This window comes from Andrena cerasifolii, chromosome 11 (assembly GCF_050908995.1).
Source record: "Andrena cerasifolii isolate SP2316 chromosome 11, iyAndCera1_principal, whole genome shotgun sequence".
NCBI classification, from domain to species: domain Eukaryota; kingdom Metazoa; phylum Arthropoda; class Insecta; order Hymenoptera; family Andrenidae; genus Andrena; species Andrena cerasifolii.
Window position 1 is genome coordinate 492,307 of NC_135128.1, and position 953,357 is coordinate 1,445,663.

Consider the following 953,357-nt stretch of genomic DNA (forward strand, 5'->3'; position numbering starts at 1 on the left):
GATATCAAATCCCTAAATAAGCTAAATGTAGTTAATACTCTGCGATGAGGCTGACACGCAAAGCACTGTGCCATGCAAAATGTATTTAAAAATATTCAACTGGTGGTCTAAACGCCAGAGGGAAATACACAAATAAAATATAATAAATTTTTAATGCATAACTGTTTTGCTTCACCCTCCTCAACCACCAACCTCCTGCATGCACGCTAGATTAAGAAGATAGTTGTAATTATTATGTAGAAGTAGTACGATTCATGATCAAAGCGGTAACCATCCACGTATGATAGACGTTTGATAGATGTTCAGAGTGGTACGTTAGGCGTTGAAAGTGGTACGATAGACGTTCGATACACGTTCAGAGTGGTACGTTAGGCGTTGAAAGTGGTACGATAGATGTTGAAAGTGGTACAATAGACGTTTGATAGACATTCAGAGTGGTACGTTAGGCGTTGAAAGTGGTACGATAGACGTTGAAAGTGGTCCAATACACGTTTGATAGACGTCCGTTCGATTCACGTTGAAAACCGTTCAGTACCCGTTCGATTCACGTTGAAAGCCGTTCAAAACCCGTTCGATACCAGTTCAATACCCGTTCGATACCCGTTCGGTACACGTTGAAAGCCGTTCAAAACCGTTCAATACCCGTTCAGGACCCGTTTGATACCCGTTCGGCACATGTTGCAAGCCGTTCAGTACCCGTTCGATTCACGTTGAAAGCCGTTCAAAACCGTTCAAAACCCGTTGGATATCCATTCAAAGCCGTTCGATACCCGTTCGATTCAAGTTGAAAGCCGTTCAAAACCCGTTCGATACCAGTTCAATACCCGTTTGATACCCGTTCGGCACATGTTGAAAGCCGTTCAGTACCCGTTCGATTCACGTTGAAAGCCGTTCAAAACCCGTTCGATACCAGTTCAATACCCGTTCGATACCCGTTCGATTCACGTTGAAAGCCGTTCAAAACCCGTTCGATACCAGTTCAATACCCGTTCGATACCCGTTCGGTACACGTTGAAAGCCGTTCAAAACCGTTCAATACCCGTTCAGGACCCGTTTGATACCCGTTCGGCACATGTTGCAAGCCGTTCAGTACCCGTTCGATTCACGTTGAAAGCCGTTCAAAACCCGTTGGATATCCATTCAAAGCCGTTCGATACCCGTTCGATTCAAGTTGAAAGCCGTTCAAAACCCGTTCGATACCAGTTCAATACCCGTTTGATACCCGTTCGGCACATGTTGAAAGCCGTTCAGTACCCGTTCGATTCACGTTGAAAGCCGTTCAAAACCCGTTCGATACCAGTTCAATACCCGTTCGATACCCGTTCGATTCACGTTGAAAGCCGTTCAAAACCCGTTCGATACCAGTTCAATACCCGTTCGATACCCGTTCGGTACACGTTGAAAGCCGTTCAAAACCGTTCAATACCCGTTCAGGACCCGTTTGATACCCGTTCGGCACATGTTGAAAGCCGTTCAGTACCCGTTCGATTCACGTTGAAAGCCGTTCAAAACCGTTCAAAACCCGTTGGATATCCATTCAAAGCCGTTCGATACATGTTCAGAGTGGTACGATAGACGTTGAAAGTGGTCCAATACACGTTTGATACACGTTTAGAGTGGTACGAATGACGTTGAAAGTGGTACGATAGACGTTGAAAGTGGTACGTTAGGCGTTGAAAGTGGTTCAATAGACGTCCAAGACACGTTCGATACGCGATCAAAAGTGGTGTGACCTAATCGAATGATGTGTCCAAAGAAGAAGGGAGAAGAATTCGAAGGATATGATAAGTGCACTCTGAGGATGGTCAGTGAATAATTCGAATATGTATAGAAGGTGAGGATGGTCAGCGAAAATGCAGGTGGCCTGTGATGAAGATGGCGAAGAACAAAGGCATCCTACTTTGCAAAGCTATGCAACTTTAGGCATGGGCCCACATGTGGCAGCTTGGAGATGCAGCGAGACCAGTTGTCTTCAAATCGTGGTCAACGTGCAGTCTCTTTGACAGTTCTTTGAAACACTTTTTGCATTTTTTGTGTTACGTGAAATTGCTTTGAAGAAGATTGCTTTTGAAGGATATTATCAATCGTTCAACGCATGGAAATGCAATCGATTAATACCGTAAGTTTCCATTATCATATTTTAGTGAATCGTTGTGTTAGTAACTTTGAGAATTATAAGAAAACTCGGTTTCAGATTATGTCATTGCCCATGAATTTGAAACGTCCGGCTACCGCTACGATCACCGCTGCTGCGGCAGTTATCCATTCATCCAGCCCGAAAATGTATGTGGCCTGTCGAAATGTTGCGGTTCAAACCGAAGAAATTCGATGTGCAGAACTTTATGAGGCGGAAGCTAATCAGGATGGCGACATTTTTTTAAAAGTTTTTAAAAAATGCGATAATCCAATACACGACTACTTCGAGGATGATGAGGAATATTGGATGCATCGATATGAAGAACAAACGTTTTTACGCGATTTCGATGATGATGATAATGTACAAATAACTATATCTCGGAATAATCATGAGTATCATCCAAAGAATGTGGTTTGGCGAAACGTCAAAGCGGAAAATATTGATTTTGATACGTATAGGAATAAAGTATCGGGGCTTCGGGCTAGTGTTGTTGCAGTTCAAACTGACCCTGTGCAAGTTCCTATGGATTTACCATTAACTAATCTATTTGCTGATGATGTGATCGAATGGGATAATTAAGCCAAATAAATTTTATTCTATATTATTCTTTCATATTATTATTTGTAACAATATATATATTTCTTAAACATATATTATTTCTCAATTTTATTTACCCGTGTTCCTCCTCCCACGGCCTAATTTTTAAGATTCGCCGTTTCAATAATTATTATTTCTCTGCGTCAGCAGAAATCGGGGCGTGATTATCCACTGACTGCAACAGCTTATAAACGTCTAACTATAGGAATTCGCATTGGTATGGATTTGTGTCACGTTGAGATCGCCATAGCCGACAATAAAGGCAGCGAGTTAAGCTTTTCAATGTCTACGTGGAAGCTCCTGCTACAAAACGAGGTGGACATACTCCAACGATTACGCAGCAACGCAACATCGCCCCAAACTTACATTATAATTGATCATTTACGACTAGAGTTCACGCGTATGCATGATGATCAACTTATTAAAATCACCGATAATCGCGTTGTCATATATATGACTGAAGCCACGATGTGTAAATTATTCGCGTACAATCATTGCATTGAACATATGTATACGTGGCTAACTGAAAATATGTACTCTGTAAGCAGTAAATATGCCACTTTCGTAGACGTTCTACGTAGCGCTACCGCGCCAACAGATTATGTAAAATTAATTTCTGAAAGCGAACACTTCGAACAGCATTCATTGATTGATTGTGAATTGTTAGCATGTGCAATCAATCATATTGTGCATGATGCTCGTAGTAAAAAATGTTAAATTATATTCTTTTATGATTTGTATCATTTCATTCATCCATCATTCTCCCCGTCATCTAATTTTAAGATTCCGCGTTTCTGTGTTACATTTCATTCTTCGCGCCGCCAAGTGACATCACCCTGCACGGCTGCTCCAGAGGAGTCGAATTATGCGAGATCGCGCGACACGCAGCGACGTTAAATCGGAACGCTTTGAAATACTGTTAGCTTTAGAATGCATACGATTCTATCCCCTATGTAGTGGTGTCTCTTTCCCTCCTAGAATTTTAACTTTAAAGTAATGCTCCGTCTCTTTCCCTCGAAGACGCGGTGTCGAGAAACGCCGATCTTTCCCGACATCGTCCGAAACAATTTCTGATAAAATTTCTCATAAAAATAAATTATTATACGCCGACGTTGTGTGTGTGTGTGTGTGTGTGCGCGTGTGCGTGTGTGTGTGTGTGTGTGTGTGTGTCACATATGTGACGCTCCGTTGGTTTCGCTATATGTACCATTCGGAGAAGACTAATGTCAGAGACGGCGTTTGGGGGAGTTGGTTAGGCGGCTGACTCGTACCGCGGAGGTCTTGGGTTCGAGCCCCGTCGCCCCGAGAAGTTTTTTCATTTATATTAATATCATAAAATTAATATTTCCTTCCTTACCGACAGTCTGTTGTACCACGCTCCAGAGTAGCACCTTCCTTACCGACAGTTTGTACCACGCTCCAGAGTAGCGCACCGTCACCCCGCGGTTCCTCCTCCTCCTCCTCCTCGATGATACCCCCGCACCGTCACCCCGCGGTTCCTCGTCCTCCTCGTCGATGATACCCCCCACCACTCCGCCATCTCTATGACGTCATCCGCCGCCAGCCCGCCGACAAAAAAACAAATTTTCAAATTTGAGTTTCATGACCTTGAAACTCAAATTTGAATTAGAATCCCCCTTGTCTTACTACTCACATTCGTGATAAAATTCAATTTTGTATATACATATTTCTTAAAACTCTAAAATTATAAAATTATACATGAAAATGTGCTTATTGCATTTGCTCGTGCAGCAGGGTACTTTCTCTTTCTCTTCTGCTTCGATTATCTGTAAATATATGAAAACCACATTTTGGTTACAACTTAAAGTAGAATTTATATAGAAGTAGAGTGGCATTTTGCTATAGTAAGTGTAGAGACTACAAAATGTATCCGAAGAAGGTGAGAGCGTATGGCAGAAAGTCTTGTTGAAAGCAATTTAAATGCTAATGGTAATAATTCAGCAAAAATGAACGAAGAGATCCAATATTTTTAACGCACAATTTATTGGTGTTGGAATAAAATTAATTTAGTATGTTTATTGGTGAATTGAAATATTGTTAATGGGAAACTAGTAAAATTAATGAATAGAGTAGCAACTGCTGTGGATTTTATATTAAAGTATTACGAATGTCTTTCACAAAGGATTGAAAAGTACCAAGGGAGATGCGTTTGCAGCGTACTTTCTTCACTAATGTGACCTGCTCTACATTGCAAACAGCCCAGTCAGCCACGTCCGTTTTGCAGATTTTGGGCAACTTCTGAGTACAAATGTTTGTGACAGAATGACTACATTTGATACAGGATTTGTTATATTCGATGATGAAAACAGACTGACAGCAGAAAGCCAACAGGTTGTGCTGCCTTAACCTGGGAGAAGATTGGTGGAAGGGTCTGCTGATACAATTTAATGGCAGAAATACAGGGTGTCCCACTAAGGAATGGACAGCGCGATATCTCTTAAAGTATTGTCGATAAAAATATAAAAAAATAGGGAATTGCATGGTTCGAGGGGGCCCATTTATTAGCGCGAACGAATTTTGTTTTCGATTATTATTTTAAAAGATACGATGGTCAAGTTCGGTTTGTCAAATGGAACTATTTTTTCTGAAGACTTGAGTTGATAGTGCGTTCCAAGACAAATTCAATAAGCTTTAATGTATACACTTTATTTCCACTGGCTTTTAAGATATTGCGCTTGCAAATTTACTGATTTTCACTGCAAGAAACCCCTCTGGAATGGCAAAAACCGGGGGCGGTCTTACTGGCCCCACGGGTGGCACTGCGTGTTGAAATGGATACTTACCTGCCAAAGGTCTACGCCAGAAATGGCAGGCCCAAAGGCTGGACAATTCTTTTCCGTCAGAAATGCTACTTAGGTAGGTACATCTGCGGTGTCGAGAAGCGCATCGTTACTTTTATTTCGCACTTGCTTCTACGCTCGGATGGCCGGTTCTTTTGGGAGGGATGCAAGTTGGATTGGTTAGGTTAGGAGGAGTGAAAGTTGCTAGACTAAATTTCAACCATAGGGAGCAGATTGTATCAGAACCAATCCCACTTGCATCCCTCCCAAAAGAACCGGCCATCCGAGCGTAGAAGCAAGTGCGAAATAAAAGTAACGATGCGCTTCTCGATACCGCGGATGTACCTACCTAAGTAGCATTTCTGACGGAAAAGAATTGTCCAGCCTTTGGGCCTGCCATTTCTGGCGTAGACCTTTGGCAGGTAAGTATCCATTTCAACAGGCAGTGCCACCCGTGGCGCCAGTAAGACCGCCCCCGGTTTTTGCCATTCCAGAGGGGTTTCTTGCAGTGAAAATCAGTAAATTTGCAAGCGCAATATCTTAAAAACCAGTGGAAATAAAGTGTATACATTAAAGCTTATTGAATTTGTCTTGGAACGCACTATCAACTCAGGTCTTCAAAAAAAAATAGTTCCATTTGAAAAACCGAACTTGACCATCGTATCTTTTAAAATAATAATCGAAAACAAAATTCGTTCGCGCTAATAAATGGGCCCCCTCGAACCATGCAATTCCCTATTTTTTTATATTTTTATCGACAATACTTTAAGAGATATCGTGCTGTCCATTCCTTAGTGGGACACCCTGTAGATCAGATTCTGTGCAAAGCGATTTGGGGGCAGTTAGACAGCAGAAATCAATCAGATCTTGTTGACATAGCCTGCGAGCAGTTTGGCGGCAAACACTGCGGAGAATCTGCTGATAAAATTTAATGGCATTTTTTAATAATAGTAATTAACGACGCGACCGCCAGGCGGCGACAGGGCGAGCGCTTCTCGCTTGCGAAATAGCACCGCGGCGGGAATAAGTGGCCGAGGGCTCGATCATTCAGAGCTCTCGAGTACCGCTCGCATTTGCCGGCATTTCACTAAGGAGTATATATTTGGTATACCCGTCTCTAAGGGCGGTATTATCAGTCGTTGCTTAAGACTATGATCGTGTTAAGCATCCGACATCCTTTGCTAATCTACTAGACTAGTGAAGAAGTAAGATGACTGAATGAGAATAGTTTATCATTAATTCTTTTATATTTGGAAACTGTCTTTAAAAGTTTAAATAATTATTTTGAAGCTTCCTTGGCATTCAATTGACTAACAACCTGCTAAGTAAAAATATGAAAAATATTAATTATAATATTTTTAACCCGTCTAAATACATGGTTTTCCAACTTTCTTTTCTTCCATAGATATGGTAAGAATCAGATCTTTCAAGTCGGTCTTATAAACGTGTTCTATATATTATTTACGCTTAAGACTTTCGGACTGTTTTTAAATCTATAATATCATATAAAATTGCCTATTATGTCCGCCTTAAACTATGGTTTTGCGGTCAGATCCTGACATCAGGAACTGCTTGATTTCTGCCGCCAATCTGCGGTCGGTTTTTGTAAGCAAGATCTGATAGAAATAAGATATCAATCTGTAGTCAGATCCTGACATCAGTTTAATGCGGCATAGTAGGCCCTGAATCTGACGTCAGGATCAGCTCGCTATTTGCCGCCAATCTGCCGTCAGATCGCGCTGCGCAGGATCTGCTCGGTATCTGCCGTCAATCTGATTTCAGATCCTGACATCAGGCTCTGACCACAAAACCATAGTTAACCCTCTAGTGCATACGCCTGCCTTAAGGCGGGCACCTGTGTAATCTAGGAGCTGGGCTCCTATAATTTGTTTTCAAAATTTTCAGTTGCCAGCCTTAAAAGTATTGCCACACCGCACACATTAGAATAAGAAACATGTCAATCTGACGTTTCGATTTGACAGAAATCTAGTTTGAAGTGCATTTTTGAGCTAAACATACTGCCAAAATTATTTGTGAAAGTAAAAAAATCAAATAAAATACTTCCCGACACCGTACAGCTAAGAGAAAATTATTGGTAAGTAGTTTGTGTAGTGATCTATCGAATGGAATAAAGATTTGAAAGCAAAAAATAATTTACATCTGTGAAGTGAGGCTTGGCCGGTAGCCGTCTTAAGGCGGTATCATGTTAGTGGATCATCCTAAGTCAATTAAGGTGTTAGTTTAGCACCCTAATAATTGATGCGTGAAAATTTTACTTGTGCACCATTTAGCTATTTGCTCATGAAATTTGGTACCTATATACATGTAAAGAGAAAATATCCTCTCTAATTGAATCTGAGCGCGCTTCGGATACTCGGCGCACGCTTCGGAGTATGATTGACAGGTGGCGCATAGATTACGACGGAATAGAGAGAATTGGAGGGAGATAGGGAAGCAGAGCACATGTGCAATTATCCGTAAATAGATAAAAGACTACAAAATTATTAAATAGATAAACTGACAGGGAAGAGGAGAAAATTAACCTTTATTGCCGTTTCTCTGTTTTTCAGGTAAAACCATGGTACAAACTGTAAATATTATGTAAATAGTTTAAATAATATTTAACTCTGTTTTTCAGTGAAACAATTATTGGTTAATTTCATAACCTGCTCGAGAAAAGAAGAAAGAAATAGTGATTAACATTATAAAACGGCAATTTTTGTCTGAAAATGAAATTGAAGTTCAATTTTGAGGCGGTGGCTTGTCCCACAGAACCGAAAACAACGGTAATAGCCTTAACCTCACTTACGACGGTGCACGGAAAAACATATGCTATACCTGAGGATGTGGCATATATGGATCACCATGACAAATTGAAGAATACAGAAGTATTTAAAAAGATAAAAAAATCATTTGAAAGAAGAGGTGAAAAGATAAGTATATGGATAAAATTGTCAAAAGAAGTGCAGGAAATATACACAGACGAAGATGAAAACTTGCAATTTAATGGAAAATTTTTAAAAGAAATACAAAGAGAAGAACAAACTGAATTAACGAGAATATTAGAAAAATTGATTGACAAATCTGAAAAGAAAGAGGAAGAAGTTAATCTGAAGCATGTGGTGGACAAGTTTGTATTAGAAAAATTGCAAAGTAAGAAAAGTAATGCCAAACAATGGATACAGATATTTGAAAAAGAATGTGCTAGAATAAAAATACAGAAAGATGAAACTAAGATCGAACTACTAAGATTATTTCTGGATGGTGCTTGTCAGGAGTGGTATAACTCTATCATAATAAAAGGACAACATGGAGAGAATTGGTTAAGTTGGAAAAACACATTTTTAGAAACATTTACAAACAGAGGCTGGGCTAATAGAATGTACGCTTACAACTATAAATACAAGGACGGCTCGTTAGTAGACTACAGCATAAAAAAAGAAAAGCTACTGCTGGAAATAAATAAAAATATTGATGAGGACACGATGATAGATCTTCTTGCTTTAGGTTTACCACAGCCCATAAGAGAAAAAATTGACAGGGACAAATTAAAAGACACAAAAGATTTAATCAACGAATTGCGAAAGCATGAAAGTGAAATGGAAAAAAGGAAATACCCTAGATCAAATGATGGTAAGCTAGAAAATAAAATAAAAATAAAAGAAAGGAAGCCATGCAGCATATGTGAAAAACTAGGAAAAAATAACAGATACCACCCTGAAGAGAAATGCTGGTTTGAAAAAGGACAGAAAGATAAACCGAAGACGATAGGTAATAACTCTGTAATAGAAGTCGATTTGAACATGGAGAAAAAAAACGAATAACGACGCCGTTGATCAGAGTCAAAATGTTATTAGAAGAGAAATTGGAACTAGAAGGTATCTATGATCCGGGATCTCAAGTGTCCCTAATAAACGCAAAATGGATAAAAATAAAGAATAAAGAAGCTGATATGAATAAAATACTTCTAAAAACGGTCAACGGTGTCAATAAAACGAATGGCTTAGTAACCATTAAGATAAAAATTTTTGAGATAGAAAGAAATATAGATGTGTATATAGTGGAAAGAAATGATTTTGAAGACTTCATCATAGGGCTAGATATGATAACAATATTTAAGCTAAGATTAGATGAAAGACTGGAAATTTCACAAAATATAAAAATAGAAAGATCAGAAATTAAATTAAATAAAGAAGAAAACGAAATCACACAATGCTCGGTAAATTTCAACGAACATATGGAGACAGATGAATTTGAAATGAAAATAGAACACCTAGACAAAGATAAAAAGAAAAAAATAGAAAAACTAGTAGATAATCACAAATCAATATTTGCAAAAGACAAATACGACATTGGAATGGTAAAGGACTACGAAGCTAGAATTGATCTACAAGTGGATAAATATTGTAATAAGAGGCCGTACAGATGTAATATAAATGATAAAAAGGAAATAGAAGAACAAGTAGCTAAATTATTAGAAAGAAATCTGATAGAAGAGTCATACAGTCCGTTTGGAGCTCCGGTTACATTAGCATATAAGAAAGGTGAAGGGAAAAAGCGGTTATGTATAGATTTTCGCGATTTAAACAAGATTATTATTCCACAAGCACAGCCTTTTCCACTAATTGACGACATTATAATACGAGCCAGAAACTGTAAGTATTATACAACGTTAGACATAAATTCAGCTTTTTGGTCTATACCACTGAGAATTGAAGATCGAAGAAAAACTGGATTCGTAACACAAGAAGGACATTTTCAATGGACGTGTCTACCATTTGGCCTAAAGACGTCTCCAGCTATATTTCAGAGAATCCTAAGCAATATATTAAGAAAACACGAACTGACTGAATTCGCAGTGAATTATATTGATGATATTTTGATACATTCAGAAACATTCGAAGACCACTTGGAGCATATAAGAAAAGTACTAGAAGCAATCATGAAAGAAGGATTCAGGTTGAAACTCAGGAAATGCACGTTCGCAGCTAATTCGGTTAGATACTTGGGACACGTGATAGGAGAGAACACAGTTAGACCACTAAAAGACAATATAATATCAATTCAGAAGTTCCCGACTCCCACCACACAAAAACAAATCAGACAATTCTTAGGAAAGATAAATTTTTACCACGAATACATACAGAATAGTTCAATCTTACTAGATCCACTACACCGGCTATTGAGGAAGAATCAGAAATTTTTATGGACAGAGAAACGGCAATAAAGGTTAATTTTCTCCTCTTCCCTGTCAGTTTATCTATTTAATAATTTTGTAGTCTTTTATCTATTTACGGATAATTGCACATGTGCTCTGCTTCCCTATCTCTCTCCAATTCTCTCTACTCCGTCGTAATCTATGCGCCACCTGTCAATCATACTCCGAAGCGTGCGCCGAGTATCCGAAGCGCGCTCAGATTCAATTAGAGAGGATATTTTCTCTTTACATCTCCCCTTCTACGGATAAAAATTTAAAGAATTTTTAAAAGAACAGGAGATTAAATTAATTTTTACCGCTGTGAATTCCCCATTTTCAAATGGATTAAATGAAAGATTAAACCAGACCTTAGTGAACAAAATAAGATGCAAAATAAACGAGAAGAAAGAGAAGCTAGCATGGACATCGATCGCTAGGATATGTGTGGAAAGATATAACAACACAGAACATACAGTCACAGGATTTGCACCACAATATCTGCTAGATGGAACCAAATCGAATATTTTACCAAAAGAATTAAACGAAAGGAAAAAAGAAAAAGAAGATTGGTCAGAAGATAGAAAACTAGCCGTATTAAGAACAAAAAAATCACATGACTACAATAAGAAAATTTTCGATAAAAACAGAAAACCGTATGAATTCAAGGAAGGAGATATGGTATATATAGAAAACGGAAATAGATTGAACAGAACAAAATTAGAAGAATTAAGAATAGGACCATACAAGATAGAAGAGAAACTATCGGATTCGACTTATAAAATTAATACAGGACGACGAAATCAAGAAACTACGTTATTCCATATAACGAAGTTAATCCCTGTGCCTAAAGATGATTAAAAATTCTGAAATTTTTATCCGTAGAAGGGGAGATGTAAAGAGAAAATATCCTCTCTAATTGAATCTGAGCGCGCTTCGGATACTCGGCGCACGCTTCGGAGTATGATTGACAGGTGGCGCATAGATTACGACGGAGTAGAGAGAATTGGAGAGAGATAGGGAAGCAGAGCACATGTGCAATTATCCGTAAATAGATAAAAGACTACAAAATTATTAAATAGATAAACTGACAGGGAAGAGGAGAAAATTAACCTTTATTGCCGTTTCTCTGTTTTTCAGGTAAAACCATGGTACAAACTGTAAATATTATGTAAATAGTTTAAATAAAATTTAACTCTGTTTTTCAGTGAAACAATTATTGGTTAATTTCATAACCTGCTCGAGAAAAGAAGAAAGAAATAATGATTAACATTATATACATACACAGATCGTATCATATTATAATAAACCCACAGCATTTGTTTGTATGCTCACAAAAATCTCTAAAAGTACTGAACAAATCATTACCAAATTTGAACTACAGTATCCTTGAACAACAAGAAGGGAGGTAGGCTATGTTTTATGATGTAAAATATAATTAATCTGTAGAAAATGGTATGTACATAAAGAAGTCACGACTAAGGTCGGTATCAGATACATTGGCCGGTGCGTTTCGTGAAGGGTATTTTCCCACCATACCGCTTACCTGCCTCGGTGCTCCTTTTCTCAATGTTTTCTGACTCGCTCACGTTCCATCTCGCTCTCGTCGTCGCAGAACAAGAGTGAATCAGAAGTGGTGGGGATAGCACTAAGCTCCTGAAGTGTAGGACACACCGAGTTTTTAGCGTAGAAATACATACATCAGAATAGGTGTGCATAAGTTCCGAAAAAATTCAGGAGTTTTATTCAGCAGATTGGTTCTTTTTCGATATTTTCATCTCCTATTGGTTTACACATAGCTTCGTAAGGCACATAACTACTACGCTCAGAATAAATCTAGAGACGCGGTAGCGTCTCGACGTCAAGTACATGACAGACTCCTGTATATATGTCGACTGTCGCTACCGCCATTATTTACTCGTCGCAAGGCTATTCCAACCTAACCTGAAACTTATTTCATTAATATCTCATCACGCCTGCAATATTTTCTAAATTTAAAGGCATTTTTCTCATGTAAACCACATATAAGCTTTTGAATAAGACCGAATTCAATAAAATCGGTCCTCGCATGACAGATATATCGTAATATCGTCTCATGAATCAGTTGGAAACGGTGCTTTTTCTTCTGATTCTGATTCTTCAAGTCAAATTTTCGTCAACATAATACGTATACGCGTTACACGCACACATTCAGTCAAAAGAAAGACTAATACATGTCCCTTTCGTCGATTCGCTGACTCTCGGGACCATTCGGCAGGGATCGTCGTCAGTCGTTACACATATACAGGGTGTCCCAGAATTGAGGGACATCCCGGAACATGCAATGTCCTGAAGCAAAAAGAAATCGAAAAGTCCTAAACCGTTTTGGGATATGGAGTTTCGTTTTCGAGATATTAAGAAAAAAGCCCGACCAATAAGAGCGCGAGCCTTCCTCTGGAGCTCCCGCGCTAGCGTGGCCGCGTGCCGCGCCACGCTGCGACTACTAACAAGCAAGGCGGCATGCATCGAAGGAAATTGCGTAGAATGACAAATGAAAAAGACGTAACAAAAAATTTTAACCTTTTGCCATGGTTTGTTTGCCATTTAAAGTGAATAATGAATAAAGGATATATGGATGAAAATCATGCGTAACGTAAAACGACGAATACACAGTTAATTTTTTTTTAGAAGAATCGAAAATAATAATTATTTGGAGTGAGAGGATAAGGAACACGTAAATTTCCTTTTTTAATAACGTACAAACGAAAAGGTATGCAACAGGGAACGAACGAAAAGTGATCGTAGTTGGTTATTATGATAAAAATCCGTAGTTCAATAACGGCCAACACTGTTGTTGATAATGAACAAGTTCGTTTAAAAACTGCGACGAAAAATTTACGTACGGAAATTTGGAGCATTATCGCCTGCGTTAAATTTAAAAAATAATAGTCGCCAATAATATAACTGAAATTCACCCTTTCGGAAATTCACCTACAGCTTGACAACCTGTGTCGCTAGGTCACAGAACCGATCCTGGTCATCGACAGACGCGCCGAGTGCACAGCTGATCTCAGGTACACGACACAATCCAAAGTTAAGGGTCGCAACGTCAAGTGCGTTCGGGTTAATATACCGAATATTCACTTCACTGCACGCCTACTAAAACTCATCACTTAATTTATTTTTCATGGGACGTGTTGTTCCTACGTTATAAAAATTGGTAGAAATGAATTTTTACTTGGCGTTCGGAGCCGTGGGTATTCCCGCGCAAATTCTCACGCTGCAGCACTTGTGTCCTCGTTGTTCGGGATTACACCCAGAACATCGCGAAAAAACTCTTGAGCAGAGAATATTTCTGCGACGTGATTGCTTGCTGACTGACAAGATTTTTTCCAAGCGAGTTCTTCTACCCCCAAATAGTTTCTCTCATTCTATTATGAGTTGACCCCCACCAGGTCAAGAGGCTTCAGGTAAAAAGAACCCAGCCCTTTTTCGAAACACACGTGCTTCGCAGAAGTGCAACGAACGGACTATCGTGCACTTTCACGAAAGTCCGCGTTCCGTCCTTTTACTTCCAATGAACCCATTACTGCGAGGTAGGCAGCAGACACCACGTGTTTCGATTCGAAAGGGTCCGAAGAGAAGAGAAACAGAAAGTCTTCGAGTTGCTATAAAGAAAAAATCCTGTTTCCCTTTACCGATGCCCTGAGTTCACGTCTGCTAATCTAACCAATCTGTCCTGCATTCCTTCCACACGGCCACTGTCCTGAAAAGGCCCTCTTCAGAGCAATATCTCCTCCCCAAGGCCCACCTTCTCTCGCACGGAATACGTCGACGCATGCTTTTGTTTTGAAATTCAAGCGCGTGTTTAGACACGAGAGATAAGCAGGCCCGATTAGGACCAATCGAACTTCAAGCCCACCTTCTCTCGCACGGAATACGTCAACGCGTGTTTGTGTTTCGAAATTCGGGCGCGTGTTTAAACTCGAGAGATAAGGGATCCTTCTTTAATTTGAAGGTAGGACGAAGCAGGCGAGACTACGCGCAGTTTTGGGTAATTTATGGCTTACTTGGTTCCGCCTCGTAGCAGACGTGAACTCAGGGTATTCGAAAACGGAAACAGGAATGGTATGCCTCTTCTTCTTTATAGCAACCCGAAGACTTTCGGTTTCTCTTCTTTTCGGACCATTTTGAACCGAAATATGTGGTGTCTGCTGCCTACCTCGAAGCAATGGGTACATTGACAGTAAAAGGACGGAGCGCGGGCTTTTATGAAAGTGTAAGATCGTTCGTTCGTTGCACTTCTGCCAGGCACGTGTGTTTCGAAAATGTGCTGGGTTCTTTTTACCTGAAACCTCTTGACCTGGTGGGGGTCAACTCATAATAGAATGAGAGAAACTATTTGGAGGTAGAAGAAGTCGCTTGGAAAAAATCTTGCCAGTCAGCAAGCAATCACGTCGCAGAAATGTTCTCTGCTCAAGAGTTTTTTCGCGATGTTCTGGGTGTACCCCCCGAACAACGAGGACGCAAGTGCTGCAGCGTGAGAATTTGCGCGGGAATACCCACGGCTCCGAACGCCAAGTAAAAATTCATTTCCACCAATTTGTATAACGTAGGAACAACACGTCCCATGAAAAATAAATTAAGTGATCAGTGTTAGTAGGCGTGCAATGAAGTGAATATTCGGTACATTAACCCGGACGCACTTGACGTTGCGACCCTTAACATTGGATGGTGTCGTGTACCTGAGATCAGCTGTGCACTCGGCGTGTTTGTCGATCACCAGGATCGGTTCAGTGACCTAGTGACTCAGGTTTTCAAGCTGTAGGTGAATTTCTGAAAGGGTGAGTTTTAGTTACATTATTGGCGACTACTATTTTTTTAAATTTAACGCAGGCTATGGCTTATTTCCGGCGATAATTCTCCAAATTTCCGTACGTAAATTTTTCCTCGCTGTTTTTAAACGGCCTTATTGATTATCAACAACAGTGTTGGCCGTTATTGAGCTACGGATTTTTATCATAATAACCAACTACGATCACTTTTCGTTCGTTCCGTGTTGCATACCTTTTCGTTTGTACGTTAATAAAAAAGGAAATTTACGTGTTCCTTATCCTCTCACTCCAAATTATTATTATTTTCGATTCCATTTATCCTTTATTCATTATTCACTTTAAATGGCAAACAAACCATGGCAAGAGGTTAGATTTTTTTGTTACGTCTTTTTCATTTGTCATTCTACGCAATTTCCTTCGATGCATGCCGCCTTGCTCGGTTGTAGTCGCAGCGTGGCCCGGCGCGCGGCCACGCTGGCGCGGGATCTCCAGCGGAAGGCTCGCGCTCTGATTGGTCGGGCTTTTTTCTTAATATCTCGAAAACGAAACCCCAGATCCCAAAACGGTTAAAGACTTTTCGATTTCTTTTTGCATCAGGATATTGCATGTTCCGGGAAGTCCCTCAATTCTGGGACACCCTGTTATCTATATGTATACCAAGTGTCAATCCATCATAACCTGTCAAATGTCAAATAAGGCAAGTTGTCCAAATTGGAAATATCACGAGTTTTTACACTACATAAGCGACTGAATTATTGTGTCAATTAACAAGGTAAATCGCCAAAAGTTGTTAATAGACATAGCATTACGGGGGGCAACTACTTTAGATGCTTCAAAAAACAATTTTTTTTATTTCATAAATCATTAGCAAAATATCTGAAGAATATACCCTGAAAATTTCAAAACGATATTCGGATTCCTTCTAACGGTATGTATATAAATGATAAAGACTCTCCGCTCGACTCCCAAGCGCGCCCAGGTATCCACGAGCGCTGAGTCAGGTAGTCCCTTTTTATGACTCACCTGGTGACGTAGAGCATAGTACCTTTGCTTTGGGGTGGAACACATAAGTCAGAAGAATAGAATAGAAGCTACTATAGAAGCGTCACTGTCATTCTGGATTCAGTTTAACGTCGGCTTTTGCCTAGGACGCATCGTGAATATTCTACAGTTGCATAATGTCATCTTACCCAAAAGGTGATCATAACACATCTGTAAGACGCCTAAAGCCACTGAAGAGATCTTTCCATGGGAATCAGTTTACTAACAAAGATGCAAGTGAAACCGCGGGTCCGAGTGCTAGCGCGAAAAAACTTAGTACTGCTACGAGTGAAAACGTTCGTGTGAATCCGTTACACTCTTATCGTTTCATTGAATTTTTCACTGTGTTCACGGCGTTGTCTGATATCCTTATTTGTGGGAGTTGCAAGAAGAACATAAAATTTGAGAAACTGGAATCAGAGGCCTTGGATTTAAGATTGTTGTCAATCGCCGATGTGGACGAAGAGAAATAAATTCAGGTCCCTTCATCAATACTGGTTTTGAAATCAATCGTAGAATTGTATTCGTCATGCGTCTCTTAGGCATAGGTAGACAGGGGTTAAATACATTCTGTAATTATATGGACATCGGTAGCGGTTTGGCTGAAGAAAGTTACAATAAAATTTACAGTCATATCCATGTGGCTTCGAAGAAAGTGTTTGAATTTTGCTGTAGAAAAGCTGTAGAGGAGGAAAAGACAGAAAATGAGCAACGTGAGAGACCACTACTGGATTTAAAAGTATCTGGTGACGGTAGTTGGAAAAAACGTGGCATTAAATCGTTGTTTGGCATAACAACTCTCATAGGGTATTATTGTGGAAAAGTCGTCGATATGATGGTAAAAAGTAGTTATTGTCAAGCGTGTATATATTGGAAAAATAAGCCTCAAAATACAGTAGCATATCAAAAGTGGAAAGAAGAACATGATGAAGAAAACTGTGCATAAAATCACCATGGCTCTTCGGGAAGCATGGAGGTAGAATCAATGAAAGGGATGTTTTCGAGATCAGAAGAACTCTATGGGGTGAAATATGGAAATTACATTGGTGATGGTGATTCCAAAACTTTCAATGCAATCCTGAAACTCAATCCTTACGGCGATGAGTTTCCAGTTTGCAAGAGCGAATGTATTTGCCACGTTCAGAAATATCAGGAAAAAAGAGAAACTAAGTGGCAAAGGAAAATTGACCGAGGCTTTGTTGAAGAAACTTGCTACTTATTACGGATTGGCAATTCGGAGAAATATTAACAGCGTGGAGGACATGAAAAAGGCTATAATGACCACATTCCATTATCTGCAGTCTACAGACGAAAATCCGCGACATGAAAACTGCCCGGAGGGAGTCGACAGCTGGTGCAATTGGCAGCAGGCTACAGCTCTCGGAACGGAGCCTGAGCCACATCCACCCCCATTACACCCGGATGTACAAGAGCATATTCGTCCTATATATGAAGATCTATCAAGAGAGGATTTATTGCAGAGATGTTTAGGCGGTCATACCCAGAATTCAAACGAAAGTTTTAACTTCACCGTTTGGCTATTAGCTCCAAAACATCTCCATTCTGGGTACAAAGTAATCGATGTAGCGGCAGTTTTTGCTGCTATTTTATTCAACGAAGGAAATTCATGCCTACTCATGGTCATGAATGAATTACAAATCGTAGTTGGCAGGTAGAGCTACGGATATGCTGAGCAAATGGATCAGATGCGCGTGGTTCGGCAAAATAGAAGAAGTTCATTAGAGACAAAAGAAGCTCGAACAGCTCGTAAAGGGGAAATGCAAGCTGCAAATGAGTTCCATGAGTAAGAGGAAGGACTGCTGTATGGTGCTGGAATCGCTGATTAATCGGTAAGACACTTTATCATTTGATTAAACACATTTGAGTTTGAGTTTTTCGTTTGTGAAACTTTAAACGTGTTTTTCTCGAAACGACATTTTTTTCAATTTGCGGGAATCATAACTCAAAAACTAATTGATGGATCATCTTCAAATTTGGAACACGTTTACATTATATAATTTATTAAAACATAAACCTAAAGTTGGAAAGCTTAGATTGTTTAAAACATATTTATTATTGCAAAATGCCGGGAAACAAAATGGTAAAAATCGATCATTTTCTTTTCCAACACGTTCCAACATTAAATTCTCGATTTCTTTTCAAAAATTTAAGTTCATGTTCTTAAAAAACATCTCAAGAATGTATCCAAATTTTTTCGACTATTTCAGATGCTAATTGCGAGCTGCACGATTCCCGCAAGTCGACAACGACGATGAGGACACGCCAAGGGACATAGCGGATTATACCTTAATACAATGGATGAAACAACTTGAAAAAATTACCAGAGATATATGAAAACATGAAAAAATTATTGTTAGAGTTGCGGAAATTTCCGTTTTTTTTTTCGCAATAAAAAAATCCCAAAAATCATCTAATTTTCGGTCTCCTAAAGTGGTTGCCCCCCTTAAGAATTAAGAAAATAGATTATGGTTGACTGCTTGCAATGCAGAGCAAGTCACATTAGTGAAGAAAGTACGCTGAAAACACATCTTCCTTGATGCTTTTCAATTTTTTGTGAAAGACATTTGTAATTGTTATGAGTGTTTTGTCGGAAGGGCGCAAGGGATTTGAAGTCGCGAAGAACAGAGAAGGCACTCTCGAAGTGGTTTTAAACGCGAGGCGATAGCTGAGCTCTAAAGTATCTACGATAGCTTATTTAACTTAATTTACAGAGAATTATCTTATTAGCACACAGAGACGTTTATTGGTGTATTAAACAAGCACAGATTTAAGCTAGAATTATGAGAAGAACGAACACTGTATATTTAACACTTTATAAGAGAGTCGCAAATATCGTTATAATTTGAATATGTACAAGGTCAACAAGAATAAATTACACAAATTTTACACGCACTTAACTGTTACTAATTACAAGGACTACTGGTCCTTAAACTACTGATTAAGCAAAGCAAATAACAATTTATAATGCGAAGCAAATTCGCGTTAAGCGTTTCGAGGCAAGTTCGAAATCGCGATCGATTTCCTGGAAGGAAGAGCCTCCCCCTTCCATAGATCGCGAGTTGATGGAAGGGGACGTGTTCAGCTCCCCACATGAGCGAGCAGGCCGTTGCCACCTGCCTAATTATCGAGGCGATTTCAGAGATGACGTAACGATGCTTATTTTCATGTACAGTAATACTTTAATAAAATCCACAGTAGTTACCACGCTATTCATTAATTCATTAATTTTTTAGGTTCCCATTAACAATATTTCAATTCACCAATAAACAGACTAAACTAATTTTATTCCAAAACCAATAAATTGTGTGTTGAATATATTGGATACCTTCGTTCATTTTCGCTGAATTATTACCATTAGCATTTAAATTTTCTGCAACAAGACTTTCTGCCATACGCTCTCACCTCCTTCGGACACATTATGTAGTCTCTACACTCACTATAGCAAAAGGCCACTCTATTTCTATATAAGTTCTACGTTAAGTTGTATCCCCATAAAAACTTAAAAAAAGTAAAAAAATTACGGCAAGTACATGAAAAAGTCGTGGACAGAAAAGATTATCACAAAAAATAGAAGGTAATTATAATTACAACATAAAAAATGATGTGAAATCAAAATGAGCTGCAAGTACATATTAATCATACATTCCATTACTCATAACACGGATATTTTAATCCCATAAAAAAAAATCCGATTTAAAAACATTGTCGATAATTAATATCTTTACAAAACTAATGATGTACAAAAATGGCGCCAATTATCACAATGGCTATTTATACATAGAAAAAAAATGTATTAAATAATATTAAACAGATATATTTTTATACAAATAAATATTTTAATACGAATAAATATTTTATTCAAAATACTTGGCGCTGCGAAACCGAACAAATGATAATTGTCTTATTATGAATAATTTAAAATGACTCCCTTCCAATCTAAAATACTCAAATTGGAATGAAAATCAACGAAACCTGGTATACTGAGGTATTAGGTACCGCTGATAACGAATCCGTTTCAGATTTTTTGAAAAAGAAGATGGCGGATCCAATATAGCCGCCCAAACTCGACAAAAACTAGTAAAAAAGGGATCATACGAACGAAAAACTTTGTTTATTGAAATTCTAAAGCTATAAATTTATAGTTTATGAATGTAGAAAGTTGCATTATACTGTATAGAATGCTATACTAAAAAATAGTTGTTAGAAAATGGTAGATAACGATAGGAAAACCAACATTATTTACTAATTTTATCATTTCCACGGCAAATACTGCAAATACATGATTAATCTAAACATTGAATATCTATCCGAGATGAAAATAAAGATTATTGACATAAAAAAATGTTAGTAGAATTGTTTATTAATAATTTATTTAAACAATTTTTAACAAAGTGACAGTGAAACCCATTGCATACAATCAAATTAAACATATTTTGCTGTAACATTACTATAAACAATTGATTGTTATTAAACAATTTGTTAACATAATAGATTTCGGTAATATTCAATAACAATAAGTGCAATTTGGAAGGTACATTGTTTTTATGACGTAGGTACCCACTAAGTAAGGATTCTTGGAAATCTCATTATCTCTTAGGTTCGATTATATATCACCTTGGTTTTCACTTACAACGGTTGCCCACACAAATGTGTAAAACTCCATTTCAGGATTTTGCCATAACCAACCCCTAAGGGGGTGAAATGTGTTTTCACGTATTCTTCAAAATCTCTTGGGCCCGATTAGATATTAACTTGGTTTTTAGTTACAAAGATTACCCCCACAAATGTCTATCAACAAATTTCAGGATATTGCCCTAATCAACCCCTAAGGTGGAAAAAGTGGAACAATTTGTTGTCACGGATCCGTCAAAAACTCTTCGGTTCGATTCGATATCGATACTTGATTTAAGCCTAGCAACACAAATGCCTAAAAACAAATTTCAAAATTATACCATAATCAACCCTTAAAGGGTTAATTCTGGATCTGGTGTATTAAGTGTGCATTGAATTGGGGCGTCTTAAGTTTTGAATAGTAGGTGTGAACGAACATATACCTACATATGAGTCATTCCACGTCAACCGTATCACCTTCGAGTCCAAAATTTGGGGAAACGTAGATGAACGTGTGAGGACTTAAATTGTTCGCCTGCACATGTACTTTCGAAAGGAAGTTGGCATTTTGAAATATTCAATATGGCGGCTATAATCTGCGAAATTGGGAGATAGTTTAGTAATACTATTAATAAAAATCAGAAAATGACTCGAGCGGTTTGAAAATGAAGTGATTACAAATCGACATGAGTTGCTGATTACGAATTTGAAGTGAGAATTGACGAATTCAAAATGGCGGATTCAATATGGCGGCTATACACCCAAGATCTTGTTCCAGGGGAATGTAAGTTACCTGAAATGATTATAAAATAATTAGTCGGGGTTTTTCAGGCCATTGATCACGTATCTGAAGCTAGATTTTCAAAATTCGAAATGGCGGATGTAACATGGCGGAACAAAATTATTCAGCTTTTCAATTTTCATGAAAATTTGCATGTAGGGGTTTTTTGGGTCTCTCGTTACGAATCCGCGGTTAGATTTCCAAAATTCAAAATGGCGGATCCGATACCAACACGACGGCCGGGAATGTAAGGGTCTGTTGTGACCTAACCGACACCCAAGCGTAACGACACCGCGCGCATTTTGATTGCCACAATCGAGCGGCCGAAATTCGGCACAAACACGTAAGGGATCTCGAAAACGCACCGAGAACCGTCAGCATATGCTGAAACACCCAAAAGCGAGCCATAGTCGGAGACCCCGATGGTCGTCCCCGCTTCACCCCGATTAGAGTATAAGAACCATGTACGAGCAATGACAGCTCAGACTCTATAAGCTGGATGATCTTCAAGCGACTGGACTCAAAGAGATGCCGCACGGCATCCAGATGTCGAGCCCCCCCCCCCCCCCGCCACCTACCCCGGAATGCTTCACCGAGGGTTCCGACTTTTAACCCTCCAAAGGGTTAGAATACCCATTAAGAAGTGAGAAATGTCGTGGTTCCGCATTTCGCAACAGATGTGTGCGAAAACGATGCCAATAAATTCCTTATGTTTCGCCGATGAAGTTAACACCAAAAACGACGTAATTCGGAGCACAATGAAGGAAATTAGATGAAAAACGTAAGGAATTCATAGGTATCACTTCCATATCGATACGATAAGGAATAAAGAATGTAGTTTTTCTGAAACGGGTTTGATTCTCGGCTGACCGCAGCGACTCGAGGTCAGCGCCCCGTAGTCAGGGTGAAATATTCATTTTAGCGTATTAAGAACTTCTTTATTCTTCATCGTGTCGATATGGAGTGACACCAGTGGATTCCTGGCGAACTGCTTGAAACTCATAAGAAAGACTGGCATTTGAATGCTCATCACTAGTCAATGCACCTTGCTAGGTCTACTGTCCCTTCAAACGTCGTATTGTATTTATTTAGGTGTATGCATACTGTGTCAGGCCCCACCATTCGTGTTAGGCTTCTCAATGTTATCGCAATGTCAAACAAATACCAGCATGATGTGTCCCCCTCGATTCCTACAAATTTCGTCTAAACGATTTTTCCATATTATTCACATCTTTCGAGATATTTACCTGGGGAGATTAAAATGGAACACCCTTGTATATCTTATATTTTATAGATTAGAACTGTCCCAGATTTTGGGAATGAATAAGTTCGGAAGTCAAAAAATAAGAATCACCGTAGTAGACATGCAGGTACGATAAACATGGGTCGACCTTGAATATTCTGCAATGGGAAAGCCGTTCTTACCTAGTTCATGTTGCGTTCAGAATATGTTTATAACTTTGTAACAGAGCGTTTATTGTCGACCTTCATATAACATTCTTCCCTTATTTCGACTTGCAATATGTACATCTAGAGCAGGCCTGGCCGATAAGGCGCAAATACCTCCTTAAGTTCTAAGACCCGGGTAATAACCGAGCGTGGAACTGTTACGTTGCTAACGACAGCATGGGTTGTGGGAGAATCGCAAGACTGTGCTTGCGCCAATGCTGGCTCGTACCACGAGTCTATAGCTGGTCTGGGTTAAGACGTACACACACTCTTGCAGTTCTCCCAAAACCCACGCAACGGTTAGCAAGGTAACTGGTTAGCCCTCAGCTGTTTCCCGGGTCCCAGAACTAAAGGAGGTATTTACTCCTTACCGGGCAGGTCTGATCTACAGTTTGGTGGGAAAACTGGTAACATCCTGTAGACATCGTTCTGACATATTTGACGATCAAAGCTCATGATCTAATTATAAGATATGATCTTCAAATGACCTTCAGTACAAAAATTTACATTTACTCTAAGGTAAAAGCTATTTCATTATCTATTCTAGAGGTGCGCACAGAGCCGCTGTTGTGTTGCTAACCACAGCATGGGTCGGGGAAACTTCAGTAGTGTGCATTAGGGTGGACCTTATTTTTCAACCTTACAATTTTTGCACGCCCTCTCCCCCATTGTTTTTCCATTTCATGAAAAAGTAATTTGTGCAAAATTTGAGATCGATTGAACATCGAGAAGACGTGATGCATCGCAGGCGAAGTTTTGAAATAGAAATAACTGCGCGCTAAGCGTAAAGGGTAGCGTGTTTCTGAAAATTTCAATGAAATATTTTATATTTTCAGGACTATAAGATAATTCTTTACTTATTTCAAGTTTCATTTGTACGAAATAAGACTATTTTACACTAAGACTAACTGACTCCTAACAGCACGGAAATGTGAAATACAACGTCCAACACTGAATAGACATTGAAACACCCTTCGCCTTGAAAATGCAATCACAGCTGCCCAGAGATGTTCGTATCATTAATGGGTAAATAACCAGTAGATTGATTACCTATAATAATAACTTTCAATGGAAATGAAAAGTTGCTTGGACTTCAAGAGATTTCTTTAGGCCCTGGAAAAAAACAGGCTAAAGGTCGATTTATACACCCACCGAGCCGGGCCGCCCGTGTCGTGCCAAGCCTCTATGGTAAGCTTATGGAGGTGAGGAGCCATCGAACTCGGTGGGAACTTGGTGCCCTGTCAAAGTGCAGCATTGCTGGATTTTATGCTCTCAACACGTAGGGTAAATCCCGGAGACGCGGTCGACCTAATATAATATGGCTATTAAAACTAATATAGTGTTATGATTTCGGCTCGGCATAGCAGAAGTTTAATGAGAAAGTACAACAGAAGCAACAGAACATTAACAAGAACAGGGTAACAGATATAACCGTTTACAATCACAAACGCGCGAGAAATATGTAAGTGTCGATGCGTCTGCACGTAATGGCTTCTGGCTATCGAAAGACAGCTTGACAGGCGATCGATCCGATCGCCTTCATCTCGCTGTACTCTTGTTCCTGTCACGAGCATCAGCAGGCCCTGGATTCCAACCAAAGGGTGCTCGCAACACTGCCTCCCCCTCCGAAAGAGTGGTCGTCCCGACCGCTGCAGTCTCTTTGTTGCTGACAGCCGTACCCTGGTCCGAAAGAGTGGAAAAACGCTGCGTGGCCTCTTCCGTCCGGCGCCTCGGCAGTCGCCTTCACGCCCAAGAGGAAAACCACCCAAAAACTCTGGGCAAAGCGTGGGTACGGCGGATTCTCCCGAAGAATTTTCCCGTCCTTACCCTCCACTTGCGTCTTCTTTCTTGGGCGCTTCTCTCTTGAAAAAGGCTTCTCTTCTTCGGCGACACGTCCTCTTCTTGGGCAAAAACGGGTGGAGGAGTCCTGTCGTCCGGCGGTCGGTACTGCCATTCTTTTTCCTCGTCTCCTTTCTCTTCCGTTTATTTCCTCTCCTGCTCCTGGGTCCCTCGCGTGCGAAAGTGTGAAAACCGTCCCCTCACTAGCGCATGGTTGCTGGGACTGCTCCGGCTCGCGGCCGCGCCTCCGGCTGACGCAATGTCCTGTGCTCCCTCGGATGACGCCATTCCAAATTCCTTCTGGTACTTCTCCAAGCAGCTATCTGCAGGGTTGCCTAATAAACGGGCGACAACACTTTAGCCGATCCATCGTGGTATTGGAAGACGTTGGAGTCGAGAGAATCTGGAGGACGGAAAGGCGAGCCGAGCACGAAAGCAGAGGCTCTCACCTAAACAATGAGCTTGCTATCGGCCCGTTCCCCGATCAATCCGCCCAGTACTCCCAGCTCGTGAAGTCTTCTTTCTTCTTTCTTCCATACTCCTCCAGTACTCCAATCCTTGGCATCCTGATGGCCCCATTCCTCTCCTAGGCCTCTGGTGCCAGGGGACCGTCCTGTGCGTGCTGTTAACGCTCCAGTCTCCGCGACATCCCCTCCAGCCGGTCCAAGCACCGCTTGTCCGCCTGGTGGTTGGGGATGCCATTTCCCGTCCGCTGTCCACCATTCTCCTTCTTTGACCTGGGTACCTCACGAGATCCTCCATCCCGGCCGTCCCGGGGGCTCGTGGGGTCTCTTCCAGGGGGCTAGCGGGGCGCTTTCACGTATGTCCGCACCCCTGCTGCGGACCGCCACGCTATTGTGGCACATTCGGGGAATTCGGGAGCGCGTATCCCGGCCGCGGTGGCAGTCCCCCGACACCTTGTCCCTCGTCGTGGGGTATCGAGAACCTGTAACAACTCAAGAAAAGGGGGCTGGGCTACGAAGGTAGCTTCCGGAACCCAGTCCACTGAGATCTTCTACCAGTCCTCGAGCAAGAGACTCCCTTGATCTTCGGTCGACGAACGGCTCATCTCGACTAAACGACTCCACTCTTCGGGGCTCTCTCTCAGGGGTTTGGCGTTCCTGCGACGGTATTCGACCTCGAACTCCCTTCGTCGCAGCTTAGCAACTCCGCGCACTCCAGGCGCCTCCGCGTTGCTTCGATGGTGTCCGCGCTCCTGGGGACGCCGCTCGCCAGCAACTCAACTGCATGGATCCCTGACTGCCACCCAGAGCCGTACACCCACAATCCTTGGTGTGGTCCGTGCACTCCCGGACGTCCGTGCGTCCCTGTCGAAGTCGCACCTCCACCACCAACACTCCGACGCTCCCTCTATAGCGTCCTAACTCGGCCTCTTCTGATGACGATTCCCCGAACCCGACGAGCCCCTCGATTCTTCTTGCAGCTCCAAGTCGAATCGGCATTGCTGAACGTTGTACCGGAATGACGTTCGTCAACTCACGCCGTCCCCGCAGAAAACCGTTTTTTTTTTTCGTCACAGGAAAAGTCAAAACGTCAAAGTGTCAAAACGTCAATCTTGCTCGATACTCGCGAAAGAGCCAACTTCAATGCGTACTCATTTGACGTACGCTCGCATTACTTTTAACGGAAACCGTTCCTTGCCATTTTGTACGTTATACAATGAGAACGATACAACCAGAATTTAGATTCCTTTTCGTGGGTCGGTTTCCCGAGCTTCCAGAGCCGACCCAGCAATGTCCTCCTAGACTCCTTTTTCGGCAGCATCCTCGCCGAAGCCTCGAACCTGCTCCGATATCGACGGTCCTCGACCGCCGTCGCCGCTCCCGCTGCTCCTGTGTTCGTCCCTCGATGTCGGCGGGCCTCCACCGCCGCCGCCGCTGTCCTTCGTTGCTGCTGCCGCTTCTGTGGCTGTCCCTCATTGTTCAGCTGCAGGCTGAATCGCACGCAACGGCTCCTTGCGTATCGCACGCAACGGCTCCTTGCGTATCGCACGCAACAGCTCCTTGCGTATTTTCGGGATCCGTGGCTACGGATCCCACTTCTGACACCAATGTTATGATTTCGGCTCGGCATAGCAGAAGTTTAATGAGAAAGTACAACAGAAGCAACAGAACATTAACAAGAACAGGGTAACAGATATAACCGTTTACAATCACAAACGCGCGAGAAATATGTAAGTGTCGATGCGTCTGCACGTAATGGCGTCTGGCTATCGAATGACAGCTTGACAGGCGATCGATCCGATCGCCTTCTTCTCACTGTCCTCTTGTTCCTGTCACGAGCACTAGCAGGCCCTGGATTCCAACCAAAGGGTGCTCGCAACAATAGATATTACTTCTGAACATATAGGTTTGTTCTGATAAAATAAGTAATATCTATATTAGTTTTAATAGCCATTTTATATTAGGTAGATCGCGTCTCCGGGATTTACCCTACGTGTCCGGCCCGTCGTCTCAACGAGTGCAGCCACTGAGCCCGTGCCCAGTGGGCAACGCGGAGCCGCCGAGTTTCCACCGAGCTCGGTGGCTCCTCGCCTCCATAAGCTTACCGTAGAGGCTCGACACGGCACGGACGGCCCGGTTCGGTGGCTGTATAAACCGACCTTAATGCGGTCTATGATTCACTTGCTAAATGGGAACTTGTTAATAAAATAGAAGCACTTTTTTGCGATACCACAGCGTCAAATATGAGAAGATTATAAAGCGCATGCGTACTTTTGAAGCAAAAAATCGAGCGGGATTATTTATATTTACCTTGCCGACACCATATTTACGAGATAGTTTTGCGGGGCGTTTTTTGAGGAAACATTGTCTAAATCTACTGCACCTAATATTCCCTTGAAATTAAAAGAATGGTCACTTTCCATAAAATATGTAAAATTTAATATACATAATTAAAAAGTTATAAATATTAATTAGTTATTATGTTGGAAGAATCATACTGTAGCACTATTATCGTAAATACTTGTGCACAGAAAGTAAATTTTAAAAAAAATAAATTGTTTCTTCATACCTTTCCGTTCGTACAAAATTTCATATTTATTGCAACTTTAACGCGAATGCGCCACGTCTTCCTCTTATCCGATCAACTTCATCTTTTACGGGAATTATATTCTTTCCCAATAGAACAATTTTAGGGGGTGGCGTGGAAAAAATCTTGCAAAAACATTTTCACCAAGAGTACCTAAGGTCTACCTGTGCATGATATGAGTCTCCACACACATACCACAGACGAGGTATAGAATAGACCTATCAAGCAATGTATTTTTGTGTCGCCGGTTTGGGAGGTCCTATGTCCCCCTTACCATTTTAGTGTCGCATGCAACGTTACCGGTGAAGTCTCAAACAGATTGTAACGCTACGCGTGGTAGGAACTAGAATTAAGCACGAGTAAAACTAGGTTATGTTTTGAGAGTCAAAGCCCGCGATTTACAAATATTTCTGTTAGAGTAACAATTTAAAAATCGTCTTATGGACATATTCCGTTCATAGGAAGAGAACGGAGGAAGAAAATAAAACGGTATCGCATTCATCTTTTAACCTTACTGTCCTATTCCGGTTTATTTAACGCAAAACAAATTTCATTCCCTTGCAATATCGTAATTTTTAAAAACAGGACTTTAATGTTTTTTAAGAGCACCTGTTGCTGAACCCCACCCATGTGTCATGTGTTTCCGCATACATTAATGATGGTCTATACGATATAATACAGACATATAATAATAAAAAAAAATAATAATTATATCCTTCTACTGTACTATATTATTTAAATGTCGTAACCCATGTTTTTCAACGTTCGCCGTTAAAAAGTATCGAGGCAATTTTGAGGTACATATAACTTGCAGCGACAAAGTTTTTCCTTAATACACACAAGGAAGATTTTCACCATTTTTCAAACTGATTAATAAATAATTGTAGAAGATATGACGATACATATATTTCTCGCACGGCGCCAACTGTCAACGCGAGTGATAAAAATGCTAAATAGCGCATTATACGCGGCTGTTGACTGTTGGCGGCGTGAAGAGATTTATAAATATCGTCATATCATCTACAATTATTTATTAATCAATGTGAAAATTGGTGAAAATCTTCCTTGTATATTAAGGAAAAACTTTGTCGCTGCAAATTATATGTACCACAAAATTACCAGGATGGGCAAAAAATTAATTGAAATCAAAATTTAATCTACGACAACCAATTTTTTTAAGTCGGCGCCAGATTTACACAGTGCAAATGATGAGGCGCCGATATAAAAAAATTAAGTGTCGTAGATTAAATAAGGAACAAAATTACTTGTTACTTTTTAGCGCATTTCATATTTTTTTGAAGTCGGCTTTAATTATGATTTTCCATTTTTTGGAACGATGCACCAGTATTGTGACTTTTACACGCTGGTCGCGAAAAATCTCTCCGTACAGAGGTATAGCGCCGCGGTCAACCCTGTCTTAGCTGAAAATTTTGAAATTGAGACGGGTACGAGACCAGTCGACATTGTTTGCAAACCTAATTACAGTGATCTGGGGTGTGAGTGGTAAACCGATCATAAAAGCGGAGCGCGCGGCTCGCTTATCTGAGCCGGGAAATTCCCAATAGCTCTTTGCCATGTTCATTTGAAAGAGACCATCCGAAAATTTTCGAAGCTCGGGGCTCACCGCTGTCCAGCGGACGCTGACAGCCAGGGGCGTGCCGGTACCCGACGTTTCCGGCTCGGGACGGGCCGGAAACTTTCGGGCGAGATCGGGCGGGATCCCGTTACTTTCGTAATGCTCGAGAACCCGAAGTTTTCGGGATCCCGAGACTCGTTTCGGGCTGCAAGCATAGCCGCCATGAGCGGGCAACTTGATTTCAGATCGGCTCGGCAAAACTCGGACGCGATCGACTCGAAACACTATTATATCGGCTCACAGACTATTTGATAGCAATGAAAATACATATATATGTACTTAAATGAATAATAAGATACTAATTATGATTCAACAGAAATCCCAAAGAAATATAACTCCTGAATACTTCAGATGCATGTAGTAATCCGCAGCGTTTCAAGACCATTATACTCATTTATCTTTTTCCTTCAGTGGCGGATCTGTATTCATATTCAGAAAGTTAAAATTGGATGGCCACGATATTATGGCCTTTCTCTGGAAATCGGTTGAACGGTAACGCGTACCTTTTTTTACGACCCTGATGGGTTCTTAGGTAAAAGCTTTCGAACGACGCGGCTCGGAGGTCATAAACGCTAGACTAGTGGCATAAGGACAAAGTCAGTAATAGGCCATTCAGTAATGATTATGCCAATTTCTATCATAGACGTATCACTAATAGATTACTAGTGTTTTTCTGATAAAAATAACACCAAACATCATATAATTCTGATTATTTTTAATGACTGTAATAGAAAGTACTTGGAGTAAAGTAATTGAGGAAAGTAATGAAGAGTACTAGAATTCTACGTGAACTAACACCACGGGTGTCTGTAGACTTTTTTCCACGGGGTGAAAATTATAGTAATGAAAAAACGTGTAGCCCGCTTGCTTTTTTTAACTCATTTTGTATTGCCAATTTAATTAAAATTTTAAATCCGAAATTGTCGGATTTAGTATTATTCACTTTCAGAATTTTAGAATTCTAAATTTCGAGTTATTCACTTTTTTAGTATAAACTTAATAGAGACAAGTTCTTAAAAATAGGCGATTTTTTCTCAAAAGTCAGGGGGGACAACTGCCCCTTTTGCACCCCACTCCGGACGTCCATGACTGACACGGAACTGATATGTGTACCCAGATCTTAACGTAAGCGCTACCTACGCTCGTGTATTTACATCGTAGATGTTTTTTTTATAATTTTTAAATAATTAATTTTCAGTAGTTAATAAGGACAGAACCAATCAATTTGTAACGACACGTAGGGATTTTGGGGCTTCGGGTCCAAAAGACTACGAATATAAATTTTACAAAAACGTTTAAATTCATTATTTTCAGTTACTTTTACGTGTCGTATGATGGGCACCGTCTATTTAGACACGCGCGAAGTGCAGAAATTTGCGGGAATGTCAGTAGCAGCGTCAATTTTTAATATTTTTCCGTGTACGACAAGTGAAAATATTAATTAAATGTTCCACTTCACGAACAATACTAACAATCAATTTCATCTGGCAATGTATAGCTTGTATAAGCTCTCAAGAAGTGCCATATTTCAGCGCCATATAGGTTCCTGATCCCCGAAATAGGATTTCAGAAAGAAATCCGGCGTGAGTCGTTGACAAACCGAGCCAAAGCATAGCTTAGCGAAAGCCCACCCTCTATGTTAAACTCTCACTCTAAACAAGTCACACGTATACAAGCACGCACACATATTTAAGTATTTCAACACATTTCAGAGTAGTTCTTGAGTTGGCCGCTGTTCATGAACAGAGGTCGCTAAATTCAGTCCTCAAATTATGGGTCGGCAACATAGATTTTGTGGCGACACGAAGTCCCATAAGGTGATAGGTCTATTCTATACCTCGTCTGTGCACATACAGTTCCGCGCTCGGTTCTGATCCGGATCTCAGAACTTAAGGGGGTAGACACGTCACGTGACCTGGCCGATTCGGCAGGTCGGTATTACAGCATTTTTTCTGCACAGAAATGGTAATACCGATAGATCGACGATTTCCCGGTGAACGCGAGAGGGAGCTGTTTGCTTTTTCTGTATTCTATTCTGAATAAGCAAAGAAATTCACAGCTGTTGCGTTCTAATTATAACAATTTAAACGGATAGTCGGCTGGTACTGCAGACGTAGAAAATTCATTGTACATTTTAATTACTTGAAATGTGCTTATGCTACAATATTCTACGTTAGCAGTAAGGAATTCTAAGTGAAAAGGGAAAATAGATGAGGGAATGTCCCCAGAAAATGAAATATGTTAGGTTAGACATTTTTTTACTAGCAAAGCACCGAAACAGAACATGAAATACACTTATTACACGTCCTCTGCAGAAAGCAGTTATCAACAAACATTATATATACAAAATTGTATTGAAGGTTGAATTGGGCTAGTGAAAATGCGCAGGCTGGATGCGCGTGATTTTGTGGTCGGCTCCTCGAAGTGACAGAAAATATAACCTAATTGCTATACCCGATTTCCTAAAGATACTGTTGTGACGTAATAATAATATTTTGAAAGGATGATAAAAAGTTCACAAATGTTTCGTAAAAGAACGAAATGGCCACTAAACATTTGTTGTCATATACCATATACTTAGGTTATATTTTCTGTCACTTCGAGGAGCCGACCATAGCCATATATAGACGGAGCAGAAGCTGGGACTATAGGCGAGGAGAACGGTAGGCTTGGAGGGGAAAAGGCAGAAGTCAGATACAGGCACGTCGGCCCGACGTCGGGTTAGCTTCGGAAGCATTCGGTATACATAACCACTGCGTTACCCGATTTGCCTGCATCGCTCCCATTACCACGAATCTTACACCCCCCTCAGCTTACGCTCTGTCTATACATGTCTATGGAGCCGACCACATATTAATCACGCGCATCCAGCCTGCGCATTTTCAGTAGCGGATTTCATGAACGAATTCTGAAATGGAATAATTATGACTACAGACTAACCCAATTTTTTTTCAAAAGTGAGTTAGTAGCAATAACGTATTCCAATAGGCTCTAGTAATCATATCGATGGCTTAGTGCACACATATTGTATGTCCACTTTTTATGAAATGTGAGTTTTTAGATGCAAGAAATAGTGCTTGACTGTTTCTTTATGCTGCATAAAATTACATTTTTATCTTTTTTATAAATTCATCAAAAATGATACTTTTGTTTATTGCATGTCCCTGAATTTATTTTGCTGAGTGCATAAATGTTGTGTGTCCATGCCAGAGGATGAAAATAGTCTTGGAAAAATGTGACAATAAATAAAAAAAATTTAAAGTCTTCCTATATCTACCGCGAATTACTTTTTTATTCCTGTTACTTTAAAAATAAATATAATATTGAAGTGAGATTATTTCCAGTATTATTCCTTTCATTCATTTTTATATAATATCATTCAGTATAGTATGTCCTCCTCTGTACTTGGTTACAATAGCATGTCCAACTTCCAAGCATTATTGTCGAGTTATTATTATAATTTTGCAGATTCTAACTTATACTACTAATTACATACTTTCTGTGATACCTATGTTACAATAATGCAAAAAGTAATTATGTAATTATAAAGTACCATTGAATGTTTGAACCTGTTTTTCTCAAAAATGCTAGAAGTGGACATACAATATGTGTGCACTAATTGTAAGCCATCGATGTATAATAGGAAATTTTTTTTAATGTAGGTTAGTCCGTTGTTGTTCTAACTGCCTGAATTACTATGACATAAATACGACAGCGATTTCAAGTGATGTATATGTAACGGTAAAAGCGTTAATTTAGTAAATGTATACAATTCCCAGCAGTTCCTATGTCAATTTATGCATAAAATGAATATAACCTAACCTACAATCGTCCGAAAATCCATACATTGACTCCATCATGCTTTTATTTTGGCTGGTATATCCAGCTATCGCTTCAGTTTTGCTATGAATGCACGTTGGCAGTCCTCCCGAGTAGGCGCCATCTCGTATCTGCTACCTCAACTAAATTTGTCACGTGATTTGCTCTGTATTATCGCCAATATGACCGAACTCTGATTTGGGAATGCAGTCACGATTTTTCGTTTCTCGTTCTTATATGAGCAGATTTTGGCCTGGGAGAGGTCTCGTTCGAAAGAAGAAGGTTCAATGCGGAGCGCACTGCTCACCGTTTGAGTCTCAAAACTCTTTTAGAGACCTAAAAATGCTTGGATTCTGCGGGTATATTTTGTCGACTTTTGCTTTACTTTGGACACTGATATTATTACATATCAACACAATCTCGTTGAACCATGAGCATAGCGCACCGCATTGAACCTTCCTCTTTCGAATGAGACCTCGCCCAGCCCAAAATCTGCTCATATAAGGACGAAAAACGAAAAATCCCGAACCCATGTTTCGGGCCAGATTGTGTCGGTATACAGCGCGCTGCATTACCTGTGTCTACCCCCTTAAAGGTCGGTTTATACATCGACCGAGCCGAGCCTTCCGAGCCTTCCGAGCCTCTATAGTATGCTTATGGACGGCGCCGGCAAGTTTCCGCCGAGTTCGGTGGAAGCTTGGAGGCTTCCCGCTGGGCCCGGGCTCGGATGCCACTTGTTGAGACGACTAGACGGACTTGCGATTAGTAAGGCAAATAAATACAAAAGTGAATAAATAAACTAAATAAAAAAAAATAATAAAAAAAAATAAAAAAAATCCTAACTTAAGCATCTCACCTCTCTGCAGCGACAGATGCTCTTCTCGTTAGCTTTCAGAGGAAGATTTAATATGGCCAAATACTGCATTGTCCCTCAATATCTCTACTATCTTATTATCCCAAATATTAAACGAAAATAAACTTAGACGTATATTTTAAAATACGATTCTGTACACCACTGGTTGAGAAAAGAGGTTAAATGTAACCTCAATTTATCTTTTATAACCTATAAATAAAAAAAATCACAGAAGGAAGCGAAATGACGCTATTCATTCAACTGTTTGGCTTCTGGAGAAGTAATTCAAAAACTGCACTTTAGGCAGTGCTAATACATACCAGTTATTAAAGTACATGTTTGTCATTGCGAAGAGATTGGATAACAATGTCGGTGCATACGTTCCAACTATATAGATACAAAGTTTATTTATTATTATTATTTTTTTTATTTAGTTTATTTATTCACTTCTGTATTTATTTGCCTTACTAATCGCCAGTAGGTAGATCGACCGCGGCTCTCACATTTACCCTACGTGTTCGGAGCATAAAATCCAGCAACGTTGCACTTCGACAGGGCACGGACTCGGTCCGTCCGTCTAGTCGTCTCAACGAGTGCCCTCCGAGCCCGGGCCCAGCGGGGAGCCTCCGAGCTTCCACCGAGCTCGGCGGAAACTTGCCGGCGCCGTCCATAAGCATACTATAGAGGCTCGGAAGGCTCGGAAGGCTCGGCTCGGTCGCTGTATAAACCGACCTTAAGGAGGTCTTGTGCTCCTGACAGAACGACCCTACTTTACATAAACCAATGCAGAATCTATGTTTTAGTATGCTTGCAAGAATACGCGCATGCAATCTTTCCTTTAGTATTACAATAGTTGCTCGACGTTGTTACTCTCTAGAATCGCGGTAATATTTACTCGTCACCAGAAATTCTTCACTGTGATGAATATACTACTGATCGATTAACGGTTCGTAATCGGTTCCTCTCGACCATAGAGCAGGGTAGCGAATCTATCAAAACTTGACTGAGATTGACAGCGACTGGGAATGAATCATGATCTACTGAAATTTTCAAGTTCCTGTTTGCATTGTATCTTCATGAAGGTGATACCAATTGATGTTTGATTCTTCCGCTATTTGGACTATTTTTAATGCGGCTGGTTGAAAAATTGATTTATAGAATGTAAAAGCATTCTACTCCAGACTAATTAAAAATAGTCTGAATAACCTCATATTTGGACTCATTTTGATTATGAAAGTCTTAAGTATCCTTTCGTACCACTTTCATCAAGATGCAACGATAAATAAATAACATATTGCTGTCGGTTCTCGAGCGTGAAGATTTTGAATGTAATGTGTCGCTGGCCTGTGAAAACGAAAAACGTGGCGTGAATGATCCACGAGTCCATAACAGGACAGGAAGCGCGAGCTACTAACTAGGCAGTACTGATTTAGTTATTAATAATAGGTCACTAGTATTTTATTTCTTAAAATATATTTCTGCTTTGCATCGGTCCCTACCTCGCTGCTTCCCAAAACGTTTTTCAACCCAGAACAACAATTTCAAGCACCTATTGTAATACACTCCTCACATTAATTAAAGGATCACCTCTAGGAGCCCGAAAATAGGGGCAAGTTCACATGGTCATAACTCCGGTAAAAATAGTCGTATCGATATTTTGAATATATGGTTTGAAAGCATGGAATCTCTACTTTCAGCTGTTTTTCCCAAATTTTAGGTGCATTGCGTTTCGGCAAAGTTATAGCAATATAAAAAGCACTTGGTCAATTTTAAAAATTTTCTTCACCTTTGCGATGTTCCACGGGGAATATGATTTTTTTTTACACAAATTCCATTACACCAGTCGAAAGCGGCTACTTTCCTATGTAAGAAAAGAGTAACAAATTTCTTGTGCGATTTTTTTTGGCCGAATTATTCAACTTTGAAGTAAAACCCGTCTTTTTTACTTTAATTGTTTCTAGTAAGCGAACGAATCATCATAGAACGTTTATGAAAAAAAAACCAGAAAGATTAGTCTTTTCTCTTTAAGACGCATCTTCGACTTTTGCGATTCGGTTAAAATTTCGGCCTCTGATATCCTTTCCCAAATATGCTAAAAAAGCACAAATTCCATTTTCTGTTCATCTCGCTGTATCTTCGCGACAGATGATCGGAACATCAATGTCTTAAGTTCATTTTAAAGCGGAGAGTCTGCCGATTCATTTGAGTGCCACCGGAACCCGCTGCGATAATTTATCTTACCTGTGGCCTTTAAGTTCGAATTTACCGTATCGGAAAAATAAGACTACAAAATGTGTCGCACTGTCAGTCGTCCCCACGGAAGCGAGCGCTGTTGTTCGTATCCCCACCCGTCGACATAAGTGACGATAGCAACCGGAAGCGAGCCGAGTTACGCCGACGCTACCGAAGGTTTCCGTGTGTGCACACACTTATGACACATACCTCCACGCGATATGCCATCGGTGGTGCCAATGCCGGCAGTAGGGCACCCACGCGCCCGCTGAAGCCACCGCTTAAGTTGTTCCGAAACAGTAAATTCGAACTTAAAGGCCGCAGGTAAGATAAATTATCGCAGCGAGTTGCGGTGGCACTCAAATGAATCGGCAGACTCTCCGCTTAAAAATGAACTTAAGGGGGTAGACACGTCACGTGACCTGGCCGATTCGGCAGATCGGTATTACAGAATTTTTTCTGCACAGAAATGGTAATACCGATAGATCCACGATTTCCCGGTGAACGCGAGAGGGAGCTAGTAGTATTACAAGGCGGGTTCTAATTCAAATTTGAGTTTCAAGGTCGGTTATCGACCTTGAAACTCAAATTTGAATTAGAAAATTTGTTTTTTGCCGGCGGGCTGGCGGCGGATGACGTCATAGCGATGGCGGAGTGGTGGGGGTATAGCGCGAGGAGCAGATAGATATCGATATCGAACCGATCTCGGACCGATACACCGAAGTGCATCGAGGAGGAGGAGGAACCGCGGGTGAAGGTGCTACTCTGGAGCGTGGTACAGACTGTCGGTACGGAAGGAAATATTAATTTTATGATATTAATATAAATGAAAAAACTTCTCGGGGCGACGAGGCTCGAACCCAAGACCTCCGCGGTACGAGTCAGCCGCCTAACCAACTCCCCCAAACGCCGTCTCTGACATTAGTCTTTTCCGAATGGTACATATAGCGAAATCAATGGAGCGTCACATATGTGACACACACACACACACACACACACACACACACACGCGCGCGCGCGCGCGCGCGCACGCACGCACACACACACACCATGAGCCGTTGCCAAACGTCGGCGTATAATAATAATTTATTTTTATTGTATCAGAAATTGTTTCGGACGATGTCGGGATCGCACGTCAAAACCCCCTCCTATGATGAAATCGAGAAATGCATAGCTTTGCAAAGTAGGATGCCTTTGTTCTGCGCCATCTTCATCACAGGCCACCTGCATTTTCGCTGACCATCCTCCTCCATGTACTTATCTTCTTCTTCACTGACCATCCTCAGAATGCACTTATCATGTTCTTCGAATTCTTCTCCCTTCTTCTTTGGACACATCATTCGACTAGACCATACCACTCTGATCACGTATTGAACATCTATCGTACCACTTTCAACGTCTACCGTACCACTCTGAACGTGTATCGAACGTGTATTGGACCACTTTCAACGTCTATCGCACCCCTCTGAACGTGTATTAAACGTGTATTGGGCCACTTTCAACGTCTATCGTACCACTTTGAACATCTATCGTACCACTTTGAACATCTATCGAACGTCTATCATACCACTTTGAACATCTATCATACCACTCTGAACATCAATCGAACGTCTATCAGACCACTTGAACATCTATCGAACGTCTATCATACCGCGTTGATCATGAATCGTACTACTTCTACATAATAATTACAACTATCGTCTTAATCTAGCGTACATGCAGAAGGTTGGAGGTTGAGGAGGGTGAAGAAAAAACAATTATACATTAAAAATTGATTATATTTTATTTGTGTATTTCCCTCTGGCGTTTAGACCACCAGTTGAATATTTTAAATACATTTTGCATGGCACAGTGCTTTGCGTGTCTGCCACATCGCAGAGTATTAACTACGTTTAGCTTATTTAGGGATTTGATATCCTCGTAGTCAATGTCTAGCGTCTCGATGATCACGTCCGCTCTCGTATTTTCATCGAGGAAATCCACGAGCCAATCGCGTTTCTGCAGCCCTTTAACATATACGACATGGGGTGTGTCATCTTCCTCGTCGATCGCATCGGCTACAGCTTTCATAATTAGCTGTTTAGCCATACTGTACGGAACGTCTCCATCTTCCCAACGTAGACCATGATGTTTTGCCACCAACCACCGGATGCTCGATTTGTCGGATTTTGTAAGAAGGTATTGTTGCATCGAACTCCCAAAAATATAGTGCGAGAGAATTGTTCCATTTCGTAGGATAGCCACTTCCTTCGCGACAAATCTTCCATCGACGATGAACCCTTGCAGGTCAACGAATGTTGGTACGACCATTATCGATACAATTTAGAGGTTCATTCGCTTCCAAGACAGACTGGAGAATGCTGTATTTCTCGTAAAGCATCTCGATTTTCACGATGAAATTTTGTATGAATTTGGTACAGAAGAGGGCGGGCAAGTAGCGCAGTAATTTAATTGATTTTGCGCACCACATTTGTCAGCGGATTGTATTCAACTACCCGATCGTGCAGAATCAGACAGTAGGCCGTAGTATTTGCAGGTACGTTTTCTTTACAATCAAATTCTATGCGCACGTCCACGGTGCTATTCTTGATCGACTCATTTTGTCGCGAGCAATCAATCACCACGAGGGGGCCAAATTGCAAAAATTGGGCCACGGTGAATTAGACTTCGTTGCAACTATGTCCGTAATATGATTTACGAAAATGCGTATACATGTTAAATAAGATGGCGTGCCTATTCTTGTCAAAGTCGATGTACATGTCATCGTACGGGTAAAATTCCGAGTTGAGAAAAAGTTTTACATTGGTCAATTTGCAGTGGTCGAATCGAGTAACATCTTCAGTCATCACATTCTTTCGAGCAGTCTGTAGACCAAAGATAATGTATCGCGGCTTCTCCAACTGTGCAGCTGCCTTCACGGCCCACGAATGCTTGGTCGTGCTCTGTAAGAGAGGATACTCGTACAAATCCCACGAGCGAAATCTAATGCTCAGGTTTTGTCCACTTTCCAAAGCATGTAGCAACGACAGCTTATTAACGTCGTTCAGCGTCACGTGAGGCATCCGCCATTGCACTTTAAGTAATTCAATTTCTGGTTCCAACGTCGGCGATCCTATTAGAGAATTGTTATCGTTGCGCGATCGTATTAAAATCAATTCGTGACGTGCATTAATAACCATGCGTTTGTAGTCCTCGCAAAATCCCAACAAATATTTAAGCGGGATGCAAAAATTGAAATGATTTTTCACTATTAGCTCATCGTGCCGTTTCAAGCCCCATCCCGCATTCTCCACATTTTGGCTTCATCAGATGTCATCGATACATAGTTTTTAAGCGTGCTAGTTACTCCAACGTTTCTGTTGCGATCAATCTCCACACCATTCAGTTCGTATCGAATCTCATCAAATATGAATGCCATGCAATTATTTCCCAACATCACCGTTGATACATCATTCGGCTTACTTATCGTCAATTTGCCCTCCAGGTAGAGGAAACTTTCACACGGTAATGTGTATAAATCCTGTTGCTGTATAGGTGTTCTTATCTCATCGCTGTATCCAAACGTCGTGTTGACGCAAAGGTTGTATGTGTGAGTCTCAAGCTTGACGATGCGATCATCAAACGTCGGCTTCGCGCCAATGCTTAGAATGTCGGTCATTTTTCAACTTAATTGCGTACAATGAATCCCAGCGATTTCAAAAATGCAATGTTCGCAGCACTGAGCCTCTTCTTTTTAGCGTAATCAGAGCTGTTGCAGTTGTTATTGTTGTTCTTGTTGCTGTTGTTGTTGCAAACAATTTCGTTTGGAAGAAACGTGTTTCTGGAGTCGTTCAACACAAGCATCTCATTCGACCGCACCACATGTATTATCATCGACGTCGTCGTACGTGCAGTCTGATGGTAATCTCTTCACCTCGAAAATCAAGCAACCGTCCGTCTTGATCCACAACGCGTATCGTTAGATCCGAAATGACCTGTGCGGTGATTGGAAGGTAAATGATCTGCGCGGGCGTTTCCGATATCTTATATCCCGGCGGTACTCTGGGAGAAAATTCATGTATGGTATGTACGCGCTTCCCATTGCTGTACGCACCAGTGGTCACGCTACATTGTACGCGAATAATGTTCACATTCATGATATTAATCGGATCGTCCGATTCGTGCCACTGTCCCGGTTCTAATACGCGATTCGTCGAGAATCCCAGTAACGATCCAATGTTATTGGGCTTCGTAAAATCTACAATGAACGAGCAGTACAGCTCACTTTTCATGGTGTTGTTGTTGGGGCGCAACACTATAGGATACTCATCGTTGTCGTTGCCATCGTTGGCATTGGTGCCATCGAGTTTTCGAGGATACCGCTCGAGTAATCGCTGTTTCAAATACTTGGCAATGGCGTCTAATTCGTATGAACCGTGGGGAATCGTAATGTATTCATGGCTGGTGTCGACGCTGCTGTTGGTCTCATAGTTTGTGGTGAAGTAGAATTTATCGTTGCTCGAGTCGATGTTGGGTATTGTATGGTAAGTTTCAAGGGTTGTTAGGCCAAGCTCGTAATCATCGTCGCTCAAATCTATGGGTGGAAAGTAGCTCACCGCGAGGGTGCTACTCTTGCCGGTTAGAGTGAATGTTAACGACATATTCCAAGCTGTACGACTGGACCCGTACTGAATCAAAGTGGTGAGAAGTCAATCCTTAAATTTGCAGCCAATCGTTTGTAGAAAGCGTAGACATAGTTGGCCACAATTGCTCTGATTGTACTCCTGATAAGGCGCGTGATTGTATTCGATTTTCACGATATCTTTATCCAGATATTGTACCAATTCCTTAGGCGGTCGAAGATTGCCAAAGCTGTCGAAGTATACAGCTCGACGCCCCCTCTTCGCATACGCCACCCAATGAGTCCCCGGTCCCTCGACATTATCCAAATTCACGATACCGCTCTCGTTTCGACGTACTCCTTCAACAGGTAGTGCATTACGCAAAAAACACCTCTAAAATATGGAATACGCATACGTTTTGCCAACTCCCCCAATTGCGCATCTGTAGTTACGCCCTCGGGCATTTTTATTGTCTTTTCGGCTTTTTTTTGTTTCGATATTCCCTGTCCGCGCTTGTATGGTGCGAGATAAAGTCCGCGACCTTCCATGGTGCGATTATGACGCTGCATTTCCTGCAGCTGATGTTGCGCCGTCTTATTATCGTTTACCGCCTTGGCGATCCCCGCTGCTCCACCGGCTAATGATCCGAGAACACCTAGCAGCGGGAGAAGTGGTAATATGCCACCTCGTTTTGCCACCGGAAGAATCCGCTTTTGCGATGCTCTCCTTACAGTTCTTTTGCGGGTTTTTATTTTCATCCCCATTCCGATTTTCTTCTTAGCTTTCATAGGTACCCAAACAGCTGTAGCAGCACCTCTTTCACCCAGAGTCGAGTCTCTCGCAACGATGCGTTTTCGCGCTTTGTCAGCACGAACCTTATCTGCCACGTGCCTCTCACCGAGGTCGTTGCTACGCGAATATGCAATATCGTGTTCGCGACACGCTGCGTCCAACGGATTGATGCCTCGATCGCCTCTAGCCAATCGTTTTGCCAGATGAGTTCCTGGACCACAAAACTGATATCCCGGAATATGTAATTCGATAGGTAACGCGTTTATCGCCCGATTTAACAGACCACAACCTTTCTTTACTCTCTTCGGCGACATTCGCTGCAGTTTTTAATCAATGGTGCTGGACCGTCGATATGCGTTCGCGGCCAAGGGCGATTATAATGTTCCAAGCACCGACGATACTGCTGAACCTCAGAATCGGCTTTTATATGCTCGGGGAGTCTGTCCCACAACTGATCGATGTGTCTGCCAAACTCTCGCAGTAGAATAATCTTTGGTATATATTTCAACTGCTCAGCGGTTAGGTCTCGAATATCACAATTATCCGACAGGATCAGAAGCATTTTGAATAATGAGCTGTTTTGCTTCGGCGCGAGCCTATAAATAGAGCGCACCACAGCTTCGACGTATCAAAATCATTTTTCGCAGTTCACGGAGAGGATACGATTCGTGCGACAACCTGTGGCGATACGCGTGACTAATTTTGACGATAAATCGCAAAAGATGTCTCAAAAAACGAGACGCAGACACGGTAGCATGCTACCAAACACTATACGCTGCCTCATTTGTGGCCCATCAAATTGTGGAAAGACCAACGTGCTGGTCAGCTTGTTGGAAAGTCCTCACGGCGTGTGCTTCGAGAACGTGTACGTGTATTCCAAGTCGTTGTAACAGCCAAAATATAAGTATTTGGAGAATTTATTGACTCCGATAGATGAAATTGGCTACTTTACGTTTTCGAATAACAGTGACGTCATCCCACCGAGCGAATAGCTTTCGAATTCCATTTTTATCTGTGATGACGTGGCATGCGACAAGCAAGATACGATAAGGGAATACTTTGCAATGGGGCGCCACTCGAACGCTGACTGCTTCTATCTCTCTCAGACGTATGCAAAGATTCCCAAACATCTTATACGCGACAATGCGAATCTGTTGATATTGTTTAAGCAGGATGATACCAACTTGAAACATGTGTACAACGATCATGTAAACACTGATATGTCTTACGAGGATTTCTGCGCTTTGTGTCGTAATTGTTGGCAGCGGGAGTATGGTTTCATGGTGATAGATAAAGATAGCGCGATGTCCAATGGACGTTATAGAAAGGGATTTAACGAGTTTGCGGTACCGTGAGATGCTCAATCGTCGTCAACACGTCGGTGGGAAAGCAACGTCTGCGATACAATGATGATTAGTAGTCAGGAGATTAAGGATCGTGAGAGAATAGCGATGGAAATTGCAAAAACCAGCGAATCCATTCGCAGGAAACATCAGTCTTTGAAGACTGACAAGATGGATGAAGATATCGCGCTGGAAAGATACTTTAAACCTATTACCGAGCCCTTGAAACATATTGTGGAAAATACTGCTGAGATAGAAGCTGACATATCACCTGCGACGAGTATGAGCATTGAAACATTAACGCCTAAAACAAAAATCCGGCCGAAATGGAACGCATCGCGTAAAAGAAATAGTAAACAGTCATACATGTCATTGGAAAATTCGCTCGTAACCTCCACACCAGTTCAATCGAAGTGGAAACGGTTGAATGTCACATCAAACGATTCCACGGTTCCTCCTGCGTCAATAAATACATTTCCAGATGTACAGTCGCTCACAACCAATGATGACGAAGACGTGTATGAAACTTCTGCCGATGAGTCGCTTGCAGCATCTATTAGAGAGCAACTCCAAACATCCGAGGGGCAAGAAACGTTTCGCAACCATTTCGGTCCGCTGGGACAAAAATACATGAGCGCAATTCTAAGTGGTGATAGGGATACGACCATAGATTATGTGTACGGTGTACACTTTGGTGGTAGTGGAATGATGCTGGGGGATAAGGCTATCAATATGGACAAGGATGATAATATAATCATAGACGGTATAAGATATGGAGGAACGCCCGGTCTGTACGAACTGATTTTCAAGAGAATTCCCGATGATGCTATATACACAGATGCTGATAAACAAAAATACAAAAGTATACTGCTGATGACGAATGCTCACAGACGTGGCCATAGCGCACAAAACCCCATATTGGGTATCAAGGGATACAAGTACAAACATGTAATTGCGCCACTACTACCCCGTGTATTGACCAGTAAAGCGGGGAAAAGGTCTAAGGACACCGCGAGTCATGGTGGTAAACGATAACAAGATCGATTATGTGCACTGGGATGATCCCAACGAGCTGGTGGATCGATTGCGTTTGCTGGAAGCGTCGCGTCAGGCGGGTAACAACTCGCACGACAACGAAATTCTATCGATTATCGAGGAACTCCGCGAGGCAGGCCTCATTATAAATTAAACCACACGCCGATGAAGTGCACTGTATGCGTCGAGATGTCGATCAACAAATTTGGGGTATCGTTAGAGAAGAGTGGAGCAGCTACAATGGACTATTACAAATGGAACGGCATGCTTCGAATTTATATGCGTGATAACGCTCTTTGCGTGACCGGTGCCGACTTTGATGCAAAATCGCGCAAGATACGACGCATAGCTCAGCCGGTGGCCGACACAGATGCCGTTAATAAATTATATGTGGAAAAGAGCATTAAACTTTTGAGAGAGCAGCAGGAAGAATTAGAGATGAAGCTGGTCGCGTTTCAGAGAGATATGCTGACGTTGCAAAACAGCGTTCAAAAGATATCGCAAGCACTGAATCCTATCCCGCAGCAACAATGCGAAGGAGAATCATGCGAGACGGTTGAACTTGTCCAGAATTTCCTTGGGGCGGTGGAGAGCACATAATGCACGTACACGATAATTATCACATCATTCGTGACAAAGATACATCTGCGATCAAACATGCAGCCATTATCGAAATCCATGAGTGAAGAAAACCATGGCCACAAGAAGCTACAACTTGTGGAGGAATTGCACGCTCCAGCTCGAAGACATTTTCCTCGGAGGCGCATCATAGTGCGTGGATACGACGATCTGTGGCAAGCTGACATTGTAGAAATGCATCCATATTCGCGATTCAACCAGGGTCACCACTACATACTCACCATCATCGATGTGTTGAGCAAGTATGCATGGGCGTTGCCGCTCAAGACTAAAAGTGGCGCTGTGACTAAAGCGTTTGCAAAGATATTTAGAGATCGATATTCGAAAAATTTGCAAACCGATCAAGGAAAAGAATTTTACAACACCGATGTGCAGAAACTCTTGAAAAAGCACGACATTAATCATTATTCAACGTATTCGGTGATGAAGGCCTCCGTCGTAGAACGTTTCAATCGAACTTTGAAGAACAATATGTGGAAACTGTTTACGCTGAATGGAACCTATAGATGGACCGATTCGCTATCGCGTCTACTTGCAGAATCTAACGCGCGAAAACATAGAACCATCGGAATGCGTCCTTGCGATGTTACCCCTGTGATCGCCGACAAGCTGCTAGCCACCGTATACAGCAACATAAAGATCGCTGCTCCAGCGAGATTCGAGTTGGGTGAGTTTGTGCGCGAGAGTAAATTTAAAACCATCTTCGATAAAGGTTATAAGCCGAATTAGACAACGGAGGTGTTCGAGATAGCCAAAGTACAGACAACTAATCCCGCGACGTATCTGCTCGTCGATTCCTGTGGAAAACCCGTTGCCGGAGGATTCTATGAACACGAGCTGCAACGCGTCACCGATCCTGATGTGTATCTAGTGGAAAAAGTGCTGCGTAGAAAGGGGGATAAGGTATATGTCAAGTGGCTGGGGTTTGATAAATCGCACAATTCATGGATAAATAAAAATAATGTATTGTAAAATAATAATAATACATGATTCAATAAAATACAATGATATATATGTGTGAGCAATTTTATTTTACATAATTCCACTATTTTATAAGAACGAGATAATAAATATAATAATTTCTATACATGTGCAAAGAATTTTATTTTATTTTTATGCAATAATTCCGCTATTTATAAGAACGAGTTAATAAATACAATAATTTTTTATTTTACAATGGTATTCTATAATGTCCCCAGGGCAGCGTGTCAGTTGAATCGGGTACGATATACCGCTTGTCGTCGTATGAACTTAGAGCGATTTTGGATTCCGAAATTGTGTACACTTTGTGCAATTTCGACCGCATGCATGATTGCCTGCGAACCATTTCGATCTCCTTTTGCAAACACTGCGCGTAGTCGTCGAAAGTTATCGTTCTGGCTATGACGTTGGTCTTGACGCCTTTCGCCTTTTTCGTAACTTTTTTGCCATCTACGCGGAGTGCATACATTTTCGCTCTAAGACCTACGAATTCGGTCAATATCATCCCATTATTTTCGTCCTTCATCAGCCCCGGAACCTTCTTATTTAAGCGGGACATATTATATGGATTGTCAGTAGCATAATCGCTTGCGTCGAATCTATTGATATTGCGTTTCATGGACTCGTAGATATCATCGCATCGAATGTGATAGATGAGGCTGTCTGTGTCTGTGTATAGAATTTTACATTTTTGACCATGCAGTGGAGACATGTACTCGTGATGAAATTCGTACAAACAAATTTTTTATATGTCTAGAATGCACATACCCACGTATATCGGTTTGTTGAATTTCACCTCGAGTTTTCGCAATTCAACAGCTATTAAATTTTCCGAAAAAACACTTCTGCTGTGGAAATTCGGTTTCGCGATCAGTGCCTCCGCACCATATCGCCCTTCCAGTGTGTTAAAAGTTTTACATCTACATGATTTCGCACATTTTCCATAGTTTTGCCAAATACCGCGTTGTTCATCAATTTGTACAATTTTTTTTCAAAGTCGTTTGTCGCGCATGTTCTAAACCGTGTATTGAGTTCGATGTAATCGCGGAGCCAGGGAGATTGAGCGAATTAAAGCGCGCGGTGTATCTTTGTAATACGAAGACCGTGACTCGTGCACTGCTGCAGGTTGCGATAATGGATAACGTAACGCTGCTTATCATATAATGTTGCGAGTAGCTTGTCCTGTCTGCTGCCAGGTGGTTTGGCACGCGTCGGGCAGAACGGTAGATAGGCGTGAGCGTCGTGCAGACGTTGCGGATATTTCAGATCTACCTCGAGAATGTATCCCGTGGGCGAATCGACAGCGATCGAAGACACGTCAAAATTTGCGACATCTTCGACCCATTGAAATTTGGCGTATGGTAAGGGCTGGCACATTGCCCATCCGTACAAATTGTTCACGTCAAAGTACATCAAGTACGATGACTGTTCCGATGCGTCGTAAGATGGCATGTACTTGTTATTGGCTTGTGCGTATCTTCCGGGACATTGGCTTAAACCGCCACGTATACCGCGTTCGATAAACATGACCATATCAACGTCTGTGAGCAATTCGAACGTAATTTTGGTATGTTTTAGCATGGCATCCCACGTAAAGCCAGATAGAGTATAATAATGCGCGGAATCTAATCCATAACTCTTGATACAACTTTCACGAAAATTTTCAAAAATATCTGCCAATAACAAGACATCTGTTTTCAAATACAAATCGCTGTATTCGCCCAAGGTTCTAATCCCGAAACGCTGCCAGACAGTCTCGGCGTGTGCGTAATCGCTCTCGGATACAGTCTCACCCGTTAACGAACTGTAGAATGATTCGCGCGGTGGTAAGCATGGATCCTGCAGCTTGTTCGCGCAATCAAGGTATTCGTACGGAAATACACCCTTTCGCGTCAATAAATTGAAATCTTCGATGGATAATGTTTCAAATTGGGATCGTAAAATTTTTAATTTATCCGCGTTAAGAAAAGATGCTAATTTGTCGAGACTGGTATTTAGAAATTTGTACGAATCGATGAATCGCAATTTAATACAATTTCGCGAGTCTGATTCTTCAGCCGTATCTTCGACATTTTTCGTGAATGAAATATATTTTTCTTTAGTTATGGGCAATACGTCAACGCTGCCTTCGAAAGCGGTAGCTATTTCCTCGATAATAAAATGCGAATCATAGCCGGATAAATTATGGAAAACTATTGGGATGTAAAACGCGTTTTTATAATTTAAATTGCACTTCGAATGTGCGGGGCCTCTAAACCGTCCGGATAGATGGCAATGATCATGCACTCGTTTATCATCAGCCTCGAATGGCTTTTCACAAATGTGGCAATGCTTCGCGCTGTGAAATGCGCTCCACTGGTCTTTCGTCAACTTTTCCATGGGAACATTATTGGCCAGGATGGGTTTAGCAAAATCCGCAAAATTTTTCAGCTCTTTCACGAACCAAGAAACGCAATCCACATCGCGATGATATCGATATGCTGATAACTATATATGTGCACAATTTGTGCTCCCCCGCATCCTTCTGGACATTCTCCGTTTTCTCTAGGATGCACTCTAGATCGGCGTACACCACGAAGGGAAGTCGTTCCTTCCTGTCGTAGCCATCGCTAATTGTCGCTTTCTTCATCAATATTTCCCGCGGCAACTTGAAGTGGCACCCTGCGCGCAGCGGATTGTACTTATTCACGTTGACAATCAAATTGAGGATTTGTAATAGTGCCCATCCGCTGTCGCGTTCCTGGAACTCTTCCAACGATGCCAGGGTGGGTTCGATGACACATCGTTGGTACCACTCCTGTAGATCGGATGTACCGAAGAGTTCGCAGTTTCGGGTATTGATGCTTTTACAAGCATGCTTGTCCCCCGGCACAAATTCGCCGTTGAACACAGTGTTCACTTTGAGGTTCTGATGTTTCCTCAAGGCGCATCGTACATGCTCCAGCACAATGGTCTCCGCATCCTGGAGGAAGTTGCGCGGCTCGATATAATTCGAATTTAACACTGCACCAGTTAATACGCGACTATCGAACGCAGTGCCTATTTCGCGCGACAAAAGTCCTGTGCTCGAATGTCCGGCACCTTCATGCACGAAACGTCTGCGCAACGAATATTTTAGTCCTTCGAGCTGCGCGATTCGAGCAACCAGCGATTGCTGAACACCGATCGATAATCGCGGGCGTTTCACTCGGCTGTGTTCTTCCAACGATTCGATGCACTCGTTGCACCGTTCTTCCCACGCGAGGTACTCTTCGCGTGAAATTAATCGCGCAGATTGATCCAACAATTGACGTTCTACTTGCGCGAATTCTCCCATGGTTGTAAATGGAATATGTTTTTCCGCGCAACACGTTGCAGCGATTTGAGACTTTGTGCAGTTTAGAGTGCGCTTTTAAGGCTGATACCATGGTTTGGTATCTCTGCCTAACTCTTTTGGCGTACCCCCTCCCTCGAATGCACCGCATGCAAACACGGCGATCCATCCCAGCATGGTTCTGTGCAGTTTCTGCCGATACAGCATAATTCTTTCTATGATTCGCGCGTATGACGAATTAGCGCGCAAAATCATCCGACACAGTTTCTGCTGACGCCGCATAATTCTAAGATTCGGCGCTTTCACAGATATTATATTACATTCAACACGTGTCGAGACTTTTATCGTTGAAGGTGGGGCTCAAATTACATACAATCGCGCGATATGCTGCGATGTTAAGATTGGAAAACATTATGGAAAAATTGGTACCTTTAAAATAAAATGCTGTGGTGGGGGAGGCAATTGCACCTCTATTTAAGCCGAGCTCTTGGACGCTATTCCATCAATCGCTCAGTAGCCTCAGTGACTTTGACGGAACAGACGGTACTCCGTAAAAAATATAGTGCACATCAAAATGTACAAACACAGCTTAAACGAATCATCCTGCGCAGCCGGCAACGATGGTGGGTTTCCAAATAAGTGCCAACAACAGCAGCAACAACAACATCATCAACAATCCAATATGAGGTATGTACGCGTTACTATACACTTTTCATTTACTTCATTCACTGTAAACGCAAGCGACCGAAGTATCAATTTCATGTACTTGTTTCTTACAGTTCTGGATCCATATCGCTAAAAACGATGAAAACATTGAAACCATCAATCGTACGGATCCTGGGGCGTGATTATCCACTGACTGGAACAGCTTATAAACGTCTAACTATAGGAATTCGCATTGGTATGGATTTGTGTCACGTCGAGATCGCCATAGCCGACAATAAAGGCAGCGAGTTAAGCTTTTCAATGTCTACGTGGAAGCTCCTGCTACAAAACGAGGTGGACGTACTCCAACGATTGCGCAGCAACGCAACATCACCCCAAACTCACATTATAATTTATCATTTACGACTAGAGTTCACGCGTTGTCATATATATGACTGAAGCCACGATGTGTAAACTATTCGCGTACAATCACTGCATTGAACATATGTATACGTGGCTAACTGAAAATATGTACGCTGTAAGCAGTAAATATGCCACTTTCGTAGACGTTCTACGTAGCGCTACCGCGCCAACAGATTATGTAAAATTAATTTCTGAAAGGGAATACTTCGAACAGCATTCATTGATCGATTGTGAATTGTTAGCATGTGCAATCAATCATATTGTGGATGATGCTCGTAGTAAAAAATGTTAAATTATATTCTTTTAATTATATTCTTTTTATTTTATGATTTGTACCATTTCATTCGCCCATCATCCTCCTCGTCACGTAACTTTTAAGATTTGCTGACGCTGCATAACTGTATCTATGATTCTCACGTACGACGTTTCCAAAAGTAGCATATTACATTCGCGCCGCCAAGTGACATCACCCTGCGCGGCTGCTCCAGAGGAGTCGAATTACGCGAGATCGCGCGATACGTAGCGACGTTAAATCGGAACGCATTGAAATACTGTTAGCTTTAGAATGCATGCGATTCTATCCCCTATGTAGTGGCGTCTCTTTCCCTCCTAGAATTAACTTTAAAGTAATGCTCCGTCTCTTTCCCTCGAAGACGCGGTGTCGAGAAACGTCGATCTTTCCCGACATCGTCCGAAACAATGTCTGATACAATAAAAATAAATTATTATTATTATAAATTATTATTGTGTGTGTGTGTGTGTGTGTGTGTGTGCGCGCGCGCGTGTGTGCGCGTGTGTGTGTGTGCGCGTGTGTGCGCGTGTGTGTGTGCGTGTGTGCGTGTGCGTGTGCGTGTGCGTGTGCGTGTGCGTGTGTGTGTGTGTGTGTGTGTGTGTGTGTGTGTGTGTGTGTGTTAAATTTGAATTAGAACCCGCCTTGTAATACTACTGGAGCTGTTTGCTATTTCTGTATTCTATTCTGAATAAGCAAAGAAATTCTCAGCTGTTGCGTTCTAATTATAAAAATTTAAACGGATAGTCGGCTGGTACTGCAAACGTAGAAAATTCATTGTACATTTTAATTACTTGAAATGTGCTTATGGTAAAATATTCTACGTTAGCAGTAAGGAATTCTAAGTGAAATGGGAAAATAGATGAGGGAATGTCCCCAGAAAATGAAATATGTTAGGTTAGACATTTTTTTACTAGCAAAGCACCGAAACAGAACATGAAATACACTTATTACACGTCCTCTGCAGAAAGCAGTTATCAACAAACATTATATATACAAAATTGTATTGAAGGTTGAATTGGGCTAGTGAAAATGCGCAGGCTGGATGCGCGTGATTTTGTGGTCGGCTCCTCGAAGTGACAGAAAATATAACCTAATTGCTATACCCGATTTCCTAAAGATACTGTTGTGACGTAATAATAATATTTTGAAAGGATGATAAAAAGTTCACAAATGTTTCGTAAAAGAACGAAATGGCCACTAAACATTTGTTGTCATATACCATATACTTAGGTTATATTTTCTGTCACTTCGAGGAGCCGACCATAGCCATATATAGACGGAGCAGAAGCTGGGACTATAGGCGAGGAGAACGGTAGGCTTGGAGGGGAAAAGGCAGAAGTCAGATACAGGCACGTCGGCCCGACGTCGGGTTAGCTTCGGAAGCATTCGGTATACATAACCACTGCGTTACCCGATTTGCCTGCATCGCTCCCATTACCACGAATCTTATACCCCCCTCAGCTTACGCTCTGTCTATACATGTCTATGGAGCCGACCACATATTAATCACGCGCATCCAGCCTGCGCATTTTCAGTAGCGGATTTCATGAACGAATTCTGAAATGGAATAATTATGACTACAGACTAACCCACTTTTTTTTTTCAAAAGTGAGTTAGTAGCAATAACGTGTTCCAATAGGCTCTAGTAATCATATCAATGGCGTAGTGCACACATATTGTATGTCTACTTTTTATGAAATTTGAGTTTTTAGATGCAAGAAATAGTGCTTGACTGTTTCTTTATGCTGCATAAAATTACATTTTTATCTTTTTTATAAATTCATCAAAAATGATATTTTTGTTTATTGCATGTCCCTGAATTTATTTTGCTGAGTGCACAAATGTTGTGTGTCCATGCCAGAGGATGAAAATAGTCTTGGAAAAATGTGACAGTAAATAAAAAAAATTTAAAGTCTTCCTATATCTACCGCGAATTACTTTTTTATTCCTGTTACTTTAAAAATAAATATAATATTGAAGTGAGATTAATTCCAGTATTATTCCTTTCATTCATTTTTATATAATATCATTCAGTATAGTATGTCCTCCTCTGTACTTGGTTACAATAGCATGTCTAACTTCCAAGCATTATTGTCGAGTTATTATTATAATTTTGCAGATTCTAACTTATACTACTAATTACATACTTTCTGTGATACCTATGTTACAATAACGCAAAAAGTATTTATGTAATTATAAAGTACCATTGAATGTTTGAACCTGTTTTTCTCAAAAATGCTAGAAGTGGACATACAATATGTGTGCACTAATTGTAAGCCATCGATGTATAATAGGAAATTTTTTTTAATGTAGGTTAGTCCGTTGTTGTTCTAACTGCCTGAATTACTATGACATAAATACGACAGCGATTTCAAGTGATGTATATGTAACGGTAAAAGCGTTAATTTAGTAAATGTATACAATTTCCAGCAGTTCCTATGTCAATTTATGCCTAAAATGAATATAATCTAACCTACAATCGTCCGAAAATCCATACATTGACTCCATCATGCTTTTATTTTGGCTCGTGTATCCAGCTATCGCTTCAGTTTTGCTATGAATGCACGTTGGTAGTCCTCCCGAGTAGGCGCCATCTCGTATCTGCTGCCTCAACTAAATTTGTCACGTGATTTGCTCTGTATTATCGCCAATATGGCCGAACTCTGATTTGGGAATGCAGTCACGATTTTTCGTTTTTCGTTCTTATGTGAGCAGATTTTGGCCTGGCAGAGGTCTCGTTCGAAAGAAGAAGGTTCACGGAGCGCTCTGCTCACCGTTTGAGTCTCGAAACTCTTTTAGAGATCTAAAAATGCTTGGATTCTGCAGGTATATTTTGTCGACTTTTGCTTTACTTTGGACACTGATATTATTACATATCAACACAATCTCGTTGAACCATGAGCAGAGCGCTCCGCATTGAACCTTCCTCTTTCGAATGAGACCTCGCCCAGCCCAAAATCTGCTCATATAAGGACGAAAAACGAAAAATCCCGAACCCATGTTTCGGGCCAGATTGTGTTGGTATACAGCGCGCTGCATTACCCGTGTCTACACCCTTAAAACATTGATGTTCCGATCATCCGTCGCGAAAATACAGCGAGATGAAGAGAAAATGGAATTTATGCTTTTTTTAGCATGTTTTGGAAAGGACATAAGAGAGCGAAATTTTACCCGAATCGCAAAAGTCGAAGATGCGTCTTAAAGAGAAAAGACTAATATTTCTGTTTTTTTTTCATAAACGTTCTATGATGATTTTTTCGCTTACTAGAAACAATTAAAGTAAAAAAGACGGGTTTTACTTCAAAGTTGAATAATTCGGCCAAAAAAAATCGCACAAGAAATTTGTTACTCTTTTCTTACATAGGAAAGTAGCCGATTTCGACTGGTGTAATGGAATTTGTGTTAAAAAAAATCATATTCCCCGTGGAACATCGCAAAGGTGAAGAAAAATTTTAAAATTGACCAAGTGCTTTTTATATTGCTATAACTTTGCCGAAACGCAATGCACCTAAAATTTGGGGAAAACAGCTGAAAGTGGAGATTCCACGCTTTCAAACCATATATTCAAAATATTGATACGGCTATTTTTACCGGAGTTATGACCATGTGAACTTGCCCCTACTTTCGGGCTCCTAGAGGTGATCCTTTAATTATTGTGAAGAGTGTAGTACGAAAGGCATCAATTAATTACTGCAGAAAAATTGACTCATTAAGTCTTCATCAAATGTGTAATAAACCGTAATCATCTGTTTAATTTGAATTTATTATTTTATACTTACTTGGCGAAACATTTGCTTTTGATTTTTCTTTCTTTGTAACTTTCTCTTTTGGCTGACCGTGATCCATATCTGGCGTATTCTCCGTTTGCGTCTCATACTGATTATGTACATAACTACTGTCAGACCAAACACTATGATGACGAGAAAGAGTTCTTCGTTGATCATTTCGATTATTTTCTGATGTTTCTGTGCAAGTAATGCAAACAGCAGGATGCAAAGACGATCCGACATGTGGTAAGAGAGAACTCACGTAATAAAGATGTCTCTGACCTGGGTGCGTGGATGGTATACCTATAAAATATCTATATAAAAGAAGTAGGTTAGTTTTATGGAATAGTACTGGTATTATGCATACTAAATGGTTTAGAACAGAATTTTGGGTAATTAAATAAGTTATTACTGAATAAGAAATTTTTGTAAATCAGGCGGTGGTACGACCCTCAATGCCTAGCATTGAAGATGTAGCGGAACACGGTTTATTGCCTTTCGAACGTAGAGAAATAAGATTGTAGCAATTAATGCTTAAGCCGTAAAACTTTCTTCGAGTTCTACAAGTTATTTTCCGGATGTTTTCTTAATTAGTTTGTAGCGCGTAGGAAGCCAAATATCTTCAGTTATCAACCTGCAGTAAACCGTGGCCCGCTAACAGCCCGGTTAGGGTATCATACAGATGCCCACATCATCAGTCTCGACTGATTTTCGGAAAGCATTTTTTAATTTCTTCCTCTAAGAGCTACGAAGAAGGAGTTATGTTGCGAGCAATAGTATATAGTCCGTTGCACAAAACTCTACCTTCAAAAGGTACACGACCTTAAAAGAACCCAATATGCTCAATGTTGATTGAGCCGTCAGTTTTGACCGTCGAACTACGCCTTGCAAATCGAAGAGTTGAAATCAGCTAGTCGAGTATGGTTTCAAAGCGCTTTTTTAAATTTGTTATAATCAACATAGGTATGTAATAAGAAATGTAGCTTACATAATTTTTACATATAATGTTGGATATATTTCACAAGCACAACACAAAGTAAATCGATACACGAAGTACCCAACGGGATGCTCTGCGTGGGTTCGGTTACAACATCCACGCCGAGATCTCGGAACATAAATTCTTTCGATCTCTCGTAATTGGCTCTGTCTTTGATGTTCAAATTGAAATCGCCCATCATAATCGAAGATGTTCAGCCCCGAGACCCCTATATGTTGGCCTTAAGTCACTGGATATGGTCATCAGCGTTTTAAGAGGCAAGTCTCGCTATTCGGGACCTTGCAAAATCACTGACGACAGGACGAGGACTCAGCGCCAGGCACCGGATCAGCTCAGGGGTAGACTGAAGGAACTTCATGAGCGGGGCAAGATGAACTGGACCATCCGTTATAACCATGGTGTGCCGTCCATCGTTGCGATTAATAGAACACGGGATCCTACCTAAAAAAACCAGTAAGCTTCCCCATGGTGTATTATCAGAATGTGCGTGGTTTGAGAACTAAACTAGATGATCTGAAATTTGCTCTATTGTGTTCTGCCGTCCAATATGATATTCTAGTCTTTGTCGAAACCTGACTAAATTCGTCTATTTCATCGTCTGAGCTGGGCCTTACTAATTTTAACATCTACCAGTCTGATAGATCCTCCAGTACGAGTTCTTGTTTGCGAGGTGGGGGTGTCCTTATTGCAATCAGGAATTCGTTGTCCTGCTCGGTGATTACCCCCATACGTGATGATCTGGAACAGGTCTTCGTTCGTGTTCGCCTTCATAATAAATATGTCACCTTTGGCGTCTTATATCTCCCGCCTGCCTCTCAGCCGGATCTCTATGACAGATATGTCTGCTGCGTATCAGAGATGTTTCATAATTATAGTGATGATGCTTTCTGTATCTTGGGTGATTTCAACCTCCTCCGTGTAGTTTGGCCTACTGGACCTGGCTCGTTTTGCTCTAAGAAACCGGGTATCCCATCATTGGAGTCGTCGGCCATTGACCTCCTTCTCGAGGGTTATAGCTACTGCGGCCTAGCTCAGGTGAATAGTATTGGTAACTCCTACGGTAGTTTATTAGATTTAATCTTTGTCAAAGATATCGAGCTTTTTGTGGATAATGCCATTGATTTCCTTATTTCCCCTGATTTTTATCATCCGCCGCTGAAAGTGCGTTTGAATGATCTATTTGCGTTTACTAACCAAATCCGCGATAATGTAACTTACGTGGATTTTAAGTACGGCGATTTCCCTAGGATAATTAATCACTTAAATTCTATTGACTGAGATTCTGTGACTCGAGGAATTGATCCGGATATTGCTGTTGATCGTCTATATTCCCATATTGACGAGGTCATTGCTGCCTACGTGCCTGTGAGGGTGTATAGACGATCTTTTTATCCTCGATGGTTCTCGCCACGCTTGAGGTCTCTCATTAGAAATAAGAAGAGGGTGTATAAAGCATTCAAAACTTCCAATTCTCTTGCTGATTACTTGGTATTTTCCGATCTCCGATCTCAGTGTAAATTTCTTACAAAGTGTGACTATTGTGCGTACGTTAGGAGTGTGGAAAACTATATAGAGTATAATATTAGGAATTTCTGGAGCTTCGTTAATGCTAAATGAGGTGACCACGGCCTCTCCAGTTCCATGCACTATGAGGGTTCCACAGCTTCAACGTCTGTGGCTATCGCCGATCTCTTCGCCGCCTACTTTGGCTCGGTATATACATCTCCTGCTGGGCGGTCAACGGCCTTGAATTTAGAGCACACTTCTTTCAATAACGTAAATCTGAAAGATCTTACTATCTCTATTGGTGACATTTTCTTCAAGCTAAACGGTCTTGACTCGAGTAAGGGCCCGGGTGCTGATGACATTCCACCGTTGTTCTTTAAACAGTGTAGTTTTATTTTTTCGAGGCCTCTCTGGAATATTTTTAATACCTCTCTGGCCAGTGGAGTTTTTTCCTTGCGTTGGAAATCTAGCTTCGTTACTCCTGTTTTCAAGACTGGTGATCGCTCAAATATTCGTAACTATCGGCCTATTAGAAAGCTATCAGTACTGCCCAAGGTGTTTGAGGAGATTGTCATCGATATGCTATCCTCGCTGCTGACTAGTTCTTTATGCGTTGAACAGCACGGGTTTGTCCCAAAGCGCTCTACAGCTACTAATCTTGCCGTATACCATAGCTTTGTCTCCAGGGCCCTTGATGAGGGCCTGCAGGTTGATACGGTATATACTGATTTTCGAAAGGCTTTTGATACCGTCGATCACGTGGAGTTGCTCCACAAACTCCTCTCTTGGGGGTTTTGCAGGCCCTTATTAACCTGGCTCGAAAGTTATCTCTCAGGTCGTGTACAGATTGTCAAGGTATCAAATAGTCTTTCGTTTCCGATTAATGTCACCTCGGGCGTTCCTCAGGGGTCGCATCTTGGGCCCCTTCTGTTTAATGTATTTATTAACGAAATCGTTGATGTGCTCATAGATGCCAATTTCCTGTTGTATGCGGATGATTTAAAATTGTCCAGGGTTATACGTGGGGTTGAGGATGCTAAGTGTATACAGCAAGATCTAATGAGGTTGGAGCGTTGGTGTACTGCGAATAGTATGCGGCTGCACTTGGGGAAATGTGTTGTTCTGCGAGCGTTCCCTGCTAGGTTTTGTATGAAATACTCGTATAAATTGAATAACGTTGAACTTAGTGAAGTGTCTGAAGCCGTCGATCTAGGGGTGTGCATAACACCTTGTTTTGACTTTCGGCCTCACTATTTGCGCTGTACTAGTAAGGCTATGAGAGCCTTGGGCTTTATTTCTAGGTTTGCCAGACACTTCAGGAATAGCGAGTCTCTGAAGCTGCTGTATTTTGCCCTTGTCAGACCTCATGTTGAATAGGCCTCAATTATTTGGAGCCCCAAGCATACGAAATTTATAAAATCCATTAAAAGAGTGCAGCATAAGTTTTTCAGGTTTGCATCTCGTATCCTTGGGAATCCAGTGGTTTGGGACGATCATGACTATGACCCTGTACTTGCATCACTTGGGATGGTCACTTTAGAGGAGCGCAGATGTTTTGCGGATATTATTTTTCTGTATAAGGTTATTAGAGGTTATATGGATTGTCCTTACTTGCTTGCACTAGTAGCATTCAATGCTCCGGTTAGGAGCATGCGTTCTAGACCTCTCTTTGCGGCAAGGGTACCGAAATATCGACATTACGCTATTGAGCCTATTAATAGAATCAGAATTTCAATGGCATAGACCCCTTCCAATGCTCCTTGACTTCGGTAAGGACGATTCTTTATAGGACTGTAACTAACTTACATAGGGGTATTTAGTATTTAGTATTTAGTTTTGTGTTCTTAGTTCTTGTTTATCTTTTAGTTCGGTTTAGTTGGCTTTGTTAGCAGTGTATCCTTGGTTTAATTATTGTATAGACTCTCTAGTAAATTTCTCTGCTTTGTCTCTTGTAAACCATGGGTATTCCCCGTATAATTATTTAAATAAATAAATAATGATCGGTATGTTGCCATATCCCTTTCTGGCCAGTTGTGAGAATGCTTTTGAAACCTTTGGTGTGTATAATAAAAGATTACTGAGTATGAACATTTCAAATTTCACATTGAAGGATTCCAAAAAATGGTGGTGATAGCGACGTCCATGCAACGCACGTTCTAGTTTAAACCAGTGTGATATGTTCTTTATACACAGCTGGATATCTCCTAATGTATTGTAGATAAAAGAAATTAAAAAAATATGGCGTTGCATGGTTCAGAAGGGCTAATTTATTAGCGCAGACGATTTTTTTTCGATTATTATTTTAAAAGATACGATGGTCAATTTCAGTTTTTTAAATGGAACTGTTTTTTTTTTCGAAGAGGTGAGTTGCATCGTCCGATGTAAGGCCTTGCCTAATAGGCAGGCGACACCAAGATGCGTCTTCAACGTTCCCAGCAAGCGATCGACTGAGAGCGCTCGATAGCACCCGGTAGCTCGCGATAATGTAAGCGAGCCCGAGCGCGCTAGAGAGAGTCGATTGTCGATCATCAGACGAGTGATACGTTAGCGAGAACGCAGGAAGAAAAGGGGTAGCCCGCTGTCGACGCCTGAATCTCCCCAAAAATTCGAACAAATCCCTTATCTCTCGAGTATAAACACGTGCTCCAATATCAAAACAAAAGCACGCGTTGACGTATTATTCCGTGCGAGAGAAGGTGGGCATTGGGGAGGAGGTATTGCTGCGAAGAGGGTCTCTTCAAGAGAGCAACCGTTTGGGGGGGGGGGTGCAAATCCGATTGTTCCTAATACAATCTGCTCCCTGTAGTTTAGAAATTTGGTCTAGCAACTTTCACACCTCCTAAGCTAACCAATTGACCTTGCATCCCTCCCAAAAAAACCGGCCCATCGAGCGTAGAAGCAAGTGCGAACTAAAAGACTATTGATATTGAAAATTGAGTCTGAATGATGAAATTGAGTAAATGTTATGACATTTTGAAACATTAACATTAGTAAGTAGCATTTCTGACGGAAAAGAATTGTCCTGCCATTCCTAACCCAGACCTTTGGCAGGTAGGTGTCTGTTTCTACAGGCAAGGTAACTCGTGGCGCCAGCAAGACCGTCCCCGGTCTTTGCTATTTCAGCGGGTTTTCTTCCAGTGAAAATCAGTAAATTTGCAAGCGCAATATCTCAAAAACCAGTGGAAATCAAGTTTATACATTAATGCTCATTGAATTTGTCTTGGAACGCACTATCAACTCACCTCTTCAAAAAAAAAATAGTTCCATTCAAAAAACTGAACTTGACCATCATATCTTTTAAAATAATAATCGAAAAAAAATCGTCTGCGCTAATAAATTGGCCCTCCTGAACCATGCAACGCTATATTTTATATATTTTTTTATATCCAATACATTAGGACATATCCAGCTGTTCATTTTTCCCGCGGACACCCTGTATATACGAACAAGAGTGGACGATAGGACTTGGGAGAAGAGCAGACCTCCTAGCGGCGCCGGCGGAGACTAACCGGCGTGATCCATGTGGTGGGGCCGTGGCGTCACACCTCCCCCCCCCCTCAGGGAAGATCCGTCCTCCGATCTCAGCACAAATGCACCGACATCCCACCGCTGCCACTAATTTTATTGCGAGGTTGCCAGGGCTGAGATTCTTCCATAAGAATCTCGTCGGTTGCCGTGGCTGTCCTCGGAAGGATCGTTCTCCGGGCTCCGGTAATTCGGGTGAACGTACCGGGAACGGGGATTCGGTCTGGACCGAAGGTAGAGGATCTTTGCCGGTTTTAAGAGTTGGAACTCACCGTAGAGTGAACAAGGATTTATTGAGCTTTGAACTGACATTGGCGCGACGATCACGGTAGTGATCGCTAATCGATTAGAAAAAGTGAGACAGCCTGCCCTGTTTTGGGCGTCGGTTTATATATGGTCTTTTGGGTCGCGGTGGGGCCTAATGGTCTCCGTCCGATGACCCGTGGCTGTGCAGCGTTCGATGACCCTGCATCGTTTGCACATTCCTTTGCATAGCTGCACATCTTGCTGGCTCGATGTAAATCGGTGGTTGTTTCACAACAGCCGTATTGTCCCGCGAGTCGACGAAAGAGAACGATTTTGAGTAATTGATGGCTTAATTGGTTCCGCCTCGTAACAGACGTGAACTCACGGTATCGGAAAAGGGGAATAGGAATGGTATACATTTTCTTCTTTATAACAACTCGAAAACTTTAAGTTTCTTGTCTCTTTGGAACCTTTCGAACCGAAACACGTGGTGTCAGCTGGATATCTTGAAGCAATAAGTATAGTGCCTCTACGAGCTATAGTGACTTAGGTGTGAGGTCACTCAGTGGGGTCTTAATCGATACCCTGCTGGGTACGGGCCGCCAAACGTGCCCCCTACTCCCTCTTGTAGGACTGTGTTTAGGGAAGACCAGGACAAAACCGGGGTCCTAAAGGGTAAAATCTCCAAAATTACCTGAAGCATGCAGTGATTTTATTTTAAAATAAGTTGTTAATATAAAATAATTTATATTACAACTGTTCTAATGCTGTACATATACCTTACTACAATGGATTTGTATTTAATATGTGCTGACAATGAGACAATTTTTAATAGCCAGTAGTAAAGCTTAATTGATGTCTTTTAATAATGATAATCAATTTCTTTTTTATTTTATTAAAATCGAAATTGTAATACTTAATCTTTAGGGCCCCGGTTTTGTCCTGGTCTTCCCTAAACACAGTCCTGCAAGAGGTCACGTTTAGCGGCCCATACCCAGCAGGATAACGGTTAAGACCCCGCGGAGTGGCCTCACACCTAAGTCACTATAGCTCGTAGAGGCACTATACATTGGCAGTAAAAGGACGGAGCTCGGGCTTCTGTGAAAGTGCACGATGTTTCGTTCATTGCACTTCCGCGAAGTGCGTGTGTTTCGAAACTGTGCTGGCTTCTTTTTACCTGAAGCCTGTTATCCTAGTGGGAGTTAACTCATAATGAAACGAGAGAAACTACTTGCGGATAGAGGAAGCTCCTTGGAAAAATCCTGTCAGTCAGTTAGCAATCGTGTCAGAGAAATCTAGGGACGCGGCAGCGTCTCAACGCCAAGTACATGTTTCGACACCCTGTATATGTCAACTGTCGCTGCCGTGTATCTTTACTCGAAACACGGCTATTCCAACCTTACCTGAAACTTATTTCATTAATATCTCATCACGCCTACAGTATTTTCTAAATTTAAAGGCATTTTTCTCATGTAAACCACATATAAGCTTTTGAATAAGACGAAATTCAATAAAATCGGTCCACGCATGACAGATATATCGTAATATTGTCTGATGAATCAGTCGGAAACGGTGATGTTTCTTCTGATTCTGATTCTTCAATTCAAATTTTCGTCAACATAATACGTATACGCGTTACACGCACACCTTCAGCCAAAAGAAAGACTAACACATGTCCTTTTCGTCGATTCGTCGACTCTCGGGATTATTCGGCAGGGATCGTCGTCCGTCATTGTATATTCCTATATACATGTACTATTGAATTATAACCTACCAAGTGTCAATCCATCATAACCTGCCAAGAGTCAAATAAGATAAGTTATCCAAATATGAAATGTCACGAGTTTTTACACTAAATAGGAGACTGAATTATTGTCTCAATTAACAAGGTAAGCCGCAAAAATTTTTTTAATAGATTTCTTATGTAGATCGCAGACTTGAAAGTTGTCCGGAGAAGGTTCGACAGAGAAACATCTTCTTTCACATCAGTTTCTGGAAATTTGTACCATGCATCTACCAAATAATATATTGTAACAAATTGCATTGCCTTCAAATTGCCAGATATTTTTGTACCAGCAATTTACAGTTTTTATGTAAAGCTTATAGAAACGAAGGGGCGCACAGGCTTGAGGGTTGTTTTTTCGCACAAGTTTCTGGAAATTTTTTCAAATAAGGTAAATCGACAAAATTTATAAATAGACATAGCATTAAGAATTAAGAAAATACATTATGGTTGACTGTTTGCAATGTAAAGCAAGTCACATTAGTGAAGAAGGTACGCTGAAAACACATCTCCCTTGATGCTTTTCAATTTTTTGTGAAAGACATTTGTAATACTTTAATAAAATCCACAGTATTTACCACGCTATTCATTAATTCATTAATTTTTTAGGTTCCCATTAACAATATTTCAATTCACCAATAAACAGACTAAACTAATTTTATTCCAAAACCAATAAATTGTGTGTTGAAAATATTCCATGTCTTCGTTCATTTTCGCTGAATTATTACCATTAGCATTTAAATTTCCTACAACAAGACTTTCTGCCATACGCTCTCACCTCCTTCGGACACATTTTGTAGTCTCTACACTTATAATAGCAAAATGCCACTCCATTTCTATAAAAGTTCTACGTTAAGTTGTAAATAAAATAACTAAAATGTGGATTTTATATATTTACTGGTAATCGAAGCAGAAGATGATGCAGTGTGATCTACGTCAGAGAAAAAATTTATTGAAACATAGTATTATTATTATTATATTAATTAAATGATTTTATTCAGCTTCGATCCTCTGTTTCCTTCTTGTATGCTCGCTTTATATCTAAAAATTCAAATTTACACCAATTCCACCAATCCAATTGTCTTGATGCTTTGCAGGCGTGCGTAGTTTGGATGACAATGCAATATATTTAAAAAAAAAAATAACCCCGAGAGAATAAAAAAATTATCCAGGCATCAATAAATACTACAAAATGTGTGAAATCACCACAAAATTAACTTTGTAATTTTTTCAGAGAAGAAAATGAATTGCCAACAAAGTAACAAGACGATCAATACGGGTTCGCAGCACTAATTTATCCAACAATAAAAAAATGTTCCATTTATTTTCAACTGGTCTACATATTTGCAGTCTCCTTACGATTTGCAAAAAAAATTAAGCTGGTTCAATAGTACAGACACATCGCTGAATTTGTTTCATAAGGCCGTTCTATGTATTTAAATATTTAAATGTACGGAACTCCCCATATTTTAATAAGTTAACAAAGGGTATAGCCGAATAAGGTGTTCAAAATTGCCCCAGAGCCAAATTCGAGTTGCGATGGGTCATTCGATAGCTTATCAAAAAAGAACTATTTTTGGCAATTTTCAAGTTGATATCTTGATCTGGGGGGTAGTAAAGGGCAAAAATTGAAAAACATGTTTTTTCTCAATTTCTGCTATCCTATTGCATGAAAAATATTGAAAAAAATCAGAGATATAGCAGTTATCCAGGCACATATTATAGAATTTTTCAGATTTTTAAATTGAAAATTCACATTATGAAAAATGATAAACTGAAAAAAATGCGGAAAAATGCCGATTTCGTATTCACGCAATCTTGGCACCACTTTTATATTTTTACGGTAAGTAAATATTACTATTACTATTATCTTGGATTTTTTCAGATTTTTTGATTTGGTGCGCCGTAGTTAGAAAAATCAAAAACTGATTCTCGCGGCGTTTTTAACGTGTCAGAGCAACTTGTGCGTCGAACTTTTGTACATTTTTCATAAAATAAATCTTTCGTGTGATGTTCAATGTCTTAGCATGCCGCGAAACAGTATATGAATTAAAGAAACTGAAAAAACCGTATCATTTGAAACTGTTATGCGCCTTACATTGTAAAGTATCTACCATATTTTCCAACGGCGTCGGTGGCGCAGCGGTAGAGTGTCTGAAAAATTGCTTAGCCAAATCTATAAAAGCAAATCAGCTAAAAAACTAAAGCCAACACCGAAATTAACAAAGAATAAATCCCTTCAAGCGAAGTCAATATATAAAGAAAAAACAAATATGGAAAAAAGCCAAAAACCTCACCCTTCAACGAAGATGGACTGGAATGAACAGGAAGCTGACGATAATACAAAACCTTCGTACGAGGACCTGCTCAAAATCATAGTCAATCTACAAGAAACAATTCTTAAACTCTCAAGTAGATTAGAAGAAAACACCAACACAGAAAGCTCACAGGAGAGTAACCCAAAATCACTCCCCAAAATTACAACCAACAACAGATTCCAAGCATTAACAAACACCGAAGACGATGACATAACCAACACACAGATGGAGAAATCTACACATACAGAAGCCCCCTCAAGACCAAGCCACAACACCAATATGAAGAGGAGCATCCCCAATTCCAATCATAGCAATATCAAGGACAACGAGGGAAAAAGACCAAAATTCTCGAGAAACATATCGAAGGGGAACTCAGTGATGAGAACCGCTTCCTTGGACCCATCGCAGCAACAGCCATCAACATCCAACGACAGCTGTGAAACCAAAGCAGCTAAACCTCCTCCCATTAACGTAAGCCATAAGTCCGCTAAAGAAATTATAGAATTAATAAAAAAAAACTCAGGCTCAAACATAAACTTTGTATCAAAGAAAATTAACGAAACAAAAATTTCACTTCAAACTGAAACAGTACCCGAATTCAGGAAATTATGTATCCTTTTAAAAAACAGCAATATTCAGTTCTTTACTTTCACACCTAAAAGTGAAAGAATGCAACATTTTATATTAAAAAACCTCGACGGAAACTTCGAAGCTAATGAGGTTCTAGACGAATTAAAAAAATTAAAAATTGAAGGATTAGGCGAAACTTCCGAAAACCGGTCAAACCCGATTGGGCTGAAATTTTGCAAATAGCTTCATTTTGCATAAAAATAACGTTTGCGAGAAGGATTTTTGGCGACTCGAATTTTTTTTTTACCATTTCAATGCCGTTCCCTACCTTACCGACAGAGTCGAGAATAGGATACAACAGTTATTCAGTGCATTCTCCTTATTATTCTCCTGTATATACATATTTAATATCGTTCAATAATGTTGAGAATGCATTGAAGCTTGGCCCCGTGTAAACTCACATCGGTTCGCTACCATGCTTTACGCGCCCGCGAGCGGGCGCGCGCCCCCCGCCCCAAACTAGCCCAAAACCAATACTAATACCCAGTATCAAGCTGATATCTCTTTCTAAGTTGATCTCTGTTTTATAGATTTTAGGAGATTAATAAGGAGAATGCACTGAATAACTGTTGAATCCGATTCTCCGCTCTGTCGGTAAGATAGAGAATGACATTGAAATGGTAAAAAAAAAATTTTCGAGTCGCCAAAAATCCTTCTCGCAAACGTTATTTTTATGCAAAATGAAGCTATTTGCAAAATTTCAGCCCAATCGGGTTTGACCGGTTTTCGGAAGTATAGCCAAGGATTAAACTTCATTAGTGTAGATAACTTCCAAACAGCTCGATCCAAAAAGGAAAATAAAAAATTATCAGCATTCCTAATTAAACTGTCTCTGCGTAACGCGTGCAAAGTAGAGAGATTAAAAGAAATAAAAATTATTCTATATTCTGCAATTAAGTGGGAAAGGCTTATCAAACAAACACAAATTCAATGCAAAAGATGCCAGAGAATAGGTCATACAGCAAGCAATTGCAACCTCGAATATAGGTGCGTCAAATGTGATAATAAGCATGAACCAGGTAACTGTAAATTACCCCCTCTAAACCACGAAAATAGATCTAATAACTTAGACAAACCTTACTGCATTAATTGCAATAATTACGGGCACCCAGCATCCTATAGAGGATGTCCTAAGTTACAGGAGAACCAATCCAGAATTGACAATAAGAGATCACAAAATCTCCTCCTCAAGGAGAAAAAAATAGAAAGCATAAGCAAAAGAATTAGCAACAATGTTTCTTACAGTCAAGCGTTGTCGGGCAAACGAACCACAGAGACCATTCCAAAAGCATACTTTGAAGTTCCACAGATTAAAATCCATCCCAACCCTCTTCCATCCTCTCCTGAGTGGTTAGACGAAATAAAAAAAGCAATAGAATTATCAATTAACGCAAATATCAGCAAATTAACTGAACAAGTCCAGGAAAACTCCAAAAAAATCAGCGCCATAAGCAAGTTACTAAACCTTGAAATATAAAATTCAATTCCCCACATAACAACAAAATAGAAATAGAGAATCTTAAGATTATATCAATAAACGTAAATTCAATAATATCAAACGAGAGGAGAGCGAATTTAGCAGAGTTCTTGGAACGTCAAAAACCAACAATAGCCTTATTATGTGAGACTAAATTAAACCCATCACACAAAGTCAATTTAAAAAATTATAACTTAATACGCACAGATAGAGCAAACGCGCGTCAGGGTGGGGGAACAGCTGTCCTAATAAGAAGAGAAATAAAATATAAAACTGTAAAGTTAAGCTCTAATCAGCCAAACGAAGTATTAGAAACCACAATTGTGGAAACAAACCTCCCAAATAACATAAAATTTTATTTTATAGCAGCATACGCAGCGTGCAACAGCAAAAAAGAATTTATGATCGAATTCGAACGCCTTTTTGAGGGTCTCGGACTTGACCGAGCAAACGTTTACTATTTGTTGGCAGGAGACCTTAATGCCAAACACGAAGCATGGGGGAACTCCATAAAAAATGCAAGAGGCACCGCGCTACATCTATGGCATAAGCGAAATAGACTACAATATAAAATATCCCTAAGAGGTACAGCCTCGCCGTCGTTCAGTAGGAGTGGAGCTTTTCTGGACCTATGTTTGTCAGACAACCGGATCAAAATTATAAACCTAAAAACAAACAAACTAAGATGCATAGAATTTGACAGCGACCATAAAGCAATTAACATGACAGTACAGATAGAACAAACAACTCTCATGGAATTCGAAAAGAACATCACCAAAGAAAATAAAAACTTCCGAAAGACGAACTGGAACCGTTACAGTAACTCTCTTCTAAACACAGGAGCAGACCTAGAAATACCAAACGACCGTAGCCTCTCTACAACAGAAATAGACACCCTACTAGAAAAAATAAACGAAAACATTTTAAAAGCAATAGACGAATCAGTACCTAGCATCAACTTAAATACGAACTCCACAGACAGATTCATTACAGACGAAATAAAAACTCTCCGCCAAGAAAAAAGTTACATCCTGACACAACTCAAAAATCTAAGTAGACGACCGACCTCCAACATCAGTATACAATCATTAATCAGAAAACTCAAAAAACTACTGAAAAAAATAAGATACTCAATAAAAATAGAATTTCAAAAATCAATCAGTATTCACTGGAAGAACAGAATAAACAAAATAAGCACTAGTAAATCTAGAGAGTTATTCCCTTCAATTAATAGTATATTTAGAAACAAAAACAATAGTAACATAGAATCCCTAAAGATTCCCATCAATACCTCCGATTTATTAAATGAAGCGAACGTTAAAACAAATACTTTAAATAAAGACAGTTTAGACAATTTCATTATAACAGATCCGGTTGATAAGCTAAACACCTTGGGAGCGCATTTCCAGAGGGTCCACACGCAGAACGACGACATGGGCAAGCCACAGTTAAGCAACATAGTTAAGGCTAGAGTAGAGGCTTTAGTGGAGGAAATGAATACAGACAGAGCAAATGATACAAAGGTATGCGTATTTTCGCCTAGCAACAGAGCAGACAACCCCTCACAAACAGACAACCCCGGAAACTATTTCACAAATTTTATAGAAATGACTCATATTTTCAAAAACCTAAATAATAAAAAATCATCTAGCTTCGACGGAATCCCCAACATAATATTAAAAAAATTACCACCAATGTACATATATTACTACACAATTATCTTCAACAACTGCCTAAATAACACATACTTCCCAAATGCCTGGAGAACAGGCATAACTCAATTACACATTTCTGCAAAGAGAACGACATAATACCAAACACCCAATTTGGATTCCGGTTCAAACACTCCACAATCCACGCGTTAACTAAATTTACATCCGATATATGCTGGGCGAGAAACGCGGGTGACTGCGTGGGCGCCTGCTTTGTGGACCTCGAAAAGGCGTTCGACACGGTATGACTTGATGGTCTGATTTTTATTTTGAGCAACAAAGGCTTCCCAAGTCAACTAATAAAGTTATTGTGGAAAATGCTCCACGACAAAAAATTTGTAGTCGTTGATGGGGACGAGAGATCAACAATTAGCTTCAACATAAGAAATGGACTCCAACAAGGAACAGTAAACTCCCCCATCCTATTCAATATTTACACTAGTAATCTGTTGCATATGTACGGTCTGAACAGTGACAAGAATAAATTTGCCATAGCCTTCGCAGATGATCTCCTCATCTATATAAGAGACAACAAACCATCAGAAATAAATAGAGCATTACAAGATATATTTGACAAATTACAAGATTTCTTTCACACATGGAAATTAAAAATAAATACAAACAAATGCGGGACAATCCTGTTCAGGCCGTACATATCAAAGATTTCAAACGCAAATGCTGACGTTCGAAGACACTAAAAAATTCGCATTACACGAGGTTAATGACATTCAAAAAACAATTCCGCATAAAACAGTAGTACGATATTTAGGAATCTTCCTGGACTTTAGACTAAACCACAACACTCACATTATAACGCAAATAGAAAAAGCCGAAAAAGCATTCTTAGCACATAAGAGACTTTTTTATTCAAAAGACCTACATAAAGATGTAAAGGTATTATGCTACAAAGCTCTAATCAGGCCCATACTGTCCTATGGCTGTCAAATATGGTTCAATATTTGCGCGGGAACTATGGAGAAAATGAGACTTTTCGAGAGAAAGTGCTTGAGAGCGTGCTTGAGCAGATATAGATCGCCGGAGAGCGGCTTTACAAAAAGAATAAATAACTACAAAATATACGAAGAAGCAAAACTTCTGCGGATTGACCTGTTTCTGCTCAAGCTTATTAGGGACCATTGGGCAGGGGCCCGCCACGTGACCGAGAATCCCAACATCGCGCATGTATTATACCCAAACCCAATTTATTACGAAAAAGCAAGACTATCTGGCTATACCCCGCCAGAATCGTTTATATACTTTGATTCCAAGGGATACATACAAACGGAAAATAATCTACCTCTGATATACCATATAAATAGGAAAAACTATAACAAAAAATTAGATTATAAGGTAGATTTAATATCAGAAGAAGAAAATCTCAGATTTATGTACAAATTATCAGACATAGACATAAGCGACAAACACAGGAATAATTCCGAGAGATACTGGTGGCTATGACAAACTCCTAAGCGCAAAGTTATATAGTAAGATAAAATAAGACTTATAGCAATCTAGAATTAAGTCTAACATATAAGCCTGACTAACAGGCCATTGCTCAAATTAGGAAAATTAAGAAATGTCTCTCAGACACATCTATACATATCGCTCAATTTAATCTAATTATATATTTTCTATTCTCCCTTACCCCCCCTAATATTAAGGATTTCGTATAGAACTGCCGCCTCTATACCGTTTATAGTACAACACACAAGCGCTTTACAAACTGCTGTGAATAAGACACCAAAAAGGCAATAAGTGCTACTCGTCTAGAATAAGAGAACAAAGACTAAGCGTACTCTATGGTTTAGAGTCTATAGTTTACATAGTGTATATAACAATATACACACACACATAGTTCCTATTTATACGTTTAAGGATATTCTTGTTATATTGTTCACGTTATGTATGAAGCATATAAAATTGTTGGCAAAAATAAACGTATTTAAAAAAAAAAAAAAAAAAAGCGGTAGAGTGTCGAGCTGCTATACCGCTGCAAACTTTTTAAACGTAGGTTCGAGCCTCGAACTACCAAGTTCCTTAGGCTAAGTTTTTTTTTCGTTAATTACATATATTTCCTAACTTTACGACACAACGATCAATATTTATTTTCAAATGTTTTAAGAATATTTGAAAAACATATTAACCTGAAATATACGTAAATATGAGTATGGAGTTTCCGGAAATGACAGAGAAAGATCTCAAAATTCTGTTTACTGGTTTCTATCAATTGTCTCAAGCAATCTCATATTTAGCAGAATTGATGGATGAAGAGAATAATATTAATCTTCGTTGTGTCAAAGAGAGAAAGAATATTATTAAATTCGAAGAAAGATCACGACATATTAACAGCAAAACCTACAGATGTTATATTGATTATGCACCAAACTCAGTAGGCTATTCCGGCATTAAACTCCATACTCATATTTACGTATATTTCAGGTTAATATGTTTTTCAAATATTCTTAAAACATTTGAAAATAAATATTGATCGTTGTGTCGTAAAGTTAGGAAATATATGTAATTAACGAAAAAAAAAACTTAGCCTAAGGAACTTGGTAGTTCGAGGCTCGAACCTACGTTTAAAAAGTTTGCAGCGGTATAGCAGCTCGACACTCTACCGCTGCGCCACCAACGCCGTTGGAAAATATGGTAGATACTTTACAATGTAAGGCGTATAACAGTTTCAAATGATACGGTTTTTTCAGTTTCTTTAATTCATATACTGTTTCGCGGCATGCTAAGACATTGAACATCACACGAAAGATTTATTTTATGAAAAATGTACAAAAGTTCGACGCACAAGTTGCTCTGACACGTTAAAAACGCCGCGAGAATCAGTTTTTGATTTTTCTAACTACGGCGCACCAAATCAAAAAATCTGAAAAAATCCAAGATAATAGTAATAGTAATATGTACTTACCGTAAAAATATAAAAGTGGTGCCAAGATTGCGTGAATACGAAATCGGCATTTTTCCGCATTTTTTTCAGTTTATCATTTTTCATAACGTGAATTTTCAATTTAAAAATCTGAAAAAAATCTATAATATGTGCCTGGATAACTGCTATATCTCTGATTTTAGCAGAAATTGAGAAAAAACATGTTTTTCAATTTTTGCCCTTTACTACCCCCCAGATCAAGAAATCAACTTGAAAATTGCCAAAAATAGTTATTTTTTGATAAGCTATCGAATGACCCATCGCAACTCGAATTTGGCTCTGGGGCAATTTTGAACACCTTATTCGGCTATACCCTTACCAATACTAAATTTAGAGGAAAGTAAATTTGAATACATTGCAAGGAAGCATGTAAAAATTCATCACAGTAGAGTAGCAAAAGCTAAAGAGAGGTAAGATAGGGAAAGAATGCAAAAAATGAGGTGTACAATTGGCGAGTCTCTCTTTATATGTAAAATTACAACTGCAGTTGACTGGGAAAAATTGTAAATTATTTTTCAAATTTATAAGACTATTAAGGATCAGAAAACTAGTAATCATTAATAAATAATGTAAAACGTGTCCATAGTAACGGTTGCGAATATTCTCCAGCCAGTTATTGTTTTCTTTAAATCCTACGCTCTTAATAAATTTTTGAACAAAGTATTTTTCGACGAATACTAACATAACACTCTTTTTATTTTTAGGCATGGGATGTGTTGTAATATTTGTTTAAAAAACAATAAGACCCTGTATAGTATGAATGCTTACTTTTTATTCCTATATATTCATATTAATTTCTTACTATTTTCAGTCTTGTCGCGTCTAGAAAACATTCAAGTAGGATTTGTACATATATTTAACGCAATTTATAAATTTGTCAGCTATAAGGCAGACATTCGTCGTGTAATTTTAATCACGGTAATTCGTATCCCCATAAAAAAACTTCAAAAAGGTAAAAAAAAACGCCAAGTACATGAAATCAAGTAAATCACAAAAAAATAGAAGATAATAATAACTACAAAATAAAAAAAAAGGTGTGAAATCATAATGAGCTGCAAGTACATAAAGGTTCTTTCAGTCAAATACTTGGCACGGCGAAGCAAGGTATTCTCAGATCATCAATACCCATACCTTTTCCTTCACAAGCTTTCAGATAATTTGTCAATTTAAAACTCTGACAATATGAGTACACTTTCATTATTTTGCGTTTTTAAATAATTCTTATTCATCGACACCTTGATCTTGCCTCGCCAGGCCAAGTATTTGACTGAAAGCACCTTTATGTACTTGCAGCTTATTTTGATTTCACTCCTATTTTTGTATTTTATAATTATTATTATCTTCTAGTTTCTGTCATTTATTTGATTTCATGTACTTGGTGTAATTTTTTTACTTTTTTGAAGTTTCTTTTATGGGGATGTTTTCTACACAAGACTATTACGCGATGTTCTGGGTTTATGTCCAGTACAACGGAGACGCAACTACTACTGTACGAGCATTTGCACAGCTGTATGCACGGCTCCGGACGCCCAGTGAAAATTCATTTCCACCAATTTTTATAACGTAGGAACAACACGTTCCATGATAAATAAATAAAGTGATCAGTGTTAGTAACCGCGCAGTGAAGTGAATATTCGGTACATTAACCCGAACGCACTTGACGTTGCGACCCTTTACTTTGAGTGGTGTCGTATACCTGCGATCAGCTGAGCACTGTGCGCTACCCTGCCAGAAATCTTTTCGTTTACCGATGACCAGCATCGGTACAGTGACCTAGTGACACAGGTTTTTGAAATAGAAAGAAAGTATGGAAATTTATGTCCGAAAGGGTGAGTTTTATTTATTGGTCATTATTAGGTATAGAAATAAATTCTTTCCGATTTTTTAGTACAATAACAGTATGATTTTAAAAAAAATATGAAAACAACTCAATTGTTACGTCCCCAAATATAACTTTAATTTTTCTTTGCATTGGTTGTTGGGGCCTGATAAGACTGCAGCGTCAGCTTTTTCGAGCATGCCTCGCGGCCGGACGCTCCCAAGGGCGCGAAGCTGGCTCACTCTTTTGCGCCCTTTATACGGACGTTCTTGCGTGCCACTTTTGCGCGTCAGACGTCAGCGCGGCACGCATTGGGCGTGGCGCGCCGGAACGTCGGATGGAACGCGCTCCTTCTCGCAGGCCAGAAGATCGTACCCGTCACTACTTAGAGACAGCGAGTTCGGGCTCCCATTTATACGTCGACTCCACATGCTTTTTCCAGGAACCAGCGCAGTCTTGTATTTTGTACTACCTGTTCCATGCATATTATTGATCTGGGAAACGATCGGCAAGACACGATCGCGAAAAATATACGAGTTCCTCGATATAAGCCTATATCCTCTATAAGCCAGACCTGGCTTATAGAGGATATCATAAATTCTGTTACTGTGGGGCACACTGAAACATCTGTTTTTACGAAGCTACATTTGATTTACCTGAAGGTGCTATAAATTATGGAAATGGTTTATTACTCAGTTATAACGACTGAGTTTTTGCTCGAATCTTGTGCGTGGTTAGAAGTGTGGCGCGCCGGAATTTCACGTTCTTGCGTGCGCGTAGAACCGTTGTCAAGCGTGTCGCGTCCAAAAGTGTGGCGCGCAAGAATTGTCGCCGCACGTAACACCCGACTCAAGTGGCAACGCTACCAATGAGCCGTGCCTCGATGGGTTTCAAGGACTTCGACCCTCGAGCCCAGGGGGGCCGTACAATGTTGCCCCCTAAGAAGTGACGAATCAAAAATTCTACATTTTTCATCGGATCTTGGCGAAAGTGGTGTGAATCGTTTCCTTATGTTTTCCCGATGAAAATGGTCCAAAAATGACACAAATCGGATTGTAATTAAGCAATCTTCATAATAAATTGATTTCCAAAACTTCCTGCTTTTTTCCTTCTCTTTTCGACCGCGATCGTCAGAGTCTGGTAGGTATGGAGGGGGTCGTGGCAGCAAGGCGTAGGGGCCCCCGGTGGCTCGCTGTTAGTTAACCCTGGTTTACAACTACCGAAGTAGTTAATTGCTTGTTTTCAAAGGTTTCGTCGGGAAGCATTTGTCTGCCAGATGTCGAAAAGGGAAAATCGACATCGTGCCGTTTTTCAGCGATTTCGAATTTCTTTGGTCTGAGTTAATCCGTATATTGCTCCATCGGCGGGTTCCCCCCAAACCTGCGGGACAATACGGTTATAAACCGCGACCCTGGGCGAGACTCTGGCTGATCAATCTGGCTAGTTTTGGTAAGCAGATGTCTACTTTTACACCTCTACATTATCGAGAGGGGGGGGATGGTCTCTCCTACACCATCGAACTTGCAGAGGGAAGGTCCCTCCTCTCCAAGGAAAATTTGACCAATCAACACTGTTCTTTGCTCGTTCTGGTCATCGTTCGGACCACCGAATCCGAGCAGCCCTCATAAAACAAAATTTTCACAACTATTTTGATTACCCTACGGATCACAGAGCCTACATCGATCTAATCATGCTTTCTGATAAGTTACACTCTCGTCGGTCTCCAGGATGAGCCAGGAATCCATTGATGTCACTTCGATATCGATACGATAAGAGAGTGCGTTTAAGAAATGCCTACTTCTTTTATAATTTATATTGCTTGTGTAAAAGTAGTCTGATTTCCATGATATTTGTGATAATTTTAATTGTGAGAACGCCAGAAATCCATTAGTGTTATTTTCATATCGATACGATGACGAATAATGAATCTCTTAATACGCTGTAATGAATATTTCACTCTCGACTGTGGGTCGCCGACCTCGATTCGCTGCGGTCGGCCGGAGATTCATACCTGTTTCAGAAAAACTGTATTCTTTATTCTTTATTTTATCGATATAGAAGTGATACCGATGCATTTCTTATGTTTTTCAAATGAAAATTATACCCATGTAAATCGAACTATTTTTAACGAAGCTAGCGAGTACTTTGGGTATCGAACTGCTTATACTCATGAGAATAGACTCGTATCACCCCCATCACTAATCAATACTCCTCGCGGAGACAGGCCATAGGAAGAAAAGTGGTAATCTGCTGTCCGCGAGTGGTTCCGCCTGCATCATCCTCCCTTAAAACTGAAGACGACTCCCTTATCTCTTGTGTACAAACCCGCGTTAGAATATCATAACAAAAGCTCGCGCGACATATGCGCTGCGAGGGAAGGTAACCAGTAGGAAGGAGATTATATTAGGATTAGGACCAATCGGACCTGCATTCCTTGCAGATGCGAAGTTTACGCATCGTCATAGTAATGTCACCTCCCTATGGCCCATCTTTTCTTGCACCTAATACGTCCCGGGTAATTTTGTTTTGATATGCGAGCGCGTGTATATATATACTCGAGCGATAAGGGATCCGTGTGTAATTTGAAAAGAGGATGGCGCAGCCGAGACCACGCAGGAACTACCCCTTCTGGCCCCGGATGCCTCCGCGAAGTGTTTTGACGCTCATCGCGAGTAATCGCCTGTGACTTTTTAGTATCTACAACAGCGTGGGGGCGGAGCTGTATATGTAGGTCAATTGTTTATAAAAATATATTAGCAGTGGATTGCTGATGAACTCGGCGGATTGATTGCAAGGTGTGCAGTGTAACCACGCGTATTTCCACATACGTATAATGAAATTCAATTTAGTTTATCAATGGCTGAAAAAAATTCTATTTACCCTCCTCCCACGACTACATATTTATCTCCTTTAACCGTTACGGGAAAACACGGAGCAGAGGCAGAATCAAACGAAAAGTCAAAGTGTTCGGACATTAGATAGTGACTTGTGAGTATACTATGCCATTTCAAAAATACAAATCATCACACATAGGAAAATGGCAGATTCCTGGAGCAAAATATTGACAGGTGAATTCATTGATTTATATAGGGAAATGCCTTGCCTGTGGAAATTGAAAACGAAACCGTACTTTAATAGGAATTTAAAAACTCACTCGTACAAAAGGCTCATCGACTTGGTGAAACCACACTTCCCGGAAGCCGATGAGGATTTCATTCGGAAGAGAATACAAAGTCTTCGTGGAGGTTTCCGGAAAGAAATGCATTAGGTGGCGGCCTCCAAACGTTCCGGCAAGGGGACGGAAGATATATATGTGCCTACCTTATGGTATTACGAAAAAAATGTTATTTACGTTAGACCAGGAGACTCCAAGTACAAGTGTCTCGAATATTGACGAAGATCCAGGACCATCTTTCCTGGAGGAATCTTCCGAGGTGGACGCAAACAACATATCAACACCTAATTTAGAAGATGCAGAGACGTCGATAATTGAAAAGGACCCCGCTGTAAATGAAACCCAGCCTGATGATCGAGTAAGTTTATTTGTTTTTTTAATATTATTACTACTGTAAGCGATATTCTAATAACGCGCTGCCTTCCGATCGCGCGGAGCTATGTGAACGCATTCGAACAAAGATTTGCGTCGTAGCGAAGAGGTGGGCAGAATACCCCTAACGTCGAACGTGTGCTAACGTTTCGGGAGAACTCGTATTCTTTCTTTTCTGTATCAAGTGTTTCTTTATAGTTTTTTTTACAAAAGTATTCTCATTAAATTACATATTAATTAAAACCACTGTTCTAAAAAAAACATTTCTACACTACAATAATACGGGCCAAAAGTACTAACTACGTAGAAAAATCATTTGAATGTAGGACTGAAAGTAAAGAAGAAACAAAATTTCTAATGAATAATATTTTATTGACAATTTTGCAATGGGCGCAAGAAAAGGAATGTAAACATTTATGAAATTATAGTTTATTTTCTATTATACCGATTTCACACTCTTAGATTGACTATGTGTTACAATTGTACAGAGTTGTGCAGAATTAAAATTGATTACTCCATAAATTATAATTACAAAATAATTCAATTACATCATATTGAAACAGTAATAATAACGCATGCGCAGATTGATTTAATGTGCAAGGTGTTAAAAAAGGAATGTTCATTGGTTTGGTGGGTGAATGTACAGCTGTGGACTGGTAGAGATTTGTAAACAAATTTTGCTAGGAATGTGTTTATTACATTGGAAATTAATGTTTCAACGATTCGATTATGTAGAGTTGCAGAGACGACGATCATTCATCGCGTTTGCCAAAGCTCGCGGGGAAGGAGTTGCTCGAAACGAATGACGTTGCGCGCATATCACGGATGGGGAAAACTCTATTAGTGGGCGTGTAAGCTCGTACATAAGCCTACGCCTACGGGTCCGAGCCTCACGCACACTAATAGAGTTTTCCCCATCCGTGATATGCGCGCAACGTCATTCGTTTCGAGCAACTCCTTCCACGCGAGCTTTGGAAAACGCGATGAATAATCGTCATTTCGGACCACCCATCGGGGCATCGCTGACGTAGAGGCATGGGCCTACCACTACTCTACCGCTTTGATAGTTTCTATCCGAATGGTGGGGTCTGGCACAGTGGTCTAGTGGGCCTAACAAGGTCAATGCACTTTGCACTATCTTCTGTCCCTTTAAACGTCGTATTGTGCTTGTTTACGTTTGGGGGTACGTACTGTACTCTACGTGCAACTCTAAACAATCGAATCGTTGAAACATTAATTTCCAATGTAATAGACAATTTCGTAGCATAATTTGTTTACAGATCTTTACCGATCCACAGGTATACATTCACCCACCAAACTAGTGCATATTAATTTTTTAACACTCTGTACAGTGTACACAAATGATTATTATATTATTAATATATATATAAATACTATTTAACACATTTAATTCCCTTGTACAACAAGGTACATAAAAGAAAAAGGAGGCGTACAACCTGTATATATATATATATATATATATATATATATATATATATATATATATATATGTATATATATATATATAAAGTGCAGTTCTCTAACTGCACTCTGTTCAAAAGATTGTCACTTCTAAAAACCTTATTTTTCATGTTTTTCTGAAAGTGGACGTGTACTGATACATGGTCGATTACTGGCGCCTTTACCCTACAATGCAAAAAGTCCCATTAAATTATATATAGTAGTTTTCCTTCAATTAATTCCTAAAGATCACCTATTTTTGGGGGCTCTAGACTGGAAGGTCTCCTTAATACAACAAAGACTTACGCTCTACCTGCATTCAACATATCTTCCTGCCACGGAATACTTCCTTCTCCTACAAAATATTCTTTGTACCAATTCCTATTTTGTTTGGCAGAGTTGTTGATATTTCTGGGAACGGCGGGTTGTAAATTATGCATTTGTACTGCATCGTTCTGACAATTTCCCTCCATCTGCATACTCCTGTTGTTCGCAATGAACGCTTTACTTCGTCTTCGCAAAAAATTATGCAAAACGCATGTAGCCAACACCACATAGCAAATATTTTCAACTTTCATATTTATGGGTGTATGCAGCACTCGAAATCGCGAAGATAATATGCCAAATGCATTCTCAACGACATTCCTTGCTCGCGACAATCTATAATTAAAGATTCGTTTGTCGGGGTCTAGTTCTCTTTGACAATAAGGCTTTAAAAAATTGTTCGTTACAGCAAACGCTTCATTGCCTAAAATGGCAAAGTTTAAATTATTCACGGTTTCGTGATTCTCTGGTAAATTCAATTGACCGTTATTTAATCGTCTAAAAAATTCTGTATGTTCAATGACACCCCCATCCGATATTCTACCAGTTTTTCCAACGTCGACAAAAATAAATTCATAATTTGAATCCACTAACGCCGTTAATACAATACTGTAGTAATTCTTATAATTATAATAAAACGCTCCAGATGCCGGTGGTGGAACATTGCGAATGTGCTTTCCATCCACAGCACCTCCGCAGTTTACAAAATCCCATCTGTTTTTAAAACTTTCCGCTATTTTCTTCCACTCGTCCTTCGTATTCGGGAACTATGACAAACAAATACAATACAAAAATAAAAAATTAAATTGGTAGCGCGCACAGAAATGATGTTGACAGGGAAACGTCTGTGGCGTGACCTGCGCACCGCACAAGTTTCATGAACAACAGACAGACACGGACTTATTGTTTTTGAATTTCTTTGCTATTTCTTATTTTATTAATTTTTTTTTTGTTTGAAGGAAGAAGAAGTGCCCATCACAAATTATTGCCCAGATACGGCTACTAGAAAAGGTGGAAAGAAAAGGAAGCCGGAGCAAGATGCAAGTGAATTTTATCGAACGTGCACCGATGCACTGAAGGCGCCATCCACCAGCAAAGTGGATATTAGTGAATTTGAGGCCATTGGAATAAAAGTTGGCAAACAATTGCAGAGAATGGAAACAGATCAGGCAATTTATGCGAAATCAATCATAACTGCCGTTTTAAGACGGGGTCTATTTAAAAGTTTAAACCCGCACACAGACTTGTGCGACAACAATTGTAATGTAATCGCCATGGCGAACTCCAGTGGAAGCACCGCAGGATCAAATTCTTCTAATATAGAAGGAAGCTCGGGGAACTAACTTCTGATAAACGATTTTATATATTAAATTATGAATTTGTGCTAACTTGAGCGTTTAAACTGCAAGGAAAAATGTTAAAATGTTAAAAATAAGTATTATTTAATTATTTATAAGGTACGGAGTAATAACGTGACTAAAGTGGCGGACGAAAGAAAGTTTACAACTTTTAAAATCGCATAACTTCTTTAGAATTAGTCCAAACGACATGATTTTTTTTTTAAATCCACAATGCATAGTTTGCTAAGTGGCGTGTTTCGTCGTTAAAAAAATGCAATTAGTCGGAATAGCAAAAAAAAATAGTAAAAGTTGTTTTTTAAAGTTTTTTTCAATTATAATCAATTATTTCCCGAAATCAACGATTTTCGACTTTATTCTGTGATCTTTAAGCGTTTATAGCTCCGAGCAACGTTAATTGATTTTAATGAAATTTTCAGCATGTATACAACTGACTTCAATCTACAAACGGGTATTTTGAATTTTACATTGCAGACTCAAAAAAAAGTTTAAAAAACAACCTTTACTATTTTTTTTTTGCTATTCCGACTAATTGCATTTTTTTTAAAACGACGAAACACATCACTTATCAAACTAAGCCCTCTAGATTCTCAAAAAAAATTTATGCCGTTTGGACTAATTCTAAAAAAGTTATGCGATTTTAATAGTTGTAAACTTTCTTTCGTCCGCCAATGTATATGGCGTCTCTGTAGAGAAAAACTGTGCCATGTCTTGGTTCTATCATATCTATTATAACATATATATTTTACTTATTCGTTTTCTTATGTAGATAGTTTATTCTAAGGTAAATTGGTGGTGGGTTATTGTAATAAACAAGTGTATTATAATAAATAGAACAGACACTATGGTACACGACGCAGAGAAACTTTTCCAACGCCTCTAATAAAGCATTATTGTTATTCCATGTATACGTATTATTAATTTGTAATCCTTACCTTTAAGAACTCTGTCCGTAGGACCTGATACAGTGCTTTGCAAGTTTCGGGAATTATCTTGGATAATGAAGGAGCTGGTATTCCCGTACTAAATTTTAAGTCTTCGTAAGAACGTCCAGTTGCCAAAAATCGTAAAGTGGCGATAAGACGTTGTTCTGCAGTGATGCTCTGCCTCATGACTGTGTCCTGTTTCGTTATTCTGTTTGCAACTAATTTCAAGAGTTCATCAAACGCTTGAGAATCCATCCTCAAATAATTTTTGTAATCATCTCGGTGATCCTCTCTCAGTTCTCGAACAAGGGTTTGATCGTTAGAATTTGCGCGGTATTGTTTTACCCAAAGGCGCTTCCTTCATCTGTCTCTTCTCCGTTCTGCTTCTGTTAGATATACAGCAGCAGCAGCAATAGCCAAGTTCCGACGGTGATTATCGTTTATCGCAAACATCACACAGTTTTTGTAACAACTGTCATACTTGGCTGCCAACATGCCGAACAGAAATTTGATTACTGCCGGAACCTCCACACACCACGCAGAACTGTGGGTAGTAATGTTCTTTTTTCAGGCACGTCACTGATTCTTCAGGTGGCTCGGTGTAACGAACACACGTAAGCCAACCCAACTTATTAATTAACAGTTAAAAGCAACAACTAAAAGCAACAATTAAAAGTAGCAATTAACAAGAACAATTAACAAGAACAATTAACAAGAATAATTAACAGTACCAATTAATGGTAACAAATAACAGTAAAAATGAAATAATGCGTGCGCGACATGTGAAGTCTGAAAGCCGGTTCGAGAACATGTGACCGTTTCGTAAATTTTTCGTAGGTTAAAAAGGAACGACTAGACAGAGTTAGAGATAGCGAACAAAAAAAAAATAGTGACAGGCCAAAAACGGGGATGAAAGGGGCAAAACAGAGAAAAACATAGACAGGCTGAAGAGAAAGCGTGGGATAAGGAAAGTGTCCTTCGGTTCGTAAACGCCTGGCCGCCAAATGTTTCTGACGATGAGCAGGCCTGTGCGAACCCTTGAAACTAGGTATGTATGTACAGGGTCAACGTTATAAGCTGCAACCCGCGCGCGCGCGAACTTGTAAAATGGCAACACCGCCTCACAGACGCATTCCACTACAACCATGCGCCAATACTTCCGCCATCTATGAGCCAATGATGAAAGTGTAGTTTCTTTTAGGTGCCAGTAGAGGGTGCTTTTGACTTTCGTCAGTGAATATTAAATGTGATGTAGCAGACGGGTAAAAAAAACGGTAGCCATTTTAAGAGTGCGACCGCGCCGATCCCGTTATCTGCGTATGCAATGGTCCAGCAGCGGTATTAGACCACGCTGACGCGTTAGTGGCCCGGGTTGATGAATTTGGAGCATTTTTCGCATAATTTTTGTACTACAAAAGATAATGGAATGCAATTTGCGCCATAAAATGGAGACAAATTATCTCCTTCTAATGATAGAAATTTTACCAAATTTTACGGTTACTTAATTTTTCTTTTTTCAATTATTTAACCATAATTGTTGCGACAAGCCTTTGCAAACTGTTTATTTAAATACTTTATATAATGCTTTTTTTTAAATTCATCATTCTGTCATTTAAGTGACAGCAATGGATTCCTTGTATTCTTACGATTAAATTTACAAAAAAAATTAAATCGGACTACTTTTAACGAAACGGGCTTTCAATCCAGCAAACTAATTTTATGCGTAATATCGTTAATTGAGACAGTGAGAGCAAACAACGGACTAACCCACATTCTTTTCGAAATTGAGGTAGTAGCAATAACGTATTCCAACTTGGAACCATATTCTTGAGCCCAGTGTGCGCCACTATGGGGTGACATACGTTAATATGATCTTTTGAAACGACGCGCCACTTTTGTGTGCTTTGATACGCAGGTGGCGAAAAATCAAGCCAACCCTATCGTAGCTAAAATTATTGAAATTGAGACGGGTACGAGACCAGTAGATACATTGTTTTCAAACTTCGTTACAGTAATCTGGGGTGCGAGTGGTAAACCGGCCATAAAAACGGAGCGCTTGGCTCGCTTACCTGAGTCGGGAAATTTCGAATAGCTCTTTGCGACGTTAATTTGAAAGCGACCATCTTAAAATTCTCGAAGCTCGGGCATCACCGCTGTCCAGCGCTCGCTAGCAGCTTCGAACGCCGGACCGGTGCGAGGAGTGCCTTCTCGCATGTTTCGCGACATTCAATTTCTCTTACAAGCCTATCATTATATTTTCCTTAAATTGATTCCGCCCTTATTGTTGATTTCGTCATATTGTTCACCTACACTACTTTGCTCTAGGTAGTTTTCATATTTATTTATTGCTTGCTCGGCTCGCCCAGGTCGGCTTGGTGAGCTTGAGTCGGCGAGCCATGAGCGTTCTCAACGCACGTGGGTTCGGCGATTCGCGCACAAAGGTCGCTGATTCACGTGCCGTCAGATTACACCTTTAGGCGCGCGTAAATAAATAAATATGAAAACTGAGGAGACTATTCCGTGCGATTGTTTTCAGATCAAATTCTAACACGCAAAGAAGCGGGCGAGTAAACCGATAATACCTAGAGCAAAGTAGTGTAGGTGAACAATAGGACGAAATCAACGATAAGGGCGGAATCAATTTAAGGATAATATAATGATAGGCTTGTAAGAGAAATTGAATGTCGCGAAACATGCGAGAAGGCACTCCTCGCACCGGTCCGGCGTTCGAACCTGCCAGCGAGCGCTGGACAGCGGTGATGCCCGAGCTTCGAGAATTTTAAGATGGTCGCTTTCAAATTAACGTCGCAAAGAACTATTCGAAATTTCCCGACTCAGGTAAGCGAGTCGAGCGCTCCGCTTTTATGGCCGGTTTACCACTCGCACTACAGATTACTGTAACGAAGTTTGAAAACAATGTATCTACTGGTCTCGTACCCGTCTCAATTTCAATAATTTTAGCTACGATAGGGTTGGCTTGATTTTTCGCCACCTGCGTATCAAAGCACACAAAAGTGGCGTATCGTTTCAAAATATGATATTAACGTAAGTTTCGTTAAAAGTAGCCCGATTTAATTTTTTTTTGTCAATTTAATCGGAAGAATGCAAGGAATCCATTGCTGTCATTTTCATATTGATACGATTAAAAATAAAGAAATTCCGTTACGGCGCTTCGTATAATAAATAACTCCGGGTTATTTATATTTGATTGGTTTCGAATAAAATTTCTGCCTATTATTGGGTGCCAATTTTTTATTTAAAATAATTTTATGCCCATCTCTGGTTCCAAATACCACTACTGCAAGGTGGGGAACGTACCCTTCAATGCGGCCGCCCGGTCTAGTCAAACTGCGCAGGCTGGATGCGCGTAATCATTATGTGGACAGAAAATGTAACCTATATGCTACATGACAATGAATGTTTATTGGCTATTTCGTTCTTTTACGCTACATTTGTGAACTTTGTTTGACTTAACATCCTTCCAAAATATTATTATTACGCCGCAACAGTATTTTTATGAAATCAGGTATAGCATATAGGTTATGTTTTCTGTCAGTTTCGAGGAGGGAACCACATAATAATCACGCGCATCCAGCCTGCACATTTTCATGTACCATTCCAAAAGATGATATACACAGAAGTCACTACAGGTGTGGCGTATAATATCTAAAGGGTTAAAACATTCAGACACAAAAATTGTAGAAAAAATTCAAAGAATGCTAGAGAAACAGCGACACACCCCATTAGTTACCCCTTACTTCCGATCTGTGCATGCACTACATTAAGGATAAAATCGCAAAAAAGGAAACCAATTTGTGAAAGTAATGATACAGGGACAACTAGCCTATTGTTTAAACAGTTTGCAAAGGCTTGTCGCAACAATTATGGTTAAATAATTGAAAAAAGAAAAATTAAGTAACCGTAAAATTTGGTAAAATTTCCATCATTAGAAGGGGATAATTTGTCTCCATTTTATGGCGCAAATTGCATTCCATTATCTTTTGTAGTACAAAAATTATACGAAAAATGCTCCAAATTCATCAACCCGGGCCACTAACGCGTCAGCGTGATCTAATACCGCTGCTGGACCATTGCATACGCAGATAACGGGATCGGCGCGGTCGCACTCTTAAAATGGCTACCGTTTTCTTACCCGTCTGCTACGTCAAATTTAATATTCTCTGACGAAAGTCAAAAGCACCCTCTATTGGCACCTAAAAGACCCTGCACTTTCATCATCGGCTCATAGATGGCGGAAGTATCGGCGCATGGTTGTAGTGGAATGCGTCCGTGAGGCGGTGTTGCCATTTTACAAGTTCGCGCGGGCGCGGGTTGCAGCTTATAACGCTGACCCTATAGATGGAAGAAGAAACGGCAGAAAGTAATAAAGAGGTACATACAGGGTGTCTCCGGGAACAGTAAACAGTTGGATATTTCCTAACATATTCGAGATAGAAAAACAATGTTTATATGGGATTGCATGTTTCGATGGGGCAAATTTAATAGGCCAGTCCTGTTTTTTAAATCTGTGGAAATTAACCACCCGCATAATAGTTGTCAGTCAAATCAGTTTGGACCCTTTCTTAAATCGCGTTCACTTCTTACTAGAGATGCGTAGAAAGTGTATTGAAGATACACGTGTACACGTGTATCGAAATTCACGGATCGTGGTATCCGTGTTTCCGTGTACTGAAATTCACGGGTACACGTGTATCGAAATATACGTTCCACGTGTATTAAGATATCCATATTTAATTTTTTAACTAAATATCCGACTGTTTAGATTTTACGCTAATATTTTGCGATAGTAGGTACAGACATAATTTACTAGGTTGCAGATGAAAATCAATAACATCATGATTATGGTCAATAAAGTTTAATCTATTAATCGTTAATTAATCTATTTCAGACAACTACAACATCTATTTGTAACACTATAACTCCGGATATAACCACTATTTTTGCATACAATTTTTTTTCATATTCCCTAAAGATGGACAAATGAAGCCACAAAGCTGGAAGTAAATATATTTAATTCTTTGGTTTTAAAGAATTCGCGTTCACTTCCTACCGATTGTAGCGGCTCGCAAAGTCTTGGCTGCCAGGCGCGGCGCGAGCTTCAGGATTTCCGCACTGTCGGAAAGTCCACGCGCCACGCCGAACCCTTGGTTTCAAGTGCCGCTTTCCTTTTCTAACTACCTTTTCTGTCTCTGATGTAAACTTTTCTGGAGTCTAGGTTTGCGCGCCACACTTTTGGACGCGACACGCCTGACAACGGTTCTACGCGCACGCAAGAACGTGGAATTCCGGCGCACCACACTTCTAACCACGCACAACATGCGAGCAAGAACATCCGATGAGGTGGAAACTTTTCGTCTGCAAGGAGGATGCAGATCGCAATACAGTCGTTATAACTGAGTAATAAACCATTTCCATAATTTATAGCACCTTCAGGTAAACCAAATGTAGCTTCGTAAAAACAGATGTTTCAGTGTGCCCCACAGTAACAGCATTTATGATATCCTCTATAAGCCAGGTATATCGAGGAATTCGTATATTTTTCGCGATCTTTTCGTGTCTTGCCGATCATTTCCCAGATCAATAATATACATGGAACAGGTAGTACACAATACAAGACTGCGCTGGTTCCTGGAAAAAGCATGTGGAGTCGTCGTATAAATGGGAGCCCGAACTCGCTGTCTCTAAGTAGTGACGGGTACGATCTTCTGACCTGCGAGAAGGAGCGCGTTCCTTCCGACGTTCCGGCGCGCCACGCCAAATGCGTGCCGCGCTGGCGTCTGACGCGCAAAAGTGGCACGCAAGAACGTCCGTGTAAAGGGCGCAAATGAAGCGGCGGGCATGCAACGGATAGGGAAAACTGTAATAGTGTGCCCTTAAACCCTAAAGGTGCAGTTCTAGAGCGCGTAGTTCGTCGAATCGGCTCGGTTCGCCCTAGACCGGTATTCACGAACGTGTTTTAAGCAAATGCTTAAGATCATCTTCTAGAAGATGATCTTATTTCACTTAAGACATCAGGTATTCATAGACGTTGCTTAAGACGATCTTAAGCATTTGCTTAGAATAAGCAATTGCTTATATCTTATAAGCACTGTCTTTATAAAGCATTTGCTTAAAATAATGCTTATTCACGTTCGGAAACTTTCGAAATATTTCTGTTAGAACAATCAATGATAGAAGGATATTCCGTTCGTTCCTCAATGGGTGACACACTACTGTGCGGATTTATAATTTGCCGCCTTTTGGGTCTTTTTTTAAGATTGCGGAATGAAATTTGTGCCAAAAAATAGGAAAAAATTATTCCTTACCAATGATGTATAAAATAATATTTTTTACACTTATTTAATTTTTTTTTCAATTTTTTTAACTTATTTGTGATAAAAAAAATTTAATTCAATTTATTTGCTACCTTATTTAATGCCCGTTACAGTGGTTTAAGTAAAATGTTTGGCAAACTTTTCGTTTCCATTTTATAAGGAAAAATAGAATAATAAAGGAAAGTAACAACAAATCGTTTTGTTTAAATTAATGATCAGGCTTTGGCGATAAATATATTCTTTTATTAGTAACTAATATAAACAATTCGTTGAAAAATAATTTTATATGCAGTAACGAAAACAGCGACATTTTTCAAATTTGACAAGGAATATCTTCCAGACGGCAAAAAGTTCCACTTTCGGACCAATTGCAATATTTTCAGCACACTCTCCTGTAAATAATCCTGCCACGATCATTTCCCCCCTCGTCCCACTGTTCAAATTATTAGTGTTTAAAGTTATCATCGTTTGGTCGGTCCGTATAGCTTTACGTACACCTACGATTCGCATCGATAATCCTGTGTCTTTTAAATAGAGGTGTGCATGAACTTCAGATATGAAGGAAAAAAGAAATGAAAAAAGAATATGTACACAGTCAATTTAAAAAAAAAAAGAATGGGTTTATATATAGATTACGTCAAACAGGGATGGGGTTCATCGAACGATGGAAATACAGCTTTTCGATTTTTTCCAGTGCACACGTATCTGCTGAAATCACTGGAATTGATGCAACATTAATTAAAAAAATTTCATATTATACTTCAGGTAATTTTCTTCTCAACAAATAGATGTTGAAAATTGATAACTTTAAACACTAATAATTTGAACAGTGGGCCGCAGGGGGGGGGAATGATCGTTGCGTGATTATTTAGAGGAGAGTGTGCTGAAAATATTTCAATTGGTCTGAAAGGGGAACTTTTTGGCGTTTGGAAGATGTAAACTTGTAAACTTTGAAAAATGTCGCTGTTTTCGTTACTGCGTATACAATTCTTTTTTAATGGATTGTTTATATTAGTTACTAATAAAAGAAGATATTTATCGCAAAAGTCTGGTCTTTATTTTAAACAAACCGATTTGTTGCTACTTTCCTTTATTATTCGACTTTTCCTTATAACATGGAAACGAAAGGTTTGCCAAACATTTTACTTAAACCACTGTAAAGGGCATTAAATAAGGTAGCGAATAAATTGAATTAATTTTTTTTTATCACAAATAAGTTAAAAAAATTGAAAAAAAAATTAAATAAGTGTAAAAAATATTATTTTATACATCATTGGTAAAGAATATTTTTTCCTATTTTTTGGCGCAAATTTCATTTCGATATCTTAAAAACAATACCCAAAAGGAGGCAAATTTTAAATCCGGCCCACTGTGCCGCCAATAAGCCGCGCCTCACTGAGTTGCGTGGATTTCGACGCTCGAGACGAGATTCACTACAGCATAATTAAACAATTTTTAATTCTTCATCGAGTCAATATGGCAGTCCGACCAATGGATTTCTTATGTTTTCTCGATGACAATCATGCTAAATTTCGCAAAGATTCGAAGGTAAATGTAGAACTTGGGATTCGTCATTTTTTAGTGCAATATTATGAGGCAGTGAGAGCTAGAATTCATTGGTGTGATTGCCATATCGATTCGATGAAGAATTATACATTGTTTAATTATGCTGTAGGACTACATTTCACGTTCGACCACGCGGTGTCGTTTCGTTTCTGCCGAGCTTAACCGTCCACGTCAAATCGATCCCTTTCGAAGAGTTTTACCACCTACCGAGGCCTTTCGCTAATTAGGGGGAAATATTTGTAGCCACGTAGCTGCGTTGCGCCGTTTTAAGGTATTATGGCTGTCATCTAGCCGGTTACCGGTCATTCGGTTTCTGCGTTTTCGAGTACCGACCATTACTGTAGCTGTCCTTGACTCGGGCTTTACACCCTCACTCAGGAGGTCACCAACGTACATCCTTGTTCCTTCCCACGAGTTCATCCCTTCCTTGCGACCTAAAGGCCTTTTGGGAATGGACTTGGCGGGCAGTTATATAATTAAGAACCATCACAGTGACAACACCTCAAAACCGTTGCGATAATCGGGACGGAAACCTGTGTATGAGCGGACAGAAGGAGTCGTGTTTGTATTGTGTTTGCGTTGTGTTTGTGTTGTGTTGTGTTTGTTGGAGTAGTGTAAAATGAGTGTCACTGGAAATGTGAACATGCAGGACGTGCAAGAACATATAGACAATAATTTTCCGTTTCGTCCGCGAAAATTACGTGCGTACGCAAAGAGATTATCGAAACGGAAAATATATCGCGGAAAGAGAGTGTATTTAGCCCTTCAGAAGAAGAAACAAGAAAGCGCAAAAATGGCAGAAGACACTGCCGTAGAACAACATCCAGAATAAGTCGCCGAGGAACGTATTGTAGAGGAACCATCAACACCCGATGGAAGAAATCATACACAACAAGAGATAATTTACTCGCCATTCGATGAAGATACTGATACGGCCAGTTCGGGAGAAACTGCAGAGGCGCTGGAAGAATTGTGAACTGAAATACCAGAAGGTAACGAAGAAGACAACTTCGTTATAGAAAAAGTTGCGAAGAGCGAGCCACAAGAACAATCGCGTCTCCTAAATAGCAACGATATAATGAATTTCCAAAATGTGCTTGCTCAATTGCAGAAAATAGGTGGTTTCAAGAGCATCTTCAGCGTAATGTGCACTTTATGCCATTACAAAGCTGAAATCCGTAATCAATCGGAGGAAGCCGAAGAAGTGGATTGCAATCAGGGCGACGTTAACGCAACAATTTTATGTGGAGGCAGTTATGCCCAGTTGGAACACACTTTGGCAGGAGTGAACATACGTTACATGTCGAAGAGAGCCTTTGTGAAGAATGAAGATGAATTCGTCAAGTCTGTAATTGTTGCTGTGATAGAAGAGATGTTAGCTGCGGCTAAAGAAGAAAAACGTTTGGCGATTGAAAGAGGCGACGTTCTTCCCGGATCAGGGACCCCTCATATCCCCGTTGTGGCTGACGGAAGCTGGATGAAGAGATCGTACCGCAGTGGATGTTACGATTCTGCGTCTGGAGTCGGCATGATAGTTGGCTATCATACGAAGAAAGTTTTATTTTACGGCGTTCGAAATAAAGTTTGCAGAATTTGTCGGATTGCTGCGAAAAACAAGAAAGAACCCCGAAAGTACATATGCTTCAAAAACTGGAACACATCTCGAGCATCGACTGCTATGGAAAGCGATGCTATAGTAGAAAGATTCATACTAGCGTAGAAGGGGCTAAAAATCTATAAAAGTCGAGAGAGAGATGATGCGTTTTGAAAAAGAGAAATGGAGCAAAAACTGGTTCAATTTTATTTCGAAAGCATGCTACCCGAGTTAATAGATAGTCGGCACAATAGGTGCATGCCTATTCGGGAGCCTCAATTTATACTAGCAGAAAGAGCGAAAGAAAAAGCGAAAAGCTTGAAAAATTCAACGGACTGTCAAGTAGAATGGACGTGTAACTCAGTGCTCTTGTTTTTGGTGTTCTTTTTCTGGGTTTGAGTTGGTTTGGTCACATCTTGATCTCCTGCAGTGTGTTTCTGTGACATCTCTCGTTCGCCGGTGTTTTTTCTCATTCAATCGGCCGGTGTGATCACTCATAATCACTCAATATAAATACTTTATTCAGTGTTCTACTACTTTAAATCCTACTCCGATTGCTCTTCGGTGTTCGTCTGTCTCTGTTGTCATCGTGGCTCCTGTGTGTTAGTGTATAATTACATCTTACGTTGGAGTGTGGTAACAAGGATATGCCAGTGGTCGTCATTCTATACCACTTCATTCCTACACCATGGGACCTACCAAAAAGTCACTATGCAAAGGCTGTGCGGCTCCGGTCGCTAATCCTGTCATATGTCCCACCTGTGGAATTTCATCGCATCCAGGCACTACATGTCTTGTCCGCTGTTCACATCCTTGGCAAGCAGGTAGGCTCCTCAGTTGCAGTGATCCGACAACCGCTGTCACTCCATTGTCGCCATCGGCCAACACAAACGCGAGCCTACTGAACAATATTAGCGGATTTCTAGATTTAAAGTTGAAGAAGCATGAAATGATTTAATGGTCTTCCAGTCAAGCAGTGAGGCTCTTAACAGCACTCGGAACAATATTAACTTCAAATTTAATGATATCAACGTCAGAGTAAATAATCTTGAGTCGAGCATGTGTAGTATGGAAGAAAATATATTCGAGGAAATTATGGAGAGGAATAGAAGATCGCACAACCTCATCTTCTTTAATTTAAGGGAAAATGCTTCACAATCTGACGTGATCTCAGTCAAAGATATTCTGGACACCATCCTACCAGGTTCCTACAATGCCGACGTCACCATCAGACGGTTTGGCAAGAGAAACACTGATGACAAGCCTAGGCCAGTGTGTGTCACATTTAAATCGCCTGATACACCGCTGTCTATGTATACTGAAGAATAAACATATATACCTGGGACAGGCCAAAATCTCGCAATGCCAAACATCAAAACAGCGTGCTTTCTTGGACAATTTAAGGACTCAACTGCGTGAGATGAATGATAGCACTAAGACAATTAGATATGTTCGTAGTGTACAAAAAATTGTATCGCTTTCTCAAAATCCAAAAAGGCGGCTACTTCCCGTTAGTGTACTATCAAAACGTGAGAGATTTTCGTACTAAGATACAGGACATGTGTCGATCTATTGCTTGTTCGCTCCAGTCGTATGATGTTATAGTTCTTGTCGAAACCTGGCTCCATGTCGGTATTTTCACAGCTGAGCTTTTTCTCTCTCAATTTAGTGTTTACCGCTGTGATAGATCCACACTCTCAAGCACGTACTCGAAAGGCGGCGGTGTCCTTATTGCCGTCAAAAAATCGTTACGCAGCTCAGTTATTAATGCGAAAATCTCACATGTTGAACATCTTCATGTCAGAATATATTTTATGTCTTCAACGGCTATTTTTACAGCTGCATACAGGGTGTCTAAAAAATGTCGGTGTTCTTTGAAAGGGGTGACTCAGGGGGTGATTTGAAACAACTTTTTCCTTAGTGAAAATATTGTTCGAAGCTTCGTTAACGAGATATTAACGAAAACCCCCGACCAATCAGAGCGCGCACCTTCCGCCCGAGTTCCCGCGGTAGCGTTGGATACGCGGTAGGCAGTTGCGCTTGTACTACGAACGTACGAAAAAGCAAGTCGGCATGCATCGAAGGAAACCACGTTACACAGTTTTTTTTAAAGCAGAATCTTAAATAGTAATTGTTTGAAGTGAGGGGACAAGAAATATGTAAATTTCATTTTCAAATAAGGCATAAACGAAAAGGTAATGTAACAGAAAATGTATGACAAGTGATCGTAATTCGTTATTGAGGTGAAAATCCGTAGTTTAATAACGGCCAACATAACTAAAGGGTATAGCCCGTTAAGATGGTCAAATGTGCCCTTGAACCGAATTCGACTCACGATGAATCATTCGAAAGCTTATTAAAAAAGAAACATTTGTGGCAATTTTCAACTTCGTATCTCCACCCGGAGGGTAGTAAAGGGCAAAAATAGGAAATCAGGTTTTTGCCGAATTTCTCCTATACTAGGGGATGAAAAATTTTGAAAAAAATCAGAGGCATTTCTGTTATCGGGGCACATATTAGAGAATTGTTTCAGATTTTTAAATTGAAAAACCAAACTGTGAAAAATAAAAAACGCCAAAAAATGCCGAGTGTGTATCGAAGCAGTCTTGGCACTGTAATTATATTTTTACTGTAAGTACGTATCACTGTTACTATTGTTCTGATTTTTTTTCAGATTTTTCAATATGGTGCGCCGCAGTTAAAAAAATTAAAAACTGATTTTTTCGTCGTTTTTTCCGTGTCAGAGTAACTTATACGTCGAATTGCTTCATGAAATAAGTGTTTTATGCGATCTTCTATGTTTATACGTACAGCAAAACATCATAGGAATTAAAGAAACTGAAAAAACCGAATCATTTGAAACTGTTATGCGCCTTACATTGTAAAGTATCTACCGTATTTTTCACGCTAGCTCCGTGCAGCAGAGACAAAGCACCATAAAAGTACCGCTACGGAACTGCCACGTGCACCCAACGGCAACAGTGCCGCGCTTCTAGGGGTACAGTGGTGATCAACGCAACAGTGTTAACACACCAGTGACACAGTATCCAGGAAAAAATATTTCTTTGAAAAGAATTAAATTCAGAAACAAGCCACGCTCGAGGGCCTCGGCCCACGAGCTGCCTAAGAACCTAATATAGGAGAACAGAATGAAACTCTCACAATGGAAGGATGCAAGCCCTCCTCGTCGCACTCCAGCGGTGGAGCCGTGCCAATCACACTTAACAAACAAGAAATCTACAGCATTATAGACGTTAATAATCAGGACACAGAGAAGTTGCTTAAACAAATTTACAAATGCAAATCAGCAAAAAAACTAAACCCAACACATAAGTTGACAAAGAAAAAAACCTCCCAAGCAGAGTCAAAAGGTAATGAGGATTCAAAGTTATGAAAAAGCGAAAAAACTCTTCCGGAAACGAGGATGAACTGGAATATTCAAGAACAAGACGACATTGCTAAGCCTTCGTATGAGCACCTCCTCAAAACTATAGTCGATCTACGAGAGACTATTATTAAACTCTCTACAAGATTAGAAGAAAATATCAATTCAGAAGTCTCATCAAAGAGAAAACCTAAATCGTCATTCGAAACTACGACCTGCAACAGATACCAAGCTCTTACAGACATCGAAGGTGAAGTCATATCCAACTTGCCGTTGGAGGTATCTACAGATACGGAAGCCGCTTCAAGATCAGGCCCCAGCAGTAGTATGAAGAGAAGCATCCCCATTTCTAATCTCAGCAGTAGCAAGTCGAACGAGGGAAAACACCTAAAAATCTAAAAAAACGTACCAACTGGGAACGCAGAGACGAGATCAGCTTTCTTGAACACCTCGGAGCATCAGCCAACAACTTCCAACGACAGCCTCGAAGTCAAGACAGCCAAACCTCCGCCCATTAACGTAAGCCATAAGTCCGCTAAAGAAATTATAGACTTAATAAAAAACTCAGGTTCAAATATAACCTTCGTTACAAAGAAAATCAATGATAATAAAATCTCGCTTCAAACGAAATCGGTACCTGAATTCAGGAAATTATGTATTCTGCTAAAAAACAGCAACATTCAGTTTTTCACTTTCACTCCCAAAAGCGAAAGAATGCAACACTTTATACTAAAAAACCTCGACGGAGATTTCGAGGCTAAGGAAGTATTAGACGAACTAAAAAATTTAAAAATAGAAGGTTTGGACTTTATTAGCGTAGGTAACTTCCAGACAGCTCGTTCCAAGAAAGAAAATATAAAACTGTCGGCTTTCCTGATTAAACTGTCTCCTGACAGTAAAGTAGAAAGATTAAAAGAAATAAAAGTAGTCCTTTACTCCGCGGTTAAGTGGGAAAAACTTAACCAACAAACTCAAATTCAATGTAAAAGGAGCCAGAGAATAGGTCATACTTCCTCAAATTGTAATCTAGAGTACAGGTGTGTAAAATGCGATAACAAGCACGAGCCAGGGGAATGTAAACTTCCTCCCCTGAATCATGAAAATAGATCGGCCAATATTGAAAAACCTTACTGCATCCACTGCAAAAACTATGGTCACCCTGCTTCCTATAGGGGTTGTCCCAAATTGAAGGAAAACCAAGCAAAAATTGAAGAAAAACGTACTCAAAACCTCCTCCTCAAGGAGAAACGAATAAAAAATATAAATAGCATAATAGACCCAAAAATCTCTTTCACTATAGCAGCAGCTGCCAAGCAAACCTTCCGAACCTACGCTGAAAAAAACTCAGAGTCTGCCCATCCCAAAAAGCTCCCAAATACGTCACCAACTTCCCCCGAATGGCTAGAATTGATAAAAAAAACTATTGAAGATACAATCAAATCAAATATTAATAATTTAACTGAGCAAGTACGAGAAAACGCTAATAGAATAAACGCCATTGCTACAGTATTTAATTTAAATATATAAAATTCAATTTACAAGACAGGAAAAAAATAACAATAGATAATTTCAAAATTATATCAATAAATGTAAATTTTATAATAACAAATGAAAGGAGAGCGAATTTGGCAGAGTTTCTTGAACGCCACGATCCTACAATAGTTCTATTATGTGAAACGAAATTAAACTCTTCTCACAAACTGAGCTTCAAAAACTACAATCTAATCAGAAAAGACCGACCAAACGCTAAACAGGGTGGGGGTACAGCTGTTCTAATAAAAAGGGAAATTAAATAGAGAATAGTAACACTAAACGGAGATCAATCAAATAAAGTCCTTGAAACCACAATTATAGAGACAAAACTAACTAATAATAAAAAACTATTCTTCATAGCTGCCTATGCAAAAAATATATAACTGAAAATATATAACTGCAAAAAAGAATTCATGCAAGAATTCGAGCGCCTTTTCGAGAGTCTTGGTTGTGATAACGCGAACAATTACTATTTGTTGGCGGGCGATCTTAACGCCAAACACGATTCATGGGGTAACTCTATAAATAACAGCAGGGGCACCTCGCTGCACCTATGGTACAGGAGAAGCAAGTTGAAGTTTAGAGCATCGCTTAGAGGCACCTCCTCACCTTCATTCACTAAAAGCGGAGCGTTTTTAGATCTATGCTTAGCTGATGATCGAATAAAAATAAATAACCTAACAGATAATAAAATAAAAGCATCAACTACGATAGTGACCACAAAGCCCTCTGCATATCTATATCCATAGAGCAATCAACTCTCATCGAACTTGAAAGGAACATGCTTAAAGAAAACAAAGATTTTCGCAAAATTAATTGGGAAAAATACAGTAATTCATTACTTGAATCCGGTTCAAATTTAGATATTCCAGAAGACAGAAACCTCTCAATCTCTGAAATAGATTCACTTCTTGAAAAGATAAACAAAAACATTATGAAGGCAATAGAAGATTCTGTCCCTGACATAAACTCGAACCACAACTCCACTGACAAATTCATTACAGCCGAAATAATTGCTCTACGTCAAGAAAAAAGCTACATATTGACTCAACTAAAGAACCTAGCTAGAAGATCATCCACTAACCTCATCATTCAATCTCTAATTTGCAAACTTAAGGATATACTAAAACGGATTAGATATAAAATCAAGAAAGAGTTTCAAAAGTCAATTAGTAATCATTGGAGAAACAAAATAAGTAAAATCTCCACCAAAAATTCAAAAGAGTTATTCCCGTCCATCAATAGTATATTTAGACGAAAAAATAAAAATATCCTAGAAACAATAAAAATCCCATCCAATTCACAAGACTTATTAAAAGAATCAGGAATAGACATGCAGAGGCTTCGCAAGGATGACGAAGAAAATTTTTTAGTCCAGGATCCAGTCGAAAAACTGAATCTTCTAGGAACTCACTTCCAAAAGGTCCACACCCAAAACGACGACTTGGGCAAACCCCGTTTGAATATGATCGTCAGAAATAACGTTGAAGCCTTAATCAACGAAATAAACGAGGAAGACACGCGCTCAAAAGGGGTGTGCGTTTTTTCATCCGACAATCTAGCATCCAACCCCTCCCAGACTAACAATATAGAAAATTATTTCACAGATCTGGCCCAAGTGGCATATATTTTTAGAAATTTAAATAACAAAAAATCCTCTAGCTTCGACGGCATCCCCAATTTTATACTCAAAAAATTACCTCAATTATACATATATTTTTACACAATTATATTTAACAATTGCCTAAATAACACATACTTTCCAACCAAATGGAAAACAGCTAAACTTATCCCTATCCAGAAAAAAGATAAAGACGGGAGTAACCCTTCCAGCTACAGACCGATTAGTTTACTCCCTAACATCAGACAATTTTTTGAAGCAATAATAAATGACGCAATCACCCTCCACTGCAATGAAAATAATATAATTCCTGACACTCAATTCGGCTTCAGACACGGACATTCCACCATACATGCACTTACTAAATTCACTTCTGACATCTGTTGGGCGAGAAATGCGGGCGACTGCGTGGGTGCTTGCTTTATAGACCTCGAAAAGGCATTCGACACTGTATGGTTGGACGGGCTTATATTTAGTCTGTTAAATAAAGGCTTTCCTAAACAACTTATAAAGCTAATTTGGAAAATGCTCCACGATAAAAAGTTTATAGTAGTCGACGGGGACGAAAAATCATCTAAACTTTTCTCTATAAATAATGGCCTTCAGCAAGAAACAGTGAACTCCACATGTATGATCTAAATAAAAATAATAAGAAATCAGCCATAGCATTTGCAGACGATTTACTAATTTATGTTCAGGACAACAAACCTTCTAAAATAAATATTGAACTTTAAACTTTATTTGAGAAAATACAAGACTATTTTCATACCTGGAAATTGAAAATGAATACGCTGAAATGCGAATCAATACTGTTCAGACCTTATATTTCCAAGATATCTGACGCTAATTCTGATGTCCGAAGATACTCAAAAGAATTCGCTCTACACGAAGCTAATAATTTAGATATAGTAATCCCTCACAAAAAAGTGGTGCGTTATTTGGGAGTTTTTCTCGACTTTAGACTTAACAACAATGCCCACATCCTTACCCAAATAACTAAAGCAGAAAGAGCATTCCTAGCTCACAAAAGACTCTTTTATTCAAAAGATTTAAAGTACTTTGAGAAGAAGTTAAGGTACTTAGTTATAAATCACTCATAAGACCGATTCCATCTTACGGCTGTCAAATTTGGTATAATATATGCGCAGGCACGATGGAGAAATTAAGACTTTTCGAAAGATACTGCTTAAGAGCATGTCTAAGCAAATACAGATCCGCCGAAAGCAACTTCACAAAAAGAATTGAGAACTTTAAGCTATACGAAGAGGCAAACATCATAAGAATCGACTTATTCTGCCTTAAGCTAATCAGAGACCATTGGGCATCTATACACTCAGTACCAAATAACTCAATCATATCTCACATATTATACCCCAACCCACTTTACCACGAAAAATCAAGAACCACTGGTTACACCCCTCCAGAAGCTTTCATATATCTAGACGCCAATGGATATATTCAATCTAAGAATAATTTACCTCTGATCTATCATGTAAACAGGAAAAATTATAACAAAAAATTAGAATATAATACAGATTTAGATGTAGAAAATGCTAATCTAAGGTATATGTATAAGTTATCAAAAATAGATATAAAAGACTTTCACAGAAACAATATCCAAAAATATTGGTGGCTGTGAGTTAGTACAAAAGTAATCTGAAGTACAACCTAACATTAAGCAAAATAGTGATAATATGTCCAAGTGATACCTATAACTATAAGAAAAAATTTATTTTTACTCTACATTGGTTAGTTGAGGGCATCTCGCCCTTCCTTGTTATTTCTCTCGCCCTCCCCCCTTTCCTCCTTCCTCCCCCCCCAAAAAAGAAATGAGTGTAGACTCGCCAACTCTATACTATGTAAAATTAAACATAAGTTACTATAAGAAATTACGTGAAATCAAACTATGCGGGCAATAAGTGCTATTACATTTGTAAAAGACAAGACTACGCGTACTCTAGAACTAGAGTCTTTAGTCTATAAGTGATACCTCGCAATCAAATAGTTCCTAATTTATACGTTTTAAGGATATATTTATATATATATTTTTTTGTATTATGTTTCGAAATATTCTCTTTATATATGTTTGGCAAAAATAAACGTATTTTAAAAAAAAAAAAAAAGCGGTGGAGTGTCGGGCTGCTATACCGCTGCAAACTTTTTAAACGTAGGTTCGAGCCTCGAACTTCCAAGTTCCTTAGGCTAAGTTTTTTTTTTCGTTAATTACATATATTTCCTAACTTGACGACACAACGATCAATATTTATTTTCAAATGTTTTAAGTGTATTTGAAAAACATATTGGAAATTCACGACATTAAATCTAAACAGGATCCGACGGACAGAAAAATTCCAATCAAACTCGCGTTAGAAGCAGTTCCTTTCTTCGATGGCTATCGACCATCTGTTTTTCAATTTTTAAAAGCATGTGAACGGGCAAAATTAATGTTAGCCCCTCAGCAAGAAACGCAATTAACGAAATTATTGACGAATAAATTACACGGACATGCTTCAATTGCGATAGGCGATTCCGATCTAAATACTTTAGACGAGTTTGGAAATAAATTGAAACAGTACATCGCGTCGTGTAAAAATGTAAACCAATATAAAGGCGAATTGGGAAATACATTTAAAAAACCAGGAGAAAAAATTCTCGATTACATAACTCGCGTCAAAGATTTGCGTTTAGCTATAACGGACGGAGAAAAACGAAATTATGGGGAAATAACCGCTACGCTCCAGGAAAACATCAATACGGATACACTGGGAGCTTTTATTAAAGGATTACCTCGCGAAATCTCTTTACGCCTGAGACAAGAAAGTCAAGAACTAGGGATGGATGAAATCTATGCTCTAGCCGTAAAGGTCGATAAAGAAGTCAAAATAGAAAACGAAAGAATGAAGACAAGTTCGTATACTCGTCAACAACCCGGGTCCCACGATCAGAGAGTGTATCTGACGGTACCCCAAAATAAATCGAATTTTGGACCCCCTAGATACGAAGGAGCCATACCGAAGTGGCAAAATAACCAACCGCGAAATAGCGGATGGCAAAACAATACTACACGAAATAATGCGTGGGAACCAAATTCATCTCGAAATAACGAAGAAACAACATCGCCACCGAATCAATTAGAAATTTCTTGCAATTATTGTAATAAACCGGGACATTTGATCAAAGATTGTTTCAAGTTCAAGGCTAAGATAGAGTCAGGAGAAATAGTCCCATATTCAAAGATGAACCAGGGAAACGAGCAGGGCCGTCCGGAAACATCTGGCGCAATCCGGAGTGGGAACCCTCCACAGCGCCAGAAAATAATGAAAATAGGAGTCCCAAAAACGGAAGAAGCAAAACAATCCGGAAAATCAACGCCCTTGAAGCCGACATTGAAAATCGAGGAAAAGAAGTCAGCGAAGGAAAAACAAACCAAGAGGGACTCGATGGAGGAAGAAGACGAAGAAATAGACGAACAGTAACTGTTCCGATTAATACCGTACGAAATATCCCAACAATACTAATAACATCTCCTAATCTGGAAGGGAAGGCACGATTAATGGTTGATTCGGGATCCGATGTCAACCTCATCAAGAAATCAATGGTAACAGCATCGACAATCGTCAACACTCAAGAAATCATATATATCCGTAGAATAATCGATTCGAATCAAGCTACCTTAGGGACTGCATCAATAATGATTGCGAATCATCCAGTGAATTTCCACGTGGTAAACGACGCACTGTTTGACGATGAAGACGGAATCTTAGGATCCGAATTTCTGTTACATCAAGAAGCCAGCATAGATTATGCAAAAAGGCAAATCAAGTGGGGAAAAAACTATATTCCCTTTAATACATACGAGGAGATATTCGTGCCGAAAAGAAGTTCAGTCCCTTTCCATATTAATATTGCAAATCCAGAACTGCGTGAAGGATACGTAGGAAAATTGCACATCAAGGAAGGAATCTATTTGGGAGATGCATTAGTAACAAATCGAGAGGGAAAAGCCCATATGAGAATAGTAAATAGTACGGACGAAGATTATCATATTGTAGTACCTACAATCGAAATACTTCCATTTGAAGAACGTTCCCCTAAACGATGTAATATGACAAAGATATCGAAGGAAAATCGATTCGAGGAAGTCTTGAAACTACTGAGGTTGGATCACTTAAACAAGGAAGAAAAAGAAAATGTGATGCAACTGATAAAGGAAAACGAAGATCGATTTCATCTAGCAGGAGAAACTTTGGAAGGAACAGATAGCATACAACATAGAATTCACACTACGGATGATATACCGATAAATACTCGGCAGTTTCGATATCCACCAATTCATAAAGATGAAATAAACCAACAAATAAAAGAACTATTAGAAACTGGTGTGGTAGAATCATCCACATCTCCGTATAGTTCTCCATTATGGATCGTTCCTAAAAAAACCAGATTCAACAGGGAAAAAACGCTGGAGATTAGTAATCGATTATCGCAAATTAAACGAAAAGACGATAGGCGACGCATATCCTCTATCAAATATTACAGAGATATTGGATCAATTAGGAAGCGCAAAATATTTCTCTACATTCGACTTAGCATCAGGGTTTCATCAGATTAAGATGGCACCAGAAGACGCACACAAGACAGCATTTTCTACACCATATGGACATTACCAATTTACAAGAATGCTCTTTTGATTGAAAAATGCTCCTGCAACATTTCAACGCCTTATGAATAGCGTTCTATCAGGACTTCAAGGAACCGAACTCTTTGTTTATCTGGATGACATAGTAATATATTCCAGATCCCTTCGTGAACATGAGATAAAGTTCACAAGATTAATGAAAAGACTACGAGAAGCAAAACTAATGCTTCAACCAGATAAATGCGAATTTTTACGACATGAAGTGATCTATTTAGGACACATAATTGACGAACATGGAGTGAAACCAGATCAAAAAAAGATTGAAGCAGTAGAAAATTTCCCTAGACCTAAAACCCCTAAGAACATTAAACAATTCTTGGGATTAATTGGATACTATAGAAGATTTGTACCTGAATTCTCAAGAAAATCAAAACCACTAACAAACTTATTGAAATAGGGAACGAAATTTATTTGGCACAAAGAAGAAGAAGAAGCATTTCAAACATTAAAGAAAGCTCTAATATCTAAGCCGATACTTCAATACCCAGATTTCTCGCAGCCGTTCAAGGTAACGACGGATGCTTCGAGTTATGCCATAGGAGGAGTGCTTAGTCAGGAAAATTCTGGCGACGATCTTCCTATTGCTTATGCGTCCCGCTTATTAAATCCAGCAGAACAAAAATATTCTACAATTGAAAAGGAATGTTTAGTAATTATTTATTGCGTAATGCATTTTAGACCTTACTTATATGGTCGTAAATTCAAAATAGAAATTGATCACAAACCTCTGGTATGGATGAATTCAATAAAAGATCCAAATTCTCGAATTTGGAAATGGAAACTTAAACTATCCGATTATGAATATGAAATAAGCTATAAAAAAGGAGAAAGTAACCTCAACGCTGATGCGTTATCTCGAAATCCACCAGAAGTATGCCTACCAATAAGAGCAAGGGAGGAAGAGGATCCTCCAGAAGGCGAACCGCCACAAAAGAAAAACTTACGGTCAACTTTACCGAAAGATTTCGAAGGACCAATGACGAGAAGCAGACATTTAGCTTTTCCGAAAAGGGAACTTCAACAACTACCGATGTCGGAAGAATCGGAAGATGAAGATATGGAATCAAATACATTCCTGTCAAAAACACCTCAAAGTTGGGAACAAAAACGAAAAAGAACCTTATCAAGCGATTCGTCAATAGCCGGCCCTTCCTCAAAAAGGAAAACCCAAGAAGAACCAAATGACACCATAGAAACATCACAAGAAGAATCAATGGAAATAATAGATATATCTCCATCACCGCCTCAATTATCACCTAGAACAACAACGAGTAGAAGCAAGGATACAATCCCTCATCAAAACCAATTGGTGATAAGAGAATCTAGAGATTCCTTGGCAAAAATAAAAGATAATAAAGTCATTTTCATCGGATTGGATGGAAATCCAATCGATAGAGGTGCCAAAGAACTAGAAACAGAAAATTTACTACCAATTCATGTAGACCTTACCCTAGAAAGGGCCCGGTCAGTACCAGATGAAGTGAAATATATAATAAGTCTATCGATCAAAGAAGATTCAAGAACCGCTATACGACCTGTTAATATTTTAAACAGTCTCATGTCATTATGGGAGGTAATTACGGAATTCAACTTAAAATCATTCGCTATAAGTAGAACCCATAACATAGAGGATGTACCATGGAAATATATTGTTGCGAGCACCCTTTAGTTGAAATCCAAGGCCTGCTGGTGCTCGTGACAAGAACAAGAGGACAGCGAGAAGAAGGCGATCGGATCGATCGCCTGTCAAGCTGTCATTCGAGAGTCAGACGCCATCGCGAATAGACGTATCGAGATTACTGCATTATCCTTGTATTAGACATTTCTTGTTGTTCACCGTTCTTGTAGTTTCATATTGTATTGTTGTATTAAACCTAATTATGCCAAACCGAGCAACCCCCGTTACACAAAAGTATAACATTGGTGTCAGAAGTGGGATCCGTGGCCACGGATCCCGAAGATTCGCAAGGAGCTGTTGCGTGCGATACGCAAGGAGCCGTTGCGTGCGTTTCAGCCTGCAGCTGAACAACGAGGGACAGCCACTGAATCAGCGACAGCAACGAAGGACAGCGGCGACGGCGGTCGAGGCCCGCCGACATCGAGGGACGAACACAGGAACAGCGGGAGCGGCGACGGCGGTCGAGGATCGCCGACATCGAGGGACGAACACAGGAACAGCGGCAGCAGCGACGGCGGTCGAGGACCGCCGACATCGGAGCAGGTTCGAGGCTTCGGCGAGGATGCTGCCGAAAAAGGAGGACATTGCTGGGTCGGCTCTGGAAGTTCGGGAAGCCGACCCACGAAAAGGAATCCGAATTTTGGTTGTATCGTTCCTGTTGGGTAACGTAGAAAACGGCAGGAGGCCGAATTTTGGTTTATTATTCTCGTTGGGTAATGTAGAGAACTGCGAGGGACAGTTACCCAATTAAACAAAAGAGCGTGTGACAGATGGGAGCGCGCGTCCTGAAGTTGGCTCTCGATGACGAGAAAACATTGACGTTTTGACGTCTTTCAGAGGTTATCATGAAAAGTGGTTTTCTGAAAGGACAGCGTGAGATGTGAGCGCAGGCAGAGATCTGTCAACTTTTCCTGTCGAGGTGCGGACGTGCGGCAGGACGTTTAGGAGTGGTGTCGGCGGCGTTTTTGCGGCGAGAGAGGGACGGGAAGAGCGGAGCAGGGAATTTGCATTCTACGTTTGAGCTGTGAGGTGCTCAATGGATGTGAATCTGTTTCCGAGGTCCCGAGTCGGAAACGGTCGCTAGGGCACACTGGACTACGTGCTTGTCGTCACGAGGTGCCTTTGGAATTGAGGTCCGAGATTGATGCCGCGACTTGGTTTGTCTCGTTATCGCTATCTTTTCTTGTACAAGCATGGTTTTTAAGTAGGAAGAGTTAACTTCTGCTCCCTTCTTCCTTTCCCCACTGTTTTCTTTACTGTCATCCCTTTTGCCACTGGATAATGTCTCTCAGATGATTGCTCGGGCGTGTCCCATATGCTCTCCCATTGTTTCCCCACTGTTTTCTTTATTGTCATCCCTTTTGCCACTGGATAATGTCTCTCAGATGATTGCTCGGGCGTGTCCCATATGTTCTCCCAAATATGTTTTAATGACTTGTCCCGTTCTCTTCATGTGCTTTGATCGCTGTTAACCATCGAGGACTGGTAGAAGATCTTTACGAAGAGTCGGAAGATTAGTGTTTAAGCTAATCAGTGGACTGGGTTCCGGAGGCTACGCAACTGACCCCAGCGATGATCCTGTATGGCCAGCAACTTTGTTTACCCCTACAGTTATGGAGAGGATTACCTCCAGAAATAGAGGAAGACGAAGACATTGAACAAGGATATTCCGAATGGATCCGAGGGAAAATGAAGAAGATCCACGAATTTGTTCGCCGCCGTTTGGATATCTACAGCTCTAAGATGAAGACGTGGTACGACAGGCACGTACACGCAGTGGAGTTCCAGCCAGGAGAACGAGTGTGGTTGTTTCAACCAAGAAGAACGAAAGGGAAATGCCCGAAACTACAAGCTGACTGGGAAGGCCCATACGAAGTAGTGGATCGGATCAACGACCTCGTCTATAGGATACGACGTTCGCCTAGGAAGAAGTGCCAGGTGGTCCACGTACGCCGCCTTGCGAAATACGAAGGACGTTTTGCAGCCTATTGAAGAATCTGCCGAACAAAAGGACTGAAGATAGAAAAAGAATCAAGAGAGAAGATTTGAACTCAATCTGGTGGACTGGACTGCGTACGCAGTCCAGCCCCCCGCTCTCTTATTTTGTTATAGGTTCTCGATACCCCACGACGAGGGACAAGGTGTCGGGGGACTGCCACCGCGGCTGGGATATGCGCTCCCGAATTCCCCGAATGTGCCATAATAGCGTGGCGGTCCGCAGCGGGGGCGCGGACATACGTGAAAGCGCCCCGCTAGCCCCCTGGAGGAGACCTCACGAGCCCCCGGGATGGCCGGGATGGAGGATCTCGTGGGGTACCCAGGAAAAGTAGGAGAAGGGTGGACAGCAGACGGGAAATGGCATCCCCAATCACCAGGCGGACAAGCGGTGCTTGGACCGGCTGGAGGGGATGTCGCGGAGACGGGAGCGCTAACCGGACGCACAGGACGGTCCCCTGGGACAGCACCAGAGGCCTAGAAGAGGAATGGGGCCATCAGGATGCCAAGGAATGGAGTACTGGAGGAGTATTGAAGAAAGAAGAGAGAAGACTCCACGAGTTGGGAGTACCGGGCGGATTGATCGGGGAACGGGCCGATAGCAAGCTCATTGTTTAGGTGTGAGCCTATGCTTTCGTGTTCGGTTCGCCTTTCCGTCCTCCAGGTTCTCTCGACTCCAACGTTTTTCAAAATCAAAATGAATCGGCTAAAGTGTTGTCACTTATTTATTAGGCAACCCTGCAGATAGCCACTTGGAGTAATACCGGAAAGAATTTAGAGTAACGTCATCAGTCGGAGGCACGACCGCGAGCTGGAGCAGTTCCAGCAACCATGCGCTGGAGAGGGGACGGTTTACGCATTTTCACACACAAGGGACCCAGGAGCAGGAGAGGAAAGAAAAAAAAGAACGGAAGAGAGAAAAGACAAGAAAAAGGAATGACAGTACCGACCGCCGGACGAAAGGACTCCCCCACCCGTTTTTGCCCAAGAAGAGGACGCGTCGCCGAAGAAGAGAAGCCTTTTTCAAGAGAGAAGCGTCCAAGAAAGAAGACGCAAGTGGAGGGTAAGGACGGGAAAGTTCTTCGGGGGAATCCGCCGTATCCACGCCTTGCCCAGGGTTTTTGGGTGGTTTTCCCCTTGGGCGTGAAGGCGAATGCCGAGGCGCCGGACGGAAGAGGCCACGCAGTGTTTTTCCACTCTTTCGGACCAGGGTACGGCTGCCAGCAACGAAGAGGCTGCAGCGGTCGGGACGACCACTCTTTCAGAGGGGGAGGCAGTGTTGCGAGCACCCTTTAGTTGAAATCCAAGGCCTGCTGGTGCTCGTGACAAGAACAAGAGGACAGCGAGAAGAAGGCGATCGGATCGATCGCCTGTCAAGCTGTCATTCGAGAGTCAGACGCCATCGCGAATAGACGTATCGAGATTACTGCATTATCCTTGTATTAGACATTTCTTGTTGTTCACCGTTCTTGTAGTTTCATATTGTATTGTTGTATTAAACCTAATTATGCCAAACCGAGCAACCCCCGTTACACAAAAGTGTAACAATATTATAAATAGACTAAAAGACATATTCAGAGAACTACCGATTACAATCACCATTTGCACTGGCGACGTGGTAACACCACCTGAAAATCTGAGAGAATAAATAGTAAGAGAAAAACATACGTCGTCCAGTGGAGGACACAAAGGAGTTACAAAAACCTACCACAGGACACGACAAAATTACTATTGGGAGAATATGAAAAAGGAAATTCAAAAATTCATCAGAGAATGCCAGGATTGCCAAATGAAGAAGTTAACAAGAATAAAAATAAAACAACCTATGGTCTTGACAGACACTCCAGGTAAAGCGTTCGACAAAATCAGCATGGACATCGTTGGACCATTGCCAAAAACCAGAAAAGGAAGAGCACACATACTAACGATACAAGATTTGTTAACGAAATATTCAATAGCGATACCTTTAGCTCGAACCACCTCTGCCGATATAGCAGACGTATTTATAAAACGGTTTATTTGCCGATTCGGATCACTTAAAGCTATTTTAACCGATCAAGGAACGAATTTTACTTCAAATTTGATAAAAATCGTCGCTAAATGATTCAAAATTAAACGCTGTATTATTACAGCTTATCATCCACAGAGTAATGGTTCGATAGAAAGATAGCATCATGTACTAACAGAGTATTTAAAACAATATACGACGAACGACGATAATTGGGATGATTGGATAGATTTAGCAATGTTTTCATATAACACAGCAGTACATGAGGGTACTAAATTTTCACCGCATGAATTAGTTTTCGGATGCATTGCACGAGAACCTTCGAGTGAAAAAACCTATTGGTGAAGATTTGGAACCCACATATGCTGAATACCTGAGAGATTTATTTAACAAGATAACTAATCTGCAAACGGAAGCCCGAGAAACTTTAATAAGGGCAAAAGCCAAATCTAAACAATATTACGATCGGAAAATTAATCCACAAGATTTTAAAGCAGAAGATTTAGTATATCTCTTGAAAGAACCTCGGAGGACAAAGTTCGCAGATCAGTACTCAGGACCGTATAAAGTACTCGAATTGTTGCCTAATCAGAATGTTAAAATATTAGCTGATGGAACAACTCGTACAGTACACATAAATAAACTTAAACTTGCGTATATTAAGTCAAATCCAGGGTGATTAATAAATAAACAAAATTGTATACAAGTAAAGAATAAATCGACAAAATAACTAAGTGATAAAATACTTAGAGTATCGTCTATTACAGACCATGATACTCCCAATCGAAGTTTCCCAAGAGGTAGAAGAAGACTATGGTAGGGCAATAGAGGAGGTGATATCAACCCTCACTCCACCCCTTTACGCTCGAATAGAGCATCTGTACTGCTTGATCAGATGTACGGCAATGATATATACGTACAACCACCAGCGAATTTGTGACCTTTGCTATGAGCAAGCAGATTATAACGAAAGACGTCGATTCGTAGAAACCGCTGGCCATTGCCTATGTAATTACATGGGCTTACTACGAGGATCTATCTGCATCAAATGCGGTACAGGAATGGTGTTCAGACGATCGGTATTAAATTGTACGAAATGTATTAACAGAAGTATGACGTTAAACCCAACAGAAAATACCCTGCTATTACGCGGAAACATAATTGCAGTGGAAAATATTGAATAAAGGTCAGAGGAAAAGGGAAAAATTACAATCGATAGTCTACATATACACTCCACCCCAATGATCTATAGATATACATTATACCCAAAACAAATAAAACAAGGGTAGAAACAGAACAATGAACGGTGAATATAAACTGAGTATAACCTACTTAGATTTGCCGTTATTGCAGATATGAAGCCCCCAGTGGAAGGGTTCCAGGAGGAAGACCTAGAGTACTACGGCCCTATAGATGGAGTCCTCCCCCAAAACCATCCAGAGGCATATATAGAACTGATGTCGATGTATTGCGTTGTAAAATCAATAATAAGGATATATACATGCGATGAATTAAGGATCTGCACAAATTGTTATGACGAGATGCAGGAAGATGCAAAAGAATATTACGAGGAAGGAGGGTGGCACTGCATATGCCAGCATCGAACTACACTCGTAGTGTCAACATGTTTCAAATGCAATAGATCGCTGGCCACCGTAAGGCCTGCGTATCAATGCCAAGAGTGTATTGAAGAATATTTAGAATTAGGCCCCGACCAGTGGGCACACCTTGATAGAGGAGGATGTTTAGATGTTATCACTCGATGGTAAAAAAAAATAAAATAAAAAATAAAAAAAAATAAAAAAAGGGGGATACTACTAAAAACCCTGTATATGTAACCATAGACTAAGGAAATATATATATTTTTTACCCTCCAATTTATCGTGAGCTGTGTTGATTAAACCTCACATAAAATATAATCTAGTAATAGGAACGAATACAAAATGATTACAGATCAGACTTTAAAATGGGAGTATTACATGACCCCCGTCAACCAAAGGGTCGTGGAGAACACCGCGGGCCCATCGACGGAGTAATCCCCTACATTTCCCAGAAACATATCTACCACTATTACTATTAACCTGTGTGCGACAGTGTATATACCAACTTTACGTATCAGATATAAAACACATATGCGCTGAATGTTATGTACAAACAAATGCGGCACCAGAATATGTTATTGAATACCACTTACATGCTATTTGTACCGAACAAGTAGCGGAACAACTCGCCAAATGTGATCAATGCGCTAGAGAAATAGCGGGGATTTCGGAAGCTGCCATTTGTGCTGGATGCACCGAAGAATACTTGGACCTAACCCACGAAGAATACGTAGGGCTAGCGAACGGCAACTACAAGATGGTGTTTAAATGTTAAAACCAATAAAATTTTATTATACAGGGTGTCCCACTAAGGAATGGACAGCGCGATATCTCTTAAAGTATTGTCGATAAAAATATAAAAAAAATAGGGAATTGCATGGTTCGAGGGGGCCCATTTATTAGCGCGAACGAATTTTGTTTTCGATTATTATTTTAAAAGATACGATGGTCAAGTTCGGTTTTTCAAATGAAACTATTTTCTTTGAAGACCTGAGTTGATAGTGCGTTCCAAGACAAATTGAATAAGCTTTAATGTATACACTTTATTTCCACTGGTTTTTAAGATATTGCGCTTGCAAATTTACTGATTTTCACTGCAAGAAACCCCTCTGGAATGGCAAAAACCGAGGGCGGTCTTACTGGCGCCACGGGTGGCACTGCCTGTTGAAATGGATACTTACCTGCCAAAGGTCTACGCCAGAAATGGCAGGCCCAAAGGCTGGACAATTCTTTTCCGTCAGAAATGCTACTTAGGTAGGTACATCTGCGGTATCGAGAAGCGCATCGTTACTTTTATTTCGCATTTGCTTCTACGCTCGGATGGCCGGTTCTTTTGGGAGGGATGCAAGTTGGATTGGTTCTGATACAATCTGCTCCCTATGGTTGAAATTTAGTCTAGCAACTTTCACTCCTCCTAACCTAACCAATCCAACTTGCCCCCTCGAACCATGCAATTCCCTATTTTTTTTATATTTTTATCGACAATACTTTAAGAGATATCGCGCTGTCGATTCCTTAGTGGGACACCCTGTATGTAAAATTATGATATTCAAAATTATAAGTAACATAAAAGAAATAAGTTGTGGTTATACGCTTATTCAAACGGAACATCCAAAATTATTCATTTTGGAAACAACGAAGGAAAGAACATTTGCATCTTTACACAAAATTCCAGTAGAAAATTTGGATATTTTCACGTACGTGAATTTCAAATTTGCCTACGTGGAGAAACATATAAGAACTGAATTGAAAACTCTATACAGAGATATAATTATACAAAAATGCTTATTGAAACAACAAATACTAAACAATGCTCTAATAATTGCTACGCTGAAACCAGACGACTTCGCCAATATAGTCACGAAAACACCGGGACATATGGCACTAGTAGCTGGCGAAGTGATTCACATTGTAAAATGCATTCCTGTTCAAGTTAAAATACGTAAAACAGATGAATGTTATATAGAATTACCTGTGTGGTTAAGAAACAATTCAATGTTCTTAACACCGAAATTGCACATTTTAACCATTCAAGGGACACATAGGGAATGTAGTCCCATTCTACCAGTCATGTACGAAATTGACCAAGCATGGCACAGAATTTCGCCACATCCAATTGAAGTTCGTCCACCTCAAGTACTACATCCAAAAACAAAACTCAACTGGCATTATACATCTCCTTCGGATCTCGCAACCACCGGAATATATACACAGAAGGAATTGGAAAATCTAAGGGACCACATTATGTTCCCTGCAGAAAAAGCAGCTGTATTAAATACACTCGCCAGAGGAATATCAGGGAAAAATATTCCCGCAGGATCAATTTCAATAATGGGAATTTTGGGCAAAGAAACCATCGCCACATTGGCCGAAAATGCAGCAGCCAAATTCTGGAACGGATTCCTTAAATTCGGAACAGTCACCGCAGGACTACTTGGAGTTTTTATCATCATTATAATAATAAAAACAATATTTGATACCATTATATACGGATATCAAATACATGCAGTCTATGGATGCGGACTACACTTGTTAGGAGCAATTTGGAACTTCTTAACAACGTTAATAATACATCTGGCCAACAAAAAACAACCGTCATCGCAGAATGCAGATCAACTAACAACTGACGAGGGGCGACAACCAACTCCAGCAGCAAGAGAATTCAAGGAAGCTATCCAAGAACTAAAACAAATTTCCTCCGGAAATTTGCTTTCTAAGGGGGGAGGTGTCACGTCCCGCGACGTGGAGTCTACTATTAATTAACTCTTTAAATCATATATATTTACTATTTCGTACTTTGGTATATTATAACCACCTCACATAAGTTATCAACATAATATGTAGCCGATAAGGCACTATAATTGAAACTCGCGGTAAGAAGAGCTCGAGTCGTGAATCTACGGACGGCAACAGCGAGCAGGAAAACAGCTGACACGGGAGGTGGCAACCAGCCGTCTACACGCACACCAGAAAGGCCCAACCAACACCAGTTGACGTTCAGCGTGGGACAGAGGCCCCATCCGCCAGTGGAGTCAACACCTTCACGGAGCTGCGCTCCTGATCATCGCTAGCCACTTGCCCTCCCATTATTTCCCGTAAATCGAGCTCCAATACGGATTCGATGTATATTAACTTCAATCCCCAGTACGTAGGCTGTACGGAACCAATCGTACAGAGTACGTCGAGACCCAAAAGCGTAACAATCTAATCCAGGGGTGCACACTTAGTCTGCCCTAGGGCCGTCGGTGAGCCCTCGAGCTCGACCGTGGTATGCTCACCCCCACTCCTCGGTATAATGTCTCGTGGTGGGGAACTCTATGACTGCAAAAGCCGTATGCCTGTTACAACTACAAGCATACTCGCGATAGATATACAAGACCAAACGAAAACGTACAGAATTTTATATTCTATTCAGAAAGTTAATTTTAACAAATTCGCATACGTAAATTTGAATATTTGCATTTGAAGATATCTAATAACATATATGTGATATATACATATACAGTGGGCCACAAAAGTATTCGGATACTTATAAAGTTGGTCCAATATTAGATCCATACGTGAATATACATATATTTCTATGTATAATTTGTTAATATTTATTAATCGTGGATTCATTTTTCTTCAATTTGAAACCTTGAGTACAGAGATTGGAATTATAATACTCAATAATTTCTTTTAAAAATTTCCCAAAGTGTCTCTTACTTTCGGAGCGTCAAACTCTGGAAACCCCTGCGGCAGCCTGTGACGCTCCGTTCCCACTACTCCAACCGCTCCCCACTCCGTTGGCGGACTCGCTTGCTCTTGAACGAGCTCGGAGCTCGAACTCGAGCTCGAATGTGCGCTCGCGCCCGGAATTGGGGGTCCTGTGCACCCCTGATCTAATATATGAATTAAAATAAGAATTTAACTATCGACGCTGCTGAGGGTTTCGTATAACGGCAGGAATCCGTCTTAAGTCACGGAGAAGACACCGAAATAGGTGCGCAATAGCTCAAATCCTGCAGTAAACAAAACTCTCGGATAGCCCGCTGGAACAAATACTTCAGGTGATTCCCACGGTAGATGATTGGGAGATATCATCTCCCACCGTCCTAATTGTCATGTGACAAACCTGGAGAAGGAGTGACCAATAGCCCTATAAAAAGGGACTGATCACCCGCGGAGCTGTTTTTTTTTACCATATTATCGTATCACCGTTATTACCATTGTTTAATACGCATTCAATTATTAAATGACTTAAAGTGTTGAAACCTTGTTACAGTAAAAATAAAGGTAAAATTTTGTGTTAAACCAGTGAGTGAAGTGTTTCCACCGTCAACTCCCCAAATCCAAATCAAGCGTTCGTCTTGTGGAATAGTGAAATCAAATACGAAAATGCATATTGACAGTTCACGGGTTGCGCTGTTTGAAGGTATTACCTATGAGCAGAACGTTGCCCGCGGTTTTACCAGAGATTAAGAGTAACGCGTGATCGACGCGATAGATTTAAATATAAATGAAATTCTAAATAAATGTTGCGAATGAGGGAAAATCACGCTCGCCTCCGCCGCTGGTACCCCCAAAGAGCAGAACGTTGCCCGAGGTGGCGCCTGGTGTGAAAGGTGGAGAGTGATTATCGGTCAATTAACCTATGCCATCGTGAATTCCAAAAGACGAATGCCCCGAAATCACCGTGCGGGTCGCCTAGTGCAGCTACGTAAATTAAAGTGGTTATACAGCGACGCACCAGCTGGTGAACCAAAACTCTTAGGAATTGTCAAGGATCCGACGGTCAGCCGGGAAGAGGTGGCCACCCAGATCGGGATTACTCTGGCGCCCGGAGAGTGGGCGGCTCCAAAACCCGGGACCGCACCCAAAAATTACGAAATTCCACCGGCGCGTATAGCGTGGAGGCTGATCCCGATAGACCAGCCATCACCGCGAGGGCACTGAGGTAATTAAGAAAATGCAAAATCCAATTATAATCTGCTATCGACCAGTTCTCAACTATCCCAGAGCGTCAATGTCCCTGGACTAGCTCGAAAGCGGGTAAAAAAATAAACTCCCTAAAAAACGCGGCCCCAAATAGGAAGTAGGGACGTAACAGCAACTATTTCGATTCTATTATTTGGGACGAAATCTTGAAAGATAAAAATCCTGATGAAGCAGTTTGTCTACTATATGATCATCATTATTATGCGATTTTCCTTTTTGTACCGAAATTCAGACCACATAATATTAAGTTTCCTAAGTGGTTTACACCGCCGCAACTCGTTAATCTTATTCGCCGTAAAAAGCAAGCACATTATGTTTATAAACGCACCAATCTTTATGTCGATTATCTTCTATTCTCTAAAGTTCGCGCTGAGTGCAAGGTATTATCGAGGAAGTGTTATATTCAATATGTAAGAAACATAGAATGTTTTATGCTGAATAGCAATGACATTAATCCTTTCTGGAGTTTCATAAACAGCCAGCGAAAGTCCCGCAAACTACCAAGTATTATGCACTGAGATAACGCTAGTGCAACTGATACCTTATCAATCGCGAATCTATTTGCATCCTTTTTTGGTTCTGTCTATACTTCTCACCCCGCGGTCTTGCCTGATGTCACCTTCGATTAGAGTACACAAATTTCAAATATCAAGATCAATATTGGTGATATATTTAACAAAATCAATAATTTGCGAGTATCCAAGGGTCCAGGCATTGATGGAATCCCGCCAATTCGTCTTAAATCATGTTCCTTCACTCTTTCAAGGGCATTATGGATTATTTTCAATTCCTCTCTGTCTAGTGGGATTTTTCCATCTGCCTGGAAGACTACTTTAATTACACCTGTCTTTAAATCTGGTGACTCTGCTAACGTGAGGAATTATAGGCCGATATGTTTCATAGATACCATACCTAAATTAGGTGAGAGCTTAGTAGTTGACAGTATCAAGCCCTTTATTACGAGTATTGTTTGCAGTGAGCAGCATGGTTTTATGTCTATGCAGTCTACTGCAACGAATCTTTCTATCTGTTGCAACTATGTCACAACTAGTCTTGACCGTTGCAACCAAGTAGATACTATATACACTGATTTTAAGAAGGCATTTGACACTGTTGCTCACCATATTCTATCATCCAAATTGTCGTCGATGGGATTTTGTGACCCCCTACTCTCTTGGCTCTCGAGCTACTTGGTTGATCGGAGACAGATTGTTCGTGAAGCCGGATCGCAGTCGGTCCCGTTTGATGTCACTTCCGGGGTTCCACAAGGATCGCATCTAGGTCCTTTTCTGTTCATCTTATTCATTAATGACTTGGCCAAAGTGATTCGCCATAGCAAAATTTTGCTATTTGCGGATGGTCTAAAGATTTACAAACAGATTTTGTGCCCAGTAGATCGTATTTTATTGCAACGTGACCTATTGAACTTGGAGCATTGGTGTGAATTAAATGGCTTGATACTGAACTACGCAAAATGTTATTTTATGTTTTTTCGCGAAGTACATCATCGGTTGATGTTGAATACATGCTCGGTAATGTTGTTCTCTCACAAGTTTCTGAGATTCGTGAGCAGGGAGTCTACTACACTTCGCGTTTAAATTTTTCTTCGCACTACAGATTGTTAGGGATGCGTATAAAAATCTAGGGTTTATTAAACAATGCACAATTGACTTTACTAATCCCCGAACTTTTAAATTATTGTACTGCGTCCTAGTCAGATCTCACTTAGAATATGCATCTGTTATTTGGTCGCCCTACCAATCAAAATATAAACAGCTCATTGAGAGGGTGCAGCATAGTTTCCTTAGGCCAAAGCATGGCAGTTACTGGCCACGACTAAATCTCAATTCTTAATCGTTTGAACCTACGATCCCTTGAGTTTAGGAGAGCTGAGGCCGACTTGCCTTTCCTTTTTAAGATTATTAACAGCCGTATTAATTGCCCTCAACTCCTTAAGTTTATTAACTTCTATGCTCCTGCGAGATCGTTTAGATTCACACGTACTTTTCTTCCCCAGCAGTATATTTCGTCATTGATCAACTCGGACCCTGTAAACCGCATATGTAGTGTAGCTAATACATATTGTGAAATCATGGACTTATTTGATGTTAACATAAGCAGCTGTAAAAACTCGGTTCATAGTAACTTGCATAATTTGTGATTTGTCCGTCTTAACTGTAATACCAATCATGTACACTAATGGGAACCCTTCCCGGTTTATCAATAAATATATAAATAAATAAAAAAAAGCGATAGAGGTCTCCCTCCGAAAATAGTGAAACTCCGATCTTATCGAACCGGCGTCGACAGCGGTGTAAAGTACAGGACCACTGACTCCGTCACAAATATTAGCAATGGGACTTTTCCTCGCGGATCATACGATCACGCGAGAGGATCGACGCCGCCGTAACTTTCCCAAAAAAGCTACGAAGGAAATAATAAATTTAATTCACCCCTTAATTTTTTCAGACACATTTCTAAGTTCACGGGAGCAGACAGACAGAAGACAGACGCAAGGTAGAAGAAAAGATACAGATGCGGATCTACGTTCCAAATTATTTACGTACGTAAGGGTGCCGAGTCAATTTGGTCAAAAGACGCCATGCTGGTACATACGGGCGTCGCAGGTATGCATGATGTTCGACGAAATATTGAAATAAACTTTCACTTTTATACCCAACTTACCGAAATGTCTGCGATCATTTTTTAGAGACGGACTTTTTATAAAATTACTGCGCACATGGTGTATGGGACAGTAATGCCAGGGCAAATGGAGTGCTACATGAAATAATAAGTACCATATTTCAGGTAATGTTTGACACTTTATAAATCTACGGTAAAATTTGGTACGCTTATAAAACAACAATTAAGTATTTCCATTACATAATGTGTTACAGATCCACACTGCCATACGTCAGATTTCATTATGAGCGATCTGGCAAAATTGTAGGAAGACCACCAATGGAGAAGGGGAATTACCCAGAATGAGAGAAGATAATAAGAGAATATAATACTTTGAAAAATATATGGCACTTTTTTTATCTGTAATCATTCATATCAAGGGGGTGAAAGTTTGAATGTCTTATTTCAATTCCCGAATGAAGTTGGATTGATTTATTGTGATGAGTGTAACTAGATTAGAAACAAAAAAAATATATATACAAAAAGTGTTATGTTAAACGATTTTATCAAAAAGGTACTAAGTACTAAAAAATAATTTTATTCTTGTACTACAATTTCGATGGTGTTTTTTAACTTTGAATAAAAACGTAGAGCAGGATATTTCATAACAGAATATGAATGAATTTAGTACAGCATCAAGTGTCGAAATGAATTTGTTGCGAAATATCCTGCTCCACGATTTTATTTAAAGTGAAAATACGCCATCGAAATTGTAGTATAAGAAAATAATTATTTTTTAGTTTTTAATGCATTTTTAATAAAATCGTTTATTATAATTTTTTATATTTTTTTTATTTTCTAGTTTTTAGTGCTTGTGGATTTACATTTCAGAATTCAAACTTCTTTACAATTATATTTTATTACTGTACGGAGTTTAAAAGTTTGCTTGAACCCCACAGTGCTAAAAGTTCGTAAAGAACGCGAGTGGTTGATTTTTTCGATTGGATTTGTGGTTACGAGTTATTATTTATTGGTGACTGGGTAATTTTTTGCCTGCCTACGAAGTTTTTTTTCATAATTTTGTATTGTCATCCAAACTACGCACATCTGCAAAGTTTCAAGATAATTGGATGGTTGGAAGTGGATTAAAATTGAGTTTCCAGATTGGAATCAAACATACAAACAAACAGGGGATCGTAGCTGAATAAAATCGTTTAATGAGAGATTCCAAAATATACGTATTGTTAGTACTGATCTCTAGTTTATATTGATAAATTTTTACAACCGTGGAATAAAAATTCCGAAGAAAAGCATGTACAAAAGTATTGAAATATACTTTCTATCCAAATTGATGTTTTAAAAAAATGATTACGTTATTAAATTTGTATTTAAACAACAGACAATTCTTGTTGATATAAAAGATAATTTGATGTATAGTTAGATAAAAAACAAAGCTTCATATGTTTTTAGAAGAATTATAGCATTCATAAATTTCATTACGATCGGCGTATTACACTTCGGTGATGTACCTTATTCAAATTGTATGCTTTGATATTGCACATTGATTATAAAAAATATTACATTCTTCTACGTATAAATAAAAACTATTGATACGCAAATTAGTATTGTTTCATTGACATGTTTCCTAACTTCACTACCCAACTTCTCTATCTTTCATTATTGCTATCTTCCTTTACGTTCAGTGAGGCTCTGACGCTAGACGCAGCTCTCGTGCCATATTCCTTCAAGACTTCTCGATAGAAGGAGCTGTGACAACAACGCGGCAGAGACGGAAAGAAAAGAAAATGCGTAACTATGCGTAAAAAATTCGTCTACATAGAGTGTCTGGAGATGTCACCTCCGTAGAAGTTCTTTTTATCGACCGCAGTAGTTTCATTAGGGTCCGTCTGTTTACAAGGGATGCTTCGATTGATTCGGACCATAACAAAAATGAGACGGCAGCCTTAAGTCAAGTTTATGAATCTAGGCGGCATCTTAATCAAATGCTTAAGACGATCTTAATCTTAAGTCACGTTTGTGAATACTGCCCCTAGAGTTTTCCCAATCCGTGACATGCCCGTCGCTTCACTGGCTTCGACCACCCCCTGCCACGCAGCACGTATAAGACGCTATGGATGCTAGCTTCCTCGAACCGCTCACCGGGGTTTCGCTGCTCTAGAAGGTGATTCTACAGGTCAATATAAGATGAAAATGTACATCATTTTTTAATTTCGCGCTTCGTTTTCGAGAAAATTAACTTTGAATTTGAGATAAATACGCGTGCCGCTTGGGCGCCTGAGGGTTACGCAAAGGTAAGGGGAACGCGTCCCGCTGTCCGTAAAACAGTTTGTGGGACGGCAAGATCACCGGGTTAGGGGGGGGGGGGGAGGCCGCACCTACGTACAAAAAAGATCAGAAATAATTAACAATAACTTTTTATTATTATTTCGGAAACTAAAAAATACCTGAAGCTACAATTTTAGATTTATGGTATACCCTCCCCCCTCCCAAATCTCATCTCGATCGGCCACTGGTGCCTTTCGGAATAATATCCGAATTTAATACTTTTGATGAAATGTTGCATCCGTTTCGAGGTCGTTGCACTTTCGCGCAATATATGCCGAGTAAGCCAGCAAAATATGGCATCAAAATTCAAGCTTATACCGACTCTAAGAGTTTCTATACAGGTAATTTAGAAGTGTATTGTGGACAGCAAATTAATGGGTAATATTAAGTGTCTAATTCGTCGGCATGTACAGCCGCTTGAAAATAAAAATCGAAATTTGACAATTGATAACTGGTATGTCAGTTATACAGTAATTAATTATTTACTAACAAAGACAATTACATTCATAGGAACAATGCGTGAAAATAAACAGGAAATCCCCCTGCATTTTTAAGCGAGTAGACTCCTGTTACGTGCCGACCATTATCTTAAAAAAATTTCTTTCTCGATTTTTAAGACATTGACAATTGATATCCCTCGATCAATTGTCAATGATCTACAAACCGAAATTCTACGGAGATAATTAATTCCTAGAAGCCTGATGCGCCACGGCATATTTTTCCCATGTAAGTTTGTCGACAATAATCTCGCAACGCCGTGCGATGTTCTTAGAACGCCGGATGCGATAAGCGTTTTGAAAACCTAAACACTGAGATGCTCGGAACGTTTCGAGGCAACTACGCGCTGGACCCGTGTGCACGAGGTGCGGAGTCAGCAATTTTGGCGCTCTTTGTGCAAAGTCCCAAGTGCTCAGGCCTATCCTGCATTCGTTCGTGGCAGTCGGCTAGCAAGTCGCGTTGTGCGCGGTCGATTCGTCCGAGGGATATGTAGCTATTCATTTAAAATAGTCGTTGAGCTGGAGTTCCACTGTGTCAAAGTGAACGTGGAAAGACTCTGTCCCCGTAGGGATTCGTTATTCAATCTAGAGATGCGGTAGCGTCTCGACGCCAAGTACAGGAAAGACACCCTGTATACAGGGTGTCCCACTAAGGAGTGGACAGCGCGATATCTCTTAAAGTATTGTCGATAAAAATATAAAATATAGGGAATTGCATGGTTCGAGGGGGCCCATTTATTAGCGCGAACGATTTTTGTTTCCGATTATTATTTTAAAAGATACGATGGTCAAGTTCGGTTTTTCAAATGGAACTATTTTTTTTGAAGACCTGAGTTGATAGTGCGTTCCAAGACAAATTCATTAAGCTTTAATGTATACACTTTATTTCCACTGGTTTTTAAGATATTGCGCTTGCAAATTTACTGATTTTCACTGCAAGAAACCCCTCTGGAATGGCAAAAACCGGCTGTGGCACTGCCTGTTGAAATGGATACTTACCTGCCAAAGGTCTACGCCAGAAATGGCAGGCCCAAAGGCTGGACAATTCTTTTCCGTCAGAAATGCTACTTAGGTAGGTACATCTGCGGTATCGAGAAGCGCATCGTTACTTTTATTTCGCACTTGCTTCTACGCTCGGATGGCCGGTTCTTTTGGGAGGGATGCAAGTTGGATTGGTTAGGTTAGGAGGAGTGAAAGTTGCTAGACTAAATTTCAACCATAGGGAGCAGATTGTATCAGAACCAATCCAACTTGCATCCCTCCCATCCTTGCATACCGCAGATGTACCTACCTAAGTAGCATTTCTGACGGAAAAGAATTGTCCAGCCTTTGGGCCTGCCATTTCTGGCGTAGACCTTTGGCAGGTAAGTATCCATTTCAACAGGCAGTGCCACCCGTGGCGTCAGTAAGACCGCCCCCGGTTTTTGCCATTTCAGAGGGGTTTCTTGCAGTGAAAATCAGTAAATTTGCAAGCGCAATATCTTAAAAACCAGTGGAAATAAAGTGTATACATTAAAGCTTATTGAATTTGTCTTGGAACGCACTATCAACTCAGGTCTTCAAAAAAAATAGTTCCATTTGAAAAACCGAACTTGACCATCGTATCTTTTAAAATAATAATCGAAAACAAAATTCATTCGCGCTAATAAATGGGCCACCTCGAACCATGCAATTCCCTATTTTTTTTATATTTTTATCGACAATACTTTAAGAGATATCGCGCTGTCCACTCCTTAGTGGGACACCCTGTATGTCGACTGTCGCTACCGTGTACCTTTACTCGTCGCGGAGCCATTCCAACCTAACCTGAAACTTATTTCCTTAATATCTCATCACGCCTGCAATATTTTCTAAATTTAAAGGCATTTTTCTTGTGTAAACCGCATATAAGCTTTCGAATAAGACCAATTTCAATAAAATCGGTCCGCGCATAACCGAGATATCGTAATATCGTCTCATGAATCTGTCAGATGCGATAAGGTTTTTCTCCTGATTTTCCAACCAAATTTTGTCGACATAATACGTATACGCGTTACACGCACACCTTCAGCCAAAACGGAACTAACACACGTTTCGTTCGTCAATCGCTATCTTCACTATGGAATCTACTCCAAATTTTGACAGCTTACCGTCAAGTTATAACTAAGATATAAACGTGTTTTTACAAATATATACATAAATGAATTTCTTTTTAATTTAAATGATAAAAAACAATTTAAACCAATTCCACCAATCCAATTGTCTTGAAGCTTTGCAGGCGTGCGTAGTTTGGATGACAATACAATATATTTTTAAAAAAACCCGAGAAGATGAAAAAATTATTCAGTCATCAATTAATAATATAATAATAATTTATAATATTGAAAATTATCTGAAGTCATTCTCTATGTAAATTATCTTTGTAAAAAGAAGTGAGATCTCCATAAAAAACTTCAGAAAAGTAAAAAAATTACGCCAAGTACACGAAAGTAAATAAATCACAAAAAATAGAAGATAATAATAATTATAAAATAAAAAAACATGTGAAATTAAAATGAGCTGCACGTACATAAAGGTAATGATAAATACAAATAAATATTTTAATACGAATAAACATTTTATTCAAAATACTTGGCGCTGCGTTCCGAATTGGTGCCGCTAAACTGAATAAATATGTATAAATTTCATTAACTTTCTCTTTCTTTCTTGTGTGTGCGTTCATGAATGTGTGTATGTGTGCGTGCGCATATGCTACGTATGCCATTGGAATTAAATATATGTAGAATAAATCTGACTGCGTTTCTAATATGTATATGTATATGTTTATGTATTTTAGATTGTAAGGGAGTCATTGTAAATTATTAATACGAGGATAATTAACATTTTTTCTGTTTCGCTGCGCCAAGTATTTTGAATAAAATGTTTATTCTTATTAAAATATTTATTTGTATTTATCATTACCTTTATGTACGTGCAGCTCATTTTGGTTTCACATCTTTTTTTATTTTATAATTATTATTATCTTCTATTTTTTGTGATTTATTTACTTTCATGTACTTGACGTAATTTTTTTACTTTTCTGAATATACATATACATTTGCGTTTTTCCTTACTTCATATTAAACCACCGCTACTTAAATCTTACTCTGCTTATATTCTTCGTTAAATATTGAACAATCAAACATTCCAACATCAGTGTACCGTGTGTGTGTGTATCCAACGCGTCACGTCACCCGGCCGTAAGACCGCTCCAGGTCGCCAGAGAGCGATAGAGAGAGAGAGGGGGGGAGGGAGAGAGAGGAAGAGAGAGAGAGGGAGAGAGAGGGAAGAAGAAGAAGAAGAAGAAATATATTTATTACATAATAATAGTTACATAATTGTACATAATCTGTAATCCTTGACGCATGTCTAATCCTATACTTTATGTTACTAAGTCACCTCCCCTCTCTTCCTTGATGTGTTTCGCCAACATCCTCCTGAACCTGCACATCCCATCTTCCCTTCTTAGTTCACTTGGTAATCTATTGTACATTCTTAATCCGTCATTAAATAACATTTTCTGCTCTTCTCTAGTCTTTGCTCTGTCTATGTATATACTTCCTTCCTGTCTTGTACTTCTAACCCCTACATCTTGTACTAGTACGATTTTCTTTTGTAAGTATTTGGGGCACAGTCCATTTAGTATCTTATATCCCTGATAACCAGATCAGGCAGCAGGATCTGCCGGCAGCTGCGATGCAGCCTACGTCCGCATTCAGCTACGGTTCTGCCGGCAGGGTCTGCTTGTCAGGGTCTGCCGGCAGATCGACGGCAGATCGACGGCAGGTCCTGCTACTCGCCTGACACATCCAACAGCGCCATCTGAAGGCCACAATTGCCAAAGAATTTCCTACGCGTGACGTCACATGGACCAACGTGCATCCCTACCCCACATGACCAACAAGCAGATTCTACAGTTTATTAAATAATTAATTCAACTTATTTCAAAAAGTATTTATTCTTTCTTTAATAATATACAGGATCAGTGATTATAATTGTTACAAAATAATATAAGCGCATATAAATCCAAAGAGGGACTTTCAACATTTATATTTACAAATAAACGTCCCGTAACCACTGGTACCTAGTAGAGGCGATATCAGGAAATTTCATTCAGTATTTTCGACTTCTTTTTTGTGTAGAATCATCATGTTCCGCGTTGTGTTAACGCTGAAAACAAATACAATATTAGTATAAAATTAAACGTAACGTATGAATAAACAGAATACATGCGATACTTACTTCAGCTCCATTTCCACACAGTACACACTCTAGGCGATCATGCATGCTCCTGCGAACATTAAAATTTTTAAGAAAATATGTCTTAAATTATTATCTACTAAACAAGACGCTAAACATTCGCACTTCGCGCATAACCCTACTTTTCTGTCTTGCAGATAATGCGAATCTTGATTTCCGCGACGTAGATAATTAGAAATTATTCAATTCCATAATTACGTTTGCCTTCTGGATACGACGAGATGCTTTGTTTGGATATTGATGGATGAAATTACTTGGAATATTCTTCGATTTTGTCGGCACTGACTGCCATCGCCAGTGACTGCCACCTCAGACCTCGAAAACTGGCAGTGGCACCCGTTGCCCGTTGTGCTTGAAGACGTACGCTCAAAGAATATTCTAAGTAATCTCATCCATCAATATCCAAACAAATCATCTCGGCGTATCCAGAAGGCAAACGTAATTATGGAATTGAATAATTTCTAATTATCTACGTCGCAGACATCGAGATTCGCATTATCTGCAAGACAGAAAAGTAGGGTTATGCGCGAAGTGCGAATGTTTAGCGTCTTGTTTAGTAGATAATAATTTAAGACATATTTTCTTATAAATTTTAATGTTCGCAGGAGCATGCATGATCGCCTATACTGTGTACTGTGTGGAGGTGGAGTTGAAGTAAGTATCGCATGTATCCTGTTTATTCATACGTTACGTTTAATTTTATACTAATATTGAATTTGTTTTCAGCGCTAACACAACGGGGAACATGATGATTCTACACAAAAAAGAAGTCGAAAATACTGAATGAAATTTCCTCATATCACCCTTACTAGGTACCAGTGGTTACGGGACGTGGATTTATAAATGTAAATGTTGAAAGTCCCTCTTTGGATTTATATGCGCTTATATTATTTTGTAACAATTGTAATCACTGATCCTGTATATTATTAAAGAAAGAATAAATACTTTTTGAAATAAGTAGAATTAATTATTTAATAAACTGTAGAATCTGCTTGTCGGTCATGTGGGGTAGGGATGCGCGTAGGTCCATATGACGTCACGCGAACGAAATTCTTTGGCAATTGTGGCCTTCAGATGGCGCTGTTGGATGTGTCAGGCGAGCAACAGGACCTGCCGTCGATCTGCCGGCAGACCCTGACAAGCAGACCCTGCCGGCAGAACCGTAGCTGAATGCGGACGTAGGCTGCATCGCAGCTGCCGGCAGATCCTACTCTCTCCTGGCAGACCCTGCTGTCAATCTGCCGGCAGACTGCAGGCAGATGGCTATCAGGGTATACAAGTATGCAGGTATTGTACTTGATGCGCTCTTCTATTGTCATAAAATGTAACACTTCTAACATATCGGCAATCCTTACCCGTCTATTGCACCTCAGTATAATTCTCATACCCTGATTTTGCAGCTTTTGTAAGTGCTGTATATTCGTTTCACTTAACCCTCCCAAGATTGATGCACAATAATAAAATTACGGTGCTACAACGGATTTGTATATTATACACCTCATACTAACAGATATATCCGCCCTGATTCTTCGCATAAGCCCTAATTTCGCTCCTACTTTCTTGCTTATGTAGTCTGCATGTTTCGAAAACTTTAAACTCCGGCGAATTAATACTCCCAGATATCTAATTTCATTTGCAACCTCTAATTCCTTATCCTGCACTTTAACTTTTACATAGTCCTCTGTTAACTTCTTTCTACCTCCCCTGATTAACATAACCTTAGTCTTATCAGTATTTACACACAACGTATTTAGCCTTAACCACTCATCCACTTTCACCATTACCTCATTCAAACTACTTTCTATCACCATTCTTGAATGCCATGTCGTATAAATCAATGCATCATCCGCAAACATCCTTATTTCACATTTATCATTTATAGCCTCTTTGATGTCATTAATAAATATTAAGAATAACAGCGGTCCCAACACTGACCCTTGAGGAACCCCGAAATCTACATTAATGGCATTTGACAGTATCCCATTAAATTTAACTCTTTGAGATCTCCCCTCCAAATAACTAGTCAACCAGCTTAATACGTTCCCTCTTATCCCATACCACATTAGTTTGCATACCAAAATTTCCCTATCAACTAGTTCGAATGCTCTTCTTAGGTCCAAAACACCACTTCTATCATTTACCCTTCCCCTATTGATTTTTTTCAATCCGAGATTATCCATTGCAATGCAGTCTCACACGAATGCTTGGCCCTAAAACCCGATTGACATTCAATCAGCAGTTCATTCTTTTCGAAGTAATCTACTAACTGCTTCTGTACTATGATTTCCAATATTTTTTCGTAAATCGGTAATTTATTTATCGGTCGAAATTCTACGATTTTGTTTGTTCCTCGAATTTTAGGTACTGGGACTACAACCGCTTCCCTCCATTTACTTGGGAACATTCCTTCCTGTAGCGATTTATTAAATATATTGCATATTTTTCCTGCTGCTCCTTCTACCACATATTTCATTATTTCCGTAGTTATTACCTCCTCTGTACCTGCCTTATTTTCCAGTTTTTGTACTATCTTATACAATAATTGCTCTATTTCTACTCCACTAAACACTTCCAGGACACTATCAGTATATATTCTGTCCCTCATACTATTTTCCTCATGCTCCTTATTTCTTAAAATCTTAATACTATCGACAAAATAACAGTTGAAATTATGTGCCATTTCCACAACATTAGTAATTATTCTATTTCCAACTCGCAATTCTTTATATTCTTTACGAATAACTTTACCCTTTATCATCTTTTTTATCACCCCCTACATTTGCTTTGGATTTTTTTTATTTTTATCAAGTTTCTCTTCTGTATAACTTCTTTTAGTTCTCCTACAAATATCTACAATTTTATTTCTTAACAGACGAAATACTTCCCAGTCATTTTTATTTTTACTCACACGCGCCACCTTGTGTGCTGCGGTTCTTTGCTTTATCGTCTGATGTATATTCTCGCAAAACCATTCCTTTCCCTGCCACTTGTCTTTTAATACTACTGTTTTTCGCGGTGCTGTTAAGTCAAGGCATTTTATAATTTCTTTTAACGCCGAGTTTGCTAGCATATCAACGCTCTCCTCTTCAATAGCATCGAAACGCTTAATTATCATTCTTTTAAACTCACCTATATCCATTATTTTATAGTCTCTGTAAGTAATGATTTTTCTCTTGTCTTCCGTCAACTGTACTTTCCAATAAATCACTACTGCAGAATGATCCGTTATTTTGGGTTCATGCCATACTTCTACTTTCATCTCAACATTCGTAAAGATTAAATCAATTATTGTTTCAGAATTTCTTACAATTCTGGTTGCTTCTCTCACCAATTGTTTTAATCCTACAGAGTTCATTACTTTAATTAATTTACTTAGGGTATAATTACTTACTTTTATATCTATGTTGAAGTCCCCAATGATTATAACGTTATCATTCTGCATTCTATCGATACAAGTCTCCTCGAGGAAGTGGATAAAACTAGCGTCTCTGCCATTTGGCGAGTGATAAATTATCATAATTATACCTCTATAGTTCTTATCCTTAATTTGAACTATTATTGACCACCAATTTCTCTCGCATGTTTCTATCGCTACTATATCAAATCTAATTCTCCTATCTATATATAATAATACACCGCCTGTTCTACTAGATTGTGAATCACTCCTCACACACACATATCCGCTAATGCGCAGTTCGTGATCCTCTATTCGTTGCGGAACATGTGTTTCTGTCAATCCCACTAAACTAGGTCTATATTTCCTTATCAATACATTCTCTATTTCATCTTTATGCTTCAAGAATCCCTGTGCATTTAAACAAATAACTCTGTTTTCGCCTTTTTCCGATCCATTGTTGCTACATATTATTATTACATCGAATTCTATCTTTCAGTTTTTCAATTTCTTTCTTAAAACATGGACAGTTCCTATCAAATGCCGAGTGACCTGACTTCAAGTTTTTAACTTTATAGGTCCTTGTTTTTTCTTCACAATTAACACACTTTTTAATTTCACTTCTACATTCTCTTGCTGTATGATGATTAGCACAATTTCCGCACGCTACATTCTTAGTACAATCTTTTGCAAAATGATAAAATACGCAACATTTGAAACACCTTAAAGTCCCTATATAGTCCTGCACTTTACACATTTTCCATCCGATTTTCAGTTTATTCAACTCCATAAATTTTTCACGAGTTTCAGCATTTACTTCCGCTATAATTGTTACTTCTGTTGACTTTGCTCGACTTATGAACTATCTTCCCATTTATTTCATCTTTATTAAAGCTATTTTGATCTTCTATTTTCTCCCAAAACTCCTGTTCCTTTTCACAATCTTCCTTATGAACGTCCAGTATCATAATCTTCAATTTTCTCCTCTTCGGAGTTTCGATTTTCGGACTTTAGATTTTCCGCTTGAGATTTATTCTCACACCCCGCCACGACTGCTCCTCTGGTTACCTTTCTCATCTTCGTAATTCCCAGTCCTAATTTCGAAATATCAATTTTACTTTTAATATCTCTTTTCGTGATTTCACTCGAATTATCTTCCCCTTCTTTTGGCTTAATTATTATTATCGATTCAGACTCTCCTCTAACGACTCTATTGTAACTGTTCCTTACTTTTCCTACTTCTTCACTCGACATTGGAATATTACTTATTATCTTAACAATTTCACTATTTAGTGCTGCTTGTATTGAAGTTTCCAATTCAGCTTTCCAGTCTTGTATCTCCTGCTTTACTTTATCTATCTCTTCTTCAATAACTTCACTTATTGTTCTTCGAAGTAACTCCTTTCCTATCATTTCATCCTTCACCTCCTTAATCATCTTAAACATCACGTCTATTTTCTTCTGTATAATGTCTGTCCCAACAGCTTTTGACAGTTTTCGTTCCCTGCTACCTTCTGCGTTGCCTCCATCACCTTTCACCGTATACTTCTCCACTTTTCCTTCACATACCAACAATTCATTTTCCTTATTATACACCTTGTGTTGTTTATGACAGCTAGGATGGAAGACCTTATCACATGGGATACACTTAATCACTTCGGTTTTAATGTCTTTCATACATTGCCTACACACAACTTGCTCCTCCATTGCTCACTGTTTTATCGACACTATTAATTAGTATCGCCGAAAATATTAATTAGTTGACACATTTGCCACCTGCGTATCGTTTCGTGTATGTTCGATTTACGCTGAATCATCCGATCATGGCGAATCCAGAAACGCAGTTTCAGCACAGTTATTTATTCCATTTGCCTTCGATATATGAAGTCCTCACTTTTGATAACACTGACACAGACTTCGTGCACTACTCATATTGAGAACCCGACAGAGAGAGACAGAGAGAGAGAGGGGGAGAGAGAGGGAGGGAGAGAGGGAGGGAGAGAGGGAGGGTGAGAGGGAGGGGGATAGAGAGGTGGAGAGAGAGGGGGAGAGAGAGGGAGGGAGAGAGGGAGGGAGAGAGGGAGGGGGAGAGGGAGGGGGATAGAGAGGAGGAGAGAGCGAGCGGAGAGAGAGGGGCAGAGAGAGAGGGGCAGAGAGAGGGGCAGAGAGAGAGAGGAGAGAAAGAGGGGGGAGAGAGAGGGAGAGAGAGAGGGGCAGAGATAGAGAGGGGCAGAGTGAGAGAGAGGGAGGGAGGGGAGAGAGAGAGAGGGAGAGAGAGAGAGAAACGCAGCGTAAAAGAAAGTAAGCGTACACATATCTTAACACCCTATGTGTACCAAATTGGTGATATTATACCTGGCTCGAAATTGTGTTTCCCTTCGAGTTATTTTCGTATCGTTAAATTCCGTCTCCTTCGTGAAATAGCAACCGTTAACCGGCTACTAAATTGCTATTTTCTATAATCAATGTGTCAAACTCAAAATTCACTCGATAATTGATCCAACCATCGCGTTAGTTGTGGGATTTTCCCCTCGACCAATTATCGTCTAACGATTTGATACCGTTTAACGGTTGGTTATTGTCCATCGCTTGTATTAAAAGAATTTTATCTTCGAGCTACTGATTACATCGTTATAGTATCGCAAACCCATGTAAGGCACCCTTTGTACCACCTTTCATCTCCTTTTTGCTTATTTTCGTAATACATGGTAATTTATTTATATTAATCCGTCCAACTTTATTTCCAACCAGTCTGTCCAAAGCACCACATCCTGATTGGGCTACCTGTATTGGTAGTAGACAAAAGCCGTCCCCAAAACAATCCCGATATTCGCCTAATAACTCTGATTACGTCAAAATTATAACAATTCTTTTAAATTCGTTAAGTGTTACGTGAGAAAATTAAACTTAACCGCTGGGTCGCTTAAAAATTAACGCCCTCACGTAACACTCCACTGTGTTTGGATTTCAAAAGGACATGATGATTGTCTCATATGTGCCACGTACGAACAAAACCGTTATTTTACCGTCAAGTATGCATGAAACTCCCGATATTGACAACAATAGTCGATGCCAATAAGCCGTATAATATATTAAGTAGTTAGGCTATGCCGATTCTGGCCCAAGTGAGGCGACGGGGTGAGGCGGCGCGAGGGGTTTCGCGATCGCGCTCTTCAACGAGATGGGTGAAGGGGTGAGGCGGGGCAGAGGAACCGCGCTCTTGGGCGAGATGGGGAGGAGGATCCCGAGTTAGTGGGTGAGGGGGTGACATCAGAGGGGAGGGGGTTCTTAGGTGAGGGGGACACGACACAGGGGAGGAGGAAGAGTCGCGGGCGGACCGTCGGCGGTGGTGGGGGTAATTGGTAAACTTTTGCAACGAAAAGTCCCTAGATTCGATGCAGCGATGCCGCCGATCGATGAAAAATCCCTAAAAAAAGTCCCTGGATTTGATGTGGCGACACCGCCGATCGATGAAAAATCCCAAAAGTTCCTACATTCGATGTAGCGACTCCGTCGATCGAAGAAACGTCCCTATAGACCTCATATTCACACCACCTGTTAGATGTTTGAGGTACTTTGTCCACCTGGTGAATGTTTAAGGTAGTTTGGACGCGTGTCGTTGCCACGCAATTCGAAACCCTCTCGCGCTGCACCTATTCGAGATTAATTACCCTAAATAGAGGAACTGCCTCGTGATCCCCACGAAAGAATCTAACGTCGCCTTTGTATAAACATCCGACGACGAAATGTAATTCGAGACTTTCTGGCGATAACTATCCGAGATACAGGGTGTCCCAAAAATGTCGGAGTTCCTTGAAAGGGGTGACTCAGGGGGTGATTTGAAACAACTTTTTCATTAGCGAAAATATTGTCCAAAGCTTCGTTAACGAGATATTAACAAAACCCCCCGACCAATCAGAGCGCGCGCCTTCCGCTCGAGCTCCCGTTGTAGCGTTGCCTACGCGGTAGGCGGCTGCGCTTGTACTAGGCAGGTACGAACAAGCAAGTCGGCATGCATCGAAGGAAACCGCGTTACACATTTTTTTTATAGCAGAATCTTAAATAATAATTGTTTGAAGTGAGAGAACAAGAAATACGTAAATTTCATTTTCAAATAAGGCATAAACGAAAAGGTAATGTAACAAAAAAAGTGTGACAAGTCATCATAATTCGTTATTGAGGTAAAAATCCGTAGTTTAATCACGGCCAACATAACTAAATTTAAAAAATAATAGTATGTGTATGAATAAATTCTTTCAGACTGGATTTACATAATCGGTATAAAGCAACCGAATTTCTATCGCAGTGATATTCGTAAGCTACCAGAAAATTGGCAAAAGGTAATTAACAATAATAGAAATTATTTCGATGATTGAGTTGTTTTTATTTTATTTTTTTTTTAAATCAAACTGTTATTGAACCCTAAAATCGAACAGAATTTATTTCTACACCTAATAATCACTAATAAATTAAATAACACTCACCCCTACGGGCATTCCTTTCCTTCCTTTCCTTCCTTTTCGGAAACCTGTGTCACTAAGTAAGTCACTGTGCCCATCCTGGTCATCGGTGGACGAAAAGATTTATGGTAGGGTTGCGCCCACTGCTCAGCTGATCGCAGGTATAACACCACCCGAAGGTAAGGATCGCAACGTCAAGTGCATCCGGGTTAATGTACCGAATATTCACTTCACTGCACGGCCACTAACACTGATCACTTAATTTACTTTTCATGGAACGTGTTGTTCCTACGTTACAAAATTAGTGGCCCCGAAAGGGGCCAATTACTGTTAGTTGATCAGTTGCTCGGTGTGACCACACTCAGTGTCAATGCACGCCTTGCGGCATCATTGACTCCGTTGAGAATGATCTTGACGCCAAACGCCGAATCGTATCCTCGCTGGGGGTTTGGATGTTTGGGTATTCCCGTTGCACGTGCGTCTCCGTTGTTCCAGGCGTACACCCAGAACATGCCGTAATAATCTTGAGCGGAGAACATTTCTGGGACGAGATTGCTAGCTGACTGACAGGATTTTTTCCAAGCAACTTCCTCTACCCCCAAGTAGTTTCTCTCGTTCCATTATGAGTTAACTCCCACCAGAACAAGAGGCTTTAGGTAAAAAGAAGCCAGCACATTTTCGAAACACACGTTCTTTACGGATGTGCAACGAACGACCCATCCTATACTTTCACCTAAGTCCGCGCTCCGTCCTTTTACTGCCAATGTACCCGTTGCTTCGAGATAGACAGCAGACACCACGTGTTTCGGTTCAAAAGGGCCCGAAGAGAAGAAAAACAGAGAGTCTTCGAGTTGCTATAAAGAAGAAAAGGCATAGCAATCCCTGTTTCCGTTTTCCAATACCCTGAGGTCACGTCAGCTACGAGGCGGAACCACCTAAGCCATAAATTACCAAAAATAAATCGTTCTCTACCGGCAACTCGCAGGACAATATGGTAATAATTCGCGACCCTGGCGAAATGCTTTGGCTGACCAGCCTGCTTAATTTTTGGAAACTAGCAATTAAAAAGTAATACCCAACATCAATACGCCTCGCGGAGAGATACAGGAAGAAAGGGGGTAACTCGTTTACTGCGTGTAGTTCCGCCTGCTTCGTGTTTCCTTCAAATTAAAGACAGATCCCTTATCTCTCGAGTATAAGCACGCGCTAAAATTACCAAACAAAAGCACGCGTTGACGTATTCCGTGCGAGAAAAGGTGGGCATGAATTCCGATTGGTCGTAACCTAACCAATCTGCCCTGCACCTCTCCCAAACGGCCACTGTTTTGAAGGGGCCTTCTTCTCAGCCACGTCTCCTCCTCAAGGCCCACCAGTATAAACACGTGCTTGAATTTCGAAACAAAAGCACGCGTCGACGTATTCCGTGCGAGATAAGGTGGGCTTCAGGGAGGAGATATTGCTGTGAAGAAGGCCTCTTCAAGACAGTGGTCGCTTCAGAGGTATGCAGGGCAGATTGGTTAGATTAGGACCAGTCGGACGCGTGCTTTTGTTTTGAAATTCGAGTGCGTGTTTATACTGGTGGACCTTGTGGAGGAGACATAGCTCTGAAGAAGGCCTCTTCAAAACAGTGGCCGTTTGGGAGGGATGCAGGGCAGATTTTTGTTAGGTTACGACCAATCGGACTTCATGCCCACCTTTTCTCGCACGGAATACGTCAACGCGTGCTTTTGTTTTGAAATTCGAGCGCGTGCTTATACTCGAGAGATAAGGGACCTGCCTATAATTGGAAAGAAGGACGAAGCAGGTGGGACTACGCGCAGTCAGCGAGTTACCCCCTTTCTTCCTGTGTCTCTCCGCGAGACGTATTTAAAATTAATTGGATAACGGAAACAGGGTCGGAATGCCTTTTCTTCTTTATAGCAACTGGAAGACTTTCTGTTTCTCTTCTCTTCGCGCCCCTTTGAATCGAAACACGTGGTGTCTGCTGTCTATCTCGAAGCAACGGGTACATTGGCAGTAAAAGGACGGAGCGCGGACTTAGGTGAAAGTGTAGGATCGGTCGTTCGTTGCACATCTGCAAAGAATGTGTGTTTCAAAAATGTGCTGGCTTCTTTTTACCTAAAGCCTCTTGTTCTGGTGGGAGTTAACTCATAATGGAACGAGAGAAACTACTTGGGGGTAGAGGAAGTTGCTTGGAAAAAATCCTGTCAGTCAGCTAGCAATCTCGTCCCAGAAATGTTCTCCGGTCAAGATTATTACGGCATGTTCTGGGTGTACGCCTGGAACAACGGGGACACACGTGCAACAGGAATACCCGCACATCCAAACCCCCAGCAAGGATACGATTCGGCGTTTGGCGTCAAGATCATTCTCAACGGAGTCAATGATGCTGCAAGGCGTGCATTGACACTGAGGGTGGTCACACCGAGCAACTGCTGAACTAACAGTAATCGACCCCTTTCGGGGCCACCAATTTTATAACGTAGGAACAACACGTTCCATGAAAAGTAAATTAAGTGATCAGTGTTAGTGACCATGCAGTGAAGTGAATATTCGGTACATTAACCCGGACGCACTTGACGTTGCGATCCTTACCTTCGGGTGGTGTTATACCTGCTATCAGCTGAGCAGTGGGCGCAACCCTACCATAAATCTTTTCGTCCACCGATGACCAGGATCGGCACAGTGACCTAGTTAGTGACACAGGTTGCCGAAAAGGAAAGAAAGGAATGCTCGTAGGGGTGAGTGTTATTTAATTTCTTAGTGATTATTAGGTGTAGAAATAAATTCTGTTCGATTTTAGGGTTCAATAACAGTTTGATTTAAAAAGTATGAAAACAACTCAACCATCGAAATAATTTCCATTATTGTTAATTACCTTTTGCCATTTTTCTGGTAGCTTACGAATATTACTGCGATAGAAATTCAGTTGCTTTATACTGATTATGTAAATCCATTCGGAAAGACTTTATTCATACACCTAATATTATTTTTTAAATTTAGTTATGTTGGCCGTAATTAAACTATGGATTTTTACCTCAATAACGAATTACGATCACTTGTCGAACATTTTCTGTTACATTACCTTTTCGTTTATGCCTTATTTGAAAATGCCTTATATAAAAAAAATGTGTAACGCGGTTTCCTTCGATGCATGCCGACTTGCTTGTTCGTACCTTCGTAGTACAAGCGCAGCCGCCTACCGCGTAGCCAACGCTACAACGGGAGCTCGGGCGGAAGGCGCGCGCTCTGATTGGTCGGGGGTTTTTGTTAATATCTCGTTAACGAAGCTTTGGACAATATTTTCGCTAAGGAAAAAGTTGTTTCAAATCACCCCCTGAGTTACCCCTTTCAAGGAACTCCGACATTTTTGGGACACCCTGTATATTAACCTAAGTAGCGAATCGCCTCATGCTCGCAACGAAATAATACAACGTCGCCTACGTATAAACATCTGCCGACAAAAACATAGAACGAAAAATATTCGGGTATAGTTCCAAATATTCCAAAGATTGGGACCACCGCGATGGGTGTGTACATTCTTTTCGCGTCGAGCGCGGATGCTGTAATTCGACACGCTACAGTTGGACGACGAAACGCTTACGATCGAGAAGCATAAGATCCCAGACGCGTTAAGCCCGCCGTCATTATCCGAGTTGTCGTGGATCAGCATCTTTAGACACGGATTTATGCAATTGTCGCATCAGTATCGTAAATTGCTACGCGATACCACGCGATATAGTACTGCGGATAAATGCACATTATATTGCATCGTTGGTGATAAGGATGTGCATCGCAAGCAAGTGAAGTACTTTACCGCGGTTGTGCCTGATAGTGCGTGTCTGGTAATTGAAAGCTGAAGTAGAGGTGTTCGTGGACACGTACGGTGTTCTCTACCAACTGGCAACGCTTTTGGATTTAGAATCCACTTTGTAATGTATGAACTGGTTGCAAAAGTGTGACGCATACTTACGACTCATCATCGAGTATCAGCGTGGCGAGGGAGTGTCGGTTGCAACGAAACAGCGTCTGGTATCGCTAATCGCGCGTATAACAACATTACGTACGATCATAGACGAACGGTTTTCGCGAGTGAGGCTCGGGGTTTCGGGTCAATCGACGACACCCAAGGTCGCATGGGAGAATCTGGAAACCGCGTTTCGGAATCGTATTTCTACTGGTGCGATCATTAACGTGGGTTACATCGATCCGCGTTAATTTTTGGCGGGTGCCCGACGAATGGTGCTCTTGCGCATGACAGACGCTATTAGGAAACATTCTAGTGTCCGTGAATACGATTCTGAACGCGGAGTTTATGTTTAACGATAATACAGATATGAAAAGTTTCGGGACGCAAAATCGCGTACTGTTCAAGACATCGAGCGTGCGGAAGTGGTATTCGAGGTGTGTGGTCGCTCCCACGTTAATGGCGATCGAAGAGTTTCAAGATCGCGATAGTGGATGGGCCCTGAGGACTGTGCTAAACCTCCTAATAAACATTAATAAGCATAACCCTCTTCGCGCCGGCTGCGACGTACCACTTCCGCGAAAGGGCATCCTTAAAAAGGCTGTGGTTAATGTACAGAGCTGAGACAGTGCGTGTTTCTTGTGGTCCATAGTCGCCAGTTTGTATCTTGCGACTAGACATGTGGAGAGGTCCGCGGCGTACCCTCATTACTCGACGGTACTTTCGCACGGATGCTGTGAGTCTCCCCGTACAGTTGAATCAGCTGACGAAGTTCGAGAGGTTGAACGACATGTCGGTGAATGTGCACACCTGGACCGACGGAAGCTGCACGCCGCTGCGTCTGACCGAGGACAAGCGGGAGAAACATGCAAACCTACTACTGATAGAGGATTCCAAGAACCCCCAACGTTAGCATTTCGCGTTCATTCGAAGTATGTCGAGGCTCATATCGAAGCAACTCGGCAATCACAATCAAGTATTCGTTTGTGATAGGTGAGTAAAATGTGGAATATTTCGATCGATATATTATTTATTCTTCTGTTTATTATTAATGCTATTATCGGTGCAGGTGTCTCCAGCTTCGTCCATTCCTCCGAGCGATTGACCAAACACACCGTGGACTGCCAGCGTCTCAACGAGTGTACAATGTGAAAAAATTTCAAAAATAAGGAGCGTGCCCCATTCATCGTGTACACGGACATCGAGTGCATGCTGGAGGACGTCGAGCCTGCGGAGCGGGGTCGTACATACACGTACCAGCAGTACAGAGCGTACAGCGTGGGATATTACATTCATTGTTCCACCGACGCGTCTCTGTGACGTTATCGCACGTATCGTCACGAAACCAAGTGCCTGCAGTGGGTCGTGGAAGAACTGCGTGACTTTGCGCCGGCCCTTCGCCGACGAGGACGAAAAAGTGCGCGATCATTGCCACTCGACGGGCGAGTACCGAGGCGCGGCCAACGTGTCTTGTAACTTACAGTTTCAACGATCGTATACGATACCGGTTGTTTTCCACAATCTATCCGGACACGATGCACATTTCATTATTAAGGAGTTCGCGTTCCAGGGACAGATCGACCTGCTACCGCTGACGAAGGAGCGGTGTATATCATTCACCAAACATGTCAAGGGAATCGACGCCGAGAATAACGATTGGAAGAGAGGATTGAAGTTTCGATTCATTGATTCGCTGAAGTTCTTGGGCGCTAGTCCCGAGAAACTCGCTCCGGACCTTGGCAAAGAACGACTCGTGATTCTACGACGCGAGTTTCAAAATCATCCGGATCATCAATTCAATCTCCTGACCAGGAAAGGCGTCTTCCCGTACGACTATGTGACGTCATACTCCAAGCTGAATGATATGCGTTTACCGTCCCACGAAGCGTTCTAAAACCGGCTGAACGATAGCGTCGTGTCGGAGCTCAATTACGTGCACGCCACGAACATGTGGAACACTTTCCATGTACGGACATTGGGCAAGTACAGTGATTTGTACTTGAAGACGGATGTGTTGTTACTCGCTGACGTATTGGAGAGTTTCCGGACTAACTGTATCGCGAGTTATGACTTAGATCCCGCTCATTACTTTACACTCCCAAGTTTCACGTGGGACGCGATGCTGAAGTACACCGGCGTAAGGTTAGAGCATCTGACGGACGCGAGGGTCTGAGCCAGTGCTCGCACAGGTACGCCCATGCCAACAACAAGCACCTGCCGGCAGAGATGTACGACAAGTCGAAGCCGTCGACGTATCTGATATACTTCGACGTCAACAACTTGTACGGATTGGCGATGTCACAGACTATGCCGCACGGCGGGTTCCAATGGCTGGACGATGTGACAGTGGCCGCGCTCGACGTAACATCTTTGTCCAACGATGATGGATCCGAGGGATACCTGTTGGAGGTGGACATCGAATATCCTAAGGAAATTCATGACGCAAACGTCGACCTACCATTCTGCCCGGTGCGCGAGCACGCGCCACACGGTAAACAGACCATGCTGCTTAACACGCTCGACGACAAGGAGCGATACGTAATCCACTATCGCTACCTGAAACAGTGCGTACGCCACGGATTACGCGTGACGCGAATTCATCGGGTGTTGCGATTCGTTCAGTCGCATTGGTTGCGCGACTACGTCCAATTGAACACCGATTTGAGGACGCGCACCGCGAGTGAATATCAGAAGATTTTATATAATTTAATGAACAATGCGGTGTACGATAAAACGATGGAAAACGTGAAGAATCGCGTAAACGTGTGACTGGTGACTCAGTGGGACGGTCGTTACGGCGCGGAAGCGCTGATCGTGAAGCCGAACGTTCACAGTCGTACGATCTTCTCGGAACAGTTAGTGACCATCGAAATGCGAAAACTAAAAGTGAAGTTCGACAAGCCCTTATAGGTGGGGATGAGTGTGCTCGACGTATCGAAAGAATGCTAGTATGAATTTCACTACGCATATATGCGTGCGAAGTTCTGTGACCACTATAAGGTCCTGCACACCGACACAGATAATTTAATGTATAGTCTAGAATGCGAAGATGCGTATGAAGCGATGAAGTGCGACGTCGACCAATTCGATACGAGTGATTACGCGGTGGACAATCCGTACGGTATGCCCCGCGTAAACAAAAAGGTGCCGGGACTCATCAAAGACGAGAATAACGGCGCCTTGATGACTGAGTTCGTCGGACTACGATCCAAGATATACGCGGCTAGAACGTTTACCGCTGCAGTGGGGTCTACGAGTGAAACTAAGAAAGTGAAAGCTGTCCGGAAACACACGGTTGCGAATGATATACAATTCGACGATTACGTTCGTTGTCTTCGCGATCTCACCGAGAAAGCGGTTCGGCAGAACAATATCCGCTCCAACTGTGACACGAGGTGTTTTCCGTGAGTGGGGAAAAGAACGCGCTGAGTCTGTTCGACGATAAGCGATGCTTCTTAACCGATCGGATCAGTACTAGAGCTGTAATTATTCGACTATTCGCATATTCGAATAATTCGAATAATTTCGAATACGAATAATTTCTTCGAATATTCGAATATTCGAACTTCGAACCTTCGAATATTCGAACTTCGAACTTTCGAATATTCGAACTTCGAACCTTCGAATATTCGAACTTCGAACTTTCGAATATTCGAATATTTGGATCTATCGAATTTATGATTGTATCGCATAGGAATCTGAACATGAAATATTTGTTCACAGTTTATCGTGAAATTCTTTTCATATTGGCCTTTACAATTATTTGTTTTGCAAACGATACATTTTTAACTTTATTAGTCTTTGGTAAATTTATACATTTTAAAACGTAAACAACCATCAGTTATTAGAATTATTATTTTTATAATAATGAGTGGACAATTCCGACGGAATCGGCCAAGGGCCCCCTCCTCTAGGGCCACCCGTGGCCCATCATAAGCGGATGACAAACAGTATAAGCAGATCTTTCTATAGGAAGCTAAAACCCCATAAACGATTTTGAGGAACTATAATATTTTTATTTTTCCCTCGTTACTATAACGTTATTTTTCTAAATTTATAGAGTATTATTCGCTTTATAGACACCATCTTACTCATTAATAGTAATTTTATACTTTGTTTCTGTAACCTACCCCCACACGCGCGAATGTCTCTCCCTTCTCTCAGGGTTGTAAGGCCCGATTAACTCTCGTGGTACGCGATGTAAGTAACTTTGTCACTCGACAAATTAATTTTAAGTGACTGATTGAAAATATCATGATGAAAAAGAACTCATTGGCCCGACGGACAACCAGACAAGGAAAAAACGTTGTTGTCCGTATGGTGATTTTAACGAGAATAATGCGTTGACGATGAACGAACACGACTGTTTTCGAATGATGTCTGCGTCACGAACGTTTGACGAGAAAGGACCCTGTTGTTTACTTAAACATAAATAGTAAATAAATAAATTGTATACAGATATAATGATAAAATTAGTAGTTAATTCATTAAATTTATTTTTATTTAGTAAATAAATTAATGAAACTCGCCAAATTTAATATTCACCTGTTTATCAAAAAAATGTCCTTTTGTTTATAATTTAAGGTCTGCTCTGCCTAATGAATTATTTTTTAAATGGTTGCAGGTGCATTGACTGTACAAGGGTAGCATAATCATTAGTCTTTTCATTGGAGGCTTCTAGGAATGAGTAGATCAAATACTTACTGTCTCTGGTATAAATTGTTAATTTATGTAAATATGAGCCGAAACATAAGCTGAACGATGACTTTAACAAGAGCCCTCGCTAACTTTTCCGACGTTCGGATGGTAGACGAAAGTTCAAACGAAAATTTAAGACGAAATATTAAGGATTCGAAATGTGGCGGGGTTTATGATGCGGGCGTGATTTCTTCGCTATTTTTAAGCTTAAGAATTTAATTTGCGCGATTGCTGCGGCTATTACTCTGGCACCATAACCGGAAAAAAACTCCGTCACTTTAGTGACTCTTGTCGGCCAACGTTAACAGCTACATAGAAATACATTGTTCCGCGATGCTCATATAAAATAGACTCAATAATAAAACATTATGGCCGTCGATATACGAACGACCCGCTAATGTACATAGCTAAAGTTAAGCTCTTAATCTTAAGTAGTTTTTACTAGTATTGTATCCAAATATCTATAGAAATAAGTTTTCTTCGTTTTATATTGCCCAACCTTAACTGCAGCTGTCAAATTCACCATAACGGAACTCTGTCCCTTTTTCAATATCTCCTACAGCAATGTGCGCGTTTATTTTTTATGGCTTCTATCCTTTCAACGTTTTCTACCATTCAAATATTCTCGACACTTTAGACCATAAAGAAAGGTCCCAACTTCTGGTCGACGGTCAATCCATTCGCGCGGCACTACCGAAGCGCAGATCATCAGGATCATAAACCCGCACTGCCGGTAGACGGTCCCAAATTCGGCGCGGTCAAGTCAATCTTTGACCTCGCACCTTTATTGTTTTCACGTGCAAGCATCACCCTACCAAGGGACTTTTCCTCCACCATAAGACCCAAGAAAACTTAAGGGCTGCCCCCTTCTTTGAGGATAAAACCAATAGAAAATCAGAATTTGCAACCGCCCACACGATTGACTCAACCAATCATAGGAAATGCGAGTCTTCATTAACGCTTCAAGACTTTCGAAAGTCAGTGTGAACGGTCTGTCAAACCAGGAAACACCGTCTTAGTTTACGCGCAAAACAGTGAAAACATCAGTATAACATAAAAATGCCGAGTTGGGTTTGGGACCACTGCAAGAAGTCAGCAAATGGACAGATGGCTACATGTTTAGTCTGTGATAGCGTGCTGAAAACGCATGATGCGACGACACCACTTGCACAACATTTGCAGTCACAGCATCAGATATATTGTCCGTCTGAAAAGAGAAGGTAAGTCAATATTTGCAATTTTACAGTTACCAATATAAACTGAAGTATGTGCAAAATTGTAACGACGCAGTCCACTAATCACATTATCTTATGTTTTTCTATTTTTCTATTTTACTAAATGACATTTTCATATCGAGAAGGCAATGTTTGCATTTTTGCACTCGACCATAATTGAGGGCTCGGATGCAATAAGGGGACCAGTGCTGGAAAATGGGAAAAATTATTGTCCAAACGTTAAGAAATATTGGAAAATTAAATGTTGTTAAACTGTATTTTAAAAATATAATGTTGTAAAGCTCGCCACGACACACAGTTTTTCTATTTACAGTATTGTTATCCAATCATTAGTATTCGAGATAAAAATTATAAACAAAAAAAATTTCTTCGACCAAAATCATTATTTCTTTAAACATAAATTGCGATAACTTGAGTAAATATTAACGGATCGTTATGAGACTTGAAACATAAAACTCAGAAAACTCTAGCGAAGTTTTGCACCAATTTTCACACTGATTAATAAATAATTATAGAAGATATGACGATATATATAAATCCCGCGCGGCACCAACAGTCAGCAGCTGCGTATAATCGCGTCACACTGCAAAGACATGACGTTCTCACTATTATATGATTATATGTTACAAAAAAATATTGCGATATTATTTTCGAAATATTTAGTAACATTTTTATTATAGTATTTACACGCAATATTTACAATATTTACACTGTTTTGTTTACAATATTCTGTTCTTTTATAAATTTTTCTTTTTCTCCTTTTTCCTATCTTTCATTTTTCATTTTCTTTTTGCTTATCTTTTCTTCTTTATTTATTATTTTTTTTTTATCGCAATATTTTTTTGTAATATATAATCATATAATAGTGAGAACGTCATGTTTTTGCAGTGTGACGCGATTGTACGCAGCTGCTAACTGTTGGTGCCGCGCGGGATTTATATAAATCGTTATATCTTCTATAATTATTTATTAATCAGTGTGAAAATTGGTGAAAAACTTCCTTGTGTATTAAGAAAAAACTTTGTCGCTGCAAGTTATATGTACCTCAAAATTCCCTCGATACTTTTTAACGGCGAACGTTGAAAGACATGGGTTATGTCCAGTATTACTTTTAAATTAAATATTATTACATTTTTTAACATAAGAGATTTGTGCATACATTTCGCGGCTTCGCTAGAGTTTTCTGAGTTTTATGTTTCAAGTCTCATAATGATCCGTTAATATTTACTCAAATTATCGCAATTTATGTTTAAAGAAATAATGATTTTGATCGAAGAAATTTTTTGTTGATAATTTTTATCTCGAATACTAATGATTGGATAAAAAAACTGTAAATAGAAAAAATTTGTGTCGAGGCGAGCATTACAACACTATATATTTTTTAAAATACAGTTTAACAACATTTAATTTTCCAATATTTCTTAATGTTTGGACAATAATTTTTCCCATTTTCCAGCGCTGGTCCCCTTATTGCATCCGAGCCCTCAATTTATTACGATAACGTTTTACATAAAGTAATATTTTGTCCGTTTCCCCCTTGGTAGCTACTGCTTTTAGCCTTCTTGGTATCATTTCTATTATATTAGTGAGATTAACTTTTGGTTCGATATTATATTGCCATTATTGATAATTCACGAGACCCCGATAAGAGATTTTCATAATTCGTCAGTCTCCTTTTACAACTGGCCATGCTTTTTCAATTGCTATCTTCATTTCTTATTAAGTCTACTTTTTACTAATTTTGTGACATACTTGGAATATTTGTCCACTGAATTATAAATTTCTCGCTGTAGTTCGTAAGTACGTGTTCAACTGCCGATAAATTTTCATTTTCGGGAAATTATAGTGATCCTTTAATTTTGTCCAGTAGTGTACTAATATACTATATATTTTAGTTTTAACAATATCCCAGACATCAAAGAGAAAAGTGATCGATTTGGCGTGGAATGGCCCTAATGTAACATCTCCAATCAAAATAAATAATCGACGAATAATATATCATTATATTTTATTGTAGGAGAAATGAAGACTCAGGATCGAACTCCCATGCTGGTAGCAGTGATGTGACTGCAGATGAGTTGGTCTCAATGCCATCGGTTTTAGGTAATGAAACAGCAGAAACACTCTTAGAAACTCCCCGACCACAACCACGATCGCGGAGACTTGGAGCACCTTTGGAAGATGCCACCGCATTATCGCATCCATGTAGCAGGGACCGCATTGAAGTAATCAATCAAGCGCTCGCAAAAATGATTGCTATCAATATGTTGCCCGCATCGTTCGCTGCTAGTCTTGGTTTCGCGAGGTTTATGCGCGTTGTTGAGCCCGCGTATAAACCTCCTTGCGCCCAAACCATAACCAGGAGGCTGCAAGCACTGCACGACGACATTGCCGTGAAAATCAAAGAGGTACTGGCCTCATTATCAGCTGTTGCCATTTCAGCGGACAACTGGACCTCACGAGCGCAAGATGGATATCTAACTGTACAGGCCAGATTCATTAACAAGGACTGGAAAATTGTAAACGTGACCCTTACAACAGAAGAAATGAGCGAACGCCACACGATAGAAAATCTTGCAGCAAGATTTACACATGTATTTTTGGAGTGGGGGATCGAAAACATTATTAGCGGCATCGTTACAGATAATGCATCGAACATCGTTGGTGCAGTGCTACAGCTACCAAATGTAGCTGAAAAGCAGGACTTAACGTGTAGCGTGCACACTCTACAACTATGTATCAATGTAGGGCTGAGCCAGGGCGAAATAAAACGGGTATGCTCCAAAGCCAGTGCAATTGTTACGCACTTCCGCCACTCAAATGTTGCTACTGCAGCACTTGAGAAAGCACAAATACAACGTAAATTAAAAACTCTTAAATTAATTCAAAGCGTCAAAACACGATGGAATTCCACCTTCTTCATGGCTGAGCGCCTTGTGGAGAATAAAATTCCGGTCGTCAGCGTTTTGGCCGACAAAACTGTAACTAACGAAGCCATAGCTATAAAACTGGAAATGACAGCAACCGAGTGGGGCATATTGAGTGCATTAGTCACAGCGCTTCGCCCAGTGCAGATTGCATGTGAACTTTTGTGTGTAAACACTTCATCTGTGTCAATGGTGCATCCAATATTAAACATGCTAGTTACGCATCACTTATTACCTGGCACTGATGATGCGGTTCCGATACTAGAATTTAAAGACACTGTATTAAATGAATGTAGAACTCGCTTCAACCTCGCCGATAATATAATTTTCGTTTCCGCACGAAGAATTGCATCCTTCCTTGATCCGCGGTATAAAGACTTAATACATGAATCAAATATTGAGACAAGGCTTGCTATTAAGTCAAAGCTATGGACTTCATATTCGGAGATAGCAATAAAACAAATGATGTTACGGCACAATTTCAGAAATACATGTCTGAACCGCAAATTGACCGAAATCTAGACCCATACAATTGTGTATCCACTAATCGCCAAACTTGCGCGGCACTACTTATGTATTCCAGCCACCTCAGCTGCATCAGAACGTACGTTTTCTACTGCAGGAAATATTGTTACGGCAAAGAGAAGCTGCCTTGCACCAGAAAATGTAAATGTTTTCGTATTTCTCCACCAAAATAAATTTTGGTATGAACCCAAACCAAATGAATCAAGCAAATGAAGCTGTTCAATACCTACCTGGACTTGTAACATCGAATACGTATTTCTTATACACTTTTGTGCGCTGAATACGAATCTGTAAATCGTTTTTTTGTCAGCATGTTCATTTTATGAGGAGATTGATTTTGAAAAAAAAAACAATGCAAATTTCAAAGTCACAAAATATTTTGTGTTTAAGGGTGTATTTTAGTGTAAAACGCGTTGTTTTTTAGTTTTTGTGAGGTTTGGATGTTACAAGTCCAAAAAAACGATAAAATATGTAAACATTGTAAATAATTGTAAATAGGATAGTTAACAACTAAGCTAAGTGAGGTGAATGTGGATGTCTAAATGGATATACGTATGTGTATGGACGAATGTGTATATAAGACTGGAAGGGGGGGGGGGTAAAGTAAGATAGATAAGACACCTTAGCGAATAAGGATAAAATGTATGAATGATACAATGTTATCCCGTAAAAAGAAGCAAAGAATAAAATTACTACTATTGATATTAATGAGCATTACGATTCAACATTTTATATTTTAAATACACAAGGTCCCTAAATTTAAATAGAATTTATACTTTTCGTTGCAAAATTCATTAAACCAAAGATTAATAAAATTTCAAATTTATCGTTTGAAAAACAAATAATTGTAAAGGTTAATATGAAAGAAAATTTCACGATAAACTGTGAACAAATATTTCATGTTCAGATTCCTATTCGGTACAATCAGAAATTCGATAGATCCAAATATTCGAAGGTTCGAAGTTCGAATATTCGAATGTTCGAATGTTCGAATGTTCGAATGTTCGAATATTCGAAGAAATTATTCGAATTCTATGGTATTCGAATATTCGAATAGCCGAATACTTCCATTATTCGAATATTCGTTACAGCCCTAATCAGTACCCTTCCGTCGGGACATTATCGAATCCCCGAACTCGGTCCCGACTAACTCCTCCAGCTTGAGCCCGACGAGCCCCTCGAGCCCAACGAATCCCTCGAGCACGGCGAGTCCCTCGAATCCCATGATTCCCTCGGTGTATAGTGTGTAAACCTTACGTTGTAAGCGTTTCTTTCCTTTGTTCATACCCAAAATTGTATTTTATACGCGTCAGTGTATAAAATATATATATATACAGGGTGTCCCAAAAATGTCGGAGTTCCTTGAAAGGGGTGACTCAGGGGGTGATATGAAACAACTTTTTCCTCAGCAAAAATATTGTCCGAAGCTTCGTTAACGAGATATTAACAAAAACCCCCGACCAATCAGAGCGCGCGCCTTCCGCCCGAGCTCCCGTCGTAGCGTTGGCTACGCGGCAGGCGGCTGCGCTTGTACTACGAAGGTATGAACAAGCAAGTCGGCATGCACCGAAGGAAACCGCGTTACAGAGTTTTATTTTAAAGCGGAATCTTAAATAATAATTGTTTGAAGTGAGAGGACAAGAAATACGCAAATTTCGTTTTCAAATAAGGCATAAATGAAAAGGTAATGTAACAAAAAATGTACGACAAGTGATCATAATTCGTTATTCAGGTAAAAATCCGTAGTTTAATTACGGCCAACATAACTAAATTTAAAAAATAATATTAGGTGTATGAATAAATTCTTTCAGACTGGATTTACATAATCGGTATAACCGAATTTCTATCGCAGTGATATTCGTAAGCTACCAGAAAAATGGCAAAAGGTAATTAACAATAATGAAAATTATTTCGATGATTGAGTTGTTTTCATATTTTTTAAATCAAACTGTTATTGAACCCTAAAATCGAACGGAATTTATTTCTACACCTAATAATCACTAATAAATTAAATAACACTCACCCCTACGGGCATTTCTTTCCTTCCTTTCCTTCCTTTTCGGAACCTTTGTCACTAAGTAGGTCACTGTGCCGATCCTGGTCATCGGTGGACGAAAAGATTTATGGTAGGGTTGCGCCGAGTGCACAGCTGATCTCAGGTACACGACACCATGCAAAGTTAAGGGTCGCAACGTCAAGTGCGTCCAGGTTAATGTACCGAATATTCACTTCACTGCACGGCCACTAACACTGATCACTTAATTTACTTTTCATGGAACGTATTGTACCTACGTTATAAAAATTTGTGGAAAAGAATGAGAACTTGGCGTTCGGAGCCGTGGGTATTCCTGCGGAAATTCTCACACTGCAGCACTTGTGTCCCCGTTGTTCGGCGGGTACACTCAGAACCTCGAGTAATACTCTTGAGCAGAGAACATTTCTGGGACGAGATTGCTAGCTGACTGACAGGATTTTTTCCAAGCAACTTCCTCTACCCCCAAGTAGTTTCTCTCGTTCCATTATGAGTTAACTCCCACCAGAACAAGAGGCTTTAGGTAAAAAGAAGCCAGCACATTTTCGAAACACACGTGCTTTGCAGAAGTGCAACGAACGACCCATCCTACACTTTCACCTAAGTCCGCGCTCCGTCCTTTTACTGCCAATGTACCCGTTGCTTCGAGATGGACAGCAGACACCACGTGTTTCGGTTCAAAAGGGCCCGAAGAGAAGAGAAACAGAAAGTCTTCGAGTTGCTATAAAGAAGAAAAGGCATACCAATCCTGTTTCCGTTTTCCAAAACCTGAGTTTACGTCAGCTACGAGGCGGAACCAGCTAAGCCATAAATTACCCAAAACAAATCGTTCTCTACCGCCGACTCGCAGGAAAATATGGTAATAAACCGCGGCCCTGGCGGAATGCTTTGGCCGACCAGCCTGATTAATTTTTGGGAACTAGCAATTAAAAAGTAATATCCAACATCAATACGCCTCGCGGAGAGATACGGGAAGAAAGGGGGTAACTCGTTTACTGCGCGTAGTCCCGGCTGCTTCGTGTTTCCTTCAAATTAAAGACAGATCCCTTATCTCTCGAGTATAAGCACGCGCTAGAATTACCAAACAAAAGCACGCGTTAACGTATTCCGTGCGAGAAAAGGTGGGCATGAATTCCGATTGGTTCTAACCTAACCAATCTGCCCTGCATCTCTCCCAAACGGCCACTGTTTTGAAGAGGCCTTCTTCTCAGCCATGTTTCCTCCCCAAGGCCTACCAGTATAAACACGCGCTTGAATTTCAAAACAAAAGCACGCGTCGACGTATTCCGTGCGAGAGAAGGTGGGCTTCGGGGAGGAGATATTGCTGTGAAGAGGGCCTCTTCAAGACAGTGGCCGCTTCAGAAGGATGCAGGGCAGATTGGTTAGATTAGGACCAATCGGACGCGTGCTTTTGTTTTGAAATTCGAGTGCGTATTTATACTGGTGGGCTTTGTGGAGGAGACATGGCTGTGAAGAAGGCCTCTTCAAAGCAGTGGCCGTTTGGGAGGGATGCAGGGCAGATTTATTTAGGCTACGACCAATCGGACTTCATGCCCACCTTTTCTCGCAAGAAATACGTCAACGCGTGTTTTTGTTTTGAAATTCGAGCGCGTCCTTATACTCGAGAGATAAGGGACCTGCCTTTAATTGGAAGGAAGGACGAAGCAGGTGGGACTACGCGCAGTCACCGAGTTACCCCCTTTCTTCCTGTGTCTTTCCGCGAGACGTACTTAAAATTAATCAGGCTGGTCGGCCAAAGCATTTCGCCAGGGTCGCGGTTTATGACCGTATTGTCCTGCGAGTCGGCGGTAGAGAACGATTTGTTTTGGGTAATTTATGGCTTAGCTGGTTCCGCCTCGTAGCTGACGTGAGCTCAGGGTATTCGAAAACGGAAACAGGAATGGTATGCCTTTTCTTCTTTATAGCAAGTCGAAGACTTTCTGTTTCTCTTGTCTTCGGGCCCTTTCGAACCGAAACACGTGGTGTCTGCTGTCTATCTCGAAGCAACGGGTACATTGGCAATAAAAGAACGGAGCGCGGACTTAGGTGAAAGTGTAGTTTGGGTCGTTCGTTGCACTTCTGCAAAGCACGTGTGTTTCGAAAATGTGCTGGCTTCTTTTTACCTAAAGCCTCTTGTTCTGGTGGCAGTTAACTCATAATGGAACGAGAGAAACTACTTGGGGGTAGAGGAAGTTGCTTGGAAAAAATCCTGTCAGTCAGCTAGCAATCTCGTCCCAGAAATGTTCTCCGCTCAAGAATGTTACGCGATGTTCTGGGTGTACGCCCGGAACAACGGGGAAGCAAGTGATACTGTGCGAGCGTTTGCACGGGAATACCTGCACATCTAAACCCCCAACGAGGGTACGATTTGGCGTTTGGCGTCAAGATTATTCTCAACGGAGTCAATGATGCCACAAGGCATGCATAGACGCTGAGGGTGGTCACATCGAGCAACTGCACAACTAACAGTAATCAGCCCCTTTCAGGGCCACCAATTTTATAACGTAGGAACAACACGCTCCATGAAAAGTAAATTAAGTGATTAGTGTTAGTGGCCGTGCAGTGAAGTGAATATTCGGTACATTAACCCGGACGCACTTGACGTTGCGATCCTTAGCTTCGGGTGGTGTCGTGTACCTGAGATCAGCTGTGCACTCGGCGCAATCCTACCATAAATCTTTTCGTCCACCGATGACCAGGATCGGCACAGTGACCTACTTAGTGACAAAGGTTCCGAAAAGGAAGGAAAGGAAGGAAAGAAATGCCCGTAGGGGTGAGTGTTATTTAATTTATTAGTGATTATTAGGTGTAGAAATAAATTCTGTTCGATTTTAGGGTTCAATAACAGTTTGATTTAAAAAATATGAAAACAACTCAATCATCGAAATAATTTCCATTATTGTTAATTACCTTTTGCCATTTTTCTGGTAGCTTACGAATATCACTGCGATAGAAATTCAGTTGCTTTATACCGATTATGTAAATCCAGTCTGAAAGAATTTATTCATACACCTAATATTATTTTTTAAATTTAGTTATGTTGGCCGGGATTAAACTACGGATTTTTACCTCAATAACGAATTATGATCACTTGTACATTTTTTGTTACATTACCTTTTCGTTTATGCCTTATTTGAAAACGAAATTTGCGTATTTCTTGTCCTCTCACTTCAAACAATTATTATTTAAAAACTGTGTAACACGGTTTCCTTCGATATATGCCGACTTGCTTGTTCGTACCTTCGTAGTACAAGCGCAGCCGCCTGCCGCGTAGCCAACGCTACAACGGGAGCTCGGGCGGAAGGCGCGCGCTCTGATTGGTCGTGGTTTTTTGTTAATATCTCGTTAACGAAGCTTCGGACAATATTTTCGCTAAGGAAAAAGTTGTTTCAAATCACCCCCTGAGTCACCCCTTTCAAGGAACTCCGACATTTTTGGGACACCCTGTATATATATATATATATATATATATAGTGTGCGTGCGTGTGCGCGCGCGGTACCCACGAGTTCCATGACGAATCGATTCCAAGTCACTTAACGTACACCTGGTTTCCCTTCCGTCGAATAATCTTCTCGACCAGATAGACGTCTGAATTCGCGACCGAATGTAGTTCGTACTCGTAGAAACCGTCGGAGATCGGCTCTCCCGCGGAATCGCGCAAAATGTATGTCACCGGACACGTTCGTTGTACGGTTGTGATTTCGAACACCTCGGTCGACGAGTTTGGCGTGTATCCCTTTTCGAAGAGGATATTAAACTTGTTAACGCGCACTTTATCACCGACGTTGAATTTGGCGCATCGTTGAATACCTTTCGAGCCAATTGGTGAGATTGGCTCATTTGCGGCGAACGATAAACGCGTCGCGGAGGTTACATCAACTGGTCTAGCGTTGATCGTTCGATGCTTGCGATGATTGGAGGTGCGGACGAGCGCAGGTAACAGGTCGAACCAACTGAGCGTAAAGTTCTCTAACACCCTTTAAGAGATTGCTCTCGCTGCAATGAAGGAGAGAAAATTGCCGTACACAGTTTTGTGGTTGGATCGAGTCTAGCTTTAATGGCTATCCGCACAGCACGTGGTCGCACAGTTTTGCAAGTCGCGTTTCACGGAACACAGCGGTTAAACGTGTGTCTCACAAGACCAAACTCGCAGGCAGGCGCGAGTCAACGCGTTTTGTACTAAAACTCTTAATTCCGCACGCGAACACTCGCGTGAGAGCACAGGAAGTTTTACAAAACACCGGCACTCATGTGCACATTAGTCAAGCGGCCACCGGTAACGAGAGCGCGAGCACGAAGCACAAAATCGCGAAGAAGGAGGCCCTCGGCGGAATTCGCGAGCCACCGGTCGGATTCGACCGCCCCCCTCGCCGATCCCGCGACCCGAGCCACTCGGTCCACCCGAATTACGGAATCGACGAGAATAGGCAACTAGTCCCCTGGTTGACCCGCGCAGTTCGAACTATTTAGATGAATATGTACAATGCTTAAGACTAAATCGAAATATATATACAACTTATTCTAAGAACATATTTACAGAGCGGACTTCGGAAATCGTTTCGAACACTAACGATACGACGCGTTCAAAGAGAATTGTTCCCACATCAGGTTTTTCAGCGTACGATTGAAGCGTTCTACGTAGAACACCTTTCCCATGTCGGTTTGTAAATTTCGCTGGCATCTATCACTCTGCCGCAACACGGTTACGAACGCCGCGGTCACATCACGTCCGCTTTTCGCTTTCACGGGTACTGCCCAAGCATACTTACTGAACGCGTCAATGATCGTTAGTATGTAGTGATATCCACGATTTTGCTTCGCGTATGGACGCATCTCTACCAAATCGGCCTGCCACAGATCATCGTAACCGCGAATTACGACGCGTCGTTGCGGGAAGTTTCGTCTCGCGGGAACGTGTAATTCATTCACTAATTTTATTCGTTCCTTGCTCATGCTTCGCGGGCGGGTGGGGATGGTCGCGAAGTTCCAAGGGTGTTAGAAGTAGTATCAGTTCTTCATGCGTTCGTAAAATACAATTGGTACACGTATTTCGCAAACGTTCGTCATCATTCAACATTCCGGAGGCACTATCGTCAGGGAAAGGGCCATTAATCATCGTCGTCTTCTATCCGCGCTCGCTTTTCGCTGCTGCTTCCGTTTGTACAGATCCGTGGTTGATATCGCGGTCTGTCCCGTCGCAGTCGTGAACTCTTCGAATACGTCTTTCAAGTGATCGAAGCGTCGTTCCATCGCGGTATTTAAGTCGTCCTCTAGTCGGGATAATTGCACGTTAACGATATCCGACATGGCTCGTTGTACTCGCCTCTCGAGTTGAGATCGTTGATTCTCGGCGTCCAGTCGTGCGTTCGCGATACCCACTTCGACTTTTCGCGTAAAGCGTTCGTCCACCACGGTCAGTAGTCTAGTCTTTGTATCGCCGATTCATTCTTATTGTTTATGTTGTAATTATTGTGTAACGAGGTGCCAAACTTGTTCACCGAAATAACGATGCGTGCGCGCAAATGCTACTGACACGACGATCATCGAAACCTTCAATTTAAGATGAAACCGTCCTCTCGAAGTTTCTCCACGATGGATGCGATTTCGTTATCGTGGCCCGGGTGACCTGTATTGACCAATTCATTCGGATCGTCCCAGTAGACATAATCGATCGCGTTATCCGTGACCGTTATCGATTCGTCGATGGGCAATCCTCGACTTCAACGTGTGTTCGTGGTGCTTCCCCCTAACGCGTCTGAGATCCGATGTTCGGACCCCACCGATCACCAAGAATATGATTTTCTTATACTTGTACCCCTTGTTACCCAACGTACGCTTGTTCGGCAAATGGTTTCGCTTATGTGCGTTCGTCGTTAGCAAGACTCGTCGATACGAGCGAAGATCCGCGTCCGTGTACGCCTGATCGTTGGGGATTCGCATGAATAACAGTCGGACGATGGGTTGCGTGCTCGCCTCCACAGCCGCTACCGTAGCCATTTTACCAATTTTCAAGGCTAAGCACTTTTTACGTATAACGTCGCTGACTTTGACGATTTCCACCTTTGCGTCCACGCCCTGGCGTTTCACCCCTTTTTGATGATGACCTCGACAACGTTTTTGAGTTTGTTTCGCGTCGACTTTACTCGAGGTTATCGGTGTCATCGTCGATTCGTTAGACATTTCGTGTCGCTCGATGAACGACCGTGGTTTACTGACATCCGCGAGCTATGACAAACTTGTTAAATCCTCTTCGATATCGACCTTCGGACATGGAACTATCCTTATCGATCACCACGAAATCGTATCGTCGACGCCAACATTTCGTGCACAAGTCATTGAACGACGTCTTGTTTGAATAGCATGAGAAAATTCGCGTTCTCCCTGATCAAATGTTTAGGTATTCTAGCGTACAACTGACACAAATAAAAACAATCCACGTTCGCGTGACTACCCATGGAGAAGTATTCACGTATCGCGTTCTGCTCGTCGCACGGCACGTCGTCGAACACAAAGATCGAATCGGGCCGAGCGTCTCTCGGTGGAATGATTTCAGCATTGTCCGAGTAGGGAAAGTATTCGATTCTGTCGACGAGCCACAAGACCTGCTCGAGATAACGATACTTCGGCTAATGCAGCGATTTCGAGTACACGTACACGTTCTCGAAACGCAAACCGATCGGACTCCCTAGCATACTTAAAATCATGTTCGTTTTTACACATCCGGACGGACTGCAAATCACACTTCGCACGCTGTTTAGCTGCAATGGGCCGTATCTGTTCGATCGACTCGCATAACTATCATCTTCCAACATTCTGTTCGCGATTACGCGGATAACGTCCGGCTGTTTCACGAATCGCATCTCCGCGCGCACGTCTATGACGATGGACGACTATTTATATTCGTGGCACTTGTCGCGCAGAACAGTATCACAGTGATCGGTGGAGCGTGCGTACACGTGTATTATTGGAGTAGCTATCGTGGTTATTCTAACGTATATGGTCGCATCAACGATTCCGACGTCTCACAGACTAGAAAAGAATCAGAAGAGGAAGAAAAATCTAAAGAAGAATAAGAAGAAGACTGGATCAGGTTTCGTGAATGGTATCATAAACCGGTTGCCGTTCGAACTACATAAGCTCGTGGTGACGAAGGTGTAAATCCCCTAGTCGTGGCGTGTCGAGATCACGATATCGCTTACTCACGTTGAAAGGATTTAGAGGGAAGACACGAAGCTGATCGTTCGTTAGCCGATCAAGCGCGACAACGAATGTTCGCGAACGACCTTTGGTGAAAAAGCAGCAGCGACTGGAGTCTGGGCAACGATGAAGGCTAAGACTAGACTCGGGATGGGCCTAAGAAGGATGAAGCGTAACCATAATAAGTCTAGAAGAAAACATTCGCAACGATGAAGACATCGTAATCTACGGTTGGCGAAATGTGGAGGCTTTCTTCCGTTTCTGCCGTTCGTGCTGCCCGCTTTATCGGCTATCGGAGCATTGGCCGATGGAGCGGCTGGTATAACCAAAGCGGTCAACGATGCGAAGGCATCTCGAAAACAGCTGAATGAGACTTTGCGTCATCATGGGGTAATGGAGGGTCGAGGAATGCATCTGACACCGTACAAGCGAGGCGCGGGCTTGAACTTGAGATGACGGCGCCAACGACTCCAAACGAAGAAGAATTTTTTCAGCTGTTTTCGAGATGCCTTCGCATCATTGACCGCTTTGGTTATACCAGCCGCTCCATCGGCCAATGCTCCGATAGCCGATAAAGCGGGCAGCACGATCGTTTTTTAAACGCCGATCGAGTAGGCGCATGGCGGCGATAACGCAGCAATCTATGACGAACCTGTAATTAGAGCACGAGTGCGCAGACGTACCGTTCTTTCGAGGTGTGTTTATGCACGACACGCTTCCCACGCGCGTCCGAACCAACGAAACCGGTATCTCGAATCTTGACAAGAATCGAGGCGCCGGGACGCATTGGGTCGCGTACGCGAAACGCGGGTCATGAGTACAGTACTTTGATAGTTTTGAGAATCTGCGACCACCCGTGGAATTGATCTACTATTTCGGACGCGGTACAACGGTCACGTACAATCACGATCGTTTTCAACGTTCCGATGAGATGAATTGTGGGCGCTTATGCATGCAATTTTTACAACAAAAGACTATGGAATTATGTCCAGGGTGTTCCAAAAATGCTGTGGTTCCTTGAAGGGGGTGACTCAGGGGGTAATTGCAAGCAACTTTTTCCTTTGCGAAAATGTTCTCTGAGGTTCCGTTAACGAGATATTAACAAAAAGCACCGACCAATCAGAGCGCGAACTTTCCGCTGGAGCTCCCACGCTAGCGTGGCCGCGCGCCGGTCCGCGCTACGACTACGAACAAGCAACTCGGCATGCATCGAAGGAAATTACGTAGAATGGCAAATGAAAAAGACGTAACAAATAAAATCGTACATTTTGTCATGGTTTGTTTGTCATTTAAAGTGAATAATGAATAAAGGATAAATGGATGAAAATCATGTGTAACGTAAAAAGACGAATACAAAGGTCTTTTTTAGAAGAATCGAAAATAATAATTATTTGAAGTGGGAGGATAAGGAATACGTAAATTTCCTTGTGTTAATAACGTAGCCACGAAAAGGTAATATAACAGGAAATGAACGAAAAGTGATCGTAGTTGGTCATTGTGATAAAAATCCATAATTCAATAATGGCCAACACTGTTGCTGATGTAGTAGTTTAATGTTGCGTCTCTAAGGAGTCCGAAGACTCCTCGGACGAATTCGGGGAACCTCGGGCCGCTTCGTGGGCGCTTGGATGGGATCGCGTCGAGCGGATCGGCGGAGCGATTCTTCACGTGGTCGAGAGTACCCGTGTGCCCGGATTAGCGATTAATTCGCGTCGATTATATAGCCAATCTGTATTACTCATTATATCTATTGTTGTTATTAAATCTTACTATAACTTCAGAAGTGGGATTATTATTCACGGTTTTGAGTGAGGCCCAAAGTGGAAAAGAGTGTGAACGTGCTTCAAACGATGAGTCAGAAGATGGCGTCGCAAAGTGTCGGCCGTGCATGTACGTTGGGAGAAATCCCAACCGTGTGTGCGAATCTCAAGATGACATCGGCGACGGTTGTCAGAGCGTTGCATAAACTGATTTTCGGACGGGAAGGTGATCGCCAGAATCGGCAACGGTTGTGCGTATTCTCCGGATTCAAATTCGACCTTGAGTCACCGGAATTTGACAGCACGGTCACGAGTGCCTGTGAGGAACTATCGTTAGGAAAACTAATTGCTGTCTGCCAGCTGTTGACGCTTGATTTTGAGGGTACGGCGGAAGTTCTTGCGAAAAGAATCTGTACTCAACTTACGGATCTGCGTTGTTGACGAGCAGATTCGGCAGCGGACGAGGGCGAGGAAGAGGGCGAGGCCGAACCCGCGAGCGAGGAAGATAGGGAGACGGAGGTAGGAGCAAGTGAGAGATGTTCTCCCCGATTACGACGGTTTCCTCATTTTTCGCTGTGTTTTCGCGATGTGGAGGATACAATCCGCCCTTTTGATGGTGGAGAGGGACAGCAAATCGAGACCTGGATAGCCGATTTGGAAGACACGGCCGCCATCTTCGGATGGTCGGACCTGCAAAAACTATTGTTTGCACGGAAGTCCTTGTCGGGACTCGCAAAGTTGTTTTTTCGAGGAGAACGAGGCATCGCTACGTGGCCGAAATTGAAGGCGAGCCTGTTGGAGGAATTTTCGTCTCGAACTAACACTGCTCAATTACATCAAATGCTGATGAAGCGGAAAATCAAACGTGATGAGTCTGTGCACGAATATCTCCTTGTAATGAAAGAATTGGCGTCGCGCGGAATAATCGAGACTGAAGCTCTCATACAGTACATTGCCGACGGTATAACGGACGACTTCAACTACAGAATGGGATTTTGCGAAGCGCGCACCCTAACTGAGTTGAAAGCCAAACTGAAAGTATACGAAGTTGTGAGGGCCAGGGCACGTCCGGCCATTTTCAAGGAACGGGGACGGGGAGAATCAACCACCAAGCCCCAACATCAACCGACTACGAAGGAAGTGAGGAAACCAGCCATCCGTTGCTTTAACTGCAACGATCTCGGTCATCCCGTGAGCCTCTTCCCGAAGAAGAAGGGCAGCAGCGTTGCCTATCGTCCGGGATAAACGGATGCAGGCAATCCCGCAGGAGTGCAACGTCCGGGGCAACCACCAGCGGCAGCTGGGACCGACAGCAACGCTACCACGCACCTTGTGGATGGAGGAGTTACCGACATCGTCCCTAGCTATACGGTGAACGTTAAATTAGAATTTGCGAATACAGTGGCGATACTGGACACCGGCAGTCCGATTTCGTTATTAAATGAAAATGTACGGCGAGTAGACAGTTCGAAGGGGTAATCGGAGTAAAATAACCGTATTGGGACGTCTCCCGCAACGCGTGACGTTACAGTACTGCGAGACTTATCTTAATTTTTATGTGGTCCCGACGGGGACGATCAGAGGTCTTTCCTTGTTGCGTCGCGATTTCATGGCTAGCAAGGAATTGGAAGTAAATATCGGGGGAACGGTCGTTATTCGTAAGAAAAATCCGAAATCTTGTACGGACCCGCGGATTTTGGAAGTCTTGCGTATATCGTTGATGAGGATTCCGAGATCCCTAAAATCAATATTAATCCAGCGATAAACTGGGACACTCAGGAGCGCGTTCGGTTAGTAATTAATAAGCAATATGTAACGCCAGAGAGGCCGAAGGTGCCCGCCACTGATTTGAAACCGAATCACCAGCCGTTATATCACAATCCGCGGCGATTATCTTTTAGCGAACAGACGGCGGTGAGGGAAATTATTCGAGATTTTTCACAGCGGGGAATCATCCGACCTAGTGTCTCTCAGTCTTGTAGTCCTATCGTTTTAGTAAAAAAGAAGGGCGGTAAGCGTCGTCTGGCCGTAGATTATCGTATATTGAACCAGGTCACGGAACGTGATAATTTCCCAATTCCGTGCATAGACGATCAGTTGGATTCTTTTGCGAAACAAAGTGTATTTCACGCGATTGGACCTGAAGGACGCGTTTCATAATATCCGATTGAAACCCAGTTCTATTCCGTACACTTCGTTCATCACCTTCATGGGGCAATATGAATATGTACGCATGCCATTCGGTCTTTCAAATGGCCCGGTCTTCTTCATGCGTTTTATCAATTTAGTTTTCAGGGAGTAGTTGGATCAACAAAATATATTGATCTATCTTGATGATATATTGATCGCTACCGAGAGCGTCGACGAAAAGGATATAGCCGGTTAAGATGGTCAAATGTGCCTTTGAACCGAATTCGACTCACGATGAATCATTCGAAAGCTTATTAAAAAAGAAACATTTGTGGCAATTTTCAACTTCGTATCTCCACCCGGAGGGTAGTAAAGGGCAAAAATAGGAAATCAGGTTTTTGCCGAATTTCTCCTATACTAGGGGATGACAAATTTTGAAAAAAAAAATCAGAGGCATTTCTGTTATCGGGGCACATATTAGAGAATTGTTTCAGATTTTTAAGTTGAAAAACCAAGCTGTGAAAAATAAAAAACATAAAAAAATGCCGAGTGTGTATCGAAGCAGTCTTGGCACTGTAATTATATTTTTACTGTAAGTACGTATCACTGTTACTATTGTTCTGAATTTTTTTCAGATTTTTCAATATGGTGCGCCGCAGTTAAAAAAATTAAAAACTGATTTTTTCGTCGTTTTTTCCGTGTCAGAGTAACTTATACGTCGAATTGCTTCATGAAATAAGTGTTTTATGCGATCTTCAATGTTTATACGTACAGCAAAACATCATAGAAATTAAAGAAACTGAAAAAACCGAATCATTTGAAACTATGTTATGCGCCTTACAATGTAAAGTAACTACTGTATTTTCCAACGGCGTCGGTGGCGCAGCGGTAGAGTGTCGAGCTGCTCCAGTATTTTCTAATATTTGTGATACATTATCAGTTCAAAGTGCGAACAGTTAAGTAATATCACTAACAATATTGGCAGTGATCTTATCAAAGTGCAATTCGGCCCTGATGAGGCTTTGGGGCCCCCAGGGAGGCGGCGAAAATCATGTCATCCCAGCCTGCACATGGCGTATAGCGTAACCTCTCACCTGACGCTTATAAAGAAAATGTAGGGCCTGAAACGGCTCATATCTTCAATCAGACAAAAACACCCAGGCTACACTCCCTCAATCTAGACAAAATGTACAAGAAGTGAGACCTATCCTCTATGCCGCCCGCAAGTCCGGCACAAAGCGGAAATCTACCATAATGTCGCAAGAGGAAGAAACAGCACATCCCAGTACATCGTCATTGCCAAAATGGGAATCACCAAAGAAAACCAGTAGAATTGGAATATCGGATTCAACACCAAACATTCCAGACCACAACAGATTTCACGTGCTCACTGATCTGACCAATATGGACACTGAAGACAGCGACCTGATATCCACACCATCAGGTATTGAATTAGATTTACTTCAATTTCTTGAAAAATATAATCATGACATAATATTTTTATCGGAAACCAAACTAAATCAATCCCATGTTATATTTTTCAAAAACTATGAAACCGTTAGAAAAGATAGACCCAATGCGAAACAAGGAGGAGGTACTGCTATAATTATCAAAAGAAATATAATATTCGAAGAAACAAAATACCCGTCCTCATCTGAAAACGAGATCTTAGAATACTCAATAATTAGAATCAAGTTGAATAGTAGTAATTGCTTATTCCTAGTCAGCATATACGCAACAAATGATAATAGGAAAAAATTAATCGAAGAACTAAACGATTTGTTTAGTAAAGTTAATCTTAAAGATATCAATAACTATTATATAATAGCGGGCGACCTCAATGCCAGACGTGAGGCATGGGGTGATCGAACAGATAACCAGCGTGGTAAATATGTTAGACAATGGCATACGGACCATAGCATAAACTATAAATTAAGGATAATCACTCCGTCCTTTCTTACTTTTAAGCCGGCGCAGACTTTCCTTGACGTATGTCTGGTGTCTGGTTACGACAGCGACCACGCTGCAATATCTTTTACATTTAAAACACAGAATGATGGCTTCCCATTAACCGGCTCGTCTTCAACAAACCATAGATTCAACTACAAAGCTACAAAATGGGACAGGTTTGCTCGAAAGCTAGCAGAGATACAGGGTGTCCCAAAAATGTCGGAGTTCCTTGAAAGGGGTGATTCAGGGGGTGATTTGAAACAACTTTTTCCTTAGCGAAAATATTGTTCGAAGCTTCGTTAACGAGATATTAACAAAAAACCACGACCAATCAGAGCGCGCGCCTTCCGCCCGAGCTCCCGTTGTAGCGTTGGCTACGCGGCAGGCGGCTGCGCTTGTACTACGAAGGTACGAACAAGCAAGTCGGCATATATCGAAGGAAACCGTGTTACACAGTTTTTAAATAATAATTGTTTGAAGTGAGAGGACAAGAAATACGCAAATTTCGTTTTCAAATAAGGCATAAACGAAAAGGTAATGTAACAAAAAATGTACAAGTGATCATAATTCGTTATTGAGGTAAAAATCCGTAGTTTAATCCCGGCCAACATAACTAAATTTAAAAAATAATATTAGGTGTATGAATAAATTCTTTCAGACTGGATTTACATAATCGGTATAAAGCAACTGAATTTCTATCGCAGTGATATTCGTAAGCTACCAGAAAAATGGCAAAAGGTAATTAACAATAATGGAAATTATTTCGATGATTGAGTTGTTTTCATATTTTTTAAATCAAACTGTTATTGAACCCTAAAATCGAACAGAATTTATTTCTACACCTAATAATCACTAATAAATTAAATAACACTCACCCCTACGGGCATTTCTTTCCTTCCTTTCCTTCCTTTTCGGAACCTTTGTCACTAAGTAGGTCACTGTGCCGATCCTGGTCATCGGTGGACGAAAAGATTTATGGTAGGATTGCGCCGAGTGCACAGCTGATCTCAGGTACACGACACCACCCGAAGCTAAGGATCGCAACGTCAAGTGCGTCCGGGTTAATGTACCGAATATTCACTTCACTGCACGGCCACTAACACTAATCACTTAATTTACTTTTCATGGAGCGTGTTGTTCCTACGTTATAAAATTGGTGGCCCTGAAAGGGGCTGATTACTGTTAGTTGTGCAGTTGCTCGATGTGACCACCCTCAGCGTCTATGCATGCCTTGTGGCATCATTGACTCCGTTGAGAATAATCTTGACGCCAAACGCCAAATCGTACCCTCGTTGGGGGTTTAGATGTGCAGGTATTCCCGTGCAAACGCTCGCACAGTATCACTTGCTTCCCCGTTGTTCCGGGCGTACACCCAGAACATCGCGTAACATTCTTGAGCGGAGAACATTTCTGGGACGAGATTGCTAGCTGACTGACAGGATTTTTTCCAAGCAACTTCCTCTACCCCCAAGTAGTTTCTCTCGTTCCATTATGGGTTAACTCCCACCAGAACAAGCGGCTTTAGGTAAAAAGAAGCCAGCACATTTTCGAAACACACGTTCTTTGCAGATGTGCAACGAACGACCCATCCTACACTTTCACCTAAGTCCGCGCTCCGTCCTTTTACTGCCAATGTACCCGTTGCTTCGAGATAGACAGCAGACACCACGTGTTTCGGGGGTAACTCGTTTACTGCGCGTAGTACCGCCTGCTTCGTGTTTCTTTCAAATTAAAGACATATCCCTTATCTCTCGAGTATAAGCACGCACTAGAATTACAAAGCAAAAGCACGCGTTGACGTATTCCGTGCGAGAAAAGGTGAGCATAAATTCCGATTGGTCGTAACCTAACCAATCTGCCCTGCATCTCTCCTAAACGGCCACTGTTTTGAAGAGGCCTTCTTCTCAGCCATGTCTCCTCCCTAAGGCACACCAGTATAAACACACGCTTGAATTTCAAAACAAAAGCACGCGACGACGTATTCCGTGCGAGAGAAGGTGGGCTTCGGGGAGGAGATATTGCTGTGAAGAGGGCCTCTTCAAGACAGTGGCCGCCTCAGAGGGATGCAGGGCAGATTGGTTATGTTAGGACCAATCGGACGCCTGCTTTTGTTTTGAAATTCCAGCACGTGCTTATACTCGAGAGATAAGGGTCCTGCCTTTATTTGGAAGGAAGGACGAAGCAGGTGGGACTACGCGCAGTCAGCGAGTTACCCCCTTTCTTCCTGTGTCTCTCCGCGAGACGTATTTAAAATTCATCAGGCTGGCCGGCCAAAGCATTTCGCCAAGGCTGCGGTTTATGACCGTATTGTCCTGCGAGTCGCCGGTAGAGAACGATTTGTTTTGGGTAATTTATGGCTTAGCTGGTTCCGCCTCGTAGCAGACGTGAACTCAGGGTATCGGAAAACGGAAACAGGAATGGTATGCCTTTTCTTCTTTATAGCAACTCGAAGACTTTCTGTTTCTCTTCTCTTCGCGCCCTTTTGAACCGAAACATGTGGTGTCTGCTGTCTATCTCGAAGCAACGGGTACATTGGCAGTAAAAGGACGGAGCGCGGACTTAGGTGAAAGTGTAGGATTGGTCGTTCGTTGCACATCTGCAAAGAACGTGTGTTTCGAAAATGTGCTGGCTTCTTTTTACCTAAAGCCGCTTGTTCTGGTGGGAGTTAACCCATAATGGAACGAGAGAAACTACTTGGGGGTAGAGGAAGTTGCTTGGAAAAAATCCTGTCAGTCAGCTAGCAATCTCGTCCCAGAAATGTTCTCCGCTCAAGAATGTTACGCGATGTTCTGGGTGTACGCCCGGAACAACGGGGAAGCAAGTGATACTGTGCGAGCGTTTGCACGGGAATACCTGCACATCTAAACCCCCAACGAGGGTACGATTTGGCGTTTGGCGTCAAGATTATTCTCAACGGAGTCAATGATGCCGCAAGGCATGCATAGACGCTGAGGGTGGTCACATCGAGCAACTGCACAACTAACAGTAATCAGCCCCTTTCAGGGCCACCAATTTTATAACGTAGGAACAACACGCTCCATGAAAAGTAAATTAAGTGATTAGTGTTAGTGGCCGTGCAGTGAAGTGAATATTCGGTACATTAACCCGGACGCACTTGACGTTGCGATCCTTAGCTTCGGGTGGTGTCGTATACCTGCGATCAGCTGAGCACTGGGCGCAACCCTACCATAAATCTTTTCGTCCACCGATGACCAGGATCGACACAGTGACCTACATAGTGACACAGGTTTCCGAAATGGAAGGAAAGGAATGCCCGTAGGGGTGAGTGTTATTTAATTTATTAGTGATTATTAGGTGTAGAAATAAATTCTGTTCGATTTTAGGGTTCAATAACAGTTTGATTTAAAAAATATGAAAACAACTCAATTATCGAAATAATTTCCATTATTGTTAATTACCTTTTGCCATTTTTCTGGTAGCTTACGAATATCACTGCGATAGAAATTCAGTTGCTTTATACCGATTATGTAAATCCAGTCTGAAAGAATTTATTCATACACCTAATATTATTTTTTAAATTTAGTTATGTTGGCCGGGATTAAACTACGGATTTTTACCTGAATAACGAATTATGATCACTTGTACATTTTTTGTTACATTACCTTTTCGTTTAAGCCTTATTTGAAAACGAAATTTGCGTATTTGTTGTCCTCTCACTTCAAACAATTATTATTTAAAAACTGTGTAACGCGGTTTCCTTCGATACATGCCGACTTGGTTGTTCGTACCTTCGTAGTACAAGCGCAGCTGCCTACCGCGTAGCCAACGCTACAACGGGAGCTCGGGCGGAAGGCGCGCGCTCTGATTGGTCGGGGGTTTTTGTTAATATCTCGTTAACGAAGCTTCGGACAATATTTTCGCTAAGGAAAAAGTTGTTTCAAATCACCCCCTGAATCACCCCTTTCAAGGAACTCCGACATTTTTGGGACACCCTGTATATATAAATGACATCCCAGACGATATCAATCTATCATTAATAGAAACTGATAACCACTTGCAACAAATTACCAATGCAATAGTCCAAAACATAAACAATACGATTCCTATATACAAAAACAGCAATAGCGTAGACAAATACATGAACTGCAAACTTACAAAAATGCATAAAAACAAAAGATATATAGTTTCCCTTTTACACAAGATGCATATTGAAGACCCATACGCAATTAGACCATTAACAAAAGCAGCAAAAACCTCCCTGAAAATAATAAACAAATCATTACGTTCAGAATTAAAAAAAGTAATAGAAAAATATTGGTCAAACGCCATTAAAAACATAAACTTTAGGAAAGCGGACTGCTTTTTTCCAAAAATCAATACAATCTTCAGACCCAAACAATTTAGTGACATTGGCAATATCCACATAAAAACAGATAATAACCTCATCCTTACTAGAAGCAACTGTAACCTAAATAACGTCCAAAAACTAGACAACGAATACATCTTCACCGACCCGATAGATAAACTCAATGTAATAGGTGCATACTATGAGTCGATCAATTCACCGCGATGCCTCAATCATGGCACTCGCTTAAAAGAAATAATAGACCGTTCAATCGAGAATACCAAGCAAATTTTCAACAATAACAGAGCCAATAATATAACAATAACCCAATTTAGCAACACCAATAAGGCCATCAGCCCAGTCAACACCGATGATGCAATACAACCTTTCTGCAACCCCATCATAATAGAACGGATATTAAAAAAGCTGCCAAACAAAACATCGTGTGGCTTAGATGGTATTCCACCGATTGCTTTGAAGCATCTACCGCCCAAAATAATAGGAGACCTATCAATAATTTTCAACAATGCAATCAACAGAAATTACTTTCCCAAATGTTGGAAATGCGCCAAAGTCCTACCTATTATGAAAAAAGGCAAAGACCCGAAAGATCCTGCTAGCCACCGTCCGATCAGCCTGACACCCAGCTTGAGCAAAGTATACGAAGCCATCATTAATAATAAAATAACAGATTACTGTAATGAGAACGCTCTGATACCGGCCAGCCAGTTCGGCTTCAAGCACCTTCATTCCACCACCCACGCCATCCACAAACTGCTGTCGGACTTAAATATACAGGCGGCCACACAAGGTCCGGCCGGCCTGTCAGTTTGGCCTGCGCAGGCCGGCCTCTGCAGTTCAGCCGGATGCCCGTAGTGACCCCACACGCTGCGGCCGACCTGACAGTATTTTAATTTTCTAAAATTTTGTTTCCTTTGATAAAACAGTTTTATAATGGATGAAAAAAGGATTTGAGTCCTTGAATCAAAAACTAGAAACTTGAAGCATTAAAATGCTTTTTTCAAATATGTTTTGCAACTATTTTTCGCAGAGATAGTACAACCATTTCAAAATGACCAAATTTTTCAGGAAATTATAGTGTTCCTTTAATTTTGTCAAGCAGTGTATTTCCATTTTCACTTTTAGTGTGCAGTGCGGTGGAAAGAAAGTGGGAGACGACGGTAGGTCATAGTGGGGGTAAGCGTTTGGTCCCGCGTCCCACGATTCTGGCATCACTGCCCTACAGTATTCACAATTTTGTCAGCCGAACATGACATCGACAGACGACGCTTTAGCTGTAGTAGGCTTATTATTAGCTACAAAAAAGTGTTGCAAACGCAAAATTGAACGAAGTGTGTGGTGCAAAGAATGGTTAATAAAGGGGACGCTACTCACATGTAAATTTATTAAAGGAATTGCATTTTGCGCCTAAAGATTGGCACAATTATTTAAGGATGGATGAAGAAACATATTTAAGGCTCCTTTCTTTAGTCACTCCCTTCAAACAAAAGCAAAATACAATTATGAGAGACGCCATCTCACCGCACGAGAGATTAACTGCCACATTGAGATTTCTTGCAACTGGAAGAAGTTACGAAGATCTTAAATTTACAACAATCAAATCACCTCAGGCTCTTTAGCATATTATACGTGAAACATGCGATGCTCTATATAAAGTTCTACATAAGGATTATTTGAAGGTAAGGAAAATGACCATCTTCTACTTTTCAATTTCGATGACGTGGTAATATGTTATGGGGAGCATGATTCTAAGCAACTTTTTCCTAAAAGATTTACACATTTCTTTATCTTATATACGAAAAGTTGGCCAAACCATCTAAATCCAAGGCAACTACCGATCATAACACTTTGCAAATATTTCGAAAACTAAGTGGAGCGACGGCAACATGTTTAGGAAAAAGTTGTTCGGATTCATGCCTCTGACAACATATCCCCTTAAAGCGTAATTCACATAAAAAATACAAATGCATATTATTTAAATAAATGTAAAGTAGTGTTTGTAAGTTAGTTTATATAACTTATTATTGGTTTAGATCAAATTTAGCTACTTGATCAATTACATTTTTCATTCGCATTTTTGTGAACGCATACCAAAGGATCATTTTGTACCTACACCTATGTGTATAAAATGATCACCTATGTCAGGGGTACACAGGGAGCCGTTTTTAGCGCCTATCTGCGAGCAACCCGCCTGTGCAGTTCTCCTTACCGATTCTAACCTTAGCAACGGGACAGGCGGGTTGCTCGCAGCTAGGCGCTAAAACCGGCTCCCTGTGCACCCCTGACCTATGTGTAGGAAAATATCCCCTAGGATCGTTTTACATCTACTGGTAATGAATAAGACGAACATTAAAAAACATTGACTTATTTAAATAGAAACTGAAAGTGAACTGAGTCACAAAATATGCGACCATAATAATTTAACCTTTTTTTTTTTAAATAAAACGTAGATAATTTGTGGTACATAACCAATGAATAGAAATACTTAAAATGAACTAATAAATTAAGAAAGTGAGATCATCTTCACAGACTCAAATTTTTTCGCACACTCCATGGGATTTCTGGAATCATTTTACCGTATTACAGAGGGATCATATGACCCCAAAAATTCAACTCTCATTCAGTGGTTGAATATAACGTCAAATTATCACATTCGATAACGTAACATACATTAATTTATTTTTTAATTGTCATTCAATCCGCGAAAAAACAGATGTCACATTTAAGCCGTTCATGATAAAATTTACGCAGCATTGAAGAAGACCTTACTTAAGATGAAAGACAGTAATTTCTATTTTTTCTTGTTTATAACACATACGGTGCTGATATTTACATGGTAATTCGTGCGACACTTGACGACGTACGGACTGAACTTTGAAACATCGATATTACTAAATAGTACCACTAAATAGCCGTAGAACAGCCAAGAGTCATTTTACCCCGAGGAATCGTCTTACAAACATTTATCCTAATTTATATAATTATACTAATAAAATATTACCTATAATAATAATTATTATTATTATTATTAAAATTTGATGGAAGTGGCGAGTTTTCCGGAATGGGAATGTGAGGTGTCGTGGCGCTGGGAGTTGGTGAATGATATGGAGAAGGTGGTTCGTGATATGGATAATGATACATGGGACTGGAATTAGGAATAGTTGGGTTAGGAGTTAGGTCATAAGGATATGTTGATTGCTGATAGTGGTGACGCAGTGGTGTGTGAGTAGGAGTGTGGATATGGGGGTGGTGTAAATCTTGTTGGGAAATTAATGTGTGGGATATATCTAATTTTCCCATTTCTGCCACAAATAACGCATCAGTAATTATACGTTCCGCCAGCAGCATTTGTTGTTTTGGCAAGTCCCGCAATTTCATGGCGACGTTTTTTCCAAACACGTCGAAATGATCTTCTTGTCTTGCTGGACGTTGGATATGCTGCTGTACGGATAATAATACAGCACGCTGTAATGCAGCTTCTTCAGCTCGCGAACTGACTTGGCTGTCTTGGCCGATTGGTCTGGCATGTCAATGTAGACGGGATTGGAGGTGGATCTACTGAATCCCTTGGATCATCCCTTTCTACGTCACATATTTCATCGCCATCCGCAGTACAGCCATCTGCAGTGTACTCACAAATGTTCACCCCGTATTATCCAGTGCGTGTTCCTGAAACAATATTTTCTGCTTTTAATTTCCACGAACAACAGAAGAATGGAAGAATGTAGCGAAAGTGTTTGAAGAAAGGTGGAACTTTCCACATTGTCTTGGAGCGATTGATGGAAAACATATCGAAATTATTCCTCCAAATGGAAGCGGGACGGAATTTTATAACTACAAAGGTCGACACAGCATGGTTCTATTAGCAATAGTGGATGCAAAATATCAATTTCTCATGTGCGATTTTGGTACAAACGGCAGAGTTTCGGATGGAGGTGTTCTTCAAAACACCAAATTCTTTGAGAAACTTCAAAACAAGCTCTTAAGGATCCCAACTGAAGACAAAATCAGAAACACTACTAGGAGTTTGCCCTACGTTTTTGTAGTCGATGATGCCTTTCCGTTGAGAGTAGATATGATAAAATCGTTTAGACAAGCAGATCTAATTTGTCAAGAGAGAAAAATATATAATTACCGTGTATCGCGAGCGAGACGTATTGTTGAAAACGCGTTTGGCATCATGGCATCACGATTTAGAATTTTTCATACACAAATTAATATAGGACCAGAAAATATTGAATCTGTCGTAATGGCAAGTTGTGCATTACACAATTTTTTAATGAAATCGGTGCCAAATTCTTACTCGCCTCCAGATTGTTTTGATCGAGAAAATACCGAATATGGGACTATTGTGCCGGGGTTTCATACAAACAATTGTAATATGGAAAGTTTGAATCGAAGAAACTCGGGAAATGTGGCTAATGATGTTAAAAAAGCTAGAGAAGATTTTGTAAATTATTTTGTAAATGAAGGTGCAGTTCCGTGGCAGAATAACTTCATTACTTAAATTTAACGCATTTACTACAGTCATTTGCTATTTCATTCCACGCGAAACTGTATCTAAAATTTACACTTGGTTACTTTGTGTACAATCTGCACATTCTTCAAATATAATATGCATAAAAATAATTATTTTATTTAACTTACCTCGATCCCGATTTCGTCGCCGTCGCTTTCAATATTCGATCGAGAGTTCCATGGCGTTTCTTGCTCATTTAAAAAATTTAGGTCGGCGAAGTACCATAATATAGGTACATACACATCGTCCGCACCCGCTCCTGTCCTCGTAGAGGCCTTTATTTTTTTCAGCTCCTTCCGATGGGCGCTGCGCATGTTGTTTATTCTTGCAACTACACTTTTTCTGGTGGTGGATGGCTCGATTTCTTTTAATTTCGCGATTAATAATTAATAAATTATTAAAAACTCCTCAATACATTTTCTCTGCCAAGCAGAAAGTGAAGATGCCATTTTAAATTAATTATTACTTAGATCTAAATTATTATTATTAAGTGGACCACCACACTCTACCAATGTCACGAAGCACTTGGTGTTGTCACTATTGGTAGTTGATGCAGAACTGACGCTCGACAGTCTTCCGATCTTCCGGGAAGACGGCCGCGGTTGAAAATTTGCAGTGATTGGTTAACTTAACGAACGAATGTTGACCAATCATGTAATTTACCGAACACCAATCGCGCCCTCTATTTCTTGCGCCCTTGGCATGATTTCCGGAAACGGGGGTACGACTTTAGCGGGAGCTCCGGTCCCAAGCGCGTGACGTGGCCGGTTGCAGGCCACCAGGCCTGCATCGTCGTGGGCCCATCACAAACTCCAGGTTTATGACACCCGCAATATCTATTCAGGCCATAAACGAACGACTCGAAAGGAAAACATGCTTTGTTCAAAATTTAATTAGGAAGTGAACGGAAAGCGTCTTCCTAAAAAATAATATCACTGCCGCGCGCGTCATAACCCAAACCGAACATCTGTATTCCAAACGTTTTCTATGTACAAACACTTGGAACATCAACACGACAGGGAGTCGGGGAGACCGGGGTTATTAGTCGACTAATTTTTATAAATGGGCCACTGGTATTTTGTTGAGTTCTTGCACACCAAAAGTTTACAAATTTCATTAGGTATAGGAACAGGCTTAATTTTGAAAATTGTTTTAATTGAGTTAGGTTGTAGTGTTTATTATATTTAGAGTAGTGAGACGAATAAGTCAACAAACCCCGGCTGATATATACTAGATGTATACTAATGTAGGAAATAAGTATGATACATTGTAGATATTTTATTAATGAACACTAGAATCATGGTCTTTCTCATGTTAGAGAAACCTGGGACCGTACAATTATTCGCCCGTTAAAAGATACGAGTTTCGAGTACTGTGAGAAAGGAAGTGGCAGAAATATTACGAGACAAGTACGGCAAAATTCATTTCATTGAATTTGTCTCATTTCATGTGGTGGCAATTATGACGAAAACACACGTCTCGTTGTTTGAAATTCTATTTCCAACGGAAGGTCGTGTTTAATAACTTGGGTGAAAAAAATACAAGATACGTACAATTCAGCGGAGGTCCTTAAGAAATAAACGTGGCAAGTCGTTATACTTTGCTTTGGTCGGTACGAAAAGTTTTATTATTTTATTGGTAGTAGCATAGATCCTACGCCATAGGGGCGAAAGGTCTGGGTTACTTACAACTTTTGAAAAGGATCGAGTCCCTGAAGCACCGTCAAAAACGTGCGGAAATAGTAGGCGCAAAAAGACAAACCTACCTCTAGTTACTTAAAAATGGTAACTTCCGCGCGCGGAAAAACCAGACCTCAGCGAGTTTGACTACCAGGACACAGCCAGGAACTCCGGGAAAACCCCGAAGGTATACTTATTTCCGAATCATTCTTCGGGAAACATTTGCCTACCTGATGTCGAAATAGGGGGCAATCGACAACGTGCCGTTTTTGGGGGGGATTTCGACTTTCCTCGCTTCGAGTTGAGCCGTATATTGCTCTGTCGACATTTGGAAACCATCAGTACTCGCGTGTACCGTTGTCCACCGCTGACTCACAGGACAATACCGTCATAAACCGCGACCCTGGCGTGACGCTCTTTCCGATAATCGCGGCTATTTTTTGGGACCAGCTGGCTGTGCTATTCCTCCACGTCGCCAGGACGGTGAGGGTACCTGTTCCATCGACGCAGTCACAGAGGGGAGACACTCCTCTTCCTCCAAAGTGCAACCAATTAGAATTGTCAGCTCTCAAAATTATGGAAATCCCGCCTATTCCGAGTTTAGCTTCTGGACTAGCTTGTGGCTAGCGATCACTCTCTTGCTTAATATTAATTATGGCGGGTGATAAAGCATCGGACAGCACGCGTACCAACACATTAATTGGGTCTTAAATGTGAAATCAGACGGCGTGTGGATCGGCGAGTCGGCGTGCTATGAGCGTTCTCACGGAAAATATGAAAGAAATTCTATGAAAAATTAGTTTCTATAACCTCAAGCTAATTTCGTTAATAATAGTCCGATTTACATGAAATTTTGTATGATTTTCATCGAAAAAACATAATGAATCCATCGGCATCACTTCCATATCGATACGATAAAGGATGAAGAATTTTTTACTACGCTGAAATGGAGAATAGGGAGTCTTAAGTGGCGTTCGGTTCAGATTTGGCCGCGGCCTCAGGCCGACCGAATCGTTTTTCGATTTTGCTCCGGCCGGCCTGCACAGTCGGGATTGCGCTGGAAAAATAAACTTTCTCCTACCGAAATCTACTGAATGTACTACAGGGTGATTCCCCAGCGACGCCTGTCAAAGAGATGCCGCCTGGAACCCTGTGGCGAGGACAGGATCCTCCATTGGCTCACCGAATGTGATGGCTCTCGATCTTCGAAAGGGTTGGAATACCATTAAAAAGTCAGAAATGTCCAGGATTTCTGCATTTCTCATCAGATCTTTGCTAAAACAACGCCTATCGAATCGAATTATATAATTTCAAGCAGAATTTGTTAAAAATAGTCCGATTTACATGAAATTTTGTTTGATTTTCATCGGAAAAACATAAGGAATCCACCGGTATTACTTCCATATCGATACAATAAAGAATAAAGAATTTCTTAATACGCTAAAATGAATAAATCCGTTGAATAAATTAATAACAAATGAATAATAATGTTTAACTAAACTGTAGATTTCGTCACAATTTCTAATAGTACTATATTGGTTTTTCCTTTTAATCGGAAACTAAAAATTTTCCCAACAAGCGATTTAAGCTCTTAAAGAGCATTAAATAAACTACTAAATAAACGTTTTTCAATTTTTTTATAACAATTAAGTTGAAAAAATTAAAAAAAAACATTAAATGGATGTACAATATATTTAATTATGAATCATTAGAAAGGAATCATTTTTTCAATTTATGTTTTTTGGCACCATTTCTATATATTTTATAGTTTAAAAGTTATACAACACGAATGTTACTAACTATCTCTATTACGACCACTGTGAGGCGTCCGGCTGGCCTGCGCAAGCCAAACTGACAGGCCGGCCGGACCGTGTGTGGCCGCCTTACTGGTGTAGAGAAGCCATCTGGTGGGGGCAGCCCTGCTAGACCTAGAGAAGGCCTTTGACTCTGTATGGATCAATGGCCTGATCTACAAACTTACTAGTAAGAAATTCCCACAGTGGCTAGTCCTACTAATTCTTGATATGATCTGTAATAAAACATTCGTTACATGGGACGGCAAAAACCTATCGTCCCTGGAATATAAGATTGAAGAAGGGTTACAACAGGGAACGGTAAATTCCCCAATTCTCTTCTCTTCTTCATCTTCTCTTTATTTATTGGTGATCTCCCTAGATTATTTAATTTTAATGAACCGGGGTGTCCGGCAATATTAACGTTTGCGGATGATATAATAGTATATCTGTCAAGCAATAGAGCGAACTTTATCCGAGACTGTCTGGAGGCAACGGTAGATAAGATAAATAAGTACTTTATGATGTGGAATCTCAGACTTAACTCCGGTAAATGTGAGACAATTTTGTTCCGCAAGTCGCTAGTTCACCTAACTTCGAAAGCTAAAGTTGGCACTAAAGATTTTCAAGTTACAACTTTAAAACCAGGCACCAATGACAGTAGAGATACCGCATAGAAAAACTGTAAAATATCTAGGTGTACACATTGACTACCTCCTACGAGGCAACAAACACATTGACATCCAACTAGAAAAAACGAAAATAGCATTCATAAGTAATAGAAGATTATTCCATAATAAGTATATTTCACCAAAAGCTAAAGTCATATTATATATGCTCCTGATACGTCTCATTATCACATACGCAGCCCCCATATGGTGGAATTTCAACCACACTACCGGGGAAAAGGCTAGATGTGTCGAGAAAAAATGCCTGCGGACCTGCTTGGGTCTATACATATAGATCCCAAGCATCAAATTGGCAGCACTATGTTGGCAATAAGATTCTTTATAATGTGGCTGAGGTTCCACGAATCGATTTATTCACGTTACGATTAACTAGAGACTATCTCAGTAAACTACCGCTAATGGACAATGAGCTAATCAAGGCGGTGATTGAGATTAATGACAACGTTGCCTCCAGGCAAATAGTATCTGGATACGTCACGCCGCAAGCATTCACATTTTGTGACAAAATGGGCCTCCTCCAATACGAATTCAATAAACCCGTAATCTATCATTGGAAACGGATCAAAGGCAATAAGCGCATAACGTCGAACCAAAATGATAATACCTACAACAATGATCGGTTTATGTTTTCCACTAAAATTGCGGAGCGGGACTTTTATGATTTCCACCGCCTGAATTTAAAAAAATATTGGTGGTTAAATGACACTTGTGCCCATATTCAAGAACTTCGTAACCGATGGCAAAACCATACCCAGAGACTATAACCTGATAGTAACGATCCCGAAATCGTAGATAACTACCGGCGTAAAGCCCATTGTAATTAGTCATTAGGAATTTAAGTAAGTTATAAGTCCTAGTTGTAAGTTATTAATAATAAATGAAAGCTTTAGGTGTTTTTTCTATCGGACATTTTTCCCACAAATATAAAATGAAGTCGGCGCATGATAGTCTATTGTAGACCCGCGAGTTTTAAAACACATTGTAATTTATAAGACTGCAAATACCAAAGACTGCATAACTGTAAGCTTCAAGAGCATTTGAACATCCAGTTAATTAGATATAATTGATTGGTAGATTTTCTAATGTTTTTGTTGCCACTAAATAAGATACTTTATTTCTAGTATGTATACCTGTCCTTCAATAAACATCTGTTCAAAAAGGCTAAGTTTTTTTTTCGTTAATTACATATATTTCCTAACTTTACGACACAACGATCAGTATTTATTTTCAAATGTTTTGAGAATATTTGAAAAACATATTAACCTGAAATGTACGTAAATATGAGTTTGGACTGCTTGTTATGTCGCCGTTTATCCTGTCAATTACAGCATTGTTTAACAATTCCTACATTATATTAATATGTGAAATTGGTTTTCAAATCTCCTAACCTTTAACAATTATGGATGGATGGCAACAAAAAGCGTGTTGTTGTTTTTTTCTACTATTTAGCCTTTTTGTCTATTAGAATTAGATCATACAAGTAGTAGGACAAGGGGGATTCTAATTCAAATTTGAGTTTCAAGGTCATAATCATGACCTTGAAACTCAAATTTGAAAATTTGTTTTTTTGTCGGCGGGCTGGCAGCGGATGACGTCATAGAGATGGCGGAGTGGTGGGGGGTATCATCGAGGAGGAGGAGGAACCGCGGTTGAAAGTGCGCTACTCTGGAGCGTGGTACAGACTGTCGGTAAGGAAGGTGCTACTCTGGAGCGTGGTACAGACTGTCGGTAAGGAAGGAAATATTAATTTTATGTTATTAATATAAATGAAAAAACTTCTCGGGGCGACGGGGCTCGAACCCAAGACCTCCGCGGTACGAGTCAGCCGCCTAACCAACTCCCCCAAACGCCGTCTCAGACATTAATCTTTTCCGAATGGTACATGTAGCGAAACCAACGGAGCGTCACATATGTGACACACACACACACACACACACACACACACACACACACACACACACACACACACACACACACACACACACACACACACACACACACACACACACACACACACACACCATGAGCCGTTGCCAAACGTCGGCGTATAATAATAATTTATTTTTATGAGAAATTTTATCAGAAATTGTTTCGGACTATGTCGGGAAAGATCGGCGTTTTTCGACACCGCGTCTTCGAGGGAAAGAGACGGAGCATTACTTTAAAGTTAAAATTCTAGGAGGGAAAGAGACACCACTACATAGGGGATAGAATCGCATGCATTCTAAAGCTAACTGTATTTCAAAGCGTTCCGATTTAACGTCGCTGCGTATCGCGCGATCTCGCGTAATTCGACTCCTCTGGAACGGCCGTGCAGGGTGATGTCACTTGGCGGCGCGAAGAACGAAATAGAATTATGCTGCGTCAGCAGAAATCTTTTTTCCCAACGCAGAGAAATAATAATTATTGAAACGGCGAATCTTAAAAATTAGGCCGTGGGAGGAGGAACACGGGTAAATAAAATTGAGAAATAATATATGTATAAGAAATATATATATTGTTACAAATAATAATATGAAAGAATAATATGAAGGAATAATATAGAATATAAAAAATATAATTAAAATTTATTTGGCTTAATTATCCCACTCGATCACATCATCAGCAAATAGATTAGTTAATGGTAAATCCATAGGAACTTGCACAGGGTCAGTTTGAACTGCAACAACACTAGCCCGAAGCCCCGATACTTTATTCCTATACGTATCAAAATCAATATTTTCCGCTTTGACGTTTCGCCAAACCACACTCTTTGGATGATACTCATGATTATTCCGAGATATAGTTATTTGTACATTATCATCATCATCGAAATCGCGTAAAAACGTTTGTTGTTCATATCGATGCATCCAATATTCCTCATCATCCTCGAAGTAGTCGTGTATTGGATTATCGCATTTTTTAAAAACTTTTAAAAAAATGTCGCCATCCTGATTAGCTTCCGCCTCATAAAGTTCTGCACATCGATTTTCTTCGGTTTGAACCGCAACATTTCGACAGGCCACATACATTTTCGGGCTGGATGAATGGATAACTGCCGCAGCAGCGGTGATCGTAGCGGTAGCCGGACGTTTCAAATTCATGGGCAATGACATAATCTGAAACCGAGTTTTCTTATAATTCTCAAAGTTACTAACACAACGATTCACTAAAATATGATAATGGAAACTTACGGTATTAATCGATTGCATTTCCATGCGTTGAACGATTGATAATATCCTTCAAAAGCAATCTTCTTCAAAGCAATTTCACGTAACACAAAAAATGCAAAAAGTGTTTCAAAGAACTGTCAAAGAGACTGCACGTTGACCACGATTTGAAGACAACTGGTCTCGCTGCATCTCCAAGCTGCCACATGTGGGCCCATGCCTAAAGTTGCATAGCTTTGCAAAGTAGGATGCCTTTGTTCTTCGCCATCTTCATCACAGGCCACCCGCATTTTCGCTGACCATCCTCACCTTCTATACATATTCGAATTATTCACTGACCATCCTCAGAGTGCAATTATCATATCCTTCGAATTCTTCTCCCTTCTTCTTTGGACACATCATTCGATTAGGTCACACCACTTTTGATCGCGTATCGAACGTGTATTGGACGTCTATTGAACCACTTTCAACGTCTATCGTACCACTTTCAACGTCATTCGTACCACTCTAAACGTGTATCAAACGTGTATTGGACCACTTTCAACGTCTATCGTACCACTCTGAACATGTATCGAACGGCTTTGAATGGATATCCAACGGCTTTTGAACGGTTTTGAACGGCTTTCAACGTGAATCGAACGGGTACTGAACGGCTTTCAACATGTGCCGAACGGGTATCAAACGGGTCCTGAACGGGTATTGAACGGTTTTGAACGGCTTTCAACGTGTACCGAACGGGTATCGAACGGGTATTGAACTGGTATCGAACGGGTTTTGAACGGCTTTCAACGTGAATCGAACGGGTACTGAACGGTTGTCAACGTGAATCGAACGGACGTCTATCAAACGTGTATTGGACCACTTTCAACGTCTATCGTACCACTTTCAACGCCTAACGTACCACTCTGAATGTCTATCAAACGTCTATTGTACCACTTTCAACATCTATCGTACCACTTTCAACGCCTAACGTACCACTTTCAACGTCTATCGTACCACTTTCAACGCCTAACGTACCACTCTAAACGTGTATCAAACGTGTATTGGACCACTTTCAACGTCTATCGTACCACTCTGAACATGTATCGAACGGCTTTGAATGGATATCCAACGGCTTTTGAACGGTTTTGAACGGCTTTCAACGTGTACCGAACGGGTATCGAACGGGTATTGAACTGGTATCGAACGGGTTTTGAACGGCTTTCAACGTGAATCGAACGGGTACTGAACGGCTTTCAACATGTGCCGAACGGGTATCAAACGGGTCCTGAACGGGTATTGAACGGTTTTGAACGGCTTTCAACGTGTACCGAACGGGTATCGAACGGGTATTGAACTGGTATCGAACGGGTTTTGAACGGCTTTCAACGTGAATCGAACGGGTACTGAACGGTTTTCAACGTGAATCGAACGGACGTCTATCAAACGTGTATTGGACCACTTTCAACGTCTATCGTACCACTTTCAACGCCTAACGTACCACTCTGAATGTCTATCAAACGTCTATTGTACCACTTTCAACATCTATCGTACCACTTTCAACGCCTAACGTACCACTTTCAACGTCTATCGTACCACTTTCAACGCCTAACGTACCACTCTAAACGTGTATCAAACGTGTATTGGACCACTTTCAACGTCTATCGTACCACTCTGAACATGTATCGAACGGCTTTGAATGGATATCCAACGGCTTTTGAACGGTTTTGAACGGCTTTCAACGTGAATCGAACGGGTACTGAACGGCTTTCAACATGTGCCGAACGGGTATCAAACGGGTCCTGAACGGGTATTGAACGGTTTTGAACGGCTTTCAACGTGTACCGAACGGGTATCGAACGGGTATTGAACTGGTATCGAACGGGTTTTGAACGGCTTTCAACGTGAATCGAACGGGTACTGAACGGTTTTCAACGTGAATCGAACGGACGTCTATCAAACGTCTATTGTACCACTTTCAACGCCTAACGTACCACTTTGAACATCTATCAAACGTCTATCATACGTGTATGGTTACCGCTTTGATCATGAATCGTACTACTTCTACATAATAATTACAACTATCTTCTTAATCTAGCGTGCATGCAGGAGGTTGGTGGTTGAGGAGGGTGAAGCAAAACAGTTATGCATTAAAAATTTATTATATTTTATTTGTGTATTTCCCTCTGGCGTTTAGACCACCAGTTGAATATTTTTAAATACATTTTGCATGGCACAGTGCTTTGCGTGTCAGCCTCATCGCAGAGTATTAACTACATTTAGCTTATTTAGGGATTTGATATCCTCGTAGTCAATGTCCAGCGTCTCGATGATCACGTCCACTCTCGTATTTTCATCGAGGAAATCCACGAGCCACTCGCAGCAATTCCTATTTCAATTGCTCTGCAAATTATGCCATACTATACTATTCTTTGTTATATTATATTAAACTACTTTGATTTATATTTTATTTATTTACATTCTACTTAACCTTAAGAAGGTGACAGGTTCTCAAAACAGTTGACAAACATCATTTGCAATTTAAATTTACGGAACTTAAGAATTCTAATGAAAATAATAAAAATCGTTTTTTTCTATTTCTTGGAATATCATCAAATATTTTACATTAGTTTCCACTTTGCTTACATCTTAAAATTTCAGTACTTATCGTATGGCAAGGAAAGTATTCCTTTTATATAAAATGCAGTTAAAAATACCGTGTATTATTTACATAACAAGTTTCTTGTTTATAAATTATACTTTACACGTCGTCGCAACATTTAAAAGCAACGGAGATTTACTTTCTGAACTTATTTGTAAAGTGCTCCCTGCATTTTATCACAGACATGATTGTGAAATTAATTCATCGTGCACGCGTTGTCGTAGAGTTTACGGCGCAGACACAAAATAATACCAATAATCATCATGTATTTAAGTCTCTTTGAATTTTTACGAACGTTTTACCTTTCGTCTCTGGCGTAATGCGAAACAGAATTAGTGTGCAAGCTGCAACGACTACAGAGTACGCTAAAAATGGTAGTGAGTGACCATAGTTCAAATTTATAGCTACCCATATGTAAAGTTTGGTCGCTATAGTACCTAACACCCCACCAATTACACCTACGAGACACGTGCCCATCGCTTTGACCTCGGTAGCAGAGATTTCTGACATTAGGATGATCTGTAAAGAGACCAATCCGCAATTGAAAGTGAAAATCAATATTATGGAAGCTAGAAGTAGTGCCCAAGTGTACATCTGTACGTTCAAATTCAAGTATTCCTCCGCGTAGAAGAAAACACCAATCATGAGATCACAAATAGCTGCTGTAATACCCGACGCGAGAATAAATGGCTTACGGCCAAGTTTGTCGACCAAAAATGTAGTTAGAAAGGAGGAGACCACTTGCGTTACATCGATAACAATATTCATCGAATATTCAGACATCAAATTGCTGGTTGATTTGAAGATGAGCTGACCGTATATGAGAATTGTAAAGAAACCACCGAAATTGTGCATCACGGTAAACAGCAGTATAATAATGAGGGCATGTAAATTTCCACGCGATGCAAACATGTCCTTCAGAGTTTCACTCTTTACCACGTCTTTCTCTGTTTTCGATAGGGAGTCAACCATCGTTTGCAATTCTTCAGAAACGTCGGCTTTCCCTCTTAGTTTTTCCAAAACGTCTTCCGCTTCGTCCACTCTATTTCTCATTATCAGGAAGTACGGTGACTCGGGCATAAAACAACAGGCGATTGCGAAAGCAATGTTGACGACCAAGAAAATTCCAGCCATCAGAGATAACGAGAGATGCGGGGCAACTATGAACGTCACAAGAATGCCGGTATTGTATATAATGCCTACCAAAGATGATGCAGCACCACGTGTCGCTGGTGACGATATCTCGCCTATGTACATTGGGAGAAAGCAAATAAGTATTCCTAATGCTAGCCCTGCCAGAAGTCTTGCCGCGTACAATTCCTATAAAAAAAACAAGCGTATGAATTAGCGATTGTAGCTGATAAGGAAATTTGGATAAATGAAAGTAATTTATCGAATTGAAATTTAGTTAAAAATTTATATGGTAACTGTAAAAGTAAACTACTATTTGTAAAAATACAATTTTTAGTCTATGGTAAACAAAACATATGGGTCATTCCACGCCAAATTGACCACTTTTTTCCCTTGATATCTGGAAATTTGTTTTAAACGGAATATGATGTAGTCCTCGTTAAGTTATGGGGGATTTAAGTCATTGTTTTGCCGATTTCGAATTTGTTTAAAAATTACAAGGTTTTGAATTTTTCGATTTTTGATTTTGAAGATGACATGACTGTTTTCAGCACAAATCTGATGAAGATTACTGTTTTCAACATGCAACAGTTTCGACCGCTTTCTTACTTGCTACCCTTAACGCCGTCATTCGAAATGATCATATTATCCTCTCCTGTTGAAAGGAGCCCACAACTGACTACGACGTTGAATATGAGCGGTAACACCTAAATGATGCAGTACCACGCCATGTAGCCTTATTTTATAGAGAACACTTCAGCGAATATGATAGTATTTTAGGGGTATTTTAAAAATCGTGTCTACGAGCCGAAATTTGCAAAATAAAACTTTGTTTATAATTCTCATTATTGTGAAAATGATTTTTCAACCTGAAAAAAATTATTCAAGAAGGTCGATTCTTCTCGATTAAAATAAAAAGGAATCGAGTAAATACGATAAATAGTTCCCCAGATAAAAAATCATCTGTAGGGTGACCTGTCCAGTGAATGAACGTTGTTCATGTAATACGAAAAATTAACGCCTATTTTTCTTTTTATTTTCTTTTTACTCATAACTTATACGGCGTTAATTCCGTTTATTCAATATTTGTCCTCACTGCCGTTCATTCATTGGCAAAAGTGTACATTTCTTACGTTACCATTGAATGAACAGCTTACCCGGTCTTTTTTTCTTTTGACACTTTCGCCGCGAGTGTGGAGATTAGGTTAACCCACCCTAAAAACCAAATTATACCAATACGGTGCTCCTCGAGAAATTTTCTGGTCCTCCGAGGGGAGCGCGGGGGAGCGCGGCAGAGAGAAACGTTGGCGCGGGGCCTCCGCGGCGGGTCGGCCCGGACTGATCCCCTCCACGATTACGGCTTCCCCCACTCCGCGACTCGTGCGCGCGCACCCGATCTTCCTCTCCCCGCAGGCCCTGCGCCAACGTTTCTCTCTGCCGCGCTCCCCCGCGCTCCCCTCGGAGGACCAGAAAATTTCTCGAGGAGCACCGTCTGAGCATACGCGTCATCTTTTGTATATAAGTTTACATCTACGGAATAAATCAGTCTTATATTCTTACAACCAATGGGGATGTAGGCCTTCGTGTTACGATCCCTCGATTCGACGCTAATATTTTGTGGGGGCTTTAAAAGTGTATAGTCTTGTTTAATGTTATGTATTGTTTTGTTTGTTAATTAAATAAATTCCCCGCTAGCTGGGTTTTATACAGCTTTCAATTCTCTACCAGAATATATACCTACATAGGGCACATGCTGCAGTTTTGGGTTGATGTTAATAAGTAATAGAAGTAGAGTGGATCGGAAAAGTGGTAACTGTTTTGTCCGCTACTGTATATGAGCCGTTATTACGGGCGGTTGAGTATCTTAATGAAATAGTCTACTAATGAAATAGACAGATTTCATAGCCGTTTACATAGTACCCTTTGATCAGGGCACAGCAATTGTTCATTCTTGTCAACAACCTACCTAATTCTAAGTGTTAAAATGAATGGGGCTCGAGATACAAATATATTTATACAGAATGTTTTCGCACGAATAGGCACACATTGCATAACTTGGGTGTAATATTGTAAAACAAATGTATACTCCTTTTTAACGCGCACTAATATCATGTTTAAATTTCATCAAAATTCATGAGATTAATTTGGTTTGGAGTGTCTCTGTAGTCATTTTATTCTGTATGGGTCATTCCACCCCTAATCGATCATTTTTTTCCGTCGATGGCTGAGACTTTGTTCCAAATGGAATATGATGTAGTCCTTGGGAAATTATGGGTGGTTTAATTTGATTTCACGATTTTTGTCCATTTTCATGAAAATGAGTTGTAGGGTGACCTGCCCAGGTAATTAACACTTAAGCTGCATGTCTTTTAAAATTAGTATTCAAAAGTCGTTATTTAATCCTCTGAATGTTATTGTTATAAGCGAGTTGTTTTATTACTTAAAGTCAGACAATATTTGATAGTTATAACTTTCATTAAAAGTCTGGCAAAGGATTAGACAAAGAGTCGATACGAAGTTGCCGTCGACCCTTTCGTTTCCTCTCGCTCGCTCATTGGGTTTTCTCACTCGCGCCATTGGTCGCGCGGAATAGTGTCCACAACGCGTTAGCAGCCCGCCGCCAGCCCCGTTCGTAGGGCTGGTAACGAGGATTTACTGTAGTTGAAATTTGGTTTTTAGGGTGGGTTAACCTAATCTCCACACTCGCGGCGAAAGTGTCAAAAGAAAAAAAGACCGGGTAAGCTGTTCATTCAATGGTAACGTAAGAAATGTACACTTTTGCCAATGAATGAACGGCAGTGAGGACAAATATTGAATAAACGGAATTAACGCCGTATAAGTTATGAGTAAAAAGAAAATAAAAAGAAAAATAGGCGTTAATTTTTCGTATTACATGAACAACGTTCATTCACTGGACAGGTCACCCTACAGATGATTTTTTATCTGGGGAACTATTTATCGTATTTACTCGATTCCTTTTTATTTTAATCGAGAAGAATCGACCTTCTTGAATAATTTTTTTCAGGTTGAAAAATCATTTTCACAATAATGAGAATTATAAACAAAGTTTTATTTTGCAAATTTCGGCTCGTAGACACGATTTTTAAAATACCCCTAAAATACTATCATATTCGCTGAAGTGTTCTCTATAAAATAAGGCTACATGGCGTGGTACTGCATCATTTAGGTGTTACCGCTCATATTCAACGTCGTAGTCAGTTGTGGGCTCCTTTCAACAGGAGAGGATAATATGATCATTTCGAATGACGGCGTTAAGGGTAGCAAGTAAGAAAGCGGTCGAAACTGTTGCATGTTGAAAACAGTAATCTTCATCAGATTTGTGCTGAAAACAGTCATGTCATCTTCAAAATCAAAAATCGAAAAATTCAAAACCTTGTAATTTTTAAACAAATTCGAAATCGGCAAAACAATGACTTAAATCCCCCATAACTTAACGAGGACTACATCATATTCCGTTTAAAACAAATTTCCAGATATCAAGGGAAAAAAGTGGTCAATTTGGCGTGGAATGACCCATATGTTTTGTTTACCATAGACTAAAAATTGTATTTTTACAAATAGTAGTTTACTTTTACAGTTACCATATAAATTTTTAACTAAATTTCAATTCGATAAATTACTTTCATTTATCCAAATTTCCTTATCAGCTACAATCGCTAATTCATACGCTTGTTTTTTTTATAGGAATTGTACGCGGCAAGACTTCTGGCAGGGCTAGCATTAGGAATATTTATTTGCTTTCTCCCAATGTACATAGGCGAGATATCGTCACCAGCGACACGTGGTGCTGCATCATCTTTGGTAGGCATTATATACAATACCGGCATTCTTGTGACGTTCATAGTTGCCCCGCATCTCTCGTTATCTCTGATGGCTGGAATTTTCTTGGTCGTCAACATTGCTTTCGCAATCGCCTGTTGTTTTATGCCCGAGTCACCGTACTTCCTGATAATGAGAAATAGAGTGGACGAAGCGGAAGACGTTTTGGAAAAACTAAGAGGGAAAGCCGACGTTTCTGAAGAATTGCAAACGATGGTTGACTCCCTATCGAAAACAGAGAAAGACGTGGTAAAGAGTGAAACTCTGAAGGACATGTTTGCATCGCGTGGAAATTTACATGCCCTCATTATTATACTGCTGTTTACCGTGATGCACAATTTCGGTGGTTTCTTTACAATTCTCATATACGGTCAGCTCATCTTCAAATCAACCAGCAATTTGATGTCTGAATATTCGATGAATATTGTTATCGATGTAACGCAAGTGGTCTCCTCCTTTCTAACTACATTTTTGGTCGACAAACTTGGCCGTAAGCCATTTATTCTCGCGTCGGGTATTACAGCAGCTATTTGTGATCTCATGATTGGTGTTTTCTTCTACGCGGAGGAATACTTGAATTTGAACGTACAGATGTACACTTGGGCACTACTTCTAGCTTCCATAATATTGATTTTCACTTTCAATTGCGGATTGGTCTCTTTACAGATCATCCTAATGTCAGAAATCTCTGCTACCGAGGTCAAAGCGATGGGCACGTGTCTCGTAGGTGTAATTGGTGGGGTGTTAGGTACTATAGCGACCAAACTTTACATATGGGTAGCTATAAATTTGAACTATGGTCACTCACTACCATTTTTAGCGTACTCTGTAGTCGTTGCAGCTTGCACACTAATTCTGTTTCGCATTACGCCAGAGACGAAAGGTAAAACGTTCGTAAAAATTCAAAGAGACTTAAATACATGATGATTATTGGTATTATTTTGTGTCTGCGCCGTAAACTCTACGACAACGCGTGCACGATGAATTAATTTCACAATCATGTCTGTGATAAAATGCAGGGAGCACTTTACAAATAAGTTCAGAAAGTAAATCTCCGTTGCTTTTAAATGTTGCGACGACGTGTAAAGTATAATTTATAAACAAGAAACTTGTTATGTAAATAATACACGGTATTTTTAACTGCATTTTATATAAAAGGAATACTTTCCTTGCCATACGATAAGTACTGAAATTTTAAGATGTAAGCAAAGTGGAAACTAATGTAAAATATTTGATGATATTCCAAGAAATAGAAAAAAACGATTTTTATTATTTTCATTAGAATTCTTAAGTTCCGTAAATTTAAATTGCAAATGATGTTTGTCAACTGTTTTGAGAACCTGTCACCTTCTTAAGGTTAAGTAGAATGTAAATAAATAAAATATAAATCAAAGTAGTTTAATATAATATAACAAAGAATAGTATAGTATGGCATAATTTGCAGAGCAATTGAAATAGGAATTGCTGCGAGTGGCTCGTGGATTTCCTCGATGAAAATACGAGAGTGGACGTGATCATCGAGACGCTGGACATTGACTACGAGGATATCAAATCCCTAAATAAGCTAAATGTAGTTAATACTCTGCGATGAGGCTGACACGCAAAGCACTGTGCCATGCAAAATGTATTTAAAAATATTCAACTGGTGGTCTAAACGCCAGAGGGAAATACACAAATAAAATATAATAAATTTTTAATGCATAACTGTTTTGCTTCACCCTCCTCAACCACCAACCTCCTGCATGCACGCTAGATTAAGAAGATAGTTGTAATTATTATGTAGAAGTAGTACGATTCATGATCAAAGCGGTAACCATACACGTATGATAGACGTTTGATAGATGTTCAGAGTGGTACGTTAGGCGTTGAAAGAGGTACGATAGACGTTTGATAGACGTTCAGAGTGGTACGTTAGGCGTTGAAAGTGGTACGATAGACGTTCGATACACGTTCAGAGTGGTACGTTAGGCGTTGAAAGTGGTACGATAGTTGTTGAAAGTGGTACAATAGACGTTTGATAGACATTCAGAGTGGTACGAATGACGTTTAGAGTGGTACGAATGACGTTGAAAGTGGTACGATAGACGTTGAAAGTGGTCCAATACACGTTTGATAGACGTCCGTTCGATTCACGTTGACAACCGTTCAGTACCCGTTCGATTCACGTTGAAAGCCGTTCAAAACCCGTTCGATACCAGTTCAATACCCGTTCGATACCCGTTCGGTACACGTTGAAAGCCGTTCAAAACCGTTCAATACCCGTTCAGGACCCGTTTGATACCCGTTCGGCACATGTTGAAAGCCGTTCAGTACCCGTTCGATTCACGTTGAAAGCCGTTCAAAACCGTTCAAAACCCGTTGGATATCCATTCAAAGCCGTTCGATAGATGTTCAGAGTGGTACGATAGACGTTGAAAGCGGTACGATAGACGTTTGATACACGTTCAGAGTGGTACGTTAGGCGTTGAAAGTGGTACGATAGACGTTGAAGGTGGTACGTTAGGCGTTGAAAGTGGTACGATAAATGTTGAAAGTGGTACAATAGACGTTTGATAGACATTCAGAGTGGTACGTTAGGCGTTGAAAGTGGTACGATAGACGTTGAAAGTGGTCCAATACACGTTTGATAGACGTCCGTTCGATTCACGTTGAAAACCGTTCAGTACCCGTTCGATTCACGTTGAAAGCCGTTCAAAACCCGTTCGATACCAGTTCAATACCCGTTCGATACCCGTTCGGTACACGTTGAAAGCCGTTCAAAACCGTTCAATACCCGTTCAGGACCCGTTTGATACCCGTTCGGCACATGTTGAAAGCCGTTCAGTACCCGTTCGATTCACGTTGAAAGCCGTTCAAAACCGTTCAAAAGCCGTTGGATATCCATTCAAAGCCGTTCGATACATGTTCAGAGTGGTACGATAGACGTTGAAAGTGGTCCAATACACGTTTGATACACGTTTAGAGTGGTACGAATGACGTTTAGAGTGGTACGAATGACGTTGAAAGTGGTACGATAGACGTTGAAAGTGGTCCAATACACGTTTGATAGACGTCCGTTCGATTCACGTTGACAACCGTTCAGTACCCGTTCGATTCACGTTGAAAGCCGTTCAAAACCCGTTCGATACCAGTTCAATACCCGTTCGATACCCGTTCGGTACACGTTGAAAGCCGTTCAAAACCGTTCAATACCCGTTCAGGACCCGTTTGATACCCGTTCGGCACATGTTGAAAGCCGTTCAGTACCCGTTCGATTCACGTTGAAAGCCGTTCAAAACCGTTCAAAACCCGTTGGATATCCATTCAAAGCCGTTCGATAGATGTTCAGAGTGGTACGATAGACGTTGAAAGCGGTACGATAGACGTTTGATACACGTTCAGAGTGGTACGTTAGGCGTTGAAAGTGGTACGATAGACGTTGAAGGTGGTACGTTAGGCGTTGAAAGTGGTACGATAAATGTTGAAAGTGGTACAATAGACGTTTGATAGACATTCAGAGTGGTACGTTAGGCGTTGAAAGTGGTACGATAGACGTTGAAAGTGGTCCAATACACGTTTGATAGACGTCCGTTCGATTCACGTTGAAAACCGTTCAGTACCCGTTCGATTCACGTTGAAAGCCGTTCAAAACCCGTTCGATACCAGTTCAATACCCGTTCGATACCCGTTCGGTACACGTTGAAAGCCGTTCAAAACCGTTCAATACCCGTTCAGGACCCGTTTGATACCCGTTCGGCACATGTTGAAAGCCGTTCAGTACCCGTTCGATTCACGTTGAAAGCCGTTCAAAACCGTTCAAAAGCCGTTGGATATCCATTCAAAGCCGTTCGATACATGTTCAGAGTGGTACGATAGACGTTGAAAGTGGTCCAATACACGTTTGATACACGTTTAGAGTGGTACGAATGACGTTTAGAGTGGTACGAATGACGTTGAAAGTGGTACGATAGACGTTGAAAGTGGTCCAATACACGTTTGATAGACGTCCGTTCGATTCACGTTGACAACCGTTCAGTACCCGTTCGATTCACGTTGAAAGCCGTTCAAAACCCGTTCGATACCAGTTCAATACCCGTTCGATACCCGTTCGGTACACGTTGAAAGCCGTTCAAAACCGTTCAATACCCGTTCAGGACCCGTTTGATACCCGTTCGGCACATGTTGAAAGCCGTTCAGTACCCGTTCGATTCACGTTGAAAGCCGTTCAAAACCGTTCAAAACCCGTTGGATATCCATTCAAAGCCGTTCGATAGATGTTCAGAGTGGTACGATAGACGTTGAAAGCGGTACGATAGACGTTTGATACACGTTCAGAGTGGTACGTTAGGCGTTGAAAGTGGTACGATAGACGTTGAAGGTGGTACGTTAGGCGTTGAAAGTGGTACGATAAATGTTGAAAGTGGTACAATAGACGTTTGATAGACATTCAGAGTGGTACGTTAGGCGTTGAAAGTGGTACGATAGACGTTGAAAGTGGTCCAATACACGTTTGATAGACGTCCGTTCGATTCACGTTGAAAACCGTTCAGTACCCGTTCGATTCACGTTGAAAGCCGTTCAAAACCCGTTCGATACCAGTTCAATACCCGTTCGATACCCGTTCGGTACACGTTGAAAGCCGTTCAAAACCGTTCAATACCCGTTCAGGACCCGTTTGATACCCGTTCGGCACATGTTGAAAGCCGTTCAGTACCCGTTCGATTCACATTGAAAGCCGTTCAAAACCGTTCAAAACCCGTTGGATATCCATTCAAAGCCGTTCGATACACGTTCAGAGTGGTACGTTGGGCGTTGAAAGTGGTACGATAGATGTTGAAAGTGGTACAATAGACGTTTGATAGACATTCAGAGTGGTACGTTAGGCGTTGAAAGTGGTACGATAGACGTTGAAAGTGGTCCAATACACGTTTGATAGACGTCCGTTCGATTCACGTTGACAACCGTTCAGTACCCGTTCGATTCACGTTGAAAGCCGTTCAAAACCCGTTCGATACCAGTTCAATACCCGTTCGATACCCGTTCGGTACACGTTGAAAGCCGTTCAAAACCGTTCAATACCCGTTCAGGACCCGTTTGATACCCGTTCGGCACATGTTGAAAGCCGTTCAGTACCCGTTCGATTCACGTTGAAAGCCGTTCAAAACCGTTCAAAACCCGTTGGATATCCATTCAAAGCCGTTCGATAGATGTTCAGAGTGGTACGATAGACGTTGAAAGCGGTACGATAGACGTTTGATACACGTTCAGAGTGGTACGTTAGGCGTTGAAAGTGGTACGATAGACGTTGAAGGTGGTACGTTAGGCGTTGAAAGTGGTACGATAAATGTTGAAAGTGGTACAATAGACGTTTGATAGACATTCAGAGTGGTACGTTAGGCGTTGAAAGTGGTACGATAGACGTTGAAAGTGGTCCAATACACGTTTGATAGACGTCCGTTCGATTCACGTTGAAAACCGTTCAGTACCCGTTCGATTCACGTTGAAAGCCGTTCAAAACCCGTTCGATACCAGTTCAATACCCGTTCGATACCCGTTCGGTACACGTTGAAAGCCGTTCAAAACCGTTCAATACCCGTTCAGGACCCGTTTGATACCCGTTCGGCACATGTTGAAAGCCGTTCAGTACCCGTTCGATTCACGTTGAAAGCCGTTCAAAACCGTTCAAAACCCGTTGGATATCCATTCAAAGCCGTTCGATACATGTTCAGAGTGGTACGATAGACGTTGAAAGTGGTCCAATACACGTTTGATACACGTTTAGAGTGGTACGAATGGCGTTTGGAGTGGTACGAATGACGTTGAAAGTGGTACGATAGACGTTGAAAGTGGTACGTTAGGCGTTGAAAGTGGTTCAATAGACGTCCATTACACGTTCGATACGCGATCAAAAGTGGTGTGACCTAATCGAATGATGTGTCCAAAGAAGAAGGGAGAAGAATTCGAAGGATATGATAAGTGCACTCTGAGGATGGTCAGTGAATAATTCGAATATGTATAGAAGGTGAGGATGGTCAGCGAAAATGCAGGTGGCCTGTGATGAAGATGGCGAAGAACAAAGGCATCCTACTTTTCAAAGCTATGCAACTTTAGGCATGGGCCCACATGTGGCTGCGTGGAGATGCAGCGAGACCAGTTGTCTTCAAATCGTGGTCAACGTGCAGTCTCTTTGACAGTTCTTTGAAACACTTTTTGCATTTTTTGTGTTACGTGAAATTGCTTTGAAGAAGTTTGCTTTTGAAGGATATTATCAATCGTTCAACGCATGGAAATGCAATCGATTAATACCGTAAGTTTCCATTATCATATTTTAGTGAATCGTTGTGTTAGTAACTTTGAGAATTATAAGAAAACTCGGTTTCAGATTATGTCATTGCCCATGAATTTGAAACGTCCGGCTACCGCTACGATCACCGCTGCTGCGGCAGTTATCCATTCATCCAGCCCGAAAATGTATGTGGCCTGTCGAAATGTTGCGGTTCAAACCGAAGAAATTCGATGTGCAGAACTTTATGAGGCGGAAGCTAATCAGGATGGCGACATTTTTTTAAAAGTTTTTAAAAAATGCGATAATCCAATACACGACTACTTCGAGGATGATGAGGAATATTGGATGCATCGATATGAACAACAAACGTTTTTACGCGATTTCGATGATGATGATAATGTACAAATAACTATATCTCGGAATAATCATGAGTATCATCCAAAGAGTGTGGTTTGGCGAAACGTCAAAGCGGAAAATATTGATTTTGATACGTATAGGAATAAAGTATCGGGGCTTCGGGCTAGTGTTGTTGCAGTTCAAACTGACCCTGTGCAAGTTCCTATGGATTTACCATTAACTAATCTATTTGCTGATGATGTGATCGAGTGGGATAATTAAGCCCAATAAATTTTAATTATATTTTTTATATTCTATATTATTCCTTCATATTATTCTTTCATATTATTATTTGTAGCAATATACAGGGTGTCCCACTAAGGAGTGGACAGCGCGATATCTCTTAAAGTATTGTCGATAAAAATATAAAAAAATAGGGAATTGCATGGTTCGAGGGGGCCCATTTATTAGCGCAAACGAATTTTGTTTTCGATTATTATTTTAAAAGATACGATGGTCAAGTTCGGTTTTTCAAATGGAACTATTTTTTTTGAAGACCTGAGTTGATAGTGCGTTCCAAGACAAATTTAATAAGCTTTAATGTATACACTTTATTTCCACTGGTTTTTAAGATATTGCGCTTGCAAATTTACTGATTTTCACTGCAAGAAACCCCTCTGGAATGGCAAAAACCGGGGGCGGTCTTACTGGCGCCACGGGTGGCACTGCCTGTTGAAATGGATACTTACCTGCCAAAGGTCTACGCCAGAAATGGCAGGCCCAAAGGCTGGACAATTCTTTTCTTTTGACACAATCTGCTCCCTATGGTTGAAATTTAGTCTAGCAACTTTCACTCCTCCTAACCTAACCAATCCAACTTGCATCCATCCCAAAAGAACCGGCCATCCGAGCGTAGAAGCAAGTGCGAAATAAAAGTAACGATGCGCTTCTCGATACCGCAGATGTACCTACCTAAGTAGCATTTCTGACGGAAAAGAATTGTCCAGCCTTTGGGCCTGCCATTTCTGGCGTAGACCTTTGGCAGGTAAGTATCCATTTCAACAGGCAGTGCCACCCGTGGTGCCAGTAAGACCGCCCCCGGTTTTTGCCATTCCAGAGGGGTTTCTTGCAGTGAAAATCAGTAAATTTGCAAGCGCAATATCTTAAAAACCAGTGGAAATAAAGTGTATACATTAAAGCTTATTGAATTTGTCTTGGAACGCACTATCAACTCAGGTCTTCAAAAAAAATAGTTCCATTTGAAAAACCGAACTTGACCATCGTATCTTTTAAATTAATAATCGAAAACAAAATTCGTTCGCGCTAATAAATGGTCCCCCTCGAACCATGCAATTCCCTATTTTTTTTATATTTTTATCGACAATACTTTAAGAGATATCGCGCTGTCCACTCCTTAGTGGGACACCCTGTATATATTTCTTAAACATATATTATTTCTCAATTTTATTTACCCGTGTTCCTCCTCCCACGGCCTAATTTTTAAGATTCGCCGTTTCAATAATTATTATTTCTCTGCGTTGGGAAAAAAGATTTCTGCTGACGCAGCATAATTCTATTTCGTTCTTCGCGCCGCCAAGTGACATCACCCTGCACGGCCGTTCCAGAGGAGTCGAATTACGCGAGATCGCACGAAACGCAGCGACGTTAAATCGGAACGCTTTGAAATACAGTTAGCTTTAGAATGCATGCGATTCTATCCCCTATGTAGTGGTGTCTCTTTCCCTCCTAGAATTTTAACTTTAAAGTAATGCTCCGTCTCTTTCCCTCGAAGACGCGGTGTCGAAAAAAAAAAATTTCTCATAAAAATAAATTATTATTATACGCCGACGTTTGGCAACGGCTCATGGTGTGTGTGTGTGTGTGTGTGTGTGTGTGGTGTGTGTGTGTGTGTGTGTGTGTGTGTGCGTGCGTGCGTGCGTGCGTGCGTGCGTGCGTGCGTGCGTGCGTGCGTGTGCGTGTGTGTGTGTGTGTGTGTGTGTGTGTGTGTGGTGTGTGTGTGTGTGTGTGTGTGTGTGTTTGTGTGTCACATATGTGACGCTCCGTTGGTTTCGCTATATGTACCATTCGGAAAAGACTAATGTCTGAGACGGCGTTTGGGGGAGTTGGTTAGGCGGCTGACTCGTACGGCGGAGGTCTTGGGTTCGAGCCCCGTCGCCCCGAGAAGTTTTTTCATTTATATTAATACCATAAAATTAATATTTCCTTCCTTACCGACAGTCTGTACCACGCTCCAGAGTAGCACCTTCCTTACCGACAGTCTGTACCACGCTCCAGAGTAGCGCACCTTCACCCGCGGTTCCTCCTCCTCCTCGATGATACCCCCCACCACTCCGCCATCTCTATGACGTCATCCGCTGCCAGCCCGCCGACAAAAAAACAAATTTTCAAATTTGAGTTTCAAGGTCATGATCATGACCTTGAAACTCAAATTTGAATTAGAATCCCCCTTGTCCTACTACTCATACAATTCTATTCTCTCTTTTATTCATGATGTATGTTAGAATTTCTGTCACGGGTTCAATGCATGAAAGGAAAAGACAGTCATGACTGTTCGATTGATATCGCATGTTTAGAACAGAGCGATGGGGACCGAGAAGGGATGTTTATGCTGCAGTCTCGAATGTGTCAGGAGTGTGAGGTCTGAAGGGTTTCTCAGAATTCACGTGGAGGATTTAGATAATTGAAGTGTTAGAAGTGGAAGAGGTGCAAATTGTAAAAGGTTTACACAAGGATACTTTCTTTTGACCTGAATATGATTTGCGCTGGTATACATTGTTAGAACTTTTCTGATGCCGAATATAAGTTCCAACGAAAATCAATCAGTGCTAATTGATCTGTTATATTATATAACTTTTTGGCAACAAGTGACGTTTGATCTTCTATTAGGGTTTCCCGGGGAAGTGTTACGAATCCAAAATAACAAGGAAGAATGTCTTTTTCAAAAGAATTTATGACGGACGTACAAAAATCAGACACCTGTTGCTCGCGTTCTAATCCGAGAATTGCAGCTATCATACTGTTTGAATTGCCAGTACGCAATTTGAATAAGAAAACTTGAGTGACATCTCGCTGCTCAGAATTTCTCAAAGAAGTCATCATTCCCCGAAGTTTTATTAAGTTTTCCCACGTTAAATCAGTAAATACTTTCAACCGCTCCTCTGAAAGTGTAAAATCACCTATTGTATCTTTAATATTTGAATTCTTATTAACGGAAAGGTATTCAAAATAATTTCGTAATTCTTTGGTATCGATTATACTGGTATTTGAATGTGTTCTTAAATTCAGAACATCTTCTTGAAACAATCGGTTCTTTAACAAATGACCATGACAGCACCGATTTCCTTTAGGAACATATAATCTTCGCATGATAAATACCTGCTTCCTGGTTTCAGCCGGTACATTCACGATATTTTTCGCAATCCCACAGACGAAACAATACCCATGAGTGGAAATAACTCTAGCAAATGACATCTCTACGTATTCAGTAGCTACGTGTTCCACATTCCTCAAATCCATAAGAAAAGATGGATCTTCTGTTAAGGAACACGATAGAACAACAGATTCAGATTCAGATTTTTCCGGTGATGATTTGTCAGCTGTTTTTTCGGGTGAAAGTATTTCGGTTGAAGGTGTTTTTCGTAAAGGTATTGCGGCTGAAAAAGCGCCGGATGATGAGGAGGATTCCGCTGAAGCGGAGGGTTCATCTGAAGATGAAGGTCGAGCTGAAGAAGAAGGTCCAGCTGAAGAAGAGGACCCGCTGTCAGCCGAAGAAAAAGATCCCAGTACAAAAAAAAACTCTGACACAAGATTCCTAAAGCTGACAAAATTCTTTGTACATGCGAAGACGGTACCTATTGCATAACATGTCACCAATAGTCACCACTTTTTTCAAAAGCGTAGAATATTTCACTGCCTCAACTTCCGTCTTGATTTTCCGTATTTGACCAACCGATTTGCGAACCAAAATATTACACCGAATAAACTTAGTACGCAAGGTTTTCCTTTCAACAACTTGCACTTTCTCATTGTTAGACGACATATTGATCACACAACCACAGATGAACGCACACCGACAAAATAATATTTAAAAACACGTAATGAAGTTACTACTATTGTAGATATACTGGGTGAAAGCAAGTCCAATTCAAAAGTGACTGCAGATTGTAAAGACCAAAGCCAAGACGATTCGAACTCTGTGACACTCTGTGCTAGACTACTCTCGTGCATTCATCTCTTGCGCTCCCCGCGATTCACACCCACAGCATACACTCTTAACATGCACTTCAGTTATCTAAATCCTCCACGTGAATTCTGAGAAACCCTTCAGACCTCACACTCCTGACACATTCGAGACTGCAGCATAAACATCCCTTCTCGGTCCCCATCGCTCTGTTCTAAACATGCGATATCAATCGAACAGTCATGACTGTCTTTTCCTTTCATGCATTGAACCCGTGACAGAAATTCTAACATACATTTTGAATAAAAGAGAGAATAGAATTGTATGATCTAATTCTAATAGACGAAAAGGCTAAATAGTAGAAAAACAACAACACGCTTATTGTTGCCATCCATCCATAATTGTTAAAGGTAAGAGATTTGAAAACCAATTTCACATATTAATATAATGTAAGAATTGTTAAACAATGCCGTAATTGACAGGATAAACGGCAACATAACAAGCAGTCCAAACTCATATTTACGTATATTTCAGGTTAATATGTTTTTCAAAAATTCTTAAAAAAATTTGAAAATAAATATTGATCGTTGTGTCGTAAAGTTAGGAAATATATGTAATTAACGAAAAAAAAACTTAGCCTCAGAGGGACTTGGAAGTTCGAGGTTCGAACCTACGTTTAAAAAGTTTGCAGCGGTATAGCAGCTTTTTTTTTAAATGTGTTTATTTAGCCAAAAACAGAACTATGAGTATATAACATTCTTATATATAGCTACAGGTATAAACACAGCCGATAATGGCACCACGTTACAATATCACAATGTATTAGGCAACAGTCCCAAGAGAGCGCTCGTGCCTAAAATAAACAGGAACTTTTCATACTTAATGTAAATTTGTACTTATTTATAACCCTGAATAACCGGTGGCAGAACATTTGAAAGTAAGATCCTGGAAAAATCGGCTTTAAAACCAGGAAGTTCTCTTTGGGCGTAAGCAACTAGTCTAATGATGTTAACCTACTTAAATGTAAACTAACCTAACTTCACCTAGATTTATGTACATATATATACAAGGGGCCGCAGCCACTCACTTATTTGGTAACCTTAATGTTATCTGTATGGGGCCTGTTCGTTTGCGTGCCTAATCAGTCTGTCTTTAAGCTTTTGGAGGTAGGTGCTGTTTATATCTAGCCACCAATATTTGCTGTTTAGCCTTGCTGGACTGAGAGAGTCCGTTGCAGGTAAACTGGTAGAGTACTTGAAGACATCGGGTGTGTTTGACGGATTTATCAGCGGATCATACATGATTTTCTTTTTTTTTTGTGCCTGGGCCAGTGAAAAATTGTTGGGACATTGCAATCGTCTTGGATATATCCATTTTTGTCCAGGAAAGTGAACGTTTGAGGAGGTAAGTATCCTGACCGCATAGAAATTTCAGCTTGCTCGTCATCAATCTTCATCAGACTCTTGATAATTGTTCTATAATCGACTCTTTATAAAGTTGTCAATTCTATTGATCTTAGTCTCCTTGTAGAGTGAGGCGTTACTAATATATTTAGTAAAATTCGATGATGCGGATCTGTGTTTGTGTTTGCAGTGTCTGAGAATCTGTCTCTTTATTCTTCTAAGTTTCTCCATAGTTGCTGCATTTAAGTTGAACCATTAGAAATAATAGGCCTTATCAGGAGCATATAGTAAATCAATTTGAACTTGTTGCTCAACTGTCTTGAGTAGAATAGTCTACCATGGCTACGAAATGCTCTGAGAGCTTTGTCAGTTTGTATATCAACATGTTTGCACATCCTCATAAGGTTATCAATATGAACTCCCAGATATTTAACCGAGTTATTATGTGGAACATATATGACATCATTTGTGGTAGTGTTCATAATGCTAATACGAAACGTTCTGAGATCCCCTTTTTTCATTTGTGCTCAGGGCTCTGGTAGGTTTCCTAAATACAATAGTTTCACATTTCAGGAGATTGATCTTCAGTTTCCAAATATTGTAATGATTGTTGATGTTGTTTACAGTTTTCTGTAGATCTGTCTGTATTTTTTTGGCTTTTTCCCCTCCACATATATGATTAAGTCATCGGCATATGCGCATGATTTGATTGAACTGTTTGATTGATTTATATTGTAAAGGTTTAATGCGTCGGCAGTGTGTATGTTAAAGAAAATAGGTGCGTTTACGGTGCCTTGTTGCAATCCATCAGTGATAGTGAACTGAAGCGATGATGTGATGCCGCCGGTTTGGATTTTTTTCTGCGTAATTTGTATAGCAAACCATCAATCCACACCGAATCAAATGCTTTTTCAATATCAATTAAGCAAGCTCCGACCATTTTCCTTTCATTGATGCTGGAATTTATATCGTTTATTAGGTTATGTATAGCGTGGGTGGTAGAATGCCTATGCCTAAAGCCGAATTGTCGCGGTGGGATGATTTCATGTCGTTGACAGAGGTGATATAGCGCAGAGTTAACAATCATCTCAAAGATTTTGCTTATATTGGGAAGTAAGCTGATCGGCCTGTAGCTCACAGGTTTCTCTGGGTCCTTGTCCTTCTTTAAAATTGGGATGACTGTTGCAGTCGTCCACCTATCGGGATAGTATATATTATTAATCATATTATTGAAAAGTATGGTGAACTGGATAATGGTTTGTGCAGGCAGATTTTTTAGTGCTATATTGGATATCCCGTCTATTCCGGTTGAGGTTTTACCATTGATCCTCCTAAGTGTCTTTGCAATTTCAGGAACACTTGTGAATAAATTGAAGGCTTCGTCAGCTGCTGTAGGGTTGGCTGCGCTATTGTTTTGCGTAAAATGTGTGAGGTGTCTTTGAGAGGATTTGAAGAGCTGAATTTCGTCCGTGAGCTTACTGCTGTCTACATAAATTAGCTTGTGCAGTCTGTTGTTGACATCACTTGGCTTGGGAGAGTTTACCGCTTGATAATGCCTACCCATTAGGTTGGCCATGTTCTCCTTTCCCGAGATGGTGAGGTAAGTGCCTTCTACAGTGATGTATTCGCTGGGGATGTTAAGCTCCTCGATCCATTGCTGGTTTTGCACTTCTATTTTTAATGGCTCTATGGGTCTATGAGGTTTATTACGGAATAGCTTGTTGATCTTAGGAAAGAAAGTGTCTGTATCCTGATAATTGATTTCCTTTTCCTTGTTCTCCCAATATTTGCTAATGTTCTGTCTCATTTCCGTTTCAATTGAGTTCTTGATGGTTTTTGATAATTCTTTTAGGAAAGCTGACACAGATGTAGTATAGCCAAGTTTGTATGTTTCATAAATTTTAGAGATGATAAATGATTTGTACTTAATGAGTTTTCTAATTTTACCATTTGTGTAAATATCTCTGTAATCACTATTTCTGTGTTTAGGCGTGGATTGGGCAGGTGCTGAGCGAATGTTGGATTCTATTGCTTTTAGATTTTCATCAATTTCGAGGTTAGACAGATTTCTGTCAGCCGGAGGAGAGATGGTGTTATTTTTAGTGACTAGTTTTTTTTAATTTTTTCCAGTTACACTTTTTATATTAGAAATGTGACGGTAGAGAGGAGAGTTGATGAAAAATATCTAGGTCCTTGTCCACCGAGACCTCTGCAATGATGGCTCTGTTGTCGCTGTCATACTGGTGAGTTTTTAGCCTGTTATTCTTCGTTTTAGTGAAAGTTAGTCTGATGTCGGTAATACAAATGTCCAGAAAAGAGCTTGCTGAGGGAAATGTGGGATCTGCTGGAGGAATTATTTTGAACTTGTACTTAATTGAGTAGCTGGCTTCTCAATTACCTAAGTATACCCCTCGGGTATTAGTCGCAGTGTCACCCCACTCTTTCCTACGGGCGTTCAGATCACCAGCAATGATGAAGTAACTGCTGTGTTCTTCCGCTTTGATCCTGTACAGGAGGTCATTCAATTCCATAATGAACGAGGCGTCTAACCCGTTCTTGGCATATACACTCTCACAACGCATAATTTTTTTTGCGCACACTTGATTCTAATAGTGGTGGCTTCTAGAGATGGGTTGACAGCGGTATTCCTAAACAGAAGCTCTTCATATTTAATATAATTTTTAATTAATTTAGCTGTACCGCCACCCCTTTTATTTCCAGGGCGGTCATTGCGTGCAATATCAAAGCCCTCAAAGGACATTCTATGCTTAGAATTCAATTTGGTTTCGCCGAGGAGTAGTATATCCGGATTGGTTAATCCAATGAAATCCTTTAGGTTGGCTCTGCGCGTATGCTTAATAATGGAATTGACATTAAGGGCTATAATCTTGATATGCTTGATTTTTATCTCCATTGCACGTTCAAAGATTTATATAGGTGATAGATTTTGGCTGTATTATTGTTAATTTGAGCTTTGATGTCTGCAAGCTGGGATGTAATTGCGTTTACAATGTCGTTTTTTTTAGAACTATTAGGATGTTATGCATTTCAGAGCTGGAATTGGGTGCAGTAGAGGGTTGAGTAAACTTCGTACCTTGATCGCTAGTAGGGATATGTATGAGAGATGGATACTGAAGGCTGCGGTCTTGCACCATGAAGGATTCAGACTTCTGGGTTGGAGCTTCATTCCTGATAAGCACAGAAGTGCCTTTTTGTGAAGCCTGGAAAAAATTTGGTTAGACGATACCATCTTACTAATCTTGTTTACTCTCTGCATTGTGATGACTTTCGCCTGGTTTTTTTTTGCAGATGCTATATCCTGTGCAATCCTTAAGTATTTACAGCCTCTGTAGTTAGCTGGGTGCCCTGACTCTCCCCAGTTAATGCATGCTGCCTGAGTTGAATTCGCATTCTTCTCCACACTGCATTCACCTGGGCCGTGGTTATTTAGGCATTTAACACACCTGTACCCCAGGCAACAGTTAGCGCTGGAATGCCCCACTCTTTGACAGTTCCTGCATTGGAACACTTTGTTTTTTCTGTAAGGCTCCCGATGTATGCGTGGACAGGCTAGTCTGTTCAGCTTTGTATCTCTCTGGTGAGAGTTGCATCAGGAAGTGAGTTGGGGCATCAGTGCGACGCCCCAGTTTGATTCTTGAAATTTTGCTTGCGTTAACACTTTGGAGCATCAGACCGTTAATTTCATCCGCGATATCTCGTTCGTCAAAATCACCATGAATCCCTTTGAGCACAAATAGTTTGTTTTTGACATGGTTGGGGGTGTATGAGAAGAATTTTACTTGCGTATTAGCAAGAATTGATTTCATTTTGGAGAAATTGTCCATCTGTGTAACACTGATTATTAATGTATCATTTCCTAACCCAGACCTTCTCTGCCGTATTATGTTGGGCGATGTTCAGGATAAATCCAACGATTTTTATACTTCACAGGGAACCACAAGGTCCCGAAGTGTACACACACTGCAACACTGGTAAAGGTGATGCGAGTGATCGCAATGAAAATAAATAAATTAGCGGTATATCAGCGGTGTAGCAGCTCGACCGCGGTATAGCAGCTCGACACTCTACCGCTGCGCCACCGACGCCGTTGGAATATACGGTAGATACTTTACAATGTAAGGCGCATAACATAGTTTAAAATGATTCGATTTTTTCAGTTTCTTTAATTTCTACGATGTTTTGCTGTACGCATAATTATTGAAGATGGCATAAAACACTTATTTCATGAAGCAATTCGACGTATAAGTTACTCTGACACGGAAAAAACGACGAAAAAATCGGTTTTTGATTTTTTTAACTGCGGCGCACCAAATTGAAAAATCTGGAAAAATCAGGACAATAGTAACAATGATACGTACTTACAGTAAAAATATAATTATAGTGCCAAGACTGCTTCGATACACAATCGGCATTTTTCAGCATTTTTTGGCGTTTTTTAATTTTCACAGCTTTGTTTTTCAATTTAAAAATCTGAAACAATTCTCTAATATGTGCCTCGATAACAGAAATGCCTCTGATTTTTTTCAAAAATTTTCATCTCCTAGTATAGGAGAAATTCGGCAATAACCTGATTTCCTATTTTTGCCCTTTACTACCCTCCGGGTGGAGATACGAAGTTGAAATGTTTCTTATTTTTTAATAAGCTTTCGAATGATTCATCGTGAGTCGAATTCGGTTCAAGGGCACATTTGACCATCTTAACCGGCTATACCCTTTAGACGTCTTGAAACAAGTATTGACACTTTTGGTCCAGAATTGCCTAGAATTGAAATTCGAAAAATGTGCTTTCTTACTGCCGGAAGTCGTTTATTTGGGATATCGGGTGGACGCGGCGGGAATTCGTCCAAGTGAGGACAACGGCGAGGCCGTCGTTAAATATCCGATCCCGCGAAATTTTCGAGAATTACACAGTTTTCTCAGACTCATTTCATACTTCCGAAAGTTCATACGAAATTTTGCCCTCATCGCGAAGACCTTGTACAATTTACTAAAATCAAAAACTAAGTTTAAATAAGACCAGGAATGTCTAAATTGTTTCGACACGCTCAAAAACCTGTTAATCACCGAGCCAGTCTTAGCTATATATTCGCCGACCGCGGTGGCCGAATTACATTGTGACGCGAGTTCACACGGATTCGGATAAATATCATCCTATTTACTTTTATAGCCGAAGGACGACGAAGGCCGAAGCTGCCTACCACAGTTTCGAACTAGAAGCATTGGAGCGGTTCCAAATTTATTTGCAGGGAATACATTTCAAAATCCTTTCGGATTGCCACAGTTTGAAACAAACCGTGGAGAGGAAAGACATCAATCCACGAATTATGCGGTGGTCCCTCATATGGCGAAACTACGATTATACTCTAGAGCACTGGTCGGTCGATAGGATGCAGCACGCGGATGCTCTCAGCCGAAATTGTAGCGTTATGGCAATCACGGAAAATAGCTTCGAACGTAATTTAGACTTACTTCAGAATCTTGATTCGGAGATAGCGAAAATCCGAGCGAAATTAAAGCAACAGGAGGATAAGTATCTCGAGCTATGTAACGGCATTGTTTATCGGAAAATTCGAAATAATCTGTCCTATTGCGTCCCATCATCAATGGAAGCGAACGTCATTCATGCGAGCCATGAAGAGATTGGACACCAGGGCGTGTCGAAAACCCTGGAGTATTTGTCTCGGGTGTATTGGTTTCCCGATATGCGTCGTAAGATTCAAAGGTATATCACGAATTGTCTAAAATGCATTTCCTACTCTTCTTTAGCAAATCGCCAGGCGGGCAAATTGCATTGTCCGGATAAGGGTTACGTACCCTTCGAGTGCATACACATTGACCATTACGGTCCCTTGGAGCGAGCGCAGCACCGGCATAAATATGTCTTCGAAGTGATAGATGTTCTTACGAAATTTGTAAAATTTTACACGACTGTCACTACCAACGCCGACGAAGCCATTCGGCATCTGAAATCGTATTTCACTTATTATAGCTGTCCACGTAAACTTATCTCGGATCGGGGAAGCGCTTTTACTTCTAAAAAATTTAAGGAATTTTTAGCGCAATACAACATTTGCCATGTGTTGCTTGCCACGGCCACACCTCACGCGAATGGTCAAATTGAGCGGATCAATTGTAGTCTGACGCCGATGTTGGCAAAAATAACGCCTAGTGCAGCTACCTGGGACTCTGTCCTGCACGAAGTAGAATTCGCGTTGACAATAGTGTAAGTCTTTTTACGTTACACATGATTTTCATCCATTTATCCTTTATTCATTATTCACTTTAAATGACAAACAAACCATGACAAAATGTTCGATTTTATTTGTTACGTCTTTTTCATTTGCCATTCTACGCAATTTCCTTCGATGCATGCCGAGTTGCTTGTTCGTAGTCGCGGCGCGGCCCGGCGCGCGGCCACGCCAGCGCGGGAGCTCCAGCGGAAGGTTCGCGCTCTGATTGGTCGGTGCTTTTTGTTAATATCTCGTTAACGGAACCTCAGAGAACATTTTCGCACAGGAAGATGCTTGCAATTACCCCCTGAGTCACCCCCATCAAGGAACCGCGGCATTTTTAGAACACCCTGTATATTAATCTTCTTCAATAAAGACCCATAATATCGACAAACTGTTAAGTATTCGTTAAGTTTTCGTACGCGCGCGTCACTTTCTCTCTCTCCGTCTCGCGAGCACAATCGATATGTCGTTCACGCTGACGTTAACGGGCCGCAGTAGCATACTGTCGGTAAACTATTTCCCTACGATAGATTTGAGCGATGGTGAGTACGAATTAGGACTCGCGGACATGGAGACGTTTCACATGATACCGAACATCGACTCGAGGAACGATAAATTTTACTTCATCGTGAACTATGACACCAACACCGACTCAATCCTCGACGCCGCTCATAGATGCATTTCGATTCCCCACGGTTCCTACGAATTAGACGCTATCGGCGAGTACCTGAAGCAACGATTACTCGATCGATATCCTCGAAGACGTGGAAACAACGAAAACGACACCAACGACGATGACGGCAAGTACCCTATAATGCTACGAGCTAACAACAATACCATGAAAAGCGAGCTCTACTGCTCGTTCTTTGTAGACTTTACGAAATCGAATAATGGGGGCTCGTTGCTAGGATTTACCCCGAATCATGTCTTATTGCCGAGAATCTGGCATGAGTCTAACGTATCCGTGGATATTATAAACGTCAACGTGATCAGAGTAACGTTCAACGTCACTACCGGCGCGCACAGTAAAGATAAACCTGTACACACGATCCATGAATTTTTGCCTCGCGTTCCGCCGGGATACAAGATATCGGAAACTCTGCGACACGTTTATTACTTGCCGATCGTCGCACGAGCAATACACTGTTACGTTCGGAACGTAAAATTTTTCTTTTTGGTCAGGGTATGCATCAACAACGCTTAGCGTTATGGGAAATTCCTCGTTGATCATACTCCTGCCTACTGGTTAATAATATTTTTGAAAGAACAAGAACCCTTTCTTGGAGCGTCGTCGACTCGACGCATTGCCGTCCCGCTATAGAGATAAAGCGGTGCTGACGCAGCGGCGTTCTCACCAGATAGTCACGTTCGAAAGGACCAGTGGTTCTCCTGTTGTGGCGAATCCGTTCTGTGTAAGGGGCAGGGGGACGTTTCAACAATGCCTTGCAGCATTGTGGGAGAACCCTCGTTGAGAACACCTCTGACCGTCGCGTTAAACATTGTAACATAATCAGTAACGGCTACAGCAGGAAAGTGCAGACTGGATCACTTCTTGGAAGATTGGTGTAATTGTATACCCTACATCCGGTGCAGGGAATCGCGCCTTCTCACGGTTTTGTCGCACGTGTCGGAACACGTGTGGACTATTAATTAATTAGAAATTGTTCTTTAGATTAGACACCTATCACAATTTCTGACAGTCAACCGACTGTGGGATTCCCCTAGTCAGAAATTGTGTATATAAATCTATACATGATGAGAAAAGTCTGTCAGCGCGTGTGGAATTGTATGGTTTTCGAGATGTGGAATTGTATGGTTTCCGAGATGTGGAATGTCATGGTTCCTATGCGTACGAATGTTCCGTAAAAACCGATTATGTATCTGTATCGGGGGTCTAATAGATGAAACGTGAAAACGTGAACACACACACACACCACCTGTTAAGTAGAGGGGCCCATGGTAGCGCAGCCGAGCGATAAAATGCAGCGTAAGCATTTTCGGCGCGGACCCACTCTGGTTGCTGCCGAGAGCGTGAAGCTGCGACACTCTGTAACGGTAAATCGTGAGGTGCGTGTCATTGGGTCCGCGAAGTGATATAGAGATAGAGTTTTCCGGTCTACTGTGTAACCGCGTGAAAGACTCAACTTTGCGAAACAACTTATTGTATCGACTTTGAAACATACATTTTATTAACTTACAAAATAATTTATTCTGTTAAACGATTTATTATAAATTCTCATTGCATTTGCTCAGTTAAATTTAGTATTATTTCAGTTTCATTTTATAATTCAACTAGTGTCTATTCCATCTTATAATCAAGTGTGTACGTGTTTGCGTCTCATCTTTCTTTCTCATTCAGGTTTATCAGCGACTCAGAAGTATCCAAACTCCAAACAGGAAATTCAAATCATATTGTCATTTATATTATTGTGACTGTCTGGTGAGTTGCGCCTTGTTGGAGATCCGTTTGGTTCTTGTCAAAGAGCACGCTCTCTAGCACTTCACCCTGTCTTTCTTCAATAACCATTAGAAAGCGTGAGGCTGACTTCGACCTTCGTTGCCCAAACCCAAGGCGAGTCGATGGGGGGCTCGAAGTGTCTTTTCGGTTTTTCCGCAAGGGCTACCTGCTTGTAGGACCCTTGAGGGCAGTTGGATTCATAGCTTCAGACAGTACACAGCGTCTTAGCAGTTACAAAGCTAAAATTATATTCTCCGTAAACTCCATGTACTGGAAGAGTTTTTACTTTTAAATAAAGTATCGTTTTAAGTTTTTTGGAACGAGTGTTTAATCTCCTGGTACACAACAGCCTATTATCTCTTTATTTGACACTGTTATATTTAATGCGTATTCAACGATAATTTCTGACAGTCAATCGACTGTGGGATTCCCCTAGTCAGGAATTGTTGACCAATTTTACGATAAATCTGTTTTGCAAAATGATTGATTGATATTTTCCATATTTTATTTTATGTTCTCTTGCTTCCATCCACTATTCAACATTAAAGCTTTATTTATCATTAAATTCTACTCGTTAATTACCTATCTGACTCCATTGAAAAGACCCATGTGGGACTAGAGCACCAACAATCCCAAAATCTACCCCTTATCCTTCTGATAATGTACATAGATATTTAAAAATTAAAAGAATTGACGGTTACGAGTGCGGCGAGCCTCCTTGCTTTTTATTTACCCAGTACAGCACTTTCCGATAGTCTAAGGACTGTGGGATACCCATAATCGAAATTTGCGTGTATAAATGTGCCGCTTGAACACTACAGCCCGCAGCACGTAACAACACGATCTAACGTTGTGCATCGTCGATCAATACAGATTTCCGTGGAGAAGAAATAACGATTCGTTTGCACGTTCGACAACGCCCGCACGAAAGGCAAGCGTGATCGCACGTGTATGCGTGTAGTATATTCGTGTTAGATCACGCTTACGAAACATAAATCGTCGCCAGCCCCACCGGAATTGTCCCGCGTCATCGGCGCAACCCTTTATCGGGAAGCGAAAGTAGAAGAATTAAGGCGGGTGAGCGATAAGAAGAGGACCGGTAAGAAGCATAAAAAATCCGTTGACTCGTCGAAATGCGAGTTTTCTGCGATCGTTAGGTTTCATCGTCGCCTATTAGACAAGCGGAGAGAGTGACACGTGACCATGGTGTCTATTATTCTGGACGTGGCGAATACGCCAACCTTCGACAATCGTATCACGAAGATCGAGTTACACACGTATAATCCGTACGTCAATGCGACGTTCGACAATAGCGATGAGATAAGAATCCCCATACAGCAACAAGATCTTTACACGCTTCCCTGTGAAAGTTTCTCTTTACATCGAAGGTCGTGGCACGTTGACGACGCAGGACACGAAAACCCAGGGAATGTCCGCGACCGCCGTTCTCGACAACAATTGCGTCGCGTTCATGTTCGATGAGATTCGATACGAATTGAACGGTTTCGAGATCGATCGCTGCCAGAATCCGGGCTACTGCGTTGAAACATTACGTTTCATTGTCGGTCTAAAGAAGCAAAGCACTTGCGAATGCTGGTTGGGATCATACCATCACGTACGATAAAGACATTTTTCATTCGGGTGCTTTTAATTTTTGCGTACCCCTGAACGTGTTATTAGGATTCTGCGAGGGTTATTTATTTATTTGTTTGTTTGTTTGTTTGTTTGTTTGTTTGTTTGTTTGCTTGTTTGTTTGTTCGTTCGTTCGTTCGTTTGTTCGTTTGTTTGTTTGTTAATAAACGGGAATACCCATAGTATACAACAATATTTAGAATCTGTAGAAATGACAGAGTCTGAGCCATTAATTCGCAAAGTAACGTAGCTCGAAAATTGAGTAAATACTATTAAACTATAAGCTAATTGTCTGCGCAAAAATGCTTAACATGCCTATTTAGCGACGTCAAAAACGAATTTAGGGAGCCAAAGAAAGGGTCAATGCAGTTAAAGTATTGATTCGCCGCACTCATAGCTCGACCAAGAGGGTTTACCGTGTAATACTGGTAATGAGGGACCCTCGAAACAAAAAGGGGCGTAGAACGCATGTGTCTCTGCGGAGCATTGAAAGTAACCGAGGCAAGCAGATCAGAGCAATTAATGTGACCATTGATAACCTTATATAGGAAAATCATATCCGCACGAAATCGGACTATTTTTAACCAAGTCAAGTCAGCTTGAAACGATATAAATCGATTTTCGATGGCATTTCCTTCATTATGGTCCGAATTATGTCGTTCTTGGTGTTACTTTCATCGGCGAAACATAAAGAATCATCAATTGGCCTCGTTTTCGCAAATATCTGATGAGAAATGTGGGAGTCGAAGATTGCTCATTTCTTAATAGGCACTCGAACCCCTTCGCGGGTCGAAAGCCATAAAAATCGGCTGAAGCACTGTGAAGGGCAGCCCTCGCCACGGGGTACTAAGCCGCATCTCCTTGACGAGCGTCGGGCAACTCCTGCCCGAGAGGAATACGATTAACTTTAATTACAGTACATGTGTGTTTTGTCATAAAGTGTTTCTATCGTCTCCTAAATTCGACAACTGGCATCCAAACATCTACGCTCCTACAATCCACCGGCAATACTCCTCGTGGAGAGACACAGGAAGAAAGGGGGTATAAACACGAGCTTCGATATCAAAACAAAAGCATGCGTTGACGTATTCCGTGCGAGAGAAGGTGGGCATTGGGGAGGAGGTATTGCTGTGAAGAGGGCCTCTTCAAGAGAGCAGCCGTTTGTGAGGGATGCAAATCCGATTGGTTCTGATACAATCTGCTCCCTATGGTTGAAATTTAGTCTAGTAACTTTCACTCCTCCTAACCTAACTCATCCAACTTACATCCCTCCCAAAAGAACCGGCCATCCGAGCGTAGATGCAAGTGCGAAATAAAAGTAACGGTGCGCGTCTTGATACCGCAGATGTACCTGCCGAAGTAGCATTTCTGAAGGAAAAGAATTGTCCAGCCTTTGGGCTTGCCATCCCTAACCCAGACCTTTGGCAGGTAGGTATCAGTTTCAACAGGCAATGCCACCCGTGGCGCCAGTAATACCGACCCCAGTCCTTGCTATTTCAGAGGGTTTTCTTCCAGTAAAAATCAGTAATTTTGCAAGCGCAATATCTTAAAAACCAGTGGAAATAAAGTGTATACATTAAAGCTTATTCAATTTGTCCTGGAACGCACTATCAACTCAGGTGTTCAAAAAAAAAATAGTTCCATTTGAATAACCGAACTTGACCATCGTATCTTTTAAAATAATAATAAAAAAAAATCGTCTCGGGTAATAAATTGGCCCTCTCGAACCATTCAATTACATATTTTTTTTTCAATTTTTTATCTCCAATACTTTAGGAGATATCGCGCTGTCCAGTCTAATGTGGGACACCCTGTAGATTGTTCTAGACAGAACGAGTCGTTGAAGAGTGCTACGGTGGACGTACGAATAGATTTCGAATGCAAAGAAAATGTTCCCGCTAATACTACCGCATACTGTATGATTATCCACGATCGTATAGTCGAATACGGTCTTTTGATCGATTACTAAAGGTTGACTTTCCTAGCCGCGTCCGGCGGCGGCGGCGGCCAAATCATAAGCACCGCTCTTATGGAGAAGCATGCAACCGTTTTCCTAGCCGCATTTTCGAGCGGCTGCGGCCGCGCGTCTGCTACAGCAGCAACCTAGGCTACTTGAGACGCAACACAATGAGATAAGTATCTGTTTTCCGCCATGATGGCGGAATCTACTAGCCGCGCGGCTAGCCACGGCGGCAAATCGCTTGACTGCTCCAAAGGGAGTCCAAAAATAAGGAAACATGGCAGAATTCAAAAGTTATGGCATCATGTTTTTTATATATATTTTTTGTAAACTAATGATATGAGTTTCTAAAAAAGGGAAAAATATCGTGGCGGCTACTTCTGATCTGTGTATGGACACGTGTCAAAGTTTGTATGTTTTTTCTTGTGCAAGATTTTGAATCGAGTCTTTTAAGTTTTGATGATATAAATTTGTTGGGAACCGAAATGAGTAGTATCGTTTTTGGTAAGCAATAGCAAATAATTAGTTACATGCAGTTCTTTTCCATAAGAAACCCATTGAAGAAATATCAGCAATTATCGGTTTTTTTGTTGCCCTCCGGGAACTTCATACATTTGACTTCGTAACTGCGAAAACAAGATTTGGCAATATTTGCCAATAATGGAGTAATTACCTGTATTCTATGTCGCACAGCAAGGCTGAATTCCAAGAAATAGGGGAAAATTCAACAACATCACATTTTTCGCACTGAAACTGCGGAATATAATTAAGGAAGTTCATAAAAAAAGTATTAATATACAACTCGTACGGTGGATTGACGTTATTTAAAAAAAGTAATGTGAATAATTCCAATAAAACTAGAACAATTTGATAAATATACCTACATAGTATGGAAAGTGCAGAAATATTTGCAAACCTGTATCCATGTTATCCTATGTACCAAATACTGTTCACAAAGTGTTAATACATTCCTACGAAATTATACAATATTTAGGCAACTTTTCAATCCGCTAATTGGGTGAAGGGACCCAAGATGGCAGAAATAAAAGTTTTAAAAAGTAAAGAAAAGATTGTACGCTCGAAATATTCTCATTGCAATACAAACGAATATGTTTTAATCTTTTTATCGATTTTTTCACATGCAGTACTAGTGTTTTATAAAGTAGTTTCATAAAATTCGACATTTTGAGTGGAAAAAGTGGCATGTTGAATTTTTTCTCTATTCTTGGGATTGACGCCCACTGTGCGTTGGGACAAAAGCGGGAATTCATTCGTTGTTTACGACCTGTTTGCCGATCTGTTTGCCAGCATTTCTAATGGGAAGTCAAGAAGGTAGTGCCGTCTTTAATAATTTTAGGCATTCTTCAGTCTCACAATGAGTTAATCCGTATATTGCTCTGTCGGTGGGTAGTATGTACGATGGGTTCGGACTCGGACGTAGGTACTGCTACTAACCGCCGCGCCGTCTCGTGGGACAATATGGTCATAAACCGTGACTCTGGTCGGACGCTTGGTCTATCAGCCTGATTAACTTTTTGGAATCAGATGTGGCATTTTCGTCCATGAACAAAATAAGCAGATGTTCTTATGTTAGATCGAAAAATGGTTGCCCGACAATGGAGCAGGAAACGAAATCATTCTGAAAAAGTATCAGTACCTACGTCTCGCGGTGAGAAACAAGAAGAAAAGGGGTAGTCGGTCGACTGCGCGTGTTTCCGCCTGCATTGTTCTCCCTACCAAATTTGAGGGAAAGCACTTATCTCTCGAATATAAACACGCGTTGGAATATCAAAACAGAAGCATGCGCTGACGTATTCGGTACGAGAGAAGGTGGGCCATAGGGAGGAGATATTACTGGACAGAGGTGAAAAGCTGCTGTTTCAATGGAATGCGGTACCGATTGGTTATAATATAATCTCCTCCCTATAGCTTACCTTCTCTCGCAACCAATACGTCAGCGCGTGCTTTTGTTTTGATATTCCAACGCGTGTTTATACCCGAGAGATAAGGGATTCGTCTGTAATTTGGAAGGAGGACGACGCAGGCAGCGGACTATCCTTTTCTTCTTGTGTCTCTCCACGAAGCGTGTTGATGGTGGACTTGGTGGATAATAATTTTTAATTGCTATATTGGTGGCATGTCTCTCACGTGCGTCGGGACGAGCCGCCTGAGAAGGAAGTAAAAAATCATTCGCTAACGATCGGTAATTACATATTTTCCAAAGGACGGTTGAATAACATCTGTTTGCCAGATTTCTAAAGGGCAATCAAGACCGTCGTGCCGTCTTTAAGAATTTAATGCATTCTTCAGTCTGAGTTAATCCATATATTGCTCTGTCGGTAGGTAGTAGGTACATGCGATGACTTCAGACCCGCACGTACCGTTGTTAACTGCCGACTCGCGGGACAGTATGATTATAATATAAACCGGACCCTGACGAGGCTCTCTTGCCGATCAGCCACAATAATTTTTGGCAACCAGATGTGAGGGTTTCGCCCTCGATTTCGTCAAGAGGAAGAAGGTTCCTCCTCCGCCGCCAAATTCACGGGGGGCAGGTCCCCCTTCTTTGAGGAAGGGTGTTTCCAATGTGTGTCTCATAATGAAATTACAACAACAATTATCTTCATATTACTTTCTCTTCTGTAGATATTAAAAAGAAAAATATAAAATAGTTGAAAGAAGGAACATTGTACTGTATGAACTCCTGGTATCGGTACATGTACATACCTACATATATATGTGCTTCCGATTCGAGGGGGTTTTCTTCTAGTAAAATTCAGTAAATATGCAAGCGCAATATCTCGAAAATTATTGAATTTGTCTTGGAACGCACTATCAAGTGATCTCTAAAAAAAAATAGTTCCATTTAGAAAACCGAACTTGACCATCCTATCTGTTAAAATAATACGTGAAGAAAAATTGGTCTGCATTAATAAATTTGCCCCCTCGAACCATGCAATTATATATAAACAATTTTTTATATCTCCAATACGTTAGGAAATATCCAGCTGTTTATGTTATCGCGCACACCTGCAGATTAATGAACAGTCGCGCTTTTGTTCACAGCGAACAATCTCTAAATTCTTAAAGACGGCGAAGGTACGTTCTTGATTGCCCTTTGGAAATCTGGCAACCAGATGTTGCTGAAGCCGTCTTCGAAAATACGGAATTGCCGACCATAAACGATAGGTAAATGAATTTTTGCACCGCTCTCAACTGTTACCTCCCAGAGCCCCCTTCGTTTAGTATAATTAAGGACACAACATAAAGGCAAAATACAAAACACAATATAAGTGCCCAAAACATAATAAAATTTAAAAACATAATAAAAAGCGGTCGTTTCGCTAATCCGTATATTGCTCTGTCAGCGGGTGGTAGGTATAGGTACATGGTGAGTTTGCACCCGTACGCACTGTTGGCCGTCGTCGAAGTGCCGAATAATACGATTATAAACCGCGACTCCGATGAGACGCTCTGGCCCATCAACCTGGCTAGTTTTTCGGAAACAACTGGTTCCATTAAGCCCGAAATATACAAAAAGGTTTATACCTGAGGTTCCCGTTCCCCACGCGTAGCGAGTTCAATATACCTGTAGTTTACGTTGATAAATTTACGCCATAATGGATCAACAATTTATAAGAAGAAGGAGTAAAAATTACTACTTTTAAATAAATTGTTTAAACAAATTGACGTAATACGAATCTGATTGCGTTGCTGAATTCGTTTAAAAAAAATACATTAGTTTCGCATAACAGATTATTTTCTATGGTGCATACTTTCCGAGATATTTGGGGCAAACCTGCTTTTCATCCCCAGATATGGATGAATGCCGGTAAAAGAAAATATGTGTCAAATATTTTTTCGAGGACTATTATCTACACGAACCTCATCAAAATCGACAATAATTATCATGGTATTGCTTGTTTTAATATAAAAAGTAATATCTATTGTTGGACAATAAGTACGCATATGCCAGTGATATGTATATGTAAAGAAAACACTTGCGAGGTCGTACAGTGTAGTAACCAGCTGCGGCGCCAATTCCTGTAAACAGGTGACGACCGTTTCATCCTAAAAGAGGCCGAATTCCATGTCTCGTCATATTTGTGTTAATATCGATTTTACGACCACCCTGCTTTGCGAAAGTGGCAACATGTCTTGCAGAGAAACACAGGAATAAAAGGGGTAATCCTGTGACTGCCCGTGGTCCCGCCTGCGTCGTCCTTCCCAAAAATTCGAGAGATTGCTTATCTATCGAGATATACGCACGTTCGAATATCAAAACAAAAGCACGCGCGACGTATTGGGTGTACGGAAAGAAAGGCCACTGAGAATTAAGCCTAAAAAGTAAAAACTGTCGTGCAATTCTACAAATTATTTGGCTAATGTTTTCTCAGTACTTTATAGCGTGTTGGAGACCAAACGTCTAGTGTCATAAAGCGGTAGTAAACCGTGACCCGCTAACAATCCGTTTTAGGACTTCGCGCAGATGGATACATCATGGGACTCACCCGCGGGGAAAACACAGAAAATCACGTTTTTATTGTATACCTATATTTTTCCACCCCTACGCCTACGATTTGCAAAGGTGGAATTTTTCGCGACCAATAATATTTGGAGAGTTGCACAAAACTCCGCCTTCAAAAGGATGTACGCCCTGAAGGAAATACTGTTTAAACTACGACTTGCACAGATAGTTAGTCAGTACAGACAACATTTCTGTATATTACACACGGGAAGTGTTCGACAGTTTTACGTATCAGTGTTGTGCCAGTGCATCTGCAATGCCGATCCCCAAGGTAAAATTTTCAAGTGTGGAGGACGCGACGCTGATACATTGTGTATCCACTTATTCTGTCCTTTATGATGCTGGGGACGAACCTCATAGGGACTATCAGTTGAAAGACAACGTGTGGAAAGACGTGTCCACCACAGTACAGAGAACAGGTAAAGTGTTCATTAATTATATTTATTTGCATCAACTAGGGGCTAATAATACCATCGAAGAGTAATATTTTTTATCACTACGGTGGGGTGGGGCTAAAAGTACCGTTTTTCGTATATACCTATGTAAAATTTAGTACTAACAATCTAGAGATATCTGTTCTTATTTTATATAAAGTATAACTATTAGGCTTTACGTTCACGAAGTTCGGTTGTTGGTACAGTTATTTTCTGTTGAGTTATACTTCCACAAAATGGTGGTGAATGCAAAATGAACTTCTTGCCCCACGCACGGGGTAAAAGTCCATTGCATTGGGTAGAACATACAATCTTAACGTACGTGACTGATACGCATTTAAACTGTGGTTTACTTCGTATAAAAGAATAAAGACGACGTATTTCTTTTAGTTTTCGATACATAAAATAACGAAGGCGTCATGTAATTCGTACGAACGTCCAGGAGCGACTGATGACTCTATGGTCGCTCCCATTTCTTCTCGCCTTTTACATAGTATACTGCGAAACTCAAAACATTCTTTAGGAATAGAGATTTTGAATTAGGGACTTTTTACCCGCCGGGTTTTTATCCCTACCCTACGTATGGTAATTCACTGTTTTGTGGACACAATATTCGAAAATGCTTCCCATCAATCGCTCAAATACAGTTTGAAAAGTTAAATTTCATCATCAAGTCTTTTGCAATTCTTTTGAAATGGGAAAGTGGGTTGTGGTAAAAATATGGGCACTACTACTTTAGTACGTTTGTTACAACAACACTTATGTATCCATATAATATTCTGCATGCAAATGAAAACGATCTCAATGTTTTCATACTCCAGTAGCAATGGACTCCCTAATAAATATATTATTTAATTATTTCAGCTGATGACTGCAAAACGCGCTGGAAGAACATCCGCGACTCCTTCATGAAAAAAAGGAACAATAAGCACGGTACGGGGTCGGCAGCCAAACCGAAAAAAGTATGGCCATTACTGAAAATGCTAGATTTTCTGAACAATGTCGCGTCCGAGGGAAGCAAGTATTTTTTACACACAAGATGAATTCTAAAATACATTTTAAAAATTTATTTTATTTGTTTTATTGTAGCACACAGAGCAATATTGAATTGCCAAATGACGCGGTTCAAACTGGTAGCGGGAGCAGCATTAATGAAAACCCAGCGCCTGAAGAGGTCATTGCCGAAACCGCTGTATCAACACCAGAAACACCCCCAGAGGAAACGATCGCTCCGACCCAAAAAAGAAGACGCGGCACAACCTCTAGTACAGCGCCGAAAAGGCATAAAAATGACCATCTCGATTTCCTGGAGAGCCTCAACAAACGGTCTCACGATAGGGAGCAGCTGCTACACCACTCCATGGAAGACGAGGGTGATGAGACGATGATATTTTTTAAGAGTATAGGAGTAATGGGCTAGAAATTGCCACGTAAACTGCTTGCGGAAGCAAAGATTTCGGTGTTGCAACTAATGCTAGATCTGGAAAGCAGAGCAGCAGAAAGTCAGTGAGCTAGCCTTGTGTGAATCATTGCGTCCCTACGAATCGCGCAGAAGATGGGCACCGCCAGTGTTGCCGGGAATTTTCTTGATGAAGAAGATTGTCAATGAAGTGGGAACTCCTTCCACTGGCAATCTTATCCATCACGTACATTCCCGGCAACGCTGGTCACCGTGGACAGGGATCGGCGGGCTTAAGATACCGCTGATGGAGGGGGAAACACTTGCCGGAGCGGTGGTTATGTGTGCGTGACTGACGTAGGCGCAGTTCATGCACACATAACCACCGCTCCTGTAGGTGTTTCCTCCTCCATCAGCGTAGCTTAAGCCCGCCGATCCTTGACCGTGGGGTTTTAGTCGGTAAGAATCCGACACTGCTTCGATCTCCCACCCCGGCAGTGTCAACATGTTAAGGGTCGTACGTACAAAACCTCCACGCACCGGATAAAATAAAATACCGCAAATTATAGTCAAGGTATCACGTTTCCCCAAAATATTCATGAAAAAACATCAAGCAGTACTTAGTGGACAAAAATTCATAAATAGTCGAAAGAAAAATATTTACTTCCCGTCGACCATTTTAGATTTTTCATTCTCACTGATAGAACACGCAAGTTTTTGTCACAGCGACACATTAAATGGCAAGCTGGTCATTCATATGCTCCAATATTGCAAATCGTAGCATAATTTATTCCAGAATACAACAATTAAAGGGAATTAGTCAACTAACCTCGTTAGTCAACTAGCCCCGGTCTCCCCTTCGTTCTCGTTTGGAATTGTTGTTGCCAATAGCCGCGACCCCGCAAAATAAACACCACTACAATTTTACTTTGCGACTATGTGTCTGGCTACAGTAGCTAACAATCAGTGCGTTTTGGGAGATGATTTTTGAGAGATACTTTCAGTTCGAAGGCAAAATTGCAAGTGTTAGAGAAAATGGGACACATGCATGAAGACACCTGATTTGACACAAGTCCAATACAAGAAATCAGCATCATGGTCCGGCCTGCGTCGTCCTCCCTACAAAATTTGAGAGAGAGCACTTATCTCTTCAATATAAACACGCGTGGGAACATCAAATCAAAAGCACGCGCTGACATATGCGCTGCGAGCGAGAGTTGGCCATTTGAAGGAGGTTACATTATGACCAATCAGTCCTACATTTGCTTCAAACGACAACTTTCCCCCTGTGCACGGTAATAGCATATTTGGAATCAAGGAAAAGAAGTGAAATGCAAACGATGTTCCAAACTGGAAGGACCGAGGCTTATTCTCGAATCTTGATAGCAAATCATTTAGTGGATAACGAGGAAACCTATAGACAATTTTTTAGGCTAAATAAAGAACAGGTTCATTTCGTTTTGAATCTTATTGGAAAAGATTTGGAGAAAAAATCGTATACAAGAGTCCAGAAACCAATTTCACCCGAAGATAAATTGCTCCTGACATTGACGTAAGTTAATTTTCCACAAGAGATATATTTTATTTTTTCGTTGCATAATTTTATTACAGTTGTACATTTTTACTGTAGTTAATGCAAAGTACCTATTGTCTTTTAATAATTACGCCCCGACTACTGATATGCACATGCATTGTACACTCTAGCTTCACTCGCTGCATACTCTGCCGTACATTCTCTCTTCGCTCTCGTACATTCGATTCTCCCTGTTCCGCTCTTTCTGACCTGCGCTATCTCTCTCTCTCTCTCTTGGAAGTTTGGGAAAGGGGGGGAGGGGGAGAGGGGAGTAGAGGAGGAATGGTGTGAGATGCAGGAAAGGATTAAGGGCGCGATGGGTAAGATGGGATGGGGGGGGGGCGACGGCAAAGAAGGGAGGATGGTGGGACAAGGAGTGTAGAGAGGAGTAAGGTAAGGAGAGAGTTGAGAAAATGGAGGAGGGAAGGAGGGGATGGGAGAGAATATAAGGAGTGGAAGAGGGAGTATGCCAGGTTGTGTGAGGAAAAAAGGAAGAAGGAGGTGGAGAGGTGGGTGAGGGAAGTGGAAGGAGTAAGAACGGAGGGACAAGTATGGAAGGTGGTGAATAGAGGAAGGAAAAGGAGGGGGAGCGTTAATGAAGGAATATCAATTGGGGAATGGGACAGGTATTTCAGGGGGTTGCTGGGGGGGTAGAATGGAGGGTGAGAAGGGGTAGGGAGACGAGAAGGAGGGAGGATGTGATAAGAAATTTAAAGGATAGGAAGGCGGGAGGGGGGGTGGGATTCCGAACGAAGTGTGGAAGTATGGAGGCGCGGAAGTGGAGAATTGGCTATGGGGGCTGTGTAAGAGGGTGTGGAGGGGGGAGGCTGACCAGAAGGGTGGAGAGAGGGGGTGGTGGTTCCAGTAGTGAAGGGGTTGGGGAAGAAGGTAGAAGAATATAGGGGGGTAACCCTAACACAGACGGCATACAAGGTGTATGCGTCTGTGTTAGCGGAGAGGTTAAGAGTGGAGGTGGAGGGGAAACATCTTGTAGGGTGCGGGTGGGGGATGAGGAGGGGGAGAGGTTTTGGACGGCGAGAGGGGTGAGGCAGGGGTGCCCGCTGAGCCCGAGCCTCTTCACCCTGCTCATAGATGGATATGGAAGGGGAGTTGAAAAAGGGAGGATGGGGGAGTGAAGCTAGGGGGGGGAAGGTCTACGCGTTGGCATACGCCGACGATGTGTCGGTGTTGGCGGAGGATGGGGAGGGGATGAAGGGGCTGATAGGGAAATTTGAGAAATATGTGGATGGGAAAGGACTGCAGGTCAATGTGGAAAAAACGAAGGTCATGAGGTGTAGGAGGGGAGGGGGGAGATGGAAGAGGGTAACATGGAGATGGAAGGGGAACGAGATTGAGGAGGTGAGGAAATTCAGATGTCTGGGGTACACGGTGATGGGGAAAGGGAGGCAGGAGGAGCATGTGGGGGAAAGGGTGAAAAAAGGGGCGGCGGTGATGGGGAAGGTATGCGGTATTGGGAAAAGGATGTTTGGAAATGATTGGGAAAGGATATTATGGCTCTTTGATAAGTTGGTGTGGCCGGTGGTAGGGTACGGAGCGGAGGTGCGGGGGTGGAGGGAAAGGGAGAAGGTGGAACGCCTACATGACAGGTTTTTGAAGTGGGTGCTCGGGGTGGAAAGAGATACGCCGAGTTATATGGTGAGGGAGGAGGTGCAAAGGGAAATGAAGGGAATGGCAGGGATGAGGGCGTGGGGGTTTGAAAGGAAGCTGGAGGAGGGGCAAGGGGGGAGCTGGCGAGGAGTTGTTGGGAAGAAATGAAGGGGAGGTTCAGGAAAGAAAGGGATTTGGAGGGGTGAAAAGAAGAAAAGAAAGTGTGTTACGAGGAAAGGGGTTGGACCTTGGAAGAGATGGAAGGGATGAGGGAAAGGGGGGGAATAAGAGGAGAGGAGTTAGTGAGCAAGGAAAGGAAACTGCAGGAAGAGGAGAGGTGGAGAAGGATAGGGGAATCAAGATATAACGGTTGGTATGGTAGGGTGAAGGGGGAAGGGTTGCCGGGGTATTTGAAGAAGAGGTGGGGGGAAAGTAGATGGAGAAGGGTCGCGAGGTATAGGTTGGGCAATGAAATGAGGGGGCGAGGTACTGGGAGGAGGAGGAAAAAAGGATATGCAGGGTGTGTAGAGGGGGGGAAGAGACGTGGGAGCACATATGGGAGTTTTGTATGGGGTGGGGAGAAGAGAGGGGGTGGCAGGAGATGGCAGGGGAGGTTCTAGATGATGGGGGGAGGGGGAGGTGTTGATGAGAAGAACTGAGGAGAGGAGAGAGGGAATGGAGCATGGATGAGGAGATGAGAGTGGAAGGGGAGCCGAGCGGAAGCGGAGGTCCGGGAGAGAGAGGGAAGCGTTTTTTTAGGGGGGGGGGTTCCGTATGCGAGCAGCGGGCAGGAGCGTAAAGGGCGAGCGAGCGCAGAGGGGGGAGAGACGGAAGGAGGAAGTAGGTTAAGATAGATTAAGGTAGACATAACGTAGATATAAGGGAAGAAGAGGGTGTGAGAGGCGTAGGTATAAAGAGATTGTAACCTCTAGGGAAGTCAATAAAGACCATACATACATACACTATCGCGCACTCGGTCCTCGTCTACATCGTCACGCTCGCACGCCTTATCATTAACTACCGGTTCTCTTTCTCTCCCGCACTCTCTCTCTCTCTCTCCCTCTTTTGCTGCCGACCCTGTACCGTACCACAGAAATGTATCGCATATGTTTCTCCATCTCTTCTTACAATCACCAGCTGAAATAATTCAAAAATATATTTTTTTTACAGGTTCCTAGCCACTGGAGAATCGTACAAATTCTTATCGTATGCATTTAGAATATCGCCGAGTTATACAGGATGTCCCAAAAATGGTGCGGTTCCTTGAAGGGGGTGACTCAGGGGGTAATTGCAAACAACTTTTCCCTTTGCGAAAATGTTCTCCGAGTTTTCGTTAACGAGATATTAACAAAAAGCACCGACCAACCAGAGCGCGAGCCATCCGCTGGAGGTCTCGCGGTAGCGTGGCCGCGTGCCGGGCCGCGCTGCGAGTACGAACAAGCACGGCCTCATGCATCGAAGGAAATTGCGTAGAATGGCAAATGAAAAAGACGTAACAAAAATCGAACATTTTACCATGGTTTGTTTGCCATTTAAAGTGAATAACGAATGAAGGATAAATGGATGAAAATCATGTGTAACGTAAAAAGACGAATACACAGTTGTTTTTTTTTAGAAGAATCGAGAATAATAATTAATTGGAGTGAGAGAGTAAGGAACAGATAAATTTCCTTTTTTAATAACGTACAAAGAAAAAGGTAATGCAACAGGGAACGAACGAAAAGTGATCGTAGTTCGTTATTGTGATATTCTTTTTTTTTTACTTACATTCTGTATTTGTTGAACAACAATCATTTCAGAATGAGGTGTATCGTCAACCGGTGGACACACCCGAAGAAGCCATTATGCTTATTCACGCAGCAGTGGATAACATTACGCCGCAAACATTGCAGGGCGTACAAAGGGAATTAATTCTCCGGGCTGAGCAATGCAACATCAATGGCGGTGGTCACGTGGAGCCATTCTTACATTAACAACAATCGGCCCCTTTCGGAGCCACCAATTTTTAAGACGTTGGAACAACACGAAAAGTAAAGTAAGAAATGAAAAGTAAATTAAGTGATCAGTGTTAGTAACCGTGCAGTGAAGTGAATATTCGGTACATTAACCTAGACGCACCTGACATTGCGACCCTTAACTTTGGGTAGTGTCGTATACCTGTGACCAGTTGTGCACCGAGCCCGTCCATCGATGACCAAGATCGGTTCAGTGACTCAGTGACACAGGTTTTCAAGCTGCAGGCGAATTTCCAACAAGGGTGAGTTTTAGTTACTTTATTGGTGATCATTCATTTTCAAATTTAACGCAAGCGATGGCTAATTTCCGGCGATAATTCTCCACATTTCCGTACGTAAATTTTTCTTCTGAGTTTTTAAACGGACTTTTATTCATTATCAGCAACAGTGTCGGCCGTTATTGAACTACGCATTTTTATCCCAATAACGAACTACGATCACTTTTCGTTCGTTCCCTGTTGCATTACCTTTTCGTTTGTACGTTATTAAAAAAGGAAATTTACCTGTTCCTTATCCTCTCACTCCAATTAATTATTATTCTCGATTCTTCTAAAAAAAAACAACTGTGAATTCGTCTTTTTACGTTACACATGATTTTCATCCATTTATCCTTCATTCGTTATTCACTTTAAATGGCAAACAAACCATGGTAAAATGTTCGATTTTTGTTACGTCTTTTTCATTTGCCATTCTACGCAATTTCCTTCGATGCATGAGGCCGTGCTTGTTCGTACTCGCAGCGCGGCCCGGCACGCGGCCACGCTACCGCGAGACCTCCAGCGGATGGCTCGCGCTCTGGTTGGTCGGTGCTTTTTGTTAAGATCTCGTTAACGAAAACTCGGAGAACATTTTCGCAAAGGGAAAAGTTGTTTGTAATAACCCCCTGAGTCACCCCCTTCAAGGAACCGCATCATTTTTGGGACACCCTATGTAAGCATAATTGTACGGACAGAATTGCAAGAATTGTGCAATAAATTAGTTGCCATATTTATGCCGCAGCCGAGTGTTGCGGATTTTGAAAGAATCAGCAATAACTTCTTCGTGAAATGGAATTTTCCATATTGTGTCGGAGCTATTGACGGGAAACACATAAGAATCAAATGTCCACGGAATAGTGGTTCCCCGTATTTTAATTACTAAAACTTTTTCTCCATTGTATTATTAGCATTCGTGGATGCCAATTACAAATTTATTATTGTGGACGTTGGGTCGTATGGAAAGGAGGGAGACAGTGGAATATTCCAGAAATCCATAATGGGTCAAGCCATAAATACGGAAAAATTAAAATTTCCCATGGATAAACCACTTCCCGGAACGAACGTTACAACCCCTCACGTAATTGTGGGCGATGAGGCATTCCGATTGACGAAACGTATGTTGAAGTCGTACCCAAAAAACCAGGCGACAGAAGATACAAAAAAAAACAATTTTTAATTATCGGCTGTGCCGAGCCCGTAGGGTGTCGGAGAATGCGTTTGGCATATTCTCTCAAACCTTCAGAATTTTCTATGCACCAATTGCGGTACTTCCGGAAACGACGGATAATATTATTACAGTAACATGTTGCCTCCACAACATGTTGCGTGATGAATTTATAAATAATAGTCACGCGAAACAAACAGATTTCGAGGCAAGCATGGGAAGCAACAATACGATGCCATTGGTTAGAGCAGGAGGATTTGGAAATGCACAGGGGTTCGACGTCCGCAATATGTTTATGACACATTTCAATTCACCGGAGGGGGCCGTGGAATGGCAACACACCTGTGTGGAAAGAGGCGTTAGAACATAAGTAAAAAAATAATTTCACATTTTCAACAATTCACCAAGTACGGCACGCATGACAGATAGGTACATTGAATTTTTTTACATTAGAACTATATATTGTTTGTATATCAAAAATTGATTAATTTAATTGTTTATGCATTGAATAGTTGGGTTAGTTAATATATAATTTGTCCGAAAATCATTTACGTGTCCTATGGAAGATCGATGTCAAAGTATCAAATCAGAATAACTTTGAGAAATAGTTATATTAACGTCACAAGCAAATTGTATATTGAAAAATGATTTTTGAATTTCCATACGTAATTATTCAATTGCAAAATTAGTATTCGTTTATTTTAATAAATTTTGCTTATTTTAAATAATGTTTTAGATTCTGTCCACTATTGTCTTTTCGAGCAATAGCTTCCAGTTTTCGTCTTGGAGAGGAAACTGTAAATAATATCGCCCAACAAATTTTCCACACGATCCGTAATACGCTCATGCCGTCAAAATTTAATAATGAAAAATAAAAAAAAACGAACCCACTGTTATCAAAAAGTCAAATATCCCGAAATGTGTTGGCGCAGTGGATGGCAAACATGTGTATATATTTGCTCCCAAAAACTCTGGATCAGCATTTTACAATTATATAAAGGAACATTTTTCATTATTTTGATGGCAGTTGTAGATGCTAGTCACAAGTATATTACAATAAATGGCAGTTCCTATGGAGGGAAGCTGGGGGAAAAGCTTCGGTTACTGGTGATCCGATCTTGCTCGTGTCACCTACTAAATCTCTCCCATGCACAGACATTTCGATGCCAAATGTTTTAGTAGCAGATGAAGCATTGGCGTTGAAAACAAATAAAACAAGACGCTATGCAAGACTGAATAAACAAACTATGGACATTCGTATCGCTTTCGCAGACTGGTTTCGTTTGCGGGAGAAGTTCCTTGGCAATATGAAACCATAACAAAATAATATTTTATTTTATTATCTTAAATATATATTTATATTATGTTCTGATGTACGTATAATACTTTCTGATTTTATGTCGCTGCTTATTGATTTCCACGAACTTTCGTGTACATTTCGAGTTTTGTAACTGGGTAATTTTTTATCGTACCTATATAATAGAATCCATCTTATGAATTACATGTAGGCGGCAACGTGCCGCATCTGTTTTGCCGTAACGTAACGTATTTGTTTGGAGGAGGTGCATTAGAAACAATGCAAGTTAAATTTTTGGGACAATGCATCGCTGTAATACACTGCGTTTGTTATGAATACCAATATTGATTTAAGATATTATTAAAACTGTATTGAGTTTATCGTCCCTCAACAGATTCAGGGAAATTCTTCGTACTAATATTCGTATTCTCGTTACTAATGGTAATTGGTGATTACACTGAAGCGTATGAGATAATAAATCACTTGCATACCTTTGGCACGAACTTTTTTCAATTATTTGCTTAGCTGTAAATTTTTCTAGCCTCTAAATGATATTTTGATATAACGTTAAATTACTTATATTATTTATAACATTATATTTAACGATTTAACTAACCCTTCCTGCTCTTAACTGAAAAGTTTAAAAAATGTCACTGGCATCTCTTTGGTTCTAAGTGCCTCATACATGTATGATGAAAGAATAAATAAATGTAATTAGCAATAATAAAGCAATAAGTATAATTGAAGAATACTCTACCTGTTCTGTTTAATTTAATTTACACTTCTCTCCGCACACTTTCTTTCGCTCCTTGCAATCATAAAGGACACAATATTAAATTTGATATATCCTCTATCAATGTTTTGTCCTCCGCAGACAAAAACTGTAACTTCGTCGACATTTCAGACACTCGTAACTACACACACGCAAAATGTGACACTGAGAAGGACTTTATTGGTCATAATATAATCTTCTCCCTATGACCCACCTTTCCTTGCACCCATTACGACGCGGGTCATTCTGTTTTGATATTCGAGCGCGGGTACGTTTATACTCGAGAGATAAGGGATCCGCCTTTAATTTCGAAGGAGAACGACGCAGGCGTGACCACGCGCAATCAGCGGACTGCTACCCCTTTTCTTCTTGTGTCTTTCCGCGAGGCGTGTTGATGGTGGACTTAGTGGATAATATTTCTTAATTGGTAAATAAAAACTGAACAGGCTGACTTATGTCCGTAGCACGGCGGAATAGGGTTCGACTAAACCACCACCTTGTTTGTCGTTTGCGTAACTCGTTGGAAGCCTCGGTACTTATATACAGTTAGTGTAAAAAATATTCGTCCAGCGACCAATTTAAAGTAAAAATTTGTATATCCATGTCAGTACTACATTCTAACAAAAAAAGATGATTAATAAATATTCTTAAATGTTTGTAGAATAGATCTTGTATAAACAAATTTTTATTCCCCTTAACATTTAAAAAAAATGAGTAAAAGCAGATAAACGTACAGAAATAGACGTGCAGTAAGTATTCGTACAGTAAAAAAAGGCTCAATAAACCATGGAAATAAACTACCTAAATATTTAATGTTTTAATAATTTGTGGGATTGTGTTTTGATTTTACAATAGCTTCGAGCCTTCTTGGTGTAGAATTTATTTAGTTGGAGCGTCTGTCCTTTGACACATCTTTTTAGATGCCGCATGGTACCCCATGACGAAGTTAAACCCTCGCAGTGCCTCACCGAATGTTATGAGTTTCGACCCTTGAAAGGGTTCGAATATAATTAAAAAGTCAGAAATGTCCAGAATTTCCGCATTTCCCATCAGATCTTTGCAAAAACGACGTCAATGGATTCCTTATGTTTCGCCGATGAAATTGACACCACGAACGACGTCATTCGGATCACATGAAGGAAATTCCATGAAAGTCTTCGTTAATAATAGTCCGATTTACAGGAAATTTCATATGATTTTCATCGGAAAAACATAAGGAATCCATTGGTGTCACTTCCATATCGAAACGATAAAGAAAAAAAATTATTTTATTTCTGAAGCAGGTATAAATCCTCGGCCGTAGACCCTTTCAAGTGCGCTCGAACCAAAGTGGGACTCTGGACGCTGCGCGGCCGAAGTTTGGCCGCCGCCGACCGCGGCCGCTGGACGCGGCTAGGAAACTCAACTTTTATACTACTCCTACTGTGAAAACGTTGATGTCGATGTCGAAGTCCTCAGTTACTATTTCGCAACCGACGCTACTTATACGAATAACGATTATCGTCGTTGTCGATCTACAAGGTTTCAGTAGCGAACGCGAGTTCGTCACTAAGGAGACATAACCAGTAACACTTATAAAGCGCCGACGGTCAGCCATTAAATCATCGAACCGCCATATTTCTGGAATCATCTGAATTCGTTCGAGCAATGTCAAGCGTCCTAGCTCACGAAGCATCATCACGGGCTCTGCTGGTCTGATGGCTGCGTTCCATACTCCAAACTTCCGGCACTGCTCGACAGCACACTCGCGAACATCGACTTCGCCATCGTGAAAGGTGCGGAAAAGAAAACCATGCTGCCACTCCTACCGGACATAATCGTTGAGGATATCTGCGATGTGTACAAGCTGAAAGAGCGAAAGATTGACAACAACGCTCGAACCGTTGAAGACGGCGGTGGCTACGACGTTGACGATGATTATTGCGGGATCACGTCCAACACCGTAAAATATGGAATTATACAGGGTGTCTGCGGGAAGAATGAACAGCTGGATATCTCCTAATGTATTGGAGATAAAAAAATAAAAATATGGCTTGGTTCGAGGGGGCCAATATATTAGCACAGATGATTTTTTTTTCGATTATTATTTTAAAAGATACGATGGTCAAGTTCGGTTTTTTAAATGGAACTATTTTTTTTTTGAAGAAGTGAGTTGATAGTACGTTCCATGGCAAATTCAATAAGCATTAATGTATACACTTGATTTCCACTGGTTTTTGAGATATTGCGCTTGCAAGTTTACTGATTTTCCCTGGAAGAAAACCCGCTGGAATATCAAGCACCGGGGACGGCCTTGCCTGTAGAAACAGACACCTACCTGCCAAAGGTTTGGGTTAGGAATGGCAGGCCCAAAGGCTGGACAATACTTTTCCGTCAGAAATGCTACTTACTAATGTTAATGTTTCAAAACATCATTATATTTACTCAATTTCCTCATTCAGACTCAATTTTCAACTTCAATAGTCTTTTATTTCGCACTTGCTTCTACGCTCGGATGGCCGGTTCTTTTGGGAGGGATGCAAGTTCGATTGGTTAGGTGAGGAGATGTGAAAGTTACTAGACCAAATCTCTAAACTATAGGGAGCAGATTGTATTAGGACCAGTCCGATTGGCAAGGGCACCCGTGACGCCAGCAAGACCGCCCCGGATGCTTGCTATTCCAGCGGGTTTTCTTCGAGTGAAAATCAGTAAATTTGCAAGCCCAATATCTCGAAAACCAGTGGAAATCAAGTATATACATTAAGGCTTATTGAATTTGTCTTGGAACGCACTATCAACTCACCTCTTAAAAAAAAATAGTTCCATTCAAAAAACCGAACTTGACCATCGTATCTTTTAAAATAATAATCGAAAGAAAATTCGTCTGCGCTAATGAATTGCATAAATAATAATTTTTTGATGTGCAATAGATTAGGAGATATCCAGCTGTTCAGTACTAATGTGTGAAAGTATACTCTGTCACTGATGGTGATAATCACCGAATTTTCTCCCCATCCCCCTCCCCCCTCCCCCTACACTGGTCAGGAAAGATCGACCGAGTTCGACGGCGAGTCGGACTCACACGGAGGAATTGGAAGAATACACAATTTCACCAACGGACGAGTCAATGATGACGTTGCAGTTCGCACTATTGCGACGCAAACTAAATTGTCGGGACCTGGATGCACTTTCACTTTCTTCACGCGTGCGAGCGGCAATCGTGCTGGTGGCCCGCGTTCGTCTTTTATGAGCACCATCGTTCCGACCCGGATCGACTCCCGTGCATTACGCCATTTCGACAAGATTTGGAATTTGCTGCAAGTATTCGCGATGCCAGCGATCCCACAAGTGATCGAGTATTTTGGCGCACGAGCTGCCACCGAGAGAGACGAGACGAGGGCATGGGCGACAAGTCGGGCTCCGGAACGACGGTCAGGCTGTCGCCAATGAGAAAGTGGCCCGGTGTCAACGCGGCAAGATCGGACGCGTCGTCGGTGAGTGGACAGAACGGCCGCGAATTCAAGACGGCTTCGACTTGACCGAGCAGCGCAGCGAGCTCTTCAAAGGTGAGAGAATGAGTTCCCACGATGCGTTTGAGATGAAATTTCACGGATTTCACGCACGCTTCCCACCTTCCACCGAAGTTGGTTCCAAGGTTCGCGAGCGCGTCCGCAATTTGTTGAGATTCACGTGAGGCTGGAGAATGCATGGTCCGCAGCAGCGCGTCCGCACCCGTGAGCGTTGTGCCGCAATCACTGGTGATTGTTGCGCAGATGCCGCGGCGGCCAGTGAAGCGTTTGTATGCCGCGATGAACGCGGTGGACGTGTAGTCCGAGACCGGTTCGAGGTGGGCTCCGCCAGTGACGAAGCACACAAATATGGCAATGTACCCTTTGTACAATTTTCCTCCATGTAACGTTCTCGAACGAAACGTTGCCGTTAGTTACAGGAGGTTTCACAAGTAGAGCGCAAGGTGCCTAGTCAAGCTGCCTTAGAGAGAGAGAGGTGAATTTAGACGAGGTCCCGGTTCAAGCGCCTCGAAGAGAAGTTGTGGAATGAGTCGAATGCTGGATGTCTCTCTAGCCAAGGTGCCGGTTCAAGTGCCTCGGAGAGAGTGTGGAAGTTGTCGAATGCTGGATGGTCTCTTGTGTGCTGCTGGCGGGTCTATTTATACCCACCCGTAGAACTTGACCAGCACCAATCACTTGTCGCACTCTACGCGCACCAATTAGCTTTCGTATTTGGTTTTCACCAATCAGGTGTTACACTCGCGTTTCACTAGGTGTTCGGACGATCGTGCGTCTTGTGCATGCGTACTCGATCCATTCGCAGTCCGCAATCGGTTCACTCGCTCGGTTGAATGACGCTGCGCATGCGTTCACTTTGCTCAGTTCCTTCACTGGTTGCTAGATCGCGTTCATTCATACGTGCGCTCGCGTCTTATTGCTAATACAAAATATTTTAGGTATAATATAACATAATATAATGATAAGGAGAATAAGTATATAAAAGAAAAAGAAAAATTTAATGGCGACTCGTCGCGGTACGTTACACCCGCGTCCCCGGATGGTACGAAAGGTGAGAGGTCCCGCGTAGTCGACTTCCGAGTGAAGGAACGACCGCGCGGGTGTGACGCAGCGAGACGGTAACTGACCGATTCGCTGATCGGCCGTGCGGGCTCGGCGTCTAGCGCACGTGACGCATCGGTGGATGAACGCGCGAACAAGCGAGCGTCCGCCGAGAATCCAATAACGTAATCGAATCGTCGCGAGAGTTAGTTGAGGTCCACCATGCAGTGTTAAGCGGTGAGCGTGATCAATGACAAGCGTGGTAAGCGGCAACTCGCGTGGAAGAATGTATGGATGCTTCTGATCGGGGCCGAGTAACGAATGTTGGAGTCGCCCTCCAACACGGAGGAGTTGCTGGTCGTCCACCATCGGCAGGAGACGCGACAAGGCCGTCCCATTCGGGAGGGCCCCCCGGGCGGACAGTGCTTGGATTTCCCTCGCGAAGTGTTCCCTCTGTACGGTTTTAATCCACCACCGTCGAGCGGCCTCGAGTTCGGACGTGGAAAGTTGGGAGGACGCGAACTTGGTGGCAGGATGTTTGAATTTCGCGACCGCGCGAATACACCACGCGGTGATTCGGAGGAGACGATTCAGCGTGGAATACCGGTGAATCAAATTCCAATCCCCCTGAGTCGCGGACTAACCTGCAATTCCTTTCACTGATTTTCGCATTTCCGTTTCTGCCCTATCATCAATGGCAGGAGACATGGAAGGCCAGCACTCGGGTGGCTTCTGCAGTCACGAAGGGCTATTCCACCACAGCGACGATGCGCGAAGCTGCTGAGGAGCCACTCCGCGGGACGCCAGATCTGCAGGATTATTCTGACATGGCGAGTGGTGCCAGTGCCCGTAGGGCACAAGAGAATGAATTTCGAGGACGCGATTTTGCACAAACTCTTTCCATCTGGACGGGTGTCCTCGAATCCAGGTAAGCGCAACAGTGGAATCTGTCCATAAATGCATTGAAACGGTGGTTAACTTTAAAATATGATGGACACGAGAGACTTGGCGAGCTATGATAACCGCGGCAGATATTTCGAGACGCGGAATGGTCATCCGTTTCAGAGGCGCGACTTTGGATTTGGCCGTGACTAAGCGACTTTCAGTTTGACCGTTTGAGTGCCCAATTCGGAGGTAAATCACAGCATCCAGGGCGAGAACAGAGGCATCCGCGAACCCGTGAAGTTCAATGTTATCGTGTGACAGCGGGGTGAGGATCCACCGAGGGACCGACAGAAAGTGAAGGTCGCCCAGGCTTTGATAAAACCGCGTTCAACGAAAAGAGAGATCAGTCGGAATTCTATCGTCCCACTCGAGTTTGATCGCCCAGAGCTTCTGCATAAACGTCTTCCCGAACACCGTAATGGGAGCGAGCCACCCGAGAGGGTTGAACAGTCGCGAGATATGGGACAGCACGGCTCTCTTGGTTGAAATCTAGGAGTCATCGCCGTGAAGAGCAGAGAAGACAAACGTATTGTGGTGCGCGTTCCACGACAGCCCGAGAGTGCTAGAGGCACATTCCGGATTGAGCGCAAGTAACCGCGACGCGAGCTCGCCGCCGTCGGGCTGTCCGAAGAGGAGCTGCACAAGCATGGCGATCCATTTTTTGAGCGTGAACCCGCCCGACTTTAATAATCCGTTGAGATGAGAGATTTTGTTGCGGCCGAAGTCGATGGTGTGCGAGACAGAGAATGTCATCTACGTTAGTTTGATTCAGCGCTGCCTCCACCGCGAGAGGGAAACGCGCGCCCTCATCACTGACAAGCTGCTTGAGGGACCTCATCACAAGTTAAGGAGCGCACGCGAGACCGTATGTCACAGTCGTGAGAGCGTAAGGGAGGATTGCACCGTTCGGTTTCGGACTCCACCAGATCCGTTGCGGATCCTGATCTTCAGGATGCGCCCGCTGCTGACGGTACATCTTTTCGATATCTGTTGCGAAAGCATAAGGGTACTGATGCCACCGCAGCAGCACCGCGAAGATTTCGTTTTGCAATTTCAGATCAGTGAAAAGATGATCATTCAGTGAGAGCCCGGAGTCCGAACGATGCGATCCGTTGAACACAACGCGAATGCGAGTGCCTTCGTTCGATTCGCGGAGTACCGCGTGATGCGAGAGGTAGAAACGACCACGCGCAGACTCATCGGAGTCAGACGTGACTTGCATGTGTCCGAGACTCTCATATTCGTGCATGAACTTAACATATTCGCGTTCGAGATCGCGATTCGCGGCGAAGCGTGCTTCGGTGCGCACGAGAATTTGCAACGCGGCCGCTCCAGAACTACCTCACGCATGGGTCTCACGGGAAAGCGGCATCCGAACTACGTAACGACTGGCCGCATCGCGCGAATGAGTTTTAAAGAAATATTCCTCACACAGCCGGTCGCCTTCCGAGAGGGAGGGTGGAGGCGCCTAGTTCGTTTCCTCCTGGAGAATCGCTCGAGCAGCTCTCGCAACAGTTCTCGATTGATGCCGCTGTTGAAGTACGCGACGTCCCGATTGCTCAAGCGGGCAGTGACAAGGGCCAGAGAGTACCCAGCCGAGATGCATTTCCTGTGCGATTGAGTCATTGGGGCTACCGCGCTGCACCGTGGATTTGATGACCCGACTGTAGAGATCGTCGCCCACGATGAAATCGATGCCTCCAGGGCGGAAGAAGTCTGGATCCGCGCAGGTGGGGAAGCTCTAGATGGCACGGCGCCACGTCTGGAGCATAGTCTGTCAGTTTAAATAATATGTACGGGTTTACCTCAAAACGACTACTTGGCTCGTTAAGCGACTTGATGATGACGAAGGTCACGCCGCGTGACACCGCAATGCGAGCCGATGCCATGAATAGGAAAAGCAGCTCAGTGTCTAATCAGACGGAAATGTTGGACGAGGGCCTCCGTGGCAAAAGACACCTCGAACCCTTGATCGAGAAGAATTCGAACAACGGCTCTTTCTCCACTTGCACCGATGACCTTAACTTGAGCGATGGCGAGCAGGACCCGAGGAGGAGAAGAGGCAGCTTGCGATATCGGCGAAACGTGATGCACTGTTGGCAGGAAGGATGTACCCGAACCCTCCGGAGTGGTGAGCACGTGCACTGAAGGAGGCTCCGTTTCTTGATGGAGGCTCGTGCGATGATGAGCCCTGCATTGTTGGCAGCGCCTCGAGGACCGACACACCTTCCGTTGGTGCTCTCCCAAGCAATTGAAGCAGAGTCGGTTCACCTGCACGAAATGCTTTCGCTGTTCGCGACTTGCCGAGGTACTCAGGACAGGAGGACACATAATGCCCCGAGTTGCACATTGAGCACATTTGGCATCTGCGACTGGCTGGTCTGATGCGGCTTCGCAGAACCGGACGACGGCGGTTGCGCGATATTGGTCGTCCGAGTTTTCAACGCGGTGGTTGCACCCGATTTCGTGAGTCTCTCCATGGCTTCGAATGCGCGGATGCGCCCGGACACAAAGGATGAGAACGCCGAAAAAGTTGGAGGTTTGACGTCGTTGCCGAGGAGAAGCTCCCAGTCGAGGATGGACTTCGCGTCCAGCCGTCGCACAAGCCAGAAAACGAGAAAATGGTCGCAATCTTTGAGGTTGCAGCCCAGATACTTCAATTCACCCATCACATCTAACTTGGTATTAAGAAGCCGCTTCAGTTCATGAGACGATTCCGTGGAAGCTCGCTTCATGGGAACAGACGGTCTTGAGGTTGCTGCGAGTCGATGAGAACTCGTTTGTTTTCAAAGCGATCGTTGAGTGCGAGCCACGCACGTTCGAAATTCTCGTTACTGGTTTTAATGTTGTTGATCACTCGCAGTGCTTCTCCCTGCAGACTCATTTTCAGGTAAAGCAACTTTTCCACCGGCGGCAAGGATTTATTTGAAATAATCATGGATCCGAACAAATCTCGATACGTGATGCATTCCTGGTAATTTCGAGAAAATCCCGGAAGGTCGATGCGAGGAAGAGATTGGTTGTGAGCGTTGGCTTTCGGGACGTCGGCACTGCCGGTACCGGGGAGCTGGTGGCGCTCGAAGATTCTGGAAACTCTCTCAACATGCGGAAAGAATCGCTTTGCAAAAAATGAATATTTCTTCACACTGCGCGCGAATATCGGTCACGAAGCGTTTTTTTCGAGTTCGGCCGATCTCAGGATCGCTGAGTGATTAGTGAGAAAGCTCCGCCAATTTTCAGTAAGCGCGTAGAGGCTTCCCCGAAGGAACGACGCAGTGATATTAGCTGCTACTTTCTTTTGAACATTAATGACCGCTCTGGAGATGAGCCCGAACAGCTCCATTTGACGAGAGATGGTCTGCTCCGCAGACGACATTGTGGCACCGACGTCTGAGTGTTCCACGAAAGTTCGACTTTGCTAGGTCGAATTCGAATCCTCAACGATTATACTGGAGCGTACGACCACGTACGCGAGGGTAGAAGAACGATTGAATTACAATTCACTTGGTTGATAACGCACAGAGAGAGATGTACTTTACTTCGCGTCGGCCACGGTACAAAGGAGAGCGATATCATGGCGCAACTCGGTTTTCTCGTGTGGGTTGGGCAAAAAATCGGAGAGCCCGTGGTTTCGCGGTGAGGAAATCGGTAGCGATCGGACAGGTATGTGCCATCTGCCGATAGCGCGCATCATGAGGTGACAGAGGCCTGTATTATCGGCCTTTGCGCAAACAACTGCAAATAAAAGAAGTTACAAGCCAAAATCTATTGTCGTCTTAGCAGGTACACTAAATTGGACGGAATTAGTGCCAAGGTAACGCCATCTGTGCATTATTGAGAAAAAAAATTGAGAAGTGGCATATTACCTACGGTGGTATATTGCGCCGAGAGACCCTAACCGGAGTTATGTACATATGTTTAGTTATACATTAGTCAGACCACCTTGGTCGAGTCATTTTGTTTAGAGAAAGTTTGTCCCATCTCCAAATCCAATTGAGATGCGGAAACACAAATCTTCATAAACCTAAGGAGTCCCTGACTCACACTGTTTATCCTCGGATCGCCGAGTTTTTTTACGCATCCCAGACCTCGAAGGTCAGGTTCTTGAGGGCACACCATGGGTCCGACCGTTTCAACGGTTTTCGCCAGCTAGCAGGCCGTCGGTGAAATCAAGGCCCGGGGTTTTTCCCACACGTTGCTAAGCTGTTACCACCAAGCGGAGGAGTCTAGCGCCAACGCATCCCACTCCGGAAGACACGCAAAGGGCGCAATGGAAGGGTGTCGCGATGTCGTGAGACGCTGATTGGGCAAGGCCCATTTTTCCAGACCAGGAAGGAGGGATAAGGGACCTGGAGGAAAGCTCAGCGACAAGCCGTGGCCAGATCGCAATAGAGATTCAAACAGAACTCATCGAACCTATCGAACTCGACAGATCTCATTAGTACAGTCATAGACCTTGCGTACGAACAAGTACACTTAGATAGTGAATGTAGTTAAGCTAAGTTTGTTGTTACAATAAATGATTTGGAAATCAATTGCACATTGTCCCTCTACGAGGGTGGTCCTTCATAGTCGGCAAATAGTTTGCAATCTTAACAAACCCTGAACGAGTCCAACTCAACCACGGGGAATCACCAACATATATGGATGATACGGAAGAAGAAGCGTCTTCAAGTTGTAGTTAATTTTTTTATATATCATAATAATACGCATTTATTTATATTTATTACTTAAATATAGATAGGTTCATTGTCCAACACATATGTATTTTGTCATTATCGCCTCAATGTCATCAAGTTTTTTAATGATACATCACCGTGCACGACGCGACTCGATGCACTCAGTGCATGACGCGAGCATTCGTGAGACCCAAGTAGGCGCGTGTACCGAATGGTTAACTAATATTTATTAAATGTATGAATAGATAAATACAAATTTGTAGGGAATTTAGCAAAACTTACATGGTACTGTGTGTTTGATCCCATGCCACTATTCGGGTGACTTCGAATTTGCCATGTGTAAGTGGAACGACCAATTTTCGACCAACATGCACCCAAATGATGTGCTTATAATAACCAGCTGCACCATCCTTAACTGGACTTATAGCAATGTAACTGCTACCGTTTGTTGAGAAAGTCGGTGCTTCAGGGGGGCTGTCTACCCAGCCCCGGTCTTCTGCTTCTATCCTCTGAATTTCCTGTATAGAATGATAAACCAAATAAAAACAATTGTTTTTACGAACATACGGCCAGCTTAGTGATTAAAGTTTACCTGACAGTGCCACATTGGACTTTTACAAATAGTCACAACAGATAGATTTTGAGCCCGTGTTAACCATGTTATGCACACTTCTGTTAAAGATATCCAGGAAGCCGTTGTGAAGTAATGTTCTCTATTGACGGACACAAATATAAATGTTTATAGTTAACATTTCATTACATTTAGTAACGTTTAAATTACTGAATGTTAAATTCATATATAAACACACAAGTGACCTTGAAATCTTGAATATGATATTGTTGAGAAAGGGACTTATTAGACTGCAGAAATCATGCAAATACATATTCTTATAGAAAATTGGTAACAAAGTGAGACTGATAAAAATTTGTTTTGTCTTTAGAGGGTTTCAAATATACACTATTTACTTTGCATGCTTTGCATAATTGCTACGTTTTGCATATTTTTTTAAAGAATTTATGCGAGAGAAAAAAACATAAAATGATTTTCCTACAGCGTTCATGGCGCACCACCGCTCTGACTGATTGTTCCGTCACTGGCGATCGCAGTGCTGGCGCATTCTTTTGTTTCCGGCATTCGCTAAACGAACACGCGTGCGGAAGTCGCGTCACCGTCACTTTTTAACCGACTTCAAAAAGGAGGAGGTTATATTCGACCCGTATGTATTTTTTTTATGTTTGTCACAACATTACTCCTCAGCAAATGGATCGATTTTGATGATCTTCTTTTTTGTTCGAAAGATAGCGGTGTTCCAATCCTACACTGCATCAATATTGACCCAATATTTTGCCAGTTCTGGTTAATAATAAAGACTATTGTGACCTAATTATTATTATGTTATGTACGTACACTCATATTTCCTAAGCATGTTGTGTCAATATATACAGGGTGTGCGCGGGAAGACTGGACAGCTGGATATCTCCTAAAGCACTGAAGATAAAAAATTGAAAAAAAATATAATTGAATGGTTCGAGGGGGCTAATTTATTAGCCGAGACGAATCTTTTTTTTCGATTATTATTTTAAAAGATACGATGGTCAAGTTCGGTTTTTCAAATGGAACTATTTTCTTTGAAGACCTGAGTTGATAGTGCATTCCAAGACAAATTCAATAAGCTTTAATGTATGCACTTTATTTCCACTGGTTTTTAAGATATTGCGCTTGCAAAATTACTGATTTTCACTGGAAGAAAACCCTCTGGAATAGCAAGGACCGGGGACGGTCTTACTGGCGCCACGGGTGGCATTGCCTGTTGAAACTGATACCTACCTGCCAAAGGTCTGGGTTAGGGATGGCAAGCCCAAAGGCTGGACAATTCTTTTCCTTCAGAAATGCTACTTCGGCAGGTACATCTGCGGTATCGAGAAGCGCACCGTTACTTTTATTTCGTACTTGCTTCTACGCTCGGATGGCTGGTTTCACTCCTTTCACTACTTTCACTCCTCCTAATCTAACCAATCCAACTTGCATCCCTCCCAAAAGAACCGGCCATCCGAGCGTAGAAGCAAGTACGAAATAAAAGTAACGGTGCGCTTCTCGATACCGCAGATGTACCTGCCGAAGTAGCATTTCTGAAGGAAAAGAATTGTCCAGCCTTTGGGCTTGCCATCCCTAACCCAGACCTTTGGCAGGTAGGTATCAGTTTCAACAGGCAATGCCACCAGAGGCGCCACTAAGACCGTCCCCTGTCCTTGCTATTCCAGAGGGTTTTCTTCCAGTGAAAATCAGTAATTTTGCAAGCGCAATATTCTAAAAACCAGTGGAAATAAAGTGTATACATTAAAGCTTATTGAATTTGTCTTGGATCGCACTATCAACTCTGGACTTCGAAAAAAATAGTTCCATTTGAAAAACCGTACTTGACCACCGTATCTTTCAAAATAATAATCGAAAAAAAATTCGTCTCGGCTAATAAATTAGCCCCCTCGAACCATTCAATTATATATATTTAAAAAAATTTTACCTCCAGTACTTTAGGAGATATCCAGCTGTTCAGTCTTCCCGCGGACACCCGTTATAAAACTAAAAATTCAGAAATAAAAAATTAAAAAAAAATTAAAACTGACTTGAAAAAAATAAAAATGCGCTAAAAAGTAAAAAATAATTTAATCCCTTATTTAATCTACGACTCTTATATTTTTTAAGTCAGCGCCAGATTTACACAGTGCAAATGATGAGACGCCGACTTAAAAAGTATGAGAGTTGTAGATTTAATAAGGGATTAAATTTTTGTTTACTTTTTCGTGCATTTTTACTTATTCGAAGTCGGTTTTATTTTTTTTATTATATTAACTCATTTTCTCTAGTGCTAGTACATATCCAGTACTATGCTCTTCACATTAATTAAAGGATTACCTCTAGGAACCCGAAAATAGAGGCAAATCCACATGGTCATAACTCCGGCAAAAATAGTCGTATCGATATTTTGAAAATATTGTTTGAAAGCGTGGAATCGCTACTTTCAGCTGCTTTCTCAGATTTTAGCTGCATTGCTTTTCAGCAAAGTTATAGCGATATAAAGAGTACTTGGTCAATTTAAAAAAAAATGTTCTTCAAGTTTGCGATGTTCTACGTCAAGTATGCAATTTTTTACACAGATTCCATTTGCACCACTAGAAAGCGACCACTTTCCTGTGTAAAAACAGAGTAATTAATTTCTTGTGCGATTTTTTTTTTACTGAGTTATTCAACTTTGAAGCAAAAATCGTTTATTTACTTCAGTTGCTTCTATGAGCGAGCGGGCGAGTAATTTTTAAAAGGCGGATAGTTGTAAGGTGCAGATATAAGAGATAGAAGTGTATGTATATGATTGTAATCTCCAAGGGGGCATAAAATAAAGTATATATATACTTTATTAAGGTTGGGTAGCCCCAGCGTGTTACCGTGTTAGGCAGAGTAAATTGATGTTACAAGGATATTTTAACAAGAAACAATGAAAAACTGTATTTCATAAAAAAAATACAGAAAACAGCTAGACGAGTGGAACGATGAACTGTGAGTGACCAGATTGTTTGTGTGAGTCGAGTATGAATACGTATGGTCTTTGCCGAATGATCTGTTAGTCAAGACCTTTTTAGTTTGACTCACTTGTGTTGACTGCTTGACGGACTCGTCTGATTTCTTGAGGCGAGTCCGGCGGGGGCTACATTGACCCGATTGGCTAACGTTGTGTCGATGTCAACCAATCGGGTAATTTCCATAGCGCAAATCGCGCCACCTATTCCCTTTTTCGGGAAAGGGGCTAGATTTGACGCACTGGCCGGAATTTTGGCGGCAATATCTTTCCTACTTGCCCGCGTACAGGGCGGCTCGAAAGAACGGACACCCATATCTGTGTTGCAAATCTGGGCGCGTTAACCAGGGACCCTTCCGGTGGTGCCCATGAGGCTGCGAGTCGCGTTGGCTAACCTTGGCGTTTACGATGACCTTTTAGCTTCATTCCCGCGTAACAAATTGGCCCGTGCAACGGTCAAACCGTTCAATAAAGTGTACAACGCAGATGTGATGCTCCCAGGAATACCTGACAATAAATCATTCCTCCTAAAGCTTAACAAAAGCCAGAGACTCTTTTTCCGCGAGTCAATGCAATGCGGAACAAGCATTGACCGTTTTCCAGTAAATTATAACCGTTGAACTAAGAAACTAATAAAAATGAGCTTTTAGGGCCTTACAGTGGAGATGTAAGAGTACCAAATAAAAGTGGTTTCACTTAAAAAGAAACAAATTTTATACCATTTATTTTGCACTTGTACTAAATAAATGTAATTTTATAATAGCAAGGTACTATTTAAAATTTTGCAAAAAGAATGAGGATATACCCCTATTTGTCCTTTCTATGAGAACGCTTTCAGAAACGCGGACACTTTAAAATTGACAACATGGAAATTAATTGAATGTGACGATTCGTCGCACAGTGGGAGAAAATGGCATAGATGTGGTCAAAAATCGATTCCCGCACCAAATCGAAATGGAAATCAACGAAACTTGGTATACTAGGGTATTAGGTATCGCTGATTACGAATTCGTGGCAGGTATTATGAAAAAAGATGGCGGATGCAGTATGGCCACCCAAACTTATCAAAAACTAATAAAATAGGGATCATACGAATGAAAAACGTTGTTTCTTGAAGTCCAAAAGCTATAACTTTATAGTTGATGAGTCTAGAAAGTTGCATTATATTGTATAGAATGCTATACTAAGAAATAGTTGCTAAATAATGGCGGATAACAATAAAAAAGCCAACATTGTTTACTAATTTTATCATTTCCGCGGTAAATGCGGAAAATGCATAATTCATCTAACCATTGAATATCTATCCGAAACGAAAATAAAGATTATTGCCATAAAATAATGTTACTAAAATTGTTTATCAATAATTTTTTTAAAAAACTTTTAACGAAGGGTCAGTGAAATCCATTCCATACAATCAAATTGATCATATTTTATCGTACCATTACTATAAACAAGTAGTAGGGCTATAACAGTTCAAAGCCAAATTTGGGTTTCAAGGTCAGGGGGAAATCAAAATTTAAGTTAGAAAATTTTCAAAATTTGTTATTTGCGGGTGGGCGGTAGCGGCGGATGACGTCACAGAGATGGAGGAATTTGGCGGAGTGGTGCGGGGTATAGCGCGAGAACTGATACCGAACCGATAAATAATCGATATCGAACCGATGGTGAAGTGCGTGGAGGGAGAACCGCGGGTGAAGTGCAACCACAGACCAGGTATAGATTAGACCTTTCACTCTATTGTCTTCTGTGTCACCGTTCTGATGTACCGATATTCTGAAACAACCACTCGTTTTCGAGCGCCCTCTCCGATTTTCGAGCGGTGGGTGCGGGAAACATAATGTGTTTCTAGCATTAACACAGGTAAAGCTGCTGGTATTACCAAGAAAAGTATAGAAGCTGTGTTATACAGGGTGTCCCGCTAACTCGGTTCACCTCAAATATCTATTATTTCAAGTAATAAGCGAAAATATTGTTTATAGAAGTTGGCTGGTTGTAAGAAACACAAAAAACGGTGAAACTAGTTTCTTTACAGGGATAGATCGGATGTGGAGGTCAATTTTATTTTTTCAAATGGACTGCAAGTTTTTTATCGTCAAATTCAATAGAATATCGAATTCTGAGTATGAAAGTACTAAAGTGCATTAATCCTAAAACTTATTGTTTCTGAGATATTCAACATTGTCCATCCTATTATTTTGATTATAAAACATATTCGAAGCTATGCTCAGTTCATTTCGGATAATTGGCTGTTGAATGCGGAAATAATAAAATAAAACAATAAATACGAACGTGAAAGGGCGCTTTTTTACTCTTGAAAGTATAAACACGCCGTATGAGGCGTGTGTAATAAACCAAACGAACGACACTTTGTTGTGAAACAACCACCGTTTAGCATCGAGCCCGCAAGACGTGTCCCAATGCTAAGGAATTCGCGAACGGTGCGCGGATAACGAACGTTGCACAGCCACGGGTCATCGGACAGCGACCATTAGGCCCCACCGTGACCCAAAATGACCATATATAACCACCGCCCAAACGGGGCTGGCGCTCTCAACTTTTGCGAATCGATTAGCGATCACTACCGTGATCGCCGCGCCATTGTCAGTTCAAGCTCAATAAATCTTTGTTCACTCTACGGTGAGTTCCAACTCTTAAACCGGCTAAAGATCCACTACCTTCGGTTCATACCGAATCCCCGTTCCCGGCATCTACACCCGTACTATCGGAGCCCGGAGGACGACCCTTCAGAGACCAGCCACGGCAACCGACGAGATTCTCAGGGAGAATCTCAGCCCCGGCAACCTCACAACAACTTAATGTACATTCAAACATATTGATATATTTATTAAAACATGATACAGAAATTAAACAAAACAATTTATCACGCAACAGAATATAATGAATATTCCAACCAGTTCAAATAAGTTTTTGGAAGTATTTGAAGCATTCGTAGAGTACATATATTATATCGAACATGATGCGACTTTGTTTTTCAGCTACCTGTCTTGCCTCTTTTAACTATTTCACACCTTCAAGCGGAAGAGCGACAGCAAGTCATAGTAGTGTAAGTGCTAGGGATGCACCACTACAGTGGTTCGCGCTATGTCGGTGTGCCATCCTTTCAATAGGACGGTTAAAGACCACCATCGACTCGAACCAGCGCGAGTGCAGCGAACCTAAATTTTCTTTGTCGGCGGTCCCGTCCCGAGTCCTGAGGTCTCTTCTTGACCTGCAGCAGTATCGTTTACACAACTTGGGTTTTCCCCAACCACTTACCCGATTACCGCCTACCCAGATTATTGTTGCCGCGACGCGACCCCCTGAACCATTCTTTGCACACTGCCTGACAACTGACTCCTGCCACAATCACACACCCCAGAAATCAGTCACACCGAAATCACGTGACACGTCACTCTTTCAAATAGTACTCGCTCTTACAGAACACACCTATCTGCTCAATCTCCACATTCATTGTACAGCGCGTAGAAAAATTATTGGTCGTTGCTCTTAGGGGATAAATCTACATCTCTGAATCGGTGATTTGTAAAAAAGGTGTTAAATTTTAACAACATTAAAATTAACAACATAAATTTTAACAAAATTAAACAACATTTCCATTTAATCTTTTTGGCGTTCGGCTTTGGTTTACAAAATATTCGCAAAAAAGTTTACTTAACACTAGTTCGCTACCATTCTTTACGCGCCATCCGCCCTAATCTAGCCCCAACCAATACTAATATCGTTGGTTATGAAACAGATTTCAATATATTATGCCGAAAAATTTTCATATGTTTTTGATAACAAATGTCAAGGTCATTGAAATCGGTGTGGAGGTAACTTTCAATATATATTGTGCCGAAAGTTTTTCATTAATATCTCAGAATCTAAGGCCGACCGCCAAAAAGTTTGAAGGGAAATGGTGTTCAGAATGGCGACATTGACAACATATGTGAAGGTCATTGAAATCAGCGAGGAAGTAGCTTTGTGCCAAATTTACCAATTCTTTTACATCAACGTATTCTGCTCGTTGGAAAGGGAAAATGTTTGAAAGAAGCCATTTGACGCAAAGGAACCCTTTGGTCAGGAATAATTGTTAAAGATTTCGGAACGACTTGATTGTGTAGAGTTACACGTATACGTAGGCATGGACCCACCACTACTCTGTTGCTTGATACGAGATACACCATAAGATTACGATAATTTATTAAACATTTTTTAATTAGTTATTATAGGAAGTATTCAAAATGATAAATGAAAGTGTGTCTCTGTACACGGAGTATGCCGAGTATATAGTTAAAAAAATTGACAATGTTAAAAGTGTTAATATAAACCTATGGCCGCAAATAATTAGGGAATTATAAGATAACAGACATTTGTTACATCGTAAGCGAAGTTGTACAATGTTTCTCCGTTGTATGGGTCTGTAGAGTTGCTGATTGATAAAGAAATGAAAAAAAATTTATTTGCCTATTAAAAATGGTGTATTAATTTGACATCGGGACACCCTGTATCTAAATTCTCACCGCTATTATAACTTTCATTCCTACCGCTTATAGCGCTGCAGTCTTATTTCATGCTTATCCATTAACGTTGGATGCGACACGGAAATGGTAATGGGGCTCTAGAGCCCCAAAATCGAGTGACACAGAAGACAATTGAGTGAAGGTCTATTCTATACCTAGTCTGTGGTGCAACTGTAGGGCGTGGTACCGACTATCGGTAGGGAGGGAAATATTAATTTTTAAGATTTTAATGTACGCAAAATCAGAATCTCGGGCGACAAAGCTCGAACCCAAGACCTCCGTGTTACTGGTTAGTTGCCTAACCAACTCCCGCAACGCCGGCTCCCTGGCGTTAGTCTTTCCTGAATGGTACATATACTGAAACCAACGGAGCGTCACACGCGCGCGCACACACACACGCACATACCATGAGCCCTTGCCAAACGTCAACGCATAATAATTTATTTTTATGAGCTGAAATTAAGCTAAAATTTTTTCAAAACGTTTTTAATCTTAACGTCGCAGCGCGTCGCGCGATCGTGTGTAATTTGAGTTCTCTGTGATGGGGCAGCTGTGCCAGATGATATCATTTTGGCGACGCGAATGAAATATAATACTTTTGGAAACGCCGTATGCGAGAAACATAGAAAGACTTATGCGGTGCCAGCAGAAACTGTGTTGGATGATGTTCGGAAGTATCGGAGTTTTTTTGCATGCAAGCTTTTATCAAACGTCTATCGAACTACTCTGAACGCCTATGGAACCATTCTGAACGTCGATCGAAGATCTTGAGATGGCAACAATTTTGCGGGTGTAAAGAATTCGCGACTGAAATATTATACTTTATCATTCAAAGAAATACATCCAAATCAGAAGCAGCTCACCGGCTTCGACATCGCCTCACAAGATTTGAAACTTATCAAGGCAGGCGAATATCAAATATATGATGGCGAAGAAAAGAAGAGTCAGCGTAGAAGAACGAAAAGAAATAGGAAAATAAAGGAACAGTTGGTGGAGTAGGTGAAGAACAGAGGCATCCTGCGGAATTGCGGCGGTCGCGTCTAGCTACTGCTACTTTTGCAACGTATGCAACCCTCTGTTTCAAGATAAGGATTGCATATAAGGAACTGGCACGCTGTAAGATTATTACAGTCGTTTGACAGCAACCAACAAAAGTAAAGGGAAGAGATAGCAGCTAGCACAAGTAAAGTGAAGAAATAGCGATTGAAAGTGTGCGAGAGGATACAGAAAGACTAGTGTTCCTAATTTCTCGATATTTTTTTTCCGAAGAAATAAGAAATTAGATCATACTTCTTGAAAATTCTCGAGAATTTTCGAGAAATTGAAAAACACATTACAAAATTTATATTTTTGGAATAATGTTGATATTTGTCACGTCCCGCGACGCGGAGTCTACTATTAATTAACCCATTAAATCATATTATATTTACTATTTCGTACTCTGAGGTATTATAACCATCTCGTTTGAGAAACATTATACAACGTATCACCGATAAGGCAGTATCCCCGTAACCTACGATAAGAAGAGATTGAATCGAGAATACACGGACGGCAACAGCGAGCAGGAGAGCCAGCGCGAGAGCCACATCAGGGAAACATCTACCCCTGCGACCCACGGAATCGTAGTAGATTATGGCGACTGGGCCCCGCCAAAGTCCAACCCCGTAGAGGAGATTGACACAACGCCCAAGGAGCCCATCGTATGGCAACTAATACCGATTGAATATTAAAAAGGTAACCAGCATAATATATCGCGTTAATGACCACACAATCTCTCTCTCGACTAGCCCAGAGCGTAGAATCCCAGGATTTGCTCGAAAGCGGACAAAAATATAAACTCCATAAAATCGCGCCCCCAAATAGGAAGTAGGGACATAACAATAATATTTATCAAAAACACAAGAAAAATTTCACTAATTGTTTATTCCTGTCCAATTTGCACAAAACTTGTATAAATGAAAAACAGATATTAAATATAATTGATTTTTATTTAATAGAAAATTTGTGTAAAGCGAAACATTACTTTTTTGTTGTAAAATCGGTTTTTAATCTATTTCTTTTCTTTTTTTTTGTAATAAAATTGGTAGAAAAATGTCTTCCGTTTTGAGTGGATGTTGGCTTGATCGTACTTAGCACATGCAAAAGTTATGGTAAATTGGGTGTCCTTCTGCCACTGGACTGAAAAATATGAAATTCCATTGTTAAAGTCCGGAATTTATCTTTTTCTTCGTTGATACTAAATTCTTGGAGGCTCCCTGCGATTGCTAAATCTAATTGTTTTCTTAATGGTAATTCTTCATTTTCAGGATCCGTAAGTTTTTTAGTATTTTCAGGAGAACTGTGACTGTTATACTTTCCGAAAAATCTAGCTACTTAGAATTTGTTTTGCCATTTTATACATATCTGTCTTGGAGATTAAATGAAAAACTCGTATTTTGAATCTTTTTGAGGAGATTCTGGATTACGTGTGCACCAATTTTATAAGGGATAAAATAGTTTTATCTCTTCTATTCGATAATTTTTCTTTCATAGGCACAAGAAACTCATTACTTAATTCAGCAGGTATACAATTTTTCTAAATGTTTAACTAAGAATTTAAGAGCACCTTCACTAGTAAATAATGTCGCATCTTCTCGACTAAGATTTTCTATTGTAATTCATATAGGTTCCATTGTTACTAATAAGATTTATTATAAATTGTAGATGTGTTTATACGTTCGCGATTTCCTACACTTAACTCTCAAGCACCACACTGGGTCACCGTGACCCAGGCCGTTTGGAAGATTCGTGGCCATTATTAAACGGTAAATGGTGAGGAGCTGTTGTAGTGGGGGAACAAATTTTAGGTACCCTACTACGGATTCCGCACCATGAGACCCTTAATTGCCTAAAGAAGCCGAATGACATCGTGAAAAATATAGTTTATGGGTCACGCTGACCCAGTGTGGTGTCCACGTCAGTATTTTCGGAAACGTGGAGTTAACAGTTGCTACAGAACATTATTGTTTCTTCAGTGATTTGTTGATCCGATAGTATGTCTACGCTGTGTAAAGTAGAACACATAATTTTCAAACAATAGAAAGTGTTTAAAATGCGATCGGTTGATGTGTAGGGAACATGTGGCGAAAATATGTTAGGACTGCTCTTAGTGTAAATGAATGATTTCATAGTGATTTATATGTATTGTAATAAGACAAATTATTACTCCAACCATTGCATAATTATATTTTCTGGAACCCAGCAGAATGATGTTATGAGCCGGCGCTGCGGCTACGCGAGAGGTCGGCGAGAGGGGTATTTCCCAAGGAATACGGTTTATGAGTTTGTTAGTTAGGTGCGCGGACGAACCTGATGCGAAATCAGGGAGCCTCTAGGAATGGAGTCAAACGCGGACGAACCTGATGCGAAATCAGGGAGCCTCTAGGAATGGAGTCAAGCGCGGACGAACCTGATTGTTAGTCAGGGAGCCGCAGGAGAGTGAGACGTCGTGAACGAACCCGATGCGAAATCGGGGAGTCACTAGGATGAAATTCACAGACGAACTCGACGCGAAGTCGAGGAGCTGTTAGGAGGTTAGATTATTCACAGACGAACCTGGTACGAAACCAGGGAGCTGTTCGGAAGTTGGTATATTTACAGACGAACCTGATGCGAAATCAGGGAGCTGCTCGATATGGACGAACCTCATGCGAAATCAGGGAGCTTTAGGAGTGTGAGTTTTCGTAGACCAACCCGATGCGAAATCGGGGACTCAGTGGGTTGGTGATAATACTATTTTACAGTCATTTCTTGATGTAGACTCCGCTATGAAATTCGTATGTAAGGTGGTCCCTTAAACTCAAAAATCGACACGAGACGAAATCCTATGGATAGTTTTCCGAGATACCGCCCGATGAATATTTTGGTAATTTTTTAAGAAGAAGACCCGACGTTTTTGGCCATATCTCGCGTTAGATTTGACCGATTTGATCGCGACGACTCTTAAATAAAAGGTAATTCAATTGCATACAACTCATCCCTACAGTGTTTTCCAATCAGACCAATAGTTTAAGCGGAATCCAGCGAAACTCAAGAAGAATGTAATGTTTTGGGGCCGAAATTGAAATCGAAAATTCACTACATAGCCTGGAAGACATAGAAATTATCATGTGACGTCCAGTTTCTTAGTTTTTACATAGAGTTTACGAAGGAAACAAGCCCAACCCGAGCAAAATCCATACACAAGAAAGGAAGTTTTGGACGACAGAGCGGAAGTGCCTATTTTCAATTTTTTCTCTTTTTTTGCATTTCTTCCTGTTTCTTGGCGAATTACGTATTTGTCTTGAATGAAAACAAATTTAAATGTATTTTACTTTTTTTTTTTTAAAACTATTTTGCCTCTTTCTGTTTCTTTTGCCCGCATTGAGATCAGTTTTTCTTACAAAGAACCAGTCGTATCCACCCATCATTGACTCATCCCAGAATACTTGGTAGCGTCCCTCAATATTTTTCATCTGCTGATGAAATCTCTCGCCATGTTCATCGCTTACAACACCAAGATTTGGTGGGAAGAAATCCAAATGCGAGTGGAGGAAATAGATCTTCAAAGACAACTTAACGACTATATTGAGAGAATAAAGAAGTAAAAAGCATGTTACAGCAGATGCTCAATGCAAATTAAATTATTACAAATAAGTAATGCATTCATATATTTGAAGACCATTTTCCTGAAAATTTCCGACGCCAAGACCAAGGAAGTCCTTTTCGATGGGCCGTAGATCAAAAAGTTACTGGGAAGTGAGTAATTTGAATGAAAGCTGCCGCATTCAATTCGTTTCGATTGATCGTCGCTGGCTTTCTTGGCAACAATAAAAGTCCAGACTTTGTGAAACTCATCAATAATTTGCTACTATAAGGCCGGGTACAGACTTGAGGCGCGAACGCGAACGTGGCAAGCCGAGGCAGAATGAGCATGCAAGTGTTGCACGTCTGTGAACTTCACGAAGAAAGATCTTCACCTGAAAGTTTCAGGAAAATGGTCTTCAAATATATCAATGCATCACATATTTGTAATAATTTCATTTGCATCGAACATCTGCTGTAACATGCTTTTTACTTCTTTATTCTCTCAATATAGTCGTTAAGTGGTCTTTGAAGATCCATTTCCTCCACTCGCATTTGGATTTCTTCCCAACCAAATCTTGGTGGTGTAAGCGATGAACATGGCGAGAGATTTCATCAGCAGATGAAAAGTATTGAGGGACGCTACCAAGTATTCTGGGATGAGTCAATGATGTGTGGCTACGACTGGTTCTTTGTAAGAAAAACTTATCTCAATGCGGGCAAAAGAAACAGAAAGAGGCAAAATTGTTTTAAAAAAAATAAGTAAAATACATTTAAATTTGTTTTCATTCAAGACAAATACGTAATTCGCCAAGAAACAGGAAGAAATGCAAAAAAAGAGAAAAAATTGAAAATAGGCACTTCCGCTCTGTCGTCCAAAACTTCCTTTCTTGTGTATGGATTTTGCTCGGGTTGGGCTTGTTTCCTTCGTAAACTCTATATAAAAACTAAGAAACTGGAGGTCTCATGATAATTTCTATGTCTTCCAGGCTATGTAGTGAATTTTCGATTTCAATTTCGGCCCCAAAACATTACATTTTTCTTGAGTTTCGCTGGATTCCGCTTAAACTATTGGTCTGACTGGAAAACACTGTAGGGAAGAGTTGTATGCAATTGAATTACCTTTTATTTAAGAGTCGTCGCGATCAAATCGGTCAAATCTAACGCGAGATATGGCCAAAAATGCCGGGTCTTCTTTTTAAAGAATTACCAAAATATTCATTGGGTAACATCCCGAAAACGTATCTATAGGATTTCGTCTCATGTCGGTTTTTGAGTTACGGGAACCGCCTTACATAAGAATTTCATAGTGGAGTCTCGAACAAAAATAATTTTTTGGATTTTGTAAACTAGTGTAATTCATTGTTTTGGTGAGAGGTGCGAACGAACCTGATGCGAAATCAGGGAGTCGCGGGAAATATTAGTGACGCCCCGTAACTCTTAATTAATGTTTGATACAACTCGAGCGGTAAAGTTGAATCAGTGGGTATGTACTACTAGTATTATAAGGATCGCTGAGTAAAAGATGTGTCGCAGTTAATTAATTAAACAAAATCTGTAAGTTACCACTAATTTGCCCGGTGTTGACGCACTGGCGATGCGGGCCGTAAGAGTGGCTATTTCAATGTGCCAAATAGAATATAAACCGGACTGGCGGATTTTATGAAGTTAAGGCTGCCGTCTCATTTTTGTTATGATCCGAATCGATCGAAGCTTCCCTTGTAAACAGACAGACCCTAATGAAACTACTGTGGTCGATAAAAAAAACTTCTACAGAGGTGACATCTCCAGGTACTCTATGTAGACTAATTTTTTACGCATATTTGCCACATTTTCTGTTCTCTCCGTCTCTGTCGCGCTGTTGCCACAGCTCCTTCTATCGAGAAATCTTGAAGGAATACGGCACGAGAGCTGCGGCAGAGCAGGGATCGGCGGACTCCAACTACCGCTGATGGAGGGGGAAACACTTACAGGAGTGGTGGTTATGTGTGCGTGACTCACGCAGGCGCAGTTTATGCACACATTACCACCGCTCCTGTAGGTTTGAAACTCTAAAACGGCGCAACGCAGCTGCGTGGCTACAAATATTTCTCCCTAATTAGCGGAACGCCTCGGTAGGTGATAAAACTCTTCGAAAGGGATCGGTTTGACGTGGACGGCAAAGCCCGGCAGAAACGAAACGACACCGTGTGGTCGAACGTGAAATGTAGTCCTACAGCATAATTAAACAATTTTTAATTCATCATCGAATCGATATGGCAATCACACCACTGAATTGTAGCTCTCACTGCCTCATAATATTGCACTAAAAAATGACGAATCTCAAGTTCTCCAGTTACTTTCGGATCTTTGCGAAATTTAGCATGATTTTCATCGAAAAAATACAAGAAATCCATTGGTGTGACTGCCATATCGATTCGATGAGGAATTAAAAATTGTTTAATTATGCTGTAGTGAATCTCGTCTTGAGCGTCGAAGTCCACGACACTCAGGGAGGCGCGGCTTATTGGCGGCATCGCCTTTGAAGACACTAGCCAGAGAATCATCGGGTATGTCTTACATCATACCAAACAACTTTGTACGAATCGTGGCAATTGTCAGAATGTTATTCCGTTTGGTTCCGAACATGTTTGGGATTCACTATATGTTCTGGTAGAAGTAGAAAATATAATTTTCATTGTACTGTTTCAGATGAAAAGGGAGCTCCGGTGGTTGCTCTGGTAATTATTTAGACGTTTTATGTCCTCACCGATTTCGATGATTTTTGGATATTTTATCAAGATTAAGATTCTGAACAACTTTTTCCCATACATGTTACCGCCGCACCACCTTCGTTTCCGAGATATTTGCGAAAAACTTTTGTTGATTTATTCCGACGCAACGCATTCCATTTTAGAACTTGTCCCGGGTGTTAGTACTGGTTGGGGCTAGATTAGCGCGGGGGGGGGGGGGCGCTCGCGGGCCCGTAAAGCATGGAGGGGAACCGATGTGAGTTTAGAGATTTGAACCAGAAACTTGCGGATGCCGACCTAACTCTGACTCAGTCCGGCAGTGCCGGCGCCGCCGGAAATTATGATGACTCTGGTTCTAAACCGTAATTTTTTTGCAAGGAAGAGTATTTCGGCCGCCAGTCAGCGCGCCGCTGCGTTTTGATTTAAATGTGCGTGCGAGAGCGCATAAACACGATGACTCACCGTCCGCTAAGACGGTATGCGGCTCGCCCGTTTTTGCACGGGCCTCGAGAGTTCTGCTTCCGGGAATTTGACGGTTAGTTCTACGAACACTTTGCCGACATCAACACGTTCTCGCACGCATAGCTGCTCGAGTTCTTTGTCGCCCAGCGACCCCGATTTTGGAACTCCTTTACAACGGCCCTTCGTGCTACCGCGCCCAGCGCACTGTACATAGCGTGTACACATGACTCGTTCCGTGTGCCGTGGTGTTTTGTGAGTCGTGTATGTTCGTGTGTTCTCTTCGTGGCGTGCTCGTCTCCTGTATCGACGACGCCCATTCGGCCAATAAACGTCTCGTCCAGCGAATCTTTGGAACACTTTTGTGGAGTTGCATCCCTTCCCTGGCCCTACCAGTGGCGATCCATCCAGCCTCCCACGGCATTCGATTAAACAAAGAGGGTGCCTTCGAGAGCACCTGTTGGGTGTGTGGTGACTCTTGTAAACCCCCGAACTCACATTGGTTCGCTACCATGTTTTACGCGCCCTCCGCTCTAATCTAGCCCCAACCAATACTAATACCCGTGACAAGTTGAAAAGTGGAATGCGTTGCGTCGAAATAAGTCAAAAAAAGTTTTTCGCAAATATCTCGGAAACAAAGGTCAGCTTCGTCATTTGTTTTGTCTCATGCTGGCGCGTACACTGTCACGGACGCGTACTGTTAGTAGGTATGTATACGGAAAATACATTGTAGTAGTAGCAGCAGTTTTTCGCGAATATCTTGGGAACGAAGGTCGAGCGGTGGTAACATGTACAGGAAGAAGTTATTCAGAATCACGTCCCCGACTACATATCCAAAAATCATTGAAATCGGTGAGGATAGAAAACTTCTAAATAATTACCGAAAATATATATATATATAAAACTATGGTGTCAATATCACTTTAAATAATTCACTTTAAATAAAATCTTGGGGCACGAAATTTCATAACAGGATATGAATCACTTAATACTTCAACTTCCGGTTGCACATGGTGCCCCACTATTTTATTTAAATGGAATTATTTAATGTGATATAAATACCATCAAAATTGCAGTACAAGAAAGAATTATTTTTTAGTTTTTAGTGTATTTTTAATAAAATCGTTTAACATAATTTTTTTTTCTATATTTTTTATTTTCTATTTTTTAGTGTTTGTGGATTCACATTTCGGAGCTCAGACTTTTTTAGGTATATATTTTATTGCTGTATATATAATTTAACAGTTTGCTTAAACGCTATAGTGCTAAAGTCACTAAAAAATAATTATTTTCTTGTACTACAATTTCGATGGTGATATAGGTACTACGAACGCCTGCAAAGATTTAGTTTTACTATTCGTACATAAGTGACGGATCATTTCTCGATAAATTATGGATTTTCGGTAATCGCGATGCGACTGCCGTCCCGAACGCAGAAGCTTTTTGTCGTTTTCGTAAAGAACGCGAGTGGCTGACTTCAACTCGTTTGGATTTGTGGTTATGTTTTATATTTATTGACGACTGTGTCATTTTTTCACCCCTCCGGGTTAATTTTTTTTGAAAAATATTGTATTGTCATCCAAACTACGCACGCCTGCAAAGTTCCATGACAATTGGATAGTCGGAAGTAGATTAGGATCCATTTCGGTTGGAATGGACAATGTCGTATATACGGTTCATTCCATGCCAAGTGGATCACTTTGAACACTCAATGTCTGAGGTTTTGTTCAAATTGAAACATGCCACAGTGCATGTGAAAATAAGATGGGTGTTGTCACATTTTTCCACATTCAAAATTGTTTTATAAATACAGACCCGCAAAGTACATAATTTTCATTGATTTTTTGAAAATTATCTTTCGAATTTGGCAAAATGTTTATTTAAATCCTCCTTATTTTCACATGGACTCTAACATAGTTCAATTTGAACAAAATCCCAGGAGTTAATCCAGATATAATTTTTACCCATCTCTGTTCTCCAGCCGCTTCGCCGTGATTCATGCAAGCCTCCCTGACGACAAAATAGTAATAGGGGCAATGCGGCAACAACGCAATGCGAATCTCCATACGTATGGGCAACTATATCCTTCCTACATTTATCGTCTAGCTTGGACTTTCACCGGTTCTGATGGTACATGGCGTGAATTTACCATCAGCGCCGGTGACGGAGAATATTTGAAGCCTCATTCTGTCATTTCCCGAGTCTGTCTCAGTATACGATTCATAAATTCATTATTATTTCAACGTACGGTGCTTATTAGCGTTCAAACGCACCAGACCACCCTGCACTGATGTCTACTGGAACTATACCCTCAAAAACTTCCTTCTTGCCGATTTTAGGACGAAAGTTGGTTGAAACGGTTTCGCGTATACGTAAACGCTTTTCCTAGCTTTTGTGAGCGTACGCACACATTCAAGGCCCGGTGACACGGCAGCTTTAAGCTCATTTTAAAGCTGCCGATTCTTTTGAGTTTCATCGGAACCCACTGGGATAATTTTTTACATGTGACCTTTAAGTTTGAAGTTACCGTTTCGGAAAAATAAGGTTACAAAATGTGTCGCATTGCCCGTCGTTCTCGCGAAAGCGAACGCTCTTGTTCGTATCTCCACCCGCCGGCATAAGTGACGATAGTAGCCAAAAGCGACCCGTGTTACGCCGACGCTACCGAATGTTCCTGTTTGTACGGCGGTACGGCAGTCACGCGGCCGTTGAAGCCGTCGCGGAACTTGAAAATGTTCGTCGGAAAGGAAGCGGTAACTTCAAAGTTAAAGGATACAGGTAAAAAATTATCGCAGCTTTAAAATGAGCTTAAGAGATTAGTGTTCCGGTCATCCCTCGTGGAGATACAGCGAGTTGAAGAAAAAAATGGAATTTGTGCAATTTTTAAGCATACTTTCGAAAAAACATCGTAGACCGAAATTCAACCATATCGAAAAAGTCAAAGATGCGTCTTAAAGAGGAAAGACTGATCTTTTTATTGTTTTTTTTTGCCAGAAGCAACTAAAGTAAAAAAAACGGCTTTTGCTTCAAAATTGAATTATTCGACCAAAAAAAATCGCACAAGAAATTTATTACACTCTTTTGACACAGGAAGGTAGCCGCTTTCGACTACTTTCGACTACTTTCAGTGTAAATGGAATTTGTGTAAAAAAATTTCATACTCCCCGTGGAACATTCGCAAGTTGAAGAAATTTTTTTAAAATATACCAAGTGCCCTTTATTTTATTACAACTTTGCCGAAAAGCAATACAGCTAAATTTTGAAAGAAGCAGCTGAAACCAGGGAGTCCACGCTTTCAAACCATATTTTCAAAATATCGATATAACTATTTTTGCCGGAGTTATGACCATGTGAACTTGCTCCTATTTTTCGGATTCTTATAGCTGATCCTTGAATTAATGTAAGGAGTGTATTTTGCGATCATCCGTCACATCGAGCAACGGACAACATAATGTTATACGCATCCAGCCTGCGCATCGACTTCAGTCTACTGCCGCCTACAAAGGGATACCTTCGCTGACGTTCATCTGTGGCAATTCCAACAATATTTTTGAGTCGGGTGTATATCTTTGAAGTATAATTTTTTAATATCGTAGAAGAGGTATTGCATCGTGCGGAAGCAATTTGGATGTCACCAGATGGTCATATGATGCTGTATGCCTCTTTTAATGATTCACTCGTTGAGGAAATGCATATATCCTGGTTTGGAGAAGGAAATAAAGCCCTTTATCCTGATATACGGTCGTTGCGCTATCCTAAGGTACGTATTGTACTTCCGTACATTATATACATACTGTTACGGAAATTTTCTAGTAGTGGTCACTTAACGTTCCGGAGATTTTACAGCAATGTTCCCGTAACATTTCGGAGATTTTACAGCAATGATATTTCAGCATAATTTATGTGATATTACAGAAAGACAAAAAAAGAAAGGGAATTAATTAAATTACAATAAATACTGGCAATTAAATATTTATATAGTTTTTCTATACACGACGAAAACAAGAACAATAATAATAACAATAAAAATAATAATAGTATTGGCTCTGATGGAACTTCCCAAGCCCGCGTGGTGTAGCTCCAGGTGATGTGTACCGTCACTCACGTGCGACAAGACAGGTTGCAAAGCCAAAGCACGTAAGAAAGTGCAAGCGTAAATAGTTAGAGCGTGATTACTTTTTAATTGTTTTTAAGTAATAAAAATGGTTAGAACGTGTGTGTTTTGTGGCGCAGGAGACCTCAGTGAATTGGATGAAGGATTGTCATATCACGGGTAAGTAGAGCCCATGTATATACTACTTGTAAGTTAACTCGAACTTCATAAAAAAAATTTTTTTGTTTCATATATATTTCCGTTGGTAATACAACATGGGTCTGGGTCAGAATTTCGTACGTGCAAAGAATGCTTTATTGTGTTATAATCATTTTGAAAGACATTGTTTCCAAGAAGGTGTTTTCTGTCGCGCTATACAGGGTGTCCGTGGGAAGTTGGACAGCTAGATATCTCCTAAAGAATTGGAGATAATTTTTTTTACATGGAATTGCATGGTTCGTGAAGGCCCATTTATTAGAGCAGACGAATTTTGTTTTCGATTATTATTTTAAAAGATACGATGGTCAAGTTCGGTTTTTCAAATGGAACTATTTTTTTTTGAAGACCTGAGTTGATAGTGCGTTCCAAGACAAATTGAATAAGCTTTAATGTATACACTTTATTTCCACTGGTTTTTAAGATATTGCGCTTGCAAATTTACTGATTTTCACTGCAAGAAACCCCTCTGGAATGGCAAAAACCGGGCGCGGTCTTACTGGCGCCACGGGTGGCACTGCCTGTTGAAATGGATACTTACCTGCCAAAGGTCTACGCCAGAAATGGCAGGCCCAAAGGCTGGACAATTCTTTTTCGTCAGAAATGCTACTTAGGTAGGTACAGCTGCGGTATTGAGAAGCGCATCGTTACTTTTATTTCGCACTTGCTTCTACGCTCGGATGGCCGGTTCTTTTGGGAGGGATGCAAGTTGGATTGGTTAGGTTAGGAGGAGTAAAAGTTGCTAGACTAAATTTCAACCATAGGGAGCAGATTGTATCAGAACCAATCCAACTTGCATCCCTCCCAAAAGAACCGGCCATCCGAGCGTAGAAGCAAGTGCGAAATAAAAGTAACGATGCGCTTCTCGATACCGCAGATGTACCTACCTAAGTAGCATTTCTGACGGAAAAGAATTGTCCAGCCTTTGGGCCTGCCATTTCTGGCGTAGACCTTTGGCAGGTAAGTATCCATTTCAACAGGCAGTGCCACCCGTGGCGCCAGTAAGACCGCCCCCGGTTTTTGCCATTCCAGAGTGGTTTCTTGCAGTGAAAATCAGTAAATTTGCAAGCGCAATATCTTAAAAACCAGTGGAAATAAAGTGTATACATTAAAGCGTATTGAATTTGTCTTGGAACGCACTATCAACTCAGATCTTCAAAAAAAATAGTTCCATTTGAAAAACCGAACTTGACCATCGTATCTTTTAAAATAATAATCGAAAACAAAATTCGTTTGCGCTAATAAATGGGCCACCTCGAACCATGCAATTCCCTATTTTTTTTATATTTTTATCGACAATACTTTAAGAGATATCGCGCTGTCCACTCCTTAGTGGGACACCCTGTATATACTTTATTTCCACTGGTTTTTGAGATATTGCGCTTGCAAATTTAATGATTTTCCCCGGAAGAAAACCCGCTGGAATAGCAAGCACCGGGGGCGGTCTTGCTGGCGCCACGGGTGGCATTGCCTGTTGAAACAGATACCTACCTGCTAAAGAACTACGCCAGAAATAGCAGGCCCAAAGGCTGGACAATTCTTTTCCGTCAGAAATACTAGGTAGGTACATCTGCGGTATCGAAAAGCGCACCGTTAATGTTTCAGAACGTCATAAAATTTACTTAGAGTTTGTACAACAAGACAAGTAGGAAAATATGACTCAATTTTTAACTTCAATAGTCTTTTAGTTCGCACATGCTTCTACGCTCGGATGGCCGGTTCTTTTGGGAGGGATGCAAATTCGATTGGGTAGGGTTAGGAGGTGTGAAAGTTGCTAGATCAGATTGTATTAGGACCAAACGGATTTGTATCCCTCCCAAATGGCTACTCTCTTGAAGAGGCCCTCTTCACAGCAATACCTCCTCCCCAATGCTCACCTTCTCTCGCACGGAATATGTCAACGCATGCTTTTGTTTTGATATTGGAGCTCGTGTTTATACTCGAGAGATAAGGGATCTGTGCGAATTTTTAGGGCAGATCACGCTTCAGCGCCGGGATGCCCATTTGTTTCTGTGTCTCTTCAGGAGGCGTATTGACGGTGGATTGTAGGAGCGTAGATATCTGAATGCCAGTTATTGAATTCAGGAGACAATAAAAACACTTTAGTACAAAATTCACATGCACTATAATATTAATCGTATTCCTCTCGGGCAGGAGTACTGATAATGACCGAACTTGTACCCTACTTCGCGCAGACCGATCACACGGAGGGTTGTCGGGTCACACACTGCAAAAATGATACAGGGTGATTCTGGAGCTATGCCCGTTGAAGGATGCGGCCTGGTACCCCGTGGCGAGGACAACCACCCCGCAATGCGTCACTGAATTTTATGGCTTTTCCCGTGAAAAGGGTAAAATATTCATTATAGCGTATTAAGAAATTCTTTTCTTCATCGTATCGAAAAGGAAGTAACGCCAATGGATTCGTTATGTTTTTCTGATGAAAATTATACCAAATATCATGTAAATCGGACTACTTTGACGCAAGCTATTTGTATTTCTTATGTAAAAGTTGTCCGATTTACACGACATTTGGCATGATTTTCATCGAAAAATCCCAAGGAATCCATCTGCGACACTTCCCCTTTGATACGATAAAGAAAGGAAGCAAACATTTGATGAGAAATTCTGAATTCCTGAACATTTCTCACTTCTTAATGGTTCCAAACACTTCGAGGGTCGAAATCCATAAAATTCAATGAGGCACTGCGGGGGTTATCCTCGCCACGGGGTACCAGGCCGCATCCTTCGACGGGCGTAGCTCCAGAATCACTCTATATCATTTGTGCAGTGTGTGACCCGACTACCCTCCGTGTGATCGGTCTACGCGAAGTACGGCTCAAGTTTGGTGATTATCAGTACTCCTGTCCGAGAGGAATACGATTTACTTTAATATTATAGTGCATGTGTGTTTTGTAATAAAGTGTTTCTATCGTCTCCTGAATTCAATAACTGGTATCCAGATATCTACGCTCCCACAATCCACCGTCAATACGCCTGCTGGAGAGGCACAGGAAAGAAATGGGGTAGCCCGCCGTCGACGCGTGGTCTTCCCTAAAAATTCGCACAGATCCCTTATCTCTCGAGTATAAACACGAGCTCCAATATCAAAACTAAAGCATGCGTTGACGTATTCCGTGCGAGAAAAGGTGGGTATTAGGGAGGAGGTATTGCTTTTGAAATCAGGAGATGATAGAAACACTTTGTACTGTAATGTAACAAAACACACATGTACTGTAATTAAAGTAAATCGTATTCCTCATCGGGTCTCTTCAAGAGAGCAGCCGTTTGGGAGGGATACAAATCCGGTTGGTCCTAACACAATCTGGTCTAGCAACTTTCACACCTCCTAATCCTATCCAATTCGAAATTGCATTCCTCCCAAAAGAACCGGCCATCCTAGCGTAGAAGCAAGTGCGAAGTAAAAGACTATTGAAGTTGAAAATTGAGTCATATTTTCCTACTTGTCTTGTTGTACAAACTCTAAGTAAATTTTATGAGGTTTTGAACCATTAACGGTGCGCTTTTCAATACCGCAGATGTACATACCTAGCATTTCTGACGGAAAAGAATTGTCCAGCCTTTGGGCCTGCCATTCCTGGCGTAGACCTTTGGCAGCTAGGTATCTGTTTCAACGGGAAATGCCACCCGTGGCGCCAGCAAGGCTGCCCCCGGCGCTTGCTATTCCAGCGGGTTTTCTTCGAGGAAAAATCAGTAAATTTGTAAGTGCAATATCTCAAAAACCAGTGGAAATAAAGTGTAAACATTAATGCTTATTGAATTAGGCTTGGTACGCACTATCAACTGATCTCTGGAAAAGAAATAGTTCCATTCCAGAAACCGAACTGAACCATCGTATATTTTAAAATAATAATCGAAGAAAAGAATCGTCTGCGCTAGTAAATTGGCCCTCTCAAACCATGCAATTTCATGTAAAAAAAAATTTTTATCTCCAAAACTTTAGGAGATATCCAGTTGTTCAGTCTTCCCGCGGACACCCTGTATAAAGACAGAATAAAAACAGATCGTTTCGCAAGTAATAGATATGAATTATTCAAATTAAGGAGCTTATTTTTAAGTTAAAGTAACTAATATAAAATAGTTGATGCTTACTAACCAACTGCAATTGTTAAATTATTTAAAACACATATATTTCTTTGGTTTCTGTGCTATAAGCTAGTAGTAATACTAAGCGGATTCTAACCCATATTTGAGTTTCAAGCTCAGGGGAAAATCCAAATTTGAGGTTGGAAATTTTCAAAATTTGTTTTACGGGCGGCGGCGGCAGCGGTGGATAACGTCATAGTGATGGCGGAGTAGTGGGGTTATGGCGAGTGAACAGATACCGAACCGATAAGTAATTGATACCGAATTGATATCGAACCCACAGGGTGTCCCAAAAATATCGGAGTTCCTTGAAAGGGGTGACTCAGGGGGGTGATTTGAAACAACTTTTTCCTTAGTGAAAATATTGTCCGAAGCTTCGTTAATGAGATATTAACAAAAACCCCCGACCAAGCAGAGCGCGCGCCTTTCGCCCGAGCTCCCGTTGTAGCGTTGGCTACGCGGTAGGCGGCTGCGCTTGTACTACGAAGGAACGAACAAGCAAGTCGGCATGCATCGAAGGATACCGCGTTACACAGTTTTTTTTAAACCAGAATCTTAAATAGTAATTGTTTGAAGTGAGGGGACAAGAAATACGCCAATTTCGTTTTCAAATAAGGCATAAACGAAAAGGTAATGTAACAGAAAATGTACGACAAGTGATCGTAATTCGTTATTGAGGTAAAAATCCATAGTTTAATTCCGGCCAACATAACTAAATTTAAAAAATAATATTAGGTGTATGAATAAATTCTTTCAGACTGGATTTACATAATCGGTATAAAGCAACCGAATTTCTATCGCAGTGATATTTGTAAGCTACCAGAAAAATGGCAAAAGGTAATTAACAATAATGGAAATTATTTCGATGATTGAGTTGTTTTCATATTTTTTAAATCAAACTGTTATTGAACCCTAAAATCGAACAGAATTTATTTCTACACCTAATAATCACTAATGAATTAAATAACACTCACCCCTACGGGCATTCCTTTCCTTCCGTTCCTTCCTTGTCGGAAACCTGTGTCACTAAGTAGGTCACTGTGCCGATCCTGGTCATCCGTGGACGAAAAGGTTTGTGGTAGGGTTGCGCCCACTGCTCAGCTGATCGCAGGTATACGACACCAGCCGAAGGTAAGGATCGCAACGTCAAGTGCATCCGGGTTAACGTACCGAATATTCACTTCACTGCACGGCCACTAACACTGATCACTAAATTTACTTTTCATGGAACGTGTTGTTCCTACGTTATAAAATTGGTGGCCCCGAAAGGGGCCCATTACTGTTAGTTGAGCAGTTGCTCGATGTGACCACCCTCAGCGTCTATGCACGCCTTGCGGCATCATTGACTCCGTTGAGAATAATCTTGACGCCAAACGCCGAATCGTACCCTCGCTGGGGGTTTGGATGTGCAGGTATTCCCGTGCAAACGCTCGCAGAGTAGCACTTGCGTCCCCGTTGTTCCGGGCGTACACCCACAACATCGACTGACAGGATTTTTTCCAAGCAACTTCCTCTACCCCCAAGTAGTTTCTCTCGTTCCATGGTAAAAAGAAGCCTGCACATTTTCGAAACACACGGGCTTTGCAGAAGTGCAACGAACGACCCATCCTACACTTTCACATAAGTCCGCGCTCCGTCCTTTTACTGACAATGTTGTAACGTCCCACGATTTTTCGCGCACTCTTATTCCAAATTCCACAAGTACACCTCGAAATCACTCCACTAAACTCTATGAAACTCAACTCCTACCCCATCTCCTCAATCGCCGATCACCTTGATGTTGCACCCTAGTGGTCAACAACACAAGATGATCGATACAAAACTCTACCTCGATGATGTATCTTAGAGATCCCCATCACGAGATGAGCGATACAAACCTCCACCTCGCTGATATACCTTAGTGGTCCCCATCACGAGATGGTCGTTTCAAAACCCTCTTCGCCTATTCGTCCTACAAGGCACGAATCATTCTTTTAAAAACGAATTCAAACAAGTCCCTCATTACAAAATCCCTCTTAAATAGAGACCAAGTCTCAATCCCCTCTTTACGACTCATGAAGTCCAAACAATCTATCCCCTATTCCTATCAAACACCCGAAATCCAATCGAAGAGTTGAGTATCTCCAAATACCGTTTATAAAAACCCCAGTAACCCAATTACGACGCAATTGGCGTACGTGACAAAAATATGGCTATTAATAGCCATACAGTTTATAAAAACCCCGGAAGTCATACTGCGTCTTATTCCGAAATGTGTCAAGGTCTTTACCGCGCGTCACCCCCGCAATATTCCTGTGAAAACACATAAATACGAGGTCCTGCGAGACCGCGTCCTCTTTCATCGATATTCTTTTGCCGAAATAGCATCAAAAGTATCAAACGGTGTTAAAGATCTTCAACCTCATTGTTCATTCAATCTTAATCAAAGTGTTAAAGATTTATTATTATACTCATCAGTGAGTCAATATTCATTATTCATTCAAATATTAAAGTGTTAAAGCCAGTGTTCAACGCCATCTACTGTAAGCATTTATTACTATTATTATATCTTATTGTTCATCTCCATACTACCAAATTCATTACTGTTAATATATATATATATTCATATTATTAACGTCTATTATCTACATATATATATATATATATATATATATATATATATATATCTTTTCTTTTATACTTTCTATATGTTTTCATATTACCTTATATTAATAACGCTTATTGCATTAAAAAGCTTATTGCTATTCATCTATTATTTTGTATACCATTTTATATATTGCTAATAGCTATATCATTTTTCTCTATTATTGTATGTCATATTCATATTTTCATATTACAATTTATATACATGTTTTGCGCTAACAAATTCCCACGCTTTGTTAAAACGCATAAACCAGGCTAATAAACCGCTTTGTTATTAACCACGTCTCGAATTATTGTGTATACCCCAGAATCATAAGGATTCCCTACGAAATCAAGCTGCCGCATCAGCTGATTCGCGAGAGCGTGCCCAGTGTTTATAAACACACCGCTGCATGAGCCGTGCAATCTATAGAAGAACTAAACGCGGTTTCTTTTATACTAATGCAACAGTAAATCCTACTTCGTAAACCAAAACAAATACGAAGTACCGTAACGGGTGTGCTCTAAATACACATTTGCCTTCCCTAACCCCTCAGTGTGGCGGATTTAGTATTCGTCGCCTGAGTCCTTCTCAAACCCTCAGTGTGGCGGATTTCATATTCGTCGCCTGAGTCCTCTCTAACCCACAGCGTGGCGGATTTCATATTCGTCGCCTGAGTCCTTCTCAAACCCACAGTGTGGCGGATTTCATATTCGTCGCCTGAGTTCCCTCAAAACCCTCTGTGCGGCGGATTTAGTATTCGTCGCCTGAGATTTTTCCTCCTCCCATTGTCGACGTCCCCAAAAGACCTCACCCGGGACGTGACAATGTACCCATTGCTTCGAGGTAGGCAGCAGACACCACGTGTTTCGGTTCGAATGGGCCCGAAGAGAAGAGAAACAGAAAGTCTTCCAGTTGCTATAAAGAAGAAAAGGTACACCACCCCTGTTTCCGTTTTCCAATATCCTGAGTTTCTCGTCAACTACGAGGCGGAACCAGCTAAGCCATAAATTACCCAAAACAAATCGTTCTCTACCGCCGACTCGCAGGACAATACGGTCATAAACCGCGACCATGGCGAAATGCTTTGGCCCATCAGTCTGATTAATTTTAAATACGTCTCGCGGAGAGACACAGGAAGAAAGTGGGTAACTCCCTGACTGCGCGTAGTCCCGCCTGCTTTGTCCTTCCTTCCAATTAAAGACAGGTCCCTTATCTCTCGAATATAAGGGCGCGCTCGAATTTCAAAACAAAAGCACGCGTTGACGTATTCCGTGCGAGAAAAGGTGGGCATGAAGTCCGATTGGTCGTACCCTAAAAAAAATCTGCCCTGCATCCCTCCCTAACGGTCACTGTTTTGAAGAGGCCTTCTTCACAGCCATGTCTCCTCCCCAAGGCCCACTAATTTGAAGGAAACACGAAGCAGGCGGGACTACGCGCAGTAAACGAGTTACCCCCTTTCTTCCTGTATCTGTCCGCGAGGCGTATTGATGTTGGATATTACTTTTTAATTGCTAGTTCACAAAAATTAATCAGGCTGATCGGCCAAAGCATTTCGCCAGGGTCGCGGTTTATGACCGTATTGTCCTGCGAGTCGGCGATAGAGAACGATTTGTTTTGGGTAATTTATGGCTTTGCTGGTTCCGCCTCGTAGCTGACGTGAACTCAGGGTATTCGAAAACGGAAACAGGAATGGAATGCCTTTTCTTCTTTATAGCAACTCGGAAGACTTTCTGTTTCTCTTGTCTTCGGGCCCTTTCGAACCGAAACACGTAGTGTCTGCTGACTATCTCGAAGCAACCGGTACATTGGCAGTAAAAGGACGGCGCGCGCGCTTTTGTGGAAGTGTACGATGGGTCGTTCGTTGCACTTTTGCAAAGCACGTGTGTTTCGAAAATGTGCTGGCTTCTTTTTACCTAAAGACTCTTGTTCTGGTGGGAGTTAACTCATAATGGAACGCGAGAAACTACTTGGGGGTAGAGGAAGTTGTTTGCAAAAAATCCTGTCAGTCAGCTAGCAATTTCGTCCCAGAAATGTTCTCCGCTCAAGAATATTACGCGATGTTCTGGGTGTACGCCCGGAACAACGGGGACGCAAGTGCTACTCTGCGAGCGTTTGCACGGGAATACATGCACATCCAAACCCCCAGCGAGGGTTCGATTCGGCGTTTGGCGTCAAGATTATTCTCAACGGAGTCAATGATGCCGCAAGGCGTGCATAGACGCTGAGGGTGGTCACATCGAGCAACTGCTCAACTAACAGTAATGGGCCCCTTTCGGGGCCACCAATTTTATAACGTAGGAACAACACGTTCCATGAAAAGTAAATTTAGTGATCAGTGTTAGTGGCGGTGCAGTGAAGTGAATATTCGGTACGTTAACCCGGATGCACTTGACGTTGCGATCCTTACCTTAGAGTGGTGTCGTATACCTGCGATCAGCGGAGCACTAGGCGCAACCCTACCATAAATCTCTTCGTCCACCGATGACCAGGATCGGCACAGTGACCTACTTAGTGACACAGGTTTCCGAAAAGGAAGGAAAGGAAGGAAAGGAATGCCCGTAGGGGTGAGTGTTATTTAATTTATTAGTGATTGTTAGGTGTAGAAATAAATTCTGTTCGATTTTATGGTTCAATAACAGTTTGATTTAAAAAATATGAAAACAACTCAATCATCGAAATAATTTCCATTATTGTTAATTACCTTTTGCCATTTTTCTGGTAGCTTACAAATATCACTGCGATAGAAATTCGGTTGCTTTATACCGATTATGTAAATCCAGTCTGAAAGAATTTATTCATACACCTAATATTATTTTTTAAATTTAGTTATGTTGGCCGGAATTAAACTACGGATTTTTACCTCAATAACGAATTATGATCACTTGTCGTACATTTTTTGTTATATTACCTTTTCGTTTATGCCTTATTTGAAAACGAAATTTGCGTATTTCTTGTCCTTTCACTTGAAACAATTATTATTTAAGATTTTGCTTTAAAAAAAAACTGTGTAAAGCGGTTTCCTTCGATGCATGCCGACTTGCTTGTTTGTACCTTCGTAATACAAGCGCAGCCGCCTACTGCATAACCAACGCTACAACGGGAGCTCGGGCGGAAGGCGCGCTCTCTGATTGGTCGGGGTTTTTTGTTAATATCTCGTTAACGAAGCTTCGGACAATATTTTTGCTAAGGAAAAAGTTGTTTCAAATCACCCCCTGAGTCACCCCTTTCAAGGAACTCCGACATTTTTGGGACACCCTGTATTACTTCGGTGCTGCCAATCTGTCAGCGAGTTGCGACCTTCGATCTTAGCCGCCTGGCGGAGAATGCGGGTACTACGCTTTACAAGGGCTAAAGAAATCAGTTAACCATTTCGGACTTATGGCTTTTCGAAAATGTTTTATTTTGATTCCTTGTTAGAAAGAGTTGTCAGTATTTCTCCGTGATCTTTCTAGTCGCATTTTAAAGCGTAAGGCCTTAGCTTTTACATAGACCATTTCAGGTCCACTTCTGGAAACGAAAAATTCATGCGGGACCTGTAGGAACAAAACGAACAAACTTCTATTTGAGAAAACAACTTTTTTGCAAGTAGAACTCAAGGTATTGAAGTATTTTTACATAGGAAAAAGAAGATAACTTCTTGTAACTGTTTGGTTGACCGGATGATCCGTCCTAAAGACCTCCTATGATTTTAGCAGGTTTTCTTTAAATGGCTGTATCCTTCTTAAAAACCACCCTTTTTCGATGAGGTTCGGCCTATTTTAAAGACAAAGAACCAGACTTTCCGACAGAATACATAGAAACTGCAAAAAATATTGTCTGCACTCCGTAGCACTTGACACATATGACGAAATTTTTGCAGTTTGGCACACTTCTCTTTACGGGCGGATTTTACCCCCTGGATACCGATTAAAGCATTGAAAAAAGTAGAAAGTTCAAACTTTGAAATGTCTTTGTTTCATCTTTGTTCATGTTTGAAAATTGAACAAATTTGAAAATATTTATTTCTGCGTTTGACATACAAACGCCCCGTAGTGGTTTGTGGGGGTATGTGTAAATTCGGTTTTTGGGTTTAGAGGTTTAACGTAATATAGGATTAGATGTTTTGTGGTCTTGGGGTTAGCAGAATAGGGAGTTTGACGTTATAAGTATTGTGGAAATAGGATATGTTGTGTTTATATGGCATTTTTAGGGTTTACAACGGTTTTTTGCAATTTACCAAAAACTAGACGTGATGGGCCAAAACGGGCAACGGATTCGGATTCAGCAACCCAAAATACGTAAAGGACGGGTGGTCGCATTTGTGTCTATTAGAAAAACAATTTTGTGGTCCTGTGTTATTTGTTGAGTTTTACTAAAGATTCTTTCATACTCTGCGAAAGTAGCCGGAATACAGAGATATTTCTTGCATAACTCTGACCACGGTTGAAGTTCTTCATTTACTTAAAAACATTATAATATTTATTATTTTAAAACATGGCTGTCGCTGTATAGAGTGTCGAGCAACGCGGATAGCGTCATGATAATATCGATAGCTTTCGATATTGATATTTATTATAATTATCGATATACTATCGATAAATCTCCCCCACTAGTTAGAACCCGCTTAGTATTACTACTCAAGCTTTTACTTTTCACACAGTTTCCTTGTAAACATGCATATACTGTGTAACTTTCATGTCACTTTCCGTTCAATTATTCAAAGTAATGGTGATTGTCAGTTTTTCATTGCTTCGTTTCAATGTACTCTGTGATTGGCGTTGCATGAATGCTGCTTTTAATGAAGCCATTTTTCATGACTAAAATAATTTATTAATGACCATTTATAGATTCATTTACTACAGAGGAGCTGTGGAAGCAATATTGCGATTATGGCGTTGATGATATTAAATATATTAATAGTTGATTCTGTGTCAGAGAAATATAGTTGGTATGGAAAATAGCAAAATAGTAAAATTAGCAATGAGTAAGTAAATTTATTATTTATCACATTTCAGCACCTAAAATTGTAAAATTGTAAAATGAATGCATATATTATTCCAAGTTCATTACACGCTGCATGCAGTACATTTTAAGTAAAGAAGGCAGAAGAGCCTGGAACTCCACATACGCAGACTTGGCAAATTCCATAAGAGCAAATACTCTTACTTTTTATTAAAATATATGAATATTTAATTGTCAAAATTTATTGTAATTTAATTAACTTCCCTTACTCTTTCTATCTTTTCTGTAATATCACACAAATTTTGCCGAAATATCATTGCTGTAAAATCTGCGAACAGTTACGTGATCATTGTTATAAAATGTCCTTAACGTTGCGGAAGAATTGCTATAAAATGTCCTTATCGTTGCGAGACAAATGCTGTAAAATCTCCCAAACGTTGCGGGAGAATTACCTGTAAAATCTCAAAAACACTGCAGGAATATTTCATGCACTATTGCACAGGGGCGGATACAGGAAGATTCCAGCAACATCTCAGAAATATTACCTGCAACGTTTCAATCTTGCACAGCAACGTACCTGCAACCCTTCTGCAACCTACCTGCAACGCAGTGGGCTGTATGGGTACTGGTATGTAATAACCGAAAGGCTTTTAGGGCGTTTTCCCTTCGCAGACGCGAGCTCGAGAAAATGGCTGAGAGCGGCGTATGGGAAAATTCTACATACGTAACAATGACTTATATATTTCCTTGAAGAGAGAGAGAGAGAGAGAGAGAGAGAGAGAGAGAGAGAGGGAGAGAGAGAGATCGCTCTAGTAGCGCGGGTCAGGAATACGTGGGACCCTAGAACCTTCGCACCTCGTATGGTCCGGTGAACTTGGGCGCGAGTTTAGCATTGAACTTGTCCGCGGCCGAGCTTAGGTGGTGTTCCCGTTTCATGACCGTGTCTTGAACGGCCGGGCGCTAGTTGCGTCGTCGGAGGTCGTACTGCCGCTTCTGCGCTTGGTGGGCGCGAGTGTGATGCCACCTAGCCTCTGCGGTGGCGTCCAGTAGTCTGGCTGGCGCGCCATCTACGCGGGTACCTCGCCTGATCCTGCCCCCCCCCCCCGGGCTCGTTGTTGGGCCGATGGACAACTCCGGGTACTTCGGGCTCGCATCCAAAGTTCAGGAAGGTGGGCTTACTCCCCATGGCCACGTGGTGCGCGGTGTTATGTGCGAAGGCGACCTACGCTATCCAGGTATTCTACGTGGCATGCCTTTCCTACCAGCTGCGCGAGTATGGTTTCAATAACACAGTTGGTACGCTCCACCGGGTTGCACTGCAGGGTGTATGGTAAGGTCTTCCGGTGGTTGGTCCCGTAGTCTCGGAGTAGGGCCACGAACTCCCGGCTCTCAAACTCGTTTGCATTATCCGTGATTATCCGGCGCGGGCACTCGAAGCGCATGATGACCCGTTCGCGCACTGCTCGTGTGTGTCCATATCAAAACTACACAGTACAATATTACACATGCAATTTAGCACACATCAGAATAGTGCACAGAAAATAGTACACATACAATTTAGGCCACATGCAGCTTAACACACATTTTATTTAGTGTACAACAGGATAGCACGGTAAACTTGCCGATGAACTGGGCCCTCGCCGATTTCGAGGACCTCCACATATTTTGTCAAGGTCTTCATTTTGAACAACATTTCCCTTCAAACTTTTTGGGAGCCGGATCTTTAGATTCTTCGTTTAGATCGATCTTAAATTCGGAGATATTAATAAAAAAAACTTTCGGCATAATATATTGAAATCTGTTTCACAGCTGATGGTATTAGTATTGGTTGGGGCTACATTAGGGCAGGGGGCGCACGCCCGTTCGCGGGCGCGTAAAGCGTGGTGTCGAAACGATTTGAGCATGTGTTAACTTCGGTAATTGTAATGTTAAGTAAAGTTTTTGGCGAATATCTCCTAAACCAAAGCCGACCGCCATAAAGTTTAAAGTGAAATGTCCAAAATGATGACCTTGACAACAATAGCGATACTGACCCCATCGCGCGATACTTGTAACCGCAATCTCATTTTGAACATCCCCAAAGTCACATCGGTTCGCTACCATGCTTTACGCCCCTCTCCCCCCCCCCCCCCAATAGCAGCCCCAACCAATACTAATACCATCGGCTGTGAAACAGTCGACGGCGACGAGAAGATGGTTCTGCGTGAAATCTTTCTGTGCGCTATCCTGATGTGCACTAAAAAAAAAAATGTGCGTTAAATTGCATGTGTTCTAAATTGTATGTGCACTATCTTCTGTGCACTATTCTGATGTGTGCTAAATTGCATGTGTAATATTGTACTGTGTAGTTTTGATACGGAGCCGTGCCGTAGCCGGCGAGGAGTACATGAGCCCTGCCGATGCCTGTTGCAATACTTTGAACTCGTTGCATTTTTGGCACCGGCGGAAATAGTGGGTGGCATCGCGGAACATCCTAGGCCAGTAATAACGTTGCGCCAGGCGAGTGCGCGACTTGGTGGTGCCCAGGTGGCCGGCCGTTGGTGCTTCGTGTACAGGGTGTTAAAAAAGTATTGTTCACCGCTTGGAGGGATAAATCTACACCCCCGGCTCGGTGGAGATTTGCAAAAAAAATGCTGCAAAATTGTTTATAACATTGAAAATTAATGTTAAATTTTTTTACATCAACATATTCTGCTTGGTGGAAGGAGACAAAATTTGAAAGGAGCCATATGTCGCAAACGAACCGTTTCGTGGGGAAAAATTGTTAAAGATTTCGCAATGATTTGAATGTGTTGAGTTACACGTAGATGACATGGCCTAACACCACTACTTTGCCGTTTGCCAGTCTCTACTACCTGAAGGGTAGTGACCTGGGGTACGTAGCTTCTGGGTTCTACGCAGACACAACACGGCGTTTAAAGGGACAGAAGACCGTGCAAGGTGCAGTGACCTGGCTAGGCCTGAATTAAGTGGTGTTTTCCCAACAAAAATTCAGAGTTGACAGTAACCAGTTAGAATTTTTACCTATCCTTTGCTTTTTCTTAAAGAGGGGGAAAATGCATTACGCATACCCAGGCAGGGTTGCCTGCATTATGCAGTACTCCCCGCTCATAGCGAGATACTCACTAAAAAACCCCTCTTCCTTGGCCTCCTTCGTTTGGCTCCCTAAGCTACGGCCGGGACTTCACTTATCTTTTGCCTACGGACAGTTGAACGGATAGGGCTCAACAATAGATTCGGCTGGTTGACAGGAGGTGTAAACGGTATACGTAGCAATATTTTAGGGAGTGGTAGGGGAGGTCCAATGGAACATAAAAGTCCTATGACATAGGGTCCGATCTGTCACCATTTTACAGTAATAATGCCCTAAAGTTTGCACCATGCGTTTGAAACGGGTAGTAGCTCGCGCTTATTGGTGAGACTAACATATTGAAACTGGGTGTTGACTTCTGATCTTTCATGTAATTCCCAAAGTGGTGTGTTTTTCGGAAGGAAAAACTCTTAAGAGTGATACTCCAGCGACTCGACACAAGGAGATGCCGCGAGGTATCCCGTGGCGAAGACAACACCCCGCGATGCCTCACCGCATGTTTATAGCTTTCGTCCCTCGAAGGAGTTTCAATACCCATTAATCCGGGAGTAGGCGCATATTGGTTCTTTCGACCGACGATTTCATATGTTTTGAAACATGATCCATAGCGTTCGACCGTTTACTTTTTCCTTTGAAGGAGTTCTTGACTTATTTATGTTACGGAGCGACACTTAAGTGTAGGTTTTAAATCATACATTGTTACGCGCCAGTCTTTTCGACCATAGCGCGCCTGCTAACGTTAGTCTCATTTCGTCTGTCGCATACGACGCGTACTGTGTGGCAATCATGGCTGATACTAATTACCGAGAATTCTTATTGAATGAAAACATTGAAGACGAGATCAGTGATTCCGCAGGAGATTCCGATTATGTTATGCAATCCGATCACGATACAGATTCGGAAATTGATTCTGCGGATATAGAGATATCAGATGTAGAAGAGGTATGTACTTTGAGTGAAGGAAACGTAAGTATTTATTCTTTATTTTCAAGATGCAGTTCCTAATCTCAGGAAAATATAAATATTTAATACGTTTCTGAAACCATAAATTTATAAGTATATTTTTTGAAAAACAAATATAAATATAAAATATATTACATAATTGTTATTATTGAAAATTAAAAATCAAGTGATAAATACAAATTGATAAATAGACAATATAATTTTATATTTTGCATTCGCACAAATTTTTATATAACATTTTATTTTTAAAATCAATTACAATGTATCATTTTTATAAAAATAAATTTTTCACAACTCATAATATTATAATACGATTAATCATTTTATCATAAAAAATGAAAATTATTTACGTATAGCGATTCTGAAATAAGTAAAATACAATGTTATGCATTATTTATATTATTTTAGTCATTTTATTAAGTTATTTCTGATTACATTACCATCGGTCGAAATGATCGACATGCGCCTACTGCGTCGTTTTCGCAGAGGTCTGAGGAGAAATGCGAAGCTGGAAGAGTTAGGTTCTTAACCCGGGAGTAGGCGCGCCAAATAACTTATGTTAGTAGGCGCATGTCGATCATTTCGACTAACGTTAGCAGGCGTGCTATGGTCGAAAAGACCGACGCGTAACAATGTATGATTTAAAACCTACACTTAAGTGTCGCTCCGTAACATAAATAAGTCAAGAACTCCTTCAAAGGGGAATAGCTCCACGGAAAAAGTAAACGGTCGAACGCTATGGATCATGTTTCAAAACATATGAAATCGTCGGTCGAAAGAACCAATATGCGCCTACTCCCGGATTAATGGGTATTGAAACTCCTTCGAGGGACGAAAGCTATAAACATGCGGTGAGGCATCGCGGGGTGTTGTCTTCGCCACGGGATACCTCGCGGCATCTCCTTGTGTCGAGTCGCTGGAGGATCACTCTTAAGAGTTTTTCCTTCCGAAAAACACACCACTTTGGGAATTACATGAAAGATCAGAAGTCAACACCCAGTTTCAATATGTTAGTCTCACCAATAAGCGCGAGCTACTACCCGTTTCAAACGCATGGTGCAAACTTTAGGGCATTATTACTGTAAAATGGTGACAGATCGGACCCTATGTCATAGGACTTTTATGTTCCATTGGACCTCCCCTACCACTCCCTAAAATATTGCTACGTATACCGTTTACACCCTGTATATATATATATATATATACATATATATATCCTGGGCGAGAAACTCTAGCCGATCAGCCGTTTCAGTTTTTACCTAAATATGCCAGCTGTAAGAAAGATGCCACCAACAGAGCATTAAAAAGTATTATCCAACATCAATACGCCTCGCGGAGAGACACAGAAAGAAAAGTGGTAGGCCGCTGACTGTGCGTGGTCCCGCCTGCGTCGTCCTCCCTTCGATTTCAAGATGGATCCCTTATCTTTCAAATATAAACACGTTTTCGAATATCAAAACAAGAGGTGGAGAGAAGGTGGCTCATTGGAAAGAGATTGTACACTCCGCGTCAAACTTGTAGAAACGCTATAATTTCCCGCAAATTTTGGTCATTTTCAAATGGCTATATCTCTGCGAAAAATAGTTGCAGAAAATATTTAAGAAACGCATTTTAACGCTTGAAGTTTCTAGTTTCTGAATCAAGCACTCAACATTTTTTATCCAATATGATACTATTTTAACAAGATGAAGCGCAGTAAATGAAGTATCAGAAATTTTTGCCTAGTTTGAACGTATGCACGGGCCACAAATATTTTTTTCCCGTAAACGCGGGAATAATTGAAGTGGTGAATTGACGAAGCGTTCATAAATATCCGAAATTTGCCGGACATTTTTGAAAAGGTGCGCAGAAACATGCGCACATGACTGCAACAGTGCCTGGATAATGACGGCGGTCATATTCAAGCCACTGGATAGGCACGCATGTTACGCGCCATCGACAACGATGTAAGTGTCCTGTGGCTGAGACGAAGGCGCAGGAGGTGAACCATAGAGAACGTTGGTAAGTTAATAAGTTAATATCGTCTAACCTTCACAATTCAACTTTGTTAATTTTTTTCTCACAAAATGGTGCCTTTGCGACATATGGTTCCTTTTAAACTTTTCCTCCTGTCAACCAGCCGAATCTATTGTTGAGCCCTATCCGTTCAACTGTCCGTAGGCAAAAGATAAGTGAAGTCCCGGCCGTAGCTTAGGGAGCCAAACGAGGGAGGCCAAGAAAGAGGGGTTTTTTAGTGAGTATCTCGCTATGAGCGGGGAGTAATGCATAATGCAGGCAACCCTTCCTGGGTATGCGTAATGCATTTTCCCCCTCTTTAAGAAAAAGCAAAGGATAGGTAAAAATTCTAACTGGTTACTGTCAACTCTGAATTTTTGTTGGGAAAACACCACTTAATTCAGGCCTAGCCAGGTCATTGCACCTTGCACGGTCTTCTGTCCCTTTAAACGCCGTGTTGTGTCTGCGTAGAACCCAGAAGCTACGTACCCCAGGTCACTACCCTTCAGGTAGTAGAGACTGGCAAACGGCAAAGTAGTGGTGGTAGGCCATGTCATCTACGTGTAACTCAACACATTCAAATCATTGCGAAATCTTTAACAATTTTTCCCCACGAAACGGTTCGTTTGCGACATATGGCTCCTTTCAAATTTTGTCTCCTTCCACCAAGCAGAATATGTTGATGTAAAAAAATTTAACATTAATTTTCAATGTTATAAACAATTTTGCAGCATTTTTTTTTGCAAATCTCCACCGAGCCGGGGGTGTAGATTCACCCCTCCAAGCGGTGAACAATACTTTTTTAACTCCCTGTACTTTTCGTAGCACCTGGGCGCGCTGGGGTCAAGGAATGCAGAACTCCCACTCTGCCTTGGGTGTAGGCTAGTCGGATCAGGGATGTACCACTGTAGTTGCTCCTGCTAGATTCGGTACTCTGGGTATCGCGCCGGGTTCTCTGCGTAGGGCCCGGGCCAGTGCATCGTACCAGGAGCACCCGGTCTGGGTCGCCAGGCTGTGTATTTCTTCACTTTGGCGGGAGAAAGTGTCTGCGACAATGCTCAGCCTCCCCCCCCCCCCGGGTACTCGACCCTGAAGTCGAACAGCTGTAGTTCCAGGCTCCAGCGTGCCAGGCGGCCAGAAGGGTCATCCATCGCCTGCAGACACTTGAGCGCTTGGTGGTCGGTGAAGACAGTGAAGACGCATCCCTCCATGTAGGGTCGCATCTTGCGAATCCCTCATGCCACGGTCAGGCATTTCTTTTCGGTGAGGGAGTAGTTGCGTTCGGCCGTGTTGAGGGTGCGCTTGCGTACGCGACTTCCCGCTTCTCCATCCAGTTTTTGTGTGAGGACGGCCCCGAGACCGCCCTGGCTGGCGTCGGTCTGCAGCGTGAACAGTTGCTCAAAGTCGGGGCAGGCGAGTACTGGTGCGGTTGCCAGCTGGTGTCGCAGTATTCAAAACGCCTTGTTCGCTTCGCTGGTCCAGGCCCATTTCGAGCGTTTCTGTAGGAGCCGGGTTAATGGTGCCGCCGTGTCCGAGAACCGTGGGATGAACATCCGGTACCACGAAATCGTCCCCAGGAAGCGCCGGAGTACCTTGAAGTTAGTCGGTGGAGCAATTTCCCTTGATGGCGACTACCTTGTCCAGGTCGGTCTTGATGCCCTGGTTCGTTACAACGTGTCTTATTGTATTGGCATTACACAACACTACAGTTATTGCAGTTCCGAGTGAAAGAAGCAGCATTTGTCCGGGTTGAGCCGGAGCCCCGCATCCCGTAGCCAGCGCAGGACAGCTCGTAGGTTCGCAAGGTGTTCTTCGAACGAGTGGCCGAGCACGATGATGTCCTTCAGATTTGCGAAGGCGTGCGTGTCCAGGCTCGGCCCGATGACCTGGTCGAGAAGGCGTTGAAACGCGTCCGGTGCCGAATGCAAGCCGAACGGCACGATCCGAAACTGGTATAGGCCGCAGCCCGGGAAGATAAACGCTGTGACAGATCGGCTATCCGGTACCAGCGGAACCTGTCAATAACCGTTGACCAGGTCGAGGGTGGAGATGAATCTCGCCTTCCGGAGCTTGTCTAAGGTGGCCTAGACTTGCGATAAAGGGTACGCGTCCTTCCCGGACACCCGATTATCGTGTGGGAAGTCAATGCAGAAACGCCGTTTGCCGTTCTTCTTCCCGACCACCACCACGGGTGAACTCCACGGGCTGTCCGACGGCTCGATGATGCCGTCCGCGAGCATTTTATCCATCTTCTCGTTGATGATTGCCTAGATAGCCGGGTGCCGCAGCGTATAGCGGTGCTTAATTGGCTCGGTACGTTTCAGGCGTATGCGGTGTTCGGCCAGGTGGGTGAGTCCGCGGTTTTGTTGGAAGCGGGGCAGCTCGGTATTCAGTAGCTCATTGAGCTGGGTTTCCTGTGCGGCCGTGCAGTTCTGTAGGCCAGGGGTGTCAGTTGCGGCGGCTTCGGCGTTGAACTGTCACTGGTGGGGTCCCACTCGGAGCGGGAGCCCAAGCTTCCGAAGGATATCCATCCCCAATAGTACTTCCTGAGTGAGGGTAGCCATGATGGCGTGCGTGTGCCGGACCCCCAATCCGGCCGCCGTGGCCTTCACGATAACCTTCCCGTCTAGCGGGACCGTGGTCCCGTCGGCCACGGCGGCCTGGAACGACCTGGCGGCCAGTGTGCCTCCGGCTTGATAGCAGCCTGCCGCAATTTCCTTCCTTGCTTTTCCTTGATATAGGAGCGGGAGGAGCTGGAGTCGGCCAGGGCGGTGTGGTGGAGCCAGCCCATATGAAAGTCCAGGAACAGCCTGGGGTCCTCGCCTAGTTGTTCGATGCAGGCGTCCGTGGTGAAGCCGGCCGGGATGCGCCTCTTGGCCCGGCCCCGGGGCCGTTTGCCGTGTCCGGATACTAGCTCAATGCCGGCCCCTTTAATATTTCGCTGAGGCACGGCAAGATATGTTCGGGGGTAAGCTGGTAGCTGTACTGGGGATCCTCCAATCGCTGGAGAAATTCGGCGGCCCCTTTTTCGCCCTCGTAGTGCCCGCTCCACTTCCGGACTCGGTTCATCGGGGTGTTGTTGTGTGCGGTCGGCGGGGTTGCCGGGTTGGTGCATGGTCCTCTCTCCGTTTACTCGGTTTCGTAGTTAGCAGAGGGGCCTCCATCTACGGTGTCGATTTTGCCCATGGTCCGGATGTGGTTGACAACTCGGCGTCGGAGCTGGTCGATGTTGCCCTCGGAGTTTACTCCGAGTGTGTTCGTGGTTTCTACAAGTGTTATGTTCTGCAGCTGACACACCCAGCCAACGGATGTATTCATTCGACTCCTCTTCCTAAGGTCCCTGTTCGCGCGCCAATTTGTGACCCGCTTATTGCGGGGCATGGTGGAAACAGAGGGGAGTTCCTCGCCGGCTCAGTCGGGAATGTCGCGGGTTCATCGAATAAGTACACGTTGGCTGCTGTTTTGGATAAAAGCACTTTATTCCGCTCGGCGAGCGACGTTGGCGGTGCGGCTGGCGGCAGCCTAGCAGCACGTCTTACAACTAACGAAACGTGAGTTATTATTACGCGGCTTATGGCTACGCTTAATCCTAGGCGGTTTACTGGCTAGACCAGGCATGGAATTTAAGTGAACGAAGTGGCCGATTTTCGAAGGCAACGCCTCCTTTCTCCTGCCGCGCGTCTTGGCCTCCGTGGCGGCCTAGGTTCGTGGAGCACCTCAGGCCCGTATTATATGAACCGCGCGTGGCGCATTGGGGCGACACCGTATCAATAGGTTTCCACAACATCCATGGAGGTACCATCGATGCGTTTTTTTTTGTCAGTGGTATCCCCAGTAGGCCTATTCCACTGTGTCGCGCGATAAAAAATGGATTGGAAAAACGTGTTTTACTATCACAATTTTAAATATATTTGGGGAAACTAAATTCTCGCGCACGTTTAGACGTGCTGGGCAAATCTAAAATATTAACGGGGAAGCTGGACGACGTTGTACGCATCAACGTTGAAAGCGAGGAATCGTTTAGCCGTGTGCGCTGTTCTGTCTTAATGCTACGCATTTTCGAGAACGAACATTCGCACAAATACGTTGATTCGAACATGGAGAAAATTCGGAGCACGAAATTCCTAAATTTGGGGTATGTCGATTCTTCCAGTGTTTTGAAGAATTCGGCTCCTTTTTCTTCCCTCGTCTTCAAAGAAATGTGATGCTGAAGATCGCACAGTTCTTCTTGATGCTCGAGGGCTTGTTCCTCGATTTTTGCGGTGAGGGGATTCTCAAAGAGAATTTGATCATTTCTGAGCGAATCAAAGTCAGTGAAACGCTCATCGAACTGATCTATCACCGAACGAAGAATGTGCAAATGATTATCAAAATCACACTCATTGCCGAATTCTTCGAAAATTAAGCTACACGAGGGAAAAAAGAATTTTTTTTCTTCTAACAGCAGATGATTTTGATAAACTACCAGCCTCCTACGAAAGGAATCGACGTGGCTGCACAACTGCGAAATAGTTTGGCCGGGTTTTTGCAGTTTTAAATTGAAGGTGTTTATACGGTTAGTAAGATCTACTATAAGTGAGAATTCTCAAAGGAAACTCGCATCTGTTAATAAGGGGAAATATTCTTCTGCCTTTGAATTTGGATATTCTTGCAAGAAATGGAAGATCTCATTTCTTATAGCAAAAAATTGACCTCCAATAGTACCCCCATGGGTGATGTGGAAACCTATTAATACGGTTTCGCCCCAATGCGCCACGCGCGGTTCATATACTACGGACCTGAGGTGCTACACGAACCTAGGCCGCCGCGGGGGCCAAGACGCGCGGCGGGAGAAAGGAGACGTTGCCTTCGAAAATCAGCCACTTCGTTCACTTAAATCCCATATCTGGGCTAGACGGCTAGTTCGATTCCCGTGGAATTGTCAGTGCTGGATCGTCAGTGCTCGGATTCCCGAATCGCGATTCCCGCTGATGTAGCGACCAGGGACCGGGCTCACTAGCGGTCAGGCGGTAAGACATTCGGCGCACTAGGATTCCCTTGGAGGAGCAAGAGATACCAAAAAGAGAGCTTCTCGCGCCACGACTAAGCACGTATGGCGAAGCCACTGAGCAAGGTGATTACCGTCGCTCGCAGCCCCGGTTTTATGCCCCGCGGCACGCAAAACTCCCGCGAGAGCGCTTATGAAGGCTGCGGCACGAGTCAGACTCTCCGGCTGTCGAGCGGGGTGGGGGAACTCTCCCGTGCGACGCGGGCTTGCCTCGCGAGTCGGTGCGCGAGGGGGGGGGGGTGTCTTAGTGACGTACGTCACATGCTTATTGCATCTGTATATTAATTTCTATTTCTAATACTCACCTATTTCAACTCCATATATATTGTTCATGCTCATTTTTTATATATACATATACGTGCTAATGCTCAGTTTCCTACGTATTATTATATTAACTCTACCGCTATCGCATTTCACATTAATAGTGCACGGCAGATTCTTCTGCGTTCTACTAAATAAACGCTCTTATCTTGAATAACGTTTCGATTTATTGAGTTGATCCTTCGCTCACGCGGAGATTCCGAATCGTTATAAGCCATTGCAACAGCTGATCACGTTTCGCGAACGCCGAGATTTCTTACAGTGTTTATAAGACTAACTTTTGCATAGGCCTTACGCGACCATACGTCTAGACATACTTCGCAGAAATATTACGTGTGGATATCGTTATAACTTTTTCAAAAAGCAATTCAACCAAAATCTGAAAAAGCAGCTGAAAGCAGGGTTTCCACGTTTGCAAACCATATTTTCAAAATATCGATACGACTATTTTTGCCGGAGTTATGACCATGTGAACTTGCCCCTATTGTTCGGGTTCCTATAGGTGTTCCATTTATTAATGAGAGGAGTGTAATACGTGTTTAGTTGGGGAATTTAGAGAGTCGTTCCCCTAGATTTGGAATGGGTACTGACTTCCAAATGGGAGCTGAGGTGCCGGTGAAATCGGCCACGGTTGTTGATTAGGGTGGAGTGAAAAAACCTTTTTTTTTATAATCAAATTCTAATAGTGCGGAAAAGTTGCCTACTTGGCCCAATAAAACGTGTAAAAAATTCAGCTTGATCGGATAATTTCTTCTGTGTGCACCAAAGGCCTTAACTTTCAAAATTTTAGTACAAAATTTAAGAAAGTTGAACTTTCTTCAGCTGATGGATTCTACCTTTTTTTTACCCAGGACTATATTTGCTGCGTAAATGATGCAAAGAATCATCCGTGGTTGGTTTCGGAACGATAGGCATGGCCTGTCGGCACTGTGAACTATCAAAAAATACAGCTCTTCGCTCACTTTCCTAACGGAAAATAGGACCCAGAACCCACCACTGGAGGTAGCTGTACGTCGGGCTCCTTGTTTTTGTGTTGTTTTTTGTATTTTATATATATATTTTTTAAATAATTTTATTGCTTTTTATAATGTTTTTTCATATTTTTATTTGTCGGAATGAGAAACTGCGCTTTTTATAGCTGTTATTGGTGTGCAAACTTTATAACGAGAACTGATTCTTCGTTTCAAATTTTGGCATTGACTGACGGGATAACAATGTACACCGAATGAAACCATCCCTTGCATCGCTACCGCACACTTGACAAGATGCTTCGGTCACGAGTTTCACCATGCGTTCGACTGCAGTGGTGTGGCAGGGATAATTAAGAAATTCCCAGTCTAGAAACAAGCTGTTGCTCGACAATTTTTCTGATAGCTCCTGATTAGTTACTTTATTCAAAATTGGAGGTGAAGTAATTCGGACAGAGGACCAATCGATTATTTTATAATAGTCGTCTGCGGAGAAGTTGATTTCCGCAACTGCACGAGGTAGTAGTTGTTCATGACTTTCATCTAATTCTCGGGCTTGCAAAATTTTGCGTAACGCATCTAGACGGACTTCACGCCTTTCACCCGTCATCATGGAGATGAGAACATTTTCCGCGAATGCGAAGAAAGCAGTACGGGCAATTGTGGCATCAACCACGAGTAAGTACTTTTTTGGTAAGTACCGTGACTGTTGAATGGTATTGAAAAGGTGCTTCGGCCCGTCTTTAATAGAGCTGTTGCATCTTATCGCAAACCACATCGGGACATAAACCTTATGTATGTACGTGACAATATCTTTCAGCTCTATCGTTGGTTTTTCAGTGGATATGTATAAACGTAGTATTCTATTTGCACAGGTCAGCCAGCGAGCGTGGTTAAGGATACTTGGGTTACGACAGCTGAGGTCAGGCGGGCAACTACCGGATTGAATTGCCTTAGAAATGTTCAGCAAGTACTTCTGGTCCTTACTCAGATCTACAGGTTCCACATTAGGTAAGGAGCATTGAATGGCATTATATGAAACAACTGGGAGGCTTTCAACGTTTTTAAGTCGAACACCTATAGGCCCAGCAAATGACTTTGGCCCAGATGTGCCTCCATCAATAAACTCGAAGAGACTCCGAAATGGAAGCTTGTTAAAGTGAAGAAGGCATATTATCCAATGAAGCGATCGACCAAGCTTGTTTTCAAGGCACCTAATTACACCACCTTTTGCTCCCGTATTCACAACAGTGCCATCACACCCTACGACTACAAGCTCGTTTAAATCTGTTTCCTTCAAGACCAATTCGTAAATGCTATCGCAAATATCCCGTGGACTCCCTGATTTCGGTACTACGTGTCCTAAGTACCTTGATCCAGGTTCAGGTATTATTGAAATGTGCTCCTCTTTTACAGTGCGTCGATAAAGCTTTGCTCCTTGTTTGACCTGAGTGAGTGTGTCGTCTCTTCGACCATCAAAGTATAGTCCTCTAGGTGGGGTAGCATGTTGTTGCGCTTGTAATTTCACCTGTTCCCGAATCTTATACTTTTCCTGCTTATTTTACTTCGATCTGTAACTAGTTCGGAGGCATCTGGAGATACTAGACCAACATCTTTAAGCACTGAAGTAGCTATCATCGTTGTCGCTCTATCACTGACACCATACCTTTGACTAGTAAGTGCCGTCTCTTTCAAATTCACTCTTATTTGAAAAGGCTTTGGTGGTGCTGAGTAAGGGTCATCAAAATCACTCGATTCGCTTTCTGAAATTTCAGATTCAGATAAACATAGTAAAGGTTGTCGACTAGTGGAAGAGGAAGGTTCATATTTTCTTATGACGGTTAGCTCTGTTTATAAGCTTTATTGTTTCAGGAATGTCAACGCCTCCGATGCGACCGACTCGGTCCCCTCGCTGGTCAAGAAGAAAAGATTGTTCCTTCTGAGGAACCTTTCGATTCTTCGGACAAGAACAGGACTGGAAATCACGGCATTTGCAAGCGGCAATGTCAAATAAATAGTTGGCAGTTGCTTTGAAACAATCAATTTTTTTTCTGTAAGGCTGAGCTTTTGCCGGCCTTGTAAGTGTACTTTATGACCTTTCTGTATTTTTTATGGTACTCTGTGATTAGTTGTACGACGCGTGTATACGAAACAGAAGGAATAGATGCCTTTCCATAAAGACTGATAACCTTGTTCGCTACCCTCTCAACAATAATTGAAAAGGACGGTTCTCTGTTTCCACCCGAATCAATACCCAAACTACGTCTCTCATGAGCACAGCATCTGAGTACGTCCTCATACGTGGGGAGTTGAGTGAGCCCTAAATCTTTTGGATTGCCAAAAAGGGGACAGACAAAAGTCTAGCGAAGAGAGAATTTTGATTGAGCCATACTTAAGGGCGGGTGAACAACGCTCGGACAACGCTAAGTTCTGGGGGCTATCGACGCAAGATCAACCTTGTCTGTTGACAAGGCGCGGCAAGTAGTACTGTAATTTCACCGTACCGTAGAGGCAGGCGCGCGGGAGGATGGTGGGGGGAATGCGTGAAGGTGGGAGTAGTACTCAACCCAGGCAGTCACTGTAATCTACGACCACTCAGACGACTTTTAGAAAGTATAGCGAAGGGCTGTATTTTTTGATAGTTCACAGTGCCGACAGGCCATTCCTATCGTTCCGAAACCAGCCACGGATGTTTCTTTGCATCATTTAAGCAGCAAATATAGTCCTGGGTAAAAAAAAGGTAGAATCCATCAGCTGAAGAAAGTTCAACTTTCTTAAGTTTTATACTCAAATTTTGAAAGTTAAGGCCTTTGGTGCACACAGAAGAAATTATCCGATAGAGCTGAAATTTTTTACACGTTTTATTGGGCCAAGTAGGAAACTTTCCCGCACTATTAGAATTTGATTATCGAAAAAAAGTTTTTTTCACTCCACCCTATTGTTGATCCCACATAGCCCAGGTCTTATTCAAGCGGCCACAGATGGAAGCCGGGAAGCCGGTTAAAGCATCCTCAGATGCAAGCCAAAGAGCTGGTTAAAGCATTCCAGATAGACACCAAGGTGCCTGCACAAGCGACCTCGGATGGGGGCCAGGATGCTAATTAAAGCAACCTGGGTGTAGCTTTCACGTTGCCTATTCAAGTTGCCTAGGATGGAAGCCGAGTATCGTTCTTCCGCTGGCGGTTAGTGCACTGCAGGATGGATACGGTCTCGACCCTATTTGAACTCGGAATGACTCGAAATGAGAAGCGAAGTGAAGTCCCTCTGCTGGCGGGTCTATATTTATACGCATTTGCGGAACTTGGCCCGCGCCAATGAGTTGTTGCACTTTACCCGCGCCAATTAGGATTTGATCTGGCCCGAACTGATCATCGTACACTGCGCATGTGCACGCGATCCGTACTCCAGTCGCTCCGCAGATCGACTGATAGCGCGCATGCGCTCGCGGGACACTTTGTTCTTTTACTTGATGATAGGTCGCACGCTGTTCGCACGGACTCTCGCGTGCGCGGTACGCTAGCTTACTGCTAATACAATATAGTGTAGTATAACATAACGTAGTATAAAGAGAATGCTGATTATAATAATGATAGAAAAGACAAAATCGGCGACGATTTAGCCTGCGTTTGTTACAACCCTGACAGCAAGATACAGACACTATCTGATGTCTGTACCTCTCCGAAGAATAAATGTAACAAATTATTAAATATAAACGTAAATGTATATGTAACTGTAAATGTAAGTGTAAGTGTGGGTGTGGGTGTGGGTGTGGGTGTGGGTGTGGGTGTGGGTGTGGGTGTGGGTGTGGGTGTGGGTGTGAGTGTGAGTGTGAGTGCGGGTGTGGGTGCGGGTGTGGGTTAGGTCTGGATGTGAGTGGAGTGTGAGTGTGAGTGTAAGTGTAAGTGTAAGTGTAAGTGTAAGTGTAAGTGTAAGTGTAAGTGTAAGTGTAAGTGTAAGTGTAAGTGTAAGTGTAAGTGTAAGTGTAAGTGTAAGTGTAAGTGTAAGTGTAAGTGTAAGTGTAAGTGTAAGTGTAAGGCTATAAATAAGAAAGTATTGTCTAAAGTTTTTATATAGTGTTTGTATATCTAAAGGAACAAATAAGAGTGGTAAGACTTATAAAAATAGATTTATTTCTTTGCATGTTTAAGCGCCAACCCTAATCTACAGGTCGACTGTAGTATATTTTTTGTAGGGTATTTTTTTAAAACTTTTCAAGGTCACCTTCAGTTTTTCAAATGGAATCGTATACTATTTTTCGTCAATCTTTTTGCGGACAAAAAGACAAATTCGGCAAGTACTGCGAGTTTCAGAATAGCATTACTATCACTACAAAGTAGATTATTAAGGAGGGAGACCACTGTAAAAAATAGAAAAATCGATTTTTTCTTTTTCACACTTTTTGAGAGACATACGTTTCAAGAATGTTCTCTCCAAATTGTATGAAAAATTTGTAAAATTGACGGAGATAATGTATTTTCCGCGACGGTGTGTCAAGCGCACGACTGATAAGGGAAGTTTGGCAACTCGGAAATTCAGAAAATTATTAAACTCGGTGTGAAAGTAGAATAGTTCTTCCGTAACGGAACCCTATTTTTAATCGATTTTATTCAGCTGCGATCCTCTGTTTGTATGTTTGCTTGTATATATGGTTCAAATCTGGCAACTCAAATTTAACCCACTTCCAACTTTCCAATTGTCTTGAAACTTTGCGGGCGTGTGTAGTTTGGATGACACTACAATATTTTAAACAGAAAATTAACCCCAAGTGGGTGAAAAAATTAACCAGTCATCAATACATATAACCCATAACCACAAATCCAGAGGACTTGAAATGAGCCACTCGCGTTCTTTACGAAAACGACAAAAAGCTTCTGCGTTCGGGACACCAGTCGCATCGCGATTACCGAAAATACACAATCCCATCAAAAACATTTCATGTAAAAAATGTAGCCGAGTCTCGTGACTCCTTTACCCATACAAAGTTGTGAGATGTCATGTAGAACCGAGTCTAGCGCTCTAATTAACTCTGACACATTCATTCACAAATCACTCCAAGGCTACATCTTTAATTAAAGAACATTTTATGATTTGGCAATTCAGCAGCACAGGGAAGTTATTACACCTTACAATGTTATGTAAAATTAAGTTCACGCTATAAATACATATAGTTCCTGTAAAAATATTATTTTATGTAATACTTTATTAATAAACGTGAATATTAAAATGTAAGCAACTTCCGTCACATTCTCGTTCTGCGTAATTGCCAAGTCACAAAATGTTCTTTAACTAAAGAAGTAGACTTGGAGTGATTTGTGAATGAAAGTGTCAGAGTTAATTAGAGCGCTAGATTCGGTTCTACTGTGATGTCCCACTATTTTTCGCGCGGTCCTATTCCAAAAATCTATTAGTAAACCTCAAAACCACTCCACCGAAGTCCCTGAAACTCAACTCTTACCCCATCTCCTCAATCGTCGATCACCTTGATGTTGTACCTTAGCGGTCCCCAATACAAGATGATCGATACAAAACTCCACCTCGATGATGTATCTTAGAGATCCCCATCACGAGATAATCGTTACAAAACCCCTTCGCCTATTCGCCACATGAGGCACGAATCCTTCCCTTTAAAACGAATTCAAACAAGTTCATCGTTACAAAAACCCTCTTAAATCGAGACCACGTCTCAATCCCCTCTTTACGACTCACAGAGTCCAAGCCAATCTAACCCCTTTCCTATAAAACACCCGAAATCCATACGACGAGTTGAGTATCTCTTTTCGCAGTCATAAAAACCCCAGAAACCTAATTGTGATGTATATTTGGCGTACGTGACATAAATACGTCTATTATTATTACGTATCAAGGTCTTTACCGCGTGTACCCCCCGCAATACTCCTGTAAAATCTTATAAATACGAGGTCCTGAGAGGCCAGAGCGATCATTTTTCTGTCACGAAAGTCCGTGAACGACTAAATTATATTACGAAAAGTTTATAATTGGATGATTCCAGAAGTGTTCAAATCAGTGCTCTACGGCAACTACCGTAAGCAATTATAATTATTAATATTGTTATTCATCTCTATACCATTGACTATTATTATTTTGTCTATCAAAGCTTATTGCGAACCTTCATTATTTTGTATTACTAACGTTTATTACCTACATATATATATTCTCATTAATGCTTTCTTTGTGTATATATATTTTTTGCAATACTATTCTTATTGTTTTCCATGTTATATTGCATTCTAAAGCTTATTGCGATCATTTATATTTCATATTAGCAACGCTTATTGCTTCTATAATAATCTCATTTGCTTATATCTATGTACTTCATATTCATATTTTCATATTGTGATTAATTACTATCTATATCAATGTCATGTGCCAATGCTTAAAATCCCAAGCATTATTAATAAACCGCTTATTTTTAAATCACGCTTTGAATTATTGTGTGCACCCTTTGGTTACAAAGATCCCAAACAAACAGGCTGCCGCAACAGCTGATTTCTGTTAGTGAACGCGAGACGCTTACTCTGTTTACAAACATACTATTGCATGAGCCGAATAATATAACGGTAAATCCAATTACCGAGCCAAAACTAAAATAAGACCTAACAGGTGTTTCCAGGGTGTGTATTCGCCTTTTAAAACCTTCCCTGGTCGATTAGAGTGACGGATTTAATATTCGCGCCTGATCCCCTTCAAAATCCTCAGAGTGCTGGATTATAGATTCGCGCCTGAATTCCTTCAAAATCCTCAGTGTGCTGGATTCAAGATTCGCGCCTGACGTTCCTCTCCTTCAAAACCCTCAGTGTGCTGGATTCAAAATTCGCGCCTGACGTTCCTCTCCTTCCAAACCCTCAGTGTGCTGGATTATAGATTCGCGCCTGAATTCCTTTCAAACCCTCAGTGTGACGGATTCAATATTCGCGCCTAAGTTCCTTCCAAACCCTCAGTGTGACGGATTCAATATTCGCGCCTAAGTTCCTTCCAAACCCTCAGTGTGACGGATTTAATATTCGCGCCTGGTCTTCCCCCAAAAATCTGAGAGTGCTGGATTTTAGATTCGCGCCTGTCTTTTTCCTTCCCCATAGTCATCGTTCCTAAAGACCTCACCCGGGACGTGACACTACATGACATCTGACAACTTTTTATGGATAAAAGAGTCACGAGACTCGGCTACATTTTTTACATGAAATGTTTTTGATGGGATTCCACTTCCTTTTGTAAGTGAACAGGCTATTGTATTGGGCGTATATCCGTTGTTGCGCAGCGATATTTGTAGTGAAACCGTAAATATTTACACGCGAGAATCGTGACTCGTGGGTACCCAGCCATCTGGCGTTCGCGCCCCGCGTGGGGGGCTCCGCGCTGTGACAACGTTACGGCGTCACGACCGAAACATGCATCACGCGCGCGGGGGCTAAATATTCATGTATCGTTTTTCGGCAATAGGGTGACGAATTTTTTTTTATTTTCTTAGCGAGCACCAAGAGGAACGTGCCTATCAAATTTCATGGTTATGGGTTCAGTGATTCCAGAGATATCGAATTTCTTTCATAAATTGTTAGAGAAAAGGATTTTTCCAGATTTTTTATTTTTTCCTTTCATTGTGTCCCAAACACTACCTTTCTGCCAAAGTTCAAGTTTCTAGGGCTGCTGGAAGTACGTCTGCTTTTTAATGATCCGTCAGTGTCGAAATAACGAAACTTTGAGTTCAAATATCTTATGAACAAGAAAAGATATATACTTGAAATTTGGGGTGTTTAATTTCGTTTACAAAATACTAGGTTTCAGTAAAGTTTCAGGTTTCTGGGTAACTCCATCACAAAATTATTGGGTGGCGGGGAGGGGGGGGGGTCAAAAGTACGCTCAGTTGCTACAAGAAAAGAGTGCTTACGGCAAGCGCCCGATCCGACTCGGCGGGGTCACTGCCGTGCCCCCAAATTTATCGAGAAATGATCAGTCACGTATGTACGAATAGTAACACTAAAACTTAGCAGGCGTTCGTAGTATATCACCATCGAAATTGTAGTACAGAAAAATAATTATTTTTAGTGACTTTCGCACTATAGCGTTTAAACAAACTGTTAAAATATATACAGCAATAAAATATATTTCTAAAATAGACCGAGCTGTGAAATGTAAATCCACAAACACTAAATACTAGAAAATAAAAAATATAGAAAAACAAATTTATGTTAAACAATTTTATTAAAAATACACTAACAAATAATTCTTTCTTGTACTGCAATTTTGATGGTGTTTATATCGCTTTAAATAATTCACTTTAAATAAAATAGTAGGGCACCATGTGCAACCGGAATTTGAAGTATTAAGATTTTATTTAAAGTGAATTATTTAAAGTGATATTGACACCATAAATTTTTATATATATATATTTTCGGTAATTATTTAGAAGTTTTCTATCCTCACCGATTTGAATGATTTTTTGGATATGTTGTCGGGAACATGATTCTGAAAACTTTTTCCTGTACATGTTACCGCCGCTCGACCTTCGGGTCCAAGATATTCGCGGAAAACTGCTGTTACTACTACAATGTATTCTGCCGTATACATACCTACCTACGTACTGTACGCGTCCATGACAGCGTATGCGCCAGCATGAGACAAAACAAATGACGAAGCTGACCTTTGTTTCCGAGATATTTGCGAAAAACTTCTTTTGACTTTTTCTGACGCAATGCATTCCACTTTCCAACTTGTCGCGGGTATTAGTATTGGTTGGGGCTAGATTAGTGCGGAGGGCGCGTAAAGCATGGTAGCGAACCAATGTGAGTTCGGGGGTTTACAGGAGTCACCACACGCCCAACAGGTGCTCTCAAAGGCACCCTCTTCCCTGCAAAAACATTATGGTTTAGAACCAGAGTCATCCTAATTTCCGGCGGCGCCGGCACTGCCGGACTGAATCAGAGTTAGGTCGGCATCCGCAAGTTTCTGGTTCAAACCTCTAAACTCACATCGGTTCCTCTCCATGCTTTACGGGCCCGCGAGCGCCCCCCACCCCCCGCGCTAATTTAGCCCGAACCAGTACTAACACCCGGGACAAGTTGTAAAATGGAATGCGTTGCGTCGGAATAAATCAACAAAAGTTTTTCGTAAATATCTCGGAAACGAAGGTGGTGCGGCGGTAACATGTATGGGAAAAAGTTGTTCAGAATCTTAATCTTGATAACATATCCAAAAATCATCGAAATCGGTGAGGACAGAAAACTTCTAAATAATTACCGGAGCAACCACCGGAGCTCCCTTTTCATCTGAAACAGTACAATGAAAATTACATTTTCTACTTCTACCCGAACATACAGGGTGTCCCAAAAATGTCGGAGTTCCTTGAAAGGAGTAACTCAGGAGGTGATTTGAAACAACTTTTTCCTTAGCGAAAATATTGTCCGAAGATTCGATAACGAGATATTAACAAAAAACCCCGACCAAGCAAAGCGCGCGCCTTCCGCCCGAGCTCCCGTTGTAGCGTTGGCTGCGCAGTAGGCGGCTGCGCTTGTACTACGAAGGTACGAACAATCAAGTCGGCATGCATCGAAGGAAACCGCCTTACACAGTTTTTTTTTACAGCAGAATCTTAAATAGTAATTGTTTGAAGTGAGGGGACAAGAAATACGCAAATTTCGTTTTCAAATAAGGCATAAACGAAAAGGTAATGTAACAGAAAATGTACGACAAGTGATCGTAATTCGTTATTGAGGTAAAAATCCGTAGTTTAATTACGGCCAACATAACTAAATTTGAAAAATAATATTAGGTTTATGAATAAAGTCTTTGCGATTGGATTTACATAATCAGTATAAAGCAACTGAATTTCTAACGCAGTGATATTCGTAAGCTACCAGAAAAATGGCAAAAGGTAATTAACAATAATGGAAATTATTTCGATGGTTGAGTTGTTTCTATACTTTTAAATCAAACTGTTATTGAACCCTAAAATCGAACAGAATTTATTTCTACACCTAACAATCACTAATAAATTAAATAACACTCACCCCTTCGGGCATTCCTTTCCTTCCTTTTCGGAAACCTGTGTCACTATGTAGGTCACTGTGCCGATCCTGGTCATCGGTGGACGAAAAGATTTATGGTAGGGTTGCGCCCAGTGCTCAGCTGATCGCAGGTATACGACACCACCCGAAGGTAAGGATCGCAACGTCAAGTGCGTCCGGGTTAATGTACCGAATATTCACTTCACTGCACGGCCACTAACACTGATCACTTAATTTACTTTTCATGGGACGTGTTGTTCCTTCGTTATAAAATTGGTGGCCCTGAAAGGGGCCGATTAGTTAGTTGTGCAGTTGCTCGATGTGACCACCCTCAGCGTTCATTCACTGGGGTGTTTTCATTCACTGGACAGGTCACCCTACAGATGATTTTTTATCTGGGGAACTATTTATCGTATTTACTCGATTCCTTTTTATTTTAATCGAGAAGAATCGACCTTCTTGAATAATTTTTTCAGGTTGAAAAATCATTTTCACAATAATGAGAATTATAAACATAGTTTTATTTTGCAAATTTCGGCTCGTAGTCACGATTTTTAAAATACCCCTAAAATACTACCATATTCGCTGAAGTGTTCTCTATAAAATAAAGCTACATGGCATGGTACTGCATCATTTAGGTATTACCGCTCATATTCAACGTCGTAGTCAGTTGTGGGCTCCTTTCAACAGGAGAGGATAATATGATCATTTCGAATGGCGGCGTTAAGGGTAGCAAGTAAGAAAGCGGTCGAAACTGTTGCATGTTGAAAACAGTAATCTTCATCAGATTTGTTTGCTGAAACCAGTCATGTCATCTTCAAAATCAAAAATCGAAAAATTAAAAGCCTTGTAATTTTTAAACAAATTCGAAATCGGCAAAACAATAACTTAAATTCCCCATAACTTAACGAGGACTACATCATATTCCGTTTAAAACAAATTTCCAGATATCAAGGGTAAAAAGTGGTAAATTTGGCGTGGAATGACCCATATGTTTTTGTTTACCATAGACTAAAAATTGTATTTTACAAATAGTAGTTTACTTTTACAGTTACCATATAAATTTTTAACTAAATTTCAATTCGATAAATTACTTTCATTTATCCAAATTTCCTTATCAGCTACAATCGCTAATTCATACACTGGTTTTTTTTATAGGAATTGTACGCGGCAAGACTTCTGGCAGGGCTATCATTAGGAATATTTATTTGCGTTCTCCCAATGTACATAGGCGAGATATCGTCACCAGCGACACGTGGTGCTGCATCATCTTTGGTAGGCATTATATACAATACCGGCATTCTTGTGACGTTTATAGTTGCCCCGCATCTCTCGTTATCTCTGATGGCTGGAATTTTCTTGGTCGTCAACATTGCTGTCGCAATCGCCTGTTGCTTTATGCCCGAGTCACCGTACTTCCTGATAATGAGAAATAGAGTGGACGAAGCGGAAGACGTTTTGGAAAAACTAAGAGGGAAAGCCGACGTTTCTGAAGAATTGCAAACGATGGTTGACTCCCTATCGAAAACAGAGAAAGACGTGGTAAAGAGTGGAACTCTGAAGGACATGTTTGCATCGTGTGGAAATTTACGTGCCCTCATTATTATACTGCTGTTTACCGTGATGCACAATTTCGGTGGTTTCTTTACAATTCTCATATACGGTCAGCTCATCTTCAAATCAACCAGCAACTTGATGTCTGACTATTCGATGAATATTGTTATCGGTGTAACGCAAGTGGTCTCCTCCTTTCTAACTACATTTTTGGTCGACAAACTTGGCCGTAAGCCATTTATTCTCGCGTCGGGTATTACAGCAGCTATTTGTGATCTCATGATTGGTGCTTTGGGCACTACTTCTATCTTCCATAATATTGATTTTCACTTTCAATTGCGGATTGGCCTCTTTACAGATCATCCTAATGTCAGAAATCTCTGCTACCGAGGTCAAAGCGATGGGCACGTGCCTCGTAGGTGTAATTGGTGGGGTGTTAGGTACTATAGCGACCAAACTTTACATATGGGTAGCTATAAATTTGAACTATGGTCACTCACTACCATTTTTAGCGTACTCTGTAGTCGTTGCAGCTTGCACACGAATTTTGTTTCGCATTACGCCAGAGACGAAAGGTAAAACGTTCGAAGAAATTCAAAGAGATGTTACGAGCCGGGGCTGCGGCAACGCGAGAGGCCGGCGAGAAGGGTATTTCCCAAGGAATATGGTTTATGAATTTGTTAGTAAGGTGCGCGGACGAACCTGATGCGAAATCAGGGAGCCGCTTGGATTATTGACGGCGAGGACGAACCTGATGCGAAATCAGGGAGCCTCTAGGAATGGAGTCAAGCGCGGACGAACCTGATTTGAAATCAGGGAGCCGCAGGAGGGTGAAACGTCGTGAACGAACCCTATGCGAAATCGGGGTGTCACTAGGATGATGTTCACAGACGAACTCGACGCGAAGTCGAGGAGCTGTTAGGAGGTTGAATTATTCACAAACGAACCTGGTGCGAAACCAGGGAGCTGTTCGGAGGTTGGTAGACTTACAGACGAACCTGGTGCGAAACCAGGGAGCTGTAGGATACGGACGAACCTGATGCGAAATCAGGGAGCCGTAGGAGGGTTAAGCGTGGACGAACCCGATGCGAAATCGGGGAGCCACTAGGTTGGTAAAGATTCCTTGTTCTGGATGAAAGGTTGCGAACGAACCTGATGCTAGATCAGGGAGTCGCGGGAAATGTTATTAATGCCTCGTAACTCTTAATTTATATTCGATACAACTCGAGCGGTAAAGTTGTATCAGTGGGTGAGCGCTACTAATATTATAAGGATCGCTGGGTAAAAGATGGGTTTTAACGAATCAACTCGATTTAGAAGTGAACACCATTCGTGTATTCAATATTATAGTACAAATGTGAGTGTCGCGATTAAATAGTGTAGTAAATGTGTGTAAATTACCACTAATTTGCTCGGTGTTGACGCACTGGCGATACGGGGCGTACGAACGGCTATTTCAAAGTGCCCAATAGAATGTAAACCGAACTCGCGAATTCTATGAGGTCAACTATGATTCCGACGGAGACTTTAGCTCGATCTTACTGAATTCAACCGACTCGGTACGAGCGTGACACGACGTTACTCTACGCGTGACTGTACTGCTTTTAACCGCAGAGGGTAGAAACCAAAGGGTTTATATAGTCCCAAAAATGAGTGGGGATGCATTAGAAATTTCCATATAAGGAAATTCTTCGGGGTCGTCGTCGTGTCACTCCCGTTCCCATGGTCGTGATCCAGATGGTCGAGATCATGACCTTCCTTAGTGGTATGTGATAAGCAAAAGAATTTTAGGGCGTTTTCCCTTCGCAGACGCGAGCTCGAAAAGTGGTTGAGAGCGGCGTATGGGAAAAAATCCACATACGTAACAGAGACTTAAATACATGATGATTATTGGTATTTTTTGTGTCTACGCCGTAAACTCTACGACAACGCGTGCACGATGAATTAATTTCACAATCATGTCTGTGATAAAATGCAGGGAGCACTTTACAAATAAGTTCAGAAAGTAAATCTCCGTTGCTTTTAAATGTTGCGAGACGTGTAAAGTATAATTTATAAACAAGAAACTTGTTATGTAAATAATACACCGTATTTTTAACAGCATTTTATATAAAAGGAATACTTTCCTTGCCATACGACAAGTACTGAAATTTTAAGATGTAAGCAAAGTGGAAACTAATGTAAAATATTTGATGATATTCCAAGAAATAGAAAAAAAACGATTTTTATTATTTTCATTAGAATTCTTAAGTTCCGTAAATTTAAATTGCAAATGATGTTTGTCAACTGTTTTGAGAACCTGTCACCTTCTTAAGGTTAAGTAGAATGTAAATAAATAAAATATAAATCAAAGTATTTTAATATAATATAACAAAGAATAGTATAGTATGGCATAATTTGCAGAGCAATTGAAATAGGAATTGCTGCGATTGGCTCGTGGATTTCCTCGATGAAAATACGAGAGTGGACGTGATCATCGAGACGCTGGACATTGACTACGAGGATATCAAATCCCTAAATAAGCTAAATGTAGTTAATACTCTGCGATGTGGCTGACACGCAAAGCACTGTGCCATGCAAAATGTATTTAAAAATATTCAACTGGTGGTCTAAACGCCAGAGGGAAATACACAAATAAAATATAATCAATTTTTAATGCATAACTGTTTTGCTTCACCCTCCTCAACCACCAACCTCCTGCATGTACGCTAGATTAAGAAGATAGTTGTAATTATTATGTAGAAGTAGTACGATTCATGATCAAAGCGGTAACCATACACGTATGATAGACGTTTGATAGACGTTCAGAGTGGTACGTTAGGCGTTGAAAGTGGTACGATAGACGTTGAAAGTGGTACGATAGACGTTGAAAGTGGTACGATAGACGTTGAAAGTGGTACGATAGACGTTGAAAGTGGTCCAATACACGTTTGATAGACGTCCGTTCGATTCACGTTGAAAGCCGTTCAATACCCGTTGGATATCCGTTGGATATCCGTTCAAAGCCGTTCGATACCCTTTCCATACCCGTTCGGTACACGTTGAAAGCCGTTCAAAACCGTTGGATATCCGTTGGATATACGTTCAAAGCCGTTCGATACCCGTTCATGACCCGTTTGGTACCCGTTCGATTCACGTTGAAAGCCGTTCAGTACCCATTCGATTCACGTTGAAAGCCGTTCAAAACCCGTTCGATACCCGTTCAATACCCGTTCGATACCCGTTCGATACCCGTTCGATACCCGTTCGATACCCGTTCGATACCCGTTCGATACACGTTCGGTACACGTTGAAAGCCGTTCAAAACCGTTTAATACCAGTTGGATATCCGTTCAAAGCCGTTCGATACATGTTCAGAGTGGTACGAATGACGTTGAAAGTGGTACGACAGACGTTGAAAGTGGTACGTTATGTGTTGAAAGTGGTTCAATAGACGTCCAATACACGTTCGATACGCAATCAAAAGTGGTATGACCTAGTCGAATGATGTGTCCAAAGAAGAAGAGAGAAGAATTCAAAGAACATGATAAGTGCACTCCGAGGATGGTTAGTGAATAATTCGAATATGTATAGAAGGTGAGGATAGTCAGCGAAAATGCAGGTGGCCTGTGATGAAGATGGCGAAGAACAAAGGCATCCTACTTTGCAAAGCTATGCAACTTTAGGCATGGGCCCACATGTGGCAGCTTGGAGATGTAGCGAGACCAGTTGTCTTCAAATCCTGGTCAACGTGCAGTCACTTTGAAAGTTCTTTGAAACACTTTTTGCATTTTTTGTGTTACGTGAAATTGGTTTGAAGAAGATTACTTTTGAAGGATATTATCAATCGTTCAACGCATGGAATTACAATCGATTAATACCGTAAGTTTCCATTATCATATTTTAGTGAATCGTTGTGTTAGTAACTTTGAGAATTATAAAAAAACTCGGTTTCAGATTATGTCATTGCCCATGAATTTGAAACGTCCGGCTACCGCTACGATCACCGCTGCTGCGGCAGTTATCCATTCATCCAGCCCGAAAATGTATGTGGCCTGTCGAAATGTTGCGGTTCAAACCGAAGAAATTCGATGTGCAGAACTTTATGAGGCGGAAGCTAATCAGGATGGCGACATTTTTTTAAGAGTTTTTAAAAAATGCGATAATCCAATACAAGACTACTTCGAGGATGATGAGGAATATTGGATGCATCGATATGAACAACAAACGTTTTTAGGCGATTTCGATGATGACGATAATGTACAAATAACTATATCTCGGAATAATCATGCGATAATCACATCCAAAGAGTGTTGCTTGGCGAAACGTCAAAGCGGAAAATATTGATTTTGATACGTAGAGGAATAAAGTATCGGGGCTTTGGGCTAGTGTTGTTGCTGTTCAAACTGACCCTGTGCAAGTTCCTATGGATTTACCATTAACTAATCTATTTGCTGATGATGTGATGGAGTGGGATAATTAAGCCAAATAAATTTTAATTATATTTTTTATATTCTATATTATTCCTTCATATTATTCTTTCATATTATTATTTGTAACAATATATATATTTCTTAAACATATATTATTTCTCAATTTTATTTACCCGTGTTCCTCCTCTCACCGCCTAATTTTTAACATTCGCCGTTTCAATAATTATTATTTCTCTGCGTTGGGAAAAAAGATTTCTGCTGACGCTGCATAATTCTATTTCGTTCTTCGCGCCGCCAAGTGACATCACCCTGCACGGCCGTTCCAGAGGAGTCGAATTTCGCGAGATCGCGCGATACGCAGCGACGTTGAATCGGAACGCTTTGAAATACAGTTAGCTTTAGAATGCATGCGATTCTATCCCCTATGTAGTGGTGTCTCTTTCCCTCCTAGAATTTTAACTTTAAAGTAATGCTCCGTCTCTTTCCCTCGAAGACGCGGTGTCGAAAAACGCCGATCTTTCCCGACATCGTCCGAAACAATTTCTGATAAAATTTCTCATAAAAATAAATTATTATTATACGCCGACGTTTGGCAACGGCTCATGGTGTGTGTGTGTGTGTGTGTGTGTGTGTGTGTGTGTGTGTGTGTGTGTGTGTGTGTGTGTGTGTGTGTGTGTGTGTGTGTGTGTGTGTGTGTGTGTGTGTGTGTGTGTGTGTGTGTGTGTGTGTGTGTGTGTGTGTGTCACATATGTGACTCTCCGTTGGTTTCGCTATATGTACCATTCGGAAAAGACTAATGTCAGAGACAGCGTTTGGGGGAGTTGGTTAAGCGGGTGACTTGTACCGCGGAGGTCTTGGGTTCGAGCCCCGTCGCCCCGAGAGGTTTTTTCATGTATATTAGTATCATAAAGTTAATATTTCCTTTCTTACCGACAGTCTGTACCACGCTCCAGAGTAGCGCACCTTCACCCGCGGTTCCCCCTCGATGCACTTCGGTGTATCGGTTCGAGATCGGTTCGGTATCGATATCTGCTCCTCGCGCTAAACCCCCCACCACTCCGCCATCTCTATGACGTCATCCGCCGCCGGCCCACAGGCAAAAAACAAATTTTCAAACTCAAATTTGGATTTCAAGGTCGGATATCATAACCATGAAACTCAAATTTGAATTAGAATCCCCATTGCTATACTACTCCTGAGTTCACGTCAGCTACGAGGCGGAACCAGCTAAGCCATAAATTACCCAAAACAAATCGTTCTCTACCGCCGACTCGCAGGACAATACGGTCATAAACCCCGACCCTGGCGAAATGCTTTGGCCGACCAGCCTGATTAATTTTAAATACGTCTCGCGGAGAGACACAGGAAGAAAGGGGGTAACTCGCTGACTGTGCGTAGTCCCACCTGCTTCGTCCTTCCTTCTAATTAAAGGCAGGACCCTTATCTCTCGAGTATAAGCACGCGCTCGAATTTCAAAACAAAAGCACGCGTTCGATTGGTCCTAATCTAACCAATCTGCCCTGCATCCCTCTGAAGCGGCCATTGCCTTGAAGAGGCCCTCTTCACAGCAATATCTCCTCCCCGAAGCCCACCTTCTCTCGCACGGAATACGTCGACGCGTGCTTTTGTTCTGAAATTCAAGCGCGTGTTTATACTGGTGGGCCTAGGGGAGGAGACATGGCTGAGAAGAAGGCCTCTTCAAAACAGTGGCCGTTTAGGAGAGATGCAGGGCAGATTGGTTAGGTTACGACCAATCGGAATTCATGCCCACCTTTTCTCGCACGGAATACATCAACGCGTGCTTTTGTTTTATAATTCTAGCGCGTGCTTATACTCGAGAGATAAGGGATCTTCTTTAATTTGAAGGAAACACGAAGCAGGCGGGACTACGCGCAGTAAATGAGTTACCCCCTTTCTTCCTGTATCACTCCGCAAGGTGTATTGATGTTGGATATTACTTTTTAATTGCTAGTTCACAAAAATTAATCAGGCTGATCGGCCAAAGCATTTCGCCAGGGTCGCGGTTTATGACCGCATTGTCCTGCGAGTCGGCGATAGAGAACGATTTGTTTTGGGTAATTTATGGCTTAGCTGGTTCCGCCTCGTAGCTGACGTGAACTCAGGGTATTCGAAAACGGAAACAGGAATGGAATGCCTTTTCTTCTTTATAGCAACTCGGAAGACTTTCTGTTTCTCTTGTCTTCGGGCCCTTTCGAACCGAAACACGTGGTGTCTGCTGACTATCTCGAAGCAACGGGTACATTGGCAGTAAAAGGACGGAGCGCGGGCTTTTGTGAAAGTGTAGGATGGGTCGTTCGTTGCACTTCTGCAAAGCACGTGTGTTTCGAAAATGTGCTGGCTTCTTTTTACCTACAGCCTCTTGTTCTGGTGGGAGTTAACCCATAATGGAACGAGAGAAACTACTTGGGGGTAGAGGAAGTTGCTTCGAAAAAATCCTGTCAGTCAGCTAGCAATCACGTCCCAGAAATGTTCTCCGCTCAAGAATATTACGCGATGTTCTGGGTGTACGCCCGGAACAACGGGGAAGCAAGTGATACTGTGCGAGCGTTTGCACAGGAATACCCGCACATCCAAATCCCCAGCGAGGGTATGATTCGGCGTTTGGCGTCAAGATTATTCTCAACGGAGTCAATGATGCCGCAAGGCGTGCATAGACGCTGAGGGTGGTCACATCGAGCAACTGCACAACTAACAGTAATCGGCCCCTTTCAGGGCCACCAATTTTATAACGTAGGAACAACACGTTCCATGAAAAGTAAATTAAGTGATCAGTGTTAGTGGCCGTGCAGTGAAGTGAATATTCGGTACATTAGCCCGGACGCACTTGACGTTGCAATCCTTACCTTCGGGTGGTGTCGTATACCTGCGATCAGCTGCGCACTGGGCGCAACCCTACCATAAATCTTTTCGTCCACTGATGACCAGGATCGGCACAGTGACCTACATAGTGACACAGGTTTCCGAAAAGGAAGGAAAGGAATGCCCGAAGGGGTGAGTGTTATTTAATTTATTAGTGATTATTAGTTGTAGAAATAAATTCTGTTCGATTTTAGGGTTTAATAACTGTTTGATTTAAAAAATATGAAAACAACTCAATCATCGAAATAATTTCCATTATTGTTAATTACCTTTTGCCATTTTTTTTGGTAGCTTGCGAATATCACTGCGATAGAAATTCGGTTGCTTTATACCGATTATGTAAATCCAGTCTGAAAGAATTTATTCATACACCTAATATTATTTTTCAAATTTAGTTATGTTGGCCGTGATTAAACTACGGATTTTTACCTCAATAACGAATTATGATCACTTGTCCTACATTTGTTGTTACACTACCTTTTCGTTTATACCTTATTTGAAAACGAAATTTGCGTACTTCTTGTCCTCTCACTTCAAACAATTATTATTTAAGATTCTGCTTTAAAAAAAAACTGTGTAACGCGGTTTCCTTCGATGCATGCCGACTTGCGTAGCCAACGCTACAACGGGAGCTCGGGCGGAAGGCGCGCGCTCTGATTGGTCGGGGTTTTTTGTTAATATCTCGTTAACGAATCTTCGGACAATATTTTCGCTAAGGAAAAAGTTGTTTCAAATCACCCCCTGAGTCACCCCTTTCAAGGAACTCCGACATTTTTGGGACACCCTGTATAGTGAATCCCAAACATCTTCGGAACCAAACGGAATAACATTCTGACAATTGCCACGATTCGTACAAAGTTGTTTGGTATGATGTAAGACATACCCGATGATTCTCTGGCTAGTGTCTTCAAAGGCGATGCCGCCAATAAGCCGCGCCTCCCTGAGTGTCGTGGACTTCGACGCTCGAGACGAGATTCACTACAGCATAATTAAACAATTTTTAATTCTTCATCGAATCGATATGGCAGTCACACCAATGGATTTCTTGTATTTTTTCGATGAAAATCAAGCTAAATTTCGCAAAGATCCGAAAGTAAATGGAGAACGAGATTCGTCATTTTTTAGTGCAATATTATGAGGCAGTGAGAGCTACAATTCAGTGGTGTGATTGCCATATCGATTCGATGATGAATTAAAAATTGTTTAATTATGCTGTAGGACTACATTTCACGTTCGACCACACGGTGTCGTTTCGTTTCTGCCGGGCTTTGCCGTCCACGTCAAACCGATCCCTTTCGAAGAGTTTTACCACCTACCGAGACGTTCCGCTAATTAGGGGGAAATATTTGTAGCCACGTAACTGCGTTGCGCCGTTTTAGAGTTTCAAACCTACAGGAGCGGTGGTAATGTGTGCATAAACTGCGCTTGCGTGAGTCACGCACACATAACCACCGCACCTGTAGGTGTTTCCCCCTCCATCAGCGGTAGTTGGAGTCCGCCGATCCCTGCTCTGCCGCAGCTCTCGTGCCGTATTCCTTCAAGATTTCTCGATAGAAGGAGCTGTGGCAACAGCGCGGCAGAGACAGAGAGAACAGAAAATGTGGCAACTATGCGTACAAAATTAGTCTACATAGAGTACCTGGAGATGTCACCTCTGTAGAAGTTCTTTTTATCGACCGCAGTAGTTTCATTAGGGTCTGTCTGTTTACAAGGGAAGCTTCGATCGATTCGGATCATAACAAAAATGAGACGGCAGCCTGAATCTACTCCTCCGCTCCTTCGCCTCTCCTCGCTCCCTCCCTTTCACTAATCTCTCCCCCCCCCCGCTCTCTCGCCCTTGTCGTCTCTCTCTCTCTCTCTTACGTCACATATCTTAACTTAATCTTATCCTAACGCTTTTGCCTCTTACAATTAGTTCTACGCCCTTATCGCCCTTACTGCCGCCCCTTTCTTCCGCTTTCGACTTCCATTTCCTCTCTTTCATTGTATTCCATCTTTCGCTCCTTCCCTCCTTCATCCCTTCCTCCTTCCTTCTAACCTGTTCATCCATTCCTCTCCCTTACCCCCATTATCCAAAATATTTCCCTTATCTTTTCCGCTATACCCCCCTACCTTACCTTCCTCCCCTGTACATCTTTCCAGCACGTGCTCCCACGTCTCCATTTCTCCTCCACATATCCTACATCTCCTCTCCTCCTCCCCCTCTCAGTACCTTGCTCCCGCCATTTCGTTTCCCAACCTAAATCTGGCTATTCGTCCGTACCTCTCCTCATTCCATCCTGCTCCTAAATACTTCGGCAGCCCTCTCGTATTTATTTCCCTGTACCAGCTGCATCTTGACTCTCTTATCTTCTCTTTTCTCTCTTCTTCCTGTTTCATCCAATATTCGTTCTCCATTTCTTCATATTCCGCACGCCCCCTTGCCCCTTCCCCTTCCACTCGCCGTCCCCTTTCTCTCTTAAACTCTATCCTCTCTTTTCTTTTCCCTTTCCCCAATCTCTTCTCAACATATTCTAGCCAGCTCACTCCCCTCCCCTTTGCCCAGCTTCTCCTCGTACCTCCACGCTCTTCCTCCCGCCGACATCCTCAACTTCGTCCTTTTCATCTCCTTCCTTATCATGTACCCGGGTGTTCGCCAATCCACCCCAACGTCCACCTTATATACCTCTCCTGTACCCTTTCAACCTCCTCTCTTTCCTTCCACCCCCAGATCTCTGCTACATACCCCAGCACTGCCCATACCAATGCGTCAAATAGCCACATCCTCCTGCTCCAGTCCTTCCCAAACTTCCTCTTTCCAATTCACCCGTCCAAATCTCCTCGTTCCTGTCCTCCTCTCATCTCTTCCCTCACCTCTATCATCATGCCTCCCATCGCTCTGCCCATCCTATTCCTTCTCTTTGCTCACTGTGTCTTCCAACTGTATCCCGTCGGCAGCCTGCGCTTAATCCTGCTCCATCCTTCTCCTGTATCCATGTCTCCATCAGCACTATTACTTCCCATTCCCCTATCCCCTTCCAAAATTCATCTTCCTTGTTTGCCACCTCCGCTACGTTCCAAAATGCTATCCTCCAGCTTTTCTTTTCTTTCTGCTGTTCTTTCCTTCCCCTTTCCTCCCCCTCCACGCTTAGTTTTTTGTCACTTCCCTGACTCCCTTCTATCTCTCCCACCTCCTCCCTGCCTCCTTTCCTTTCTCCCTCCCTTGTTCCCCCCTCTGTCCGTCCCCTCTCCTTCCCTCCCCAATCTATTAATACCTCCCCTGCTCATCCCAAAACTGCGTTTTTCAATCTATCACTATCTTCCCGTATCTTACTCTCACTCCATTCCCTTTTCTCTTTTCCTATCTTCCTTATCACTCATTGCATCTTTCTTTCCTTCCAGGTCAGGTCGTCTCCTATCCTTTCCTTTCTCCCTTTTAGTCTCTCTTTTTTCCTCATTATTTCTCTATTAACTTCCACACTCTCTATCCTCACCTTGTCTTCTTCCTCCCAGCTCCCTCACTCATTCCTTTCCCTCCTCAGTTCCATATTCTTTAGCCTCTCCTCCATTTCTATTATATTCTCCTCTTCTCTCTCCACATCCTCTAATCTTTTTTCCATTCTTTATTCTATTTCCCAGCTCTTCCTTTTCTCTTCTCCACTTTTCCTTTCCTTCTCCCATCTTCTCTGCTACTACCCTTTCGCTCCCCTTTGCCTCTCCCCTTTCCCTCTCTTTCCCTCCCAACCTATCTACCTCGCCCTCTTGTCTATTTTCTCTTCCTTCACTCCCTTCTTTATCCAGTCTCTCCGTTATTTCCTTACTCCCCTTCTTCACCGCTTGATGTCGCTACCTTCCTCTCTTTCTCTACTCTCCCGCCTTTTCCTCTCCCGCTCAATCCTATCCTGCCTTGTCCTAACCTCAAAACTCCGCGCTTCCTGCCTGTTTTCCTCTTCTTCCTCACTCCCCTTTTCTTCGCCCTTTCTCTCCCTTCACTCTCTGCTCCCCCTGCACCCACCACTCCCACTTTTCACTCCCTACTCGCCCTACTAGCACCTTTTCTACTTCTTTCTCTCACACCGTTCACTCACAGGTCTCGAATCTTTCAAACTGGAAATGTAAGTCTGGTGTGGCATGTATTTTTATTTTAATCATTTCTATGAAGAATATTATTATTGTACCAATTATAAACCGTTATTTTCAATGTATCTATTGTTTTCTATTAGTATAATTCTTCCAATGTATAATCAAACAATACAGCATGTACAAAAAGAGACTGTAAACGTTTAAATACTGCTTTACGCGATCACTTCATTAATGAAAACTGATGTAATGTTATAATTAAATTTAATATAAATAACATTAATTTAATATTATAATATTTAACTGTAATATTATATATATATATATATATATATATATATATATAAAGACGTGCATGAATCATTATGATATCAACACATTCGTACATGCATTACTTCAAGTGTAATCTTATTAGGCTATTTTGGAAACCACATGATAAATAAATAATGTGCGAAACATTACAATGTCTTTGCAAAATATATATGTTATTTTAGGATAAAGAGTAACCACTGGCTAATAGCAAGTATATATATACATACACCTTGCTATTAGCCAGTGGTTACTCTTTATCCTAAAATCATTGATTAGTTTTAATGAGTTTTACCTTGGATACAATTTTATGTACGTACTGCCTTGCTTGAATAATTGAAAGCTGTCTCAACTATATATAACTAATAATTTAAATATGGGTTTCAGAAACCATTTTATTAATGGAAATTGCTAAAATAGATTTCAAATTCAGTAATAGAGGATTTATTTGTTTGCAAAAATAATAAAGCACATAAACTATTTATATGTATGAAAGGAGATTATCCAGAGGTATTTCAGCCTGCAGTTACAAAATACAAAAACTTAATTTTAAGGGTTGGTGGTGGGGGTAACTTTAAAAATATGTTTTTTTCGAAAATTATTTTTGCACGGTTTTGTAGATATAAAAGAAGAATGCAACTTTTTTATAACTTCTTTTCGATATCTCTCACTATTCTTGAGATATTCCACGGAAGAGAAAATTCTGTATTTTCTTCAAGGAGTGATTTCACCCCCAAATATTTCATTATAGCACCAACAAAAAATAAGGTTGTGTTACGGATGAACTACTCATCTTGCAAACCAAGTTTCATAATTTTCTAAATTTCCGGGTTGTCAAAATTCCGTTGTGAGCCGAACGGAACTTTAAACGCGTTTTTCTCAGAATGGCATATTTCAACCGCTTTGACAGTATACAGGAAAAACTGTACAGCCAATTGACATGAGCAAAGCCATTTATTGTAAGAAAAACCCGTCGCTATTACGTGATGACTAGTCTTTTTTTAATTAACGCCCTACTTCTATTTTTTTTTTATCAATATTTCCCCAACTTTTTACCCCCAAAAAATGATTTTTTTCAATGATCCGTCATTTTGTTATTTTTTGCAATATTGTCTTTTTTTATCGCCACGTAATATATGTAGGCTTCTAGTTTTTAAATGTTTTTGTCTTTTTGAATTCTGATTAACCATATGGATAGCGCGCTGCCGACGCTACAGGCACGATTTTGCAGCAGCGCACATTTTGACGAAGAGTACATCGGAAACGGATTCATGAATTTGATTGAAAATTTTTTTTCATGCCCTTCAATATGGATATATTAACTATACTAAGCAATACATTGATTTACTTGCGTTGTTTGGTTGACAAAATTCGCGAAAACATCCTTACTTTTCAGACCATTACAGTGGTCTCCCCCCTTAAGTGCACCATTGGACTATACAATATTCTTGTGACCTAATACTTTTAATATCACATACACTTTAGTTATGATTTTAAATTTTATAATTACTGATATAATTATTCAAACTATCAAGCTATACAATACTAATTATTAAAAATATAACATTACTATAATGGGAAGTTTCAGACAGGAACGACTATTTAAGGGGTAATGCCAATCTAGCGCTCGGAAAACAGCCTGATCTTGAGATTTTTTTATGCTAGTATCATGAATGGAATACAAAATCTGTTTCAAGGTCTTTATTGTATGTACATACGGTGAAGTATAATCATAATTTGTTTGTAATTTTTTTAGTATAAAACGGCGGCGCCACAGCTCCACAAAGCTCAACGAAGCTTCTTCTATTCCGTGGCCGGAAAGATTTTTCCTGGAATTTATTACCTTGGCCAAATAGAAAATTTTGTTTAGTTCTATATATGATCAGCTCGGGAAGTGCGTTTGCACACAACATTCTTACAAAAAAAACGGTATTATTTAATTTCCGTATCTACTTATATCGAACTAAAATTTTTTTGCTTTTTGTTCCAAGTGAAAAATTGGAGGAGAAAATCTTTCCGGCCGCGGAAATGAAGAAGCTTCCTTTGGTGACCGGTGACGCCGTCGTTTTGTACTAAAATTTTTTTTAAAAAATGTGATCATATTTCAAAGTATGTACAAGAAAGGCCTTGAAACCGATTTTATGTTCTATCTAGAGCGTCTCGACGCCAAGTACATGTTTTGACAACCTGTATATGTCGACTGTCGCTGCCGCGTATCTTTAACTCGTAAACCGGCTATTCCAACCTTACCTGAAACTTATTTCATTAATATCTCATCATGTCTCCAATAGTTTCTAAATTTAAAGGCATATTTCTTATGTAATTCGGATATAAACTCTCGAATAAGACCACATTCAATATAAATTGGTCCACGTATGTATCATACGAAAATGGTAAGATTTTTCTTCTGATTTTGATTCTTCTTCTCCTTCAACCAAATTTTGTCGACATAATACGTATACGCGTTACACGCACACCGTAAGCCAAAAGAAATACATGTTTCGTTCGTCGACTCTCATCCGTCATTGTACATATACCTATACTATTGAATTATAACCTACCAAGTGTCAAATAAGGTAAGTTGAAGAAAATTTGAAATGTCGCGGGCTTTTACACCACATAGGAGACTGAATTATTAGAGTCTCAATTAACAAGCTAAGACGCCCAAATTTTTTAATAAACTTTTTATGCAGGGGAGAGTAGGGTAAAACGGAACGCTTAACTTTGGAGGGTGGTAACATAAAAGCGGAAGGAGAAAAAGACACGGAACTGCAACAGCAGTCTTAAGTGGACCTTAGACTATAAAAAAATCAAAACCATTGATAAGAAAAATCTTTGGGAACGACGGAAAATGAAATATACTGGAGGTATTGAAATGTCCGCATCGCTAAAGTGGTAGGGTAAAACGGAACACCCACTTGAAGACCATGTAAACGTACAAAATCGTTATTTTTATGATTTAAAATGTATTCATTTATGTTAAAAACTATAAATATATGTTTTAGGTATAACTATTACAAATAAAATATAACAAAAATATATATTATACATACAGGGTGTCCCACCTAAGACTGGACAGCGCGATATCTCAAAAAGTATTGGAGATAAAAAATTTTAAAAAAAATGTAATTGAATGGTTTGAGAGGGCCAATTTATTAGCCGAGACGATTTTTTTTATTATTCTTTTGAAAGATACGATGGTCAAGTTCGGTTTTTCAAATGGAACTATTTTTTTTTAACACCTGAGTTGACAGTGCGTTCCTAGACAAATTGAATAAGCTTTAATGTATACACGTTAGTTCCACTGGTTTTTAAGATATTGCGCTTGCAAAATTACTGATTTTTACTGGAAGAAAACCCTCTGGAATAGCAAGGACCGGAGTTGGTCTTACTGGCGCCACGGGTGGCATTGCCTGTTGAAACTGATATCTACCTGCCAAAGGTCTACAACAGGGTTCGCAGACCAAAAAGCTGGACAATTCTTTTCCGTCAGAAATGCCACTTTGGTAGGTACACCTGCGGTATCGAGAAGCGCACGTTTACTTTTATTTCGCACTTGCATCTTCGCTCGGATGGCCGGTTCTTTTGGGAGGGATGTATGTTGGATTGGTTAGGTTAGGAGGAGTGAAAGTTGCTAGACTAAATTTCAACCATAGGAAGGAGATTGTATCAGAACCAATCGGATTTGCATCCCTCACAAACGGCTGCTCTTTTGAAGAGGCCCTCTTCACAGCAATACATCCTCCCCAATGCCCACCTTCTCTCGCACGGAATACGTCAACGCATGCTTTTGTTTTGATATCGAAGCTCGTGTTTATACCTCCTTTCTTCCTGTGTCTCTCCACGAGGTGTATTGCCGGTGGATTGTAGGAGTGCAGATGTCTGGATGCCAGTTGTTGAATTCAGGAGACGATAGAAACACTTTATTACAAAACACATATGTACTGTAATTAAAGTAAATCGTATTCCTCATTGGGCCTCTTCAAGAGAGCAGCCGTTTGTGAGGGATTCAAATCCGATTGGTTCTGATACAATCTGCTCCCTATGGTTGAAATTTAGTCTAGCAACTTTCACTCCTCCTAACCTAACCAATCCAACTTACATCCCTCCCAAAAGAACCGGCCATCCGAGCGTAGATGCAAGTGCGAAATAAAAGGTAACGGTGCGCTTCTCGATACCGCAGATGTACCTACCTAAGTAGCATTTCTGACGGAAAAGAATTGTCCAGCTTTTGGGCCTGCGAACCCTGTCGTAGACCTTTGGCAGGTAGGTATCAGTTTCAACAGGCAATGCCACCCGTGGCGCCAGTAAGACCGACACCGGTCCTTGCTATTCCAGAGGGTTTTCTTCCAGTGAAAATCAGTAATTTTGCAAGCGCAATATCTTAAAAACCAGTGGAACTAAAATGTATACATTAAAGCTTATTCAATTTGTCTTGGAACGCACTATCAACTCAGGTGTACAAAAAAAAATAGTTCCAGTTGAAAAACCGAACTTGACCATCGTATCTTTTAAAATAATAATAATAATAATAATAATAATAAATCGTCTCGGCTAATAAATCGGCCCTCTCGGACCATTCAATTACATATTTTTTATAAATTTTTTATCTCCAATACTTTTAGGAGATATCACGCTGTCCAGTCTTAGGTAGGACACCCTGTATAAGAAAAGTATTTTACTTAAATCATTTTCAGATATATTGGCTGGTGAGTTCGGTTTTGCGACCAGTGCGCGAGGAGAAATCAGCAGGCGCCACCTGACGATCGTGGATTGGCAGTTGAAGGTGCTGGACCCCCGTAGGGTTTGGTGGGGTAACGGGAACGCTGCTCGACTCCGCCTGACCGAAGCCGTGTGGCTGTTCTTTATTCGTAGCGTAGTAGTTCGGTGCAAGGGCCGGCGGACTCCAGCTACCGCTGATGGAGGGGGAAACACCTACAGGAGCGGTGGTAATGTTTGCGTGAACTGCGCACGTACGCATAACTACAGCTTCTGGAGATGTTTCCCCCTCCATCAGTGGTAGCTGGAGTCCGCCGATCCCTGGTTAGGAACCCGGCGACTATCCCCACAATTACTTGGAATTCTTTGGTCAAGAGTGAGAGAATCCGAGAACGAGCGAGATCGGACAAAAGAATCACACGTAATTGCCGTCGACTACGAAAGAGAGAAAGCATGATCGAAAGCAGTTCGTCGTTGACGTGCATTGTACGCTCCAGATTTGCGCAAAAATTAATCTAAATAAAAATCTGAAATAACGAACAAAAGATAAATAATTTTTATTCTTTATTCTGTTACGAGCCAGGGCTGCAGCAACGCGAGAGGCCGGCGAGAGGGGTATTTCCCAAGGAATACGGTTTATGAATTTGTTAGTTAGGTGCGCGGACGAACCTATCGCGAAATCAGGGAGCCGTAGGAGGGTTAAAACGTGGACGACCCCGATGCGAAATCGGGGAGCCACTGGGTTGGTATAGATTCCTTGTTTTGGTGTTGGAGGTGAACGAACCTGATGCGAAATCAGGCAGTCACAGGAAATGTTAGCAATGCCTCGTAACTCTTAATTAAAGTTTGATACATCTCGAGCGGTAAAGTTGTATCAGTGGGTGTGTGCTACTAATATTATAAGGATCGCTGGGTAAAAGATGGGTTAACGAATCTACTCGATTTACAAGTGAACACCATTAGTATATTCAATAATCAATTTTTATACAGATGTAGGTGTCGCGATTAGTGATTAAATAATGTAAATACCAATATTTGCACGGTGTTAACGCACTGGTAATGCGGGGCGTAAGAATAGTTATTTCAATCGTAACCCAGAATATAACTGAACTAGCGGATTCTGTGAGGTTAACTATTGGTCCGTATGGCGACTCGAGCCCGATCCTACAGAATCTAACCAACTCTGTACGAGCGTGACACGACGTGACTCTACGCGTGACTTCACTGCTTTGAACCAAAGAGGGTTGAAACTAAAGGGTTTATATAGTCCCAAAATGAGTGGGGATTCGTTAGAGATCTCCATATAAGGAAATCCGTATGGGTCGTCGTCGCGTCACGCCCGTTCCCATGGTCGTGATCCAGATGGTCGAGATCATGACTCCCCTTAGTGGTTTGTGATAAGCGAAAGGATTTTAGGGCGTTTTCCCGTCGCAGACGCGAGCTCGGAAATTCTTGAGAGCGGCGTATGGGAAATTCCACATACGTAACAATTCGAGGCTCGAATACTCGAAGTTATCTTTATTCGAAGAGCAAGGAATTTTATTCGATGAGAATTTATTCGAAGTTATTTTTTATTCGAAGGCTTTATACGAATAAATGCGTCGAATAAATTTTTCATCCGTAGCATTTATCTTTACGAAGCCTTCGAATAAAGCCACGAATAACTTTCGTTAGCGTCGAGCGTGTTTATTCGAGCCGCCGAGGGTAGAGCCCGGCCGAGTGGTGAGCGCCGAACACAAAGAACCGGCGACAGCGACTTGAGATCTTAGTGACTCACCAAGTTTCGACGCTGACGAAAGTAATTCGGGGCTTTATTCGCAAGCTTCGAAAAGATAAATGCTACGGATGAAAAATTTATTCCACGGAATTTATTCGAACAAAACCTTCGAATAAGAAATTATCGTTAATCGTCGAATAAATTTCCATCGAATAAAAAAGTTATCTTTATTCGACGAATAAATTCTCATCCAATAAAAAATTATCTTCATTCGTCGAATCAATTCTCATCCAATAAAATGTACATGCAATTACATGTAAATACTGTTACATTTTTCATTATAAGTTATCTTCCGCATTACAATATCTGTACTGTATTTATTCGCGAGGAACTCTGACTCGCTATCGTGTCATCTCGCTCTCGCCTTCGGCAAGAAAGAAGCGAGAAACGTCTGCTCGGAATCTTGTCCCGTCTATGTACTCAAGTTGGGGGTGCGTCGCTGCCTGTGTACGTGCGTCACGGACACCAATTCCCACCACCCGACGAGTAGGCGTAGCCCGAGGGAAAACGAGAATGTAGAGAAAATGAGCACCGAGGCAGGCAAGCAGTGTGTTTGGAAGAATACCCGTCACGAAACTCACCGGCCAATATATCTGAAAATGACTTTAGATAACATGAAAATTACGGAAAATAATCAACTATAAATATAATATCATAAAATAAGGATAGATTAATACAGTTTGTTTATTATTTTATGAACAAAAATCACATACAAATGTATCATCTTCCTTTTCAGCACTGGTGCAGGCCTCATGGGCCTACCCTTTACATGCAGTCATTTAGTAAACATTTAATATTTACAATTCAGCGTGTGGTAATGAACTTTTTAATACGTCAAAATGTAGCGTAAGGACTATAGAATCCAACGATGTACTTACCGTTATTAATTTTCGAAATCCAAGCCGAAAAGTGGTCGAATGTACAAAACAATATTGAAATGTCGATAAATGAATTTTTTCCAGCTTTCTTAACGGAAAAGTATCGTGTGCGCGGGCCTATGGTCTGTCACAAAATGCTGTGAGGACCCTTTGGTCCCACGTCACGCGATACCAATTCATTCGCAACTCTTGTCTAAGAGAAACATTGATGTTCCGTTTTACCCCTCCCCCCCCTTTTCGTTTTACTCTACTCTCCCCTGGAGCTTATAGAAATGAAGCGGACGCACAGGCTTGGATAAAAATGAAAGGGTCGCACAAACTTGGATAAAAATGAAGCATCTTCTGTCGACGCATCACTTGGTCACCCTTTTCCGGGACACCCTGTAACAGCGACAGGGCTGTAAAATTTATTACGGCAGGCCGTACTTGAGGTCTAGCCTGGTCGTCTGCGTTACAGATGTTTACATCTCAGGGTTAGGCCCAAATTTTCGTCAACTGTTTAGAGGGACTTGACCTTGAGTATTGCCAGATGCACGTTTGGGTAAAGTCGAGCCGCCACGCCGGCTACGTTTTCCCACCACGGTGTTGCTTCACCCACTGTTTTCAAGCGACCAATAGCAACCGTGATTTTCTCACCCCGGTTTTCGTTAACAGCCAATGATTGGGCTTTGTAGTTTTCTTCGGAAAAGTATGTACGCCTCGCAGGCAGATAGAAACTAGCTTTGAATAAAGACACAACACGTTCACGAAAGTTAGACTTGTACACAATTATTTTCCCTTATCCATCAAAAGGGATGGTCCTTCAAGTGAAGCTTTATAGTCGGCACATCACGTGCAAAATCTAACAACACCCGAACGATCTGAATGATCAACCACGAGTATTAACATTGGTCCTTCGAGCCGGATTAGTAGTTACGGTGTTCAGATAATTACAAAGTTCCACATCGTACGGCGACTCGTTGCAAGCAGTTGGCAACGAGGCGCAAAATTGGCAGCTTCGTTGGTGCCGCACGCCTGTTGAATTCAAGTAGATGACAGCTAAAAGCAACCAGGAGTGCATCAGGTGAATTCATCATTGGATATCATCGTTCCTGGTCGAGATAGTGGACGCTGTCAGATCTCTATCAGCGGAAGTGTGTGCATCACAGCATCCAGGAAGGCATCAGGTGACGTCGACGTTGGATATCACCGTCCTTGGACGAGACAATTGGTGCTGTCAACTTTGTAGCAGCAGGGGTGTGTGTACAGTACGCCAAACAGCATCAGGTGACATCATCGTAGGACATCACCACCCCTGAACGAGATAGTTGGAACCATCAGTGATTGGGACTGCCAGCATCGCCAATCTTCTGTACAGGTTCTCCTTCCCGTAAGTCGTTCTTCATTTCTTTGATTTGCGTAAATATCAAACCAGGATGGAGCAATTAAACGCACTTGTCGCAAGTCGCGGTCATACCAAGAGAGCTCTAACTCGTTTTAAGCATTTCTATGAAACTTTTGGTAGTGACACAGATATAGATGTGTTAGAAAAACGTTTAAATATAAACTCTCCATTGTACAAGTATGATCAAATTCAAATGCAAATCGAGGCTTTAGTTTTCGGAACTGATGAAGAAGCTACTCACGCTACTTTTGAATCGACATATTTCAAAATTATAACAAGGGTCGAGAAACACATATCATGCATTCGCTTCCCACAAGGGCATCGGAGTTTTGCCACGGAGCCCGTACCTCCGGCCGTATCATCCACGCCTTTGATCACAGATACACACGAATTGCCGCGACTCCCAACCATACATTTACCAAATTTTGATGGTAATTATAATCAATGGTTGAAATTCCGCGAAACGTTCGAATCGCTCATTTTAGGAAACAATAGGCTTACTGACATTAAGCGTTTCCATTATTTAAACTCAACTTTAAAGGGTCCAGCAGCACGTGTAGTACAGGTTCTGGGTGTTTCTGATGCAAACTTTAGTGTGGCATGGGCTGCATTGAAAGAACGTTTTGAAGATCCTAAGGCGTTGATTCACCACCACGCAACTTCATTTTTATGAATGCCGTCCATTTAAAAGCAGTCTGGTTCCGGGCTTCGTGAATTCATAGACAATGCACATAACCACATTCGCGCTTTAGGTGCAGTAGGCGAATCAGTTGAGTCTTAGGATACGTTAATCATTTTAGTCTTATCAGAAAATTTAGATTCAGTAACCTTTAAGGATTGGGAAGAAAAATATATCAATTCCTCGAGTGCAGTGACATTTAGTGATTTCTCCAAATTCTTAGAACGACAAGCGGAACTTCTTGAACGAACAGCTTCGAAATCGTTAGGTATTGTAAAGAAGTCTTCGCCTAGACAAGGCGACTATAGTAAGCCATTTAATAAATTTCAATCACCTGTAGCAAGTCATGTGGCATGCACGTAAAATCAATGCGTACTTTGCAATGGAGAACACATGTTACAATATTGTTCCCAGTTGAAGGCAATGTCTCACGCGGATAGGCACGAGACTGTAAAGCAGCTACGTTGTTGTTTTAACTGTCTTCTACTCGGGCATAGCATCAAGGCTTGTGCGCGTGGAAACTGTCAGAAATGTGGTAAAAAACATCACACTCTCTTACATATCGAAAATGTGGTTCCGAACAGTGCAGACTCTGCGCAACCGTCAACCAGCGCTGTAGCACGTGACGCTCCATCCGAACGTTGCGTGTCTAACACCGCTAGTTTATCATCTAATTATACCGTTTCATCAATGGCAGTAGTACTTCTCGAAGACAGTCAGGGCAACGTACATGAATGTAGAGCGTTATTAGATATAGGATCACAAGCCCATTTTATCACAGAATCCTTTTGTAAAGATTTTGGAATCACTCACACTACCGTTAACGCAAATGTCATTGGATTAGGCAGGTGGGGTAATAGCATCCATTCAAGGGCGCGAGTAACATTGAAGTCTAGGTGCAATAGTTTCCGGGCAGATTTGTCGTGTTTTGTTATAAAGGACATTACGGACGATATGCCGAACGTACCTCTTGATCGGATGAGCATCCCTATACCTGCGGGCATTACACTGGCTGACCCACACTTTGCAAAGCTCGGTCGAGTTGACCTGCTAATCAGCGCCGCCCTTTTCTGGCAGTTGCTTTGTGTCGGGCAACACAGGATTGCTTCCGGTGATTTAGTGTGGCATAAAACTAGACTTGGCTGGATATTGGGAGGACAGTTAAGCGGGAATTTAGGCAATAAGACTAAGGATTCTAACGTTTGTCATGCAGTGTCGAACGAAGGTTTACAACATGCAATTTCACAATTCTGGGAAATCAAAAACCACAATTCGACGCATCAACACATTACAAAGGTCGACGATTGCGAACGACATTTTAGTGACACGACAACACGTGATGCACAAGGACGTTACGTAGTTAGCATTCCCTTTAATGATAAAGTTACCGAACTCGGTGAATCAAGGAGTCAAGCTGAAAGCCTTTAGCTTTTTTAAAATTACTTAGTATAGAACGTAAACTAACTCGACACCCGACGTTACGATTGCAATATCAACAATTTATGCAAGAATACGAGAATTTAGGGCACATTACTCGACTAGACGATCTGTCAGTGGGGACAGAACAAAATTATTATTTACCACACCATGCTGTATGTAGGGACACTAATACAACAACCAAATTTCGCGTTGTTTTTGACGGTTCGGCAAAAACGTCGTCTGGAGTGTCGTTAAATGATGCTCAGCTAATGGGTTCGACCGTACAAAGCAATTTGTTTTCGATATTCCTCCGCTTCAGAAAACACAAATTCATTCTCTCTGCTGATGTAGAGAAAATGTATAGACACGTGCTCGTCCGATCCGAGCATCGCAGATATGAACGCATTCTTTGGCGTTCAAATACCAATTCTTCAATCAGTACGTACCAGTTAAATACGACCACGTATGGTACAGCCTCAGCTCCGTTCCTTGCCACGCGAGTATTGCGAGAAATAGGGCAGGAACAATCATCACATTTTCCGGTCGCGAGTCGTGTAATCATCGAAGATTTGTACGTTGATGATCTTCTTACGGGTTGTGAAACTTTAGACCAGGTTCAGAAGCTCAAACGGGAACTAATTCAGATATTAGATCAAGCTGGGTTTTCCCTAAGAAACTGGGCAAGCAACGATAGTTGCGCATTAGGAGCAAGTGAGTTCCAAGGTACATTAGAAATCAAGACAAATGAAGAGGAGTGTAAAATTTTAGGTTTGTTGTGGTTTACAGGTAGTGATGAACTTCACTATGCTGTAAGAAGGGATCTTTCGGCTAGAATAAGTAAACGCGTCATTCTTTCTGAGATCGCGCAAATCTTTGATCCGCTTGGTTTGATAGGTCCTGTCGTTACAAAAGCTAAACTGGTAATGCAACAACTTTGGCAGTAAAAGGTAGGATGGGACGAAAGCCTATCTCAAGATGTACATACACATTGGTCAACATTTCGAGCAGAGCTCAACACTATTCGGTCCCTGGTAATTCCACGACGCGTCATGTGTAGCGATGCTCAGCAGGTAGAATTGCACTGATTTTCGGATGCCTCGGAAAGGGCATACGGCGCGTGCATCTGCCTGCGGACCATGAGCCAGCAAGGTGCATGGAGGGTTCGGTTATTATGTTCCAAATCCTGAGTTGTTCCTTTAAAATCGGTCTCTTTACCACGTTTAGAGTTGTGTGAAGCCCTTCTTCTAACTCAATTAGCCGCAAGGGTCAAACAAGCCATACAAATATATATCGAAAGGGAATATTATTGGTCTGATTCCACTATAACTATAGCCTGGATACAAGGGCAACCAAATAGGTGGAAAACTTTCATAGCTAACCGAACCTCAGAAATTCAAGCGTTAACTTCTGTCGATAGTTGGAGGCACGTAGTGTCTTCAGACAACCCAGCTGATATCATTTCACGAGGCATCAGTCCAGATAAATTAATAAATAACTCTCTGTGGTGGGTTGGACCACCGTGGCTATCACAAATGGCCAAGCAAAGGCCATATTTACATTATGCGCCACCAGAGAATCTGCCAGAACAACGGCAAGCAAAGGTAGTTTGCATCGGGGCGACGAAGAATGAACCTTGTGAACTCTTCTCGCGTTATTCGTCTTATATAAAATTACAGCGAATAACAGCGTACTGCCTGAGGTTCATCAACAACATATTAAACAAGGTTCGAAGCCAGGGAACTCGAGAACTTAGGGCAAGGAATGCCAAATCTACGAATTTCGGTAGCCTGACCGCACGTGAATTAATAAATGCAGAAATAGCTTTAGTAAAACTTGTTCAAGAAGAACATTTTTCCGCGGAAATTACTGCGTTGGAAAATAGCAAACCTCTTCTGTCAAGGAGTAAATTGTTGTCACTAAACCCATTTGTTGATAGTGCCGATATCCTTAGGGTGGGCGGCAGAGTTGCAAACGCCCCTATAAGGTATAATCAGAAACACCCAGTTATTGTGCCTGTAACTCACTCGTTTACGACTCTAGTAATTAACTATGAACATCAAAGAGCATGCAGGTTATCAGCACACCCTCGCGTCTTTACGCACTCGGTTTTGGATTTTATCAGGAAAAAACACGGTAAAGAGGATTTTGCACCATTGCGTTAAATGCTTTAGAGTGAAGCCGACTGGCATAAATTATATTATGGGTAACCTGCCTGATTCACGGGTGACTCCTGCTCGACCTTTTAGTACCTGCGGAGTGGATTACGCGGGTCGAGTATTATTGAAGGAAAGGGGACGGAGTCGCGTAACGCACAAGGCTTATTTTTGTATTTTTGTGTGTTTTGTGATAAAGGCTGTTCATAGTGAGCTTGCCACGGACTTGACCACCGATGCATTCTTGAATTGCTTGTATCGTTTCATACCGCGGAGAGGGCGTATTCAAAATATCTATTCTGATATTGGGACAAACTTCATAGGTGCGAAAAACGAACTAAATGAGTTGAGCAATTTATTCAACAGTAAATTGCACGGAGAACAAGTAGAGAATACGCTATCGCGAGAAAAGATTCAATGGCATTTCATATCACCACGCTCACCACACTTTGGAGGTCTCTGGGAGAGCGCGGTAAAATCGATTAAACATCATTTAAAACGAGTCACAGGTGAGCAACGAATGAATTTTAAGGAACTTTATACAATGTTGACGCAAATTGAAGCATGTTTGAATTCCCGTCCTCTTCATCCTCTTTCTTGTGATCCTAATGACCTTACTCCTCTCACACCGGGACATTTTTTAATTGGCGATACTCTGATAGCAGTAACGCAACATGATCTGCTCGATTGTAGACAGAATCGACTTAATCGGTATCAGCTCATTCAGCAGGCTGTACAACATTTCTGGAAGAGATGGCATGTCGAGTATTTGCATGAACTGCATCAACGCAGTAAATGGAAGTCATCGGATATTCTTCAGGTTGACACTCTTGTTGTCCTTCGGGAAGACAACACCCCTCCCCTAAAATGGCACCTTGGTAGAATCTTGAAGCTACACCCTGGTTCCGACAACGTAGTTCGAGTGGCAACAATCAACATGGCTGACGGAGTCATCAAGCGATTTCCTGCAACAAGACTTTCTGGCATACGCTCTCACCTCCTTCGGACACATTATGTAGTCTCTACACTTATTATAGCAAAAGTTAAGTTGTAACTAAAATATGGTGAAAAATTTATTGTCAGCTAAATAAAAAAGGTATAATGATGCAGCTGACTTTATTACCTCCCTTTGTGATGTTTAGATTCTTATTGAGAATGCAGTACGACACGAAATAACAAAGGTATTAAGATGTTTAACGTGTAATTACACCAGTACCACTATCAGTACAAATTGTGTGGTACATCTTGCACTGCCTAAGCTGCTTAAAAAATCATTTGAATTTCAAGATATAATAAAACACAATTTCACTCGATGGAAAAATCTGAAAGATCCTTGTAATGTAAGGTTCGGTCAAATACTTGGCGTGGCCAGGCAAGGTCGAGGTGTCAATGACTAAAAATTATTTAAAAACGCAAAATAATGAAAGTGTACTCATATTTGTCAGAGTTTTAAATTGGCAAATTATCTGAAAGCCTGTGAGAGCGAAGGTATGGCTATGGGTATTGATGATCTGAGAATACCTTGCCTGGCGACGCCAAGTATTTAACCAAATCTTACGTTGTGTTACACAGTGTCGCCTTTGCCTGCTGGAAAACACCTTTATGTACTTGCAGCTCCTTTTGATTGCACATTTTTTTTATATTGTAATTAATGTTATCTTCTATTTTTTTATGATTTATTTGATAATACTCTTTTTCGTACTTGACTTTTTCATGTACCTGGCGTCATTTCTGTACTTTTTTTAAAGTTTTTTTATGGGGATCTCTATACTCGCATGAAAAATTCTCAAAATCAGACTATTTTCCCGGGCACTAGAGTGGCATTACCCCTTAAAGATACATATTAATTTCTCATTGGTGTTACTAGACATTGCAAATTTAATTGTGCAAAAGTAAGTGTGTATTCATTAATATTATAAGTAAACTCACGTAAGCTCGATGGTGGGTGGTGGTTTCACTACCTTCGTGTGAATGTTTTTTGGATCTGCCAAATCTGCTACGTAGAGTCGTGCCACAGGATTCGGTGTTCCTGGCTATAATGAAAATTATATCTCTATATACACATTCATAGATAATAAAGTTTTGTTTAATAATTCCAAATTTCTATTTAAAAGTAACAAAATACAATTGTGGATGCAGCCTATAGGTCAATTAGCATTTATAAATGTTACGTCCCAGCTTTGTTATTGTAACCTTTATTCGCGAGGTTACCGGTTGAAGGGTGGAGGAACTATATCGCCAGCTCAGGACGGTTGTCCAGGGCTGCCGATCGAATGACCAGACGCAAAGGTAAGGTAGAGTACGACAATTTATTCGATGTTAACGCTAGGTACAGTGTATCCCGGCCAGGTCTGTGCTGGCACACAGTGTGTAAGCGGCTTACAAGGGGACCTTCAGGACTGGCAAACTCAGAAATTGTTTATACATAGTGTACGTGAAGGTCTTCACTCGGACTTTAATTTCCCGAAGCAGTAAGGCACGCTTCCCAGCCAAATTCGAGAAAATCGACTTTGAAAAATGTGGAGTTACCTTATATATATTTGATAGAAGCCGATGACCAACGAGCAGCGTGGGTCAGTGCATAGCGCTCCCGACTAGCAAGCATGAGGTCGTCAGTTCAAATTTCACTACTGGAACTATTTTTTTTTTCATTTGCATACCTACACCTTTCACATGCAAAGTTTATAAAATTCATGCTAATTAACAGATATGTAAACATGTGTTATATGTATGGGTGTACGGTGTATACACTTTCAATTAAAAACACACATCTTATTTCAAATTGTCTCTTGCTTGAAAAATCGTACTTTTTATTGCACATATTCATTTTTAAATAGGAATATTTACAATAAATTAGATTTTTCGTCCAAAAATAAATCACGTAGAGTAGAAAATAGAACTTGGAAACGAGATAGTGGCGAACGGCGGTTAGCATACCCACAAGGGTCGCGTACATCGTGGCACAAAAGGCGCATAAGTGCGTCAACCGGGGGTGTTCCAGTGACCTGCCCTTGATCTCGAACGTACGGTTCACATTTACCGGTTTCGATTTTATTACTCTACGCGGCGTACCTAGATGCGTTTTATAATTAGCCGACTGTCGACTCGTTAATATTCGACGTTTTGCCCTTTTTCCCCCTTTTATAATGTTTCGCCAAGCTCTTTTTTGCAAGCTACCTAAATTATCGAAAATACATATGTACAGATATATACAATACTTACATCTAATATATACATGTTACAAACTATGAGTATCAAAACGCAAAAAAAAATGTAATATAAAAACTCTGGCGCTTTACGCGTCAACTATTTGTGTCACACGAGCCACAGTGATACGCATCGTAAAAACAGACAAAGCACAGCGTTTCACGGCATCTAGCACACCGTATGAACGCCGAATTCTTACATGCGCAAGTTATTTTCAATATATCCAGAGCAAAGCATACCTCATTAACATTATTAAATAGTTACCTATTGTCACACAGTTTTGCAGCAAACCAAGCGTATTGTAGCATATTGGAAAATATTGGGGAGGACATCTGGTGGTGCACTATCGAATGGATTTTGATACAATATTCGCGGGAATTAACTTCGCGTCCTTGTTCAATCAAGTAGGCGCAATTTTGAATCCGCTTTATTAAAATTTTTACTTGCCTATAAAAAGTCGGTAGACCATGCGTTACCTTGTTCATGTTTTGCCTTTGAACATGGACCACCTTTGATCCTCGGTTTGCGAGAGTTCTGTCAAAAGTGGACTGGTATTGACGTCCTAAGAAATATTTAAAAAAATAGACTATATTACTTATTCAAAAGTCTATACTTTGATTAATTATAAAAAGTAATAAAATTTGTTAAATACCTGTTTGGTCCGTATTGATCACAAAATTTCGATCGAAATTCGGTATTAAAGCACGCGCCTGGCCGCGGAAAGTTTCTGCAGAGTTCAACTTTTCCTCCATTGTTGCGCTGTCTTTTTCTGACACAAATTTCGTAATTTTTCTTTGTCGAATTCGATGGTTTCGTTTAAATCGCTCAACCCACAATGCAGAAGCTTTAAAATCGAAACCATCGAATTGACTTGCAGCAGGCAAACCCCATTGCTGCAAGTTCCTTGTCGTAACTTGTTGGTTGGATTGTCGAGCTTCCGTGAAGCGATCGTAGGTCCACGAATCGATGATCCCATATTTCTCAATCGCGGATCCACCACTTTTAATTTGATCTTCCCATCTCTTCAGGGCTCTCATATTACTTAAGCGGGAGCATCATTTTCTGTGCAAATTTTTTAGGCTCCAACCAGGATGAGCTTTAGCTATATTACAGACCTTTATTTTATAAGCTAATGGAGTATTGTTTTGGCTTTTTATCTTCTTTTCCTCTGGCTCATACTGGGATTCGTCGGGAGAATCCGATCCTCCAACTTCTTCGAAATTGTTTTCGTCATCGTCTTCATCTGCCATAATTAACTCGTCATCTCTGACAAACATCTTATCAGACAGAATTTCCATTGTATATTTATAAAGATCTTCTGCGGGTAGCATAGATTCTTCGCTAATTACTGCAGAAGATTTTTCTCCTATAAGTCCATCTTGTGAAAGGAGGTGCTCGTAATAGACAAGAGCAGCTTTTAACCGGAATCTGTCAACTTCCTGGCAGCAGTATCCTCCAACAGCATCTTCCCGTACCGTCGAAGGGTCAGGCATATCAACGGATTCGATATCTGACATGATGCCGCCTATTGCATACCGTACACTCACAACAAACCGTATCGTACACCCACAATAAACCGTACCGTACACCGTTTACTTATGGCGAAATTTTTATGAACCGAATTCTGCGTGTCACTGCTGCGAAAGCTCATTAGCTAGTGAACTGCGATTTTTAACACCTATTGGTTCCATAGGACATCGTGTCTGCCCCACCAAAGTGGGGTTTTTCCCTAATTGTAAATGTTTAAGGTCCGGGTAGTTGTATAAAGCTGGTAGCTTGCAAGAAAGAGCTTGGCGAAACATTATAAAAGGGGGAAAAAGGGCAAAACGTCGAATATTAACGAGTCGACAGTCGGCTAATTATAAAACGCATCTAGGTACGCCGTGTAGAGTAATAAAATCGAAACCGGTAAATGTGAACCGTAAGTTCGAGATCAAGGGCAGGTCACTGGAACACCCCCGGTTGACGCACTTATGCGCCTTTCGTGCCACGATGTACGCGACCCTTGTGGGTATGCTAACCGCCGTTCGCCACTATCTCGTTTCCAAGTTCTATTTTCTACTCTACGTGATTTATTTTTGGACGAAAAATCTAATTTATTGTAAATATTCCTATTTAAAAATGAATATGTGCAATAAAAAGTACGATTTTTCAAGCAAGAGACAATTTGAAATAAGATGTGTGTTTTTAATTGAAAGTGATGTCCATCTCCTGGGAGGTGGAGCACCGGTATACACCGTACACCCATACATATAACACATGTTTACATATCTGTTAATTAGCATGAATTTTATAAACTTTGCATGTGAAAGGTGTAGGTATGCAAATGAAAAAAAAAATAGTTCCAGTAGTGAGATTTGAACTGACGACCTCATGCTTGCTAGTCGGGAGCGCTATGCACTGACCCACGCTGCTCGTTGGTCATCGGCTTCTATCAAATATATATAAGGTAACTCCACATTTTTCAAAGTCGATTTTCTCGAATTTGGCTGGGAAGCGTGCCTTACTGCTTCCGGAAATTAAAGTCCGAGTGAAGACCTTCACGTACACTAAGTATAAACAATTTCTGAGTTTGCCAGTCCTGAAGGTCCCCTGGTTAGCCTAAACCTTAAGCTATCGCGAGTCGCGGTCGGTCTCGCGGTGCGTATTGCGATCGTCGGTAGCGGTTCGGCGAAGTGGGAAAGGAAAGATGGTTTGGCCTTTCGGTGTCCTGGCGGGCCAACCCTGCCACTGGACCCTGGTCAGAGATCCTGGGGTCCGTTCACCCAGTGGGCACAACCCGCGAGTGAGATGGAGGCTATAGGGACGCTCCCGAGAATAGAGGTGAATCTGTTCGGAAGATCGATGGCGGATAACAGCCTACGTCCAGAGGTTGGCTCACAGTGTCCTTACTGGAAACCGTAGAGGAGAAGAATTTAAAAAGACTTAGATACTCCGCCTGTGGACGCACTAGAACGGGTGCTTACACGATAGCTTGATATTTCACAAGGAGTAATGTCGGCACACGAACGTGGAATCGCACAGGAGGTTTCTGGAAGAGGCGTACTGTTCGTACAAACGCTCTAGGCGGTTTCTGCCAAATAAGCCTTTGCCCCCGACCTATATGTCTTCGTCCGCTGATTTTCGGCAGCGAGAGAATCACTCGGTGCGAGACCCTCTCGCGCCGCACAGTGGGCCGGATTCACTGATTTGATGCCATTTTGTTCTTTTCTTATAAGATATCAGAATGAAATTGACAACAAAACATAGGATACAATTTTTTCTTTCTAATGATGTATAATTTAATATTTTTTACATTTATTTATTTATTTATTTTTCATTATTTTAACTTAATTATGAAAAAAATTGAAACTATAGAAGATGATGTTTAGCGCAAAAGATAGGCCTTCAATTTAAACAAAACGATATTTGGCTTCATTCCTTTATTTTTCGACTATTCCTTATAACTTGGAAATGAAAAGTTTCCTGAACATTCGACCTAAACCATTGAAAAGGACATTAATAAAGTACTAAATGAATAGTTTTCAAAAAAAATTTCACAATCAAGTTAAAAAAATGAAAAATAAATAAATGAATGTCAAAAATATTAAATTATAAATAATTAGAAAGGGAAAATATTATCCTATATTTTGGTGTCCATTTCTTTCCGATATCTTAAAAAAAGACTAGAATAGCAACAAATGAGTGAATCCGGCCCACTGTGCGTGGGTTCCCGGTAATTGCGGACGAGTGGGGGGGGGGGCAAGACCGTTAGCTTATCGCGGTCTCGTTACCTCGGTCGGCCACGTTGTGAGGGCAAGATCGTCGTCCCACCGCGGTAACTCCTTACATTATGTTACAGTCCGTTTATAACGTTGCCGTGATCTTACATCGCGTCAGCAGCACACGTATTGGGCGCTTAACGGTATGTAACTTATTATCATATTACAAATTCAAATCGACGTGCGTTACTAAAAGTAGCACGTTTCAATTTTCTTACGAAAAACAGCACGTTTGTCTTCGTTGTTAGGAAAACTATCATGTTTCGGTTTTCGCTGTGAAAACTAGCATGTTTGAAAGGTTTTCCACGAAAAGTAGCATGTCGCGTTCGTAACCACGAAAAGCATCACATTTGGAATGGTTGGCTACGAAACATCGAGTGGTCAACTTAAGGGGGCCGTCTCATTTTTGTTATTGTCCGAATCGATCGAAGCGTCCCCAGTAAACAGACGGACCCTACTGAAACTATTGCGGTCGATAAAAAGAACATGTACAGAGGTGACATCTCCAGGGACTCTATGTAGACGAATTTCTGGCGCATAGTTGCCACAGAGTTTTCTCTTTTTATCGAGAAGTCTTGAAGGAATACAGGAATTCAGCCTCGCTGAACGTAGCAACAATGCAAGATAGAGAGGTCCGGGAGTGTAGGAAGGAAAGAGAAAAAGATACCAAACCTGACATAATTTGAATTACAATTATTAACGATTTTGCACATCAAATTTATTTGCAAAATTGAAAGTCCGTTTCGTTCAAAGTAGTCCAACTGAAATTATTTTCTGTCAATTTAATCGGCAGAATCACTTTCATATTGATACGATGAAAAATAAAGAATTTCTGTTTCTCCATAATCGATGATACATCGCCGAGCAACTCCAGGCGGCAAGTTAGACGGGTCAGCGATACAATGTCGCTCGTCTCGGGCCTCGGGGACCTCATGAACGAAGACCTTCGATCAAAAAAATTATTTGTGGCCGACGAATAAGTTCCCATCGAAAAAATTGATTCATCCGTGGCGTTTCAAATAAAAATAACACTGGGTTATTTTTAATCGACGAGAAATAAAGATAAAGTCTTTAATTTGATAGGTTATTTCAATTATGTATAATGCCCATCTCTGGATGAAACAATAATTATTTGCGAATCAATATCCTTTTTAAACTTCGCAATTCTTATTATCTTCTCTCATTTTGTGTAATTCCTCTTCTCCATTGACGGTCTTCCTACAATTTTGCCAGATCGCTCGTAATGAAATCGTTCATTTGCTGCAACAACGATACAACTCAAAATTTGCAGTTTTTCGGTTATTAGTATAGAAGAAGTGGTTGTTGTTTAACAGAACTTTTGAACTCGTTTCCCCAAAAATCGTGACTTTTGAGTAATATATGTTGTTGTTACAGCAACTGAGCGAAATGTAACGTATACATAGAGGGCAATATATACAGGGTGTCCCAAAAATGTCGGAGTTCCTTGAAAGGGGTGACTCAGGGGGTGATTTGAAACAACTTGTTCCTTAGCGAAAATATTGTCCGAAGCTTCGTTAACGAGATATTAACAAACCCCCCCGACCAATCAGAGCGCGCGCCTTCCGCCCGAGCTCCCGTTGTAGCGTTGGCTACGCGGTAGGCGGCTGCGCTTGTACTACGAAGGTACGAACAACCAAGTCGGCATGCATAGAAGGAAACCGCGTTACACAGTTTTTTTTTTAAAGCAGAATCTTAAATAATAATTGTTTGAAGTGAGAGGACAAGAAATACGCAAATTTCATTTCCAAATAAGGCATAAACGAAAAGGTAATGTAACAAAAAATGTACGACAAGTGATCATAATTCGTTATTGAGGTAAAAACCCGTAGTTTAATTACGGCCAACATAACTAAATTTAAAAAATAATATTAGGTGTATGAATAATTTCTTTCAGACTGGATTTACATAATCGGTATAAAGCAACCGAATTTCTATCGCAGTGATATTCGTAAGCTACCAGAAAAATGGCAAAAGGTAATTAAAAATAATGGAAATTATTTCGATGATTGAGTTTTTTCATATTTTTTAAATCAAACTGTTATTGAACCCTAAAATCGAACAGAATTTATTTCTACACCTAATAATCACTAATAAATTAAATAACACTCACCCCCACGGGCATTCCTTTCCTTCCTTTCCTTCCTTTTCGGAAACCTGTGTCACTATGTAGGTTACTGTGTCGATCCTGGTCATCGGTGGACGAAAAGATTTAGGGTAGGGTTGCGCCCACTGCTCAACTGATCGCAGGTATACGACACCACCCGTAGGTAAGGATCGCAACGTCAAGTGCGTCCGGGTTAATGTACCGAATATTCACTTCACTGCACGGCCACTAACACTGATCACTTATTTTACTTTTCATGGAACGTGTTGTTCCTACGTTATAAAATTGGTGGTCCTGAAAGGGGCCGATTACTGTCAGTTGTGCAGTTGCTCGATGTGACCACCCTCAGCGTCTATGCACGCCTTGCGGCATCATTGACTCCGTTGAGAATAATCTTGACGCCAAACGCCGAATCGTACCCTCGCTGGGGGTTTGGATGTGCGGGTATTCCCGTGCAAACGCTCGCACAGTAGCACTTGCTTCCCCGTTGTTCCGGGCGTACACCCAGAACATCGCGTAACATTCTTGAGCGGAGAACATTTCTGGGACGAGATTGCTAGCTGACTGACAGGATTTTTTCCAAACAACTTCCTCTACCCCCAAGTAGTTTCTCTCGTTCCATTATGGGTTAACTCCCACCAGAACAAGAGGCTGTAGGAAAAAAGAAGCCAGCACATTTTCGAAACACACGTGCTTTGCAGAAGTGCAACGAACGACCCATCCTACACTTTCACATAAGTCCGCGCTCCGTCCTTTTACTGCCAATGTATCCGTTGCTTCGAGATAGTCAGCAGACACCACGTGTTTCGGTTCGAAAGGGCCTGAAGACAAGAGAAACAGAAAGTCTTCAAGTTGCTATAAAGAAGAAAAGGCATTCCATTCCTGTTTCCGTTTTCGAATACCCTGAGTTCACGTCAGCTACGAGGCGGAACCAGCTAAGCCATAAATTACCCAAAACAAATCGTTCTCTACCGCCGACTCGCAGGACAATACGGTCATAAACCTCGACCCTGGCGAAATGCTTTGGCCGACCAGCCTGATTAATTTTAAATACGTCTCGCGGAGACACATAGGAAGAAAGGGGGTAACTCGCTGACTGCGCGTAGTCCCACCTGCTTCGTCCTTCCTTCCAATTAAAGGCAGGACCCTTATCTCTCGAGTATAAGCACGCGCTCGAATTTCAAATCAAAAGCACGCGTCTGATTGGTCCTAATCTAACCAATCTGCTCTGCATCCCTCTGAAGCAGCCACTGTCTTGAAGAGGCCCTCTTCACAACAATATCTCCTCCCCGAAGCCCACCTTCTCTCGCACGGAATACGTCGACGCGTGCTTTTGTTTTCAAATTCAAACGCGTGTTTATACTGGTGGGCCTTAGGGAGGAGACATGGCTGAGAAGAAGGCCTCTTCAAAACAGTGGCCGGTTAGGAGAGATGCAGGGCTGATTGGTTAGGTTCCGACCAATCGGAATTCATGCCCACCTTTTCTCGCACGGAATACGTCAACGCGTGCTTTTGTTTTATAATTCTAGCGCGTGCTTATACTCGAGAGATAAGGGATCTGTCTTTAATTTGAAGGAAACACGAAGCAGGCGGGACTACGCGCAGTAAACGAGTTACCCCCTTTCTCCCTGTATCTCTCCGCGAGGTGTATTGATGTTGGATATTACTTTTTAATTGCTAGTTCACAAAAATTAATCAGGCTGGTCGGCCAAAGCATTTCGCTAGGGTCGCGGTTTATGATTGTATTGTCCTGCGAGTCGGGGGTAGAGAACGATGTGTTTTGGGTAATTTATGGCTTAGCTGGTTCCGCCTCGTAGCTGACGTGTACTCAGGGTATTGGAAAACGGAAACTCCCTCATTGTAGGCCTTTTCTTCTTTATAATAACTCGAAGACTTTCTGTTTCTCTTCTCTTCGGGCCCTTTCGAACCGAAACACGTGGTGTCTGCTGTCTATCTCGAAGCAACGGATACATTGGCAGTAATCGGACTTATGTGAAAGTGTAGGATGGGTGGTTCGTTGCACTTCTGCAAAGCACGTGTGTTTCGAAAATGTGCTGGCTTCTTTTTTCCTACAGCCTCTTGTTCTGGTGGGAGTTAACCCATAATGGAACGAGAGAAACTACTTGGGGGTAGAGGAAGTTGTTTGGAAAAAATCCTGTCAGTCAGCTAGCAATCTCGTCCCAGAAATGTTCTCCGCTCAAGAATGTTACGCGATGTTCTGGGTGTACGCCCGGAACAACGGGGAAGCAAGTGCTACTGTGCGAGCGTTTGCACGGGAATACCCGCACATCCAAACCCCCAGCGAGGGTACGATTCGGCGTTTGGCGTCAAGATTATTCTCAACGGAGTCAATGATGCCGCAAGGCGTGCATAGACGCTGAGGGTGGTCACATCGAGCAACTGCACAACTGACAGTAATCGGCCCCTTTCAGGGCCACCAATTTTATAACGTAGGAACAACACGTTCCATGAAAAGTAAAATAAGTGATCAGTGTTAGTGGCCGTGCAGTGAAGTGAATATTCGGTACATTAACCCGGACGCACTTGACGTTGCGATCCTTACCTACGGGTGGTGTCGTATACCTGCGATCAGTTGAGCAGTGGGCGCAACCCTACCCTAAATCTTTTCGTCCACCGATGACCAGGATCGACACAGTAACCTACATAGTGACACAGGTTTCCGAAAAGGAAGGAAAGGAAGGAAAGGAATGCCCGTGGGGGTGAGTGTTATTTAATTTATTAGTGATTATTAGGTGTAGAAATAAATTCTGTTCGATTTTAGGGTTCAATAACAGTTTGATTTAAAAAATATGAAAAAACTCAATCATCGAAATAATTTCCATTATTTTTAATTACCTTTTGCCATTTTTCTGGTAGCTTACGAATATCACTGCGATAGAAATTCGGTTGCTTTATACCGATTATGTAAATCCAGTCTGAAAGAAATTATTCATACACCTAATATTATTTTTTAAATTTAGTTATGTTGGCCGTAATTAAACTACGGGTTTTTACCTCAATAACGAATTATGATCACTTGTCGTACATTTTTTGTTACATTACCTTTTCGTTTATGCCTTATTTGGAAATGAAATTTGCGTATTTCTTGTCCTCTCACTTCAAACAATTATTATTTAAGATTCTGCTTTAAAAAAAAAACTGTGTAACGCGGTTTCCTTCGATGCATGCCGACTTGCTTGTTCGTACCTTCGTAGTACAAGCGCAGCCGCCTACCGCGTAGCCAACGCTACAACGGGAGCTCCGGCGGAAAGCGCGCGCTCTGATTGGTCGGGGGGGTTTGTTAATATCTCGTTAACGAAGCTTCGGACAATATTTTCGCTATGGAACAAGTTGTTTCAAATCACCCCCTGAGTCACCCCTTTCAAGGAACTCCGACATTTTCGGGACACCCTGTATATACTTTTGAGAAACAATATAATGTTATGATTGTTCAATGATTACTTATTTTCTTTGTTTCAATAGAATGTAAAAATTTAACATTTTTATCGTATGGACATGAAAGTTTCAGTAACATACTACTGAATTTTTTCATATGAAAATTAATTTAAACAAGGTACAAATCGGATTATTTTTAGAAAAATTAGATTAGAAATATTACATCTATATTTAATTATCTAGTACTGTTCTAGAAATATTCCGATTTGTACTGTGTTTGAACTGATTTTAATCTGGAAAATCTCAGCAGTATGTTAGTAGGTAGGCTAAGAGAGTTCTGGCCCCCAGGGCGAGGGGGGTGAGGCGGTGCGGGGGTATCGCGCTCTTGGGCGAGGGGTGAGGTGGGGAGAGGGGTCCCGAATTAGCGGGTGAGGGGGTGACGACAGAGGGGAGGGGAATTTCAAAATGGCGTCGATCCAGTTTTTAGGTGAGGGGGACACGTCACAGGGGGGGGGAGGCGTCGCGCCCGGGACTGTTGGCGGTGGTGGGGGTTATTGGTAAACTGTTGCAGCGAGGAGTCCCTACATTTGATGTACCGACACCGCCGATCGATGAAAAATCCGCAGAAAAGTCTCTAAGGGTGTGTTCCGATTCACGCATTATGCGCATAGACCGCAGCGCAGTAACGAAGCGGAACGGTTTTCTATGCGTTTGATGCTCGTGAGCTTGCTCGGGAATGTTTAAACTTACTCACAATTAGCTATAGAGTTGGATGGATTACGATAAATTTAATTCGAGACGTTTGGACGGTGGTCGAAGCACGCTTCCTAACTATCCTGCCGTAAACCTTCTAGGGATGTGTTCTTCGCTTCGAAATTGAGTCCGTTGCGGTGGTTGCGATTCATACCGCGAGTGTATAGACGGTATTACCTGATTCGTAGAATTCCCTAGAATCCTCCAACTTCTAGCTGATAATGCGTGCAGCAAATGCAGGAAAAAACATGTACCGTCAATGCGCATGTTACGCGCATGCGCATTTGTCGCTTTACGTGTGCATATGTATTTCGAATTCGAATACTGCAAGCAGGGGAAAGCAGGGTAATTCCGGGTGTATAAGGAAGAAACGCTATAAAATTTTAGCAACTTACACATTTGCTAGTTTTTGTTATATGAATTGATAGTTTCAACTGTCTAGTTTTTATTAGTATTACCGAGAAAACATAAATTTACGTTGCAACAAAGTTGAAAGGAATAACACAAAAATTACGGAATTACGGAATTAACGTGGGGTAATTCCGGCCATGATTTTTCTTTATAAAAGAAGTGGGAAAACTGTTAAATTAATAAAAAAAAATATTATTTTTTAGTTTTGAAATTAATTACTATACGAATCACAAATGTATTCTTCAGGGGTATTCCATTCTGAACATTCTTCATATGCCCATGGACCACATGCAAAGATTCAAAATTTAGTTTATTCTTTCTTAGTTTCCTTTTATCTCCATTTTGTGTTTTTTATATGGAAGCGTGTTAAGAAATATTCCTGACATCATTCTGCCTTATTGGTAATTCTTTTATTATGTCAAGCCCGAAAAAAAATTAATGTTAAAAGCTGGCTACAATTACCCCTCAATATTTGTTGGTCTTAACTCACAACACATCTTGAAATAGTTGAAGTAATACACTGCATTGAATTTTCATATCACCAAAAGCCACAAGTGAGTTTGAAAGTATGTACAAACACTTCTCCATTTAATGAGAGTAATATAAATAATTTATATTTATTGCAAGTACTAATTTTCCAATAGTCATGTACCTAGATGGACATTCGCCACATGCTACAATGGCTCTAAGTAATTTATGTGTGGAACATGAAATAGAACTTATTTCATTGTATCCCAATTCGACCCATATAACCCAGCCAATGGATGTTGCCTTATTTCGTCTACTGAACGAAGCTTGGAAAAAAGCTGTCACAGTTTAGAGAATGAAAAATGGGTGGATAGCTGTAGCAAAATAAAACTTTGTACCAATTCTACAAACTGCTTTGCAATCTCTTAACCTGGCAAATATTTTATCACATGGCGTTACTGCATGTGGACTTGCACCACTTTCTGCAGATGCAATCAATTATGCAAAGTTATTGAATCACAATCTAGCACTGCAGCAGAAAAATATTAATACAAATAGCTCCACAGTACAACACAATACCCATGAATGCACTTAGACATTTATAGAGAATTGTATAGACATCAAAATACTGCATCTTTTTAAAGTGACTGAAGCTAGAGAACGAGAATGGTGCGGAGAAGAAAAGTATTAGGCGTTATTTTCAGTTTGACTGAAACGTAGAAAGCTTATGTCAGATAAGAATGTAGGAGCAACAAACAGCGAACGCATTGAAGTGTATTCGGTACCAACGGTTAAAGACTTTTATTTTAATTTATAAATTGTTTTAATTTTTTATAATTTATTAATTAATCTGAATAATTGAAAAGACATGATTTTTACACGTATTGTACATAATGTTACGATAAAACTGTTTCTTGTTAGATTTAGTTTACTATAATACTGATTTTATCGCAAAATTAATATAATACGACTAAAAATCATGTATTTTTAAATATTTTAATAAATTACGCTATAATAAGAATTAAAGCAATTTATAAACTATTGAGATGACTTACTTTATTAAGATTACTGATAAATTATCAGTATTGTACAATGTCATCACCAGATTGCTAAAAATTTTGGTTCATTTGATGGTTTTTACTGGCTGATGTAGCTCCGAATGGTGAATAATTAGCATTGAAACCTTTAAATAATTATCTTTATTTATGTTATCCAAAATATAATTATAGCACGTGGATATGTAAGCAGAGAATGGGTCACGCTCGTGAGCAGAAATGCGAGCATTTCCGCTGAGCAGAAATAGACATTTTATACTAGATATTAAATAGACCATTATTAGGTTAAAATGTTTTTCAAAATACTTATTGTTTGTTTTATGTGTAAAGGGGAGGTTAAATATTACGTCTAATAAGTTTTTTGGCGATTGATGCACAAATAAATAATAAAAATGTATTTTTACGATAGCGGAACTCTTACATGATTAGAAATGCGGACATTGATCTTATACCCAATTTCATAAAGTTTTGCGGCGCAACAATAATATTTTGAAAGGATGTTAAGTTATAAAAAGTTGACAAATGCAGCGTAAAAAAATGAAATATCTAATAAACATTTATTGTCATGGAGCATATATGTAGGTTACATTTTCTGTCACTTTGAGGAGAGGACCACATAATTTGGTGCATGTTTTTCAAAGCGTGCGTAAAGTGGCGTAAAGAGACAAATACGCATGCGCGCATAAACTGCACGCTTCATATGCTAGAAGTGGGAAAATTCTAGGGAATCCTATGTGCCACCAACGACACCAATGCGCGCATAGACTGAACCGGAACGGTTTTCGCTGCAGTCTATGCGCAGTATGCGTGATTCGGAACACAGCCATACTAGCCTTCTTTCGATACGTCGAGCACACTCATCCCCACGCATATGGGCTTGTTGAACTTCAGTTTTAGTTTTCGCATTTCGATGGCCACTAACTGTTCCGAGAGGATCGTACGACTGTGAAAGTTCGGCTTCACGATCAGCGCTTCCGCGCCGTAACGACCGTCCCACTGAGTCACCAGTCACACGTTTACGCGATTCTTCACGTTTTCCATCGTTTTATCGTACACCGCATTGTTCATTAAATTATATAAAATCTTCTGATATTCACTCGCGGTGCGCGTCCTCAAATCGGTGTTCAATTGGATGTAGTCGCGCAACCAATGCGACTGAACGAATCGCAACACCCGATGAATTCGCGTCACGCGTAATCCGTGGCGTACGCACTGTTTCAGGTAGCGATAGTGGATTACGTATCGCTCCTTGTCGTCGAGCGTGTTAAGCAGCATGGTCTGTTTACCGTGTGGCGCGTGCTCGCGCACCGGGCGGAATGGTAGGTCGGCGTTTGCGTCATGAATCTCCTTGGGATATTCGATGTCCACCTCCAACAGGTATACCTCGGGTCCATCGTCCTTGGGCAAGGATGTTACTTCGAGCGCGGCCACTGGCGCATCGTCCAGCCATTGGAACCCGCCGTACAGCATAGTCTGTGACATCGCCCATCCGTACAAGTTGTTGACGTCGAGGTATATCAGATACTTCGACGGCTTCGACATGGCGTATATCCCTGTCGGCAGGTGCTTGTTGTTGGCATAGGCATACCTGTGCGAGCACTGTCTCAGACCACCGCGAATCCCAAGCTCTACAAACAGTAACATGTCCACGTCCGTCAGAAGCTCTAACCGTACGCCGGTGTACTCGAGCATCGCGTCCCACGTGAAACTTGGGAGTGTAAAGTCATACGCGGGATCTAAGTCATAATTCGCGATACACTCAGTCTGGAAACTCTCCAATACGTCAGCGAGTAACAACACATCCGTCTTCAAGTACAAATCACTGTACTCGCCCAATGTCCGTACACGGAAAATGTTCCACACGTTCGCTGCGTGCGCGTAATCGAGCTCCGACACCATGCTATCTTTCAGCCGGTTATAGAACGCTTCGCGGGACGGTAAACCGATTAAGTTAAACTCGATACTCGCTCGTCAAGTGGCAATGGTCGCGCACTTTTCTGTCCTCGTCGGCGAAGGGCCATCCACACACGTGACACACGCTCGCGTCGTTAAAACTACATAACTGCTGACTCGTCAAAGAGTTCATCGGTTTCGCGTTCCGCAACCACGAATACGCGATGTCCGCAAAGCCTCGAAGTTCCTGCACGAACCATTTCACGCGCTCAGTTTCGTGACGATATGCGCGATAACGGCACAGAGACGCGTCGCCGGAAAAATGAGCTCTGAGCTGCTGTTACGTGTACGTACGACTCCGCTCCGCAGGCTCGACGTCCTCCAGCATGCACTCGAAGTCCGCGTACACGAGGAATGGTGCTCGCTCATTATTTTTGAAATTTTTAAAGAAGCTGAGACACCTGCAACGATAATAGCATTAATAATAAACATTAGAATAAATAATGTATCGATCGAAATATCCCATATTTTATTCACCTATCACAAACGAATACTTGGCTATTGTGGTTGCCCAGTTGCTTCGATATGAGCCTCGGCATACTTTGAATGCACGCGAAATGGTATCGTTTTCTTCCGCTTATCCTCGGTCAAACACAGAGGCATGCAGCTTTTGTCGGTCCAGGTGTACAAGTTCACCGACACGTCGTTCATCCTCTCGAACTTCGTCAGCTGATTTAACGTTACGGGGAGATTCACAGCGTCCGTACGAAGTACCGTTGAGTAATGAGGGTATGACGCGTACCTCTCCCCATGCGTGCAAGCAGGATACAAACTGGCGACGAGGGACTATAGGAAGCACGCGTTGTGTCCGCTCTTTACATTAACCACTGCCCTTTTAAGAATGACGTCGCGCGGAAGTGGTACATAGCAGCCGGCGCGAAGACGGTTATGCTTATTAATGTTTATTGGGAGATTTAGCATAGCCTTCAGGGTCCATCCAGTATCGCGATCTTGGAACTACTCGATCGCCACTAACGTTGGAGCTACCACGTACTTCGAATACCACTCGCGCACGCACGATGTCCTGAACAGTATGCGATTTCGCGACCCGAAACTTTTCATGTCTGTATTATCGTTCAACATAAACTCCGCGTTCAGAATCGTATTCACGGACACACCAGAATGTTTTCCAATAGCGTCTGTCATGCGCGAGAGCACCATTCGTCGGGCATCCGCCAAAAATTGACGCGGATCGACGTAACCCACGTTAATGACTGCACTAGTTGAAACGCGATTCCGAAACGCGGTGTCCAGATCCTCCCATACGACCTTGGATGCTGTCGGTTGACCCGAAACCCCGAGCCCCACCCGTTCCTGTACGATCGTACGTAATGTTGTTATATGCGCGAGTAGCGATACCAGATGCTGTTACGATGCCACCGACACTCCCTCGCCGCGCTGATACTCGATGATGAGTCGTAAGCATGCGTCGCACTGATCCATCCAGTTCCTACATTCCGAAGTGGATTCTAAGTCTAAAAGCGTTGCCATTTAGTAGAAAACACTGAACGTGTCCATGAACGCTTCCATGTTTGACTTCTTCTTCTACTTCAGCTTTCAATTACCAGACACGCACGATCAGGAATGAGTGGTTGATGCAGCTCTTCCACGTGATCCAGTCCTGGTCCGGATATCGAAAACTCAGGGGAAGAATGAGGCGCGTCAATGACGACCCATGCAATGCGTCTCGCGCGTTCAATTCGTCGAGTATCCGTGCTATTATATTGCGAACGTGTGTTCGAGCTATTCCAAGGGTATTCTTAAATAACGTCAAACGTTGATGCGCATTCCCTGATATTCGTCGGGTGTTCAAATACTCGTTGAGACAGAGTAAGTACTCGCTACACGGTATTAGCCACTCACTGCACTGCTCTTCGGTAGATAGGAGCAGAATCACTCCCGTCAATAACTCGTATGAATTTATGAATATGTCCATGTGTCGCGATACTTATGCACGTAACGTCTTTCAATATCTTTACCGAACGACTCCGCGACTCTGATTGAATATACTAACTACCTACCCTAGCCTAGAGTCATGATTCGTTATCGCTTCGAATTCTTTTCTTCGCACCCTCTCGCGCTCTTTCTCTCTCACCCTCAACGTTTCAAACAAATGACGTGATGTCACGCTTGCTCTATGTGTTACCACGCGTATCGAATTACAGCGGACACGCACCTCCAGCCCAACAGTATACGTGACATGTCGTTATGTCACGGTGCAATGTGAGGAAATTCGGGATGGAACAACGCAAGAGGCGGAAGCGGTTCACGACGGAGATGTGTTCCTAAAAGTATTTTATAATGCTGATGATCCCCACGATGAACCACCGGCAGACCACTAGGGGGGTGAGCTATTTTGGTTAAATTGATATTCCCAACAAACGTTCTTTTTGGTCGATGACGATGACGAAGACGATAATCTGTATAGAGCCATGTAATCAACGGAGCCGTGCGGGGGCCCCAAAGAACGTAGTTTGGCGAAACTGCTTTAATGTAAAAAAAAATTATTTCAACGCGGCACAGTGGGGAAATTTCGCGATTTTATGGCCAAAACCACAAAAATAAATTTTTGAATTCGACAAAATAAATGCAAATATTAAATGAAGAACTAATATGAGTATCAAATGCCATCAATTTTGCTGTTAAATGTTTTAATACAAAGTTCGTATAGACTCGCAAATGTTTATGTTCTTATGAGGTTAGGCCGATCGCAAAGAATTAATCCAGATTTTCAAGTTGCTTCAAACACTTATGTTGCGTTATCCAAAGATCTGAAAATAATTTGAAGGCATGGATTCAATTCCTGGTGGTGCGTAAGATATCTTTTTGTTCTCAAAATAATTATGTTTCAGTTTTTAATACGTAATTTATACAATTTTTAAAGTAGTGTTTTAGAAATAACCTTTTCATTTGAGAATCAATTTTCAATACATACAATAGTTATCAATCCCATAATATCCTGCAATGATTTTCATTTCTATTTTACGTTGGACTATTTTGATGCTATAAATGTAATTATTAATTGCTAATAGTTGCTAATCTTGTAATTGTATGCATTTTTTAAACACGATCCAGTGTGTCTTGTCTAACATACGACATAACTGTGACCGAGACTGGTTTACATGTTAAACGTTCACAAACCTTTTTATTCTTTTTTAAACGATTTTATTCACCTTCGATCCTCTGTTTGATTGTTTGTATTATGGATGTTTGTTTGTCGTCAGGAGCGATAACCCATCTACTATGCTCTGCTGCACTGTAGCAGAGGCATGATCTAACAAAGAAAAAAGTGTATAAATGTAAATAAAAAAATCTTTATCGTTCGTAATTTTTGTAAGTGCTGTTTTTCGGATAATTTAGTTTCTCATATATTAGAACGTAAAAGTGCCGAATTTTATATATTAAAAATAAGTTTTGATGTTTTGACCACGAAAATGGATATAGTTCTTCAATTCACATTTGTATTAAATTTGTAAAATTAAAAAATTTCATTACTGTAGTTTAGCCTTAAAATCGCAAAATTTCCTCACTATGCGCCGTTTTTACAAACGCGGTATCGGGGCTTCACGCCCGTGATTACGCATCACAAACTGTCGCCGAACAAGTCAGTGATGATACACTCTATGACAACGATGATGTTTATATGGAAATCGTCGATAATATTGTCGAGTTGGATAATTAGATTCAATAAATCTCAATCTTGAAAATCTTAATATTAATATATCTGGTTTACTTACCTATCTTCCACCTTCCCTGTGAAATAGCATATCAAGCATGCATTGAGATTATAAGTGTGACAAGGGCGTCTGAAGGAGCGTGAAAGCATTTCCGTTGGCAGATATTTACACGAAGGCGACGTTGCATTCTTTCGTGGCGATCACGAGGCGGTTCCTCTATTTTGGGTAATTAATCTCGAATAGGTGCCGCGCGAGAGAGTCTTGAATTGCAGAATCCGCGTTCCATCCTCTCGCGCCTTATCTTTCGTGTCTGCGCACCGATCCTCGGACGCATACGCATTGCGCGGCAAGGACACGCGTCCAAAGTACCTTAAACATTTAGTAGGTAGAAAAAGTACCTTAAACATGTAACAGGCGGCGTGAATATGAGGTCTATGGGGATTTTTCTTCGAACAGCAGTGACGCTGCATCAAATCTAGGGACTTTGGGGATTTTTCATCGACCGTGCTACTGGAACGTGCTACTTTTCTTAACGCACGTCAAAATGATATAAACTTAAAATCAACTGAGTATCGCCTTGCTGGAAGTGCTGGCTGGATCAATTGAACTAGATGATCTCGTTTCTAAAGTATAACATCGTTTAGAATTTTAAATTCAATATACAGGGTGTCCCACTAAGGAGTGGACAGCGCGATATCTCTTAAAGTATTGTCGATAAAAATATAAAAAAAATAGGGAATTGCATGGTTCGAGGGGGCCCATTTATTAGCGCGAACGAATTTTGTTTCCGATTATTATTTTAAAAGATACGATGGTCAAGTTCGGTTTTTCAAATGGAACTATTTTTTTTGAAGACCTGAGTTGATAGTGCGTTCCAAGACAAATTCAATAAGCTTTAATGTATACACTTTATTTCCACTGGTTTTTAAGATATTGCGCTTGCAAATTTACTGATTTTCACTGCAAGAAACCCCTCTGGAATGGCAAAAACCGGGGGCGGTCTTACTGGCGCCACGGGTGGCACTGCCTGTTGAAATGGATACTTACCTGCCAAAGGTCTACGCCAGAAATGGCAGGCCCAAAGGCTGGACAATTCTTTTCCGTCAGAAATGCTACTTAGGTAGGTACATCTGCGGTATCGAGAAGCGCATCGTTACTTTTATTTCGCACTTGCTTCTACGCTCGGATGGCCGGTTCTTTTGTGAGGGATGCAAGTTGGATTGGTTCTGATACAATCTGCTCCCTATGGTTGAAATTTAGTCTAGCAACTTTCACTCCTCCTAATCTAACCAATCCAACTTGCATCCCTCCCAAAAGAACCGGCCATCCGAGCGTAGAAGCAAGTGCGAAATAAAAGTAACGATGCGCTTCTCGATACTGCAGATGTACCTACCTAAGTAGCATTTCTGACGGAAAAGAATTGTCCAGCCTTTGGGCCTGCCATTTCTAGCGTAGACCTTTGGCAGGTAAGTATCCATTTCAACAGGCAGTGCCACCCGTAGCGCCAGTAAGACCGCCCCCGGTTTTTGCCATTCCAGAGGGGTTTCTTGCAGTGAAAATCAGTAAATTTGCAAGCGCAATATCTTAAAAACCAGTGGAAATAAAGTGTATACATTAAAGCTTATTGAATTTGTCTTGGAACGCACTATCAACTCAGGTCTTCAAAAAAAATAGTTCCATTTGAAAAACCGAACTTGACCATCGTATCTTTTAAAATAATAATCGAAAACAAAATTCGTTCGCGCTAATAAATGGGCCCCCTCGAACCATGCAATTCCCTATTTTTTTTATATTTTTATGGACAATACTTTAAGAGATATCGCGCTGTCCATTCCTTAGTGGGACACCCTGTATATATATATATATACAGGGTCAACGTTATAAGCTGCAACTCGCGCCCGCGCGAACTTGTAAAATGGCAACACCGCCTCACGGACGCATTCCACTACAACCATGCGCCGATACTTCCGCCATCTATGAGCCAATGATGAAAGTGCAGGGTCTTTTAGGTGTCAGTAGAGGGTGCTTTTGACTTTCGTCAGAGAATATTAAATTTGACGTAGCAGACGGGTAAGAAAACGGTAGTCATTTTAAGAGTGCGACCACGCCGATCCCGTTATCTACGTATGCAATGGTCCAGCAGCGGTATTAGACCACGCTGACGCGTTAGTGGCCCGGGTTGATGAATTTGGAGCATTTTTCGCATAACTTTTGTACTACAATATATAACGGAATGCAATTTGCGCCATAAAATGGGGACAAATTATCCCCTTCTAATGATGGAAATTTTACCAAATTTTATGTTTACTTAATTTTTCTTTTTCAATTATTTAACCATAATTGTTGCGACAAGCCTTTGCAAACTGTTTATTTAAATACTTTATATAATGCTCTTTTTAAAATTCGTGGCGCCGATAAACAATAGGCTAGTTGTCCCTGTATCATTACTTTCACAAATTGGTTTCCTTTTTTGCGATTTTATCCTTAATGTAGTGCATGCACAGATCGGAAGTAAGGGGTAACTAATGGGGTGTGTCGCTGTTTCGCTAGCATTCTTTGAATTTTTTCTACAATTTTTGTGTCTGAATGTTTTAACCCTTTAGATATTAGGAGGTGTGTAAATAAAGTAATGAGACTGATTTTTTTTCTCAAGTTTTTATTCAAATATAATTACAATGCAATATTGTCTCCTTCAAAATAGGTCCCTTGGGAAGCCACACAGCGCTGGAGACGGTCCTTCCAATCATCATAGCATTGCTGGAACTCGGATAGTGGAATAGCCTTCAGCTGGTTGGTCACAGCTGTTTTGATGTTTTCAAGTGTCCCAAAATGAGTTCCCTTGAGGTGATTTTTCAATCTCGGGAAGAGGAAAAAGTCACAAGGGCTCAAGTCTGGTGAATAAGGAGGCTGAGGAGACACAGGAATGTTTTTACTGGCCAAAAACTCGTTTATTGAGATTGCAGTGTGACATGGCGCATTGTCGTGATGCAACACCCAGTTGTTTTTGATGTTTGGTCGCACACGAAAGACTCTTTTTCGAAGTCTTTCAAGGACTTTTCGGTAAAAGTGTTGATTAACCGTTTGGCCTTGAGGCACAAACTCTTTGTGGACGATTCCGTGACTATCGAAAAAACAAATCAGCATACATTTGATCTTCGACTTGCTCATTCGTGCTTTTTTGGGCCTTGGAGAGGTTGCAGTGTGCCACTCCATGCTCTGGCGTTTGGTTTCTGGGTCGTACATAAACACCCAAGACTCGTCACCAGTAATGACACGTTCCAGAAAACGGGGATCATTTTCAATCGATCCCAGAAAGTCAAGACTCCTTTCCTTTCTGAGATCCTTTTGGTCTTGGGAAAGGTTTTTCGGAACCATTTTTGCACAAATTTTCCTCATCTCCAATTCATTGGTCAAAATCTGAAGAACGGAGGTGTGATTCAAATTCAACTGTTCCGCGATCATTCTGACTGTCAACCGTCGATCTGAACGCACAAGATCCCGGACTCTGTTGACATTTTCATCGGTGTTTGCACTTGAAGGCCTTCCGCTTCGTGGTTCATCTTTAATCGACTCTCTTCCTTCTGAAAATGCCTTAAACCACCGAAAAACCTGGGCCCTTGACAAAACACTTTCTCCATAGGCCTGCCGAAGTTTTTCAAATGTTTCTGTTGCATTGTGTCCAAGTTTGAAGCAAACTTGATAGCACACCGTTGCTCAAAATTGACGCCACTCATTTTTAGGACGGACAAGAAAAGACTGTTTCACGAAAACTAACGCTACGGAGAAACAAATGACTGTAGCGAGTTCAAACTCATACTGGAGTCGTATCACATGTGCACCTGACGCTGCTCAAAGCCTCTCGTCTCCAGCGTTGCCGGATCGAAAGCGACGTTGCCAGTCTCATTACTTTATTTACACACCTCGTATACGCCACACCTGTAGTGACTTCTGTGTATATCACCTTTTGGAATGGTACATGAAAATGCGCAGGCAGGATGCGCGTGATTATTATGTGGTCGCCTCCTCGAAACTGACAGAAAACATAACCTATATGCTATACCTGATTTCATAAAAATACTGTTGCGGCGTAATAATAATATTTTGGAAGGTTGTTAAGTCATACAAAGTTCACAAATGTAGCGTAAAAGAACGAAATAGCCAATAAACATTCATTGTCATGTAGCATATAGGTTACATTTTCTGTCACTTCGAAGAGGGGACCACATAATGATGACGCGCATCCAGCCTGCGCATTTTGACTAGACCGGGCGGCCGCATTGAAGGGTACGTTCCCCACCTTGCAGTAGTGGTAGTTGGAACCAGAGATGGGCATAAAATTATTTTAAATAAAAAATTGGCTCCCAATAATAGGCAGAAATTTTATTCGAAACCAATCAAATATAAATAATCCGGAGTTATTTATTATACGAAGCGCCGTAACGGAATTTCTTTATTTTTCATCGTATCAATATGAAAATGGCAGCAATGGATTCCTTGCATTCTTCCGATTAAATTGACAAAAAAAATTTAAATCGGACTACTTTTAACGAAACTTACGTTAATATCATCTTTTGAAACGATACGCCACTATTGTGGCTTTGATACGCAGATGGCGAAAAATCAAACCAAACCTGTCGTAGCTAAAATCATTGAAATTGAGACGGGTACGAGACCAGTCGACACATTGTGTTCATACCTCGTTACAGTAATCTGGGGTGCGAGTGGTAAACCGGCTATAAACGCGGAGCGCCCGGCTCGCTTACCTGAGCCGGAAAATTCCGAATAGCTCTTTGCGACGTTAATTTGAAAGCGACCATCTTAAAATTCTCGAAGCTCGGGCATCACCGCTGTCCAGCGCTCGCTGGCAGGTTCGAACGCCGGACCGGTGCGTCTCGCATGTTTCGCGACATTCAATTTCTCTTACAAGCCTATCATTATATTATCCTTAAATTGATTCCGCCCTTATCGTTGATTTCGTCCTATTGTTCACCTACACTACTTTGCTCTAGGTATTATCGGTTTACTCGCCCGCTTCTTTGCGTGTTAGAATTTGATCTGAAAACAATCGCACGGAATAGTCTCCTCAGTTTTCATATTTATTTATTTACGCGCGCCTAAAGGTGTAATCTGAAGGCACGTGAATCGGCGACCTTTGCACGCGAATCGCCGAACCCACGTGCGTTGAGAACGCTCATGGCTCGCCGACTCAAGCACACCAAGCTGACCTGCCACGCTTGGGCGAGCCGAGCAAGCAATAAATAAATATGAAAACTACCTAGAGGAAAGTAGTGTAGGTGAACAATAGGACGAAATCAACGATAAGGGCGGAATCAATTTAAGGAAAATATAATGATAGGCTTGTAAGAGAAATTGAATGTCGCGATACATGCGAGAAGGCACTTCTCGCACCGGTCCGGCGTTCGAAGCTGCTAGCGAGCGCTGCACAGCGGTGATGCCCGAGCTTCGAGAATTTTAAGATGGTCGCTTTCAAATTAACGTCGCAAAGAACTATTCGAAATTTCCCGACTCAGGTAAGCGAGTCGAGCGCTCCGCTTTTATGGCCGGTTTACCACTCGCACCCCAGATTACGGTAACGAGGTTTGAAAACAATGTGCCGACTGGTCTCGTACCCGTCTCAATTTCAATAATTTTAGCTACGATAGCGTTGGCTTGATTTTTCGCCACCTGCGTATCAAAGCACACAAAAGTGGCGTGTCGTTTCAAAAGATGATATTAACGTATGTCACCACATAGTGGCACACACCGGGCTCAAGAATATGGTTCCAAGTTGGAATACGTTATTGCTACTACCTCAATTTCGAAAAGAATGTGGGTTAGTCCGTTGTTTACTCTCACTGTCTCAATTAACGATATTACACATAAAATTAGTTTGCAGGATTGAAATCCCGTTTCGTTAAAAGTAGTCGGATTTAATTTTTTTTGCCAATTTAATCAGAAGAATACAAGGAATCCATTGCTGTCACTTGAATGACAGAATGATGAATTTAAAAAAAAAACATTATATAAAGTATTTAAATAAAGAGTTCGCAAAGTCTTCTTGCAACAATTATGGTTAATTAATTGAAAAAAGAAAAATTAAGTAACCGTAAAATTTGATAAAATTTCCATCATTAGAGGGTGATAATTTTTCCCCATTTTATGGTGCAAATTGCATTCCGATATCTTTTGTAGTTCAAAAGTTATGCGAAAAATGCTCCAAATTCATTAACCCGGGCCACTAACGCGTCAGCGAGGTCTAATACCCCTGCTGAACCATTGAATACGTAGATAACGGGATCGGCGCGGTTGCACTCTCAAAATGGCTACCGCTTTCATACCCGTCTGCTACATCACATTTAATATTCACTGACGAAAGTCAAAAGCACCCTCTCCTGGCACCTAAAAGAAACTACACTTTCATCATTGGCTCATAGATGGCGGAAGTATTGGCGCATGGTTGTAGTGGAATGCGTCCGTGAGGCGGTGTTGCCATTGTACAAGTTCGCGCGCGCACGGGTTGCAGCTTGTAACGTTGACCCTGTATATATGATATATTTTTACAAATTTTAAAGTATGGTCGCTGTTCAGAATTGGCTGTACAGCAAGGTCGCGCGAGACCTTTGTTAGAAGCGAACACCAGTTATCCATTAACCGTCGTGTTTACCTCTTCCGGTAACACCAAGTTGCCGTGCGCTGTTACTAAGTGAGATCGTGAAATTCTTATGTTGTTCCCCATTGGTCGTCGAGATCACGCAAGACGTTCGACTGCCAATCGGGACTCATAACGTGGCGTGCTGAAATGCGGAAAGCGATTGCGTCGGTTCGGCGACGATCGACTAATTCAAGAAGGTCGATGAATGTCTTTACGTGAGAAACGTGGGAAATGTGGTTTTGGAATAAAGTATTGTCCCTTCGATTCAGGTTAATACCAGAGAGTGCTATTCCACACGCTTGCATATCTACGAACGTGTACGCGAACGAATGGGTGATACCAATAAATATAATATGTCGTGGCGAAGTATCGAAGGCGCACGCGACAGTCCCATTGGTGCAACTGCGCGCGGCGCACAGGTCATTTTTACGAGTTTCGCCCACTTTGGAACACTTGAAAGGGTCAACGTTTACGACGAGGTTGGCGTTCCGACAAGTGTTAGAAACGTTTGTGGGCACGCTATGCCGAGATTTGATTGTCATCCCGTCCACGCAAATGCAGACGAGCATTCGGAAAAACTGAGAAAAAAATATATTTTTCAACGCAAATATACTGTTTACTTCTACATATCACTTGCATATGTTTCGTCCGGATAGTAGTATAGCAAGGCGGGTTCTAGACCAGGTCCTCTGAGGGGAGTGCGGGGGCGGGAGGAAGTGATGGAGCGCGGGGGAGCGCGGCGGAGGGAAACATGGGCGCGGGGCCTGCGGGGAGAGGAAGACCGGTTGTGCGCGCACGAGCCGCGGAGTGGGGGAAGCCGTAATCGTGGAGGGTATCAGTCCGAGCCGAGCCGCCGCGGAGGCCTCTCCAGACCTGGACCACTGTCGGAAATTTTTCAGAGGGAGGCATTGACCCCCGGAAAAAAATCTCTTTCAGAACTTGGCCCACCCCAAATTTTTTCAGACCTAACCCAGGGTGGGGACTGTCCTAGAAATTGTTTTCCAAACCAATATGCATTACAAATTGTTTCGGACGATGTCGGGAAAGATTGGCGTTTTTCGACACCGCGTCTTCGAGGGAATGAGACGGAGCATTACTTTAACGCTAAAATTCTAAGAGGGAAAGAGACACCACTATATAGGGGATAGAATCGCATGCATTCTAAAGCTAACAGTATTTCAAAGCGTTCCGATGTAACGCCGCAGCGTTTCGCGCGATATCGCGTAATTCGACTCCTCTGGAGCGGCCGTGCAGGGCGATATCACTTGGCGGCGCGAAGAACGAAATAGCATTATGCAGCGTCAGCAGAAATCTTTTTTCCCAACGCAGAGAAATAATAATTATTGAAACGGCAATTCTTAAAAATTAGGCGGTGAGAGGAGGAAAAATTGAGAAATAATATATGATTAAGAAATATATATTGTTACAAGTAATAATATGAAAGAATAATATGAAGGAATAATATAGAATATAAAAAAAACATAATTAAAATTTATTTGGCTTAATTATCCCTCTCGATAACATCATCAGCAAATAGATTAGTTAATGGTAAATCCATAGGAACTTGCACAGAGTCAGTTTGAGCTGCAACAACACTAGCCCGAAGCCCAGATACTTTATTCCTATAGGTATCAAAATCAATATTTTCCGTTTTGACGTTTCACCAAGCCACACTCTTTGGATGATACGCATTGTTAGTGGTTAAAATAGTTATTAGTTTAGTTCTTTATAAGGTAGCTTTAAGTAGGTTAAGGTAATTGTAGCTAGGTTTAAATTAGAGTAAGTCGAATTCTAGAATTTTCACCAGCGCGAGTATCACGACCGGTATTTTGTTTGTTAACTGCGAGTCTGATAATAAACCTGCGCACTGCACTTTTCCTTGTAAGCTATACTGAACAGCACAAAGAAACGAGTCTCAACCTTTATAGCATAAAGACTGTGGTTTGGATTTGAGTTTGAGGTAGAAAAGTTGCAAAGTGAACGACTCCAGGAGACCGACTGGTTCGAGTATTCGCGATCGCGATCGGCGCTCGCGAAAAAGAGAGAGTGGGGAGAAGGCAATTGTTGCCGCGACAATCGTCGAGATGGTGACACCGTTAACTTTTCACCCCAAAACCAGGAAGAGCGCGTGCAGTTTCGCGCAAGTTAATCTAGTCTTAGTAACTAAAACAATGTAGAACTTAGATCTAATAATTACAATATATACAGTCCTAAACATTCCGCCCGCCTTCGTCGCGGCTACGAGACGAATGTTAGTCACTCGGTAACGGTGCGAGGGAAAGGTTAGGTTTGTTTTGGCATCGAGCGCGTCGGAACACTGTCGCTAGACGCGGAGGGAAAGACGCTGATTTTCGCTATTGGTCGTTGCAGTGTTGTATAAGCTGTCCTAATTGTTACGACTCGGACAAGGTCGTCCTTCCCCGGATGAACGGCAGTAATCCGTCCGATGGGCCAGTGGGTTGGAGGCGTCGCTTCGTTACGCAAGAGACAGAGGTCGCCCACTTGAACGTTTGGATGGCCCGTTACCCATTTGTTTCTGCTTTGCAACGTTTGCAGGTATTCTGCGGCCCAACGTTGCCAATAATGGTCTCTCATCTGCTGTATGAACTGCCAGCGGGAAAGTCGATTTCTTGGCTCTGCTGCAAGAGACGGCTCAGGCACGGCTATCAAAGAAGAGCCTACAAGAAAGTGCGAGGGCGTTAGAAAATTAAAATCGTCCGGCTCGTCGCTTAAGGGAATTAGTGGCCTAGAATTGAGGCAGGCTTCTATTTGTGTCAGCAACGTCGCCATCTCCTCGAATGTCATCGGGGTATCACCGATGACTCGGCGAAGGTGAAATTTCATGGATTTTACCGCCGCCTCCCAGATACCGCCGAAGTGAGGCGCTGCTGGCGGATTGAAGACCCACTTCGTTCCCATGTCGGCCAGTAGGGGGGCCAAATCGCCCAGTTCGGAAGTTGCAGTGGAGAACCACTGTCGAAGTTCCTTGTCGGCGCCTACAAAGTTCGTTCCACGGTCGCTACGCATGGAGGCACAATGGCCGCGTCGGGAAACAAATCGCCGATACGCGGCTAAGAAAGCAGCCGTAGTATAGTCCGATACGAGCTCTAAGTGTAGCGCTTTAGTGGCTAAACATATAAAGACGGCGACGTAAGATTTTCGAGTGCGGTAACCGCGGCCGGGAGAGATTTTAGTATGGAAGGGCCCGGCATAATCCACGCCAGTGTTTAAGAACGGTCGCGTCGCAGTTACGCGGGAGAGGGGCAAATCCCCCATTCGTTGTTGCAACGCTTTGGCTCGCCATCGCCAACAAGTGACGCAAGTGTGAATGTATGTGCGGACAACGCGACGTCCTCGAAGAATCCAGTAAGTTTGACGCAGAGTACTTAAGGTAAGTTGTGTACCGCCATGAAGCGCCCTTTCATGGTGGTCACGTACAATTAACAGTGTTAAAGTTCCCTTCTCCGGTAGTATAATCGGGTGTTTTTCGTCGAAGTCTAGCGTGGAGTGCTTCAGCCGACCGCCGACGCGAAGAATGCCTTGAGCATCCACGAAGGGAACTAGACGAGCGAGAGGGCCTCGGGAAATAGAAGCGGAATTTTCTAAATTCGAGATTTCTCGAGCAAAGGCTTTGCGCTGCACCAATCTTATCAAGGTAAGTCGGGCTACCTCTAATTCGGGAGCCGTTATGTATTTACATTGAGTTTCAATCACGGACTTTCGTCGAAGTAAGGAAATGAAACGAAGGCACCACGCGGTTATACGATTTAATTTTTTGTAAGAAGAGTATTTGACGATGACTTCCCATATCGGGGTGTTGTCATCCTTTGTTGTCATGTGACAAACGGATTTCGAGCGTGCCTCTTCCGTCGTGCTGAACTCGACCACTCGGTTAAACTCAACGTCGATTCGACCTTGTTTCAAGAAGCAAGGTCCTTGCCACCAGAGCGTAAGGTTTTTCAGAAGGTCCCCCTGAATTCCTCGCGAAGCGCAATCAGCGGGATTTTCCTTTGTCCGAATGTGATGCCACCTCGCATTTGGTAATGTCGTTTGAATTTCAGAAACGCGATTAGCGACAAATGTCGTCCACTGAGATGGCTGCTTTTGCAGCCAGCTCAAAACGATCGTAGAATCGGACCATAGATGAACCTCTCTCCGAGGTAAGTTTAGAGCTTGAAGAACGCGTATTGTCAGTCGAGCCAGTAATGTGGCGGCACACAATTCGAGCCGTGGCAAAGATATTTGTTTCAATGGAGCGACTCGTGTTTTGGCCGCGACTAGATTAATACGAGGGGGCTCACTCTCGGACAAGGAACGGAGATAAATTACGGCGGCGTACGCCGTAATAGACGCGTCGGCGAAGCCGTGTAATTCATAGAATCCGGAGTCTTTTCTAACGGCCAGCCATCGAGGTATCCTCAAAGAGGAGAGAGCGCCCAATCCGTTGTAATAACGCTCCCAGGTTTCGGTAAGATTTAAGGGGAGAGGCTCATCCCATCCCAGTTTTAAAAGCCAGAGAGATTGCACAAAAATTTTCGCAGCGATTATTACCGGAGCTAAAAATCCTAACGGGTCGTACAGACTCGCGGTTTCCCTAAAGACGACACGCTTTGTAAGAGCGTTGTCTCGGTTTTTAGGCGCAGCGGAGAACAAGAAACAATCCGAAGTGGTTTGCCACTTCAATCCCAGTAGGGAAAAGGTGCCCTCAAAATTGCAAGAAAGCTCCGGAGTGGTTGCCACATAATCGAGCGGCAGCGTTTTGAGAAGCTCGGGCGAGTTCGACGCCCATTTTCGGAGTTTGAAACCGCCCGCCTTGAGCAAAGAAAGTAGCTCCTTTTGAATGTGGAGCGCTGCAGAGATGGTATCAGCTCCAGAGATAACGTCGTCCATGTAGACGTCGTTAAGCAAGCACGGCGCGGCAGAAGGGTACCGATCAATTTCGTCCGCGCTCAATTGTTTTAGTGTACGAATGGCCAAGTAAGGCGCACACGCCATCCCGTACGTGACAGTGAGCAGTCGATACGCCTTTACCGGATCTGACGCTTTCTTACGCCAAAGAATGCGTTGGAAATCGCAATCGTCGGTATGCACGCGTATCTGGCGGTACATTTTTTCTATGTCAGCTGAGAACACTACGGCGTGAAGACGCCATCGTAATAAAATATCAAATATCTCAGGAAGCAAATTAGGACCCTTATGTACAAGGTCGTTAAGCGAGAGACCCGAGGTCGTTTTGCACGACGCGTTAAAAACTACCCGGAGTTTTGTAGTAGTGCTCGAAACGCGGATTACCCCATGATGCGGTAAATAATAGTGACTCGAAATATCACGAGAATCTCCTGTAGCTAGACTCATATGGTCAAGTGACTCATATTCATCCATAAATTGACAGTACGCCGTTTCCAGTTCGGAAGAGTTTCTGAATCGTTTTTCGAGTTTTTGTAAGAGGACCTCGGAAATCGCGCGAGATAATCCGAGGCTTGATTTGGAACGCGAGAACGGCAGCCGCACGACATACCTGCCACTGTCATCACGAGTATGCGTCTGCGCGAAGTGCTCCTCGCACGCCTTTTCGTCTTCATTTAACGAAGTAAAGGGTGTCGATACCTCTTCAATTGCCCAGAACCGTTGCAAGAGTTCTGAGATATCGGTCTCCGTCGAGCACTGGAGTGTTACCGCGGTATTCGCGCGAGCAATTTGTCCCCGATCAGTGATCGGGCCAGTAAGTATCCAACCGAGCGTTGTAGCTTGAGCTACGGGCGTGCGAGGAGGGCCATGTTTTAACCCTTCAAGTATAATCTGCGAGTAGACTTCCGCCCCCAGAAGTAAATCGACTTTCCTGCAGGATAGAAATTCGGGATCAGCGAGTTCGAGATCCTTCAAATGCGGCATAGAAGTAGACAATTGAGCGGGACTAGGTTGATAGGACGACAGCCGTGGAAGTACCAGTGCTTGAACCGCAAGATTCACCGATTTGTCTTTGCGATGAGAGACCGTTAGAGTTACCGCGCCCTTAGAATATGTCTTGCACTTCGCTACGCCTATTACCGGAATATTTGTTGGAGTCCTGGGAAGCTTTAACAACTGAGCGATACTCTCACCAATCAACGACACCTCGGAACACGGGTCAATCAGCGCCCTGACTGTGATTCCCTCGCCCGTCACGGTTGCCACCCGAACCAAGGCCGTAGCGAGTAGCATTGCAGCGCCCATCGTTTGAGTCTGAGCACAATGAGTCGTTGGAGTGACCGAGTTCAACGATGGAGAGACACCCTGGTTAGTTGATCCCGTTTGTTGCGTTACCTGTGAATTAGTGCTAGGAGCAGAAACTGATTCGACCGGAATATGAATTGTTGTATGGTGCTTACCCAGACAGAGTTGGCATCGCTTTGTGGATTTGCATTCGCGAGAGGAATGCATAGCTAGACAATTAAAACACAATTTCCTGTCTATTACCCTAGCCTTTCGCTCCCGAGGACCCAGAGCTTGATACGAAGGGCAGTAAAGTATGAAGTGTTCCCCGGCGCAAAGGGCACACTTCTGATTCCCGGCGTTGTTCCGCGTCACACAGTGCGTCTTGGGGCGACGCGTCGCACCGCTGGAGGCCGGTGGCTGTTGTCGATCTCTTCCTCGCTGTCCAGATGGTCCAGTGGGTTGCTGGCTCGTTGATCCGCTGGTGCTGAATTCAGAAGCCAGCGCGGCTCTAACTTGGGTGCGGAGAAAGTCCAAAAGCTGCTGGAAAGTGGGATGCTCCTTTGAAGTACCGAGGGACGTCTCCCAGTCCTTCCTAGTCTCGGCGTCCAAGCGTTCCGCCGTCAGGTAAACCAGCCACGCACTCCAGTGCTGGACCGGTAGGTGCAGTGTCTCCAAAGCTTCCACTGCATCTTGAGTACCGTGCAACAAATCCTTTAATTCTCGAGCAGACGCGGAGCTCATAGCAGGCAAGCTCATTAGCGCCTTTAATTGAGCGTGTATCAGAAGACGGGGAACGTCATACTGTTCGGAGACCGCTAACCACGCGCGTTTGAAATTATTGGCCGTGATCGTCACGTTTTGGATCACGCGCGCAGCTTCTCCCGATAGGCTTGACTTTAGATAATGCAGTTTGTCAACTGCCGAGAGTGACGAGTTCTTGATTATCAAGGAAATAAATAGGTCTCGAAAGCTTGGCCAGAGCTGATAGTCTCCAGCGAATGTCGGAAGAGCTATTTTTTGTAGAGTTCTACCACGAGAGGAATCGGTTTCATCGGAGTCGGTCCCGGATTGTTCATCTGCCTTCCTTCTTACAGGAAGAGCGTCCAGCTGGTCAAGCAGGTCGGCTTTTTGATTTAGGTACGCCTCTTCTCCGAGGCTTAAGTAGTCTTCGGTAAAATATAAACTCTTTTTAATCTCCTCCGTAGCACCTGCGTTTATTTTCGCATCATTCTTGCTAAACGTGGTCCAGTAGCTTTCCAGTAGGTCTATTCGAGAGGTGATTACACCTCGCGTTATTTTCTTTTTCCCGAGTTTCATCATGTTTTCCTTGAGATTTGAAATTCGCTTGAACAACGTACTCTGTTCGTTTACGATCTTATCCATTGTTTCAGATTCAAGAACGTCCGGTAGATGAAAAACAGTTTCGCCCGGCACTGTTTACGAATTCGAACTGGGTCGAGAATGTACGAAGTCTCGTGGATCAACGGTTACGCAACGGATTCCTTTGTTCGCTGGTTTTTAAGAAGAGTGATTTTTCAATCACCGCGACTACTCCGGCTCGAAGGACCAATTTGTTAGTGGTTAAAATAGTTATTAGTTTAGTTCTTTATAAGGTAGCTTTAAGTAGGTTAAGGTAATTGTAGCTAGGTTTAAATTAGAGTAAGTCGAATTCTAGAATTTTCACCAGCGCGAGTATCACGACCGGTATTTTGTTTGTTAACTGCGAGTCTGATAATAAACCTGCGCACTGCACTTTTCCTTGTAAGCTATACTGAACAGCACAAAGAAACGAGTCTCAACCTTTATAGCATAAAGACTGTGGTTTGGATTTGAGTTTGAGGTAGAAAAGTTGCAAAGTGAACGACTCCAGGAGACCGACTGGTTCGAGTATTCGCGATCGCGATCGGCGCTCGCGAAAAAGAGAGAGTGGGGAGAAGGCAATTGTTGCCGCGACAATCGTCGAGATGGTGACACCGTTAACTTTTCACCCCAAAACCAGGAAGAGCGCGTGCAGTTTCGCGCAAGTTAATCTAGTCTTAGTAACTAAAACAATGTAGAACTTAGATCTAATAATTACAATATATACAGTCCTAAACACGCATGCTTATTCCGAGATATAGTTATTTATACATTATCATCATCGTCGAAATCGCCTAAAAACGTTTATTGTGCATATCGATGCATCCAATATTCCTCATTATCCTCGAAGTAGTCGTGTATTGGATTATCGCATTTTGTAAAAACTTTTTAAAAAATGTCGCCATCCTGATTAGCTTCCGCCTCATAAAGTTCTGCACATCGAATTGCTTCGGTTTGAACTGCAACATTTCGACAGGCCACATACACTTTCGGGCTGGATGAATGGGTAACTGCCGCAGCAGCGATGATCGTAGCGGTAGCCGGACTTTTCAAATTCATGGGCAATGACATAATCTGAAACCGATTTTTCTTATAATTCTTCATGTTACTAACACAACGATTCACTAAAATATGATAATGGAAACTTACGGTATTAATCGATTGTAATTCCATGCGTTGAACGATTGATAATATCCTTCAAAAGCAATCATCTTCAAAGCAATTTCACTTAACACAAAAAATGAAAAAAGTGTTTCAAAGAACTGTCAAACTGCACGTTGACCACGATTTGAAGACAACTGGTCTCGCTGCATCTCCAAGCTCCCACATGTGGGCCCATGCCTAAAGTTGCATTGCTTTGCAATGTAGGATGCCTTTGTTCTTCGCCATCTTCACCACAGGCTACCTGCATTTTCGCTGACCATCCTCACCTTCTATACATATTCGAGTTATTCAGTAACCATCCTCAGAGTGCACTTATCATGTTCTTCGAATTCTTCTCCCTTCTCCTTTGGACACATCATTCGACTAGGTCACACCACTTTTGATTGCGTATCGAATGTGTACTGGACGTCTATTGAACCACTTTCAACGCCTAACGTACCACTTTCAACGTCTATCGTACCACTCTGAACGTCTATCAAATGTCTATCATACGTGTATGGTACCGCTTTGACCATGAATCGTACTACTTCTACATAATAATTACAACTATCGTCTTAATCTAGTGTACATGCAGGAGGTTGGTGGTTGAGGAGGGTGAAGAAAAACAGTTATGCATTAAAAATTGATTATATTTTATTTGTGTATTTCCCTCTGAATACTCTGCGATGTGGAAGACACGCAAAGCACTGTGCCATGCAAATTGTATTTAACATATTCCACCAGTTGAATATTTTAGACAGTAGGCTGTAGTACTTGCTGACACATTCTCTTTACAATCGAATTCTATGCTTACGTCCACGGTACCATTCTTGATCGACTCATTTTGTCGCGAGCAATCAATCACCACGAGGGAACCAATTTGCAAAAATTCATCCACGGTGAATAATGCATCATTGCTACCATGTCCATAATGCGATTTATGGAATTGCGTATACATGTGATACATGATGGCATGCTTATTCTTGTCAAAGTCTAAATTCAGGTCATCGTATGTGTAAAATTCCGAGTTGAGAAAAACTTTTACATTGGTCATTTTGCCGTTGTTGAACCGAGTAACATCTTCGGTTATCTTATTCTTTCGTTCAGTCTGTAGACCAATGATAGTGCATCGCGGCTTCTCCAGCTGCGCAGATGCCTTCACGGCCCACGAATGCTTGGTCGTGCTCTGTAAATCCGGGTCCAGACCTGAATGAGTATACGCTGAGCCGGCTGAGCGCGCACGAATATCTTGATGTGGACGGGTGAAACGGTAGCCAGGACCGCATGCTTCTACGTCAGAAAGGGTGAGCGTGAACGCATATACTAGTGTGGACGTGTCATTCGTGGTGATTCGGCGCATGCGACCCGACTCGCGAATGCCGGCAAAGGTACATGGCCTGAGCCGACCGCTGTCGGTTTTCTTCCACACATCAAAGGAAGTTTGGAGTGCATTGCGTTCAGCGTGGAAGATAGAAGCAGATGTGATACTTTTCTAAAATCCTCGATGTCTCGGATTTTCATAATATTGAAATATATGGTAGTCCATATGAAATTAGGGAGGGTTATGTCCTCATTTTTGCAGATTCGAAATTGTTTAAAAAATACAAATCTTCAAAGTTACCTACCTGCTTTCGGTGATTTTTACGAAACCCGCCAACAGAAATTAATTTTAACGACCTAAATTATTGAAGGTACGGACTTGCGTCTTTTTTTTAATCATGAAGGATGGATCTATGTGAATGAATTTAATCCATTGCTAATAATATTGCCATAAACAGTTAATCAAAAATCTAAAAATGACATTGTCAACAATATAATGCAATTACCATATGATAGACTTTAAAGCTCTATTTTACTGAATAATTTGTGTTCCTGTTCTTCACTGCACCCTGCCATTGTTCTTAATTCATACAGCCGGAACAACTCGCTGTTGTGTTAAAAAATCACACGAAACTATTCTTAACGAATTCAGCTTGAAATGATATAAATCAATTTTTCACGAAATTTCCTTCATTATGATCCGATATACGTTGTTCTTGGTGTTAGTTTCCTCGGCGAAACATAAGGAATCAATTGACGTTGTTTTCGCAAAGATCTGATGAGATATGCGGTACTCTTGGACATTTCTGACTTTTTAATGGTATTCCAACTGTTTCGAGGGTCGAAACCCATAAAATTCGGCGAGGCACTGCGGGGGGTTGTCTTCGCCACAAGGTACCAGGCGGCACCTCTTTGACAGGCGTCGCTGGAGAATCACACTGTATTGGTAAACAGGATGACTCGGAGGGATGAGCTGTATGTTTATTTAGCTAATCATACAATCGTTACGACTGCGGAGTGGGCTAAGCTAAACACAGAAGTTGGCGAAGAAAGACACAATGGCACTTTCGACCCCTCCGCATGCGTCATTCGTGTGCGCTCAGTCTGCTCAGCGTATAAGCATTCAGGTCTGGACCCGGCTTAAGAGAGGATACTCGTACAGATCCCACGATTGAAAACAAATGCTAAGGTTTTGTCCACTTTCCAGAGCATGTAACAGCGATAGCTTAGTTACATGGTTTAGCGTCACGTGAGGCATCCGCCATTGCACTTTAAGTAATTCAATTTCTGGCTCCAACATCGGCGATCCTATTAGAGAATTGTTATCGATGCGCGATCGTATTAAAATCAATTCGTGACGCGCATTAATAATCATGCGTTTGTAGTTCTCACAAAATCCCAGCAAATATTTGAGTGGGAGGCAAAAATTGAAATGATTTTTCAATATGGGTCCATCGCGTCGTTTCAAGCCCCATCCAGCATTCTCCATATTTTTGGCTTCGCCAGGTGTCAGCGAAACATAGTTTTTAAGCGTGCTAGTTATTCCAACGTTTCTGTTACGATCAATCTCCACACCATTCAGCTCGTATCGAATCTCATCGAATAAGAACGTCATGCAATTATTTCCCAACGTCACCGTTAATGCATCGTTTGGCTTATTTATCTTCAATTCCCCCTCCAGGTAGAGGAAACTTTCACACGGCAATGTGTATAAATCCTGCTGCTGTATAGGTATTCTTATCTCATCGCTGCACCCAAACGTCGTGTTGACGTAAGGGTTGTATGTGTGAGTCTCGAGCTTGACAATGCGATCATCAAACGTCGGCTTCCCTCCAATGTTTAGAATGTCAACCTTTTTTTTTCAACTTAAATGCGTACAATGAATCCCAATGATTTAAAAAAATGCAATATTCGCAGCAGTGAGCCTCTTCTTTTTAGCGTGATCAAAGCTGTTGCAGTTGTTGTTGTAAACAATTTGACTTGGAAGAAACGGGTTTCTGGAGTCGTTCAATACAAGCATCTCTTTCGTTCGCACCACGGGTATTATCGTCGTCGTCGTCGCGCGTGCAGTCTGATGGTAATCTCTTCAGCTCGAAAATCAAGCAACCGTCCGTCTTGATCGACAATGCGTATCGTTAGATCCGAAATGACCTGTGCGGTGATTGGAAGGTAAATGATCTGCGCGGGCGTTTCCGATATCTTATATCCTGGTGGGACTCCCGGAGAAAATTCATGTATCGTGTGGATACGTGGCCCATTGTTGTCCTGGTTCTAATACGCGATTCGTCGAGAATCCCAGTAACGATCCAATGTTATTGGGCTTCGTAAAGTCTACAATGAACGAGCAGTACAGCTCACTTTTCATGGTGTTGTTGTTGGGACGCAACACTATAGGATACTCATCGCTGTCGCTACCATCGTTGGCATTGGTGCCATCGAGTTTTTGAGGATATCGCTCGAGTAATCGCTGTTTCAAATACTTGGCAATGGCGTCTGGTTCGTAGGAACCGTGGGGAATCGTAATGTATTCATGACTGGTGTCAACGCTGCTGTTGACATCATAGTTTACGGCGAAGTAGAATTTATCGTTGCTCCAGTCGATGTTCGGTATTGTGTGATAATTTTCAAAGGTTGTTAGACCAAGCTCGTAATCATCGTCGCTCAAATATATGGGTGGAAAGTAGCTCACCGCGAGGGTGCTACTCTTGCCGGTTAGAGTGAATGTTAACGACATATTCCAAGCTGTACGACTGGATTCGTACTGAATCAAAGTGGTGAGAAGTCAATCCTTAAATTTGCGGCCAATCGTTTGTACAAAGCGTAGACATAGTTGAGCACAATTGCTCTGATCGTACTCCTGATAAGACGTTCGAATGTATTCGATTTTCACTGCATCTTTATCCAAATATTGTACCAATTCCTTAGGCGGTCGAAGATTCCCAAAGCTGTCGAAGTATACAGCTCGACGCCCTCTCTTCGCATACGTCACCCAATGAGTTCCCGGTCCCTCGACATTGTCCAAATTTACGATACCGCTCTCGTTTCGACGTACTCCTCGGGCTTGTAGCGCGTTGCGCATAAAAACACCTCTAAAGAATGGAATACGCATACGTTTTGCCAACTCCTCCAAATGCGCATCTCTAGTTACGCCCTCGGGCATTTTTATTTTCTGTTCGACGTTTTTTTTTCTTTGTTTCGATATTCCCTGTCCGCGCTTGTATGGTGCGAGATAAAGTCCGCGACCTTTGAGCGATTATGACGTTGCAGTTCCTGCAACTAATGTTGCACCGCCTTATTATCGTTTACCGCCTTGGCGATCCCCACCGCTCCGCCGGCCAACGATCCTAGAACCCCTAGCAGCGGGAGAAGTGGTAATATGCCACCTCGTTTTGCCACCGGAAGAATCCGTTATTGCGATGCTTTCTTTGGAGTCCATTTGCGGGTTTTTGTTTTCATCCCCATTCCGATTTTCGTCTTAGCCTTCATAGCTGCCCAAACAGCTGTAGCAGCACCTCTTTCACCGAGAGTCGAGTCTCGCGCAACGATGCGTTTTCGCGTTTTGTCAGCGAGAACCTTATCTGCCGCGTGCTTTTCACCGAGGTCGTTACTACGCGAATATGCAATATTGTGTTCGCGACACGCTGCGTCCAACGGATTGATGCCTCAATCGCCTCTAGCCAATCGTTTTGCCAGATGAGTTCCTGGACCACAAAACTGATATCCCGGAATATGTAATTCGATAGGTAACGCGCTTATCGCCCAATTTAACAGACCACAACCTTTCTTTACTCTCTTCGGCGACATTCGCTGCAGTTTTTAATCAATGGTGCTGGACCGTCGATATGCGTTCGCTGCCAAGGGCGATTATAATGATCCAAGCACCGACAATACTGCTGAACCGCAGAATCGGCTTTTATATGCTCGGGGAGTCTGTCCCACAACTGATCGATGTGTCTGCGAAACTCTCGCAGTAGAATAATCTTTGGTATATATATCAACTGCTCAGCGGTTAGGTCACGAATATCGCAATTATCTGACGAGAAGCATTTTAATACTGAGCTGTTTTGCTTCGGCGCGGACCTATAAATAGGGTGCATTGCCGCTTCGACGTATCAAAATCATTTTTCGCAGTTCACAGCGAGAATGCGTATCGTGCGACAACCTGTGACGATACGCGTGACTAATTGTGACAATAAATCGCAAATGATGTCTCCGAAAACAAACGAGACGTAGAGACGGTAGCATGCTGCCAAACACTATCCGCTGTGTTATTTGTGGCCCATCAAATTATGGAAAGACCAACGTGCTGGTCAGCTTGTTGGAAAGTCCTCACGACGTCCGCTTCGAGAACGGGTACGTGTATTCCAAGTCGTTGCAACAGCTGAAATATAAGTATTTGGAGAATTTATTGACTCCGATAGATGAAATTGCCTACTTTATATTTTCGAATAACAGTGACGTCATCCCACCGAGCGAATCGCTTCCGAATTCCATTTTTATCTTTGATGATGTGGCATGCGACAAGCAAGATACGATAAGGGAATACTTTGCAATGGGGCGCCACTCGAACGTTGACTGCTTCTATCTCCGTCAGACGTATGCAAAGATTCCCAAACATCTTATACGCAACAATGCGAATCTGTTGATACTGTTTAAGCAGGATGGTACCAACTTGAAACATGTGTACAACGATCATGTAAACACTGATATGTCTTACGAGGATTTCTGCGCTTTGTGTCGTAATTGTTGGCAACCAGAGTATGGTTTCGTGGTAATAGACAAGGATAGCGTGATGTCCAATGGTCGTTATAGAAAGGGATTTAACGAGTTTGCGGTACCGTGAGATGTTCATTTGTCGTCAACACGTCGGTGGGAAAGCAACGCCCCGCGGTGCAACGATGATCGATATCGATAGTCTGGAGATTAAAGATCGCGAGAGAATAGCGAAGGAAATTGCAAAAAACCAGCGAATCCATTCGCAAGAAACATCAGGCTTTGAAGACTGGCAAGATGGAGGAAGATATCTCGTTGCAGAGATACTTTAAACCTATCGTCGAACCCTTAAAACATATTGTAGAAAATACCGCAGCGACAGAAGCTGACACATCAGCGCTGATGAGTACAAACGTAGAAGGGAATGAAACATTAACGCCTAAAACAAATATACAGCCTAAAGGAAACACATCGCGCAAGACAAAGAGGAAACGACGCTTGTCATCGGAATATTCCCCCATAACCTCCATACCAGTTCAATCGAAGCGGAAACGACAGAATGTCGCATCAAACGAGCCCCGGTTCCTCCCAAGCCAATAAATACATTTCCCAGCGCGCAATTGCTCTCGACCAACGATGATAATGATGGCGTTTTGGAAACTACTCCAGATGAGTCGTTTGTAACATCTATTAGACAGCAACTTCAAACATCCGAGGGACAAGAAACGTTTCGCAACCATTTCGGTCCGCTGGGACAAAAATACATGAGCGCAATCCTAAGTGGAGATAGGGATACGACCATAGATTATGTGTACGGTGTACACTTTGGTGGTAGTGGAATGATGCTGGGGGATAAGGCTTTCGATATGGACAAGGATGATAATATAATCATAGACGGTGTAAGATATGGAGGAACGCCGGGTCTGTACGAACTGATTTTCAAGAGAATTCCCGATGATGCTATATACACAGATGCAGATAAACAAAAATACAAAAGTATACTGCTGATGACGAATGCTCACAGACGTGGCCATAGCGCACAAAATCCCATATTGGGTAACAAGGGATACAAGTACAAACATGTAATTGCGCCACTACTACCCCGTGTATTGACCCGTAAAGCGGGGAAAGGTCTAAGGACACCGCGAGTCATGGTGGTAAACAATAACAAGATCGATTATGTGCACTGGGATGATCCCAACGAGCTGATGGATAGATTGCGTTTGCTGGAAGCGTCGCGTCAGGCGGGTAACAACTCGCACGACAACGAAATTCTATCGATTATCGAGGAACTCCGTGAGGCAGGCCTCATTATAAATTAAACCGTACGCCGATGATGTGCACTGTATGCGTCGAGATGCCGATCAACAAATTTGGGGTATCGCTCGAGAAGAGTGGAGCAGCTACAATGAACTATTACAAATGGAGCGGCATGCATCGAAATTATATGCGTGATAACGCTCTTTGCGTGACCGGTGCCGACTTTGATGCAAAATCGCGCAAGATACGACGCGTAGCTCAACCGGTGGCGGACACAGATGTCGTTAATAAACTATATGTGGAAAAGAGCATTAAACTTTTGAGAGAGCAGCAGGAAGAATTAGAGATGCAGCTGGTCGCGTTTCAGAGAGATATGCTGACGTTGCAAAACAGCGTTCAAAAGATATCGGAAGCATTGAATCCAATCCCGCAGCAACAATGCGAAGGAGAATCGTGCGAGACGGTTGAACTTGTCCAGAATTTCCTTGGGGCGGTGGAGAGCACATAATGCACGTCCACGATAATTATCGCATCATTCATGGCAAAGATACATCTACGATCAAACATGCAGCCATTATCGAAATCTGTGAGTGAAGAAAACCATGGCCACAAGAAGCTACAACTTGTGGAGGAATTGCACGCTCCACCTCGAAGACATTTTCCTCGGAGGCGCGTCATAGTGCGTGGATACGACGATCTGTGGCAAGCTGACATTGTAGAAATGCGTCCATACTCGCGATTCAACCAGAGTCACCACTACATACTCACCGACATCGATGTGTTGAACAAGTATGCATGGGCATTGCCGCTCAGGACTAAAAGTGGCGCTGAGGTGACTAAACCGTTTGCAAAGATATTTAGAGATTGATATCCGAAAAATTTGCAAACCGATCAAGGAAAAGAATTTTACAACACCGATGTGCAGAAACTCTTGAAAAAGCACGATATTAATCATTATTCAACGTATTCGGTGATGAAGGCCTCCGTCGTAGAACGTTTCAATCGAACTTTGAAGAACAATATGTGGAAACTGTTTACGCTCAATGGAACCTATATGTGGACCGATGCGCTATCGCGTCTACTTGTAGAGTATAACGCGCGAAAACATAGAACCATCGGAATGCGTTCTTGCGATGTTACCCTTGCGATCGCCGACAAGCTGCTAGCCACCGTATACAGCAACATAAAGATCGCTGCTCCAGCGAGATTCGAGTTGGGTGAGTTTGTGCGCGTGAGCAAATTTAAAACCATCTTCGATAAAGGTTATACGCCGAATTGGACAACGGAGGTGTTCGAGATAGCCAAAGTAGAGACAACTAATCCCGCGACGTATCTGCTCGTCGATTCCTGTGGAAAACCCGTTGCCGGAGGATTCTATGAACACGAGCTGCAACGCGTCACCGATCCTGATGTGTATCTAGTGGAAAAAGTGCTGCGTCGAAAGGGGGATAAGGTATACGTCAAGTGTGTGGGGTTTGATAAATCACACAATTCATGGAAAAATAAAAATAGTGTATTGTAAAATACAATGATACATGATTCAATAAAATACAATGATATATATACATGTGTGAGCAATTTTATTTTACATAATTCCACTATTTTTATAAGAACGAGTTAATAAATATAATAATTTATATACATTTGCAAAGAATTTTATTTTTATGCAATAATTCCGCTATTTATAAGAACGAGTTAATAAATACAATAAATTTTATTTTACAATAGTATTCTATAATGTCCCCAGGGCAGCGTGTCAGTTGAATCGGGTACGATATACCGTTTGTCATCGTATGGACTTAGAGCGATTTTGGATTCCGAAATTGTGTACACTTTGTGCAATTTCGACCGTATGCATGATTGCCTGCAAACCATTTATATCTCCTTTTGCAAACACTGCGCGTAGTCGTCGAAAGTTATCGTTCTGGCTATGACGTTGGTCTTGACGCCTTTCGTCTTTTTCGTATCTTTTTTGCCATCTACGCGGAGTGCATACATTTTCGCTCTAAGACCTACGAATTCGGTCAATATCATCCCATTATTTTCGTCCTTCATCAGCCCCGGAACCTTCTTATTTAAGCGCGGCATATCATATTTATTGCCGATAGGATAATCGCTTGTATCGAATCCATCAATATTGTGTTTCATGGTCTCGTAGATATCATCGCATTGAATGTGATAGATGAGGCTATCAGTGTCTGTATATAGTATTTTACATTTTTGACCATGCAGGGGAGACATGTACTCGTGATGAAAATCGTACAAACAAATTTTTTATATGTCTAGAATGCACATACCCACGTATATCGGTTTGTTGAATTTCACCTCGTGTTTTCGCAATTCAACAGCTATTAAAATTTCCGAAAAAATCACTTCTGCTGTGGAAATTCGGTTTTGCGATCATTGCCTCCGCACCATATCGCCCTTCCCAGTGTGTTAAAAGTTTTACATCTACATGATTTCGCACATTTTCCGTAGTTTTGCCAAATACCGCGTTGTTCATCAATTTGTACAAATTTTTTTCAAAGTCGTTTGTCGCGCATGTTCTAAACCGTGTATTGAGTTCGATGTAATCGCGGAGCCAGGGAAATTGAGCGAATTGAAGCGCGCGGTGTATCTTTGTAATACCAAGACCGTGACACATGCACTGCTGCAGGTTGCGATAATGGATAACGTAACGCTGCTTATCATATAATGTTGCGAGTAGCTTGTCCTGTCTGCTGCCAGGTGGTTTGGCACGCGTCGGGCAGAACGGTAGAGCGGCGTGAGCGTCGTGCAGACGTTGCGGATATTCCAGATCTATCTCGAGAATGTATCCCGTGGGCGAATCGACAGCGATCGAAGACACGTCAAAATTTGCGACATCTTCGACCCATTGAAATTTGGCGTATGGTAAAGGCTGGCACATTGCCCATCCGTACAAATTGTTCACGTCAATGTACATCAAGTACGATGACTGTTCCGATGCGTCGTAAGATGGCATGTACTTGTTATTGGCTTGTGCGTATCTTCCGGAACATTGGCTTAAACCGCCACGTACACCGCGTTCGATAAACATGACCATATCAACGTCTGTGAGCAATTCGAATGTAATTTTGGTATGTTTTAGCATGGCATCCCATGTAAAGCCAGGTAAAGTATAATAATGCGCGGAACCAATAACCATCTGCCAATAACAAGACATCTGTTTTCAAATACAAATCGCTGTATTCGCCCAAGGTTCTAATCCCGAAACGCTGCCAGACAGTCTCGGCGTGCGCGTAATCGCTCTAGGATACAGTCTCACCTGTTAACGAACTGTAGAATGATTCGCGCGGTGGTAAGCATGAATCCTGCAGCTTGTTCGCGCAATCAAGGTATTCGTGGAAATACACCTTTTCGCGTCAATAAATTGATATCTTTGATGGATAATGTTTCAAATTGGGATCGTAAAATTTTTAATTTATCTGCGCTAAGAAAAGATGCTAATTTGTCGAGACTGGTATTGTGGAAATTTGTACGAATCGATGAATCGCAATTTAATACAATTTCGCGAGTCTGATTCTTCAGCCGTATCTTCGACATTTTTCGTGAATGAAATATATTTTTCTTTAGTTATGGGCAATACGTCAACGCTGCCTTCGAAAGGGGTAGCTATTTCCTCGATAATAAAATGCGAATCATAGCCGGATAAATTATGGAAAACTATTGGGATGTAAAACGCGTTTTTATAATTTAACTTGCACTTCGAATGTGCGGGGCCTCTAAACCGTCCGGATAGATGGTAATGATCACGCACTCGTTTATCATCAGCCTCGAATGGCTTTTCACAAATGTGGCAATGCTTCGCGCTGTGAAATGCCCTCCACTGGTCTTTCGTCAACTTTTCCATGGGAACATTATTGGCCAGGATGGGTTTAGCAAAATCCGCAAAAATTTTCAGCTCTTTCACGAACCAACAAACGCAATCCACATCGCGATGATATCGATATGCTGATAACGATGCATCGTACGAGCAATGCATATAATAGCCAATACTATGCACCTTATGTTTCTGGTACGTGCACAATTTGTGCTCCCCCGCATCCTTCTGGACATTCTCCGTTTTCTCTAGGATGCACTCTAGATCGGAGTACACCACGAAGGGGAGTCGTTCCTTCCTGCCGTGGCCATCGAAACTGAGCAAATTGTTGTCCTGGCTAGGCAGCAGAATGGCGCAGTCGTTCATCTCTCGGCAATCCACTGTGTGGGTCTCCAACTTCTCAGCGGATCCAAAGTAGTGCAGACACCTATAAAATCAAATTTTTATTTTATTTTTTTTCATGGGGACGTTTCAATATTTCATAATTTTATATACGCATCGATCACAGATGAATTTCTTTGCCTTCTTCTTGCTCAGCTGTGCGCTCACCCGCCGGGAAAAGTTGTTGATCCATACAATGTGCCCTACATCGCCGTGCTCTTGATTTGGCGTGTAGAGCAGGTTGACGTGTCGATCCCTCTTTTGGCTGGTGAGGCGCAGCGGAAAGTCCATCGATCCTTTCTCCATCCCGAAGGTGTACACGTTGATGGAGATGCCGTTCTGCCGCTCAAACTTCCCAAGCTGCTCTAGGGACATTGGAAACTCAATGCCCTGGAGATTTAGCACCAATGTATAATGTGGATATGAACTTGGCCGATGAGGGTTTCTTTCGGCGGGATGGAGAGCTGCGAACACTGCCCACGCGAAGCAGGTGTTATCCTCGGATCGCACGCTAATTGTCGCTTTCTTCATCAATATTTCCCGCGGCAACTTGAAGTGGCACCCTGCGCGCAGCGGATTGTACTTATTAACGTTGACGGTTAGGTTGAGAATCCTCGTCAATGCCTATCCGCTGTCGCGTTCCTGGAACTCTTCCAACGATGCCAGGGTGGGTTCGATGACGCATCGTTGGTACCACTCCTGTAGATCGGATGTACCAAAGAGTTCGCAGTTCCGGGTATTGATGCTTTTACAAGCATGTTTGTCCCCCGCCACAAATTCGCCGTTGAACACAGTGTTCACTTTGAGGTTCTGATGTTTCCTCAAGGCGCCTCGTACATACTGCAGCACAATGGTCCCCGCATCCTCGAGGAAGTTGCGCGGCTCGATATAGTTCGAATTTAACACTGCACCAGTTAATACGCGGGTATCGAACGCAGTGCCTATTTCGCGCCACAAAAGTCCTGTGCTCGAATGTCCGGCACCTTCATGCACGAAACGTCCGCGCAACGAATATTTTAGTCCTTCGAGCTGCGCGATTCGAGCAACCAGCGACTGCTGAACACCGATCGATAATCGCGGGCGTTTCACTCGGCTGTGTTCTTCCAACGATTCGATACACTCGTTGCACCGTTCTTCCCACGCGAGGTACTCTTCGCGTGAAATCAATCGCGCAGATTGATCCAACAATTGACGTTCTACTTGCGCGAATTCTCCCATGGTTGTAAATGGAATATGTCTTTTCCGCGCAACACGTTGCAGCGATTTGAGACTTTGTGCAGTTCAGAATGCGATTTTAAGACCGATACTATGGTTTGGTATCTCTGCCTAACTCTTTTGGCGTACCCTCGAATGCACCGCATGCAAAAACGACGATCCGTCCCAGCATGGTTCTGTGCAGTTTCTGCCGATACAGCATAATTCTTTCTATGATTCGCGAGTATGACGAATTAGTGCGCAAAATCATGCGACACAGTTTCTGCTGACTCCGCATAATTCTAAGATTCATTGTATTACATTCAACACGTGTCGAGACTTTTATCCTTGAAGGTGGGGCTCAAATTACATACAATCGCGCGATATGCTGCGATGTTAAGATTGGAAAACATTATGGAAAAATTGGTAGCTTTAAAATAAAATGCTGTGGTGGGGGAGGCAATTGCACCTCTATTTAAGCCGAGTTCTTGGACGCTATTCCATCAATCGCTCAGTAGCCTCAGTGATTTTGACGGAACAGACGGTACTCCGTAAAAATATAGTGCACATCAAAATGTACAAACACAGCTTAAACGATTCATCCTGCGCAGCCGGCAACGATGGTGGGTTTCCAAATAAGTGCCAACAACAGCAGCAACAACAACATCATCAACAATCCAATATGAGGTATGTACGCGTTACTATACACTTTTCATTTACTTCATTCACTGTAAACGCAAACGACCGAAGTATCAATTTCATGTACTTGTTTCTTACAGTTCTGGATCCGTATCGCTGAAAACGATGAAAACATCGAAACCATCAATCGTACGGATCCTGGGGCGTGATTATCCACTGACTGCAACAGCTTATAAACGTCTAACTATAGGAATTCGCATTGGTATGGATTTGTGTCACGTCGAGATCGCCATAGCCGACAATAAAGGCAGCGAGTTAAGCTTTTCAATGTCTACGTGGAAACTCCTGCTACAAAACGAGGTGGACATATTCCAACGATTACGCAACAACGCAACATCGCCCCAAACTCACATTATAATTGATCATTTACGACTAGAGTTCACGCGTATGCATGATGATCAACTTATTAAAATCACCGATAATCGCGTTGTCATATACAGGGTGTCCCACTAAGGAGTGGACAGCGCGATATCTCTTAAAGTATTGTCGATAAAAATATAAAAAAAATAGGGAATTGCATGGTTCGAGGGGGCCCATTTATTAGCGCGAACGAATTTTGTTTTCGATTATTATTTTAAAAGATACGATGGTCAAGTTCGGTTTTTCAAATGGAATTATTTTTTTTGAAGACCTGAGTTGATAGTGCGTTCCAAGACAAATTCAATAAGCTTTAATTTATACACTTTATTTCCACTGGTTTTTAAGATATTGCGCTTGCAAAATTACTGATTTTCACTGCAAGAAAACCCTCTGGAATAGCAAGGACCGGGGTCGGTCTTACTGGCGCTACGGGTGGCATTGCCTGTTGAAACTGATACCTACCTGCCAAAGGTCTACGACAGGGTTCGCAGGCCCAAAAGCTGGACAATTCATTTCCGTCAGAAATGCTACTTAGGTAGGTACATCTGCGGTATCGAGAAGCGCATCGTTACTTTTATTTCGCACTTGCTTCTACGCTCGGATGGCCGGTTCTTTTGGGAGGGATGCAAGTTGGATTGGTTAGGTTAGGAGGAGTGAAAGTTGCTAGACTAAATTTCAACCATAGGGAGCAGATTGTATCAGAACCAATCCAACTTGCATCCCTCACAAAAGAACCGGCCATCCGAGCGTAGAAGCAAGTGCGAAATAAAAGTAACGATGCGCTTCTCGATACCGCAGATGTACCTACCTAAGTAGCATTTCTGACGGAAAAGAATTGTCCAGCCTTTGGGCCTGCCATTTCTGGCGTAGACCTTTGGCAGGTAAGTATCCATTTCAACAGGCAGTGCCACCCGTGGGGCCAGTAAGACCGCCCCCGGTTTTTGCCATTCCAGAGGGTTTTCTTGCAGTGAAAATCAGTAATTTTGCAAGCGCAATATCTTAAAAACCAGTGGAAATAAAGTGTATACATTAAAGCTTATTGAATTTGTCTGGGAACGCACTATCAACTCAGGTCTTCAAAAAAAATAGTTCCATTTGAAAAACCGAACTTGACCATCGTATCTTTTAAAATAATAATCGAAAACAAAATTCGTTCGCGCTAATAAATGGGCCCCCTCGAACCATGCAATTCCCTATTTTTTTTATATTTTTATCGACAATACTTTAAGAGATATCGCGCTGTCCACTCCTTAGTGGGACACCCTGTATATGACTGAAGCCACGATGTGTAAACTATTCGCGTACAATCATTGCATTGAACATATGTATACGTGGCTAACTGAAAATATATACTCTGTAAGCAGTAAATATGCTGCATTCGTAGACGTTCTACATAGCGCTACCGCGCCAACAGATTATGTAAAATTAATTTCTGAATGGGAACACTTCGAACAGCCTTCATTGATCGATTGTGAATTGTTAGCACGTGCAATCAATCATATGGTAGATGATGCTCGTAGTAAAAAATGTTAAATTATATTCTTTTAATTATATTCTTTTAATTTTAAGATTTGTACCATTTCATAGACCCATCATCCTCTTCGTCACCTAACTTTAAGATTTGCTGACGCTGCATATTTTTTTCTATCATTCGCGCCGCCAAGTGATTGAAAAAATTTTAGCTTCAGAATAAATATACTTGTACCACTATGTAGTGCTGTCTCTATTCCCCTCTCCGAATTTAGCTTTAAAATAACTGTGATTGTACCACTAAGTAATGCTCTCTCTTTCCCCATAACCCCATCCTCCAAATACGTGGTATGTAAAACGCCGATCTTTCACGACATCATCCGACACCATCCGATATAATTATACGCTGACGTTTGGCAACGGGTCATGGTGCGCGCGCGTGTGTGTGCGTGCGTGTGCGTGTGCGTGTGTGTGTGTGTGTGCGGTGTGTGTGTGTGCGTGCGTGTGTGCGTGCGTGTGTGCGAGTGTGTGTGCGCGCGTGTGTGTGCGACACTCCGTTGGTTTCGCTATATGTACCATTCGGAAAAGACTAATATCAGAGAGACAGCGTTTGGGGGAGTTGGTTAGGCGGCTGACTCGTACCGCGGAGGTCTTGGGTTCGAGTCCCGTCGCCCCGAGAATCATTTTCATTTATATTAATATCATAAAATTAATATTTCCTTGCTTACCGACAGTCTGTACCACGCTCCAGAGTAGCACCTTCCTTACCGACAGTCTGTACCACCACAGACGAGGTATAGAATAGACCTATCAAGCAATGTATTTTTGTGTCGCCGATTTGGGGGGTCCTAGGACCCCCTTACCATTTTAGTGTCGCATGCAACGTTACCGGTGAAGTCTCAAAACAGATTGTAACGCTACGCGTGGTAGGAACTAGAATTAAGCACGAGTAAAACTAGGTTATGTTTTGAGAGTCAAAGCCCGCGATTTACAAATGTTTCTGTTAGAGTAACAATTTAAAAATCGTCTTATGAACATATTCCATTCAACGGAAGAGAACGGAGGAAGAAAATAAAACGATATCACATTCGTCTTTTAACTTTGCTGTCCTATTCCGGTTTATTTAACGCAAAACAAATTTCATTCCCTTGCAATAACGTAATTTGTAAAAACAGGACTTTAATGTTTTTTAAGAGCACCTGTTGCTGAACCCCACCCATGTATCGTGTGTTTCCGCATACATTAATGATGGTCTATACGATATAATACAGACATATAATAATAAAAAAAATAATAATAATATCCTTCTACTGTACTATATTATTTAAAAGGAACATATCGAACCCGTACACACCGATTTTGCTGCAATTTTGCAAGTCTGTAGAGTAGCCAAAAATTTTCCATGCATATTTTTTTAAAAAGGAATTCATTCTCCTCCATAGCTATTAGAACAATTGAGGGCTCGGATACAATAAGGGGACTAGCGCTCGAAATTGGGAAAAATTATTGTCCAAATGCTAAGAAAGATTGGAAAATTAAATTTTGTTAAACTGGATGTTAAAAAATATAGTGTTGTAAAGCTCGTTACGGCACACATTTTTTTTCTATTTACAGTATTTTTATCGAATTATTAGTATTCGAGTAAAAAATAATAAACAAACAAAATTTCTTCGACTGAAATTATTATTTCTTTAAACATAAATTGCGATAACTTGAGTAAATTAACGGATCGTTATGAGACTTCAAACATAAAACTCAGATAACTCTAGCGGAGCCGTAAAATGTATGCACAAAACCCTTATGTTAAAAAATGTAATAATATTAATTAAAAAGTAATACTGGACATAACCCATGTTTTTCAACGTTCGCCGTTAAAAAGTATCGAGGCAATTTTGCGGTACATATAATTTGCAGCGACAAAGTTTTTCCTTAATATACAAGGAAGATTTTCACCAATTTTCCAACTGATCAATAAATAATTGTAGATGATATGACGATACATATATTTCTCGCACGTCACCAACTGTCAACGCGAGTGATAAAACTGCTAAATAGCGCATTATACGCGACTATTGACTGTTGGCAGCGCGAAGAGATTTATATATATCGTCATATCATCTACAATTATTTATTAATCAATGTGAAAATTTGTGAAAATCTTCCTTGTATATTAAGAAAAAACTTTGTCGCTGCAAGTTATATGTACCTCAAAATTACCAGGATGGGCAAAAAATTATTAAAAATCAAAATTTAATCTGACACTCAATTTTTTTAAGTCGGCGCCAGATTTCCACAGTGCAAATGATGAGGCGCCGATATAAAAAAATTAAGTGTCGTAGATTAAAGAAGGAACAAAATTACTTTTTATTTTTTAGCGCATTTCATATTTTTTTGAAGTCGGCTTTAATTATGATTTTCCATTTTTTGGAACGATGCGCCAGTATTGTGACTTTTACACGCTGGTGGCAAAAAATCTCTCCGTACAAGGGTATAGCGCCGCGGTCAACCCTGTCTTAGCTGAAAATTTTTTAAATTGAGACGGGTACGAGACCAGTCGACATTGTTTGCAAACCTCATTACAGTGATCTGGGGTGTGAGTGGTAAACGGATCATAAAAGCGGAGCGCGCGGCTCGCTTACCTGGGCCGGGAAGTTCCCAATAGCTCTTTGCCACGTTCATTTGAAAGAGACCATCCCAAAATTTTCGAAGCTCGGGGCTCACCGTTTTCCAGCGGATCCTGACAGCCAGGGGTGTGCGGGTACCCGACGTTTCGGGCTCGGGAAGGGCCGGAAACTTTCGGGCGAGATCGGACGGGATCCCGTTACTTTCGTATTGCTCGAGAACCCGAAGTTTTCGGGATCCCGAGACTCGTTTCGGGCAGCAAGCATAGCCGCCATGAGCGGGCAATTAGATTTCAGATCGGTTCGGCAAAACACGGACGCGATCGGATTCCTTCAGTGCAGGATCTGCTATCATATTCAGAAAGTTAAAATTGGATGGCCACGATATTCTGGCCTTTCTCTTGAAATCGGTTGAACGGTAACGGGTACCTTTTTTTACGACCCTGATGGATTCTTAGGTAAAAGCTTTCGAACGACGCGGCTCGGAGGTCATAAACGCTAGACTAGTGGCATAAAGACAAAGTCAGCAATAGGCCATTCAGTAATGACTATGCCAATTTCTATCATAGACGTATCACTAATGGATTACTAGTGTTTTTCTGATAAAAATAACACCAAACATGATATAATTCTGATTATTTTTAATGCCTGTAATAGAAAGTACTTGGAGTAAAGTAATTGAGGAGAGTAATGAAGAGTACTTGAATTCTACGTGAACTGACACCACGGGCGTCTGTAGACTTTTTTCCACGGGGTGGGGTAACTTTGAAGTGACGGTGGTGAAAATTATAGTAATGAAAAAACGAGTAGCCCGCTTGCTTTTTCAACTCATTTTGTATTGCCAATTTAATTAAAACTTTAAATCCGAAATTGTCGGATTTAGTATTATTCACTTCCAAAATTTTAAAATTCTAAATTTCGAATTATTCACTTTTTTAGTATAAACTTAATAGAGACAAGTTCTTAAAAATAGGCGATTTTTTTCTCAAAAGTCAGGGGGGACAACTGCCCCTTTTGCACTCCGCTCCGGACGCCCATGACTGACACGAAACTGATATGTGTGCCCAGATCTTAACGTAAGCGCTACCTACGCTCGTGTATTTACATCGTAGATGGTTTTTTATAATTTTTAAATAGTTAATTTTCAGTAGTTAATAAAGACAGAGCCAATCAATTTGTAACGACACGTAGGAATTTAGGGGCCTCGGGTCCAAAAGACTACGAATATAAATTTTACAAAAACGTTTAAATTCATTATTTTCAATTACTTTTACCTGTCGTAGGATGGGCACCGTCTATTTAGACACGCGCGAAGTGCAGAAATTTGCGGGAATGTCAGTAGCAGCGTCAATTTTTAATATTTTTCGGTATACGACATGTGAAAATATTAATTAAATGTTCCACTTCACGAAAAATACTAACAATCAATTTCATCTTGCAATTTATAGCTTGTATAAGTTCTTAAGAAGTGCCATATTTGAGCGCCATATAGGCTCCTGATCCCCGAAATAGGTTTTCAGAAAGAAATCCGGCGTGAGTCGTTGACAAACCGAGCCAAAGCATAGCTTAGTGAAAGCTCGCCCTCTATGTTAAACTCTCACTCTAAACAAGTCACACGTATACAAGCACGCACACATATTTAAGTATTTCACAACACATTTCCAGAGTAGTTCTTGAATTGGCCGCTGTTCATGAACAGAGGTCGCTAAATTCAGTCCTCAAATTATGGGTCGGTAACACAGATTGGGTGGCGACACGAAGTCCCATAAGGTGATGGGTCTATTCTATACCTCGTCTGTGGTAGCACCTTCACTCGCGGTTCCTCCTCGATGCACTTCGGTGTTATCGGTTCGAGATCGGTTCGGTATCGATATCTGCTCCTCGCACTATACCCCCCACCACTCCGCCATCTCTATGACGTCATCCGCCGCCGCCCGCCGACAAAAAAACAAATTTTCAAACTCAAATTTGGATTTCAAGGTCGGTTATCATGACATTGAAACTCAAATTTGAATTAGAACCCGCCTAGCTATATTACTGATCTATTTTTTTTTTGAAGACCTGAGTTGATAGTGCGTTCCAAGACAAATTCAATAAGCTTTAATGTATACACTTTATTTCCACTGGTTTTTAAGATATTGCCCTTCCAAAATTACTGATTTTCACTGGAAGAAAACCCTCTGGAATAGTAAGGACCGGGGACGGTCTTACTGGTGCCACGGGTGGCATTGCCTGTTGAAACTGATACCTACCTGCCAAAGGTCTGGGTTAGGGATGGCAAGCCCGCGGATCACACCCTGGACAGATGCCGGGAGTGGGTCGACGATCGCCGTGTCCTCGAGTTGCAGCTGGGCCCGGATCTCTCGCTGCCGACGGTCGTGCGTCGCATGGCGAGGGACCGGGCGTGTTGGGTGGCCGTCTCCGAGTATGCGGAGGCGGTCATGGGAGAGAAGGAGGAGGCGGAACGCGAGCGGGAAATGACGGGTCACCCGTCCCATCTCGCGGCCCCCAGACGCCGAGGCCGGCGAAGATGACCTGGAGCCGGGGGAGGTCGGGTGGTGACTTAGTTCAGTGCGTCATCCCGCTCCCCGACGGCGAATCACCGGGTCTGGGGGGCCCCCTTTTCGGGGCCATCTTGGGAGGTGGTGGCAGTGCCACGGGGTTGCCGTCGGCGTCGCGTCGTGGCAGGTCGTGACGTGCGGCGGCGGCGTAAAGATCTGGGGGTCCTCGTTTCAGAGGGCCCCCTCGGGGGGTAGCCGAACATCCGCTACCCCCCGGGAGCCGCGCTATAAGCGCTCTTTTTAACGCGCTCCCGTCGTAGGCGATCGAACAGATAGGGTGAGTTCGGCGGTCAACGGGACCGTCATTGCACTCTGCCCCTGCCCCGGGGTGTCCGCTTGCGGCTCTCCCGGGTGCGGCGGCGGAAGAACCGTCCCTTGGATCATTTGACCAGGTGCCGTCTCCCCGCCCGGCCACTGTCCGGGTTACTGTTCGATCGCGAGGGTCGCGGGGTGAGGGTGCCGGGGGGCACACTCACCCCTCCGCAACACCATGCGACCCCCAGAAGTGGCGACGCGGACGAGTGGTCCGTCGCGCGTCGCCGGAGTTCCGGGAAGGCCCCGCCGTCATCGCGTGGGGTTGTTGAGCGCGGAGTTCGCCTTTGCGCTGAGGGGGGGGGGGGCAAGCGGATGTATCGCTAGTTTGCTCCCGCGTAAAGTCCCTCCCCTCGTGCGCGCGACTCCGCGCCCGAGGAAGACCACCGTGGAGTTTTAGTGGGTGCAAGCCCCACATAACCCCGTCCCTCCCCCGGGGGGCGGGGTATCCGCTAGGGATTTCTCCACGTCAAAATAAAAAAAAAAAAAAAAGGGATGGCAAGCCCAAAGACTGGACAATTCTTTTCCTTCAGAAATGCTACTTAGGCAGGTACATCTGCGGTATCGAGAAGCGCACCGTTACTTTTATTTGATGGCCAGTTCTTTTAGGAGGGATGCAAGTTGGATTGGTTAGGTTAGGACGAGTGAAAGTTGCTAGACTAAATTACAAACATAGGGAGCAGATTGTATCAGAACTTCTTTCGCACGGAAAGCCGGGTCCAGACCTGAATGAGTATACGCTGAGCTGGCTGAGCGCGCACGAATATTTTGATGTGGACGGGTGAAACGGTAGCCAGGACTGCATGCTTCTACGTCAGAAAGGTTGAGCGTGAATGCATATGCTAGTGTGGACGTGTCATTCGTGGTGACTCGGCGCATGCGACCCGACTCGCGAATGCCGGCGTAGGTACATGGCTTGAGCCGACCGCTGTCGGTTTTCTTCCACACATCAAAGGAAGTTTGGAGTGCATTGCGTTCAGCGTGGAAGATAGAAGCAGATGTGATACTTTTCTAAAATCCTCGATGTCTCGGATTTTCATAATATTAAAATATATTGTTGCGAACACCCTATGGAGAAGCGGTCGTCCCGACCGCTGCAGCCTCGTTGTCTCCTGCAGCTGTACCCGGGTCCGGAAGACTGGGAAGGATGCTGTGTGGCCTCTTCCGACCGTCGCCTCGGCATTCGCCTTCACGCCGAGGGAAAAACCACTCCAAAAACCCTGGGCAAGGCGTGGGTACGTGGACCTCCGGAAGTCCGTTGCGTCCCTACCCTCCACTTGCGTCTTCGTACTTGTGTCCTTCTTTCTTGAACGAGTTTCGTCTTCTTCGATGGCGCATCTTCTTCTTGGGTAGATACGGGCGGGGAAATTCTTGCGGTGCAGCTGTCGGGACCTCTGATCTTCTTCAAGTCTTGCCGTCTCTTTCTCCGTTGAACTCCTCATCCAGCCTTTTTTCGGTGCCTCTTCCCTGTGCCGCTTCCGTCCAGCTGGGGGTGTCGGGGCAGCTACAGTCTCCCGTTTATCGGTGTCATACTCTCGTCGGCTCGATGTCGCTCCTCTGGATCCTCGGCAGGACCATTCGAAACTCCTGGTGCGATTGACCCGGTTTCCCTTGTAAAGAAACGTCAAACACGTTAGACTCCGCGTCTCTGTAGGCAGTCCGTTGGAGCGCACGATCTGGTAGGCAGAAAAGATGGCCGAGCACGCAAGCAGGGAATTGCAGCTAATCACAAGTTTGCAAGCGGCCCAGCATTCAGTCAACCGCCGGGCTCGTCAACCCTGGTGATCTTCTTTCTTCTGGTCTTCTCCTATCCTCCAATCCTTGACTTCCTGATGGCCCCATTCCTCTTCGTGGCTTCTCGTGCTGTCCCAGGGGACCGTCCTGTGCGTCCGGTTAGCGCTCCCGTCTCCGCGACATCCCCTCCAGCCGGTCCAAGCACCGCTTGTCCGCCTGGTGATTGGGGATGCCATTTCCCGTCTGCTGTCCACCCTTCTCCTTCTTTGACCTGGGTACTTCGCGAGATCCTCCATCCCGGCCGTCCGGGGGGCTCGTGGGGTCTCCTCCAGGTGGGCTAGCGGGGCGGTTTCACGTATGTCCGCGCCCCTGCTGCGGACCGCCACGCTATTGTGGCACATTCGGGGAATTCGGGAGCGCGTATCCCGGCCGCGGTGGCAGTCCCCCGACACCTTGTCCCTCGTCGTGGGGTATCGAGAACCTGTAACAAAATAAGAGAGCGGGGGGCTGGACTGCGTACGCAGCCCAGTCCACCAGATTAGCTACAAACTAATCTTCTCTCCTGATTCTTCTCCAATCTTGAGTCCTTTTGTTCGGCGGATTCCTCATCAAGCTGCGAAACGTCTTTCGTACTTCGTAAGGCGGCGCACGTGGACCACCTGGCACTTCTTCCTAGGCGAACGTTGTATCTTATAGACGAGGTCGTTGATCCGATCCACTACCTCGTATGGGCCTTCCCAGTCAGCTTGTAGTTTCGGGCATTTCCCTTTCATTCTTCTTGGTTGAAACAACCACACTCGTTCTCCTGGCTGGAACTGCACTGCGTGTACGTGCCTGTCGTACCACGTCTTCATCTTGGAGCTGTAGATGTCTAGACAGCAGCAAACAAATTCGTGGATCTTCTTCATTTTCCCTCGGATCCATTCGGAGTATCCCTGTTCAATGTCCTCGTCTTCCTCTATTTCTGGAGGTAATCCTCTCCATAACTGCAGGGGTAAACGAAGTTCCTGGCCATACATGATCATCGCTGGGGTCAGTTGCGTAGCCTCGTGACGTGCTGACCTGTAAGCGAGGAGGAACATGGGGATCCACTTGTCCCAATCCCGCTGGTGTTCTGAAACAAACATTGCGAGATATTGAAGCAATGTCCTGTTCAAGCGTTCTACCAGCCCATCGGATTGAGGATGCAGGGGAGTTGTTCGTGTCTTCCTGATTCCAAGCAGCTTCAGCAGTTCCTTGAAGACGGAGGATTCGAAGTTCCTTCCTTGGTCCGTGTGTATCTCCAACGGTACACCATGACGACAAACTACGTTATGCAAAAGAGCTCTTGCAACTGTGACAGCTCGCTGGTCTGGCACCGCGATGACCTCCGGCCATCTGGTGAAATAGTCTGCCACAACCAGCATAAACCTGTTCCCGGCTTGGGACCTGGGGAGCGGACCCACAACGTCCAGGGCAAGTCTCTCGAACGGAGCTCCCACGTTGTATACTTTCAGGTTCCCTGCTCCCCTCTGGCGTGGTCCCTTCTTCGCCGCACAGGTGTCACACAGTAATACTTCAGCTGCGGGGATAAACGAGCGACGTTTTGCCAGACAGGCTTCTCCCCTTCCCCCTTCTTTTTAAGGATGAACCCTATTTCAGCATCCTTTTCTTGACTTCGTTTCCACTCAGTCCTCTCATCGTCGTAGAATATCCCGTGAATCTTCGTCGTAAAACCTCTTTCCGCTTCTGCTTCCATCTTCTCTAGTCAATCGCAGTTCTTACAGTCTTCTTCGGAGCAAGGTCTTCTGGATAGTCCATCGGCGTTCCTATGGGCTTTCCCTCCCCGGTGACGAATCTCGAAGTCGTACTCCTGTAGTCGTTCAATCCAACGTGCGACTTGTCCTTCGGGGGTCTTGAAGGTCAGTAGCCAACGTAACGCTGCATGGTCCATCCTTACGATAAACCTTCGTCCGTAAAGGTGGTGATGGAAGTGTTCGATGGATTTCACCACTGCCAGTAGCTCTGGATTCGAGAGTCGGACGTAATAGCGAACAGACATCGAGATTGCCACATTAACTTTGTATAAGATATTTCTTGTTGTTATCGTTCGTGTTGTGTTACTGTTGTATTATTCTATTAAACCCTAATTATGCCGATTTCGAAACGTAATAATATGGTAGTCCATATGAAATTAGGGAGAGTTAAGTCCTCATTTCTGCAGATTCGAAATTGTTTAAAAAATACAAATCTTCAAAGTTACCTGCTTTCGGTGATTTTTACGAAACCCGCCTACAGAAATTAATTTTAATGACCTAAATTATTAAAGGTACGGACTTGCGTCTTTTTTTTTAATCATGAAGGATCTATGTAAATGAATTTATTCCATTGCTAATAATATTGCCATAAACAGTTAATCAAACATCTAAAAATGACATTTTCAACAATATAATGCAATTACCATATGATAGACTTTAAAGCTCTATTTTACTGAATAATTTATGTTCCATTTCTTCACTACACCCTGCCATTGTGCTTAATTCATACAGCCCGAACGACTCGCTGTTGTGTTAAAAAATCACACGAAACTATTCTTAACGAATTCAGCTTGAAATGATATAAATCAATTTTTCACGAAATTTCCTTCATTATGGTCCGATATACGTCGTTCTTGGTGTTAGTTTCCACGGCGAAACATAAGGAATCAATTGACGTTGTTTTCGCAAAGATCTGATGAGACATGCGGAACTCTTGGACATTTCTGACTTTTTAATGGTATTCCAACCGTTTCGAGGGTCGAAACCCATCAAATTCGGCGAGGCACTGCAGGGGATTGTCCTCGCCACGGGGTACCAGGCCGCATCTCCTTGATGAGCGTCGGGCGTCTCCTGCCCGAGAGGAATACCATTTACTTTAATTATAGTACATGTGTGTTTTAAAATAAAGTGTTTCTATCGTCTCCTGAATTCAACAACTGGCATCCAGACATCTACGCTCCTACAATCCACCGCCAATACTCCTCGTGGAGAGACACTGGAAGAAAAGGGGTAGCCCGCTGTCAATGCATAGTCCTCTCGAGTATAAACACGCGTTTCGATATCAAAACAAAAGCATGCGTTGACGTATTCCGTGCGAGAGAACGTGGGCATTAGGGAGGAGATATTTCTGTGAAGAGGGCCTCTTCAAGAGAGCAGCCGTTTTTGAGGGATGCAAATCCGATTAGTTCTGATACAATCTGCTCCCTATGGTTGTAATTTAGTCTAGCAACTTTCACTCCACCTAACCTAACCAATCCAACTTGCATCCCTCCCAAAAGAACCGGCCATCCGAGCGTAGAAGCAAGTGCGAAATAAAAGTAACGGTGCGCTTCTCAATACCGCAGATGTACCTGCCTAAGTAGCATTTCTCAAGGAAAAGAATTGTCCAGCCTTTGGGCTTGCCATCCCTAACCCAGACCTTTGGCAAGTAGGTATCAGTTTCAACAGGCAATGCCACCCGTGGCGCCAGTAAGACCGTCCCCGGTCCTTGAAGGTCTAAAAAAATTGTTTGTGACCAAAATTTGCAGAGTAATTGATTAATTCTTTAATAATAAATCAACCAGTCGAAAACTATTTAAGAAAGATATTTCAAGATGTTTAACTACTAGTAATTTTTAATTAAATATAATGCTTTAAATGTCCGTATTTCTGCTCACGAAAAATAGCGATGTACGTATTTCTACTCACCATTTGTACCAATTTCTGCTCACTTAATATGTTGCCTTTTTAGGTTAAAATAAGTGACATTTTATGGAGATGTTTCATAACACAACAGTAAAGCATAAAATAATGATAAGCAAAATATACAATGCCTTCGAATAGAAATAGAGGTTACAGCATATATTGAATTGTGAGGTTACGTTGCTAAAATTTTGGTGAGTAGAAATTCAGACACGACGGTGATTCACTTGACCCTAAACCTAATCACCTGTTTTCTACTTAAAATAATAAAAAATAGTACAAAATCTACATCCAGAGCACAATACGGTATCTGTTTTTGTTAATAAATAAGAACTTTTACTGCAAAACCTATTTTCTGCCCAATTATCGAATACCAATAGTGACCCTGTTCGTTACCACAACCAGCTAAAATACGGTCGAAAAATCATGTGTCTCTCATTTTAAAAGTTTTTCGTTGCTTATGCTGCACTTTGATTAGCCCCAAGCTCGTGCAACACTCGCGTAAGTGTTCAAAATAATTTAGATTTATTTTGATGTAACTGCAGTACAACGTGACGCTTATAATAATAAGAAAAATACGAAATGAGCAGAAATGGGGACATGAGCAGAAATTGGGATATTCACCTTATACTCAAGCGAAAAGGGATCCGATTGTAATTTGAAGGGAGGACGGCGCACAGTGGTTTGAATAGAGGGAAAAAGTCATTTTTTTTAATGTTAAGTACACAGAATTGTTTCAATATAATTCCATAGTAGGATAGTTGAAGCACCAGAACCAAAAAGAATTTTCTGTGATTACCATTAATTTGTAAGGAAATTACAACATGAAAGTTGAGGAATAGAACACCTGCAATTTTGGGTTACAAATGCAGTACCTTACAAGTAAAAGTTAAAGTATCTACACATTAAAAAAATCGCAATTTTGTAATTTGATTATGTTCATACTGAACAAATAAATTACATGAATTAAGTCAATGACACCATCGTTGATTTCAGTAAGATACAAGTTGAACAAAGAGGTATTTCTAAGAATAGAATCGAAGTTTAATTAGACATATTATCTTTTTTTTTGCGACAGTTGCCGTCAAGGTAAGACTTAATGCTAGTGATGCATTATACCTGTGAGTACATAACCAAACAGGTTTCAGCTGCCCGAACCTGCGGCTCTGGTTTCGGGTAGTGATGGGTGTGATATCAGTCTTTCTCATGAGTTTCAAGTAGTTCGATACCCAAAGTACTCGTTTAGAAGGTTCGATACGTATCGAAATTGTAAGTATCTGGTATCGACATTTGATACCAGTAGGAGCTAAAATGAATACTCAGTAGAATTGGTATCAGGGCAACAGTAAAGTATCGATACTGTTCGAACTGAAATCAAACATGCATAGGTATCGAAACAGTAATGAGTACTTTGGGTATCGAATAGAATCGATTCCCAAATGATACCTACAAAAGTCTCGGTCCTTTAAACTCGACTGCGTTGGGGTCCGACGTTGAGCATACAAAGTCTCGCAATAAGGGACCCCTGAATAGTTCTATAAGGGAAGAGAATGAATATAACGAGAAAAAGCTAAATAGACGTACACCCTGTACGTCTGTAGGGTGATCCTCTCGCGACGCTAGTCAAACAAAGTGGCGCCCGGCACCACGTGGCGAAAACAAGCCCCCTCGATTCGCTGCGGTCAACCGAGGTTTCATATTTGTTTCAGAAAAACTGCATTATTTATCGTATCGATATGGAAGTGATACCGATGGATTTCTTATGTTTTTCCAACGAAAATTATACCAAATTTCATATAAATCAGACTATTTTTAACGAACTTAGTGTGAAATTATATAAATCAATTTTTCATTTACGTTCCTTCATTATGCAATGGTGTACTGTGAACAGAATGCAGTTGCACTTGGGGAAGTGTCTTGTGCCTCCCGGGCTAGGTATTGTGTGAAACATTCGTACAAATTAAATAATGTTGAGTTAAGCGAAGTTTCCGAGATCATTGATCTCGGGGTTTGCATTACACCTTGTTTTGACTTTCGGCCTCACTACTTGCGCTGTACTAGTATGGCCATGAGAACCTTGGGCTTTATTTCTAGGTTTGCCAGACACTTCAGAGACAGCGAGCCTCTAAAGCTAGTATATGTTGCCCTTGTTAGGCCTCATGTTGAATATGCCTTAATCATTTGGAGTCCTAAGCATGTGAAATTTATTAAATCAGTTGATAGGGTGCAACATAAGTTTTTGAGGTTCGCCTCTCGTATCCTAGGTATTCCTATGGATAGAGCTGACCACGATTATGGCCCGGCACTGGTATCCCTTAAGATGGACTCTAGAGGAACGTAAAACCTTGCGGACATGATATTTCGTTATAAAATTATCAATGGCCACATAAGTTTTCCGGATTTGCTTGCCTTAGTTACGTTTAATACTCCGGTCAGTAGCATGCGGTCTAGGCATCTCTTTGTTTCGAGGTTTCCAAAATATCGGCATTACGCTGTTGACCCAATTAACAGAGCGATGACTATTGTTAACCAAAATTTCAGTGCCATAGACCTCTTCCTGGGGTCCTTGACTTCGGTAAGGACGATACTATATAGGCATGTAATTAACTTACACGGAGGTACTTAGTACTTAGTATTTAATTTATCCTTTAAGTTTAGTTAAGTTAGCTTTTTTAGCTACTTATTATTGGCTAATTTATTGTACAGACTCTGTAATTAATACCTGGCTTTATTTTTTGTAAATCGTGGAGATTTCCCGTATAATTAATAATAAGAATAATAATGAGATGGCAATGGCAATGGCAATGGCAATGGCAATGGCAATGGCAATGGCAATGGCAATGGCAATGGCAATGGCAATGGCAATGGCAATGGCAATGGCAATGGCAATGGCAATGGCAATGGCAATGGCAATGGCAATGGCAATGGCAATGGCAATGGCAATGGCAATGGCAATGGCAATGGCAATGGCAATGGCAATGGCAATGGCAATGGCAATGGCAATGGCAATGGCAATGGCAATGGCAATGGCAATGGCAATGGCAATGGCAATGGCAATGGCAATGGCAATGGCAATGGCAATGGCAATGGCAATGGCAATGGCAATGGCAATGGCAATGGCAATGGCAATGGCAATGGCAATGGCAATGGCAATGGCAATGGCAATGGCAATGGCAATGGCAATGGCAATGGCAATGGCAATGGCAATGGCAATGGCAATGGCAATGGCAATGGCAATGGCAATGGCAATGGCAATGGCAATGGCAATGGCAATGGCAATGGCAATGGCAATGGCAATGGCAATGGCAATGGCAATGGCAATGGCAATGGCAATGGCAATGGCAATGGCAATGGCAATGGCAATGGCAATGGCAATGGCAATGGCAATGGCAATGGCAATGGCAATGGCAATGGCAATGGCAATGGCAATGGCAATGGCAATGGCAATGGCAATGGCAATGGCAATGGCAATGGCAATGGCAATGGCAATGGCAATGGCAATGGCAATGGCAATGGCAATGGCAATGGCAATGGCAATGGCAATGGCAATGGCAATGGCAATGGCAATGGCAATGGCAATGGCAATGGCAATGGCAATGGCAATGGCAATGGCAATGGCAATGGCAATGGCAATGGCAATGGCAATGGCAATGGCAATGGCAATGGCAATGGCAATGGCAATGGCAATGGCAATGGCAATGGCAATGGCAATGGCAATGGCAATGGCAATGGCAATGGCAATGGCAATGGCAATGGCAATGGCAATGGCAATGGCAATGGCAATGGCAATGGCAATGGCAATGGCAATGGCAATGGCAATGGCAATGGCAATGGCAATGGCAATGGCAATGGCAATGGCAATGGCAATGGCAATGGCAATGGCAATGGCAATGGCAATGGCAATGGCAATGGCAATGGCAATGGCAATGGCAATGGCAATGGCAATGGCAATGGCAATGGCAATGGCAATGGCAATGGCAATGGCAATGGCAATGGCAATGGCAATGGCAATGGCAATGGCAATGGCAATGGCAATGGCAATGGCAATGGCAATGGCAATGGCAATGGCAATGGCAATGGCAATGGCAATGGCAATGGCAATGGCAATGGCAATGGCAATGGCAATGGCAATGGCAATGGCAATGGCAATGGCAATGGCAATGGCAATGGCAATGGCAATGGCAATGGCAATGGCAATGGCAATGGCAATGGCAATGGCAATGGCAATGGCAATGGCAATGGCAATGGCAATGGCAATGGCAATGGCAATGGCAATGGCAATGGCAATGGCAATGGCAATGGCAATGGCAATGGCAATGGCAATGGCAATGGCAATGGCAATGGCAATGGCAATGGCAATGGCAATGGCAATGGCAATGGCAATGGCAATGGCAATGGCAATGGCAATGGCAATGGCAATGGCAATGGCAATGGCAATGGCAATGGCAATGGCAATGGCAATGGCAATGGCAATGGCAATGGCAATGGCAATGGCAATGGCAATGGCAATGGCAATGGCAATGGCAATGGCAATGGCAATGGCAATGGCAATGGCAATGGCAATGGCAATGGCAATGGCAATGGCAATGGCAATGGCAATGGCAATGGCAATGGCAATGGCAATGGCAATGGCAATGGCAATGGCAATGGCAATGGCAATGGCAATGGCAATGGCAATGGCAATGGCAATGGCAATGGCAATGGCAATGGCAATGGCAATGGCAATGGCAATGGCAATGGCAATGGCAATGGCAATGGCAATGGCAATGGCAATGGCAATGGCAATGGCAATGGCAATGGCAATGGCAATGGCAATGGCAATGGCAATGGCAATGGCAATGGCAATGGCAATGGCAATGGCAATGGCAATGGCAATGGCAATGGCAATGGCAATGGCAATGGCAATGGCAATGGCAATGGCAATGGCAATGGCAATGGCAATGGCAATGGCAATGGCAATGGCAATGGCAATGGCAATGGCAATGGCAATGGCAATGGCAATGGCAATGGCAATGGCAATGGCAATGGCAATGGCAATGGCAATGGCAATGGCAATGGCAATGGCAATGGCAATGGCAATGGCAATGGCAATGGCAATGGCAATGGCAATGGCAATGGCAATGGCAATGGCAATGGCAATGGCAATGGCAATGGCAATGGCAATGGCAATGGCAATGGCAATGGCAATGGCAATGGCAATGGCAATGGCAATGGCAATGGCAATGGCAATGGCAATGGCAATGGCAATGGCAATGGCAATGGCAATGGCAATGGCAATGGCAATGGCAATGGCAATGGCAATGGCAATGGCAATGGCAATGGCAATGGCAATGGCAATGGCAATGGCAATGGCAATGGCAATGGCAATGGCAATGGCAATGGCAATGGCAATGGCAATGGCAATGGCAATGGCAATGGCAATGGCAATGGCAATGGCAATGGCAATGGCAATGGCAATGGCAATGGCAATGGCAATGGCAATGGCAATGGCAATGGCAATGGCAATGGCAATGGCAATGGCAATGGCAATGGCAATGGCAATGGCAATGGCATGGCAAAAAGGCAAATTTTTTATTTGGATTATTAAAGTCCGATGTTTACCTATTATACCTCCGAAAAAAATTACACTGGGAAGTGCTGGGAACTAATCTAAACCTCTGACAACGTACAGAAATTGAAATTCACTACCAGCGTTATCAGCAGCAACGAAATAGAAAAATGGCTTTTGATGTATTTTGTTATTTACCTATTCAGCTACTAGCTTGGTTAATATCATTTTCCAATGCCATATTTCATATGCAATAAATATAACACCTTAAGGGAGTAGACATGTCACGTGACCTGGCCGATTTGGCAGGTCGGTATTACAGCAGGTTTTTTCTGCACTGAAATGGTATTACCCATAGATACGCCGCTACCCGGTGAACGCGAGAGGGAGCTGTTTGCTATTTCTGTATTCTACTCTGAATAAGCAAAGAAATTCTCAGCTGTTCCGTTGTACTTATAAAAATTTAAACGGAAAGTCGGCTGGTACTGCAAACGTAGAAAATTCATTGTACATTTTAATTATTTGAAATGTCCTTATGCTACAATATTCTACGTTAGCAGTAAGGAATTCTAAGTGAAAAGGGAAAATAGATGAGGGAATGTCCCCAGAAAATGAAATTTGTTAGGTTAGACATTTTTTTACCAGCAAAGCACCGAAACAGAACATGAAATACACTTATTACACGTCGTCTGCAGAAAGCAGTTATCAACAAACATTATATATACAAAATTGTATTGAACGTTGAATTGGGCTAGTGAAAATGCGCAGGCTGGATGCGCGTGATTATTATGTGGTCGGCTCCTCGAAGTGACAGAAAATATAACCTAATTACTATACCCGATTTCCTAAAGATACTGTTGTGACGTAATAATAATATTTTGAAAGGATGGTAAAAAGTTCACAAATGTTTTGTAAAAAAAAACGAAATGGCCACTAAACATTTGTTGTCATATACCATATACGTAGGTTATATTTTCTGTCACTTCGAGGAGCCGACCATAACCATATATAGACGGAGCAGAAGCTGGGACTATAAGCGAGGGGAACGGTAGGCTTGGAGGGGAAAAGGCAGAAGTCAGATACAGGCACGTCGGCCCGACGTCGGGTTAGCTTCGGAAGCATTCGGTATACATAACCACTGCGTTACCCGATTTGCCCGTATCGCTCCCATTACCGCGAATCTTACACCCCCCTCAGCTTATGCTCCGTCTATATATGTCTATGGAGCCGACCACATAATAATCACGCGCATCCAGCCTGCGCATTTTCAGTAGCGGATTTCATGAACGAATTCTGAACTGGAATAATTATGACTACAGACTAACCCACATTTTTTCAAAAGTGAGTTAGTAGCAATAACGTATTCCAATAGGCTCTAGTAATCATATCGTTGGCTTAGTACATACATATTGTATGTCCACTTTTTACGAAATTTGAGTTTTTATATGCAATAAATAGTGCTTGACTGTTTCTTTATGCTGCATAAAAATTACATTTTTATCTTTTTTATAAATTCATCAAAAATGATATTTTTGTTTATTGTATGTCCCTGAATTTATTATGCTGAGTGCACAAATGTTGTGTGTCCATGCCAGAGGATGAAAATAGTCTTGAAAAAATGTGACAATAAATAAAAAAAATTTAAAGTCTTCCTATATCTACCGCGAATTACTTTTTTATTCCTGTTACTTTAAAAATAAATATAATATTGAAGTGAGATTATTCCCAGTATTATTCCTATCATTCATTTTTATATAATATCATTCAGTATAGTATGTCCTCCTCTGTACTTGGTTACAATAGCATGTCCAACTTCCAAGCATTATTGTCGAGTTATTATTATAATTTAGCAGATTCTAACTTATACTACTAATTACATACTTTCAGTGATACCTGTGTTACAATAATGCAAAAAGTATTTATGTAATTATAAAGTACCATTAAATGTTTGAACCTGTTTTTCTCAAAAACGCTAGTAGTGGACATACAATATGTGTGCACTAATTGTAAGCCATCGATGTATAATAGGAAATTTTTTATTTAATGTAGGTTAGTCCGTTGTTGTTCTAACTGCCTGAATTGCTATGACATAAATACGACAGCGATTTCAAGCGATGTATATGTAACGGCAAAAGCGTTAATTTAGTAAATGTATACAATTCCCAGCAGTTCCTATGTCAATTTATGCCTAAAATGAATATAACCTAACCTACAATCGTCCGAAAATGCATACATTGACTCCATCATGCTTTTATTTTGGCTCGTATATCCAGCTATCGCTTCAGTTTTGCTATGAATCCACGTTAGCAGTCCTCCCGAGTAGGCGCCATCTTGTATCTGCTAACTCAACTAAATTTGTCACGTGATTTGCTCTGTATTACCGCCAATATGGCGGAACTCTGATTTGGGAATGCAGTCACGATTTTTCGTTTTTCGTTCTTATATGAGCAGATTTTGGCCTGGGAGAGGTCTCATTCGAAAGAAGAAGATTCAATACGGAGCGCTCTGCTCACCGTTTGGGTCACAAAACTCTTTTAGTGACCTAAAAATGCTTGGATTCTGCGGGTATATTTTGTCGACTTTTGCTTTACTTTGGACACTGATATTATTATATATCAACACAATCTCGCTGAACCATGAGCCGAGCGCTCCGCATTGAAGCTTCCTCTTTCGAATGAGACCTCGCCCAGCCCAAAATCTGCTCATATAAGGACGAAAAACGAAAAATCCCGAACCCATGTTTCGGGCCAGATTGTGTCGGTATACTGCGCGCTGCATTACCCGTGTCTACCCCCTTAAGTTTGAAATATATTTTTTTACAAATCGCAAATTATCAGTTTTATTTTTATTATGAATCGTCTCCAACTTTAAGTTCCTTACCTTTCCATACCTATACCTCTCAAAACACCATTAACTCGGATTATTGTTTCACTTTGGATTAGCCAATTTGTTTTTCGTAATTTTGACTTCAGACTTGTAATCAGCGACCTCAAAACCCCCGGGATACCAAGTTTTGTATAAATTGAAGGTTTCACATTCATGCTATCATAGTTTTTACTAGATATGGGGATTTCGGACCACTGTGCGGCGCAGGCGAGACCCCGGGCGTTCAAACTACGTGTTCCCGGGTCCCTACGCGAAGTGTATTCTCGCTCTCGTCGCGAGTAATCGCGTGTAATTTTTTAATACAACAGCGCGTGGGTGAGGTTGTATAGATTAAGAGGTTGTTTTATATCATGTGTTTATGAAAATATACTAGCAGTGACTTGCTGATGTCGAGGACATCAACCGTTTACAGGGAATCCAAATGTTGCGCGTATCAGTTTTGACCCTTTCTTAAATGGCGTTCACTTCTTACCGCTTGTAGCGGCCCTCAGAGGCTTGGCTACCACGTGCAGCGGGCCGTTCAGAACTTTCCGGACAGTCGGAAAGTCCACACGCCATGTCGAACCCATGGTTTCAAGCAGAGATGGGCATTATCTAGATAAAAAGTGATTGAAATAACTTTTCGAATAAAGAGACTTCGTCTTTTTCCTTAGTCGACTAAAAGGCACCCGAGTTAGCTTTATTCAAGGCGCCAAAGATGAAGCAGTTATTCAAGGGGGATTCCTCCGACGGTGAAAGATACTTCGATTATTCAAAGGCCTTTCCTCTTGGGTTGTGAATAATGTTTCAGCTTTCATTCTATTCTTATACTAGAAGGTCGAATAACCGGCGAAAGCCTTTGCGGCCCGACCCGCGCGCGGTCGCCTACCGGCCAGATTCTACAGTATCTGAATTTGTTTATTTTTCATCATATAATTTAAATCGGACTATTTTTAACGAAACGGGCTTTCAATTCTGCAAATAAATTTCTCACGAAATGGCCTTAATTATGGTCCGAATTATATCATTTTGGGGGCCATTTTCATCAGGAAGACATCAGGAATCGATTGGTAATCATTGCATCAACATTTATCATGAATATTTTATCTGGCCTCTCGGTTTTATTGCTCTCGGCTGGCAACGGGCGGTCTACTACCTAGGGCCCGAAGGTCCTATGTAGGTCTTTCCCTATAATCCGAGCTCAAAGGCTTCTCAACAATCGGAAGACTGTACATATTCTTTCTGATGCTTTCGGCAATGCGCGCAACCATTTGTGTGCGCGGCTTGACATTGCGTGTCAAAAAATATTCTTTTAATTACAATTAGTAATTCCGTTTCTAAGTGGAACTAAATTAGGCGTCATTAAAATCACGCACAGTTAATTAATTTTAACTAATTGACCAAATCCTTTATTTGTTAATTCATTAATGCAGTGCTCTATTTAAGAACATCGTAATAAGGAGTTTATACTCTAGTCCTTAGAATTTACGGTATTGTGCGCTTCACACTATCGTTTCTTAGCATTTCTACAGGATAATTCTCTAGCTAGAGTCGTGAAACGCGATGCTCGCCAGCAATCATGTGTCTCGATGAGTTTCGCCGGCTTCGATGCTCGAAACCAGCGGGGCCATACAATGTTACGCATAATCAGTGACGAATCTGCAGGTCTGCATTTCTAATCAAATCTTTGCAAAAGTGACGTCAATCGATTCCTCATGTTTTCTCGATCAAATTGACCCCAAAAACGATATAATTCAGAGCATAATTAAGAATATTACGTAAAAAATTTATTACCAGAGTCCGTAGTAGCATTTCTTTGTTGGGAGTTTGTTGGGAGTTTGTTGGGCCAATGACGTGTTATCCGTTGGCCAACTGTTGAAATGGCGCGTTATTTTTAAATGGGCTGACGATTGTAACCAACGCCGGCCCAACGTCACTTAACATAAAGGCCCAACTGAAGGTTTCTTTCCAAAAGGCGTCTTAAAGAACTTCAAAGGACGTCGTAAAGACGTTTTCTTCAAGTTTGGTTTAGGAAAAAAAAAATTCGCAGTAAGGAGAATCGAACCCAAACTTTCCCGCTCACGAATCAGTCGCTGTTCGCAACTACCCAACACACTTCCTCGAAAACACTTGTAATTTCTAGTTACATATCGAGTACTAATTGTTTATAAAAACTGCGCAGTGACGCGAAATATTCTACAAAATATCATCATTCGACCTTTTAGACTTACTATTTAAAATTTTCACATTCGTCTTAAGACAGACATCCTAATTACATATTTATTGATAAGAAAAGAAAAATCACAAAAATCACTTGGAATATAATAACAGGTTTCTGGATGTAGCAATTTTTCTGACATTTGTAAGACGACATTTAGTCATCGTTGTAAATTTGTTGTTAATTAACCAACGATAGTAATTGTAGGCCGAATATTGAATATTCGTAGGCAAACTGTCGTAACTTTTTGTTAATTAACCAACCATAATAATTGTAGGCCCAACATTGAATATTCGTTGGCAAACTGTCGTTTTTTGTTAATTAACCCACCATAATAATTGTAGGCGAAAGCATCAGAAAGAATATGTACAATATTTCGATTGCTGAGAAGCCTTTGGGTTCGGATTATCGGGAAAGACCAACCCACCCCACTGTTTTGCTTTCTCGCTGCGAGCGAGGACCTTCGAGCCCCAGTAGACCGCCCGTTCACAGCCGAGAGCAATAAAACCAACGGACCACATAAAATATATTGTATGTATGTATGTATTGCTTTAATGAATTCCCCTTAGCGTTACATGAGTTTCTCTCACATCCTTCCTTAACCTACATACTAATTTCTATATCTTAACCTACTCCTCCGCTCCTTCGGCTCTCATCGCTCCCTCCCTCTTACCGATCTCTCTCTCTCTCTCTCTCGCCACTCACTCGCCCTCGTCGCCTCTCTCTCTTTTACGTCACATGTCTTAACTTAATTTTATCCTAACGCTTTTGCCTCTTACAATTAGTTCTACGCCCTTATCGCCCTTACTGCTGCCTCTTTCCTCCGCCTTCGACTTCCATTTCCTCTCTTTCATTCCATTCCTTCTTTCGCTCCTTCAGTAGTATTACAAGGCGGGTTCTAATTCAAATTTGTTTTTTGCCGGCGGGCTGGCGGCGGATGACGTCATAGAGATGGCGGAGTGGTGGGGGGTAAAGCGCGAGGAGCAGATATCGATATCGAACCGATCTCGAACCCATACATCGAAGTGCATCGAGGAGGAGGAACCGCGGGTGAAGGTGCGCTACTCTGGAACGTGGTACAGACTGTCGGTAAGGAAGGTGCTACTCTGGAGCGTGGTACAGACTGTTGGTAAGGAAGGAAATATTAATTTTATGATATTAATATAAATGAAAAAACTTCTCGGGGCGACGGGGCTCGAGAACCCAAGACCTCCGCGGTACGAGTCAGCCGCCTAATCAACTCCCCCAAACGCCGTGTCTGACATTAGTCTTTTCCGAATGGTGCATATAGCGTCACATATGTGACGTACAGTAGTAGGACAAGGGGGATTCTAATTCAAATTTGTTTTTTTGTCGGCGGGCTGGCGGCGGATGACGTCATAGAGATGGCGGAGTGGTGGGGGGTATCATCGAGGAGGAGGAGGAGGAGGAACCGCGGGGTGACGACGGTGCGCTACTCTGGAGCGTGGTACAGACTGTCGGTAAGGAAGGTGCTACTTTGGAGCGTGGTACAGACTGTCGGTAAGGAAGGAAATATTAATTTTATGATATTAATATAAATGAAAAAACTTCTCGGGGCGACGGGGCTCGAGAACCCAAGACCTCCGCGGTACGAGTCAGCCGCCTAATCAACTCCCCCAAACGCCGTGTCTGACATTAGTCTTTTCCGAATGGTACATATAGCGTCACATATGTGACGTACAGTAGTAGGACAAGGGGGATTCTAATTCAAATTTGTTTTTTTGTCGGCGGGCTGGCGGCGGATGACGTCATAGAGATGGCGGAGTGGTGGGGGGTATCATCGAAGAGGAGGAGGAGGAACCGCGGGGTGACGACGGTGCGCTACTCTGGAGCGTGGTACAGACTGTCGGTAAGGAAGGTGCTACTTTGGAGCGTGGTACAGACTGTCGGTAAGGAAGGAAATATTAATTTTATGATATTAATATAAATGAAAAAACTTCTCGGGGCGACGGGGCTCGAACCCAAGACCTCCGCGGTACGAGTCAGCCGCCTAACCAACTCCCCCAAACGCCGTCTCTGACATTAGTCTTTTCCGAATGGTACATATAGCGAAACCAACGGAGCGTCACATATGTGGCACACACACAGACACACACACATCATTCGACTAGACCATACCACTCTGATCACGTATTGAACATCTATCGTACCACTTTCAACGTCTATCGTACTACTTTGAATATCTATCGTACCACTTTGAACATCTATCGAACGTCTATCGTACCACTTTGAACATCTATCATACCACTTTCAACGCCTAACGTACCACTCTGAACATCTATCGAACGTCTATCATACCGCGTTGATCATGAATCGTACTACTTGTACATAATTACAACTATCGTCTTAATCTAGCGTACATGCAGAAGGTTGGAGGTTGAGGAGGGTGAAGAAAAAACAGTTACGCATTAAAAATTGATTATATTTTATTTGTGTATTTCCCTCTGGCGTTTAGACCACCAGTTGAATATTTTAAATACATTTTGCATGGCACAGTGCTTTGCGTGTCTGCCACATCGCAGAGTATTAACTACGTTTAGCTTATTTAGGGATTTGATATCCTCGTAGTCAATATCTAGCGTCTCGATGATCACATCCGCTCTCGTATTTTCATCGAGGAAATCCACGAGCCAATCGCGTTTCTGCAGCCCTTTAACATATACGACATGGGGTGTGTCATCTACCTCGTCGATCGCATCGGCTACAGCTTTCATAATTAGCTGTTTAGCCATACTGTACGGAACGTCTCCATCTTCCCAACGTAGTCCATGATGTTTTGCCACCAACCACCGGATGCTCGATTTGTCGGATTTTGTAAGATATTGTGGCACCGAACTCCCAAAAATATAGTGCGAGAGAATTGTTCCCTTTCGTAGTATAGCCACTTCCTTCGCGACGAATCTTCCATCGACGATGAACCTTTGCAGGTCAACGAATGTTGGTACGACCATTATCGATACAATTTAGAGGTCCGTTCGCTTCCAAGACAGACTGGAGAATGCAGTCTTTCTCGTAAAGCATCTCGATTTTCACGATGAAATTTTGTACGAATTTGGTACAGGAGAGGGTGGGCAAGTAGCGCAGTAATTTAATTGATTTTGCGCACCACATTTGTCAGCGGATTGTATTCAACCACCCGATCGTGCAGAATCAGACAGTAGGCCGTAGTATTTGCAGGTACGTTTTCTTTACAATCAAATTCTATGCGCACGTCCACGGTGCTATTCTTGATCGACTCATTTTGTCGCGAGCAATCAATCACCACGAGGGGGCCAAATTGCAAAAATTGGGCTACGGTGAATAATGCCTCGTTGCAACTATGTCCGTAATACGATTTACGAAAATGCGTATACATGTTAAATAAGATGGCGTGCCTATTCTTGTCAAAGTCCAAGTTCATGTCATCGTACGGGTAAAATTCCGAGTGGAGAAAAAGTTTTACATTGGTCAATTTGCAGTGGTCAAATCGAGTAACATCTTCAGTCATCACATTCTTTCGAGCAGTCTGTAGAGCAAAGATAATGTATCGCGGCTTCTCCAACTGTGCAGCTGCCTTCACGGCCCACGAATGCTTGGTCGTGCTCTGTAAGAGAGGATACTCGTACAGATCCCACGAGCGAAAACTAATGCTCAGGTTTTGTCCACTTTCCAAAGCATGTAGCAACGACAGCTTATTAACGTCGTTCAGCGTCACGTGAAGCATCCGCCATTGCACTTTAAGTAATTCAATTTCTGGTTCCAACGTCGACGATCCTATTAGAGAATTGTTATCGTTGCGCGATCGTATTAAAATCAATTCGTGACGCGCATTAATAACCATGCGTTTGTAGTCCTCGCAAAATCCCAACAAATATTTGAGCGGGATGCAAAAATTGAAATGATTTTTCACTATTAGCTCATCGTGCCGTTTCAAGCCCCATCCCGCATTCTCCATATTTTTGTCTTCATCAGATGTCATCGATACATAGTTTTTCAGCGTGCTAGATATTCCAACGTTTCTGTTGCGATCAATCTCCACACCATTCAGTTCATATCGAATCTCATCAAATATGAATGCCATGCAATTATTTCCCAACATCACCGGTGAAACATCATTCGGCTTATTTATCGTCAATTTCCCCTCCAGGTAGAGGAAACTTTCACACGGTAATGTGTATAAATCCTGTTACTGTATAGGTATTCTTATCTCATCGCTGTATCCAAACGTCGTGTTGACGTAAGGGTTGTATGTGTGAGTCTCAAGCTTGACGATGCGATCATCAAACGTCGGCTTCGCGCCAATGCTTAGAATGTCAGTCATTTTTCAACTTAATTGCGTACAATGAATCCCAGCGATTTCAAAAATGCAATGTTCGCAGCACTGAACCTCTTCTTTTTAGCGTAATCAGAGCTGTTGCAGTTGCAGTTGCAGTTGCAGTTGCAGTTGCAGTTGTTGTTGTTGTTGTTGTTGTTGTTGTTGTTGCTGCAAACAATTTCGTTTGGAAGAAACGTGTTTCTGGAGTCGTTCAACACAAGCATCTCATTCGACCGCACCACATGTATTATCATCGACGTCGTCGTACGTGCAGTCTGATGGTAATCTCTTCACCTCGAAAATCAAGCAACCGTCCGTCTTGGTCCACAACGCGTATCGTTAGATCCGAAATGACCTGTGCGGTGATTGGAAGGTAAATGATCTGCGCGGGCGTTTCCGATATCTTATATCCCGGCGGTACTCTGGGAGAAAATTCATGTATGGTATGTACGCGCTTCCCATTGCTGTACGCGCCAGCGGTCACGCTACATTCTACGCGAATAATGTTCACATTCATGATATTAATCGGATCGTCCGATTCGTGCCACTGTTCCGGTTCTACTACGCGATTCGTCGAGAATCCCAGTAACGATCCAATGTTATTGGGCTTCGTAAAGTCTACAATGAACGAGCAGTACAGCTCACTTTTCATGGTGTTGTTGTTGGGACGCAACACTATAGGATACTCATCGCTGTCGCTACCATCGTTGGCATTGGTGCCATCGAGTTTTTGAGGATATCGCTCGAGTAATCGCTGTTTCAAATACTTGGCAATGGCGTCTGGTTCGTAGGAACCGTGGGGAATCGTAATGTATTCAAGACTGGTGTCAACGCTGCTGTTGACATCATAGTTTACGGCGAAGTAGAATTTATCGTTGCTCCAGTCGATGTTCGGTATTGTGTGATAATTTTCAAAGGTTGTTAGACCAAGCTCGTAATCATCGTCGCTCAAATCTATGGGTGGAAAGTAGCTCACCGCGAGGGTGCTACTCTTGCCGGTTAGAGTGAATGTTAACGACATATTCCAAGCTGTACGACTGGATTCGTACTGAATCAAAGTGGTGAGAAGTCAATCCTTAAATTTGCGGCCAATCGTTTGTACAAAGCGTAGACATAGTTGAGCACAATTGCTCTGATCGTACTTCTGATAAGACGTTCGAATGTATTCGATTTTCACTGCATCTTTATCCAAATATTGTACCAATTCCTTAGGCGGTCGAAGATTCCCAAAGCTGTCGAAGTATACAGCTCGACGCCCTCTCTTCGCATACGTCACCCAATGAGTTCCCGGTCCCTCGACATTGTCCAAATTTACGATACCGCTCTCGTTTCGACGTACTCCTCGGGCTTGTAGCGCGTTGCGCATAAAAACACCTCTAAAGAATGGAATACGCATACGTTTTGCCAACTCCTCCAAATGCGCATCTCTAGTTACGCCCTCGGGCATTTTTATTTTCTGTTCGACGTTTTTTTTTTTTTTTGTTTCGATATTCCCTGTCCGCGCTTGTATGGTGCGAGATAAAGTCCGCGACCTTTGAGCGATTATGACGTTGCAGTTCCTGCAACTAATGTTGCACCGCCTTATTATCGTTTACCGCCTTGGCGATCCCCACCGCTCCGCCGGCCAACGATCCTAGAACCCCTAGCAGCGGGAGAAGTGGTAATATGCCACCTCGTTTTGCCACCGGAAGAATCCGTTATTGCGATGCTTTCTTTGGAGTCCTTTTGCGGGTTTTTGTTTTCATCCCCATTCCGATTTTCGTCTTAGCCTTCATAGCTGCCCAAACAGCTGTAGCAGCACCTCTTTCACCGAGAGTCGAGTCTCGCGCAACGATGCGTTTTCGCGCTTTGTCAGCGAGAACTTTATCTGCCGTGTGCCTTTCACCGAGGTCGTTGCTATGCGAATATGCAATATCGTGTTCGCGACACGCTGCGTCCAACGGATTGATGCCTCGATCGCCTCTAGCCAATCGTTTTGCCAGATGAGTTCCTGGACCACAAAACTGATATCCCGGAATATGTAATTCGATAGGTAACGCGTTTATCGCCCGATTTAACAGACCACAACCTTTCTTTACTCTGTTCGACGACATTCGCTGCAGTTTTTAATCAATGGTGCTGGACCGTCGATATGCGTTCGCTGCCAAGGGCGATTATAATGTTCCAAGCACCGACGATACTGCTGAACCTCAGAATCGACTTTTATATGCTCGGGGAGTCTGTCCCGCATCTGATCGATGTGTCTGCCAAACTCTCGCAATAGAATAATCTTTGGTATATATTTCAACTGCTCAGCGGTTAGGTCTCGAATATCACAATTATCCGACAGGATCAGAAGCATTTTGAATAATGAGCTGTTTTGCTTCGGCGCAAGCCTATAAATAGAGCGCACCGCAGCTTCGACGTATCAAAATCATTTTTCGCAGTTCACGGAGAGGATGCGATTCGTGCGACAACCTGTGGCGATACGCGTGACTAATTTTGACGATAAATCGCAAATAATGTCTCCGAAAACGAGACGCAGACACGGTAGCATGCTACCAAACACTATACGCTGCCTCATTTGTGGCCCATCAAATTGTGGAAAGACCAACGTGCTGGTCAGCTTGTTGGAAAGTCCTCACGGCGTGTGCTTCGAGAACCTGTACGTGTATTCCAAGTCGTTGCAACAGCCAAAATATAAGTATTTGGAGAATTTATTGGCTGCGATAGATGAAATTGGCTACTTTATATTTTCGAATAACAGTGACGTCATCCCACCGAGCGAATCGCTTCCGAATTCCATTTTTATCTTTGATGACGTGGAATGCGACAAGCAAGATACGATAAGGGAATACTTTGCATTGGGACGCCAACCGAACGTCGACTGCTTCTATCTCTGTCAGACGTATGCAAAGATTCCCAAACATCTTATACGCGACAATGCGAATCTGTTGATACTGTTTAAGCAGGATGGTACCAACTTGAAACATGTGTACAACGATCATGTAAACACTGATATGTCTTACGAGGATTTCTGCGCTTTGTGTCGTAATTGTTGGCAGCGGGAGTATGGTTTCATGGTGATAGATAAAGATAGCGCGATGTCCAATGGGCGTTATAGAAAGGGATTTAACGAGTTTGCGCTACCGTGAGATGCTCAATCGTCGTCAACACATCGGTGGGAAAGCAACGTCTGCGATACAATGATGATTAGTAGTCAGGAGATTAAGGATCGCGAGAGAATAGCGATGGAAATTGCAAAAACCAGCGAATCCATTCGCAGGAAACATCAGTCTTTGAAGACTGACAAGATGGATGAAGATATCGCGCTGGAAAGATACTTTAAACCTATTACCGAGCCCTTAAAACATATTGAGGAAAATACTGCTGAGACAGAAGCTGACATATCACCTGCGACGAGTATGAGCATTGAAACATTAACGCCTAAAACAAAAATCCGGCCGAAATGGAACGCATCGCGTAAAAGAAATAGTAAACAGTCATACATGTCATTGGAAAATTCGCTCGTAACCTCCACACCAGTTCAATCGAAGCGGAAACGGATGAATATCACATCAAACGATTCCACGGTTCCTCCTGCGTCAATAAATACATTTCCCGATGTACAGTCGCTCACAACCAATGATGACGAAGACGTGTATGAAACTTCAGCCGAAGAGTCGCTTGCAGCATCTATTAGAGAGCAACTCCAAACATCCGAGGGGTAAGAAACGTTTCGCAACCATTTCGGTCCGCTGGGACAAAAATACATGAGCGCAATCCTAAGTGGAGATAGGGATACGACCATAGATTATGTGTACGGTGTACACTTTGGTGGTAGTGGAATGATGCTGGGGGATAAGGCTTTCGATATGGACAAGGATGATAATATAATCATAGACGGTGTAAGATATGGAGGAACGCCGGGTCTGTACGAACTGATTTTCAAGAGAATTCCCGATGATGCTATATACACAGATGCAGATAAACAAAAATACAAAAGTATACTGCTGATGACGAATGCTCACAGACGTGGCCATAGCGCACAAAATCCCATATTGGGTAACAAGGGATACAAGTACAAACATGTAATTGCGCCACTACTACCCCGTGTATTGACCCGTAAAGCGGGGAAGGGTCTAAGGACACCGCGAGTCATGGTGGTAAACAATAACAAGATCGATTATGTGCACTGGGATGATCCCAACGAGCTGATGGATAGATTGCGTTTGCTGGAAGCGTCGCGTCAGGCGGGTAACAACTCGCACGACAACGAAATTCTATCGATTATCGAGGAACTCCGTGAGGCAGGCCTCATTATAAATTAAACCGCACGCCGATGATGTGCACTGTATGCGTCGAGATGCCGATCAACAAATTTGGGGTATCGCTCGAGAAGAGTGGAGCAGCTACAATGAACTATTACAAATGGAGCGGCATGCATCGAAATTATATGCGTGATAACGCTCTTTGCGTGACCGGTGCCGACTTTGATGCAAAATCGCGCAAGATACGACGCGTAGCTCAGCCGGTGGCCGACACAGATTCCGTTAATAAAATATATGTGGAAAAGAGCATTAAACTTTTGAGAGAGCAGCAGGAAGAATTAGAGATGAAGCTGGTCGCGTTTCAGAGAGATATGCTGACGTTGCAAAACAGCGTTCAAAAGATATCGCAAGCATTGAATCCTATCCCGCAGCAACAATGCGAAGGAGAATCATGCGAGACAGTTGAACTTGTCCAGAATTTCCTTGGGGCGGTGGAGAGCACATAATGCACGTACATGATAATTATCGCATCATTCGTGGCAAAGATACATCTGCGATCAAACATGCAGCCATTATCGAAATCCATGAGTAAAGAAAACCATAGCCACAAGAAGCTACAACTTGTGGAGGAATTGCACGCTCCAGCTCGAAGACATTTTCCTCGGAGGCGCGTCATTGTGCGTGGATACGACGATCTGTAGCAAGCTGACATTGTAGAAATGCGTCCATACTCGCGATTCAACCAGGGTCACCACTACATACTCACCGTCATCGATGTCTTGAGCAAGTATGCATGGGCGTTGCCGCTCAAGACTAAAAGTGGCGCTGAGGTGACTAAAGCGTTTGCAAAGATATTTAGAGATCGATATCCGAAAAATTTGCAAACCGATCAAGGAAAAGAATTTTACAACACCGATGTGCAGAAACTCTTGAAAAAGCACGACATTAATCATTATTCAACGTATTCGGTGATGAATGCCTCCGTCGTAGAACGTTACAATCGAACTTTGAAGAACAATATGTGGAAACTGTTTACGCTGAATGGAACCTATAGATGGACCGATTCGCTATCGCGTCTACTTGCAGAATATAACGCGCGAAAACATAGAACCATCGGAATGCGTCCTTGCGATGTTACCCCTGCGATCGCCAACAAGCTGCTAGCCACCGTATACAGCAACATAAAGATCGCTGCTCCAGCGAGATTCGAGTTGGGTGAGTTTGTGCGCGTGAGCAAATTTAAAACCATCTTCGATAAAGGTTATACGCCGAATTGGACAACGGAGGTGTTCGAGATAGCCAAAGTAGAGACAACTAATCCCGCGACGTATCTGCTCGTCGATTCCTGTGGAAAACCCGTTGCCGGAGGATTCTATGAACACGAGCTGCAACGCGTCACCGATCCTGATGTGTATCTAGTGGAAAAAGTGCTGCGTAGAAAGGGGGATAAGGTATATGTCACGTGGCTGGGGTTTGATAAATCGCACAATTCATGGATAAATAAAAATAATGTATTGTAAAATAATAATAATACATGATTCAATAAAATACAATGATATATATGTGTGAGCAATTTTATTTTACATAATTCCACTATTTTATAAGAACGAGTTAATAAATATAATAATTTCTATACATGTGCAAAGAATTTTATTTTATTTTTATGCAATAATTCCGCTATTTATAAGAACGAGTTAATAAATACAATAATTTTTTATTTTACAATGGTATTCTATAATGTCTCCAGGGCAGCGTGTCAGTTGAATCGGGTACGATATACCGCTTGTCGTCGTATGGACTTAGAACAATTTTGGATTCCGAAATTATGTACACTTTGTGCAATTTCGACCGTATGCATGATTGCCTGCGAACCATTTCGATCTCCTTTTGCAAACACTGCGCGTAGTCGTCGAAAGTTATCGTTCTGGCTATGACGTTGGTCTTGACGCCTTTCGTCTTTTTCGTATCTTTTTTGCCATCTACGCGGAGTGCATACATTTTCGCTCTAAGACCTACGAATTCGGTCAATATCATCCCATTATTTTCGTCCTTCATCAGCCCCGGAACATTCTTATTTAAGCGGGGCATATTATATGGATTGTCAGTAGGATAATCGCTTGTGTCGAATCTATTGATATTGCGTTTCATGGACTCGTAGATATCATCGCATCGAATGTGATAGATGAGGCTGTCTGTGTCTGTGTATAGAATTTTACATTTTTGACCATGCAGTGGAGACATGTACTCGTGATGAAATTCGTACAGACAAATTTTTTATATGTCTAGAATGCACATACCCACGTATATCGGTTTGTTGAATTTCACCTCGAGTTTTCGCAATTCAACAGCTATTAAATTTTCCGAAAAAACACTTCTGCTGTGGAAATTCGGTTTTGCGATCATTGCCTCCGCACCATATCGCCCTTCCCAGTGTGTTAAAAGTTTTACATCTACATGATTTCGCACATTTTCCATAGTTTTGCCAAATACCGCGTTGTTCATCAATTTGTACAAATTTTTTTCAAAGTCGTTTGTCGCGCATGTTCTAAACCGTGTATTGAGTTCGATGTAATCGCGGAGCCAGGGAGATTGAGCGAATTGAAGCGCGCGGTGTATCTTTGTAATACCATGACCGTGACACATGCACTGCTGCAGGTTGCGATAATGGATAACGTAACGCTGCTTATCATATAATGTTGCGAATAGCTTGTCCTGTCTGCTGCCAGGTGGTTTGGCACGCGTCAGGCAGAACGGTAGAGCGGCGTGAGCGTCGTGCAGACGTTGCGGATATTCCAGATCTACCTCGAGAATGTATCCCGTGGGCGAATCGACAGCGATCGAAGACACGTCAAAATTTGCGACATCTTCGACCCATTGAAATTTGGCGTATGGTAAGGGCTGGCACATTGCCCATCCGTACAAATTGTTCACGTCAATGTACATCAAGTACGATGACTGTTCCGATGCGTCGTAAGATGGCATGTACTTGTTATTGGCTTGTGCGTATCTTCCGGAACATTGGCTTAAACCGCCACGTATACCGCGTTCGATAAACATGACCATATCAACGTCTGTGAGCAATTCGAATGTAATTTTGGTATATTCTAGCATGGCATCCCATGTAAAGCCAGGTAAAGTATAATAATGCGCAGAACCTAATCTGTATCTCTTGATACAACTTTAGCGAAAATTTTCAAAAATATCTGCCAATAACAAGACATCTGTTTTCAAATACAAATCGCTGTATTCGCCCAAGGTTCTAATCCCGAAACGCTGCGAGACAGACTCGGCGTGTGCGTAATCGCTCTCGGATACAGTCTCACCCGTTAACGAACTGTAGAATGATTCGCGCGGTGGTAAGCATGGATCCTGCAGCTTGTTCGCGCAATCAAGGTATTCGTACGGAAATACACCCTTTCGCGTCAATAAATTGAAATCTTCGATGGATAATTTTTCAAATTGGGATCGTAAAATTTTTAATTTATCTGCGCTAAGAAAAGATGCTAATTTGTCGAGACTGGTATTTAGAAATTTGTACGAATCGATGAATCGCAATTTAATACAATTTCGCGAGTCTGATTCTTCAGCCGTATCTTCGACATTTTTCGTGAATGAAATATATTTTTCTTTAGTTATGGGCAATACGTCAACGCTGCCTTCGAAAGGGGTAGCTATTTCCTCGATAATAAAATGCGAATCATAGCCGGATAAATTATGGAAAACTATTGGGATGTAAAACGGGTTTTTATAATTTAAATTGCACTTCGAATGTGCGGGGCCTCTAAACCGTCCGGATAGATGGCAATGATCACGCACTCGTTTATCATCAGCCTCGAATGGCTTTTCACAAATGTGGCAATGCTTCGCGCTGTGAAATGCCCTCCACTGGTCTTTCGTCAACTTTTCCATGGGAACATTATTGGCCAGGATGGGTTTAGCAAAATCCGCAAAAATTTTCAGCTCTTTCACGAACCAAGAATCGCAATCCACATCGCGATGATATCGATATGCTGATAACGATGCATCGTACGAGCAATGCATATAATAGCCAATACTGTGCACCTTATGTTTCTGGTATGTGCACAATTTGTGCTCCCCCGCATCCTTCCGGACATTCTCCGTTTTCTCTAGGATGCACTCTAGATCGGCGTACACCACGAAGGGGAGTCGTTCCTTCCTGTCGTAGCCATCGAAACTGAGCAAATTGTTGTCCTGGCTAGGCAGCAGAATGGCGCAGTCGTTCATCTCTCGGCAATCCACTGTGTGGGCCTCCAACTTCTCGGCAGATCCAAAGTAGTGCATGCATCTGCTAAAATCAAAAATTTTTTATTTAATTTTTCATGGGGACGTTTCAATATTTCATAATTTTATATACGCACCGATCACAGATGAATTTCTTTGCCTTCTTCTTGCTCAGCTGTGCGCTCACCAGCTGGGACAAGTTCTTGATCCATACAAATTGCCCTACATCGTCGTGCTCTTGATTTGGCGTGTAGAGCAGGTTGACGTGTCGATCCCTCTTTTGGCTGCTGAGGCGCAACGGAAAGACTGTTGACCCCTTCTTCTTCTTCTCGAAGCTATAGACGTTGATGGAAATGTTGTTCAACCCTTCAAACTTTACAATTTGCTTCGTAGACATTGGAAACTCAATGCCCTGGAGATTTAGCACCAATGTATAATGTGGATATGAACTTGGCCGATGAGGGTTTCTTTCGGCGGGATGGAGAGCTGCGAACACTGCCCACGCGAAGCAGGTGTTATCCTCGGATCGCACGCTAATTGTCGCTTTCTTCATCAATATTTCCCGCGGCAACTTGAAGTGGCACCCTGCGCGCAGCGGATTGTACTTATTCACGTTGACAATCAAATTGAAGATTTGTAATAGTGCCCGTCCGCTGTCGCGTTCCTGGAACTCTTCCAACGATGCCAGGGTGGGTTCGATGACGCATCGCTGGTACCACTCCTGCAGATCGGATGTAGTTTCGGGTATTGATGCATTTACAAGCATGCTTGTCCCCCGCCACAAATTCGCCGTTGAACACAGTGTTCACTTTGAGGTTCTGATGTTTCCTCAAGGCGCCTCGTACATGCTCCAGCACAATGGTCTCCGCATCCTGGATATAATTCGAATTTAACACTGCACCAGTTAATACGCGGCTATCGAACTCAGTGCCTATTTCGCGCCACAAAAGTCCTGTGCTCGAATGTCCGGCACCTTCATGCACGAAACGTCCGCGCAACGAATATTTTAGTCCTTCGAGCTGCGCGATTGCTGAACACCGATCGATAATCGCGGGCGTTTCACTCGGCTGTGTCCTTCCAACGATTCGATACACTCGTTGCACCGTTCTTCCCACGCGAGGTACTCTTCGCGTGAAATCAATCGCGCAGATTGATCCAACAATTGACGTTCTACTTGCGCGAATTCTCCATTGGTTGTAAATGGAATATGTCTTTTCCACGCAACACGTTGCAGCGATTTGAGACTTTGTGCAGTTTAGAGTGCGCTTTTTAAGACTGACACCATGGTTTGGTATCTCTGCCTAACTCTTTTGGCGTACCCCCTCCTTCGAATGCACCGCATGCAAACACGGCGATCCGCCCCAGCATGGTTCTGTGTAGTTTCTGCCGATACAGCATAATTCTTTCTATGATTCGCGCGTATGACGAATTAGCGCGCAAAATCATCCGACACAATTTCTGCTGACGCCGCATAATTCTAAGATTCGGCGCTTTCACAGATATTATATTACATTCAACAGGTGTCGAGACTTTTATCCTTGAAGGTGGGGCTCAAATTACATACAATCGCGCGATATGCTGCGATGTTAAGATTGGAAAACATTATGGAAAAATTGGTAGCTTTAAAATAAAATGCTGTGGTGGGGGAGGCAATTGCACCTCTATTTAAGCCGAGTTCTTGGACGCTATTCCATCAATCGCTCAGTAGCCTCAGTGATTTTGACGGAACAGACGGTACTCCGTAAAAATATAGTGCACATCAAAATGTACAAACACAGCTTAAACGATTCATCCTGCGCAGCCGGCAACGATGGTGGGTTTCCAAATAAGTGCCAACAACAGCAGCAACAACAACATCATCAACAATCCAATATGAGGTATGTACGCGTTACTATACACTTTTCATTTACTTCATTCACTGTAAACGCAAACGACCGAAGTATCAATTTCATGTACTTGTTTCTTACAGTTCTGGATCCGTATCGCTAAAAACGATGAAAACATCGAAACCATCAATCGTACGGATCCTGGGGCGTGATTATCCACTGACTGCAACAGCTTATAAACGTCTAACTATAGGAATTCGCATTGGTATGGATTTGTGTCACGTCGAGATCGCCATAGCCGACAATAAAGGCAGCGAGTTAAGCTTTTCAATGTCTACGTGGAAGCTCCTGCTACAAAACGAGGTGGACATACTCCAACGATTACGCAGCAACGCAACATCGCCCCAAACTCACATTATAATTGATCATTTACGACTAGAGTTCACGCGTATGCATGATGATCAACTTATTAAAATCACCGATAATCGCGTTGTCATATATATGACTGAAGCCACGATGTGTAAACTATTCGTGTACAATCATTGCATTGAACATATGTATACGTGGCGAACTGAAAATATGTACGCTGTAAGCAGTAAATATTCCACTTTCGTAGACGTTCTACGTAGCGCTACCGCGCCAACAGATTATGTAAAACTAATTTCTGAAAGCGAATACTTCGAACAGCATTCATTGATCGATTGTGAATTGTTAGCATGTGCAATCAATCATATTGTGGATGATGCTCGTAGTAAAAAATGTTAAATTATATTCTTTTAATTTTATGATTTGTACTATTTCATTCGCCCATCATCCTCCTCGTCACCTAACTTTTAAGATTTGCTGACGCTGCATAATTCTCTCTATGATTCTCACGTACGACGTTTCCAAAAGTAGCATATTACATTCGCGCCGCCAAGTGACATCACCCTGCACGGCTGCTCCAGAGGAGTCGAATTACGCGAGATCGCGCGATACGCAGCGACGTTAAATCGGAACGCTTTGAAATACTGTTAGCTTTAGAATGCATGCGATTCTATCCCCTATGTAGTGGTGTCTCTTTCCCTCCTAGAATTTTAACTTTAAAGTAATGCTCCGTCTCTTTCCCTCGAAGACGCGGTGTCGAGAAACGTCGATCTTTCCCGACATCGTCCGAAACAATTTCTGATAAAATTTCTCATAAAAATAAATTATTATTATACGCCGATGTGCGTGTGCGTGTGCGTGTGCGTGTGCGTGTGCGTGCGTGTGCGTGCGTGCGTGTGTGTGTGTGTGTGTGTGTGTGTGTGTGTGTGTGTGTGTGTGTGTGTGTGTGTGTGTGTGTGTGTGTGTGTGTGTGTGTGTGTGTGTGTGTCACATATGTGACGCTCCGTTGGTTTCGCTATATGTATTAGAGGCCACGGTATAGTACGTGTAGTAAAAAGACACGTGTACACGTGTACACGTGTACTAAACATATCCGTACCTCAATCCGTGTATCTTTTAGTACACGGATACCCGTGCACAATTTCACGTGTATTTAAATACGCGTGAATTTAGATACACGTGTACTAAACGTATCCGTACCTCAATCCGTGTATCTTTTAATAAAAAATAACTTAAATAACGGGTCCAATAAAAGTTATTTAACTTTAGATTATTTGACGAATAAAGTTAATTTTTTTATTCGCTGAGCGTTTCAACTTCAGCGTCGAATAAAGTTTTCAACTTTAACTTTATTCAAGATGGAATAATTTTCTGACGCGCGTTCGAGCTTATTACTATTATTAATAAATTTTAACATAATTATAAAATTAACAAAATTTATTCAATCAATTGCCTATTTTGATATAAAAAAACTAAGGCATTTACATTTTCTGGCAATAAACGGGATCTTTTCGGCGTAACAGTATTGCCAGCAGTTGAAAAAGTTCGCTCGGAAGTAACTGATGTTGCTGGTATCAGTAAATATTTTAGTGCAAGATTCGCAATTCTTGGATACTTAGTTGTCCGCATCTTCCACCATTCAAAAGCATCAAAATCAAATCTTAATTGCGGTTCGGCGACATAAGTATCGTATTCTACAGCTAAATCTGTCATTTCATTCCGTTCGTCATTATTGTATAGATATTCTAAAGCAGTTTTGTGGAATGTCTTCTTCTGATTACTGTTTGTTGTACTTAGTGGTGGGGCTTCAAGTAAATGTTTCACTTTGGTACGTATTATATCCCTTACTTGTACTGGCTCGTGTTCCAGGTTTTTATACCTTGGATCAAAAAAGCAAGAAATATGATATAAAGTTACAACTGTGCTTCTATCCCCGTCGAGATCAAAACGTCGTACAAGTTCTGTTATTATTGTATTCTTCAATGTAGTGATACTTTCATCATCATCATTTTGTAATATTAGATGTTTTTCAATCACTTTCCTAATTAATGGTCTAACCATTGAAATTGGAGAATGACTTTCGGTACAAAGAAGGGTGGTCACAATTTGTAATGGTTTTAGAATATTAAGCAGAGATTCAATTATACCCCACTGACTCTCTGTGATTTCTAATTTTTTTGCCATGCTTGAATTTATGACGGTTCGATCTGCTATTGTATTTGAAACAGGACATCTGTTTATATTTAGTCGTTCTAACATTAAAAACGTAGAATTCCACCTCGTAGAACAACATTGCAATAAGGTTGTTTTTTGCATGTCAAGTTGTTCTTGCTTTTGTTCTAATACTGCTTTCGCAATGGTTGAATGTTTAAAATGTCCCACTACTTTACTGCATTGCCGAATAAGTTGTTGTACATTTTCTTCCTTCAGTACAGTATTTATAGCGAGTTGGACCGTGTGAGCTGCACATGTAATACTAGAAATTTCGACGGTTTCAGATATTAAAGGTATTGCATTTACCATATTTTTGGCGTTATCCGTAACAATAGCTGTAACTTTTTCGGTTATTCCCCATTCATTGAACGTCTGTCTTAATTCATCCGCTAGATTTTCGGCTGTATGTCTTTCTTCCATTTCATGCGTGGTTAAAGTGTACGAGATTGTTCGCCATTCAGAATTGATGATATGTGCATTTACAGTAATGTACGATTCTTGTGATAGTGAAGACCAGCAGTCCGTCGTACAAACTACGTTTTTAGCAGCACTAAGATTTTTTTTTATTTTGTCTTCAATCGTTCTTTTTAAAATTGTTAGCCTTTTTTTATGGCTTCTTCCTTGCAAGGTTTATAGTTTGGATCAACAACACTCATAAAATTTTGAAAGCCAATACTTGAACAAAATGAAAGGGGTTACTGGTTCATTACTATCAGTTTTGCCAAAGCTTGATGTATTTGTTCTGTTCTTTTAGGATCAAATAAGCGGCTGGCCGAAGTATTAGAAGGATGAGGTTGTGAACGCTTTCGACGTTTTCTTGAACGTTGTGAATTTTCTGGGTCCGCATAATCATTTGAATATTCACAATGGTCATCTTCATCTGCTGTATTCAAAGATGGGCAAAATTTTTATTTAAATAAACTTTCGAATAACGAATAAAAATTAAAAAATTATTCGTCATGTGTCGAATAAATTTTTTAACTTTAATCGTAACTGTAACTTTCACTTTAGTCGCCGAATAATTTAAAGTTAAAGTAACTTTTATTTGATCCTTATTTAAATAATTTTTTTGTTTGTTTTTTTTAGTTATTGCACTTTTGCAACAATTGCAAAATTAGTTAATGCACAACTCTGGCTGTATTATGGCACTCACCGATATCAGAAATTTGCTGGCATTCGATTGGGGGCCTTAAATTGTGCATACCAGTCAAATGTCTGCTTAAGGATCCGGTAGTTCCACCAACACATGAAAATACGTTATTTTCTCCCTCATCACACATGTCACAGAAAGCTTTATCGCCATCACGATGGGCATGTTGCCATACCCAACTTTTCCGTTTAGACATTGTTTAAACAAATCGGAATTAACGAAAATTATTTTATAATTGAGACATTGTTTAAACAAATCGAAACCAATAAAAGACTTTTCGTTGTCTTTTTGCATTAGGATGTTGCATGTTCCTCAGAACTGAATTGATGTTTGCACATAGACGTACAAAAACGAACTAAATGTGTCTAAAAAGAAACTCGCTTAGTATCGTAATGCCTAAATTTTTTGTATCAAAATAGGTAATCGATTAAATAAATCTTATTAATTTTGTAATTGTATTATTAGTTACAATCTGAAAATTCGTAAAACCATATTTTCCGCATATTACTCTAGTAAATATATTCAAATACATTAATTTTTTTATTAATTTCACAATCCCTCAGAGTTCTGGGATATCCATAGATATTAAAAATCTGACGAATCAAAAGTCAAAACACGTGTATCTAAATTCACGCGTATTTAAATACACGTGAAATTGTGTACGGGTACCCGTGTACTAAAAGATACACGGATTGAGGTACGGATACGTTTAGTACACGTGTACACGTGTATTTGAATACACGTGAAATAAGGACCTCTAATATGTATCATTCGGAAAAGACTAATGTCAGAGACGGCGTTTGGGGGAGTTGGTTAGGCGGCTGACTACTCTTCCGCCGACGTTCGTGAGTGACGGACGTGCCCTCATAAGGCCCAAGAGCCACTGTTCGTTCTACCTGAACGAGCTGCCGAAGCCTAAGAAACTCAAACTTTCTTAAAACCGCTAGTGCCACCATACAACCAAAATTAGTGAAATAACAACATCTACGCAGGGGGGTGCCCCCCCTGAACCAACAAATATAGTGAAACCGTTGAGTGCAACCAAAAACATAACAAACCCGGAAGTTTTCCGCGAGATCTTGAGGACCTTCAAAGATGAAGAAAAACTCTCCGCAAACTCCCCCTCCGCAATCAACGCACGCTTGGACAGGATCATCAAATCCAAAAAGATCATAAGCAAAATACAACCGAAGCCAAACATCATCAGTAAAAAGAGGAACAACCCGTCAGCCTGCGAACCAGGTATAACGTCCGCCATGAAAACAAAGCCGACAACCACAACCAAGAAAAAGAAGGACCCCCCAAACAAAGATGGAGGTGAAGCCTTAAATAGCGAGCTGGTAGCAATGATAGATGGTTTAAAGAAAACCATCGAAACTCTAAGCAAACAACTGGAAGAAGAGAGGGCCCGCAATGCGTCCAGAACACCAGAAAGCGCCGCCGAAACGTACAAAAGAAAAGCAGATACCAGCAGAAGTCCAATAATAGACGAAGAAACAAAGGGACCCGCCCCCCCCCCCTACAGAAGCAGGTACCGGGCCTACCGACCTTTGGACAGAGTTCACACCTACGAAAAGGAAAAGGCAACACGCAGCAGGGGAAAACCAGATCGACCTACCAGGACCCAGCAGGACAAACAGGGCCGCATCCCCTAACTCAACACGGATGGACTACAACGACCTCCAGACTCGGACACAAAACCATGACCCGCTACAGACAGGGGCTATCAACCAAAACGAGCAGCCACCCTCCGCCTCAACACGTATGGTAAAGCCGCCTATAATTAATATTTACGAAACGTCCCAACAAACGTCATTTAGGATAGCTAAAGAAACATTAGGTTTAAATAACTTTAGAATTAAGCGCGTCAATAGTAACAAACACCACCTACAAGTAGAAAACTTAGCAGAACACGCAGCACTGATAGAAATACTAAAACAAAGGAAAATTAAATTCTTCTCATACACACCAAAATCAATTAAGCCAAAAACCTTACTACTGAAAGGTATTGATAACAGTTTCACACCGGATGAAGTATTAGACGAACTCAGTAAACTAAACATACCTAACGTCAAGGTTCTAAAAGTCGCTAACTTCTCAACATTGAAATCGGCTAAAAACAACAAGCCACTCCCATTCTTCCTAGTCCAAATCTCACCTGAAAGCGATACCAAATCGCTAACGAAGACCAAATATCTCATACACCACGCAGTCACATGGGAAAAAATAATAAGAAAAGATCCCATTATATGCTCTCGGTGCCAAAGGGCGGGACACTCAGCGTCCAACTGCCAATTAGATTATAGATGCGTAAAATGTACAGAAAGCCACGACCCGGGAAATTGTGCTATTAAAAAAGACGAGAAGGTAGAACTTAGTAAACTTTTCTGCGTTAGATGTAAGAACTACGGACACCCGGCGTCCTACAAAGGCTGCCCGAAACTAAAAGAGCTAAAAAATAGGATCGCAATCAAACTAGCGAGAAAAACAGAACTAAAAACGGCAATATTAAATGGATTCAAAAGTCCACCCAACTCGCGCCCCACGCAAACAAATGTCTCATACTCCCAAATACTAAGAAACATCAATACTATCCCGTCCAAACAACAGGGCATAACCTCACACATGCAAGACAAACCCCAATCCAACACACTAAGCCCAATAAACCATTCACAACACCCCTCGTTAGCAGCCACCCCGCGAAACCCCATACAGTCATCTCGCCCAACACACACACACTCCCAGACTCAACCAGACAACACTCTTGCGGACTTTAAAAATTTTATTGAACAACAAATGTCTAGATTAGAAAGCCTGATAATCCATAACTCCCAAAACATACAGAAATTACATGACACATATTATGGCTATAATATAGAAGAACAAGAATTACCACAAAACGAAACTGACAACACCGAACCGATCAATGGATAACGCCCCCAACAAGCATCTCAATCTAATATCGGCCAATGTTAACTCCATTGCCACAAATGAGAGAAGACACAACCTCGTACAAATTATCAACGATAACAACCCCGACTTCGTACTCTTAAATGAAACCAAACTCAAAGCTCACCACAACCCCAAGTTCAAAAACTACCATCTTCTGAGAAGCGATAGAAATTCCCCAAACGGTGGGGGCGTGGCGATGCTACTAAAAAACCACATAAAATACGAACGAATCTCCCCCCCCCAAAAAACTAAATATCATCGAAACAGTAATTGTCAAAATCAAACTACAAAACAACAACAGATTGTTCTTAATAGCAGTCTATGCTCCAGGAGCCGAATCCAAAATCTTTATTGATGACCTAGACTATATCTTTAACCTACTCGCCATAAGGAACCATAATAATTATTTTATCCTGGCAGGCGACCTAAACGCCAAACACTAGTACTGGAACAACCCATACCACAACGGCAGAGGCCTGGCATTGTTAAACTGGATAAACTCAAATAGCACAAAATACAGAATGTTACTAAAAGGAACAAACACCCCGACCTTCCATAGAGGCAATTCCCACCTAGACATAGGCCTAGTTGACAGTAGAATAAAACTCCATATGTTAAATAATGATGGTACAATCCCAACCATCGACATGGATAGCGACCATAGAGCAATTAACATACAATTCTCCCTACCAAAAACAGACGACAAAATCTTTTTCACCACACCAGAAAATCCCCTACGGTTCAACAAAACAGACTGGCCCGCCTTTAAAAGCGATATAAGTAAAAACTACACGACGTTCATACCCCAAAATAGAAACCTATCAAATCAAGAAATCGACAACCATCTCTCAATCATGAACGAAATCATACTAAATGCAATCAATAGACAAGTACCTAAACACACAGATTACAACTCGTCAGAACTATACCTAAACAGCAAAATTAAAAAACTCCTTAAAATAAAAAAAAAACTATTATCGATCCTATTCAACGAATTCAGACAACCATCTTCCCAAGCTCATAATATCATCAACGAAACAAAATCTCTAATTAAAAACTGCAAGACCACACTCCGACAAGAATTCCAAAAATCCGCCAACACTTATTGGGAAAATAAAATCCGGAAAATCCCATTAAATCCGACCAAAACGTTTCCTCAACTAAACCCCATCTTCAGAAAAACAAATAAAATAGTAATCCCAAACATAGAAATCGAAGACAACAGAACAGACCTACTAGCGGAAGCAAAAATCACATCAAATTCGCTACAAAAAAACGAAAAGGGCAACTACATAATAACAAACGAAACCGACAAATTAAACGTAATAAGTGCCAATTTCGCTTCCGTCTACACACAAAACAAGGACCTAGGTAAAGACAGACTTATAGAAATAATTGAAAACCACTACGAGAATCTCACTAGAAACACCGAAACCAACATACCAATCAATAATAACTTAGTCCAGTTCTCAGAAAAAAACCCGGCATCAGCCCCAACCTGGAATGATGATCAAAACTACTTTTCAAACCCCATTGAAACCTTCAACTTATTCAAGAAACTCAACAATAAAAAATCCTCTGGCCCCGATAAAATACCTAACATTGTCCTCAAAAACCTACCCTTCTGTCTCTACTACGACTACAACATCATTTTCAATAACTGTCTTAACAACTACTACTTCCCAAACGCCTGGAAAACGGCCAAAGTCATCCCAATCTGCAAAAAAGGGAAAAACCCTGCATACCCATCCAGCTACCGACCTATAAGCCTGCTACCTAACATTTCTAAAGTCTTCGAAATCCTCCTCAAAAACGCACTGGAGAGATTTTACCAAAAGAATAGCCTTATCCCAGACATTCAATTTGGATTCCGTCACAAACTAAGCACAGTCCATGCCCTACAAAAACTAACATCAGATGTAAACGCTTCACTACATAATAAAGAAATCGTAGCTGCCTGCCTCATTGATCTGGAAAAGGCGTTTGACACGGTTTGGATAAAAGGCCTACTATACAAACTACATAAAAAAGGTTGTCCAACCTACATTTTAAAAATTTTAGCAAATATGCTCCAGAACAAAAAATTCTATACATCAACCAACAACTCAAGTCCAAATACCACATTCAGCGTCGCAGACGGGCTCCAACAAGGAACAGTAACTGCGCCTGTCCTCTTTAATTTCTTTAACGCCGACATCCCAAATCTCTTTGGTATTCCGGACTCAACGGACACCAAAGTGATCCTCTTCGCGGATGATCTAATCATATACATAAAAGGAAAAAGCGTAAAAAAACTCCAAGAGAAAATGCAAACAATCTTTAACAAAATCAATGACTTCTATAAAACTTGGAAACTAAAGATAAATCCCCTAAAATGCGAATCCATACTGTTCAGACAAAAAATTAAAAACCAAAGCAGCACCTTTCGTAATACATATAAAACTTTCGGCATTAAATCGGACAATACCCCTATTCCACACAAGAACACAGTGAGATACCTGGGTGTATATCTTGACGATCGCCTCCTACTAAACCAACACATAACGATCCAACTCGAAAAAGCCAGAAAAGCATTTATGGCAAACAGTAGGCTTTTCCTCTCCAACTATCTAAATCCAAAAATAAAAAAGATATGCTATATGCTACTAATAAGGCCCATTGTTACCTATGGCAGCCCCATTTGGTATAATACGAGCCCACACCAAATGGAAAAAATTAGAATATTTGAAAGAAAATGCCTAAGAGCCTGCATCTCCATATACAGAAGCGAAAAATCTAATTTCAAACACTACGAAAGCTGCAAAAACTTGTACGACGCAGCAGATATCCCGAGAATAGACAGCCACATCATAAAGCTCACGAGAGACTACTTTGCTAATATCTCAAAAATTAAAGACAACAACCTCATACATAGCTCTCTCTACCCAAACGATGAATACTACCTACAAACACTCAGCACAGGCCACATTCCACCCGAGGCTTTCCCCTTATTAGACAAGTCAGGCAGAATAACCGATAGCGAAAACATACCGATTATCTACCACATCAATAGAAAAACCAGCGACAAAAAAATATTGTACCCTGCGAACACCAACCGTTCTGACACAAGAGTCCATCTTGTATACAACATGGATCTCCCAATAAGAGACACTAAAAATAACTACCACAAAGACACCAAACGCTACTGGTGGTTGAATAACTAGTCCCCACTTCACACATATCAAACTGATACGGACAATAGCCGCGACCTACCAAAATCCTAAAAGACATATATTCATTGTAAATATGTAAATATGTAAATATCCAAATAGATCTAAGTGTATATGATGAGTACGTATGTGTGTGTATGTGCGTGTGTGTGTATGTGTGTAAATATGAGAGCGAATGTACGTTAAACACGTTTGCCCAGCCTCATGAGGTCTAAAGTACTATCCGCGCCATTTGTGTGAAGCTGAAAAGCTTTCGCTCTTGGACAAAATCTCTTGTATTAGTCTATGATAGGTTAAGCACATACCAAATAAATAATCTAAGAAAACGCAACTGCTAATACAACATAAGATGACAACACCAAAGTTAGTTTTACAGATATGCGAGCGTCGCCTCTGCGATCAGGCAATCTTATTGTAAAATCCCTACATGACCACTATCGTAGAGTATTCACTACCTTAGTACACTGTGATATTGTAACTTTGTACCTGAATAAAACGCTTTTGAAAAAAAAAAAAAAAAAAAAATTAGGCGGCTGACTCGTACCGCGGAGGTCTTGGGTTCGAGCCCCGTCGCCCCGAGAAGTTTTTTCATTTATATTAATATCATAAAATTAATATTTCCTTCCTTACCGACAGTCTGTACCACGCTCCAGAGTAGCACCTTCCGTACCGACAGTCTGTACCACGCTCCAGAGTAGCGCACCTTCACCCGCGGTTCCTCCTTCTCGATGCACTTCGATGTATGGGTTCGAGATCGGTTCGATATCGATATCTGCTCCTCGCGCTTTACCCCCCACCACTCCGCCATCTCTATGACGTCATCCGCCGCCAGCCCGCCGGCAAAAAACAAATTTTCTAATTCAAATTTGAGTTTCAAGGTCATGATAACTGATCATGACCTTGAAACTCAAATTTGAATTAGAACCCGCCTTGTAATACTACTTCCTTCCCTCCTTCAACCCTTACTTCCACCCTCCCTCGCCCTTCTCCCACGTTCCTTCTTCCCTCTCCCTCCTCCTTCCCTCTAACCTCTTCATCCATTCCTCTCCCTTGCCCCCTTCATCCAATATTTCCCTTATCTTTTCCCCTATACCTCTCCCATCACCTTCCTCCCCTGTACACCTCTCCAGCACGTGCTCCCACGTCTCTATTTCTCCTGCACATATCCTACATCTCCTCTCCTGCTGCCCCTCTCAGTACCTTCCTCCGCTCATTTCGTTCCCCAACCTAAATCTGGCTATTCTTCCGTACCTCTCCTCATTCCATCCTGCTCCTAAATACTTCGGCAGCCCTCTCGTCTTTATTTCCCTGTACCAGCTGTTATATATTGACTCTCTTATCTTCTCTCTTCTTTTTTCTTCCTGTTTCCTACAATCTTCCTTCTCCATTTCCTCATATTCCTCACGCCCCCTTGCCCCTTCGCCTTTCTCCCGCCATCCCCCTTCTCTCTAAAACTCTTCCCTCTCTTTTTCCCATGCGGTCATCTCTTCATTCTCACTTTCCCCTACCTCTTCCCAACATATTCTAGCCAGCTCACCCCCTCCCCTCTGCCCAGCTTCTCCTCGTACCTCCACGCTTTTCCTCACGCCCACGTCCTCAACTTCATCCTTTTCATCTCCTTCCTTATCATGTACCCGGGTGTTCGCCAATCCACCCCTAACGTCCACCTTATATAGATCTCCTGTACCCTCTCAACCTCCTCTCTTTCCTTTCACCCCCAGATCTCGGCTCCATACCCCAGACCATCCATACCAAAGCGTCAAATAGCCACATACTCCTGCTCCAGTCCTTCCCAAACTTCATCTTTCCAATTCCCCCGACCTGTCTCATCACCACTCGCACCTTCTTCACTCTATCCCCGATGTGCGCCTCTTGCCCTCCACTCTTCTTAAACACGTAGCCTAGGTACTTGAATTCCTTCACCTCTTCTATTCTCTTACCCTTGCACCTCCATTCCACTCTTCTTTCTCTCCCTCCCCCTTTCCTGAACGATCTTTCTCCTTCCCACACGCTTCCGCAAATCTCCCACGCTATTTCTACCGTTTTCTCTCCCCCATACTTCCACATCTAATTCGGTATATCATCTCCTCCCATTGCCTTCCCTTCCTTCAGTTTCTTTACTATCCTCCTTATCTCTTCCTTACTTATTCCTTCTTCCTTTCTTTTCCTTCTATCCTCCTCCCCCCCCATCCTTACCCTATTTTCCACTCCTCCTGGCAGCCCCAAAAAATACTCCTTCCACTCTTCCATCCTTATCCCTTCATTCAGCCCTCTTCATGTCGTTGTTCCCCTATTTACTATCTCCCATACCTTATTCTCCGGCCTTGTTTCCGCCACCTCCCTTATCACCCTCTGTCTCTCTTCCTCTTTCTTCTTTTCGCACAACTCTTTGTATTCCCTCCTCCTATTCTTGTACTCCTCCTTCCTGCTCTTATCTCCTCCCCATCTCCTCAACTTTTCACCTACTTCTTCTTCTCGATGCAATCTCTGTCCCACCACTCTTCCTCCCTTCGCCTCTTCTCTCTCCCCCCTGCCTCCTCCCCCTTCCTCATCTCCAGCTTTATCCTCTCCTCCACCTTCCTCACTACCTTCTGAATCCCTCCCTCCTCTATGCTCACCCCTTCCATTCCCTTCCCGAACTCCTCCTCCATTCCTCCCGACCATCGTCCCCCAACTACTTTTCTCTCCCTTGCTTTCTTGCTTCTCCCCCCACTCCTCCCTCCTTCATTGTCACCACCATCAGGTGGTGATCCGACTCCACTCTATCCTCTACCTCCATCTTTTCTATCCTTTTCCTCGTCCTCTCATCCCCCAATACATAATCTATCACCGTTTCCCCTCTTCCTCCTTCCCGCCTTTATTCTTTCCACCATTATCCCTTCCTCTTCTCCATAGCCTCGTTCCTGTCCTCCTCTCAACTCTTCCCTCACCCCTATCATCATGCCTCCCATCGCTCTCCTCTTCCTATTCCTTCTCTTTGCCCACTGTGTCCTCCACCTGTATCCCGTCGGCAGCCTGTGCTTAATCCTACTCCATCCTTTCTCCTCTATCCATGTCTCCATCAACACTATTACTTCCCCTATCCCCTTCTAACGTTCCTCCTCCTTGTTTGCCACCCCCGCTGCGTTCCACAATGCTATCCTCCAGCTTTTCTTTTCTTTCTGCTATTCTTTCCTTCCTCTCCCCCCCCCCCCACGCTTAGTTTTTTTACCCTTCACTTCCCTGACTCCCTTCTATCACTCCCACATCCTCTCTGCCCCCTTCCATTTCTCCCTCCCTTGCCCCCCCTCTGCCTGTCCCCTTTCTTTCCCTTCCCAATCTCTTAATACCTCCCCCTGCTCATCCCAAAACCACGTTTTCCCATCTATCACTATCTTCCCGTAATTTACTCTCACTCTATTCCCTTTCCTCCTCTTCTCCTATCTTCCTTATCACCCATTGGATCTTCCTTTCCTTCCAGGTCAGATCATCTTCTATCCTTTCCTTTCTCCCTTTTAGTCTTCCTTTGTTCCTCATTATTTCCCTCTTAACCTCCACACACTCCAGTCTCACCTCGAGCATCACTTCCTCTCTCCCTTGTCTTCTTCCTCTCAGCTCCCTCACTCCCTCTATTCTCCCCTGCACTCATACTACATCCAGCACCAGAGTTGGGCAGAATTACAATTACATTACTCCATGAATTATAATTACAAAATAATCCAATTACATCGTATTCAATTACATTGTGATTCGTAATTCAGATCTCGCATTCAATTAAAATACATCGCTATTCGCAATTGCAATGTATTTACAATTGTAATTGCATAGTACAATGTAATTGAATTATAATTACGAATTGAGAGATAACCAAATTGAGAGGTAATAAGAGGTGGGAAAGAAATATGTAGGTAAAGGATTCGAACAGAAGAAAATTATTATGAGTGCTGAATATGGTATTATTCATAAATTTATAATATATAAAGAGAAATAAACTCTTTTGTTAAATTTTTTCCACTTTTTTCTCACTTCTTCAGTGTTTTGAGCTGTAATTGAATTACATTGTAATCCAATTACACGCACAATTACAGTAATTAGGAATTGAATTAATTTAAAAGTTTAAATTATGTAATTGAGTTACAGCGTAATTGAATTACTATGTAATTGAAATACTATGTAATTAAATTACGTAATTAAATTACAGTGTAATTAAATCACGTAATTAAATTACAGTGTAATTAAATCACGTAATTAAATTACAGTGTAATTAAATCACGTAATTAAATTACAGTGTAATTAAATCACGTAATTAAATTACAGTGTAATTAAATCACGTAATTAAATTACAGTGTAATTCAATTAGCACAACTGTGTCCAGCACTTCCTTTGCCCTCCTCATCGCCGTTCCCTTCGTACCTACCCATTTTATTATTATGTTCTTCCTTTTCTCTTCTCTCTCTTTCATTTTTAGTTTCCTTTCCATCCCCTGTACCCTTGTTTCCCATTCCTCCCGCCCTGTCCCCTTCCCCACCCATTCTCCTCTCCTTCCTTCCACTCCGTTTCCCTCATCCATTTCCCTCCTCAGTTCCATATTCTTTAGCCCTCCTCCATTTGCTTTATCTTCTCTTACTCTCTATCTCCACCTCCTCTAATTTTTTTTCCATCCTTTTCATTCTATTTTCCAGCTTTTCCTTTTCTCTTCTCCACTTTTCCTCCCATTCCTCCATCTTCTCTCTTAGTTTTAACATATCTTCCTTTGCCTCCCTACCTTGTTCATTTACTTCCTTTAAATCTTTTCTCACCTCTTCCCTCATTTCCCCTATTAACCTCTATACCTTCCCCTACTCTTTTCTCCTCCGGTGATTTCTGTACCTTTCTACTCTTTTGAAATGCTTCTTCTCCTTCTCTTCCTTCCACTTGTATCTCTTCCTCTTTTTCTCACTTTCCCTTCCACGTCTCTACAATTTCCCCTACACTTCCTCCACTCATGCTCCTTTTTCTCGCCAGTCTCTCTACATTCATTTTCCTACCTCTCTTTTTCGCCTCTTCTTCCTTTCCTTCTCCCATCTTCTCTGCTACTACCCTTTCGCTCCCCTTTGCCTCTCCCTTTTGCCCCTCTTTCCCTCCCATCCTATCTTCCTCGCCCTCTTGCCTATTTTCTCTTCATTCACTCCCTTCTTTATCCACTGTCTCCGCTATCTACTTACTCCCTTTCTTCATTGCCAGATGTCGCTACCTGCCTCTCTTTCTCTACTCTACCGCCTTTTCCTCTCCCGCTCAATCCTTTCCTGCCTTGTCCTAACCTCAAAACTCTGCGCCTCCTGCCTGTTTTCCTCTTCTCCCTCAAGCCCCTTTTCCTCGCCCTTTCTCTCCCTTCACTCCCTGCTCCCCCATCTCCCCCCACTCCCACTTTTCACTCATTACTCGCCCTACTAGCACGTTTTCTATTTCTTTTTCTCACACCGTTCACTCACACGTCTCGACTCTTCCAAACCGGAAATGGAAGTCTAAAAATATATTGTATTGTCATCCAAACTATGCACGCCTGCAAAGCTTCAAGATAATTGGATTGGTGGAATTGGTTTAAATTTGAGTTTTCAGATATGAACCAAACATACAAGAAGCAAACAGTGGATCGAAGCTGAATAAAATCGTTTAATTAATATAATACTATGTCACAATATTTTTTTTTCTCTGATTATCTGTAAATATATAAAATCCACATTATAGTTGCAACATAATGTAGAACATATATAGAAATAGAGTGGTCCTTTACTATAGTAAGTATAGAGACTACAAAATGTGTCCAAAGGAGGTGAGAGCGTATAGCAGAAAGTCTTGTTGCATTCAGCGAAAATGAACGAAGAGATCCAATATTTCTAACACACAATTTATTGGTGTTGGAATAAAATTAATTTAGTATGTTTATTGGTGAATTCAAATATTGTTAATGGGAAACTAATCAAAATAATGAATAGCGTGGCAACTACTGTGGATCTGAAAGTATTACAAATGTATTTCACAAAAGATTGAAAAGAATCAAGCGACATGTGTTTTTTGCGTACTTTCTTCACTAATGTGACTTGCTCTACATTGCAAGCAATCAACTATAATTTTCTTAATTCTTAATGCTATGTCTTTTGACAAACTTTGTCGATATACCTTTTTTGACAAATTTCCAGTAACTTGTGCGAAAGAAGATGCTCTTCTGTCTATGTATTCTCCCGACAACCTCTAAGCCTGTGTGTCCCCTTCATTTTTATCCAAGTCTGTGCGCCCTTTCATTTCTATAAGCTTTATATAGAAGCTCTAAATTAAAAATAATTTGCTGGTATAAAAATATCTGGCAATTTAAATGCAATTTGTTACAATATATTATTTTGTACATGCGTGGTACAAATTTCCAGAAACTTGTGGGAAAGAAGATGCTTCTCCGTTGAACCTTCCAAGTCTCTCCGTTTCCTTCGTTTTTTTTTCAACTATACATAAAAAATCCATTAAAAAATTTTAGCGCCTTACCTTGTTAATTGAGACAATAATTCAGTGTTCTGTATGGTGCAAAAACTCGTGACATTTCAAAAGAAGAGTAGCAAGGACAGGGAGAAGACGAAGGGATAATGGTGGCGAGAGTGAGGGAGGGGGGGGGGGAGTTTTGGTCAATAGTAGCAATATACGTGAACCGAGACATGGAGGGGAAGCTGGAAAAGATCAGAGGGTGGATGGAGGAACAAAAGGAAGGAGAGAGGGTGATAATAAGGGGGGGGATTTCAATGCAAGAACAGGAGAGTACGGTGGTAGGATAGAGGGGTGGGGGAAGAAGAGGGAGGGGGAAGAAAGTCAAAAGACGGAAAGGTAAATGGGAATGGGAAAAAGTTAATAAAACTCATAGAAGAGACAGGGTGGGAAATACTGAACGGGAACGTAGAAGGGGATGAAGAGGGGGAATTCACATATACAGGGGGAAGAGGGGAGACGGTAATAGACTATGTATTGGGGGATGAGAGGACGAGAAGGGGGGTGGAAAGGATGGAGGTAGGAGATAGGGTGGAGTCGGACCATCACCCGATGGTAGTGACGATAAGGGAGGGAGGGGTGGGGGTGAGAAGCGGGAAAGCAAGGAAAAGAAAGGCAGGAAGAGGACGGGGGACGGGAAGGATGAAGGAGGCGTTTGAGAAGGGAATGAATGAAGTGAGCGTAGAAGGGGAAGGGATGCAGGAGAAGGTGAGCAAGACGATAGAAAGGATTAAAGAGGTGATGAGGAAAGGGGAGGAAGTCGGGGGAAAGGAGACAAGGCGGAAAGGGGAAGGGTGGTGGGACAGAGAATGCAGGGAGCTGAAAAGACAGGTGAGATGGGAGTTAAGGAAATGGAGAGGAGGGGAGAGGAGAAGGGAGGATTACAAGAGGAAGAGGAGAGAGTACAGGGAGCTGTGTGAGAAGAAAAAAGAGGAGGAAAGGGAGAGGTTGAAAAGGGAAGTGGCTGAGGCAAAGACCGAAAGCAAGGTGTGGGAAATAGTAAACAGGGGGAGGAAAGGATGGACGGGGGTGGATGAAACGATAAAAAAGGAGGAGTGGAAGGAATATTTCATGGGACTATTAGGAGGAGTGGAAAGCAGGGTAAAGACGGGAGGGAAGGGGGATAACAGAAGGGGAGAGGAAGTGGGATTAAGTAAAGAGGAGATAAGGAGGGTAGTGAGGAAGCTGAAGGAGGGGACGGCGGTGGGAGGGGATTAAATCCCGAATGCGGTGTGGAAGTATGGCGCAGAAGAGGGGATAGAAGTAGCGTGGGAAGGGGAGGGATGGCCGGAAGATTGGAAAGAGGGAATTATAGTGCCACTGGTGAAGAAAGGAGGGGGAAGGTGTGTCCAGGAGTACAGGGGAGTGACACTAATGGAAGAGGGACGGTCGACCACATATATGTACTGAACCACCTGATAGGGAGGCAAATACAAGGGAGCAAAGGAAAACTGATAGCGATGTTTGTGGACATGAGGGCAGCTTTCGACTCGGTAGACAGGAGGATGTTGTGGGAGGCGATGGAGAAGAGAGGGGTGATGGAGGGGCTGAGGGAGAGGGTAAAGGAAATGTACAGAGAGGCGACGAGCAAGGTGAAGGTGGGAGGGGAGGTAGGGGAGAGTTTTTGGACGGCGAAAGGCCTAAGGCAGGGTTGCCCGCTGAGTCCGATTCTGTTTAATTTATTAATAGCGTATGTAGACGAGGTGCTCAGGAGAGGAAAATGGGGAGGGGTGAAACTAGGAGGAAGGAAGATAGGCGCGATGGCGTATGCGGAGGACCTGGCGATATTGGCAGAAAATGAGGAGGAGATGGAGAGTTTGATTAGGAGGCTGGAAGGATATTTAGATGGAAAGAGGCTGGAGGTAAATGTGGGAAAAACGAAAATAGTAAGGTTCAGGATGGGGGGGGGAGAGAGAGAGAGAGAGAGAGAGAGAGAGAGAGAGAGAGGAAGGTGGACTGAAGGTGGAAAGGAAAGAGGATAGAGGAGGTACGGGAGTTTAAATACCTCGGGTACACATTTAAGAAGAACGGTGGACAAGAAGCGCACATCAGAGAAAGGATAAAAAAGGCGGGGGTGGTGATGAGACAGGTATGGGGGATAGGGAAAAGGAAATTTGCGAAGGACTGGGAAAGGAGGATGTGGCTTTTCGACATGCTGGTATGGATGGTGGTGGGATATGGTGCAGAGGTATGGGGGTGGAGGGAGAGGATACAGGAAAGATTTTTAAGGTGGTCGCTAGGAGTGAATTGGCGACACCGGGATACATGGTGAGGGAGGAAACGAAGAGGAAGAAGTTGAGGACGTGGGCGGGGGGGGGGCGTGGAGGTATGAAGAGAAGTTGGCAGGGGAGAGGGAGGGAAATTGGCCAGGTTGTGTCTGGAAGAGGTGAGGCAAAGAGAAAAGGAAGCGGGGACGGGGTTATCAGCGTGGGAAAGAGAGAGGAAGGAATTTAGAATGGAGAGGGGGAGGGAAGAAAGGGAAAGGGGGTACGAAGAGATAGAAAAGGAAGATTGCAGGAAGCAGGAAGAAGAAAGAAGTGGGAAGTTAAGGGAATCAAGGTACAACAGCTGGTACAGGGAGGTTAGAAGGGAAGGGTTGCCGAAATACCTAGAAGGAGGATAGAGTGGGGAAAGATACGGGAGAAAGATAATGGATGAAAAAGTTAGAGGAAAGGAGTAGGGAGAGGGAAGCAGGCAACAGGGGGAAGGGGGGGGCGAATGAAAATGGGAAGGAGTGAAAGAAGGAATGGAGTGTAAGACAGGAAATGGCAGTCGAAGGCGGAGGGAGGGAGAGAAAGTAGAGGCCTGAGAGGCGTAGATGTAAGAATTAGGAAATAAGAGCGATAGGTTAAAGCTATGGTAAGAACCGAGCAAGCGTGGCGTGGGAGAGGGAGAGGAGACGGCGCGGAGTAGTTTAAGGGATAGTATTAAGTCTAGGTTAAGGTAGGTTAAGGGAAATTGTAAGAGCGAAAAGAGAAGAGGAAGCAAAAGGAAGCATGTAACCCTAAGGGGAAGTCATTAAAGAGATACGTACATAGTAATAATTATAATCATCACAACAATGAATGTGTTAACTGTAATTTCGTTTGCCATTGCATTGCCGGGGAAACATGTTGACATTTTTTAATGTACCCTTGTAAAATTTTACAGTCTTTATAATTGAGTCATACACCATTTCCATAATTTGTAGCAACTTCAGATAAATCAAATGTAGCTTCGTAAAAACAGATGTTTCAGTGTACTCTACAGTAACAGCAATTATGATATCCTCTATAAGCCAGGTATATTTTTCACGAACGTGTATCGCGATCGTGTTTTACCGATTGTTACGCAGATCGATAATACACCGAACAGGCAGTACACAGTACAAGACTGTGCTGGATCGTGGAACAAAACATGTGGAGTCGACGTAGAAATACGAGCCCGAACCCGCTGTCTCTAAATAGTGCCGAATATATCCTTCTGGCGTGCACGAAGGAGCGCTCTCGTTACTTCACTCCGGTGTTGACGTACTTTTGCGCGGCGCGCCAGCGTGTGGCGCGCAAGATTCGACTCAAGAACGTCCGTGTAAAGGGCACTAATCTCATTGCCGCGTTTATCGTAACGTACATGAGATATGTTGGTGGTAGGAGAATGCCTTCGCACGCAGGTTAATAACGGTATAAGAAATCGCGGAAGAACAAACCGGAAGCCGTGACATTGTTGTCCTCGGCTAATCTGCTCGCGAACATCGATTGTAAAACACAATTCTGGATCCCTTCGCATACCTCCTTTTCCAAATTTCCTGTACATTTATAATATGGCGCAGTCAAGGCATACTGTAGTACTTTAAGAGACCCAGACCCCTGCGAATCGCTCTAACCGCTCAGGAGGATTCGCATAGTCCTTTCCGGACGTAACACTTACGACGTTTTTTACAACAATACATTAATAAAAATCCATATGAAGAGAAAGTCATGTATTTGGCAATAACATTCAATTATTACCTGATTTGGTGTAATAGATTGAACTTTAAATTAGTGTTTACCGAAAATTAGAGAAATGTGGACTTGATCATATTCACACCAAATCAACATTATAGGGTGTTCCAAAGTAATGGGACAATTGGAAACGTGCAAATTGTTGATGCAAAAAGAAATCAAGAAGTCCTTCATTTTGGGATCCGAGACTTCGTTCTCGAGATATTAACAATTGAATATTCGCGGTGGAACATTCGGGCCGTGCAGTTTAAAGCCCAAACAGCTGACGCAAAGCAGTGACCCCTAGCACGCACACGCAGAAGGCACGCGTAGGTACAGACCCCCACACACAGTAGAGCTGACTACCCTGGGTCAAACTGTGAAAATGGGACAGCGCGGTCGGCTCTACGGAGTTTATAAATTGTCTACGCGTGCCTCCTGCGTGTGCGTGCAAGCATAGTCTACAGCGCGTTCAGCTGATTTGGCTTTAAACTCCGCGGCCCGGAGGTGCCACCGCCAATATTCAACTGTTAATGTCTCGAGAACGAAGCGCCCGATCCCAAAACACAGGACTTTTTGATTTCTTTCGGATTGTCCCATTATTTTGGGACACCCTATATTTATATATTTCTGTTTACAGTACTTCTTCGCTGAGAGCTCCGTATCGCCTACACGATGAATACTTTTTGTTATCCCCACCAGTTCTGCCTCACTCTTGCCCTGCGAAGGCGGGAGCGAGATGGAACGAAAGCGAGTGAGAGGGACTGAAAGCGAGCGACGAATGGCACGAGCAGATGAAGCGTTGATACTTTGTCTCGCTCTGTTTTTCGGGCACATGATACTGCGTTCTTCACGTGAGCGATAGGCATGAAAGTTTAGACTCGCTCTCATTCTCTCTCGTTCCCCTCTTCGGTAAGAGAGAAGTAAGAAACGATCGCTCGGAATTAGCGCCCCCTTAACGATAAAGGCTCAATGCCGGTCGCGAGTCGCGAGCGTGCAGCGAGAAAGTACTATACCTCGTTAATTTACGACATCCCATATAATTATTTTTTTTTTATATTTTGTGACATACTGGCTGAGAGTAACATTTTGGAATCATTCTTTTTGAAATAATGGAAATGCTAGTGAATGATTAAAAAGTGTGTAATTTTAGAAATATCTACAAATGGTGTAGAAGAATTATCAAGGTAATTATTTACTTAAGCAATTCCTCACCGATTTTGATCAAATTTGGATATGCTGTAAAACTCCACATTTTGAACAACTTGTTCCTATACATGTTACAGCCGTTCGACCTTCGTTTCCGAGATATTTGCGAAAAACTTTCCAACTTGTCTCGGGTATTATTATTGGTCGGGGGTAGATTAGTGCGAAGGGCGCGGGCGCGGTAAAGCATGATAGCTAATCGATGTGAGTCGGGTTGTTGACGGGAGCCGTCACACATCCAACAGGTGCTCTCGAAAGCACCCTCATTCTAGCAAAAAAATTATGTTTTAGAACCAGAGACACCCTAACATCAGGTGTCACCGAACACAGTCGGGGTTGACGGGCATCCGCAAGTTTCTGGTGGAAATCTACAAACTCACATCGATTTGCTATTACACCCGCCGCACTAATCTAGCCCCATCCTATACTAATACCTGGGACAAGCTGCAAAGTGGAATGCGTTGTGTCGGAACAAATCAACAGAAGTTTTTGGCAAATATCTCAGGAAATACGGGCGAGCGACGGTGACATGTATAGGAAAACATTGTTCAAAATGATAACCTTGGCAACATATTTCAATATCATCAAAATCGGCGAGGAATCACCAAAGTAAATAATTACCATTATCAACTTTTCTAAGTATGGGTAAATTATCAATAGTAATGATTTATCATAAAATATGTATATAATGTAGGGAAGTACAATACGTACCTTAGGATAGCGCAACGACCGTATATCAGGATAAAGAGCTTTATTTCCTTCTCCAAACCAGGATATATGCATTTCCTCAACGAGTGAATCATTAAAAGAGGCATACAGCATCATATGACCATCTGGTGACATCCAAATTGCTTCCGCACGATGCAATACCTCTTCTACGATATTAAAAAAGTATACTTCAAAGATATACACCCGACTCAAAAATATTGTTGGAATTGCCACAGATGAACGTCAGGGAAGGTATCCCTTTGTAGGCGGCAGTAGACTGAAGTCGATGCGCAGGCTGGATGCGTATGACATTATGTTGTCCGTTGTTCGATGTGACGGATGATCGCAAAATACACTCCTCACATTAATTCAAGGATCAGCTATAAGAATCCGAAAAATAGGAGCAAGTTCACATGGTCATAACTCCGGAAAAAATAGACATATCGATATTGTGAAAATATGGTTTGAAAGCGTGGACTCCCTGATTTCAGCTGCTTCTTTCAAACTTTAGCTGTATTGCTTTCGGCAATGTTATAATAAAATAAAGAGCACTTGGTAAATTTTAAAAAAATTTCAACTTGCGAATGTTCCACGGGGAGTACGAAATTTTTTACACAAATTCCATTTACACCGAAAGTAGTCGAAAGTAGTCGAAAGCGACTACTTTCCTGTGTCAAAAGAGAGTAATAAATTTCTTGTGCGATTTTTTTTGGTGGAGTAATTCAATTTTGAAGCAAAAGCCGCTTTTTTACTTTAGTTGCTTCTGGCAAGCAAAGGAATCATCGTAGCACGTTCATGAAAAAAAAACAATAAAAAGATCAGTCTTTCCTCTTTCAGACGTATCTTTGAGTTTTTCGATTTGGTTAAATTTCGGTGTACGATGTTTTTTCGAAGGTCTGCTTAAAAATTGCACAAATTCCATTTTTTCTTCAACTCGCTGTACCTCCACGAGGGATGACCGGAACACTCATGTCTTAACCTCATTTTAAAGCTGCGATAATTTTTTACCTGTAGTCTTTAACTTTGAAGTTGCCGCTTCCTTTCCGACGAACATTTTCAAGTTCCGCGATGGCTTCAGCGGCCGCGTGACTGCCGTACCGCCGTACACACAGGAACATTCGATAGCGTCGGCGTAACACGGCTCGCTTTTGGCTGGTATCGTCACTTATGCCGGCGGGTGGGGAAAGGAACAAGAGCGTTCGCTTTCGCGAGAACGACGGGTAATGCGACACATTTTGTAACCTTATTTTTCCGAAACGGTAACTTCAAACTTAAAGGTCACATGTAAAAAATTATCCCAGTGGGTTCCGGTGAAACTCAAAAGAATCGGCAGCTTTAAAATGAGCTTAAAGCTGCCGTCTCACCGGCCCTTGAATGTGTGCGTACGCTCACACAAGCTAGGAAAAGCGTGTACGTATACGCGAAACCGTTTCAACCAACTTTCGTCCTGAAATCGGCAAGAAGGAAGTTTTTGAGGGTATAGTTCCAGTACACATCAGTGCAGGGTGGTCTGGTGCGTTTGAAAGCTAATAAGCCCCGTACGTTGAAATAATAATGAATTTATGAATCGTATACTGAGACAGACTCGGGAAATGACAGAATGAGGCTTCAAATATTCTCCGTCACCGGCGCTGATGGTATATTCACGCCATGTACCATCAGAATCGGTGAAAGTCCAAGCTAGACGATAAATATAGGAAGGACATAGTTGCCCATACGTATGGAGAGTCGCATTGCGTTGTTGCTGCATTGCCCCTATTACTATTTTGTCGTCAGGGAGGCTTGCATGAATTACGGCGAAGCGGCTGAAGAACAGAGATGGGTAAAAATTATATCTGGATAAACTCCTGGGATTTTGTTCAATTTGAACTATGTTAGAGTCCATGTGAAATAAGGAGGATTTAAATAAACATTTTGCCAAATTCGAAAGATAATTTTCAAAAAATCGATGAAAATTGTGTACTTTGAGGGTCTGTATTTATAAAACAATTTTGAATTTAGCAAAATGTGACAACTTGAACCCCTCTTATTTTCACATGCACTGTGACATGTTTCAATTTGAACAAAACCTCAGACATTGAGTGTTCAAAGTGATCTACTTGGCATGGAATGAACCGTATATACGACATTGTCCATTCTAACCGAAATGGATTCTAACCCACTCCCTCACCGATTTCAATCATTTTTGGATATGTTGTCGGGGACATGATTCTGAACAACTTTTTCCTATACATGTTACCCCCGCTCGACCATCGTTTCCAAGATATTCGCGAAAAACTACTGCTGCTACTAGAATGTATTCTGCCGTATATACAGGGTGTCCCACCTAAGACTGGACAGCGCGATATCTCCTAAAGTATTGGAGATAAAATTTTTTTAAAATATGTAATTGAATGGTTCGAGAGTGCCAATTTATTACCCGAGACGATTTTTTTTATTATTATTTTAAAAGATACGATGGTCAATTTCGGTTTTTCAAATGGAATGATTTTTTTGAACACCTGAGTTGATAGTGCGTTCCAAGACAAATTCAATAACCTTTAATGTATACACTTTAGTTCCACTGGTTTTTAAGATATTGCGCTTACAAAATTACTGATTTTCACTGGAAGAAAACCCTCTGGAATAGCAAGGACCGGGGTCGGTCTTACTGGCGCCACGGGTGGCATTGCCTGTTGAAACTGATACCTACCTGCCAAAGGTCTACGACAGGGTTTGCAGGCCAAAAGCTGGAAAATTCTTTTCCGTCAGAAATGCTACTTAGGTAGGTACATCTGCGGTATCGAGAAGCGCACCGTTACTTTTATTTCGCACTTGCATCTACGCTCGGATGGCCGGTTCTTTTGGGAGGGATGTAAATTGGATTGGTTAGGTTAGGAGAAGTGAAAGTTGCTAGACTAAATATCAACCATTAGGAGCAGATTGTATCAGAACCAATCGGATTTGCATCCCTCACAAACGGCTGCTCTCTTGAAGAGGCCCTCTTCACAGCAATACCTCCTCCTCAATGCCTATCTTCTCTCGCACGGAATATGTCAACGCATGCTTTTGTTTTGATATCGAAGCTCGTGTTTATACCCCCTTTCTTCCTGTGTCTCTCCACGAAGAATATTGCCGGTGGACTGTAGGAGCGTAGATGTCTGGATGCCAGTTGTTGAATTCAGGAGACGATAGAAACACTTTATTACAAAACACACATGTACTGTAATTAAAGTAAATCTTATTCCTCTCGGGCAGGACTTGCCCGACGATCGTCAAGGAGATGCGGCTTCGTACCCCGTGGCGAAGGCTGCCCTTCGCAGTGCCTAACCCGATTTTTATGGCTTTCGACCCGCAAAGGTGTTGGAGTCCCTATTAAGAAGTGAGCCATCTTTGACTCCCACATTTCTCATCAGATATTTGCGAGAACGAGGCCAATTGATGATTCCTTATGTTTCGCCGATGAAAGTAATAACAAGAACGACATAATTCGGACCACAATGAAGGAAATTCCATTGAAAATCGATTTATATCATTTCAAGCTGACTTGACATGGTTAAAAATAGTCCGATTTACTTGAAATTTGGTATGATTTTAACCGACCGAACGCCAGGAATACATTGTCATCACTGTCCCTATCGACACGATGAAGAAAATAATTTCTTAATACGCTGTAATGGATATTGCACCCTCTATTGCGGGGGCCCGACCCCAATTCGTTACGTTCGGCCCAGGATTCGTACCTTTTTCCGGAAAAAACCATAAAAATCGGGTGAGGCACTGTGAAGGGCAGCCCTCGCCACGGGGTACCAAGCCGCATCTCCTTGACAAGCGTTGGACAACTCCTGCCCGAGAGGAATAAGATTTACTATAATTATAGTACATGTGTGTTTTGTAATAAAGTGTTTCTATCGTCTCCTGAATTCAACAACTGGCATCCAGACATCTACGCTCCTACAATCCACCGGCAATACTCCTCGTGGATAGACACAGGACGAAAGTGGGTATAAACACGAGCTTCGATATCAAAACAAAAGCATGCGTTGACGTATTCCGTGCGAGAGAAGGTAGGCATTGAGGAGGAGGTATTGCTGTGAAGAGGGCCTCTTCAAGAGAGCAGCCGTTTGTGAGGGATGCATATCCGATTGGTTCTGATACAATCTGCTCCCTATGGTTGAAATTTAGTCTAGCAACTTTCACTCCTCCTAACCTAACCAATCCAACTTACATCCCTCCCAAAAGAACCGGCCATCCGAGCGTAGATGCAAGTGCGAAATAAAAGTAACGGTGCGCTTCTCGATACCGCAGATGTACCTACCTAAGTAGCATTTCTGACGGAAAAGAATTGTCCAGCTTTTGGGCCTGCGAACCCTGTCGTAGACCTTTGGCAGGTAGGTATCAGTTTCCACAGGCAATGCCACCCGTGGCGTCAGTAAGACCGACCCCGGCCCTTGCTATTCCAGAGGGTTTTCTTCCAGTGAAAATCAGTAATTTTGTAAGCGCAATATCTTAAAAACCAGTGGAACTAAAGTGTATACATTAAAGCTTATTGAATTTGTCTTGTGACGCACTATCAATACAGGTGTTCAAAAAAATCATTCCATTTGAAAAACCGAAATTGACCATCGTATCTTTTAAAATAATAATAAAAAAATCGTCTCGGGTAATAAATTGGCACTCTAGAACCATTCAATTACATATTTTTAAAATTTTTTTATCTCCAATACTTTAGGAGATATCGCGCTGTCCAGTCTTAGGTGGGACACCCTGTATACCTACCTACAGTGCGCGTCCGTGACAGCGTATGCGCCAGAATGGGACAAAACAAATGACGAAGCTGATCTTCGTTTTCGAGATATTTGCGAAAAGCTTCTTTTGACTTATTTCGACGCAACGCATTCCACTTTCCAATTTGTCCCGGGTATTAGTATTGGTTGGGGCTAGATGAGGGCGGGGCCGCGCGCCCGCCTGCGGGCGCGTAAAGCACAGTAGTGATCCGATGTGAGTTGGGGTATTGACGGGAGTCCCCGCACACCCATCAGGTGCTCTCGAAGGCACCCTCTTCCTTGCAAAAAAATTATGATTTAGAACCAGAGTCATCCTAATATCCAGCGGTGCCGGCACTGCCGGACAGAGTCAGGGTTACGTCGGCATCCGCAAGTTTCTGGTTCAAATCCCTAAACCCATATCGGTACCCTACCATGCTTTGCGCGCCCGCGAGCCGGCGCGCGCTCCCCGCGCTACTCTGGCCCCAACCAATACTAATATCCAGGACAAGTTGTAAAGTGGAATGCGTTGCGTCGGAATAATTAACATGTATAGAAAAAAGTTGTTCAGAATCTTGATCTTGATAACATATCGGTGAGAAAACTTCTAAATAACTTACCAGAGCAACCACCGGGGTTCCCTTTTCATCTGAAACAGTACAATAAAAATTACATTTTCTACTTCTACCCGTACATATAGTGAATCCCAAAAATGTTCGGACTCAAACGGAATAGCATTCTGACAATTGCCACATTTCGTACAAAGTTGTTTGGTATGAAGTAAGACATACACCATGATTCTCCGGCTAGTGTCTTCAAAGGCGATGCCGCCAATAAGCCGCGCCTCGCTAAGTTTCGTGGATTTAGTCGCTCAAGAAGAGATTCACTACAACATAATTACACAATTTTTAATTTTTCATCGAATCAATATGTCAGTCACACCAATGGATTTCTTATGTTTTTTCGATGAAAATCAAGCTAAATTTCGCAAAGATCCGAAGGTAAATGTATAACTTGAGATTCGTTATTTTTTAATGCAATATTATGAGGCAGTGAGAGCTACAATTCATTGGTGTGACTGCCATATCGATTCGATGAAGAATTAAAAATTGTTTAATTATGTTGTAGGACTACATTTCACGTTCGACCACGCGGTGTCGTTTCGTTTTTGCTGGGCTTTGCCGTCCACGTCAAACCGATCCCTTTCGAAGAGTTTTACCACCTACCGAGGTGTTTCCACTAATTAGGGGGAAATATTTGTAGCCACGTTGCTGCGTTGTGCCGTTTTAGGGGTTTATACCTACAGGAGCAGTGGTAATGTGTGCATGAACTGCGCCTGCGTCAGTCACGCACACATAATCATCGCTTCTCTAGGTGTTTCCCCCTCCATTAGCGGTAACTGGAGTCCGCCGATCCCTGCTCTGACGCTAGACACAGCTCACGTGTCGTATTCCTTCAAGACTTCACGAGAGAAGGAGCGGTGACAACAGCGCGGCTAAGACAGAAAGAACAGAAAATGTGGTAACTATGCCTAAAAAATTAGTCTACATAGAGTACCTGGAGATGTCACCTCTGTAGAAGTTCTTTTTATCGACCGCAGTAGTTTCATTAAGGTCTGTCTGTTTACAAGGGATGCTTCGATCGATTAGGACCATAACAAAAATGGGACAGCAGCCTTAAGACATTGATGTTCCGGTTGTTCCTCGCGGAGATACAGCCAGTTGAAGAAAAAATGGAATTGGTGTAATTTTTAAACATATTTTCGAAAGGATATCGAAGACCGAAATTTTAACCGAATCGAAACGATGCTTCTTAAAGAGAAAAGACAGATCTTTCTATTATTTTTTTTTATGAACATTCTACGATGATTTCTTCGCTTGCTAGAAGCAATAAAAAAACGATTATTGCTTCAAAGTTGAATAACTCGGCCAAAAAAGTCGCACAAGTAGTTAATTAATTTTTCTTACACAGGAAAGTAGCCGCTTTCGACTGGTGTAAATGAAATTTGTAAAAAAAATTTCAAAGTCCCCGTGGAACTTTTGCAAGTTGAAGAATTTTTTTTAAAATTGACCAAGTGCTCTTTACCTCGTTATAACTTGGCCGAAAAGCAATACAGTTATAATTTGAAATAGCAGCTGAATGCTGGGATTCCACGCTTCAAAACCATATTTTCAAAATATCGATATGACTATTTTTGCCGGAATTATGACCATGTGAACTTGCGCCTATTTTTCGGGTTCCTAGAGGTGATCCTTTAATTAATGTGAATAATGTATATCGTATAGCTTATATTCTGTAGTCATCCGTCATATCGAGTTGCGGAGGATATAATAATTTCATACGGATCCAGCTTACGCATTGCCTCCAGCCAACCTGCGCCTAAAAAGGGGTACAGTATTGTCCCGCTGAGGGCTCGATTTAGTGTACACGATGTGGACTTTTCGCTATCTCCAACACTTCTGTCTCACTCTTGTCTGGCGAAGGCGAGAGCGAAATGGAAAGAGGGCGAGTGAGAGGCACTGAAAGCGTGCGAGAACGGTACGAGACAGACGGCGCACAGTAGGTCAAACTGCTACTTTTTGTGTCAAAATCGTAGAACTTTTGATAGGAATAAGATAGAGAGGTGAATCTTTTTGGAGGTTAAAGCTACGATGTTGCAGATTAAGGGGAAAATGTTGAGAATGTATTGCAAAGAAGTTTTGACCTTGAAAATCTAAGTCTTGTGGTTTAAACTTGTGATTGAAGTTTTTCCTTCACTTATTATTCATCATTTCCTATAGATTTCGACGCGCTGAGTTCAAATCTGGCCGGGGAATTGGTCTAGCCCTCTGGCATTCGAAAAAAATGCGATTTAAGTTGAATAATCGATAAAAACCGTGTTTTTCTCGTTTACGTGCTTTGATAACAATATTTTAGATTTATTTATTGTATTTATTCATATGGAGTATAAAAAGATAATAGAATACTTGAATACTTTGAATTGTGCTATATAAAGGGTTTACATGTCATAACCTGTTGCGTACTATATGGTCGCAACTCGATTGCCGAACCGTATACGCATGTCACACGCCAAATTAACTTGGTAGGAAATAGTTAAGAAAGGAAAATGAATATACTCGTGGATAACTTAACAATTAATATATAATTAAATAAGAAAAATTCAAAAGTGGGGGTTAGAGAAAGGGTTATGACGGACTCAGTGACGCTAAGAAAAACGCTAAGCAATCCCGATTGGTTGCTTCCAAAAAAGGTGGAGTGAAAATTAGCTTTGTCATTGGCTGGATACAAAAATAGGCGTGCAGAATTATGCAGTGGTGGGAAGATGTCCTTATCTAAGGGAAAGCTGTTCTCACCCCCGAATTGCGGGTCTGGCAAATCTCAACTTCGCGACATCATTCGAAGAACTCAAACATTTCGAGGTCTAGGCTCGGGCCGCGACATCTGGCTTACATAAGTCTAGAGCCGTTACAAATTACCCGCAATAAACCGCATTGAAATTACAGCCATGCCTACACGGTGACTAGAAAAATGTTCGAGGTTTGGTGGTTAAACACAACGCTGTCACATCCGCTTTCTTCATTACACTGGCTGAAAAGTATTTTAAAGTAAATGTAAATTTCTTTATAATTGCACATTCATTTTTGCAGCAAATAACGTAAGTATTCACTCGTTTCAATTTACTTACCTCTCTTCAACAAATCTTTTAATTTCTGGTTGCATATTCTCTTCTTTGTAGGATTTCAATCGATAGTGTATTGGGATAAACGAGATCTCTGGAGCAGTTGGATACATTGCTGGATTGAAAATATCTAGCATCTTATTTTGTCTGCTATTTTGTCGTGATTATAATTTTCCATATTTATTCTATGTACTTTAGGCCAGGATTCATTTGCATCTTTGAGAATAGACAATCAGCAAATGATATTGTCTCTCTATATCGCTCCCATTGTCAAGAAATTATTTTTGGCCTATACACCTTCAAATTTAATATTTCAATGTTTCTCTGCTATATGCGAAAAGCATACATAATGAAAAGAAATCGATCGATTCGTTGTGATGCAGACGAGACTGCAGCTGTTACGACCTTGCCATTCTTCAATTTTCTAACGAATTTTTTTACTTTTTCTTCTATCCTTCCACTATTTTTATCTGATGCTCTTGCACGAGCCAGGACAGTGTCCATGCACATGTGGTGACCAGGTCCGCGCGAGCCCTTGTCACCACTTTCCTATTTTCTTAATTGTATGATTATCATGCTGCTTACAAAAAGTGAATGCTGGGCATTTGGCTTCTCATTTTCTGTATTTTCATAGTGTTAATGGAGGTTTGTATGACTTGACGAGCTATCAAATCCTAAGGTGACAATTAATTTTAAATTCAGTAAGTTACGCTGATCCAATCTTTACAGTCACTGCGCTACACAAACGCTAAGCTGTTTTATTGAGCACATCTTGTACTGGCACGATAACTTGTGTTTCCGATATTCTATAATTTTGCGGTTGACATCAGTCATAGCTGCTCTAACAGATTGGTAGCCCGGATAAATTGCACAAGTCCTCGATCGAGAATCTTTAACCAATTCTACATATCTACTCTTACTATAATCATGCTCCAAGTGATTGAAGAATGGTAAGTAAATTAAAAAGAGTGAATACTTACGTTATTTGCTGCAAAAATTAATGTGTATGTATAAAGAAATTTACATTTACATGAAAATACTTTTCATCCAGTTTAACGAAGAAAGCCGAAGACTATGTACTAAAGGTCTGCGCACACATATCCGTTGCGTGTCAGTTCCATAGTCGTAAAATGTATCAGTTGCTTATTTTGGAATGGAGCAGCGTATAGTGCCTCTACGAGCTATAGTGACTTAGGTGTGAGGTCACTCAGTGGGGTCTTAATCGATACCCTGCTGGGTACGGGCCGCCAAACGTGCCCCCTACTCCCACTTGCAGGACTGTGTTTAGAGAAGACCAGGACAAAACCGGGGTCCTAAAGGGTAAAATCTCCAAAATTACCTGAACTATACAGGGTGTCCCAAAAATGTCGGAGTTCCTTGAAAGGGGTGATTCAGGGGGTGATTTGAAACAACTTTTTCCTTAGCGAAAATATTGTCCGAAGCTTCGTTAACGAGATATTAACAAAAACCCCCGACCAATCAGAGCGCGCGCCTTCGGCCCGAGCTCCCATTGTAGCGTTGGCTACGCGGTAGGCGGCTGCGCTTGTACTACGAAGGTACGAACAAGCAAGTCGGCATGTATCGAAGGAAACCGCGTTACACAGTTTTTAAATAATAATTGTTTGAAGTGAGAGGACAAGAAATACGCAAATTTCGTTTTCAAATAAGGCATAAACGAAAAGGTAATGTAACAAAAAATGTACAAGTGATCATAATTCGTTATTGAGGTAAAAATCCGTAGTTTAATCACGGCCAACATAACTAAATTTAAAAAATAATATTAGGTGTATGAATAAATTCTTTCAGACTGGATTTACATAATCGGTATAAAGCAACCGAATTTCTATCGCAGTGATATTCGTAAGCTACCAGAAAAATGGCAAAAGGTAATTAACAATAATGGAAATTATTTCGATGATTGAGTTGTTTTCATATTTTTTAAATCAAACTGTTATTGAACCCTAAAATCGAACAGAATTTATTTCTACACCTAATAATCACTAATAAATTAAATAACACTCACCCCTACGGGCATTCCTTTCCTTCCATTTCGGAAACCTGTGTCACTATGTAGGTCACTGTGTCGATCCTGGTCATCGGTGGACGAAAAGATTTATGGTAGGGTTGCGCCCAGTGCTCAGCTGATCGCAGGTATACGACACCACCCGAAGGTAAGGATCGCAACGTCAAGTGCGTCCGGGTTAATGTACCGAATATTCACTTCACTGCACGGCCACTAACACTAATCACTTAATTTACTTTTCATGGAGCGTGTTGTTCCTACGTTATAAAATTAAGTGGCCCTGAAAGGGGCTGATTACTGTTAGTTGTGCAGTTGCTCGATGTGACCACCGTCAGCGTCTATGCATGCCTTGCGGCATCATTGACTCCGTTGAGAATAATCTTGACGCCAAACGCCAAATCGTACCCTCGTTGGGGGTTTAGATGTGCGGGTATTCCCGTGCAAACGCTCGCACAGTAGCACTTGCTTCCCCGTTGTTCCGGGCGTACACCCAGAACATCGCGTAACATTCTTGAGCGGAGAACATTTCTGGGACGAGATTGCTAGCTGACTGACAGGATTTTTTCCAAGCAACTTCCTCTACCCCCAAGTAGTTTCTCTCGTTCCATTATGGGTTAACTCCCACCAGAACAAGCGGCTTTAGGTAAAAAGAAGCCAGCACATTTTCGAAACACACGTTCTTTGCAGATGTGCAACGAACGACCCATTCTACACTTTCACCTAAGTCCGCGCTCCGTCCTTTTACTGCCAATGTACCCGTTGCTTCGAGATAGACAGCAGACACCACGTGTTTCGGGGGTAACTCGTTTACTGCGCGTAGTACCGCCTGCTTCGTGTTTCCTTCAAATTAAAGACATATCCTTATCTCTCGAGTATAAGCACGCACTAGAATTACAAAACAAAAGCACGCGTTGACGTATTCCGTGCGAGAAAAGGTGAGCATGAATTCCGATTGGTCGTAACCTAACCAATCTGCCCTGCATCTCTCCTAAACGGCCACTGTTTTGAAGAGGCCTCCTTCTCAGCCATGTCTCCTCCCTAAGGCACACCAGTATAAACACACGCTTGAATTTCAAAACAAAAGCACGCGACGACGTATTCCGTGCGAGAGAAGGTGGGCTTCGGGGAGGAGATATTGCTGTGAAGAGGGCCTCTTCAAGACAGTGGCTGCTTCAGAGGGATGCAGAGCAGATTGGTTAGATTAGGACCAATCGGACGCGTGCTTTTGATTTGAAATTCGAGCGCGTGCTTATACTCGAGAGATAAGGGTCCTGCCTTTAATTGGAAGGAAGGACGAAGCAGGTGGGACTACGCGTAGTCAGTGAGTTACCCCCTTTCTTCCTGTGTCTCTCCGCGAGACGTATTTAAAATTAATCAGGCTGGTCGGCCAAAGCATTTCGCCAGGGTCGGGGTTTATGACCGTATTGTCCTGCGAGTCGGCGGTAGAGAACGATTTGTTTTGGGTAATTTATGCTGGTTCCGCCTCGTAGCTGACGTGAACTCAGGGTATTCGAAAACGGAAACAGGAATGGTATGCCTTTTCTTCTTTATAGCAACTTGAACACTTTCTGTTTCTCTTGTCTTCGGGCCCTTTTGAACCGAAACACGTGGTGTCTGCTGACTATCTCGAAGCAACGGGTACATTGGCAGTAAAAGGACGGAGCGCGGACTTATGTGAAAGTGTAGGATGGGTCGTTCGTTGCACTTCTGCAAAGCACGTGTGTGTCGAAAATGTGCTGGCTTCTTTTTACCTAAAGCTTCTTGTTCTGGTGGGAGTTAACTCATAATGGAACGAGAGAAACTACTTGGGGGTAGAGGAAGTTGCTTGGAAAAAATCCTGTCAGTCAGCTAGCAATCTCGTCCCAGAAATGTTCTCCGCTCAAGAATATTACACGATGTTCTGGGTGTACGCCCGGAACAACGGGGAAGCAAGTGCTACTGTGCGAGCGTTTGCACGGGAATACCCGCACATCTAAACCCCCAACGAGGGTACGATTTGGCGTTTGGCGTCAAGATTGTGCTCGACGGGGTCGATGATGCCGCGAGGCAGTAACGTGGGTAGACCCAGAGCCGCGCGGAACCTTGCGGTAGAAGAGAACGTGTTGGACGCCATAAATGATGATCCAACCCTCAGCGTGCGCGACTTGAGCCGCCGCCTAGAGTAAGTCACAGTACAAGATAACTGCAGCAATTATTAATTGAGGAAAACAAATGTTATCTAATAATGGATGTTTCTGCATTTTCTTCTAGTGCCAGCAGAATGACGGTACACCGAACTCTGAGGGAAAACATGTTGCATCCGTACAGCTATGTACGGGTGCAACATTTGCACCCCGGGGATGGCGACCAGCGGGTTGAGTATTCAGTGTGGCTGTTGGGAGAAGTGCAGCGGAATCCGTCGTTCTGCAAATACATATTGTGGACGGACGAAGCACTCTTCAATAGGGAAGGGTGCTTCAATTCCCACAATCGGCATTTGTGGAGCGACGAGAATCCACTAGCGCTTCGGACACGCGCAGCCCAAGTCCGTTGGTCGATTAATGTATGGGCCGGCATTTGTGGCGAGTACATCGTTGGGCCGTACATGCTGCCAGACAGGATGGACGGCCCAGCGTATAAAGTGTTTTTAGAGCATGTTCTGCCGGATCTCATGAACCATATTCCAAATGAGATCCGACGGAACATGTTCTATCAGCAAGACGGGGCTGGACCTCACTACGCCACAATTGCCCGCGACTACCTAAATCAAACCTTCCAGGACAGGTGGATCGGCCGCGGCGGTCCTGTTGCGTGGCCCCCACGGTCACCGGATATGACCCCGCTGGATTTTTTCTTCTGGGGCTACCTGAAGGTAATTTCATTATTGCTGTTACTTTTTCTTATAAGTATTCTTTTTTTACTTACGTTTTGTATTTGTTGTACAACAATCATTTCAGGATGAGGTGTACCGTCAGCCAGTGGATACACTGGAAGACATAGTTGTTCGAATCCACGCTGCAGTAGCAAATATTACGCCGCAAACATTGCTGGCCGTCCAAAGGCAAGTGATTGTACGCGCTGAGGCGTGCATAGACGCTGAGGGTGGTCACATCGAGCAACTGCTCAAATAACAGTAATCGGCCCCTTTCGGGGCCACCAATTTTATAACGTAGGAACAACACGTTCCATGAAAAGTAAATTAAGTGATCAGTGTTAGTGGCCGTGCAGTGAAGTGAATATTCGGTACATTAACCCGGATGCACTTGACGTTGCGATCCTTACCTTCGGGTGGTGTTATACCTGCGATCAGCTGAGCAGTGGGCGCAACCCTACCATAAATCTTTTCGTCCACCGATGACCAGGATCGGCACAGTGACCTACTTAGTGACACAGGTTTCCGTAAAGGAAGGAAAGGAAGGAAAGGAAGGAAAGGAATGCCCATAGGGGTGAGTGTTATTTAATTTATTAGTGATTATTAGGTGTAGAAATAAATTCTGTACGATTTTAGGGTTCAATAACAGTTTGATTTAAAAAAAATAAAATAAAAACAACTCAATCATCGAAATAATTTCCATTATTGTTAATTACCTTTTGCCAAATTTCTGATAGCTTACGAATATCACTGCGATAGAAATTCGGATGCTTTATACCGATTATGTAAATCCAGTCTGAAAGAATTTATTCATACACCTAATATTATTTTTTAAATTTAGTTATGTTGGCCGTGATTAAACTACGGATTTTTACCTCAATAACGAATTATGATCACTTGTCACACTTTTTTGTTACATTACCTTTTCGTTTATGCCTTATTTGAAAACGAAATTTGCGCATTTCTTATCCTCTCACTTCAAACAATTATTATTTAAGATTCCGCTTTAAAGTAAAACTGTGTAACGCGATTTCCTTCGGTGCATGCCGACTTGCTTGTTCATACCTTCGTAGTACAAGCGCAGCCGCCTGCCGCGTAGCCAACGCTACAACGGGAGCTCGGGCGGAAGGCGCGCGCTCTGATTGGTCGGGGGTTTTTGTTAATATCTCGTTAACGAAGCTTCGGACAATATTTTCGCTAAGGAAAAAGTTGTTTCAAATCACCCCCTGAGTCACCCCTTTCAAGGAACTCCGACATTTTTGGGACACCCTGTATATAGATAACCGAATCGTAAAATGATGCTGTGACTGAATTTATCCTTAATTCTATCCCGTGATAATTTGTAAGTTATAATATTAAAAATTATCTGAAGTCATTCCCTATGCAAATTATCTTTGTAAAAAAAAGTGAGATCCCCATAATAAAACTTCAAAAAAGTAAAAAAATTGTGCCAACTACATGAAATTAAATAAATCACAAAAGAATAGAAGATAATAATAATTAGAATATAAAAAAAAATGTGAAATCAAAATGAGCTGCAAGTACATAAAGGTGCTTTCCAACTGCGCTTAAGATGACACAACTTCTTCACCAGCGGCCATGGCCGTGATGGAAACATCCGTTCCCTTAAGATCACCGAAGTTAATCATCACGGGGCGGCGTACTGGGGAAAGATGGGTGACCGACCACTTTGTCTCCCGGTGCGTCGCTGCTGCTGGGACCCGAAGGAGAGAGGAGGGAAAAAGGAAAAAAATGGACTATCGTTCGTTGGGCAATATAAGCGAAATGCTTGAAACGCCATCCTGTGTGTTAGGAACACACAGGAAATCAAAAATACAATACAATGACACAACTTCATATACATAGCTAAAATGCTGTGTTCATACATTCCATTACTGGTAAACTTGTCGAAGAACTGGGACCTCGCCGATTTCGATGAGCTTCAGATATATTGTAAAACTCGACATTTTGAGTAACTTTTTCCTTTGAAAAAATTGGCGGTCGGCCTTAGTTTCGGAAATATTCGCAGGAAAACTTTCGCTATTATACAATCGTACTCTACGTATACGTGCACGTCCGCGACAGTGTGTGAAGCACCACGCTGTCGGCGGTTGTCTTCCGTTTCTATAAACACTGCGCAGCAAACTACAGCATGCGTATCTAAGGGGTGCACGCGTGGTATCGCAGCAGCAAGGAAAGTAGTCCAACTTAAACTGAATTGCACAATACTAACAGTACATGCTACTTCTAATCTTTTATTATAATAGAAAAATGTATTTATTCTAACGAGGTGCTACAGCCTACGTCTTCAGTATTGTTGTATAAATGTTCTTGAAATATTGCTATTTCCTGGGAAAAATATCTATTCTCTCCTGACGATCATGCGCCTTCTTAAATAAATATTCGCATAAATACGAAGGAAGATCTTCTTCTTTACTTCCGTATTTCGAAATATGTCCCCGAACCTCCCTCCATGTCCTCTTTATTGACTGTGTATTGGCTTCTATATAAATGCAATTGTAGAATAAATTAAATACAGTTTACACAAGTATAAAAGCAATGTGTTGGAAATGAATTACATACTATTTTCGGGGTTAACAAAATTATATGAGTGGTTGATCGTCAAATGTGTATATCCTTCGGTGCTAAGACAATTATACGCCTTCCAACAGTCGGAAATCACAATTGTACCGGGAAATATCCATTTCTTTTATGATGGTTAATAGAGTTTCGGAAATCCTATCGTTAACTGACTCGAGGAAAACTTTCTTTGTATCCCTTTCATAACCACCGAACACCCATTTCCCTTTTAATAGTCGTCCACGATTATATTTACGACGCACAAATTTTGCTTCGTCAATCTCAACGATTTTTCCAGGTCCTCAAACTTGGGAAAAATTCCGCTGAGACCAATTTACGCACACCTATACCACGCAAATATACAACAATTATTTCGAAATTGAGACCTAATTCTAAACAAGTTATTACAGAAAATGTTTGCTTTATATAACGTAGAATGTCTATCATAGTTAGACAGTTAAATATTTGTCCAGATAAAACAAGAATTGGGTCACTTCCGAAATCTTACTTCTCTACAAAAGCTGCACCAATCAACGAATGTATGTGACCCAATATTTAAATTGTCTGTTATTTCGGCAAAGCGTGGTGGTGGGAACCAGAGCCATTGCGTAATGAAAGTCACGGCGGTTAATACTGGCAGATGAACATTTGCAAACCACGTATTTTTTTTGCACTTTGATAATATTTGCACTGCACTTTTTGTTTTTTTTTTTACTTTTCACCACGTATGATATCGTGTAACACCGAAAGAATAGTTCCTTGCGATTAAGACTTACTGGCTTATTACAACGTGGACATTGAATTGTATCTTTAAAAATATTTGTCATAATTAAAAAATCTATACACTTGTCCACAGTATCTATCCTGCGTATAAAATCAAGGAACGAGCTCATCTTTCTGCATTACCGTTTACAAATAAACTGGAAGCAGAGCGTCAGCATAGGACCACCGCTCATCTATTGTTTCTCCATATACCTATAGATTCCATATACAAAGTCACATCGGTTCGCTACCATGCTTTACGCGTCCGCGAGCTTTTGTACAAATTTTTCCTATACATATTACCGCCGCTCGACCTTCGTTTCCGAGATATTCGCGGAAAACTGCTGCTACTACTACAATGTATTCTGCCGTATACCTATCTACAGTACGCGTCCGTGGCAGCGTATGCGTCAGCATGGGACCAAAGCAAATGACGAAGCTGGCCTTTGTTTCCGAGATATTTGTGTAAAACTTTGGTTGATTTTTTTCGACGCAACGCATTCCAGTTTCCAACTTGTCCCGGGTATTAGTTTGGTTTGGGTTAGATTGGGGAAGGGAGGGCGCATGGTAGCGAAACGATATGAGTCGGGGTGTTGATGGACATCCACAAGTTTCTGGTTGAAATCTCTAAACTCAGATCGATCCGCTACCATGCGTTACGCGCCCGCAAGCGGGCGCGCGCCCCTCGCCCTATTCTGACCCAAACCAAACTAATACCCGGGATAAGTTGGAAAGTGGAATGCGTTGCGTTGGAATAAATTAAACCGTTGTAATTGAACCGTTTAGTTCATCCGGTATATACGTTGTCTGCCGGTCACAGCAAGGTATATGAAGAAACAGTAGACAAGCGGCCGACCCGCACTGACGCATACGCTGCCACGGTGGCGTACATATGTATACAGGGTGTCCCACTAAGGAATGGACAGCGCGATATCTCTTAAAGTATTGTCAATAAAAATATAAAAAAAATAGGGAATTGCATGGTTCGAGGGGGCCCATTTATTAGCGCGAACGAATTTTGTTTTCGATTATTATTTTAAAAGATACGATGGTCAAGTTCGGTTTTTCAAATGGAACTATTTTTTTTGAAGACCTGAGTTGATAGTGCGTTCCAAGACAAATTCAATAAGCTTTAATGTATATACTTTATTTCCACTGGTTTTTAAGATATTGCGCTTGCAAATTTACTGATTTTCACTGCAAGAAACCCCTCTGGACTGGCAAAAACCGGGGGCGGTCTTACTGGCGCCACGGGTGGCACTGCCTGTTGAAATGGATACTTACCTGCCAAAGGTCTACGCCAGAAATGGCAGGCCCAAAGGCTGGACAATTCTTTTCCGTCAGAAATGCTACTTAGGTAGGTACATCTGCGGTATTGAGAAGCGCATCGTTACTTTTATTTCGCACTTGCTTCTACGCTCGGATGGCCGGTTCTTTTGTGAGGGATGCAAATCCGATTGGTTCTGATACAATCTGCTCCCTATGGTTGAAATTTAGTCTAGCAACTTTCACTCCTCCTAACCTAACCAATCCAACTTGCATCCCTCCCAAAAGAACCGGCCATCCGAGCGTAGAAGCAAGTGCGAAATAAAAGTAACGATGCGCTTCTCGATACCGCAGATGTACCTACCTAAGTAGCATTTCTGACGGAAAAGAATTGTCCAGCCTTTGGGCCTGCCATTTCTGGCGTAGACCTTTGGCAGGTAAGTATCCATTTCAACAGGCAGTGCCACCCGTGGTGCCAGTAAGACCGCCCCCGGTTTTTGCCATTCCAGAGGGGTTTCTTGCAGTGAAAATCAGTAAATTTGCAAGCGCAATATCTTAAAAACCAATGGAAATAAGGTGTGTACATTAAAGCTTATTGAATTTGTCTTGGAACGCACTATCAACTCAGGTCTTCAAAAAAAAATAGTTCCATTTGAAAAACCGAACTTGACCATCGTATCTTTTAAAATAATAATCGAAAACAAAATTCGTTCGCGCTAATAAATGGGCCCCCTCGAACCATGCAATTCCCTATTTTTTTTATATTTTTATCGACAATACTTTAAGAGATATCGCGCTGTCCATTCCTTAGTGGGACACCCTGTATATGCAAAATTCAATGTAGTAGTAGCAAAAGTTTTTCCTCAATATCTCTGAAACTAAGGGCGACCGCCAAAAAGTTTAAATGGAAATGTTGTTTAGAATAATGACCTTGACAACATATCTGAAGCTCTTCGAAATCGGCGAGGTCCCAGTTCTTCGACAAGTTTACCCCATTACTGACCAGGAAAGGTCAAGGTGTCGATAATGAAACGCAAAATAATGAAAGTGTACTCACATTGTCAGAGTTTTAAATTGACAAATTATCTGATGAAAGCTTGTGAGAGGAAAGGTATCGGTTTCGATGAATGATCTTAATATTATTTTAAAACGCAATATAATGAAAATGTGCTTATATTGTCAGAGTTTTAAATTGACAAATTATTTGAAAGCCTGCGAGAAGGAAGGTATGACTTCCAGGCCGCGGACATCTTGGCAAATGTCTAGATGTTACATTTTATCTTCACATTATTAAAATGTCCGCGATATGGGTAATGGGATGTATGAAAACAGCATTTTAGCTGTGTATATGTAGTTGTGTAATCTTAAGCGCAGTTGGAAAGCACCTTTATGTACTTGCAGCTCATTTTGATTTCACATATTTTTTTATATTCTAGTTATTATTATTTTCTATTCTTTTGTGATTTATTTGATTTCATGTACTTGGGGTAATTTTTTTACTTTTTTGAAGTTTTATTATGAAGATTTCCCCTCTTTTTACAAAAATAATTCGCATAGGGAATGACTTCAGATAATTGTTAACATTATATTTATTATTATCTTCTATTTTTGTGATTTATTTGATAATACTGTTTTTCGTCCTCGACTTTTTTTTATGTATGTACTTGGCGTATTTTTTTTTACTTTTTTGAAATTTTTTTATGGGGATATAAAAATACACGCGTTTGAGTATCAAAACAAAAGGATGCGCGACGTATTGGCTACAAGAAAAGATGGGCCATAGGGGGGAGATATTACTATGAAGAGGTGGAAACTGCGTGTCTGCAAGGAACGCAGGTCCGATTGGTCTTAATATAATGACACTCCTATGGCCAACCTTTTCTTGCACCCAATCGCCGCGCGTCCTTCTGTTTTGATATTCGCGCGCATGTACATACTCGACCGATAAGGGACTTGAAAGGATCCCGCGCGCTCAAACTACCTGTTCCCGTGCCTCTACGCAAAGTGCGCTGCCCCTCGTCGCGTGTAATTGCCTGTAATTTTTTAATACAATAGCATGTGTATAAGATTGTATAGATTAAAATGTACTTTTACATTAATAATTAGCAGTGGATTGCTGATGTCGAGGAAAGCACCCACTTACAGGACACCAAATGTTTTGCATTGGAGTAAAACTGACTTAAATCCACATACTTAAGAGATTTTTAAATTTTCATTATAGGCACAGAAAAAAAGTGGAAAAAGCGACCTTCATTATTTTGATCGCTATTTCGACCAATTGCGATTTTTTTTCAAAACGACGAAACACGCTACCTACTTAGTACACTTATACTTCTAGCAAAAAAAAAACTCACGTCGTTCGGACCAATTTTAAAAATGTTATTCTGTTTTTAAGGGTGTACGAATACTTTTGTCACCTACTGACTGAAAGAACTGTACAGCAGGTTTGCAGGAACGGCTGAATTGGGACTGACCGGGCCAGAGCAGGCCTCCTACACGGTTGCCAGTGAAATTAGGGACACCGCACGGACACGGAGCGGACACCGTACGGATACGGAACTGACACGGAACGGATATGTGTGCGCAGACCTTAAGACCAAATAACAATCATATATTAAGCGGTTACGAAAGGCTTTTAAAAGCTAGAAATATTCACATGTATCACAGTTTTTGGATTTTTCTTATTTAATTATATAGTAAGTGTTAAGTTATCCACGAGTATATTCATTTTCCTTTCTTAACCTGTCGGCGGGCGCTGGCGTGTACTCAGTACACGGGGGTCTATTTTGACTGAAAAAACCGTTTTACCTTGATGTATTCTACCCAGCACCCCTACGTATTTTTTCAGTGAACATTTTTGCATCATGCTACGTACTTGGCAGGTTCAAATTCAATTTGGAAGTGTCTTTGATTGAGTGAAAACGAAAGTACCTATGCTGTGTATCCTGCAGAATATCGGGGCACTGCTATTACCTGTTGTCCGCGAAATTGGGTTTTGACACGGTCACGAAACATAGGCTGATATTCTTTCCAGAAGTGACTCATACTAGGTACAGTCAGTGTCCGAAGCAAATAGTGGTTTTATTATTTTATAGTTAGGGTCCGGGTTTGCGTCCCATCGGTTCTCCTCAATAGCGAATTGAAGCATCATAAAAAACTTAGCGTTTTGAAGGGTGACGCAGAAATCGAATTTCTACCAGTCTTGAGTACCAATATGAAAATTCGAAATTTACATATTTCTTTGCTTTGTCAAAAATTGTTTTGCATTTGTTGATGCTACACATCGTTACTCCCTCTCTTTGGTGAGAATATACTGACACCACATGGGGAGGGATGATTGGGAAGGTGTCATGGGAAACAATTTTTAGGAATACGTCATAAATAAATTCGGTACTTTGACTAAATTACTTGGTGTTTCTATCATACGATATTAGAGTCCAAGTCCATTATTACATGAATACTAAAAAGAATTTATTCAACTAATGATCTGAGATAAATATTTATTTCAAATTGGTTGAATAATACCTAACTCTGATTATTCTTACCATTATCTGAATAATTTTGTTATACTTCTTCGCGATGAAATCAGTTTATACAAACTAAATAGATAGAATAAACTATAAAGTAACGAATAATTATATTCCGGATAAAATATTCATCTAACATAAATTTGTCTGGATAATTTATCTTGGAAAAATATTCGAAATAATTTTAAAAATGCTCAACTCTACTTTGAAACGATAAGTTCCAGTGTTACACATACGCATTTAGTTACTAATGTTACGGGGTGAAAGCGACTTCAACAACTTTACCGAAGAAGCCCCAGGATACATACAGTTCTATGGTTCCAAACAGGTATTTACTGAATGTTGGAAATTTTAATTTGATGCGCTGGCTGCCAAACATTTTATTATTTTATTGGTACTAGCATAGGGCAAACTCAGGCGGAAGGGACGGTCTTCGACCTCCGTATAAGGGTAAGCCCATTTTACCTGTACTCCAGCTCAACTGCGCGCGGGCAGAATGCAACCGAAATAAGTCAATAGTAGGTTACATCAGTCATTTTCACCCAATCAGGGCAGCGACAGAAAAAAGGAAGTCAATAATATTTTTCTAGAAGCGGAACATGCCCCCACCAAAAATACTTTAGAGCCGAGTGTCAACGACAACAGCCTTTCCAGAAACATCGTCATTCGCAAACCATCATTCAAACAGTTCACTTTGGAGTCATAAGCTATTTCAGCATGAGAGGAGCACTTGTGACTGCGTTTAAATATTATGTATACTTGTAGCTAAGTTTAGTTTAGTGTACTACTTTTGTGTGCAATAACATATATAATAATACAGTTAGTTTTATATAAAATTCTGTGGGACAAACAGTTTTAAAACACAGAACGAATCAGCTAAAAATAAATTCTTGAAATGGCATCCACATCAAAGTAAGTAAATTTATTTCTTCATATGTTTTATTTCATTCAATAGAAAAGAATATGCATATTGTTTGCAGTTATATTTATATATATTTTTAATTTACATCTAATATTTCCCAGAACTAGATAAAAAATAGATATAACAGCCCTCTTTGACGGCACTGAAAGTGAACCTGAGGAGTTGGATGAAGGGGTTTCATCCGACAGTGAGGAAGAATGTATAGAATATTACAACACAGATAGCAATACGGAACAGGATGCATCGGATGAGGACGTAACAGCTGACGATAGCATGGTGCATGTGGAAGGAGAACAAATAGAAAATTATTATATTGGAAAAGGAGGAAAAAAATTACTCGAAGTGGCACCTACTCAATTGGGCAAACGGCGTAAAGGTAACACTATGTCCACGAAGCATCAATCGCCAGATATATAAGACAAGTAAACCGCAAGTTATATTACATTATAACGAAACGAAAGGAGCTGTAGATTCGGTCGACCGAATGTGTTCAATGTATTCACTATCGCGAATTTCAAGAAGATGGCCACTTGCAGTATTCTTTATATTACTCAATATAGCAGGTATAAGCGCACAAGTTTTATACAGTTTAAAACATACCGATAATGAACTCAGGAGAAGGTTATTTTTGAAAAATATGTCATTTAGTCTTATGAAAGAACACTATGCTGCAAGAGCAAGTATCTATTCATTGTCAGTAGATGTAGTATCATATCTAAAACGCTATCGTGATTACGGGAACGAAGACATAAATCTTCAACCATCAACATCAAAACGAGGACGTTGCAAGACTTGTGTAAATAGTACAACAACAATAAAATGCGGGACATGTAATAATTTTGTATGCAAGAAGCACTCTAAAACAAAAATAATATGTCTTCCATGCTTAGAAGATACAGAAACAGATTCGGCATCACCAAAATAAAATTTAAGAGTTAATGCTAACAATTTGGAAGAAAACATATGTAACACGAGTGGATATCCTCTTCTAATTAGATACTGAAACGCGTAGGGATACTTCATGAATAAACTGTGGCTTTTTGTTCTAAATTGAACCCCGTTTATTGTGTATACGTTAACGTCCGCCGACAAATTAATTTCATTCGGTTCATGTATAAGCAATGTACGAGCTTGTAGTATGTTTATATTATATAACATGTATTTTGTATTTGCGAATAATTGTTTTGTAATAATATGATAGGCAAATCATAATATAGCCATATGTATACTTCGTGTACGGCATACTTTCGTTTTCATTCAATCAGAGACACTTTCAAACTAAATTTGAACCTGACAAGTACGTAGCATGATGCAAAAATATCCGCTGGAAAAATACATACGAGTGCTGGATAGAATACATCACGGTAAAACGGGTTTTTCAGCCGAAATAGACCTCCATGTACAGAAAGTTATAAGATTTTCAGCTGTTGCTTTGGTTTTTGGCCGACGCATTCGGAGGCAGGCACCACCTATTCTTACGCAATTTGATGGGTGGTTTCACCCCCTAAACATGCAAACAGGCCCAAATAAGAAGACACCTGTTCTTATTTTTTCTGCCCTCTAAAACATCCAAAAATCAAAGCAATCGGAGGTGGACACCTGAGAACCATTGAGGGGTGGTTTCACCCCCCAAACATGCAAACAGGCCTAAATAAAAAGACACCTGTTTCTTACTTTTCTGTCCTCTAATACATATACAAAAATCAAAGCAATCGGAGGCGGACACCTGAAAACATTTGTGGGGAGGTTTCACCCCCTAAACATGCAAACAGGCCAAAATAAAAAGACACGTATTTCTTATTTTTCGATCCTCTAAAACATATCCAAAAATCAAAGCAATCGGAGGCGGATACATGGAAAATTGGTGAATACACGAGCGCGCTCGCCGGTAGGTTAACTATCTCCTACCAAGTTAATTTGGCGAGTGAGATGCGTATACGGTTCGGCAATCGAGTTTCGAGCATATAGTACGCAACAGGTTACGACATGTAAACCCTTCACATATCACAATTCAAAGTATTTAAGAATTCTATTAGCTTTTTATACTCCATACGAATAAATACAATAAGTAAATCTATAATATTGTTATCAAAGCAAGTAAACCTGAAAAAACACGGTTCAAAATCTATAGGAAATCATGTATAATAAGTAAAGGTAAAACTTCAGCCACAAGTTATAACGGAAGAACCGACATTTTCTTCGAAAATGTCAAATTTTACTTAGATTGTTAAGGTCAAAATTTATTTGCAATACATTCTCAGCATTTTTCCCTTCATCTGTAACATCGTATTTTTAACCTTCAAAAAGATTCATCCCTCTATCTTATTCCTATCAAAAGTTCTACGATTGAGACACAAGAAGGAGCAATTTGTTCCACTGTGCGACGCGTTGATATTTTGTGTCGCTCCGTCTTTCGGACGCCTGACACTCCGCCCTTTGCGTGCGCGACGAGCGTGTATGATGGTCGCAAGCACTTACCGTGAGCACGAAAACCGCTTCCGCTCAAATCTCTTTTGCACCTTAAGCGAACTTGTCAAATTGCGCCCCTTATTATAATTTATTTATGTGAGATTATTTATGACTGTACTCTGAAAAATTAGGCAAGTACCTACGGCGTTAGGTTGATAAGGGGCGCAAAATGGTATTTTCGCAGTTAGCATTTTTGAAAATAAACTTTTAAATGAAATACTACAAATTGTACTGCAACTGTTCTAAACTGCCAATAAAATTTCGGAGCAATCATCAATAATCACGAATAAATGTATTATAATAAAAGGTGCTATTTGACAAGTTCATAAGTTCAAAGCATTCCATCTTGCTCCACTCTTCGGCCAGAAAGAAGCGAGAAACGATTGCACGGAATTAGGCCTGTGTTCGCGATACGGGCTCAACGCCGGTCGCGACCAGTGAGCCCTCAGCGAGACAATTCTGTACCTTCCCCGACGTGCATATATTTTGACGCCGGGTGTACGTACATATATACAGAGTGTCCGTCTACTGATGGTTATCATTTTAGTGGATGATTCTACAGATCAAGATAAGACGGAAATCATGACAAGAGTGACGAAATTGCAGTAAAGGCTTTGTTTATTAGTTCGGCTCTGAAACGCCTGAATCATGTCTGACGCACAACAGATTTACTATGTAGAACGTATGCATACCCACATAGCCGAAACTATGACCTACTGTACCACCACAGACAAGGTATAGGATAGACTGAACATCCAATGCTCGGGATTCCCCTTTCTGGCCCGGGTTTGTAGGGGTCTTAGGAATCCCATAGCATTTTAATGTCACACGCAACGATACCGGGAAAGTCTCGAAACCCATTGTAACGATACGCAAGGTAGGAACTACAATTTAACGTTGGCAAAATGAAGTCATTCGGAACTCCTGATTTATAAATGTTGTTATATAATAATAATTTAAAGATCGTCTTATGAACGGATTCCGTCCAACGGAAGACAAAAAGGATAAAAAAACGAAAACCCTACTGGCTTAACCTACTAAACCAAGAAGATGGATAAAAATAACGTTCCATCGATCTCTTCAGTTTAGATACAGAAGCTAGACAACTGTCAAGCAATCACTTGATTAAAACAAATTCAGCAAAGAAGGATAGACAGGAGGTACAGCTTGTGGTACAATCGGAGGTTTGTCCGAGAATAGCATGTACGGCTTAAGGGGAGGTTCCGGTCTAAACATCCATTTTTTTTTATTTCACTTTTCGAATGTTCAACCTTTTAGGAATACGCGTTTAAAAGGATTTGTTGAAATTCGTAAAATTCCCGAAGTTATAGGCATTTGAGTAGCGGCAAATGCATGGGCAAAAACCGGCCACTCGGCGCCCACGTAAATTGTTAAACTCGTTTTTCTCGAAACTGTTCTCAAAACGGCGGGACCTGTATCTCTAAAAGTTATTATCCGATTCGATTGAAACTTCTTTTATTCTGAAGAATATACTTTTGGCTAGGGGAGATACCAGAAAAAATTACAAAAACTTGAAAATTTATAATTTTCATAGGCGTTGAATGATGAAAAATGTAGGGAAAAAGTTATTTCAAACTTCAAGTGTCGTTATTTTCTAAAAAAATGTCATTTTGTAAATTTTTTCTAGTTTCTCCCCTAGCCAGAAGTATATTCTTTAAAATAAAAAAAGTTTCAGTCGAATCGGATAATAACTTTGGGAGATACAGGTCCCACAGATTTGAATCAATTTTTTGACGCCTTGACTTTAACGACTCCCCAGTGCCGTCTGCAATGATTAAATATATAACGAAAAAATATACGTCTATAATATAAGACATCCTTAATACAATGCAGAAATTCCCATTAAATTATACGTAGCAGTTTTCCTTTAATTAATTCCTAAATATCACCTATTTTGGGGGGCTCTAGACCGGGAGGTCCCCTTAATTCAAAATTGTTAATAGCTACACCCTTAATTTTTATACGAGTCGGTATACAATAGCTCTTGCCTTAATGCATTACTAAGAAACACGCAGTTTATGTCGAACTTCTGACCGAGAAATGTAACCGTCAGTTTGGATGGTATCATAAGTGCGCATGCGTCGTGTTTTGAAGCTCTGTTTCTTTGTAAATATCCTGAGGGGCTGAAAATGTCCCCAATATTCGCTGGTTGGTATATGGAGAAACCAAGAGCATTTATTAGAAAGTGGATACAGCGGTATGAACAAACAAAAACGGTCGATGATTTACTGAATCACGACACGAAGCGGAAATTCACAAAAAGACGAAATCCGTTGATGCTGATATTGATACTGATGTTGGAAATTTACAAAAAGAGTTTATTATTACCGTCTGCCAAATGTTCGTTTATTGGGCAAAATGAAGATTGGATTGTATACAGGGTGTCCCACTAAGGAGTGGACAGCGCGATATCTCTTAAAGTATTGTCGATAAAAATATAAAAAAAATAGGGAATTGCATGGTTCGAGGTGGCCCATTTATTAGCGCGAACGAATTTTGTTTTCGATTATTATTTTAAAAGATACGATGGTCAAGTTCGGTTTTTCAAATGGAACTATTTTTTTTTGAAGACCTGAGTTGATAGTGCGTTCCAAGACAAATTCAATAAGCTTTAATGTATACACCTTATTTCCACTGGTTTTTAAGATATTGCGCTTGCAAATTTACTGATTTTCACTGCAAGAAACCCCTCTGGAATGGCAAAAACCGGGGGCGGTCTTACTGGCGCCACGGGTGGCACTGCCTGTTGAAATGGATACTTACCTGCCAAAGGTCTACGCCAGAAATGGCAGGCCCAAAGGCTGGACAATTCTTTTCCGTCAGAAATGCTACTTAGGTAGGTACATCTGCGGTGTCGAGAAGCGCATCGTTACTTTTATTTCGCACTTGCTTCTACGCTCGGATGGCCGGTTCTTTTGGGAGGGATGCAAGTTGGATTGGTTACGTTAGGAGGGTATTGCTGTGACGAGGGCCTCTTCAAGAGAGCAGCCGTTTGTGAGGGATGCAAATCCGATTGGTTCTGATACAATCTGCTCCCTATGGTTGAAATTTAGTCTAGCAACTTTCACTCCTCCTAACCTAACCAATTCAACTTGCATCCCTCCCAAAAGAACCGGCCATCCGAGCGTAGAAGCAAGTGCGAAATAAAAGTAACGATGCGCTTCTCGATACCGCAGATGTACCTACCTAAGTAGCATTTCTGACGGAAAAGAATTGTCCAGCCTTTGGGCCTGCCATTTCTGGCGTAGACCTTTGGCAGGTAAGTATCCATTTCAACAGGCAGTGCCACCCGTGGCGCCAGTAAGACCGCCCCCGGTTTTTGCCATTCCAGAGGGGTTTCTTGCAGTGAAAATCAGTAAATTTGCAAGCGCAATATCTTAAAAACCAGTGGAAATAAAGTGTATACATTAAAGCTTATTGAATTTGTCTTGGAACGCACTATCAACTCAGGTCTTCAAAAGAAAATAGTTCCATTTGAAAAACCGAACTTGACCATCGTATCTTTTAAAATAATAATCGAAAACAAAATTCGTTCGCGCTAATAAATGGGCCACCTCGAACCATGCAATTCCCTATTTTTTTTATATTTTTATCGACAATACTTTAAGAGATATCACGCTGTCCACTCCTTAGTGGGACACCCTGTAGAAGCACCCAAAATATTGGAGCAGGCGCTGTACTGGGTGGAATGAGGAATCTGGCATCCAGTAATTGGAATGGCCGTCACAGTCGCCTCATGCTAATCTTATCGAAAATGTCTAGGCATATACGTATGAAGCAGAAACTTCATAGGAGACAAGTATTCACTGTAAAGCAATTACTGCGGCAGATTCGCCACATTTGGAGATCCTTACCACACCAATACGCTGTCAACCTAATACAACGTATGCCTCGGAATGCCAGTCGATTATTTATCGACGCTGCAAACGACTGGACTCACTATTAATGTATTACGTGCTGACCACTTTTTAAATTTTTCTGAAATTATCAATTGATCAAAACACAGTGTGTTACGAGATATCCCTCGATCAGTTGTCAATGATCTGTGAACCAAAGCTCTCTATAGCAATAGTTTAATCCAGCTCGAAGCCTGTTATGCCACGGCATATTTTTTCCCATGAAAGATAGTCGACAACAATCTTGCAACGCCGTGCGATGTTCCTAGAACACCGGATGCGATAAGGTTTGAAAATTCAAGCACTAAGAGGTTCGGAACGGCCCGAGGCGACGACGTGGTGGGCCATGTGCACGAAATCCGTACTCAGCAATTTGAAGCTCTTTATCCAAAGTCCCAAACACCCGGGCCTATCCTCGGTTCGTTCGTTACAGTCGAGTAGGAAGTCGCGTAGTGCGCATTCGATTCGTTCGAGGGACATAAATATTGTGAAATAGTCGCTGAGCGAGAGTTCCATTGAGTGTAGTGGCAAAGACTCAGTCCCCGTAGGGACTCATGTAAATCCTACCTATTTTAACTATTTCTTGTTTAATTCTTATATTTTGAGTTTTACTATTTAAATCCACCTTGTATACTGACATTAACTGTAGTGTACTGTGTGACGTACCGTGCGCTCCAACATGATTGTATCACAGGCCTCTGTAAGTCGCAGAGAGAGGGGAAGAGGAAGAGGGGGGAGAGGGATAGGGGGAGGGGAGAGGAAGGAGGAAGAGAGGGAGAGGAGGGGAGGAGGGAGAGGGAGAAGCACGATTGGAAGCGTTTACGAATCACTGATCTGTATTAACCATATGCACACTGGTTATCATCTAAATTATAATAAACTGACTGCAATTGTGCAGGCTTTTAAGGGGGTAGACACAGGTAATGCATCGCGCTGTATACTGACACAATCTGGCCCGAAACATGGGTTTCGCAGAATACGTTTTTCTTCCTTATATGAGCAGTTTTTGGGCTGGTCGAGGTCTCATTCGAAAGGGCAAGGTTCAGTGCAGCGCGCTCTGGTCATGGTTCGACAAGATTGAGTTGATATCTAGTAATATGAGTGTCCGAAGTAGAGCAAAAGTCGACAAAATACACACGCAGAATCCAAGTATTTGTAGGTCACTAAAAGAGTTTTGTGACTCAAACGATGACAAGAGCGCGCTGTACTGAACCTTCCTCTTTCGAATGAGTCCTCACCCAGCCCAAAATGTGTTCATATAAGGACGAAAAACGTATTCCCGTCACTGCGTTCCCAAATAGGAGTTCCGCCATTCTGACGATAATACAGAGCAAGTCACGTGACAAGTTTAGTTCAGGTAATGGATACGAGATGGCGCCTACTCGGGAGGACTGTCAACGTGGAATCATAGCAAAACTGAAGCGATAGCTGGATATACGAGCCACAATAAAAGCATGATGGAGTCAATGTATGAATTTTCGGACGATTGTAGGTTAGGTTATATTCATTTTAGGCATAAATTGACATAGGAACTGCTGGGAATTGTATACATTTACTAAATTAACGCTTTTGCCGTTACATATACATCACTTGAAATCGCTGTCGTATTTATGTCATAGCAATTCAGGCAGTTAGAACAACAACGGACTAACCTACATTAAATAAAAAATTTCCTATTATACATCGATGGCTTACAATTAGTGCACACATATTGTATGTCCACTACTAGCGTTTTTTGAGAAAAACAGGTTCAAACATTTAATGGTACTTTATAATTACATAAATACTTTTTGCATTATTGTAACACAGGTATCACTGAAAGTATGTAATTAGTAGTATAAGTTAGAATCTGCAAAATTATAATAATAACTCGACAATAATGCTTGGAAGTTGGACATGCTATTGTAACCAAGTACAGAGGAGGACATACTATACTGAATGATATTATATAAAAATGAATGAAAGGAATAATACTGGAAATAATCTCACTTCAATATTATATTTTTTTTTAAAGTAACAGGAATAAAAAAGTAATTCGCGGTAGATATAGGAAGACTTTAAAATTTTTTTATTTATTGTCACATTTTTTCAAGACTATTTTCATCCTCTGGCATGGACACACAACATTTGTGCACTCAGCATAATAAATTCAGGGACATACAATAAACAAAAATATCATTTTTGATGAATTTATAAAAAAGATAAAAATGTAATTTTTATGCAGCATAAAGAAACAGTCAAGCACTATTTATTGCATATAAAAACTCAAATTTCGTAAAAAGTGGACATACAATATGTATGCACTAAGCCAACGATATGATTACTAGAGCCTATTGGAATACGTTATTGCTACTAACTCACTTTTGAAAAAAATGTGGGTTAGTCCGTAGTCATAATTATTCCAGTTCAGAATTCGTTCATGAAATCCGCTACTGAAAATGCGCAGGCTGGATGCGCGTGATTATTATGTGGTCGGCTCCATAGACATATATAGACAGAGCATAAGCTGAGGGGGGTGTAAGATTCGCGGTAATGGGAGCGATACGGGCAAATCGGGTAACGCAGTGGTTATGTATACCGAATGCTTCCGAAGCTAACCCGACGTCGGGCCGACGTGCCTGTATCTGACTTCTGCCTTTTCCCCTCCAAGCCTACCGTTCCCCTCGCTTATAGTCCCAGCTTCTGCTCCGTCTATATATGGTTATGGTCGGCTCCTCGAAGTGACAGAAAATATAACCTACGTATATGGTATATGACAACAAATGTTTAGTGGCCATTTCGTTTTTTTTTACAAAACATTTGTGAACTTTTTACCATCCTTTCAAAATATTATTATTACGTCACAACAGTATCTTTAGGAAATCGGGTATAGTAATTAGGTTATATTTTCTGTCACTTCGAGGAGCCGACCACATAATAATCACGCGCATCCAGCCTGCGCATTTTCACTAGCCCAATTCAACGTTCAATACAATTTTGTATATATAATGTTTGTTGATAACTGCTTTCTGCAGACGACGTGTAATAAGTGTATTTCATGTTCTGTTTCGGTGCTTTGCTGGTAAAAAAATGTCTAACCTAACAAATTTCATTTTCTGGGGACATTCCCTCATCTATTTTCCCTTTTCACTTAGAATTCCTTACTGCTAACGTAGAATATTGTAGCATAAGGACATTTCAAATAATTAAAATGTACAATGAATTTTCTACGTTTGCAGTACCAGCCGACTTTCCGTTTAAATTTTTATAAGTACAACGGAACAGCTGAGAATTTCTTTGCTTATTCAGAGTAGAATACAGAAATAGCAAACAGCTCCCTCTCGCGTTCACCGGATAGCGGCGTATCTATGGGTAATACCATTTCAGTGCAGAAAAAACCTGCTGTAATACCGACCTGCCAAATCGGCCAGGTCACGTGACATGTCTACCCCCTTAAGGTGTTATATTTATTGCATATGAAATATGGAATTGGAAAATGATATTAACCAAGCTAGTAGCTGAATAGGTAAATAACAAAATACATCAAAAGCCATTTTTCTATTTCGTTGCTGCTGATAACGCTGGTAGTGAATTTCAATTTCTGTACATTGTCAGAGGTTTAGATTAGTTCCCAGCACTTCCCAGTGTAATTTTTTTCGGAGGTATAATAGGTAAACATCGGACTTTAATAATCCAAATAAAAAATTTGCCATTTTTTGCCACTTTCGGAGATATTACATTTTTTCTTTGCGTAGGATACGCTTAGATTGTACAGAATGCAGCATTTAAATGGCATTTAAACACCTAAATATCTCCGTTATTAGTGGTCGTATGAAAAAGCTCCAGAGGATAAAATTGTACTACTTGGAAGAACACGCACAATGCCACATTATTTGTTTTTTGAAAATCATTAATTTATAAGATTTCACGGGTAGTGTTGTTTTTCTAAACCCCACGATATATTTTTTAATACATAAATCGATTCATCTTGATATTCCCCATAAAAAAGTATTAACCCATTTATGTCGAAAATCCATTAGTTTAGCAGATATTTTAACTTTAATATTGAAAAACCTATCAAATGAAAGACACGGAAAGATGCGAAGTATATGCATTGCGCAGCCTTCCATATTAGGCAATAACGTACCCTTCCCACGTTCCTCCTTATTGGATTGTCAACCAGTATGATAGTTGCATTAAAAACCGCTAACGTAACACTACTATTCCGAATCTCGTCGGGATATGCTTTATTGTAGAGTGAATATAGGTGCGGAAGAGAGCGATATCGAGATTCGATAGACAGCGACGTTTGAAAAATCCTTTTAAATTTTGAACTAGCACGCGCAACAACTAACTAGGCGGCCATATTTTAATATGGAGGAGAGTAGGAAAGCGTAGTAGAAAACGAAAAACACACCTTATATCTTACATACTGAGCAGTATAGTGCCATCTGGAGTTTTTTCACATGATCATTAATACCGGAGATGTTCTCATTGAAACGTCCCACACTGTATTTCCTTTTTTGTTGTTTTTTTAGATTCGTATCCAGAGAGTGTCTTTAGGTTACGCAGGATGCCAATGTTACCTAAGTGGAATTTTCCCATACGCTGCTCTCAACCGTTTTTCGAGCTCGCGTCTGCGAAGGGAAAAGGCCATAAAATCCTTTCACATATCACACATCACTAATGGGGGACATGATCTCGACCAACTAGATCGCGACCATTGGAACGGGAATGACGCGACGACGACCCATACGGATTTTCTTATACAGAGATTTCTAACGAATCCCCACTCATTTTGGGACAATAAAAAACCTTTTGGTTTCAACCCTCTTTGGTATACAGTCACGCGTGCAGTCACGTCGTGTCACACTTGTACAGAGTTGGCTAAATCTAGTAAGATCGGGCACGAGTCCCCTTCCGAATCAATAGTTAACCCTATAGAATCCGCGAGTTCGGTTTATATTCTATTTTATTCTAGTGGTAACTTACACTCTTTATTTAATTAATTAACCGCGACACTTACATTTGTATAATAATTGATTATTGAATATACTAATGGTATTCACGTGTAAATCGAGTAGATTCGTTAACCCATCTTTTACCCAACGATCCTTATAATAGTAGTAGCACACACTCACCGATACAACTTTACCGCTCGAGTTTTATCAAACTTTAATTAAGAGTTGCGAGGCATCACTAACATTTCCCGCGACTCCCTGATTTCACGTCAGGTTCGTTCGCAACTAGTCATCCAAAACAAGGAATCTTCTTCAACCCAGTAGCTCTCTGATATCGCATCGGGTTCGTCCACGAAACTTCACTCACCTACGGCTCCCTGATTTCGCATCAGGTTTGTCCGCCCTTTAACTAACAAACTCATAAACCGTATTCCTTGGGAAATACCCTTCTCGTCGGCCTCTCGCGTTGCCGCAGTATAAACATTTTTTCGTAATTCTAAAAAATATTCATTAGAATAAAAATTTGACGAAATACATCAGGCAATTATGAATCGCACTAAATGTTCGTTGATAAAAAAATACATCATTACGAAGTCATTATCTCGTTTTATTTCGATTTTCAAGGCCAAGTAGTTTATGGTAAAACGAACGGAAGCAAAATTTATTCAAGCTAATGAAGATTGATTACAGGAGTTCATTGAATTTAAAAAAGTTAACGTAAATAAGAATTTTGGTGGGTGCGTACGCCCTGAATTATCATTTTATTATTATTATAATTTTTTTTAAAATAACAATAGCGAATTAATGAGCATTTTGGTATATGCGTTCGCCATACTGGATCCGCCATTTTATTTTTTGTCATTTTCACTTCAGATCTGTAATCAGCAACCTCGGAAACCTTAGTATTCTCATTTTTGTCCTCGTTATACCATTGGTACGGTTAAGTATGGAGGAGGTTGTATAATGGTTTGAGGAGCATTTAGTCTTTGGGATTGCGTCCAATTTACCGAATCAACGATATAATGGATCAGTATCAATATTGGAGTATTATGAAAAACGTGATGAAGCCAAATGCTCGTCAGGTCATACCTGCTGGATGGATATTCCAACAGGAAAATGATCCAAAACACACTGCAAAGTCCGTCAAAAAATGGTTTTCGCACAATGAAATAAGGGTAATGGAATGTCCAGCACAATCGCCAGACCTAAACCCCATTGAAAATTTATGGGGTGCGATTAAGCGTAAGCTCAATGGACAGAAGTTTAAAAATCCCGATGAGTTATTTGCGGCTGTCGAGAAAGCTGGGCATGACCTTCCTGTTGCCCTTATTGAAAAATTGATACATTCAATGCCAAAAAGATGTGACGTCCTAAAAGCAAGAGGTGCCCCGATAAAATATTAGAATTTTTTTAACTTTTCAAAAGTAATTACTTTTTTTCGCTCGTAGAAATGCATAGCTTCTGCATAATGTTATATAAAATTTTGCTTTGTTAATTAATAAATATAACTTTAACTAAGTTTTACGCAGCTTTTAATTATCTTTCAGAACATGTATATTAAATGCATACTACAGTTTTAAGTTGTTGTTAAAAATAATAAAAATAAAGAAATCCGGAAAGTGGTAACTTTTTTCTTATGTTACTGTATACGTAGCTACCCTACACCTATAAAATCATAAGTGACGATTTCATTGTTTTTTTACCGATTTTGTCATGTTTTCTGTAACGTTTTAAATGTCATATTTTTTGTAACGCTTTAAACTGGAGATATTAAAAATTATACAGATCTGTGTTTGGTGTCCTTCTTTTCTATATTTGTCCAGATTTAATGAAATACTGCGCGAATTTTAAATTCATGTTCTGTTTTAAAATAATAAATAAAAAATCATGGAAGTCATTGTTTTAAACGTCACGTTCTTTGTGACACTTTAAAATGAGGGTATTGTAAAACATAAAGATATGTGTTGGATGACCTTCAATTCTACATTTATCTAAGATTTTTAGATAGAGGGTAAATTAATGGAAGGCTGTACTTCCGAAAAACCCCCATACCCTGTGTCACGTCCCGCGACGTGGAGTCTATTATTAATTAACCCTTTAAATCATATTATATTTACTATTTCGTACTCTGAGGCACTATAATCACCTCGTATGAAAAACATTATACAACGTATCGCCGATAAGGCACTATCCCCGTAACCTACGATATCAAGAAATTGAATCGAGAATACACGGACGGCAACAGCGAGCAGGAGAGCCAGCACGAAGGAGGTAGCATCTATTCTGTATAAGCTTGCACGGGACAAATTCACAGCTTTGGAGTACCTAGAGCAGATTTTACTGCTTATACCTGCAGGTGTTCGAAGTGGTTAGCTGACCACTCCCACGGGAAGCTTGGAAAAACTCCCCTCCTCTTCCCGAGAACAGGGATAGAAGAGATGACCGTCCTCGTTAAGAGGTAATGACTCATTTAGTTCGTTTCGGACGAGGATCACCCAGAAACCGTCTAGAACTTAACAGTCAGGGCCACGCGAAGGCAGAGTTATAAGCATTTATGCTTCGGTCTTTCGACGTTCAAGTTATCATTGCTGAGTAGTATCTTACTGCACGGCGTTTTGCGTTCGACACTTGGTGGTTAGCACCGTTTTGGCGAAGTTCCGGAACTCCCGTGATAGGTTGTCGTTCGATACAAGTCCGGCTTCCACCACAGGCCATTGCTGGCCGCTGGCTCCCACCACTTGCTTCAGGAGTTCTCTCGCCTCATTGTGCTTTGGATAGTGGAAAAGGACGTGGGTCAAAGTTTCGTTCCCCCCACATGCATATATCCCATCCTCCACCAAAGTAATGTATATATATATTCATAAACACATTCATAACATAACCTTTTTTTTAGGAGTTATTGTTACATGTATGTACTGCTTACACGAAGTAAAATACCGGCATAAACGTAAGAGTTGTTAACAGTGGTTAAGAGTGTAATGGTGTACAGTATTGTCTCGTTAGCGACTCGCTTGTCGGCACCGGCGTTGAGTCGGTATCGTGAACAGAACCCTAATTCCGAGTGTTCGTTTCTCGCTTCTTTCTGGCCGGAGGGGGGAGCGAGATGGAACACTGCGTGCGCGGCGAGCGTGCGCGATGGTCGCAAGCGCCTACCGTAGGCACGAAAACCGCTTCACAAAATCTTGACACAGGCCCGTCACAAATCTTTTTTGCGCTCTAGGCGAACTTGTCAAATTGCGCCCTTTATTATAATACATTTATTTGAGTTTATTGATGACCTTACTCTGAATTTTTATTCGTAGTGTGACGTTCCACTATTTTTCGCGCAGTCGTAATTAGAGTCTTCCCCACAAATAACTCCAAATCTTCGCCAAAATCCCTCGAATTCAAATCTTACCCCTTTTTCCCAACTACCGACCACCTTGACGATATACCTTAGCGGTCCCTATCTCAAGATGATCTACTACGAAATCCCCTTCCCTCTACGCCTTACGAGGCACGATCTCCTCCCTCACCTTCAAAGTCTAAACAAGTCCCTCGTCCCAAAAACCCTCTTACATCGAGACTACGTCTCACGACCTCCCTACGACCCACCGAGTCAAAGCCACTCTTACCCCGTTCCAATCAAAACACGCAAACCACATGTAACTAGTTTGAGTCCCCCTTCTCGAGCGCCCCTCATAAAAACCCCGGAAATAATATTGCGAAGTCCTTTTCGAATGCCCTTTATAAAAAACCCGGAAGTCTTATTGCGACGCATATTTCGTGCATGAGTCACGGTGCATACCGCGCACACCCCTCATACCTAAACACTGTATAAATACAAGGGCCCCAGAGGCCGTAGCACTCTTCTTCTACGGAAAGCTCTTCCATAGAGACAGTTCAAAGAAAGTAACAATTTAACTAACGTGCAGTAAATTCAGTGCAACTACTCTCGACGAGAGATTCACTTTCGACAACAACTGTGAGCAATTAATATTACTTATTATAACACTGCATATCATCGCCATTTATATTACATATTATTGCTTATGCTTTTCTTATTATTGCTTATCGTTTATATCATCTTAACATTCCTAACGCTTATTGCTTTTCATATTCTTGTCTATTGCTAATACTCGCATATTTCATGTTCATCTATATATTGCTATTGTTTACCATTTATATAAATGTTTTGTGCTAATGCTCAACGTCCCACGCATTATTATAATATTACCACATATGCTTTGAACTGAATAAACGTTCTTATTCTAAATAACGCTTCGAATTATTGTAGTGATCCTTCGGTTACGGAATTACCGAATCATAACAAGCCACTGCAACAGCTGATCTCGGTTCGCGAACTCCGGGATTTCTTACAGTGTTTACAAGGCTTACTTTCGTATAGGCCTTGTACGACCATACCGTTACCTCTATTATAAAGAAATATAACGCGAAGTTTCTTATATTAATGCAACGGTAAATCCAATTATCAGGACTTTAAATACCCATGCTTGTGTCTAACGGGTGTCACTCTGGTGCTTGATTACTGCTTTACCTTCCCTGGTTGCTTGCGCCGCGAAACTTGTTTTCGTGCCTAACTCCCATCGTGCCTAGTGCCGCGAAACCTGTTTTCGTGCCTAACTCCCATCGTTCCTAGTGCCGCGAAACCTGTTTTCGTGCCTAACTCCCATCGTTCCTAGTGCCGCGAAACTTGTTTTCGTGCCTAACTCCTGCCTCACTTTGTGCCGCGAAACTAGTTTTCGTGCCAAAGTCCTATCCTGCTTAGTGCCGCGAAGCTGGTTTTCGTGCCTAAACTCCCCCAACTAGCCTTGTGTCGCGAAACTGGTTTTCGTGCCAAGGCTTCCTCCCGATCTACCCCAACTATGTCATTCCCCTAAAAAAGACCTTCACCCGGGACGTGACAGTAGTTTAAAACAGTTGCAGTGCAATTTGTAATATTTTATTTTAAAATATATTTTCAACAATACCAGCAATGAAAATACCAGTATGCACCTGTTGTCGATTTTCCGCCCTAGGCAGTGGCCTGATTTTGCTTATAGGGACAAGCCAAGCTTACAGGCAGAGATCAGTATGTACATAGCCAAAGAAAGTACACATATAACGCGTCTTAGACTAAATAAATCATTTATACTTTTGAAAAATGAAATTCTAATATTTTCGATTTTATGTATATATTTTTCATAATAACTAGGTCAAATTTCCTAAATGAAAGGAAGGCCAATTTCGACATCCTTCGTACAATTATGTATGTGCTCCGACGGCGCATGAATTGTTGCTTGGTTGCTGATATACAGGGTGTCCCACTAAGGAGTGGACAGCGCGATATCTCTTAAAGTATTGTCGATAAAAATATAAAAAAATAGGGAATTGCATGGATCGAGGTGGCCCATTTATTAGCGCGAACGAATTTTGTTTTCGATTATTATTTTAAAAGATATGATGGTCAAGTTTGGTTTTTCAAATGGAACTATTTTTTTTGAAGACCTGAGTTGATAGTGCGTTCCAGGACAAATTGAATAAGCATTAATGTATACACTTTATTTCCACTGGTTTTTAAGATATTGCGCTTGCAAATTTACTGATTTTCACTGCAAGAAACCCCTCTGGAATGGCAAAAACCGGGGGCGGTCTTACTGGCGCCACGGGTGGCACTGCCTGTTGAAATGGATACTTACCTGCCAAAGGTCTACGCCAGAAATGGCAGGCCCAAAGGCTGGACAATTCTTTTCCGTCAGAAATGCTACTTAGGTAGGTACATCTGCGGTATCGAGAAGCGCATCGTTACTTTTATTTCGCACTTGCTTCTACGCTCGGATGGCCGGTTCTTTTGGGAGGGATGCAAGTTGGATTCTTTTGACTCATTTGAAACAACTTTTTCCTTAGCGAAAATATTGTCCGAAGCTTCGTTAACGCGATATTAACAAAAACCCCCGACCAATCAGAGCGCGCGCCTTCCGCCCGAGCTCCCGTTGTAGCGTTGGCTACGCGGCAGGCGGCTGCGATTGTACTACGAAGGTATGAACAAGCAAGATGGCATGCCCCGAAGGAAACCGCGTTACACAGTTTTATTTTAAAGCGGAATCTTAAATGATAATTGTTTGAAGTGACAGGACAAGAAATACGCAAATTTCGTTTTCAAATAAGGCATAAACAAAAAGGTATTGTAACAAAAAATGTACGACAAGTGATCATAATTCGTTATTGAGGTAAAAATCCGTAGTTTAATCACGGCCAACATAACTAAATTTAAAAAATAATATTAGGTGTATGAATAATTTCTTTCAGACTGGATTTACATAATCGGTATAAAGCAACCGAATTTCTATCGCAGTGATATTCGTAAGGTACCAGAAAAATGGCAAAAGGTAATTAACTATAATGGAAATTATTTCGATGATTGAGTTGCTTTAATATTTTTTAAATCAAACTGTTATTGAACCCTAAAATCGAACAGAATTTATTTCTACACCTAATAATCACTAATAAATTAAATAACAGTCACCCCTACGGGCATTCCTTTCCTTCCTTTCCTTCCTTTTCGGAAACCTGTGTCACTAAGTAGGTCACTGTGCCGATCCTGGTCATCGGTGGACGAAAAGATTTATGGTAGGGTTGCGCCGAGTGCACAGCTGATCTCAGGTACACGACACCATCTAAAGTTAAGGGTCGCAACATCAACTGCGTCCGGGTTAATGTACCGAATATTCACTTCACTGCACTCCTACTAACACTGATCACCTAATTTATTTTTCATGGAACGTGGTGTTCTTATAACAACTAGAAGACTTTCTGTTTCTCTTCTCTTCGGGCCCTTTCGAACCGAAACACGTGGTGTCTGCTGTCTATGTCGAAGCAACGGGTACATTGGCAGTAAAAGGACGGAGCGCGGACTTATGTGAAAGTGTAGGATGGGTCGTTCGTTGCACTTCTGCAAAGCACGTGTGTGTCGAAAATGTGCTGGCTTCTTTTTACCTAAAGCTTCTTGTTCTGGTGGGAGTTAACTCATAATGGAACGAGAGAAACTACTTGGGGGTAGAGGAAGTTGCTTGGAAAAAATCCTGTCAGTCAGCTAGCAATCTCGTCCCAGAAATGTTCTCCGCTCAAGAATATTACACGATGTTCTGGGTGTACGCCCGGAACAACGGGAACGCAAGTGCTACAGTGCGAGCACGGGAATAACCGCACATCCAAACCCCCAGCGAGGGTACGATTCGGTGTTTGGCGTCAAGATTATTCTCAACGGAGTTAATGATGCCGCAAGGCGTGCATAGACGCTAAGGGTGGTCACATGGAGCAACTGCTCAACTAACAGTAATTGGCCCCTTTCGGGGCCACCAATTTTATAACGTAGGAACAACACGTTCCATGATAAGTAAATTAAGTGATCAGTGTTAGTGGCCGTGCAGTGAAGTGAATATTCGGTACATTAGCCCGGACGCACTTGACGTTGCGATCCTTACCTTCGGGTGGTGTCGTATACCTGCGATCAGCTGCGCACTGGGCGCAACCCTACCATAAATCTTTTCGTCCACCGATGACCAGGATCGGCACAGTGACCTACATAGTGACACAGGTTTCCGAAAAGGAAGGAAAGGAATGCCCGAAGGGGTGAGTGTTATTTAATTTATTAGTGATTATTAGTTGTAGAAATAAACTCTGTTCGATTTTAGGGTTTAATAACTGTTTGATTTAAAAAATATGAAAACAACTCAATCATCGAAATAATTTCCATTATTGTTAATTACCTTTTGCCATTTTTTTGGTAGCTTGCGAATATCACTGCGATAGAAATTCGGTTGCTTTATACCGATTATGTAAATCCAGTCTGAAAGAATTTATTCATACACCTAATATTATTTTTCAAATTTAGTTATGTTGGCCGTGATTAAACTACGGATTTTTACCTCAATAACGAATTATGATCACTTGTCCTACATTTGTTGTTACACTACCTTTTGGTTTATACCTTATTTGAAAACGAAATTTGCGTATTTCTTGTCCTCTCACTTCAAACAATTATTATTTAAGATTCTGCTTTAAAAAAAAAAACTGTGTAACGCGGTTTCCTTCGATGCATGCCGACTTGCTTGTTCGTACCTTCGTAGTACAAGCGCAGCCGCCTGCCGCGTAGCCAACGCTACAACAGGAGCTCGGGCGGAAGTCGCGTGCTCTGATTGGTCGGGGGTTTTTGTTAATATCTCGTTAACGAAGCTTCGGACAATATTTTCGCTAAGGAAAAAGTTGTTTCAAATCACCCCCTGAGTCACCCCTTTCAAGGAACTCCGACATTTTTGGGACACCCTGTATATGTACTTTCTTTGGGTATGTACATAATGATCTCTGCCTGTAAGCTTAGCTTGTCCCTATAAGCAAAATTAGGCCAATGCCTAGGGCGGAAAGTCAACAAGAGATACATAATGGTATTTTCATTGCTGGTATTGTTTAAAATATACTTTAAAATAAAATATTACAAATTGCCAAGTTCGCCTAGGGCGCAAAAAAGACTTGAACTGGGCCTGCGTCAAGATTTTGCGAAGCGGTTTCGCGTCCACGATACGCGCTTGCGACCATCGCGCACGCCCGTCGCGCACGCAAAGGACAGAGTATCAGGCGTCCGAAAGACGGAGCGAGACAAAACATCAACGCGTCGTCGGTCTCGTACCGTCCTCGCTCGCTTTCAGTGCCTCTCGCTCGCTCTCGTTCTATCTCGCTCTAGCTTTCGCCGGGCAAGAGTGAGACAAAAGTGGTGGGGATAGCGAAGAGTCGGTATCGTGTACGCAAAATCGAGTCGCTAACGAGGAAATACTGTATATCTCTTTCTCTCTCGTAGGACCCCTTTCTCTCTCGTAGCCAAAACGTGGCGGACATTGGCTTGTGACCAGAATCTTATTATAGTGTCTCTAGTCAAAAATGATTTGTTAACGACTCGGAAAATTGTAACCATTTGACCGCCACTCACTATATTATCGACACAAACGTAACCGTGGAAATTAAATATGTGTATAAAAGATCAGTTTGTTCCTACAATTTTTCTCAATTGTTTTGCGTGGTAAGAATCACTGTTAGGTCTGTGTTAGGTAGGAGTTTTTTTTATATAAATGCTATTTTTTCGGGATAGATTCGATTTTTTCTACCACTTTTTGTAGGTTTTTAAAGGTTTGTCCATTATACATTATACTACATTGGGTCGATAAGGTAGGGAATTAAATGAAAATAATTAATGTTGAAACCAAAAAGATATGTGTTTGTTGTCCATATTTTCTACATTTGTCCACGTTTAATGGAATACTGTTCAAATTTAAAATTTTACAACCATCTGGCGCCTTCGGCGCTCAAAACCCGGAGGGAATCGCTTCGCTCACCCCCTGATTATTTGTTCAATAAAAGACTTTATTTCTTTGTCAACTCTTTGTTAGAAACAAATCTGCATTACTAACCTGCAATTCAAAGTGAAATGTACATGTTATGATATGTGTTTGGTGTCCTTTGTAATAAATATTCATCGAACATTGTCCACATTACTGGTTTACGGGAACACGAGCTAATTAAAAGATAAATATTTCATTTACATTTTGTAATTTAGACTCCATTAAAAATGCCGCCTAAAAAAAATGGAGAAAGTAATGGTAATATAGATGAAGACAGTTGTTCGGTACCTAATCAGGCAGCGAAAAAATCTGCAGAATGAGTTAGAGAATTTAGGGAACCGCAACAACAACGACAAGTATAACAGGAACAGAACACCTCGATATCTAAAGAGCCAGTAAAACCGCCAGCTGAACGTAAAAGGGAAATCAGGGAACGACAACGACAACTGCAAGAAGAAAAGTGACTCTCGACATTCACATAGCCAGTGAAACGAATCCCAAGCCTCTGCCACAGTCCTTTTTGCTCTTTTAATTAAGCGCCAACTTCTAGAGTAATTTTCATATTTCGTGATTGAAGTGCGCTCGAAGAGCGAAATGGGTATAAATACGAGCCCATCGACCGAGAGAACTATTACTATTTCTCCAACATTCAGAGAACGCACAAGTCTTGCAATAGCATTTATAATTAGCATTCTGGGTAGTCTATAAAACGGCTCCTGGACAACGCGAATCTTCCATTCTGGGTAGCTCATAAAACGGCTCCTGGACAACGTGAATCTTCCATCTCAGGTAGTTTCAACCAACTCCTGAGCACCGTGGAAGTATTCATCTCAGGTTGTTTTAACAAACACCTGAGCACCATGGAAGCTACTCTTTTGAACAACTCTCTCTCAACCACTAAATAAAATATTTTAACTCCTCACAAATCCAGATCAAGCAATCTGTCCAAATTCTATCATTACCTAACTGTTAAGGCCAATTCCTGCTATCGATCATAGTTGTTTCCTTTTGTACCGACCACGAGTCGCAACCAAAATCAATCAATATCATTTACTATTATTTTGCGTAATATCTCGATCAAGTGTCATTACTATTATTTTGAGTACTATCTCGACCAAGCGTCATTTACTATTAATTTTACGTTCTATTTCGATCGAGCGTCATTTATTACTATTTTGCATTTTATTTCAATCGAGCGTGATTATTATTATAATTTGCATTAGAATCATTTATATTCCTTTATATTGACTAAAACGTCAACAGCTTGTTAAATAGTTATACGTAGAAGGTGTTCTTAATGAAAAAACACCGTTAAGAAGAATTCTGGTTCGTGAAACTCATTTCTTTATTGCGCGCCACACGAACCTATCCCGAAATCCGGTAACTCGCGTCAACGCCACACCTAGAAACGTTACACCAGCGACAATATCTACGGAACGTAGGGGAAAATTAAGGGAACGGCAACGACATTCTTTTGTTCAGATAAATAACCTCGATTTAGTAACAACTCACGATGTCAGAAGTATGATCGAAAAGTGTCAAAATAGTAACGCAATTTTTGGAAAAATGAATTTTGCAAAAAGTGTTGCTGTCATAACGGTAAAGTAAGATTATCAGAATTATCTCCATTCCCGACTGAATTACAACGAATGTTCTGTGATAAAATCTTTAAAAAGATATCCGTATGTTTAACTCGATGTTTGCTTTTGCAATATTCCAAGCAGATATAGCAACAGATAAACGGCTTCGGATTCTGAGAGTATAGAACAGCTACATCATATTGCTCCAACATCTCTTTTTGGATTCTACTAATAAATCGTATTGTGGTCAGATTTATATGTAAGAACTTGATATTGCTTTGAGATATAGGACAACCTTCGGAATAGATACTGAATTACACCGTTACACTGGTCAAGTAATGGAAATATTAGGAAAGCATAATCCATACGTTGACAAATACAGAGAATTAAAAATGTAGTAGAAGAAACTCAAGATGAACATACTTCATACTTTATAAGAGGGCCTAACAAAAAAGTATATACCAAACCGGTAACGTCCGAATGTGCAGCGATTATTGTTTCAAAAGAGGGAATCGTTCCAGACTTTGTTTTATACGTTTATCCTAAATCGAGTAATGGAGGTGTAAAGGCAGAGTTCCACTAGTGTAACTGCGCGCCACGCACGACATTTTCGTCTACTTGAAAGGGTCTAAGTTATGAGGCCGCGCGCACGAAATGGGGCGACGCTCTGCCAGGCGCGCACGCGGATGCTTGGCGCGCACGTCGAAGACAGTAGAAATAAGTACTAGTCTCCCTTTCTACATCTCGCTTTTTGCGTTGGGTCAGTAGCCGAGACAACGCCTTAACACTTCATACTGTTTGAGATGTTTTAAGCGGTTAACTACGTCGCGGTCACCGATTGCTGGAAACTGTGTTTCAAATAAAATGAAGAAGTTCTCTGCCGTGGCTTCCCTTCCACAGTTCCGCCATCACTTTCAATACCGCTCAGTCATTCGCTATCTCGGCTTCCTGTTTGTTTTTACTCACACGCTATGAGATTGAGGGTAGTTACCATTGCGACCAATAATGAAAGTAGATAAGCTACACCGATTCTGGACCAAGGGGAGGGGGCGAGGGGTACCGCACCGAGGGCGAGGGGGTGAGGTGGGGGAGGGGGAACGCGACCCGTTGACGTGGGGATAAGGCGGTGGAGGGGGAACACGACTCGTTGACGTAGTGGAGGGGGGTATCGTAGGTGAATCATCACGCGTTGTCGGAGGCGCGAAAACTCAAAGGGTTCCTATCGCCCAAAAGCTAGATGACGCGAGTGACAGCCGCGTCGCAACCATGCAATCCGTGCGCGCAGGCGCGACCGCGAACGAGTTGCGACGTTCGAACAATGAGTGCGAGAGAGAGGTACGATAAGCATCTATTTCTCTCCCTCTTCGTCTCCAGACAAAACATATGCATTATTATTATTATTATTATTATTATTATTATTATTATTATTATTATTATTATTATTATTATGCGTAGAAGATGCAAGGCGAAACGTTCATGGACATTATGAATTCGGTAATCACGCGAACACCTATAGAAAAACATATAGCTATAATAATCGAAGGTCCACTTCTGAGAATAATGCACATATGCTATGCGTCTGTAAGTATAGATGCATCGACGTTTCATAGGTCCTATGTTTTATGGACACGCGAGTACAGTTACATTGCAAGAGAATATACCTAGTAAGAAATGAAGATCGAAAGAGCGCTAGTTTTAGAATAAGTGTCTACCGCGGGTAGAAAAGGATCGAGTAAGGTATCAGACAATACGGGTATTCCTGTGAAAAAAGTGATTCGTTTATTGATAAAACATATAGACATGTTTGTACTATTGTGGTACATAGCGAGCATCACGTATCATCGAACCCAGGCCTAACGCTAATAATTCACAATCTAATAAAGACTGCGGTTCGTAGTATTCGCCTTCTGAAATAAGTTTTTCATGTGTGTATGTATGACGCACGTTAGATTCCACAGTGCAAATACTTCCAAATTTTCTGAAAGCGCATCGCACAGTGTTCGGTGTAGGCAGTGATTTCAAGTTAGCAATGACTGTGTCATGCATGATCCCGCAATAATCATCATCGATGTCGTAGCCGTTGTCGTCCTCGTTAGTGTCGTCGTCGCCGCTGTCGTTCTTCTTCTTCTCTTACATCTCAGCCATATCTACGATGTTTATGTCTGTTCGTAGAAGAAGTTGCAGTAGCCAATCCTTTTTCTCTATTACCGTCACGAACACCACGTGCACGGTTGCGAGCTCGTGGGCAAGCATTCCTGGAAGCCTATCGTACGGCACCCAACCGTTAGACCAGTAAAGCCCGTGATGATGCATTGTGAGCCAGGGTGCTTGACGCTTCTCGAACGGCGACAGTCGAGCGTAGGAGTATGGTGGTTCGAAAAGCCAATGGCAGATCGTCGTTTCTGTGTTGCGATTGTTCGCGAAAATCGAGATTTCCTTCGTGACGAATGTGTTACGTTCAGTCTTAAAGCCTTGTCGGTCGACTACGGCGGATAACATTATTCGGCAGTAGTAGTAGTATGTAGTAGCAGCGACGGTGGCAGAATAGCGAATGAGGTCTTTGCGATTATCATCGTTCTAGTAGCTGCCGTTTGCATCACGTGATTTCTCGCACCACGTTCGTCAAAGGGCTGTACTAGACTATAGGATTGTGCATGAGCAAACAATATGCTGTGGTATTAGCGGGCACGTTATGTCCACACTCGAAGTCGATTCGCACGTCCACCGTTGCACTCTTCACCAACTCGTTCTGTCGAGAACAATCTATGATCGCGATAGGGGCGTATCATAAGAACTCGATCGTGTTCAGCAACGGTTCGCCATAGCCATAGTACGAACGGAAAATTTAATATTTAGATTTTTCCAAACCCAGGTTCAGGTCGTCATACGGATACGCCTCGGAATTCAGAAACAATCGTATGTTCGTGAGTTTGCACGCGTCGAATCTGCTCGCGCTTTCAGAATCAAATCACATATCGTGGTTTCTCGATCTGCGACAAGGCAACAATGAATACTCGTACAGGTCCCACGATCGGAAACTCATCGCGATCGATCGATCACTTTCCAGGAGACATAGCATCGACAATTTGTGTATCTCCTCTAAAGCGACGTGGGGCATACGCCATTGAATCTTGTTGATCTTGAGTTTCGGTATTATCGCGGGGGTGATGAAGGCTGCGTACATCGCGGTCGTATTGACTTGCGCGCGAATCAGGAACAACTCGTGTCGGGCGTTCATCACGATACGCCTGTAATCTTCGCAACATCTCAGTAACAAATTGAACGGCGCGCTATTGAAAATGTCTTTATCGTATGCGATGGTATGGTCCCAACCAGCGTTCGTCAACGCTTTGCTCCTGTCGGCGGACAACGACGCGTAATGTTTCAGCGTGGTGGTGATTCCTGGATTTCTGGAACAATCGATCTCCACTCCGTCCAGTACGTATCGAACCTCGTCGAAAATTCTAAACGGAGTCAATGATGCTGCAAGGCGTGCATAGACGCTGAGGGTGTTCACATCGAGCAACTGCTCATCTAACAGTAATCGGCCCCTTTCGGGGCCACCAATTTTATAACGTAGGAACAACACGTTCCATGAAAAGTAAATTAAGTGATTAATGTTAGTGAAATTCGGTTGTTTTATACTGATTATGTAAATCCAGTCTGAAAGTATTTATTCATACACCTAATATTATTTTTTAAATTTAGTTATGTTGGCCGTAATTAAACTACGGATTTTTACCTCAATAACGAATTATGATCACTTGTCGTACATTTTTTGTTACAATACCTTTTTGTTTATGCCTTATTTGAAAACGAAATTTGCGTATTTCTTGTCCTGCCACTTCAAACAATTATCATTTAAGATTCTGCTTTAAAAAAAAAAACTGTGTAACGCGGTTTACAAGCACAGCCGCCTATCGTGTAGCCAACGCTACAACGGGAGCTCGGGCGGAAGGCGCGCGCTATGATTGGTCGGGGTTTTTTTGTTAATATCTCGTTAAGGAAGCTTCGGACAATATTTTCGCTAAGGAAAAAGTTGTTTCGAATCACCCCCTGAGTCACCCCTTTCAAGCAATTCCGACATTTTTGGGACACCCTGTATAGTGGAAAAAGTGTTGCGTAGGAAGGGGGATAAGGTATACGTGAAGTGGGTAGGGTTTGATAAATCACACAATTTATACTATTTATACGGACGAGTTAATAAATACAATTGTATGTTCTACGCATACGTGTACAATTTTATTTGACATAATAATTCCACTATTTATAAGGACGTGTTAATAATTATAATAATTTCTATTTTACAATGGTATTCTACAGGGTGTCCGCGGGAAGACTGAACAGCTGGATATCTCCTAACGTATTGGAGATAAAAAAGAAAAAATTAGATGGAATTGCATGGTTCGATGGGGCCAATTTATTAATGCAGACGATTTTTTTCGATTATTATTTTAAAAGATACGATGTTCAAGTTCGGTTTTTTAAATGGAACTATTTTTTTAAGAAATCAGTTGATAGTGCGTTCCAAGACAAATTCAATAAGCTTTAATGTATATACTTTATTTCCACTTGTTCTTGAGATATTGCGTTTGCAAATTTACTGCTTATCACTGGAAGAAAACCCGCTGGAATAGCAAGCACCGGGAATAGATTCCTTGGGGTTTTCCGATAAAAATCATACCAAATGTCATACAAATCGGACTACTTTTACATAAGGAATACGAATAGCTTGTGTCAAAGTAGTCCGATATGCATGACATTTGGTATGATTTTCATCAGAAAAACATAAGGAATCCATTGACGTCACTTTCCTTTCGATACGATGAAGAAAAGAATTTCTTAATACGCCTGAATGGATATTTCACCCTCAACTGCGGGGGGTCAACCTGTATTCGCTACGTTCGGCCCAGGATTCGTACCTTTTTCCGGAAAAAAGGCATAAAATTCATCTAGAATCATCCTGTATCATTTGTGCAGTGTGTGACCCAACTACCCTCCGTGTAATCGGTCTGCGCGAAGTAGGACGCAAGTTCGATCGTTATCAGTACCCCTCCCCGAGAGGAATACGATTTACTTTAAGGGGTTAGCTACCGTCAGGAGGTGGAAAAAAAATCGAATCTTTGGGAATTTATTTCAGAAAGCACATGCATATTTTTATGCAATGGCTTTTGTATTCAGATGAAGAACACTTTAACAGGTTATTATATTATGTTTTGGTATAAAAATATTTAGTTATTGCACAATTACAACTGATTTCCCGGAAGCTGTTTTTAGAAACATGTTTTGCGGTGACCAATATTATTCGGAACTGGGTTATCTGAAATAAAGAAACGAAGAAGATTTAGTTAGTACAATAATTTATCTAGTCTTTAATCGTTCCGTTTTATAAAATATTAATCTGGGACAAAATGGCAGATGTTTAAAGTGAAATGATCGATATTCGTAGAAAATACACTCATTTTTTATCCATAAAATAAAAACTATGTATTGGAAAAACAAATGCTTCGATTAAAGACCAGATTTGAATGTCTAGAAGAAACATACAAAGTTTCAGAAAGATTGGTGAAGCGGTTTTGGAGAAATCGTGGTCACCGGTCTAAAAACAGTTTCCGGGAAATCAGTTGTAATTTTGCAATAACTAAATATTTGTATACCAAAACATAATATAATAATCTGTTAAAGTGTCCCTCATTTGAATACAAAAACCATTGCATAAAAATATGCATGTACTTTCTGAAATAAATTCCCCAAGAATCGATTCTTTCTCTACCTCCTGACGGTAGGTAACCCCTTAATTGTAGTACATGCGTGTTTTGTAATAAAGTGTTTTTATCGTCTCCTGAGTGTTTTTATACGCTCCTACAATCCACCGCCAATACCCCTCGTGGAGAGACACAGGAAGAAAAAGGGTAGCCCGCTGTCGACGCGTGGTCCTCCCTACAAATTCGAACAGATCCCGTGTCTCTCGGGTACAAACACGAGCTCCAATATCAAAACAAAAACATGCGTCGACGTATTCCGTGCGAGAGAGGGTGGGCATTGGGGAGGAGGTATTGCTCTGAAGAGGGCCTCTTCGAGAGAGGAGCCGTTTGGGTGGGATGCAAATCCGTTTAGTCCTAATACAATCTGCTCCCTATGGTTGAAATTTGGTCTAGCAACTTTCACACCTCGTCACCTAACCAATCGAACTTGCATCCCTCACAAATGAACCGGCCATCCGAGCGTAGAAGGAAGTGCGAAATAAAAGACTATTGAAGTTGAAAATTGAGTCATATTTTCCTACTTCTGCTAGTGTACAAACTCTAAGCAAATTTTATGACGTTTTGAAACATTAAAGGTGCGCTTCTCGATACTGTAGATGTACCTATCTAAGTAGCATTTCTGACGGAAAGGAATTGTCCAGCTTTTGGGCCTGCGAACCCTGTTGTAGACCTTTGGCAGGTAGGTATCAGTTTCAACAGGCAATGCCACCCGTGGCGCCAGTAAGACCCACCCCGGTTCTTGCTATTCCAGCGGGGTTCTTCCAGTGAAAAGCAGTAAATTTGCAAGCACAATATCTCAAAAACCAGTGGAAATAAAGTGTATACATTAAAGCTTATTGAATTTGTCTTGGAACGCACTATCAAGTGATCCCTTAAAAAAAATGGTTCCATTTAAAAAACCGAACTTGACCATCGTATCTTTTAAAATAATAATCGAAAAAATCGTCTGCATTAATAAATTGGCGCCCTCGAACCATACATTCCATGTAATTTTTTCTTTTTTATCTCCAATACGTTAGGAGATATCCAGCTGTTCAGTCTTCCCGCGTACACCCTCTATAATGTCCCCAGGGCAGCGTGTCGATCGAATAGGGTACGATATACCGCTTGTATCGAAAGCTCTGTCTATTTCGCGCCACAAAAGTCCTGTGCTCGAATGTCTGGCACCTTCATGCACGAAACGTTCGCGCAACGAATATTTCAACCTTTCGAGATGTGCGATTCGAGTGACCAAGGATTACCGAACACCGATTTAAAATCGTGGACGTTTCATTCGACTGTATTCTTTCAACGATTCGATGCACTCGTTGCACCGTTCTTCCCACGCGAGATATTCATCTCGCGAAATCAATCGAGCGGATTGATCCAACAATTGACGTTCTACTTGCGCGAATTCTGCCATGGCCGTAAAGTCTTTTCCACATAACGTTGCTTCGATTTGAGACTTTGTGCAGTTTAGAGCACACTTTTGTGGCTGGTACCACGATTTGCCATCTCTGTCTATCTCTTTCGGTGTACCCCTCCCCTCGAATGCGTTGTGCAAAAAAAAAACGGGGATCTGTCCCAACATTGTTCGATGCAGTTTCTGCCGACACAGCATAATTCTTTCTATGATTCACACGTATGGCGAATTAGCGCGCAAAATCATCCGAAACAGTTTCTGCTGAAACCGTATAATTTTGTCAATGATTCACGCGCACGACGTTTCCGCATGTATTTATACTACATGCAGAAACAAATGTTGTCATCTCGCGCTGCCGCCCTAAACAGGATAGTGCGGATCGAGCCTTATATGATGTGCAAATTGCGACACCACCCGATGGCATTTCGGTTGACACAGCATAATTCTTCCTATGGTTCATGCATACGACGTTTCTACATGTATTATATTGCATTCGTATCACAAAAAAAATATAGATGAGGAATAAGAGGAGTAGTAAATGGTGGGGATGGTGCTATGCACTTCTATTTAAGCCAGCCCCCCTCCCCCACACGCTATTGCATTAATCGCTCAGCAGTTGCAACAACTTTTGACGGGACAGACAGAGCTCCGAAAAAATGTGCAGTACCGGTTTTGAGAGTTATTACGTTCCGATCGTGTAAGATGATGGTGCATCTCCATGCAAGAACACATCTAACAAGTAAGATTTAATCTTTTCATAACTTATCATCGTTTTTTTATTTGTGTGTTTTCCTGCAAAACATCATAGTCAGAAGATACACGCTAACGCCCACGTCGTATAAATATCTGGAAATCGGAATCAGCGTACGATCTATACCGTTTGTGGAAATTGTTCTTAACGACTATCGCGGAAATCAATTGTTGTCGCATATTCCGACATAGAAAACGCTAATGGAAAAACGCACAGACATGGAAGAACGCGCAAAATTAACTGGATCAGCACCGCTGTGGATTGGCGAATTGGTAGTGGAATTTTGTACAATGTATAATTCGCGAATTGTGAAGATGACGCTACATAATAAGTCATTGTATTTCTAATTAGAAACTATAAAGTTTTTATGTAATCTCGAGTGTGGTGTCAGCCACATATGTTGGTGGCTTTACGAAAATACGCATCTAGTTCATACGAAATTTTCTAATTTTAACGCCGTGTTACAAAGATGTGATGTCACCGATGAAACTTTAGACTTGTGCCACGCCGCTAAAACTATATGCGATAGCGAATATTTCGACGGCGAATCTCTTGTCGATTGCGAACTGCTGGCATGCGCCTTGAATGATATTGTAGATCAGGGGTGCACATTAAGACTGTCCTCGAGCTCGACCGTAGTATGCTCACACTCCACTCCTCGGTATAAGGTCTCGTGGTGGAGAACTGTATGACTGCAGAGACGATATGCCCATTTTGTTTCCTGTAAGGACAATGTGGTATTGTCTGGAGCTTCCCATTGTTGCTCCAACGCAGTTACCGGAAAAGGTCCTGTTTATGTTTTTATGACACCCCAATAGCTAAATGGCTACAACTGACATGTTTATGATCCATCACTGTGTTCGTTAGCAATCTCAAGCGGTGGGTCAAAATTTACTCAGATACAGGATACGGAGGGTTAATCGAGATTTGAAAAATATGTTTAAATATCTGTATGCAATAATAATAATTTTGTTCAAAGTTATAATGGTAGCAGTAAGAGGGGTTTAAAAAAAAGTTTGATTCTGGCGAACATGATTCTGGCTGTCGTAGTCATCGGAAACAAAACACGTACAATTTATCTCAATCTATATACGTGTGGTTATCGTATGAACTAGAATGAAGTAATTATTTGCAAAAATCCAATTTTGTAACACAGAACACTAACAAATGCTTTTCTCAAAAATTAATGTTTTCATTTGAAATACAACCATTTTTGTGCTTTTCAACATTTTTCTTTCATTTCAGTTCATACGATAACCACACTCATATAGATTAAGACAAATTTTGGGTTTTTTGTTTCAGACGATTAGGACAGCCAAAATCATGTTCCCCAGCAACAAAACTTTTTTCAAACCCCTCTTACTACTACCATTATAACGTTGAACCAAATTACTATTATTGCATACAAAAATTTGTACACATTTTTCAAAATTCAATTAATAAAAGTACAATGTTTGGAATTATAATACTCAATACTTTTCTTTAAAAAATTCCCCAAAATGTGCCTTATTTTCGGAGCGTCTAACTCTGGAACCCCTGCGGCAACCTGTGTACTAGACGCTCTGCTCCCACTACTCCAGCCGCTCCCCACTTCGTTGGCGGACTCGTTTGTCCTTGAACGAGCTCGGAGCTCGAGCTCAACTCGAGCTCGAATATGTGCTCGCGCCCGCAATTGGGGGTCCTGTGCATGCCTATTGTAGATGGTGATCGTAGCAAATGTTAAAAAATAAAATTACTTAACACATATTAATTCTTCATTTACTTATCCGTCCTTCTCCTTTTCTCTTCACCACATAATTCTTTCTATGATTCACGCGTACGACGTTTCTGCATTTATTATATTTCGTTCGCGCCTTCTTCACGCTGTCAAATGACGTCATCCTGCACAGCTGTCCGAGGAATTTAAATTACGCGCGAGCGCGCGATACGCTGCGCCGTTAAGATTGAAAAAGATTTTGAAAACTTGTTAGCTTTATAATGTCTGTTTGCTGTATATTGGATCGCTGCATCGGTGCGGAAAGGAATTCAAATTATTATTTCTCTGCGCGGGGAGAGGGAAAATGTCTGTTTGCTGTATATTGGTTAAAAAAAAGAAATTGGTGGTAGGCCAGGACTGAATGCCATCCTCTCCCTCGGATAGGTTTGAAAAATTTCCGGCGGCGGGCCAGATCTGAAGGTTATCCCCTCCTCTCGGTTAGGTGTGTGAAATTTCTGGCGGCTAACCAGGTCTGAAGAGTTACCTGCGCGGCGACTGGGTCAGGACTGATCCCCTTCACGGCTACCAGTTCCTCCACTCCGCGGCTCGTGCGCGCGCAGCCAGGTTCCCTTCCCCGCTCCCTCCCATCACTTTTCCCCGCCCCCGCACCTCCTCAGAGGACCTAGGTTAAAACTCTCATAGTCTTATTACTACGCTGCTACGATCAGTTAACATGAGCGTGAGCGAGATTGTACTACCGTCGTTGTCGGTTACGCTAGTGAGCCAGAAAGAGAGAAAGTGAATCGAACGTACAATTGATCGTCAACTTATCTTGAACAGTGTCGAGGCTAAAATTCCAGAGCCTTTTGTCGCAGAAATTGTAAGCGCAAGTGACCGCAAGTCGTCTCGTCGAAACGCTGAAAGAGGTCGTCATTGTACTATTACCCGGCCGAAAGAAGATCCCCAAGAGGCGGGCTCTGGCGATGCAGTCCGTCGCTATGACGATTGGTCGAATCACCTATTTTGGCACACTTTTAAAGACGCGACACACGTATTTTGGTTATTGGCTGAAGTAGGCACATACATTGTCGCACCGCGCGACGAAGAGAGCGCACAAAACACATCGAGATCGAGTGGAATAGAGCGATCTGACCGACGAACACCAAAGCAATAGCGTAGGCATCTCAGACGGTTAACCATTAATATATAATAACATAAAAATTTCCTTATTTTTCAAACAATCTGTGCGAGATTGCGTTTGGGCTTATTTTAATCAGAAAAATCTATCCAAACCAATGATAATACGTTCCTGAATATATTGTGAAAAATAAGGAAATTTTTATGTTATTATATATTAATGGTTAACTATCTGAGATGCGTACGCTATTGCTTTGGCGCTCGTCGGTCAGATCGCTCTATTCCACTCGATCTCGATGTGTTTTGTTCGCTCTCGTCGTCGCGCGGGGCGACAATCATGTGCCTACTTCAGCCAATAACGAAAATACGTGTGCCGCGTCTTTAAAAGTGTGCCCAAATAGGTGATTCGACCAATCGTCATAGCGACGGACTGTATCGCCCAAGCCCGCCTGTTGGGGATCTTCTTTCGGCCCGGTAATAGTACTTGATCGCGGTCGTAGTTGTCGTTCCCCGTCCGAAATAATCGATCAGTTCCGCGGGTAGTCGCAAATTCCCAAAACTGTCGAATTACTGCACGCCGGATCCACGTTTCGCGTATAAGACCCAGTGCGTGCCTTCGCCGCGATTCTCGTCCAGATTCGCGATACCGCATTCGTTCGGTGGCACGCGCGGGGGGAGCGTGTTGCGTATAAACACGCACCGAAAGAACGGTACGTCGATGAACTCGCGCTATAATTGCAGGTTCATCATAGGTTGTTGTACTTGTTGTCGCTGACTTAGCGTTATAGCCGCATTCGCGGACGAAAGCTTGGTCGATTGGCATTCTTTTTTCCTCGGTGCCAGATACATTCCTCGTCCTTCCACCGCCCGATTATGACGCAACGTCTCTTCCAGCTGTTTTCGCGCTGCCTTCGCGTCGTTAATGGCTTTGGTCATACCCGCCGCTCCACCGGCCAATGCACCGATAGCTGATAGAGCGGATAGAAGAAGCGGGAGAAAACCACCGCGTTTCGCCACCGGTAGGATGCGATGCCGTCGCGACAGTTGTCATCTGGCCTTGCGTTTCTTTCTCGTAGTCCTTCTTCTTCTTTGTCTTCTCATACCCATGCGGAGTTTAGACTTAGCTTTCATCGTGGCCCACACTCCAGTCGCCACTGCTTTTTCACCGAACGTCGCGTCGTTCGTGAACACTCGTTGTCGCGCTCGTTCGGCTAGCGCGGAATCTGCCTCGCGTAGACCCTCCACGTCCCGGTGCCGCGAGTTTGCGATATCGTAACTCGACAAGCATCGTCTAGCCGCTAGATACCTTCGTCGCCACGAGCCAATCGCTTCAGCAAACACGTCCCCGGACCGCAGAACTGACACCCCGGAATGTGTAGCTCTACCGGTAAACGCATCCTGTTCACAAGACCCGATCCTATCTTCTTTGACTTCTTCTTCTTCGATTTACACGTTACCGCAACCATAAATGTGAAAATGTAAATATACGGGGCTGCAAGGACAGTCGGAAGTCAGCCGTTCTTCGATAGCGACCGGTTCAAGGAACGCTTCGATTCTGATTCGCTCGGCAGACGCCACGGGGATAAATAGCTATCGTGTTACGGATTCGACGAGGAGAGAACATGCAATTTGCGAAACAGCCCAACGGTATTCGCGTGACCGCGAACAGGACGTTGAAGGATGTGACGTGGGATAGGAATCGATCGCGTAGACACGGTTCGTTGTTGCCGAACAGCGTGCGAGCCGTGATCTGCGGTCCGTCCGGATGCGGAAAAACTAACATGCTTCTCAGCCTGCTGGACAGTCCGAACGATTTACGTTTCCAGAACGTGTACGTGTATTTGAAATCGTTGCGACAGCTAAAGTATCGGTATCTCGAGCGAGTGTTGTCGCGCGTCAGTGGACTCGGGTACTTTCCCTACTCGGACACTGCCGAGATCGTCCCGTCGAGAGCCCGATTCGATCTTCGAGTTCGACGACGTGGCGTGAGACGAACAGACCGCGATCCGCGAATACTTCTGCATGGGGAGGCACGCGAGCGTGGATTGCTTTTACTTGTGCCAATCGTACACGCAAAAACTGAAACACTTGATCGGAGACAACATGAACTTTCTCGTGCTGTTCAAACAGGACGGGACGAACTTGCGTCGCGTGTACAGCGATCACGTGAACTCGGACATGACATTCGAGGCGTTCATCGTCCTGTGCGCGAGATGTTGGAGACGACAATACGACTTCGTGGTCATCGACAAGGACAGTTCCATGTACGATGGTCGGTATCCACGAGGATTTCTCGAGTTATTGGTAGCGCGAGGACATCGGTAGATCATGAGTCCTTCATCGAGTAACACTGGGGATGGCTAATGGAATAACGACGGAGACGACTAGCGGTGTCAATATGGAGATTACGCCACAACAACAGCAGCAACAAGGAATGAAACAGAATCGGCGTCGTAGACAACAGCGGCGCGACGTTGAGGCGAAGAAGAAAATTACTAAAATCAGCGACGCTATAAGGAAGAAATATATGAGCCTGAAAATCGGTAAAATGACGACGAAAGCTGCCGCGGAGGAGTGTGCGCGTCCGATCGTCGAACAGTTGAAACACTTGGTTGAGAACACTGCGATGTTGAAAACGAACCCAGTAATGCCATCGAACCTACAACCATTGTTCGTCAAGAGGAAACATCAGCAACAACAACAACAACAACAACATCGGTTGAAGAAGAAACGATTATCCTTTACTCCGTCCACAGCCGAAGTGACGATACGGCCTGAAACGACTCCGTTCCCGGATTCGAACGACAACGACGATGACGACACCGATGAGGACGACTACGCAACAACCGCGGAGCATGATCTGGCCCAGGGTGAGATGGACGAAATGATTCAGGAAGTTCTCGATCCAAAACCACCACTGACAAACTCGACGCATAAACCCGAAACGCCACCGGGCCGCTGTCGCGTGAATATCTGCAACTATTCTTCACCGATACCAAGAAACTGATCGACAACGTATGCGGCGTGTACCTAAGCGACGACGAACAGCTATGATCGGTGATTCCGTGCTCACCATCGGCGAGAACGATGACGTTTGTGTGAAGGACAAGCGATACGCGGGTACTCGAGGCTTGTACGAACTGCAAATACCTAACGATCCGGAGTACACGAATGCTGATCTCGACGAACTTGCGACCGCGGCATCTTGTTGCCTAGGAACCCTCATAAACGGAACCATTCAGCTTATAAGTCCGCGCTAGGCTACACGGGCACAAGTACAGGAAAATCGTGTCATTGTTGATTAGCGGAGACTGCAATGACGGCAGCGCAAGTTTAGCCCTCGAGCGCATTGTCCTGCGGCAAGGAGTTTACGTCCAAATTGGCCACCGCCGCCTCGTTGAGCCATCGAAATCCCCACGGCATCATCTGAGACATTGCCCATCCGTACAGGTTGTTCACGTCGAAGTACATCAAGTACGTGTATGCTTTCGACGCGTCGTACATCGACATCGGCAGGTGCTTGTTGTTGGCGCGCGCGTACCTGTGTCAGCACTGACTCAGGCCGCCGCGTTTGCCACGCTCCTCGAACAACAGCATGTCTACGTCCGTGAGAAGTTCCAATTCGACGCGCATGTAACGTACAGTAATGCGCAGGGTCCAGTTCGTAGCTCGCGATACAGTCGATGCGAAAGTTCTCAAACTTGTCTGCGAACAACAGCACGTCCGTCGTCAAATACAAGTCACTGTACTCGCCTAATGTCTGTGTATGAAAATTGTCCCACACGTTCGTGGCGTGCGCGTAATCAGCTTCCGACGCGTCGCTATCTTTCAGTCGATTATAAAATGCGTCGCGAGGCGGCAGTCGCGTGTCGTTCACCTTGTCGTATGTGGTTACGTAATCGTATGGGAAGACCCTTCCTGGTCAGGAGATCGAATTGCTCATCTGGTAGATGTTGAAACTCTCGTCACAGAATCGTCAGTCTCTCTTTCACGAGATCCTATGCGAGTTTCTGCAGACTTGCGACCAAGAACTTGAAGGAATCAACGAATCGAAACTTCAGCATTCTTCGCCAGTCCTTGCGTTCACCCTTGAGGTCCTCCACGTCCATCGTAAACGAATTGTGGCGTTCTTTCGTTAACTGTAGCAGGTGGATCTTCCCCTTGAACGCGGTTGCCAACTCCTTGATCACTATATGCGCGTCGTAGCCCAACAGGTTGTGGAACACCACAGGTGTGGTGCACGAATTTGGTTCCGCAAGTTGCAGGACCTATGAGCATCGCCCCTGTACTCGCCCGTCGGGTGACAATGATCGCACACTTTCACATCAGCATCACCTCTCTTGAAGTGTACCACGCACACGCGGCACGCGGTCGCCTCGTGAAAACTCCGCCACTGTTGCTTCGTTAACAGCCTCATGGGATTCTTGTTACGCAACCACGACTACGCAACTTTCACAAATTCGCGTAGTTCACGCAAGAACTACTGCGCGCAATCGGTGTCGTTGCGATACGCTAGATCTCCACACAGAAACACGACGTCAGAACAGTGTACGTAATATCCTACAGTATAAGCTCAGTGACGTTGATACGCATACGTGCGGCGATGATCCGTCTGTGGCTACTCAATGTCCTCCAGTAAGCACTCAAAGTCAGCGTATACGACCAACGGCACTCGTCTGTTGCGCTCGTAATGTTCGAAACGTAAAAGTTTGTCCTCGTCGGTCAATAATTCTACTACGCACTCGTTCTTTAATCAAAGACAATCTACAGTGTGCTGCGTCAATCGCTCCGCCGATGAGAAAAAGTTCAAGCACCAGAAACGTTTACGAAAACACAATGCAAACGCTTCTTTGTCCGTCGCATATCACTCGAAACCTTTTTTTTTTTGTTTATTACTTTTCTTATTTGCTTACCTATCGCAAACGAACACTTGATGTCCGTATTCGCTGAGTTGCCTGGAAATCAGTCGAAACAGACTGTGAATACACGCGAAATGATAACGCTGCGAATCCTTGGGATCCTGTACCAGCAGCAGGTTCGCGTGACTCCCTTCTCGCTTGTTGCTGGTCACGCGTAGAGGCACGCAACCCTCGTCGTTGTCGGAAAATAGGTCCGGATACATGGTTCGCCACCTCGTACTTCTGCAACTGGTCTATCGACATGGGCAGTCTCAGAGCATCAGTGCGGAGCACCGCCGAATAGTGCGGATACGACACAATCCTGTCCCCGTGTGTAGCAGTCGGAAACAGATTGGCGACGAGCGAACACAAAAAACACGTGTTCTCTTTGCACTTAACGTTCACCACCGCATTATTCGTCACGACCACGCGCGGAAACGGCACGTTGCAACCGGCACGAAGTGGATTATGTTTGGTGCCGTTTATTAGAATATTCTGCACTGCCCGTAAGGTCATCCGCTCTCGCGCTCCTGAAACTCCTCCATCGCGACCAACGTCGGAGCGACCACTTGCTTCGCGTACCACTCACGCACATTCGAAGACATAAAAAGTACTTGATTACGCGTTGCGAAACTCGTCACGTCCATCTCATCCCGCAACATGAATTTGGTATTGAGCACGGTATTCACGGCTACACTGCGATGCTCCCTAATGGCGTTCGTAACGTACGAAATCACCATTCGACGGGCATTCTGAAAGATTTGGCGTGGATCGGCGGCCCCTCGCTGATCACCGCCCCAGTCAACAAACGCTTCTCGAATGCGGTTGGAATTTCCTCCCACACGACCTTGGGTGCCGTCGCTCGAGCGGCGAGCCCGTACCCTACGCGCGATAAACGTCCTCGCACTATCGCATGCAATGTTTTTGTTCGCGAGAGCAGAGATACCATCCGCTGTTTCGTCCACACCGGCACGCGTTCACTTTGCTGATTCTCAACGATGAGACGCATCTGCCCATCCAGTCGCGAAATTCCGCGGTGGTTCTTAAACTTCCGGACATCCGAGACAACACTACAAATGCGTTCTTAAATACTTCCATGTTTTCTTCGCGAAATATACTTGTTCGTGCCACGTTGTTGGTCCCGATCTTTACTTAACGATGACTCGGATCGAAGGGTGTTCTGTCAAATGCTGTTCTCGATCTTGACTTAACGACAACTCGGCCCACTGTCTTATATACTCACACGTATACCCTTACCGTGAAATGAAGTATACTATATTACTCATACTTTTGCAAATGCACGACCAGCGTACTGTAACCGTTAAACGCGGGGTTACCGGTAGGACGGTGGAAGAACCGTATCGCCAGCACAGGACGGTGGCCCAGGGCTGCCGATCGAATGACTAGACGCAGATATAATGTGGAGTACGACAATTTATTCGGGCTTAATCTAGGTACAAGATATCCCGGCCAGCTCTATGCTGGCACACAGTGTGTAAGCGGCTTAACCTATACCTTAAACTATCGCGAGTCTTGGTGTGTATCGCGGCGGGAAATCCGCGGCACGTAATGCGATCGTGGGTAGCGACTCGGCGAAGAGGAAGGGGGTAGACGATTTGACCGTTTGGTGTCCTGGCGGGCCAACCCTGCCTCTGACCATGGTCGGGGTGTCTGTATTCCGGTTACCCAGTGGGCACAACCCGCCGGTGAATCGGAGACAGTAAGGACGTTCTCGAGAACGTAGAGAACTCTATTCGGGAGTACGATAGCGGATGACGGCCAGCGTCCAGAGGATGGCTCACGCTGTCCATTTGGGAACCGTGGGGGGGGGGGGCGTATTAAAAATGCGCAGTGACTCAGTCTATCGACACACAGGAACTGGTGCTTACACGAGGGCTTGGTCTTTCACAAGAGCTGGTGTTGGCACACGAACGTAGAATCGCACAGAGGGTCGCTGGGAGATGCGTACTGCTCCTACTGACGCTCTAGGCGGTCCCCGCCAAATAAGCCTTTGCCCCCGACCTATATGTCCTCGTCCGCGCATTTTCGGCAACGAGATAGTCACTCGCTGTGTGACCCTCTCGCGCCAGTTCTCGGTAACCGCGGACGAGTGGTGGGGGGCAAGACCGTTGGCAGAGCGCGGTACCCGTCACTCCGTTCGGACGCACGGTGGGGGGCAAGATCGTGGTCCCACCGACGTTACTCGGTACAGTACTGTCGATGCGCACGCATTTGTTCAGACGAACCCAGCTCTTGGAGCATTATCGTTCTGTATTTTGTCTCAGGTTCGCGCGGTAGACATGGTTTCAACTTGCATCTGCGCATGCGAATTGCGTGGCTGTGACGCGGCTATAGTACCCTTTACACGGACGTTTCTGCGCGCGGTCCGGCGCGCCATACGCCGCGCGGCACGCAAAAAAGTACGTGAAAGCCGGAGCGCGACTCTCCTTCGTGCACACCAGACCGTTGTAAATTTGGCACTACTTAGAGACAGCGGGTTCGGCCTCATATTTCTACGTCGACTCCATCCACATGTTTTTTTTCACGATCCACCGCAGAGATGTATTGTGTACTACCTGTTCGATGAATTTATTATCGATCTGCGAAACGAGTGGCAAAACACGATCGCGATATAAGTTCGCGAAAAGTATACGAATTCCTCGATATACCTGACTAATAGATGATATCATAAAAGCTGTTACTGTAGGGCACACAGTAACATCTGCTTTTACGAAGCTACATTTGGTTGACCTGAAGGTGCTACAAATTATGGAAATGGTTTATGACTCAGTTATAACGACTGTAAAATTTTACAAGGGTACATTAAAAAATGTCCAAATGTTTCCCTGGCAATGCGATGACAAATGTGATTGCAGTTAACACATTCACTGTTGTGACGATCATAATTATTACTATTGACGGCAACAATTACCATGTCATTTATTGTTTTAATATAAAAACTAATATTGATAGACAATAAATACACATAGGTATGCAAGTGATGTTATATGTAAGATAAATGCTGAAGAGATGTAATATGCAAGATGTATTGCAGAAAGGGTCTTCTGATTGCGCGTGATGCAGGTCAAATTTATCACCCACGCTCTTCCGTGCAATAATTAAATTGTTTGGCTTTAAAAAATTCGCGTTCACTTCCTACCGCTTGTAGCGGGTCGCAAAGGATTGGTGGCCAGGCTCGGCACGCTTCAGAACTTTCCGCACTGTCAGAAATCCACGCGCCACGCCGAACCCTTGGTTTCAAGTGCCGTTTTCCTTTTCTAATTACCTTTTCTGTCTCTTATGTAAACTCTTCTGGAGTCGAGGTTTGCGCGCGGGCAGAGCCGTGGTGATTTCTGGCGCGCGGGCAGGACTGTGGTGCTTTCTGGCGCGCCACATTTTTTCGAACGTGGCACAGGAGAGCGTGGGTGAAAAATTTGACCTGCATGACGCGCAATCAGAAGCCTCCCCCCTTTCGTCAAAACATCTTGCATGTTACATCTTGTGACAGTTTCTGGTGGGACGGAGAAGGGATAGGTTGCCGACTCACAAGGGAAGATTCCGAACCCGAAAATTCAAAAAATTTGAAACTTTGTGAATATATAGAGGATTTCCTCATGATTACAACGCAATTTTTGTATGCTGCCCAAATTCAATCTAAGCGGGTGGAATTAACTTCTGAAAATTCGGCTATTCTCCGATTTTATTTTGCAACTCCCAATCTGTAAGAGATAAGAAAAAAATTTTAAGACAAAAGTTACTTCTTTTAATTAGATCTATCATTTGGTAAAAAAATTATTTCACAGTTCACGAGTTATAACGCAAAATCGGAAAATAACCGGATTTTCAGCGGTCAATTGCACCCCTTTAGAGTGAATTTGGGCAACAAACAAAAATTTCGTTGTAATCAAGACGAAATTCCCTACATATTCACAAAGTTTTAGAATTTTTAGAATTTCCGGGTTCGGGATGTTCCCTTGTCAGTCGGTGTGTCCGGGTTCGGCGAATGATTAGTCGGGGTGTTTAAACAAATAACAATTGGTCTTTGTACAAGTATGTTTGGTTTGTTTCCGAACGCAGTGAGTCTCGAGCGGCGACTCCGGTACGGCGAGTCGCGGCGAAGCGTTTTCTTGCGGCGACGGCGACTTCGACGTGGTTGGGAAGTAGGATGCGGAGTTTGTGGAACGGTCTGCCCTGGATGGCCTATAAGGCGCGTTCGTGCGGCAGTCGTACAATGGGGGTTCAGAGTGCAATAGGGTACTGGCCTAATGGGCGCGGAGACACCTCTCTGACGTAGGTAGGGCCCGAGATTGCTATCGGCCTATTTCGGATAGGAGGTGGTAATGGCGCAGTATGGCAATGGCTGATGTTGGCACACCTCGGAAGTACAAAAGGCGAGCGTTGGATTTACTGCTTGAAGAGGTATAACTATTATGCACCAGTGATCCTGATTTCGCTCGCCGCGGCCTTTATATACCGAGACCGTACATCTTCGTCCGCGAGAACTGTCGCGAGGCCGTGGCCGCTTAGCGGCCGCGGCGCGAACTACGTCTATTGTCTTGGCAACGCACAGTGGTACATAATCGCACTTTTTGTTCAAATCACCGTACAGGTCGTAATTTTTTAGTAATCGTGACGATTTTTTTTTAAATTCTTCGCAATTAAATTCTCTATCGATCCCTCCGGCCGGAATTTTGAATTTCATTGCTGTTTTTTTATATTTAGCGAAATATACAGCACTTTTAGAAAATCGATGTCTGTGGGACTTTTTGGACGCCGATTCCGAATTCAAACTCAAATTTTCTAAATTGTAGAGCTTTTTAACAATGACAACTTCCATATATCGAAGCGAAATTTCAGAAAATTATGTTTTTTGGAAAAACTTAGTGTGTATAGATTTTCGGGGTGCTATCTTATTTCAGAATTAGGTTTTGTGCTTCAAATTGATTACAAAATACGGTTGTGACGGCAGCTTGGAATTTAATCAATTCAAACAATCCTTTACTAATCCTAATAATTTGGAAAATAATAGTATTTTCATGTTTTGTATGCTCCCGATTAGTTTAATAGTGAATCGTGCGAATGATACACCGATAGAGTTTTAGCGAAATAAATACCCATGTTCTACCCAGCACTGCCGTACAATTAAATACTCATATTAGAAAGAAACAATTGAAAATATTAATTTCGAAATGAAACAGATGGAAAATGAAATTTCTGTTTTGAAACCAACGAAATTAATCTTTGAGAAAGTTGAAATTACAATCGAGCATACGATGCTATGCACTATGATTGACGGGAAAGTTCGCCAAGCTCTTACAGGCACCGCTTCTTCGCAAAGATGTTGCATATGTGATGCACTTCCAAAAGAAATGAATAATTTAACAGAAATCTTAAAGAAGCCTGCAAATATAGGCACGTATCAGTACGGTCTGTCTACGCTACATGCGTGGATTAGAAACATGGAGTGGATTCTGCATTTATCATATAAATTACCTCTTAAAAAATGGAATGTTCGATTGACCGATGAAGAAAAAGAAGTAGTTGAGAATACTAAACACCAGATTCAAACAGGCATTCGCGATAAATTGGGTTTACTTGTGGATGCAGTAAAACAAGGTGCAGGTAATACAAATGACGGCAATACGGCAAGGAAGTTTTTTCAAAATTATAATAAGGTTGCTGAAATCACTGGCATTGATCAACATTTCATAAAACGACTGTACATAATTATGCAAGCAATGGCATCAGGAAAACCGATCGATGTAAATGAATTTAAAAAGTATTGCATGGATACGGCGAAAATTTATGTGAATAAATATATGTGGTACCCAATGCCTTCTTCGTGCCATATGATTTTAATTCATGGGTCGGATGTAATAGAGACATTTTTAATCCCTATTGGGCAGTTATCGGAAGAGGCACAAGAGGCGAGGAACAAAGACATTAAGAGGTGTAGAGAAAATAATACACGTAAATCGACACCTATCCATACCAACAAGGACATAATACATTTTCTTTTAATATCTTCCGATCCGTAGATTTCGAGTTTAAGACACGTACATAAACATAAAATTAAAGATTTGCATCCAGAAGCACAAAACCTAATTCTGAAATAAGATAGCACCTCGAAAATCTATACACACTAAGTTTTTCCAAAAAACATAATTTTCTGAAATTTCGCTTCGATATATTGAAGTTGTCATTGTTAAAAAGCTCTACAATTTAGAAAATTTGAGTTTGAATTCGGAATCGGCGTCCAAAAAGTCCCACAGACATCGATTTTCTAAAAGTGCTGTATATTTCGCTAAATATAAAAAAACAGCAATGAAATTCAAAATTCCGGCCGGAGGGATCGATAGAGAATTTAATTGCGAAGAATTTAAAAAAAAATCGTCACGATTACTAAAAAATTACGACCTGTACGGTGATTTGAACAAAAAGTGCGATTATGTACCACGCTCGCGCGGCGCGTGGCGTGACTTCGAAACAATTTCTTCAGCATGTATCTTACATATACCATCACTTATATACCTATGTGTATTTATTGTCTATCAATATTAGGTTTTATATTAAAACAATAAATGACATGGTAATTATTGCCGTAAATAGTAATAATTATAATCGTCACAACAGTGAATGTGTTAACTGTTATCACATTTGCCATCGTATTGCCAGGGAAACATTTGGACATTTTTTAATGAACCCTTTGAAAATTTTACAGTCGTTATAACTGAGTCATAAACTATTTCCATAATTTGTAGCACCTTCAGGTCAACCAAATGTAGCTTCGTAAAAACAGATGTTACAGTGTGCCCTACAGTAACAGCATTTATGATATCATCTATTAGTCAGGTATACCGAGGAATTCGTATACTTTTCGCGAATTTATATCGCGATCGTGTTTTGCCACTCGTTTCGCAGATCGATAATAAATTCATCGAACAGGTAGTACACAATACATCTCTGCGGTGGATCGTGGAAAAAAACATGTGGATGGAGTCGACGTAGAAATATGAGGCCGAACCCGCTGTCTCTAAGTAGTGCCAAATTTACAACGGTCTGGTGTGCACGAAGGAGAGTCGCGCTCCGGCGTTCACGTACTTTTGCGTGTCGCGCGGCGCGCCGGGCTGCGCTCCGGGCCGCGCGCGTTGCCGCGCGCAGGAACGTCCGTGTAAAGGGCCCTTATCGCTTACGTCATCTAGCCGTTGGGTGATAGGAACCCTTTGAATTTTCGCGCCTCCGAGAACACGCGCGAAGATAATGCGTATTATTCTCAGAAACGAAGAAGACGCCTTTTGGCGTGGTGATTACGCGATGGTAATGCAGGTTTCGACTTGCATCTTCTACGTGTCATACCTCCGTATGCTTTGTCTACAGGCCGCGAGAGAGATAGAGATAGATTCAGCGGATGGCCTTGAATTTTCGCATCTCCAACACGTGATGATTCACCTACAGTTCCGCCCTCTTCCACGTCAACGAGTCGTGTTCCCCCTCCACCGCCTCATCCCCATGTCAACGGGTCGCGTTCTCCCTTGCTCGCCTCACCTCCACGCCATCGGTGCGGTACCCCCCCCCTCCTCGCTTCACCCCTTCGCCATGTGTTGATCCAGAATCGGTGTAGCTTATCTGCTAATGAAAATACGAACGCCCTTTGAATAGATAATGTGGAAAAATGTGGGCCATAGGGAGGAGATTATATCATGACCAATTGAACCAGCATTCATCCCAGAGGCCAACTTTCTACCCCTGTACAGGAAGTACACGTGTATCATTTATTGAACTTCATTGTTATTGAATTTGTCTTAAAACGCACTATCTAGTGATCACCAAAAAAATATATAGTTCCATTTAAAAAAACCCAACTTGACCATGGTATCTTTTAAAATAATAATCTAAGAAAAAATCGTCTGGACTAATAAAAGTGCTCCCTGGAACCATGCAATTCCATATAAACATTTTTTTTCTAATACATTAGGAAGTATCTAGCTGCTTACTGTTACCGCGGACACCTTGTACAGTGTATTATAATTATGCAATATCTAGAAGCAAGTATACTTATTGCAGCAGTATAATTATTGCTATATACAGCAGTAATTATTATGCTATTTCTTGCTTTAATATATAAACCAATAATAATAGACCATAAATACACGCATACAAGTGATATGTAAAAGACCAGAGTACATTTGCGTTGGAAAATACACATTACTTCAGTCTTTTCGGCAATGCGCGGTGTGAACTCGCGTACGCGCGTGGCAGAGAAATCCTGGCATAGCGCGCACACGATCGCTTTCGACGCGCGGGTCATAAAAGTCGACACTTTCAAGTGCTCCCAACTGCTCGAAAATCTGACCCGTGCGCGGCGCGCAGTTGCACCAGTGGGAACGTCTTTCTGCAACAAATCGACCTTACGCGTCGATAAAAACGTGCGCGGCGCGCTGTTGCACTAGTGCAGGGCCGTTCAGGAGTTGCCCGCACGGGCAACAGATTCGGGTGCCCGGGGCAGACACGAGTCGGCGGTGAGTAAGTCACGCCTCCCCGGGCAGTACGGTACAGATGTCAAGATGAACAAGGACCGGTGCGTCGACTCAACAGTATTAGAATGAACCTACTAATACATGCCTGGCTACACATCGACGAGCCTGTACAACCATTCCTCCCCACTCCGCTATAACAAAAGCTGACGTCACTGCCCGGAGCTTTGCCCACAGCGTTAGCCCTGGGCAGTGTGTGCCCTTGCCCGCAAAACCATAGGCTGAACGGCGCTGCACTAGTGGGACCCTGCCTTAAGGCTACCAAAACTATCAAAATATATAGATCCCATGACTTTTCCACTATTATTTCCAAGCGGCGATATAGGTTGGACACCGTGTATAAAGTAGACAGGAGAGAGTCCAACAAAAGAGACATCAGGGCTGCAGTACTATGCCTACCGTTTGATGTACAGAAACTTAGATCGGTTCAGCCCTATTCATTATGGAGGCAGGTTACATCAGCAATACGTCATTCATGCATACATTCGGACAGAAAATCAACGTTTTACTGTGCGTTGGAACAAAGGGGGCTCAGAGCTGAGCGAGAATTCATTCCTTGTTTTTGACCCGTAATATTATGTTTTCCCAAGAACGTTTCGACATCATCTGTTTGCCAGCATTTCTAAATGGCAATCAAGAACATAGTGCCGTCATTAATAATTTTAGGCATTCTTCAGTCTGACAATTAGTTAATCCGTATATTGTTCTGTGGGTGGGTAGTGCATACGATGACTTTGGACCCGTACGTACCCTACCGTTGTCTACCGCCGACTCGCGGAACAATACGGCCATAAACCGCGACCCTGGCGAGACGCTCAGGGAGATGAGCCTCATTAACTTTTGGGAATCAGATGTGACATTTTCCGCCACTAACAAAATAAGAAGATGATCTTATGTTAGATCGAAAAATGTTTCCCTGACAATGAAGTAGGAAACGAATTCACTCTGAAGATGTAACAGTACGCCTCGCAGTGAGACACAGGATGAAACGGGGTAGTCCGCTGCCTGCGTGGTCCTTCCTTCAAATTAAAGACGGATGCCGTTATCTCTCGAGTGTAACGTTTCTACGCGTAGCGCCACGCGCGTCACAAGAATTCGGGATTGGTTCGAATGGCGTGCGATAAAGCATTAGAATTCCAGACCAAGAATTAATCTTAATAGTGTTTATTCAGGAAAACACTTCTAAATCATACACGCAAACATAAATTAACGCTTTATAATACTAAAGAAATTAGAGTAATTAGGTTGCGACTCTCGGTCGGTACAAAAGAATATAGTTGATCGACTTGGGTTGCGATTCGTGGTTTGTACAAAAGAATGCCCGTTTGATCGATCGATTTGGGAGTAATGTAACTTAAATAACTAATAGTGACGTTTTAGGCAATCCAAAGGAATTAGCTTGTGGATAGTGACTCTTATGGTCAATGTAGTAGGAGAATAGAATAAACTTAGGATCTGGGAGGTTGAATATGTTTAAGTTGAGATTTGTTTGAAGTTGTTTCTTCGTTTCATCAGGGGCAGGTATTGCCACTTGGAATAATCTCACTCCCTCGTTTCTCAGGAGTAATATTACTAACCTGAGAATAATTATTAATAACTTAGCTTGAACAAACTATGGGGCCTACAAGGCAGCTTCCAAAGCAGGAACGTCTCGTCAAACCTGGCGGCTATGGCCTTGGTTGGAGCGCTCAACTTAACCGAGGGGCCTACCAAGCGGCTTCCAAAGTTGGAGCATTAATTTTGGTCGGGATCAGCTATTAGCTTTCACGGGGTATGTTTGACAATCCAGCGGTTCAGCGTGCCGGTTGCATTTTGAGGTTAGGAACGACGGTGAAAAGATGCACACAACACAGCACTTAAAATGAATAGCTTCAAGTTTATTTAAAATGAGCAAATACACTGATAGTGAGTGGGTGAGAATGCACAGAGTTCGCGGTTTTCGAGATTATATTAAAACAAGAAGATGAGCGAATCGATGCACGTGGCACAACCACGTGCGCGTTACCCGCGGCGATCTGGCAACTTTGTATCCAGAGCTCTCGATGGCAACTGTCAAGTGGTCTGTATATACACTGACTTCTCTAAAGAATTCGACAGGGTGAATCATGTCTTGCTGATTGATAAGCTCGCTAGCTATGGATTCAGAGACAGCTTCTTAAGCTGGTTGTACTTCTACATCACGGGTCGCTCGCAGCGGGTCAAGGTAGGGCTTTCCCTTTCGAGATAAATCTGCGTCCCTTCTTGCGTTCCTCAGGGTTCACACCTTGGTCCTATGCTATTCCTGTTATTCATAGACGATATTAGGAACAGTATTAGTAGGAGTAGGTTCTTGTTATATGCGGATGACCTCAAATTGTTCAAAACCATATCTACAGGTAGCGGCGCGCCTGATTTACAATCGGACATGTGGGGTCTAGAGGCCAGGTTCGCGAAACCGTATGGAGCTGAATATCGACAAATGTTTTGTTATGAGGTTCTCGCGCAGCAAGAGTGTCTCTCTGTTTCCGTATGCCATAGAGGACAAGGTACTGGCGGCTAGATGTGTGGCACGCGATCTGGGTGTCTTCGTCGACACCGCGCTCACGTTCTGCACGCACCATATGCATGTCATAGCTGCCGCTAACAAGGCTCTGGGTTTCTTACGTAGCTCTTGCTTTAATTTTAACAACCCGCGAACCTTGATCACGTTATACTCGGCACTTGTGCTACCACACCTGGAGTACGCCTCAGTTATCTGGTCCCCCAGAACGGCCAAGGGCAAATACTGCCTGGAGAAGGTGCAGTATAAGATTCTGCGATTCCTCGCTTACGAAATGGGACATCCGTTAGCTCGCTTCGACCACGACTACGCACCGATAATGAAACGACTGGGCCTGCCTACTCTCGAGGTGCGGAGAGTTGTGGCGGACCTGTTATTTTTATTTAGGGTAATCAATAGTAAAGTCGATAACCCGCCCATTACTAGTCTAATCCAGTTTAACGCACCAAGCTACTCCACCAGGTGTCCACTTTTGTTTAATCCACGCCAATACACCTCGAGATTTCGCGCAAGCGACCCGCTTCATATGATTTGCGCACTAGGCAATTCATACTGTAGAAACCTTTGACTTTTTCTCGGGATCCACTTGCAGTTTTAGGGCCAGTGCATACCGGGAACTCCTACACCGTAACTAGTTAAGGTTACCAATATGCTCACTTTTCTGTTTTTTCTGTTTTAACTTGCTATCGTCATGTGTTGTATCCTTGTTGACTCTACTTTACGGCATTGTGTTAAACATTTTGTTATATGAAATGGTTTCGACCGTTAATGTCAAATAAATAAATAAAAGTTAGAGTTCAATGCGAGAAATTATTTACACTAAGAAATGAGAATTCAAGAGTTGAGTAAAGCAGACTTGTATGCAACACGTCTGTTACTGCACGCTACGTGAACAAGAGTGAAAAATCAAGATGGAAACCCGAGACCATTACGCATCTTTTCGAACCATCAAGAAGCCGATCGACGCGATGCGCTGATTGAGTCATCAAAAGTCGATGATTGGTGGATTGATCGTCGATCCGCGTCGCTGATTCGCAGATCGATCCTGATCAACGTCGCTGATTGACAGATCGATTGTTGATCAGCATCTCAATCGTGCGTCCGCGAGGTGCTGCGCCGAGAGCGAGTGTGGCGGCTTTGGGAATCAATGTATTCCCAAACAGGGTAGGTTACCCTGAAAATTTTCGAAAATTGGTTTTTAGAATGTTTGCATATTCCGCTAGTTACAACTTTTCTACGTAATTTAAGCGTAACCGGGTCCCGAAATTCTAAAAAATTAAGGAATTACAGTAAAAAATGTACGAGCCTGCACATGAGATCGGACAACGATGTCCAACTTTAAACGCGATGTCCCATAAACTACGTTTTCCAAAACGGCGAATATAAAATCTCGAAAACCGCTCGAACGATTTGAATGAAAATTTACAAGGAGCTACCGGAAACTAATCCCTTCCATGTATTGGGAGCACATTTTTATTATACATTCTTAAAAAAAAGATAAAAAAATTTCTTACAAAAAAGGAAAAAATCAGAAACATCGACATAAAAATTGTATTAATTTGTTTAACAAAATTTTGCTTACTGCACAAGATGGATACTGTCTTAGAGATTATAAAAATGCTTTTACTTTGTGTTTTAGGTAATTCACCTGTCCGGAATCGTGTTCACCACCAAACGGTCCATCGCGTAGACGCTCTCACATTTATATTTATAACTTTTTTCCCTATAAATATATTTAAAATTTTCTTTTTGCGCACTAAAGTCAACGAAATGACGCTTAAAAAGTAAAACAAAAATTATCTCTATATTCATTTATTACTTCAGAATGTGCGTTTGAAGAAGGACCTGTGTTTGGGCTGTTGAGGGTAACCTACCCCCTGAAATGATTTTTCGAATGAATCTATCACGTACTCGAGTTATTGAATGGAATGGAATCGAATGGCTGAATGAATCTGAATGAATTCTCTCTGGGCTATCATGCCCATATTTATACATATTCGGAGTACTGGGAGCGCACCAATAGGAGCGGAGCTCGACTATTACGCATTGGTAATTCTGCGCTCGCAATCTTTGCTCCCGCCGATCGACTGAGGATCGCGCATTGACGTATTCCGCGAGCTTGAAGTCTGATTGGTCCATACTTAACCAATCTGCCCCGCATCCCTCCCAAACGGCCACTTTCTTGAAGAGGTCCTCGTCACAGCAATATCTCCTCCCCGAGGCCCAGCTTCTCTCGCACGGAATACGTCAACGCGTGTTTTGTTTTGAAATTCGGGCGCGTGTTTATACTCGAAAGATGAGGTTTCCGCGTTTAATTTGAAGGGAGGACCACGCAGGCGGGATCTCGCGAAATCAACGGGCTACACCTTTTCTTCCTGTGTCTCTCCGCGAGGTGTATTAATGGTGGTTAATACATTTTAATTTATATATTGGTGGCATCTTGCTCGCATCTGGCATATTTGGGTAAAAACAGAATAGGTTAACTTGTGGCACTAAACGAAAACTTTGCATGGATAAACCTGGACAAATCGTGGACAGTCATTTCCCACTCAAAGATCATTCAAACTTTTCATGGAGGTGCTGGTGCAATCTTTTTTATTTCTGTATAACTTTTTTTTAACGGGTGGACAAACCAAAATTTTTGTTAAACAAATGTGGTCAAACGAATGCCATCGTTGTTTTATAAAAATTCACAAATGTGCCAACTTCACAGACCTCGAATCGTCGGCTCATTTCGTCCTCCAGACTTTATAGACTATACAGGGTGTCCGCGGGAAGACTGGACAGCTAAAGTACTGGAGATAAAAATTTAAAAAAATATGTAATTGAATGGTTCGAGGGGGCTAATTTATTAGCCGTGACGATTTTTTTCGATTATTATTTTAAAAGATACGATAGTCAAGTTCGGTTTTTCAAATGGAACTATTTTTTTTTTGAAGACCTGAGTTGATAGTGCGTTCCAAGACAAATTCAATGAGCTTTAATATATACACTTTATTTCCACTGGTTTTTAAGATATTGCGCTTGCAAACTTACTGATTTTCACTGGAAGAAAACCCTCTGGAATAGGAAGGACCGAGGGCGGTCTTGCTGGCGCCACGGGTGGCATTGCCTGTTGAAACAGATACCTACCGCCTTCTACGCTCGGATGGCCGGTTCTTTTTGCTAGACCAGATTGTATTAGGACCAACCGGATTTGCATCCCTCCCAAACGGGTGCTCTCTTGAAGAGGCCCTCTTCACAGGAATACCTGCTCCCCAATGCCCACCTTCTCTCGCACGGGATACGTCAACGCATGCTTTTCTTTCGACATTGGAGCTCGTGTTTATACTCGAGAAGTAAGGGATCTGTGTCAATTTTTAGGGTAGAGTACCCATCGACGGCGGGCTACTCCATTTCTTTCTGTGTCTCTCCAGGAGGCGTATTGACGGTGGATTGTAGAAGCGTAGATGTCTGGATGCCAGTTATTGAATTCAGAAGACCATAGAAACACTTTATTAGAAAACACACATGCACTATAATATTAAAGTAAATCGTATTCCTCTCGGGCAGGCGTACTTATAATGATCGAACTTGCGTCCTACTTCGCGCAGACCGATTACACGGAGGGTAGTCGTGTCACACACTGCACAAATGACACAGGTTGATTCTGCAGCTACGCCCGTCGAAGGATGCGGCCTGGTATCCCTGGCGAAGACAACCCCCCCCCCCCCCGGAATGCCTCATAGAATTTTATGGCTTTTTCCGGAAAAAGGTATGCATCCTGGGCCGAACGTAGCGAATTGAGGCCGACCCCTCGCAGTCGAGAGTGAAATATCCATTACAGCGTATTAAGAAATTCTTTTCTTCATCGTATCGAAAAGGAAGTGACGCCAATGGATTTCTTATGTTTTTCTGATGAAAATACTACTTCTGAAGAGACACAGGAAGAAATGGGGTAGCCCGCCGTCAACGCGTGGTCTTCCCTAAAAATTCGCACAGATTCCTTATCTCTTCAGTATAAACACGAGCTCCAATATCAAAACAAACCCATGCGTTGACGTATTCCGTGCGAGAGAAGGTGGGCATTGGGGAGGAGGATTGCTGTGAAGAGGGCCTCTTTAAGAGAGCAGCCGTTTGGAAGGGATGCAAATCCGGTTGGTCCTAATACAATCTGATCTAGCAACTTTCACACCTCCTAACCCTAACTAATCGAACTTGCATCCCTCCCAAAAAGAACCGGCCATCCGAGCGTAGAAGGCGGTAAATATCTGTTTCAACGGGAAATGCCACCCGTGGCGCCAGCAAGACCGCTCCCGGTGCTTACTATTCCAACGAGTTTTCTTCCAGTGAAAATCAGTAAAGGGTGTAGCCGGATAAGCATAGGGAAAAGTGCCTCCAAATCAAATTGAACTTTGTTCGCGGCAATCGATAGGTTCCTCTAAGAAAACTATTTCTTCCAAGTTTCAACCCGATACCCCTACTACTAGGGTAGTTACAGGGTAAAACGTAATTTACAGTGTTGTGCCCGAGCCGACATCCGACGTCGTCGACACCGCGCACATACCGATTGCGGCAATCGAACGGCCGAAATCCGGCACAGCCGCGTAAGGGATTTCGGAAGCGCACCAAGACCATCAGCATATGGCGAAACACCGGGAAACTGGGCCAAAGGCGGAGACCCCGATGGTCCCCGCTTCGCCTCGACGATAGTATAACAGCGTGTACGAGCCATGCGAGGGCAGATTTTGATAAAGCTCTGTTACGGGAACATCACCCGACTTTTACAAAACTCATGCCGAACTAGGCACAGTGTCACTGTCACCCAGATCGGGACCCAATAAACTTGTTACACCTTACGGTGAGTTCTAACTCTTCGACCTGCAACGATCTCCTACCTCCGGGTCCTAAACCGAATCCTCCCATCCCGGCACAATCACCCGAACCTACGGAGCCCGTGGACGACGATCGCGAAGGACGCCCAGCAACACCTCGAGAATCGTACCCAGATTCTCGACCCCCAGGCGCCTCAGCACAACAATTGGTGGCAGCGGTGGGATCCTGCTAACGTAAGGACCAAGCCTGATCAACGGTGACAACAGGACTCAGCAGAGACAACGACCCCCTAACCAGAGGGTCACTCCGCAGTATCATTGATACGCGTGCCTGTGAATTTTTTCAGAATTTTCAGTGTCAAAATCGAGTTTTAAAAAATTCAAAAATATTAAAAATGACGATTTCAAAGTAAAAATTTCAAATTACAACATTTATATTTTTACAGTTTTGGCGTCTTTGTATGGTCATTAATGTCTAATTTTTCAGATTTTTCGAAATAGTGAAACGCAGTCACAAAATTCAAAAACTGATATTTCTTACCTTCCCGTACGCAAAGTTGTGGCATACTCGTATGACGAATATATTTTTTTCATTAAGCGGGTGTTATATGCAATTCTAAATACTTTCACATGTTTTAAATGAGTCAGTGCAATTAATCTGATAGCATTTTACTGTTGATAAGGGTGAAGTTTTACCTAATTGCGTGTATAAGTGATGTCAGTATGTAATAAGTCTCACCACGACCGTTCTTGCTCTGGAATCAAGCGTCATTTCTGTGAGTGTGCAAATGGGAGCCGTACTATTGGATGTTGTTCGCATGTAGCAGCGATAATATATTATTTATCGCATGCTCGGTATCTTGCACAAATTATAAGACCCGCAGAGATACTTAGCAAAATATTTAGTACCGAACAGATAAATCCTGTAATAAATGATGATAGCGACGAAGATTAAATTACAAACATCGCGTTACATGCGCTGCAAATCGAAATTATCAAAGGTAAAACTCATTGACTAGAATTCAGTAACTTATTTAATGAATGCAGTAGTATCTAATAATGAAGACCTATTATATGATATTATTTGCAGGAAGGGAATTCAAGAATCTACCAAGAACGATCGAGGTGACACTTATTATGTACTGACATCACTTATATACGCAATTAGGTAAAACTTCACCCTTAACAACGGTAAAATGCTATCAGATTAATTGCATTGACTCATTTAAAACATCTGAAAGTATTTAGAATTGCATATAACACCCGTTTAATGAAAAAAATATATTCGTCGTACGAGTATGCCACAACTTTGCGTACGGGAAGGTAAGAAATATCAGTTTTTGATTTTTGCGACTGCGTTCAACCCTTTCGAAAAATCTAAAAAAATTAGACATTAATGACCATAAAAAGACGCCAAAACTGTAAAAATATAAATGTAATTTGAAATTTTTACTTTGAAATCGTGATTTTTAATATTTTTAAATTTTTTAAAATTCGGTTTTGCCACTGAAAATTCTGAAAAAAATTCACAGACATGTGTATCAATTGTATAAGTTTCTATTCAATAGAACAAAAGTAATGGAGCTTAAACTGTGAATTACGTTTCACCCTGTAACTACCCTAGTAGTAGGGGTATCGGGTTGAAATTTGGCAGAAATAGTTTTCTTAGAGGACCCTATCGATTGCCGCAAACAAAGTTCAATTTGGTTTGTGGGCACTTTTCACTATGCTTATCCGGCTACATCCTTTGCAAGCGCAATATCTCCAAAACCAGTGGAAATAATGTTTATACATTAAAGCTTATTGAATTTGTCTTGGAACGCACTATCAACTGATTTCTTAAAAAAATAGTTCCATTTAAAAACCCGAACTTGAACATCGTATCTTTTAAAATAATAATCGGGAAAAATCGTCTGCGCTAATAAATTGGCCCCCTCGAGCCATGCAATTCCATGTAAAAAAAAATGTAATCTCCAATACTTTAGGAGATATCCAGCTGTCCAGTGTTCCCGTGGACACCCTGTAGAAGAATAAGATGGCGCCTCGACTGAATACGACGCTTCAATCCAGAATGCTACGCCGATGACTTCGTCGACCGTGGATACTATGATGGTGGACGAATTGAGAGCTGAATTGAAATGCAGGAAGTTCAAGAGACCGGTAACAAGACGGATTTGGTGGCGCGATTGAAAAAGGCCTTGACGCTCGATGGCTGAAAAGACGACGCAGTTACTAAGAGGAAGACGACGACGATTTAGATGCCACGGTGCGTTGACAAAGAAACAATTCTCGGGGACCATAATCGTCCATATGACGTTCTTGCGACCGGGAGGTATACGTGCCTATGTTTAAGGACGTAGAGGAGTCGATGAATAAATTCAACAGAGACAATAGTATGAACGTGACGCGGTGGATCGCCGATTTCGAGGATACCGCCGAACTGTGCCAATATAACGAAGTGCAAAAAATAATCTCTACATAAAGAGACTGTTAAGCGGATTTGCAAAATTTTTGTAAATTTCAAGAAATGTACAAAAACGTGGGTACAACTCAAAGAACACTCACAGCGGAGTTTGCGCACATAGTCAACAGCAATAGAGTACACAAAGAGTTAAGCCGAAGAACGAAGAAGGCAGGAGAATCGTATCATCAATATATTTACGAGATGATCGAAATTGCGTCTCGAGCGGACCTCAACTGAGTGTTGTGATACAGTATAATATAAATGGCGTGGACGATGAAGAGGTTAACAAGGCGGTACTATATGGCGCCACAACTGTACGAGAGCTGAAAACGAAGTTCGACTCGTATGAGACGATGAAGGCTAACACGTCAATGAAACAGAAGGATGCTGATAACATTAAAAGGGTACCGCCCCGTACATTTACTAACAATAAGAGTGCAGCACCATTGCCAGCAAGGAGGAGTTCCAATTGCGGAGAAGGGGACCACACGACCACGGATTGCCCATCGAAGAGTATGAGTGCGAAGTGCTTCCGTTGCAATAACTACGGGTACATATCATCACAGACCAGGTATAGGATAGACCTATCACGCAATGTAATTTTGTGTCACATACTCGGGGGGCTCGCGAGCCCCCTTACCATTTTCGTGTCACACCCAACGTTATCGATTCAGTCTAAAATAAGATTACAATGGTAGGAATTAAAATTAAATCTTATCGGAAACATTTAAAATCTAAAACGGCCTGAATGTTACGACTAATTTCAAGAAACATGTTTTTTTTATTCTATAAATACAACGCGTAATGAACATTTGTAGTCTCTTAGTTAGGTTATATTTTCTTTCACTTCGAGGAGCGGATTTTCTGTCCTCGAAGTGACAGAAAAAATAACCTATCAAAAAACACGGTAGTGTCTCGCGCCAAGTGCATGCGCAGCGCGAGACACACAGTGTCTACATATATTACGCCACGACTCGCTATCAAAAACCCTCCGATTATTGAATCTCAATATTGGTGAGATCCGATTAGATTTTGAATGGTCTTAATAGATAACTTAGGTTTGATTTACATCTGAAAAGTGTCTTCGTTTTGTGCCTACGTGCCTTATGAGCTGAGATATTTAAATTCAAGGTTCCAATTTGGCGAATTTTCGTCGTCAAGTGTGGGCAAGAGGGAAACAGGAAAGGGTGAGGAAATGTACCGCCAATTCACACAGCACGAAAAAGAGCACAAGCAGCTACGTGCAGGTCGCTAGTAACGTAGTCTAGCCAGTGTCAATCAATTCAATCATAACCTGCCAAGTGTCAAGTAAGGTAAGTTGTCAATATTTTGATATGTCACGAGCTTTTACACCATATAGGACACTGAATTATTGTCTCAATTAACAAGGTAAGTTGCTAAATTTTTTTAATACATTTTTTATGTAAAGCTTATAGAAATGAAGGATGCACAGGCTTGGATAAATATGAAGGGTACGCACAGGCTTGGATAGAAATGAAGAGGACGCACAGGCTTGGATAGAAATGAAGGGGATGCACAGGCTTGGAGTTTGTCTGGAGAAGGTTACATAGGCAGACAAGCACCTTGTTTCGCACAAGTGTCTGGAAATTTGTCAAATAAGGTAAAGCGACAAAATTTGTCAATAGACATAGCATTAAGAATTAAGAAAATTACGGCGGACTGCTTGCAAGGTAGAGCAGGTCACATTAGTGAAAGTGCGCTGAAAACGTATCTCCCTTGATACTTTTCAATCTTTTGTGAAAGGTATTCGTAATTTAAAATCCATAGTAGTTGTCACGCTATTCATTAATTTTATTAGTTTCCCATTAAATATATTTATTTCAATTCACCAATAAACATACTAAATTATTTTTTTTCCAACACCGATAAAACCAAAAAAAAATGTTAATTGTCTTGGTATAAATAATAAAACAAAACAAGGCACCACAGAGACAGGAAAGAAAGAAAAATATTAATGCAATTTATATATATTTATTCAGTTAAGCAACATCAATTCGGAGCGCAGCGCCAAGTATCTTGAATAAAATTGGTTATTGAAATATTTATTTGTATACAAAGAAATGGTATTTCCTTAAGTGAAATTTTACCGTGCCTCGCGTGTGGTAGAGCGTAGTGTAGAGTGTCTACGGTAGAGAGAGAAACCTTGAGATGAACAATTACATAAGAGAACAAAATCTCCACAGAGAATAAACTTTTAATGTCGTTTCTCTCTTTACAGGTAAGACATAGACCTATTGTACATAATGTAAATAAGCGTCGTTGTGTAAAACCATATAATAAAGAAAATAAAAAAAATCTCTCTTTACAGGGAAACAATTTCTGGTTTATTCAAGTTGGTAGATAATTGTCTTATATGTATAAAAATGTATCTGCTTAATATTATTATCTTCTTTGTTTCTTCCAATGATGAATCTTTTATTCACTTTAAATCCGATTGTTTGTACAAATAGTCGTTGTTATAATTGGCGCAATATGTGTATATCATTAGTTTTGTAAAGCTAAATATAGCACATTAATAAATTTACGATAGTTTTTTTCGTTCATCTGCGTGCGCGCGTATACTTGACGCACTTTTTTGTACCTTTTTTTAAAAAAGGTAATTTTGTGGAGAGATGCTATACACGATTTCCTAAAGTTACTGTTGCGGCGTAATAGTAATGTTTTGGAAGAATGATAAAACGTTCATAAATGTGGGGTAAAAGAACGAAATAACCAATAAACATTTATTGTCATGTAGCATATACATAGGTTATATTTTCTGTCACTTTGAGGAGCCAACCATATAATAATCACGCGCCTCCAGCCTGCGCATTTTCCCTAGCCTGGGTGGCTGCATGAAAAGAGTACTTTCCCCACCCTACATTACTTACAGTTAGTGGTAGTTGGAACGATATTTTTGAGCCTGGGTACGCCGAAAATTGACTAGTGGTCCCAAGCGGGAGGAAAGTTATTTCATTACAATTCTTTATATGTAGTGGGATTATTACTAGAGACTGTAGCCATAATTAATTCTTTTATAATTCGAAGAACTGTCTTTAAATGTTTAAATAATTACTTTAAGCCACCCTGACATTCAATTGACTAACCTGCTAAGAAAACTATTAAAAATGTTATATTACGTATAATACATGCTTTTCTGACTTTCTTTCTTTCATAAAATATGGTAAGATCGGATTTTTCGAGTCGGTCTTATAAACGTTTTACAACATTTACGTTTGAGACAACGCAATACAGAATTTAATCTAGTTCTGTTGCAGCCGAAATCAGCGCGACAGCTGATCGGCCGGTTTAAATGTGCGTGCGAGAGCGTGTAAACACGGTGACTCACCGTCCGGTAAGACGGTGGCCGACGTCACGCGTGTTTACCGGATTCGAGCGTTGCGCGCTTCCGAGAATCCGACAGTTAGTTCTGCGAACACCTGGTCGACATCGCACGCACGGAATCGCCCTTTTTCTTTGTCGCCCAGCGACCCACGCTCCCAGCGAAACCAAAAACGGTTCACGAGCCCTCGCGCCTAGCGCATAGTACAAAGTGTTACGTCTCTTGTTCGGACCATTGCGTGTTAACCAGTCGTGTCTATTCGTGCTGTCTTCCGTGGAGTGTTCGTCCTCTTAGTTAACGACGCCCACGTGCCGAATAAAAAACGTTCATCCGTCCATCGTTGAAGTGCCTTCCTTCCCTGACCGACCAGTGGCACTCCACACGCCGTCTCAGGCATTCAGAATAAACAAGTTCTTATCACTGTTCTAAATATGAAAACATAGGTATCAGGTTTCTAAAATTGTTCAGAAGCTACCGACTCTTTATAACAACATATCGGTCGGCGCTTGGAAGAAATACAGGGTCATTAATATGCAGTATCCTCTAATGGAAAAATAATTTTTTAATATTTTTATCATTATGCAAACATCTGTATTGTGTGTCAGATTTTTCTACTAAAATGAAACCAATTACGACGCAGTTTGGTATGAGGATGATACGGCAAAAGATTGGTAGAGAAAGAGGTAATATAATAACATATTTTTTTAAAGCCCAACAAATCATGCGATAGTGAACGTTCAGTAGATATGCGGCCTTTTTCTCATCGATTGTTGAGGTCAAGCCCCCCGAGAAGTTCGTCTTTTTTTTAAAACAGATGCCGTTCCCAGAAACGCGATGCACCTGAAGGCAAAAATTGATGCGACTTGAAATGTCTTGCAAGCAGAGCTCGCTAAATCAGGCGTCGGCTCTTAACGAATCTTTACCAGTTCGTAGCACTTGTCAAGCCAAATATGTCAATAACACTTTTTGCAAGCAAATGGCTAAAACGTGACAGGATGTTAACAATTAAAATTGCACCGACTCTAACATTCTTAAGTATGTACATCTGTATGTATCTATTTCCTAAGTAAAGATGAGTTTGGTGCATCGGTTGAATGCTGACAGCCGTGAAATAGACGATACGTTGATATTTTGTCTCGCTCCGTCTTTTGGACGTCTGATACTGCATCCTTCACGTGCGCGGCAAGGATTAGTTTGCTAAGTGACGTGTTTCGTCGTTTTTAAAAAAAAATTGCAATTGGCCGGAATAGCAAAAATAATAGTAAAGGTCGTTTTTCAACTTTCTTTTCTGAGCCTGTAGTAAAAATTAAAAAAACCCGTTTGTAGATTTAAGTAAGTTGTATACATGTCTAAAATTTCATGAAAATCGGATAACGTTGCTCTGAGCTATAAACGCTTAAAGATCGCAGAATAAGATCGAAAATCGCGATATTTGCGAAATCAGCGAAAAAAAAATTGAAAAAACGACATTTACTATTTTTTTTTTGCTATTCCGACCAATTGCAATTTTTTCAAAACGGCAAAAAAACGCGAACCGAACCATGAATATATCTATCGGATGTGCGAGATTTCGGGCCGAATGAATAAAAGTTCGATCATAAAGTATATCATCGAAGGAATAGACGATAAACCGGTGAACAAGGCTATTCTGTACGGTGCCACAACAATCCAGCAACTGAAGCAGAAGTTTATACAATACGAAAGTATGAAAGACGAAATGCAGGAGAAAGCGACACCGCAAGACCATGTCCACAAAAAAAAACAGCCGGCACGTGCGTCGGAGACAAAAAAGGAAAGGTGTTCCAACTGCGGATCCCAGGCGCATCATACTGCAATCTGCCCATCGAAGTCGAAGGGTGCGAAATGTTTTAAGTGCAACGAGTTCGGACACATAGCGAGAAACTGTTCGGCGAAAGGTACGGCGAAGGACACAACGAAGGAGGTCTGTGACATCACGGAGGCCGCTAGGAAGAAATCTTACAAGGAAGTACAGATAATGGACAGTAAGATTATTGCCTTGATTGATACGGGTAGTGATTTGAACCTGATTCGTGCGGACCAGTATATCAGGATAGGCGCGCCTAAATTGGGTAAGACTGTATGTTTTAAGGGGGGAACCTGGTGTAACTAAATGAAAATCGAGGCATTTTTTGGGAATTTTTTTTAAAGAAAGTATTTGATAGATCTTTCTGAAACTTTCAGGATATTGTATTAACAGGTTAAGGTATATAACAAAAAAAAAATTATTAAAAAAGAGCGGCAAATAACAAAGTTATGCCCAGTTCGTTGGCGACGCAATTATTGCACTGCGGGCAACGTAGCGTCTTTTGGTTTCGTCTGAAACCAAAAATCGAACAATTTTCTTTTAGTTTATGAGTGTACGCACAGAATGAAGAAATTTGAAACTTAAAAGATGCAAAATGAACAAATGGCGGCCTCTTGAATAAAAACTTCACTGTTTCCAACGAAATTTTGCCTTAAATGTCTAAAAAAAAGTTATTTATTTAAACAATATCATTATACTAATAACTTAGTACTATGAAGAAAATGTTCACAAATATCCGTACACAAGGCCAAGTCGATTGGTTGAATATTTTTTTAGTTACATTGCCCGCAAAGTATAAAACTGTCGTTTCGAGAAAAACGCATTTAAAGTTTTGTGGTAGCCTGGCGCTCCGTAGCAAAACCGGCTATATCCGCTTTAATTTTCGAATTTCGTTTTGCGGCTATGGGAACATATTGTCGTGATGTTCAACTATTGATTTATGAAAAAAAAAATCGATTTCTTCGATCCGCTACACCAGGCTCCCCCCTTAATGGCGTTGGTTCAGAACAGAATAGTACTTTGGGTGAGTTTCAAACGATTATTGCTGTAGATGGATTCACGTACCCTATTTCGATTCACGTAGTTTCGGATACAATCATGAGACACAGCCTTCTGATCGGAACTGATTTCTTGAACGGTGTAGAATTACATGTTAAAGAGGGGAATATCTCGATATTAAAGCCTGAGGAACGGGAAGAAATAGATCCCAATTTGCCCGGAATATTCAAAATAGATGTCGTTCAGGAGATCGATGAGATCGACCTGTCTCATGTTGGGGATCCGGAATGTCGCCAATTAATTAAGAACGTAGTAGAAAACTATGAACCCCACAAAATGCGCGACGTGGGCATACAAATGAATTTGATCTTAACTGACGAACAGCCGGTATATCAGAGACCGAGGCGACAGTCACCGGGTGATAAGGTATTTGTGGATGAACAGATTGAAGAATGGCTCAACGAAGGTATCATCCGACCGTCGAGTTTGGACCACGGTAGTCCCGTAGTATTAGTGAAAGGGAAAAAACGTAAAAGATTGTGCATAGACTTCAGGTTACTGAATAAGAAAATTTAAAAAAAAACGCTACCCATTACCTCTGATAGAGGATCAGATCGACGCACTACAGGGTTCGAAAATCTTTAGTACGTTGGATCTGAGGAATGGATTTTTCCATGTTAACGTTAATGAAGCAAGTAGAAAGTTTACGGCAGTCGTGGTTCCGAACGGTCATTACGAGTTTTGCAAGATGCCGTTTGGTTTATGCAACTCGCCTTCAGTTTTCCAGAAGTATATTAACGCAGTATTTAGAGAATTGATAGCTTCTAAAACCGTTCTTGTTTATAAGGATGATCTGATCGTACCGGCGGACAACGTAAAGGACGCCATAGAAAATATCCGCGCGGTTTCGAATACGGCAAGTCAGTATGGGTTAGAATTCAATTGGAAGAAATGTAGATTTTTAGAAACCAGGATAGAATATCTCGGTTATATTATCGAAGACGGGAAAATTCAACCATCGGATAGTAAGATCCTTGCCGTAACAAACTTTCCGAAGCCTATAAATGCTAAAGCCGTACAAAGTTTCCTTGGCCTCACCGGCTACTTCAGGAAATGTATTCCATGCTATTCCATCATTGCGCGCCCATTGTTCAATCTATTAAAGAAAGATGCCGTTTTTAAATTTCATCGCGATGAACAGACTGCTTTTGAAAGGTTGAAATTTGCTTTAAGCGATAAGCCTGTTTTGCGATTGTATAAGATGAATGCCGAAACAGAGCTCCACACGGACGCGTCTGGTGTGGGGTATGGTGCGATATTGATGCAGCGGGACAGTGTGGACGGCGCGATGCATCCAATATACTACATGAGTTGCGTGACATCGTCTGCCAAACAAAAATAGTGTAGCTACGAATTGGAAGTACTAGCGATTATAAGAGCGCTGCGTAAGTTTAGGGTATATTTACTCGGTATCCCCTTTAAAATCATAACTGATTGTAAGGCGTTCACGATGACAATTAATAAAAAGGACCTGTGCGTGCGCGTTGCCAGATGGACTTTTGGCGAAATTAAAGAGGGCTCAGAGGGAGAACGCGTACGTGTTGGCAATTATAGAAAGGGTCAAAAAGAAGAAACTAGATAAGTTTGTATTAAAAAACCATTTGTTGTATACAGTGTTTGATGACGACGTACTTGTGGTGGTTCCGAAAGCGTTACAAGTTCAGATAATTCGACAAGCACACGAACGCGGTCACTTTGCCGTACTTAAAACTGAACAACTAGTGACGAGGGACTATTGGTTCGAGGGAATGAGGGCAAAAGTTGAGAAGGTCATCCGTAATTGCATCAACTGCATACTAGCTGAGCGTAAACAAGGGAAGCAAGAAGGGTTTTTGCATCCGATTGAAAAAGGAGAACTACCATTGGATACTTATCACATCGACCATTTGGGCCCTATACCTAGCACCAAGAAAAATTACCGGCATATTTTCGCAGTGATCGATGCCTTCACAAAATTCACATGGTTATACGCAACTAGGTCCACAGACACTGAAGGAGTGTTGACTCACCTAAAGAAACAGGCGATAATTTTCGGCAATTCCAGGCGTATTATTTCGGACCGGGGAACCGCATTTACCTCAAATGTTTTTGCAGAATACTGCAAAGATGAAGGTATACAGCATGTAACGACAACGACCGGAGTACCTAAAGCGAACGGACAGATCGAACGAGTTAATAGGACACTCATTCCCCTGTTGACAAAAATGGCAGCACCGCGACCAGAGGAGTGGTACAAGTATTTGAATCTGGCTCAAAAATATTTGAACGCCACGCCGAACCGGAGCATTGGTACCACACCATTCCACCTATTGTTTGGCGCCCATATGAAGATGAAGGAGGACCCTTCGATAAAGAAAATGATTGAAGATGAATGGGTCAATATGTTCCGTGAAAATCGAGAGGACATCAGAAAACGTGCTAGGGAGGAAATCTCTAAAAAGCAGGATGAAAACCGGAAACATTTCAACAAACACCGCGTTGAGGCAAAGCAATTCAGTGTCGGGAACTTCGTTGCCATAAAACGCACTCAGTCAACGCCTGGTTCGAAATTCATGTTCAAGTTTTTGGGTCCGTATCGAGTAAAGAACGTGTTGCGGAACAATCGATATATAGTGGAGAAGATAGGAGAACATGAAGGACCATTCGAGACTTCCACGGCCGCAGACTATATGAAGCCTTGGGGACACACTCTGGAAGAATTATCATCTGAAGACGACGCTGACATCTGAGGGCAGATGTCCTTTGTCAGAATGGCCGAATGTGGTGTTTGAAAGTTTCAGCGCAATTATTGCGTCGCCGAGGTGAAGCGATCAGTCGATGGAGAGAGAGAGTGTGATGGAGAGAATGCGTGAGAGAGAGAGAGTGCGTTGAGCGATGCGTTGCCACGGTTGCCGAAAAAACGGCGATCGCGATTCGCAAGGAGCGTGACGGGCGAACAGTCGCATGTACGGCGTGATAGACGACACAGTCCAGTCCATTGTTATTCATTTCTTATATTCTTTTAATAAATCTTTTATTTTATTCTCACAATATTAGCAAAAAACGGGTGCATTTCGGGTGTTATTATCCCTTCGATCATTGTTTAAACATATTTAAATGTTCATAATGCAGCAATAACTTATATCGTTGTATTCGGAAGGGTTTATAGAATAATTTGGCGGACCAAGCAACCGAATAACTACTGTTTGAACTCAAAAGATGTCCAAAATAGGAACCTTTAGATCCTCCGCTTCGCGACAATATACAGCGTGTCCCAGAATTGAGGGACATCCCGGAACATGCAATATCCTGATGCAAAAAGACATCGAAAAGACCTTAACCGTTTTCGGATCCGGGCCGCGCTGCGACTACGAACAAGCAAGGCGGCATGCATCGAAGGAAATTGCGTAGAATAGCAAATGAAAAAGACGTAACAAAAAAATTTAACCTTTTGCCATGGTTTGTTAGCCATTTAAAGTGAATAATGGATAAATGGATGAAAATAATGAGTAACGTAAAAAGGCGAATACAAAGGTTTTTTTTTAGAAGAATCGAAAATAATAATTATTTGAAGTGAGAGGATAAGAAACACGGAAATTTCCCTTTTTCAATAACGTACAAACGAAAATGTAATGCAACAGGGAACGAACGAGAAGTAATCGTAGTTGGTTATTGTGATAAAAATCCGTAGTTCAATAACGGCCAACACTGTTGTTGATAATGAATAAGTCCGTTTAAAAACTGCGAAGACAAAATTACCTACGGAAATTTGGAGAATTATCGCCGGAAATAAGCCTTAGCCTGCGTTCAATTTAAAATATAATAGTCGCCAATAATGTAACTAAAACTCACCCTTTCAGAAATTCACCTGCAGCTTGAAAACCTATATCACTAAGTCACTGAACCAATCCTGGTCATCAACAAACGCGCCGAGTGCACAGCTTATCTCAGGTACACGACACCATCCAAAGTTAAGGGTCGCAATGTCAAGTGCGTCTGGGTTAATATACCGAATATTCACTTCACTACACGCCTACTAACACTGATAACTTAATTTATTTTTCATGGAACGTGTTGTTCCTACGTTATAAAAATTTATGGAAATGAATTTTTACTTGGCGTTCGGAGCCGTGGGTATTCCCGCGCAAATTCTCACGCTGCAGCATTTGCGTCCCCGTTGTTCGGGAGGTACACCCAGAACATCGCGTAATACTCTTGAACAGAGAACATTTTTGCGACGTGATTGCTTGCTGACTGACAAGATTTTTTCCAAGCGACTTCTTCAATCCCGAAATAGTTTCTCACGTTCCATCATGAGTTGACCCCCACCAGGCCAAGAGGCTTCAGGTAAAAAGAAGCCAGCACATTTTCGAAACACACGTGCTTCGCAGAAGTGCAACGAACGAACCATCGTGCACTTTTACAAAAGTCCGCGTTCCGTCCTTTTACTGCCAATGTACCCATTGCATCGAGGTAGGCAGCAGATACCACGTGTTTCGGTTCGAAAGGGTCCGAAGAGAAGAGAAACAGAAAGTCTTCGAGTTGCTATAAAGAAAAAAATCCTGTTTCCTGTTTCCCTTTTCCGATACCCTGAGTTCACGTCTGCTACGAGGCGGAACCACCTAAGCCGTAAATTACCCAAAACTGCACGTAGACCCGCCTGCTTCGTCCTACCTTAAAAAAAAAAAGACGGATCCCTTATCTCTTGAGTATAAACACGCGCTCGAATTTCAAAACAAAAGCACGCATCGACGTATTCCGTGCGAGAGACGGTGGGCTTGGAGTCCGATTGGCCCTAATCTAACCAATCTGCCCTGCATCCCTCTCAAACGGCTACTGTCTTGAAGAGGCAGCTATGTCTCCTCCTCGAGGCTCACCTTCTCTCGCGCGGAATACGTCAACGAATCTGTTTTGAATTTGTAGGGAGGACGACGCAGGAGGGACTACGCGCAATCAGCGAGTTACCCCCTTTCTTCATGTGTCTCTCCGCGAGGCGTATTGATGTTGGATAATACTTTTTATATTCTAGTTCCGCAAAATTAATCAGGCTGATCGGCCAGAGCAATTCGCCAGGGTCGCGGTTTATGACCGTATTGTCTCACTAGTCGGCGGTAGAGAACGGTTTCCAACAGTTTTGGATAATTTATGACTTAATTGATTCCGCCTCGTAGCAGACGTGAACTCAGGGAATCGGAAAGGAGAAAGAGGAATGGTATCAGTGATGCCAGAACGGTGGGTTTTGTCCCACGGCCGCTACCACCACTCCACGACCAAGCGTACCCCCTCCTAGCGTCCGTACCGCACCACACAAGCATACCCGTCCCTCCATCCGTGTGCCGTACGCGCTGCCTGGCCACCGCTCTCCGGCGAGAATTCGTTTTCCCGACATCGAAGCGCTTGGCGCGCAAGCGAAAAATCAAGACTTCAAATCCCGGTGCGGATATTACTTTTTTTTTTTAATTATTCACTAATTTCTCTTTCTATATTCTCAGCAGACTAAAGGCTTAAAAACTATTAATTTACTAAGCATTTTCGAAGCTTGATTTGCTGCTAAAGCGCGATCCTCTTTTGGCTTGTATCGCACCACTCCAAGCGTAAGTACCCTACCTTCTGTCAGTGTGCCGTACGCGCTGCCTGGCCGACGCTCTCCACTGAAAATTCATTTCATCGAGGTTTGAACCTCAATGCAATTTATTTTCTAACTTCTCTTTCTATATTCTCAGTAGAATAAAAACTTGAAAACTGTTAATTTACAAAGAATTTTCGCAGCAGGCTAATGTACGATGTTGGTCTTCTGCCTTTTGTACACATAAACAGAAATAATTCCTTGAAATGCTACTTACAAAATAAGCGCCGTTCTAGGATGGACTCCTTAAAATTCACGTCACAATGAGCAGTTACAGAATCGGTGATTTCCGTTTCAGGTAAGCGAGCCGCCCGCTCCGCTATTACGGTAAGTAGCATTTCAAGGAATTATTTCTGTTTATGTATACAAAAGGCAGAAGACCAACATCGTACATTAGCCTGCTGCGAAAATTCTTTGTAAATTAACAGTTTTCAAGTTTTTATTCTACTGAGAATATAGAAAGAGAAGTTAGAAAATAAATTGCATTGAGGTTCAAACCTCGATGAAATGAATTTTCAGCGGAGAGCGCCGGCCAGGCAGCGCGTACGGCACACTGACAGAAGGTAGGGTACTTACGCTTGGAGTGGTGCGATACAAGCCAAAAGAGGATCGCACTTTAGCAGCAAATCAAGCTTCGAAAATGCTTAGTAAATTAATAGTTTTTAAGCCTTTAGTCTGCTGAGAATATAGAAAGAGAAATTAGTGAATAATTAAAAAAAAAAAAGTAATATCCGCACCGGGATTTGAAGTCTTGATTTTTCGCTTGCGCGCCAAGCGCTTCGATGTCGGGAAAACGAATTCTCGCCGGAGAGCGGTGGCCAGGCAGCGCGTACGGCACACGGATGGAGGGACGGGTATGCTTGTGTGGTGCGGTACGGACGCTAGGAGGGGGTACGCTTGGTCGTGGAGTGGTGGTAGCGGCCGTGGGACAAAACCCACCGTTCTGGCATCACTGAATGGTATGCCTTTTCCTCTATATAACAACTCGAAGACTTTCTGTTTCTCTCCGCTTCGGACCCTTTCGAACCGAAAAACGTGGTGTTTGCAGCCTACCTCGAAGCAATGGGTACAATGGCAGTAAAAGGACGGAGCGCGGGCTTTTGTGAAAGTGTACGATGATTCGTTCGTTGCACTACTGCAAAACACGTGTGTTTCGAAAATGTGATGGCTTCTTTTTACCTAAAGCCTCTTGTCCTGGTGGGGGTTAACTCATAATGGAACGAGAGAAGCTACCTTGGGGGTAGAGGAAGTTGCTTGGAAAAAATCCTGTCAGTCAGCTAGCAATCTCGTCCCAGAAATGTTCACCGCTCAAGAATATTACGCGATGTTCTGGGTGTACGTCCGGACAACGGAGACGCAAGTGCTACTGTGCGAGCGTTTGCACGGGTATACCCGCACATCCAAACCCCAAGCGAGGTTACGATTCGGCGTTTGGCGTCAAGATTATTCTCAACAGGGTCAATGATGCCGCAAGGTAATGATATGGGTAAACCCAGACTCGCGCGGAAATTCAACTAACACCAATTTTTATAACGTAGGAACAACACGTTCCATGAAAAATAAATTAAGTGTTCAGTGTTAGTGGCCGTGCAGTGAAATGAATATTCGGTACATTAACCCGGATGCACTTGACGTTGCAACCCTTACCTTCGGGTGGTATCGTATACCTGCGATCAGCTGAGCACTGGGCGCTACCCTACCATAAATCTGTTCGTCCACCGATGACCAGGATCGGTTCAGTGACCCAGTGACACAGGTTTTCAAGCTGCAGGTGAATTTCCGACAAAGTTGAGTTTTAGTTACTTTTAAATTTAACGCAGGCGATGGCTTATTTCCGGCGATAATTCTCAAAATTTCCGTACCTAAATATTTCTTAGGGGTTTTTAAACAGACTTATTCGTTATCAGCAACAGTGTTAGCTGTAATTGAAATTTGGATTTTTATCACAATAACGAAATATGATCACTTTTCGTTCATTTCCTGTTACATTACCTTTTCGTGGCTACGTTATTAACACAAGGAAATTTACGTATTCCTTATCCTCCCACTTCAAATAATTATTATTTTCGATTCTTCTAAAAAAAAACCTTTGTATTCGTCTTTTCACGTAGCACATGATTTTCATCCATGTATCCTTTATTCATTATTCAGTTTAAATGACAAACAAACCATGACAAAATGTTTGATTTTATTTGTTACGTCTTTTTCATTTGCCACTCTACGGAATTTGCTTCAATGCATGCCGAGTTGCTTGTTTGTAGTCGCTGGGCGGGAACTCGGCCGCCAGACTCAGGCTCTGATTGGTCAGTGTTTTTTGTTAATATCTCGTTAACGAAACCTCGGAGAACATAAGAGATCACAATGGAAAAAGTTGCTTGCAATTACCCCCTGAGTCACCCCCTTCAAGGAACCGCAGCATTTATGGAACACCCTGTAGAAAGAAGAGAATAGCAGTGTACTGGAATAACACAGTACTGGAATAACACAGAAAGAATGGAAGGGGTATTTTATGGAGTTACTCGGAGGAAGGGAGCGAATAGAACTGGCAGAGAAGAAGAGGCAAGGAAGTGTACGATGAATTTTACTTAACAGAGGAAGAAATTGTGGAACAAATTGAAGATTTAAAGAAGAAAGAAGCTACGGGGGATGATCAAATACCAAGCGAAGCATGGATATATATCAGAGGACATACAAGCAATAGGATAATACAAATGATAAGTAAGGTTTGAAGGGGAGAGAAATAGCCGAAAGACTGGAATAAGGAAACAATATACCCGTTGCACAAAAAAGGAAAGACGGAAAAGGTTACAAGTTATAGAGGCATTATCCTGCTAAACTCTGTACATAAAATATACACAGCGATTTTAAATACAAAACTGAAGGAAGATGTGGAAAACAAAGGAATGTTACCGGCAATACAAGCCGGTTTTAGGAGGGGGGGGGGAGTGCTATAGATAATATATATATTTTACAACATATAATGCAGAAGGAAAGAATTTAAAAAGGAGGCAAATTATATGCGTTTTTCATACACCCGAAATCAGCATTCGATAAGGTAAATAGGAAGAAACTGTGGGAGGTGATGGCAAAAAGAGAGGTGAGAAAAGGGCTAATAGAAAGAATGCTAGAACTATAGGAAGAGGCAAAGGTAGAGATATACACGGATGTAGTGAGAAGTTCTGGTTGACGGAAGGGGTGCGTCAGGGATGTCCCTTAAGCCCAATCCCATTTGCACTTTATATTGCAAACATGGAAAACAGTTCCTTACGTCAGTTCCGAGTCGTCAGTATCAGTATTAAAAAATATCGTTTACGTGCTTTGCAATGGAACAGCGTACACTTGTCCGTATCAGAGATGTCAGTGTGAAACCCGTATCCGTTCGATGAAACTAAAATTTGGTTACCAACGATATTTGAGCATTTGCACTGACAGTTTTCTGAAACTGTTTGAAAGGGACGACCTTTTTTATGCCCGGGACAGGTTCTCGTGTCGAAGCTCTCGAACCACGCGCTTCGGGGGTCCTACACCCTAGAATCTTAACAGCAAAGGCAGCAATAGGCCACTCAGTAATAAGAATGGGAATTTCTATTATTAATATTAGCTCTCCATACAAGTACCACCAATGGATTGCTGGAGTTTTTACAATGAAAATGATACCAAACGTAGGTAATATAATTCTGATCATTTTTAATTATTGTAATGAAAAGAGTTTTGTATTTGAATTTTTTGCGGTATAGATATAGGGTATGATCGAAAGCATGAATGCTGGATGATAGAGAAATAGAACTGGATGTGCGTTTCAACAGGATGTGCAAACGTACAGTTTCGACGTAATTGCGTAATACATATACTTATATACTTTTTGATAAGTGGAGGTGGTTGGAAAAATTCAAGATGAATTCCGTTTGTATAAATGCAATATTGCATTTTTATGTTTAATATTACGTTACGTACGTTAGCGTGATTTGGTTTACAAAGGCACTTTGTTACGGATAATGGGGTCAATATACAACTTTAGAGTTTCAAGACTTTTGTAAAAGTAATGGTATTAAGCAGAGCTACACAGCACCGCACCATCCAGTGATGAATGGTGCAGCTGAGAATTTTGTAGGAACGTTTAAGAACAAAGACGATAAAATTGTCAAAAGCGGTAAATCACTCGATGACGTGATAAATCTCTTCTTATTTGACTATCGGTCAACAGAACACTACACAACAGGCAGAAAACCTGCGCATATGGTCTACAAGCGGGAATTGCGAACGAGGTAGTGACTTGTTAATACCAAACGTGGACGAAAATGTGATAACCAAGCAGACGGCACAGGCACCTTGGTAAAAACGGTAGTCGAAATGTCAACTTCCAGTTTGCCGACGCGGTGATGGTCGATGATTTTAGGGTACGTAATAGCAAGCGGATTCAAGGCACGATAGTTAAGAAAGTGTCACCAATTACGTATGAAATAGAAATCGCACCTGACAGAATCTAGAAACAGCATATCGATCAGGTTATTCGGTTTGCTACGAGAAACCATAGCAAGACGAGTACTAACGAGATAATTGCGGACAGAACGCTTAAGGGTTTACATTGATCCGAGAGATTAAGGAAAACTGTAGGATAAGAGTTAATTGAAAAGAGAGGAAGTTGTAATGTACGTACGATAATATAGGGAATTACGTATGCACTTACTAGCGACGTGAAGGTATCCGAGCGAGAGTGGGGAGCAGTAGCTCAGGAATCGGAGTGTATCAATTAGTATTTACCCCCCAGGACATTACATAATGTCGCTGATTTTTTTACATAGGAAATTAGGTACGTCTTTTTGGTTTAGGGGCAAACGCTTATAACCAGTAGAAATGGAGCTGTCGCCATCAGCCATCTCAGAGCCTATAACTGCGACCATTTTATGTCTATGTTCTAGCTAGAGAAACAGGATCATCTAGTAGGACCAACACGGACCACTCAGGTGTCAGGTATCACAGATGACCACAAAACTCTTTCACGGCTACGTCCGAGATTTTTTTATTGACAGTATGCTACCACGCCTTCACATATATAGATAACACAAATAAACAATATTCACGTAGATATGCTTTCTCGTGACGTGTTATTTTGAACAATCGCTTAAACGAATTGCAACATAAATTATAATACAACGAAAACAACGCGTTGGTCGGTAAAACAGAATACTTTTCAATTTTCGCTCGCGAAGCTAGGTCGGTATAATTGATAGAACGCAAAATTAACTAACTTTAATATCGCTTTAGTCGTTCGCGTAGTTGAAAAGAAGTAATATCTGACGCTTAGTCGAAAGGAAATAGAATCTGACGCTTGGTCGAAAAGAAATAGATTTTGACGCTTAATCGCATAGAAATAATATCTGACGCTTAGTCGAAAAGAAATAGAATCTGAAGCTTGGTCGAAATAGAACACATTGATTGATAGAAAAACAAAGGTCACGACACTAAGTCGTTATAGTATAGCACAGAGAGAATGACACTTTGGTCGATTGAATGTCAAGTTGAAAGTAAAGAGAGTTCATTCCTCTGGGATTGAATAGCTTCCAGTTGCTTCTCAGTTGTAGATTCCACGTTGCTTAGGTGCCAAGTCGAGCTGCCTAAGATGGTAGCTAAGGTGCCTGGTCGGACTGTCTTAATTCGTAGAGTGTGAATTTGAGTGGAATATTATATGGAACCCAGAGTGCTTCTTTTAAAGCGGCCTCAGGCACAGGAAGGTGAGTTTTGTCGAGGTGCCGGTTCAAGCGCCTCGGAGAGAAGGTTTCGAATACTGAATGTCTCTAGGACGATCTCTCTGGAAGATCTCTGCTGTCTGCTGCTGGCGGGCCTATATTTATACCCATCCGTAGAACTTGGCCCGCACCAATCACTTGTCGCACTCTACGCGCACCAAATAACTTTCGTTAATTGGTTTGCGCCAATCAGGCGTTACACTCACGTTTCACTAGGTCTTCGGACGATCGTACGTTTTACGTATGCGTACTCGATCCGTTCGCGATCCACACTCGGTTCACTCGCTTTGTTGAATGACACTGCGCTTGCGTTCACATCGCTTAGTTCTTTCACTGAATTGCATTCATCCATACGTGTGCTCGCGTCTTATTGCTAATACAAATTTTTTAGGTATAGTATAACATAATATAATGGTAATGAGAATTAATATATAAAAGAAAGAAAAATTTTAATGGCGACTCGTCGCGGGACGTTACAACCCAAATAAATGCAAACACGTTCGAGAAATGCTCAATATTCATCGCGGTAGTAACGCTTCTGTAATGGTTTTGCAATTATTTGTAAAAGACAATGTCGGCCTTTTCGACCACAACGCGCCTAGTAACGTTCTCGCTGCCGTGTGCAACGCATATTGCGAGAGAATCATGGGTGACTATGATGAATATTAAGATTTCTCGTTAAAAGAAAGTTGTGAAGATAACATTATAATGCATTATTTAAACTATTTTAGTTATTTCATTAAGTTAGTTCGCATTATATTAACCTTCACTCCGTGGACAGGGGTGCAAACACACCCCACGCTAATAAAAACGTAAATAAAAAGTTACTGAATGGAAACTTTCCCAAGTATTCTTGTAGGAATGCTATCTGTGATATTTTTCACGCAGAATTTGATAAAAATTTCATTGAAATCGCTGAATTTGAATGCAGTAGTAGGCTTTAAAGATACCTTAGCGCTTAACCGTGTACAGGGGTGCATATGCACCCCGATATTCCCCATATAAAAATCAATTTTTGTAAGCAGCTGCGTTAGTATTTTTCTGCAGTGTGTATTGTATTTACATTTCAGTTGCCTAAAATATATGGTTTTTAGTAATTTTTTGTTCGGCGTAATGTCATTATCTCTAAAATGATTTCATGCAGTTTCAGTTCACACTTTGCTTACATTTCAAAGAAGTAAGATAGGTTTTTTATTGATTTAGTGGTAAGTTTTTGGTAAATTATAGTGTTTCTTTATTGTAAAGATGATGCTAATTAGTATAATAATATGTATTCGGAGTGTGTTCATTTATTTTCTTTCCACTGAATCCTGCACTAGCAAGAGAAGTAAGAGATCTCAACGCAGATGCTACCTGTATCCTCGGTCTAATGACATCAAGACCAGCTTGAACTGCTACATTTGTCGAAAATCGGCGTGTAAAAATCATAGCAACAATATTTGCGATAAATGCATGAACACCAAAATTCATGATGAAGAAATAATGCACACTGCTTCTGACGATGCATCTGAACCTTATTTTTATTATTTATGTGGTAACGGAATAACCGGCAGTTACCGGTCATGGTCGAAACAAGCAACAAATGTAAAGAGTTGTCGACACTGGTCTCTCCTTAAAGTCAAGGTGTGTGTATGCGTGTGCGTTTGTATGCGTGTGTGTGTATGTGTTTGCGTTTGCGACAACAATGGTGATGCCTCAAAACGGCAGTCGTCAGTCGGGATCTGAAGTCTGAAGCTGCGAGACGTTCAGCGAGAGGCCGAAAGACGACAGCCGCATGCAATCGAGATCTTTGTTTTTTTTTTCAATTCAAGTTACTTATTTGCTGTGGTTCCGTTTACTAGTATCTCGCATAATAAATCTAAATATTCTTAGTTCAACACAAACCCCGCATAAAGCATTATTACTATACATTTCCCACATTTATATACAACTTTTAATTTTTTGTATTTTTAATTAAATATTAATAAAAATTAAAAATTAATAAAATGACACAAATACTTATGCAGCCAAACTTTTTTTCTGTACATTTGGGACTGAAAATGCGTGGGGTGTAATTACACCCCTGTACATGGCAAACGTTAAACTATTAGTGCGCAGAGTGAAGATTAAATATCGGCCGAAATGACCGAAGCGCCTACTAACTAAGTTATTTGGCGGGCCTACTCCTGGGTTAAGTATCAATAAGTTATGGACATAATATCAATAATCGACAGTTCCAACTCTGGTTCCATCATACATGTGGTAACACACATGCCCGTGTGTGTCATTGGGTTGCATATTAAACACACAGCTGATTGCCAGAGCGCAGTTTCATTCGAAACTTTGAGCCTCTTGAGGCAGGATTTAGAGTTGTTTAATCAAGCCAAAATGTTGCACACTTATTTAACACACCAGAAGGAAAAAATCAGGGGGCATCTCGGACCGATTTCTAAAATTTAAAAAAAGAAAGGCATTTTAAGGGACACCCTAACCTTTGCGTCTTGGTGTGCGTCACCGGGTGGAATTTCTCTGACCCGCTGCAGGGAATTGTATTTAAAACACTAACTTATGTATTACTTTATTAGAAATTGTTAATTTAAATAAATTATTGTTAAGACATAAATAATAAGAAAATTATAGAAAAAAACAGGAGTCAGAATTTTATTGATATTCTCACTTTCCTCTTGAATAAACTATTGCAGTATCAGCGACTAACAACTACAAGATACTTTTATATATCTGAAAAATGAATGTTGTTCTCTTCAAAACAAAATGTTAATCCTTATAACTTATGTGCCATGTAGTTTGCTTATTTATGAATAAATATATTATTTATAAAAATATAAACTAGTATTCATGGAACTTATTTATAAATATATCTATTTATGAAAATGATAGTATTTTTATATTATACATAAAATATATATATTGTTGCGAGCACCGGGTATAGGCCCGTGCATAGCCTGCTGGTGCTCGCAGCTGAAGATAGACGAAGGTCGGCCCCCTTCAAGAGGACGATCGGGAGGCCGACAAAAAGACGGTCTTGTACCGAACGGGACGTTCGGACGTACGGGTTGGGCTTGTAACATTGTAATCTGTTGCTGTTGTCCTGTACACCGGAAATATAGTTGTGTCGTGTGTGCGCCCGTCTAATTATTCTACTCCTTTGCGTCGGGGTGAAAACGCAACACGCCCCGGCGCAACAATAATATATATATATATATTATGTATAATATAAAAATACTATCATTTTCATAAATAGATATTGTTGCGAGCACCCTACGGACAAGAGTCCAAGGCCTACTGGTGCTCCCGATAACGATAAGAAGACGGCGAAGAAGGCGATCGGACCGATCGCCTGTCAAGCTGTCACTCGAATACCGGACGCCATTAAGTGCAGAAGGGCTGAGACCTTAATTATCTTTATAGATTTACTGCTCTTTGTATTCAATGCAGCTCGTTCGTTTTTTGTGTTCGCCTGTTCTATTTGTGTCCTTTATTTTCCTTCGAATGTATTACGATGCCCGCCGAGAGAACTCTCCGTTGCAACAATATGTTTAAGTAGTATAACACCAAGGGCGGACAGATGAACAAAGAAGAGGAAAACAAAAAGAAACAAGAAAGGACAGAATATAAGTGTTTGGGAATCGTCTAGTTCAGCTCACCGCCACACTCTCGCTCACAGCAGCACCTCCCAGACGGCGGAACTCACGGCTGATCCACAATCAATCAACCAGTCAAAACTCACCACGTCAATCGATCATCCAATCAAAACTTCCCACGTCGATCGTTTCTCGAAAGCGTTCGAGACGATGCCGTGCCGGAAATGATCAGCCATATTGAATTCATTCTTTTTCACATAGCTTGTAGAGTACAGACGTGCCGCGTGCGAAACTGCTTTCTCTCAAGTAAAGTCCGTTTCGTATATATTGGCCGGTGAGCTTCGTGAGGGGTATTCTCCCACTACACCGCTTGCCTGTCTCGGTGCTCCTTTTCTCTACGTTCTCGCTCTCTCTCTCTCTCTCTCTCTCTCGGGCTACGCCTACTCGTTGCGCGTTGGGAATTGTTGTCCGTGTGGTACGTACACACGCAGCGAAGCATCCCCACCACTTTGAGTACATAGACGGGACACGATTCCGAGCGGTCGTTTCTCGCTTCTTTCTTGCCAAAGACGAGTGTGAGATGGCACGAGAGCGAGTCAGAGTTCCTCGCGAATAAATGCTGTACAGACATTGTAATGCTGAAGATAACTTATAATGAAAAATGTAACAGTATTTACATGTAATTGCATATACATTTTATTGGATGAGAAATTATTCGACGAATAACGATAATTTTTTATTCGTAGGTTTAATTCGAATAAATGCGTCGAATAAATTTTTAACCTTCGTCAGCGTCGAAACTTGGTGAGTCACCAAGACACCAAGTTGCAGTCGCCGGTCCTTTGTGTTCGGCGCTCGCCACTCGGCCGGGCTCGACCTTCGGCGGCTCGAATAAACACGCTCGAGGAAAGTTATGCGTGGCTTTATTCGAAGGCTTCGAACAGATAAATGCTTTTATTCGAGTAAAACCTTCGAATAAAAAATTATCGTCATTTGTCGAAAAATTTTCATCGAATAAAAAAGTTATCTTTATTCGTCGAATAAATTCTCATCCAATAAAAAATTATCTTCATTCGTCGAATAAATTCTCATCCAATACAAAAATTATCTTTATCCGTCGAATAAATTCTCATCAAATAAATTTATTTATTCGTTGCTCTTCGAATAAAGATAACTTCGATTATTCGAGCCTTGACTAACGAATAAAAATTATTTATCTTTTATTTGATATTTGAGAATTTTATTTAGATAAACTTTTGCCCAACTCTGGAGCGTACGATGCACGTGAACGACAAAGCGAGACAAAATATCATGCTTTCTCTCTTTCGTAGTCGACGGCAACTACGTGGGACTATTTTGTCCGCTCTCGCTCGTTCTCGGATTCTCTCACTCTCGACCAAAGAATTCCAAGAAATTGTGGGGATAGTCGCCGGGCTCATAACCAGGGATCGGCGGATTCCAGCTACCACAAGATCGGTGGTTATGGGTGCGTGATTTACGCAGACGCAGTTCACGCAACATTACCACCGCTCCTGTAGGTGTTTCCCCCTCCATCAGCGGTTGCTGGAGTCCGCCGGTCCCTGCACACAACTACTACGCTAAGAATAAACAACAGCCACACGGATTCGTTGAGGTGGAGTCGAGCAGCGTTCCCGTTACCCCACCATACCCTTCGGGGGCCCAGCAAATTCAACTATGAATCCACGATCGTCAGGTGGTGGTGGCTGATTTCTCCTCGCGCGCTGCTTGCGAAACCGAACTCACCGGCCAATATACAGGGTGTCCGCGGGAAGACTGGACAGCTGGATATCTCCTAAAGTACTGGAGATAAAATATTTTAAAAAAATATGTAATTGAATGGTTCGAGGGGGCTAATTTATTAGCAGAGACGAATTTTTTTCGATTATTATTTTAAAAGACACAATGGTCAAGTTCGGTTTTTCAAATGGAACTATTTCTTTTGATGATCTGAGTTGATAGTGCATTCCAAGACAAATTCAATAAGCTTTAATGTATAAACTTTATTTCCACTGGTATTTAAGGTATTGCACTTGCAAAATTACTGATTTTCACTGGAAGAAAACCCTCTGGAATAGGAAGGACCGGGGACGGTCTTACTGGCGCCACGGGTGGCATTGCCTGTTGAAACTGATACCTACCTGCCAAAGGTCTGGGTTAGGGATGGCAAGCCCAAAGGCTGGACAATTCTTTTCCTTCAGAAATGCTACTTAGGCAGGTACATCTGCGGTGTCGCATATATTTCATATATATATGAAATGGACTTTAGTTAATCTCTTTTCTCAGTGGATTCTCATTGCTCAGCGCATTCTATTATGCAGTGTAAAGTTGAGTGTTCTTCTCACTAGCTCATCAGTATTTTCTCAAGCTCTCCAGAGAGTGCAAATCACTGTGAGTGCTCGCCTACGTGGCGGCATGTCCACTCACAGATCCCCGTGTCGTGTACATAAATTCAATTGTTCGGTTACTCACACTGATATGCTCAACACTCACGCTCACCAGACATCAATTTTAATAAACTGAATCAATCATTTTACACAAGTACTGTGCTGTAGTGCCTTTCTTTGATCGATCTAACCTCACCGGTATACAAACGCTCATCCTTATCGAAATTTGATACAATAACAAAGGTGAGAAGGATTACAAGAAAAGAAGAAGACCGACACTAGCAAAGCAACTAGTAGGGTTTAAAGGAAACAGTACAAGTTCAATAAGTGATTTATTCAAGAGAAATAAAAAAGACGAAGAAACAGCAAAGATAGGGGAAGAATTTCGACAGAACTTCGAAAAAAACATGGAGAATAGGGAGATCACCACCACAAAGGAAGGAAGAAGATAAAAGCCAGGCAAAGAAAAAAATGGAGCGAGAAAAACAATTTCAGAGTATCGTGACAATGTTGAAAGAGATGAGGGAAGAATTGAAAGAAATACCCAAAATAAGGCTAGAACTAAATGAATGGAAAGAAGACGCAAAGAAAAAGGATGAAAAAATAAAGCATTTAGAAGAAAAAATAGAAAGAGTAGAAAGAAGAGAAAAAGGAGAGAAGAAATATAACATGGTGATAAAAGGAGGAGAACTACCAAAAACAGAAACACTGAACGACGCAATAGAAGAACTATTAAGAAAGAAAGTATAAAAGGATCATGTTGAAGAGGAAAATGACAAGAGGGGGTGAATTCCAGTTACGCGCAAATCGTCCGCGCCCACGACGGCAAGAAATTTACCGTTCCGCTTCCTTATGAGCTGTTATGAACGTCGCGGGCGAAAAGTGTAGTGGAACGGGATCAGCAAAATCCGTACTTTTCATTCCACATAGCGTCCGATTTATAATCGTCTACGTTCAATTTCGATAATGCGTGACCAGTAATGTATTGTTTACTTTCATTTGTGTTCATAAATATTACAAGTTTGAAACATAAGGAGATAAGTAAGCCGAAAACATATTCCGGGCCAATCAGATCACTTCAGATCGTGGCCATCTTTTGCGCGATGCGGTCGCGTCAATGATGTCATCGTTATGTGGAAGGAAAACCACGGGGCGTTGCGAGAGAAATTGGATGTAAGTGGAATTCGCCCAGGGTAGAAGTATGGTAGTAGCAGAGCTAGGAAGCTGGGAAATGAAAGACAAGTGATGGCAAGGAAAAACAGACTGAATGGCAGCAAACTGTACAGGGTCATCCGTTAAAACTGCAACCTACGTGTGCGCGAACAGACGAAAATGGCAATACCGCCTTACGGACGCATTCTATTACAACCATTCACCAGCCCGGTGTTCGGAGGACTGCCAGCAACTACTGGACAGCAGTGATGCCCGAGCTTCGAGAATTTTAGGATGGTCTCTTTTAAATTAACGTCGCAAACAGCTGTGCGGAATTTCCCGGCCCAGGTAAGCGAGCCGCGCGCTCCGCTTTTATGATCGGTTTACCACTCGCACCCCAGATCACTGTAATGAGGTTTGAAAACAATGTCGACTGGTTTCGTACCCGTCTTAATTTAAAACATTTTAGCTACGACAGGGTTGACCGCGGCGCTATACCCGTGTACGGAGAGATTTTTCGCTACCTGCGTGTAAAAGCCGAAATAATGGCGCATCGTTCCAAAACATGACAGTAATAGAAGCCGGTATAGGCGTGGCGTTGAGTAGATAAAAGGTTAAAACATTCGGACACAAAAATTGTAAAAAAAATTCAAACACCTCTACAATCAAAGACACGTCCGATTAGTTACCCTTTACGTCCAATCTATGCATGCACTGCATTAAGGATAAAATTATAAAAAATAAAACCAGAACAATAGATTCTTTTTGTGATTTATTTGATTTCATGTACTTAGTGTAATTTTTTATCTTTTCTGAAGTTTTTTATAGGGATATCTTTTACTACCACGCTGAAGGCAGGTAACTGATATGTGTGCCGATACATTTACGTGACACGTGGATCCCGTTGGCGCTGACGCGTGTTAAGTGTCGATGCCGATGATATATGATACACTTATTCGAATAAATTCTTATTCATATAAGGTTTTATTCGAATAAATTTTTATTCGTATAAGTCTGTGACGGTCGTTCCTCCGGGGATAAGGATTTAAAGTGGTAGACTCAGTCGGTACGCCAGGGTTTGACGAGATCCTTATATATTGATGAAACTGCGATTATTGACTTGCCCTACAGTTATTATGTACAATATTTACACGCTTGCTTTAACTGCTTCTCGACGCGTTCTCGTGCCGTTGGTTTCGGTTGGGTGCTACGCTGCGCGTCTCGCTATCGGACCGGGCTGGAGATCTGATAACGGCCGGGCGTATCTTTATCGAAACGGTCGGGGAAGAGACCGGGTAGCGTCCAGGCGTCTCTTACCAGAGCGGTAGGGAGAAAGAGACCGGGCAGCTTCCAGGTGTCTCTTGACGGGATCGGTAGTGGGAAAGAGACCGGGCAACTTCCAGGCGTCTCTTGTCGGACTCGGTAGAGGAAAAGAGAAGGCGAGCGATCGTGTGATCGGCTGGTTTTTGGAGGTTTTACCACGACTCGCACCGGGCAGCATCCAGGCAGGTCTGGTGGTAGGGGATCCGTATCCCCACTGGAACTGTCTTGGCTTCGTGACGCCGGGGCTTATGTTCCGATTCTCGGAAATTTTTAGCAGCGAGAAATCGACGCGATCTAGCGGCGCAGTGGGGAGTGAGCGTCATCGCTTGACGCGTCGAGAGATCAGCGGGCTTCGGCTCGGTTCGGTACGGTTCGGTCGCATTCGCCCGCGCGCTCTCGGCCTCTTGCTCACTCCCGGTCGGACCGCTGCGCGCTCCATTTCTCGCCTTGGGACGCTACGTCACAAGTCTTTATTCATATAAGTTTTTATTCGAATTAGAAATTATTCGTTATTCTCGAATTATTCCGTTTTATTAACTTTATAATAACTTTTATTCAACAAATTTATTCGAAAGTTTATTCGAGGAACATTTCATTCGAATAATTCCCAACTCTGCTCTGAGATGCGTGACCCCGTGCGACGCAGTGGCTTTGATTATCACTACTCAACTCCACAAATAACTTCTTTTGCACGCACCGGTCCTGGGCCTGGTTGCCTGGTTTCGGACGGAATATGCCAAATCTTTATACGCTTATAATTACAAAACGAAACTTCAACCGCAATTTCATTACTCTTGATTTTGTTTTAATTTGACATCTAGAACCACCCCTTAAATTTTCTCTCACATGTACCCGAACACCCTGTATGCATATGTAGGTAAGAATATAATAATATACAGGGTGGTTCACTACATGTGGCAATCCTTTTACGGGGTGATTCTATACGTCAAAATCAGATGAAAATATAGAGTAAAATTCTTTAATATCGCGTCCCGTCTTTGAGAAAATTGTCTTTTATTTCTAGCCGATTCCGCGAGCAGCGAAGTACAGATTCAGGCACCTGAGGGGCATACGGAAGTGGGGGAACCCGTTGCGCTGTCTGTAAGCCGTTCCGCTTACCTCTGCATGCTCATTAAGGGGTTAGGCCACCTTGGACGAAGCGCAGTGGTAGTCATTTTGTGCAATTTTTTTAGGGAGATAATGAATTAAATGGATCAATATGAACCTGTTATTGTCCCACTCTCGACGGAAAAACCTTATTTTTGTTTCGTACAAAATGACGGCAGTATAGGCTTGATACGCGAAATCTTACGAAAGACAGTTTCCCACGGTGATTAACCTCGCGACAGTACCGTTTTACCTAAAATAAAAAACCAAAAAGTTTTATTTTCTACATGCCTAAAACTAAAGAAGTACATATGGATATCCATGAACATTTATTTTTGTCCATAGGGTGAACGCCGGATAAAAAAAGCATTTTTGTTTTTATAAAAGTGTCAATTGTAAAGAATATGTTCAATATATCGGAAAATCGGCATGTACTTCTTCAGTGTTAGGCACGTAGAAAATAAAACATTTCGGTTCTTTGTTCTAGGTCAAACGGCATAGTTATGAGGTTAAATACCGTGAAAACGTCACTCGGCAAGATGTTGCATATCACGCCGCCATTTTGTACAAAAAAAAAATAAGAATTTTTCCGTCGAGAGTTGTACAATAACAGATTCATATTGAATTTTCCATTTATTTTATTACTTCTCTAAAAAAAATTGCAGGAAATGACTATAACTTTGCTTCGTCCAAGGTGGTATTATATAGGCCTTTTCGGCCCATCCCGTGCTTGCTGTTCGCGCGTTGCTATCCTCGGCATCGTCGATTCAGCGGAATCGCCTCCGGCGTGGCAGGTTGTGCCGAACCGCGAAGCGATCGTAAGGACAACGTGACCGTCGTCGGCTGGAAGGACGACTTTCAAATAAGGAGCGATCGACAGGTGCCGACGGGGCAGTTTCCCTCAATCGAAGACGATTGAGCGAGGCGCAGCTCGCAACCGCGAGTCTTCGGATGCAGTTAAATTGGAAGCTCGTTTTAGGAAGTACCTACGGCGAGTCGTGCCGTTTAGAACTCGACTCCGCGTCTATCTCGCGAATCGCGCTGGGCCGATCAGGTTAGGCGAAGTGTATCTCCGTTCCGATACACCGAGAAACGGCACGCGCCGGGAGTACATTTACGCGTCGATATGGACCACCGCGACCGCGAAGACGAGCGACTACGGAGACAGTGAGCGAACACGACCTAGGATAGGTTCAGCAACTTCCTAGCGTTATCAGAGACGGAGCGCCGTCTCTAGGGTATCTTACTATTATTTCGATGCTTTCTCTAAGAATATACTTTGCATTATTGTTATCCCTCTAATTTCCATTATACAACTTTTTTCAACACCTCTTTCTCTTCCCTCTTCCTGGTAAGTATAGTCAAGCCGTGCTTTAGCACCTTAATAGAGCAAGAACCCGGCAGATCATTCCAACCGCTCGGGGTGATCTGTAGGAGGTCCCTTAAGGACGAAACAGTGGCCTAACTCCTTAAGAAATCCATTGGCGCCACTGCCATATCGATTCGATGAAGAATAACAAATTTTGTAAAATGCTATAGTGAATACCTTTCACGTTCGTCTGCGTGAAGTCGTTTCATCTTCGCTGTGTAGCTTAGACGATTCACAGCTTATGTGAAAAATTGAATACTTTATTGTTCATCGAATCGATATGGCAGTTGCACCAATGGATTCCTTATATTTTTCCGATGAAAATCGTACGAAATGTCATATGAATCGGACTACTTTTAACGAAGTTGATTTTACAATATGCAAATCATTTTTTAATGTAATTTCCTTAATTATGGTCCGAATTATGTCGTTTTCGGGTCATTTTCATCGGGAACACGTAAGGAATCTATTGGCGCCACTTTTGCAAAGATCTGGTGAGAAATGCAGAACTCAAAATTCGTCACTACTTAGTACGTAACATTGTATGGCCGCGCTGGTCTCGAGCGTCGATGGCCCCGAAACTCAGCGAGGCGCGTGATTGCTGGCGGCACGGCCTTTGACGGCTCTAAAGGTGCGTCTCCACCAGCGCTCGCGAACTGTTCACGAACAGTACGGGAATTGAAGTTCATAGGAATTGTCTGTTCATGAACAGATCGCGAACGCTGGTGGAGACGCACCTTAACTTTTGCCTCCGAGCGGCCACTGAGAATGAGTAGGCCGTTTGTCAGCCGCGCGTGCGAGAGAGTCCGACCGTCGGAGTTCTTTTAATTCGATTCGAAAAACATACGATCGCAAAAGCATGAGTATCACGCTAACCTGTTACTTTGAATGATGATACTTGTCCGTGTGCGATCGCATGTTTTTCGAAACGAATTAAAAGAACGCCAACGGTTAGACTTTCTCGCACAAAAACTATACTTCGGAATGCGCGTACATACTCGGTTAAAATCCGAAGTAAATGTTCTCCAAAGCAAAGCACGATATTAAAACAACATATTCTATGTGTTCGTAATATTGTGGCCTGTAGAATCAACCTCTAGAAGGATTACCACCAGTAGCGAAACACCCTGTACTATTTAGTGTTATTGCAAAGTTAGTCTTGGTTTCCCTGCTAATACAGAATTGTAAGTATACTGTACCTTCGTAAAGCCAATCTGGTAATCCATTTGATAAAATGCCAGGAATTCCTGTGTTAGTAACTCGATATCCTGTGTTACTCAAAGGACCAGTTAAATAATAAATATCGTAATCTTGCACCATAACTAATCCATGACCACGAGGAGTCCACTTTGCCAACAAAAGATATGGGTGACCTTCTTTTTCTGGATGTGGAGTAAGTGGTACAGTTTCTCTATAATAATAAAGTATACAATCTTTAATATCAGTGACTACGTTCACGTAAAATCGTTATAAGCATACCTACTTACAGTAGAGTTCCAAATCCCGATTTTTCAATATATCCAACTATACTTATTTAATTCACGCGTCATATCTACTACACAAATTACTCGGCATGTTTTTTAAATAATATTTTTCAGACATTAATCATATACATAAGCTTTAATTAAATCACACACATTTGCAAAATTTGTTACAGTTAAAAATATTCATTATAGGGATATACTTTCGAATGACCCCAGTGGCCGATCGACGCAAGGTTTGAGGAGAGGGGTGAAGAGAGGGCGCGGACCCTATAGCTAAAATTGTAGCTTCGGGTATTTATTAGTTTCCGAAATATTGATAAAAAATTATTGCTCATGTTTTTTACAAATTATTTTTTTGAATTGCATACACGTAGACCTAATGGGAATCCATCCTGATCCCTCAATTTGTTATACGGACAGCTGGAGGCGTTCCCCTTATCTCCGCGTAGCCCTCAGGCGCCCAAATGGCACGCGTATTTAGCAGAAATTCAAAGCCAATTTTCTCGAAAACGAAGCGTCATATTAAAAAATTATATTCTATATTTTCGTCTTATTTTGGTCTGTAGAATCAGACCCCTCGAGTCTTGACTATCAATAGAGTAATAGGTATCCACCCAGCAAAATCGGATAGATCTTATCTGATTCAAATCTTCAAACTCACATCGGTTCGCTACCATGGTTTCCAGAACAACTTGGAAAGTGGAATGCGTTGTGCCGGAACAAGTAAAGAGAAATACTAAATAAGTTGTTTCATTAATATTTCGGAATCTAAAAAATTCCGCAAGCAACAATTTTAGATTTAGAGTCCATACGCCCTCCCCACCCCTCCCCTCAAACCTCGGTGCGATCGGTCACTAGCTCCATTAGGAAGTACAGGGTCGTACGTTAAAACTGTAACCTACGCGCGCGCGAACAGACGAAAATGGCAACACCGCCTCACAGACGCATTCCACTACAACCATTCACCGGCCAGGCGTTCAGAGGGTTACCAGAGACCGCTGGACAGCAGTGATGCCAGAGCTTCGAAAATTTTTGGATGGTCTTTTTCAAATTAACGTCTCGCAAAGAGCTGTGCGGAATTTCCTGGCCCTGGTAAACGAGCCGCGCACTCCGCCTTTATGATCGATTTACCACTCGCACCTTTGAAAAGAATGTCCACTGGTCTCGTACCCGTGTTAATTTAAAAAATTTTAGCTACGACAGAGTTGACCGCGGCACTATACCCCTATGTGGAGAGATTTTTCGCCACCTGCGTATAAAAGCCACAATAATGGCGCATCATTCCAAAAAATGGCGTTAATGGAAGCCGATAGAGGCGTGGCGTTGAGTAGCTAAAAGGTTAAAACATTCAGACACAAAAATTGTAGAAAAAAATTAAAACTCCGCTACAATAAAAGACACGTCCTATTAGTTACCCGTTACGTCCGATGTATGCATGCACTGCATTAAGGATAAAATTATACATAAGAAAACCACAACAATAGATTCTGAGGTTTGCAGAACTAACATATAATTGAATAAAATTTAATTTCTCAATTTATGAAAGTAATGATACAAAAACAACCAGCCTATTTTTTATCAACACCATGAATTTGAAAAAAGAGCATTAAATACAGTACCGACTAAACAGTTTGCGAAAGCTTTTCACAACAATTATGGTTAACAAATTGATAAAAGAAAAATTAAGTAAACGTAAAATATTTTAAGTTATCCATCATTAAGTGGGAATAACTTTTCTTCATTTTTCGGCGCAAATTGCATTCCGATATCTTTTATAGTTCAAAAGTTATATGAAAAAGGCCCCAAGTTCTTCGACCCGAGCCAGGAAATTCCGAATAGCTTTTTGCGACGTTAATTTGAAAGAGACCATCCTAAAATTTTCGTAGCTCGGGCATCACTGCTGTCCAGCGGTCGCTGGCAGCTTTCCGAACGCCGGGCCAGTGAATGGTTGTAGTGGAATGCGTCCGTGAGGCGATGTTGCCATTTCGTCTGTTCGCGCGCGCGTATGTTGCAGTTTTAAACAGATGACAATGTACAGTCCATTATAGTCACGATATAATCTAAGGTCGTGTTCAGATATATTGGTGGATGAGTTTCGTGAGGAGTATTCTCCCACCACACCGTTTGCCTGCCTCGGTGCTCCTTTTCTCTAAGTACCGTTCCTCAGTTGCGTTCAGTCTCTCTCACTCGCTCTCGTTTCATCTCGCTCTCGCCTTTGCAGAACAAGAGTGAGTCAGAAGTGGTAGGGATAGCGCCAAGCTCCTGACTTGTAGACCTAACCGAGTTCTTAGCTTAGAAATACATACATCCGGATAGGTGTGCGTTAGGTTCGAAAAAAAGTCAGGAGTTTTATTGGTCAGAAGATTGATTCTTTCTCGATAGCTTCATCTCGTATTGGTCTACGTATAGCTTCGTAACGCACACAACTATTAAGTTAAGAATAAACAACAGCCACACAGCTACATTACAGGCGGAGCCGAGCAGTGTTCACGTTACCCCATCATACCCTTCGGGGGCCGCGCAACTCCAACTGACAAATCCACGATTGTCAGATGGTGGTGGCAGATTTCTCCTCGATCGCTGTTCTCGCAAACGAACTCACCGGCCAATATATCTGGCCCTGACCTTAACCCACTTCTTATTTTAATTCCGATATAACTGGCCGCTGAAAAAGGTCGCTCTACTTCAACGCTTGTCGGAGGAATTGACAACAAATATGGATATCCTTGTTCTAGGAGATGTCCACGGATTCCACCATCCTCGAAGAGACTCATATCTTTTTTTATGCTTGTCAATAAATCAGTTTTTTGGGGTTTCTCAAGTTTCCTATGCTTCATACTCTTTTCGATTTTTTTTGTAACTTTTCCTGTAACATTAGGTGACTAACATCTTATGTTCGAGTGGGCTGATTTGCCGCAGTTAATATATTTTCTTCACCTCGACTTTCTTCTTTGGCGTAACTCAGTCTTTCAATAACCATCTTTAATTTTTTTCTAATTACAGTTTAACTAGGTCTTTAAAATATTCCACTTAATGTTACCGAATCTTCGTTAATACGTCCACGATTCTGGAGATAACTTAATACACCAGATAACTCTATGCGTCGTCTTTGCTCGATGCGATGTAACAATGGTGTCATCATTTTATTACCTAATATTGTTTTTTTCTCAGCCAACGTATTTAAAAGAAATTTTAAGGTTGCAACAGCTGTGCACAAATTAGCATCTCGTCGACAGAGCGCTTTTTCTGTTACGAATTTAAAATCGGACTCTTCTAAACGAATTGGATGCTTCAAATCAATAAGAGCTTTTTCGACGCTGGTTTTCAAAAAAATAAAACGTTCTAGCATAGTTAGAAGGCTATTCCATCTCGCTTTACTATCCTACAGAAGTGAAAATTCTTTGTTGTGTTCCATCTTTACGTATTTTTGTAAAACAGCATTATGTTTGTGGGTGAACTTCTAAAATAAACCACGACTTTCCGAACTTGGTTTATAATTTCATTAATGTTTTGTTCATCGGAAAGATCAGAGACTTCCTGAAGTAGATCATCTGAAACCAAAGTGAAATCCAATTCTGATTCCAGCAAGCAATCAAAACTCTCCACATTTTCATTATTAACGTCATTCAAATCTTCAGCAACATTATGAACCTGAATAGATAAATATTCATCTTGAGCTACTTTTTTATTATAAAGGTACGTCACAGACGACTAAATGAATGGCATGTGCAAAGCAAACTTGATGCTCAGCGTTTACAAGCTTCCTTACTTTTAACATTACCTTTAGTCCATCAGTTACGATAGCGACGATGTCTTTTTCCAGTGAAATGTCATGGATACTAAGACGTCTTTTTAAGGTTTCAATACAGTTCTCAGCCGTCGTAGATCCATAAACACAAATAAGACCTAAACTCCAAAAATTTTCAGGCGATTGAACGTTGTCATTCATATAACGTTTTTGTTGGCAGTAGATGTCCACTCATCGAGAGTTAAGATAAATCTTCTTCCAGATTTTTTCAAAATTTGTATTTCTGTAATCACTTGCTTTCAAATTATTTGGCAGTAATGCATTACCCGGTTACGAATTGCTGCTGCTGATGCAGGTAAATCACTGTACCTCTTAGCTATCAGTAATTTTCTTAAATCATTTGAATTTATAAAACCAATGAATGGTAAGCCGCCCAATGCTGTCATACGCGCCAAAATCAAGTCCAGGGAATCACATTGAGTAGTACTAAATTAATCTACTATCTTACTTTTTGTAGGTGGTTGTGTACTGGTGATTTTTTTAGGCCCTTGACTTATACATGAAATATTCACCTCCTTTATAAATTTGATACCATGTTTTGATGAAAAATGTACATGTAATCTCTTAGTCGATCCACCCAAAACACAGCACTATGTACATTTTTTACATTGAGCAATGTTTCCGATCCAGACTTGAATGAGTATACGATGAGCAAGGCTGAATGCGCACGAATATTCGGATGGGGACAGGTGAAACGGTAGCCAGGGCCACATGCTTCTACGTCAGAAAGGGTGAGCGTGAACGCATATGCTAGTGTGGACGTGTCATTCGTGGTGACTCGACGCATGCGGCCCGACTAGCGAATGCTGACGAAGGTACATGGCCTGAGGCGACCGTTGTCGGTTTTCTTCCACATATCAAAGGAAGTTTGGAGTGCATTACGCTCAGCGTGGATGATAGAGGCAGATGAAATACTGTTCTCAAATCCTCGATGTCTTGGATTTTCATGATATTGAAATATATTGTAGTCCATATGAAATTAGGGAGGGCTAAATCCTCATTTTCCAGTTTCGAAATTGTTTAAAAAATACAAATTTTCGAAGTTCCCTGCTTTCGGTGATTTTTACGAAACGGCTTCAGAAATTAATTTTAATCTCCTAAATTAATGAAGGTACGGACTTGTGTCATTTTTTTATCACGAAGGATGGATCTGTGTGACTGAATTGTTACTTTTATTCCAAGAGAGGTGTTTGCAACATAAACATAATAGAAATGCTTTCCTTTTGAAAATTTGATGTCCGGTTAAAAGAAGTGTACAAGAATTCGAAAATATATGTCCTTATTCTGTGGTTTATTCCCTATCCATTAAGCTTCTTTCATTGACGGAGATTGAAAAACTCTATGTAGTTGGGGCACGGTGACAAACATCGCGCGATGTGCCTGGATTCAGGTAGGTGGGAGCGCTTGGTCGACTAGTGGTGCAATAAAAAACTCCAATATTCTGTTCAGAATAAGTTGTATTAACTCAGTCGTACTATATTATATTCGATAAAGGGGGATTATCGGGGTCTGGGTTATGTCTGAACAATAAGGTGAATACACTTCTTGTTACTGCTGCTGTATTAAAAAATAACACGAGATTACGCGGGAGCGGCAATACGCTCCGTGGAGGGACACAAGAAGAAAAAGGGTAGTTCGCTCATTGCGATTAACCCCACCTACGTCGTCTTCCTTTCAAATTGGAGACGGATCCCATATCGTTTCGGAATGTACACGCGCTCCAATATCAAAACAAAAGCACGCGTGACGTATTCCGTGCAAGAGAAGGTGGGCTTGAAGTCCGATTGGTCCCAAGCTAACCAATCTACCCTGCATCCCTCCCAAACAGTCACTCTCTTGAAGAGGCTGTCTTCATAGCAATATCTCCTCCCTGAGGCCCACCTTCTCTCGCACGGCATACGTCAACGCGTGTTTTTGTTTTGAAATCCGAACGCGTGTTTAAACTCGTGTAACGTCCCACGGGGACTCGAACCCAGCGTTACCGACCGTCGATAAAGTAGAACTGTACTACATGTTAGAAATGACTTTCTAAGGGTAGCAACGAAGCTCGATCCAGGAGAGTTCTGGGCCATCCGCCCTCGACCCTACCCTTAAAATTGGTGATACTAACACGGCCAACCTGACATGCTTCACGTTCTCGGAAAGCATCCATTCACATAACTATTGCATTACATACAAGCTAATCGATTTACACTCTAACTTTCTCACATAGGTTTCAATCCCAATTTTCCAGAAATATATGGGGTGCGTACCCCAAACACAGATAGCATTACAAAATACCTCTGTATCAGAACGATATTCCCAAATATTGTTCAATCACAAAAAAAAACAACATTCTTCAGTACCTTACTAAAAATAACTGGTATACACAAACAACAAAATAAACAACTTTTAAGCCACATAACCACAATATATTTGACTTGATACCAATAATAACAAAAATCAATACGTGCTGTCTTACGATTAATAAAACATCTTAGCTCTTTTAACATGCTAACACGGTTCACTCCGGACTGCCGTCTTCCTCACTTTCCGACAAATCACTCGACAGTTCACCGTCCCAACGACGTAAACGATCCTTCTGTGCCACTTGTGGTCTACCAGACTTTCCTACAATTTCATAACAATCATTCGTTAAGACTACGGAAATGACAAACGGACCTTCATATTTCTTTTCCAACTTAGCGTTACGTGTAGCAGCTGGTTTGATAAAAACTGTATCACCCTGTTTGAATTCAACATTTGTTCGTCTTTTCTTATTAAACCTCCGGTCTTGTTTTTCCGCATTTTCTAAAAGACGTTTGAATGCAACATCCATATCTTGATTTAAATTAATCTCCTCGCTTGAATTTGGTAAATCTGCTTCCGCATGTACCGTAGTATTTAACGATTCTTGAACCTTATTCATTTTGCTCGGCCATTCTGAAATCTTTGACAATTCCGCAGTTAATAAATTATTGACTGTACCTATATATCTTTCAGCTTGCCCATTTGCTCGTGGGGTACCAGCAGCAATTAAATGTAATTGTACATTCTGTTTCTCCAAAAACAATAACCTGTGGTCTCCCGAAAAGTGTTAATCTTTCCCTGAAAACTTGTAATGTTTCCCCATCTGTCAAAGATTTTAGTGGAATAAGTTGCAGATATTTCGTAAATGCATCAACCAACACTAAAATGTGTTGATAACCATCTTTGGATCGAGTAAAAAGTCCCACACAATCACAATGTATAGTATCAAAAGGAATCGGTGTCTTTTTAATAGAATCCTTGTTTCGGCCCGACATGACGTTTAGACACAGTGCAGGTAAGGCAATGCCCTGCGTACTTCTTTACAAAAGAACGCATCTGCGGAAACCAAAATTTCCGAGCAATGCATTCGTAAACCTTTTCACTACCAACATGTGAATTCTCATTGTGATACAATCGCAACAAACCGAACCGACTGCATTTCTGTACATAATATCGGTAAAGTGTTCTTTCTTTATCGTTACACAGTTTGCGACACAACAAATCGTTAACTACTTCATAATCACTAATTACGGCGTCCTTAGCTTTCACCATTTCAATTTGGTCGATGGTATCCTTATCATTTCTTTGCGCGACTTGTAACCAGGATTCAACAGATATTATATTTGCCTTACACGTATCTGCAGGAACCACGTTATTAGTCGAGTCTGTCGGCGAGTTTCTACTAAAAAAATCTACGTGCTCTATACATTTCCCTTTACGGTATACTATATCGAAATTAAAATCTTGCAAATATACCCACCAACGAGCAACGCGGCGCAACAAGTATTTCTTATTTTTTGTAGCTTTTATCGAATTACAATCGGTTATAATTTTAAATTGAATGCCTAACATATAAATACGGAAATATTTTAATGCATTCGCGATCGCGAGGGTCTCAAGCTCATAAGAGTGATATCGTGACTCTTCGTTAGTTGTTCGCCGACTAAAATAAGACACGACTCGCAAACCACCTTCTGTTCTTTGAAACAAAATAGCTCCATACCCAATAGAACTCGCATCCGTATGCAATTCTGTCTCTCGAGACGGATCAAAGATTATAAGGAGTGCTCTTGATACCAAGCAGCTAATAATATATTCACGCGCCTTATTTTGCTATTCGCCCTACAACCATGGCTCGTTCGCTTTCGTTAACTTACAATTAGTAATACATGCGCCGCATGCAGCAAAGTCGGGAAAACATTTCTGAAAATAACTGGCGAGACCCATAAATTTACGAATTTATTTAACATTACCAGGCACAGGCGTTTCTACCAATGCCTTTATCTTTTTTTAAACTCGGACGTATACCATCTGCTGACACCTCACGACCCAGATACTCTACATTGGTTTGAAAGAATTTACATTTCTTAGCATTAACCGAGAAACTAGCTATATCTAAAGCTTGCGATACGCGACTCAGGGCCTCCAATCCCTCCTCCACAGTTCGTGAAAGGATCAAAATATCATCGAGGTATACGACCACTATACTAAAACGCAAATTTCCTAAAGTAGTATTAATTACTCTTTGAAATACCGCAGGAGCATTGGCCAAACCAAATGGCAGTCGTAGGTACTCATAATGACCATCCGGTGTAACAAAAGCAGTTTTCTCAATTGAATCAGAAGCTATCGGAATCTGATGAAAACCCGATGCCATATCAAGGATAGTAAAGTATTTTCCACTACCTAACCGATCTAATTGATCATCGATTAAAGGCAAAGGGTACCTGTCTTTCACTGTTATCTTATTTACTTCCCAAAAGTCTACAACCAATTTATCATCACCATTTGCTTTAGCAACTAGAAGAATTGGACTTGAGAACGGCGAAACGCTGTGACGTATAACACCATTCCTCATTAAATCGCAAATTATTACCCTGACTTTTTCCCTTTGCGAAAATGACAATCGATACGGTTGATACCTCACCACCTTGTTTACTTTTAGAACAATGTTCAACTCAACGGTATTCACAGGTCCAACTTTGTTACCTGACGTAAACATGTGGTCATAGCGCCGTAATAACACCTCCAAAGGTTGACGAATCTCAGGTAGCAGCTCCTCAGCCAGGTTTCTTGACACACAAGTTTTCGTATTCCAATATATCGACGTGCGTTACGAAAAGTAGCACATTTCATTTGTATTACAAAGAGCAGCACATTTCAATCTATCACGAGAAGAAGCACGTTTCAATGTTTCAACCGATAACAAGCATGTTTCGGATATACCACGAGAACAAACACGATTTACATTTCGCCACGAGCAGTAGCACATTTCAAACGCTGCAGCGAAAAGTAGCACGTTTTATTTGTTTTCCGAAGTGTAGCATATTGCAATTTCCAAACGGTTCATAGTCGACGTTGATCTTTGTTGCTGCCAGTTGCCTGTATTGGCGTTTATTGCCCATTTAGTAGAAAATAGAGTAATGCAGGAGGAAACTAATTTTGTAATGCTAGGTTTGGGTGGTGAGTAACAGATATATATTGTAAGGAACACGGGGAAGAAAGGTGGTCGCAAATAAGGTGGACGCCGTGATACATGTGTGGCTATGGCCGATTATCTGCACAGCGAAATGCCGTGAAGTCACCTCGCTCGCTTTGTTATTCATTTATTTATGCCGCGCGATCCTAGGCCCAACGTGGTCGTCAGCAAGAGCGGGCTCTTCTTACAAATGTATCGGAAAATTTTGAATGAGGAATTTAATTATGGGTTTTTTTGTACCGAAAAAAGACAGGTGAGATTGAGACAAGGTACTGATGTTATAAATAAAAAAATACTATACAGTCATACAATATTATTGATTTTAGGTGTGAACAATGTGAAGCTTTCCAAAATCTCTCAGAAAACGAAAAACCATTACAACAGGAAAAACACAATTTGCACTTAAGCAATAAAAAAAGTAAGAGAACACATGAAACTTGATAAGCAGAGATCAATTCAAAATGCATCAGTCTGCACGATAAATTTTGATCTTCAGAAGATATTGACCACTCCTCGGGCAAATATAAGTCCTTTATATTATAGTATGTCCAAACTTTGCGCGTCGAATTTTAGTATTTTTAAATGGCTGGTCACGTGGGTCATTGTAATGTTTGAAATGAAACAGTTGGATGCAGAGGATCAAATGAAATAGCATCATACCTATGGCAATTTATTAATGAAAAATGTAAAAATGGAGTTAAAGAATTAATGTTATATAGCGATAACTGCGGTGTACAAAACCATAACAAAATGGTTTTTACCATGTTTATTAAAGCTGCTGTAGATTTAAACGTTACTATAACTCATAGGTAAATTTGAATATTTTACGTTACTATAAAAGGTTTTAGTTCCTAATCATGAACTTGGTACGATTAAAAGAGAAATATTATATACATTGTTTCATTACTTTAACATTCAGTTTTTTTTAGATTTTTAGAGGTTGGTCATATGCAGAATGATGGTGATTCCATGCATGCGCGTATTGAACAGCATTGTAAAAACAAAGCAGTATATACACAAGACGAGTGGTGCAGATTGATGAGAGAATGCAAAATTTAAAATTCATATGTTGTTAAACAAAAATCGCAAAGAGACATATTTAACTTCAGGGACTTGTTGAAAAAATTTAACTGGTCTCTTATTAAAATTGCTTTAGTTCGCGATATATGTGTGCGGTCAGACATTAATACAATTTGCGTAAAATGTAATTTAAGTGAAAACAGCTTCAAAATACAAATTTTGAAACGATATGAATCAAAACAGGATATTAAGGAATATACATTACAACGTGCATATAATACTAAAATTCAATTACCATTGAAAAAAAAGATTTGTCAGCAATGGTGTCTAAAGGTCTTATACCAAAAGAATATATTCAATTTTATAATGATATTTTAACTGAATAAAGTTTAACTTATTTAAATAAAGACGTTTTTCATTCACTTAAAAAACCATTATCTTTTTATTTTTACAGTAGGATCCTAGGCAATCTATGAAACCGACACGCGTTACGAAAAGTAGTACGTTTCACTTTTTCTACATGCAGTTGTCCGTAAGAAAAGAATGAAACGTGCTACTATTCGTAACGCGCGTCGATAACGTGATATTTTTCGCGGCTAAAGGCAAACCGTGCTATTTTTCGCAGCAAAGTACCGAAATGTGCTACCTTTCGTCGCGAAAGAGCATAACATGCTATGCTTCGTGACGATGAATGAGAACATACTACTTTTCGAGAACAAAATCGAAACATTCTGTTTTTCGCGGTCAGAATGAGCAGAGTATGCTAGTCTTCGTAAGCCAAATGAAATGTGCTACTTTACGTAACGCACGTCGATATCATCGCCAATAATTGCTTCATACGGCAAGTTGACGTCCGGTACCACCAAAAATTCTAATTAGGCCGCGGTATCCTCGGCTTGAATTAAAACTTTGGTACTACCCAGGGCACCTATACCTCCACCACCAAGTCCTCGCACTATCGTGTTACGGGGTTCAATTTTACAAACTGCAAGTTTTGCAATCCCTTCATGCACCATTGATTTATCGGCGCCTGAATCCAACAAAGATTGCACCAAAGTGTTTTTAAACAATATGGGTGTCAAACCCACATATTTAATATGACCCACGTTCACTCGTAGTTTCTTCCCGTCGGTGATCGACTTCCTGGCCTTCGGATCATCCCTCTGTACACGCTGTTTCGCCCAACATTGAGACTCTTTGTGGCCGTTTTTAATACAGAAGCCACAGGTCAGCTGCTTGGACGGTCCCGGCATGGGATGGCGATTACCCGACCCATCCGTCTTTCGTTTTTTCGGGCACTCGAATTGTAAGTGTCCTACCTCATTGCACGTAAAGCACCGTTTACGGTCATTATCGTCTTTATGGTTTCTATCATTCTTACGGTTCCTATAATCTTGCTTCCGCAAAGCATGGTGAGGCCTTTTATCACTATCCTTATCCTTTTTCCCCAATTGAAATTGCGAGATTCCTGTCTTTAGTGCCGCAGTCGTCTGACAATTTGCATTTGTCAAAGATTGCCGCGCTGTTGGATCAACTACATGTCTAATCACAAGGCTAATCAGCTCCTTTGACTTAAATTCAATTCCTGTTTGCTCATAATATTTTAGTTTATTATGCACGTATTCCGAAAAGGATCTTGCACTATCACTTGTGTAAGTCACAGCACGAACTAACAGCTCACAGAGTCTGTCCCCCGAAATGAATTTCGCACACATATCTTCACGGAATTTCTGCCATGTTCTTGGATGACCATGCCATGACGCGTACCATGTCTTGGCCGATCCCATCAACGCATGGGTAGCTAGATTTAATCGTTGAGTAATGTCTCCAATATCCACACCTCCAAATTCCGGTATCGCTTCCGCTACTTGCTCAGGCGTTGAGGTAGAAGTACTCGGCACACGATTCATCGTACTTTCCATGAATTTCATGAAAAGCGCTTCGAACGACGATGCACTTGATTCATTAACTGCACTATCTTGTTCTGCCATCTTCAGACGTTGATTCGCTAACACAGTAAACTTCTATGCTAGTATCCCACTAAAAATGTTATAAATGACTTTCTAAGGGTAGCAACGAAGCTCGATCCAGGACAGTTCTGAGCCATCCGCCCTCGACCCTACCCTTAGAATTGGTGATGCTAACATACATTACCACAAAGCCAATCTGTGTTACCGCGCATAAGCATTGTAAATACTTTTATACATAAATTATGATATAAGCGAATATTAAAAGAATAAAAGTTAAAGGGATATTAGAAACAATTAAATACAAATACTGATGAAAGCGCAAAGCAATACGTAATAAGTGAGTAAAACGCAAAATAGTGAATAACGACTTACTGCGTAGCGGCAGCCCACCAATTTTCCGGTATAAAAGGAGGCGCGCGCAGCACAAATGCGGCCTGGTACCCCGTGACGAGGACAGCCCTTCGAAGTGCCTTACCCGATTTTTATGGCTTTCGACCCTCGAAGGGGTTCGAGTGCCTATTAAGAAGTGAGAAATCTTCGACTTCCGCATTTCTCATCAGATCTTTGCGAAAACGTGGCCAACTGATTCCTTATGTTTCGCCGATGAAACTGACACCAAGAACGACGTAATTTGCAATTTGTATTCTCTAAGCAAAAGTAGTCCGTTTTACATGATATTTGGTATGATTTTAATCGGGAGAGCGCCAGGAATCTATTGGTGCCACTTTCATATCGATACGATAAAGAATAAAGAATTTCTTACTACGCTGAAATGAATATTTTACATTTTCCCCCTCGACTGCGGGGGGGTCGACCTCAATTCGCTACGTTCGGCCGAGGATTCATACCTGTTTCAGAAAAAAATAGTAGGCATAACATGCCGATTCTAGATCAACCCAGGGCGAGGGGGTGAAGCGGGGCGACGGGTACCGCGCCGATTGGCGAGGGGGTGATGCGGGGTAGGGGAACGCGACTCATGACCGCGGGAGGGGATGTCGCCGATGACTCATCACGCGTTGTCGGAGGCGCGAAAATTCAAAACAACCCACCACCCTCTTTCCGGCTCAAGGTCAGATCACCCCCGCGATAGTGGCGAACAAGGAGTGAGAGAGAGGTACGATATGCATCTTTCTCTTTCACTCTTCGTGTGCAGACAAAACACAGGAAGGTATTACGCGTAGAAGATTCAAGTTGAAACCTGCATAGCCCACGCGCAAACATCTATAGAAAAACATATAGCTCTAATATTGGAAGTATCACCCCAAGGTCAGATCGCCCTCGCTCACTTCCGTGAATAATACGCAGTATGCAAGTCGAAACCTGCGTGACCATTGCGTTATCACCACGCCAAAAACATATTGTTATTATGATCGAAGGTACACTTCCGAGAATAATACGCGGTATGTTCGCGCGCACATTCCGGGAACCGCGAAAATTCGAAGCTACCCGCCCCACGTATACGGCAAGGGTATACGTGCGAGTATATAAGACAGTGGTCCGAGTCATTGCTAAGTCAAGATCGAGAACAGCGTGTGACAGAACACATATCGATCCGCGAATTTTCGTTAAGTAAAGATCGGGAACAACAACAACGTGACACGAGTAAGTTTATTTCGCGGAGAAAATATGGATGTGTTCAAGAACGCGTTCGTGGCGTTGTCCCGGATGTACGGACTTTTGAAAACCACCGCGGAATTTCGCAACTGGATGGACAGATGTGATCAGACAATACGTCTTATCCTCGAGTATCAGCAAGGCGAACGCGTACCGGTGTGGACGAAACAGCGGATGGTATCGCTGCTAGCGCGGACAAAAACATTGCGCGCGATAGTGCGTGGTCGGTTATCGCGCAAAGGCTGCGGACTCGCTGCTCGAGCGACTGCACCCAAGGTCGTGTGGGAGGAACATGAAACCGCGTTCGAGAAACGTTTGTTTACCGGGGCAGTAATCAACGTGGGGGCCGCCGCCAATCCACGCCGATTCTTTCAGACTGTCCGTTAAACGGTGATTTCGCGCGTTACGGACGCCATTACGAAGCATCACGGCGTGTCCGTGAACACCGTTCTCATCGCCGAATGCATGTTGCGGGACGAGACGGACGTAAAGAGTTTCGCAACGCGTAAACAAGTTCTTTTTATGTCTTCGAATGTTCGCGAGTGGTACGCGAAGCGAATGGTAGCTCCGACGTTGATCGCAATGGAGGAGTTTCTGGAGCGTGAGAGCGGATGGATCTTACGGGCAGTGCAGAATATTTTGATAAATATCAACAAACACGATCCACTCCGCGCCGGCTTCCACGAGTGGTCGTGGCGAGAAAAGCGGTGGTGAACGTTCAGTGCAAAGAGAACACGTGTTTTTTGTGGTCGGTTGTCGCCAGTCTGTTTCCGACTGCTTCGAACGTGAATAGGATTGTATCGTATCCGCACTATTCGACGGTGCTTCATGCTGATGCTGTGAGACTTCCCATGTCGATGGACCAGGTGCAGAAGTCCAAGGTGGCGAACGATGTATCCGTGAATGTGTATCTATGGTCCGACGACGAAGGTTGCGTGCCTGTACGCGTGACCGGCAACAAGCGAGAGGGAAGACACGCGAACCTGTTGTTGGTATAAGATCCCAAGGATTTGCAGCGGTATCATTTCGTGTGTATTCGCAGTCTCTCTCGGCTGATTTCCAGGCAATTCAGCGAACACGGACATCAAGTGTTCGTTTGCGATAGGTAAGCAAATAATAATAAAAAGATTTCCAGCGATATGCGACGAAGCGTTTGCATGGATTTTTTTCCGTATACGTTTCAGGTGTCTGAACTTCTCCTCATCGGCAGAACGATTACAGCAGCACACCGTGGATTGTCTGCGATTGAACGAGTGTGCGGTAAAATTGCCATCCGACGAGGACAAATTTTTACGATTCGAACATTACGAGCGCAAGGAACGAGTGCCGTTCGTCGTATACGTAGACGTTGAGTGCTTGCTGGAGAACATCGAGCAGTCACCGATGGATCATCGTCGCACGTACGCGTATCAACGTCACAGAGCTTATAGTGTAGGGTACATTGTTCTGTCGACGAGTCTTTGTGCAGATATCGAGCATATCGCAGCGATACCGATTGTATAGAGTGGTTCGTGCGCGAACTGTGCGAATTTGCGAACGTTGCATTCTCGTGGTTATGCATCAGAAAACCCATGACGTCGTTGACGCAGCAACAGTGGCGGAGTTTTCGCGAAGCGACCGTATGTCACGTGTGCGGGGGACTCTTCGACAGAGATGAAGATGACGTGAAAGTGCGCGATCATTGTCACTCGCCGGGAGAGTACAGGGGCACTGCTCATAGATCGTGCAACTTGCGGTATCAACGTTCGTGCACGATACCTGTGGTGTTCCACAACCTGTTTGGCTACGACGCGCACTTCATGAGTAAGGAGTTGGCAGACGCGATCAAGGGCAAGATCAGCCTGCTACAGTTAAGGAAAGAACGTTACATCTCGTTTACGAAGAACGTGGAGGACCTCAAGGGCGAATACAAGGATTGGCGAAAAATGTTGAAGTTTCGATTCGTCGATTCCTTCAAGTTTTTGGTCGCAAGTCTACAGAAACTCGCGTCGGATCTCGGGGAAGAGAGACTGATGATTCTACGACCGGAACGACCGAGACGAAAAAAGTGAAGGGTGTGAAGAGGAGCGCGGTCGCCAACGAGATACAGTTCGAGGACTACGTTCGATGTCTTCGCGAGCACGCGGTAACGACGATTCGACAGAATCATATCGGTTCGCGATTACACGATGTATTTTCCATCAACGAGCATAAAATCGCGCTCAGCCCGTACGACGATAAGTGGTACGTACTACCCGATCAAGTCAGTACCCTTCCGTGGAGACACTATCGGATCCCCGAGTGCCATGGCGACACGTGGCTCACGTATGCATATCTCGCGATGCAGTGGGCATGTGTGTGTGTGTCTATGCGCGTGATTCAATGCATGAGCATATGTATATATATATGTATACGTTTTCATTAATCTCGCGTATGATTTTTTTTTCTTCACGCACGAGTATGCAATGTATGGACGTAGCGTAGGGTATTGATAAACATATTGTAGAACTAACAGTGTATGTGTAATATTATTTATTTATTTTATTTATAAACGGACCGAAGCCCTCTTTACATAAATGTTTACAAGGAAAAAGAACTTTACCTAATATAACAAAAGATAGACATGCTAAATTACATGGTACACCGGATAAGACATTATCCGATAATCCTACGTAACTGTCTTTTAAAGGTGTGCGCAGATCCATTAAAGAAATCAATACTATTGTTGCGAGCACCCTTTGGTTCGAATCCAGGGCCTGCTGGTGCTCGTGACAAGAACAAGAGGACAGCGAGAAGAAGGCGATCGGATCGATCGCCTGTCAAGCTGTCATTCGATAGCCAGACGCCATTACGTGCAGACGCATCGACATATACATATTTCTCGCGCGTTTGTGATTGTATTTGGTTTATCTGTTACCCTGTTCTTGTTAATGTTCTATTGCTTCTATTGTACTTTCGCATTAAACTTCTGCTATGCCGAGCCGAAACTATAACACTATTATACAGGGTGTCCCACTAAGGAATGGACAGCGCGATATCAAGTTCGGTTTTTCAAATGGAACTATTTTTTTGAAGACCTGAGTTGATAGTGCGTTCCAAGACAAATTCAATAAGCTTTAATGTATACACTTTATTTCCACTGGTTTTTAAGATATTGCGCTTGCAAATTTACTGATTTTCACTGCAAGAAACCCCTCTGGAATGGCAAAAACCGGGGGCGGTCTTACTGTCGCCACGGGTGGCACTGCCTGTTGAAATGGATACTTACCTGCCAAAGGTCTACGCCAGAAATGGCAGGCCCAAAAGCTGGACAATTCTTTTCCGTCAGAAATGCTACTTAGGTAGGTACATCTGCGGTATCGAGAAGCGCATCGTTACTTTTATTTCGCACTTGCTTCTACGCTCGGATGGCCGGTTCTTTTGGGAGGGATGCAAGTTGGATTGGTTCTGATACAATCTGCTCCCTATGGTTGAAATTTAGTCTAGCAACTTTCACTCCTCCTAACCTAACCAATCCAACTTGCATCCCTCCCAAAAGAACCGGCCATCCGAGCGTAGAAGCAAGTGCGAAATAAAAGTAACGATGCGCTTCTCGATACCGCAGATGTACCTACCTAAGTAGCATTTCTGACGGAAAAGAATTGTCCAGCCTTTGGGCCTGCCATTTCTGGCGTAGACCTTTGGCAGGTAAGTATCCATTTCAACAGGCAGTGCCACCCGTGGTGCCAGTAAGACCGCCCCCGGTTTTTGCCATTCCAGAGGGGTTTCTTGCAGTGAAAATCAGTAAATTTGCAAGCGCAATATCTTAAAAACCAGTGGAAATAAAGTGTATACATTAAAGCTTATTGAATTTGTCTTGGAACGCACTATCAACTCAGGTCTTCAAAAAAAATAGTTCCATTTGAAAAACCGAACTTGACCATCGTATCTTTTAAAATAATAATCGAAAACAAAATTCGTTTGCGCTAATAAATGGGCCCCCTCGAACCATGCAATTCCCTATTTTTTTTTATATTTTTATCGACAATACTTTAAAAGATATCGCGCTGTCCATTCCTTAGTGGGACAACCTGTAGAGAATACTAGAGTCAGCAATAATTCGATTTATTGGATTAATTGATCCATATGTAAATCTGGATTTAAGAGGTTGTAGTCCTGCTCTAGATCTCAATGCGCGTTCAGCTGCGTAGAAATTGATTTGCATAAGAAGAGAGGGACAATCAATATGGTTATTGATTAAATTAAAAATAAAGAAATGGTCCGATATTCTTCTACGTGCAGCTAATGTTTCGAGGTTGACTGTGTTTAATATTGTAGAGTAATCATGATCGAATATTGGCATAGGGTTCTTTAGCTTATATGAACAAAATCTGAGAAATTTATGTTGCACTCTCTCAAGCATGATTTCGTGATTAAAGCGTTTCGGAGACCATATAATCAAAACATATTCTAACAAGGGACGAACAAGGGTAATATATAGCAATCTTAGTGTGTGAATTGAATGAAAATCATTGGAAAAACGTAGTATGAAACCAAGTGTTCTTGAAGCCGAGTTAACAATATAAGAAATATAGTTGGAAAAGTCCAAAGTTGAGGAGAAATGAATACCTAAGTTCTTAACTTCACTTATTGAGGAGAGAATATCGTAATTGAGACGATAAGGATATAAGAAGGGTTCAGAATGACGGGAGGGGCGCAGAACATGGCATTTTTCAATATTGAGATCCATACCATTCCCGTGATACCAGTCGCAAAAACAATCTAGGTCTGCCTGTAATCTGGAAGCATCATCAATGGATGAGATGCTTCTGAAGATTTTTAAATTATCAGCGAATAGGAGGAACTTACAATATTGGAAAATGGTAGTTAAGTCATTTATGAAAATTATAAATAGTAGAGGACCTAGGTGGGAGCCTTGAGGTACACCAGATAAAATGCGAATCGGAGATGATAGGCCACTACGTATGCGTATAATTTGAAAACGATCAGTAAGGTAACTCCCCAGCCATGCCAATAGATTACCCTTGCAGCCCAGAACTGACAGCTTCTCAATTAAAAGAGAATGATTTACAGTGTCAAAAGCTTTGTGAAAATCAGTAAATATTGTGTCAACCTGTAGTTTAGCTTCTAAAGAAGATGCGACATAATTGCAATATACCGCTAGGTTAGTGGTTGTTGATCGCTCATTTACGAATGTTGCTCTGCACATATTGAGAGAGAAACCGTACAGCGTAGCTTATTTGTTACAATTTCTTCGAAGATTTTAGATATAACACTAATAATGCTTATAGGTCTATAATTTTCAACATTTGTTTTATCGCCGTTTTTGAAAATGGGTGTAACCAGATTGGTCTTCCAAGACTTGGGGAATAAGCCTGATTTTATCGATTTTTTAAAGATTATCCAAAGCGGCCGGGATATAATAAAGCTATACATTTTAAAAAACAAGGATGAGATACCATCTAAACCAGGACCTTTATTGACATCAAGTTCATTTAATCTGATATAAACATCACTAATGTCAATATCCAGGTCAGAAAAACAAGGGTTACATCCATTTTCCGGGATTTTGTAATTAGTAGTGCTATTTCGATAGACTGATCCAAAAAACGTGCCAAATAAATTCGCAATTTTATCATCATCTGTTGCCACATTTTCTTTGTAAAACATGTTACTTGGCAAGCCAGACGTTTTGCGCTTAGAATTTATGAAACTCCAAAACGGTTTAATGTTATTATTTTGAACCGATAGCTCAGTTTTGCGTACGTAAGAGGAGTAACAATGTTTAGCAATTCTCTTACATTCGGCTCGCAAGTTGACAAAAGTCAAGTAGTCAGACAGTTGAGAACTCTTTTTAAAGGCTCTATGAGCCTGTTTCTTTTTACGAAACAGTCCAATTAAGGTACGAGAAAACCATTTAGGAAAAGCCGAACGGTTATAATACATTTTAGGAATAAAGTTTTCGATAGCAAAATAAAGGTGGTCGTACAAAAGTTTCGTAGAATCGTCAACGTTAGTATTTGCGAGCAAAGCATCCCAACTTATATGATTTAAGTAGTCAATAATACAACTGTACTCGCCATGTTTGAAGTTATAATAAGGGTATGTGGTATGCGAAGTATTTATTATGTTTTGTAAATTAATCGAGATGTGGAGAGAGGGATGGTAACTATCACATTTTACAATTGACTCAGGAGAGCACATAACACGTGTAGACACGCTGTTTGAGAAGATTAAATCGAAAGTATTGCCGTAAGAATTTAAAACAGAATTGCATTGGGATCCATTATAAAAGTTAAAAGTAGAAGAGAGAATCCCAGCAGATGCAATTTCATTAGTGGAAACGTTTGAATTAATGGGGAATGAGTTGGAGCCTGACCATGTTATATGAGGCAGGTTATAATCGCCACAAATAATATAGTTACAGTTAGAATATTTGTCTAAAACATCAGCAATAGCAGAGCAGTGTGCGCTATACAAGGTAACATTACTTAACGGAGGCAAATAAACCACACCAATTATTGAAAACGGTATTGGTAGTGCTACGGCTGCGTAAGGTGTTTCGAATCGCAATAAGAACGCCGCCTCCTCTAGAATATGAACTAGTTAGTTCAGATCGGTCACATCAGTATATGGTATAGTTATTTAATCTAAGCTCGCTGTCAGAAATACTGTCGATAAGCCAGGTTTCAGTAAGGATAAGGACGTCCAACTGAAGCGAAGAGTAAGCGACCTCTCGATGTAAATGATCTAATTTAGTGCGTAAACCTCTGACATTCTGATAGTATACAGACAAGTTCCTTGCTATTTTTTTTATTTTTGTCGGTTTATCATAACAATTTTAGGAGTACCGTTGACATATCTAATAGTTTTGTTTTGATCGTTCATATCGCGCAGTTTCACACGCAAGTCATTTAAAAACGCACGTTGTTTCACTGTAGAGTCATTAGATATTCTAGCAGAGCCAGTCTATTTATGCTTGTTTTTCAGAATTTTAATCGGGAGGCTCGGCGCATTAAAAGAAACGCAGAGAGGACGAAGTTTACTGGAATTTTTACTTTCCAGTCTTTTAAGCGAAAAATTGCCAATGGTTTCGGCGATATCAGTATCGCGTAATAAACTATTAACTGCACTAATATCTGAAGAAACGTCAGTATCGGCCAGATTAAACAATATAAAATTGTGAGATCTTCTATTTCTATCAGCCAGCTCTTCCAATATGTCTTCTTCCGAGCAATTCGATTCCAATTTTGAAACTCTGTTATTAAGATCCGTTAGAGAATTGTTTAGCAGTTCCAAGTTTCACTGAAAGACCCTCAGCTCATTTTCAAATTTGGAAAATGTTGCGTCGAGTAGATCATTGATCTTTTTAAGCAAATCATCATTCGATGATATCACAGAGTCGCCAGTTGGTGTGATAGGAGAGGCAGTAGGTGTCCGATCATCATCGCAATCCAACAGCTTTCCATTTTGAAAAGGATGCTGAGTTCGGTGAACGCAAGCTGGATGTGACGCCACGTCACATGACATACAAGTGACGGGCTTTGCTACCGCTGACCCGAATCCTTTGCATATCAGTTTTTTCGATTGAGACATATTTACTCAAGTCCTGAAGGAAAAGAGAGAAACTCTCAAGATGAGAATCACTGTACTTGTTGTGGTGAAGATTGATAATAAGCCAAGAGAGCGACCGTTTGCACGTCCGTAGCCTTCGGAAGTTCCCGATAAATTGATTATTTATTTTTAAATACAAAATTTAATTGATTGATTATTTATTTTTAAATACAAAGAATCGAATAAAGCACAACTATATATATGATATTATTTCGGATTCCTTCTTAAGCAAAAGCACAAGGTTGATTCGTCTAAAAATATAGAGGTTTATTATCAATTACATAATAAATAATTATCACATACATACTTCCACGTGTTTCACTAACCTAAAAATATAGAGAATCAACAATTAAATGTTTGTGCTTCTCTATATTCTCTCAACATATGATCTTTTCTTATAGGGACCTGCACTTGTAGATTCTGTACTACTGGGTTCATTAATTCGATCTCACTATTTATCAATATAATTAATTTTTGTATTAATCAATTTAACCGTCACTCTGTCTATCTCTATTCTCTGTTTTCTTTATCTTCTCAAGTCCTGACCTCTCTCGAGCATCTACGTAACTCACCAGCCTATACACGAAGCTTACATCTCCCCTCCACAAGACGCTTAATTTTCATCCTAAGATGCAAATTTAGCGTTATTTTTACCATACATCAGTCGACACAGGTGTGAGCTTTGTTATATGATACAAACCAAGTGATCTTTTTCTATGACCCGTGTTTACTTTATAAATTGAATCTGATACTTTCTCCGATATTTCAAAGGGACCTATCCTGATTTCATCCATTTTTTTCCTGTTTAATTTATTTCCATTAACCACGTAAACTAAATCTCCTTCTTTGAAATTATACTGTGTTCTGTTTTTATCAAATATAGATTTATTATAATCATGGGATTTTTTTGTTTTGAGCAGTGCTATTCTTCTATCTTGTTCCAAACTTCTTGTATTTTTATTTTTCTCTTTTAATTCAGGTGGTAACAAGTCAGTAGATTCTCCACTTAGCAGGTATTTTGGTGAAAATCCTGTAATTGTGTGATTTGTTTCGTTATATTTATTTGTACATTCTTCTGCTATTTTGGACCATGCTGATTTTTTTCCTTTCTCATTCAGTTTACAGCGTATTCTATTCACCAACGTCTGATTTAACCTTTCGTTTAGACCGTTAGAGAAAGGTGCGTCTACGGCTGTAAAAATCAGTTGTACATTTCGATTTTCAAGGTAATTTTTGAATTCGTTTGAATTTAAGGCCGGATATTGATCTGAGAGCAGTATTTCAATCGTGTTATCTTTCGAAACCTTCTCAATTAGTTTTATGAAGTCTTGAGCGTTTTGATTTTTCGAGCATGAGCTGTATGTAAATCTTGTAAAATGGTCCACTAGTAGATGTAGGTATTTCTTTGTTGATCTTCGACCCCCAAATCCGCCAACTGTGTCCAAAGACATTATTTGGAAGGGTTTCTCGGCTGGACCTAATTGTGACATTAGACCGTATTTTCTGTTTGCTCTTGTTTTATTTTTTATGCAAACTTCACAGTTTTTACACATTATTTTGATGTTTTTCATTATATTCTGTGCCGTGTAAAAAGGTTTTACCTTAGCTTCCATCTGATTTATTCCTATGTGACAGTAGTTTTCGTGAACTTTCTTCAGCACAATTTTACTATATTCTTCACTTAATATTATTTTTTTCCTTTTTCTTTTATCTTTTTTGTAGTAGATCCCATCTTCCATAGTAAATTTTGCATTCTCTCTCAACTGTTTGTTTTGTGCTTGATCACTTTTTATATCTTCTAGACTAATAATATTTACCGTTTTCAGGTTATCTTCGTTATTTTCGTGATTTTCAAACACTGGGTGTCTGCTGAGGCAGTCTGCTTCTATATTCGTTTTTCCTGGATTGTACTTTATTGTAAGGTTGTATTGGGACAAATAGTGAATCATATCCCCTAGTTCATCATCTGTTCTGTTTTTGACATTTAACTTTTCTAGCGGTTTATGATCTGTATATACCGTGAAGGAGTTTCCCAGTAACCAATGTTGCCAGAATTTCAGACTTTCTTTTATGGCTAAGCATTCTAAAAAGATGGCTTTCTTCTTTTTTTGAGATTCGTTCAGCTTTTTTGAAAAGTAAGCTACAGGTTTCAGATCTCCATTTAATTGGATTTGTTTCAAAACCGCTCCTAAACCGTGTATGCTAGCATCCGTATAAATAACTGTCGGTAATTTTGGATCAAAAATTGCAAGATTTGGTCTAGAACAGAGATGATTTTTGATTATTTCAAATGCTTCTTGGCATTCATTTGACCAGTAAAATTTTGTATCTTTACGGAGTAGATTGTGTAGCGACTCCAGTATTATTGTAACATTTGGAATATACTTTCCATGAAAATTAATTTTCCCTAAAAACTGTCTTACGTGTTTTTTGTTTTGTGGAGTTGGAAATTCTCTTATTGATTTTAAGTTATCTTTTAGAGGTGTAATTGTATTATCTTTTATTACGTGTCCTAAGTATTTTACTGAATTTGATGCAAATTTGCACTTTGTGAATTTTAGTCTAAGTCCTTCTTTTTTTATAGCGTCCAGTAATCTTTTAATATGTACTATATGCTCAGCAAATGTTCTTGAGAAAATTAATATATCGTCGATATAATTTTTTGCAAATCTAGATAGTCCATATTTTCTTATAATACCTCTTAAAATTCGTTGAAAAATTGCTGGAGACGTCTTTAGGCCAAAAGGAAGACACGTCCATTGATAATGTCCTTCCTGCGTCACAAATCCTGTTTTTGGTCTATCTCGAATTCTTAAAGGTATGGACCAAAAGGCTGAGTTTATGTCCAGAGTTGTAAAATATTTACAGTCAATGGTCTCAGTCATTAGGTCTTCTATTAAGGGAAACGGTTGAGATTGAGGAACTATTATCTTATTTAATTCTCTAAAGTCTATACATAAACGACTTCTTTTCCCTTCATCTCTTTTAAAGGCTAGTGTCACTGGCGCTGCAAAAGGACTATATGACTCCTCAATCAAATTATGTTTTAATAGTTCCGCGATCTGTCTTTCTATCTCAATTCTATCTGTGATTGAACATCTATATGGTCTTTTATAGCAATATTTTTCCGTTTGTAGGTCAATGAATGCTTCATAATTTTTTACTTTGCCTACGTCATATTTATCTTTGGCGAAAATCTGTTTATATTCATTTATTAAGACGTTTATTTCTTCTCTTTGATCTGAATCTAAGTGTTCCGTGTCAGTAATAAATCGGTTTGTGTCTATTCCTTCATTGAAATTTACTTCATATTCTTGAATTAATTTTCCTGTGTCCTGTTCTTTTTTTTTATTCTCTTTCATATTTTCTTTTAGCTTTTTAACATCTAAATTTTCATCATGAGTCAATCCAAAATTTTTTATTGTATCTAGTCCCAATATCATGTCATTATCAAAATCTTTACTTTCCAATATAAATGCATTTATATTTTTTTCTTCGTCCAGTATTCTTGCTTTTAGAGTTATCAATCCCTCAGTTTTTCCCCTGCCATTAATCGATCTTAACGTGCTGCTTTGTTGATCTTTTTCTCTGTTTTTTAATTTTATTAATTTGGAATTTATCACGGTCACGTTTGAACCAGGATCATAAATTCCTTTAACTTTCAATACGTTGTTTAATAGAACGTCAAGTTTGATTAACGGCGGGAAATTCAGTTTTTTTGATCCTCTGTATTAAGTTCAACTTCTAATATTGAATTTGTAGATATATTTCTATTTTGAGTTCCATTTCTTTCTGCTTTATACCAGCATAGGTTTTCTGGATGGTATCGGTTTTTCTTACCTTTTTCTTCACAAATCTTGCATGGCTTTTTATCACTACTTCTCGTTTCTGATTTTGTAATTCTTCTTACTTCTTTGTTATCCTCTGTAATCTTTCTATTCGTTGTTTTCTCGTATCTTCTTAATTCATTAAATAAGTCTTTTGAGTTTTCTAAATCTTCTCTATCGATTTTGTCTCTCACAAATGCCGGTAATCCCGCAGCAATTAGATTTATTAAAGTTTTTCTATCTATTTCTTTGTTTGTTTCTAACAATAGACGTTCTTTTCTTAAAGCATAATCTAAAAGTGAGCCATTCAGAAACCTGTAATTTATCGCATGCATTACCGGTGACCATCCTTTATCTGCAAAAGTTCCTAGGAAATTTTCTCTCCAAATTCTCCATTCCGAATTTAGTGTATTTCTTATTAACATAGAACTATGCCAGTCTCTGCAATTATCTTCTAGAAACAATCTTAAAATTTCAATTTTTTCAACGTCTTTTGTAATATTTAATCTGTCACATTCGCTCTCGTATGTCGATAACCATAGCTTTACACTAACGTTCTTACCATTGAATTTCTCAATTACAAATTTTTCGGAGATTTTACTTAGGTTTCGATTCTTCAAAGTTTGACTATCCTCTTTATGTTCAGACAACTTTTCCAAGATCTTTAGTAGGTTTTCATCTATTTGTGTTGTTTGAGCCGTGATTTGTTGTTTTTGGGATGTTTGACTTTCTTCTAATAGATAGTTTCCTATTACCATATTTCCACTCCCGTCTTTATAATTACCTAATACTTTTTCGCTTAGATTAAACCATACACTTCGTGTATGTCCGCGCTTCGTCAGAGTCGTTGTAACTTTTTTGAACTCGGGCAGAGCTGTGAGCTCTGCATGATGTTTTTGCGACCACAGGTTACTTGGGATATGAAATTTTATATCTTCTTCATTTGTTATGGATGTAATGGCTATGACGTTTGATTTGGGGTCTTCCGCTGCAACGACTTCAAATTGGAATTTTAACCTTTCCATAATGTTGCGTATTCGACGTCTCTTCTCGTGCGCGTTTCTTGCCCAAACGTGATAATTGTTGATTTATGATATTATTTCGGATTCCTTCTTAAGCAAAAACACAAGGTTGATTCGTCTAAAAATATAGAGGTTTATTATCAATTACATAATAAATAATTATCACATACATACTTCCACGTGTTTCACTAACCTAAAAATATAGAGAATCAACAATTAAATGTTTGTGCTTCTCTATATTCTCTCAACATATGATCTTTTCTTATAGGGACCTGCACTTGTAGATTCTGTACTACTGGGTTCATTAATTCGATCTCACTATTTATCAATATAATTAATTTTTGTATTAATCAATTTAACCGTCACTCTGTCTATCTCTATTCTCTGTTTTCTTTATCTTCTCAAGTCCTGACCTCTCTCGAGCATCTACGTAACTCACCAGCCTATACACGAAGCTTACATATATAAACAAACAAATGTAAAATGTACGTGTATATTTATTAATTCAATTAACAAGAAGCTGCTGATGCCTCACAGAACATCCTTTTCCTGTATCCACGAGTTCTTGGACGAGTCGAATCCCAACCATTTCACGTACACCCGATTCCCCTTGCGCGAATAATCTTCTCGATGAGATAAACGTCCGGATTCGCGACAGAATGCAGCTCGTGCTCGTAGAATCCGCCCGAGATCGGCTCCCCCGCGGAATCGCGTAGAATGAACGTTACCAGGAGTGAACACTTCAGTTGACCAATTCGGTGTATATCCCTTCTTGGAGATCGTCTTGAATTTGCTCACGCGTATTTTGTCGCCGACGTGAAATTTCGCGCGTCGTCGTCGTCGTCTTTGTCGTAGCTCGGTGTCTGACGAGACGGACGGTTCGCGTACGATGAACGGCAAACGAGTGGCGGAGGTAACGTCGACGGGTCGCGCGTAGGACGCGTTCAAGGAGAATTGATCGACGATCGACGCTTTCATCACGCTGTACGTCGAGTAGTGGTTGATTCCGCGAGACGTCACGCATCGTTGAAACTCCGCGTTGTAGAACTCCTTTCCCATGTCGGTTTGTAGGTTTCGTGGGCATCTGCCGCACCGTCGCAACACGATCGCGAAAGCCCCGGTCACGTCGCGCTCGCTCTTCGTTTTCACGGGCACTGCCCACGCATACTTGCTGAACGTATCGATGATCGTGAGTATGTAGTTATGACCGCAATTGTGGCTAGCGTACGCGCGCATTTCCACCAAGTCTGCCTGCCACGGATCATCGTAGCCTCGAGTGACGACGCGCCGCCGCGGGAAATTTCGTCTCGCGGGAGCGTGCAGTTCGTCGACCAATTGTATTCGCTCCTTACTGGTGCTCATAACGATAATGATGATGACGACGACGATAACGTTCCGCGACCAGCATTAGATATAACACCAGGCTCTCGAAAGCACGCGAAACGCACTCGAAACACGTACGTTGTTGGCGGGGTTTGCTGTCGTCGTCGTCGTCGTCGTCGGTCTCGTCGTTGTAGTCGTCGTGAATCCACGTTCATCGTCGCGCTTCCTTTCGTTTGTGTACTTCCGCGTTCGGTGTCGCGAGCTCGTCAAGTTTATCCTTCAAATGATCGAGGCGTTGTTGCATCGCGGTATTTATCAAATTCTCCAAGTCATCCTTCCACCGCGGTATTTATCGCAATCTTCGAAGCGTCCAGTCGTCTCATAATCAATTCATTCACGTCTTCCTCCATAGTGTCGAGGGCACGCCCGACGGTACGTTCCATGTCGTCCACGTATCGTTTCGTCGCAGAGTCGGTATCCTCCTCCGGATGTGCCACGCGACGCATCTTGCGTTCCATCCCGTCGAACGTCGACCGATCGGTACCTAGACACAGCGCGTTCCCCCGAACGTAATTCGCGACGTACAGATTCCGCGAGCGAATCGTCTCCATGCGTCGATCGTTGTCGCGGGCAGCGGTAGCATCGGTGGTGCCATGCAAAGACGCGCCAAACTTGTTCACCGACATGCCAGTGGCCGATCGCGATCGAGACTGACGCATCGTCGCAATGAACGATCAATTTACGATGAGACCGGCTTCGCGAAGTTCCTCCACGATGAAACGTCGCGAATCGTACGTTGCTATCTCGGGGGCGATCTGAATTTGAATCGAACAGAGGGTGGCGGGTTGTTTTGAATTTTCGCGCCTCCGACAATGCGTGAAGAGTCATCGGCAGTATCCCCTCCCGCGGTCACGACTCGCGTTCCCCTACCTCGCATCACCCCCTCGCCATAGGTTGAGCCAGAATCGGCCTATTATGCCTACTAAAAATAATTGTTTATTATTTATCGTATCGGATTCCTTATATTTTTCCGATGAAGATCATGCCAAATTTCATGTAAATCGGACTATTTTTAACCAAGTCAAGTCAGCATGAAGTGATATAAATCGATTTTCCATGGAATTTCCATCATTATGATCCGAATTACGTCATTTTTGGTGCCAGTTTCATCGGCAAAACATAAGGAATCAATTGGCCACGTTTTCGCAAAGATCTGATGAGAAATGCGGAAGTCAAAGATTTCTCACTTCTTAATAGGCACTCGTACCCCTTCGAGGGTCGAAAGCCATAAAAATAGGGTGAGGCACTGCGAAAGGCTGTCCTCGCCACGGTGTACCAGGCCGCATCTCCTTGACGGGCGTTGCTCCAGAATTACCCTGCATCATTTCTGCAGTGTGTGACCCGACTACCCTCCGTGTAATCGGTCTGCGCGAAGTGGGAACAAGTTCGATTATTATCAGTACTCCTGCCCGAGAGGAATACGATTTACTTTAATTATAGTACATGTGTATTTTGTAATGAAGTGTTTCTATCGTCTCCTGAATTCAATAACTAACATCCCGACATCTACGCTCCTGCAATCCACCGTCAATACTCCTCGTGGGTAGACACAGGAAGAAAAGGGGTAGCCCGCTGTCGACGCGTGGTCCTCTCGAGTATAAACACGAGCTTCAATATCAAAACAAAAGCATGCATTGACTATTTTAGGCACCTCTCGAATGTATCTAATTGTCTTATCAACTACTCCAGCATCCATTAGCTGCTTCAGCTCTTCTTGAAGATTCCGCAGATGTTGGCGTTGCTTAAAAGTTCTGTCCTCGTAGATCTTAACAGGTCCCGAGTAATTTTAAGGATGACTCTGACGATATCCTTGGAAGGAAACATAACGCGGATAGGTCTTGTCTTACCCGTTACCGCTTTACCAATCCTCGAGGTTCTGATATTCGAATACTCCAGCTGACTAACTTTCTTAAGAATATCTTTCACCACGGACACATCAGATGAAGCGTGATCCAGCGACGACCGAGCCGATGGCTCAGCTAAACGTACATGATAAGGTTGCACGATTTGGACTCCCTCTTCCTGATTTCACACAATACTTCCTCATAAAAAGACGAGTTACCGATAGATGTTGACGATGAGGAGATTTTATTTTCCAACTCAGTAACACGCTGAGAGAGCCGCTGAAAACCAGAATTGATGTCCTCTAATTTGCTGTCTATACAGCTCACTAATGCTGTTTATGGGATGAACCCAAGCTTCCTCTTCGCTCGTTTTTCACAACATCTTTTGTGTAAAATCCAAATAGATAACGCTTCAATCTCATTCATTTTTTCAGAGAAATATTTTGTCCAAAAATGAGTGGGGCACGAGAAGATATTTTTTATTGAAGAACAAATGATTGACACGTATCGCTATACGTGTTTCTCCCTGCGTCGTGTGAAAGAGTCCGCACGTTTCCACATTTCATCTGTCGACTTCAAACAAAAAGTATCGTGCGGCCGAAGTTTGCGGGGTGGACAAAATCAGTATCGCGATACGAAAATCGTCGTGTGAACGATTCCTATGGAAGCTATAATCATCATTGGAAAATTGGTATCCATCGTACACGTATCGCGATACATGTATCGCCGTGCCAAAGAGCTCTAAGTTTGCATGTCCTGTTGAAACGCACATCCAGTTCCATTACCCTAACACCCAGCATTCATGCATCCGATCATACCCTGTACCGCGTAAAATTCAAATACAAAACTCTTTTCATTACAATCATTAAAAATGATCAGAATTATATCATGTTTGGTATAATTTTAATTGCACAAACTCCAGCAATCCATTGGTGGTACTTGTATGGAGATCTAATATTAATTATAGGAATTCCCATTTTCATTACTGATTGTAAGTAGCATTTCTGACGGAAAAGAATTGTCCAGCCCAAAGGCCTGCCATTCCTGGCGTAGACCTTTGGCAGGTAGGTATCTGTTTCAACAGGCAAAGCCACCCGTGACACCAGCAAGACCGTCCCCTGTCCTTGCTATTTCAGCGGGTTTTCTTCCAGTGAAAATCAGTAAATTTGCAAGCGCAATATCTCAAAAACCAGTGGAAATCAAGTGTATACATTAATGCTTATTGAATTTGTCTTGGAACGCACTATCAACTCACCTCTTCAAAAAGAATAGTTCCATTTAAAAAACCGAACTTGACTCTCGTATCTTTTAAAATAATAATCGAAAAAAATCGTCTGCGCTAATAAATTGCCCCCCTCGGACCATGCAATTCCATATTTTTTTTATTTTTTTATCTCTAATATGTTAGGAGATATCTTGCTGTCCAGTCTACCGTTGGACACCCCGTATATACATATGTATTTCTCGTACGACCGCGTGGTGCCGTTTCATCTTCGCCGGGTTTCGCCGGTTGGTCGCGCGATGATGCACAGCTGATTCAAAATACGAAATTCTATATTTTCTTCTTCAAATCAATATGGCAGTGATGCCAATGGATTCCTTGTGGTTTTCCGATGAAAAGCATACCAAATGGACTATAAAATCGAACTATTTTTAACGAAGCTAATTTTACATTATGCAAATCAATTTTTCACGTGATTTCCGTTGTTATGGTCCGAATTATATCGTTCTTGAGGCTAACTGCATCGGGGAAACATAAGGAATCGATCACTTTCCCAAATATCTAATTAGAAACGCAGAACTTGAGATTCGTCTCTGCTTGTATGAATGTGTGTTCTGCTGGTTTCGAGTATCGAAGACCATGAAACTCAGCGTGGCGCGTGATTGTTGGCAGCATCGCCTTTGACGATTCTTGCTAGAGAATCACCCTGTCTTTTGTGACGTGTTATTTTTAGTTGTCATTTTGAAAATAATTGTACTCATGAACTGTTATCAAGCTCTGTAACAAAATTTGTATTAGCTTTAAACACAACGCATAACACACGACCGATACCGCAGCAATCTCGCTACAAAGTGAGGTACTACGTAAGTTTATAACACAACCCATTCAAACGTAATATGTACTACAAAGACCGACGAGTTAGGTTCGGGTGGAAGCTTCTGGGAGACTAAAAGAACCAGTAAAGGTACCAGCGAAGCGAAAACGTGAGCAGCGTGTTCGGTAGTGGGTGACGCGGAAGCGCGCAAAATTGACTCACAAGGGAAGTTTGGTTACCTGAACATCCCGATTTTTTTTTTAAACTGTGCAGGTTTGTAGAGGACCTCGATAGAAGTGTCAGACAATTTTTCGTTTGTGCCCATCTTCGGTTCTTCAAGGTGAAAACACCCCTTAAAAGTTAATGTGTGATTTCCTACTTTCCTGTATATCTTGAAAACTATATTAGATATAAAAAATGATTAAATGAAAACTTAACAGCTTTTTTATAACCTATAAAACTGTGTGTGGTATATTAGAGGTCATGTACATAACAAGTCGCGAGATATACACCGCACTATAGGGGCCAGAGATCCGTGAGCAACGAGCCTGGACGCACGTATCGGTTACTTACTCTCTGTACTTTAAATTGAGCACTGTTCAAGCCATCTCCAAATATATTATAAACCATGTCTCTATTAATTATTAACTCTTATATCTTTGCAATACACCATACTGTGTAATCAAATTTTTTGAAACTTGTAATCTAAACAGATAAATGTTCCCCACTACCTTTAAACAATTTGATTGCATAGTTTTATACAGCACAAAAAACATTAAATTTTGTTTATAACAGTTTTTTATATATCGTTTCCAAGATATACTGAAAAGTAAAATCACACTCATTAACCTTTACAGGGTGCGTCCACCTTGAAAACCCGAAAATGGGCACAAACAAAAAATTGCCAGATACTTCTATCGAGGTCCTCTACAAATCTGCACAGTTTAAAAAAAGTCGGAATGATCGGGTAACCGAACTTTCCCTCTCAGATGGCGTCAGTGCCACAACCGCAGTTTTACGTGAAATATACAGCATAATACATTTATAATTAAGACTTTTTTTAAATACCTTGGTTTAAAGGGCCCACGGGATAAGTATAGTGTTTTCCGAGACTAGGGGGCTCATACAATATTGCACTCCAAAAAAAGACAAATATCAAGTTCTGCATTTCCCATCAGATCTTTGCGAAACTGGCGTAAATTATATGAAAAATTGATGTAAAGTTAACTTCGTTAAAAATAGTCCTTTTTGTGACATTTGTTATGATCTTCATCGGAAAAACATAAGGAATCCACTGACGCCACTGCCATGTCGATTCGATGAAGAATTCAATTTTTCGCATTAGCTGTGAATCATCGCCTGAGTGACTCGGTGAATATGAGACGACATCGCGGGGTCGAACGTGAAATGTATTCACAACAGCATATTAAACAAATGGCAGTGGCACCGATGAATTCCTGACTTCCGATTGAAATCGTGCTAAATGTCTTATAAATAGGACTATTTTTAACGTAGTTAGCTTTAGATTATGCAAATCGTTTTTTCATATAATTTCCGTAATTATGGTCCGAATTATGTCGTTTTTGGGGCTATTTTCATTGGGGAAACATAAGGAAGCGATTCATGTCGCTTTCGCAAAGATCTGATGAGAAATTCAGACTTGAAATTCGTCACTTTTCAGTGTACAACATTGTATGGCCCCCCTGGTCTCGAGCATCAAAGACCACGAAACTCAGCGATGAGTGGTCTGGTCGGCGGCATTGTCTTTGAGGACTCTACCTGGAGAATCATTCTGTAGTTGCTACCGCCAGTGAGAGGTGCCAGAGAGACCGATTCCGCCCTTTTTCAATAAGCGTCTCCGCGGCACTGCCGACCGTAATTTGTGGCTTCTCGCTGTCGCGTGCCCTCTCAGTCACTGTTCCGTATTTCGCGGGCCCGCGGCACTGGGGCCAGCGCGTCACTGTTATGGCGATGCGCGCACCGCTCACGGTGCAGCGATTTCGTCTCGCGGTAGAGTAAGTTCCGCATCCACGCCAGAGCCTCAGAGAGGCTAATTTCTATTCATGGTCCTTAGAGCCGGATTCCTTTAACAAAGGGAATCTGCGTCAGCACCTCTGCAACGCTGGGCTACATTGAGGGAGATCAGGACGATACCGACGGTGGCAACGTCCACGTGGCTCAATTAGAGGCTCGCCATTTTGCGAGCGACGACTTTCAACGCCACGTGGGGACGACGTCTTGGGCAACATCATCGCTGTGGAGTCATCACAGCTGCCGTCCTCAACGCCTCCTGTGATCAGGTAACTGTGTCTCCGCCAATCAGATATATCCTTAGTGACTTTGTAGATTTGTAAAAATGACGGATCTAGCCACGTTAAAGCGGCAACGTGCCGCGATCGAAGCATCATGCACGCGAGTTAATACATACGTTGATTCCATTTTGGCTGTCAATTCCGACCTAATTGACCAGCTCGTAGAACGGAAAATAAAACTGGATTCCTATTGGGTCGAGTATAGTAGAGTACAAAGCGACATAGAGGAATCCGACGAGAGCGAATCCAATGATAGCGTCCAGTTCGAAGAAGCGTTTTTCGCGCTGTCAGCAAAGATACGCAGGCTCGTGGAATCATCCACTTCGACTCACGGAAGTGCAGCGCCTTCTCCTTTAACCATGCGGAGCTCGGGGACGGTCGAGGTCGTGCTTAATGCCCGCTTACCGAAACTAGACTTGCCCACATTTTCGGGCAACTACGAAGAGTGGATTTGGTTCTGCATCATTTTCAATTCAATCATCGATAACAGCGTGTCGCTTACCAACACGCAGCAATTTCAATATCTCATGGCGTCGCTTTCGGGAGAAGTCGCCGATCAAATTGACGCGTTAGAATTAACGGAGTCAAATTACGAAGTGGCGTGGAGCCTTCTCAGGGCACGATATGACAATGCTCGAGTAATCGTCTACACGCATTTGCGTGCGATAATGGAATTGCCATCCATGTCTAGAGAAATGCTTCCCGAGCTACGACATATCGCCGGTGTAGCAAAGCATCTACGTGCGTTGAAGTCCTTGAAGTGTCCGACCGAACATTGTGGCGACATTCCTGTTTACATTCTGTCGGCGAAGTTGGATGTGAACACACACCGCGAATGGCAAAAACAGTTGACTAGTTCTCAGCTCCCCACATTCAAACAGTTTCTAGAATTCTTTAATCACAGATGTCAAATATTAGAATCTTCGGCTAAAAAATCCGCGCCAACGTCTCAAATGCGAAACGACAAGCTGCGCATGTCGCGGCGGTTAAAAACAAATGTACGTTCTGTGCCGGAGAGCACCTGTTTTATTTCTGCCCGGATTTCCTACGTTATCTTTCGAAAAACGATGTTACGAGATACAACAACGTAAGTTATGCAACAATTGCTTGCGTTCGAAAAATCATCAAGCGCAGAATTGCAAGAGCGGTGCCTGCAAATTGTGCCAGGCCAAACATAACTTATTGATCCACACGCAATCACAGGCACCAAGTGCCGACCACGGTGACGTGGCAGCCGACGAATCGCCGAAGATTCCTGCCACGGTAGCTACCTTGCTTTTCGTCGACAAAAGCTACGTGATGCTTTCGACGGCATTAGTCCACGCGTACGATCAAGACGGCCAACGTAATCTGTGTCGCGTCTTACTCGATTGCGGATCGCAGGCAAATTTCATTGCGCGTCGAACGCTTCACATGTAAAGGTAGCCGCAGTACACTGGTACAATGGAAAAGCATTCGTCTCAACTCCTATGGGCGACTGCGACTGCTGCGGCCGCGCCAGGATTGCTATAGTCTCTGCGCGTCTGGTTCATGAGCAGTCTAGGCTACTCTAGACACACCACAATGCCATGAGTGTCTGTTTTCCGCCATAACGGCAGAAGTTCCTAGTCGTACTGCGGCTGCCGCACGACTCCTCCAGAAACAGTCTAGCGACTCTAGCCGCGCTAGCGACTCTAGCCGCACTGCAACCTATCATCACATTCGGACAGAATATCCAGAAATAAGGAAAGAAGACAGAATTCAAAACTTATGGAATTATTTTTTTATATATATATTTCTTATAAACTAATAATGTACGCTCATATAAAAAGAGGTAAAAATGTCATGACGGTTACATCTGATCTGTGTGTAAACACATATCAATTTTTTTGTTTTGTGCAGAATTTTAAATCGAGTCTTTTAAAGTTTTGTAATATAAAAGAAAAAAAATAGGGATCCGAAATGAGTACTATAGATTTTGCAAAGTAATAGCAATTGATTAGTTATATACAGTTATTTTTCCATAAGAAACCCATTGAAAAAATATCAGTAATTATCGGCTTTTTAGTTACCTTCCGCGAACTTGTATAATCAACATATATTTGTCCTTGCAACTGCGATAACAAGATTTGACAATATTTTGCTAATAATGGAGTAATTACCTGTGTTCTATATCGTACAGTGGAGCTGAATCCCAAGAAATAGGGGGAAAATACAACATCCCATTTTTCGCACTATGTTTCGGCTGCGAGTCAGCACGCCTCTCCGCTTTGATTTAAATGTGCGTGCGATAGCGCATAAATATGATGATTCACCGTCCGCTAAGACGGTACGCGGCTCGCCCGTTTTTGCACGGGCCTCGAGAGCTTCCGGGAATTTGACGGTTAGTTCTACAAACACCTTGCCGACGTCAACACACTCTCGCACGCACAGCTGATCGAATTCTTTGTCGCCCAGCGACCCCGATTTTGGAACTGTTTTACAACAGCCCTTCGTGCCATCGCGCCCAGCGCACTGTATATAGCGTGTACATATTACTCGTTCCACGTGTCGTCGTGTTTTGTCAGTCGTGTACGTTCGTGTGTTCTCTTCGTGGCGTGCCCGTCTCTTGTGTCGACGACGCCCATTTGGCCAATAAACGTCTGGTCCAGCAAATCTTTGGAACTTTTGTGGAGTGCATCCCTTCCCTGGCCCTACCAGTGGCGATCCATCCAGCCTCCCACGGCATTCGATTAAACACACTAAAAATGCCGAATATTATTAAGGAAATTCATAAAAAGAGTGATAATATACAACTCATACGGAGGTTTGAATTTATATAAACAAAAAAACATCAATAATTCCAATAAAACTAAAACATTTTGATAAATATACGTACTATGGAAAATGCAGAAATATTTGTAAGCTTGTGTCCATGATAATCCCGGTACCCATATACTAAATAGGTACTGTTTACAAAGTGTTAATACACTCCTACGAAATTATACAATATTTGGGCAACCTTTCAATCGGCTAATTGGGTGAAGGGACCCAAGAACCCAGAAATAAAGATTTTACAAAGCATAGAAGAGATTGCACGCTCAAAATATTGCCATCAAGAGAAACGGTAGTGTCTCGCGCCAAGTATACATATGTGTACATATATACCGGGATTACCATAGACACAGGCTTACAAATATTTCTGCATTTTCCAAAATACGTATATTTATCAAAATGATTTAGTGTTATTGGAATTATTGACGTTTTTTTGTTTATACAACTTCAAACCTCCGTATGAGTTGTATATTAACACTCTTTTTATGAACTTCCTTAATAATATTCGGCATTTTTAGTGCGAAAAATGGGATGTTGTATTTTCCCCCTATTTCTTGGGATTTGGCCCCACTGTACGATATAGAACACAGGTAATTACTCCATTATTGGCAAATATTGTCAAATCTTGTTATCGCAGTTGCAAGAACAATTATTATTTATGACTCCGCTTTAAAAAAAAACTGTGTAACACGGTTTCCTTCGGTGCATGCCGACTTGCTTGTTCATACCTTCGTAGTACAAGCGCAGCCGCCTGCCGCGTAGCCAACGCTACAACGGGAGCTCGGGCGGAAGGCGCGCGCTCTGATTGGTCGGGGGTTTTTGTTAATATCTCGTTAACGAAGCTTCGGACAATATTTTCGCTAAGGAAAAAGTTGTTTCAAATCACCCCCTGAGTCACCCCTTTCAAGGAACTCCGACATTTTTGGGACACTCTGTATACTTGGCGTTTTTTTCTGTACCTTTTTGTAAAAAGGTAATTTTGTCGGGTTCCAATACACACAAAGATGTTTTGAACTGTTTATCGACTTCTTCAGATCCAGTACTAGATAGTTTTCTAGGCATCTTTGCCAAAAAAACCAAAAACTTTTTTTTATAAAGTAGCTTGATACGATTCGACATTTTGATTGGAAAAAATAGCATGATGAATTTTTTCTCTATTCTTGGGATTGACGTCCACTGTGCGTTGGTACAAAAGCGGGCTCAGAACCAAGCGAGAATTCATTCCTTATTTACAATCGGTAATTTCATATTTTCCCAAGAACGTTTCGACAACATCTGTTTTCCAGCATTTCTAAAGTGCAATCAAGAACATTGCCGTCTTTAAGAATTTTAGGCATTCTTCAGTCTGATAATGAGTTAATCCGTATTTTGCTCTGTCAGTGGATAGTATGTACGATGGTTTCAGACCCGCGCGCAGGTACTGTTGTTAAGGGGGCCGTCTCCTTTTTGTTATGGTCCGAATCGATCGAAGCGCCCTTGTAAACAGACGGACCCTAATGAAACTACTGAGGTCGGTAAAAAGAAGTTGTACAATGGTGACATCTACCGATACTCTACGTAGACGAATTTTTGACAGCATAGTTGCCGCATATTCTGTTGTCTCCGTCTCTGCCGCGCTGTTGCCACAGCTCCTTCTATTGAGAAGCTTGGAGGAATACGGCACGAGAGCTGCGTCTAGGCAGCGATCGCCGGGCTCCATGTACCGCTGATGGAGGGGGGAACATCGACAGGAGCGGTGGTTATGTGTGGGGAACTGCGGTGCGTCAGTCACGCACACATAACCACCGCTGTAGGTGTTTCCTCGTGCATCAGCTGTAGCTGGAGCCCGCCAATTCCTGCGTCTAGCATCAGAGCCTCGCTGAACGTAAAGGAGGATAGCACTATTGAAAGATAGAGAGGTTGAGTAGTGAAGTTAGGAAACATGTCAATGAAACAATACTAATTTAGTATTTATTTATACATAGAACGATGCAATACTTTGTACAATCAATGTGCAAATTCAAAGCATACAATTTGAATAAGGTACATCACCGAAGTGTAACATGCCGATCGTAATGAAATTTATGAATGCTGTAATTCTTCTAAAAACATATGCCGCTTTTTTTTCATCTAACTATACTTCAAATTATCTTTTATATCAACAAGAATTGTCTATTTCAATAATAGTTTTGTACATGGTTTTCTTCAGAATTGTTATTCCACGGTTGTAAAAATTTATCAATATAAACCAGAGTTCAGTACTAACAATACTGATATTTGGGAATGTCCCATTAAACGATTTTATTTAGCTACGATCCTCTGTTTGTTTGTTTGTTTGATTCAAATGTGGAAACTCAATTTTAAACCACTTCCAACCATCCAATTTCCTCGAAACTTTGCAGAGGTGCGTAGTTTGGTTGACAATACAAAATTATGAAAAAACTCCGAGTGGGTGAAAAAATTACCTAGTCACCAATAAATAATAACCCATAGCAATAAATCAACCATTCTTCAAGCAAACTGTTAAACTGCATACAGCAATAAGAGTAATGTAAATCCACAAACACTAAAAACTAGAAAAAGTATATTAAAAAATTTATAATAAACGATTTTATGAAAAATGCATTAAAAAGTAAAAAATAATTATTTTCTTATACTACAATTTCGATGGTGTATTTGCACATAAAATCGTGGAGCAGGATATCTCGCAACAAATTCATTTCGACACTTGAGGCTATACTAAATTGATTCATATTCTGTTATGAAATATTCTGAACCACGTTTTTATTTAAAGTTGAAAAACACCATCGAAATTGTAGCACAACACTAGAAGTATTTTTTAGTTGTTAGTGCCTTTTTGACAAAATCGTTTAACAGAACATTTTTTTATATTTTTTTTGTTTCTAATCAAGTTATAGTCATTACAATAAATCAATCCAACTTCATTGGAGAATTGAAATTCGACATTCAAGCTTTCGCCCCTTTGAAATGGACAGATAAAAATGGTGTATTTCCTCTTCTTCTTTGACGGTCTTCCTACAATTTTCTTAGGTCGCTCGTACCGAAAGATGACATAGGCAGTGTGGATCTGTAACACATTATGAAGTTCATTAGGAAATACTTAATTGTAGTTTTGTAAACGTACAAAATTTTACTGCAGATGTATAAGCTGTTAAACTTTACCTGAAATATGGTACTTATCATTCCATTTGTCCTGACATTACTGTCCCATAAACCATGTTTGCAGTAATTTGGTAAAGAATCCGCCTGTAACAAATGATCGCAGACATTTCTGTAAGTTTTATATAAAAGTAAAAATTTGTTTCAATAATTCGTCGAACATCATGTATACCTGCGAGGCCCGTGTGAATCAACCTGGCGCATTTGATCGAGCCCGATTCCGTCTGTCTGCTCCTGTGAACTAGAGCTGTTACTTTTTTACCCGTCGGGTACTCGGCTACCCGAAACAACTTCAAGGAATTGAATGCTTTATTGTCTATGGTATTGTTTGATATTAGGTAAAAATGATCGAACAATACCACATTCAATGGCTTGAACTTATTCCGGGTAGCCGGTTACCCGACGGGTCAAAAAGTAACAGCTCCGCTGTGAACTTAGAAATGTGTCTGAAAAAATTAAAGGGTGAATTAAATTTATTATTTCCTTCGTCACTTTCTTGGCAAAGTGACAACGGTGTCGATCGACTCGCGTGATCATATGATCCGCGAGTAAAAGTGCCATTGCTGGCACTTGTCACCACTGACGATAGTCAGCGGTGCGACGCCGGATCGATCATATTTATTATTTTCTTCGTCACTTCTTTGGGGAAGTGACGGCGGCGTCGATCGACTCGCGTGATCATATGATCCGCAAGTAAAAGTGCCACCGCTGGCACTTGTCACCACTGACGATAGTCAGCGGTGCGACGCCGGATCGATCATATTTATTATTTTCTTCGTCACTTCTTTGGGGAAGTGACGGCGGCGTCGATCGACTCGCGTGATCATATGATCCGCAAGTAAAAGTGCCACCGCTGGCACTTGTCACCACTGACGATAGTCAGCGGTGCGACGCCGGATCGATCATATTTATTATTTTCTTCGTCACTTCTTTGGGGAAGTGACGGCGGCGTCGATCGACTCGCGTGATCATATGATCCGCGAGTAAAAGTGCCATCGCTGGCACTTGTCACCACTGACGGGGTCAGTGGTGACGCGCTTTACAACGCGGTGCGACGCCGGGCCGTTATAATAGTTTAATTATTTCTGGAGGGAGACCTTTTTCGCTTTTTCAAGCTTTTCGGTTTTTCTTTCGCTCTCTCTGCTAGAATAAATTGTGGCTCCCGAATAGTCATGCACCTATTGTGCCGACTATCTATTAATTCGGGTAGCATGCATTCTAAATAAAATTGAACAAGTTTTGGCTCCATTTCTCTTTTCCAAAACGCATCATCTCTCTCTACTTTTATAGATTTCAACCCTTTCGGGGTCCAAAGGCAAAATATACAGTACTTTCTGTCAGTAATGTGTAACTGGCCTTGTATTTGATAAAAATAGTGATGCGTTTTACTTATTGAAATACCTGCGTTACGCGTGAACATGCGCCGGACAGCGGGAACTTGTTCAATAGCTTCTTCAGGCGTAAAGTTCTCCGCTGATTTGGGGCATTTGATTTCCAAAATACCCTCTTGACCGATGATTCCATCCGGTGAAGCTCCTAAGAAGGCGATGCAGCTGTCGATGAAAAATCCACATTCCGCAATATCTGTATATTGCTTCTTCAATTCTTCGCGAGCAATATTCTCGCATTCTTTCCCGTATTCCACCGCGGGTGCACTAATTATCTTCGGATAAAGAATTGATTTTACTGTATTTGCGCAAAGCGTGTCAGGTCGGCGACGGCACACTTGTCCAAAATTGGATGCTGTCAACAATTTGGACCTGTACTGCAACCATTTGCGGTTCTTTGCTTGTCCGATTGTTTCATCTTCAATGGCATGTCTTTTCTCTTGCCAGTCACTGAGCATTTGCATATGCTTTTCCCGCTCCAGTTCGTACATTTCGGATGGCATGTCTGGCTTCTGTGCATTTTGTCCATAATCACAATCTTTCTGCGAGGGCAAATGCTTGCGTACATATCGCGCAGCCTTCGTTTCCTTCTGTTTTGCAGCTTTCTTTTCCTTTTCTTTCTTTTTCTTTTCTTCCATTTGGTGCACAACCTTGGGCGTTTTCTTCTTCATAACCGCATCCAATCGCGAGTGCACTTGGTTACTGTTGTACTCCACGACAGCAGCAGCACATCTCCCTGTATAAGATCCTCTTTCGGCGAAATTTAATCTTTTTCCGCCAGTGTACTTGGCAATTAGTCCGTTCAAACTTTCCACAGCGTTATTAGTAGTATTATAGAGTAAGCTCTCCGCATGAGCTAATAGTGGACGAAGTATTTCTTTCACGTCCTGGTACACTCCAATTTTCATCAAGTCTGGAACGATGTTTTTCTCATTCTCTTTATTCTTTCCATCGCAGAAATATTCTAGTCTTGCACACTCTGCGTGTTCACCAAACACGTGGCTTGGAACATTCTGTATGTCGCCATACAAATTCTTCGTTCTCTCGTCGATTGATACATTCTGATTGTATCTAAACTTTGCGGCTTTCACGATGTCCGTGCGCATCCGGCGAATGCTACTTTCCACAGTTTGTCTCAATGGTCCAGATGTGGTCTTTTTTACAATCGCTTTCATTTTTGTGCAAAAGTTTCGCAACAAATGATTCGTGCATTCAATCTTTTTTACACGAATCTGTCTCTTATATGGGTCCGCATCAATAATCTTCTTATACACGCTACTGCCCCCATCAGCAATCAGTGTAGAATAAACGAGCCCACGTTTTTCTACGCTAGTGTTGAATCCTTCTACTATAGCATCGCTTTCCATAGCAGTCGATGCTCGAGATGTTTTCCAGTTTTTGAAACATGTGTGCTTTCGGGGTTCTTTCTCGTTTTTCGCAGCAATCCGACAAATTCTGCAAACTTTGTTTCGAACGCCGTAAAATAAAACTTTTTTCGTGTGATAGCCAACTATCACGCTGACTCCAGACGCAGAATCGTAACATCCACTGCGGTAGGATCTCTTCATCCAGCTTCCGTCGGCCACAACGGGGATGTGAGGGGTCCCTGACCCGGGAAGAACGTCGCCTCTTTCAATCGCCAAACGTTTTTCTTCTTCAGCCGCTGCTAACATCTCTTCTTGTGCAGCGGCAATTGCGGACTTGACGAATTCATCTTGATTCTTCACGAATTCTTTCTTCGACATGCAACGTATGTTCACTCCTGCAAAAGTGTGTTCCAACTGAGCATAACTGCCTCCACATAAAATTGTTGCATTAACGGCGCCCTGATTGCTATCCACTTCTTCGGCTTCGTTCGATTGATTGTGGATTTCAGCTTTGTAATGGCATAAAGTGCACATTACGCTGAAGATGCTCTTGAAGCCACACCGTTTCACACCAGTTATTCGTAGGTGTTCAATGCCGCAGTCTTCTCTATGTTTTGCATGTTTACCTATTTTCTGCAATTGAGCAAGCACATTTTGAAAATTCATTACATCGTTGCTATTTAGGAGACGCGATTGCTCTTGCGACTCGTTCTTCGCAACTTTTTCTATAACGAAGTTTTCTTCTTCGTTACTTTCAACATCAAATTTTTGAAGCGCCTCTTCAGTTTCTCCCAAACTGGCCGTATCAGTGTCTTCATCGGATGGCGAGTGCATTATCTCTTGGTACGTATGATTTTGTCCATCGGATGTTGATGGTTCCTCTACCATACGTTCCTCGGCCACTTCTTCTGAATGTCCTACGGCAGTGTCGTCTGCCGTTTTTTCGTTTTCTTGTTTCTTCTGAAGGGCTGAAGATCTTCTCTTTAGGCGATGTACTTTCCGTTTCGAAAATCTCCTTGCGGATGGACGTAATTTTCGTGGACGAAACGGAGAATTATTGTCCATATCTTCTTCCACATCCTGCATATTCACATTTAGAGTGTCACTCATTCCACACTAAACCAACAAACACAACACAAACACAAACACAACGCAACACAACTCAAAATCCTACTGCCCGTTACAAAAAACGAAAACGCGAATCGTGAGCGTGAAACGTGAATCCGAAGGAGTTGGTTACGTGCGCGTGACTGATACATGCGCAGTTTACGCAACACAACCACCGTTCCTGTAGATGTTCCCCTCCATCAGTGGTACCTCGAGCCTCGCCGATCCCCGGTTATTCAGGAGCCCGGCGACTATCTCGACAATTTCTTAGAATTCTTTGTTCGAAAGTGAGAGATAAAACTTTCGAATAAAACTTTCGAATAAAAAAAAAAGGTAATTATGCAGAACTGGTGTTTCCTCATCGATTTCAATTATTTTTGGATATGTTGCCGGGGACATGATTCTGAACAACTTTTTCCTATACATGTTACCACCGCTCGACCTTCGTTGCCGAGATATTTGCCAGAAACTATCGGTATTATTATTATATTATTTTATTATCCGGGACAGAAAATCCCATAGTTACAGAAGAACTATATGAACAAAGGGCTTACAGTTACTAGCGCTTACTAAACTAAGTTAACACTAAGGTTTTCAACAGACTATATAACAATGGTCGGATTATACCGATAGTTTCTGGCAAATATTTCGGCAACGAAGGTCGAGTGGCGGTAACATGTATAGGAAAAAGTTGTTCAGAATCATGTCCCCGGCAACATATCCAAAAATAATTGAAATCGATGAGGAAACACCAGTTCTGCTTAATTACCTTTTTTTTTTAATCCGAAAGTTTTATTCGAATAAATGCAACGAATAAAGGATATTCTTCCGAATGGCACCAGTGGCCGATCGAGATGAGGTTTGGGTGTGGGGTGGGGAGAGGGTGTGAACCCTAAATCTAAAATTGTAGCTTCGGGTATTTTTTAATATTTCGTTTCCGAAATATTAATAAAAAATTGTTAATTTATTTTGGAAATTTATTTACGTTGGTGGAGGCCTCCCTACCCGTGAGCCCTTCTGCCCCCCCCCCCGCCATTTTCCACTTTTGAAATTTTGTAATACCCCTCGTAATACTTGTTCGCACGGCACACGCGTGAAAATTATAGAATTTTGCTTTCGAGGTTGTAAGGCTCGATTCACCGGTTGGTACGCGTATAAGCCGGACGATGTAACACCCGCCAAATTAACATTGGGTGACTGTTTAAATTATTACGTGTCGATTCTGATCTGAACGATGATCTGAGAAGTTTAGCTCTGCTTGTGCTGATGGTCGGAATGCTGACCTCATCAAACACACCGAACCGTACTATTCGCGAGCTCATTGACTTCTGGTCTTGTCCACCTTTTCGATGTCAAAGGTGGACAAGACATCTGATTTTTGGGAGGCGCCAAAATGCCTGATTGGCTCAGCCTTGCTTGAAGAGGAGGAACCTTCCCTCCAAGATTTCGGTGATGGAGGAGGAATCCTCTCCTTCTTCGTGACGTAGCGCAGGGAAAACCGGACATCTGGCTAACAAACCTCGCTAGGTTGATCGGCCGGAACGTCTCGCCGGGGTCGCGGTTTATGATCGTATTGTCCCGTGAGTCAGCGGTGGTCGACGGTATGTACCGTTTTGAAGTTACCGTACACCACCCGCTGACAGAGCAATCAACGGATTTTCCCAGAGCGAGGACGGTCGAAGTGTCCAAAAAAATAGCACGATGCCGAATTGCCACCTATTAGACATCTGGCAGGCAAATGCTCCCCAAGACTTCGACGGTAAGCAATTGCCTAGTAATGAAGGGTCGCTGTATTTCTGCCTCGCTCTGAGCCCCCCTTTGTTCCCGTAAGACGGAACATGCTCCCCCCGTTGAGAGACCCGTCGATCAAATACATATACCATAATTGGATGAAAATATGATACTTAAAGCTACGATGCTTATTAAATTAAAAGTCTTTGTTTATGCGGCGAGTTCTGTTTCTTTGTGGACCGGAAGCGGCGCGAGTTGCTTCACGTTGCGACTGTAAACACCGCGGAATGTCCGAACGGTAACAGTCCGTACGATGTCGTCTTTCCCGGGATGAACCTTCTCGATACAGCCGAGATGCCACTGTAGGGGTGGAAGCTGGTCATCCCTAATGACCACGATGGTGCCTTCCTTGATCGTATGGGAACCCTTAGTCCACTTATGGCGTACGTTCAAGTGGTTGATATATTCTTTATGCCACCTGGACCAGAAGTCCTGTTTCACCTTCTGGATGTGTTGCCAATTTGACAACCGGTTGGTCGCTGTTGCCTTGAAATCGGTCTCCGGTAGACTCGTTAAAGAATTACCAATTAAGAAGTGACCAGGGGTTAAGGCTATAGGATCATTGGAATCACAGGAAAGAGGTGTTAGAGGACGAGAGTTTAAAATCGCCTCAACTTCAATAACGAACGTATTGAACTGTTCGAACGTGAACAGTTCTACACCAACAACGCGTTTTACATGGTGCTTGAAAGATTTTACCGCAGCCTCCCAAAGTCCGCCAAAATGAGGCGATAGAGCTGGCATGAAGTGCCACGATACTCCTTTGTCCGCTAGGAAATGTTGTACCCTTTCGTTTTTCAGGAGGTCTTCGTGAATTTCGCGCAATTCATTATTTGCGCCGATGAAATTCGAACCGTTGTCCGAATACATGTTACGGCACATCCCTCGACGCGCGATTAGCCGTTTCAACGCCGCGATGAATGCTTCGGTCGTCATGTCACTGACGACCTCTAGATGGACGGCTTTCGTTGCGAGGCATATAAAAACTGCAACGTAAGTCTTTATACGAGTGCGATTACGGAAACGTCGCTCCTTAATATAGAATGGACCGCAGTAGTCCACGCCGCAGTTGTAAAACGGTCGGGTTTCTGTGACTCGAGCGGCAGGTAGATTGCCCATGACGTAGTCGGTGACAGGTGGATTCACGCGGAAGCATCTAACACATTGCCGAACAATTTTTCGCGTAGTATTTTTTCCATCGATTGGCCAGTATGTTTGACGAACGGCGTACAGAGTCGAGTTGATACCTGCATGGTGATGCTGTAAATGAGCTTCGCGAATGATAAGCTCAGTGATACGGTGTCCTTTCGGTAGGAGAACCGGATGTTTTTGTTCGAACGGCAAGGTGGAGTTTTGTAATCGCCCTCCGACCCGTAATATTCCCTTATCGTCAAGGAAGGGATGTAACGGCAAGAGCTTACTCTTCGGATGTAGTCCTGCTCCGGTCTTAAGATGGTGAAGGTCTTGTGTGAATGCGGATGATTGCACAAGTTGTACCACACGATCGTTTGCTGCGTGTAATTCTTCCACGGTCAGAGGTCCCTTAAATCGACGAGGTAGTCTAAGCCGCAGGCAATACGCGATGATTCGTCGGAGGCGAGACAAACTTGAATAACGATTTAAGATCTCGTCGCTGTTAATCGTGGTGGTTACAAAGCAGGTAACACGTTTGGTCTCTGGAACTTCTTCAACGATTTTAAACTTTGACTTTGGCCAAGCCGATTCGACGCTTGAGAGCCATTGCGGTCCGTGCCGCCAGTTGGAATCGTGAAGAAATTGTGTCGGTGATTGTCCTCGCGAGAGTAAATCTGCCGGATTATCGCAAGATCTAACGTGACGCCATGCGGTGACGTCGGTTTTCGATTGTATTTCGGACACTCTATTCGCGACGAATGTTTTTAGAGAGGACGGTTCTTTCTGTAACCAGTTCAGCACGATGGTAGAATCGGTCCAAAAGATAACGCTGTGGAGTTCGCGTTTGATGGCCTCTCGAACAGTCGCATATAATGAAGCCAGGAGAATTGCACCGCACAGTTCTAAACGGGCGAGACTTATCGTCTTAAGTGGTGCGACACAAGATTTCGCGCATAGTAAATTTGCGTTTATTTTACCGCGTTTGTCAATCGAGCGTATATACAAACATGCTCCATATGCCTGTTCACTCGCGTCACAGAACCCGTGAAGTTCGATCCTACGCGTTGCGCGCTGAGTAACGTTTCGACCGAAGGATACATTATGAAGATGTTTAAAATCGTTCGCGAATGTGATCCACTCGGTGTGGAGGCTGGCTGGCAATGACTCGTCCCAGTCCAGTTTAAGATGCCAAAGACGCTGCATCAATATTTTCGCGACGACGGTAACCGGAGCGAGTAACCCTAACGGATCGAAAATTCTCGCGATGCTGGAAAGAATCGTCCGTTTCGTCACCTTCGTGATAACGTGTGGGTCAACGGTGTACGTAACCGTATCGTTTCGCGCGTCCCATGATACCCCGAGCGTCTTGACCGTTGAATCGCCAAAGAATTTCGGATGGATCTGTTCTTCCGTCAACCCATCGAGAAGTCGCGGTTCGTTGGAGACCCATTGTCGGATGTTGAGTCCTCCTCGCTGAAGCAGGTCGATGACCTCGTCGCGTAAATTCTTGGCTTCTGCGTATGTGTCGGCCCCGGTCAAAAGGTCGTCGACGTACATGTCACGCTTCAAAATGGATGCCGCCCTTGGTAATGAATCCTCTTCGTCGTCCGCAAGCTGGTGGACACATCTTATGGCGAGATACGGTGCTGAAGACAGTCCGAACGTGACTGTGTTCAATTCGAATGTCGCTATTTCGTTCCGTTCGTCTCTCCACAAAATGCGTTGATAACGACGATCCTCTGGTCTAATGAGGAATTGGCGGTACATTTTTTCGATGTCTCCGGTCAGCACGTATGCGTACATGCGAAACCGCAGGAGCAAAGCAAAAATGTCATCTTGGGTGGTCGGACCGATCATTAGTGCGTCGTTTAATGATAGGCCGCTGCTCGATTTCGCGGAGCCGTCGAAAACTACTCGAACCTTTGTAGTCGTGCTCGAGGGTTTTATGACCGCATGATGTGGCAGGTAGAAACCGTCCGAATCGCGTGTTTTCACCTTAGTCATATGACCAAGCGAGATATATTCTTGTATCACGGACGAATATTCTCTTTGCAGCGATTTGTCACGATGAAACTTACGTTCTAACGAAAGAAACCGATTGTACGCTCGCGAACGAGAATCTCCGATGGATTGCTTCTTCTGATTAAACGGTAGCGCGACGAGATAGCGTCCTGATTCGTCCCGTTGGACGTGGGCGGTGAAGTGATCTTCGCAGTCGCGTTCCTCGGATGATAGGTATCGCTGCTGTGGCCCTTCTTCGATGTCTCAAAATTTCGAAAGATCGAAATTGACACTGGTTGCAAACGTTTTGCGTTGTATGCGCGGCGACGTTGACAACACGCTCCCCCCGATGATCCATCCTAGCTGTGATTTTTGCAGGATAAGATCAGGCCCGTTACGAGGGGAAAGATCGATTTGCCCAACGCTAAAGCTAGCGAGCGAAGGGCCGGTGCCTATCAGCATATCGACGGATGCTGGGCGGTGGAAATTCGGGTCCGCTAATTTCAGATTTGCCGGAATCTTAAACCTCCTGCGATCGATTTGAGTGTCCGGTAAAGGTCGCGAAATCCGTGGTATCACAAAGAATGTAAGATGACGTTGAAAGTCCGATAGTCGTGACTTTATGGTGGTAGAAATTAGTTTGTTCGTCACGGTATTTAGTGCATTTAACGCTTCGATGGCCACGGAAGCCCTTTTGCACTGAAGATGTAATTTCGACGCGAATTCTTCGGTGACGTAATTCGCGTCGGAGCATGTGTCGACTAACGTTCGACATTCGATCGGTCTCTGCTCGTGATCTAACGCGTGAACGATCGCGGTAGGCATGATACCGTCGGCCGATGCATTAGCGACTAGGGCGGTTTCTCGGCGGTCACGTTTCCGAGCGTTGCGTTTTCGCGATTTTTTACGGAATGACTCTAGTCAGGATTCATTTTGTGTGTCTAAATGAAGCCTAGTGTTGTGTGTCTTATTGCATACGCGACATTTTCCGGCCTTACACTCATCGGTTTTGTGATCCGAACGTAAACAATTCATGCAAAGTCTTGCCTTACGCGCGGCTTCGATGCGTTTTTCGATCGACAATTCGAGAAATTGTGTACATTGATACGCGGCGTGAGAATCCGCGTGACAAATCTTGCAATTAGGGTATCGGTTAGTGGCAAATGTTTGTCGCGTCTTCCGCGGAGATGGCGGCGACTTCGGTGCTCTAGCGGGTTTCGCGCGATAGGTGTTTGACGTATCGTTTCGGCGTTGCGCTACTGAATCCGTCCGGTGTTCATCTGGTAAGTCCCGACCTGCATTCCCGCGCGATGTGGAGTACTCTTCGCACTGATGCGCGGCGATGTGCAAATGTTTAAACACGGTCGCAATCTTCGGAACCTCCATGTCTGATAATGTCCGTTCCCACGCCTTTCGAGCGTCCTCCGCCATACTGGACACAGCGATACTGAGTAAAAGATCGTTCGCGATGTCCTCCCACGATCTCCCGAGTGCTTGCAGCGACCGAATGTGCAGCTGCATGTGATTGGCCAAATCACGGTTCGATTCCGATGAATCGTTTGGCATTGCGGGTGTGTCGACGAGAAGCGAGGCGTGACGCAAAACGAGAGCGCGTTTGTTTTCGTAGATTTCTAAGAGGTGATCCCATACAGCCTCATAGTTATCATCGGTGATAGTGTAAGCCTCGATCGCAGATTCTGCCTTCCCGGACAGTGAAGCGCGTAAATAATTCAGCTTTTGAATGTTGCTGAGACCGGGTATTGCATGGATCGTCGTTTTGAAACCATCCCTGAACGTGACCCATTTTTCGATTCGACCGTCGAACTTTTGGAGGTCGATCTTGGGTAATTTCACCGAAAGCGGAAACGATGATGCGGCTGACGGTGCGGGCAAATCTCGTGATACGATTTCGATGTTCGGTGGCGGAATAAGATTCACGGACGCTACAAACCTATTCATTAAGACTACCGCTGTCGCCAATGTGTCGTCAAACTGTTCTGTTACTTCCTCACGTTCGGCTTCCGCTTGATCGAAGTCTTCAATGAGGGCCAGTTCGTCTTGAATGCCATTGAAGGTTCCGAACTGATTACGAAGCCGTTCGATGCGTTCGCGAAGCTTGACACGATTCTTCTCACAATCTTGATACGAATCGAGGTACTTGTTAAAATGAGTGATTTGCGATTTGAACGATCGCCGTTTCATCTTCAAACCGTTAATACGCGCGTTGATGTCTTCTTGCGACATTTTAGGCGAAGTGGAATGGATACGATAGGAATTAACGGAAGGATAGATCACGTGTGCTTAACTAAATATATTGTAATTCCTCAATAACGAGCCTACCGTAACCAAAGTCCTTGTGCTGGTGGAGTCGTCTCTGGACCAGATGACGCCGTTGACGAATGCGTTGTCCACCTCAAGGCTGGCTGTTCAGCTTCCACGATGTTGACGTCTTTCCGTTCCGAATTAATTCTCCTGCCCGTGGTAGAATTTCGGAATACACTTGAAGGAAGTTTAGAAGTCTTTGCACACTGCACTTCCACGGTCGTGGATCCGGCTCGAAGGACCAAAATGTTCGCACGGCACACGCGTGAAAATTATAGAATTTTGCTTTCGAGGTTGTAAGGCTCGATTCACCGGTTGGTACGCGTATAAGCCGGACGATGTATCACCCGCCAAATTAATATTGGGTGACTGTTTAAATTATTACGTGTCGATTCTGATCTGAACGATGATCTGAGAAGTTTAGCTCTGCTTGTGCTGATGGTCCGAATGCTGACCTCATCAAACACACCGAACCGTACTATTCGCGAGCTCATTGACTTCTGGTCTTGTCCACCTTTTCGATGTCAAAGGTGGACAAGACATCTGATTTTTGGGAGGCGCCAAAATGCCTGATTGGCTCAGCCTTGCTTGAAGAGGAGGAACCTTCCCTCCAAGATTTCGGTGATGGAGGAGGAATCCTCTCCTTCTTCGTGACGTAGCGCAGGGAAAACCGGACATCTGGCTAACAAACCTCGCTAGGTTGATCGGCCGGAGCGTCTCGCCGGGGTCGCGGTTTATGATCGTATTGTCCCGCGAGTCAGCGGTGGTCGACGGTATGTACCGTTTTGAAGTTACCGTACACCACCCGCTGACAGAGCAATCAACGGATTTTCCCAGAGCGAGGACGGTCGAAGTGTCCAAAAAAATAGCACGATGCCGAATTGCCACCTATTAGACATCTGGCAGGCAAATGCTCCCCAAGACTTCGACGGTAAGCAATTGCCTAGTAATGAAGGGTCGCTGTATTTCTGCCTCGCTCTGAGCCCCCCTTTGTACCCGTAAGACGGAACAATACTCAGCAAGTTTCGTCTCGATCGGCCACCGGTTGGAGCTAGACCAGTGCGTGGGGCGCGGAAAGCACGACAGCGAACCGATGTGACTTTGGAAATACTCTAGTATTACTGTACTGTATTGGGAATAAAAACTGATGCAGTTACAAGCATCGCGCGATGAGGTCAATATCGTACATTGTATCGTCGACTGTGAAACGAAGAAGATGGTTCTGTTAGTAACGTCTGTATACATAGGTAGATTTCAATGTATTATGCCGAAATTTTTTTATTAATATCTCAGAAACTAAGAAATATCCGCAGCTGAAATTTTATATTAGAGGGTCTCTCCACCTCCCGCCCAACCCCTCAAAATGTCAGTTCATTGCGTTGGTTGGGTCATACCGTAGTATATCCGCGGATTCTCTCACTCTGGAATAAAGAATTCTAAGAAATTGTGAAGATAGTCGTCGGGCTCCTAAATAACCAGGGATCGGGGGGGGTCGAGGTGCCACTGATGGAGGGGAACACCTACAGGAGCGGTGGTTGTGTTGCGTAAACTGCGCACGCATCAGTCACGCACACGTAACCAAGGCTCCTGTAGGTGTTTCCCCCTCCACAAATAAGTCTGCCCAAGGACTTGTTGCGTGGCAAGCAACAGTTGGCTCACGAACTCTAGAGCAATAGAGACGATGGAGAATTCACAAAATGTAAGTATTATATTGTATACTATTATACAGAGTGACTCTCTGGCTAGAGTATTCAAACGCGATGCCGCCAATAAGCCGCGCCTCGCTGAGTTTCGTGGACGTCGAAGCTCGCGACGAGATTCATTACGGTGTATTACAAAATTCTTTATTCTTCATTGCATCGATATTGCAGTGATACCAATGCATTCCTGGCATTCTCCCGATTGAAATCATGTAATGTAATTCGGACTATTTTTAACGAAGTTAGCGTGGTACCATTTTCATCGGCACGACATCGATTGACGCCATTTTCGCAAAGATCTGTTGAGAAATGCAGAACGTGGAATTCGTCACTTCCACGTAACTCAGCGAGGCACGGTTTATTGGTGGCATTGTAGATCGTGAGCTGGCTATACAGGGTGTCCCAAAAATGTCGGAGTTCCTTGAAAGGGGTGACTCAGGGGGTGATTTGAAACAACTTTTTCCTTAGCGAAAATATTGTCCAAAGCTTCGTTAACGAGATATTAACAAAAAACCCCGACCAATCAGAGCGCGCGCCTTCCGCCCGAGCTCCCGTTGTAGCGTTGGCTACGCGGCAGGCGGCTGCGCTTGTACTACGAAGGTATGAACAAGCAAGTCGGCATGCACCGAAGGAAATCGCGTTACACAGTTTTATTTTAAAGCGGAATCTTAAATAATAATTGTTTGAAGTGAGAGGACAAGAAATACGCAAATTTCGTTTTCAAATAAGGCATAAACGAAAAGGTAATGTAACAAAAAAAGTGTGATACGTGATCATAATTCGTTATTGAAGTAAAAATCCATAGTTTAATCACGGCCAACATAACTAAATTTAAAAAATAATATTAGGTGTATGAATAAATTCTTTCAGACTGGATTTACATAATCGGTATAAAGCAACCGAATTTCTATCGCAGTGATATTCGTAAGCTACCAGAAAATTGGCAAAAGCTAATTAAAAATAATGGAAATTATTTCGATGATTGAGTTGTTTTTATTTTATTTTTTTTAAATCAAACTGTTATTGAACCCTAAAATCGAACAGAATTTATTTCTACACCTAATAATCACTAATAAATTAAATAACACACACCCCTACGGGCATTCCTTTCCTTCCTTTCCTTCCTTTTCGGAAACCTGTGTCACTAAGTAGGTCACTGTGCCGATCCTGGTCATCGGTGGACGAAAAGATTTATGGTAGGGTTGCGCCCAGTGCTCAGCTGATCGCAGGTATACGACACCACCCGAAGGTAAGGATTACAACGTCAAGTGCGTCCGGGTTAATGTACCGAATATTCACTTCACTGCACGGCCACTAACACTGATCACTTAATTTACTTTTCATGGAACCTGTTGTTCGTACGTTATAAAATTGGTGGCCCCGAATGGGGCCGATTACTGTTAGTTGAGCAGTTGCTCGATATGACCACCCTCAGCGTCTATGCACGCCTTGCAGCATCATTGACTCCGTTGAGAATAATTTTGACGCCAAACGCCGAATCGTATCCTCGCTGGGGGTTTGGATGTGCGAGTATTCCCGTGCAAACGCTCGCACGGTAGAACTTGCGTCCCCGTTGATCCGGGCGTACACCCAGAACATGGCGTAACATTCTTGAGCGGAGAACATTTCTGGGACGAGATTGCTAGCTGACTGACAGGATTTTTTCCAAGCAACTTCCTCTACCTCCAAGTAGTTTCTCTCGTTCCATTATGAGTTAGCTCCCACCAGAACAACAGGCTTTAGGTAAAAAGAAGCCAGCACGTTTTCGAAACACACGTGCTTTGCAGAAATGCAACGAACGACCCATCCTACACTTTCACAAAAGCCCGCGCTCCGTCCTTTTACTGCCAATGTACCCGTTTCTTCGAGATAGTCAGCAGACACCACGTGTTTCGGTTCGAAAGGGCCCGAAGAGAAGAGAAACAGAAAGTCTTCGACTTGCTATAAAGAAGAAAAGGCATACCATTCCTGTTTCCGTTTTCGAATACCCTGAGCTCACGTCAGCTACGAGGCGGAACAAGCTAAGCCATAAATTACCCAAAACAAATCGTTCTCTACCGCCGACTCGCAGGACAATACGGTCATAAACCGCGACCCTGGCGAAATGCTTTGGCCGACCAGCCTGATTAATTTTAAATACGTCTCGCGGAAAGACACAGGAAGAAAGGGGGTAACTCGGTGACTGCGCGTAGTCCCACCTGCTTCGTCCTTCCTTCCAATTAAAGGCAGGTCCCTTATCTCTCGAGTATAAGGACGCGCTCGAATTTCAAAACAAAAGCACGCGTTGACGTATTTCGTGCGAGAAAAGGTGGGCATGAAGTCCGATTGGTCGTAGCCTAAATAAATCTGCCCTGCATCCCTCCCAAACGGCCACTGTTTTGAAGAGGCCTTCTTCACAGCCATGTCTCCTCCACAAGGCCCACCAGTATAAATACGCACTCGAATTTCAAAACAAAAGCACGCGTCCGATTGGTCCTAATCTAACCAATCTGCCCTGCATCCTTCTGAAGCGGCCACTGTCTTGAAGAGGCCCTCTTCACAGCAATATCTCCTCCCCGAAGCCCACCTTCTCTCGCACGGAATACGTCGACGCGTGCTTTTGTTTTGAAATTCAAGCGCGTGTTTATACTGGTAGGCCTTGGGGAGGAAACATGGCTGAGAAGAAGGCCTCTTCAAAACAGTGGCCGTTTGGGAGAGATGCAAGGCAGATTGGTTAGGTTAGAACCAATCGGAATTCATTCCCACCTTTTCTCGCACGGAATACGTTAACGCGTGCTTTTGTTTGGTAATTCTAGCGCGTGCTTATACTCGAGAGATAAGGAATCTGTCTTTAATTTGAAGGAAACACGAAGCAGGCGGGACTACGCGCAGTAAACGAGTTACCCCCTTTCTTCCCGTATCTCTCCGCGAGGCGTATTGATGTTGGATATTACTTTTTAATTGCTAGTTCCCAAAAATTAATCAGGCTGGTCGGCCATAGCATTTCGCCAGGGTCACGATTTATTACCATATTGTCCTGCGAGTCGGCGGTAGAGAACGATTTGTTTTGAGTAATTTCACTGGGCGCAACCCTACCATAAATCTTTTCGTCCACCGATGACCAGGATCGGCACAGTGACCTACTTAGTGACACAGGTTTCCGAAAAGGAAGGAAAGGAAGGAAAGGAATGCCCGTAGGGGTGTGTGTTATTTAATTTATTAGTGATTATTAGGTGTAGAAATAAATTCTGTTCGATTTTAGGGTTCAATAACAGTTTGATTTAAAAAAAATAAAATAAAAACAACTCAATCATCGAAATAATTTCCATTATTTTTAATTAGCTTTTGCCAATTTTCTGGTAGCTTACGAATATCACTGCGATAGAAATTCGGTTGCTTTATACCGATTATGTAAATCCAGTCTGAAAGAATTTATTCATACACCTAATATTATTTTTTAAATTTAGTTATGTTAGCCGTGATTAAACTACGGATTTTTACCTCAATAACGAATTATGATCACTTGTACATTTTTTGTTACATTACCTTTTCGTTTATGCCTTATTTGAAAACGAAATTTGCGTATTTCTTGTCCTCTCACTTCAAACAATTATTATTTAAGATTTCGCTTTAAAATAAAATTGTGTAACGCGGTTTCCTTCGGAGCATGCCGACTTGCTTGTTCATACCTTCGTAGTACAAGCGCAGCCGCCTGCCGCGTAGTCAACGCTACAACGGGAGCTCGGGCGGAAGGCGCGCGCTCTGATTAGTCGGGGGTTTTTGTTAATATCTCGTTAACGAAGCTTCGGACAATATTTTCGCTAAGGAAAAAGTTGTTTCAAATCACCCCCTGAGTCACCCCTTTCAAGGAACTCCGACATTTTTGGGACACCCTGTATAGGGGTCAACGTGACTCGATGCAGTCACAGTTCTTATTGTTGGATTAGTGTTGCCGAATGCGAAATCCCCATCTGCCGAGTCAGTCCGGAGAACTAACGCGGGGGTGGGCGGTCAAACAGGTAAAATTTGCAGCATAATAACGTCATTCTTGCTGTTCTGAAATTTCATATACTTATTGTTTACACATTTAATGAACGATATGCAAAATGGCAGACCACCAAGTGGGCCCTAAAGGCGGCTGCCGTTCCAATATGCGGCCGACGGCGGTCCCACTAGGGCCAAGGGGAAACAAATGTATATTTCTCCCTTGCACTAGCGCGCAAGCCACGTATCGCGCTTTTCATCGACGTCTGCCAACGTCTTATCCCCCACTTGGTGGTCTGCCATTTTGCATATCGTTCATTATGCGTAAACAATAAGTATATGAAATTTCAGAAAAGCAAGAATGACGTTCATTATGCTGCAAATTTTACCTGTTTGACCGTCCACCCCCGCGTTAGTTCTCCGGACTGACTCGGCAGACGGGGATTTCGCATTCGGCAACACTAATCCAACAATAAGAACTATGACTGCATCGAGTTACGTTGACCCCTATGTATCCAGCTCTTAGACTATTGTCTTTGAGGACTCTAGCGAGAGAATCACGCTGTACCATCTTACTATTTGCCAAAAATAATACATTCAACATTTCATTTCCAGATGAAAGATACGGTCCCGACCCCGTCGGGGGGAAGTGGAGGGGGGGAGGAGGAGAATGATGAACGGGAAAGAGAGATGGATGAGAAGAAGGAGGAGAAGAAGAAGGATAGGGAGGAAAAGGTCGAGAAAGCTCTAGCAAAAGTAAGTTAGGTTGAACTTATGTGTGTGTACAGTATTATCTCCGTAAGTGTTCGCTGGTCGGGCCGGCGTTGAGCTCCTGTCGTGAACAGATCTCTAATTCCGAGTGTTCGTTTCTCGCTTCTTCCTGGCCGAAGGGGGGAGCGAGATGGAACGCTTTGCCTGCGCGACGGCCGCGATCGCAAAAGACGGAGTGTCAGGCGTCCGAAAGACGGAGCGAGATAAAACATCATCCCGTCGTCTGTCTCGTACCGTCCTCGCTCGCTTTCAGTGGCTCTCGCTCGCTCTCGTTCCATCTCGCTCTCGCCTTCGCCGGGCAAGAGTGACACAGAAGTGGTGGAGATACATAGCAACAAACCCGTATCGTGGGCACCAAACCGAACACATACGGAGACAATACTGTATTATTATTGAAAGTGGTATAAGTCGATCTGTAGCTAAAAAATCGTTTATTTTCTTTAACATTTTTATTGATTATTATTCCATAATAAAATTACACAAGTTTATAGTTTTAAAAAACATTACCCGATTTGATTTATGGATGCGAATATTTTGTTGATTCAAAAGCATACCCTTGAATATCCCAATGTATGAATAAATGGACTTATACCAGTTTAAGAAATAACGGCTCATATGTAGGCGTAGAACTAGAAGATGTAATTTTTATGGTACTGTTTCAGATGAGAAAGGAGCTGAAAAAATTAAAGTACGGCCGTGGAGGCCGCCGGGGGGGCCGCGGCGGCAACCCCATAATTATTAATAATTATTAAATTTTTAATATACATATGTCACGTCCCGCGACGTGGAGTCTACTATTAATTAACTCTTTAAATCATATATATTTACTATTTCGTACTTTGGTATATTATAACCACCTCACATAAATTATCAACATAATATGTCGCCGATAAGGCACTATAATTGAAACTCGCGGTAAGAAGAGCTCGAGTCGTGAATCTACGGACGGCAACAGCAAGCAGGAAAACAGCTAACACGAGAGGTGGCAACCAGCCATCTACACGCACACCAGAAAAGCCCAACCAACACCAGTTGACGTTCAGCGTGGGACAGAGGCCCCATCCGCCAGTGGAGTAAACACCTTCACGGAGCTGCGCTCCTGATCATCGCTAGCCACTTGCCCTCCCATTATTTCCCGTAAATCAAGCTCCAATACGGATTCGATGTATATTAACTTCAATCCCTAGTACGTAAGCTGTGCGGAACCAATCGTACAGAGTACGTCGAGACCCAAAAGCGTAACAATCTAATATATGAATTAAAATAAGAATTTAACTATCGACGCTGCTGAAGGTTTCGTATAACGGCAGGAATCCGTCTTAAGTCACGGAGAAGACACCAAAATAGGTGCGCAATAGCTCAAATTCTGCAGTAAACAAAACTCTCGGATAGCCGCTGGAACAAATTCTTCGAGTGATTCCCACGGCAAATGATTGGGAGATTTCATCTCCCACCGTCCTAATTGTCATGTGACAAACCTGGAGAAGGAGTGAGCAATAGCCCTATAAAAAGGGACTGATCACCCGCGGAGCTGATTACCATATTATCGTATCACCGTTATTATCATTGTTTAATACGCGTTCAATAAAAAGGGACTTAAACTGTTGAAACCACGTTACAGAAAAATAAAGGTAAAATTTTATGTTAAACCAGTGAGTGAAGTGTTTCCACCCTCAACTCCCCAAATCCAAATCAAACGTTCGTCTTGTGGAATAGTGAAATCAAATACGAAAATGCATATTGACAGTTCACGGGTTGCGCTGATTGAAGGTATTACCTATGAGCAGAACGTTGCCCGCGGTTTTACCAGAGATTAAGCGTAACGCGTGATCAACGCGATAGATTTAAATATAAATGAAATTCTAAATAAATGTTGCGAATGAGGGAAGATCACGCTCGCCTCCGCCGATGGTACCACCAAAGAGCAGAACGTTGCCCGAGGTGGCGCCTGGTGTGAAAGGTGGAAAGTGATTATCGGTCAAATAACCTATGCAATCGTGAATTCCAAAAGACGAATGCCCCGAAATCACCGTGCGGGTCGCCGAGTGCAGCTACGGAAATTAAAGTGGTCATACAGCGACGCACCAGCTGGAGAATCAGGACTCTTAGGAATTGTCAAGGATCCGACGGTCAGCCGGGAAGACGTGCCCAATCAGATCGGGATTACCCTGGCACCCGGAGAAAGGGCGGCTCCACAACCCGGGACCGCACCCAAAAATTACGAAATTACACCGGCGCGTATAGTGTGGAGGCTGATCCCGATAGACCCGCCATCACCGCGAGAGCACTGAGGTAATTAAGAAAATGCAAAACCCAAGTATAATCTGCTATCGACCAGTTCTCAACTATCCCAGAGCGTCAATGTTCCTGGACTAGCTAAAAAGCGGGTAAAAAAAATATAAACTCCCAAAAAAAAACGCGGCTCCAAATAGGAAGTAGGGACGTAACACATATTAAATATTTAAAAATATAATATTTCTAATTCATCAATGATTGTTCATTTTCTTTGTTTCAATGGAATGTAAAATTTTCTCATTTTCTATTGTATCGACATGAACGTTTCAGTAACATACTGCTGAGATTTTCCAAATGAAAATGAATTTAAACACGGTATAAATCGGATTATTTTTAGCATTATTAGATTAGAAATGTTTCGCATTTATATTTAATTATCTAGTACAGTTCTAGAAATAATCCGATTTATACCGCATTTGAATTCATTTTAATGTGGAAAATCTCAGCAGTATGTTACTGAATATTGAAAACGTGACATTTTACATTTTATCAACATTGTACGCCTCTCCAACCGAGATTACAAGTTGCCGCACAGTGGGGCATTTCGGGTCGAAACACGGCACAAAACATTTTCTCACCCAAATCATATATTTATCGTTAATTTTTCCATTTCATTCAGTTAGGACGTATACTTGTGATCCTATTGGTACAGAAAAATTAATGAAATTTGTTTATTTAATGGGTCATAGTACTTTTTTACAAATTGCCGACAATATCGTGCACACTGTACATAGGAAAAAGTTCCGCATCTTTCACATGTAAAAAGACTTCAGTTACTTTGAATTTCAATGGCAGGAAAGGCATTTTTGTCAAAAAAAAAGCGTCATAGACCCCTTCTCGTCCCTCTAACTACCTCATTTGAACTCCCGTTAAAAATAAACAATGAAAATTGGGACATTCAGTAAGATATAATTCCAAAAATATCAGGGATATCAAAATCAAATTTGGTACACTTCAAATACATACCTCAACACTTAATTCCACCAAAAATTAGTTGAATTAAGCAAACAATAATACTATAAACAACAATACAAATTCTGAAGAGTTTCGTGGTTCTCTTCTTCAAAACCGTGTAGTCGCGTTAAAAATTAATGAATATGAAAAACAATCATAATACCTGCAATCAACTACCTGTAAAAGAAAATTTGCAGTTTAGCGATATTTTTGTAAAAGGACTTAGTGCCGTGTTCCGACCCCAAATGCCCCACTGTGCGCCGCCGAACAGCCCAAATCCTCGCTGGTCGGGACCGGCGCGGCGTTGAGCTCGTATCGGGAGCAGAGCCCTAATTCTCAGTGTTCGTTTCTCGCTTCTTTTTAGCTGATAGGGGGAGCGAGATGGAACGAGTGTCAGGCGTCCGAAAGACGGAGCGAGACAAACAACATCTCGTCGTCTATCTCGCACCACCCTCGCTCGCTTTCAGTGCCTCTTGCTCGCTCTCGTTCCATGAGACAATACTGTAGTATCTTTTATTTGACTTTATCCAGATATTATCTTTGCCCATCTCTGTTCTCCAACTGCTTCGCCGTGATTCATTCAAGCCTCCTCGATGGAAAAATATTGATAGGGGAAATGCGGCAACAGCGCGATTCGACTCTCGATACGTCTCGGCAACTATGTCTTTCCTACATTTATCGGCTAGATTGGACTTCCACCGGTTTTGATGGTACAAGGCACGAATATACCATCAACGCCGGTGACGGAGAAACCTTGAAGCTTCATTCTGTCATTTTTCGGGCCGTCCTGAGTACACGATTCATAAATTCATTATTATTTCAACGTACGGTGCTTATTAGCGTTCAAACGGACCAGACCACCCTGCACGAAAGTCTACTGAAGGCAACTAAACCTGCAAAAAGGTTGCTTACTACATCGCGTATACGCAGGCCCGGCGGAACCATGCGCCGCACAAGGGCGCCAGCCGAATGGGACGCTAAAAAAACTAGATCGTACGCTTAATAATAAAGGAATCTAACACCTCACATAAACTAAATATAAATGTAATTCTTTTAAACATATTAAATAGAAAACAAGTGCAAAAAATTGGGGACAACAAAAATTTTTTTGCACAAGGGCGCCAGCTAACCTCGCGTCGGCCCTGCCTACACGTCACGCTGGTGCTACATGGCTGCAGTGCACCATTAGCGCCACCAACGGAGAAGCCTTGAAGCTTCATTCGGACAGTTTTCGAGTCATAAATTCATTATTATTTCAAAGTGGGGTGCTTATTAGCGTTCAAACGCACCAGACCACCCTGCACGGATGTCTACTGAAGGCAACTGTACCCGCAAAAACTTCCTTCGGGCCGATTCCAGGACGAAAGTTGTAATTTACGATTTGCTTACTACACGCGTATACGTGCACGCTTTTCCTAGCTTGTGTGAGCGTACTCACACATTCAAAGGCCCGCGGAGACGGCCCCCTTAAGACAGTATTCACCTAAGCTAAATTACAGTAACCATAACCCTCACGGATGAGGTCGATAGCTGTTGACTCTGCCATTGAAGTACCGGGCTTTTTGAAAAAAGTTAGGTCCCGTTCGTTATACCAGACGGCATGGTAAAGTTTAAAGTCACCACAGATACAAAACTTGTCTTCACTAAAGTCATGAAAAATGTCCGTAACGGACCCAATGTGATAATCATAGAGAGCCGATTCAGACACAGGTGGGAGATACAAAGCACCCAGAATTAAATAAGTAGAATGGAGCCGCACCCGCACAAAGACCTGCTCCAGATCATCACGCTTAGGGTCAATCAAGGAACAAGGCACAGTATTCCTAACAGCAATAAGAACCCCCCACTCCTGAAAAAATCACTTGTGAGGTGTGATCTATCCATCCGGCAGACATTATAGTCACAGAAGTCCAGCTCACGTGACGAAATTGACGAGTTAAACCAGGTTTCAACTAAGATTATAATGTCAAAACGGGCTGCCATAATAGCCTACTTCAAATCATCCAGCTTAGTCCTACGCCCTCTTACATTTTGAAAGTAAACTACAGGATAACTTAATGGTTTTTTGTCACGGGGTCCTGAGATCTAACACTCGTAACAATTTTGAGCACACCTTTTCAACTCCTTACAGTCTTGCAGCATGTGACCCATCGTCTCTCTAGCCCCATTGCATAGTCTGCATACTGTCTCTTTTTCTTCCTTCCAGTACTTGCTTCCCCACTCTTCGTTACCACATCTGAACCTTACAATCATTATTTGGTCTCTGCCTCTGTAATTTCCGTTTAGCTTATTTGCTCTCATGTTATCCCCGATTTCTGTGTAATGTGCGTTGTATCTGCCTCCTAGTATTCTGTCGTATTGCCATTGGATCTGCTCTGCCCTGTCTCTTTGCGCTAGTTCCTCAGCAAACTCTCTTCTTCTCCTTCTTTCTATTTCCATTTCTTGGATATCCATCATTTTTCACCTGTAGTATAAGTCTCTCATTTCCTCCCATTTCGACTTTTTCTCTGCTTGCTTCGCATCTATTTCTCTCCAGCATTCTTGAACTATTTTATTCGTATTCAGCCGTTTCGTTTTCTCCTCATATTTTATAGCTCTTTTCCCCGCTTCTATCCTGACTTTGTCCGTTTTTGTTTCCTCCAAAATTAGATACGCTGGTGTATGGAAATCCAAATCTAAAGTCCACCTTATGTACTTCTCCTGTATTTTCTCTTCCTTTTCTGCTTCCATCCATCCCCCAAATTTCTGACGCGAACAGCAAGATACTTTTCACTATGCTTCTGAATATTCTCATTCCTCTCTCAAAATTGTTCTTGAACATTCTTTGTCCTATTCTCCATATCTGCGCCATTGCTATTCTTGCTTTCGTTATGACTTCCCTTATATGCATCTCTCTGCCCCCATTTTTCTGGAAATTATACCCTAAGTATTTGAACTCCTTTACTTCTTCCAGACTGTGCCCCTGCCAACCATTCTTCTCTCTTCTTCTTTCCTCTTCCTTTATGGAAAATCAACACCTTAGATTTATCTGCGTAGAGTTGCAACCCTTTCCTCTCAAGGTATTTTTCAAATCTTCGTATCATGTCCTTAAGATCCTTTGGTTCATTTGTTAGTAACGCTATATCGTCCACATATGCTAGAGTCCAGATTTTATCTTTTCCTACTCTAACTCTTCCCGCTTGGTTTTTCCTCATGGTTTCCTCCAAATCCGCTACATATATTGTAAATAACTTTAGGCTCAGTGGGCATCCCTGTCTTACCCCTTTTGTTGTCCAGAATTTGGATGACATTTCTCCGTTTGCTTTTATAATATTTCTTGTTTCTTTGTAAATTTCTCCGATTCTCATCCTCAAGCGTTTACTTATTTCCTTTCGCTTCATGATGTTCTGAAGTTTTACTCTATCCACTTTGTCAAATGCAGCACTTAGGTCCGCGAAAAAGGTACTCAGCTTTCCCCCTTTTTTCCGTATTTCTCTGTTAGCTACATAGTTCAGAATAAAAAAGTTATCTATTGTCGACCTACCGCTCCTGAATCCTGCTTGTGTTTCTGGTATTATATGGTTCTTTTCCAATTCCTCTTTTAATCTTTTTTCCAGGACCATAGCATTGTTACGAGCCGAGGCTGAGGGCAATGAGAATGGCGGTTGCGAGGCCGAGGATTGAGTTTGTTTTTAGAGTTTGTTAGTAGCGGACGAACCGGGGTCTGGTATCCCCGGGAGCCGCTATAAGGAGGTTGGATGTCGTGGACGAACCGGGGTCTGGTATCCCCGGGAGCCACTAGGAAGGTGAGGTTTCACGGACGAACCGGGGTCTGGTATCCCCGGGAGCCGCTAGGAAGGTGGATGTCGTGGACGAACCGGGGTCTGGTATCCTCGGGAACCACTAGGAAGATGGTTGTCGTGGACGAACCGGGGTCTGGTATCCCCGGGAGCCACTAGGAATGTTAGTTTAGCCTCGTAACTTTATAATGTGATACCCCTTGAGCGGTAAAGAGGTATCTTTGTGGGTTGGTCTCAAAGAGGAAATTCGGATGGTGATTGAATAGAACACTGAATTTATAATAACTAATTATATTCTGTAAGTTCAGTCTTTACAAATGTTTACGTGTTTTTGTCGCGGTACCTAAGTCCACCTCTCGGTTTTAACGCACTGAGAAATGCGGGGGTCTCAAAGAGCTTAATAATTACAACACCTATCAGTGACTCTACGTACTGTATGGTTAAAGTTGAAATAATACTCGATCTCGCAAGTCTCTTTCGTCTACGCGTACTAGACTGGAAATGAGCCCCCGAGCATTGATTCGTAGCCCTTTTTATATCGTGAAATTCGGCTAAAAAGTAGTGGGGATATGAATACTTTCTTTGAATATTAGGTTTTCCGGGAAAACTCGGTTGCATCCCACCACTGCAGGAAACTGTGACCCCGCCGGGTCACGCGCATTCCGGACACCCGAAAGGGTTTAAGAGTTCAAAGATAGGGCTGCGTACGTAACAGCATATATTTTGTACGCTGTGTTTAGGATCGTTATCCCCCGGTAGTTGCTCACCTTCTCTCTATCTCCTTTTTTGAATATTGGTGAAATCACACCTTCTTTCCACCTCTCAGGGAATCCTTCTCCTTTCCACACCTTATTGAAAATTTCTGTGATCCTTTTTACTATTTTCACGTTACCGTAACTCCAGGCTTCATTTTCTATTTTGTCTTCCCCTGCTGCTTTCTTCGTTTTTAATTTCCTGATTTGTTCTGTTACTTCTGCTTCTGTTATTTTCTCTTCCTCTTCTCCTTCCGTTGTTTATTTCTTCCAACTCTCCTACTTCTTTTTTACTGTCGACGCCTTCAAGCAATGTTTTAAAATGATCCATCCATTCTCTTAAATCTATTTTTTTTTTTTAGATTTCTATTCTTTTCTTCCTTTGTTTAATTATATATTCCCATATTTGATTTTCTCCCTTTAATTGCATTATCTCATTTTCTGTATTTTCTTGTAATTCCCTTTTGTACACCCTTCTTTTCTTCTGGTAGCCTTCTTTGTCTCCTTTACCCCTTCTCCAGTTCCTAAATGCTTTCCTAGCTTCTGTTTTCTTTTTTGTACAATTCGAATTCCACCACTTAAAGCTGCCCAATTTCCATTTTTTTTATTTTTACTTCTTCGTTCCGTACTGCATTATTTATTTTTCCTACCATTTCTTCCACCATTCACCTCCGTCTTGTTAAAGTTTATTTTGTTTAATTCCATTTGAAACTCTCTCTTCCCTTCCTCTGCCCAGACTCTTCTCTCTCACCACCTCTCCTCCAGATTTCCCTCTCTTTCTCTCCTTGTATTTGCCCTATATAGTTCCGCAATCAGAGCCATATGGTCTGACACAACTCTTACTTCCACTGTGAATTTTTTGATACCTTCTTGAGCCCCGACATTTGTTATTATATAATCAATTACCGTGCTGCCTCTCGGCCCCGTATATGTATACTCTCCTTTATCATCTCCCTCCATATTCCCGTTCAGAATATTCCATCCTCTTTCCTCCACCATCTCTAATAACAACTTTCCCTCTGTGTTTTTAACTTTATCTTTTGATCTCCTTTCGCCATGCTTTTCTTCTATTCTAAAATCGCCTCCTTACTGTCCAATTCTTGCATTGAAATCTCCGCCGATTATCAGTTTCTCCACCTCCTTCTCCTCTATTAACTGGTCTAGCTCTTCTTTCGTTTCCTTCATATCTCTGCTGTACACTGTTATTATTCTCCATTTTTCATTTTGTATCTTTATTCTTCTCTCTTGAATATGTTTCGTTCCTGCGCTCGATTCCTCCTCTATGCCCTTTCTTATACCTGTGATAATTCCGCCTATCGCTCTCCCTTTTTTTCTCTCTCTGGTGGCATATTTACATTTCCATGAGAATTCTTGTGGCAATTTATCTTTCAATCCTTCCCATTGTTTCTCTTCAATCCACGTTTCTACTAATTCTATTACATTGAGTTCTTTTAAGAAATCCCAGAACTGTTTGTCTTTGCTGAATAATCCAGCTACATTCCAGTATCCTATTTTAAATGTATCTATTTCTCTTTGACTTCTTATTCCTTTCCCAATTCTGGGTGCCGCCTCTCCCCGCATATCTGCATCCGCAGGCGCGCGGGGAACGGGTGTTGGCACTGCCTTTTGTCGTGCTTTCGTTGTCCTTGTGAGCTCTGCGATCCTCCAATAATTTAGAGGTTCACAAAACTTTGCCGACTCCAAAATTTTACTTCTTTCAGCCCACCATCTTCTCACCTTTGCTCCTTGCTCCCTTCCCGCCTTGGCAATAGCTATAATATTTCTTTGTATCTCCCTTTCCTTTTTCGTCAGGTCATTGTCAATAAATAGCCTCTTATCATTCAATGTACTCTTCTTTAGCATTACTGCTATTTTCTGCTGCTAGCTTCTTAACTTTGCTGTCAGTAGCCCTCTTTTCTCTCCCATTCCTACCCAATATGCTTCCTCGATTTCTATTTCTACCTGCAATTCGTGCCTTAACACGTACTCCACCGTATCTTTCGGCGTCTCTTTACGCGGTAAATCCTCTCTCATTAGGGTAATATTATTCCTTCTCTCTTTTTTTCTCTAGCATCTTCCTTCCTTTCTAGCCCTTCCAGTCTTCCTGTCAGCGTATCTGCCTGAAACTTCTTGGCCTCCAGTGCTTCTATCCTTCCTCTCATTTCCTTTCTTTCCTTTTCCCATATCTCATCGCTGCTCTTTCACTCGTCCTTCAGATCCTACATTCCCTGCCTCAGATCTTTATTATCCTGCCTCAGATCTCTATTATCTTTTCTCAGCTCTTCCATGTATTTCTTAACTGCCAGCACAGCTTCCATCAATTTGTCTAATTTTGCATTCATTTCTTTTTCCTGCTCTGTCTTCTGGCTGTCCGGTGTTTCCGCAGTTCCTATAACTACTTCAGCTTTCTTCATTGGAGGCGACCTCCCTACTTTCCTTGCTTTTAGGAATTCTTCTTCTATTTCCTTTTCGGCCCTTAACCTCTCCTGCTCCTCCTCGCCCTCCCGTTTCCTCTTGAATGAGTCCAGTATCGAGCCTTCGCTGTCCGCTCTTTTTCTTCCCAGCTGTTCTGCCAACGATGGTCTTCCCCTTCTTCTCGTTTCCTTTTGCACTTCCCCGCCTTCGCCTGCTCGGCTCATTAGAGCCTCCGCTCTTATTGATCTACTGCTGCCTCCGCTTTGTCTTCTTACTTCTTCCACTCCCCTAGATGTCACTTATCATTGCTACGTATCTCATACTTCGTGCACTCGTTTTACACCTTCTCTTCTTCACCTTCTATCTCCCCCTTAGACCCTTTATTAACTGTCGATTAGACTGTCCACCGAAACCTTGTCCAATCCTCTCGTTTTCCACCCAACCTCGTAATTTTCTGCGCACTATTGCCACACATTTCGTCTATTTCTTACACCTGTCTACATACACACGTTATTCTCTCGCGGGCGTCACGTGGTTCCCCCTTTGATTTTCTATTATAATTCATATAGGTTCTAATGTTACTAATAAGATTTATTATAAATTGTAGATGCGTTTATACGTTCGCGATTTCCTAGACTTAAGTTTCTCGAGAAAGACAGTATTTCTCGAGAAATCAGAAATAAGCATATTTTAAAATTTCCCGAGAAATTCTCGAGTTAGAATTCTCGAGATGGACCACTAGGCTCAGGTAAGCGAGCCGCGCGCTCCGCTTTTATGATCGGTTTACCACTCGCACCCCAGATCACTGTAAAGAGATTTGAAATATTAGGCTATACCCCTATACAGAGAGATTTTTCGTCACCTGCGTGTAAAAGCCACAATAATGGCGCATCGTTCCAAAAGATGACATTAACGGAAGCCAGTATAGGCGTGGCATTGAGTAGCTAAAAGGTTAAAACATTCAGACACAAAAATTGTAAAAAAAAAATCAAACTCCACTTCAATCAAAGACACGCCCTATTAGATACCCGTTACGTCCGATCTATGCATGCACTACATTAACCTTCCGGTACTCGCGCGGGTGCACGGAGTGCACGGAGTTCAGTTTTTGGCTGAAAAAACCGTTTTACCGTGATCTATTGTACCCAGCACCCCTATGTATTCTTCCAGCGGACATTTTTGCATAATGCCACGTACTTGTCAGGTTCAAATTCAGTTTGCAAGTGTCTCTGATTGAACGAAAACGAAAGTATGCCGCGTATCCTGCCGGCGAGCGCGCTCGTGTACTCACAAGTTTCCCAGTTGTACGCCTCCGATTGCTTTGATTTTTGGATATGTTTTAGAGGACCGAAAAATAAGATATACGTATTTTTTTATTTTGGCCTGTTTGCATGTTTAGGGGGTGAAACCACCCCTCAATGGTTTTCCAGGTATTCGCCTCCGATTGCTTTGATTTTTGGATATGTTTTAGAGGGCCGAAAAATAACATATACGTGTTTTTTTATTTTCGCCTGTTGTCATGTTTAGGGGGTGAAACCACCCCCAAAGGTTTTCAGGTGTTCGCCTTCGATTGCTTTGGTTTTTGGATATGTTTTAGAGGACCGAAAAATAAGATACACGTGTTTTTTTATTTTAGCCTGTTTCCATGTTTAGGGGGTGAAACCACCCCTCAAAGTTACATGATTTTCAGGTGTTCGTCTACGATGGCTCTGATTTTTGGGTATGTTTTAGAGGAAATAAGAAATAAGAAACAGGTATCTTTTTATTTAGGCCTGTTTGCATGTTTAGGGGGTTAAAGCTTCCCCAAGGTATAACATTTTTAGGTGATCATCTCCGATTGTTTTGGTTGTTGGATATGTTTGTCCATATGAAATTTGACTCAACAAAATTTTGCACCCCTTATGAATTTTGAGGGGTGGTTTCACCCCCTAAATATGAAAACGGGCCGCTCTAAAGAGACACGTGTATCTTATTTTTCGATTCCATAAAACATATCCAAAAACCAGTACAATCGGAGGCGGAGAACTGGAAAACCATTGAGGGGTGGTTTCACCCCCTAAACATGCAAACAGGCCAAAATAAAAAAATACGTATATGTTATTTTTCGGCCCTCTAAAACATATCCAAAAATCAAAGCAATCGGAGGCAGATAACTGGAAAATCATTGAGGGGTGGTTTCACCCCCTAAACATGCAAACAGGCCAAAATAAAAAGACACGTATATCTTATTTTTCGGTCCTCCAAAACATATAAAAAAACCAAAGCAATTGGAGGCGTACTTGTGAGTACACGGGCGCGGTCGCTGGCAAGATACGCGGTATACTTTAGTTTTCATTCAATCAGAAACACTTCCAAACTGTATTTGAACGTGACAAGTACGTAGCATTATGCAAAAATGTCCGCTGGAAGAATACATAGGGGTGCTGGGTACACTACTGGTTTTTTCAACTAAAAAGGCTGCCGGCAGGTTAATAATACGTGACCGTGCACTCAGTGCACGACGCGAGTGCTCGTGTTACAAAAATAGGCGCGAGTACCGGAAGGTTAAGGGGGTATTCTAGTCTAGACACTCGGTTTTGAAAGTGATATTTCGAAATTAATTCTGGAAAACCTATCGCGCCTACAGGGCAGGGGTTTTTCGCACATATATAGTACTGTTTAAACTATCAACACAAATTTGTAGATTGCATTATATTGAAATTAGAATAAGTTACACGGCGAATTGCGGCCGTCCTAGTCATCAGAAACGAAAGTACCAAAATTTTTTTTAAACTATATGAGTGTAGTTATCGTCCGAACTAGATGTAACCAAGTCCGGACATTGTTACCGGAATCGCAGCTATTTAAAAATTTATATTTGGTTTCTTCGACTTTTCTTGAGCTAAAACAAGGTTTGGGGGAGGTTTTATTAAAACTACTGATATAATTCTAGTTCGGGCTATAGGTACACATTCACTTTGAATGTCTGTAACATTTTAGCTCTAATCGGTCCAGCAGTTTTTGAAAAAAATGTGCGCCCGATTTAAAAAAATTGTTTCGAGAAAAACACGTTTAAAGTTTTTCATGCAGTTACGACCTATACGATTGAAGTTACGGTAGATAACGACTAATTTCTGTAACTTATCCCTAATCTCCTATACCAGGACCGTAGAGGAAACCTTCCTCAGCTTAAAAAAAACATGTTGGGCAGCTCTCTCTACTCTGCTGGCAGTCATAGCCTCTTTAGATACAAAGGTCGAGGGAACGGTTACGTGCCACGCTGCGGCCTTAAGCCTCTATAACTCTGGGACTTCTACGAATTTCACCTTTATATTTTATGGACATGTTTTCGAAACCCTAAACTATTAGAAAATCAGAAGAAAATCGAATTTTTGGGTAGAATACCTCCTTAAGGATAAAATTATAAAAAAGAAAACCAGAACAATAGATTCTGAGGTTTGCAGAACTAGCACATAATTGAATAAAAATTTAATTTCCCAATTTATGAAAGTAATGATACAGAAACAACTAGCCTATTCAATACCATGAATTTTAAAAACAGCATTAAATACAGTATCAAGTAAACGATTTGAAAAAGCTTTTCACAACAATTACAGTTAGAAATTGATAAAAGAAAAATTAAGTAAACGTAAAATATTTTAAATTATCCATCGTTAAAGGTCTAAACACTCATTTCAGTTCCGTGTCCGACCAGTGAAATTTGACTGTCTTCCGTACACGTCAGTTGCGGGCCGTCAGTATGAGTGTCAAAAAATATTGTTTGCGTGCTTTACAATGGAGCAGCGCAAACTTGTCCGTATCAGGGATGATGTCAGTGTGGAACCCATATCCGTCCAGTGAAACTAAAATTTGGTTGCCAACGATATTTGGGCATTTGCACTAACTGTTTTCTGAAACCGTTTGAAAGGGCCGTGTAAGATTCTCGGATCGAAGCTCTCGAACCACGCGCTTCGGGGGGCCTAGACCCTACAGTCATAAAGATGAGGACAGCAATAGGCCACTCACAATCAGTAATGAAAATGGGAATTCCTATAATTAATATTAGATCTCCATAGAAGTACCACCAATGGATTGCTGGAGTTTGTGCAATTAAAATTATACCAAACATGATATAATTCTGATCATTTTTAATGATTGTAATGAAAAGAGTTTTGTATTTGAATTTTACGCGGTACAGGGTATGATCGGATGCATGAATGTTGGGTGTTAGGGTAATGGAACTGGATGTGCGTTTCAACAGGACGTGCAAACTTAGAGCTCTTTGGCACGGCGATACATGTATCGCGATACGTGTACGATGGATACCAATTTTCCAATGATGATTATAGCTTCCATAGGAATCGTTCACACGACGATTTTCGTATCGCGATACTGATTTTGTCCACCCCGCAAACTTCGGCCGCACGATACTTTTTGTTTGAAGTCGACAGATGAAATGTGGAAACGTGCGGACTCTTTCACACGACGCAGGGAGAAACACGTATAGCGATACGTGTCAATCATTTGTTCTTCAATAAAAAATATCTTCTCGTGCCCCACTCATTTTTGGACAAAATATTTCTCTGAAAAAATGAATGAGATTGAAGCGTTATCTGTTTGGATTTTACACAAAAGATGTTGTGAAAAACGAGCGAAGAGGAAGCTTGGGTTCATCCCATAAACAGCATTAGTGAGCTGTATAGACAGCAAATTAGAGGACATCAATTCTGGTTTTCAGCGGCTCTCTCAGCGTGTTACTGAGTTGGAAAATAAAATCTCCTCATCGTCAACATCTATCGGTAACTCGTCTTTTTATGAGGAAGTATTGTGTGAAATCAGGAAGAGGGAGTCCAAATCGTGCAACCTTATCATGTACGTTTAGCTGAGCCATCGGCTCGGTCGTCGCTGGATCACGCTTCATCTGATGTGTCCGTGGTGAAAGATATTCTTAAGAAAGTTAGTCAGCTGGATTTTTCGAATATCAGAACCTCGAGGATTGGTAAAGCGGTAACGGGGAAGACAAGACCTATCCGCGTTATGTTTCCTTCCAAGGATATCGTCAGAGTCATCCTTAAAATTACTCGGGACCTGTTAAGATCTACGAGGACAGAACTTTTAAGCAACGCCAACATCCGCGGAATCTTCAAGAAGAGCTGAAGCAGCTAATGGATGCTGGAGTAGTTGATAAGACAATTAGATACATTCGTGAGGTGCCTAAAATAGTGACATGTGATCCCAGACCAACGCGAAAAAAGTAGCTTGTGACCCTTTAGTTTATTATCAAAACGTTCAGGGGCTTCAGACTAAATTAACCGACCTTTGTTTTGCGCTATCATCTTCCTGCATTCGATATGATGTCATTATCTTTGTGGAAACTTGGCTTAATGAGAATTTCTCTGATGTTGAATTATTGTTGCATGGGTATACAATTTATCGAGCGGACAGGAATTCTCATACTAGCTCCTTATCGCGTGGAGGTGGTGTAGTCATTGTTGTCAGTGGTAAATTCTCTAGTCAACTCATTGGCATCCAGGAGAGGTGCGTTGAACAACTTTTGTTAAGGTGCACTTTAGGGACTTTTTGTATATTTTTGGTGCGATTTATATTTCTCCATCTTCTGATTGTACATTATATGAGAAGCACTGCTCAACTATCACGGATGTATCAACGTCTCTACCAAACACAAACATTTACGTCATTGGTGATTTTAGCGTCCGTCATACTGTTTGGTTTACAGATGTTGCGGGTACTTTAAATTATACGTCAACAGTCTCTCAGGTGCGCGCACCAACTGATACTGTTTGTGAATACTTTAACATGCTGCACCTTATACAAAAAAAAGTTGTATGTAACATGTATGGATCATTTTTGGACTTGCTTTTTACCAATGACAGTATGTGCAGTAGGGTGGGCCGAAAAAATCAAATTTTCGAGACTCGAAACAGCCTAGTGCGAAAAAGTTGCTTCTGGGGGACACAAATGGGGGCAAATTTTTTTTTTGAAATTGGTCAATATTTGACCGGGCCCAAACAGGGTCAAAGTTTCTAATTTTTTACCATGTTTCGCAACTTCTGTATATTTTCATAAAATTTGCATATTTCACAGTTGAGCATCAGAAAATATTATTTAAGCACACAAACACGTGAAATAGTGTGTTATCTATTACAGATAATTATTAAAAAAATATGTACAGCAAAGTTATTATTAATTCTTTTATCATAGTTTGAAATTCATCAACGCGAAACTTCGGTCGATTCCCGGTATGGCGGTCATGAACACCTACTTGGAAAGCATTTATATTTTTGTTATTAACAGTAATCCCTGCTGGAGCTGCCAGTTCGAACCGCATTAAAAAATTTTAAATCCGGATTGATGCGGTTTTCTTCCCGTAAATTCCAGATTGAACCCGATGAAATATTTTCTATCGGTTTCAAACCGGATATGCGTGTAAAAATCTCGACGGTATGCATCCCGTGAATTATTTGCTCTGCCAATCCGGATTGCGACGGACTCGAAAGAGCTTCTGGCATTTCCAGATTGAATCCGTAAGATTTTTGATCCGCAATTTCAGATACGAAACTTCCGGGTTTATACAAATGGCAGTTCCTGATAGAAATTGATAAATTTCGCACATGCAAATCCTGTTTCATCCATCGATCTGGATATCCGCATTGAACCGGATTCGTTTTTGAACTGCCACAAATCACTGCTTGAAAATCCAGGTAGTACCGCATTGAACCAGATAGATCCAGTTCAAAATTCAACGCGGTTCTAACTGGCTGTTCCAGCAGGGTATACATGTAATGCAGCGTTATTACTCGATAGAGTAAGAGTTATTTTTTTTCTCAGAAAAACAGTAAATCAGTCATATACATTTTAGTTTTAATTTTTATTTCTCACCGCTGTATTAGGTGCAGTACATTACACCATGTGCATGTATTACTGCGGGCTGACGACTGCGTAACCTAACCTGTTCTCCGACCGTACGTCAACCTAACATCCAAAGTGAGCCGGGGTGCGTGAGTGACAATTACAACTCTATAAAGATGCCAAGAAAAGATAAAAGAGAAAATAAAGTATAACAAAATAACAGAAAAGTCAATAGGCTTTTTTATACTAGTATTTCGCCTAACATGAGTCCGTAATAATACACGCGCAGTAATTGGTATTTCATTAGCAACTGACAAACAGTAATGCATGCATGTCCGCAGTAACTCCTGCAATGACATTAATGTTTCAATCCCTGTATTTTTAATTAACTTGGCCTATTACCCCGTTCTCACATTTTTATGGAATTATTAAGGTCCCAACATTCTTTTAAAAAAAGAAGGAGGAATTTTTATTCATTTCAGCGCCTTAACGAAGGTTCTAAAATTAACCTATCTTAAAAGTCCGCAGTAATACCCATACTTACCCTAGTCGTGCTCGTTTAAGTGATTCTGTCGCTGAGCGGCAGTAGGTACGCCCGCCGCTGTTGGCTTCTGTATTGAAAACAAAATGTGTCTTACCGCGTCCGTTGATGGCTTCCGGGGGAAAAATGTCTGCTGCATCGCGTGGAGTAGTCAGATTTTCTCCTAGGCCATTAGTTATTTAAAATATATAGAAAGATATCTGCAAAAATGTGTGCATTTCGGGTGTCCCTTTCCTTTGATCGTTGTTTAAACTTATTTAAATGCTTATAATTCCATAATAATAATTATATCGTTGTGTTTGCGAGGGTTCATAGAATAATATGGCGGAACAAGCAACCGAGTAACTATTACTGTTTGAACAAAAAAGATGTCCAAAGTTGAAAATTTACATTTTTTTTTCAAAATCGAATTTCTCGAAAACAAAGGGTGATGGTGACAAACAGTTTGCGGATTCGTTTTCAGCGCACATAAATTCATAAGAAATGACTATTGAATGTTTCAGATCAAAATGAATCAATGAAATATCCTCTTTCACTACAACCGCGTTACATCTCAAAATAGAAACACTTAGAAACTCCGGTTTGTGACAATATATAACACACTATTTCACGTGTTTATGTGCTTAAATAATATTTCCTCATGCTCAACTATGAAATATGCAAATTTTATGAAAATATAGAGAAGTTGCGAAACATGGTCAAAAATTAAAAACCTTGCTCCCGTTTGGGCCCGGTCAAATAGTGACCGATTTCAAAAAACTTTTTTTGCGTCCGTTTGTGTTCCCCAGACGCAACTTTTCCGCATAGACTGTTTCGAGTTTTGAAAATTTGATTTTTTCGGCCTACCCTAATGTGCAGAGTGTATATGTATACCACTCGAGAATCTTCTGACATGCGATTCTTACCATCCTGCGTTGTGCATCTGTATTTATGCTCGAATTGAAACACCTTTCCAATCAACTTTTCCGATTAAGGCCAACTTTAATATCGCTGACTTCAGTTCCATCATAGATTATTTAGGTAGTGTAGACTGGGGTAATAGTTTAAATGTATTATGTACGGACGGAGCCGTGGATTTTCTTTATTCACATCGTAAATATGCAATAAACACACATCTTCCGAAATTCTATGTTCGGTCCTCGTCTTACCTTGAATGGTTTTCAGCCCATGTCAGTTGGTTTACAGCCCATGTTAATTGTAAAAATAATAATTTATATTCTGATTATTTATGCTTCTCGGCACTGAGGACTGAATGCAAAACTGCCTTGAGGAAAAGTTGGTTCGAATATGTACGCAGAGTTGAAAGCATGACTTCAACTAACATCAAGAGTTTTTTGAAATTTGTTAATTCGAGAAATAGAGATCTTTCTCTTCCGCAATCGATGCACTTTGACGATCATTATTTTCACAACAGTTTGAATATTACTAGTAGTTTTGCGTCTTTCTTTCAATCGGTATATGTTTGTGATACTCCATGCACTCAATCCTTCAATTTTACCATATTGATGTCGCTGATCTGTCCATTAGTATTGGGGAAGTTTTTCATAAAATTTCCTTTCTTGATGTCAACAAAGGACCGGGTGATGGCACTATTCCACCTATCTTCTTCAAATCATGTAAATTCATCATCGCCAGGATCTTGTGCATTATTTTCAACATGTCATTGAGATGTGGCATTTTTCCGTCAAGGTGGAAAGGCAGTATCGTATCACCTATTTACAAGGCAAACGATAAGTCGGATGTTACGAATTACAAGCCCGTTAGCATCTTAAATGCCATGCCTCGTGTTTTCGAGAGTATTATTACGGATAAGTTATCAGCTCTCACTAAGAATATCATTATTAAAGAGCAGCATAGTTTTGTTTCGGGTCGCTCAACTACCACGAATCTTCTATTGTACCATCAATATATTGTAAATGAACTTGAGCGTGATTATCAAGTTGACTCTATTTATACTGACTTTCGTAAAGCCTTTGATACTGTCAAACACTCGGTCCTTTTACGAAAACTTAATGCTATTGGTATTCGCGGCAATTTACTTGGATGGTTATCGAGCCTCTTAGCAAATAGATACCAAAAGTTCAAGTTTAAAGCCAGCTTTTCGAGGACTTATCAAGCCACTACTGGCGTACCACAGGGATCGCACCTCGTCCTCTATTGTTTAATATTTTCGTTAACGATGTTGCCGAGGTTTTCCAGCATTGTCTTTTCCTGCTTTACGCCAATGACCTGAAGATATTTAAAAGAATTGTGAGTTACGAGGATGTTAGGCTTGTACAGGGTGAAAGATCAGGCTTTGCGACTGGTGCAGGGTTAATGAGATGACATTGAACGTCTCCAAGTGTCACGTTTTACATTTTTCTCATAAAAAATGTTTGCACCATACTGAGTATACACTAAATGGTGCCTTAGTGGACTCTATCGATAGTATTCGTGACCTCGGAGTTACCTTCAATTCTTCGTTATCTTTTTCTCAGCACTACTATAATGTAAGAAATCAAGCGGCTAGAATGCTTGGTTTTATTATGCGTGTATCGTCAGATTTTGTTAATCCTGATACATTGATCACCCTGTACAACGCATTAGTTGTTCCCCATTTACTGTACGCGTCTCCTGTGTGGAATCCCTATCAGGAAAAATATGTTACATTATTGGAACGAGTTCAGCATAAATTCTTACGACTGCTGGCTTTTAAACTCGGCACTCCGATGTCTCGACTATGTCATGAATATAGTTCTATTCTGGAAGTCAGCGGTCTTCTCACACTGGAACATCGTCGAAGTCTATCCGATCTTCCTTGCCTGTTCAGTATTATCAATGGCTACACCGACTCTGCGGACATTTTGGCTCTGGTTAACCTTTATGCGCCTATTGTTTCTCTAAGATCGCCTTCTCTTTTTTTTTACTCATCTAGACACAACACTTCGTTTGGGGTGAATAACTCCATGAACAGAATATGTACATTAGTGAATCGTTATAGCGAACATGTCGACTTTATTAACGGCACATTGGCCACCCTGAAACATCGTTAGCGGGCTTTGCCCGCTGGGCCCGGCTCGGTGGCCGCGCTCGTTGAGACGACGGGTAAGTGTTTTTGTTCTGGTTCGGGTCGCAAATTGGAAATATATGGGTCAGATGATTCTAAGATCCTGTGAAATACATCTTCATTCGTTGTCGAGTGAGAATTTTTTCTAGCGTGGGTCAATCTAAAGATCTTGTAATCTTTATTCTTGCTCTCCTGCGCTTCTTCAGAAAGCTGTCCGATCGGAAGAGCTGCTGTTCTTATAACTTCGGCACCATGGAGTAACACTTTGTGCATTGTAGAGGGCATATAGTACCATGGGTACAGCTGGGTAGCTAATTCCGCAGTCTCTTGCGCATACGACTCAAATTTATTTGGATCAATTGCATGATGACAGTTGATAACTTCAAGGATGACAGACAATTTGCAAATCAAATCCTCATTGATTTTTGTTATCTCCGATGTCAAAGATGGGTTAGCAAAAAATCTCCTCGATGTATTTCCTGTATTTGATGAACCGTATCCCTGTCGTACAAAATCAATACGGATTCCCAGTTTATTAACGAATTCTTCTTGAATTCGTTATTTTTCGGCTTCTTTAATTGGAAGAGTAGCTTTTGAGGTTCTCCATTTTTCAAAACTCAAATTGTAAGCGAGATGAAGGATGTACTCCATACATTTCATTTTGCAATGATGCTCCGTCAAATCCCCATTTCGATGTCAGTATAAGTTCTTGACCATTCAGTTTATCCAGCTCATCATTATTTTTAGTTTTGAGGATCCTTTTCGCAGTGTGGTCAAGTAAATTTTGAAGTGGCAGAAGTGTCGCTTATTTTGATGTTTTCGGGGTAACAACCTTTCTTCGCAGCAGTAAGTCTCTTATAGCTGGGTAGTAAGTTGCACCCTGCGTTTTTTAACGCATTTCGAATTATCTCGCATTGGTATTTGCTCAGTTTTGCTTGGATGAAAAGTGACAAAGCAAAATCATCACTGAAAGGAGAAAACTTCTTAACTGCTGAAGCGTTGATCAAATTTTGAGAATACGATCCTTGCAGTTCACGGATTTTACTTCTTTTGCTCCTTTTCCCACAATCGTCGAAGTCCATGCTTTCCCTTCCTCGACGCGAGCACGAAGTAGTGTCATGTTCCTCATCGTCAAACGTAAATATAAAATCATTTTTCATCCACTCGTCGTTTTTCTTTTTAAAACTCAGCTTGTCTCGATTGACTGATTTCCATTTTTTCATGAAATTAGACAAAAATCTTTTATGTATTTCTGCGGAAAATCGACACATTTTATCCTCCGAAAGATCAGTGAATTTCTCAGTGATGAACTGATGGAATGAATTGTAGTTGCTCGGGCCGATATTAAACAAGTAATCACACAAGTCACTATAAGTTAAAGTTACACAGTTCTCCATGACGAATCAATGAACAGAAGCAAACTAATATTTTGGAACAAACAAATTAATATTTTGGAACGAGTAAACGTTCCGGTACGCAACTCTCCTCGTCCGCCTCACGCCACGTGACAATGCCGGCGCGCTTTTCGGCTGTTTCCTGACGCGTCACACGCCACGCCTCGACCAGCGCTCATCGGCATCCCACATAAATTCCAATAACTACCCAATAGGCAAGAAAAGGCAAATGAATTTATAGGTATATATTTTCTGATACTTCCCGGTACTAAATCCATTAACGGTAACTTAAAGTGAGATAACGCGTTAATTATTTAGTTTTTTTTACGGATTTGGTCATTTAATGACCTTTATGCGGTGGCTACTGTTACAAAACGATACTTTTATGGTATAAAATTGCGGGTTGTAAAACATTGACCAACTAGATAGGCTGTAACAAGCTTTAAATAATACTTAAAGAAAAAATAGATTATAGCTACACAGGAAAATTTTGATAATTTTAACTTTATAAAATTTTGCTTTTGGAAAAAGGGAAGAAGTTTTTATTCTTTGACTATTTACGGACAAAATACAATAATAATTTTTCCAGATACGAACTTTAAATTTTTTAGTTTTTCCGCGTTTACCCCACTGTGCGTCGTCTCAACGAGCGCGGCCACCGAGCCCGATCCCAGCGGGTAAGGAGGAGCCGCCGAGTTCCCACCGAGCTCGGCAGCTCCTCGCCTCCATAAGCTTACCATAGAGGCTCGGCACGGCACGGACGGCCCGGCTCGGTGGCTGTATAAACCAACCTTCAAGGACGGGCCGGGCCCTATGGTAAGCTTATGGACGGGGAGGAGCCTCCAAGCTCGATGGAGACTCGGCGGCTCATCGTTCCCCGCTGGGCCCGGGCTCGGTGGCCACTCGTTGAGACGACGGGCCGGACGGGCCGAGTCCGTGCCATGTCGAAGTGCAATGTTGCTGCCTCCTTCCTCCATCACTCAATTTACTGCGAAGTCGCATGAAGACACGACATGTCTTTGTTTGTTTTCGTCCGTTCGAAGTAAATTACACCGTATTTTTTAGGAAGTAAGTATAGGTTATTTCTTAGTATTGACTATAATATTGTTGCATTATTCTCGTAGTTTAGAGTTTTTTCTAACTTACTGTAATGATTTTTTTACATTTTTCAAACATTTTAATACATGAGTAGAGAGGTGGGACTGTTTAACGGGTTGAGTCAAGTTGTCACAGAACATTTAGAAAGAAGAACAAAGCAAAACGAGTTATTTTATCCGATAAAGGAAAAAAATAAAATAAAAGGGAAAAGTATTAACAATTATAAGGATGAAAAAGAAAATGAAGAAGGCTTTTGCCTTATGTGCTTGTCTCTGTATTCAGAAAGCATATCCAGAGAAATTGGGGTTCAGCGATAAAGTTGTAAATTGTTTGTTACTAATGTTTCTAAGTTTAATTTTGTGTTCAAGACTATAGCATTTATAATTACAATAAAAATGATATTAATACCTTAATTGAATCGGCTTCTTATTACTAAACTTAGCTATCTAAATTTGTGACAACCAACCCAGACTCGGGGTATATTGTCACAAAATAGTTCCTGCATATAATGTGAATTAGATCCTAATCTGAATGACAAAATCCACAGGGCCAATTTTTTTTATAAAGTCGGACGTATGTAGTTTATATCTCCACAAAATTACCTTTTTTAAAAGAAGGTACAAAAAAGTGCGCTATGTATACGCGCGCGCGCAGATGAACGAAAAAAAACTGTCGCAAATTTATTAATGTGCTATATTTAGCTTTACAAAACTACTGGTACTGGTATGTGGTTTATTGATTCCCCTCAGGGTTACATGTCTCCTTTACATTTTCCTTAACCTAATCTTATCCTATCCTTATCCTAAGTCCTTATCCTACTTCCATCGCACTCGCCTCGCTCGCTCTCCCTCTCCGCTCTCCCGCTCGCCGCTCCCCCCCCCCCCTCTATCCACGCTCTTACACTATTCCCATTTATCCCGCACCTGTCGTTTTCTCCTCTTAAAATTACGTCTTTTCCGCTCTCGTCTCCTCCCCTTTCCTCCGCCTTCGACTTCCATTTCCTTTCTTTCACTCCATTCTTCCTTTCATTCATTAGTTCCTTTCTCCCTCCCTCCTTCCCTCTCCTTTCTCCCCGTTTCCTCCTTCCCACTCCCCTCTCATTTCCTCTATCCTCTTCATCCATTCCTCTCCCTTACCTCCTTCATCCAATATTTCCTTTATCATTTCCCCTATTCCTCTCTCCCCTCCCTCTTCTTCCCTTGCACATCTCTCTAAAACGTGTTCCCACGTCTCTTCTTCCCCCCCCCCCGCATACCCTGCATCTCCTCTCCTCTTCCTTCTCCCAGTACCTCCCCCCCCTCATTTCGTTCCCCAGCCTGAACCTTGCTACCCTCCTGCACCTCCCTTCACTCCATCCCGCTGCCAGGTATTTCGGTATCCCCCTTGCTACTATCTCCCTGTACCACCTGTTGTATTTTGACTCCCTTATTTTTTCCCTTCTCTCCTCTGCCTGTCTCCTGCTGTCTTCTTTCTCCATCTCTTCGTACCCCCCTCTTTCCCTTTCCCTTTCGTTACCTTCACTCCCTCCTCTCTCCATCCTAAACTCCTTTCTCTCTATTTCCCACCTAGACAACTCTCTCCCCTCCTCCCTCTCCCTCTCCTTCACCTCTTTCAGACATAATCTGGCCAACTCCCCTCCCTCTCCCCTGCTTCAGCTTCTCTTTGTCTCCTCCGTCACCATATATCCTGGCGTCCTCCAGTCTACCCCCAACGACCACCTTATGAACCTTTCCTGTACCCTCTCTACCTCCTCCCTCTCCTTCCACCCCCATACCTCCGCCCCGTACCCCAATACCGTCCACACCAGCGCATCGAACAGCCACATCCTCCTTCCCCAGTCCTTTCCAAATTTCCTTCTTCCAATTCCCCAGACCTGTCTCATTACGACCCCTGCCTTTTTCACCCTGTCCTGTATGTGCGCCTCATGTCCCCCGTTTTTCTTGAACACATACCCTGAATACTTAAACTCCTTTACCTCCTCAATCTCCCTTCCTTTCCATTTCCATTCCACCTTTCTGTCTCTCCCTCCCCCTTTTCTGAACCTTACCACCTTTGTCTTTGCCACATTAACCTCTAGGTTCTTTCCCTCCAAGTATCTTTCTAGCCGCCTTATCATACACACCATCTTTTCCTCTTTTCCCGCCAGTAACACTAGGTCATCCGCATATGCCAGGGAGCATATCCTCCTGCCTCCTATTCTCACCCCTCCCCAATTCCCTTTATTTAGCTCCTCCTCCACATCCGCTATCAGCAGGTTGAATAGTATGGGGCTCAGCGGGCACCCTTACCTTAGCCCTCTCGATGTCCAGAATCCCTCCCCTATCTCCCCTCCCACCTTTACTCTGCTAATTGTCTCCCTATATATTTCATTAACCCTCTCCCTCAACCCCTCCCTTACCCCTCTCTTCTCCATTGCCTCCCATAATTTACTCCTGTCCACCGTGTCGAACGCAGCCTTCAGGTCCACGAACAGCGCTACCAGTTTCCCCTTGCCCCTTCTGGTCTGCTTCCCTATCATGTGGTTTAGCACATATATTTGGTCCCCTGTTCCTCTCCCTCTCCTGAACCCAGCCTGACTCTCCGGGATCATCCCCTCACCTTCCACCTCCTGTTCCAGTCTCTCTCCAAGCACCGCTGCATACACCTTATACAGGGTCGACATAAGCGTAACTCCCCTGTAGTCCTGTACCCCTGTCCCCCTTCCTTTCTTCACCAGTGGCGTTATTAACCCCTCCTTCCACTCCTGCGGCCATCCTTCTCCCTCCCATACCCTCCTGCAAATCTCCCATTCTGCCTCTACCCCCTTCTCTCCGCCAAATTTCCATGCTTCGTTTGGTATCCCGTCCCCTCCCATCGCCTTTCCCTCCTTCAGTCTCCTCAATACCTTTCTTATTTCCTCTTTGCTTAGTCCCATGAAATATTCCTTCCACTCCTCTCTCTTTATCTTGTCGTCCACCCGCTTCCTTTTTTTCCTTCCCCTGTTCACTATCTCCCATACTTTGTTTTCCGTTTTCGCTTCCGCCACCTCCCTTATCATCCTCTCCCTCTCTTCCCCTTTTTTCCTCTCGCACAGTTCTTTGTACTCTCTCCTTTTCCTTTTATACTCTACCCTCGATCCCTTCCCCCCTCTCCATCTCCTTAGCCCTCTTCTCACCTGCCTCTTCATTTCCCTGGTTTCTCCGTCCCACCACCCCTCCTTCTGCCTTTCCTCCTTGTCCCCCTTCTCCTCCCCTTTCCTCATCACCTCCTTAATCCGTTCTGTTATCTTACTCACCGCCTCCTGTATCCCTTCCCCTTCTATGCCCACTCCTTCCATCCCCCTCATAAACTCCTCTTTCATCCTTGCCGACCACCGCCCTCCTCCTACCTTTCTTTCCCTCACTTTTCCTCTTCTCTCCCCCATTCCTCCCTCCCTCATCGTCACCACCACCGGGTAGTAATCTGACTCCACTCTGTCCCCTATCTCCATCCTTTCCACCCCCATTCTTGTCCTCTCATCCCCCAACACATAATCGATCACAGTTGCCCCTCTTCCCCCCGTGTACGTGTATTCCCCCTCTTCGTCCCCCTCTATGTTCCCGTTCAAGATTTCCCACCCCGTCTCATCTATTAGTTTTACTAAACTTCTTCCGTCCCTATTTACCTTCCTATCTTTCGACTTTCTTCCCCCTCCCTCCTCCTCCTCCTCTCCTCCCTCTATCCTGCCGCCTAGCGTTCCTGTCCTCGCATTGAAGTCCCCCCCCCTATTATTGTCCTCTCTCCCTCCTTCTGCCCCTCCATCCATCCTCTGATCCTTTCCAGCTTCCTCTCCATGTCCTCGTTCACGTATACTGCCACCACCGTCCATTCCTCCTCCCCCGCCTTTATTCTTTCCACCAAAATTCCTTCTTCTTCTCCCTGATCTCGTTCCAGTCCTACTTCCATCTCTTCCCTCACCCCTATCACTATGCCTCCCATCGCTCTCCCCCTCTTATTCCTTCTCTTTGCCCACTGCGTCTTCCACCTGTATCCCGTAGGCAGCCTGTGCTTAATCCTGTCCCATCCCTTCTCTTCTATCCATGTCTCCAAAAGCACTATTACTTCCCATTCCCCTATCCCCTTCCAAAATTCCACCTCCTTGTTTGCCACCCCCGCTACGTTCCAGAACGCTATCTTCCAGCTTTTCGTTTCTTCCGTTTGTTCTGTCGCTCCCCTTTTCTCTCCCTCCACCCTTAGTTTTTTTTACCCTTCCGCTCCCTGTCTCCCTTCTTTCTTTCCCACCTCTTCCCTGCCCCTTTCTCCTTCTCGCACCTCTTTTGCTCCCCATTCTGCCCTTCCCCTCTCCTTCCCTCTCCAGTCTCTTAGTACCTCTCCCTGCTCATCCCAGAACCACGTTTTCCCCTCTATCTCTATCTTCCCGTACTTTATTCTCACTCTATTCCCTTTTCTTTCCTCCTCTTCTCCTAACACCCTTAACTGCCATTGCATCTTTCTTTCTTTCCAGGTCAGATCGTCCCCTATCCTTTCCTTTCTCCCTTTTAGCTTTCCTTTGTTCCTCATTATTTCCCTCTTCACTTCCATGCTCTCCATTTTCACCTCCAGCATCACTTCCTCCCTCCCTTGCCTTCTTCCTCCAAGCTCCCTCACTCCCTCTATTCTCCCCGGTATCCCTACTACATCCAGCACTTCCTTTGCCCTCCTCATCGCCGTTCCCTCCCTACCTACCCCTTTAATTATAATGTTCTTCCTTCTCTCTTCTCTCTCTTTCATTTCTAGTTTTCTTTCCATCCCCTGCACCCTTGTTTCCCATTCTTCCCGTCCTGCGTCGTTCCCCACCCCTTCCTCTCTCCTTCCTTCTCCGACTCCCTCCTCCTTTTTCCTCCTCATTTCTAAATTCTTTAGCCTCTCCTCCATTTCCTTGATCTTCTCCTCCTCTCTCTCCACTTCCTCTAATCTTTTTTCCACCCTTTCCATTCTATTTCCCAACTCTTTCTTTTCTCTTCTCCACTTCTCTTCCCATTCTTCCATTTTCTCTCTTAATGACGCCATATCTTCCCTCGCCTCTCTCCCTTGTTCCTTTACTTCCTTCAGATCCTTCCTCATCTCCGCCCTCATTTCCTTTAATAGCCTCTCTATTCCTCCCCCCTCTCTTTCTCCCTCCGGTGATCTTCCTACCTTTCTACTCTTTTGGAACGCTTCTATTCCACTCTCTTCTCCATGACCCTGTTCCTCTTTCTCTCTCTTTCTCTTCCACAACTCCGCAATTTCACCTATGCTTCCTCCACTCATGCTCCTTTCCCTTGCCAGTCTCTCTGCATTAGTTTTCCTACCTCTCCTTTTCGCCTCTTCTTCCTTTTCATCTACTTTCCTCTCTGTTTCTACCCTTTCTTTTCCTCTTTTCTCTCCCTTTTCTCCCTCTTACCCTTCCATCCTATCTTATTTACCTTCCGCCTATTTCCCCTTCTCTCACTCCCTACTTTATCTACTGTCTCCGCTATATCCTTATTTCCTTTCTTCACCGCCCGATGTCTCTCTCTTCCTCTCTTTCTTCACTCTCCCGCCTTTTCCACTCCCGCTCAATCCTTCCCTCCTTACCCTAACCTCAACACTCGCGTGCTTCCACCCTGTTTTTCCTCCTCTCCCTCACTCCCCTTTTCCTCGCTCTATCTCTCCCTTCACTCCCAGCTCCCCCTTCTCCCTCTGTACCCACTTTTCACACCCTACCTGCCCTACTAACATCTTATCCACTCCTATCTCTCACACTGCTCACTCACACGTCACGCTTCTTACAAACCGGAAATGTAAGTCCGCTTTACAAAACTAATGATATACAAAAATTGCGCCAATTATAACAATGGCTATTTATACAAACAAAAAATGTATTAAATAATATTAAGCAGATATATTTTTATTTTATACAAATAGATATTTCAATCATTCAAAATACTTGGCGCAGCGAAATCGAAAAAATGTTAATTGACTTAGTATTAATAATTTACAATAACTCCGTTACAATCTAAAATACATCAACATATACATATTAGAAACGCAATTTATACATATTTATTACATATATATTAAAAGATTAATGCAATTTATACATATTGATTCAGTTTAGCAACACCAATTCGCGGCGCAGCGCCAAGTATTTTGAATAAAATATTTATTGGTATTGAAATATCTATTTGTATAAAATAAAAATATATCTGCTTAATATTATTTAATACATTTATTGTTTGTATAAATAGTTATTGTTATAATTGGCGCAATTTTCGTATATCATTAGTTTTGTAAAGCTAAATATAGTACATTAATAAATTTACGACAGTTTTTTTTCGTTCGTCTCCGCGCGCGCGTATACTTGGCGCACTTTTTTGTACCTTTTTTAAAAAAGATAATTTTGTGGAGATCTCACACATTTTGTAGTGTTTATTGATGACTGGATAATTTTTTCACCCCCTCAGGGTTTTTTTTTTAAATATATTGTACTGTCATCCAAACTACGCACGCCTGCAAAACTTCAAGACAATTGGATTGGTGGAATTAGTTTAAATTTGAGTTTTCAGATATGAACCAAAAATACAAGAAGCAAACAGAGGATCGAAGCTGAATAAAATCGTTTAATTAATATAATACTATGTCACAATCAATTTTGTTCTCTGGTAGATTACACTGCATTATCTTCTGCTTCGATTATCTGTATATATATAAAACCCACATTTTAGTTACAATATAATGTAGAACTTATGTAGAAATAGAGTGGCCCTTTGCTATAGTACGTGTAGAGACTAAAAAATGTGTCCGAAGGAGGTGAGAGCGTATGGCAGAAAGTCTTGTCACAGGAAATTTAAATGCTAATGGTAATTCAGCGAAAATGAACGAAGAGATCGAATATTTTTTACGCACAATTTATTGGTGTTGGAATAAAATTAATTTAGTATGTTTATTGATGAATTAAATTAATATTGTTAATGGAAATCTAATAAAATTAATGAATAGCGTGGCAACTACTGTGAATTTTAAAGTAATACGAATGTCTTTCACAAAAGATTGAAAAAATATCAAGAGAGATGTGTTTTCAGCGTATTTTCTTTACTAATGTGACTTGCTCTAAATTGCAAGCAATCGACTATAATTTTCTTAATTCTTAATGCTATATCTTTTGACAAATTTTGTCGATTTACCTTATTTGACAAATTTCTCGAAACTTGTGCAACAGAAAATATCTCCTCAGCCATGTGTGTACGTACATAAAATATTAATAATTAGGTGACAATAGTCTATATTATTAACCAGGACTGGCAAAATATTGAGCCAATGTTGATGCAGTGTAGGATGGGACCACCGGGGCATCGCCTTCTTTCAAATAAAAAAGAGATCATCAAAATCGGTCCATATGCTGAGGAGTTAAGGTCGGTTTATACAGCCAACGAGGACGGACTGGGACGAGCCGGGCTCCGGATGAGTGCAGGCCGTGCCCCGGCCGGGCCTAGAACGAGCTCCGGATGGGCCCGAGATGCAACCTGTCGTGGCGTATCTGCCGCAGCGTTGCCGGATTTCTCAGCTGAGAATGTTCTGTCATTAGCTTTAGCTTACTCACAAGGGAAGATCCCGAGGTGTAACTGTGATTTTTCAATGAGTTTTTGCAGTCTGATAGGGCTTCACATACTGAAGGTAGAGGAGACCACCGGGTATGGTTGTCTCATTTTCTTATTTTGATTTTTTTATGGGTTTTAACTGCAGGGATGTTCATTCAGACTCAAATTAATCAAGAGACACGGTAGTGTCTATATTACACCACGACCCGCTATCAAGAACCCTTCGATTACCGAATCTCAATAATTGTTGATCCGATTAGATTTTGAATGGTCTTAATGTATAGCTTGGGTTTGATTTACATCAGAAAAGTGTCTTCGTTTTGTTCCTAAGTGCCTTATGAGCTGAGATATTTCAATGCAAAGTTGCAATCTGGCAAATTTTATGTTTTTAAAATTAAGCATCGTCGTCGTCAAGTGTAGGCAAGAGGGGAACACGAAAGGGTGAAGAAATGTCTCTCAGGCACGTCATTCATTCGATGAAGGTTTCGGCCAATCGCCTAACAAATTGTTGTCACGTGAGAGCCAGACACAGAGCACATTTGTCAAGGTAAACGTAACCTAGCTATATAGTGTCAATCCAGCATAACCTGCCCAGTGTCAAATAAGGTAAGTTGTCCAATTCTTTTAAATGTCACGAGTTTTTACACCAAATAGAACACTGAATTATTGACACAATTAACAAGGTAAAGCGCTAAATTTTTTTAATAAACTTTTCAGGTAGAGCTGATAGAAACGAAGGAGAAGCACAGACTTGGAAGTTGTACGGAGAAGGTTCAACGGAGAAGCATCTTGTTTCGCACAAGTTTCTGGATATTTGTACCACGCTTGTACAAAATAATATATTGTAACATATTGCATTTAATTTGCCAGATATTTTTATACCAGCAAATTATTTTTAATTTAGAGTTCCTGTGTAAAGCTCATAGAAATGAAGGGGCGCACAGGCTTGGGTAAAAATGAAGGGGACGCACGGGGTTGCTGTTAGAGGTTGTCCAGAGAAGGTTAGATAGACAGATGAGCATCTTTTACATTTTTTACTTTTTAGTGAATTTTTATTTTTTTGACGTCGGTATTAACATTTTTTTAAATTTTTTAATTACTTTAGAATGTCTGCCACCTCGCCGCGTGCCGTGTGAAAGGGTTCACCCATTACAACTTTTCGTTTGCCGACGTCAAACGAAAAGTATCATGTGGCCGTCCTTTGCGGGATACACAAAATCAGTATCACGATACGAAAATTGTTCTGTGAACGCTTCTATAAACAATGTATAATCGGTATCCACCATACAGGTAGCATACGTGTATCGCCGTCTAAAGGAAATCGTAGGCAGCTCGCGATACAAATTTCGCATACATGTATCCCCGTGTGAAAGAGTTCTTCATTTTCAACGTAATTGCGCAATACATATACCTATAGTCTAATTAACGAAAGAAGGCGCCTTGGACCCGGGACCAGAATTTGCGACGTTGCCGCTACTCCACGCTCGCGAGTGGTGCTTCCCCTACACGGCTTCCTACGCCTTGGCCAATGATTTTCGACTACTTAGCTGTGGGTCTAGAGTAATCGTTGTCCTTCTTGGGTGTATATTGCTATTCTCTTCCAGAGGGCGATCCCAACGTCCTTCCCATAGAGATTTGACAGAGTGTCGAATCTCATTGGATATCGCGGCACGCGCCATGCAGAATGAATGGCGGACAAGTCGAGGAATACAGGCTCATAGGATTTTTATTCCATTTAGCGTCATTCCTCGGAAAATCGATCACTTTTTGCACTCGATGTCAGGGATTTTGTTCAAACTGAAATATTATATAGAAAGGGATTTCAGTCATTACTTTACTGGTTTAGAATTTGTTAAATTTTTGCCTATTTTCACGAAACCGAGCTGTACTTAAGAATTTGTATCTTGGAAACTCTTTATCGTATTGAATTCATTCTTTTTTTATTTTAATCTAGAAAGTGCGAGCTATTCTAATACTGTTTTTTATATTCAAAATTTAATTTTGTAATTTTGATAATTATAACCAAAGTTTTATTTTGCAAATTTCAGGTACGAAATATTCTCTTGTCGAGCATGGAATTTTGAAAATTAACGTCAGCATGAGCTGTTATTAACCGATGAAGAGTTTCATTAACCCACTCTTGGCCCCGTTTCAGGTAAAAATATTTTGCTCTGTCGACATTGTTTGTAGACTTTATTGAAATAATATGGGATGCGAATTATATGGTCAGCTGCCCGTAATAACTGAGCAAGAGACGACTATATAACTGCGACGTTAATTTTAATGGTGTTATCCTAGATTAATATTTTTAAGCCATGTTTAAAGGAACGAATTACTTTTAAGCCACGTTTAAAGGAACGAATTCCTGTTGGAAATGAAATGAAAAATAGTTTTACAATTTCGAAACTTTATTCTAGATTATTTAAGATTAATTCTTCTCGATTAAAATAAAAGAAAATTAACGCAATGCTGTTGATAGTTATTGAGATAGAAATTCGTAAGTACAGTATCTTTTCACGAACATACACAGAAATTGCACAATTCAAAGTCTTATATTTTGTAACCAAGTTCAAAACCCGTTAAACAATGACTCAAACCTTTCCATAATTTCACGTGATTCAAAAAATACATATTGCATTCTGATCAAAGTCTCTAAAAATGTGGTCGATTTGGCGTGGAGTGACTTGTAAATGAAGGAATCTCTTTTATTGAGCGAGTGAGAGAGACACAGTTGCGTTTGAAGATAGAAAGAGACGCCGATCTGCTACACAACGTGGCAACGTCGCACGAAGTACGGAACAGACATTGGATCTCTCCCGAGCCACACGCGCCGGTGTACGGGCCGTCCAGGCGCCTTCTTTCGTTAATTCGACTATATGTACCTTTTGGTAAATGGAAGTGGTTGGACAATTTCAAAATCTATTCCGTTTGTATAAACGTAATATTACATTTTTTACGTTCAATTTTCACTGCTAATATATTTTCATGAATACTTAATGTAAAAGAACCTCTTAAACTGTATAACCTCACCTACGCGCTGTTGTACTAAAAAATCACACATAGGAACAAAAGGGGTAGTTCGCTGAGCGTGGTCCCCCCTGCGTCGGCTTCCCTTCAAATTAGGGATGGATCCCTTATCGCTTGAGTATATAACAATACACGCGCTCAAGTACCAAAACAAAAGTGTGCGCGACGGATTGGCTACAAAAAAAGTTGGGCCATGGGGGGAGATATTACTATCAAGAGGTGGAAACTTCGCGTCTGCAAAAAGCACCTACTCAGTAAACTAATACTTCTAGCTTCTAAAAAAACTCACGTCGTTTGGACCAATTTTAAGAATGTTATTCTGTTTTAAAGGGTGTCCGAATACTTTTGTCACCTACTGACTGAAGTAACTGTACAGCATGCTTGCAGAAACAGTACGGTTTTCGCTATCCCCACCACTTCTGTCTCACTCTTATCCGGCGAAGGCGAGTGCGAGATGGAACGAGAGCGAGCGAGAGGCACTGAGAGCGAGCGAGGACAGAACGAGACAGACGACGCGTTGATGTTTTGTCTCGCTCCTTCTTTCGGACGCCTGACACTCTGTCCTTTGCGTACGCGACGGGTGTGCGTGATGGTTGCAAGCGCTTACCGTGAGCCGGGCCTGCGTCAAGATTTTGCGAAGCGGTTTTCGTGCTCACGGTAAACGCTTGCGACCATCGCGCACGCAGTGTTCTATCTCGCTCCCCCCTTCGGCTAGAAAGAAGCGAGAAACGAACATTCAAAATTAGGGCTCTGTTCACGATACGGGCTCAACGCTGGTCCAGACCAGCGAGCCGCTAACGAAGAAATACTGTATATCAAAATGTTCGATGCCACAGCCAGTAGTCGAATGTTTTCGAAGACCGATTTCAGTATTTCTTCGTCTGTGTCGAAATCTACTTCTTCTATAATATCTTCTTCGTCCGTATCGAAATATACTTCTTCGACAATTTCTTCTTTGTCCGTATCGAAATATATTTCTTGTATAATTTCTTCGATAATTGGGACATCTTCAAAATTTCCTACGACTTCTTCATATATTCTGTCCGGAGGAAAATCATTCGCAACAGATGTGCTTGGAAGTGTTTCCTACGAGGTACCTGCTTCCGCCCCGGTACCCTGAATTACCGTGAGGCACGTTGCGTTCTACAATCGTTGTCTGCACGTATACGTACTTTTTAGAGTCAATAATCAGTAACAAGTGGTACATACATAGAAATAAGAAAAACATACAGCAGAAAAGAAAAGCAAGCATAGTAAAAGAAGATATACAGTAAAGTCTCGATGTAAGCGAAAGCCTCGGAACGAAGCAAGTTTAAGTACCCGTGTACGTGTGAGACAATACTAACGCAATCAAAATTTAAGTTTAAAAGTTTTGTATTTTTGGTTCCATTTTTATGAAACTTTCACCAACAAGTTTGTTAGAATCTCCTGATTAAAATGATACCAAATAGGACATAAATCGGACAACTTTTACTTATCGTGGATACGAATAATTTATATTTATATAATTGTCCAAACCATATCGTGTTTGGTGTCATTTTAATCAGAAAATCATCACAAATTTATTGGTAAAAAATGTATGAAAAAAGAACCAAAAATAAAATACTTTTAATTTTGAACCTCGATTGTATCAGTGTTGTCTCCCAACGATTTTCGATTTCGGATCGGGTTACACGATCGGCGCTCGAACAAAATTACACGCTTCACTGGTTCCAAAGGGGACCACCCCAACTAGGGGCGATAGAAATTAACACCAATGTTACATAGTCACAATTTTGAACTCTAATCGAGATTTTACTGTAGATCCTACATTTTTAGAACCTTGTTGACCGCCTCGAACGTAGGAGAAGAGAGCGAATAGAAAAAAGGCCTGCCGCTTGTCTTTATCTTTTTCATTCGCTATTCTTTTCTGCGACCGAAACTTATTACCACTAAATATATATTATCCAAATTATACCGTGTTTGGTGTAATTAATCATTACGGAAACATCACAAATGTTACGTTGCTTTTTTATGAAAATATTATTATTATACTGTGAACATCATTCTACTATATCTTGGTGATACGAAGAGGGACGTAACATGATACAAATGTTCCTCTTAAAGGTAGATTCTCACTATCCGTTTGCCGGCGGCAGGCTACCGTCCGGCAAACGACCGTCAGCTGGTTGGTTCATTCTCACTATCCGTCTAGTCGACGGGCGTGTGGCAGCGCACAGTAGGCTGGCCGACTTGAACGACTTGGTGACATTTGTGTATATCTTTTGAGCTACAAAAGCTATCGAAATGAATGTTGTGCCAAAAATAGGATAAAATTATCCGTTTCCAATGATATATAATCTAATGGTTCTTACATTTATTTAAGTTTTCTTTTTTCACTTTTTTAAGTTAATTACGATGAATAAAATTGGAAAACTATTTATACAGTACTTGATGCCATTTTAAGTGGTTTAAATCGTATGTTGGGGAAACTTTTCGTTTCCAAGTTATAAAGAAAAGTAAAATAGTAGAGAAAAGTAGCCAAATATCGTTATTTTTAATTAAAGAGCAGTCTTTTGCGATAAATTATAATCCCTTATTTGTAATTAATCTAAATAATCTATCAAAAAGTAATGCTCAATGCAATAAAGTTCCACAGAGTTCCACATTTTAAAATCTAAATTAATCTAAAAAATTTGAATATTTTCAGTACACCCTCCTCTACATAATTATATGAAAGAACATATCCTATTTCGTCCTACTTTACAAATTATTACTGTTTTTCAGCCTGATATTTAAAAAGCCAAATGGTAAGATTAATTAAATTACTTTTTATGTTTAATAATACCTATTGAAGGAGAATACAATTTTAGCATTATTTATTTTCGTAATACATATATACAATAAAGTACTACCTATTCTACGTTTCCTTATAACATGGAAACGAAAAGTTTCTCCAACATACGATTTAAACCACTTGAGAGGGCATGAAACAAAATACCAAATAAACAGTTTTCAAATTTTATGGATCATAATTAAGTTAAAGGAAAGGGAAAAAAGATAACTTAAATAACCGTAAAAAAAATATTAGATTATACATCAGTAGACAGGGATAATTGTATCCTATATTTTGGCGCAAAATGTCACCAAATCGTTCAAACCGGTTCACTGTGGCGGCAGGCGGCGGGTGGCGGTCGACGGGCGGCGGCCGGCAGGTACCGTCCGTAAAAGACTGACCCCCTCCACGACCAGGGTCTGAATTTTACTGTGCCCAGAGGTCTGTCCGGCAGAAATGATTCAGTTTTCGTTCAACGCGCACTGCGGATAGTACCGAACACTTAGATACCAAAATTTTCGGAAATTTTGCATTATTGGAGTTAGCAGCTATTGCCGTTTCGTTGGAGGAGGGGGAGTTGGACAACGCTCAAGAAAACAAGGTGCACAAAATTTTATTGAAACGGAAAACGGAAGGAGAATTTTTTACTTTGTACAAGGAATTAATGGATGACAACTCAAAGTTTCACCAATACTTTCGAATGTCAATCTCCCAGTTTCACGAATTATTGGCGAAATTAAGATCTTCAATAGCGAAACAAGATACGAGGTTTAGGAAGGCAATAACGCCAATTGAGAAGTTAGCAGTATGTTTAAGGCTGCCGTCTCATCGGGCCTTGAATATGTGCGTACGCTCACACAAGCTAGGAAAAGTGTGTACGTATACGCGATGTAGTAATCAAACCGTTTCAACCAACTTACGTCGTGGAATCGGCAAGAAGGAAGCTTTTGTGGGTATAGTTGCCTCCAGTAGACATCCGTGCAGACGGGTCTGGTGCGTTTGAACGCTAATAAGCACCGTACGTTGAAGTAATAATGAATCTATAACTCGTGTACTGAGACAGATTCGAGAAATGACAGAATTATGCTTCAAGCATTCTCCGTCACCAGCGCTAATGGTTTTATTCGCGCCATGTACCATCAGAACCGGTGGAAGTCCAAGCTAACCGATAAATGTAGGAAAGACATAGTTGCCGATACGTATCGAGAGTCGTATCGCGTTGTTGCCGTATTTCCCCTATTACGATTTGTCGTCAGGACGGCTTGAGTGAATCACGGCGAAGAGGCTGGAGAACAATGATGGGTAAAGATAATATCTGGATAAATTAGAATAAAAGATATATTATGTTTATCCGTTATCTCTCTTCGAGCTGCGGATTTGGGCTATTCGGCGGTTTCTAATCTCGGTGCGAGAGGCATATAGTGTTGCTTGCGGTGGATTATGTATTAATAAAATGTAAAACGTAATGTTTTTACCCGACTGTGGCACGTAAAGGAGGGTATTGTGTTTATCAGGCTATGTTTGTATGTCCAGATGTTACGCTCTAGAGCAGGGGTGCACAGGACCCCCAATTCCGGATGCGAGCGCACATTCGAGCTCGTTCAAGAACAAGCGAGTCCGCCAACGGAGTGGGGAGCGGTTGGAGTAGTGGGAGCGGAGCATCACAGGCTGCCGCAGGGGTTTCCAGAGTTTGACGCTCCGAAAGTAAGGCACACTTTGGGGAATTTTTAAAAGAAATGTATTGAGTATTATAATTCCAATCTCTGTACTTTTATTAATTGAAATTTGAAAAATGTGTTCAAATTTTTGTATGCAATAATAGTAATTTGGTTCAAAGTTATAATGGTAGTAATAAGAGGGGTTTGAAAAAAAATTTGTTGCTGGCGAGCATGATTTTGGCTGTCGTAATGATCTGAAACAAAAAACGTACAAATGTTCTTAATCTACATGAGTGTGGTTATCGTACGAACTTTAGTTCGTGTTGAATGAATAATGTTGAAAAGCACAAAAATGGTTGTATTTCAAATGAAAACATTAATTTTTTGGAAAAGCATTTGTTAGTTTTCTGTGTTGCAAAATTGGATTTTTGTAAATAATTACTTCATTCTAGTTCACACGATAACCATACTCATAGATTAAGAAACATTTTGCGCTTTTTGTTTCCGATGACTACGACAGCCAGAATCATGTTCGCCAGCAACAAACTTTTTTAAACCCTTCTTTCTGCTATCATTATAACTGTGAACAAAATTATTATTATTGCATACAAAAATTTAAACATTTTTCAAATCTCAATTAACCCTCCGTATCCTGTGCCTGAGCCAAATTTAACCCACCGCTTGAGATCGCTAACGCACACGGTGACGGAGCTGTGTATGTAAGTCGCGGCCAAACGATCATTTAGCTGCCGGGGATGTCATAAAAGCATAAACTGGGCCTTTCTAGTGACCGTGTTGGGGCAACAATGGGAAGCTCGAGACAATACCATATTTTCCTTGGAGAAAACAGAATGTGTCCAAAGAGAATGGTAATTAGCGCCCTTTGAAAGGATTCTTCTGCTTAGGACTTTTATGGGTAACGACATGATTGGTACCTATCCTATTGTAAAGCACTAAAGCGATCACGGAAAAGGTAAACTACTTTCCGTACGAAACGAATACCTGTGTATGGTGGCCTAATGGTATGTTCCCGAATACCAAAAGATGTTATAGAAAACTAAATTTGTGGAACATAAACAGGGGTTAAATTGGAAAATAGTTTTGAACGGTTACAGTTACTGTGGAAGAAAAGTAGATTATTTCACTACAAATCGATTACTTTTTTGGCCAACGTCAGGCATATTGATTGAAATAAAATGTGATATAAGTTATTCTACTGCTTTCGAATTTGTTTAAAAAATATAGGGCTTTCAATTTTCCCATGCTTGCCTATTTTTAAGGAAACGGATTGTACTTATGAATTATTATAAGGGAAACCATTTATACTAATTTAGACTAATAGTATTGAACTTTTTTCCCTATAATTAAGAAAGATTGCCGTATTTAATTACATTTGATACCAAAGAAAAGAAGCTGTTGTGACAGTGAAATATTTTACCTCAAGGTCGTGATTTTAAAAATTCAGGAAAAGGTTATCATATTTTTCTATGTTCTTCCTACAAAATACATTTCTCTGTATGATGGTAATTTTAATAGAAATATGTGACCGAACCCGAAGAGAGGATGCTTATGGCATGTAAATCGGACTGTTTTTAATGAAGTTAAATCAATTGTTCATGTAATTCCCTTCATTATGGTCATAAGGAATTGATTGGCGTCGTAATCGGCAAAGATCAAGGTTCTTTTGGGGAAGTTTTTGTAAGGAAACTATACATGCAGTCTTTTTAAAACTTTCAGGCCATATTATTATGTATTTCAAGAAAGGAATAAACATTTTTTTATATAAAAAACGCGGCTATTGCAAATGGCGCAAGGGTTTCGGAGCGGCCAAGTTATTCAGCTGCGCGCAGTTTAGGGTCCGTTGTAGTAGCATGATACCAAAAAACTAAATAGTTTTGTGTGTTTAATAAAATTACGCTATGGATGGACCTCAATCCGCATTCCAAAATGAAAATTACGATGATGGTGTGCGTACTTGGCGAGTATACTTCGCTGCGCTCCAATTCCTTTTAGGTGCCGCGAAATTAAATATTGTATTTGACCTGCTAAATGAGCTTGCAGCGATCCAGGGCTAGGGATTTTCCCACCCTACCCCCACGCAGCGGACAAATTAACAGGTCAACAGTTTCGAGGTGACAAAATTTGAACAGGCTTGTCAGTTCGTATTCATTAGTGAACCGAGTAACATCACTTCAAAAATTAATCATGGCCGGAAGTTCAAACGCGAAGAAAAGTACTGGGTGTAGCACCTGCTTCAACCCATTGTGGGAAGAAGCCTTTTTTCGCGGAACATAAAGCTGCCGCAGTGTGTTTAGTGTGTTACAAAGAAATGAAACAATTAAAAAAATATAATATCCAGCGGCACTATACGGGATCTCATTCCAAGGACTACGTTCATCTGTCACCGGAGGAGAGACTTCAGGAAATTGAAACGCTGAAAACAGCATTAATAGTAGCAGACGAAGAATCACAGAACGAAGTAAGTTATCTTTCTAAGAATACTGTATGATTGTCAGTTTTTGAAGAACATGAAGTGGCATGCTAAAGCATTGTTTAATTGGTTCTTAGGAAAAGGGACCTATCAACGATGCAGCATTGCGTTCAAGTTACATCGTCGCATTGGAGCTTGCGAAGACATGCCAACCATTTACATCAGGACAACTTTTCAAAGAACTACTACTGAAGGTGGTACACGAGGTAAGTCCAACACAGGTAAATATAAATGTATTAATCCTTCACGTATGACGATACTGCGCCGGGTAGAAGAAATGGCAAACAATGTGGCGGACCGATTAAGAAACGTCGCAAGTAATTTTGTTTCGTATTCTTTAGCTCTGGATGAGAGCACGGACATCTCTGGTACGCCACAACTTGCCATTTTTATCCGCGGGGTAGATGAAAATTTAGTAGTTACGGAGGAATTGCTAGATTTCCTTCCATTGAAGGAAAGTACGACCGGCGAGGATATTTTCTCATGCGTAGAAGAGGTCATAGAACGCGGTAATTTGCAGTGGGATAAGCTTGTGTCAGTAACAACTGACGGAGTCCCCGCTATGGCTGGTAGATTCATCGGATTAGTAGACCGCATTCAATCGAAGGTAAAAAATTTAGCAATTCCTCGGGAAATAATCGCTATACATTGCTTAATTCACCAGGAGCATTTATGTGCTAAACGCGTCGAATTAAGCGATGTAATGGCAGTTGTTGTCCAAACTACTAATTTTATTAGACATAATGGCAGTAAACGTAGACAATTCAAAACATTTTTGGAGGAACTGGACGCTGAGTATGGCGAACTGCCGTATCATACAGAAGTTCGTTGGCTCAGCCGCGGAAAAGTTTTGGATAGATTTTTTCACCTTCGTGAGGAAATTGTTATATTTATGAATTGGGCGGAACGTCCAGTTCCTCAACTTAAGGACAATGCCAGGATAAGGGACCTTGCTTTCTTATCCGACATTGTCGATCACTTGAGTAAACTCAATGTATCGTTACAAGGTAGAGACAGAACAGTTATAGAACTTTTTGATAGCATTCAATTATTTAAAGCACAATTGCATTTATTCATGGGCCACCTACGGACTCAAGTCACAACTCATTTTCCAAAATTAGAATCAGTCTCCGTAGGAAATAATTTCAATTTCAATAAGTACGCCGATATATTACAAACTGTGCATGACTAATTTTCATCGCGTTTTCAAGATGTCGTGAAAATAGATAAAGAATTAAGTATCATAGTAGCTCCATTTCAATGTGACGCGCATTCGGCTCCAGCGCATTTACAATTAGAAATATTAAAATTGCAAAATAATAGATTACTCAAGTTGAAATATGGACAGTACGAAAATGTTTGAGAATTCTACAAACATCTACCACGGACCAGATTTCCTCAACTCCGTCAGCTTGCCGCGACCATAAAATCCATTTTTGCCTCAACGTATGTGTGTGAGCAGCTCTTTTCTGCTATGAAAAGAGTGAAGTCAGCTCACAGAAGTAGATTAACCGATTCAAATTTGAAAAATTGCCTCGTTTTAACCACTTGTCAGGACATAGATCCTGACATTCCTACATTAGTACAAACCAAAAAGCGGCGGATATTGAAAGAAACCTGAACCGTGGTATCGATTGACGAGACAAATGAATAGTAATAGTATTATAGTACCATTACTATTTTGTTGTCATATATTGTATTACATATACTAGAAATACTACAAGTACTGTTATAACAATAATAGTAGTTGTAGTAATGGTGGTGGTGCTGGTGGTGGTGTAAGTAGTAGTAGTACTGTACATATTAATAATGAGAGTAAGAGAGCGAGAGAGAGAGAGAGAGAGAGAGAGAGAGAGAGAGAGACAGAGAAAGAGAGAATGGTGTGTGAAACCAATCAGTTCTTTTCAGAACTACCAAATCTTTTTAACGAGGAACAACAATCATGTTCATAAATCAGTTATTTTCGGAACTACCAACTCTTGTCAACGAGGGATAACAAGAACGTTCATAAACCAGTTCTTTTCGGAACTACCAACTCTTGTCAACGAGGGATAACAAGAATGTTCACATCAGAAATCAGTTCTTTTGAGAACTACCAAATCTTGTCAACGAGGGATAAAAAGAACGTTCACAAATCAGTTATTTTCAGAACTACCTCATCCATGACCGAATACTCAAGGTTTCAAATTGAAGAAAAATGAATCCACGATTAATAAATATTAACAAATTATACATAGAAATATAGGTATACTCACGTATGGATCTAATATTGGACCAACTTTATAAGTATCCGAATACTTTTGTGGCCCACTGTATATGTATATATCACATATATGTTATTAGATATCTTCAAATGCAAATACTCAAATTTACGTATGCGAATTTGTTAACATTAACTTTCTGAATATAATATAAAATTCTGTACGTTTTCGTTTGGTCTTGTATATCTATCGCGAGTATGCTTGTAGTTGTAACAGGCATACGGCCTTTGCAGGCTTAGAGTTCCCCAGCACGAGACATTATACCGAGGAGTGGGGGTGAGCATACCACGGTCGAGCTCGAGGGCTCACCGACTGCCCTAGGACAGACTTAGTGTGCACCCCTGCTCTAGAGCCTGTACGGATACACCGATTTGGACGAATGAGGTGTCTTTAGAAATGTCCTACGATATATTATTTTCAAAATTGTGAGATAGAAATAAAAAAATTGGAAGGACTTGCAAGTAGTGATCTGTATCCGAGGAGAGTTTTTAACATCCCTCAATACAATGTTTCCCCGAACTGAACAGGCTGCGGCCCTTGCCATACAATATTTATATATATAACTAAAAAATAAAAAATATAAAAAAAAACCCGACTGCTTAAAAGGGGAACTAAAAGGACAAAAACAAGACTAATTTATTTATACATGGTATGTTATTTATCATAAATTATAAAAAAGACAAAAAAAGAAAGCGTTATATGTTTTTAGAAGAATTATTGCATTAATAAATTTCATTACGATCGGCGTGTTACTCTTCGATGATATACCTTATTCAAATTGTATGCTTTGAAATTGAAGGATCGGATGCAATAAGGGGACTAGCGCTCGAAAATGGGAAAAGTTATTGTCAAACGCTAAGAAAGCATTGGAAAATTAAATGTTGTTAAACTGTAATTTAAAAAATACCGTATTATAAACCTCGTCAGGACACATATTTTTCTTATTTACAGTTTGTTTATCCAATCATTACTATTCGAGCTAAAAATTATAAAGAAAAAGTTTTTCATCGTCCAAAATCGTTATTTCTTTAAACATAAATAGCGATAACTTGAGTAAATATTAAGGGATCGTTATGAGACTTGAAATGTAAAACTCAGAAAACTCTAGTAAAGCCGCAAAATGTATGCACAAAACCCTTATGATAAAAAATGTAATAATATTTAATTAAAAAGTAATACTGGACATAACCCATGCTTTTCAACGTTCGCCGTTAAAAATTATCGAGGCAATTTTGAAGTACATATAACTTGCAGCGACAAAGTTCTTCCTTAATATACAAGCAAGATTTTCACTAATTTTCACACTGATTCATAAATAATTGTAGAAGATATGGCGATATACAGGGTGTCCCACTAAGGAATGGACAGCGCGATATCTCTTAAAGTATTGTCGATAAAAATATAAAAAAAATAGGGAATTGCATGGTTCGAGGGGGCCCATTTATTAGCGCGAACGAATTTTGTTTTCGATTATTATTTTAAAAGATACGATGGTCAAGTTCGGTTTTTCAAATGGAATTATTTTTTTTTGAAGACCTGAGTTGATAGTGCGTTCCAAGACAAATTCAATAAGCTTTAATGTATACACTTTATTTCCACTGGTTTTTAAGATATTGCGCTTGCAAATTTACTGATTTTCACTGCAAGAAACCCCTCTGGAATGGCAAAAACCGGGGGCGGTCTTACTGGCGCCACGGGTGGCACTGCCTGTTGAAATGGATACTTACCTGCCAAAGGTCTACGCCAGAAATGGCAGGCCCAAAGGCTGGACAATTCTTTTCCGTCGGAAATGCTACTTAGGTAGGTACATCTGCGGTATCGAGAAGCGCATCGTTACTTTTATTTCGCACTTGCTTCTACGCTCGGATGGCCGGTTCTTTTGGGAGGGGTGCAAGTTGGATTGGTTAGGTTAGGAGGAGTGAAAGTTGCTAGACTAAATTTCAACCATAGGGAGCAGATTGTATCAGAACCAATCGGATTTGCATCCCTCACAAACGGCTGCTCTCTTGAAGAGGCCCTCGTCACAGCAATACCCTCCTAACTTAACCAATCCAACTTGCATCCCTCCCAAAAGAACCGGCCATCCGAGCGTAGAAGCAAGTGCGAAATAAAAGTAACGATGCGCTTCTCGACACCGCAGATGTACCTACCTAAGTAGCATTTCTGACGGAAAAGAATTGTCCAGCCTTTGGGCCTGCCATTTCTGGCGTAGACCTTTGGCAGGTAAGCATCCATTTCAACAGGCAGTGCCACCCGTGGCGCCAGTAAGACCGCCCCCGGTTTTTGCCATTCCAGAGGGGTTTCTTGCAGTGAAAATCAGTAAATTTGCAAGCGCAATATCTTAAAAACCAGTGGAAATAAAGTGTATACATTAAAGCTTATTGAATTTGTCTTGGAACGCACTATCAACTCAGGTCTTCAAAAAAAAATAATTCCATTTGAAAAACCGAACTTGACCATCGTATCTTTTAAAATAATAATCGAAAACAAAATTCGTTCGCGCTAATAAATGGGCCCCCTCGAACCATGCAATTTCCTATTTTTTTTATATTTTTATCGACAATACATTAAGAGATATCGCGCTGTCCACTCCTTAGTGGGACACCCTGTATATAAATTCCGCGCGCCACCAACAGTCAACAGCCGCGTATAATGCGCTATTTAGCAGTTTTAGCACTCGCGTTCTCTCTCTATCTTTCATTATTGCTATCCTCTTTCACGCTCAGCGAGGCATTGATGCTAGACGCAGCTCTCGTGCCGTATTCCTTCAAGACTTTTCGATAGAAAGATATGTGGCAACAGCGCGGCAGAGACAGAGAGAACAGAAGATGTGGCAACTATGCGAAAAAAAAATTGTCTACACAGAGTACCAGGAGATGTCACCTCTGTACAACTTCTTTTTATCGACCGCAGTAGTTTCATTAGGGTCCGTGTGTTTACAAGGGACGCTTCGATCGATTCGGACCATAACAAAAATGAGACGGCAGCCTTAAGGTAAATACATTTACATTACATATTACAATTTTACTATAGTCCAAGTATAAATAGTATATTACCAATTCGCGTATACGTTTCACATATATCTCGTTTCCCAAATTAACGAAATTGATGGCATGACCGGTGAGTCACTGCAAGCGGAATTTTTAAAGTCACAAAACAAACTAACCCAAGTTAAAGAAGGAATTTATTGGTTTTATTATATTAAATAATCAATATTAGGATTATTTCAACGGAACTTTTTTTTACAACTTTGTTGTGAAGTACATACAGGGTGTCCCAAAAATGTCGGAGTTCCTTGAAAGGGGTGACTCACGGGGTGATATGAAACAACTTTTTCCTTAGCGAAAATATTGTCCAAAGCTTCGTTAACGAGATATTAACAAAAAACCCCGACCAATCAGAGCGCGCGCCTTCCGCCCGAGCTCCCGTTGTAGCGTTGGCTACGCAGCAGGCGGCTGCGCTTGTACTACGAAGGTATGAACAAGCAAGTCGGCATGCATCGAAGGAAACCGCGTTACACAGTTTTTTTTTTAAGCAGAATCTTAAATAATAATTGTTTGAAGTGAGAGGACAAGAAATACGAAAATTTCGTTTTCAAATAAGGCATAAATGAAAAGGTATGTAACAAAAAAAGTGTGACAAGTGATCATAATTCGTTATTGAGGTAAAAATCCGTAGTTTAATCACGGCCAACATAACTATATTTAAAAAATAATATTAGGTGTATGAATAAATTCTTTCAAACTGGATTTACATAATCGGTATAAAGCAACCGAATTTCTATCGCAGTGATATACGTAAGCTAGCAGAAAAATGGCAAAAGGTAATTAACAATAATGGAAATTATTTCGATGATTGAGTTGTTTTCATATTTTTTAAATCAAACTGTTATTGAACCCTAAAATCGAACAGAATTTATTTCCACACCTAATAATCACTAATAAATTAAATAACACTCACCCCTACGGGCTTTACTTTCCTTCCTTTCCTTCCTTTTCGGAAACCTGTGTCACTAAGTAGGTCACTGTGCCGATCCTAGTCATCGGTGGACGAAAAGATTTATGGTAGGGTTGCGTCCACTGCTCAGCTGATGGCAGGTATAACACCACCTGAAGGTAAGGATCGCAACGTCAAGTGCGTCCGGGTTAATGTACCGAATATTCGCTTCACTGCACGGCCACTAACACTGATCACTTAATTTACTTTTCATGGAACGTGTTGTTCCTACGTTATAGAATTGGTGGCCCCGGAAGGGGCCGATTACTGTTAGTTGAGCAGTTGCTCGATGTGACGACCCTCAGCGTCTATGCACGCCTTGCGGCATCATTAAATCCGTTAAGAATGATCTTGACGCCAAACGCCGAATCGTATCCTCGCTGGGGGTTTGGATGTGCGGGTATTCCCATGCAAACGCTCGCACTGTAGCACTTGCGTCCCCGTTGCTCCGGGCGTACACCCAGAACATGGCGTAATATTCTTGAGCAGTGAACATTTCTGGGACGAGATTGCTAGCTGACTGACAGGATTTTTTCCAAGCAACTTCCTCTACCCCCAAGGTAGCTTCTCTCGTTCCATTATGAGTTAACCCCCACCAGGACAAGAGGCTTTAGGTAAAAAGAAGCCATCACATTTTCGAAACACACGTTCTTTGCAGATGTGCAACGAGCGACCCATCCTACACTTTCACCTAAGTCGACGCTCCGTCCTTCTAATGCCAATGTACCCGTTGCATCTAGATAGACAGCAGACGCCACGTGTTTCGGTTCAAAAGGGCCCGAAGAGAAGAGAAACAGAGAGTCTTCGAGTTGCTATAAAGAAGAAAAGGCATACCAATCCCCGTTTCCGTTTTCCAATACCCTGAGTTCACGTCAGCTACGAGGCGGAACCAGCTAAGCCATAAATTACCCAAAACAAATCGTTCCCTACCGCCGACTCGCGGGACAATACGGTCATAAACCGCGACCCTGGCGAAATGCTTTGGCCCATCAGCCTGATTAATTTTAAATACATCTCGCGGAGAGACACAGGAAGAAAGGGGGTAACTCGCTGACTGCGCGTAGTCCCACCTGCTTCGTCCTTCCTTCCAATTAAAGGCAGGACCCTTATCTCTCGAGTATAACCACGCGCTCGAATTTCAAAACAAAAGCACGCGTCCAATTGGTCCTAATTTAACCAATCTGCCCTGCATCCCTCTGAAGCAGCCACTGTCGTGAAGAGGCCCTCTTCACAGCAATATCTCCTCCCCGAAGCCCACCTTCTTCGCACGGAATACGTCGACGCGTGCTTTTGTTTTCAAATTCAAGCGCGTGTTTATACTGGTGGGCCTTGGGGAGGAGACATGGCTGAGAAGGAGGCCTCTTCAAAACAGTGGCCGTTTAGGAGAGATACAGGGAACACTGGTTAGGTTACGACCAATCGGAATTCATGCCCACCTTTTCTCGCACGGAATACGTCAACGCGTGCTTTTGTTTTGTAATTCTAGCGCGTGCTTATACTCGAGAGATAAGGGATCGGTCTTTAATTTGAAGGAAACACGAAGCAGGCGGGACTACACGCAGTAAACGAGTTACCCTCTTTCTTCCTGTATCTCTCCGCGAGGCGTATTGATGTTGGATATTACTTTTTAATTGCTAGTTCCCAAAAATTAATCAGGCTGGTCGGCCAAAGCATTTTTCGCCACGGTAGCGGTTTATGATTGTATTGTCCTGCGAGTCGGCGGTAGAGAACGATTTGTTTTGGGTAATTTATGGCTTAGCTGGTTCCGCCTCGTAGCTGACTTGAACTCAGGGTATTCGAAAACGGAAACAGGAATGGTATGCCTTTTCTTCTTTATAGCAACTCGAAGACTTTCTGTTTCTCTTGTCTTCGGGCCCTTTCGAACCGAAACACGTGGTGTCTGCTGACTATCTCGAAGCAACGGGTACATTTGCAGTAAAAGGACGGAGCGCGGACTTTTGTGAAAGTGTAGGATGGTTCGTTCGTTGCACTTCTGCAAAGCTCGTGTGTTTCGAAAATGTGCTGGCTTCTTTTTACCTACAGCCTCTTGTTCTGGTGGGAGTTAATCCATAATGGAACGAGAGAAACTACTTGAGGGTGGAGGAAGTTGTTTGGAAAAAATCCTGTCAGTCAGCTAGCAATCTCGTCCCAGAAATGTTCTCCGCTCAAGAATGTTACGCGATGTTCTGGGTCTACGCCCGGAACAACGGGAACGCAAGTGCTACTATGCGAGCGTTTGCACGGGAATACCCGCACATCCAAACCCCAAGCGAGGATACGATTCGGCGTTTGGGGTCAAGATTATTCTCAACGGAGTCAATGATGCCGCAAGGCGTGCATAGACGCTGAGGGTGGTCACATCGAGCAACTGCACAACTAACAGTAATCGGCCCCTTTCAGGGCCACCAAATTTATAACGTAGGAACAACACGTTCCATGAAAAGTAAATTAAGTGATCAGTGTTAGTGGCCGTGCAGTGAAGTGAATATTCGGTACATTAACCCGGATGCACTTGACGTTGCGATCCTTACCTTCGGGTGGTGTTATACCTGCGATCAGCTGAGCAGTGGGCGCAACCCTACCATAAATCTTTTCGTCCACCGATGACCAGGATCGGCACAGTGACCTACTTAGTGACACAGATTTCCGAAAAGGAAGGAAAGGAAGGAAAGGAATGCCCGTAGGGGTGAGTGTTATTTAATTTATTAGTGATTATTAGGTGTAGAAATAAATTCTTTTCGATTTTAGGGTTCAATAACAGTTTGATTAAAAAAAAAAAAAATTTAAAACAACTCAATCATCGAAATAATTTCCATTATTGTTAATTACCTTTTGCCATTTTTCTGCTAGCTTACGTATATCACTGCGATAGAAATTCAGTTACTTTATACCGATTATGTAAATCCAGTCTGAAAGAATTTATTCATACACCTAATATTATTTTTTTAAATTTAGTTCTGTTGGCCGTGATTAAACTACGGATTTTTACCTCGATAACGAATTATGATCACTTGTCACACTTTTTTTGTTACATTACCTTTTCGTTTATGCCTTATTTGAAAACGAAATTTGCGTATTTCTTGTCCTCTCACTTCAAACAATTATTATTTAAGATTCCGCTTTAAAATAAAACTGTGTAACGCGATTTCCTTCGGTGCATGCCGACTTGCTTGTTCATACCTTCGTAGTACAAGCGCAGCCGCCTGCCGCGTAGCCAACGCTACAACGGGAGCTCGGGCGGAAGGCGCGCGCTCTGATTGGTCGGGGTTTTTTGTTAATATCTCGTTAACGAAGCTTCGGACAATATTTTCGCTAAGGAAAAAGTTGTTTCAAATCACCCCCTGAGTCACCCCTTTCAAGGAACTCCGACATTTTTGGGACACCCTGTATATGAAACCATATCAAATTATAAAAAAATTGTAGGAAATAAAACTAACAAGCGTAAATTCTACAATAGATTATTACAACAATGTATAGAAAGTTTAGGAAATACAATTGATACAAACTATTTCAAACTAGTCTATTTGAGTACCAGCCTAGGCTACTCGAGACGCAATACAATGCAATGTGGGTCTGTTTCCCATTATACCTAGTCGCACGCTGAGCATTGCGAATACCGGTCGCTAGACTGCTCCCCAAGGGAGTCTAGCGACCAAATCGCACTGCGACCCATTGCCACACTGGGACAGAATTCCAAGGAATAAGAAAAGAAGGCAGAATTAAAAAAATATGGGAGTATGTATTTTTATGTTACCAGTAAACTACTAATATGAGCACCTAAAAAAGGTAAAAATATCATGACGTTTACTTCTGATCTGTGTGTAAACATGTGTCTGTGTTTGTATGTATTTTTCGTGCAGAGTTTTAAATCTAGTCTTTTAATTATTGGTGATATAAAAGAAAAAAAAATTTGGAACCCCAAATGAATGGTATCGATTGAAAAATTGTCAGCAATCATCGACTTTTTAGTTGCCTTCCGGGAACTTCCGAACAAATTTTTTGTTTGTTTTATAATCAACATAATCTTGTCCTTGCTACTGCGGAAAAAGTATGTACGAATATTTGGCAGTAATGGATTAAATACGTGTATTCAGTGTCGCACAGTGGGGGTGAATCCCAAGAAATAAGGAAAAAATGCAACATCCTGTATTTCGCATTTAAAAATGCCGAATATTATTAAGAAAATTGATACAAAAGGTGTTAATATACAAGTTTGACGTAATTTAAGAAAATAACATCAATTCGTCGTGAATTGACGTCAATAATTCCAATAAAACTAAAAGAATTTGATAAATATGCCATGGAAAGTGCAGTGTTCGTATCGACACGCGCGTGAAGTTCCATGATGTAGAGTGATGAGTGATGCCCTAAACGGATTGTTAGCGGGTACGGTTTACTATAGCTTTATGACACTAGACCTTTGGTCCCCTACACGATATAAAATAATTAGGAAACATCTGCCAAGTAACTTGCAGAACAACGGAACAATTTATAGGCTTAATCCCCAATTGCTACAAGCTAATTCCTCTACGTTCGGCAGGCAATAAACCGTGTTTCGCTACAGTTTAAAAGAATAATAAGTATGATCGGGAACGTTGACCGTGACGAAAATTAATTTTATGGTCCGCACAATTACCAAAAGAAAAAGATGTTATTATGTTAGATCGAAGAATGTTTGCCTGGCAATGGGATAGGAAACGAAATTATTCTGCAGAAAGACCAGTACGCCTCGCGGAGAGCCACAGGAAGAAAAGGGGTGGTCCGCTGACTGCACGTGATGCCGCCTGCTTTGTCCTCCTGACAAATTCGAGACCGATCTCTCTTATCTCTCGAATATAAACACACGTTGGAATATCAAAAGAAAAGCACGCGCTGACGTATTCGGTGCAACAGAACGTGTGCCATAGGGACGAGATATTACGGTGCAGCGGGGGAAAGTTGCCGTTTCAAAGGTAATAATCTCATACCTCGTACCTGCAAGGTTTCTGCTTTCAGTTATTTTATATTTTTCGCTTTATTGTATAAAGAAGAGAAAATGATATGAAAGTAATTGTTGTTTTGATATAATTATGAAACTAACATTTTGGAAACACCGTTCTTTGAGAATTCGCCGGCGGAGGAGGAACCCTCTCCCTGTTGACGAAGTGGGGGAGGAAAATACTTACCACATATTGTTCCAAAATATTAAGCAGGCTGATGTTTCGCCAGGGTCGCGGTTTATGACGATATTGTCTCGCGAGTGGATGCGGCGCGGCGGTTGACAACAGTACCTACGTGCGGGTCCGAAGTCATTATAGATATGTATCATCCACCGACAGAGCAATATAAAGATTAACTTAGGCTAAAGAATGCCTAAAATTCTTAAAGACCCCACCACGTGCTTGATTGCCCGTTAGAAATGTGGCAAACGGATATTGGCGAAACGTTCCTGGGGAAACAGGTATGAAATTACCGATCGTAAACAACGAATGAATTTTCACTTCGCTGTGAAAAATTCATCACGTTGATATGTCAGAGCGTCTTGCCAGGGTCACGGTTTATGACCGTATGATCCCGCGAGCCGGTTGTGGACCACGGTACGTGCCGGTCTCAGTTCCCTACGTAGCACCCGGTGACAGAGCAATCAACGGATTAACTCAGTGCGAAGAAAGTTGAAACCCCTGCAAAAATCGACACGGTGTCGATTGTCCGTGTTCGACATCAGGTACACAAATGCTTCCCGACGAACGCTTCGAAAACAAGCATTAGTCTACCGTAAAAGAATGAAGAAATTCGCTTCGAAAAATTTTAAATCACCCGTTGTAAAAGATAATTGAAATTTCCGCCACGCTCTGAGCCCACTTTTGTCCCACAAGGCGAAACATGCAGAAATATTTGTAAACCTGTATCCATGTTATCTAGAGACGCGGTAGCCCTCGATGCCAAGTACAGTATTTCCTTGTTAGCGGCTCGCTGGTCGGGACCGGCGTTGAGTCGGTATCGTGAACAGAGCCCTAATTCCGAGTGTTCATTTCTCGCTTCTTTCTGGCCGGAGGGGGGAGCAAGATGGAACACTGCGTGCGCGACGAGCGTGCGCGATGATCGCAAGCGCTTACCGTGGGCACGATAACCTCTTCGCAAAATCTTGACGCAGGCCCGTCTCAAATCTTTTTTGCGCTCTAGGCGAACTTGTTAAATTGCGCCCTTTATTATAATACATTTATTTGAGTTTGTTGATGACCTTACTCTGAACTTTTATTCGTAGTTTAAAACAGTTGCTGTACATAGCCAAATAAAGTACATATATAACGCGCCTTAGACTAAATAAATCATTTATACTTTTGAAAAATGAAATTCTAATATTTTCTATTTTATGTACATATTTGTAACAACTATGTCAAATTTCCTAAATGAAAGGAAGGCCAATCTCGACGACCTTCGTACAATTGTATATCAGCAACCAAGCAACAATATGTACATAAAATAGAAAATATTAGAAGTTCATCCCTCCTCCGGCCAGAAAGAAGCGAGAAACGAACACTCGGAATTAGGGCTCTGTTCACGATACCGATTCAACGCCGGTCCCGACCAGCCAGCCGCTAACGAGAAAATACTGTACCACTAAGGGATGTAACAAATATTTTTGCAGATAATTATCAGAATTCGTACCACGCAACGGACGTTGGGTGCGTCGACGAGCAGCTGGTTACGTTTCGCGGCCGTTGAGCTTTCAACGTGTACACATACCCAGCAAACCCAGCAAATACGGAATAAAAATATGGACGCTTTGCGACTCTACGACGTTTTACTGTTGCAATATGGATGTCTACCTGGGGAAACGCGGAAACGGCCCAGAAAAGCAGCAAGGACAACGTGTAGTGAAACAATTAACCGATATATGGAAAAATTCCGAACGGTGTGTTACAATGGACAATTTCTTTACGCATATAACGTTAGCCGAAGAATTATTAGATAATAAAATATTTTTAGTCGGAACCGTTAGAAAAAATAGACACGACTTACCGAAAGTCTTGTAAATATACAAAAGCGGCCTCAATGTTCGTCTCAATTTTTATTTACACCTAAATTAACATTAGTTTCGTATATAATAAAACCACGAAAGTGTGTTGTTTTACTTTCGACATTGCATCATAAAGATGAAATATCGTCAGAAACTGAGAAATTCAAGCCGGAAATAATTAAATACTATAATTCGACAAAAAGTGGTGTAGATGTTCTGGATAAGCTCACCAGAGAATATTCTTTTCGACGGTGTACCCGCCGCTGGCCTTTGTCCCTGTTTTTACATCATCTAGACATTGCTGCATATAACGCTTTCGTTATAGCGCAGACAAAAAATCCGACATGGGAAGCTACGTCTAGAATAAAAGTTATGAGAAAATTATTTTTAGAACAGCTAGCCAAAAATTTAACCGATAAAAACATAGACCGAAGAACCTCGGAATTCGAAAATAATGAATCAGGGCTACATAAGCCTCTGATAAGTGCAATTGAAGCAACGGGGAGGAAAATTGTATAAAAAAAAACCGAAGTTATGAAGGCAAAAGCGTGCTAGATGTTGTTTATGTGTAGAAAGTAATAACAAATATCCAACTGTATGTACTCAGTGTAATAGATATGTATGAACCAATCATTTGAAAGAAACAAGGACAATTATATGTGAAGCCTGTAATGTAAATATCTAATGTTTTGTAATGTAAATGTATAATGTTTTTTAATGTAAACATATAATATATAATCATGTTTCTGTACTCTGTTTCGTTCTTATTGTTAGTTGTAATGCTTGTCTCTACTATGTATTATTTACTCCTATTTTTGTCATTAAATGGATCTTACCTGTGCAAGAGAAATAAATAAATAATAAATATTTCTTTCATAATTCACAAGATTATTCTTTCTTATACGTATAACGCAAATACGAACCTAATCCGAAACGGACTGCTTGAGTCGAGCGACCGTCATTGCGTTAGTAGTAATACATATCGATGAGGGTCTCGACCTCGAGCGACCGTCACTGTGTTAGTAGTAATATCGGTGAGGGTCTCGACTCTCGAGCTCGAGCAGCCGTGACTACCTATGTATTAGTGAAATATCGGTGTGAGTCCAAATTAACTTTGGCATCGGCCTTCGAAGTCTCGTAGTCGGAGGGTTAAAGGTAGGATACATTCTCCAAACGCGGTCTAACAAGTGAGCAGTATAGTAGTTTAATAGTGCAAGGGCTTAAGAAATATACCGCACAACGCTTAACAAAATCTAAAATAGTGAGAATCTAGTGTAAAAACACGTGTTACTAACGCCTCGCTCATAACGGGTGGAGGAATTCAGGAGTGGTGTATAGTGGACCCCGAAATCGCAAATCTCCGAGATCTGAGAGAGTGATGTATTTCTTTGTAATTGAGTTCCATACAATTGAATCTGCACCACTGTTCCAGGCTGCTGAGATCACTCTGCAATACAGTACCTACAGTCATCCTTACATGAAATTTACTATATCGAAATACTCTAGCAATGTTATTGATAAATAGGATAAAGAATAAAGGGCCCAGATGGGTCCCTTGCGGAACACCTGATTTGATGTCGACTAGGTATGAATGCCGACTGACTACACAAACAATCTGTTTACGATCGCGCAGATAGCTCGCAAACCACGAACATTGGATCGCATAAACTTAAAGAAGACATCCTTCGATATAAGAATACTATGAGATACAGAGTCGAGATATGGCCTTCTTGAAATCAGTATATACAGTGTCCACTTGTATGTTGCGGTCAAACCCACTCGATACAAAGCAACAGAAAGCAGAGAGGTTTGTAACAGTAGATAATGCTGGCATAAAATCGCATTGTTTAATACATATCAAACTCGTAACTGAAGGCTTACGGATGTCTATAATTAAGCTCTCGAATAACTTGTATACAACGTCGATAATGCAGATCGGTTTATAGTTCATCACATCAGCCGGATCACCAGATTTAAATATAGGTGTAATTGAACTAGCCTTCTTGGCATTTCGAAATATACCACTGGATAATGAGGCGTTAAAAATGAGGTATAACACCCGTGATAAAATGAAACTGCAAGATTTGAAGAAAATTGGAGGGATCCCGTCAATTCCCAGGCTCTTCAAAGTATGCAGATTATTATGTTTACGGAAAATATCTCCGACATTAATATTAATGCACGGAATGTGATACAGTGGGTAAAGGTGAAATGGGAGGAAACTACCGACTGAGAACCATAAACAGATCCGAAATATGATGCAAACAGATTAGCAATCGATTGGGCATTGTTCGCTCCAACATCCTTTAGATACATATCGCTAGGCAGGTATTGCGTACGTATAGAGTGAAACAATCCTTAACCAAAGCTTTACATTCAGAGCGGAGTCTAGAAGACAAGAGGTAATCCTCGTACAGATTAGAGTGTTTATAAAGAGGGTGTGCACTTTTCTTCTGGCGCACAAGCTTAATAAGCCTAGGCAAAAATCACTTAGGAAATGTAGAACACTGCGCTGTGTTTGGGTATGAAAAGGTCTGCAGCATAAATCAAATGCTAATGAAATACCCGAACTGCGTCATCAGGATTGACATTCGTCAGAATATCGTCCCACATGATGCAGTTAAAGTAGTTGCGCACTCCAGAGTAATTACCCCTCATGAAATCGGATCTGTAAGTTACATTATTAGCTGAAAATGAATACAATTCTGAATACATGTGAAAACTCATGACTAAAGTAACGGTTCATTGGACAAGTCGAAATTGAGGTTCCATATCAAAACTACGCAGTACAATATTACACATGCAATTTAATGCACATCAGGATAGTGCACAGCAAGATTTCACGCACAACCACCTTCTCGTCGCCGTGGATTATTTCACAGCTGGCTGTATTAGTATTGGTTGGGGCTAGATTAGGGCGGGGGGGGGGGGGGCGTAACGCATGGTAACGAACCGATGTGCGTATGTGTAAAACTCGGTAATTCTAATGTTAAGTTATGTTGTAGGGCCTCGCCCTTTTAGACAAGCGTCTTCGCGTCCCTGAGCGAGCGATCCGCCGAGAGCGCCCGATAGCGCCCGACAGCGTCCGAGCGCGTGAGCGAGCCCACACGAACAGCGCGATCCCAATTTTTTCAATTATCATCCGTCGAACGCGTAACACGTGCTTGTTCAACTATTAAAGGAAACCGTTATTAAGAACGCGAATTGTGTTAACAGTGATTAACCATCCACGCTCCCACAATCACGCTCTCTTTTCTGCGACTTTCTCAGTAGTTCTGCGTTACCTTCCTACCACCGCATGGTTGGTAGTTTTACGTTTTACATCGTTAAGTTTGTCCCAAGAAATTCAACGCTGATTACTGTGATAGTTTATTATATCTACAGGAAATAATTTGAAACTCCTACAATGTTTTCTGCGAATATCTCGTAAACCAAAGCCGACCACCAAAAAGTTTAAAGGGAAATTTTCAGAATAATGACTTTGACAACAATAGCGATATTGACCCCATCGCGCGATACTTGTAACCGCAGTCTCATTTTGAACATCCCCAAAGTCACATCGGTTCGCTACCATGCTTTAAGCCGCGTATTCACCTGCGCATTTGCCCCGAATGTGCATTCGGCGCGCACCGATTTTTTGCCCGTTCGGAGCTCAGCGCGCGTTCGGCGCGCATTCGGCGCACGTTCGGGGTTGAGTGAAATTTGCGGCGTCCATTTCATGGTATTGTTCGGACCCCAATGCGCGCTTTGATGGACCGCCAACATGCGGATCGGCCTGAATGCGCGCCGCGCCCCGAACACGCGCCGAATACCGGACGAGCAAAAAATCGGTGCGCGCCGAATGCACATTCGGGGCGAATGCGCAGGTGAATACGCGGCTTTACGCGCAAGCGAGCGGACGCGCGCCCCTCGCCCTAATCTAGCCCCAACCAATACTAATACCATCGGCGGTGAAACAGTCGACGACGACGAGAAGATGGTTGTCCGTGAAATCTTGCTGTGTGCTATCCTGATGTGCACACAAAAAAATGTGCATTAAATTGCATGTGTTTTAAATTGTACGTGCACTATATTCTGTGTTTTAATCGCATGTGTCCTAAATTGTATGTGTCCTAAATTGTATGCGTCCTAAATCGCATGTGCCCTAAATTGTATGTGCACTATAAATCGCATGTGTTCTAAAATGTATGTGCACTATTCTGGTGTGTGCTAAATTGCATGTGTAATATTGTGCTGTGGAGTTTTGATATTGAACCGAAATTGGAACCATTATCATTAGAGAAAAACAAGTGAAGATAAGATCCAGACTGACCGCATACTTGATTTTTCTGGACTAATTAGACTACAAAGACTTAGGTTGTTAACCAAACACTCAAGGGATGCTGCTACATTATGATTACAGCCAGGGTCAACAATTATTGGAGGAAGCACAGGAAACGAAAAATAAAAATTTTAAAAATCCAAGAAAATCAAGATCCCGCAAATCACATTGGATTTATACAAACGAAGACGTCCTGAACAATATTTTAATTTCATTAGACCCTTTAAACTTAATAAAATTATACATGAGCCCATGGATCCGGAAACGATATTGTTACATGAGGAGAACACAAATGAAGGGAGGAGTACAGAAGAATCGATAGATCGGAAACATTTTGAAAATATTTCTGTATGTAACTTTTCTTAATTTATTATCACTACAAGTGCTTATCATTGGCAGTAGTTCAAAATCAATAAAAATGACAAGGAGAAAATAGATTGTTATGTATGTAATATTTATGCCAAGTTTGATAAAAATATGAGAAGTCACGAGAAGTTTGAATGTTCAGCAATTTATACATTCATCCCACTGTCTGTTTTACCTTCCTTTCTCATATTCATATTTACAAAAAATAATAGTTCATCTCCTGAATAATAGTTTTTAATATATTCTACTCGACGCACAGTGGGGTATTTACACCGAAAACCGGATAAACATATTTTAAAATTTGCTCTATTTTCAAAATCCCATAACTTCGCAAAAATTCAGCAAAAGTTGATGAAACGAAAACCGTTTTAAAATTTGGACTTTCTACTGTTCGACTCTTTAAATCAATTTTATTGAAATGGGTGTCCAGAGGGTAAAATCCGCCCTCAAAGAGGAGTGTGCCAAACTGCAAAACTTTGTTAATTTTGTCAAATGCTAAAGAGTGAAAACAATTTTTTTGTAATTTGTATGTACACTATCGGAAAGTATGATAATTTGCATTTAGGATAAGTTAAACCTCATCGTTCATCGAAGTAGGATGTTTTTTAACAAAGATGCAGCCATGTCCAGAAATATCTACGATTCGTCCCACTGTGCGCGACCACTCACCCGAATTCTCCAAGGAATAGTGAGCAGAGAGACGAGCACTTAGCGCAGGGGCCAAAGTGAGTCCATAGTGAAAGATTACTGTAGTTCTACAAAGAGCATTTACCAATTTAAACCAAGTACTCCTGATGCTCTTCTCCAGGTAATTGCTTACAATGTAACAAGTACTAATATTGTAATTTCTAAAGATCGTGAAAAGTATTGGTTGAATAACTTCGTTTCATCTTTACAAATGTTAAAAAAAAATCTATTCAAATGCCAACGAAATGTTTGGGACGTATTAATTTGTATTTGAGCTGCAATAGAATTAGAAGAAAAAAAGTGTAGGTCAACGGAATTTTACCTGAACCCATAACGTTACGAAGCACTAGGCTACCACGCTATTTCCTATGTTTTTGAAGTGTTGTAGAATATGTGTCAAATATTGTTTGATTCTCCACGTCTCTCAGGCACATAGTGAATTGAATTTGTGTCGTAATGATTTGGTTTGGAAATTCCATTTGTTTTAAGAGATTCGGTTATTTATAGTTGCGCGTTATCGGAACTCTACTGTACTGTTGAGCATCATTTATGATAAGTATACTGAATTAAACTTACATTGTAAAGTATGTTTACTAACCGTGTGTTTACGTCGTAAATTGTATACTGCGCTAAATACGAGTATCGGAACAGTTTCTTCACATTATGTACAAGAAGCAAATATTTACGATCCGGTGACAACGAGAACTTGGCAGGATTCAGTCTCCTCTGTGTGCAAAAAAATTCTTAATGCTATGTTATGCTAAAAAACCTAAGTATAAATACACAAATGTTTGCTAATAATTATAATTTTTGTAAACGTATATATTAAAATCATGCACATCTCCGTTGAAGAACTTGTTTCACGTTCTTTTAATTATTGCCAATTATAATATTAAAGTGTACAAACAATTAGCATAAACTTACAAAAGTTTCGTTAGACATTAAACTCCGGGAGGTAAAATTTCCTTGCGAAATAAGCAACAGCGAAATTCCACCCCAAACATCTCGATAGCAAATGTGCTGTTCGCTTGCCCATGATCCGTTGAAAAGAAGCGGGGCTAATTCTCCAGAAAGCACCTGAAAATTGATTCATTTTATGTTAAAACATCTTAGCCACTAACATTTGTAGTGACATACTTGTATTTTGTAGTCCAAGCAGTGTATGAAAGCTTATTACATAACAACACATCCGCGAACTATACAAATAAATTAAAATAGAAAATAAAAATAAAGAATTCGTTTAAAACACTATTAAACAACACTTCTGCTGAATAACAGGTACGAAAATTTGAGATTAATGAGTTTCCTCTATAACGTTGTGACCGTGTCCGATGCGAGGTCGTTGTCGGTGGGATGGAGAAGGGAGATGTTGCCGAATTAGTTGGGTGTCAGGGTCCGTCGAACGAATGAGAGTGGGTTTAAACCTTAATAACGTTGCTTTCTTCCTTATTGTATAAAGTCGATGCACGGGCGTTTGGTGGCGGAACTACAAATGCTCGTCGTAGTGTAACGCCCAAGAAGAGCCATAAAGTATCCTGTCAAGATCTAGGTCACCAACGCACCATAGAGGCAACATGTGCACTTTCAGGAAACCTCAGCGATTAGGAAGAACCACGCACGACGCATGTGTCCTAAACTAGGTCACCCCTCCACTCATGTACTATAAAAGGGCCATGCGCCATCCAATAAAGGTTCAGTCTTGTTTCAACCATATTAGACCTCGTCTCGCTGTTAGTTCTTGTTCCTAACCCTTGCCTCTGCGGAGCTCGTTATTTAGTACTCGAACTTAGCGTCTATAATTATTAACAATACCTATAAGTTTAGCGGAACTTATCATTCCGAACCACTCTGGTATTTCTGCACAAGTCACTGGAGCTCGTTAAATAACAAATAGACTCAATAGTCATACACTGACCTTGGTCTTTGTACCATTATAAACATCCTGACGGTTTCTCCACGTGACAGTAGCGCGTTCGGTGGAAGCGCGGTGGCGGCGCACAGTGGGAGAAAATGACATAGCCGGGAACAAAAATCGATTTCCACGCCAAATCGAAATGAATATCAACGAAACTTGGTACACTGGGGTATTAGGTATCGCTGATTACGAATCCGTTGCACGTTTTTTGAAAAAGAAGATGGCGGATCCAATATGGCCGCCCAAACTCGGCAAAAACTAGTAAAATAGGGATCATACGAAAGAAAAACGTTGTTTCTTGAAATCCTAAAGCTATAACTTTATAGTTTATAAGTCTAGAAAGTTGCATTATACCGTATAGAATGTTATACTAACGAATAGTTGCTAAAAATGGTGGATAACAATAAAAAACCAACATTGATTACTAATTTTATCATTTCCGCGACAAATACTGCAAACGCAACGTCAAGTGCGTCCGGGTTAATGTACCGAATATTCACTTCAGTGCACAGCAACTAACACTCATCATTTAATATACTTTTCATGGAACGTGTTATTCCTACATTATAAAATTGGTGACCCCGAAAGGGGCCGATTACTCTTAGTTGAGCAGTTGCTCGATGTGACCACCCCAGCGTCTATGCACGCCTTGCGGCATCATTGACTCCGTTGAGAATAATCTTGACGCCAAACGCCGAATCGTACCCTCGCTGGGGGTTTGGATGTGCGGGTATTCGCATGCAAATGCTCGCACAGTAGCACTTGCGTTTCCGGTGTTCCCGGCGTATACCCAGAACATCGCGTAATATTCTTGAGCGGTGAACATTTCTGGGACGAGATTGCCAGCTGACTGACAGGATTTTGTCCAAGCAACTTCCTCCACCCTCAAGTAGTTTCTCTCGTTCCATTATGGGTTAACTCCCACCAGACAAAGAGGCTGTAGGTAAAAAGAAGCCAGCACGTTTTCGAAACACACGTGCTTTGCAGAAATGCAACGAACGACCCATCCTACACTTTCACAAAAGCCCGCGCTCCGTCCTTTTACTGCCAATGTACCCGTTTCTTCGAGATAGTCAGCAGACACCACGTGTTTCGGTTCGAAAGGGCCCGAAGAAAAGAGAAACAGAAAGTCTTTGAGTTGCTATAAAGGAGAAAAGGCATACCATTTCTGTTTCCGTTTTCCGATACCCTGAGTTCACGTCTACTACGAGGCGGAACCAGATAAGCCATAAATTACCCAAAGCAAGTCGTTCTCTACCGCCGACTCGCAGGACAATACGGTCATAAACCGCGACCCTGGCGAAATGCTTTGGCCGACCAGCCTGATTAATTTTAAATACGTCTCGCGGAGAGACACAGGAAGAAAGGGGGTAACTCGTTTACTGCGTATAGTCCCGCCTGCTTCGTGTTTCCTTCAAATTAAAGACCGATCCCTTATCTCTCGAGTATACGCACGTGCTAAAATTACCAAACAAACCACGCGTTGACGTATTCCGTGCGAGAGAAGGTGGGCTTCAGGGAGGGGATATTTGCTGCGAAGAGGGCCTCTTCAAAACAGTGGCCGTTTGGGAGGGATGCAGGGAGGATTTTTTTAGGTTACGACCAATCGGACTTCATGCCCACCTTTTCTCGCACGGAATACGTCAACGCGTGCTTTTGTTTTGAAATTCGAGCGCGTGCTTATACTCGAGAGATAAGGGACCTGCCTTTAATTGGAAGGAAGGACGAAGCAGGTGGGACTACACGCAGTAAACGAGTTACCCCCTTTCTTCCTGTGTCTCTCCGCGAGACGTATTTAAAATTAATCAGGCTGATGGGCCAAAGCATTTCGCCAGAGTCGCGGTTTGTGACCGTATTGTCCTGCGAGTCGGCAGTAGAGAACGATTTGTTTTGGGTAATTTATGACTTAGCTGGTTCCGTATCGTAGGTAACGAGAACTCAGGATATTGGAAGACGGAAACAGGGTTGGTATGCCTTTTCTTCTTTATAGGAACTCGAAGACTTTCTGTTTCTCTTCTCTTCGGGCCCTTTTGAACCGAAACACGTGGTGTCTGCTGACTATCTCGAAGGAACGGGTACATTGGCAGTAAAAGGACGGAACGCGGACTTATGAGAAAGTGTAGGATGGGTCGTTCGTTGCACTTCTGCAAAGCACGTGTGTTTCGAAAATGTGCTGGCTTCTTTTTACCTACAGCCTCTTGTTCTGGTGGGAGTTAACCCATAATGGAACGAGAAAAACTACTTGAGGGTAGAGGAAGTTGTTTGGAAAAAATCCTGTCAGTCAGCTAGCAATCTCGTCCCAGGAATGTTCTCCGCTTAAGAATGTTACGCGATGTTCTGGGTGTATGCCCGGAACAACGGGGAAGCAAGTGCTACTGTGCGAGTGTTTGCACGGGAATACCCCCACATCCAAACCCCCCGCGAGGATACGATTCGGCGTTTGGCGTCAAGATCATTCTCAACGGAGTCAATGATGCTGCAAGGCGAGCATAGACGCTGAGGGTGGTCACATCGAGCAACTGCTCAACTAACAGTAATCGGCCCCTTTCGGGGCCACCAATTTTATAACGTAGGAACAATACGTTCCATGAAAAGTAAAATAAGTGATCAGTGATAGTGGCCGTGCAGTGAAGTGAATATTCGGTACATTAACCCGGACGCACTTGACGTTGCGATCCTTCCTTTCGGGTGGTGTCGTATACCTGCGTTCAACTAAGCAGTGGGCGCAATCCTACCATAAATCTTTTCGTCCACCGATGACCAGAATCGGCACAGTGACCTACTTAGTGACACAGGATTCCGAAAAGGAAGGAAAGGAAGGAAAGGAATGCTCGTAGGCGTGAGTGTTATTTAATTTATTAGTGATTATTAGGTGTAGAAATAAATTCTGTTCGATTTTAAGGTTCAATAACAGTTTGATTTAAAAAGTATGAAAACAACTCAACCATCGAAATAATTTCCATTATTGTTAATTACCTTTTGCCATTTTTCTAGTAGCTTACGAATATCACTGCGCTAGAAATTCGGTTGCGTTATACTGATTATGTAAATCCAATCGGAAAGACTTTATTCATACATCTAATATTATTTTTTAATTTAGTTATGTTGGCCGTAATTAAACTACGGATTTTTACCTCAATAACGAATTACGATCATTTGTCGTACATTTTCTGTTACATTACCTTTTCGTTTATGACTTATTTGAAAATGAAATTTACGTATTTCTTGTCCTCTCACTTCAAACAATTATTATTTAAGATTCTGCTTAAAAAAAAACTGTGTAACGCGGTTTCCTTCGATGCATGCCGACTTCCTTGTTCGTACGTTCGTAGTACAAGCGCAGCCGCCTACCGCGTAGCCAAAGCTACCGCGGGAGCTGGGGCGGAAGGCGCGCGCTCTGATTGGTCAGGGGTTTTTGTTAATATCTCGTTAACGAAGCTTTAGACAATATTTTTGCTACGGAAAAAGTTGTTTCAAATCACCCCCTGAGTCACCCCTTTCAAGGAACTCCGACATTTTTGGGACACCCTGTAGGTATCAAAATCAATATTTTCCGCTTTGACATTTCACAAAGCCACACTCTTTGGATGATACGCATGATTATTCCGAGGTATAGATATTTGTACATTATCATCATCATCGAAATCGCCTAAAAACGTTTGTTGCTCATATCGATGCATCCAATATTCCTCATCATCCTCGAAGTAGTCGTGTATTAGATTATCGCATTATGTAAAAACTTTTAAAAATATGTCGCCATCCTGATTAGCTTCCGCCTCATAAAGTTCTGCACATCGAATTGCTTCGGTTTGAACCGCAACATTTCGACAGGCCACATACACTTTCGGGCTGGATGAATGGATAACTGCCGCAGCAGCGGTGATCGTAGCGGTAGCCGGACGTTTCAAATTCATGGGCAATGACATAAGCTGAAACCGATTTTTCTTATAATTCTCAAACTTACTAACACAACGATTCACTAAAATATGATAATGGAAACTTACGGTATTAATCGATTGTATTTCCATGCGTTGAACGATTGATAATATCCTTCAAAAGCAATCTTCTTCAAAGCAATTTCAATTAACACCAAAAATGAAAAAAGTGTTTCACAGAACTGTCAAAGTGACTGCACGTTGACCAAGATTTTAAGACAATTGGTCTCGCTGCATATCCAACCTCCCACATGTGGGCCCATGCCTAAAGTTGCATAGTTTTGCAAAGTAGGATGCCTTTGTTCTTCGCCATCTTCATCACAGGCCACCTGCATTTTCGCTGACCATCCTCACCTTCTATACATATTCGAATTATGCACTAACCATCCTCAGAGTGCACTTATCATGTTCTTCGAATTCTTCTCCCTTCTTCTTTGGACACATCCTTCGACTAGGTCACACCCCTTTTGATCGCGTATCGAACGTGTATTGGACGTCTATTGAACCACTTTCAACGCATAACGTACCACCTTCAACGTATATCGTACCACTCCGAACGTATATCAAACGTGAATTGGACCACTTTCAACGTCTATCGTAACACTCTGAACGTGTATCGAACGTCTATTGAACCACTTTCAACGTCTATCGTACCACTTTCAACGCCTAACGTACCACTCTATTTGTCTATCAAACGTCTATCGTACCACTTTCAACGCCTAACGTACCACTCTGAACGTCTATCAAACGTCTATCGTACGTTTATGGTACCGCTTTGATCATGAATCGTACTACTTCTACATAATAATTACAACTATCGTCTTCATCTAGCGTACATGCAGGAGATTGGTGGTTGAGGAGGGTGAAGAAAAACAGCTATGCATTAAAAATTGATTATATTTTATTTGTGTATTTCCCTCTGGCGTTTAGACCACCAATTGAATATTTTAAATACATTTTGCATGGCACAGTGCTTTGCGTGTCTGCCACATCGTAGAGTATTAACTACATTTAGCTTATTTAGGGATTTGATATCCTCGTAGTCAATGTCCAGCGTCTCGATGATCACGTCCGCTCTCGTATTTTCATCGAGGAAATCCACGAGCCAATCGCGTTTCTGCAGCCCTTTAACGTATACGACATGGGATGTGTCATCTTGCTCGTCGATCGCATCGGCTACAGCTTTCATAATTAGCTGTTTAGCCATACTGTACGGAACGTCTCCATCTTCCCAACGTAGTCCATGATGTTTTGCCACCAACCACCGGATGCTCGATATGTCGGATTTTGTAAGAAGATATTGCGGCATCGAACTCACAAAAGTATAGTGCGAGAGAATTGTTCCCTTTCGTAGGACAGCCACTTCCTTCGCGACAAATATTCCATCGACGATGAACCCTTGCAGGTCAACGAATGTTGGTACGACCATTATCGATACAATTTAGGGGTCCGTTCGCTTCCAAGACAGACTGGAGAATGCGGTCTTTCTCGTAAAGCATCTCGATTTTCACGATGAAATTTTGGCATGGTTTTGGCACAGGAGAGGGCAGGCTAGTAGCGTGGCAATTTAATTGATTTTGCGTACCACGTTTATCAGCGGATTGTATTCTACCACCCGATCGTGCAGAATCAGACAGTAGGCCGTAGTATTTGCAGGCACATTCTCTTTACACTTGAATTCTATGCGCACGTCTACGGTACCATTCTTGATCGATTCATTTTGTCGCGAGCAATCAATCACCACGAGGAGACCAATTTGCAAAAATTCATCCACGTTGAATAATGCATCATTGCTACCATGTCCATAATGCGATTTATGGAATTGCGTATACATGTGATACAAGATGGCATGCTTATTCTTGTTAAAGTCCAAATTCAGGTCATCGTATGGGTAAAATTCCGAGTTGAGAAAAAGTTTTACATTGGTCATTTTGCCGTTGTTGAACCGAGTAACATCTCCAGCTGCGCAGATGCCTTCACGGCCCACGAATGCTTGGTCGTGCTCTGTAAGAAAGGATACTCGTACAGATCCCACGATTGAAAACAAATGCTCAGGTTTTGTCTACTTTCCAGAGCATGTAACAGCGATAGCTTAGTAACATCGTTTAGCGTCACGTGAGGCATCCGCTATTGCACTTTAAGTAATTCAATTTCTGGCTCCAACATCGGCGATCCTATTAGAGAATTGTTATCGTTGCGCCATCGTATTAAAATCAATTCGTGACGCGCATTAATAATCATGCGTTTGTAGTTCTCACAAAATCCCAGCAAATATTTGAGTGAGAGGCAAAAATTGAAATGATTTTTCAATATGGGTCCATCGCGTCGTTTTAAACCCCATCCAGCATTCTCCATATTTTTGTCTTCATCAGATGTCATCGATACATAGTTTTTAAGCGTGCTAGTTATTCCAACGTTTCTGTTACGATCAATCTCCACGCCATTCAGCTCGTATCGAATCTCATCGAACAAGAACGCCATGCAATTATTTCCCAACGCCACCGTTAATGCATCGTTTGACTTATTTATCTTCAATTTCCCCTCCAGGTAGAGGAAACTTTTACACGGCAATGTGTATAAATCCTGCTGCTGTATAGGTATTCTTATCTCATCGCTGTACCCAAACGTCGTGTTGACGTAAGGGTTGTATGTGTGAGTCACGAGCTTGACGATGCGATCATCAAACGTCGGCTTCCCTCCAATGTTTAGAATGTCAACCATTTTTTTTCAACTTAAATGCGTACAGTGAATCCCAATGATTTAAAAAATGCAATGTTCGCAGCAGTGAGCCTCTTCTTTTTAGCGTGATCAAAGCTGTTGCAGTTGGTGTTGTAAACAATTTCACTTGGAAGAAACGGGTTTCTGGTGTCGTTCAATACAAGCATCTCTTTCGTTCGCACCACGCGTATTATCGTCGTCGTACGTGCAGTCTGATGGTAATCTCTTCACCTCGAAAATCAAGCAACCCGTCCGTCTTGATCCACAACGCGTATCGTTAGATCCGAAATGACCTGTGCGGTGATTGGAAGATAAATGATCTGCGCGGGCGTTTCCGATATCTTATATCCTGTTGGGACTCCCGGAGAAAATTCATCTATCGTGTGGATACGTGGCCCATTGTTGTCCTGGTTCTAATACGCGATTCGTCGAGAATCCCAGTACCGATCCAATGTTATTGGGCTTTGTAAAGTCTACGGCGAACCGACAGTACAGCTCGCTTTTCATGGTGTTGTTGTTGGCGCGCAACACTATAGGATACACATCGTTGTCACCATCGTCATTGTTGTATTCGGTGCCACCGAGATTTTGAGGATACAGTTCGATTAATCGCTGCTTCAAATACTTGGCAATGGCGTCTAGTTCGATGGCTGGTGTCAACGCTGCTGTTGACATCATAGTTTACGGCGAAGTAGAATTTATCGTTGCTCCAGTCGATGTTCGGTATTGTGTGATAAGTTTCAAACGTTGTTAGACCAAGCTCGTAATCATCGTCGCTCAAATCTATGGGTGGAAAGTAGCTCACCGCGAGGGTGCTACTCTTGCCAGTTAGAGTGAATGTTAACGACATATTCCAAGCTGTACGACTGGACTCGTACTGAATCAAAGTGGTGAGAAGTCTATCCTTAAATTTGCGGCCAATCGTTTGTAGAAAGCGTAGACATAGTTGTCCACAATTGCTCTGATCGTACTTCTGATAAGACGTTCGATTGTATTCGATTTTCACTGCATCTTTATCCAGATATTGTACCAATTCCTTAGGCGGTCGAAGATTCCCAAAGCTGTCGAAGTATACAGCTCGACGCCCTCTCTTCGCATACGCCACCCAATGAGTCACCGGTCCCTCGATATTGCAAAAATTTACGATACCGCTCTCGTTTCGACATACTCCTCCGGATGGTAGCGCGTTGCGCATAAAAACACCTCTAAAGAATGGAATACGCATACGTTTTGCCAACTCATCCAATTACGCATCTGTAGTTACGCCCACGGGCATTTTTATTTTCTGACCGACGTTTTTTTTTTCGTTTCGATATTCCCTGTCCGCGCTTGTATGGTGCGAGATAAATTCCGCGACCTTCCATTGAGCGATTATGACGTTGCAGTTTCTGCAGCTGATGTTGTGCCGCCTCCTTATCATTTACCGCCTTGGCGATCCCCGCCGGCCAACGATCCTAGAACCCCTAGCAGCGGGAGAAGTGGTAATATGCCACCTCGTTTTGCCACCGGAAGTATCCGCTTTTGCGATGCTTTTTTTGGAGTCCTTTTGCGGGTTTTTGTTTTCATCCCCATTCCGATTTTCGTCTTAGCCTTCATAGCTGCCCAAACAGCTGTAGCAGCACCTCTTTCACCCAGAGTCGAGTCTCGCGCAACGATGCGTTTTCGCGCTTTGTCAGCGAGAACCTTATCTGCCGCGTGCCTTTCACCGAGGTCGTTGCTACGCGAATATGCAATATCGTGTTCGCGACACGCTGCGTCCAGCGGATTGATGCCTTGATCACCTCTAGCCAATCGTTTTGCCAGATGAGTTCCTGGACCGCAAAACTGATATCCCGGAATATGTAATTCGATAGGTAGCGCGTTTATCGCCCGATTTAACGGACCACAACCTTTCCTTGCTCTCTTCGGCGATATTCGCTGCAGTTTTTAATCAATGGTGCTGGACCGTCGATATGCTTTCGCTGCCAAGCAGACACATCGATCAGTTGTGGAACAGACTCCCCGAGCATATAAAAGCCGAATCCGAGGTTCAGCAGCATCGTCGGTGCTTGGAACATTATAATCGCGCTTGGCGATTACGACGATAATACGCGTGGTGCGAACGAAAGAGATGCTTGTATTGAACGACACCAGAAACCCGTTTCTTCCAAGTGAAATTGTTTACAACACCAACTGCAACAGCTTTGATCACGCTAAAAAGAAGAGGCTCACTGCTGCGAACATTGCATTTTTTAAATCATTGGGATTCACTGTACGCATTTAAGTTGAAAAAAAATGGTTGACATTCTAAACATTGGAGGGAAGCCGACGTTTGATGATCGCATCGTCAAGCTCGTGACTCACACATACAACCCTTACGTCAACACGACGTTTGGGTACAGCGATGAGATAAGAATACCTATACAGCAGCAGGATTTATACACATTGCCGTGTAAAAGTTTCCTCTACCTGGAGGGGAAATTGAAGATAAATAAGTCAAACGATGCATTAACGGTGGCGTTGGGAAATAATTGCATGGCGTTCTTGTTCGATGAGATTCGATACGAGCTGAATGGCGTGGAGATTGATCGTAACAGAAACGTTGGAATAACTAGCACGCTTAAAAACTATGTATCGATGACATCTGATGAAGACAAAAATATGGAGAATGCTGGATGGGGTTTAAAACGACGCGATGGACCCATATTGAAAAATCATTTCAATTTTTGCCTCTCACTCAAATATTTGCTGGGATTTTGTGAGAACTACAAACGCATGATTATTAATGCGCGTCACGAATTGATTTTAATACGATGGCGCAACGATAACAATTCTCTAATAGGATCGCCGATGTTGGAGCCAGAAATTGAATTACTTAAAGTGCAATAGCGGATGCCTCACGTGACGCTAAACGATGTTACTAAGCTATCGCTGTTACATGCTCTGGAAAGTAGACAAAACCTGAGCATTTGTTTTCAATCGTGGGATCTGTACGAGTATCCTTTCTTACAGAGCACGACCAAGCATTCGTGGGCCGTGAAGGCATCTGCGCAGCTGGAGATGTTACTCGGTTCAACAACGGCAAAATGACCAATGTAAAACTTTTTCTCAACTCGGAATTTTACCCATACGATGACCTGAATTTGGACTTTAACAAGAATAAGCATGCCATCTTGTATCACATGTATACGCAATTCCATAAATCGCATTATGGACATGGTAGCAATGATGCATTATTCAACGTGGATGAATTTTTGCAAATTGGTCTCCTCGTGGTGATTGATTGCTCGCGACAAAATGAATCGATCAAGAATGGTACCGTAGACGTGCGCATAGAATTCAAGTGTAAAGAGAATGTGCCTGCAAATACTACGGCCTACTGTCTGATTCTGCACGATCGGGTGGTAGAATACAATCCGCTGATAAACGTGGTACGCAAAATCAATTAAATTGCCACGCTACTAGCCTGCCCTCTCCTGTGCCAAAACCATGCCAAAATTTCATCGTGAAAATCGAGATGCTTTACGAGAAAGACCGCATTCTCCAGTCTGTCTTGGAAGCGAACGGACCCCTAAATTGTATCGATAATGGTCGTACCAACATTCGTTGACCTGCAAGGGTTCATCGTCGATGGAATATTTGTCGCGAAGGAAGTGGCTGTCCTACGAAAGGGAACAATTCTCTCGCACTATACTTTTGTGAGTTCGATGCCGCAATATCTTCTTACAAAATCCGACATATCGAGCATCCGGTGGTTGGTGGCAAAACATCATGGACTACGTTGGGAAGATGGAGACGTTCCGTACAGTATGGCTAAACAGCTAATTATGAAAGCTGTAGCCGATGCGATCGACGAGCAAGATGACACATCCCATGTCGTATACGTTAAAGGGCTGCAGAAACGCGATTGGCTCGTGGATTTCCTCGATGAAAATACGAGAGCGGACGTGATCATCGAGACGCTGGACATTGACTACGAGGATATCAAATCCCTAAATAAGCTAAATGTAGTTAATACTCTACGATGTGGCAGACACGCAAAGCACTGTGCCATGCAAAATGTATTTAAAATATTCAATTGGTGGTCTAAACGCCAGAGGGAAATACACAAATAAAATATAATCAATTTTTAATGCATAGCTGTTTTTCTTCACCCTCCTCAACCACCAATCTCCTGCATGTACGCTAGATGAAGACGATAGTTGTAATTATTATGTAGAAGTAGTACGATTCATGATCAAAGCGGTACCATAAACGTACGATAGACGTTTGATAGACGTTCAGAGTGGTACGTTAGGCGTTGAAAGTGGTACGATAGACGTTTGATAGACAAATAGAGTGGTACGTTAGGCGTTGAAAGTGGTACGATAGACGTTGAAAGTGGTTCAATAGACGTTCGATACACGTTCAGAGTGTTACGATAGACGTTGAAAGTGGTCCAATTCACGTTTGATATACGTTCGGAGTGGTACGATATACGTTGAAGGTGGTACGTTATGCGTTGAAAGTGGTTCAATAGACGTCCAATACACGTTCGATACGCGATCAAAAGGGGTGTGACCTAGTCGAAGGATGTGTCCAAAGAAGAAGGGAGAAGAATTCGAAGAACATGATAAGTGCACTCTGAGGATGGTTAGTGCATAATTCGAATATGTATAGAAGGTGAGGATGGTCAGCGAAAATGCAGGTGGCCTGTGATGAAGATGGCGAAGAACAAAGGCATCCTACTTTGCAAAACTATGCAACTTTAGGCATGGGCCCACATGTGGGAGCTTGGAGATGCAGCGAGACCAATTGTTTTAAAATCTTGGTCAACGTGCAGTCACTTTGACAGTCCTGTGAAACACTTTTTTCATTTTTGGTGTTAATTGAAATTGCTTTGAAGAAGATTGCTTTTGAAGGATATTATCAATCGTTCAACGCATGGAAATACAATCGATTAATACCGTAATTTTCCATTATCATATTTTAGTGAATCGTTGTGTTAGTAAGTTTGAGAATTATAAGAAAAATCGGTTTCAGATTATGTCATTGCCCATGAATTTGAAACGTCCGGCTACCGCTACGATCACCGCTGCTGCGGCAGTTATCCATTCATCCAGCCCGAAAGTGTATGTGGCCTGTCGAAATGTTGCGGTTCAAACCGAAGCAATTCGATGTGCAGAACTTTATGAGGCGGAAGCTAATCAGGATGGCGACATATTTTTAAAAGTTTTTACATAATGCGATAATCTAATACACGACTACTTCGAGGATGATGAGGAATATTGGATGCATCGATATGAACAACAAACGTTTTTAGGCGATTTCGATGATGATGATAATGTACAAATATCTATACCTCGGAATAATCATGCGTATCATCCAAAGAGTGTGGCTTTGCGAAATGTCAAAGCGGAAAATATTGATTTTGATACCTATAGGAATAAAGTATCGGGGCTTCGGGCTAGTGTTGTTGCAGTTCAAACTGACCGTGTGCAAGTTCCTATGGATTTACCATTAACTAATCTATTTGCTGATGATGTTACCGAGTGGGATTATTCATCCAAATAAATTTTAATTATGTTTTTTTTATATTCTATATTATCCCTTCCAATTATTATTTCATATTATTATTTGTAACAATGTATATTTCTTAAACATATATTATTTCTCAATTTTATTTACCCGTGTTCCTCCTCTCACCGCCTAATTTTTAAGATTCGCCGTTTCAATAATTATTATTTCTCTGCGTTGGGAAAAAAGATTTCTGCTGACGCTGCATAATTCTATTTCGTTCTTCGCGCCGCCAAGTGACATCACCCTGCACGGCCGCTCCAGAGGAGTCGAATTACGCGAGATCGCGCGAAACGTTGCGACGTTAAATCGGAACGCTTTGAAATACTGTTGGCTTTAGAATGCATGCGATTCTATCCCCTATGTAGTGGTGTCTCTTTCCCACCTAAAATTTTAACTTTAAAATAATGCTCCGTCTCTTTTCCTCAAATACGCGGTGCCGAAAAACGCCGATCATTCCCGACATCGTACGAAACAATTTCTGATGCATATTGGTTTGGAAAAAAATTTCTAGGACAGTCCCCACCCTGGATTAGGTCTGAAAAAAAATTCGGGTGGGCCAAGTTCTGAAAGAGATTTTTTTCGGGGGTCAATGCCTGCCTCTGAAAAATTTCCGACGGTGGGCCTGGTCTGGAGAGGCCTCCGCGGCGGCTCGGCTCGGACTGATCCCCTCCACGATTACGGATTCCCCCACGCCGCGGCTCGTGCGCGCGCACCCGGTCTTCCTCTCCCCAGAGGCTCGGCGCCCATCTTTCTCTCCGCCGCGCTCCCCCGCGCTCCCCTCAGAGGACCTGGTCTAGAACCCGCTTAGCCTTACTACTCCCTCAATATATTTTTTTGTTTATTCTAGCTCACCAACTTGAAGCTTAGTATAAAATAAAACACCCTTTTATTTTTCTGTTTCCGATTACCTGGAAGATAAATATCCTGCACACCAGTGCACGGCACAGAGTGACCCAAGAAATAGCCTCTTTTTGGTCTCACCATTTTGGAACTGAAATTTGTGCCACATGATACCTTATGATGAGACATCAATCATGATAAGCGAGGAGCAATGCGGGGCCTGCTGCCCGAAGCATACAGCCCTGCGTGACGTAGCGATTCAGAGGCATGAAAACCGTCGCACAATGTACACGCGTTATAAGTACCCACATAGTTTGATGAGTACCATTTATATTAATTATAATAAATATTAAGTATTCAGTGTTTGAACAACTGCCTGAGCATTCAATGATCCACCGATCCCAACAAATCACAACAAATTTTCAAGTTGAAGTGACACTTAGTTTCTGGGATATGGGAGGTCAAAGAAGTGAAAATTCTTTAACGCATCAGCCGATACGCTTCGATGTACGGACGTTTATGTCAGTCCGATAATTGAAAGAAATGTTCCTAGGGGTTTTGCTGACTGCTAACTGCTGTCACCCTTTGCGCGGCGTGTTGGTTGATCATGCATAACTCATATTTATTATCAAAAAATAATTTTTAAAAAAACAGCAACTTCTTCAGAGATGCATAAAAACATGATCCAAATTTCAGATGAATCGAATCGCTAATTTCTTCCAAACAAATCCCCAATTTTGGTATGTTTTTAACCCCCAAAATGGGATTCCCCCTATAAGGGGACTAGACAGTCGTTTTCCGTGAAAGAAGCACTTTCTTTTTAATGTATTTGTAAAAAAATGAAAGCATATCCAGATGTATCCTTTTACCTAATGTTCATTATTATCATAGAGATTGAAAAAAAGTTGATATGAAATATACATGTGCTTTAAAAATGGCAGTGTTGACTGATAAACATTTTAACGTTCTTCTGTAGCTTTCAAGTAATATTGGTCTTAAAAAGTGACATAATCCGATTTCAAGGTGTGATTCTTGTTGGTTACATCCGTAGTTTCCCGCGGAACCCATAGAAACTAAAATTGAAACAGAATTATTAATTTGGTGGCCGAAAAACGGCGATTATTTAAAAAAAAATAGTCGTGTTTATGTGCTACTAAAAATTCCCGACTTTTTAATTTTTTGAAAATCTCAATTTTTACGGACCATATCATGGGTTTGGCGGGAAATGGTACATGTTTTATATATCCTGTAATTTTGTCAAGTTGATCTGAACCGTCGTTCATTCGCAACTGGGCGAAGACCAGGAGAAAAAAAGATTCGAGAAAAACGCGTTTATAGTTTCGGGGAAAAGACGACGCTATAGGTTTCCGCTTGACCTTTTTAGCTGCTAAATCAACAATTTTCTGAATTTAATATAAACCAAGCGGCATTTTATTCAGAAAAGATAGTACTTTCGGAAAATGCAATAAGAAAATTGAATTTTCGACTGCCTAGTCCTCTTAAAGACACGAAATCATGTAAATCGGAGTGTGTTTAACAAAGTTGGCTTTAAATTTCACAAATTAATTTTTTGTCTAATTTCGTTAATTGCAACCCGAATTAGCGTTGGTTGACGCGGCTGGTATACTACAAAATTCCAAAGCACGAAAAAAAATCGAGGGGTCCACTTAACCACCTTCCCTTATGAGTACTTACCTATCAGTTTAAAAGATTAAAATCTGCCCACAGAACCATCTGATGGGATTTTTTGAAGCAGATGTGCTTCCATTACATGTTCCCAATGCAACAAGCACATCCGTATACTCCTCGTTACTGTTCACGTCTTATCGCTTGTACGACCGAAATTGATAGTTAGTAAACATAGTAGATACAATAATACTCATAGTAAATAAGCCCTGACATTTTATCGTGTAGAGAAAAACTCATTGTAGCGGTCTATAGTGAAGACTGTTAAGTTACGTATCAGTCAGCTGCACACATAGGGTAAAGGCAGGTAATATGGAACGGCACTTAATATGGAACTCCGTAAAATTTCGATAAAGAAATAACGAACTCTTCAGGCAATCGTGTATACTAGATCCCTAGGCACAATAGACAATTGTCATGATACTGGCAATTGAGTTTCAGTCGGGTATCCATCATTGAAAAAGAAACGTTTATACTTTTCGTGTGGTGTAAAAGTTTCTGAAAAGTGCACCAAACGGTTAAATATTGTAGTGAAGATATGTTAAAAAGTATTCTTGATTACTCAACAATAGTTTACCGATAAAGTTACTTTCTCCTTAGTATAATTCTTAATTTCTTGTCGGAACATGTGTGTACGTAATATGGAACATACCGATTAACATAGATGAAGTTGATAATGACGATGACGACGATGATGCGAAATGCTTATTTTGCGATGGTAATTATAAAAATAATGACAATGAAAAGTAGACCCAATGTATTCGCTGCTTTCAGTGGGCACACGAGGAATGTGGGGCTTCCGACGTATTATTCGCGGGCCCAACTTATAAAGCAGGAATAAATTCCAAAAATGATGTATATTTATTTATTTGTATCTTCTACTTAATAAATCTTCATTTTTAGTAAAAACAGTAAAGATATTTGAGTATTCTTTATAAATTTCCTAGGTGTTCCATGTTGGGACCCATTTTTTCGAACGGCCGATTTTCACTCATTTAAGTTTTTTTACTATAATTGCAAAACAATTGGACTTTGTTTACATTTGACGATGTAAATATGATTATGCATTAGTTCCTTCGTCCCTTCATGTCAATTTTATTATAAAAAAAAACAAATTCCTCTACTTTTGACAAGCTTTTGAAATCAAATGTTCCATATTACCTGCCTTTACCCTACTGGATTTATTTTCAAAATCTTTTTTTTTTTTGGAAAATGAACCACAAAAGAAAATACGACAAAATGTTATTGTATCATTTTGATTTATTTTGAGCCATAAAATCTCCACCATATCAGTTATACCACGATTTATGGACCACGGTTTATATTAGGAAATATTTTTACATACCTCAGAAAGTCGTAGTCTGGTGCCTCGTACTCTAGGACCCTCATCCGGTGGTGTCAATAGAGCCACCGATGTCACAATCAAAGCCAGGACCGCAACAATCACGAGAAGAGCTATCAGAATGCCGCGCCAATTCCTCTGATTTGGATTCGCCGATACAAGCTCCTATCACAAAGGTTCTCACTAACGCCAATGTTAAATAATACTAAATTATAGATATTCTAGTTATGATTCGGAACCAGAAATATATCACGCCAGGATGAATAACGATCTTTGGTGACTCATTGTGACGGCAAGTTACAAAAAAAAAATCATATGCTGTAATGCATACGCAGGAAATCATATGCTATCCAGAAAACTTCAAAGAATTGGATAACACTTTTCAGATTGAAAAATGTAGAATTTGGCACTAAAAAGTATAAAATTTGTATTTTCCTTAATTTTTCATATTAGAAATGACTCCAATTTTTAATAAAAGGATTTTTAAAATAATTATAAGTGACCAAAGACGTCAAACTCGACCAAACTTAGTAACTTTGATCAACAGTATCTCCTTAATTAATGAATTGCGACTGTACAATTACACTGTCCAACACGATTTTTGATGCGCAATATCCACTGGGCGATTGTTGTAGAGTTTTTCGCCCTGAACACGAATCCGCAAGCAGAATTGCTCTATCACCCTCAGTTTTTGAAAACATGAGTTTTTGTAAAAACACACGATTTGGGCAAAAGCGAGGTATTACGTGAAAACTAAGAACGCTAGAAAGTTCAACTTAGTCTCAAAAGATAGAGAAAAGTTTCCTGAATACATTAGTGTATATAGTTACTAAATTTGAATGTTTTGAATGGTTGTAATGGTCGTCAACGTTTGAAGAAGTGTCGATGGGCATGGTTTCCACGAAATATTTTTGCATTTTTACGAAATACCATACAGGAAAAGTATAAGGGAGAGAGAGGATTACTGGGGGCGCTTCGATCGATTCGGACCATAACAAAAATAAGATGGCCGCCTTAAGTGGGGGGTAAGTAGAGGACCTCTGTGACGGTAAATCGTGAGGTGCGTGTCATTGGGTCCGCGAAGTGTTTTAGAGATAGAGTTCTCCGGTATACTGTTTAGCCGCGTGGAAGGAGTAAACTTTGCGAAACAACTAATTCTGATAACTTTGAAACAATTCATTCTATTAACTTACAAAATAATTTATTCTGTTCAACGATTTATTCTAACTTCTCACTGCACTTGTTCAGTTAAATTTACTATTATTTCTGTTCATATTATAGTTTAATTCGTGTGTAGTGCATCCTGTAATCAAGTGTTCGCGTCTCATTCCTCTTTCTGATGCAGGTTTATTAGCGATTCAGAATATTTCAAATTGCAAAAAGGAAATTTTAAACACATTGTCATTTACATTGTTGTGACTGTCTGGTGAGTTGCACCCTTTATCTTTTTCTGTACATTTTGTCGTTGTCGTCGTTGTCGTTGTCGTTGTCGTTTTATTATAAATGAGAAATCCCTTTAGAATACAGATATAAACAAGTAAATACAAATAAATAAAATAGTCTGCAGGCTACAACATAAATCACAGGCAACGTAGGTAACAAATTATACAATAAGTCGGCTGACCAAATGATTCCGGAACGAATCGAGCGACATAGAAAATAGGTCAGTGTCCGCGAGGCACCGATTCACCTCCCCATGGCACGGTTTATGGGATCCGCAGTATAGTGGTAATAGTCAGGATCCTTCGACTCAAAAAGAGGTCTCGGACGCAATGGCCGTTGTGGGGCACGAAAACTTATCGACGCCGCAAGCTCGGGGGGAGTTTATCTGAGCGTGTATCACTTTAAACAGAAACAACAGATCAGAGCAGAGTCTACGGTCTCTGAGAATTGAGAGCCTTATTTTGTGTAAGGCAGGGCCATAGTCATGGTCGAAGAACCGCATAGGGCTACCAGTTGCCCTCAAGGCCAGCCTAAGGATCTTAAGCTGGACCCTTTCAATTAAGCCAACATATTGTTCATGCCTCGGGTTCCATATTATCGACGCGTACTCCTACTGCGGTCTAACAGGAGTTTTTATTACACTGTTATAATTTAATGCATATTTAACGATAATTTCTGACAGTCAATGGACTATGGAATTCCCCTAGTCAGAAATTATGTCCGATTATATTTTGTGAAACGGTTGTTTTATCCCTTATATATATTTTATTCTGTTATGTTCTTTAACTTCCACCCAATATTTCAACATTAAAGCTTTGTTTATCATTAAATTCTACTCGTTCATTACCTATATGATTCCATTGAAAAGACCCGTATGGGACTGTACCAACGATCCCAAAATCTACCCCTTATCCTTCTGATACGGTACCTAGATATTTAAAAATTAAAATAATTGACTGTTACGAGTGCGGCGAGCTCTTCTTAAAAATATACCCAATACAGCAAATTCTGATAGTCTAAGAACTGTGGGATATCCCTAATCAGAATTTGCGTGTATAAATTGTGCCACTTGAACACCACAGGCCACGGCCCGTAACAATATATTTCCAAAATATTCGTGGTCTAAAATCTATATTATCCGAATTACGCAGTGCCATAGCCACTATATCTATCAAGTACGATATAATTATTCCAGTGGAAATATGGCTTTGTGACTCTATCCGCAATGCCGAACTTGGATTTAACTATTATAACATTTTTAGATTTGATAGGAATAAGGAAACAAGTAAAGCGTGTAGAGAAGATGGGGTCTTAATAGCCGCGAAAAACTCTTATTATAGCCGTCTAATTAAATTAGACGTCAATACCGTTGATCAACTTTTTTGTAGAAGTTCGACTCGGATTTGAAACAGATGTCTTCGGCTCCGTTTACATCCCACCTGCCGCAGGGTCTAATGTGCATATACAGTCACTCACAGTAAAAATCGTACACGTCGTATCATAAGAAATATTGACTCGGTATAATTATGAAATAAGGAATTTCGTTGAAAGGAAATTACTTAATTCTGTGTCATTACTCACACTTAACAGAAAAAATTAAACATTATTATTTATTAATGAAAAAAAACAATAACGTCCTAACTTGCCATATTGCCCTCACACTTAAAATCGTACAGCAGGATAGCATCGTGCTTTTGTAAAAAAATACTACGCGATGCTTTGCGTTTCAGTTGTTTCTCTATTGTTTGGCGTTCAGTCGAATTCCATTGTGCCAGTGGAAGACGGTCCTTGGAATAACTAAGTTAAATAAGAGACAAACAACGGTGGAGGAATGCAAACTCGTAATTCATCATTTGACTAATAATATTTCGTATAGAGACATTGCTAAAATATTAAACAGAAGTGTTTCTACTGTACAATACATCAGCGCTGTCCAGCGTAGGGGCCCCTCACGCGCCTGCTTCCCCTTCCAATCTTCCTCTCGCACAGCGGGCCTTCCGTTGTCAAGGAGACCGACGCTAAGAAGGCTGTCACGACGGGCTAGCCCGGCTAGCCTCTTCGCGGTTAGCGTCGCGCGGTATCCCTGACAACGCGGATAAGAGTGGGAGAACCCCAAGCTCCTGCGGGAGCGACCTCGGACAGCGCTGCAATACATAATAAAACCGCGTATACAATCTATAATACAACCGCGTATACAATACATAATAAAACCGCGTATACAGTACATAATAAATACCGCGTATACCCCTCATACCTAAACACCGTATAAATACAAGGGCCTCAGAGGCCGTAGCGCTCTTCTACAGAAACACTTCCATCGAAAGTCAGTTTAAGTAGACCAATTATAAACTTTTTAGTGACCGCGAATATCAAATTCAGTGCGCCACAGTTTATTATACGACACTTACTGTAAGCGACCATAATTACTCATCATATTATTGCGTATCATCCCCATTTATATTATTATCTATTGATCACGCTTTTATATTCTTTCCTTGTCGGGAAGTGGTTACATTTGGCGCCCGAACAGGGACTTAGAGTCGTATATCGAGTGAATGACCAAAGTGAGTTGGGTATACGGGCTATCGAAGGCCAAACTCACGGAGTGGGCCGAAGAGCACGGGCTCGACCCTACCAGACATCTTGATGCCCTACGAGCTCGGATAGTAGCACACATACGAGCCACTATCATGCCCCGGGACATCGACGAGACCGGCATCCCGTCCAAGACGGACGTCAGGCCTCCAACCACCGAAGAGGACCCTACGGCCCCACCGAACAGTGCGCCGAGAGGGGAGGCTCATGCCGCTCCAAAAGTAGCACCCTAACCCAAAACTTCTCCCCCGGGCCCGAAGAGAAACACGCACCAACGGCAACCGCCACAGCAACCACTGCTACCTGCTCACCCTCTACCCACCACGTAATGGAACGAGTTAGGCGGTGGGGCGACCACTCCGATGGCGGTAAAGGGGCAGAGGATTTCCTTGACCAGCTGGACAACCTACGGGACAGCCATGGGGTCACCCCGGAACAGATGCTGCGTTGCCTCCCCGGGATACTAAAAGGCTCGGTCCTCCAGTGATTCAGAAATGAAAAGGTTGATATCCCCACCTGGGACGCAAACCTACCTGCCGAAGCGTTGGCAGCACGAGCTGGAAATGGCCATCCACCAGCGCCGCCAATAACTGGGCGAAAAAGCCCGCGAATTCGCCACCGCCCTTCGGACGCTCATGCACCACCACGGAAAGCCAGCTTGACTGGATCTATTCCAACATGCAAACGGAATATCGTCACTATATCCGTCGGGCGGACTTCAGCTCTCTCTCCGGGCTTCTCGCTTTAGCCGCCGATTACGAGGCTCTGCGCGAAGAGGAACCCAGCAGAGCCCCTGCGCGCCCCGCCAATCCCACAACCAGCCTCGCGGAGGTTAGCGGCCGGTACAACCGGGACGAATGCTGCTGGAACTGCGGTCAGCGCAGCCACTTTCGCCGAGACTGCCGCCGCCCGGAGCGACGGTTCTATAGCCGCTGCGGATCAGAGGGCCGGCTCAGTCGGAAATGAGACTGCTCCCCGGCTTCGGGAAACGACGACAGGACCGGCGGACAAGGTCACGACCGGACCATCCAACCCAGACGGCCTCAGCAGCACTAAGAGGCGACAACCGCCCCTTTGTCCCAATTCAGATACACGGCCGTTAGTTCCAGGCCCTAGTAGATACTGGAGCTCTGTCCTACATCAAGCGGGCGGTGGCCGGCTGGTGCCAGGAGCACGGCAACCGCGGCACCGGCTCGGATAGACGGGTACAAGTCGCCAACGGCGCCATCGTGCCACTGGAGGAAGACGTGGAACTGACGATGTTCATCGGGGACTGCACCTTCACCCTCACGTGCGGGGTCCTCCCTGATCTCACGCAAGACATCTATTCTGTATAAGCTTCCGGGGGACATGACCGCGGCTTTGGAGTACCTAGAGCAGATTTTTACTGCTTATACCTCCAGGTGTTCGAGGGGGTTAGCTGACCACTATCAAGGGGGGCTCGGAAAAACTCCCTTCCTCTTCCCGACAACAGGGGTAGAAGGGATAACCGTCATCATTAAGAGGTAATGACTCATTTAGTTCGTTCCAAACAGGGATCACTCAGAAACCGTCTAGAACTTAACAGTGGGGGCGACGCGAAGGCAGAGTCACAAGCATTCATGCTTCGGTCTTTCGGCGTTCAAGTTGTCATTTCTGAGTCCTATCTTACTGAACAGCGTTTTGCGTTCGAGACTTGGTGGTTAGCACGTTTTGGCGAATTTCCGGAACTCCAGTGTTAGGTTGGCGTTCGATACAAGGGTGGCTTCCACCACCGGTCAATGCTGGTCGCTGGCATTCGCCGCTTGCTTCAGGAGTTCTCTCGCCTCATTGTGCCTTGGGCAGTGGAATAGAATGTGGGTCGAAGTTTCGTTCCCCCCACATGCGCATATCCCGTCCTCCGCCAAGTTAAATTCCTCGAGTTTCGCGCGGAAGTCACCGTGTCCACTTAGGAATTGCGCCGTCTAGTAGTCAATTATTAACCAGCGTGTTTCCTGGCGGTCCCGGACATCTTCAAAGAATCGGAAGGTAATCTTTTCCTTCGTTGACGCCGACCATCTCGATTGCCACATTGCAACGGATTGCTTCTCCAATCTCGATGTTTATTGCTTTTCGGGCTTTATAGGTCGAAGCGCACTCCGCTAACACAAGGTCCACCGGTATCTCACCCGCGATCACAGTGATCGCGTGGATCGACACCGTACGGTAGGCCTTGGTGGTGCTGATCAGAATCCACTACTGCGACCCGCGAACTTTAGAACTTTTCGTGACGTCGAGGAGATCCGCCCAGCCTGCGGCGGCGTATTCTATGATTGGAACGAATAGACCCGTGTACAGAGTACGCAGGGTCTGATATCTCAATCCCCAATCGGCGCGAGCGAGCCTCGCTAGCGTGTAAAACGTTCGTTCGGCTTTGGTACAAATATTTTTGACATGGGAATTAATACCCATTCCTTGGTCAATGTAAACACCCAACCACTTGATAGTGGGCTTGAGTGCCACATTCTTCCTGTAGATCTTTATCGCAGGAGGTATTTCTCTATCCAGGGACACTTTCAAGAGAATCACCTCGGTCTTAGCCGCAGACAGCGTTAATTTCTGAGTGGCGCACCACTCAGAAATCACGAGCGCGGCTTCTTGGCCTTTCTGCTGCGGTTCCCGTCGCGAATTGCCGTAGACAATCACGAGCAGGTAGTCCGCGTAGGCGATGGGCTCGCAGTGCCCGGTGTTCGAGAGGAGCAGCAGAACTTTGTAACGAGTAATATCGGTGGGACGCGAATCTTCCCCCCACCACGCTCGTCTGACGCGGCCCGTCGCTACCGAAAGCTGCCGCGAGGCGGCTACGCGCCGAGCCGCGCCCGCGCTGGCAAAGATATCACGGCCGCGCATATAAGCCAGAGTCTACTACGAACGTTACAGGCGAACGGTCAGAGCTCTCCCAGCGATCTCTTATGTACTACAAGCTGTATCGCTGCGTACTTTTAGTTTCCCTTACCTCCACGGCTCCTAGAGGAACGCGAGCTCGCCGACCTCTAGACGCAGGTCGATATCCGCTGTCAATCTTAGGGTCAGACGTAGTCTGCCCCGGAGGACATCCTATAACCTCCGTTTCTCCCGCGGGTTTTACCCACTGGGCGAGCGGACTCAAGGTTTCCCGGTCAGGGCCATTGGTGGAGATAACAGCCCAGGGCACCAGAACGATCAACGCCCTCTACTCCTACCCCTACCGTCGAAACACACCGTATCACGCGCCCGCAACGCGCTGCTCCGCCGTTTTGCCGCTAAAGTCCAGCGATAGTGTAAGGTCTAGGTTAAGCCGTGATCACACTGTTAGCCAGCACAGACCTGGCCGGGCAAACTTGTATTCTAGTCTTAGGAATAAAACGTTATACACAGTCCACTTTACCTCTGTCACTCGAACCTCCGGCCGTTTAGGTAACCCCCTCGGTACGAGGTTACAACTTCATCAAAGATTAGGATCCAGCAGCTTGGACCGAGGATTGACCCCTGCGGGCAGCCTTTGGTGACTTTCTTCCGCACACTGTCGGAGTAGCTGACTATAACAACTTCCCGATCGGCGAAACAGTCGACCATAAGTCTATAAAGATTTCGGGGGCAGCTTCGCACCTTCAATTTCTTGAGTATGCTCGGCCACCAAACGTTGTCGAATGCTCCGGAAATGTCGAAGGAGACCGCCAAGATGTACCGTTCTTCTCGACCAGATATAAATTTCCTGAACTTTACCAGCGCGTCTTCCGCGGATCGTTCAGGCCTGAACCCGTATTGTCGATCAGAGCAGTAGTCCAGGCTTAGGAACACAGTCGAGAGTCTGCGTGTGATCAGTCTATTCAAGAGCTTTGCCAAGCACCGGTAGTAGACAGATTGGCCTATATGACTTTACCTCTTCTTTTGTTTGTCGAGGCTTTTCAGAATAGTCCTGATTAGCCCGACTTTCCAACGAGAGGGAAATACCCATTGCTCCAGACACCCGTTAAAAAGTTTCAGTAGGGCGCTCGCAGAAACTCTCGACAAGCGCTTCGCTACGTCGACCTCTATCCGGTCGAGTCCAGGGCATTTTCCGCTTTTCAGGCCTTTCACTGCCCCATCAACCTCCTCCCTAGTGAAAACGGGGTCGCCTTCCGTCGGTGGTTCGGAAGCAATTTCTAGCCTTACTCTCGCTGGCTCCTGGGTGTCGTCCGCGGGCGAGTCGTCCGGGATCAACGCATCAAGGAGCGTGGAAGCGGTGAAGGGCCAAGTCATTGGGCGTTCTGATGTTCGAAACTGCTGTCTCGGTGCAAAGCTTGCTCCTAGCGATCTTGTACACAATATCCGACGGGTCATTGTTCGCCTGCTCGGTCAAAAAGTATTGTCAACTTTTTGACTTTGCAGCACGCACTTCAGCCTGATAGACGTTGATCAGCGAGTGATACTCCGCCCTGTTGGCTGCTCTCTTCCCGTCTCGTTTCTCTAGCTGGAAGATACGTCTAAGGTGATAAACGTTTTTCTTCCGTCTCGTCAACTCTGGTGTCCACCAAGGGACTGATTTATTGTGGCAACGCTTTCGGCGCATGGACTGCTCACACGCATGGATTACCGATTTCTCGATATCCTGCGGTTTGGCTTCGACGTCCAGTCGGCTAGAACAGGCAGCGGACGTCGAGTCTAGTTGCCCAAGCAACGCTCTGTCGAATTTCAGCCAATCCGTTTTGCGGGTGTGAAACCGTTTTTCAGAGGGATTAACTCGGTTTTCATCACCGTCCGCGGGCACGATGCTGAAGTCAATTGCTCTGTGATCACTGTTGGTCCAGTCGAACCGAACTTTCCAGTTTTTCATTTGTTTCGCGATGTCTTTAGTCGCAAGTGTAATATCGATCCAGGATTCACCGCTAGGGCTGGAGTATGTGGGCATACAGCCAGCCCCGTTCAAGATACTGAGGCCGTGCCGGGCAATAAACTCTTCGAGTCTCTTGCCTCTCGCGTTCGTCTTTGGTCCGCCCCACATAGGGGACTTTGCGTTGACGTCGGCTGCGATCACGACTCGAGTATGTTGGAGCGCGCGAAGTGTCTTCTCCAATGGCGCCAGACTTGGTTCAATCTTTTTAGGAGCATTGAAAGTACTGGCTTACGAGGTAGAAGTTTTCGAACTGTCCGCTTATGGTTCTTATCATTTGAAGGTTCTGTCTCCTAATACTAAAATGAACCTCTTCCCTAGTCATCGACCGGGGAACGTCGTACACTATCAGTGTAGGGTTCCGCTTGGCCGGCAGGGTGGCGAAGATACTTGCTTCCTTGAATTTACTATTCCCCGTAATGGCAGAGAGATCCTCTTTGCGTTCGGTCTCGACGGCTATGCCACCGGAGTGGATCCGTCGTATCGACTTTACGCGGACCTTCGCTCTCATTGGTTCCACCAAGGAGAGTACAGCTGACTGGGTAGCTTCGCTGTTTTTCTCCTTGCCCTTCAACGGGAAAATGCGCACGATATTTCGTGGGGGCACCACCGTATCTGGGGACATTCAAGGGCAGGTAATTTTTACCGCCTGGGCATACGAGCCAGTGTTTGCCGGTAAAGATCCCACTTTGGGCCGCTGGGCGACCCTCCGTGGCTCCTGTGCCACGCTTTGTTCAGTCGCTTCAGTTCTTATCAGGTCGCTGCGTACTTCGGTGAGCTGGCCTTCAAGAAAGCTGTTCCGAAGAAGCAGCTCCTGTACCAGCGCGTTAAGCGTATCGGCGGTGTCCATGACGCGGAGACCGGACTTCTTATTGATCTTCGACTCAGGTCCCCGATCGCGGCCTTGGCCTCATCTCGTATGAGATCGAGAGCCCGTATGTTGGGCACAAGTATTGCCGTGTTCAATACCTTTCCCTTTCTCCCCTTGTTGGCACGCGCAGCGTCCTTATCAACAGCGGGCGTACCTTTCGGGGGAGTTTGACCTTTTAAGCGCGCGGCGTCCTTATCAGCAGCGGGCGCGGCGTTGGCCTTATTCTTTTTGGAGACGGGTTCCCACCCGTCTCAAACCTACTATGTACAAGTTAATTGCTTTTTTGTTCCTGGAGAAAAACCCTATCGGATACTCCCGGGGGACGTCTGGCTGCAAACAGATGACGATCGAGGTGGGCCTCCGTCCGCAACCGACGCGTCGAATAAAGTAGGGTTGCCGATCTGAGATCGATTAATTGAAAGATACCGATCTTTTGCCCCGTAATTTTCGATTTCTTAGATCGATTTTTAAGTACAGGTCGATCCTATGAAATCGATCCTCGGGGAACAGAAATCGTGTTCCGATTCTTTACTATTTATAGGTATACTTTTTTCGCGTATTTCGGCTGAATTCAAAAGTAATCTATTGCTTGCTTCTCACGTCGTCATTATACTGCTATATTTACCGGGTTTTATTTTTGATGTTATACAGTATTTTGATTTTGGGTAATCACATTAAACATTGCGAATTGTTGGAAATAGTCAATCTTATACTTCATGAGACGAAGACTGCATGTTGTATGTGTAGCGACCGAGTTTATGCGTATGCGCGGTTCCTTTATTCTACCTACGGCGAGAAAAACGTGCACTGCTTACTTAGGGTGCCTTCTGTTTAGCGCATTGAGTGCATAGACTGCAGGCAACGCACTGCGCGCATTCATACCGTTCCGTTTCGTTACTGCGGTTCATGCGCTGTTGGGAACGGAACTATTTTCGATGCGTTTGATGCTCGTAAGGTTGTGCGGGAATGTTCAAACTTACTTACAATTAACTATGTAGTTATGGATTACTTTAAATTTAATTCGAGACTTTTTGACGTTGGTCGCACGCTTCCTAACTACATCGAATACTTCTTCCTTAGGATCGGGGACCGACTTCTAACGAAATTTTATAGCTTTATTATAGCTTTGGTTCCTGGATTTTTTCAACCCGAGTTTTTCTATTCTTCTTGAACAGCGGCAAGTATTGAAAGCGAAGCCCATTTTTTATGAGTTTTACAGGACGAACTGCTGCTTACTCAGCAAAATTTGGTAAGCAGATGTGTAAAGGAAAATTATGTTACGTATTATCCGCGCCCGGGGTAAATTGCAATTTTGAAGACTATTGAATACAATAGCAGTCTTTCGTACTTCTTCTGGATTAGAGTATAGTTGTAAAATTAGCATTATAAGAACACGTTTGAAAAATTTAGGAGTAAAAGACTTTAAGAAGTGCTCCCTTCCTCATCTTCCATTTCGACTCCGCCTAAAACCTTCTAGATGTGCTGTTCGCTTCGAACTTGTGTCCGTTGCGTTGGTTGCGTTTCATGCAGTGAGTGCATTGACAGCATAACCTGAGTCGTAGAATTCCCTAGAATACTCCAACTTCTAGCGCATGCTGCGTGCAGCTACTACTACAAATCGGACTAGAGGCAGCCAATGCATATAATGCGCGCATACGTATTTGGCCCCTTTACGTCCCTTGTCGCCTTAAAGCATATTAAGCTTGTCGCTTCTGTATTTCTAATTCGAATACTCCAAATACGTAGGGTAAAGGAGCCGAATATGATACCCATTTCTTAAACACACAATAACTCTTGATTAACATCATAAATTTTGATTATTTTGATTGGATTATCACATAATTCGTCCTCACTTGAAAATTCGTATAATTGCAGTATAAGTGAAAATTCAATAATCTATTTCTACACTGTTATTAATATTGTTGCGAGCACCGGGTATAGGCCCGTGCATAGCCTGCTGGTACTCGCAGCTGAAGATAGAAGAAGGTCGGCTCCCTTGAAGAGAACGATCGGGAGGCCGACCAGAGGAGGGTCTTGTACCGGACGCCATTGCATTCGGACGTACGGGTTGCATCTTTGTAAACTATTAGTCTGTGTAATAATATAGTTCAGTCGTGTGTGCGTCCGTCTAATTATTATTCCAGTCCTTTGCGTCGGGGTGTCCTGCGATGAAAACACCCCGGCGTAACAATATGTATGCAGAAAAGTATATTCTTCGAATTTATATCATGTAAATATCTCTATTATTAAGGTTCATTGGCAGAAACGCTCGGACACCTAATTACTTATTTTCAACATAGATCTATCGTACCAAGGCTCATCAAAATCGATGTCTATCACACCTCGTCCTCCCCTTGTTAGTATATAGCAAAAAGGCCGCTCTTCATGGTTGCTTATGATGAACCTTTGCAATTTATAATATTAGAAATTATTTGAAGTCATTACCTATGCAAATTATCTTTGTAAAAATAAGTGAGATCCCCATAAAAACTTCATAAAAGTAAAAAAAATTACGCCTAGTACATGAAAAAGTCGAGGATTACAATTTAAAAAAATATGTAAAATCAAAATGTGCTGGAAGTACGTAAATGTGGTTTCCAGCGGCGTACAAAGGCGACACTGTGTAACAGAATTAAAGACAAAAGAAGTTGTCCGGGCCTGGAAGTCAAATACTTGGCGTCGCCAGGCAAGGTCAAGGTGTCGATGAATGTCATTAATACTATTTTAAAACGCAATATAATGAAAATGTAGTCATATTGGCAGAGTTTTAAATTTACAAATAATCTAAAAGCCTGCGAGCGGGAAGGTATGGATATTGATGATCTGAGAATATTTTGCTTCGCCACGCCAAGTGTTTGATTTACAGGCCCGGATAACTTTTTTGTCTTTTATTGTGTTACACAGTGTCACCTTTGCACGCTGCTGGAAAGCACCTTTATGTACTTGCAGCTCATTTTGATTTCACAGTTTTCTTATAATGTAATCCTCGAGTTTTTCATGTACTTGGAGTAATTTTTTTACTTTTTTGAAGTTTTTTATGGGTATGTATTACTCGAATGGTTCCAATGTAGCGCGCGGGCACCTATTTCAAAGCGTATGTAAAGAGCCAAATACGCATACGCGCAATAACTGTATGCTTGATGCGTTAGAAGTGGGAGAATTCTAGGAAATCCTATGCGCCACCAACGCCACCAATGCATGCATGGACTGAAACGGAACGGTTTTCCCTGCAGTCTATAGTAGTAAGGCTAAGCGGGTTCTAGACCAGGTCCTCTGAGGGGAGCGCGGAGGCGGTAGAAAGTGGGGCGCGCGGGGGAGCGCGGCGGAGAGAAAGATGGGCGCGGAGCCTCTGGGGAGAGGAAGACCGGGTGCGCGCGCACGAGCCGCGGAGGGGGGGAAGCCGTAATCGTGGAGGGGATCAGTCCGGGCCGAGCCGCCGCGGAGGCCTCTCCAGACCTGGCCCAGTGTCGGAAATTTTTTCAGAACTAACCCAGGGTGGGGACTGTCCTAGAAATTTTTTTCCCAACCAATATGCATCAGAAATTGTTTCGGACGATGTCCGGAAAGATCGACATTTTTCGACACCGCGTCTCCGAGGGAAAGAGATGGAGCATTACTTTAAAGTTAAAATTCTAGGAGGGAAAGAGACACATAGGGGATAGAATCGCATGCATTCTAAAGCTAACTGTATTTCATAGTGTTCCTATTTAACGTCGCTGCGTATCGCGCGATGTCGCGTAATGCGACTCTTCTGGAGCGGCCGTGCGGGATGATGTCACTTGGCGGCGCGAAGAATGAAATGTAATACAGAAACGCCGAATCTTAAAATTAGATGGCGAGGAGGATGACGGGTGAATGAAATGGAGAAATAATATAGGTTTAAGATATGTATATTGTTACAAATCATAAAATTAAAAGAATATAATTTAACATTTATTAGTACGAGCATCATTCACAATATGATTCATTGCACATGCTAACAATTCACAATCGATCAATGAATGCTGTTCGAAGTGTTCGCTTTCAGAAATTAATTTTACATAATCTGTTGGCGCGGTAGCGCTACGTATTAGCGTTGACGTATTGCCTATAACGAAAGAAAAGTATATTTCTTTCATAAAAAATGTCGAAGATACGACTGATTCAGACTCGCGAAATTGTATTAAATTGCGATTCATCGATTCGTACAAATTTCTAAATACCAGTCTCGACAAATTAGCATCTTTTGTTAGCGCAGATAAATTAAAAATTTTACGATCCCAATTTGAAACAATATCCATCGAAGATTTCAATTTATTGACGCGAAAGGGTGTATTTCCGTACGAATACCTAGATTGCGCGAACAAGCTGCAGGATCCATGCTTACCACCGCGCGAATCATTCTACAGTTCGTTAACAGGTGAGACTGTATCCGAGAGCGATTACGCGCACGCCGAGACTGTCTGGCAGCGTTTCGGGATTAGAACCTTGGGCGAATACAGCGATTTGTATTTGAAAACAGATGTCTTGTTATTGGCAGATATTTTTGAAAATTTTCGCGAAAGTTGTATCAAGAGTTACGGATTAGATTCCGCGCATTATTATACTTTACCTGGCATTACATGGGATGCCATGCTAAAACATACCAAAATTACGTTCGAATTGCTCACAGACGTTGATATGGTCATGTTTATCGAACGCGGTATACGTGGCGGTTTAAACCAATGTTCCAGAAGATACGCACAAGCCAATAACAAGTACATGCCATCTTACGACGCACTGGAACGGTCATCGTACTTGATGTACTTTGACGTGAACAATTTGTACGGATGGGCAATGTGCCAGCCCCTACCATACGCCAAATTTTAATGGGTCGAAGATATCACAACTTTTAACGTGACTTCGATCGCTGTCGATTCGCCCACGGGATACATTCTCGAGGTAGATCTGGAATATCTGCAACATCTGCACGACATTCATGCCGATCTACCGTTCTCCCCGACGCGTGCCAAACCACCGGACAGCCAACAGGATAAGTTACTCGCGACGGTATACGATAAGCAGCGTTACGTTATCCATTATCGCAACCTGCAGCAGTGCACGAGTCACGGTCTTCATATTACAAAGATACACCGCGTGCTTCAATTCGCTCAATCTCCCTGGCTCCGCGATTACATCGAACTCAATACACGGTTTAGAACATGCGCGACAAACGACTTTGAAAAAAATTTGTACAAATTGATGAACAACGCGGTATTCGGTAAAACTATGGAAAATGTGCGAAATCAGGTGGACGTAAAACTTTTAACACATTGGGAAGGGCGATATGGCGCGGACGTAATGATCGCGAAACCGAATTTCCACAGCAGAAGTGTTTTTTCGGAAAATTTAATAGCTGTTGAATTGCGAAAACTCGAGGTCAAATTCAACAAACCGATATACGTGGGTATGTGCATTCTAGACATACAGGGTGTCCCAAAAATGTCGGAGATCCTTGAAAGGGGTGACTCAGGGGGTGATTTGAAATAACTTTTTAATTAGCGAAAATATTGTCCGAACCTTCGTTAACGAGATATTAACAAAAAACCCCGACCAATCAGAGCGCGCGCCTTCCGCCCGAGCTCCCGTTGTAGCGTTGGCTACGCGGCAGGCGGCTGCGCTTGTACTACGAAGGTATGAACAAGCAAGTCGGCATGCACCGAAGGAAACCGCGTTACACAGTTTTATTTTAAAGCGGAATCTTAAATAATAATTGTTTGAAGTGAGAGGACAAGAAATACGCAAATTTCGTTTTCAAATAAGGCATAAATGAAAAGGTAATGTAACAAAAAATGTACGACAAGTGATCATAATTCGTTATTGAGGTAAAAATCCGTAGTTTAATTGCGGCCAACAAAACTAAATTTAAAAAATAATATTAGGTGTATGAATAAATTCTTTCAGACAGGATTTACATAATCGGTATAACCGAATTTCTATCGCAGTGATATTCGTGAGCTACCAGAAAAATGGCAACAGGTAATTAACAATAATGGAAATTATTTCGATGATTGAGTTGTTTTCATATTTTTTTAATCAAACTGTTATTGAACCCTAAAATCGAACAGAATTTATTTCTACACCTAATAATCACTAATAAATTAAATAACACTCACACCTACGGGCATTCCTTTCCTTCCTTTCCTTCCTTTTCGGAAACCTGTGTCACTAAGTAGGTCACTGTGCCGATCCTGGTCATCGGTGGACGAATAGATTTATGGTAGGGTTGCGCCGAGTGCACAGCTGATCTCAGGTACACGACACCATCCAAAGTTAAGGGTCGCAACGTCAAGTGCGTCCAGGTTAATGTACCGAATATTCACTTCACTGCACGGCCACTAACACTGATCACTTAATTTACTTTTCATGGAACGTGTTGTTCCCACGTTATAAAATTGGTGGCCCCGAAAGGGGCCGATTACTGTTAGTTGAGCAGTTGCCCGATGTGACCACCCTCAGCGTCTATGCACGCCTTGCGGCATCATTGACACCGTTGAGAATAATCTTGACGCCAAACGCCAAATCGTACCCTCGCTGGGGGTTTGGATGTGCGGGTATTCCCGTGCAAACGCTCGCACAGTAGCACTTGCGTCCCCGTTGTTCCGGGCGTACACCCAGAACATCGCGTAATATTCTTGAGCGGAGAACATTTCTGGGACGAGATTGTTAGCTGACTGACAGGATTTTTTCCAAGCAACTTCCTGTACCCCCAAGTAGTTTCTCTCGTTCCATAATGGGTTAACTCCCACCAGAACAAGAGGCTGTAGGTAAAAAGAAGCCAGCACATTTTCGAAACACACGTGCTTTGCAGAAGTGCAACGAACGACCCATCCTACACTTTCACATAAGTCCGATTACTGCCAATGTACCCGTTGCTTCGAGATAGACAGCAGACACCACGTGTTTCGGTTCGAAAGGGCCCGAAGAGAAGAGAAACAGAAAGTCTTCGAGTTGCTATAAAGAAGAAAAGGCCTACAATGAGGGAGTTTCCGTTTTCCAATACCCTGAGTTCACGTCAGCTACGAGGCGGAACCAGCTAAGCCATAAATTACCCAAAACACATCGTTCTCTACCGCCGACTCGCAGGACAATACAATCATAAACCGCGACCCTGGCGAAATGCTTTGGCCGACCAGCCTGATTAATTTTTGTGAACTAGCAATTAAAAAGTAATATCCAACATCAATACACCTCGCGGAGAGATACAGGAAGAAAGGGGGTAACTCGTTTACTGCGCGTAGTCCCGCCTGCTTCGTGTTTCCTTCAAATTAAAGATAGATCCCTTATCTCTCGAGTATAAGCACGCGCTAGAATTACAAAACAAAAGCACGCGTTGACGTATTCCGTGCGAGAAAAGGTGGGCATGAATTCCGATTGGTCGGAATCTAACCAATCAGCCCTGCATCTCTCCTAAACGGCCACTGTTTTGAAGAGGCCTTCTTCTCAGCCATGTCTCCTCCCTAAGGCCCACCAGTATAAACACGCGCTTGAATTTGAAAACAAAAGCACGCGTCGACGTATTCCGTGCGAGAGAAGGTGGGTTTCGGGGAGGAGATATTGCTGTGAAGAGGGCCTCTTCAAGACAGTGGCTGCTTCAGAGGGATGCAGAGCAGATTGGTTAGATTAGGACCAATCGGACGCGTGCTTTTGATTTGAAATTCGAGCACGTGCTTATACTCGAGAGATAAGGGTCCTGCCTTTAATTGGAAGGAAGGACGAAGCAGGTGGGACTACGCGTAGTCAGTGAGTTACCCCCTTTCTTCCTGTGTCTCTCCGCGAGACGTATTTAAAATTAATCAGGCTGGTCGGCCAAAGCATTTCGCCAGGGTCGGGGTTTATGACCGTATTGTCCTGCGAGTCGGCGGTAGAGAACGATTTGTTTTGGGTAATTTATGGCTTAGCTGGTTCCGCCTCGTAGCTGACGTGAACTCAGGGTGTTCGAAAACGGAAACAGGAATGGTATGCCTTTTCTTCTTTATAGCAACTTGAAGACTTTCTGTTTCTCTTGTCTTCGGGCCCTTTCGAACCGAAACACGTGGTGTCTGCTGACTATCTCGAAGCAACGGGTACATTGGCAGTAAAAGGACGGAGCGCGGACTTTTGTGAAAGTGTAGGATGGGTCGTTCGTTGCACTTCTGCAAAGCACGTGTGTTTCGAAAATGTGCTGGCTTCTTTTTACCTACAGCCTCTTGTTCTGGTGGGAGTTAACCCATTATGGAACGAGAGAAACTACTTGGGGGTAGAGGAAGTAATTTGGAAAAAATCCTATCAGTCAGCTAGCTATCTCGTCCCAGAAATGTTCTGCGCTCAAGAATATTACGCGATGTTCTGGGTGTACGCCCGGAACAGCGGGGACGCAAGTGCTACTGTGCGAGCGTTTGCATGGAAATACCCGCACATCTAAACCCCCAGCGAGGGTACGATTCGGCGTTTGGCATCAAGATTATTCTCAACGGAGTCAATGATGCCGCAAGGCGTGCATAGACGCTGAGGGTGGTCACATCGAGCAACTGCACAACTAACAGTAATCGGCCCCTTTCAGGGCCACCAATTTTATAACGTAGGAACAACACGTTCCATGAAAAGTAAAATAAGTGATCAGTGTTAGTGGCCGTGCAGTGAAGTGAATATTCGGTACATTACCCGGACGCACTTGACATTGCGATTCTTACCTACGGGTGGTGTCGTATACCTGCGATCAGTTGAGCAGTGGGCGCAACCCTACCATAAATCTTTTCGTCCACCGATGACCAGGATCGACACAGTGACCTACATAGTGACACAGGTTTCCGAAAAGGAAGGAAAGGAAGGAAAGGAATGCCCGTAGGGGTGAGTGTTATTTAATTTATTAGTGATTATTAGGTGTAGAAATAAATTCTGTTCGATTTTAGGGTTCAATAACAGTTTGATTAAAAAAATATGAAAACAACTCAATCATCGAAATAATTTCCATTATTGTTAATTACCTTTTGCCATTTTTCTGGTAGCTTACGAATATCACTGCGATAGAAATTCGGTTGCTTTATACCGATTATGTAAATCCAGTCTGAAAGAATTTATTCATACACCTAATATTATTTTTTAAATTTAGTTATGTTGGCCGTAATTAAACTACGGATTTTTACCTCAATAACGAATTATGATCACTTGTCGTACATTTTTTGTTACATTACCTTTTCGTTTATGCCTTATTTGAAAACGAAATTTGCGTATTTCTTGTCCTCTCACTTCAAACAATTATTATTTAAGATTCTGCTTTAAAAAAAAACTGTGTAACGCGGTTTCCTTCGATGCATGCCGACTTGCTTGTTCGTACCTTCGTAGTACAAGCGCAGCCGCCTACCGCGTAGCCAACGCTACAACGGGAGCTCGGGCGGAAGGCGCGCGCTCTGATTGGTCGGGGGTTTTTGTTAATATCTCGTTAACGAAGCTTCGGACAATATTTTCGCTAAGGAAAAAGTTGTTTCAAATCACCCCCTGAGTCACCCCTTTCAAGGAACTCCGACATTTTTGGGACACCCTGTATCGTACCCGATTCGACCGACACTCTGCCCTGGGGACATTATAAAATTTCGTTGTAAAATTCCATTGTAAAAATATCATTATAAAAAAGAAATTTGAACTTGATGAAACTACACATCATGTTGATACGAAGTTTTCAAATTTGCGAGCGTGTTATAGCGGTGCGATGCCGTCGATGAAACTTTAGACTCGTGCTGCGCTGTTAAAGCTATACGTAATAGTGAATATTTCGATGATAAATCTCTTGTTGATTGCGAACTGCTGGCATGTGCCTTTGAATGATATTATCGACGGCGCTTGCAGCAAAATGTTAAATAAATTGTTCACATATGTATAACATTGTATTTATTGAACCATGTATTATTATTATTATTTTACAATACATTATTTTTATTTATCCAAGAATTGTATGATTTATCAAACCCCAACCACTTGACGTATACCTTATCCCCCTTTCTACACAGCACTTTTTCCACTAGATACACATCAGGTTCGGTGACGCGTTGCAGCTCGTGTTCATAGAATCCTCCGGCAACGGGTTTTCCACAGGAATCGACGAGCAGATACGTCGCGGGATTAGTTGCCTGTACTTTGGCTATCTCGAACACCTCCATTGTCCAATTCGGTGTATAGCCTTTTTCGAAGATGGTTTCAAATTTGCTCACGCGCACAAACTCGCCCAACTCGAATCTCGCTGGAGCAGCGATCTTTAGGTTACTGTACACGGTGGCTAGCAGCTTGTCGACGATCGCAGGGGTAACATCACAAGGACGCATTCTGATGGTTCTGTTTTCGCGCGTTGTACTCTGCTAGTAGACGCGGTAGCGAATCGGTTCATCTATAGGTTCCATTGAGCGTAAACAGTTTCCACATATTGTTCTTCAAAGTTCGATTGAAACGTTCTACGACGGAGGCCTTCATCACCGAATACGTCGAATAATGATTAATGTTGTGCTTTTTCAAGAGTTTCTGCACGTCGGTGTTGTAAAATTCTTTTCCTTGATCGGTTTGCAAATTTTTCGGATAACGATCTCTAAATATCTTAGCAAACGCTTTAGTCACCTCAGCGCCACTTTTAGTCTTGAGCGGCAACGTCCATGCATACTTGCTCAACACATCGATGACGGTGAGTATGTACTGGTGACCATGGTTGAATCGCGAGTATGGACGCATTTCTACAACGTCAGCTTGCCACAGATCGTCGTATCCACGCACTATGACGCGCTTCCGAGGGAAATGTCTTCGAGCTGGAGCGTGCAGTTCCTCAATGAGTCGTCGTTTCTTGTGGTTATGGTTTTCTTCTTCTTTACTCTTCGATTCCGATAAAGGCAGCATGTTTAATCGCAGAGGTGTCTTTGCCAAGAATGTTGCGATAATTATCGTGTACGCGCATTATGTGCTCTCCACCGCCCCAAGGAAATTCTGGACAAGTTCAACCGTCTCGCATGATTCTCCTTCGCAGCGCTGCTGCGGGATAGAATTCAACGCCTGCGATATCTTTTGAACGCTGTTTTGCAACGTCAGCATATCTCTCTGAAACGCGACCACCTTCCTCTCTAATTCTTCCTACTGCTCCCTCAAAAATTTAATGCTCTTTTCCACGTATAGTTTATTAACGGCATCTGTGTCGGCCACCGGCTGAGCTACGCGTCGTATCTTGCGCGTTTTGCATCATAGTCGGCACCGGTCACGCAAAGAGCGTTATCACGCATATAATTTCGAAGCATGCCGCTCCATTTGTCATAGTCCATTGTAGCTGCTCCACTCTTCTCGAGCGATACCCCAAATTTGTTGATCAGCATCTCGACGCATACAGTGCACATCATCGGCGTGCGGTTTAATTTATAATGAGGCCTGCCTCGCGGAGTTCCTCGATAATCGATAAACTTTCAGGATCATGAGAGTTGTTACTAGCCTGACGCGACGGTTCCAGCAAACGCAATCGATCCACCAGCTCGTTGGGATCGTCCCAGTGCACGTAATCGATCTTGTTATCGTTTACCATCATGGCTCGCGGTGTCCTTAGACCTTTCCCTGTCCTTAGACCTTTCTCTGTCCTACTAGCCGATACACGGGGGAGTAGCGGTGCAATAACATGTTTGTATTTGTGTCCCTTATTGCCCAATACGGGATTTTGAGCGTCATGATCGCGTCTGTGGGCGTTTGTCGCCAGCAGTATACTTTTGTATTTTTGTTTATCGGCATCGGTGCACAGGACATCATCGGGAATTCTCTTGAAAATCAGTTCGTAAAGACCGGACGTTCCTCCGTACCTTACACCATCTATGAATATATTATCATCCTTGTCTATATCAAAAGCCTTATCCCCAAGCATCGTTCCACTATCGCCAAAGTATACGGCATACACATAGTCCATTGCTGTATCCTTATCGCCACTTAGGATTGCGTTCATGTATTTTTGTCCCAGCGGACCCAAATGGTTGCGAAACGTTTCTTGTCCATCGGATGTTTGATGTTGCTGTCTAATAGATGTTACAAACGACTCATCTGGAGTAGTTTCGAAAACGCCATCATCATCATCGTTGGCCGAGAGCAATTGCACGCTGGGAAATGTATTTATTGGCTTGGGAGGAACCGGGGGCTCGTTTGATGGGACATTCTGTCGTTTCCACTTCGATTGAACTGGTGTGGAGGTTATGGGTGAATATTCCGATGACAAGCGTCGTTTCCCCTTTGTCTTGAGCGATGTGTTTCCTTTAGGCTGTATTTTTGTTTTAGGCGTTAATGTTTCATTCCCCTCTACAGCTGTACTCATCAGCGGTGATGTGTCAGCTTCTGTCGCTGCGGTATTTTCCACAATATGTTTTAAGGGTTCTACGATAGGTTTAAAGTATCTCTGCATCGCGATATCTTCCTCCATCTTGCCGGTCTTCAATGCTTGATGTTTCTTGCGAATGGATTCGCTGGTTTATGCAATTTCCTTCGCTATTCTCTCGCGATCCTTAATCTCCAGACTATCGATATCGATCATCGTTGCACCGCAGGACGTTGACAATTTGATGGGCCACAAATGAGGCAGCTTATAGTGTTTGGTAGCATGCTACCGTGTCTGCGTGTCGTTTTCGGAGACATCATTTGCGATTTATCGTCAAAATTAGTCACGTGTATCGCCACAGGTTGTCGCACGAATCGTATCCTCTCCGTGAACTGCGAAAAATGATTTTGATACGTTTAGAGGCTCGCGCCGAAGCAAAACAGCTCATTATTCGAAATGCTTCTGATCCTGTCGGATAATTGTGATATTCGAGACCTAACCGCTGAGCAGTTGAGCATATAAAAGCCGATTCTGAGGTTCAGCAGTATCGTCGGTGCTTGGAACATTATAATCGCCCTTGACAGCGAACGCATATCGACGGTCCAGCACCATTGATTAAAAACTGCAGCGAATGTCGCCGAAGAGAGTAAAGAAAGGTTGTGGTCTGTTAAATCGGGCGATAAACGCGTTACCTATCGAATTACATATTCCGGGATATCAGTTTTGTGGTCCAGGAACTCATCTGGCAAAACGATTGGCTAGAGGCGATCGAGGCATCAATCCGTTGGACGCAGCGTGTCGCGAACACGATATTGCATATTCGCGTAGCAACGACCTCGGTGAGAGGCACACGGCAGATAAGGTTCTCGCTGACAAAGCGCGAAAACGTATCGTTGCGCGAGACTCGACTCTGGGTGAAAGAGGTGCTGCTACAGCTGTTTGGGCAGCTATGAAGGCTAAGACGAAAATCGGAATGGGGATGAAAACAAAAACCCGCAAAAGGACTCCAAAAAAAGCATCGCAAAAGCGGATACTTCCGGTGGCAAAACGAGGTGGCATATTACCACTTCTCCCGCTGCTAGGGTTTCTAGGATCGTTGGCCGGCGGGGATCGCCAAGGCGGTAAATGATAAGAAGGCGGCGCAACATCACCTGCAGGAAATGCAGCGTCATAATCGCACCATGGAAGGTCGCGGAGTTTATCTCGCACCATACAAGCGCGGACAGGGAATATCGAAACAAAAAAAAAACGCCGAAAAGACAATAAAAATGCCCGAGGGCGTAACTACAGATGCGCAATTGGGGGAGTTGGCAAAACGGATTCGTATTCCATTTTTTAGAGCTGTTTTTATGCGCAATGCACTACCTGTTGGAGGAGTACGTCGAAACGAGAGCGGTATCGTGAATTTGGACAATGTCGAGGGACCGGGGACTCATTGGGTGGCGTATGCGAAGAGGGGGCGTCGAGCTGTATACTTCGACAGCTTTGGCAATCTTCGACCGCCTAAGGAATTGGTACAATATCTGGATAAAGATGTCGTGAAAATCGAATACAATCACGCGCCTTATCAGGAGTACAATCAGAGCAATTGTGGTCAACTATGTCTACGCTTTCTACAAACGATTGGCCGCAAATTTAAGGATTGACATCTCACCACTTTGATTCAGTACGAGTCCAGTCGTACAGCTTGGAATATGTCGTTAACATTCACTCTAACCGGCAAGAGTAGCACCCTCGCGGTGAGCTACTTTCCACGCATAGATTTGAGAGACGATGATTACGAGCTTGGCCTAACAACCCTTGAAACTTACCATACAATACCCAACATCGACTCGAGCAACAATAAATTCTTCTTCACCACAAACTATGCGACCAACAGCAGCGTCGACACCAGCCATGAATACATTACGATTCCCCACGGTTCATACGAATTAGACGTCATTGCCAAGTACTTGAAACAGCGATTACTCGAGCGGTATCCTCAAAAACTCGATGGCACCGATGCCAACGATGGCAGCGACAACGATGAGTATCCTATAGTGCTGCGCCCCAACAACAACACCATGAAAAGTGAGCTGTACTGCTCGTGCATTGTAGACTTTACGAAGCCCAATAACATTGGATCGTTACTGGGATTCTCGATGAATCGCGTATTAGAACCCGGACAGTGGCACGAATCGGACGATCCGATTAATATCATGAATGTGAACATTATTCGCATAGAATGTAGCGTGACCGCTGGCGCGTACAACAATGGGAAGCGCGTACATACGATACATGAATTTTCTCCCAGAGTACCGCCGGGATATAAGATATCGGAAACGCCCGCGCAGATCATTTACCTTCCAATCACCGCACAGGTCATTTCGGATCTAACGATACGCGTTGTGGATCAAGACGGACGGGGTGCTTGATTTTCGAGGTGAAGAGATTACCATCAGACTGCACGTACGACGACGATAATACGCGTGGTGCGAACGAAAGAGATGCTTGTATTGAACGACACCACAAACCCGTTTCTTCCAAGTGAAATTGTTTACAACAACAACAACAAGAACAACAACAACTGCAACAGCTCTGATTACGCTAAAAAGAAGAGGCTCAGTGCTGCGAACATTGCATTTTTTAAATCGCTGGGATTCATTGTACGTAATTAAGTTGAAAAATGACCGACATTCTAAGCATTGGCGCGAAGCCGACGTTTGATGATCGCATGGTCAAGCTTGAGACTCACACATACAACCCTTACGTCAACACAACGTTTGGATACAGCGATGAGATAAGAATACCTATACAGCAACAGGATTTATACACATTACCGTGTGAAAGTTTCCTCTACCTGGAGGGAAAATTGACGATAAATAAGCCGAATGATGTATCAACGGTGATGTTGGGAAATAATTGCATGGCATTCATATTTGATGAGATTCGATACGAATTGAATGGTGTGGAGATTGATCGCAACAGAAACGTTGGAATAACTAGCACGCTTAAAAACTATGTATCGATGACATCTGATGAAGACAAAAATATGGAGAATGCGGGATGGGGCTTGAAACGGCACGATGAGCTAATAGTGAAAAATAATTTCAATTTTTGCATCCCGCTCAAATATTTGTTGGAATTTTGCGAGGACTACAAACGCATGGTTATTAATGCGCGTCACGAATTGATTTTAATACGATCGCGCAACGATAACAATTCTCTAATAGGATCGCCGACGTTGGAACCAGAAATTGAATTACTTAAAGTGCAATGGCGGATGCCTCACGTGACGCTGAACGACGTTAATAAGCTGTCGTTGCTACATGCTTTGGAAAGTGGACAAAACCTGAGCATTAGATTTCGCTCGTGGGATTTGTACGAGTATCCTCTCTTACAGAGCACGACCAAGCATTCGTGGGCCGTGAAGGCAGCTGCACAGTTGGAGAAGCCGCGATACATTATCTTTGGTCTACAGACTGCTCGAAAGAATGTGATGACTGAAGATGTTACTCGATTCGACCACTGCAAATTGACCAATGTAAAACTTTTTCTCAACTCGGAATTTTACCCGTACGATGACATGAACTTCGACTTTGACAAGAATAGGCACGCCATCTTATTTAACATGTATACGCATTTTCGTAAATCGTATTACGGACATAGTTGCAACGAAGTATTATTCACCGTGGCCCAATTTTTGCAATTTGGCCCCCTCGTGGTGATTGATTGCTCGCGACAAAATGAGTCGATCAAGAATAGCACCGTGGACGTGCGCATAGAATTTGATTGTAAAGAAAACGTACCTGCAAATACTACGGCCTACTGTCTGATTCTGCACGATCGGGTAGTTGAATACAATCCGCTGACAAATGTGGTGCGCAAAATCAATTAAATTACTGCGCTACTTGCCCGCCCTCTTCTGTACCAAATTCATACAAAATTTCATCGTGAAAATCGAGATGCTTTACGAGGAAGACTGCATTCTCCAGTCTGTCTTGGAAGCGAACGGACCTCTAAATTGTATCGATAATGGTCGTACCAACATTCGTTGACCTGCAAGGGTTCATCGTCGATGGAAGATTTGTCGCGAAGGAAGTGGCTATCCTACGAAAGGGAATAATTCTCTCGCACTATATTTTTGGGAGTTCGGTGCCACAATATCTTACAAAATCCAACAAATCGAGCATCCGGTGGTTGGTGGCAAAACATCATGGACTACGTTGGGAAGATGGAGACGTTCCGTACAGTATGGCTAAACAGCTAATTATGAAAGTTGTAGCCGATGCGATCGACGAGGAAGATGACACACCCCATGTCGTATACGTTAAAGGGCTGCAAAAACGCGATTGGCTCGTGGATTTCCTCGATGAAAATACGAGAGCGGATGTGATCATCGAGACGCTAGATATTGACTACGAGGATATCAAATCCCTAAATAAGCTAAACGTAGTTAATACTTTGCGATGTGGCAGACACGCAAAGCACTGTGCCATGCAAAATGTATTTAAAATATTCAACTGGTGGTCTAAACGCCAGAGGGAAATACACAAATAAAATATAATCAATTTTTAATGCATAACTGTTTTTTCTTCACCCTCCTCAACCTCCAACCTTCTGCATGTACGCTACATTAAGACGATAGTTGTAATTATTATGTAGAAGTAGTACGATTCATGATCAAAGTGGTATGATAGACGTTCGATAGATGTTCAAGTGGTCTGATAGACGTTCGATAGATATTCAGAGTGGTACGATAGATGTTCAAAGTGGTATGATAGACGTTCGATACCCGTTCGATAGATGTTCAAAGTGGTACGATAGACGTTCAATACACGTTCAAAGTGGTTCGATACACGGTTGATATGCGATCAAAGTGGTGCGATTCACGTTTGATACATGTTCGATAGAAGTTCAGAGTGGTATGATAGGTGTTCAAAGTGGTTCGATACATGTTCAATACGTGATCAGAGTGGTATGGTCTAGTCGAATGATGTGCCCAAAGAAGAAGGGAAAGAAGATGCGTGTGAATAAGGAGAGGACGGTCAGTGAAGAAGAAGAAGATAAGTACATGGAGGAGGATGGTCAGCGAAAATCCAGGTGGCCTGTGGTGGAGATGGTGAAGAACAAAGGCATCCTACTTTGCAAAGCTACACATTTCTCGATTTCATGATAGGAGGGGGTTTTGACATGCGAGAACCAGCAGATGCATCGAGACCAGTTGCATTCAAATCGTGGCGGTGTAAGCCCGATTTTTTTTTCTTTGTGAGTGTCATTTTTTTTTAAAGAAATGGGATTCCTACGGATTGCTCCGGAGTGTCGTGGCAGCGCAAAGGTATGTACTTAACAATATTTTTTAACATTTATCGCGTTTAACCTTTGAAATCGTGTGAGATTAAAATCAAACGTTTGTATAAATATTATATCGCGGGTTTCTATGTTTCAGGACTCGCCACCACCGTCACCCCCGTCGCCGCTCATGTGGTCGCCAGATTGGGGCTCGCCACCGTCATCGGCGTCGCCGCCTTCGCCGCCTTCACCGTCTCTGCAAGTATGTAATACTTTGCATTGTTTTGTGCGTTTGATATTTAATATGTTTAATGTATCAATATTATATCGACGTTTTGTGTCTGTGTGTTCTAAAGCATATTTTACATGCTGATTTAATGTATCAATATTATAACAACGTTTTGTGTCTGTGTGTTCTAGAGCATATATTACATGCTGAATGCGCGGCTGGTGGAGGAGGAGGTGGTGCCACCCCCCGCGACGCAGATGACGGTCGGCCCCATGATGGCGGCTCGTCTGCGGCAGCCTTGGCTGCCGTATCGGCGAGTGGGGCCCCTGCGGCTAAGGCGACCGCGGTCCCCATGGCCACCGTCGCTGCCGTGGATTGACGTGCGACGGTTACGGCAACCGGTGCCGCCGTGGATTGACGTGCGACGGTTACGGCAACCGCTGCCGCCGTGGATTGACGTGCGACGGTTACGGCAACTGGTGCCGCCGTGGATTGACGTGCGACGGTTACGGCAACCGCTGCCGCCGTGGATTGACGTGCGACGGTTACGGCAACCGCTGCCGCCGTGGATTGACGTGCGACGGTTACGGCAACCGCTGCCGCAGCCGCCGCAGTCCTCATTACCTGGAGCTGATGCACTCGTCGCCCTCACCGCCACCCCAATAATTTTTTTTTTTTTTTTTTTTAATTAAATTATTAACCATTTTTTATATTTATATTTATTTTATATTTTTTTATGTTGTATTTATTTTATATTTTTTTATGTTGTATTTATTTTATATTTTTTTATGTTGTATTTATATTCTATTTTTTTATGTTGTATTTATATTCTACTTTTATATTTTTCTTTTTTATATTATATTTTTTATGTTGTATTTATATTCTATTTTTATATTTTTCTTTTTTATATTATATTTTTTTATGTTGTATTTATATTCTATTTTTTTATGTTGTATTTATATTCTACTTTTATATTTTTCTTTTTTATATTATATTTTTTGTGTTGTATTTATATTCTATTTTTATATTTTTCTTTTTTATATTATATTTTTTTATGTTGTATTTATATTCTATTTTTTTATGTTGTATTTATATTCTACTTTTATATTTTTCTTTTTTATATTATATTTTTTGTGTTGTATTTATATTCTATTTTTATATTTTTCTTTTTTATATTATATTTTTTTATGTTGTATTTATATTCTATTTTTTTATTTTTCTTTTTTATATTATATTTATTATTCAATTGTATTTACTGTGCGCAGTAAATATGCCACTTTCGTAGACGTTCTACGTAGCGCTACCGCGCCAACAGATTATGTAAAATTAATTTCTGAAAGCGAACACTTCGAACAGCATTCATTGATCGATTGTGAATTGTTAGCATGTGCAATCAATCATATTGTGGATGATGCTCGTACTAATAAATGTTAAATTATATTCTTTTAATTTTATGATTTGTAACAATATACATATCTTAAACCTATATTATTTCTCCATTTCATTCACCCGTCATCCTCCTCGCCATCTAATTTCATTCTTTGCGCCGCCAAGTGACATCATCCCGCACGGCCGCTCCAGAGGAGTCGAATTACGCGAGATCGCGCGATACGCAGCGACGTTAAATCGGAACACTATGAAATACAGTTAGCTTTAGAATGCATGCGATTCTATCCCCTATGTGTCTCTTTCCCTCCTAGAATTTTAACTTTGAAGTAATGCTCCGTCTCTTTCCCTCGAAGACGCGGTGTCGAAAAACGTCGATCTTTCCCGACATCGTCCGAAACAATTTCTGATGCACATTCGTTGGGAAAAAAAAATTCTAGGACAGTCTCCACCCTGGGTTAGGTCTGAAAAAATTTTCGGGTGGGCCAAGTTCTGAAAGAGATTTTTTCGGGGGCAATGCCTCCTTCTGAAAAATTTCCGACGATGGGCCAGATCTGGAGAGGCCTCCGCGGCGGCTCGGCCCGGACTAATCCCCTCCACGATTACGGCTTCCCCCACTCCGCGGCTCGTGCGCGCGCAACCGCTCTTCCACTCCCCGCAGGCCCCGCACCCATGTTTCTCTCCGCCGCGCTCCGCAGCGCGCCCTCACTTTCTCCCGCCCCCGCGCTCCCCTCAGAGGACCAGGTCTAGAATCCGCTTAGCCTTACTACTGTCTGTGCACTCAATGCGCGAAACAGAAGCCACCCTTAGGGTGTGTTCCGATTCACGCATTATGCGCATAGACCGCACCGCAGTCGCTGCGCGCATTCATAGCATTCCGTTTCCAACAGCGCATGAACCGCAGTAACGAAGCGGAACGGTTTTCTATGCGTTTGATGCTCGTGAGCTTGCGCGGGAATGTTCAAACTTACTTACAATTAGCTATACAGTTGGATGGATTACGATAAATTTAATTCGAGACGTTTGGACGGTGGTCGAAGCACGTTTCCTAACTACATCGGTTACTTCGTCCTAAGGATCGGGGACCGACTCTTAACGAAATTTTATGGCTTTATTGGTTCCTGGATTTTCTCAATCCGAGTTCTTCTATTCTTCTTGAACAGCGATTCCATATTATTGAAAGCGAAGACCATATTTTATGAGTTTTACAGGACGAACTGCTGCTTACCCAGCGAGATTTGGTAAGCAGATGTGTACATGAAATATGAATTTATTTATTATCTGCGCCCGGGTTAAATTGAAGGTTTTGAAGGCTATTGAATACAATCACAAGCTCTCATACGTCTTCTGGATTAGAGTATAGCTGCAAAGTTAGCATTATAAGAACACGTTCGAAAAACTTAGCAGTAAAAGCCTTTAAGAAATAACAATGCGCGCCACGCATTTGCTTCCTTTCTCATCTTCCGTTTCGCCCCTGCCTAAAACCTTCTAGATGTTCTGTTCGCTTCGAAATTGGGTCCGTTGCGTTGGTTGCGTTTCATACAGCGAGTGCATAGATGGTATTACCTGATTCGTAGAATTCCCTAGAATCCTCCAACTTCTAGCTCATAATGCGTGCAGCAAATGCAGAAAAAAGCATGTACCGTCAATGCGCATATTACGCGCATGCGTATTTGTCGCTTTAGGTGTGCTTATGTATTTCGAATTCGAATACTGCAAACAGGGGAAAGCAGGGTAATTCCGGCTCTATAAGGAACAAACGCTATAAAATTTGAGCAACTTACACATTTGCTAGTTTTTGTGATATGAATTGATAGATTCAACTGTCTAGTTTTTAATAGTATGACCGAGAAACCATAAATTTACGTTGTAACAAAGTTGAAAGGAATAACACAAAAATTACGGAATTACGGAATTAACGTGGGGTAATTTCGGCTATGATTTTTCTTTATAAAAGAAGGGGGAAAACTGTTAAATTAATAAAAAAAATATTATTTTTTAGTTTTGAAATTAATTACTACACGAATCACAAATGTATTCTTCAGGGGTATTCCATTCTGAACATTCTTCATATGCCCATGGACTGTTTCTTGTTAGATTTAGTTTACTATAATACTGATTTTATCGCAAAATTAATATAATACGACTAAAAATCATGTATTTTTAAATATTTTAATAAATTACGCCATAATAACAATTAAAACAATTAATAAACTATTGAGATGGCTTACTATATTAAGATTACTGATAAATTATCAGTATTATACAATGTCATCACCAGATTTCTAAAAATTTTGATTCATTTGATTTTTTTTACTGGCTGATGTAGCTCCGAATGGTGAATAATTAGCATTGAAACCTTCAAATAATTTTGTTTATTTATGTTATCCAAAATATAATTATAGCACGTGGATATGTAAGCAGAGAATGGGTCACGCTCGTGAGCAGAAATGCGAGCATTTTCGCTGAGCTGAAATAGACATTTTATATCAGATATTAAATAGACTATTATTAGGTTAAAATGTTTTTCAAAATACTTCTTGTTTGTTTTATGTGTAAAGGGGAGGTTAAATATTACGTCTAATAAGTTTTTTGTCGATTGATGTACAAATAAATAATAAAAATGTATTTTTACGATAGCGGAACTTTTACATGATTAGAAATGCGGACATTGATCTTATACCCGATTTCATAAAGTTTTGCGGCGTAACAATAATATTTTGGAAGGATGTTAAGTTATAAAAAGTTGACAAATGTAGCGTAAAAAACGAAATATCTAATAAACATTTATTGTCATGTAGCATATATGTAGGTTACATTTTCTGTCACTTTGAGGAGAGGACCACATAATTTGGTGCATGTTTTTCAACGCGTGCGTAAAGTGGCGTAATGAGACAAATACGCATGCGCGCATAAACTGCACGCTTCATGCGCTAGAAGTGGGAGAATTCTAGGGAATCCTATGTGCCACCAACGACACCAATGCGCGCATAGACTGAAACGGAACGGTTATCTCTGCAGTCTATACGCAGTATGCGTGATTCGGAACACAGCCTTAGTCTTCAATAAATTTAAGATAGTACCTAGAAGTTGAATCGATTTTTTGGAGATCGATTCTGTACAAGGCGATTTTTTCCTGAATTGATTTTCCATCTTGCGAATCGAATCAATCTGAAAAATCGATACTTTCTGAAAAAATCGGCAACCCTAGAATATAGTACAGTTATAATATATAGGATACTTTTAATCGACCAAATTTTGCATAATTACTCTTTACAACCCTGCGGAAAGTATGGACTATCATGAAATCTGGACATCCCACCTCTTCCCCATTATTTCACCCCCTTGACGCTCTGTGGCAATCAAAGTTTTGCCCGGGCAACGCCGGGTGCTTTCAGCTAGTGAATAATAAAAGTAACAGTAAAAGAAATGGAAGAAAAAACACACTAACTCTGGCCATCTGCTCTGGACACCTATGAACATCTCTGCCGGACACTTAGGGAAAGATGATCCACCAAAGATTTTTTAAAATTTAAATTTTCGATGATTTTGTCTTCATTTTTGTTCAACTTTTGTAGCTAGTTGTAAAGGCAGATTATTGAAGTATTTTGTGTCATAATTGTTTTTTATTTAAATCATAAAACTTATTTTGTGAGAGGGTTATACAAAAATATGGCCAACTACCCCGGATTTACCCTATTACTTTGTATACATTACTAATAAACAGTAAATCAAATTTAAAAAACATTTTATTGTAAATCAATGTCAGAAATAACAAATTCAGCCCATAGATTAAAATTCTTTGATTAGTATATTTATGAATTCAATATTGCGGCCCGCGTAGAGTAGTAGTCAGATTGATGGAGTCTTTTGTATATAGGGTGTGTTCCGTTTCGCGCATTGAATGCATAGACTGCAGAGAAAACCGTTCTGTTTCAGTCCATGCATGCATTGGTGACGAATATATTTCCCTAGAATTCTCCCACTTCTAACGCATCAAGCGTGCAGTTACTTGCGCATGCGTATTTGTCTCTTTACGTACGCTTTGAAATACGTATCCACACGCTACATTGAAGTCATTCGAATAGTAAATATCGAGCGTTACTGGCGTCAGTCTATAATTTTACTACAATGACAACAAATACAGAGCTATATGTGATGGTGGACGGAAAATTGTTAAAGTTCTATGTACAAGAAGAAGTGGCAGTTAGAGCAGCTATAGGTGAAATTTAAATTGTAAGGCTGTGTTATAAAAACAGTAAGTGCATTTTTAAATTAATGAGTGAATATTTTTTCTACTAAGACCCGGACTTCTTGTGGAAACTGGTAAAAAGTGCGATGTCGCAAGCTGCACAGCAGGATAAGGAGAATCACGACGACATAAATAATGTTGCAAATTCAAGTTTGTTCTTTAATGATTCTTTAACATATTCGATATCTGCAATTAAAATATATCTACATAATATTCGTAGGTGAAGTGGAAGAAAAACAATTTTTGTGACTGGACAACGCGATTTTTCTATTTATTTAGAGACCCGGTAGCGTCTCGACGCCAAGTACATGCTTCGACACCCTGTATATGTCGACTGTCGCTGCCACGTATCTTTTACTCGAAACACGGCTATTCCAACCTTACCTGAAACTTATTTCATTAATATCTTATCACGCCTGCAATATTTTCTAAATTTAAAGGCATTTTTCTTATGTAAACCGCATATAAGCTTTCGAATAAGACGAAATTCAATAAAATCGGTCCACGCATGACAGAGATATCGTAATATCGTCTCATGGATCAGTCGGAAACGGTAAGATTTTTCTTCTTCTTCTTCTTCAAGCCCAATATTCGTCAGTATAATACGTATACGCGTTACACGCACAGCTTCAGCCAAATCAAACTAATATATGTTTCGTTTGTCAACTCTACTCCAAATTTTGACAGCTGACAATCAGGTTATAACCTGACGAGTGGTAAATAAGGTAACTAGTCAAAATTTGATATGCCGCGAGTTTTTACAAATATGTATCGTTGTACACTCAGCTCAAACGATTGTGGCCGATCGAGATTCGATTGTGGGACAGCTTACCACGGTTGCCTTTTTTTCATCGCTAACATTCTACAGTATTTCGTGAACATTGTGAGGGCACTGCCAAGCTACTGGTTCTCATCTAGAACTCCTCTATTTCATGTTGAAATAGCACTGTGGCGCCATCTGCCTATGATTGTCATAATTATATAAATCTGCGCCATCTGCTCTGTTCGCGATGCTGTAGCGTAAATACCAAGAATAAATATCAAATGACTTTTATTGCAATGAACTTCAGGAAAAATCATAATAATTTTGACACTATAAACGATAAACTTGTAATGTCCAAAGTAAATCAATCAACGGATTTATAATGGAAGACACAAATAAATAAAGCGGGATAGTGGGGTAATAAGAAAAATAATGGAAACGAATGTTATGTATTACGTAGAGATGGCAAGGGTTAGGAAACCAAAATACTGAGATGAATGAAGTCTTGTTGTATTTTATTCGTACTAATCTTCATAGATTAAAATCTAAGACGCTCATTATTAGTGGAAATGTGTAGAGCAAAGAAATACGTATTTATTTCAAAATTTACTATCCGTTATTTTATGTTAACAACGGAAAAATAATCATAAGCGAAGCAATGTAAATTAAATTTTGTGACAGGACTGCGCGAACAGTGTCTCATAGGCAGATGGCGCCAGAGTGGGGTTTCAACATGAAATAGAAGTGTTCTAAACGGGAACCTGTGGCTTGGCAGTGCCCTCACCATGTTCATGAAATACTGTAGAATGTTAGCGATTTAAAAAGGCCAACCGTGGTAAGCTGTCCCACAATCGAATCTCGATCGGCCACAATTGCTTGAGCTGAGTGTACCATTGAATGGCAACCAAAATGCAGTCTCAAACACCAGGTAAGTTGGCCAAAGGGTATAGCCGGTTAAGATGGTCAAATGTGCCCTTGAACCGAATTCGACTCACGATGAATCATTCGAAAGCTTATTAAAAAAGAAACATTTGTGGCAATTTTCAACTTCGTATCTCCACCCGGAGGGTAGTAAAGGGCAAAAATAGGAAATCAGGTTTTTGCTGAATTTCTCCTATACTAGGGGATGAAAATTTTTGAAAAAAATCAGAGGCATTTCTGTTATCGGGGCACATATTAGAGAATTGTTTCAGATTTTTAAATTGAAAAACCAAGGTGTGAAAAATAAAAAACGCCAAAAAATGCTGAAAAATGCCGATTGTGTATCGAAGCAGTCTTGGCACTATAATTATATTTTTACTGTAAGTACGTATCATTGTTACTATTGTCCTGAATTTTTTCAGATTTTTCAATTTGGTACGCCGCAGTTAAAAAAATTAAAAACCGATTTTTCGTCGTTTTTTCCGTGTCAGAGTAATTTATACGTCGAATTGCTTCATGAAATAAGTGTTTTATGCGATCTTCAATGTTTATATGTACAGCAAAACATCATAGGAATTAAAGAAACTGAAAAAACAGAATCATTTGAAACTGTTATGCGACTTACATTGTAAGGTGGCACGGCGGTAGTGTGTTGAGCTGCTATACCGCTGCAAACTTTTTAAACGTAAGTTCGAGCCTCGAACTTCCAAGTTCCCTTTTATAGGCTAAGTTTTTTTTCGTTAATTACATATATTTCCTAACTTTACGACACAACGATCAATATTTATTTTCAAATGTTTTAAGAATATTTGAAAAACATATTAACCTGAAATATACGTAAATATGAGTTTGGACTGCTTGTTATGCCGCCGTTTATCCTGTCAATTACCTGTTAATAGAGTTACTATATAGCTTTTATCTTTCTGTAATTTTTTTATCTTTTGGTTTAGGTACTTGCTTACACTATTCCTACGTTTATACTTGGGGATATTAATGGCCATGCAACTAAGAATTGCGTTAGTGATTGTTTGTAAATGTGTATCAATTTCTGCAAGCGTCGACACTCTATCGCTGCGCCACCGACGCCGTTGAAAAATAAGGTAGATACTTTACAATGTAAGTCGCATAACAGTTTCAAATGATTCGGTTTTTTCAGTTTCTTTAATTCCTATGATGTTTTGCTGCACATATAAACATTGAAGATCGCATAAAACACTTATTTCATGAAGCAATTCGACGTATAAGTTACTCTGACACGGAAAAAACGACGAAAAAATCGGTTTTTAATTTTTTTAACTGCGGCGTACCAAATTGAAAAATCTGAAAAAATTCAGGACAATAATAACAATGATACGTACTTACAGTAAAAATATAATTATAGTGCCAAGACTGCTTCGATACACAATCGGCATTTTTCAGCATTTTTTGGCGTTTTTTATTTTTCACAGCTTGGTTTTTCAATTTAAAAATCTGAAACAATTCTCTAATATGTGCCCCGATAACAGAAATGCCTCTGATTTTTTTCAAAAATTTTCATCCCCTAGTATACGAGAAATTCGGCAAAAACCTGATTTCCTATTTTTGCCCTTTACTACCCTCCGGGTGGAGATACGAAGTTGAAAATTGCCACAAATGTTTCTTTTTCAATAAGCTTTCGAATGATTCATCGTGAGTCGAATTCGGTTCAAGGGCACATTTGACCATCTTAACCGGCTATACCCTTTGAGTTGCGTCATGTTTGTATATCATCAAACTCTTTTTTATTTGTAACTAAACTCAGGATTTTATGTATATGTAGATAATCGAAGCGTAAAATGATGCTGTTACCTACGCCAGGCTATGTACGTACGCAATAATTTTGCAGGAAGGATTTCGTATACATACTTATTCAGTTATTTTAATACATGGACAACTATCAGTACAAATTATGTGGTACACACAGCTCAAACAATTGTGGCCGATCGAGATTCGATTGTGGGATAGCTTACCATGGTTGGCCTTTTTTCGTCGCTAACATTCTACAGTATTTCATGAACATGGTTTAGGACACTTCCAAACCACAGATTCCCGTCTAGAACACTTCTATTTCGCGAGGAAAACATGACTGTGACACCATCTGATGACACACGTTCGCGTAGTCCTGTCAGTGACAGGCTGTCACAAAATTTAATTTACATTGCTTCGATTATGTTTACTTTTCCGTTGATAACATAAAATAACGGATAGTAGATTTTGAAATAAATGCGTATTTCTTTGCCTTACAGATTTCCACTAGCAATGAGCGTCTTACATTTTAATCTATGAAAACTGCTACAAATAAAATACAAGAATTTATTCATGCCCTTATTCAGGTTTCCTAACCCCCTACTATCCCTACAAATACATAACATTTCTTTCCATTCTTTTCATTATTACTCTACTTTCCCACTTTATTTATTTATGTCTTTCATTATAAATTAGTTGATTTATTTACTTTGCATATTACAAATATATTGTTTGCGATTCATCGTTTTCATTTTCATTTCAAACAAGGTCGCCAATATATCTATGAATGAGATATCGTGCTTCTACAGAAATTTGATGAGTGATACCTATTAGCGAGAAGCATAAAATTATTATGATTTCTCTTGAAGTTCATTGCAATCAAAATTATTTTACATTTATTCTTAGCATCATTTACGCTACAGCATCGAACAGAGCAGACCGCGAAGATTTATGTAATTATGATAATGCAGATGTCGTCGAAGTGGTGCTTCCCTCACGAAATAGAAGAGTTCTAGACGGGAACATGTGGCTTGGCAGTGCTCTAAACCATGTTCATGAAATACTGTACAATGTTAACGATGAAAAAAGGCCAATCATGGTAAACTATTCCACAATCGAATCTCGATCGGCCACAATCGTTTGAGCTGAGTGTATATGACTTTGATTGGTTGATTCTTATAGAGCTATTTTCGCCACTATCTGAAACAACCAATCAAAGTGATGTACGAAAATTTTTGGCACTAGCACTGAATCAGTGCAAGGCAGTGCATGGACATCGAATTCGCTATTAATCAATGTACATAATACAAACATATGTAGACATTTATAATTAGTAAATTTATGCATATACTTTAAATCGGTGGTAGCGAATGAAAAGTCCTTAATATGTTAGAGTTAGGAAAATGGGACGATACATACACAGTCCTGGGGAAAAGTAATAGTACAGAAGAATTGTTAAGACACAGATGGTTATAGCTATTAAAAAAATTGAACTAAAGAGGTTATTTTTCAATGTATTTATATATTCTAGTTTATTATATAACAAAAAGCAGTAGTACAAATAAAGTGATACACAAAATGAGAATAAGGGCGGTATTCTCAGTCGCTACTTATTCTTAAGCACATGCTTAAGCATGCGGCATCCTCTACTAACCTAGTAGCTAGTAAAGGATGCCGAATGCTTGATGCGGATTTTTTTCTTATACAACGGCCCACTAATTACTTAAAAACGAAGCTGAAAATCTGAGCACTGAATTCATTTGTATACAATTGGAATTAGCAAAATTGATTTCACAATCTTTGCAACTGAACTTTTTTAATTTTGTCGAGAATTAAAGGGAATTCAGGCGGTATTCTCAGTCGCTACTTATTTTTAAGTAAATGCTTAAGCATTCGGCATCCTTTACTAGTTACTAGGTCAGTAGAGGATGCCGCATGCTTAAGCATTTGTTTAAGAATAAGTAGCGACTGAGAATTCCGCCTTAAAAATACATTTTCTAATCATTTTGTAGAGGAACAACACCATTGCCACAGAATACAGAACATAATGTATCGCCCTTGCTGTAAGAAATACCTAATTGTCATATTGAAATACAGGTAGATGACCTCCCAATAGTCATTTTTCATGGTATTGAACACTTATGTGACAGATTTCAGTGAATTAGCAAGCGTACAAGTGAAAGGAGCTGGCAATGATGGGAAAGTAAAAGAAACAAGTCAAGGGCCCCATACACTTTGAGATATGTATCGATACAGATTGCGATACAGGTTTCATGAAACTAGCATCTTGCTAATCAGCCAGGAGAGTAAGCAAGATGCAAGATGCATGTATCAATGTTTCGATACTGAGACAGTCAAATACTCGTTGAGATTTGTATCGCGATAGTGATACTTGCAACATGTATCGATATAGATCTCAATGTGTATGGGGCCCTTTATATAAAAAGTATCATGAACTTACATAACATGATTATATGACAGTGAAATTGCACAAAACAAACACAAAAATCATTTCACTGTCCATAGTACCATAAAATGATGTGAAAACCAATCAATGTTAACCCTTCGTGGTCACATGGGGTGTATTGTACCCCAAGAATAATTTTCGAGTTAAAATGTCGTGTCTTTACGACTTCCAAAGGGGATTTATCGTAAGAAAAAATTTAAAAAAAATTAAAAAATCGCTTTTTTCCCACAACCGTGGTAAATCGCTGATTTTCAACTACAAATTTTATCATATAAAAATTTACATTTCTAGAAAAAGACTATTAAACCACGATTGTATAAGTATTACGAACTTACACTTATCACTGAAACTTAAAAGATTCAAAAATACAGAAATGGTAACTCGAAAAAATGACGCTGGGGTACAGTGAACCCCGTGTGACCAACTTGTGATTATAAGAAGGTGTGACCACAAAGGGTTAAGAATATGGTTTAAAGTGGATGCCCGCCCAAGCTATCAGTTAGAAAGAAACAAACCATTCTACATATGGTGAAAAAAATGTAAAATTAAATTGATGCATATCGTAATTATGCTAAACGATGAAGTGAGAAAGAAGTCAGTTCAAAAATTTTACCAAGAGTGTTGAGAAATGCTAGATATTTTGCTTGTGTGGCATGTAAGATGCCATACATAAACGAAATAAATCAGAATAAAAGAATTCGCCTAGCAATTTATAATAATGTACTTCAAATTTTGGGAGAAGCTCTGAGTTTTGTGATGAAAGTAAATTTAATATATTTATATCTGATAGTACAGTGCTGGTTTGGAGAAAACCTAACACCGAAACAGATGCATGTAATTGGCAATTATGTTCGTCGAACATATTATGGATACAATAATTAAACATAAAAGTACGCAAAAATTAAATCCTCCAAGGAAGTTTTATTTTCAACGGGGTAACAATCGTAGACATACATAGTATACCATTCGCTAATCCGTTGCATATACCTAATGCTGCCCATAAGTTGAGATCATCAACACAAAGTCTGAATATGAATCTGATAAGAGCACATGTGGAATGAATTAGAAAAAAGAATAAAAAAAAAACATCATATAACGGATAAAATTGAGTTGAGAAAAGCTTCCCTGGAAGAAAGGAGTAATATTGAACCCAAATTTACTAAAAAGCTCATCTATTTAATGTTCGAAAGATTGAAGGGGGATCTTAAGCGGAAGGAACTAGTAACAAAATATTAAATTTATTTTTAATGGTATAGAGACCTCATTATTTGAGTTTACCAATAGATTTGCCCTTACAAAAAATTTGTAGAACATATTTCTGTTATTATTTTGTATACACTTTATTTATGTTAATACTTTTTGATATGTAATAAACTGGAGTAAATAAAATACAAATATTTTTTCGTAGCTATAGGTATTTATGTTCTATAAATGCTGCTGTTCCAATGCTTTTGTCCAGCACTCTAGATATTATAACACGTCACATGTAAATAAAATTAGATTAAAAATTAATAAAATATATTCTCGTAAATGCTTATATTTATTATTCATATTTCTTATGTAAATCAGTAAATGTTTTATAAAATTGCATGTGCATTTAAGTAGCCTGTTCATTACAGTTTGTTAGCCTCCAACTTAACATGATTTAACACCAGATAATTTGCAAAAAAAAGTATTCTGAAAATTAATTCTTAATATTCAAATTATTAATTAGCCGTCCGAACATTGCTTTTATTAAACACAGTAATGGCATATAGCAGAATTGTAACATACTTTGACAATTGGAAATCGTTCCATTGGATAATATAAAAGTAATTACAAAATATATTTTCAAAAGACAACATATATAATTACCAAATACCTATGTATAACAAACTGCTGCTAAGTGTATATAATTATACATGTTCTCGTTATTAGATCTTTTGGTAGATATAAATTAATGTATATGTTATCACCAAAAAAATCAAATTTTGTACACTATCTTAAACAAACTAAATTAACTAAATTAAATGTAAACATTGTAATTGATACAAATAAAATCACACCTGTGGTCATTTATTGAACTAAATTATACAGAAACGCAAAGGAGGAGGTAAAAGTTAAAGAGGTAAGAGAGTTGAACAGTTCATTTTATTCAGTAGTTTACAAATAAACAGTTAAAAATATAAATTAGTGGGTTACGATAGATTATATATTATATATCTATGAAAATTTGAATTAACTAACACAAAAATTAATAACGCATGTATATTTCTTCCTTTACGATTTATACTGATTTTTCTTTTGCCATTGTTTAGAGCAGCACAATTTATTCGAGAAAATGTTCAAAACAGCATGCAGTTCTTGCTTTCATTTTCTTTTAAGGTACCTAAACAATTTTCTTATACATTGTGTTTTAATAAAAATGTCAACCACAATATATAGTCAGAACTAATAATAGTGCAATTTCTTCCTTGGTGTTTTTACCATTATTACTTTCATTCATTACCTGATTCAACATCTTTCAATTACTTGTTTTAGTCAAATTCAAAACTATTACATTCATCTTTTTTACATGTATATTATATCTATATTTTCAAAATCCACAATTATTTTTATTAAAAAATTTTATAGAAAAAGTTGTATGAATTGGAACTAAATCAAATCTATATTCCCATAAATCTATATGAACAATATATAATAACTACAAATCAGTAGTAAAAAATATATGGTAAAGAATATTTTCGTACATATTATCATTTATTCTATGAAAGTAAAATTAATTTCAAAACCATGATACATGACTTTTAACACCAATTTCTGTTGTGTTGTTACTGTGATGTTAACCTTCATTCAGATGAGGTACACATTTTATATTGTTAATGTTTCAAGTAATTGAAGTACCTCTGTCTATTGAAAAAGTACAATCGACAAACGTCTAAGGTATTACATTATAACACCATTTACATGTTGTCATTTTGTAGCATTGAAAAAAATTGTTTACTATACAAATGAAGCAAATCTTTTCCTGTTACAGAATAATTATTTCCAATACCCCTGTTATATTTTTAAGTTAAGTTTTTTCCCTTGTCATAGTGTATTCACATGGTAATGATTCATAAACTTGATGCTTCTTTAGAAGAGAAAATACAAATTTCATTAAGCAATAAAACGGATTAATTAATTACCTCGTCGTCGTAAATGTTATCGTGATCTGCCATCGGGGAAGAAAATAGATTTTCTGACGGTTCTGCTGGATTAAGAAAACGAATAGCAGAAAAATGTTTTAAATCGTATCGTGTTTAGAGTGGCAAACAAATTAAAATGCCTTGTACAACATGATGTACATATGTGTGCACTCATATAAATACAATGATAGAAACGTAGCACAATAACAGTACAGGAGAGAAGAGGAGAGAACACTTTCTACATAAACTAGTCACAATGATTATGTGGCACGTCCGTATTTCTGAGCTTCCTCGTTCACTGTGAGAATTTTCGGTACTGGTATGAAGATTGTCTTCGATGATACAGCGAGAATGCGAAGCCTGCGCGGTTCTGATGCTGCGCGCTTCTATACTTTTCCTCTTCACACTACTTATATATATATATATATATATATATATATATATATATATATATATATATATAGTGTTTGTGTGTATTTAACTTTCGCTGATACCACAGTATTGTTTCATCCTACTTCTTTCAGCTCATTCCCTTACGAATTGGGTCATTAATATTTTACCCCCCCCCCAATTCCCTTTAATTCTCGAAAAAATTAAAAAAGTTCAGATGCAAAGATTGTGAAATCAACTTTGCTGATTCCAATTGTATACAAATCAATTCAGTGCTAAGATTTTCAGCTTCGGTTTTAAGTAATTAGCGGGCCGTATGAAGATCATTTTACGATCCAAGATAATAAAAACTTGGTAGAGACTAATTTAAACGAATCAAAGTCAGTAGTGGATTAAGAGAGATGCGGATTTTTTTCTTATACAACGGCCTGCTAATTAGTTAAAACCGAAGCTGAAAATCTGAACACTGAATTGATTTGTATACAATTGGAATTAGCAAAGTTGATTTCACAATCTTTGCATCTGAACTTTTTTAATTTTTAGGGCTGTATTCTCAGTCGCTACTTATTCTTCAGTAAATGCTTAAGCATTCGGCATCCTTTACTAGCTACTAGGTTAGTAGAGGATGCCGCATGCTTAAGCATTTGCTTAAGAATAAGTAGCGACTGAGAATACCGCCCTTAGCTTCTTTCATACATGAGTCATGTTTATGGGGGATGGGGGGGATTTCATCACTTTTTTCATAATTTGTGATTTTTTGTTCATGTTAAAACACCCGAAATATGTCTAAGATAAGATAATAAGGCCAAAATAGTTGCGGGGTCGTACCCATTTCGCTAGCATTCGTGTATAGAGACATGGCCGCTCAGTGTGCCTATGGATAGTGGGAGAAGGGGAATTAGCTTGCAGACGCGACCACGTCTGTTGATATTGTAATGGGGACGTTATGTTTTATAAATAGTAGTATTTACAATTCTGTATTAAAATACAATTTGTTTTCTATTAACAAGTATATTTCTATTTCAATAATATCTTTCTCAAACACGAAACACTTAATTTCTAAACTTATTAAAGTTTTAATGTTTAATATTACTGTCGAATTAACTGGGCTCTTTATACTGAACAGAATACTTGTAGAAGAAACTATTGTACGATAACACGTTTTAAAGACGTCTATTATAGACGTCTGTATATGCGTCGTTTGTAAGGATAAGGTACGTCTTTAATAGTACAGTGAAATTAGGATCTGTCTACGGAATAATTCCCAGCAATCTAAATTTTGGCATGGGTCTTTATTTCGTTGTTTTAAACAATATGTCAAAAGTCCCCATCGATCCGACATCTGCTAAAAATTTTACAAAGGGTTGAATGTAAAAAAAACTGCTTTTCGCGAATATTTCGTTATCTAACAGTTTTACGACAAAAATAGTTATTATAAAATTTATAGCTTAGCAAATTCTATACAAACAAGGTTCTATCAGTTTTTTTGTAGGATTAAACATTTTCATGTATGACGGCTTACAATGCTTCAACCCGCATTCTTTTAAGAAGCGAAGATCTCGAACCCGGAAATTCAAAAAATTATGAAACTTTATGAATACGTAGGGGACGCCCTTCTGAATAAAACGCAATTTTGTTTGCTGCCCAAATTCACTCGAGGAGGGTGGAATTGACGCCTGAAATTTTTTGATTTTGTGTTATTATTCGCGAACTGTAGGAGATAGAAAAAAGTTTTCCGGAAAATATTACTTCTTTTAATTAGAACTATCATTTGGCAAATTATAGTTCTCACAGTTCTTACAGTTATAATATAAGTTATAACGCAAGTAATAACACAAAGTCGGAAAATAATCGAAGTATCAGGTGCTAATTTCAACCCCTTAGAGTGAATAAATTTAAACTTTAATCTTTAGGGATATGTAGAGGATATATACTGCGCTCCTTAGTTAAACTGTACTATCTCGCATTTTTTCATTTTTTGAGATATGTTGAAATACTTGAAGTTCCACACGCCTTTTACCTTTTAATTAAAGTTAGAAAACTCTACGTGCTTCGTAAAGATTTATAAATAGTATAATGTATTTAACCTAACTTCTTTCCAAATGGTTATAATATCCTATCTAAAACAATTAATCAGTTGGTACGGTAATAATACATCACCTACCAGTACACCTATTACAAGAAATTATATTAGGCTGTTACGAAATAATGACAACATGTTTTAATTTGATTGAAGGAAAATAAGGACGGTACAAAGTAAATGATAAAACTTCAGTTTTCTCGGTTGTTTCAAAATGTTAGATAGAACATTTTAACTAAAGACGGCAGTATAGTTGTGTATTACTCAATTTTTTTGCTGCCCAAATTCACTCTAAAGGGGATAAAATTGACCCCTGCAAATCCGGCTACTTTCCGATTTTGTGTTATAACTCGCGAACTTTAAGAACTGTAATGACTATAAATTACCAAATGATAGTCCTAATTAAAAGAAGTAACCTTTTCCTGAACACCTTTTTTCTATTTCCTACAGTTCGAGAGTAATAACACAAAATCGAAAAATTCTCAGGGGTCAATTGCACCCTCATGGAGTGAATTTGGGCCGCAAACAAAATTGCGTTTTATTTACAAGGGCGTCCCTTGCATATTCACAGTTTCATAATTTTTTTAATTTCCGGGTTCGAGATCTTCCCTTGTTAAAAGTACGAAGGTTGAAGCATTGTAAGCCGTCATACATGAGTATGGTTACACCCACGAAAAAAACTCATCGGAACTTTTTGTAGAGAATTTCCTAAGCTATAAATTTTATAATCACTGTTTTTGTCGTAAAACTGTTAGATGATGAGATATTCTCGAAAAACGGTTTTTTGTACCTTCAACCCTCAGTAAAAATTTTAATTCCGGTTGAATCGATGGGAACTTTTGACATATTGTTTAAAGCGACGATTTAGGCCTATACCAAAAATTGGCTTGCTGGAAATTATTCCGTAGATTGGCCATATTTCCGACTAATTTCACTATAGTACAGGGTCGCCCATTAAAGGGCTGTAAACGTTACGAATGACGTCATTGACGCGACCGCATCGAGCCCACGACGCCCCTAATCCGAAGGAGGGTCTGGCCCGTTGGTTCGTATTTTCGCGCGTAATTCAATTCAAGCGTTAAAGGCGGGATTTCCTATCTGCGTCAAACGCGTGCTTCTAGACGTTGCTTTCGGCTTCTTATTTCGTTTATTATTTAAAAGTTGTAACATTTACGAACATACATATAAATAAACAATACATTAATTTATACTTTTAATTTATTTGATATTTCTCTCCACACGTTTTCTTTGACTACATAATTTTTGTAATCTTTGTTAGTAGTATCATAAAGTACATGGTCATTTGCGATATTTTATATTAATTTTTCGTCCTTCTCAGAAGAAAACTGCAATTTCGTCACGTTTTCACGCATTATCGAAAATCGTCGCCGGGGAATCGGTTGTCGACGCTGGTTGACTGCGGCCTTACTTGGCTTGGCTAGCTTAGCTTGTCTTGGCGCTGGCGTCGGTTCGTTTTCCATCTTGGCGCTGATTGGTTGACGCGCGGCGTCATCATGCGCATGCGTGGATGTATGTGTAACTTTCCCCACCACTCGAATAGTCTGCGAGCGTTTACGAACCCCATTCCACTAGACTTTTCACCCGCGAAGCTCATAACAGCTTATAAGCAAGTGGAATGGGAAATTCCTACGGTCGTGGGCGCGGGCATTGTGGGCTCAAGTGGAACGCACCCATTGATGCTCGTGAGATTGCCCGGGAATGTTCAAAGTTACTTACAATTAGCTATGTAGTTGAATGGATTACGTTAAAAATTCGAGACTTTTGGACCGTGGTCGAAGCACGCTTCCTAACTACATCGGTTACTTCGTACTAAGGATCGGGGACCGACTCCTAACGAAATTTGATTGCTTTATTGGTTCCTGGATTTTTTCAACCTGAGTTTTTCTATTCTTCTTGAACAGCGGCAATTATTGAAAGCGAAGACCATATTTTATGAGTTTTATAGGACAAACTGCTGCTTACCCTGTCAAATTTGGTAAGCAGATGTGAAGGAAAAATGAAGTTATTTATTATCCGCGCCCGGGGTAAATTGAAGGTTTTGAAAGCTATTGAATACAATCGCAGGCTCTCGTATGTACGTCTTCTGAATTGGAGTATAGCTGTAAAGTTAGCATTATAAGAACACGGTCGAAAAACTTAACAGTAAAAGAAATAACAATGCGCGTCACGCATTTGCTTCCTTTCTCATCTTCCGTTTCGCCCATGCCTAAAACCTTCTAGATGTTCTGTTCGCTTCGAAATTGGATCCGTTGCGTTGGTTGCGTTTCATGCAGTGAATGCATTGACGGCATAACCTGATTCGTAGAATTCCCTAGAATCTTCCAACTTCTAGCTCATGATGCGTGCAGCAACTACTGCAAATCAAACTATAGGCAGCCAATGCACATATGGCGCGCATGCGTATTTGTCGCTTTACGTGTGCTTCTGTATTTCGAATTCCAATACTGCAAACAGGGGAAAGCAGGATAATTTCGGCTACATAAGCAAGACACACTATAAAATTTGAGCAACTTACACATTTGTTAGTTTTTTTTATATGAATTGATAGTTCGAAGTGTCTAGTTTTTATTAGTATGGCCCAGAAAGCATAAATTTATGTTGTAACAAAGTTGGAAGCAATAACACAAAAATGTCCGTTTGACTGGAATTACGGAATTAACGTAGGGTAATTCCGGTCATGATTTTTCTTTATAAAAGAAGTGGGGAAACTCTTAAATTAATAAAAAAATATATATAAAAAGTTGACAAATATAGTGTAAAAGAACGAAATATCCAATAAACATTTATTGTCATGTAGCATATAAGTTATATTTTCTGTCACTTCAAGGACAGAAAATCCGCTCCTCGAAGTGACAGAAACCTATATGCTATACCCAATTTCATAAAGATACCGTTGCGGCGTAACAATAATATTTTGGAAGGATGTTACGTCATATAAAGTCGACAAATGTAGCGTAAAAGAACGAATTATCTAATAAACATTTATCGTCATGTAGCATATATGTAGGTTATATTTTCTGTCACTTCAAGGAGGGGACCACATAATTTGGTGTATGTTTTTCAAAGCGTACGTAAAAAGACAAATACGCATGCGCGTATAAACTGCACGCTTCATGCGCTAAAAGTGGGAGAATTCGAGAGAATCCTATGTGCCACCAACGCCACCAATGCACGCATAGACTGAAACGGAACGGGTTTCTCTGCAGTCTATGCACATAATGCGTGAATTGGAACAGACCCTTATATTTGCCGCGACTCATCGGTTTCATTTATATCGAAATAAGTATGATATTGTTGCGCGGCCGTCTGGAAAATTTTGACTACTGGCGGGGAATTCGACGTAGGTCGATGCCCGTGGAGCGTTAAGGCCCTCTGCTCTCTAGACGCGGATTTTTAGTAATAATGATAACAATAATAATTTAATAAGAACAATTAGAGCACAAACAATTAAATAAACTGAATTTAATTAGATACAAATAAGTGATTTATGAGACTTGTAACCGTATGTCCGTTTACTTTCGTTCTCGGTCCAAGAGTGAACGTTTCACAAGGTCCATCGTTTGTACTCCTTTTGTTAAATTACAGAATGTCTTAGATTCTACAAACCAATCGAAAACTTACTAATTTATTAGCTAAATTCCTATTCGGCGGTACATTTCCTTTCAGTTATCGATTTCTGTAAAACTAGCGTAACAACATTGCGCTGATTTTACACATTTAGGAGATGGGATCAAATTGTAGTTCATTTATTCAAACACCCGTTTCCAAGTGGGTATTGATTAATTTATAATCTCAAAGTTTACTTATTAAAAGAATCTCTATTTTCAAACCGCTTGGGCTTGTGCGAACTTCACTTTGTTTCCTTTCCTATTACATTCGTGTGATTCATTTCGAACTTTGCACTTCTAAAGTTTATACTACACGCCGCTAGACGGGAGCCGCAACACTTCCCCCCTTATTTAAAAGGTGTTTCCCAATAGGAACAGCTTTTCCAAAAATAAGCTTATCAATTTTGACTTACATTCTTAATTTAATCTGTACACAAACTACTCATAGTGAAGCTTTCCTGAGCCTCACCTCCCTGAAGGTAGCCGAGCTACTCGGTCCACTCGGTTTCCGTGAAGAATGCGATTCGAAAGACGCTACAGGATTTTCGCTGTATTACAATTTGTTACAATTTTGTCTCCAAGACATGACGCCTCCAGATTGTTTCTGGGTATTACATGAAATTTTAATTATAAATTAACGTGGTATCGAACTCACAAACAAATAGAATAAAGTGATCTTAACCTGTGTCAAGGTGGTGTAGCACATTCTAACGATAAAGGAATACAACAGTACCATGATAAAGGTAACTATCTATAAGGAGTCTAATCTTACGCAGACTAATTTTAATTTGTTCACATGAACTATTTTAGTTTTATTAACTCTTATGCCTATTGTTACATGCCCCTATCGATTCATCCCGTGGTTGCTGTCCTCGCGTCGCTTTCCTTCAAATCGGCGATTCAGTGGAAGCGTCTCGCGCGTGGCAGTCAGGTCACCGAACCGGGGAATCTATCGTCGTAAGCACAACGTGACCGTTGACAGCCCGTGCCCCGATATTTCCAAATAAGGAGCGATAGACAGGTGCCGACGAAGCGATTTGCCCCGTCGATTTCGGGAGCGCGAGGCGCAGCCCTCAACCGGAGGACTAAGTAGCGACAATCGTGTTTCAGAGTTCGAGACGGGAAGTAGCGACGAGCTGAAATGCCGTCTACAAATCCCGACCTCGTTGCCGCATATAGTTCAAGACGAATCGCGCTTGGTCGATCAGGTAAGGCGAAGTGTATCTCCATCCGATACACCGAGAAACGGCCGCGCCGGGAATGCACTTACGCGACCGCGAAGACGTGCGACATAGCGAGCGAGCGAGCAAAACGACGGACGCCAGATTCAGCGACTTCATCGCGTCATCCGAGAGCGACACAGCGAGCGAGCGAACCGAGAGACATCCGGTTCACTGACTTCCGAGCGTTACCCGAGAGTAACGCGAGCGCCTGCGACCTACGACAGGTTCAGCGACACGCGAGCGTCAGCAGAGACAGAGCGCCGTCTGTAGGGTATGTAGTTTGTAATTCACCTTTTACCAGAATACATATCGCACTTTACTGTTATTCCTATAATTCCTATTGTACAACTTTATTCAACATCCCTTTCTCTTCCCTCTTCCTGGTAAGTATAGTCAAGGCGTGCTTTAGCACCTTAATAGAGAGGGAATCTGACAGATCATTCCAACCGCTCTGGTGATCTGTAGATGGTCCCTTCAGAACGTAACACTATTTCTGCATTTAAGTCGTCAAACATTCTACGAATTTTGTATGGTCCTAACCAACTGGAGTCGAATTTAGACGTTTTTAGTTCTGGGAACAAATATACAGGGTGTCCCACCTAAGACTGGACAGCGCGATATCTCCTAAAGTATTGGAGATAAAAAATTAAAAATAATATGTAATTGAATGGTTCGAGAGGGCCAATTTATTAGCCGAGACGGTTTTTTTTATTATTAATTTAAAAAATACGATGGTCAAGTTCGGTTTTTCAAATGGAACTATTGTCTTTGAACACCTGAGTTGATAGTGCGTTCCAAGACAAATTGAATAAGCTTTAATGTATACACTTTATTTCCACTGGTTTTTAAGATATTGCGCTTGCAAAATTACTGATTTTCACTGGAAGAAAACCCTCTGGAATAGCAAGGACCGGGAGCGGTCTTGCTGGCGCCACGGTTGGCATTTCCCGTTGAAACAGATATTTACCGCCTTCTACGCTCGGATGGCCGCACAGTGGGACGGATCGACGTTTAGGTAGGCATTCGGTTCATTTCTTACATATTTCATCATTTAATGATTATAATCTAAGATTACAGGTAATATATTGTATAATAAATACAATAATCATTTTTTTTCTGCTTCCTTTTTATTTGTTTCTGCAAAATTCGATTCCAATCACTCTCTGATTACATACATGATTCATTCTTATTTATCTAGCGTTTCATTCCTACTTTTACACGTTGCACACCTCTGCGTGCTTCACTTCCAACATATATTACTCGTTATTATTATATTTGAACATTACTCGATTAGTGTAATTTAAAGCTAAAAACATTCAATTTGCACAATTATTATTGCAAATAAAAAATTGGAGCAAAATAGTATATTTCTCCTGACTCGCACCTGCGTTTCTGCAAAAAAATATCAATTTTTCAAAGGGTCGGATGCGGTCGGATATGAATAATTGAATTTTGTGAAATTGAATTTATCCAGAATCATGAGGTATGCTTGAATTTACGGACAAATACGAACAATTCTTTTAACTTAGAAAAATACGAAAATAGTAACAAAAAATCTTAATTTGGCAATAGAATATAAGTGTTTATATTTTTCATTACAAGGAAAAGACTAACTAAAACTATTCCAATGTGTAAAAGCTGATCATTTTCTAAAAATGGGAATCTAAAATTTTTTTAGAATATTTAACCGAGGAAGCCTAGAACGCCCGAAATAATGATTTTAAAAACTACTGCGAATTATACGCAAAAAGAGCAGCCGAAAAATGACAAATCAAGATTTTCTAAATAATTTATTAATAAGCCTCGATCCATATATATGGAAATCGACATGAAGGGACTCTTGAAGTCCCATTATTAAAAAGAGCGACGAGAAAAAACATGATTATTGTATTTATTATACAATATATTACCTGTAATCTTAGATTATAATCATTAAATGATGAAATATGTAAGAAATGGACTGAATGCCTACCTGAACGTCGATCCGTCCCACTGTGGGCCGGTTCTTTTTGGGAGGGATGCAAGTTCGATTAGTTAGGGTTAGGAGGTGTGAAAGTTGCTAGATCAGATTGTATCAGAACCAATCGGATTTGCATCCCTCACAAACAGCTGCTCTTTTGAAGAGGCCCTCTTCACAGCAATACCTCCTCCCCAATGCCCACCTTCTCTCGCACGGAATACGTCAACGCATGCTTTTGTTTTGTTATCGAAGCTCGTGTTTATACCCCCTTTCTTCCTGTACGGAACACCAGGAATGCATTGTCATCACTGTCCCTATCTACACGATGAAGAAAATAATTTTTTAATACGCTGTAATGGATATCTACCTAATGGATGGTATCTACCAGTGATTCCAGAACGGTGGGTTTTGTCCCACGGCCGCTACCACCACTCCACGACCAAGCGTACCCCCTCCTAGCGTCCGTACCGCACCACACAAGCATACCCGTCCCTCCATCCGTGTGCCGTACGCGCTGCCTGGCCACCGCTCTCCGGCGAGAATTCGTTTTCCCGACATCGAAGCGCTTGGCGCGCAAGCGAAAAATCAAGACTTCAAATCCCGGTGCGGATATTACTTTTTTTTTTTAATTATTCACTAATTTCTCTTTCTATATTCTCAGCAGACTAAAGGCTTAAAAACTATTAATTTACTAAGCATTTTCGAAGCTTGATTTGCTGCTAAAGTGCGATCCTCTTTTGGCGTGTATCGCACCACTCTCCGCCGAGAATTCATTTCATCGAGGTTTGAACCTCAATGCGAAGATTCTACTTTTTTCATTAATTATTTTCTAACTTCTCTTTCTATATTCTCAGTAGAATAAAAACTTGAAAACTGTTAATTTACAAAGAATTTTCGCAGCAGGCTAATGTACGATGTTGGTCTTCTGCCTTTTGTATACATGAACAGAAATAATTCCTTGAAATGCTACTTACAAAATAAGCGCCGTTCTAGGATGGACTCCTTAAAATTCACGTCACAATGAGCAGTTACAGAATCGGTGATTTCCGTTTCAGGTAAGCGAGCCGCCCGCTCCGCTATTACGGTCGGCTTACCACTCGCACCCCAAATTACTGTAATGAGGTTTGAAAACAATATCGACTGGTCTCGTACCCGTCGCAATAATGTCATTTATAATTTTTAAAACCCCTTCTGGTACAGAATTTTAATTATATCAAGTTAATAGATTTGTCTTTTAAACAAAATCAACTTCCCCTGGCTCAAGTTGATCTAGGCCCTCAGTGTGAGGAATTCCTAGAAGATGCGACAAGCAAGGGAATGACAAAAGTTGAAGTTTCCTCCTTCCGCGAAAATTGCTTACGATTTTATATTACCGTAAGCAATGAAATTAAGGCTCGTCTTCCCCACGACGATATTTTACTTAAACAGTTGACGATTTTCAAATCGGACATTGCCCTATTCCATTGCGACAGACAGGAAACGTTTCAAGATGTTTTAGCTGTCGCTCGTACGGCACACTGACAGAAGGTAGGGTACTTACGCTTGGAGTGGTGCGATACAAGCCAAAAGAGGATCGCACTTTAGCAGCAAATCAAGCTTCGAAAATGCTTAGTAAATTAATAGTTTTTAAGCCTTTAGTCTGCTGAGAATATAGAAAGAGAAATTAGTGAATAATTAAAAAAAAAAAAGTAATATCCCGCACCGGGATTTGAAGTCTTGATTTTTCGCTTGCGCGCCAAGCGCTTCGATGTCGGAAAAACGAATTCTCGCCGGAGAGCGGTGACCAGGCAGCGCGTGCGGCACACGGATGGAGGGACGGGTATGCTTGTGTGGTGCGGTACGGACGCTAGGAGGGGGTACGCTTGGTCGTGGAGTGGTGGTAGCGGCCGTGGGACAAAACCCACCGTTCTGGCATCACTGGTATCTACCTAAGTAGCATTTCTAACGGAAAAGAATTGTCCAGCTTTTGGGCCTGCAAAGCCTGTCGTGGACCTTTGGCAGGTAGGTATCAGTTTCAACAGGCAATGCCACCCGTGGCGCCAGTAAGACCGACCCCGGTCCTTGCTATTCCAGAGGGTTTTCTTCCAGTGAAAATCAGTAATTTTGCAAGCGCAATATCTTAAAAACCAGTGGAAATAAAGTGTATACATTAATGCTTATTCAATTTGTCCTAGAACGCACTATCAACTCCGGTGTTCAAAAAAAAAAAATAGTTGCATTTGAAAAACCGAACTTGACCATCGTATCTTTTAAAATAATAATAAAAAAATTGTCTCGGGTAATAAATTGGCCCTCTCGAACCATTCAATTACATATTTTTTAAAAAATTTTATCTCCAATACTTTAGGAGATATCGCGCTGACCAGTCTTAGATGGGACACATCATCTCCTACATAAAATTTTGGAGGATTTAGTTTCCTGTCATAATCGAGTTTGCTTCTTTGGTTTGCTTTTCCTAGATTTGTTGCTGCTAACGCCTGTGTTGTGGTTACATTTGAAAATAAGTTATCCAAATAATCGACAAACGCTCGTGGAACCTGTTCCTTAACTGTTAATTACAGGAGATTCCACAAGTGGAACGGTATACCTGTTAAATTGTGGGATTGGTTCGGGTGGCGTGCGATAAAGAAATGAATTTTACGAAACGAAAGTCCGTCTTTTAACAATAAATAACAAAATAGTTTATTCAAAAGGTTTTGACACGAGGTCTTAAATGAAGATATAATACGACACGGAGTCGTGTGATCTTGACGATAAATTAATAGAACTAAAAGGTAATGACGTAACGACGGTCGGTAATAAAGAATACCGTTTGATTTCGGTTTCAACGCTAAGTCGGTAATTAAGAATATCGTTTTGATTTCAGTAGATAGGCTATGTCGCTTCTGGACCAAGTGATGGCGAGGGGTGAGGCGGGGCGGGGGGTACCACGCTTACGCTATTGCACGAGGTGGGTGAGGGAGTGAGGCGAGGAGGGGGGTACCGTGCTATTGCGTGAGTTTGTTGAGGGGGTGAGGTGGGTACCGAGTTCGTGGGTGGGAAGAATGATGTCGCAGGGGAGAGAGGGTGTATTTCAAAATTTCAAAATGGCGTCGCGCGCAACTCCAAGTGGTGCCACGTATTGGATGTTTAAGGTACTGTTATGGTTTCGGCTCGGCATAGCAGAAGTTTAATGCGAAAGTACAATAGAAGCAATAGAACATTAACAAGAACAGGGTAACAGATAAACCGTATGCAATCACAAACGCGCAAGAAATATGTATATGTCGATGCGTCTGCACGTAATGGCGTCTGGCTATCGAATGACAGCTTGACAGGCGATCGATTCGATCGCCTTCTTCTCGCTGTCCTCTTGTTCTTGTCACGAGCACCAGCAGGCCCTGGATTCCAACCAAAGGGTGCTCGCAACAGTACTTTGGGTCCGCGTCGGTATTTGGGCCCGCGTCGGTAAATTTCCTAGGTTTTCACACATTTAGTATTGGCGCCACCTGTTGAATGTTTAAGGTACTTTGGGCACGCGTCGCCGCCGCGCAATCTCCGTACGCGTGCGGGGATCGGTGCGCAGGCGCGACCGCGACCGATTTGTGGAAATTCGCGTCTTCGATGTACGGAAGAGGGTGGATCTTGATTTCTGAGAAAGAGGGTGGTCTATGACTTCTGAGAAAAATAAGGATAATGGCGCGCGACAAAATTGAACGCGTTTGGCGCCTACGTGCATGCGCTTCATGCCATGTGTTTATATTCTAATCGTGGGACCGACAACGCACGCGCAGTGAAGAAATGAATTAGGCGATGCGTTCGCGTAAGCAACCAATGTAAACTTTGAGCGATAATTTTTCGGGGTGGAGTTCTGAGTATTTTCATGATCGAGAATAGCATTGAATATAGCATCGTCTATGTCATTCATAAAGAATGCATTGCCACTGATTTTATTAAATAAATCATTATCAGTAAATATTGAATCATCAACTTGCGCAGTCGTATTAAAATCAGACTCACCAACCGGAACTGCACTATCACGAACGACAATCCCCGCGATCGCATTCTTATTAACTGCGATATAGTCGATCAGCTCGGCATTAGTGTATTTCCGCCACACAACAATGTATGGGGCCCTCTCCCAGCTTTACGCTGCCACATCATCCTCATCATTATCATCACCTATGAGGAATGAATGTCGCGCATGCATACCTAGCCAATAATATGCGCTGCCGCATTGACCAGACGGTACGTATTCGTTTTCGCAATTGCCATTATAAAACACCTTCAAGTAAACATCGTCATCGTAAATAACTTCTGCCTCATGAAATTTATCATCACGAATTCCTTCGCATTGAACAGCAACATCCATACACGTCACATATACTTTAGGGTGGGATACGTGACTGGGGACCGCAGCAGACATAATCTGAATCCGAATTTTCCTTATAGTTCTCAAAAAGTTACTAACCAGCCCAACATAACGATTAACTAAAAATATGGCCATGGAAATTTACGATATCAATCGATGTATTTCGTTTTCTTTGAATGGCGTATGATATCCTTCAAAGCTTTCTCGTTTATAACATCAACAATACTCTGATGCAACTGTAACGTACCACGCAGACTCAAACCCAGCGTTACCGACCGTCGATAATGTAGAACCATTGCGTATCATCACGCGGACCTCTTGTACATGTTTTGTATAAAAATTATGATCCAAACACATATTAAAGGAATAAGTATTATACAAATGTTAGAAATAATTAAATTATAAGTATTAGTAAGAATATAGGATAAAATACAATGTATTAAGCGAATAAGTTGTAAATCAATACATTGCGCGTGCGCCTCGTTATCAATTCTCGAGTATAAAAGGAGGTGCATGCAACACAGTAAATCAGTCAAGGCTCAGTACAACTAGTGGATGCTTATATCTGAGAGACAGCCAAGTACCAACCAGCAAAGTCCTGTCCGTTCCAGAATGGTGGCGACAGATTTTCAGAGTATAAAAGATACCGGTGCTCCTCTTAGGACTGAACATTCAAAGACTGTAGGACCTCGCTTCTGCAAGGGCAACGCGCCCGCCTCCGGTAACGGTAGCGGCCGAAGCACTTGGTAAAAGCAAGATTTCTAAGAACATAGAACAAAACTCTGTCAAGAGTAACGCGCCCGCCCCAGAAACGGTAGCGGCCGTTCTTACAGCAGACGTTGCCAAAGGGTACGAGCCCGCTCCGGGAACGGTAGCGGCTGTACACTTCAACATATACATATATCCAGAACATAAATTCATATAAAATCTAAAAAAAAAACCAAAAACATAAAATATATAATCATAGCTGTAAGGAATGTTAATTTGTCACTATTATAAAGAATAACTTTCTACTAAATAAAATAGCCATTGTTGAATTCAAGTTTGGATTTCAATCCTTTACTCCCTAACAACGAGCCCCCACCTATCCTACACTCGAGGGGACGCCGCTCTCCTCTCGAGAACCAGTGACGCTCAATTGTCTCCGGGCAAGCGGACATTACAGGTTGGATATTTTTGGTGACAGCGGTGGGATTGTTTCGTTTAGTGGGATTATTCCGTTTAAAGGGAATATTTCTCTTAGTGAATTTCACTCCAAAAAGTGAGTATTTTTTCCAGAAATTTGTTCTCTTCTTAATAAATTCTACAGAGCCTTAGAAATTCACAATGTTTAACGGGGAACTTAACGAAGCTATGGCTAACATAGTAATCAATACTGGAGCTCAGGGAACTACGGAAACTCCAGAAATTGTAGGAACTCCAGGAGATACAAACACTCCAGAAAATTTATATCCTCAAATTAGTATGAATACAGCTAGGAGTGTGTATCCTCATCTACCACACATTAATTTACGCGATACAGCAGACACAGTCTCTTCTTTCAATGGTAGAAACATACCGCTACACCATTTTATTAAAAGTTGTCGACATGCACGACGTATAGTGAATCCACACGCGGAATACGGACTAGTTCAGCCCATAAAGAATAAGCTTTTCGGACAAGCCTCAAGAGTAATATTAAGTGGAGAATATAATTCAATTAACGACCTTATCTCTGTATTAAGCTCACGTTTTGCGCCATTACATACTTCAATTCAATTATACGGAGAGCTATCAAAAATCGCATAATTGCCAAATGAAACGACGGTAGACTATAGTAGTCGCGTATCTAACTTGCTTCTACAAATCAAACATTGTAACACAATAGAAACACCTACACGCGAAGCTCAATTCAATATAACCGCGGAACAAAATACTGTAAAAGCCTTTCTAACGGGATTAAAGACCGAAATACACAATAAAATACATGAACACACCTTCAGCAATCTTGATCGGGCTATCAATGTCGCCATTAAAGCAGGGGCAAAATACAACGAAAACCAAACAAGTGCAAGAGTAGCACGAACCAATCAATGTATAAACTGCCTTGGGTATGGCCATGACGTCACCACCTGCAGTAGTCAACAAATCTCACATAACAACTGGCGGCAAAAAGTTAGTCAGCATTGTAACAGGACAGGACATACAATGCAAGAATGTAGGAGCCGTAACAGAGCTAGCTCAATACAATAAATTCTGTGACTTCTTCCGAAGACCCGGACACATGACGCAAGACTGTAGAAACCGAAGCTACACAAACAGAGCCCCTCAACCCAACATATATAACGACTACTGCCGAAGACCAGGTCACACGGTGCAAGAGTGTAGGAACCACAATTATACAAACAGAACACAGCAGCCAGAAATATTCTGTGAATACTGCCAATATAAAGGACACACTGTAGACAATGCACAAAAAAAAATTACTTTGACAAAAAAGGAAAGAAGAAGCACATCCTCGTACGGTACGCAGATAGGCCGTACTTAGATTACAAATGGAATAGATAGGAAAACCTCCTAGTATCCTTCTCTCTGATATAGGATTCAACGAAAAACAAGCAATACTAATGATCGACACCAGGTCTGACCTAAATGTAATTAAGAAAAGTGCTATTTCTTCCGACATTCCAATTTTCACGGATAATCTTTTCGATCTTAATGGTATCACGGACGGCATGCTCAGTACCTTAGGGTATATAACGGTCAAGACATTAAATACAGAAATCATCCTTCATGTTGTGGACGATCTTCCTATTAAACAAGATGGAATATTAGGAACAGACTTCTTCCAAACTAATGGAGCAACCATCGACTATACAAAATCAGCCATAACCATTGGAAGGGAGATTATTCCATTTACTGACCTAGAAATGGTTACAATACCAGCAAGGACAAGAAGCCAAATATATGTACGAGTCCTGCACCAACAGTTGAGTTAGAACCATTTAGAGAAGCATCTGTAGAGGAAGAAACACTAGACAAATACAAGAAAACAAACAGAACACACCAGTTACTTCAACAATTACGGTTAGAACACTTAAATTCAGAGGAACGAGCTAGCATTGAGGAATTAATTAAGGAACATTCAGATAGGTTTTACCTTCCGGGAGAAAAATTAGAATCTACAAATAAGGCATACCACCGAATAATAACGGAAAACGACGTCCCCGTTTTTACAAAGCAACATAGATACCCCCAAGCATACAAGAAAGAAGTAAGTAGGCAAACCAAAGAATTACTCGAGACAGACATAATACGGCTCGCGTTATCTCCTTACAATTCACCCTTATCGATTGTATCCAAGAAGGAAGACACAGAAGGAAATGTAAAGGCTAGGATCGTAATAGACTTCAGGAAATTAAATGAAAAAAAGAATTGGAGACGTCTATCCTCTGCCGAACATAACTGACATATTAGATCAGTTAGGAAGTGCAAATACTTCTCCGTATTTGATCTTGCATCCGGGTTCCACCAAATTCCAATGCATCCGGACGATCGGCACAAAACAGCCTCCTCCACGATATACGGACATTATGAGTTCAACAGAATGCCATTCGAACTTAAAAATGCAGCAGCCACGTTCCAAAGACTCATGGACCAAGTATTAACAGGCCTTCAGGGGACAGAACTATTTGTATATTTAGATGACATCGTCATATATGTCAGCTCCCTCAAAAAACATACAACAAAATTTAAACGCCTGATGAATAGACTAACAGACGCCAACCTCTATCTCCAACCAGACAAGTGCGAATTCCTGAAGAAAGAAGCTTCATACTTAGGACATATAATAGAAGAAGAAGGAGTTAAGCCTGATCCACGGAAAATAGTAGCCATACAAGAATTTCCAACACCAACGACGGTAAAAAATGTAAAACAATTCTTAGGACTGACAAGGAAACATATCGAACCCGAAAATTCTGATTGTAATGAAACTCCGTACGATTGTAGAGCATGTCGGAGTATGTAAGAAACGATTCTTTTCTGCGGAAAAACACTCTGAGGGGGTGAAATCAGCCCCCAAATTTTCAGCGTTTTTTCGTTTTTCGCGTATAACTTTGTAACGGTGCGAGGTAGAAGAAAACCGTAAATGGACAAAATGTTCAGTGTTTGATGGCGTATAACGCACTGCAAAAGAAATGTTTGTTCGTCCAACAATTTATAAATAAATTAAAATTTTCGTTATTTTACATATAATTTTTAACCGTGAGGGTTGGGGACGATCTTTTTCCGTGTAAAAGTTATAATTCGCAATGGTTTACTAAAATGTAAAAGGAACAAATTTTGGTTCATTTGTTTATTTGTTTACAAAAATTGTCCGCCTTTGTCCATATTACTACCATCTGCCACTTGACAATCGAGGATTTTTTTTATTTATAAATTGTTGGACGTACAAACATTTCTTTTGCAGCGAGTTATACGGCATCAAACACTGAACATTTTATCCATTTACGGTTTTCTTCTACCTCGCACCGTTACAAAGTTATACTCGAAAAACGAAAAAAAAATCGTTTCGTACATACTCCGATATACTCTACAATCATACGGAGTTTCATTACAATCAGAATTTTCGGGTTCGATATGTTTCCTTGTGATTGGTTATTATAGGCGATTCATAAAAGACTTCTCAAAAATTGCACGACCACTTTCCAACCTCACTAAAAAGAACTACCCATTTGAGTGGACATATAAACAACAAAAAGCGTTTGAAACTTTGCGGTAAGCTCTATACAAGGAACCTATTCTACAATTTCCGGACTTCGAGAAAACGTTTAATATCACGACAGACGCCTCAAGTATTGCTGTAGGTGCAGTTCTTAGCCAGGGTGAAATCGGGGTGGATTTACCGGTAGCTTATGCATCTCGGGTCTTAAATAGTGCTGAAACACGTTATTCTCCGACAGAACGAGAACTTTTAGCAATTATTTACGCGGTATTTCACTTCAGACCTTATATTTATGGTAGGAAATTTTACTTTATAACAGATCATAAACCGTTAGAATGGCTACAAAATCTTTCAAATCCTACATCTCGTCTAATGCGATGGACAATTAAACTTGCGGAATATGACTATAAAATCTTGTATAAACCAGGGAAATATAATACAAACGCGGACGTATTGTCAAGAAATCCGATAGCATTACCGTTAGACGCAAAACGAGCGCATTCAGAAACGAACTCTCATGAAAATAAAAAACAAAAAAATTCCATCAACATAATACACGACCACGGGAAACTACTGCCTCAACCTCGGGAAACTTAGCTCCACGCAAGCAACATAGAATTAGTTCTTCGAATTGAGACTCTTCATCTTATGACGAAAGCGACTCGATAAATACAAAGCGAACAAAATTAAAGCGGAAAAAGGAAAAGTACACCTCCTCGCCCCAACCAGAAATAAGAAAACAAAACATTGAAACGAATATTCCCCATGAAATCTCAGTACCTGTCGAAATACACGCGCCTCCCCAAAATTCAATACCTATAGAGATACATGCGCCCTTTCAAAACATACAAACACCTCCTCAACATGAAAACGTCACAAGAGCATCCAGAATACCTTACAACAAGAGAAAAGAAGACTTAATAGAAGAAATCGACGAGACATTCATAGTACCGAGGCATAATTATAAAGACCCTCCCAAAATCGATGCAGAAACAAGCTCAGACAAAAGCACTCATCGTACACATAAAAAAAAAGAAACAAAAATTAAAATCCAGTACTGACACTGCCCCTATAACTCCTATAAAAATAAAAAAAAGGAAAAATTCTTACCCCTCCTTCAATATCTCCTCCACCATTATTAATTCCTCCACCATTACCTCCTCTAACTCTTATCCCTCCACAACACACATCAGGCAGACCAAGAATAGTATCAAACATCCCTGTCCAAAATCAAAATATTGAAACAGATGTATCGTACCGCTACGAACCACCTTCAGTTTTTTCCTTTCTTATTACATTAATTGTTAATTATCTTTATATTATACCTAAGCTGTCAATGTAGCAATAAGTTAAACAGACGCAAGCGTGCGAACAGAGTGCGACCCGGCGGCGAGTGAGAGAACCTACTGACGCGAACGCATGCGCAGTGACATTTACTCGACAAGTGAAACTGAGTGCCGCGAACGAATAGAGCGCGCGTGCGCGGAACATACGACAAAGCGAACGCCGAATAAACTGAGTATAGTGCGCAAGTGGCGCGAACCGGATATAAATTCCAATTGGTGCGCGTAATCGCGCAACGAGTGATTGATGCAGGCCAAGTACCAGCGAGGAGTATAAATATAGGCCCGTCAGCAGTGAAGAGGAGACTTCTTGGTTCTGCCACCGAACCAGCAGCATACTGTGGCCGCCTTAGTTAGCCCCTCAGCTTCCATGTGGGAACACCCTAACCGGTAACCTGACTACCATTTGAGGCCGTTATAATTAGCCCCTTGGCTTCCATCTCTGGCCGCTTTAATTAGCCCATTGGCAACAATCCTAGAAAGCGTAGGCCAGCTGATAGGCAACAGGAAGCCAATACAACTCCGAGAGAAGGAAACCTCTCAATTTTCTCAACTTGACATTCTAAATCGACTGAAGCGTCATTTCTTCTATTACACATTATACCGACTTCATGTCGAGACATTTCTGTTCAATTTGCGATTTAGTATCGTACACTTATACTAGGTTTAATATTAATTAAATATTCGAAATCAAACAGAAATCAAACGATATTCTTTATTACCGATGTAGCGTCGTTACCGAAAATCAAACAATATTCTCTATTACCGACTTAGCGCCGAAACCGAAATTAAACTATGTTCTTTATTACCGACTTAGCGCCGAAACCGAAATCAAAAGATATTCTTTATTACCAACCGATATGCCGTTACGTAATTATCTTATGTTCAATTAATTTATCATCATAGTTCATACGACTCAGTGTAGTATTATTATGTTCCATTTAGTCCAAGAGTCAAAACCTATTTTTTAATAAACTATTGTTGTTATTATTGTTAAAAGAAGGACTCTCGTTTTTTTAAATTCATTTCTTAATCGCACGCCAACCGAACCAAATCCCACAATTCCACGGGTAACCGCTCTATTCATGGAATCTCCTGTAATTAATGGCAACGCCTCGTTAGAGAACGTTACACGGAGGACCACCTATGGATAGGAAAAGGATACATCATAGCATTCATCAACACAGAGGGTAACCCAATAGGACCAGCAGGAGAAAGTTTATATAAAGAAAAGTATATAAAAACCCATAGAATTCCACGTTCATTAAAAATTGCGCTTCGACTTATTATGACAGACCGTCCAATAGAAGAAAATATACAAACTTCACTGAACACACTTCATACTCAAATAGTACTGGAAAATGCCACAAAGGTATACAGGGTGTCCCAAAAATGCTGCGGTTCCTTGAAGGGGGTGACTCAGGGGGTTATTGCAAACAACTTTTCCCTTTGCGAAAATGTTCTCCGAGTTTTCGATAACGAGATATTAACAAAAAGCACCGACCAATCAGAGCGCGAGCCTTCCGCTGGAGCTCTCGCGCTAGCGTGGCCGCGTGCCGGGCCGCGCTGCGAGTACGAACCAGAAAGGCCTCATGCATCGAAGGAAATTGCGTAGAATGGCAAATGAAAAAGACGTAACAAAAAAATCGAACCTTTTACCATGGTTTGTTTGCCATTTAAAGTGAATAACGAATAAAGGATAAATGCATGAAAATCATGTGTACCGTAAAATGACGAATACACAGTTGTCTTTCTTTTAGAAGAATCGAGAATAATAATTATTTGTAGTGAGAGGATAAGGAACAGGTAATTTCTTTTTTTTTAATAACGTACAAACGAAAAGGTAATGCAACAGAGAACGAACGAAAAGTGATCGTAGTTCGTTATTGTGATAAAAATCCGTAGTTCAATAACGGCCGACACTGATGCTGATAATGAATAAAAGTTCGTTTAAAAACTCAGAAGAAAAATTTACGTACGGAAATGTGGAGAATTATCGCCGGAAATTAGCCATCGCTTGCGTTAAATTTAAAAATGAATGATCACCAATAAAGTATCTAAAACTCACCCTTGTTGGAAATTCGCCTGCAGCTTGATAACCTGTGTCACTGGGTCATTGAACCGATCCTGGTCATCGATGGACGAGCTCGGTGCACAGCTGGTCACAGGTATACGACACTGCCCAAAGTTAAGGGTCGCAATGTCAGGTGCGTCCAGGTTAATGCACCGAATATTCACTTCACTGCACGGTTACTAACACTGATCACTTAATTTACTTTTCATGGAACGTGTTGTTCCTACGTTCTAAAAATTGGTGGCCCCGAAAGGGGCCGATTGTTCTTAATGTAAGAATGGCTCCACGTGGCCACCGCCATTGATGTTGCATTGCTCAGCCCGGAGAATTAATTGCCTTTGTACGCCCTGCAATGTTAGCGGCGTAATGTTTTCCACTGCTGCGTGAATAAGGGCAATGGCTTCTTCGGGTGTGTCCACCGGTTGACGATACACCTCATTCTGAAATGATTGTTGTTCAACAAATACAAAACGTAAGCAAAAAAAAGAATATCTACAACAGGAATAAGTAAAGAGTAACAGCAATAATCAAATTACCTTCAGGTAGCACCAGAAGAAAAAATCCAGCGGATTCATATCCGGTGACCGTGGGGGCCACGCAACGTGGGCCTCCCGCCCGCCGCGACCGATCCACCTGTCCTGAAAGGTTTCACCTAAATAAGCGCGGACATTCGCGGCGTAGTGTGGCCTAGCACCATCGTGCTGGTAGTACATGTTCTGTCGGATCTCATATCGTCCATAAGATCCGGCAGAACATGTTCCAGAAAATCTTTATACTTTGGGCCGTCCAGCCTGTCTGGCATAATGTACGGCCCAACGATAAATTCGCCACAAATGCCGGCCCATAGGTTGATCGACCAACGGATTTGTGCTGCACGTGGACGACGTGCTAGGGGATTTTCGTCGCTCCACACATGCATATTGTGGGAATTGTAGCATCCTTCCCTGTCGAAGAGTGCTTCATCCGTCCACAATATGTGTTTGGTGAACGACGGATTCCTTCGCACTTCTCCCAACAGCCACGTGGAATAATGAATCCGCTGGATGTAATCCCCGGGGTGCAGATGTTGCACCCGTACATATTTGTACGGATGCAACAGGCGATCCCTGAGAATTCGGTGCACCTTCATACGGCTGACACTAGAACAAAATGCAAAAACATCCACTATTAAATAACATTTTTTTTTCTTAATTAATAATTGCTGCAGTTATCTTGAACTGTGACTTACTTTAGGCGGCGGCTCAAGATGCGGACACTGATCGTTGGATCTGCTTCAACGGCGTCGATGATTCTCTCGACGGTGCCCAGATTTCGCGCTGCTGCGGGTCTGCCCACCTCGCTGCCTCGCTGCATCATGGACCCCGTCGAGAAAAGCCTCGACGCTAAACGGCGAAACGTATCCTTGCTTGGCGTTTGGATACCAGGATATTCTAGCGCAAATGCTCGCGCAGCAGCACTTGCGTCCCCGTTGTTCCGGCCGTACACCCAGAACCTTCTTGTAATATTCTTGGGCCGTGAACATTTCTGGGACGTGATTGCTAGCTGACTGACAAAATTTTTTCCAAGTAACTTCCTCTACCCCCAAGTAGCTTCTCTAGTTCCATTATGAGTTAACCCCACCAGGACAAGAAGTTTTAGGTAAAAAGGAGCCGTCACATTTTCGAAACACACGTGCTTTGCAGAAGTGCAACGAACGAACCAGCGTACACTTTCACAAAAGCCCGCGCCGTCCTTTTACTGCCAATGTACCCATTGCTTCGAGATAGAAAGCAGACACCACGTGTATCGGTTCGAAAGGGTCCGAAGGGAAAAGAAACAGAAACTCTTCGAGTTGGTATAAAGAAGAAAATGCATAGCATTTCTCTTTCCCCTTTTCGATACCTTGAGTTCACCTCTGCTACGAGGCGGAACCAATTAAGTCATAAATTATCCAAAACTGTAGGAAAACGTTCTCTACCGCCGACTAGCGGGACAATATGGTTATAAACCGCGACCCTGGCGAAATGCTCTGGCCGATCAGCCTGATTAATTTTGGGGAACTAGAATTTAAAAAGTATTATCCAACATCAATACGCCTCGCGGAGAGACACAGGAAGAAAAGCGGTAGTCCGCTGCCTGCGCGAGGTCCCGCCTGCGTCGTTCTCCCTACAAATTCGAAACAGATCCCTTATCTCTCGAGTATAAACACGCGCTCGAATTTCAAAACAAAAGCACGCGTCGACGTATTCCGTGCGAGAAACGGTGGGCTTGAAGTCCGGTTGGCCTTAATCTAACCAATCTGCCATGCGTCCCTCCCAAATGGCCACTGTCCTGAAAAGGCCCTCTTGACAGCAATAACGCCTCCACAAGGCACACCTTCTCTCGCACGGAATACGTCGACGCGTGCTTTTGTTTTGATATCGAAACGCGTGTTTATACTCGAGAGGACTATGCGTTGACAGCGGGCTACCCCTTTTCTTCCAGTGTCTCTCCACGAGGAGTATTGGCGGTGGATGGTAGGAGCGTAGATGTCTGGGTTAGCTATACCAGCTATAAGACGAATTTGGGGGAACACAGTAATTGCACGGAATGGTGCGGTTTCGTGGCCGCCAAGGAGCCCAGATTTAAATCTAATGGATTTTTACGTATGGGGCCACATGAAATCATTAGTATACGCCGACACCGAATTTGAAATCTTAGAGGAATTGCAGTGTTACGTGCCGGCTACTTTTCACGCGATATTTTCTAAACATATTGACAATTGATCCAACCATTACGTGTTATGGGAATTCTCCCTCAATCAATTGTCAACGATCTGTGAACCAAAACTCTCTGTAATCTAGCTAGAAGTCTGTCACGCCACGGCATACTGTCCCATGCGAAGTTGTCGAATCTTCGAATGCTGCGCGACGTTCTTGGAACACCGGATGCGATAAGGTTCGAAAACCCAAGCATTAAGAGGAACGGTCCGAGGCGACGACGTGGTGGGCCACGTGTGAAATGCGTGCTCAGCAGTTTGGGCTCTTTGTGTAAAGTCCCAAGCGCTTGGGCCCTTGCGTTCGTTTGTTGCAATCGGCTGGCAAATCGCAGGTACCGTAGACGTTCTGTTCAAGGGACATTTTGCATATTGTATAATAGGCATCGTGAGTTAGAGTTCCGTGTGATATATCAACGGAAAGACTCAGTCCCCGTAGAGACTTACTAAATTTTCAGTGTTTTACCTATTCTAATCACGTTTACTCTAAATATTATATATATATATACGTATTTATAATTATCTTCCGACGAACAAAGTAAATTGTGTGTGTGTGAACTCTACGTGTCACGTCACCCGGCCGTAGAACCGCTCCAGTTCATTAGAGGGAGAGAGCGAGAGAGAGAGAGAGAGAGTAAGCCGTTTCCAAATTTAAAACCTTCTACTACCGAGTCGGTGAGTGATTTAAGTACTTATCTATGACATTATACGGAAACGACTGTTGATCCAACCACTCAGTGGGTTACGGGATTTCCCTCAGTCAACTGTTACCTTCCCTTCGGCGTGTACCGCGTTTTTGCAAATTTTCTGTTTTCATGTAATATAAATCGCCGACCAAATTACCTTTCTAAACAATTCAAGCGAATGTGCAAAATCGAATACAAACGCGATAATTGATTCAACCACTTAGTGGGTTACAGGATTTTCCCTCGATTAATTATTGCCGATCAATTATTGTCCTTTGTCTGTCGCCAACGTGTAATTGTAACCTCCGAAACAAAACCAACTATTGTTAAAGTTCTACATCACCGCAATCGGACCTTTTATATTGTTTATCGTTGTCAAACCCATGTAAATTCCCCATTTCTGTACCACCTTTTGTTTCCTTTTTCTTATTATGTAATACATGGTAAATCTTATGTAAATTCTTCTCATTTGTTTCGAACCAGTCTCTCCAAAATATCACATCCTGATTGAGCAACCTGTATTGGTTGTAGACAAAAGCCGTGCCCCAAAACAATCCTGATTTTTCGCGTAATACGTGCCAATTGCTAAAATCTTTAATTCGTTAAGCATTGCGTGAGGAAAATTAGACTCAACCGCTCGGTCGCTTAAAATTTAACGTCCTCACGTAACAGCAGGTTGCAGCCTGGAATATCCGCCCGCGTTCGCGACAATTGGTTGCGTCGGTGTCAGGCGTGTCTAGATACAAGCGGCAATCATTTCGAGCATCTTTTGTAAATAAATGTAGGTAGCGAAATTTGTATTTCTTTACATTCACGTAAGAGTAACCACGCATTAACAGTAGCTTGTTGCGTGACAGTTTAGTCACACTCAAAGGAAAGAAACAGTTTTGTCACTTTCTGAAAAAAAAACACGTTTTGCAGTCACTTCGTCAAAGGAGCTTACTTTAATGTAAATCATTGCATTTTTCGTGAGCATCAAAACTGTCACGCAACAAATTGCCACCACTGCGCGCCTGGCCTAAGAACACGTGTAGAGTTTTCGTTCACTTGTTTCTTATTTTCTAGGTGACGACCCCAAGTGCCTCCGCCACTCCAAACAGATCCACAATGGGACTGCTACTGTAAGGGGCCCGTATTTACTTGGTTACTGGGTCATCTTAAACAGCTCACAACGGGCGGTCTTTGTGCTACGGCTCATCTGTGTGCGTGTAGCGACGATCATTTCCACAAACATCTCCGATGTTTAAACCTTTATAACAGCTAAACTATACGAGATACAACATAATGTATTCAGACCATTTTACTCTACTGGTGCTGTCCAATGTATTTGCAAAATTATGGAATCCTGCGACTATTTAGTTTAGCGTATAGACATATTAACTTTGAGGCATTATTACTGTAAAATGAAGAGAGATCGGACACTATGTCATAGGACTTTAGTAGTATAGCTAGGCGGGTTCTAATTCAAATTTGAGTTTCAAGGTCATGATAACCGACCTTGAAATCCAAATTTGAGTTTGAAAATTTGTTTTTTTGCTGGCGGGCGGCGGCGGATGACGTCATAGAGATGGCGGAGTAGTGGGGGGGGGGGGTATAGCGCGAGGAGCAGATATCGATACCGAACCGATCTCGAACCGATACACCGAAGTGCATCGAGGAGGAACCGCGGGTGAAGGTCCGCTAGCTACACTGGAGCGTGGTACAGACTGTCGGTAAGGAAGGTGCTACTCTGGAGCGTGGTACAGACTTTCGGCAAGGAAGGAAATATTAATTTTATGATATTAATATAAATGAAAAAACTTCTCGGGGCGACGGGGCTCGAACCCAAGACCTCCGCGGTACGAGTCAGCCGCCTAATTTTTTTTTTTTTTCAAAAGCGTTTTATTCAGGTACAAAGTTACAATATCACAGTGTACTAAGGTAGTGAATACTCTACGATAGTGGTCATGTAGGGATTTTACAATGAGATTGCCTGATCGCAGAGGCGACGCTCGCATATCTGTAAAACTAACTTTGGTGTTGTCATCTTATGTTGTATTAGCAGTTGCGTTTTCTTAGATTATTTATTTGGTATGTGCTTAACCTATCATAGACTAATACAAGAGATTTTGTCCAAGAGCGAAAGCTTTTCAGCTTCACACAAATGGCGCGGATAGTACTTTAGACCTCATGAGGCTGGGCAAACGTGTTTAACGTACATTCGCTCTCATATTTACACACATACACAGACACGCACATACACACACATACGTACTCATCATATACACTTAGATCTATTTGGATATTTACATATTTACATATTTACAATGAATATATGTCTTTTAGGATTTTGGTAGGTCGCGGCTATTGTCCGTATCAGTTTGATATGTGTGAAGTGGGGACTAGTTATTCAACCACCAGTAGCGTTTGGTGTCTTTGTGGTAGTTATTTTTAGTGTCTCTTATTGGGAGATCCATGTTGTATACAAGATGGACTCTTGTGTCAGAACGGTTGGTGTTCGCAGGGTACAATATTTTTTTGTCGCTGGTTTTTCTATTGATGTGGTAGATAATCGGTATGTTTTCGCTATCGGTTATTCTGCCTGACTTGTCTAATAAGGGGAAAGCCTCGGGTGGAATGTGGCCTGTGCTGAGTGTTTGTAGGTAGTATTCATCGTTTGGGTAGAGAGAGCTATGTATGAGGTTGTTGTCTTTAATTTTTGAGATATTAGCAAAGTAGTCTCTCGTGAGCTTTATGATGTGGCTGTCTATTCTCGGGATATCTGCTGCGTCGTACAAGTTTTTGCAGCTTTCGTAGTGTTTGAAATTAGATTTTTCGCTTCTGTATATGGAGGTGCAGGCTCTTAGGCATTTTCTTTCAAATATTCTAATTTTTTCCATTTGGTGTGGGCTCGTATTATACCAAATGGGGCAGCCATAGGTAACAATGGGCCTTATTAGTAGCATATAGCATATCTTTTTTATTTTTGGATTTAGATAGTTGGAGAGGAAAAGCCTACTGTTTGCCATAAATGCTTTTCTGGCTTTTTCGAGTTGGATCGTTATGTGTTGGTTTAGTAGGAGGCGATCGTCAAGATATACACCCAGGTATCTCACTGTGTTCTTGTGTGGAATAGGGGTATTGTCCGATTTAATGCCGAAAGTTTTATATGTATTACGAAAGGTGCTGCTTTGGTTTTTAATTTTTTGTCTGAACAGTATGGATTCGCATTTTAGGGGATTTATCTTTAGTTTCCATGTTTTATAGAAGTCATTGATTTTGTTAAAGATTGTTTGCATTTTCTCTTGGAGGTTTTTTACGCTTTTTCCTTTTATGTATATGATTAGATCATCCGCGAAGAGGATCACTTTGGTGTCCGTTGAGTCCGGAATACCAAAGAGATTTGGGATGTCGGCGTTAAAGAAATTAAAGAGGACAGGCGCAGTTACTGTTCCTTGTTGGAGCCCGTCTGCGACGCTGAATGTGGTATTTGGACTTGAGTTGTTGGTTGATGTATAGAATTTTTTGTTCTGGAGCATATTTGCTAAAATTTTTAAAATGTAGGTTGGACAACCTTTTTTATGTAGTTTGTATAGTAGGCCTTTTATCCAAACCGTGTCAAACGCCTTTTCCAGATCAATGAGGCAGGCAGCTACGATTTCTTTATTATGTAGTGAAGCGTTTACATCTGATGTTAGTTTTTGTAGGGCATGGACTGTGCTTAGTTTGTGACGGAATCCAAATTGAATGTCTGGGATAAGGCTATTCTTTTGGTAAAATCTCTCCAGTGCGTTTTTGAGGAGGATTTCGAAGACTTTAGAAATGTTAGGTAGCAGGCTTATAGGTCGGTAGCTGGATGGGTATGCAGGGTTTTTCCCTTTTTTGCAGATTGGGATGACTTTGGCCGTTTTCCAGGCGTTTGGGAAGTAGTAGTTGTTAAGACAGTTATTGAAAATGATGTTGTAGTCGTAGTAGAGACAGAAGGGTAGGTTTTTGAGGACAATGTTAGGTATTTTATCGGGGCCAGAGGATTTTTTATTGTTGAGTTTCTTGAATAAGTTGAAGGTTTCAATGGGGTTTGAAAAGTAGTTTTGATCATCATTCCAGGTTGGGGCTGATGCCGGGTTTTTTTCTGAGAACTGGACTAAGTTATTATTGATTGGTATGTTGGTTTCGGTGTTTCTAGTGAGATTCTCGTAGTGGTTTTCAATTATTTCTATAAGTCTGTCTTTACCTAGGTCCTTGTTTTGTGTGTAGACGGAAGCGAAATTGGCACTTATTACGTTTAATTTGTCGGTTTCGTTTGTTATTATGTAGTTGCCCTTATCGTTTTTTTGTAGCGAATTTGGTGTGATTTTTGCTTCCGCTAGTAGGTCTGTTCTGTTGTCTTCGATTTCTATGTTTGGGATTACTATTTTATTTGTTTTTCTGAAGATGGGGTTTAGTTGAGGAAACGTTTTGGTCGGATTTAATGGGATTTTCCGGATTTTATTTTCCCAATAAGTGTTGGCGGATTTTTGGAATTCTTGTCGGAGTGTGGTCTTGCAGTTTTTAATTAAAGATTTTGTTTCGTTGATGATATTATGAGCTTGGGAAGATGGTTGTCTGAATTCGTTGAATAGGATCGATAATAGTTTTTTTTTTATTTTAAGGAGTTTTTTAATTTTGCTGTTTAGGTATAGTTCTGACGAGTTGTAATCTGTGTGTTTAGGTACTTGTCTATTGATTGCATTTAGTATGATTTCGTTCATGATTGAGAGATGGTTGTCGATTTCTTGATTTGATAGGTCTCTATTTTGGGGTATGAACGTCGTGTAGTTTTTACTTATATCGCTTTTAAAGGCGGGCCAGTCTGTTTTGTTGAACCGTAGGGGATTTTCTGGTGTGGTGAAAAAGATTTTGTCGTCTGTTTTTGGTAGGGAGAATTGTATGTTAATTGCTCTATGGTCGCTATCCATGTCGATGGTTGGGATTGTACCATCATTATTTAACATATGGAGTTTTATTCTACTGTCAACTAGGCCTATGTCTAGGTGGGAATTGCCTCTATGGAAGGTCGGGGTGTTTGTTCCTTTTAGTAACATTCTGTATTTTGTGCTATTTGAGTTTATCCAGTTTAACAATGCCAGGCCTCTGCCGTTGTGGTATGGGTTGTTCCAGTACTGGTGTTTGGCGTTTAGGTCGCCTGCCAGGATAAAATAATTATTATGGTTCCTTATGGCGAGTAGGTTAAAGATATAGTCTAGGTCATCAATAAAGATTTTGGATTCGGCTCCTGGAGCATAGACTGCTATTAAGAACAATCTGTTGTTGTTTTGTAATTTGATTTTGACAATTACTGTTTCGATGATATTTAGTTTTTTGGGGGGGGGGAGATTCGTTCGTATTTTATGTGGTTTTTTAGTAGCATCGCCACGCCCCCACCGTTTGGGGAATTTCTATCGCTTCTCAGAAGATGGTAGTTTTTGAACTTGGGGTTGTGGTGAGCTTTGAGTTTGGTTTCATTTAAGAGTACGAAGTCGGGGTTGTTATCGTTGATAATTTGTACGAGGTTGTGTCTTCTCTCATTTGTGGCAATGGAGTTAACATTGGCCGATATTAGATTGAGATGCTTGTTGGGGGCGTTATCCATTGATCGGTTCGGTGTTGTCAGTTTCGTTTTGTGGTAATTCTTGTTCTTCTATATTATAGCCATAATATGTGTCATGTAATTTCTGTATGTTTTGGGAGTTATGGATTATCAGGCTTTCTAATCTAGACATTTGTTGTTCAATAAAATTTTTAAAGTCCGCAAGAGTGTTGTCTGGTTGAGTCTGGGAGTGTGTGTGTGTTGGGCGAGATGGCTGTATGGGGTTTCGCGGGGTGGCTGCTAACGAGGGGTGTTGTGAATGGTTTATTGGGCTTAGTGTGTTGGATTGGGGTTTGTCTTGCATGTGTGAGGTTATGCCCTGTTGTTTGGACGGGATAGTATTGATGTTTCTTAGTATTTGGGAGTATGAGACATTTGTTTGCGTGGGGCGCGGGTTGGGTGGACTTTTGAATCCATTTAATATTGCCGTTTTTAGTTCTGTTTTTCTCGCTAGTTTGATTGCGATCCTATTTTTTAGCTCTTTTAGTTTCGGGCAGCCTTTGTAGGACGCCGGGTGTCCGTAGTTCTTACATCTAACGCAGAAAAGTTTACTAAGTTCTACCTTCTCGTCTTTTTTAATAGCACAATTTCCCGGGTCGTGGCTTTCTGTACATTTTACGCATCTATAATCTAATTGGCAGTTGGACGCTGAGTGTCCCGCCCTTTGGCACCGAGAGCATATAATGGGATCTTTTCTTATTATTTTTTCCCATGTGACTGCGTGGTGTATGAGATATTTGGTCTTCGTTAGCGATTTGGTATCGCTTTCAGGTGAGATTTGGACTAGGAAGAATGGGAGTGGCTTGTTGGTTTTAGCCGATTTCAATGTTGAGAAGTTAGCGACTTTTAGAACCTTGACGTTAGGTATGTTTAGTTTACTGAGTTCGTCTAATACTTCATCCGGTGTGAAACTGTTATCAATACCTTTCAGTAGTAAGGTTTTTGGCTTAATTGATTTTGGTGTGTATGAGAAGAATTTAATTTTCCTTTGTTTTAGTATTTCTATCAGTGCTGCGTGTTCTGCTAAGTTTTCTACTTGTAGGTGGTGTTTGTTACTATTGACGCGCTTAATTCTAAAGTTATTTAAACCTAATGTTTCTTTAGCTATCCTAAATGACGTTTGTTGGGACGTTTCGTAAATATTAATTATAGGCGGCTTTACCATACGTGTTGAGGCGGAGGGTGGCTGCTCGTTTTGGTTGATAGCCCCTGTCTGTAGCGGGTCATGGTTTTGTGTCCGAGTCTGGAGGTCGTTGTAGTCCATCCGTGTTGAGTTAGGGGATGCGGCCCTGTTTGTCCTGCTGGGTCCTGGTAGGTCGATCTGGTTTTCCCCTGCTGCGTGTTGCCTTTTCCTTTTCGTAGGTGTGAACTCTGTCCAAAGGTCGGTAGGCCCGGTACCTGCTTCTGTAGGGGGGGCGGGTCCCTTTGTTTCTTCGTCTATTATTGGACTTCTGCTGGTGTCTGCTTTTCTTTTGTACGTTTCGGCGGCGCTTTCTGGTGTTCTGGACGCATTGCGGGCCCTCTCTTCTTCCAGTTGTTTGCTTAGAGTTTCGATGGTTTTCTTTAAACCATCTATCATTGCTACCAGCTCGCTATTTAAGGCTTCACCTCCATGTTTGTTTGGGGGGTCCTTCTTTTTCTTGGTTGTGGTTGTCGGCTTTGTTTTCATGGCGGACGTTATACCTGGTTCGCAGGCTGACGGGTTGTTCCTCTTTTTACTGATGATGTTTGGCTTCGGTTGTATTTTGCTTATGATCTTTTTGGATTTGATGATCCTGTCCAAGCGTGCGTTGATTGCGGAGGGGGAGTTTGCGGAGAGTTTTTCTTCATCTTTGAAGGTCCTCAAGATCTCGCGGAAAACTTCCGGGTTTGTTATGTTTTTGGTTGCACTCAACGGTTTCACTATATTTGTTGGTTCAGGGGGGGCACCCCCCTGCGTAGATGTTGTTATTTCACTAATTTTGGTTGTATGGTGGCACTAGCGGTTTTAAGAAAGTTTGAGTTTCTTAGGCTTCGGCAGCTCGTTCAGAGTCAGCCGCCTAATCCTGTCAGCCGCCTAACCAACTCCCCTAAGCGCCGTCTCTGACATTAGTCTTTTCCGAATGGTACATATAGCGAAACCAACGGAGCGTCACATATGTGACACACACACACACACACACACACACACACACACACACACACACACACACGCACACACACAATGTATAATAATTTATTTTTTACAAGAAATTGTATCGGATGGTGTCGAAATATAAAATATCAATATAAAAAAATATAAATATAAAAAATATAAAATAAAAAGAATATAACTATAAAATAAAAATATAAAAATATAAAATAAAAAGGAAAGAATATAAATCAACAGAATTAGGTGACGAGGAGGATGATGGGCGAATGAACTGGTACAAATCATAAAATTAAAAGAATATAAATATAAAATAAAAAAGAAATGAAATATAAATATAAATATAAATATAAATATAAATATAAATATAAATATAAGTATAAGTATAAGTATAAGTATAAGTATAAGTATAAGTATAAGTATAAGTATAAGTATAAGTATAAGTATAAGTATAAGTATAAGTATAAGTATAAGTATAAGTATAAGTATAAGTATAAGTATAAGTATAAGTATAAGTATAAGTATAAGTATAAGTATAAGTATAAGTATAAGTATAAGTATAAGTATAAGTATAAGTATAAGTATAAGTATAAGTATAAGTATAAGTATAAGTATAAGTATAAGTATAAGTATAAGTATAAGTATAAGTATAAGTATAAGTATAAGTATAAGTATAAGTATAAGTATAAGTATAAGTATAAGTATAAGTATAAGTATAAGTATAAGTATAAGTATAAGTATAAGTATAAGTATAAGTATAAGTATAAGTATAAGTATAAGTATAAGTATAAGTATAAGTATAAGTATAAGTATAAGTATAAGTATAAGTATAAGTATAAGTATAAGTATAAGTATAAGTATAAGTATAAGTATAAGTATAAGTATAAGTATAAGTATAAGTATAAGTATAAGTATAAGTATAAGTATAAGTATAAGTATAAGTATAAGTATAAGTATAAGTATAAGTATAAGTATAAGTATAAGTATAAGTATAAGTATAAGTATAAGTATAAGTATAAGTATAAGTATAAGTATAAGTATAAGTATAAGTATAAGTATAAGTATAAGTATAAGTATAAGTATAAGTATAAGTATAAGTATAAGTATAAGTATAAGTATAAGTATAAGTATAAGTATAAGTATAAGTATAAGTATAAGTATAAGTATAAGTATAAGTATAAGTATAAGTATAAGTATAAGTATAAGTATAAGTATAAGTATAAGTATAAGTATAAGTATAAGTATAAGTATAAGTATAAGTATAAGTATAAGTATAAGTATAAGTATAAGTATAAGTATAAGTATAAGTATAAGTATAAGTATAAGTATAAGTATAAGTATAAGTATAAGTATAAGTATAAGTATAAGTATAAGTATAAGTATAAGTATAAGTATAAGTATAAGTATAAGTATAAGTATAAGTATAAGTATAAGTATAAGTATAAGTATAAGTATAAGTATAAGTATAAGTATAAGTATAAGTATAAGTATAAGTATAAGTATAAGTATAAGTATAAGTATAAGTATAAGTATAAGTATAAGTATAAGTATAAGTATAAGTATAAGTATAAGTATAAGTATAAGTATAAGTATAAGTATAAGTATAAGTATAAGTATAAGTATAAGTATAAGTATAAGTATAAGTATAAGTATAAGTATAAGTATAAGTATAAGTATAAGTATAAGTATAAGTATAAGTATAAGTATAAGTATAAGTATAAGTATAAGTATAAGTATAAGTATAAGTATAAGTATAAGTATAAGTATAAGTATAAGTATAAGTATAAGTATAAGTATAAGTATAAGTATAAGTATAAGTATAAGTATAAGTATAAGTATAAGTATAAGTATAAGTATAAGTATAAGTATAAGTATAAGTATAAGTATAAGTATAAGTATAAGTATAAGTATAAGTATAAGTATAAATATAAATATAAAAATATAAAATAAAAAGAATATAAAAATATAAAATATAAATATAAAAAATATAAAATAAAAAAGAATATAAATATAATGTAGAAAATATAAAATATAAAAATAGAAATAAAAAAAGGAACAAAACTATTGTGGCGGTGGTGATTGCGATGGGGACCGCGGCGGTGAGGGTGAGGGTGATGGCTGCGGCAGCGGTTGCTGTAACCGTCGCACGCCGGGCGACGGTGGCGATGGGGACCGCGGCCGTCTTAGCCGCAGCGGCCCCACTCGCCGATACGGCAGCCATGACTGCCGCAGCCGAGCCGCCATCACGGGGCCTGCCGCATTCTCCGCCGCAGATGCTGGTGCCTCCTCCTCCACCAGCCGCGCTTGCATCATGAAATATACATTCTAGAACACACAAAACATCGATATAATATTTATACAAAACATATTAAATATCAAACGCACAAAACACAATGCAAAGTATTACATACTTGCAGCGGCGATGGAGGTGACGGCGGTGGCGAGTCCTGAAACATAGAAACCCGCGATATAATATTGACACAACCGTCTGATTTTAATCTCACTCGGTATCAATGGTTAAACGCGATAAATGTAAAAAAATATTGTTAAGTACATACCTCGGGGTCACACTCTGGAGCAATCCTTAATAGTCCCATTTTTTATAAAAATGTCGCTCGCAACGCAATATGTTAGTGACACCTTCACCATTTGAATGCAACTGGTCTCGATGCTTCTCCTGTCTCTCGCACGTCAAAACCCCCTCCTATGATGAAATCGAGAAATGCATAGCTTTGCAAAGTAGGATGCCTTTGTTCTTCGCCATCTTCATCACAGGCCACCTGCATTTTCGCTGACCATCCTCCTCCATGTACTTATCTTCTTCTTCTTCACTGACCGTCGTCTCCTTATTCACACGCATCTTCTTTCCCTTCTTCTTTGGGCACATCATTCGACTAGACTATACCACTCTGATCACGTATTGAACATGTATCGAACCACTTTGAACACCTATCATACCACTCTGAACTTCTATCGAACATGTATCAAACGTGAATCGCACCACTTTGATTGCATATCAACCGTGTATCGAACCACTTTGAACGTGTATTGAACGTCTATCGTACCACTTTGAACATCTATCGAACGGGTATCGAACGTCTATCATACCACTTTGAACATCTATCGAACCACTCTGAATATCTATCGAACGTCTATCAGACCACTTGAACATCTATCGAACGTCTATCATACCACTTTGATCATGAATCGTACTACTTCTACATAATAATTACAACTATCGTCTTAATGTAGCGTACATGCAGAAGGTTGGAGGTTGAGGAGGGTGAAGAAAAAACAGTTATGCATTAAAAATTGATTATATTTTATTTGTGTATTTCCCTCTGGCGTTTAGACCACCAGTTGAATATTTTAAATACATTTTGCATGGCACAGTGCTTTGCGTGTCTGCCACATCGCAGAGTATTAACTATGTTTAGCTTATTTAGGGATTTGATATCCTCGTAGTCAATATCTAGCGTCTCGATGATCACATCCGCTCTCGTATTTTCATCGAAGAAATCCACGAGCCAATCGCGTTTCTGCAGCCCTTTAACGTATACGACATGGGGTGTGTCATCTTCCTCGTCGATCGCATCGGCTACAGCTTTCATAATTAGCTGTTTAGCCATACTGTACGGAACGTCTCCATCTTCCCAACGTAGTCCATGATGTTTTGCCACCAACCACCGGATGCTCGATTTGTCGGATTTGGTAAGAAGATATTGTGGCACCGAACTCCCAAAAATATAGTGCGAGAGAATTGTTCCCTTTCGTAGGATAGCCACTTCCTTCGCGACAAATCTTCCATCGACGATGAACCCTTGCAGGTCAACGAATGTTGGTACGACCATTATCGATACAATTTAGAGGTCCGTTCGCTTCCAAGACAGACTGGAGAATGCAGTCTTCCTCGTAAAGCATCTCGATTTTCACGATGAAATTTTGTATGAATTTGGTACAGAAGAGGGCGGGCAAGTAGCGCAGTAATTTAATTGATTTTGCGCACCACATTTGTCAGCGGATTGTATTCAACTACCCGATCGTGCAGAATCAGACAGTAGGCCGTAGTATTTGCAGGTACGTTTTCTTTACAATCAAATTCTATGCGCACGTCCACGGTGATATTCTTAATCGACTCATTTTGTCGCGAGCAATCAATTACCACGAGGGGGCCAAATTGCAAAAATTGGGCCACGGTGAATAATACTTCGTTGCAACTATGTCCGTAATACGATTTACGAAAATGCGTATACATGTTAAATAAGATGGCGTGCCTATTCTTGTCAAAGTCGAAGTTCATGTCATCGTACGGGTAAAATTCCGAGTTGAGAAAAAGTTTTACATTGGTCAATTTGCAGTGGTCGAATCGAGTAACATCTTCAGTCATCACATTCTTTCGAGCAGTCTGTAGACCAAAGATAATGTATCGCGGCTTCTCCAACTGTGCAGCTGCCTTCACGGCCCACGAATGCTTGGTCGTGCTCTGTAAGAGAGGATACTCGTACAAATCCCACGAGCGAAATCTAATGCTCAGGTTTTGTCCACTTTCCAAAGCATGTAGCAACGACAGCTTATTAACGTCGTTCAGCGTCACGTGAGGCATCCGCCATTGCACTTTAAGTAATTCAATTTCTGGTTCCAACGTCGGCGATCCTATTAGAGAATTGTTATCGTTGCGCGATCGTATTAAAATCAATTCGTGACGCGCATTAATAACCATGCGTTTGTAGTCCTCGCAAAATTCCAACAAATATTTGAGCGGGATGCAAAAATTGAAATTATTTTTCACTATTAGCTCATCGTGCCGTTTCAAGCCCCATCCCGCATTCTCCATATTTTTGTCTTCATCAGATGTCATCGATACATAGTTTTTAAGCGTGCTAGTTATTCCAACGTTTCTGTTGCGATCAATCTCCACACCATTCAATTCGTATCGAATCTCATCAAATATGAATGCCATGCAATTATTTCCCAACATCACCGTTGATACATCATTCGGCTTATTTATCGTCAATTTTCCCTCCAGGTAGAGGAAACTTTCACACGGTAATGTGTATAAATCCTGTTGCTGTATAGGTATTCTTATCTCATCGCTGTATCCAAACGTTGTGTTGACGTAAGGGTTGTATGTGTGAGTCTCAAGCTTGACCATGCGATCATCAAACGTCGGCTTCGCGCCAATGCTTAGAATGTCGGTCATTTTTCAACTTAATTGCGTACAATGAATTCCAGCCATTTAAAAAATGCAATGTTCGCAGCACTGAGCCTCTTCTTTTTAGCGTAATCAGAGCTGTTGCAGTTGTTGTTGTTGTTGTTGTTGTTGTAAACAATTTCACTTGGAAGAAACGGGTTTCTGGTGTCGTTCAATACAAGCATCTCTTTCGTTCGCACCACGCGTATTATCGTCGTCGTACGTGCAGTCTGATGGTAATCTCTTCACCTCGAAAATCAAGCACCCCGTCCGTCTTCATCCACAACGCGTATCGTTAGATCCGAAATGACCTGTGCGGTGATTGGAAGGTAAATGATCTGCGCGGGCGTTTCCGATATCTTATATCCCGGCGGTACTCTGGGAGAAAATTCATGTATCGTATGTACGCGCTTCCCATTGTTGTACGCGCCAGCGGTCACGCTACATTCTATGCGAATAATGTTCACATTCATGATATTAATCGGATCGTCCGATTCGTGCCACTGTCCGGGTTCTAATACGCGATTCATCGAGAATCCCAGTAACGATCCAATGTTATTGGGCTTCGTAAAGTCTACAATGAACGAGCAGTACAGCTCACTTTTCATGGTGTTGTTGTTGGGGCGCAGCACTATAGGATACTCATCGTTGTCGCTGCCATCGTTGGCATCGGTGCCATCGAGTTTTTGAGGATACCGCTCGAGTAATCGCTGTTTCAAGTACTTGGCAATGACGTCTAATTCGTATGAACCGTGGGGAATCGTAATGTATTCATGGCTGGTGTCGACGCTGCTGTTGGTCTCATAGTTTGTGGTGAAGAAGAATTTATCGTTGCTCGAGTCGATGTTGGGTATTGTATGGTAAGTTTCAAGGGTTGTTAGGCCAAGCTCGTAATCATCGTCGCTCAAATCTATGGGTGGAAAGTAGCTCACCGCGAGGGTGCTACTCTTGCCGGTTAGAGTGAATGTTAACGACATATTCCAAGCTGTACGACTGGATTCGTACTGAATCAAAGTGGTGAGATGTCAATCCTTAAATTTGCGGCCAATCGTTTGTAGAAAGCGTAGACATAGTTGACCACAATTGCTCTGATTGTACTCCTGATAAGGCGCGTGATTGTATTCGATTTTCACGACATCTTTATCCAGATATTGTACCAATTCCTTAGGCGGTCGAAGATTGCCAAAGCTGTCGAAGTATACAGCTCGACGCCCCCTCTTCGCATACGCCACCCAATGAGTCCCCGGTCCCTCGACATTGTCCAAATTCACGATACCGCTCTCGTTTCGACGTACTCCTCCAACAGGTAGTGCATTGCGCATAAAAACACCTCTAAAAAATGGAATACGAATCCGTTTTGCCAACTCCCCCAATTGCGCATCTGTAGTTACGCCCTCGGGCATTTTTATTGTCTTTTCGGCGTTTTTTTCTGTTTCGATATTCCCTGTCCACGCTTGTATGGTGCGAGATAAACTCCGCGACCTTCCATGGTGCGATTATGACGCTGCATTTCCTGCAGGTGATGTTGCGCCGCCTTCTTATCATTTACCGCCTTGGCGATCCCCGCCGGCCAACGATCCTAGAAACCCTAGCAGCGGGAGAAGTGGTAATATGCCACCTCGTTTTGCCACCGGAAGTATCCGCTTTTGCGATGCTTTTTTTGGAGTCCTTTTGCGGGTTTTTGTTTTCATCCCCATTCCGATTTTCGTCTTAGCCTTCATAGCTGCCCAAACAGCTGTAGCAGCACCTCTTTCACCCAGAGTCGAGTCTCGCGCAACGATACGTTTTCGCGCTTTGTCAGCGAGAACCTTATCTGCCGTGTGCCTCTCACCGAGGTCGTTGCTACGCGAATATGCAATATCGTGTTCGCGACACGCTGCGTCCAACGGATTGATGCCTCGATCGCCTCTAGCCAATCGTTTTGCCAGATGAGTTCCTGGACCACAAAACTGATATCCCGGAATATGTAATTCGATAGGTAACGCGTTTATCGCCCGATTTAACAGACCACAACCTTTCTTTACTCTCTTCGGCGACATTCGCTGCAGTTTTTAATCAATGGTGCTGGACCGTCGATATGCGTTCGCTGTCAAGGGCGATTATAATGTTCCAAGCACCGACGATACTGCTGAACCTCAGAATCGGCTTTTATATGCTCAACTGCTCAGCGGTTAGGTCTCGAATATCACAATTATCCGACAGGATCAGAAGCATTTCGAATAATGAGCTGTTTTGCTTCGGCGCGAGCCTCTAAACGTATCAAAATCATTTTTCGCAGTTCACGGAGAGGATACGATTCGTGCGACAACCTGTGGCGATACACGTGACTAATTTTGACGATAAATCGCAAATGATGTCTCCGAAAACGACACGCAGACACGGTAGCATGCTACCAAACACTATAAGCTGCCTCATTTGTGGCCCATCAAATTGTCAACGTCCTGCGGTGCAACGATGATCGATATCGATAGTCTGGAGATTAAGGATCGCGAGAGAATAGCGAAGGAAATTGCATAAACCAGCGAATCCATTCGCAAGAAACATCAAGCATTGAAGACCGGCAAGATGGAGGAAGATATCGCGATGCAGAGATACTTTAAACCTATCGTAGAACCCTTAAAACATATTGTGGAAAATACCGCAGCGACAGAAGCTGACACATCACCGCTGATGAGTACAGCTGTAGAGGGGAATGAAACATTAACGCCTAAAACAAAAATACAGCCTAAAGGAAACACATCGCTCAAGACAAAGGGGAAACGACGCTTGTCATCGGAATATTCACCCATAACCTCCACACCAGTTCAATCGAAGTGGAAACGACAGAATGTCCCATCAAACGAGCCCCCGGTTCCTCCCAAGCCAATAAATACATTTCCCAGCGTGCAATTGCTCTCGGCCAACGATGATGATGATGGCGTTTTCGAAACTACTCCAGATGAGTCGTTTGTAACATCTATTAGACAGCAACATCAAACATCCGATGGACAAGAAACGTTTCGCAACCATTTGGGTCCGCTGGGACAAAAATACATGAACGCAATCCTAAGTGGCGATAAGGATACAGCAATGGACTATGTGTATGCCGTATACTTTGGCGATAGTGGAACGATGCTTGGGGATAAGGCTTTTGATATAGACAAGGATGATAATATATTCATAGATGGTGTAAGGTACGGAGGAACGTCCGGTCTTTACGAACTGATTTTCAAGAGAATTCCCGATGATGTCCTGTGCACCGATGCCGATAAACAAAAATACAAAAGTATACTGCTGGCGACAAACGCCCACAGACGCGATCATGACGCTCAAAATCCCGTATTGGGCAATAAGGGACACAAATACAAACATGTTATTGCACCGCTACTCCCCCGTGTATCGGCTAGTAGGACAGAGAAAGGTCTAAGGACAGGGAAAGGTCTAAGGACACCGCGAGCCATGATGCTAAACGATAACAAGATCGATTACGTGCACTGGGACGATCCCAACAAGCTGGTGGATCGATTGCGTTTGCTGGAACCGTCGCGTCAGGCTAGTAACAACTCTCATGATCCTGCAAGTTTATCGATTATCGAGGAACTCCGCGAGGCAGGCCTCATTATAAATTAAACCGCACGCCGATGATGTGCACTGTATGCGTCGAGATGCTGATCAACAAATTTGGGGTATCGCTCGAGAAGAGTGGAGCAGCTACAATGGTCTATGACAAATGGAGCGGCATGCTTCGAAATTATATGCGTGATAACGCTCTTTGCGTGACCGGTGCCGACTATGATGCAAAACGCGCAAGATACGACGCGTAGCTCAGCCGGTGGCCGACACAGATGCCGTTAATAAACTATATGTGGAAAAGAGCATTAAACTTTTGAGAGAGCAGCAGGAAGAATTAGAGATGAAGCTGGTCGCGTTTCAGAGAGATATGCTGACGTTGCAAAACAGCGTTCAAAAGATATCGCAAGCATTGAATCCTATCCCGCAGCAACAATGCGAAGGAGAATCATGCGAGACGGTTGAACTTGTCCAGAATTTCCTTGGGGCGGTGGAGAGCACATAATGCGCGTACACGATAATTATCGCAACATTCGTGGCAAAGATACATCTGCGATCAAACATGCAGCCATTATCGCAATCCATGAGTGAAGAAAACCATGGCCACAAGAAGCTACAACTTGTGGAGGAATTGCACGCTCCAGCTCGAAGACATTTTCCTCGGAGGCGCGTCATAGTACGTGGATACGACGATCTGTGGCAAGCTGACATTGTAGAAATGCGTCCATACTCGCGATTCAACCAGGGTCACCACTACATACTCACCGTCATCGATGTGTTGAGCAAGTAAGCATGGGCGTTGCCGCTCAAGACTAAAAGTGGCGCTGAGGTGACTAAAGCGTTTGCAAAGATATTTAGAGATCGATATCCGAAAAATTTGCAAACCGATCAAGGAAAAGAATTTTACAACACCGATGTGCAGAAACTCTTGAAAAAGCACGACATTAATCATTATTCGACGTATTCGGTGATGAAGGCCTCCGTCGTAGAACGTTTGAATCGAACTTTGAAGAACAATATGTGGAAACTGTTTACGCTCAATGGAACCTATATATGGACCGATTCGCTATCGCGTCTACTTGCAGAGTATAACGCGCGAAAACATAGAACCATCGGAATGCGTCCTTGCGATGTTACCCCTGCGATCGCCGACAAGCTGCTAGCCACCGTATACAGCAACATAAAGATCACTGCTCCAGCGAGATTAGAGTTGGGTGAGTTTGTGCGCGTGAGCAAATTTAAAACCATCTTCGATAAAAGTTATACACCGAATTGGACAACGGGGGTGTTCGAGATAGCCAAAGTACAGGCAACTAATCCCGCGACGTATCTGCTCGTCGATTCCTGTGGAAAACCCGTTGCCGGAGGATTCTATGAACACGAGCTGCAACGCGTCACCGATCCTGATGTGTATCTAGTGGAAAAAGTGCTGCGTAGAAAGGGGGATAAGGTATATGTCAAGTGGCTGGGGTTTAGTAAATCACACAATTCATGGATAAATAAAAATAATGTATTGTAAAATAATAATAATACATGATTCAATAAAATACAATGATATATATGTGTGAGCAATTTTATTTTACATAATTCCGCTATTTATAAGAACGAGTTAATAAACACAATAATTTTTTATTTTACAATGGTATTCTATAATGTCCCCAGGGCAGCGTGTCAGTTGAATCGGGTACGGTATACCGTTTGTCATCGCATGGACTTAGAACAATTTTGGATTCCGAAATTGTGTACACTTTGTGCAATTTCAACCGTATGCATGATTGCCTGCGAACCATTTCGATCTCCTTTTGCAAACACTGCGCGTAGTCGTCGAAAGTTATCGTTCTGGCTATGACGTTGGTCTTGACGCCTTTCGCCTTTTTCGTATCTTTTTTGCCATCTATGCGGAGTGCATACATTTTCGCTCTAAGACCTACGAATTCGGTCATTATCATCCCATTATTTTCGTCCTTCATCAGCCTCGGAACTTTCTTATTTAAGCGCGGCCTATCATATGTATTGCCGATAGGATAATCGCTTGTATCAAATCTATCGATATTGTGTTTCATGGTCTCGTAAATATCATCGCATTGAATGTGATAGATGAGGCTATCAGTGTCTGTATATAGTATTTTACATTTTTGCCCATGCAGTGGAGACATGTACACGTGATGAAATTCGTACAAACAAATTTTTGATATGTCTAGAATGCACATACCCACGTATATCGGTTTGTTGAATTTCACCTCGAGTTTTCGCAATTCAACAGCTATTAAATTTTCCAAAAAAACACTTGTGCTGTGGAAATTCGGTTTCGCAATCATTGCCTCCGCACCATATCGCCCATCCCAGTATGTTAAAAGTTTTACATCTACGTAATTTCGCACATTTTCCATAGTTTTGCCAAATACCGCGTTGTTCATCAATTTGTACAAATTTTTTTCAAAATCGTTTTTCGCGCTTGTTCTAAACCGTGTATTGAGTTGGATGTAATCGCGGAGCCAGGGAGATTGAGCGAATTGAAGCACGCGGTGTATCTTTGTAATACGAAGACCGTGATGCGTGCACTGCTGCAGGTTGCGGTAATGGATAACGTAACGCTGCTTATCATATAATGTTGCGAGTAGCTTGTCCTGTCTGCTGCCAGGTGGTTTGGCACGCGTTGGGCAGAACGGTAGATCGGCGTGAGCGTCGTGCAGACGTTGCGGGTATTCCAGATCTATCTCGAGAATGTATCCCGTGGGCGAATCGACAGCGATCGAAGACACGTCAAAATTTGCGACATCTTCGACCCATTGAAATTTGACGTATGGTAAAGGCTGGCACATTGCCCATCCGTACAAATTTTTCACGTCAAAGTACATCAAGTGCGATGACCGTTCCAATGCGTCGTAAGATGGCATGTACTTGTTATTGGCTTGTGCGTATCTTCCGGAACATTGGCTTAAACCGCCACGTATACCGCGTTCGATAAACATGACCATATCAACGTCTGTGAGCAATTCGAACGTAATTTTGGTATGTTTTAGCATGGCATCCCATGTAACGCCAGGTAAAGTATAATAATGCGCGGAATCTAATCCGTAACTCTTGATACAACTTTCGCGAAAATTTTCAAAAATATCTGCCAATAACAAGACATCTGTTTTCAAATACAAATCGCTGTATTCGCCCAAGGTTCTAATCCCGAAACGCTGCCAGACAGTCTCGGCGTGCGCGTAATCGCTCTCGGATACAGTCTCACCTGTTAACGAACTGTAGAATGATTCGCGCGGTGGTAAGCATGGATCCTGCAGCTTGTTCGCGCAATCTAGGTATTCGTACGGAAATACACCCTTTCGCGTCAATAAATTGAAATCTTCGATGGATATTGTTTCAAATTGGGATCGTAAAATTTTTAATTTATCTGCGCTAAGAAAAGATGCTAATTTGTCGAGACTGGTATTTAGAAATTTGTACGAATCGATGAATCGCAATTTAATACAATTTCGCGAGTCTGATTCTTCAGCCGTATCTTCGACATTTTTCGTGAATGAAATATATTTTTCTTTAGTTATGGGCAATACGTCAACGCTGCCTTCGAAAGCGGTAGCTATTTCCTCGATAATAAAATGCGAATCATAGCCGGATAAATTATGGAAAACTATTGGGATGTAAAACGCGTTTTTATAATTTAAATTGCACTTCGAATGTGCGGGGCCTCTAAACCGTCCGGATAGATGGCAATGATCACGCACTCGTTTATCATCAGCCTCGAATGGCTTTTCACAAATGTGGCAATGCTTCGCGCTGTGAAATGCCCTCCACTGGTCTTTCGTCAATTTTTCCATGGGAACATTATTGGCCAGGATGGGTTTAGCAAAATCCGCAAAATTTTTCAGCTCTTTCACGAACCAAGAAACGCAATCCACATCGCGATGATATCGATATGCTGATAACGATGCATCGTACGAGCAATGCATATAATAGCCAATACTATGCACCTTATGTTTCTGGTACGTGCACAATTTGTGCTCCCCCGCATCCTTCTGGACATTCCACGAAGGGGAGTCGTTCCTTCCTGCCGTGGCCATCGAAACTGAGCAAATTGTTGTCGTGGCTAGGCAGCAGAATGGCGCAGTCGTTCATCTCTCGGCAATCCACTGTGTGGGTCTCCAACTTCTCAGCGGATCCAAAGTAGTGCAGACACCTATAAAATCAAATTTTTATTTAATTTTTTTTCATGGGGACGTTTCAATATTTCATAATTTTATATACGCATCGATCACAGATGAATTTCTTTGCCTTATTCTTGCTCAGCTGTGCGCTCACCAGCCGGGACAAGTTGTTGATCCATACAAAGTGCCCTACATCGCCGTGCTCTTGATTTGGCGTGTAGAGCAGGTTGACGTGTCGATCCCTCTTTTGGCTGGTGAGGCGCAACGGAAAGACTGTTGACCACTTCTTCTTCTCCTCGAAGCTATAGACGTTGATGGAAATGTTGTTCAACCCTTCAAACTTTACAATTTGCTTCGTAGACATTGGAAACTCAATGCCCTGGAGATTTAGCACCAATGTATAATGTGGATATGAACTTGGCCGATGAAGGTTTCTTTCGGCGGGATGGAGAGCTGCGACCACTGCCCACGCGAAGCAGGCGTTATCCTCGGATCGCACGCTAATTGTCGCTTTCTTCATCAATATTTCCCGCGGCAACTTGAAGTGGCACCCTGCGCGCAGCGGATTGTACTTATTCACGTTGACAATCAAATTGAGGATTTGTAATAGTGCCCATCCGCTGTCGCATTCCTGTAACTCTTCCAATGATACCAGGGTGGGTTTGATGACGCATCGCTGGTACCACTCCTGCAGATCGGATGTACCGAAGAGTTCGCAGTTTCGGGTATTGATGCTTTTACAAGCATGCTTGTCCCCCGCCACAAATTCGCCGTTGAACACAGTGTTCACTTTGAGGTTCTGATGTTTCCTCAAGGCGCCTCGTACATGCTCCAGCACAATGGTCTCCGCATCCTGGAGGAAGTTGCGCGGCTCGATATAATTCGAATTTAACACTGCACCAGTTAATACGCGGGTATCGAACGCAGTGCCTATTTCGCGCCACAAAAGTCCTGTGCTCGAATGTCCGGCACCTTCATGCACGAAACGTCCGCGCAACGAATATTTTAGTCCTTCGAGCTGCGCGATTCGAGCAACCAGCGATTGCTGAACACCGATCGATAATCGCGGGCGATTCACTCGGCTGTGTTCTTCCAACGATTCGATACACTCGTTGCACCGTTTTTCCCACGCGAGGTATTCTTCCTGTGAAATCAATCGCGCAGATTGATCCAACAATTGACGTTCTACTTGCGCGAATTCTCCAATGGTTGTAAATGGAATATGTCTTTTCCTCGCAACACGTTGCAACGATTTGAGACTTTGTACAGTTTAGAGTGCGCTTTTTAAGACTGATACCATGGTTTGGTATCTCTGCCTAACTCTTTTGGCGTATCCTCGAATGCACTGCATGCAAAAACGACGATCCGTCCCAGCATGGTTCTGTGCAGTTTCTGCCGATACAGCATAATTCTTTCTGTGATTCGCGCGTATGTCGAATTAGCGCGCAAAATCATCCGACACAGTTTCTGCTGACGCCGCATAATTCGGCGAGATTCGGCTAAGATTCGGCGTTTTCACAGATATTATATTACATTCAACACGTGTCGAGACTTTTATCCTTGAAGGTGGGCTCAAATTACATACAATCGCGCGATATGCTGCGATGTTAAGATTGGAAAACATTATGGAAAAATTGGTAGCTTTAAAATAAAATGCTGTGGTGGGGGAGGCAATTGCACCTCTATTTAAGCTGAGGTCTTGGACGCTATTCCATCAATCGCTCAGTAGCCTCAGTGACTTTGACGGAACAGACGGTACTCCATAAAAAATATAGTGCACATCAAAATGTACAAACACAGCTTAAACGATTCATCCTGCGCAGCCGGCAACGATGGTGGGTTTCCAAATAAATGGCAACAACAGCAGCAACAACAACATCATCATCAACAATCCAATATGAGGTATGTACGCGTTACTATACACTTTTCATTTACTTCATTCACTGTAAACGCAAACGACCGAAGTATCAATTTCATGTACTTGTTTCTTACAGTTCTTGATCCGTATCGCTAAAAACGATGAAAACATCGAAACCATCAATCATACGGATCCTGGGGCGTAATTATCCACTGACTGCAACAGCTTATAAACGTCTAACTATAGGAATTCGCATTGGTATGGATTTGTGTCAGGTCGAGATCGCCATAGCCGACAATAAAGGCAGCGAGTTAAGGTTTTCAATGTCTACGTGGAAGCTCCTGCTACAAAACGAGGTGGACATACTCCAACCATTACGCAGCAACGCAACATCGCCCCAAACTCACATTATAATTGATCATTTACGACTAGAGTTCACGCGTATGCATGATGATCAACTTATTAAAATCACCGATAATCGCGTTGTCATATATATGACTGAAGCCACGATGTGTAAACTATTCGCGTACAATCATTGCATTGAACATATGTATACGTGGCTAACTGAAAATATGTACTCTGTAAGCAGTAAATATGCCACTTTCGTAGACGTTCCACGTAGCGCTACCGCGCCAACAGATTATGTAAAATTAATTTCTGAAAGCGAACACTTCGAACAGCATTCATTGATCGATTGTGAATTGTTAGCATGTGCAATCAATCATATTGTGGATGATGCTCGTAGTAAAAAATGTTAAATTATATTCTTTTAATTTTATATTTGTAACAATATATATATATATATATATATATATATATATATATATATCTTTAACGTATATTATTTCTCCATTTCATTCACCCATCATCCTCCTCGTCACCTAACTTTAAGATTTGCTGACGCTGCATAATTCTTTCTATGATTCTCACGTACGACGTTTCCAAAAGTAGCATATTACATTCGCGCCGCCAAGTGATATCACCCTGCACGGCTGCTCCAGAGGAGTCGAATTACGCGAGATAGTAGTAAGACAAGGGGGATTCTAATTGAATGTAAATAAATAAAATATAAATCAAAGTAGTTTAATATAATATAACAAAGAATAGTATAGTATGGCATAATTTGCAGAGCAATTGAAATAGGAATTGCTGCGAGTGGCTCGTGGATTTCCTCGATGAAAATACGAGAGTGGACGTGATCATCGAGACGCTGGACATTGACTACGAGGATATAAAATCCCTAAATAAGCTAAATGTAGTTAATACTCTGCGATGAGGCTGACACGCAAAGCACTGTGCCATGCAAAATGTATTTAAAAATATTCAACTGGTGGTCTAAACGCCAGAGGGAAATACACAAATAAAATATAATAAATTTTTAATGCATAACTGTTTTGCTTCACCCTCCTCAACCACCAACCTCCTGCATGCACGCTAGATTAAGAAGATAGTTGTAATTATTATGTAGAAGTAGTACGATTCATGATCAAAGCGGTAACCATACACGTATGATAGACGTTTGATAGATGTTCAGAGTGGTACGTTAGGCGTTGAAAGCGGTACGATAGACGTTTGATAGACGTTCAGAGTGGTACGCTAGGCGTTGAAAGTGGTACGATAGACGTTCGATACACGTTCAGAGTGGTACGTTAGGCGTTGAAAGTGGTACGATAGATGTTGAAAGTGGTACAATAGACGTTTGATAGACATTCAGAGTGGTACGTTAGGCGTTGAAAGTGGTACGATAGACGTTGAAAGTGGTCCAATACACGTTTGATAGACGTCCGTTCGATTCACGTTGAAAACCGTTCAGTACCCGTTCGATTCACGTTGAAAGCCGTTCAAAACCCGTTCGATACCAGTTCAATACCCGTTCGATACCCGTTCGGTACACGTTGAAAGCCGTTCAAAACCGTTCAATACCCGTTCAGGACCCGTTTGATACCCGTTCGGCACATGTTGAAAGCCGTTCAGTACCCGTTCGATTCACGTTGAAAGCCGTTCAAAACCGTTCAAAAGCCGTTGGATATCCATTCAAAGCCGTTCGATACATGTTCAGAGTGGTACGATAGACGTTGAAAGTGGTCCAATACACGTTTGATACACGTTTAGAGTGGTACGAATGACGTTGAAAGTGGTACGATAGACGTTGAAAGTGGTACGTTAGGCGTTGAAAGTGGTTCAATAGACGTCCAATACACGTTCGATACGCGATCAAAAGTGGTGTGACCTAATCGAATGATGTGTCCAAAGAAGAAGGGAGAAGAATTCGAAGGATATGATAAGTGCACTCTGAGGATGGTCAGTGAATAATTCGAATATGTATAGAAGGCGAGGATGGTCAGCGAAAATGCAGGTGGCCTGTGATGAAGATGGCGAAGAACAAAGGCATCCTACTTTGCAAAGCTATGCAACTTTAGGCATGGGCCCACATGTGGCAGCTTGGAGATGCAGCGAGACCAGTTGTCTTCAAATCGTGGTCAACGTGCAGTCTCTTTGACAGTTCTTTGAAACACTTTTTGCATTTTTTGTGTTACGTGAAATTACTTTGAAGAAGATTGCTTTTGAAGGATATTATCAATCGTTCAACGCATGGAAATGCAATCGATTAATACCGTAAGTTTCCATTATCATATTTTAGTGAATCGTTGTGTTAGTAACTTTGAGAATTATAAGAAAACTCGGTTTCAGATTATGTCATTGCCCATGAATTTGAAACGTCCGGCTACCGCTACGATCACCGCTGCTGCGGCAGTTATCCATTCATCCAGACCGAAAATGTATGTGGCCTGTCGAAATGTTGCGGTTCAAACCGAAGAAATTCGATGTGCAGAACTTTATGAGGCGGAAGCTAATCAGGATGGCGACATTTTTTTAAAAGTTTTTAAAAAATGCGATAATCCAATACACGACTACTTCGAGGATGATGAGGAATATTGGATGCATCGATATGAACAACAAACGTTTTTACGCGACTTCGATGATGATGATAATGTACAAATAACTATATCTCGGAATAATCATGAGTATCATCCAAAGAGTGTGGTTTGGCGAAACGTCAAAGCGGAAAATATTGATTTTGATACGTATAGGAATAAAGTATCGGGGCTTCGGGCTAGTGTTGTTGCAGTTCAAACTGACCCTGTGCAAGTTCCTATGGATTTACCATTAACTAATCTATTTGCTGATGATGTGATCGAGTGGGATAATTAAGCCAAATAAATTTTAATTATATTTTTTATATTCTATATTATTCCTTCATATTATTCTTTCATATTATTATTTGTAACAATATATATATTTCTTAAACATATATTATTTCTCAATTTTATTTACCCGTGTTCCTCCTCCCACGGCCTAATTTTTAAGATTCGCCGTTTCAATAATTATTATTTCTCTGCGTTGGGAAAAAAGATTTCTGCTGACGCAGCATAATTCTATTTCGTTCTTCGCGCCGCCAAGTGACATCACCCTGCACGGCCGTTCCAGAGGAGTCGAATTACGCGAGATCGCGCGATACGCAGCGACGTTAAATCGGAACGCTTTGAAATACAGTTAGCTTTAGAATGCATGCGATTCTATCCCCTATGTAGTGGTGTCTCCTTCCCTCCTAGAATTTTAACTTTAAAGTAATGCTCCGTCTCTTTCCCACGAAGACGCGGTGTCGAAAAACGCCGATCTTTCCCGACATCGTCCGAAACAATTTCTGATAAAATTTCTCATAAAAATAAATTATTATTATACGCCGACGTTTGGCAACGGCTCATGGTGTGTGTGTGTGTGTGTGTGTGTGTGTGTCACATATGTGACGCTCCGTTGGTTCCGCTATATGTACCATTCGGAAAAGACTAATGTCTGAGACGGCGTTTGGGGGAGTTGGTTAGGCGGCTGACTCGTACCGCGGAGGTCTTGGGTTCTGTACCACGCTCCAGAGTAGCACCTTCCTTACCGACAGTCTGTACCACGCTCCAGAGTAGCACCTTCCTTACCGACAGTCTGTACCACGCTCCAGAGTAGCGCACCTTCACCCGCGGTTCCTCCTCGATGCACTTCGGTGTATCGATTCGAGATCGGTTCGGTATTGATATCTGCTCCTCGCGCTATACCCCCCACCACTCCGCCATCTCTATGACGTCATCCGCCGCCGCTCGCCAGCAAAAAAACACACTCCGCCATCTCTATGACGTCATCCGCCGCCGCTCGCCAGCAAAAAAACAAATTTTCAAACTCAAATTTGGATTTCAAGGTCGGTTATCATGACCTTGAAACTCAAATTTGAATTAGAACCCGCCTAGCTATACTACTGACTTTTATGTTCCATTGGACCTCCCATACCACCCCCTAAAATATTGCTACGTATACCATTTACACCCTGTATTAATAGTAGCGCCAAACGGTTGGCGAATTTTGCTAATTTTCAAGAATTTGTTAATAATAAGTCAAACAAATTTTTTAATTGTGCGATACACATTGGCTAGCTATGCAGGCTTGCGTAGCACGCATTCTGGAATGTTGGGATTCGTTAAATTTTTTTTTTATTTCAGAAATTTTTGAAAATCAAAAAAACGATACGGCTGATAATCTACTTTGTGATATTAAAACAAAACAACAAAAGCTTATCTTTTGTTTCTTAAATATATTTTAAATTATTTCAATTTCTTCAACGTGTTTTTTTCAAACCCGCAGGACAGCCGTTCATTTATTATATTCTAAATCTAGACTTTTATTTCAAGATTTGTGCGGACATATTTTAAAACCAGAATATTCAAGAATAAACGACTCGATGTTTCACATAGATTTTTTTCCGGTAACAATTTGTTAGACTTGAAAGACATTTGCCTCGGTTTTGAGTGTGAACATTATTTGAAGGATTACATTAGAGCCATTACCGAGATAATAAAACGTTTCCCTTTAAAAGATACATTTTTAGGCAGTTTGCAAGTTTTTGATTTTAAATTAGCACTTTTTGATAGTAATAAAGACTGTACCTTCAAAAATTTAATTTACGTTGCAAAAAAATTAGGATCTTTTGACCACTTAAAATTAAAAGAAGAATGGAATAAGTTGTATTATACTTTCGACAAAGTGCAATGTCAAGAATTGTCACAGCTGTGCTTTGATGACATATAGGTCCAAATTAATTCTGCGAGTGATAAAGATAACAATCTTCTGTTCCCAGTCTTGAAACAACTCGTGAATGTTGTAAGGAGTCTTCCTCACTCAAATGCAGAAGCAAAAAGAATTTTCTCTATTCTGACCGATGTCAAAACTTGCAAAAGAAGTAAACTTAGTCATGATTCTGTAAATTCCATTGCCGTGATTAAAACAGCTTTTAAAGCCCGCGGAGAAACTAGTTCTACAATTTCGATTGGCCCAAATCATTTTACATTAATGTCAAGTAATAATTTATATTCGTAGCCATTAGTTTCGTTTTTATTCAAATTTTTAATGAACTTTTCCTTCCTCCCTACTGTGATATTGTGGACAAAGCATGTGACACCATTTTTTCCCTCCCTATGCGTCTCTGCCTTGTCGTGGTGGGTGGGCTTACGGTACGCCTTATATTTTACATATTACCTTATAATTTTTGGTAATGTTGTGTGATGCATGATGGGCATGCAATGACTCTCTCAGAGATGTTTTATTCAAGTTATTGCAGTTAGATATGTATTTTGTGAAATGCATGGACGTACTTAACTAAGAGATGGCGCTCGTTTGCAATTATTTTAACAGTATGTACAAATATTACATATTATATTAGATTATATTGTAATAATTTTTTTTAGTTACGAAATATTCCTGTTACGGCTGACATCCACAACAGCAGTAACAGAACAAAAACCGAGCACAATAAATGGTTACGAAAATGCAATGGAAAAGCATATTGTACAATTTGTAAAAGTAATTTTAAACTTAATAACATCGAAAAAAATATTGTCAAGCTGATTATCCCATAATTAAACATAATTTATATAAATGACATTACAAAATAATTTAAGAGTATACATACTGTACGCATAAATTTAATAACTTTTAACATACCTTTATACGTACATATTTATTGATTTTTTTGTCTTCTATAGATGTTTAATGAATATAGAAAGGAAACAAAAAACAACACAGATGTGCATTAATTATTAATTATGTCAATTATTTTATACGAAAATTATAAGAAAATAAATTTTATTCAATTTTAATAAATTGTTCTCTGTAATAATTGTAACTGTACAAGTAAGTATCGGTGCCCATAGCGTAAGCTAAAGCGTCTATCGTCAATGTCAACGGTTTATTGCAATTCGGATATTGCAAAATCCTACGTGTATCGTGAACGAAAATCCTTTATGAGCGAAAATAGGGAAAAAATTTATTTAACTTTTTTACGTAGTATTTAATTCCCTGTGAGATTCATTTAGAGAATCTTTTTAATTCTTACGAATAACGAATATTTATACTAAATAATACGAAAAATTATAGAACTATAAGAGGTAACTATCATTATTCATGAACCGATTGGGTTAAAAAATTAACCAGATTTTAAGACGAAAATATGAAATCTAAATATAAAGTTTTATTAAAATCTATTGAGCCATTTAAACGCAATTGTGTTAACATTCGAGATTTTGAAAAAATCTATTTTTTTAATAGTTCCAGTGTAATCAGGAGCTCTTAAAACGTGTATTTCCGTAATAAAAATTTTTTCGAAATTTTTTTTTGTTACAAGAATATCTGAGTCGGAAAGTGAAAATATCCGGGAAGCCAAAATCGCATTACGGTGGCTCGTGCCGCTTGCCAGCGACCACGGTTGCCGTTTACCGTCCGAGGCCTGTAAGAGTGAAGGTCCGTGATAGGTACAGCATGAGTAAGTAAGACGAAAGATCCCCGAACGGCAACCTTGCCGGCACTAGAATCTCAACGTTTCAAGAGCGAGAGAGAAAGCCTCATATTCACCATCCCTCTCAACTTCCGAAATTGTCCGAAGTCATCCGAAGCGCTGGGCTCACGTACGCGCGGATCGTGGAGTTATGTATGTGCATGGTGGGGGAAATTCTCGATACTCCGGCCATTAACTTTAGCATCACTGAATAGAGTACGGACGGAATGAAAACTATCAAAACTTCCCCACTCTACCGCAAGCGGCGCTGCAGTCGGAAATCTTCGCATCTTACACCTCTGCTTTGCAGTCATAGAGTTCCCCACCACGAGACCTTATACCGAGGAGTGGGGAGTGAGCATTCCACGGTCGAGCTCGAGGGCGCACCGAATGCCCTAGGGCAGACTTAGGGCGGTATTCTCAGTCGCTAGTTATTCTTAAGCAAATGCTTAAGCATTCGGCATCCTTTACTAGCTACTAGGTTAGTAGAGGATGCCACATGGTTAAGCATTTGCTTAAAAATAAGTAGCGACTGAGAATACCGCCCTTATTGTGCATCCCTGCTCTAAACCTATTACATTCGTGTGATCCGTTTCAAACTTCGCGCTTCTAATGTTTATACTACACGCCGCTAGACGGGAGTCGCAATAATGGGTGTGTTACGCTACCACTTGAACGTGGCTAGGAAATCGTATGTAATCGATATGTAAAGTACGTATGAGTACGTAGGAGCGAGATTTGAAACGGAGGACGAAGAAGAGTTTATTACCGGGACCCATCAAACACGTAGAGCGCGTCGTGTTTCCCGAGGGTTTTTCCTCGGTAGTTTTAAACGTGCCCTCACAATGCTAGCAGCTGATGCTTGAACTCGGAAGGCGTACGAAAGCCTGGGGTTGTATTCAATAGCTTTTAAATTACAGTTAGGTTAGGCGAGGATAGTAAATAGCTTAACTTTTCCTTGCACATCCGCGTGCCAAGTGTCGTCGAGCGGGCAGCGGCTCGTCTCATAAAACCACTAAAAATTCTGTCCGCGCTTTTAATAATTACCTATGTCCTGTAAAGGTAAAAACTCCGGTCGGGAAAGACCGAAAGTCATAAAGTCATAAACTTTGTCCGGGCGGCATCTTCTTGACCCTGAGGGTTGCGCTTACCTACTTGTTAGATATGTATGTACTGTACGCAGCCTATGTAAACTATGTAATCGGAAAGCGTGCCTCGACCACCAGCCGAGAGTGGAGGGAAGCGCGAAGGAAGGGCGAAGGACGGAGAGGTGGCTAGAGGACAACCCTCTGACGAAGCTTGGGGGATGTCATCGTTCTGATTGGACAACAAGGATCTACGGGAGGACCAGGACGATCTTATCGTCGACTTCGTCGACGAGCTCGGTGCTGCTTCTTGGACGCTTGATTCATTCTGTCGCTAACCAGCTTTCTGAGCAGTTTAAAATATACTTTGAAGTACTTTTTAAAATAGCTTCTGTTTAAAAACCTCCCGCACTCCGACGAGCAGAGCGGTTCAGCGCTCCACGGGCACCAACCCGCGTTCTGATCCCAAATTTAACGCTAAAATACGTAACAGGTGCGTTCAGCCGAAACAACTGGTGAGCAACCGGTGAGTGATTTCTCTAGATTTTACTCTGAACGCAACCGCTCACTTACCACCAGTTGTCGGTCGGTATTTTGCACCGCGTCGCAAATGTACGTATAATATGTCGTTTCTTAGCCCATTTCATACGTGTCATTTGTCGCAAATGTAGTAAATAGAAATATTCATTATTTCAAGGTTTCAACAATTAGAGTGTTGGAAAAATATAGTTATTTCTGACTCGTTTGTTGGTTGCATGCGAATACTGTAGAGTACTGTAAAATACGGCGATTACGTCGAAAACTATTGAAATTCGCAAAGCTGCGATACGCTACCTGGTGGTGACCTACTCCTTCAGGTTCTAATTTTCGCCACCAGGTAGCGTATCGCAGCTTGGCCAATCCCAATATTGGCATCCAATAAATATAATTTGTTTAAATTATATTTATTATTCTATATGAATTTCTTTTACTAACCATTCTTTCAATATCCATTTTTCGTCAGTGTAACTTAATTTAATTTAATTTTTTAATCACAATTATAATTATTAATAAATTGTCATTTCTTCATAACCTATACGAAAAATGTTTTATAGGTTTGTGACGTCCCGGCCCCACCACGAGATCGCGACGTAGTGTCCGTCAGCGCCACCAGAGGTCTAATCTTGCTAGTTATTTTCATTCCAGATATACCTACGACATTTATGACATATTTACGACATTTACGACAATTAAGACACGTGTCGTGTATAAAATAGAAAATTCGTGTCTTTACCCACCGCTGCCCACCACTAACTCTACATGTTTAGTAGGGATAGAGTGCAAAATCACTAACAGTGGTTTATCACAGTGATCGCAGAATCACGATCACCGTCGTGAATGAAGTTAAATCACGACCGTGATCGTGATTTTTTTAACTAGAGTGAATTGTTTACAGTGATCGTAATTCTTGACCTTGATTGAATTATATTTTATAAAATGCTTCAATATAGCTTGTGTTGCAGTCAAAGCGTGCTAATTCAGCGAATATATACTTAGTATACACATTCATAAATAGACAATGTGTGCACGCACTGATGTGATTGGCTAAAGTATTCACATATACACTACTTTTTAATTAAAGTGAAGAAATATTCGTTAATTTAAATAGATCAAGAACGATTACATTGGTTCAAAATATACAACTGAGATTCTATAAGCACAGTGAGGCCTTGAGAATGTTTCATGAGAAATTAGAAATTGGGGTTATGTGGCGCATGCAAAGAGCAGTTATGCTTTCCACCAATCAGATCACGAAAATCGTGAATCACTGTTCTGCCTGCACCAACCAGATCACCAAAATCGCGAATCACTGTTCTGTCTGCACCAATCAGATCACGAAAATCGCGAATCACTGTTCTGCCTGCCCCAATCAGAAGCGATCACGAAAATCACGGATCACTGTGAAAAATCACCGTGATTGGGAATGAACGTGATCGGATCACTCGTGATTCACAAATCACGGTTCTAGCCAACACTAATGTTTAGTAACCGGTCGCAATTTTTTGTACTGGAAATAAACCACGGTACATTTAGACCGGTATTCATTGTCGCTACTTATTCTTAAGTAAATGCTTAAGTATGCGGCATCATCTACTAATCTAGTACCCTGATAGCCAGATCTGGGCAGCAGAATCTGACGTCAGAACTGCAGCAGTCTGTGTCCGCATTTGGCTGCGTTCTGATGTGCAGAGCCTGAGGTGCAGTGCCTGATGTCAGATGGACAGCAGATCGACAGCAGATTTCGCCGTCTGCTAGGCACAGCAACAGCGCCATCCGAGGTCGAGAATTACCAAGCAATTGCCTAGCAGACGGCGAAATCTGCTGTCGATCTGCTGTCGATCTGCTGTCCATCTGACATCAGGCACTGCACCTCAGGCTCTGCACATCAGAACGCAGCCAAATGCGGACACAGACTGCTGCAGTTCTGACGTCAGATTCTGCTGCCCAGATCTGGCTATCAGGGTAGCTAGTAAAGGATGCCGACAGGAAAAATATAGTAGAATCTCCTATGTGTGAATGTGGAGAAGAAGAAGAGGATATAAAAACCATGTAGTGTGGAGATGCAATAGATTTGAGGAGGAGGCAAAGAAATTGAGGGATGAATTAAGAGGGAGAGGAATAAGAGAAGGAGAAAGTATGATAAAGATGATAGATGGGGACTCGCCTTGGGTGGCTAAAAAGTTAGTAGGATTCATACATAAAATCAAACTGAAAATATGACCAAAGGACAACAGCAGTCAGGAGATAAAAATATAAAGTATAGAGGTAAAAATAGAGGTAAAAATAGGAAATAAAATACAAAAGGAGGAAGAACGGTTAGGGATAGAGAGGAAGGATAAGAAAGACCCCCACAGCACCAAAACGTATCTTGTACGTAACTGCTACGTGACCATCAATTTTTGGTTACGTCACATGAAGGTATCATCAGGGTGGAAATGTCCGCCTCATTTACATAACAGTACGCGTCACATTAAGGTCATACTTTTATATAAATTTTACCTTTCTCTGTTATCTGTCTGTTACGTAGCAGCAGGATAACAGCAATAACTTTATTGTTACCTTATAGATAATTACACTATTGGTATTTGGAAGGATTATTTTAATTAAAAAAAAAGTTAAATATTTGTTAGAATCTTTTGGTATAAACTTTATATTATATATAACGGGTCACACATATATATATATATATATATGGCCTTAGGATTAGGAATCAGTTCAATGGTTTTTCAAGGTGTCGGAACCCGTTCAAAATAATACAAGTACAATGTAATATCCAATGATATAGGTTATATATTTTATTTTCTGCATTTTAAAACTATCACTCCATTCAAAAATGTATACTTATTTCAAAACTTATGCGTGACATTCGAAAATGTTCTTTAAACAAATTATTAGTACCTATATAAGGAAATTATAATTTATGCATAATTTGCATATAGATCTAACGCCGCGTTCTATTATTAGTAAATCATTATTTGTAGGTTCTGTCAATTCATCTACTAATATTTTGATTAAATTGAAATTCAACCCACTATCCAGATCAATCAAGAGACACGATAGTGTCTCGCGCCAAGTATATATAGGTATATGCGCAACGCGAGACACTACCGTGGCTATATTACGCCGGCAGTTTTTGGAAAAACCCTGAGATTACCGAATCTCAACAACGGCTGATTCAATTAAGTGTTGAATGGTCTTAATGGATAGCTTGGGTTTGATTTACATTAGAAAAGTGTCTTCGTTTTGTTCCTACGTGCCTTATGAGCTGAGATATTCCGATGTAAAGTTGCAATTTGCCGAATTTTGTTAAGAGATTTTTCTCCATCGTCAAGTGTGGGCAAGAGGGGAACATGAAAAGGAGAGGAAATGTCTCTCTGGCACGTTATTCATTGGATGAAGGTTTCGGCCCATCGCGTAACAAATTGTTGTCACGTGACAGCCAGACCAGCACAACTGTCAAGGTAAAAGTAATCTATATAGCTAGTGTCAAACCATCATAACCTACCAACTGTCAAATAGGGTAAGTAGTCAACATTTTTCCAATGTCACGAGTTTTTATATCATATAGGACACTGAATTATTGTCTCAATTAACAAGGTAAGTCGCCAATATTTTTTAATACATTTTTTATGTAGAGCTTCTAGAAACGAAGGGGACACACAGACTTGGAAGTTGCCAGGAGAAGGTTCGACAGAGAAATATCATCTTTCGCATAAGTTTCTAGAAATTTATACCAGGCGTGTACAAAATAATAATATAGTGTAACAAATTGCATTTAAATTGTCAGATATTTTTATACCAGTAAGCCATTTTTAATTTAGAGTTTCTATATAAAGCTTATAGACGTGAAGGGGACGCACGGGCTTGGAGAGAAATAAAGGGGACGCACAGGCTCCGATAGAAATGAAGAGGACGCACAGGCTTGGAGGTTGTCCGAAGAAGGTTAGATAGACAGAGAAGCATCTTGTTTCGCACAAGTTTCTGGGAATTTGTCAAATAAGGTAAATCGATAAAATTTTTCAAATTAGCGTAGCAATAAGAATTACAAAAATTATGGCGTACTGCTTGCAATGTAGAGTAAGTCACATTAGTGAAGAAAGTACGCTGAAAACGCATCTCCCTCGATACTTTCCAATCTTTTGTGAAAGACATTCGTATTACTTAAAAATTCACAGTAGTTGCCACGTTATTTATTAATTTTATTAGATTTCCATTAACAATATTAATTTAATTCATCAATAAACATACTAAATTAATTTTATTCCAACACCAATAAATTGTGCGTAAAAAATATTTGATCTCTTCGTTCATTTTCGCTGAATTACCATTAGCATTTAAATTTCCTGTGACAAGACTTTCTGCCATACGCTCTCACCTCCTTCGGGCACATTATGTAGTCTCTACACTTACTATAGCAAAAGTCCACTCTTTTTTTATAAGTTCTACATTAGGTTGTAACTAAAAAATGTGGCTTTTATATATTTACAGATAATCGAAGCAGAAGATGATGCAGTGTGATCTACGTCAGGGAAAAAAATTTATTGTGGCATAGTATTATATTAATTAAAGACTTTATTCAGCTTTGATCCTCTGTTTGCTTCTTGTATGTTTGCTTCATATCTGAAAACTCAAATTTACACCAATTCCACCAATCCAATTGTCTTGTAGCTTTGCAGGTGTGCGTAGTTTGGATCACAATATAATATATTGTTAAAAAAATAACCCCGAGGCGGTGAAAAATTTATCCAGTCATCAATAAACACTACAAAATGTGTGAAATCACCACAAAATTACCTTTTTTATAAAAAAGGTACAAAAAAGAGCGGCAAGTATATAATCCGATCAAAAAGAATCTTATTTAAAAACATTGACGTAAATTAATATAAATTTATTAATGTGCTATATTTAACTTTACAAAAGTAATAATATACAAAAATTGTGCCAATTATCACAATGGCTATTTATACAAAGAAAAAATGTATTAAATAATATTAAGCTGATATATTTTTATACAAATAAATATTTTATTACGAATAAATATTTTATTAAAAATACTTGGCGCTGCTCTCCGAAAAAAATGTTAATTGTCTTGGTTAATAAATAAAACAAAACAAGACACCACTGAGACAAGAAAGAAAGAAAAAGATTTTAATGCAATTTATACACATTTATTCAGTTTAGCAACACTAATTCGGAGAGCAGCGCCAAGTATTTTGAATAAAATATTTATTCGTATTAAAATATTTATTTGTATAAAAATATATCTGCTTAATATTATTTAATACATTTTTTCTTTGTATAAATAGCCATTTTGATAATTTGCGCAATTTTTGTATATCATTACGTTTGTACAGTTAAATATAGCACATTAATAAATTTATATTAATTTACGACAATGTTTTTAAATAAGATTCTTTTTGATCGGATTATATACTTGGCGCTCTTTTTTGTACCTTTTTTTTAAAAAAGGTAATTTTATTGGGTTAATACTACTGGATACATTTTTTTGATATTTCCGCCAGATATGATCATTTCGATTACACATGTCGTTCAGCAGATACTGATCATTGATCACTGGTGATCTCGCAACCGTTGTCTCACCGGTTTTGTTGGCTGAACGCAACCAATATAAACATATGAACTTGTTCGTAATGTGTTAAAAAAAATTGATCACTGATACCAATGTGCCAACCATTTTTAAGTTTTCATTTGTACACTTGTTTACGTTTTCCTTATTATCACACTGAAAAATTTGCCGTTTCCAATACACTCTTTCCATTTTATGTAACTAAACAGTTTTAGAGAGTGTTTGAATGACTTAGTATTTATTTATTTCATGTGTAAAATGGAAAAAGTTGTTACAACTACGCACACGTAAAATAAGTTATAGGTTATCAGGTTTTTTGATTATACTGTATTTCGGTGCTCTTGTTCGATTTCTGCTCTTCTTACTGTTTGGTAATCAAAAACAACGTTTTTATAAACAATCAATATAGTTATTCTGCACTTTCAGGTAATTTGGTACTTTAAAAACTATTTTTGTTCTCATTTGATTTTCATACAATTAACATCATAATGTGTAATACGAAATAAGTGAATATATGTAGTAGAGAAAGTGTTGCTTTGTATCATACATCATTATTACATTAAGCCAGATCATTCATTATCTTAAGAAATGGCTGTTGCTATTTTACATTTTGCCCACAGGAATTCTATCAAGCTTTTGTTAACTTCGACCATGTCTACGTCAGTGTCAGTTGATGAACGCATGTTAAAAGGAATAAGAAGAATAATTCCCAATTTGAACAATACTAAATACAAAGGTCAAGATGGCAGAATTGGTATATTTGGTGGTAGTATTGAATATACTGGTGCACCATACTTTGCATCTATGAGTGCACTCCGGACTGGATGTGATATGGTGCACATATTCTGTGCAAAGGAAGCAAGCGTACCTATAAAATCATTTAGCCCAGAGCCTATTGTTCACCCAGTATTGGATCAATATGATGCAATTAGGCAAATAAGACCATGGCTTGATCGCTTGCATGTAATTATTATTGGTCCAGGCCTTGGTAGGGACGATAAGATATTCAAGACGATTGTTGAACTGATTTCGATTTGCCGTGAAATGAAGAAGCCATTAATAGTTGATGCTGATGGATTATTCTTAGTTAGCCAAAAGCCTGACATTATAAAAGAATATCCCGGTATTATCTTAACTCCTAATGCAATGGAATTCAGCCGCCTGGTGAAAGGAGTACTTGACAAGGCTATTCAGCCTACACCTATGGTCAAACCTACTGATATTAAGCATTTGGCAGAAGCGCTTGGAAGGAACGTAGTGGTTCTACATAAAGGAGCAAAAGATGTAATTGCCGATGGACATAAAGGTACTGAAGCTGTGTCATGTGGATTAGCAGGCTCTGGGCGAAGATGTGGTGGGCAAGGGGATCTATTAGTTGGTGCAGTGGCTGTATTTTGGTGGTGGGCTATCTGTGCAGGAAGTAGTGAAAGTGCTTTGTCAGCTCCAGTGGCTGCCAGTTACGCGGCGTCAAGATTAATAAGAGAATGCAATGCATCTACATATAAGATGAAACAAAGAGGAATGTTGACGACTGATATGTTGGAACACATACAGCCTGTGTTTGCAAGAATCTTTGAAACTCATTGTAACAAGTGAGCTATTTGGTCATTATGACTACATATTTGGTGTTGATGTACAATGTTTTTTATAAAGGTTTCCGCGCAAGATTTTTTATCTATATATCATGTAGAGATTAGGAATAATTAAAATTAAATAATGATTATGTAAATGTTGATTATAGAACATCTTCGTTCAATGGGAGAAGTCGAACACCAAGCACTGATTCCTGAATTGTGCTCGTTCCTATAATATTTACTTTCAAAATAAGTAAGAAAAATGGATTTTCAATTTTTAATCACAGCAAGATTATCATATGAAACTCGGGAATCATAAATTCAGGAATTTAGCGACACAATTAATTACAATAAATTTATTATAATAATTTTGCATTAATATCGTTAAATACAATTACAAAATAAATAACACGTTTTTATAATCGTGTGTAGATATAATTTTACTAATCTTCCTTGCATTATTTTTATATTTACAAGTGGTGCGTTTGCAGCAGTGTTTTGTCTGCAAAGAGAATGAACTTTACATCATTATACATAGATGGTAAGATTGTTACGTTCTATTTATAAAATTAGTTGAACGTATAAAGATAAAGGTATAATATTATTTTGTAAATAATGGAGAGACTACATTATTTTACTGATACAAATTATTTATATACTACAGCGAAATAATGGTGCCAGCTTTCCAGTCGATAAACTTAACTGCAAATAATTCAGGGTTAGACTTTCTTCGCAGGAATTTATTCGTCTTCCATTTTGATTTTGTAATTGTGAAAGATTTAAGTCACTATTTCTTTTTTAATTTCCTATTCAATTGGTGAACAACGTGTTTGTCTAAATAATATTTCTTATTAAGTATCAGTAATATATTTTCTATTAGTTTAGAAATAAATACTTTATTTTTAAGTATCTCCGTTTCTCAAAATAAAAAATGCTACCATTTGCAACAATCAATTGAGTCGTATTTAGAGAGGAAACTATTTATTGCTTGGAACAATTAACAGTTGAAGCAAATCATTCACAAGTATGAATAAAACGACGAAGAAATATATTATCGAAGGAAAATAAAAAATATTCCTTTTTATCTGCTGTTTCAATTCAATACTATACAGTTACAGACATTTTAATATCAACTGTAATACAATATAACTAAATTCATGAATTAAGTTTAACACATCCTCGAGATAAATTATCCATGTATGATATTGAATGAGAAACTAAAGTTTGCACTTGAACGTGCATTTTATTTTGTCAATAAGATGCTAAAGGAAATTATGTCTAATATTCGCTAATAATATAAAAGTCATTTATCATTAGCTCAATAAACAAGATAGTTATTTGCGTAAAAGTACAATGTATTTTTGAAAAGCTATCGTTGTGTAATAGGGCGGAGCGATACTATATAGGCGAAAATTTAAATTTAAATTTTCAGTTGGCCTGGGTGCAGGATAGCTGTCTTTTGAGTAACCAAACACAACTGTAAAAAAATTTTGGAAAAATATTCATATCTGCAGGTTCCTTTTTCTCCTAAATAATCATATAATCATTTTTAGGAGAAAAAGGAACCTGCAGACATGAATATTTTTTCAAATTTTTTTTAGAGCTGTGTTTGGTTAATCAAAAGACAACTATCCCACACCCAGGCCAACCGAAAATTCAAATTTAAATTTTCCGCTCCGCCCTTTTCTGTACCTTTCTATTAGCGTGTCCTCGAAACAAGTATTAAAGTTACGGGTACTCACAAAACAATCCTACCACTGCATACGTATAATTTATTTTATATGTGTACTTCATTTTGAAGTGAAAAGTACAAATTTTAATCTGCGTCAATATACTTTGATTAATATGCTTCTAGGTAGTACCATCTACCCAAGAAATGCCGAAACAAATTTTGATACAAGAATCGGACAAGGTAAGTGCGAATTTCACAACAGACTATGAGTTCTATCCTGCATGATAGATTAGAATTTATAATAAGATTGCAGGAATATGGTGAATAGTATTAATTTATCCTAAGTAAGATAATAATATAGGATAATTATACTGAATTTGGGAGAATATTTTTATGCATGATCTTTACTACTTTCACGAATAACTTCTATTTTTAATGAACTATATATAATTTTTCATTTGAATGCACCGTAAATTAAAGTATATGAACCTTAGATTATAATAATGTGAATTCGAATTGGTAATGTTTACTTTAAAAGTAATTTAATATATAAAATACATTACGTGTAAATTTGATCGATACTTTTGTAAGTAACTGTATAATACCACCTATTGAAATCCTTATACTGTTGTCTTTCGCTTCTACGCTATAATTATCTCGTCATTAAGTACCATAGGGTTAAACGTTGGGGCGAATACTGTATAGAAAACAAAAACAGACGATAAGTAAGTACCTACACAACTTTTGGTATGAATATACCGAATACTGTCTGTCTGCATCAGAAAACGTCTTCACCGTCCGCGAGAACCTTTTCATGACGCTGTTCAACGCAAATCATTCTAGCGACTAAAATTATTTTATTGTTTACATTGATGTCGGTAAACTACGAGTAGAATGTCAGTACTGACGTGTGGTTGCCACGTATTAAAAGTGTCGGTGGCATATCCTTTGTTAAAGCCTCCAACCATGCCATATAAAGCGGGGCTGATACTGCGCCTTTCCGTGGCATTGGTAGTGACCTACAATTCACAGAATCTGTTATTTATGTGACAGAAGTTAGTAGTAAATTTTTTTAGTCTAACTGTTTCAACTTTACTAAGATCGACTAAGAATTAAATTAAATCCAATCCGTACTAGTTCATTGAATCCACTGATTGGTTTGATAAGGTGATAGATCGTCCAAAAAGCTTGTGTCACGATGCATTCATGCATTTCATTATAGATTTTTCAAATACAGAGGAATACGAGACTAATGCAACTTATTTTTGCCGTTTGAGAAAAGTTTTGTGAAGACATTGGAGAGTAGGTACTTATATGGGTTTGAAAAGTGAGCATAGTGATTTCTGCATAGTGAAACATCGTGAAATCAACAAAGTTTTAAGCACCTTTCTTTGTAAGGTATATATGTAGACTAAAGTAGAATGACTTAATGGAAGAAATGTGAAATTTGTTGATTCACAAGAAGTCTGAAATGTTAAATTTTCCAAAACCAACAATTTATAGACGGAAAACAACGAGGGTGGTCTCGTAGCTGGAACTACGGAACGGCACTCACAGAACAGAATCATCTTGATTGCATGGTAATGTGCATGTCTTTGGTTGCATAGTGCAGCACTAAACCATTAGGTACTGAAGTAAAAGAAGAAAAGAAGATGAAAAGTGGATTGTACACTTTGTTTACCAGTTATTTCGTGGATTGAAATATTTTTTACTGGGTAAAAAATTGGAAAATGTCAACACCATGAGAAACAGTATTTAAGAATGTTTTAACACGTTCTGAATACCGTGCTATTTTTACCGATGGCCTACACTAGCGCATTTAGTAAATATGTTTGGCTTGAATGGAAAGTTCAGCATGGGCTACCGGTAACACGCGTGGTATGAAATGTATGCATTAATAAAAAATCGAAGAAGTTTTACACTGACGGCATAATGACTTTACCCAAAATATGGTAGTCCAGTGAAATTAGACGGAAATCTGTCTAATCTACAGAATAAATCCCAGCAAGTTAAATTTTGGTATGGGCGTTTATTTGATTGTTTTAAACAATATGTCAAAAGTCCCCATCAATCCGAGCACCGCTAAAAAATTTTACAGAGGGTTGAAAAAAATAATAACAGTTTTTCACGAATATCTCGTTATCTAGCAGTTTTCCGATAAAAAGAGTTATTACGAAATTTATAGCTTAGTAAATTCTCTACAAAAAAGGTAATATGAGTTTTTTTGTAGGAGTTACTAAGTTTCAACCCCCATACTTTTGACAAGGAAAGATCTCGAACCTGGAAATTCAAAAAATTATGAAACTCTGTAAATATGTAGGGGATGTTCTCCTGAGTACAACGCAATTTTGTTTGCTGCCCAAAATCACTCCAAGAGGGTGCAATTGACCCCTGAATATCCGTTTTTTTTTCAATTTTGTGTTATAACTGGCGAACCCTAAGAACTGTAATGAACTATAATTTACCAATGATAGTCCTAATTAAAAGATGTAATTTTCTCCTGAACACTTTTTTCTATCTCCTACAGTTCGCGAGTAAGAATACAAAATAATTTTTTTTCCAGGGGTCCATTGCACCCTCTCGGAGTGATTTTGGGCAGCAAACAAAATTGCGTTGTACTCAGGAGGACATCCTCTACATATTTACAGAGTTTCATAATTTTTTAAATTTCCAGATTCGAGATCTTTCCTTGTCAAAAGTATAGGAGTCGAAACTTAGTAACCCGACATACATGGAAGTGGTTACTCCTACAAAAAAAACTCATAGCACCTTTTTTGTAGAGAATTTACTAAGCTATAAACTTCGTAATAACTCTTTTTATCGGAAAACTGCTAGATAACGAGATATTCGCGAAAAACTGTTATTATTTTTTTCAACCTTCTGTAAAATTTTTAGCGGCGCACGGATCGATGGAGACTTTTGACATACTGTTTAAAACGACAAAATAAAGACCCATACCAATATTTAGCTTGCTGGGATTTATTCCGAAGACAGATCCTAATTTCACTGGACTAATGGGAAGAATTTGTGAAACGATTGCGTTTTTCGTAGAATTAAATGATATGATTGAAATATTGATGCAATTATATAAAATAACCAACCATACAGATAAAAAATGAGCACGAATTACGGGTTGTATAATATGTAAAAGTGATATAAAAGAATATAAAAAATTTGAAAAGCACAAATCTGTTAGAAAATCCAAAGAATACATAAGGATTTCTATTCCATGTACTAAGGACCCTGAAAATAGGAATTTGCAAGTATATTTCGTTGTAATTACCACACCCAATAGTTAATGCGTGAATATTTATAAAAATCTGTGCAACTATTTTTTTAAATATTCAAAAGCGGGATTAGAACGTTATAAGATATTTCTTATTATTTATATACATTTTATAAAAACGTACATTACGACCAATGTGGATTGACTGGAATTCTCTAATAATAATTCTCGAAGTCTCAATTGTCTGTAGGTCTTATCTTTTAGAGACTGAAGTTCAAGATCTGTCACACAGCATTCTGGAATCAAATTATAAATTGGTGTAAAAAAATCAAATCAGTTTTGATGATGGACGGTGATAATTATTGCCAGTTAATTCAATTTTCTTACCAGAATCGGCTGAATCGTTTTTTCGGAAATCAGATATGAGTTTATCAAAGAAATCTTGAGTGTCCTGTTTCGGTTGGATACTAATGTCGTCCACCATTTTCAAACTCGTATATCTTATCCTGAACTTCGCCATGATTTCAGCCATTCTAAAGTTTATAAAAATAATAATCAGTGATAAAAGTATCTAACTTTCTGCATTTGGTTCATGCGATTTTTAGTCTAACGATACTATAAAATCTATTCCTATTCGTGGTTGCTTAAAGTAACGTTATTTAGATATCTACAAATAAGCATGTAAAAAATCAGTATCATAAACGATGTTTGCCTCCATATTTCCTTCGTATAGAATCGATGTTCGGGTTCGCTGTCGGGTCTACACGGAGGGAATATTGTATTCTCATCTTGTAAGAAACATCATTAAAAAATTTAGGGGAGTAATTTTAAGCTTTAAGCTTAAAAATAAGGAGTCGAGACCGATATAATTTCGGTTACGGTCACGGTCCGTGAGACGACTGAAATGGCATTCTCGTAGTCGCCTCAACCGGAATTGGCGAGCGAAAATCGCTTAAGAGTTTCCTCTCAACCGAAATTTTTGAGAGATAGAAATCGGTCAACTGAAATTCTTCAGAGGTAGAAATACGGTGAACCAGAATTCATGAGAGTTGGGAATACGGTCGGCTCAAATTTTTAAGAGAATTTGTTACGATTACGATTGCGACTCGCAAGTCGTAACTCGTAACTGAAATTTGTTAATTATTTTGAATATTAATTACATATTCAGCTGGGTCGAATCCAAGACCCAACCGTTTCTCTCATTGCCAGAATCACGGTCAGCATTTCGCTTACTTCGGTCGGAATTACGGTCAAAATATCTCTCAGAATTTCTCTCAACTGAATTTCTGTCATCTTACAATACGGGCAGAGATTCTTAACCGAAAAGAAATCGGTCAAGCATTTCGGTTACCTCTCAGATTTTCGCACTACATGTTACGATCAAAATTTGTCTTATTTCTCATTATGGTCAGAGGTTATTAAGAGAAATGTAACCGGTAATGAATTCCGGTCACTGCTTCGGTCTCTATTCCCTGCTTAAAAGTATGCTAGATGTTTTTTTTTATTATACCACTAATATTACTCGATCATTTCTAACTTACTCTTTTTCTTGAGCCACGATGTCCTGCTTGTGGTTGGCTAATGCAAAAATTCGCATTTTACAGTGTTCCCAATTCGAGCGCGTGCTAATTATGTATGGCAAAAGGATCGTCAGACCTGCCGAATAAGAACCTCTGCCACTTACAAATGAGCCTACATTCTTTTATAATCAAATTGCAAACGATTGAGAAGTCATGCGTTATTATTTTAAAATTAAACAACAAGAAGTCAAACAGTATATTATTCCTAAACGTTAGCTGATATTATCTTTATTGCTATTAGGTTACAATAACTTAATTGACCTTTAATTTTTCGGAACTCATTTGCTAAATTGCATTTTAGCATGATACGGAACCGATTTTTTTAAATATAAATTGTTACGAGAGAATGTATATTTGTTCATACATATATGCCTTTTAAATGACACAGTAAATGTCTTCGTCAATTTCATTCAGATACCCGATCAGAATTTAGGATAGTATATGACCAATATCCCGGATAGCACACGACGTCTTAAAGACCTCCATGTTACGTCTGTTTTAGGTCTGTACCTGTAGGTGTGTTTTAGACATCGTGTACTATCTGGGAACTACATATGCGCAATATCAATGTTTTTAAGAAAATTGTATCTAAATAAAAATTCAAAGTAACGAATAAAAGATAAATAAGTTATTCATCATTTGTCAAATAAAGATAATACGGGTTATTTTTATTCGACGGGAAACAGATGAATAGATTTATTCGATGAGAAGTTATTCAACGAATAAAGATACTTTTTTTATTCCACGAGCGTTTCCTCTTCAGCGTCGAATAATGTTTTCATTTGTACATACATATACATATTTGTATCTTCATTCGACGGTTTATTCGAGCTCGAATCATTTGCGGGCGCGCGTTCAAGCCGCCGAGAATCGAGAACTGCCGCGAGCGTTACAATCCTATATAATAAGACGCTTAAGGTATCTGTTCGTTGCTTAGCAAATCTGTTTAGACTTTTTTCGTACTTTCCGATGATCTAAAAGCTTCAAATTCAGTATGAAGTTTGCTGGACACCCAAAGATGCAGGTAGTACCTGTGCCTTAAAACAGGTTTTAATTATGTTTATCTTGTGGACCCTAAAGGTTTTAAACACTGCTGAACACCTTAGTGGTTGTTTTATTTTCCTTTCTTCGCCATGACATGACGAAAGACAAGACAGGTACCTATTGTAGGTACCAGAAAAGTACAGGGTCATCCGTTAAAACTGCAACCTAGGCGCACGCGAACAAACGAAATGGCAACACCGCCTCATGGACGCATTCCACTACAACCATTCACCGGCCTGGCGTTCGGAGGGCTGTCAGCGACCACTCTTTCAAATTAACGTCGCAAAGAGCTGTGCGGAATTTCCCGGCCCAGGTAAGCGAGCCGCGCGCTCCGCTTTTATGGTCGGTTTACCACTCGCACCCTAGATCACTGTAATGAGGTTTGAAAACAATGTTGACTGGTATCGTACCCGTCTTAATTAAAAAAAAATTAGCTACGACAGGGTTGACCGCGGCGCTATACCCCTGTACGGAGAGATTTTTCGCCACCTGCGTGTAAAAGCTACAATAATGGCGCATCGTTCCAAAAAATGACATTAACGGAAGCCGGTATAAGCGTGGTGTTGAGAAGCTAAAAGGTTAAAACATTCAGACGCAACAATTGTAGAAAAAAAATTCGAACACCGCTACAATCAAAAAGACACGTCCCATTAGTTACCCGTTACGTCCGATCTATGCATGCATTGCATTAAGAATAAAATTAAAGAAAAAGAAAACCAGAACAATAGATTCTGAGGTTTGCAGAACTAACACATAATGAATAAAAATTTAATTTCTCAATTTAAGAAAGTAATGATACAGAAACAACTAGCCTATTGTTTATCAACACCGTGAATTTTAAAAAGAGCATTAAGTACAGTATCAAATAAACGGTTTGCAAAAGCTTTTCACAACAATTATGGTTAAAAAATTGATAAAAGAAAAATTAAGTAAACATAAAATATTTTAAATTATCCATCATTAAGAGGGAATAATTTTTCCTCATTTTTGGGCGCAAATTGCATTCCGATATCTTTTATAGTTCAAAAGTTATACGAAAAAGACCCCAAATTCTTCAACCCAGGCCGGGAAATTTCGCAACAGCTCTTTGCGACGTTAATTTGAAAGAGACTATCCTAAAATTTTCGAACCTCGGGCATCACTGCTGTCCAACGGTCGCTGGCAGCCCTCCGAACGCCCGCGCCGGGCCTGTGAATGGTTGTAGTGGAATGCGTCCGTGAGGCGGTTTTGTCATTTCGTCTGCTCACGCGCGCGTAGGTTGCAGTTTTAACGGATGACCCCGTACCCGAAATTTAGAAAATCGGTATTTCCTTGGGGGGGGCGGATGCCTTGGATTTGGGTGTCCCCGAGCACCCGTGTGACGTAGTCCCGCGAAATGCCCTTCACCCTGATAGCCAGATCTGGGCAGCAGAATCTGACGTCAGAACTGCAGCAGTCTGTGTCCGCATTTGGCTGCGTTCTGATGTGCAGAGCCTGAGGTGCAGTGCCTGATGTCAGATGGACAGCAGATCGACAGCAGATTTCGCCGTCTGCTAGGCACAGCAACAGCGCCATCTGAGGTCCAGAATTACCAAGCAATTGCCCAGCAGACGGCGAAATCTGCTGTCGATCTGCTGTCGATCTGCTGTCCATCTGACATCAGGCACTGCACCTCAGGCTCTGCACATCAGAACGCAGCCAAATGCGGACACAGACTGCTGCAGTTCTGACGTCAGATTCTGCTGCCCAGATCTGGCTATCAGGGCAGGTGACTAATTAGACAGGTACCCAAAAGTCGGAAAATTTCGTATTTTGCAAGGAAAATTGTTTCTAGAGGGGTTTCCAACAAAAATTGTGCTTAGCTTAGACGTCTTATTATATAGGACAGTAATGCCTAGCGAAGATAGGCTAAAAGACTAGTGTCATATAGCTATCGCCCAATTTAAATCGTCATAATTTGCGTGTTAAAAATCGGTGTGAATTGCTGCAAGCATTAAGGCGTGCATTTTCAATGAAGGATTTACACCAGTTTTTCGTATTATAGGTAGAGGTAGGCGCATTTCAATCGGTTTCGTCGCTTTTAAAGCAGCGCAAGAGATCAATTCATCACGTGTGACGATAGCGGATGCGCGACCGTAAGAAGCAACTAAATGCAACCTTGATTTCTTATTTAGTTGTTGAAAATAAGTGCATGGGGAGCTTTATTAAAAAATCAAGTAGGTATTTCATGTGCATCAGCCTAATGTCAATAAGTATAAACTGTAAACACCTCAATCGTTTGCAAACACGTGTAAATATTTTATGAATTACCTCCATCATCATACAACCACCACACATCTATTGTCCCCTTCTTATGTTTTCTATGGAAAATTGCCAAGTGTTCAGGCACGGTTGCCATCGCGTGCTTCTTCTCCCTGAATGTTTATAACATACAAAATTTTATGATACTATTGATAGGTTAATGATGTTATAATTATTCTTTTGTCCTATTTAAATATTACTAAACAGTCAAAATTAAATTATGCAGAATATTTTGACGAGCATGTGTGAATATTAGTAATACTTGTTGTTAAAATCAGACTACATAGAACTTGTGATTTTATTATAGTAATCACGACTATTTAATCCCTGGTGTAATATTAATCATGAAAAGATAATTGAATCATATTTTTACAGTTGTATACGTATCATTTAACAATTTTATAATACTCGGTAGGATATTTACTGTATTATAAAAAGTACTTTCAATTGCAAACTGCAAGAAAACACGACTTGTCAGTGTTTTCAACTTTAAATTTGAAAATCTTTCAAAGACTAATTGAAGGTGAAGACGTACATATGATTAATGATAATGACAATTGCTGTTTGATTGCGTGTTTTTTTGAGAAATGGATGTATTGAGTATTGTGTGTGATTTGAAATGTGTACAATACCCAGGAATAGAAAATGCGTAAATTATAAAATATAGGTAATTATAACTCTTACATTAATTTCTCGATTGCGTGTTTCTTTTTGTGTTTGAGGTGTTCTCGTGCACTTCCGTGAGTTGGTGAATCTCTAATTATTTTTGGTCCATCGACGGGCACGAATTGAGTTCCTGGAACACGTATCATATTAGAATCTTCAATCTGTCATAATTTTTGTGAAAGACAATGAAGAAAGATGGAACACTGAATGAATTAAGCAATTTTATTATATGTAGACATACTAAGAAATAATATTCTTATAATTTTTAAATGTATGTAATCTTTGAATGGAGCTGGAGATTCTTTTTCCAATATAACAATGATTTTTTAATGTACTTTCTACAAAGATACCACTGGAAATAATTTAATTTTTCTTTTAAGTGCCTCAATTGTAATTCGTCTTCTTTAAAGGGGACTCCAGACACTGACACATGTTGCAGTGAAACATGCATCTTGCTCACACGCCTACCTGGTGAGCAAGACGCCAGTTCTGCTTCTGATGCTGAGACACGGAAACCGATCTACAAACTTAGTAACAATTATCATGAAATCTGGCAGTTGATGCATATGTCAACATTTCACTACAACAAGTATTAGCATCTCGAGGGCCTTTAAGTTTTTAAGTGACATCGAATATTTTTAAGATTTTTACAATAAATAAATTTATTTTACCCATTGTCGGTACACTTTGAACTCTTGGAATCTGACTCGACATGGACAAATTGCTATCGACATGCATCAAAGTGCTCCCCGGTAAATCATAGCTGCTTTGTGCCAGAGCGCCGTGTTCTTCATCACCATTTGCAGTTACAACTTCGGAGCAGTCCAGACCTTCCGCAATTCGCAGCATTGCCACGGCTAATTTTTGGTCAAATGCATTGCTGCAATGAGCACAGTGTTTTATTTTATGTAAAACAGAAACTGCATCAATATTTTCTATTTAATTAATGTTCTACATAATACTCGTAACGAATATTGTTTGAATCTATGGATTTTCTACAAACAAATATATCGTTAAGGCATAATTTTTTACTCCATATTAATACTGTACAGTACGATAGTACACATGCAATTTAGTGCACATCAAAATAGGACACGCAATATAGTGCATATACAATTTAGAACACATGCAGTTTAACGCACATTTTTTTAGTGCACATCAGGATAGCGCACAGCAAGGTTTCACACACAAGATAGTGCACATGCAGTTTAACGCACATTTTTTCAGTGCATCAGGATAGCACACAGCAAGGTTTCACACACAAGATAGTACACATGCGATAGTGCACATACAATTTAGAACACATGCAGTTTACCGCAAATTTTTTTAGTGCATCAGGATAGCGCACAGCAAAATTTCACGCACAAGATAGTACGGTAAACTTGCCGTTGAACTGGGCCCTCGCTTTTCTCGTCACCGTCAACTGTTTTACAGTCGATGGTATTAGTATTGGTTGGGGCCCCCTATGAAACAGATTTCAATGTATTATGCCGAAACTTTTTTATTAATATCTCCGAAACTAAGGCCGACCGCCAAAAAGTTTAAAAGGAAATGTTGTTTAGAATGACGACCTTGACAACATATGTGAAAGTCATCGAAATCGGCGGGGGCCCAGTTCATCGGCAAGTTTACCGTGCTATCCTGTTGTACACTAAATAAAATGTGTGTTAAGCTGCATGTGTTCTAAATTGTATGTGTACTATCTTGTGTGTACTGCTGTGCGCTATCCTGATGTGCACTAAAAAAAATGTGCGTTAAACTGCATGTGTTCTAAATTGTGCACTATATTCTGTGTTCGATTTTAATGTGCGATAAATTGCATGTGTAATATCGCACTGTGTAGTATTGATATGGAGCCCAATTTTTTTACACAAAAATAAAATCGTTCTTTGTTAATTTCGAATTATTTCCTTAATTACAAGTAAAATCCACTCTATGAAACGCAACTATTAGGACTATAGTAATAGTATACACCCTATATGTATAACATGGGAGAGCTGGTGCAATACACAACTCAACTGACAATATTACGAGACTACTGTGTTAAAAAGCACATCTAACCGTATCGAAGCCTTACAAAAGAGGGAATCTCTATTTGTTGCTACATTTTGAAATCTATCATTTCATAAGAAAAATAAATGGTACTTATACTATGTTACTATAATTTGCAGAAAGTCTGATAACATGTTTCTGAGAAATATGATGTGAAAGAGGAGCAAAATACATATTAGGGGGAAGAACATCTTACATGTCACAGCCTGAGGCTACGAGGGTGATTGAGGTGCCATAAACAGTGACAAGGACTACGTCTATAAACTTCGATAGTGTTATTGTTTTCGTCAAGTGTTTAGTAAATGTCGCTTCTGCGTGAAAGTTATGGGAGTATATGTATCTTGTAGGACCTACTGGCCTATGAAAAAAAGGTGGCAATAAATTTTGGAACACCGATTTTTGCGGAAACGGATAGCCGAGGGGAACAGATGACGAACTTGATAGTCTTCCAAAAATAACTTATGGTAGCTTACAGGGGTTGTAAATCACAGGGTGTTTTTACACAGAACTGTGCTTTCATCATACTTCTTACGTATGCAGCAGTGAAAAATTATTTATTGCAAACATGAGCTACACAAAGGTTATAAAAATGGAAAGCAGCTAAATATTAATCTTTAATAATGTAATCAAAATTTTCTGTTCGAATACACTCATACTGCTTATGTTAGCAATAAACGTTTTGGACCTGATATATAAGTTGTCAGTGTTTCATCAACTTTTTTCTACGCAACAGTCGTGTCTTTTTATAGGCATAAAAATACTTTGAATATTTTAATATTGTTTTCATATTCTATGCATCATATTTTGGTGACTACACACGTTCGTATGCTTTCGTGATGCATTTTAGATACCATCATCCCCATTGAAAAGATGGCTGGTTTGTATACATATAGTAGTAGCAATAACTTTAACCGTCTTACTGAAGGACGTTGAAGTATTCCTGAAGATCCTTGTGGTTGCAAGTGGACCAGTGCGTTTTGTAGCCCATTAAAACTACATTTGGCGCTAACTTCCCAACACCTGCAGCTTGCATCAAAGCTGACACGCCCCGTTCGAAACACAAGTCTTCCACCACGTGATAAAACGACTTTATGCGTTGTTGATGCAGCCATGCGTAACCGTTTCTTAATCGCATCGATCGTAAACGATATGACAGTCTAGTCTGAAAACATGACGCAGCATTGTTAGGTTTACACTGACACAAAGTGTTGGATGATTTGGACTTCTGTACTATACATGAAACGATAAACATGCTGTTTAGGGGACCCACCTCCTATGATCTGGGCCTTGACATATATTGTTGTCAACTTTTGAGAGATTTAATATAAAAAAAAACGGTGTTTCAGAAATGGTGGGTCGTGGGGATTTGAACGAGCAAAACTTATGGATGGTGCGCATCCGCAAATTGCCTGTGTGCTGCCTACCTATTTACCGTTTTTGGAGGAGTATTTTGCTTGTCGGAATGTTATTCTGCAGGGAGAGTATGTTTTTGAAACACATTTTTTTATCTTAAATCTCTCAGAAAATCTAGCCCCAAACAACTACTGTACGCACTTGTTATAATCCCGCTTCTACCACGCGTTGTACGCTCGGCGACTATCCCCACCATTTCTTGGAATCCTTCGGACGAGAGTGACAGAACCCAAGAAGGAGTAATAGGCTCTTTCGTTTCCTCTCGCTCGCTCTTAGCTTTTCTCACTCGCGCCATTGATCGCGCGGAACCGTCGGGGTTATAACGAGTGCGTACTGTACCGACCCAGTAAACAAACTGACCGCAGTATGCCAGCCAATATGCAACAGATTCGAGTACTATTGCGAGATGAGAAGCAAGACTACCCACAAGCTGAAATGTCACAGGGGCAAGGGGAATCGCCCGCTCGCTCCACCTTATCCCCTCCAAGAAGTCCTACTTTTCGGTTCTTAGCGGCTGTCCATATCCGCGGATTGTTGCGATTGGTTTCGTTCGCGTTCTTCGTCACGGGACGAACTGTGTTGGAGGGGATACGTTGACGCGAGCGGGCAATTCCTCTTGCCCCTGTGACATTTCAGCTTGTGGGTAGTCTTGCTTCTTCTCATCTCGCAATAGTAGATTCTGCGTCAGATTCGGGGCCTACTATGTCCGCATTTAACTATGGTTCTGTGGTCAGATCCTGATGTCAGACCCTGCCGCTAATCTGCTCGCAGGTTAAGGCAGCACAATCTGTTGGTTTTCTGCTGTCAGTCTGCTTTCATCATCGAATATAACAAATCCTATATCAAATCTGTAGTCTTTCTGTCACAAACATTTGTACTCGGGCGTTGAGCAAAATCTGCAAAACGGACGTGGCTGACTGGGGGTACACACGAATCGTTGATAACTGTTTAACAGACAACGAGGAATCGCTAAAACCTTCTGAAGGTCAGTGATGACGGTGACTTTGACAACTACCAAGGTCAAGATCATTGGAGGTGGGAAAAAATTTGAAGATTTTCCCCGAAATTTACGTACTTTGCCTCACCATACTTTTCTATGGATAAGGGTTTACTTAAATGTGGCTATGTAGCGTGATAAAATGTATTTTCACCCATGAGTACATGTAATATGAAAAGGATATACATGTTATAACCTTTTGAAAAATACCCTTTCGTGAATCTCTATTTTATTTCGTTTTTCCGCTTTAGTTACGTTTACAAATCGTTATTCATGCGTAGTCACGATGAATTTTGCATGAGAGTATTTGTTAGAACCTACTTAAAATGGCTGCATCAGAATCTCTTGCTGCAAGTTGCATCAGCGCAAATTATAACGCGATTTATCATCACATAAAAATTCACTTTAGCATTTTGCTATGCAATCCGAAAAAACATTTACGCTGCAGAAATATTAAAAAACCAGTGTAAAAAGTTACATAGTGATGACCATGTAAGTTTTCATACTGGAAATTCGATCGGGAATATGGAAGTTCTTTGTAAGGGTAGTTCGTTATCCTAGAATAAAATAATACCAGAATCAGATTCTATGGCTCAAAAAATCCTAAAACTTCCATTTATAATGAATAACGTATAAATAACAGTGATATGAAGTTCACCTTTCCTACGATTCCGGACTACTACTATGCGGCGCTTCATTATCCCCACAATGGCTTTAGTTATCGAGTGGGCATATGGAAAGGAAAAGAGAATAAATATGAAATTTACGCTAATTCCTTTTAATAAGAATAGTTTGTATCAAACTATACCGAAAATATATATATTTTCAGATAAAAATTCAATTGTATATTATAAAAATTAAATTTCTTAATCTCCTAGAACAAGTTAAAAAGTAGAAAGGATATAATGGTGTACTTCACAAAGAAGTAAATAATAATGGATAATTGATCATTTTCGGCAGAAAAATGTGATAGCATTTTACGATGAACTTACTAAAATGGCACGAAGAATAAGACACAAAGTTCACAGGAAAAGTAGGATTGTTTGGTTCTACTACATACCGGATATACTTCCCCGCAAATCAACAGTGAATGGTTTTTCGTAATGAGATTTGCCAGATGGAGCAACGCTGGCCTGGCGCCAGGTGATCCGGTCAGTGCCAACATTTGGGGAGCGTAATTCTTGACGTGCTCGTCCATTGAATTCAGTCTGCAACATTCCATTCAATTCAATATGTATAAAACATACCGTATGGTCTAGTTACATTAAAAACAATATTACGTAACCAAACCTGCACAATAATATATTTGTATATTATTAGTAATTTTAAATGATTATACAAAATCTAAAGACGTATTTCTCCAATTTATATGAAACGGCAACATGAAATTATTAAATTAAATGAATAAAATTTCGGCCAATTTTTAACGCGACACAACAATTTACATTCTAGCAAGATGAATAGTAATTGAACAAAGCAAAGTAAGCCACAAACATGTGTAGAAGAATTCGCGGGGTCAGTCAAGACCGCAGAAGTCGTCTCAACGTATATGTATGAAGTATTATCGTATATGTATACATATGTCATATGAAGTGAAGCAAATTAAAATGATCATGAATGATTGTAAGAAATATTAAACCTGTTCAACAATCTTACCGATATACGATAGAAAGTGCAGTCTTGTATGTTTGAGCTTGCGTACTACTGCCCCAATTCACATCCGGGTTTCGATAAACAACTATCAAATACAGCGCGAAGATAATGACAAAAGTGACCAGCGAGGTCACCCAGTCAATCAGGAACATTATGGAAACGCAAGTGATAAAGCCGAACAGCGACAGCCAGGTGTTATAGTACTGTACAGAAATATCGAATTGTCTTAAGCGTCCATTCGTTGTTGAATAATACACCTGCATTTCATTTGCAAGCTGTTCATATTTTTTTGGTATATTAATTCCTTACTCTGAATGTAGGACGCCATCCAAGTGGTCGAATCAATGCCGCGTGAAAAGTGCAGAAATTAATTAAGGCGTAGGACGCGAGATAAAAGTTTGATATCAGGGGTGCTACTACGTTCAAGTTTGCTGAAAACAGAAAATTGAGAAATATATATATAGATAGTATTGTTTAAATTATTATTATTGTTCGCTACTACAATTATTTATATTTACTGTAATTTTTGGAAAGTAAAATACTAATAGTAAGTTATTCCATTTTCTCTTTCAATGAAACTGTGATGTTGTACATTGAAAAATAAATTTCGTAATTATATAGTGTTCAAGCTATTGAGACTTGACTCAGTACGAAATGAGTTTAATTGTACGCGTCACTATAATGATATGCAAATATGTATGTATACTCCTATGGCCTATATGTATTATAAAAAACTGGGTACTTTGTAAAATGGAAATAAATTATTTTGCTTCATTGTATATGTATAAAAAATGAAACTGTAGAAAATGTAAAGTATGAACTGTAGAAGAAATATTGTATTTTGATGCTATGAGTGGCGTTGGCGTGGAAACACGCCGAAGGATTTGCATGCTCTGCATGGTTTTGGCGTATTTTCACGTCGATAATTTTTGGAAAACGTCAAAAGTATTATCCGAGTGTTTCCTAATGTTTATATTGGAAACAAACTGACAATAAGCTCGGAATTTGATTTGTACAAAACTTTCTTGGCAGCAGAGATCGCTTGGAAAAACCTGATTGACTGTAAGGGAAATTTCTCAAATCCTTGCGCTACGCAAACTGTTAATACGTAGGTACTGTAGTATCCTATAAATTATGGGCACGTTCCGATTCACGCATAATGCACATGAAGTGCATAGGGTACGTGACATATCCTATGCATTTTATGCGCATTATGCGTGAATCGGAACGCACCCTATATTATACAGAATGAGGGGATTCTCTAAAGTTGACCAGTGCTGCCAACATCACACTTGGAAGCTAGTATCAAAATTCTTCATGGATGTCCATTAAAACAACAATTTTAACTTCGTTTTCATAATCACTATATGTAACAACTTGTATTGATTGAAAAATGATTAAAAGACAATAAAATTTATGACACAGACAATTATTGAGTTGATTAAAAAACTGGGCAATAACCGCAGAAAGTTAAATAATAGAGAGTATACATTATACAATATAGAAGTACTAAATAGTCTAATTGTACGACTGTAGATTATATGAGATGTAAATAGATATTTAATTCTACTGGTACCAATTAAAAGAAATAACGCTGCAACGACGAACGTGAGAACATAGCCACGATAAGGTTCGCCGTGTTTCCCGTATCCTTTGCTGAAATAAATCAGACCAGGATAGATTCGATCCCGCCCTAATGCCTGTATTAATCGTGGCACTGACAGCAAGTTTGTCAAAGCTGTCGAGAGAGTTGCTGCGAAACAACCAGCGTAGATGAATGGACCCCAAACAGACATAAGCTGCATCACCTTCAAACAAAAATTAGAGGATTCCAGCAAGTTAATGTAATGGGAATTTTTAAAAAGTTATAACACATAAATTCATAAATTCATTGCAAATTCTAAAACAGGGCCCTCCAAGGTCGCTTACGCGTAAGCTCGGGGTTCTCCCATTCTCTCCCGCGTTGTCAAGGATACCGCGCGATGCTAACCGCGAAGACGAACTAGCTAGCCCGTCATGGCCAGAGTTAGGAGCGATGGGGCCGCAGTGATGGAGTGGGAAACACCTACAGGAGCGGTGGCAATGTGTACGTGACTGATGCAGACGCAGTTCATGCATGCATAACCACCACTCCTATAGGTGGTTCCCCCTCCATTCACTGCGGCCCCATCGCTCCTAACTCTGGTCATGGCAGTCTTCGTAGCGTCGCGCGGTCTCTTTGACAACGGAAGGCACGTTGCGTGAAATAAAGATTGGAAGGGGAAGCAGGCGCGTGAGGAGCCGCTACATTGAAGAGCCTTGTTCTAAAATATGTACCCCTGATTGACAGGATAAATTCTAAAGGTTTTATTTTTTTTCTTTCAAAATGGAATATGTTTGATTATTAAGGCATAACAGTCGACAGTGATCAATTTTGAACTCGTGCAATTTTTATCTTCAAACAATAATCAAGTTTGAATAAATAAATAGTTCCATTATTCATTAAATAAAGAAGGATTATATACATGGGAAATCCTTCTAAGAGCCAACGTACAGGTTTAAGAAGAGGTTGTGGTTCAAACGACCGAAAAATTAGTGTTTTTCGTGAATTATTCTTTTTAAGAAACGGAAAGAAATATCAATTCGTGGTTACTTGCATTGATCTCTATTGGGAGTAGAACATTAGTATGCGACAATAGCGGTCGGTACCGGAACTAATAGTAATGGCCGACGCAGGTATATAATTTATTGCGGTCTACCAATTTTCACAGTATCGACGAACTGTATGCAGAAAAAAATGTTGTGTAGCAAATTGTAACGTTACAATGAACAATGATCTCAATTTAAGTTTTCATAAAAGTGCCAAAAAGTGGAGCAAGTAAAATTGTCCACATTGCATACTTTTACATATTCCAATATTGTGTCTAAATGTATTGTCAACATTTTTACTGTAAGAAATAACTTTTAAATAAACTTTTATACTACTGACACACTCAATGTTTCGTAGCCAACCATCCAAATGTGTTGCTTTTCGTCACTACAAACGGAACATGCTACTTTTCGTGGTAAACCGCTCAAACGTGATAGTTTTCGCAGCGAAAACCGAAACGTGATAGTTTTGGTAACAACGAAGACAAACGTGCTGTTTTTTGTAAGAAAATTGAACCGTCCTACTGTTCGTAACAAGTAAATATGGTTACTTGTATATAAAAAGTTGAAAATTGACAAAATCGCGCCACTTCAAATCTATATAGACTTTTTTACCTTTTCTTATTTATTTCTTGGAAGACCTGTATCGAAAATTATCTATTTATAGAAAATGAAAGGTTCAAGTCCATCGATTTACTTCTTCGAGAGATATTTATTTCGTCCATTGGAGAGGTGTACTATGAAACCAGGCAAATTAGAATTCACTCAGGTGACGAAAATTAAATGGTTTTCCATAAACAAAAATATAATCTGATATTATAAATATTTCTAAATATAATATAAAAAAACTGATATTAATATTCCTCCTTTTCCTTTCTTCAAAGAATTCACAGAAAAGACACTAATTTTTCTGTCATTTCAATCAGAAGACCCTCTTAAATTGATAAACTCTTTCAAAAAGGAATACCTACTAACTATTTTCAATTTGTTCTACAGTTTTTTATATTTCTGTAATCTTTCGATTTCATAGGAGTTATTTCATTACTTATTGTTAGTCGCATACCGTATAACTGTTGTGTAACCCATACGGGCAATTCACTTGCGGAATGCAATCTATAATAGTGTTATTAGCACTGACGAGGCCGCTGGCATCTCTTATGGCCGCACCACCAGCAAAGAAGACAAAGGTTACGTAACTCAACATTGAAATTAGCAAAGCGAGAAGTGTTCCTATTGGTATGCTGCTGGCTGGGTCCTTCAAATCACCAGAAATATTGGCTCCGGCTTGGATTCCGGTAACCGACGGAAAAAAAATGGCGAACACAGAGAAGAAGGTTTGGTTGTTGTTTTCAGAGAACCGATAATTGGGTCCCAAGTTGTTCATGAAAACCTCACCTATGGGTTCAAGAAGATAATTTTGGTTAGAAAAATTGTAGAAAGTAAAGTTAATTATAAAAGTCTCGAAGTTTATTTTAATATTACTTAGTTAAACTATAAGCTTGAAAAGTTAATACAACCTATTTAATGCAGATTTATACTGTCACTAGCTTTACTACTCGGCGTCGCCCGAAATTTAGATTCTGATTTTTTAAAAAAAACTTCTTTTTAGTTTTTTTGTGAAAATAGTCAGATTCATCTGGATTAATAAGACATAATGAGCTGAGGCACATTTCGTGACCCCCAGGTTTATCGTTCGAAAGTTTTTAGGCGATAGACAAACACACAAACATATACAGGGTGTCCCACTAAGGAGTGGACAGCGCGATATCTCTTAAAGTATTGTCGATAAAAATATAAAAAAAATAGGGAATTGCATGGTTCGAGGGGGCCCATTTATTAGCGCGAACGAATTTTCTTTTCGATTATTATTTTAAAAGATACGATGGTCAAGTTCGGTTTTTCAAATGGAACTATTTTTTTTGAACACCTGAGTTGATAGTGCGTTCCAAGACAAATTCAATAAGCTTTAATGTATACACTTTATTTCCACTGGTTTTTAAGATATTGCGCTTGCAAATTTACTGATTTTCACTGCAAGAAACCCCTCTGGAATGGCAAAAACCGGGGGCGGACTTACTGGCCCCACGGGTGGCACTGCCTGTTGAAATGGATACTTACCTGCCAAAGGTCTACGCCAGAGATGGCAGGCCCAAAGGCTGGACAATTCTTTTCCGTCAGAAATGCTACTTAGGTAGGTATCGTTACTTTTATTTCGCACTTGCTTCTACGCTCGGATGGCCGGTTCTTTTGGGAGGGATGCAAGTTGGATTGGTTAGGTTAGGAGGAGTGAAAGTTGCTAGACTAAATTTCAACCATAGGGAGCAGATTGTATCAGAACCAATCCAACTTGCATCCCTCACAAAAGAACCGGCCATCCGAGCGTAGAAGCAAGTGCGAAATAAAAGTAACGATGCGCTTCTCGATACCGCAGATGTACCTACCTAAGTAGCATTTCTGACGGAAATGAATTGTCCAGCTTTTGGGCCTGCGAACCCTGTCGTAGACCTTTGGCAGGTAGGTATCAGTTTCAACAGGCAATGCCACCCGTAGCGCCAGTAAGACCGACCCCGGTCCTTGCTATTCCAGAGGGTTTTCTTGCAGTGAAAATCAGTAATTTTGCAAGCGCAATATCTTAAAAACCAGTGGAAATAAAGTGTATACATTAAAGCTTATTGAATTTGTCTTGGAACGCACTATCAACTCAGGTCTTCAAAAAAAATAGTTCCATTTGAAAAACCGAACTTGACCATCGTATCTTTTAAAATAATAATCGAAAACAAAATTCGTTCGCGCTAATAAATGGGCCCCCTCGAACCATGCAATTCCCTATTTTTTTTATATTTTTATCGACAATACTTTAAGAGATATCGCGCTGTCCACTCCTTAGTGGGACACCCTGTATATTAAGATGATAGTAGAATAGGAAAGGAGCCTTTTTGGTTATAAAGCCAGACAAGAATAAAGACGTTAATGTCGTATTGTGATATTTAAATTAATAAGTAGGTAGTTTAGAAAGATCAGTAAAATTCCTGATCATTCTCTTTTTATCACTATTTGAACTGACAATGAAATATTTGAATTACTATCACAGAAATCATTTATGCGTTATTATTTGCCAAAATACCTACATTATATAAGTTGAGTTTTTCTAAGGAAATAAAAATAACGTGGTATATGAAACGCTATAAAAGAGTTAGCGGTTTTCAATATTTCGAGTTAAGTGCTTGCTTAATAATATCTGGAACTGCTATTATATAATATTTTGAATGAACCATCGTCACTAAATGATTAATAGATTACACCCCAGATAGCACACGACGTCTTAGAGACGCCCATTTTACATCTGTTTTTGGCCTGAACGTCTGACGACCTTATTAAGACGTCTTTAAGACGTCTGTGTGGAGACGTCTTTTAAACAACTGTGTTGAGACGTGTTTAAGACGTCTGTGTGGAGACGTCTTTTAGACAACTGTGTAAACTGTAAAGACACGTCTGTCCTAAGATGTTTCTAAGACGTCTGTCCGAATAAGTGTTTAGGACATCTCTAAGACGTCCATGCCAAGACATTTTTTAAACGACTGTGTTTAGATGTCTTAAAGACGTATATGTACATAAACAAGTCCAGCAGTCATGTCTATAAGAGAGCCATACCGTCTTTCTCGAGTACCCGCGTTTTTGACGAAGGAAATTTATATTTTCGACTTGAACTTGAATATGCTAAAAACTGTCTCGATCATTCGTTATTGCAAGATGTTTTTCTTTTTTATGAAGAAACGAAAATATTGATCAGCATGAAAATAGACTTATTCAGATGAGAAAAAGAGCAGCTACTTGATGGGCATCTTTTTTCAAAACACTTAATTTCATTAAAATAAACACGAATCAAGTCACGCTTAATATCTCCTAATATCTCTTTAAAGAGCTGCAGTCAAGTCCTTACGAAGACATCTTTGAGGCGTCGTGAAAGTTTGAAATGGACGTCTTTAAGACGTCTTCACGACTACTTAAATATGTCTATAAGACAATAAAGACGTACCGTTTCCTGACAAACGACGTAAAAAACGTCTATGGATGTCTTTAAGACGTCTTTACGACAATAGCAGACGTGTTTAAGACGTCTGTGTGCTATGTGGGATATACCTAGCCACTGTTCAATTTCTCAATTATTTATTGTTTAATATCCTCTTATTTTTATTTTCTAATATATCCTAGATAAAAGAATTGTGTTTCACCTACTAGAGAATCCAATAAATCCGTGTGCCTTCTGGCTTGTATCTGAGGGTCCTATAATAGTGCCAATTATAAAGTCAAAAATGGCTGCTACAATGATGGCTATGAGGATATTTTGTGCCTGGAAAAATGAATTTTCTTAAATTAGAAATGAAAATAAAGTTTAAACAATAAAGTTGCAATTGGAATATTTGTTCAGTATGTTTCCTTACACGCTAAAAAATTGTAATTTAAATCAATGCACTAAGAATCAATTTAGTTTCAACTATTGTACTTTAAATGACTTTTTATAGAATTACAATCAGTAAATTTAATAATTTGTAAAATATTTAGCCTAGAATTAGAAAAATGTCAGCCTGTATTGAAATTTTTTACAATAGCTCCTTTTAAATTATATAAATAATTTTCATTAAATAAACTATTCAATTGGTACACACAAAATGTCCATTATTTGGATATAAGTAGTCCAACTGCATGAAAAAATAAATGTGTTTAATTCACATAATTTCTGTGTTTTATTGTACAAATTCTTTCAATCTTTGAAGAGCTCTGAAGAGCTTTGAAGAGCATTATTGAAAAATAGGAAAAATTAGAAGTTTCGATGCTAAAAATCTCTTTAAATATTATCTTCACAGATTCTCGATTTCGAAAAAATTCGTTTTCTAAAAAGTAATAAAACTGCTGAAGAAATATAATATGATGATAACATAGATAAACATTGACAATCACATGTCGTTTTATGTACGTCAGTGATGCCCCGATGGGTGGTCCGAGGATGCAAGCATCCATAGCAATTTCTACGAGTCGCGCGGAAGGGCGTGCTCGAAGCCAATGAAGCGGCAGGCGTGCAACAGAGGGGGAAAACTCTATATAGTAAGTGCCCTAAAGTTGAAGTTCCACGGCGCGTGGCTCGGCGAAGCGGCTCGGCTGGCCCAGCTTCGGCGAGTCGACGAGCCACGCGCCGTGGAACTTCACCTTAAGGGTACGAGCCGACATGTGCACTACTAGAGTTTTCCTTATCCGTTGCATGTTCACTGCTTCGTTGGCTTCGAGCACCCCCTTCCGCCCAGCTCGTAGAAAAAGCTATGGATGCTCGCGTCCTCGGACCGCCCATCGGGACATCGCTGATGTACGTTATCATACATAAATTTCAAACTCAAATAAACTTCGTATGCATCAGTGTAATAAATAAAAAAAAAATAACGTTATTACTACGTATGTATGTCAAAATATGTATAGGTTTTATTAAAAAAAAGTCCTTTAAACAATGAATTGCATGTATATATGTAAATGAACAACTTTAAAGAGGCCACACTTGTGCACTTTGATTAAATAAAGGTGGGATTCCACTGAAGCAATTTTTTGGCAACCGGTAACATCGTCACATCTTTTTATCGCATGCAGCACGTGCAATCACTCTTGCACGCGTCGCATGCGACATGTCTCTTTGCGTTGCCTCCATGGAAGCCTCTAGAAGGAATACACCAGCGAAGGCCAGTTGGAGTCATTTGGGAGCCTGGGCCTCATGATGTTTACCAGAGCCGCGCGGAAGGGGAGCTCGAAAGCCAATGGTAACGTGGGCGCGCAACGGATAGGGAAAAATGTAGTAGTGTGCGGTGCAGCCTCATACCCGTACGATAAGTCTGAATGACTGGGATCCTTGGGGACTCTAGTGATTGTTGCCACTGGGGCTCCTAAAACGGCCAGTTATTTCAGCCTATGGATACGACCCTGCACCACAGGTTACTACTTACACTCTTAAGGTCCGCACACACATATCAGTTCCGTGTCTAATTTCACTGACAACTGTGTAGGAGGTCTGCTCTGGCCCGGTCAGTCCCAATTCAGCCGTTTCTGCAAGCCTGCTGTACAATTATTTCAGTCAGTAGGTGACAAAAGTATTCGGACACCCTTTATAACAGAATAACATTCTTAAAATTGGTCCAAACGACGTGAGTCTTTTTAGAAGCCAACAGTATTAGTTTACTGAGTAGGTCTTCTTTGCAGACGCGAAGTTTCCACCTCTTGATAGCAATATCTCCCCCCATGGCCCATCTGTTTTTGTAGCTAATACGTGGCGCATCCTTTTGTTTTGATACTCAAGTGCGTGTATTTTTATATACTCAAGCGATAAGGGATCCGTCCCCAATTTGAAGGGAAGCCAATGCAGGCGGGACCACGCGCAGTCAGCGAACTACCCCTTTTGTTCTTATGTCCCTCCAGCAAGTGTATTGACGCTCATCGTGAGTAATCGCGTGTGATTTTTTAGTACAATAGCGCGTAGGTGAGGTTGTACAGTTTAAGAGGTTATTTTACATTAAGTGTTTATGAAAATATATTAGCAGTGAAAATTGAACATAAAAAATGCAATATTACATTTATACAATCGAAATAGATCTTGAAATTTTCCAACCACCTCCTCTTACCAATAGGTAGGCTATACCTATACCGCGCAAAATTCAAATACAAAACTCTTTTCATTACAATCATTAAAAATGATCAAAATTATATAATATTTGGTATCATTTTCATTGCAAAAGCTCCAGCAATCCATTGGTGGTACTTGATGCATGGAGATCTAATATTAAATATAGAAATTCCCATTTTCATTACTCAGCGTCCAATTGCTGTCCTTATCCAGGGTGTTGACACTCTCTCTTGAGGGAACTGTTTCCACGAGATTTGTTTTACCCCAGCCCGTATGCCGGCGCTGTACTCAATTTAGTGAGAAAATTGTGCGCTAGATGGTGTTGCTCGCGTGAATATTGTAGGGATTGACTCGCGCCCCACAATACGTGGGGAGCCGCCACAAGAGGCGCTCCCGGCGCCTCCTTGGAACGTGTAGCGGAGAGGAGCGAGCGGTCATTGTGTCTCGTCCTCTCAAAGTGACTGTACGTAAGCTTTACGAATAAAGACTTCCTTGTTACCGTTAACCGTAGTTGCTTTGGAATAATTCAACCTATCCCTCGATATGAGGTATCTGACAGGAGTGGGCCTGCTTTCACCGAAAAGACGAACGACCAGTCGTTCGTTCCCATAAATTATCATAATGATGTAGCGTGGTGTATAGGGGCGGTATTTTCACTCGCTACTTATTTTTAAGCAACTGTTTAAGCATTCGGCAACCTTTACTAGCTACTAGGTTAGTCGAGGATGCCGCATGCTTAAGCATTTGCTTAAGAATAAGTAGCGACTGACAAGGGAAGATCCCGAACCCGAAAATTCAAAAAATCTGAAACTTTGTGGATATGTAGGAAATGTCCTCCTGATTACAACGCAATTTTTTTTGCTGCTCAAAATCAGACTAAGGGGGTGAAATTAATCCCTGAAGATTCGTCTATTTTTCAATTATATTTTCTAACTCGCAATCTGTAAGATATAAAAAAGAAATTTCAAGACAAAAGTTACTTCTTTTAATTAGACCTATTAAATGGTAAAAGTTTCATCAATTGTTTAAACAATTGGAAAAAAAGTTATAAACAAAAATATTAATAATGTTTTCTAAAATTCGTTGTTTCACGTGAAATCTGAACTGGATGTTTAAATAATTATGTAACAGCATAATCCATATTTTTTTTCCATTCAATTTCAACTTTTGTTGTATTGCGGAAACATGCTCCTCGACAATCGAATTAATTTTGGATGCCATTGTAACGTACCTGAAGCTGCACGACGAGCGATGTTCTTCTAACATTTATTAGGAAATAATAAGTGACTTGAGACAGTATGCATTTTTTTATTTTTCATGTAAACCATTCTTCGAACGGTACAATGCTCGTCGCAACTACTACAATGCAGTACAATCGAGAAAAACGATGTTTTTAAGAAAGGAGGGGTTATCATTAAAATTGGTTTTCTCAATTTTTCGAAAACGGTATCGAATTTTTTAAAACAATCAACGGTACTACAACGCGGTACAAAACTAGTACAAACTAGTACAACAATGATTTTGTAATTTTTCACAAACTGGAGGATAACTTCACACACATGAACTCTTGTTGTGAAAAAGCGAAATCTACTGGATTTTCAAAATTATTTGGTTTCTCATCAATAGCTATATCCATTTCTATACCATGCGTGAGTGAATATATCGAAACACGTTACCGATAAAAGTTATTCTCATTATGAATGCTCCATAGAATAATATACATGAAATAACACTTTGATGGTAAACAAAAATAGGTATATACATAAATTATCCTACTTTCTTACTACGCGTCACGTATTATTTCCTAATAAATGTTAGAAGAACGTTGTTTGTCGTGCAGCTTCAAGGGGAACACTACTGCGACGGTCCGAAAAGTAAGCAATTTTTAAGAATTTTTTTCAGGAATAATTTACAGTTTTCATAGAAATTTTTTTTACCTATCTTTAGTACGCTGCCTTAAGAGACTATACAAAAAAAATAGGAAAACAGGTACGTTACAATGGCATCCAAAATTAATTCGATTGTCGAGGAGCATGTTTCCGCAATACAACAAAAGTTGAAATTGTATGGGAAAAAAATATGGATTATGCTGTTACATAATTATTTAAACATCCAGTTCCGATTTCACGTGAAACAACGAATTTTAGAAAACATTATTAATATTTTTGTTTATAACTTTTTTTCTAATTTTTTTAACACCTTACCATTTAATAGATCTAATTAAAAGAAGTAACTTTTGTCTTGAAATTTCTTTTCTATATCTTACAGATTGCGAGTTAGACAATATGATCGAAAAATAGCCGAATCTTCAGGGGTTAATTTCACGCCCTTAGTCTGATTTTGGGCAGCAAAAAAAATTGCGTTGTAATCAGGAGGACATTTCCTACATATCCACAAAGTTTCAGAATTTTTTGAATTTTCGGATTCGGGATCTTTCCTTGTGAAAATACCGCCCTAGATGTACCCATATCGTCCATCAGCGTCATCAGCGCCCATAACCGTGCACGTGTATAAGCTTCCATAAGCGCTCTTTTCTGCGTCCTTTAGTCAAAAGTGTTTCATAAGTTGTGCGAAGGACATTAATGTAAGGCATGAACATCCGTTATAAAAAAAAGCGTAACTAAAAAATGTATATTTTTTAATTCCTTTCTATTGAAAAATAAACGACTGAGGTACAACTTTTGTACAACTACACACTTTTAAATTGTATATAGAATGCATAAAATATGATTATGTGTAGTCATACAAAAATTGTATCTCAGTCTTTTGTGAAGTTCAATGAATTTAATAGCGAATTCGGCAGGCAGGCACTGGCACTGCACTGGTACCAGAAATTATCGTACATCACTGATTAGTTATTCTTTATATACTCCTCACATTAATTAAAGGATCACCTCTAGAAGCCCGAAAATAGGGGCAAATTCACATGATCATAACTCCGGTAAAAATAGTCGTATCGATATTTTAAAAATATGGTTTGAAAGCGTGGTACCTCTACTTCCAGCCGCTTTTTTTCAAATTTTAGATGCATTGCTTTTCGGCAAAGTAATAGCAATATAAAGAGCACTTAGTCTATTTTACAAAAATTTCTTCTACTTTGTGATGTTCCACGGGGAGTATAAATTTTTTTACACAAATTCCATTTACACCAGTCGAAAGCGGCTACTTTCCTGTATAAGAAGAGAGTAACAAATTTCTTGTGTTTTTTTTTTACTTTAGTTGTTTCTAGCAAACGAACGAATCATTGTAGAACGTTCATGAAAAAAGCAATAAAAAGATCAGTCTTTTCTCTTTAAGGCGCATCTTCGACTTTTTCGATTCGGTTACACTTTCGGTCTCTGATGTCCTTTCCAAAATATGCTTAAAAATTGCACAAATTCCATTTTCTCTTCATCTCGCTGTATCTTCGCGAGGGATGATCGGAACATCAATGTTTTAAGCTCATTTTAAAGCGGAGAGTCTATCGATTCATTTGAGTGCCACCGGAACCCGCTGCGATAATATCTTACCTGTGGCCTTTAAGTTTGAATTTACCGTTTCGAAAAAATCAGACTACAAAATGTGTCGCACTGTCAGTCGTCCCCGCGGAAGCGAGCGCTCTTGTTCGTATCCTCACTCGTCGACATAAGTGACGATAGCAACCGAAAGCGAGCCGAGTTACGCCGACGCTACTGAAGGTTCCTGTGTGTGCGCACACATATGACACATACCTCCACGTGATATGCCATCGGTGCACAGTGGGGAAATTTTGCGATTTTATGGCCAAAACTACAGAAATGAAATTTTTTAATTTTACAAATTTAATACAAATGTCAATTGGTGAACAATATCCATTTTCGTGGTCAAAACCTGAAAACTTATTTTTAATATATATAAAATTCGGCACTTTTACGTTCTAATAAATGAGAAACTAAATTATCCGAAAAACAGCACTTACAAAAATTACGAACGATACAGATTTTTTTTATTATTTACATTTATACACTTTTTTCTTTGTCAGAGTGCAGCAGGGTTATCGCTTCTGACGACAAACAAACATACATAATACAAACAATCAAACAGAGGATCGAAGCTGAATAAAATCGTTTAAAAAAGAATAAGAAGGTTTGTAATGTATAACATGTGAATCAGTCTCGGTAACAGTTATGTCGTATGTTAGACAAGACACACTGGTTTAAAAAAAATGCATATAATTACAAAATTAGCAACTATTAGCAATTAATAATTGCATTTATAGAATCAAAATAGTCCAACGGAAAATAGGAATGAAAATCATTGCAGGATATTATGGGATTGATAACTATTTTGTGCAATTGAAAATTGATTCTTATATGAAAAGGTTATTTCTAAAACACTATTTTAAAAATTGTATAAATTACGTATTAGAAACCGAAACATAATTACTTTAAGGACAAAAAGATATTTTACGCACCACCAGGAATTGAATCCATGCCTTCAAATTGTTTTCAGATCTTTGAATAACACAATATAAGTGTTTGAAGCTACTTGAAAATCTGGATGAATTCTTTGCGCTCGGTCTAACCTCACATGAACATAAACAGTTGCGAGTCTATGCGAGGTTTGTATTAAAACATTTAACAGTAAAATTGGGGGCATTTGATACTCATATTAGTTTTTCAATCAACATTTACATTTATTTTCTCGAATTCAAAAATTTATTTTTGTGGTTTTGGCCATAAAATCGCGAAATTTTCCCACTGTGCGGTGGCGCCAATGCCGACGGTACGGCAGCCACACGGCCGCTGAAGCCACCGCGTAAGTTTTTCCGAAACGGTAAATGCAAACTGAAAGGCCACAGGTAAGAAATTATCGCAGCTGGTTCCTGTGACACTCAAATGAATCGCCAGACTCTCCGCTTTAAAATGAACTTAAGACATTGATGTTCCGATCATCCGTCGCGAAGATACAGCGAGATGAAGAGAAAATGGAATTTGTGCAATTTTTAAGCATATTTTGGAAAGGACATGGTGGTCAGAAATTTTAACCGAGTCGAAGATGCGTCTTAAAAAGAAAAGACTGATCTTTCTATTGCTTTTTTCATGAACGTTCTACGATGATTCCTTCGCTTGCTAGAAACAACTAAAGTAAAAAAAAAACGATTTTTGCTTCAAAGTTGAATAACTCGCCCAACAAAAAAAAATGCACAAGAAATTGAATACTCTCTTTTTACACAAGAAAATAGCCGCTTTCAACAGGTTTAAATGCGATTTGTGTAACAAATATTATACTCCCCGTGGATCTTTCGCAAGTTGAAGAAATTTGTTTAAAATTGACCAAGTGCTCTTTCTGTCGCTATAACTTTACCGAAAAACAATACAGCTAAAATCTGACAAAAACGGCTGAAAGTAGAGATTCCACGCTTTCAAACCATATTTTCAAAATATCGATACGACTATTTTTACCGGAGCTATGACCATGTGAACTTGCCCCTATTTTTCGGGCTCCTAGAGGTGATCCTTTAATTCAGGCGTGCATAGCTGAATGCCCGCCGGGCAGAAATTTTCGGGCGTTTGCGGAAAGAGCGTCGTAAAGCGCTAGACCACGCCTTTATGAGCAACAGTGCCGTGGTGGGGAGTGTTCGTGAGTGAGGAGTCGGATGCCCATTAAAGCTAGCAACCAGCTTTGCTCAGATGTATGACGTATAGCGAGAAATTTCATGTGTACAAAAATTTGTTTCGCTATTTCTTAAACGTTTTGTAACTTCCCGATCAAAATTAACAGAGCCACTGATACTGATAATATTGACGCATACACCACGCATAGAATTATTTATTTGATAATATTTTTTGAAAGAAAGGAGTACATAGAGGTAATAATTATATATAATAAACATATATCATACATATGTATGACCAGTATATTTACATATAAAAGTGTCAAGCAATTTTCCGCGGCTGAGCCATCGCACCTCCGTATAAAATGGCAAGTCACCATGTTCAGAATGCAGGTCTTCTAAGAATGTTCTAAACTGTCTGCGTTTTAAGCCATTTGTTCGAATATAGTTTGTGACTCGAACAACCACAGACATAACATTATCTATTTCCAGATGCTTACTGCATAAATTTTGTTGGTGGATGGCGCAATGTCATGAGGAACTGCTAAATTGTTTAACTTAGTTCGGAGGCGGCCGACAAATCCTATATACTTGCCAACCATGACAGGAGCGCTATCAGTTGTGACACAAACAAGTTTGTGTCGCTCTAAATTATTTTGAGGTCACTGATCGCGCCAAATAAGTGTGACGATTCTGGACGAAGTTGCTCCGCTGATTGGACGAGACAATCCTATAATCATATAATGCTCTTGGAACTAAATTAAAATAACTTACCTTTGCTAATGATTCTGCCGCTTCTTCCAATAATCGGCTCTTTAATTATATTTTTTTATTTGCTGTGTCTTATTACACACTAAACACTTGGCTGCACTATCATGTTCCGTAAAAAGATAACTATCTTCCCACGAATCTTTAAAACCCCCTACAGATGAGGACTTCCTTTTCGACCCCGAAGCTTGAGCCATAACTATTATATATATTTCTATATAGGAATAGGTTTCGACTGTGTTTCGACTCGTGATTCCTAAATATCCTCCCATTTTTAAATAACTCAAGGGCATTATTGCACTTAAGGAGTCTCCCTACATTCACGGCCTGAAAAAGAGCGCGATAAATTATATTCTTGGAAATTATATTCTGTGGACCTATACCGAAAATTGGCCCAAAAAATCGAATATTATCGAATCGTTGGTCACCCGGGCAACCGGTTAAATAACAAATGGGAGAATATTTAGGAATCACGAGTCGAAACGCAGTCGAAACCTATTCCTACATAAGAAATATATATAATAGTTATGGCTCAAGCTTCGGGATCGAAAAGGAAGTCCTCATCTGTAGGGGGTTTTAAAGATTCGTGGGAAGAAAGATAGTTACCTTTTTACGGAACATGATAGTGCAGCCAAGTGTTTAGTGTGTAATAAGACACGGCAAATAAAAATATATAATTTACAGCGCCATTATGCACTTTTTCATGCCGAAGATTTTGATAAATTAAATGAGGAAGAACGCTCTTCAGAAATTCACCGCTTAAAGGGCCGATTATTGGAAGAAGCGGCAGAATCATTAGCAGAGGTAAGTTATTTTAATTTAGGTCCAAGAGCATTATATGATTATTACATTACTTAACAATTAAAAAGGCTACTTTATTGGGTCGAGGTCAAATAGTAGTATACAAAAAATATATAGTGACTATCCTTTCGACCCGCCATAGAGTTTACCCTCTTGAAGGCATAAAGTAGTATACTAAACCATTATTTTCGTTACCTATAGGGCCAGAATGAAAGTGTCATTGGGTGCAGTTATCAAATTGCACTGAAAATTGCTAAGCATTCCAATCAACGGAGCAACTATGTCCAGAATCGTCACACTTATTTGGCGCGATCAGTGTTTCCCGTACAACAGTAATGCGGCGGATACAAGAAATGGCCACTAATGTGTGTGAGCAAATTAAGGCCATTTGCGGTAGCTTCATTGCGTACTCACTTGCACTCGATGAAAGTACAGACATAAGTTACATAAGTTTTACATTTAAAAGTGACTGAGGAACTGCTAGATTTTTTTCCACTAAAAGAAACAACAACAGCAGAAGATATCATCTGCTGTGTAGAATACGCGATCGAACAAAATAATTTAGAGTGGCACAAACTTGTTTGTGGCACAACTGATGGCGCTCCTGCCATGGTTGGCAAGTATATAGGATTTGTCGGCCACCTCCGAACTAAGTTAAAGAATTTAGCAGTTCCTCATGACATTACGGCTATACATTGCGCCATCCACCAACAAAATTTATGCAGTAAGCATCTGGAAATAGATAATATTATGTCTGTGGTTGTTCGAGTCACAAACTATATTCGAACAAAAGGCTTAAAACGCAGACAGTTTAGAACATTCTTAGAAGACTAACTTATTATCGGTATTTGATGACAATTCAGATTTAACACGTTATCAAAAAATTTTGGATACTTTGCATGAACAATTTTTTTCGCGGTTTGAGGATTTAACGGCACTGCAAAGTGATTTCGATATACTTACAGTACCATTTTCAATTGATGTTAATACAGTCCCATTGTCGTTACAACTGGAATTGATTGACCTCCAACGTGATGTAGTTTTAAAACATAAATTTTCCTCAGTCCAAATATCCGAAAATACATAAATATGCAGCGAGAATCTTAGCAATGTTTGGTTCGACATATATTTGTGAACAATTATTTTCAGACATGAAATGAACAAAATCTGTATGTCGAACCACGTTGACTGATCATAATTTAAAATGTTCATTGATCCTTAGCACATGTCAAAAAGTTCAACCAAATATAACGCAGTTAGTTGAGGAAAAACGGGCTGCAAAAAAAAATGTATTGCAGACGCCCCCGCCGTAGTCTAGATAAGTTTTCACAGTATGTATAATCATTGTTGGACATGTACTAAGCATCCATAAATGTTTTAAATTTTCGCTGCATATCTACGTATTTGCGGATATCTGCATTGAAATGATATTGCGACTATACTACAATCACTTTGTAATGCAATGAAATCTCAAGAACATGATGACAATTCTTCGTTGCAAATATACAACAATTATTAAGAATGTTGTAAATCTGAATTATCATGTAATAAAAATAATAATTTAAGGAGATGTAGTCACAAGTTGTATATCTACTACTACTTGTACATATTGTACATACTGTTACATATAGTACGTGTATTATTTTTACTTATCTGTTATTATATGCACACATGTACTGATTACATATTTTAATCACTTTTATATGTAAATATACTGGTCATACATATGTATGATATATGTCTATTATATATAATTATTACCTCTATGTACTCCTTTCTTTAAAAAAATATTGTCAAATAAATAATTCTATGCGTGGTGTATGCGCTAATCCATATTGTATGTATATAAATACGACAAAATGCTGTTGTTTCCTTGTAACGTTAAGATATCTAAATATTACAATACTTTTTAAAAAGAAAGTTAGCTGTCGATGTCTCAATGACTCGTTGCATTTCACCCCATTTCGATTCAATACGTTCTGCTGGCTGAGAGTGCCGCTGAACGTTAGCAACCCACCCTACAGTTTACACGCATACTACTTCAGCTCGTGGCCACAGAGTGGGGGAACTGCTCGCGACGTCGCTCTTCGCTTTGCTCGCGAGCAATCGAGAGCGCTCTTGCCCGTCACAGCCTTGCTGTGCAGGCCTGCTTTAATTAATGTGAGGAGTGTATTTGATTCTGAGACGAAGATAGTTGCATAAGAATCAATCAATCGCAGTCATATACGATAATTTCTGGCACCAGAGCAGCATCAGTGCGTGCCTGCCGAATTCGCTATAACTGTACAGTATTGAACACACGTTTCAAATTTCCCTCCTAGTAATTTAGTTTTACCGCAGCCCACTTAGATGGCGCTAACATGTTAACAAAATAGTATATTAAGTGTCAACACCCTGGTGCTTGTCTTTATGACTCTAGTAAAAAAAAGATCGTCCCTTCAGTGATTTCAGGACTCCGTCAGTGCAAATGCCCAAATATCGATGGCAACCAAATTTGAGTTTCACTGAACGGATACGGGTTCCACACTGACATCTGCTGACATCCCTGATACGGACAGGTGTGCGCTGCTCCATTGTAAAGCATGCAAACGATATTTTTTAACACTGATACTGACGGGCTGAAACTGACGTGTACGGAGAGACAGTAGAATTTCACTGGTCGGATACGGAACTGACAAGTGTGCGCTACTCCATTCCAAAACAAGCAACCGGTACCTTTTACGACCACGGAACTAATATGTGTGCGCAAACCTTTACAGTTTTTCCTATCCGTTGCGCGTCCACGTTATCAGTGGCTTTCAAGCTCCCCATCCGCGCGACTTTGGTAAACATCATGGGGCCCGGGCTCCCAAATGACTCCAACTGGCCTTTGCTGGGATACACAAAGCTGCATAAACAACGCATAAACGAATGATGTGTAACATGCATTTTCTTATCAATTTAACTTTAACCAGTCCACATTATATAAAAATAAACGGAACCCTTACCTTGGATTCCCATTCCATCCCGATCGCACAAATCAAGATCATAACGATCAACGCGATGACGCCCACTATTCGTACATCGTTCACTCCATTATCAATGATCTTCAGGTTATACTCTCGTAGTAAATCATTCATAGAGTCACAGAAACCAATAGTATTCATGGAAGCCGATACTGCATTAGCAAATGCGAAAACAATTCCCACTGAGGCTCCGAATTCTGCTCCCAGAGTTCGTGATATGATGAAGTATATACCACCTATAGGAATTTTAACATATACATACATCATTGAACTTGTACATTTTTTTGAAAGCGTAACATTCTAATTTCATTTCGACTCTTAAATTACAAGTCGTGCAAAATATGATAGTAACAAAATCCATGCAGCTTTTTACCTTCGTTGACCTTAGGTTAGACCAGATATGCACTAAGAGCCGCTCCGGAGCCGGAGACCTCTTTGCAATTCTAGCCGCCCGCACCGGATCAGAGCCGCGCGTGGAGCTGTTACGTTGCTAATCACAGGAAAGGGTGGGGGTAACTGCAAGACTGTATGTGCGTGCAGCTCTCCCACAACCCATGCTGTGGTTAGCAACGTAACAATTACGCGCGCGGTGTTATCCGGGTTCCAGAATGGCAAATAGGTCTCCGGCTCCAAATGGTTTTTTGTGCACCTCTGGGTTAGAATCTTGTTTCTACTTACAAGGAAGCATGTCAGAGTATGTAAGAAACGATTTTTTTTTTCTGCGGAAAAACACTCTGAGGGGGTGAAATCAGCCCCCCCATTTTCAGCGATTTTTCGTTTTTCGAGTATAACTTTGTAACGGTGCGAGATAGAAGAAAACCGTAAATGGACAAAATGTTCAGTGTTTGATGCCGTATAACGCGCTGCAAAATAAATGTTTGTACGTCCAACAATTTATAAATAAATTAAAATTTTCGTTATTTTACATATAATTTCTAACCGCGAGGGTTGGGGACGATCTTTTTCCGTGTAAAAGTAATAATTCGCAATTGTTTACTAAAATGTAAAAGGAAAAAATTTTGGTTCATTTGTTTATTTGTTTACAAAAATTTTCCGCCTTTGTCCATATTACTACCATCTGCCACTTGACAATCGAGGATTTTTTTTTATTTATAAATTGTTGGACGTACAAACATTTCTTTTGCAGCGCGATATACGGCATCAATCACTGAACATTTTGTCCATTTACGGTTTTCTTCTACCTCGCACCGTTACAAAGTTATACTCGAAAAACGAAAAAACGCTGAAAATTTGGGGGCTGATTCACCCCCTCAGAGTGTTTTTCCGCAGAAAAAAAAATTATTTCTTACATACCCCGACATGCTCTACAATCGTACGGAGTTTCATTACACTCAGAATTTTCGGGTTCGATATGTTTCCTTGTTAGATACGTATATTTATATGATTTTTATAACAATATTGTGCTCGGAAATAAAACAGAATAATGTTGGAATTTTGTCCATAAATATTCAGATCTCTAAATGAATTTTTTATTTGAATTTTACATAGTGAAGAGGAACATATATCATAAAATATTTATGCACATTCATATCAAATATACGTATAAATGCCACACACAGTAGAATGTAAGAATTCTATCTTCCAGTAATGTATATAAGAAGTATATATTTCGCTTAACGGGTTATACCTAGTCAGGAGGCCGAAAAGAGGCGGATTTTTTTTAAAAAGCGGAGTCATAATTTTACAGAACTTTTTGCACTTAAAAGAGCAACATTTAAAGAACATTTGGTAATTTTTTTGTAGAAAAATATTTACGTTTATAATAAAAATACAACGACATCTAAGATGGTTTTTTAAAAACCGTGAGCAAGTTATATCAAAAACTACTGCACCAATCTTTCTGAAATTTTGTGGGCTTTTTTTGTATAAATATCTACTGAATGGCGGAAGGATTTTTTTCAATGTATAGTTTCGATTATATCAACGCAAAATGGCTTCATGGTTATCACTAATGGCCTTTTTTTGTTGATAAAATCGAAACTAAACAATGGAAAAAAATCCCTCCGTCATTCAGTAGATTTTTATTTAAAAAAATAAGCCCGTAAAGTTTCAGAAAAATTGGTGCAGTAGTTTTTGATATACCTTGCTCACCGTTTTTAAAAAACCTTCTTAGATGTCGTTGTATTTTTATTATAAACGTAAATATTTTTCTACAAAAAAATTACCAAATGTTCTTTAAATGTTGCTCTTTTAAGTGCAATAAGTTCTGTAAAATTATATGACTCCGCTTTTTAAAAAAAAATGCCCTTCTTTTCGGCCTCCTGCCTAGGTATAACCCCTTAATTCGAAATTGTTTTTTCAAAAACCAAATGTTAATGATATTCTTTTTGTCAATAGCTTTCCGATTTTTCAAGTGTGCCCTATTCGCATGGATTTCATTTCAGCAACGAGTGTGTGTTTCGGTTAATCCGAGTTCTTGATCGCTCGAGTCGGTCTGAAATCTGAATGAGGCCTGTTTCATTTCGGATTATTGAGCTTACCCCGTTTTCATTAGCGAATTTACACTAACATTGAAAAGCTTGGATCGTTACATTGAGTGAAGCTTTATACAGGTGTTTATAAAAGTGTAGGGCACTTTTCAGGATCGGTCTACTCACCAAAATAATAAAAAAGTTACTATACGCGTGTCCTATAATGCTTAGCTTTGCAGTTATAAGTATTTTTATATTCCGTAAAACACGAGCCTGGAATTCCCCCATTAGCAAACTTTCTTCATCTAATAATTAGAGTGAAAAATACGCAGTAACGCATGATCGAAAACTTTTCAGCGGTAGTGCAAATTTCATACCACTACACGTACACGGAATTTTGATAATGAAAGTACTTTTTACATTCTTGAAGTTCAAAATTCATCGAACAACTGTCAATCAAAAAGTTTCTCCATTCTTTACTTGGAACAAATATTTCTTTCGTAATTACACCCGTTTCAAAGTCGCGCTCGTTCAAATTTATACTCGTCACAAGAGGAAACATAACTTCTTTCCTCCCATCGTACGTCTACGAAAATATTGTCAAAAAAAGAATCTGGAATTGGCGTTTCATTTCCTTAGCTTCTAAACTCAACACTCGTTTTCTTGGAAAAACAATTCTGAATGTGTACTTATGCCGCGTAATAATGATAGAGTACGTTATGTGCCACTCCTTCGAGAAAAAAAAGAGAAACGAAAAAATGGGAATCCCGCAACACACCTCCCTTTACTTCCCCATTAGTACTAATTGCGCTGAGACTAAGCGTCGTGATGACGCAGACTGTCGCTGATATTCCGATAATGATGAGGCTCTGCAATATACCGGCCTGTGCAACCACCCAGGACAATCGTAAGAAGAGCATCACACCCCATATGTTCAAGAGGCATGGTATCAGGACACCCTGGATCCATCCTAGTTTTATCCCTGTGTGTCTTTGCTGTGACGTCGCTATTTGGCCAGCCTCTACATTGGGGTCCTGAAATTACAGTGTTGATATCGTTAATTAAATGTTCATTCGTTTACAAGTCTGTTCTCATAAATGCTAACGAATAATTAATTGTGAAACATAGTGTGACGCGCCTATGCTATCTGCGTCAGCTTAAGTTTTTAGACGTAATAATGGTGAACAGAAAGTTTAACATGTTTCGCGTCACGGTGGAAATCTAGATTTTTGGTAGAACTCTAAGAAGTAAGTGTTTATGAAAATGTGGGACATTTTTTCAGGATCGGTTCTACTCACCAAAATGATAAAAAAAAGTTGGTATACGCGCATGCCCAGTAATGCTTAGTTTTGCAGTTATAAGCATTTTTTAAATTATAAAACACGGGTCCGGGATACGGATTAAAATGGCAGTTAATGAAGCCCAGGTGTGTTTCTGCGAATCGATATATTGATTATCATTTCGCCATTGTTTTTTTAAAGGCAAGAAACAAAGGATATGAATTAAAATATACGTGGTATATTATCCCCATAAACAACTTCAAAAAGTAAAAAAATTGCGCCAAGTACATGAAAAAGTTGAGGACGAAAAAGAGTATTATCAAATAAATCACAAAAAATAGAAGATAATAATAATTACGATATAAAAAAAGATGTGAAAGCAAAATAAGCTGCAAGTACATAAAGGTGCTTTTCAGCAGCGTACAAAGGCGACAGTGTGTAATACAATGTATGATTCGGTCAAATACTTGGCGTGGCGTCAAATATCTTGAAATTCAAATGATTTTTTTAACATCTTTACACATTAAACATCTTAATACCATTGTTATTTCGTGTCGTACTGCATTCTTAATAAAAATCTCCTGATCACAAAAAGAGGTAATAAACTCAGCTGCATCATTATTTCTTTATTTAGCTGATAATATTTTTTTCACCAAATTTTAGTTACAACTTAAGGGGGGAGCCTGGTGTAGCGGATCGAAGAAATCGATTTTTTTTTTGCATAAAAATAATAGAATAGTTGAACATCACGACAATATGTTCCCAAAGCCGCAAAACGAAATTCGAAAAATTAAAGCGGATATAGCCGGTTTTGCTACGGAGCGCCAGGCTACCACAAAACTTTAAATGCGTTTTTCTCGAAACGACAGTTTCACACTTTGCGGGCAATATTACTCCAAAAATATTCAACCAATCGACTTGGCCTTGTGCACGGATATTTGTGAACATTTTCTTCACAGAGCTAAGTTATTGGTATAATGATATTGTTTAAATAAATAACTTTTTTTACACATTTAAGGGGGGGAGTCTAGTGTAGGGGGTCGAAGAAATCGATTTTTTTTGCATAAATCAATAGTTGAACATCACGACAATATGTTCCCAAAGCCGCAAAACGAAATTCGAAAAATTAAAGCGGATATAGCCGATTTTGCTACGGAGCGCCAGGCTACCACAAAACTTGAAATGTGTTTTTCTCGAAACGACAGTTTTATACTTTGCGGGCAATGTAACTAAAAAAATATTCAACCAATCGACTTGGCCTTGTGTACGGATATTTGTGAACATTTTCTTCATAGTACTAAGTTATTAGTATAATGATATTGTTTAAATAAATAACTTTTTTTTAGATTTCGTTGGAAACAGTGAACTTTTTATTCAAGAGGCCGCCATTTGTTCATTTTGCATCTTTTAAGTTTCAAATTACTTCATTCTGTGCGTACACTCATAAACTAAAAGAAAATTGTTCGATTTTTGGTTTCAGATGAAACCAAAAGACGCTACGTTGCCCGCAGTGCAATAATTGCGTCGCCAACGGACTGGGCAAAACTTTGTTATTTGCCGCTCTTTTTTAATAATTTTTTTTTGTGATATACCTTAACCTGTTAATACAATATCCTGAAAGTTTCAGAAAGATCTATCAAATACTTTCTTTAAAAAAAATTCCCGAAAAATGCCTCGATTTTCATTTAGTTACACCAGGCTCCCCCCTTAACGTAGAACTTATAGAAATAGAGTGGCCTTTTGCTATATAGTAAGTGTAGAGTCTACATAATGTGTTCAAAGGAGGTGAGAGCATATGGCAGAAAGTCTTGTTGCAGGAAATTTAAATGCTAATGGTAATTTAGCGAAAATGAACAAAGAGATCGAATATTTTTTACGCACAATTTATTGGTGTTGGAATAAAATTAATTTAGTATGTTTATTGATGAATTAAATTAATATTGTTAATGGAAATCTAATAAAATTAATGAATAGCGTGGCAACTACTGTGAATTTTTAAGTAATACGAATGTCTTTCACAAAAGATTGGAAAGTATCGAGGGAGATGCGTTTTCAGCGTACTTTCTTCACTAATGTGACTTACTCTACATTGCAAGCAGTACGCCATAATTTTTGTAATTCTTATTGCTACGCTAATTTGAAAAATTTTATCGATTTACCTTATTTGACAAATTTCCAGAAACTTGTGCGAAACAAGATGCTTCTCTGTCTATCTAACCTTCTTCGGACAACCTCCAAGCCTGTGCGTCCTCTTCATTTCTATCGGAGCCTGTGCATCCCCTTTATTTCTCTCCAAGCCCGTGCGTCCCCTTCACGTCTATAAGCTTTATATAGAAACTCTAAATTAAAAATGGCTTACTGGTATAAAAATATCTGACAATTTAAATGCAATTTGTTACACTGTATTATTATTTTGTACATGCCTGGTATAAATTTCTAGAAACTTGTGCGAAAAAAGTTATTTCTCTGTCGAACCTTCTCCTGGCAACTTCCAAGTCTGTGCTCTCCCTTCATTTCTATAAACTCTACATAAATGATCTATTAAAAATTATAGCGACTTACCTTGTTAATTGAGAGAATAATTAAGTGTCCTATACGGTGTAAAAACTCGTGACATTTTAAATTTTTATACTTGGCAGGTTATGATTGATTAACACTTGGCAGATTAGAATTCTATAGTATAGGTATATGTACAATGACGGACGACGATCCCTGCCGAATGATCCCGAGATTTGACGAACGAAACATGTGTTAGTTTCTTTTTGCTGAAGGTGTGCGTGTAACGCGTATACGCATTATGTCGATGAAAATTTGGTTGATGGAAAATCAGAAGAAAAATCTTACCATTTTCGTGTGATGCATGACACGATATTATGATATCTCTGTCATACGTGGAAAATTTTTATTAAATTTGGTCTTATTCGAAAGCTTATATGCGCTTTACATAAGAAAAATGCCTTTAAACTTAGAAAATATTGCAGGTGTGATGAGATATTAATGAAATAAGTTTCAGGTAAGGTTGCAATAGCCGGTTTACGAGTAAAAGATACGCGGCAGCAACAGTCGACATATACAGGGTGTCGAAACATGTACTTGGCGTCGAAACGCTGCCGCGTCTCTAGATATAGACCAACTGACGAACGCGCCTGGCAGCTGGTTGCCTGTGAAGGCAGTCTGAGCTGGTGTTTTACGGAACATAAAAATGCTTATAATTTTTTTTTATTCTTTTGGGAATAGAACCGATCCTGAAAAAATATCCTAAATTTTATAAACACTCTGTATGTTACATATACGTTACATAATACATAAGATACTAAAATGCAATTTATCATTAAAAAAAGAGAAGATGCCTTGTCGGCAATAGTGTCTAATGGTCTTATACCGAGAGAATATATTCATTAGGGTGGCTCTTATTTACTCTTGGTGAAATTTTGTTCATGTTTTGCTTCGCGGCACCCCCAGAATAGTTCCAAAAAATAAACAAAAACTGTGTAAAGTTTGAGCCTGATGGGATAACGGGAAAAGGTGCCCCTGGTTCCTTGAACATTTAAATAATTATTTAACAGCTCACAATGTCGATTTTATATAATATCCTCCAAGTTATTGATTACACAAAAAATATATCAAACAAAAGTTGCCGATCCAGACAAAGAGCATCTTTTATCTTCTGTTATTTTTTCTCGTGCGACAAACGGTTTTTGAGAAAAGTCCGAAACACTGGAAAAAAAATTATTTTTCAAATTTTAAAAGTTTAAATCCTTCTCGAACACTTTTTATTTTTGAAGGCGAAGAAAAAATTGTAACATTTATTTTCGAGGACTATTTAAGGCAAGGCATATACCGAGATATGCCAAAAAGATAAACAATTTTTTTTCCTTATTTTCAGTGTTTGATATGTCATGAATGTTTCCTGAAAAATGGGGACCGAAATTTGCAAAAGTATCGAAGATATAGACATTATAGACATTAGAAGTTAAGTATGCTCATTAGTGACAGAGACGTAACAGCATTAACCTTTAGGGTTGAAAATAAAAAATACACATTTTTTTAGTCTTCATAAATAAGAAATATTCGATACACATTTAAATTTTCAAAATTTAAAAAAAAATGGGACATGAAATCTTGCACATTTTAGGCAATAAAAAAGAAACTATGAATTAAATAAAAAATGCGCGCTGTCAAAAAATTGGATAATAGTGTATCATGTAGTCATGCAAAATTTGAAGTAAAACGGTTGAATAGTTTTTGAATAATTGTGGATAAGATGTTTGAAAATCATGATTTCGAAAAAAATGCATTTGAATTCAGTGCATTCCTCACTTCTGATGTCTATATCTTCGAAATTTTTGCGAATTTCGGTCCTTAATTTTCAGGAAACATTCATGACATACCAAACACTGAAAATATGGAGGAAAAAAATGTTATCTTTTTGGCATATCTCGGTATATGCTCTGCTTTAAATGTTTAAAAAATAATTCTCGAAAATAAAAATTACAATTTTTTTCTTCGCCTTCATAGATAAAAAGTGTTCGAGGAGGATTTAAACTTTAAAAATTTGAAAAATATAAAAGTTCTTTTTTTAGTTTTCCGGACTTTTTCGGAAATCGTTTGTCACACGAGAGAAAGTAACACAAGATAAAAGATGCTCCTTGTCTGGATCTACAACTTCTTTTTACCTATTGTTTTATGTAATCAATGACTTCAAGGATATTATATAAAATTGACTTTCTGAGCTATTAAATAATTATTTAAATGCTCAAGGGCCTAGGGGCACCTTTCCCACTTATCCGATCGGTTTCAAACTTTACACAGATTTTTTTTATTATTTGAAATTATTCTGGGGGGGGGGGGTGTCGCGAAGAAAATTCAAAAGTCGAAAATAAAAGCCACCTTAATATTCATATAAATATATTAAATAAAGTAGTTTACATTTATACTTGATTAAGTTTCACTTATTTCATTAAAGACGTTTCTGTCACTTAAAAAAACTTTTATCTTTTTATCTTTGCATAAGCAACCTGTGCTATTTTTCGCAGCAAAGTACCGAAATGTGCTACAATACGTATATTTGCATGAATGAAAATATCTAGAGACGCGGTAGCGTCTCGACGCCAAGTACATGCTTCGACGCCCTGTATATGTCGACTGTGGCTATTCCAACCTAACCTGAAACTTATTTCATTAATATCTCGTCACGCCTGCAATATTTTCTAAATTTAAAGGCATTTTTCTTATGTAAACCGGATATAAACTTTCGAATAAGACCAAATTCAATAAAATCCGTCCACGCATGATAGAGATATCGTAATATCATCTCATGGATCAGTCGGAAACGGTAATATTTTTCTTCTGATTCTTCAAGCAAAATTTTCGTCAACGCGTGACACGCACACCTTCACTAACACATCTTTCGTTCGTCGACTCTCGGGATTATTCGGCAGGGATCGTCGTCCGTCATTGTATACACACCTATATACTATTGAATTATAACCTACCAAGTATCAATCCATCATAACCTGCCAAGTGTCAAATAAGGTAAGTTGTCCAAATTTGAAACGTCAGGAGTTTTTACAATACATAGGAGACTGAATTATTGTGTCAATTAACAAGGTAAGTCGCCAATTTCTTTTAATAGATTTTTTATGTAGAGTCGCAGAGTTGAAGGTTGTCCGGGGAAGGTTCAACAGATAAGCATCTTCTTTCGCATAAGTTTCTGAAAATTTGTACCATGTACGTACAGAATAATATATTATAACAAATTGCATATAAATTGTCAGATATTTTTATACCAGCAAACTATTTTTAATTTAGAGTTTTTATGGATCTTGTAGAAATGAAGGGGACCCACAGGCTTGGATAGAAACGAAGGAGGCGCACAGACTTGGAAGTTGTCCGGAGAAGGTTCAACAGAGAAGCATCTACTTTTGCGCAAGTTTCTGGTAATCTGTCAAATAAGGTAAATCGACAAAATTTGTCAAATTAGCATAGCATTAAGAATTGAGAAAATAGATTATGGTGGACTGCTTGCAATGTAGAGCAAGTCACATTAGTGAAGAAAGTACGCTGAAAACACATCTTCCTTGATGCTTTTCAATCTTTTGTGAAATACATTCGTAATACTTTAATAAAATCCACAGTTGCCACGCTATTCATTAATTTATTATTTTTTTAGATTCCCAATAACAATATTTCAATTCACCAATAAATATACTAAATTAATTTTATTAATATTATTAATTTTATTATAGTCATTGTGCGTTAAAAATATATTAGATCACTTCGTTCATTTTTGCTAAATCACCGTTAGCATTTAAATTTCCCGCAACAAGACCTTCTGCCATACGCTGTCACTTCCTTTGGACACATTATGTAGTCTCTACATTTACTATAACAATAGGCCACTCTTTTTCTATAAGTTCTACGTTAAGTTGTAACTAAAATGTGGCTTTTATATATTTACAGATAATCGAAGTAGAAGAGAAAGAGAAAGTAACCATGCTGCACGAGCAAATGTAATAAGCACATTTTCATGTATAATTTTATTTTGGAGCTTTAGGAAATATGTATATACAAAATCGAATTTTATTTTGAATTTAGAAAAATGTATAATTTAAAGGAGAAAAAATTAATTGGGGCATGGTATTATATTAATTAAATGATTTTATTAAAACGATTTTATTAAAACGATTTTATTCAGCTTCGATCCTCTGTTTGCTTCATATCGGAAAACTCAAATTTAAACCATTTCCGCCAATCTACTAATTACGTATAACATAATTTACATATTTAATAAATGTTAAAGGTAGGATTAATTAGAATATTTAATAAACTTAAAATTCAAGGTACGCCATATTTACTGTAAAAAATATGTATTTCTCTACACTAATGTATGGATTAGCACTCGAATACAATACAATTTATTTAGATTCATTCTTTGGAGAATTCTAAAAAATGGTTTAAAAGAAAGAAGGTTGTAAACTGTTGTACATATTTTAAATACGTCAAGTACATGAAAAAGTCGAGGACGGAATAGAGTATTATCAAATAAATCACAAAAATAGAAGATAATAATAATTACAAAGTAGAAAAAAGATGTGAAATCAAAATAAGCTGCAAGTACATAAAGGTATTTTCAGTCAAATACTTGGCCTGGCGTGGCAAGGTCAAGGTGTCGATGAATAAGAATTATTTAAAAACGCAAAATAATAAACGTATACTCATATTGTCAGAGTTTTAAATTGACAAATTATCTGAAAGCTTGTGAGAGGAAAGATATAATGAAAATGTACTCATATTGTCAGAGGGAAGGTATGGGTATTGATGATCTGAGAATACCTTGCCTTGCCAGGCCAAGTATTTGACTGAAAGCACCTTTATGTACTTGCAGCTCATTTTGTACTACTTTTCGAGACCAAAATCGAAACATTCTGTTTTTCGTAGTCAGAAAGAGCAGAGTGCTAGTAATCGCAAGACAAATGAAATGTGCTCCTTTTCTAACGCACGTTGCTATACGATCCAGATAAATGGAAGTAATGGTCTTTCGTGAAGAAATTTATGAGTCCCGATATATACATGCATTGACCTCGCAAAATAATAAATTGTTCTTTTTTTCCTGATGATTGCATTCAAAAGTGAAAAAAAAAATGGAACAGCTCATTAATTCCATTAGAATTTCAAATTGATACTTTTATAAGAATATTTTACTTCGTGGCTTATATTAACTTATTGTAGTAATCTTGGAGAAGGGGGGACGTTTAGAGATTAATACTTTTTTTTTTAATTTCCTTCGCAGCTGGTATTTACTGCTGTGCAAATTTAATATAGGTACTGTCTCCCTCATAGTTCTCGTTTGACTTCGATCGTTCTTGTCGAGGGTGAAAGCTTTTTGAAGTTTTATTTGACACTCTCAAGTTACAAACTTTGTCAGCTAATTGCCTTGTCAGTTTTAATACACACATTTTGCGGAAGTTTCGGTTTTTAAGTTTTCACAAATCTTGAATGATATATCTAATTGTAAGATGATTTTTTGTTTTGCTTTTGGGAGTTAAATAAATTAAATTGCTTGTGCACGTAGTTTGTTAAAATATAAATTTCGAACTATGTTTGACAAAGTTAAAATCTAAATACGCGACCACTTTACGAAATAGTGATGTAAGAACATCTTTTTATTTGTAATAAACTTATCAATAATTTGGGTTACCGTTGCTCTTTTATCAAATAAGATTCATAATTACTTTACCATTGTTAGCGTTACTTATTTTCGAAAAAGATATTTTCACTGTTTCAGACTTTGCCTGTTCTAATTTTAGAAATAAAAATGCAATAAAAAATTCATGTTCCGATAAATTCTTAAATAAATGTTGTAGCTTGTTGTAGGTGTTAATGCGAATTAAAATAAAATGGTTAATAATGAAATCTACTGAAAATAAAATAAGTGACAGTACTGGAAAAAATAAAGATCGAATTAAGCATTGAGAAGTATTACCAAATACTTACATGGGAACAATTTTGTTAATTTAACTTTAAACGTTATGTTACTTTCAGCATCGACCTTGAGGCGTTGCTACAAATGAATGATTTATCTGAAAAGCTTGAAACAGTTTCAAAATCTGTTTAGAAATCGTTCATTCTCTTTCTTGTGCACTATAGGAAGTTAAGTTTCTTCTTACGGTTCTGAAACATCCTATGTTGGCACAGTGATACGAATATTGACTATTGACGCGAACATTTCCACGTAAGGATTAGCAATTACGTCAAACGAAAACATAGTTTAATCGTTAGTTACTTTACCAGTCGTCCTTGAAATGATCTGTTTTTTTTCAAGGCTGTCATATTTTTTAAGTCGGTGCCTCATCATTTGCACTGTGTAAATCTGGCGCCGACTTAAAAAATATGAGAGTCTTAGATTAAATAAGGGAAAACATTATTTTTTACTTTTTAGTGTATTTTTATTTGTTTGAAGTCGGTTCTAATTTTTAAAATTTTTTTTTTAGTTTTTAGTTTGATATATATTGACAGAACATGCTGAGGAGATATGCGCGTACGTACGTAAAATAATAATAATTAGATGTCTATAGTCTGTATCTATTATTAACCAGAACTGGCAAAATATTGGGCCAATATTGATGCAGTGTATGATGGGACCACCGGGGCATTGCCCGCTTCCGAATAAAAAAAAATTATCAGAATTGGTCCATATGCTGAGAAATTATGCGGGGAAAAACATAAAAAAAAAATACATACGGGTCGAATCTATAACCTTCTCCTTTTTGAAGTCGGTTAATTAAACAATGGATGCTATGAAGCGAAACTCGTACACTGCTGTAGAAAATATTGAAAGGCAGAGTTCCGTTATGGACAATATGGAACGAAGAAAACTTATTTCTAGATCCATTTGGCAGGTGGAAGGCTAGAACAAATAAATACCCGGGCGATTTCCAAAGTTGCCAAAAAAATATTTAACGATACCAGCAACCTCGGCGATGTCGGAACGATGTTTTTCAAGTGCTGGAAGTATTGTAGCAGAAAAAAAGAAACTGTTTACTCCCTGAAAGTATTAACAACTTAGCCTTCTTACGTCAAAACAAACGATTAATAGATTAAACTTAATTAACCAAAATCATGAGGTTTTTTTTATTTTCACCTGCAACCTAGTAAATTATGTCTGTACCTATCTATCGCAAATTATTTGCGTAAAACCTAAACATCCGGTTATTTAGTTATATATAAATAATGACACCTAATAAAATATGGATATATGTTAATACACGTGAAACCGTATATTGCGACACACGTGTATCCGTGTATTAAGAAGTACACGGATTAGAACACAGATGTATTAACTACACGTCGTACACGTGACATCTGCATCTCTAGTTGATATAACTATAGTGCCTATCCGAGATATAGTGACTTAGGCGCGAAGCCCCTCAGCGGGGTCCTACCCGACACCCTGCTGGGTACTGGCTGCTAAACGTGCTCCCCTACAACCTCTTGCAGGACCGTATTTACAGAAGACCTGACAAAACTGGGGCCCTAACAGAAAATAAAACAGAAATTGAAGACGGTTTAATATTATTAAAATTTTTAATAGCCAGTAGCAAAGCTTAATTGACGTCTTTTAATAATGATAAAGCGTATCTTCAATTTCTGTTTTATTTTCTGTTAGGGCCCCGGTTTTGTCCTGGTCTTCTCTAAATACAGTCCTGCAAGAGGTAGTAGGAGGGCATGTTTAGCGGCCAGTAACCAGCAGGGTGTCGGGTAAGACCCCGCTGAGGGACTTCACACATAAGTCACTATATCTCGGCTAGGCACTGTACCTACTACCGTTTGGCATACGGATTCTCATGAACGATGGCTCATTGTCAGTGACGTAGTGTGCCAAATTAAGCGGTCCGCGTGGGCGCAGACGAGGTACAGAAGACACTTACACTTATGAATTTTGCTCATACGCTTTTACGTTATTTCTAAACATTAAACGGATAATTTACATACAACCTACCGAGCCATCGTTAAAGAGAATCCTTATACTACACTATATAAGGACACGTCAAACTTTAACATTAAATATCTCATAAACTGTCAATCATCTGCACTGAAAATTATGGGTATAGCAATAGCTTCAGCACCTCAAGTTCTATCATTCTGGAAAATCTCGTTTAAAACTCGTTAAATATTGGTGGACCATGTGGAGAACTTCCTTCGTTATGCAGTATTATTACCTATTCCTGCACATAGAATGTGTTTTCTCTCGTTAAATCGCAACTACCGCATCTCATAACCAAATATTGTAATGAACTAACAATTTCTCTCATTGTGTCATTTAGAAATCTTCCAGGGTCAAGATTTTGAATTAATCATTCAAACATTGATTAGAAATTCTACACGAAAAAACGAACCCACTTTTCCATGTACTGCTTAAATCAATTCTTTTTATAATGTTATAATGTTGTTATAAATCACTTTCTAAATGTAATTTCGGATAATACCATAGCCTAAGCCTTTGACTGCAATGGCGGCATGGCATAAGATTCGATATCTTTACGCTTGCATCGAATTACTAAGCCGATGGAAAGTTATTTTAAGCCGTAAACACGGGCCTTGGCTATTAAACGATGCTTTTTAATGCATTCGACGATATTAGAAGGGGCAAGGGTGGCACGACGAATGTCCATAGGGTGTGGTAATCTTACCTTTATAAGATTTCCTTCGTGCAGGGTGCTCAACGATGGCCTCTTAGCACGGCGACTCAATCTGCAAACAGAGACGTTCCTGTGACTTAGTGTAATAGTATTGGTGAGGGTAATAGAGTTAATTAAATTAGGAGAAATTGATGAACCAGATGGGAGAGATCGTTAATGTCCTCGATGTCGAAACATCGAGTTAATCAAGTGCTGCTCAAACTTTCTAACTTATGAGTTTTATGACTCTAATCTGTCGTTAATTTAACATTTGAAAAAATGTAGAGTAGAAATCGATTGTAATTTTCAGTTGGTTTAATTCATTTATTAGAATCAGTTTAATGTTTTGAATGGGGTAATGAACGCGAATTAAATATATCCATATAGTTTTTGACAGCATTGGTAATTAAGGATTAATTAAAGAGGTAAGATATTTATATAATGTTCTTCGTATACTTTTTGAAGGTTTTAGTAGAACTAGGCAAAGTTTTTTTTTTGTCAAATTCGATTGAATTCCGTCTTTTAATTCTCAGAGACTACATTTTTTGTAACTGAAAGTCTTTTGCAAAATGTCATTTAAATTTCTTTAATATCTTTTGAATCTTCAATCAGTTTAACTTAACAGTATTCTTAAACATTTAAAACTTTTAAAATCAATAAAATCAGTAAAATATAGGGGAGACCGGGGCAAAATCGGGATGTTAAGAATAAAATCTCATAACTTTGATATTGTTAAGTAAAAAAGAAATTGCAATTGCGATTCATTAGAATAAACTATTTTTTTTAAATAATAGTACATATCCAACTGTTTTAATAAAATGAAAATACAAAAAAATAATGATTTAAAATATGATTCGTTTTTACGATTTTATCCCATGCCCTGAGTAAAACCGGGTACCATACTAGATACTGGCCCTAGCACTTATAACAATGAAACTCGTCCAATTCTTCGGTCCCTCAACCAGTTAGAACAAGCTGTAAACTCCACCCAACCTTCATTCAATTTCGATGAACTATATAAGCGAAGATCAGGTGGGCGGTCCGAGGGCGCTAGCATCCATAGCGTCTTCTATGTGCTGCGTGGAAGGGGGTGCTCGAAGCCAATGAAGCGGCGGGCATGCCACGGATAGGGAAAACTCTTGCAGTGTGCCCTTAAGCCCTAAAGGTGAAGTTCCACGGCGCGTGCTCGGCGCGTCGGCTCGGCTTGCCCAGGTTCGGCGAGACGGCGTGGTGAGCGCGAGTCCGCGAGCCACGAGCCGTGGAATTTCACCTTAAGGGTATGAGCCTACACGCACACTACTAGAGTTTTCCCTATCCGTGGCATGCCCGTCGCTTCATTGGCTTCGAGCGCCCCCTTCCATGCAGCACTTACAAGACGCTATAGATGCTAGCGTCTTCGGACCGCCCACCGGAACTTCGCTGAACTATATGATTCTTGGACATAAACGCAAATGTCTTCACCGTTTTCATTACCACTATTATCATTATCCTTCGGTATTTTGTTTAATTTTGTGGGTTTCTATGTTTTTAGTTGTTGTTTTTTTATTAAGATTTAGTTTTAATAACTTCCTCTTTTTCGTTTCTTTGTTTTACACATTTTGTTCAAAACCGGGTACCCGGTTTTACCCCGTACGGTTTTGCCCCAGCATACAATTTTGTAAATATTACGAATTATCAACAATACCATGGCGAAGAAAAATAAACCTTTTAATTATTTACACTGTAATATGCAACAATTGACATAGTTCACACCAAAAAGTATATACCTGAACACTGTCAAAAGTGTTTGAAGTTTCTTGATGATCGAAATTGGATCAGAGCCTTTCATTGAGCTATAAAAATACCTGGACAGTGAACAGCAGTGGGAAGAAGTAGCGGCGACAGCGTTCCGAGGGAAATAGAAGATAACGGGTCACCTATCCTTCTTTTTCCTATTATCCCTCTCTATCTGTACTATCTGTGTTATATATGTATGTTGTGCGCGGGTAACTTCACTCACATGCACTATAGTCCAGTGAAATTAGGATCTGTCTTCGGAATAAATCCCACCAAGCTAAATTTTGGTACGAGCCTTTATTTGGTCGTTTTAAACAATATGTCAAAAGTCCCCATCGATCCGACCGCCGCTAAAAATTTTACAGTGTTTAAAAAAACAACTGTTTTTTCGCGAATCTCGTTATCCAGCAGTTTTGGGACAAAATAGTTATTATACCATTTATAGCATAGGAAATTCTCTACAAAAAAGGTGGTATGAATTTTTTCCGTAGGAGTAATGAGAACGTCAGCATCAATGGATGTAGCACGTGTAGAGCGAATAGAAAGAAAAGAGTTCATTGCTTTGCTGTCTCAAATATTGGAAGCTGGCAACATCAACGTGAAACACGCTCAAGGCGATGCTGACGTTCTCATTACTCCTACGAAAAAAACTCATAGCATCTTTTCTGTAGAGAATTTCCTAAGCTATAAATTGTATAATAACTATTTTGTTGCAAAACTGCTAGATAACGAGATACTCGCGAAAACAGTTGTTTTTTTCAACCCTCTGTAAAAATTTTAGCGGCGGTTGGATCGATGGGGACTTTTGACATATTGTTTAAAACGACCAAATAATGGCCCATACCAAAATTTAGCTTGGTGGGAATTATTCCGTAGATTGGGCAGATTTCCGTCTAATTTCACTGGACTAATATACATCCATAGCCTGTTGTAAGACAGAGATAGGTTCACCCGTTATCTTCCCTCTTTCTCGGACCGGCCGCCATTGCTCTGTTCACTCTCCAAGTATTTTTATAGCTCAATGGAGCCTTCAAAAACACACAAGACGATATAACCTTAGTAAGAACGCTTATAACACGATCATCTTTTGTTGATAAAATAACGCTGCAACAACGTGGGAAAATTTAAGGCAGTTTAAAAACTAATAGTACATCCCGATTTTACCCAAGTACCCGGTTTTGTCCGAGTTTCCCCTAATAAGATGGTTGAATACAGATAGTGTCGGTTTATTTAAGGTCCAACTGACGCGCTGCAGCTCAGAGTTTCCTCTATAGCAGCATTGAAACCAAGCAAAATGGAGTGAGCATTTAATCTCTTTCTAGAAAACCACCGTCCAGGCCACAGGGTGGATTGGATCATCGTAAGGAATTTTTGCTATTGGGTAGGCCATAACGGTCACGAATTACATGGTCATCCGTTAAAACTGCAACCTACGCGCGCACGAACAGACGAAATGGCAACACCGCCTCACGGACGCATTTCACTACAACTATTCACCGGCCCGGCGTTCGAAGGGCTGCAGTGATGCCCGAGCTTCAAAAATTTTAGGATGGTCTCTTTCAAATTAACATCGCAAAGAACTGTGCGGAATTTCCGGGCCCAGGTAAGCGAGACGAGTGCTCCGCTTTTATGATCGGTTTACCACTCGCACCCCAGATTACTGTAACGAGGTTTGAAAATAATGTCGACTGGTCTCGTACCCGTCTTAATTTAAACAATTTTAGCTACGACAAGATTCACCGCGGCGCTATACCCATGTATGGAGAGATTTTTCGCCACCTGCGTGTAAAAGCCACAATAATGGCGCATCGTTCCAAAAAATGACATTAACGGAAGCCGGTATAGGCGTGGCGTTGAGTAGCTAAAACATTCAGACACAAAAATTGCAGAAAGAAATTCAAACACCGCTACAATCAAAAACACGTCCCATTCGTTACCCCTTACGTCTGATCTAGGTATGCACTGCAATAAGGATAAAATAATAAAAAAGAAACCAGAACAATAGATTCTTAGGTCTGCAGAGCTAACACATAATTGAATAAAAATTTAATTTCTCAATTTCTGAAAGTTATGATACAGAAACAATTACCTTATTGTTTAGCAACACTATGAATTTAAAAAAAAAACATTAAATACAGTATCAAATAAACAGTTTGCAAAAGCTTTTCATAACAATTATGGTAAAAAATTGATTAAAGAAAAATTAAGTAAACGTAAAATATTTTAAATTATCCATCATTAAGAGGGAATAATTTTTCCTCATTTTTCGGCGCAAATTGCATTCCGATATCTTTTATAGTTCAAAAGTTATACGAAAAAGGCCCCAAATTCTTCAACCCGAGCCGGGAAATTTCGAAACGCTCTTAGCGACGTTAATTTGAAAGAAACCATCGTAAAAATTTTCGAAGCTTGGGCATCACCGCTGTCCAGCGGTCGCTGGCAACCCTCCGAACGCCGGGCCGGTGTATGGTTGTAGTGGAATGCGTCTGCAATGCGGTGTTGCCATTTTCGTCTGTTCGTGCGCGCATAGGTTGCAGTTTTAACGGATGACCCTGTATATACGTTCTCAACCGGGGAAACCTACCCGTATGGTTGCTAGCAGCAAGCGACGCACCAGGAGAAAAACGGTCACCCCCATCCATCCTTCCCCGGTTCGCGCCCCACGATGCTTAACTTTGGTGATTGAACGAGAACCGGTGTTTCCATCGCGACCACTGCCGCTGGCAGATAGTTGAATACATGGCGAACATGGCTAAATAAAGTTTCAAACTTCTAATATTTTTAGAAAAAGGTGATATAATCTAGAGACGCGGTAGCGTCTCGACGCCAAGTACATGTTACAATCTACTCCAAATTTTGACAGCTTACAGTCAGGTTATAACCTGACGAGTGTCAAATAAGGTAGGTTGTCAAAATTTGGGATGCCACGTGTTTTTACAAATATGTATCGTTGTACCATTGAATTACAACCAAAATGCAGTCTCAAACACAAGATAATCATAAATATAACCCATAACTACAAATTCAAACGACTTGAAACCAACAACCAGTATTACTTTTTAATTAAATATTATTACATTTTTTAACATACACTTTGCGGCTTTGCTAGAGTTTTCTGAAATTATATTTTAAGACTCATAACGATCCGTTGATATTCCCTCATGTTATTGCAATTTATGTTTAATGAAATATTGATTTTGGACGATGAGAAATATTTCGTTAACAATTTTTAGCTCGAATATTAATGATTGGATAAACATTTTCGAGCGCTAGTCCCCTTATTGCATCCGACCATTCATTATTATGCTGCACGTTAAAAAAACTGCATCGAAATTGATCCATTAGTTCCCAATTGTTAGTGATAAAGTAACTCTGAGGTAAGGTAAGGTGACAGTGGAAACATTTTATACATAAACCTACGTAGAGAAAAGGGGAGAAGACGAAGAACCGAAGTGAAAAAGAGGTAAAGATAATCCCCATAAAAAACTTCAAAAAAAGTAAAAAAAAATACGCTAAGTACATGAAAAAGTCGAGGACTGAAAAGAGTATTATCAAATAAATTACAAAAAATAGAAGATAATAATAAATATAATATTAAAAATTATCTGAAGTCATTCCCTACTATGCAAATTATCTTTGTAAAAAGAAGTGAGATCCCCATAAAAAACTTCAAAAAAGTAAAAAAAATACGCCAAATACATGAAATCAAATACATAAAAAAATAGAAGATAATAATAAGTACAAAACAAAAAAAAATGTGAAATCAAAATGAGCTGCAAGTACATAAAGGTGCTTTCAGTCAAATATTTGGCCTGGCGAGGCAAGATCAAGGTGTCGATGAATAAGAATTATTTAAAAACGCAAAATAATAAACGTAAACTCATATTGTCAGAGTTTTAAATTAAACAATTAAACAATTTGTATAAATATAGTTATACAATTTTCTCACAATCGTAAATTTTTATTTTTATTTTTATTTAAAGAACAGCCCAACTGCTCTAATAAACACATCACATAATTTCATTAGTAAATCATCTATTGTAATTGTTTGAATTATTGATGATTCAAGATAGCCTTGCCGTGTGATAACTTTCACTGACGTTTCGGCATTTTGGATTTTTTTGCGTAACATATATTGTTTACATACATACATAACTCATTGTCAATAACTATTCACTGTTTACTCCACATGCCTTATACCCTTCCTTAGTTAACGTTCAATACTCTTTCGAGTTCAATTGAAACATTTTAGAAATCTCGTATAAAACACCGACAATGGTCTTTATGTCTTGTCAAAAAGCAAAATGTAAAAAAATGTATTGTATTGAGCTTTTCCAAAACAAAATTGATCAATTCTTTTTTAACACTTTTGCAACACTTTTTGTAAATTTTTCAATTTCAGTTTTCGAGTCTATTAGGGTGCCACTTATTTACTAAGTAAAAAAAATCAAATATTCCGTGGGACCCCTCCCCCTAATTTTGTTTCATTTGATCTAAAATAGTGACGTGTAAAATTTCAGTTTAATCGAATAACATTATACCGTGGCGATTTGAACTTTAACTTTAAAAAATTACAAAGAAATCTTGCAAACAACGAAAATTAAGGAATGCAATAGCAACCTCCGCTATTCCATTTTATTTGTATTGTTTCGTGGAATTGTCGTTATCTGTAACGGTTATGTAAATCACCGGGTATCAAATCAATTATAAACGCAGCATAATAAAACAGTAAAACTGTATTCTTGACTTTGATATGTTATGGAACTGTGATTCATTATCTTAATTCGATAAATTAGATTCTAATTTGACACCTGATTCCTATAGGTACATTTGATACATATTCTATATCAGGGTTGACTAACTGGTGGCTCGCGAGCCACCGGGGGCACCTCCGCCTTGCTGCCACGCTGAACGGCCCCCCTCCATACTAGAGCTGTACGAGTACTTGAATATTCGGGTAGCTTGAAATCCGAACCAATTCGGAACTCGGTTTCCAAGCCGAGCCATGTACCCGAAAGAACCAAGCGGCTCGGATAGAACCGAGTACTTGAATTTCTCCAAGCGGCCCGCAAGAAACCGGGCGACTTGGAAAGAAAGCGAGCGGGTCGTAAGAAACCGGGTGGCTTGGAAAGAAACAAGCGCACACTGGCGAAAGTGCCCGAAAACCTGGCGAAAATTCCAAATACAAAGATTTTTATTTGCCAAATCTAATTAGTGCAATTCGTTGATAACCTATCTGTGCACAATTTCCCGTTAATTGAAATTTTATAACTGCAGCCCTTTTGAAGATATATCAGTTCAAAGTTGACGATCGAAATTTAACGCGCTACTTTAAAATTTATTTTCAAATTATCCGGTATACCTATCAAAGTAAGTGGTATATATCATGATGTAGGATCACATGTACTATTTTTGTTTTGAATGCGGACTATCTGAAAGCTGATATAAATGAGTATTGACAACATATACATTTTTTGTCTATTGTTAAGCAAAAAGTTGATAATGCCACGAGATGTTGCATCGTTCTTTTTTGTAAATTGAAACTCAAGGTAGGTATGCATAATAAGGCGCCGTTGCAGAATTTTGCCCCTCTTTGCCACTTTGGCAAATATCAGCGTTTATGTGCACACTGACACGAGTATAATTTCCGCTCAGTTCAGTCTTTACATATCCGTGAGTGGTACTATTTGTTTCGAAATGTTTGAAAATGAAGAAAAAAGTTAAAATTAAAATTAGGTATGGTTTTTAATGTTGTAATGTTATGTCTATAACGTGACATATATATATATATAATAATAATAATAATAATAATGTTAAAAAATTTATACACACATATAAATGTTATAGTAATGATTCTGTAACTATTTGACTGATAAATGTGAATCACAAAATTTGTAATATTTTTAAGAATTATAATTTTAATCAGGACAACAAATTAAATATTTGACGTTAAAAAATTACATGTTTACCATCTTGGAGTCATATTACAATAAAATATTTCAACAATTTACTCTACAATTGGAATTATGACTTTTGGCCAGGTTTTCGGGCATTTTCGTCAGTGTGCACTTGTTTCTTTCCAAGCCACCCGGTTTCTTACGGCCCGCTCGCTTTCTTTCCAAGCCGCCCGGTTTCTTTCGGGCCGCTTGGAAAAATTCAATCCGCTTGGTTCTATCCAATCCGCCCGGTTTCTTTCGGGCCGCTTGGACAAATTCAGGTACTCGGTCGTATCCGAGCCGCTCGGTTCTTTCGGGTACCTGACTCGGCTCGGTTTTTTGAGCCGAGTCAGGTTTCCGAGTACTTGAATAGCTCTACTCCATACCGATCAGACTCTGACGATCTCAGTCGATTCCCCTTTCTTTCCTGCTCTTTTTGACTGCGATGGTCAGAGTCGGTATGGAGGGGGGCCGTTCAGCGTGGCAGCAAGGCGGAGGTGCCCCCGGTAGCCCACGAACCACCAGTTAGTTAACCCTGAATTCGAATATAAGTATGTATGAATTTGAAGATAGTTGGAACACTTGAATTAAGATAAATCCTTCAATAAATATTTAAAAATATAATTTTTTGTTAATCCTTATGCCAATAACCAAAAGTACCTACGTCGTCCAATAACCAGGGTACCCACTAGGGTGCAGCGAAAAACACTTTTTCGTCGGACCGCATCGTAGTAGTGCGGAAAACTTGCCCACCCGTGACAAGAATACATGTGTAACATTTCAGCTCGATCGGTTAATATCTTCTGTTCTGAACCTCGCCTTAATTTTTCACAATTTTAGTGAAAAATGCCAAAATGTTGACAAACGCAGAATATATAACGGTTTCGTTTCTGTTGCGTTCTGATGCGTGTAATATAACGTAAAAGTATGTTCATCTTAAAGCACTTCTTATTGCTTAAAACCAATATGGAGGCAAATGTTCTCCGCGGACAGTGCAGTGCTATTTGACGCCCCTAGCGCCTTTTGCCAAACTCTTTCGTTTCTGTATTGAAAACAAATAATGTTTTTAAACGATTTTTTTTAATATTCAGCTTCGATCCTCTGTTTATATCTTTCTTTCTTTGTATGTTTGTATGTTTGTGTGTTTGTATGTTTGCATGTTTGCATGTTTGCATGTTTGCATGTTTGCATGTTGCATGTTTGTATGTGTGTATGTTTGTATGTTTGCATGTTAGCATATTTGTATGTTTGTGTGTTTGTATGTTTGTATGTTTGTATGTTTGTATGTTTGTATGTTTGTATGTTTGTATGTTTGTATGTTTGTATGTTTGTATGTTTGTATGTTTGTATGTTTGTATGTTTGTATGTTTGTATGTTTGTATGTATGGTTAAAATCTGGCAACTCAAATTTAATCCACTTCCAACTATCCAATTATCTTGAAACTTTGCAGGCATGCGTACTTTGATGACAATACAATATTTTTAAAAAAGAATTAACCCCGAGCGGGTGAAAAATTACCCAGTCATCAATAAATATAACCCATAACCACAAATCCAAACGACTTGAATTCAGCCACTCGCGTTCTTTACGAAAACGACAAAAAGCCGCTGCGTTCGGGACGCTAGTCGCATCGCGATTACCGAAAATACACAATTTATCGAGAAATGATCCGTCACGTATGTACGAATAGTAAAACTAAAACTTTGCAGGCATTTGTAGTATATCACCATCGAAATTGTAGTACAACAGAAGAATTATTTTTTAGTTTTTAGTGCATTTCAATTTAGTTTTTACTACATTTTTAATAAAATTGGTTAACATAAATTTTTTTTTAATATATTTTTTTATCACTTCTGTTAATGTTTTCCGGAGGAAAAATGTCTGCTGCATCGCGTGGAATGGTCAGATTTTCTCCTAGACCCTTCATTTTTGAATTATATAGAAAGATATCTTCAAAAATTGGTGTATTTCGGGTGTCCTTTTCCCTTTGATCATTGGTTAAACATATTTAAATGTTTATAAGTCAATAATAACTTATATCGATGTGTTCGTGAGGGTTCATAGAATAATTTCACGGTAAAAGTAACCGAATAACTATTACTCTTTCGACGCAAAATACATTCAAATTTGAATATTTGCATTTTTTCTTCAAAATCGAATTTCTCGAAAGCTGAGGATGATGACGACAAACGGTTTGCGGATTCGTGTTCAGCGCACACAAGTCTATAAGATACGGCTATTGAATGTTAGAGATCAAAATGGCTGTTGGATAGTGATACGTGGAACTGGAACGAGGCACGTGGGGAGCACAGTCACTGTACCTTAGGCCGGAGCGATACTATATGTATAGGCAAAAATTTTAATTTGAATTTTCAGTTGGCCTGGGTGCGGGATAGTTGTCTTTTGATTAACCAAACACAACCGTAAAAAAATTTTGGAAAAATATTCATGTCTGCAGGTTTCTTTTTCTCCTAAAAATGATTATATGATTATTTAGGAAAAAAAGAAACCTGCAGACATGAATATTTTTCCAATTTTGTTTACAGTTCTGTTTGGTTAATCAAAAGACAACTATCCCGCACCCAGGCCAACTGAAAATTTAAATTTAAATTTTCCGCTCCGCCCTACTGTTCACTGTCACGTTATTATCTGTAGAGCTTTATGTATATCTGGATTCATGTTTTCAGGAAAACTGTTAAATAATTATTTCTAAGTTATATTACTATACCTACAGCTTATTGTATTACTACTAGTATCACTATTACTAATAATAATATTATCTACTATTATATTACAAATTCAACTTAGTGTCTGAAGAGGAAAGAATTTCTACTCTTAAAAATGTATTGCTCATTTTTCCTAGTATTGTATAATCTTTGATCTGTTCACTAAATAATTCAAATCAAATGCAAAAAAGTTTCTCCGCCTTCCTTTAATATTTTCACCTTTAGTGTACACACACAGAGTTTCTAATTGTGAACATCAACAGATATTGGATTTCCAGACCTGTTTGTAGAATACCTCAGATATTTTTGTATTGTACTATTTCTGGTAGGTTGATATATTTAAAGTGATGAGGATGTCAGATTACCAAATTGTATTCAAGGTATCCTATTGCTAGTGAAAAATAAATTCTCTTTAATGTTAAAATACGTCTAAAGATAATCGAAACTATTCCTACAACCCCCACTACTCTATCATTCATAAAACATTTCAACATAATTAAATAGCGCAACACTAAAAGCCAAACCACGAAATTCTGATTTCTGGTATCTCACAAATGATTAAACGCTTAAAGGGCAGATGTCAAATAAACGTGATTAATAGTTTCCTAACTTAAATAATACAAACTGTATTTCTTGCAATATATAGGGTGTCATTTAACTAGTGGTAGGAACAGAATGGTGGTGATTTCACATAAAAAAATGATTTGAAAATAAAAAATAAAATTTTGCATAGGTACAAGATTTTATTTCCGAGAAATATGACTTCAAATTTTTGTCGAGTACGTGTGTACTTGATTGTGTCCCGACTCGACGGATTTCGCAGATCGATTTTCATATCTCATATTTTTGTTCACATTAATTCTATTCAATAGTCGATTATCAACACAAGAAGCAGATCGTTCGCATTTTAAACAGTTTGTAAGGAGTAAAAAATTGGTTGAAAATGTTATTGATTTTACTGCTGTAACGTTCCGCAACGAGCCACCATAAATTTTTCTTTTTCTTTTATATGTATACTAATTCTCATTATCCTTATATTGTTATATTATACCTAAAACATTTTGTATTAGCAATAAGACGCGAGCACGCGTACGAATGAACGCGCTCTAGCGACCAGTGAACGAACTAAGCGAAGTGGACGCATGCGCAGTGTCATTCAACCGAGCGAGTGAACCGAGTGCGGACTGTGAATGGATCGAGTACGCATGCGCAACAATGTACGATCGTTCCGAACACCTAGCGAAACGCGAGTGTAACGCCTGATTGGCATAAACCAAATACGAAAAGCTAATTGGTGCGCGTAAAGCGCGACAAGTGATTAGTGCGGGCCAAGTTCTACGGATGGTATAAATATAGGCCCGCCAGCAGCAGTCAGCAGAGACAATCCAAGAGATCTTCTAGAGATCTTCCAGAGATCTTTCAGAGAGATCGTCCTAGAGACCATCCAGTATTCGATACCTTCTCTCCGAGGCGCTTGAACCGACACCTCGACTAAATTCACCTTCCTCTGCCCAAGACCGCTTTGAAAGAGGCACCCTGGGTTCCATACTATATTCCACTCAATTTCACATTCTACAACTGAGGCAGTCCGACTAGGCACCTTGGCTATCATCTTAGGCAGCTCGACTAGGCACCTAAGCAACGTTGAATCTACAACTGAGGCCGCTTTGAAAGAGGCACCTTGGCTCCCATCCTAGAAAGCGTGGACCAGCTGATAGGCAACTGGAAGCTATTCAATCCCAGAGAAGGAACTCTCTTTACTCTCAACTTGACATTCGAATCGACCAAAGTGTCATTCTCTCTGTGCTATACTATAACGACTTAGTGTCGTGACCTTTGTTTTTCTATATCAATCAATGCGCTCTGTTTCGACCAATTATCAGATTCTATTTCTTTTCGACTAAGCGTCAGATATTATTTCTATGGGACTAAGCGTCAAATTATATTTCTTTTCGAACAAGCGTCAGATTCTATTTCCTTTCGGCTAAACGTCAAATTCCACTTTTGTTGAACGAACAAACAAAACGATATTTAAGTTAGTTAATTTTGCGTTCTACCAATTATACTGACCTAGCGTCGCGAGCGAAAATCAAACAGTAGTTTGTTTTACCGACCAACGCGTCGTTACGTAACCATTTTCGTTTTATTATAATTTATATTCGTACCATAACTTTTTGAATAAACCATTTTTCTTAATTATTGTTAAAAGAAGGACTCGTGTTCGTGAAATTCATTTCTTTATCGCACGCCACCCGAACCAATTCCACTATTCTACAAGTAAACCGCTCTACTTGTGGAATCTCCTGTAACTAACGGCAACGTCTCGTTCGAGAACGTTACACTGCACATATTGTGGCCTTTATAATAAATTTCTAGGAACGTTTTCCAATGTAGTATTTTGCGTTGTTAATGTTTCAAATGCTATAGTAATTTTTTATCGTAAATGTTTAATGTTCGCTATATCATCACTATACATGATATATTCGACAACCCCACAAATAAAAAACTTATTTTTCTCGAAAACAAAGTTTCGTAGGAATTTTTTTTACATTTTCTTTAATTTATTTTGTCATGTAGAATCACCAACTTTCGTTTGTATGATCAGTTACGTGAGTAATATTTCGTAACGTAATGATATACGCACCTGTAATGATCCAATCGTGGAACAACATCCCACAATCCACTGACGTTTAGTGTCATTGTTCTTTTATTGTTTTGGTTTCCAGCAATTATCTCATCATCCATAGCTTTAACTACGGCTAACCGTGTCGTATTGAATCTGTAAGAATAAATAGAACACTTGAATTATAATTATTTGGAATTAATTTCAAAGTCATTTAGGTAGTCCCTTATGTGTGTTGTCTTAGAAATGTCTTAAAAACACATGGGTTTCTTAAGGGTGGTGCTTGAGAATGCGAAACGAAGTTAAAAAGTTCTTCATAAACATGGTGTCAATAACGTGTACTTCACGATATAAATTTGTATAAATTTTAAACATACTAGCATTATAGGACTAAACACTTTAGAAATAGCCAAAATGTATTTATTCTATTACCTATACTTTTTCTACATAATGGTTATACGACATTCTTGAACTTTCTTTTACTTGGTTGATCGCCTGTGTGAATTGAACTAATTTTAAGAACTTTGTAAGAATAAAGTTTCAGGAATTTTTAATTTCTTCAGGATGTGAAGAGTGGGCACATTTTTACGATGATTCAGTGGGTGCAAAGTAGGAAGTTCATACATGTGAAGTGTTATGTAATACGAAAGGTTTCGCAGAATGTTCTAAATACATCAATTCACACTTAAAAGAATATTTTACATTCGTTAGGATTGCTTACTCTTATGTAACGAAACTATTTTGAGTTTCCCTACAGGCATAGTTTTGTTGAATGTAGGGAGTAATATTCGGTTTAACTATCTTGAAGATTTGAATCCTTATTCTGCAACACTATGATTCATAAATGGATTTAAACAATTTCCTAATTATGCAATTCCCATTTTGTTGAAATATTTCGTAAAAAGTTATACTTTGTAGTAACAAGCAGAATTTATGGTCTTAATTTGTTGATTACTTATTTTATTCCTTTCTTTTTAATCTTTATTTTATTATCTTTATTTATTAGTTACTGTATTATTTAATTTAATAATTGTTTTATTTAGCTTAAGTTATTTATTTATTTAGACACAGTTTCTGAAATTTATTTTTCATTTTATTTTCTACTCGTGATATGTTCTTATGGGAACATCTCATCGGCACTATTTTTTTCATTCTAAGAAGAACAATTTGTTTCAAACTATTCACTGTTCCAACGATTTCTCACGAGAGTTTGCCAAATTGTCCGAATTCCGTGAGTAATCGCATTTCCGTCAGTTGAACATGATGCGATCAGTTAAAATTCTTGGTATATGTCCAAAAAAGCCAGTGTCCGGTTTTAGTGGTTTCGGAATGAATTGTTTTTACATTGAACCGCGCAGGGATACACTGTTGATTGGTAGGAAACCAGCAGGGAAAGTGCTACGACCAATCGCGTGTATCAGATCCGTGGGAGCTGCGCAGATCGATCGCAAATCGGTAGGGGTGTAGAACTGCTCTTATATGGAATGGAGTGTAATACAGTCATTGGAAGTACATGAAATATTAAGTTAGCCAAAAGCTCTTCTGGTTCTCCTTCATATGGCATTTCAGTTAATATACGACTGCGATTTTCTCCAGATTCATGCACGAAAATTTTGAAAATGGACTCAGGAGGCCGGAGAGATATTCAATGTGTACACCAAAACCAACTAAATTTTTTGTTTAAATAATAGGAGAAAACTTTTTGGCCTCTCCAATATCATTAATGTATATCAATGTAAAACTGTTTTTACTAGGGGTCGAATGAAACTGTTAAAATGTTTAATTAATTATGAAATAACTGTAATTTTATGATTGTTATCTTTTCTGTTCCGAGAAAACTGTTATAAAATGCAGTGTTTTAACTAAAACTTTTATTCCACACATTTTTCGGTAAATAAGAAACTTTTATTTTCTTGAATGTAGAAAAAAAATTCTAGTTAAATATGAACATTTTTTCTGCTTGGAAAAAGTGAAAGTTGTGACAAGCAGATTTCCTGAAAATGTTGTGGGGTATATACAGTGGGGGACGAAAGGAACTTCACAACTTTTAAAATCGCATAAAATTTTTAGAATTCGTTCAAACGATATGACTTCTTTTTGAGAGGCTAGAAGGATTAGTTTGCTAAGTGACGTGATTCGTCGTTTAAAAAACAAGTGTATTTTACACTACACAATACAGAAGTGAAACTTACTTATGCAAAATCTACATATACCGGGTAAGAAATGTGTTAGGTTTGTGAGGTAATTCTCAATGAGTATAAATAATTTATTGAACATTTTGCTTTATTATTGCGAAGTTTCCATAGATTCATACTCCAAAAAAGAGACAAGTGGCCTGTGATGACTAAAGTATGAAATGAATATATTTAATTGTAATTTATCAAAATATCTAACAAACAGCATCATACAGTGGCGAGTTTGTTCGAAATCATGGCCAAACGTAAATTTTTGTTTTATTTTAAGAATCTATGTAGTGTACTTCATTTATGAAATGTCAGAGCATGTTTTTCCGTTAAAATCCATTTTTAATCTGCAATTTTCTAAGAGATATGCAACTTGAAACTTAATAGCGTTTAGAAAAGCGATTTTTCAGGTAAAACTGAAAATTATTTTACGATTTATTGTCAATGTAACAAGATAATCTGTGAATGTTGGTATTATCTAATATGCTCGAAATTCATATTTATATTAATTGCATTACTTTTGAAATATTTGTACAACTGTGGTAGATAAAAATAACAAGACCTATATATGCTTTTCTTTTTTTGAGCGAATAATAGTCGTGTACCTATTAAACGGGTTCAAATTTCGATTTTTTTTAAAGTAAAGGTTAAAGGTCGCAGATGAAGTTCTGATTTAAATTAACTGCGACAATCTCCGACCTTACCAGTTATCGTCATTTGTTTCTCCGGAGGAGAGGGGGGGGGGGGGTAAAGCATCTGGAGGTTGTGCACGTTTTCGGTCACACCAAACTATCGATCGCTCAGTTGATGTCTTGTATTATGTTTGTGTATTATTTTTAATAAACAATTTTCTTCTGTTCTCTCTACTTACAAGTTAGTATTCGGGGTAACAGAATAATGTACTCGTATTTGTGTTTAAGTAATACTTCGTGCATATTATTTAAACACAAATGCGAGTACGTTATTATGTTACACCGAATACTAACTTGTAAGTAGACAGAACAGAAGAAAATTGTTTCAGAGCTAAAACAAAGAAATGGGTAGTATAGCACAGGGTTGCCAGGGAAATCCCTACCAGGGATGATCCTGTATGTCCCTAAAATATTAAGGCGAATTTCGTAGAACTCCCAGAGCTATAGGAGCTTTAAACCCGCAACGTGGAACGCAATCGTTCCCTCGGCCCTTGTATCGAAAAGTTTGCGCACATATATCAGTTCCGGGTCAGTTTCGTATCCGTACGATGTCCGTTCCGTGTCCGTACAGTGTCCCTAATTTCACTGACAACTGTGTAGGAGGCCTACTCTGGCCCGGTCTGTCCCAATTCAGTTGTGTCTGCAAGCCTGACTATCATTTAGAAGTTCATGAAATAATACATGAAAAGTTCCCTTGCTGTTTATGGGATGAACCCAATGCTTCCTCTTCGCTCGTTTTTTACTACATATTTTGTGTAAAATCCAAATAGATAACGCTTTAATCTCCACCAAAAATGTGTGTGGCACGAGAAGATATTTTTTATTGAAGAACAAATGATCGACACGTATCGCGATACATGTTTCGCCCCGCGCCGTGTGATAGAGTCCATCCGTTTCCATGTTTCATCTGTCGACTTCAGACAAAAAGTATCGTGCGGACGACGTTTGCGGAGTAGACAAAATCAGTATCGCGATACGAGAATCGACGTGTGAAAGAGCTCTAAGTTTGCACGTTCTGTTGAAACGCCCATTCAGCTCCATTTCCCTAACACCCAGCATTCATGCATCCGATCATACCCTATACCTATACCGCGCAAATTCAAATACAAAACTCTTTTCATTACAATCATTAAAAATGATCAGAATTGTATCGTCTTTGGTATCATTTTCATTGCAAAAACTCCAGCAATCCATTGGTGGTACTTGTATGGAGATCTAATATTAATTATAGAAATTCCCATTTTCATTACTGAGTGGCCTACTGTCTTTATGACTCTAGAGTATAGGACCCTCGAAGCGCATTGTTCGAGAGCTTCGACCCGAAAACCTTTCACGGTCATAAAAAAAGGTGCCTTTCAAGTGATGTCAGGACTCCGTCAGTGCTAATGCCCAAATATCGTTGGCAACCAAATTTTAGTTTCACTGAACGGATACGGGTTCCACACTGACATCTACTGACATCCCTGATACGGACAAGTGTGCGCTGTTCCACTCCAAAGCAAGCAACCGATACCTTTTATGACCACGGAACTGACACGGAACTGACACGGAACTGATATGTGTGCGCAGACCTTAATCATAGGATTGCCTAGACGCGATCCGTCGCGGCGGATCCTCAGCCTCAGGTACCGTGTTCAAGGTCCCAGTTGGGTTCGAGCACTTGAAAGGGTGCATTCTAACGGTTGGCATACCTGTTTCAGAAAAAACAAATTGTTATTGTTTATCGTATCGATATGGAAGTGACACCGATGGTTTCCTTACGTTTTCCCAATGAAATTCATACCAAATGTCATGTAAATCAGGCTATTTTTAACGAAGTTAGCTTGAAATTATGAAAATCAATTTTTCATGGAATTTCGTTCATTATGGTCTGAATCACATCGTTCTTAGTGTTACTTTCATCGGCGAAACATAAGAAATCGATTGACATTGTTTTCGCAAAGATCTGATGAGAAATGCGGAAATTCTTGGCATTTCTTACTTCTTAATAATATTTCAACCGCGGGTCGAAAGCCATAAAATTCGGTGAGGCACTACGGGGGGTTGACTTCGCCACGTGGTGCTAGCCAGCCTCTTTGACAGGCGTTGCTTCAGAATCACCCTGTGCAATACAGTCTGTACATATGTATATGTACATATAGATTCTCGAGGACGAAATGAGCCGACGATTCGAGGTCTGTGAAGTTGGCGCCCCCAAATGCGAATTTTTATAAAACAACGATGGCATTCGTTTGTCCAATAAAAATTTTGGTTTGTCCACCCGTCAAAAAAAAGTTATAAAGAAATAAAAAAGTTTGCACCAACACCTCCATGAAAACTTTTTAATGATTCGTCAGTGGGAAATGACTGCCCATGATTTGTCCATGTTTGTCCATCCAAAGTTTTCGTTTAGTGCCACAAGGTAGCCAGTTCAGATTTTACCCAAATATGTCAGATGTGAGAATGATGCCACCAATATAGCAATTAAACAGTATTATCCAACATCAATACACCTCGCGGAGAGAAACAGGAAGAAAAAGCGTAGCCTGCTGATCCCGCCTGCATGGTCCTCCCTTCAAATTAAAGACGGATCCCTTATCTCTCGAGTATAAACACACGCCCGAATTTCATAACAAAAGCACGTGTTGACGTATTCCGTGCGAGAGAAGGTCGGTCTCGGGGAGGAGATATTGCTGTGAAGAGGGCCTCTTCAAGAGAGTGTCCGTTTGGGAGGGATGCAGGGCAGACTGGTTAGGTACGGACCAATCGGACTTCAAATTCGCGGAATACGTCAATGCGTGCTTCTGTTTTGATATTCCAACGCGTGTTTATACTCGAGCGATAAGGAATCCGTCTTTAATTTGAAAGGAGGACCACGCGTAAGCAGCGGACTACCCCGTTTCTTCCTGTGTTTCACCGCGAGGCGTACTGGTACATCTTCAGAGTAATTTCGTTTCCTACTCCATCGTCAGGGAAACATTTTTCGATCTAACATAGGAGCACCTTATTATTTTGTTAGTGGAGGAAAATGCCACACCTGATTCCCAAAAATTAATCAGGCTGTTCGGCCAGAGCGTTGTTTGGTCGCCGTTTATGACCACATTGTCCCGCGAGTCGGCGCGGCGATTAACACGAGTAGGGTAGACCGGGGCGAATCGGATCACTTTGTGTTTGACGGTAAAAAAATACTGGTCAAACATTAAAAAACAAATTTTTTATTACATATTCGTGACCAGTACACCTTTGGCTTTAAGATTAATAATAGAAAATAAAATTAAACATAAAAGTGTTTCTTCTGCAAACAAAAAAACAAAAAGTGAGAAATATCCGATTGGTCCCGAAACTTGGGGCGAATCGGATAACCCATAAATTTCTAAAAAAGACTGAAATTTTCATAACAAAATCTTTAGAATCAACTTAAACAAATCTAATTTAATGACAGTGAAGTCATGTGACACTACTTAGAACACAGATCGGAAGGATATTGCCGTGTTTTTCCCGCCTCTATCAGCACAATTCTCGTGGCAACACTCTTCTCAGATAATCTTCTGAAAGTGGACGAATTAATTTTTCACTAGAGTAAATACAATGCCATCTTCTTAAGACCATTAATTTATTTATTTTTTTTCGTCAATTCTCTAAATTTAATTTTTATAACAGATTCTTTTATTATTTTTGGACACCATGATTCCTGATTTCTCTTTTTTATGTACATACTAATCATCTGTATATAAACAATTATCATATTTATAATCATAAAAATACTCAAATGAAAATAAAGTGATCCGATTCACCCCAAATAACGTGATCCGATTAGCCCCATATATAAGTATTTCAAAGGGTGTAGATTACATAAACATATTATGATATAATAGTCTAAAATACATCAAATACTAAACTTGGACATCGTGCAAACTAATAACAATAAACACATTGGAATTTCCAAGCTTACTTTTTATTTCAAATAAGAAATTGCAGATTACGTAGGTTAGATTCGGACCAGAATTGTAACGTTCGCACGCGTCCATGTCACTGAAAACGTATGCCAGCTCTAAACAATGATTTAAAACAATTAACGGGCTTTTGTGGTAGGTGCGGGGGATAGAGACGAGGTACTACGAACGATCGGAATGCTCATTTCTATCGCGATGTAAGAAATATGGACTAAATTCTTATTTTGTTCCGGTTCGCCCTGTGATCCGATTCGACCCGGTCCACCCTACCTACGTGCGGGTCCGAAGCCATTTGTACTACCCACCGACAGAGCAATATACGGATTAACTCATTGTCAGACTGAAGAATGCCTAAAATTATTAAAGACGGCACCACGTTCTTGATTGCCTTTTAGAAAACCTGGCAAACAGATGTTGTCGAAACGTTCTTGGGAAAATATGAAATTACCGGTCGAAAACAACGAATGAATTCTCGCTCAGCTCTGAGCCGTCTTTGTTCCAACGCACAGGGGTCGTCAATCCCAAGAGTAGAGAAAAAATTCAACATGCCATTTTTTCCAATTAAAATGCCGAATCATATCAAGCTACTGTATAAAAAAAGTTTTTTGTTTTTTTTGGCAAACATATCTAGAAAACTATCTAGTCCTGGATCTGAAGAAGTCGATAAAAAGTTTAAAACTTCTTCGTTTGTATTGCAATGAGAATATTTTGAGCGTACATATATAATCTTTTCTATACTTTTTAAACTGTTTATTTCTGGCGTCTTGGATTCCTCCCCCCCAATTAGCCGATTGGAAGGTTGCCCAAATATTGTATAATCTCGTAGGAATGTATTAACACTTTGTAAACAGTACCTATGTATTTAGTATATTGGTACCGGGATAACATGGATACAGGTTTACAAATATTTTTGCACTTTCCACAGAATGTAAATTTATCAAATTCTTTTAGTTTCATTGAAATTATTGGCGTTATTTTTTTAAAAAAACGTCAATCATTCGTATGAGTTGTATGTTAACTCTTCCTTTATGAACTTCTTTAATAATATTCGTCGTTTTCAGCGCTAAAAATGGGATGTTGCATTTTTCCTCTATTTCTTTGGATTCAGCCCCACTGTGCGACATAGAACACAGGTAATTACTCCATGATTGGCAAATATTGCCAAATCTCGTTTTCGCAGTTGCAAGGATAAATATATGTTGATTATAAAACAAAACAGAAATTTGCTTGGATGTTCCCGGAAGGTAACTAAAAATCCGACAATTGCTGATATTTTTTCTATGGGTTTCTTATGGAAAAAACTATATGTAACTAATTATTTGCTATTGCTTAGCGGAAACGATACTACTCATTTCGGTTCCCATAATATATTTCTCTTTTATATCACCGAAAGTCAAAAGACGCGATTTAAAATTTTGCAAAAAATAAAAACATACAAACTTTGATACGTCCCATACAACACACATCGTTGCGGCAACATTGCACGGGGCGAACATAAAATTATTGGTGTAAAATATTGCAATAGCACGGCAACGTTCTTGCAATATTTCTGCATCGTTACGGCAACGTTGCAGCAACGTTTCCACAATGTCGCTGCAACGAAGCGCCAGTATTGCGGCAACGTTCCTGCAACGTTGCTGCAACTACCATTTAAACCTAAAATATTTCCGTCGTTTTGTAATGATACGAGAAAATGTCTAAGGAAAAAAATGTTTGCTTCAGAGAGACAATTATTCTGACGGATACGATTATTTGCTCAAGGTTATATTTCCCGAAATTTCAAGATCGTCGATGGTTTTTTAATGGGATGACGTATTTTCTTCACTGTAACGTTGTAGCCAATAAAAATACAAATTCAACCACGTATAATATCTTGTCTTTTTTGTCTAGAAATCATTTTTTTCCTAAGACATTTTCTCGTGTCATTAAAAACAACGGAGATATTTTAAGTTTAAACGTTAGGTGACTCACCCTGTATCTTTTAATGTGTAGAATGACACAGGGTGGAAGTTGTAGTACATGCTTGCAGTAGCGGACAAAAAAGTTACCACTTTCTCGAACCACCCTACGTCTATTACTTTTTAATATCAACGTAAAACTACAATATGTGTCTAATATACATATCTTGAAAGAGAATTAAAAACTATATAAAACCCAGTTACAGTTGAATTTATTTAACTAACAAACAAAAACCCTACATAACATTAAACGAAACAACACATTTTTAAAGCCAACAAAAAGTTACCAGTTTGGAACATTAACAAAAAGAAACCTAATATTTTGTGGGGACACCTTTTGCTTTTAGGACAACCTAAAAAGTTACTAAACGTGGTAATTTCTTTGTTGGCCACAAAATATCCCGTTCAATGTCATATAACACTTTTGTTTGTCAGTTACATAAATTCAACTTTAACTGGGTTTTATACAGCTTTAAATTCTCCATCAGAATATGCATATTAAACATACCACAATCCCAAATGTATCCTAAAAAATAAAAAAAATAGAACAAATCGAAAAAGTGGTAACTTTTTTGTCCGCTAGTGTAGTGTTACAAAATCCTAATGAAGTTTGTCAAAATGAGCCTTTGTTTTTTAATAATTTGAGTTCAAAGTTTTGCACGGTAGGAGTATAAGTTCGAATACGTTAGCAGTCTTATCAATCAGTGGTTGTAACTGCGGCGGTAAAGTGTTCGCGTACGACGCTACAGGTCGCCGGTTCCGCCGGTTCGAATCTCCTTGGGGGAAAGAATTTTCTATGAGAAAATAAACGAGCTTTATACTTCTATGATTCCTGCACACATTCAATATTATATTATATACCGTTATTTATATTGTTGGCCCTACTGCATATTTTTCCTTTTTTAGGAACTCATATTATTAGCTTACAAGAAATGTATAAAAAACATAATCCCATAAATTTGGAGGAGTCAAGTTTTGGCCACTGGCAGCGAGTCGCGAGCTAGGAGAATTCGACATAATGGTGGAAAACAGACATTCATCGCATTGTGTGCGTCTCGAGTAGCCTAGGTAGCTGCTGAGGCAGACGCGCTGACGCAGCGGTCGAAAACGCGTCTAGGAAGCAGATACACGTTTCTCCAATGGAGTACTCGGAAAGAGCGAGCCGAGTCTGACTCGGCTCGAAGAACCGAACTGAGCCGAGTATTCGAAAAAAAGCGAGTGGCTCGAAAGAATCGAGTAGCTCGAAGAACAGCGAGAACTCGAATTTTTTCAAGCGGCTTGAATAGAACCGAGAACTCGATTTTTTTTCGAGCGGGCCGAAAGAACCGAGCGGGCCGAAAGTACCGAACAGTCCGGTGCGTCGAGTAGTTTGAAGTTTGAAGCTTTCGAATATTTTAGAATATGTTTATATACTGGATAATCTACAGTCTGACTTTGTCCTCCGTACACATAATTTAATAAAATTTTAATTTCTTAATTTATGAAAGTAATGATACAGAAACAACTAGCCTATTGTTTATCAACACCATGAATTTTAAAAAGAGCATTAAATACAGTATCATATAAACAGTTTGCAAAAGCTTTTCACAACAATTATGATTAAAAAATTGATAAAAGAAAAATTAAGTAACATATTTAAAATTATCCAGCGTTAAAAGGGAATAATTTTTCTTCATTTTTCATCTTTTATAGTTTAAAAGTTATACGAAAGAGGCCTCAAATTTTTCAACCCGAGCCGGGAAATTTCGAAACGCTTTTAGCGACGTTAATTTGAAAGAAACCATTCTAAAATTTTCGAAGCTTAGGTCACTGCTGTCCAGCGGTCGCTGGCAACCCTCCGATCACGGCCATATTGAATTTTAGTTCGAAAAAATTGGAACTGCCTAGGTGGCAGTTGAAACACTGTTCCAAAATCGCAAATGAGAGTGTTAGCCTGCTGATCGCTACTATTCGTCTGTTAATATCTCGAGAACGAAGCCTCGGACCAGTGGTAAATGACTTTTCGATGTCTTCTCGTATCAGGGTATTGCATGTTCTGGATTGTCCCTCAATTGTGGGACACCCTGTAGATCCATCCATATATTTACAAGATGTGGAGAAGACGGAACTTCGAACTAAATTCTCTTAGAATATTTTGAGCACGGAATCGTACGCATTTAAGGGCACTTACTTACCGGTCAAAACACTAAAAACTTTTTTGCATATTTCCATCCCTTATCTTAATGTGATTTGTCTTTTAATGAATAATACCTACATTTATTGAACTAAACAAGGAATCAATTTTTGTTTTAATCGAATAAACCCATCTCGCGGACAAGTCCCCGTCCCTAGACGAACGCGCTCGGCGTCAAACTTTAAGTAGGTACGTTTTTCTCGAAACACGTTTTCGCGCATTGTCGCCACTGTAAAAAAATTAAATTCTTCACTGAATCTAAAAATTCAAAGGGGATTCTATTTGTAATTACACTCGCTTTCGCCTTATATACTTAAAATAAAAGATAAAAGATCAATCTTTCGGGACTCTTTCGTTTCAATATATGACAATCATCGTCTAATTGTTTTTTGATAATGAAAGTGGGTAAGGCGGTAGCCACATATGTGCATTTAAAGAATTTCTTTTTTTTTTACTTTAAATGATCCTGTCTGGAGATATGATGGCGATAGTCCCGAGCATTTATTTTTACAACGATGCAGCATGCAATGCAAATCAAAGGCAGGAGAAGGACAAAAATGAAATTAAAAAGAAAATTATACTCTACATTTGTGCTAGAATAAAGTACACAAACTTTTACAACCATATATTGCATACTTTTTTCTAGAAAAAATCATCTAGTTTTCACGCGATTTGCGCGGGAAGTGGCCTTAATACAAACTAATACGTGCTATGCACTAACTATTAGGTCGGTGCAAAGATTCGTTCACTCACTGTTAGGTGATGTTAGATGTACGGAAATGTCTGTTTTTACTACACCTACTTGTACTTTTACTGGAAAAGTGGCGAAAGATCATAGATAGCCAAGGAAAATACATTGATTCAAAAAACATGTAATATGTTTTTACTTTTAACAAAGACTTTGATCAATACATCAAAAGAAATGTTGCACCGACCTAATATATTTATAATTTGAACCAAGTCGGTGATCCGAAGATTTTGCACTGTCCTTCAAGGCAAAAGACGAAACAACAAGAAATGCGTTCCATTGTACACACATTCCGTTAAAATACTCACGATTGTTTATAGTTTCGCATTTTTAACCTTCGCGTATTTTTGACTATCCAGTAAGAGGGGAAAAGTCGAGGCGCGTGCGCGGAATGACTGACGGAAAAATAGATTTTCGAAGAAAGGCCGATTCGTTGCCACGAAGTTCGAGTAAAGCAGCCATTGCCATCGAATTTCTCTGCCTCCATATTCTATAAAAATGAATTTACTAAAAAGAATGGAACAAACATGATCATAGGATCAGAATTTGAATCCAATTCTCAGAATTCGCTTATATGTGTAATGACAATACCATCATAACATTACAAGTACAGAGTATTTTAAGATTAAAGTCATATAGCACATACTACAGGGTGATTCTCTCGGTGCGCCTGATCAAAGAGATGCCGCCTGGTCACAACTGGGTTGGAGTACCTATTAAGAAGTGCGAAATGTCCCGTTTCCGCATTTCTCATCAGATCTCTGCGAAAACGGTGCCAATCGATTCCTTATGTTTCGCCGATGAAACTAACACCAAGAACGGCGCAATTCGGAGCATAATGAAAGAAATTACATGAAAAATTGATTTGTATAATTTCGTTGAAAATAGCCCGATTTACATGACATTTGGTATGGTTTTCATCGGAAAAACACAAGGAATCCATTGGTGTTACTTCCATATCGATACGATAAAGAATTATTTTATTTCTGAAATAGGTATGAATCCTCGGCCGACCGCAGCAAATTGAGGTGCCCCGCAGTCCGGGGTGAAAATGTGAAATATTCATTTCAGCGTATTAAGAAATTCTTTATTCTTTATCGTGTCGATATGGAAGTGACAACAATGGCTTCCTGGCGTTCTCCCGATTAAAATCGAACCAAATGTCATGCAAATCGGACTATTTTTACACAAGCAATTTGTATTCCTTATGTAAAAGTAGTCTGATTTGCATGACATTTGATATGATTTTAATCGGGAAGACGCGTGGAAGCCATTGGTGTCACTTCCATATTGTTGTGTCAAGGCGCCTGGGGTCGAGATTCAGTTGTCGCCCAACGAGCTCCGAAAGGTTCGGGTGATATTGCCGGGATGGGAATATTCGGTTGGAAACCGAAAGTAGAGGATCGTTGCGGTTTAAAGAGTTGGAACTCACCGTAAGGTGTAAACAAGTTTATTCTGTCCCGATCTGGGTGACATTGGTACTATGCCTTAATCAGGCGTCAATATTGTTTAAGGTTTGTATCAAGCTTCCATCAAGTCTGTCTCAAGTCTCAATCAAGTCTGAGCCCGCATTGCTCGTACATCGTTCTTATACTTAATCGGGGCGAAGCGGGGACCATCGGGGTCTCCGTCTTTGGCCCGCTTTTCGGGTCTTTCACCATGTGCTGATGGTCTCGGAGCGCTTCCGAGAATCCTTTCGCGATTGTGCTGGATTTCGGCGTTCGATTGTGGCAATCAGAATGTACCGCGGTATTGTTATGCTTGGGCGTTGGTTGGGTTACAACAATATTGATACGATAAAGAATAAAGAATTTCTTAATACGCTGAAATGAACATTTCACATTTTCACCCTGGACTGCGGAGCACCTCAATTTGCTGCGGTCGGCCGAGGATTCATACCTGTTTCAGAAATAAAATAATTCTTTATTCTTTGTCGTATCGATATGGAAGCGACACCGATGGATTCCTTGTATTTTTCCGCTGAAAACCATACTAAATGTCATGTAAATCGGACTATTTTCAACGAAATTATACAAATCAATTTTTCATGTAATTTCCTTCATTATGCTCCGAATTGCGCCGTTCTTGGTGTTAGTTTCATCGGCGAAACATAAGGAATCGATTGGCATCGTTTTCGCAGAGATCTGATGAGAAATGCGGAAATAGGACATTCGAGAGTCGAAATCCATAAATTAGGAGAGGTACCACGGGGGGTTGACCTCGTCACAGTTGACCAGGCGGCATCTCTTTGATCAGGCGCACCGAGAGAATCACCCTGTATAAAACATAACAGTTACTCACAAAAGTATCTGCCCACTCCATATGTAATACTATCAAAATATCCCGCGCTTCGCTTCGGGCCTAAGGGATACTAAGGACTCCATGAAAACACATATTACCCCTTTTCACCATCCCCTTAGGGATTGATTAGGGCAAAATTCTGAAATTGTTTTTTAGGCATTTATGTGGGTAACTTTTCGAAGTAAAAATCAAGTTGATATCTAATGGGACTTAAGAGATTTTGAGGAATCTGTGAAAATACATTTCACCTGGTTTCACCCCCTCAAAGGTTGGTTAGGGAAAAATGCTGAAATTGGTTTTTAGGCATTTGGGTGCGTAATCTTTGTGAGTAAGATACCAAGTTGATATCTAATCGGGCCTAAGAGATATTAGGGAGCCCAAAAAATATATATTTTACCCCATTTCAGCCCCTTGGGAATGGAATTCCCAAAAATCCTTCCTTAGTGGGTGTCTTCGTCATGAAAACAATGTACCTTCCAAATTTCACGTTCCTAGGTCAAACATATATGAAATCTTGTTATATGTAAGTTTAACTCAATTATGCTGGAACTACATAGTCTTTTGTGAAATTCACGCATACCTTGCTTCCTTCTTCTATTAGACTTACTAAAAGTAGGTATATTAATCAAAGTTTATATAACACGAAGTGGAATGAGATATTCTATCAACCTTAACATTGATTAAATATGTAAAATATGTTATCCGTATGCTGTGAGCGGATACAGTTTTGAGTACATGTACATTTAAACCTACAAAATGTCAGTCTTTGTACTCCTTGAATAGAAACATTGTAAAAGACTAAAAATTTCTTGGCTATTTTCAGTTCAGAAACATAGGATTAAACAAGGAGAGAAATTGTAAATAAGGGAAGGTATCAACTAAGCTGGCGTAAATTTTTTTGACCACTATTTTTCCGGGATTCTGTTAATGAACACTGGCAACGAATATGTCTGAGGTTTTGCACCCCTCAGAGATTACGTAGAAGTCCCAGAACGTAGAGCCATGCGGGCGCGCATTCCGCTGAACCTACTTGGCCCTGATCCCAGAACTCGTTACGCTTGACAGCTGGCCAAACTTCGGTTTCATTCATTGCCGTAGCGGACATGCACGTCGCCCACGAGAATATTGACACTACTGGTGGGCTGCGTTTGCAAGAAATTGCCTTCGGAGTTGTCAGCTCGAATAAACGTCACGGTGAACTTAAGTTTGTTCATTTGGTGGGGAACCCTACGATTTAGCGCTGTATTCAGTTTATCTGAAGTTTCTTTTCCCCTGTGTAATGATTAGCAGAATGGGCGGTTTGAGTCTTTCTCTTGCAGTGGGAACAATGCTTGAAGCCTAATTAGGATTGACACTGGTCAAGCTTAAATTACTAACAATTCTTACTCAACACTTTATCTCCCACCGTTAAATCTAAATTCCTTAAGTATTTGTTAACGAATTTCTTTAATATTCTATCTGTTGAGAAAATAATCCTGAGCTCTAATTTTCGTCAGTCTTACAACCGTACAGCGTCACAAATATGTTTAAATTCCGCGGGCTCTAATATAATTCGCAACATGCGTACTAATAGCGAATTCGGTAACTCGCACTGACTCTGCACTGGTGCCAAAAAATCACTTCGATTGGTTGATTCTGATAGAGGTGTCTTCGTTTCTATCAGAAACAACCAATCCAAGTCATTTTCTGGTACCAGTGGAGAGTTAGTGCGAGGTACCGAATTCGCTATAAGGGTGTGTTCAGATTCACGCATACTGCGCATGAATTGCAGAGACAACCGTTCCGTTTTAGTTAATGCGCGTAGTGGTGATGCAGAGCATTCCCTAGAACTGTGATGCCAGATCGGGGACGGGTTCCCTCGAGAGTTTCCCCCACCTCGCGCACACTACGCCGGAGCTGCGTGTTCGTGAGTCAGACTCCGAAGCGCCGAGCTCACGGACACGCTGCTCCGGCGTAGTGTGCGCGAGGTGGGGGAAATTCTCGAGGGAACCCGTCCTCGATCTGGCATCACAGCCCTAGAATCCTTTCACTTCCGGTGCAACAAGCGTGCAGCAAAAGCAGAAACTCAGAGGAGAAGCAGTCACTGCGCGCATGCGTATTTATTTCTACAATCTTTGATTATTTGAATTTCTCTATGAGAATCACTGAATTTGGACAAATATATTTAGGCCCATGTTTTTGTTACTTTTATGAGTAATAACATTTCTGTAAATATTATGTATAATTTTGTAACGTATGTATTGTAATTTAATGTATATTAATCAAAGTTTATATTAATGGGAATTAGAATTGATTATTTGATCGCTAACATTCGTTAAAAATGTAAAATATATTATATAAACGTAATCGAATAGCTTTGCGAGAAACTGTATACATATAAAACCATTTCCCATATATTGCGAGAAACTGTATACATATAAAACCATTTCCCATAAAATAAAAAATATACTCTGCGGCTGTTTTTACTTTGTAACTATCCAACATTGTACTTTTTAAAATTTGCTAACCCTAATTCTGATGAATTGTTGTTTTTGCGCGAATATTATATTTTGAGGATAAATGTATTTTATGTATTTAACATTTAAGAATTAAACCGAGAATACAAATTTTGAAGTGAAATAAATGAAAGGAGTCTAGGTTCCATTTTCCATTTGCTAACTATAAAAACTGTTCCTGTAGTATAGTAATTCTTGTCACGAGTTATCGACGAAATAGCATTTTTGTACGTGACATATTGGTGCTACAAATTGTTGTACTGAAAAAATATATATCATGAAGTTTCTACACACATAATCGTTGAACACACAAAAACTTAACGCAACATTGTTATATAGTATTACAGCTCTTTCTCGTCGATTAAGTGAATTCAAAAATTTGTGTAAATTTAAAAATTCATTACATTTAATGTAAACTGCTTGTTCTTTTACTTGGTCAATAAAAGTATAATAAATAATTACTAGAAAACAAATTTTATCCTCCAAATAGACAACCATAAACAAAAATTTGGTAATTATTTAGAAGTTGTCCATCCTCACCGATTTCAATGATTTTTGGATATGTTGTCGGGAACACGATTCTGAACAACTTTTTCCTATACATGTTACCGCCGCTCGACCTTCGTTTCCAAGATATTCGCCAAAAACTGCTGCATATGTATACCTACCTACAGTACGCGTCCGTGGCAGAGTATGCGCCAGTATGGGACTAAACAAATGACGAACCTGACCTTCGTTTCCGAGATATTTGCGAAAAACTTTTATTGACTTATTCCGACGCGTCGCATTCCACTTTCCAACTTGTTCCGGGTATTAGTATTGGTTGGGACTAGATTAGTGCGGGGGGCGCGTAAAGCATGATAGCGAACCGATGTGAGTCGAAGTGTTGACGGGCATCCGCAAGCTTCTGGTTCAAATCTCTAAACTCACATCAGTTCGTTATCACTCCGCACTAATCTAGCTCCATCCAATACTAATACCCGGGGCAAGTTGGAAAGTGGAATGCGTTGCGTCGGAATAAATCAAAAAAAGTTTTTCGCAAATATCTCGAAAACGAAGGTCGTGCGGCGGTAACATGTATAGGAAAAAGTTGTTCAGAATCTTGATCTTGATAACATATTCAAAAATCATTGAAATCGGTGAGGATGGAAAACTTCTAAATAATTACCCTGCTGGCAAATTACGTTTAAAAGTATGTATTCGTAGGTACTTGAAACGCAAGCGATATGGGATATTCATTATTAGGTGACACATTATCTCCATTTTGTTGCGTCTAGCTTCACGTCAGCTGGCAGTTTAGTTCTATTTTAGTTCGCAACGATTAGTTCGCAGGCGGATTAATGAAATACGAAATGGCGTAGTGTACGGTATCCTTTGTCCATATGAATAGATCGTAATCACGATTCGTTTGTATTGCGGTAATAAAAGATTTAAGCTAACAGAAATTAAAAATTTTCGTTCATGCACAGGATTTTTCATGAAACATGTAGTATTATTAAATTCATTTGAATTCAGGATATATTACCGACAAAAATGTTAATATGCAAAATATTTATGTACATATATAGTTCCAGCCTGTAAACACCCATAACATTTCAAGGTCACTCGAGTGCTTTTTAAAGAAAAGCTACATTTATTTTATGATCTGGAAAAAGATGTTTTAATTGTTTTTCAAGTTGTTAATGTAAATATTTGTGCCCAGAAACACATTAATTCTTCCTTTCACATTTTTTCATAACCTTAAAAGCAATGTGTAGATATCATAAGCATTACTATAAAAGAAACAAGTAATGCATTTACATCATAAATGATTACATATATTTTTCTCTGTGTTATGATCGTCATTTACGTTTTAGGGAAAGAAGTTTAAACATCTCTATTGAGCAACATTTATTTAACTACTTAATTGTAAGACTTGACAGATCTGTTGATCCTATATCATTAATAATTCATAATACGTTTAAGTGATTGTAAACAGACATTCCATCAGTTGCAATTTAAAGATTTCGATAATCCTGTTAAGAGATTTTAATACTTCAGCAAGTACAATCCACACTATCACTGGATGCCGTTCATGCTTACCTTGGAATATATAACGCGTTTCAATGCCGAACGCCAAAGCAAATAAATTTTCGAGACATTTTTCCTGTCAATTTTGCCAATGAATCCTTCTCGCCGCTGGTCGTGAAAATGAATGTAAATCTGAACATTTTGCAGTAATTTTTTCAGAATTTATCTTTCACTCTGTGTACAAGGTCATCCGTTAAAACTGCAACCTATGCGCGCGCGAACAGACGAAATGGCAACACCGCCTCACGGACGCATTCCTCTACAACCATTTACCGGCCCGGCGTTCGGAGGGCTGCCAGCGACCGCTGGACAGCAGTGATGCCCGAGCATCGAAAATTTTAGGATGGTTTCTTTCAAATTAAGGTCGCTAAAAGCGTTTCGAAATTTCCCGGCCCGGCTTGAAGAATTTGGAACCTTTTTCATATAACTTTTGAACTATAAAAGATATCGGAATGCAATTTGCGCCGAAAAATGAGGAAAAATTATTCCCTCTTAATGATGGATAATTTAACATATTTTACATTTACTTCATTTTTTTCTATCAATGTTTTAACCATAATTGTAGTAAAAAGCTTTTGCAAACTGTTTATTTGATACTGTATTTAATGCTGCTTTTATAACTTGAGAAATTAAATTTTTATTCAATTATGTGTTAGTTCTGCAAACCTCAGAATCTATTGTTCTGGTTTTCTTTTTATTTAATTTTATTCTTAATGCAGTGCATGCATAGATCGGACGTAACGGGTAACTAATGGGACGTGTTTTTTTTTATTGTAGCGGTGTTTGAATTTTTTTCTACAATTTTTGTGTCTGAATGTTTTAAACTTTTAGCTTCTCAACGCCACGCCTATACCGGCTTCCGTTAATGTCATTTTTTGGAACGATGCGCCATTATTGTGGCTTTTACACGCAGGTGGCAAAAAAACTCTCCGTACAGTGGTATAGCGTCGCGGTCAACCCTGTCGTAGCTAATTTTTTTAAAATTAAGATGGGTACGAAACCAGTCGACATTGTTTTCCAACCCCATTACAGTGATCTGGGGTGCGAGTGGTAAACCGATCACAAAAGCGGAGCGCGCGACTCGCTTACCTGGGCCGGGAAATTCCGCACAGCTCTTTGCGACGTTAATTTGAAAGAGACCATCCTAAAATTTTCGAAGCTCGGGCATCACTGCTGTCCAGCGGTCGCTGGCAGCTCTCCGAACACCTGCATGGTTGTAGTGGAATGCTTCCGTGAGGCGCTGTTGCCATTTTACCTGTTCGCGCGCGCCTAGGTTGCAGTTTTAACGCATGACCCTGTACAAGGGTGCAAACACACCCCGAGCTAATAAAAACGTAAATAAAAAGTTGCCAAATGGAAACTTTGCAAAGTATTTTCAGGAATGCTATCTGTGATGTTTCATACACAATTTGATAAAAAACTTATTTTTCTTTATTTATACATAACATTTTAATTTTTATATTTTAAATTGAGTGTTTTAATGCTTTTTACACCTATGTTCTTAACAGTCAATACAATTTCACAAATACTTTCGCAGCCAAAGTGTTTTTTCTGTACATTTTGTACTGAAAATGCGCGGGTTGTAATTACACTCCCGTACACGGTTAAGGTTAAACTATTTGTACACAGAGTGAACCCTTAAACTGATGGCTCCACTAGTTACCAAATTAATTAATTTGAGTTTTCAGAGTATTCTAACTATCATTGCCATCATAAGATTTACAACCAAAATAATTGACTATGTCATCCTTATAACCAAGTCTTTTTCAGTCTCTCAGCGCCGACTTGCATACGTCAAATGGAACCTAATTCTTCATATACCGCCGACCTGCATACATCGAATGGACCCTAATTCATCATATACTTTTTTCATATTTTCTGTACTTTTCTTTTTATAAATCGTTGTTTTTTTCTCTTTATAAATTTAATGTTAATTTTAATAATCAATCCCAGTATAATTTTGGAACACAGACAGTGACTACATCGTACGCATAGTAATGGCAACATAGTAGGAACAGTATAGTGCCTCTACGAGCTATAGTGACTTAGGTGTGAGGCCACTCCGCGGGGTCTTAACCGATATCCTGCTGGGTATGGGCCGCTATACGTGACCTCTTGCAGGACTTTGTTTAGGGAAGACCAGGACAAAATCGGGGCCCTAAAGATTAAGTGTTACAATTTCGATTTTAATAAAATAAAAAAGAAATTGATTATCATTAATAAAAGACATCAATTAAGCTTTGCTACTGGCTATTAAAAATTGTCTCAGTGTCAGCACATATTAAATACAAATCCATTGTAGTAAGGTATATGTACAGCATTAGAATAGTTGTAATATAAATTAGTTTAAATTAAAATCACTGCATGCTTCAGGTAATTTTGGAGATTTTACCCTTTAGGACCCCGGTTTTGTCCTGGTCTTCCCTAAACACAGTCCTGCAAGAGGGAGTAGGGTGCACGTTTGGGGGCCCGTACCCAGCAGGGTATCGATTAAGACCCCACTATACGTAAAACGCAGCAGCTCTTGATTGTCATTTCTACCTAAATTAACCCTATAAAACTTAAATCCGAACAAATCCCAGACCAATGTTTTTTGCACTGTGATCACAAACCTTTATCAAATGTAATGACACCAGCAAAAGCACCGGGACTCACCCTGCAGTAGGTATAATAAAATCATTAATGAAATCTTATAATCGTAGAGAAAAATTACAGAATTCTCGATTATCTTCAAATGTTAATAACTCTACAAATATATATAATGAAAAAGTAAAACCTTTTGGAAAGTGTAGTATATACCTGCCTGAAGAGTTTCCACAATGCAAGAATGATAAGAAAGAATCGTGAGCTCTAAAATATCTTAACTTTCGACGAAGCCTGTTGCTTCATGAGTGCACAAATGAAAAAAAAACAACAATATATTCATACATTGTTCCTCACATATTCAACTGCCTCGAGCACCAAATATTTTACGGTTTACGCAAAATTTTTAAAATCGATTTATGTCCGGGTTTCGGGGCCAAATACCCCACTGTGCGCCGTCCGCGTAGGGAAATGATTAAACTCAGTACCGTCACTGAAGAGTTAAATCATGGATTTGTGTCAAATAAATTTTTCAGATATCTTTTCTGCAGCCTTTGCATCGTACGTAAATTTTATACAATTTCTCAAAGGTAAGGTAGGTACTTACATTTGCTTGTCCTTCAGTCCCATGCAATTTCAATCAGATCTGTGCAAGACTGATAAAACACGTGTAACGATAACATTTGTGGCAAAAAGCAGAGGTTTTGCAACTGATTTCTGGTTGGATGTGTACATTTTTAACCGACTTTATAAAGAAAGAGATACTCAGTTTGAGGTGTTTGTATGTATGTTATATGTACGTATTATGTATGTCCGCGAATCTCTCCGTAACTACTGAACCGATTTTGGTGTAACTTATTGCATTTAGTTCGGATTCGATCAACTTAGGTCATGGAGAAAGAATTATCAAAATCGGCCAAGTAGTTTTCAAGTTACATCAAAAAATAAAAAATCTGTTCGTTATAATACATTGCATGCACGGGCTGGCAGAGGACGGGGTATCCGGCATCCGAAAAGCAGAGCGAGACAAAATATCAACGCGTCGTCTTTCTCGTACCGTTTCTCGCTCGCTTTTAATCCCTCTGATTCGCTCTCGTTCCATCTCGCTCGAAATCGTGTCCCCTCTACGTTCTAATATTATATTTATTATATTATAATATATATTATATATTATAAACATGTGTTAAATTTGAACGAAATCCGCGCAGCCTTGTAAATTTGTATTATAAACAAACAAACAGGAAATTAATTATATATATAGAGATAATACATGTCGTAACATCAACAGACGCGGTCGCATCTGGAAGCGAATTTTCCTTCCTCCTCTACCTATAAGCACACTGAGCGACCATGTCTCTATACACGAATGCTAGCGAAATGGGTACGACCCCGCAGCTATTTTGGCCTTATTATCTTATCATAGACATAGTTCCGGTGTTTTAACATGATCCAGCGAATAATTTTTTTTATCCATTTGTCGTTTTACTTAATGTTTCAAAGCTGTTTGACTGAAAGATAAAAGAATTATTCTGAATTAATAGTTATCAAAATGATACTTTTTTACGAGACAGTCAGACGTCACGTAGCGCTAGTACTTGACGCCAGTAGATGTCGCCATTTTCGTTTTACTTCTCCACTTGACGCCAGTAGATGTCGCCTTTTGAAAGCAGAATTAACAGACGAAAACCTATTTCCAGAAATCTTATAATGCCACTCCTCTGCCCTACCCCACTCAAATACATGGAAAAGTCGAGGACAAAAAAGAGTATTGTTTGTACTTCTACGTTAGATTTAGCTGTATATAGGAACAAAGTGATGAAAATATAAGCACTGAATTCATTTGTATACAATTGGAATTAGCAAAGTTGATTTCACAATCTTTGCATCTGAACTTTTTTAATTTTTTCGAGAATTAAAGGGAATTAGCTTCTTTCATACATGAGTCATGTTTATGGGGGGTGGGGGTAAAGCATACAACTGAAATAATTAAAGAAGTAAAAATAAAAAAAAATAATAAAAATGCACTAAAAAGTAAAAAATAATTTTTTCTTTCTTTCAATCTACGATTCTCATTTTTTTTATGTCAGCGCCCCATCATTTGTACTGTGTAAATCTGGCGCCGACTTAAAAAATTGAGAATCGTAGCTTAAATGAAGGAAAAAATTATTTTTTACTTTTCAGTGCATTTTTATTATTATTTTTTTTAAGTCTGTTTTTATTTATTTTTTTTTTATTAATACTACTGCCCTTGTAAGAATTTTTGGTATTTTATCTTTCACTATTGGCGGCCATTGTCACTTTAGAGTCAGCGGTCGCCAATGCCCGAATTTCGCAGCACTTCGACGACGAATTAGGAACGAATTAAACGGACGAATTGTGAACTATGTAGATTCAGACTTGACTGATAAATGGTCGAAAATCTGTCAGTGTGAAATGCATGCGCTTTTTCGTGAATTTATCTCGCGAATCTCCGGAGAGGTGCCAATAATTTGCGAATCTGAATCTGATGATGAATTTGAATTTGAATTTAAATTTGAAATGCAGGTCTGTTATAAGTGTAGTCAATTTAGAATTTAGTGGCAATAATGAAATAACGAAAAGATTGGAATATTTTCGTAGAATGTTTTTAAGTTGTCAATTTCTACGTATATTTTTAATAAGGAACTAAGTCAGTATCTGTGTATAGGATGAATTTTTGTAGCCCTGCATATTGAAAATTACGCTCCAACAATTTTGAGAGTATTTTGTAAACAGTTAAAACGGACTATGTATGCAATTTTTTTTTAAATACGTAGATATCTTCGAGAAAGAAGACTTGAAAAGTTGTAATTTGTATTAGCTAATAAAGCATAGCTGAAATGTTATATTAATTATGCTTTACTATTCTCAACACGTAGGTACTACTTTTTCAAAAAAGGGGAAGAAACTAAAATCCACTTCGATTTCAAATATTCCTTTAACAAATCAACTATACGTCATTCTCATTTCAATAGTACAAATCATATACAATGTTGTTTAAAGAAAATTATCAGAATTCTAAAGTAGCAGACGGAATTAAACTCTGTTTACAACTGCCAGAATAGAAGCAGCCGTAGATGAATGAAGAAATTCCAAGAAATAGACCAGTGACTATCATTAAATAAACAGACTTTTATTCAACTCCCAGAAAATATTTTGATGCTCCCTTTGATAATAAGTGTTTGTAATATAATTCACTGTCTCGTCAATCTTCAATGAAATGCGTTTATCTAAAAGTGGTAGGCAATCAATCATTACATTGCGATCTTCTTCCTCGATTAAATCAATTTGTTTGTCAACAAATAGTGGATTGTCATCCACCTCTCTTATAGAACTCTGTGAAATTCTGTTTGTGCAAGCTTCTTTTCTATCGATCTGACTACCTTCATTCACAGCACAATTTAAGACATTTCAACTGGTCGAATCCTGATCACAATACTATACATGGTGTTTCATAACATATGGACATTAAGGCGGAGCGGAAAATTTAAATTTGAATTTTCAATTGGCCTGAGTGAGGGGTAGTTGTCTTTTGATTAACCAAACACAACTGTAAAAAAATTTTGGAAAATTATTCATGTCTGCAGGTTCCTTTTTCTCCCAAAAATGCCCTAATGGACATGTCATAAGAACTACATCTACTCTTTGCTTCCTTTTACTTTTCTCAAGTTCGTTAAATCATTTAATAGCCCGAGCAACCTCAGTTTTATCACATTTCACGCAAGTTTTTTTTTTAGAATTTTCATTCCATTAGCTCTATGCTTGATCGAAGGATCTCTAAAATGCTTTAGCTTATATAAAATCCAAGAAACTGTGCACACAAATTCAGTGCAGCTAACACTTATTGTTAGCTCGTAAATAAAATACGCTCAGTTGTGGGAAGGCCAATTAATGGCAGGAGCAATTGTCACGAGTTAATCTATTATCGGGACTATCGATTCAGAGATAAGATAGCACAATTGACATTGCGCAAACTTTCTGACTGGAGTTTTCAGCCGTAAACTATACGGTGATTATTACCACCGTCAAGATCAGATCGGCTGCACGCACGATGGATAAAAATAGTCCGCTCGAAAGCAACTGTTGCTGATTCTCAACCACCAATCTTTCTGGAAAATGGAAGCCTTCATTGGGATTCTTTAAAAAGAGATTGTCGGATAAATGCAGCTTAGTTTCTGAGCTGCACCGGGTGTAAAACAATTATTAGCGATGATTTTCGCAAATGACTGTACCTACACATTCAGAGATCTAGAGATTTGTTGAAAAACATATACTGCAACACTGGCTTTGACTCCGAAATTCAAGGTCATAGTATTTTTATTCCAACGTGTTTCATCTATTGAGAGTGTAAAAAGTGTCAAAGGAAGAATGTTCTAAATAGGAAATAAAAAAAAAATGGTACCATTGACATTTGTTATCCCTTCCACAGATAAAACATATCAGAATGGAATAAAAATTTGACCTTGAATTTCGAGAACAAGGACAGTTTTATAGTACATGTTACGAAGAAATCACCATTGATCTTAGCGTGTGGAATCGCCTATAAAATTTGCGAGAAACAATTTTTTTACATCTCGTATAAATGTACATTGTGGTTACCTACTTGTTCGACAGACTTTGTTCACCTTTATCATTTTTAAGGTAATTGTTAGGATGTAATTCGTAATTGGCGCCAGCCTGCTCGTGAACGTATGCGTTAGTGATCCTCCAGGGAGTGATCGGCATAACCGCAGCCATTTTGGGGCAAAACGGGAAATAAACATAACCTAAACGTTTATCTATCCCTTTCTATCAGTATTTCTCTCTCTCTTTCTGTCAGTATTTCTGTCCCTTTCTTTTTTACAGTTTCTTTCCCTGTCTACTTCCGCTTTTGCTCCAAATCGCGGCAACCAATCAGCGACGATACACGTTGTTCCGAACACTGTCTAGGGAATCACTAGCATGTGTAGGGTAAGGAAGTCGTGCAGTCTCGCGATCGCTCTGGCACGTTGTACTTGTACCTGTTCTTATATCATATCAGTATCCACATTTATATCTAGTAAGCGCTATTATCATTCGCTATACCGCTGTGCTTTATCTACATATTATGACTCTAACAGTAATGAACCATTTAGAGTAGATGGCTCATATACTGTCAGTGTCCCTATTAATGCCACTTTATTTATTTCACTTTAAAAAAAAAACGTAACGTATAAAGAATAGACGTACAAAGAATGTACTATAATAATAAGAAGAACAGTCCCAATTTTATGATAAATTCTTTTTTACACTATTCTTTATACGTTGCGTGTTTATTAAGTAAAATAAACGAAGTGGCAGTAGTAGGGACGCTGGCAGTAATTGGAACATTTACCCTAGGTATTTTTCTTAGTAGGAACCATTTTTAGGGTCTTATGAGTAGTGGTCTAATCTTTATCAGTCATTCGCTGCTCCTTTATGTGTAAAAATTAGTATTGTAAAATGAATTGATGGTTGTAGGCGCTCTTTGTTTTGGTTAGTTTTAATTTCCTTTTTAAATGTTTAGTGTTTAAGAATATGCATATAAGAATTCGTGGTCTATCTTTGGCAATGGACAAATTTTCAGAATTGGGAAAAGATAGAATTCAATAACGGTTAGTATTAAGTTCGAAAAATGTCATCACATTCGTGCCGCCATTGTTGTACCAATTCAGAACGAAAACATTACCTTCAAACCTAATAAAGTGGATAACATTAATATTATGAACTAAAGTATTGTTTAAAAAATGTCTTTTGCATTGATAGTGCATTCTTGCCAGATGGATTCTCGTCAGAGAACCGTGTAATGTTGTAATAATTAGTAACGAAATAATACGTTTTCTGTTTAATCAATTTTTTTCTTCAAAGATATAACCGTGTCTTCCTCATTGAAATTCCAAGAACTTCCAAATATCAAGAACGCCATTCCGCCATTGTCATGGGATATTTAACGTAAGCGGGAACAATTTTGAATTATTGCTGAATAAATTATAATCCATGAAATTATGGATGTTGTAACTTCAATCTTTAACAAATTTTGAAAACGCAAAGTCTTTTGCAAAATCTTATATCAGCACAATTATGTAAATTTTATTAGATTTGATTCGTAAAATTGTATGACTAAATCTTTAATTGTTCCAATTTCCCTTTCTATAAAATAGTATATTATGATTGTTTATGTTTCATGATCCTAGTGCAGGTTCTCATTCCTCGTGGCAGAACTTTGTTCTATTAAAAACACGTAATTCTTGCATTAGAACGTTTTATATAATTATTCATATGCGCTGGATTGCCACTATGATTATCAATGTTTGCACATCCTGAGTGTGAGGCTTCAGGTCAAGTACAAATAGGAAGAACGAAAGGAGTATCGATCAGGAACAAATGGACAGTATGTATGTAGTTGATTCTGGTGGATGAAGCTGATGGAGCTAGGATGAATCAACCTATACAGGGTGCTCCAAAAATTACGGCAATACTCACGTAATACGTATGAAATTAAACTAAACTCGTACAAATTCCCTTTTTGTCCAGAACATCATTTTTGAGAAAATTATTTTTGAAGATCAATACTGTCCCAACTATAAATAACAAAAATCTTTTCAACTGGCAGTAACAGAAATTGTTTCTGACAATGTGATCTGACGATGAAATTCGTGATTTTTCCTATGAAATATGGAGATTTAACGATAAGTTTCTGCAAAAATTTGTGAATCACCTTTTTACCTAACACCATTCGCATTGTATTACGCTAAAAACATTATTAATTACTACACGCTTTTCCAAATTATATGAATTTATGTGATCACGTACGTGCAGTGGCGAAGATGAGACGAGGTTAGAAGGGAAAGACTTAATGAACACCTTGTACATATTGGACACGAAGTTAAACAACTGATAAGGCCTCAAAGGTTTGTTGGAACCCTGTTTTAGTATCTAGCAGGTCCCCTTTATTGTTTTCCGTTTCTGACCTCGAGTGACCTTGAACGTTATAGCGTTACGTGGCATTGTGTATGTCAAAGGGTGCGTTTAAAATCAGCCTTTTTGTAAAAGGCCTAGCCTTTTTACAATATTTTTATCTCAATTAGGCTGATGAATCATAGCTCTTATGTAATTCGACTAGAGACCTCTTACCTTGCATTTACACAAAGGAAACATTCGACAATAAGAAGTATTAATAATATAAAGGCCATGATGACTTTACAAATAATGCTGAATTTCCTATTGTCCTCCGACATAAGCACACGGATTTCTAGCTTTCATGCTAGATGTTAAAAAATATATCCTTTCGTTTAAACAAAATTACGTCCACCTTTATATCTTTAAATTTATTACAAACTTCGAAAGAGTCTGTAAATCACGTAAAATCTTTAAAAAATAAAAATTAAAAAATAGTGTAGCTTTTCTTTCCCTATTTTTTTTTCTCCTTTCACTGGTCTACAAAAACCATGCTAGGCAGAATAATGACGCACGCCTACAACTGAATTTCGAAATTGCGGTAGCAGAAACCAAGTGTTATATGATAAATCCTAATTGTACCATGTCGATTCATTTTTCTCAGAAGAATCTTTTTATTTTTGGATGCAGTACGTGGCTGTGCGTATATTTTGAAACGTACAAGAAACCAATAGTGTATAAGCTAACAAGACATTGTTATTCAAATAAAACTGAATGATATCCGTTTATCAAATATGTTAATTAGTCAAAATATCAGATAATAATTGTATCGTATTAAAAATGTCACTTCTATGATGTGATCTACATATATCAGATCTTTTGGATTTTGTTGAATGTAAAATTTTTGTATGTATAAATGCTTTGTTCACGAAAAGTTTGTAGATAAACAATTGCAAAATTAAGTTTAATGATACGATTTAAAAAATATGAAACCATATACTTTCGACTTACAAGGGGAGGACACCATATGATAGACACCGATTTTGATGAGCCTTGGAACGTTGGATCTATGTAAAAAATAAGTAAATAGGTGTCCGAGCGTTTCTGCCAATGGGCCTTAATAATAGAGATATTTACATGTAAATTATTAAAAATTTCCTAGTGGCCGTGGGGTTTTAGTGGGTAGAAATCCCACACTACCCTGGCGCCCGCGGGAGATTCCCTTCTGGAGGGGTCGGAGTCCTTTGAAGATGTCTCCACGTTAAAAGAAAAGTTTATAAATTTTTTTATAAATTATCTTTTTTAACTTGGGGAAATCTTCAAAAGATATCCCGCTTCCTTTAGAGGGGAATCCCCTGGGGGCGCCAGGGTAGTGTGGGATTTTTACTCATTAAATCCCCACGGCCACTATGATATTTTAATAATTTCCATGTAAATATCTGTATTATTAAGCCCCATTGGCAGAAACGCTCGAACACCTATTTCCTTATTTTCGACATAGATCCGTCATGCCAAGGCTCATCAAAATCGGTGTCTACCACATGGTGTCCTCCCCTTGTTAGAAGAATTAATGAACATGTTCAGTATAGGTATTGAATGGCAAAAGAAGGGTGCTTCAAATGGGCAACGTTGACTTATGATGTTAAATGCACAATATAGAAATTTTCGTGCGAAAAATTTAAGACAGGTTTTTGATCCAGATTTATAACTATTCTTGAAATATATATCGTATATTGACTGATCCTTTTTATACCCTCCACATTTTTATTAGTTTTGAAATTCAAAGTTAAATATAAGCATTTACTATATCTTCATTTTCCATGTTAATCGAATATCGCTCAAAAGGAGAAAAAAAATCATTAATTACCGTTGTAATAATTATTTAATAGTTTTAATATACATCGAAATTTACATTGAACATAAATTGCGAAGAGATATTCTCGTTTGGCAACAAGACACAGAGAGTAAAATCATGTTTTTAATGCACCATGAAACATATTGAAAAATATTTAAAGAGGCATTCTAGGACTAATGTTTTTTATACTTTATGTAGTGTATGTCTTTACGTTTATAACAAGTTGATTGCTATTTACAACACATTCGTTATTTTATTCTTCAATTAAAATTAAACATTAGCATAATGTGATGAAATGTCACTTTAACGAAAACACAGTAACTATTTAATAAATTTCTTTCGTTGCACTACAATGTTTCATGGTGCATTCTGAATAAGTAGTTGCAATATCATTGCAGGTAATTCCAAAGAGTTGAAACATAAAGCCAACATATTTTTTCAAATTTATAGTTACAAAACTTATCGCTCACAAATTATGTTCTTCTTAATTAATCTATTCTCAAAACTCATTTTAAAAGCAAATTGAATAACAAAAACAGGAAGTCCATACACACGATTAAATCGCTATTTCTTTATTCGTCACAATTTTTAGCCAGAATGCAAAAAACTTAGTGGCAGCAACGCACGAATATTATAAATCAAATTTCATACTGTCATTTTTACAAACACTCACTTTTTTCCCGTTCCGAACAGTTTCCTTAAAGTTAGTCAATATAGTGACAATTTTTTAAACGACTTACATGAAATTACCATTTAACATGCAGTGACACTATGCAGAAAATCCTATCGTAAAGTAACAAGTATTCAATGAAAAGCCAAAGTCTCGACTTGAATACAAAAACATAAAAACAAACTTAACGAAGCAGTCTCCTTTCTCACCCCCTCAGTCAGACGCGCATAATCAGCATGCAGCGATCTCAACGACCATCAAAGATCACGAATCAGCATCGACCAACATCATATGCAAGAGTCAAAATTTCAACACGCAAGAAGAATAAAAAATTCCCTTTTCGTTTCCCGTTCAAAGCACAACCGTTTCGAACCATCAACATTGGGCACCCCTGTCTTCCCTCATTACACAACCAATTTCTTATTCAAACGTGCAAAAACACCGTGCATAAAAGTTGTACTCACGAAACGTTCTCTGCGCGGTTAAAAAGAACTAGTGTCAAAGGGCCAAGAAAAAGAAGTAAAAAAGAAAACGTTCTTGGGGCGAGTTTGCACTATGCCACGAGCAGCGCGATTCAAGACGGAGTCGTCACTCGCACGGGGTGCCGTGGTTGGCAGTTGGGACAACTTCGGTACGCGGTCCACCCGTGATTCACAGATCGCAAACGATCCACGAGCCGGTCAGAACGATCACCATGAATCCAACGCGAGCCACTGAACACCGTGCACCACTCGGATCCTTCAGGCTGCCCGACATTAAGGAAGGAAGCATGCGTCGTGCTTCCCTTTCTCCGTGAAACTCTTTCAAACACACGCGTGCACACCCACTTAAGTACACACGCGGGTGGCGCGTGCGCTGGTGCGACCCGCGTACGTCATCTCCGCGTAGACGCGCCCGCTTTCGTCCGTTGGCTAAACGTAACGCGAAAGAATAACGCCGCGGATAGGCGTGTTTACTGGCGCGTGTCAAAGACCCAAGACCCCGTGAATCGATTTATCAATTTACGGGGAATCGACGCCAGGTCCTAAAGATTCCGTCAGTGTGGGAATGACTAAGGGGGACGAAGGGAGGACGAAGGTCGAATTCGCAACGGGGCTGAATTCGGATTTCAGGCGAGGAGTTTGGGGGTCGAGTGTTTTTGAAGAGGATTTCTTGTCGAGGGTGCTATTTCGGTTTCAGACTGCAGGAATTGGTATTGAAAGCGTGGGGTGGGTGGGTCTTGTTGGGGTGAAGAGAAATTTGAACGGGGGACAATTTAGATCAGAAAATTGTGTAAGAGTAAAGGAATGTGTTATATATGTATGTACATATGTACATGTTTGGCGCATGCCCATTGTTTCAGGATGAGTACGTCCGATTATTTGGGTGAAAGACTATTGTTTAGGTAAAAGATTGTTTTATGTTAAATGCGGAATCGAGTGAAAGGGTAGTTATTAATTTTATATGAGATGTTGTTATTAATTTTAGATGAGTTATTATTAATTTTAGATGAGAAATTAAGAAAAAACGAATGTGTTATATGTTTGGGGCACGTGTATTGTTTCAAACAAGGGTATCCAGTTATACCGCTATTTTGTTGTATCAGGGTGGATAATGGACGGTATTTTCAGTTACAGAATGCCTGATGCTTTATCTCATCGATACTAGAAAAGATAATATACCGTAGTACTTATATTTAGTATATCTGGTATATATGGTGTATACAGAAGATAGTGTAATAATAGTAATAGTGATGACTTTACCGCATCGTGTTGCAGGGGAGAGTAAGGTAAAGCGGAACGAGTGGGTAAAACAGAACATCGATGTTTCTCTTAGATGAGAGCTGCGAATGAGTTGGTATCACGTGACATGGGACCAAACGGTCCGCACAGCATTTCGTGACAGACCACAGATCCGTGCATACGTTACTTTTCGATTCACAGTGTTGTAAACATTTCCGGTAGGTATCGAAGTTTCGATATTGTGTTGTAATTTCGACCACTTTTCTTCACTGGGAATTAGAAAATATATAACAGCAAGAATACCGTTGGATTCTACAGGGTGTCCCACTAAGGAGTGGACAGCGCGATATCTCTTAAAGTATTGTCGATAAAAATATAAAAAAAATAGGGAATTGCATGGTTCGAGGGGGCCCATTTATTAGCGCGAACGAATTTTGTTTTCGATTATTATTTTAAAAGATACGATGGTCAAGTTCGGTTTTTCAAATGGAACTATTTTTTTTGAACACCTGAGTTGATAGTGCGTTCCAAGACAAATTCAATAAGCTTTAATGTATACACTTTATTTCCACCGGTTTTTAAGATATTGCGCTTGCCAATTTACTGATTTTCACTGCAAGAAACCCCTCTGGAATGGCAAAAACCGGGGGCGGTCTTACTGGCGCCACGGGTGGCACTGCCTGTTGAAATGGATACTTACCTGCCAAAGGTCTACGCCAGAAATGGCAGGCCCAAAGGCTGGACAATTCTTTTCTTTTGACACAATCTGCTCCCTATGGTTGAAATTTAGTCTAGCAACTTTCACTCCTCCTAACCTAACCAATCCAACTTGCATCCCTCCCGAAAGAACCGGCCATCCGAGCGTAGAAGCAAGTGCGAAATAATAGTAACGATGCGCTTCTCGATACCGCAGATGTACCTACCTAAGTAGCATTTCTGACGGAAAAGAATTGTCCAGCTTTTGGGCCTGCGAACCCTGTCGTAGACCTTTGGCAGGTAGGTATCAGTTTCAACAGGCAATGCCACCCGTAGCGCCAGTAAGACCGACCCCGGTCCTTCCTATTCCAGAGGGTTTTCTTCCAGTGAAAATCAGTAAATTTGCAAGCGCAATATCTTAAAAACCAGTGGAAATAAAGTGTATACATTAAAGCTTATTGAATTTGTCTTGGAACGCACTATCAACTCAGGTCTTCAAAAAAAATAGTTCCATTTGAAAAACCGAACTTGACCATCGTATCTTTTAAAATAATAATCGAAAACAAAATTCGTTCGCGCTAATAAATGGGCCCCCTCGAACCATGCAATTCCCTATTTTTTTTATATTTTTATCGACAATACTTTAAGAGATATCGCGCTGTCCACTCCTTAGTGGGACACCCTGTATAGTCCTTACGCTACATTTTGACGTTTTACCCAGTTCTTTACCTCACGCTGAAGTGTAAATATTAAGTGTTTACTAAATTACTGCATATGGGGTGAAACGGAACACTTTTGCGAGGGGTAAAACGGAACATGCATTTAACTCACTTCCACCAATCCAATTGTCTTGAAACTTTACAGGCGTGCGTAGTTATGACAATACAAAATTATGAGAAAAAAAACGGGAGGGGTGAGAAAATGACCCAGTCATCAGTAAATATAACCCATAACCACAAATCCAAACGACTTGAAATCAATAAAAAGTAAATAATAAAAAAATATACAAGAATATATACAGCCTGTAACCACAAATCAAATCAATTCAATCGGCATGAAATCAGCATATAGTCACAAGTAAAAACTTAGACAATAAAAAGTAAATAATAAAAAAATATACAAGAAAATTGTTAAGTTAAACAATTTTATTTGAAATGCACTAAAAACTAAAAAATTCTCCATTCACGTGTTGATATTCATTATTCGTGTAAAAATCCACGTGTATTTGATTATTTTCAGTAATTTGTATGTTATCTGGTAAAATATTTTTTCTTATGTGTATAATATATATATTTGTTATATTTTATTTGTAATAGTTATACCTAAAACATATATTTATAGTTTTTAACATAAATGAATACTTTTTAAATCATAAAAATAAAGATTTTGTACGTTTACATGGTCTTCAAGCGGGTGTTCCGCTTTACCCTATCACTTGAGCGAGGCAAAGATTTCAATACCTACGGTAAATCTCATTTTCCTTTGTTGCAAAATATTTTTCTTAACAAAGGCTTTGAATATCTTATAGTCTAAGGTCCACATAAAACTCCTGTTAAAGTCCCGTGTCTGTTTTTCGTTCCGATTTTATGTTATCACCCTCTATAGTTAATTTTTTTTTGTTACATATTAAAATAATTGTTTCCATATAAATTAAATTTGCATCACACTCACTCCGGGGATGAATTCAACGCGTAAAAACAATATTTTCGGTCTACAGATATTCAGAAAGGCCAATCTTTCTGGATTACAATAAAAGGTGAGGCATCTTCCCGCGACTGATAGTTTTAGAAAGAAATTTCATTCGTAGAGGGCGTTTTCATGAAAATGGCCATAAGTTATAAACTTTGGCCGCCTGTATTTTTTAAACAAATTCGATACCATCAAAATGATGACTTAACCTCCTCCTAATTTCACGGGGACTACATTATATCTGAATTTCATAAAAATCGTTGACGTCCAAGGCAAAAAATAATCAGTTTAATGTGAAATAGTCCAGCAGCAGGTTACAACTAGACACAACAGAGCGAGCAGAAGAACGAACAAACAAAAGGCTAGAGTAAGCTTTACAAGTAACTTAGAGTACTACTCATGAAAAGCGGTAAAAGTGATTATATGAGTGAAAGATTAAAATGTAGGTGGAGATGAACAAGAATGAGAAACAAGGAATGAGTGTGCACCTGTAAATAGAAAGGTAGATATAAGATTCGCAGGAAGCATGAAGCACTTATAAAGATGTAATGGCGGATACACACATTTCGCATTCGACAAACTGTTCGCCAACGTATTCGCGTATATTTCCACACTATGCGTTTATTCGGTAAATAACGAGTGTTTCGGCTCGTGATCGGGAACTGCAAATATTCGTACAGAAGGTCGCGCAAACATTTAATAACATCTTAATAATGAGTACCACCGAGGTACCTGAAAATTAACTAATTCTAAGAAGAAGAGCCAACACTAAACGAAGAAACTCTCAGGCAGCAACTCTGTAATTCTTATTTAGACTTTTTCCAAAGATGATTTTATTTTTTCTACCGATAGAGGCTTAGCTTCTTGATACAAAGAGCAACACTTTTATGTTGACGCTAATGTAAATTTGAAAGTATTCGGAATTATATCTATCACATTGAATATGTATTTCAAATCTCCAACTATTAGTTTGGTTTATGAATTCTTAGTGTCTTGTACTACACCTTGGTGGAAATTATGGTACTATTTATTCCGTTTATACAGAGTGCCCGCGGGAAGACTGAACAGCTGGATATCTCCTAACGTATTGGAGAAAAAAAAATTATATGGAATTGCATGGTTCGAGGGGGCAAATTTATTAGCCGAGACGATTTTTTTCGATTATTATTTTAAAATATACGATGGTCAAGTTCGGATTTCTAAATGGAACTATTTTTTTTTAAGTTCACTTGATAGTGCGTTTACACCTTATTTCCATTGGTTTTCGAGATATTGCGCTTGCAAATTTACTGATTTTCACTGGAAGAAAACCCGCTGGAATAGCAAACACCGGGGGTGGTCTTGTTCGCGCCACGGGTGGCACGTGTTGGGCATTGCCTGTTGAAACAGATACCTACCTGCTAAAGGTCTACGCCAGAAGTGGCAGGCCCAAAGGCTGAACAATTCTTTTCCGTCACAACTGCTATATAGCTAGGACCCCTCTCCCTCCTGATGAAATAGAGGTGGAAAATGTCACATCTGGTTACCAAAAACTAACCGGACTCATCGGCCGGAGTGTTTCGCCAGGGTCGTGGTTTATGGGCAGATTGTCCGCGAGTCGGTGGTAGGCAACGGTATAGTGCCTCTACGAGCTATAGTGACTTAGGTGTGAGGTCACTCAGTGGGGTCTTAATCGATACCCTGCTGGGTACGGGCCCCCAAACATGCCCCCTACTCCCTCTTGCAGGACTGTGTTTAGGGAAGACAAGGACAAAACCGGGGTCCTAAAGGGTAAAATCTCCAAAATTACCTGAAGCATGCAGTGATTTTATTTTAAAATAAGTTGTTAATATAAAATAATTTATATTACAACTGTTCTAATGCTGTACATATACCTTACTACAATGGATTTGTATTTAATATGTGCTGATACTGAGACAATTTTTAATAGCCAGTAGCAAAGCTTAATTGATGTCTTTTAATAATGATAATCAATTTCTTTTTTATTTTATTAAAATCGAAATTGTAACACTTAATCTTTAGGGCCCCGGTTTTGTCCTGGTCTTCTCTAAACACAGTCCTGCAAGAGGTCACATTTAGCGGCCCATACCCAGCAGGATATCGGTTAAGACCCCGCGAAGTGGCCTCGCACCTAAGTCACTATAGCTCGTAGAGGCACTATACATAGTACGGGTCTGAATTTATCGTACGCACTACCCACCGACAGAGCAATATACGGATAAACTCAGATTGAACAATGTCACCACACTCTTTATTGGCTTTTAGAAATTTGGCAAACAAATGTTGTCGAAATGTTCTTGGGGAAATAATAAATTACCGATCGTAAAGAGCGAATGAATTTTCGCCTGGCTCTGAGTCCGCTTTTGTTCCGACGCACGCGAGAAAGATGCCACAAATATAGTAATTAAAAAGTATTATTCACCGTCAATACGCCTCGTGAAGAGACACGGGATGAAAAGGGGTAGCTCGCTGTCGATGTGTGGTTCTCCCTAAAAAATCGAATAGAACCCTTATCTCTCGAATATAAACACGCGCTCCAATATCAAAACAAAAGCATGCGTTGACGTATTCCGTGCGAGGGAAGGTGGACATTGGGGAGGAGGTATTGCTGTGAAGAGGGCAGCCGCTTGGGAGGGATGCAATTCCGATTGGTCATAATACGATCTGTCCCGGCTAATAAATTTGCTAATACAATTCCATACAATTTTTGTTTTCTCCAATACGTTACGAGATATCCAGCTGTTCAGTCTTCCCGCGGACACCCTGTACAGGGGAAAGTGGGGCATAACCGGGTGCTTAATGTATTTTTCCTGCTAGCATAAAGTCAGACTGCAAAATAAACTCTAGACACCGCTAGAAATCTTAATTGGACCTTACAGAATCAGAAAATGAGTGTTCTTACTTGAAAAAATTATTTGCCTCAGAGGAAAACAAGTTTTCTCGGAAGTATGCAAGTACCCGGTTTTACCCTATGGGTGTGGGTATGGGGTACCTATTAAAAAACGCATAAAATATGATATAATTATAAAACCATTATTAGTATTATTTTGGAAACCATAAAGAAAGATATTTTAACAAATATTAATTTGTACATAAATTTATTTTAATTTATCTAGTGCACAAAAATCACAAATAAAGGTCTCGTCACTCTCCTCAATATTTGTGCAAATCTCATGAGCCCATCCGCGATCTACACATATAATCAAGATTATTATTGGATTCTTTAAAGATTAGAAATTAGCTTCTATAAGACATTTACGCCATACATAGAAAGTAAGGGTACTCGATTTTGCCCGATACTCAAATACCCGGTTTTGCCCCAAATGAGGTGATTTACTAAACATTAAATATTTTCACTTCAACATGCGATAAAGAGCCGGGTAAAACGTAAAAATGCTGTGTAAAGACTATACAATACAACGCAGTACTTACCGTAACAGATTTCTTAAATCCAAGTGGTATAAAAAAGGCAATTCACCAACGCAACACTGGAACTTTTCAACTCGAAAATTTTAATCTTTTCTATATGAAAAACTACGACGGGCCTTGCGCTGCGATTGACCCCATACCGTCGTGAAGTCCACCCGAATGTAACACCATACGTTGGGTGCATATCGCAACTCTTATCTTAGAAAAACTATGATACCCGGTTTTTGCCCCACTTTCCCATAGCGTTCCATTTAAAAAACTGAAGGTCGCCTCCGTTTCACGGAAAATATTGCGAACACCAAATATTAATATACCGTGTTATATTGGGTATGAAAAACGCTAAAAGTATTCTTCTTTCATTTTTTTTTTGAAAATACTTAACATTTATTAGAATTCTGTATAAGAATTACATTCAATTAATTTTCATGTGGCCAATTTTAAAGTGTCTATATTTCTGAAAACTTGTCCATAAAATGGACAAATAGGACTACGTACGTATATCCTCATTTTTTCAAGTTTTTCAATAGTGCCCTGCTATTATAAAATTGCATTTGCTAAGAACAATTGCAGAATAAATGGTAAAAAATTTGCTTCTCTTAACTGAAATAATTTTTATTAGGTACTCTTATGTCTCCACATTAAGCGTCCAAAAGCTCATTTTTATCTGTTTGTTAGTTCAACAGTTATAATTTATTGAAAACAAGTTTACGCTATATTTCAAAGAGCTATTATACTCCCCGTGGATCTTCCGCAAGTTGAAAAAATTTTTTAAAAATTGACCAAGTGCTCTTTCTGTCGCTATAACTTTACCGAAAAGCAATACAGCTAAAATCTGACAAAAGCAGCTGAAAGTAGAGATTCCACGCTTTCAAACGATATTTTCAAAATATTAATATAACTATTTTTGCCGGAGTTATGACCATGTGAACTTGCCCCTATTTTTCGGGTTCCTAGAGGTGACCCTTTAATTAATGTGAGGAGTGTACTTGCCTGCCTTCAACGGAAATGCTCAAAATATCCACTTCTAGCTTGAATGCAAGCTTGTAACGTCATTTCATCGACTGTCTGATTAGTTAAAAAATTTCTGTCACTACTAATGAGATTACTACTTAAGATTTGCTGGCAATTTTATTCAACACAATGATGAATGCACATGCGCAGGAAGTGGTAGCGTACACGAGAAGGCTGAGCGCAACGTGGTGTGTGCAGCCCAGTAATCATTCGTATACATCTACATTAAATATATCTTTATTCCACGTGTGCAGTCTGAATTATTACCCAAAACATGACAGTATTCAAGTTCGAAGGGCGAAAACTGTCTACAGATGAGATGCATGTATGCCATTTTACTGCTTCAATCCATCATTTTCACTTCTCACGTAAACCATCGCGTTATACATATAGTAGCACCGACTTACGATAGAAATGCATATGCTTGACTGAACACGAGATAAGAACTGCACAATTTACAAGTTCTGCAAATCGTACAGATAGTACTTAGCAAACTCATATCTACCTATGTTATCTTTGCTCGCGGAATTAAGTTTTCGAAACTCACGGAAGATGCAACTCGGAAATAAGATTACACCTGGCGTATGTTTATATGAACTTAAATTCACCATTGTGGTATCTTTTACCATTGAGCTCTATACTAACTGGAGAGTGAACAGACCAATGGCGGCCGATCCTAGAAAGAGGGAAGATAACGGGTGAACCTATCTGTCTTACAACAGGCTACGGATCTATAGTGCATGTGAGTGAAGTCACCGCGCACAACATACGTACATAACACACATAGTACTGAGTAATAGGGACAATAGGAAGAAGGATAGCTTCACCCGTTATCTTCTATTTCCCTCGGACCGTTGTCGCCTCTACTTCTTCCCACTGCTATTCACTCTCCAGTTTGTTTAGAGCTCAATGTCTTTTACACATTGGACCCACAAGTTGAGGTATAAATAATGTTAGCAGCTTAAAAACTCGGACAAAACTACATTTCTATAGAATATACGGTAATTATGCAGAACAGTTGTTTCCTTACCGATTTTGACGATTTTGAAATATGTTGTCGGGAACATGATTCTGAACTACTTTTTCCTATACATGTTACTGCCGCTCGACCTTCGTTTCCGAGATATTCGCGAAAACTGCTGCTACTACTACGTATAATAGGGCGGAGCGATACTATATAGGCGAAAATTTAAATTCGAATTATCAGTTGGCCTGGGTGCGGGATAGTTGTCTTTTGATTAACCAAACACAACTGTAAAAAAATTTTTGGAAAAATATTCATGTCGGCAGGTATTTTTCCAAAATATTTTTACAGTTGTGTTTGATTAATCAAAAGACAACTATCCCGCACCCAGGTCAACTGAAAAAGCAAATTTAAATTTTCCGTTCCGCCCTAATGCGCATGCACCGATATCGCCGGCGAAGATCTGCGGTTGCTATGATTATTGTTGTTTAACAAAAAAACGCTCGTAGTTATCTTTTGAAAAACGGTTACAGTATTGTCTCGTTGAGGGCTCGGATTGGTGTACACGTTGTGGACTTTTCGCTATCCCCACCAATTCTGTATCACTCATGTCCGGCGAAGGCGAGAGCGAGTGAGAGGCACTGAAAGCGAGCGAGGACGGTACGAAACAGACGTCGCGTTGATATTTTGTCTCGCTCCGTTTTTCAGACGCCTGACACTCCGTCCTTCGCGTGCGCGATGGTCGCGAGCGCTTACCGTAAGTACGAAAACCGCTTTCGTAAAATCTTGACGCAGGCCCGGCTCAAGTCTTTTTTGCGCAATAGGCGAACTTCTCAAATTGCGTCCTTTATTATAATACATTTATTTCAGATTATTTATGAGTTTAGAAAAATTAGGCAACTGCCTAGGGCGTAAGGTTGACAAGGGGCGCAAAATGTTTTTTTCATTGTTGGCATTCTTGAAAATAAACTTTTAAATGAAATTCTATAATTTGGACTGCAACTGTTTTAAACTACGAATAAAAGTTTGGAGTAAGGTCATCAATAATCTCAAATAAATGTATTATGACAAGTTTGCCTAGGGCGTAAAGAACGCTCGTGCCGTGCCTGGCCATCTGACCGTGGCGCGCATGCGTCGAGCAGTCACGATTCCATCTGAATGCTCGCGCCCGTCGCGCACGCAAAGTATTCCATCTCGCTCCCCTCTTCGGCCAGAAAGAAGCGAGAAACGATCGCTCGTAATTAGAGCTCTGTTCACGATACGGGCTCATCGCCGGTCTCGACCAGCGAGCCCTCAACGAGGAAATACTGTATACTTAGTTGAAATTAAAGAATGCCAAACGGATATTGCGTGCTGTGTGGTAACCGAGATAAATCGGCTTCCTATTATTCAAAAGTGAATATATGTAATATTTAATAAATTAAATTAATTAAAGTATGTCGTGCAGACAAGTATGTGATAAGTGTAGGTTCATTTTTTGTACGATATTTGTTCATATTGCAAATGTAATATCAATTTCATTCCTTCTAAATAGATTTCCGAAACACAAGGAACCTCGCCAGAAGTGGCTGGCTTTCTGCGGAATTGATGAACAAGTTTTGTACACTGCTACTAAACTGTGTTGGAATAATTTCCAAAAAGATGATATTGCGATTACACTGTTTGGTGGAAAGCGTAGTCTGCCTCTATTTTTTAAATTTATCAACGAAGAATCGGTCGACAAATAATTATGATCAAATAAACGTTCAGCATGTGTATCATCTTCATTTTTTTGATAAACATATAATTCATTCTTTATTTCAATTTTTGTCCGCCAGTCTAAGTGTATATATGCATGTAAACTTCAATATAAATTGTACGCAAGCACATAAATAAACTTTATTGTTAATATTAATTGTGTGTACGTTAATTATTACCTACATCAGGCTTGGGAATTAAGTGAACGCGGCGGCCGATTTTCAGAGCCAACGCCTCCTTTCTCCTGCCTCGCGTCTTGGCCCCCGCGGCGGTCTGGGTGCTTGGAGCGCCTCAGGCCCGTACCATATGAACCGCGCGTGGCGCATTGGGGCGACATTGTATCGATAGGTTTCCACATTGTCCCAGACAGCACGATATTCGATGCGTTTTTGTTTTGTCAACGCGTCACGCGCGGTTCACGTGGTACGGGCCTGTAGCGTTCAAAGCACCTTGGCCGCCGCGGGAGTCAAGACACGCGGCGGGAGGAAGGAGGTGTTGCCTCTGAAAATCGGCCGCTGCGTTCACTTAATTCCCACGCCTGTCCTTCATGATTAAGACCAGCGATTTATACAGTATTTCCTCGTTAGCGGCTCGCTGGTCGGGACCGGCGTAGAGCCCGTATCGTGAACAGAGCCCTAATTCCGAGTGTTCGTTTCTCGCTTCTTTCTAGCCGAAGGGGGGAGCGAGATGGAACACTGCGTGCGCGGCGAGCGTACGCGATGGCTGTGATTCCAGATCGGGGACGGGTTCCCTCGAGAATTTCCCCCACCTCGCGCACACTACGCCGGAGCTGCGTGTCCGTGAGTTGGACTCCGAAGCGCCGAGCTCACGGATACGCTGCTCCGGCGTAGTATGCGCGAGGTGGGGGAAATTCTCGAGGGAACCCGTCCCCGATCTGGCATCACAGCGCGATGGTCGCAAGCGCTTACCGTGAGCACGAAAACCGCTGCGCAAAATCTTGACGCAGGCCCGGCTCACGGTATGCGCTTGCGACCATCGCGCACGCCCGTCGCGAATGCAAAGGACAGAATGTCAGGCGTCCAAAAGACGGAGCGAGACAAAACATCAACGCGTCGTCTGTCTCATACCGTCCTTGCTCACTTTCAGTGCCTCTCGCTCGTTCTCGTTCCATCTCGCTCTCGCCTTCGCCGGACAAGAGTGAGACAGAAGTGGTGGGGATAGCGAAAAGTCCGTATCGTGTACACCAAACCGAGCCCGTAACGAGGAAATACTGTATACGATTCCTGTATCTCGCACTTATCATCCCAATTTAATCTTTAAATTAAATCTAATTTCATCTCTTGTCTTTCTCTTTCCGCGCCGGCGTTATCGGCGCATGCGCATTACGGGCGATTGTGAGTCTATATTTCTCTCGCTCACACGATGTCTTTTCTCTATTGCACGAAATCTTTCTCTCTCGCAATCTAAACAACGGTTGGCGACAGTTTCGGGCTCTTAATGAGACCTCCATGTCTATCTTAGAGCGTATATACTCTTTACCAGGCCTGTCCAACTTTTGCGCTTTTGCTTTTGCTCTCAAAGAGCAGTAGTGGGTGGTTGCGAGCGAAGGCAAGAGCGACGGCAAGAGTGGCAACCGTAAAAGAGTGGGGATAGTGGCGTTCACAGATTCCCCCACCAATAAGGCCTTTCGCTGTTTGGCCTGGCTCGGTGCCTCCGAGAGCGAAGAGCAATACGCGGCTACTCGTGCGAGCAAATCCCTGAACAGGCCTGCTCTATGTATATGCTCTAAGAAATCGCGATGCAACTAGCGTCCCGAACGCAGCGGCTTTTTGTCGTTTTCGTAAAGAACGCGAGTGGCTAATTTCAAGTCGTTAGGATTTGTCGTTATGGATTATATTTATTGATGACTGGGTCATTTTTTCATCCCCTAGGGGTCAATTTTTTTTTAAATATTGTATTGTCATCCAAACTGCGCACGCCTATAAAGTTTCAAGACAAGTGGATAGTTGGAAGTGGATTAAATTTGAGTTGCCAGATTTGAACCATACATACATACATCAAACATACAAACATGCAAACAAACAGAGGATCGAAGCTGAATAAAATCGTTTAAAATTAATCCGATTTATATCGTGTTTAAATTCATTTTCCTCTGGAAAATCTCAGCAGTATGTTACTGAAACGTTCATGCTGATACGATAGAAAATGTGACAGTTTTACGTTCTATTAAAGCAAACAAATAAACAATCATTGAACAATCATATCATAACATTTTTTTCAGAAATAAATATAAATATTGCATAGAATCAGAGAAGATACTAAGAATTACGAAGTTTAGAAGGGATATTGATACGCAAATTAGTATTGTTTCATCCACAGTTGGGTATTATATTAAATTATTCAAATAAACTATCAAATTAAAGAGACTTTATCTTTATTTGTCGTTGAATAAAAATAACCCAGAGTTATTTTTATTTGAAACACCACGGATGAATCAGTTTAATCGACGGGAATTCATCCGCTGGCCACAAATAATTTTTTTAATCGAAGGCCTTCACTCTTGCCCGAAGCCCGAGCCGAGCGACATTGTATCGCTCACCCGTGTAACCTGCCGCCTGGAGTTGCTCGGAGATGTATCATCGATTATGGAGAAACAAATTCTTAATTTTTCATTGTATCAATATGGTGATTCGGCCGATTAAATTGGCAGAAAATAATTTCAATTGGACTACTTTGAACGAAACGGGCTTTCAATTCTGCAAACAAATTTGATGTGTAATATGGTTAATAATGATAGTTCAAATTGTGTCAGCTTTGGTATCTTTCCATCTTTCCTTCTTACACTCCCGGACCTCTCTATCTTTCATTATTGCTACGTTTAGCGATGCTCTGACGCTAGACGCAGCTCTTGTGCCTTATTCCTTCAAGACTTCTCAATAATAAGAGAGAACTCTGTGGCATCAGTGCGTCAGAGACAGAGAGAACATGTGGCAATTAAGGTCGGTTTACTATAAGCTTATAGACGGCCAGGAGCCGCCGATCTCGGTGGAAACTCGGCGGCTCCTCGTTGCCCGCTGGGCCTGGGCTCGGTGGCCGCTCGTTGAGACGACGAAGTGCAACGCTGCTGGATTTTATGCTCCCAACACGTAGGGTAAATCCGAGAGACGCGGTCGACCCCTTATAAAATGGCTATTAAAACTAATAAAGTAAAATTATTTATGAGTGAATACAACTACAGACTCATTGATATTTAATTTGTTTACGCTAAACAAGTAAAGATCACATAAAAAAGTGAACTACTTACTGGCGATTAGCAAGGCAAATGAATACAAAATTATTAACTAAATAATAAATAAACTAAAGAATTCTCTTAGTTAACGCAATTTCATTATTGTAAATATTCAGGTCAATAATAAATTTAGTTACTAAAACTTTAGTTAAGCCGGACCTGGCTACGCGCATGTTCCCCCTATACTACGGTAGGGATTTCCCGAAAACCCTGCCTACGTCGTCCATCTCGCACTACCTCGCTCGGCTTTCCATCCCTCTGTCTCGCTCTCGATGCGTCTCGCCCTCGTCTTCGGCAAAAAAGAAGCGACCGCCGGTCCCAAGACTCCCCACCACGCTGTAGAGCATTCTCGAGAAATGCTTCACTAAATTCGGCACAGCTCGTGCTTCACTAAAATCGTCACTGCTCGGCTTCCTTTTGCCATATATAAATGTTCCATACACCAAAAGCGTTCTGGAGAAATGCTGTATAAAACGGTGAAAACCGCATCACTATCAGTCTGGTGGTATAGAAGCCTTTGCCGAACAAACATACATACATACATACATTTTTTGACTTTTATACACAGGGTCAGCGTTTTACCCTGCAACCCGCGCCAGCGCGAACTTGTAAAATGACAACAGCGCCTCACGGACGCATTCCACTACAACCATGCTCCGAAAATTTTAGGATGGTCTCTTTCAAATTAACGTCGCAAAGGGCTATTGGGAATTTCCCGGTCCAGGTAATCGAGCAGCGCGCTCCGCTTTTATGATCGGTTTACCACTCGCACACCAGATTACTGTAATGAGGTTTGAAAATAATGTCGACTGATCTCGTACCCGACTCAATTTCAAAAATTTTAGCTACGACAAGGTTGACCGCGGCGCTATACCCTTGTACGGAGTGATTTTTCACCACCTGCGTGTAAAAGCCACAATAATGGCGCATCGTTTCAAAAAATGACATTAACGGAAGCCGGTATAGGCGTGGCGTTGAGTAGCTAAAACATACAGACAATCAAAGACACGTCCCATTAGTTACCCCCTACGTTTGATTTAGATATGCACTGCATTAAGGATAAAATCATAAAAAAGAAAACCAGAACAATAGATTCTGAGGTCTGCAGAACTAACACATAATTGAATAAAAATTTAATTTCTCAATTTCTGAAAGTTATGTTACAGAAACTACTAGCCTATTGTCTACCAACACCATGAAATTTAAAAGCAGCATTAAATACAGTATCAAATAAACAGTTTGCAAAAGCTTTTTACAACAATTATGGTTAAAAAATTGATAGAAAAAAATTAAGTGAACGTAACATATTTAAAATTATCCAGCGTTAAAATGGAATAATTTTTCTTCATTTTTCGGTGCAAATTGCATTCCGATATCTTTTGTAGTTTAAAAGTTATACGAAAAACGCCCCAAATTTTTCAACCCGGGCCGGGAAATTCTGAATAGCTCTTTGCGACGTTAATATGAAAGAGACCATCTCAAAATTCTCGAGGCTCGGGCATCACTGCTGTCCAGCGGTCCCTGGCAGCTCTCCGAACGCCGGGACGGTGCATGGTGTAGTGGGATGCGCCCGTGAGGCGCTGTTGCCATTTTATAAGTTCACGCTAGCGCGGGTTGCAGGATAAAACGCAGACCCTGTATATATAGATAAAAAGTAAATTGAAGTTACATCTAACCTCCTTTCTAACGAGAATACCATCTCTCGCTGCAGAAAGATGAGATGGTCGAGTTATGATTTTTTTTATTAATTTTTTATTTTTTATTAATTTATTATTATTTTTGTTTATTTAGTTTATTTATTTACTTTTGTATTCATTTGCCTTACTAATCGCCAGTAGGTAGTTCACTTTTTCTTTCATGTGTTCTTTACTTATTTAGCGTAAACAAATTAAATATCAATGAATGTGTAGTTATATTCACTCATAAATAATTTTACTTTATACTTTGTTAATTTTGCATGAATAATTATGTGAGTGGTGTGTGCCAACGACGAAAACCATTTCTCCCGGCACCTCGGGAGAGGTGGCCAGATGTCATGACTTCAGTTTTCAATACGATTTACAGTAAATATTGTCTTAAAGCAAATATCGATCAGTTTTTCTGAATCAGCATAAAATTCTGAACATATAGAGTTATTCTGATAAAATAAGTAATATCTATATTAGTTTTAATAGTCATTTTATATTAGATCGACCGCGTCTCCGGAATTTACCCTACGTGTTGGGAGCATAAAATCCAACAATGTTGCAATTCGACAGGGCACGGACTCGGCCCGTCCGGCCCATCGTCTCAATGAGCGCGGCCACCGAGCCCGGGCCCAGGGGGCAACGAGGAGTCGCCGAGTTCCCACCGAGCTCGGCGGCCCCTCGCCTCCATAAGCTTCCCATAGAGGCTCGGCACGACAAGGACAGCCCGGCTCGGTGGCTGTATAAACCGACATTTTGTGTAAAAAAATCGTCTACCCAGAGTACCTGAAAATGTCATTTCTGTACAAGTTCTTTTTATCGACCGCAGTAGTCTCATTAGGGCGCGCTTGTTTACTGGGGACGCTTCGATCGATTCGGACCACAACAAAAATGAGACGGCCCCCTTAAGTAATTAGAAGGAGCAAGACAAGTAGGTGATAAACACTGGAAATTTATTGTATTTGCCGAATGTCTCGAAAGCCTCCAAGAAATTGAACTTGATGGAACAAATGTAGAATATTGAAATATTACAACAACTAGAATCGGAATAATTAACTAAAAGTTTCCACATTTGAGTATTCATAATATTCAATTGTATGAAGTCCAATAATGGTTGTCCTTTATGTAGTACCTATATTGTAGAGTGTGTCCGTTTCAACTGAAAATGGTGGAATATTTCGTAAGGGACTGATGGTATTGAAAAATTGTTCTTACGAAAGTTGTTTGACACGGAGTGGCACATTATTTAGTGTAGATACTTTTTCTGCAAGTGAAGAAATGGGTGAGAATTCAGGGCCAACTTAATTGTTTTAAATGAAACGCTATATTTTCTCATTCATAACATTGTTGTGCCCAGGCAACGCCTAAGCACACGTATTATACACGCTATTATACATTATACATATTATATTACCCAAGAATGCTTTCTAAGCTAAGTCAGTCGCAAGGCAACCGCGAATCTACAAAATCAGCAAAAATGCGAGAGTGACCAGATATGGTAACGCAAAGCGACGGCACCACGCCCGATAGCGACACAAAATCCGATTTGACTCCGCAAATCGGCAGACTCGAGATCCCACCCTCAACCGGGTAACACGGCTAAAACCTACTTGTACACCTCAGTCTAGTTTAGTTGTTTTGGAATAAAGACTTAGTCTTTGAGTTTAAACTAACTTGGTATAGTTCACCCGGTGGATTCTTATCCTTTAATCACTCCCGAACCCACGATTACGCCAGATCCCCTACCAGCCTTGCGAGCCATAACGCAGGGCACAACAACATGGTAACGTGTGTCGCGACATTTATTGGGTGAGTTAATGTCAGCGTACGTGTAAAGACGCGAAGGAGACGGTTTATGGCCGTATTGTCGTATTGTCCTTCTAACTACTTAACCCTCTCAATGGCGAGGACGACAGTAGCACGTGAGCCATTTCTTTGATACGTCGTGACTTTACCGACATGGGCTGGGAACAGCCCGAACATCGCGGCGAGCTTGACTTTCCTTTGGTCGAGGCTCCCGAGGTCCCTTCCTTGGTGTCATATGGCAGGCAAACCTTACGTCTGCATTACTCTAAACACTCTCTGTCCTTCAATCTCTAGCTGTGGCGAGCCACGAGACTCTGTCTAAACTGGCGAAGATAGCTAGAAATTTACGTTCCACACGTAGAAACGTGGCACTAGGGAGTCTCAAGTGGCGTTCGGTTCGGGGTTCAGTTCAGATCTGGACGCGGCCTTAGCGCTACCTAAGTAGGTACTTTCAAGTACAATCGAACACTGAACAAGTAGATTCGAACCTTTTGTGACTACTTTAACCAGTAGTTTTCTATTCTGTGCAATTGTGTGATTTGTCTTTTGTCTTTCAGTGTTCGAATACTACTTTTGCGAGATTCGATTCTTCCAAACTTCAAAGTACTCTTACAACTATATTTTTTGTATTTGTATTTGTATTTTTTGTTTTCCTGTGTGTTTCTAACACACAGGATGGCGTTTCAAGCATTTCGCTTATATTGCCCAACGAACGATAGTCATTTTTCCTTCTTCCCTCCTCTCTCCTTCGGGTCCCAGCAGCAGCGACGCACCGGGAGACAGATGATGGTCACCCATCTTTCCCCAGTACGCCGCCCCGTGATGTTTAACTTCGGTGATCTTACGGGAACCGGTGTTTCCATCACGGCCATGGCCGCTGGTTTACAAGTACATTCTCGAACGAGGTTAGAAACCAGCTTGTAGGGTAAAGGACCCAATTACTGCCACCCTAAGCTGTTACTTAAAATAACGAATAAATTTTGTAAAATGATACGTAAAGAAATAGCATACAATTGAAACTGTGATTTATACGATATAAAAAACAGCACTCAATTTTTTCTTCGTTAATTTGGTTGAAACGATCAAACATTTTAAGCGGATATTATGAGAGTCAAAACGATGACTTCCTTACTAGCAAAAGAGAAAACAAAACGTTAAACAAAATGCTGTAATTGTAATATTTAAGCTATTAACGTAACAAAATATAATGTTTTAGATAATATAAGCATCGTAGAAAGTAATAACGATCGGAATTCAACGATTCATTAAGTCTGTTTATTTATTAATTGGTTGACAGTGATTGGTACAAGCGTTTCAAGCATTTTGGTGTTACTGTCATAGCAGTAGTTGCTCATGTACATGAGACGACCTAACCTTAAAATGAGATAAACAGTATTAGGTGAGCTGGCAGTAATTGGGGTGTCAGTAATTCAGTCAAATATATTTTAAGGGTGTCACTAATAGATCCCGAAGTATAGTTTTGAAATTGATGATTTTACATATAAAAATCGAAGTTTTAAGATCCAGCAAATTTGTTTCATCAAGAAAAATGTTAAACAATAATAAATAACAAGAACAACATATACCTTCAGTCTATAAGTACAAAACTATAAGTAATGTCAGAGTCAACACTTAAAGTGTCGGTAATTGGGTCCTTTACCTTATAGGAAAAAGTCCTGCAGTGCCGGCCAAAGTTAGATCTCACTTCTAATGTTAGTTAATTGCATTATCGATGGTGAAGTAAATAAATAGTATAGTCCTGAGCAACTTATTCCGACGACGTTCTTTTTTCTACAGTATTCCCAAAGTTTTAAGATGTTTCACGTTTACGCTGGTTATCCGTACGACAAAAGTTATTTTTCAGAGCTAATTTCTTATTTTTCAAGTAATTAAATAATACTGTCATATTATCTACATTATTTTGAGACTATTAGGTATACATAAATGCCCCAGTTTTGCAATTTGCTTTGTATTCTTACGCGCTTGTCGTGCAGTACCGGCCACCTTGTAGTCGTACAGTACCGGTCAATTTTTTTCTAATTTTTTCCTATAATTAATGTCCTTAGTTTTTTCTTCTTTGTTTTTCTGCAGAAAAATGTTCGGAATTAAACAGAAAGAAGGAAAATGGAGGCAGAACGATGTGAATGCGTCTTTGAAAATGCTACTATAAAACAAAATTAGACTAAACTAAAGTAAACGCAAACTAGGTTTTGATGAACAAGTCACTGGGTGCATCATTGATAAAGAATCATTCAACGAAGATTTGGTGCAGTGCATCAAACGCAAGGGTTGGGCTGTCGAGCACTGTACAGACCAAGAAAATATCGATCATTTTACCTGTGACATTTGTAGGCGTGTCTAACTAATATTCTATTGTATTTTTAAATGTTTTTACTAACATTATTAATTGCTTAGTCCTTGAAATCTGCTAGCTAAGAAGTTGACCGGTACTGGACGACAATTTTTCGTTTGCTGCGAATTACAGCTTTTTTATTCCAGCGAATTATTAATCTTTCACGGAAAACCACTGCCTAAGTAGTCCTCTTAATACACTCGCTAGGGGGCAAACAAATTTTTAATTCATCTTTTCGGTCTTGATGTATTTTCTAGGTGGCGCTTACAATTAGTGCAGCGCTGCTAAAAACATACAGTGAGTAAAAAAAGTATTTGGACACTTTTTAAAATCGCATAACTTTTTTAGAATTGGTGCAAACGACTTGAGTTTTTTTTAGAAGCTAGAAGGATTACTTTGCTAAATGACGTATTTGGTCGTTTTGAAAAAAAATGTATTTGGTCGGAATAGCGAAAAAAATAGTAAACGTCGATTTTTAAAATTTTTTTGTGAGCTTGTAATGAAAATTAAAAAAACCGTTTGTTCACAAAAAAAGTTAAAAAAACGACCATTACAATTTTTTTTTCTATTCCGTCCAAATACTTTTTTTACTCACTGTATGCCTAAACGGTAAACACGATTTCAGAAGATCTAATGAACCGAATCAGAAATACCTTGAGGCATTTGATTCGCAATTGGACTCGCCATCGCATCATCCTCTAGCATAATTTTTTGAAACACAGGTTCCTTTTTATCTGCACATTTGCGCATAATATTACCCCTTTCTGCAATATTTTGTTCAAATGTGCACCAATCATCGTAGCTTTCGCGTTTTTTGCCGTGACAGAAGATAATGCGATAGCCATTGATATAAATTTTAAGAATTTTTTGATTTTGCATGATCCTGTGTATAAATGGTATGTTTACCGTTTTAGCTTAGGCATCTCTTTTTGGCAGCGCTGCAGTAAACGTCACCTAGACAATGCATCCAGACGGAAAACATAAATTAAATATATTTTGTACCCTAACGAGTGTATTAATAAAAGCCAAAAACATTTTGTAGGATGTCTTATAACTTCTTCTTGTAAAAAATTCATAAAAATCAACTATTTTTCGAGCGTTTCGACAATAGGGTCTTCTTAAAAAGTTTAAAAACGAAGTCAGTCTTTCCGGTAAAAAATAAGGCCCAAGAAATGTATCATCATACATTCGAAACGGGTGGCAGCATTTTGGAGCGAAAAGACCTTTTTTTAGGGCTGCTTTCATCCCTTCAGTATGGACGATTACCAATAAAAAAACGCCTAAGTATTGAATATTTTTCTTAGAACTACTTCTCAGAAAATTTTCAACCAAACCTGCGTGTACGGGTTCGATATGTTGCCTTCTAAGTAATACATTTAAACACAAGACGCGTAAGAATAATGTACTACCTCCTTGATGCAGATGAAAATAACCACATATTTCTGGTAAGAACCGATTTCTCCGCGAGATCATCATGATTTTTGTAATTGGCTGGGTGCTTCTCACGAGGAAGCACGACGAACAGTAAAGTGCCCAGCCTTGATTATTACCACTTAAATAGTTAACTAGTCCTTTATGGAATCTGTAAGTTCGACGTGCTCCATTATTGTGCTATAATTGCTGTGACTGAAAATGGGCAGAAAATTCTTTTGCTTCATTCGTTACGAAAAATGTGACACAAATTCCAAAATAATTAAGAAAGTTTCTAGTTTGAAGTATGTATCTGATACCACTAATGAAGAAAATCTCGTCCATATATTTGATTTCAACTGTTTATGTAGCTCTGTTTGTTGAAAATTTGCTCTGTGCAGTATGAGCAGAATAAAGAATTCAATTTTTCACATAAGCTGTGAATCATCGTCTGAGCGACTCGGCGAAAATAAAACGACAGCACGCGGTCGAACGTGAAATGTACTACTATATTCAGAAATTGTTTGTTCTTCATCGAATCTATATGGCAGTAGCACCAATGGATTCCTTATGTTTTTCCGATGAAAATCCTACCGAATGTCATGTAAATCGGATTATTTTTAGCGAAGCTAATTTTACATTGTGCAAATCAATTTTTCGTGTAATTTCCTTAATTTTGGTCCGAATTATGTCGTTTTTGGGTCCATTTTCATCGGGTAAAGATAAGGAATCGATTGACGCCACTTTTGCAAAGACCTGATGAGAAATGTAAAACTCAAAATTCGCCACTGTTTAGTGCGCAACATTGTATGGTCTCGAGCATCGGGGGCCCCGAAACTCACAAGGGGAGGACACCATGAGGCACACATCGATTTTTATGAGCCTTGGCACGATGAATCTATATCGAAAATAAGTAAATAGGTGTCCGAGCGTTTCTACCAATGGGCCTTAATAATAGAGATATTTACATATAAATTATTAAACATATCATAGCGCCTCATTATCTGCAGCTCTCTGGGTGATATTGGTGATAAAAACACCCGGAGAGCTGCAGATAATGAAAACGTAAGAACATAAATATATATCTCATTTTGTATTAATTATTCAGGGACAGTACTGCGATGTGTTATTCGCAGTTTCCGATGGTCTCCCATCGCGCGATGGTGGCCGTGGGACTTTAGTGGGTAAAAATTCCACACTACCCTGGCGCGCTCGGGGGATTACCGTATGGAAATGTCGGGGTGTATTTTGAAGATTTCCCCACGTTAAAAAAAACTTTAATTGTATTTATACATTTAAAAGATTTAATAATGAACGTTACTACCGTTACCTTTTTTCTCGCTGTTCGTACAGTGAAAAAAAATAAAATATGAAAAAAATATATAGACACAGGCGGAATCGAACTCATGACCAGGGGTTGAAAACAGTTATGGTATCGGTTTCGGTTCTCGAAACAGTTATGAGAACCGAAATAATCTTGAAACAGTTACGAGTGAAAACGGTTCTGGCCTATATCGGTTTCGATTCCGGTATCGGATATATATCGGTTATACAGTAAACTCTCGCTATGGGCTGGGTTCGCCTCAACCATGCGTAAGCGCCTTTTAAATTATGATTAAAAAATAAATCTGTGAAGAATAAATTGATTCTCAAAAGTAGTTTGAAATAATTTTTTTTTTTTAAGTTACGTTTAAGTTAAACCCTTATTAATATGGGGTGCCCCCTTATGTGTCTAAAAATTTAAACAAAGTATAAATTGTGTATACATACCGAAATTGTTGCAGAGCATCTTCCAACTGTACATCGCATTTTCATTCTGTCATCGCAAGTTTTAAAATACTTACGAACAATGTCGCATTTCTTTCGGCCCATTATGTCGATATGTTTTTAAATATCACTAATAACTATTATACACTACGACTAATATTAATTTGACACTTAATTTGAAGTATCGCTAACACTAACAGCAATAACTTTCCTAATATGAACAAACTTGCTACTAATTTTATATTTTTCTCTTTTCAATACTTAATTTACAGATGCTGTCTTTCATTTCGGCTTTTCCTGCATTGATGGAGTTTTGAAAATGGAGACACCAGATAGAGAGGCCCAGCGATAAAAAGTCTTATAAACGAATCGAATTTCCATTAAAAAAATGTGACATTGATCGGAAATATTTTGGAACGTACTACGCATACTCGATGCGTAACAGATAGGATACATTACTGTTATAAAACCGATATATAACCGTTACGGAACCGATATAATATCGGTTCTACAGAACCGTAACCGAAATCGATATAGCCAAAAATTTCGGTTCCTTATAACAGTTATTTAGAATATCGGTTCTTCATAACTGTTTCAGCCAGAACCGATATATAACAGTTTGAAACAGTTATTGTCGGAACCGTTTCAACCCCTGCTCATGACCGCAACAACGTCACCCCGACGTCTTACCGAACGCTCCACGGCACATTCTTGAATACAGGTTATGACTTTTATGCTTTACACGGGCACTATGAAATGTTTAATAATTTACATGTAAATATCTCTATCATTAAAGCCTATTGGCTGAAACGCTCAGACACCTATTTACTTATTTTCGACATAGATCCACCGTGCCAAGGCTCATGAAAATCGGTATCTACCACATGGTGTCCTCCCCTTGTAACTCGCCTGATATTCCAGACAGACGCGAAGCTATTCGAGGTGCTTTAAATCACATCACTAATTATTAATGAATACTCTTTAGATTAGATTAGACTACGACGTAGTTCTTTTTGTTTTCATTTTGTTTTGTTGTTTAGCTTCACCAATGTACATACCTATGTTCTGAAAACTTTTATTTCTTAACGTTTCATTCGATTGCCCTACCTTCCACATAATTCACACATGGTTCTAGAATTAGTTAGATATTAAAAAATTCGACCGTTCCGCTTGAAAGACTTCTATTTCTTTAAGAACGGTAGCAAACCATTTTCTCTTAATTATAAAGGAGGATTTCATCTTTTTATCGTCTATGCGAGAACCACACGATTCTAGTATTGCTAGATTTTTTAAAATTTGGCCGTTACTATTAAAAAACTTCTATCTTTCTTTTTTCACAAAAGTATTAAGTCATTTTCTTTCAGCAATGAAGAAGGAAAGTCGTATACTTACTCGGTTGTCGTTTTCAATTCCAATTATCTATATGACAACAGACGAACATAGGAATAAGGTACATACATACATGCTTCGTGCGTTTTGCAAATGACAGTAGTGTTTACGTAATCATTAGGGCGGAGCGGAAATTTTAAATTTGAATTTTCAGTAGGTCTGGGTGCGGGATAGTTGTCTTTTGATTAACCAAACACAACTGTAAACAAATGTTGGAAAAATATTCATGTCTGCAGGTTCCTTTTTCTTCTAAAAACGATTATATGATTATATGATTATATGATTATATGATTATATGATTATATGATTATATGATTATATGATTATATGATTATATGATTATATGATTATATGATTATATGATTATATGATTATATGATTATATGATTATATGATTATATGATTATATGATTATATGATTATATGATTATATGATTATATGATTATATGATTATATGATTATATGATTATATGATTATATGATTATATGATTATATGATTATATGATTATATGATTATATGATTATATGATTATATGATTATATGATTATATGATTATATGATTATATGATTATATGATTATATGATCATATGATCATATGATTATATGATTATATGATTATATGATTATATGATTATATGATTATATGATTATATGATTATATGATTATATGATCATATGATTATATGATTATATGATTATATGATCATTTTTATGATTATATGACTATATCATTATATGATTATTTTTAGGAGAAACGGGAACCTGAAGACATGAATATTTTTCTGAAAATTTGTTTACAGTTGTGGTGGTTAATCATAAGACAACTATTCCGCACCCAGGCCAACTGAAAATTCAAATTTAAATTTTCGCCTACATAGTATCGCTCCGCTCTACTAATCATGCTTATGATAATATATTTTCACCAAAACTTCAAGATGCATTGAAACCTTCCCCAAACTCCAAATGCCACTTCTGCATACACTTCAACCAAAGGATTCTGCATAATGTCACTCAATTTAAACGCACGAACAATATGTGCCAGCATCTCAGACAGTGTTAAATTACGAATCACAAATTATTGTCCTCGTTAAGGGACGAACTTATTTCGAACTTCATGAGTTCAATTGTCGCGACACACGTCACCAATTAAAAGGCAATTGCTGGCTTCATTGGTCGCCGCGAATAAATTACTGGACATTGAGAGACGTCGCGAGCCATGCTTGATTATTTTACCGGATAAAACTGATACGGACTAGTCCGTTATCGGCTCGAAGTCACCAATATTCTTTTCTTTCACGCTGTTTGCTTGTTATCTTTATGAATTGCTTAGTATAAACTGAAGGGTTTTTACCCGGGGACTAAGTTACAATAACAGTAACAGTAAAAGTAACAGTAAACAGTAAACAGTAAACAGTAAACAGTAAACAGTAAACAGTAAACAGTAAACAGTAAACAGTAAACAGTAAACAGTAAACAGTAAACAGTAAACAGTAAACAGTAAACAGTAAACAGTAAACAGTAAACAGTAAACAGTAAACAGTAAACAGTAAACAGTAAACAGTAAACAGTAAACAGTAAACAGTAAACAGTAAACAGTAAACAGTAAACAGTAAACAGTAAACAGTAAACAGTAAACAGTAAACAGTAAACAGTAAACAGTAAACAGTAAACAGTAAACAGTAAACAGTAAACAGTAAACAGTAAACAGTAAACAGTAAACAGTAAACAGTAAACAGTAAACAGTAAACAGTAAACAGTAAACAGTAAACAGTAAACAGTAAACAGTAAACAGTAAACAGTAAACAGTAAACAGTAACAGTAACAATAACAATAACAATAACAATAGGAGGAAGAAGAAGAAGAAGAAGAATGACTTCACTTCGTTTTTCAGTCATTTTTTTCTTACGAACGATATGCATCGCGTATCGCGTTTCTTGTCGAGATTTCCAACGCCATTCGCGCTTATTAAACATATTTGCCATTGCAATTATGCGTAATTGATCCTCAGGACGTGATTCGCTGTAATTAATGCAATCATGGAAGGAAGTTTGAAAGGAATTTTTTATTATTATACGTCTGTTTTTGTTAACACTGAGGCAGGTAGAGAATGGTTAATGTCTCCTATGACAACGTTAACACAAGAATTCAACACTATTAATATTTTAATAACTTAACAACAATGTGTTATAAGTTTTATTAATATTTTTACTTGCAAGCTGTGTTCTTTATGTCTCTTAGAGAATAATGGTGTTAACAAGAGAGGATTAGACAACTTAATAAAAAGGTGTGAAGAATTTTAGAGAATGAGGGAAATAAGATATATGTCATTGATTGATCATCGACAGGAAGTTATATAGGGTGTTTCACCTAATTTCATCACCTGAAACATTCCTTCTATTTTTAAAATTTCATGAAAATGCTTATATGGAAGTTGCATAGTTTTGTGGGGACCGGCGCACAGTGGAACGGCGTAAGCACAATAACTTGGACTTTCATTGTAAAAATTTGCATATTTTCAATTCATGTTAAGTAGAATAAATGAGATTTAGAAGAAAATTTTTTTTTCAAAATTTTATTAAAAATATGAATAAAAAATATACATTTAAAAATTAATTATGTTAATGTTCATTGGAGTTTCCTATTCTTCTACATTTACATCAATATCTGTTCCGGCTAAAAGTTCTATTGCTTCCGGAAGTAATGCTTGTTTTATAGTTTTAACTAATGGAGGTCGGAGAGATGATATTAATGGATCAGACGTTATAAGCAGATTGTGCAAGATATCTTCAGATATCAGATATTACATATCGTAATTATTATCAATAATTTCCATTTTCACAATTAATGTACTAATTGATAACAGTCGTGTCGTCTTGGAAACAGATTAATGCGTTCATCGATATACGCGCGTCGCGACGATCGAGCTGACCGAGACTAAATACGTATAAACGGAAATGTTCACATTAGATTTATTTTATTAATCGCAGCTAGTAGCAGGTCATTTTTCTACTTTTTAAAACCTTACCATTAGAGGATTAAATTCAGGTATTTTAGACCTTGGGCGACTTTCAGCAAAATATTAAATCACTAGTTGAATTATTATAGTATTGAATGCAGAGCATTTTTATTTTATACAGTTGTTTAGTGATGAAATCCAAGTTAATTCAGAATGTTTTTTTGTACAAAATCATTAATAATAAGATACTCAGTAATATGTAAAATATTGAGAACTTATGAAGTAATAGGAGTTAGGCAATAATTGTTTAAAGTGGTGCAACTGAAAGACGAAAAGACTGAAATTTTCATACAAGTTAGATTCATACACAATTGGATCAAACCTAATTTTATTTATTTATTTATTTATTTGTCTTACGGGGAGACCCCATTATTTACAAAAAGACATAGCAAAAAACGCTAAAACCACATTACCGCTCACGAAAAAACTCACATATCATACCCCGAGAACCAAAAATATAAAGTCCAATGAGAGTGTCACACCCAAACAAACAAACCCGGAAATATTTCTCCAACTGAGGACGTAACCATTCACCCAATCATCATACCATTCCATCCAGAACTCTAAGCATTCCCGACCTAAAGACGTGTACATTCCGCGCAAAGAAATCAATCCGCTCACAATAATTATTCGCCAATGTACAAATTCTGGGGATTAGATCCGTATCCCTGAATCGCGATGCGTACAACGGGGGCTTGAAGAGCATAGCAGCTCTGACGGATCGAGCACGCGCGTTAAAATTTACCAACGAGATGAGGGAATTGTTTGTATGCCCGTGAATTACCTTAAATAAAAAGCACAGGTCTGCCACGATTCTCCTGCTCTCAAGAGTTTGAATATTCATACTGTCCATAATAGCAGAATAGTCGTGGTCCAGCCTGGACATCGGTTGACCCCACTTATAGGCAACAAAGCGAAGCAACCCATGCTGAATTTTTTTGAGCTGAGCCTTTCGCTTGGTAGTATGCGGAGACCAAATGGTGGACGCATAGTCCAGAATAGGACGCGTCAGGGCGTTACATACTAGGGCTCTTATTATTTCTCGGATTTACGGATATCCGAGTACTCGGATACCCACAAAATGTATATTCGGATATCCGGATACTTATTTAATTTAGATTCGAGTACCCGAGTATTTAAGGGAAATTAAGAGAAACTAAATTTCCAAAAATGGCTTCCCTAACAAAAAAATACCCATGTATGCATACCTGCAACATCAGTAACTTCGGAAAGGGTCTTCTTTACAGCGGATAATATTGTATCCACCAAAAGATCATGTTTGCCACCGGAAAATGTAAATAAACTTGTTTGTATGTATAACTGTAAATAAAATATTAATATAATTCCCTTCGCATTTCTTGTTTTAATCACTTCAGTTAAACTTGCTCTTTTTAATTAGAATCGATGTAAAGAAAACTTTATTCAGCCATGATGATAAAATATCCGAAACCGGGTGCTCGGATACTCGGATCCAAGTACGGATATCCGGATGCTCAGATCCGGATTTCGATCCGGATTTCGAGTTATAACGAGCAATCCGGATACTCGGATATCCGGATACTCGGATATCCGGATACTCGGATATCCGGATACTCGGATATCCGGATACTCGGATATCCGGATACTCGGATATCCGGTTACTCGGATATCCGGATACTCGGATATCCGGTTACTCGGATATCCGGATACTCGGATATCCGGATAGTAAGAGCCCTATTATGTACGTATAATATCGTACGCGGGTTACTGAAGTCCCTACAGTTCCTAAACAGAAAACCTAGTGATCGCGAAGCCCTAGCTACAATAGCTCTATATGCATATCGAAAGTTAATATGGAAGTTAAAATAACCCCCAGATCCCTTATACTAAATCGCGAAGCCAGCCGGTTTCCACTTAGCGCATATGGAAAAACGGAGGGGCTCTTACCCCTCAAAAACCTTACCACTTGACACTTGTTGATATCAAATTCCATGCCATGACCATTGCCCCACTCGCATACCCTATCCAGATCAAGCTGCAAACTCAGCTGATCGGCTTCAGACTCTATGGTTCTATAGACCTTGAGGTCGTCCGCAAACAATAACATTTCCGATAAGCCGATAGAGCGATGGATATCGTCGATAAAGAGTAGGAAAAATAAGGGCCCAAGATGGGAACCCTGCGGTACCCCCGAAGACACCTGAATATAGCGAGAAGTGCAGCCACCTACCCTCAGGCATTGGGATCGTCCAAATATATACGAGGACAAACACCGAAGGAAGTTACCACTAAACCCAAAGCCCTAATGTGAATATAAAGTTTATTTATTTGTGTTTTCTAATGCTACGAACACTTAATAAATATTTAATGAAGCTATATAACAGAATTTCGACAATTCAAATTTTGGCCGATGTGCAAATAAATAAGACATTCTCGTCCCACTGTGCGGCGTATAGTAACAATTGTTTTATTCTGTTGGGAGGGGTTAATGAGGTACGAATGTCAATTTTCTTTTCGTAAATATAATGTTATATTTTATTTGTTGGTCCCCGACAGCCACTTTAAAGACGAATTTAACGACCTACAACAAAAATCCTCGAAGGCCTAAAGGTTCTGTAATAAACTTTAAAGAAACAAAGTTTCATCTCATTAATCCCTCCCAACAGAATAAAACTATTACTACTATACGCTGGCTTCCACTGAACTACACAACGTTTGTAGGAAACATGTAATTAACATGTAATTATCTACAGTATATACCGAAAAAACTGCATTACTTACGGTATGATTTTATAACATTACAAACACACTCAGTTGGTAATGAGACTGCTGATTCAAGAGAGATAGTAAATGTGCGAATATAGTACGTAAAATATCAATCGCGTATTAAAAAAGTGTCTCGTGTGAAAAAATCATGAGTGTCATTTAGAGACCTTATTAAGCGAAGTCCTCGTTCATTGTAATTCATTGGTGCTATGTTTTCCCTGCCAATAAATTTTCAGAATCGTGACACAAACTCTCATCAAATTTCCCTAGGAACTACAATTACAGTATTGCAAAACAAGAAATTAACATTATGTTTGTAGCTACATCCCAAGGGTACACCGTAACCTAACCTAACGACTCGAAAGTATCTACATAGCGTTTGTTTGATTCTTAACGTAAAGAACACGTGCGCGCGATAATGACGAGGCTAATCCAACGAAATCAAAAGTTCTCAAAGCACGTTCTGTACGGTGTCACGGGTGATCTTGAGACGGTTCAAAGTAACTACGACCATGGAGGACGGAATCTTCGCAGTTGACTTACGAGCTCATGGCCGTACAGAAAAAGGTTGATATTTTTCGAGCGCCTCGATAAATTCTCAAACGCCTTATATAACGACGCGTCATTTCGCATTTTACACGTGACACGATGAGTGGAAATATAATGCAAGAGTTGAATTAGCCTGTGCTAGATCAGTGTTAGAATGAACCGGTAATTTTCCGTTCAGGCTAAAACGCTGGAAAATCTAGCTGCTTCCAACAAGATTGTACCTATGTTATAATAAGCCGGAGCAACGTGGTTAATTTGTAAGAGTTCAATCAGCCCTAGTATTAGTAGAAAGAACATACAATTGTTATCGCTTCTAACAGCAAGAAACTGTTACGTGTTGAAACAGTAATTAGTGTTTCATGACGACACAATTACTCATTTTATATAAGTATGTCTTATTGGAATTTCTAATATGTTCGAATCCAATAATTGCACGCTCCCTTATATATATATATATATATATATATATATATATATATAATGTTTATTAATATAAATATTATATATATATAATATTTATTAATATAAATATTATATATATATATATTTATATATATATATATATATAATACGTATTTGTTAACATAAAGAGCTTAAACCATACCCGAACTAATCTTGTTTTAGCTACTACGACACTTATAATATAACTTTTAATACTTTTGAGCATCTCGAGCACGCGTTCACTGCGCGAAGCATACAAGAAACACAAAACCAGTCGCTCTCAACTTCAGTCAGGCCACACTCGTGCACCACGCATACACGTGAATGCCCGCGCGATGGCCCGCGACATTCAAACGCCCACTATTAGTGCCAAATATATATCCAACATGTCTCTATTATCGGAACAATTCAAGCAAATAATAAATAATGCTAACAACCCATACCTACACTCCATAATTTATCCCAAATAAGCGAAACGGGTTTTTGCAGAAATAAACTTGAAGGCTTAATGAATAAGTAGGAAAATGTAAAATGCGAAGGAATATACAAGATGACTAATCATTTTACCTGTGTCCCTTCTACTATATCTTCTACCTACAGGGTGGGTGAAAATGTGCGGTGAGACTGGGCATAGGATGATTTCTAGTGAAAAAGCAAATCGAAAAAGGAGAATAAAACTATTTTGTACGAACCTTCGTTTTCAAAAAATCAACTTTGAAAATTCGTCGAGCACACGTGCACTTCATTAAAAAGGAGTTCCACTTTCAACAATTTTGACTTATTTATAGACAAGGATGTACTTACTTCGTTCGCAGTTGCAAGTACTATATCTATTAATAAATTTTGCTGATTTTTTGTCAAATTTCTGCGTACCAGATGAGTTTTCAACGTCGATTTTCTCGAAAACGCAGTCTCATTCCAAAAGAATTTATCGTTCATTTTCAATTTATTTTTGCACAAGGAATCATCCTATGCCCGATTGTACCACCCATCCTTACTCACCATATGTGCAGACAAATTCTAACTATGTATGTTCCTACTTATAGAATGATCTCATGTCTGCGATTGAATTATGTTTTACGGAATAATCTGGGTGAGACAAATTTATTCATGATGCTACTCAATCGAAATTGCATTTTCGGAATGCTCTGCGCATGATACGAACGACGGAGATTCGGAAGTGCCAAAAATATGCGTTCGATTAGTCCGATTCTTAATATACGGGAAATGCGGGATGCGCCAAAAATTCAGTTCCGACGAAGCCCGGAAATGCGGAAGTTCTGATGCGTTGCCAATAAATGGAATTACTCGGTGAAGGAACTGTGGTGACTAGCGAGTACTTATTAAAATAGATCAGCTTAAAATAGTACCTAAATCCGTGGAATCCGGTGTTTGTCAACTATCAGGCCAGCGATTCACTCATCAACGTTACACGAGGTTAATCTGCCAAAAATTGTACGCTCCGGCGCCATTGCCCTATAGTGCTTGATAGAGCAACAAGAATTTGTTCTGATGGAGTGTTTTGAGAAATAATTATTTGTTGAGTATATCATTTTGATTGGGTGTATATTTCATACTTTGTCTTGGCAAATTGTTGGTAAATTTATTTGTAAATTTCTTGCTAAATTTTTATTATAATTGTAATTTGATATCGAGAGGATTGCAGGCTCGATATGAAGGTAACTTTGTGTTTAAGAAGCTTCTTACTTAATTAATGCAACTGAAAACTTGATAAAATATACAGAAAATGTAGAAAGCGTGGAATACATTTTTTTTACGCAATGCCTTGTTTTCGAGAATGATGTCTTTGTGTTGTTTAAAGGCAGGTCCCACTAGTGCAACGGCGCGCGGCGCACGACGTTTTCGTCCACTTGAAAGGGTCTAATTTATGAGGCCGCGCGCGCGAAATGGGCCGATGTTCTGCCAGGCGCGCACGAGCTATTCCACGTCAAAACGAATAGGTGAAAAATTTAGTTCCACCGATTCTCTCCAAAAGTTCAGCGTTTATCGATAACTTTGCAAAAACAAAGTATACTGAATATCAACGGCCTATGTCAAATAGTTTTCGAAAAATAGTAGGAATATCTGCTACCTACTATTGCTAATCTTTTATATGGTGAACAGATATTCCTACTATTTTTCTCGAGAATACCGAAAACACTGAAAGAAAAGTTTGTTTTAACCCATCGTATATAAATACTTTCCTACGCTAGGCTATTGTTTTGAAAACGCGCGCGTGCGGACTGACCATGGGATCCGTGCAGTTTCAAGCGGTGTGCACTATCGTAAGTTTAATTTTTTTTGCTAACTGATCCCAAAATCTCTCTATTTTTTTTAAAGGCATTTATTAGACGAAGACTCAACGAATTGAATGGTATTTTTTTCAAGCCGGACCGAGGGTGGGAACGACGTCAATTCGAGATTTGAAACTTAGACATCCATTACTGTTAAGTTTATTAACAATGAACAAAATATTCTATACACGGTTTGAGAAAGCATTCCTTCAGCTTTAAAACGAACCCAAAACGGTGGTATTATCTTTAAAAATGACCGAGATATTACAGTTTAAGTGATGACGCGTTAGCCGATTTTGTTTGAATTTTCAAAACTTTAACATTAAATATTTCGAAAACTATTTGACATAGGCCGTTGAAATTCAGTATACTTTGTTTTTGCAAAGTTATCGATAAATGCTGTAATTTTGAAGAGAATCGGTGGAACTAAATTTTTCACCTATTCGTTTTGACGTGGAATAGCTCGCACGCGGATGCTTGGCGCGCATATCGAAGACAGTAGAATTTCCACTGTGGAATGGAACTACTAGCCTCCTTTTCTACATCTTGCTTTCTTTATCTACGTAAAGCTAACGCCGGCGGTTGGGTCAGTAGCCGAAACAACGCCTTCACATGTCATACTACTTGAGATGTTTGAATGGGTTTACTACGTCGCGGACACCTATTGCTGGAAACTGTGTTCGAAATGAAATGAAGGAAGTTCTCTGCCGTGGCTTCCCTTCCACAGTTCCGCCATCACTTTTAACATCGCTCAGTCATCTGCTATCTCAGCGCCCTGTTTGTTTTTTTTTCTCACTCGATATGAGATTGAGAATAGTTAGCATTGCGACAATAGTGAAAATACGAACGCCCTTTGTATACATGGTGTGAAAAAAGGTGGGCCATAGGGAGGAGATTAGGTACATCATCATAACCAGTTGGACCAGCATTCCTCCCAGACGCCAACTTTCTACCCCTGCACAGGAAATACACGTGTATCATTTCCTCTGATTAATTCGCATTTCTGAAATAGATAGGCTAGTGTGGCCTAGTGTAAGTACGTACTGAAAGTCCCGAAATACCTGGCTTATAGAGGATGTCACAAATGCTGTTACTTTATTGCATACTGAAACATCTGTTTCTAAGTAGCTACCTACATTTAGTTTAGCTGAAGGTATCAAAAATGTTTTATGACTTAAAAAATGATTGAATTTTAATTTCCGTACATCCACAAATGTCGAGATATTTCCCTGCTAATGCGATGGGAAACGAAATTACAATTAACACATTCACTGCTGTGGCGGTCACCGGCGGCCAACGCTTCGACAGTAAGTAGGTACATAATGTCAGTACGAGTAATCTCAAATAGTAGATGCACCATTGCACTACTAAATAGTTTACTTTTTGAGACGTATGAACTTTTTAAAACATATAGAAGTCACGGAAAAATGATGTTTTTTACACGTACGATTTTCTTGCAGGATGAATCAAAGCAATAACTTAATTGTTTATGGGAAATAGAATAATTTGAAACTGATAAAGATGGACAACTAGAGTTCAGTGTCACATATCTGCATATATAGTGTATTACAATTATTCAATATCTACACCAGATGTCATTTAAGAAGGAACCCGTTTCGCGCATGTAGAATGAGCTCATTGGCTCCGAAAACAGCGTTGGTGGGGGTACAGCCAATAGTGGCTCCTCCCGGCACCAATGAGCGTCAACCTGCGCAGAACCGGTCTAAACTCGTCGGTCGACAGGTTCCTTCTTAAATGACAGGGAGTATAGAAACAAGTTACCCATCGCAGCAGTAAATTGTTGCAATTTACAGTAATAATTATCATATTATTGCTTGCTTTAATATACGTATAAACTAAATAATAGACCAAAAATACACATATGCAAGTGATATGTAAGAGTAAAGAGTACATTTGCGTTAAAAACACAACATTTTTTTCAGTCTTTTCGACGATGCGCGGTGTGCATTCGCGTGCGCGCGTGGCAGAGTAATCCCAGCACCAAGCGCGCACACGATCGCTTTTGACGCGCGCGTCGTTGTAAAAGGGTGCGTTCCACTTGCACCAAAATCGCCCACTGCGCACGTTATTTCCATGAAAGTGGAACGCACCCAAAGTCGACCCTTTCAAATGCTCCAAACAGCCCAAACCGCTCGAAAATCCGAGAAACTTGTAAATCTGACCCGTGCGCGGCGCGCAGTTGCACTAGTGGGAACGTCTTTCTGCAACAACTCGGTCTTGCGCGTCAAAAAAAAATGTGCGCGCCGCGCCGTTGCACTAGTGGGAACGTCTTTCTGCAACAACTCGGTCTTGCGCGTCAAAAAAAAAATGTGCGCGCCGCGCCGTTGCACTAGTGGGAACCCTGCCTTAAGGGTTTACCTATCGTCAAGGAGTAGAAAAAGAATCAATTCTTTGGGAATTTATTTCAGAAAGTACATGTATATTTTTATGTAATGGTTTTTGTATTCAGATCAGGGACACTTTAACAGGTTATTATATTATGTGTTGGTATAAAAATATTTAGTTATTGCACAATTACAACTGATTTCCCGGAAGCTGTTTTTAGAAACACGTTTTGCGGTGACCAACATTATTCGGAACTGGGTTATCTGAAATAAAGAAACGAAGAAGATTTAGTTAGTCCAATAGTTTATCTAGTTTTTAATCGTTCTATTTTATAAAATATTAATCTGGGACAAAATGGCAGATGTTTAAAGTGAAATGATCGACTTTCGTAGAAAAAAACACTTATTTTTCATCCATAAAATAAAAACTATGCATTGGAAAAAACAAATGCTTCGATTAAAGACTAGATTTGAATGTCTAGAAGAAACGTACAAACTTTCAGAAAGATTGGAGAAGCGGTTTTGAAGAAATCGTGGTCACCGGTCTAAAAACAGCTTCCGGGAAATTAGTTGTAATTCTGCAATAACTAAATATTTTTATACTAAAACATAATATAGTAACCTGTTAAAGTGCCCCTCATCTGAATACAAAAACCATTGCATAAAAATATGCATGTAATTTCTGAAATAAATTAAGGGGGTGTTACGAGCCGGGGCTGCGGCAACGCGAGAGGCCGGCGAGAAGGGTATTTCCCAAGGAATATGGTTTATGAATTTGTTAGTAAGGTGCGCGGACGAACCTGATGCGAAATCAGGGAGCCGCTTGGATTATTGACGGCGAGGACGAACCTGATGCGAAATCAGGGAGCCTCTAGGAATGGAGTCAAGCGCGGACGAACCTGATTCGAAATCAGGGAGCCGCAGGAGGGTGAAACGTCGTGAACGAACCCGATGCGAAATCGGGGTGTCACTAGGATGATGTTCACAGACGAACTCGACGCGAAGTCGAGGAGCTGTTAGGAGGTTGGATTATTCACAGACGAACCTGGTGCGAAACCAGGGAGCTGTTCGGAGGTTGGTAGACTTACAGACGAACCTGGTGCGAAACCAGGGAGCTGTAGGATACGGACCAACCTGATGCGAAATCAGGGAGCCGTAGGAGGGTTAAGCGTGGACGAACCCGATGCGAAATCGGGGAGCCACTAGGTTGGTAAAATTCCTTGTTCTGGATGAAAGGTTGCAAACTAACCTGATGCTAGATCAGGGAGTCGCGGGAACTGTTATTAATGCCTCGTAACTCTTAATTTATATTCGATACAACTCGAGCGGTAAAGTTGTATCAGTGGGTGAGCGCTACTAATATTATAAGGATCGCTGGGTAAAAGATGGGTTTTAACGAATCAACTCGATTTAGAAGTGAACACCATTCGTGTATTCAATATTATAGTACAAATGTGAGTGTCGCGGTTAAATAGTGTAATAAATGTGTGTAAATTACCACTAATTTGCTCGGTGTTGACGCACTGGCGATGCGGGGCGTACGAGCGGCTATTTCAAAGTGCCCAATAGAATGTAAACCGAACTCGCGGATTCTATGAGGTCAACTATGATTCCGACGGAGACTTTAGCTCGATCTTACTGAATTCAACCGACTCGGTACGAGCGTGACACGACGTTACTCTACGCGTAACTGTACTGCTTTTAACCGCGGAGGGTAGAAACCAAAGGGTTTATATAGTCCCAAAAATGAGTGGGGATGCATTAGAAATTTCCATATAAGGAAATTTTTCGGGGTCGTCGTCGTGCCACTCCCGTTCCCATGGTCGTGATCCAGATGATCGAGATCATGACCCCCCTTAGTGGTATGTGATAAGCAAAAGGATTTTAGGGCGTTTTCCCTTCGCAGACGCGAGCTCGAAAAGTGGTTGAGAGCGGCGTATGGGAAAAAATCCACATACGTAACAGGGGTATACCGGTTTGAACCCTCGGAAAATGTTTACATTTTGTGGATTTTTTTACAAGGCAATGGCTTGGTGAAGATTTCCTGTTTTTTTTTTTACTATCTTTACATAGTATTATGAACTACTTAAAAAAAAGTTTCAGTTAAAAACCTATTGTTTTTCGGAAGTTATGCATACATATCCGAAAGTCTCTCGATTTTAGACGGCTAAACGGTGGGCCTGAAAACGGTGGGTATGTCGTGTCTGAAATAAAAGACAATAAAATCTTCTTATAAAGAATGTCAATAGCTATCTTCCAACGGGGCCGATTTTGAAAATTTTGAAAAATAAGGAAATGGTGAGAGATCAAAGGTAAAGTTATATTTTTCTAAGAGAAAAGGCGACCTTTTTTCTTTATAATTAATAAACAGGGAATCGGAATAAAAAAAGCCCTCGTTGGACGATGTGGAATCTTATAACGATCCTGCGTGCAAAATTGGAAGTGAATTGGTTGAACGTAGCGCGAGTTTTCAGGCCCACCGTTTAGCCGTCTAATGTCGAGAGACTGTCGGATATGTATGCATAACTTACGAAAAACAATAGTTTTTTAACTGAAACTTTTTTCTTAAGTAGTTCATAATGCTATGTAAAGATAATAAAAAAACCGAAAAATCTTCATCAAGCCGTTGACTTGTAAAAAAATCCACAAAATGAACACATTTTCCGAGGGTTCAAACGGGAATACCCCCTTAAGGTAACGCCACGCAGTTTGCTAAGTCAATTGTTTCAAAGTCTTAAATTTAATAAGTACAAATTCTGTCTCTCTTGGGTAACTGAACGACGCGTAAGAAGACAATTTTTCAGCTTCCTGTAATAATTTCGAACACGTAATAACATTTCTCATAATTCTAGTAGTTAATTTGTTTCACCAAGAGGGAAAGGGTACGTGAACACTGTTTTTGCTTTTATGTTTGCACGAGAAGCGCGTACTAAAGTAATCACTTGCAACATCGTAGTTTCGACCTTTTTGTTTGTTTTTCTGGTGCTGTTAACAGATGCTATAATGGCGAAGTGCCTAGGTGAGAAACATAAGAAGAAAGGATTGATTTCTGAAGGAAAGGTTACTCGCTGCCTCAGTATAGTATTGATTTCGTTTTATTATTTGTGGAGTGCAAAAAAGTCAACTAACATGTTTTCAAGGAGATACAAATATATTGGCTGTTTTATACGTACAAGAATGTTTATCTTAAAAGAGAAAAGATATCATTAATGAGAGTATCTACTACACGAGTAAGAAAAATCTCCTTGCGACTTAATGGTCTCATAATGAAAATAAATCATAAATATCATGAGAATTAATTACTGTCAAACATTTTAATCACAGTGTAGTTACAAGCAAATTCTATATGTAATCCATTTACATACTCCCAAATTTGATCCAAGGCGACCTCACTTTTCTACACAAAGGATGATTCTCTAATCTCGAATTACATTTAACCCTTTCGCTACGGGCACCGACTATAATCGGCACCCATGCGACGACCTGTGTGTACGAGCGTCGACTTCAGTCGGCATCTTTTTTAAACAAACGAATGAAAATACAGGGCAGAGATTCAACTTGAACAAAATATTCCACAATAATCTTGGCTCAACATAAAGATATACATAACTCTCTTTTAAGCACTTTGGCCTTATTTCTTTAACTCAAATTATCGTAATAAAGCAAACAGAAAAAGGGTAGATAATTTATGACTTTACTAATTGGTTTGCTTCAACAAAGACAAAATAACTCTTTTTAGTATTTTCGCACGACTTCTTCAACAAAAAATAAAAATATAAATAAAAAAATAATGTAAGGAAGGGATTTTTTGTCCCAATGGTACTTATATAGTTTCGTCGATATACAGGATAGAAAATATTATCATTCAGAAATAAACAATGGTATGCACACATTACTAAAGCAACATACAATCTTAACGTATTCATTTTATACACCGTTAAACTGTAGTTTACTTCGAATAACACAACAATAACGACGTACTTTTTTTTCTTCTTGATATACCTACTTATGTTAACCTTCAACATTATTTCAAAACTAATCTTATTTATCAAACATACGATTTTGATGACTGTTGTTTAAACGTTATCTGATAATTATTATGAATCAGTTCAGTTCGTTGCCTTGATAAAAGTATTGTATGTTGGCAAGAGTAAACATTTCTAGCACCTCTTGAAAAGATCAGCAAATACAACAAAAATAAAATGAAATCAGACTTATGTTCATAGAAACTTACGGTGGTCACCACAAAAAATTTAAAAATTGTCATTTTGACATACAATGAGTAAAAAAAGTATTTGGACACTTTTTAAAATCGCATAACTTTTTTAGAATTGGTCCAAACGACATGAGTTTTTTTTAGAAGCTAGAAGGATTAGTTTGCTAAATGACGTATTTGGTCGTTTTGAAAAAAATGTATTTGGTCGGAATAGCGAAAAAAATAGTAAAGGTCAATTTTTAAACTTTTTTTTTGTGAGCTTGTAATGAAAATTTAAAAAAAAACCGTTTGTAGATTTCGGGAATTTTCGCGATTTTCGACCTTATTCTGCGATCTTTAAACGTTTGTAGCTCGGAGCAACGTTAACCGATTTTCATGAAATTTTAGGCACGTATACAACTTACTTCAATCTACAAACGGGTTTTTTGAATTTTCATTACAGGCTCACAAAAAAAAAAGTTAAAAAACGACCTTTACAATTTTTTTTTTCAATTCCGACCAAATGCATTTTTTTCAAAACGGCGAAACACGTCACTTAGCAAACTAATCCTTCCAGCTTCTAAAAAAAAACTCATGTCGTTTGGACCAATTCTAAAAAAGTTACGCGATTTTAAAAACCGTCCAAATACTTTTTTAACTCACTGTACCTGTATCACTTGAATATTAGACATTACTTATCACGTTGGTATCATTTGTCCATTCTGGGCAATAGCCCCCGTTCTACATTACACAGTAGGGCGGGGCGGAAAATTTAAATTTGAATTTTCAGTTGGCCACCAAAAATTTTTTACACTTGTGTTTGATTAATCAAAAGACAAATATCCCGCACCCAGGCCAACTGAAAATTCAAATTTAAATTTTCGTCTATATAGTAACGCTGCGCCCTATTACACAGGTTTCAAGACAATTCCTTCTAGTTAACACTTTGAGTGGCATCGCCGTGTTCTCACGTCCAGGGATTTGCATCCTCTGCACGGTTTTGGCGGGTTTTCACGTGGATATTTTCTGAAAAACGTCGAAAGTATTGTCCGAGTGTTCCTAAATATTTACTTTGAAAACAAATCAAGCTCGAAATTCGCTTTGTACAAAACTTTCACAGTAGAAGCAGTCGCACAGAAAGGCCTGACCAACTGAAAGGGGTAGTGGACTATTTCAGCTTAAAAAAATCGATATTTTTTATTTTACTGCTTCTGAAAGTCTTATCCTTTACGAACATTTTAAACAAATGTTCATGAAAAATTCAAATAATTGTCGAAGTTACAGCAGCGAACGTAACACAGTGTACCGCCGAGTAACCGCGCGATAAAGGTAACACCCCGAACTTTGAAGCCAGTTTTCTCGAAACACCATTTTCAGAAACGGTGTGAATCGTAACTCTTGAACGAATGAATATTTTCACTTAAAATTTTAAACGGAGCTGTAAAATTCCATTCTCTATCGTGTAGAAATTCCGCATCAATATTGGATGTTTGTAAAACATTTTATAACTGATTAAAGACGATTTTTCCCCGTAAAAATGTAGAAAAAAATTGATTAATGTGTAACTTCCACAGTTTTTACTCAAATTCATCGGTAAGTTTCCACACTGTAGATATTTGTGTATAGAATAATCACCTCGAAGCATTTTTCTTTCAGATGATTGGTTCACCTGAATCGATGTACACCACCTGCAGCGACGCGCCGTGCAGGACTATCTTCAACGATTAATAACTTCGACAATTTTATACGTTCCAATGATTTTTTTTGTTGTAAATACTCGCAAACGTGCCCACAATAGATTGTCAAAAGCACGACTATAACGATTGTTTGGTATCAAAGTAATTTAGCGTCAAAGAAACTAACGATTTTACGTATCCAATAGTCCACTACCCCCTTAAGGGTACTAGGCAGTCGTTTTTTTTTGTGAAAAAGAGACTCTGTCCTTTATTTATTTGTAAAAAAAAATGAAAGCACATGCAAATGTATCATTTTACCCAATGTTTATTACTACCATACGGATTGAAAAATAAATGGTAAGAAATATACATGTGCTTTAATAATGGCGCTGCGGACGGGTAAACATTTTAACGTTTTTCCGTCATTTTGCCTTAATATCGGTCTATAAAAACAAAAATTAAATCAAAATTATGCGATTGGTGGCTGAAAAACGGCGACTTTTTCGAGAAAAATTCGTTCTTGTTTGTGCGCTACTAAAATCCGGTGACTTTTTATTTATTTTTTTTTTTAAATCTCGAATTTTTACAGACCATATCAGAGGTTTGCGCCGAAATGACACATGTTCTACACATCCTGTAATATTTTTCAAGTCGATTTGAACCTCAATTCGCTCGCAATCAGGACAAAATGAAGAGAAATAATATTCGAGAAAAACGCATTTAAAGTTTCTGGGCAAAGGCGACGCTATAGGTTGCCGCTTGATGCTTTTAGCTGCCAAATCTACAATTTTGCAAATTTTACTATAAACCAAGCGGCATTTTATTGAGAAAAGATACTACTTTCGGAAAATGCAATAAAAAATTGATTTTTCGACTGCCTAGTCCCCTTAAGGGTGAATTTCAGTGACAATCTTAGCCAAAAGTTAATCAATTTCCAAGATATTAATCAATTGTCCGGGATTCTTGTGACAATATAGTTCGGCGCTTGATATTTCTATACACGAAATTTCAAACACTTTGGCCTCATATTTCACTCTTAATTTTGTAGTTATATTTCTCAATATTGCGTTTCCCATAAGAATACACGTTAAATTAAAAGTTAAATAATTCAAGGACTACCGAATCAATTTTTCTAAAAATTTGCGAGGGGTTTTACTATTGCAGAAAAATTCATTCCTTCAATTTTCAAAGATTTTCGCTTATTTTGAATGTTACCGAAGTTCATCCTTAAGGGTAGGGGGATACAGTTGGCAAAACAAGAGTAAAACTACCTGCATATATATGTTTCGATTACTTTTTCTCAGTATCTACTGAGTGAACATATTCTAATCTTTTTTTATATTTTCCTCGTACGATCGACTTCATTTTGATCGAAGATTTCCCCTCCTCAAGCATTGTTTGAATTTTACATATATAATACTGGCTTTTGTAAATCTTGTATTTTTTATGGCTTCAAAAGCTCAGAACGAAAATAATTGTACATATTGTGTTAAATCCGACGATCAAATTGTAGTCAATACATTTCTGAACAGATTTAAAAAAAAAATTATGAAAATCGCTCCAGTAGTTTCCGAGGAAAAAAAAGGTGTGTGAAGACAAATTAACACGATTTTACAGGAGAGCGTTATTATGACGCTAATTGTAAACCAACGTCGTGCCCTCTATATGTATATCTCATTCAAAATGTTACATTTTCTTTATCTAGGGCAGGGTGAAACTAGCATGCAGATATAACTATAAAATATAACTATATATAACTATGTATATAACTAAAGAACAAAGACTTCTCCAAAAAAAATCTGATTAGCTCAAAATCACCAGGATGTGTTCTAGTTCCTTTTTAATAAAAAAAATGTTTTTATATTTTGGCCATTTTCAACTCTGGATATACCCTCCCCCGTAAAGGGACATTTTTCAAAACCCTGCGCCATTTAACGTGGTATTTCTAATGTCCACATTTGAATCCCTCTTTCGGACCATGACTGTAAACAATTACAATATATTGCACTCTGCATTATCCCACTTCTATAACAAGGCTGATATCACAGTTAAATTTTCAAAGTATCCAGTTTATTCGAAATCGATCCAATCTCCTAAACATTTAATAATAAGGTACTCATTTCAATGAAAAGTCGACGAACAACCATCACATCGATTCAAGAATTAGTAAACACAAGAAAATGGTTCTGCTTTATTATCGGACATTACATTCCCCCCGTTTCAGTGTCAGCGATAACTTCCCCACAGACCAACCATTTTGCTTTTGTTTTACAGGGTGCTTCAGCAGAACGCTCTGCACTGACCAAAATTTGCCTTAAGAATCACCTTGGGGGGGGGTACGGTTCGCGCACGATTGCAACGGGGACAGGAAGTGCAGATAAATGTTTAAGCCTCTTCAGCTTTATGCTCGGTTACGCGTTTAAAGTTTCTACGTACACATGGCCACGCGTTATATGCGTTTTATGCGTTTTCGAGGGGATTCTAAATAAAGCAACGGGAATTCGTATACCGGGCTGGCCTGTCCCTTCATAAAAGACGGACTCGCCGCGTTCTTCGTGTGTACGAGCATGCCTTGATGCATCCAAGGAATTACTTCATCGCCGTTAGAGGTTCATTGCATTGGGGGAAAACCTTACGCTGCCTTCGAGAATGTTTGAAGAAAATCAAATGCATATCGGCAATGTGCTCGCGTGGCTTTCTTTAAAATCGTAAAACAGTAAGGCCTCTTATTATTTGACTTTTTAGCGAACTATTAATATGTGGGTACAGTTCGGGGTCAGAAAGTAACTTTTGTGGATGTCACGTCCCGCGACAGTTGTTAGTTGATCTGCATTCTGCGATGACGGTTGTTTTTTGTTGGCCAGATGTATTATTAACGTTGTTAAGGAGTTGCAAATTGCTCGTACGGTATCAAATATTGTTTTTATTATTTTAATGATGATAACAACTCCAAGTAGTCCTGCGGTGACTGTTCCGAATTTAAGAAATCCGTTCCAGAATTTGGAACAGTCACCGCAGGACTACTTGGAGTTTTTATCATCATTAAAATAATAAAAACAATATTTGATACCGTAGGAGCAATTCGGAACTCCTTAACAACGTTAATAATACATCTGGCCAACAAAAAACAACCGTCATCGCAGAATGCAGATCAACTAACAACTGTCGCGGGACGTGACAGTGGAATTTCAGCTGTTCAGTTCGAATTTCGCTTCAGCCAAACTTTAAAATATTAGGCCATTGCAAATATTCGTTCGTGCACTGTCAGTTGAATTTTAGGTGTACGGAAATGTCTTTTTACTACACCTACATCGTGCATGTACTTTTATCAGACAAGTGGCAAAAGGACATATACACCGGAGGAAAATATTTTGATTAAAAATACATGTATTATACTTTTTACTTTCAATAGAGACTTTGGTTTAATAAAACAAAGTCTTTAGTAGTAGCAGCAAGTGAAATAAAATATAATGCGATGCGAAAGGCGAGAAACAGTGATGGTGAAAAGAAATTTCAAACTCATATTTCTACATTCCTGTATGACAAACTTAAGGGGAGAAGATCGTATAAATCAACCGAAAAATTGAAAACAATTTCCATTAGCCGCTTTTCAAACATTTCAAAAATATATTCTCAAAGTTATTTTTCTCGAAACCACGTTTTCAAAATTGATGCCGGGGTTAACTAAAAAAACTATTTAACCAATCAACTTTAAATTTTGCACACTTTTAGTTTATAATATTCCTCAGAATATGAGCCACAAGGTTTAACCAAATTATTAATTTTAACTACTGTTTTTAAACAAATAAAACGCTCTTTTTGCGAAAGTCACACCTAATTGTTTGAAGTTCCACCATTTTTAAAATATGCATTTTTTTACACCATTTGTTGTTTATATTCTTACAATTCGCACATAAATTGAAAAAAAAAATTATTGCTTTGTTTCACGTAACTACCAGAGACGCTACAACCGGCGCCGTTTTGCATCTCGAAAAAAAACCTATTTCAGGTGCTGCTCGATTCCATTTGTATTTATTATAATTTTAGTGATATAAAACATTTTTTTATTTGTTATAATGTTAAGTAAACTGCCCTTAAAGTTCCGAAAGGATTAGCGCATTGGTGTCTTTGCAAAAAATTCCTAAAAATTGATACAAAACTGAGCCGTTTATACGGGCTTGTCCCCTTAATATATACATACTATTTACAATTAGTCTTTATATATTATGTTGGTATCACTGCTCTGTTCTGAGCAACCCCTAATCTATATTCTATGGGATATAAATTGTGAGATGTAATTCCTTCTAATGGATCTAATTAGAAGTGATGATTTCGGCGCACTGAATAATTAAATAAAAGCTATTTTGCAATTTTTAGAATTTTTATCAAATTCCAACGTTTCGGTCAGTGACCATTTTCAAGGAAAGTTAGATGAACGGAAAAATACTGCGTATGCTTTTATACAAGAAAATTTTTCTTTTAAACAATTATCACGTTCATTGCTGGGAACGTGCGACGTACGAGTCTTTCCAATGGATCTTATTTCTGTTACCGTTCACAGTATAAACCTTCTTTTGACCATGACTGTATAAGCTGTTATTAATCTGACCTTCATAATTATAGTTTATAATTACACTCTGAGCCTTTACTATCGATATGTATTTGCATTGTACTTTGAACTGGTAATGTATCCTTACTAATGGTATTTGAACTTAAATTTATTTATCTTCAGTTTATCGTAAAAGTGAACGTATTAGAAAAAACCTCTTTTCGACGGGAGAATTATTGTATAATGTATAAGTATATTTTGGCACATGGCATTTGGATAATGGAATTAGTAATGGAAAAAAATATTTCTTTCATTCAGGAGGTATTGTTCATTTGTAATAGTTATTGTATATTTAAAATAAGAATATTGTTATTTCGTAAGAAAATTTGTAGTAAATTCGCATATGGGTGTTACACAAGTTGTTGTTTGTAAAATTTTCATTTTTTTTTGTAAAACTTTTTGGTGTCTTAACGTTCATCATAATATCATCAAATACTTTTCATTAGGTATTACTAGTTCAAAAGCTTTCAAGAATTAGTTTTCGAATATTCTGGCAATTAATCATTTTGAAAGCCTTCTAGTATGTATGTAAGTAATACAATTAGCTAAATTAGTTGCGTAGACAAATTACTTTGTGTAGACAAAATAGAAAAATAAATGAGACACCAATCGAGTACCTAAGTGAAAATTCTACTTTATAAGTAAATTAATATGGGATAAATAATAAAATTTTAATAAATGACAAACGAATCACGGTCAATTGTATTCTAAAAATGACATTAGCCTTCGCAAATATTGGAGTAAAAAAATGAACTGAAGCCATTACAGTCGGACAGAATTCGCGGAATCGATTGTCCGACCACCCATGATGGTTTATCATATGGTGGGACTTGATTGATTTTGTTATATTGTTTACGTCAGCTGCAAATCGATTTTCCATGGTGTGAGTTCGTGTTAAACAATCGTGGAGAATCGTTCGTGCAAAGAATATGAATCCTTCTATTACACATGGCAATAGTAGGTACTTTCTACAAAAAATTTAATGATGTACCTCACCATAAATAAATATTACCAAAATCAATTATGGAAATAAATATTAGTGTATATGGTTCCCAAAAATATAATTTTGAGGAATATTAAGAAACAGCAATAAGTATCGATTATCTGATATCTGAGATTGAAAGTTTTTGAAATTTATTTTAGAATCGTTGCAAACACTTTCGTAGAAGGAAAACTTGGGATATTTATACTGGCTCAAAACCGAGGTTTATTTAAGGCAAGTGCTTGTAACCAGAAATTTAGATGATAACATGACGAGCGATGTAATTGAAGAACACAATTGCCCTCTGAGTCACTGTTCAATCAGTTTAATTAATAGTTTGTTAAACATGAGATAATGCAATGGCACGCGTTTCAAGTATTTTAACTCGCAGATCCATCACAAGCATAGCTTGAAACTAGCATGAACCTATTCAATCTAGAACTAATTTACACCAAGTCTAGGCCGACATTATAAAAGCATCCTGAGACTGCCATGGCAGTCGTTATGGTATACAATCATTTCTATTCGAAAACTGCTAATATTCTATACAGTAAAAGGTTTTGGGAGTTATTATTATTGTTTAGATCGAACATTGACACTTAACGTTGTACATTCATTTTCTGCAAAAATAAAAAAAAAATTCCCGTAAAACATAAGTAACAGCTAAGGAATTAAAATTGGATGTAAAAATTAACTCGCGCAGACTCCAGAAGGCATACAGCTTGTCATAAAAATTTATTCCATTAATAAATACTTTTACTCCACCATATAAGAATTTCCTAATCTAAATGAAACTCATACTCAGTAGGTATACGTCGAAATCAAAAGAAGAGTGTCTTCGTAACTGTTTATGTAAATGTTAAACTGTGAAATAGCCTTTGAAAACTTGCAGATTTAATGGACAAGAGGAATTTAAGAAATATTACGCCCAGACAGTGGGCTCTTCGTACATACTTATTCCGCGAATATGCGTGAATCAATTTGCGAGTATGTTTCCTTCTATGATCGAGTAAACCAACCCGGACATCTCGAGATCCAACAGCCCCAATCCAGTTCAAGCCAGTCCGATCCAGCAAACGATCTTGTAGACCACCTGGATAAGACGGCTCTGCCACGGTAAAACTTCGATGGACTCGTCTTTGAAGAATGACGAAATCTTCATTATAATGGAGGTAGAACAACACCGTGACGAAAAGGAACCAGTGGAATAAAATTCAGCCAGTGATGGGCACGTCAACAGGAAGGATATGATGCAACAATTTTGCGATCAACGCTCAAAATGATGGCAACAGGAATGACAAGAAATGTAATGATTGGTTGCTCTTTTTTTTACGAATTCGAGAAGATTAATATTGGTGAAAATTGTTCTTCAAACACATTCCTTTCAGATGATTAATTTATTCAGGTTAGGCTTGAATTTTCCTTGTGTGTGTACTCATTTAGATTACATTGGGATTTCTCATGCGAGTGATTGATGTTGGTAGACAGTGGGACAGGAAAAAGGATCGTTATTTTTTATATATAATACGAAAGCTTCGGTCAGTTCTCCCTGTACAATATTTACGTACTGTACATACAAGTTTTAATTGTGACGAGGACCTAGATTTTTCATTAATAAAAGAATAGAAGATGCGTAATCCCCTCTATGGGATAATGTTCAAGGACATACAAGGTTAGAACTGGGAGAAATATTTTTGATGATTTATGCCACTGTTTTCTACTGTTTATAATGTATAAGGGTTTGGCACTCTTGGCAGCGTTTCTGTTACGATTTTTAAAATATTACATCCTTACAATTACAGATTTTTTTATTATTTTTATATTACTATACTTCGAGTAACTTCGATTATTATCGTTTCATTCATAATTCGTATTATTATTGTGTAAATAATTATATCTGTTGATACTGTTTAGCTTCTCTAATTCTACGATCCACTGTCGTGTAATACGGAAGAACAACAGCTTACTATTAAAAATAATTTCAACCATTGTTTTACTTCAAAATCTGTTGGAAGTTTTATAAAAAAATTTAAGTCGTCGCATTCTTTATAAAAAAACAGTTAAGATTTCCCTCTTGTATTTTACGCCCGTTATTTTAATTTGGGAATTTTTCGTACGATACGGTGATTTCGTCACTAATTGTTTGAATAGTTAATTATATGATCGCTCCAAAGTTATTGGCGTAACAATTTTGATAAACGAAAACAACTCTAGACATATTTTTGATAAGAAATTTTATAAGATATGCCTCGCGGTTATCATATTTTCTTATACTATATTCCACGTGAAATGTTACCAAACATTTTATAGAATTTTTACAATGAAGGTCACGGAATATGTACTTAAATGTAAACAATCGTTTAATAGTAGCACCCAACAAGGGTACTTGGGCGCCTTCTTTACGAGAACTATTTTCTGTTACATTTTTGCAAATATTACCGACTTGGAAAAGTCTATTACAGGATTGATTTTAAGTTTGACGAAATTTCTAAAGAAGAGCCTTTAACATTTATTATTTCATTGTAAATTAATAAATCTTTATGAAATATTTAATAGCTGAATTACGTAAAAAAAAATTTAGATCCTGCCAGTTGTTAAACTCAGAATATTTACTCCAGGATTTAACGAAACACACTTCACAACTAGATGATGTAAATAAGGAAACTTTTGCTGTACTAAATTAAACTTCTTTGATTTTATATTCAGTTTCTTTCCATCGATATTATGCAAAGCTATACCCGTAGATACAAAGTTTTACATTATTCGTGATTGACTTTCGTGTATTATTTACTTTTACATGCAGTAAAAGAGTTAATGCTACTCATGAAACAGATCCAGTGAGTAAAAACAGTATTTGGACGGTTTTTAAAATCGCATAACTTTTTTAGAATTGGTCCAAATGACATGAGTTTTTTTTTAGAAGCTAGAAGGATTAGTTTGCTAAGTGACGTGTTTCGCCGTTTTGAAAAAAATGCATTGGGTCGGAATAGAAAAAAAAAATTGTAAAGGTCGTTTTTTTAACTTTTTTTTTGTGAGCCTGTAATGAAAATTCAAAAAACCCGTTTGTAGATTGAAGTAAGTTACATATGTACCTAAAATTGCATCAAAATCGCTGATTTCGGGAATTTCGCGATTTTCGACCTTATTCTGCGATCTTTAAGCGTTTATAGCTCAGAGCAACGTTAACCGATTTTGATGCAATTTTAGGTACATATGTAACTTACTTCAATCTACAAACGGGTTTTTTGAATTTTCATTACAGGCTCACAAAAAAAAAGTTAAAAAAACGACCTTTACAATTTTTTTTCTATTCCGACCAAATGCATTTTTTTCAAAACGGCGAAACACGACACTTAACAAACTAATCCTTCTAGCTTCTAAAAAAAACTCATGTCGTTTGGACCAATTCTAAAAAAGTTATGCGATTTTAAAAACCGTCCAAATACATTTTTTACTCACTGTATGTAAATAATGTACAAAAATTAAACGATGCACTGTTTAAATGTCACATAAAGGGTCTTGGTGGTGGAGTTATTCGAATTCACGAAAGAAAAAAGCAACTACACTCGTTTAAATTATTTCACTCAAACATGATATTTGTATATTTCGATTATTTAAGTAGCCTCTTAGAAATCAATTTGTTCGAGTAACTTAAATAACCTTATCACCAGAGTACTTAAAAAAATCATGTTGTTCCAGCCCTTCGATTGCCATAAAAAGAATTAAATTTTTTTTTAATTAACTAATTAACTTTTTAAAGTTATTCAATGAATTTCTAGTATTCGAATATTTCAGACACGTGACTCGATTCGATAAAACGAGTTTTATTGAATTAAAATTTCGAATATTCAGTGAGCTTTACCTGATGCAATCTTAATATCATTTGTTCGCGATAAGAGTGATAAAAATGGATGAATAATATTTTTCGAGAAGTGCATTCAGAATTTGTTTCTCAATTGAATCATAAATAACAATTTCATAATAGTAACAAACAAAGTAACGTATACAAAAATTTGAATATTTCATTGTTTATGATAATAGCACACTATTCTTGAAGTTCATCACCAACCAAATATCAATTCTGTCAAAAAAAACCTAAAAAATTCGGAAAAATTTAGTGGTAATAGTTCGAACATTTTTATATGCAATCACATGTAAATTGCTTCTTCCAAAATGTAATTTTGCATATTGTGCAATTGGTTGAAAATTATGTCACGGTAACAGTAACCTCGAAAGCAGACTCGCTGTTTAGAATTTAACGCAAGAAATCTACTAAAATATAAATACAACAATATTTACATCATAAATATATTAATATTTTTGCTGTTCTCACTATTAGACATTTACAAATAATGTGTTTTACAAAACTACTAATATTATCTTCATTTCACATTATTTTCTACGTATCAATTATTTACAATAAAATGCATAGACTGTCGAAAATTCCTAGTTCAAGCTGAAGCATGTAACTTACATTTTCCGGAGGATATCGAAGTTTCCTGCCATTTCGCAGTCTGAACCTCTGCTCCAGTAATTTAGGACCCCGAATTCTGGCGCGCGTTATTTAAATATCAACGGCACATATGCACACTTACTGGAAACACTAGTAGATGCATGTTCAATGTTAATTTGTTTAAATTGTGTAAACACTAAGTTGTGAATTTCACTTTTATAACGTCACCCAAACTTTTATTTGGAGTTGCAGCGAAATACTGAGAGGACCCCTTTTTTGACGGATCTGAAGAGTATATCAATTTTAAAAAGTTGAGGAAATACTGTAAATATAATATCGTAGTACTACTACTGACGTTGGAATATGTGTAGTATCAGTAGTTTTCAAAATTCAAACTACCACAATTGCGTAGATAATCCACTAATTATTTCGAGCAGAGTACTTCTCCAGACAGCTCTTCTCACTATCGCCGCCGAAATAATACTGAATGCTCCATGCCGTGTTCGACCTTAGAGGTGTATCAGTACCTGCCTGGAAATAAAGAATCTACAAAAAATGTAGGGTGAGTACCGAAGAATGGTGGGGACTTGGTCAACCAGGTAGGTACTTCGCAGAGTGGGGACCATTCGATTCGGATAACAAATAAGTTTTTATTTCTTCACAAACAAATAATAATAAAAATTTATTCGAATAGTATAAATTTTATTCGGTAAATTATGTATTCGTTGTTTGTACTATTTGTTATTTGCCTCTTCTATTATTTACTAAATACCAAACTGCACATTTATTATTTTTAAAAAAAATGTTATCAACTAGCAAACAGTGAAAATTGTTAGCAGCATCATTACTCGAATATTTTTGCAAATGTTGTGTGAATAGATGATTCTATTACATGATTATCAATTATTACAGTAATATAATAGAATAATTTATCACGAATAACGAATTATTATTTGACTATAGGGAATTTATTTGGATAATTCTTTCAGGTAAATATGTACTCGAACCAATTCTATAATAATGTCCAAGTCTGATACTCAGAACTTCTACGCATGATTTATAATTAACCAAGTACGGAAGTTTCACAGCGTTTCCTGTGCTAATAAATACATCTATATCTTAATATTCCCTCTTTTTAACGATTTTACTTATCTTCGATCCTCTGTATGTTTGGTGTTCGTTTGGTGAATCGTTCAAATCTGGTAACTCAATTTTCACGCACTTCCATTAATCCAATTGTCTTGAAACTTAATAGGGCGAAGTGGAAAATTTAAATTTGAATTTTCAGTTGGCCTGGGTGCGGGATAGTTGGCCTTTGATTAACCAAACACAACTGTAAACAAATTTTGGAAAAATATTCATGCCTGCAGGTTCCTTTGTCTCCTAAAAATGATTATATAATCATACTATATAGGCGAAAATTTAAATTTGAATTTTCAGTTAGCCTGGGTGCGGGATAGTTGTCTTCTAATTCACCAATCACAGTTGTAAACAAATTTTGGAAAAATATTCATGCCTGTCGATTCCTTTTTCTCCTAAAAATGATTATATGATTATATGATCATTTTTAGGAGAAAAAGGAACCTGCAATATTTTTCTAAAAAAATTTTACAGTTGTGTTTGGTTAATCAAAAAACAACTATCCCGCACCCAGGCGAATTGAAAATTCAAATTTAAATTTTCGCCTATATAGTATTGTTCCGCCCTAGTGTGTAGTTTGCATGACAATACAATTTTAAAAAGAAGTAAAAAATAACAAATTTAAAAAGAAATGTATAAAAAAATCCACGAACGCTAGACAGTAGAAAAAAAGTTAGAAATCTACAGACACTAAAAACTAGAAAAAAATATAAAAAAATCCACAGACACTAAAAACTTGTAAATAAAATATATATATAAAAATGTTATGTTAAACGATTTTACTAAAAATGCACTAAGAACTATAAAATAATTATTTTCTTCTACGCCAATTTCGATGGTCATATGAGACTTTAAATAAAATCATACAAACTGTGATTATCCTTTTTCTTTACAATTGATTTGAACAATTCTACAGGATAATCACAGACTTTGTATAATTAAATGTTTTTAAATAAAAATTTAAAGTCACATGTCACCATTAAAATTGTAATACAAGAAAAAAAATTATTTTGTAGTTTTTAGTGTATTTTTAGTTAAATCGTTTAACATAATTTTTTTTCTATATTTTTTTCGCTTTCTTCTTAGAGATTGTTTGAATTCGCATTGTCTATTTCATGGTTTTATATAACACAATGGTATACATAACACAATATAATATAATAAGAATATTATTAATACTTTAATGCGCGATTCAATTGTACATTTCATTTCGCCTGGTTCTTTAATATTTATCTGAACTGAATATTAAGTGACTTAGTAACTTAAGTAACTTATATATTTGAAAAAGAAAGTTCAGATCGCAAGACGATTGGAAAACTTCGAATTTTTTAGCATTAGAGATTTACAGATTTTCAATTGTCTTCAAATTTTGGCGCACCCTAGTTTATAAATGTATGAAATAAACAATTGTTAATGGCAACAGTGTCTTTCTGAAGAAGTGTATTTTATTCTCCAATTTTCATGTAAAATTGCATAAATCGCATAAGGTGTTGCCAAGAAGGAGGAAAAGAATGTATTTTTTTTTAAAGTCATTTCAAGATAGCCGTAGGCATCCTCCTCAAGAATATCCGATTATCGACTGACTACGTACAAGGTCATCATTTAATCTTGCAACCTGCGCTCGCGCGAACGGGTAAAATGGCAACAGCGCTTCACGGACGCATTTCACTACAACCATGTAGGTGTTCGGAGAGCTGCCAACGACCGCTGGACTGCATTAATGCCTAAGCTTCGAAAATTTTGGGATGGCCTCTTTTGGCCCAGGTAAGCGCGCCCCGCTTTTATGATCGGTTTACCACTTGCACCCCAGATTACTGGAATGAGATTCGAAAACAATGTCGACTGGTCGCGTACCGGTCTCAATTTAAAAAATTTTAGCTACGACAGGGTTGACCGCGGCGCTATACCCCTGTACGGAGAGATTTTTCTCCACCTGCGTGTAAAAGCCACAATAATGGGGCATCGTTCCAAAAATAGACATTAACAGAAGCCGGTATAGGCGTAGCGTTGAGTAGCTAAACGATTAAAACATTCAGACACAAAAATTATAAAATAAAATTCAAACACCGCTACAATCAAAGAGACGTCCCATTAGTTACCTCTTACCAGAACCAGAACAATAGATTCTGAGGTTTACAGAACTAACACATAATTGAATAAAAATTTAATTTCTCAATTTATGATAGTAATGCTGCAGAAACAACTAGTCTATTGTTTATCAACGTCATCAGTTTGCCAAAAGCTTTTCACAACAATTGTGGTTATAAAATTGCTAAAAGGAGAATTAAATAAACGTAAAATATTTAAAATTATCCATCATTAAGAGGGAATAATTTTTTCTCACTTTTCGGCCCAAATTGCATTCCGATACCTTTTATAGTTCAAAAGTTATACCAAAAAGGCCCCAAATTCTTCAACCGGGCCGGGAAATTCCGAATAGCTCTTTGCGACGTTAATTTGAAACAGACCATCCCAATATTTTCGAAGCTTGGGCATTACTGCTGTCCAGCGGTCGCTGGCAGCTCTCCGAACACCGGGACGGTGCATGGGTGTAGTAGGATGCGTCCGTGAGGCGCTGTTGTCGGTGTAGCTGTTCGCGCGAGCGCGGGTTGCAAGATTAAATGATGACCCTGTATATGGCGCCGTCAGCAAACACACGTAGAGAAGAATATTACATTCTACATCTTGACATGTAGGAACATGACGATACAGTTCAGTCCTTTCAGAAAGGGTGATTTGTAAACATGTGAATATGTTATGTCGTTACAATCATTTCTTTCACTAGTTCAACCGACAACTCGAATTCAATTTGTCAAAATTTCTATTAATTAGTTTAATAAGCAATCGAAACAGCAACTAAAGGGTCTGAAAGGAAAATTTCTTGGCTATCCAAAACCTATGACTCATGAAAATTTGTCTACGATCATGCTTTCGCAAGTAATAGATATTAAAACTGAAAAGTACCTTTTCTGCTTTGATCACAGATAACTCGGTCAATAAATATCATGCAACAAAACAAGAAAAACGAAATTAAAGAGAACTCTTTGTTCTATAAGAACTCTCCATTGGACTTATCTGGAAAAAAAATTTGGCCCGTGCATACGTTCAAACAATAGCATAATGGATGAAAACATTTTGAGTCCGTGATTCAAAAACTAGAAACTTTAAGTGTTAAAACGCTTTTTTTAAATATTTTTTTAGACCATTTTTCGCGGAGATAAAGTGACCAAAACTTTTGGGAAATTATAGTGTTCCTTTAATTTTGACCTACAATGTAGAATGATATACCTTTCAATACACCAATCGATCTAGCCCGCCATTTCCTACAAAAAAGTATGAAACCACTACTGCCGAAAATCCATTCGTTTAGGAGATATTTGAATTTCAACATTGCGAAGTGCTACTCATTTTCAGTAGCAAGTACCTACGTCTGACATCTAGCATCATATGCTTGAACTAATCTCGTAATACACGCGACATCTGACATGGTATGTTTTCTAAACGACTGGTTTTTCGCCATGAATGTATTTTTACGACCCCATATATGTATTTACAATCAAATTACAATACATTTCTATTACATAATATTTGTATTTATATATCTATTATTATTATTATTATTATTATTGTTATTGTTATTAGTATCACAGACCAGATATAGAATAGACCTTTCACTGTAGGTATTGTTTTCAGTGTCTCCGTTCTGAAGTACCGACATTCTGAAACAACCACTGGTTTTCGAGCGCCCTATCCGTTTTTCGAGCGGTTGGTGCGGGAAACACAATGTGTTTCTAGCACTGATACAGGTAAAACTATCGGTATCACTGAGAAAAGTATAGAAGCTGTGTTATACAGGGTGTCCGACTAACTCGGATCACCTCAAATATCTATTATTTCTAGTAATAAGCGAAAATATTATTTATAAAAGTTGTATGGTTGTAAGAAACACAAAACACGGTGTAATTAGTTTCTTCATAGGTGGTGGGATAGAGTCAATTTTATTTTTCAAATGGACTGTCAATTTTTTTATCGTCAAATTCAATAGAATACCGAATTCTGAGTATGAAAGTACTAAAGTGCATTAATCCTAAAACTTATTGTTTCTGAGATATTCAACATTGTCCATCATATTACTTTGAGTATAGCGGGATAGCTGATTATTTTCGGATAGCTGGCCGTTGAATGCGGAAATAATAAAATAAAACAATAAATACGAACGTGAAAGGGCGCTTTTTTACTCTTCACAGTATAAACATGCTATGTGAGACGTGTGTAATAAACCAATTGAACGACACTTAATATAAATTCAAACATATTGATATATTTATTAAAAAGTTATACAGAAATTAAACAAATAATTCAATTTATCACACAACAGAATATAATGAATATTCCAACCAGTTCAACCAATTTTTGGAAGTATTTGAAGCATTCGTAGAGTACATATCGACACGCGTTACGAAGAGTAGCACGTTTCATTTTTTTTTCTTACGGACAACTGCATGTAAAAAAAAAGGAAACGTGCTACTTTTCGTAACGCGCGTCGATATTATATCGAACTTGATGCGACTTTGTTCTTCAGCTACGTCTCTTTTAACTATTTCACACCTTCGAGGGGAAGAGCAACAGCAAGTCATAGTAATGTAAGTGATAGGGACAGGGCCGTTCCTGAGTTGTTGGCCGCCCAGGTGGAAAAACAATATTGCCGCCCTTATTAATTTTTCTTTAATTAAGAATTTGATACGCAGTGTTTACTTTTACATATATACGTATATATATATATATACATATATATATATATAGTTTTAAACAGTTATCACGCAAAGAAATAGTTTTTAATTTTTATTTCCATAAAATGAAACAAAGATCCTTAAAACATAAATGGTTTTATTTAAGATGAATATTTTATTCCACATATAAGTACAAAACTGATGCGTGACAAAGGGAACTATTAGGGGGATAGACACGGGTAATGCAGCGCGCTGTATACCGACACAATCTGGCTCGAAACATGCGTTTTGTGGAATACATTGTTCGTCCTTATATGAACGAATTTTGGGCTGGGCGAGGTCTCATTCGAAAGATGAAGGTTCAGTGCAACTCGCTCTGGTCATGGTTCGACGAGATTGTGTTGATATCGAATAATATGAGTGTTCAAAGTAGAGCAAAAGTCGACAAAATACACCCGTAAGAATCCGAGTATTTTTAGGTCACTAAAAGAGTTTTGTCACTCAAACGATGACCATAACGCGCTGCACTGAACCTTCCTCTTTCAGATGGAATCTCACCCAGCTCAAAATTTGCTCATATAAGGACGAATAATGTATTCTTGTGACCGCATTCCCAAATACGAGTTCCGCCATATTGGCGATAATACAGAGCAAGTCGCGTGACAAGTTTAGTTCAGGTAGTGGATACGAGATGGCGTCTACCCGAGAGCACTTGTAGGGATCCGTAGTGAGTACTCGACGCTCCACCAGAGGGCCACGCACCGCGAGATCTTCTCGCTAGTGTTCGCCTGGTCCCTCATCCGTATATACATACAAGAAGCGTGCATCTTCTTTTCGGACCTCCACTCGTGCTCTGATGTATTCCTCCGCACTGGTGCAGTGAAGAAACCGCTCAAGCGACCGTATACGGGTCCACACAAGGTTCTCAAACGTGAATCTGACCGCGTATACCACTAAGGTGAACGGGGCCCCGCGTAGCGTGTTGACGGAAAATATAAAGCCGGCATATTTCGTCCCGGAGGATTTAGCTGGAGCTCCCTCGATAGGAACCTCAAACCCGAGCAGTGGTACTTGCGGTCAGCGTCCCACGTTGAAAACATACTAAAAAAAAGAGTAGTTTTCGACCCGTCATTGGGATAGGGACTGAATAGCGTTAAAAGTGAACCGAAAAATGTAAGATTGATCTTCTATGTGATTGCTATGCATATGTATAAGGCAGATCATCGAATGAACGTGCAATTGATGTGTGTGCCAGCATATATAATATTAAGCATTCAATATTGTGGATGATAACTATTATTTAAACGTAACGTTAATGAGTGAAAGAGTGCAATGTCATAGCTTTAAGAGCGAAATGTAAGAACTGTAAGAGTGAACCAAAGAGTTGTAGACTGGATCAACTAATGTGATATCAGTACCTGATAGCATTAACACTCAGGGATGGGGGGAGTATGTAGGGAGCGCTGGCTCCTCTCCCTGAGACGTAAGAGTGGGGGAGACTCACTCGTCCACTCTCTTGGATCCTCGAGTCGGGTGCGGATGTCTTCGCACCACGTGCACATAGTAACCTCAATATATACACTTTTTATTGTTCATCGAGTGCAATCAATATCCTTCCCCAGTAGTGAGTTAAACTACCGCAGAAGTAGGGCCTGCTATCGATCCTAAGGATTATGTTAGTAAACCCCTATATCTTGTAGGGACGGGCGCTGCGAGCGCCACGGAAGCCCCTACAACTAAGTGTGCCATAGTCTCGTCACGCGTGTCGACGACCATCGAAAACCGCGAATTATCGTATCATCCGTTGCGTACGTTGTGATAAGTGAACAAATTTATCGTTAAATTAAAGCTGCATTCCAAGATGTTGGACGATGATGGACAGGCAAACCGATTTCGTTTCGTACGGGATCCGCACAGGCCGCTGCGCAAGCACAGCTCACGGTCCATAATGTCCAACCGCGCGTAGACTCGTATCGCGTGTCAAAAATACCCGGTTTTTTTCGTGATGATCCGGGGCTTTGATTTTACCAGGTCGAGGCGTCGTTTCGTACCGCGAATATATGCGACGAACGTACGAAGGCGGACACAATCGTGGCCGCACTCGATGCAGAAATTGTCGTTAGCTTTCGTGACTTGGTGACAAATCCAGACTTAGTAAACCCGTATACGCAGATCAAGGAGCGTATGTTGACAACGTACTCTGCTTCGTCGGAGAGCAGACTGCGGTAATTATTGAAGGGACAGGTTTTAACAGACGGGAAACCTACCCAGATTTTAATGCGCCTGCGAAACCTTGATGACGGCCGGTGTAGTGATTCCGTAATGAGGGCCATATTTTTAGATCAATTACCGGTAAATTGCAGGGCAATCCTTGCGGCCTCGAAAGTCACGGAATTGCAGGACATCACGGCCCTCGCGGATAAAATCGTCGAAGCAACGACTGGGGGGCTCCCATACGCTGCACCCGTGCTTACCGCGCCTCGCGCGAATAAAACCGTAGAAACCGCGAGCCTAGGGCTTCAATTCGCCGCGCCCGTATCCGACGTAACACCTCCTACGCTTGAGGCCAAGTTCAATAAACTAGCTAGTGAATTTGCGAAATTATCGAGCCAAGTAGGAAGTCTCGCGAAGGATATAAATTCCCGTCGGCGTACACCGTCGCGTTCGCGTCAAGGTAAGGAGGGAAAAAGAAGTCCTTCGCGCGGTAGAGAAATGTGTTGGGCCCACAAGAAATTTGGGAAAGAAGCTCGGTTTTGCAAGGGTAATTGCTCCTGGGAAGAACAAAGGGGCTCGGGAAACTAGATCATCCCTCCATCGCGAAGACGGATGCGGGGGAAGCGACATCGCGAAGTCGTCTCCACATGCGCGACCGGTATTCCGGCCAGCTCTTCTTAGTCGACACCGGTGCGGACATTTTACTACTGCCTGCTCCTGATAAGGGCAGACCCGAGCCTAGTACTTACAAATTGTACGCCGCGAACAATACTATTATAAATACGTATGGCGAAACGCGACGCGTGCTCGGTCTAGCTTTAAGACGACCGGTCGCGTGGAATTTTTGCATCGCTGATGTGCCGCACCCGATCATTGGAGCGGATTTAATTAAACATTACGGTCTCATCGTAGACCTCAAGCGATGTCGTCTCACCGATGTCCTGACCAGCGTATACACCCTGTGCGTGGTGAGACCAGCCAGCCTGACTGCGATTCACACCGCCAACCCAACGAATCGGTACGCACGAATTCTTACCGATTTCCCCGAGGTAACGGGCCTAGCCCAACAGACTCCTACAGGGTCACCGGGCGTCTTCCATTACATAGTAACTCACGGCCCACCTGTATCGGGACGCGCAAGGCGATTGCCTGCTGATAAATTGCGAGCTGCGAAGCTGGAATTTAAACGGTTAGTCGAGACGGGCATCTGCAGGCCGTCCTGCAGCCCGTGGGCAAGCCCCATACATATGACGAAGAAGAAAAAAGGTCAGTGGCGTATATGTGGCGATTTTCGTTTCGGCAATTGTCGTATATCGCCCAATTCACTACTCGTATTGAGCATCTCCCCGGCAACGAGAACGTCGTCGCGGACCCGCTCTCGCGGATCGATTCGTTACGTCTTTCAACCGAGTTTAGCTTAATCGAACTCGCCAAGGAGCAGGATGCCGACTCGCAACTAAAAGAAATTCTGAAATCAAATACCCCCATTCTCTCGTTAAAATGACTGATGTGGGGGCCGGAACATACGCTTTTGTACTGCGAAATGTCCGGCGAAGTAATCCACCCTTACATTCCAGTGTCGATGCGTCGCCGGGATTTCGATACATTGCATGGTCCCGCACACCCAGGCGCGAGGGTTACGGACAGGCTGGTTAGGTTGAGATACGTCTGGCCGGACATGCATCGGGACGTCGCTCGATGGTGCAAGAATTGCGTACATTGCGAACAGTCTAAAGTGTCGCGACATGTCCGCATGATCCCGGGTCTAACCGTGGCCCCAGACGGCCGATTCAAGCACGTGCACATGGATATCATCGGTCCGCTTCCGGACGACGGCGGACACCGTTACTGCCTTACCCTGATCGATCGATTTACTCGATGGGCTGAGGCAATACCTCTAAAAGAAGTTTCGACTCAGACCGTTTCGCGCGCGTTTTACGACCAATGAATCGCGCGTTACGGGTCACCTGAGATTTTAACCACCGACCAGGGCGCAGTTTGAGTCGCAGATATTTAACGCACTTTTGTCATTGACCAGATATCACCGTATTCACACGACCGCATATCATCCCGCCGCTAACGGTATGATAGAGCGATGGCATCGAACCCTAAAATCGACAATAATGTGTCACGTTGGCGCAAGTTGGTCGCGCGTGTTGTCCACCGTATTGCTCGAACTCCGCAATCACGTACGCCTTGACACAGGAGCGTCACCCGCGGAACACTTGTACGGCTCCGCGCTCCGCATTCCTGGCGAATTCTTCCTTCCGGAAGATTTAACCGCGGATCCACGGCCATTTTTAGAAGAATTCCGTGAGCACATGCGCCGGATACGACCTGTCTCGGTGGCTCAAAAATACAAGAAACGCTCATTCGTATTTAAAGATTTAAGCACCTGTAGGCACGTTTTTTTATTATCAAAAACTGTCAAAAGGCCGCTCGAACGGCCCTACACAGGACCGTACAAGGTTTTAGAGCGTGTATCGGACCGCGTGTATTCGGTCGAGGTGAACGGTGGCGCGCGAAGCGTATCGATAGAACTATTGAAACCGGCGTACGTGCTAAGCGAAGAACCAGCGACCAACGATGATAGCACCGTTACGCCGTCGATGAGCGGAGCGGGAGATGCACACCCGGCGCTAAAAACTTACGCTAGGAAAAAGGTGACATTCTCGTCCAACGCGTCGAACGCGATTGGAAAGTAAGGATAGAAGACAAAAACCCAAAGTTCCTATGGCAACGTCATTACATTACTACTTGCAATGTTAACATGTAAGTGCAATAATGCACAGGTTAGCATGTAAGCGTAAGAATGCGTAGGTTAACATGTAAGTGCAATAATGCACATGTTAGCATGTAAGCGTAAGAATGCGTAGGTTAACATGTAAGTGCAATGATGCACAGGTTAGCATATAAGCGTAAGAATGCGTGGGTCAGCACGTAAGTGATAACATATCGTGTGCAATGTAATGTAAGACAAACGATTTCATGTACATACATGTTAGTATTACCGCGTCATGCACACTCGGGGGGGAGTATGTAGGGACGGGCGCTGCGGGTGCCACGGAAGCCCCTAGAACTAAGTGTGGGAGACGAAGGCGCCGAACGCCATTCCGACATCACGTGTCGCATGATGCGCACCGCTCAGTGAGAGCATTTTTGTACCTGAAATTGGTTTTGTTACCAATTGTGGAGGGTCATTTATTCGCCCACGAGTGGAGTAACAACCTCAAGCAGGCCTCATATGGACTCCAAGCATAGGCCTGCTTGGAGTCCATATTTCCACATTACATGGATGCCTACAATCTGCTTTCGAAAGGCGACATCTACTGGCGTCAAGTGGAGAAGTATATATATATATAGTGTTTGTGTGGATTTAGCTTTCGCTGATACCACGGAGTTATTTCTTTTCCTTCCCTTTTTGTCCTTTATATCTTGTTTGTTATCGCAGTAATTCTTTTTCCTTCTGGATTTCTGTGTTTCTTGCTTGAAATCTAAATTTTTTTATTTGTTTTTAGTTTGTTTAAATGTTTATAGTTGTGTATCCATGCTAGCAAAGGCCTGTACTATGTTGGTTATGATTTCTGTGACGTCACTAAAAGCTAATGCCCTAATGTCATATGGAGCTTGTATCCCTTTCGTCTGTATGAATTTTGGGAGAGTGTCTGTGATTTCTTTATTTATAGGACATGAGAAAATCATGTGATTAAGGTCTTCTTCTTCGTAGCCGCATTTACATTTGGGTTCTGGTATGATGGAGAGTTTGTGTAGATGTGAATTGGTTCTGTGGAGGTTGCTTCTAATTCTATTTATTGTCGTTATTGTCTTCCTAGTTGGTTTTTGTGTGAAATTTTTAAACCAATATGTATTCAATTTTATATCATCATTTGATAGTTTGAAGTAACTATTCTTGCTTATTTGTGATATTGTCTCTAGCTCGTTTTTCCATTTTAGGATGGATGTGGATTTAAGAATATTTCTGGCTTCTTTGCTTGTGAGTTTCGTTGAAACCTGTCTTCCTTCGTTTCTTCCCTCTTTTGCCAGTTTGTCTACTTTGTCATTACTTTCTACGCCTATGTGGCTTGGACACCATATGAATAGTATTTTTTTATTTATAGATTGACATCTGTACAATAGAAATTTGATTTCCATTATGTATTGATTTTCTTGTATGTTGCGATTTAGTTGGTTTAGTTTATTAATGAGGTGTTTAGCGTCCGATATTATCCTACAGGATTCATAGGTGCTAGATTTGAAGAATTTAATTGCTTCTATGATTGCTACTGCCTCTAAAGTTTCTGGTGAGTGTTCGTTTGGTAGGCTGAATGATTCACATTTATTAATTGGATGGACGTAAAATGCAGCGCCTGCTTTTGTAATAACCTCGTTGTCTACATTTCCTGTTGTTTTTTTGTATCCGGATCCATCTGTGTATATGCCTATGTCATAATGAGGGAGTTCATTTAATTTTTTGTTGAATGTTTCATTTGGTTTTTCTGCTTGTTTTGTAATTTCTCCAATTTCTATATTTATTTCAATCTTGTTAAATTGAACTTGTATAGGATATTCATATAGTATCGGTAGGTTTGTGTGATTAATTTTTTCCAGTGTAGGTTTTATGCTATTCCATCTTCTTAGTATCGAAAAGTCAAGTCTATGGTTTGATGATTTCTTGAGTAAATTGTTAACATATTTTAACTTTGTTTTTAGTTTATGCGATGTTTGTGTATAGCAATTTACTAGGTAGTTGTTTGTTAGCATTTCCGCTCTCTGATAAATGTTCATTTCTTTAGACATGTGCCATACTATTGCGTTTGGAGTAGATTGCATTAGTCCTAAACATTTTTTTAAAGCTGATTGTGTCAAAGAGTTAATACTTTTTAAATTTGTGTTTGACGCATTGATATATTGTGGTAGTCCCCATTCTATCATAGATCTTATCGTAGCTTTGTATATTAGTAATAGGGTTTCTGGATGAGCTCCCCAATAAAATCCCGATAGCCATTTTAGTATAGTTGTCGCTTTAATAATTCTTTCTTTGAGGTATTTAATATGTGGTAGCCAATTTAACTAGCTATCCATCATTAGTCCTAGGAATTTAGTCTCCTTTGTTGGTGAAATTGTTTTCCCTTTAATGTCAATATTAAAATCTTGGGTATTCCTTTTCCTAGAGAATATTACTAGTTTTGTTTTTTCTGATGATATATTTAGATTTATAGATGTAAGCCATTCTTGGAGGGTATTTATTGAAGCTGTTAGATTTCTTTTTAATATAAGTTTGTCTGCATTCTTACAATAGATCACTATATCGTCTGCGAATTGGAGAATAGAACAGTTGTCTCCTGAGTGACTTAATATTTTGTGTATATATATATTAAATAGAAGAGGACTTAAGATAGATCCTTGAGGGAGACCTTTTCTGCATATTCTTGTATCTATATGAGTTCCGTTTAAGTAAAAGTGGACTGTTCTTTCTGTTATTGTGTTTTGTATGAACTTGATTATGTTGGATGGAATTTTCAGTTTTTTTAACTCATTTATCAGTATTGATGAATTTACATTGTCAAAGGCTCCTTCAACGTCAATAAATAGTGCTCCTAAGGATTCTCTTTTGAGGAATGTTTGGTAGATCTCCGTGGTAAACAAGTTGAGGCTGTCCTGACACGACTTGTTTTTTCTGAATCCAAATTGTATGCTTGGTATTATAAGGTCATTTTCTATATAGTGATCAAGTCTATTTTTAATGATTTTTTCTGTTAATTTTAAGATATTTAAGGCTAGTGAAATTGGTCTATAACTGTTTTTATTTTGTTTTGGTATCAAAGTGGTGTTGTATATTTTCCAGCCTGATGGTATTTCTCCTTCCTCGATGATTAGTGCTATAATATCCTTCAGTCTATCAATTATGTTATCTGGTAAGGTTTTTAATATTTTGTTTGAGATAATATCAGCCCCTGGTGCCGTGTGTGGTTTTAAGGTTTTAATTATTTCTTTAATTTCTTCTACTTTGACTTCTTGTCTCCATATTGATGGAAGGTCCATTGAATTGTTATTTATGTGAACGTGGTTTGTTGTTGACGGTGGAGCAAACTTTTCTGTATATATTTTTGCTGCTTTTATTTGTTCTTCGGGTGTATAATTGTTCGGTGCTTTTCATACCTTGCTGTTTTTAAATGATTTTATAATATTCCATATGTCTTTTAGTTTAGTATTTGGGTTGATTTTATCTATTGTTTCTTTGAAGCTATTTGATTTTTCGTTTTTTATTATTTTCCGTGTATTGTTTATTTCATCTTTCCATTTAATTAAATTTTCATAGGTAGGGTGGTTTTTGTATTTTAAGTATGCTGTTTTTCTGTTGATTGTTGCTTCCTGGCATTCGTCATTCCACCATCTAAGCGCAGGTCTAGTATTCCTATTTTTTTCGTTGTTCCTGTATTACTGTTGTAAGTAGTGTTGTGGTTTTGTTGCTGGTTGTTTATCTGTTTAGCACCATTGTTGATTAAAATGTCTTTAATAGTATTGACTAGAGCCTTGTATTCTTCTAGATGGTTAGTTTTAAGTATTTTCTTTGAAGGTTGTTTTCTTTAGATCATCTTGTGTTTTGATCCATTCCACTTTCGTTGTAGTTAAATTCGGTCTATTGCTTGTGAATTCCTGTGGTTGAAAGCTGGTTTCGATAACCATAGGGTGGTGGTCGCTATTCATAGGGTCTATTATGTTATTCACTATGACATTGCTAATTAAATCTAATGATACTATCTGTAAATCAGGTGCTGTTGGTCTGTAGTTGATTTTAGGGATCATTGTTGGTTCACTCTTTGGTACTATTTCTAGGTCTAGTTTGTTTATTGCAAATATTAAGTTTTTTCCTGTGGGGTTGTCGACTTTACTTCCCCATGCTTTATGATTTGCGTTGAAGTCTCCACATATGATATGTTTATTGAAGTTGGAGATGTTTCCAATTTTGTTTAGTAATTTGAACCATGTTTTATTAGTCGCTTTTATTTGCGGGAGTTTGTATATATTTGTTATATATATATATTATTATTTTGTTTGGATTTTATTTTTATTGTTTGTATTTCAAAGTTAATGAAATTTGAGAAGTCTATGTTGATTTTGTCATATATTATGTTATTTCTTATCACGATTAATGTTCCTCCTCCATGATGGGTAGCTTGTCTGTCGTTCCTCTCTATATTAAAATTTCCAATGTTAATGTAACTTCCATTATCTAACCATGTTTCCTGGAGAGCAATAATATCGTAGTCCTGAGCTATGTTTCTTAGATCCTCGATTTTGTTTTTGATACCTCTACAATTCCATTGTAGTATTCTCATTTTAATATTCTTTTATTTTGTATTTATTCCTTTATAGAGTTTTTGATATGCTTATATTTGTTATATCTTCAAGTGTCCTGGATCTAATTTTTCCTTCATTTGTGGGTTTTTTATTTTCCATTGCATTATAGTTTTTATCTGTTCCCTTAATTTTGGGATTCGTTGATGTAGATTTTGAGATAAGTGTTTTATTCATTGTTGTGTTTCCTTTCCTAAGGTATAGAAGTTTGTTGTTTGAGTGTGCAGATTTTGTGTGCACTTCTTCTAATTTTGTGATTCTGTCTTTAATTTCGTATGTTTTCCTTCCTATTTGGTTTTGGTTTTTTGGTGTGAATATCAATATATCATATGTGTTCTTATTTATATTCGTTATATTATTTTTAATGTTTTCATCTGTTGCAGTTCCTATAATCATGGGTTTTGCAATTTCTGTTTTTTCCAATATTATCGGGTTAATGAATTGTTTTTCATTCCAGTTATATAAAGCTCTTTTGTTTACCTCTTTGTAGTATAAACCTATTAATTGACTTTCGCTTAGAATATTATTTTTCTTTATAGTTTCTTTTGCTTTTTTATGATCTATGTTAAAATAACTCATTGTAGTTGCTAATATTTTCTGATATTGTAAAGAAGGGCAGTTTATGTTAAAGGTCCTGTGGTTTCCCTTGCAATTATAGTATTTTACTGATGCCTTGCATTCTTCAGAGCCATGGTGTTCCATTTCGGAGCAATTTGTGCATCTTTTTTGTCCTCTGCACTGTGCTGCTATGTGACCGTATCTCAAACAGTTGTAACATTTTTTAATGCTCTTCTTTATTGGTACTGCCTTACATTTAACATACCATATGGTTATTGATTGAGGGAGTAAATCTCCTTTGATTACCATTTTTATGGCGTTTGTTGGAGTCAGATTGTCAATTTCTTTATCATATCTCATTAATCTTTCGATTTCTAGAACTTCTGGGTTAGATTCATGTTCCTCTATACCATGCTTAATGTCATCTATCTTCATATCCTTGGGAATGTCGTAGACTACTATACGTCTATGTACCTTATAGTCCGGGATGTATGTATACCACTCAGCTAGTTTAGTTTTAGCTTTTTCTACGAACTCATTTGCGTATATGTAATTGTTAAATGTTGGCTGAACTTTGTCTTTTCCAAACTTATTGATTTTTTGTAGTTGATTTGTGAGAGGTGCAATCTTTTTGCCTATTTGTAAAGGATGTAAGTTTCCTAAGTTGTGCTGCTCGTCTCTTGCAGTCATTTGGACTATGAACGGTCCTGAAATGTTGATATCATATTTATTGTTCTCCTGCATTTCGTAGAATTTATTTTATTTTATTTTTTTATTTGTTAAATTATTGTTTGTATTGTCAGTTATTGGTGTACTAGTATCCTCCTGGATTGTTCTTTTTAATTTATTCTTTGGTTGTGTGTGAGTATTTTGGTATGGTAATGAATTTATTCCTATAATCTCCATTACTTGATTGTTATTTAGAGACTGTATAGAATTATTATTTATTGTTAAAAGATTTTGGAAGGAGTTAAAGGTTTGTGTAGTTTTTTCCTTTGATTTATTGTTGATGTAAATTATTTGATGCATATATATATATTCTCGAGTGGGCATGTTGTTCGTGCTTAAGACAGCGCTGTTCGGCCAGCTACCGAACTACGAGAGAGGCATCCTACCACCCATCGAGTTGCCTTTCTAGACAGTACAAGCAAGCGTGTCTAGGCCTGGGCGGGTGCGTCGACAAAAAAAAATGAGACCAAAGAGATACAAGTGCAAGAATTTTTATAAGACTGATTTCAAAGTATTATTTCATTGTAAACTTCATATCTAAATATATTACCGAATATTAATCCAGAACAAACACAGCCTATTTTATTGCAACAGGTTATGGGCCCAGGTGTGCTTTTATTTGTCGGATGTTCTGGATTAAGAAAGGGCAAACAGTAGTCACGTGTAGAAAGGGCAAATAGTATTCACGTGTAGAAAGACGCATAAATTGCGTAGTACGAAGTCTGACAAACGAAATTGTATCAGGTAACTCAGCATCATGGACTCGATTAAATCGCAGATGGAAACACTGTCCGAGGACTTGCAAAGAAATGTGAACTATATCTCTTGGAGGTTCAAATTAAATTTAACGTTAAAATCAAAAGGGTTATACTTGGTAGCGACAGGAGTAGAAACAAAGCCCAGTGGACTGAATACTGATGAGGTAGTCAAATCTTGGATTAAACAGGATCTTGATGCTCAAGTCTTCATAGGACTTAATGTAAGTAGTAACATAGCAAAAAAGGTTGCAAATTGCAAGTCAGCAAGCCAGATGCTAAACAAATTGGAAACGCTGTATGGTAAAAAGTCTGATCTCACAATTGAGGGGCTGCAAAGACAGTTTTTTGGCTTCAAGTATGACACTAGCAAGACAGTTATTGAGAATTGCAAGATAATTCAACAGTACGCCGAGGAATTGGCTGCTGAAGGTGAAGAAGTGAAAGAAAGCTGGATCATGACAAGAATTTTGGGAGTGTTGCCGCCTAAGCTTCACCATTTCCGCACTGCCTGGGATAATGTTAGTGGAACTGACAAAAACTTGGATAAGCTGTTTGAACGCCTGAGACTGGAAGAGGACAGACTGAATGTGGGCAAAAGGTCAAATGAGTCCGTAACTCAGAGTGCTTTCATCTCGAAACAAGGTAGGAAGTTTTCTGGACAGTCACCGGCACAAACAAGTACATCTGGAACTTCATCCATTGAATGTTTTAAATGTGGTATGAATGGACATGTAAAGAGGTTTTGCAAGAACAAGCCGTGTGCCAAGTATTTGGCATACTGCAAAAATAACTATGCCTGCAACAATTGCAACCGAAAGGGGCATTTCGCTAAGGATTGTCCGACGGGAAATACAAACGAAAGCAGCATCCAGAGGGCTGATAAGCCTGGGGAAAGTGAACACAAACGACCAAAGCGCAGAGCCTTTATCACCGTTGGTCTATCAACTGCAAATGTCAGTCAGATTAATTAAAAAAAGGAGAGCAGTGATCGGTGGTATCAGGACTGCGCAGCCACACAGCATATGACCTATTGTAGGGATTGGATGACTGATTTCATTGAATTTGAAGAGCCTACAATGATTATGATTGGTGATGCTACGGAATTAAAAGGCATAGGAATGGGCGATGTAAATTTGGAAGCCTTTAATGGTAAAGAATGGTACAAGATTATATTAAAGAATGTGTTGTGTGTTCCCAGGATGACCTTTAATCTCTTCTATGTCATTCAAATGTTGGGTAAGGGTTATGTTCAGATAGTAAATGCGAACAAGTCAATTTTCAAGACCCTAGACGGTGAGGAAACAGTAGCAGTTGCTGAGCGTGATGGAAATTTGTATCAAATGGCATTTCGTCAAGAACAGTCAGATAAGTGTATGGTAACAATGTCTATTAAAACCTGGCACGAAAGATTAGCCCATCAGAATGTCAAGTATGTTAGAGATTGTAGCGGTCATCGGTACGGCAAAATATGAACATTTGGCGTACAGATGGTCGGCATGGTTTATGACACGCGCGCCAGCAAAACTATTTTTGAGTAAGCCGCTTTCCGTTCTTTTCGTGATTTGAACAAAGCATGTTTTCTTAGAAACTTTCGTGTGCGGCCTCAATAGTTATTGCGGGTATCGTAAACCTTGAGTTTCTGTAGGGCCCACGGTGCGGGGCCGGCGGCCTGCGACCAGCCACGTCACGCACCTCGGGGTCTGGGGAAATCCTGCTGCGTTACCAGAAGTATTTCTCCCGCCAAATTTCACCCCCGCTATGGTGGAAGCGCGCCGTAGACGCGCGAAATAGGTGGCGCGATTTAGGGGTCCGAACGATACCGATTGGTTGACATCGGCATCGGGTCAACCAATTAGGAGGAGTTTTCTACCCGCGCGCGTCTTGCCGGAAAATTGTGCGTCCGGCAGGCGTCAGTCTTCATCCTGACCTCAACAAGTCTTAACGTTTGAGCAGATATAAGTCACTGAATAAAAGACTCACGTTGAACGTTATTGTGTGTTTCAATTCGGGAACAGAACCTATCCTTCTATTCCTTTAGAGATGTTTTGAATGGAAGTGGTATCAAGTATATTGACGACTGGAATGACTATGTTTGCGAAGGGTGCGCCTATGGAAAGCACCACCGTATTTCTCATCCTAAAAATCCCAAAGTTGCCGAAAGACCTTTGGACTTGGTTCATGTCGACCTGTGTGAAATGAATATCAGGTCTTTACGAGGTGCCAAGTATTTTTTGCTGTTTAAGGATGATTTCTCCCATTTCAGAACTGCATATTTTTTTAAGTCAAAGGATGAAGCTGCTCACAGGCTTAATGCGTTCACAAAAATGGTTGAGAATCAATTTGAAAGAAGACTTAAGTGTCTAAGGTCAGACAATGGCACCGAAATTAAAAATGCTGACACCAAAAGACTTTTGGAGGAGCTTGGTGTTTTCCACACCAGATCACACGCTTATACTCCGCAGCAGAATGGTCGAATAGAAAGAGAGATGCGCACAGTGGTTGAGTCTGCTCGATCTGCAATTCATGCTGAGGGGTTGGATGAAAACTTGTGGGCTGAAGCTGTAAATTATGCAGTTTTCACCTTGAATCAGACTGGAACTAGTTCGCTGAAAGGCAAGAGTCCTGCAGAATTATGGTTTGGACGTAGAGTTGATGTCAGTAAGTTAAGAAGTTTTGGATGCGAGTGCTACGTCTTGATTCAAGATCATAAAAGAACGAAGACTGGCAAGAAGTCTAAGAAAGGAATTCTTGTCGGATATGATTTGGACTCGTCTTGCTACAGAGTTTACCTAAATGATGGACGTGACATAACTTGCTCAGTTGACGTAATTTTTTATGAAAAATCCAAAAATGACAAGAGACACAGTGAGGTTGAGGTCTCTCTTGTGAAAAATCGAAATGAAAATTTGTGAGAGGAATCTGATGAAGAGGACTACAAAAGCTTGAGCTCTAGGAGCTCTGATGATGACCAACCATCTGGTGATTTGGATTTGCATGACACGGAAAATCGAGGAGGCTCGATTAAACAATCGGACGAAAGCCAGCCTACGTCTTCAAATCGGCGTGGTAATCGAACTTTGAAGTTACAAAAGAAATGTAGCCATGATAGGAGAAGTTGAAGACATATCGGCTTCAATGGCCTTGAAAGATGTTAAGTGGCGCGAAGCCATGTCAGAGGAATTTGAAGCTTTGACCAAAATGAAAACATGGAATCTTGTGCATCCTCTAAAAGGGGTAAAACCCTTGACCTGTCGCTGGATTCTGCGTCGGAAGCAGGATGGTCGATTCAAGGCTAGACTTGTTACCAGAGGCTTTGAACAGGAAAAGGAAATTGATTATTCAGGGACGTTCAGTCCAGTTGCTGGTTATGCGTCTATACGTTTAATTCTCAGCTTTGCAGCTTCAAACAAGATGAGACTGATGACCTTCGATGTCAAGACGGCATTTCTGCACGGTAAACTACAGGAGGAGATATATATGTATCAGCCGGAAGGTTTCGACGACGGCACTGGTCGTGTCTGCAGGCTGAATAAAAGTATATATGGCCTGAAACAGGCTCCAAAGAACTGGAACGAGAAATTCTCGAAGTATCTGAAATGTGTTGGATTTGACGACACTGATGACGATCCATGTGTTTATTACAATAATGACAAAAGTATGATAATCACCCTTTTTGTCGATGATGGACTTATTGCGGGGACAAATGAGGATGCCATGATTGGGATTCTGGACAGACTAAATAGAAAGTTTGAGGTTACATTTGACACTGCACGTCAGGGGCGTCTGTCATATCTGGGTATGCAAATTCAGAATGATCCTGGGGGAATTTTTGTAAATCAACCCAAGTACACTGAAAAAATTCTCGAACGTTTTAAGTTTGACTCGTCAAATTCTGCACCAACTCCAATGGAGACTGGAATGATGAAAGATGAGGAAAGTCGTCTTAATGACAAACCGCTGGAGGGGTCTGAACCTTATCGGGAGGCCGTGGGAAGTTTGCTGTATCTGGCGACAATATCTCGTCCAGATATTAGCTTTGCTGTGAATTATTTAAGCCGATTCAACAGCAGACCAATGACTAGTCACTGGAAGATGGTGAAACCGGTATTCCAATATATAAAAGGAACCATTCATTTTGGAATATTTTTCACGGGAGACTCTAGACTGGTTGTCTATACTGACTCGGACTATGGAGGAGATACACTTACGGGGCACTCAACCAGTGGAGTTCTTATTATTCGGGGGGGCCCTATTGTGTGGTATGCTCAGAAGCAGCGACTTGTAGCAACCTCGACTGCGGAGGCCGAATATCGAGCCGCAGTTTCGTCGATAGACGATATCAGTTGGGTTCGACGCCTCGGGAACGAACTTGGATTCGTGGATCTTAAACAGCCAACCACCTTATTTGTTGACAATCAATCTGCCATTCACATGTTACAGAATTTCCACGAGGGTAAGATGACGAAAGGAAAGAGACACAGAAATACCAAGGAAATTCATACGGGATCATATTGGAAAGACTGTCGAGCCGAAACATGTCAGGAGCTCAAATCAGCTGGCTGACATACTGACCAAACCATTGAATCGAAAAATCCTCGAGCAGATACGATGTCAAATAATTAAGGAGGAGTGTTGATGTAAATTATTTGATGCATATATATATTCTCGAGTGGGCATGTTGTTCGTGCTTAAGACAACGCTGTTCGGCCAGCTACCGAACTACGAGAGAGGCATCCTACCACCCATCGTGTTGCCTTTCTAGACAGGACAAGCAAGCGTGTCTAGGCCTGGGCGGGTGCGTCGACAAAAAAAAATGAGACCGAAGAGATACAAGTGCAAGAATTTTTATAAGACTGATTTCAAAGTATTATTTCATTGTAAACTTCATATCTAAATATATTACCGAATATTAATCCAGAACAAACACAGCCTATTTTATTGCAACATTTATCCTCAGTTTCTTTTTCCTCCATGTCTGTTTGTACTGTGATGTGTATGTAGTTACGTTTTGTTTTGTAGGTTATCCTATATGCTCTTCTTTTTCTTCTTACCTTGTATCAGGTTTGTATGAGATAAGCTAGTATTTAGATTCCCACTATCTGTTTTAATTCCTACTCAAATTTGAGTAAGGTTTTATAATTTTTAAACTTTTCAGACTTTTTAATTGATATTAATTTTACGCCACTTAACTTGCCGTGTTCACTCGTTATTGTACCAACCGGAAGTCCCAAGTGGAGAAGTAATGTAGGGAGCGTTGCACAGCTCTCCCTCTGTCTTTCCCCCACTCCTCCGGGATGTGGAGAGTGGGGATGTCGTGACCGAAACGAGAAGCAGGAGGCCATCTTGCCTCTTGCTTTGCCGACGTCACGTTGGTCGGATATATCAACAGACGCGGTCGCGTCTGGAAGCTAATTCCCCCTTCCCCTCTACCCATAGGCACACTGAGCGACCATGTCTCTATACACGAAAGATAGCGAAATTGACAGGTCGTCGGAGCTATTTTAGCCTTATTATCTTATTTTATTACATAGTCCCGGTGTTTTTACATGATTAAGCGAATCATTTTTTTTTCGAACCTATATGTCGGTTTACTTAATGTATCAAGCTATTTGTCTAAAAGATATAAGATTTATTCTGAATTAATAGTTATAAAAATGATACTTTTAGGATTACGAGGTATGACGTCACGTTTTCCTTCTCCACTTGACGCCAGTAGGTGTCGCCTCGAAAGCATAATTTTGTGGGGTTTCGTGTTTGTGTTGTGGTATGCCTGTTTGCGCGCGACTTTATAATTTATCGAATGAATGAAGAATGAATGAAGTGAGTTATTAATGTTTATAATTAATTGTTCTTCTGTTTATTAGTTGCTAAGGTTTTTGTTACATTTTCTGTATAAATTCATAAAATATTCTGTTCCCCGACCTAACGGACGTTTTCCTAAATTCCTCGATTAGTCACGTAGTCTATCTAATCGGATATCCCCCACATAATTTGGTGATCCCGACGTGATCTTTTTTTTTTAAAAAAAAAGGTATAATGTCCGTGTTACATTCTCCACCCCACGTGAGTTCCAACGATGGAGATCGTTCTGATATGCTGACCCCTCAAATTTCCGGAGGCCTCTTCGAAGAATCTAGAAGTAGTCTCTTTCCTGGTCCTCCTATTTCCCATGAGGTTGCTCAAGAACAAAATCGCCAAGAAATTTTTGCTGCTGAGTTCCGGAACGTTCGCCTTCCAACATTTTAGAGGAATAAACCGGCTTTATGGTTTGTCCAGCTGGAGAGCGAATTCACGGCTTATCGGATTCGCTCCGAAGAAGTTAAATACAGCGCTGTGATCAGACATTTGGACGAATCGACTATGACTGCAGTCTCCGATATTTTGGAAAATCCTCCAGGTCAGGATAAGTATTTAATCCTTAAAAGAACTTTAATCCAACGTCTGGCTGAATCACAAGAGAAACAGCTCCTAAGACTTTTGAGCGGCGTGGAGTTAGGATCCAAGAAACCTTCGGTATTATTACGTGAAATGCGTAACTTAGCAGGTTTAAATGCGACTGAAGGGCTTTTAAAAACTCTTTGGATGCAGCGTATTCGTAACCGTCTACGTGAATTATTAGTAGTTCTAGAAGGGTCCAGTTTGGATAAATTAGCCGTTGCCGCAGATAAGGCTTGGGAGTTATCAGTGCAGTCCGAAGTCGCTGAGACGAGAGTTGGTGATCTTCAAGATACGGTAATTCAACGTTTAACACAACAAGTTGAGCAATTATCTCGCCAAGTTGCTCGTTTGGGTTTTCGAAGAAGATCGCCGTTTCGGTCCAGGAAATCGTTCCGTCCTAGAAGCAAGAGCCGTGAAAATCAAAATAATCTATGTTTTTATCACCGAGTCTACGGCCAGAAAGCACACAGATGTGTTTCACCGTGTCAGAAGAGTCAGTCTTTTGAGGCGTCGGGAAACGCCACCAACCGTCGCAATCCGGAGCCCCCTGCGATGGAAGATTAATTTCTCCTAGGCTCCATGTGACTGATAGAATTTCTAGACTTCAATTCTTAGTTGATACTGGTTCTGACATTTCAATTTTGCCCCGTCGTTTCCGTGAGACGTTTCAACCATCTTCATTTCAACTTTTTGCGGCAAACGGGACGGTGATTCCTTTTTTTGGTAAAAAATTTATGGAATTGGATCTTGGTTTTCGAAGATCATTTAAATGGTATTTCACCGTGGCTGATGTGACTAGACCTATTTTGGGAGCTGATTTGTTAAATCATTACGGCATTTTAGTCGATATTCAAGGGAAACGTTTATTGGACAAAGTTACAAGAATTTCTTCAAAAGGATTTATGTGTAATGCCAAGCATTCCACTATCTCTACTATAATTCCCGTGTCCTCTTACCAGCGACTTTTAGCTGAATTTCCTAATTTGACGAAGCCGATTAGAATACCTCAAGTATCTGGCCATGGTATTGAACACCATATCGTTACCCAGGGACCACCAGTAGTTGGTAAACCAAGACGACTCACACCAGAGAAGTTGAAGATTGCGAGGACAGAATTTCAACATTTACTGGAGTTGGGCATTTGCCGTCCTTCAAGTAGTCCTTGGGCTTCTCCTTTACATATGGTTCCTAAGAAAGAACCCGGAGTTTGGAGACCTTGCGGCGATTATCGCGGTCTTAACGCGGCGACGGTTCCGGATAAGTATCCTTTGCCGCACATACATGATTTCACTTTGGGACTTCACGGTAAGACAATTTTTTCAAAAATTGATTTACTGAAAGCTTATCATCAGATTCCCGTTCAAAAAGGTGATATACCCAAAACTGCTGTTACTACTCCTTTTGGCCTGTTTGAGTTTGTTGCCATGCCTTTTGGTTTGAAGAATGCTGCTCAGACTTTCCAAAGGATGATTAACCAGGTTACGCTGAATTTAGGCTTTTGTTTCGTTTATTTAGATGATATTTTGATCGCTTCCCAGAATGAACAGGAGCACTTAAGTCATTTGCGTAAATTATTTGAGTGCTTGGATAATGCTGGGTTGTGTATCAATCATTCGAAATGTGTTTTCGGAGTTAAAGAAATTGAATTTTTGGGTCATCTTGTATCGGCAAAGGGTACTCAGCCGCTTCCGGGTAAAGTTAAGGCAATCGTTGAGTTGGAAAGATCAAAAACCATCGTTCAGTTACGAAGATTTTTAGGTTTGATTAACTATTATAGAAGGCATCTTAAGAATGCAGCTAAAAGTCAAGCTTTATTGAATCACTTCATTAAGGATAGCAGGAAGAATGACAAGCGTCCTGTACCTTGGACCGCTGAAGCTACCGAAGCTTTTGTGAGCTGTAAACAGGAGCTCTCTAATGCGAAGTTGTTGGCTCATCCTGTTGACTCCGCTAAGCTGTTTTTGAAGACGGACGCCTCTGAATTTGCTGTAGGTGCGGCATTGGAACAGTCTTGCGGAGGTGATGTACAACCAGTTGCTTTTTTCTCGAAGAAAATTAGCGTTACTGAAAGAAAATATAGTACTTATGATAGAGAATTGTTAGCTATTTTTGAAAGCGTTAAGTATTTTAAGGATTTAATTCAAGGTCGTGAAATTGTTATTTTTTCGGATCACAAACCACTTATGTATGCTTTTAAACAAACTTTAAATAAGGCTTCACCTCGTCAGGCCAGACAGATAGATTTTATCGCTCAGTTTTCAACCGATATCCGTCATATTTCGGGTGAGCAAAACACTGTGGCCGATGCTCTCTCCAGAATCAAAGCGATTAATTTACCAGTCATTATCTCCACTGATGAGCTGGCCTCTGAACAGAGTTCTGACGAAGAGTTGAAAGAAATCCTCAAAGGTCCTTCAGTTTTAGAACTTCGAGAATTTAATTTATCAGGAACCAAATTTCCTTTATTTTGCGATGTGCGTTATGGTAGGATTAGACCATATATTCCTAAGTCTTTGAGAAAAAAAATTTTTGACGTGGTGCATGGTTTGTCACATCCTAGTGGTAGGGCTACCAAGCACCAAGTTCAAGAGAAATTTGTATGGCCAGGAATGTGCAAGGAAATTAACTATTGGGCTAGGACATGCTTGCAATGTCAGCGTAGCAACATCCAAAGACATACTAAGCTAAGTCCAGAAAAGATCATGGTGCTCAATCAAAGATTTTATCAGGTTCATTTAGACATTATTGGCCCATTACCTGAAGTCAAAGGTTAGAGATATTGCCTTACCTTGATTGATAGGTTTAGTAGATAGCCTGAAGCAGTTCCTATTAAGGATATTACTGCTGATACTGTGGTTTCTGCCCTTTTAAATGTTTGGGTATCAAGGTTCGGTGTTCCCGTGATCATCACTACGGATCAAGGTCGTCAGTTTGAAGGTGAATTATTTAAAAGCCTTGCTAATTTCTTGGGTTGTGCTAAAACTCGTACAACAGCTTACCATCCTCAGTCCAATGGTATTATTGAAAGGTGGCACCGATCCTTGAAATCCTCTATTATGTGCGTTGGTTCTGGAACTGATTGGGTGGATAAGTTACCTTTGGTACTGTTAGGCCTTCGCACTTGTTTTAAAGAAGACATTAAATGTTCCGCCGCTGAGATGCTATTTGGATCTTCCTTGCGCATTCCTGGCGAATTTTCCAAACGAATCATCTCGGCGTATCCAGAAGGCAAACGTAATTATGGAATTGAATAATTTCTAATTATCTACGTCGCGGACATCGAGATTCGCATTATCTAGAAGACAGAAAAGTAGGGTTATGCGCGAAGTGCGAATGTTCAGCGTCTTGTTTAGTAGATAATAATTTAAGACATATTTTTCTTATAAATTTTAATGTTCGCAGGAGCATGTATGATCGCCTAGACTGTGTACTGTGTGGAGATGGAGCTGAAGTAAGTATCGCCTGTATTCTGTTTATTCATACGTTACGTTTAATTTTATACTAATATTGTATTTGTTTTCAGCGCTAACACAACGCGGAACATGATGATTCTACACAAAAAAGAAGTCGAAAATACTGAATGAAATTTCCTGATATCGCCCCTACTAGGTACCAGTGGTTACGGGACGTGGATTTGTAAATGTAAATGTTGAAAGTCTCTCTTTGGATTTATATGCGCTTATATTATTTTGTAACAATTGTAATCACTGATCCTGTATATTATTAAAGAAAGAATAAATACTTTTTGAAATAAGTAGAATTAATTATTTAATAAACTGTAGAATCTGCTTGTTGGTCATGTGGGGTAGGGATGCACGTTGGTCCATGTGACGTCACGCGTAGGAAATTCTTTGGCAATTGTGGCCTTCAGATGGCGCTGTTGGATGTGTCAGGCGAGCAGCAGGACCTGCCGTCGATCTGCCGTCGATCTGCCGGCAGACCCTGACAAGCAGACCCTGCCGGCAGAACCGTAGCTGAATGCGGACGTAGGCTGCATCGCAGCTGCCCGCAGATCCTGCTGCCTGATCTGGTTATCAGGGGAGTTAGATCCTTGCGAGCGCAACCCACTAGCAATCATAATAAGCGTATACCTTTTGCTCATAAAGATTTAGAAGTCGCATCTCATGTGTTTGTCAGAGATGATAAAGTTCGACGCCCTTTACAACCACCTTATACTGGACCATTCGAAATTGTTGAGAGGTTAAATGAGCGGGTGTACACTATCATGCTTGATGGCGAAAAGATTAATATTTCCGTAGACAGACTCAAACCTGCTTTCATTGCTACTTCGGATCTTGTTCAACCGCCGCAAACCACCAAAAAACCATGTATTATTAAAACTACTGTACCGTTGCGTGTCTACCCTGGCGCGAAGAAAAAAGTTTCATTTGCAGAACTACCGTTCTTTTCTAGGGGGGAGTAGTTGTGGGGTTTCGTATTTGTTTAAAGGTAGGATTATTTAGAAAATATTTAATATGAAAAAAGCGATGAAATCCCCCCCCCCCCCATAAACATGATTCATGTATGAAAGAAGCTAATTCCCTTTAATTCACGAAAAGTTTTCACGCAAAGATTGTGAAATCATCTTTGCTAATTCCAATTGTACCTTTAACCCTTTAATTCACGAAAAAAGTTCTCACGCAAAGATTGTGAAATCAGCTTTGCTAATTCCAATTGTATTCTCGTTCTCCGTTCGAACACTGATTCCTCTGTCACTTTTTATACTTGACATTCCTTTATTGGCTACAAATCAATTCAGTGCTCAGATTTTCAGCTTCGGTTTTAAGGAATTAGCGGGCAAGGCCTGTAGTTGACACAAAAACTTTTATAAGAGGGACATCTTCTGTTAAAAATGTCATATGAAAATCGTTTTACGATGGAAAATAATAAAAACTTGGTAGAGACTAATTTAAACGAATGAAAGTCGGTAATAGATTAATAGCACATTCGCCAACCTGCACTAGTGATATGAAACATTTTGTTTTAAGTCGACTTCATAGTTTTTTCTTATACAACGCCCGCTAATTCCTTAAAACCGAAGCTGAAAATCTGAGCACTGAATTGATTTGTGGCCAATAAAGGAATGTCAAGTATAAAAAGTGACAGAGGAATCAGTGTTCGAACGGAGAACGAGAATACAATTGGAATTAACAAAGATGATTTCACAATCTTTGCGTGAGAACTTTTTTCGTGAATTAAAGGGTTAAAGGTACAATTGGAATTAGCAAAGATGATTTCACAATCTTTGCGTGAGAACTTTTCGCGAATTAGAGGGAATTAGCTTCTTTCATACATGAATCATGTTTATGGGGGGGGGGGGGTATATATATCTGGACCCTACTCCAGGTCCTACAGTAAAACGAGAATGACGACATCTACTGGCGTCAAGTATTAGCGCTACGTGACGTCTGACTGTCTCGTAAAAAAAAGTATCATTTTGATAACTATTAATTCAGAATAATTATTTTATCTTTTAGAAAACAACAGCTTGAAAGATTAAGTAAAACGACAAATGGGTTAAAAAAAAAAAGAATTCGCTGGATCATGTTAAAACACCGGAACTATGTCTAAGATAAGATAATAAGGCCAAAATAGTTGTGCGGTCGTACCCATTTCGCTAGCATTCGTGTATTGAGACATGGTCGCTCAGTGTGCCTATGGGTAGAGGGGGAAGGAGAATTATCTTCCAGACGCGACCGCGTCTGTTGATGGGTATTGTTGCGGTTTCCGCTGGTTAAATATGTGTGATTGCGTGAAATTAGCTATATGACATAGAGATATCGAAACTAGATGTAGAGCGAAATTCAAAATCCTTTGTAGCGAAAAGATTTATTATAGACATGTGGGTTCGAAACGAACAACACATCTGGAAGGTTTTAAACGAGATTGAAACGGAGGACGAGGAAGAGTTTATTGCCAGGACTCGTAAACACGTAGAGCGCGTTGTGCTTCTCGAGGGTTTTTCCATGCCAGTTTTTCGAACGTGCTCATACAATATTAGTAGGATACCTGAACTCAGAAGGCATACGAGAATCTGCGATAGCATTCAGTAATTTTCAAAACTACAGTTAGGCCAAGCGAGGATAATAAATAGCTTAACTTTTCCTTTCACATCTGCGTGCCAAATTTCGACGAGCGAGCAGCTGTTCGTCTCGTAAAACGACTTCAAATTCTGTCCTCGCTTTCAATAATTGCCGATGTCCTGTTAGGGTAAAAACTCAGCTCGGAAAAGTCATAAAGTCATAAACTTTGCGCCGGCGACGTCGTCTTGACCCTAAGGGTTGCGCTTACCTACCTGCTAGATATGTATGTAATGTAAATAGACTATGTAAACGGAAAGCGTACCTCGACCACCAGCCGAGAGTGGAGGGAAGCGCGAAGGAAGGGCCAAGGACGGAGAGATGGCTGAAGGACAACCCCCTGACGAAGTTTGAGGGACAACACCACCTTGATTGGACGAAAGGATCCAGGGAAGGAGACAGAGGAACACGCCGAAATTGGAGGAGTAGGGCGCTCGGAGGTTACAAGCGAGGAGTGATTTTGTAAAAACCTTAGATCGAACTTGTTAGCAATACAGTCAACATCGAGATATCCATAAAAATCCAGAAAGTGTTTCATTTCATTTCATTCCTTCGTTCTTTGAAATTCCCGCGCTACACGCGAGCTGAGTGCTTCAGCGCTCCACGGGCACGGACCAGCCGCCTATTAAGAAGGCTCCACGGAATCGCGCAACAGTATCAATACTTTCGGATCGAACGGGTATCGATCCCTTCATAAAGGTATCAAATAGGTATCGATAATTTCGTGAGGTATCAAACAGGTATCGATACCTTCAAAGAGGTATCAAACGTATATCGATACTTTCATAGAAGTATCAAACGGGTATCAATATTTCTGATACCTACGTCTTAGATACTATTCGATGCCGCATCATAATTTCCGGGCTGCTATCGATGGTACTTATTTGGTATCGGTCCGATCACTATTCACAATAATATCGGAAACAATTGTCCAGTTATTTTTGTCTCTCGCCAAATAGCTTACTATTCCGTTAAATATGGCTTGTTCACACAAAAATGTAAACATGGATTTCAATTATTCGCTAAATAATCTATGTACTGTCAGGATATGTAATAAATAAACTTTAAGTTTATAAGACCAGTACTAGTTCGATTAAACTTCATCGATACCTACTTTCAGTACCTGTCCACTTATTTTTGTCCCTGACTGTACTTCGATTCTGATGTAAATAGGCGTTCTCTAGTTGGAAATACGTTGTCAATAAATACAGAATTATTAATGTTACAAACGTTCAAATCTCATCGATACTTTAGAATAAATTACTTTGACGCATGAAATATACTGTATAGTTATCGCTTTTGCAGATATTTCAAGCAAGAAATTATTATTCGTTTCGGACTGAAAAATAAATATTAAATAAAAAAAAATTCCCACACTTAATTAATAGATCTCGGACGATTGTTAGTTTTCTGTTAACCTTCCCCAATACATTTTTTTTACAGATTTTTAGTAAACTTTGAAATATAAAATTTGAAAACAATTTTACAGCGGGGAAATTTCAGTAAATGTTTTATTTAATATATGAAGTATTGCAGAAAGTGGGCATCTCTTAAAGAACAACGTTGTTTTTTTAAACCCTGCTTTCCTAATGATTGATATACAATATTTAAATAATACTTATTTGGCGCATCAACACTGGTTTAAATAAACTGAAAATTCTTTGCAATTTAAGATAGACATTCTTATCAATTTCCATATTTAATATATCACACATAGATGCTTTATACATTCATAATGACTATAAACGGTTATAATAATGTTAAGTAAGACAAAAATGCTAATGTATACACGTACATATATACGATTACACGACACTTTGTTACTTAATAATACTATTTCGTAAATAGTAAAAAATATTTTACTATTACATACTTCTAACGGTTGGTACATCAGTTTTTTTGTGTCGGTTATACAAATCTCACCTATGGGAACCAGTACTGTTAAGTTTTACATTTTTAATTAACAGCAAAGTATCTTCGTAATTAGCAATAAACTGTTCACTACTAATGTCGAAGTCTCGATTGAATTCAACTCCAAGTTTTAGCAAATGAGATCATTATGCTTATACCGCTATTTCTCCTTCGGAAGAGTTAAATTTTAACTTCTAGATTTCTAAAAGCTATAACTTTTGTTTCATGGCAATACGCGTTATTGATATATGAAATATTATATCGACGAGAGAATTTTATGTTCTTACACACACATACATCATCACTGTTATTTAATCTTGTAATAATTGTGAATGTTCGATGTCACTGTTCTGATTCAAGTATATGTACTATTTAAACTGGCAATTTGAAAGATGTCGAATGTTTCTTGTATAATGTAATACCACAATACTCTTGCCAATTACTTCAACTGTTTCACACTCTGTCAGCTCGATTATAATTCATTTATCAAATTACATTATTGTAATAGAAAATCTTTCAATTGATCCACTATATGTTTATAATATAGCCGGCTTGATATTATCTACAAATTAACCCTGTGTTCCTTATTTTGTGTTCATTTTGCTATGCTTCGGTAAACGCTTTCTGCACAGATAGTTATAAACCTTCTCTCTTGTCTCAACCCTCTTTTTTCACGTGGAAGAAATAAATAATTCGTTATTAACTATTTGTTCGGGTTTACTTTTGATTTTACGAAAAACTTTGCTCGGGTACAAATGCTTCTTTTAATAACATGCACAGCGATATTATTAGGTTATTCCTCAGATTCTACTTTCAGAATGTTTCACGTCTGTGAGATTATTTTTACTAGCCCTTTAATTCTAAAGTTATCTATGTGCACACATCTAAATTTTCTGGAATTTTCAATTTTTTAGTGACCCAAGCTGGCAAATTAAAGATCATTTTTCCTCATTTTTGGAAATCACTAACTTCAGAAATATGAATGCATAAATATAGAAAAAGAGAAGCTTGTGAAAGTAAAGTAAGTTCGTAATTTTGATATGTACCTACTACTGTGGTATCAGAAATCTGAAAAAATTTTGGTATTCTTGAAACAAGCTTACTTTCTTCACAAATAAATTTATTGTGACAGAATCAACTAAAAAGGCAAATAGTACCAAACAAGACAAAAATACAGTGGTTGATAAATAATAAAATAAAATTCTTTATTTAAAAATCAGATGGAGAAACAGGAAACTGATTTCTCTCTTTTAGATCAAATAGAGATCTTGAATGCACATGAAAATCGATTATTTCATGCGTTTCTTAGCTACAAGTTTTTGAAATTCCAGAGCAGTAAAAACAATCGTTGACACAATTATGAAACATCAGAATGCTCGGTTACGTTTATTACATAATCTGCTTGTTTTGAGACGATAAAGCAATGCTGACGGTTCACAGAAGCAACACAATGGGTCTAACGAGACCGACAAAATTTATAGGATCTACAGAATTCAGCGCATTCTGCACACGTGACCGAAATCCTAAGAAAATGGCAACTGACGATGAACACGTCTGCCGTATGTTTCGAAACAGGCAATAGATTCGACCGA

At 40.6% G+C, this 953,357-nt stretch overlaps 16 protein-coding genes, 8 long non-coding RNA genes and 3 pseudogenes across 32 annotated transcripts; 11 read left to right on the forward strand and 16 right to left on the reverse strand.

The window, feature by feature from the left end:
* Positions 1-7,975: 7,975 nt before the first annotated feature.
* On the forward strand, positions 7,976-10,767 carry LOC143374715 (uncharacterized). 2 transcript variants are annotated; one of them, XM_076823081.1, is made up of 2 exons: positions 7,976-8,105; positions 8,174-10,767. In XM_076823081.1, the coding sequence occupies exon 2, from the start codon at positions 9,383-9,385 to the stop codon at positions 10,760-10,762; it is 1,380 nt and encodes a 459-aa protein (XP_076679196.1). In that variant the 5' UTR covers positions 7,976-8,105; positions 8,174-9,382; the 3' UTR covers positions 10,763-10,767. The 2 variants fall into 2 exon arrangements, with proteins under 2 accessions (XP_076679196.1, XP_076679197.1); XM_076823082.1 differs by having other exon boundaries at positions 8,174-9,432.
* A 5,930-nt stretch (positions 10,768-16,697) lies between these two features.
* On the forward strand, positions 16,698-19,019 carry LOC143374575 (uncharacterized; annotated as a pseudogene). Its single transcript, XR_013086691.1, has 2 exons — positions 16,698-18,434; positions 18,813-19,019. The product of XR_013086691.1 is annotated as an uncharacterized LOC143374575 (transcript).
* A 27,377-nt stretch (positions 19,020-46,396) lies between these two features.
* LOC143374503 (uncharacterized) lies at positions 46,397-47,154 on the reverse strand. Its single transcript, XM_076822660.1, has one exon. It carries the CDS (start codon positions 46,977-46,979, stop codon positions 46,458-46,460), a length of 522 nt encoding a protein of 173 aa, XP_076678775.1. The 5' UTR covers positions 46,980-47,154; the 3' UTR covers positions 46,397-46,457.
* Positions 47,155-54,619: 7,465 nt separating this feature from the next.
* On the reverse strand, positions 54,620-710,169 carry Dpp10 (Dipeptidyl peptidase 10). Its single transcript, XM_076823446.1, has 11 exons — positions 709,772-710,169; positions 667,460-667,621; positions 650,407-650,559; positions 650,081-650,208; positions 532,463-532,674; positions 424,119-424,282; positions 316,209-316,312; positions 234,374-234,494; positions 234,064-234,299; positions 54,720-55,021; positions 54,620-54,630 (listed from the first exon to the last, which is right to left on the reverse strand). Exons 1-11 carry the CDS (start codon positions 709,802-709,804, stop codon positions 54,620-54,622), a joined length of 1,626 nt encoding a protein of 541 aa, XP_076679561.1. The 5' UTR covers positions 709,805-710,169.
* LOC143374481 (uncharacterized) lies at positions 76,803-80,339 on the forward strand. The gene is made up of 2 exons (XM_076822637.1): positions 76,803-77,191; positions 79,950-80,339. The coding sequence occupies exons 1-2, from the start codon at positions 76,862-76,864 to the stop codon at positions 80,331-80,333; spliced, it is 714 nt and encodes a 237-aa protein (XP_076678752.1). The 5' UTR covers positions 76,803-76,861; the 3' UTR covers positions 80,334-80,339.
* On the reverse strand, positions 78,771-81,745 carry LOC143374480 (uncharacterized). Its single transcript, XM_076822636.1, has 2 exons — positions 81,284-81,745; positions 78,771-79,757 (listed from the first exon to the last, which is right to left on the reverse strand). The coding sequence occupies exons 1-2, from the start codon at positions 81,527-81,529 to the stop codon at positions 78,969-78,971; spliced, it is 1,035 nt and encodes a 344-aa protein (XP_076678751.1). The 5' UTR covers positions 81,530-81,745; the 3' UTR covers positions 78,771-78,968.
* LOC143374595 (uncharacterized) lies at positions 116,654-117,338 on the forward strand. The gene is made up of 3 exons (XR_013086696.1): positions 116,654-116,893; positions 116,979-117,074; positions 117,164-117,338. It is a non-coding gene; the product is annotated as an uncharacterized LOC143374595 (long non-coding RNA).
* On the reverse strand, positions 118,254-118,861 carry LOC143374606 (uncharacterized). The gene is made up of 2 exons (XR_013086706.1): positions 118,503-118,861; positions 118,254-118,472 (listed from the first exon to the last, which is right to left on the reverse strand). It is a non-coding gene; the product is annotated as an uncharacterized LOC143374606 (long non-coding RNA).
* Positions 123,749-124,824, reverse strand: LOC143374745 (uncharacterized). 2 transcript variants are annotated; one of them, XR_013086740.1, is made up of 4 exons: positions 124,644-124,824; positions 124,208-124,508; positions 123,992-124,040; positions 123,749-123,919 (listed from the first exon to the last, which is right to left on the reverse strand). It is a non-coding gene; the product is annotated as an uncharacterized LOC143374745 (long non-coding RNA). The 2 variants fall into 2 exon arrangements; XR_013086739.1 differs by having other exon boundaries at positions 124,208-124,820.
* LOC143374873 (E3 SUMO-protein ligase ZBED1-like) lies at positions 140,696-145,360 on the forward strand. Its single transcript, XM_076823424.1, has 3 exons — positions 140,696-141,748; positions 143,781-144,969; positions 145,274-145,360. The coding sequence occupies exons 1-3, from the start codon at positions 141,588-141,590 to the stop codon at positions 145,358-145,360; spliced, it is 1,437 nt and encodes a 478-aa protein (XP_076679539.1). The 5' UTR covers positions 140,696-141,587.
* LOC143374597 (uncharacterized) lies at positions 260,987-285,068 on the reverse strand. Its single transcript, XR_013086698.1, has 3 exons — positions 285,037-285,068; positions 284,692-284,749; positions 260,987-261,247 (listed from the first exon to the last, which is right to left on the reverse strand). It is a non-coding gene; the product is annotated as an uncharacterized LOC143374597 (long non-coding RNA).
* On the reverse strand, positions 298,778-414,237 carry LOC143374584 (uncharacterized). The gene is made up of 2 exons (XM_076822834.1): positions 412,726-414,237; positions 298,778-298,928 (listed from the first exon to the last, which is right to left on the reverse strand). The coding sequence occupies exon 1, from the start codon at positions 413,818-413,820 to the stop codon at positions 413,422-413,424; it is 399 nt and encodes a 132-aa protein (XP_076678949.1). The 5' UTR covers positions 413,821-414,237; the 3' UTR covers positions 298,778-298,928; positions 412,726-413,421.
* On the forward strand, positions 310,388-313,879 carry LOC143374874 (uncharacterized). Its single transcript, XM_076823425.1, has 5 exons — positions 310,388-312,103; positions 312,736-312,837; positions 312,913-313,066; positions 313,544-313,761; positions 313,803-313,879. Exons 1-5 carry the CDS (start codon positions 311,101-311,103, stop codon positions 313,877-313,879), a joined length of 1,554 nt encoding a protein of 517 aa, XP_076679540.1. The 5' UTR covers positions 310,388-311,100.
* Positions 316,452-320,080, forward strand: LOC143374599 (uncharacterized). Its single transcript, XR_013086699.1, has 3 exons — positions 316,452-316,856; positions 317,195-317,321; positions 319,805-320,080. It is a non-coding gene; the product is annotated as an uncharacterized LOC143374599 (long non-coding RNA).
* On the reverse strand, positions 344,021-349,530 carry LOC143374875 (uncharacterized). Its single transcript, XM_076823426.1, has one exon. The coding sequence runs from the start codon at positions 349,313-349,315 to the stop codon at positions 344,021-344,023; it is 5,295 nt and encodes a 1,764-aa protein (XP_076679541.1). The 5' UTR covers positions 349,316-349,530.
* Positions 349,587-363,176, reverse strand: LOC143374876 (uncharacterized; annotated as a pseudogene).
* Positions 439,756-440,949, reverse strand: LOC143374877 (uncharacterized; annotated as a pseudogene).
* LOC143374603 (uncharacterized) lies at positions 542,274-543,381 on the forward strand. Its single transcript, XR_013086703.1, has 3 exons — positions 542,274-542,296; positions 542,370-542,852; positions 542,973-543,381. It is a non-coding gene; the product is annotated as an uncharacterized LOC143374603 (long non-coding RNA).
* LOC143374878 (uncharacterized) lies at positions 573,480-576,537 on the reverse strand. The gene is made up of 3 exons (XM_076823427.1): positions 575,998-576,537; positions 574,655-575,766; positions 573,480-573,485 (listed from the first exon to the last, which is right to left on the reverse strand). The coding sequence occupies exons 1-3, from the start codon at positions 576,479-576,481 to the stop codon at positions 573,480-573,482; spliced, it is 1,602 nt and encodes a 533-aa protein (XP_076679542.1). The 5' UTR covers positions 576,482-576,537.
* On the reverse strand, positions 582,302-583,627 carry LOC143374563 (uncharacterized). Its single transcript, XM_076822800.1, has one exon. The coding sequence runs from the start codon at positions 583,604-583,606 to the stop codon at positions 582,326-582,328; it is 1,281 nt and encodes a 426-aa protein (XP_076678915.1). The 5' UTR covers positions 583,607-583,627; the 3' UTR covers positions 582,302-582,325.
* LOC143374602 (uncharacterized) lies at positions 705,445-708,060 on the forward strand. Its single transcript, XR_013086702.1, has 3 exons — positions 705,445-705,638; positions 706,150-706,693; positions 707,060-708,060. It is a non-coding gene; the product is annotated as an uncharacterized LOC143374602 (long non-coding RNA).
* A 5,337-nt stretch (positions 710,170-715,506) lies between the features above and the next one.
* Positions 715,507-773,505, forward strand: Naxd (NAD(P)HX dehydratase). 3 transcript variants are annotated; one of them, XM_076822815.1, is made up of 3 exons: positions 715,507-715,545; positions 772,135-773,106; positions 773,256-773,505. In XM_076822815.1, the coding sequence occupies exons 2-3, from the start codon at positions 772,166-772,168 to the stop codon at positions 773,302-773,304; spliced, it is 990 nt and encodes a 329-aa protein (XP_076678930.1). In that variant the 5' UTR covers positions 715,507-715,545; positions 772,135-772,165; the 3' UTR covers positions 773,305-773,505. The 3 variants fall into 3 exon arrangements, with proteins under 3 accessions (XP_076678930.1, XP_076678929.1, XP_076678928.1); XM_076822814.1 differs by lacking the exon at positions 715,507-715,545 and adding an exon at positions 771,560-771,940; XM_076822813.1 differs by lacking the exon at positions 715,507-715,545 and having other exon boundaries at positions 771,560-773,106.
* Positions 731,941-732,879, reverse strand: LOC143374879 (uncharacterized). The gene is made up of 2 exons (XM_076823429.1): positions 732,755-732,879; positions 731,941-732,665 (listed from the first exon to the last, which is right to left on the reverse strand). Exons 1-2 carry the CDS (start codon positions 732,877-732,879, stop codon positions 732,179-732,181), a joined length of 612 nt encoding a protein of 203 aa, XP_076679544.1. The 3' UTR covers positions 731,941-732,178.
* LOC143374488 (uncharacterized) lies at positions 753,057-753,632 on the reverse strand. Its single transcript, XM_076822646.1, has one exon. The coding sequence runs from the start codon at positions 753,630-753,632 to the stop codon at positions 753,057-753,059; it is 576 nt and encodes a 191-aa protein (XP_076678761.1).
* Positions 755,650-758,385, reverse strand: LOC143374880 (uncharacterized). The gene is made up of 2 exons (XM_076823430.1): positions 758,366-758,385; positions 755,650-756,805 (listed from the first exon to the last, which is right to left on the reverse strand). Exons 1-2 carry the CDS (start codon positions 758,383-758,385, stop codon positions 755,650-755,652), a joined length of 1,176 nt encoding a protein of 391 aa, XP_076679545.1.
* Positions 773,430-920,087, reverse strand: Nkcc (sodium potassium chloride cotransporter). 4 transcript variants are annotated; one of them, XM_076822744.1, is made up of 19 exons: positions 919,870-920,084; positions 837,082-837,216; positions 824,011-824,071; positions 812,317-812,572; positions 809,089-809,342; positions 796,536-796,650; positions 793,363-793,694; positions 791,248-791,479; positions 789,981-790,102; positions 789,675-789,874; positions 789,079-789,226; positions 786,529-786,770; positions 784,228-784,436; positions 783,575-783,686; positions 782,900-783,003; positions 779,528-779,642; positions 778,374-778,519; positions 778,171-778,282; positions 773,430-775,779 (listed from the first exon to the last, which is right to left on the reverse strand). In XM_076822744.1, exons 1-19 carry the CDS (start codon positions 919,899-919,901, stop codon positions 775,644-775,646), a joined length of 3,063 nt encoding a protein of 1,020 aa, XP_076678859.1. In that variant the 5' UTR covers positions 919,902-920,084; the 3' UTR covers positions 773,430-775,643. The 4 variants fall into 4 exon arrangements, 3 of the variants coding, with proteins under 3 accessions (XP_076678859.1, XP_076678861.1, XP_076678860.1); XM_076822746.1 differs by lacking the exon at positions 919,870-920,084 and adding an exon at positions 868,097-868,442; XM_076822745.1 differs by lacking the exon at positions 919,870-920,084 and adding an exon at positions 867,703-867,812.
* LOC143374607 (uncharacterized) lies at positions 783,644-785,244 on the forward strand. Its single transcript, XR_013086707.1, has 2 exons — positions 783,644-783,953; positions 783,996-785,244. It is a non-coding gene; the product is annotated as an uncharacterized LOC143374607 (long non-coding RNA).
* Positions 920,088-953,357: the final 33,270 nt, after the last annotated feature.

Excerpts from the sequence above, each read along its gene's own strand:
- LOC143374715 (XM_076823081.1), top strand. The coding sequence starts at position 9,383 with ATGTTATTAGAAGAGAAATTGGAACTAGAAGGTATCTATGATCCGGGA.
- LOC143374503 (XM_076822660.1), bottom strand. The coding sequence starts at position 46,979 with ATGTCTCCACTGCATGGTCAAAAATGTAAAATTCTATACACAGACACA.
- LOC143374481 (XM_076822637.1), top strand. The coding sequence starts at position 76,862 with ATGAGGATTTCATTCGGAAGAGAATACAAAGTCTTCGTGGAGGTTTCC. Across the intron at positions 77,192-79,949 it reads AAACCCAGCCTGATGATCGA|GAAGAAGAAGTGCCCATCAC; the intron begins GTAAGTTTATTT and ends TTTTGTTTGAAG.
- LOC143374480 (XM_076822636.1), bottom strand. The coding sequence starts at position 81,529 with ATGGATTCTCAAGCGTTTGATGAACTCTTGAAATTAGTTGCAAACAGA. Across the intron at positions 79,758-81,283 it reads TACGGACAGAGTTCTTAAAG|TTCCCGAATACGAAGGACGA; the intron begins GTAAGGATTACA and ends TGTTTGTCATAG.
- LOC143374873 (XM_076823424.1), top strand. The coding sequence starts at position 141,588 with ATGCCGAGTTGGGTTTGGGACCACTGCAAGAAGTCAGCAAATGGACAG. Across the intron at positions 141,749-143,780 it reads TGTCCGTCTGAAAAGAGAAG|GAGAAATGAAGACTCAGGAT; the intron begins GTAAGTCAATAT and ends ATTTTATTGTAG. Across the intron at positions 144,970-145,273 it reads TACTAGAATTTAAAGACACT|CCACCTCAGCTGCATCAGAA; the intron begins GTATTAAATGAA and ends TATGTATTCCAG.
- LOC143374874 (XM_076823425.1), top strand. The coding sequence starts at position 311,101 with ATGTTACAATATTGTTCCCAGTTGAAGGCAATGTCTCACGCGGATAGG. Across the intron at positions 312,104-312,735 it reads TGATAAAGTTACCGAACTCG|ACCAGGTTCAGAAGCTCAAA; the intron begins GTGAATCAAGGA and ends GTGAAACTTTAG. Across the intron at positions 313,067-313,543 it reads GTAATGCAACAACTTTGGCA|TTGGAGGCACGTAGTGTCTT; the intron begins GTAAAAGGTAGG and ends TTCTGTCGATAG.
- LOC143374875 (XM_076823426.1), bottom strand. The coding sequence starts at position 349,315 with ATGGATAAGATCGTAAACGAACAGAGTACGTTGTTCAAGCGAATTTCA.
- LOC143374584 (XM_076822834.1), bottom strand. The coding sequence starts at position 413,820 with ATGTGGAAGTATGGGGGAGAGAAAACGGTAGAAATAGCGTGGGAGATT.
- LOC143374878 (XM_076823427.1), bottom strand. The coding sequence starts at position 576,481 with ATGAGTGACACTCTAAATGTGAATATGCAGGATGTGGAAGAAGATATG. Across the intron at positions 575,767-575,997 it reads TGCTCAATTGCAGAAAATAG|GAGTGAACATACGTTGCATG; the intron begins GTAAACATGCAA and ends ACACTTTTGCAG.
- LOC143374563 (XM_076822800.1), bottom strand. The coding sequence starts at position 583,606 with ATGAAACGGCGATCGTTCAAATCGCAAATCACTCATTTTAACAAGTAC.
- Dpp10 (XM_076823446.1), bottom strand. The coding sequence starts at position 709,804 with ATGGCAGATCACGATAACATTTACGACGACGAG. Across the intron at positions 532,675-650,080 it reads ATTTACGACGTAAACACACG|AGAAACTGTACCACTTACTC; the intron begins GTTAGTAAACAT and ends TTATTATTATAG. Across the intron at positions 55,022-234,063 it reads GATCAAACACACAGTACCAT|ATATTTTATAGGTATACCAT; the intron begins GTAAGTTTTGCT and ends TCTTTTATATAG.
- LOC143374879 (XM_076823429.1), bottom strand. The coding sequence starts at position 732,879 with ATGCAGCGAGGCAGCGAGGTGGGCAGACCCGCAGCAGCGCGAAATCTG. Across the intron at positions 732,666-732,754 it reads ATCTTGAGCCGCCGCCTAAA|TGTCAGCCGTATGAAGGTGC; the intron begins GTAAGTCACAGT and ends ATTTTGTTCTAG.
- LOC143374488 (XM_076822646.1), bottom strand. The coding sequence starts at position 753,632 with ATGTGCATTCTAGACATATCAAAAATTTGTTTGTACGAATTTCATCAC.
- LOC143374880 (XM_076823430.1), bottom strand. The coding sequence starts at position 758,385 with ATGCTACTTTTGGAAACGTC. Across the intron at positions 756,806-758,365 it reads ATGCTACTTTTGGAAACGTC|GAAAAGACATATTCCATTTA; the intron begins GTACGTGAGAAT and ends ACGTGTTGCGAG.
- Naxd (XM_076822813.1), top strand. The coding sequence starts at position 772,103 with ATGGCTGTTGCTATTTTACATTTTGCCCACAGGAATTCTATCAAGCTT. Across the intron at positions 773,107-773,255 it reads TTTGAAACTCATTGTAACAA|AACATCTTCGTTCAATGGGA; the intron begins GTGAGCTATTTG and ends TGTTGATTATAG.
- Nkcc (XM_076822744.1), bottom strand. The coding sequence starts at position 919,901 with ATGGCAGGAAACTTCGATATCCTCCGGAAAAT. Across the intron at positions 778,520-779,527 it reads ATCGTGGCTCAAGAAAAAGA|AATGGCTGAAATCATGGCGA; the intron begins GTAAGTTAGAAA and ends TATAAACTTTAG. Across the intron at positions 775,780-778,170 it reads CAATCCACATTGGTCGTAAT|GTCACTACCAATGCCACGGA; the intron begins GTACGTTTTTAT and ends TGTGAATTGTAG.